This window comes from Bombus flavifrons, chromosome 3 (genome assembly GCF_040668555.2).
Source record: "Bombus flavifrons isolate JBK064 chromosome 3, iyBomFlav1_principal, whole genome shotgun sequence".
Classification (NCBI taxonomy): domain Eukaryota; kingdom Metazoa; phylum Arthropoda; class Insecta; order Hymenoptera; family Apidae; genus Bombus; species Bombus flavifrons.
The window spans coordinates 17,525,440-18,457,686 of NC_138444.1; the positions used below are offsets into that span (position 1 = coordinate 17,525,440).

The 932,247-nt window shown below is 37.6% G+C and overlaps 29 protein-coding genes, 4 long non-coding RNA genes and 4 other non-coding genes across 70 annotated transcripts; 15 read left to right on the top strand and 22 right to left on the bottom strand.

Annotated features, from left to right (window-relative positions):
- The first annotated feature begins 897 nt into the window (after window positions 1-897).
- mas (trypsin-like serine protease domain-containing protein masquerade) lies at window positions 898-16,738 on the top strand. Of its 2 annotated transcripts, none has more exons than XM_069109466.1 (12): window positions 898-1,205; window positions 5,768-6,078; window positions 6,382-6,415; window positions 6,968-7,428; window positions 7,508-7,696; window positions 7,810-7,969; window positions 9,366-9,545; window positions 9,760-10,015; window positions 10,170-10,447; window positions 10,905-11,059; window positions 11,518-11,670; window positions 16,609-16,738. In XM_069109466.1, the coding sequence occupies exons 1-12, from the start codon at window positions 1,088-1,090 to the stop codon at window positions 16,624-16,626; spliced, it is 2,313 nt and encodes a 770-aa protein (XP_068965567.1). In that variant the 5' UTR covers window positions 898-1,087; the 3' UTR covers window positions 16,627-16,738. The 2 variants fall into 2 exon arrangements, with proteins under 2 accessions (XP_068965567.1, XP_068965568.1); XM_069109467.1 differs by having other exon boundaries at window positions 7,846-7,969.
- LOC138178062 (iron-sulfur cluster assembly 2 homolog, mitochondrial) lies at window positions 14,972-16,028 on the bottom strand. Its single transcript, XM_069109483.1, has 3 exons — window positions 15,733-16,028; window positions 15,338-15,559; window positions 14,972-15,256 (listed from the first exon to the last, which is right to left on the bottom strand). Exons 1-3 carry the CDS (start codon window positions 15,834-15,836, stop codon window positions 15,082-15,084), a joined length of 501 nt encoding a protein of 166 aa, XP_068965584.1. The 5' UTR covers window positions 15,837-16,028; the 3' UTR covers window positions 14,972-15,081.
- LOC138178051 (kinesin-like protein Klp61F) lies at window positions 16,716-23,170 on the top strand. 5 transcript variants are annotated; one of them, XM_069109460.1, is made up of 18 exons: window positions 16,716-16,785; window positions 16,847-16,957; window positions 17,370-17,517; window positions 17,590-17,739; window positions 18,143-18,303; window positions 18,437-18,586; window positions 18,970-19,212; window positions 19,294-19,669; window positions 19,749-20,020; window positions 20,174-20,313; window positions 20,399-20,505; window positions 20,601-20,942; window positions 21,019-21,246; window positions 21,314-21,493; window positions 21,570-21,792; window positions 21,866-21,987; window positions 22,067-22,300; window positions 22,395-22,651. In XM_069109460.1, exons 2-18 carry the CDS (start codon window positions 16,893-16,895, stop codon window positions 22,419-22,421), a joined length of 3,168 nt encoding a protein of 1,055 aa, XP_068965561.1. In that variant the 5' UTR covers window positions 16,716-16,785; window positions 16,847-16,892; the 3' UTR covers window positions 22,422-22,651. The 5 variants fall into 5 exon arrangements, 2 of the variants coding, with proteins under 2 accessions (XP_068965561.1, XP_068965560.1); XR_011172590.1 differs by adding an exon at window positions 23,032-23,170 and having other exon boundaries at window positions 16,740-16,957; window positions 22,395-22,479; XR_011172589.1 differs by adding an exon at window positions 23,032-23,166 and having other exon boundaries at window positions 16,740-16,957; window positions 22,395-22,545.
- On the bottom strand, window positions 22,793-25,972 carry LOC138178057 (putative leucine-rich repeat-containing protein DDB_G0290503). 3 transcript variants are annotated; one of them, XM_069109476.1, is made up of 5 exons: window positions 25,576-25,972; window positions 24,556-25,401; window positions 24,338-24,487; window positions 24,031-24,264; window positions 22,793-23,096 (listed from the first exon to the last, which is right to left on the bottom strand). In XM_069109476.1, exons 1-5 carry the CDS (start codon window positions 25,693-25,695, stop codon window positions 23,091-23,093), a joined length of 1,356 nt encoding a protein of 451 aa, XP_068965577.1. In that variant the 5' UTR covers window positions 25,696-25,972; the 3' UTR covers window positions 22,793-23,090. The 3 variants fall into 3 exon arrangements, with proteins under 3 accessions (XP_068965577.1, XP_068965575.1, XP_068965576.1); XM_069109474.1 differs by lacking the exon at window positions 22,793-23,096 and adding an exon at window positions 23,669-23,962 and having other exon boundaries at window positions 25,576-25,971; XM_069109475.1 differs by lacking the exon at window positions 22,793-23,096 and adding an exon at window positions 23,669-23,962 and having other exon boundaries at window positions 24,338-24,484; window positions 25,576-25,968.
- Window positions 25,973-26,032: 60 nt separating this feature from the next.
- On the top strand, window positions 26,033-298,281 carry LOC138178063 (uncharacterized). Its single transcript, XR_011172592.1, has 3 exons — window positions 26,033-26,180; window positions 26,466-26,535; window positions 297,726-298,281. It is a non-coding gene; the product is annotated as an uncharacterized LOC138178063 (long non-coding RNA).
- LOC138178060 (zwei Ig domain protein zig-8) lies at window positions 27,443-145,461 on the bottom strand. The gene is made up of 7 exons (XM_069109479.1): window positions 145,323-145,461; window positions 99,983-100,242; window positions 48,332-48,516; window positions 47,498-47,711; window positions 31,427-31,613; window positions 30,367-30,488; window positions 27,443-28,671 (listed from the first exon to the last, which is right to left on the bottom strand). Exons 2-7 carry the CDS (start codon window positions 100,137-100,139, stop codon window positions 28,541-28,543), a joined length of 996 nt encoding a protein of 331 aa, XP_068965580.1. The 5' UTR covers window positions 100,140-100,242; window positions 145,323-145,461; the 3' UTR covers window positions 27,443-28,540.
- On the bottom strand, window positions 256,598-259,200 carry LOC138177983 (cilia-and flagella-associated protein 96). Its single transcript, XM_069109378.1, has 4 exons — window positions 259,131-259,200; window positions 258,871-259,061; window positions 258,004-258,277; window positions 256,598-256,983 (listed from the first exon to the last, which is right to left on the bottom strand). Exons 1-4 carry the CDS (start codon window positions 259,198-259,200, stop codon window positions 256,598-256,600), a joined length of 921 nt encoding a protein of 306 aa, XP_068965479.1.
- On the bottom strand, window positions 288,014-656,700 carry LOC138178061 (zwei Ig domain protein zig-8). 3 transcript variants are annotated; one of them, XM_069109480.1, is made up of 11 exons: window positions 656,568-656,700; window positions 656,032-656,108; window positions 654,521-655,356; window positions 649,019-649,435; window positions 554,799-554,944; window positions 543,785-543,858; window positions 542,272-542,421; window positions 521,356-521,569; window positions 419,454-419,631; window positions 316,708-316,847; window positions 288,014-291,351 (listed from the first exon to the last, which is right to left on the bottom strand). In XM_069109480.1, the coding sequence occupies exons 5-11, from the start codon at window positions 554,875-554,877 to the stop codon at window positions 291,248-291,250; spliced, it is 939 nt and encodes a 312-aa protein (XP_068965581.1). In that variant the 5' UTR covers window positions 554,878-554,944; window positions 649,019-649,435; window positions 654,521-655,356; window positions 656,032-656,108; window positions 656,568-656,700; the 3' UTR covers window positions 288,014-291,247. The 3 variants fall into 3 exon arrangements, with proteins under 3 accessions (XP_068965581.1, XP_068965582.1, XP_068965583.1); XM_069109481.1 differs by lacking the exon at window positions 654,521-655,356; XM_069109482.1 differs by lacking the exons at window positions 649,019-649,435; window positions 654,521-655,356.
- Window positions 656,701-673,426: 16,726 nt separating this feature from the next.
- Window positions 673,427-681,482, bottom strand: LOC138178059 (ubiquitin-conjugating enzyme E2 Q2). Its single transcript, XM_069109477.1, has 6 exons — window positions 681,186-681,482; window positions 679,052-679,399; window positions 678,803-678,962; window positions 678,536-678,687; window positions 677,982-678,276; window positions 673,427-677,523 (listed from the first exon to the last, which is right to left on the bottom strand). The coding sequence occupies exons 1-6, from the start codon at window positions 681,345-681,347 to the stop codon at window positions 677,492-677,494; spliced, it is 1,149 nt and encodes a 382-aa protein (XP_068965578.1). The 5' UTR covers window positions 681,348-681,482; the 3' UTR covers window positions 673,427-677,491.
- A 1,101-nt stretch (window positions 681,483-682,583) lies between these two features.
- On the bottom strand, window positions 682,584-698,321 carry LOC138178052 (uncharacterized). Of its 4 annotated transcripts, none has more exons than XM_069109462.1 (7): window positions 697,743-698,321; window positions 688,033-689,381; window positions 687,467-687,645; window positions 686,759-686,785; window positions 685,723-685,953; window positions 685,343-685,600; window positions 682,584-685,164 (listed from the first exon to the last, which is right to left on the bottom strand). In XM_069109462.1, the coding sequence occupies exons 1-7, from the start codon at window positions 697,837-697,839 to the stop codon at window positions 684,966-684,968; spliced, it is 2,340 nt and encodes a 779-aa protein (XP_068965563.1). In that variant the 5' UTR covers window positions 697,840-698,321; the 3' UTR covers window positions 682,584-684,965. The 4 variants fall into 4 exon arrangements, with proteins under 4 accessions (XP_068965563.1, XP_068965565.1, XP_068965562.1 ...); XM_069109464.1 differs by lacking the exon at window positions 697,743-698,321 and adding an exon at window positions 691,508-691,702; XM_069109461.1 differs by lacking the exon at window positions 697,743-698,321 and adding an exon at window positions 690,999-691,477.
- A 1,236-nt stretch (window positions 698,322-699,557) lies between these two features.
- Aduk (unc-51 like kinase 3 homolog Aduk) lies at window positions 699,558-708,923 on the bottom strand. Of its 2 annotated transcripts, XM_069109472.1 has the most exons (9): window positions 708,549-708,923; window positions 707,245-707,396; window positions 706,494-706,708; window positions 705,477-705,703; window positions 703,346-703,607; window positions 703,060-703,254; window positions 702,119-702,303; window positions 700,219-700,450; window positions 699,558-699,629 (listed from the first exon to the last, which is right to left on the bottom strand). In XM_069109472.1, the coding sequence occupies exons 1-8, from the start codon at window positions 708,633-708,635 to the stop codon at window positions 700,337-700,339; spliced, it is 1,437 nt and encodes a 478-aa protein (XP_068965573.1). In that variant the 5' UTR covers window positions 708,636-708,923; the 3' UTR covers window positions 699,558-699,629; window positions 700,219-700,336. The 2 variants fall into 2 exon arrangements, with proteins under 2 accessions (XP_068965573.1, XP_068965574.1); XM_069109473.1 differs by lacking the exon at window positions 708,549-708,923 and having other exon boundaries at window positions 706,494-706,718; window positions 707,245-707,384.
- An 889-nt stretch (window positions 708,924-709,812) lies between these two features.
- Window positions 709,813-714,209, top strand: ari-1 (E3 ubiquitin-protein ligase ariadne-1). 4 transcript variants are annotated; one of them, XM_069109468.1, is made up of 8 exons: window positions 709,813-710,179; window positions 711,456-711,729; window positions 711,807-711,980; window positions 712,081-712,146; window positions 712,237-712,452; window positions 712,526-713,083; window positions 713,153-713,379; window positions 713,524-714,209. In XM_069109468.1, exons 2-8 carry the CDS (start codon window positions 711,523-711,525, stop codon window positions 713,603-713,605), a joined length of 1,530 nt encoding a protein of 509 aa, XP_068965569.1. In that variant the 5' UTR covers window positions 709,813-710,179; window positions 711,456-711,522; the 3' UTR covers window positions 713,606-714,209. The 4 variants fall into 4 exon arrangements, with proteins under 4 accessions (XP_068965569.1, XP_068965570.1, XP_068965572.1 ...); XM_069109469.1 differs by lacking the exon at window positions 709,813-710,179 and adding an exon at window positions 710,863-711,030; XM_069109471.1 differs by lacking the exon at window positions 709,813-710,179 and adding an exon at window positions 710,868-711,020.
- Window positions 714,210-715,599: 1,390 nt separating this feature from the next.
- On the bottom strand, window positions 715,600-719,131 carry LOC138178064 (uncharacterized). Its single transcript, XM_069109484.1, has 3 exons — window positions 718,535-719,131; window positions 717,500-717,961; window positions 715,600-717,392 (listed from the first exon to the last, which is right to left on the bottom strand). The coding sequence occupies exons 1-3, from the start codon at window positions 718,844-718,846 to the stop codon at window positions 717,273-717,275; spliced, it is 894 nt and encodes a 297-aa protein (XP_068965585.1). The 5' UTR covers window positions 718,847-719,131; the 3' UTR covers window positions 715,600-717,272.
- Window positions 719,132-727,295: 8,164 nt separating this feature from the next.
- On the top strand, window positions 727,296-754,209 carry LOC138190217 (synaptic vesicle glycoprotein 2B). 3 transcript variants are annotated; one of them, XM_069132853.1, is made up of 10 exons: window positions 727,296-727,528; window positions 749,209-749,447; window positions 750,049-750,108; window positions 750,234-750,317; window positions 750,388-750,712; window positions 751,124-751,245; window positions 751,403-751,641; window positions 751,794-752,235; window positions 752,777-753,064; window positions 753,551-754,209. In XM_069132853.1, exons 2-10 carry the CDS (start codon window positions 749,411-749,413, stop codon window positions 753,604-753,606), a joined length of 1,653 nt encoding a protein of 550 aa, XP_068988954.1. In that variant the 5' UTR covers window positions 727,296-727,528; window positions 749,209-749,410; the 3' UTR covers window positions 753,607-754,209. The 3 variants fall into 3 exon arrangements, with proteins under 3 accessions (XP_068988954.1, XP_068988953.1, XP_068988955.1); XM_069132852.1 differs by lacking the exon at window positions 727,296-727,528 and adding an exon at window positions 736,403-736,667; XM_069132854.1 differs by lacking the exon at window positions 727,296-727,528 and adding an exon at window positions 748,248-748,393.
- Window positions 747,379-747,451, top strand: TRNAR-UCG (transfer RNA arginine (anticodon UCG)). Its single transcript has one exon. It is a non-coding gene; the product is annotated as a tRNA-Arg (tRNA).
- A 176-nt stretch (window positions 754,210-754,385) lies between the features above and the next one.
- Window positions 754,386-755,657, bottom strand: RpL17 (ribosomal protein L17). The gene is made up of 5 exons (XM_069132855.1): window positions 755,549-755,657; window positions 755,212-755,298; window positions 754,923-755,082; window positions 754,675-754,845; window positions 754,386-754,591 (listed from the first exon to the last, which is right to left on the bottom strand). The coding sequence occupies exons 2-5, from the start codon at window positions 755,290-755,292 to the stop codon at window positions 754,446-754,448; spliced, it is 558 nt and encodes a 185-aa protein (XP_068988956.1). The 5' UTR covers window positions 755,293-755,298; window positions 755,549-755,657; the 3' UTR covers window positions 754,386-754,445.
- A 321-nt stretch (window positions 755,658-755,978) lies between these two features.
- Window positions 755,979-764,683, top strand: Dsor1 (mitogen-activated protein kinase kinase 1). The gene is made up of 8 exons (XM_069132767.1): window positions 755,979-756,548; window positions 756,642-756,867; window positions 756,944-757,056; window positions 757,156-757,267; window positions 760,776-760,952; window positions 761,709-761,922; window positions 762,004-762,170; window positions 762,262-764,683. The coding sequence occupies exons 1-8, from the start codon at window positions 756,427-756,429 to the stop codon at window positions 762,376-762,378; spliced, it is 1,248 nt and encodes a 415-aa protein (XP_068988868.1). The 5' UTR covers window positions 755,979-756,426; the 3' UTR covers window positions 762,379-764,683.
- LOC138190173 (sodium/potassium-transporting ATPase subunit alpha) lies at window positions 757,419-760,631 on the bottom strand. The gene is made up of 2 exons (XM_069132768.1): window positions 760,168-760,631; window positions 757,419-760,025 (listed from the first exon to the last, which is right to left on the bottom strand). The coding sequence occupies exons 1-2, from the start codon at window positions 760,612-760,614 to the stop codon at window positions 757,419-757,421; spliced, it is 3,054 nt and encodes a 1,017-aa protein (XP_068988869.1). The 5' UTR covers window positions 760,615-760,631.
- LOC138190171 (F-box/LRR-repeat protein 2-like) lies at window positions 763,949-768,065 on the bottom strand. 3 transcript variants are annotated; one of them, XR_011176213.1, is made up of 9 exons: window positions 767,916-768,065; window positions 767,507-767,740; window positions 767,351-767,427; window positions 767,131-767,258; window positions 766,781-767,049; window positions 766,148-766,653; window positions 765,478-765,754; window positions 764,721-765,414; window positions 763,949-764,612 (listed from the first exon to the last, which is right to left on the bottom strand). XR_011176213.1 is itself a non-coding variant. In XM_069132765.1 (8 exons), the coding sequence occupies exons 2-8, from the start codon at window positions 767,571-767,573 to the stop codon at window positions 765,020-765,022; spliced, it is 1,719 nt and encodes a 572-aa protein (XP_068988866.1). In that variant the 5' UTR covers window positions 767,574-767,740; window positions 767,916-768,065; the 3' UTR covers window positions 763,949-765,019. The 3 variants fall into 3 exon arrangements, 2 of the variants coding, with proteins under 2 accessions (XP_068988866.1, XP_068988867.1); XM_069132765.1 differs by having other exon boundaries at window positions 763,949-765,414; XM_069132766.1 differs by lacking the exon at window positions 767,916-768,065 and adding an exon at window positions 767,825-767,890 and having other exon boundaries at window positions 763,949-765,414; window positions 767,507-767,731.
- Window positions 768,066-768,136: 71 nt separating this feature from the next.
- Window positions 768,137-771,455, bottom strand: LOC138190170 (SET and MYND domain-containing protein 4). 3 transcript variants are annotated; one of them, XM_069132763.1, is made up of 11 exons: window positions 771,098-771,455; window positions 770,724-770,955; window positions 770,417-770,600; window positions 770,020-770,344; window positions 769,695-769,944; window positions 769,294-769,622; window positions 769,147-769,220; window positions 768,963-769,075; window positions 768,575-768,866; window positions 768,357-768,519; window positions 768,137-768,284 (listed from the first exon to the last, which is right to left on the bottom strand). In XM_069132763.1, exons 1-11 carry the CDS (start codon window positions 771,211-771,213, stop codon window positions 768,152-768,154), a joined length of 2,211 nt encoding a protein of 736 aa, XP_068988864.1. In that variant the 5' UTR covers window positions 771,214-771,455; the 3' UTR covers window positions 768,137-768,151. The 3 variants fall into 3 exon arrangements, with proteins under 3 accessions (XP_068988864.1, XP_068988865.1, XP_068988862.1); XM_069132764.1 differs by having other exon boundaries at window positions 770,020-770,191; window positions 770,417-770,603; XM_069132761.1 differs by having other exon boundaries at window positions 770,417-770,603.
- Window positions 771,456-771,920: 465 nt separating this feature from the next.
- On the bottom strand, window positions 771,921-773,683 carry LOC138177945 (uncharacterized). The gene is made up of 2 exons (XM_069109307.1): window positions 773,168-773,683; window positions 771,921-772,751 (listed from the first exon to the last, which is right to left on the bottom strand). Exons 1-2 carry the CDS (start codon window positions 773,213-773,215, stop codon window positions 772,518-772,520), a joined length of 282 nt encoding a protein of 93 aa, XP_068965408.1. The 5' UTR covers window positions 773,216-773,683; the 3' UTR covers window positions 771,921-772,517.
- Window positions 773,684-775,363: 1,680 nt separating this feature from the next.
- On the top strand, window positions 775,364-782,777 carry LOC138177875 (organic cation transporter protein). Of its 2 annotated transcripts, XM_069109146.1 has the most exons (9): window positions 775,364-775,774; window positions 777,655-777,814; window positions 778,646-778,987; window positions 779,406-779,653; window positions 779,744-780,030; window positions 780,373-780,739; window positions 780,881-781,122; window positions 781,282-781,454; window positions 781,693-782,777. In XM_069109146.1, exons 2-9 carry the CDS (start codon window positions 777,680-777,682, stop codon window positions 781,999-782,001), a joined length of 2,103 nt encoding a protein of 700 aa, XP_068965247.1. In that variant the 5' UTR covers window positions 775,364-775,774; window positions 777,655-777,679; the 3' UTR covers window positions 782,002-782,777. The 2 variants fall into 2 exon arrangements, with proteins under 2 accessions (XP_068965247.1, XP_068965246.1); XM_069109145.1 differs by lacking the exon at window positions 775,364-775,774 and having other exon boundaries at window positions 777,032-777,814.
- Window positions 782,778-782,940: 163 nt separating this feature from the next.
- On the bottom strand, window positions 782,941-784,889 carry MED31 (mediator complex subunit 31). Its single transcript, XM_069109147.1, has 4 exons — window positions 784,528-784,889; window positions 784,022-784,111; window positions 783,653-783,940; window positions 782,941-783,116 (listed from the first exon to the last, which is right to left on the bottom strand). The coding sequence occupies exons 1-4, from the start codon at window positions 784,592-784,594 to the stop codon at window positions 783,079-783,081; spliced, it is 483 nt and encodes a 160-aa protein (XP_068965248.1). The 5' UTR covers window positions 784,595-784,889; the 3' UTR covers window positions 782,941-783,078.
- Window positions 784,890-785,226: 337 nt separating this feature from the next.
- Window positions 785,227-787,738, bottom strand: Tmem18 (transmembrane protein 18). Of its 2 annotated transcripts, XM_069109149.1 has the most exons (6): window positions 787,427-787,738; window positions 786,902-786,986; window positions 786,504-786,621; window positions 786,377-786,431; window positions 786,203-786,296; window positions 785,227-786,110 (listed from the first exon to the last, which is right to left on the bottom strand). In XM_069109149.1, the coding sequence occupies exons 2-6, from the start codon at window positions 786,935-786,937 to the stop codon at window positions 785,973-785,975; spliced, it is 441 nt and encodes a 146-aa protein (XP_068965250.1). In that variant the 5' UTR covers window positions 786,938-786,986; window positions 787,427-787,738; the 3' UTR covers window positions 785,227-785,972. The 2 variants fall into 2 exon arrangements, with proteins under 2 accessions (XP_068965250.1, XP_068965249.1); XM_069109148.1 differs by lacking the exon at window positions 786,902-786,986 and having other exon boundaries at window positions 787,427-787,735.
- Window positions 787,739-790,604: 2,866 nt separating this feature from the next.
- On the bottom strand, window positions 790,605-794,688 carry LOC138178282 (uncharacterized). Its single transcript, XR_011172668.1, has 3 exons — window positions 794,614-794,688; window positions 790,830-790,972; window positions 790,605-790,740 (listed from the first exon to the last, which is right to left on the bottom strand). It is a non-coding gene; the product is annotated as an uncharacterized LOC138178282 (long non-coding RNA).
- Window positions 794,689-794,786: 98 nt separating this feature from the next.
- Window positions 794,787-803,456, top strand: LOC138178279 (retinaldehyde-binding protein 1). The gene is made up of 5 exons (XM_069109963.1): window positions 794,787-795,119; window positions 801,591-801,931; window positions 802,139-802,267; window positions 802,672-802,906; window positions 803,216-803,456. Exons 1-5 carry the CDS (start codon window positions 794,996-794,998, stop codon window positions 803,248-803,250), a joined length of 864 nt encoding a protein of 287 aa, XP_068966064.1. The 5' UTR covers window positions 794,787-794,995; the 3' UTR covers window positions 803,251-803,456.
- Window positions 803,457-804,927: 1,471 nt separating this feature from the next.
- Window positions 804,928-814,616, top strand: LOC138178277 (alpha-tocopherol transfer protein). Of its 2 annotated transcripts, none has more exons than XM_069109958.1 (7): window positions 804,928-805,422; window positions 807,305-807,544; window positions 809,935-810,026; window positions 810,291-810,536; window positions 811,206-811,400; window positions 811,955-812,126; window positions 814,154-814,616. In XM_069109958.1, exons 2-7 carry the CDS (start codon window positions 807,343-807,345, stop codon window positions 814,186-814,188), a joined length of 942 nt encoding a protein of 313 aa, XP_068966059.1. In that variant the 5' UTR covers window positions 804,928-805,422; window positions 807,305-807,342; the 3' UTR covers window positions 814,189-814,616. The 2 variants fall into 2 exon arrangements, with proteins under 2 accessions (XP_068966059.1, XP_068966058.1); XM_069109957.1 differs by having other exon boundaries at window positions 804,929-805,406.
- A 144-nt stretch (window positions 814,617-814,760) lies between these two features.
- On the bottom strand, window positions 814,761-832,258 carry LOC138178278 (alpha-tocopherol transfer protein-like). Of its 4 annotated transcripts, none has more exons than XM_069109959.1 (5): window positions 832,099-832,258; window positions 817,112-817,285; window positions 816,411-816,964; window positions 815,837-815,987; window positions 814,761-815,453 (listed from the first exon to the last, which is right to left on the bottom strand). In XM_069109959.1, exons 1-5 carry the CDS (start codon window positions 832,118-832,120, stop codon window positions 815,425-815,427), a joined length of 930 nt encoding a protein of 309 aa, XP_068966060.1. In that variant the 5' UTR covers window positions 832,121-832,258; the 3' UTR covers window positions 814,761-815,424. The 4 variants fall into 4 exon arrangements, with proteins under 4 accessions (XP_068966060.1, XP_068966062.1, XP_068966061.1 ...); XM_069109961.1 differs by lacking the exon at window positions 832,099-832,258 and adding an exon at window positions 828,984-829,488; XM_069109960.1 differs by lacking the exon at window positions 832,099-832,258 and adding an exon at window positions 817,873-818,129.
- Window positions 832,259-833,719: 1,461 nt separating this feature from the next.
- LOC138178281 (uncharacterized) lies at window positions 833,720-835,735 on the top strand. Of its 3 annotated transcripts, none has more exons than XR_011172665.1 (3): window positions 833,720-834,109; window positions 834,510-834,702; window positions 834,777-835,735. It is a non-coding gene; the product is annotated as an uncharacterized LOC138178281 (long non-coding RNA). The 3 variants fall into 3 exon arrangements; XR_011172667.1 differs by having other exon boundaries at window positions 834,791-835,735; XR_011172666.1 differs by having other exon boundaries at window positions 834,796-835,735.
- Window positions 835,736-839,135: 3,400 nt separating this feature from the next.
- On the top strand, window positions 839,136-850,456 carry LOC138178275 (alpha-tocopherol transfer protein). Of its 3 annotated transcripts, none has more exons than XM_069109955.1 (5): window positions 839,136-839,554; window positions 845,100-845,409; window positions 845,993-846,087; window positions 848,060-848,374; window positions 849,727-850,456. In XM_069109955.1, exons 2-5 carry the CDS (start codon window positions 845,247-845,249, stop codon window positions 850,081-850,083), a joined length of 930 nt encoding a protein of 309 aa, XP_068966056.1. In that variant the 5' UTR covers window positions 839,136-839,554; window positions 845,100-845,246; the 3' UTR covers window positions 850,084-850,456. The 3 variants fall into 3 exon arrangements, with proteins under 3 accessions (XP_068966056.1, XP_068966057.1, XP_068966055.1); XM_069109956.1 differs by lacking the exon at window positions 839,136-839,554 and adding an exon at window positions 839,562-839,718; XM_069109954.1 differs by lacking the exon at window positions 839,136-839,554 and having other exon boundaries at window positions 843,591-845,409.
- A 1,341-nt stretch (window positions 850,457-851,797) lies between these two features.
- Window positions 851,798-870,423, top strand: Ac3 (adenylate cyclase 3). Of its 2 annotated transcripts, XR_011172663.1 has the most exons (10): window positions 851,798-852,979; window positions 858,460-858,839; window positions 860,793-861,077; window positions 862,460-862,740; window positions 863,082-863,410; window positions 863,908-864,240; window positions 865,090-865,395; window positions 865,732-866,067; window positions 866,187-866,933; window positions 869,008-870,423. XR_011172663.1 is itself a non-coding variant. In XM_069109953.1 (9 exons), exons 1-9 carry the CDS (start codon window positions 852,428-852,430, stop codon window positions 866,367-866,369), a joined length of 2,985 nt encoding a protein of 994 aa, XP_068966054.1. In that variant the 5' UTR covers window positions 851,798-852,427; the 3' UTR covers window positions 866,370-870,423. The 2 variants fall into 2 exon arrangements, 1 of the variants encoding a protein (XP_068966054.1); XM_069109953.1 differs by having other exon boundaries at window positions 866,187-870,423.
- Window positions 870,424-872,471: 2,048 nt separating this feature from the next.
- On the bottom strand, window positions 872,472-888,069 carry LOC138190207 (uncharacterized). Its single transcript, XM_069132839.1, has 4 exons — window positions 887,912-888,069; window positions 877,812-878,027; window positions 876,905-877,194; window positions 872,472-875,502 (listed from the first exon to the last, which is right to left on the bottom strand). Exons 1-4 carry the CDS (start codon window positions 887,915-887,917, stop codon window positions 875,208-875,210), a joined length of 807 nt encoding a protein of 268 aa, XP_068988940.1. The 5' UTR covers window positions 887,918-888,069; the 3' UTR covers window positions 872,472-875,207.
- Window positions 877,952-881,055, top strand: LOC138190208 (uncharacterized). Its single transcript, XR_011176233.1, has 2 exons — window positions 877,952-878,044; window positions 880,010-881,055. It is a non-coding gene; the product is annotated as an uncharacterized LOC138190208 (long non-coding RNA).
- A 15,309-nt stretch (window positions 888,070-903,378) lies between the features above and the next one.
- Window positions 903,379-911,921, top strand: serp (chitin deacetylase-like protein serp). Its single transcript, XM_069132838.1, has 5 exons — window positions 903,379-903,773; window positions 908,052-908,450; window positions 908,861-909,182; window positions 909,496-909,795; window positions 910,320-911,921. Exons 1-5 carry the CDS (start codon window positions 903,725-903,727, stop codon window positions 910,846-910,848), a joined length of 1,599 nt encoding a protein of 532 aa, XP_068988939.1. The 5' UTR covers window positions 903,379-903,724; the 3' UTR covers window positions 910,849-911,921.
- A 4,676-nt stretch (window positions 911,922-916,597) lies between these two features.
- Window positions 916,598-916,692, bottom strand: TRNAY-GUA (transfer RNA tyrosine (anticodon GUA)). Its single transcript has 2 exons — window positions 916,656-916,692; window positions 916,598-916,633 (listed from the first exon to the last, which is right to left on the bottom strand). It is a non-coding gene; the product is annotated as a tRNA-Tyr (tRNA).
- A 395-nt stretch (window positions 916,693-917,087) lies between these two features.
- On the bottom strand, window positions 917,088-917,188 carry TRNAY-GUA (transfer RNA tyrosine (anticodon GUA)). The gene is made up of 2 exons: window positions 917,152-917,188; window positions 917,088-917,123 (listed from the first exon to the last, which is right to left on the bottom strand). It is a non-coding gene; the product is annotated as a tRNA-Tyr (tRNA).
- Window positions 917,189-917,254: 66 nt separating this feature from the next.
- On the bottom strand, window positions 917,255-917,356 carry TRNAY-GUA (transfer RNA tyrosine (anticodon GUA)). The gene is made up of 2 exons: window positions 917,320-917,356; window positions 917,255-917,290 (listed from the first exon to the last, which is right to left on the bottom strand). It is a non-coding gene; the product is annotated as a tRNA-Tyr (tRNA).
- Window positions 917,357-932,247: the final 14,891 nt, after the last annotated feature.

The following is a 932,247-nucleotide window of genomic DNA, read 5'->3' on the forward strand; positions in this document are numbered from 1 at the left end:
CAATTAATAGTCTTGTAGAATATTGAAACAAATAATAGGGTTTCAAGTTATTTTGTTGTTTGAACTTTTTAAGGAGACGTATGTTAATGTAGTACTATGATTACGAAGGATTGACCGTTGCGCAAAGAACGATAAATTCCAAAGGGAAATATCGTACGGTATCCCGTACATTTACGGGTAAAGTACCGCTAGTCGTGCACATATACTTACATATACATGCGGTGAGAAAGAGAGAACGGAAGAAAAAAGTTATAGGGGAGTGAGAGAGAGGCAAAGAGGAAGAACAGTGCGAACATGAAAGATAGGGAAAAGAGAGATTCTGATATAGTTGAGATCAGATAATAAGGAAAATCGAATATAAGTAAAAATTAATAAATTAGAGAATATATAAAGCAATAAATAACATAAGACAGTAATTAAACTTAATGAAAGAAAACCGAGTATAACGATCATCATCGGGATGGTTTACGCCTATTTGTGTTATATGTTAATGCCATTACACTAATTTTATTAATAATATATGCTAGTAAATGGCTCATTCTTCATGGTTTGTAAACATACTTTGATTCAAAGCTGTTTGTTAATCTATTGTCAAAGAAGTGAGTAAGGTAAACAGGAAAGAAACATGTATATATTACGGATTACTAATAAACTGTAATAGCAGAATTGTTCATATTTAAAATATCGTGCATAAATATCTGATGTTGATGCCAACAACCCTTCCCCCTCTTTTTGAGTAATTCTTAGTGAGGTCGTCGACGATCGTTCTCTCTATTTCTCCGCCTTCGTTCTTTTCTCTCCTTTTTCTGACTGGCGTAAAAGAGGGGACCCGCACCCTGACCCACAAGTGGGCCCCGGTACCTCCTCAGTCAGTCAGTCAGTCAGTCAAACAAGTCTAACAGGCAATGCGGGCCCACATAATACCGTGGCTGCCGAACTCGCGGTAAAGTAGTTTGACACGCACGTGTTCGAACCGGGTAACGACACAGTGTGTCTTTCTTTAACTGTTTTTGCGGTTACCTTTTTAAATTGAAGAAAAAGAAGCGGAAAAGAAAGAAAAAGAGGAAGCAAGAGAGAGAGAAAGAGAATGAGGAAAGCGAAGATGATACTAAGAACAGTCCCTGGGGGCATCGTCCTTTTCCTCCTACTTAGCGGATCGATCGCTGCTCAGGACGACGATTCTTTGGCTGGCACTTTCTTGTCAGGTAAATCAATTATTTCTTCTCACTTGGATACTATTGCATTTGTAATTATATACTCCTGTAAATTTAACATTTTCATAATATTTTGTTCTCATTCTTGAATGGTTTTTTACTTTTATTTGCGCTTTATAATTTTTGCACACAACATACACACATATACATATAGCTTGATGTATCAGCTGCGAACAATAAATAATAAGGAATATCTAATTCAATCTTATATTATTCCATATATTTCTCGATTTATTAAATGTCTTTCTTAAATTTTATTTATCTATTTATTTTTCTATTCTTAGAATGAGTTGTTCACTATATAATTTTATATAATTTTTAATTTATTTATTCTGCTTTCTCGTTCCCTGTAGAGAGATTTGTTATGCTATTTAGCTTATGATTAAATAGAGATATATCTAAAGTATTGTCTCAAGAAATAGAAAGAATTTTCAATTACCAAATTTGAAATGTACATTTTCCCTCGTAGTACAACAAAATTTTTGATCGATTATATAAGTAACAACATTTAGTAAAAGTATATATAAAATAACTGCAAATAAAATTAGTTCGTTGCAGAGGAGGTTTCGAGAAATAGAAATTCGCATGCGTGAATGTATGCTGTGTACGCTTGTATAGATAGTATCTGGAAGGATGTGATTGTCCTACTTAGGAGTTGTACAACGCTATGCGGATGACGCTCAAGTTCACTGTTGGTGAGAAGGCCATTGGCAAACTTGAAAAGTACGCGATGATACATATGTATATACGACGTACGTAATTAGCAATTGTTCGAATTTCCTGTCTTAATGAAAAAAATGAGAACTAGAAAATTTTAGATGCTTCACTAGCTTGTTGTTACGTTGTATATATATATTTTTAAATGATCCATTTTTAAATGACCAATACAAAGATATAATTCAAACATTATGTAACAAACATTGATTTTCAAATATTTTGATATTCAAAATATACAGGGTGAATCATTTAATTTTATTACTTTAAATTTGCTTTAAAAGTGGTTATATAAAGGAACTTTTTTCAAACAAAAGTTCTATGATATCGAGGGGATTGTGTAATATAATAATTAGTCTTTTGTTATTTCCCTTTTTTATTTGCATGTAAAAGTTAACTTGAGTTCCACAAATGTAACGTATAATACTTGCATAAATTATGAAGGTATATGGGTCAAAGAACCAATAATTATTATGGTTATATAAATAATTCTTAAAGTCAATGCAAGTGTGTGATCGCAGTAATTCGATCGTTCATATTTTCGTGCATCGTTGGCAGCTCGCGATAAACTTCATTTTTCACATTTTCTCGGAAAAAGTAGTCTAATGAGGATCAGGTCCGGAGAACGAGTCGCTTATGAGTCCTCCAGGTTCAATCCATCGATCTCCGTAATACCTTACACATTCATCGTACACAGCAACTGTTGTGTTGGTAACACATTGTTAAAAGAGTTTCACATGATAAATTATCTAACAAAGTGACAGTGTTTTAGATACAAAGATAGAACATTTCTGTCCTATTAGTGAGCCAACGTTTGTAAATGTGAACGTGTGAATAATTTGGTAAAAATATATTATTTTCGTTTATGCAAAATATCTTCAAAAACCATTGACAAAGTTTGGCAGGTTTTCCAAAATCTTCTTCGCCGCAATGTTTCACGTGCTGATAATGCATTCGTTGTGATCAGTGAATTGAATCGATTGCCATGATTGCTCGTAGCAATTATAGTATTAAAATATCTTTCGTTTCTTACTATTTTTAGTCGTTTTACGTCTCGTATTGAGAAATTGCTTGATTTTCCATTCATTTCACTGAGTATTTAAAACAATATTTTAACGCATACAGCGACTCGCACTCATAAAATTTTCTTCACAAGCACCGTAAACGACGACTGTGTCTCAGTTTTTCACTATTGCTTAATTTCATTGATACAGAGATATTTTTCACGTTTACTTCTGTACTTTGATTTACTATCAATAACTTTGCTCTAGATGTCTAGTCGTGTTTGTAAACGCTCTAGTCCCCCTTTGCATCGAACGACGAAATATCTCGTCACGTTAGGTCTTGGATGACACGATTTGGACGAGATATCTCGCAATGCCGTGTCGTTCATGTGATATTTTGTACTTGCTATCTCGCGACGTAATATCGTTCGTGTGACGCTTTGGGCGAGACACGTCGCACATCTTTTCATTAGAATTCGAGGTATCTCGTCCATAAAAGTCAATTCGTAAGGCACTGCGTTTGTGAACATCGAAAAACGGGGACGCGAGTTATTTCGTTCAAATCGTCGCGAGATATTTCGTAGCGTAGAATAAAATGTTCTTTTCGAGAATATAAAGCTTGAATATCAGTCTAGTGCGCACATATTCGTCAAATATATCGTTAAACTATATCGTTAAAATTTGATGTTCTTTTTATTTTGGAAACATATTTCTAGTTGCAATGAAGACGTAAAGAAAAAGCGTAAGTTCAAGAGCAGATAATTTCGTTTGATCAGTTACCTTCATATAACAGAGAATTATCTTTCCATGCAATTTTCTAGAGTTGAAAAGATATAGATACGATGTTAACGCAATCGTACAACGCTAATTGAATATGTATACAGAATATAGATGTGACTTTATTATCGACCTAAGACAATTATGTTAGAAAAGGCACGTATGGTATCAAAAACGGTCATGCGATTAAGTCAAGCTGTTTAATTAACTACCGTTATGTTTGTTTGGGCCGTTATGCCTGCTAAAGTGAAAACACCTAGAAGTCTACATTATGAGACGAATTTCTTGAAATTTACTTACTTAATCATTGGAAGAATCTAACGATCGTTGTTCATTAGCTCAAAATAAAAAATTGTACATTTTTCCTTCACTATAAATCGTTGATTTAAATAATATACGTCTATTTTCAATCGTATGGCGCGTTCGTCTCATTTGTAAGAACGTCGCGACAGTTGCAAAGCGTATTTGTGAAACGGCACAGTAAAAATTCTTAGCCAAAACACACTTTCTGCTTCAGGTAGTTATCGTGGAAAAACTTAAACGTGTACTTTTATTTAATAGGCAAAAGAAAATAAGTTATCATCACCTTTTAAATAAGGAGATATGCTCCAAATTACATAATTTGGCCTTATTTTAATCAGAAAAATCTCGTAGTCACTTTGATAAACATTTCACTTGATAAAGATGAAAAATTAAACAAGTCTATCCTTGCATTAATATCGTCTCATCGATATGTTTCTTTTGATCAATTCGACTTTCCGAACTCTTCCTCCTTCACTCGCGATGTCCTTTTCTGCGTTCAGGGAAATCTCGAGCCTAGTAATAATTAGGATCGATACACTGGATTTTTTGGGCATTTGTCCGATTTTTACCGCATTTATTTGATTTCTATATCGACAACATTTTTAAAGAAATTGTTTTCCATGATGGCTTCTCACTCCGTAAATTGAATTACATCCTCGTATCATTATCACTTCTGTATTGATTCATCATCGTGCTTTATGGCTGGTTGTAAATGTTTCGAAATTAGTTCCCCTTTCCACTTTCTTGATACACACTCCAACTCTTTTATCGCCAGAATGAATGCTAAATTTACTCTCGTCAGCAAAGATAATGTTATTCTCCGATTGACTTTCTTTTGAAATAAGCTCTTTTACGAACTAAGATATTTTTCGTCTCTTGAATCAATGAATGACCTTCTTCTGACAATGTACATATTTGTCCATTGTAGTCCTCTCCTTGCAATCTTTCGTTTCTAATCGTTTAACGTTTTTTGAGAGTGCACTAATTCCGCGTTCTTTCTTCGGCATTGCTGTCAATTTTCAAGCATTTATCCGGAAGCGGTTCTTCCATAATTTTTCCCATAACATTGGTGAGCGAAGAGGACAGTTTCAAGGAATTATTAATTTCCTTTAGAAGTTCACCAACTGTCAAGATCAAATTCAATCACGCTTGACCATTTCATTTTATAAGTGGAGCGTAAGATTACGTATGCAGGAATTTCTCTTGACTCACCGTGCCTTCGCACCTGTACCCGATAGTTGATGTTGAATTTATAATACACGTGTTACTCATTATCGTGCATAAAAATATCTCACAAGTAATCTTAGCAATAAGATATTATTAAACAATTGTCGTTTCCATTGAGTCAAAAATTTATAAATATTAAATGCTTGAGTATAATATCAGTAGAATTTCTAGCACGATTGACGCTCTAACTTCACTAATTTTTTAATACTTGTGTTAAAATTTATGTGTACAGCTTTATAAACTTTCTTTAACGGATACATATTGTTACTAAATTATAATATGCGAAATACTCCATTTTAAATACCTTGAATATTCTTAGATACGTAAAAAATCCATTTCCTAAAATTGTTTGGTATCAAGCAAGTCATAACACGTCGGTAGTAATCCTTCTGTCATGAGTAGAGATTTTAATGATATTTGCATCTTCAACACGAACGTAATGATCCAGAAATGCGGCGGACAGGTACACGAAGTGACAGGAATTTTTCATTAAATAGATCTCACGTGGATGTTTTTATTTTTCCTCAGGTCTATTAGATTCCATAACAAGTACAGCCAACAGTGCAGACTGCCCAGGTGTGTGTGTACACGCATTTGCAACGTTAATATGTTACGAAGTTCTTGAAGATGTAGAGTGCCCTACTAGTATGCGATGTTGTATCGAGGCACCTATAAATGGTACCGGAACTTCTGAAAGTGCTGCCCCTCCTCATGGCGATGACTCTACTTCAACTATTATCACTACCGTTAAGACAACGACAACTACGAGCACAACAACACCTTCAACAACTACAGCACTTACAACCGTATCTTCAACAACTTCCGTAAAAGCTACTTCTGTATGTTCACAAAATCGTATTCTTCGAAACAATAAATATATTTATTATGTCGTATAAGTAAATGCATGTTTGATATTTCAAACTTGACGACTGACGTCTTCAGCGTAATTATTATTACAGAATAAAGAATGCACGGAATGTCGTTTCTTTAAAAGTGATCGAATTCACATCGCAATTGCCTCGTTAAATAGTGGAATTATTATTGTTGAAAAATTGATACGCATGCAAATAGATATACTCTTTAATATCTATTTTACTAAAAATAAGGACTAAAAGTATATAAACACTTTACTTATTTTTCAGGAAAATCAGAAAGAAGCAGTGAACAAAACATCATGTATGTATTTTTTATCTTTAACTATATATTAAAAAAGCGAGATATTATAATAAAATATAAAATCTTTATATACCTCCTAAGCTTCAAGTAACAATCCAATAAGTAACAATTTCCATTCTTTTTTTCTGAAATTAACAATTAAATTTTCATCCAACTGGTACATAATCACAGCTAACGATTAGAGTGGGTATTCAATCGTCAATTAGATCATTGATTGATCATTGCAATCTTCTTTCTTGTGAGATTGACGTTTTAATCTCTAATGAGTATCACCTCGGATCTCGTATGAATCGGTTTTAATTGTTAATAGCGTTCATTTAATATAACATACATTCTTAAATGTCAAATAGAACTTAATTTGGAATTTAATAACTTTTAACTTTTAACTTCTTAATTTCTTCTAATCGTAAGCATTAATCAGTTAAAACGAACGAAGTAACTTTTGCCAATGGCTTTTAATCGATCAGTGCCCAATCCTTCGTCAAGTAGAGTCATTTAATATTTTGCGATCAACGATCCAACAGTATTTATCACATAATTATTTTTTTTTAGCAAAAACGTGTTCAGGAATTTGTATGGCAGAGAGAATCGCCGATTACTGCGATGCGGTTCTGGTAATAGACACCCTTTGCAAGCCAGGATATAAATGTTGCGTATCCAGAGATGCGTTTGGGGATTCACCTCCGCCAGAACTACTAGTCATTGACCGAACGAATTCAAGTCGCATCGATGAAAAGACTGGTCTCAATACATCTTACAAAGGTTCTTCGCCTTTTACAACTGTAAGATCAAATATGATTACTTCTACGAGCATAGCTAGCACTACGATAGCAACGACTACTACGATAGCGAAACAACCAACAACTACGACAAGACCAAAGATTACGGTGAGAAAGCCGTGTAAAGGTGAATGCGTTAGTGGCTTCTTCGCTCTTTTATGCGATAAAGTGGATGGAGAAGCTGAATGCCCTGATGATGGATCTTGTTGCGTTATCGACGCTTTCTTAAAAACTGTAAGAAAGTAAAGTTGTAGAAAAATTGATGTTTCTTAAGAGACAACTTCGTATTTACGACCATAATCCGATCGAACAGGAAACGACAACAACAACGACAGTTGGACCAACCACGAAATCGCCGGAACCAAAATTACAACCATGTCCCGGATTTTGCTTGTTAACCATTATGGCAGCCTTCTGTGAACGGCCAAACGCGATAATAGCGAAGACTTCGACTTGTCAATCCGGATATATTTGTTGTGACAACACGAAAAGCTCGCCGCAGGTGATTCTATTTCTTTTTTACGGTAGAACCCTTTCAATGGAACGATTAAATTGAGGCAAGTAAGATATTGGGTAACCCATACGAAAAAGAAAATTGAAATTACTCGCACATAGACAGTAAACGTAGTGACACCATCTTCTCCGTATCAGACACCAAGGCCAAGGCCAAGGCCCACACCGAGACCATCGATTACTACAGTTTCTTTACCACGAGACACACGCGCAGAGTGTCCTGGATCGTGTATTGTTTCCTATTTATCATTCACTTGTTTCAGTAAGTATTTACCCTTCTCTTTTGTTACTCCTACATTATTCGTTTGAAAACTTATCGTTACCATAAAATATTAATCGCGTATGTTATACAGTTAATAACTTCCTCAACGTTAATACATTTTTCGTAAATATGTTTTCGTTATATCTGCATCGTATATTTCGAAATTGTCTTACTCTTATATTCATCAATAACATATAATGTAAAATAATAATAATAATAATAGTTATAGACTCCCTTAGAAATTCATTTACAGATCCTCTATTTATTTTCTTCTTAGCTTGTGGTAAATTTTATTTTTTATTTTATATGTACTGTTTTTTAAGCGACTTTCAATTTTAAAGAAGCGAACAATTTGCTTTGAAAGTCTTAGTAATTTTAATTAGGGTAACTACTGATTTAATTTAAGGTAACTACTGACAAACTCGTTAGCTGGATAATTAGAATTCAATTGACATTTCCAAAGAAAAGAACACTTCGTTTCGTCGATTCCGTTGATCAGAAATTACCCAGAATTCTAAATACCAATCCACTGAAGGTCAAGAGCACACATTTAATATTCTCTCAGCGCACTTTTTCTTGAAAATTCCTTTTCTTCGGTTTGACAACGACACAGTACTTCAGGATTGACTATTCGATTATTGAATCGTGACAACTGATTTTCTAATTTATCCTTTAGAAACTCTTATTTTACGACGTTATTTCTTTACGCTATTGAGGGCGACAGACACGAGTTTCTAAAAACTCTGACTAAACAATTCTATCTTTCCTTGATGTGTTTTGGCATGCCTAAGCAACGAATAAAGACTCCAAAATGAAAAATTATTTTAGGGACGATACCATGAATTATTTGATCTGCTTGTACACATTCTGACGATAGTGGTTCTGTATTTATACGTAACTAGATTAACAGTGTATCAAAGCGACATGATTTATTATTCACTGTAAGGATGCAAAAAGTTAAATCCATCTTTGTTTGAGCCTCTTTAATTAGAAAAATGCTAACCCTCGTACAAAGCCTCTTTCCAAGTCGTTTTGCTTTTTCAGACCTCCTTTATTCGAAAAATTCGATAAGGTAAAGATAAAAATTCCAGTAACTTGAAAATTTTAACACTTTCCTTGAATTTCCAGTTACCGAGACTCGACTTTATTATGAATTTTTCCATTTTTTGAGATAATGATGCAGCACAATTTTCGAAAGGACAGATAGCTTTAAATCTTTAAAAGTTATAAAAATTCAGTTCATGACTCGTACAACTGTTGTAAAAATACATAATATTTATCTCCATTCTCCCTATTTCGCTGATCTTTTAAAAGTTTGTATAGAAATTTAATGTCGGATTTTATGAATTTATTACGTATGAATAACATTTCTCATTGTTTTTTCTTTTCTTTATAGGGAACGCTGAACTGACGAATTTGTTTAAATGTAAGAAGCAAGGGCATCAATGTTGCGCTCCAAAATCATTGATACGAGAAATCAACGGTGGAAATTCTAGCGAAGCAATTTTGACTAATAGAAATGACACCATGTATGTTACTTCAAGGCCATACACAACACCATTTACAACAGCTATATGTAAGTTGTACATTAATAACATTCAAGTTAAAGATTTATTCAAGATATTCGCACGAGCGATTTTTAATTTATCTTGTAATTTTGAAAGATTTCGTACAACATACTACAGCATACAACGTTGTATTTATCCATAATCGAGTATTGTCTTTTAATACAGGAATGGAGAATTTAAGCAAAATTTATTTATATGTAAAAAATTACACTAACTTTGTAGATGAAACAACAACGATGATGACAACTATGAGAAGCCCCGTGTACAGTAAATACGTGTGTGGTGTAAAAGGAACCTCCCGCGGACCGATTCAAGCACGTAGTCTTGAAAGAGGAGCACGCGTTGTCGGAGGGGAAGATGCAGATGCCAATGAATGGTGTTGGCAGGTTGCCCTGATTAATTCCTTGAATCAGTACCTCTGCGGTGGCGCACTCATCGGCACGCAATGGGTCTTGACAGCTGCACACTGTGTGACAAAGTAAGTTTTATCGTGATCAGTATGTTTTGAATTTTAATACATTTACCACTATATAATATTAACTTACTTACTAATCTTTCAAAACGTTGTAAAGTTACAGACAATGAAAAAGTGGATATTTAAAATGATTGTATTACCTCATTTTTACTTGTAGTATTGTACGATCTGGGGATGCGATTTATGTAAGGGTAGGTGATCACGATTTGACGAGAAAATATGGAAGTCCTGGTGCTCAAACTCTGCGAGTGGCAACCACTTACATTCATCATAATCATAACAGTCAGACTCTTGATAACGATATAGCGCTATTAAAGCTTCATGGACAAGCAGAGCTTAAGGATGGTGTTTGCTTAGTATGTTTACCTGCACGAGGGGTTAGTCATACAGCTGGTAAACGATGTACCGTCACTGGTTATGGATATATGGGAGAAGGTAAGATTCCCATATTGTTTTTGTTCATTATACATATGTATGTACATGTAGCAAGGTTCCGAACAAATTGAAACTTTTTAATAAAATCTTTCATCAATGTTAGTAGTAAATAGATTTTGTTATTACGAACGTTGTCTGTTGCTTATTTCTGCATCAACCGATTTCGATGAAATTGTCAGCATGTACATATGTATATAAGTTGACATAAATTGACATAAATTGCCAGGTATTTTATTACAGCACGTACTACAACTGTGCGTAGTTAACTTTTACTTGACGAGTACAATAGTCATTTTCTGTGTGAAGTAAAGCATATTACGCTTAATCAAGATAATTTCTACATAATTCTATCCACTTTTACCAATTTCATATTCCTAAATATACGTATATATTTTCCTATATTTTCATGTAGAACATATATGTATACTTAATAAGGTGTGTCTACTTCTGTATGTAGCTGGTCCTATCCCGCTTCGAGTACGAGAAGCTGAGATACCAATTGTAAGCGACGCAGAATGTATACGTAAAGTGAATGCCGTAACTGAAAAAATTTTCATTTTGCCAGCAAGTAGTTTTTGCGCTGGTGGTGAACAAGGAAACGATGCATGTCAGGTAATATTAATTCTGCTTTATATATATACAAACCATACAGTGAAATCTCCGTATTCGCAAAGATAATTCATAAAATCGATCGTGAATATAGCTGATAGCTGATAGTAGTAGTGTACACCACATACGATATTTATCTATGGCTGATTTATTAATCAAACGCAATTAGATATTAACAAAAGTAACTAATAACTGTATAAAATAATACAAATTCTGTGATAATGATACAATTCCTACGTGATGAAGTGAAATGACTTTTACTTTTTTTTTAAATAGAATGGAATGATATTTTCTACATAGATCAGAAATGAAAAAAAATAATAGTTCGTACATTTCATGATATTTACTATTTATTTGTAAATATAGTATGTTTTATTGGTCAAGTTAATACAAGCAAAAGCACTGTTTATATTTTACTTAAACAATTATGTATAATAATTGCAAAAGCTAATATTTGATAGGGCGACGGTGGAGGTCCTTTAGTATGTCAAGATGACGGATTCTACGAATTAGCTGGACTGGTGTCATGGGGTTTTGGTTGCGGAAGATTGGATGTTCCTGGAGTTTATGTCAAAGTTTCGGCGTTCATTGGTTGGATCAACCAAATTATTTCCGTAAATAATCTTTAGCTTTTTTATGTTCTATTAATAAAAGTTAAAGTATTTATTTATTAAGGAAACATTGTAGTACCTTTACGCGCTTGATGACGTAACATCATTATGTTACGTATCCAGCAAAGATATCTAAGAAACATCTTTTTAAATATTATTTAATTATATCAATTAAAATATATGAGAAGAAAGAAAAATCTTTTTGACGCATGATAAGAATGCAACAATTCGTGCAAAGGAATTTAACATTGAAAATGTTACGATACTCATACTACATTTATAAATATCGTAATACTTGATAATTACCTTTAATAATTAAAGGTAACTAAAAATTTGTTTTAGCAATATGGTTTTATATAACTAATGCAGTAAACTTCCGTTTATCCAATTTTTTGAATATTTCAATCACCATACTTCAAACATTGAATTATTTTCGCCAAAGATAACAAATACGTATCTATAATTTTTTGTGAGCTCTAAAGTCATAAAACCTTGGTAAGTAAAAATAACTAAAAACGTACTTTTAAAATACCAAAAACAAACTTAATTCTTAAAATTTTAATATCATGACAACAAGGTATAAATAAACATTATATTTATTAGTTATATATAATATATTTTGTAAATTTTAATAAATCTTGTTCCTGTAATTATTCAAACATAATTTTATGATATAGGAAAAACGAAAGTTTATTGTATCTATCAATTAAATAGAATCTTTTAGAATTTAAATTTTAATGTCATTGGTAAAATATATATAATAAATAAGCTTAATCTATGATTTCCTTCTAGTAATTGTGCCATCAAGTGCGTCAATTTTAGATGAAAAAATGCTGTCTTAATAAAGATTCTTAGATAATAATGAAGATTATACAATAAATTATAAAATTATTGGTAGACATAAATTTGCTCGAAAAACATTAATTAAAAGATTATATAAAAGTACAAAATACTCTAATTTTGTAAAATACTAAATATAATGTAAAAATATTAAACGTTAGTGTATTATTACAATAATACATATATGCGATATATATGTTAAATATTAATAAGATACATAAAACAGATTTGATTATTGTAATAATTATAACAACCTTCAGACATTTCTTATGAATTTTGTCGAGCATAGTTTGAGTAATTAAATATAAATCTTTTTACTATCGCGCATAATATATGTCTGCATATAATATGCGTAGAACTACATATATCATTTTGTCAGTTGCTTGTCACTTATTTTAAACGTTAGACAAAATGTTAATAAAAAGATAAAACATAATTTTAATTTTTTTTGTGTCTTTACCAACAATTTTATAATTCATTGTATATATATGAGTATATACATGTCATTTATTTGTATTAAATGACATATTACAAGTGAAAGTCAATTTCATAGAAATTAAAACGGTTTTGTTAAGGCCAAAATATAGTGATATTTAATTACCATAGCAGAGAATATATATATATATATATATTTAATGTAATTTTTTAATAATAATTTATGTAAGACATTGCAACTGATATATGTATGTATGTATGTTTATTTTTATTATTATATATGTATATTCATCAGTTTTTTTTTTATGAAATTGGCTCTTTATTTTATATATATGTTACGGGCGAAGGCTGCAAGACATACAAAATCGGTTTTGCCCGGGCAATGTCAACATTATACACCGCTGCCTGGCAAAGTTTGAAGAAATAGTTGAATACGGAATATAGTTCAATATAATACGAACAAAATTTACATTGCTCACCATTGCGTGAACAATGTCGGGAATTATTATGTATTTTGCGAACTTTGCCAAACTTGAAATATTGGGAATAATGATAACTCAGTCTGGACAGCGCTACGCTAAGTTATACCTGTTTTATTAATCTCAGTCACATCATTCCTTTTGAAACTAAATATCGGTATTAGATTAGGCATATAAAAATCTCCGGCCCGCAATTCTTTCGCCAATAATATGGGAACGTCTACGCACGGAAAAACACGCGCGATAATAGTTTTTAATTGCCGTAATTGTGATCCCGTGCACAATCAGTGAAAGAGTTGCTAGCCAGAAATTTTTATATACCTAATCCTATACCGATACTTCGTTTCAAAAGAAACGCTATGACTGACGTGGGATGAATAAAACTGGAAGAACTTAGCGCGACGCTGTCTACATGGATTTATCACTATGCACAATACCGACTACATTTCAAATAAATAATAGTTTCCGAAGTTTCCAACATTGTCCACTCAATGGTGAGATAGGTAATCCTTGGACTTGGACCATGTTCGCCATTGAATTATTTCCCCTGACTTTGCCAGACAGCGATATGCAGTGTGTAATGCTGATATTGCCCGAGCAAGGTCGACTTCGCCTGTAACATACATATACATACATTGTTTAATATTTACATTATGTAGATTCAGTATATTTGGGAACAATATCACATTGCTTTGTACATTATTGCATCACTCATAATGTATTCTTCAAGTTATAATTATAAGAATGTTTTATCGATTTAAAAAAAGAGTGAAAATATTAAATGTGAATATCAAAGTTAGTTATTAAGTGCTTTAAATCTATAAAACATTACTGTAAAACATTATTGTAAAAAATCTTTTATAATTCAACGTAAATATTATGTACCTTTAAAAACTAGACATTATTACAAATATAAATTTTTTATTACAAGTTAATAACATAACTTGTTATCGAATCTAGATGCATAAGAAAAAATTGCAGAATTCGGATTATTTATATATTTTTTGGTCTACAGTCTAGAGTAGAATTTAGGCTGATAATCTAACTTATTTTTAATGTCAATTATTTTTCCACAAATGCAATATAGGAAGATAAAACATTAACTTATAAAAATTGTGACATCAGTCCAATCGAAACAATTAGCTTCCCAAGATGGATCACTGGATTAATATGTAAAAATTACAAGTTATTTTAAGGACAAATATAGAGAAATTCAAAATTTTATAAGTCATTCAACATTATTTGCGAAACCTCATAGTCGAGAATCATCTGTTTTCATCTTGTTTACGTCTTGTAAATATTATTTTTATTAGTAAGTATACGATTTAATAATTTTAAATAATTAAAATAATAATGATAATAACAATTTTAAAAGGTAATAGGGAAAATGAGTATCTCAATCAGAATTATTAGCAACTTTAATTATTAACAATTCACAGCTGACAGACAATAATTATTTTCAGTAACATATAATTTATATACTAAGATCATTTTTAGTATTTAAATGTAAGATATACACAAAATAATCAAATAAATTAGAAAATTTACAATTTTGACAAAAATGTAACAATATTCTTAACCATTTTATTAGCACAACAACAACAAATATATCTATGCATACATACATCTAAACTTCTTTACAATTGAATTTACATGAAAATTATATTTTAATAGAAAAACTAGCACCACAGCTACAACCTTGTTCAGCCAATGGATTATTAGTTATTCTAAATGCAGAACGTATCAATTCTGTGTGATACTCTATTGTCGATCCTTTAATATATTCTAAAGATGTTGTATCTATAACTACTTTTGCACCATCCTTTTGAAACACTCTGTAATACATCATTGCATTTAATTAGCTACCAGTGACACTATAGTCACATAAATATTTGAATTATTTTTATGACACTTACTTATCATTTTCATTTATGTTTGTATCCAAATCAAATTTATATTGAAAACCAGAACAACCTCCCCCTTCAACTGTAACTCTTAAATAAGCATTATCATCTGTAATTTCCTTTAAACGTTGAACACAACTGTCTGTAATGATGATGTCATTTTCGGTTTTTAGTGTACTTTCCGTTACTGTTTTATTTAATAATGAATCTGTAGACACATTGTACCACTGAGAACTATAAACAAAAATTAATTTCCAGTTCATTGGAAACATAAAATAACACTGTCAAATTTTGCCTCTTACAAATGAATCTTATATTCTATAATCAAATCGAAATTGTTTCATATGAAAAGAGATTCAAATAAATGTAATATAAATTAATAAACAAAATATTAGTTTAAAACTTACGTTAACAAACGCGAAAAATATCGATTTGCAGCAAAATTGGAAGAAACATTCCAAATCGCGCGTTTCAATTTCGCCATGTTTTCAATGTTTTGTGTGACAGTCATAAATATATAATATTATAGACGTGAATAAAATATTTATTTGACAAAAACAGATTTGTCACCTAATTCATACAGCAGACAATATTGTAGAAAAATTCTTGATTATATATATTAGTGAATTTATTGTAGAATGCAATTTATTCCTGCAAAATACGATAACTGATGGTATATAAGAACAAAAGTAGTATTTGTTAGGATAATTGACATGAAATATTTATAACATATTCTAATTTTTCATACTTTAAGTTGCATACACATAATATTATTGCATTACTGTGCATCTGCATTGCATAGATGCCTTAATTGTCCATAAGAATTAAGCGCGAATTCTAGACTGTTTTATAAAAATCACAACATAATCCTATATATTCGCTTGTATTATCAATGCACAAATATAAACTCTTCATTCATAAAACAATTTACCGTTGTTTATAATAGTAACCTTAAAAACACTTACTAAAATAAGAAGTTAACAATACATGTAGTTAGCTTATAACAAAATTGAGTTAAAAATCGGAAGATTTATTAGTTAATATCTAAATTTAGTCAAATTTTTCAATAATGTAATTCATTAAAATTTTGACATAAATGTAGCTATGTATATATTTGCACAGTGTAAGTAACTACAACGAGAAGGATAACTATTTATTTAAAACTATAACAGTAAAAATATAACATTAATATAAATTTATAATTCTCATTTCTCTTTGATGTAAACGTTACAACTATATACTCTGTCTCTGACTAAGACTATAAATTTATTTGTATTTTCTAGAGGGGTGTTGATCTTTGAAGACGGATTCACATGTCTGCTTTCTGTCGCCCGATGTGTGCAACTCTTGTTCAATTGCGATCATTGCCCGTTCTGCGGTAGGCAATAGAAGCTGTTACTAGCTCGCCACAAATCAGCGCAAGAGCATTTACAAAACAGCGCTCCAAGTGACTTTGTGAGGTACTACACATTTTAAATTGATGTTTAAATCGTAACGAATAATCTGCATCATTTTACATAGTAGTTTGTTTGCAACGAAAATCAGCATAATTTAAATAATAATAAAGATGAACGATACACGGAGTGGAAGAAAGGAAAAATGTCAGCAGATACAAGTATTTGTTCGTGTTAGGTGAGTGATTGAGTTTTTTTTTTAAACTGTTGTTTTAGAAGATTATGATATTAATATCATGATATGAACGTAAATTTTATCTAGCGTTTATTAAATATTAAATTTTTATGTAGAATTAGTTTATATTATTGTAGCGTTATGTTATATAGAGAAATATCAGTAAAATATGTAAATTACAAGGTTTCATATATACCAAAAAAATTAAGAAGGTAAAAATCTAAAGATTCGAAAGAGACCTGAAACGAAATAAATATTTAGTAATAATAGCTATTGATATGAAAAAATAATCTTTGATATTAAAATATTTATGTAAGTTATACATTCATGTAAGCATTAGTTGTTAGAATATAATTTATTTTTATATGAAAAGTTTGGTCTCTTATGACATATTTTCTAATTTTTATTTTCTTAGACCTATCAGCAATTTTGAGGAAAACAATAAATCTACATCCATATTAGAAGTTCCAAATAATAGGGAAATAATAGTACATGAACGTCCAAATGACAAAGTTTCTAAAAAATTTAAGTTTAATAATGTATTTGGACCTTTGTCAAAACAGGTATATGTTTATGACTAATGAACATCTATATTTAAGGAAAAGTTAGTTTATTATATATTTTTCAATTGATAGATCGATGTATATAATGTCGTTGTTAGTCCATTATTGGAACAAGTATTGGCTGGATATAATTGTACAGTATTTGCATATGGTCAAACTGGTACAGGGAAGACATACACAATGGAAGGAATTAACAATGATCGAACATTATATTGGCACAGTGTAAGATATTTTTTGTATTCACCTATTCATGAAATATAAAATTTAAAATATAAATAAAGTGGTAATAACTTCTATAAATATTTAATGAAGCAATGAAAAAGCAAATAAACACGAGAAATTTATATATAAGTATAATTTCCCAAAAGTACTCCATAGTAAATTACATAAATAATGATAATGAACATATTCATAATATATAAAATGTCAGTATTAGTAAATAATATTTTTATAAAATACAATAGTGATAGTAAACTAAAATAATATCAGTTATTAAGCATATAAGATAGATTTAATAATCATGTAAAGTATAAAGAAAAGAAATATTAAATAATATAATATAAAAGTGTAAAGTAAAATATGAAAGGATATTATTTATACTTATACGAGACTATATAATTTGTAGGACTCGTCTGCTGGCATGATACCACGTTCTTTAAGTCACTTATTTGACAAATTGCAACTACTGGAAACACAGGAATATACAATTAGAGTTAGTTTTCTTGAACTCTATAATGAAGACATATTTGATCTTTTATCATCTAGTAATGATGCAAGTAAATTGAGGTACGTAATTCAAGTTCTTTAAACTAAAAAGAAATGCTCAAATATTTAGTTAAATTTTTTTTATTTATTTAAATTTTGATAGATTAACGTATACATACACACGTACACATCTAATATAATGATAATTGAATAGGCTATATGAAGATGCATCAAAGAAAGGTGCAGTAATCATACATGGATTAGAAGAAGTAACAATACACAATGCAAGTGAAGTTTATAAAATTATTAAGAAAGGGTCTGACAGAAGGCAAACAGCTGCAACATTGATGAATACTCAATCTAGGTCATTATTTTTTTATTATTAAAGTTAATTTTTATGTATTAGAAATGTCTGTAAATATGCATGTTTGCTTAAATATTAGAATAATCACTAAGTGCTAGGAGATATGAGGAAGAGTTAAAAACTTTTTCTCTATTCTCGTGCAGAATATTTTTTTATATTATCTCATATAATGTTAAAGTGAAAATTCATTATTTGTAGTTAAAAGTTACTTCTATGCTATTATACTTTGCATAAAAATAAAATGTGCTATTTTACTCATATCTCCTATATTTTACTAATTATTTCAGATGGTATATCTTTGCAAACATTTTGTGTATTATATAAGTTTACATTTTAAGTATATTATTGATTCCAACACATGAAATGTCCAAACATGATTACAGCCGGTCCCATACTATATTCTCAATTACTATACATATGAAAGAAAGTACTGGTAATGCAGATGGTGAAGAGATTCTGAAAATGGGGAAATTAAATTTAGTGGATCTGGCTGGTAGTGAAAATATTGGAAGATCTGGCTCTGTTGATAGGAGAGCAAGAGAAGCTGGTAATATTAACCAGTCTTTATTAACTCTCGGCAGAGTTATAACAGCTCTTGTTGAAAAAGCACCTCATATACCTTACCGGTGACAAAAATAAATATCCTGATTTTTACAACAAGATCAGTTATATAACTACTTTACATTATTACTTTTTACATCGTGTAGGGAATCTAAACTTACAAGATTACTGCAGGAATCATTAGGTGGACGGACAAAAACGTCAATTATCGCAACAGTATCCCCTGCTAGCATTAACCTTGAGGAAACATTATCAACGCTAGATTATGCACATCGTGCAAAAAATATCACAAATCGTCCAGAAATAAATCAGAAACTTTCGAAACGAGAATTTTTGAAACAATATACAGAAGAAATTGAAAAGCTGCGAAGAGATTTATTAGCTTCACGTGATAGAAACGGTGTTTATCTTGCAGATGATAATTATAAAGAAATGGAAACACTAATTTCACGACAGACTAAGGAAATAGAAGAAAAAATTAATCATATAAAAGCGCTTGAGAAAATTATGCAAGACAAGGAGGTACATCTTTATTAATGAAGAAAGTTTTGATTTCTCTACCTTATTGCCTATAATTTTAGTATATTATTTTTGTTTTTAGAGAATATTTAATGAACTTGAATTGCAAAATATTGCCCAGACAAAAGAATTAGATGAAGTTAAGACTAAATTAAATAATTTCTCTGAAGCTCTACAGTCGTCAAATTATCGATTAAAATTAACAACGCAGGAACGAGATGAGCATAAATATTTAGTAGAGAGACATATGAATACAGAACAATCTTTATTGGATCAGGCTCAAACTTTGCTAAATGTTGCAGATACAGCAATAACAGATTCATATAAATTACACGATAAAATTGACAGGAAAAGGTTTGTCTATTTACATTTACAGTTTTTTTTGACTATGCAAATGCTAATTTTATGATTTTTGAATGCATAAAAAATCTCTTAGTAGGCATAATATTTTATATTTTACATGTTATTGTACGATGAAATAATTTTTTTGCTGTCTTTTCTCCCAAGTAAAACAGAACAAAAATTTGAAGACCTTGGTAGAACCGTGAAAAGTAATGTTTGTGAATGTTTGCAAAATATAGAAAAAAATATATCTACATATGGTGAAAAATTAAAGACACTTTTTCCAGCAATGAAAAATGATATTGGTACGAAATACTTTCTCACATTATAGAAATTCACGTATATATTTCATCTGCTAATTTTTATTTCTATTTATTCTGTTGAATATAGAAACCTCTATCAAATGTAACGGTATTGACACGATAGTACATCGAAACGCTACGAGCAATTTGAATCAATCAGATACTACTAATTTAACAAAAAATATAAATGAATTTGTATGTATTGTTAATTCTTATTAAGTTGCATATTTTATTTCTACATCTTTTGATTTCCAATTACAAAGACTTATTGTTTTTCTTTAATATCTCAGCATTTAGAGTATCAGAATTGGATACAAAATGAAGTAAGAAATGTGGTTGGCACAGTGGAATCTGAAGATGAATTAATGAGTGTCGTTTCTCTGCAATTGGCTGAAAGCATCAACAGTATGATAGAAAATGAAATAGCTAAAAACCTGGAAATCATAAGGAATAATGTATCTGAAAAATTAAAACAAACTTCGACTCTTCTAAAAGAAATGATAGATGCTTCTTGTAATTATGAATTAGAGATTAATGATTGTATGAGCCAAAGTGTCAAAAGTATTATGGAAGCTGTTGAAGTACTTCGTAAAAAACAGGAATTTAGTGAAAAACAACAGTTATTTACTAAAGTATAAAGAATATATCTTTATTCGATTCCGAAAATATTAATGTTGATTTCAAAATTATAGAATTATTGTGTTTTAGATGATGGGAAATCTATTTTCACAGTCAAACGAATTACATAAAAGTCAAGGAAAGCATTATTCTGCTACAATTGACAAATGTGATTATATTAGCAAAATTTGTAATGAAGCTAATGTTCAAGCAACAAATAGTTCTAATATAAATGTTAAAATGAGAAATGATTTAAAAGATTATATACAAAGGGATATAGAGAAAATTGAAAATAACGTTATTGTTACAACAAGACAGGTAATTTTCGAATTATAATCCTTTTTATTAATTCGAATTAAAAAATTGACTTTTATTTTGTCAATAGAATGAAGAAATTGCAAATGAGATTACAAAGCGAGGAAAGGATTTAATAAACGAATTGAAGTCAAATATAAATGAAAGTTGTAATATATCGAAGCAGTATACAAATGATATGGAATGTAATATTAAGGAAGAGCAACTGAAAATGGATTCAGATAAGAATATATCCCTTTCATTAATCAATGTAAATATACAGGAAATTTTTTATTTAACATATTATGAAGTATCAAATATTAACAAATGCAGTGTCATGATTATAGGATGCACATGAAGTAATTTCAGATATAAGTAAAAACCATGCAAGATTCGTGAAAGATATAAAGGAAAATACTGGATATGTGTCTCAAAATGTATCTGCCCAATTAGAAAACCAAATAAGGGAATCAAGTGTGCGGAATGATAATATTATTGAACAGTTACAAATAACAGTTGGTGAAATTAACAAATTTTTTGATGAAGATTTGCAACGTGATATCGCAACAGGTCTGTTACCGTGCGCAGATTAATAAAAAAAAGGGAATATTCGCATTTAATTTAATTTGTGAATTTTTTCTAGGATTAACTCCAGCAAGGAAAAACTTTTCCTATCCTCGTCAATTTAAGGTAACGTCTCCACATGAACAAATTCTTAAAAAGTTTAGAGAAAGCAGAAAATTCCTTGAAACAACAGATGATGATGTAAGTGATACATGTGATAAAATATATTTTATGTACTCTTAATATTATCTCATATACGTCTATCATGTTTTTATATAAGTCTATACAAGATGACACAATCACCAATAGTGAAATAATGAAGGGCATTGCAAATTCAACTGCATTATCTGACATAACACTCGTATCTTCTGCAATTGATAATATAACATTTGATACCTCTATTTCAAGTAGTAAATCTATGGATTCTCATACTGAAAATATTACACAAATGTTAGATGTATCTTCAAAGTTGATACAATCCCATACTCAATCTGAATCTGCAATATACAGAAAGGTAAATACTTAATTACTTATAATCTTGATTTCTTAATTACTTTTACATAATTATAAGTAATGTTTCATTTGATACTCATATTAATGTGTTGCAGAATGAAAACAAGGAAAATAATAACTAATATACAACAATCAGAACACAAAGTGAAACAAAAAGTGAAGCTGATAGAAATATTTACAGTATAGAATCTTCTCTACTTATTTTTATACAATCTATCCAATTAACATTATGTTAGATGTGTGCATGTTAGTTTAGAAAACATATATTACATGTCTCAATTTAATTATTAGGTGATAGAAGATAAAATAAATTTGTATTATAGAATTAAAAGAAATTAACTCTAATCATGTATTCTTGTGTTTCGAGTGAAAGTTTTGGTCGAAATGTTGTCAATCTTCGAAGTATTACAATCCCGTGGGAAAAAAATCATACAATAATCTATATGGGTCCATTTTGAAGGCTAAAAACTCTACTTTCTCATTCCTGAATTGAATTTCTTCGATTCCTTTCACTGAATTCGAAAAAGTTCCTTGTAATTTTTTAGCAGGAAAATCGTTTTTATCGATGATAATTAAATATATAGCTTTATTTGGTGAATTTTTAGATTAAATTCTATTTGTGAAAATTTAGAAAAGAAATGAGTTATATTCTTTTAAGTTTCTTTCACATTATGTTCGTTTTTTCTGTTTATGGTTCATTTAGATAATAACATTATACATCTGTATTCACAGTGTGCCTCATGACAGGATCGATGCTTGTAGGGGTGAGACTCCCATATCCGCCAATTGTTTTATGCCTGGGCATGCAAAAAAATGCCAATATGGATAATGCTGTGTAGACATTCGATTATTTCTAGCTAGATATAAAAAAGTACAACCTGAAGAAGTGAACTGTAATGGAATAAAGTAGAAGGTTCCATTGCAAAACTTTGATAGAAAATAACACATCTATAAGATGTAATCGTTTAAAGAAATTTTTTCTACATAGTATGAGTTTAGAAAGATATTAAAAGAAAATGTAATGTTTCAAGTATTTCACAAAATTGAGTATTTAAAATGATTAATAATCTTTCAGTTAAGCTACCTTTATTTATTAAAATATAAAATTCAATGTAAAGTAAAGGAAAAAATATATTTATTATTATTCCGGAAAAATGGGAATATTTTAAGATTCTCTTATAAAAGAAGCAAATTTTCCAGTATGTTTAATTATTTTATTTATTATATATTAAATACTTAAGAGAATATCAATTTAGATATTTTAATTTACTTCATATTGAATGAAATACAAGGAGAAGTTTGAACTTATGAAATAAAAATCAGTTGATGTAATGAGACTGTAAAATGTACATAAATGACAGTATTATGTATATTTCGATGCTACATAACCTATAATTTTTTTGTTAATATTCATAAATAAAACACCAATAATAATTCTTATTTCTTTCATAAATAAGATAACATTAAGAGAAATTTTAAAATTTTCATAGCATATTAGTTAAAATATGACGAAAAATAATTACTGTTTGTCAGGCATAAGTTGCATATGTACACAAAATTCAAATTACTAATAATTCTGATTAAAGCACATTGTTGTAGGAATGTCAATAATCGTTACTTTATAACCTGACTTGTATCACTTTTGTTTTCCCTTTTTACTGTTCTGAAAATTATTAAACCATACACTGAGTATTTAAAATAATAACATTTACTTTTATAAGGAATTGTTACCTTATTTACAAGTTGGAATTTTAATTGTTGTATTTCTTCCGTTTGTGAAATGAGTTTTTCATTCATATTAGCAAGATGTTCGCTCATAGTACTTAGTTGTGCTTTATAATTTCCTTCTTGTATCTCTTTATCTTTTTGTAAAGTATTACAATTTGAAAGTGCTTCTGTGAGAGCCGATTCACATTTTTCTCTCTTTGATTCGCTTGTGTCTAAATGAACTTGTAGAACTTCACTCTAAAAAATATTTTTCAATTAAAAATATATAAAGTTTTACATACAAATAAATTGCATAAATATATTTAATTACATTAGCAGCCATAGCTAAATTTTTCACATGATAAATATGTTTTTCTGTTATTAATTTGTCGATTTCTTGTAGAAAATAATCTCGGATTTTTGCTTCTCGAGCTTCAATTTCTTCTGGTATCGCTAAAGGTACTGTTAACTTTCCAATCTGCTATAAACATTTATTGATTAGATTATTTCAAATAAAAATTCTTATAAGTAATTTGAAATAAACATTACCATATTATTTATTTCTGCAGATTGCAAAGATTCATGTTCAGTCTGCACATTACTTATGCAAGCCTTTTGCTGTATCTCATCATATTTTATTTTAAGCATATGATATTGTGCCTTCCAATGGTTAATTTCTTTTTCTAGGTCACACGATTTTGAAAAATCAAAGTCGTTACTTTCTTCCTGTACCTTAGGATGACCTTCGCCAATAGACTTTAACGATCTACGTGATACAGATGGCGATGAAAATGGAGACGGTTCTACCTCTGGGAGATTGGAATGTCCTACCTTATTATCAGATTCGTATCCATCTCGTTTACCTTCGTTACTAGACCACGATACATTTTCTTCTTGCTTTTGTCTATCATTTAACTTTTTTTGTAAATCATTCCTTTCTCTTTCCAGCTTGTCTATAGTATTTTGATATTGACACTCTAATTCAATTTTGCATTTTTCACAATAATCTAATTTAGATTCTAGTTGTTGTATCCTTTCATTTAAGGTTTCAATTTCGCTATCTTTATCACTGATTTGCGATAATAACTGGGCATTTTCAACTATTTTCTTTTGAAATTCTTCATCCAAGATATGATTTGGAGATGTTAGTACCTGGCTATTATTTTCCGATAATTTATTCTTTCCCTTTTTAGATTTATTTTGTGCTTTGTCAAGTTCTTCTTGTAATACAGTTATACGTTTAGTTAGTTGTTGATTTCGGAATGACAAACTGTCTAATTCTTGTTCGGCTCTGCGAAGTTCTACTTCCTTCTCTTTCAGTTGCTCTCGTATATCAGCATTACGTGCTTGTTCATCAATCACAGCTCTCTTTAAAACATTTGCCTGAGCACGAATCTAAGGAAAAAATTCTTTGATAATGATCTTCTTATAAATATTTACAAATATCGGACTAGTAAGGGCGATAATTCTTTTTCACAAACAGATGATAGTATTAAAAATAAAAACATCTCTTAGTACATAAATTTTCAAAAACCAGATTATGTAAATGATATATTGAATATTTCTTACTTTTGAATATTCTGTGGCAATTTTTTGATATCTTATTTGCAATTGTCCATTTACACCCTCCATAACGTTTTCCATACTTTTTGTCTTCAATGTGTTGTTGAAATTTTCTACAGAAATCATTAAAAATTGCTTATGGTTCTGCAGCTAAGGCACGGTATTTTCTAACAGGAAATGTATACATATTAGCACTTTCAAAGAAATGTCAATAAATTAGAAATTTTTGACAGTTTGTAATGGATTGTATTTATAGGAAATAAAGTTAATTATCTGTACAGTAACTTTTTAGCAAAACATAGCAAATAACACATAAACTTAACGCCCCCAAATAATATACATTGTACATATACTTTTATATGAAATTCTATATTCACTATTCACTGTCCAATTGTCAAGATATCTTACTAGAGAGAAGTTAGTTGTTAATCGAGGTACGAGATTTGATCCATTAAGTTTTATTACGCCATCTATAATTTATAACATGGCGCGGATATAATTAGTTCGTTTGAATGTACTCCGTTTATTTAAATAAAACTTTAGTTAGTGCCCGATTAAATAAACTTCTGGTGATTGGATTCATTTATTCGAACGTGAACTACTATTATATCGTAAGTATGGAAGTTGTAAGTAGTAAGGAGAATCAGTATGACCTTAAGAGGGTTCAAACGATCAATATTATTGCCAATATCGTCAGTATTATTGTCAATATGCAGCGTTCTCAGCACTATATTGACAATATATATTGGTCGTCAATACTGAAAATAATATTAATCGTCTGAACGCTCCTTTATTATATGATCAGTTGTCCCGCGACAAGTTCAAATAACCTATTAAATATTTATATGTATATTAAAGCTCTGAATTAAATAAAATTCCATCTTTTTCTGTTACAGATTTTTTACAATCTCCTACTTCCATATTGTGTTATGACTTCCAGTTTCTGATGACTTCTTCCGGGCCGAGGTAAAATTTCTTTATGCTCTTCACATTTACATATTAATGAATTGCATGCATTTTTATTCCTTTGATCACCCAATTATGTCGTATGACAAAAGATCTGAAACTGAACGGGTGGCTGGCTGGTTGTATTACGTAGAATTTTGTAGCTAGCACAGTGAATATAGATATCTATTTTATCCGTAAGTAGTAACGTTTCATTTTTATGTCTTTTGTTTATCAGTTGAAGAATTAGTTGATTATGTGTTTTATTTATATTCAGTCAATGTAGTAGGATATCCTTTGATTTTAAAAAATATCAATTCGAAACTTCATACCGAATGAAGGACATATTGTTTTTTGGAACAATTTTGTTTATTTTTCTTGTATATACAAGTAACACATAAGTACATACGAGTATCTAAAATACAGAAAACATATTCACGTAATTATTTAAATTGAAAAATAATTCCTATTGTATTCAACAACTTGTTTCTATAATAATGTACTTGGAGCTGTGAGCATTTCGCTCCAAACAGTTGTTTCGTTAGAAGAATGAGTAACGATTCTGTATTTCATTCCTGATCATAGGATATTTTTCTGTGCTACTCTTTATTCGTAATTTTATATCAAAAAGGTTGTCAGTTGGAGCCACTATAAACATTGTAATCTTATCCTATGCTGAATCGGTAACGTTGGAAACTTCTGACTGCTTCTTACTAAAAGTAGTCGATAAGAATATTGCAACAGAGGAAATGGTTTCGGTCTTTTTGATAACTGTGGTTATAGAGATACTCGTTGATTTTAACTTGAGAATAAAAAAAATCTATTATTAGTAGTGATTTAGATAAATATCTATCAAAATAATTGTAACGATAACAGAAGCAAATGTTTGGGAAGGTAGAATGATTTGAGCAAATAAATTTAGATGAAATTAGTTAATGATAGTTTATTATCTGAGAACATATGCGCGTAGCTAAACTGGTCGATTTAAGTCGGGCAATTATACACATATTTAAGAGCAAGCAATTTGCACACCTGTAAAATTATGTCAAGTCGCAATAGATCGACCAATCGAGCATAATGTTTCCTTGACTATACAATATTTAAGGTATTTTATGTACAGGCCATCGAGAGGAGAAGAATAGAACGTTTATTACTATTCCTTATCTTTAAACTACTAGTATTCGCAGTTGTTCGTCGAGAACATTTATGTTTGCCCTAACAAATGCATGTTACGGTTGCTATTACAGTTTCAACTTAATTATTCATTCACTGGTACAATTACTATATGATTAAAGATGGATACGGTCAGGAATACCGAATAACATTCCAAGTATTTGACGATCTAAAATCGATTTTGATGGCGATTACACTAAAAAGAAAAATGAATATCGTATAGCCTAAATCGTGTAACAAACGCACAACGCAACCTTTCATTCGCTTTAACACTAACACACTTACATGTAACATTAACCATTTATCAAGAACAGTTCTTGTAGAAACGAACAAGCATTAGAAAATTTTCAACGATTTGTAATAATTTGCAAGTTAATTAAAATAGGATAACAAGAAGATATTAAATTAACTAATCGATATATTTCAATATAAGCCAAACCTCGTGAAAGACAAAGGCGCAATTTGTTTTAGGTGAATCACATCTTATCATGTTCTATTCTCTGTTACAATCTATCGAAACATTACAAAACTCACACGTCTGTTGCATTAAATCGATATGGTCGAATAGTAACATGCATTTTTTTAGGTTCGGTCGGTTTCGTAAAACAAAATTTCCACGAGATATACTTTGTTGCCGGATTGCAATGATATAAGTTAGTATTCACAACGTCGTTCGGAGGTGGTTTTGCGATATTGTATACAATGCACACTAAATTATTGCGTACAATTTATTCGGCAGTTTTCTTCCATCGTAATACTGATCCGTTACTAGAAACGCTTTCTGGCGGATATGCACAGGAGAGAGCGATGCGAGATAATGTGCAATCATAACCTCAAAATGTTTCGATGAACTTTATGGCGAGTTGATCATCCAAGTTCGAAGAAAAACAAGGCTGGCGATTGTGACGTACAGACTTTTTAATTTTTCGTGATTCGTTCGCGCTGCGTTCCATTGATCGTGGTGAACTGCTGCTTGCTTCTCACCTACGATGAAGAAAATATAAGAAAATACATAAAGATATGAAAATCAAACGGTAAATATTCGCGATTAGAAACTTGTTTATAAAACGTTCGTCAAATTGAAGTGCAAGTGAGTTTGTAGCAGTATCGGTCGGATTTAAAGCTTTCATTTGAAAGATTAAATTTTGAATTAGTGGAAAGTTCTTAAACATTTTTAAACTTAATTCGATCAATTCATTTGGTAACCATAAGCTTGCCGAAATTAATTACTTCGATTATGCATGAAGTCCTACTTTTGGAACAGTAATTAATCTTCTATGATCTGAAGTAAGTAAAGTTTTAAATTGGCATCGCACCAATTGGAATGTTTTTGATCTTTAATTATACGAATGAAACGAATAATAGATTACTGTTCTTTTTAATTAAAACGCATAGTTAGTTCAATCGGAATCGTTTAATTGTCATAAACTGTTTAATTTAGCTAAAACAGATTGAACATTCGATAAATGTTATATGATTCTTACGAGTAAATATCGATATTTATGAAATTTAACAAATTTCTCAAAGTCGAAGCAACATTTTCGGAAGACATTATTTAAAAATTTAACAAAATTTCCCGTCATAATCCGATGTTACGTTATCCTTGATTTCATGGTTGGCTTTAATTTTGATAAATTTTGTAACGACGATGTCTGACAATAAATACCACTCTGTCGTCTACTATACTGTAGACGTTTACTTAAAGCTGGTTCGCAAATAGACTAACGAGATTACGTATTCTATACGATTGTTAAAAATTTAACCAAAGGCAACGGTTTTTATGGTATAATAAACATGGCATTTAGCATGTGGATGTGACTGGTCGTGATACTCCCGGGGATATTTCGCGGATTTTTCCTTCGAACCAGCTACGTATTCGACGATCGTGTAACTTACAAGATGTACCTAACCTTCAACGTGCATTTCCACGTTCTATGTACGATTTATTTTAAAAATGAAAAAGTCAAGTGGATACTTAGTAATTTTTTAATTTCTTAAAAATCTCGTGGATCAAAGTAAGGAAAAGAATATTGATTTGTTGAGTGGCAATTAGAATTTTGACGATATGTTGTATACAGGGTGGTTGGTAACTGGTGGTACAAGCGGAAAGGGGGTGATTCTACGCGAAAAAAGAAGTCGAAAATATAGAATAAAATTTTTTTTTCTTTTTAAAATTTTTTTAAAAATCTACAGTGAGATCCGTTATAACAAGACGTTATAAAGTGCAGGCGTACCGAGCGAAAATTCAAAGTCGGTTTTCTCGAAAACAAAGCCTCGAACGAAAAATTTTTATTCTATATTTTCGACTTCTTTTTTCGCGTAGAATCACCCCCTTTTCGCTTGTACCACCGGTTATCAACCATCCTGTATAATACAAAAAAATACCTAGCGTGGCTACGTTTTAATTTTTCATTAATCTTCTATTTATGTATCTTCGCTATTTCAAACGAACCTCGCGCATTTTTTCCCGAATCTACGAATTTTGTTTTAAATTTCTTTTCGATCGTTTAAATATCAGGCTTTCTATTTTAAACGTTGTTCCCCGACATTTTAAGCCTCTTTATTCCACGTTTATCTAGTTACCAAGCGGTTGCCTCAATTTTCTGTACTCTTCGTAGAACAAAAATCCTTTTTCAATTAAACTTAAATTTCGAACGCATGACCTTTAATTCAATTTACCATTCAGGACGTGAATATGCACCGCGGCGGTACTAAATTGGCTCACTGAGCATGAGTATTCGCCGCTGTCAGTCTTTTTCGCCTGCTCGATATATAGCTTGGTCACCAGATCTTCGTTCGACCTGAAAAATCAGTTGTCACGTTACATATCGGACGTACTTGTATATTTCCGCTGTTTGATCGTAGGATCATGGAGTATCGACAAAATTACAGTGGACTATGTATACCGCAGAAACTATACATATTGTTACCAGATTCCTAAAATCGGCCACTAAATCATAGCAGTATCCCGAAATGCAGCGATACAGATTGTAGCCAACGCTCGATGGATATGAATTTGTTACATTTAACGAGACAGCCGAGGCTCCTAATCTAGTAATTTAGATTCTACCGAAACAGATGGAACCGTACTGAATCCCATCATAAAGACGGACAGTCGGTCGACAAATAAAGATTCGCTTAACATATGTATCGTATCTTGATCGGTTAATATAGAATTTGTTATTCGTACAGATTGTAATTTATAGCTACGGTAGATTCAACAGCTGTGATTTGAAAAATTTACAAAATTGGAAAAATGTACGAGACTGGAAAAATTGGGCAAAATACAAAAAATGATAAAATTAATAAAATTGCACATTTACTTAAATCGATGTACCGATATCGCGCGATCAAATTCTTCGTCTATACCTCGACAAAGTTGGTCGAAACTTTGCAACTTGTGCTCAGTGCCATCGAAAATATAAATTACCATAAAGGACAAGATAAGGAACGTATGTGAAGGCGGCGGCGGAAGCGACAAGTAGAAATGGAAGTAGCGATTGCAAGAGCACCGAGCGTCTCGCAAAGCGCCTCCAGGGAGATTAAACGGTTCGCTCGTTATCCAGAAAGGACATAGGTGAAGGGAATACAGCTTTCGGCAGGCAGACGAGCCGATAAAACGTTACGTGTTCAGTGATACGTGGACACAATTGCACATCGATGAACGAAGGTAAATCGGAACGTCGGTTATCTATCGTAGTTCTGTTCGATCGACCGTTTTGCTACTCTATATGCTCACCCATTAATGTGATAAACGTTGACATGATCCGGCAACGTTTCACCATTTTTCCTCCAGACAGGGTGCGGTATCCTGGAGTCGGGACAAGAAGGTCGAGCAACGCAAGCTAGCTCGATACCGCTTCCGGTTTTGTAGTAACGATCACGTAGTTCGTGTCTAGCTTCGTCCAGAATCCTGATGTCTGGAGCTACAAAACGAATGTGACGAATCGTATCTTACCAAAAACGATGAAATCTTTGTCGTGATTTGACTTTCTGTTCTCCCGATATATCGTGAATACGCAGAGACAGAAATCTTCTTCGAAGGAAAAATTCAACTATCGTTTTAGAAACGGCATAGGGCAGAGAATCGAAGATGTTTGGGACGAATCAGGAAGATTGGATACTCGACTATCAGATTCTGAATTTTTACGTATCTATGGAAAATTCCAAGATGCATAAATGAACAGAATGCTATATTATGCTATACAATGCAAAAATATCCAGAGTATTTGATATCCACCCAGTGGATATGTCAATTTTCTGCCTAATTTCCATTTTCTATAGTTATATTCATAAAAATATGAATTTTCATAAATACCCGTAGTTTAGCAATTACACATAAAATAAGATAATCCGAATATAGTAATGAGCAGTATAAAATACTTGATATAGTTGTTAGCTTGGGAGGATTTAAATCTTTTTCGGACGATGCGATTTCTGGCGAAATTTGGATTTAGAGAAGCCAAGGTTCCCGTTCGCAGGTATAATTTAGCGCGAGTTGCATTCTCCAAGGATCGTCTAATTCTGGTCACATGGCATTGGGACACTGGGTATTAGGAAACACGCGGCCTGCGTAAGCTACAAAGTGCTCTGTCTTATTGCTCGACCACGAGATGATACTATTTAGGATTTAACAACTCTAGACCGAGAGTAATTTGTATTCAGGAGCGCTAAGCAGTACGGAACGAATCTCAGACTCACGTCTGCGGATTTCTTCGAGTCGATGTTCTTAAATAGTAGCTTGGCGCGAAACCTACGAATCCGCGACGAATCCCTGGATTTATCCGCAGGATTTCCTAATTGCCAAGTTTCTGCAACGTAACCTGTTCGATGCTCTTCGTTTATTCGGTCATCTAAGATAAAGTCCTTTTTTCTTAAAACTTGTTCCAGATTCTAGAAACCTTTAAATTATGTTTCGAATATTTAACGTTCAGTTCAATTTTTCTTGACGCGTGATGCAGTTCTAACACGAAGGAAGAAATTCCAAATTAGTTTATACTACTTGCTGCATCTGTCGTTTCTAACAAATGAACAAGATCACAGTAGCTCGTCCTATTATCTCTCGTGACGGTCCAACTTCTCGTATAGTTAGTTATTTCGTTAACGCGTATAGTCGAAATTCGATTTCCTACAGTCATAATCGTGCGATTCGTAGCAAGCCACGCTATAACGCTGCGAGCAAAGTTCTCCCATTTCCGAGAAAGCAGATTTTCAGGCAGCCGCGCGTTGTCGCGATTGTTTTCCCCAGACGTGCGTTTATTCTTTCGCGAGGGCAAGCAGCTCCCATTCGATAATTAGGTAGGGCGAACGAGAAGAGAAGTTTGGTGGGAAAACGCGCAACAAGGTGTTGCGTTCCTTTGGTTAAAAATGAGAAGGAAAATAAAAGAACGGAGGGTACGTGACACGGTACGTGCTCTCGTTTCGGCTCCCTCTCTCCCTCTCTCTCTCTCTCTGCTAGGTTCTGCAAGATTCCCCCGACGTAATTGAATCTTTTCAGGCACGAAATTCAAACTCGTTTCAGCATAGCCGCGGAAAACACTACGTTCCGTGCGCATTTCCAATCACAGACCGGTGAATGCGGTTTCCACCACACGATCGTGTTTGTATACAACGTAAACTGGCTCGCAAAAGCGTTGGAACACTTGTAGATACGTAACACTCGAATATGTTATTTACGTGATACTTGTACATTTAGAAATTTCATCGGCATTGTCACGATAGCGACGGATTGGTAACGTTGGAAATGTGAGAAAATATATGGAAATTAGGGGCATTTAATAAAGGCAACCTGTGAAATGCTTGGTATTGTATTATGTATATGTAGTTGAAATGATTTTCGATTGGACATTTGAAAATGTTAAAAGCACAGCTGTTTGTTTGGCTAAGCTTCGTCGTCGATGACGTTGTCGATAAATTTCGTTATTATTCGATCGTGACGGTTAGTTTGATGAACCGGTTCAAAGGATATATCCGTCGAAAGCACGTGAAAATGTAGCTTGTGCAGTGTATTAATTGGTAAACTGGAAATCATTCACAGCGTCAATTATTTCGATATCGTACGTTGTCTCTTTTGTTTGAAATATTTCCTTTGCTAATCGAATCGCCGAAGCATCGAAAACTGACAACAGTTGTTTGGCTCTTGATTTTCTTAAATCGAAAGTGTCATAGTTAAAAAATGCGTAGTTGGAAGATACGCGGTGGAAGGTATAAGTTCATGAAAACTTGTAAAATGTCCGCGCGAGAAATTGACGGACGAGCTTCACCAGTAGATCATATTTCGTTCCTGCGGAAGATAAAACTTCATGGTAGAGTAACTTTTCACCCTGAGCGTATCTTATGCCTATCTGACTCTCTGTACGAGAAGGATCATCATTCGGTTGGCGATGACAAACGAATCTCAATCTCTGCTATTCTACCATAAACTTGATCTCTGAAACAATTCCAAGCTCGTTCGATGCAAATTACGAGAGTTATGTATTCGAACGAATCGTCTTTCTACGTATATAACTACGTATATGGTTCTATAAAACTCAAACTGAAACGTCTTTGATAGTGAAATTAAAAGTAGACTTTACCGTGTCACGTGCGTGAATTCAAACGCACGCAGAGCTTTGCGTGTAAAACGTTGACGCCCATGGTATTCGTAAAGTCAGTTTGATGACAAATAAAACTTTAGCGTTAATACAAAGATGTTCGAGGTGGATAGGTCGTGATAGCGTGCTTGCTACTGCGGTATAAGATTTTTATTTTCATCCGGATTGGGGGATTTTCCTATCAACTTGGGTTTGCAGCGTTCGTAACCAATTACGCTAACCACTGCGTCCGGGCAGAAATCGTTGAAAAGTTTAAATAAATATCAAGTATACGGCGAGACGTCTTCTGCGCGAAAAAACAATAAAATACAAGTTAGACTACGAAGTTTTCAGCGAAAAATAGAACATTTCAATTCTTATTCTAATTCTCGTAGTCTAATTCGAAAATAGTTCGAAGTCCACGGGATAATATTACGGGACGCTTCCATCGCTATTGACAGAAGAGGTCGAGGTTTTTGACGTTTCTCTCGATCACCAAAAAATCGACATACAAAATCCCGCGAAATAACAACGGATGTTTTCTAATCTCAGGGCAATTGCGTGGCTCGAACGGTTGACATATAACTTTTATCGCCGCGTATATTTCGTACTACGCCTATCGTTACTCACATCTCCACTGCTTTCTTATTCGCAATTGTACCTTTGATACGATTCCACTTCGCCTACCATCAGGAATGACATATCGTATTTGCCTCGTGCTTTCATCCGCTCCCAACAATTTTCAACATCGTCGGTTCACCGTCTATAAGATACACAGACGCAAGAAACTAGTAGACGCACGTACGAGCATTATTACCGTGCGTACGTTGGAGAGTTTGCACGCTGAAGCGGACGTAGTCTGTCAAAGCGATCTATCAGAAATAACAATGGAAAACAACGACAAAGGCGACAGTGGGATAATTATCTCCGCTCGTTTGCGAGTAGAATGCTGCAAGTGCTCAAGTTCTTAGGTAGAATGCCGCGAGTGGTGGAAAATATCGAACGATCCAGAGGACGAAGGAAGCATGAAGCCGCGATTGCTTGCCAGAGGAACGTGTCTTAAGTACATCGTTGAACGGGCGTTGACAACGATAAAGGCGGCTAGAAATCATCTTATTGTGCTTTCGCGGCGTACTATCGATCGACCAAGCTTTACAGTGAAAGCTTCCTTCGCCACGACCTAATTGAACGCGCGTCTTGTACGCGAACAGTGATTCATATCGCGTGCGAAGTTCGACTCGCGAGTCTTCGTGTCTTTTCACGTCGAACGAGCGCAAATTGTCGCGCCACTCCGACCATCTGTCTCGTCGATCGCTGAAAACTCGGGTAAATACGCGACACGCGCCGAAAGAGAAGATTTTCCTGTCCGATCAGGTTTTCCATCTTCCTTTTTACGAGCGTGGCAACTGTGGATATTGCGACAGTAGTCGCAGCCAAATGATCGTAATTGCACATTTTTAGTTTACCTTTTTATTTTTTATACCTTTCTTAATGTTTCGGAATACATCGTTTTGTATCGTGATCGTGTGCAGTTAACCCCTTAACCTACGATTTACGTTCGAGAATTTTGGGCCGAAAATGTAAACAAGCTATTATATATTATATTATATTATTATATTATAAAAAATTTTTTTTAATTTCTTTTTTTTTTAATTTTTCCATCGAGACAACGATCTACAGTGAGATCCGTTATAACGAGACGCGATAAAGTGGACGCGTACCGAGCGAAAATTCAAAGTCGATTTTCTCGAAAACAAAGCCTCGAACGAAAAATTTTTATTCTATATTTTCCACTTCTTTTTTCGCGTAGAATCACCTCCTTTCCGCTTGTACCACCGATTACCAACCACCCTGTATATTATATTTGGCCCGGTCATCGTACTATGGGCTACGCCCGTAATATTTACCTTTGGTCCGATCATCTACTACGGGCTATGCCCGTAATATTTACGTTTGGCCCGATCATCGTACTACGATGTGGGTTAAGGGGTTAATCTCGTGGAATTATCAATCGATATATCGCGATAGGTTGCATTGCTTTCGACATAATTGTTGGAAAAGCCGCGTTACTTACCAGACTGGGGGTAACCACCCACATGCTATATTATTACAACACCAAGATATAACATTTTACCAAATGTCCTACCGGACAAATTGTAAAATTTAAATAAATAAATAGAACTTACCAGACAAATAATCAGATTTTTGGCTCAGAGGATACAGAGTGTGAAATTTGTTGCTGGTAGTTTCTCGCGTATGTTGAAAGACACCGTAAGTAAATCGTACAATCTTTAACAGAAATTTCCTACCACTAAATTATTCGCACTTTGTACAGAAAGTACGAGGAAGAATCATCTTGAAATACGTCGTTCGTACCGTCCTAACGTCTTTTCATCGACAGATACTTTTCTTCGTAACACAGGTGTAATATCTATACTTGTGTAATTCGATTTCCATTACTCCGATAGTTCGTCGTCAATAAAGTAAAAGCTGGCGAAAATCGGTCAAAAATAACGAACGAAAGTAAAGTAACTATTATCGTTGAAATAGACTGGACTAAATGTATTTCTATTTGCTTGATATATGCAGCGGAAGGAAAGCTTATCGGATGGAAATAGTATTAGCCCCGTTGATACTCTAAATAGTAACGCGTTCGATCGATAGTATAGTTGGTTTTTCCCAAGTGTATCAGGGAGTTCCATCGATCAAGATGTTTCGAACGATATCGCGAGAAAAGAGGGTCGAACGGTGTTCGTGTTTAGTTTGTTCCTTTTCTTGTTCTTGTTGGAGATAAAAGAGTTCGTCGGGGTTTCGCGTGGCGCACCTTATCAGAGCTTCTGTTCGCGAAAGGGATAAAAATCGCCGGAACGACACGGGTGGTGTCGATACACCCTGGGTTTTTGCATATCGCGTTTATGCCGCAGATATTTTCGACTTTCGTCGTGTCGCGAATCTGATGGAAATAAATGATGGATCTGAAATCGAAGGTTCGACGCTACGCGATAAGAAGAATACCCCAGAGTGCATCCTTCCCCTTTTTGCTCGTCTTTTTGCTTTTGCTTGGCAAGAATCTTCTTGCCTTTTTTTCCATAATGCAATCGATTCACGCACGTTTACCATAATAACCTGTCGACGATTTCTGATTCGTTTTACGCGGCGAGCGAAATTCGTCTAACGACGAGGCAATGGTATATCGATGCGTCTAGAAGGATGGTGGGCGGAAATGAAAATGAACGAGGCCGTGATGCGATTTATTCGAACCCGTATATAATCATTTGCGACCGTTTGCAAAGTTAGATGTGTATCTAATAATTTCCAGAGGTAAATCGCTATCGCGTTCGTTATATTGGGCTGGCAACTAAGCGATTGGAGATTTTGTCAGTACCACCTAATGACAAAATCTGCGATCATTTAGTTGTCAAGCCAATACATAAATACTCGTCGACGGTGACATTTCGAGAAATTTCGGAATAACATTAAATCGACGTTGACGCGAGAAAAAGTTAACTTACTTAGTTATGGTAAATAAAATAAGACGACGTAAAATCGTAAACAGGTTTTTAGATTATTCCGTGTTTTAGTTTGGCGCAATTCTTTTATTCATGGTATGAATCAAACGTTCATGTAAAATGAAAAGTATTTCGTACAGTGTGATGTTTAGCCAGAGATGAATTATTCATCGGCAGAGAACTCCTTGTAACGTAATCTATGAAACATCCTGTTCACGTTGACCCTTACTTCGGATAGTATCCTCCTTGCCTCTTGCTTACCTTAGATATCGTGCTTACCTCGGTGTTGTTGCGAAATAGCTGCGAATCATCTTTAAATAAACCACTTTCGTTCGCTTAAGAAACACTCGCCTCTTTCGTACGAAATTAGCACGTTGTAAAACCATTTAAAAGAGATTCTCGTTACCTTTGCGCGAATCTAACCTTCCACAAAGCTAACCACAAAGACGGAAATAATCGAGTAATCTCTTGAATGTTAATTTCCAAATAGCTCTTCCTAGAACGTTCCGTTTGATAATTGACATTGGAAATATAATCTCACTCGGTAAAATTTACCGCGATTTTACCGCGATTTTCTGTAACAGATTATCGCAACGACATAATTCTCCGGTTGTATCTTAATCTTCTGTTCAAACAAAATTCATAATAATTCAAAGTCAGAGTTTTATAGAACCTTTCTTTTCGTTTCGTATGTGACAGACAAGATTCGAAGTAAATGTACACTGTAAGTTTGAAAAATAACACGTATACCAGAGAAGATCTCAAAATTGCGCGCGATATGTTGGCTGAAACTTTAAAAAGAGTTTCTTCCAACATCATAAACGATGTAGCGTACTTCTAACAAAATTAGAAGATTATCTCAATTTATCGTTTCTATTTCGGCTAGATTTAAATTTACTATGTTCTCTTCTCGGTACATTGAAATTTTATTTAATCCAATTATCCACTTTCTACTATTAACGATGGAAATAGTCGATCTCATACGCTGTATTCCGAATTTCTTTTCCACCGTTCTACCTTCGCCCTCTCAACCTCGATGAAAAAACGAAAATTGCCGTCGAAATACTACCGAGTCGTTTACCAGGCGATTTATTTAGTCTGCTTTATGTTGGAGCTTTTTGGTTCGATGGCTTATAGTTTTACGAATTTAATTCCGCCTAACGAGCGCGCGGAAACACATTAAATCTCGGCTAATTCGGTACATAAAGGCGGAGACCTCGAACGTATTGACTCCCGATCGAACGTATTGACCCACTGCTTCTGCAAAACTGGCCGACATACACGTTCGAAGCCGCTGAAAAGCGGTAGCGTTGTTCGTTTTTGTTGCGAGCTACAGCTTCTCAATTAACCTTTTATTATCCTGCTCATAAGAGCGATCGGGCAACTTGCGGTCGTAGTGGCGAAATTACTCGAAAGGGAATGTGCGACGGGTTGCTGGAAAAATCCGAGTTCGGCCATCTTCTAATTAAACGGATACTCTCCGGCTGCCGATAGCCTTGGAACGAAATAAGAAGAACGGAAAGGGAAAAGAAAGGAGCGGAGAAACATAGGCTGGGCCCAAGTAGCCGCCTGGATACGGACACAGAAGGCGAGTGGAGAGAAAAGGGTGGGTCGAAAGCAGTGTGGGGGATGAAAAATACCGTGTCGAGCTTAAGATTCCGTGAAGTCCGACAGAGCGAGGACTTTCCGGCCGGAAGCTTGCGGGAAACTCTTGCTACTTTTAACTAGATTAAACGGAAGTTCCGTGTTCCCTGGTCTTCCTCCGTTCGCCGCGACAACGGCTATAGAGAAAACCGTGGGGACGTCGTGGAGACATGGAAAAAGGGGCGTGTTGCGTGCAAGGGAACTGCGACGAGCGACGACGATTCGGACGAAGGAGCGACTCGCGACAACGTCAATTTCGTTTCCTTCTCGCTTTGTTCTCTCTCTGATATCTTGCCTCTGGATTCGTAGATGCGAATCTTTGCATTTTCGCGGTGCTCGTGCGGCGGGAACAGTCGAGCGAAAGGAACATTGATCAAAGTTGGCGGTGCAATGCATTTGCCACGTATTTGCGACGTATTGGCGATGCATCGGAGAATTTTTCCAGCGGGTGAAGAAGGTCGTGTGGGCTTCGTCGAGTGGAGAACGCGCATTTCGTCGTGACTTCTTGTCACGGGAATAAGGAGCACGCGATAATAATATTTTAATACGACGTAGTTGAAACTGGAAAGAATCTTGAAAGGAAGAAAGGCCGAAGGAAGACGATTTTCGAAGGTAGTCGATAGATGGACAAAGTTTGGAAAAGAGTTGTTAAGAAACGATATTTGAGTATCCCCGGTGCTTTGATATTACGACGAGTGAAATTCTTCAAATTACGCAGAGAATATAAAAATCAGGGAGAAGGAGAATTTTGTTAATATAGCATCGATCGACCGTTTACCGAATTGCGCTACTTTCGTCGCGCCCTTTTTCTCTGTTCTTCCTTTTATTTCCTCCCTTCCTTCTCCCAACGAAGAGCGTCAATTTTCTCCTTCGTTATACTACGGCTCGAACTTTTTATATTTCTACGGAGGAATCGTATAATTGTCCTACGCCATCTCTGGCAATAATCGAGGAGGAGAGCTGGAAGGAATTGACCCAAGTAAGCATTTTCTGGCGGGATGTAAAAACGGCCCTTAGGAACACCCTGTTTCAATTGTCGTGTGTATACAAACGAAGGGCAAGAAGAAACAGCGAATAAATTTCCATGGATAAACCGAGGCTCTTTAACTCGATCCGATACTCGGCCGAGGTCTTTTCAAATTTCAGTAAACTTGCAAATTCCCCTTGACTAATCTCGATGGGGCATCTAATAAAGTTAAAAAACGATGGATCGATAAACGGAAGAAAGAGTCGTGTTCCGTGAGCAAAAGGTCCACTCTGTTACTTTCTCGTGACAGGGTTGTCGCGAGTTTCCTATTAACCGGCGGAATAACAATTTTTCCAGCGTCGAAGCTATGCCTGGTGAATTAAAGATCAAGCTGGCTCGTGAAGCTCGGTAAACGTTAACGAGAATTTAAAATGGGCCATCCTCGAGCGTCCGTTAAAAGTTTCGACGTGGTCCGGGGGACGATCTGTAAACCGAGTCGCGAAGAGAAAATAGCAATTTGAAGTAGGCAGCCGCTTCGTGTTCCGATGTGGAGAGCCTCGGAGAGCTCGAGAGTATTCGAACGCATCCTCGATACGCCGCCAGCCCAATGGTTTTTCGATTTAAAAAGCGAGAACCAGTCGATAATTCAGGGGGACTCGGTCACGAAAGGAGGTCTTTATATCGAAAGGGAGGACGGAAAAGCGGCGTGCGTGCAATTAATCACTCGCCTTTCCTCTCGTCCATTTCGACCCGGCTCTCGATATGGTCCCATCGATATTCTTTAAAATTATACTCGCGCTCCTCCTGTTTGATCGGTCCCTGTTCTCGTTAGAATTGTTTTCGTATCATCAGGGTTGAACGTTTTTTCCTAATGGAAGGTTTAAAGCTCGTTGACCAGGTTCGTCGATCGATTTGCCAGTTTTATGCACCACGGCCAAATTTTCGCCATCAAGTGGAATTTATATAGCAGCGCAGCCTACAGTCGACGTCTTTTACATAGATAATTTTACAACGATGAAAGATGCTTGACGAATAACGTACGAATCGTTGTAATTTTTCCAATTTTCCTGCGTCTTGATATGAAACAGCACGCGCGGTAAAAAATAAATCGATGGAAACCACTGGCCATTTGAAATTACTCGGATAAAATTGGTTCAGGTTTGCTAGGAACCCGTAGGGCTAAAATCCTCTAGAAGCGTCGAATATTTTGCTCCAGATGTTGGGGCATTATTTTTATCCGAGATTTTTCTTTCCACGGGCTGTGATACGAAAACTGGAACACTTTGCGCCGTCGAACGACGGCGATAAAGAATATCATTAGAAAAATGTGATTTGTAGACGCTAGGCGAGGTGGGTTTGTGAATTACGACCCATCGAGGACCTTCAATCTGAGAAACAATCAGACAAAACGGGCTGAAAGCAGCGATTTCGTTGAGTTTCTTGGCCGATTATGTCACCGAAACAAAGGGAGAATAAGGGAAGTGCGCAATCTAATTCACAGCCAGGGAATTGCAAATTCTTGTATAAATACGTCCCGCCGCGCTATAAAATCAACGCGCGCGCCCCTTGGCGTGTTCCACTTTTGTACTTTTGGGAAACGCTCGAGGCGCAGCCTTGGCGAAAACCTGATCCTGCCATGGCGTTAAACTTTCGGTACAACTGTCGTTTGAAACTGCCTCCGCGTGCGCGCCAACTTGATTAGCCACGCGATACCGATCTCTCGATAGCAAATTTCCTCGCTGCAACCGGGATTTACACGCGGCCTGCATAATTAACCATTTTTCACCGCGTGGCTGCTGTCTCGTCTCGCTGTGAAACAATTGGTCGGCCGAAATTTATTTCCTCTTTCTCGCCGTTCAACGTTTGAAACTTGAACAGCCGTTTTCGTAGATTTCTAAAATTTCTAATAAACAGACCCCGGACGTTTACGCAATTCGTAGGAAATGTAAAATTGCAAGAACGCGCAGAATGCACGTGGAAACGAAGCAGAGTTTTCAAAATGAATAGTTGATAATAAATATGCGCGCGTTGATAAATAATATTTAAGTAGCTGGCTTGCGTGCGAGTGAATTAAAAATTCAATTTTATTTGCGAATTTCGTATAAATTTCGAAAGCGAATTTTCACGAGCAAATTTTTACGAGCGAACGAATCGAAAGAAAGAACGAACGCTCTGGTAAATTTTTTGATTCTGACATTTTGCTCGATTTTTATTAACAACGTGTGATTATTATTGATAACATATGAATTAATGGCAGATGAACGATCAGAAACAATGAGTATCTTGCGATGAGTATCTTCTTCTGAAATTAGCAGCCGTATATCGTGTGAAATTTAGATTGTTTCTCTGAAATGAAATATATTTAAAATTCGTCCAAGTGTCAAACGATTGTAGACGATATTATCGTTGAAATCAGATAGTCTCTCGATCACTTTGAAACGTGTCTTGTCTACAGCTTGACAACCATACGAACCGAGTATAACGATCTCCTTAAATAAAATACTGCTGCTGCCTGACGTTTATCAATGGCGATCTTTTCATTGTACGATAACGCGATATTCTACGATGATTCGAACGAAGGACAAAGTGTCTCTTCCGAGTCTCCTCTCTACTTGTTTATAATTTTCTAGCTGATTCGTATTCCGTCAAAAGTAAGTAAGCGCGCGTATCATTTTGGGCGGTAATGTTACGCGTTTGTCTGCCTCTTACGAAATAGATAGCAACTTCTCGAAAAGTCATTCTAATTAACTAACAAGCTAGCTGCACTTGGAACCTTGTTAGTTTCCTATTTACTCTCGAGACAGGTATACGAAAGTGCATGAAGTTCAATAACAACTCATTCATTAGACAGAGCTACTTTCTGCAAACTTCCTGACAAATAATTATACCACGGGGTTTGTGATCAATGATATAAACAGAGAAACATTTGGTTTCTCCTGCTGTCCCGGTCTTAGTAAATCAAAGAACTTTGATTAAACTTCTCGTCGTTAATATCCTTTTAATTCAGAGAGGTTGGCAAACGTTATTTGTTACGCTATTGGTAAGGAAAAGGAGCAATATTGCAAGGACCTGTGCTTATTAAACGCCAAAGACATAGATGGATGAGCGAATTTGTAAACACGATGCTTCAATTACTTTTAGATGAAACGCATCACAGACCATTATAATATTTTAATACTCCTCTTGCAAACGCTATACGTATAATTATTTGGAGTGGCTGCCATCAGTTTGAGCGATTATAAATTGTGATTGATAGCTTGACGCGATATTTTAAGGAATATACTTGGAACAGAGATATCTCGCATGTTTATTATCCGGTTAATCAATAACACGGTATTAATAATGTCGTCAATTTATTTTTTAGCAATCTCGAAAATATTTACACCTTGAGAAGTTTGGAATATACGTATATATATGTCGGAGATGAAAGGACACCGGAGCCTTCCCTTTGGAATTTTGGGAAAGTCCCTTAACACTTTAATCTAGATTCTACCATAGCCGTAATTAAGCGATTGTCGTCAATCAATCCGATTGTATTTGTTCGAGATTTATGACAGTGAGCTTGGGCTCGAGGCGACAACCAGTCGCGGAACGTAGCCGCGGTCAAGGGCTGAACGTTTTGTCTAACAAAGGTATGGAGTAATAGTATAGCTCTCCTTAACCGCTCCCCGTGCCATTTAGTTCGACGAAACTCGGGCCCAAGCGGTAGACACCGACGCGCGCTAAACAGATCAGACTGATGCTCGTAAACAGGAACTAATATTCAGTCACGATCGTAACGGGCAAAAAGACAGTCCGCGAGCTCGGCTTGTTATGTTTACGTTTGGCCCAAGTATCTGGTCGCGAGTCAGACTCGCGATATTCATGTTTAGGCCAAAATCTTCATCACGAGTCTGACTCGCGATATTCATGTTTGGGCCAAAATCTTCATCGCGAGTCTGAGTCGCTAAAGTACGGGAAGGGGTTAAAAGAAATAGTTGTAGCGGCACGCGGCAGTAAACATTCCAACGGTTTCTGTCCTGTGGCTCGCCACACGCAGACCCTATTCTTCGGGCAAGACGATCACCAGATGTCGACGCATCTCCACGGTACATGTTCAGCTAGCCTGAGGGCCCGTTATAAATCTTAAGATTTAGTTAACTAAAGTCCTTCAAACAGACAAACAGTCTTTGTCCCAATTATGGGAAGATAGGGGAAATCTATTTTTCTCACGAACGACGCTTCCCGCTAGCAACTTTCCCTCAAGGGCGGCTAGTATCCTTCTCTAACCACCAACATGGAAATTGACCAATTAGCAGCAACGTCAATTTCCCTCACTTTCCGAACGAAGGCATCTCTCCACGAATCCGATGATCTCGTGTCCTTAGACACACCCCATCATAGATTTCCTCTGCAGCATTATCGTGACGGAAAATCATTCTCTAGTGAGGTCGCATTAGCGAGTTACGTAGCGTCTCGGTGAATATTTTACGTTTTAACACGTTGACTGCCACGACACTCGTATTCGGGTGTCAGCAAAGTTTCTGGTCAGGCCGCGTAACCCATATTCGGGTATCGCTTATTTGACTACTTGCTAACGATCGTCGTAGGTATTTGAAAAGATATTCCATAATAATAAATTGTTAATTAATAGTTAATTATAATAATAGTTGAATCGTTATAAAATAAAAATACGAAAATGGTTTATTAAAAAAATTATTTAGAATGTAAAACTCTAAAGCATTCTATACATAGCTGAGGTTGGTCGGGACAATTTGGACAATAATTAGTTGTTTTCTTCAAATTCTTTTGTGCCTTTGTTCGGTCCATTCGACGTCCTTTACTCGCATAACATAGTTTGCACGCGCGTCTAATGCTTCTTCCGGAATCGTTTTTCCGAACGGCGATATTATGCCGACTCCGTCGAAGACAAGGATCTTTTGTATTTTCAGACAACCCTAATAATTTTCCAACTAATAATTGTCTAAATATTCTAATATTTATATTTTTTCTTGTTGCAATTTTGTAAACCGTCAAAGCGTTTACAACAGAAATTCCCAGAAAGGATCGAATGCCAAGTTTTCTCTACCATTTGATTCCTTTTCTAATTGTGGTGGCATAAGAAACCATTTGATCGGAATAATCTATACCACACTTTCTTTCGTTATATTCAACAACAGCCAGTGGTTTTAACGTTGCCAACAAACGAAACGAAAGATGATTCTTGAGACCACCGCTTGAGCGATTCGCATTACTAAAATATCGATGGGAGCACCTAGCAGAGAACGCTTGGTACTGCTGTACGCGTGGCCTGACGGAAATTTCTTTGAAAACACGCGTGGCTGTCAACGTGTTAACAAAGAGCTAGTTAGAAATACTTGTACCGTAGACAAGGAAGTTGGGTACAACTTGGACTTTGGAAGAAGGCGCATTCTGTTATCCCGTTGACCGCGGATTCGTTATTGAACCTAGGATCATTGTCATTAGCTTCTCCAGTGTCTAATTATCACGGTTACTTGTCAAATTCCGTAATAATCATATTTGCACTAGTAAATATCTCCTCTATTGCATAACAATAATGTCTAATCCAAATGAAGATTCGTTTCACGCCCCTAATCTTAATCATAATGTGAACCCGACATATATATGTCGGGTTAATGTTGGAATTTTGGGCGTTTGACGAACCTTCGCTCGAATTTGCCATCGTGGTTATAGTTGATATGTATTGGTACAAATGTGATTATTACAAGAGGCTACAAGTAATAGCGGCGATCGAATGGTCGAGATGTCGATGACAATGAATTCAGGTTCGGTAACGAATCCACGGCCAACGGGATGACGAATGCGATGTGATACACGATCCTGGTGTCACTCAACGTGCATGTAGTACTCCTCTGAATAGACTCTATAGACTCAATCGCAGTCCAAGTGGAACTGCCCTCATATAGTCCTCTCCCCACCTCTCGGTTCAATCTTTGTTTTTAAGGAGAGATATATAATTATTCCATACCTCTGTTAGGTACACGTCCCTCCCATGACCGTGGCTACGTTCAGTGACCCGTTATGTCACTTCGAGCCCAAGCCCATCGTCGTAAAATCGGATTGGAACATTACAACTATTTCTTAGTTTTATTACTTAAGTGTAGCTATAGTAAAAGTCTGGACTAGGGTATTGGGGTTTTCTCCAACATTCCAAAAGGGAAGCCCCGATGTCCTTTCATCTCCGACATGTATATAGATCGTCCATTATTTCTAATAACAATAATAATGTATGCAATTTGAAAAATGATGGCTACCGTGTTATGCAGAAACTTGGGTAATCGATACAATGAAACTTTGGTATTCGACATGTTGTCAAGTTATCTCATAAAAGAGCTCAAGGCATTACACTTAATGGTGAAACTTTAGATATTTGCTTCAGAACACATGGGATATGATAAAAGTGGATCTAAACTTGTATGACTAATACCTATAGACAAGCACAACACGATTTATTTGTTGGAAAGTTGAGCAATTTGACAGCAATTTGCGGAAAGCTTAACTGTATCGAATTAATCCCACTAAATGTTACGCGACGTTATACTCGTAACACGTAGGATACAGTCATTCGTTCAAATTGTATTTATAGAACATTCGAACAGATTTCTAAAATTTGGAAAGAAATCCAAGGGTCTGAGAATCCAGTCGGCTAATCCGAAGGCTTGAAAGCTTATTACCAACATCATTGATTCAAGAATTTCAAGAATTCAAGAACCTCGAAAGATTCACAGTATCTGCTAGTCGTCCAATCTTGCTAAATTTCCAGCAATCTTGGCATTCTCGAGATCTTGGCTTCTAGAAAATTTACGCGTGCTGCGCTGTTTATTTGCTTGTCGGTGGCCTGTGTTATTTATTTGTGAGCACGTCAAATTCGCAGAATAAAATCAAAAATCCATTAACTTTAGATCGTCGGAGATCGTCGATCGTAATTAATATGAAAATTCGTTCGCCAAAAGCACTGGATATTTCGCGACAGTTGCACTAAAACGTTTCTCTATATTTTCTTATCGTGTCAAGTTTAATTTGCTTGGATAAATATCGGTGATGGTATTATGGTTGACTATCTATATATTTTGTAACTAATAGAGAGAAAGCGTTACCGAGAACAGTGACGTTAGTGACGAGCATTCTCGGAGGATGCGTGTTCACTTGACAGACGTACAATCCACGATCCTCCCTGCGTACTCCGGCGATTGCCAGCCTCCAGTTGTTTGGATATTGGAAGCTAACGCTGTACCTGGGATCGGAAATGTGAGTGGTATTACCCAGAGTTAAAAGGGATGCCCAGTCGGCGTTGCGGCGTAACCACATGACCTATAATTGCGACACACATTCTACAGTTGCATGTGACTCTGCGTGAGAAGTTGTTTGGTTAAAGCACGAGGGTTTAAATCAAGTTACATCGTAAAACACCGATTGCGTGGCAGGCTCTGTGTTACGTATTTACAAGATTCTCTAACGATCGATAAACGTATTTACAAGATTCTGCAACGGTCGTTTTAACCGATTTCTATCAGCTTTGACTCGTCAACTCGTTAAGCAGTTTCTCTAATTTGCAGTACTTGTTACTTTCTAACTAGTTGTAACTAGCGTGTTTAACACTTTTCTGTTACAAATTATTTCGATGTGCGATTAATTTTTTTTAATCAAATTAGTTTTGATCGTAACGCAGCCATCTCGCGACTAATTTCTCTTAACACGCAACGATAAAATCTAATCTCGATGGAACACGAAATCGTGGAGTTAGGATCTTTTCGTTCGTTCGTTAATTTTCCTCATCTCTGTTTTATCACGATTCTATTTCATCATCGGTGTTTTAGAATACTTGTTTCGCAAGCGGTGATCAGTAATCTGTAAGCGTTTCGATGAAAATCGTACAGATTCGTGATTGTTCCTGCTCTGTTCCTTCGATATGGAAATTTATGAACGAATACCTTTTTGCCAGAGAGCATCGCCACGCGACAATCGAGAAGAGCAGTCGCACCAAGATGCAACGCTACGTTCTGCGATCCATTGATTCCCTGGCCTTCTGCATTTTCGAAGTACGGATCCCAATCTGTCACTCGATGATGCCTCAATCGAGGAATTCGAAGGGGTGGCAGATTAGCAATTATTTCCTCTGCAACAAATCCATGAATATTTAATGAGTTTCTGCCAATGTTGTTAAATCTTCATCTTCATCTTCCTTCGTTAATACACCCGTAAATCCGACAAATTGAAACAATTTCAATCAATTACTCTCCTCTTTCGCTTTGAATATTTTTTCTTATTCGCATACAACATCAACGTGTTGATTTATATGTTACGAAAGATCATTAATAATCGTCGTTAGAAGGAGCAATTTAATTTAATTCGAACGATATATTTGCATAGACAAAGTGCCTATCACGTATTCCGCAACCCGAAACGCGTTCATTTTTTTCAAACGAAGGAGGAGGTAGACCATGCGCGCACGCGTAATATATTTCCCATAATTTTATATTATTTATTATAGTTCACCATAAATGTAGAAAGTTGCCTGTATTATATTAGGTTGTCCGGAAAGTGTCTTTCTTTTACAGACACGTCTTTCACAACGACGCATCTTTACACAAACGTGAAACCTAATCTATCGAACGTTGTGATCTTTATCTTAATAGAACAAAATGGATCATAGGTAATTCGATAAAATGATAAAAAACGGAAAATGTTGTGCATCCATTGTTACCTTCTAGAAGGAAAGAAACTTTTCGGACGACCAAATATCTTCCTAACGAAGGGAAGATAGCTTCCCGTCGTGCTACAAAATGGAAGTAAAATAACACGGCGATTCTAATTCCCGTGAAGGTACAATTTCGCCAAGATTTTCCGGTAAGCTGCAGACATCTGTCTTGCATGGCGGCGCTGTAATAGGATTTTTACGGACGCGTCAGGTTCGTATAGGGAAAAGCGCGAAAAATGCGAGCACACCGTTCAAGTAAATTGCACTCTCATTCCATGAATCATTGCGCGATCGTTGATTTATCAGCTGCACCGTCGTTTGCTAACAACACTATTTGCTGCCGCGTAAATCACGAGAACGCTTTATTAAAACGTTATTAAAATATACCGCTTTTGATTTACGATGCTCGGAAGACTTTTTCATAAAACGATTGATCAATCCGAGCAAATTAACTCGTACGGTTTTCAGAAGCCTGTTGTATCGTCGAAGCTCTCCGTTAAGAAATATCTATCTATCTTTTCGTGTTCTCAACGTTAAAGCGTTTATATTTCTTTTTCTTATCAAACATGCGGTTATTAATATCGAGCACGATCGGTTTCTCGATTTCCGCACAAGATAGAAATTTAATGCATTTTCAATAAAGCGTTTGATATCAACAAGTGCATCGTATTCCTTACAAAATTCACTACGAATGATCATCAATTGCTCGGTAAGAATTGCTTCAGATTTAAACTCGATTCTTAATTAACGACGAAGAATGTTGCAGCGACGCGAATTGTAATTAATATTGTCTCTGCATTTTTATAAGAAACCTAATAATACGTGAAGCAATGTTACGTGTCAAAGAGATTGAAGCACTCTCGTAACGAACAACAACAACGATCGATTGGATCATTAAGCGCGATTGCTGTCGATCGAATATTTGGCAGAATATTCCGGGATACGGAAAAGTAAAATTCTTGGGACGCTCGAGATTGTTCGTTGGACGGGTTCGATGATATTTACTCACAGAGCTGAGTGAAATATCGCAGGTTGCGTGGTTTCTGGAACGCGAAGAATTTATCGGCACAGCCACCAATTTCGTGCATAAGCCGCGCGTTCATTTCCCGCCAGTTCTATCACAATTTGTTAATCGTGTCAGTTTTCGATACATCGTGTTATAGCGTTACCTCCGCGTGTTTCTTCGACTGACACAGTCAGACTGAGACTATTCGATACTATAAACCTGTTATTTCCACATGATTATAGTTCAAATATAATTTAGCGTTTAGTTTAAATATACAGAGATTTGGAACATGTCTGTGATTGACATATCAGGTCTGTAAGTATGAAACCGGAATTTGCATATAAATGGCCCTAGCTGATAATGTAGTTATCACTAAACTGCGTCATTGATGCCAAAAGTCTTTGTTAACATCTCACAAACATTTTCGACTCGGAACAATACAAGTTTCATACAACAGCATAGTTTGTAATAGCGTTGAACATGTCAAATTTTGTGCCTGGAAACAACGATTTGCGGACAGCATTGATTTTCTGTTACCATTTGAAGAAAACTGCTGCAGAATCGCATTGAATGCTTGTCGCAGCTTACGGTGAGCATGCTCTTGGTAAATCACAGTGCTTCGAGTGGTTTAAAAAGTTCAGAAGTGGCAATTTTGACGCGTGGAACGAAGAACGTGGAAGACCACCGAAAAAGACCACCGAGCTGTTAAAACCTGGCGAAACCGTTAATACCGAGCGCTACCGACGACAAATGATCGATTTGAATCGAGCTTTGCGTGAAAAACGACCAGAATATCAAAAAAGGCAACACAAAGTAATTTTGCTTCGTGATAATGCACCATCGCATACAGCAAAACCGGTCAAGGAAACGATCGAAGCGTTCAGTTGGGAAATACTTTCGCACGCGGCTTACTCGCCAGACTTGGCTCCGTCCGATTACTATTTATTTGCATCGATGGGACACGCACTTTCTGATCAGCACTTCGCTTCTTACGAAAATGTACGAAAATGGCTCGATGACTGGTTTGCCTCAACAGAGCGACAGTTTTTCTAGCGTGGCATCCATCAATTGCCAGACAGGTGGGAAAAATGTATAGCTAGCGATGGGTAAATATAGGAAACGTATCGTTTAAATTTTCATTACAGATTCGTCAGATAAGATGGTTGCGAAAAGAAATTTGTACTATTTCTTCGCAAAATTTCTTTTACGCTTTATCCATTAAATTAATTGTTCTAATCTCCCAAAAAGTCAAGCAATTTATTCGTTCGGTGGTAATTTTAAAGAAAGTTATTCCGTTTTAAAGAGCGTCCAAATATTAACGAGAACGACTGTAATCCTATCAGAAGGCAAATTGATCGACACAAGTGTTCATCGATTTCCTAATTTCGTTATACGAGCACGCGATTAATATTCAGTTTCGAGGAAACAGATGTCTTACTTCTACGAGTTGGCCCGGTGCAAGAAAATGACACAAATAATATAAATCCTGAGAAGAAATGAAAAAAAGCAGCGTTCGTAACATCATCGGTTCTCCGTACTTTTCAATTTACGGAATTAGTCGACGTAGTTCCTGAATAGCTTCTACCATCCTCTAATTATAAATTTCATCAAATTTCGATCGTCTTTTATTGATTTTCTTCGGTTCACGATTCAAGCAATTTTTCACAACAGCCCAACTATATCCTATTTTAAATGAAATTCCTTTGATAAATTTACCAACGTTTTAATATAGCGAAATCAAATTTCCAGCATACGGACCTCGCTAACGTAAGCGTTATCGTTGTAAAATACTAAATTTCATTCGTCGAATCGATATTCGAAATTAATCAAGCGCCTCTATCAAACACATTTTACGCGTAAGATTTTGTCACCGATGAAGTTCCGTTCCAACGTCTACTCGAGCCAAGCTCCTCGAGACATTTTTCACGCTTACTGTCGCTTCGAATTTCCTGTTCCTTCGATCACCAACGAGACACCTTTGTGGCGAAGATGAAATCTACGGATCGACCAATCGATTCTAGCGACAGGCGACATTCTACGAAGAGGATTCGCTTCTTCGAGTATTCAGATGCGATCGCTTTCGTGACTCGACGCAACGTTCGTTGAAAACGCGACAAAGCACCGAAATCACGAAATCCCAGAACAATCGAGAGCGGTCTTGATAAGACGAGAGGGTGTCGTGGCAAAGCTGATGAAATTTGTCTACGTGCAAAGAGACAGAGATAGGAAGAGTCAGAGGAAGGGAGAGAGAGAGAGAGAGAGAGAGAGAGAGATAGAGAGAAATAAAGAAGGTACTAAAGCGAAGAAAACCGTGAGCAGAAGAAATGAGGCGTGCAGAATGGAAGGAAGGTAGCGGAGAAATCGTTTCTCGTCTGTATTAGTCAGCTTTTTCTTTTTGTTAATTATTTAATAACGCCGTAATATTCTGAAACGACGAGTACCGTGGATCGAAGCAATAGGGAGAGTACAAAGGAGGATGGAAGATTGAAACTGACCAAGGACAGAATAGAGCGAGAAGGATGGAAGAAATCGCAGAGACCATGGGTCTGATCCACGTTTCGCTACTTAACCTTTCGACCTTTCGCGTGGATTTAACTTGGAACGATTCTTAGGATTCGCGTTCGAGGGGAAACAGGAAATATAATTACGTCTCCGTGAATAGAGCAGAAGTTGCGAAATTTAATACAAAAGGGACGAAATCCTACCGGTTTTCGAAGTTGTACGAAGTTGATAAAAATAATGGTAGATAGGAAACGTTTCGTTTTGTTTTCTTCATCCGTTCATTTTATGTCGTCGACATAAAGTTTACGTTTTCCGTAATCAATCGTGTTATTAGGTCTCGCTTCGTTTCAAGATTGCAAAACGTTCGACGATTACTTTCGATTATGTTTCAAAGTTTCGACTCTTTTCGATTGCTTTCGTCGAATTCTTCGAACAATCATTTTCCATTTCCAAAAAGAAAAAATATTTTTGGTACCGTGGTATGAAAGGAGATGGAAAGAACGTTATCTCAAAAGTTACTCGTCTATCAGGTAGAGATCGTATCATCGTCGTTGCATAGTTTACGAGAAAGGAAATTAGTTCGTGTACGATAGCGTTCAACGATCGAGTCAACATCCGAACGATAAAACACGTGACATTAATCGGGTGGGTCGCGTGTTGACACACCGAAAAGCGCGAAATTCTTAATTCGTGGTTTCTGGTTACACGGTTAGGCGATTAACAGAGGGTTTTCTCAAATGTGGTGGTTATACGTGGAGCGCGAAAAGGCTGCGCTTTCGTCCGCATGGCTACCGACGTCATGAAGAACCAGTAATTAAACTTTGTGAAAGTTGTAGAACATGTAAACCGGCGCTTTCTAATGCATTCGTCGCGTGCGCTGAAACGGTCATTGCTGTGTAACGGATACACGGTTATGAAATTTGCTGGCCGTAGAATATCTGCACAAAGTTTGCGCGCGATATACTCGTGGAAAGCCTCGTGTGCCGCAGAACGTGATTCGTTTACGAAAATTTGACGTTTAATGACATCTTCAAGCGAGAGAACTTTGCGTCTTACCACCGAACGTTACGTAGTATTAACGTTGATTTGAACAAAAATATACTTCATCGACCGGTTGATGCGAATACGAACATTTGACGGGGCGAAAAATCATAGCGGTCTAAGACAAAGTTTCGAGAGTTTGAACTTAGCCGCGTGTTTCAACCCTTGAAGGTGTCGTTATTTTTTAATTAAGTTGTAATTTTATTCTCTTTATGTTTTCGTAACCCTTTAACACGTTGACTGCCACGACACCCATATTCGGGTATCGCTTATTTGACTACTTGCTAAGGATCGTCGTAGGTATTTGAAAAGATATTCCATAATAATGAACTGTTAATTAATAATTAATTGTAATAATAGTTGAATTGTTAGAAAACAAAAATACGAAAATGGTTTATTAAAAAAATTATTTAGAATGTAAAACTCTAAAGCATTCTATACATAGCTGAGGTTGGTCGGGACAATTTGGACAATAAGTAGTTGTTTTCTTCAAATTCTTTTGTGCCTTTGTTCGGTCCATTCGACGTCCTTTACTCGCATAACATAGTTTGCACGCGCGTCTAATGCTTCTTCCGGAATCGTTTTTCCGAACGGCGATATTATGCCGACTCCGTCGAAGACAAGGATCTTTTGTATTTTCAGACAACCCTAATAATTTTCCAACTAATAATTGTCTAAGTATTCTAATATTTATATTTTTTCTTGTTGCAATTTTGTAAACCGTCAAAGCGTTTACAACAGAAATTCCCAGAAAGGATCGAATGCCAAGTTTTCTGTACCATTTGATTCCTTTTCTAATTGTGTTGGCATAAGAAACCATTTGGTCGGAATAATCTATACCACACTTTCTTTCGTTATATTCAACAACAGCCAATGGTTTTAACGTTGCCAACAAACGAAACGAAAGATGATTCTTGAGACCACCGCTTGAGCGATTCGCATTACTAAAATATCGATGGGAGCACCTAGCAGAGAACGCTTGGTACTGCTGTACGCGTGGCCTGACGGAGATTTCTTTGAAAACACGCGTGGCAGTCAACGTGTTAACAAAGAGCTAGTTAGAAATACTTGTAACGTAGACAAGGAAGTTGGGTACAACTTGGACTTTGGAAGAAGGCGCATTCTGTTATCCCGTTGACCGCGGATTCGTTATTGAACCTAGGATCATTGTCATTAGCTTCTCCAGTGTCTAATTACCACGGTTACTTGTCAAATTCCGTAATAATCATATTTGCACTAGTAAATATCTCCTCTATTACATAACAATAATATCTAATCCAAATGAAGATTCGTTTCACGCCCCTAATCCTAATCATAATGTGAACCCGATATATATATATATGTCGGGTTAATGTTGGAATTTTGGGCGTTTGACGAACCTTCGCTCGAATTTGCCATCGTGGTTATAGCTGTTATGTATTGATACAAATGTGATTATTACAAGAGGCTACAAGTAATAGCTGCGATCGGATGGTCGAGATATCGCGACGAGCGTTTGAACATGTAAGACAACGTTTTTCTTAAAACGTTACTCCGCGTTTAATTTTTTCAGTCACGCGAATACGAAGATTACAGCGAATTACAACGAATTACTCGCATTTTACCTTGCGAATTTCAGCCAGTCGTTCACAGAAGATTTCACGTCGTTGTATTTTTTGCTGGATATTTCCCAAGCCGCTGGTAGAATTATATTATTGAAAGGGAGGGCGAGTCAAGATACTTTTCGAACTTGTAACAGGCTCCGTGCGGAAAGTTCGCCGAGATCAATCCCTGATTTTCTTTCGGACCTCGAGAACGTGCTATCCAATACGTCGTTACGCCTACGGTCCATACGAAGAAGTCCATTTTCAACCGAGAGAAGATTGTCGAGAACAACCGAGTGGATTACATACAGAATTTTGAGGAAAATCTATTTGATCAAAAATCGGAATTATTTGTCTTGCGAAGAGAGGACTTTCTATCAACGTTTTCAATTTAATTGGAATCTTTCTATTTCTCGTGATTTGTACGAGCGTCGTTCTTGCCGTTTCAAATATTATTTATATTTGTTTAGGGAATTATACGTATCTTCGAAGATTTGAAAGAAACTGACAATCTCTGTAACTTCATCGTTAAATTTCGTCAAACTCTTTCGAAAAATTAAAGTACGTTCGTCTTTGCTTCGCAGAGTGTAACATTTTACTTTTCAGAATTTAATTAAAATTATTCAGAAAACGAGCTACCTAAAAGTTTCATCTTTTTTCTTACTTCTTGCATTCTCCTAACTTTATCAGGTTTCTTTGTAATACGGCGAAGTAGCTCGAACGTTTCAATAAGCATCAATTAATATCAATAAACAGCTGAATCGCGAACAAAGTAGAAATATCTTCACTTCGAAGGACAAGATGTACATAAATTTTAACTTAAAATGCAGTGAATTTCATAAAAAATATAATTTATATTTCAGATATTTTTTAACGAACAGAAGATGCAAATAACTTGCCGCGTTACATTAAATTATAGCATCACGCTGTTTATCTTTAATTAATGCTGTTTAATTAATGTTGTTTGGTGACAACGAAATCTCTCTCGTCATCTGATGCACACATTCGAATCTCCGTTACTCAAACACACCGTCTTCCGTTTATATCACTTTGGACAAGTTTTCAGTTATCTACTGTCGTTTAGTTAAGTCGTGCACATACATAGAAGTACGCTAAATGCGCGGAGAAAACAAATATACTGAAACGGTAGGTGTTACGTAGATAGCAACCAGATGTCCGCACATCCTTGCTGCGTACCCTCAATAGTCTTAAGGATCTATCATAAATCCGAGGAATTTTCTAGCTAAGGTCCTTCAGACCAAACAAACATCTCTTTACTGAATCGTTTCTAAAGCTTATTGTTAGTTTTTCTCACGTACGATACTTCCCACTAGCAACTTTCTATCGAGGGCGGCTAAGACCCTTCCTAGTCCACCAACCTCCTTTAATTCAATCAGAAGCAACATCTACTGCCCTCGCTTTCCTAACCAAAATTGTCATCAACAAATCCGATGGTCCCTTGCGTTAGACACACCCATCGCTAGCTTTCTTCCGACACAGCATCGTCACTTTACTTATTCAAATTAATACCAGATCACCAATTTGGATTCAGAAACAAACACTCCATTATAGAGCAGATGCACAGGCTCATTAACGAAATAATACTAGCATTAGAAAACAAACAATACTGTACAGCCCTCTTTATGGACATAGAGAAAGCATTTGACAAAATAAAGCCTACTACAAACAATCAGGAAACAATTCCCGGAGCAAATATACCGATTAATAAAATCTTACTTAAGCAGCAGAACCTTCGTAATAAAAATCAAGGACACATACTTCGAAGTCAGACATCAAGGCAGGGGTTCCGCAAGGAAGCGTCTTAGGACCAATACTATACACACTATACACGGCCAACGTACCAACAACTACCAATAGCAAAATACTGACATTCGCGGACGACACAGCTGTACTAGTCAGGCACACTAACCCAGAAACAGCAGTGAAATTACTACAAGAACATATCACAAAAATAGAAAGTGGCTGCAAGATAAATAAATAAAAGCAAATCCCGATAAATGCAATCATATTACATTCACACTGCGGAAACAGACACCACCAAACATCCTACTGAACGGCACGCACATACCGCGAACAAGGCAAGTCAAATACCTAGGACTTCACCTAGAAACACAACTCACATGGAAACAGCGTACTAAATCGATAATAGACAAAATACAGACAACAAGGAGACAAATGCATTGGCTAACAAGTGGAAAATCTAAATTAAGCATAGAAAATAAATTAAAAATATACAAAACGATCATAAAACCAACCTGCACGTACGGAATACCACTATGGGGGACAGCAGCGAAGAGCCATATAAACAAAATAGAGACGGTACAAGCTAAAATTCTTAGAACAATGGTAAACGCCTCATGGTACGTTAGAAACGAGGACATACGGAAGGACCTGGGAATACCAACGGTCAAAGAGGAAATTAGCAGATACGCAGGAAAATATAAAGAAAGAATAGGAACACACCGAAACCGGCTAGCTGTGAAAACGATCGACACCTCAGACATGGATAGAAGACTGAAAAGGAAACACCCAGCAGACCTCACAAAGGACACAACCTAACAAACACGAAGATAGTATCCCACTGGGGGTAGCCACCCACGTGATAATCAAACAGCTAAAAAATTCTACCAAATGTCCAAACTGGACAAATTGTGAATGTGAAGAATTAAAAAAAAAAACTTTGCTTATTCCTCATCGTTAGAATAGTCAACATGTCATTACCGGGTTTCTACTCTTAAATCAATCATTTACTTAATTTATACATACGCATCAACTCGATCGAACCACCCCTATTATCGTAACAGAAATAAGGGAATCGATCAGTTCGTGGTGTCGATTAATTTAATCGTAACGGGAATTTAGAGTCCCGTTGACGTGCTTTCTCGCGATCGCGTCTCTCCGCGAATGGTCGAATAAACAGCAGGAATACGTAAAAATGGTCAAAGCGACGTAATTTCATTTCGTTTAAGTATTACTTTTCTTTATGGAACATATTACTTTGTAACTTTTAGGAAAAATTGCAAATGATTTTGCATGGAAATAGTTAAAACGCAAATGGTTGAAAAATCGTTCGAAACTCTCCGAGAGCTACACAGAAGCCTACGCGTTGTTTTTAGCAAAAATTTTCTAAACATCTGCAGGAAACGTTCGTCTCGAGATACCTGTTTGACAAACCCGTGCACTTTTACTTGCAAATTGCGTTTTTCTTATCGAGACAAGCTTCACCATCTAGATTTATGAACGGTGTTCCCAGGGGAATTCTGCTTCGCCCTTTACAATCTTGCTACCTTTTCTTCAATAGACTGGTCAAGTTTTATGAAACGTATAACGGAAAAAGTGAATAAATATGCAAGCTCTTCTCCATATATGCAGATTTCGTGTAAACAGAAAATGTACACGTTAATGTTTTTACGTGTGCAAAGATTTCATTATTATTAAACGATCAAGCATAATTCGGGCGGTATAAATCAGCGAAATTAACGGAAAATCATGATTTTAATTTTTGCTTGGCTGTGAGGTAAAAAAAAAAAAAAAACTGTGCGTTTCATGAAAAAGAAAGTCGAGAGAAAAGAGAAAATTTGGAACATTTTATGAGATATTATTTTTGGCAATTATTTTTGAAACATCTATCGAAGAAGTACATTAATAAATCGGTGGAAAAGTTTTTCCACGTTTATCGTAATGATGCTTTTCGTTCGTTGCTTTGTTATTCGTTTTGCTCGTTATCTGCCGAGATACTGCATCGTGCCATAACATAAATAACGCTGGAAAAGGAAAAGCACGAAGAATGAAGGAACAGAGACGACGATTAACGTGGCTAAGTAAATGAAAAAAGCGATTCGCTTGATCGCCGATACCGAAGCATTTGCCCTCGTAACTCACCGATTGGAAGATTCGTCGAACACACATGCGTCAAACACGTCGTGAGACGAAGTATCGCGCAAAGAAGAATTTATCTCTCCACTTCGATTCACCTTTGTACGCGCGAAACCACTTCTTTCCAATTGCATCGTGGTTCTCGCTGCGTCCGCTGCACTGTATCCTATTTCACAATTCCATTAAAGCTTAAAGCCGGAAGAAAAAAAGCTCGCCTCCACCTATTCGATTAAAGAGGATAATCTTGAACGAGAAACGATAAACCGGGCCACTCTTAATTCGCGAATCAACGAGATTGTCATCGAGGAAGGCATCGGACGTAAACAATCGGACGTAAACAATCGGATAGCCGAGCTATCGATTCGACGAGCGTAGAAAAAATACGGCAAAAAGAGAGGAAAATACAGAGCGATGGATCCTTTCGGGTCGAACGACCGAGTTCCTGTAGCGACCGAAGGACTGAAGGGCCTACGAGAAGAGGAGGGTGAAAGGGCGAAGGGTGCACCCATTGCCGAAGACATTTAGTTCTCTACTCCGTTAACCCCGAGTACTCTGGCACAATCGAATCAACAACGGATGGGTAATTTCCTTGGAGGACGGAACAAAGCGGGCCACTCGCGAGATATCGAGCCTGGCGGAAAAATGCACGCGGACAAAGAGCCGATAATTGTAATTGCGATCTACTAGTCCCGGGAAAAGCGATTTATCGTCGCCGGGCCACCGGAAACTCGTCGCGGTCTGTTAAACACATCCCTCGAGAAAAGATGTACAACTTTGTCTTTGAATTTTTCGCGATTCGATGACACATATTTGGTAATTTCGAGCGAATCACTTGGAGAGACAAACAACAAGAATCGCAGTAGAAATAGCAGGAATATCGATTTTACACCTCTACGACTATAGGTCTTTAGAATTTTTCATTTTTCCTACTTCGAATTGATAAAAATTTAATAAAAAGGCAGCTAGTTGTTGTATTTTATTCGAATATCGGACGAACTTGATGCGTCGACTTGTATGTTAACGTATGTTAAAAGCGACGCGCGTTTCAAATCTCAGGAGAAGCGAAAAATAATTTGCGGGTTGAGCTATTTACCGAGACTCATATTGGCAAAATGAATAGATCCCAGACACAATGGTTGAATAAAATGCTCCTTTGACAGAGGACTGAGTTTATTTTGAATTGCGGCACATTTGAAACGCGCGTGAGAAGAGCGTGCATTATGAACATATTCTACTGTACATCTGGTCGCGCATACGACGCGATCTCAGCATATTCTACTGCGCGTTTGACGACGCATACGGTACGCCGCTGACGTGCGTGCGTAGAATCCTTCAACTCACCGAAGATACTAATAACGAATACTAAATTTCGGATATTTCATATGTTTTCGTATATTGCGTGTATAGTAATAATGGACAAAAATTTGTAGTCTAGTTAACAAGTTAGATCTACGTACATTACGAGATTGAACTGGAACGAAACAAAAAAAAGAAAAAGGAAAAAAAAAGAACTGCGCGGATGTCAAATTCTCCACGAGATTAAAGTCACGTAGAAAATACGATCGTCAAATAGAACGTGTCAATGTATCGTGAACAACGCAATTCGAGCGTTACTCTTTTCACAAGAATGACGAATAGAGAAACTGGCAGCTGGAGCGATACAACGTCGATATCGATACTATGAATGGTCCTGGAAACAAACAGGGCTGGACGTGCTTTAGCGGATTTTTTCGAAAGCTTTTCCAAGATTCGTTAATATCACAGTCTTACAGGTACAATAGCTCACGCGAGCTGCGATTCTCTTCTCAGTTTGACAACAGTTTTGACAATACGATTTATCGTACGAATTATACCGCATCCAACAGATAGAAGATTTGTTTCAACAAATTCTGTAAACGTTCCTCTTAATCGCAATGAATTTCTTTGTAGATGTCGAGAATTTTGGACCTTAGTTGCCGAAATAATGGTATAGGAACGCTAAATTTACACTTAGAATTTATATTAGAATAGTTGTATATTCATTTGATCAACGATTTCAAAGATATTCATCGATACACACTTGCACGAGTCTCACCTTCTTTCATACCAGACTCTTAACTGAACAGTTTACATTCATTTGTTTTCACACATACATACTTCCACACACTCATATTCACATACATGTATCACTAGTACACGGTCAATCCAGTCTACCACATAAAATTATACATATCTCAATAGTTCATTTGTTTTCACATACACATACTTCCACACACTCATATTCACATACATGTATCACTAGTACACGGTCAATTCAATCTACCACATAAAATTATACATATCTCAATAGTATAGTATTGGCATTATTGCGATTGGCAGGAACCGTTCGACCACGACGAGTCGACGAACCAGACGGATCAGCGAATCGATTCCTCGAAAACTCGAAGATCGTCGTTGCGTTTGGCGCGTGGTATACAGAGAAAGATACTGTTAGGTAGATGATACATTTACACTGTACGTGTGAATGCGAGTGTAAGCATCAGAGGGCGTTCAGGTCTGAGTTGAGACAAAAGGCGGTTGGGAGCCGTTAGAAGAATCTGGAGAAGTCGGTTGACAACAAGCGTGCGTGCAAGAAGGTTATCGACGTCTTCGGAGTGTAATATATGTCGGAGATGTAAGGAAACCGGAGCCTCTCCTTTGAAATTTTGGGAAAATCCTCTAATACTTTAGCCTAGATTCTGTCATAGCCGTAATTAAGCAATTGTTGTCATACAATCTGATTGTAATTGTTCGAGATTTGTGATAGTGAGATTGGGCTCGAGGCGACACAACTGGTCGCCGAACGCAGTGTCACAAACGAAATCCGACTAAACAAGGCGATAAGATAGCGAAATTTCAAGCGCCTTAACATGAGTGACCATCGGAATAACATGCGGTCACTCTATCCGTTCTCCGAGATATATGATCGAAGCCTTTTCCCACTCCCACGAATAAAAGAATTTAAATACTCCCCCTAAAATCATCCAAGTCAGTCTTGAACAGTCACGCCTAGAGCTCGGAAGTGTATTGTAAAGCAGAAAGAAATAAAGTTTCTTTTTTTCTTAAGTTTCTTTTTATTTTACGTGACAGCAGCTACGGTCACGGGATGGAGGTTTTGCCTGACGGAGGTGTGGGGTGGTTGTATGGTTCTCCCTAGAAATGTGGTTGTGGCGGCATACGGCCTAGAGAAAGGGTCTAGCTACGTGTGATTTTACCCTGGAGGTGCCAATATAACGGGACACACGTTGTATTAATAATCAAGCTCCAGGCAGAAAGTGCCTAGCAACGGCGATTGGAACTTTCTCGGTGCTTCTAACGAGTATAAAACAAACGAACGCAATTGTAAAGAGTGGAAAATTTTCATCAGTCTGTGATTCGTGCGATCGCCTTGGAAAGTTACACATCGAGCAGTTTTATACCTAGCGTCCCAGCAATCGTATTTTGTGCTTAAAAGTATTCTATGCTTAGTAAAGAGTTATCCGTTGACCGTGGATTCGTTATCGAACCCAAGAACATTGTTAATTGCATCTTGCGTGTCTAAACACCGCGGTTGTTCGTTAATTCATTTTTGTACCTGTAAATATAATCTCTGTTGTACAAAACGATGGCTATGTTAGAATTTAATCTTGAAATTAAGATTAATAAACCGTGGAAGACACAATGTTTGTATTGAAACAATACTATATGATTTTTATTAAACAAAGTTATAGTAAAATACAAGTAAACGTTATGAATGTTGACAGTTGGCTAGTTATTCTCAGACTGACTAAGTGATCCATGGCCCTTGAAAAGATTTTGAATCCCCACTCTCTATGCAGTAATGAGTGTGACCTATGTGGATGCTTTGTGGCAGCACGTGTCACGGAACCTTCCAGCAGCTTCGCGATGCAAAGCGCTATGCCGTCAAAGCGCGACACCGAATGTTCCGTCCATATCCTTATACTTCTTCCGCCGAATTCTCGGAAGAGCATGCACGCGCTAGCAGCGGCGGTACATCTAACGAACGCACGCTAGTGAGGATAGCGCTGGGCAACGAAGGGAAGAATCCGATCGATCGATCACCTCATCTGTACGCGATTAATATCGTTGTATTCCAACAGGCTAATTCAAACGAAGAACTGTCACGCGTAAATTCTAACGATAACCCGACAGATATAAATGCTATGATATGCAGATATAAAAGACCGCATTGCTTTTCAAATAAATATTAAATTAAAAAACCAATAGCTTTCGTCACGTGGTAGATAAAACTGACGTTTAAACGGTCTGGATTTTTAACGCGAAACAATTAAAAATAATTCAACTAAATGGAGCGCTAACTAATGCACAACGCAGCCGAAGGAAATTGCGCACGGACAAAATAAATATAAAATTATATATCGTGCTAGACGGAAGCGCTTAATTCATTTCCGCGGGGAACAAGTCACTCGTAATTTTTTTAAAAACTACGCGCCAAGCGGCCGATTAAATTAACTACACGCAATACTCTGGAGCGAATGCTCGCAAATTGCATCCATGAAAAGACAAAACTGTACGAAGTTCTTCTTTCTTAAAGTTGACTTAGTGGAAACGTGCGCGAAGTCTGCTTGATTTTCTAGCATACCAAATTGGACAAAATATCGTGCAGAACTAGAAATATTTCATCGGCAGAATTAATACGCTGCTGCGAAGGAAACGATACGAACGGAGATCGTAGGTACGATAATTGACGAAGAGAAATATAGCGTTCGTTATGCGGTCGATGCAAGAGCGAGTCAAAGTATCTAACTAAAGATTTAGTTGCTTTTGTTAAATAAAAATATCGATACGATGCAATTCGTTTGGTTCGATTTAAACTGTGAAGGAATCGATTTTACGGACATTCGGTAGCATGACAAAGTGTCTATCGGAAAGAAATGTCACGGTTTTCTGTATTTTGGGATACAGAATCAAATCGACGTTTCGTTAACAACTATCTGGATTTTCGACAGAGCTAACGGGAACGTTGGCAGTCGTTGGAATACTTTCGCGTTTCGACTCGATTTTCCAGTGAAAACAAAACCCTCTGTACAGCGCGAAAATTCCAAACTATCGAAATAGTTTAAAAAATGCAATCGTGTTATACGTGTTAGAAGTGAAAAAGTATTCGGTCAAGCGTCGCGGGAAGTATTTGTGGCCGAAAATCGAACAAAACCGATTGCACGACAAAACCTATGAAACTTTGCACGATGCAAAGGGACAATTCAGGATGGGGGAAATTTGGTTAAACTGCGCGCGTAAGCACGAGATCGATTCGCTCGGAGAACGAAGTTGTATCTTCGACCGTGGATAACGCCATTTCCGCTCGTCCGTTTTCATTTTTCAAACGGACCTGATTTGTCCCAATTAAGGCGTCGTATTACTCGTATGCTACCAGATCGGTGGCGTGTTTCAGCATCGATCTGGTCCAACGACGTTTGCCTATCGATGGTGACTGCGATATTCATTAATTAGAATACGCGGGAACAAAAGGTTCGTGCCATTTATGGAAAATTTTCTCACGAAACTAGGACACCGTTGTCCCGTGACCGAATATTTCGCTCATTGTCACGCGTCAATGACTCGCGAAATATTCATCGGCTGCTTCCTCGGCTGACGCGTGTCACAGAAGGTGGTCCGGCCTCGAAAGAACATTAATTAAGCTGCGCGTGTCCTTCAGGCATTCGAAAACTCGTGTATAGTCGGGGTGGGATGAAAAAAGAAGAACGAAGTCGCTGCACGGATCTTTCATTAGCGCTAATGGGAAGCGGCTGAATTCGTGCTGAAAAATCTCTCCCCTTTCTCCCAACCCTTTCCTCTCCTCCCATTGCCATCCCTTTTTTGCCAGTCGATTCTTGGGAAAGATCGGGATTAAAGCGCCTCGTCCAACAGCACACTGCCATCGATCGGAAGTTTCGCGCCGATCGAACCACCAACCTTCGCATTTGCTGATTAGCACCGCCGCATTACCAAAGACGACGAATCTCAAATACAGCATCCGCTAAACGCTGTTGTCTTTGTCCGGCCGTTCCTCGATTTACAGATTTAACCAGCACGGATTGCGAAATTTGTCTTGAATTTCCCTATGAATTTCTCGAACAGTCCGATACAAGCGTATTTTTACGAATGGAATTATTCGACAGTTGGAAAACGAGGCTTTGCTTTTTCTGAGAAAAAACGTCTCGCACGACGCGGGAAACCCGGGATAATTTACCATGACGGTATTGGAAGCGCATAAACGAGCGAATATATGGTAAATAAATTTATATTCGTGTGCTAAAAGATCCTTATTTGTTGGAATGTTGAGAGTGTTCGTAATGTGGTGAAATTTACGATCGTCTATTATGTATGATATCGGAAACGTTTTTTTAAACAGGTCGACGGCCGTTCATAATGCTATTTGGAATATTTATAAGCGATGATATAAAAAGCGGGTTCGAGGAGAGTGATTTTAAAGTTTAATCTACCGCTATTATACTACACACTGGGAAATATTAAAGCGGAAGGATTTGTTGTCGTCATAAAGGACCCGCAATTTACTATTCACCGTATAAACAAAGAACCCTTGGAAACCGGCTTTCATAAGCACGACGAATTATTAAACCGTGACTACTCACTTGTTCGCGGCTGATGCGCGGTGATTATTTTCTAAATGGAGCGTCACAGTCTATTAACGCGGAAAATTTGTGAAAAAGAAAAAAAAAAAAGGCAAACTCGCGGCAAGAAAGGCACGCTTATTCGAACCGATATCAAACTATAAAGTGCAAATACAAGAGATAATTTCGCAGCTTATTCGAACTGACAAAAATTCCATGCAAACGATCCTTTCGAAATTGTATTATTGGCTTAAACAATTTCGCGCGAAAGGCGCAAAAGCGTCGATTGCTCCTTGTTTCATAGATAATAAAAACTACGCATGAATCTTTCTCCGATAAATCCGTCAATTTAAGCGACTTTTTCCAAACACGTTTCATTGAAATTTGTTTGCGTTCTATCTTTTTCAATTCTATTTTTACGCTTACAAATCTGGCGTCGTATCAGCTTGATAGAAGTTTGCAACGTACAGAGTAACGAAAATAAACAGAATTACCAATGAATTTATCATCAAGCACTATACAACTACGAATGAAGTCGTGAATTAAAAATGGAACGCGCATTCTCGATATCTGTGTTGACTTATTCAAGTCGATTCTGTTTCAATCGCGAATGACGGAGACGACGGGGCAAATTGTTCGCTCGCTGTCTCCAGCTTTATTTATCGGGCAGCTTCGCTTAGCTTACGCGTCAATTTCTATAGATTTGAATTTCATTAAAAAAATTTCCTGTTGGAAACATCTCGCAGGAATGAACAAAATTTTATCGATTACAAAATCGCTCGAATTTATCTATTGAGATACGTATAATTTTATGTGCTTGACTAGATTAGCTGTATTGGTAGCGATACGTGCATGTGAATATCAGTGTATGAAAGTATGTGTGTGCGCGGCGTCTCAAAAACAAAGGAATGTAAACCGTTCAGTCGGTTAACCCTTTAATCTACAACTACGGGCATAGCTCGTAGTACGATGATCGGACCAAATGTAATATTTGTAGGAATGTTATATTATAAGTTTATAGAAAACAGTATGATAAATACAATATCGTTGCACTCGTACGAAATCGAATGTAATACCGCGTTTCGCGTATTCGTTTCTCACTAATTCTACGACACAACGACGCAACAAACTTCACACGACCACGATAAATTCAACTCTGACAGCATTTTCCACGCACATTTTTCCCTTAACATACCTTGGTAACGCTCACAACACTCCTTGACAACATTAACATATCTTGACGACGCTAATAAACAATTACCCCTGACGCCACGTCCTTCCCTGACGTTACACTATCTCACACCTTCGGCCATTGTGACAAACACATCTGCCCTCAGATGTGCCCAATATAACATTCCTACGTATATAATATAATATATGTAGTATCGTGGAAAAAAGGCCTGTGGCGGCACTCGATAGCAAATATCACCATTCGACACTAATTAGTGTCGGACGACGGCAGCGCAGTGGTTAGCGCCAACTACCTTCAAGACCTCCAATAATTTATCACATAAAAAGAAAAATAGGGACCAAAACTATACTCTACGAAGAAAATGTAAACGGACAAACCGCAGACACTAGGTGGAGATACAACATGGCTCTCCCCCTAAAAGACACTAAAGACAAACACAGAAAAAACACAAAAAAATATTGGTGGATACCGAATCCATAATAAAATAATAGAGAAAATCATTAAACCGACAGAACTCAATTCTGCCCCTGTATAACACAGGTGTAATCATTGTAAATATTGTAAATCTTGTAAATAAACTTATTTAACATCCCCCTCCCCCTCCCTATCATCCCGCCACTCCCCAAACTTATACATCATCCAAAAAGTAGACTACCGAAGCGTCCTGTTTTGCGACCAAGCTTTCAGGACAGAAAAGTCAACCAAAAACAAAATTACATAAAAGCTCCGCTCCCCAGCGGCTTAAATCCAAAGATTAGATTTTAACACAAAAAATGTAAAGCGCCGACACATAATATAGTATGGCGTACCGTCGCGTATCGATACTTTTGCCTAACACATCTTACCGAAATTCACAGTTTATTGTGAATAACCAAATGTATAAATATGTATCTTGGTTGTAAATAAACGTTATTAAAAAAAAAAAAAAGCAGTGGTTAGCGCCTTAGGTTACGAACATTCGGGACCCGGGTTCGAATGCCGCAGTCCGATTTTTCTTCCACGATTCAAAAGTGAGAAGAAAAGCGACGGCCCTACCCAGCAGCGACATCTACAGCCTAAGTATTCCGATACTACATACATAAATAGCTTGTTTACGTTTTGGGCCCAAAATTCTCGAACGTAAATCGTAGGTTAAGGGGTTAACAGTCTGATGTGGAAGAAGGTGAGCCGCGTGCAAAAGTGTGTATCGATGAATATCTTTGAAATCGTTGGTCAAATAAATATACAACTATTCTAATATAAATTCTAAGTGTAAATTTAGTGTTCCTATACCATTATTTATTTCGGCTATTAAGATGCAAAATTCTCAACACTATGAAACACGCAGCCGAGTATATATGCGATGTATTTATTGCCCTTTCTCGATAAGTCGATAGCAAACACGTTGGTCTCTCAGGGATATTAATAGTCTTCGTTCAATCGACGAAAGCATGTCTGCATAGAAAGCACTTCCTTCGATCTACGAGCGGAAGAAATCGAATTAATTCGTTGTCCGAATCGCCGCCGTTGCTTTGAACGTAATAATTCATTTAGCCAGACGTATCCAATCTCTTGAATGCATTGATACGTTTGTATTAAAAGTATATTATCGTATTCGCGTTTGTATTAAAAGTATATTATCGTATTCGCGTTTGTAAGGACAAAAGTGAATAAATTTGCATTCATCGATCTTCGACGTCGTGTGTTGAAAGAAAGTTCCTGAATAAGAACCAATCTTATTTAATATCTAGTCAACGAGTCTCTCTTTGAATTCTCAATTTACCTTGTTCGCTCCTCTTTTCCCGGTTAGCTCCGTAGAAAACAATATGTTTCGTTACACGTTGCTGCTCGAGAGAGACCTGGCTTCTCGTTCATAGGTATCAGAACATCCGATAGTTTCACGAGAAACGTGAAATTTGAGTGCTGGAAAACCGCCTACTTCTACAAAATATGGGAAGAGCGAAACGCTACAGAGGATATATCCGGAACCGTAACAAGTGAAGTCAGCGAAATAATCCCATCCAGGTCGTTGTTGTGCCGGAGTCCCCTTATTTTCCTCGGTCGCGACAGCGCAACGTTTCATTGGAAAGAAACGCTGCGACAAGGAAACCTTTGTCCTCCGAGTTCTTTTTTTTTCCCTGCCGTGTCTCGGCCTTCCGCGCGCGGAACCGACGCATCCAACGAGGTCAGCGCACGCCTCGTAATCGAGGTCGTCGCAGACGTTCCGGCTCGCCATCGACCATGTAATAAATGTACAACCAAGACGTCATTTGTTTCCGAACATTGCCTCACGGCGAGGAGAGCAGCGGGCAAACGGTGGAAGACCATTCGTCTTGTCGGTCGTTTTTCATCGGGGCGAGTGCCAGCAGCCGTGGCGCTGATGCCTTTCCTGTACCAACCGAAATGACGTTCAACTGCCTCCTTAAGCTTGTACCGCGAATATATGAAACGAAAGGAGAGAACGAAACAGACAGAGAGAGACAGAGAGAGGGTGAGAAAGAAAGACGCGAAAGCTGCAGACAGGATGCGGCAACTCAGTTTTAAGTGTTACTGTTTCTTGGCTTCTTGCTCGCGCTTTGACCGCCACTCTCGATCTTTTTCCACGCTTGAGAAATGACGGTAAAAAGCTTGACAGACTCGACCGCGGCGAGTGCAAAGTAGATGCAGTGGACGGGAACCGACGATAGTCCTACGAGCGAGCGAAAATCATCGGTATACGCGTCGAAATTGGCGTTTGTTGAAATCTATCGGCTGTGTCGGTGATTAAATATCCGACGTTCTGGCGTAGCTTAGGATTATACGGTGAAGAGAACTTTAATTTTTCCATCTATTTCGTTGCCTGTTTCCAAGTTACACAGCGCGGTATATCTAGAAAACCAACATGTACGGCGACTGTTGATGCCGTGGAAAGTCGTGGTTTTCTTTTTAGCGCGAATAGAAATTTAATATTCTTTGCGTTTCGTTCGAGTTTCTAGTCGAGCTTTATCGCAGTTGAAATATTTTTGGTGGATTATTGCGTTGCGCGTAGCCTTCTCTCGGTACAGGACTAACTCTTCCGTAAAAAGTTTAAAAGCTTCTTTACGTTTGTAAATTTATCTGGTGCTGTTTGAACGAAGCAACTTATATCTCGATAAATGCTGATAAAACGGTATGGTAGGTGCTTCCGAAGATATAAATGGTTTTCGAGAATAATTTATTAGTATCGTGAATCAGTTCGCTGGGAATCAGTCGACACTACTTTGACCCATTTTCCTGTGCGCGACTCTCACAAAGAAATTCAACAAATTTACATAGGATGCCCTATTTTCATCTATGAGCGGATTTATCTCGAAAAGTACATTCAATCGGAAAGATTGAACGAACAGCCCCTAAAGGAATTCTGTGAAATCATTAGAATTCCGCGAAGGAAAATCTGAAAACGGGAACATTCAAGATGTTTCACGATATTATTCTAAGTTTCTCCTCGAATCACGTTAACTATCTCGTTAAGAAAATAGAATTAATCGACTTGCATAATTTGTAAGATGGTCTTTAACGCATTTTCAAAATTCGTACGATCGTCTCGCAACCGTGTTATCGTATTTAATCCTTCCTCGGTTCAGTACGTTTTTCCCAAAACCGGTTTATTCGCTTTATCCCTGTAAAGCATCGACAAGTTTTCCTAGAATCGATTTTTCTCTCTACAAACTTTTATTTTCGAATATCTGTACTATCTTTGAAGCAAAAGTAGAGGTTCGAATATAACGTGAATTTTACTCTTTTTTTTTTCTTTTTTCTGTTTCCCTTTTTTTTTTTTCTTTTTTTTGATAAGACAAATCTTTTCTGTTTTAACATCATCGTTGAATTGGAGGAACGAGCAGAGGCGTAGGAGAGGAGGCATCCGAAGACTGGCTGGTAAACGCACGCGATATTAGTAGCTGGGCGACGTGGATTAGTAACTATAAGGGCATATAATTAGTTATCTTATCCAGAGCAACGCAAACTTCCGTAGTTGTACTTTGCCGATACGAACTTGTTTAATCAAGGAAGTACATCACGACTGCGCGTGATAGAGAGTTTCAAGAAGTACATTCGCTCGCTATTAGGCGCGAATCTTTGGATCAAGTTTGCCAACTCGAGAAGAAAGGTCTTGATCTTATTGACATGCCAAGGTCATCTGTCTCGAACTTACGATCTCATCGATGAGAAGCTATCTCGCGAGAAGATTAATTTTGACATCGACGTTATCTCGGCTATGCTATCGAAAATTTCTCGCGGATATATTTGAATAATTAAAAGACACGATGCGATCGTGCTGCGGATCTTTACTTTCACCTGGCTTTGCTGACTTTTCCTTGGTAAAAGAAGTTTCTTTTGGGAAACGGAAATTAATTTTCGCATTTTCGCTCGTGCTAAATGTAAAAATAGCGTAAAATATGAAAGAACGGTAAATCCGAAGGACCAAAGAATAGTCTAATTAGAGTCAGGAAAACCTGTGGTTGTTGCTTTAAACGACGAGACAAGTGTCCTGCAAAAAGTGCAGAAATTGCATGAAAACGTGCAGCCGCATTTTAACAATTCTTGCACGGTGGCGAGGTAGATTTTTAAATTTGGCGCACGTCGTCGAAGAATACGCGTAGAAAGTTAACTGGATGGTTAACCGAATCGAGTAACTTCGTAAACGAAGTACGCGATAAAAAGAAAAAAAGAAGAAGGAAGAAGCGTCAAGTTATCGTCGGAGGAAAGGATCGATTCAACCTTTACTCGATTATTTCGTTTTCGTGATACAGTACGTAATTTGAATAGACTGAAGATTTTCCAAACGTTCGTACACTTTACGAACCGATATAGATTTTCTCGAGTCAATAAAAAATACTCGATTATTAATTCCTAATTTTTGTTTCTTTCGTTGGACGAAGGTCGAACAGTCGTGTGATTTATTTCAGCGAATTATTAGGTTGTCCGGAAAGTGTCTTTCTTTTACAAACTCGTCTTTTACAACGACGCATCTTTATACAAACGTGAAACCTAATCTGTCGAACGTTGTGATCTTTAGTTCGATAGAACAAAATCGATCATAGGTAATTCGATAAAATAACACAAAATGGAAAATGTGCATCCATTATTTGTTTATAAAACGAAAGAAACTTTTCGGACGACCTAATAGTTGGAAGGATATAACCTAACAAACACGAAGATGGTAGCCACCCACATGATAATCAAACAGCCATTCAAAAAATTCTACCAAATGTCCAAATTGGACAAATTGTGAATGTAAACAACTAAATAAAAAAAAATCCTAATAGTTGGTAGATATCCAAACGTACCATCCAAATCTTGTGATATCGAAATATTTATGAACAAAACTGGACAGAGATTTTGAGATTACGTATTTGCGAAGAGTTTCAAGAAACGAATAGCGGGGTTTGATAATTAGATTGTTTAAGTTCGTGAGTTTCGTTCCAGTTACGAAGCTCACATTCTACCAAGCTCTGAACATATTCGCGGTTTATGTGTTAAACAACTCTCAGATCGTATTTACGTTCTTACCTGTCTTCTTTGCACCTGTAGTTATATTTCTCTCGAGTCGTAGTTACTTTAAAAACTAATTTCTCAAACTGGATACGAATTTTGCTAAATACATATCTACGGAATAGAAAACTGAAATTAAACGTTACGTCGTAGAACATTGTTGTCTGCTGTTCAATCCGACGTTTGAATATCGAAATATCGTAAATGATACACTCGTAACGTATCCTGGCCATCATTTTTGGATAATGAGATTTAGTATAGGGGAAAAGGGGGTTTGTATAGTCAGGCAACACTGGACTAATTCTCTGGCAAGGCGACATGTCTCTCAGTAACGATGAAACTTTCCACGTAATCCTCTCTGTAATCCTCTAGCCGGTGTACGATATTAAATCTCACGAGATTTCGTTCTCCCAGCAAGTCCCTACTTTACAAGACACCTTTTGATATTAATTATCGCAAATTAGTAGATCGTTCAGTACCGCGATTCTCTTCTTAATCGTCTTCGATATCGAGTTCTATTCCCGAAATTCTAATAACGAAAGTAATTTCCGCTTTGAAGCGTTCGAAAGGCAGCAGCGAGCATTCGATTACGATTAATTTCATAATTTTCCAGTTTTAATATTGAACGCGAGATAAATTGCTGTCGCTAACAAACGAGATCTGTAATAAATCCATCGGTGTTCACGATGCTATCAGGTACAATACTCGGTGCAAGACAATGCTTAATCACGGTTCAAGCAACATTTAATCGTTTGTCTGGCAATACGGAACATCGTCACGCTCGGTATGTAAATTTCCAACGAAAACAGAAGCAAACGTCGATCACGTTAAAACCTACAAACTGTACTTTAATACTTTAATCCATCGCCAGAGAGATATGGAAAACGGTGGTGGCTTGACGTGGATTGATACAGTGCTCCACTATCCGACGAATGTTTTGTCTACCTGTTAGTTATCCCTGTGCTCGTTGCGACCAGATAGTACGACCTCACGGTTTCACTGTCCACGCTCTCGCGCTGTTTGTTCTGTTTCTACCGTTGCGAATCAACAACTCGCTGCATATATAGTCGTTGGCGATCGTATTTTGCACAGTCGAACCTACGAATCGATGAAACTGCGGTGTCTGCATTCCGGTTTCTCTGTGTCCATGTGCATCGTTTCGGATACCATTGTTCACGAGCATCGTATGTCTTACCAGCGATACGCTTGTATTCTGCTTCTACCAGCGTCTGATCAAAAGTATCCTGTTGGTGAGAAACGCGGATCTAACGGATATCGTTGAGCTTGTACAGACTTTCGTACGAGGACTGGAAGACAGAAGAATGCAAACAGCAATTTGCTATTACGCGTAATATGTTTGGCGAAGTGAATACGAGGCAGATTATGTTTAGAGTTTTACTATCTAATTTTCTCTTCAACATAAAACCTCTCTGTCGATAATTCGCTGTTTATCGTAACGTTGTTGTATAGTCTGTTTGTTCGGAATTTTGAGCTGCCGTCCGTCTATGGCACGGACAGGCTCATTCCCTTCTTTAGGAAATTCCGAATTACGTGTCCTCTCCGAGCTGTAAACCTAATGTAGTATCGTGGATGAAAGGCCTAAGAGATATCGGGTGAACCATAAACAATGTGGCGAGAGAGCCGTCAGGCCCATCAATGTGTCGTCGGTCCTTCAATGGGCCAATGGCGAGCCTAAGAAAAGACAAAGGGATGCTAAGGGAGAAAGACGAATTAACAGTCAGTGTCAGTGGAGAAGTCAGAGAGTGCGAGTTGCGTTGTCGAGAGAGTGTGGTCCGCGTGAGAGAGAGAGAGAGAGCGTTGGATCCGTGGTGACGAGAGTTGCAAATTAACCATTGAGTTGTCTAAATTATAGCACGTTTTGTGATTAGTTCACGTTAAACAACCATTGTAAATAAATTATAATAATTTACGATACTGCACTAATGTCTCCGAGGTCAGGTAAAAAAACTCCGGGAAAGGACCAGTCGGAAAGACACGATGGACGGACGAAACTCAGTAGCTGGTAGGGAGAATCAGCAACGTAAGCGGATAGTTCGTGATCAGACATCGTACCGCGCGGGTGAAATACTTCACTCTCAACAAGATCTTACCACCGCCGTGTTCATAACATCACACGTTACTTTCATACAACAAGTGTAAATATAGTTCTAGATTGATCTAACACTCGATCTATTTAATCTCCTGCATCTTGAGCGTTATGTCACTCGAGGTACGCGATATCGACCGATCGGTTTGACCTGACCGGTTGCTCTTTAGTCGACAATTCGCAACAATGTTTGTAGTCTACTCGCGTATAACGGTATATTTATTAAGAAGATTCAAATGGCAATGATTATAACGCTTGACAGGATTTTACAGCCAGTGGAAAGGCAAATATTATTTCGCTGGAGACAATCGGCGAAAGGACATTTATCGAGAGAAGTAGTCCGAACCTCGTAGAACGTTCGCGACAAAGTGTATGCACAGCGATCGTTATCGCGCTTGATTTAGTAGGAAAGTGCAATAAGCTAATGTACGTCGGTGTCTGACCAACGACTGACATTATCCACTGTTCATTTGCGCGGCGCGGAGCGCTTCCGTCTACCGTCAATTTCCAGACGCGCGAAATTGTTTCGGAAGCGTGATGCATTAACGAGCGCCTGAGGAAATAATACTTTCATCAAGAGCTGTGAAATCGCGTTAGAATGGCCGCGCGAATGCAAAACGGCAATTACTCGAGGAACAGCAGTTTGTCGACGTCCTTTTTTCTCCCGGAGGATCATCGATCTTCGACTTGAACGAAGCTAAATTGCTTGCATTTGTCATTAATCGTGTAATATTTATCATATGCTACGTAGAATCGTTACATAACGTAGGAAGAAACAGATCTTACAAAGTTTACCGTACAATTTTTGACTCGAGAGAAAGTTCGCTCAACCGAGAGATCGCTAGCAACTTCTCGCTTCTAAAAATACTTAATAGCTTTGGATACTTTGCTTCTTGCGCCAGTTTCCGTTTTTAGACACTTTTAGACACTTCTAGACGTTATAATACTTTCGGAGGACCGCGAAATAGCGAAAATTGCACGATGAATTCGTTTTTTATTTTAATACGAAACTTACGGCAAGTTCGCGAAGCGAGAGAAAGAATATTCGTCTTTTTTAAACGATATTTCTTTTCTTACGTCTTAAATACTCGTGAAGATCGAGATACCACGTTTAAGCGGACCTCTTTAAATCATAACGACATTTTAAGCTAAGTATCGACCATGTTGACGTAAAAATTGGTTCGTCAATAGAATAGACGAGATAAGAATGGACGAAGAACTTCCAGCGAGCTGAAAATCGTAAGACGGCGATTCGCGAAGCTATGTGCGTATTATCCGACGTTATTCGCTATGGTGAAGCAACGTTGCACGGACACTTTACAATCTAAAGAGTCTACGATGCTATAGCCAGCGGCAAGTTGTGGCAGCGACAATGACCATTGTGTCCTGGGGTGCTCTCGACGCAAAAGTACGTCTCTTTCCACTGGCTACGCCAGAAAAAATATCTCCGTCTCGTATATCGTGCACATGGAAAAATCTCGAATTTTAATCGACTTTTATCATCGTCCTTGTACACCCGGTAAGCTCGCTCATTCAGCATTATGGTGTTCAATTTTCCTTGAATTTCGTTGAATTTCTTATTCCTTTCATTCTCTGTAGAAAATGTAGCGTGCACTTGAGTCCTTATCGCGTACGGTTTGGTTTGTAGGGTAATCGTGAAAGGGTTCGCAATCTTTTGAGAAAGAAGAATTATTAGCAAATGGATAAATATCTAAAAAAAAAAAAAAGGAAGATTATAACGAAGAATTAATGATTCTTTCGAGGTAAACGATATCTTATGGATGCAAGGGAGTCGTTGCGAAAAATTAATATCGTTATTCAAGCAAAAAGTAACGGAATACACAGATACTGTGTCGAAAATATGATATATTTAATTTATCTGTTTCATAAAGCAATATTCGCAAAAAAAGGACACACACAAATCATTTTGACGCGTACGTCGCTCGCAAATAATTACCCATAAATAAGAGCACGAATCTATCGTATCGTGATTTATAGGCTCCTTTTTGATGAATTCCCTTTTAAATTCCCTTTTATCGAAGCGTGAATTACGGTATGCACGCATATATCTGCAGATGACAATAGAAAAGACTGAATTACGAGTTTTCGCGAAACTGATTGACTAAACGCCACAAATTAAAATATCGCCAGTCGGTAAAAAGCTTCCATTAATTGTGCCAAAAGTTAGACATATTTTAAGCGTTAAACGACTGGCGCAAAGTCTATCGAAGTTATGCACTTTACGTACGCCGAATTGTTCGTAATACGATGAAAAATTTCGAATGTATCGGCTTTTTGGCCGGGTACCAGCTCTGAATTATCAATCACTATCAACACCGATGAAAGGTGACATTAATCCCTGAAAGCCACGAACCTAGAGCCACAGACGTTCGGAGAGCTTTTAGATTTCTTTCGGGGTTACGACATTTTCTCCCATCGTTCGCCAACTTTTCCCTAAACGTATAACTCCTTACAAGGCTGTGCAGATTCGAAAGCCGATTTCCTTCAAATCGATTTGCACTTCGTGGCCGTGATCTGCTCGGCCGACGTGTTCGCTATGATGGAACTACTTGAAAACTTCTATTCGAGCAAGTGTCTTTCATTGATTGAACTAACGAGCGGAGCATCTGCTCCGATGCTTCGCATAATGACGCTATTTAGAATAATCGCGAGTTCTTTGCTTTATTAACTTGTACAAATTGGGATAATTCCGCGCTCGTAATTACGTCGACGACCTATCGAGACTACGTTCGAATTCGATAATCGCGCTAGTAATAGGAAAAATATTTAAAAATGTAACGTCATTATCACGAAACAAGCGTATTGTATCTTTTTTTAGAATCTTCACTGTTTCATCTAGTTGCAACGGACTTTAAATCCATTAAATTAATCCCAAGCTACCCGGGTACTTCGATCGTAAAGAGTATATCCCTTCTTTTGCAGAATACTCTGCTTTTTAAGAGGAAGCTTGAAATAACAAGGGAAAAGCAATTGGTTAAGGGAAGAGGACAACGAACGAAGAATATCGAAGAACGTAATGCTAATTAAAGTTGGAAATATCATTGATAGAGACGTACTTTGCGGTAATGTTATTAATTATCGTCGTATTTCAGGTATCTATGTTCGTAGAACCTGAAAAATTTCTCTTAAAAGTTACAAGTGAATTTGATATCTTATAAAACTCGAAAGAGCGTTGAATTAATTTGCTATGCCGCGTAACATGAAATTTTCCAAACGTCTAAGCTCCTGTTCTCGTTCTTTCGAGTAAAACGATCAGCTTATTGGATAAATTTTTCGTTTCACGTCGACGTGTTATTACGGTTTGATGCAAGAGCTCTGGCCGAAATTACACGTCTTTCGTTTTACGTGTTTAGCGTAATGTAGTGTATCGGTACAGTTATTTTTCCGCAGCTCCGCCGCGAAATTACATCGCATTAGTGTGTAAGTGGCGCTTTGAAGAAATCCCTTCAACGCGGGTCGAAATTGGACTTTCATGAGGATTTAGAGGTAGATAGTTGCCTGGCTAGCAATAAACAGGCCACCGTAATGTCAGCCACACTGTGTACGTACAACGATTAAATTGCGCTCGTATCGTTTCTATTACGCGAAAATTTCTTTCCACGGATTCGCGCCAGTGAAAGAATTCTTCGATAGAACGTACGTATCTCTCGATAGTTGCAGATCTCGGACGTACGTTACGCGTAAATGGCCGTTGCATGCAATTTTCGTATTTTACGACGTATACGATTACTATGTATACGATGGTAAATTGTTGAATAAATGTAATTATCCTATCTCGTTTTAATAATAATTAAAGTATTTGTCGGGTCTTAAGTCAAATCGCGCGGAATATCAGGTCTGTAAGTATGAAACCGGAATTTGCCTATAGATGGCCCTAGCTGATAATGTAGTTATCACTAAACTGCGTCATTGATGCCAAAAGTCTTTGTTGACATCTCACAAACATTTTCGACTCGGAACAATACAAGTTTCATACAACAGCATAGTTTGTAATAGCGTTGAACATGTCAAATTTTGTGCCTGGAAACTACGATTTGCGGACAGCATTGATTTTCTGTTACCATTTGAAGAAAACTGCTGCAGAATCGCATCGAATGCTTGTCGAAGCTTACGGTGAGCATGCTCTTGGCAAATCACAGTGCTTTGAGTGGTTTAAAAAATTCAGAAGTGGCAATTTTGACGCGAGGAACGAAGAACGTGGAAGACCACCGAAAAAGACCACCGAGCTGTTAAAACCTGGCGAAACCGTTAATACCGATCGCTACCGACGACAAATGATCGATTTGAATCGAGCTTTGCGTGAAAAACGACCAGAATATCAAAAAAGGCAACACAAAGTAATTTTGCTTCGTGATAATGCACCATCGCATACAGCAAAACCGGTCAAGGAAACGATCGAAGCGTTCGGCTGGGAAATACTTTCGCACGCGGCTTACTCGCCAGACTTGGCTCCGTCCGATTACTATTTATTTGCATCGATGGGACACGCACTTTCTGACCAGCACTTCGTTTCTTACGAAAATGTACGAAAATGGCTCGATGACTGGTTTGCCTCGAAAGAGCGACAGTTTTTTTGGCGTGGCATCCACCAATTGCCAGACAGGTGGGAAAAATGTATAGCTAGCGATGGGTAAATATAGGAAGATCGCGCACGATACAGGTGGATATCAAGTTTGCAGATTATCCGTCGAACCGCTCAAACTCACCGTAGTCCGAGCTCTTTCACTTTGCTTGTTTACTCATAATACAACAACGTCGTTGGATCGCACTGTATTATCAAACGTCAAGCAATTAAACGCGCCAATTGTTACCACTAACGAGCGATCCGCTCTCGTTATCGTATCCATTAACGCGCATGAAAAATTTCACCGATCTACCGATCAAACCGGAAACCGCGTTATAATACTCGATATACTAGTAACGACGACGAGCAATGGTATCGATCGAAGAATTTCATTTGTCGAAGTCGCAGTCGGAAATTGTGGCTAATACTGCTGTTCGGGTCGAATCTAACCAACGATCGGTAATTTACAAGATTAAACCATACAACGACCGGTTGCATCGAAGTTGATTCGGAGCCGCGGTAGCCAGTCGTTTGGTTCGCAGCCGATCGATTACCGAATTTCCCACGTAGACTATGAAACCGGACGTCGGTGGGATGGATTGACCCGAAAAAGTCTCCAAGTTGTCCGGTCTGATGCATGTACGAGAGGCATTATGCCGCGCTTGAATTATTATCGAACGTTGTCAAAGGATTGAATCCCTCGGCCGCTGGGGAATGCGCTCGTAAATGGCTGCAAGCGCGAACGCCCGTAATTCTGGAACGCGTGCATAAATAGGTAGACGAGGATGGCTTTTAACGGCTTTCCATAAAAAAAGAATATCGACGAAGAGCCACTTTCTGCGGCCTTCGGATGGAATTTTTGCTTTGTCGCAGGCTTCAACGCCCGGTTTCGTTACTGTTTCTTTCCAACAACTTAGCGAGGTTACGCGCTTAACGAAATTTCGAGATTCACCAAAATTTTTACGGTTTTCTACGGTTGCTACAGATTCAGGGACACAGTCGGTAGATTGGAGAAACTATAAGTAGTTGTTTAACATTAGAGCTACCAATAGTTAACACGAAGTCAAGATGACTGGTCTTTAAAAAATACGCAATAATAGAATATTTGTATATTTACTGATTTATTACATTCTTACAGAAGCAATTCCACGTTACGTGGTACATTTTTGGTATTATTAATCCATCTGGGACCATCATCTCTATACAAAGGTTGACACATTTATAAAATTATAAAACCAGTCATTTTCACTGGTGTGATATTTCTAGCGTTAAATGGTGAAATTTAAATTTCCAGTTAAATAGTATTTCCTTGTTAAATACAATATCGACGATATAGTTGCGAATAGCACTTTTAATATTTACTCTGGTAAGCGAAATCGATCAATGTCAGTCGTTGTAAATATTCGACATAAAAACTCCATACGAATCGAACAAAAGAGTAAATAATACGTTTGATAGATTTATACAGGATTTTACAGGGCAATCTGGATTTGGTCGATATTTTTATTCCTCGCTGTATATACGTATGTTCATGAGCCGATAGAATAAATTTTGCTCAAGGAATATGTGGTAAATAAAAGAGAAACGATTAAACGAAGAAGGAAGAATTACAAAAATGTGAACCGTCAAAGGGAAAACGATTAAAATACTTCGACGATTTTGACGATAAACGTAGAGGTGTGGGCAATTCGGCAGATATCGTGGCGGAATTTCGCTTGGTTAACCGCTTCAACAACTTCCGCTCGATGAGGCGACAAATCACGCGTATCTGCACGCATCGTTCGGATAAATTCTGGCGTGGAAAGTGGCGTGCCAGCGCCGATATATTTCTGACGGTCGAGTGGCACTCTGTAGTCGAGCGAACGGTCTCATGCACGCGATTTGCATACATGCGTGGGCGCAGGTGACGGTGCGGCGCGGCTCGCAGCACGCGACTCGTCCACACCATCCAGTCCTGACCTAACGTTACAATTTCATTTGCCACACTGCTCGTTACTACCGTTGCAGTTGATCTATGTTTCGTCTCTGTGATCCACCTGTGGAAGGATAAGTAGCGAACGCCGAAAGCCCAGCTCTAACCGAGTTTTAGTTTCGTTCGAACGAATTTTGTTTCTATTACCGGGTGAACGTGTAACCAGCAGTGCGTCGCAAGTTTCACGAGGATCTAGTACGCGAATTTAACGGTCGGTTAAAGAATTAGAAATTCCGCTAAATCGATATTTTTAAGCATCTTCGAGATTCAAAGTCAAACTTTATTTGTTATATACTCCGTTGCTGAATTCTGTTAAGAACGATGGTAATACACGTCAGGAATTCGTTGCTGGAAATATTCATAGAACATATTTCTTAACACTTTGACTGCCACGCCGAAATCACACGTTTCGCCGAAGACACCACCGGTGTATTTTTATTATTCGGAGCATATAATGGCAAGATAATAATAAATTGACGATGTAAGACAACGTTCTTCGCCAATGGACCGTTTATCTTAAGGAAAATTTACTTATAATTCTCGTTAATTGTAATTGTAAATTGATTGTAATTCTCATTGATTGATTGAATTGATCGTAAAATTCTTCCAAATCAAAAAAGAAACTATTTAGACGACATGGTCGAAAAAGTATAAACTTGAACGTTATGCGATATGCTTCGACCTATCGCGTCGACGCGTTAACGTTTATCGTCTTTCGTAAAGAAATAGGCTCGTCCTCCTCACGTCATCGATGATAAACGAAACAAAGGATACAAAACGATAGATACCTCGCCGACGATTTGATAAATATTTGATCGTTGTAGATACGTGTTAACACTTTGACTGTCACGCCGAAATCACACGTTTCGCCGAGGACGCCACCGGAGTATTTTTATTATTCGAATCATATAATGGCAAAATAATAATAAATTGACGATGTAAGACAACGTTCGTCCTCAATGGACCGTTTATCTCATTGGTGGTCACGGCTGACCATCGTGGCGCCTTGGTAACAGTCGACAGCGACATATCGTAACGAGGCTTCGTTTATTTCAACGATCCATTCGCACTCGATATTTCGTCGTATGCAAAACGTGCGGAATATACAGTTGAAACGCGTAGAAGATATTAGTAAACAGTATTAGGATTATTTTTATGATTTCGACGAAACATTCGGCTGAAATGGTAGAGGTAAAAAAATTATGTCTGCGATAAACCGATGGTAGTGGTAGATCACAGCAGAGGAACATGTGCCGTAGATTTATCAGATCGAACGATAGCGTATTCTACACCACATAGAAGAACCCTCGAGTGGTACATAAAATTAGCTTTAGAGTTATCGTTAAATACATCATTTTCAAACGCGACGATACTCCATAAACGAGCGACAAAAACAAAAATCGAGGTATCGGATTTTAGAATGGCACTCGCTATGTACCTTACACGGTGCCATTCACCAGAGCCGTGAAATATACTTATTCGACAAAGATCGCGACGCGAAACGCGGAAGAAAGAAGGGCAAGCGTATCTGGCAGGAAAATTTCGCAGAGAGTGGTATAAAAAAAATGTTAAACAGTTGGGGTGAAAAATTGCTAAGAATCGGACCAAAAAGGTGACCACCTATCGTCCACATTGTATCGACGAGCCACATTTACGTTTCAAGTGTTTTAACACAGTGCACCTTTAGATGCAAAATTTGTTCTTATTTTTTTTTTATCGATGTTCTAATAAAAATGTTTAATCGTTCGATGAGGCACTTTTTCTTTCAAAGTATCTTCTATTTATCGGTTATATTCAAAATGCCCTAACTGTCAACTTTCATACGATTTTCACAATTGTAACAAGTTGAAGCGCTCTGGTCACCAGTGACAACCGTGGCTAGTCGTGGCAGTCAAAGTGTTAAACATCGTTTCGATATAAAGGGGAAGATACGATAGGTTGGTTTTTCAAAATATTCCCATTTTCGAAACATAATCTTCACGCGATGTTGTTTGACGACATACTGAATTTTAAAATTGTTTTTTATATAATACGAGACACGTGTCTTATCGTGTTCTTCACCTTTGGTCCTCGTACGCGTTAAATGTATTTCTACGAAAGAAATATACATTGTGTGTGTTGATTCTTTGTAAAAAATTCGTAATAATTTTAAAGAAATTATATATCGTAAAATGAAGATCTGTTCGTATTATAAGAGGCTTATTCGCGATCGATATTACGTCGATAACGTAAGGAACTTTTGAAATGCCATGTTCTTTTTCTTCGCTTTATTATACAGATCCGGGGAGTAGCAACAAAAAAACTTGAAGTACACGATGTCGTATAATTTTCCTTTCTGTCCGCGGCCTACTTTCCGCCATAGAGAAAAGAGGGAAATTTGGGTCAAGCCGGTAAATTATTTTACACTTAGTAGATTTGAGAAAAGCTTTCTTCCAGACCGATTTTCGACGAGCGAGGAATGAAAGTTATCTCGAAGTAAGAATCGTTTTGGGCAAAAATTCCTCGAAACAGAGAAATTACACCTTTTAACATCGCATCGTTGAATTTCATTTCCTTTCCGTGTCGAAACTCTCTTTCGTTCCTCTCTTAACCGCTAATTGTCGTTTTATAATTAATTATAATCATCGTTTCTCGATATTAATAAAACTGATGCAATAAATTTAATATCAGCTTCTCCAAATATCACGGGAACTTAATTTTTCGATTTCATTAAGCTCAGTTACGAACGAAAGACAAACCCAAACGAGAGTATTCAACGCTTTCTCAATTATTCTACCGTGTTAACCGCGAACTACCTTTGTTCTCCATAGCTGTGTATTTGAACAAACAGCGATTAATTTTACAAACTTGATCCGATATGTACCTTTCGATCTATTTAACGGAATTTAACGCGGCTTTTAACCGTATCAACGAAAATCTGTCGTTCCTTTCCTTCATCATCGTGAATTTAATTACGTCCGCTCGGTTAATTGCGAACGTCGGTCGCGTTCCTACCGACGATCTAATCGACGGAGAAACGGATCAAAGCGCAACGTGATTTTCTTTCTTCGTTTCACGGCCGGTCAATACCGAATTAATTGGAATCACTCGTCGAGGAGGTTGGTCGACATCGAGAGATCTGCAATTAAAATTTAGCCATCGTGGCATCCTTCTTTTCGAAATATCTCTTCCAGTGCCCCCTGAAACGGAGTGACAGGGGGTTCAACGTCATTCAATCGCGGTTATCGAACGATCTGCGAATAATTTCGCTTTCCCTTTAATCCGCCGTTATTTCGATGACGATCGTTAACCAGACGACGTTTTCTGTGTTCTTCGCAAAATCTATTTCTCGTTAGCGCAACGTGGTTGGCGCGTTTCATCGTTATACGCCGTGGATCTGCTTAACCGATGAATCGCTGCTCGCCGTTCGTTGTTATCGTCGAAAGAGCAGTCGACGAACGAAAGGGGCGATGAAACGTGTCTTGACCGTTACGATGGAAAATAGCCAGTCGAGAGTTCAGTTTTCAATATCAGAATTTATGCTGCGTACGTACGTTGTACAGACGATGTTAAACATCGACGCGAATATTTTCGATATTTTACATATTTTTAAAGTTTCATCGTTTATACGCTCAATTGGAATAATATAACGAATTCATTGTACAATATTCTCTCGATATTAACAAGTTGAGTGGCACGGTACTCGTCGGTGAACTACGTTATTAAATTTCGCAGAACGATCAAAACGAAATAAATTTCATGGGCTGAAATTTTCAACAATGCGAATGATTTACGCCACATTGACTGACAAAAGTGCGCAAATACGACATAATATTTTGCGATAAACAAACAGTGTCGTATATTTCGATCTATTAACTGACGCTCCTAGAACAACGCACGTGTACACGTAGAATTTGCGTGGTAATAAACGTGTTAAGGGGGTGTCCTGAATTAGAACTTTCTAAAACAGCGTCTTTTTGTCATTATTGAGATATGTATAATTTTCTGTGCTGGACTGGGTTGAATGCGTAGTAGAAATGCTTGTATGTGAGTATCGGTGTGTGGAGGTATGTGTGTGCACGGCGTCCCGAAAAACAGATGATTGTAAACTAGTCAGTCGGTTAAGAGTCGGTTAAGAGTCGGGTATGGAAGACAGTGCTGAGACGCGTGCAAGTACGTATCGATGAATATATAAGGAATCGTGCATGAAATAAATATATTACTATTTTAATATGAATCGTTAGTGTAGATTTAGTGTTCCTATAACATTATCTCGGCTCCAAAGATTCACAATTCTCAACAAGGATTTTTTTTTTTAGAAGAGAAAGAAAGAAATGAAGTTATTAAATTTTGAGCTATGGTTTTATATATATTTAACGAATACAAACAAATTCTTTTTAAAGTAAAAAACGAAATTATAACAGATTTCTAAGGCTATTTCATGGGCTGCAGTTTTCAATCGGCGTGAAAGATTCATCTCGTAATTCTTGACCGAAATAAAAAGCCAAAAAAGGATTAAATTATTGTATATTTTTCTTCTCGATGAACCAAAAAAGTTCGTCAAAAAGTTTATTTAAGTAATTGTTATAGCACCTTAAAGTTTATTTTTTCTTTTCATAAAACACATTTTTCTTTAAACCCGCCAAAATTTTTAATGTCACGCTATTTTCTGCCTTTTTTTCAGTCTTTCCCTTCTAAAAAAAAAAATCGCAAGAAAACGCTGTTTTAGAACATTTTAATTCAGGACACCCCCTTAACCATCGACTACAAAGTTTGAGCAACCGCGGCACAAATTATTGCGATAAAGCGCCGGATGATAAGAGTAACGTAGATTGGTGCATGTTCATCGAGAAACACGTGTAAAATCTTGAGATCGCGAATGTAAAGTAAAACGATGGCGTGGAGAAATCTCGACCGATTAGCGGAAAGCCCGTGGAACGAAACTCGTTAAACGATACAATTTACTTTCGCTAAGCGGACCAGGCTTAATCAGCTTTCATTCTCATTCGTTGAAATTCCATCCTGGTCGCGTTAACACGTAACGCTCGCGAAAGCAAAGTGATTAACTGTTGAATAAGGGCGATGATGCTCGTATTCAGATGGCCACGATTTCAGAATTATTCATCGTGGCAAACGTTTCCGCTCGTCGTATCTGACCACGATTGTCCTGCGTCGTTCCACGCGACGATTAATTTCAACGAGATTTCGACAGCAACTCGTTCCACCACCGAAAAACCAGACGAGGCACGTTTATCCTCTTTAACAATATCGTCACACTTCCAATTATTTAACGACGTATGTTTCAAGTCGATCTCCTTTCAACTCACGCGGAAGAGTTGATGAATTGTTGATAAAATCGATAAATCAGGCTGCTGTTAAGGGGGGGCTATGGTTAATTCGTACAAAATAAGGCATGTTTTTGTGAATTATTTGCGACGACACAGTTAAAATCTCTTTATTAAAACCAATAGTACATTAAAGTATGACATTCGAAGAATATCGTATAAAATTTTCACGGAGAAATATTAAAAAATACGGCAATGGCAGCAATTATTCGGACGTGTCTCGGAAAAAAGTAGAATTGCTCATAACTTGGTGCTGGATAATCTGAAATCAAAAAATCAAAGTTCATTCGTTAGGTAACAGTTTTCCCCAGGCAACGCTGGGAGGGTTTTTCGAAATTTCAATTTTTCACTTTTTTCGAACACTTTGAAGGGGAAATTAGCCGCAAATTTTCGCAAAGTCGGCTAATTTTCCCTTCAAAGTGTTCCAAAAAATGAAAAATTGAAATTTCGAAAAACCCTCCCAGCGTTACCTGGGGAAAACTGTTACCTAACGAATGAACTTTGATTTTTTGATTTCTGATGATCCAGCACCAAGTTATCAGGGGCACCGCAATTCTACCTTTTTTCCGAGACACGTCCGAATAATTGCTGCCATTGCCGTATTTTTTAATATTTCCCCGTGAAAATTTTATACGATATTCTTCGAATGTCATACTTTAATGTACTATTGGTTTTAATAAAGAGATTTTAACTGTGTCGTCGCAAATAATTCACAAAAATATGCCTTATTTTGTACGAATTAACCTTAGCCCCCCCTTAATATGGCTGAGCCAAGATTACAAATAGATAGATGAAAAGATTACAAGAATAGATGAAAATTGCAGTGGATTAAACGAAATTGTCTCGTACGATGCATCGTATCTCGTATCTCGGCATTGGATGCGTTTCGAAGAATCCAAGATTACTTGCATTTTTTAAATTACTGGACTAACCGACGCGTATTTTTCTTCCTATGATAATTGCGCGTGAAAGCTGAGAACAACACTGAAAAGTTATTCAGACTTCTGCACTTTGGGAAAAAGCGTGCGCGACTTGTGACGCACCACTCGAAACTATTCAATTTTGCTTGGCGAAACTTTTTCTCGACGTTCGAACGTCTATGGCATGGCTCGATCGCGGGAAACACTCGGTACATTTCGTTTCGCGTTTGATCGCTTGTTCTTACCGTGTCGTACATTTCTTTTTCCTCGTTTTTTCTACGAAACCAGCATCAAGGCAGCGTCTGCGATGGAATTCCACGTCGGGAGAAAAATGGTTGCTGAATTGTTCATTCAGAGAGAACTTTTCCGCTCGGAAGTTTCTCGTATTAAACCCTCGTTCTATACGGCAATTAACTTCTCCGCCGTTTATCCCGATACTATCTGCTACCGACAACTATTAAAGCACGCTCTAGCTTTCAAGTATACTTGTTTTCTCATACCATTAGTTTCTCCTATCATTAGTTCCACCCAGTATATGACTCATTATATTAGGTTGTCCGAAAAGTGTCTTTCTTTTACAGACACGTTTTTTACAACGACGCATCTTTGTGCAAAAATTCTTGGACTACAACGATATTACACACATAGACACAAATAGTCTCAGACACCTACACAGACATTTGAACAGGACACTTACACAGGTCATGCTCACTACTGTATAGAAAGTGGGATTCAAAATCTTTTAAGGGACCATGGTTCACTACGTACAGTCAGTCTGAGAGTAACTGGCCAACTGTCAACAATTCATAAATTCTTTACCTGTACACTTTGTTAATTATACCATATCACTCACTTATATTTTAAATACATTTGGTTCTGTAATTCTGTTTAATAAATATCACCTAATATTATTTCAACACAAACATTGTGTCTTCCACAGATTATTTATCTTAACTTTAAGATTAAATTCTAACAAAAACGAAAGCTGATCTATCGAACGTTGTGATTTTGATCTTGATAGAACAAAATGGATCGTACGTAATTAGATAAAATAATATGTCGGGTTTATCGGGTTGGCGCTAGTTTTAGGGGCGCGTTGCGTACCTTCATTATGACAAGCCATCGTAGTTGTTCAATGAGGTTTATATTTACAATTATGTGTACAAGTGTTGATTTAACAGGGTTTAACGATTTAACGTGTTTATTAGACACTCTTAAGAAAAGACAATGTTCTTAGGTTCAAACGAATCCACGGATAACTCTTTGTACAATTGAATATGTTTTGTAACTCAAAGTGACGTTAGCTGTGACACACGGTATCTTTCAGACTCTCTGACAAGACGTTGTGTGTAAACTCTCCAAGGTGATCATAAGAATAAAAGACTGATACGATCACACTTGTCAGTTGCGTATTGATCGGGGTTATCAAGAAAATTCCAGGCACCGTTACTAGGCAGACCCGCGTGAAGCCGTCACAGCTCCTGCCTCGGGGCTTGTTTGTTAATACAGCGTGTGTCCCTCGATATTGGTACTTCTACTGTTAAGTAAAACGTTCATCCTTTGACCGTGGCTACGTTCGGCGACCAGTCGTGTCACCTAGAGCCCAAGCTCACTGTCACGAATCTCGGGCAAACGTAATCAAATCGTATCGCAACTACTACTTCTTAGTTCTATTGTTTAAGTACAGCTATAATGAATAGTTTAGACCAAAGTTTTGGGAATCCTCCAAAAATTCCAAAAGAAAGGTCCGTTGTCCCTACATCTCCGACAAATATAAAACTAAAATGTTGTTCATCCATTTCCGTCTAAAACGAAAGGAACTTTTTGGACGACCTGATAGACGTTATACCACGATAATATCGTTACGAAGAAGATACAATCGCTAGTTTAACGTGACTTGATTTTTTAAGCGTAATTATTCTTCACGCTGTAAATATAATTCCCTTTTACGAGCGTAACTTTTTAATATTTTCAAGTGCACTTCAACCCGTAATAAACACGAGAAGTGGGATTGAAGCAGCATTGTAATATTCTGGGGAATTTATTTCGCTACGAAACGTTTCACGCACACAATATAAACTGATAAACGTGTATATTAATAAAATTTACATATACGCGCTTTCTACATTGTATTTCGTAACGTTAAATTCGCATTAACAGCGGTCTGTAATAAATAATGGAACGCTAATTGTTGTGATCGACGAATATAGAAAAGTGTAGGGTTAATTAATTATTTCAGCATTCCTTAAATACTCGCTAACGATACGGAACCTAGTCTGCCGTGAATTACGAAAATTTGAAGCTTCTGTAAGCCTTTTAACAGAGCCAATAGCAGAGGTGCTTTAAAAGTAGAATTAACGGTATCGACAGAATTAATGGAACGAAGAAGTCTTTGACGCGTAGCGATAAAAGTTTGAGTCGAGATACTTTTTCGCGTAACGAAAGTTTCCGATACGACCTATGCAACGACGTACAAATTTTCAGGAAAATCCTGCGCTCCAGATTGAAGGAAATACCAGTTGAGTCGTGACAGAGGGTATAGGACGTGTAGCCTTTGCCTTTCGGCGTGCCGGTCGCAAAGGCGGAACCACATAAAATGTCTTTACAATTCGTCTCGGTGCCATCCTAACGTCGTTCCTTTTTCTCTGTCTCCTCGTATCTGTCTATCCACTTATCTCTAACTTTTCACGACGTAGCTTACAGATCTTACGGCACATCTCACGCGAGCTTTCGCCGTTCTGCACAGTTTATTTGCCACCCAGTTGTAAAGAAGTCCAACAACAAGGGACCAATCCCTGCCGAAACGAGATTATTACTAAACATAATCTTCTCTTAGACCTTTCTTTAGAGCGAAATGACCTGGGCTATGATTTTTCTCCAGCAAATATTCTCATAAACGTCGTTTCAAATTGGGCAAAACAACCTGATTTATTCGCTAGGAGATCGGAACAAAAAGAAAAGACGAGATTTAATCTTTCAATTCCTTCGATCGCCGATGATAGAAGAATAAGATTCTTCGCAACGATATTTAAAAATCATCGATACGATATAGTAAGGAAGATATAATACTGGGGGGACGATTTTCTTCCGTTCAACTGGGGAAAATCGACCTTGGTACACAGGATACCCTTTCTAGGATTTGCTACGTAGTTTCTCTCCCCTTTCTAGGATTTGGTTCTATAGACTCGATCTACGAGCGTTTTCTGCTGCACCAATTTCAGAAGTGCTCGAGGAATATACTTATAACTAACTGGATGGCATCTTTTAAGACGTTTTGGGCATTTTCACCCTCCCTCGCATTCGTCCCTTTTGCCTGAAAACAGAGGTTGTTGATGGTAGTCAGGTACCAATGGTGGTGCTCAAACTGGAAAGGATAATCACAGAGCCCTGAAAATGAAACCTTCTTTGTAGGGATATTTTTTCTTTCGCAAGCATCCCTGAGTAGCTCTGGACCACCATCGATACGATAAATCGTACGATTTGCTTCAACGATACTTGAAGAGATCGTATCGCCTTTAAATATCTACACGCACGACACGATTATTTGTTGGAATACAACGATATTAATCGCGTACAGATGAGGTGATCGATCGATCGGATTCTTCCCTTCGTTGCCCAGCGCTATCCCCACTAGCGTGCGTTCGTTAGATGTACCGCGGCTGCTAGCGCGTGCATGCTCTTCCGAGAATTCGGCGGAAGAAGTATAAGGATATGGACGGAACATTCGGTGTCGCGCTTTGACGGCATAGCGCTTTGCATCGCGAAGCTGCTGGAAGGTTCCGTGACACGTGCCGCCACAAAGGCATCCACATAGGTCACACTCATTACTGCATAGAGAGTGGGGATTCAAAATCTTTTCAAGGGCCATGGATCACTTAGTCAGTCTGAGAATAACTAGCCAACTGTCAACATTCATAACGTTTACTTGTATTTTACTATAACTTTGTTTAATAAAAATCATATAGTATTGTTTCAATACAAACATTGTGTCTTCCACAGTTTATTAATCTTAATTTCAAGATTAAATTCTAACATTATTACTATAGGATACACTTGCTATACTTGTTATCGATTATGGCTTTAAGATCCTGCTGCGATTAAAACACAGTCCGAAACTTGGGTTATAAATCGAATTTCTCGAAAACGATCTTCGCAGCAGTTACTGCTCGTCAATTTCCGCGAGATTAATAACTTTTGCAAATTAAAGGCAGGCTTATGTAGTACAATTAAATCCCTTGCCATTTCAAGTACCGTGAAACTCTTATTCTCGCTTCGATTCCCTTTAATGATGAAACGCGAGTGAACAAGAAGGCAAATGATTCGAAGATGAACGCGAAATTACTAATTCACCGTTGGAAATTCCAGCAGACACTCGGACGCGTTCAACGCTTTTCAATTATTTATCCGCAAAGTTGCCCCGAATAAATTCCAGCCATTTTCTTCAACTTTTCTCATCATTTGTTTGAAAAGCTGCTGTAATATTGTTCTTTCCAACCTTATGAATCTCAGTGAAATACGCTAACGATAGGGCAATTAGCTTTCCACTTGATCGTATATAGGGTGAGTCGCGAGAAACGGAACATACATGTAGGAATGTTATATTATAAGTTAACAGAAAAAACAGTATGATAAACACAATATCGTTGTACTCTCACAAAATCCAATACAATATCGCGTTTCGCGTATTCGTTTCTCACTAATTCTACGTCACAACAACACGACGAACTTCTCTCGACCACGATAAATTCAACTCTGACAGCATTTTCCACGCTCATTCTTCCCTTAACAAACCTTGGTAACGCTCACAACACTCCTTGACAACATTAACGTATCTTGACAACGTTTATAAACAATCACTCCTCACGCCACGTCCTTCCCTGACGCCACACCATCCCACATACATACGGATACAGTCGGAGACGAAGATAAGCAACAAACAGAGGAAACAAGTGTCGACGAAGTTTCGTTAAATATGGCTCGTTTACACAAAACTGTACATACTTCTCTCAATTATTTGCTACATAATCTGAACCAAAAGAGTATCTATTATTTGTTTATTATTGTTTAGTCCGTGCCTTTCGGCTTTGGACGAACTTTCGGTTTTACATCTCTTACATCCAATTCCCTTCTTACACGTCTACCTCCCCTCTTTTCCACTCTATTCTATTGCACTACCTTGCTTATTCCACTTCTAAAAACTAAGCATTAGAAACTATAAATTATCAATTAACGACTAAAAACTACTGCCACTTTGGTGCTTAGCCTCCTTGTTGTGCCTCCTCCTTGTCGTTTGCCCTTAGATATGACAACACCAAACTATATACTGATAGAGGAATGCAAATTAATAGAAATGAAAGAAAAAGCACCAAAAAGAGCAGCGAGGTACGAAGAGAAAGCCCTAGAATCAAAAAAGGAATTACCAAAGGAGTGCATAAAGGAAAGAGAGAGAGAATAGGGGAATGGTCAGGAAGGGAAAAGAGCAAGAAAGAGAAAGAAGGGACTAGAAGAGGTGAGAAAAGGAGGGACGCAGATAGAAGCAAGAGAGGAGCAAGAAAGGATGACAGCAGATCAAATTATAGAAGAAAGAGAGAAACAGAAGGGAGGGGGAAAAGGATAAGGGGATCCAAGTGCAACATACACCACAGAAACCAGAAGAGTATATAATATTTAAATAAAACCTACATGTGTTATTTTTGTCCCCGACTGTAAGCGCATTTGCTTTATTTTTTTCTCTCGTATGAAAAAATTTGTCAAGACAGTTGCGCTATTTCAAGAGCATTACACGCAACGGTGAAAAATTTCCGTTTCCCGGATTATTTTTAGATATTTAGATGACCTGTTTGTTTCGCCTTACGTACTCTGTTCTACAGCTTAAAAAGGAAAGAAGAGAAAAAGGAAGAGCTAACTAGGGGAGAGATAGAAAATTAAGCAGCCAGCAGCAATGGTAAGGATAGTAACCGCGTTTATTTAGCATGGACCGTGGCGGAGTGGTCGGTCGATGGAGTTATGTCGTAAAAGGCGGCTGCGAAACGAAAGTTCCGGTGGCCGTAGGTTCGAATAGTTGGGCGGCAAGAAAGTTGGCTGTAACTTTCCCGCTAGACGAATCACCGCCATGTTCGACTCGGTTTCTGAGCTTAGCCGCGTACATTGATCAACTCCCGGGGAGCTGGTAATTAAACGTGCTCGCTTCCTTACTCTTCGACTTCCTATCCCCACGCGTCGTTTATTATATTAAAGCGGAATCGTAGATTCTCCGGCGTGGCGCACTTAATTGCGCGGCCCGGCCCGTTATTCTACCGTAAAATATCTACCGATGAACTTTCCTGATCCGTGAAGATACTCCATCGATCTGACGAACCTGAAGACTAAAAGCTTCCTCGAAAGCGTAGACAAACGAAGGTACATTAATCGGTGCAAGTATTATTATTATGGAAAGGCGTGAAAGTATAAAATTCGACGAACGTGCATCTTCGAACAGTTATTTAAACAAGAACGACGAATAACGGAATAGAAATTAAAACGAATTAAGATTTTTCAAAGAACCGAAGACTCGGTAATTGTCGCAAGAAACGATACATCAACTATTGCTCGATGTAACGTCGACAATGGCACAGCTAAATATCGTAGCATGTTATTGTATCTTGTTAAAGAAATTTCCCAAAGTATCTTTCTCCCGTTTGGTCCTCGAACGTTGCATTTTAGAAAAATTTGAAAATTGACTGCTCCAAGCAAAACCCCATTGTTTCTATAAACCTGCGATTGTGGATATCCGTTACTCATTATCAAAGTTATTTGCAAGCAAATAATTTAGCACTGTTGAATGAAATTGCAATAATCCAAAGCGAAATACGCGTAGTAACAAGTGTTTCTCCCATTTGGTCCTCGAACGTTGCATTTTAGAAAAATTTGAAAATTGACTGCTCCAAGCAAAACCCCATTGTTTCTATAAACCTGCGATTGTGGATATCCGTTACTCATTATCAAAGGTATTTGCAAGCAAATAATCTAGCACTGTTGAATGGAATTGCAATAATCCAAAGCGAAATACGCGTAGAAACAAGTGTTTCTCCCGTTTGGTCCTCAAACATTGCATTTTAGAAAAATTTGAAAATTGACTGCTCCAAGCAAAACCCCATTGTTTCTATAAACCTGCGATTGTGGATATCCGTTACTCATTATCAAAGGTATTTGCAAGCAAATATTTTAGCACTGTTGAATGGAATTGCAATAATCCAAAGCGAAATACGCGTAGAAACAAGTGTTTCTCCCATTTGGTCCTCAAACGTTGCATTTTAGAAAAATTTGAAAATTGACTGCTCCAAGCAAAACCCCATTGTTTCTATAAACCTGCGATTGTGGATATCCGTTACTCATTATCAAAGGTATTTGCAAGCAAATAATCTAGCACTGTTGAATGGAATTGCAATAATCCAAAGCGAAATACGCGTAGAAACAAGTGTTTCTCCCGTTTGGTCCTCAAACATTGCATTTTAGAAAAATTTGAAAATTGACTGCTCCAAGCAAAACCCCATTGTTTCTATAAACCTGCGATTGTGGATATCCGTTACTCATTATCAAAGGTATTTGCAAGCAAATATTTTAGCACTGTTGAATGGAATTGCAATAATCCAAAGCGAAATACGCGTAGAAACAAGTGTTTCTCCCATTTGGTCCTCAAACGTTGCATTTTAGAAAAATTTGAAAATTGACTGCTCCAAGCAAACACTACATTGTTTCTATAAACCTGCGATTGTGGATATCCCTTACTCATCGTCGAAGGTATTTGCAAGCAAATATTTTAGCACTGTTGAATGAAATTGGAATAATCTAAAGCGAAATACGCGTAGTAACAAGTGTTTCTCCCGTTTGGTCCTCAAACGTTACATTTTAGAAAAATTTGAAAATTGACTGCTCCAAGCAAAACCCCATTGTTTCTATAAACCTGCGATTGTGGATATCCGTTACTCATTATCAAAGATATTTGCAAGCAAATATTTTAGCACTGTTGAATGAAATTGCAATAATCCAAAGCGAAGTACGCGTAGTAACAAGTGTGTTAATTAATTATCTATACGAAGTACAATTCCAACGTCCTGATATCTGGAACTTTGCGATCAACCCTAAAGGGGCGCTGTAATTTCATAAGCACACGATCGTAAGTTGAGATCTTAATCGATCTGAATGTGTCTCTTGAATCTGAATGTGTCTCTTGAGGATATTACCGCCACTCTCGTACATCGATATAATTTCAATTATTACTAATATTACGCGATTATTACTAAGTCTGAATACTCTGTGTAACGAGACAGGATTGTCTTGCGTCTGTTTTGTTCCATCACGACAATGGGGACCAGCTGCAGTATGTAATTATTTGTAGATTGAATCTGGTTCAATGATTCGCTATGAGCAATTACTAGACGCAAGATGTTTCATTATACGGTGATTTAGACAATGACGAACTAAGAGAGACGCGTCGTTGCTTGAATAGTTCAACTTAATCGAATCCGAGCGTTGTAAACGACAGCGTGATGCGTAAGAATTTCAATCGCCCAAACAAGAATTCGGATAATTGGCCAGCCTATAAAAATTGTTGGAAAAATTACGATTACGGAGGATATCTATCGAAATATGTTGTTGAAGGCATAAGATTGAAAATATGAATTTCACTTACGACGACGTGGATAGATACATAGTTGGTTTCACCTGTCCAGTTAAGCAAAGCTGACGTGAATTTATGACTTTCGATGACGCACCTGTAGCATCTGCAAGCGGTACATTTTCCCCTGATTTTTCGCTTCAATTTGTCGTGGATTTATTAACTTCGCAACTAAACGAAAACAATACGCAAGGCACAATATCGCGAAAAACTTTTTTAATTTGCGATACTTCGTAACGAGATTCCGGGGCGTTAAATAACAGTTAATTATATGTACTTAGTTTTCGCCGACACAGCTAGCGCCGTTTTTTTTCACGCGATGAATGACAATGTTCGACTCGGCAGATAATTAAAACGAAACAAAATTGTCCTTCGTTCGTTTGTCTCTCGTTTTCTTCCTTCCAAGCCTGTACGGACATCGACCGTACGATTTCTAACGCTATAAAGGAATAAAATCGTAAATATGTTTGTCAGGATGCAAGTCTGGTTCGCGAGTTACGTCATGCTTTAACGACGAGGCGGGAAACGAGGCTACGAAATGGGATTAAACGAGTAAAATAATTCGCCCTGGAAAAGGAAAGAGGCGATCCGCTTCTCGACAAAAGCGTATTTAAACGCCTCCTCTTCGTCATTGGCTTTCCCCGTATTTGTTCTCCATTACTTGAAAATGTTCGCATAATAGGAGATCTGGTAACTTTGCAAACGCTCTTCGCAACGCATGGCTTGCAAAGCGATTTTAATTCGATGTAACGATGTTTGAAGAACGAATTCGCGACATGGATGTTTCTCGGTAGAGATCGAACTAAATAGCGCGTAAATCTCGATGATTCCTCAATTGGTATTTCTTCTCTCCTGAAATAAATTTTATTTCGAAATAGAATCAGATAGGGAGAAATTGTCGTGTTACGATCGAAGTTGTTCTCCTTAGTTGAAACATTCTATTTGTCTTTTGTTCGTTTTATAAGATACTTTGATGTTAAAACGTTTCCTACCGCGTATTTTCTGTCTTTTAAACATTACGAGATTATATTGTTACGATAACGCTGCTAAGGTTATTGTTACGAGATAGCGACTGAATATTTCATTTAATATTCGAACGAAGAAAAGAATGGAAACGAAGAAGAAAACGACGGAACTTCGGTTTCCTTCGATTTCGCAACGCTAGATAGGACATTTTAACCGAAGAAGATTTTTTGAACATCGAAGTTTAATATCCCACGCAAATATTCCATTGAAGCCGTCGTTTCGTTTAAAATCCTCGAGCTTCTTCTGCCCACTTCTCATCTTCATTTTGTCCGCGAAAAATTAACTCGCAAGTAGAAGTTTTCCGTATCGGCGGTTCACTTTGCGCGGAATTTCTCTGAAAAGCGACTGTTTGAGAAGAAAGTTGGAGAAAACCCTTTACGAGAAACTTTCGCAAATAATAAAAATTCCACGTGGATTTGTCCGAAGCGTTTCTGTCTGTAACAAAAATTTCGAAACGAAGCTAACGCCCAGAGAGCGTGCGAACACTCGGAGGTGCAAGCGGGTTAAGAAGTTTGTTGAAGCGTATTTTCATCGTTGTCGCTCAGTCTGGCGGCTGAAACGCGAAACAATCTGACGGCGAATTTTCCCGCAGGTAAGTCACTGATAAACTCGTGAATCAGGAACGTACGCGTCGGACGCAGAACGGCGTCGACGCCATGGAAAACGACGCGCCATGACGTTGCCACTCGTTTTTCATCGTAGCTCGATACTTTAGCCGCGTACCCAGAAATCAAAGTTGGCTATATGTCCGCTCCTGTTCGGTCTTCGACGTGTCGCTCGACATCCCGAAATTGCTTTTACGACTGTCTATTCCTTTTTTTATTACAACGACTCGTCTTCGTGCAGCTTTCCTTCGATCGAGCTTTTCTTTCGTTAAACGCGTTGAAACATGTTCAAATCGGACAAATTGTGAATGTAAACGACTAAATAAAAAAAAGAAAAAAAAACGTTGAAACGTTCGTGAAACGTTACGAGTCGCGGGTTACGAGTTGGCGGTATCGATAAATATTAAACAGCCTTGCACAACGGTAACTAGTTTGGTAATGAAGAAGATAGAATTTTGCAAAATTCACTGTACTTGCTAAAGCTATAAGATGATAGAAGAAAAGTATTTTATAATTGTTTATTCGACCGTTCGCGGAGAGACGCGATCGCGAGAAAGCACGTCAACGGGACTCGTGAATTCCCCTTACGATTAAATAATCGACGCCACGAACTGATCGATCCCCTTATTTCTGTTACGATAATAGGGGTGGTTCGGTGGAGTTTACACTGAATTAACAGGTATAAATTAATGTTTGTTCCAACAACTTTGTAAAGAAGATAATTACGCTGATGCGTATGTATAAGGGTAGAAACCCGGTAAACAGATGTTGACTATTCTAAAGATGAAGAATAAGCGAAGTTCAGTGACGATGCTGTGGCGGAGGAAAGTTAGCGATGGGTGTGTCTAGCGCACGGGATTATCGGATTTGTTGATGACAATTTTGGTTAGAAAAGCGAGGGCAGTAGACGTTGCTTCTGATCGAATAATAAGAGGGTTGCTGGACTGGGGAGGGTCTTAGCCGCCCTCGATAGAAAGTTGCTAGTGGGAAGCATCATACATGAGAAAAACTGATAGTTTAGAATAGAATAGTTTCGTCGAAAAGCCAACATGATCCTCGCCACGAGCGGTTGCGGAACACGTGCGCGGTGAAGCTAAGACGAAGGGACAAAGGGATGCTAAGGGAGAAAGACGAATTAACAGTCAGTGCCAGTGGAGAATCCATCCCCTTTCCGCTTGTACCACCAGTTACCAACCACCCTGTATAATAGCTTGTTTACTTTTTAAGGCCGAAAATTCTCGAACGTAAATCGTAGGTTAAGGGGTTAATCGACATCTGTACAATCCATTCATTTTAAATAAATCGTTATAGTTTGCGATACTACGATCTATATAGCTCGAATACGACGCTGTCGTATGTTCGAGGAAAAGAGCAATCTACGTACAGGAACAATATGATTTGTAAAAGGAAAATTATCCAAAATTTTACTTGGCGTGTTTTAATTGTGCCTTCGTTTTCTGTTTGCCTTTTCTTGTTACGGTCGGAAGTAAATTGAGAACGGTAAAAGAACAAAATGCTTGGAAAGACGTAAAACATACGTTGCCGTGCTTTTTTAGTCCCGTTGCGTGGCTCGCTTTTTGTTGCACGGTTAGAAAAAAGTCTCGAAAGTACGACTCAAAATAGTATAGCTGGCTTGCATACGTTCCACTTACGACCGCAGAAAAATTAGTAGTGCTTTAAATGAACGAACAACTTATCGTCTATATAGCGATCCTTTTATTTGCCTCTGCCGCTTCGATCACCACGGTTTACAACTGCGGTTGTTTGCCCCGAATTTTTTCCAAACTGAAATCGCTCAACAAGAAACTGTACCGAATTAGGCCGCGAAAGAAATTGCGAAAGAACCACGAGTCTGTAAACGATTGGCTTTATGCTTGCGCAATGTTTTTACTCGACGCGTCGTTTTCTTCGCGAAATATTTCCCAGGTAGCTTCGACACGCGTATTCGGCGCACGTTTTCTCGCTCGTAACGATATCAATTCTGCGTGTCCAAATATAGAGAATTGGCGGAAACCTCGTCTACATTGCCAACTCGCGTTTTATACGAGATTGCTCGCGACGAGAGTTGCCATCGTACGCGAATATTCTCGACAATTGGACTTGATATTTCTAAAAGACAAAGAGAAGTAAAAAACGAATTAGAAGCTGCTGCTATATCGAAGACACGTGGATTTCGAGTTTCAAGATTCTTACGTAGAGACACGGATTCGTGATACAACTGGTGCACATAAAATGGAGGTTTGGAAAATCGAAGCCGACGGAATTTCTAAAATTTAACGTACGTTCGATGAACGAATCGAAGGAATATGAATAGTCCGAAACTGAGTTATCGAATCGAGCAATTTTTCACGTTTGAGTAAAACTTACCTTGTAATCGAGTGACGTTCCTGGTGACTTTGTGGCCGTTAACGAGCTGCTCGCGCAAATGAGTCCTCTCGCGATGTCGCTGATAATTGCCGATAACGATCGTGGTCGTCACCAGCACGAGAAACAACTTGGGCCCCCAGGCCGGTCTCATCGACATCGTCCTCCGGTTTTCGCATCCCCCGAAGCTTCTGATATTTCGCGGCGTCTGTTGATTTTACCGGGCCACCGACGGAAACCCGATCCCAGCCGTTTTGCTGTCTCTGAAATCCAAACAGCGGCTTGAAAGTCCAACAGCGGTAGCCATCGCGGTGTTTCTTCAACGTCTAAAGGAAAATTCGCGGAAGCGAATATCCGATGAATGCGCGTTGCCGCCAAAAGCGGCGCGGTTTATGTACTTTGCGGAGAAAGCGGCTTGGAAATTGATATTTGCCATCTGCGTGTTTGCAAGATTTTTGCCAGCTGATCTTAATAGACGAAGGAAGTTGATACGGTACCGAGGCGAGTCTGTTGGTCGAGAACTACGGGAATATTCGGAACTCGGTTGGATCACCAACGACGGTAGTTTGTCCATTTTCCGGAATGAGTGGAGGATCAATATTTACACGATGAAGACTTTCTACGACTTCTGGAAAATCGAGATAAGAGACGGATGGAAATAATACGAGCTGGAATAATTAGTAGAGCGGGGATATTTGCGCAGCGTAAAATATGTAAAAGAACAGGCGAAATTTATGCGCATAACGAAATATTCAGTTTTTCGTTTGCAAAAATATTCTCTATCTACGAAATAAAAATTGCCGCAACTTTGTGATGCAAATTTTTTTTACCGCTGCTCCGGTTTATCGAAAAAAAGGAAAAAAAGAAAAAAAGAAAAATGGCAATCTACGGCCAAAAGATAATGGAAATATATATTTCAAACGCTTGTCACATGTTTAATTTAATCGATCGCGCAATCTGTGGTTTCTCGAATACGAGTTACGCTTGTTCGATATATCAAGCATCGATACGAAAACTGTAAATTTCCGCTTCGGTACAGATCAATAGGAATATTATTTTACAAATGTAGGTCAGACTAGGATATTTTCATTTTGTAAAATTTGATGCGAAACTCGATACATCGGCACGCAAAGTATAATTGCTCTATTCGTTTCAGACAGTACGTTACGTTCGAACGAAATCTGCTCATAAACTAAATACCGTAACATGTAAAACGATGCAAAGTAACAGATCGTGCGAACGTGCTGATAAAATCAAAACGACGCAAGTTTTCGTCGAAATAACAATTTTATTTGGCAATTTCGCCGACAGCGGAAATAGAATGAACGTTTTATCGAAAAACTGACGACGATGAATATGGCGATAGCGAAAGGCGCGATTACCGATGAAATCGTGTTACGTCATAGAACGCTTTATCATAGTCGGATAACTATTAACACAGGCAATCATACGTAGTTGGTAATAACGTTGTCGAGAATGCAATAATAACTTGGATTGCGAATGGAAGTGCGTTTGGCGTATGATTCGGTTCTCATTGATCATAGTTATGGCTCGATTCCCTCCAGATGAACGTGAATTATCGGCAGAAAGCCTGCAATGATGGATTAAACGCAATCGTCGAGCGAGATACACGATTTTCAGGAATATTTTCACGAAACGGTAATACGCGTGGTACGTCGGTTCGCACAACTTTCGCAAACGTTGTACGATTTAATCCGCGTAATAAACATTTGTAGCCGACAGTCAATTTGCATTTCGTTAGCGAAGAAAAATTACACAAGATGCAAATGGAAAACACCAGCTTCTCGCGTGTAATCCACTGCGCTCTTTACCGTGCAACGCGGTATAAAATTTCACCAATCCCTGACAATCTACTTGCGCGCACATGCTTCTGCACGATCTATCCCTTGCGAGATAAGCTGCTCCACGGTGCAGTACTTAGAGAACACGAATGCAATTTCGCTGCCGCATCTCGAATCGAATTTACGGTTACGTTTACAGCTACGAGACAGGCTCGTGTCGACGGTTGAGCGAATCTTGTTGCCGTAAAGATGCGACACGAGTGACTCTGTATGGATGTTGATCGTCGAGTCAATCTGAGACCAAAATGAAAATACAGCGGGGAAGAAACGCGCGAGTGGACAGACGATGGAAGCAGATATCGATAAAGTTCGATCGAAGCAGCGCTAGTTTTATTTATCGTTTTTAGTTTTATATCTTCACAGTACGTAGATTATTTGCCGAATAAGTGAAAGTAACGTTCACATTTTTCTAAACAGCTCGTATTTAATCGCGTCGATATCTATTTCCGCTGTCTGTGCCCGACTGTACGTGTCAGTGTGATGCATTAGATACGACACGATCAACGCGACAAATTAACTTTTGGGTCAAGTAATTTTTCAAGCGCGTCATCGTTTGACACGAGCGGCCGATTCTAAACGATTTTTCGCTAGCGCGTAAATACTGTCAAAGTCTCGTTTCGAAAAGCCGCGATCATTCAAAGCTTGTAAAGCGACGAACAGAGGACAGGGACGGGAGAGACGGCAGGAGGCGGCAGCTATTCTAACGGAGATGTGATCAAAGTACGAATGCACGCCATTGCATGCACCCTACACAGATGGAAGTATCCGTCGATGCACCGCACAGAACATTCGGCAGCCCGACCGAGAATGATCTATTCAAGCATCCAGGTCGTCGGCGTATCCCTTTCATCCCCGTGGCATCTGGAAAAATCGCTGAAACTCCGTGCAACTTGGTCGAAGATCGACGCGAATTTCGCCGACCAAGAAACACCTATTCTTCCTTTGACACGTTGGCGAGAAAGTTTGCGAGAAAGGATCAGGGTTTCAGGGGTAAATGCGTCTGCCGATATTTCGATGCAGGGCAGAGGATCCTTTGCAATCTTAAATTTAAGGGATCGTAGGTTAGAAATTAGCCGGAGTATCGATATATCCTACGATCGTTTGAAAAGTTGCTTATAGAATTGCATAACTTTTTGTTATTTACTTACTACGAGTTATATGATATGAGAGATATGTCGACTGCCAAATCCAAGCTCTTATCTAGTTTGCATTGCTTGACTCGAACAAGAGCGCACGGTGTACTGCGTTTGATGTTTAAGAAGGGACGCGATATATTTTCCATATTTTCCTCGCGTGGAATGCAGACAAATTAAAGGCAGAAATAAAGATCGTTGAAGATCGGAATATCGAAGAAGATATCTCCAGGTTTCTTAAATTTCGGCGAGACTTGTACGGAAATTTTGATTGAATTTCTCCAAAGCATAAAGATTCGCCAGAATTATCATTCGAATTATCATGTTGAGAATTGTGGATCTTAATCGCCGAAATAAAAATAAAGCAACGCTAAGAGTACACTTAGAATTCATATTAAAATAGTTTTAGATTTATTTGATAAACGATTTCCAGGATCTTCGTCGATATACGCGTCTCAGCACTCTCTTTGTCTCAGCATCTTCCATAACACACTGCCAACGAAACAGTTGCATTCGTCTGTTTTTCCAGACACTGTGCACACATACGCTCATATTCACATACGTGTGTCACTACTACGCGGCTAATCTAGTCTAGTACACAAAATTATACATATCTCAATAGAGACAGCGACCGTGATTAACATGGGATAATTGGCGCTACTTATAGCTGTTAACGACAATTAGTATAATTCCATTTATGTAATTTGCGCTTACACACCGGAAGTAGAATCGCGTTAAACGAACGTTCCTTTGAAATTTACCGTACAGTTATTCTTTTCAATCACATCTCGTTCGTGTGACCCGTGCAACGACAAGGCCGAAGCGAATTATCCCGGACAGCGTTGGCGAACAATAGTTGAAAGACGTTTTACGTTTCCTACGTGAAGTTTAACTGGCATTTATCCGAGAAATTTCGAAGCGACGAGACTTCGTTTATTCGTCGTGCCGATCTTTATCGCTTCGTCTCGACCAGCTGAAAGAGAGAGCGAAAGAAAAAGCATGCGAAGAACATAGCCGCTTGGCAACGTAATGAGTCGCGCGAAAAGCGTCTCGACTGTTGAAGAAAATTCAGAAATGTATAGGGATAAGCGCAGTTTCATCCATTTAATTACTGGCTCGAACATCTTTTTTGGAATCGTTGAATAGGTCAACAGAGTGAAAACCGCGTGCGAGAATAACGAGGCAAGCAACCGGTTGAAAACTTAACAACGCGTCTTATCTTGGAACGACGTTTCGCACTCGACCTGTCTAGTCGTGGGCATCGATTATGTATCTATTCTTCGTTGAAATATCACCGACTCGAAATATCTGCGGTTAAATGTCACGCTCCTATCTGCATTTGGTGGACAAGCGTATCTATCAGAATAGCAAGCAACCGGTTCGAGGATACTAAATGTCGCCGGTCGTTGAATAGCACCATTATTATTCGAAAGCAAGTTAGGAGAATCACGGCGGATTGATGGTTTCCTTAATTATTTATGCCAGCTGTCCGATTTTACGTAAAACCAGGTGTCCTAGTATTTAAGAAGGGTATTATGTTGTATCTGTTTCGAAGGTTGTATTCGAATTTGACGCGCTGTTACCGGTGATCGGATTTTTCTTATCTACAGTGGCTACGAAAATTCGTAGTATTCGTGTTGTAATTATTTTCCATCGGGGCGTTCTTCGAATGACTGGAAATTTATTACAGTCGGATTTAATTAATTATATCATATAAATGGAATGATAAAAGCAACGCTGTAAGCTATACACGGTAGGAAAATATTTTATTAGGTTGCCCCAAAAGTTTCCTTGTAAGTGAAATAATAGAGATGCACGATATTTTTTATTTTATATTATTTTATGGATTTATGTACGATCCATTTTATTCTATTGCTACAAAATGGATCGTAATTCAATAAAATAATATTGTAGTATCGTAACTACTATAATTAATCAGTTTATTAATAATAAATGGATTAAACAGAAAACAATGGTTATTTAACACGAAGTAATCGTAACAACGTATTATAATTAATTAACAACTCTCGTCGACACAGATTCAGCTCTCTCTCAACAACGCTAACAATACTATCTCGACAACGCGATCCGCGCTCTCTGGCTTCTCAACTCATACTCCCTTTAATTCGTTTACGTCTCTTAGCAACGCTTTCTCCTTTGTCTTATATCTTTTGTTTAAACCCCATCATGCACACGCTGAGCAACTGCTTGTTTATAATTCGCGCGACACCCCCCTAGGCCCCTCGTCCACGATACTACGATATAAAACAAAAAATATTGTACATACATTACTTCCTTATAAAGCGAAAGGAACTTTTCGGACAACCTAATACAAGCGACCGGGAGACGATTTTCTATTTATACAAAGAATAGATGCGAGATACGAAACAAAAGCGTTTTATTCGAAGTTTAGTTTTCATCCGAGTACGGTTAGAAACCGTGTACTACGATATGTGTGATGGAACTGTTACATGAGCGTCTCATAAGCTACAATTACGAGGCCAGTAATATGTGGCATGTTACAGACCCACAACGTGACACGCACAGTCGTGATCCTAACCAAACTGTAACACTTTGATCTAATTTCTGACAGCCATTCATGTAGCAGTATCCGCCGATCAGTTGCAGGATAATGAAGGGATGACGAGAGAGATAAAGCGTAATTTAAGATCGACGTACGTAAACTAAATACATTTCATCCTTCGCTGTATATACGATACGCGAAATACATGATATAAAATACAAAGTATTATTTCACGTATCATTCATCTTTTTTCAAAATATCTCGTCGTGTCTTTTTATACATTTTTGTTATATATATGTATATATATATATTTTATATATTTTTTGATTCCACCAATGGATAGGACGGTGACAGTATTGGCCGTATTTCGAGGAACAGTGTTGAGAATTGTGGATCTTAATCGCCGAAATAAAAGTAAAGAAACATTAAGGTTACACTTGGAATTCATATTAAAATAGTTTTAGATTTATTTAAGAAACGATTTCAAGGATCTTCGTCGATATACATTTGCACGCGTCTCAGCACTCTCTTCGTCTCGGCATCTTCCATACCACACCGCCAACGAAACAGTTGCATTCGTCTGTTTTTCCAGACGCTGAGCACACACATACTTCTATACATTCATATTCATATACGTGTGTCACTACTACGCGGTTAATCTAATCTAGCACTCAAAATTGTACATATCTCAATAAACAGAATTAGAAAATTTTCGTCCCATATACCGATTTTACGGTAATATCAAATATTGGGTTGGAAACTAAATTTTTTAGTTTTATTTATTGATATTTACAATCAATTCTCGCATTGAGAATTTTCAGTAATTTTTTCTGGCGTGGCGCAGTGACATGGCTAAATATTTATAATAAGTTAATACTTATTATAGATAAGTATAATTTTTAAGTAAATGTTGTAAATAAGTAAACATTACTTAATATAAATAACTAATTAAATCTAGTGTTTAGATCTAGCGGGTAGTGACTCTTCAGCCTGCGGATCTGATCCGACGTATCGAGTAGTCCAGTAATTAGGGGGTTTCTATGGTTCTTGACTCTTTTACTATATCTGTCGCTATATTTTGCTATTTCCTCTTTGACCGTTGGAATCTTGAGGTCGCGATGTATCAGTTCGTTGTTGACATACCAGAGTGCATTTATAACGGATCTTAGCGTTTTCGATTGGAAGCGTTGAAGTATTTCGATGTTGGAATTACTTGCTGTTCCCCATAATTGGATTCCGTAGGTCCAGACAGGTTTTATTACGCTCTTATAGAGGGTAATTTTATTCTGTGTGCTTAGGTTGGAGCGTCGGCCAGTGAGCCAAATAGAATTTTTTGAGTTTGTCCTTGAGTTGCTTCGTTTTGTCTGTGATGTGATTTTTCCAGGTTAATCTCCTGTCCAGGGTCATGCCCAGGTATCTGACTGTGTCCTTGCTAGGAATTGTTGTATCGTTGATGGTGACCTAGGGGCAGGTTTGTTTTCCGAGCGTGAACGTTACATGTGTGGATTTTTTTTCATTAATTTTGAAGCCCCGTTTATGAAACCACTTTTCCATTGACTCGAGACATCGCTGAAGAGTGGATGAAGCAATTATCGGGTCTGCGTGGGAAGCTAATAGCGCTGTGTCGTCAGCAAATGTTGCTATTGTTATCTCTGTTGATATTGGGAAATCGCCAGTGTAGATGGAGAACAGCAGGTGTCCGAGGACACTACCTTGGGGTATGCCAGATTCTATTGGAAATGTTGTGCAAGTGGCGTCTAAGTATTTAAGGAAACTAAACGAATGCGGATTTTGTCAGTACTATCCAATGACAAAATCCGCGATCACTTAGTTGCCAACCCAATATACGCATAACAGTTTTACGATTAAATCAAACACTTTTTCGTAATAGTTGAAAGGTTTCTCCAGAAATTATCACAAAATTCCGTCATTTATATTCTCAGTACAATAAGTTCGTGTGTCTCGAAGCGTTTTATTTCTGGGATTAGCGCGTATAGAGGCGCGAAAGCTTCAGAAACGGGGGAAAATATCGTTTGCGTAAGTACGAGAGGTTCGCTGTTCGATGTCAATTCGATTTGCAGTTTGCAGAACGATGGACCGTTAGATGGAATGTGGATTTCCGGACAATGAAAAAGCGATGGGAAAGAGAATAGCGATCGCGCCACCTTTTTCGCGCGAGTTTCGTGTATCGCTTGAATGGGATTCCCATTGAGAAAGTTGGCGTAAACACGCGAGTTGAATTCTCTTTCGTTTCGTTCGTTTCGTGACGAAACAAATTAATCGCGATCCGCTGTTTGAACGTTCTTTTCCGAATAAATTTCACGAATAAATATTGTTCATTCGGGAGTACGCGAAACCTTCCATCGTAATTTAAATATCAACTGAATTGTTTGCCATCGAAGAGCTTAAAAATTTTACTCGGATCATCGAATCGTGGCTGAAACTCGTAGAAAAACATTTAATTAAAAATTTGAATTTTCTTTACCATGTAGAACACCCATCAACGAGGTAAACAAAATTAACAACTCTGTAACATGAAACAGGTAAAAGAACGTTTTTCTATATAACGGTAATTAGTCATGCTGGCTATAAGGCTTTAATTAACGCTTTGTGGTAAGAAAAGATGTTTCTCCGTTTTTCTTTCTTACAGTTTATCGTTAATCGATTATCGCAGAAATATTTTTCGAAATTAAACGACGGATGAGCTATCTTTTTATAGGAGAAACAGACGGCGGAAATGTATGTTTATAGAGTAAATGTGGCAAAGTTTAATGCAAGGGTAGACAACGTATGCAATGAATGTCGATAACAGGCTTCTTTTCCAATATTGCTTTCTGCTCGTAACTTTTAATTTATTGTAACTGCTTGCTTAAAATAGGTCACACTTTGTCGTTTATACAGCAGCCACGGACACGGTTTCTTGCAATTAATGTCAATTTATAATCCTCTATTATATATTAATACACGCGACCACTTGCTCGTAACAAAGAAAATTTTTCTCTTCGGAAAAGTTTGCATTTTAAATTGCTATATCCAATTTAAGATGATGGATCACTTTGATGTAGAAGTTTCTCCTCAGCTTTGCCTTCATTAACTAACTTGTATTCTTTGAAATAATTTACTTTATTACGTAAAGTATCGTTTTGCTGTTACAGGGAACGACGTTATTAAATAAATAATAGATAGTGTAACAAACATTATGGAAAGCTTTAATTTATAGAACAATCGAACGATATAAAAGGTAAATTAACGGTAGACGTTTATCGTTAACTGACATAGTGCACGTAACTATAGGGTTCGTAGGAGGAAAATTTGATAATTAACCTTCTTTTTTATTAATTAAATTTCTTTATTTGCTACGTGAAACGGTTACTTTCTGTCCACGTAAATCGGTCGATCGATAGAAATCGACCAGGTTAATTCGCAATTTATAACACGCGTGAAGCTGTGGATGTGCAGTAAGGAACCGATCTTGTAGCTGTTCTCTGTGGGACGCCTGCGTGCACGTTTCCCTAGTGGAAACACGGGACAATTAGAGAGTTGGGTGGGAAAAAAGGGATTACAAGTGGAAAAGGAATGGGAACGTGACGTGGAGTTGAAATTAGACAAACGGTAAACGCTACCGTAAGCTGATAGAGAAGGAGAAAGAAAGGAGGTCAGCGTGTAACCGAGACAGAAATTTAAAGACAGGCGGCGAGAGCTTAGGAAATATGGAAAAGAGGCTTGCAGCGTTTGAACCCCTCGACTGAGAACGAGAAAAATAAGTTAGCGAGGCGATTAGAAGGAAAGGTTCGATGAAATAGCAGGGAAACGATCAAAAGTGGACAGAGAAAGGCGCGATACCGGTTAAAATCTCCCACTTGTTGAGAAAGTAGGTCGTTAAAGAACCATTCAAAATGCAAAGTTGTAAAAAGTGTTTGCATAAAATTTGAAACTCTGTGAAACTTTTTACAAAATGCCATGCTACTTCTAATTAGGATGATTCGAATTAAATGAACACAGATAACTTTTCAGGCAGTCAGCGTGGTTATTGTAAGTGTATTATTGTTTTGGATATAATTTTTGTGACTTTCGCGGATAAACAACACGGCGAATATTACGAAAGGGAATTAGCACGATAGTGAGCTTAATGTTTCATAAACATTCCATATAGTTGCTGAAAACTTTCAGCGGAAGCAACTTTCCCTTCTCAAGCTGAGCAATTATGGAAATACGCTAGAAGCTGTAAACTACCAACATTTCACACACACACACACACATATACAGAAACCATTTTCATTAAAATTAATGCATTAAAATAATACCAACGGCGGATCAGTGTCATACATTTGCACGAAGCACGAAAACGAAAAATTAACAGTGAAAAATATTATGAAAGATAGAAATCCAGTTAAATAAAATAGAGAATAATATATGCAAGGTAAGAGATTAAGAAAGGAAATAATAGAAGATTAGGACGAGGTCAGAGATAAATAAGTAAAAAGATGAGAAAAGGAAGTGGAAATAAGGGAAATAAGATTCAGGCTTAAAGGATGGAATTAGGATACGCGATGACGTTTTCCAGTTTGTACGAGATTTCGCCGTAACCGGTGGTGGTCGGAAACGGGAAACCGCGACTTTTCCAGCCGAACAACCGAGTCGTCTCACCGTTTTCGTCCTAAGATATGCGCGCGCCTGGTTAGCATCGTTAGGCAGCCGGACTATTGTGTCCGCGTAATAAAGTAAATGCATTTGCAATGCAGAGTTTATGGTTCTTACATAAGCAACTGGAACGGTGCATTGCGCGTTCTTCGAGCGTACGCATCGAATTGCAACGTCTTTTAACGAAGTTTCGCGTTTCTTCGATCGAACTTGCGTCTTCGTTCAGTTTCACGAGCAGCTTTAAATCTGGCACGTGCTGTCGAGTGATTTGCGAATTCTTGGGTTGCATTGTGAGGGAAGCAGCGTTGGAAATCCAATTTCAAGATTGAAATTTGAAGAAATTTTGTAGATTGAATTCTAGAATTATGCCTTGACGTACAGTCGCTATATAACATAACTTTTACGATATGTAACATCGTAACGAGACTCGACCATCTTAATTGCATCGAAGAAATTCGAAGTCAATTAAAAAATGCGTATAGAAATCACGACGCGTTCATCGTAGATATGCAATTAATAAAAAAGTTAATTATGATTCAATGATAGCGTAATAAGAAGGCAAGAAGATAGAAATTTTATGGAAACAGAAACGTCGCGAATTACGAGTCGTTTTATTCCTGTGATACGAGAATCTTTGCGGGATAAAGCATTGGTGTAGCTCGTTTGTTGCAATAAAGCAGACAGCATAAACACACATATGCGTAATAACTGATGTAACGAGAAAAATGAAGATATAGAGGTCTTGAATAATTTTCAGTGTTCGCGTCCACGGAAGAATCTTTGCCGGCGCATCGTTGAGAGACCCCAGAACAAGCCAGCAACAGCCGTTCTAATTGCATTGATTAACTTCATGCTTCAAAGGTTAATTCGAGGAAATTAGTATGGTAAACTGGTTGAGCTTATACCGAAGTCTCGCCACGTGTCGCAATTCGTTGATTCGAGTTTTGAAGATCGAAGACACGCGAGAACTTTTCGAATATATTTGAAGAAAGCAGGGAGAACATTCTAAAACTAGCGAAGATTGAAAAACTTGGCAGCGTTAGCGAATCCACCGATAACGGAAATTTGTTATTCCGAGAAATATCGAAGATCGATGGAGTTCAATCTTTTCTTGGAAAGTGAAGCTTATTCTTCTATAACGATCAGGATCATCTCGATTATAAAATTCATCGATAATGGTCACTGGTTATCCGAAAAATATTTTATCACATATCAATATTTTCTAATAATTTCATCCTTTGAAACATCCTTTCAAGATCCGGTAAAATCACTGTGTTCCATCGAAACAAAAATTATCTTCTCTCGCGAAAAGTAACAAAATAATCCTCATCTGTAGTCTCTGTTTTTCTCGATTTAAAGAAAGCTGTTAATACAGGCGGATAACTCATGAAACAGCGACTCTGAATTATTAAGAATCAGGACGCGCGATAAGTATCCTTCCATGAGTCGCGACAAAATCCGCCAACATTATCTTCTCGGAATGCGATAAAATCCCTCCTTGGCACGGTTCCTGCGATGAAAACGCAAATACGACGGAACAATAAACAAGCGCGTGTGTACATGTAATAGAAACGTAGTACGTGAGACTTTAAAAGATTTTAGTCCGAGTAACGGCTTGTGGTCTTTTCGGATTTGAGAACGGAGTACGCTCTGGGAAGCTCGTTTCGTAACGATATTTATGACGAGGTTCGCTCCCTGCGAGGGAAATCGTGAGAACGGAGCTTAAGCAACGGTGGAACCCTTCTGTAGTCTGGAAACAAAACGGTAAATAGGCTAGTTAATGTTATTTTACGAGACAGATGAAATCAAACGTCTAATTATGTCAGACGTAAAATAAAATTGCCAACGAGAATAATAAATTTCGGATTTTCTTAACGAAGAGACTCGAATATCGTAGGCACGTTAATAACGAAATAGCAGAATATTGTTGTTGAGAATTTTGGATTTTAATAGCCGAAATAATGGTATAGGAACACTAAATTTACACTTAGAATTCATATTAGAATAGTTATACAGGGTGGTTGGTAACTGGTGGTACAAGCGGAAAGGGGGTGATTCTACGCGAAAAAAGAAGTCGAAAATATAGAATAAAAATTTTTCGTTCGAGGCTTTGTTTTCGAGAAAATCGACTTTGAATTTTCGCTCGGTACGCCTGCACTTTATCGCGTCTCGTTATAACGGATCTCACTGTAGATCGTTGTCTCGATGGATATTATCGCAGTTTGTTTGTTTTTGACGTAACGGAAAATTAGGAATACATAATGAAATAATACAAAGTAATCATATAAAGTTTATTATTACAAAAATTGCTGAAAATGTTGCCCATTCTGCCGAACACGTACTTCTGCTCTTCTAATTAAATTTCTATGAACGCTTTCTAACGTATTCGATCGTTTTAAAGTATGAAAGGCTGCAATGATCTTTTCTTTCAATTGCTCGCAACTTGCGTTTTCTTTAGAATAGACAATTGATTTAATATGGCTCCATAAATAAAAGTCAAGCGGAGTTAGGTCAGGAGAGCGCGGTGGCCAAGCTATTGTTCCAGCACGACCAATCCAGCCTTGGTAATGTTGGTTTAAAAAATCTCTCGCACGACGACTAAAATGTGGCGGTGCACCGTCTTGTTGAAAAATTAAACTTCCTCTAGTTCTCGACGGTACATCTTCTAATAATTCCGGTAGTTTGTTTTGTAAGAAATCGAAATATGCTGCTGACGTTACATTCAATCGAGACAACGATCTACAGTGAGATCCGTTATAACGAGACGCGATAAAGTGAACGCGTACCGAGCGAAAATTCAAAGTCGATTTTCTCGAAAACAAAGCCTCGAACGAAAAATTGTTATTCTATATTTTCGACTTCTTTTTTCGCGTAGAATCACCCCCTTTCCGCTTGTACCACCAGTTACCAACCATCCTGTATATTATATTTGGCCCGATCATCGTACCACGGGCTATGCCTGTAATATTTACGTTTGGCTCGATCATCTACTACGGGCTATGCCCGCAGTTGTAGGTTAAGGGATTAACCGATTGAACAGTTTACATTCGTTTGTTTTCGAGACGCCGCGCACACACATACTTCCACGCACTGATATTCACGAACAAGTATCACTACTACGCATCTAACCTGGTCTAACACATAAAATTATACATATCTCAATAATTGTTATTAACGAAATGAGAAAAAATATTCGGTATGAGGTCCTAATTAACATGAATTCAGATTTGTTTAAACTTTTGCATACGAGGCGAATCCGCGTACGTTGCGACAAGAATAATTGTTAAAAAAAAGTTGGCTGCTTATCTGACAATTGGAATTGCTGGCATAAACCATCGGCGTATATACAGCGGTTAGATTACTGTTGCAAATACATTTTGTTTGATAAAGCACTCTGCAGACAAAACCGCATAACTATGCTTCCATGCAAAAGTAAATGTTACCGAAACTCGGACAAATTGAATGCGTTTTAGAGACAGATATAGCGTACCAATACATCGCACGGGCGAATAGCAAAAGAACATAGATACTCGTAAGTTTATAAGAATAAAAAACTGTCGATGGTGTATGAAAAATATTTTGCAATCGAGGAGAACGAAAGACGGTAAATTCCAAAGACAAGAGATTGATGAAATTAATGAATTATTACGATGAATCAAATTAATGAATTATACGATGAACCAATGAATCGAAGAAAGTTTGATGCGAAGAAACACGATAATTTTACAAAACAGATTAATTTACACTTAAAGTATCTAATAGTGGAAAGATTTTTAATCAATTACAAATTTACAGAAACAGTAACTTCGAAAAGATACTTCAACCTTGATCATTTCTTACAGCTGCGAATAACTCAAACCAAATTTCCAACTCGGACGATAGCTTTGATGATAGATAGCGTTTCCCACAGTGAATACGTATTACTTCGACATCCACAAATGTGACGATAGGGAATCGTAGCGAAATAGTACACAACAAGTGGTTGGAAAACCACATTTCCATAGACGAAGCGAGAGGCGTGATTCGCAACATCCTAGAAACAAGCAACAAGATCCGGAACGTTGGCAAAACGAGGATCTTGGGATAGGCCACGCCAAGATCAATAATTTTCCACGTATATAACTTGGAGATCAAAGGGCACTAGACGAACCATCTTGCCATCGAAAGAACAGTCTCTAGCCACCTTAGGTGCGATAAGCCCAATATTTATAATCTCGCGGAAACAGATTTCTATAAGATCGTACGATTTTGATGACAATGGTGTCACGATGTCTATGGACCTACTACCAGCTATTTCCAAGCTTCAAGACATATCGTAAGAGTCCCGTATTGTCACATATCAGCTTACGATTCTCATAGATTCGAGCGAAACAATCAGAAAGAGGAATATAACAGACTACGACGCGGGAATCCAATATTCATGATCGCAGACCCGTGATATATCGGAACGTTAACGCGGAACAATGATACAAACGTCTAATGACGCACAAGGAACCTCGTCTAAATCATCCAGGTCTTGTAGCGTCTATAGATCTGCCATTACAAGGTTGGAAAAGCTGATCTAGATCGCTCCAGTATCGAAGAACCTTGACATCTATAATTTCGAGGTCGAAAAACTCGGTGCACACTATTGTAGGTCAACATACCACTTGGGGTTTGTAAGGATCAGCCCCTGTCATAGATATCGAGGTTACTGGAACCACATTTCTCGAGCTAAGACGTTGTATGTATCGAGGTCTACGATTCTAACGGTTATTCTGATAAAATTCCATAGTCTCAAGAACAGAAAAATTGGTATTTCCGTGTTGCTGTGTTTCCAATCGTATCTTTTGCGAAGTTACAGTCTCGATCGATTCCTTTGATCTTCGTGTACATATATATACCGAATTCCAGGTCTCTATAGCTTTTTGGTAACTTAGGTTGGACCTATTGTTTCCGAGGTCGTGGATGTTAGAGTTGTAAGAGGTAGACCATGTCGTTTTGCTTGGTTCTTGGACTCTGGCTACCGTAGTTTCTCGATGTTCGGCTGATCTTTCCGGTCATCTGTCCTCGAGGTTACTCGTATCGCGTCGGATGACACTTGGTTGCATTCCTCGTCCCAGTGGCGATTTCAGTTGTTTGCTAAACTTTTGATTAATACGGGTTACAGTGCAATAGTTTAGTTGTCTTCATTTATTCATAGGATTATGCTCTGTAAATAATTTGTTTCTCCAGTTCTGTCTTGGATGATCGAAATATCGTGTGTACAGTACCTATGTTTGATATTATTAGACTGTCCGAAAAGTGTCTTTCTTTTACAGACACGTCTTTTACAACGACGCATCTTTATACAAACACGAAACCTAATCTGTCGTACGTTGTGATCTTTATTTTGATAGAACAAAATGGATCATAAGTAATTCGATAAAATAATATAAAACGGAAAATGTGCATCTGTAGAGGATGGTTGGTCGTGTGGTTTAAATAACGAGATAACTCGATGTCGAAACCGTCAAATATATTTAAAATAATTAATAAATACAGAGAATGTTCGCTAAGACGCTCGGTACTAACTGATTCGCTAAAGACTGTGTACTGATCGCTAATAAAATCGCTCGAGACTCAGACTGAAAAACTGACCACCTTACGATCGTGTTCGTTTATTTATAGTGGCCCGGAGTTTATTTATTATTACATTATGTATGTCCCAACGATGTTCATACTCCGAGACAAAACAACAAGACGATTCGAATTGTCCTCCTTGTAAATTTCCTTGTAAAACGAAAGAAACTTTCCCGACGACCTAATACCATGCGTCATTTGTATAATTTATATTATCTTCGAGGTAAATACCAAGAGCAAGATCAACATGTCGTGTGTTTTATTGTTTTGCAAATATCTTTATCGCTCATCCTGTAGACACTCGCCTAGTGAGCAATCCATTTAATCCGCGTTGCCGCTTGCCAATTGATTATGAAATTCGTTTTAATAGTTCATCTAAGGTCGAGTGAGCTCGATATAACGAATTCTCTTTCGTCGACAACAGCAGCTTCATTAGCAGTAAGTTGTATCAGAGATATAATCGAATGTCAGCATCCTTATTGCATAAACCCACTAAGGGTGCTATTATGGTGACGTTTACAAGGACCAAGTAACCCGGTCTTTATAGGGATATATCTCATGAAATTACTGAACCAGAACAATTAACAATGGGTGGGCCGAAACAAAGGGGCCAGAATTACCATAGCAGGCAACAACGATACAAGCTGTTGGATTTTCATAGTTAAAATTTCAAAGTTGCACGAAATTTTGATACGTGCAAAAAGCTGAAAATATGAACAGCAGGTGTACAAAAGTTCTAGAGAATCCGAATTAATGCGTAACAAATTACAGGACCTTTGAATTATTACGTTGCATAAACTATTATGTTCGCGTATTTACCTGTACCGTTTTCTCGTATGTGATAGGTTTCGTAAGAAACATAGACAAAAACACAGTCCCGCTATCGTTGAAAATTTACTAAATTTAATTATCAAAATCTCTCTATTACATATCATTGCGAGAAATACTGAGAACTTCAAAGTATTAAAAATTCTCTAAATTTCAAATTCAAATACCTCCTGTAATCCATGTGTGAAGTTCGAATGTTAAAAATATCAGAATCAGAAGTATAACAGTAAATGAAATTATCCAGAGAAAGAAGCGAGAAATGGTTAAGAGACAAATTGTCAACGACTCGATCTTGCTACGATCGCCAGCTGGGATTCCCTCGTAAAATCGGTCGTTATTTGCATACGTAACGCGAGCATTTTCTTAGTTCTTTCTAGGTTCCTTCCGAGCATTGTTAAACCACCGCAATGACGAGAATGCGAGTTGGTCGTTGCACAAAAGAGAATCGATCGGTGGAGGGTTGTTTTCAGAGATGAAACTCTCACGAGATCTGACGATAGTGTCTCCTGGTCCTTTCAATCGTCCAAAGACGTTCGTTCGATGAGCAGGATATCCAAACGAAGAGTAGAAATCCGATTCCTTGTATTTTACGTATAACTTGCGTTCACTTTTCAAAGAGAACTGGTCGTGTAATTCGTTTTATGTATAATTAAGCGTTCAAATAAATTCCGTTAAGTAGAACAGATTCATGACAGATTATATTAAACAAGTGGCGTTATCTTCCAAGCAAGAAAATAAAAGTAGATAAAAGTAAAGTAGGTGGAGTTTTTCGAACGGCGAGCCGTAACTCAGCACGTAAAAGAAGTATGAAATTTCTAAAGGAGTTTATAAAATTGAAACTCTGTCGAGCACGCGTGTCTAAGAAGGCTGCTTTTATTTGACGCTTTTTTTGTAGACAATTATTTTCTTCAAAGATAGAAGACGATATTAAATTACGATATTAGATGTGAGGGTTCGCGTTGTTTCTAATAAGAACTATCCTATTTACATTCGATGATATTTGTCGCTCGCAACACAAATAAATATTTCGATCTGATATCGGATCCTATTTGAAACATAAAATAAAAAAAAATGTATTCATAGCTTGTTCTAAATTTCCCATTAAACGCGAAATATGCAAATTCATAAATATTTCGGGATTCATACATCAATCGATGCAAATTCCCCAAGAGTAGATATTATACGATGCTCTAAACCTTTATGCGTGTATCGCTCAAGACCAGAAATAGGCACGTAACGCTTGTATTTCGCTATATATCATCGAGTGCGAGAAATTTCGATATCTCACGTATGTTTATATTATTCGCACTATTTTACCACCACGAGTATCTCTCTTCGATAAATGGATCGTTAAGAGAACATTTTCCAAAACTCGTAATCAGGCGAGATTCGAAATCTAAAATAACTCTGCGATTACCGAAAGCAGTTTACGTCATGAAATCCTCTTTGCTTACGATATAACAACGATATATTGCTATTGTTCCGACGAAATGAAAAAAAAAGAGTAATACGATAAGAGAAATAAAGTGAATTTCAAGTATAGAAATAGTAGTTGAACGGAGTGATGGAATACTTTACAGTGGAATAGACTAAAACCCAATATCGCGTCGATATTAATAGGGCAGTATCGCAACGACACACACAAGGAGACGAATATAACGAACGTCGAAAATGGTTAAGTGATTTCAAAGTAGACGTGAAAACGCGTTGAAGACACGTGGACGAGTAGTCTGCTGTTGGGCTATTGAAATATTTGATTCTATCGGTGAGACGCGACGCGAAACGAGGCCTTTACGAATACAAATTGTTTCAGCGGCTTAATTTTAATTTCGAACGAAATATATGCAATTTATTCCGCGCCCTTTCAATTATTCATCGCCATTACAGCGTCTGTGCCTTTCGTGTTTTCACGTTACGCGTTCGTTTCGCGGATCCAATGAAATCTGACAAATATTTGTGGGGAAATGTTTGGGTAGGCCGAACGAAACTCCACGTCTTGCATGTGTACGTGCGTAATTTATAATTATCGTTGCGAGGTTTTGTAAAGAGAATCACTCAACAACGTTCAAAAATCGTGTTCATTGAAAAGAAAAGGCTACCCCGCCTCAACGAAGAAATTACCACCTACGATGTGTCTCGTCATCCACCTCTCATTTCTCTTGGCGTTTCCCAAGACACGGTAAATTTTTAAAGAAGAACTCGCTGAAACCGTCCCGCACTTGCACAACGTTCAAGTATCGCAAAAACGGCTACGTGAAAGTTAAGGGGAACGACAAGCGGAAACTTTTTCACCGTCTCATCGTGCGAAACGAACGCGTTGCCGCGACCGGGGTGGAATCATTGACGTTTTAACTCGATGCAATGCGGAGAGCGACTTGAAATTTAGAGAAGAGGTTCACGGAAAAGAATAAAATTAACGGGCGAGACGGTCGATGCTCGAGGTAAAATATAGCGAAAGAGCGAAGCTATAGAAAAGCGTCGTAAACGCAAGAGGATACTATGGCGACTGCGTTATTTCAACGTTACGTCGCACACTCGACCTCGCGTAATGATGACTTTTCTTGCTTGGAAATTTGCCTTTCTTGCAAACGACTTTCTTTACGAGTAAATAAACAGCTTAGCTAGGTTGTCGTGCACCTTGTTAACCTGACATTCCATATGCTATTTACATCTGTAATCGGTTTCGGATCGTTTGGAACGATCGAATAGCATCCCTTTGAAGAGACGCAAGCTCGAGTTACGTTCACGTAAAATTGCTCCAACTTATCGTATCTTAATGGAAATGTATTTATTGGTTTTTTGTTTCCATTCGCCCTTTATTACGCAACAAATTGGCTAATTTGTGTTGAAGTGGTCACCACTTCTAAGAAAACTCTACGTCTGGTCTTTTTAGTTTTCTCAAACACCGAAGCCATCGACAGTATAGACAAAAGACTGGGACGAAGGCAGACCATAGACAGTACTGAGTTTTCAGTTATAGGGTAACACTGCTAGTGTGACATCAATCACATCTCAACCTACATCAGAGATAAGACATCAACTTCCGAGCTCCGAACTTCTTTGGACACATCACCACCTTATCATCATAGCCTACACCAAAGGTTGTGACGCACCTTAGTCCACATCAGAAATAGGATATCGACCCCCGATCTTTGGACACTTTTCCACATTGTAACCTACACCGAGCCTCCTCAACATCCTCAAACCAAAACGTATATAAACCGAGACTTCACCCAGCAGACTCGGGCAGTTCTTGTTCCAGTCGCTGTTCTCGTACAACTCCTTTCTCCGGTTCAGTGTTTGGTGTTAAGAAGAGTCCCTGTCAGGTGGAAAGAGAATTCGCGTTTCGTCTCAGGACTACCGGTGGACTCGTCAGTAAGACTTACCCGGTAGTCCCTGCCTTAGACGTAGAGGGAGTCTCGCTAGGTGCGGTATTTGTATCGTGACACCGTATATTCGACCGCTAGCGAGACTGACAGACTCGTTGTCGTCGTAGTAGCCCTCTGGTGTTGGCGGTTGGTACCCGCGGATCGCCCGGCAGGTGTTACGACCGCGTGGATCCTGTTGGTACCGATCCGCCACAAGTGTTATTCTATTATTGTAAGTGCTAAAATTTATAATAAAGTTCGATAAAAGAAAATTAATAGTTGGGATACGACTCAGTCTTCTTTTCTCTTACACTCGAAGTATCAATTTTACGTGACACTGGCGTGCGGATCTGGATCAGCTCAAATTATATTCCTACTTGTACGTACACTTCTGTATTAAAATATATTTTCTACCTTGCAATTTATCCACGCGTTTCTCTCTTTATACATTTATTAACCTCAACGATTTGAAAGAATCCACGTGCGTGTAATATGCAAAGATATGTCTTTTCATCGGTTCTTTAATCAGCAGATAAATTCGACACGGGAAGAAGTCTGAAAAGCAATCGAGCAACGAGAACTTGAAATAGAAGTTGGAGCGAAACGAAAATGTTTTCCAACAGGAATACTATTACCAGTATCACGTACGCTATTGCAATTCATAGAGAAGTTACCACTTTACAATGGCATCCGTATGTGCGTGACGAAACTGAAACTGTTTGAAAGATTCGTCATTCGTGATGTAACTTCTTAAAAGCACGTGATCACGCGTAATGCTTGGATATAATATGATTGTTCCGTGACAATCGGCAACTTGTTGAAACGTTAGTCTGAACTTTAAAGTGAAGCTAGCTGGTGAACTTTGAAGGAAAAGGTAAATAAAAGGCAATTAAAAATGCAACACTCTGGCATTGTTACCATGACGAGGTGAAAATGGAACAATACTTAGCTTTTCTCTTCCTAATGTACACGCGAATGTTTGCTTTCACGAAGGCAGCTCTGTAATGGAAATACCTTCGTTTTTTCTGCGGCCAGAAATGCAAAGGAAATATCAAAGTCACGTAATTCCTGTTCTTCCTTGCTTTTTAACGCGATACCAAGTCTTAAAATCCTTTGTGAAATAACGATCTGAAATAAGTAGATTCTGATTGAACTGTGAGCTCGTAGCAAGAAGCTTCAAGTTGATAATTTTGTTTAGTTCCTTTTTATTATTCGCTTCGTTAGACCATTATTCTCTCATATTCATTGACTTTGATACAACCAAGATATATTTTCTTCGCTCGAATCGCTTAATCTGTTTATCTGTTGTTATTTTTAATCGCAGTCCAATTGCAATTCGCACGATAAAAGATGTTTCATTAAATGTAACTGTGGCAAATTAATTTTCCACATTTATTAAATCATCGCCTGTCGATATTTCATAATATTATTTTCATGATATTTGCCTTCCATTGGTTTTCGCTAATTATTTTCATATCCTCGTTTTAATTAAATTAAATTTAATTTAATTTAATTTAATTTAATTAAGAGTAAGTACTAAATTTCATGCCTATTGTGCGTATGATTGTACATCGTATTGTTGTATCGGCAGATAAATCAAAAGTATCGCAAAAACACGTTATTCTTCGATCTTAGAAAATTACAGCCGAGTCGTTGATTCGTACGGATAGCAAAGAATATTTCACATTACGTTACATACATTACTACGCGAAAGTATCTTGCGATTTGTGCGTTTTTATAAAATTTCCGAATTTTTCTCGTAGCATCTTTTGCAATTTATAGCTGCTCATTCGATATGCATACGTATGAATATTGATTTTAATAGCCAGTACTTGCGAATTTTATCCTCATCATGCTCCACGCATAAAATAGATCGACCTGTTTCCTGTCAATCGATATTCTATGGCAGAGCAAACCGTGTTACAAATAACTTTCATCACGTTCTGAAATTTTAGGAATATTCTGCACTTACGTAGAACAATACGAGGAACTCGTTCCATTCTGATGCTTTCAAACCGCTCGGGCAATTTTGTTTTTATTAGAACCAATGACGTGACGTTTGAAACGTGATTTTTAGGAGCTATGCCGATCAACTTTTTTTCTAAAATTTTCTAAAATTTGCTCGCTTAATTCTCTGCCAATGAACGATAAAGAAATTCACGAAAATAAGTAATTTGTCTCTTAAGATTTGAAGTTCTAATCGCCTGTCTGATCCACGATATCGAGAGCTTTACAGAAAATGAATCGATCAGTTTGAGTTTCGAGAGGCTCGAACAAGGAACTGCATTTTATCTCTGTGAGCAAGGCAAAGCAAATTTGTTCGACGATCGACGCGTTAACGTTGAAACGACTAATTATTAGCTTGTCTAGTTTCTTCACCTTGAAAAAGCAACGCGCTCTTTGCCTCGCGCGTGTCTATAACAAACCTGTTTTATTTAGTTGGAAGAAGTTTGCTGCGTGAATTTCAATTTTAAACGCGCGCAACAAAGATCTTGTTAAAGAGAAATCTATAATGTACGTGTTCACGGTGCTAATGTCGATGCTCGGGCTGCAAGCTACACGATCCGCTTTTACCATTCCAATATGCATCTCGTGACTGCAAACTCGTCGATGAATGCAAATGAACAGGATTCTTTCTACCCTTGTTCCGTTAAACGTGATCACGCGCGACGATAGGACGCCCGCCCCGCCTTCGAAACAATCGTTTCGCGGTATGCATTCCGACATTCGTTTAATTGAATCTCGCGGACAGCTGGACGCGCATTACGGTCATTTAAACCGTGTGTTTGGCCAACTGATTTTCATGGCGCCAGATTGCACGGAACTACTGCTGCTCTGCTGCTGTTCACCGATGTCGGACATAAATTTGGCACGTTCGTTTCGGAAGAAAGAGCAAAACAGCTCGTTGCTCGCGAATTCTCGTTTCAAGCAGATCTCTCTAGCTTTTGCAATTTGTGACTTGCGAACGACGAACGAGAATCCTCACTTCTGACATTTTCTTTGCAGATGAAAAATAATTATTCCACATGACTGAAGATAGATGTTAAATTTCTATAGACATTAGACAGCATAATATAGATATGTAGAGATATGTAGATATGGTCGGTTGAGTTGCTGTTTAAATGACGAGATAACTCGATGTTGAAACCGTCAAATATACAGGGTGGTTGGTAACTGGTGGTACAAGCGGAAAGGGGGTGATTCGACTTTGAATTTTCGCTCGGTACGCGTACACTTTATCGCGTCTCGTTATAACGGATCTCACTGTAGATTTTTAAAAAATAAACAAAAATAAATAAATAAATAAAAATTTTTATTCTATATTTTCGACTTCTTTTTTCGCGTAGAATCACCCCCTTTCCGCTTGTACCACCAGTTACCAACCACCCTGTATATTTAAAAATAATTAATAAATACAGAGAATGTTCGCTAAGACGCTCGGTACTAACTGATTCGCTAATAAAATCGCTAATAAAAAATAAAAGACTGAGACTGAGAAACTGTTCACCCTACGATCGCGTTCGTTTATTTATACTGGTCGGGGGAGTGCAGGAAAATTAAAATTCGTCTTTGTTTGACGGTTGCACGTAGCGGCCACATTGTTTTACCCGGAGTTTATTTATCATTGCATTATGTATGTTCTAACGATGTTGATACTCCGAGGCAAAACAACAACATGATTCAAATTGTTCTCTAGTTCATGTGCCGCTGCAGGTAATATTCTCAAGTTGTCGATATTTCCAATAAAAGTATTAAAAGTAACATTTGCCTATCGATATAAGAGACTTCTGTCTGGCAAATAATTCAATTTATTCAGCATTCCCTGTAGCACTCTGTAGTCGATTTCTCATAGAACGCGTAAGTACACAGAAATGTATTACTTTTATGCACGATCCGAGATTGCTCGTAAAAATTCCCTTTCATGTTCCGCTAGCATCGGGAACGTATCTTCTCGGCGTGTAAGTACATCGCGATATCGAGCCACTTCGGTCAGATGGTCGAACAAAATAATAAAAATGGACATTTGCGATGCACCCATTCACCGACGGTCTATCGAGAATGCCCCAACTCGAACCACAGACCACTATGCTACAATTTCAGGATGCATTTCGTGCTACGTGCACGGATTACCGATTCTTTCCACAGTCACGCGATACAAATTGGCAGCTTGCGGAGGATTTTATTTTATATCAGCTCCTCCGTCACCATCGTCGTCTTCACCTTCATCTTTCATTCGATAATTTTAATAATTAATTATTACAAGACTGTTATATCTATTTGTTTGTCGATAATATTTGTCGTAGGTTTTATCGTTCATTTTTCATTACATTTCGTTTTATCCCTACGTTTTCATCCTAGGACTGTATGATTCCAAAGTTTTCCTGTCAGAGGTTCACGTTTACCTACATTTAACGTTTAGATTAGGAGAAACGTCGACATATATTCCAAGAAGAAACTTTATAAAATATTCTATGGCTCTTCCAGTACTAAGCAATCTTTTGTTTAAAACAACCTTCTATAAAAAATAGCTGCCAAAAAGGGGAAAAAGTTAGAGTTTATTCGCGTTGAGGTTGAGGTTGACTGATTGAAGAACGAGGGGATGAATTTGTAATAGAAAAATATATTGAAATAATTAAAGGTATAAGTATAAGTTTATGCTGATTCAGATCCTTACTCTCTTAGTGTTACTGGACGATGGAATGAAGGGAGCACGTTCATATATTTATACCAGAAGGACATTACCAAAAAAGTTAAGCTTATAGCTTGGGCTAGAGGCTACAGGGAACACAAATAAAACTCTGTTTATTATTTCCTCCGTTCCTAGACCTTGTAACCCAAAACATAATGTATACTCAAGGGTACAATAATATGCAGCGCTTCTTATTTAGAATACTTCTGCGTAATGGCAGTCTCTAGGTCACGGATATACATAAATAAAGATGTAGAGTTTTTCTTGAAGCATTTACTTCAACAATTCGTATTACTTGGAAAAGCGAGATCTCCTTGTTTCATTAACCTTCGATAGGAATTTATTAAACCCCAAATACACAGTGTTGTCACAGTTTAATCCGAAATCTGAGAATCTGTGTGACGAAATTCAGACACTCTAAGGCTACAGCCTAATTAGAGAGCATTGACGCGCGCAGGATAACACGATTTTCCAATAAATTCGTTAATCCAGACCGCGAGCTGACCGATGAGTGGTGCGCGTTTAATTAAAAACTCAATTCCAGGAGGATGGCCCAAGGGAAGCGCGAGGTACGGTCTCTGCATGTCTATTTAATGTAATTATTAACAGCAGACCGTAACTTTGAGTCGGGTTTCGGTGTGCGCCCATACAACGATCCTAAATGGCTACACGAAGAGCTACCAGCCTCCACCGTTCTTGATTATAACGATTGCATACGGTTAACCAGCTACCCTGCATCGGGTTTCGAATTTCATAATTCGGAAACGAGACCGCGACAACTGATATCGATAGGTTCGATACCGTTTCGTCTTTCTGCGTACGTGTACCAGCGTAAAATTGTCACTTCGTTTCCAAAGCTGCGAATTATACGTCTCACGATACTTCGCGATGAAGAAACGAGTCTTGCACGCCATTTACCTCGTGCCATTGTAATTCGATCGTTCGATCATAATTTCGTGCGTGGGAAAATCGAGCGTCTAACGATATAACGTCTTGGAAAATCGAACGGTAATAATTTTACGACGTACAAGCGTCGTAAGACCTCTTTGTACCGCGTCTCACGCAATCAGAAAATTTCGCGACAATGTGAAACACGGAACAAACGAGTAGGCTTTTGATCGAAATCGTTGAAAATCCTCAAATTAAATGGTAGATGTAATAAGTCCAAGTAAAACGTAGCGACAGAATGTTTCGATCTGCGTAACAAAACTATTAAAGTAACGTTTCTAATGTTCGATGAAATATAGAAATAAAAATAATTGCAAAGTAATATACCCAGCGAGGAAATTTCGATTCTTAGCAGATGAGGACAATGACAGAGAAAAGATTGATAGAGAAAAAAATGGCAAAGGAAAAGTTGACGGCGAGTACTCCATCGCGCTTCCAATAACACCTAATATTCATCAACTGTAGCGCGCGAGTTTTAAAACAAAGTCATTATCAAAGTTTGGCTGCAACTTCTGGTTTAGCTGGTCGAGTTATCGCGTTCTTTGCAGCTCTGTTAAACGGCGCAGCGGAACGTATAAAAGCGCTTGGGAAACGTTTCATGCGTAAATATTAAACTCGTGAAACCTTCTAAACAAAACGGCATGGAATGAAAGGGAACAACGAGCCGAGGGCACAAAGGCAAAAAGCAGCAACGATTTTTACCGTTGCCTTCTCATTGTGGCCGATCGTTCGGGGCCTTGCTATGCACCTTTGTTCGTTCGAGTTTCGTTTATCGGATACTGCTTTAAAAGGTTGGCTCCGGTCAATTCCGGTGTCATTTAACCGAAGACAAAGTGTGCCCGGCCCGTATTTCCTGAAACTAACCTGCGAGAGGTGGCGAGGCGAAACCTTGCGCCAACATTCACCAACGCCATCACCTAGCAGTTCGTAATCCGGCGAATTTATAGCAGGGATCACCGAGTACACGCCAGCCACAACGTGCGAGCCATTTTTACCTTGCAAAAGAGGAAAAACCACTACTGATCGCTTTTTCCCTTTTTATTGGAATTGTGTAAGGGACCTTGGACCGATTGATTAGCAGTATGATCGAATGGAAACCATCGTGTGCAAATCTTCGAAGGGCGGATTCTGTTTGATGGATAAATGTTTTCGCGCTGGATTACGAGAAGGAATTACGATGAGATATCGTAGTTTGCGATAACACGGCACACGCGAAACGAAGAAAATCGTTACGATTATGATTCGCAGGTTTCGATGAATTTCTGAAGTGAATTATATTTTTTCAATAAACCTCACCGATTTCATCGACCTCGATACATATGTTTGTCGAGGTTAATGTTCCGAGTAATTTCGCTTTGTACATATAACAGCTGCCTGAATTTAGTCACGATGACATATGTACGTCGATATCAATGAAATTTGTAAGATACGTTCTTCCGTATACAAAATAGAATGCGGTAGGTAATAATATTTGGTGTGTTATTAAACAAGTTTTGGAGTTCGATATTTATTTGATTCACAGTTTTTATATTATGTATTTCACCACCGTGTACAGCCATACGAACACACCAGATACACTCAGATAATTGACACGTGGCGGACGCCAAAACAAAAGAACGTCGTTAGAAGTCGTACCAACTTTGCATGTAGGAACTAGTGATCATACCAACCTAATATTTTCCTCAACATGATGCTTGATACATGGAACGATATTGGTTGAAGAAGTTGCCGTAATAGGGAGGCAGCTGCATTTTTTAGTAATTCGAGTAAATCAACAAAAATTAATTAAAATTCAAATATTTTTTCACACGTCCTACAAATTCGTAGTCAAGCAATATTCGTAATAACAAACTTTTGTGTTTCTGAACGTGGAACCGACATCGTTGTTTTTTTTTTAGTAATTATTAGTAATTTGTAGTAAATTTAATAAAATAAACTTTTGTGTTTCTGAACATGGAACCTACACCGTTGTCTTCCTTTCGCTAAACCCGATTCGAATATCGCAGCTACATACCTCTTTGTTGCTGCGAATCGTTAAATTAATATTGTTGTAAAGTACTTTGGATATCTACATTTTATTAGCGTTAAAAAGTATACTCAGCTTCTACGATGATATATTCATGAAGTTAGGAAGGAAAGCATAAATAGGAGCATACAGTGTACGGCCAAACTATAATTTTCCTCCCGCTTTTCGTTCATATATTTTTCACGGACACCTTTTCCGTTCCATTGAGAAAAAACGTCTCTATTACAGGTAATACCGGCGCACGGCATACCGCCATTTTTCTTGAATATAACTAGGGTCACGAATGATTTTTCTTAGATATCTTTCAGTTGTTACGCTATTTTCTTCTTCTTCTCTAATGAAACTTCTGACAGGGTCGACGTGGTTCCTCTTTTTAAATATTTAGCACCAGCCACGGTAACGACATTCTAGCAAAGTATACAAATATTATTAAACTTCTCTTCGTACGTAATTAAATCAAGAGTGTCATGCCGCTTCTCATGAAACTATGCATCGTCAGTTAGAGTCATCGCCGATAGACTTCTTATAACCACAAAGTCTCGGATAATTGTCTCACTCTCTGGTATTACGTATCTGTATGTATAGTTAGCATATGCGCAAGTGTGGCACGCGTGTTAAACAAGAAATATGACGTAAGTCTAGCGATAAGTCTAGCGATGCAATACGGATCATGTATCACGCTTAAAAGCATATGGAATTATCTACGAACACGTAATGAATGGATTTCCGGAACGCGAAAAGCGAATATAAATTAGAATATTTTTGTTAGCGACAAGGAGCGGTGAAGCTGTTTTAGCATTTGAAATCTCGATGCATGTTTCTCGAATCTTACACGAGTGTGTTTGATAACCGATGATTCGAGTAATAATTTATCGACGATCCGATAACGAGCATAATTCATTTGCGTCGCGTAAATCTAAGAATAAGCAGAGAACGAACGAACGAACGGACATTAATGTTGTAACGTACTATGCAACTTGTTCAATAAAAATCAAGAAATTTTTACGAATCTTAAACATCTGCGAAAGTATCGATCAGTCGAATCGCGAGTGTGTTTAGTGCGTCACTTTGATATCATAAAGTATCGTGGAAGTTTGCGAATTGTTCCTTACATAGACAAGATAACTTCATAGACATGATCATGTCAACGCGGTAACAAGATTTTGCAGCTAAGCGCATTAATGTAAATTACCTGGAAGATTGTAACGTCCTCCTATTTACCCGAGAATCGATACTTTGTTACAACACCTGTTATAAAAATAGGTAGACGAAGGTGGTGGCACAGTGTAAATGCATAATCACTGCTTTACACGTATCATTTTGTCGACGGGTGTATGCGGAATATGTCAGGGACATTGAAAAATTATATGAACGCGAGTCAAATGATTAAATCACGTCTGAGTTAGTAGGTTACTCGCTTATTTATACAAATACGTAATACAAAATTAATTTTTCAATTTTTTTTTAATCAAATATTCTAACTGGCATTATCTTGATGCATTGCTTTGCTGATCTAATATTTTTAATCGGCTTATCATCATCGAGAATTGCGATTCGTAATAATACGCGTCGCTTCTTTTTTTTTTAAAGAGAATTTTATCTCTACTCACACATACCACGATCTAAAAACCATTCGATTGGAAGAACGTTTATATTTCTCTTGTTATCAAGAAGCATCTGGAAAATTATTGCTAATATATTCCATTTTCCACGTCAGGTACGCTTGCATTCGGTAAAACGCTAAGAAGAATCTACTCATTGTTCTTTTCGCTGAGTAAATTTATGTTGCACGTTTCCTTGTTTGAAGTTTCGTTGAAATCCGTTTCCGCGTGTATATGGTACACGGCTGGGTATATTGCTTGCTTGGTGCGCGTAACGATAAAAGAAAAGGAGGAAAAAGGGTCATGCATTCTTGTATCAGAGGTCCGATAAATTTAAATTTTCATGAGAACTATTTCCAATTGTGTGTTGCATATCAGCTCGGCTGAAATTGAAGGTAAACAACGTTTGTAAAACGCCAGCGTTCTACTTCGCTACGTTCGATCATTTTTCTTTTGACCTTTCCACTCGCCTTGCTTCGATATCGCTGGCTTGCAAGTAATTTCGATCTCTTCTATTGGCTCCACCGAAAGCCTATTTATTTTTTTAATCCGACACACACGTACACACGGCCAGCCACGGCTTGATCCTGATGAGTGTGCAGTTTTCATTTCGAGGGACTGTAGTTCATCAGTCGCCTTCTGCGAAGTTTTTCTCTATTTTGTATCGCGGTAAGAGCAGCACTTTTATTCCGCTGGATTATGTTTGGTCAAACAACGTCACTCTGTGTAGATCACGCGTGAAAAGATATTCAACGTGCCATGGACTTTTCCATAGTAAGACACGTATGAAGTTTAAACATCGTTGATCTTTGTTTCAGGTTGTAAACGATATAAATTTAACAATTTTTTGCCAATAGAATCGACCAGGTATACTTTGTTTTAAAATACATTATTCGGCAAAGTTTTTGAATAAAATTCTACGGGACAGACAAACTTCGATTTCAGAATTGAATTCAATACTTCAAAACTATAACTTTTTTTCTACCGACAACTTTTGATACGTTAGTCGACTCAAAACACTCGAAAATTTTGACAACAGCGAGAAAGTGATTTTCGTTGAATCGCTTTTGTTGCGTTTGTTATATGTAAAGGCAAATATTATTGTTTCTCTAAAGATGAATATGAAGCTTACATATACACATACTCTTTGTCTATCTGTCTGTCTGCCTCTGCCGCTATTCTTTTTAATATATAGAAAATATACCTTCAGGCTTTTCGCTGATTAATATCGAAGAAGAGATTTATGTACTGTATAATAGATTAATTGTAAGTCATACGGTCCTCAAAGTTAATTGGTAGAAACTAATTACGAGATACTAGGTCGTTCGTAACAATATTTGCGATAAAGACGATACAACGTTACGGAAAACACAGTTTGCATGTTATTAGCAAATTGTTATATTCCGAATGTTTTCCGTAGAAATATCAATTTTCGATATCGCGTCTGTTGTCACAGATAACCGAATAATCTACAATTTAATAGAATCGAAACGGTTTCGATAATTATCAGCATATGATTTTATTTCTGGTTTCAACCAAAGATAAAACTTGAACATGAGAAAACTAACGCAAAATCGAAACGGTCTATGATTAAACGAAAAATCGGAACAAATGCACGAATCAACGGTATCTCGGTTAAACGAATGAAAAATCGGTATATGCGTATATTGAAGTGTTTGTTGAAAAAATAAAATGTGAAAAACGATTCGACGGGAAACCATGCAGGTATCGAAAAGCAACGCGTGAGGCAACAATTTAAAACAGACGAATGCTTTGAATAAATTGTCAGCTTTCAAGAGTTTCGAGTATCGTTCGGCCACTTTGAAATTGATGCTATTAAACAAATATCGTGTGATCGTTGCTTTATTCGAACGAATGTTAAGCAAACGTCATATCATCGTTGACTTATCCAAATGAATGCCAAGCAAATGTCATATCAACGTTGATCGATCCAACCAAGTCGTCAACGCAGAGTTTAATAAAAGTATAGCTTCCATAAGTCACAACGTTCAGCTTTTACGTCCCATATATTCTCGTTATGGGTTTTCACTGCAAAATATCCCAAGTCTCGGTGAGTGTCGTTTCACGGTAGACGTATTTCACCGGTTTTAACGTTACGCGATTTATTACCCATCTAATTTCCATTGATTAAACGTCGTCGAAGTAATCGTTAATTTCCCTTTTGATTATCGGCTAAACGGTATTCTAATTAACCAACAGTTTCTCTCTCATTGCCCGGCAAGCTGACAGGGTTGCAGTTGACAACTCTGGCCAACAACCGCACCGACGCCGTGTTATCTTTTCAAGCCCGAATGGCTGTTTAACGTTTGTTGTTTTCAATTAGATTGTCTGCGTGTCGCGTGCCTCCCTGGCCAATGCAACTCCACGCCTATAATTAATGAGTCTGAACGGGGTTAACTGGCCGCGTTAAATTTCACAGCCACGCGCTTACTACAATTTCGAACGTTGATCCTCACCCTGTAATCGCGCGACTCCGCTCTTTAAAGCTACGCTTTTCATCAACGAACGATTTCGTCCGATCAACTTTCTGTCTTGTGCTTTGTGACGAGAATTAATGGCCAGATTCGATGGATAGCGTTATACAGATTATATCGTTATCCGGTCTTTAACGAGTTAAACTACTCGTCATTTGCAAATCAAATACTTTTTGCGATCGCTCTACATATTAATATTCTACGAAGAACAAATTCTTTCTTAAAACGTCCCTTCTAGGACGATGGAAATAAAATTAGAAATAATCTTACGCGTAAATTTCGCGGTGTATATTCCGTAACATCCTTTTCGCACACATTTTTCAACGTCTCCAGTTTCCATTAGCGAACAAATAGAAACGAAGATAGAGGAAATGCATTTTTTTGCCGCGATATTCGCGCTGCTCTTTCTCTTCGCTTTCCGTCTACACGCAACAAGAGGCACGCGCTATTCTTTTCGCAATGGCCTTAGGCGTATCATTTTTCGCGTTTGTATCGTAGCATCGCGTTGGCCAGAAATTTCCCTCTACGTACGATGAAATCACGCGTCAGCAATAGCAACTTCAACAACCGAACGCTGGTACTTGGCGGTCGTACGTGTCAAAGATATGCCGGATGAATTCAGAATGCATAGATCTGCACCGTGGCAGATGCACGGGCTAGGAAAATAAATTGTTTACGTCTTTGATTTCCCCCACGTAATAAAAGATGCACCGAAACTCCCCGACGCGCGGTCTGCCGCAGCAAAGTTTTGCAAGCGGTATCGCTTCGTTGAACTTCGTGAAAATTTTAACGCGACCTCGAATTATTGAGCCTCGGTTCGTGTTCGCCCGTTCGTCTTCCTACAGGAAGCAAACTGCTACTTCACATTTACGAAACACCTACACGTATGATTTCATTGTTCGATGAAACGAATAAAGCGCGAAGTTGGATCCTTAAGTAGCCAACAATATTTTCACGAACGTTCTGTGTTCTACGATTCTCTTCTTCCGAGACTATCTACAGAAACGTCAGTAGGATTTTCTTTCTATTTGTTTCGTTGTAAATCGGCAAAATTAGTTTCTTTCGACGTCAGAATATCGACGTGTTACTTATTAAGGATTTTGTTACGCCCCGAGGCTTACCATAGGCCGGGTTCCTAACCGTCTTCCTTGGTACTACAGTGTCGCAGACAGATCGTCTTACATGACCGGCGAAATATATCCAAAGTAGCGATAAGCGTGTCACGTAAAATAAAAAAAAGAAATCGAAGATGAAAACAAAAATAAAAAGAGAATTTATTTTTTAACACTTGGTTTACACTAATTACAATTTGCTTCCGAACTCCAGCCGTGACTTTCCAAGACTGAAGCTCTTACAGTTTGACTTTCGATAGGATGTGTTTCTTTTTCTTTGTCACCCCTCGATATCCCCACTATTCACGCGTTTCTTAGGCGTCCGCGACCGTTGCACGCACGCCTTCTTCTCGAACATTCGGCAGAAGGACCCTTGGGATATCGATGGCTCATTAGGCACTTCGGCGATATACATCAGTCCACCGGATTTGAAGTGTGTCGGTCGTGACAAGCGCAAAGCTGTCGTCAAGCAGCGAGTTCTGGAAACATCGATTCGCCTTCAATCCGCTGTTTTACACAAAGAAGGTGGCATACGTGATCATAGGCGCAAACAGTTGCGAGACGCGAGCGTGGTGGAGGTCGTCTCCCAGAGAAAACAAAGGAAAAATTCGAAGGGCAGTCAGTATCATTTGAGGATTCTGTTGAGGTTATTCGATGTATAATCAGAGAAAACTAGTGGATAAATTGTAAGGCAGAAAATATATTTAAATAGAAGTGTAATTATAAGTAAGAATACAATTTCAGCTGGTCCAGATCCGCACGCTAGCTGTGTTACCCAATAACTGAAAACCCCGAAGCCAACGTCGCTTGTCTACTGTTTATGGTCTGACTTCGTCGCAGTCTTTTGTCTACGCGCTGTCGATGGCTTCAGTGCTTGAGAAACTAAAAAGACCAGATGTAGAGTTTTCTTATAAGTGGTGACCACTTCAACAGATTCAAACGATATGTATCGAGAGGTTCAGACGAATAAAATCCAGGTCGCTTAGTCTAACAAATACATCGAGAAATATAATAAAGTCGGGTCGAATTACTGTAACAAACTAATTGTATCATCGTTAAATCATTTGTGACGTGTTCATTATAATTTTAAATATTGCTAAATATACAAGTTTATATTAATCCTGTTAATTCAGTGTTAAAGTCATTTGAACTACCTCTGTTATCCGAATCGAAACAGGGGAACGACTAATTCGCGGCGTCGATTATCAGAATCGTAGCGAGAATTTACGCCTCTCGCTGACGCGTCTCTTCGCGAACGATCGTAACAGATTTCTTTGTCAAAATAATACTTTTAAAAAGCACTTAAAAGCACTTTTGACGAAGTCGATACCTTTTCACTGAAATCAAAACGTGGTTATCAGGCTCCGGATATCTACGCAGGTTCACGTTCTTATGAACGCAACTAGAAGAATAGGACACAGACAGGGTTTTAGCATTTGTTTAGTTTAGCAAATACTGTAACAGGTACTGTAGGTATTTTGTACATTTTATGTATATCTTTGCGTATCGAGTATACGTTTCTCCACCATTAAATTTCTCATAAATGTGCAAAAATTCGTTGTTCAGCGAACGTACTTGATTATTTTCTTCACGTCACGTAAATTTGAATTATCATGGAAAATCGTCGATAGTTCTACTGTTAAGTGTGTCGCGTTAATTTAAAATCTCTCGTTTTAGCAAACACGTAAGCGTATAATTCCCTACTTAACCTATATAGCAGGGAAATAACATAAATCTAAGGCATATTAGTCATCGGTGAATGTTATTTCGGGACTGATAAGAACAATAAATCTTCATCTTGCTCCTTCGTACGCTTTCATCATAAGGCATTGCTGCACTTACGTACAGTAATAACTCAGAATTAAACGTACGGCGATGAACACGAGACACTGTTCTACGTAAATTTCAAGTAACACGAGTTTCAGTAGTACGTGACACATATTTGTATCACGAGATGCGAAATGCAAAATACTCGAGTCACGTGTAAGAAGATGGCCATCACCTTCGTTAGATACGCAATAGCGAGCGAAATTAATAAATTTGAGAGATAAATGGCACGAAAGGGCACCATAATTTTACAAAATGAAATTATATGTGACAAAAGTAACGAACCAATGTAATGTCTATATATCCAAGCATATATATAAGGTTCAATTCTAGGATAATTCAGGGATCGATTCTGAAAATCGAGTTTATCGTGAAAATACTTAAATGAAATACAGGAGTAAACAACAATTAATAACAGTAATAATTAAATAAACAACAACCAATTAATAACAGTAAACAATAAATAGCAAGTTCTGTGCAATGTCTACCTGATAATCGAGAATCGATTTTCAACGTCCTGAGCTACCTATCTTTCTCCGTCAATCTTCAATATTTTAAATAATTACTCTTTCTTCCGTGATCTTGTCTACCTCCGATGTTGATCTCTGTCCGTCCGTTTGGGAAATGCGTGTCTCTCAAAATGGCTCTCCGTAAAACAAAGAAAGCCGCTCTGTCCGTGAAACAAAAGAAGTCGTGCTGTCCGTAAAACAGAGAAAGTCCTCTTGCTTATCCGCATTTGAACTCTTAGAGAGTTTACATATATTACTGTTGCCGATACGATATTTCAAAATGTTTAATAGAAAATTTAACACGCTTATAGAATAATTTGACAATCTTTTTGTTCGTTACTGTAAATGCAGAATAGAATTCGCAATTACGTATTAGACGAATCCTGCTCCAAAACATGATTTTCAAAAGCACTGTTCGCATATTGATCGTGATATTGGGTTGGCAACTAAGTGATTGCGGATTTTGTCAATACCACCTATTGACAAAATCCGCAATCATTTAGTTGCCAACCCAATACGTTGCGTTTATGAGAAACCAACCATTTTTCGGTACAATTTGGTTACGCCAGAAACTCGCGGGAAACGAAAAACGTTGAGGAAGAACGCGCTAGCCTTTTTTCAGTTCTATCGTTATTTCTAAATGCCATTGACGTATTCCAGTGTTAACGTAGTACGTGAGGTTAATCTTACGCCGGCACGCCGGACGGAAATAGTTTATTGGCAGACCGACTTCCTACGGATGATGAAACACTGGCTCGGGTTATCGCGCGAATATAAAGAAAAAGACTGAAAAAAGCGAAGTGCCTTCCGCGATATATTTCCTCGCTTCTCGAACGGAATACGTTAAAGTTTAACGCAATTTCATGGTGGGAAGAACGTTTCGTTCACCTTCCTATAACTCGAAGGTGTATTGCTCTACACACGTGGCCCGTGGCATTTTTTGGCACCTCCAGGAATCTGTAGAACGGAGGAAATAAGAAACGTGTGTTGCCAAGGATCGCACAAATTGTCTTCGCAAGAATATACAGCTTATTTCTTTGTCGACAGGAATACATAACGAAATTTTTGTCCGAATGCATTCTTAATGGAAAATGAGAAATTTTAGTTTTGCGTGGATGCAGCTTAAAGACGAAGAAGAGACGTCGTTGAAAAATTTGACAGACTCTTCGGTGCAATCGATCGTACATTATTGGCCACAGAGTATTTTTAATGCGATGTTAACGTAACATATTTCACGCGAGATTACAACGAAACAATTGAGGGCTTTCTACACACGTGTTCGCGTGCGTTTTATGTTTAAATTTGAGTAACATAATTGGATATTTATTACGCAGAATTGCAACACTCGTAACAAAATTATTTCAGCATTCGCAGTTTTCCCTCAATTATGTTTTAATGAATATTGGCAATATTTTTGTAAAATACATTGTATTCGTAATAGTAGTTGAATACATGAAAATAACGAAAATAAATCGAGTAAAGGTATCTCGGTGAAATTTCACCTCTTTTTTTTTTTTTTTTTTTGATTGAGCCATGCACATGCATAAATGCAGCATTTGAAAACAGATATATCGACTGTATTTTTTCGATTTCAATTTGGCACATTGGAGCAAACGGAAGAATTGTACTTCCGTTTCCATTATACGATTTTGCGTGTATAGAACGTCGTTGGAAAAAATATGATAAAGAGAAATAAGGTGAAACACGATGTATAGTAGCATTTATTTTACAGATTTGAAATACATCTACAACTTGGTATTAATTTAGTATATATATCTAGTCCTCAATAGCATATTCGGACAATTAATAGCGCCATTATCACAACATATATTTGCTATGGTATTTAATTGTTAGGATATCGACGTTGAAGTGGAACGCTGGCCGTCGATAAACAGTATCAAAAGCGTTCATTATACCAAACCACGTAACAGATCGATTGATGGCTGTGTACGAGCCAACGATAGATTAGAAGATGATCAAGGTAACGCCAATCAAAGCCTACTCGATATATCATTTGGAAGTAAGCAACCCATCACAACCAATTCCAATTGATTGCATCTAACTGCTTTGATCGCTTGCAAAGCGGTTTTCTCTATTTTATCCACGCGTATCATTGTTCTGTCAATGGCAAAATTAACAAGAACCATGAAATCTAAATAAACCGAATCAAAGACGTTAAGAAATACAGGAAAGTTGAAATTTTGCATAAAACGCAGAATGTTGTAACGTAAATATTATTTCGGTTGATCGATAACGGAACAACGTGTTAGTAATTATCGCGAAAGTGTATGAATAATATGAATTCGGCTGGAAAATGAATATTACCATTGTGTCTGATCATCGCTTGACTTGTACTACTTGTTGGTTCGCAACAGTATGCGTCAGCGACTGAGATACGTGTTTCTGAATATTACACATAATATTGTAATACCTAGGTGCTATATCACGTTTCGTCAATTTGAAAACGTTTACTAAGACAGGATTTCATTTTATTTTAATTTTATTCAACTGTCTGTTCCGATCGAAACTCGTCTAAAACTTTACGTGGGTTTTATTTCAAAATACGGAAATTATATTCTACTAATTTCAACGTTGAAGAGTAGACAACGCTGCAGCGTATAATATTAAAACAAGAGCAGCGCTCTGTTAACAAGAATGATATAAATTATGCTACGAAGAAAAAAGCTTGCTTCCTGCATCGTATTTTAAGTACGCCTTAAAATAAAGAAGTCGGATTAAAACGACTACTATTAAATGGAGAAAATAAATTTAAAGTGGGTTGTAAACTCGAAAACACCTAGTATTTGTATCATAAAACGGGATAATATTAAGTCGTCCGAAAAACTTTCGTTTTATCAGGAAATAATAGACGCACGACGCTTTTTATCTTATATTTTTATATTTTGTCGAGTTACGTACGATCCATTTTGTTCTGTTGAGATAAACACCGCGACATTTCACAGACTTGGTTTCACGTTTGTATAAAGGTGCACTGTTGTAAAAAACACGTTTGCGAAAGAAAGACACTTTTCGGACAACCTAATAGCAAGCCCGATATTCGACATTAAAACAGTTCTACAATCTAGTTTCTGTACTTTGCGTGTTTAAACAAACGTTACATAAACAGTCTTGCGATTAATGGAAATTGAAAATGAAATTGATAAAAGTTTGAAACTTTAGTGATCGATAGGGTAGAAAGCTTTGGTATCCGAATAAAAATGAGAAAAGATTTAAAATGTGCATTTTGTAATTTGCTGATGAAACAGGATTTAGCATGTTATGCGTGTTATATATGTTATATGAATACATTTGTACTGAAAGTGATTTCCAGAATGCGATATCGAGCGTCCAGGTAATTTTCACGTACTAATGTACAAAGTACGAGGGAATATTAAACATTTTTAAGTATTTAAAATTTCAGCGGAACCATCGTTAAAATATACTTTTATATTCGTACTATTTTACCGATATTTTGTACCAATTTCCCGTAAAATTCTTCTATAGAAGCTATTTTCCTATACCTTGGGCTCTTTACCTGTTCCAGTAATTTAACTTTTTTAAGTTCGTCAGCAGCATTTTCTGCCAATCCTTTACGTACTTTAAAACTTCGATACCTAAAAACTCATATAATTCCCCGGAAACTGGACGATTCGAACGAAAACACCAACGTAATTAGTCACAATATTATTTATTAACATAAATCTAAATTAATCGAGTCTCATGCACACCTTGTATAAAATCTCCGTATATTTTTAACGAAAATAATATTTAATATTTGAAGGAAAATCTTGATAGGTTAAAGTCGTTTAAAATAAGCAATTTGCAACATGTTTACTCCCTTTTCGTACTGCTTCGCCATTTCTCGCTCATTTTCAAACAAGCAAATGAGATTTCGAGGTCAACAAACAGTTCGTTTAAAATGAAAAACATTCTCGCGAGTTTGTTAAAGTAAATAAAAAAAAGCCGAGGCAAATGTTTATGTAACTGTATGCTGCGTTAGATGAGCTTCATTTTAACATCTCGTGGAAAGCCCCGAATATAAAAAAGTACAAAATACTGTAAAGCTTCTTTAACAATAACCTTCCGCAATTCTTGTTTCCAATCTTCCTTACACGGGACCATTTCCAAGTTTTTCATTAATCGACGTTCCGATGGACGATGGTTCTCTTAAAATCGGTATTTTGATAATCAAACGTCTACATTGTCCGATATTTTATCATTCGTGGTTTCAAATTAACGTTGATTCCTTCTTAAATTACCTAAATTCCAAATCATCCGAGAGCGAAATTTATTATGCAGAGACTTAATATTTCACTTGAAAAAGAGATGGTGAACACAATTATGAAATACCTGGCATAACTTTAAGAATGTAGGGGATGGCAAATGAGAAATTACAAGGACCTCTGACCGAGGATTAATAGCGCAAAATATCCCAGTAATCTTAAACGATTTAATGCTGATCCCTTGGCTCGTAATATCGATTGCTTCGATGCTTCTCATCGGTGACCTAAATCCGGCAGGGGGGCCCGACGTTTAATTATTCGATCAATAAAGTAACGTGTCCGATGATCGAAATTCGTATCGGTATCGGTATCTCGGTCGATACGATCATGAATTCCACGTGATTCTACGCGGAGGGAAATCGTCAGGTTGGATTGCGCCGTTCACGTTGACACGTTTGTCAAGCTCGACTCTATTCCTGCCGATGTACAGGTTCGATGGAAATTGAACGGACGGCTTACGAGCTCCGTTCGCTGTACCGAGTCGTTTACATGCTAGACTGGAGTAAGATGGATCACCGATCGTGTAAACCATTATTCGACATGGCGCGTGGAATCGATTATCGAAATAACGCGTCCGTTCACTGTCTACTGCCACGTGTGTGCTTCAGCTGATCGAACCTATCGAACCTCTACAGCGTATTGCAGACGTTTCCAGACGTAATTCTTCGCTTGGTCCGAGAAAACTCGGTTTCAGAAATTCCCCTGACACTTTGATCTTGCCACCTCGACCATAAAACTCATAAAGTCTTATTGAAATCAGCGTCGCGTTCCAGATGAAACGCGAGGCTCGCGTGTCAAAGGATCGACCAGTTCACCGCGCCATCATTTTTCAGAACGGTTCGTGACATTCAAATTTCTCGACTTCCTTCGAAAGGATACGGGGAAAAAAGAAGAAACATATAGTTGAAACTCGGATGATCGACGCAAAGGAACCTGACTTCCTTCGTTCGCATCGTTTCGATTTGCCAATCGTTTAAGCCGCGTACTTGAGAATTTCACGCGCAATGAGATTATCGATCGCATTTACGATCGATCGAAAAAATTGGCATAAAGTTTCGACATAAAGCGTGTGAAGTATAATTTTAGGGCTAATAAACTTGGAGATAATGGCTCGAATCGATTGATCACTTGCGGGAGCACTCGAGACCTGTGAAATTTAGATATCTCGATCCTTCGAATTTCTATGGCTGAATTATTACATTTACATAGTAGTTTTTTTTTTTTATAATCCACTTCCTAATTAGATGTTTATGATAATTTTACCTGGCTGATTTATATGGAAAATTACTCGGTGAGAAATTCCATTTTCTAGGAAATTTGTTTGAAAAATTCAGGATGCGATTTCAGTAACAATGTTAACTGCGCTGTGCTCTCTCTATTTGTATATGTATATGTACATGTATATGCATATGTAGTATTTTATCGTCTTCATATGCTAAACGCGGAAAGCTGCAAGTCAGCGCTGTTAGCAGAAATATAGCTCAATCTTACCACCTTTTTATTTTTCTAATTAATAGTCCTGTGAAACGTTCTTTAACATAATTTAACTTTATAATTCTCCAACGTTTAAAAAATTCTTCGTCCACCGTTATAACATATTTTGCAATTTTAACGATGCGAAAGTTTGCTGGAATATTTTCAAAAACTACATTCACTATTAGCGGCTTATTAAAAACACTCTATTAATATTACACGCGGATTTTGATCGCGGAATCGCTGTAAGTTTAACCACGTACGGGAAAATTACGCGGATTCCGTAAGTTTTCCATTGTACCGTTGCAAATAGAATATCAAAGAATTTTTGAACAGAAGATCCACGGGACAAAAGGGCATATTTCTATCCAATATTTCATTCAATTTTATTTTATTCTTATATTTTTTCATAGTAACGATTTATATACATGTGTCAAAAGGAATTAGATGCATCCGTCGTTTGTTGATCACAATTAGAGCGTGGAATTTATGCAATAGAATTTCCGCGAGTTCATATTTTTTTTTACGAATGTAATTAAAAAACATGAAATCCAGATAGAAGTTTGTCTTGCACACCGAATATCGTAACAAGTACACTACGCGTTGCATATTTCGCATATTTTGCCGTATTACGCGCATTCTGTGCGTTTTTCAACCTTTAAACGCACGTAAACGCATAAAAATCCGTAGTCTGACGATATTACTCGAAGATAGGCATGTAAAAAAATATTCTTCGATTCTTCGATGAATTAGACCATGGAATAACGCGTGGATCGTTCGCGGACGAAATATTTCACGTGCAAATTGCCACGAAAGGATACGAGAGGAGCTAAGGAGAAGCGACTCTCGACGCAGAAGCTATTCTCAGGTCGGTGGTAACCTGGAATGGACATGCATGGAAGCGGAACGGCACGAGCTTGCAGCCTTTGTTAAGGGAACAATTAGCATTCTGCATACTGGGAATCTGGCAAAGGCGCGACATTCTGTCAGAAACGTTAAGAAAATGCCGAATGGTTGGCGGTTCGTTGCAACGTGGTGGCGATTTACATTTGCCCGGGGACAGAAAGCGGGGTCATCGTCGACCCATCTCCGATCTTCTCTATTTCCGGTTCCGTGTTTATGCGACAAATTGCTTCTGAAGGGTGAATTGAATTCTGTTTGTGGATGTTCTCGAACATTGTGAAAAGCTTTATAAACGGAAGAGAGCGCTGGCATTTTATCCGGTGGAGGAGGAAATTGCTGGCCTTGTTTTTCTGAAACTTTGTCGAAGTCTATCGAACTCTAATTCTATGGTAATCCCGAGCGAACGTACGACGTTTTAGACGAAGATTCAATTTCGACACCGTGCACGTATCGAACACGTAATGAAAAATGCCTTTTGTTCGTCGGGGAAAAAAAAAGGAATTTTAATGAGGTGGTTTTCAAATTGCGGCCATTCTATCGAACCTAAGTGCCCCTCTCTCGCTCTCCGTCTCTCCCTCTCTATTTCTAGATTTTTCGAGCTTCGACGAACGGTAATTTTTAGGCCGCGAATTCGCGCGGATAATCAGGATATCCGAATTCGATATCAGCTATATGAAAATGTGTATGGATTATCGAACGACCCAGCCTAGTAGCTCGCAACAGACTTCTATGGTTTGTGTTCACGGACCATTCTTAACGACGCGTTTGTCTTTCGTACCGATCACGTTCTTTTGCATATTTCCGGTAGGATATATTGGGTCGGCAACTAAGCCATTGCGGATTGTGTCATTAGGTGGTATCGACAAAATCTGCGATCATTTAGTTGCCAACCCAATAAATGACTAAATGAAATGAATAAACGAGGTCTCGCGCTTCTTACGAGTTGGAATAATTTTTTAACGGAATTTTCTGTTCACGCCGTGTAAAACATAATGTTTTAGGCATGAAAGGTCGTGTTTAATACCGCGAACATCTTTGCAATAGCGTAATTCATATTTCCAGGTTAATATGGAATAAATTATTCTTTGTACGAGTCCTTTAGAAGCGAATCTACGAGGGAATAAAGGTCCAATAAAATGTCGAAGATCTACTACCGAAAAATACGAGTAACCAGATGAATTATAGCCCGTTGGTTTTTGCGACAAAAAGCATGTCTCCGAGAGATGTATCAAATATATTAGCGTAATGTTCGTTCCAAGCTGAATATTTGTGCATATTGCGCATCCTGAAAGTAAATGGCACGTACACTGTAAGTAACGAAAAACATTAAACTTCACTTTCATATCAAACTGCACAAACTTATCCATCAACATCGTACCACAAATTTTCTTAACCTCGAACGAAATAAGATGAAATTATTAGAATAAGGAACACAGGAGAATAAAAGGATACAAGGGATCGATTAAACGTCTCTGAAGCTACGTAACTATTTTTCCTTCCTTCGTTATTTACAAAGTCACGTACCGGTTTTGCTCGTCGTTGCTGCGTATGTTTTAAGATGTGGACTATCGGACTAAAATACAATTACAAAATACAAAAATACAAAACACAAAAGTACAAAATACAAAGATTAACTTATATACGATTGACATTAACGACAAGAGATCGTAAATGGAAATCGAGTGGCTACGAAAGGTGGAAGGTAACGCTTCAAAAATCATCGATTATCGTCCGAACGACGTTCGCAATTTCATCCGCTGTACCGTCGCAGTTCTTCGCGCTAACAAGATCCGCGCTAACGTAACGACGCAAGTCGCAGGCGTATTCAATCCCGCGGAACAAAAGCAAGGAGCAAGCAAAAACAAGCAAAAAGGAAAATCGAAATCAAACAGTCGTTGCAACTTTGCCGAGCAAACGCTTTGCGTTCAAGCTGCGCCGAGACGACCCGATCAGGACAATCGAAACTTTCTTTATCGCGCCAAGGAAATTATTGCAAAGATCTCGCGAGCAAAGTTGCTGCGCCTGCTGATACGCGCGCAATTTTCAGACCACATTTCCGCCGTCACTTTTATTCGAAATATCGCGACTGGCAACGAAGGATTAAATTCACGAGCGCCCAGTTGCGTTGTTATTGAATAGCGTCGTTGCTGGCCTCGTGTAGCCTTTGACGAGGCTTGCTGAAGTGTTTGATGAGACGACCGGTCGTTAGACGAGTTTTCGAGGTTTCTATTTAAGTTGGCGCGTGCTCATGAACCGCGTCAACGTTCGCCGCGCACCGCGTCTTTCCGCCGCTTTCTCGATCTCCAGCTCCCTGACACCACATACGTCATAATTATCACGAGTTAAGATGTCCCGAGCATTTCTTTTTTCTCCTCCCAGACACCGTTCAGGAAACTAATTAGCTACCGCATAACGAGCGTCGCGCGAACAAAAAGAAGTCACGTAATTAGTCAACGCTAGGGACTCGAGCCGCGTATCGATCTCCCCGCGAAAGATGCACGGTCACCGCACGAATATTATCGTATACATGTTGAATGTAAACTGCGATTGTAACGAGAGGTAGCGGAGTCTCCTTGTGGCAGCCAAACGAGACTCGAACATCCAGACGGCTGAACTATTGTCTCTGGCCATCGAAGTGGGCCACATGCAAGAATTTCGCATTTCTAACTACGACACCGTGTTCTTGGTTGGTTAAATTATCGCCAGATATTTAGAAGATCGTGCGCGCGGACAGCAATTAGTTTATCGCTGCAGATTCTTCGCAGAATTCTTTAGACGCTGTCGATACGATGAGATTATATGTTGTCGAAACAGACGATGGGGATAGTCAGATGCTCCCCGGGTACGATCGGCGCATATTAGGGCCATTTTACAAGACCACATTACGTGTCCGGTACTTTATGGTTAAAACCTTATGAACGTATCACAAAAATTTGCTTGCTTAACAGATGATGGTGAAATTAATAAATTCTTCGATATTATTACGCACCTGATAACATAGAATTTCTATTTATCGATATGGTTTAATGAAAAAAAAAAAAGAAACTTGCATTGCGTGGAAAGGGTAAGTCGCGAAAAGAAAGTTCGCTAAAGCTTCAGTCTTTCGATTCTTCCGCCAGAGTTAAAACTTTCTAAGCGAATACGACAGGGCATGGCTATCTTTAAAATCTCTCAACTTTCCCGCGCAAACAAGTTCTCCATACGAAAAGTTGGAAACTTTCCCGAAAGTTGGTTGAATGACATCCGTCGCGCTAATTTACAAAAGAAGAAGCCGATCATTTCTCTGTGTAATTTTAATTCCGGCGATTTCTACGTGTAAACGTTTAGCTTCAACACATCCAGCGAATTACGGATAAAAGCCGCTGAAAAGTACGAATTTTTCCGATCAACTAGACACGAAATGTAATATTTTTCCCGTCACGAAGTGATTCTCGTGCATTCGAAATTATTTGAATTTAATCGTCCGACGAAGTTCAGGCAATTCAACGAATAAAGTTTTACTTTTGTTGTTAAACTTACCGATAACGATGCACAGTTCGCGGTTTGAAAAGCTGTCACGGTATTACGAGGACGATATCTCCTGCGACAAAACACGACAACATAACTCACGACTCGTGCAGCTCGGTCGGCTGGCGACTGACTGCTCGCAGTTTGAAAGCTCGCAAGTCTTAGAAGCGACCTCTGCCACCACCACGTGCTTCCGATGGATCCGGCGACTACAACGCCGTAAGCGGTGATCCTACGAAGCCCTCATTGTCCTGGAAAATCTTCGTAAGCTGCAGCTTTCCAAGCCGCAACACCCGATCCAGCAACTTGATATCGCCCCGATGATCAACGCGCCAACGTTGGAAACTACAAATAAAAGAGGGCTTTGTCGTTGCGGCCGCGGTAATCCGTTTCCAGTTGCAACTTGCATTCATTGCGGCAACCTACAGGAATTTACGATAACGTCACGTGTAATTCTTTCTTCCCTCTTCTTGTTTCTATTCTTCGCTAGCTATGTTTCTGCTTCGTTAAAATCGATACTTTGTCCAAGCGTCGAACTTAGCTTTACAAAGAGACTATCTCAAAAATTTGTTGCTACCGGCAGCGTTTTGAAAATTTTGGAGATGAGGAAGGACTAAATATAGGGGTAATTTTGATAACGCGAGATTGGCAACGTATCGAGCTTTAAATCTGCTTCCACGCTGAAAATAAGAAACGCGATTTATCGTGTTTTTCCCTTGGAGTCATTAACGTACATTTAAAAGTAGAATTCTTACGCGAATAGGCTACCACAGCGAACCACTCGAATTTCTCCGTTTGGAAATGCTTTCGTAATAAAAAATAGAATGGCTATGTGTTTTGAATTTTCACGAAGCACGATTGCGTATACTAAGTATAGGGACAAGCTTCTTCCCGATTTTTTGGCGAAATAAAAATAAATTCGCCGGAAGCAAGTCATTTCTACGTCTATTAGATAGCTAACGCGAGAACGTCGTAAAATAGTCTGGAAAAATCAGTTCGCGTAAGCGAATGCCGTCGTTGCGATGAACATCGAACGGAAAAAGGGATGCCGATAGCGAAAGCGTTAATTGAAATTAGATCCCTTGCTGGAAGCAACTCGTATCGCAAACGGCCAAAGCGAAAGCGTTCAAAGCGCGAGTTACAAAAGTTAGAGGCTCGCAGCATAACGGGAAACGGGAAAATGATTGCAATCGTTGGTTTTATCTATCAGCCGAAATGAAATATCACCGTCGTTTAACTAACCGTAATATCACCGCGACGAAACTCTTGCAAATCTCGCTCGATCTCCTGCATATTTGCCAGAGATGATCCAACGAAAGGAAGGTTCGAAGCTGACGAAGATTGATGATCGATGCCGGTTGAATGTATCGCTCGCGTGGTATTATTCGTTGGAACTTCGCGGTGGTTCCTTCGACCCCGAAATAGTCTTTTTCGTCGTATACGGCTAACATTCTCTCTACAAAAACAAAAGCACGAATCACTTGTGTGGGACACACGTGCTCGTAAATCTCCGAGCTTGTGACATGCTTGCGACCTTCCAATTACATTCGACGGATTAATCTCACGATCGAATCGTCGCTCGACGTTTTCGGGTCGTCGTCTCGCAACAAGGTTTCTCCGATCCGCGTGTTTTCTTCTTCTCCCGCGTTCTCCGCGTTTTGCTCATTTTCTAATTATTCTTTATGGTGCGTCCGTGGTGTTGCGCGATCGTGACACACTCGCGCGTACTTGGTCCTCTGGCAGCTGTTGAGCTTGTCCATCCGTTTAAAAATTCGTTTAAAGTCCTTCGATCGATAGAAGAATTTTCAAACGAAGCCGGGGCGTAGAAGCAAGGGAAGCGGAAGATTCGTCGCGATTTTTATCTTCGCTCTGCTCCGCGCGCACGCCGCGTTTGTTTCGAGATTGGATTTTTATTTATAACGAGGAAACCATTCACGTTGTATCGCTTTATCGTATCGATGTTAGGAAAATCAGCGTCGTGCGTACGCGACCGTTCTTCCAAGGGGAATTAAAATTCCGTCGCAGTTTCTTCCTTATATCGATTTACCTACGCATGTGCTGTACACGTAGTTTATTAAGAAACGTTAAACGTTAGCTTCGATACGGTATGCGATTTAGAATCGCGATAGACATCGATCAGCTTTCACTGAACGATCAAACGAATTAAAAATTTTCATCCGCTCGTATATTCTGCCCGATAAAACATCGTATCGCGCGTGCAGTAAAACGTAAACGTTTGAAATTGACGATACATATTTTCTATCTTTTATTCATACATAGAACATTATACTTTATAAATATTCGCAGGAAATTATATTCGCTATAACCTTTGCTATCGATACGCCTATTCCACGTTGAAATACAAAGTCCTTTTTTTTCGACACGTATCAATTATTAAGGGCACGATACGTCAAAATCGAACTGCATATTAATGAAATGCCTAGAACAGCGGGCTGATCAGTTGGAACGTGGCAGTACCCGTAGAATACAGATTTGCCAGTTTGTAACAAAACATTGGTTTAGGTCTTATCGATATCGAGTTTGCTGTAATTAAGCATCGTTTAATCCCCTCTGCACATACGAATTGCATAGCTATAGTCTTGCTCTGTTTCACTTTTATTTCATTTGCATTATATTGTATTATCGTATTCTTTGAAAGATAGGCAATTTTATTGCTATCAAAATCACTCTGGATTATTTTTACTGGTTAGATTTCGCATTCGGCACACAAAATTATAACGAATCGTTTATTCGTTCAAATTTTCGATCGCAGATGATTTTTTAAACACGGAAAGCTAAGATATATTTCTATAAATATTACGTCATAAACTTCTTTCTATGTCTGGCTGCGTGACAAACGAAAACATTCGACGGTAGTTGTTCGTGTTTCGCGAATTCGAACGAAGCTTTGCTCGAAAAGCTTTTACCCCTCTTCACGACTTAGAAATCCACTTTAGTCCAAGTTGATAAAAGATTTATACACCCTTGTAAATCTCATAAATTCGCGATAGCGTAACCTGTTTTCATCGGCGATTATTGTGTACCGCGTTAAAAATGAAAACGCTTGATCACGATAACGAGACTGTTAATATTATTCATGAATATATCATGCGTATTTTCTTACCTGGCCGAGTTCGAATAGCAAAGACGAAGAAGGTTTGATCATAATTTTGATTTAAGGCTACTTTGATATTTTCAAGCTATCGGTAAATTCAGCACTGTGAAATAATCAAGATATTTTTTCTTGTTATTTTCGACGAACACCCAAGGGTTTAGATTTTGAAAAGATAACAGGAAAATGCCCGGAAAGCCTCGGAAGAAATACATTTATACATATTATTATTTTTATTGTTATTTATCGATGTAATTACGTAATACAAGTCAATATAATCGTTGAGAATTGTGGATTTTAATTATTGAAATAAAAGTAAAGAAACACTAAGGTTACACTTAGAATTTATATTAAAATAGTTTTAGATTTATTTAAGAAACGAAATATATTTATACATATTATTATTTTTATTGTTATTTATCGATGTAATTACGTAATACAAGTCAATATAATCGTTGAGAATTGTGGATTTTAATTATTGAAATAAAAGTAAAAAAACACTAAGGTTACAGTTAGAATTTATATTAAAATAGTTTTAGATTTATTTAAGAAACGATTTCCAGGATCTTCGTCGATATACATTTGCACGCGTCTCAGTATCTTCTATACCACACCGCTAACGAAACAGTTGCATTCGTCTGTTTTTCAAGACGCTGTGCACACACATACTTCCATACACTCATATTCACGTACGTGTGTCACTACTACTCGGCTAATCTAGTCCAATACACAAAATTATACGTACAATAATTATTATAATCAATAATAATTATAAAGGATAAAGATTACAATATATCGTTTCTTATTCGACGTCAACATCGTATATGGTAGACATGCAAAAATCGAAAGCTGCCTGGGTCGATTTCTACGTGACATCTCGACTGAAAAGTTTCCCACTGTGCAACGTGGGTTACGAAACTTATCGATAGGATCTCCTTAATCGGTTTATCTTGGCATCTGGATCGAGAATCGCTATATCGTTGGTCAATAGCTGGCCTTCCTTGTTGTTGCATCCGCGTATCGCCAACTTCTACCGGGAAAATTTCCTTCGTAACTCGCCTGGCACGTAGATTACGTGATTCTATCGTACGATACCAAGGATCGTCAGATTTAAGTCACAAATTCGCTATATTTCGTCATTAATGGTTTACCCCTCGGTAAATTCTTCGCGCAACAGTTTTAGTTTATTTTATTAACAGGATACACGAACTTTATCAATTTCACGAAGAACAGAATTTCTAGCAGGATATTAATAAAGAAATGGATGGCAAATAAACGGAACATAATATTAGCGTTGGTGAATGTTTTTTCTTTCGTGAATTAATTTCCGTTCTTCGTTTATTTAGAGAGATCCATCGGATTGTATAAATTAAGATATTTCCATGGAAATCCATGTGAAAATATTTTCCAACCGTTGATTTACCTAAGTATTCTTTATTCGATGAAAAGTATTTACGCGTGCCTCCGTTTCCCAATCGAGTGTTTTCATCGGTTTCATTTTATTCTTCATCGTCAAAAAATAGATAAAAAAAAAGGGAAATGATACAGAATGATACGAAATTTAATAAAGGCGGATCTAATTAATTAGTACGCAAACGTCACAATAAATACAACGACGTGTAAATATGTTTCGTAGCCACTGTATTTGTTTCGTATAGAAATTAAAATGTACGCAATGGAACAAATAAAAATTTGAGCAATTTAAATCTATCGAAGAAGACGAAACGACGAGTTTCCTAATTATTCTCTTATCGTAGAATTAAATTATTCCGTTACATTTTACATATACAATTACATTTGCCGTATGTACTATTCCCGCGTTTATATGCAACGCAAGAAATATTCCTGGTACCCCGTACAACAGCGTATTCGGTCACAGATTATGCGACATGCACCGAATAAGATTTATGTTGTCGTTTTTCTCCTCACCATCTTTCTTCATTCTCCGAGAAACCGTATAAAAAGTTGCGACTTCCATGGGAACCATGATTAATGGTTATCCTTGTCTTAAAGTGTACGCAAAATCCACGCATTCACGCGCTGAAAGTCGACCCACGAGGATTATCGATAACGATTCCTGTAGGTGGCCTTCTTAACGCTCGTTCATCCACGGTAAGACGATGAGTTTCCAGTACAAGGTAAAAAGCGTTTTAAATTGAAGCCATCGCGGTGAAGTTTATCGCTGGGATAAACGTAAATCAAGTTGCGTGTGACGCTGTCATCTCTTAGATTGTTTTATTTCACGCGTTACGAAGGGAAAAGGCGAATTGGTTCTTTAAATATAAATCGGAAAACACGTTTATTTCGTAGAATCTGTTTCGGTTTTTCGGCTTTTTCTCGCTTATTTCAATCTTCTGAACTTGGAATTTCTTCTCTCGGGCTAACGATCGATTCGGAACGTGAAAAATGTATTTGGCTTTGAGCCTTCACGTTTTCTGTCCCACGAACTGAATTCAACCGGAAGTTATCGTAAGCAACGTTGCTGCTGTTCTTCCACGCACAATTTCAGCCAATTTTCGCAGTGCCATTCGCGAATTATATTTTCTTATAATACTTTACGCAGGATGCAGGATTTCTGTATTTTATGTTACGCACACGCTTCGAAGACCTCCAGAGACACCGAAAATTCGAAGACTCGCGGAAAGTGGACGTCTAGTGTCATTGATTTTCACGTATCTACATAATTTTGTCGTGAAATTTTATAGCAAGTTTCTTCTCAATTTTAAAAACGTCCACGTACTTGAGAGATTTGTGAGTCAATAAACTGACCATTCAAGCCCTTTCCATATTTACATGCAACGCGTTACATAGAAACAGCTCTTGACTTTGTAGAATCTACAGCAACCGAAATTTCCATCTCGGTTAATTATCTATGCAAGGAGCTTTTACTTTGACGCTATACTCCAATGCAAATGTATCAATTCCACTTCATTTTCACGTCCATTGTATCTCTGTCAAGATTGATTCGTACATCTGGAATATTACAACATGTTTCATCGCGCAGTGAAAAATTATTATTTTTTAATAAATGTAGCTTAGACCAGTTCCATAATCGCTAGCGCGAGGCGTGAAACGATTTAGAAATCTTCGCCTAAACGATCTTTTTGTTAAAGGAATCTCGTGAGATTTAGAGGTGGCAATTTTTGTTCCGCTAATTACTGGTGTTTCGTGGCAAGTTGCGCATTAATTGCATAAAGTACGGCCTGCAAACCGTTTATCGAAGATACGAAATTAAAGCAGCAGCGTGACGTGGCTCGAAGCTAATAACTCATGCTTGACCCTACCTGGCTTTCATTTGTCAACTGTGCTTAACGTGTCACCGTTGCATTTCCATTGTCACGAGTGCACGAAAAACTTGTATGACGTAAAATAACAAGGAGGCAAAAACTCTGTCCCGTTCATACAACGGATGGCTCGTGTTTTTGTTAACGTAAATTTCCTAACTGCTCAACATAAAATCACCAGCGGACAAACTGTTCAACAGCGAATGTGAAAACGTTCGGCCGTTTTTCAAGAGGAAATCACGGCCATGGAACACAATTGTCAAGCAATCTTCCATTCTGTGAAAATCAGATTTCGACGTTACGTTGTTTGTTTTATCGCGGTTATGTTTGCTTTCTTTGTCGTTCCCTGTACTTGCCTCGGCGGGACGTTGTTCCCGCTGGCCAATGGAAAACACTGGAGAGTTTCCAACAATTATCCAAAATCGATTCTTTAAAATACCCGCACGATAATGTTTTTAAAAGGGATTCTTAACGCTACGTTTACCTTTACCGTAAAATTGCCAGAAGCTGTCCCTTCCTTTAGCTTTACGCGCAACGTTTCGCGGCAATCGGAGGAACAACGTAAGCGATTTAAATCCGAAAATCTTCAAACTAGATCGATTTATCGACGAACGACAAATGTTCGGAATTTTAGTTGGCCGTCCGTTTATGGCACGGACAGGCCCATTTCTCTCGTTAGGAAATTCCGAATTACATGTCCTCCCAGGGCGGTAAACGTAATGACTCGAGGCCAGGAAAAAACCCAGGAAAAGACCAGTCGGAAGGGCACGGTGGAGAGAAGAAATCCAACAGCGGGAGGAGAGAATCAGGAACGCGGGAGTTGAGTTCATCTCCAACCATCGGACAGTACAGACTCAGGACGACGGTAGTCCTCACTTAGTTTCGGTTAAGTGCTACAACTAGTACAAATAAAGTGCCGTCTAAATCTAACACTCGAGTTATTTCATCTCCTCCACCTTGAACGTTAAGTCATTCGAGGTACGCGATATCGACCGATCGGTTTGACCTGACCGGTTGCTCTTTAGTCGATACTACGCGACAACAAAAGACGAAGACAAATCATCTCCACGTATAGAACTGGAAGCGAATCTTTGCGGAATTAAGCAGATTAAATAAAAATGTTTACGTAAGAAGTTACTAGGCAAACTAGATGCCTTTTAGACGAATTAGACGGTTATCAGTATTGAGATATGTATAATTTTATGTGTTAGACTAGATTAGCTGCGTAGTAGTGATATATGTATGTGAATTCAGTGTGTGGAAGTATTTGTGTGCGCGGTGTCTCGAAAACAAAGAAATGTAAACTGTTCAGTTAAGGGTCTGGTATGGAAGAAGGTGAGACGCGTGCAAGCGATGAATATCTTTGAAATCGTTTATCAAATAAATATACAGGGTGGTTGGTAACTAGTGGTACAAGCGGAAAGGGGGTGATTCTACGCGAAAAAAGAAGTCGAAAATATAGAATAAAAATTTATAGAATAAAAAGAAAACGTCAATCGAGACAACGATCTACAGTGAGATCCGTTATAACGAGACGCGATAAAGTGCAGGCGTACCGAGCGAAAATTCAAAGTCGATTTTCTCGAAAGCAAAGCCTCGAACGAAAAATTTTTATTCTATATTTTCGACTTATTTTTTCGCGTAGAATCACCCCCCTTTCGCTTGTACCACCAGTTACCAACCACCCTGTATAACTATTCTAATATAAATGCTAAGTGTAAATTTAGTGTTCCTGTACCATTATTTCGGCAATTAAGATCCAAAATTCTCACCAATCAGTTATTTTGCATTTCCAGGGAACGTATTTTTCTAAGGTTGGCGAACAGATCTTTGGTATTGAAGCCGTGTTTCACCATATCGCGAGAGCTCTCTAAATGCACTCGGAAATTCGACGTGTCTCTGTGACGCGATTCTTGGCGGGAAATTGCACGAGTCGTAGGACCGAGTATCCACCTTGCGCATCCAGCTACTGAACGTGCCTGAACTTTTAAAAGAGCTGCGGCTGCGAAACGTAGCAAGCAGACTTCTTCGAAATTTCGCAGCCAAAATCACGCGACAATTTTCACGATGCAAGTCATCGGCACGGTAAGCTCTCGATCGACGCTTCTTCCTTCCGTCTGCTTGCAAGAAGGAAATTTGACGAATGGATAGACTCTGGTTAAAGTAACGGACTACGTAAAATATTTAGCTAGGAAGAATGTTATTTTTACACTCGTTACTCAGAGTTATTATTACTCGGTTAATCCATTGAGTATAGTATTACGTTGTCCGAAAAGTTCCTTTCGTTTTCTAAGGAAGTAGTAGATGCACGACATTTTTTGTTTTATATTATTTTATCGAGTTACGTTTGATCCATTTTATTCTATTACTACAAAATGGATCGTAGATAAATCCATAAAATAATATAAAATAAAAAATTTTGTGTATCTATCGTTTCACTTATGAAACGAAAGAAACTTTTCGGACAACCTAATAATTCTTTTACCTAGTTATTTGTTATTTTCTGTTAAAATAAATTAAATATATTATATCAAAGCTTTCTCACGCAATTTAGCTTTACTAATTTTAGCCGATAAATTATTAATTCTTTATTCTATGATTATAGAAACTTCTAGCTACGACCTGGCTAACAGCTTAAATAGAATAAGGAAGACGAGTCAGACATTGAACGCATCGGTTTCGATAATAATTGGTGTACCGATAATAGAAAACGTATGATCGCAATATTTATGCAAATTATATATGCGATTATAAATATAAATATTTTACACAGACGGTTGATCGTAATCCTTTCGAAATCTACAAATTGGGCCCATGTATATCTTAAGAAGATGCAGATGAAATCTCGAAACATCCGACAGACTACAGTGAAGCCCTTCGGGTGAGAAATAGTCCGATCTACAAAATATATTCTGTTTTTAGAGATAATGTACAGTTGGCGTGTGTGTTTGAAACTAGATTCTGTTAGCGATGTTCTTTTTACTACCTGTCATTAGAACAGAATCACGAATTGGTCAATGCGCAAAATAACTCGAATTACACGGAAAATAGAACGTCGATGTAACGTAATTCGTATCTGAAAGTGTTCTCTTTTAGTTCAATACTTTACACAAGCGCATAGCGAGTGAGACGGAAAGAGGATCCAGAGGTTTTTTTATTTCTATGGTCCACTTGTTCTGGTTGCACTAAGAGTATGCAAACATTGTGCTTCTCTTTGTTCGACGAAACTAAAATTGCACGGAGTGTTGCATCGAAAAGCGGAGGCAGATGTTCGATATACACTAAGGAAAACTCGAAATACTTTTCGGGTCGCGAATAAAGCGAATTATTTGACATACGCTCGATAACACTTTAGATTTTCGGTCCCAGTGACTCGTATCATGTAGATCGTGACATTTATATCCTGACATTTTCTTTCAAATTTAATCGTCCAGTTTTCATCCTAAACAGAATTTGCACATTATACGAGTCGTCGTAAAACTTTAACTATATTTTCGTTGCAGAACTTTAAGGGAGTATTCTAGTCTAGAGGCATGAATTTCGAGCGGTTTTTGAAGCTCTGTACAGGAAGCAAAAATCGAAGGAGAATGTTAATCGTCGAAAGAACGTAGGGAATAGGAAAATAAAAGAGATTTAAAGGGAAGGGGCAACGATTTTGATTGGACAGACGCACAACTCCGTAAGATGATCTAGTTTTGTCTATTGCACGATTCGTAGCATTAGGCATTGTTCGCGGTCGATAGTTTCCCGCTTGGCTGACGTATACACCGGGGCCTGGCAGTTGACAGTTTTTGCTTGATTAATTGTAACGCACGTCATCAGCCTACGGGAATAGTTTAGTCTGCTGCGAGCAAGCTTGTTGTTCTCTCAGCCCTCGATTCTGTTCTTCGCGTTACGAGTCAGCAAGAAAAACCGAGACTTTTTACAAATTGCTGTTTAACATTAACACCGTGCTTGGACATATCGTTTATGAAACTGTTTTTATTCGCGTATAACGGAAATTAAAAGTGAAACTAATTAGAAATAATTAATCGTAAAGCTAATTAGATAATTAGGCAGTTCAGTAGAAAATTATTGTCTACCTTTTGCTTTTATCGATTTATTTATTTGGTTGGCAATTAAGTGATTGCGGATTTTGTAATTAAGTGTTAACTACAAAATCCGCAATCACTTAGTTGCCAACCGAATAAATAAATCGATAATAAACATTTTGTAATTAAGTGGTAATGACAAAATCCGCGATCAGTTGCCAAGTCAATATAACAATAGAGTTTTGTTTCGTTCTATGCGATATCGTACTGTACGAGAAACAAGATTTAAGTGATATATGATGTCGAAAGCAAAAGCCGGTTACGCCGGTGAATATGTGCACGTATCGCTTTCAACGGGACAAGAATGTACGTTAAATAAAATCAGATCGCTCAACTTCACCGGAAATAATTTGTTTCTCGTCCGCGTGTTCGGCGATATTTTGAGTATTATAATTCCGCGATTGAAAAGTTAGTAGGATATAGAGTGTGAAATATCGTTACTGCAACCATCAGGTGATACTTTACTGTAGATTCATACGGCGAGTCGAGATTTTTAACGTAGTACGTTCGTTCGTACATATTCCTCGTCGACCATATTCGATTAGATTCATTTCGACAGAAATAGAAACTTCCATTAACGACAAACTTGTCGAATTTATCGTTGAACGTAGCAACGTTCGCTAGTTGCGATTATTTTCGTCCGACGAAATTTCCTCGAATAATATGATTATCGAAAAATGAGAAAATTTCCTACGGTATACAGTAGCTGGAAACTTTATACGATTCGTCGATAATTCGATCATTTTGATGAAAATATAACAACTTGCGCGCCATTTACCCGATTGCTGACGTCACTACAGTCGTATATTACTTGGTCGAAGATGAATTACCGCGTAACAGAACGTGTTCGGTGAGATAGAAGGGCGACGAAACAATAAATTACGCGTAATCTCCACTTGACTTAAAAATATAGCCACGTAATCACATTCTTCCGCGTTGTTGAAACTCCTTGTTACGTCAGTCTTACGTCGAATATCGTTAGAAGCGAAGAAGATAACAGAAAGAGGATTGTCATTGCTGGAACTAGACGAGCGATTTAAAATTCTTGCTACTTACCGTTCATGGCTGGTAATAAATTTCACAATATCTTTGAACGTTGTATTTTAAATCGATCGAGTATTTTGTTTACAGAAATAAATATGTTATTCGTCGATCTTTAAACAAAGAAAAATATATCTAACCTTAGAACTGACATAGAAAATTTCATTTAGTTTCGTAAGAGGAAGAATTCCATCGGAGAAGCTAAAATAGAAACTACTCATAAATTCCATTATCAACATCGATAATGTTCTAATTTGATCGCTTTCTATCGACAGACCTTCGTATTCTGTTTAAATATTAGAGTACCTGTGCAATTATCCAGGTGCATTTAAACCACTGTTTACCATTCTACAGGTTATACGTAGAGACGTTGTCTTTCATCGTTAATTGAATTTTATTAATTGAATAATCGGCTGATCGAACGACACGTTCCCAACGACGTTATTGTCACTTATGGTAAACTTAAGGGTTGGTTGATGAAATAAAATCGCTGAGTCGTAACGCAACTATTAATTTTGTTTTAGTTAAACTTTATTACGAATTCAGCAATCACGATGTAATACACACTGAATTAACATAAATCAGAATTCACTCCAACCACGTTACGTAAGACTTAGTTACAATGATACGTTAAGTACGCGACTGTTATAAGGGTAGAGACCGGTAAAAGATATGTTGACTATTCTTAGGTTTTGTATATTTCTCCCCAGGTGTTCTCGTCTCATTACGGAGGAAAGCTCGGTGTGGGTGTGCCCTTTTAATTAACAACGCGGATTCGCTGTTCGCACCTTTCGTTAGGAAAAGTGAGGGTAACGATTCACGATGCCAATTGGTTATAAGCCAAGTTAATAAATGAAGATAGGAGGATAAAGCCTCCTACCAACGTGGCTAGTAGGTAATATTGTTTATAGGAAGAACCAGCTTTTTCGTTAGTCAAGTATTGGATTTATTATACTTATCTATAATAAGTATTAACTTATTATAAATAATTAGCCATGTCACTGCGCCACGCCAGAAAAAATTACTGAAAATTCTCAATGCCAGAACTGATTGTAAATTTCAATAAATAAATAAAAAAAAAGTATTGGGTAACTACCTGCTTTCCTCGTAATTAGTAAGGACGTATAACAACCTAAGGGCTGTTTCAAGGACCATCCATAAACAGATAACACAAAAATAATAAACTAAAAGTTTAAGTTTATGGTGGGTCCTTGGGCTAATTGAGGGTACGCGGTGAAGCCTGCACACGTTCGGCCTCTGATATAAATCGACGTTACATTATCTTGATCTGGAGGAAATACATGTAGTATCATGGAAAAGGGCCTAAGAAACATCGAGTTAACCATGAACAATGTCGCGAGAGCCGAGGCGCCGTCGTGTCCGTCGATGTGTCGTTGGTCTTTCAATTGTATAATTTTGTAGAAAAGGTCTACGTGACCCTGGCAACTAGCGTCTGCGGAACACGCGCGTGGTGGGCCTAAGAAAAGGCAAAGGGATGCTAGAACGGCCAGAATGTGAGTTGAGAAGCGGCAGTGTGTCAGTCGAGAAGTCAGAGAGAGTGAGTTGAGAAGTCGCACAGTGTGAGTGGAGGAGCCGGAGAGTATTTTTTTACTTTTATTTTATTTATTAAAATTTACAATCAATTCTCGTATTGAGAAGAGCCGGAGAGTATGAATCGGGAAGTTGAGAGCCGAGTATGATAATAAGACGTACGACGATATTGTAATCGGTCTTTTGTATCGAGTATCGCTTGTTAAACTAAACTTAACTCCAAATGAAACATCGTTACTTGTCCTTACTCTAAGACCCATATAAGTTACCACATACAGTTTAAGAAAAGATGGAGAGAATACGTTACAAAGTATGTGTCTTTCTGTTACACTTGCGACTAATTTTAACTCTTCCTTCGAATCGCATAGATTAAAGGGAACGCGTTTCGTTATTCCGCGGCAATGGAGATTCTGTGTAGTCTAGCTCTTTTCCCTAAAGCCTCGTGCAGATTAGCCAAGTTATTTGAATCCGAGTCTCCGTTCACACAGGTTCAGCTTCGCGTTCGTATAAGTCGAGCCACTTAACATAAAGTTGTTTCAGTTTAAACGACCTTGCTTCAAGTGGATGCCTAATAGAAAGCAGATATCTTAAATGTTGGCGGAATTGAAGCACGCGAGTGGAAATAATCTGCCAACTGTTCGTCATCGGTGCATGTATCGCATACGGAAGTTAAAATTCGATCTCTTTCTTAATATAAAAGCTCGTTCCACGAGTTATAGTCTTTATAATCCGATAAAAGCAAAGTAGACAAATAAATGGCGCGTTTATCTAAATTTACAATTACGATCGTTTCTAGTTTCTCGTCTTATTCCTTATGTAATATCGTAAAGAAGTTTAATTTTAGATCGGTCGAAAATAGAAAAACAGTGTATGTCGTGCTTCTGTGTTTCGTTTACATTTAAGAGCGCTTATGTGACCAAGGTCGCCTAGTTCTTGCAGAGGTATGAGAAAAACGATAAATAGCGTTAGGACAAAAGGACGGTTTCGGTTTTCAAGCAGGGGTGACCGAGAGGTCAGAGTATGCGAGTCGAAAAGCGAGTGTGTTGCGAGGATCAGAGCTAATCGAGTCGTCGAAGAGTAGAGTCGTGGAGTTGATCGAGTTGTCAGTGTTGTAGAGTTGTTAGAGTTGCGGTGAGAGAGAGAGAGAGAGAGAGTATTAGATTCGTTGTGACGAGTATCGCATTTAGTTTCAATTAAACAAACGTCGTTTTCTGTCCCATTGATATTTGTATATCTAATTTGCTATTAATAAATTGTAAGTGATCGGGAAAAATTTATATCTTAATTTTCCGATACTACACTTACGTTATCCGTACTTATTTTCTATCGGAGAATCTAATATTCGAAGGATCTGGTCTTCTCGAGAAAAATTGAATAAACTGGCCGTGAAATTTGCAATTAACGAGGACGAGCGTGGAAACTCGAGTGGAAATGCTTTCGAGTTGCTGGAACCCGTTGAATTCGTTAACGTAAACCTGGCCCAATGAATTTATAAAAATCAAGGACATAAATGTCGCGACCAAGCACGAGGAAGAACTTATTGCACGCGGTATTAGACACGCGTGTGCAGAGACATGTCAGGCACACGGATCTCGTACCGAAATTGAGACAAATCGCGGTTTTTGACGTTCAACGATAACCATGGGTCGCCGGTGTATGTATAAGCTCGCGTTTTCGGAGCGCGTCATTCTGTAAATAACGTTCCGGCGCCTAAATTATGTCGCGCTGTGCCCAGACCGCAACCCAGAATGGAATAGAATTAAAATTTCAAGCTGGTCCCTCGTTACATAAATCGGACTCCCAAATAGCGTTGGTTGTCTCCAGGGCGCACCGCGAAATTTGCCTTTCCTTCTCTCTGCCTCTGGTCCTTTTTTCTTCGCCGTACTTCTCTCGTTCGAAGTTCAGACTTTTTTTTGTAAAATCGCGTGGCGAAGTTTTGTTATGGTAATGAGGCTGGCAATATGTTATAGAGATTGTTGTAGCGGAATTAAAGAATCCGAAGGTGAATAGCAACGCGTACATAATGTTCCTCGGCGAGTATCCGCGGCCTTTCGCTGTCAGCGATTATTTTCGTGGTAAATTCTAGCTTACAGAGTTTTCAGAAACAATTGACACGTTTACGGACAGGATTTTTGAAACGATAACGCGCATCACTTGATCTAACGTTTTTTTATTAAAGAACTTTACTACAGATTTGTAGCGGCACACGAGTTAGAGGACAATTCGAATCAAGTTGTTGTTTTGCCTCGGAGTATCAAGATCGTTAGGATACGCGTAATGTAAGGATAAATAAACTTCGGGAAAAGCAATATCGCTGCTACGTGTAATCGTGGAACAAAGACGAATTTCAATTTTCCGACTCTCCCCCGACCAGTATAAATAAGCAGACGCATGGAAAAGAGTAACAGTCAGTTGTCGATCAGTTATCAACGAATTATGGATCCAATTAACGAGTCATTAGCGATCCTATTTTACGACTGTACGAGCGTCTCAGCGAATATGGCCCGTGTACTAATTTATTATTTTAAATATATTCGGTGGTTTCAACAACGAGCAACCTCGTTCAATAAATCTCACGGTCAAACATCCTACACAAGTGCTCTAGAGATTCTTTTAATAAGATTTACTAATCTATGATTATTACTCTATTGGAAGCTCTATATTTGCCGTGGAATCGTTTAAAAGTTATACGTGAATTATTCGAATAAATACGAGGTAAAAGTTATATTTAAAAATATCGTTCATTAGCTGTTGTTTCAGATATAAGTGTAGCTTTGTAATTGCTGGGAACTTCGACTATCTCAGGAATAGAAACCACGATAAATTCTCGAACAGAAACGGACAGGAAGGTTTAAAAATTCAGTAAAATCTGGAGATTTCGAGTCGTGTGGCAACGACACGATACATCGATTTCAGTTACCTCTGTAGCGGTACATGAGCTACAGGACAGTTCGAATCATGTTGTTGTTTTGCCTCGGAGTATCAACATCGTTAGAATATGCATGTAGTATCTAAATAATCTAGAATAAGGACAAGAAAGAATGTTCTATTTAAAGTGAAGTTTAGTTTTATTTTAACAAGCAATACCCAATGCAAAGACTGATTACAATATATTCGTACGTCTTATTCTCACACTAGGCTCACAACTTCTGTCTTCCCAGGTCAAAAAATGCTGACCTTCAACCCTCGCACCCTTCTCTCACTCCTTTGCTCATCTACCTTTGACGTGACCAAGGCATACACTCTTACTTACGCTCTCTCTCTCTTTCTCTCTTCCTCAACACTCTTACGATTCTTAGTTTATACCTTAAATTTACAACTTGTACTATCCCGAGAAAACTCGAACTTAAATATATGATAGACCAAGCGTATACCCCCCTTTTTGATATTACATTCATAATGCAATAATAAATAAATTCCGGGCAAAACAATATCACCGCTACGTGCAACCGTCAAACAAAGACGAGTTTTAATTTCCCTGTATACCCCAACCAGTCTAAATAAACGAACGCGATCGTAAGCTGACCAATCTGAGTCTCAGCTGAGTCTTAGTCTCGAGCGATTTTTTCAGCGAATCAGTTAGTACCGAGCGTCTTAGCGAACATTCTTTGCATTTATTAATTATTTAAAGGTATATTTGACGGTTTCAATTTCTACTAATCTCGTCATTTAAACCACACGACCAACCATCCTCTACACCTACGATAGTTACGATCCGATGCTTTTTAGGCGGCACTTTTGCAGCAAGGAAATTAAGCAAAAGAAACAAAGAGAAATAAAAGAGTGAGCGGGTATAGAGAAATAGCGGAAATGGCAGAACGCGGATTCATGCACGACGCTATCTATAACTTAGAGCAAAAGGCAGTAGTTAGCAGCCGCAGTATTTCCCTGTCAGCCGCAGTGCCCCATATGGGCCGTACACCCAACTACGTATACGTGTACGTCCGCCGTAATCATTCGACGTCTGGACACGTGCGTCCGCACATGCGCCCTTACGGACGTTGCAAATATCGCAGATGCGCAATATTTGCAACAAACAAAGGGGACAACGTGCGATCGTAATATGCAAACCTGGTGCAAACAATCAAACTTTTAGAATTATGGCACTACGTTCCTTTCGTATTCATTTCTGTTATATTGTTTCACCGTTTACTATATTTTGTTTTTATCGTTTGCAAAACAAGTTTCTGTATTTCTTCCAATGTATTAGGTCGTCCGAAAAGTTTCTTTCGTTTTATAAGGAAATAACGGATGCACAACATTTTTCGTTTTATATTATTCTATCGAATCACGTATGGTACATTTTGTTCTATCAAGACGAAGATCAGAACGTTTGATAGATTAGGTTTCTTGTTTGCATAAAGATGCGTCGTTGTAAAAGACGTGTCTGTAAAAGAAAGATACTTTCCGGACAACGTAATAAAATAGTCGAAAGTCGGCGAGATTTTATCGTAAACAATGCTAACTATCTGGTTAACTATCGTACAAAGTTTGCGAAGGAATAGTCGATTTAACGGTTTACCATTTGATACCTATCGATCAAACGATTAAACTTTAATTATTCTTCGTTTGTTTGGATTGAAGTTTGAGTTTGAATTTTCGATGCTTTGTCGAAGGTCGACGTTATAAATGAAACAAGAAAGGCAGAAATCGTACGAATGTTGGTACATGCATCGTCAAAAATTCTTGGACAGAATCAGTTCTGGTAGAAGTTGAGCTGATTAAATTAGGATAAATAATTCGAGTCCGTGAAAGAGTCTGTTATATTCTGCGATTACAAATTCAAACAAGTTCCACGCCAGAGTACGAGCGAAATACATATATGAATATCTTGCAATTAGTAAAATAACAAGAGAGTTGGAAACATGGGCTTAATAAATTACGAAATTACATTTTTAACAGACACTGATGCATCGCGGAAAAAAAGTTACGTGGGACGTTTCATAAATCAGAACGCGATTAAAATTATCGCGTTAAGTTGCACTAAAGGCACGTCGAAACGCTTGTAAAACGAAAAAACAGTTCTCCCCAATGGCAGAAACTCTGGAAAATTGTGATTTAAACGATTTAAATATGAAAATTATAATTTAAAAAGCGATAGCTACACAAATGTTTCACGAAGGAGAGGAATACAAAACACGCGACAAACCAACGACAAACGTGCATTCTCCTTTTCGTATAATCAGAAACGTCCAGGTCACTGGTGAAATAGCCATCGGAAATAGAAAAAAAGAAAGGAAAACTGGATTCAGTGCTATTGTGGACGCAAAGATTCGTTATTGCACGTGGAATCCGTCGCGATTGCTGTGCCATTATCGAAATCAATTAAAACAGGACAATGATTTTATTTCGGCGTTTTCGATTCGGTTTGGCTGAAAATCGTCGACGCAGTGTCGTCAGTCATCGTTTTTGATGGAAACGACAATTGCCTCTCGTCAGGCTGCACGGTGGATCCACGACGCCCGCGAAAGACAAAATGGACGAGTGTACGCGGCTCGATAATTTATCTATTTGTCATATTTCCAATGGGGGAAAAAACAATTTTCGTAATAAACGACTTTTGCCCCAGCAGGCGAATACGAGCGAAACGAAAGAGTTGTGGATCCAGTGCGATTTTTTGAAATGTAAACTACCCTATACCGCGTAGAAATATATATGGCAAAGCTTCGGGCAAACGAAACTATTTCTTTTTTCACATTCTTTGAATTTAGAGTTACTCTTGTCAATAACTTTTTTGTTTCTTCTTTTCTTTTCCTTTTTTTTTTTTTTTTTTTTTTTTGGCTTCTTGCTTCGACTTGCTTTCGATGGTTTACGGGGCAATTCGTTGATTATTCAGTTCGTTAGACCGTATTATGAGAGAAAGTTGCGCTGCTGCTCCAGTTTTGTCGATAGTCCGATATTACACGAGACTCCTTACGATATTATGCAAAATTTGTGTAATTGGTTAGTACACTGCTTTACATAAAGAAACGGATGTTACACGTTGGTATTATACGCTTGGCGTGTAGGAGATCCGATTTGTTAGCCGCCGTTTTAAATAGAGCTTTTGCTGTCATATCGATACAGTAATACGAATAACGTAATTTAGCATCAACCTAATTTAATATCATATAATATTAATCATACGGAATTAAGCAATGCGCGAAGAATCTTGAGATGACAATTATCATCGATCATGTGTTGTACATATGTCGTAAATAATTACCATCATCCATTAACCCTTTCCACCTATTTCAAAGCTACGTTTCCTCGCCAATCTTCCCAGTATTCGTTTCTTCTTTGCAAACCTTTTTGAATCTTCGTACAATTTCCTTGATTAACTGGCTGCCTTAATCTGTGTTAGAATTTAATCTTGAAATTAAGATTAATAAACTGTGGAAGACACAATGTGTGTATTGAAACAATACTATATGATTTTTATTAAACAAAGTTATAAGTAAAATACAAGTAAGCGTTATGAATGTTGACAGTTGGCTAGTTGTTCACAGACTGACTTGCATAGTGACCCATGGCCTTTAAAAAGGTTTTGAACCCCACTCTGTATGCAGTAATGAGTGTGACCTGTGTGGGTGTCTGTGTGGCGTCACATGTGCTACAGAACCTTCTAGTAGCTTCTCGACGTGCCCATCGAGAATGTTCCATCCATATCCTTAAGCTTCTTCCGCCGAATTCTCGAAAGAGCATGCACGTGCTAGCCGCCATGGTACATCTCACGAACGCGCACTAGTGGGGATAGCGTTGGACAACGAAGGGAAGAATCCATACGATCAACCATCTTATCTGCATGCGATTGATATCGTTGTATTCCAACAATCTGTCTTATTAACAGGTTGACTGGCGCGCGTGTTTTCAATGAAATCTCCTTCAGCCCACGAGTGTGGTATAAATTGTTCCGACCAAATGGTTTCTTATGCCACAACAATTGGAAAAGGAATCAAATGGTACCGTAAACTTGTTATTCAACTTCTTCTGGGAATTTCTGTTGTAAACGCTTTGACGGTTTGCGAAATTGCAACAAGGAAGGATGTAAATATTAGAAAATTTAGAGAATTATTAGCTGCAAAATTGTTACGTCGGGCGACACTCTACCTAGACTAGGCCACACACCGCGGGCAAGATGATAACCAGATGTCCGCTCGCCCTCACTGCCTACCCTCAATAGTCTCCATCTCAGTAATTTACTAGCTAAAGTCCTTCAGACCAAACAAATATCCCTTTTCTAAATCGCCTTCCAAAGAGTATTGTCTACTACGGTTTGACACGGGAAAGTTAGTTTTTCTCACGTATGATGCTTCCTACCAGCAACTTTCTATCGAGGGCGGCTAAGGCCCTTCCTAGTCCACCAACCTTCTTTTACCCAATCAGAAGCAATGTCTACTGCCCTCACTTTCCTAACCAAAATTGTCATCAACAAATCCGATGATCCCTTTGCGTTAGACACACCCACGACTAGCTTTCCTCCGATGCAGTATCGTCACTTTACCTCACTTCTTCTAGGACATCAGGAGAGTCAAGTCAATGACTTCTCCTACGACATTAGGAGGGTCAAGTCAACTACTTACTTAACTTGCACATACGCATCAGTGTAATCATTTCTCTACAAAGTTGTTGGAATAAACATTAAGTTATACCTGTTGAATCAGTGTAACTACTCAATTAAACCACCTCTATTATCCTAACCGAAATAGGGCATCGATCATTTCGTGGCGTCGATTATCTAATCGTAACGGGAATTTACGACTCCCGTTGACGTGCTTCCTCGCGATCGCGTCTCTCCGCGAGTGATCGAACAAAAATTATTAGGCTTGTCTGAAAATACAAAAAATCCTTGTCTTCCACGGAGTCGGCATAATATCGCCGTTCGGAAAAATAATTCCGGAGGAAGCATTAGACGCGCGTGCGAACTATGTTATGCAGATAAAAGACGTCGAACGGACCGATCAAAGACACGAGAGAATTTAAAGGAAAGAACAACTTATTGTCCAAATTGTCCCGACCAACCTCAGCTTTGTACAGAATGCTTTAAACTTTTACATTATAAATAATTTTCTTAATAAACCATTTTCGTATTACTTTCGTAACAATTCGATAGTTTTATTACTTCCTGTGGAATATCTTTTCAAATACCTACGACGATCCTTCGCGAGTAGTCAAATAAACGTGAGGCGTATTTGTTGTCCGTGATACTTGTAGCTGCTGGGGTACTGGTATTTTTCTTCTAATTTAAATGCGTGGAAGAAACATAGGACTACGGGTGCTGGGATTCGAACCTGGGTCCCGAACTTGCTGGGTTGTGGCAGCGGGATCACGATCGATTCACGCACGTTCCTCCGCCAACGTAAACAGTCGCATCAAATTGAAAGTGAAAACACGAGAACGCGAGGGCGCCGCGATGAATCGCGGTCTAATTATCTCTTAAAAGTATTATTTGGCCGCTTTTCAAACCAACCGCGATTCAAGCCGCGACCAAACCGCAGAACGCGCGTCGCAATCGGACTTTGACTATTTACGCGTCGGTCACCGAATCGCCGTACGATTAGTTAAATTCAACGTGCCTGTCTGAAAACGTCATTTACCTTGATAATTTCGAGTGGTCGCGTTACAAACGCACTGTATTTATTCGTCTGGCCTGAACAAGCGGAAATGGATCTGCTAATGATGGATGATCTTCAATGGACGAATCACCCGTACCGCTGGCTAAAATAAAGCAAAATGAAACCTAACCTGAATGGATGGAAAGAGGAAATGGATCACCAGAGACTCGCTTCTGTGGATAAATATATCGATAGAGTACATGGATGTTTGCAAGAATATTAAAACCGTGTCTTGAAACTAACGACGCGACTCGAAACTAAGGCTTGAAACTAGAGCTTGAACGTAGGGCCTAATTAAAACTTAAAGCCGAGACTTAAAACTGAAGCTTAAAGCTTGAAACAAAAAATAAATCGCTCTTCCTCCAGTAACAAGGCTTAGAATTAACCTAATTTAGATCTTGAAAGTAGAACCTACTTAAACTTAAGAATTAAATAAGATCCGGGATCCAATTTACATTCTTTAAAGTTCAGGACGATTTTAGAAGAATTTAGAGGCAACTGAAGATACTAATCTAAGGTACGTCAGATCGCAGCCTTACTGACAGCCTTTCTTATCATAGATCTAACCTTGAGCGGAATTAAACAACGAAATACCTTGTTATTAAACAGATAAATTGTATCTATTGCTCGGATGAATGAATTCAATTACCAGAAGTTTATTTAATCGAGCATTGGATAATGTTTTGTTTAAATAAACAGAGTGCGTTCAAATGGACTAATTACACTCGACACCATGTTATAGATTGCAGAGAGCGTAATAAATTTCTCAATGATCGGTATTACAGAACGTGTGATGCGACGTACCGTAACACGACAAGTCCAGTTTTATCGCTTTCAACGATTGAATTGAATATAATTTATATATTCGTTGTAGCAAATCGCAGAGGGCGTACAAGTCAGTCTGATTTTTCTCAAGGTCGATATTTCAGAACCTGAGACACGAAATTCCATCTAATGTACAGGTCTGTGTTGCCCTAAGTCAATGACGATAAGAAGTCTCAAATTATCCTCGTGGTTGATATTTCAGTGTACCTAACACGTAGTACAATAATAGTATAGAGTGGTAGATCTACTCTCATCGGATGTGTAAATACAAGTTTTTACAAGAAAGTTTTCTTGTATCTGTTTATCTTGAAACTTAGATCGAATGTAATTTCCAATGTAATCAATTGTAGATAACGCAAGAAATTATTGATTTTTTTTAAGTCGGTATTTCAGTTCAAGCAACTTTACGTACCGGGGTAACTGTCCTTTCGTTGGTAAAACAAAATTGGTAGAGTAGAGTGTTCACACAGACGAAGCGCAAGTAGAAAATCTACTCTTGCCACAGACGCGGTGTTTGATCTGTGCTCGACCATTTCTACTTGCGATACTCGCATTAGAAATTTTCTATATTATCATAGTTCGTTACGACAGATCACCAAGCTATCGCATCAAAGTACGTATTCCTTTTTTACTAATACGTGTACCATAAACGTCATACATTTTTCCACATCAAAATCATTTATTACCTTAGTTATCGATTTGACAATGGAATTGTTTAAAGAAGTAGCCCAATGCTTTTTACCACACAAATCGCTTTAAGCAGAATTAAAAGCTCGTCTATCGATACGATTCTCTCGCACACGCTGAACACAGAAGCACATCCGTTGATTGATTCGCAAGGTTCGTTAATCTTCGCGATACGACGACGTCGCTACGAGTTCGTCGACGCGTCAGCAGTTTGCATTTTCAACATTTACCAACACAAACGTGCACTGCACATATATTATTCCGATATCGTTTAATACTTCCGACGTAGAATTTAAAGACAGAAGAGAAGCAATCACGAAATTCCCATTCGTTTGCCGTTCATTTTCACGGGAACGGCGCCATTCAGCGTCGAGACGCGTCAAATCCGGCGCTACCGCATCAGCGATGCGTCAAAGCGCTCGATTGACTCGTGAAAGTTGAATGATACCGAGTTTCAATGTATTTGAAGGTTCCTTTTTTTAGTACGAAGATACGTAAAATATATTGTATTACTTCGCGTAACAATGTTGCAAAAGAACCAATTTGGGAATTTACATATATTTTTTTTACGATATATTATACACCGATCCGGAAAATGAAATTTTCATCGGAAAATTGTCGATCTCTGAACATTTTAAGTGGTAAAGCGTCTACTTTCACATCCTGAAATTCAGTTTTCTCGTAGAAACTTTTACATCGAAAGACGGAATGGTATGGACGCAGTGGGTTGGCAACTAAGTGACTGCGGATTTTGTCATTAGGTGGTAATGAAAAAATCCGCAGTCACTTAGTTGCCAACCCAATATATCGCGGATGGTTTTTGTAGTAGAAAATTTTTCAAATTCACGCAACTCTATAGAATTTGTGGACGAGTGTAGTATATATATGCAAATATTACGTATAAATTTGAATTTGTAAGGAATTATTTTAAGCGAACAAAATCGAGAAAGATCGAGTATTATGAAGAATATTTGATCCTCAACTAATTTCCAAGGCGATCGACGAAATTTTTCGATGCAACTCGGACGCAGGACGTTTAATTGGGTTTTCCAAGTTATCCTGGCCGTCCGTTTTCTTGCATTCGTTTTTTTGCACCGTCGCGATAAGCTGTCGTTTCATGATTCTGCCATAATACTTTTAAAGGCAGTGCATTTTCCCTTACCGGAGGGAATTCTAGCGATTTTATTCAACTGGGCCAACTTGGATCGGTGTTATACTTGGCTATCATGTTCCATATTTTTTTATTTCTTCCATGAAATATATTTATTATAGAAATTACATTTAACGTTAGTTCATTACCGAGCAATTTTCATCTGCGATAATATGCTCACGGAGAATCGTTATTAATTAAAATTCGACGAATATCTAATAATTAAATACATACAAAATTCGATTGAGTTTTAATTGATATCCAGGTGTAATTTATATCAACCAACATTATTTTAACATACAGTAAACCTTTTAAATAAACATTATATCATCGAACGTTTGCAACGTTCCATTTACTTTGTGAAAATGTACAAACGACCAACAGATATTAAGTAAACTCTTGCAATTATTTTTCCTACAACCACGATGTTCCATAACGTAGATTCGCTGAAAGGTAATCGCACATAAAATATCAAGTTGACGAGTCTAAAGATCATTATTTAATACTGTAGTAACGTAAACTATTACGATTAATTTACAATGAATGGATTGTACAGACGTTGATTAAACAGGAAACGATGGTTGTTTAACGTGAACTAAATACAATAACGTACTATAATTTAGACAACTCAACAGTTAATTTGCAACTCTCGTCATCACGGATCCAACCGCTTTCTCTCTCACACGGACCACACTTTCTCGACAATGCTAACAACACTATCTCGACAATGCAACTCGCACTCCCTGGCTTCTCCACTGACACTGACTGTTATAATTCGTCTTTCTCCCTTAGCATCCCTTTGTCGTTTCTTAGGCTCACCATTGGCCCATTGAAGGACCGACGACACATTGATGGGCCTGATGGCGCCTTGGCTCTCTCGCGACATTGTTTATGGTTCACCCGATATCTCATAGGTCTTTTGTCCACGATACTACAGTACTTTGAACGAAAGTTCTAATTCACCTGTTTGGACCTGAAGTGTAATAGTAGTCGTGCTGCTGCTGCTGATGTTGATGTAGACCGTCGCTATAAGCTACTGCTGCTTTCTTCTCATTTATGTGCCATGGAAGAAAAATCGGACCATGGGCGCCGGGATTCGAACCCGGGTCCCGAACGTTCGTTACCTAAGGCGCTAACCACTGCGCCTGTGGCGGCACTCGACAACAAATACCGCCACTCGACGCTAACTTCTACCGGACGACGGCAGCGCAGTGGTTAGAGCCAAAAGCAGACTACCGAAGCGTCCTGTTTTGCGACCAAGTTTTCAGGACAGAAAAAATAAAAGAAAAAACAAAATCATATAAAAGCTCCGCTCCCCAGCGGCTTAAACCCAAAAATTGTATAAACACAAAAAATGTAAAGCGCCGACACATAATATAGTATACGTCGTACCGCCGCGTATCGGTACCTTTGCCTAACACATCATTACCAAAATTCACAGTTTATTATGAATACCAAAATGTAATTAATTGTATCTTGGGTTAAATAAACATCATTAAAAAAAAAAAAAAAAGAAAGCAGTGGTTAGCGCCTCAGGTTACGAACGTTCGGGACTCGGGTTCGAATCCCGGCGACCGGTGTCCGATTTTTCTTCCACGCATTTAAATTAGAAGAAAAATAGCAGTACCCCAGCAGCGACATCTACTACAGCCAGCGCTACAATTATCACGGGCAACAACTACACTTACGCCTCAGATTCAACTAGAATCAAACATACTATAAACTCTTTTAATTCAAGTTACAGTACCATGCCAAAATAATTTACTTACAATTCTCAATGAGGATTGATTGTAAAAAGTCTACGAAATATAAAAAAAAAATGTTCTAATTCTAAGAATCGTTCGAATACTGCTTCCCATTAGGTCCTGGTATTTCGGAGTTTATCTCTAATCTACATAATGCATAAAGATATCGCAACGTTATAACTAAACGCAAACGCATCCGACCCTCGAACGACGAACTTTCGTCTCGAATCGTCTTTATACTGTTTGCAGACACGTTACGTTCGCGTATCTCGCGCATACGTTCGCGTTCCTGCCTCTATCAATGCTATATTCTCGTTGATTTTCGGAAAGGCATCGCGATGCAGTATTCCGCTTGAATCGTTCTACCACTGCAACGTTATCGCGCTGATATTATATCGTTGCTGCGATAAAACGATGTTGCTACGCCGTTATTGCACTGTATACGGGATATGTTTATGTAAAATCCTCGTTACGCAGATATTACAGACTTTCGTTCGAGCGGATTATTTGCAATTATCTTTGACGAATGTTTTGTAAGGAGTGGTTAACGGAAAGATAAAATTCTTTATCACTTAAAAATCTTGTGAGGAATATTTTATAAGCTGCCCTTCTGGATTATGTCAACAGAACATACCTGGTATCTCTCGCGTTTACATACCTTTGCTGCGACTCGAAGAGCTGAGAGTAAACGAGGGAAATATCTCGACTTTTACCTCGATATCTAAACGATTCCTTTATTTTCATTAACCCGTAAGCAATGAAACGAAATAATTCGCAAACTCGTATAAACGTGGCATCGTTGCAAAATGTAACTTTTCGTTACGACGAAGATTAAACAGCGGCGACTTTAACATCGAAATGGTTTCTCGATAATAACGTGGCATTTGTCGCCAGTCGAAAATTATTTCTTGGTATTAACGTGCACTGTAATCGTAATTAAATATAATTTATATTAAATGTTTCTAACATTAAAAACATAACGTTCTAATCTTACAAAATTTCAATGTCTCAACCCTTTGCACTGCGAATTTTATTTCAATTTCGTTACCAGCAGCTGCCAACGCTTTTAAGCGTTTTATTTGAAATTTACTTCAACTAAAAAACAAGACAATTTAAATAAATAAAGGAAGAAAGAAATTCGCTTAAATATCAGTTTTATTCACACTATTGTTGTATTTTGTCATTTTTAAGCGTATGATATATCTTGAAACAATTTCCAGGATGCAATCCTGCTGTTATTTCGCACGTTCCAAAAAAAAAGAAAAAAAGGTGAGACTGAAAGAATGTCGAGTGGGACTCGACGAAGGAGCTCCTCGGATAAAAACTAAAGTGGAGTCATACTCGACATAGGAGTGCAAAGGGTTAATAATCGAACTATTTCTTCCTACCATAGCCTGGTCTTGTCTAACTTTGCAACCACATATGCGATAATATCACGTTCGAACGCTGTTATTTCAGGAGAAAAACCATTGAGACTTATTTCGGTCGAGCCAGTTGTATGTCCTCAGGCAGCGAAGAATTTGCGGTGTTTTTAACAAAATCAATGGGTCTGAGAATCTCGGGAGGCTGGACAACAGCCAGGTTCGGGTGTCGTCTCAGAGAGGACACTGAACTGTCGTTTCGATCTCTCACTCTGCAAATTTACCAGGCCTTTTACACGCCCGTGGATAAAAAGCGCTGGGACTCGAGCCAAACAGATCGGTAACGATTCGGGAATAGAGAAACAATGGTACAAAGGGAAGGCACACGACACGACCAACCCGTACTTTGAATTTTTATCGACGCATTGGTTGGCAAGCGGCTTGGTTTTTACACCTCGTCGAACGTGACTACACCTTGCGCCGTGATTACACCGTGATTACACCCTCCTACTCAAATGAATCTAGCTGTAGGAGGTTTGATTTCAAAGTACCTCTGCTCTGTCAAGTTTTTTTTTCCAATCTGTGATAGCTTTGGATATTTTCTATGCTCGAAGGTATTTACACATATTCTATGCTATAGTTTCTATAAGAAATACGGGCTGATTGTTATTGTTCGGGATTTGGAGTGGCCGTCCGTTTATGATTTGGACGATACACGTGCCTTTTTGGGGGCAAATCCGAATTGTCTACCTGCCCAAGCTGTAAACCTTACGATGCGGGTATCGTTAACACCTTGACGGACAAATAAAATGAAATTTGAAGCGTCCGAAGAATACTATTTAATTTGGCTCAACTGTTACGTGCAAGTTCAGAAACAGAACGTTTTATTTCGAAATTTACATTGCTATATAATATTTAATTAGGTTGATATACAGGGTGGTTGGTAACTGGTGGTACAAACGGAAAGGGGGTGATTCTACGCGAAAAAAGAAGTCGAAAATATAGAATAACAATTTTTCGTTCGAGGCTTTGTTTTCGAGAAAATCGACTTTGAATTTTCGCTCGGTACGCGTCCACTTTATCGCGTCTCGTTATAACGGATCACACTGTAGATCGTTGTCTCGATGGATATTATCGCAGTTTAATGGACGGTAATTAAGTCACATTATAAAATAATAAATTAATAATTGCATAACGTACGATACATTTGAAAACATTTTGAAATATATAGAGGAACGAGATTTTTTACACTGTCAAGTTGTTTGTTGAAAGGATATCGATTCACGTGACGATCGTTGTTACTATTTAGAGGATCTTTAGAGAATCTACGATCCTTTTAAGAATTCTTATAAAAATCATCTTGTCGCAAAGTTGTAACGCTATGAATGGAAATGAAGAAAGAAAGGAAGTGGCGAGGAAAATCAAACCTCGGAGCACGGAAGCGAGATATTCTCAGGCTTAAAATACCAACTGCTATTGGACGGCCGCTGTTTGAATCGACGATGAAATGTAACGCCCGTTATAAGACGCCTGGTTAAAGGGGGGCAAGAAATTGCAGAAGATGGAAGATCTGCTTGCACTTGAAAACGGCCTCGATATAATAAGAAACCCGGGGCTGAATAATAGCGGGTTATATTTCTGGAGGCTGCGGGACGCTCTAAATTCATTCGTAGGTCTGCATAGCGTCTCTCGCGTCGAATTTTCTCGATCTCTTACGAACGAGAATCGCGATTGTTAGAGTAAATCGCGACTGTTTCGTTTTAACGTACTGCAATCGAATGTTTTCGTTCGATCGGGCGGGTCTTCTGACCCTGGGACACTGTCTACGTTGTTGTTTCGATAGCCTGCGGGATGTTCGTTAAGTCTCCCTGGTTTTTCTATTCTATTTTCTATTGCTAATTTATAGCTTTGCGACAACCGCGTGGATCGTTGCTTGCTTCTGGAAAACTAATTAGCAAATGAAGTAAAAAAGTAAAAAACGTTCGTAAAATGTATTTGCATTGGGTATTTAATCGCAGAATTATAAATTTTCAACAGGTTTATTAAAATTCCGAAGAAGAAAGTTTGAAGTTCGAAGGAAGCTTCGTTATTTTTACAGCTAACTCCGTCGAAACTGACATACGATAGATACGGATGCGTACAGACGTATGAACAATAAAATGATAATATATATTTGATCGAAATGTACGATGATTGCATACCACCAGAACAAATAGAACTTTTACATTGCACTGAAAGCGAATAGTCAGTTATCGAGCGGAAATTTACCTCTGCCCCGATTGGATTTGGTGTCAAACGTTTGACCGATCGAAATTTCGTATTATTCATAGTTCAGCACAGTTGAGTCCCTAGTGTTAACGTCAATAGGAAACAACGGTCGAATACGGCTGTCTAATCATCGAAACGTTTAGATTCGACACAGGCGACGTGCAAATAAACAATTATTAACGCTGTTCATACTCTTCTTATCTGTACGTTGCGCTTTTCCATATTTGCTATCGAAACAATGGTCTGTAGATCTGAGCGAGTTACGACACGTTGCAAACCATTGCAGAAATATCGAATTGATCTCAGCTTACGTTAGGACTGGATTTCATTTTATACTTCAAAGTGCCTTGTTATTATAGTTTCCAATCTTTAATTCGTTGACGATAGAGTTTCTTAATACGCTTTGAGAGTATCACGAAGAATAACACAAAAAAATAAAAAAACAAATTTAAGATGAAAAATAAAAAGAAGAACTTTATTTTTTTTTCTAACACTCGGTTTACAATTTGCTTCTGTTGAAGTGGTCACCGCTTCTAAGAAAACTCTACATCTCGTCTTTTTAGTTTTCTCAAGCACTGAAGCCATCGACAGCGTATAGACAAACAACTGCGACGAAGACAGACCATAAACAGTAGACAGGCGACGTTGGTGTCACGTAAATTTTTAGGGGTTGGTTGGTGAAATAAAATAGCTGAGTCGTAACACAACTATTAATTTTGTTTTAATTAAACTTTATTATGAATTCAGCAAGCACAATGTAATACACACTGAATTAACATAAATCACAATTCACTCCAACCACGTTACGTAAGGCTTAGTTACAATGATACGTTAAGTACGCGACTGTTATAAGGGTAGAGACCGGTAAAGATACGTTGACTATTCTGAGGATACGGAATAAGTGAGTTTTACCGACGATACCGTGTCCGAGGAAGGCTAGGGGTGGGTGTGTCTAAGGACACGGGACTATCGGATTTGTCGATGACAATTTTGGTTAAGGAAGCGAGGGCAGTAGACACCGTCTCCGATTGGGTAATAAGACGGTTGGTGCACCAGGAAGGGTTTTAGCCGCCCTCGCGAGAAAGTTGCTAACGGAACATACCAGATGCGAAGAAAACCAACTTTCTATGCTAACACGTGGTAGACAATAAACGTAAAGGAAATCTAAGACAAGAAATACTCGCTTGGTTCGAAGGACCTTAACTATGAACATTCCAAGACCCCTGGTGGGTACTTAGGACTATCGAGGGTACGCGCCAAGGATGTGCAGACACCTGGGTGCCATCCTGTCCACGGTGTGTGGCCTGGTCTCTGATGTGAATTGACGTTCATTGGTTTCGGGGTTTTCAGGTACTGGGTGACACAGCTAGCGTGCGGATCTGGACCAGCTCAAATTGCATTCTTACTTATAATTACACTTCTATTTAAATATATTTCCTACCTTACAATTTATCCACGAGTTTCTCTGTTTACACATCGAATACCCTCAACAGCTTCCGAGCTCTAAGCGTGACTTTTCAAGACTGACTCTTACAACTCGACTTCCTACCGGATTCGGTTATTTTTCTTTTGTCACCCGTCGATATCTCCACTGTCCTCGAGTTTGTTAGGCGTCCGTGACCCTTGCCACGCACGCCTTCTTCTCGCACATTCGGCGGAAGAACCGTTGGGATATCGACGACTCATTAGGTAGCAATATGCATTGTTGTCGAGTGCCGCCACAGACAGATTCTGTGACCCAAATAAGACGAGAATAAAAAAGATAAGTGGAAAATAAGTGGAGAATAACGAACTTGCTTTGAAAGCTGTATCTTCGAGAAGATCAACAAAAAGAAAAAGGGGGCGACAAAAAAGAAAAAAAGAATCGAATCCGATCGACAGTTAACGCACTACACCCAGTACCACTTCATGTCTAACTAATTTCCTTTGTATCACGAATTTAGGCCCACGCTCTATATTTTCGTATATTGCACGTATTCCGTGCATTTCTGCATCTTTAAACATCGCTTAAACGTAGCAGAATCCGTAGTCCGCCGATGATAATGAAGTCGTTATCGCGTTACAAGACTTTCTATCAACCACACAATCACTTTAGCTGCAAAACAGAATACAGGGGAGGCGGTCGTTATCGGTCAGCGACATATCGAGAACCGGATGACCACAGAAATCTAATCATCTCGTTCGATCCCATTTTCCAATCCAGGACAAAGAGCATATATATATATAACGATATCGAGGAACGCTCGTTCTCTTTTCCCAGCGACAATCGTGTTGGTAGCTGGAATCGTGATCCGTGGGTCCCAGGACGATTCGGCGACGAAGAAACAAAGAAGAAAGCACGGGCGAAACGAGAGCACGGGAAAAAAAGAATTGATAGAACGATAGCAGATACGGAACGATACGTGGAGAAAGAAAGGAAGAGACAAACAAAGAGAGGCTGTATTACTACTAGAGCATGATATCGGCTGCGAGATATCTAGGGGTTGTTGCTCGTAGACCTTTTGAACCTCGGACCGATGTACAGCGATATCGACGCAACCACGGTGGTTCTCGGAGGAGGCCAGCGTGGCTAATGGGTATGTCATTTGGTGAATCTACGAGCACGTAAAACCGAGAACTCTTTCGGTTGTATTCCAATTCCCGCTATGTGCCATTTGATCCGGCAGCCTTGTAAAACGAGCTGCTTTAGACCTATCTTAGAAATCCGAGTTTTCGTAATCGGACGAAGTTTCTTCGGTATTGCGACTCCACGTAGTTTGCACAGCTTTGAGATTGTGTTTCGTAGTTTCCCTCCATGGCGTTATTTTCTGCTATACGCATAGCTCGAAGGAAACTCTGCGAGCTTGCTCGCGGGGAAAAATCGAAGCCGGCGTATTGGAAACAGTTTAAGACATAGAAATAGCAATCGAAGTTGATTAGAATTCTTAATGCTCGTACCCGGCTGAGACACGGTCGATCTTCCGTACCAATCGTAATCAAATTTTAAGATACGTCAATACAAATTTTACAAATTTTAAGTAATTACTTCGAGAGAAACTCTACATCTTTACTTTTGTATATCCGTGACCTGGAGACCGCTGTTACAAAGAGAATAGAATTTAGTGGAACAAAAAATTCGAAATAAACAGAGGTCCGTATTATAGCGCCCTTGAATGTAAATTATGTTTTGGGTTACAATGACTAGGAACAAAAGAGCTATAAGTAGATTTCTATTGCTGTTTCTTGTAGCTTTCAGTCAGAGTTACGAGGTTAACTTTTTGGTAATGTCCTTTGCTGTAAATATACGAACTCGTGTTCCCCATTGCTTCTTCTACTGTATTGTAACACTATAAGAGCGAGTATCTGGATCAGCATACACTATATCTATACTTATATTTATATTCATACCTTTATTTATTTCAATATATTTCTCTACTACAAATTTATCCACTCGTTATTCCATCAGTCAGCCTCAACACTTTCGAACAGTTTGGTCGGACAATTTTTTTTTTTGTATCGTAAATATAATAATTAGTTTATTAATAATAAATGGATTAAACAGAAAACAATGGTTATTTAACACGAACTAATAGTAACAACGTATTATAATTAATTAACAACTCTCGTCGACACAGATTCAACTCTCTCTCAACAACGCTAACAACACTATCTCGACAACGGGATCCGCACTCTCTGGCTTTTCAACTTATATTGCCGTTAATTCGTTCATGTCTCTTAGCGACCCTTTGTCTTTTGTCTCAGCCTCGTATCTTTTGTTCAAGCCCCACCATGCAAACGCTCAGCAACCGTTTGTTTATAATTCGCACTATACTACAATATCGTACGATATTGAGGAGTTAAGAACAGCGACGTACAAAATTGCACGCGAGGAAAATTATGTTTGGACGTGGTGAAGCGATGAAAGACGCTCGATCAGGTACGACCACCAAAGATCGTTATTCCAGGTGTAAAATGGAAGCATCCAGCGTTCACCTTTCTCCTGTGGTTAAACACAGTATCGTCGGACGTGGGTCATTAAGGTCCCACGGGACGCAGTTTCTCAAGCGAGAAGCAGCTTCGACGATTACAGCATCGAACGCGAAACCATCGAACATTCTTTTAAGTTTAAAGGACACGTCCCTTGACTCTTGTCGCGCTACGTCGCTCGAATCTCAGGCCCTTCTAACCCTTTCGTTTCCGTCATCTCTTCGGAATTGAAACACTCTTCGTGTTTCCGAGGTTTCCGGCGTAGACCGCGGAACGGAGGGTCGAGCTGTAATTCAACCAAAGTTCCCTAATTAATCAGGCTCCCAATTAGTTGAAGTAACGAAGGTCCGATGGTTATAACATGGAGGCAAGAGAAAGAGGAAGACCGATAGGGAGAAAAAGGATGAAAGGGAAGGAATAGTTGGAAAGGAGAAGAAAAGGAGCGAAGGGTGAAAGAGGAAGGTAGGAAATTGGAGAGTGGCACGTCGGTGAGTCACGTCGAAGTCGATCGACGAACGGGTTGCCCGATTTCCTTTAAAATTACGTTTTTCGTTCTAATTCGACGCGCAGTGGAGCGAAAGAGGCCAAACTCCGAGAAAAAGCCGCGGATACAAACGATCCGCGTTAATACCTTCCCTTTAAACCGCCAAAAACGTGGAAAATGTAGCGCGGTCCGTCACTCTTCTCGGATAGATTTCCCGTATTTATTTATATCTGCGTGTTTCCTGATCGAATAGACTTTTGACAATTTCAGCAAATACAGATAAATCTGTTGACAATTGTGGATCTTAGTCGCCGAAATAAACGTATAGAAACATTCACATTACATGTAGAAACGATATTAAAATAGTTTCATATTTATTTAATATGTGATTAACAAGATATTCGTAGATACACGTTGCACGCGTCTCGGCACTCTTTTCGTCTCACCATCTTCTTTATCACCATGCGTACGGAACAGTTGTATTCTTCTGTTTTACGAGACGCTGCGCACTCACATACTCCCACACACACTCATACTCGTATCATACGTGTATCGCTACTACACGGCTAATCCAATGTAGCACAGAAAATTACATATATGTCAATAAAATCATTGGAAAATCAAATCTCTTTTCCATGCATGTTATCGCGTAACGATGGTGTTCCACGTATTAATAACTTTCTCGGTAAAAGTTGGATATTTGTCGTTTTTGTGGAAAAATCAAGCGATACAGATATTTCCGCTATCATTTTTACCGTTTCTTTGATCGTGGTGCTTTCATTCTACTTGTCACGCGTTATATGGATCTCTCGCTGCTACCATGGAATATTCAATAATAATGCGGATGTGATTTACAGACGTTGGAAAAGACAAAAAGTGCTTATCGTTTCTATGGAGATTGTGAGATTTATGACGTCCCTTAACGAACAATGCGAAGATTTATTAAGTGGTATTTAGATCTCTGATCGTGAATGGCGACTTTGAACCGTTGCCGTTACAAAGAATCGTGACGCTGTAAAGGGAAAAAGATTCAACAATACCTTGAAAACATAAAAATGTGAATTCTGTATAGAGCACAATAAAATTTATGCTTGATTAACGTTCAATTTTTATTTTCCACGTAACGCCAGCGAATAATTGTTTCCTGTACGAAAAAGGAACCAATTCCCAATTGTACGTACGCGACAGAATTTTTGCAATATTTTTATTTGTTTTTCAGTTAATGTACGAGGGGGGAAAAATGTTCGTAAAATTCGCGAGTAATTTAGTTTTTCGCGTTTGTCGACCCACCTTCGAAATTGTTACATCAAATACGAAAGAAGGAAAACGTACGTTGAGGCGCGTGTCTTGTCTCGAGAAATAAAACGATAAAAAAAGAAGGTAAAATTAATTTAAAACACGTAACGCCTATAAGAAATATACGTTCTCTTACGTTGTTTCCAAAGTTAAAGAATCTGGTGGGAAAATCACGAAGTTTGTTCTTCGTCTCATTTTCGTTAAATTTTTCTTCGTTTCTTTACGGCTGCATTATATTTGCTTCGAATTCTATGTGGACAATTCCATGACAAATAGAAATAGCAATAGTAATAGACGTCGCCCCTGTTTGTCTGCGATGTTTAAACGACCGGTTTAACTCAGGCAACTTTAGAATACTAGCGTCCTGGAAAATGCTCGCGTGGATTGTCCTGTTTCCTCCGACGATTCGAATAAACATGCTGCGCATATGTACCAGTCCGATACGATTGCGTCTCATAATCGAATCTATTCTATTGCTTATAAAATGTCTCGTATATTCGCTTGAAATTTCAGTCGCCTCTAATAAGTTGTCGCTAAAAAGGAAACGACGTACGAAAATAAGCTCTAACAGATATCAACGCTGAATTAATATTTTTAGGTATTGTGTTGGCAACTAAGTGATTGCGGATTTTATCATTGGGTGGTATTGACAAAATCCGCAACCACTTAGTTGCCAATCCAATAGAACACTTTATCCAGTGCGTATCCGATAGACGAGAGTAAATAAACGAAATTAGTATTTTTATTGCACCTAAAATCTATTATATAAAATTTATTATATAAAATATATTATATCTAAATTAGTATTTTTATTTAAAACATCTATCGATTTTAACGAACAAATGCGTAAATCGATACTAATCTGCATTTACGACAGTTAAGCCCAATTGTCCTATACGTACTGTATAATAAATGTGTATCGTAGCTAGCCGTATTGAAAGTTCCACCCTCGGTTCAAGAACCGTATTAGCATTTTCCTCTTTTCTCTTCCTCTTCCGACAAATCCATATACGAAATAATTTTTTCGACCAAATTTCCTGGTACAGCAGGGTGAAATTATCTTCCGTTTTGCGGCTCGGTGAATGGGCGACGGCAAACGAGCTATCGTTCCAGCTTCATGTTTCTCAATACTTATCCACGTTCACCTTTATTACGTTGCGGATTATCTGTTCCTTCGCGAGCCACCGTGAGCCACATACGAAATTATTTCTCGTTTCGCGACGTCGGGAGAAAAATATTCGTCAGAGTCCCGAAAGACCGAACACTGCTTTTCCATCGTTTCAGCAAATTTTTTTCGGATACTGCAAGTCGAGGATCGATGATCCTACGAGGCTCGGCCGAGGATAAAACGCTTCAGACTTTCTTACGTGTAACTTCGTAAATCCGTAGACTTATCAAGTATGTGAATTTTTGGCGATGAGTGTGAAACGTTAAGGGGGTATTCTGGTCTAGAGGCAGGAATTTCGGGCGATTTTTGAAGCTCTGTACAAGCGAAACAACAAATATTTTTGCTATCCTTCTTTTTAGCATTTGTTTATTGATATTTCGAGATTACGTACAAAATTCACTGAAAAAAAACTCAATATTTAAAAAGTTACGAGCTGGCAAAGTGGGTGCTGGCAAAAAAATGGGGTGTCGTGACGTGCATGATATCAACCCTTCTGGTCATCCGAGACGAAAAATGCGAACGGATTCTTAATTAGAATGGATGCCGCTATCGTTTGAATCTTGGAAAAGTCAATACAACATTTTTTCACAAAACGACGGCCGTTTGAAAAAAAGTTTCTTATTTCGCACGTTTCTTTGACAATTCCGAACGTTTAAAAAATAGCAATATCAAAGATTTTGAGCCGAGCGTGGTCCGGACGATAGAGGAGTATATAAGGAATATTCGGACCAAATTTAAAATAAATCGGTTCGTTAGAACTTGAGATATCGTGCACGCCAACTCGAAAAAAGTAGTTTCGATAAAAACGCGTTTAAAGTTTTGAGACAAGTTTCATTTGTTCATTCATTTGTTCCGATCAGACCGGAGCAGATGCCGCGTCACAAAAGTAGCTGTAACACATAAAATAATTGAAATTTTGAAAAATCCTTTTAAGGGCATATTCTTGAATGTCTAAACTTTGGAAATATGAAAAAAAAATTTTTCGATTTTTTCAAATTTCTAGGCCAGAATACCCCCTTAAAGGGATGCAATTTGCACGGCGAGATTTTAGAAACTTTAGTCGTAGAACTTGCAAAGCTAATCGTAGATGTGCAATGGAATTAAAACTCGAGCCAATTTCCCTTAGAATTACAAAGTGCCCCCTTCGGTGTTTAATAACGAAACTGCAAGGTTTGTAAGGTCTGTTCAGTGTACAGTATCACATTACAAGTGTTTAGGTTTTGAAATGTTTCCCAGAATTCGAACTATATAATCGCAGCGACGTTATACCAAGCCAAATTCTTCATCGGAATTCATTGTGCGAAAGTTGTCTGGTTCAATTAACGTAGTTACAAAGTTTCGTCTATTTAATTTCTATAGAAGCGTATAACATTCGTATTCATATTCTATCGCGTACGCTAATTCGAGTATACTAAGTGTTTTAAAAGTAATACCTTGTAATTAATTAAATCGCTAATCCGGTTATTAATTTTGTTTTAACAAAGTCTCGTGCGTCTTGAACCAGTTTCTCGCTTAATCTCTTTATCGTCGCGTTTATTCGTAGGCGAATAATCTTTGCGACAAAGCGGCTTCTTTTAAAATGGAAATTCACAGCCTTCAATTATGTTAATAGCATTTACTGAGAGTGACATTTTTTAAACCAAACTATCCCCAAGTATAACCGTAACGATTCATTATCGTGGCGCTTTGAAGGTTCTATTTCTTGTAGATAGACGGAACAACTTTCTACGAAGCTAAAGCTTTTCTTTAAGAATCTATTACCGAGCTATCAAAAGTTTTTCACCCGTTTAAGCTGTTCGGAGCACAAAACGTCGATTCCCGCCGTTGGTATAGCAAGAACGTAACAAGTCGATAATTGGAGAAGCTTACCGAATGTCGAGATTTTTGTTAAGACGAATTCTTTCCCGATCCCGCCGGTTCTATCGACCAACTTTTCCGGCCACGCTGATTATTTCAGTTTCCCGTGTTATTCTAAAAGCAATTGCGCAAACGACCGCCAACAATTATTCCGGGGTTTCTGGCTGAAATTAAAGCGAGGCTTACGCTTTTGTTAAATGCTGGTGCATTAAACATTTTTAAATGTACAAAATTCCGAAAAATCTCTTCGTTATGAGTTTATTCGTTTGTGCTGTAAAAAATTGTTGGGCATTTTTCTCATTTCTGTAATCACCGTGTATGACCTTGTTACGTTTATTTCGTACTTTTCTAACGTTTCCGTTTCGTTTAATTTTTTAGGGAATTGATAAATACCGTGGTTCAGCGTCGATAAGTCTTTCAAAGGATTATATTAATCTCGTTTTATTTTGAATGCAATTTAATTAGATAATTTAAGAACTATATTACGTTTATCTTACTTTTTCCGATTACAATTGCCATGTCGAATTGTATTCGGTAATATTTTTACGAAGAATCAACGAACTTGCAATTGTATCACTTCAAATTTGCCATTCTATCTTTTATAAGCAAAAATACGTAATTATTAAATTGATACAGTAGTTTAGGAACACCGATGATACACAAATAAAAGTACTAAGAATATAATTTGAAAAAAACGTGAGAATTTGTGACGAGACTTATTTAAATTCAAATTAGATTCAGGCGATTAATTTCTCAAATTTTCCACTTTACCTTCAACGGCATTATAAGCCAGGTGACAGCTTATCGCTAGGCGCGCGTGGTTCTCTTAATTACCGTCAATTTTAATCGAATTTTAGGACCTCGAATCGAAAACTGATAATGAACTTTTTGCCTCGACGATAATAACTCCGGTCCTGTTCATCGTATTCGATGAAAGCGCGAGCTATAGAATTTTCTCGTTCCCATAACGAAATTTTCAATGTAATTATACCTTCATGAACGTATGAAAATGGCTAGAGAGAGCGTCCGTATATCGTTTATTTTTTAATTATTCGTCAAGCAATTGTTGCTTTCAATCGTTATTATAGTTAATATTCCCAGTGCAACAAATCCATTGTTCCGCTTCAATCCATTGACTTTTTATTAAACCGTCGTCTGGGATTCATTGAACAATAATCACATAGATGAAATTTTAAAAATATCGATGTGGCTACTTTTTGTAAAGGTAATGTTTCTTTTTAATTCCTTTTGCGATTCATGTAGCTTTTTCTATTCGGTTTACAGATACTTTTAAATTCCAGATGAAAGGCAGGTAGAATTTTAAGATTCTGGTACTAATAGATTTCGAATAAAAAGAGAGGTTCGTCTTTAATATCTTTCCTCACAGGGAAAGCAACTGCTTTCAATTTATTAAAGCAGAACTCGTTTGAATTTATTTAAATTTATTTAATTAATTTATTTAAAATCCCTATTCTCGAATATTTAACATTTAAAAGTTACATACAAGTAGAATTTACCAGAATTCTCGCAACCTTTACTTTTAAACGATTCCACGTTCTTCGAGTTTTACATATCCAAACGATTTAATAAACACCTACAATATACAGGGTGGTTGGTAACTGGTGGTACAAGCGGAAAGGGGGTGATTCTACGCGAAAAAAGAAGTCGAAAATATAGAATAAAAATTTTTTTTTAATTTTTTAATTTTTCCATCGAGACAACTATCTACAGTGAGATCCGTTATAACGAGACGCGATAAAATGCACGCGTACCGAGCGAAAATTCAAAGTCGATTTTCTCGAAAACAAAGCCTCGAACGAAAAATTTTTATTCTATATTTTCGACTTCTTTTTTCGCGTAGAATCACCCCCCTTCAGCTTGTACCACCAGTTACCAACCACCCTGTATACTAGGTTGTCGGAAAAGTGTCTTTCTTTTACAGACACGTCTTTTACAACGACGCATCTTTATACAAACATGAAACCTAATCAGTCGAACGTTGTGATCTTTATTTTGATAGAACAAATTGGATCATATGTAATTCGATAAAATAATATTATTGAGATATGTATAATTTTATGTGCTAGACTAGGTTAGGTGCGTAGTAGAAGTACTTGTACGTGAAAATCAGTGTGTGGAAGTGTGTGTATGCGGGGCGTCTCGAAAAGAAATGAATTTAAACTGTTAAAGTCGGGTATGAAAGAAAATGCTGAGACGCGTGCGAGTGTGTATCGATGAATATCTTAGAAGTCGCTCATCAAATAAATATATAATTATTCTAATATTAATTCCAAGTGTAAATTTAGTGTTCCTATACCATTATTTATTTCGGCTATAAAGATCCAAAATTCTCAACAAATACAAAATGCAAAATATTGTGCGTCCATTATTTCCTTATAAAACGAAAGAAACTTTTCGGACGACCTGATATAAAGCCTAAAATGTCCAAAGAATGACATTTAAACGCTTCCTGTTTGCAAAACTGTTAGAAATCCTATCTGTTTTAATGCTGCGTTACTTGAAGCACAGAATATTCGGAGATGCTTATTGTTAGAGGGAACCTTTGTTAAAAATTTCACGGTAATCCTGCGACGCCTGGTTCTTCCTATCTCCTTTTAAATCCCGCAATACTCGACGAAGAAGATCGTGTTAAAGCGACAACTGGTCGATTCGGTAGCGACGGTGTTTCAGTAATGCGCGATTTAAAAATCAGGCTCGGCTACGATGCAAATTCGTATAGGTGTAGCTTGTCGGTAAACCAGCGATCCTCTTTTGTAGCAACAATCCCAAGGCGTCTCCTCATCCCTTATTCACCTGCGGTCGAGCCATAGCTTTCCAGAGTCACGAGGGTTGGTCTTTCGAAAATCCCAGCCGCTGGTCCGCCAGCAGAAACGCGCGCTTATTACGTGCGCTGCAAATAAACAAACCAGCGTTATTTCAAACCTCCGCCTCACGATTTCAGCCGGAACAATACCGGGAAAATCTGATGCAGCCACGAATTCAAAGAGCTTCGATACACTGTCTCAGAATTGTTTTACTTTTCGATTCGAAACGCGGACGCGAGAAATTTGCTTTTGCAGATTTGCATTTCGGGCTGAAAGCTTCTTGAAAGAATTTACATATTTTCTGGTCTGTAGGATATTAAGGGATTACGTAGAAATTTTTATCTAATTTTTTATTCAGGCAGAAAGAAAAAGAAACGAGATGGAGGTTCAGAAGTTGAAACGTTCCAACGCCGATTGATTTTCAGTTCGATTTCCAAATGATTTGCAATATCCGCGCGACTTTTACGAATCGTTAGCTAGAAAATAGAACAGAGAATAGTTTCATTTGTAGATTTTGCTTTGCCAGTTAAATAAACTCGTATCATCTCGTCGCAATGTCAAATTACGAAATTTTCGAAAGTTTCGTATTATACGCAAAATATACACAAAAGATTCCGTGGTAAATGTTCGAATATTCTCGTGGATGAAAAAATCATATTCTGCGTCTCTAATTTATCTTTGTACACGGGATTACATTCTGCCCGCTTCGGTGGTACCCCGTGAATGATAGACGGCTTAGATAAAGTTTTCATTTTTATATTTCCCCTTCTATCCTGCTTGCAAGCTTCGGTCCGCGTAAGAATGCAAAGTATTTGGTTCGGTCGTAAAGAACGCGGATCTTCGTTTTTACGTTGGTAATTCGCGAACAGAATAAAACATAGATAACGCGAAACTGAGGGATTACAGGGGCAAAGAAATAAAATTATCGCATTATAAAATTATGGTCAGAAACAGCGATGACAGATTAAACAAAGCGACATGCACATACGTATTTATACGTCCAGGAATTTAATAACACGAAATTTGCGTCAACGTTCGATAATTTAAATTCGGTAGGACGCTTCAACGGATCCGTCCTATTATTATCTTCTTTTGAAATTTCAATTAATACGGTGAATCCCCTATAATTTGATTTGAAAATCAATTGTAAACTTGTGTGTGAACTTTGGATAAAATAAATGTAAATAATACGCGACAATTAACAGATAATAATAATAATAAGATACGAAAATTTCGATAGACAAACGTTGGTTACGAAAATTCCAACGATTTATTTTCCATCGCAGCTCGTAACCTTTTTTCCATATCGATATTTATCTTCCGAGGATGATTGAGAAATTATTTTCAGCATCATTGATCAGAATGTTTTGTGGATGATTTCGTATTTATTTGTAATGTAACTCTTCCTGTGCACAGGTCTACTCGGTGAAAGCATATGTTCGATATATTTTAATTCTTCAGCCACACGAACAATATATCATGAACCTCTCGTCACAATGTGTCATCGAATCGTGCATTTTCGTTTGAAATTACGAATTGCAACACAAACGATATAATAATGTAGAAATTTAGCAATATCGCGTTAAAAAATGTATCAACTCGTATATCTTGTACCCCTCCATCGTATAATAACATGCAATTGTGCTGCCTTTCTGTTGTTAATAAAATAACCTAATGGAATATGAATTATTTAGGAAACCGAGTAATTCGTTTCGTGCTTAATAAATAAAATATTCAAGGTAAGTCTAAAGAGAGGTAAAGCTCTATAAATATTCTACTGAGAGTCTTTTTCGACGTTTTATTGGGAACAAATTTCACCTTCGAATAATACATTAAAAATATTCTATAAATAATATTTACATTCAATCGATCGTACCGTTTCGTGTGTTTGACGAGGAGTACGAACATATTCTAATTATACGTCCTTAAAGATTCTAGAATTAGGAAACGGATTTGACAGAATGGAAAACACCGAATTCGAAATCGGATCACGTCCGTAACGAGGGCAGTCCACGCAAATCCGCCGTATCTCTACTTCAATTTCAACAAAAACTATTCTTATTACACTCTGTCATCCTGATTATTCTCTTCCCTCTTCTCATGTTAAACATCGCAGCTTATAGCAATTTGTGCTACGGCAAATGCCACTAATTTCACTTTTTATTTTTCTCGCTGGGAGAAGAACTTGCTTCGAGGATAGTGTCGCCTAACTAACGTGGAAAAAGCTTCTTTCGGGTAACATCGTTAATCGTATGTGCAAAAAGTCCAATCTAGTTTGCTCCATTTTAACGTGCAACCATTACGACCAACTGTTTAAAACACGAATTTTAACATCGTTTGCACCGTAAACGAGAGCTAAGGAGTCGAACACTTTGCGTTTAATTATGCAAAGGCATTAACGTTTTCGACTTTTGCTCTCCCTTTTGGTTAAGAATCGCCGAATTTGTACGTTGTATCGTGCGAGGTTTTAATTCTACTCGCGTCACCATGTTAAAGATTCTTTGCGTATGCTGGTTATGATATGTCAAATAAATTGCAGATACAATTTCTCCTCACACGCGAGACTTAATCGAACTTAATATCGCGCTAATTGCCACTCACATCAAGTCACGTTGAAAATATTGACGTTTTCCCCGATAGCGATCGCTGGACCACGGATTTTTCTGTAATTTCATATTTTGATCGAAACGGGACGTATTAAGTTGTCCGAAAAGTTTCTTTCGTTTCATAAGGCGATAATAGACGAACAACAATTTCTGTTTTATATTATTTTATTGAATTAGGTGTGTTCCATTTCGTTCTATTTCCATTATTATGTTCGTGCATAATTTAATAAACTAATATAAAACAAAATACATCGTGCGTCTATTATTTCTTTATAAAACGAAAGAATCTCTTCGGGCAACCTAATACATTAAATGTTATAACAAGTACGACGCTTCGAATATTTGTACATTTTCGAATCTCTTAATTTTTCTGTACGCGTACAAAAGTCCGCGATCTATCGTTTACTGAACGTTGAATGCACATGATCGAAGCACGATCCAAAGCGTATGTTTCGCGTTACCAACCAACAATATCAATTATCCGGTATAAAACGAGTACATGCCCATGAAACGAACGGATCCAGCCCCGACAAGATTTATAGCATCGATATCATCCATAATATGTTAACTGTCCTTAGTCTTATCGAAGGTATCGACACGACAGGTTCACCATTGGGTGGGCTACGTACGGAGTTTATACATTTGGCTGTTAGCGAGAAGAAGAAGAGGATATGATAGAAGGAGAAACAGCGAGTCAGAGGGGAACAGGTGAAACAAGGAAAAAGAAAGAGCGAAAGAGAATGAGAGAGTGGCACGTTATCCAGCTGCAGGCTGAGAAAAATGGCCCGTCTCGTAGTTTCTCCCTCTCGTACCGAAAAATCCGTACCGACCGATAAATCAGATCGCGTCGCGTCTAGAACCGATGGTGCAACTTTTGTCCAATAACGTGATACGTAAACGTCCGTATACACGCGCCGGTTAAACCCGCTACGGCTCGATATATTTGCTCGATATTTGGAAATCTGTATTCCGTTTCTCTTCCGTGTTTTGCGCATTACAGCGTTCGTTTCCGGCTTGTTACTTCGCAACCTGTTTTCAGCACGTAATAGTCGTCTTTTATGCAGTGGCCCTTCGAACAAAGTTCGAAACATGCAATCAATGCTTAACACTTTGTTTGTTCGCTGTTCCATGCAGAAAGTAAGGCGTGTCGTCGAGTGAAGAATTTATCGTTAAAGAATACGAGAATTTTGGTTGTAGGTTTGTAGATCATGGTGGAAATCATCGACTGTCTACATCTTTCACAAAATGTATTTACAGTCACGCATTCTCGTTTCCTCTGTTTTATCATTTTTCCCACTCACATCGGACAAACTGCTTTCGACAAACGACCTTCAAGATATATTCGATCACGTTTATTCGGTTGGACGTATCACTTTCTTCTTTCGCATGCCATTTCAAGTCGTTGATCCTCTATCACTCTTCTGCTATTGGAAACTCACTATAAACGTTACTTATATCATCTTCTTGCGATAAATAAATTTATGAAAGTATCGGATTGATCGATAAGTTCGTGCACCTTTCACGCTGTTGTAATAATCTGTTTGAAAAATGTAAAGATACACGTAGCCGAATCTTTCGCTAGATATAAAGAAAAACTGAGATATAAAATACAGAAATGGAAGGAATATGACGATACTTGATTAGGTAGATTTTATATGAAACAGCCGATGTACTCTTTTACAGTAAAAACGAATAATTATTTAATCTCGTAAATAAGTGAAATTGGAATATATTTAGAAAAAGCAAAATTGACGAGACTTAGACTTCCGAGAGACTTACGTATATGCAATTAGAGCACAAAGTTGATAATCCCAATGCGGTGGGCTCAGTACAGAATCAACTCTGAAACGTTGTCCGCCAAATTCCTAACGCTAGTGAGGTGGAAGTCGCCTAGAGCATCTCCAATGTCGTGGTAAATCGAACTTCACGACACAGAAATCGTTGGAATAGTCACAGATAACTCTATGGTCTTAGAACTTTGATCTTAGGCTAGCGAGTGTTGCTGAGAATCACTACCAAGGTCATTGAACTACATAACTTCGCGTTCGTAGGATTCGAGGAGATCACTTTCGCGTCATGGAGATCCAGGTCTCGCCAATTTCCACTGTATTCGGATTAGGCCACGATATTAGTTCAACCAGGAACGAAAACGCTCCTTGCGCAACAATTTAGGACGAGCGTTTTGCAAATTTAAACTTATTTTTGCATTAACTGTTGCTAAATCCATATATATGTCGGGTTAACATTAGAATTTAGGGCGCGTGCCAATTCTTCGTTTGGATTAGCCATCGTTTTACGAAGCAGAGGTTATATTTACACGTATATACAAGACTTTTACAAAGTATAATGAATATTGAGTTTAACGAATAATAAGTTTAACGAATAATATGTTTTACAAATAATAAGTTTAACGAATAATAAGTTTATTGAACGCTATTAACAATGTTCTTGGGTTCAAACGAATCCACGGTCAACGGGATAACTCTTTACTATGCGTAGAATAATTTTAGGCACAAAATACGATTGCTGAGACGCTCGGTATAAACTGCTCGATGTGTCACTTTTCAAGGCGATCGCACGAATAATAAACTGATGGAAATTTTCCTGGCTGTACGATTGCATTTTCTTTTTGTTATATACTCGTTGGAAGCATCGAGAAAGTTCCAATCGTCGTTACTAAGCAGTTTCTACCTGGAGTTTGATTATTAATACAACGTGTGTCCCATTATATCGACACCTCCGAGGTACAATTCCATGTGGCTATGGCTCGATGACTGGTTTGCCTCAAAAGAACGACAGTTTTTTTGGCATGGCATCCACCAATTGCCAGACAGGTGGGAAAAATGTATAGCTAGCGATGGACAATACTTCGAATAAAATATTTTTAATCATTTTCATACAATAAACGTGTATTTTCTATACAAAAATTCCGGTTTCATATTTACATACCTGGTATATATGTGGAATGGTGTGACGTTAGGGAAGGACGTGGCGTGAAGGGTGATTGTTTATAAACGTTGTCAAGATATGTTAATGTTGTCAAGGAGTGTTGTGAGCGTTACCAAGGTTTGTTAAGGGCAAAATGAGTGTGGAAAGTGCTGTCAGAGTTGAATTTATCGTGGTCGAGAGAAGTTCGTCGTGTTGTTGTGACGTAGAATTAGTGAGAAACGAATACGCGAAACGCGATATTATATTCGATTTTGTGAGAGTGCAACGATATTGTGTTTATCATACTGTTTTTTCTATTAACTTATAACATTCCTACATATATGTCGGGTTAGCGTTAGGTTTATGGGCGTGTAACGAATCTTCATTCGAACTAACCATCGTTGTTGTACAATAGAGATTATATTTACTGGTATAAGTATTGATTTTTACAAAGTTTGACAAATAACCGTGGTGATTAAACACTCGAGGTGTTAGTGATAATGTTCTTACGTTCAATAACGAATCCACAGTCAACAGGGTAACTCTTTGTTAAACGTAGAATATATTTTGAAGCACAAAGTGACGTTTGCTTTGACGCTCGGTATAATACTGCGCGTAAAGACGATGTGCAAACTCTCCAAGGTGATCGCAAGAATAAAAGACTGATGGAAATTTTCCTCTCCTTACGATCGCGTTCGTTCGTTGTATATTGGCCGGGAATACCAACAAAATTCCAGCCGCCGTTGCTGGGCAGACCCGCGTAGAGCTGACATTGCTCCTGCCCGGGGTTTGATTGTTAATACAACGTGTGTCCCACGATATTGGCACTTCTCTGTTAGGTAAAAACGTTCATCCCGTGACCGTGGCTACGTTCGGCGACCAGTCGTGTTACCTCGAGCCCAAGCCCACCGTCACGAATCTCGAGCAAACATAATAGGATTGAATCATAACAACTACCTCTAAGTTTTATTATTTAAGTACAGCTATAATAAATACTCTAGACTAAAGTATTGGGTATCTTCCCAAAAATTGCAAAAGAAAGGCCCCGATGTCCCCTCATCTCCGACATATATATATACATAATATATAATACAAGAGATTTGTACAGTAAAACTCAGTTTATATAAACCAGTTAGAAGATAATACAATCGGTTTATATAATACAAGTCCATTGGTTCATTCCACTACATACGATTTTTCCTTATACGACAGGAATTTTCGTTTAAATAAATGGATTCGATGGGTAAAAGTTGATTCGATCAATAAACAATAATTACATCTAAAAATCATAGCTCTCGCTAGATCAGAATCCTACTGCGGTCTTCGAGTTCCTTTCGAACTATTTCCCTATCGTTACAAAGTAAAAGAATTATCTTTTATATGCATAATTTCACATTTGTATTCTATGTATAAAGATCTTTTTTATAACATCAAAAATCTTCTAATTGGTCGAAACGAAAATAAAGTTGAGAAATAAAATTTCTAAGGATACAGGGAAGTTAAAGAATATTGCGTTCAAGTTACGGGACTTTTTGATACTAAAAAGTGCTTCAAATCTCCCAGATAACGAATTATAACGATCTCAAGATAGTCCACGTCGACCTACTGGATCGATATCATACGCGTCAGCAAGATAGGCTTGTTCCCAGCTACCAAAATCATATCCAATGACACCGATATAATATGCGGTTTTCCTCGATCTTGGAATAGCGTTGGATCAGTACTATGAAACCATGGACGTGGAATTCGTTATACGGCGACTGTGAGGTTACCAAGATCGCTCCCCTTATTCTCATGGTTGGAGTGCTCAGCCCTTACGCTTTTGTGGTTCTGTGACACTGATTTCACGTTCGTGGCAAGTATTCTATCCTTAGTGGATTATCCGTCGACGCTCGATGAATATACTAAAACGTATCTTATTTCTTTTTGTTGGCAATTGGAGTTGTCATTACGTTTCAACCATTCTCTTTGTTATATTTATTATTTCACGTTTTCTTCTAAAATTCAACAGGTCTGAGATCATAAGTTGGCATAATTTTTTAACATTTGTAAGAATAGTTGGACTAAACAAGTTCTGTCAAATACTCGAGAGTGCAACGATTGATCGTGTTACCAATCGTTAATTTTGTATATAAGAGATCTGATAAAATAAAATTCCAATAATTGACAGACTTATCGATCGATGAAGCGAATACATTCATGTTAGTCAATTATGTTTGGTGTTTTTTATACCGCGGATCTTACGTATGTTTTTTTATCTGTATACATGTACGTGTTTCTCATGTTTCGGTAGAAAATTTAGGTCTGTCGTTACATAGTTTTCACGGATCTCATTTCTAGTTTATTTCTTGTTTATGTAACTATCGCGAATGTTTTATCGTCTCTCATAAGATATTCCATGTCGTAATGTGAAGTTATCGCAGGTATGTAAGAGAAGAAAGGAAGAAGTTGATAATAAAGGTTAAGAGTAAAAAATTGTGCTGGTTGGATCCCAGTGAGACCGACTGCAATGAGGGAATACGTATAATGCGAGACGAGGTGGAATTTTTTCTTCCACGTGCTAGGTCATATGACGTTTTGGACGGGAAAATGATATAGGTTAAAAATACGTGAGCAAAATCCTTCAAGAGGCCAAGGGACAACCGGAAATACGGAGTCGACCCGCGTCCCCGAACGATTTCGTGTGATTTCACCTGCCAGATGAAAGGACCAATTCACCAGACGTATTCGGGAAAGTATTATTCTCTGAAGAAATACGATTACAAATATCGAACGGGTATCCGTCAAATATGAAAAGAGCGCTTTTCCTTCTTTGCTGAAACGAAATACCATTCCAAATTTTCATTTTCATACAAACGAATCTTCGTCGAATCGTTTAAACGATACTTGAATATCGAATGTCGCGTTAACTTTTCGTGACGTCAGAATTTTGCGTTGTGCAAGATTTTCGAGGTGAGTGCGTCTTTTGCAAACGGAATCGTGTTACATTAACTTCGATGTGAATAAAATAATCGAAGTTGACAGGCATTTATCGATATCGATTAATATCCTTTTCGCAAGAACAGGAATCAAATGCGCAATTTTTGATAGGAAAGAGGAATTTAGGAAATAATTTTGGATAGAACTATAATGACTTTGAAGTAGCTCAAATTTCTGTCCGATTTTGACGTTGACCTAACAGTAATTAACAAGACGCAAATAGTCCTGTTGTAGCAAAATGATTCCTTTAAGAAATTAAAAAATACATAATTTACGCGGATACTTATCGAATCAAAAATGTTCCACGCTCGCTTAAAAAATCCACGAACTTTCTTTGTTCCATTCTCTTGACGATTTCCATGCAAGCCATGTCTATTTTCATTCCCCCCTTCCAACTGCCCACGGATCTTCTGGCAATCTGCAAGCATACGATAAAAACAAAGCTGTTACCGTTTTACTGGTTGGAATTACACGCCACGCTGGTTATACTCCGGCAGCGCGTTATCTACTTCGCGAGACGTTTAATATTTCGTTGTGAAGCGAACGGAAGAGGCTGAAATTACATAAAAACCAACGAATCAACATATCAAAAGAAAAAAAAAAAATTCGGGACCGTGTACGTAGACTTTCGTTTCTCGCAATCAGATTTCTCTTTCGTGGATTCGCTTCGATGCAAGAACGAAGGGGAAAAGGCGAAATGGTAACAGAACCGGAAAGAAAACGGAAGAAAGTATAAAAACGTGTGCCGTACTTTTACGAGTCTTCTCTACTTTCGCGAGTAATGTCCCAGGCATATGGTGACGGCTGTTACTCCTTTACGACGCCAGGCCACCCTTTCCTGACTCTCCACCCTCCGGTATTCCCGCCACGCGTTCCAAAATCACCAGCTGCTAAAAACGTGCATACGAGACGAGAACGTCCCCCCCAACCCAAACCGATTTATCCACGATTTCAGCTCTATCCTGCGTCTTTTCAGCCGGTTGGATTAAACACGTGTTCGATCGCTATCGGCGATTTCCTCGTGCGATACCGCTCGCTTTGCGTGTCGAACGGTAAACACGAACGTTCGATGATATTGTAACGCGACGAGGACCAATTAGCATAGCTCGATACGAAAATCACGTGATATGAGTTTCGGCGAATATCACTGGTGCACGGTGATTCATTTTAATGCGTGGCAAGCTGCTCGTTTCTGGAAGTGCTATTAGCTTTAATGGAACGAGCCACGGATAAATAGGAGGAGCTGATCGAAAATTCTTGCGTGTTGCTCTGATACGTGCGTCGGACACTTGGAAACTTGAAAACCAAGTTTCTTCGCTGCTCCTTCTGTTTCCGCTGCTCGCGTTTCGATTACGAATGAGGAAGCTCCGTGAAAATCAAGAACTCGTTTCCTCGGTTGGTTGTGTCAGGTTCTCGTACGTTAAAAGCAGAGGCAAACTGAAACCTTCTTTAATTCCATTGCATAAATGTCATTTACATTAATTTTTCTTTCATGCGTACGAACGTCACAGCTGAAAACCGTAATAACTCTTTTATAGAAGAACAGTTTTTTAATTCGATATTTATAATTTCAATCGTTAAATACGAAGATCAGAAAAAATTAAATAATTCAATGGAAATTGCGTATTATTCTATAATCAATTCAGAAGCATCTGTTATTTTCTATTTGGCGAGCACAAACCAACATTTCCTCTTTTTTCAACTCGTTGCTGTTACTTTTTTCGCGCTGGGACAATCGTATTCGGTTAATTTCCAGCGGAAGTTGTTTATGCCGCAGTTCCGCGCAATTTTAGTCCGGTTACTGAACTTTTGTAAGGGTAATCTCGGCTCGACAGTCTTTCGACTAAATTTATTTAATCGCGAGGAAAATTCTGTTGGAAGCAGCGTCGATCAAGAAATTAATCGAAATTTTGTCGCACTCTGGCATTTTTAACATTCGCTGATTTCGTCGAAAGATCCGCCAACCGATATATTTAACGCGTTATCTATACAATTTATCACCCAAAGGAAACACGTGCCAGTAATATTCTGGAAATATGGTAGAATGAATTTTTCCTTCATGCAACGTTTGTACCATTCGAGTTCTTCCTTCTCCAGAGCTTTGTGTCCGAGTAATTCGTCGAATATCATCGATTTTCGTCGGGTCTCTGCCTCTTCTACCCTCCATTGCCTTTGCAGGCCGATCTTGTACGTTTCCACGTCGATCGTTTTTTTCATACCCAACGATAGAACGTGCAGGCTGTCCTCCAAATAATCGTACACTGTGTCGAACTTTTCTTGCACGAGTTTCTTCTCTTGATCCATCGAGGAACGTGATTGGAAAATGCCACGAACCAACTGGGTATACGATTTTGAAAAATTACAGTTAGAGAAAGGTAAACGATTTCTAGATTTAATATACTACATTGTATTATGTGTTTACGGAATATGCATACAGCATGTAGTATAGTAATTTTGATAAATTCAAACTTCAGACTATCGTCCTCTGGAATACGAACAATTGCATTTACTAAAATTCGATTATTCCAAATGTAAGTTTTCGAGCTTCCTTAAAATTATCATTCGTATGAAGAAAGAAGATTAGAAGTATATTTCCGTTGATTTCTCGATTTCAGAAACTTACTCGAGACAAATCATTTAGTCTATTTATCTCTATTTACATTAACAATTAATTTTGTGAAATTTGGATGAATTAAATTTACGCGAAAGCCAAGCATTTTGGCGGTGGAATGCGGCTGGCTGGTCGATCGAGTAAATTTAATTGGAACATCTGGCAATAGGTTGATAAAAAGGACATTAATTCACTAACGGACATCCAATAGCGCCCGAGTGCTCTTTGGAGATCGATCACTGCATTTCCACCTGGTTCCTTGAATCCACGCAGAATACGAATACTCAATAATTCGGGCAAAGCTTCGACGTCGCCCATTAATGGCAGGTCATGGGTATTTTTCCAAATACCATTAGCGTTCCTTCCAAATGGGAATAGCCAATCGTACGGAATCGAATAAGTACTGCGCAATATGTCCCTCCTATCGAAATTCGTTGGCTTCACCTGATAATCCTGGATGGCGGTGAAATAAAAATACGAACAAGCTATTTCCTTTAGAAAATAGATTTACACAATTTCACGATCAAAGCGGATATAAAAATTGTAGTTGCGTGTGTTCCTTTTTCGTGATTTCAATTCTGAAGCTTTCAATTGCTCGTTCAACAAAGTTGCAAGATTCTGTCGTTACTCTTTTGGAAACATTTTTAAGAAAATAAAAGTTTTCGCGTTTGAAAACAAACTTTTACTTGTCTCGGTAAAGCTTGTTAAAGGCACTTGAAAGTTCTTTACCGTTTTCTCTTATCTATTATACAGTTACTCATAACAGCATGGAAAATTAACGTTTCCTCTTACAAACATTTAAACTAAACGGTAGAGACTATTCCATACGATTCAATCGAATGCCGAAACTAATATAATTCAAAGCGCGGAATACAAAAGAAAATTCTGCTTTTAGTAGATGAAAACAAACAGTGAAAGCACCCAAACGATCCTTAATTATTTCCTCTGCGATAAATTAAAATCGCCTCAATGAGGCGAGAACTAGAGAACGTAACGATTCAAAGATCTTGTTGTATTCTATGAATTCCTCTCTCGTTTTGTCTCGTTGCTCAAATTAAGCGAAGTACAGACTCTACGATTCTACGCAATTATCTCGCTATTGTACAATTACTCTTATTTCTTCTACGAATAAAAGTATGAAAATTAATCAATCTAACCGGGAACGATAGTGCGTTTTTCAGTCGAGATTCAGTTGCCACAGGTTCACACGTGATGAGGCGATGAAGTGTCGGTCGATTGGGGCTCGGATATAAAATGATGCTCGTTTCTTTATCGAAGATCGCTGTCAGCTCCGTTTGATTCCTGGTAAATCTATGAACGTACTCGTAAGCCGTGAGATCTCGATTTATGGCAAATAATCTGCAATCAATTCTGTTGCTCTTGAAACAGAGCGTTTCATGACTGCAGGAAGGTTCAAGGTCTTCTTCCAACTTTTCGTCGTAATATTCTTTTTCCTTCGAGTCCACGGTGTTGGCGTCCGCTTTCTCACGTTTTAGCGTTTCGGCGTTCGGTTTGTAACGCGTTTTGCCATCGCTTGTTACTTCGAATACGTTGCCAAAGACGTCAGTGGTGGTGAATATGACGGCTGATGACTCGGAAGGGAAGAAATTGTACGTGGAAGTAGATTGGTTGCCGCAATTGGTGCACGTATTGCCTTTGAACGACAGATCGTCTTCGTTGATCTAGTAAAAATGTATTTTCTCGTAAAATAATACAAGTAGTAGCGTGTGAATTTTAACACATTCGTCTGAAGTTTGAAGGTGTCAAAATACACAAGAATAATAATTTATAGCGTATTAACATACAACGTAGGGGAAGATATTAAACGATGAAAATATAATCACTAAAATAATTTCCTGCCTAGATTCTATCTTTCCAATTATCTTCGTAAAAGTGCCTGCAGGCGAGTAAATTTTCTATCGCCAGTTAAAGAGATCGAAGTATAGACACTTTCGTTTTGTAGGAATTATCGGGAAAATGTTATCATCGGCAGCTTGCTAGTCAGCAAATTAAAAAATCAGGAAAATGAAACTATTTATTCAGTTGATATGGAATCTTAGAATCACCAGATTGTAAAATTGTAGAATTGTAAAATCGTGAAACTTTCCTTACCGAATACACTCATGAAAGGTTGGATCAGAAAAGGCTACACGAGACTCGCCATTCCAAGGAACCTTTTATCGACTCTAAAATACGATTTTAATCGCAATTTCTCGCAAAGGCCGGCGAGTACCGGAAGTGCTATTAGAGTCACACGGTTGGTAGATATCCGTTTTCCAACGAATCTCATCTAGCAGGTTTTGATTACCTTTAGATTAACTCCGTCCGCCATCGAAACTTCGTAATGACCTCTTCTCGATATGCTGACTCGAAGATCGTCCGGCATCGATAAAGTGCAGTTAACTGCTGACTGATCGTAGAACACGGTGGCATAGTTCTTGTGTTCCATGCGACACGTCAACAGGACGGAGACGAAACTGTCCCTGATCAATAGCTCGTTTATTTTCTCCTCGTAATCCGCGTTCACTTTCGGCAAAGAAGCTTCATCGACGTATTTCAGATTCGATAACGACGGATCGATGCAGTGCTGCTGCTCGTCTTCCTTTATTCCATCAGAAACGAAGTATAGCAGAATTTCTTCCTCGGTCCAGTCACACATCACTGGCTCCTTTTCTATAGTGTAGCCAATCGTGATACGCGTACCGTCTAGAACCGAGCTTTGAATTATACCGGACCTTTACGCCATAGCAATCTTTCTATAAAACTTTCAAAACCGTTCCACCATGCGATAATCGTTTCTGTTATTTCCTTTCCCGACGTAATATTATCGGTTTTGTACGCGATAAAATTGTCAATTGAAAATAGAAAAATACCTCGCCCTCGCGCTGATAACCAGGCGAAATGTTCCCAAAGCTTTCTTAACAAAATATAGCAAAAGTAAGACATGCATTAGTATCATGAGAGAGAGGGAGATTTTTTGTTTCGTTAATAAAATGGATCATTAGAAAAATTACTGCAGGCTAGTAGACAAAATTGGTAATTCATTAAATTGCATAAGTCATTTTCTCTGGGAAAAATCATGCGAATGGCAATAAAAGAACGTGGATCTACCAAGTCAGAGTTGGTGCTTCAAGAATTTCAATTTCGTAATTATTTGTTCCAGTAAGAGTACAGGTACGTGTGTGGAACTTTGAACGTGTCCTACATATTAGTTCAATTCGGATTCGATGTTACAATTTTAAAATACTCTGAATCTGTTCAGTGTATCAGCCGATCTAATGACACTTCCTGACCACTTCGGTTTCTGTTTTATTAGAAACAGCTGAGAATGTGATCTTATTAGTTGAAATTCGCATTTGCTAGACACATGTTACGTGTGTCAAGATCCAAGGACCAGAAAGAAAACGTTCGTTTTAATTCTACCTACGCAGAAATGAAGTAACATTCCTTTCGACATTGCGTGTTTCGTTTTTCTCTCTACTCAGAACAAATATATATACGTTACAAGTAACTAAATAACAAATTCGCGAGCAATCGCAGCCAATTTAAGAAATAATGAATTTAAAAGTACTTGAGGCTATCACGGTTATGTTAAGATCGATGTTGTTGCGGAGCAAACTTTCTGCAAACTCGTTCTACGAAAGAATTTGCTTTACCTAACTGACAACGCAGCCGAAAAACTGTCATAATCAGATTACAATCTCTATGATACGATATTAATTTGTTAATAATGTTATTGATCATTAATCGAGAAAAAAATTCAATCACTGACGAAATGAATATAAAAATGAGAAAAGAGTACAGTATAATGTGTGTGTGTGTGTAGAAGAGTAACGATCACGTTATAAAGATATAGTTGAAAAATTCGAGCGTTTCTATTCATAAAGCTATGAAAGTCAAGGAACGTTCGATACTGGAAAGCTGCGAGTCACGTTCGCTTGGAACCAGTTTCCCAGCGGTGAAATTTTTTATTTCATTCTATGGCTTCCCACGAGCCATTTATAAATAAAACAAAATGAGTCACCTGGCTCTCGAACGTACATACTAATACTTTCGATACAGAAAAGTGTGTGTATCGAGTTTAGACGGATTAAAAAAGAATGATCGATAACGAGGTTCGTTACGAGTTTCTTTGCCTCTGATGAAAAAAGAATTAAAGGGTAGTAAAATCATTACGTTAAAGTGCTATCGACGCGCTTTACTTCTCGTAGTAGTTGGCCAAACGTTTGTAGGAACTGCATTCAACCGAGCAAATAAAATACAGGCGGAGATGAGGAAAGTTCGGACGAAAGTTTATGAACTTGACTTTCGCATAGGTTACGAAAATGTTTTGTACAACGCAACCGTGAATCGTAGCATGATTTTCCAGCGTCGCACAAGATAAATATTTGTCGTTTGATAACGTTAAATCATAAGGCAGAGTGTTTAACAAAATTGTAAAGTACACAGCAACGCGGATCGGTATCGGACTGTTAAAATCATTCTGTTTGTCATCGAAGATAAAAGAGCAATCAAATGTTTAACAACGCTGAGTTTTTGGATTACAGAGAGCCAGTTTGCCATTTACTTTTTGCTCGAAATTCATCGATTCTGTGGTGTCATTCTCAGTTTATTTTTCAACTCGCTAAAAGTTTAGATAGGTATTTTACAAACATGGATTCTTTTGACTTTAGACTTTTGTTAACACGATAGAAATATACTATAGAACGAGATGTCGTATACAAGTGACACTTTATCGAGAGGATGTTTTTTACTGTGAATTTTGATGGAACCGTATCTTTTGCATTAATTAAGATATTAATGTGAACATTTCAGAATATAATTTAAAGAGATTTTGATTATTGTATCTACGTTATTCAAATTAGATATCGTCGCTCTAGTTCTTAACTGTTCTATCTCCGCTAGTTTGTAAACCGAGAAAACCGAGTTCAAAGTTTACGAAGTTCAGCGTGATTGTGTGTGTGCTTAGGACTGAATATTTAATTAATAAAATTAATTTATAAAAGAACCGAATATTTATTGCAAGTAGAATTTTCATAATATTAGCATGAATTTGTATTCTTCATACCAATCAGATATACGTGGATCGGTTGATTACATTCTTTTATTTTAAATAGAGTTCGAACAGTTAAGAACTAGGGCGACGATATGTAGGTCACAGGTAAAAATCACGATAAGTCATATTCTCTATCTTTTATCGATGTTCTATATTCCATAGAATTCTATAGAAGAGGAATTTTTAAACGCGATATATCGTCAACCATTTCCACATCAAAACTATCTTTTAATTAATCAGTTTCCCTTCATTAAGCCAAGCTTTCCTACAAAACATTTCGAACTGATCGTTTTTGTACAAAAAGTTTGTATCTTCTACTGTATCAGATTCTTCCTTTCTTCGATTATTTTACGTCGAAAGCAATGCAAAAGTAAAAAGGTAGGTAAAAATGGACTAGTCGTACTTTTCCCGTGTCATCTTTATATTACTTTATAATACTTGCGATGTAATTATTTCACGATAGACCAATTAGCGTGTCTCGTCGTTGAAGAGTTAATATTCAACGACAGAACAAATTGATGAATTCGTAGTAAGAAGAGGAAAGTTGCAGAATGAAAGATGACGACAGGTATAGACTTAACTGTTACGTTTATTACGAAGCGCTTACGTAACTTCTCGAAGGTTCTATCCGATTTAGATGTATTTAGATGTATTAGATCTCATTGAACGAAATATAATAGCGCGCAGAAATCGGAATCCGCCCCACAAAGTGGCAGGTACGCTGAAACGTACCTGGATATCTGACGATCAATTCTCCATTGGAATTCAGCAACATGTTGGTACCGTCGGCGCGACGCGTGAATTTCTCGTCGACCTCGTAGTCTGACGCTATTCTCACGAGTAATCGATGCTGTTCACTTACGATCAAGTCGTCTAGCACCTCGTACAGCCCACCGTCGTCATTCAACACTATGTACCGTGACACTTTGACCGTGTTGTCCATCGTTGACAGAACGTCGTCACGATCCTGAAGGCAAGTCATGTTCCGATCAACGAAGACCAAGACGTGTTTGAATGCTTGCAATCGCGTTACGATTTCATATGTAATACGGGAAATTGTTGTTGTTGTCTAGCAATTAATTCAAGCTTGGGAAACGAAGAACATTTGATCAATAGGAAAGAAACGATTGAAAGAGGAACATTTTATTTGTTATCGTTTAATTACGTTTCCTTGCATTTGTTTGCGATTTTTGCTTTCTAGGAGCACGTCATCGAATAGCTTTAATTATCAGGGATTTTATTTGAAAAGGAAGACGAAGAATATTAGTTTTCTTTATTTTTCATAATCTTTGAAAGAAATTTTTATTGATCGTACTATCAGCGAGATTCGTCCTTGCGAATGTCCAACTATTAAAATATCTTTGTCCATTGAGTAGGCATTGATGGATTTTAAAGTAATCGGCTAACTTTTTTTTTAAATTACGTTCATATATTTCGTATTAAATAATAAAAGAAATTGTATATTTTATTTTCTCACTGATTGTGCAATTAGTTTATGCATTCCAACATAAACGACCAAGTGTCGATGCGTTAAACGTTTCCCTCGAGTTGAATTCTTGTCGTATTACATCAGATCGGACTCGTTCGTGGGTTAAAACGAAATTTAACGGGTACTTGACTCACCATCGTTAAATTCTGCTGTGCAGACACAGAATCTACCTCGTCCGCTTCGAGCAACGCAGACTTGAAACCAGTCATTGGCTTTCTCTTGATTTTAGATAGAACCTTCGGCTCTTTCGGTCTGTCGCCTTTAAAAGTGGAATACGGATACATTTTCAAGGCTCGTCTCAATTCACAAAGCTTAAAACAATATTCAGAATACGCGTTAAAACAGATAACAGTCAACGGTAATCCTGAAATAGAATGCATAAATTTGTAAATTACAGTAGAACGCCGATTATCCGAACTAATTGGCAGACAAATCCGTCCGGGTAAGAGGTTTTTCGGATGATCGGTTCGAAAGAACCGTGGACGTGTCATAATTCAACTAGAAAATAAACTTTGGGAAATAAATTTTCCAAATATGAATGTTTATCACGCGAAAGAATACACACTCAGTAAGAGAAATGCGATACAAAGAGTAAGTTAAACGCTTTTAAATCCCAAGTTGCGGAGTCCCTCTGACACGAACATTTGTACAGTATCCGTTTCTTTTCGACGTTTTGCCCATTGCAATGCGATATTCAACGCGTTTTCAGCTCCGCTGTGTGTTAGAATACTGCACCGGTTAATACCACATTCCGTCATACCTTCTTTTATACAGGGTGGTTGGTAACTGGTGGCACAAGCGGAAAGGGGGTGATTCTACGTGAAAAAAGAAATCGAAAATATAGAATAACAATTTTTCGTTCGAGGCTTTGTTTTCGAGAAAATCGACTTTGAATTTTTGCTCGGTACGCGTGCACTTTATCGCGTCTCGTTATAACGGATTTCACTGTAGGTTGTTGTTTCGATGAAAAAATTAAAAAAAAAAAATTTTATTCTACATTTTCGATTTCTTTTTTCGCGTAGAATCACCCTCTCTCCGCTTGTACCACCTGTTACCAACCACCCTGTATAAACATTACTGGATAAAATAATATCGTCGTGAGTCGTTCTTTTATATCCTGGATTATTTTTATCTATATTTAACCACTTCCGTATATCGTCGCTATTACAATCTTTGAATCCATATCTATATATTGCGTGCCAAACTTTCCAATTCACCATTGGTTCCAATTTGTCTCACATTAGCATATGCAGCATTGCACAATCTGTTTCATGCTCGTTTAAGCGTAGCTACGTGTGTTATTATGTTACACGTTTACTTTTCCCATGCTTTGTTCTACACATAAATGCAATCTTTTAAATCAAGCTTCATACAAAATTGTAACACTCTCAACTGTTGTTGTCGTCAGCGATTAACAAACATCGCAATAAATTCTTTTGGTAATATCTCTCGAAAGATTCAATAATTAATTGGTCCATTGAACGAAGTCCTGATGTTACGATACATCGGGAGATAACGAAAGATGTCTACCATTTCGCTTTCAAATTGTAGAAGTTGCGCGGAAAATTGCCGATCTCGTCACAGTTATAAATACGATCTTAATCTTAACCCTTCTCTTTCGCAAGAATTATTAAAAACTTGAAGAAATTCTTTAGCAGTGGAACTGTCAGCGGATAATTTTCCTTCCGCAAGGTCGAGTTTACGTGTTCCATATCTTAATTCAAATCGTTTTAGTCAACCAGTAGGTGCTTTAAAACTTCTATTATTGCCTAACTTCGTATTCAATTCAAAAGCTTCCTCTTGAATTAATGGACCTGAAGATGCTGTACCAGTGCTTCGTTTTTGTAAGATCCGTTTGTACATAGCCCGATCTAATTTATCATCCTTTGATATTTTCAAACTTATACGGAGACGCAAGTTACTTTCATATAAGTTGAATTAATTTTTAATTCACTATCTTTGATGTCGCTAGTTACAGATTTTCCAGCATCGTATTCTATGATTAAATTACACGCACTTTCATCCTTTTTTAAACGTTAAATAATATTTGATTTGTACTGACAACACCATTCTTTTTTTTCTTTTTATACTCATGGTACATGTAAAATCTGTACCAGTTTTGTAAGTATGAAACCGGAATTTGCCTATAGATGGCCCTAGCTGATAATGTAATTATCACTAAACTGCGTCATTCATGCCAAAAGTCTTTGTTGACATCTCACAAACATTTTCGACTCGGAACAATACAAGTTTCGTACAACAGCATAGTTTGTAATAGCGTTGAACATGTCAAATTTTGTGCCTGGAAACTACGATTTGCGGACAGCATTGATTTTCCGTTACCATTTGAAGAAAACTGCTGCAGAATCGCATCGAATGCTTGTCGAAGCTTACGGTGAGCATGCTCTTGGCAAATCACAGTGCTTTGAGTGGTTTAAAAAATGCAGAAGTGGCAATTTTAACGCGAGGAACGAAGAACGTGGAAGACCACCGAAAAAGTTTCAAGACAGCGAATTGCAAGCATTGTTGGATGAGGATGACGCTCAAACGCAACAACAACTCGCTGATCAATTAAACGTGACACGAGAAGCCATCTCCATACGTTTGAAAGCCATGGGAAAGATCCAGAAGGTGGGAAAATGGGTTCCACATGAGCTGAATGAAAGACAGCAGGAAAACCGAAAAACCACTTGCGAAATGCTGCTCGCCAGATACAAAAGAAAGTCATTTCTCCACCGAATTGTGACTGGCGATGAAAAGTGGATATATTTTGAGAATCCTAAGCGTAAAAGATCATGGGTAGCTCCAGGCGAACCACCGACATCGACTACAAGACCAAATCGCTATGGACGGAAGACAATGCTCTGTGTTTGGTGGGATCAGAAGGATGTGATTATTATGAGCTGTAAAAACCTGGTGAAACCGTTAATATTGAGCGCTACCGACAACAAATGATCGATTCGGTACGTACGCGTTACATTCAGACTATGTATTAAGACATTACAACGAGAGATTTGAAGCAGCAAGAACGCGTGTACAAAACTGCAAGCATTGTTTAAACATCATCAGATATTTAGTTTAAACGTGTACTTTGTACATATGTAGGTGCGCAAATGATTCATCCTGTATTCGAATAATCGGCGTTCTACTATATTATAAACGATACATTTTATTTTTGCTTTGATATTTTTCAAAAAACATCGCAAATACCTGAACCATTTTTGGGGACGTTAACCTGCTCATCGTGATTTTCGTGTCGTTCGACTCGAAGCTCCTCGAAAGCTATACAATTGACGATTACTCCGTTGGGACGAAGAACCGTTACTCTGCCATCGTCCAGATATTTTAGAACAGTGCCATTTCTCAGAAATTTTCTGCAAATTTCACGATCACCTTCGGAGTTAGCGTATCCCTTTGGTATGTAGGACTGTTTAATGTAATATGGATTATTCGGACCGTCACCGATGATTGGTTCTATCAGTAATCCCGTCGGCCACGAGATTCTTTGCTCGACGTTCGTGTCTTGCCAGGTGTGAAAACGATTCTTTGACGTATCTAATGCAAATTTACCAAATAATTAATTACGGGAGATGACGACGAAAATGTCGCCAAAAATATCTCAAAAATATTGCGTTGGCAATTAAATCAGGTTACGAAGCGCAAAAAAAGGACGTTTTCGATATTATAATATTTCTATTATATATGAGAATTGCAATATTTATTTTTAAACGAAATAATAAAATACAGTAAAGAAATATTTAATTTTAGAAAATTTAATCGTTTAGTGAAACTACTTTTAAAGTTAGGAAATAGAAGTTGCAGGTGAATCATTCTTTTGTAAATTAACTCTACTAGAAATTGTTATAGAATATGAGATGGAACAATTCATGTAAGCGCACGATGAAATCTGGTACGCTTACATGGTTGCAAAGTTTGTTGCGTAGCAGCATACAAGCTGCATGTTAATCAAAACTTGATTCAAACGTCACTTCCATAGTGTCTTTTGCAGCTACTCCTACGATATTAATTTATCTCGTAAAAGGTACGTACGTCACGGTGCATAGGATGAAATTTAACAAGGAATATATTCACCAAGTTAGTGTGATCGACATTGTCTCTCGTCGGTAACTTTTTAAGATTTTCATTTTAATTAATTGAATTAATTCGTTTCGATTGATTCGTCTCATACAAGGGTTGAATATTTTGATCCTATTATGCGCTTGCAGCTCATTATCGGACTGTGGATATTTATGCGAATTCACATTTTTATGAAGATAATTAAAAAACCGGAGTATAGCAACAAGTTTGTTTCATTTTCTAAATATTGTAACTAGTACTATATATTTGATATATTTGATAATTTTGTGCTTTTAAATTTAAACAAATGCATAAAACTTCACATTCCGTATATGTTTAAAACAACCAAATAATATCGTCAATTCATCGGTTTAAGAAGAAAGAGGAAATTTCTAAAATATTCGACTCTTACGTGACGACGCCAGTTTCTTCTGGAAAGCAAGAATAATGCCGATTCTACTCGTTACGTGCAATATCTCGTTCGTTTCAGGACCATCGATTCTATGAAACAATCGTAAACTGTATCCATGCAGAGTAACCGTGATTCGTAAGTTCTTGGTTTTGTAAAGCCAATCGTCTACTTCCACTTGTACCAAAGTGTCATCGGCCGAGTAAAACGTTTTCTTGCGATTTGTCACTTGTACACGTAGTCTCTCAAGATCATAACCTACGAAATCATAAACTGGTTCCTTCTCGGTATCGGGTGGAGCCAGTGACACTTTTCCAGTAATCAATGGAGAGATTTCATCGGCGATTGACTTCTTCGAACTGATCCTTCGACTGGACGATTTGTCGTTCCTCTTTTTGCCTTCCTTAGGGCTCTTCTTTCTCTTTTTTCCGGCGTTCGTCATTTCTTCTATAGGAGCAAGGGGCGATACATCTACGAAAGAAGATTCTATTGGCGTCACAGATTTGATTACTATTGTATTTCTCATACTGGAACCGTAAGACCGTCGAAAATAAATATCTTTGGAAATTATTATATCCAATACCGAGATAGTTTGATCAAGCGAATATTGAACTTGAAACGAAAAAATACTAATACAGCTGCTAATATCAGAATTGTTAAAATTACGTAATTTCCTTGATCGAAAGAACAGGATCGCGTCATTGACACACGTATTACATATACCTATTTGTATATGATATAAAATATGCAAAGTGTATGTTCGATGGACAGTTTAAAGAAGACCTGGAGATCGAGTCGAAAGGATAGAACGTCTTCTTACCGACATCTAAACTACTTTTTTGCCTATCAAGATCCTTGCTGGCTTCCGAATCTTTTGCTTTTAGTGTCCCAGGGAGAATGAAGTCCTCGTCACGGAACAGCATCGTCTCCTCGTATATCTCGGCGCTCTTTCTCATCAATCTTTCCATGGACTTGGCCGTCTGCAATCTGTACAGCTCCTCCTCCCGGCGTAGCCAATCCTTCTCCTCGGGCACTACGTATTTGCAGAAATCACGAAGTCGGACCGGCGTCCGAATGCTAGACATTCTTTCTTCGGTGCTTACTCCATTGATTTTCCACTTGTTACAGAAACACAGCAACAGAGAGTCGGTAGGTTCGAAGTATCGGAGACCGACGTGATCGAACGCAAGGAGACACTCGTAAAGAAACTGTAGAAAAATTGCCTCCGATAATAGTTCAACGTCGCTGAAATCTTCGAGACGAGCTCTATCCGATACTCTTGTCTTGAACACGTTCTTTTCCAAATAACCCGGGACTAATAATTCACGAGGGTCTATCAGGTCGAACAGCGGCGAACACTCGACGATATCTGGAACGATTTTCCCGTAATCGATGTTACCATCGCTGAGAAAATGGAGTTCCGGCGTCAATTTCGAGGTTAGGCTCGGCAAAGACTTGCTACGTTTCGGTGAAAGCGCGAACGCTTCGTTTCGCATCGTCTCGTTCGAATCTTCTTTCGTTTTTATACCTCTTATACTTTCTAGCGTTTCGGAATCTTTGGTTTTACACTCCAACGATCGAAATATCATTCTGTCGAACATTAAAACGTGCAAATAATGTCGAACCTCTTCGTCGCTTATCTCCACGTCGAAATAACGTCGAATGTTATCGATGTGACGGGCGTATTCGTTCAATTTTTTCTCCGAGATTTCGTCTTTTCGACGAAAACTCGCGACCATTGGATGCCGGAAAATGGGCAAAATGTTGTCGATCAAATCTGTCAGGTTTCGGATCACTGGAATCGCGCAGTCATCGAGAAGACGAATGGCTTCCAGCAGACTATCTCCGTGAAGGATTAGTTCAATGTCAGCCGGCGTTTGTTCACCATCGATGTTGTATTCCACGTCATCGAGGTCGTATTTAATATTCAGAATCTTCACTTTTTCTTCGACGAACGAGACGAGGGACTGACTTGTCATTTCCGCTTTCGTTTTCGTCTCTACGTCATGCTACGCGTAATTATAAAACGTTACTTTTTCACTATCAATTTTGTAAAACTTTCTTCTTCACTCAGATCAAATCATTTATATCGTAATCTGCATATTCCGCGATATAAAATATTCCATAATACAACATTCGTACGATGGAATTTACAGAAAATTAAATTTTTTCTATCGTTTAATTTCGGAATTAATATATTTCAGTTAACTATGGTCGGCGAATGCAGTTTGCATATTTAATTTTTTACGCGAGCCGTACAAATAATTACAAAAAAAGGTATGAAACTCATCAGCTTACTTCTTGACCTATCTTTGCATCCCCTTTCTCGTCGATGCAATTTTCCACCGTAATTCTTTCCTCATTCGCTTCAATTTGCGTCAATATCGCAAACAATATCAGCGGAACTGAAACGCACTCTGGAGGAAACGCATCCAGCAAGGTCTCGTAAACTTCCGTATTCGCTTTCTTCGTACTTTCACCGGCGATACCCTTCTCCACTTCCATGCTTTTCAAATAGTTACCATGCTGTCTATAAAGATCGTAAAAATCGTATACGATATACGACACTCTGTCGTACATGTCCTTCTTCAGAGCTTCGTACTGCTGCTTATTTGAAGTTTCTGGCAGCAGCGGTGGACAAAATATGAGAAAACCGATATCGCAATATTCTTGATACGCTACAGGATCCATCAATCGTTTCTTCACTTTCGTCCAAAAGTTAAACAACCTAATCTTACTGACACTATACTCTTCTAGAAAATATAATTTTCTACTTTCTGTGGATTCCTCTTCGATATCTTCGTACTGTACGTGATCCAATTGTTCGTTCGGTCGTTTGATTTGCATCATGCAACTTAATGGCACGCCAACGTTTATCAAATGTTGTGGTAGATCCGGATCGTGGAAGCCCGTGAGAATTACGTAAAGATTTGGTCCATTCACGGGGGCATCGTCAACGTAAACAGCGTCTCGCCATTCTTCGCCGCGCTTTCGCAGTTTCGTGTTCGCCTTTCTGTTCAATATTTCCGGATCCGATTTCTTCGTGCCTGGCTGCGCTCCTGTCGAGACGATCATTTCAATTTCGACAATTTACAGAAGTCGATCCCATTCCCCTTGCCATCGAAGACCACGCAAGAACAACACGACAAGTTCATTTTTCTTAATCTCTTGACTTCGATGGCACTCGTTACGCTCACGAATATGACTTTCCTGAAAACAGGTGACGAATCCATGAAATTTTATGAACGATCAAGTGAAGAATTTGAAGAAACTGATTGCTGCATTTTGAAAATTGCTTATCATGTTTTTCGCCCTGTGATCTTCGATTGCTTTCGTTCCATCCACGTCGTTTTAGAAAAATTGTAAGAGAATTTAACTCATTTGCATCCAAACGCGAATTAATCCGCGCGCTGCGACTGTCTTCTATCACCAAGCGCGGTTTATTACGCGCACTGCGACTGCTTTTTATTTCAGTCGTTAAGTATTCTTCAGATGTGAGAGTTCACGTTTGACCCGTTTGTCAGCATCTCGCCTATATCAGTTTATTGTATCGACCATTTCAAAGAATTCCACGAGAAATAATATGATTTAATTTCTTATTTCTTATTTTTTAAAATAAATAATTTTTTCCTTTTTCCTCTGTTATAAAGAATGTAAGATGCGATGTTTGCGAAGTAACATTGTCTGCCAATCGTTTTGAACAGTAAATTTCGGATAAACTCCATGAAGAATTCGGATGTCATTCGACCGACCACATGCGGTGATAGGGACCAGTTCTCTTAAATAGAGCCATGATGCAAATGGGTTAAAATTGTAGCGGCACACGAGTTAGAGGACAATTCAACTCACGTTGTTATTTTGCCTCGGGACATTGACACTGTCTTCGCGCACGCAACGTAACGATAAATAAACTCCGGGCAAAACAATGTAGCCGCTACGTGCAACCGTCGATCAAAGACGAATTTGAATTTTCCGACTCTCCCTCGGCCAGTATAAATAAACGGACGCGATCGCGAGCGAATCAGTTATTAACGGAGTTACAGTCAGTTGTCGATCAGTTATCAACCAGTTATCAACGAATTATCGATCTAATTAACGAGTCATTAGCGATCCTATTTTACGACTTATACACTGTACGAGCGTCTCAGCGAATATAGCCTGTACACTAATTTATTATTTCAACAACGAGCAATTTCGTCCAATAAATCTCACGGTCAAACATCCTACACAAATCCTCTACAAAATCGAGCCAGCATCAAGATTTATTTCCTTCCTTAAATGTTACAACAGGTACTTCACTTTGAATATTTTTTATATTTCGGCATCTTACGCGCAATTTTTACATCGTGGCATCTTTAAATTTTCCATAAATAATCAATTTTACTCTATTAAGAAAACACGAATGATCCTATTACCGATTCTAACACCTTAATTCTACTCAAATTATTTTATACCAGAATTTTATCGCCATAATTAGAATGGCAACGCACCTATCGTCTCGTCAGTTGCTAATAACGTTCCCCATAGACGTTAGCATAGATGTTAGCAGACGTTTAGTAGCACGCGAGCTACTAAAGCCGAATCGCCTACCCCAGTCTGCAACTGTCTGTATAATCCAATACTCCTCGTCTATCTCTCGCTCCAGGTCAGCTAGCCTTTCCACTATACCGATGCTCTCCTCCCTGGCACGATATATTAAGTACTTGATGATCCGTGCCATCAGCCAGCTTGGTAGCGCGTCGTTCTCCTCGTTCAAAACCTTGTTCGCGTAATGACAAACGCCCTGAATCGTTGGACATTTATCTAGGCTCTGCTTCGACAACGTTCTCACGCTGGCCAGCGTTTTCTGACAGCACAGAGAGTAAATGGCTTTCCGCCTACCCTCTTCAGCGGCCACGTTGAAAAGCGACACGCACCTCGAGTGCTCGGTAATCGTCTCAACCATCATGGTCACGATGCACCACCACTTCTCGTCGTTGATCGAAATCGCCTCCAAAGGCTTCCGCCACGCGTCCTCGTCGATCTGCTTCCTTCCTTTGCTCGAAGCTTCGGAATTTGGCGATTTCTTGCTTCTTCGCATCCTTCCTCAATTTTTATACGTTAACCTAGATTTTATTTTCTGTCAACTTTTCACACGGTTACATATATTTGATCGGTTATCGAACAATCGATATTTTATTCATAGGAATAGTGAAACAAGGAGCATGAAGTTTGTCGATATAATATAATACGTGTATTTTTACGTAAAAAATATAGGTAAATTTAATAAATAAATTGTAGGTGAAATAATTTTCTTGCACATGGAGTCGCGGACGAGATTCAACGAAGAGATAGGGCGAATAAGCAGCGGTGAAGTTTCGTTATTTACGACCTATTTACGTGAAAATGTAAATGTTAGAACTTAATCTTGAAATTAAGATTAATAAACTGTGGAAGACACAATGTTTGTATTGAAACAATACTATATGATTTTTATTAAACAAAGTTATAGTAAAATACAAGTAAACGTTATGAATGTTGACAGTTTGCTAGTTATTCTCAGACTGACTAAGTGATCCATGGCCCTTGAAAAGATTTTGAATCCCCACTCTCTATGCAGTAATGAGTGTGACCTATGTGGATGCTTTGTGGCGGCACGTGTCACGGAACCTTCCAGCAGCTTCGCGATACAAAGCGCTATGCCGTCAAAGCGCGACACCGACGTGCCGAATGTTCCATCCATATCCTTATACTTCTTCCGCCGAATTCTCGGAAGAGCATGCACGCGCTAGCAGCCGCGGTACATCTAACGAACGCACGCTAGTGGGGATAGCGCTGGGCAACGAAGGGAAGAATCCGGTCGATCGATCACCTCATCTGTACGCGATTAATATCGTTGTATTCCAACAGTAAATATTAATTTCAACTAATTATTAAATAATCCATATGCTATAAGAATATTTCTCGAATGAGACTTAACCCTTTGCACTCCTATGTCAACTGTGTCTCGATATCAATTTTTATCTCAGTCCCTTTGTCGAGTCTCACTCGACATTCTTTCATGTCCACCTTTTTTTCCGAAACGTGCGAAAGAAAAGCAGGATCGCATCCTGGAAATTGTTTCAAGATATATCATACGCTTAAAAATGACAAAATACAACAATAGTATGAATAAAACTGGCATTTAAGTGAATTTCTTTCTTCCTTTATTCATTTAAATTGTCTTATTTTTTAGTTAAAGTAAATTTCAAATAAAACACTTGAAAGCGTTGGCAGCTGCTGGTAACGAAATTGAAATAAAATTCGCAGTGCAAAGGGTTGAGCGTATAAAATTGGTGCTAGTTCCACTTAACTTTATCGATATCTACTTGTATTTGTTTCTGTGTCCAAGCGATATGTGTCTATTAACGACAACGAGAAGATCGAAAGTATCACAAGAATAAAAAATTGTATGTTTCATGAGATAATCTATAAGAAAAATACGGGATTGTATACTTTTAGAATGATACATGCGTTAGTGGCAGGTGGTCCGATGCTGAGCAGTGTGAACATGACGGCTTCTGGTTTCGGACAGTTCGGGTTTCATTTTCGGTCTCTTCTCGTCCACGTCAGGTTGATTTAAAGCTGATTTACACAGCACGTCAACCTGTAAACGGCGCGATGCAAGAGTGACAAAACGTTGTCTAAACTGCGCTAAAATCGACTACAGTCGTACCCGTCGACAAATCTGCTCCGTTTGGAATCGATACGAGGAATTTACGTAGCGATATTTTTTTAAACTGTGAAACGATCCAATGATTTATTTCTGCCAGAAAATGAAAAATTCTTACGAATAATTTCTTATAAATTAGAACACATTCGTGGTATTTCACGTGTAACTCAAACATTTTGCTATTAAGAAACGACACATATTGCTATAAAATGTAGAAATTATATTACATTATATCGATTTATTTTGATATCCAGTGGCGTGCGCTATGAACGCGAATCACAATGATGATCACGAACAGTAACGTGATAAACAATTTAAAAATTCGATAATCGATTCCATGTTATCAAGGTTGTTGTTTTAATTCGTTGTGGAATTCAGTACGCATTTTCGCATCTTGTTCTGCGTTTCAAAAGCGATTCTTCGTTCGATCGTTTACAAAGTTTCATGGATTTATCGACTGTCGCCTATTTTCAGAAAATTTCTATTTACGAATCGTCGTGTCCTTTTTGCATACTCTTCGATTAACAATCGAATCGGATCTGTGGAAAATACGATAATACAAATGTTGGTTTATTTCAATTTGCAATAACAAGCATTTAGTCCTCGTACCTGTCCGTATGCTAATTGGATTGCGTTACACAAACTATGCGAGCACCGATAAAAAACTTTATGACAGAATAAGGAATAAAATGAAGGAGGAACGATATAGTGCGGCAAATAAAAATGTAAAATAATATTTTATGTTTCACCGTGTGAAAGCTACCGGTGTACGAGCATATTAATCCACACGTCCAGCTACAGATTAAACACGTGCAAGCTACTTATACTGCAACTCGTGAATGTATGGATACCTACTTTAGTAGATTTGTGGTAGTACGTAGTATGTAAATTTTGTCAAAATATGAATTTTACGAATTAGTGAGTACGATTCAATAAAAAAATGTCACAACTCGGTGTAATTGAGTCTTACGTTAAAAGAACATCGAAACGATCAAGCACAGATTTCAAAGACTAAAAGTGAAAAATTACAAAAATAATATTCGATCTTTTAAAAAATAACTCTTTCGAGAACTACAAAATAGCTTTCCGCTTTTCCTGTAAACTCGTTTCGATCTTCGGTTCTAGATTTGCACGATTGTCGATGAAAAATGTGCGCTGAATATTTATGAATCTGCTTTACGAAAACTAACGCGGGGATGCTTGTCAGTCGTTTGATACCAAATATCAGACACCATCTTGAATCGTAATTGATATCCTTCGCTCGACGGGGCAGCGTTCGTTAATTAACAAAGTTAATGTCACGGAATGACGTACACGTAACGAGGATTTAACGAGGTAAATCCGAAATTGGTAGAACAAAGCGAAAGGGTGCGCGAACCATCGTTCGGTTGTTAATATTCGGAGAGATGGCAGAGCGACAGGACACGTACTGCTCGTGATTCTAACGATTTTTCACTTGAAACGGTGATTTCGTGACGCGGACTTGCGCGTAACTCGTTACGTTTGATATCTATCTACACGAGTCGTGTAGCTGACAGGAAAATTACACTAGCTCACCAAAGTATTTCAACGTTTATTACGTTTTACGAAAGTGTTTCCTAGGGCCCACACAATCCATTTCTAACACCTTTCTACGTACAATTTGTATAACTAGTATAATATACATCATGTACACGTAAATATATCGTAATTGTTGAGAATTGTGGATCTTTGAAGCCGAAATAATGTTACAGGAACACTAAATTTACACCGAGGATTCATATTAAAATAGTAATATATTTATTTCATGGACGATTCCTTATATATTCACCGATACACACTTGCACGCGTCTCAGCACTTTCTTCCATACCCGACTGTTAACAGACTGACTAGTTTACACTCATCTGTTTTCCAAGCAAGTAACTCTAACATTGAAATACTTCAACGCTTCCAATCGAAAACGCTAAGATCCCTGATAGATGCACCTTGGTATGTTACCAACGAAACAATACATCGCGACCTCAAGATACCCACAGTCAAAGAGGAAATAGCAAAATATAGCGACAGATATAGCAAAAGAGTCAACAAACACCGAAACCCCCTAATCACGGAACTACTTGATACGACGGACCAGATCCGCAGGCTGAAGAGACACTACCCGCTAGACCTAAACACTAGATATAATTAGATACTTATACTAAATAATATTTATATAGTAACTTATATGGATCTTAGAGTAAGGACAAGTAATGATGATTTAATTAGGATTTAGTGTAGTTTAATAAGCAATACTCAGTAACAAAAACCGATTACAATATCGTCGTACGTATCATTATCACACACGCCTTGACTTCCCGATTCACACTCCGTGACCTCTCAACTCAGACTGCACTTCTCCACTCGCATTCTGGCCGTTCTAGCATCCCTTTGTCTTTTCCTAGGCCCACCACACGCGTGTTCCGCAGACGCTCGTGGCCAGGGTCACGTAGGCCTTTTCTACGAAACTATGCACTTGAAAAGACCGATGACACATTTGTAGACCCGACGGCGCCTCGGCTCTCGCGACATTGTTCATGGTTAACTCGATGTTTATTAGGCCCTTTTCCCGATACTACATTTATTTATCTATTAAGTAATATTTACCTACTTATAACAAGTACTTATAAATTATACTTATCTACCAGGTATGTAAATATGAAACCGGAATCTTTGTATAGAAAATGCACTTTTATTGTATGAAAATGATTAAAAATATTGTAATATCGTAGAATAGCTTTGATTGGAGATCGGCTGAAATTAGAAAACACCGTGTACGTCGTCTTTTTGTGGTTTGTTTACATCCAAGAGCGCCTAGTAACAGTGACGCGAGAAAAGATAAGCAGCGTCAAAACAGAAGTACGGTTTCATATTTCAAGGAGTGGCAATCGAGAGGCCAGAGTATGTGAGCCGAAAAGTGTGTGTGTGTGTGTGTGTGTGTGTGAGAGGACGAGAGCAAGAGCGAGCACGACCGAGCAGCAATGCATTGGCGAGGGTCAGAGTTGATCGAGACGTCGAAGCATAGAGTCGTTAGAATTGAGTTGCGAGTGTTGTCGAGTGTTAGAGTTGCTAGTGAGAGAGAGAGAGAGAGAGAGTTACCAAATAGTTGTCAAGTTATTTGATGTAAATACGAGCGTTGCATTTAGTTTTCCTGTTAATCAAACATCGTTTTTCTGTCTAACTAATATCTGTATTTTCAATCCATTATTAATAAATTATAATTAATCGGACAAAATTACACCTTTAATATATTCCGATATTACAATATTTTATTCGAAGTATTGCCCATCGCTAGCTATACGTTTTTCCCACCTGTCTGGCAATTGGTGGATGCCACGCCAAAAAAACTGTCGCTCTTTTGAGGCAAACCAGTCATCGAGCCATTTTCGTACATTTTCGTAAGAAGCGAAGTGCTGGTCAGAAAGTGCGTGTCCCATCGATGCAAATAAATTGCTTGACGGAGCCAAGTCTGGCGAGTAAGTCGCGTGCGAAAGTATTTCCCAACTGAACGCTCGTTTCCTTGACCGGTTTTGCTGTATGCGATGGTGCATTATCACGAAGCAAAATTACTTTGTGTTGCCTTTTTTGATATTCTGGTCGTTTTTCACGCAAAGCTCGATTCAAATCGATCATTTGTCGTCGGTAGCGCTCGGTATTAACGGTTTCGCCAGGTTTTAACAGCTCGGTGGTCTTTTTCGGTGGTCTTCCACGTTCTTCGTTCCTCGCGTCAAAATTGCCACTTCTGAATTTTTTAAACCACTCGAAGCACTGTGATTTGCCAAGAGCATGCTCACCGTAAGCTTCGACAAGCATTCGATGCGATTCTGCAGCAGTTTTCTTCAAATGGTAACGGAAAATCAATGCTGTCCGCAAATCGTAGTTTCCAGGCACAAAATTTGACATGTTCAACGCTATTACAAACTATGCTGTTGTACGAAACTTGTATTGTTCCGAGTCGAAAATGTTTGTGAGATGTCAACAAAGACTTTTGGCATCCATGACGCAGTTTAGTGATAACTGTATTATCAGCTAGGGCCATCTATAGGCAAATTCCGGTTTCATACTTACAGACCTGATATAATAAGTATTAACTATTATAAATAATTAGCCATGTCAGTGCGCCACGCCAGAAAAATTACTGAAAATTCTCAATGCGAGAATTAATGGTAAATTTTAATAAATAAAATTAAAATTAATAAAAAATCTGTCAGACGCCGCGCACACACATACCTCCGCACACTGATACTCACATACAAGTATCTCTACTACACATTTAACCCAGTCCAGCACAGAAAATTATACGTGTTTCAACAGTAATGAATATGCAAAATTGTCCTACGGAATATTTAGGCTCTGAATATTTTCTACCTTTCGCGTACATTTTCAGATTTCTTGCTAAATCTGTCAAAATGATCGCGATAGATGTCGTAATAACGTTAATGAAATTTGAAAATGTTTCCTAGAATGCACATCATATATTCACATGTATCGATCATACGCATCGTAAAATCTATGTACAAGCGTTCCAATACTTGGGTGAGCTGACGCGCCAGTTGCGACTGGGTCAAGACTCCGCGGGCCCGCCATAAAATACTGCGTTCATTAATTAATTCGTCGGTGAAATATCGCGGCGATACGTCACGCGACAAGTTGGCCCGAATCTCGCGACAGTTTTGTTAATGGACAACGTTCTCTGCCGTAGCTGTCGTGTTCGCAGATCCATTAAACAGGTCGCGAGAGCGCGCGGGAATTCAATGAAAAGAACGCCGGATCGTTGTCTTTTCCCTGTGGACCGAACGACACGCGGAAATAGTAAAAACGAAGAGAGACAGAGAGCCGATGCGCTCGTAACGATTATGAAAACGACCGGCAGTCGCGGAATCAACTGCGAATCTCGTCCCAGAGGAAGAAAAAAAGGAATGGATCCGCTGTGAAAACTGCCGCTGATGATGATGACTACGGTGGCGATGATGATGATCCCGGTGATTAGGAAATTGAAGATGAGCAACTTTGTACGACCGTGTGTTTCACTTGTCGGGTTTTTCAATTTTCGTGGAACGGTCGCGTGCAGAAATTTCGCGCTGGATCTACCCGCTGAATGGCGACCTGTTTCGCCAACATGTCGTGTTTTCTACGTTCATCTTTCGCCAGACACTAAATGCGGATCCGTGGAATGAGAAAAATAGCGCGTTAAAACCGAGACTGATAAAACGAAATAAAATTGGATGTTGAATTGGATTTAAAGAAAATCCAGGCGATGAACTCGATTGTTCTTGTTACTCGGTGTAATAATACATGTGCGTAATTCGTGTTCTTCAATGTAAATTAACATAGATCAATTTCCCGCCAGGTAAATTCACACGAATCAAGTTTGCCTAAGTAGAGACCGAATGGAACCATTTCGAGCAAATACCTTTCACACTTTTTGAATTCTTTGAACGAGAAACTAATTCACGACTTATGCGAATGACGATGCTTAAATATCGAGATACCTTTCACCGTAGTACAAGAACGATATTAACAACGGAAGATATTTCTGAAGATTCTGTTCGGGATTTGGAGTGGTCGCCTGGTAATTACCGCGACGCTTTATGTGAACCAGATGCGATTCTCGGGCAGGACGACTGTCAAGGGTCTACGCTACCCTAGTGCGGACCCATCATAAACAGTGGGCCTATTGTACAGTGAAGGTACTTTAGGACCCCACGGAAAAAAATCCGTAAGGCACGCATCTTTTTATGCTATTATTATTATTTATTTATTATTTTATGCTACATCTCAGGAAGACCGGACACGCGGGCTTCCCCAAGTGTAAGGTCACCCGCGCGCGAACCTTCACGAAGGCAGCCAGCCCATCCTCGAACATACGTCTTTACCCAATGATCAGTTAGGAACAGACTTGAGACACACCCACCATGAACCTTCCTCTACGACGGTAACATCACCAAGAGTCACTCTTGCACCAGTATTCTAAGAGTCAACATATAGCAGTATTCTGTCAGTGACCGTTATATTTAACAGGATAGCCAGTGAACTAAAGACAGTTGTATTCAGAGTATTAAGTGGAACCCTGTGAACTTAAAGACAGTTGTATTCGGAGTATCGAGTGGAATAAACAAGGTGAACTAAACCTCGCTCTGTACGTTTATTATAATCCTCCACCTTGGACGCTAATAACGTTCAAGGCTCGCGATACCAACCGATCAGTTGTGTCTGACTGATCGCTAGTTAATTGAGTGTCGCAACAGATTCTTTAGACGAAACGATGTATCAAATGATTTTTTGATATTCGGGTACGAAGAGGATCGCTGAAAGAATACCGTTGTTTAAGGAATTTCGAAAACTTTTATCTCTGTCTGGAATTTAAGAGCGCAAGCATAAAGTAATATTAATTCCGGAAACTTTATTCCACGTGAGTTTCGGTCGTGCCTAATCCGCAAAAACTCTCGTTTGCGCAAACTTGTTGAAACCAGCTTCGTAAAATGCGAGGCACGAGGACGATTTTAGGTGTGTGCAGAATCTGCCAGCTCTCCGGGCGCGTTAAGGAAAACTTACAAAAGATACGTAACACGGAGCACGTGAAACAGGCTGCATAAAGTGGGATAAAAAGTATAGAAAGACGAGCCAGCAGCGAAGAAAGGGTGTTCGGAATATTTTCGTTGCCTGTGAATCGCCTCAAGGATAAGATTATACACGTCGAATAGGATCAATTATTAAACAAAGGTTAGACAGAGGAATATTCATGCGAAGAATTTTCATGTAAATTGCTAAATGAAAATTATCGCGTTGAATCTAAAGATGATTCGAACTTTCGTGCATTTTCCAAGCATATTCTTGTTTCCTTTGCTAAGTTCACTTCTCTGTTCTTTCGGGAATCTTTTTGAGAGAAAATTAAATTCGATGTTTAATGATTTTTAATAGCCTAATCACCCTGAAGAACTTCCAATTTCTTATAGTTTTCTTTTTAAATATTTATGACGATAATCGCGATTGCTTTAACGGGTTGTTTTACTTTTTGTTTTCAAAAATAGATTTGTTAGTAAATGCCATTTGCACTCTATCTCTGGAGTTTCAAATTTCTTTGAATTTTCGAGTTACCAAACTTCCCTTTTGATTAAAATGATTCTCCTCTCACGGTACAAAAATGATAAAGAAGTTGCCGGGTGTACTTTCCAACGAACTGCAGATAAAATCTCATTTTATAGGAGCCGAGGTCAAAATCATAACGCAGTTTACTCGTTATCGCGTTAAGGAGAAATGTCACGTAAACGTGACTTGACAAATTAATTTCCAGATTCAGCTTTCCGTAGGAAGTTACGGCGTTTCAAAGTTTCGCGTTAGAGAAAATGTTGAAAGGCGCTTTCCCGAACACGAAGAAGAAGCTTTGTGTATCTCCTTTGTACAGCGTACTTATTCTCTTAATGGTTCGAATACCTCACACAGCTTGGTCGAGAACTCTGGCATTCTGGCTTTTCGCGAGTAGCTAACTTTCATGGAAAATAAACCGGCTGTTTAGAAGATAAACTCGGTACATCATCGATCAAGACGCACTGCTGGCGTGCGTACCGGTATTCGCGTTGAAATATTTAAGCGGATGCATCGATGGCGAGCCAAACGGTTTCGTAAATCTCAAAATATCCGGCCCGACTGTTCTAACATTTGCTCGTGTATCTTTAAACTGCGATCTAGTGCAGGGATTTCTTCGGAGCTCGCCAAACATTTGCGACTCCCTATTGAAATTCACCGTTTATCCCGACTCGATTTACCTTGGCGGGGATCGTCAAACGCGTCGCGTCAACACGCCAAAGAGAACGGAGGAAAGAAACTTTGCCATTTATTCCGCCCATCGAAATATCTCGCCGAAACGTCTGAGAAAGTTCCATCGAGCGCCCGACACGCTCCGAGTAGCGTGGCGCGCCTAACATCCGAGAGGCGAAGCGACGCTCCGTGGAATCGCGCGGTCGACTCTCATTTCGAGTCGAACGATACTACGAGTGAAGGGAAAAGAGAAACAGGGCAAAGTTTGGAGAACGATAGCCGGCCGTTTCAGGCAAAAAAGATACAACGAGGCTGGCATTTATCCTACGGAGAGTGCGAAACTCTCAGCCAGAGTAAACAGACCGGGTCACGGTCGAGCCCGTGGGTGGAGGTTAGTTTTGTCTGGCCTTTTCTGTTTGCCTCTGCCGGTACGCATCCCTACACACGGGATATTTCTGTATAACTCGCCACCTCGTCAAGCACTCTTGTTCCGACATTGCCTCCAAGTAATTTTCGTTGGTTCGTTTTCTTGCTCTATCGAAACGATTCGTAAAAAAGTTCGACGCGTCGTTCGAATTGAATGTGAGTGGCAGAGAGAAAAGAAAAGATTAAACGGCGTTTAAGATCGCCAGCTACGAGTACAACGTAAGATTAAACTTGAATATCACAGACGGATAAGTATGTTTCGGTCTCTCTTTGCTGTAATGATTTTGTGAAACAGACAGAAACAGATAGAAACAGTATTAAAAAGATGGATAGAGAGAATAAAAGAGGAGATGTCGGTTCGCTGTCAAGAGAAACAGTGAACGTCTTGACGTATACGATGAATCGGACGTAAGATGTATCGTAGTGGTAAAACTAAGGCGTTTGTTCCCCTCGTTTCCTCGTGTCACTAATACTTCTTTAACGTGTCAAGCTTTCTTGTACAGATCAAGCGGTAATCGAATTGGATTTAATCAGATCACACATACGAATTATTTGAAATAACACATAAATAATAATAAATAATATGTATCTTGTTTTCCTTTTAATTGCAAGTTTCTTTAAATTTTACGTTTTCCGGTATTCTATTAGGTTGTCCGGAAAGTTTCTTTCTTTCGCAAATGTGTTTTCTTACAACAATGCAGCTTCGTACAAACGTGAAACCAAGTCTGTAAAATGTCACGGTGTTTATCTCGACGGAACAAAATTGATCGTACGTAATTCGACGAAGTAATATAAAACAAAAGACGTTGTATTATTTCCTCATAAAACGAAAGAAACTTTTCGGACAACCTAATATTTGGTTCCATATTTCTCATTCCTTAGAAAAAAAAATAAAAAGGAATATTCAGCTAGAATATTCGCTGAAAAAATCGGCTTATTTTATTCATAAATAAGAAAATTTAGTTAAGGGTAGAAAGCAGCTGCGTATTAATTTTTTTTTTTTTTTGGAACAAAGTAGCTTCGAAAGTTTTTATTACAAAAGCAAAGAAAGTTTCATAAAGAACAAGGAACAAAAATGGAATAACAGCGAGTTTCGTTAATCGAAGCCTAAAGAACGTGTCGTTTTCAATTAATTAGCTTCTATCAAAATCTGAAATTTCAACAGAACAAGTAACACCATTCATCGGTGGCACTTAAATCACTCTGCCTGCGTAACGAACAAAAGAACGGAATCTCGCATTCGAAGAGAGCTTAAGTATGCATCTGAGAAAGAGCGGAGCGGTAAATTATTTAAAATGGATTAGGAAGTTTCTGGAGCGAAGAGAGCGAAGGCGAGAACGTATGCAAGACGATACAGTGTAACGAAGAAGAAGAAGCAAGCCGCGTAAGAGTGATAAATTATTAAATCGGACCGCTTTAATTCCCAGGCGATGTTGAACGATGAGAGGCTGTAGAGCAAATTAAATCAAACAGAAGTAGAGGAGAAGCAGAGTAAAGGGTGGAATAAAGGAAAGATCTCGGTGTTTAGAGGCGGACACCGTAAGAGATGCTAGAAGCATATTATTTCGGGCCAGACGTCACACCGTTTGATGCATTACGGCAATATAAATTACACAGTTGCACGGGTTTGAATTAAAGCGAGATACTTGCGCGCGTAGTTAGAATTTTATTCCTCAGAATGGAACGAAAACAGGGACAATTCTGTCGATCAATATCCATTTACTTCGAACTATTTCAAATATTTTTAATGTCTCGTCTGCTCGAAAGAGCCAGGTCTTCGTCGGATCGGTAACTGCATAATTTTACATGGTTATTTAACGCGATGGGAAAACGCGATATAGGTAAAACTTCGTACGAACCACGATACAACTCACTGAGAAATAATTTCTCTGTAAATATCCATATGCCCTCGTTTATTGCAACCATACAGCTTGTTTTTCTCTAATTACTCGTAACGCGTTACCTCTACATTCATTTTATGCACGATATTACTGCTTTCGCGTAAAACTTCACTTGCGTGTGTGTACCGGTACGAGGTATACGCTTGTGCTTGAAATTTGTTTGACAACTTGTTTCATATTAATTGATTACTTTATCACGACTGTAGGGTATATTTAAAGTAAACGCGTTGCGAAACAATCAGACGGCGAATTGATAGAAACATTAACCCGTTAACCGGACACAACGAATTAACTCGTTGATCAAATTCTCCTACTCTGCACGTTGCGTTATTATCATATTCTGGCGGAAGTAAATTACGTCGTATTTATTTCACTCGATCGACAGACAATATCGATGCACGAGGATAGCTTCTATTTTCGTAAAATCCAGGCAAATCGAATACGTGGCGTCGATGTGTCTTGCTAGATCTTTGATCCGGGGCTTTGGACGTACGCAATTCCTCTTCCGTGAAGATTACAGTCGTGGGACGTGAACGCGCACGTGGCAAAGGGGCTGAAAGTGTGCAAGTACGTGCGACTTCCGGCTGAAAGCGTCGTAGCTTCCGGAAGTTTTGCCACTTTGCAGATCTTCTGGAAATTAAGCACTCTGAACAAGCTTGTAACGGCAAATACACGCGTCACAGTCGGCTTCATCCTCCCGATTCGCTCTCCGTACTTGCTTCTGGTCTTCGATTTAACTAGGAATTTCCACGCGGCATGTCAATTCGCTTGTTTACAAATTTACTTCGGCATGCGATGGTTTTCAAAAGCGTAGACAACTGCGATGCGTGTCGCGTCACGCGGATCAAAAGGATTCCGGAAATTCCGTGAGTCGCTATTTCTCTGGCGATTGCGTTAAAGGATCACTCAACGCAACTTAAGAGATAGAATTTGTCTAATCTGGTTCTCGCAGTAGAATAGGCCGTCCAGCCACGTGAAACCAACCACGCAGTAGAATCGAACACGCGGTAATATACGACACGCAATAGAATCAGACATAGTAGTACAAGACACGAGAAGCTGATTTTCAGAAACAGTAGATGTAGAGGGAAAGAAGATATATTTCTCATCATGAAAGGTAATTTTTTACATCAAATAAATATAGATAAAAATAAATCAAAAATGTTGGATACGACTTCGTATACGTTTCAAGATTATTTTTGACTGCGCTCTAAATAATTAAATATTAAATTATTTTCTATTCGACCATAGTCTATTGGACACGTAACAAAAGTAAAGTAGAGTAAAGAAAGGTTCGATGTTGTATTTGGAAGTAATATTTTATTTACGTTATAGGGAAACTAAAAGCGTAGGTATTTTTGTCTCAAGCATTTCGTCTACTATGTTTTACTTAAGTAGAAATTTATTTAATCCGTTAAATATTATAACAAATACTTCACATATTTTTTCACATTATGTACATTCTATGCATTCTTAAAATTTTATATTTCCTCGAAATATTACGTTCGAACTAATATTTAAAGGTGTTTGATTAAATTATTAGGTTAAAGACGTTCGTGTCGCAGTTATGTCCTATCTACCTAATTATTTCAATTGCAAAGATAAATTATCAAAGAAAGTATACTTTATACAAATTAAATTGTCAAACCCGAGGCAATTCTGGGAAATGTACACGGTGTATCTTTACGTGTACTTTGGAAAAGCTGGTTTCCAGAAACTTACGATGTAGGACGAACGTTGAAACTAACCTGTTGAAAACGACAAGAGTTAGAATGAGCGAGAAGGGGCGAAATGTCCTACTGACGCGTGTTTCGACGTCCCATTTGTTTAACTTATCGGTACCTGGTATTTTACATAGAGTGTGAGGCATTTTCAGGACTGAACGAGTCTTTCCAACGTCTTCTCCCGAGGTTTCAACAACGCGACTGCTTTTTCCTCGCCTTCGACGAAAATTACTGTTTTCAGGTTTCCTGAGTTTCGTCGTTAAGTACAGCCTGCGCATCCGTGTTATAATGTCGACCGTCTGTGTCCCTGCTGACAGAACTTACAGCTCCAGTAATACGTTTTCCATTACTACTGGTCGAGGCTCGTGAAATACTCGATTTAACTTCAGCCCAGTGCAACTGGAACGGCAACAAACAAAAAACAATGAAAAGTCCAAGCCAACGAATGTTTGCCGCACCTTCCTCGAAAGAGAGGCCAGAGGATGTGATCTTTTAATTACTTGCGATACAATTGCACACGTTTAAGTGCCTCGGTAACCACCGTTTTATTTGTTCTTTGTGGCCTGTTTCGAGGTTGCTTTTATGTTCCAGAGAAAGACATTGAGAAAGTGGAGTATCGAAATTGAACGATTTATTGAACAAAGATGTTTTTAATGTTTGTAATATTTGGAAATTTTGGTAGAAATTGACGTTTTTCCTAGTCGACTCGTGGTTACTCAAACTCTCGCGCTTTCTCTTTGTTACGCCCGAAATGTATCGTTTGTTTTACCAAGTTCCGTTAGTTTTTCGTCGCTCAGTCGTTGGTGTAGTCGCGCCGCTATGCTCTGGCGACGAAACTGGCGCAACATCGAGTCAACAAATTTAATTAATTCTGATAATTGAGAAGTTTATCAAGTCGGGATCGGCCGGGTGGATCGCGGTCGATGGTTTGGCCTCGAGAGACAGAGATTCGCTAATTTGTCGACAGTTTTGCGAACGTTTCGGCCAGCTATAGAAACGAAAACGAGGCTGACGTTCCAACGTTCGTGCACACCGACTCCCGTCAAGGGGCTTTGCTTTTAATTAAATCATAATGTAGTTTGCAGCTCGTGTATCTGTGCACACACTTCGAAAACGCCGCTGCTTCCACGCCTAGCTGTCTTTCTTTTGCTTGTAGAGGTTTTCCTGTATGGCGTTCTCTCTGTTCGAATATCTCGTGTGTTGCTTTTGCCAATTTCGTCTGAAGGGGATCGCGAACAAGAGGAGAGAGCACGTCGTTATTCGACTTTAGTTCGAATCTACTGTTTCCGCGGAGACGTCGGTTGTCGTCACGACAATATCCCTCGGCATTTCGCTATTGGCATTCTTCCTGACTTTCCTCGTGTTAATAATTAAATCGTCACTCTACTGCGCCGTTTTAATAAATCAAACTGAGCTACGTATTTCCGAGCTGTGAAGCGGTTATATATTTTATAGTAGTTTTTTTCCTTCGACCGTAACGCTTCATCTCTCGAGTGGTTAAGCGATGAGTTCATTCTTAAAAGAGCACACAAATGTCGTTTCTATTTTCGTATAAAATCTTTCTGTGTATGATCAATCGGTAGTTTCAATTCTCCAGAAATATATGAGGTGTATAGGTGTGATAGGTGTGGAAGTCTAGTACTGGTGTGTGGACGCCGAGACAGAGGTTCTGCTGCGGGTGTTGTTACGTAAATTTTAAGGGTTGGTTGGTGAAATAAAATAGCTGAGTCGTAACACAACTACTAATTTTGTTTTAATTAAACTTTATTATGATTTCAGCAAGCACAATGTAATACACACTGAATTAACATAAATCACAATTCACTCCAACCACGTTATGTAACACTTAGTTACAATGATACGTTAAGTACGCGACTGTTATAAGGGTAGAGACCGGTAAAGATACGTTGACTATTCTGAGGATACGGAATAAGTGAGTTTTACCGACGATACCGTGTCCGAAGAAGGCTAGGGGTGGGTGTGTCTAAGGACACGGGACTATCGGATTTGTCGATGACAATTTTGGTTAAGGAAGCGAGGGCAGTAGACACCGTCTCCGATTGGGTAATAGGACGGTTGGTGGACCAGGAAGGGTTTTAGCCGCCCTCGCGAGAAAGTTGCTAACGGAACATACCAAATGCGAAGAAAACCAACTTTCTATGCTAACACGTGGTAGACAATAAACCTAAAGGAAATGTAAGACAAGAGATACTCGCTTGGTCCGAAGGACCTTAACTATGAAAATTCCAAGACCCCTGGTGGGTACTTAGGACTATTGAAGGTAGGCGCCAAGGATGTGCAGACATCTGGGTGCCATCCTGTCCGCGGTGTGTGGCCTGGTTTCTGATGTGAATTGGCGTTACAGTGTAGATGTGGCTGATGGGGTACTGTTGTTTTTCTTACATGATTGATGCGTGGAAGAATAATCGGACTCCGGTCGCCGGGATTCGAACCTGGGTCCCGGACGTTCGTAACCTAAAGCGCTAACCACTTTTTTTTTAATGACGTTTATTTACAACCAAGATACATATAAATACATTTGGGTATTCACAATAAACAATGAATTTGATAATATGTGTTAGGCAAGAGTACCGATACGCGACGGTACGACATAGCCATACTATATTATGTGTCGGCGCTTTACATTTTTTGTGTTAAAATCTAATTTGTGGATTTAAGCCGCTTGGAAGCGGAGCTTTTATGTAATTTTGTTTTTGGTTGATTTTTCTGTCCTGAAAACTTGGTCGCAGAACAGGACGCTTCGGTAGTCTACTCTAACCACTGCACTGCCGTCGTCCAACGCTAGTTAGTATGGAGTGGTGGTATTTGCTATTGAGTGGGGTTCACATTATAATTAGGGTTAGGGGCGTGAAACGAATCTTCATTTGGATTACACATTGTTGTTATGCAATAGAGAAGACACTGACTAGTGCAAATTCGATTATTACAGAATTTGACAAGTAACCGTGGTAATTGGATACTCGAGAAGCTAATGACAATAATCCTAGGTTCAATAACGAATCCGCGGTCAACGGGATAACAGGATGCGCTTTCTTCCAAAGCTCAAATCGTACTCGACTTGTTTGGCTACGGTGGAAGTATAACTAAACTAACTGTTTGTTAAAATGTGGAATATCCACCGAGCGTAAAGACGCTAAGTAGCTCGCTAATACGACCTTACGAGAGAATGACCCTCCGTCGCGATGATGCTGCAGAGGAAAACTATGATGGGGTGTGTCTAAGGACACGAGATCGTCGGATTCGTCGAGGATAGCCTTCGTTCAGAAAGCGAGGGAAATTGACGTTGCTGTTAATTGGTCAATTTCCATGTTGGTGGCTAGAAAAGGATGCCAGCCGTCCTTGAGTGTTACGGTGTTAAGGGATTTTCCCGAAGTCCCAAAGGCAAGGCTCCGATGTCCTTTCATCTCCGACATATATATCTTTCGTTAAAAAATTTAGAAACACGTACACCATGTGTACACATACGTATAGGTTCTATAGAACACATACATATATGCAACAATGAAAGGCGAACAAACTTTATTACAGAAACCCAATAATTGAGATTCGAAAACATTGAACTTTTGTGCTTGGAACAATCGTGGAACACGTATACCTGATATCAGCTATCGACGTTGTATGACCGTACAATGTAACCATAGAGTGGCAACGAACCAATTTAAACCAAGAGATCAGCAAACGAACCGACCTTTTCGAAATAATTCCGACGAGAAACAATGACGCTGAACGTTTAACCATCGTAACACGTTGAAAAGAGGCGGTCGGTTTGCCGAAAAGTCACTTACCGACGATGGGGCACTCGATTCGAGTTAAACGGTCGTTCATGGCCGACGAGACAGCGGATTAGCGGCTAGGTAATTGCGAAGCGACACGAATGGACGTACGGACGGAAGCGAGCCAGTTTTCGAGCGGTATCTGGGACCTGGATATCGCAGGTAGAAACGATGATAGGTAAGCCAGCGTAATGCGTCGGCCCATTTAGACCAGGAAGTATAATGACAACGTGATGCAGGAGGAGGAAGGAACTAGCTAAGAGGGAGATAGCTTCAACGATGTTCGAAAGCAGGAAAGACGAAGAGAACTGAGAAAAGAGTAAGACAGAAGTGGCAAGGTATCGAGGGAGAATGAGGCATTAGACGGAGAAAGTAAATGAAACGAAACGAAGCGAAACGAAATTGTGTGTGTAGTGTTGTTACACGAATGGGGTTGCATCGTAATTGCGTGAAACGAGGAAGAAAAGCAAAATCGTGGAGAAAGGTCAATGGGAAACTAAAAAACCGCCGAAAGAAGAGAGTCCATCGAGTTTATCGAGAAAGCGATTACCAGGTAGAAGATACGTAGAAAGCGAGAGAAGAATTGGAAGATAGAAACGGACAACGGAAAGGTGAATAAAATAGAACGAAAAGAGGATGAAAGAGGAAATTGACAGAAGTACGGTGTTGAGCGCGCGATCGATTTAGATGGACGATAGTTTGTTTGAGTAAGGCGATGATCCTGTCACGCGATCCTGTAATGTTTCAGCTTGTGAATCCGACAAGGATCATTTATTTTCCAGGACGAACCCTGGCCGAGTTCCGTTTCGTATTCAGAGAGTGGCGTTCCATAACTACGAGTTACAGTTACGAGTTCAAAGCGCAACCACCTACTTTGTATCAAATCTAAAAAGCGAACATTTTCACCAGTTATTATTCCTACGATATATAACGCTCAACAGATCTGGATACAAAACTGAATACCTTTTTTGAGAATTAAAATCGCGTAATTGTTTTGTACGTGTTGAGGTTTCATCTTGGAATAGAGAACGGAAATACGTGGATCAATGTATAATAGAAATATATTTAACACTAAAAGTACCACACTAGTTAAATAGACTGATTTTACAATTTTATTTTAAAATTCCTACTTCGTGTTATATTTTTTCCAGCAATGATGTAATGGCTTTCGCAACGATAACTAAAAGAATAATATAATGGATTTTATCTTGTTTTTTTATGTATTCAAACTGAAAATGATTTTGCATCAAAGCTACTTATACCAATAACAGTCATAATGACCGGTACTTGTCACAGTGTAAAAGGGTGCTGCGATCTGTTTATCGAACCCCGATTAACCAGTTTCCTCGTTTTCTACAACTTGTCACGCGTTTTTCAAATTTTTACCGCGTATCGTTCGATACGACGATATCAGTTATCGGGAAAATTCCGGATCCATCGCTAGATCGCTAGATGCTAACGCTAGAGATACCACATCAGTGAAAATAACTGGTCCTACAATTGTATAAATGTGTCAACTCTCGTATAGGTCGATCATGGTCCCAGATGGATTAATAATGCCAAAAATGTACTACGTAACATGGAATTCCTTTTGTAAGAAAGTAATAAATCGATAAATATAAAAATATTCTATTATTACGTATTTTTTAAAGTCCAGTCATTTTTACTGGTTTTGATAGAAATAGCTTCGTGTTAACTATCGGTAGTTCTAATGTTAAATAAGTTTAAGTATAAGTACAATGTTTATGCTAGTCCGGATCCTCACGCTGGCAACGTTACTTTACAAAACAGCTCCGAAGCCATGGGTCTATGGGTTTTGTATAATTACGAAAAACTGGCTGTACCCCACTGCATCATCCGTGCGAGATATGTTCCTGGAAAAGACTATGAGGCTGAGAGACCCTTCAAATTGATTTAGTGTTAAACGATACTCAATGGCTTCGGGAACTAAGTATACTAAACATTAGAGAAGATGTGGAGTTTTCCTTGAGGTGGGAGCCCTACTTCAACAGTACGTTTGAACCTTTGAGAATCGCGTTTTCAATGATCCAAGGATGAAGATTCGCGTTTCTGATGATGAATAGAAAGGAGTTGGTGTTGAGGTTATTTGATGTATCAATAGAGAAACTCGTGGATAAATTGTAAGGTAGCAAATATATTTTAATACAGAAGTGTAATTATAAGTAAGAATACAATTTGAGCTGATCCAGATCCGCACGCTAGCAGTGTTACCCTATAACTGAAAACCCCGAAGCCAACGTCGCCTGTCTGCTGTTTATGGTCTGCTTTCGTCCCAGTCTTTTGTCTATACTCTGTCGATGGCTTCGGCGCTTGAGAAAACTAAAAAGACCAGATGTAGAGTTTTCTTAGAAGTGGTGACCACTTCAACAGTTGGTATAAAATACTTATTACATACGTGGTATACTCAATTTAGTACCACGTGTGAGAAACTCTTGTATCTTGTTCTGTGTATTCAGAATATGTATTCAAAATTATTCAGCTGAATTATATAGTCACTTATTTTATTTAGTACTTTATTGATATTAGTGAATATTCCATTCATCTGACAACGTATTATATTATTATTATAATACGTATTATATTATTTTCATTAAAAGATCCGACTGTGACTTTCTGCAAATGATATATTATGCGACTAATATAGAGTATGCACTGCATAACTAACATATATTAATGCGGAGTTTGTAATTCACGTTGCTGACTTTCTATGAAAATCTTTGTTCGACTATGTTTTTGCTCGTCACTCAAATTAGTTATTCAGGTTAACAAGTGATCCAGTTTTTCCGCCAATTATTTAATTCCGGGTCAGAAATATATTAGACCATATTTCGAAACAATAGCCACGAATTTAACACGAGGATTCCGCTTCGTGGCTAATTGACATATAGGTCGTACTTGACTGGGAGAATCGATATTTCGACGCGTATAGTAAAATGATCGCGTAATATCATCGTTCCCCCCTGTGTACAGAAACCGCTAGTAACCGAATAGAAATGCCGAGAAATCAAAATTCAGATTCAAATTTCAGAAAAATATTTGCACACCTTTTTATTATAAGAACCAGTTGTATTCTCAGTAATTCTGGTTACGAAAAGTTTCCATTTATTATAAATCCCAAATAAGTCTGTCGAATCGTCATTTTTATCTTCTACAATCGGAAAATTTTAGTTTTCGTATCATACGTATAACCTGACATTAGAAGTAGATCGCGGATATTTTTGCGCTTCTGGGAAATTTAAAAATGTAAAAATATACGTAACATGGTAGGATATGTAAAGTGTCAAAGTGATAACGTGATAATGTTTAGTGGTCGGAACGAATATGCATATAAATTTCATTTCTTAGTTATATCCATAAAAGAGATATGAAATTGCATAAATCACGCGCGATCTAAACACGAATCACGATAGTACGAAATAATCGTTTATTTTTAGCCATCTTCCATTTTTATCAAAATGTTCTCTTTCGCAATTCCAATCGAATCATCACTAAGCAAATCCTTTTTTAACCGTTTCGATGTATTAAAAGAATTATTTTTAAAAAAACTATCTATAAACGATCCTTCTTTCTCTTTATAGTTGAACCGCCGATATATTAAAAGAATTATTTTTAAAAAAACTATCTATAAACGATCCTTCTTTCTCTTTATAGTTGAACCGCTCTTGAAAATGTTGAACAGGATTGCGGGAATCAATCAGAATCGCGTGAATGACATCGACTCGTGTAATATTTCTATCTTTATCCGTAATAGATGGAAATATCGGTCTGAATATCGTTACGCTCGAGCAGATCCGTTATAAAGGTAGGAACATGTATTCGCGCTCCCATTGAAACATTCTGCGTAGTCCGAGCATGGTAAACACCGAATGACTGCGTTTTAATTAAATCTCTATCGATCGTGTTTGCCGGGTCGATTCACGCATTGATGAGTTTTAATTTTAGCATTTGATCTTTGCCGTTGAAACGCAAATACCTTTCTTCAATTCACCACGATCCCTCGAAAGAATTTCGGATCTCTGAATATTCTCATCTTTTTTTACAATTTCCAATTCATTGCAGCTGAGCAATCGTTGCTTATATAGTCGAGTGAAAAAAAGATTAAACAGATGTTTCTTTGATGAAAGTCTACATTTAATTTTCCTTCTTGATATCCAACGACTACATAGATCGAGGAGTCGATAGTCGGACTAATTCTGTTAACAACGAGTTTGAAAGGTGATAAACATTTTTAGATAATCAATTTTTAATTTTGCGAATCAAGAGAACAGAAAGACGGAAGAGGAAAGATAAGATGGAAAATCGTAGAAGATTGGAATATTTTCCCTTTCGTTTGACTATTTACGATCAACCACTAAACCGTCTTAATAGTTGTGACTCGGTTGAAACGACAGATAGAATTTTGTCATCTTTACGCAAGTTTGCTCTGTTTTAAAAATGTTTGCCAATCGTAATATTAGATGAACGTTTTCTCAAGCATCTGTTAATATTAAATTTATTATTTCTCGATACTTCCAACGAAATAGTAAATGTTTGTACAGTGATCACAAAAACGATACCTCTTCTTCACAAACGAAACAGATACCGAGAGAAGGAGGAAATAGAAACGTAGAGATAGAGGAAGGATAGAAGCTATAGGAGCATCACGGGAGAATGATATAGCAGACAGGAAACATCCGTGCCAGATAGAGTGAATCGGTCCGTTTCAAGGGATTAGTATGTGTAGCAGAACGGTGGCATATTGCGTTATGTACCTCTGGAGTATCAGAATGCTCGATCGGCAGTAGGCTTACCCTACATCGCTTAATTCATGATCAGGTATGTCGGCCAATCCCCGGATGTTCTAACGGTTGTTCTACCAAAAATCACGCACACAGGACTGTCCCGGCAATTCGTTTTGAGCTATCGCTCGTATCTACGTGATCTAGTACTCTTACATACAGATAAACGTAGCCCGAAACATCCTCGTCGATACCATTTTGCGTGTACTATATCTGTTCGGCGAGTCACTAGATGAACGACGCTGTAAATATTTAGTTAAGCCTGTAACAGTATGAAAAGATACAGAAGAATTCGGAGTGAACTACTAGGCAAATAATTTGTCCTTATTATCAAAATTTCTCGTACTTCTCGGTAGGATACAGAAAGATCTATTTGCAATTATATTACGTTCGAGAATATTTAACCCTTTGCACTTTTATGTCGAGTGTGACTCGACGTCAGTTTTTATCTGAGGAGCTCCTTTGTCGAGTCCCACTCGACATTCTTTCAGTCCCACCTTTCTTTATGAAACGTGTTATCGTTAACGTGAATCGGTTATCGAACAATCGATACTTTATTCATAGGAAGAGCGAAACAAGGAGCATGAAGTTTATCGATATAATACAATACGTGTATTTTTACGTAAAAAAATATAGGTAAATTGAATAAATAAATTGTAGGTGAAATAATTTTCTTGCAGATAGAGTCGAGGACGAGATTCAACGAAGAGATAGGGCGAATAAGCAGCGGTGAAGTTTCGTTATTTACGACCTATTTAGGTGAAAATGTAAATATTAATTTCAACTAATTATTAAATAATCCATACGCTATAAGAATATTTCCCGAATGAGAGTAAACCCTTTGCACTCCTATGTCAACTGTGTCTCGATATCAATTTTTATCTCAGTACCTTTGTCGAGTCTCACTCGACATTCTTTCATGTCTACTTTTTTTTCTGAAACGTGCGAAAGAAAATCAGGATTGCATCCTGGAAATCGTTTCAAGATATATCATACGCTTAAAAATTACAAAATACAACAATAGTGTGAATAAAACTGGTATTTAAGTGAACTTCTTTCTTCCTTTATTCATTTAAATTGTCTTATCTTTTAGTTAAAGTAGATTTCAAATAAAACATCTAAAAACATTGGGAGCTGTTGGTAACAAAATTGAAATAAAATTCGCAGTGCAAAAGGTTAAGATGTGTCGTTTGAAATTTTTCAGTCGAGTAGACTGCGGTTATTCGTGCAATTTCATATTTTTATAAATACAACTAAAAGAGTAGAATCTAGTCAAGGAATTGTTTCACTTATCTAATGTTATAACAAGTACTACGATTGGAATATTAATCAGTGCGGCTTCTGAACGACTTATATATTTATGGGAAATTTAAACGCGCAGAGGTACAGAACTTTGTGACATCAGATTTAATACGAAAATGTAATATGAACGAAGTATAGGCGATCGGATATATTAATGAAAATTTCATCTGATCGAGCGACTGGGACTATTACATACATTATGAGAGGAAATGATAATATTGAACGAATTAAAGCGGGTAATAATCGATCGGAGTTACTTGTATGATATAACTTTCGATAGCGCAATTAATATAATTACTGTCTGAGTTATCCGATCTATATAATGCGAAGCAGGTTGCTACTCGTCGTACTTCTGACTTTGATAATGGCTTTATCTATGTAAAAGCTTCCGAGCTTATTTCACGAGAGTTATGCTTTGGCTCACGCGAGAAATAAATTTAATAGGAGAAGCGTATAATGAGAAGCGATTATGCGATTAAAAACGAAAGTCCATCCGAAAATAATAAGTGGCGTCGTTTCTAATTATTCTGAGAGCTTCGCTTTTTCATGATGCAGTCAAATGTGCAGAATTCTATCAATTCTGAGCGAATTCCATCAAGAGATAATTCTGTCTAAAAAAGTAAGAGCAAATTTGAGAAAAATTAGCCAAATGCAAGGATTCTATCAAAGTAGATAATTGTCCTAAATTTTAATGAAATAGTACTTTCATATACTTTCAAATGTGCAGAATTCTATCAATTCTGAGCGAATTCTATCAAGAGATAATTTTGTCTAAAAAAAGTAAGAGCAAATTTGGAAAGAATTAGCCAAATGCAAGGATTCTATCAAAATAGATAATTGTCCTAAATTTTAATGAAATAGTACTTTCATATACTTTCAAATGTGCAGAATTCTATCAATTTTGAGCGAATTCCATCAAGAGATAATTCTGTCTAAAAAAAGTAAGAGCAAATTTGGAAAGAATTAGCCAAATGCAAGGATTCTATCAAAATAGATAATTGTCCTAAATTTTAATGAAATAGTACTTTCATATACTTTCAAATGTGCAGAATTCTATCAATTCTGAGCGAATTCCATCATGAGATAATTTTGTCTAAAAAAGTAAGAGCAGATTTAGAAAGAATTAGCCAAATGCAAGGATTCTATCAAAGTAGATAATTGTCCTAAATTTTAATGAAATAGTACTTTCATATACTTTCAAATGTGCAGAATTCTATCAATTCTGAGCGAATTCCATCATGAGATAATTTTGTCTAAAAAAGTAAGAGCAGATTTAGAAAGAATTAGCGAACTGCAAGGATTCTATCAAAGTAGATAATTGTTCCAAATTTTAATGAAATAGCACTTTCATGTACTTTCTTTTCTAAATCTTCTGTCGCAATTGCAAAATTTTAAAGTATGAAAAGCACTGTGATTAAAGTTCTTTGGTGTGCAGCTCGATCAATCTAAGAGAATTTAATAACTCGTAGTCTACATATTCAATGAAGTTTTGATAAGATGTAGTCAAGCACGTTTCAAGAAAGTATTACAAAGTGTTAAGAGCAAATCTATTAAGGGTATGTTCTTTCGCTATAGCAGTTCTTAACTCTTGATAAATGGAACTACTAATCTTCCTCTGCTTAACTTTCATATTTACCTTTTAATTCAAAGTTCCAATTTTTTATTTTCTAAATGACCATGTATTTTTCCGTGTTTAGTGTAACAACTTCGACCCTTAAGTCTGCCAGCAATTCGTTTTTACATAGTAACATAAAAGCCGCATAATATGCAGATTCCACTAATTAGCGAATCGTTAGGATAAAAGCATCGTTAAGATGTTTCTTGCCTATAAAATTTAGTTGCCACTCGTACCAACCCTCACTCTTTAAATTCTCCTTTTCTCGCTACATTGCTCGTTCGACTGCTCTTCTTCTCGACCGATAACGCGTAAATCAGAGAGTCGATGAAACAGAAACCAGTAAAAAAGTTGTCTTATACAGACCGTCTTTCCTTCCGTCTATATACGTGGCTTGATCGTAAGATTATCGCAGGAATTCAATTCGCTAGCTGGTTCGGTGGCCATCAGCTTGAAATCTCTCTTCATAGAGTAACCGTTGCTGTCATTTTTCTTCCATCGATGCTCGCTACATTTATTGACATTTAATGGCTTTAGCTATTTATTCCTATCGTGAAAAATAATGCATCGTCATCGGGTTTTCGCGAAACGAATCTGCGTGCTTGAAATTTGAAAGATGCTCTCGTTTTAAAGGTTTCAGGACAACATTCGTATCTTCTTTTTCCGATGATCAATAATAAATGGGTTATAGAATAATTCTAAAATAAAAAATACCGGCGAAAAGAATTAAATCGCCGTGGATTTTACGCTCGATGTTTGGTATTTGAATCGTCTCGATTCCACCTTCGAAGTTTTCAAGATAAAATTCATCTTTTCTTTCTCCAACAGCCTGTTATTGATGAATTGCCGTGGAGCGATCATAAAATAAATAATACCAGCGAGAGTTGCAAAGTTAAGGTATCTGAGGCGAAGAATACGAAAAGAATTACAACAGTGTGAGCTTTATACGTGACACCTAAAATTTCCAACGTTCCGTGCATCAAACTTGCCAAGAATTTCCTTTGCTCTTTCATCTCCTTTCTTCGATAACAATAAATTCCTCGTAAATGATGTAAAACGTACCGTTATATAAAATTTATCTCCAAGCAAAGAAACCAGACATCCACAATGGTTTAACTTGCGACACAACTGCAGATCCTTGGACGCATGAACTGCGATTTAAAGTAGAATCAACGCGCGCAATAACGAGCAGTGAAAACGTACGATCAAGGTGGACATTTTATTGGACGAGTCCGTTGGGGTGGTTCACGTTCGACGCTCGATGCAGGAAACTCGAAATGGCTAGAAACGAAAATCGAAACGGATTTGGCGGTTGAAATGCGAGAGCCATGGTAGCGACGTCGTAAAATCGAGAGTTAGCGACCGTACACCCTGTGTAGGAGGTTCCGCAGGGTGAAGTTGTGCGGTGGAAAGGGGAGGGAAAAAATAGGAGCCGCAGCCACGCAAAGATGGCAGATTGCCCCGCAGGGATAGAAGTCGGAGTAACAGTGGCTGGTGATTCAATAAACCAGATAACATGTAGAGAACAAGGTTGTGGAAACCGGTTTGCCCAGCTGACTGTTGGAACTTTTCCAGGAAATCTCCAGGAAACAGGCTGCCTTAAGTCATTTTCTGGTACGCAGTGCGAGTAACTTGCCGTAGATAATGTTGCTAGACGGTCGCAACACTGAAATAAGATTAGAAACTGGGAAAACTTTTGGCAGGGAGTATTTTGTCAACGCGACGTATCAAATTGACGATGCAGATATTCACAGGCGAATAACTTGCCTATTTTAAGTTTAATCGAGTCCCTGAAATCTTGAGACGCGTCGTAGAGAATCTCGATCCATTACGATACGTCCAATAAAACAGATCTTTTGTCGTTAAAACGAGTACATTTTGAATTGAATCGAAGGATCGCCAAATTTTGAACGAAAGATTGTCCATGTTTAAACTGTTGCAGTTTTTTCTGAAACATCGCACAACAGTCCACCTGGGCTTATTTTAAAGAGTGAAATCTCTGTTTTCATACCTTCCAACTTCATTTTTTAAGAGATAAAAGAAAAGTTGCAAAACGGAACAGGAAGCTGAGGCTGTTTCTTTCTTTTCAAGTTTTACAAATTCAAACGACTCTACGGGGTTTATAAATTTGTTAACAATGTAATAAAAATTCCAGAAATATGAAAAGTAATCGTAAATAAGATGCATTTCTTTCAATCGCTGTTTTCGATAATTTTAACATCTTTTTTATTCTCTCTCTCTCTCTCTCTCTCTCTTTCTCTTTGGTTCTTCTTTATGCGTACTATACCGATAAAGAGGAATAAAATGAAATTGTTAACGTAAATACAGGCCCATTTTTATCGTCTCGAAGTGCTAAGGATGTTAAAATGTAAACGCAATGAATGTGAAATTGCTGAAATAGTTGCAATATTTGAGAGATAATAGAAAACTCTTAGAACGCAACTCGTCACTGCTAAATTCTCAGCATTGTGTCGTTGACTCTGGAGGAAGTGGTCTTCTCGGAAATAAACTCTCGACGTATTATCGTAAAATACTGCAGCGAAAGTTTACATCTATGATGCAACGAATAGCACTTGTTTGTTGTCACAAAACAAAAAGAAACGAGAACGAGGAATTAATTATTATTTCGTATAAACTCACGTATCTTGATATCATTTTTTCAGAGTTTGGAATAGATAAAATATTAACTCGATGCCAGAGATATTGATCCCTCTGCCAGCAATTTATAAAATATTTAATACTTCTAACGCGAAACACGACTGCCTGCCAGTTTGTACGCGACTAAACGAAAAATGAAATAAGAGAACGAAAAAGAGCGAAATGTAAGTGCAGAGCTATGGAGAACCAAAACTCGCTAAGTAATTACTGTTGGATGACTTCCCGCGAGAATTCTTGACCTAGACGAAGAATGGTGTACGAAACCTTTTATCTATATAACTTTCCGATTATTAATTTTCTCTAACAGTTCGATTTGGAAAAGATATGCAAATTTGAACGAATAACGATCACACCGTTTTTGAAATAGTTCAATTTATACAAAATTTTAATACGGTTCGATATTGTTATTTCTCTTCATCGATACACAGAGTATCAGATTTTATCTCGATTATTTTTATTTCTTAATTAAATTTATCTTCATCAATGTTGAGGATATTAGACCCCTCTTCAATTATTTGTATTTCTTAATTAAATGATCAAACTACTGAGTGTCAATATTATTCAACAAAGAACTTTTACTGAATTTCCAGTTTTCACATCTTTATTACATTTGTATATTTTTCACACGTTTAACTGAAACTTCTTTCTATACGCAGATCACCTTACGCCAACAAAGTTTTCTCTTAACGAATATAAATTTCTCAACTAATTCATAAATTTTTAACTCTTGATTATTTTTTAATTGCTGTTCAATGAACTATAAACGACATTTGCGACGAAAAACATTTGACAGAAAGTTAGTTCGCAATTGTAGAAGAAAAGCACAAAGAAGAAACTTGAGAGATAAACGTATAAATGTTCACGAAAATGTAATTGTACCGATCTGTATGGATTTCCTTTGATCCTCATTAAGTGGACGAACCGATATTACGATTATCGAAATTATTGTCGCAGCAGTCTACACCTCTGATAGAAAGTGAACATATTTGCGTACGTATTTGCAAGCTATTGGAACAGACCACAGCCTGGGTTTGCCATTGCATCCGCAAGGCAAACGGAACAAGCTGCCGAAGGAAACTTGAAAGAGTAAACCAAACAAACCGCGTAGAATCACGTTGCTTTTAAATTGCAAATAGAATTCGTATCGTAAGGAAAATTTACTCACATATATAAATAATAGTCTTTACTTCTACAATAACGTTTTATATCATCATATCATAATGAAAATACGTGGTTTGTTGCACGATAGATGAGAGGAATTTTCGCGTTAAAAATAACAATATTAATAATATTGGTTAAAGTATTATATTCGAGTGTATAAATTCTATTCTGTAAATTGAATTTCTCTAACGAATGTGAATTGAGAGTGAAATAAAAGCAAGGCTGTTGGACGATCTATAAGCCAACTTATGGAAAATCTGATATCGACAAACGGCTCTTTCTGTTTAAAATATCGACTTTTATGAATCCATTTAGATTTAATGTTTTTCATCCGGACGCAGCTGATAAAGAAAGTAATATTTTGCATTTCTTTTCGCAAATATTTTTTTTTTTTTTTTTTTTAGAAAATGGGAAAGAAGGCGAGATATATATTTGCTTATGATGGTATTACATGCAACACATTTTATAGGCATTCTATTTATAAATTTAATAGTAACGGTTAATTGAAAATTTCATTCAATGTCCGCTTTCAATATATCTGCCGTGTAAAACGTTAAATCATTTGCAGAAAAGAGGTATAAATTGATATCTTACGTAACGTCTTTGAGGCGTTGACGGCTAATGTGAAATCAAGTGATATTTTTCTTGAATTGAAAACATTCTTTAAGACGATTAAATATCAAGGAACTCTGGTGAAAAAAACGAATGCAAATGCAAATCCTGGAGCACGCATTGATTTCTTTCGAACGAAAAATTGAAAATTGCATCGAATAAACGAGAAATTACACTGAATAGAAGAAAGAACATAAAATACCATCTTGAACATCGATTTAACCCCCGGATAGTTTGTATTTTTACCACTATTCCAACTGTAAACCCTGTCAGATTAAATGAAAATAATATTTGTTAAGTTACTGCACCGTAAAAAGAAATCCAATGCAGCTTTTCGTTTAATGACATGTACCTTTTTAGATTTTTTTACGATCGGTGCCCTTACTCAAATGTTGGAGCTGCTGAAACTTTCTATTAAACTGTATTAATGAAGCAAAACTCGAAACTGCTCTCAAAGGTCAGTAGTATTTTGTAATAAGAGGTAAAACTGATTTAAATATTAATTTAAGACATTTTTTTCTTTTAAATAAAGTTATTGAACGAGGAAACGTAGATAGTGTCTCGGTATTTACCTAAGCAATATTGAGAGAAGCGAGACACCCGGTTTATCACTGTCAGCTTGAAGGTACAGCAGACGGAAGAAGAAGAGAGGAGAAGCGAGTGGGCGGACAAGTGGAGTAAATCTACGGCTCGTTTAAGACGGAAACATTCTCAAGACAATTGAATTCATTGTCTCCTGAAGAACGTTCCGGCAACAGAAGGGCGTAAGCATTTCTTCCAGATACTCGTAATTATCACCTTGTAATTGATTCGACAAATATCGACATTTATCTTTTGTACAGACAGACGCAACAAATAAAAAACCTTCAAAAATATTTTAAGAAATCCTCCAGTTTCGCTTAGCACAGTTTAAGCAAAATTCTTTTACGAACCAGACCGTTGGATAAACGCAATTCCCACAGCTATAAACACATTCTTTTCACGGGAGAAACCCGCATCACGAGAAAATAACGTGGCAAAAAACAAGTAAAATCGTCGGTATAAATGTTTCCTTTTATCCAATCGGTGTACACAATTGTTTGCTGCTGTGTAAAACGAACGCAGAACTGAAAATCGTATAACGCATTGATTGCGTTCTTTTGAGTCTCTGTACGCTGCGCTAGTCTGATCACACCGATTAAAACCCATCGATGCTCCTGATTCTTCCATTTACCATCCTGTTTTCATTGCCGACGAAATATTATCTAGGACAACCAGAGAATTATTTGTATTCATTATGCTGACCATTATACACAACGTTTCAGCGCCTCTATAAGCCTGAAAATGTATCGTATCAAATGGACAACGATTGAACGCAATACCTTGGACTACCTTGGGCCACATTAGGCAAACTTTGGTCACCGTTTCCATTATTTCCTTTATTCTTTCGTTATTTCCATTATTGATCATTCTTACAGGTACTCGTTCTACTATTCGCCTTTATATATATAATTTTCGATCTGGTCTTCAGTACCTAAATTGACAGGTCGCTATCCTAATGGAGGAGTCTACTAATTCGATAGAGCTGATCGACCGTAGAATACTTTAGTCCACTAGCAGACCCCAAACGAAACATTTTCTTCGATTCGTTCCATTTTTTTTTTTTTTTTTTTCATTTTTTGCAACGTATCGCCAATCAGCATGATCGAAGAGTTACGAGTGTCCCCATGCACCTTGACGCTTCGACTGGACTTTCATGATTTCAGGAATACACGTGTCAAAGAGCTAATACTCTGGGGTGCTTTAGTACTATGTCCTGCAGCTTCCGTGGCAGTGCAAGGCATCTCGCATGACCCTCTGGTTTCTGATGCATATTTCACGCTTCTGGATATGTCTGAAGCTTCTTCTGCGGGTTCTAGGTGGTTGAAGTCGTATCTTGCGGTTTTCGGTTGGTCTTGGCTGACCCGCAGTCCCTGCGGTAGGTTGAGCATTGTTTCGCGTTTCCGGTGCCCTACTGTTTGTCGTTGCATATGCATGTTCTGTATGTTTTACATATGCATTGTGAATGTCTGCTTGTCTCTTATTGTTCTTATACTATGAAAAATGTATGAGGAATCTTTTAGCTCTCCGTAATGCTAGTCATCGTGGTATTCGTCTGTTGGTGTACTTCATATCTATTTCAAAGTTGCTGATTCAACGATATTATATTATAATTTATATGTTATAATGATATTTTAATTTATGGATTTACCGATGCACTGAGTCTTCAGATTGACACATATTGTCTATAATTATTGGAAATTTCGGATTTGATCGACACGATGGTCGTAAAGGGCATAATTTAACAGGAAGCAGGAAAATTACACGGTTATGCGATATTAGAATTATTCAAATCGCAAGAGAATTAAAAGTTGCGCATTAATAAAATTCTATGTTAATATTGCCCGCTGCTTCTATTTCCATCGAATCTCCGATATTTTGAAGAATCTCCTCAGATACAGCAAGCTTTTTTCTCCGGCTCTTTAAAGTTCCGGATAATCGAACGTAATATTTCCCAGAAAACGACAGTTTGATATGACAGCAGTTGTCTCGGAAACATTGTCTCCTCTAAGCCGTAACGATAAATTGATTTGAAAGGAATAAGAGAAAAAATACACGGTACCATCAATTTGTTCCTTTGGTATCGCACAAAGTATACTTATCATTCTTTATTTGCCTTGCACAGTATCCTCTTCGCAGTGACGTATTTTACTAAATAAATGTACCGACGATTACAAAACTTTTATTGTAGATATTTCAATTTTTACATTCAGCTGAATTGGTTACGCTTTTTCAACACATTTTCACGCGTATTTTTATACGTTTATAACGAATCTAAATGTATAAATAAATAAATACAGAGTATTCTGCTTCTAATATTTAAGTAACGAAACAAATTAATTTCTATTTAGAGTCTGAGCTTCGTAGTTGTATTTATAGAAAAATTCGTTTACCCGTAGTTCACTGACCATAAATTATTCGAAATTCATAACGCATCGTTCGAGAATAATTTCTCTTCTCTTCTCCGCTTCGTTTAATCGCAACGAACAAGATTTTTAATAATTCTCAGTAGCCGTGATGGTAAAAATTGTTCGGTATCGCTTGACTCCTCGTTAGAATTAATAATTTCAGTTTATCCTCTCGACTATGGCAAACTCTTTTATCGTACCGCAGTTTCTTAGTACCAATTTTTCCTCGGAAATTCTCCATTAAATTTCTCCATACCATCCGCAAAAACTCCGTAGCGATCTCCTCGTTTATCTCCATTTCTCTCTCTCCACAATTTGCGTAAAAGAACGGCTGGAATGCAATTTATAGCGCATGGAGCAGCTTCGACGAATGGGGAAAAAATGTTTCGAACGATTTTTCAATGGACTCACGTTCAGTGGCCAGTCATTTGAAGCGGTTTTCTCGGACATTATTTTATATAAACCATTCTAGCATAGTCCGATAAAATGATCGGATAACTGTCGAGGGGACAATAACTACGCACGGTGTGCTGTACGATATGCATCCGGAAATTGTATCCCGCAACTCCTGGCTCTCTTTCGTGTAGTTATATCCGCGAATGTAAATTTGTTTTAAGCTGCTATTTCCGTTTCGCAGAGGGCGCAATTATGCTCTTAACACGCGAGTTATCAACGTCGATCAACGAACAATTTTTCTATAATGTACGTATTTTCAATGACACATAACGTTACTTTTCTTTGGACATCAAATGGTAAATTTTACATTCATTCCAGATATCATTGCAGTCGCATTTCGAGCTAAATTTGGAACTAAAAAAACGTTGAACTAAATCGAAGGATAATAATTTGCGTGAACTCGATTTATAGAAATTTCACCGGGAAGCTAATAAAATTAAAAATATCGAAGCATCAATGAAAAATTGACGAAGGCTTTGCCGAAAATTGGTTTTTCATATTAAAACGAGGCATCCTTTATTGCACTAAAGCGATTGAAATTGTTAAAAGCGGATATCACTTCCGGTTGATTGAATTTGCTGGTAAATAATTAACGAGAGGAAAAGAAGCATCGACAATATTCCTATATTACTACGAGGAACTTGATATTTTTTCTGTGAAAGAAATATACTCCGTGAGAACCCTTTTAAAAACGATAGTTGCTTAAAATAACACGTTCCAGCCGATATGTAGATCAACGGCCCTATTTTTCAGAACGATGTTGTTACACAATTATCCATATGAGAATGAATAAAATTGAAATATACCGCGTTGCCACACTTTTAACGAGATTAGTATCAGGCATTAATACCATAAATATATATATATAAAGAGAGACATTCGATTTTTCTACCTACAGTTACTTTCAAAATTAATCTCGTTATACGCTACGTAAGCTAAATTGTTTTAATTTAGTTTAAAAAATTATTTTATCGTACGCTTCTCTCGTGATTCATTCATTGGTGATTATTATGCGTTACAAAAAGAAGTTTGTAAATCTTGCCTTATGGCAGGTTTCCAGATACACTCATGCCCTTTTTCCAGCAATTTTTACCTTCCTACCATCGTTATTTTATGATTATTATAGTTCAGGCTGTCTTGATCGTCCTTTGGGTAAAATCGCCGAATGGAAAGAGACGTTTAACATTTATGAAGGAATTACTTCACGGTAAGTGCTTTTTGAGCTAATCGACAGGCGAGCCGCGCCACATGAATCGACGAACCGCGTCTCGTTTTCAGTTTACCTGATAATAAGCAGGATATTTCACGGATATTCGATACTCTTGCGAGCCCCAGATGATCCTCATTCAACCCATTCTTACGATATGTATGTTGGTTTTAGCCCGTGGAGATTGATATTCCTAACATTCGTTGAAACGGCTGGCTTTACGGCAGCTTTCCTGTTGAAACGTGCCCTCTTCTTTCGTTTCAAACTCTCCGAGCCTCCCATCTCTATTCTCTCTTTCGATCCCTTTCTACGTTTTCTTCGACCTCATTTTTTTTCTCTTCAACTCTCTTTTATCACTCGCGCGTAACTCCGTGTGCGATTATTTTCTTCAAAGATTATTTACAACGCTTTAAAAGAATTCATTACATCGCGATGTTAAATCGTGAAATGAAATCTTTTCGTTATATTTCGATAAAGATCTTTCTTGTTTTACGTCACATTTTGTTTGTACCGCGCTTTCTTTCTTCTTTAATGGCTTTCTTTCCATTAAATTACGAATATTCTCGATTGTTCCCCCCGCTCGTTATCTTCCACCTTTTATTTGCTGGACCTTCGCAGTTCTTTATCCATTGTCTTATCCTCGTACGGATACCACGCGTTGATTGTCTTCCTCATTTCTTAGTCTAATTATTTCCTCAACTCTGTCGCTCCTTTGCAACTCTTCTCCATCTCTATCATTTACCTTTCAATTACGTACAGTACGTATTGTTTTTCTTACCTTATTTACTGAAATATCATCCACCATTCGCTTTTTATACGAATACATTTGATACTTTTAATTATTCACCTCCGTAAGTTTATTTATTGCAAGAAAATAACAAGCGTAAACATGTCAACGCGTTTCTACGTTGTTCCACGTATACGATATACGTATCGCCAATTTATTTTTACAACAACAAAACTACGCATTGCCCAAAGATCTTAATTAATTTGTTGATTATACTAGAATCTCGTTTCTTTCGTTTGCAAACAATTAGCCAAAGCTATTACTTGGTCACGTAAGATAATTCGTTCGTATCGTGGCACGTGCCGTTACGACTGGCAAATTTCGTTGTTATTTATTACATTAGTCGAAGATATCGCGAAAGTAGCAAGGATGCCAGAAATGATCTGCCTTGCATTGCACTCTGGAAATGCCGTGTTTCCAATAAACCATGTCGGAACACGATCGATCACGTGAAATTCAAGCATGCCCGCCATTTTCTGAGAGCTTCCGAGCGTTTCCACGAACGAACAATGCGACCGCGGAGCTGAAAGTAAATCCCTGCTCAAAGAGGGGGTCACGAGCGTTCGATTTCCAAAAAGAAAAGAAAAAAAAAGAGAGACAAAAATAACTGGTCGATGAAGAGAAGCACGTTTTAAGACGGGCAGGGTTATTCCTGGCCTCGTTCCATATTCGCTTTCGTGCGTTTCCTTATTTTTCATCGTTCGGCCGGAACGTGGAAGCGAGACAATTTAGCAGAGAGGAGAATGTCACTTTAATCTCGTTGGCCTTAATTATAAGACCGGCGGTACGCGCTTCGAAGCGATGAATAATATCGTTAGTCGATAATAACCGGTAGACGGGCCCCGTGAGGGGAAAGCGAGCAGGAGGATGTTTAATAATTTGCAGTTCGGCCTCGCTGAGCTGGAAAAATGGCCGTGCGTGGAATTATTATATCCCTGGCGGTCTTCTACGTTTGCTCGCTGCGGCGAGCTGCCTTTACAATTTACGGGAAATGGAATTTTCTGCTGAACGATCCCGCGGGATTCCTGATCGGGAAGCCTTGCTAAAAAGGATATCGTTTATCACGATGATCCCCTTAGCGTTGTTTTGCGATCGTATGCCCCGCGAAAAATTTACTTCGCCTCGTTCTTCTGACGAATGAACCTGTCTCGATGGCGACTCTCTGCCTTCGCTCAAGTTTTATTCAGTTTTATTAACACGACGCTGATCCGCTACCTTCATAGCGGTATAGAACGTTTTCTTGATTTAAATAAATTCGATAACTTTCATTCGCGTGTAATTTAGTTATAGAAACTTAAATAAAGAAATTTCTTATACTTCTCACGCATATATGTAATATCAAAAGAAGGGGTATGCGCTTGGTCTATCATATATTTAAGTTCGAGTTTTCTCGGGATAGTAAACATAAGTTGTAAATTTAAGGTATAAACTAAGAATCGTAAGAGTGCTGGGGAAGAGAGAAAGAGAGAGAGAGAGAGTGTGTAAGAGCTCTTTTTTTATTTATTAAAATTTGCAATCAATTCTCGCATTGAGAATTTTCAGTAATTTTTTCCGGCGTGGCGCAGTGACATGGCTAATTATTTATAATAAGTTAATACTTATTATAGATAAGTATAATTTATAAGTAAGTATTATAAATAAGTGAATATTACTTAATATAAATATCTAATTAAATCTAGCGTTTAGGTCTAACGGGTAGTGTCTCTTCAGCCTGCGGATCCGGTCCGACGTATCAAGTAATCCAGTGATTAGGGGGTTTCGATGTTTCTTGACTCTTTTGCTATATCTGTCGCTATATTTTGCTATTTCCTCTTTGACTGTGGGTATCTTGAGGTCGCGATGTATCAGTTCGTTGGTGACATACCAGGGTGCATTTATAACGGATCTTAGCGTTTTCGATTGGAAGCGTTGAAGTATTTCGATGTTGGAATTACTTGCTGTTCCCCATAGTTGGATTCCGTAGGTCCAGACAGGTAAGTAAGAGTGTATGCCTTGGTCACGTCAAAGCTAAATGAGTAAAGGAGTGGGAGAAGGGTGCGAGGATCGAGGGTCAGCATTTTTGACCCGGGAAGACAGAAGTTGTGAGCCGAATGTGAGAATAAGACGTACGAAGATATTGTAGTCAGTCTTTGCATTGGGTATTGCTTGTTAAAATAAAACTAAACTTTACTTCAAATAGAACATCCTTTCTTGTCCTTACTCTAGACTATTTAAGATGCTACATATATGTATCAATAGGTAACTTATGTCAAGTATCGTAGTATTTTGTTTAACGTTATGTGTATCTGTATTTCAATGTCAGTCATTTCCTGCGTATTTATCTCATCGTCGATTAACCTACGCTTTGAAATCTTCGTTTCATTTTTTACAATTTGAGACCATAGGAAATAGAATAAAAGAATAAGCAAACAAAACATGTAGCAAACATTAACAGTCTCGGGGTAAAACCCGAAATCTCGTCGTAAAGATGTCGACGTTTAGAGAGCGGCATATGCTGCGCCGTTTCCGCTGTGCTTCCGCAAAGCATCTCCTCGGTTTACTAGGATAGAGCTTTGCCGGCTGAGCAAGACTACTCCGAGAGATTTCACTGGATTCGTCGAACTCGCATATTTTTCGATCCTCTTTGCTTTTGCCTCGCGATGCTCCTATTCTTGGCGCGTTCCTCTTACTAACCCGTGAAGAAACTCAGGCGCAGCCACAGTCGTTGCGTTTGTACTTCCATATATAGGGTGTATAAAAATAAGTGATCGATATTTATGTACCTCGTTCGTAAGTATCAGGCCACTTTTTATCATAAAACGCGATAATTCGTTTAGATGGTTAGACGTGCGAGGTAACTAGGAAAAACTTTGTATAAAATGTATTCGTACGAGTCAGGAGAGTCATTTTATCGTTTGATCCGATTGGCAAAGCGTCGTACGAATTGGACGCGAAGCCCGGAGATATTTTCTTAAAGACTCGATTGAAATTTGGAATTACAAGGGAAAATTGAATAACGCGCGTGGCAGGATTGATTAAAAAGTAACGATCGCGAGCCGTGGTAGATGTAAAAATTGGAGGAGAAATTCAACGTTATCACAATACGCGAGTACGAGACTTTTATCGTAACGTTGATACATATTCGTATGAATTCTTTATTCGTTTTATATTCTCTGACCTTTGTTTAAATTAAAATTTAAACCAAACAATAATCGTTATAGACTTTAACAATTTCCGCTTGTGACGTTAAGCTCGCTTTTCGTCAGTGTTCTAATCATTAGAGTTATGAGAAGCACGAGGTGTGAGTGAAATAGAAAGAAGCGTCTGTCGGCTGATTCATCGACTCGTACTACTTCCACTGTAATTCTATCGTAATATTAGGTCGTCCGAGAAGTTTCTTTCGTTTTATAAGGAAGCAATGAACGCACAACATCTTCCGTTTTATATTATTTTATCGAATTACCTATGATCCATTTTGTTCTATCAAAATAAAGATTACAACGTTCGACAGATTAGGTTTCGTGTTTGTATAAAGATGCGTCGCTGTAAAAGACGTGTCCGTAAAAGAAAGACACTTTTCCGACAACCTAATACGATTGACTCGTTCACAACTTGAAAAATCAGCTTCTCGATCATTTTTATACCTCGATTTTCCTCGTCGTCTCGGTGTCTAGAATCGCGTGTTATAAATACCACCCTCCATTTTTAACGCCCTATACGTACACGCGCGTATAAATACGTGTAAGTACATAGATAATCGCGTGGATGTGTGTGGTGTTGGTCGAATGTTGTATACGCATCATGTAGGGTGTGTATCGAGGTTGAGAAGACGGAGGATAGTAGTGGTGGAAGGTATCGCAATGCTTGGAATGTTTAATACCGGCGCAACGACACGGCACGGAGAAATGGCCGACTTCAGCCACGGAATAAATCTCGTGGAATCATACCTACCTGACGCCATTTTTTGCCTGCCAGCAAACGCCCACTTGAAAATTTTTCAGGCTGCCGCCCGAGCGAAAACGCTTATTGCAGCCCGATGCAAGAATATTCTCTACCCTCTGTTCTCTCGCTCTTCGTCCTCCTTTCGCGCGTTTTAAGAGTCTGTGATTGCTCGATTGCTTCGGCTCTGTCGGATTCCATTATATTCCACGTCAACCTAAAGTGTGTACTGAATTAATCGCGGAGAGAAATAATTCGTTTAACTATAGATCACTGACTAGGGTCGATTTATTTCGTTATACTCAACCGAAAGATATTCATTCGCGAAGGAAAGAAAAACATTTATATCGATTTATTCTGATTGAATATCGTAGCGTTTTATTATTATTTATTTAAAATGGATTAAACAGGAAACGATGGTTATTTAACGCAAACTAAATACAGTAATGTGCTATAACTAAGATAATTAAATAGTTAATTTACAACTCTCGTCACCACGATTCCAACGCTCTCCTTCCACACTATCACAACGCTGATCACATTCTCCGACTCCTCAACTCACGACTGACTGTTAATTCGTCTTACTCCCTTAACACGTTGACTACCACACGTATTTTCACTGAAATCTTCGTCAAACCACACGTGCCGCAGTACCAAGCGTTCTCTGCTAGGTACTCCCATCGATATTTTAGTAATACGAGTAAATCATTTTTTTAATAAACCATTTTCGCATTACTTTTATAACAATTCAATAGTTTTATTATTTCCTATGGAATATCTTTTCAAATACCTACGGCGATCCTTCGCAAGTAGTCAAATAAACGCCACTCGAATACGGGTGATTACCGGAAATTTTGCCGTCACCAGGATACGGGTGTCGTGGCAGTCAACGTGTTAACCATTCCTTTGTCTTTTCTCATAGTCCCACCACGTACGTGTTGCGCAACCGTCCGTGGCCATGGCCAGGTACACCTTTTTTCCGCGTAATTATTTGACCGACACGTTGATAAGCCTGTCAGCACTTAGGCCTTCTCGCGACATTGTTTATGTTTCACCCGATATTTCTTAGGCCATTTGTCCACGATACTACAATATGTATAGTTGTGTTAACTTTTATTACTTAAAATACGCCGCATTGCATGTTCTTCCATAACAACACGTCGAATGCTGTACACTTATTGACAATTATTTATTGGCAGCTGTTCCCGTCATTACAATTTCCTCACACGTAGTCCAAAATTTGCTAATGAAACAAAAGTTTCAGATTACGTTGCTCGTATCTTCTCGTGTCTGTAGCGGAATTAATCTCCCGATACAACGAAGGCGAAATGCTTTACGTATCTTTTTCTATCTTCTCGTCGAAATAAAGACAAAAATAGAGGAGAACCAAGAGGAACAAATGTTGGAAAACACGGGTCCATCGGTATTCATAATGCGATTTCGCGTACGTGGTTGGAAGGATCAACGGAAATTTGTTTCGCTCTTGTTTCGCTAGCGTCGTGGACTCGTCGTCTCGTCGTATCATCGATGCTTCGCGGGATTTCGTCGTTCGTCGCTTAATTTTCCGTCAATTATCCGTTATGCCTATTTCTCGTACTTTCCTGAGAGACAACATTATAATAAATTCAACTGTCATTTGAAAATAAAATTAACTAAACTTCGATACTGCAAAAGAATAAAGTTACAATATAAAATGTTTATGTAGTATCGTGGAAAAGGGTCTAAGAAACATCAAGTTAACCATGAACAAGGTCGCGAGAGCCGAGGCGCCGTCGGGTCCGTCGATGTGTCGTCGGTCTTTCAATTGTATAGTTTTGTAGAAAAGGCCTACGTGACCTAAGAAAAGACAAACGGATGCTAGAACGACCAGAATGTGAGTTGAGAAGCGGCAATGTGTCTGTTGAGAAGTCAGAAAGAGTCAGTGGAGAAGCCGCAGAATGTGAGTGGAGAAGCCGGAGAGTATGAATAGGGAAGTTGAGAGCCGAGTATGATAATAAGACGTACGACGATATTGTAATCAGTTTTTTGTATTGAGTATTGCTCGTTAAACTAAACTTAACTCCAAATAAAACATCATTACTTGTCCTTACTCTAAGATCCATTTAAGTTACCATATTTACCAGGTATGTAAATATGAAACCGGAATTTTTGTATAGAAAATACACGTTTATTGTATGAAAATGATTAAAAATATTTTATTCGAAGTATTGTCCATCGCTAGCTATACATTTTTCCCACCTGTCTGGCAATTGGTGGATGCCACGCCAAAAAAACTGTCGCTCTTTCGAGGCAAACCGTCATCGAGCCATTTTCGTACATTTTCGTAAGAAGCGAAGTGCTGGTCAGAAAGTGCGTGTCCCATCGATGCAAATAAATAGTAATCGGACGGAGCCAAGTCTGGCGAGTAAGCCGCGTGCGAAAGTATTTCCCAACTGAACGCTTCGATCGTTTCCTTGACCGGTTTTGCTGTATGCGATGGTGCATTATCACGAAGCAAAATTACTTTGTGTTGCCTTTTTTGATATTCTGGTCGTTTTTCACGCAAAGCTCGATTCAAATCGATCATTTGTCGTCGGTAGCGCTCGGTATTAACGGTTTCGCCAGGTTTTAACAGCTCGGTGGTCTTTTTCGGTGGTCTTCCACGTTCTTCGTTCCTCGCGTCAAAATTGCCACTTCTGAATTTTTTAAACCACTCGAAGCACTCTGATTTACCAAGATCATGCTCACCGTAAGCTGCGACAAGCATTCGATGCGATTCTGCAGCAGTTTTCTTCAAATGGTAACGGAAAATCAATGCTGTCCGCAAATCGTAGTTTCCAGGCACAAAATTTGACATGTTCAACGCTATTACAAACTATGCTGTCGTATGAAACATGTATTGTTCCGAGTCGAAAATGTTTGTGAGATGTCAATAAAGACTTTTGGCATCAATGACGCAGTTTAGTGATAACTACATTATCAGCTAGGGCCATCTATAGGCAAATTCCGGTTTCATATTTACAGACCTGATATTTCCCTGGAAAAGCCAGCATTCCCTTCGAAATTGTAATATGCTCGACACTTAGAAGCAAAAGGGTAATTCGTTACGAATATTTTAGCCATCGGATCGTTTCATTCGCGGGAATAATAACAGTTGATGGAAGCGTTAGTTTAGCCATAGACTTAATCGCAGACGGTGAAACACATGATCTTAGCAACGTGTTAGCGAGCGTTTAAGTGACGCAACGAGGCTGTCGTGCTGGTACGCGATGTTTGCCAAGAACGTTTAATTGAGACTGCCGCAAGTGGACTCCGCGGCATGGCAAGTTCGTTAGAATTTCATTAGTAAGTTCAGACGTGGTGGAGTGATTCGCTTTGGAAGGGCCGTCTCCTGTACGTAGACACGTAGCCCCGTCTTCGTATTTACCACGTGTCCACCGTTTTCAACTGTCCCGCCATTTGCATGCGTGTAAGCTGTTAAACGCGTATACTAACGAAGACAGGGAGCGAAAGAGAGAGAGAGAGAGAGAGAGAGAGAAAGAAAAGAAAGGAGGACAGAACCGGGAGTAACCGTGTTACACGTGTTCTTAGTGGTCTCGCAGTAATTGTTCCCTTTGCACTGCTGCTTCAGCTGAAAGGCACGCGAGTGTTGCGAGCAGTCGAGTGAAGTGGCGAACAATATAATTGCTCTCGTTGGTCTATTAAGGATGTAAATGTGTGTATTAGAGGAAGAACGTAGCGTAGGTAATAATCGTTCGTCTTAAGGACTTTTTCTTTAGCGTTTCAATGGTTTAAAAGGAGAGGGTGGAGGAAGTGAGCTGTGAATGAAAGTACAGTTGAATGAATCGAAGAGGACAAAATATGACAAGTCGTAGCAGAAAAGCGATTTTTAAAATTCGATACACCGCCTACTGGATAATTCATACCACTGTTTTATTAAAAAGTATACAAATTATAGAAAAGTATGCAATAGCGTTATAAAATATCGTTTCCCAATGAAATCCCTTGAAAATAATAAATGACGAAGTGAGAATTTTTATTTGTTCAAGGGATAAACTCGTGGCTTATAATCCATATAATTCGTCGCGTTACAAGACGTTCTGGTAACTTGATCAATTATGCTAGCAGTATACTTGGTTCGCCGCGATGGCCCGCCACTGACAAACATACTAACAGGTTTACGCGTTTCCTTGATAGCTTTGTCGTATGGCTCGCTAGAATACGATGGGAATTTGTGGAAGCAACCAGAGTGATTTCCACCGGGTTTCTTTGGGAATGGAACGTAAAGAATACCGGGGCCTATTATTTTAGGCGCGTGATCAACCGGTCGTACGTAAGTAGGTCCAAAATCTTTGTCCTGGTAAGGATTCGGCGGAAAATGATCCAGTGGTGCACTGGCATTCAGAAATCGTCCCGGTTGCACTGTTGCGTTTAAAAGTAATTAGTGTAGGAAGGAAAATTAATTAATACAAAGTAATGAATCATTTTTTTCTTTTTGAACGCGCGTCGAACACGATGTAGTATTTTTAGAAAGCATCTTTATTCAGCGTGACACGCCACAGAGCGGCCGGTACATAATTAACCTACCAGGCTAATAATAATTAAGCGAGCGAAAATCACCGGTTTAGTTAATTCTGCGTGTTTGAAGACCTCTTTCTTTTCCTTTTAAATTAGTCTCGACAGAAGTTTGAAAGCTCGCATAGAGCACGGTAAAAGAGCGAGGAGAAAGAAAGTAGCCGTCTAAGCGTAGCTAGGTTTCATTTTCTTTCCTCTCTTACGACAAAAATGTAATTAGTTGCACCGGCTTGGGAAACAAAATGTTACCAAAAAGAGAAAAAAAAGCGAAAACGAGGGTGAACGTGGGTCTCCAATCTTCTTCCGCGTTAGAAGCTTTCTGTATATTACCTCGATAATATTGTCTGTCTTGTCTACCGCTGCCAGGGACGAGTAACGAACAAAAAATAAGAAATAAGAAGCGAGACCGACGTGGCAAATACAAAAATTAGAAGATACCTGACGCTGTAGCATATGCTCGTTCACCAACGTATTTGAACGCTTGCTTGAAAGTATCTGTTGTACGAAATTTTGAAATTTCATTTGCACCGTAATAAGTAGAGTGTGGATATTTATGCAAATTCGTAATTTTATGAATCCAATTTAAATAATGAAACCTAGATGGAAGTTTGTTTTACCCACTAAACGTCATAACCCATGTTACACTTTGGGTATTTCATATGTTTCTGCGAATCGAGTTCGTTTTATGCATTTTGCAACTTCCAAGTGTCTTATAAAACATCCATAAAATTCGCAATGTGGTAATAAAATACAACCATATTTTTTTCACATTTGTGTCAAACTGTACCAGTACAATCATGACGCAGATGTTTCGTTACAGTGTGCATGAATTTTCGAAATAGTCTATTACAAAATAAAATCCATTACCTACGCGTTCTTGCGGCGGGTCGTAAGGATCGTAGGAATACGATGGAAAGGGATTCAAACAAATGTTGGCGTATCCTGGACCACCGAGAGGATTGGGTTTAATCTTCACGTTCGGCAGTTCGGGTCTCCGTCCTCCCTTTTTACGTTCTTCTGACACAGTTCTGAAGTAAGTTACTTTCTCGAAACATCCATGATAATCGCCAGGCGTGGAATGTTTCTTGGTAGGAGAGGGTGGCAATAGAATTCCCCCGATTTTTGCCTTATCACGTTCCAACTGCGAAACGGTGGATGTATCAAGTTGGCTTCTTTAGCATTGTCGCTAGAACTGCAAAAGTAAGACTCCTCAAACTTCCATATTTAACGCGTGTCTTAATATCTCTTAAGTTTTAGTACAACTTTAAATTCCAACCGATAGAAAATTAACTTTGTGATTTGAGATTCTTCAATTTCGAATTTAAACGATATCTCGTTGCACTTTGTAATATTTCTCAATGATTTTAATATATTGGGTCGTCCGAAAAGTTTCTTTCGTTTTATAAGAAAATAATGGATGCACAACATTTTCCGTTTTGTATTATTTTATCGAATTACCTATGATCCATTTTGTTCTATCAAAATAAAGATCACGATATTCGACAGATTAGATGTCCTGTTTGTATAAAGATGAGTCGTTGTAAAAGACGTGTCTGTAAAAGAAAGACACTTCCGACAACCTAATAGTTTCAAATCTCGATTTACGATTCGGAGAATTGCGTAAGAAATTTTCGATTTTTCAATTTCAAAATGTGACTACAGATGCCAAACACGCGGAGAAAGACAACGCTGCCAGCGATGAATGAATTCGACCCAATTACATCGTGCGATTACCTGTTCTTTCGCTTCGATGCGCCACGGCTCGTGCAATGCCTCTCCATCAAAAATTCGCACGAATTTCTCCTCAAATAGATCAGTCGGTGGCCCCGCCAGCATTTGAGGTCCTTTTTCAATACCTTCGCGAAATTTCACAGGAATTCCCTGGTGCTTGTCGAAGGGTGCCGGGGATGGATCGTGGAAATACCCTTCGGAAAATAAAACAGAAGTATCAGCGAGTAAAGGAAGTTCTCATCCATCGACGAAGTATACTTTACCTATTCTATCGAGATCCGTTTTTCCAAATCGTTTGCCCAAAGGTTCCAATATGTATCTCCTTTTCTCCATTGTTGTATCCGATTTGATACTTTAACTTATTTTATTTCGTATCTGAAATACGAATAACCTGAAATTTTATCTGATCTGCGTATGATCCTGAGCGTCAATTGTCCGAACAAACAACAAATTCGTTGATAATTCAATTTTCAACATCGGAAGATATTTCTATGGGAGAGTTTTTGAAGAAAATGTCTTTTTTACCAGCATCGTTTTTAAATCATATTTCGCTTAGCCACTTACGAGTTGTTCTTCAAATATTTTGAAAAAGAAATCTTTCAACGTAATCTTAAAATCTTTAGGGTCCTTCGGACGTTGTTTCGTCGATTTTTCGGAAAATTGAAGCAAAACACGTTTTTCGGTAACTGTGCTTGATACATTCGGCACTTTTTCTCGCAGTCAATATTTTATTCATCGCGAAATACTAGATTTATGGAGCTATTGGCCCTAGAAGGATTCAAAGTTCAGCTTGTTTAAAACTGTTATCCTCTTTACCGACATATCGATCAATACAAAAAAGAAATGAAACAAGAGATCGTTCTATAAAACAATGACTATACCTTTAAATCAAACCAATAGAACTACTGACGATATACATAGCAAGTACATAAAATTGAAAGGTAAGAGCTAAGACGAATAGCAATGTGTTGTAAGTGAAATAAGCATAATATTTCAATTCGTTTCCTACGTACAAAGAACGCAAACACGGTCAGAGACGCGATCAAAGATATTATCGACACTTGTTTGTCTACTTTGTAGCATCAATAATCAAAGTATAACAAATTTGTCACGATAACGAAAAAATATTGAATCCAATATACAGGGTGGTTGGTAACTGGTGGTACAAGCGGAAAGGGGGTGATTCTACGCGAAAAAAGAAGTCGAAAATATAGAATAAAAATTTTTCCTTCGAGGCTTTGTTTTCGAGAAAATCGACTTTGAATTCTTGTTCGGTACGCGTGCGGTACGTTATAACGGATCTCACTGTAGATCGTTGTCTCGATGGAAAATTTTTTTTATGTTGGAATACAACGACATTAATCGCATACAGATGAGATGATTGATCGAACGGATTCTTCCCTTCGTTGCCCAGCGATATCCCCACTAGCGTGCGTTCGTGAGATGTACCGCACCGGCTAGCGCGTGCATGCTGTTTCGAGAATTCGGCGGGAGATGCGTAAGGATATGGATGGAACATTGGGCACGTCGAGAAGTTACTAGAAGGTTCTGTGGCACATGTGACGCCGCACAGACATCCACACAGGTTACACTCATTACTGCATAGAGAGTGGGGTTCGAAACCTTTTCAAGGGCCATGGGTCACTAAGCCAGTCACTTTGAGAATAACTAGCCCACAATCTACATTCCACAACACACTTATAATTCCTGTAATAATTGTTTAATAAATATCACATAATATTGTTTCAAACACAAACATTGTGTCTTCCACAGATTATTAATCTTAATTCCGAGATTAAATTTTAACATTTAAAAAAGAAAATGTTTGTTCTATATTTTCGGCTTATTTTTTCGCGTAGAATCACCCCCTTTCCGCGTGTACCACCAGTTACCAACCACCCTGTAGATCGTGTACAATGGCTCGACAAATTATTCGAACGCGTGCTACTAACACCCTAAGCGATAAAAATCGCAAACAAATTTTTCCAAGCCATCTTCCATCGATAAAGTATGATTTATTAAGTCTGTGAAACGGAAAAACTTTCGAATCTGGGATAAAACTTGGCTCGTATCGACTCGATTCTCGCTTGCTGACGTTCGACACATTTCGCGTGAATGAAAATCCTTTCGACGAACACCGATGTAATTGCAAATCCTCGCAATCCTTGGAAAATCTTCGCTCTGGTTTACAAGCAGTCACGGAATCGATGCTACTTCGTGACAGACATTCGTCGTTCTTGAGATTCCTCGGCTTCGAATAACTGAATAGGCAAGAAAACGTTTTCGCCACTGATGAAACGTTCCTAACCGGTCTCTTCACGGTAATGAGTTGTTCTTAATGAGTTGATGTTACCAGACGAGATGTTACCATTCGCAATGGTAATGGTGGAAACATTTCATTACCGCGTTGTTTGTGAGCACCGTTTATCTGCTTGCGCATGATTTATATACATAGACCAGACAGAGTGTACTTTCCAACCTACGATTCGCATAATTATTCAGGACAAGAGTTTTCGTTCATGGAAATGGAATAATCCTTCCACCAAGAACAAGCTGAATCGGTGGAATAAGTTTTGTTACCGTAAATCTTCTACCATTATCGACAACGTTAACTTTCAACTTCAAAATCGAAGTTTACGTTCGCGGATATTCACTTTTAGAAAAATTCCCATTAAATTGAAGTTGGACATCGTGAAACGGAAAGATTACATTTTTTCGACCTACAAATAACAACGACAATTTCCATTCGGTTGTTTAATCTTAAAATTAGCTCTTCTATAAAACTTTCCATTAGGTTGTCCGCAAAGTGTCTTTCTTTCGCAAGCGTGTTTTTGTTGGAATACAACGATATTAATCGCATACAGGTGAGGTGATTGATCGTACGGATTCTTCCCTTCGTTGTCCAGCGATATCCCCACTAGCGTGCGTTCGTGAGATGTACCGCGCTGCCTAGCACTTGCATGCTCTTTCGAGAATTCGGCGGAAGAAGCGTAAGGATATGGATGGAACATTCTCTATGGGCACGTCGAGAAGCTACTAGAAGGTTCTATGGCACATGTGACGCTACACAGACATCCACACAGGTTACACTCATTAGAGAGTGGGGTTCGAAACCTTCTCAAGGACCATGGGTCACTAAGTCAGTCAGTCTGTGAATAACTAGCCAACTGTCTACATTCCACAACACTTACTTACATTTACTGTAATAATTGTTTAATAAATATCACATTATATTATTTCAACACAAACATCGTGTCTTCCACAGATTATTAATCTTAATTCCAAGATTAAATTCTAACAGTTTTTTACAACAGTGCGAACGTGAAACCAAGTTTGTGAAACGTCGCGGTGTTTATCTCGACAGAACGAAATGGATCGTACGTAATTCGACAAAATACTATAAAACCAAAAACGTTGTGCGTCTATTATTTCCTCATAAAACGAAAGAAACTTTTCGGACAACCTGATATATTCAAAGGATAAACATTGTCTGCAAAATTCGGATTGATTATATTTACCATATTTTTCTCCTGTGACCTAAATAGCAATTTAAATGTAGCTTTACTTCGTGTTTGACTATCGCGCTATCGCAAATTCGCTGGCGGTAGTCGGTAGCAGACTGTACACAGACATTCGGCAAAAAGACGCTGTCTCGTCCCATGTTCCCCGACGATTTACAGTCCACTCGGTCTGGCCGCGTTCTCGCGCACGTGTACACGCTCTCAGACGTAACTAAGGTTACTGCGCTAAGTTGCAGGCAAACAGATGTAATGGCGAAGCTATGCCGGATAAAGCGGACGTGTGTTTACACGCGAGCCTGAAACATACGGACGTGCATTCGGATGTAGCGAAAATTAGCGCATTAAGCGCGAAATGGAGCACACTGAGTAAAATTCCGCGCACGGAATTTACAACCGAGCCAAAACACGCGCACGGTTGTTACGTTAAGTTTCGCAGACGAATTATTCGTTAACGAATATTCTAAAGCAGTGCCAGCCGAGGTTGCGTTATGAATCCGTAGAAACGTAAACTTTCCGCGTATAACGTCTCGCTTAAGTTTTTCTCAATCCACTTTCAAATTGTTGAAGCGGAGTCGAAGCGTTCATTCGTAAATTGCTGTTACGTAGAGCGAATGGTCCAACTTTATTGCTACGTTTCGTTGATCGTACAGCGGTACGTGTGTCGCGTACACGCAGTTTTCCGATTTAGGATGTTTGCGTAGTGTTGTAGACGAAAAGAAAGTAGTTTTTCAAATTAGCATATTTTCAAAGAAATACCTTGCATATTTCCCTGACTTTCTCCGAAACGACAATTTCATCGATCGCGCAAACATTCGCAACGTTCGAGATTTCGTCGAATCGTTAATCAAATATTCAATAGAAAATCTCACTGCAATTAGCTGCGATCATGAAAATATAAATTTACGTAAACATTCGCAGTCTACTGATCTCTAGTGTTATAATACAAACTTCGTCGTATTTGTTAGAAGTGTTGGTTTATTAAAGAGACGGATGACAAAATTGTAACAGTCGGTGCATATTAAAATCACTTTAAATACAAGTACAGAGATAGCGTACGCCGGTCGTTATCACCGCTCGCTCGATGCTACTGTTCAACTTTACGCTCGCTATTCTACTGTATGACTCGCTACAATGATTATTCTAGAGTTCACGTTCGTCTATTCGTATCGACCGGTGGTATTAACTCCTGGTATTAATAGTCAAATTGTGATGAAATATTCTTCAAAATTGGAACATGGCGAAACCGCAGAACCCAGCCGAATCGAACCGAAACGAAACGAAATCCTTTGAAACGTCGTTAACTATAAAGCGCATCACGATGCCGTGGCCGTAGGTTCGCGATAAAGTTCGCGGAAGCGGGGAACTCCATTATCCCGAGAGGCGACAATACAACTTTCCTTTTCAACGTAGCTGCAGATCGTTCCCGGAGCGAATCTCTCGGAGGATCGGTCGCTCGACCGCGGAATCGGGTACGCGTCGTACCGGCAATTTCCTGCACCCTATCTGCCGCCATATTTTCATGGGATCCGGCTGCAGTCGGCTCGCGGAACCGGAGCGACAACGGCTGCGATAATAACTAAACTTTCGATTGCCGGGGCGAACCATTAAGATAAGACGAGGCAAAAGGGAACGACGCCCAGCTTTAAGGAGACCAACGGAAGACGAACAGAGTGTGGGAGAGAAAGCGAGATAGAGAGAGAAAGAAAGAGAGAGAAAGAGAGAGAGAGCGACTCTCGAGTTGGAAATCGGTGGATGGCGGAAGATGAGAGGAGAGTCGGGTGAGATCGGAAAAGAAGGTGTCGGAAAAAGGAAGCGGAATGGAGACGGTCTCTCCTGAAAGGAAGCCGAGTTACCGGAGAGGGAGGAAAAGGAGAAAAGGACACGGATATATATCTGCCTTTCGAGAGATCGATTAAGATTAAACGCCTAGTTGCCGGGCTTAAGTCCCGGATACAATAGGGAAGCTGAGATTGGGTTTCACGGATTGAAATCAAGGACGTGGTCGTTTAATTTGCAAATGGAAAGGATCGCGGCCACTCTGTCGTTTCTTTTAAGGTGGTTCTCAGAGGGATAAGGTCTGACAGGTGACGCTCCGGTCAAGGAATATTGCCGCGTTGCTGCGGTCCAACTTGCTCCACCTTGGAACACGGAACGAGTTCCAGGCAACTATAGTACTTCGTACGAACTCGGAAGAGTCGGTTTCCGATTGATGTCGGGATGTCCGAAGCGGACGAGTGTGTTTTGTACATTGATACGATGGTTCAAAGACGGTAATTAGAAGTTTGAGAAAATATATTCGGCAGAAAATGTAAAGTATGTGTCCATAAGTAGAGGAAAGAAACATTACAAACGTTATTTTTTAAATTGACTTTGCTATTTACTGTTATACGTGTCACTTCCTCAGGGTAAATGGATATACATCGTCTGCTTGCTATTATTAGCTAGTATCAGAAAGTAATAATAAAGAATTAATTGCCTTGGCATCAGAAAATAAAACGAATATTCGAATAATCCCGATCATACAGCATCCGAGCAACGATCGGCATCCCAGCTGCGAGGATTACAGCGAAAATCGCGAGATAAATGCGTCAAATGTAGGTTACACCTTGACTGCGGATTTTTCTGCATTTATAGGAAGTTGAAAGATGTAAAAATACGTAGAATGCCCCAAGTACAGTACTTGTTATAATATTTAGTAAAAAATATGATTTTCTACCCGGGTTCCATATTTTTAAATATACCTCGTATCTCGTCGACTTTTTCATAAAAGCGTCGTGAAATCATTTGGGCGACTTTGTGAAAAAAGAATTATTAGGTGCCTGGACTTGCACGAACGCGATTAGGAGGCAATTAGTTTGCTCGGGCGCAGTGGAATCGTCAAGCGGAGGCGAGGGCTGAAAATCATTTTCTGTGCCGTGAATCCGTGTGAGTCGTGCAAAAAATGACTAGAAACGCGAGGATCCAGAAAAGATTAATGCGTTAACGAGAGTTTCGGGTCATCCCCTTTATCTGGTGGCCGGCTACACCGGAAGATAAGTAATTTAAAAGTCCCGAACGCGTAGATACTGTTTGCCCTTCCCCATTCTCGATATTCAGCTCATTTTTTATTCGTTTCTTTCTCGCTGCCCCTCCTACTCTCTTCTTCCTTTTTTATTTTTTTTTTTTTTTGTACTTATTACAATGTCAAACGAGTAATCTCTCCCGTGACCCGATTCTTGCCACGAGCGTGATCGAAGAAATCAAGTTTCGAATTAAGAAATTTTTACGTTTCATTAACGATGACGATAATCTATAGAGTAACAAGCACCTAAGCCATTATTGTAATTATTTCACCATATTTGTAATTATTTTAGAATAAAGAGTAACGGGGAGACAAATATCGCGAAACTTGTAATAATTAACGCTTTCGCGCCTTAAGAGAAAACCAGAGACTGTTCGTTGTGGCTAGATAATATTCATCTTGACAAACGTCAAAATAACTATAAAAAGGCTAAGGATGATTAGAATGAAAAATGACTTGAATGTATGTAGGATGGTGTGACGTCAGGGAAGGACGTGGCGTGAGGGGTAACTGTTTATAAACGTTGTCAAGATATGTTAATGTTGACAAGGAGTGTTGTGAGCGTTACCAAGGTTCGTTAAGAGAAAAATGAGCGTGGAAAGTGCTGTCAGAGTTGAATTTATCGTGGTCGTGTGAAGTTCCTTGTGTTGTTGTGTCGTAGAATTAATGAGAAACGAATACGCGAAACGCGGTATTATATTCGATTTCGTGTGAGTGCAACGATATTGTATTTATCATACTGTTTTCTATTAACTTATAATATAACATTCCTACATGTATTAGTACGATAATAAGAATTATACCGGAGACTTGCGAAGAGGTAGAATTCTTTATTCGGATTTTTCCTCCAATGGCAAATTATTTCGAAAACGATCGATGACGCAACGTGTGCGTCATTAGACGCAGAAGTATCAATATCGATGTGATCTGTTAACGATGATCCGACAATGTGCTCGAAGTTAGAGGAAACGAGTCTTTGTCGGCATTTACAATTCTAATTACGACGTTTCTCTGATTTCATTTCGTGTCTATGATGGAACTCGAGCAAAACCGTGCAACCAATACGAAAAAAGATCGATGCGATTAGATTTGTGTCGCGTATCGAGCTTTCCAAATGGTCGTTAATTCCGCGTTAGTTCCCTGTTTTTCGCGACCGTGTGCCATTCGTTTCACCCCATGGCGAGTGCACCCGTGGATAATCAAGAAGTTTGTCACGAACGCGACCTCTTTGATATATGCGTTCATCGCAGGATAACGAAATTAAGGAAGCGTAGTTCGATCCTTGCTATCGGTCTCTGGGAACATACCTTGGCCTGATTCGATCTCATTAGTTCGAAAGGAAGAACGTCGCGGAGAAGGAGGGGGATTCCCTGGAGAATACCGAAACGCTGCTTCCAACACGACCTGACAAAAAATGAACGGAGGTTGTCTCTGTTTTTCCAGTCAGATTTTCAGGAGAGATTTCTCGATGCCGATCGTTTTCCCTCGTGTTCGTTTGACAACTCATTTCTTTTGTGTCCAATTTCGTTGTACTTCGATGTGACGCAGAAATTTAGTGACTGTTTATGGAACCGAGGATTTTTAACGAACACTGTTATTTATTATTTGGTTACGGATTTTTATACGTATACATATTTCTATAAATACAAGCAAAGAAATATACCAAAAATCGCTGAAATATTTCGAATTTGAAAAACACCGAAATTTGTTTCGCTCGTTAGAAATTACAGGGAATATTCTACGTTAAGTATCTTTGCGCATTGTAAGCATTTTGTGCATTTTTGTACTTTTAAGGTTCGCATAAAACTATCAGGTATACGTATTTATCGATGGAGAGAAAGAAATGGAAGGAAAGCAAAATGTTAAAGATAAGTAAAGTTAGATTATCGTTAAGTCATTTAAAATTATTTACAATGAAATAATCGTCATATAACGTCGAATTTTTAATCATGATTTCCAGAAACAGTGTGCAAGGTATTCCAAGATATTAGATTTTAGCTAATTGGTCTGAATCTTCGTATACGTATAATTCTATTTATTTTAAAAGAATCCTGCTGAAACTGGTATTTGGAATTAACTCGGTGGCAAATTCTGTCTGCATTAGAAGGCTGAGTACACCAGCAAAGAATTTTCTTTAGTTACTTAAGCAACTTTGCCGGGTTTCTCGTGTAACGGTTTTCCCTAAGAACAGTTTCCCAAGGAAGCTTAAAGTTTCGTTGAGCATCGTGAGTTTAACCGGAACAAAAACATTTCTGTTCGTCGGTAAAGCCACCCGGGCCACCCTTAAACGGTCGAAACGACTTCAATCATAATACGGTATCGCGACCCGCAATAAAAAATTTCATTAGCAAAGTAATTAATTAAACGAATGTCAAACGCGGCGATACTACCGATCATAACGTGCTCCTTTACCGGATTTTGCGTAACAACGCCGAATGTTATATCCGCGACCATGAAAATTTAATTCACAAATACGCCATCATCTGCAGTTTTCTTTCGCGTCGATCCTGTACGATCATTTACGATATAATCAATATATTATTGAAAAGATGCGAGCGTGTATGAATAGAACAAGATGGGATATAATATAGAATAATATACAGGGTGGTTGGTAACTGGAGGTACAAGTGGAAAGGGGGTAATTCTACGTGAAAAAAGAAGTCGAAAATATAGAATAAAAATTTTTCGTTCGAGGCTTTGTTTCCGAGAAAATCGACTTTGAATTTTCGCTCGGTACGCGTGCACTTTATCGCGTCTCGTTATAACGGATCACACTGTAGATCGTTGTCTCGATGGATATTATCGCAGTTTAAGTTTGTTTTTGCCGTAACGGAAAATTAGGAATACATAATGAAATAATACGAAGTAATCATAAAGTTTATTATTACACAAATTGCTGAAAATGTTGCCCATTCTGCCGAACACGTACTTCTGCTCTTCTAATTAAATTTCTATGAACGCTTTCTAACGTATTCGATCGTTTTAAAGTATGAAAAGCTACAATGATCTTTTCTTTCAATTGCTCGCAACTTGCGATTTCTTCAGAATAGACAATTGATTTAATATGGCTCCATAAATAAAAGTCAAGCGGAGTTAAGTCAGGAGAGCGTGGTGGCCAAGCTATTGTTCCAGCACGACCAACCCAGCCTTGGTAATGTTGGTTTAAAAAATCTCTCGCATGACGATTAAAATGTGGCGGTGCACCGTCTTGTTGAAAAATTAAACTTCCTCTAGTTCTCGACGGTACATCTTCTAATAATTCCGGTAGTTTGTTTTGTAAGAAATCGAAATATGCTGCTGACGTTACATTCAATCGAGACAACGATCTACAGTGAGGTCCGTTATAACGAGACGCGATAAAGTGGATGCGTACCGAGCGAAAATTTAAAGTCGATTTTCTCGAAAACAAAGCCTCAAATGAAAAATTTTTATTCTATATTTTCGACTTCTTTTTTCGCGCAGAATCACCCCCTTTCCGCTTGTACTACCAGTTACCAACCACCCTGTATAAAGAAATATAAACTAATAGATAAAGATGAACAATAAGAACTATAGTATATGTTCCCTGTGAAAAATATATTTTTTTTTTATTTGGTAGACTTTTTACGATCAATTCTCATTGAGAATTATAAGTAAATTATTTTGGCGTGATACTGTAACTTGGATCAGAAGAGTTTATAGTACGTTTGATTCCAGTTGAATCTAATGCTTAAATCTAAAGGGTCATTTTAGTCTGCGGATCTGATCCGTCGTGTCAAGTAATATGAAAAATAATAATTCCTGAAAAAATTGTGATCGTATTTTTGAATTTAAACATGGAATTTTAGCGCATCGAACGGTCAGTGTTGATTCGATTAAGCTTTTCATTGGCGAAAGTTCTCGCTGTAATTACTTCGAAAGGAATTTAATAACTGTAGTTCATTGTGATGTTAATGTTCAATGAGTATCGGTGTAGTTGCCGGGAAACAATTCCTGCAAGTTTGGTCGAATTTCAGATTATAATTATATTTGTTCGTTATAACGCTTGTTCGAGAGAATCCGATGGTATCGAACAGGGTCCGAAATCGATAAATAGATACGTAATTAATTTGTTTCTGAAAAATGCGGTCTTATTGGACGACGTAAGGAAACTATTTATGTTGTTTCGTTACTTGGAACTATTTTCCTGGTGCATCGGAGTTATACTTATGTAATCAAAGTTTGTTTATTTAACATTAATCCAAATTTTATCAGTTTCATTTACGTCGTTCAAACGAGCCTCTTAGAAGCCAAATTGATCAACTTCCTCCTTTTATCAATTTCTTAATTTCATTATTTGACTATACGATTAAAAAGTTTAAGAAACAGATGATTTATTTCCTCAAGTTCATCCATCGCAAGAACACAGCGTAAATAATGGTAAATTCTGATGTGAATTTAAAAAGACAATATTTGTAATATCATCGTTGTTCCTTATTTTTCGATTCATAAAGTTGATCAATGTGGCTGGCTGTAACTCACTTTGATATTCCTTTCGTGTTTTACCCGACAGAATATAATTTGAAATATCAGTGTTATTTACTTTGAAAAATTATCGAGAAGTTTTAATCTGAGACGAAATTAATGTTCTATTCCTATTTCATTTGTTCCGTTTGCACAGGATGTGCAGCAGCTAGTAATCGTTTGCGTTAAAATCATCGTCCACTCTACATTGAGAATTTCATTACAGAAGAGATATATACGTCATTGTGCTTCATGAGTGGTTGGAACAATTTACATTTCGGTACCTTCATAAATTATTCTAGCACAAATATCGCATGACTTGATGCGTTCTACATAATTTGTACATTTAGTAGTTAGAATAATATAAACATTTTGAATAAATCTACTTATAGCTTGTGTTAATACGCATAATCGATATTATATCTACGAATTACGCGTAGCGGTGCATTCGCTAAAAAAGAAATTCAATGGTAAAATAATCGAATTGAAAGTTTCAGGCTATTTTTTCAAATTCTACGACCAGACCGTCGCCTATGCATCGAATGTTTACGATCCACTTGGCGCATTGAACATCGCCTGCTCGTTTATTTTCCTTTCAAAGAAAAATGCTCGAGTGCGGTCCCTCTTTTGTTCCGACGATAAAGATCGTTTGTTCGTGCACTCATAAACCAAGAGAACAATAATTTTATCAAGGCGCACAGTTATGTTTCTTACCGTGAAGGGTTTGATCCGTAAAATTGTCGCGTTATTGCTCGTAAACGCTACGAACTGACCGTGAAATAAAATATTCTCGCGTGCTCTGTAATCAAAAGTTTCATGCGTCGGCTTCGTTATAAAAATTTGACGACCTGTCCACTCCGAAAGCCGCGTAACAATTGGATAAAAGGTAACGTCCATTAGATTTTCACTGTTTAATTCCAGGATAAAAATCATCGATTCAAGTTCCTTGAAACTTTTTAATCTTCGAAATGTTCCATTTCTGATTCACGGGGGAAGTGTAATTTTTTATTCTCCAAGTTCTGAAAGCTTTGGAGAAGTTTTAATTAGATAAATTATATATTTTTAACTCAAACAACACTTTTAGAGGGAACAACTCAATTAGTACACTATCCGGGAATAATTAATTCCCCCTAGGTTATTCTTTTGTACACTACGCGATGATAATGAATTTTGTTCCTTCGTTCTTTTCCTACGCTGTATTAGATTAATAAACCTCGCGGAGGAAAGTAATTGAAAAATTATTAATTGCGGTAAACTCTAGAGGGAAAAATCGAAGACAGTGTTTCCAACAAACTACCCTGTAACTTTTAAATTTCAAAATGTTTTACATAACGCGCATAATACGCTGTTACGTATCAAGGTTTTCTATGTCGAATGTTCAAATATTTCCACTGTACGCGTTCAAACAATGTGAATGGTTTTATGACAAAGAACATTGGCACGATGGCAATGAACGGGTTGAACGACCACGGCAAGACATTTCTGCTTCGTTAATTCGAAACTGGGAGAAGTCAGCTCGACGACGACGTAAAGCCGATCGATCTTTGCCAGCAGCTTCCTTGAAGAGGATGTTGTTCGATGGTCGAAGCAACCGCACAAACAGATCGCCAGAAAGGCGATGGTTAAGCATCGGACGAGATACGTAGCCCGGTTGCCCATGTCGTAGGAGCGGCACGCGTCCCAGGACCAATGGGAGAAGCCACAGAACTGCAGAATTATCGATGCCGCGGTGGCATTGCGGCGCTGTGTCCATTAATTCGACGTTAGCCTAAGGGGCTTTAAATAATTAATCCCGCGGCCCACCTGCCGCGATTAAACGATGCAATTAAACCGACCCGTGGGTTTACTTAACCGAAGATTGCCGACCTTCCGGCCGCTGACTTTCTACGCCCTAAAACATCTGGTCGGTGGTATGAAAATGGGAAAAGACCATTAAAAGAACTGCGGACACCGCGTTGAAGCGAAGACGATGGACGAAGGAAGATATATTGGCAAGAGAAAATTTACTTCGTAATTGTTTCGCGAACGAGTGAGTTTTAGCAAGACGATAAGAAGAAGGTTGGATTATTATAATGACGAGGCTGCATTTAGTCGTGGGATAGTTTTAGAACGTAGGCATGATCATAAAGTTTCATAGAATTAACGAAAGCTGAAAATACTCGTCCGTATTCATTTTTATATTTTTACAAACGTAACTAAAGAAATTTGTTTCGTTCGTTAAATATCTCCACTTTTGTTTCATATGCTCCTCTATATTGTACGAACTCTGTGGATTTTGACAGCTTTAAATTTCCTAAAAATGTATAAACGTTCGCGTTCTACACACGCGGAATTGTGATTCATCTGATAAATCAATTCTATCAGATTTAACATAGTATTAGGAAAGTGTCTTTCTTTCGTAAACGTGTGTTTTATAACAGTGCACCTTCGTACAAACGCGAAACCAAGTCTGTGAAATATCGCTGTGTTTATTTCAACAGAAGAAAATGGATCGTACGTAATGCGACAAAATAACATAAAACAAAACACGTTGTGCGTGTATTATTTCCTCATAAAATACTCCTAATACTAATACTAACGTTCGTCCTCTGTTGTCTAGACAAAGTTATCGTACACCTACAATTTTATCGAACCAATAATCTGTCAAACGTTCCGAGTACGCTTCATCAAAAGTCGAATTATCCAAGTATTTCCCAATAAATCAGACCACTTTGACAAGCAAATGACTAGAAAATCGCTCGAAATTGCTCCATAAATACAAATCTCTATCACAAGCTAATAAGAGTGGCGTAATCATCGGTAATGACGTAAGTTAAGGAGAGGAGAAGTCAGCCATAAGGAGAGCAGAATGTACAGCTGGCTGAGGCAATATAGTCGGTGGAAGGTGTCCCATTTGGGATGGTCCAAGTGTCAAGCCGTTTATATACACGGTCCAGTGTCGCTATTGTTGGCAAATTGGCGGTGGACGGATCCGTCGACGATGACCGGGGTTTGATGAAGTAATGGACGTTCTCTGTCGACGTGTTGACCCGTACCGATTATATACACTGTAATAGTACATACACAGGAGACTACAGGCAACATAGTGACTACCGATACGTGTACACACGGCTTTGTACGTGCATCCTTTACGTGCACGCTGTTACCTGTATATGCATGTAGACGAGCAAACGCGAGATCGTCTACTCTTGCTTCAGTCCCGGGCCTGTTTCGAATTCCGATGAAACCCTATCAAGTGCATTCCTTGGTCTCTTATCGAACCGAGACTGGCGTTCGATAAATGATCCGACCATCCTGCAATTTTAAGCCTGTTACATCTTCTACGTTTCATTCTGGTTTATACCGCTTGTTCCACTAGTTCGCTGATAGATTTTATTTTGAAACGCTCCTTTGAATAATATTCGTAGTTCTTATCAATCGATAGGTACAGTTAATAGAAGTTCGTGGATTATATCGTTGTCAGTATTTAACGGTCGAGTGTATAACGTCAAATCGAAAAGGGAAATCAAGGAAACGATCGGTGTTCGATCGATATCTGGGTTATCGATTAAATACAAGACGGTCGAGACACGTGTATTCTGAATCGCGTCTCGCTATTCTGTAGATTGTAAAAAGTAAACTGCGATTATTATAAGTAAACAGTAATTATCATTGGAAGAAAGTCACCAGCGATCGTGCGATAATATTAATATTTTTCAATTTTTTATGTTTACAATTAGCAATTGTTCCATAAGGCTTATCGTTACCTATTAAGTAATCGATCTGATTTTACACGTATTATGGATCAAAGCATTGCCAATATTTCTTTGCTGTATGGTTGTCTTCCAATTTTGACTAAATTTTGCCAGCTCAAAAGTCTCGGAGCAGATATTAGATGCGTTCGCTTTGAAATTGGGAAAAATTCTAGATAAATAATGTTTTCATATGAAATTTAACGTGATAGTTTATACGATAACGAAAGCATATGCTACTAGTAGATTAACGATTTTATTAAAAGATGCGCACAATTTAAAATTCGTAATCCACGTGGAAGGTAAAAATTTTTATCAAATATAGAAGATGTGGTAAAACTTTCGAGCAGGAGATGAATTTCTCTGATTTCTGATTCACGGGCTTTCTATTCGACGTTATTATTACGGTTACTATGGTAAACAAATATTACGTAATGCTCGTAACCGTATATTGATTACACTATACAGCTAATGTACGGAGAGATATTAATGAAGGATTCAGTTTGACAGAGGTATTAATTTATCCAGAGTATGTAGTAGCTTTGATTATTACATTCTCTATTTCCATTTTAATTAAATAGCTACGGAATATCGTTTCATCCCTGGAATAGTAGAAGTTATTTTTCATCGTCCCTTCCATTAATGTCGCCATCTGTCAAATCAATATTTAGAAAACGATATTCTCTGGAGTGTGTTCGTGTAACATATGAATATCAAATTGTTAATTGTCAGAGCAATGTGTTATGCAATGGCGTCGACACAATGTATTACATGGCATTCATTACCACCACACACTGTCACGCATTGTTGTGTTATACAATATCGATTACTGCCATGCGAGTTATACCATCTATTACGCGATATTATGCGCCATTAATAATTGTCATTCCACTTAAAATAAACCAAACAGCGAACAATAAACTTTATTTGTAAACTAAAGTTCCCTTCAGTTTGTCAACATCTTTTAAAAGTTTATCGATGTCCGTCGAAAAAATTGTCCATATTTTACCGATAATCCAAAACTGGAATATACCTGCAGACCCTAATAGAATAGTAGAATGGTAGAATAGTGGAATAAAAGTACAGTAAACAATAGAACAGTAGAATAAAAAATGATTCATAATTTAGAATGCTTCAAATCGTTCAATAATTGAATATTCGGTATTTTACAAATATCTTCCAAATTCTTAGTTCATCGGAGCTTTTCAGGCAGTTAAATGTGTTTGGTTGAACAAACGTAGAGTTCTTCCAATGTTCTATATGGAGATGGAGCGCGAAGGCACGTTTTTGATTTACACCGCGTCAGATTTTCGATTATTTCCTTCGTAAGATTCACCAGTATTCGCTCTTTGTTAATGGCAGTCGGTTTTGATGAAAGCCTTTCACTACCATTATTGCGTTATCAGCGAACCTGAATATGTTTGAACACGATTATAGAAATCCTAATCTTATTCATCGATCTTAACAATGGGGTCGAAATTGGCCGGATTTTTTGGAACAGGATGAATTTCTACGATAGTTAATCGCGATGAGAGTACTATATTTATTAATCTGAATATTTTCTCCATATATAAATAACCACCACCTGGAATTATATACGTCTTGATATATTTCTGATTTTCGAATGTTAAAATCACGTTCGTTTATTTTACGATCGCCTGGTAAAGTTCGAAAAGTTTCTCTTGTTAAGCTATTATTACTGAGAAAATGAAAAAAGGTACTCGCTATTTAGTTCACAACCTTTATGGTTCGCAACCATTAACGGCACAGAGGGGAGAAACTAGAGAAACCGAGAGAATAAATGGTCGACCTATACTACTTACAACTGTGAAATTTAACGTTACATCGAGAAAACTTCATTTGAAATTCCACCATCGATATTTTTGTAAAATCAGAGACAATTTTAGCTTCGTCGAATATAATTTGTAGAAGAATGAACTTAAATTATAATTAATTTATTCTTCGCTTGTTTATTTTACTCGTACTCAGGATACCGACAAGCCGGATTATAAAAGAGAAAATTTCATTTTAAAATAATTCGTGAGGCTGTAACTAGATTTCAATCCCGTAACCAAAAGTAAATACCATCATTTTGCAAATAAAGTAACGCATCTTGAATATCATCATAAATAAGAAGACACGAAAAATATGAAAATACCGAAAATACTGGGTGTTTCACTTTTCAATCATCAACCTGAAAAGTATAGAAATCTTCGTCTTGGAACATAGTAATTTTTCTTGGACGTAAATACGCGGATGATCAAACAGAAGTCACTCTTCATTGTAACGAATACTATGGTCGCGTAATCACGTGACAGTCTGGCCAAAACGCATTTATTTTCGTCTGGTCGGCTAGTTTCTGCGATTACGCTCTCGCGCAATAACTTCTCGTCGTCCTACGGTCAGTGCCACGGATTCACCGAATTTAATTAAATCTCCGTGAGATGTAATTTTCTAATTTAGTGAAAAACTAGCCGAATCTGTTCCGCGTTAAACGTTCCCTCGTAATAAATGACTCTGAAATTTATCCTAATAGGAATAACAGATTTACCAATTTGGATTTTTATGTACGTGCTTTACAGGGAGCAGAAATATGAAGTGATTCGTTTAATATGCAAAAATATCTGCGCCTCGCACGCGTATGAATATAAACTAACCAACGTGAATTAGCATCGGAATACGGGAAAATTAATCTTAGAAAAGGCGAAACGTTGTAACGCAATCCAGTGTAATTTTATTGTCAATTAAAAGGGAAAGGGTGGAATTTAATTCCTATGGAGGAGATTTTTGTCCATGTTTGGAAGAATTTATTCGAATAATGCATTTGTAGAGATGGTATTTTCGTATTTTTCTAATGAATTTTATCGTTATGGGTAAAATCGTAATTTCAATAGGACGTCGACAAGTCGTTACATTTTTTAAGGAAATAGGGCGGCTGAAGAATTAGATGTCTGTGGGAACGCACCCTAGTCATCCAACCCCTGTCTTTTTTTCCTTTTTTTTGTAAATTCAGGCAGCGAAGTTGTGTCACGATGATACATGGCCGACCACCGGCATGCGTCCAGAGATTCCAACCACGACATAGTAGCATCGTGCCATCATGATGCGAAATTATGACGGAAGGCTATTCCCTTTTTGCTTCTGTTCCACCGCAAAGAGCAGAGAAATGGCACGAATCTGACTGAAATAAAAATTATACGGCTAGAAATTGTACAAATGCAGATTTTCCATTTATCGCATCTGTGATATTTAAAATCGTGATTGAATATTTAGAGAAATTGTTTATTGAAACAGTATATATTTTGGAAAGATTATCGTATATGTAATATAATATTACTTTATCGTTGTTTGAGTCGAATGTAAAGTGAGTGGAATTAATTCGAAGAAGTTGAATTATGGAAGTATGAATTATTGATTGAGTTTATTATTGAATTATTATGAAAGATTGCGATGTCGTGATGTTACCGATACACAAAGAGCTACGCATTCATAGCGGTTAATTAGGCAACATAGAGACGTGTTTGTTCGTCAATATCGTATGCAATTTATGCAATATTCATGAAAGATAATTTCCACTTTGTTGGTATACGTTTAATTATATTTGCACAAACTGTAAACTCAATTGCTTAATTAATGCTGATTATATTAAATATGACTATACATTATACACTAATATTAATACACTAAAATTAAAAAATCCTATATCGTATTATTTATCAATCATTTGTGCTTCAGCCTTAAGCAAAAACGTATTAAACACACTCACGTTTTTCAAATAGAACATCTTAAACGATACTAAAGCGTTTCAAGAATTTGTTGATCAATTTCAAATTTTAACAGCTTAACGCTTTGACTGCCACGTCGAAATCACACGTTTCGCTCAGCACGCCACGGGAGTATTTTTGTTATTCGGAGCATATAATGACAAAATAATAATAAATCGACGATGTAAGACAACGTTCTTCGCCAATGGACCGTTTATCTTATTGGTGGTCACGAATGACCATCGTGGCGCCTTGGTAATAGATGATAGCGACATATCGTAACGAGGCTTCGTTTATTTCAACAAACTATTCGCTTTCGTTATTTCGTCGCAAGCAAAACGTGCAGAATATATCGTTGAAACGCGTAGAAGATATTAGTAAACAGTATTAGGATTATTTTTATAATTTCGACGAAACATTCGCCTAAAATGGTAGAGGTGAAAAAATTATGTTTGCGATAAACCGATGGTAGTGGTAGATCACAACAGAGGAACATGTGTCGTAGATTTATCAGATCGAACGATAGCGTATTCTACACCACATAGAAGAACCCTCGAGTGGTACATAAAGTTAGCTTTAGAGTTATCGTTAAATACATCAATTCCAAACGCGATGATACTCCATAAACGAGCGACAAAAACAAAAATCGAGGTATCGGATTTTAGAATGGCAATCGCAATGCACCTTACACGGTGCCATTCACCAGAGCCGTGAAATATACTTATTCGACAAAGATCGCGACGCGAAACGCGGAAGAAAGAAGGGCAAGCGTATCTGGCAGGAAAATTTTGCAGAGAGTGGTATAAAAAAAATGTTAAACAGTTGGGATGAAAAATTGCTAAGAATCGAACCAAAAAGGTGACCACCTATCGTCCAGGTTGTATCGACGAGCCACATTTATTATATGTTTAAAGTGTTTTAACACAGTGCACCGTTAGATGCAAGATTTGTTCCCATTTTTTTTTTATCGATGTTCTAATAAAAATATTTAATCGTTAAATGGGAGGCTTTTTATCTCAAAGTATCTTCTATTTATCGGTTATATTCAAAATGCCCTAACTGTCAATTCTCATTCAATTTTTACAATTGTAAGAAGTTGAAGCGCTCGAACGTGGCAATCAAAGCATTAAATAACATTGTAGAAAACAATTTTCGTTCACGTATTGGAAGTGACGAACAGCGGAAACTTCTGCTCCTATATTTTGTTCTATCCGAAGGTACGTTCACTTGTTACGCTTTTATTTCTGCATCGTGCGTTGTCTCGGTGGATGGCCAGAGATGCGATTTTCGGGACAGCGCGTTTAATTAAGACGCATTCCGTGCTTTTTGATCGTGTAATTTCCTTAGCCGGGACGATGATTCTGAAAAATTAACTGCGTTTCCACCGGTCGAATATGAATGCGACAGCGGCGAGGCCTGAAAGGCCTCCTTGAGGTCTCGGCTACATAACCGCGCCGCATGCTAAGTTATGGAAATGAGAAAACTCTCACGACCGCGCGTACGTATGCCGATTTATTGCGGTGCTGACCTGATTCCTTTCTTCTTCTTCTTGAGACCGTGGATGGTACTGTGACGAAGACCTGCTTCAGAATAAATTCACCGTTAAGCGTGTAGTATCGTAAAATTTCGTGTCAAGTGTACCAGGACATAGGCTTACGGGGAAGAGAATCTCGCGAACGTGCGAGCCTATCGAGTTTTCCGGCTCTTCGATCGAACAAATTACGCCGGCACGATGGCGGAGAAAGAAAATGGGTTTAAAGCGTACGTGAGGTGATAGAAATATTAGGAATGAAGCGTCGGGTCACGCGTTAAATTAATATCGCGCGATTGCTTCAATGGCACACCGTGATGAGCACGTTCGATCATAATTATTTGGAGAACGAACCTCTTCGGAATGAATAAAATTTCCTATGTTTGATAATTGCACTTTGGAACGCGAAATATAAATATCGCTTGAAACCTTGGTTGCGTGTGATATTTGGAAACGGGTACTTTAATTGCCAAAAGTTTGTAGGTAATTTGCCAGAATAATTCTCTATATGAGGAATTTGGAAACGAACTCTTAATATATATCGTTCCTTTTGGGGATTATCTCGTCCGTTTAAATTTTACAGCAATCAGAAGAGGTTTTTATTGCACGATGCCATAAATAACGCGACTGTTTTTTAAATAATTTTCCAAAGTAATTCTTTATGCAAAAGATTTGACAGAGCTCTTGATAAATATCGCTTCACTTGTGGATTATATCGTTGCGTAATTATTCAACGATTCAAATAGGTTTTTATCCGGCAATCTCATAAGCAGTGTGAATGTTTTCAATATGTATGTCAACCGAAGATAAAAATCTATTTATCAGCGATTAATTAACAACGTATTTTCTCTCATCTTCTATAATCGTTTTTCATCTACTTGCTACATTTCCTGTGTCCCATTTATCGTGTCTCTGTCATGACAAATTATTATTAATTATCAGTTATTAAATAATTATTAAATCCAAGTTTCGAAAAATCGCGTTACTTATGGATCGACCTAACAGGTTAGGCTGAATTCAAATAAAGTACAGGATCGATTAGGTACTATGAATTTTATTGTATTTACCTTGTCGAATCTTACAAATAGTGAACAGCGAATATCGACGTTAAATTAATTTTCTATCGTTTCCTTTTCCGCTTTCGTCCTTTCTCCCGTCCCACGAAAATGGAATTTCCCTACAACGTGTCTGCGCCACCCTAACCGCGTTAACGACCATTAATAGTACCAATAGCTTACAGATGCTTATAGACATGTCTTCTTATTTACTTTATCGTTACCGTATCGTGGATATATTACTATGAATGATGAGACGTGATTAGCGATGAGCAAGTATATCGAGCCGAAGACTTTACACGAATCTTCTTCGATTTTTACACACATGCACTCTGACAAACGGAATCCGAATCGAAGATCGAAATAGACACTTTGTGTAATTATATCGGGAAAAATCGTCGTTTTATTTTACATACAAAAAGAATAGATTCTGTAGCTTTTGCTTTATTCCTTATACCGCGTACGTCTGAAACGCAGGTACAAAAATTGCATCAATCGAGTATCGCTGGTTTGTTTTATACCTTATTTATCTTCGATGCAATTATTAAAATTATTAATGCGATATTTAAATTATTAATGCAATAAATGGCTCGAAGCTTTGATAGTTAACAAATAGCTTCAAATGGGATCAAAATAAAAATTTGTACGATACAAGTGCAAGCAGATTAATCTTTTACAATCGATTATAATTACATATAATCGATGGCACTAAGAGCTCTGCGTCGATTAAATATCGTCTTATTGGGTCGCATCGATCTCTTCGCAGATTTAAGTTCAATTTACAAGTACTCGCTAGTAGCTAAAGTACATAGAACTAATATTCGGTAAAAATTCTAAATTATAAAAATTCACAAGCATCTATCAACTTATCAAATGTCAAGCTTCGCTGTGCGTATCTAATGGTACAACGGCGACTTTTCCCCTTCTGCGCATGATTTTTCAATCTCCGATCGGGATAAGTCCCGTGTCACTTACTTTCTCTAACTTCGTAATACTTTGTTTTTTTCTCTTACGTTACTTTATCTTACTTACGACCTGTTTTTTTCTTTTTCTTCTTTTTCGTTTCTTATCAAATGCGTTCCGAATAGCTCGTGTACTCGTACTCGAAGATACATACGCGGGGACGCACACATACAAAGACCGTACACACGCATGCACACGAAAATGTTCTTACTCACTCGCGAATGGCGTTGCCGTTATTTGCATATCGCGCAGGACGCGGCCGTGAAAATTTCATCGTTAATACTCATTCGATCGAACGAAGATTAAAGATCCATTAGGAATATTTCCATGATTTTGAAAGCAGGATTTATTCATCCTGCCTTCGTACAAATTTGTAACGTACGATTCGGTGCAAGAATTGAATTTTTCATCCAGTTTCGAACGATGTTTTTACGTATCAACAATGGCAAACCGAATATTGCGGAGAACAAATTTTAACAATTAATAATGTAACATTTTCTATTGAAGGGAAGAAGCAACGTAATTGAAAATTTTACTAATTTCCTAATTAACGACATTATCATCGAAAGATTCCATTCTGTTATTTCTTGTGATTTTCAGGTGTTTTATTGTTAATTGCAACTCTGTGAGTTTGCTTGAGAGCCGGTGAAACATTCGATTCTTCCATCGATTGTATTTATCGTACGTTACGCGATGATCGTGTTACGTTGTACGTCGTCGAGTGGAATCGATTTAATGCTCGATCGATTGTTCGTTCGTATCTTGCGATATTTCGATCGCTACGAAACTCCTGGTCGTACGAGCGTGTTTGTCAAGTTCGTGAAATTTCTATGAAAATCGGTGCAGATTTAATCTGTCTCTAGCAAAAAACTAATTTTCGATATCACACGATGTAAAAAATGCTTGTTTCGCGTAAAAGAAACCCGCGATTCACTTATCAACAAATCTCACTTTGTTTCATATCGAAGTAATAATTCAGACAACTCGCAATTTTTCGACATTGAATTTTCAACGGTGCTGAATTGTTTGGTGGAACAGAAATATTTACTTTTAAATGTATACACCTTCGACGATCCATCGATCGTTTAATCGATGTTTTTCGCATATTCAACGCGGTACACAAAATCGAAGGAGGTCCCTGCTGTCGGAAATCTATTTTTCCATAACACGTGTCTATTTATCCAGGGATCATCCGCAAGGAAATAGGAAATCGTCTTCCGCGTTCAATGCGTTAAACAATCCTCGTTTTTCACCGATCTACCGAATAGAAGTATAAGAGAAAATACAGCTTACGCTGTGGAAGTTAATAAATGAACAAAATTCCAGTTAAAATCAAAATTCGATTAAGTAGGTTTCGCTGTTGAAATTTTACTTAATTAATATTTAAAGCTGCGAGAGAGCCGAATTTCACGCATAAACATATGAAATGCGAATTTTAACAAATTTTTAATTAAAACGAAAATCATCTTTTTAATTAATCGCGAATCATCTTTTTAAAAAAAAGAGGCGAGCGGTATTCATCTGCATTATATTTTCGTTCGATATTATTATTTAACATAATTATATTGTTCGTTTTTAAAGATTTCTGCTCGGTTATAACGTCAATCGTAACTTTTGCAGAAATATTTCTTCGATTCTATGTATTTGTCATGTTTCAATAAGAAGACAGGAAATTGTGCCCAAACCAATGAAAATTCCATCAAACAAATTCTATTACATTCATGACTGGCGTTCATTTCGATTACTGAAATTCCTTCTATACGTAGTTTCGTTCTAGAGTTTAACAGTTGTCGAGTGAAACGATGCGAAAAATTTCTACCCATCGTTCTAACGATCAACGAATATTATACCAAACAAATATTGTACTAAATGTTCCAACAAACATGAAATAGTAACGGCGATACATTTAGTGCTCGACAGTTTCTAATAGAACTAAAAAAGTAATATAGTTGTTTTGAACTTGTACGACATGTTTTAAAAATCGATCGGTATAAAAATGGCATAAAAAGTAACGCGTAATAAATTATACGGTGAGACGAAGTTTAATTCAGAATAATAAGAAGTTAAATCATTTACTGAAACAATAATGAGAAAATATACGCGGTTAAATGAAAACGTAATTCCCAATATGCTTCTCGTTTTCAATTTAAAATAGATCCGTTCGACTTTGATGAATTGTAGAGACCGTAGAAACGACAGTGCGCACAATGAAAGCTTTATGCCCCTTTAAAGCAAGCCTTGGCTTCCGTGGAACGCTTTCAGTTCCAATTTAGACCCAATTATAGTGGCATTATATTTAAAAAAATTGCGAAGAATCGTATGTGTTTAGTCTTCCAATACAAAAGCCACTAAATAATTTCACATTTTTCTTTTCTCCACGTTTTACCACTAAATCGAAAGGTTCAATTATTTCGAAATATATCTGAAATTTTACAATACCTAACAAACTATTACATTTTATCGTAACAGTGAGATAGAATTTCAGAAAAATGTAAAAGGAACGTCTTACACGTTTTAAATTTTGAACTTCATCTTATGAAGATTCCAATGAATAAAACTCTGCTCGAAAATGTAAAACATTTTACATTATAAATGAGATACAGATACTTCGCAGAAGTTCGAAACAACGTCTTACAAGCTCTACATTTTTCAACAATCAATTCCATCTCCTAAAAGTTCCATAAGTGAATGAAATTCTTTTAAATACATGAAACGTACAAAACATGGCAACGGTAACAATATGAATATACAAATGACGAGAGCAAGGAAAGAACAAAGAATAAGTAAAGAGGATTCAACAAGAGGAGGAATCCAGTTCTTCGGAATTCTTCTTTTTTCGAAATACTTTTTCCGAACGATCAAAATAATTCCATTAAAACGAACGTATTATTTATTATAGTAGCTCTCCAAATCTTCTCAGTTAACTGCGAGTAGCTGGAAAATTCGACGCTCTAATTGATCTAAGGTGGACAAATCGAGAGAAAACGCCGCGGACGATTGCCTTTCGAAGCTGTTTCCCTAGTCGAGTTTGCCGGGGAAACGTTTTCTCACGATGGGAACCGAACCACCGAGTGTTTACCATTAATTCGCAAATGCTTCTTTTTACGAATTCCAACGGGCGACAGAGGTACGCTCTTCAAGAAATAGAAATGGATGGCGATTCCGGTGGGAGACCGGGCCATCGCCGAGAAAAAGCCTGGAGGATAGTGGAGAGGTAAACAAGATATCATATGGATACGAAACGATAAATGAGGGGGAGCACGACGGCAGAGCAGTGGAAGAACCAGGGAGCGAAAAAGTTCAAGCAGACAAACGGATTACCATTATTTTCCCTTTATAAGGAATTGGAATCGCTGCTTCGTAAGCGCGTAAAAGAATATTTGTGTATGCGAATAAGAAATTTCATCGATAAAACGGTAATTTGTTTTTCGAGAATCCCGTCTTCGACCTTTTAGATCGCAATATGATTTTTCTTTCGGAGCTCGTCCAGCGATTGGTGGAGTAGTATTGGATTTTTTCACCAAGATGTTTATCTTTTGAGCGAGCAGTAACTATTTTGATTTGATTAACGATAAAAATGATACTTGACATTAACGATAGAATTGACTTGCGAGTGTAACGTGCAACATATGACGATGTTAGGTATTCCGTCGTTCAATTACAAATTCAACAAATTGTACGAAAATTATGTTTGATTTGATTAATGGTAAAAATGATACATGACATTAACGATAGAATTGACTTGCGAGTGTAACGTGCAACATATGACGATGTTAGGTATTCCGTCGTTCAATTACAAATTCAACAAATTGTACGAAAATTATGTTTGATTTGATTAATGGTAAAAATGATACATGACATTAACGATAGAATTGACTTGCGAGTGTAACGTGCAACATATGACGATGTTAGGTATTCCGTCGTTCAATTGCAAATTCAACAAATTGTACGAAAATTATGTTTGATTTGAGTAATGATAAAAATGATACATGACATTAACGATAGAATTGACTTGCGAGTATAACGTGCAACATATGACGATGTTAGGTATTCCGTCGTTCAATTGCAAATTCAACAAATTGTACGAAAATTATGTTTGATTTGATTAATGGTAAAAATGATACATGACATTAACGATAGAATTGACTTGCGAGTGTAACGTGCAACATATGACGATGTTAGGTATTCCGTCGTTCAATTACAAATTCAACAAATTGTACGAAAATTATGTTTGATTTGATTAATGGTAAAAATGATACATGACATTAACGATAGAATTGACTTGCGAGTGTAACGTGCAACATATGACGATGTTAGGTATTCCGTCGTTCAATTGCAAATTCAACAAATTGTACGAAAATTATGTTTGATTTGAGTAATGATAAAAATGATACATGACATTAACGATAGAATTGACTTGCGAGTATAACGTGCAACATATGACGATGTTAGGTATTCCGTCGTTCAATTGCAAATTCAACAAATTGTACGAAAATTATGTTTGATTTGATTAATGGTAAAAATGATACATGACATTAACGATAGAATTGACTTGCGAGTGTAACGTGCAACATATGACGATGTTAGGTATTCCGTCGTTCAATTGCAAATTCAACAAATTGTACGAAAATTATGTTTGATTTGATTAATGATAAAAATGATACATGACATTAACGATAGAATTGACTTGCGAGAGTAACGTGCAACATATGACGATGTTAGGTGTTCCGTCGTTCAATTACAAATTCAACAAATTGTACGAAAATTATGTTTGATTTGATTAATGATAAAAATGATACATGACATTAACGATAGAATTGACTTGCGAGTGTAACGTGCAACATATGACGATGTTAGGTATTCCGTCGTTCAATTGCAAATTCAACAAATTGTACGAAAATTATGTTTGATTTGATTAATGGTAAAAATGATACATGACATTAACGATAGAAGTGACTTGCGAGTGTAACGTGCAACATATGACGATGTTAGGTATTCCGTCGTTCAATTACAAATTCAACAAATTGTACGAAAATTATGTTTGATTTGATTAATGGTAAAAATGATACATGACATTAACGATAGAATTGACTTGCGAGTGTAACGTGCAACATATGACGATGTTAGGTATTCCGTCGTTCAATTGCAAATTCAACAAATTGTACGAAAATTATGTTTGATTTGATTAATGGTAAAAATGATACATGACATTAACGATAGAAGTGACTTGCGAGTGTAACGTGCAACATATGACGATGTTAGGTATTCCGTCGTTCAATTACAAATTCAACAAATTGTACGAAAATTATGTTTGATTTAATTAATGATAAAAATGATACATGACATTAACGATAGAATTGACTTGCGAGTGTAACGTGCAACATATGACGATGTTAGGTATTCCGTCGTTCAATTGCAAATTCAACAAATTGTACGAAAATTATGAACACAACGTGATACCTCAAATAATGTTCGTACGTTTAATCCTGTTCGCAATTTTGAGTCACCGTCCGTTTATGCCACGGACGGGCCCATTCCCTTCTTTAGGAAATTCCGAATTACATGTTCTCCCCGAGCTGTAAACCTAACGACTCCGAGGTCAGGTAAAAAATCCCGGGAAAGGACCAGCCGGAAGGGCACGATGGGCGGACGAAACCCAACGGCTGGTAGAGAGAATCAGCAACGTAGCAGGACAGTTGATCATCAGACATCGCATCGTGCGACTGAAATACTTCACTCCCAACGAGATCTTACCACCGCCGTGTTCATAACGTCAAACGTTACTTTTATACAACGAGTGGAAATACAGAGCTAGATTACTCTAACACTCGATCTATCAAACCTCCTCCACCTTGAGCGTTGATCCGTTCGAGGAACGCGATATCGACCGATCGGTTTGACCCGACCGGTTGCTCTTTAGTCGACAATTCGCAACAAATGCCGTTGTACTTAAAAAATGACATACATTGGCAAGGATTCCTTAAAAATTTCTTAACGATACAAAAAGACAAGATCGAGTGTAAAACGATTTTAAGAGCAAAGAAGAAGAAGTGGAAGGTAAAAGAGAGGAAGGACACGGTCCAGATGATAATTCAATTTATCGCAAGTATCGGTTACACGAATGTGACTTTTGTGCGGACTACCACGTACTTTTCATCTGGCCGTGTAACAATGCTCTCGATAAATTATTGTATTATTCAGGCAGAAGGTTGCAATATTCGGCAGCAGCAAGCGCTGATTTACACGGAAGTGACCCGACGTCATTGTCACGATCCGTTTAACCACTTCGGGTCGAATCTCTCGGTGATTTCGATTTCGTGATCGACCTCTGGTCACGTTACCATCGATCCCGTTGGTTATGCGTCTCAAATCGCGCGGATTCAAGCGGGGATCGAACCTCGATGGAGCAAAATGAAATTACGCGGTCAACTTTCGCTTACAGGAATTCAGCGAACAGAGGCAACACAGACGCGCGGAAATGTAGACAGGATTTCCGTGCGTTCGAAATTGTTTTCCAAAAGGAACACGGTATTACATATTGTACACGGTGTCTCGTGTCTTTTACGTACAAAATGATAAAAATAAGAAAAGGATGGTGCGCAAATGTGCCTTTGGTTAGAAAGTTTCGATCGATGTTACAACGTACTGGATTTTCGTTTAATTTATTTACTTATAGCATATGCGGTTTTCATCGTTCGAGGAAGAAGACAAAACGCGGTAGAAAAATCACGGAACACACTGCACGCGAAATGGTAAAAATAAGAAAAAGATGGCGCGTCAATGTTTTATTAGAAAATTACGATAGACATAGGTAAAAATAAGAACGTATCGGAGTCTTGTTTGATTCCAGCCTACGTTTGTTTCTTATTTTTATTTCTAAAATATAATAGTACCATTTTGCGGAAGAAACATAGCGTATCTTGTACACCAGCATTCGTAGGTATCATATGTTCGTTTTTGATATATGAAATCTAATAGTTTTATTCTTCGTGATTACTACAATCGTCCGTGCGCAGTAAAATATCGAAAAGTCGATGAAGGAAAAAATATTAGTACACGATAAATTTGAAAATAAATAATTTTGATGTACAATCTGCTAATAACATATCGTTTAATATAAATTGACCGAAATGTTCGAGCTGTTAGATAGCGAAGGGTAGAGTACATAGAAACAGAGGATACGAATCGAAAACCAAAAAGCCGATATTACTATTTTTTAATACGACGTGACGTGCTCTTTATTTGCTTTTCAGCGGTGTCGGCGTTTTGTTTAGTTGATTGAAAGCCCGCACACTGGTTCCGCACACAAAGGGATGCTGTATGTAATTGAAGGAATCGTAATTTTTCAACAGAGGAGGCTCATTGTTATTCCAACTTTATCGTTCTCGATTGGATCGTTTCCGAAAGAGGGACAGTCGATGTGTAGAACACAGCGCAGAATTAAAACTTCCTCTTTGCTTTTGTATGGGTATATCGGTTTAGCTTTGCGTGGAAAAATATTTGAGCCAGCGTGAAGCGTGTTGTATTGCTTAAAAAAAAAAAAAAGACAAAGAGATGGTAAAAAACATCCTCCGATTCGATGTACAGTTTCGTGCGAGCTGCGCAATTTGTGGAAAAATAATTTTAAAAAACAAAAGACCGTGTTAGAAAGAATAAAAGACACGATAAGATCGAGCTTGTCGCGTCGGAAACAAACCGAAGTAATGGGAATCGATCGTTCTTCGCGATTTCCCACTGATCGATGTAAAAGTCCCACGATCGGCTTTCGTAGTCGCCGACGGGTCGACGACTCGCGTCAACCATTTCCCCGCCAGATGCATCGAAGAAGCGTACATGAAACTAAAAAAGTAGGAAAGAAAAGGATAAAAAAATAAAAGGTATCGGCGATGTGCGAGAAAAGCGATTAATACGCGCGGTTGTACGTCATAGAGTGGGCGGACGTGAATTGGACAGATCGATCGCGTATATCCGGCGTTTATACAAGCGCATTTAACCAGTCGGTGGTGGGGCCCAGTGACCGATGCAAAAATGATTGTCCTGGCAACGGTCTGGTAATCAAAGTGTTAAATTTGTAGCGGCGGAGCGAAGTGAAAGCAAATTTGCATAGTCGCGCGCAATAAACACAGAGGAGGCTAAGCGAGTGATTCGAAATTTTATGAACGGTCATTGTCTGGCCGGTTGAACAACGCTTCTGGCGCCGCGTAGAAACGAGTATTTTATATCGTGTAATAATTTCAAGAGTCCACGGCCCAACCGTTATTTCACGCTTCAACTTGCGCGACACAACGCCGTAATGTTTGCGTCTGTCGTTCGCGTTTCTTTCTGCCAAATCCGCCGTTGTACATTTCACTCGCGCGAAACCCCCGCAAAATGGAACAGGCGAGCTGCGTAAATTGTTCAATCGACCGAGACTCTATTCCCTTTATTTTCACGCATGAACGTAGAACGCGTACGAGGAATATCGATGTGCTTTAGATATGAAAATCATCTCAGAAGCATCACGTTTGATTTTCACTGTTTCAATGGATGAAATCCGTATGAAATGTTCGGATGAGATTCAGAATTATCGACTGGAGATTTTTGCAAATAATCGAGAAACGATGTTTCTCGCGACTCGGTGAATATCTTGACAAGACGCGTTTCTAATTTAATTTCCAAGTTATTCGGCCAGCGTTTAACTTCTCTGCTTTACGAAAATTTCCCTGGATATACGTTCGAACTTTATCAAGCTGGAAAAAATGCGACCAAGTTTCCGACACAATCGAAGAAAATATTCTCTTTGCGAAACTCTTCAACGCGTGAATCACAAAGGATTCGAACATGGGTTCACTCGTCGAACTTAATCAAACTTTAATAGTTCAATGGTTTAATAGTTAAATTGATCGTTGGTAAAGTAAAAAAATTCATCAGCTTTTGAATAAAATCGAAGCGTATTTGAATCTAAAATTCTTTGTAAAACTCTTCGATTCCTGTAACCCCTTAATTGTTATCATCGGATCATAAGCGATCGCGATAACTTACGTTAGAATATATTTTATTTTCATTTGACATTGTATATTTTACGCGATAAAAGCTATCACCGTGTCGAAGAGGAAACATCAAACAAAACAAAACACTTGAAAAGTAAATATGCTAATGCAACGGTGCCGTGTTGAGGATTAAAAAGACCGGAACATGCAATTACATTCGATGAAACTAGAATGACAACGATAAAAAGTATTACGCGTACTCGCCTGTTTTTGGCACGGTTCGTGTACCACGCGTGCTCCATTCGGATAAACAATTCTAGGTCGCTATTTATTCCCAAAACTTTTTCAGTTTCAAAGAAATAAACTCTGTTCGATTCCCGGCGTTTCAGCTGCGACAAGTCAGATCACTTTCTTTTCTTTTTTTCTCTTTTTTTTAATAGAATTATTCGTCGGAAGGAACGGGAAGAGCCGCGATTTTCGTTCTGAGAAAAAGATTGATATGTTAATCTGCTTGAACGAATTTCAAATCACGATAATTCACGTTCGATTTATCTTTATTTCGTTTTGATAATGTTCGTGCGCAGTATGAGCCCACAAGGATACGTTCCCAATTTTTACATGCGAACCAAGAGATCGACCGAGTAAAAGGCAATGGAGAATCCTCTCTTGGTATCGTGCAGCGTTCAAAGCGAACCGCTGGAACCGCCATACGCAAAAATATTCGTGGAAATTCACGTACGATATGGTAGACGAGATGGGCGAACCTTGAGCTCGGTAAACAGGATCGACGAATGTTCACGATAAAGGGGAAAACTTCGTTGTCTGTCACGGGGAAATTTCGCGTTTCCATTTATGCAGTTCGATGTATTGAAAAAGAAACGAAACGAAAGGAGGAGGAAAGTCCTTTGTCGAACAATCGGATCCTTTGACGACATCTCGTGTAAAACAGTGGTTTCAGCGCAAACGTTTCTCTCTCTCTCTCTCTCTCTCTCTCTCTCTTTCCCTCTCTGTCTTATAATAATCTGCGTATACCGTGGAGAAAGTTTTTGCTGATTTCTTACTGTCTTCTTTCTTCGTATCACGAGTCGGAATTGATTCGGCTGGTTGCTGCTTATCGGCTTTCGGTGTAAAAATCGATTTCGAATGCGAAAGTGCGTCCGTTCCTTGCAAAGCTCGACATATGGGCCGGGAAAGACAATTACTTCGGATTCTTCGGAATTTTCTCGCGTTCCATTTGCCGCGAGAATGAAGGGAGTTAGCACCATTCGAACTGCAGGCCCAGAGTGTAATTAGGACATCACGGTCACCTGAAAAGCGACGGGAATAGCATCGTGATGACGATGAGAACGAACGACGTCGCCTGAAGATTCGCGCAACCACCGTGCTGCATGGCTGCTGGATTCTCGCCTGAAACATATGCGATATTTCGATTACTTCGATCGTCATAGAATCATCCGTGTATAGTACGTGTCAAATAAAACGAATTAAATTAATTCTAGGAATTTCCTGTCGAAAAATTTGACACGACTTCGATCATCGAACTATCGATTTAATTATCCACTATAAAAATACGCGAAACACGTTATACGTGCGCTAACCGTTGCGCTATATACGTGTTACTCGACAATGTAGGTAGATGTAGAAAGCTGCAAATAGATAAAAACGCCGCTACGTCCTGAAATGCAAAAGGAACGAACAGAGTGTGGAATACGGTATAAGCCGAGGGATAAAGAAGCGACTCCCTCGTGGTACGAAGCACCGAGAACACAACATTTGCCAAGCACGAAAGGCACTGGCAACACGCAGGATCACCGGAAATCGATTTAATCTCCGTGAAACAAGAATACGACACTCACGAAGCAGCAGAAAAGCAGAGCAGATCGCACAACGGCAATATCAGAAAGCAACGTGACACAGATAGACAGATGGAAGAAAAAGAGAGATACCAAAGTCGTACAAATATCATAAGAATAAGAATACATCAGACACATGTTACCTCTAGATCGGTAAATATTAAATATTAAATTCGATAACAATAATATACGCTGTATAAAACACGAGTCTCGTGTTATATAGATAGATCGTACGATTTGGACAAACAGGGTATCGAAGGTAGCCGCTAGCCTGGGGTGAAGAGAATCCAACTGGTATATTCTCGGAATCTACCCAGTATATTCACGGAATCCATCTGACATATTCCCGGAATACACGAATCCGAACTGAATTTGGAGTTCAACGATCTCAATCTCGATCACCGATTTGGATCAATTTAAACGGTGTATCGCAACATCAATGGCTCTCAGGATCACGGAAGGATCAGGATCATGGAGTTGGAACGTATCACGATTTAGAAATCTCGAAGTATATGGTTGTGAGTTTGTGGATCAGGTAACATATATTATATCGCAGTGAAGCAACGATGTTCAACAGATACGCCTTAAGAATTTTTAAAACACGCGATATTTGATTTATAGTTGGGAACAGTTGATCTCTTTTCCCTCGTGTTATACCACGAGGCCTTCCATAGGCCGTATTCTTAACCGTCGCTCGCTGTCCTACAGAGTCGCAGGCAGATCGTCTTATCTGCCCGGCGGATCATATACAATGTATCGACAAGCACATAGTTGTCGCCAAGCAGCGAGCTCTAGAAACGTCGAATTTTATCCGTTACGTTTCCACACAAGAAGGTGACACGCGTGATCATGGCGTGATCAGTGGCGTGACCCGAGCATAGCGGGGGTCATCTTCCAAACAAGACAAAGGAATGATCGAAAGGCGATCAGTCCCTTCTGACGAGTCGAACGATACATATCGAGAGATCTGACGAGCAAAATAAAAATCACGAAGTCTAACGAATTCATTGAAAGCTATTGTACTGTATTGTATTGTACTATTGTATTGTATTGTAGTCGAATCAACTTTCTATAGTATATTACCTTATTCAGTGTAAAACAATTTGTGGCTTGTTCATTATATTATTGTTAAATATATTATTTTATGTTAACCTGTTAATACAGTGTTACATTCATTGAACCACCTCTGTTATCCTAATCGAAACAGAGGAACGACCATTTCGCGGCGTCGATTAACAGAATCGTAGCGAGAATTTACGCCTCTCGCTGACGCGTTTTCCTAGCGACCGCGTCTCTCCGCGAACGGTCGTAACACCTCGTATTCAATCAAATATACTACAATTTTGCTATGTCAGAGAATTTTAATAATTAGTTTATTTATTATCAGTGTAGTATCGTGGACAGATTGACTAAGAAATATCGAGTGAACCATAAACAATGTTGCGAGAAAGTTGCCGACAGGCCAAAAGGGTCTGGCAACTTCGATGGACCGAGCGGCCCATCAATGTGTCGTCGATTCTTCAGCCAAATAGTTACGCGGAAGAAAGTCCTACGCGACTGTCACGTAAACTTGAGGGTTGGATGATAAAATAAAATAGCTGAGTCGTAACACAACTATCAATTCTGCTTTTATTAAACTTTATTATGAATTCAGCACTCACAATGGAATACACACTGAACGAACACACATAAATCACAATTCACTCCAACAACTTTATATGAAACCTAGTTACACTGATACGTTTCATAGGCGAAAGACTGACCCCCTCGGTGATTGTAGAAGCGACGTTGAGAGGGTCACAGGAATACGAGGCCGTCCGCCTCTTCTGCGAGCGAGTTATGCTCGCGAAGGAGCGAGCAGAAAGGGAGAGAAAGAAAAGAAAAACTCTCACCCTTGTAGAATAAGACGATGGAGGAGGATGGCAGTCAGGCGGCCTAGAGCCGCTTCATCGCCGTCCCAACGGACCACGACTAGAAGGGGCGATAGCGCTAGGAGCAATGGCACCCCCTAACGCCAAACTAAACAGACGGAGAATTTTAGGACTGGCTCGAACAAGAGGACGCGGGAAGGGGGTGCAACGGAAGATAATTCATAAGAGGTTCCTGGAGCAGTCCTGTCATACGCGTAGGATGGTCATCGTGAAGTTTTAGTCGCTAGGAGTCCGACACTACTCTGCTGTTAGCCGACTATTAGCAACAGTGGAGTGTCCATGAGGATTTCTCCACGTACAAAAAAAAAAAGTTACACTGATACGTCAAGTACGCGACTGGTCCAAGGGTAGAAACCGGTAAAGACTCTCGTGTGCTAGACTAGATTGGCCGCGTAGCAGTGACACGCGTATGTGAATGTGAGTGTGTGGAAGTATGCGTGTACGCGACGTCTCGAAAAACGAGACGAAGATCCTGCATATCGTTTATTAAATAAATCTAAAACTATTTTAATATGAATTCTAAGTGTAACCTTAGTGTTGCTTTACTTTTATTTCGGCAATTAAGATCCACAATTCTCAACAGTTACTGGTTTTCAAATCATAGAAAGAATTTGTCCGAGACCAGCGGCTTCGACATTGCGAAGATGCTTACGAAAACGTTTTCACTTAAAGAAAGTTTTTATATTCCTGTTAGGGAGATGATACATTTACACTGTACATGTGAATGTGTGTGTAAGCGTTAGAGGGCGTCCTGGTCTGAGTTGAGACAAAGGACCGTTAGAAGCTATTAGAAGTATCTGGAAGAGTCGATTGACAACAGGCGTGCGTGCGAGTAGATTACGAGGTCTTCAGAGTATAAGATATGTGTATAACTGTTGTGTGCTGAATAAACTAAATTATTTGTATTTCCGAATCCTCTCTTTACCTTAACAATTCCAATATAAATTCGCAAAGATTTGAAACGGTATATTTAATTTGCGATTCGACTGGCTTGTATCATTCGCTTGTATCATTGTAGATATATATACATTTAAATGAACGTTTTAAAAGTTTAGAAAATGTACGATTCTGTGTAGGGTGCGCTTAATCTTTGAAACAGCTTTTCGCCAGCTATGTCTTCGCTTTTGAATTGCTGTAACGTGCCTGAAATAGAAGATCGAACAGGTTTTGAAATGTTTCGCTTTACGAAGCCGTATCAATTGCAATCGCATTGTTAAAAATCCTCGCAGAAAATAAATCTATGTATCGATTAAAATTCAACTGCGCACTGCTGATAGTATAGAGAAATGACATTGAAAAAGCTGGCAGAATAAACGACGTTACAAATATAAAAAGGCTAGCATTTAATCAAATATCGACTTAAAAAAGATATACGTTGTTCAATAAATTGAACTATTCTTCATAGAACATGGGATTTATCGAGCAAAAATATCATCGACGTTCAATAATAGAATGATTTGTTCCGATTGTGATCGTAGTTTACGAGACAAATTTCTAACACACGTGTGAATAATACACCGTATTGTTGCGAATCTTGTTTCAAGTTTCAACGAAAATCGTATCTATTGGAATTAACAAAGAGTTCCCATAATCGATAAAATTATAAACGTATCACAGATGAATAACTTCTGGAAAAAGAATACCATTGACGTTAGACATAAACGAGAGATATACAGGGTGGTTGGTAACTGGTGGTACAAGCGGAAAGGGGGTGATTCTACGCGAAAAAAGAAGTCGAAAATATAGAATAAAAATTTTTCGTTTGAAGCTTTGTTTTCGAGAAAATCGACTTTGAATTTTCGCTCGGTACGCGTTCACTTTATCGCGTCTCGTTATAACGGATCTCACTGTAGATCGTTGTCTCGATTGAATGTAACGTCAGCAGCATATTTCGATTTATTACAAAACAAACTACCGGAATTATTAGAAGATGTACCGTCGAGAACTAGAGGAAGTTTAATTTTTCAACAAGACGGTGCACCGCCACATTTTAATCGTCGTGCAAGAGATTTTTGAAACCAACATTACCAAGGCTGGGTTGGTCGTGCTGGAACAATAGCTTGGCCACCACGCTCTCCTGACTTAACTCCGCTTGACTTTTATTTATGGAGCCATATTAAATCAATTGTCTATTCTGAAGAAATCGCAAGTTTGGAGCAATTGAAAGAAAAGATCATTGTAGCTTTTCATACTTTAAAACGATCGAATACGTTAGAAAGCGTTCATAGAAATTTAATTAGAAGAGCAGAAGTACGTGTTCGGCAGAATGGGCAACATTTTCAGCAATTTTTGTAATAATAAACTTTATGATTAAAAAAAATTAAAAAAAAAAATTTTTTATTCTATATTAGAATCACCCCCTTTCCGCTTGTACCACCAGTTACCAACCACCCTGTATAACCAGGCCGTGAACGTTTGTACAGATTCACATTTTCATCAACACTTTCATCGAAACGGTTGGAATCTCCATATAGAGATTATTTTGCGATACATGGCGCAAACTTTTTTAATGATTTCAGTTCCGTGAAAGCCGTGAAATCGATATTATATAGTCTCAAGAGGATTCGGTATCTGGGTTTATCACGGTTCAGGGAAAAAGAATGCGGAATTCCGGTCGAAAAAATCGTGCAGGGATCAGCAATTAAGAAAATGAGGAAAGAGAAATGGGACAGGGAATGTAGCGCGAAGGGATGGAAAAATATGAAGTGAGAAATGATGGACGACGATGAGGGACAGAGGGATGGAAAAATATCGTGAGGCCTCGACTTAGACCGGATTAATGTACGGTTCTTGATTTTTCGCTAATCTCTGATCTCCCCTCTGCCGGCTTAAGAACTCTTAATTCGATTTCCTCGTTTAATTACATGTAAGACGACGCGATTGAAATTAACGTGGAACATCGGGAGCAAATTCGCGGAGAAATCTCATTTGAAAGCCAGCAGGGAATCGCTCGATAAACGTGTCATCGCCGGATTTTACCGGAAATCAGGACATTGGAATTAGCGTGTGCTAGATTCTTGCAGAGGACGATGGAAACGGAAGAATTTCTCTTATTAGCGGAATTCAGTCCGAGAAAATATAACTTCCATCCCATATACATTAGAAAAATAAAATGAAACGTATCAGTGGTATTTTCTTTGTCAACGGGACAAGTTATTAATATAATCGAATTTCTGAAAATTTAATTTTTATTGAAAAATTAGCTCGTTCGTGTTTCCATGTGTATTAGTTTCATGAAATTTTACTTAATGTTAGACGCGATGTTACGCCTCGTAGCGTTATCCTCTATGGATATCGACGAAACAATCTTCAAGTGAAATTCACAGCCACGAAATTGCAATCAGATCGCCGTAAAGCAAAACAGTGTTCCTATATTGTACCGCTGCAACGTTTGCAGGACCGAGCTTGGAGGCTTAACGATCGGCTCAATGAAGCATAAACGGATCATAGACTAGAATTAATTTCGATAGTCTAAATTATACTTGGATACACAGTAAATACGAGCACACGCTTTCTTTTCGCTTTTATTCGCTACTCTACCGAGTACAGCCTGTCACGTCAACATTTAATTCGCCTTCTAAGATTTAAGTATCCAGTTTTTCATCGATATATTTTTCACGATTCGAGCGGATATTATTTGCGAACATCGTACAATTTCCTCCTCCATTCATCGTAAATTACCATAAATTAAGATTCACCATATCGATGAAGTACGCGTTAAATTTTTGATAATAATCGCGTAAATTTTCACGAACAATACTTATTGTTTCTACCGAGAACCCAAGTTTCAAACGTCTAGAAGCTGATTCAGCGCGACAGCCTCTTCATATCCAAACTGGTTTCAGAGCAGGAAACTCCCGCAATCGTTTTCGATATTCAATTAAACGGTGACGCAGTTGAAAAAATTTACAACCCTGTTTACGTTCGATTCTAGTAAGCCGAGTCTCGCGATTAGCTCCGGATCTTCGCTTCGTTAATTGGCTCTTCTGATTTTCAGGGTACAGCGTATCTTGGACGGAACCGTTCATTCACGACCAAGGAAACGAACCTATTTTCCTAACTGCTATAAAGGGATCGATCCTTCTCGCGTGGCAGACTTTCTTACGGAACTGAATCCACTGATTAAAATGGAAGAACCTGAGTGGTACGGTGAAAGAAGCCTAATATACAAGTTGATCGAAAGTGAAGATTCGCGATGATTCCCGAAGCGAAAATTATTGGTTTTCGTTATCTTTATCCGTGCAAATCACTGATGAGAGGGATTTCTGTGTTCGAGATGAAGGTAAATTTGTCTTCAATGATAAGGTACCTCTTTCACCTTGTTCGAGTCATCTTCGATTTATATAACAAAAGCTTGTAAGTTTATAAGAAGCATACGAACATTTGTCGTCTTTGAGAGTAGAAGACTTTGACATAGAAGAAGAATAATTTCTTATAGGCATATGCAGTCGCTTACACAATGGTTCGTACACTGTATAGAAGGCCAATTTTATTGAAATAAAATGCTACGACATTCTTCTGCAAAATTAACGTGTTGCAATGTACCAAATGAATCGAGGGTTTCGTTATCGACATAAGCGTCGAAACATAAAATACGTGTCGTTACAGAAATTTATTTTCTTTTTTTTCGCTTTGTTAAAATGTTTATTTAATTTATTTAATTGATGATATAATCGTCTCGAGCATCGTCGTCCGAATACAAGTCTATTTCACTGGTTCAACAACGATCGAGCACGTTTCCGAGAAAACCGATTTGAGTCTTTTCCCGAGGATGACACTCTTGTCGAATATTCTGGTAAAAGAATACGAGCACTTCTAGAGTACTGTTGAGAAGTTGAGCTGGAAAGGTAGAGCCTCGTTTGTCTACAGATCCCAGGATTCTATCGCAGTCGTGGATGGCACAGAGATTGGGTAATCGATGCATAAACGAACTCTAGAAATTCGATTCCTTTCTCTCTCTCTTGTTATACACTTCGTAAATTCTATTTTAACCGATTTTTCAACGAGAGCTGTCTTGCTAAAAGAGAAGCCAAATAATTTCAAACGGAATTGAAAAGAAAGATAAAAAGTTAGGCTGAGATATTTAATAACGAAATATCTATCGTACCTAATATATCCTTCGTAGAGTTAGATACAAATTACAGCGAAGCATAAATTAGATATACGAGGAATTAGCGTCGAGTTACGTGGTACAATTTTCGATTACGTTATTTTATGTCCATTATGAAGACGTCTACGCTTTTTATCACGCAATTTGTTTCATAAATGCAAACGTATAAATACAGTTTTCTTTCTACGAGTTGCCCGGTTTATCGCGATAAGTTTTCGGAATGGATTGTTCAATTTTGTTGGAAACGGAACGTAAGAATTTACGCCGTACCTTCTCCGTGTAACAGAATAACAAACATCTTTTTAATTAATTAAAAGAAGAAGAAATATTTACAAGCGCGTTTCCGTATTTCCCAGGAATGTAGACGAAAATTGGCGAGGGAAACATTTGAGGAAAAAAGAAAAAAAGAAAGGAAACACAGTGGAAATATTAACGTGTCTCGTTAAGCCTCCGCAGTGGGGCGGCGAAGTTTCGCGGCCATTTATAATAAACGCAGGTTTAAAACGCTCTGCCGACACTAAAACACGAAGGTCGTGGCGTTGTGAAAAATCTTGTATATTTCATGAAGTGCAGCCGGGGCACTCGTGGCGGGTTCCGGAAGTGGCACTTGAACTTGTTGAGCACGGCGGAGAACCTCGTCACGGCCGGGGAAATAATTTGCACAGTCAATATTACAAATTGCCGCGAATTAAATTCAACCTGGCGTGACGCGCCACGGCGACGAGCATCGTTAATAAAGACGATGAACGTCCTAAATCGCGGTTGCAAACCCTCGTGAAACTATCGTTCGTTCTTTCCCGTCACTGGCTAGTCACAGATTTTATTTGCAACGTCAATAAGAAAACACTCGGGCTGCAATTAGAATTCAAGCCTCGCTTTCGTTCCTCGGTTTCCCTTTTGTTTCGTTTCTTCTTGTTAGAAAAAAAAATCGGCTGCCGAGACTTGAATTTAACGTAGAAATAATGATCTCGAATGGGGGCTGTTTTCTCACGGCATTTCTTTTCTTCTTCTTTTCCCTCTACGTAGACGCAAGTACGAACGCGTTAAACTTTATGCGACTAATTATTATTTTATACTTTTTTATATATTATATGACAAGGAGTGTTTGTAACCTCGATAAGATTCTGGTCTTTCTGTAAAAATTGTGAACGATTGTGTTTCATTTGTCTCGATCACTTTTTCACGCGTCGATGTTTATGGTTTAACACGAAGATTACAAGAGACGAACGTGTAAAACTACTTTTTCTATATTTTATATATAAACTACATCGTTGGTAAATGTAATAAATTTTTATGCGACACAATAGTATTCATCATTTCGTTAAGTATCATTGCACGCTCGTTAAAAATAAACCGTGACGTTTGTAAATGGAATAAATTATACGATTCTATGTAACGTACTAATATATCATTAAATCGATGAATAAACATATACATGTTCCTTGTATACCGAAACAATTAGAGATTGGTCGAAATGCGACAAATTATGATACCGAAACATTCCATCATCGGCTAATTAGCAATTAATTGTGTCAGAATACAAATCGTCGTTCACATCTGTTTACCATACTTTATTGCAATATCGCGGGGCATTCGTAATTTTCAGTTAATTCTTCGCTCTAATTTAACATTGCTATAAGTAGGTAAACTGACATAACAAGGTAACTATCAATTGACGACATGAATTATTAACTTTTCCCTGTTTAACATGAAACCATCGCCAAACGGAAGATTAACTGGCAAATTTACCGTTAAACCGTGCTACATCTGCTTGCTGCGTTAATTCTTGTACAGTACGCTGAATCGACAAATAGTTTTTCTCGGATTTTCAATAAAAATATGAAAATGTACGAAATCAAACGAATGCGAAGCGGACTTATCCTTTGAAAGATATTTAATTCAAAGAAATGGAATTTTTATCTCTAATGTCTTTTTAGTTTGAAAATTACTTTCTTAAGTATTTTCCCATCAAAGTGTTTGGTATTATCATCGATTGTTTGATATTTGACAGCTTTGTAAAAGAAAAAGTAGTTACTGCTGCACGAGGAATAAACATTAAGGAAATAATAAAATGTTGAAACTGCCACGATTTTTCTGGATAAAGAATCAACGAGAGTAGCAAGGCACGTGAAGTGCGTGATACGTCTGCAATATTTTATTGAAACACATTACAACGTATCGACTCGACGTACGGTACTTTATCACGATACAGCTTGCAGCATTGCTATTTTCATAACTGCGTTTCAATATTTACTATTGTTCGATCTTCCAATAAATATGATAAAGTATATTCTAAATAATGTAATACGCAGATTCTGACAGATCGTCAAAGATAGTACAAGTTCCATAATACTCGAAAGAATGTTCCAATTCCATCGCTCGCTTTCTATTTTGATTTCAGTGAAAATTGCATACACGTTATACGTACGTGAACAATTTTCCATATAACGGGTCTCTCTTTGTCCAAACGAAATCTTCCGATCAAAATTCTCCAATCATCGTCCCATTAAAGAATTCCCATCTCATTTCAACTTATCAGCATGGCTAGCGTCGTGTTCTCCTAGCTCGTCAGGTTAATTCTCCGGGGGACGAACGAGAAAAGCGCAGTTTGTTGCTCGCGAGACACTCGACTCTCGACGTCGAAGGTTTCCCAGTCACAGCCAAAAGTATGAGAGAAAGAGAGAGAGAGAGAGAGAGAGAGAGAGAGAGAGAGAGAGAGAGAGAGAGAGGAGAGGAACGTAGAACGAGATCACTAAAAAAGGCGTATGCGAAATGAGCTGCCAAGCACTCTCTGGAGATACCTTCTGTCTATTATACATGACCGCGTACACCGCTTCCGTTAACTACGTCTCGCGAAGAGAGCTTTGCAAACTCCTCACGCTCGTTGTCCCCGTCGACGGCGTCGTCGTCGACGACGACGTGGTTCGCCCAGTAGAGAGAGCGACCATGAGAGGACCAAGAGGCTGGCTACGAAGGGTGAGTTCTACCGGCGAGAGAAACCATGACTCCGTAGGAGAAACCAGCAAGAAGAGATAGAGAGGGGACACATCCTAGTCCTCGAGAGCTTGTGGTTAGGGTTATTAATGGGCAGGGCGTGACATCCCGCGAAATAACCTCCCTAACCCCGTCTCCATGCCAGAACCAAGCACTCCATAGCCAGTCGGTTGTCTGCTCATAGGCGTTAACTGGGCCAAGAACTGCTCATTTTCGAGAACGAGACCTTTCCTATCTTCCTCACGCCCTAACGTCGTCTTCAACTTCTTTCTTTCTCTCTCTCTCTCTCTCTCTCTCTCTCTCTCTCTTTCTCTGCTTCTTTCTTCTCTTAGCCTTTTATTTGCCCCTTTTTGCTTTCGCTTCAACCGCTTACACCCGACTCTCGTTCTCCCCACTCGGCTTTCATTACGTTTTTGCTTCCATTTTTACGGCGACTTGCGAACCTTCCACCCACTTCCACTTGACTCTTCTCGAGCGTGTACCTTCATTCGGGCATCGTGGTGTGCAGCCGACAATTATCTTTACGAATCCGGCGTTCGGGAAACCGGTACCCGTGTTTCAGCAGTAGGACCAACGCCACGAAATGCAACGTGATAGACGTTTCTCGAGCTTTTCATGTTGTTCAGCTTCTTTTGTTGCGCTTCTTTTCAATGCTCCGCACGCTTCGCGGATCCGCTATTCGAACCTTTCTTTTTAAGCGAGGTTTCGTAGCGGGAATATCGTCATCGAGAATTAAAATCGCAGAAAGCGTCGTCGTAAATTATTGTAAAATAGGATTTTATTTGTTCTCGTTAAGAATTGTATTGTTATCGCTTGTGCGGTTAGAATAAAAGTTGGTAGAGATGCAACATTCTGCGCAATGTTATTCGAAATTTAATTGCGAAGTTGAGAATGCTGGATAAAAGTATGGTGCTTGAAATTTCCTTATACGCGTGTTAATTGATACGAACGTAACGCGTGAATTAAGAATAGTCGCGTGATTAACAACGAGCAACTGTACCAAGTACGACAATAAGTTGCTTTATATCGAATTCATTTCGAAATTTCGTTTGCAAAAGGTTAGAACGATTCGTATCGAATTTATATAATCTCTGAAACTATTTATTTATATTATTTATTTATGACTTATATTATATATTACAATTTATATTTTAATGTAAAACGAACGAAAAAAAGAACTTATTGGAACGAAGTTTTGGAACGTGTTAATTTGGATACTTTGATAAAAGGAGTTCGACATATCTGTAATTGCGGTAATAAAACTGGAAACTCATCAAAACTGGTATCGAAATCATTAACAAGTTGAATATAGATCCATAAACCGTTGGAAAACAGTATAGTTGAATAGAGTTAGCAAGCGTTTCCATTTAAATCCGTAAATCGTCAACGAATGGCATTTACCCTCCTGGAATCACACGGGGAGAAACCGCGGGACGATTAAAACGATAATAATAATAATCGCAAAACGATTCATTACGAGCTCGAATGACGGTCGAATTCATTCGTTAAACGTGGCCCGCGGGGCACCCCTATTCTCCCCTCTGCCCTCGAATTAGCCCGTTTCAACCCTTCAAATGTTCCACCGGCAAATTAGTTTTCGAAACGACTCGAGGGCATTGACAACTACCGTGGAAAGTCACGAAATATCTGAAGGATACTTACAAAGTATGATTCCGGATGCGTCGAGATAACGAGGGATATTCATGTACAAAAATCTCGTTTGAAGTCAATTGTTGGGGTCGTAGACGATTTAGGTTTGCGTTAGAAATTACGTTAGTAGACGAATGGACGAGCTGACTAATTTTTAGCTCTATCTTACACTTTGTGTTTCTCGAGATTCGCGAACCGAAACAAACGACATCTCTTTCACGAGAAGTATATTTACTTTGAACAGACGCTTCTTTCCAACGCGCTATCCAACCACTTTGTTCGTATTTCTACGAAATTTTGTCAGCATACACATAATCTAAAATGAAACAATTGCATGAAAAGTATTATTGAAGTAATCGAAGCATCGAAAATGTCGGTAGAATGCGTCCGAAGAACAGACACGAAACCTACGCTATTCCACGTCAAACAGATTACGTACAATGTTCTATGTATAAATAATATACGCACATAAAAATTTATATAACACTAACAACGAATTTTTCACTAGGTGAAATTTATATAACATAGGGTGATTCGAATCATATTCTCGTTTTCGATATTTTTTCTTGCCGGACTTAAAGCACACGATTTTTCTCATTTCTTCGCTGCCGTATCAAAGATCGCTGCTGTTTCATAATACGCAACGAGTTTGATTATTCCGTGGAAAGTTGGAGATTAAATTTCGAGACGTTGAAGGTTAAACGACTTAACTAAAAGCCACGCCCGTTTCGCGACACCCTGTATATACCGGTCACGATAGTTTCACAGAAGGTTTCCAGCAATCGAGACAATAGAATAAGATAAGAATTGAGGTTGAGAGAAGGGGTGGAATAGAAAGGGAGGTAAGGACAAGGGAGATTCGTCGAAACCCTCGGGCAGATAACGTCGACTAATGTGTTTCATCTGCAGCGTGGTTCACGTTTAATTAATAACCGCCACGTATCCCAAGGGTAATGTATATTAATTGTAAAGAAAAGAAAGAGGAGAAGAAAAGAGCGGCGGGATGGCGCTGCATCGAAATTAAAACCATCCCTGACCGTTCTTTCCACCTTAGGATGATGCTCGCGGGCGCACCTGTACGCGATACTCGACAAACAACGTATAATTATGCGCTGTAAATTATCACCGTCGTCTAGCGCGTAAAGATAATATTCGAGCGACGTGCATTATCGCGTAATTAATTTCGTTTCGCGGTTCATAGACGTGCTATTTGCGGCCGGAAGCTTTTGTCAAGAAAACGATATTTCAATCGTTCGATCGGTAAATTTGTTTTAGATTTTATCGCGGATAGGTTCGGAGGTGATGTAGTTTGCTGCATGAAGATTTGCAGGTACTTCAACGTCGAATAACTAAAAGATTTACTGAGATTTTTGTGTACGAAGATTTGGAGATACTCGCATGCTAAATAGTTGGAGGATTTAGCGAGATCGGAGCAATCTAAATGGAGATGCAGAGATGAATATTAAATATATTTGTGTATTCTAAATTAAAAGTGGGAGTTTAGATGGCTTTACGAATTCAGTTACGAAACGACAGTCCAAAGCTTCGATATCTAATTCTTGGTTAGTTCAAGAAGCCCAGATACGAGAATATGGCAAAAACGATTTGCCAGAAAGTAGCAAATTTTGAATTACAAGAGAGTATTACTAGCGATATATTTTATTTCCTATAATAACAAAAATAAAATTTATCGAATAATTTTGTTAACTATGAAGAAACGACTCTTCCAGCTTAATTCTTCCTTTTTTCTTCTTCTTTTTTTTTTTTTTTTTGCTAATCTACGACGTAAAACGACGGTCCTAATACAAATATACCTGCATAAGCGGTGTACCTTCGTTTTGTCGTGTTCTCGCTCGATCACCAAAAGCGTTGGACGCGTTAGATCGAGAAGACGCGCGAGAGCGATGTGTATGCAAGACGCGGATAGCGCAGAGTTATTGCCTGAGGTGTTGTATGCAGGTAACTACAAGGACGGCCAGAATAATGCTGGAAGTAATGCGAATTTGCTTGACAAGTAGTCGAGCAGTCGCGAGCCGCATTCGAAATCAGCGTAGACTCGAAGCCCTGAAACAGTCTTTCGAGAATTCTGCACGTGGACTGACTGGTCTACGAGCGTTCCATCAAACGCCCACGCGTTCTACGTGTGTCCATCTACGATGACCAAGTCGCGTTTCTCGCGAAAACGACAGTTGGAGAACATGCGAATTACGATCGACCCCTCTGGCCGTGGTAAACGTAATCGTCCGAGCATTTTCGCGCCGGAAATCGAGGCACGGAATTTCCACGTCGTACCACTCTCTCGCGTTTTCGGCAAGATTCGTCGTTTTGTCGAAAGCAAGGTGCACGCGAGTAGACTGCGAATTCGCCGCCGTCGGCTGCTAGCGAATACGTTAGTACGAAATTGGAACAATATAATTCTTTAAATTGCGATGGAATATCGTTAAAGATAAGTTATGCTTTAGTTCCTTCGTAAAACAGGACCAGGTTACGATCCCAAGAAACGAGATAAATCATAGAATTCCGCGATTATCGAAAAACAGAGCGACGAGAAAGCGATACGGGTAATAGAAAAATTACCGCGGACCATTCTATTCCGCTGTAAGAAATTTTCTGTCGCTAGATTATACCTCGATATTTATTCCTCCCCTGAAATAATAAAATAAGCGTCAGCAGCTTTCAAGCGATTTGAAACGTATTAGGTCGTCCGAAAAGTTTCTTTCGTTTTGTAAGGAAGTAGTGGATGCACAGTATTCTCCATTTTATATTTGTTGAGAATTTTGGATCTTAATAGCCGAAATAAATAATGGTATAGGAACACTAAATTTACACTTGGAATTAATATTAAAATAATTATACATTTATTTGATGAGCGATTTCTAAGATATTCATCGATACACACTTGCACGCGTCTCAGCATTTTCTTCCATACCCGACTTTAACCGACTGAACAGTTTAAATTCATTTCTTTTCGAGACGCCGCGCATACACATACTTCCACACACTGATTTTCACGTACAAGTACTTCTACTGCGCATCTAACCTAGTCTAGTACATAAAATTATACATATCTCGATAATATTATTTTAGCGAATTACGTATGATCTATTTTGTTCTATCAAAGTAAAGATCACAACGTTCGACAGATTAGGTTTCATGTTCGTATAAAGATGCGTCGTTGCGAAAGACGTGTCCGTAAAAGAAAGACACTTTTCCGACAACCTAATATTATTAACCAGCAACATATGAATAAGAATGGAAAATATCTGGGTGATTTTATAATTGAGATACAAAATTCGTCTGTCAATCATCCGTATCTCACATTTTTATACCTCCCTCTCTCCGCTTTATCCAATTTCGACTCGACGCTCTTAAATCCCCGTGTTCCCCGTGACGCGGAAAAACTGTGGCAGAACGAATAGTGTCGTTTTCCCGGTCTTCGTTATTCGTCTCGTCTCTTTGAAAAAACGGAAGCTTCGCCGTGAATATGATCAGGTCGGCTCGCTGACTCGACTCATGGTAATCCATGGTAAATAATGCACGATACTTCCGTGGCTGGTGTTCCGATACTTCCGGGCTGTCCGAGCCGCGAAAAGCCCCGCGAGAAGCAGTTTCCACCCTTCTTCGTTGGAAACTTCAAAAGCCACTTCTATCTTGCGATCTAAAGCCCGCGTTTAGCGGCGTATGTATCGTGTGAGACGGTGAGCCTCATCGATTCGACTTACACTCGATTTTCCTCCGGATACAAAAGTTACCGGGGGCTTACGTTGTTCCAAAAGCGGAGGAGGAAGAGAGGTTGAGAAATCTGGGGCAACGTCGTTCGATGCTGGCAGGAAGTCACTCGGATACACAGAGCCGCTCAGCTTTTTAGCTCCGAGAAATGCAACGCGCTCCGAAATGAAATGGAGTGGATGCGAGCATTCCGTGTTTTATTTTTATTTAACTACGAGATACAGATTATTCGAATCGGTAATTTTGATAATGGATTAGAAAATTTCTTAACCCGAAAATGTTTAATATTATAGGAAATACGGAACGAAATATCGCATCCTTTTCACGTCAAATATATTTCTCAGATACATTCAGTCTCGTACGTAAGACTCGTACGTTACATAAATTCAAATATTCGCTGACAGGTATGACGTAACGGTTTAATTATCTAATTAGCACTGTAGACGCGACTGTTACATTTTAAATCTCAAGAACCGACGTAAATTTGCGTATACCGTTTATAAGTGGGATATTGTATACCTACTTGACGAGGAACATGAAGCTCAGTGTCTGTTCGTCTATTACAATCTACTGACGCACGTGGTGCGTCGATCCAGTCGTGTAACATCGTAGTACTACTGTTGCAATTTTGATCTCAGAAATTGTATATATTATCTACACGTTTCGATTTACGTAACGCGTGTTCCGACGAAACGATCTGGAAAGACAAAGCGTCGCGAATAACTCACGAGCAAGGAAAAGAGACGCGAGGAAACAAAGTGGCCGAAAAGCAGCAACTTACATGCTGCGTCGCACAAATAACAAAGCGTATCGATCACTGGTTCGAGTACCCAGGCTGTAGAAACGCTTCGCTAGAGATACAAGATAAAGGCACTCTTTCTCCACTGCATCGATATCATCCGTCGTAAACGGAGAGACAAGCAACTTACGGAAAAATGGATCGAAGTCGAGAGACAAGGGATGCGCGTATACGCGATGATACAAAGCTTTGCGGATCGTGCGTAAAGCGAAGGATTCAAAGGTCGATCTGGTAAAAAGGGAAATCTAGAGAATCTCGAGTAAAATCGCGACGAAACTGGAAGAACAAGAGGGTGAAAAGGAAGGGAGCGAAGAAAAAGCGCGGCACAGTCGAAAGGAGAAGACTCGGCGAGGGAAATGAGTCGGCCTGAATATCTCCGAAGAACTTTTCCATGAATACGCCATGCATGAGCACCGGTGACAGAGGAGGAAGGGGCCAGCCGCATACGAAACACCGTGGCTTCCTCGAGGATCGGAAACCGGAAGAGGGACGAGAAAGGACGGTTGACAAGGGCGAAGCGAACGAACGGGAGAATAAATTTGAAACTTAGCGATACAAAGAGCTCGGGGCCTCGCACTTCACGAATCACAAGTTCTCGGATCTGTCGTCAGAATCGTCCTGTGCTATTTTTTCCCTCAAGCGGTGGTCAGAAAATATCTGCTTGTTATCGTCGTTCCGTTCTTTTGTGGTGAGATAATATCGTACGATGATACCGATATATGTTAACGACAGAAATTAACGGTAAATCGTAAGAAAAGTGAAAAGAATAATAGAGAGTTTCTCCTAACGTAAATCCTGAAGATGAAATACCATTACTACTTCCGAATGTGCAAGGATATATGCTTTAAAAAAGACTCGTTGATTTGTGCAGGCTTAAGTAGAGAGGATGTTTAGACGTGTTCAAATCACGTACTTCTATTTCGTGTGTCTGAGAACAACCATTTGAAGGTGGTTCAACTACATTTTCTTGAGTTATCGCTACTTCCTCTTGGGACTCTGATGGAAGCATATCTACATCTTGCTTTTCAGTTACATGTTGCTCAGGCCAAGGAACTGTCAAATTCGCCAACGGCATTGTATTCGACGTTGTATTATCTGTGAAATTGTAGATGTTTTTGTAAAATATTTTTGCGTGCGTGGTCGACATAAATTAACGTTTAGTTATGTTACAAGAACGCGACGTAGACCACTCTCAAAATGTAATACGTTACGGGTATTCGCGGTAAATTGATAGACACATCTATGACATATACTCTGTTACCGATTACAACCAGTTATCTATCAGTTATCAGTCAGTCGTGCGAATCAATATCAGAGTTATCTATGGTCAATATGTATATTGACCATATACTCAATATAAGTATACTGGCCATATATTCAATATAAGTATACTAACCATATACTCAATATACTTATTAACCATAGATAACTCTGATATTGATTCGCACAACTGATTGATAACTGATAGATAACTGGTTGTAATTGATAGCAGAGTATATGTCATAGATGTCAATATACTTATTGACCATAGATAACTCTGATATTGATTCGCACAACTGATTGATAACTGATAGATAACTGGTTGTAATTGATAGCAGAGTATATGTCATAGATGTCAATATACTTATTGACCATAGATAACTCTGATATTGATTCGCACAACTGATTGATAACTGATAGATAACTGGTTGTAATTGATAGCAGAGTATATGTCATAGATGTCAATATACTTATTGACCATAGATAACTCTGATATTGATTCGCACAACTGATTGATAACTGATAGATAACTGGTTGTAATTGATAGCAGAGTAAATGCCATAGATGTCAATATACTTATTGACCATAGATAACTCTGATATTAATTCGCACGACTGACTGATAGCTGATGGATAACTGGTTGTAATTGATAGCAGAGTATATGTCATAGATGCGTCTATCAATTTATCGCGAATACCCGTAACGTATTACATTTTGAGGGTGATAATTTTAAATGTATTGACTACATATACCATATGGTCAATATACTTATATTGAGTATATAGTCAATATACTTATCAGAGTTATCCATATGGTATATGGTCAATATACTTATTGACCATAGATAACTCTGATATTGATTCGCACGACTGACTGATAACTGATGGATAACTGGTTGTAATTGATAACAGAGTATATGTCATAGATGCGTCTATCAATTTACCGCGAATACCCGTAACGTATTACATTTTGAGGGTGATAATTTTAAATGTATTGACTACATATACCATATGGTCAATATACTTATATTGAGTATATAATCAATATACTTATCAGAGTTATCCATATGGTATATGGTCAATATACTTATTGACCATAGATAACTCTGATATTAATTCGCACAACTGATTGATAACTGATAGATAACTGGTTGTAATTGATAGCAGAGTATATGTCATAGATGTCAATATATTTATTGACCATAGATAACTCTGATATCGATTCGCACGACTGTCTGATAACAGATAGATAACTGGTTGTAATTGATTTCCTTACGATCGCATCCGTTTATACTGGTCGGGGGAGAGTCGGAAAATTCAAATTCTTCTATGTTCCACGGTTGCAGGTAGCGGCGACATTGTTTTGCCCGGAGTTTATTTATTCTTACATTACGTGTATCCTAACGATATTGATACTCCGAGGCAAAACAACAACATGATTTGAATTGTCCTCTAGCTCGTGTGCCGCTACAGATTTATTAAACAGGGAGCAAGAAACGATTACGCTATGAGTAGAATATACAAATCGTACTCGCGTTGATGTAATTGCAAAAGAAGAAGCAAAGAATCATGATGATTTTAACACACGACGATTATAGATATAGAAACAATATCGAAGTTGCTGGTCCATCGAATCAAGAAAATTCTCATAGTGCAACAAGTTGACGTATTGTTTGTAGTTTATGTAATATCTTTATACGCACGTATACTCTTGCAACTTTTATCAGCTAATTACAAAGTGAGTTCAATTTATATCGTTGAGGTTGACTGATAGAAGAACGGGTGGATGAATTTGTAATAGAAAAATATATTTAAATAAATAAAGGTATAAATATAATGTATAACTTTATGCTGTTACAAATCCTTACTTTCTTAGTGTCATAATACAATGGAAAAATAGGGTGCACGTTCATATATTTATAGCAAAAGAACATTACTAAAAATGTTAACCTTACAGCTTTAGCTAAAGGCCACAAGGAACATAAACAGAAATCTATTTATTAATTCCTTTGTTCCTAGACCTTGTAACCTAAAATGTAATTTATATTCAAGGGCACAATTATACGGACCTCTCCTTATTTAGAATATTTTTGTTTCACTAAATTCTATTCTCTTCGTAACAGCAGTCTCCAGATCGCGAATATACATGAATAAAGATGTAGAGTTTTTTTTTCAAGTAATTACTTCAACATATATGGTGGTAAAAAGGTTAATATCTTATTCACAGTTCATAAACGCGAATGTTTACGAAACCCAGAAAGAAATACCTAATCTTTCCCACTGTTTCTACCACTTTTTTTATTGTTACTTTCCTTGTAAATTAAAAATTTCCACGAAATCCTCGACGATCGTATCTCGAAGCAGCATAGAGATATCCTCGCGAGGATACACATGGCGATCTTCGTCCTATTCCTCGATCGTGAAACTCCGTTTCGCAAAACAATTACTCGCCGAAGCAGCTTCGCAAGAAGAAGCGGGGACTTCTTGAAAAGTCCAAGTCGGCGGTATAAACGATGAACGAGGAGTGGAACGGAAATTGCACGACAGAGCTCGATCGGAAGTTGTTCGGTTGCATCGGCGAGTGGCTTTCCGGTCCGGCGTGCTTAACAGCAGACGGTAGACTATTTTCTTGCAGCGGCAGTTCCCCGTTGGATGACATGGTCGGTTATGTAAATGTCTCGAGGGAAATGAAAATCGAGATGAAACGGGTATCCGCGAACAGCAATCGAGCGAGCCGTCATTGGCAGACTCTTCATGAGCCCCCGTGTCGTGTTTCTCAACTTCTTCGATTACTCATCCGTATTCCACGGGCTTGGATTTCATAAACGGCACGAAAACGACGTGGGGTAAGAGAGAATGGAACGAAAAGGAAAAGGAAAGAAGAATAATAGACAGCGACGTCGTTGAGAAGCCATAGAGAATGAATTATCGACCGTGCACAAGCTTGGAAAATTCTATCGGTAGCGCGCGAGAGGTGGCTATAATCTTTCGTTCCCCTTCGAGCCTCCCAAACACCGTTATCAGTGAGAAACAGAGGCCCCGGCGTTCGCTCTAACCGAGACACACACCCGATAGATCACCTGCTCGATAAACTGCTAAACAAACGTGCTGTATATTATAGTTGTGCTTCTAACCTTCCATTTACTATCTTCGATGGATGCGTCGCTTTCACAGGATGTCGCAGTAATCATAGTGCAATTGACAAGGACACGATTCCTAGGTGAAAAAATAAATCGAGAGTAGAGGATATAATTTCTTTCGTACGATACTTCCTTGTCGACGTATGTGCTTTCCCGTATAATTTTCTTCGATATTGCTGAAATGCTTGAAATATCGTTTCATAGCTTCTTCGCAATTATGCGTAATATTTACGATAAATGATTGGCTTCGGACGTGTGTGGTTGAATCGAAGATCGTTTCGGATAAAAGTGTCGTATGAAATCGATGAAAATATTGGAAGCAAGTATGAGGATTCATAAAGAAGAATTATAGAATTTGCTCACGATCGGAAAATAAAAACTTTAGGTCGAAACATCGTTTTAAAATTTTTATGATCCACGAGCCATTAACTCAAAACTCTTAAGTAAGAGCTTTGATTAGTAACGTCATAAATACGCCGTCAGTTACGAAATTACAAAGTTTCTTAAAACCAAAGTCCCCGTTGCAGGTGGAGACACGCCTACCCTCCACGTACAGTTTCCAGGATACTGAAGTTTAATATGAGTAAGAGGAAAAAGAAGATGAGAGAGGAAAAAGGACAGATGGTCCCTCTAGAAAATTGGACGCAGTCCAGAGGAAACGCTGAACAAGAGGAAAATGTAACGCAATATACAATGTAATGAATGGTACACCCAGTGTGTCGTTAAAATAATGTACACTCTTAACCCGTATCTCTTTTATAAATACGGTAACGCAACCTAGATATCTCGATTAGCAACTTTCTTACATTTTTATTATATATGCATGTCGGAGATGAAAGGACATCGGCGCTTTTCTTTTGCAATTTTTGGGAAGATTCCCAATACTTTAGTCCAGAGTATTTATTATAGCTGTACTTAAATGATAAAACTTAGAGGTAGTTGTTATGATTCAATCCGATTATGTTTGCCCGAGATTTGTGACAGTGGGCTTGGGCTCGAGGTGACACGACTGGTCGCCGAACGTAGCCACGGTCACGGGATGAACGTTTTTACCTAACAGAGAAGTGCCAATATCGTGGGACACACGTTGTATTAACAATCAAACCCCGGGCAGGAGCAATGTCAGCTCTACGCGGGTCTGCCCAGCAACGGCGGCTGGAATTTTGTTGATATTCCCGGCCAATATGCAACGAACGAACGCGATCGTAAGGAGAGAAAAATTTCCACCAGTCTTTTATTCTTGAGATCACCTTGGAGAGTTTGCACATCGTCTTTACGCGCAGTATTATACCGAGCGTCACAGTAAACGTTACTTTGTGCTTCAAAATATATTCTACGTTTAACAAGAGTTACCCCGTTCACTGTGGATTCGTTATTGAACCTAAGAACATTGTCTTTAATATCTCGAGTGTCTAATCACCACGGTTATTTGTCAAACTCTGTAAAAATCAATACTTATACCAGTAAATATAATCTCTATTGCACAACAATGATGGCTAGACCGAATGAGGATTCGTTACACGCCCCTAACCCGACATATATATGAAAATAATTTTTGACATTGCTGTAAATATGTTGATTATCAGCTTCGTCACATTTTTATAATTAATATGTGAACAATTCTCAGCGATTTCTTGTCTTTCTGCGATTAAAATTCAAAGGCAGCATTATTCGTTCGAAAAATGGAATTCAGAACTTTAAATAGAACGCTGTCAACGATTTCAAAATGTTTGTTCTGCGAACTATGAGAATTTAATTATATAAAAAGGCTGTTTCAATGTAAGGTCGAAAAGCACAAAGAATTCGTAAGCAACAATAGCGAAACGAAACATTGGTATCGAACAGTAGCTTGTCTCGCGTTAGATTAAGCTCTGCAGTCTGGCTGACTGTACAAGTATCTGACAAGTATCGAGCAAGTATCTGCCTGAAAACCTTCAATTACTACGTTCCAACCAATTAAACCGAAACATTTTCAGCGATTGTAAAAGTATAATACTACATACTTATTATATGCCTTGTATGCCTGGGAAAGTCGAATAATTTGTTAATTAATATCTAAAGTTTTATCATTCGAGTCTTTGTTGCGTTGATTTGATCTGTTCGTTTGTGCGAAAAGAACCAAATTTATGAATTCTAGAAATAATAAAATTTTTCTATTTCAGACAAATGGAACGCTTTTAATTATAACAGAATCCTCTGACAACTTGTGCAAGATAAAAATCATCTATCTGCTGGATATCTGCTATCTAAAATCGATATCAAGATTCTAATTCCAAATATTTAATTTCAATTTAATTTCAAAATCTATCATTTTCGTTTAAAATTTACACACCGCAATCCGTGCTCCTCAGCTTTTCTAAATTTTCCACAAAGAACGAACAAGTAAAAGAATTATGTGTAATTCTGTTTTGTATAAATTCACGCGGCTGTAAACGAATTTACAAATCCACGTGGAAATACCGCATAATTTCTGGTTCGCGTGTTTTTGTTCTGTTTATTTATGCGACATAATATTAAACGCGGAATATGCGTGGTCGTTGCGCATAATTTTCGGCTATGCCGCGTAACTCACTTTGACGTGTATTCAAAGTTGTCCGCAAAAGACACACAGAACCGTTCGACGCGTCTAATGCACAAGGCCAGTTTATTTCAAACAACCGCCAGTTCATTTCCAACATCCCGTCCTAATATTCGTTTTTGAAATCTCGCGAACGAAGACAAATAGTTTGACGTCGAAACGTCGACAATAACAGCTTTTCAGTTTTAACACTGCACTTTCAGTTTAACGCTAACAGTTTTTCTTTTTTTTTTTTTAGATACAAAATTTAATTCCTCCTATTGTAAAAATTATTGTAATTATTCGAATTTAAAAGTTCTCATTATTCTCTTGTATCGTATAACTGGAATTTTTGACATTTTCATCGCCGATGTTAAACTATGTGCAAGACAATTTGCTTTTGTAAATGTTCTTCAAAAGTAGAAATCTTAAAAAATGTAAAAACATGGATATACGAATAAAATAGTTATATTGAATTTGAAAAGATTATTTCAAAATAGGAATTAAATTATTTAATCTATCGTAATGATGAAATTAGAAGCTTAATTATAATATAGAACAGTATATTGACGTTTATTAGCGACCATAATGGTGCAATACTTGTTAAAACGAATGCATCCTTCCCATATTTATATTTTACGATTAAACTTTGGAATTTTAATCACTTTATAATGACTTCGTGTCATACACTGGTTGATTGTGTCGTTAATCACTTTGCTTCACTACTGTCATTCGGAATAGCGACATTTCACTAATACATCATGGTTAAATCTTCATTTCTGTCGACATTATGATTGATTGTGAAAAACTGCCTTAATGCTTCTGAATTCTGTACCTGTGTAATCGTACAAAATGAAGTATATGAATGTTATTTAACGGTAATAAGCTTGTACAATGTACAATTAGAAAAGAGATCGAAATATCGTTAGTCGTCCTTATCTTTTATCCAATTCAGGAATTAAATAATTCGAAGATCAACAATTCTTTGAACGGTCGAGTAATTTTATCAATTTTTGACACCTATAGCTATCGATTTAATTATTAGATATTCGTCTATAAAAATAATGAAATTTACGGTACATGACCAAAACAGCGAAGGAATTATAAAATAATGAAATTGCATTCCGCGAGAAATAAGTAAGTATCAAAGTATTCACGGGTATATTTTATAAATTTTAAATTATCTTTCCGCACAGGAAATATTCGAATTTCAATAATATTAACATATCCGGGTGTTCGAAGGATATCTGCAAATTTTCCCAACAGTTTACAAACTTTCGCTCTCAACGAACCAAATTATCATAATGGTTGCCATTCTTATACACATCTGCTACTGAAATATTGACTATACAAATACGTATTTACATTTTCGACAGCTCACGCATCACGCACACACGTTTGCGAAAATGCTTAAACACCTACAGAAACATTTCACGAATATATATTGTAATTTCATAAATACGTGTAAATTATTTTATCAAATTTTTTAATGAGAGAATGTATATATTTCATAATGTTCGGAAAACAGAAAGTAGAGAAAATTAATGAAATTATTATGCATAACGTCGGGGTGAATCAAGTGCTTCGACGCTAAAGTATCAAAAGCTGGAGTTAACCAATTTGAGAGAGGATCAAGAGAATTTGTATTAAGACTAAAAAAAAAGAAGGCGATAGAAAGTGGTATGCAATAGCGAATACAATGGTTTGAAAGTAATCGAATGTTGGCCAGAAACAAACGTACCGTTTAATACGTGGACGGAGACCGTGGTAGCTGCCGCGACATCCGCCAAAGCGCAACTGTAATTCCCGCTGTCTTTTTTATTCGCGTTGGCAATGTAGAGCCTGGATATCGCGCCGCTGGCGCCCATGTCAGTCTTCACGCTGAAACAGAAAGCAGAAACGATCTCACATAGCAACGAAAACCACAAAGTCGATGTGGTTTCATCGTTTAACGAAAAGCAGACGCGAATGGCTTCTTCCAGCTTGGTTGCTCTTTGCTGGCTTTTCAGGCAAACACGGAAAATGACCAGAGGTAAAGGAGTTTGCTTTGAGCGGAGAATAAGAAGGTAAGGACGAGCGAAGAGGAAACGGAAAGGTCGAGGAAGAAACGGAAAGACGGCGGGGCTCGAGGGCGGATAAAACCTGTGAAGAATGGTGGCTGGATGGATTGTTATTCTACTCCTGGGTCGTTGACCCGTTCCAGAGAATCGTCGTGGAATACATTCAATCTCCGCTCGTGGCTTTGAAGCCTGAGAACTTTGACTAGATTTCGTCGTTGATATCCTGTGCTTATGATGGAAAAAGAGACGATAATGGCAAGAAGGTTAGTTGTTCATCGGTCACGATATTCGTATTTTAATGGACAAATATTCCTGGCCGATCGTACATCATTTTATTTACAGTAATTGGAAAAAGTACATGCGCACTGTTGTATTTATTATGGTATTTGCAGAGTAATTAATCAGAACCAAGTGAAAAACCTCATTGAAACACGATCCATGCAGAAAACCAACCTCGCAACGATAATGCGTAGCTGTAATAATATTTACTAAGGGAATAAAATCATTTCCAGGTTTTTCGTTCGTAATTTTATAATCAAAGCCCTGGGAAAAAGTGTACTAGAAAATACGTGTTACAAAAAGAATGTATTGTTATGTATTATTCCAAAGCTGATGGGTATATACGATACGTCAATAAAGTTGGTCGATATAGCTATAACAGAAGGAAATTCAACAGCCCCAAATCCACTGGAAGAAACCCAACGGAACGATACCAATCAGAAATGTTTCCGCAATTTTGTTACACAATGAAGCCAATAAAATCATAGTCAGAGTTATCGAGAGTTTTCGAACAGCTGAATTTACCATGTTCTGTCTTTTCTTAAAATCTCCAAGTAGTCCTCTTGTTCGTTGGAAAAATCGTTGATTTTTCTTTGGCGTGCAGAGAAAAGAGAGAAGGGCAAGAAGAGAGTGTAAATCAAGTTGCACCCTTGGTGAAGCGTCTGCTCGTGACAGATCGACCGTTCTTCCAGAGTTCCGTTACCCTCGCCGAAGATGTGGAATGGAACAGTCGCGGACCATATTACGCGCCCTTAAAATACCGTAGCCTATCCAACAGGAAACACTTTCGTTCGATTTACGGGACGCACCGACTGGTAATGACGTAAACGAATTTACGAGTATATTTGAAATAGCGACGAGAAAACACTCGAGGAATTTTCTGTTATCGCGCGTTCTCTTAAGCGGCGACAATGTTCAATCACAGTATGGAAAAACGATCTATCCGCACGACGAATCAATTTTATTCTCAGCGATAAATAAAGAAGATTTTTATAAAAACTTTCTTCCAAATTCTTTTCCTCGATTAGCATTCAAACACTCTTATAGAGAGTGGCATAGAAAAATTGTCGACTATGTAGAATTTCCATATTATCATAAATTCGAGAAATGATTATTATCGTTGAGGTTATTAGATGTATGAACAGAGAAACGCGTGGATAAATTGTAAGGTAGAAAATATATTTCCATACAGAAGCGTAAGTACAAGTAGGAATATAATTTGTTAGCAGTGTTAGCCTATAACTGAAAACCCCGATGCCAACGTCGCCTGTCTACTGTTTATGGTCTGTCTTCGCCCCAGTCTTTTGTCTATACGCTGTCGATGGCTTCGGTGCTTGAGAAAACTAAAAAGACCAGATGTAGAGTTTTCTTAGAAGTGGTGACCACTTCAACAATTATTATTATTATTATTATTATGTAGCGGCACATGCATCATAGGACGTTCCGAATCGAGGATGCTCCATGTCGTTGTTTCGTCACAGGGGATTAACACAGTTACGACGCACAAAATGTAATAAACAAATTCTGGACAAAGCAATATCGTTGCTACGTGCAACCGTCAACCGGAGACAAGTTCAAACCTTCCGGGACCCCCCCCCCCCGCGACCAGTATAAATAGACGACCATGTTCTCCAGACATCAGTCGTCGAGATCATCAGTCGAGGGAATAAGTATAACAAGTCTAGCGAATCAGCATAACAATTAGTTTCAGTATCGAGTATCCTTGTAACGAATAGCATCGAGCGAGCAACGCTTATGATTAACTCTGTATTTTACATTTGAAAAATATCTGTAAATATATTTGACGAAATCAACTGGTCTCGTTATTAAGTTAACGTTAGAACTACCGATAGTTAACACGAAGCTATTCCTACCAAAACCAGTAAAAATGATTGGACTTTAAAAAATACGTAATAATAGAATATATTTATATTTATCGATTTATTACTTTCTTACAAAAGAAATTCCATGTTACGTAGTACATTTTTGGTATTATTAATCCATCTGGGTCCATGATCGATCTAAACGAGGGTTGACACATTTATAAAATTGTAGAACCAGTCATTTTCACTGGTGTGGTAGTTCTAATGTTAACCAACACGTCTCACCGCTCATCACAATTATTATTGTATCATAATACCTATAAATTATATCATCGTTACGTCATACGAGTATCTAATTACCGTTATGCCATATCATTATGTTATTATTCTTATGTTATAGTTAGCGAATGTAGATATTTCTATGAAGGCCTAGATACATAGATTCAGCGTTTGATACGTAGCGTTGACCTACGTAGACGTGGAAGATCTAGATATTGCCTCCCTCGGGCAATTAATTCTAGATCCAGAGATTCAATATCTAAATGGTCTAGATCTTGCATTAAGCAGGTACCAAGATAATCTAAACGAGATCTAGAGACGTTATATGTCCAGCATCGAAATTTTCAACTAAAAAAATTGCTTGCAAACTAAATTTTTCATACGGCAGAGAGCAACAATCGATGAGTCGAAAACAAATAATGTTATTTGGAGCTGCCAATTCTACGTTTGCAAACCTAGTGTCTTTATCGCGTACAATTTCACTTTATTTTATCAATTTATTTGAAAAACAAACATTCAATTACGACTGTCTATGAAATTGATGAAATTGAATTTTTGCCGAAAAACTTTTTCACAACTCGGCGAGGACAGTAACCATATTTTCGAAATAAAATCAATCGAATGCCGGCAAAATATTTTTTCTGTTACGCGGGCGAATTCATAAATGTCGAATGAAAAGTTACAGAGAGCTCAATTAGCGTATTGTTCGTTGCGTTTTGTCTCAATAGAGTCGTTTCATCGTAGTCGATTTGTAGAACAAGAAACGAAATTAACAATGTGACTTATACGCGTCCATACAGTAGAATGCAAAACTATTACGTCTATGCGTAGATTCATAAATTCTTTTATTTCTGAATTTCTGTGCGCGTAACACAGTTTTTAATTTACTTGCTTCCTGTAACTAAAATATTTTATACACGCTATTTTACATAGGTAATGTATCTACATGTATTACATGCCTCAAGAAACTTCGAAATATCGTTATCGAAATATTTAATAATACGAACTTTACGAAAATTTCATGAATTATCTATATAAAATATTTTACTGCGGACATACATATGTACACGTATGTCTTATATTTCGAAGTGAAAGTAAAATTATTTTCATAGTGAAAGTTCCGAACGAGATATTTTCTTTCCACCGTGAAAATTCTAAATGAAAGATATTCCCTTTCGCAGACTATTCTTTTCACAGGTTCAGGAAGCTTTAGTTAGCCGAGCAATCCAAATTTAATATTGCACGTCGTTTTTCTTCGTGCCAGTTCCTTGACGGAGGTTATAACCGTGATACGCAATATACCGACGTTTGTGAAACACTTGGGCACTTAGATTTAGGGTTATATACCTCTGAAGATGGCTAGGGCAAGTGTTGTTACTCTCTTTCGATTATTTGCTCGAGAACTTCTCCGAGAGCTACCTTAAGTACGCCGAAATATTGCTTCCTCCGGCTAACTCGTATTTTCGAAAATGTCCGCGACGATGAATCAGCGTTTATTTTACATTCGGTTATCTCGAATGACCAGTATCATTTATCATTGCTATATCATTCCATTGCATAAAAGAAATACTTGCTTCTTAGTTGCTTGGATTCGTCTAGTTATCTCTTAGCTGATGTGCAACAAAATTACAAGATTATACGTAAGACGATCAAAGTTGAGCTGAAAAACTTACTTAAAATTAACAAAGACATGACAAGACTCTTGCAGATGCCAATTTCACTGCGAGTCCACCAGTCCGTTTAATTTCATTTCCACTTACGATTACGTAATCGCAACTTACCAGAAATAAGGAAGTATCCGGATACTGCGGATTTTGTTATTACCACCTAATGACGCAAATCACTTAATTGCCAACCCAATATTTTAATCAAACACGCGACGCGACTGGAATCAGATCGGGATTTTCTCCCCCATTGCACGGTTGTAATGATCGAACAGGAAGATCGCAAAGGCTGGATTTCAGGAAGACGGAAGGGAAAGCAACGAGCAAGAGTAACGATAACGGGGTGGCAACAAGTGCTCTTAACGCCCTAACGGTTTCCCCCGCGGTGGTTCTTGAGGGACGTTGCCGATACGCCTCAAAGGTCTCGTGATACTCCTTAGGCGAGCCGGTTCCAACCGAGGAAACGGTTATGGGGCTAAAAGGAAGTTGCAGGATGGCGTCCGAATGAATTTTTAAACCGGCCCGATGCGGAGGAATGCGCGGCAACAGTCTCGTTTCCCGAGTTTCGCTCTCCACCCTTTCTTGCACCCGAACCACCATTCTTTTCCTTTTGCGGTAGCTGTTATCCTCCCTTTTCTCCGATCTCTTTAACCTGCCTTCTTTAAATTCCGTTCCTCTCTGTCCGGTGTCGCGGAAAAATTCGCTGCAATTCCTGCTTGGTCGCTCACCCTTCTCCCTTTTTTCATCCCTTCGGCTTTCTCACACTTTATTAAACGATCGGGTGATGTAATTAGTTGGAATACGATGTTATATGTATTAGTGTAGTATCGGATGAAAACCCTGAGTAATTAACACCTTATCGACTGGCAGCTCAGGCGCGGATTCTCCCTGGCAGATTCTCTGTTTCGGTTTAGACTCTCCAATACCATTCTTTTCGTTCATCGCGAACGGTAAGTTCTTCAAATTGGTATAAAACTGTGGGAGCTTACAAAGCAACGCAACTGACGCAACTGAGCAAGGTACCTTAGTACTAAATAACAAATTACTGTTCAAATAATGAGAAAGATGATGAGCAATGATAATAATGATAATAATGATAATAATGAGAAAGACAAGAAGCCGATTAGTAGACTATCGATCGGTAAGCATCGGCGACAAAACACCGATTAATCGGCTATCGGTCGGTAAAGTGTTAAGAAGGTCTACTTGACCATGGGATATGTGCGTGCCAAGTATACAGTGGACACAACCTAACAAATACGAAGAAGGTACCCCGCTGGGGGTAGCCACCCACATGATAATCAAACAGCCAAAAAATTCTACCAAATGTCCAAATCGGACAAATTGTGAATGTAAACAACTAAATAAATAAATAAAAAAAAAATTGAGGTCTACTTGACCATGGGATATGTGCGAGCCAGGTATACCGGAGCCAAAGTATAAAAGGTAGTTGTGAGTGAGTTCGAGAGCTCTTTAGTGTTGCCAGCGTGGTCAGAGAGTGTTGACCGCGTTGGGGGTGGTGTTGTCAGCGTTGTCAAGCAGTGTGGTCTCGTCACATTGTGACGAGAGGAGTTAGTGACGAATGACGACTGCGTGCACATAGACCGACGAAGCATCATACTTGATTTTGTGTTGGCATGAACGATATTGAAATAAATCACACCGTTACCAAACAAACTAGCACGCTATTCTTATTTCCTATATTAGTATCATATACAGGGTGGTACAAGCGAAAAGGGGGTGATTCTACGCGGAAAAAGAAGTCGAAAATATAAAATAAAAATTCTTTTTTAATTTTTCTATCGAGACAATGATCTACAGTGAGATCCGTTATAACGAGACGCGATAAAGTGCACGCGTACCGAGCGAAAATTCAAAGTCGATTTTCTCGAAAACAAAGCCTCGAACGAAAAATTTTTATTCTATATTTTCCACTTCCTTTTTCGCGTAGAATCACCCCCTTTCCGCTTGTACCACCAGTTACCAACCACCCTGTATATCGTAACATATCTTTCGTACAATAGACAAAATACACTGAGAGAATGTTTCTTATAAGAATGGTTCGTGTATACAGTGGCTGACATAACCCCATGGAAAATATTCCAACAATTACCATTTTTATGAATATGTTACGTGCATCGTGCGAAATCTTTCGAAATTTCTTTGCATTGCAACGACATCGACGACAAGATTGCGATAGCTTGGAGTGAAACTCGTTTACGACAGCCTCTACATTTGTAAACATACGTCTGTGTCGCTAATTTGTCGCAGTCATAAAAACGATCAGAAACACATTATCGAGCCACGATACGAAAGTCTGGAATATTTCAAGTTACTACAAAGAGAGGAACATCTATCAACTCGGAAACGTTTTGAAAGGGGAAAAAGAAGGGGTCGAAATGAAGTGGTCAAAACGGTTTCTAATTCAGGTCGGGCGTTGTCGTTGGCCTTTGCTCGCGCGTCACAAGAGAACACGTGTGACGATAATTGTCCATCGGACTTCGTGTAACAAAGCTCGTGACATCGATCCATGCGATCCGACTCGACCTGGAATTCTCTCGATTGGCACCCTGGGACAGATATTCACGCCATTTACCATTCCACGATTGTTCTCCCCACTACGAGCGTAACGCGTACACGCTCGTGTTTCGCGCATTTTCGACCGGCCCATTTTTTCCTCGCGATGCCTTTTAATCCTACAAACGGCGCAATGAAGCTGTCAACTTTCCACAAACTGCAAAACAAACATAAACGGAAGGGAAAAATTAAAACCACGAGAAACCTGTGTTCGACGTTTGCGTATTAGATGTTCGGAGCTCCGTGTAAATTCGCATCGATAGAAAGTTTAGGTATACGCGTTAACTTTTTGATGAAAAATGAATAACAAGATTACGTGGTCTGATTATATCGCCCGAATTTGGTGATCTGATAAATTGGGATCCTGATATAACCTTGTACACTGCTACTTATTTTAGACTTTCTATCGCTTTAATATATAGTAACAATAAGGCTTTAATAAGTTCAGTTTGACCGTACACTTATAAACTTCTAACACAGCGATTAATTCATAAACGAGAAGTAACAAGATTGAACGAATGCTTTGAGTAATCGTACTTTTAAAAACCAAATAAATCTTTTGCATTTAATATCTCTTCTGCTATAAAGAACATTTACAAACTTTAACACCGTGGTAACACAGGTAGAAACTTTTTAACAAATAAATCAACTTTTCTACGTCTATAAATGTCTCGGTAAATCTACCCTTAAACATTCGTCATTGTTAGACGAGCGTTACGGTATCATGGCGAATAAAAAGCGAAGAAAAACGTAACTAAATAGCTTTCCTTCTGTCCCTCTCATTACGCAAGCACGAAAAATAATCACCAGCTTTCACGTTACTTGTCATGAATCTTTTCTCCTTGCTTTTTCCCCTTTTTTCACCTTTCCATCACTTGGTAAAAATAATTGGCAAATTCAGTGAGCAAGAATAGCCCAGTCGCAAGGTGAAAACTCGAAGCAATAGGACAATGCATTTTTAATAACATTCCCGTGTCAATCTTTCTCGTCCAGTTTCCTGTCTTTAGCCCCGAATCCCAGTCCACCAGATCTACGAAATGGAGAACCGAAGGCACCACCCTTCTGTGTATTCACCCTCGCTTCCACTTCCGCGTCATCGCTTCATATTCGCAAGAATTTAATTTCGTGCGTTTTTCCTTCACCGGTGTGAATCATGTCAGGGAAAATCAACGAATCGCCCGATTCAATTTTCTACGATCCCTTGTCCGTTCCTGGACACCCGACTACGCTTTATGGGAAAGTCGGTCGATCGAATTGGAACTGTGGCAAGACGTTTAATAGAATAGAATAGACAAAATATTTGTCCGGCGAAAAATCGTAGGTATCGTTAGGGGTACGTTCTTAACTTAAGCTAAGGAATTTCCCTTGTATTTCAATATTTTCGAAATTCGATTACGAGCAATTTTTTTTTTTTTTTTGATAATCTTCGCGATTGATAGTATTTGTTTCATCGATAAGGTACAATGAACGTTTACGAATATTAATTTATTTCAAAATGACGGTAAAACATTTGGATAAATTTCTTCTTCGAATTTACGGTATAGAGACTGCAAGATAGCTTTGTTCGAATTGAGCTAACAAGTAAATTCTTGGATCGTAATTGTACACTGATTTGAGCGGACGAAGTAATCAGAGATGCCAAACGCATAACATACATTCCTTAGTCTGCAAGCTATGTGCTCGAATGGTAGTGATTAGAATTTTCTTTAGGAGAAGTCAGAAAATCAAAATTAATCTGTTTACGAGACTCGAGAAATTTTTCACACGATTCTTTTGTTACTTATTATAGCGAGAAAGCATAATCCATTGAATATGAATCGATACAATATAAATAAAAATACCTAATATTTGACTAACGTAGGTTATCATAAATATTATTAAGGAAATTTTCCGATAATATCTGCCTGGCAGTCGATAATAATTTCGTAAATAAATAACAACGAAGAAAAGAGAAAGAAAAGAAATCGAGAAAGAGTAGCTAACACGAAATTAAACGATGGATTTATTGGGTTGGCAACTAAGTGATTGCGGATTTTGTCAATACCACCTAATGATAAAATCCGCAATCACTTAGTTGCCAACCCAATAGAACGAAAGGGCGGAGAAACGTGAGGAAATCGATAAGTTAGCCTTTTTTTTATAGCAGGGCGTGATATTCTCTGTCATATTTTTCCTTTTCACGTGCTTATTTCCGGGTTAATCGCGAATTACGAGGAAGTTCCAAACGATCTTGGCGGAAGCGACTTTTCCACAATCATAAAGCTGCGCAGAAGTTCGGGTTCGGCTCAGTTATGAAAGTTTCAGCAAAGTATTCGGTGATTAAGTAAATTGTCGAGAACCGATCGTGCGGATTTCTATAGAGCTCCGATAGTATCGAATTCCTTTTAGCGAGTAAAACTATTCTTGTTTAGTTCGCCAAGAAGGGACCTGGATTGGCACGATTTTTTAATGAAATTAAATTGAATAACTCTATCAAATTGGAAATGTCACGTGTATTGTATGTATTTGGATTAAAATTAAAATTCTCCTCTATATAACTTGCAAGGTTTCTTTTTTTTTTTGTTAACATTTGGAATAAAATGTCACGTGCATTACGCATGTATTTGAAACGAAGTAAAATTTATGTGCATTATAAAATTCTACAGTCACGTGCAATGTATAATAATTAAATTTTGTCGCAAATACGGGAAAATGAGAGTTAATACGCTGTAACTTTGTTTTTAAGTAATTTTCATAGTAGAAACCAATTAACTTGTCAACATTGCTAAGAGATATGTTCAACGGCATAATTAAAATTCGTTACAGTTTAATTTTGGAAATGTTAAATCTTCATCTATCAGAGTCACTGCTCTTCATCCCCTTAGGAAATATCCGATGCGAATAAATTGACATTTTCATTTCAGTTTATTCGCTTCTAATATTTTAAATCGATTAGATCCTCTCATACTATAGACTATGCTTCGACGTCTCGACGAAAATCTCTCAAGTATAATTCAAAGAGTAGGCTACTATCGGGGTTTGAAAGGAGTTCCTCCTTTTCCTTAGTCACGTATCTAAAATATCATCCCTACAATTTCACCCCTGTGAGTACCTCGATTACCCACCCATAACATTCTTTCGATTCCAATTTCACTGGTTTCGTTTTGCTCGTTTGGGGCTCGTACACCATCTGAAATTCACTGTCATGCGAACACCGTTCACCGTTTCTCTGTTTCGATAGAGACATTCTTTTAATATTCCTCGATTAAATAAACTGTGCTGTTCAAAAAAATTTGTTATTTCCTTTTTACTTACTACGAACTTCCCGAATTACGAACTTACGAAGTTCCCGATCGCAACGTATAATTAAAAATCCAATATTCTTCGTGCATAATACGTCTCAAAGGAGAAACATCAAAGCGCGAAGATCGAACATATTTCGAAATCTTGATGAAATCCAAACTACGAAGTTTCAGTTTCATCATTTTCGAAACGCAGTGTGCAATTAAAACTCCAATCTTTCTAGTTCACGATATATCTCTTAACGTCGAAAGAACATCAAAGCTTGTGCAGTAAACGTTAGCTCTGGCTACAAACAAATCCACAAAAGGGAAAGAGAAAACACTAGAACTTCCAAAAAAGAAAAGAATACGAGGAAACGTATACACATAGACGGTCGGGAACAAAACGCAGCTTGCACCTTTAAATCTCCAGGCTGGGCCGCCGCTAGCGAAATTCATTGTGGCTGCGTAAACGACACGATGCGAAAAAAAATTCCTGGGTCGAACGCGAAGGAGGTGGAGCCGTGCAAGGGTTGAAGTCCACGGCTACGGGCTGCGCCAGGCTGCTGGAAGGGGCGAAAGAGCAACCGAGAGGGGGAGAAATTGCGGGTAAATTTCGTGGCAGCGCGTTGGAATTAAATTCCAAAAGAGCGAAAAGCGCGATGCTCGGTTTTGGGGATCGTTAGACAGCGGAATGTATCGTTCGGTATGCGATAAACTGACAATTCGGTTTGCAAGCGAGCTCTTCCCATTCTGGCATCGTGATCCCATTGATTAAAAGCATCGAATATCATGGTACATTTATCCACTCCACTGTTTCTCTTTGTAATATTTTTCAACGATATAATTTACGTTTTAAACAGTTTTCAAGTAAATGCAATGAAAGGGATTTTTGGAATTTTGGAAAAGGAGAGTAGGAATCGTGGAAATCCATCTGCATCGAACCTGTTAAGAAACTCGAATTCGATATCTAACTTTTAACTGACGATGCTAATTTAGTTATATTTTTTAACTGTCAGGTGTAAATGGAGTATATTAATTTTAGAAGCGAAGATAGATTTGTATTAGGTTGTCCGAATTTCGTTTTATAAGGAAATAATAGATGCACAATGTTTTTTGTTTTATATTAGTTTATCGAATTATCCACGAACGTAATAATAGAAATATAAGAAAATGGATCGTACGTAATTCGATAAAATAATATAAAACAAAAATTGTTGTTCATCTACTATTATGAAACGAAAGGAACTTTTCGGACAACCTAATAGGAAAAGTCAAATATCTGGAAATAATGTGGAGTGTTTAAGTATTCCATTTATCTATTATATATATAGACTATTGTGAAAATTTCGATATTTATACCTCTGCTTTATTCGTATGCAAGAATTTTGCTTTTGACATTGCCATTGAATTAATATTAGTTCGCATGAGTCGCGTTTACATGTTTCTGTGGTGCAAGTAAATTAATCCGACGATGCGGGTATAACAGTGAACCCGAAGGCCAGCACATTCGCTTCAATCATTTAACTAGGCGAAAAGGTTAAAAAGCGTGCGAGTAAAATGTTTTCAGGTATGCAAATGCATCGTGCGAATGCGTAAATATGTGAAAATAATTTGCAGTTTAAACAAGCGAAAATTTATGAAATAGTTGAATTATAATTCTATTACACTGTTTTTTATTAATTGCTACGTTTATTGTTTGGTTTTTGTTATGTGCTTGTTTACAAATATTTCAATTGAACAGAGCTCATAGTTTGCTCAAATTGACGCATAAACAAGTTCGACGCGAGTATACGAGATAATAAAATCGCTGGAAGAGTTCACTAGAGGAAAAACGAACGAGATTATTAACTCAGAAACGAAGTACCATAATAACGAAAAACATGTTTCAAACGAAAATTTTATTCGTATAACAGAAATTCTGCTCTCATTCGTGTTCCATTGGATTAGCTTCTTAAAAGCTACAGGACTTTCTATTTACTCTGTCTTCGTCATTTTTTTTTCTTTTATAATCCACGTATCTGTATTTTAGAAATGTTGTTGTGCAAAACTTACGAAGAATAGCTTTCAAATTTCCAAACGAAATTTATTATATTTCCAGTTTATCCATTAATCACGATTAGATGATAAATTTCCAGTGTCTAAAAATCAAAATTACATATCAACGAACGAGATCATCCCCTTGAGATTCTATCGGAGATCTCAGACAAACCAAGGAAACTCGATCAAGCGACAACTTTACGGAACTCGTAAAGACGAATCCGTAAGTACGATCGAGCTAAATATCGACGAATGAAAGCCTCGATAAAACCATCGAACCCTATGAAGTTACGTTATAAGATGGTTTGTTGTTCATAGAACATTCCTTCTTTCTTCTTACAAAAGCAAAAAGAAAAACAAATGGTAATTTCTCCTTTCCGGATCAAGGTGGTTACTCACTCGGCTACTACTTGTCTTGCTCGTTTCACGCGGATTAAAAATAGCTTCTCATGTTCTTTTAATTATAGAGCAACCCACCACCCTTCTTTGCAATCGCAATACCATCTGAAGTGTGTACGCATAGAGTGCGTGAAACGAAATTCGTTCTACCGTCTCTGTTTCCCTTTTTACTGCCGATTCGAGGTAATAGCGTAATTTTTCATTTCTTTCGCAGATCTTCTTTTCCTATGCGAGCAAATATTCCGCCGCAGTGCCTCTTATGGGTAATCTTCCGGTTCGAACAAAGATTTCTACGCTTGAGAACGAGATTCATTCGTCGAATTTAGAACTCTGTATTTATGTTAGCGGAACAACGAGATATCTTTTCTAGTTTTTCTCTTATAGGATAACGAAAGTAGCTGAAAGTAGAAATAGACTATTCATCATTGAAGACAGTCACTTGAGAGTCTTGTTAGCTGTGAATCAAACTCTGGATAATAATACTGAACAAGCTTTTACGTATGTGAGGCGTATGATGTGTCGTCCATGATACTTGTAGCGCTGACTATAAATAGATGTCGCTGCTGAGGTACGCTATTTTTCTTCTAATTTAGATGCGTGGAAGAAAAATCGGAACTCCGGTCGCCGGGATTCGAACTCGGGTCCCGAACGTTCGTAACCTAAGGCGCTAACCACTTCGCTGCTTTTTTTTTTTTTTTAATAATGTTTATTAAGCCAAGGATACAATTTTCGTTACATTTTGATATTCAAATAAACTGTGAATTTTGGTAATGGTGTGCTAGGCAAAAGTACCGATACGCGACGGTACGACGTAGCCATACTATATTATGTGTCGGTGTTTTACAATTTTTTTGTGATTTTTGTCTATTCTTTGGATTTAAGCCGCTGGGGGGCGGAGCTTTTATGTAATTTTGTTCTTGCTTGATTTTTTTTTGTCCTGAAACTTGGTCGCAAAACAGGACTTATCGGTAATTTACATTTAACCACTTCGCTGCCGTCGACCAACACTTGTTAGTGTCGGGTGGTGGTATTTGCTGTTGAATGCCGCCACAAATGTATGTAGTATCGTAAATATAATATTATAATGATGATTTATTTACGATGAATGGATTGTACAGATGTTAATTAATCACAATAACGTATTATGGTCTAGGCAACGCAATAGTTAGTTTGTAACTCTCGTCACAACGGATCCAACGCTCTCTCTCTTTCACGCGGACCACACTCTCACTTCTTGATTTGCACTCTCCGACTCCTCAAAATGGTACTGCTGGCCTTCGATCTTCTTTGTCTTCTCTCGGAGACGACCCCCCACTACGCTGGAACTATATGCTGGTCGCTACATTGTATGCATTTCGCCGGTCCTATACGACAATCTGTCTGCGGCACTGCATTATACTATTCCGAGAAACTCGAACTTAAATATATGATGGACCAAGCGTATACTCTCCCCCTTTTTTGATATTACATGTATATCATTCGAACTAACGTTTGAGTATTAATCGTATAAAGCAAATTCTCATCTGTATATTCTTTCGTTGTAATCGTTAGATCGTAAAGTGCAAAGTTACTTGTAACAATACGCGTTTTACCGATCTCAGAAGAAGATTCGTTTATAATAGGTGAAAGTAAAAAAATTTCGAGAAGAGTAAAAAGTTCCTAATTCTTAATCTTAAAACAGTAACATATGAAGCGACGTACAAAGATAAAAATATTTGTTATTATTGAGATATGTATAATTACAATTGCTAGACTAGATTAATAGTAGCGACACACGTACGTGAGTATGAGTGTATGGAAGTACGCGTGTGCACAGCGTCTGGAAAAACAGATGAATGCTAACTGTTCCGTTAGCGGTGTGGTATAGAAGATGCTGAGACGCGTGCAAATGCATATCGACGAAGATCCTGCAAATCGTTTATTAAATAAATCTAAAACTACCTTAATATAAATTCTAAGTGTAATCTTAGTGTCCCTTTGCTTTTATTTCGGCGATTAAGATCCACAATTCTCAACAGTTATGAAGCAATTGTAACGCATATGTTATAACTAACAATTGCTCAACGTTTGCGCGTTGACGGTAAACTCAAAAATATCCAACTCACAGACATTTGTATCCCACAATCACGTGGTAAAATTAACGAACAGCTACAACGTAATAGTTCGATTACTCTCACTATGCTTTAATCCTCGATCCGTAGGAATAAAACAACGGGATACAAATCTGTTCGCAGTTTCTCGAGTTGACTCCGGGTAAAGCAGATTGCGCGCGATGTAGACCGAGGGGCAGAGGCGAAAAAGATGCGCATTACTCGAAACGCTACATGGAATTCGCGAAGGTTCCTCATCCCCTTATTTCCCCATGGAATTCCACGGATTATCTTGGATTTTGTTGGCGCAATATCCCATCGCGTATTCCTTTTTCATCGATCGGGGCGCGAGATGGCTAAGAGCAGAGTTGTTGTTGGAAATTCATTCCTCCAACGAAGCCCATACATAGCTCAAGAATTAAATAGCATTCAAGTTTGCAAAATAATTTCACCCATTTTAATTAAAACTTTAATCAAATATCTTTATTGCCTAATGGTAATTTAGTCATTTTTTCTCTTTTACGCAAAATCGACCGTTAACTTTATGCACGAAATCACGAGTTCACCCGCGATTGATCAAAACTGTGTTAAAATATGTAACTATTCTGAGAAAGTATGTTGAACGATGGGAATACCATTATCTATAGAAAATGAGGAGCTCATAACAGAAACAAACTTCTTTTTTTTATTATTTAATTTGTATTTTACAATTTGTCCAGTTGGACATTTGGTAAATTTGTTTAACTCAATTGTCAAATAACACGTGGATGGCTACACCCAGAGGGATACCATCTTTGAGTGAAACAAGCTTTCACCATTTTTGTCTTTCTTCCACAAGTATTTCTAATTCCTATTCGATATATTTCAATGGAAAATGTTCATTGCATTAGACAATTCTTACGAGCTAATTCTTATTAGATAATTTAAGAAAAAATGTCCATTCTTCCAAAAGAGCGTATACCACGGTATAAATGTTAACGTAGAAATATCAAAATAAAATCGAGTACCTCGCAGTGCATTATTTGAGTTATCGCGTGAAAACATACGTCTGAAAGAAAGTTGGAACTGTGAAAACAAGGTGTTCCGTAGAAAGAGTCACGGAATCTCTGAACGCACAAAATTTTTGGATGATACCCCGTACGTGATTTATATGGGATCCATAAGATTTTATATCTCGAACGCAGCTGGAACGCGTTAAATCCTTCGAAACGGAGCTCAGTATGATTTTCATGGCTCTCCCTGTTTTTCTGTCGCGCAGCCTCGTTCCTTCTCGCTCGGCACGATCTCCCGTTATTTACAAACGAACGCGATACGCAATTTAGTTACAAATTGAAAGTTTGATGGAACCACGAGTTTGGGAAACGGTGGTACGGCGTGGAATCATCGGAAAAACTGAGAGCGATCGTTGATGCGTGGAACAATTTCGAAAGTCTATCAGCTTAGGCCGCGAAATAGGATCTGTTTCGCTGGAATTTGAAAAGTCGATGAATGGATCCTATGTAAAAAGAGAATATGGGAAATACGAGATATAAAAATCGGCCGGTTTTTGCATCGGGAACAAAGTAGAAAAATGTGAAACCGGATGAAAAGAATCGAACGATTTACTTGGAAAAAAAATATACGACATAGGAAAAAGGATGAGCGTTGCGTAATGAAAAACGACGATCAAAGAACCAAATAAAAATCTATTTTCATAGGAAATAGAAAGGAAAGTATGAAATTCGAGAAACACACAGCGAACGTTTAATGGTTGATAAAACGAAAATTCCAGATGGAAAAATCGAATTCGAAAGCTTAATAATCAAAGTAAAGGTAGGGTTACAAGGAAATAATAGCAAAGGGGAATATTAAAAAGGAATTTCTACGTTATTCTCTCTCTTGACATTCGCGAGAGCGATATCGATATATCATATCTATCGGTGTTTAGAATTTATTATTATTACTATTATCAGATATTATTATTATTAGTTCCACTTCGTACGTATCTTAATTTCTTTTAAAAGTTATTCGAACTCGTGATAATAAATTACAGAAGCAACACTTTATACAACTTTCCCAACTTTATAAATGAAAAAGTGGTAGAAAGTTTGATACTGCAAATATTGTTTCTGAAGATTCACCCTGGAACGTATCGTTTTCCACGGACAAATAAACGTGTAGCAGCGTGTTTTATTCTCTGAGAAGTTTAAAAGTCATTACGCATCCAGGTAAACGAATAGAAACGCAAAGTCGAACGATCAGATCTCTGACAGTAAAAGTTACACGAAAACGCAAAGAAAGATTACAATACAACAAGAAGTTTCTCTAAACCAATTTCACATTTACTTTTATCCTGATTTTATCCTGTACTCTTTGGAAAGATTAACCTCGCTAAAAGCATAGCCGAAGAAAAAGAAAACAAAAAGCTCACAGATGATAAGAAGAAATATAAGATAAAATTTTCCTCTCTCTTCCGTTTCTCTTCATTTATGGGAATCTGAGTAATGAGGTGGATACGAACAGTTACGTAATTACATTTATGCGCGGCAGGTAATTAACTCTGCGAAGAAAAGGCAACTGCGAATGTGCTGTAACGGGGCTCAGGGGATGGTGCATTAAATTTAAAGGTTAGAAAGAGTGGCAAAGCGCGATCCTATCGGCGGTGTTGAATTTCGAAATAATTGCCCAACGCTGGAAAGTTAAATTTTCGCGTGGATAAACGATGATAATGCAGCCGTGGTGGCCGAGTACATATATTCTCACGTTACACGATTAAGCGAACGTTCCTCGAATTTATTGGCGAGAACACGTTGCAAGTGTGATGTAATTGCCATCGAAGTCGCTGTAAATTACCGGGATAATTACAAAACCGAAATGTTAGTGGTTGATAAACACGTTTGTGGTAACTTACACGTAGCTTCATCCTTGTTGCCATCGTAAGTGTTGCTTGATGGTAACGTGATTATGCGTTTCTTGCAATTATACTAGGTAATTTCATATGTTTACCTAATTATTTGTTTTGGGAATTTGTAAAGGGCTAATTAAAAATTAATTTGTCAAGTTTTCCACTTATCTGTTTATAGTTTGATATCGAGCTTTAATCGCAGGTGCAATTAACTTGTAGCGTTGTAAATCTTGTCTAATTTTGAATTTGAATTAATATTATCTTTTACATAAAAGTGGCTATGCAGTATGTAAGTACGTATGTAGTTAAATTGTAATCCAATTATCTAATTATTTTGTTTAATCTAATTATTAATTTTAGAATATCGATTGGTCCTATATAGAGACAATTTTCAATGACGAGCAACGTATTTCGATTGTAGAACGTTCTATCAATCGTGCGATATTTCTGATATATATTTCACATCGATTCAATCTAATTGCCATTTGTAACAAACAAACAAGAACAACAAGTGAGTTTCCACGTGCAGATAAAAGAATCTTAACTTTACTCCACAATTTTTACTCCAGAAGGAAATATATACGAAATATTTAACTTCGCTGTAAGTAAACATTCGTAGATTACATCTAAACGTATCTGGAGATTCCTTAAATTTCAAATAAAACTAAAGTCTCCCTCGATCTCGGTTACCTTCGTAATCTTCCTTTTACCTTCCTCCACGTTTCATTTCATTTCTCCTCCTTTACTACCTCTCTTCCACCTCTCTCTATATCTGTTTCCTCGATTCTATCGCTCACGAATTTTCTTCCTCGTTTTATCGTCCCTTCGACAATTGGTCTCTCCCTCCATGGACTCTCTTTGCAAACATATGCAAAGGGTGCGCGTGATTGCCGCAACCATCCACTCGAAAACTTCCACGGTCGGTTTCCTCATCGCGTATTTGTACGCTTTGCCGTTTAGATAGCACGTCACTCGCATCCTCAGCTATATGTATACGATAGTGTTAAAAGAAACGAGACGATACAATGGCTGTTGTTGGAAGCGTGAAATTTAAAACCGTTTACTAGAAAACGATTTTCGACGCTGACGCAGCTGCTTCGAACAAGAAACGTGCTTTCCAGAGTTTGCCGACAACATTTTCGTCTTTTCGTTCGGTTATTGGCTGAAATTATTGCGAATGATCGAAACATAGCATGAGACACAGTTCTATGTAATCGAATTCTGCTTTGCAAGATTCTTAGAGACAAGGTATAGGAGATAGTTCGTATAATGAAGCGAAGCGTACAGACAGCTTTATGGATATTTCTCAGTTAAAAACATTTGAAAGAGACGTAGAATCTTTCGAGTTTTGTGCGATCGAATTTTGTTTGCTAAGAGCATTATCGATGGCAATTATCGGAAGCTTCTACCTTGAAGTTTAACTTCATCGAAACGAGTAGTTAGTTTCGTGAAAATCTCTCTGTGAAAAATGTTTGTTACAAACTCTTAGATTATTATCGCAACGAAGAAATAAAGAATATTAAATAGCACGAAAGAGTTTCAGATTCTGTTTCCTCGTTCCTTTAATTTTTCCTTCCATTTTATCTCTTACCTATCTCGACCGTGTAAATAAATATGAAAAGACAATATTATTTTACAAAATAATATTTACATTTTGATAAACCTCCAAAGTTATCGGAGAAGTAGCTTAAATATTTCATTTATCCAGATTACAGGAATTTTGTGAACTATTGGGTTGACAACTAAGTGATTGCGCATTTTGTCATTGCCATCTAATGATAAAATCCGCAATCACTTAGTTGCCAAGCCAATATTAAACCTTTCAAAATTAAATTAAGCCCATAGCATAGTACTTCGATCAGAAATAAGTAGATTGGTACTTGTAAGAAGGATTAATTAACCATGCTTTCAAGATATAGCTTAGGAAGCTCACTGCGCAACTTACGGGAACAACTTACAGAAAAATACAAAGAATGTCACGAAATAGGAATTATATAACTGCATCGTATAAATTATTAACAATTATCAAATCGGCTGAAAGCAACGTCTCAGCAACTGATTTTATTATCTACCTAACATATTAAACGATTGATTCACTGGAACGAATGCATGCAAGGGAAGAAATCCGATACACGAGTAAGAGGTTTACGATCCTTCCTCGCTTTTATGAAACGGAATTAAAGCGCTGATTTATCGCGCAATTTTATAGTACCCGGAAATACTGAAAAAAGAACAGATAGGTAGAAGTGTGTCGTCGATTACATGCAGTGTTTCACCGATACACTCAATTTGTTACCGTTCATTTTTCTTCAAAGTTTGTTGCTTTATGGAGAAAATTCCGAGAACAGGTTAATTTTCGTATTTTACATCGACGTTAGAACGTAAAGAAACGTAGTGATTTAGAACGTAAGAAAACTGATCTCGATTCTACGTTGTGATAAATATTATTACTTCCAAAAACGGGACATAGTAGAATTGTAGTACACTCATTAATCGTTATTAATAGCATCGCTTCTACCAAGGAAATTCTATTCAAACGTTTCAATAGAATGGGTCAGTCAGTGTCAGACATTCTTCATTAATTGTAGTGGATTTGCATTGAGGTCATCGTTTCAGTTAGGAAAATTCTATTTAAGCGTATCAGTAGATCCAGACAATCGATCATTAGTTATCTTATCTACCTCGAGCTAGTCGCTTTTTCCAGATTAAAATAGCGAATTATTTTTTACCAGACAAACACAGTTGTAGCCAAAAGCGAAATTATATATTTTTAAATATCGAACTTCTAATATAGAACTCGAATTCCAAATAAAGAGAAGACTACAGTGTCCTATTTGCCAATTTATCGTCTTCACATCTCCGAACTAGCTGTCACAAGTTCGCCGATTACGATGTTAGCGTCTTAAATTTTTAAGCACTTGGGCTTTTCCCAAAAACTTCTAAACCACAAACCTAAATTGTTCATCATGGTCTAAATTTTAAACAAGCGATCAAACGAAGCAGCATAAAGCGCAACAGAAACGAATCACGTAAAAAGACGACAGACTGAGAAACGATACCCAGTTCGACAAGAAGCGAAGTTAGGTTTGAACGCGAGCGAAGAGAGAAAAGTTGGATAAAAAGCAGTCTGGGGTTTTTTTGGGGAAAGGTGTGTCTGATCGAAGAAGTATGGTTTTTGATGGTGCGGGTCAGGTGCGAGCCAATATGCGGCATCTGGCGTTACATGCTTCAAGCTTGGCATAACAAGCTCGAAGCTTGCCGCACGTTGATGGGAAAAGTTGCAGGCTGCAAGCTCAGATGTGTCGTGGACTACACGTATCTTTCCCTCCTTCCTTCCTTCCTACCTTCTTTACATGCTTCCTCCGGCTACTTATATTCTGCTTTCCTCCGTTGCCGCATCCACGGCTGCAAAACGCGCTTATGTCGCGTTCTACGACAACGATGAAACGTGCCGACCGAACTCTTCACCTTTCCCTGCGCTACACCGCCTTCCTTTCTCTCTTCCATTCTTTTGGCGTGCGAAACAGGACTCACTTTGTACCTCAATTTTTCTCGAAGAAAAAATTTTCTGAAATTTATCGCGCCTGAGAGGAGAATCAAGCAGAATATAAAGTTTGTTGTGTTTGGGTTAAGTCTAAGAGAGAGATTGGTCGGAGTTGAAAATGTTAAGCGATTCCATGCGTGATGTGGTCCCTTATTTCGTACTTTGAACTTAAACCTGAAATTGTGCGTCTTGAAAATCAAGTAAAACTGATCAAATAATAACGAAAACTATTGTATACTTTTTCTTGGTGATAATTAGCGGCCAGAGTAAGCGGTAGTGGAATGTCTATCGTGGTTTGTAAGACTGTATTCTCCTTTTTATAATTCATTAAGCGAAACGCGTTACTTCAGCAATGACCAACATCAAAATTTACCGTGAATACCGAATAAGGTTACCTTATCGCGGACTATTTATTTTGTCTGATAAAGGATAATTTATGGAGCTAGCTCGTTGTATTTCAAATCTGGTTGAAGCTGCATGTAGTGTGTATCGTCGATGCGTTAACATCGGATAGAAACAAATGACGTATATTTATAAATTAAAATATTTCCTTAGTTTCATCCGATTAAGACAAATTGAAATAACGACTAATTAATTCAAATAGAATTATAATTGCGTAAGAGGCCGACGTTTCTTCGTAGATATTCTTGGCAGTAAAAAGATAAGACAATCAAAGGGATCGTGGCGCGATTCCTAGAAATAATTACGAAAAATGGGAGGGGACAATGAGGAAACTTTATAACGGATGACTAAACTTAGTCTTACAGGGAGTTATCTAGTAGCCAGGATGTGACATTAAGTAGACTTTAATTTTTGAAAAAGAACACGCGGGAAACATGATAATACAAGTTGGCTCGGTAACTACCTTAAGCATCTCCAGAACAATGGTAAACCGCGATAAACTTTTCGACCATGCTTAAAACGAGTTAACGAGTCAAATTTATTTATGCATATTAGAACAATTTTTCTTCGCTAGAAAACGTTTAGTACAACTTTAATTTATATAACTTTAAACTGACACTTCCAGGCGTATATTTTAGAAGGTTCATAGCGATCATTACTGTAGGATTTTTTTATTTATTTAGAATGGATTAAATGGTTATTTAACGTGAACTAAATACAGTAATGTGCTATAACTAAGACAACTAAATAGTTAATTTACAACTCTCGTCACCACGGCTCCAACGCTCTCTTTCACGCGGACCATCCTCATCGACAGCGCTGACAACACTCTCTGACTTATTAACTCACGACTGACTGTCAATTCGTCTTTCTTCCTTAATACGTTGACCGCCACGCTCCCATGGGTGCTCCCATCGATATTTTAGTAATGCGAATCGCTCAGGCGGTGGTCTCACGAATCATCTTTCGTTTCGTTTGTTCGCAACGTTAAAAGCACTAGCTGTTGTTGAATATAACGAAGGAAAGCGTGGTATAGATTATTCCGACCAAATGGTTTCTTATGCCACCACAATTAGAAAAGGAATCAAATGGTACAGAAAACTTGGCATTCGATTCTTTCTGGGAATTTCTGTTGTAAACGCTTTGACGGTTTACAAAATTGCAACAAGAAAAAATATAAATATTAGAATATTTAGACAATTACTAGTTGCAAAATTATTAGGGTTGTCTGAAAATACAAAAGATCCTTGTCTTCGACGGAGTCGGCATAATATCGCCGTTCGGAAAAACGATTCCGGAAGAGGCATTAGACGCGCGTGCAAACTATGTTATGCGAGTAAAAGACGTCGAATGGATCGAACAAAGGCACAAAAGAATTTGAAGAAAACAACAACTTATTGTCCAAATTGTCCCGATCAACCTCAGCTATGTATTGAATGCTTTAAAGTTTTACATTCTAAATAATTTTTTTAATAAACAATTTTCGTATTTTTATTTTATAACAATTCAACTATTATTACAATTAATTATTAATTAACAAGTTATTATTATGGAATATCTTTTCAAATACCTACGACGATCGTTCGCAAGTAGTCAAATAAGCGACACCCGAATATGGGTTACGCGGCCTGACCAGAAACTTTGCTGACACCCGAATACGGGTGTCGTGGCGGTCAACGCATTAACACGTTGACTGCCACACGTGTTTTCACTGAAATCTTCGTCAGGCCACGCGTGCCGCAGTACCAAGCGTTCTCTGCTAGGTAGTAATACGAGTAAATAATTTAATTTTAAATACCTACGACGATCCTTCGCAAGTAGTCAAATAAGCGCCACTCGAATACGGATGATTACCGGAAACTTTGCTGTCACCAGGATACGGGTGTCGTGGCAGTCAACGTGTTAAGCATCCCTTTGTCTTTTCTCATAGCCCCACCACGTACGTGTTCCGCAATCGTCAGCGGCCATGCTCAGATAGGCATTTTTTTCGCGTAACTATTCGACTGAAGGACCGACCACACATTGATGGGCCTGTCGGCACTTAGGCTTTCTCACGACATTGTTTATGGTTCACCCGACATTTCTTAGACAATCTGTCCACGATACTACATTACGATCAGTCGTTTGTGCGAAACAATGATTGATTTCAAACGATAAATCCTAGCTTTTCTTTGCGTAAATGAAAAAAAACAAACATTCGGTCAGAAATCGACATTCCATACAAACAAGGATAAATTAAAATAGATAAATCCAATAAAAAGATGGATGTGTCAACACAGAGCATTTTCTGAAAGTATATCTTTGTTCTTAATTAAGGAATGACCAATTAATCGGGCGCTCCCTTATCGAATCCAGATCCGTCAAACGCGACTATCCATCGCTAGCTACCTAAACGAAAGCTAAGCGTTTCTTACACTCGTTCGTGTAGTTTATCTGCTTTCCATCATCCGGTAGCATCTTGCTTGCTCAGGTTGGTGCGTTATTAAAGAGTTTGCCGCCTACCGATACGTCATGTCAGCTGTCACGTCGCGAACCGGACCACGTCTGCTGGACAACGAACAATCCCTTATCAGTTCCTCGACGTCCACGTCGCGTAGAAAACGTCCACAGACTTTATCGAGCTTGCGTATTCTTCTGCTTTCACGGCACCTGATACGCTCGCGAGAACCCACCTTACTTTTCAACGTAGGAACTCGTACGTTTGCTTCTTGGTTTTTCTTGTTTTCACGGAGGAAATATCGAAGGAATATCGAGAAAGAAAGCATAAGAACACGTAAGAAAGAACGTATTTGATAGAAAAGGAAGTTTAAGGTTTACGAGGACCGATATCGTAGAATCCATCGTCAGGCTTGACTCGAAGACGAAGAATAATTCGCTTTACGGTATCTTTCGCTTGTTAGAAAATTAAGAAATTCATTTTTGTGAATATAACAATTTTTAATCTCCTCGCGCCTATCTATCTCTCTTTGTTTTATCTGCAAATAATATCAATCCGTTGCATTCTGAAAATTATTTAGTACCATTTGTGAACAATTTTATTAAGAGCGAAGCTCATCGAGGCTAAGGATCATTTACCAAAAAGAGAAATGTTATAAATATTCGTAAATTTAAACTACGATAAAATTAACGATACGAATGTTTCGTAATCCTCTTTGTTAATATAAAGAAAGGTATTATATGATGCATGCAATTGTATAAGGAAAATTTTTACACAAGCTACCATAATAAATTTATATGCATGTTTCGATATCAAAGCTTTTATGGACTGCTTTTATTCTCTATTTATATAACACGTATTTTCAGCGAATTTAATTTCAGTACATTTCAAACAGCAAAATCTCTTCGGACAAATAAATTATTTTCGTTAAACATTGCAAGCTTTACGTTACAATCGAAGCAATAGTATGAAATCATCGTAAAAATGTTCGTGTCTCGATTTCATATTATCCTCCGACCTTCTAAATGGACAAAAGTCTCCGTTTGAAAATAAACTTTGTTTCAAGTCGATATCACAACTGGTTGCCGAGATATAACATCTAAAAGATAGCGTTGAGCGCGCACGAAAGTAGTGAATGGCGGCTGCCATTCCTAAAAACGTCGCGACCTACTTTTTTTCCTGGAAATGCGTACGTCGCGTCTAGCAGGAGTAAAAAGCTGCTGACTCGGCGTTCGTCACTGACCACCGCACACGTGTCAAGCTTGCGGCAGTCGTGACGAGGTGCGAGCGAGAGATCCGAGTGCGCCAGTCATAAAATCGACGCGACTGCGCAAGTGAAAGGTCCAACCGTCCGCGAGTGGAACAACAATAGCAGAGTCCTGGAAATACTTTTTACATTGGATACATTCGTAACTGAATGTTGTATCAGTATGAAGAAAAAGCATACGTTTAAAAAGGAGATTTTTAAGAACAAATTAGTAATAAAATATTATATAACCTAATAAAATACAATATTATTAACAATGAATTCGCACGATGTTCGTGACTATACTTGGTTTCGGACTATGATATTAGTCCGAAAAGTGTCTTTCTTTTACAGACACGTCTTTTACAACGACGCATCTTTAACATCTTGAACAAGACATGAAACCTAATATGTCGAACGTTGTGATCTTTATTTTGATAGAACAAAATGCATAAATAATATAATAATATAAAACGAAAAATGTTGTGCATCCATTATTTCCTTATAAAACGAAAGAAACTTTTCGGACGACCTAATATCTCTGCAACGAAAGGCAGTATCAATATTGAAGAAAAAATACAGTAAAGCAAAAGGTACTAGCGTTCATTGTAATTAATAATAATGGGTTGTCGTAATGCATCATGGTGTTATATCGAAGTAAAATTAGAGCTTTCAATAGGATATAAATCACTCCATTTTGAAATAGAATTACGAGTTACATCGATATCGATTGAGAGAAGAAGCGATGTTCATAATTATGTATATCGTATCAGATATTATAAATCAAGAATTTTTCACGAATAAAATTTACCTTCGATTACGTTCGAAATATGTGGACATTTAGAAACTGAAAGATACTGATTGCTCGCGTTTAACAGCGATCATTTACCTTGTTCAACGCGCTATTTTAAATGTATAAAGTTCGAACCAATGAAAATTCTATCACGGGCCATCAATCAAATCCGCATTGAAATTTCAATGAATACGTTGCTGATTGTCCATAGAAAAAGATTGCTGGCTTTTTGAGGATTTATGAGCGCGCGAACGTTATACGCTCGTTTATTCGCGTACGTGATTGACTCTGATCAGTATGAAGAAAACGTAAAGGCAGCATAGTTGAGCGATAGTCTATACACAGGCGCTCGAATTCTCGTAGGTCAGGTTAGATGGCTCGTACGTGTTTATCGGGTACAGTCGATCACGAACGATAAGAGAATCGACGTTTCCAGGCCATAGAGAGTGTGTAATTTGTATCCCAACTGCTCGTCGACTATTGACAACCAGTATTTAAAGCTCGGATGTAGCTTCCGAGCTTAAGCAACGCGCATCTCTTTTTTCCAGTAATTTTTACCTAACAATTTTTTTCATAAAGTAATCCTATATTTCAAGATAAATTCTATAAAATAATATTTGAAAGCTACAGACGAGAAACACGATAAATCACATTTTTCTGTTACTTTCTTTTATGCATAACGATACATATATATATATCAATATGTTCATTCGTAATACTGCTGGCAGGATCTCTGGCTTTATTCGTTCTTTTATTTCTTTCAGCTGTTCGTCGCAGAAAAAGCATAATTTGCGCAGTCTGATTAAGCTTACTATCGCGCTGTTAAGAAATAAATAGATATAAATTACGTCGTGAGTCTCGATTACGATATATAAAGTCTACATACTAGAATATCTGCATAATACGTATATATAGCGTATAGTAAAATTTTGTTATGAGAAATTCTTAAAATAATAGAATTCTGACAAGCAGGTACTTCACGCATTCTAGAATATAATATCCCTTTACAAATATGATAATATACGATCATAATTCAACGCAACTATTTCATTCCGCATAACTTGCACTTGCAAGAAGGTCTCGCCTTGAGCCAAACCCAACACCTACTACTCCCACTGTACCTATGCCCGACAGAAGCAATTACAAACAATTAACCATAGCTCGAAACGATCCCCAGGATTCTCACGCCGTAAGTCGTTAACAAAAACGCGAATACCATCCGAAATGGTAGCTCGTTGCACGCGACGGGGGTTTCAGACACGCCATTTCCACGCGAGCCTTTCCTTCCAGCCGTTTTATTTCCCCGCGGTGTAATATTTCCGATTTCGATGTCGCGCAAGTAAAACAAACGCATCGTTCCTGGAAAATTCGTACCCCTTCATTCTCTTCTCTTTACACTCCTCGTCGTTTTTCTCCCACCTTCTCTTTTGCCACGCTGGTTCAGTGGAAGTTTCGATAATCCCGCGACGTTTGCTTTTTTCGCGATGGTCCAACCTCGAATTCCTTCGTTTCTTTCTTTCTTTCTTTTTCGTACAAGAAAAAGGAAGAAACGACGTCTCCTGGGTGCGATTCGTAGCAACTACCGCGCCGTAATCGCGTATTCGGCACGTTCGTCCTCATTTCGAAGTTTCGTTCGCTAAATCGCAGAGCCGTGTTGAAAGTTCTGGCCGACACCCGCCGGTAATGGAGGCCGACGCATAATTCCTGCAATGTTTCACGCGATGCGGCTGGCTGCATACGCTCGCTGACGTTCCCTGTCCGACCCATAACCCGATTTAATCACTCATACTTGCCAAATATTATGTTTATACAATCTTTTATTTTCGTTTTTCGTATACCTACGATAGCTCCCGTAAGCGTTCCAGACAATAGACAATTTTGATGAACGTTCTACTACACTTCTGTTACACGAAACTGCTTGGAATTTCGATAAAATAAATTACTAAATTCGATAAAGAAATTGGACAAAAATTAAACTGACGAGCTATAGACTAGAGCTATAGGTTACACCAGAACGTCCAAGTGTGTTTATTTTATTCACATAAGAATCGCGGAGTGTTCGAAACATATAATACAAAACACCCTTTTAGAGGGAGGAGGGTAATAGACAGCATACTCTGTAGGATCGTAGTTTATTTGGCGCTCAATAGCCCGAGTTTACGATTGCTTCAGAAGGTATGATCTTTTTTTTATTTGGATGTATTTTACAATCAATTCTCATTGAGAATTATAAGTAAATTATTCTGGCGTGGTACTATAACGTAAATAATAAGCGATCATCGTATGTTTGATTCTAGCTTTTTAGCCTGCGGATCTGATCCGTCGTAATTGAGTAACTAATGGGTTTTGGTGGTCGTTAACTCTTATGTTATATCTATGTGGGATAGTGTGACATCAGGGAAGGACGTGATGCGAGGGATAATTGTTTATTAGCGTTGTCAAGATATGGTTGACGTTGTCAAAGAGTGTCGCGAGCGTTACCAAGGTACGTTTGGGAAAAAAGCGAGCATGGAAAACATCGTAACGAGAGTTGAGAGAGTCAGAGTTGAATTTATCGTTGTCGTGTGAAGATCGTTGCGTTGTTGTGTCGTAGAAGTAGCGAGTAACGAATACGCGAAACGGGGTATTATATTCGATTTCTTGCGAGTGCAAACGATATTGTATAAATCATACTGTCACCTACAAACTAATAATATAGCATTCCTACATCCATTACTGAATTTGCATATTTCTTCTTTAACTGTAGGTATCTTAAGGTCGCCATGTATTGTTTCGTTGGTGACATACCAAGGTGCATCTATTGAGAATCTTAGAGTTTTTCATTGGAATTGTTGAAGTGGTCACCACTTCTAAGAAAACTCTGGTCTTTTTAGTTTTCTCAAGCACCGAAGCCATCGACAGCGCGTAGACAAAAGACTGCGACGAAGTCAGACCATAAACAGTAGACAGACGACGTTGGCTTCGGGGTTTTCAGTTATTGGGTAACACAGCTAGCGTGCGGATCTGGACCAGCTGAAATTGTATTCTTACTTATAATTACACTTCTATTTAAATATATTTTCTGCCTTACAATTTATCCACGAGTTTTCTCTGTTTACACATCGAATAACCTCAACAGGAATCGTTGAAGAACTTCTATGTTGCAATTACTCGCTGTTCCCCATAGTTGGATCCCATAGATCTAAACAGCTTTTAATATGGCTTTATATAAGAAGAAGATACGATGCATCCTGATTAATTTATACGCGTAATCTTATAATTATATGGCAATTATTCGCTTTTATTAATTGTACGTAGAAGTCAATTATTAATTAAGGTTAACATGATTCATCATCCAGAAATGGAGCGGCGATCAATCTCTGTATGTATAATCGCAACTAATTATGGGGATATAAGAAACGGCGAAGAAGCGTGGGGATAAAAGTAATTTCCGACGAGGCGATGTCTCGCGCTGTCGCAACGTGAAGCCGTACAGTGTCAATAAGAAAGTAATATTCCTTTCCCGGAAGTTCGAAAAGCAAGAAACTTTGAAACGTTGATTAACGAAAGAACTCTTTAGTTTCCATCATGTTCTTCCCTATGTCCTTCTCTGTACCTTCCACCCTGGTCCGTTTCCTTTTCCTCTCGTTTCCTCTGTATACCGGCACACAAAAAAGTAATTACGTTTGCCGTCCAGCATTCGTTATAACTTCATATCTTAGTTTCTCCAGGCAAGATCTTTTTCATCATGGGCAGATCCGAAATTTCGTTTTTCATTCCCTTGCTTCGCGTTGGAAATTTCCCCGCTGCACAGAAATCATACTTTTCACGCCGTCGTAGCGTCCTAACATAGAAAGAGGATCGAAGACTTCGTGAACGTACAATCCTCCAGCAGAACGAAAAATATTTAATCAACATAGACACGATTTACCAACTTTCCAGCTGGATAAATTGTAAAGTACAAATTAAACAATTAAAAAAAAATAGACACTACGATTAATTGTTAGAATTTAATCTAGGAATTAAGATTAATAAACTGTGGAAGACACAATGTTTGTATTGAAACAATACTATATGATTTTTTTATTAAACAAAGTTATAGTAAAATACAAGTAAACGTTATGAATGTTGACAGTTGGCTAGTTATTCTCAGACTGACTAAGTGATCCATGGCCCTTGAAAAGATTTTGAATCCCCACTCTCTATGCAGTAATGAGTGTGACCTATGTGGATGTCTTTGTGGCGGCACGTGTCACGGAACCTTCCAGCAGCTTCGCGATGCAAAGCGCTATGCCGTCAAAGCGCGACACCGACGTGCCGAATGTTCCGTCCATATCCTTATACTTCTTCCGCCGAATTCTCGGAAGAGCATGCACGCGCTAGCAGCCGCGGTACATCTAACGAACGCACGCTAGTGGGGATAGCGCTGGGCAACGAAGGGAAGAATCCGATCGATCGATTACCTCATCTGTACGCGATTAATATCGTTGTATTCCAACATTAATTATTTCGATATTAGTAGGTTAACGTATGTAAAATTTCGCATCTTCAAATAAAATTTTAATCACACATAGTTTCTCAAAAACATATTAATTTATCGATGTAAGTCGCACGATTCGATGCACCACCTTCGTAGTTAATAATTAGTTTTATTAACTCAGACCTGTAAGAATTATCAATTTTGAAATCGAAAATGTTTCACAGTGGAGCCATCAGAGTTTCTTTTGCAACGATTCACACATTGAGAAAGTACCTAGAAAAGGAAAGGATTGATTTTAAGATTTCTATCGAGTGAGACTATATGCTCGTAAAATTTTGGATCCATCTTTCGCAGCAATCAAAGTTTCAAATGGATCTAGTTTTTTGAAAATGGGATTTTCTATAAGACAACCGAAAGAAAAATCGTTAATACAGTCGCGGTGAAAACAGATTACTTGGGTAACTAGAGATCGCTTCAGGTAAATTTAACAAATTCAGTCTCCGTCGGAAATTTCATCGGAAATTTAAAGCGGAACTGCTGCGCGATGAAAATTGGGATCAGATTAGACCGACGTGTAAGTAATTTTGCATGAACTATAGAATCTCTAATGCGAAATACAACACTAACTTCTGATGGAATCAAACTCGAGTAATTTAAATTACCAAACAATTTGGATAAAATTAAGGCAGTAACAACGAGGGAGTGTAATTAACGAGTTCTAGTTGAACAACAACCAAAAATCCCAGAATTCTGATAACTTAGAATTCGATTCGACGTTCAGTTCTAAGAAATGGAATAAATCGAAAAGTAAATTTATAAAAAACAAAATGCACGCGAGGTTTCAAAAACTGCGAATATAAAATAAAAACATAATTCTACACGATTTATTAAATTCTGACATTTATATCTGATATGTAACATCCTCGAGTCCCATAATTAAATCAATCGATTGCATATTCGTTATTCGTGTCAATATTAACAAATTTCTAAATTAAATATTTTTTTTTATTTTATCTCTACTTTATTTGGTACACGAAAATGGAGCGTTCACTCGACTTATCAGTAATTATCGGGAGCTCTGATCATTAACGAAATTCCGATACTAAAATTAGTCGGTTACTAATAAATTACGATTAATACATCGGGAAAAGCAAGTTCCTTATCTCGTCTGTACAACGTAAACCTTTCCACAGAATCGATCTTTTTTTTATCAGAGATTATACGGTATTCTTTCCGTAGCTTTCTAAAGGCGAATCGTTGGTTAACGTTCAGTGGAAGTCGTGCTTCGTGAGTGCATTCGAGTAACGACTCTTGTCATTATCGTCGACGTGATGATTATCGTAGATAAGAATTATCGAGGAGAAGACAGTCAGCTTACTCTCTAAGACGAAGCAACTATTCAGATACAAAATGCATCGAGACGTTACTCTATGCAAGAATATGCATATCTTTGTTTTAAAGGTTTTCTACTTTTCCTGTTGAATACGGGAGTAGTGTTCTTATTATCAGTTCTAATTAAAAAATATTCAGAGTTACGTTCTTATTATCACGTAACTCTGAATATTTTTTAATTAGAACTATAGGTAACTTGTATAACATTTAAGTAACATCAATTTAATTAAACATCGAGATGACCGAATTAATTTTGTTTTATGCTTTTTATATTTCATTGCTCGATTCTTGGAATATTTTGATTTTTCAATTTATTAACGTTAATTGCTCGCGGAAATCTGATCGACTAAAATACTATTTTTAACTAAAATGTGTTTACGTATCGTATTTGAGCTTATTAACGATACATGTAAAACGCTTCTTCTGGCAACAAGCAGCATCAAGAAACGTCAGTTGGTTGGAATAACGAAGTCGAGCAGTCGTTCGTTTTACTCTTGCGAAATATTTCAGATGACAGACAATTTCTCGAGACGTAGAAGTGTCAGACGATTTCATGCCCCAAAGGAAGAATACAGCAGTCGATTTTTCAACGTGATGTTCTCCGTAACACCGTCGTTTACTATCCGCCAACGTATCGTAATAAACGAACCAAGAAAGACGAGACACCGCGTTCTTGCGTTTCTTTTTTAAAGCTTCGCGTAAACAACACCACGAATGATCAAGTAATTCGCCCTCGATTCTTACCGTTCTGTCTCCACCGTTACGTAAAACTGCCGTTGCCAACGATAACGCGATATCGCGAACGGTAAAATAAAAATTCTGCGGATTTTGTTCATGACAATACCAATGGTTCTTCAATGCTGTTCCAAATGCTTGAAATTCGGTGGAAATGAAATATTAAATGTGCAAATAGTTCAATTTACAAGACACCGTTTTCCAAGAATTCTTCGCTTAAATATCTCAATATATAGTCAGAGTTTCGGAATTATCGAAAGCTGGATTTTCGGAATTATCGAAAACTCCAATTTGGAAACTTTAATTTACTTTTAATCAAAAAGCCAATGGGAAGGAAGATAAACAAAGATACGTGGTATCTCGCAGTTTCTTTAGTTTAAAATCCTCAGTGTCTTTAGTTTAAATGTAAACATCGACTTAGAAAGCGGTAATACAGTTTTGAAAAAATCGTAGCGGAATGAGTCGCGCTTGCAGCGAAGATACGAAGGAAGTTCAAAGTTCTCGTACGTTACCTTTCATAAACACAATGCCGGCTGATTTTTTTTTTTCTACGGTAGAACCGAACGATATCATGAAATATGACGAGCCATTGTTTCGAACGAAATAAAACACGTCGTTTATTGCTAGTACGACATAAATATAAATCCTGCATGGTTATTTCGGGAAAAGGAAGGTAGAAGAATCGAACGAGATCCCTGACTTTCCGACCGTGCAATTTCTATGGCATGTGAAATAACACAGGTGTTCAGCTTCCCATCGTTCCGCTTTAATGGCAGAGGTATTAAAGCTATTAATAACATGGCTAAGTGGTGCGTTTCTCTTCCAGCCATGGACGATCTATGTGCCACTAAAGGTTAACAGGCAAGCAACTATTTCACCCTGCCAGTTACCTTTTTTTCCTCCTGAGACCTGCACACGCGACGATTGGCTATCTAATACTACGATGTTAACCTCCCCAAGCTATCTTTTAACACAGAGTTTCCACGATAGTGGGCTGTTCTTTGAAACGTTACGTTCGAGACAGAGAGAGTTTCTACGATTGAAATTTATAATTTAAGAACCTGAAGAAAGCAGAATATTACGAATTATTCTAGAATAGAGAAAACTATTCTACATCTAGAATGATTACTCTGCAAGTATTTTTATTATTTGTATATAAGTATTAGGTTGTCCGGAAAGTGTCTTTCTTTCGCAAACGTGTTTTTCACAACAGTGCAGCTTCATATAAACGTGAAACCAACTCTATTGCGGTGTTTATCTCAACAGAGCAAAATGGATCGTACGTAATTCGACAAAATAATATAAAAGAAAAAACGTTACGCGTCTATTATTTCCTCGTAAAACGAAAGAAACTTTACGGACAACCTAATATATAGCCGCGCGTAAAAACTTTCTATGTATAGAGCATACAAAACATTTTGAAAATTCATTAGCACCGCAACGAGACACGACTGTCGCAATTATATAAACGTTACAGGACATTTATTGGAGTTATATTAGGTTGTCCGAATAGTTTCTTTCGTTTTACGAGGAAATAATACACAACGTATTTGTTTTATATTATTTCGTCGAATTCCGTACGATCCATTTTGTTCCGTTGAAATAAACACCGTGACATTTCACATACTCGGTTTCACGTTTGGACGAAGACACTTTTCGGACAATCTAATAAATACACTTCGCAAAGATCACCGAAGCATTCGAGGAGTCAATTATTCGCGATACTAATAAGCCGCAATATACGGTAACGTCATCTATATATTTTTCACTCGTAGGCGTATCATTGCAGTGAATGTCTTGTAACTTCTATATATATGTCGGATTATGGTTGGAATTTTGGGCGCGTAACAACTCTTCGCGTGAATTAACCATTGTTTTATACAGCCGAGATTATACACAAGTCTACTACAAAGATTAACAAATAATAAGTCTAGTGAATAATAAGCTTAACAAATAATAAAGTTAGTGGATAATAAGTAGAACGAATAATAAGTCTAACAAATAATAAGTCTAATGAATAATAAGTTTAACGAATAGTAAGTTTAATGAACGCTATTAACAATATTTTTCTGGGTTCAAACGAATCCACGGTCAACGGGATAACTCTTTACTAAGCGTAAACTGATTTTTACTATTATAACGACGATAGTCGTGTCTCGTTACAGTGCTAACGAAATTTCAAAGTGTTTCGTACACTGCGCGTAATATATTCATAAAAGAGTTCCATGGCAAGTGTTCGAATGCTTTCGTGCGCCGCGGTAAAATTTTCAAACATTGGTAGATCAGCATAGAACGAAGGGAAAATCGACGAAGAATACTTAGTCCTTAAACCCTTAGAGCGCTGAATACTCGCGGCCTATGCGGTCCGTACGGACGGTTCGCGGCCAGCGCTGACGATCGCTGTGGACGAAGTACTTTTTCGCTAGACTGGACTCTGTTAATAAGTTATAGTAATTCTTTTGCAGGAGATTAAATGATTCGAGAGCGTTATTTTTTAGTATTAATTATTTATTATAAACATTGAAATTTACCATAAACTAAAATTTGGGTAATAAACTAGAAAACAATAAAGTAGAAAACAATAAACTAGAAAACAATAAAGTAGAAAACTAAATTTAGTAAGTAAAACACAAATTAATAATTCAGTTGTGTGTGAAAAATTTCAAAACAATTACCGATACATAATCCGACATCGCATTTTCTGCATTCGTATCGCTCCTTCTCTTATTTTTCTCACAAACAACTCATTTTCTTCTTGATAATTGTGTTGTACCGGCACGATTAGGGCATTTTGATGGAGAATGCCTATCGATTAAACGAAATGGTAAATCCTCGGACTTTCTCTTTCCTCCTCCTACCATGCTTCTACGTTGGAAATATTTTCGTAAAATGTCTCTTATCAACGCTAAATGAAATTCACTAAACTTTTGTTTCCAAGCAGTAGATTTTTGATATAAAATATATGCATTATATACAAGGAATGCATTTATATTTATCTCACACAAACGTAATAGTATTACATCTGCGTAGGTGTTGGGAAAAATTGACAAACGCATATATGCGTCCTTAGTCCATGCCGGACACTTACAGAAAACGCATGTATGTGTCCTTAGTCCACACCGATAGCTTTCGCCAGATGCATATATACGCGTCCATAGCACTATAAGGGTTAAATTTCACGAATTCCTGTCACGACTAAAAGAATAGATTCCCTTGACGAAACATTTTCTTTTAAGTAAGGAAAGTAGATAACGAAAGCAAGTTTCGTTACGTTATTTGAAAATTCGAAATCGATTTTCATAAAACAGAAATATCCAACGCGGTTGTTTCTCTGGCTTCCCATTCAAATTTCTCCATCGTCGAACGTTAATTGGAGAGTGAGTCGAACAGACGCCTGCGGGAACGCGTTGTTCTCCGTGACCAGTGAGAATATATTAATGAGATTGCGTGATGCAATAAGCGGTAATAGCTAGCGGCTGAAAGGAGGAAAGTAGGAAGAGACTAAAAAGGACGGGCCATTATTCGTTTAGCCGGTAATCCCTCGGGGGACGTGACGACGTTTGCAAAGGGAGAAATGGTTCCGAAACATCCGTCACGCTGTCAGCGCGTGTCGCTGTGACAGACAACCGGCCAACTGCTTTGTTACTTTATTAAGAATAGTCGTTTCTTCGAGGATACGCGATGACTCCTTTATGAAATTTCGACACGTTTCGTTCGTCCAGAGATATTCTCTGTATTTGTTTGTCCGGTTCTTTACGAACGGCAGGCAGCAAGTATAGTGAAGGGAAATGTAATCGAATTAACTTGCGTGAGTTTGGCTAGTTGACTCGTTTCGTACAACAGTTGGGGAATTAGGAGAAGCACGGAATTATGGAGCGGGTTAACCGGATGATAAAATAGTTCTATCGTCGATTGACAAATTTAACTTGAGCATTCAGAGCAAGGTATGACGTACTTTTATAAAACATAAAAGAAAGAACAGCTATTTTGGCAAATAAAATTAGATTTTCCTATATTTCTGCGTCGTTTCTTTCCGTTATAATCCGATTTGTGACAGCTACGAAGAAACCTACTGTTGTTGCAAATACCTTGATATAACAGTTTCTTTTATCTGCAAACGTAGAAAATTCCACCAATTTGCTCAGCATCGAATCGACGACGCAAGCGTAAGATTTACATCTATGAAATCAAGTGGAACAACGTGTAGAGAAATATTACTCCTGGAAACGTTCTTTCTCATCGCACCGAAGGTGTCGTAAGAAAGTTACTCCAAATATATTTCATTTAACGTTCCTCAAAACACCGTGTCCCGAAGGACTCGGTCAGAAAACAAAGCCGAAGCTCGACTCGGCGATCGAGTCAAGGGACCGAGAACGCCGACGAAGATCCTCCGCGAGTCCATATGTGAGAATCGAAAGAAACTACGTGGCTCGTTCGTAATTCACGGAACATAGAGGAAAGAATTTTCACGAGAGACCGAACGTACCTCCGTTGCAACGATGTTTGTGCAACGGTGGAACGAATCGCCACGGATAGGTCCAATGAAATTATACGGCTCGCCTCGGGACCGCTTTGTACACGTATCCGATAAGGAACTACGTATTCCGTCTTTTCCTTGGATCGTAAGATAAATACACGAAGTAAAGGAATGGCAAACGAGCCTTAATGGTCTGGAGCGTGGATCTTTGTTACACGTTCTAGATATCTTGGTCGCGCTCCTCCTGGAGTTTCCTCCTGGAGTGCATCGTCTCGAAAGATACATTGTCGAGGTTGTAGCCCCGACGGGCCATTAGTGCGACGCGTACAACTGCCAGTCTCTGCATTATTAGCGACTAAATAGCGGGCGTAGTCCATGCGAATACGTAATTTCGAAACGGCATTGTTTTGCCCCTACCGAAAACGAAACTCGTTATCCGCGGACGAGCGAGCCATCCTCTGTCACTCGTGTCTCCTGTGGCTTTTTGTCCGGGTTCTTCTCCTGAAAAGCGCTCGACGTTTGCCATTTGTTAACGTTAATCGACGCTCCTCTATCGTTACACGTAAGTCGCATGTATCGTTGTATTAACACGTTCGCTACGGATCCCATTTTCATCTCCTACGATGCTGCGCTAACAGATAATTTTCATACGATACCTGTCTTTATATTACGAAATATACGTATGCGTTTAATATGAATCTGTCGAGTACGATTAAACGCGTTGGTGTATATAGTGACGAGACGAGTTGATACTTGGTGTAGTCAAATGTATTTAACTCCTTAACTTACAACTACGGGCATAGCCCGTAGTGCGGCGACCGGGCTGAACGTAAATATTACGGGGGTAGCCCGTAGTACGATGATCGGGCTAAATATAATATATAATATAATATAAAATTGAAAAAATTTTTTTTTCATTTTTCCATCGAGACAACGATCTACAGTGATATCCGTTATAACGTACCGCACGCGTACCGAGCGAAAATTCAAAGTCGATTTTCTCGAAAACAAAGCCTCGAACGAAAAATTGTTATTCTATATTTTCGACTTCTTTTTTCGCGTAGAATCACCCCCTTTCCGCTTGTACCACCAGTTACCAACCACCCTGTGTAATAGCTTGTTTACGTTTTCGGCCCAAAATTCTAGAACGTAAATCGTAGGTTAAGGGGTTAAAACTATTTGCAGTACACAGTTAGTCGTCGCTCGCTCGGTGTTGCTCGATATGCGTATACAAGGTAATGCGTACGTTCACTCGATATTAATCGCTAAAAGATCGCTCGATACCGACTGAATGTTTTAACGATCGTGTTCGTTTATTTGTACTGGTCGGGGAGTACCGGAAAGTTTAAATTCAACTTCGGTTGACGGTTGCACGTAGCGGCGACGTTGTTTTGTCCGGAGTTTGTTTATCGTTACGTTTTGTACGTCAAGACGGTGTCAATGTCCCGAGGCAAAACAACAACACGAGTCGCTCTCGATTTGCATCGCCCTGTGACTCGCGTGCCGCTACAAAACATTATGAATTACTTGCTCATAATTTCGCGATTGTTAGTTCACGTGCTACATTCGAGTCGATACGACGTGCACAATCTAAATAAAAGTATGTGCCGTCTGGATCGCGCGACGTACGCAGTGGATGTATTAGACAGTACAATGGAATTACTCGTTTGTTCCGTAATGGTTCTATAGTATGACCAGTGTTGGAGTATAATTTTCGAACTCTTTCATAGAGTACTAATTTTTATCTTGTAGCGGTATATGCGTCTTAGGACGTTTCGATACGAAGATGCCTCGCATAGTTGTTTTGCCACAGAGGATTAACACTGTACGATGCACATATAATAAACAAACTTTGGACAAAGCAATTTCGCTGCTACGTGCAACCTACAACCGGCGACAAGTTCAAACCTTTCGGTACTCCCCTCGACCGGTATAAATAGACGACCATGTCCTCCAGACACAGTCAGTCGCGCGAATCGACATCGGTATCAAGTCATCGAATCGGTCAGTCAATCTGTCTAGCGAATCAGCATAACAATTAGTATCAGTGCCGCAGTATCGCGCAAACTCACAACGAATATCATCAAGCGAACAACCCTTGCGATTAACTTTATATTCTACATTTTAAAATATCTGTTAATACAGTTAATTGAATTAATTCGTCTCCTTATTACTTTAACCAACAGCACGTCTCACAGTCCACTGCAATCTAAATAATCCAGTTTGCGTACCGCTGACGCGTTATTTAAATAATAATAATTGAAATAATTCTTCGGTGACGTCTGTTCAACATTGTTCACTTTACATAGCAACAAATCAGATTCGCATAAGTATGTTGAATATCATGACCGCTAATCATTTGTGATAGATAGCTTTTACCCAACAATGAGGCAGAACGCACGTGTTTGTTCGGCTATCGGTAAATACCTGTATATCTGTTTAGAGGAGGAGCATTAGAAATAGGAATAGAAAATCAGATGTAGATTTCAATGAGAAATTGAGGACGCAATAGGTGAGAAAAAAATCTGGGATTGTGGGAAAATCTAGAAAATCTGTATAAACTCATGTCTCGTAATTCATACTATTCGTATATAATCCGGTTTGCATCCCAATGAATGTTTTAAAAAATTCCACACATTGCTCAATTATAATTAATATAGATATTGTAATCAAAATTATATTACTTCTGAGATGAATAAAGATTGTTTTAAGTTGACTTTAATATTATTATTTACGCGTCGTTGTAGCATTTAAAATCTGACACTTAAAAACGCAAATCGAAGTACGACGAATATAAGTTGGAGTTGCCGGTTAATATCAATTCTTTTAAACAAGAAACGTAGCAAAAAATCAATTTTAAAAACAGAACGAGACACTTATTAAAATGTATTAATAGGAAGAAGCACGATTTATTTATATTTGAGTTCTGCAATAATAAATACTAAGAAATATATTTTATTTTCTATTTTGTCGCTATATATTTTCTATCTAAGAAGGTAAGATAGTTTTCACAAGGTTTCACTTCTTTCACATTTTGTACGCTAGACTCTTTTCACGATGCTGATTAAATCCGCCGTCTTCGTTAAGGCAGCCAATTTAGAACCATATAATCAATACACAAAGAAGGATAAAGAATTTGCATGATAGCGCCACTTAACTATGCTACGTGTAATCATAAAAGTCAGTCCACCCAGGAATAATGATACACCATCGACCTTCTTCATCTTCTACGGAATAAAATAACTATAGCGCACGTACCTAAGGAATTCTCTTTTCCTAAGCCTTGCTCTTTCTCTTCGTTTTCTTAAATAAACCAAGCTTCTTAATCTTAAATTTCAAGTGTGAAAATTAATTTTCATATATACTTTTTACTTATCAAATATACAAGCTATGTTACATTTTAGAAAAATTTGTGTTTAAAGTTCAAATCGAAATCGTCGATGCACGAACAGAACACAAATTTGTTAAAGCGATATTCTCGTGTATTAAAGTCGCGCGAGAAATTTCATTCGATCGATATGGAAGATAAAATGATGTTTCAGTAAATGATTTTCTTTGATAAAATAGAATATTTCAGTGATGAAATGTTTGTTTAAGCGTGCATATTTTAGCGGCTATATCGAATATTTATACCTCAATTTATAATAAAAAACGAAGACAATCAATACCATTGTTTCTAGGTGAAGCAACCGAACGATGAAAATTATTACTTTGATATTAATATCAATATGGACGTTCAGAAATATAATACATAAAAAAAACTTCGTTCGAAGCTAAAATAATAAAATTGTTAGATTTTAATAACCTTTACTCGTGAAACAGAACTTTCTACGAAATGTTGTGTTAAAATTTATCGAATTTTGAAAATGTATTTGAATAAATCATTTTACGATACAGCATAGAATATTAAAACCAATTTTCCTCTACGATGTTTTTACCATTTATAAATTCACATCGAGAGGTACCGTCATGGAACGACAACTGAATAATATAACTTGTTATTTTTTCATTCCAAAACGAAACAAAAGGATAGTTTTGATAGCAAGAGATTTCTTGATAACGTATCGAAGTTCGAAATTTCTATCTTACAAAAAAAAAAAACCAAAAACATATTTAATTCCATCCTTCGCGGCTATATTCCTAATAATATAAATTCGCTGTAATTGATACGATACATAAATGCACTAAAAATAACAGAAACAACAATCCTATTTCTCTCTCTATCTCTCTCTCTCTCTCTCTCTGTGTGTGAAAGTCTTTTAAGCAAATGGTCCCTAATGGTTCACAAAGCAGACTGAAGCGTTTACAATGGCCGGTTGAGTGACAAGCGGTGGTTTCCGATTGGCGACCGCTCTCCGGCTGTTTATGCCGGTATTTCAAACAAACGTTATTACAAGCGTGAAACAGGTTCACGGCCGGACATGGATTACGATGGTATCAGAATTTTCGCGACGCGTTTGACCAGCAGACGTACGCGAATTTAGGGAGTTGTCGTTGCACGCGAAATATGTCCCCGGTCCTTTGTGAGTCGAGATAGGGTGAAAATGGCATTTAATGGATGACCGCCTGTCGAACTATTTGCATAAAGTGTAACACGTAGAATGCTTCGTGGCAACACCCTCTTTCGAAGTCGGCTCTTTCCAACGCTAATTTAACGCCCCTTCCCACGAGAACATACCAGGTTTTTGTTCGATATTGCACTTGTGTCGCGCGGTATGCGGTTCCCCACCCCTTTAACACGCGCCATTCTGTTCTTCTTCCCTCCCTTTTGTCGTTGAAAGGTGGCAGAACTGTTGCTGACAATGTTCCATGCTGCACGTGTAAATCCTCATGACACACGAGCGAATCACCTGCTGTTTTCCGGATCGAACATTTCCGGCTCAGCGTCGCTGCTTTCGCACGAAACACGCATGTTGTGACTCTGTTTCTTTTTCTTCTTTTGTACTAAATTCGTGCGGATGAAACAATGGCTTTTGTAAATACGTGAAATTATTCGGAATTCAGTGTTCAGTCCAGTTTAAACAACTGGAAACAAAGCTCTGAATAAATTCGAAGATATCGTACCTTTATCAAATTTTTCAAATTTATCAAAACAGAGTTTCATTAATCTAGAATTTAGTTTAGTATGTACAGTTTTGCCTGGAAATAAGCTTGCGCTATCTCCTCTTCTTTCGTTCAATTTGCCGATAGAGCGAGAGATCCGAGAACGAGCAAGAATCCGTGAAAACGAAAAGCCAGACTTTCGTGGTTGAACAACGATATGGTTTAGTCGGAGAGAGAATAGAATACGTTAAACACGTATAATACTTTGTCATTCTAATGTTGCTCGACTGATCACTTTTTTATTTTTTCGCTGTTTCCAGCTTCTCGATCGTTTTCCGTGTTCTTCCTTGTCCTGTTCGATGACCAAATCAAGTCGAACAGCATATCTGACTCCTAACAAACGATATATAGCGTCCTCAGTGTGTTGCTTATTTCCAGACGAAACTGTATATTGTATACGTATAATTACATCTTATATTGTTGAAAATGACAACGTGAGTTCGTGCTCGCCATCCATATGCAGATGCGTTAGTTATAAGAAATAGTAACTAGAGGATGATCCTAGTTACAATCGATAGATTTAATCGATAGGCTTAAGATGCCTCTTTGTTTTTATCCCTAGTTTTTGTAAGCGCGTGCAATAAAGGTTTCTTTGGCTCAGAACGGTGCGATAGATTTATCCATTCAATAAAATAATAACTATTCTGATCTTACCTCTGAGTATAGAAATAACAACATATATGCAACAAATACTTTGAGTATAATTGGATATTGGATATATAAATAATTTGAGTAAATTGTATATTGGAGTAGCTGAGAAAATTAACATATCTCTATTTACCGAAGATTGCTGATATTCATGGCGAAAATATTTCAGAATTCTTTGAATTCCTGAGATACATCGAGAAACCTTCGAGATAGCTACGAGTGACGAATAAGTCTCGTACATTATTCCGAACTTTTAAGCGTTTGGAATATTCGGAATTCTTTGGAAACAAATATTTCGTGAACCTACCTTCTACATAGTCTCGGCAAGATTATTAGAGAAATAACGAAACTTAACTTCTTTCTCTGATTAATGAAAATAACATGATATATATTGCGCTATAATATAATACACTACGATTATAGCGATAATTAAACCTTAATGATTTCTTCTAAAAGTTGTAAATAATAAGTATTCTTGATAATAATTGGTAGAATACAGCAAGCATCAAACGAAAGGGAAATTACGATCTCGCACGAAGTTACGATGACGATAATTGAGTTGATGAATCGAACAATCGCTTGTCAGTTGTCAATTGCTAATCGTCAACGATATGACAAGCGCATCAGCTACAATCACGAAGCCAGCATTAATTCTAATCAGTTAGCCTTGGAAACAATCGGATATTCGATAATCAATCGATGATTGAGTCACTTATGCGTCAGTCCGTTGACACATTGAGAAATCAGATTGAACACTTAAAAAGTCAATCGATTGTTATACATATAATAATTCTATGAATAATATTTACCAACAATAATTCTGCCTAAACGTATTAGAATGAACGTATTACCTGTTAACGCACTACATGTAAATAATATACTTCATATAAAATATTCATAATGACAATCGACAAAATTGTAAATATAATCAAAGTTTAAAGCGATATCGCCGCTCGAATCGGTTGAACTCGTAACGAAATATTAGATTGTCGGAAAAATGTCTTTCTTTTGCAGACACGTCTTTTACAACGACGCATCTTTATACAAACACGAAACCTAATCTGTCGAACGTTGTGATCTTTATTTTGATAGAAGAAAATGGATCATAGGTAATTCGATAAAATAATATAAAACGGAAAATGTTGTGCATCTGTAGAGGATGGTTGGTCGTGTGGTTTAAATGACGAGATAACTCGATGTCGAAACCGTCAAATATATTTAAAATAATTAATAAATACAGAGAATGTTCGCTAAGACGCTCGGTACTAACTGATTCGCTAAAGACCGTGTATTGATCGCTAATAAAATCGCACGAGACTCAGACTGAAAAACTGATCATCTTACGTTCGCGTTCGTTTATTTATACTGGCCCGGAGTTTATTTATTATTACATTATGTATGTCCTAACGATGTTGATGCTCCGAGACAAAACAACAAGACGATTCGAATTGTCCTCTAGCTCATGCGCTGCTACACATCCATTATTTCCTTGAAAAACAAAAGAAACTTTTCGGACGACCTAATAGCTCGATGAAATCTACAAATCGATAAATCATTATAATTTTCCAAATTAAATATTATGTATTCATACGTTGCTCGAACTCGCTCAAATACTCAAGAAGGCAAGCTAAATCTTACATCGAATCTACCAAGCAGAATAATATAATATTTCGTAAAATTTGACGGAATTCACGACTCGTGAAACACTCCGTGAACCGCAGCACGTCGTGACAAGAAAACTACGTAGATAATTCAGAGTTCGACGTGCGGTGATATATCCGAGATTTTTGCCCTACTTTCCTATACTTGTATCCACTAGATCCAAGGTGACACGTGGAGAACCGATATGGCAAGTAAATGGCTGTTCGCGCGAGCGTTGCATCGAATTCCAAAAAGTTTACGCTACTCGAATATGTGCGCGTATACGTATGTACAGTGCACAAACGTGCAGACGTCGCAATGGCCGAAGATTACGTTAGGGTGCCTTTTGTATGCAGTCCCACACGTACACCGTACGAGCCTGTACCGCGATATTTGACTTTCCTTTTTCCATTTCTCAGCGACCAGTTTCGGGGCTGGCCGACACCATCGACTTTAAATCGTTCTCTGTGCCTGCATTCCTTTTTTCTGTATTTCCAGTTTCTATCCATTTATGCTAAGTAGACCAAACATTACGTTTAACGTATTTCCAATTTTTTTTTTAAAAACCTACCTTAGCTGATTTTGCGGTTTCTCTTATCCTGCTATCGCTTATTTTACAACGCAAATAATTTTAGTCGACGTAAGGACAATTCGAATCGATTTTCCTTTTCGGAATTTTCAAGTCATAGTAATGTTACACACGCTGCGTTAACGTATCTATGGTGCGATCTATGGTGTCTAAATGTTAAATAATATCATCGATAATAGAGGTTCATCGATTCTTTAAAAACAACCTGCGAACATTTTAAAACGTTTAACGTAATGGAACGTGGAAATTATCATCGCTATTAATAATTCTCCGGCATTAAAACCTATTTGGGATAAGAGAGAAGCGGCAAGCAACGGTACAATTTTTCTGATCACACCTGCGACGAATTATTTTTGTCGTTTCCTTTTCCCGGTTCCCTTGTCACTTCGGTGGAAGAGAATAACGTCAGCTTGGCCGACCAGACAAATTAGAATATTACGTACGGGCCGTCGGTATGAGCGAGAATAATAATTAGAGACCGACAGACTGTACGCGCGAGAATAATTTTATCGCGAAGGAGTATAACGCGAGGATAGAAAATTCGTTAAAATTACGTTCTGAATCGCTGTATCGAAAATTTGTAATTCGTTCTCTCTATGCTTACTGCTCGCTGACGATGCATATTCATTTAGATTACAAGTATTAGAATAAATTTGATTATCCTACTCGCAAGTAATTATACGATCCTTTTATCTTTTTATTCAGCTCGCGATGTAGACATTTCGTTCTGTTCACGTCTTGAAATTATTTTCCCATCTATTCTTTTAATTATTATATTTTTAATAAAATATCTAAATGTATTTTCAATAATCGTTCGGTAATCTCAAGGAGATTGAAAATACAGCAAAGTAACGTGCAATTTTCGGTAACAATTTGTTTCATTTATGTGAATTATAGTTTTGCACACAAAATAACCAATAGATATTGTACAATGGCCTGGTTCCGTAAAATTACATTCTTTGAAATAGCAATTGTACAAGACTTAATCGATCGAGCAAGAACGAGGAAAATATACTAAACGAAAATTTAACCTACAAATTCAAACTCTGATCAAACTTTGATTGAAAATGTACCAACTTAGCGTAACAAATTGCCACCCACCGAAACGAAATTAGCGAATAATTGCAGGACTAGCTTGGCGACGTGAATTACATCGGCCATTTGAGTTGTCTGGAATTGTTCAAGCCGAAAAAAAAGATAGCTACGAGCATTACGTAGAATCGTCGAATACCGGTGGTCCGCGTGCGATAATTAACCCCAAATTTCGCACGACGATATAAAAGTTTCGCGACAGCGTGTTTGTGTCGTCGGTCGTATAATTTCCTGGCAATGGTGCACTGGCTCGGAAAACACAGCCAAAGCTATTCGTTATACGAAGAAAAAGACAAAACAGGGAAAAAATAGCTGGATTCGATACGAAACGCAAAAGTTTCCGCCGTGTCGCTACATTTTTCCGCCTCGCTCCTTCTAATTTAAATCTAATCCACCTACGATTTTGCTTTTAAAAGATAACTTTCGCGTAACTTGGTGGTAGAAACGTAGATTTAACACATGTAAATGCTTCGTTTTAAGAGAAGTAGAATAAATCGAGTAAAGTTTTACCGCTATAAATCGTAAGATTTCGATGAAGAGACGTTAGGACAACGACGTTAGATAAATTTTCAATAAATAACAGAGGAAAGCTTCGGTGCTGATTTACACTGTAAGATAGTTAATCCGCGTAGCTATTCTTGTTCATTAAATTTATTTTACAACGTAAATCTACAAAGTCTCGGTTATATTCTACACAAAGGATGTGGTCTACTGTTCGAGCAACGAAAACACACCTCGATCTTGTGAAATATTTAGAAATTCCTCGATCTTGTGCTTCGTAATAACGAGACGAACTTGCAGCATAAATTATACTTCTAATTCTCTAAAGATGGATTGTACTTTTACGATATATTAAAATAATTCTTCTATTAGTAGTTTCACGAACTCGATCAATAATTCTACAAAAACCATAAATAACACGAAGCTATAAACATCGTTGAATACAAGTTATGATCAATTCAAAATTTTATATTTGACATATTGTTGCAACAACGAATAGTCGGTTTACTGCTATTAAGAGATCGTAAGACAGGAGGTTCAGGTAGATTGAAGATCCTTTTATCTTGGCGAAAGACGTCTTCAAACTTCAGCAAATATAAAATAAACAGAGAATCTACACAAAAGGTGTGGTCTACTGTTCTAGCAACGGAAACACACCTCGATCTTGTGAAATATTTAGAAATTCCTCGATCTTGTGCTTCGTAATAACGAGACGAACTTGCAGCATAAATTATACTTCTAATTCTCTAAAAATGGATTGTACTTTTACGACATATTACAATAATTCTTCCATTAGTAGTTTCACGAACTCGATCAATAATTCTACAAAAACCATAAATAACACGAAGCTATAAACATCGTTGAATACAAGTTATGATCAATTCAAAATTTTATATTTGACATATTGTTGCAACAACGAATAGTCGGTTTACTGCTATTAAGAGATCGTAAGACAGGAGGTTCAGGTAGATTGAAGATCCTTTTATCTTGGCGAAAGACGTCTTCAAACTTCAGTAAACATAAAATAAACCGAGAATTTCATAAAACACACAGAAGAATCGAAAAACACGGTTACCGTCTAATAGAAACGTTTTATTTTATTATTTCCTAGTCTCGCCCTTTGCATTCGTAAAACAGGAAGCACGGTGGAACGTTTGCAATAATGGAACGAAGGAAAGGCGATCCATGTGACAGAATTCGCGACTTCAGTTTCAAAGCGATAAACCGCTGGTTGTTTCGTGGCCTTTGACACCGTTAACATGCATGCAGATCCGCGCGCCAGGATGGATGTTCGATTGCTTGGAGGAGACGTTCTCGAAGCCACAGGCGGCTTCTCGAGTGCGAGTCTAGAAGAAGCCAACCCCTAGAGGAGGGATGCTTTGTCGCGTTGAAAGCGAAGAAGGAAACACTCGAGGGCCTTTCGAGCGAGGATCCGCCGCTATTGGAAAGCAACGCAGCTGGGGACCGGATCACCTCATTAAAACTGCATAAAAAGAGCCGAGGAGCGCGGCTTTGTCGAACGTCCACTCCGTGTAAAAGGTGAAACCAAGACGTGGATAAGATAGTAGCGTGGTAGAACGTACAGTTGCTCGCGAAAGTATTCCAACACTTGCGTTTTGAAATTTCATAAAAATCGTAATTTATTCTTTTAAACCATTCTACTAATAAGTCTCGATATTCAGTAAGATTATCACTAACGCTTATTATTAGAACGCGGATATTTCGATAGAAATCTCTTTATCTACTAAATATCGTAAGAAATACTACGCTCTGGATATTTCGTACATTTTTGCATATTTCGTGGATTTTTGCTCGACTCGTAAATTTCCTACCAGCGCATAAAAATACGTGGTTCGTTTATGTGTTATATGTCTAAGATGATTGTCCATCTAATTCTTTACTAAACACATGTGCTTAGGATATATATCTCGTAAGTTCTTCGTATATTTTCAGATTGAACTCAAAGACCAATATAATCGCGATAGTCGAGTCTCATTACAAAATTAGCGAAATGTCTCGTATAAAACACACGACAGATACGTACGATATTTCTACGGTGAGTGCCACAGTAGTTTCGCAACCCACTGTATATTCCTGACATTTTGTCTCGAAGCTACAGATATCGTTCGATTTGAGATCGAGTTTATAGAAAGACGAAGCTCTCACCACTGGGAGAAATCGCGTTATTGGTTGCCTGGTGACTAAAATACGCTAAACAACTTCTTGAATTTCAGACTCTCTTAGGCTGCTCTCGGATTACCTATATACATTGTCAATATTTCAAGGTCCTCAAATAAGAGGATCAATATGTATTGTCAATACAATATTGTCAATATTTATCGATAAACTACATTTTCGTTGAGAATCTTCAACTATCGACGGTATTATTGATCGCCCAAAGGCAACTTTAGAAGCTACTGATTTCCATGCTTTTGAGTTTCCTGCACTACGCTAACTTTGTTTCTTCTCGTTGTTAGAGGCATGTTTATTATTATTGTGTTAATATTTGGAAAGGCAGGCTAAGCGAATTTCTGATACGTTTGATTGCGTTTGCGAATCGTAGACGTGGGTTTGCACCGCTTGGAAAGGTAAAGTACGCAGGAGAGAGATGATAGGAAATTTCAACGAGAGTTAATTTCCCTCAGAATTACTTTTTGTGTTATTTTTGATTCGCGATTCTAGTCACACGAAGATTTTCTGGAATCAAAATCCTTAGACATACGTGAGAAACGAGTTACATTTATATCTCTCGTGATTAAAGAAATCACGTCGTGCGAACAGGATATCGCAGTGGTGTGAAAATTTTGTTACGATTTTGAGAATTTGAATTTACACAGTCGCGTACTTTTGAACGTATCATGTTTTTAGTTTCATAATTAATCACGTTGTAACTTTGCTCTATGCCACGACACGTTTTCATAATTTGAACAAATATAATCAACCTTTTGTAACAATAAACAAAGTAGACTATTTTAGAAAAATTACCAACGAGGAACTGTCTTACACCGCTATTGGTTCTCATCGTGTCTTTGTTGAGAAAGCATTAATCTTCCGAAAGAAGGAAACCATTAATTAATAAGTATGTTCAGCGGTGACATCGCGAGATTAATCTCCACGAAATCGTGTCCAGGTTAGTTTAAAACTTGGGTAATTGATCCCGAAGAATGAAATTCCTGCTCTCGTATAAATAATTCAACAGCCCTATTGAATTCCTTGAGACCAGGATTATTGACATCACATTCTACGGATTACGAATCGTCTGAATTGGTTTCCACGAGACCAAAGTCATCTTTATTGGATCGGCCCTTTCGATAAGATCTTGGATTACTAATTCCACATGCGTTCTACTGTATCACAAATCGAATAGTGCAATTGCGGTTCTAATTAGAACTTAGATTACCTACGGTTCTATATAATACACGTATTTATCTGTAAACTTTATTACGAAAGACTAAACGCTTTCGATGTTTACAACATCGGATTGTTATTTAACAGTATATGCGTACAAATCGTATTTTTAGGTGTTATTAACCGTAATAAGTTCATTAACAATTTTTAACTGCCACGTTGGTCATATATGACCAGTCACAGTTTCTCCTGTGACGCCACGGTGGTCACTGATGAACTTCTTACAATTGTAAAAATTGTATGAAAATTGACAGTTAGGGGAGTTTGAATATAACCGATAAATAGAAGATACTTTGAAATAAAAAGTGTCCCATTGAACGATTAAACATTTTTATTAGAACGTCGATAAAAAAAAATGGGAACAAATCTTTCATCTAACGATGCACTGTGTTAAAACACTTTAAACATATAATAAATGTGGCTCGTCGATACAACCTGGACGATAGGTGGTCACCTTTTTGGTCCGATTCTTAGCAATTTTTCATCCCAACTGTTTAACATTTTTTTTATACCACTCTCTGCAAAATTTTCCTGCCAGATACGCTTGCCCTTCTTTCTTCCGCGTTTCGCGTCGCGATCTTTGTCGAATAAGTATATTTCACGGCTCTGGTGAATGACACCGTGTAAGGTGCATTGCGATTGCCATTCTAAAATCCGATACCTTGATTTTTGTTTTTGTCGCTCGTTTATGGAGTATCGTCGCGTTTGGAATTGATGTATTTAACGATAACTCTTAAGCTAACTTTATGTACCACTCGAGGGTTCTTCTATGTGGTGTAGAATACGCTATCGTTCGATCTGATAAATCTACGACACATGTTCCTCTGTTGTGATCTACAACTACCATTGGTTTATCGCAAACATAATTTTTTCACCTCTACCATTTCAGCCGAATGTTTCGTCGAAATCATAAAAATAATCCTAATACTGTTTACTAATATCTTCTACGCGTTTCAACGATATATTCTGCACGTTTTGCTTGCGACGAAATAACGAAAGCGAATAGTTTGTTGACATAAACGAAGCCTCGTTATAATATGTCGCTATCATCTGTTACCAAGGCGCCACGGTGGTCACCCGTGACCACCAATGAGATAAACGGTCCATTGGGGAAGAACGTTGTCTTACATCGTCGATTTATTATTATCTTGCCATTATATGCTTCGAATAATAAAAATACTCCCGTGGCGTTCTGAGCGAAACGTGTGATTTCGGCGTGGCAGTCAAAGTGTTAAACCATCGAGCAACCCCTAAAATTCAAAAATCAGCAAACATCAACTTACTATGCTTCTGCCTATAGTTTCGTATTTGCTGATTGATCAAAATGGTCGAGCAATAAATTATGTCCATGAAAGGAATTTACACCTGTGCCATCCTGGACGCAAATTTATTCTTATCCACAATAGAATCGAACAGTTTATCGTGTCAGTAGAAATTCGAACGTAACGCGTTAAACGAGCCTGGACACAGCAAACAACGAAGGATTAAGGATATTCGTCGTTCTCCGTGATCAGTATTCCGAAAGTCAGTTTAACTCGGCCGCGTTTACGTCCATAGAATAGACTGATTCGTTCTTGAGCAGTAAGCCGGCTGAGCTTGAATTTTATTGCCGTCTTTAGGGTGTTTGCAGTGTGACGATACGAGAGCCATGGCGCCACCATGTCCTCAGGTTCTAAGCTATGATAATTTTTAACGTAAATAGCGTTATTTATCTGCTCCACGACCTATACGATCCATGATAGATACTTGTTCTGGTTCTAGATGTACTTTAACGTTAAGAAAGTTACACATATTTAGCAGAAAATTGCAATTTTTGGGATTTCTTTTTTCTTTCGTAATCTTCCTTAAAAACTTCACCGCACAGACTCATCGTATCGTTGACGTTTGTTCCTTTGACAAAGATTTATAATCCTTCTGAATTCTACCGTGTACTGCGCAAAATCCTTATCGTTAATTTTTCATTTACATCCCGAATTTGTTACAAATATTTCTCTCCTCTCTAGAAACTTTCCATCAAATAAGCAAGTTCGAAGGAACAAGTAGTAAAATCAATATATATTTATCAGAGTTATTCCGCACTCGTAACTCGTCGAAGAAGATATCGCGATTTATCACGGCACATAATTCAAAGCGTCACGGCTATTTATAATTGTAGCGGGTAATTTAATTTTCCTAAAATTTTCGTTGCTACGTTAGTCGGGCAATAAATTACGCAAGTGGAAGGAATTCCTCGTTCGGGAATGGCCAAACTTTCTGCGTGAACGTAAAAACAGTTTTAGATAGGTAACTCTTATTTCAGGGGAATTAATTTTACAACTTTCCAATGGATGAATTCTACTCATTGTCGTCTTTTTTTGCGTAGAGACTGTTTGAAAATAGTTTCAATTAGTTATAGAATTGCAGAATAAAACCTTCAACGGTGGAATGTTTAGTCGATAATTTAACTCGTGTATATTTAAAACGTCGCAGATTCCTTTTTTATCTAATTATTAAGAAACGAAGTACGAATATTTATTAAAAAATTCATCTACCCTTTATCCGTGTCGTATCTATTAAAATCTTCATTTTAAAGGGAAGATATTTGCGGGTAAACGTTTACGAGCAATAATTTCGTACTCGCAGCAAGAATGAAAAATGAAGCATCGTACATTTGAAGCACGTACATTGTAAAGTCGTACATTTTCATCGCGAAGAGGGGGCAATTATTCTCCACGCGAATGCTCGACGCAATCGAAGAAATAGCGGTAAATATATTCTCTTCGGTTTGTCTCTTCAAACCCTTCTCTTTATAGCGTCGCTGTACTTTCAACGTTCCTGTAATCTGACACTTAAGAAACTTTCTCCTTTATAACGCGTACAACAGCCTGATTCGCGTTTCGAAAATCGCGTACAGAGAAGAAGTTAACCACTTTTTAAGAACGATAGAAGGAAGAATAGACGAAGAACAAAGTTGAAATTACTCTTTTCTTTAGCCCGTCAGCCACGGGCGATTTTCATATTTTCCTGCGAGAAATGCTGACCGAAATTTTTATCTTGTACAACGATACAAGAAACGCGATGTGATAATAAATAGCATAGCCGGCCGAAATTAACGGAATAAATAGATACGAAATAAATAGACGCGATTTCAGCGGTTGAAGAGTCAAGCGATCGATATTAAATTGCGCCATACCACGCTAACCAAACTGAAAACTCAGTCTAACCATTATCGGACTACAGACTACGGATAACAATTTTTTAGTTGAACCGTCGATTATAACTGATGGTGCACGGAAGTAGAACACCGTTGCATAAGTTTGCTGCCTGTAGATGCAAATCCCAAGAGAGCCGAGATACCGCACGTACATAACGCGCGATATGCTCGAGTTAGCCATCTTCCCCTCTTCCCAGCTTCTGCTCCGTCGCGGAAAATTGGTCCGCGGCCACGTGTAATATCACCATAAATTTATCGCGACTAGCGTTAATGCACCGAAAGTGTTTGGCTAGTACGTTGTGTTTGCTTTGCGCGCCCGTATTGCAAATTCATTCGACTTGTCGTTTTGCAGAGGCCAGGTTTTCTCGCGATTGCCGCATTAACCCGCTTTACGAAATGGATTTAAGGGAATCGTAGCCGGTTCTCTCCCCTCGTTACTCGTCTGCCGGATTACGCCCGAATCGGAACGGATTTGTCACGATCGCGCTGATCGATTTCTTTTCTCCGAACTAGAAGTGGAAATGAATTCTTCGAGTATCGTCGTATAATCCGTGCTTCTTCCAAATATTCTCCTCCAGAACTCCATTGTACTCTTTCCATAGCATTTACAGTTCTGTCTGCGTTTACGAAATCACCAAGTTCGTAAAATTATCGCGTACGATTGAAACGGAAGAAGCGGAATTTGAAAATTTAACGCGATCTGTAATTGCAAATATTTTTTGCGTGTCCGCTGAAAAAAGCAAATCGAAGTTTCTATGAAAGAGTCCGAGGAAGTCAATCGCAAAATGCATAACGTTGCTTCCATAAGAAATCACCGGCTTGTCGACTATTTTCCAAAGACTTACAGGAATTTTAAACGACATCTCTGAACCGATAGACTGTTTTTTTTTTTATTTTATATCATATTACGATCCTTTTATTCGATCGCAAAGTAACGTCGAAATAAAAAAATCAATGGAAACGTAGTCATATTTTTCCCGCGATTTGCATACGTAAATACGAAATTGCTTCTAGAATGATTCGATAGAAAGAAATAATTTTAATAAAAATATTTGACGGTCGAACGACGACCAAATACATATATAGTCTGTAAAAGTTGTCCAACGCAGACGGCAGAAATATTCCAATTCAGAGATATCGTAGCTTATTCGTATTCCCGTGTAAAAACTGTATCGAGTTAGCTCGTTCTAGCGAGGGAGCGTAGGATTTTCCGAATCACCGATTCGTTTCTAAAATATTCAAGACACTTTCGTGCAACGTTATTTCCTCAGTGCTGCGTTCGCCCACTTTTCAACTAAAACTGCTATTGTTCTCGATTGCGATCCGTCGAATTGCAACGACGACGCGACCGAGAGTTTTACGCGGAATTCAAGCCGATTACGGGTCGTTGATTGCTTCGTCGCGATTCATTCGCATGGAAAACGCAGCACGGCACTCGTTTCCCTCTCCAATGACGAATTCATGGAACCCATGACAGCGGGACAATTATTCCGTGTACTCGATACGTATATCGTGGAAATCTTTGATTGTTTTTGATGCGATTCCTATGCGCGCGTATAATTGCCATTCTTCTGCATGCTCGTTGATTCTTTCGAAATCGGTAGCATTGTAAACTATTCGAAAAACTGTTGGGTGAAGAAAATTAGAACAACCATCGAATGGCATATAAAGTACGTTAGCAGGTTTTTTAGTTTGGCATACAAATTGGATAATTTGAGTACGGCGATGACTCGTTCGCGAATGTTCATGCAATTTCATGTTTTTATTAATTTTATCGAGGATGACGTTGCGTGAACGCAACGCTTCATTTGCGATCTTCTTTCAAATTAATTGTCGAATTTCTTTCTGCAACATTTTGTCCTTCGATGTCTTTCGCGTTACGATTTCTTCCGCCTAGATTTTACAATTTTATGAAATTTAAAGGAACTCGAGTATCTGTAACGTTATGATAAGTCATCGTTTCCAACAGATGATCTTTTGTGATAAACTTACAGATACTCCATTTCTTAGATCTAGTTACACTCGAAGATATTTCATTCGTAGCTTTGTTATTCTAGAAACGAAACATTAACGAATACACGGACTTCCTGGTGGCAGTAAGCCGTAAAAATTTGTAGCTACGAACCACACACTGGATACTCTTTGACCAGGTTATTTCACCTTCGTACCTTCTTCACGTTGGAATAAAGGAGAGGCTTCCGGGATACCGGAGCCGTTCTTATCCCTTAAAGAATACACTGCGAAAGTTTGAATTATGGTCCATAAAAACTTTGCAAGCCCGGACGATTAAGTCGCGGATAATATAGTGGACTAGCGTAGTCTTTGCTTATACGTGTAGGCTAGCGTGCATCTGCTTGAGTGTATGTAACGAGAGTTGCATAGATAGATACGGGTTACGGGTTCGCAAAGTGCTCTAGTACGTCAGACTGTGCAACCAGCGTACACGGCAACTCATCTATAATTCCACGGAGAGGTCTCATCGAGCTCGTCGTTTGTAGTCAAGTCAATGATCAGAAGAATCCCGAAAGGGATGAATTACCAGTCCTAACACTTGTATCGATGCTCGCCAAAATTTGTACAGTAGCTACAAAAATATGTCTCCATTTGTCTTCTAGCCAAGCGTTCTGGTATCAGATTCTACGATTCGTTTTCATAGTATCAACTTTTGGTTATCGTACTATCAAATGGTACAAAATTTAATATGAATAAAAAAAAAAGTTTGATATCAATTCGTAGACACAAAATAGAATATTCCCAGATAGATCTTTCAAAAGCACGCAATAAATCGTCAAAGTTTTGTAGGGAAAAGATCAAAGGCTCAACCAATGTCACGACTAGATTGCGAATATTTATGCATTTACAGGAAGTTTGAAAATGCAGCGTTACAAGAATGCACGTATGCGTAAATGAGATACTGAGAGTATAACGCTTTGTATAATACTTGGTAAGTAAAGCAGTACAATTACTATTGTTTCTTCAAAAAAATAGTAGCATTTGATATTTTGCCATCGTTTGTAGTCAAGTCAATGATTAGAAGAATCCCGAAAGGGATGAATTACCAGTCCTAACACTTGTATCGATGCTCGCCAAAATTTGTACAGTAGCTACAAAAATATATTTCCATTTGTCTTCTAGCGAAGCGTTCTCGTATCAGGATCTACGATTTGTTTTCATAGTATCAATTTTTTGTAATCGTACTATCAAATGGTACAAAATTTAATATGAATCAAAAAAAAGTTTGATATCAATTCGTAGACACAAAATAGAATATTCCCAGATAGATCTTTCAAAAGCACGCAATAAATCGTCAAAGTTTTGTCGGGAAAAGATCAAAGGCTCAACCAATGTCACGACTAGATTGCGAATATTTATGCATTTACAGGAAGTTTGAAAATGCAGCGTTACAAGAATGCACGTATGCGATGTAAATGAGATACTGAGAGTATAACGCTTTGTATAATACTTGGTAAGTAAAGCAGTACAATTACTATTGTTTCTTTAAAAAGATGGTAGCACTTGATATTTTGCTTGTTTACGTCTTTCACACGCAAGTGGGGTATTATCAGCGCGCGATAAAAGGTTCTCATTTTCCAGAGAATAAACTCTTTGGTAATCCGAAGGATAACGTGTACTGTGCATAGTGTGCCAAGCAGTGCCGGCTCGAGGGTTAAGGGATATTGTAATTAAACGTCGATCGGCCCGCGTAAATACCAGATAAATGCTGGGAATTTATCTGGAATTGTAATTACACGAGCCGGGGTATAGTTGGCCATTAGCGTGATTAGTTTCACCGATGCGATCATGCGAATTTCGTACAACGAGGGTTTCCAACGACACGAGAAACCAGATTATAGTTTCATCCTTCTTTCATCTTATTCGCCGTTCGTATTTCTCTGCAAATTGCGATCTTCGCTTCGTATGTTGCCATTTAATTCCAGTGTCTCGTGGTTTTTACCACGACGAAGCGTACAAACGTTACGCTTCGTCGTTTCGATACTCGTTGACAACGTAAATTACGCTTCCTATTTGACAGGAATGGACAATTTCCCGGAGAATTTAACCGAACGACGGTTTATTTATTTGGTGTAACAAAACACGCGTAAACAGCGAATAATACATAATTGACAGCGGTTGTAGAAAGAACGAACTACAATTAGGTAATTAAACCGAGTTCTCAAGTACAAATATTGTCGCAGCATATATTAATTATCATATTGGACCTCCTGTTCCAGCGTGACGATCTCTCTTCGAAATTTTGTTTGCCATTCGTAAATGAAAATGTTGATGGAACAAAACTATTCCTTTGCACGTTAAGAATTTTAAACGATAATCGTAGCAACACGATTATTATTTTTCGAGTCACAAACGCTTTGCACGTATCGAGTGTGCTCTTCGAAGCGATTACACTTAAATCACAAATTTTTACGATGTACAGAAATGAAGAATATCTTATCAAAAAACATCAAACGTATCTTCGTATTTTTAAACAATGTTCATTACATTCTTCGAGATGTATAAGCCAGTAAAAAGCGAAGAATATTTTATCAAAAAACATCAAACGTATCTTCGTATTTTTAAACAATGTTCATGACATTCTTCGAGATATATAAACCAGTAAAAAGTAAATAAACTTGTTATTCTTTCCAATACTAAATGCTTCACACAGAATTATGCTAATAAATCGCTGCATCCTTCGAATGCTCCACATTCTACAATGCATTTAGCACGTAAACTTTGACATCTGCAAGGAACAGCGACCAACAGCGTAAAGAAGAAAGTAGACGATTTAACAAAAACAAGTGGTGAAACTCGACTTTCATCTTGGCCTGAATAATTTGTTACGTCAGCGTGATATTCATTATCAGTTATCCATGTTTTTCATCTGGTTGTACGAGTAATCTCCACAAGGATGGCCTGTAACACGCGAAATCTGACTGGCGCTGAAGAAGAAATATCAAGAAGAAACTCAAGGTAGAAAAGGGTGAAGTTTCCAAGAAGCTACGAAACGTTCGCAATGCATAAAACGGCAGGTCTGACTGCGCCGGCATAACACTGCAAGCAATGCATTGTTTACGAACGGCATTAACGTCAGCCACAGCGACTACTTGCTACGAACAATTAAGATACAAGTGCACCGACTTCTCCCTTGTCACGAGAATAGCTTCTGCGAGCTGCCTTCATTTTCACTCCTGGCTCGCTATCGTTTCTACTCCGCGTAGTTCATATTACCAAGAGATATTCTCTGGTTTGTGATTTCGATATTCCGTGGTTTTCGTACGATTTAGATAATGTTTCCAATTTTTAACCGATATCATCGGATCGTTAGAACGCGTAATTTATGGTCAAATTGTATAATAACTCTCGACTCGACGATAGACTCCAAGTTACTTTGGAAATTTATGAATTATATTTTTAAACTGCGAATTACATTCTGCTAGGTAAAGTTAGAGCAGACAGAATATTTATACGCTATGTTTATACCTGTTGCTGTTTCGTGAAAATATAAAATAGGAGAGATTTCAAAAGAGAGGTTTCGCTTACGAGAGGCAATGAGCAGAAGGAAACAGGTTAGTCGAGGGACTGGAACGGAAAATTACGTTTTACATAGAAATCGAAGTTGCGGAGTATTGTCAAATACGATTATTTTCTTCAACTACAAGTTGCACGATAGGATCGGTTCAACGAATTCATCTTAAAATTGGTTCCAAATTTTGTATTTACTATAGTCATTGCGGTATAAATTACAAAGGATTGTGGTAAAATTATAACCATTTGCAAAGTTGGAAAGAACAATCGACGAAACAAACTTCCGTATCATATATTTTTGAATGACAGAAATTTCATTTTCAAAAATATTATCGTATCTCCGGTGACATCTCTTCGATAATATTTTACCAACGAAACATGAAAGTCAATATTCCCTGCATAAAGATGTACAATCTATCTTGCTCGTCCGGTATGGAAACTTTCCTAATAGCAAAAAGAAAAAACCAAAACGAAAAGAAGAAGCGAAGGACGGAAGGATGGGAGGGAAGCTTCGTGAAAACAACGATCACGAATTGATACAAGGATAGTCAATCAACCATTTCATTTTTCACAGAAACGTAAATACTCCGTTCATTCGTCGTAGTTTCTCTTCATTCTGAAAACCACGAACTTCGCAAAACGAGCATAAGAAAGTCTTCGTTGGTTTCATATCAGGTTTCACTCGGAAACTTCAGTCCCCTGTTAGTTAAGGAAGAACAAGATTAAGGATAACGGTTATTATAACGCTTTCTAACGATCCATCGTCTCGTCAAGTTTTATTAAAAGACGTATAAGAACATACTCTTCGAGTCCCTTGTCACGAATATAATGAAATGGGTTCCTTTCATAATCCTGGCGCGTGTACTCCAGATGGGTACACCGAATCCAGAATATCTTAACGTTGAAAATCCTATATAATAGTTGCGAGACGGATAAGGAAACGTGGCTTTTGTGATAAAATAAGCTGCATCCACGAAGCAAATCTTTCAAGAGAGATCTTTCCCAAACATACTGACAACTGCTCTTTGAAACTTGAGAATTTTCTAAGTATCGACCGAACCAGCTTTTAGAAATTTTATCAGTTTTTTTCAACTTTGTCTGTGTTGCGACACTCAACTAACCATCGACCAGTCAGGCACAACTGATCGGTTGGTATCGCGAGCCTTGAACGTTATTAGCGTCCAAGGTGGAGGATTATAATAAACGTACAGAGCGAGGTTTAGTTCACCTTGTTTATTTCACTCGATACTCTGAATACAACTGTCTTTAAGTTCACTGGGTTCCACTTAATACTCTGAATACAACTGTCTTTAGTTCACTGGCTATCCTGTTAAATATAACGGTCACTGACTGAATACTGTTATATGTTGACTCTTAGAATACTGGTGCAAGAGTGACTCTTGGTGATGTTGCCGTCGTAGAGGAAGGTTCATGGTGGGTGTGTCTCAAGTCTGTTCCTAACTGATCATTGGGTAAAGACGTATGTTCGAGGATGGGCTGGCTGCCTTCGTGAAGGTTTGCGCGCGAGTGACCTTACACTTGGGGAAGCCCGCGTGTCCGGTCTTCCTGAGATGTAGCATAAAATAAAGAAGTTGCGTGCCTTACGGGTTTTTTTCCGTGGGGTCCTAAAGTACCTTCACTGTACAATAGGCCCACTGTTGATGATGGGTCCGCGCCAGGGTAGCGTAGACCCTTGACAGTCGTCCTGCCCGAGGATCGCATCTGGTTCACATAAAGCGTCGCGGTAATTACCAGGCGGCCACTCCAAATGCCGAACAGTCTGCGAATTATTTCTTATTACTAGCGAATTTAGACTGCGGATCGTTATACATTTACGAGAGATATTTGATATTAAATATGAAAAATTCAATAACACGGTCAAAGTAAAGTGCCTTATGTGATATTTGTGAAAATCCAAAATTTCATAAATATCCTGTAATATTTCCTTAAAAACTGTATTTTATTCGTACAAAGATCTTGCCAAAGAGTATTCTAAAAAAAAATGAACTTGAATCAATCATCGGATCTCGTATAAAGCCACAAGGTGTCCTAATATTCATGAACGGGGTTGTTTATTTTTAATCGAAAGTTGAGAAGAATCATCGACGCAGTAATTATCGAGTAGAAATCAAAGTAAAAGACGATCACGTCGACGAGAAGAAAAATGATTCTTGAATCTTGAAACGACGGGTAATATCTAATTTATTAGCCGCACCATTTTGTGGCGCGATCGCTCGGTCAATGAGTGCGACTATTAACGGAAATTACATAAAATCCGATAGAAGAGAGCATAGTGTGACCGGCGTGGCGTGGCGTCAGCGTTTTGATTAATCGTGAAGCGCCGCGTGTATAAAGCGCGCACGCGGAATAATACGAACCAACGGTTGGTATTAATCACGTTCAAAGCGGATACGCGCGTGTAGCCGCGTGTGTAACGCACGGAAGACCGGTGGCGTTGCGGTCCTTTTCAAATTCATCGTTCATCATGGCGACTGACAATCTCGGCCCATGCTACACTTTTATATTTATTACAGTATAAAGGAATAATTTAATTGCAAACACAATGCTCGCAGATAATCAATAATAGACTACTACGATCGCATCATTTCAGCTGCGATATATTTTTAATAATTTTGTAATACTTTTAATTCTCCTCGCTGTATAGTACAATTTTCGCGATCTTTTTTCTTGACTCTGAGAGCTCGAGCTCCACGGTTCTAGATAAGCGACAATCTGAGAGTTCGGGTCTGCGATTCCAGATATTCCGATTGATCTGTCGCAACTGAATCCAAAGCTTCGCTTCTTTAAAAATTTCGTTCCAAGGATCAGGACTTTTTTGGTCCGATCACAGTGAAATGCTACTTTGAAACGCTACACCGAATTCAAGGAAAATTCTTGCGCTTAGGCTTGAAAGAATCCTTAGAAAAACAGTCACTGAACGTGACTCGATCGGAAAGTGTCGTTTTGAATTTCAGGATCGTATCTACATCCTAGTTGATCCAAAGTGTCTTAGAATATTAAATTCCTACGATAAATATAAAATTGTTATGTTAAAATTTCTTTCTAAACTCTTTAAAAAGTGACACGTCATAACATGATCATAGATCGCTCACTCCGTGATTCTTGACAGACTTGGACAAAGTCGAAATACGTAGGCCAAAAAGTGAACGAGTCAAGAATAATCTCCTGGCTTGATCCACTGTCTGAGGGATCAAAGACAACGGACACATCGATAAGATTAATTTCGATATTCGGAAGCGCCCTTTTTTCCTTCCGGTTTCTTGTTGCATCCTCCGACAGAAGGTGCGAACAAAAACGCGACAGAGCAAATGAAGTTGCTGGCTTTGAAGTCTCGTTAAAGCGATTCAGGTTGTGGCACGGCGCCAGGTTTATCGCTCGTGATGGATGGTTTTTATACTCTCCCTTCTGTTCATTTTTCTTTTTTTCATAACGGCCAGACAGAAAAGAAGAACAGGAGGGAGCAAAACGCGCGTTGCTAAATTACATATATTAAAACCTGGCGTGGAAATAATTTCCTAACCAGCCCGGCTCGTCGTTCGCCTTTGTCATAACGTGTCTGTGTGGCTCTTTTAGCAAGTTATTTCCACGACGTATGGATTTTACATGTCCAGCCAATGGCTCGAATTACACAGAATTAATTTGCTACTTTGGTCAGTGGATTTTTGAACTCTCTCGCAGAGAAGCTTTCTGCGATAAACATCGTCCTTTTACGAACGATGTTAGGTCGAACTTTTACCGAGACAGTTTCTCGCACGATGTTCAATCCCTAGCCACAAGTGGCCAGAAATGAATTCGTTTAACGGGCATAGTGTGATTTCATAATTTATCGCGGTTGCGATTGTTTCGTAAAAGTTTTCCATGGCACAACGAAGAAGAAAAGAGACTTTAAGCAGTACGAAAGACACCAAAATTTGGAAATAAAGAATTACGGTTAACAGGAACAAGAATTTAGTACAACAAAATCATCATTAACGTGGCATAGTTATCATACACAAGTATGAATTTTAAACTTTCTTTTGGCCGCCACTGTCAGTATCCGAATATTTTCATAAGCCGGTATACATAAATCTATTAGAACGAAAGATGGTAACAGGGAATTTGAAAGCTACTATTCGATGCTCGCTAACGATGGCAGAGAGTCTGAACTGAAATGGCGATCGCGGTAGAAAGGTTCGGAGGACAGAGGAAGGAAAAGAAAGGAAAACGGTATAAAATCGAGAAGAGAAGGGGATAAATTGAGATGGCGGGTAGCGACGCCAGGGGCCGAGTACCGCTTTAAGAGCTTTTAAGCTCGGCGTTAAGCCGGGATTTATTTCTGACCTGTTTACAACCGAGAAACAATTGACCCGGTGAACATCTTTGGTCACGGTGTACACAAGCGTCTATTTCAAACAGTCGAAAATGCTGGCTCACGTTCTATCTGACTAATGCCAAGCCTCCGCCGTACGACGCCACTGGCGAAAGAAACAGTTTATTCGAGTTAAATGGACCCTTAGGGTGTCGTCCTTATCTCGCAACCTGGTGTCTCGGCTAACGACAAAATTATGCCCACGTGTTTCGACACGCAGTATACCCTCACCGAAGCTGGACAAACCAAGTAAAGGGCTGCAGCGTTGAGTAAATTCCGTTTAAACTCTTTGTCGACCCCTCCGGGCTATGCTGATGACTTTTTTTCATTGAAACGCCACGTTTCGCCACTAAAACGAAGCGTTCATTAAGAAAGAAAGAGTACTTTTAGTTACCTTCTCACGAGAAGTTGGTGTGAACGTAGTTCCTTTGTTTCTTTTGAAAACGAGTTTACTAAGTTGAGCACTTTGAGTGAAATATTTATGAAATGTTACGTATTCCAAGTTTTCGCTATTAAAATTCTTTTATTAGGAGTCAAATGTGCTTACGTTATGATTTTAAATTACAATCGGTTCGTGTATAATTATTTAGTATACGTTGTCTCTTCTGTCGATATTCGTTAACTACAGTATAATTATTTTCCCACGCTTTACGTTTTATATTATTCACTGTCACTTTTGTTCTGCTTTATTTTATTTAAATAACAAACGATATTCGATTATACTCGATTATCAATTACTTACAGAAACACGAAACTGTTCTTTATCTTTAAATTATATTTCTCATGAGAAAACAATACATTTTTTCTTATGAGAAAAGACGATTTATCGTATTTATTCTGTTGGTCTGTTACCACATAACTCTATCAGGACAGAAACGTACGTCAAAACCAGTGAATTGGAGAAGCAAACTCCAAAAGCTACGAAACTCTGAAAATCTATCAAACGTTCGAAAGAGAAGAATAGTGGTCGCTATTCTGGAAGCTTTATGTAACGCCCCGTTACTTGTTTGAGAAACTGAAAGTAATTTTGCGCTGTCGCATTCAGGGATCAGCAGATACTCGAAGACGTAACAGAGTTTCCGGTTAGCGTGCTTACGAGAAACGTTGCCACGAGGATAAATCGAGAACTTAGTGTGTAAATGTAAACCTATTCACGACATAAATGCACCATAATCTCGTGGGTCGAGATGTGGCAATGGTTGAATGTTAACTGCGACACCTAATCTCGAAGCTCATACTTCCTTAATCTCGTGGCTCATCGTTGCTCCGTCGTGTAAATCCTAACTACTATAAAACTTGCATCCAAACCATCTCGGTAATCGCCGTTCTCCACTAACTTCGTCGATATGATAAAGCATCCATATTTTATTTCCCACTTGCTTTGTTAGTCGACGTTAACATAGAGTTGAAACGGATCTACGTAGGAAATTCTGAATAAACTAGAACGCTTTCCATCGTATTAAATTGAAATACGTACAACGAGACGAGATACGGTCGTTATGCTTAGATCGTACGTACTTTGGTAAATTTATATTTTTTTTAATACAATTAGAAAAATAGATATTGAGATACGTATAATTTTATGTGCTAGACTAGGTTAGCTGCGTGGTAGTGATACTTGTATGTGAATATCAACGTGTGGAAGTACCAGGTATGTAAATATGAAACCGGAATTTTTGTATAGAAAATACACGTTTATTGTATGAAAATGATTAAAAATATTTTATTCGAAGTATTGCCCATTGCTGGCTATACATTTTTCCCACCTGTCTGGCAATTGGTGGATGCCACGCCAAAAAAACTGTCGCTCTTTCGAGGCAAACCAGTCATCGAGCCATTTTCGTACATTTTCGTAAGAAGCGAAGTGCTAGTCAGAAAGTGCGTGTCCCATCGATGCGAATAAATAGTAATCGGACGGAGCCAAGTCTGGCGAGTAAGCCGCGTGCGAAAGTATTTCCCAACTGAACGCTTCGACGTTTCCTTGACCGGTTTTGCTGTATGCGATGGTGCATTATCACGAAGCAAAATTACTTTGTGTTGCCTTTTTTGATATTCTGGTCGTTTTTCACGCAAAGCTCGATTCAAATCGATCATTTGTCGTCGGTAGCGCTCGGTATTAACGGTTTCGCCAGGTTTTAACAGCTCGGTGGTCTTTTTCGGTGGTCTTCCACGTTCTTCGTTCCTCGCGTCAAAATTGCCACTTCTGAATTTTTTAAACCACTCGGAGCACTGTGATTTACCAAGAGCATGCTCACCGTAAGTTTCGACAAGCATTCGATGCGATTCTGCAGCAGTTTTCTTCAAATGGTAACGGAAAATCAATGCTGTCCGCAAATCGTAGTTTCCAGGCACAAAATTTGACATGTTCAACGCTATTACAAACTATGCTGTCGTATGAAACTTGTATTGTTCTGAGTCGAAAATGTTTGTGAGATGTCAACAAAGACTTTTGGCATCAATGACGCAATTTAGTGATAACTACATTATGAGCTAGGGCCATCTATAGGCAAATTCCGGTTTCATACTTACAGACCTGATATGTGTGTGCGCGGCGTCCCGAAAACAAATGAATGTAAACTGTTCAGTTAACAGTCTGGTATGGAAGAAGGTGAGACGCGTGCAAGTGTGTATCGATGAATATCTTTGAAATCGTTTATCAAATAAATATACAGGGTGGTTGATAACTGGTGGTACAAGCGGAAAGGGGGTGATTCTACGCGAAAAAAGAAGTCGAAAATGTAGAATAAAAATTTTTATTTTTTTAATTTTTCCATCGAAACAACGATCTACAGTGAGATCCGTTATAACGAGACGTGATAAAGTGCACGCGTACCGAGCGAAAATTCAAAGTTGATTTTCTCGAAAACAAAGCCTCGAAAGAAAAATTTTTATTCTATATTTCCGACCTCTTTTTTCGCGTAGAATCACCCCCTTTTCGCTTGTACCACCAGTTACCAACCACCCTGTATAATTATTCTAATATAAATGCTAAGTGTAAATTTAGTGTTCCTATACCATTATTTCGGCAATTAAGATTCAAAATTCTCAACAATAGAATCTTCGAATATCTCGTATCGTGCTTTGACATTTTCAAAATTTCCCATAAATGTATAGAAATCTGCAGTCCGAATAGAACCAACAAATTCCTCGAAATATAGTAACGCTTTGATTTGCAAGAAATTTCAAGTGAATTCGAGTCTAAATTCCGATGATGCATACGCAGTGACAACGAGGCGTAGGCAAAGAGGAAAAATGTTGGACTGCTTTATGACTTTGTGCTTATCCAACACATATTTTTAGGTTTGTCGAGCTCCACCATTTGTACCGGTGTAGCCAGCCTCTGACCAAAAACTGTAACGCCAACATTCGGGTTTCACAACAATAGTCAAATACAGAAATATTACGTGTTGTGAATTACGATATCCTAACGTCAAAAATTCCTTCCGCTGTAACAGTAAAGACTACTTATCGTTTGTTCGTGTTACCATTACCGTTCTCTGCCACTAAGTTCTCCAACAAATTGTACAAACAATGGACATTATGTCACGAAACACGGTCGATGGAATGATCTCTGACGATGATTCAGTAACGCGGTAATCCGTTGTGTGATCTGTAGAGGATCCATGACTCCAGCTATAGTGGGAATTTATGGTTCCGTTCGAACGAACGACTACTAGGTGGGAACAGGTGCGCTATAAATTGAAGCGTCGCCACTCGATCCACGTAGGTGGGTGAAAAAACTTTCGTAAATTGTAACTGATATTTCCAACTAAACTCGTTAAATCGCAAATATAGTTGGCAACGTTGGCCATTACTTAACCGAATGAATATAACTCGCTGCACCTTCCGCAGGATACCGAGACACACTCCGCAGATTTATTGTATCGTGATGCGTTTCGGAGACAAACAAGCGACCAGCGTGTATGACGAAGATGGTTGTAAAAAAAAATTGGCATCTCTGATGGATCGAGGAACGAGAGATTTACGTTCATCGTTCCCATCGACAGTTCGCATCGCTCGACGTTAAGGAAGAAACACGCACAGATGACATTTTTCCCCCTTTAGATTCATCGCCTGGTATTAGAGTTTGGTGTTATCTCAACGTTATTAACGTTAATTATTTGACTCGTCGAACGCCGAACCATTTTCACGTGACTTTCCTTTTAGGCTGCTTGGGCCGTCGATGACTCATGGCATTGCAACCTTATCGTACGTAATAATTATGCATTCATCGATTATATTGCGAAGCATTTCACGATCGAGCTTTGTTCTACAAATTTTCATACAATTTTTTCATACAACTTTTCATACAACTACAATTGCTTACAGGGAATCTAACGTGGGATATCGACAACCCACGCAGCATTCAATCTATTAAGCAAACCGCTATCGTCGTTTAAAAAGCAGACAATTATAGAATTAGATTTTTGTTTCTATTTGAGACAGTTTCTATACTTGGTACTGTACGTTGTTAAAGGATTCCACGTTGTTAAGTGAATCGTATACCGGCATAGAAATGTATATTACAATACACTTTGATGGTATATCGTAACAAAATATATCGTTTACCTTCGGAACCAACACTCACGCTTAATAGCCTCTTCAACATCTTAACGCAATCTGTACGCCCCATTAATGTAAAATTAAAGGGCTCCGATAGCTGGGCGAGATTAACCCGCTTATTGGCAACACGCTGGAGGTTCTCACAAAAGGGGTGTAACCCTCTCGAAACTCGTTCGGCGAACGAGGTTCGTGTCAAGCGCGTCACGATCCGAGGTTCGCGGTCACGTAAATAATTCCACACGGTCGACTAAACACACTTTGACCGGACGTAAAACGAATTCGTCGACGAGCTGGGTAACGACGGCGTGTCGTTCTCACGCGGTGAGAAACGACGGAAAAAGAGGCTGGGAGAAGGATTCGAAAACGAAGGTAACAAGGTCCGGATTGACCGAGATACGGGTGTCTTTTCCGTGGACTCTCAAGTCTGGAACGCTCGAAAGAAAAGCCAAAGAAACGCTGGGAATGCAGAACGAGGAGGCAGAACTGAAAACTAATTAGCGCTCACGCGCGACACTTCACAGCGGTAGGGCGACGCGGCGGCGGGAAAGAAGGCAGGCAGTCGCGTTCAGACGACAAGCTGGCTACCGTGGAAACCTGAATGCCGACGGAGGCAGATGTTTTTGCGTATAAAGAGTCTTTAAACGAAGCCATGGATTCACCTGCGTACTCCTTCCATCCTTTTCCCTTTCGTTTCGGTCGTGATTGCTCTTTGCCAGCGCGAATGCACGATTGCCAGGAGGAAAAAGGAGGAAACGTAGCCACCGGGTAGCAGAGGAAGTAAGAAGGAATTCGTCTCTTTTCGCACGGCGACCTGGAACGGAAAGAAAGTCAGACGGGCGCGAAGAGGATTCGCGAAGCAGCGGGACGAAATAAAGGCGGCACTTCGTAGAGGGTAAAGAAGGAGAAGGCCGCGACAAGGAGTAAAAGAGGGAAGAAGTCCAGAGGTACTCGAGGACCCGAGCAGCCGAGTTTGCGTAAGGGGGTTTAGGTAAATTGAAAATGGAATTAAATTCCCTGGGCGCTGCTCGAGAGGATACACACGGTACACCCCAAGAAGTTGAGAGGAAAAATATACTCGTTGTTTTTTTCTTTTCTCCTCTCTCTTCTTCGCCGACTACTCGCCGCTTTGCTTTACCTTCTTCTCCAATCTCTCTTCCCCTTTTTTTCTTCTCCGTTTTCTTTTTCTTTTCTCCGCGAGACTCGTCCTTACTTCGTCACCCCCTTTAGCTTTTGGAACTCGTCTGTTACTCGAGTGGCTACGCGACGACAACAACGACGAGCACGATGTCGACGACGACGTTTCTCATTCCCCGATCTCTTCCCCCAACCACCGAGTCTGTACGGTGTAAATGGCCGTGCGACGCCGATTCGTGTTCTTTTTCTCCAGCAAATATGCCTGGGCAAATATGTATGTGCACGCGTATGCTGCACGCTTTCATTCGGCTGCGATAGAAAATACGAAGAGAATCGACATAACGTTATCGCAGCTGTACACTCGAACGGCTTTAAAACGAGACGCGGATGCGACAGTGGTGAATGTGGAAATTGACGGCTACGTGTCCTCTTTTCTTTCTTTCATTTTTTTTTCTCTCTTTCGCGCGGAAGTATCCCTTTTTTCGACGATAGTAAGAAGCAGAGAGAAAAAAAGCGTCGTGAAAAGAACGCTTTGATCGCGACGGGACAGGAAAATACTATCAGAACTGATGACATCCTTTTAAATTTCATTTCCCTTCGATCGTCCGACGATACTTTATCACTCTCGTCTTTTGCTGCTTTCCTTTTTTTTCTTCCCTACAGTATCTTCTCTCCTGTTGCGTCCGCTGGAAATGAGACTTAGCGGGGTCATTATACGGGATATTTCTTCATCAGGTGAATTTATTTTCAAGGAAAACTCGGTCGAGAGGTGGTTGAAATTATTCGAAAAAATACTTATATAGCTCAAGCCACTTTGTTATTGCTTTTTTTCCGAGTCCCAACGTTTTTCCAATTCAATTTTCTTTCGTCTTCACGCTCTATTATATACTATTTTCTAAAGTTTATTTTATTTGTTTGCTGATATACGTTTTGTCACGTACCATTCTACTATTTAGGTTCGAACGATCTTTCTACGTCTATTATCTTTTTAATTTCACATTAAATTAAATAACTTCGTTCGAATTAATTATAATATTCTTCTCGAACAAGCGAGCAAATTTCGAGGTACAAAAGATTAATTTACGAAATTTCTCGCATCGTAAATTTTCTATATTTTGTAATTACATTGTCTCATAACCGATGCATTGTCACATTTTTATAGGATTTTTTATATTTAGATTTTTATAGAATCTAACGTGACATTAAAATAGCACGAACGTACCAGTGTATAATAATAATGGAATAAAATAAGCGTGATAGTACCGATACGTGTACCAATGCTAAAAAAAACATAATAAAGAAAACAATTCCCGTAAAACGATTTGAAATTCTACAATAAATTCTACGTGATAGGATGATACGATGATTACAAGCTAAATCAGAGTAACTTCGAATTACACGTACGGAAATCTACAATGGCAAAGTTGGAAGTTCTTTTGCAAGTTCATGCGTTCTGAATTCGAAAGTGCAAGTGCGGAAGTTAAATGAGTTGAAGAGTATGAAATTCTAGTCCAAAAGTTTTAGTATTAAATGCTGAAGCTGATCTTATCTTGAAAATACGAGATCCTTTAGTGTTAAAGTTATAAGACGAGATATCAAGAAAAGATATTACTTTTCATCGACTTACTTTAAGCTTCTTGATGATCGTACCAAAAAATAAAGCGAATCTTAATTGATTCGTTAAATATTAAATGTAAATCTCGCACCTTCGAGCTTGTTGATGCTTGTTTTAAGAAACGAAACGGCTAATTAATTCCACGCGTCTTAAATGCTGATCGAGCATCTTAAAGAAGGTCTTCGATTTTAAATACAAAATATTTAATTCTCAAACGTTTCCGATAATTTTCTGGAGGTCATTTCGAGAAGATCGATGATTATATTTATCGTTAACTTTCAGTTGTGAAACTGAACTAGGAGCATAGTGCAAACTTGTAACTACGTATGCACAATTTTTGCATATTTTAAGCCACTGCTGTACGTTTTCCTTATTTCACATCGAGCGACTCGCTCCCTAAAACTCAATTCTGTGAACTCTCTTTTGAAACTCATAGCGAGGAAACTTGCTTAAAAGAAGTTTAACTTAGAAAAATTCACTTTTAAACTGATACACACGCGTGTGTGTACTTCCAACTTCCGCTCTCCAAACATCATGCTCGTTTTACTCTTTCGTTCGTTTCGTACCATCGACAAAGAGGAAACATCTTAGAAAAGTACAGTAAATTTTAATACGCATATCGACCACCTTTTATCTCAAATTGATATTTTTATTCGTAGATTCGCCGAAATGAGAAATTAATAAAAAAAAAAGCAAGTCGCGCTTGTGTTTTGAAAGATTCCAAACGACCATGTTGAGTCTATAGAGTTTGAAAACAGTTCGTCTAAACATTGAAAAAGTACTCGCCATATTCACCGACATTCGCTAACCACATATTCGACAATTCGAATATCGAGTTGACTCGTTTTCCTTTATTAATAGATCGATGGTATAATTGTCTGAAATTGACAAAACTGAATCACTTCTGAACGAATGAACGTATTAGTATTCTATTAAATTATAACTGTTAGCGATATTAGTTTTTAAATAATTTGAATCACGTTGCCGTAGAAAGATTTTTTAATCACGTTGCCGTAGAAAAATTATTCGATCGATCCTTCGTTTTATCGGAGTTTCATAGAAATTTCAATAAAAATTCCAATAGAAAGAAAAAAGAAAATATTGCGAATTAACCTAATAATAACCACCCGCAAGATTATTTCCAAATATTTCAATCAATCTGAAACCTATACTCTCGCAAAATTTTCAATAAAATTCGTAGCACCTGGTCACACGTATGAACGACGATACTGTCTTTAACGGTTGAAATTGCCTCACGTTTTTCGTCTGAAAAGAGGAAGGAAAAATAATAAAGCAGAATCGTAGCAATAGATACGCGAACGTTAAAAATGAAGATCCTCTCTCCAGATAGATCGGCCGTAAAAATTTTTTACGCGGTCACGAATTACGGCGTTTCGTGGCTGAGAAGGGGATTCAAAGGTGGTCTTCGCGGTTTGCCGGAAGTTGCACGACCCTGGTGTTACTTGAAACTCCTGGGATGCATTCGTAAGATCGGCGTCTCGTCGAAAAGTTACGGGGGTTAGTCGTAAAATTCTGATCTCAGAGCCGAGGGAGTAAATCACGCGCATCCACGCAACGAGCCGTCGTAATGCTTCGAACTTTGACGTCGCGCATTGAATATTTATCGGCCACACGGCAACAGATAAATCACACTTGTTGTCCATATAAACGTAACTTTGTTTCCGATACAGCGTCCTATATTTTTAGTTTTCAATAGGATCGCGTGAAAACGTATGGTCGTAAGACGCAGCTTATGCGTGGCAAGATGATATCTTTTTTAAAACTTTCAATTGTAATTAAATGTTGAGTATGACAAATTTCTGTATATAATATGAAAGAGCATTTTAACACGTTGACTGCCACGCCTGTTTTCAAAGAAATCTCCGTCAGGCCACGCGTACAGCAGTACCAAGCGTTCTCTGCTAGGTGCTCCCATCGATATTTTAGTAATGCGAATCGCTCAAGCGGTGGTCTCATGAATGATCTTTCGTTTCGTTTGTTCGCAACGTTAAAAGCACTAGCTGTTGTTGAATATAACGAAGGAAAGCGTGGTGTAGATTATTCCGACCAAATGGTTTCTTATGCCACCACAATTAGAAAAGGAATCAAATGGTACAGAAAACTTGGCATTCGATTCTTTCTGGGAATTTCTGTTGTAAACGCTTTGACGGTTTACAAAATTGCAACAAGCAAAAATATAAATATTAGAATATTTAGACAATTATTAGTTGGAAAATTATTAGGGTTGTCTGAAAATACAAAAGATCCTTGTCTTCGACGGAGTCGGCATAATATCGCCGTTCGGAAAAACGATTCCGGAAGAAGCATTAGACGCGCGTGCAAACTATGTTATGCGAGTAAAGGACGTCGAATGGACCGAACAAAGGCACAAAAGAATTTGAAGGAAACAACAACTTATTGTCCAAATTGTCCCGATCAACCTCAGCTATGTATAGAATGCTTTAAAGTTTTACATTCTAAATAATTTTTTTAATAAACCATTTTCGTATTTTTATTTTATAACGATTCAACTATTATTACAATTAATTATTAATTAACAATTTATTATTATGGAATATCTTTTCAAATACCTACGACGATCGTTCGCAAGTAGTCAAATAAGCGACACCCGAATATGGGTTACGCGGCCTGACCAGAAACTTTGCTGGCACCCGAATACGGGCGTCGTGGCGGTCAACGTGTTAATTTAGTAACAAAAGTTTGTGAAATGAACAATGTACCTACATCGATGGTTTTCCTGAAGTAGGTTCAAGTAAATTGCGGGATGTTGTCAAATGCACAGGCGTATTAATGAATTTAAAGACAAATGCTTTAAACTTATCTCTTTGCAACCTTATTTTGTTTACCTATGGTCTAAGAGAACAAATAAACATCAGAGAAACCTGTTTTCCCAAATTAATGCAAACAGATCGATAAAAATAATCGATAAACGTAAGAAAGGAATCGACGCACGAAGGCTGCGAAGGTTGAAGTGACGGTAGAATGATTCAAACTTAGTCAGACGAGCTTCCATTCTGTTAACACTGGAATCGAATATTTCAGTGTACATATCGTTGGATAGACAATACATTTATTTTGTCTTTTGTCTAACGATATACAGCAGTATATCAATTATAGTTAACTATTATCGTTCATTATCAACTATGATCAAACGGTGAACAATTTTAAAGCGCGATTTCATTTCGTCTTACCAAAATCTTTAATATTCTGTCACACATTTTACTGGAATTACATGTGTAAATTTTTTCGATCGTTCGAAACATATAACCAACTATGTGTTTTACAGTCGTGAAACAAGTACAAGCTACAAGAGGTTCGTGTGGAAATCAGTGGAAAATTAGATTTTCTATGTACACGAATTCTCTTCAAAAAAACCTGGACAAATGTTTTTAATAAGAACGCGACCGATCGCGTAATTCCCGACGTGTTTATAGTGAATTCGATATAAGACGAGGGTAAATCATTTCTGGAAGTTGGCATCATGAATATGGAAATGACGAAACCATTCGTGGAAGTTGAGAGAGCGCCGTCAGTCTTCGACTTTGGCTTCGCTTGCAGCATCGTGTGCGTCGCAATACCTTTATAAGTTTATGTTCTTGTAAGCCCTCTCAGCGTGGCAAAAGAACGCGAAGACTTTTAGTTCAAAATGTAGGAAGTCGAGAAGAGAAGAAGAGGAATAAGAAGAGGAGGAAAGGGGAAAAAAGAGGGACAGGAATAAAGGGAGAAAATTGCACGGAAGAAAAGCAAGTGAAATAAAAGGACTTAAAAGAATGGGTAGGAATAGCGAGGTTTAGAAGGAGAAGAGAATAAAGATAAAAATAAACAGAAATCGAGCATAAATTTAAATCAAAGAGCTTTTTTAGCTGGGAATTAAACACGGTTGCCGGTGATATGGCAAGGTGATCGTGAGTAAATGTTGACGATCCAATCTAATCTAAAGGCGAGTCAATGTTTGTCAACGTAGACGGGAAAATTTTGCAGAGAAAAGCATCTGCGTCGGAATTCACGGACAAACGAGAAAACACAAATACGATTACGCGTTGACATACAGGCTGCGTTCAAAGCAGATCAAAGAGACACGTTTGTTTTTTCCTGTAAAAAGGAATGAATGAATGAACGAACTGGTAAACCTAGAAAATCACACGGTCAACCGATATTTAACTGCGAACCAAAATTTCCAAACAATGATTATTCCTTGTTTTCTTAATCCCGTCAGTCACATTCTCTCGAAGAAACACAGAATTCATTGAAATTTTCTCTTCTATAAATTTCTAACTTTTGCTCCCTCTTTCTCTCTCTCACTCTCTCACACACACTTTCTATAAATTTCCATTAGCCTCTGAATTCAGAGAATGGTGGATAAGTTACAAGGTCGATGGTATTCGGGAAAACAGCCGCCTTCCCATGATTCCTGACAGGCCGGAATCTTTCACTTTTCATCGCTGGTAAATGAAAAGTTGACGCGTGGAATTCTAAGCAGAATAGGAAGGTGGCAGATATTAATTCACGATTTTATTGATTTTATCCCGAAACGTAGGAGCAGTGGCAGCGTGATCGTCTACACGTACAGTCTCTAGGAAGGATGACAGATATTAAGCGATCGACTCGCTGCGGGCTCACAAAAGGCAGCCTCACAAGCCTCTGCCACGTAGATCGAGTGCAGCTAGTCGCTTAATCAAATACGTGGAATCCAATCGAGCCGATCTACGCCACGGCTGCTAAATTCTCCTACGCGAGCCACGTCTACGACTTTATCGCGTTAACGAGCTTCCGATCGCACGCCAATTGCACTTGCCCCTGTTTCCTTGCGAATTCTCCTTTTTTCGCTGCCGGCTGATTTCTTTGCGCCTGAAAGGAGAGTGGCCTCGATCTCCCATTCCTTTTCCTTCTTTTTCAAATCTTATTTCAATTCCAATCGCTATCGAGAGTTTCTCTTCTGAACGACGGAGGACATGGAAAGTCGCGGATTAATCGTCTAATGTCGGTTAACGTTTCCTTCCCCAATTTTTATTTTCACTTTAGTTATCATCGAGTTACTGTTTTTAAGCAGCAAAGGCGAACAGTAAAACGCGAATCGAACGAAATCAACGCGTCGCCGATTCTGCACCACGAATCTTTATTTGCATATATTTTTACCTACAACGCTAAAATGTTCCTACTTTGCTTTCGTAATATTGGCTTGGCAACTAAGTGACTGTGGATTTTGTCGATATATTTGTGGTATTGATACCACCTATTGACAAATATATTTTATTTTATTGACAAAATCTGCAATCACTTAGTTGCCAACCAAATATTACATTTTTTTTCCTTTTATTTCCATCGCAGTCCGTAGCATCTCTGTGTTACAGAATACTTTTGTATTATTGTAATATCAAAAAAAAGGGGAGGGGACATGCGCTTGGTCCGTCATATATTTAAGTTCGTGTTTCTCGGGATAGTATAATGCAGTACCGCAAACAGATTGTCGTATAGAACCGGCGAAATGCATACAATATAGCGACCAGCGTATAGTTCCAGAAACGTCGATTCGCCTTCGGTCCATTTTTTTTCACATACACAAGGAAGGTGCATACGCGATCATAGGCGCGAACGGTGGCGTGACCCGAGCGTGGTGGGGGGTCGTCTTCGAGAGAAAACAAAAAAGATGGAAGGGCGGGCAGTACCATTTTGAGGAGTCGGAGAGTGCAAATCAAGAAGTGAGAGTGTTGTCAGCGTGTCGTGAGTGTGTGGTCCGCGTAAGAGAGAGAGAGAGAGAGCGTTGGATCCGTGGTGACGAGAGTTACAAATTAACTATTGCGTTGTCTAGACCATAATACGTTATTGCGATTAATTAACATCTGTACAATCCATTCGTCGTAAATAAATCATCATTATAATATTATATTTACGATACTACGTTATGATTTATTTTTATATTATGTATTAAAAGATTGAAAACCACTAAGATACGTGTGTGGATAGTATCTTGCAAGTTTCTATTTCATTGAAACCGTAGAGACTTGAGTAGCATATAAACATTCGTGAGTCTGGAAAACGAAAAAGTTAGGAAAGGTAACGTTTAATAACGAATACTTAATTACGGTGCCACGAGTTCTAGAAAGCTTGTACGTACACGTACTTTCAGCACTCTATTGGATGTAATTTATTTCGTAAACGGATCTTTTAATGCAGCAACTCGAGCGAATCTCGCGTTTTAAATGCCCGCGTGTTTTCTCAACTTGCACAAAGTAGATGAGTATCTTTATGCGTATAAACGTCTGCGAAATCCGAAGTTATTTGTTTAAGCCCATAGGATTTAACTCGTCCACGAGAAGAATCTCGGTGACGACATTCGCTAGTAGCTGCCAAGGAATATCTCCTTTAACGCGGATTTATTCTTCTCGGTTATTCTGAAAATTTTTATAACGATACATCGATCTCAATTGCACCGTATTACCCCGGCTGTACCGAAGTGAAATAAATTCAAAATTAATTTAGAATTATTACGATTTAAACCATCTGTTCAAATTAAGAAATTCAAATATGACAAATAGTCTCGGAATCATTTCATCCAACAATTAATTAAAAATTATTAGCATTCAAACTGTCTATTGAGATCGATAAACTCAAATATCATAGTAAAAGACTATAATTGTAAACTTTTACGGTACGATTAACCAAGCTATGTACGTATTAACAAAATTACAGAAGATCGAAGACAATAATCCTATGAAGCACAAATTCGATCGTCGATCGTCTTTCATTTCCAATTGCTTCCTATTAAAAGAGAAACAAAGAATGCCGAAACAATGTCGAGAAGAGTTAAAGTACGCGAAGTTTCGAATGAGATTCAAAATTTTCAGTAGGAAATTCACAGTCAGTCGCCCAGGGAAGAGGACATCGAATCCCAAAGTGATGTTGAATTCGATTTTCCAAGTTTGTTATTCCATTCGCCAGCTACCTCTCAATTCTACAAATAAAGAAGCAGTGCAGGCTCTTTGTACTATTTCTAACGTCGTTTCCGGAAGTCCCGATGAAAAGACAAATCCATCACGAATAAATGCATTTCATCCGATCGCCTCTCGCGATAATACTTCATTGGAAAAGTAGCTACATTGATTTAATGACTGCCCTCCTCCCTCGATCGCGATAAAGTTCTCCAACGGGAGAATAATCCCGTGTCGCAGCCAGTGCTGACGTATACATCACCCAAAGCTTTCCAACAGGGTACGATAATAACCGAACGTTGCTTCGAATTTATCAAATGCACGGTCTTTGTAAATTCCTTCGAATATCGATAATACCGTAGAGATGAAAAAACAAGTCTTTGGAAGAAGTAAAAAAGTAAAAATTAAAATATCGATAATTCGATGTGTGTCTGTCTGTTTTTTTCTAACGAGAAACGTACGAACCTGAATATTGGAATTTTTTAAAGCATCTATTATTGTAATATTAAAGACTATCATACGTGAAATTTTGCCCTATTTTCTGTTCAATGATAATAAATATTTAATTCCACGTGCTTGATTTTATTAATATTTTAATTGCGACAATTTGAATAAAAAGTTGAACTCATAGATATATTAAGTAATTTTGTAGTTGAACATTTCTTTTCATACAAATATATTTAATACAATATAATATTAACGCAGTAATTGCTTATTGATTTATCGCATCGGTATTTTTTTTTTGCAAAATAATACTTTGCATGAAAAAGTGTATACAAAATGTGGAATAAAATTCGTCCGTTTATAGCAGCGTAATATAAATGCTATTACGAGTTTATTATTGTAGATAAACACTGTAAAAAATGTTCAGTTATTTATACGTATATTTATATGTAAAACACTATTTACGAAAGTAAGCGTTGCGCTTCAATAAAGTTTCTAGAAAAATGTAAATAATCATTAGAATCTGGAAACTGCAACCTTGCCAGGAAACTGTATGTATTAATCCTTCCAAAGTTTGCATGTCGCAATATCCATTTCACAATGCTGACTTCTGCCACGATACCAAAGTTTCCAAGTTCTAATTAGAATTTCGACTTTTTCTGTCTGTAAACGATTTAAATGAAACTCCGAGACTACTCGACCGTAGAAATTCTCAATATCAAAATAGCGAAGAAGACACACTCGTCATAACGCAAATAGCACGCTCCTTCCTATCTTTTACAATTGTATTACGAACTAAGTAACAGCATGAGGTACTTTTTATATTATATAAATATTTATTATTTAATCCTATCGTTACGCTTAATTTAAAAAATTCGATCTGAGAATTTTTGCCTCGTCTCGTAAAATTCTTCGGAGATTTCATTTTTAAGCGATCGACTTTTGCAGTTTAGTTTAACATGAACGTATAAGGATAAATTGAACGAATTTTCCAAAACGAACGAAATCTTCCAAAAATGTTGCAGCAACAAAATTGGATCGCTTCGTTGAAAATGATCTTTCGATCAAAGAATATGTTATGTAAATAGTAAAATCTTGTCGTTGATCCACGTCGATCTACCTCTTTGCTATTAGACCATTCGATTCCATTCGAACAATCGTCAGTCGACAAGACGTTACGAGAAGCCCTGTCACAGTTTACCGAGGAGTGGTAAATTACGAGCGAATTTTCAATACGGGCGATGCCACTCCGCCAGACACGTACAACGATTCAAAAATATTTTCTACGAGCGAACGCTTTGGCGATGATCCAACGTAATTAGCAGTATTTTCGCGCGAAGTGGCTTTCGACGGTATCGCAAATATTCGCCCAGTTTTCTCTGATTTTGGCACGGGGGTGGATCGAACTATTTTTTCATTTCATCCTTTCCTCTTTGTCGTAGGTTATCAAGAATCGAGCAACGTTTATCGTTATTCCTTAGAAATCTTCTTTCACTAATAGCGATTTTACTGCGAGCTACGAGTCACTTGGATTTTCCTCGATTACCGTTTCCCATGAAATTCGTAACGTTTGGAAGTAATCCAACTGAAACGGTTACTCGAATTTCGAGGATAACCTGCGTTTCTGTTAAATTGTGTAAAGACCGCATGAGATACAGCTCATATCCGATGGAACCCATTATTCGTCCATTTGGGGAACAACCCCCTGCTGTGTTGGAACGCGGGATGTTAGGAATTGTCACGTCTCTGCGTTACGAACGCACGTTTTCCTTTGGGCAACTTGTAACGGAAATTATACGATTACTTTTATGGAAATCATTCGGAGAATCGTAGTCTGTGGAATTTCAATCTATTTGCGTAGCCTGAAGACCACCGAGGAAGGCCATGGTGCCATGAATTTTTCACAACGCGAATTAAAAATAATACACGAAATTAGAAACGTTATAGGTCGATTTATCAAACTACCAGCCGTCTGATTATTCTGTGCGAAGATGATCTGTGCAAAATTGCAAAAGAGAAGCGTATAACGTACAACTTATAACTCGTCGATATACTGATATTATTCCGACTCATCGTGTATCGGTAGCAACGAAAATGGTAATCAGCTGGAAGAAAAAAAAAGAGTAATCACGCAGGGACATAATTCCTGTACTACGTTGACGCGTGAAACGCGGGCAAGGCATCGAAATCGAACAATCGGTGGGCGTCGACGGTTGTTCGATATCCAGTTTGCGCGAAACAATCTATGCCATCGATTTTGGCTGACCGTGTTTTCTCACGCCGAGACAGAGAAGCACGGTGGCTCACGAAAATATTTAAACATTTACTGTAGAAAATATTTATATACATATCTCGTACGTTGTATAAAACGCTTTGAAATTTCAGTAGCATTGTAACGACTGTCGTTATTATACCCAGCAAATTTGAAACAAATTTTAGAAATTTATACAGAAACAGGGGCCACAGCTTCTTCCTTTTTAATTTTTGTCATGAATGTTGAAGTAACTGCTTCAAGAGAAACTCTGCATCTTTATTTATGTACGTCCGTCACCTGGAGACTGCTATTACGCAGAAATACTCTAAATAATGAGCGGTACATTATGTTTTGGGTTGCAAGGTCTAGAAACAAAGGAACTAATAAACAGATTTCTATTTATGTTTCTTGTAGCCTCTAGCTCAAGCTATAAGCTTAACTTTTTTGGTAATGTCCTTTTGCTATAAATATATGAACGTGCGCCCTATTTTTCCATTGTATTATGACACTAAGAAAATAAGGATTTCGATCAGCATAAAGTTATACATTATACTTATACCTATACCTTTACTTATTTCAATATACTTTTCTATTACAAATTCATCCGCTCGTTCTTCAATCAGTCAATCTCAACCTCAACGATAAATATACTCTTCACAAAGATCACAAAATTATGTTATACATATTTACCACGCAATGTAGATATTTACACGCTATTTAGGTTACGTACCTGTCTACCATTAGCATGTTGGCTGCGGATGTTTACGCCAGTTCATATGTTTGCGAATACAATTCAAGAAATGAGACCTAAGCAGAGGTTCGTTTCAGCCAGAAAATATTGTAACAAGTACTTTACACTTTTTTCTTTTTTTAAACGAGTTATTTCGATATTTCATATATATTGTTGCAGATTACTTGCAGATATTGTATATGTACGTCGTGTGCACGCTTGCATCTTCGAGTTTTCCGTAAATGCATAAACATTCACGATCTAACTCTTAATTTGTCACATTTTGAAGAGAAACTCTTATCTCAGTCGTTTCTTCGAGGTACGCGTACCGGTAAACGTTCAGGACCGCGGGGATATCAACATACAAAATCGAATATTATGGATTTTAATGGTTTGCGGATATGTGCTCTCCGTGTGCGTGTGTGTATACCTTCGCCACAAATTAAAGCGGCGCCCAGACACTTCCGCGCGCTCTTTCTCGCACTGTTCGTGCACGTGACAATTTAAATCAAGCTGAAATTCGCCGGATTATAGGTCTGCGACTGGACCGATACAAGCGATAAATGCAGCTTTTGTGCTTCACAGAACTCGAATGTTTAGGGCGTGGCACGATATTAACGAATCAGTAGCAAGATAAATCGTATAAATTCGTTTGTTTATGTCTTGCGAGCTCGGTTATATTTTCTTTTATTTTCTGGGTCCATAACAAATTTAGAAACATTCTGCGGCATTTAATCATGTCTTTGAATTATATTATACAACTCTTCGTCGCGTTAAATCAAATGCTCGACGTTTCTTTGAATAACTGTGAAACTTGAGAATGGAAAATTAAATTTGCCTTATCTTTTTGTATCGATTTCTAATCCATATATTAGGTCGTCCGGAAAGTTTCTTTCGTTTTATGAGGAAATAATAGACGCACAACATTTTCCGTTTTATATCATTTTATCGAATTACCTATGATCCATTTTGTTCTATCAAAATAAAGATCACAACAGATTAGGTTTCGCGTTTGTATAAAGATGCGTTCTTGTAAAAACGTATCTGTAAAAGGAAGACACTTTTCGGACAACCTAATACTAATGCAATCTTCAAAAATGAGTTGCACAATGGAAATTACTTGTTGTTATCACAGGATCTCTTAAAATCTCATAAAAGTCATACTTGCACGGATTGCAAATTAAGAGATTCGTGTCATTCTAAAATCCAAAAGCAAAATATAGGGTAAATATCGATTAAAAGAAAATATGATTTTTGAGGATAAAATAAAAAGGTCTGTATTCGAAAGAAATCGAGACCAAAATTCTTGAACGAACTTTTCCGATAACAGGAAACTGATCTACTAATTGATGATAATCAGTTTATATCGTGAGCGCAAGGTACATACATCGTGGAGCAACACACGAGAGGATGTAATTTAGTAACAGTGGCTGATGAGATCTGACGAGGCCAGCTGCAATGCTGATGAAACGTTGGAATCAATTTCCACATAGTCCATGGTTATCCTGCGAACCTCTAATGACGAAGTTGATATTCGCGAAGCTTTTTAAACCGAATCGATCGATTCGAATACATCGTACCATCATCGAACTGTCGATATCCATTTCATTAATTATGTTTCTATAATAATAAACAAATACGAGAATGACGTTTAAAAGAAAAATTCTCGGATTGACATTTTTACTTTAGCGTCAACTGGAATTTAGAAATACGACGATATACTACTGTCGGATTGTACAAATATTTACGTTTGAATATTAATTTAAACGTTATTAATTTGGTTATCGAGATTTCTTTTATACAGGGTGTGGCAAATATACAATAACCTTTGGCACCGATCTGGCAAATGTTTCAACTTTCTTCCTGTCATTGCCACCGCGAAATGTGGTTTCGTTCGCGAAACTTGGTCGTTCGAGTGGAAGACGCGTTCTTATTATAGTTACGTATTATATTTTCGAGTGCAACGATTGCTTCGCGTCCTCATTAACGAGTTTGCTACGTTATCGTTGACCTGCAAAAAAGGAACAAACCTGCGCTAACAAGGAATGTAAAGCGGAACGCATAAAATTTCAATAAACACCAAGTTTAATGAGAAACCACCTCAACACCGCAGTGCGTCTCTCTTATGAACTGCTGCTAAAAAAGTTTTCGAGAACCTGGCAAGAAACTGGTGTCGAAACACGTCGAGCAGAAAGGAGCGCGTAAATACGACAATTAAAAATTGTTTGAAAATATAAAGAAAATGTTTCTTCTTGTGAAACGTTGCCGAATAAGTTTTCATTGTGCTCATAAGAAATTGTATAGCGTCAAATTAAACTTCAATGTTACTTCCATAAACGGTATTTTAATGTCTGTTACTTACAATCAGTGTACTCTTAGAACTGACAAAATCTAGATCCGTAGATCCACCAAAATAATGTAAAATAATGAAAATAATAAAAGGTCAAGCCAGTTTATTTCGGTTTTGCGCACAGTATATGTATTAAACTGTTGAAGTAACTTCAAGGAAAACTCTACATCTTTATTTATGTACATCCGTGACTTGGAGACTGCTATTACATAGAAATATTCTAAATAAGGAGAGGTCCATATTATTGTACCTTTGAATGTACATTATGTTTTGGATTGCAAGGTCTAGGAACAAAGAAACTAATAAATAGATTTCTATTTATGTTTCTTGTAGCCTTTAGCTAAAGCTATAAGCTTAACTTTTTCGGTAATGTCCTTTTGCTATAAATATATGAACGTTCACCCTATTTTTCCATTGTATTATGACACTAAGAGAGTAAGGATTTGGATCAGCATAAACTTATACATTATACTTATACTTATACCTTTATTTATTTCAATATATTTTTCTATTACAAATTCATCCACTCGTTCTTTAATCAGTCAATCTCAACATAAACTATGAATAAATTGTCCTAAATAAGAGATAGAAATAATGTTAGACTGCGTAAAAGAGACAATGACTGTTGAAAGTATTCTAGATTACTCTTGGAATATTCGTCGTCAATTTTTTTTTATAGTCATATTTTATTTCTTGACGCGAAAGCTATGCTCGGAACTTGCTCCCTTGCTGTCTTATTTAATTATATCAATTATAGTTTGAACGAATAAATAACAACTACGTACGAGTGACTTCCTCATTGCCTATAAATTGGTAATTAATTGAATGTTCGCGAGTGATTAATGCACGGTAGAAGGAGCGATTCATAGTTTCTCAAACTTTCTCACAGCTCGTAGAACCATCGACGCTATCGATCTTCGATCTTTCACTCTCCACTCGATTGTTCTTTGCCAGAAGCGACGAAACTGGTCCCCGTAAAAATTTATGGTTTCATTTTTTCCTGTAACTTCACGGTTTTATGCTTGACCAGCACGCACCAATATGAACTCGCAGTTCTACGACGCAGTGGCGGAACTTTTCATGCAAGCTCCACTTTTGCGTGACAAATTTCCGCGGCTATCTCTGTTTCGCAACGGAATCTCCGGGTATAGACGAGTAACCTACTGCAGGAAGTCGTAAAAAAGTCACCGTCTAAGTATCGTAAAAGTTTACCTCAAAGATGGAAACTTTGCAGCACAGGGTTGCAGCTTCTACGTTTCTGATTTACCGTCGTTTCTCGCTCAATTTCTCGTCTGTGTTTCTACCGAGATAGCAAATCGTGTTATTCATTGTTACAAATTCATTCGACATGGCATTACTTAACGTTAATAGCGAATTTCAAAGATCCACCGAATTTTTGTTAAATCTAAACGGAAAGTTTCACCGATAGTATCGTATCTTTTATTGTATTTCGATTAATTGAGAGCCAAATGGGCAATCGTCCTATAAAATCAATAATCTGGATGAAATTAATAACCTAGTTGAAAGGACGAAGTTTCGATGAAATGGCGAGATTAATATGAAGTTTAAAAAATAAAGGAGAAACGAAGATCGAACGTAATAAATCACATTTAATCGCGGAATTTCATTAGTACGAGCAGAAATAAAAATGAACTATTTTGTTGGACAGTATACAGAAAAATTCAATCCAGTATCCCAATAAACATCGTTTCCAACGTAGAAAAATTGAAATTGATGAGCTTAACTTTTTTGAAGCTATCGCGTGATACAGGATACAGTTGAGCATAAATTCGGCATAGAACGATCTTTGAATTACAAGGCCTAAACGATCTCGGAGATTCGCTAAATTTCAGATCTTAGAGATGTTTCAAGAGTATTGAAAGTTTCAGGAATTTGAAGAGTGATAGAAATTTCAGGAATTCTCACGGTTTCAAAAATTCCAGTCTCAAAGTATCTCAAAACTTTAAGATGTTCCACAGACCTCGAAAAACTTGGTGGAATTTGAAGTTTCAAGGAATTCCAATTATCCCAGAAGGTTAAAGAAATCCTGAAGCTATTAGATATTTCCAAGCATTTTGCAGATTGGAACGATAATCAGCGGTCTCAGGAATTTCAAACGTTTAAAAGAATCTTTAAAGTCTCACCGAGAACTGACGATACACAAATCCGGCTACTTATTCACGTCCAGTTCATTTTATTTTAATACCCAGATATTTTGTGTTTCCTCGGTGCACCTGGCACTCTTTTTACACGGTGGATCCGTACCGTGTAAAAATACCGTGTAAAAAATATTGTGAAACAATTGATTTGTGAAAAGGTATTAAACTTGCGTTAAACTATAGAAAATAATATTGGGCTGGCAACTAAGCGATTGCGGATTTTATCGTTAGATGGTATCGACAAAATCCGCGATCACTTAGTTGCCAGCCCAATAGAACTGTGTTCGATAACAACATCTTATTCGATAAGCACACGAAAGAAAAGATAGTCTGTTGAGGAAAATGAAAAAAATATTGCTTTCAAAAGTCGAGTAAATTTTATTCGTCGCTGTTATTACTAGAAAAAAATTATTTTCGTCGCTCGAAATATCCTTCGTTTTGTATCAGTTCTAATGACATATATTTTGTGTTTTTTTTTTTTAAATAATTTTTAATAACGAGCCATACGAGTTCTTTGAAATTATGTAGAACGTTCTAGTAGCTAGTTGCGTACCTTCGATTAGTTTTTCTTTTTATAATTAATTTCTACAAGATCAGAGATACGATCTAAGGCTATTTTAGCACGTGATTAAAAAACCAGGTAAAAGCGAATCGGGCATAAAAAGTACCGTGTAAAAAGAGTCCCAGCTGTGCTTCTAGTTGGATAAAATTGTTGGAATTTGTTGGAAAATCATGGCAGCATCGTTCACCTCTTCTTGTAATAATGTGATTAGTTCGCATGATCGCGTTGCCGCTGAAATTAGGATATAAAATGTTTGTTTAAAGTTGAGGAGACGCGCAGATGTCGCGAATGGTTGAAACTTTTAAATTATGCACGTCCCGTGGTTCCATATTAGCGAAATTTCGTTACAAAACAACGTTTTGATGAAAATTTCGTAGCTCTTTATGTAGATTTGATACGGATAGGAGGAAGGATATTGAATATCTCGTATTAACTTTCCATGTTTGGAATTTTCATTAAATTTTACCATTCGGAACCAATGAATGGAAAAACGCGATAAACAACTTATGGTTAAATTTAAATATTAAATACATATATCGAACCTTGTAACTTAGTTTTATAATGCTGATAATACAATCGGCTGTTTTCCAACTCGTACAATCTTTTAGTTTCGTTATACGAATATTTTAACTGATCAAACAACAGCTTCGATTTAAGCAAAATATATATCAGCTGAAAATTATTTGTTACCATTGTACCGAATTAAACGAGCGAAGAAAAATTTTGCCAAGCAGAAATATACAGAATTTTTTACATTGCCGTGGTTAAATTTTCATCTCCGTGTGGCGATTGAATCAATTAATTGATCTTGGTTTGCCGTTAATTTTCACGAAGATGTTCAAATTAGAACAAATCGATCACAAACTATTTGTGGTTTCGCGTTAAATTCTACCATGTGCTGAAGAGGCTATGGCTACCTAAATTGTACGTAACATTACCACCTCATAGTTGTACAAGCGATGCAATTTCTAGTTACAACCTAATTACATTAGTTTCCAGTTTCTAGGTTTTCGCTGATTTTTACCCGATCCTCGCAATAATTTCGCTGTTCGTCATTCTGGATTAATTGCAGAATTCCGAACGTATTTCACATCGAATCGACCGCCATGTAAACTTGATATTTGCCCTGGAAGTTGTAATAAATCGCCATATATACCTACGCCGTAACATCTATGCATATTTCTTGTATATTTGCAATTTCCCGACAATGTCGTCTAAATCGTTTAAAAATATGCTAATCCATAAAATTTATTTTATCCCTGTTTATCTAATCGTCCTAAAAAGTTCGATAAAACCATCTAGTGTGTTACCGTACCAGCGAACGTGTCGATGAAAGTGGTACTTTAAAGTGCCTCGATGAATTTAAACCTTTTAATTGTCCCCGAATCGTGTTAATTCATTCAGCGACAACGACGAAACCAACAGATTCTCTCGTTGCAAAATTTGCTACTCGATTAATTCAATCTTGGCAGCTTTTTCAATGGTTGAACGTGGCTTAAAAGACACCTCTGTCGGTGGGCGACCGCGACAAACGAAATTTCGTGGGGTGGTACGTGCGTCGGTGTACAGCGTTTGCCACTTGGTTCGGTTGCGCGTAAATGGCAGGAATTTTTGCGTGACAAACGGCGCGACCACAATTGGGGCGACGCCGCGTGCAGGGCTGACGTTTGTCAAGCTTTCGTCCATCGAGTTATTTAGGCTGGCCTATAGCAGCCTCGGCGTTTTGTTCCGCAAACCGTTCAACAATTGCGGCCTCCGACTATGAAATTTATATCCGTATTCCGCAAGCGTATCCGCGGCACAGCCGAACAACCGTGACGAGTAAGCCCAATCATTTCTTCGGTTATCGACACGTGAAATTGTTCGATCGGTCGCGTATTGCATCACGACGACACGCAACTCTCGGTCGTATTATTGGTCGATGATAGTTTTCGACCGGACAGCGCCAGGACAGAGCCCTGGTGACAGTGCGGCCACTGGCTCTGATCCATTACTCGGCAAATCAATTAGGGCGCAGGCACGATCTGCGTGAGCTACGCGGTGAAAAAAAAAGTGTCTAAAACAAAGCGTTTAATCGGATTTTGTTTTATCGGCCGCACACACCGAGACCACGCTGGCAAATATTTCACGGAAACAACAGGAAACCCTGCTCTGTCCTCTCCACCTCCTTTTTTATACCTACGTGTATATGTATGTACCGATATACAGGGTGTTCCAGGGATTAACCATCAAATTCTATGATTATGCAGCGGCACTCGACAACGAAACTTTCTAACGGTTTCGTCGATACAAAGGATATCACCGAAGCGTAAAGCCGACACGCCTAACGAGCCATCGATATCCCTACGGTCCTTCCGCCGAATATTTGCAAGAAGGAGTACGTGGCAACGTAATGGGGATATCGAGGGGCGACAAAAAGAAACGAATCGGATCGAGGTAACAGTGGAGCCGTAACCGAGAAGCGAGAATCGTCAGTCGGAATCGAGAATTGTACGAAAAGAGTCGTAAGCGAGGATCGTTAATAAATATACCGTTGAACATCGCCGAGTATTTCTTCGGCACCCTGCACCACAATTATCTCAGTTACAATTAGACTACGGATTTTTATACGATTACGAGAGTTTTGGAAACACAAACATGTATAGGACGCATACGATATGCAAGACGATAGAAGATATTCGTTCAAGTATTCAAGAAATCCAAGAAATATTAAATATCCAAGTATTAAATATCCAAGAAAAACAAAGCTTTGTTTCGGCAAAAATTTGAAATACTGCTCGTCTTGAGGAGCAACTTAGTTCAGAAAATTTCGTCAGCTTATCAGCTGTTTTCAAAAGGCTTACGTCTCGAACCTAACAGGTTGTCTTCACTTTTCCATTGCCTGTACCTGATTATCAAATCAGACAACAGAAAAATTAGAAAATTAACAAAAGCGTACTTAGGCAGCTGTAGCATAGAATACATCGACGAAGTTTGGCTGTTTAATCGTTGGACACCCTGTGTATATAAATGTACGATATATATGGACCAGAGACACGTATATATCGGTGCCGATGTAGGGTGGAATGGGGTCTGTATTTCAAAAATTCTATACTAAACCGGTATCGAGCGTGATTTTTTCCCCGAGCTTGTAGTTCTTTGAAAAATATCGCGGTGAAAATAGCCGCGTTATTAGCGGCATGTCGATTGCCACGTTCCCTGTTCAGTGATGTAATTTTTTAATTGAACCAACTATATCGCTGTGGTTGCTGCGGTTGTCAGTTTTTCCGTGTTACAGAGGATCGCCAGGGATGAAACGTTGCCACAGGGTTTCAAGAAAAATCCCTTGCTTCACCGATAATAGCTTTACCAATCGAATGGTTCTGATCGTCCGTGGATTTCGCTTGTTAAAAGTACGATATCTAGGACAATAAGTGCGCGGTAATAAATGAACAGGTATCGAGAAGGTTCATGGCAAGCGGACAATCGTGAAATGCTTCCGATAACGTACCGATAACCAACGACCGGCACACTTCATAACCGATGGGCTGATGACGGTCATCCACCAGACGGCAAGGGAGTGCACGCGGCAGCAGGAGGTCCAGGGCCCAGACCCAACACCCAGGGGTCCTCCCTACTTCATGAGATAACCACTCGTGTAGGGATGCGACCGACAGTCTTGGAAAGTCACGGCTGAAGTTCGCAAGTAAACTGTCATCAGTGTAATCAAGGTGTTAGCAAATAAATTCTCTCTTTTTTTATTTTCATCTTCGATTTCATTTTTCTATTTTACGCGACAGTTCCATGGGACGGAACGTTGGCGATTTTGCAACCGTGAGAAACGCTGCAAATGTCCATGGATTTGCATACAAATGCGAAGACGTGAAATAGATATGGATGACAATGAACTTGCGAGATTAAGCATTGTCGAAATTGCAACTCAACATATTTGGTGTTGACAATTTGGTGTTGGGCCATGTACAGAGGTAAGGTCAAAGTCTAAAGGTTCGTTGTCAGGTGTGGAATGACGCGGATTTGGGTATAGTCACAAAAGCACCAGGTGAGACATCAGCGCTTTATTCCCGCACAGTTCTAACCTAAATAACCCTCGTGCCGAATGTTTGATGGAATGTCGGAATCACGTTAGCAATAATCGAATATATCGCGGAACTAATATTGTGGTAGCGACGCGATCTTGATTACGTTACTCCGGCAAGGTGACACACGCTGCGGGCGTGCACTCACGGACTTGACCAACTTGCTAAGGGCCCAAGGTGAAGAGTAATAGACAGAAAGGTGGCGAACCGTGTACTACATGCACGCTGGGAGATACTCCGGACTAATGCAGCGCACGATCGAGTACGTAATATCGTTATGCTGTATCCTAACTTTATCGATGGAGTTTCAGCCAACTCCTCTCTCCAATCTTTGTCCATTTCGTTAACTGCATAATTAATTCAACTCTATGCATTCTCAACTTTTTCGTTCCATCAATGGAAATTCGAGAAACTTTCGGCGCGCACCGTTTTTCACGATGAAAGTTTTATTGCTTTTTGACGACGTGCATTTTGATCGGATTTTGCGAGGAATATAAAAAAATATAGATTGATATTGGTTCACGTCGCTTCTCCGCATCGCACATACTACGCGAAATGGTAATTTCGCGAATTTAGTAATCCGTCTGTAAGCAGCGAAAACGCAGGAAACGTTTCCTTGGAAAAGGTGCATTTACAGCGATGCACAGTTTATCGGTTTCAACAAAGTTATATTATAGCGTAAGGTCTCCGTTGATTTATGTCGCATATTCGACGACCATCTGTTTGAATTTAACTGGTAAAATTCAAATGTCGCATTTAAGATTCATTCACATCACGTCGTACATTTTAGCTTTTTAATAACGTCGATTTCGACGAGATTTTTAATGGAATGTACGAGATATTAAACGATACAATTTATAAATTACCGAGTTATTTAAAAAAAATGCTACGATATTATGAAAAGTATAAATTGGTACGCGCGTTGAAAGAATTATTATAAATTTTAACTTTTATCCGATAAACGATCGAACTTGCTTAAATACGTACGAAATTATTCACGCGGAGTCGCGTCAGAAACAAAGAAGATAAAAGCACGAAGAAACATATGTCCATGAAATTTCATTTCAAAATATATTACCAATAGAGTAACGACGAAACCGTGTAATGTTATTAATTATATAGAACAGCGAAAATTCAATTCCATCGATTACTACGTTTCTTTGTGCACGAATGAAGTTCTCGATCGCTGCGTTGAAAGCACGAGAATCGAAAATGTTATTACATCGTGCAGCTCTTATTGAAAAGAGAAACGATCGATTTTCGATAAATTCTCTAATAAAGTATTAAATATAAAAAACACGGAGAAAGAATAGTATAACGAAATAATGGAAACAACAACCACGAAGCAGAGATTTGCGCGATGGGTATAAATAATTTAAACGATAATAATACTGTTTATTGTCTTTTTAATCGGCAACGTACGAATTGTTTACGTTTCCAAAATAATTTTGTCACTGCGTAAACTTTTTCCTATTGATAAAACAATAAATTCTCATCTTTAAATCCGTACAGATAGATATAAAAATAATACGGCTTATTTAGCACAGGATTCAACGTTCCAGTATACACAAGAGAATTTTTATTGGAAAATTTAATTTTTCGAAAATTCACCGTCCAACGAAACATTTAAAATTTAATGCCATTTTATTTATCCATGAATAATATGCAAATCCTCGCTGTTTTAACTCTCCCTCAAATTAAATTAATAAGGTTAATACGTGGAACTACAGACGAGCAGCTCGTAAACCTATTAAAACGTTTTATAGCTTTTTCTTTATAGAAACAACAAAAATTTAAATAAAATTCCAAAGCATGTATATTTACAAGCATCGTCTATTATTTTATGCGATTAACACGAAGAAGAACTACGCTCTAGTTGCAGCAAATAGACGACAAAGAATCGAAGCAAGTAAAATAGGAAAATTCCATTTCGCCAATAGATTCCTCGTTTCGTATAATCGTTTACTGTGAGCCGTTGATCATGCAACAGGATTTTAATTAAGTCAGCCGTAACTTGGTGAGATGAACGCATCAAGCGAAGCAACAGCGCGGAGGCAATCTTGTTTAAAGTCGCGCTTAGTCTATCTGAATAATTAAGCGGAGAGTAACGTTTTGGATGATGATAGAAACCAACGAAGGAAACACCTGAAATCGATTCGATTAAGTTTCTAATGTCCGCAACCGGATTAAAATGTTGCACAGTTTCGTATCTTATTTATATTCATTACTTGCATCGACCAGTTGCAATCGACTCTCTTATACATAAATATCAGCTCATTTAGTTTCATATATTGTATAATAAAATGTGAAAATCAACGTTGATCAATCGATCACGATTCTATGTTCGTTTTATCTATCTTCGGACGATTCCGAAAAAAATTACAACAATTTCTTGCTATCAATAAGGGTGCTGGTAGGTGATGGAGAGACATCTAGAATCGAGTTGATAAGAGTGGTGAACGAACGATTGGGACGCAGGGTGGGTCGATCGAACGTCGTTTATTTACAGCGCTGTGTTTGACGCCCTCGGTTAAACGATCTCGGTAAAATGGCTCTCGGAGCCAATCAAAGCGTAATAGAATGTTCTGAATAAATTGTACTTGCGATGGAACCTCTATAACAGCGCATCGTTTGAAAAGCATCGCGGATTAGCGAAAAAACTATAGCCCTTTGCGGCTGCACGATGGCCTGTTCGTTTATCCTGCCTTTTTCATAGCTATCTCGCTTAAAACAGTTTGTTTTCCTACAATTCGTTATAGGATTGATGGAGAAAATTAGTGTTTCTAGATTCGACAGCGACTTTTTAAATCAGACGTTTACGGATTTGTTCATGCTTAAAACGTTTTGAGTTTTTAACTTGAAACGTTAAAACTTTGAATCGAACTTTCGTGGTAATTTGTCTTCGAATGTCAAAAACTAAGATCAGTGATTTTTAAGTATCGTAATCGTCAGATGTTTATTCTTCAAATAACGAACTGGCTATTTTGTTAGCAAGAAATTATCACACTGTAGACACTGCTTAATATTTAATTAACGTCGGTAACACCAAATTTCTCGCTTTGTACGTCGTTCTACTTTTTCCTCCAACGCAATTCCCTCGTATTTCGAATGAAATGCAGAACAAAATCCACGTGTCATATATCACGAGAGAATCGCAATGGCTCTAAATCGTCGGCAGCGAGTCCCAAAAATTGTTCTCATGGCAAAAGCATTCTGTCGAACGACATCGAAGATGTCGAACTGTCGCTGCCGATCTATAGAATCTGTTCATCGCCATAAGTATTACCATCTACCTACAGCTGCCGATATGTGTCGGATAGTCAAAATCTAGCGTTTAATCGCGTCCCTTTTCCACGAATTTATTGGAAACGCCGTATGTTTTATTCAAAACCTCTTGCTTCTCTCCCTTTAACTGAATTCCCTTCCTCCTCTCCTCCATTTCTCTCGCTTTCTCTCTCTCTCTCTCTCTCTCTTTCCCTTTTTCGACAACCGTGAATACAGAACAAGCTCGCGCGCGTCACGTGTCGCGGCACAATCATCGCGCGCTTTCGGGGATGATTAAATTTTCAACAGCTCGCTTGACAGAATTCCCCTCCTCGCAAGAGAAAAGCTGCGAGAGCAGAGAGAGAGACAGAGAGGGAAGGGAAAATATACAGAGAAAAGAGAAGCGTCGCATTCATTATCGCGGTTACCACTGATTTTTCCCTGTCCCGACCGAATTTCGCGTTTCGCGACACTGCGGGATGCGTCAAACCTGATTTCCATCGGTTTTCCTCGTTGTTCGCCGGAATAGGTTGCCCGTGAAACAGTTTTAACCTGATTGATACGGATAACAGTTGGGAAAATCTATATTCGAGTAGTCATTTATTTACTTTATCCTTTGATGCAATATGTATATATTTAAAATATGTTATATTAGACGTAGAGTTACTATAGTAGAATTAACATAGAAAAGTGTGACACGATTCAGATTGATTTTGAAAAAATGTTTCATTTAGAAACGATCGTTCGAATGAGCTAAATTAATTAAATAGACAAGTAGCTAAATAGACGAACATTATGAGTAACAATAGAAATTTCATCGAGTTGACTTTCACTACGATAAATTAATCATTTTCAACGATTTAATTTCTCAAATCGTCTAATTAGACAAACGAAATTCTATGATTGCTTAACAATACGACGTATCGAGCATTTGCGTAAATGCTCTGATGCGATGTGCAGGTAGATGTGCCAGCAGTATATTGCTATTGCACTGTAAGCTAAGTATGAGCTGAATTAATTAAATAGACAAATAGCTAAATAGACGAACATTATGAGTAACAATAGAAATTTCATCGAGTTGACTTTCACTACGATAAATTAATCATTTTCAACGATTTAATTTCTCGAATCGTCTAATTAGAGAAACGAAATTCTATGATTGCTTAACAATACGACGTATCGAGCATTTGCGTAAATGCTCTGATGCGATGTGCAGGTAGATGTGCCAGCAGTATAGCGCAATAGTCAGCGACCAATCAGTATTACAAATCTCTTAACACAAAGCAGATATTTGGTATGTACGACGTATATGTTACGTGAGACGTAAAGAGGTTCTGTTGTAGCAACCGAACAAAGCTAGATTTGTCACACTCTATTAGAGCTGCATTGCTATTGCTATGCGTACCTAAGTCACTATGAAAGTACGTCATTGGTGCCATTATACCATTGTGGGTAATTGATTTACATTTCACAATGCAGTTTCATCGCGGATCTTTTAATATAAACAATATTTTATAGACAATAGGAAATATTAATACAAATGTAATGATTAATTTCATATAAATCTTTGATTATAAAACAAAGAAATGAATGTTTATGCATTCACGTATAGAAAATTTAATGCCTCAAAAGTACACAGACTGCCTATACGTTGTAATTCAGCGATCGAATAGCCCGTGGCCTTTCACACGCATAATTTCCACCAAATGTTCGTTAAAACCTGCTTTTCCGCTAGGAGTAACAATCAGCATTTCTAGTTTCGTTACCGAAATAAGCTTCTAAAACTCTAGTCCGTAATATTTGTTTGACAACTAGAATTATGTTCACCCGGAATTACATGTTAATTTTGTTATTAACAACTCGTAGCCCGACCGAAAGCTGTTGAATCGAGTTTGCTCGTTGAATGATGGTTGAATAATATACTTGTACTCTATCTACGAACTGTTAACACATACAATTAACCATCGAGGGGAACAAAGTTAGAAATGAACGTTGTGAAACCATTTCGGAGAATATTTAATTGGCAGCGAAATTACAAGTATATTGCAATGATTTACATTTTTCATTGAATTTCCCGTGTTTTATCCGGAGATGCGGCACTTTATTTGAAATGAAGCAAAAATTCCGTCGAAAGAATAAATTTCAAGAGGAGAGAGTAATCAATTTTTCCACTGAATTCTAAATATCAGATGCATAGAATTTTTCAATGCAAAACTGTATTTCGAATAACAACGATTCGCTAATATTTCTAGAACTACGATCAACAGAATTATTCCGAGAGATATTGCAGCGATATTAAGCGGAATAAAAGTTCAATAACAACCATCGAGCAACCATATCGACGTGAATAAGTATTCGCCGAGTGTTTAAAGAAACAGAGAAACAATATTACATTCGTTACGATAATATCGATTTGATCGTAATACTTGCAATAAAGACCCGTTGAAAACAAAGCTCGGCGACTGTTAAAACCTTCGTTAGCACATCACAATGTACATTAATATCAAGATTTAATTAAACCTCGAATCCCTCCGTTAATTCGAATTTTCATTAGCGTCAAGTTCGAAAACTAAAGACGCGATTGACGTCAGGCCGCTAAGACACGGCTAACTTTATCTTCTAATCGTCCGCATAGTGAATTAAGGGAAGACTAGCTGAGTAAATTAGGGTTATATTAAGGAGGTAGAGTTCTCTTGTTGCCCGTAGCAAGCAGAAAGCTGTGACAAGGAGACCGAGACCCCGTATAGAATTATACAAGTCCAGAGCTTCTTCGGGATATGCGAAGCACCTAGACGCTGCAACTCTCTGGGAAGCCTTTAAAGGTCCTCCCAACTCGCTACACGGAGCCACAGGCTCAGGTGGCATATTAAGCGAATAACACGACCAACCAGTGTCAATCACGATGCAAAGGACCTACGAGGAAGCGGAGAATATTAGCGAGGTCAGTTTTTTAATTCTGAAATTTCGGTTGCCTTCCAACGAAAGCTTTAAATATTTAATGTATTAAATTTCGTTTTCATCATAGCTTCGTAACTAGTCGTTATAGAGTAGTTAGAATTTACTTTGAAGCTGCTATATATTTCTAAAACATTTTCTCAAGTGATAAAATTTACTAAATAAGCTTTAAGTTACTAAATTTCGTCCTTGTTATAATTTTCTAGCTAATCGTTGTTTTATTAGAATCTTAAACAGCGTAGTTTTATCAGCTCAAGAATTGTCGATAGATTTTTTCAAAACTCGAAAGAGCTAACAGCTTTCCCTTCTTTCCTCTTTCTCTTTCAATGGTCGTTCTTTCACCGCCAAGACAGAATTTGCAACACGTTGACGCAAACTGTTGTCCTGCAAACTAATTGCGATATAATGTTCCAAAGGTATGGACGAAATACGTATACATTCTTGGTGGGAGGGGGGAAAAAAACGAGCGTTTCGTACCGCGAAATCATTTTTGCTCCAGTCACAAGTTCACGTTAAAAAACAGCCCTTTTTGGGTGTCCTTTTTTCATGCCATACAGAGTGACAGAAATGTTCTAGCTAGGACAATTTTTTCTACAGCCCAGTCGCTTGGCTAAATCTACTTTCCCAGCCCTTTGACCGGGCCATGTACAAACATGATATCCGAAAAGAAAGTTTGCAGATCGTTCAGCTTTCCAATCTCTATTTACACGTAGCGAACATTTCTAATTAGTCAGTTGCGAACATAAAATTCATAACGTCATGAGCGTTTTCTTTCTCGAAGCGAAAGCTCTGTGTTTCCTGGGAGCTTGGTTCGTTAAAATGAGTCAACTTTATCGACTGTTTACACCTCTCTTATAACAAATTCTAATTCGTCGTGAATTCGTTGCTCTGTTTTTGACAATCTGAATTAAACGTTTAAAATTGCACTGCAAAAACACGTTGGAAGATTAAACTGTACAATCTAGTACAATTCTTCGAAACCATACGAATTTATCCTAAGATAACGTTAAACGCAAGAATTTCTATGTTTCGTTAGACGATAATTTCGCAGGGATATAAAAGCCAAGTTAAACTACGTATTCCTCGCTCAAAGGTAGCAGAGAGCAGCGATATTTCAGAAACGGTTTAAAATCGTTGCTTTTAATATTTGACGGAATTATTTTATTCCATCGCGCGATATTATTTATTTCCATAATATTTTATTTCCATCAGCTTAACTGCTCATTAAAAACGGAAAAAGGGAAGAACGAACAAAAGATGGTATTATCGAAAACGAAGAGAATGAAAACTCTGGTCTTTCTTGATTCGTATTATTTGCGATTATTGCCAATTGCAAGTGACAGAGGTCGCGCGCCGTTCAGGAAATTAAAAGATCGAAGAGTCCACGCCACACCATTAGGTCGTGCGTCCCTAATGAAGCTTGAAATGAATACGCATGGCATTGATCATAGGCGGATTAAAAGCGAATAGAGGTCGGCGAATAGATTGCAAATCTGGATCCGAACCACCTCCACTGACTACGTTAAATGGAGTTATGGTCGTACGACACGTTCAACCAAACAAAATAGTTGGTAAGTTGGTGTTTGCATCGATGATTAAATGAAACATGGAATTTATCTGTCTCTATGGAGCTAAATGCACAACGAAAAGTGTTTTCCAACGAATAGAAATTTTGGAAATCACAATGCGCTTAATAAAAGCACAGGCGATTAAGCAGAAAATATGCATATTTCGCACTAGCGAATGTGATTAAACATAATTGGAGATAAAGCTATTATTGGGCGTTTTTCGTTCGTTCTCTTTTCAATTAATTTTTTGATACCGCGCGTCCGATGATTTGGTTGACAATTCAACGTTAATACGATATCGATTAACTTAGGCGTTGATTTGGTCATTTTTATTTTTTTCAAATTTTATCATAGATTTCTGTTGCTGGGATGCTCGGTCACCTACATCGGCATTTCAATTTTATGTATTTTAACGTAGAAATTCGTATATCGTATTTACAATATATTTTCATATTTACTCCAAATGAGTTATTCTGAACACGATTCTCGATTATAATTACTAAACAAGATAGTAAATAAATAAATAATAGACAAATTTGTTGAGAAAAAATAATCTTATCGTTGTACGATGATACATTACAAGATTATTTGTACAGAAAAGATGATGTAAAAATATATTGATCATGAAGAAATCCATGCTCCGAACGAATTTCCAAGAAAATAGTTGATCGCCCTTTTTTTACAACATCTATGTATATAGCAGCGATTACGACTATGTTTCGGTATTCTACGACCCTCATAATAGTACGTATTAACGTCCCATTTTCGTAATCGTTTTGAATCTTTATGGCCAACAATCGGAATTTATAGTCTTTTGCAAGATTACCTTATTTTACTGTTCACACTTACAACTACGTTTCCATATCGTGTGCGTGTAACGTAATGGCACGAAATCAGGAATAATGTCATTTTAAAACGTTCGCCATTTTATGGCACAGTATTGTAATCAGTTACGTCGCAAGAGCAATAAACTTCATATTTTCAATTTCAAATTACTTTTTCATATTACAGATACTTGTATTATCACGAAATTTCACTTCATAAAATTGCTAATTTTTACTTTATATTTCTTGCAAAACATACCTTCGAAAGTACTACAATCGCAGATTACCTTTACTCTGATTATACGTAATTATCGATGTTTATACGTGCATAAAGTTTAAACGTGATATTACACAAACGCATAGATTTTAATGAACGAATGCTGTTTGGACAATATTCGATGTATAAGCTGGTCGAAAATTCGCGCGTTTACAACGTCGAACAGTTCACAACATGCATTTTCATTAATAGCAAATTTTATCTTTTACCGAACTCGCCGTTTTATTTATCGATCAACAATTTCGCAGGTTTTCATTCGATTCTAAGCTAACAGAATATTCCGGTTAAACAACGCGATTGAGCGTAAAATTAGCGAGCATATTTATCGAAACGTTTATCCGGTGTACCGATAGGAATCTCATAATAACAATAATGGTAATAAATCACGATCGAGTTTAGCGAACAGGGGAAGATCAAACAAAATCTGACATTTCCACGTGCACATAATTCCGCGAAGGCAGTATAAATTAAATTAAAAAAGGTCCTTTGATAGCGATCCTTTGAATATTCGCATAAACATTTTATATCTCATATATGATAATAATTTTGTTTGATATATGTACGATGGTTAACAGATCGAATCGAAATAAATTTAGGAAGGGTTTGTACAACTGATTAATATGCGGCTAAATGTAATCGAGCGTTTAACGTTATGCAGAATATTTATTTTATCGATACGGCGATGGGTATTGTATATAAGTCGAGGAACAGACCCATTTATTAAGTTCGTTAAGTGTTGTACTTTCACACGAAATCGATCTAATCAAAAAGTTATTTATTTATCTTGCGTCTCCATAAATACGTATTTTCTGTCGAAACATTCAAATATAGACGTACTTTTATGTTCTACAAATAATTGTTATAATATATTTTGAAATTTATATTACTCGTAACAAATGAGTGAATTTATCGTCTAATCTAATAGAAGGTTCCATTGGGTCATCGTCTCGTGACCTCTTAGAAACTACACAGAAGATGTATGACAAGATAATTTGCTACCGTGTCGTGGAAAAAACGAAATTCCATAAATTAATACGTATCTTCTATCGAAAGATTCGAATATACACGTACTTTTATATTCTACAAATAATTGTTATAATATATTTTGAAATTTATATTACTCGTAACAAATCGAGTGTCTAATCTAATAGAAGGTTCCATTGGGTCATCGTCTCGTGACCTCTTAGAATCTATACAGAAGATGTATGACAAGATAATTTGCTACCGTGTCGTGGAAAAAACGAAATTCCATAAATTAATACGTATCTTCCATCGAAAGATTCGAATATACACGTACTTTTATATTCTACAAATAATTGTTATAATATACTTTGAAATTTATATTACTCGTGACAGATGAATGAATTTATCGTCTAATCTAATAGAAGGTTCCATTGGGTCATCGTCTCGTGACCTCTTAGAAACTATACAGAAGATGTATAACAAGATAATTTGCTACCGTGTCGTGGAAAAAACGAAATTCCATAAATTAATACGTATCTTTGTAATTACGTATCTTTATAATTGTTATAATATATTTTGAAATTTATATTACTCGTAACAAATGAGTGAATTTATCGTCTAATCTAATAGAAGGTTCCATTGGGTCATCGTCTCGTGACCTCTTAGAATCTATACAGAAGATGTATGACAAGATAATTTGCTACCGTGTCATGGAAAAAATGAAATTGCATAAATTAAAAATTGCAAATGCATAGTTATTTTAAGCTACGTCTTTCTCAGAAACTTTGACATCTTTGGCCAATCAATGTTAGATAAGCGCATTTTTATTTCTCTTGCACGGTGATTCTTTCTTTTTAATTAAAAGCTGCAGGGAGGTCAGGGTGCAACATCTGACCGCACGAACCGTATTCAGATATGGTTTGCGGCCACTCGAGTAATTTCGTTGAGCGGCCAGCCGATAGTTTATGCAGGCTGCATGGGGATTCTAATTGCTCCGATAAAGAATGGAACGTTCGGTGAATTTTGAAAGACTTTCATTAAAGTTCGCTGAACTGCCAACGCCGGTTGCCACGGCGTGTGTGACCTAATTGGTTATAGATATGACAGAATCCATGAATTTTAAATAGCCCATGGTTCGGAAACTCGCACCCCAACCACCGGATCTTGCTCGCCTTTCGATCAAGTTCCGCCGGATCAAGTCGATAAATCGATTCGAGCAAGCGTGCCCTCGTTAATGCGTTCACTGTCATACAGAAGCGACTTCCTTCTCGTCAATTTCGTGTGTCAACGGAAACAGTTTGACACGGTCGCGATAAAACGATGACGTACTCGGTTTTCTCACCTATCCATGTTCGTTTTAAAAGCCGAAATTTTTATTCCGCTACATCATCGTGCTGCCACTTGATTTACAATGGCTCGCAAAAGTATTCAAACATTCCTACTTTTCTTTTACTTTTCACGCATATATTATACAGAATATTTGGAAATTTCACTACCACTGTAACGTGTATCGCGATTGTATTGGTAACGTTTGAAACGGATCTGAAGATATATACAAAAATTACAAGACGTTGATCTTGAAATATTTTTCTCAGCCACTGTATTCTTGTATCCAAGCTGAGAAATTTTATCCAATGCTTAACTGCTTTACAATATTTTTTTTCTAATGTATTACAAATTATAATATATTCCTTTCATCAATTTGTCAGCTTTTATTCTTTAACGCGATCTTTAACGCGAAGAACGAAGTGGATTAATTATTTTCCTATTGCGTATTTTGCTTTTTTCCGTACAGAATATTTTACGCTCCTAGTGTTTACTATCCGTGAATAGCACACGATGCAAGTTTTTAATATTTAATACCGTCGATATTTATTTTTGATCTAGATCGTTGTTGATCTAGAGAAGAATAATTTATAAGGGATGGAACGGAGAACAGAGGGAAGTGTTGAGCTGCTTGTGCAAACATTTTCTTCTACGTAGTTGAGCATTATTCCTTCCCATCTTAAATAATAATGAGCAGCGACGTTCCTAGTTCATTACAGAATTATAGGAACGGCATAAAGTTTCCTCCCGAGATTGGGCCACTTTTCACGGCGTTTTGATCTTTGTAAACGTGAATTTCCTGACGTAAACTTCCGACGACGTTGTTAGATCGCGAACGCGATTGTTAAGGTTTGTTAAGGGAGCGTGCAAGTAAGCTTTTGTCTCGTGCAACTTAAATTACAATCGCAATAACAAATGCATAGAAGTTTTCGAAAGATAATTTCGTCAACCTTCGTAAATGCAACGTCGATACATTGTTTGAAATTTCATTTAATTAATACGTTCACTGCCATTCGAATTTTATATGTTTCGCCTTGAGAGTCGCGATATAAATAACAATGCTATTTTAATCGTTGTAGAAAATTTCGCGACATGGGTCACCAATAACCACCGTGGCAGCAAATATGTAAATAGAATAAAAATTCGTAAATCTGCGTGTTTCTTTCCTATTTCACGAATAAATTAAGAAAAAAGGAAACCTTCTCTTACTTAAATGATTCCATCTATAACGCTGTTATAATTCTGTCACCTCACTGTTTTAAGTAACTATTACTTTTTTCTCTGTCGTTTAACATACTTCGCTATCCGTCAAAACAGAAAGCACATACTCTCGGGTCAGAATTAAAGAATTCAATCGTATCCTCGTTCCCATAAACTCTCAGCTACCATAAATTCAACCTTACGGATTTTCATGAATCCGGTGAAGCTAAATTACAACGCAAGGATAATTTCGATGCCGATGCCCGATAATATCCAGGAATTTCGAACGAAATTATATCTAGAGCCGGCGCTCGCGCAGTGAAATCAATTTCTGTGCCATTAAATCGTATGTTCGAGGCTCACCTGATTCCTCCACGGGTAGTGTCGTAATTCAGCGTGCGGGATCCGTGCCGCCACGTAACATATCCGGTAGGCTGCGGTATATTGCTGACCACACACTTCAATTCTATCGTGCTGCCCGCTTTGTAGAATTTGTCACCAGCCGTGGCACCGTGCTCGTCCACGATCTCAACCTTCGGCACTGAAACAGACATCGGTCCATTTTTGCCATTAGCATTTTTACCTCGCTCCACACGCCATTACGTATCGTCGAACAACATCAGTTATCATCGCGTTCTATCTATTTACCTTAGAAAAGTTACTGCGATTTTCAATTTCGATGAGAAAAGTGGATCACGTAGAATATTTTTAATTGACATTTATACAAATGGAACCGATTCGTCCGGAAAGTTTCTTTCGTTTTATAAGAAAATAATGAATGCACAACGTTTTTCGTTTTATGTTATTTTATCGAATTACGTATGATTCATTTTGTTCTATCAAAATACAGATCACAACGTTCGACAGATTAGGTTTGTTAGGTTATTAGGTTAGGTGTCCGTAAAAAAAAGGCATTACACGTGTGAGTCAAAATAAATGTAAATTTATTATCGGTAATGTCGACTATTTGCCCATGCAAAGTACACATCACAAGTACACTTGTGAGGATCCACGAACAGGATGATAGTATTTAATCGACGAACAGGATGATGGCGTTTAATCCACGCACAGTGGACAATTAAACGTCATTGACAGCCTTTCCATATGGTTTTCATTATAATTTTGATAGAAAATCTTGATACAACTGATAGATGAAACTTATTATGCGACGAACATCTGAAAACAATTTCTTCCCAAATACTCTAAATTTAAAGCGTTCGAGTATCCCGTAAGATCCTGAAAACTTTTTCGAAATTTCCTAACGAGATCCTCGCGAAACTAGAAGAAAAAGCTTGCTCACGTCGCGGGCGGCAAGTTGGCGGAAAAATAAGTTGTTTCTTCAGTCATCGGTTCGTTTCAGATCCAGCTCCGCGTAAGAAACGTGCCGGGAACTGCTAACTGCGAACAGGAGGAATTGCTGAAATTTCTCACGGCCTGCAAGCGTTACCCCTTGTTGGAAACAAGCCACGAAAAAATCCTCCTACCCCATCGACGTCGCGTGCAACAGTCGTGGAACAATAAGTTTCTAGCCGAGGTCCGCGAAGATGGATGCAAACGACGGAAAGGCCGATCTCGTTCCCGTGAACCCTTTTAACTCGTCGCGGCGTGGCGTTTCGGGCTGTAACCTTCCTCGCAGGACGCGAGACTTCGAAATCGCGATCGTTCGAGCATCTGTTGCGGTTCCCAGAACCTCTTCTACCTTAATTACCCTCGTATAGCGGCGTCAAAATATTACGGTTCGTTTAAAGCTTCTTTTCGTTAAGTTTCGTACGGTTCGTTAAAGAAAGATCCGAATGCTAGTTTTAAACTCGAACGGTTAGTAGCAAATTTTTAAGCGCATCTTTTTGTTTTTCTTTCTTTTTGTTTGTCAATCGTATAGAATATATATTATGTGTGTTAAAATTAAGGGGTTGTTAGTGAATGTTCAAAGGCTAGTTTAATATCAGAGTGGAGAAACTTATCGAACGTGGAACTTGGTTATAATAATATTGAAATAAACACGCAAAGGGAGAGTTTGCTCTGGTAAATATGTGAATTAGATTGAAATCGACATATGGAGAATCAAAGGCGACCAGGTTTCGATATCAGGCAAAATAATATCCCAATCGATGTTTCGAATTTCAGCGAATAGTTTTACATTTCGGCTGGTGTGTGAACAAAATTCATCGTCGGAGCAACTAAAGGCAAAATGTGTATCTTAAAATTAAACTGATGAAGCCATTAAGATAAATCACACGGACGTGTAATTGTTCGCTAACAATACATATGTATTACAAACTTATCACCGTAATTCTACGTAAAGATTCACGCTTGTTAGTCTGGTTGCGAATGAACGTAATTTAAAGCGAAGAGCTGTGTCTTCTTCTCGAACGATGAAGTCGTAAATTCTCGAAGTTGAAGAAGTAAATACGTACCTCCTGTTAGCAGTTAGTAGTTCATATCGACAGTGTTCGACGTTACAACGGTATATGGAAGCAAATTTAACCCACTTACGTCTAACAGGACAGGCTTCGAATAAAATTCTCACGATTCCGTTTATGCATCGAACCAGTGACATTTCGATGCAATTTCGAATTCGACAACCTTTCAGTTCCATTTGCAATGCACATATTCAAGCGCAACTCATACGCAAGAAAAAATATCCTATTAATACTTGTATCGTGAACAATTAACATTGTTATGCCTTTTCAGAATACAGAAAAGTTGGCGGAATTATCTTAGCCTATAAAGCGATCAGAACAAATTCGTCCGCGTTTTCTTCTTTCTCCAATTGCTGCAGATCCAACCGTAGTCATCAACTTCGGATGATAGATGATCTAATCTTCTCAACGATTCTTTCTCATTTCAATTCTATCCGTTTTATTCGCTCGATCTCGTGTACCGATTTACTACCGGCAATATCTTTTATTTGAAATATTCGAATATACATTGCACATGGTATAACTGCGGCGGAAGAGCATGGAAAACTTTGCTTTCGCAGCGAAAGAATCTCTACACTTTCAAGCTCTCGAGCTTTGCGTTTAGTGACAGATTAATGCTGTATATTATTTGATTCTTTTTCTATTTTTCGACGCGGGTACATTTGAATTTACGGCTCTATTTAGAGAATACATACCAGCGCCCCAATATGGTTTGTGTCTTATTTCAAACTACCTTCGTTGTATTCGCAAGCTGCTTCACTCGCACGATTTAAACTGCTTTCAAACGAATATTTCTTTTTCGATTAAAACAGGATATTATGCATTACAATTAGTTTGGTGGAACAGTATGTCCATAAGGTAATTTCGTGCAATATAATGTATAGGTAATATGTGTTTGGTCTTATAAAAGTGTAGATAAATTATTGGAGAAGGAAGGAAGAAAAATTAATTTATCAAACTTGTTTCTCTTGCACTGTGTATAGCTCGTAAATCAGTTTCACTATGACACTCGCAGCTTCGATATATAATTCTTTGACAAGGTCGTTTCTCTTCCTACTAAATTGCAGATAGTATCGCTAAAATCATACTTACACTTCCTAACCATGTTTCAACTTTTAAAAAGCAAAATTTATCTTCTGCTCTCTCAAATATGTGATGCAATAATTTATTGTATCATTTTTCTCTACGATTACGCTATCCGACGAATCAAAATCTTTCCTCAAATTTGCAAAAACACGAATTTTCTCTAAAAAAGCATATATTAACGTAAAAGTGACTTTGCGTGAAAATGAAAAGTGCTAGGAAATTCTCTTCTTCGAATACGTTGCTACGAAAAGTTATGTCGACGATTTATAGCTAATCAGCGAATCTTTGAGTTAGAGAGAAGTTCAAGTTCAACAAACGCAAGCTCTCTGGTTCAAGCTATGCGCAGAATTGAAACGAATTTACTCGATGACAAGACGATAAAATTGGATTGCAGACCGCCTCTTCCCAAATCCATTTCGATCTCAACGAACCTCGTTCGTGAGATTCACGATCACGAGAATAAGAATCCGTGGTCGTTTCGCACATTTTCTAGTGGGAAGAAAAAAAGTTCTTTCAGACGATTTTTCATGGCGACCAACGTATTTCCGGCAAACAGATAAATACAGGTACTTTACGGTATTGGGTTTCTTCAATAGGGACGGAATGTCCACAAGGATCTTCGATCGACACCGAAGACAGCTACCCTAGCTGATTGCTAATCGACTTCGATCAACTGGTTCGCGAACATATTATATCGAACGTTGTGACCACGACAGCCTGAATAAATACACGCCATTTACTTTCGTAGCTTTCGGTTTGCTAAGGACAAACTTTATTTCTGCCTTCTGAGGGATCGTTTCGATGTTTGTGTCGATAAAAGAGCAGCTTTAAGAAATAGTTTTTTAATCGAGAATTTATCGTGTAACTTCCGCTCGAAAATTTTGGAATATCTTCTATTTTTAATAAAACATTGTACTTAAACTATGAACTTTAAATTGCACGCATTTTTAAAATAGGATTGTTAGTGTATTAAAAAGTAGCATGTGTAATAACTTAAATGAATTATCGCGACATAGCTCATGTATTATTTTTGAAATTATGCGAATTTATATTTTTATCGACATTATGAAGACATGGTATCCTGCTGCGGGTAGCCATCCACGTGTTATTTAGCAATTAAGCTAGAAAAATTTACCGAATGTCCAGCTGGACAAATTGTAAAGTACAAATTTTAATCGATAATTTATCGTGTAACTTCCGCTCGAAAATTTTCGAATATCTTCTATTTTTAATAAAACATTGTACTTAAACTATGAACTTTAAATTACACGCATTTTTAAAATAGGATTGTTAGTGTATTAAAAAGTAGCATGTGTAACAAATTAAATGAGTTATCGCGACATAGCTCATGTATTATTTTTGAAATTATGCGAATTTATATTTTTATCGACATTATGAAGACATGGTATCCTGCTGCGGGTAGCCATCCACGTGTTATTTAGCAATTAAGGTAGAAAAATTTACAGAATGTCCAGTTGGACAAATTGTAAAGTACAAATTAAATAATAAAAAAAAACTACTGAAGACAGAACTTAAATAGAGATTCGTTTTACTTTTTGAAAATTATAACGAGTACACATACAGTCTCTTTCTTCTACTGTCATTTGTCGGATATTTTATATATATCTTGGTATATGCATGTTGGCCATTTCTACATCTTTAAATTTCATACAAATGCATACAGCTGCGCAGTCTAATAACAACTATCCTAAGACTTTCGAGCGCAGGTATGTCTAATCTTGTTTGCTTTTGAACAAGTATTATTCTCATAGTAAGTTGCAGTTTACATAACGTTGAATTTGATATTGAAGGGAGATTACGTAATACAGAATATCGTAATATTATTATACACGAAAGAAAAAGCAACTGATACAGTTCATGTTACTCATATCGAAATGTCATTTCAATTTACCTATATAAATTCCTTTCTTCCTCGTCTTCGATCTTCATCTTTCGTTATCACGATCAATAAAATTCAATCTTTTATCGTCGCAAAGAAACGGTTAGATTGCAACGAAGACGTCGATTCGGTTCGCATTTAAAAGTGATCAAGGAACGTGCCAATCTTAGGCTTAGCTATTGTTACGTTCCGTAATCTGCTACACAAAGCAAGATGACTGCCAAATATCTAAACATCTTTATTTCATATACTCCATAAGCTTAAGGACCCACCATGAATCTTAACATTTTTCTAGTTAAGATCTTTCAGACCAAACATATTTTCTTGGTTTGAAGTATTCCTTAAATTTATTGTCCACTCCGGGAAGGTACAGGAAATCTGTTTCTTCGAACGTATGATGCCTTCCACTAGCAACTTTCTCTCGGGGGCGGCTGACACCCTTCTTTACCCATAAACCTCGTAGCTTAGCCAATTAGCAGAGATGTCCGTTGCCCTTGCTTTCTTAACGAAAAATTGTCATCAACGAATCAGTTTATCCCATGCCCTTAGACACATCCATCACCAGTTTTTCTCCGCATTATCGTCACGGAATTTTGAGTTGCTTTACGTTCTTTGACCAGTCAACATCTTAACTTGCGATCGAACCTCTGTACACGCGATACATACGCAGACTTGTCGTATTCGAAGTTGTTAGAAATAAAGTGGATATTTTAATTTGTTAACTAAGTGTTAGTATCGATTCAACCACCTCTCTTATCCTAACGAAAATACGGGATCGATCATTTCATGACGTCGATTATCAAATCGTAACGGGGATTTACGACTCTCGTTGGTGAGCTTCTTCGCGATCGCGTCTCTCCGCGAACGGTCGGACAGTTATATCCAAACATGACTCGTTTAATCGTCGATGCACGCGTGTATAATGGAATGGCTCATTTGAGTACGAAGTTACGCCATGCCTCGGTGGAGACCACTGGAAGCAACAGTGTGGAATTAATTTCGGCGCAGCGGTGAACTAAGGACGAAGTAAGTCGAAGAACTGCCAGCCCAGTCAGAGTCTCTAGTCTATACGATCGAGATTAATCCTTTGCACTCGAGGACTTTTTCCGTCGGGCGTAGCAGTTATTTTGGATGATTTAGCGTATACGTGACGCGTGCCTTACAGCTAGCGTAAAATGATTTTATATACAAATTATCTATATTTATCTATATTCGCATCTTTGAAAATATGATTTTGTAATATTTGCTGAGAATTGTGGATCTTAATCGCCGAAATAAAAGTAAAGGAACGCTAAGGTTACACTTAGAATTCATACTAAAGTAGTTTTAGATTTATTTAATAAACGATTTGGGATAGTCAGATGCTTCCCGGGTGCGATCAGCGCATATTGGGGCCATTTTACAAGACCACATTATGTGTCCGGTACTTTATGGTTAAAACCTTATGAACGTAATAAACGATTTGCAGGATCTTCGTCGATATACATTTGCACGCGTCTCGGCACCTTCTTTGTCTCACCATTTTTCATATCAGACTGCCAACGGAGCAGTTGCATTCATCTGTTTTTCCAGACGCCGCGTACACACATACTTTCACGCACTCATATTCACATACGTGTATCACTACTACGCGACCAATTTAGTTTAGCGCACAAAATTAGACATATCTGAATAACATTAATTTCTGTATTTTTTTTGTATGATAATTTATGCAGCATTCGCCAAGATGCATTCTTGAATATAATTGATCTCATTTCCCAACAGTTCAAAATCAAGTTCATCTTCGTTTCAGCTAATTTCACTTCCAAAAACTATTTTTTTTCTTTTTTTTTTAGGGTTCCTAAACTATAATACTTTTGACATGATCGTCGAATCCGAACTAACGTTGCAGAGGTTGTCAAAACCGTAGTTTCGGAGGCATATGGGATTATCTCCATATTTTATCTCCATTTTAAAGTCTAACACTTTACACTTCCTAACAAAGAACACAAAGAGCTAAGGAACCAATTTACGAAATTTGGCATAAACAGGGACTGTCGCCTCTGGCTCGCCACTGGAGTTGCAGCACGGAACGCCGTGGTGACTGAGAGTCGCCTCTCGAGTGCAAAGGGTTAAAGATGTTCCTGACAAAAAGCATATATCCTCGACTCTTTTATTCCCGATAAGAGACGCGGGTTCGTTTCCAAGCTATTTTTTACGGAAATTGCACGATGGACTTTCGCGATTACGCAGAGACGGAAATTTTAACGGAAGTCGGTAAAAATGGTCGATCGAGGATAATGTCTTTAAATAAATTAGAATTGAGAAAATATTGCGTAAGTTTTATCATCAGTTAAGAATGAGAGACTTTTTTAGAAGTTTTATAGGATTTATTACTTCTTTAGTATTATTGGTAATCTTTTCCGTGTGTCCTTTCTTTGCCTCCTTTCAACCATATTTTCTAAATTTTCTAATTTCTCAATTCCCCAATTTTCTAAAACAAAAGTATGAGCTATGAGAAATTATTTGTCTTTAAATTTTATTTTAAGTAGAAATTTTCTTTCGTATCTTTGATTTGTGTAAGTCGATTCTATAAAGTGTCTCCGCTATTCTCACATTATATCTTTCATTCCAATTACTTTCTTTCGTGTTTAAAAAACGAAACTGCCACTTGTTTTCCAATTAATCGCACAGCAATCATCTCTAGTTTTCTTTATGTTGAGGTTGAGATTGACTGATCGAAGAACGAGTGGATGAATTTGTAATAGAAAAGTATATTGAAATAATTAAAGGTATAAGTATAAGTTTATGCTGATTCAGATCCTTACTCTCTTAGTGTTACTAGACAATAGACAATGGAATGATAGAGAGCACGTTCATATATTCATAGCAAAAGGACATTACCAAAAAAGTTAAGCTCATAGCTTGGGTTAGAGGCTACAGGGAACACAAATAGAACTCTGTTTATTACTTCCTTTGTTCTTAGACCTTGCAATCCAAAACATAATGTATATTCATGTGTACAATAATATGCACCTCTCCTTATTTAGAATATTTCTGGGTAATAGCAGTCTCCAGGTCACGGATATACATAAATAAAGATGTAGAATTTTTCTTGAAGTAGTTACTTCGACACTTTCTACCGACAAATTTTCGACTTCGAAATTTCTTCATTCTCTGTACATGTACTATTAAATTACGAGTTATAATTCATGGTGAAATTCGAAAATTGAAGGCAACAATACAGCGATCATTTAACTGTGAATTCACTCGCATCGCACGATGAATTCCAGAGACACTGGTTTAATACAATTACAACGATACGTAAGAACCACGACGACATACATATATATGTAAGTTATATCGGTGTTATAAATTCTAGTGACAGGTATTTATCTTAGCAAGTTTAATTCGACGCTGTTAAATGACAATTATCAGTAAATGGTCGCCTATACCGAACGCAGCTACGTTCAAAGAGTTAAATGAAAATTGCTTTCAATTATTCTACGCCTGCATGTGAAGCTGACTGAACGTACAAATTGAAACGCGTTTTCATTTGCGCCGAAAACACGGGTGAAAATAGGAGAACAAAAACGACGCGATATTAGCCTCTTTCCTGCGCTGTAGCAATTTCATACAGCGGCACCCTGTGTCAAAGAGACTCGATCATGGGATATTTTTGTCGAGCTTTAATTTTTTCGATGACACGTCCACGATTATTTAAAGAATACGTGGCAAGGAAACGCTTAAATTAGACCCGAGATGACTTTATTCGAGAAACTTTTTTATTTGGAAGCAATATAAAGGCAATATCTTCATTTTTGGTATTTACGATTAAATAGTTTTCATTTTTAGTTCAATAATTTTCACTTATTCAATAACAATATCCATTTGAATTATAAGTATCGTATTTTTCACCATTTGCTCTCAAAGTTAGTTTGATTTCGATTATCTTCGAGCATTTCTCATGCGGTTGAAAATGTTATCACAGAGAAATCATTTTGTTGGTGAAATCAGTTGATGATTAAATAACGAAATAATCCGGAGAAAAATCTTTTGCTCTTCTATTTTAGTTGTTTCATGTATAATCTTCGTATAACGTAATTCTACGTAATGTATAACCTTCTGATACATAGTTATTTCAAAATATCAACTATTTCTAAGTTGAAATATTTTATTAAGACCATTCCCGAGTCTTCGGATCTAGGTGAATGAAACGATGAGAATTAGGGACAGAAGGAGACGATAAAAGAGAAACATAACGACCGGATCGGTGGACGCATAGGAAACGAGTCTCCTTTATTTTCGTTTAGTTACATCGAATACAGAAGCAGCTCCGCGAAATTGAAAATATAAGTGGTAGAATAACACGGAGGAAACGGTTTCTCGTTCGACGTGAGTAAGGTAAAACGAAGAAAGGGATCAATGAGGAAGGAAATTACGCGAGAGAAAGAAGAAGCTACGTACGAAAACTATCCACATCTTCGATATTTTCGTCCTAAAACATATAATAAGGTTTCTCGATGTAAATTACAACATCTAGATTAATTTCAATGTAAATTTTAGTTAGAATTTTAGAATTCTGCAGCTCGGGAATTTCGGAACTGCAGAATTTTTATTTCTATATATATATCATCGTAATTTTTTTTATTCCTTGATATAGAAGAGTATAACAAAAATTCGGTATAGAAAGAAAAAAGTCTTTTTCCATATCTTTTTTTTCTTTTCTATAAAGATTTTTCTACATTCGTATCTACATTAATCGACGCAGAGAATTTAACAAAATACAGTATGGGATGAAATCGCAGTTTTTAATCCTTAATATAGAAGAGTATAACAAAAATTGGAATGGAAAGAAAAAAGTTTTATTCTTTTCTTCCTTTTCTATAAAGATTTTTCTACATTCGTATCTACATTAATCGACGCAGAGAATTTAACAAAATACAGTATGGGATGAAATCGCAGTTCTTAATCCTTAATATAGAAGAGTATAACAAAAATTTGGAATAGAAAGAAAAAAGTTTTTTTCCATATCTTTTCTTCCTTTTCTATAAAGATTTTTCTACATTCGTATCTACATTAATCGACGCAAAGAATTTAACAAAATACAGTATGGGATGAAATTGCAGTTTTTAATCCTTAATATAGAAGAGTATAAAAAAAATTGGAATAGAAAGAAAAAAGTTTTATTCTTTTCTTTCTTTTCTATAAAGATTTTTCTACATTCGTATCTACATTAATCGACGCAGAGAATTTAACAAAATACAGTATGGAATGAAATCGCAGTTTTTAATCCTTAATATAGAAGAGTATAAAAAAAATTGGAATGGAAAGAAAAAAGTTTTATTCTTTTCTTTCTTTTCTATAAAGATTTTTCTACATTCGTATCTACATTAATCGACGCAGAGAATTTAACAAAATACAGTATGGGATGAAATCGCAGACGATAAAAAGACACTAAACTCGCGAAATTACTCGCGTGCTGAGAACTAATCGGTATCTCTGGTGAGACGTTAAATAGATTTCAGTTGACGGGGCAAAGGCGAGCGGAGGATACAAATAGAGTGGATGCGTACGAAAAGTAGTTTGGCTTGGCTCCTAGAGTAAACTTAATTGAAGTATCTCGTCAGACGAGCGAATAGACAAAGGAGGAAATGGATGAGAAAGGGAAAAGAGAGAATAGACACGGCGCGGCATAGCAATGGAACAGAAGAAGCAGTTCGGTGGCTGTTGCACTGAAAAAAGAGAAGAAAGGTACGAAGAACAAAAACGACAACCACTGCGCGAAAAAGAACGTATACACGTAGAACAGACTCGGTAGAAAGAGAGAAAATGAAGGAGAAATAGAAGAGAAAAAGGTGGCAAACAATCGCGCAAGGGGCTTTGCCTAGTGGCGCCAGTTAATCAAAGCCTCGGCCAACCCCGCGCTCTCGTCTTCGTCCGTGTTGGTCAAACAATGCCTTCCAGGGATGAACTTTTAAAACGTCTATTCGAAAAAAGTCCCCATTTGCACTCAAATGAAGATTACTTGACCGAGGATTTCGTTTCTTTCGCTCGTTTCTGATTCGAGAACACTGTGACGAGCGTAGCCGCTTTGTTAACTGTTTGCCCAATGTATTATTCGATAGTGTCTACGCTGCTGTTTCGGAGATCACCTTTGTCGCGACGTCAATTGACACCGGAGCTGTAAAAGGTCGAGAACTGGTAGCAGGAATCGCTAACGTTTCAAGCGAAATGTAACGCTTGGCAGACAGAAAGAATATTCTGTTTTTTCTTTTTTTTTTTTTTTTTTTTATGATATGAATATTCTTGTACACCGTATCCATACAATACGCTGTATCGAGTCAATATATTTTATGCTTTGTACGCTATTCGGAACAAACACTTTCAAGGAACGCTGAATCGCAACAGGTGGAGGTTTCAATATATCCATTTCACTTCTCTTCAAAGTAAGAGTGTTTAATAAATCTTTATCAACGAGCATAGTCTTTTATATAATCTTTTATATTTTATATAATTCAGATGCGTCGAATTTATAGGAAATTTAGAGGAATACGCGTTTCACAGGCGATTTCTAGGTCTCTCTGCTACGTACAAAAGAGAATAGTTCTACTAACTTCTCGGCTCTCGACTTTCGTGGCTTGCTTTCACCGGACAGCAACTTCCGTCGACTTCTCGGCCCGAATTCATCGGACGAAAAGATTCGCGTAACTGCTTCTAAGTTCGATGCGGAAACGCTGTTTTCCAACAAAGTGTTTCTTTCGGCTATCGCGCGGTCCACGAGCAACCACCGAATTGGCCGAATAAAGAGCAACGAGTGGGCGGGCACAAAGGACGACTAGAAAAACTACCGTTGCAGCTTCTACTATTTACGGAATAGCCGCGGAATCGTCAAGAAAAAGGGAAATGAAACAACGAAATGGAAGAAACCCTGGGAAGTGGAAGAACAGCGAAGAGAAAAACGTGGATATAGTCGCGCGTGTACCTCGGATAATCGTTTATTGGAAACGAGAAAAGAAAATTGCATCTCCATCCTCGTGAATTTTATTAGCTTTTATACGTGTTTTATTGCCTGTTTATCTGTACGTTGAAGAACGTTAATAGATTAATTTGTACATCGTGCAAATGAACTACGCGTTATACAGATGAAAGCAATTATCAAATGTTTTAATATAAATAGGATTACCTGTTGATAGGATCGATTCGTTAATAGAGAATTGATCATAGGTGTATTCGTGTAAGGATTCATCGGTAGAAATATGCATAATTGTACGTATAAATCGACATGTATCAATTTGTAAGGATTTCACATTGGCAGTAGGTCTTAAGATCTGACAGTGTGTACAATTTCCTTTCGATATTCCAGTCTCGAATAACAAATAGCATAAAATACAAAGAATCGATATCGTGCGTGTTATTATATGATAATCGTGCATTTTGAACGAAAGCGATTATACGATGTAAAGTATTTAAAGAAAAATTACATACATTTCGAAAATGTGATCAATCTTTCACGTAAATGAATCTTTTACTTCCCATCTACGTTACCGTGGAAGATCTAAAAGAAAACGCTCGCACTCGAGTAATTTTTCAACGCCCATCGAGCGTAAAATGAGAAAAACTTGCCGGCGCATAATTCATCTTTTAATAATTGCAGGTAAATTTACATGAAAGTAAGGTTCGTGAAATTACGATATTCGAGAGCGTTATAACGAATTCATAAGGATCACACGTTCTTCTCCGCTTTCGTTACTTTCAATCTCCCATCTCTTTTCCATTTCCCTATTCTTTACATTTCCTCCGGATCTGCTTTACTTCCTCTTTATCCGCGTTTTTTCCTCCTTTCCAACTTTTTACTTCGTCTCTCTTTACTCTCCCCCCCCCCCCATTATCTCGCTTTTGCGTATTAACCTTCTCGCTTGTAATTTCGTCTCTGTTTCCGTTTCTCATTTACTTGACGTCTATGCAAGCGGTGTTCGCATTGTACGCAGTTCGAAAATTCACTGGAAAACTCGATTTTAGTTTGATTTTACTTACATTCTGTAATCTTTGTCGCAATGATGTCAATTATAGATAATCTCGGGAAAAAACGACGATAAAATTCTTCTTGTTGTTCGTCTTCATCTACCGAGGAATAAATGGGAAAGCGATATTTATCGTTCGGTTAGGGAATTAATTCAACGTAGAAAGTTCGATAGTGATAAGAAAGTAACGGAAGAAAGTATACAACGGAATGTAAAGGCGAAAGGCACGGGGGGAACAATGGAATTGCTTATACGAGGGAACGACAAGCAGGAGGAAAGAGCGGAACGCACGAACAAAAGACGGAACACACGAGAAGTCTAGAAGTTCGACGGGAGGCAAGAACATATCAGGAATTCCTATCGAGCATCCACAAACCGCAGCCAGCAACCAATTTCAAGTTTACGCGTTCAACTTTTCCGTATCTCTTCCACGTATCTGCCTCTGACGTTCTACCTGTTTCGACTCCGTTTCTACGTGTATTTCTGTCTGCATAGAAACGCTCTACACCTATATACGTGTGTTTGCGCCTGTGTATGTATGTGTACTCGTCAAATGTGCACTGCGCTTTAGACTTTAGCAGAAAATACCCTCCAGCGATATTTCCTACTTGGCAATAATCCTGCAAACAGTTAATTGAAACAACTACACGATTGATCTTCGTTCGATGAGGCAGATATCGAACTATTCCGTATCTGTGATTACAGGAGAGATCGCGATAGCTTTCTTCGCAGTCGGCTTGCATCTCCAACGAAAATAATAAATTCGATTATATAATTGAGATTATTGTATAATTTTATGTGCCAGACTGAATTAGCTGCGTAGTAATGATACATGTATGTGAATATCAGTGTGTGAGAAAAACAAAGGAATGTAAACTGTTCAGTAAATTAACAGTCCGGTATGGAAGAAGGTGAGACGGGTGCAAATGTGTATCGATGAATATCTTTGAAATCGTTTATCAAATAAATATATAACTATTCTAATATAAATTCTAAGTGTAAATTTACCGTTCCTGTATCATTATTTCGATGATTAAGAAAAAATTCTCAACAAAATTCTCAACAGAGATACAAGCGTTTTTACCGTGGCGAGATAGAGTTCCATGATTCTTCGTGATACGATGCCGAGTTTATCGGTATCGTAGAACCACCAGGACAATTTATAGCATTTTCTTATTATAAAAATCGTAGTATAAAATATTCGTACTTGTTTCATCTTGTCAACAGATTGTCATCTAGAATCTACTAACACACATCGGATATATTTTATATTACGCTCTCGTTGTTATACTTGCGTTACGTCTCTTGAATTACCCAGTTGTAAATAACGTTGAGGGAATATAGCGATATTCTTTCAAACGCGCTGCCTATTGTCTTTTATATTTTATATCGAATAGCATTGTACAAAGAGGAAAGAGACGATGGAAACGCGGCCAATTTAATATTCCAGTAGCAACGAATCAATACGAAGAAACGGATATAAAGTGGTCATGTGAAAATGTAAATTTAATAACGATTTATTATCTGGAGCGAGCAAACGACGGCGATTGGCGTCGAGTGGTTGGATACAGCCAGAAAAATGACGACGTTGTGCAGTATTTCGTCGTTCAACCGAGTTCAACCGAGAGTATTTGACGATGGAGAGGAGGTTTACCACCGGATCCACGTCTTCCACGTCGATATGCCACGTTCGCTCGCTTAGACGTCGCGTTTCATTACCATCTCCTCGCATTTACCTCGATCGTGTATTCATTTTCGTTCCACCAAGAGCGAATTCCCACTGTCCTTTAACGCTTGGCACGCTGGATAGATGTAATTAAGTAAAAAAATCTTTTCTGGAAGAATTAGCGACTTTCGTCCATACAGAGTGCTAAATGAAACTGAAAGTTTAGTTTCTCGATGCTAAATCGTTGGAAATTTTGCAACAGGATTATTCCTAAGCGTTTGCATCTGTGGATTACGTGGTAATTTCATTTGATTTTTTAACGCATCGAATTGACAGTGCGCGCATCAATTCCTTGGCATGTGTTTTCCTCGTAACCTTAACATTTAGTGAACCGAATAGGGAGATCTCCCATTTTGACTTTTGCAACGCGTTTTCTTTTTTTTATTTTTATTATCAGTTATTGTTCATCTGGAATTATTCCCAATTAATTGCGCCACTTTTTCTGTTTTTATAAAGTACAGTATATAGTAAAATACACTAATTTAGTGGTGTCAAAATTAATGAGTCAAAGTTACACTATCAGTTACGACTAAATAAAGTTATAATCGAACGATACATTGTAAAAAATATTAAAATACATTATGAATTTTTAATTTCACGTTCAAGACGTCTTACTTATCTTTAGTCATCTTTAATGTTTTTAATTTTACTTATATTCTTCATACTTTTAATTTTATGTTTTGTATAAACCGTTAAATAAAATCATTACCGCAAAATATAATTGACCATTTAAATAATTTCTACGTTTCTTTGCTTTTTAAGTAGTGAATATTAGTCTTCGATATTTGGAAAAATGGCGCGATGGACGTATAACTGCTGGTGGAAAATGTGTAACTCGCTGTAGCGCGCGCGGTTGGCTAAATGTTAAGATACTTGAAGCAACACGTATGGATATCGAATGTAACATCTTGGCCCGCCGCTGATGGAACTGCTTTATTATCAGCGTTCGTAATAGCGATAATAATTAAGGCAACACGCCGGCAAACGCCAGCGATTATTGTTGCCAACAGGAAACGTAACTCGTGGCATAACCAGATGAACGTACGCCATAGAAAGTGGCGATACAACGTGGTGCAACGAAACACGCGTAATTGCTAATTATGGTAACCTAGTTATTTTAACCCTTTGCGGTGCCGCGTAAAAGCGATTGGGGGTGTCCCGCGTCGCCGCGTACACGGTTTATTTTGAGGCGAACGCTAAATGTCGCGTTCAGGCTTGCAACAGTTACAGCAGGTTAGCGGCCAGCGAAATTAGCGTGACAGAATCCTGGAAACACACCCTTCTGCCATTCAACGTTTCCTCGCAAAGATACGAGGATGGATCTAGTTCGCACATGCTTTGGGCGGTTAGTTTTCTGGCTTGTAACTGCGGTCATGCAACTTCGACAACTGCTCTTGTTCGGTTTAGTTCCTAAGTAGTTTATAACCCTCGCTCTGAATAGTAGAATCACTAGTGTGGTATAGCTTGAAACTGTAAGCGGATTGTTGTTTTGCCAAGCTACAACATTATTCTAAAATTGGAAAATAGATTAATATATTTGCTATGTATGCAAATCTGAGCCGACAATTCAGGTTATGTACGTGGTACAGTATCGAATACAAGACGGGTTGAAAATCACGAAATTGTGGAAGAAATGTTCGTAAAACTTGAAGGATTTGAGAAAGTACAGGATCTGCCTACGTCTAAATTTACGTTTCATTATTTTAACTACGATGAAATAACATCTCGTGACAAAATATATTTCACTTTTTCACAGTCAACACAGCCGTAAAAGTGAAAAATATCGTACACACAACTTCACAGCGGTATCGTTTCGGAAGAATTTCTATAGGTTGGTTTGAGATATAGAAATATAATGGGCGAGACATTTTTTATAATACTCTAAAAAGCCGTTATTCGTCACGCTTAAAGTAGAATATCAGAAGAAATTGATAATAATCGTCTTATATACGTATAATAGTTTGGAAGCTTTTACGCGCTTCGGTATTTTCATTTCTTTAAGAAAAGATTTTCTGATATAGTTTCAAAGTAGTAATACGGATAATAAGACTTATAGAAGGATACGGCGCCTCTTATATCTGCCGTGTCTGACTACAAACGATCCGTTACCATTTATGTTCTCCATTTATTACGTTTCTACATCCTTTCGCTTTTTCCTTTTAAAAAATGTTTCGCTAGCTTACTAGCTGATTTTAATACTTCAACCATTGGATTCTAGTAACTAAATATCTGTTTACTTAATATTCCGGAAAAATAAATCGCTGTGCCAATATTTGAACTGTATTTCCTCGTCCTCTCTCTCTCTCTCTCTCTCTATCTCTCTCTTTCTATTGCCACTTGAATTACCAAAATTCCCATAAATTAATAAATCTCATCCTTGAGACAATTAATAAATCAATATCTTTGCAAGTTTTGAAGCACGTTCTTTAAAATACCACATAAACCCCTAAATTTTATTTATTCCTATATCACCACGCGTGAAACTTACATTTAAAAACCTCAATCATCGGATCAAACAGCCTCGATATAACCCTTTTCTTCCATATGAATCACGCAGCTCGGGATGCGAACCGTGAATTTCGTCTGCAACCCTTGGAAGTTGTATAAACGCGCACGTGTGGCTCACGTGTGTGCCTCGAAACGGACGAAGAAGGCACACGTGCACCCGTGACACTCGGTTGGCCCGAGATGGAGGATGTGTGTGCGAGTGACACGCACATACACGGCCGTATGCATGGGGATCACGTTGGCGCCGTACGAGGCATATGCCGGCGTGTTTCATCCCCTGGTTTCAGCCTGGCCACACCCTCGACAGCCGCTTCATCCAGCCGTGATGGTCTTACGAGCCACTATTTTCTCGCAGAGGGAACATTCCAGCCGCGTTTTACAACGGGAATAAAGCAGCGACGTCCTTAGTTCTGGATCGTAGCTTACGAAACTGTCAGCCCTTTTCTCGTTCGGCTTTACGCTCTACGGCTGATTTTTAGTTGCAATTCAATTCTGATTCACCGTGCAAGTGCGAACGAAGAAAAGGAAGAAGCAAAGTGTAGATGGAAACGTGCGATCGGATCAGACTGCTCGCTTTTAGACGATTTTTGTATTTTTACGAGCGTAACTGAAGAAGTGGAACGTGAATAGAGATTCGTGTTAGATGGAGCAGCAAGTACATTCGCGTTTTTTTAAAAATCCACGTCAAATTGTAGGAGATTCGCGCGATACGCAAATATACAGAAAATTTCTAGAATGTAGTATTCGTCGTAACGTTTAGTGCGTACGAACCATTAACTACCGTGGTTTCTTTTTCTTAATCCAGTTCAGAAAAATATCAATTTTATTTCTGCGTAGAATCTATCCAATCGATGAGTAACTTACTCGTCCCATTTCCTTGACAAACGTACGATATCCTTCGTCGAAAGATTCAAATACGTGTATTCTCACGTTCTTTAGACAATTTTTATTCTTCGAAACGTATACACTAGTGAGAGATGAACAAACCTGTTACTCAACTGTATATCGACGATTATAACAAATTTTACGTGCAATACGCTCCTTGTGCATTATCGTACGTTTGTTTCATTTACCAAACGATGTAACGACTAGTCTACTACGAATATCTCGTACATTTTTGCATTCTATGTGGAAACGGCAAATACAACGTTAAATTTTCATGCTGTATTATTCGTTCGTCTTTCGCTCCGGTTCTTCTGCTTTCTCTGGTTCTTGCTCGCGATGAAACGTTTTATATTCAATGCAATCGGCCCAAACGATCCATTAGCAGATTCTTTCTAGGTGCACCACGCGACTATATGAGCTCCGGAAAGTGGGATAACTGCGGATTGAACGTGTGTCGATAACCGCAAATCGTTCGAGTAAGCGTTCTTCCGGATATATATGGCCACGCTGCAAGTTGCGAGCCAACGGCAATTGGAAGATTAAGTTTTTTATTCCGCAAGAGGCGCAGAGTCGCCATCGTGCGATTTCGGGACAAGGTTTCTTTGCTCGTCTCACATAGGCTATCTTTCGTTATCAGAAATCTGCCCAGAGATCGCGAGAAATTGTCGTTTCACCAATCCTTCTCCGTTATAATATTGTACTATATCAGCTTGCTGGGTATAAAAAAATATCGTTCGTTAAAATAAAGTTCGAGCTGCATGTAGTTTCTTCGAAATATCGCACGTATCAAAGCGATTGTATAACGCGAATATTCGTAAGATTGTGTTAGAACGAGCGTTATCTACGTAAATTTCAATTCGCCGCGTCGTTAACTGCAAACTCGAAGCATCCAACTCTCACTTCCTGTCACATGTGATCCTGCTGATTCGAAATTTTCAACAAATCATTTTAGAAGGTCATTCTATATTCTCAAGATTCTTAATGATATTATTAATCGCGGTAATTCCTTCCACTTAATTACTTAACTACTTCACCTAATTATATAAAAATATGTGGCGGATCGGTACCAACAGGACCCCGACAGGTCGAGGCATCAACGCGGTCGTAACACCTCCCGGGCGATCCGGGTACCAACCGCCAACACCAGAGGGCTACTACGACGACAACGAGTCTGTCTGTCTCGCTAGCGGTCGAATATACGGTGCCACGATACAAATACCGCACCTAGCGAGACTCCTTTTACGTCTAAGGCAGGGACTACCGGGTATTCCTGTTTTGCGATCAAGTTTCAGGACAAAAAAGATCAAGCAAGAACAAAATTACATAAAAGCTCCGCCACCCCAGCGGCTTAAATCCAAAGAATAGATTTAAAATCACAAAAAATTGTAAAACACCGACACATAATATAGTATGGCTACGTCGTACCGTCGCGTATCGGTACTTATGCCTAGCACATCATTACCAAAATTCACAGTTTATTATGAATACCAAAATGTAACAAAAATTGTATCCTTGGTTAAATAAACATCATTAAAAAAAAGCAGGGACTACCGGGTATAGCCATGACTCTCCCTCTGAAAGACACTAAAGACAAACACAGAAAAAACACAAAGAAATATTGGTGGATTCCAAATCCATAATAAAACAAGAGAGCAAACCATTAAACCGACAGAACTCAACTCTGACACCGTATAACACAGATGTATAAACTGTAAATATTTGTAAATATTGTAAATAAACCTATTTGATATCCCCCTCCCCCGCCCCCCTTCTCATTCCACCCTCCCCAAAGTTACACAGCACCCAAAAGAGTAGACTACCGAAGCGTCCTGTTTTGCGACCAAGTTTTCAGGACAGAAAAAATAAAAACAAAATCACATAAAAGCTCCGCTCCCCAGTGGCTTAAACCCAAAAATTATATTAAACACAAAAAGTGTAAAGCGCCGACACATAATATAATATGGCTACGTTGTACCACCGCGTATCGGTACCTTTGCCTAGCACATCATTACCAAAATTCACAGTTTAATATGAATACCAAAATGTAACTAAAATTGTATTTTGGGTTAAATAAACATCATTAAAAAACTACGGGGTATAACCTTACTGACGAGTCCACCGGTAGTCCCGGGACGAAACACGCATCCTCTTTTCACCTGGCTGCGACAACAACACCCGAAAAATATATAACAAACACAGAGCGCTATTTTATGGAAAATAACATCGAACTGACTCGCACGACTATGATTTCTCGTACCGTGGTCTTTCGTTCCCATCGATACTGTCCGGTTTTTCCAAAACTTTTCTGTTGCGCGTGATTCTATTACGTTAATGACCCAACAAGTCGAAAGCTACTAGAAAACAGATCGTCGTCCCACGTCTATTTAAATAACGAACGAAGCCAAACTCCGCGCTGTTTCGATGTTGCTCGCGGGACAATGAAAACCCGAACGACACGTACAACAGGAAAAATCCATCGATACGGAACACAGTGCACGATCGTTTTATTAGATTCTCGTTTAACTATTCGTCGACACATTGCCTGTTGGTCGATTCGTTTTTAATCACGTGGCCACAGCCGAAGGATAAAAATTCCGCCGGTGTAAGCGAAGATTATTATTCCTCGCAAAGGGAAATGGCGAGTAATCTCTATCCAGGAAGGGGATATGGACTCTCGTCACTTTTCCGGAAGTACACGGAAAGGTTCGAGACGTGATTGTTCGCCGCTGCGGTGGTCGGATTTGAATTCATTGTTTGAAAGAGCCAGTTACACCGGCCTTCCACGGACGATATATTATCTGTTATTATTGCAGCTCGACTCGAAGCCACAATGGCTGGGTGGCTGGCTTTGCCAAGCCGATCTCCATATTTTAATTAAAAGCTTCTGCGTCTAGTCGTTTCGTAAGTCGCGGACGAGCCGCAATGTGTGCCTCGAAACGAAAACGCGAATGAATATCCCATATGGAATTGTGATTTGCATTCGGTTCTTCCGCTTCAACTTCGTTTCATACAAGGTCGGTTCAAACAGCGATCGGTTCAAGTGGAACAAGTAATTCGACGTAACATCGATGTCGATTTTATCCTTCTTGCATGAAAAGAAATCTTTTTAAGTCTCGTAAGATACGGTTTATCGGTTGTAGAATATTCCATACAAGTCAGTTTATTTAAAAGATTTTTATCGAGGTAATGTATTTTCGCGACAAGATTCTTTGCTTATATATTTTTTATGCAACTGTTACGCATATTATTCGAGCATTGAAAACAAAGTACACGGAGTTAAGATAAGATGCAGTGCATATTTCAAGCGTCGAGGAATATTCCTTGGAATATCTTTTCCTTAAGATATCCCTTGAAATAGTTCAAGAGGAAATCTAACAAATATTTTACAAATCTACGCGAAAATTCATGTAGCTGAAATTTCAGAGGATTGTACTATAGAGTGCTAATGCGTTTCATTGGATGGATGAAATCAAAGAAAAGAAAGACAAAGGTCTTGATGGAACACGCGACACGCTCTTTGCTTCTCTATATTTCGCTATATACGACTAACCGCACATACCATAGGGTGCATCCTCATTAGTCTACTCTGACTCGGTCTGGTTAACTGATTGGCCCGCTGGTCATTATCTCCATTTCACGCTTCGCGAAATCCAGTGTCTGGTATCCCCACGTTCAACGTTAATAGCAACGGTACATCACAGATCGATGTAGTTCGGCATAGGTGACAATGAATAGGCTTAGCAGTTTTACCACCAAACGCCAATGTGCATGCTGTGGCTGCGATTCAATTACGCGCACGGAGAACCTTCCCTTCTCGTTTCCTACCTTCGCTAAGGATTCTTGAAATTCACGCTAGAACGAAATTTTACGGGCCATCGTTCTTGTTATACATCCGTGTCAAATAATTTTTATTCGCTACGAATATCCATATTGTAGGATCTTCTTATTTATTTAGAATGGACTAAACAGGAAACGATGGTTATTTAACGCGAACTAAATACAACTAAAAACGTGTTGTAACTAAGGCAACTAAATAGTTAAGTGACAACTAGGCCACGTAGGCCTTTATTTTCGCGTAACTATTCGACTGAAGGATCGACGACACGTTGATGGACCTGTCGGCACTTAGGCTTTCTCGCGACATTGTTTATGGTTCACCCGATATTTCTTAGACAATCTGTCCACGATACTACAATATTTATACGCAACGTGTATGTATATCGGTAAAAACACGATAGCGAGGATTCTTGAAACTTCGTATATCGAATAAGAAAACGAAGGAGATAGAATATAGTAACATCGTTATAAAATTACCGAAGCGATTAAGACCTGGCAGTTATTGGATTCGTTTCAGCTCTCACGATCGGAAGAAACTAGGTACGGAGTCTTAAGACTTACATTAGTATCAATATTCTGTAGGACTCGGTGCAACGTGCAACACTAAAAAGTAACCAGATCATTGCCTTTCGTTTGCATTCCATATTTTATCGTCAAGACACTCTGGCGAGTCTTTGCCTTCCGACGTTTCGTTTCGTCTTAAGAATTTTATTACTAGCAGAAGACAAAGGCGGATCTTCGTCGTCCACTTTCTTAGAAAGAATCACTCTGCTCGGATAATTGGCTTATCCTCGCGACTGTGACGTTTTGTTAAAAAAAAAAAGAAAAAGAAAAAAAGAAGGAAAGAAAGAAAGAAATCACAAACCATTCGTCTTAATTACGCTCCTTTCGTTAAACGAATTTTCTCGTTTGCTTCGTCCGTTTCGCCAAGACGAAATACAAAAGCGATGGAAGAACGAGAATCGTGGAACGATATATAACATCGCAGGTGACGCTGTATCGACCGAGAATAAAATGAAACGTAAAAAATTCGCGATCGTTTGTCACTGTTCTCTTTGTCTTCGCAAAGTTTTAATTCCTGCATAGGGGTACTGCCGCGGTTTTTCGTTACTTATCGACCGATGAAAAATTATCCTCTAAATCTTAGCAACTATCTCGCTTTACTTTCAGCTTACTGTGCGTATCGCGTTTGCAAAACGATGTGAATTTTTGTACGATACTGTTTCCCAAAGTATCTTTCTTCATTAAGAGATCGAATAATCGATAGTTTCCTGCTTTAAAGCTTCCATTTCAAATCAATTTTCTGGAAAATTTGCTTCAGTCGCGTCGATTCTTTAACAATTCCCACGTTCAATTTCGAATATTTCAAGGTTTCCAAATTTTTTCAACAGGACACTGTTTACTTATTCCACATTTCCAATCTCATTTTTATCGTCGAATCAGAACTCGGCTACTCCGCGAAATCCATTCGCCGTTTCTAACAGTACGAGCCACTGCTATTACTAGAAGCTTCTAAAATTTCGAAGCTTAGAAGCAGAAAATCCGCTGCAACTTGAAACATCAGAAATTTTACATTCGCCAGCGAGGGTGGGAAGCTTTATTTGGAAAAGCGGGAATCTGCGCGAGTTTCCAGATTCCAAAATCCAGCTTGCTCGAGCAGGCCGACGAACAAAAGAGGGTCGCGGCGGAAATCGAATTTCCGTAAATGATATTCACGCTGAGATGAAGGGACGCGTGTTTATCGATGAACGAAAGATAGGCAGCCACGAATAAAACTGCAGCAAGGTGGGGTTATTTGCGTCAGCTAAGTCTCGGCATCTTAAAATCCAACCTAAATTCAATCAAAATACAGCTATCGAGTTTTGCGTACCTGCATTGCCCAAGAAACCAGAAATCTACTTTGTCGCACAATGATTTATACTTATGTGCATATATATATATATATATATGTCGGATTAACGTTTAATTTTGGGCGTTTGACGAACCTTCGCTCGAATTTGCCATCGTGATTATAGCTGATATTTATTGGTACAAATGTGATTATTACAAGAAGCGTTTTAAACTGCTTTGATGATACGACACCTCCCCTTCTTCCAATTTTTGTTCCGAGGAATATAATAAAATGAGAAACTGTAATAAATAATGTAGGTATATTTATCAATGAAAGGATATAAATGGAAATATTATCAAATTACTTAAATTTGTTAAAATGTCCAGATATTTATATGTCGGGTCAATGTTGGAATTTTGGGCGTTTGACGAACCTTCGCTCGAATTTGCCATCGTGGTTACAGCTGATATTTATTGGCACAAATGTGATTATTACAAGAGGCTACAAGTGATAGCGGCGATCGGATGGTCGAGATGTCGATGACAATGGATTCAGGTTCGATAACGAATCCACGGCCAACGGACGACGAATGCGATGTGATACACGATCCCGATGTCACTCAACGTGCAAGTAGTACTCCTCTGAATAGACTCTATAGACTCAATCGCAGTCCAAGTGGAACTGCCCTCATATAGTCCTCTCCCCACCTCTCGGTTCGATCTTTGTTTTTAAGGAGTGCTATATAATTATTCCATACCTTTGTTAGGTACACGTCCCTCCCGTGACCGTGGCTACGTTCAGTGACCCGTTATGTCACTTCGAGCCCAAGTCCATCGTCTTAAAATCGGATTAGAACATTAAAACTATTCCTTAGTTTTGTTACTTAAGTGTAGTTATAGTAAAAGTCTGGACTGGGGTATTGGGGTTTTCGCCAACATTCCAAAAGGGAAGCCCCGATGTCCTTTCATCTCCGACAGATATAAATTATTTTTTATTTAAAACATTTAACTCGCAAAAGTGTGGAGGTAAAATTACATCGAAAACTACAAAAGCTGTAATTTTTCTCAGCGCCAAGGAGGTAGCAGAATGTATGGCATTAATGCAGGTAATATTAAGTGTACTATTTTTATGATTTTCTATAGATATACCAGGTGTATGTAATTTTTGTAACTATATATTATATCTATATTTATCCATGTACATATAAGTATGTATATGTAACTATTTATTACATCTATATTTTTGTAATTATATTTTATATCTTTTTCATTTTTCTCTTTTTCTAACCAAGCCGAAAATTAATAAATTTTGTCAGGTATATTTCAACGATATAAGTCGAAACGTGTAAAACGTAGAGCTAATGTATTTACTATAACGTTTTACCTACATTTAGACAATGTAGGCAAACTTTTGTGATTGACTATATACGTAGTTTAGTCCGTTGTTCTTCAATTGAATATTCGAATGCTTTTGATAAAATGATACTTGACGTTTCGTTACTGATTTAAATATTTAAAAAATACGGTCAATCGCGCGAGTGATCGTAAATCTCGCTAGAGATTAGCTAACTGGTTATACACGCGAAAAGAGAAGAGACAAGAGAGAGAGAGAGGCTGAGAGAGGGGTGGAAATGGGAGAAAGAAAATATAAGAGGGAACGGCGCCAAGTAAATGAAGGTGAAGGAAGAAAGCGCTTTATGGCGGCCCGTATAAACTTCTTTTTCGAGAGGAGTAGACGGGCCAGAATTTATCGGGCGTTTTCTGCGAGAACAACGGTGAACCGGACTCTCTGTAGATATACTGCCTGTAAAAAAGTCGAGCCGCGTTTAAAGTTTAACGTTGTCGCGGCGAAGTAGCTCGTTATCGATTGCCATTACGACTTCCGCGGTCGGATGCTGGATAGAAGCTTTAAATTACCAGCTTCTGATTGAAACATTCGCTGCGAGTCAAGCGAACCGAACTAATCGATCAACACGACAGTACCGTGTGTGTATGTTATTTTCCCTGAATTTAATTCTAGTTTCAAATTTTCTGGAATATACCGTGTACTCTATAACAACCGTAATGATATCTTTTTATCGGTACAATTAAATAGACTGACCTTGAAATGCGGTGATATTACAAAATGATGAAAAATAGTTTCACGATGCGAAAACAGGTACACGTTGAATTTGTATAGGATGTACGTATTCATCTTAATTACTGAAATTCTATACGTAAGAAGATACGTCGCATCGCGTGATTAATTACACAAGATTGTCTACACTTAGTTTAAATTAAAAAGAACATTTAGATAACATTGAATTTGTACGAACCGAAATAAATCTTGCTGGATCAACGTACCCTTTTTTCAAGCCTTTTTTAGTTTTTAGTTCAAAGATTTACCGACGAGCTATAAACAGAGTACGTAAACTTTTGCAGGAAAAACTTTTGCAATCGATATAGAACAACGTTTGAAATAAGCACCGTGATTATTTTCAAATTGGATGAAATTTGGGAAGTTGGTTATCGATCACATTGAAATTAAATATCAGTGTTAATTCGCGATATTTCATGTAAACGTGAATTTTATTATTTCATTTTGATCGTAATATCTCCAATAATAACACCATCCGACGAAGAATTTCATCCAAACTTGAAGTGAATCTTTTCCAACCTGTTAGATGGAAATTCAATCGGCTCGAACGATGTCAACGTCAATCATTTCCGAACCATTGGCATTCGCTATAATTCACTAAAATTTCATATATCCGTGACTTAAAACAACGTTCTTAATGTTGTCTCGATTGACTTTTGGCTCGTGAGCGCGAAACATGCACGCGACGTAATCCAGCGTGTCTGTTTGTATAACGCGAACGCGATACAAGGTAGCATTATAGTTGGTCCGTCGAATGGCAGTTATGGCTGCATTGTTTTCAGCCACGCTCATTCAACGTTCAGAGCTCGCTATTACTATCGAATCGATCATACATTGACTACCACGGTACGCCGAATCGCGTCCATTATACATCCGTTAACATGGAAAATAATTGTGCCACTTCTCCAAATTTACTGTTTTACATCATTTGATTACCGAAGCGAAGATTTTAAGCAAATATTGAGAACGATAGCGCGAATAATTTTTGAGAAACGTTTCAAACGAACGATAAAACAAAAAAACGAAAAATACTAAAACGAAGTATTTGAAATTAATTACGATTACACGATGTTAAAAATTAATACGACGATCCAACAAAATTGCAATATACAAATTGTACGAACAATTTTGTGGAGTGAAAAACGTGGCAAATATTTTGTTTGAATAATTCGGTGATTCAGTTTAGTACTAGTATTCGTTTGATAAATTCCGATCTTTAATATTCCAGTGACAAAATGTAACTACTTGGACATACTTTGATACTTTAATGGTTTAAAAAATTGCTTTACGTAAAACGAACACGGGAGAACGACGCGATAAACCACGTTTTCACTTTTAATATGAGAGCAATTCACAAATCCAGTAGCTTTTAACAATTGATCGCGTATTACCGAAACTATCTTCTTATTAAATTTGTGTTACGAGGGTCATCGGAAAAATATTTACATCAAAGATATTGATTTTTCAAGAGTTTTAGTTGTTATACTTTAAATATCGACCTACCACTAGATTCTCCACAAAAAGGTAGATACGTCGTTCATTGCCAAGAGCCTTGCACATTACAACCGAGCTGGATGTTGCTCCTTTAATTAGGTTATGTTAAAATGCACTCTTTCGTTCGTTAAATAACAGGAAAATCGCAAGATCAACAGAACTGTACTTATCACATTTTCTTCTGTGATCTTCGCACATAAATTAAAGACCGATAGCAAAAAGCAGTTGAAGAGACGCTTCGTAACAGTCCGACGCTTACAAGCTTATTCTACTGAATGGCTCGTTGGCTGATCTCGTCCGATCGGAGAAATCCCATATCGCTTGAAAGAGATATCGAAGAACAATGAAGGAAAGAACGACGTAACCTGGTTGCGCATGAGGGATGATTATTGTCATTGGCGATGATCGTGTCCAGTGAACAAAAGGGTACACGCGCGTACAGAATCGTGACGTTACTGATATCAGTCGGTACGTTCGAATCGACAACAATACCTCGAGTGTCTCTCTTAGCTGAATCGTACGCGATAACCATCCATTGTTTATCGACCCATTGTGAAAGACTGACAATGTGGAACATCCAACACGAGCCAAACGTTACTGCGAGCCCCATGCTCCACCAACCAACCAGATCATCCGACCAAACGTTAAGTGGCTGCTGGTGCTCGACGAATTTCAAATACAGGCTAATTAGACGTGGCCAAAGGAGATATAAGATGAATGGAAGATATATTCGACATTCAAACCTGTGCATTCGCTATCGTAGTCCGTTACCTAACTCTAACTGATATATCTAGCGCAATATTACGGTAATTACGCTTCAGCCAGACTCGTTGATTTACGCCTTCATTTCGATCAATTACATGCCAAGTCTGCTATTGACATTTCGCAAAATTGCGTAGACGTGCATTCGAAGATTTTTCACTTGGAGAATTTTTATTTAGATAGAAAACTATATCAAATCTTAGTTCTTTTCTTTATTTATAAAATTCCTTTGTTTTTTATTTAAGAATTATTGCTCGAATGGGAAGATTCTATCAAATCTCGGTTCTCTTCTGTTCAAAGTGAGAGACTTCAGAGTATTAAAACTAAGTAAGAAACGCTGGCATTTCTGTTGTAAGAAAAACAAAGAAACAATTATTTACGCGTTTTCAAGCTACGATAGATGGTTCATATTTTCCTAGAATAGTTTTTACGATATTTAAATTATTTCCTGTTGTAAAGAGCCGCGAACACACAGACAGTGTTGCGTTGAAATATTAATACGAGCGACCGTGAGCACGCGCTTCGTTACCCCTGCACTCCGTCACGTAATAATTTATACCGATTAATAATATTTCTGCATTGACAGGTCGCAACACGTTCCCAGACGAAACAACAAGCGCGAAACCACGACGCTGATGGAAACGTTGTAAATCCGTGATTCGCGCATAGGGCGAGAGACGCGAGATTCGATGCGCGGAAAGTTCATAATAAACCCGTAGTCCGAGTTAAATACATCCGTTAATATCGGGCAAATAGGGATTAACCGGGAAGAACTCGTTGCATGACTAATAATTCACGGTTGGTTCGCGGACAATCCTCAATTATAGAGGGGCCGCATAATGCTGGCGGCAGTACCGAAATTCGCGTTAACTACCAGAGCCCGCGTAACTTCATTTCCGCATGAAGTAGTCGTTTGCCGCGATAGAACGGAACTTTGATCTGTCCCGAAACTGAATTCGGCTCGTTCTCCCGCGTATGCTTCTTCGATCATCGCGCACCGATAACTATGGACTCGGGTCGAATTCGAACGCGCATGCAAACTCGAATAATCGATAGCCGATCGGTTTGTGTCTCGTGAACTCCAACGCCAACACCGCGGAATACAAATATCGACACGAGTTTGCGTTGCGAACAACCGATCGGGATTGATACGTCGCTACAGGTTTGTCTTCTATCGATCATTCGAAATACGTATTAGCTCGATCGGAAAATTCGGTCGTCAGGTTTTACTTGGATATTTTCAACCGTGTTTCCACGTTTCGACAAGTTATAGGTTGTTGCAATACAACGATATTAATCGCATACAGATGAGGCGATTGATCGAACGGATTCTTCCCTTCGTTGTCCAGCGATATCCCCACTGTTTCGAGAATTCGGCGGAAGAACATAAGGATATATCAGGTCTGTAAGTATGAAACCGGAATTTGCCTATAGATGGCCCTAGCTGATAATATAGTTATCACTAAACTACGTCATGGATGCCAAAAGTCTTTGTTGACATCTCACAAACATTTTCGACTCGGAACAATACAAGTTTCATACAACAGCATAGTTTGTAATAGCGTTGAACATGTCAAATTTTGTGCCTGGAAACTACGATTTGCGGACAGCATTGATTTTCTGTTACCATTTGAAGAAAACTGCTGCAGAATCGCATCGAATGCTTGTCGCAGCTTACGGTGAGCATGATCTTGGCAAATCACGGTGCTTCGAGTGGTTTAAAAAGTTCAGAAGTGGCAATTTTGACGCGAGGAACGAAGAACGTGGAAGACCACCGAAAAAGACCACCGAGCTGTTAAAACCTGGCGAAACCGTTAATACCGAGCGCTACCGACGACAAATGATCGATTTGAATCGAGCTTTGCGTGAAAAACGACCAGAATATCAAAAAAGGCAACACAAAGTAATTTTGCTTCGTGATAATGCACCATCGCATACAGCAAAACCGGTCAAGGAAACGATCGAAGCGTTCAGTTGGGAAATACTTTCGCACGCTGCTTACTCGCCAGACTTGGCTCCGTCCGATTACTATTTATTTGCATCGATGGGACACGCACTTTTTGACCAGCACTTCGCTTCTTACGAAAATGTACGAAAATGGCTCGATGACTGGTTTGCCTCAACAGAGCGACAGTTTTTTTGGCGTGGCATCCACCAATTGCCAGACAAGTGGGAAAAATGTATAGCTAGCGATGGGCAATACTTCGAATAAAATATTTTTAATCATTTTCATACAATAAACGTGTTTCTATACAAAAATTCCGGTTTCATATTTACATACCTGGTAGATAGAACATTCGGCACGTCGAGAAGCTACTAGAAGGTTCCGTGGCACATATGACGCCACACAGGCATCTACACAGGTCACACTCATTACTGCATAGAGAGTGGGGTTCAAAACCTTTTCAAGGGCCGTGGGTTACTAAGCCAGTCAGTCTGAGAATAACTAGTCAACTGTGTACATTCCAGAACACACACTTATAATTCCCTGTAATAATTGTTTAATAAATATCACATTATATTATTTCAACACAAACATTGCGTCTTCCACAGATTATTAATCTTAATTCCGAGATTAAATTCTAACATAGGTAAATAGTTGAAACGTACACTTGCGCTCGTATTAGGACACTCGTTGATTTTCTATGAAAATTAATTTAAAATATCGAGAAGAATGTGGAAAGAATGGAACTGGAATTTTATACTCGTGCAAGCTTGCCATCCAATATGCACTGCCGGTAATAGGTTTTAGAATACCCGCTGACATCTGTTGCAAGTTGCATTCTTCTCACTGCTTTTACCTTTCAAGCATTTTATTATGAATCTGCCATCTCATTCGCATTGTACATGTTTTATAATGTAAAATACCGAATGAAGTAAAACTTGTTAAAGCATTTCGATAAATTGCGACAAGTAACTGTTTTATAATAGTATTTATGGCCGATGATGTATATTAAAAGCGAAACTTTGTCGAAATTAATATGAAAGTATTAGAAGAATATGGCAAATTGTAAATCGTTATGCGCTGGATTCCAAACAAATGTCATAAAAAATTGTAGATCTTCTAGGATTTAATTAATTAGGATCTTGAAACGCGAGCGAAGACTAAAGTATGTACTAACTAAAATCTTGTTATACCGTAGATATGCTTGGTATATTCGTGAATATAATGGTGCACTTTATCGTCATTACTCCGAGAAAGTTTGCTCTTAATTTTTGTTTATCCGCCGCTTCATATTCGTCGACTTGGACAAAGACTACAATAAAAATACTTTGTTCTAGGATAACGGGAAATACGCTTGGATCGTCATAATTTTAATACGACAGATATGAATTTCATTTCCCCGTAAGGGACGGCAAGAATCCCGCGAACGTTTAAACTCCATGTATACTTTCTCCATTTGTTTGCATACAACTTTCGCAACTTCAAAGCGTTAATGCACCTCGTTGCCCGAGAGACACGGTAATTTCTCGAGCGACAGCGAGAGATTTTCAAAAAGTTACGAAACATAGTTCCTTTAAAATCATCTCTGCTCGAATATATTAACAATCGCGGATCGCATAAAATATTGACAAAATTACAGAAATATAACGAATTAGCAGCAGCGATATATTTACTAAACGATTAACTACGAGGTTGTATAATACATCTGTATAGGAAATTTAGAAACAACTATTTTCTGCTTACGTTCGTAAAAATACAAGTTTGTAGAAACGATCACGGTCTATTAAATTTCATTTACTCGTTGAAACGTATTGTACTTCTCCGAAACACAATTCAGAAACTAATGACCTGTATAACGAAAGTGAATCAAGATGACTTATAATTACGCCTTTATCTGCAACACCGTCGACCTAGCAAAGTTCTAAACTTTCATTCGTTACGAACGGTCTAGATTCGCACGTGTTTAGAACGCTCTATCTCGCGTGCATCTTTTGTCAAAGTAGCGACCACTTACGCTCGAATAATTGCTCGCTAGTTACAGTGTTAAATTATTACTAAAGGTAATAAACTTCGTAAGATTCTTTGCCTTTTGTAAAGAAGATTTAGGCTAACTGTAACATAATCGTCACTGTGATAAGATATTTTTTTTCTCAGCGCGAAGACGCACGGCAATGAATATCTACCAACCAGAAAAATGTGCCAATTCACGCGAACAAGACGAGATCGATAAGATGCGCAACAACGATCTTACACATTCGTACGACTCTCTGCAATTCCTTTCGATTCTTGAAATCTTCCCAATTCCTTACGATCGATACTGTTAAACATTCTTAACCACTTGCGCTATCAATAAACTCACGGTTGCGCGTGCCGTGCGCTACGATATAACACGCCTCACCGCGTCTGCGATTGCAATCTTTTAAGCAGCGCCTCGGCGTGTTGGTAGGGTCTTACATAAAAAGTTTTACACGGATATGAATAAACATTCTCGGCAACAATAGCATTTTATTCATTAATAATCTATTCTGAAATATTTCCAAGATATCGATGACTCTACGTCTGACTCACTCTGAAACTGTAGCTCGACAAACGAACGATCTGACTGTTAGCCGACGTGCAGTGCACGTCTTTTTTATTTCTGCGACAAATGCCTATCAACGTGGTATATTCTTAACACTAGAACTATCGGTAGTTAACCCCTTAACCTACAACTACGGGCACAGCCCGTAGTAGATGATCGGATTAGACGTAAATATTACGGGCATAGCCTGTAGTAGCGGAAAGGGGGTGATTCTACGCGAAAAAAGAAGTCGAAAATATAGAATAAAAATTTTTTTTTTTAATTTTTCTATCGAAACAACGATCTACTGTGAGATCCGTTATAACGAGACGCGATAAAGTGCACGCGTACCGAACGAAAATTCAAAGTCGACTTTCTCGAAAACAAAGCCTCGAACGAAAAATTTTTATTCTATATTTTCGACTTCTTTTTTCGCGTAGAATCACCCCCTTTCGGCTTGTACCACCAGTTACCAACCACCCTGTATAATAGCTTGTTTACGTTTTCGGCCCAAAATTCTCGAACGTAAATCGTAGGTTAGGGGTTAACACGAAGCTACTTGTACCAAAGCCAATCAAAATGACTGGTCTTTAAAAAATACGTAATAGTAGAATATTTTTATAGTTGTTGTTTTATTACTTTCTTACAGAAGGAATTTTTGGTATTATTAATCCATCCGGGACCATGATCGACCTAAAGGAGAGTTGGCACATTTATAAAATTGTAAAACCAGTCATTTTCACTGGTGTGGTATTTCTAGCGTTAGCATCTAGCGATCTAGCGATCGATCTGGAATTTTCCAGATAACTGATATCGTCATACTGAAGGATACGTGGCAAAAATTTAAAAAACGTGTGGCAAGTTGTAGAAAACGAGGAAACTGATTTGGGGTTCGATAAACTGATCGCAGGACCCTTTTACACTTTGACAAGTGCCAATCATTTCGACTGTTATTGGTATAAGTAGTCTTGATACAAAATTATTTTCAGTTCGAATACATAAAAAACAAAATAAAATTTATTATATTATTCTTTTCGTTATCGTTGCGAAAGTCATTACATCATTCCGTTTATAAACGGCACCCGCGAGATGACCTCTGTGTACGAGCGCCACATATAGGCAAATGATGCATGTACAAGTGCGATCTGTAGTGAATAATATATATTTTCCTTATCGGCAGAACATTTTCTGTTGATTTTATTGACATATTGGAATAATCACTTCTTAAGTGTCGTTTGTAGTAAAAATGATAAAAGATCCGAATCACGACATGAGTGTAAAGATGCGATGTTGGCTTATGTATAGATCCTTGTTTCAAAATATATCACACAGAATTACATTACTAATCTTTGCATATTAATATATTAACTAATTTGCGTTTATAATTAATTATATTAAACATTTTATCGTAATGCCTTGTGAATATATAAATGCCTATATTTACCTGTAATTTTGCAAACCTTTTCATATCAAAGATGTAAACTATACTTATCGTATTGGAGCAAAGATTGTTTTATTCGGCACAGTTGTTATCTAAGACTTAGAAAAACGTATATACAGCAACCACGCACATGTCACGACCGGCACACTTCAAACCCGATGGACTGATGATGGAGATAAAGATGTGACGGCACTCGGCGACAATGTATATCGCCGAAGTGCCTAACGAGCCATCGATATCCCAACGGTCCTTCCGCCGAATGTTCTAGAAGGCGTGCGTGGCAACTGTCGCGGACGCCTAACAAACTCAAGGACAGTGGGGATATCGAGGGGTGGCAAAAGGAAAATAATCGAATCCGATCGGAAATCGAGTTGTAAGAGTCAGTCTTGAAAAGTCACGCTTAGAGCTCGGAGGCAAATTGTAAACCAGGTGTTAGAAAGAAAATAATGTTCCCTTTTTATTTTATTTTTCATCTTAAATTTGTTTTTTTTATTTTCTTGCGTTATTTTACGTAACACACGCTATGCGTATTTCTGGCACGCGTTTCGGTTCAGTGACAATACTTCGGCGGACTGGACTGCCGAAGCGAAAATTTGGTTGATAAAGCCAAATTTTAATTCTTCGTCCAAATTATCGATAAATCTAAAATCAATATCTTGGAAACATACACAGTGGAAAAAGCTGCAAGAACTTGTTCTTCTGCGTCGTAGGAACAGCTATGAAAAAAGAAAGAGCCAAAGCTCACGGCAACGTTTCAAAGCTTCCGAGATGACGATACAATTCTATCGGCAATCAGTGGAGTAAGCTGTAGCGCGCGACGAATCGAGGTGGAACTCGATTGTATCGCACCAACGACAGGATTAAATGAAAACGCAATTAGCGTGCTAGTTTAATTACGCATCGGCGATAGCTCATGGCCGGCTCGCAAATGGTTAACGAGCCTGTGATAAATATATCTGGCTAATCGCCGATTGATAGGACGCGTTAACCCTTTAAATTTGCTGATTAACTGCTGTGTATCGTTGTTACCGCGTTCGTGCGCAAGGAATTCTATTAAGTTCGTGTGGTTTGCGTGAATGTACAAGTCAAAGGACACTTTTGACGCTGACTTTTCACGCTTATAGACTTTAAACTTGTTAAACCTATTAGACCACCAGGTGAATTTTAATATTTTCCACTGCCAATCGAAATCGATTAAAATATACTACATCGTAGCGTTCAATTTTTCCAACATATTAAATTGTATTTACGTACGTTTTCTCTATCAATGTTATCTTAGTCATTCGCATCGTTGAACATTTTTTAGTCCACGAACTTTATCTCGCTTTAATCTTACTAAAAAATGTAGTAAAAATATGTGGCTCACCGATGACTACCATCGCAGTCAACTCGTTCAAATTGCAGCGTAATTTTTGGCAAAGTGCACATTTCATACACTAGAATTTTAGATTTTAGTTAATATTACAAAAAATTGTACAGTGTAATATATTTATCTTTGCTTAATAAGATACTAATCGAACAGTGTCTATTTGCATATATCAGTGTGGTGGTGAGATATACAGGGTGGTTGGTAACTGGTGGTACAAGCGGAAAGGGGGTGATTCTACGCGAAAAAAGAAGTCGAAAATATAGAATAACAATTTTTCGTTCGAGGCTTTGTTTTCGAGAAAATCGACTTTGAATTTTCGCCCGGTACGCGTCCACTTTATCGCGTCTCGTTATAACGGATCTCACTGTAGATCGTTGTCTCGATGGAAAAATTAAAAAAAAAATTTTTTTATTCTATATTTTCGACTTCTTTTTTCGCGTAGAATCACCCCCCCCCCTTCCGCTTGTACCATCAGTTACCAACCACCCTGTATAATAGAGGAAATAGTATAGAATATAATAGGCGCAGAGAATCGTACCATGCAGCGAGAGAAGGAGGTAGAGAGCGACAGCAACAAAATGACAGGAGGAAAAATTGTCGTCGAATGCTGGAAGGATCGAGCATCGAACGTGGACTGACGACGAAATTTATCCTGGCGTGGCAACTTCCTTGATGGTATTAAGAATATCAAGCAAAAGCCAGAAAAGTTTTCGCCGCCATTAATCATTTGCCGACGCTTTGCTAGCGAAACAACGGGGTCCACTTCGTCGAGGATACGTACAATTTCACGCGAGTCACAGTGTCAAAGTAAATCTCGAGCGAGGTGGATTCAAGAAAAATTATTGTTTCGTTCTCGACCTACTTCCACGAACAGAAACTAATATCCAACCACGTCCACGTCACTTCTGAAAAGTTCGAAATATAATGTGGACGAAGAGGAGCCAACGTGTCAACGACCTTCTTTGCTTCCGTTTTCGGTAGCTTCTCTTCGTACTTATCACGGACATGTTGGTTAGAACTGTTAGCAGAACAACCTCCGAAAGCAACAGTTGTTAAACTATTCATCCATGCGAAGCTTGATTAAACAGTAACTCGACTAAAATATGAATTAGTCCGCAGTCGATAAATGTTGGACACAGGGGAAATTAGAACGAACGACATGAAAATTGAAGGAAGATGCGAAAAACGAGATAAGAAAAGAACAGGAAAATATAAGTATAAATTTGTAAATTACATGTTATAAAGTTTGGCAAAGAGGACGTTGCATTTTAAATGCAGATTCCAGTATTTTTAATCCTGAACTTCGAGGATTAAGAAAATGTTCCCGACATATAGATTTAAAAAGATTAATATCGAAACAGATCTCTGTATCGATTTCATTTCTTTAATGATTAAGAAGCAGTGTATATATCAATAACTTTCTAAAACTAAAATTATCTACTTCAAATCTATTTTCTACAAAATTTACTTTTTCTATATTCGCGTTAATTTTCTAGCGAACCAACCTGTTCGTAAGTAAAATTTCAACGAATCACTAATAAAGAATATTCTATTTTTTTTTTTTTCTAGGAGAATGTGCAAATAAGTACGGTACTGCGACGCAAATCGATATAGCATTTCAGTAATCTGGTAGAACAGGCGGCAAGTATACTGCCTTATATCAGAGCTTTCAGTGAGCTGTAAACCGTAAGTCCCAGCGTTAGAGTGTAACAATAGAGAACGTCAGTTGTGAGCGACGATTGGACGACGGGTCATTAAACCTGAGTTGACCACGAATCTTCTATAGATCTTGGGGTAATGGAACGAAAGAGGTCGTTAAGCAACAAACGCGATTGATTCCAGTGAAATTAAAATCCAAGGAGAAGCAGAAAGTTGTTTCTTTTGCAACGCGTGTATAACTCACGTGCGAATTCAACGTATAATTAGGTAAATGTAAAATGTAAAAATTGTAGCGAATTTATTATTTTTAGATCTGACATTGTGCATACGTACGCATACATTTGGAAAGCTTTAATAATTCAACATCTTTTTGTCGCTCAAACCTGTCTGCAGTATAGAGCAATTAATTACCTTACGACGAATATTATTTCTGTCGGTGAGTTTGTATCATTTCTCCTGGAGAAGAAAATAATGCGTTTTCTATTTTTTCTCATTTCTTCCTATTCATTCTTTTTCTTTCTAATCTTTATATATTATCATCCACGCAATCTTCATTTTCTCAAATCATTAATAACCCCAGATACAGCTACCATCTCGCATCTTTCCCTTAAGAAGTCACAAACCAGAAACTGGAACCCCTAGCGCAGTAAACGTTCGTTACGCTATATCCAAGAGGATCTACTAACCCTTAACTGCAAAAGATTAATCCCATAATACCATCCCACCGTGAAACGCTTTGACCCACTCATTTTTTCGCTAGCTGAACTTTCAGTTAACACTCCGAAGGAAGCAACATTAAATCACCTGTGTATACTTTTTGGTCGAGTAAAAAATCGTATGAGAACAAAGAAAATAAAGAAGCTCGAGAAAAATCGACGTCTCTTCAAACTTTGAATAAACTACAGAACGAATAGTACGTGTAATAAATTCTACGGTAGCTGGAAAATCCACATTCGAGAAAGCTTCGAAAGACCTGTTATTAATTTTTTCTAGTCTATTTATCAGAAACTTTTTCTTGCTCCTCCAAGTCCATTTATTCCCCTCGAAATCTCCGAAATCAAATCAAAGTTTTTCGAAGCTTCTCGGTCGAAATTATTCAAACTTCCCCGAACACAAATTGTCGCAGATAATTGAATGAGATTTAACAATTAAATCATTGATATTTTAACAGTCGGCTCATTACAATCGGCTTCGGTATACTGGTGCGCCCTCTTAGAACGACCGTGATGTTTCATTGACACTCTCAATAATCTATACAAGAGATTTTTCGAGCAAAGATCAATCAGCCTTCGGCCCGTTACACGTCTGGATATTAAAGAATTCTGAAGAAATTTTTCTCCAACGAAAAGTCAAGATTTCTCTGGTAGAGTATCGGAAATCCTTGGAAAATGGTGGCTAATGTTATAGGATATTCGTTGTATAGCATGCACTTGGTAATTTCATTTAAGCGACCGAAGAAACTTCGCTCGCCCGACGTAGTGCAAATCGAATTACAAGTTAGCCCCGACTCGCGTGTCTACATTTTTAGCTCGGCGTAAAGCCTTTCCCTCGGCGAATTTTCCGGCGAAACAACGTCGAGAAGACGTCGGCAGAATTACGCGTTACATCGGTACACGTGCCGACAAGTTACGAGGCTCGTCAAGCCGGCGGTAATAGTTTTGCTCGCGCCGCTAGCCGACGTAAGCCGTTCCAATATAGAACCATTTTATCGCCGAAAGTCCATTATCGTCGGCCCCCGTGTGCCTTTTCCTTCCATCGGCCGTTCTTCCGCGACGCTTGCTACGTACGAGCCGGAAAGTCTGCATTACCGGCTTAATTTTAAATTTACAAGGCACGATGTTCGCTGCTAGAAGTGCGAGACGTTAGCGGACACCTAAGAAACACTTGCTTCTCCTCGAAACTAGATTCTAACCTGCGTACCAGTAACCTTCGAGGGTGGAATTATGGTCGTGGACAGAGTATCGTTGTTGCTGAGTTTTTCATGCGACCGCTTGTCTTATGATGTTCTCGGTCGATGTATTTACGATGCGACGTGTAAAAATCATGAAAGTGTTTGCACTGTGGAAGCAAGACGATCGCATGTCTGCGCGCTTGTGTGTGTGTGTGTATGTTGTGTGTGTGTGTGTGTGAGATAAGGAGCGAAATGAAAACGATACTTTGCTGGGCGATAAAAAACAAACGGGCAAACGCGATGGGCGAAAAAGGTTAATCAGCCCTCGAACTGCTTCTAGGTATAGAGGAGCAAAAAATATAGGTCATTTAAAGCTTTATCAAAAAGCTGTGATACAGAAGTTCATTGAAATTTCTAGGAAATAATGGAATACACGTTGGAAAGCTTTGTTGCAGGATATTCCATTGAGAATAGCGAGTGAACATAATGACGATGAGATGGAACGAAATGTACGCGCAATTAAGGTGTTAGTGGACGAGGAACCTGGGTTGCAGAGAGTTCGAGACGCGATAAAATACGTAGTGACGTGCAGAACTATTCGATGCGTGTCTTCTTCTAAAAAGCAAGAAATAGGGGAATATTAAAATAGTGTAACCATCAAATGACATTGGTTGTTTTGTGACGTCTGAATTTCAAATGTTTTCTAAAACGAAAAAACGCTGGCGCGTTGGCAGCTCAAATATTTGGAAACTAGCATCTGGAACGATCGCAAAGAGTAAATATAGTAGCCATACGCGAACATACGAAAGAGCGTGCTGGTCTGTGACCATTAAGAACTAATATGAGTGCAGGCGAGTGACTAACAATAAAGATAAAAATATGCAACAAGCCGGAATGGAATTTTAAAAAGAGCACAGACCTTCGGTGTTGTACTAGCGCCATTGCGACGACTAGAAGTGCACACTCGTACAAACTTGAAACGAAATATCCTACACGGAAGACAAACAGCTATGTGCTTTTGTCTAGAACGAAGCAAATGCGACTGGCGTGACGCAGCGTCACGGTAAAATGCACTTCGACACAGCGAATTTTTCGCCAGACGGGGACAAACTTTTTGTCGATCGAATATTTCAAAATAAAAAAATACGCGCTGCCTGCTAATCGCGTGACTAATCACCTCTGAATCCGACGCCTCTTTCGCTCGCTATTTTATTAACATATTCATTCTTTTGTAAAAAAAAAAAAAAGAATAGTTATTTACAGAGAATAAATGTTCGAAGAATGTTTGTACTTAAGTGGAATATCGTTTTAAGAATTGTTAAAAGCGAGAGACTATTGATTTCTTAATCGTAAATGTTTATTTAATATCTTTGATGTTTTACGGACAAACTGAAGATTTTTTTTTTCATTTATGCTATTTCAAATTAAATAGAGTAGACTTTAAGAATCAACCCTTAACAATGGAACTCTAGTTTTTAAACATTCTTGTCTGGTAGTCAATTATCGGAGCAAGAAAAAAGGATTTCTGTAGAGAACATGTAAAAGAGGTTTAGTTAACCTAACCTTACCGTATCATCGGAATTTTCATATATGTAGTTTCCTTATAAGACGTTTTTGAATTATGTTTGAAGAGAATATTGTGCGGCGGTAAGAAATAAAATGGCGTATAAAAATATCGCCCAAGAAATTTGATCTACGATAATGTTCCTTCTCTGGTGCAACAATATCATGAACAATATTTTCACTTAGATTTATGGCTGGTGGCTGTAGACTTAATTCATAACTATTTTATCTTTTCCGAGAGATTATCAGTGCTTTGGAAAATGAACGTTTAAAAGAGGAAACAGAAAATAAGCTTAAAAAGACTATAATATTAATTTTGATCGAAACTAGAAATGAAATTAGCGAGGAATTCAAAATGCGACAAATATTGTAATTTTCTTGTTCATTAACATAATACATTCTCGTTATTACTAAAATAGCTTCATCGTAATTAGGTCGCGAATATTTTATTAAATTATCCAAAATATTTTTTTTCCCATACAGCATTTACAATGGTAATTTATAGTAATAATGGAGAATGTTTTTTCATAACAAAATGACGGATAATTCTCCACCTAGCTTCCCGTTTTTAGATTATATTCGCAAAAATAGGAAAATGCGTAAAATAGCAACAATCTTAATTTCTTAATTTGTCAATAAGAGCAGATTTAACTTGTTAGTAAAAATATACCAAGAATTCAATCGTGATAAAATACACATTCAAAACAAGGTAATACCAAGTTTTCAAACAACTACAGGACAAAGAAAGCCGAGCACAGTGCAAAGAGTTTACCTTCGCTCTTAAGTCCACAAACACCGTTCCAATTTTATCTGACCTAGCTCCATCTATTTAATACCCTGATCGGGTCGCCCAATCCTTAAACCTTCGTCCTTAAACAACGGAGAAGGTAAATAAGGAAAAGCTGGAAAGCCAGTCAACCTTCAAGGATCGGAAGTCAGGGACCACGACTAATTTCAACCTCTCCTGCCGAGTGTTTGGCACGTAAACTCGAAAAAGGGGCGAGAACAAATTCATCTTTCAATCAGACGAGCTTCGTGAAACCATTGATTCCGAAACGAAAGTGTTTACGGTTAATGGTAATGGTTGTCATCGACAACGTAGATTTTATACTGATTTAATTTAACGTAAAGACCATCGATTTAGTTTATTGCTAATCACATGTTCTCTTCTTTCGCTAACTGTACAGTTTAATGATTTTCGCCGTGTTGGCTATTCGATCTCAGACTTTTTTCTATTTTCGAAATGAAGAAATATCGAAAGAATTTAACGCGTGTTCGGTTAAATTCGATAAAAAGTGATTAAAAATTGGGAACTAGGCAGAAATTTGTTTCAACTGTTAAACGCTGTACTTTGGGTACTTTTTATACTTTTCCTTACTACGTCCGTTTTCTACGCTCTTTAATTTCCCATAAATGTCTAAAAAATCGCAATCTAATAATAAGTGCAAATATTTGCATGTAATTTTCTTGCGACCTATGAACGTTTGCTTTCCATTCTGTGCTTTCTTAAACGGAAAGCGTGGATATTACTCGAAAAGCGAGCAAAGTCTCCACCTTTGTTTCGATCTGCGGAAAAAGGAACGCGAATATTAGCAATTAGGCTGGAAGCGGGTCGGAAGTGCAACGTTTCAATAGCAAATGCCACGATTTGACTAACAAATATGAGAACGATTACGCGACGGCTGCTTCTGTATCGTGAAAATAATTAAGGAGCCGTGTTTCGCGCGACCATTTGCATCAGCAATATCGTTGCTCTCCTAGGATGTCAGCCTGTCCCGATCCTTCGCTACTTATCATAATTTATGTGGATAGATACCGAAGGACATTTCGTTCTAATATTCAGATTAATGGTTTCATTGCATATTTCCGAATGTATTATTTTAGTCATTTTGTTTAATAAATATTTACGTCATTGGTGGATTTATTCTATGATAAATAAATTGCAGATTTTTATACACAACGGGAAGAATAAAAAAAACCTAGATGAAGATTTTTTTCATCCTGTGGGTACTACGATCCTTTCATTTGGATAGTTTGTACATTTTCGCGTTTTACATATTTTTGCACATTTAAATTTACCACAAAAACTCAAACATTCGCAACCTAGTAAAATAGTAAATAAACGACTAGGAACGTTTTCGCACAAATAACACGCGTGTACACGTACAATAGTTGTTTGTTCAATTGCACTTATTCGTCGTACTCTCTGATCACGTTGCTTTTGCTTTTCAACAAACTGCAGCTTCGTCTACCCTTCGTAATTAACTCCATTTATTAATTACAAATTAAGCGTACGAATAGGCTAATCACCATGAACATTTGTTACGACGAGTACCCTGTATTATTCTGCTCACTGTAACCAATCGAATAGCGTTTAATTTAGCATCGTTTCAGGCTTTCGGATTGAAACCGCGGCCACGTGCCAGTAAACTGAACGAAGATTACCGCGTTGAATAAATTACGTTATACATATGTACATTGATTTTAATTTTTCGATCGATTTTCACTGTCCCGTCTGGATTTTCGAATTCTTACAATGACGTTGAAATTTTCACCAGTAAAATTTTCCTGTACTATCATCGCTAATATCTAAAAGATCTTGATGATAGTTAAATCAACGCCCAGTATGCGAAGCATCGAGGATATTACGGTTTCCAGCGAAAGAAGGTTTTTGCACAGCAGCCAACGTCGGTGATAGATATTTATAATGCGGCAAGATTATGCGGTGAGAGCACGGCGTGGAAAGACGCTAGCAAGACCACGGAACAGAGGATGGAAAACAGAGTAAACAATAGCTCGGGAGACAGATGCATCTGTTGCAAGTATGTCGCTGTAAACACGGTAACTCGTTGGAGCATCGTGTTGTTCTTCAAGACCAATTAATCACTAATGAGACTACGAGCTGTGAGCGCTGATGAACGGTGTAAGCTTTACACGAGTGGTTTTCAAAGATCGACCAATCTTTACAATGATTACGCAGTTTTGTTGCGGAATTTTGGGACAGCGCCGAAAGCCAACTTCTTCTTCTTGTCATACTTTCGCTAATGAGATTCTACGAGTAGGTTTATCTTTCTGTCTCTAATGAGCACGTCTTCGTGGAAATTGAATATTTATGTTAAATGGCTTGTGTGTTTACGTCCTTAATACAAATTTCGTATAATTTTACGTTTGATAAATTTGGTCGCCTGATAACACTCAAATATTTGCAAATGAAGAAGGTTCTTGTTTCATGGAAGTTGTCTTGAAATTGCGAAATTATATTAGAAAAACAGAAAATTGTAGCAGCGTTGTAAAAGTACTCGAACGAGAACGGTTTGCGTTATACGATCGACAATGTTTCCTCGAACAGACTTACTTTTACTTTTAATCGAAAGTTAAAAGTGACAGCGAAAAGTTTCTATGCGAACGCAAAAAGTTACGCAAAACAATCTCATTACAAAAGTTATCGGAGTAGTATAATTAGTAAGCCGGGTATCATTAAGCGAAAAATATTCCTATTGGCGAAATTAACTTTAAAAATTTATCTAAAGTAACTAGAAAAGTATTTAACCGGACAGAGAATATTTTTCATTTTCCATTTCAGCTTCTGTATCGTCGAGGTAACAGGTAAAAGATAATATTTCTCATCATAAGGTACACTTTTATTGTTAATAATCTCGATATCCACATCGTTGAATATTGAAATGAGGCTTTAAAACGATTAATACCGAATTTTAGTAAGAATATTCGTTTATCCCGAATATTATTCAGGGTCACGTTAATCCATTAATATCGCAATGACACGTTTCAATACCATTAAACATCGAACGAAATTGACATTGCGTATTGAACATTAAATTAGTATTAACAGGTGCACACGCGAAATATTTTCTTAAGTTATTCGCGTATGCTGCTCAGAAAGTAGGAATATTTTATCTACAATCGCGATAGTTGCAGAATCATCTGCATATAAAACTAATTTCCAGGTGATCTCTCGGTTTCTCGGCCCATTTTTCACGGAATTACAACAAATCACATAAATTAAATAAATACGAAACAATATCCCAATATGTACATTTGCAGTTTGTTTCAAACTTTACCAATACACTCATGATAGCCGATTATTAGTTATGACGCCAATGGAATTTGAAAATATTCAAAATATTTGCGCGAGGCACATAGCACACGCTGACACAACACATGATATTCATAAAAGATTTCTCCAAAGCGCTCAAATACTCTCACGAGCTGCCATACCTGACCGATCCTTTTCTCTCCTTCTTTCGCGCAAAGTAGCACGACAAATTCGAAAAAATTCACTGCGAGACGTGGATACGGTCCCTGAGGACACGTTGGAAAATGAATGAAAAAAAGAAGAGATCTTTGCACGTTGAAAGGTTCCGAGTATGCTCGATAACGACGTTTGGAAACTGATTTAAGAAGCAACCCTTGTCGAGAGAAAAGTTATCAAGCTTTTCCGTGTTATGATACTTCTTCTAAACTTGCCGCACCGTTGTCTTCTCCGTGCGTAACGTAATAGGTGACCTCGTTCGCGGAACGTGCTCCTAAATAACAAAGTTTTTCCAAGAGAATTGTATTTTTGGTTTGAAACTACGTTCCTGTTAATCGACTTACGTTGTGGTTTCTTTGGACATTTATGTTTCATGGATGATTCGACATAAAGGAAAGTTGATTCTCTGTGGTTCTAAATAACAAGGAGTGAAAAAAATCTACGCGTTTAAATATTTGTTTCCTTCCGGACGAGACAGAAAAATTGATTTATCAAATAGAAAAATCACGAAGAAAAATACAACTATCGATAAAAACGAACTAAAGGAACTTCTTTTTCTGTAATTTCGTGCCGATTCTCCTGGGATTTAAATCGACTCGGAGACGTTGAATAGCAACGCGTTGTACGTTAGCCAATGTATCGCGACAGATCTAGTGCACGTTTCGTATGAACCGTCCCGTTTCTCTCCATTTTCCCTCCGCTCTCGTCATTTCCATTCCCCATTTTACGAGCACAGCACGCTCTTTCGAAGAGCGAAAATCAGCACGAAGCTACGCGCCACCACTACGCAACCTTGCAACGTCTCCTTCTCACCCTGTGTATGACAGTTCGCACGATGTTACCCTCCGAATCTGCCATCTTTCGAGGGACAACTCGAAGCGAAGAGAATCGGTTGGCGAGGAGAGCAAGGTAATGGAAAACATACCGGCATCGTGGCTGTCGATGCTGCCCCGTGGAATTGCAAATGACCAACCCTGCCCCGTTTTATGAATTCATTTGTTGCCTTTGTACGCGACACCGCGCAGTTTTCAACCGGTGGCTACGAAGAAAGAAACGAGGCAAAAGTAATAGAAGAAAGGAGAGCCAGAGAAATTGCAACTATCCTCCTCGATATTCAGAACTATAGGATTTTTATTTACTCAGAAATATTAGAAATTAGGATGATTTCTATCCTAAATGATAAGTTTATCGATAGATGGATCTATTTACAATGGATTAAACAGGGAACGATGGTTATTTAACGTGAACCTGTTGAGATATGTATAATTTTCTGTGCTGGACTGGGTTAAATGCGTAGTAGAGATACTTGTACGTGGGTATCAGTGTGTGGAGGTATGTGTGTGCGCGGCGTCTCGAAAACAGATGAATGTGAACTATTCAGCCGGTTAACAGTCGGGTTTAGAAGAAAGTGCTGAGACGCGTGCGAGTGTGTATCGATGAATATATAAGAAATCGTCCATGAAATAAATATATTACTATTGTAATATTAATCCCAAGTATAAATTTAGTGTTCCTATAACATTATTTCGGCTTCAAAGATCCACAATTCTCAACAAAGTTAACGTCAAGTCGTTGACGCTATGAGTTTCACTGTTCTGATGTTAGAGGTATACTCTACGACCACAGGATACTTGATACAAATTTCCATGGTCTTGCGGTTAACACTTTGACTGCCACGTCAAAATCACACGTTTCGCTCAGGACGCCACGGGAGTATTTTTATTATTCGAAGCGTATAATGGCAAAATAATAATAAATCGACGATGTAAGACAACGTTCTTCCCCAATGGACCGTGTATCTTATTGGTGGTCACGGGTGACCATCGTGGCGCCTTGGTAACAGTCGATAGCGACATATTATAACGAGGCTTCGTTTATTTCGACAAACCATTCGCATTCGTTATTTCGTCGTAAGCAAGACATGCAGAATATATCGTTGAAGCGTCCTATAACATTATTTCGGCTTCAAAGATCTACAATTCTCAACAGAACTAAATACAGTAATGTGCTATAACTGAGACGACTAAATGGATGATTCACAACTCACAACTAATAGCTTACAACTCACAACTAGGCAACGCAACTCTCGACTCCTCATAACTCGACTCTCAACCAACGACTTTCAGTTAACGACTGACGATTAATTCGTCTTTCTCCTTTAAACATCCCTTTTTGTCTTTTCTCATATCCCACCACGTACACGTTCATGATCACGTAGACCTTCTTCAGCGTAACTATTCGACTGAAAGACCATTGATGAGCCGACGGGCCCCATTGAAGTTTCCAGATCCTTTCGGCCTGTTGGCACTTAGAATTTCTCGCAACATTGTTTATATTGGGTTGGCAACTAAGTCATTAGGTGATATTGACAAAATCCGCAATCACTTAGTTGCCACTCCAATAGTTCACTCGATATTTCTTAGGCAATCTGGCCACGACACTACAAAACCGTGTGAAATTTTGTGACGCATACGCTATCGTTCAAGAATCTTGAGACACACCGCGAGTAACAAATTAATCTCTTAATACAAATATTTCATTTGTAAACTCTTTTCAATCTAATATTAATAAGTTTCTAATATTTTCAGTGCAGTGTACAATTTTTTGCTGATATATTTAACATATAGATTGTGTTTAGATACTAAGTAATATAGGTAATGTTTCAGGATCTAACGTAAACTATGAACTTCAGAAAGAAATATGCGCACTTTATAGCATAAATTTTGATACACTTGCTGCGTATACGGTACACGGTGTTTCCAGTGCCAAAAACGATAGTTGTTCTTATTTTCGGATGAAGCGGGATGAAATGGTGCAACGAATTCTGATGAAACTTTGACGACGACTCTTCTGGGAAGTTTCGTCCTTCCACGAGCATCAGGTAAGTCGAGTTGCCTTTTCGAAAAGGATATTTCGAATCGGCGTAAGTAACGCGTACGCATTCGATGGAAGTTAACGTCGCTAAGTTTCCCATCTCGTACGATGGATTCGAAAGTTTAACGGAGAAGTTGAATTTTCTAATGGATCGAATTGAAGAACTTGTCACTCGTCTTGTAGTCGTCTAATTTGCGTATTTGTGGAGTCTAATGTTCACGATGAAAGACGTTGGATATTGACTTTAAGACGATTAATAGCGTTTCCTTATTTACATAATTGTATAATGGCGCTTGACGGTAAATAATAAAATTATGTACAAAAGAATTTCGTTGAAACTCATCTCTAAAAGAGCTTAAACAAGAAATTAAACAAATTAAACAAGAAAATTAAACAAGAAAGATAACGAATATGCTAAAACGTCAGATTAAGCAGTGAAATTCTGTACAAAACGATTTCATGTAAATTTCCACTTGATCGATAAAATCGAGTAAAATGTAAATAAAAATGAAATAGTGAATTTGGATACTGAAGAAATCAATTTACGTTCGAAAGTTTTATTAACAAAAACAAACGAGGAAGAGATTAAAATTAAATATCGAATTTTAAAGCGATCGGAAAAAGCGAAAATCTCAAATCTATCCAAATAAGATTTTTCAAGTCCTACTTTTCCGAATCTTTATTGTGAAAATACAATTAATATCGTCGATTCTCAAACGGGGACAAACATTTGAAAGACATTCAGAGATATTTACACCCCTCGTTTCTTTCGATTTTATGGCAAACATTCTATAAATCATATTCGAGCGCACTAAACAAAATAATAAACAACGTGCACGGAATATCTCTGCGAGTTATCGCTACAATACGATCCCTTATTAAAATCTATAGACGAACAATTTCAAAGCTGTATTCGGCAGAAAGCGTAGAACCGGGCACAATAAAGGGCAAATTAATCATGCATAAAACATAATATGTCTAAATTGTTAGAAACGCTCGAAACGGTCTCCTTTTTTCCATGAATTTCACGATAAATATCCAGAACATTGCAACCGAGTGCATGCTTTGAAACGGAAGAAAAAAAGACCGATAAGAGAAAAAGCTGAATGCAGAGAAAAACGAGAGGGACAGGGGGAGGGAGGAAATATAAAACGGAAAGGTACAACGGCATCGCCGACAATTTTGAAGTCACGCACGTTCGTTAATCTAAATTCCAGTCGTCGTTCTCCACATTCGAGAGGAACATACCAACGTCGGTACGATGAAAATGCATTCGACTTTGCGGTAGAGCCGTATGCATCGACTCAACGAACTTCTGGAATGAACTCGATGCGGTTCACCGAGCCAGGGGCCTTTCCAGCCACCTTTTGCCGATAGCCTGTCCGTGTAAACTAACCGTGTGCACCGTAGTAATCCTTATTCGATTTATATTTTACTCGCTGTTCGTTCCACAATTATCGACTGCTCCATCTAGCACAAAAGCCGAGCATATCTTAATTACTATCAGCCTGATTATTCCATATGATTTTAGGATATTTATAGTAAATGTCGGTAAAGGAAATTTTCCTTCGTTTTGAACTGATGAAACAGTGGACAATTTTATTATCGCGATTTCACTCTCTTGGAACGTACAAAATTATGCGATGACTCTTTTATTACTGATTTAACATATTTTTTAATTAAACGATCAGAAATATGTTTTTAGATAAACGTTGTAAGGATAAAGTTTGTGGTTTAGTATAAAAAAAAATTATAGCTGAAACATGTTTAGAATTTTAAAATTCAGCGATGTTGCGTTCAGATAATTTATATTTTGAAAGACATACGGATAATGAAAAGCAACGATAACACGAAAAAAGTTCGTGTATGTGTTAAAAGTAATTGATCCACATTCTGCAATTTCCCTCAAGTTCAAAACTACGCGTATACAGTCATACTTCGAGTGTCTCGTATACCTACTTATACTGCTTATCGTTATAAACTGATATTAGCTAATGTTCTGAAGTGTCTGACCATATACCTACCTTATACGTACTTAACTTATCGTCATCGCAGCTAATGCTGCTTATAAATGTCTGGCTATGCGCAGGTCTACAATACCGAACATTAAAGTACAGTACCTCATAACGTGTCTGATACCACCTACTTGCACTACTTATCTTCGTAGGCTGATATTAGTGGCAGTCGTCTGACTATACGCAGGTTTCTACCACTGAATGTACGCTTACACCGATTAATAAAGTATCTGACCATACTCATACCGCTTTTGTCATGATGAACTGAAAGCACTCGTAAATTCCCAACTACGTGCAGGTCTATACTCCCGAATATATATACGTACACTGACAATTTAAGTTCCAGATTATACATCCTCCTGCACTACTTTACGTCGTGTACTGTATAATATTACTCGCAGATGTGTGCCTACTTGCAGGCTTATACTACTGATTGTATCCAAGTTTCTATAGGTTTATACGTAAGTAGCGACGTTTATCGATCTAGAAGATAAGACCTTTGGATAGTATATAAAGTATTTCAACTAAAGGCAGCGATTCGATTCGATATACAATTCAACGGACGACACATACGATAAGTAATTCTTTAAATAAAAAAATATTTAAAAGAGATTGAACGGAGACAAAATTCGTGAATCAGAGGACAAGCGAGTTTAACAATTTGAAAGCACACGTTCACATTTGACCATGGTGCCAAGCCAAAGATCGAATATTAGGAGTTTTGAACGTAAGGCGAAAAGGCTCCTCTTTGGTCCTGTAGACGTATTCCAGCAACTTATTAGCGATTCCGACTGTGTCAAGAGGAATTGCAGCAAATACACCTTTGGAGGCTACGTGACGGACAAGATGAAATTTCGCGATACACACTGGATTACCCTAGAAATCGGTAAGTACCGTAGATAAATAATTCGTCTGGCAACTTTGACGTGTGCAGCTAGCAATGCAGTAATTTAGCGAGGGCATTTCGCTGTCTGCTCGAAAGTAAACTCGTTTGCATTGCCAGCTCGGGTATGTTTCCAAGTTAACGCGTGTGAAATGCATGTATATCTAAATGTTATTACGATCTCACCTATAAAATAGAATTAAGCTATTGGTTCGATTGATAATTTATATACACGTTATTATGATTATTACTATTTGATTTATCTTGATATAATTGTATAATATGTAACTTTTCTAAGTACAAAAGTATTTGTAAGATGAGAAAATTTTATCGAAGGAAAGCAACTTGGTCTGGTGACATCGAAATATCAACGTTTAAAGATATTTTTGAATTGCAGTCGACAGCCAAGTTTCTTTAACGTTTTACAATTTGTTCGCAACTTAAGTTCAATTCTTTATTACTGTAAATTCAGAGTACAATCGTATATTGCAGAAACGTATAGCACGAGAGTACAATTCTATGCATTTTGTAGAAACATATATTGCAAAACTACTATACAAACTATTTTTACTCCCTGCGTTTCATACGAAAAATTGATATTCTATTATGCATTGTTTACTCTAGAAAATGCGTGAGAATTTGTTTTACCCAACGCAGAAGCACTTTAAATAACCATTTGTACTACCACTGTGTAAATTGGAAATAAATCTTGCAAATGTAAAGCAACGAACAATAAAAGTTCGAATGTACGAATCCAATGATATTTATCTTCACTATTTTTATTTTTTCACTATTTATCACTACTTATCGTCGTAGACTAATATATGTTACTTACAAATGTACGATTGTATGCTACTGAACGCCTGCGTACAATAATATTTAAGGTGTCTGATCGTATATTTACCCACACTACTTATCATTCTGTACTATATAACATTACCGACAAATGTCCGACTGTGTATAAGATTACGCTACCGATTACGTGAAATATTATGCAGGTTTATACAAATTTGTAGCGATTTAAAATATATTCCATCGATATATCGAACTGGAACATAGTTAAAAAACAATTCATCGTTCTATGATGTAATAAGAAACAAATTGATATTTCCTTGGTAGTTCGTAAATCAAATTATTCTGTAACAGCTAACAATGTGAAAATATAATGTATTGGTGAGAAATGCATTGTTATAGAAGAATTTATGCAACGACGGATGAAAAAAAAGAACAAATGTGGAAAGTTAATATCTGACAGAATAACGATTAAAACGTTATCGTTCCGTTATGGAACGGGAAACCTGTGAAAGCTTTCGATAAATTCTCTTCTATCGTATGTGAAAGCTAATTTATTTACCGAAATAAAACGGGTTCTTCTGTCGTTAGTAGCACTATAGTGTAACTGTAATTCATTACTACATTGAAAATAATTAAAATTCAATATTTCAGTTAATGGCTCGTAACTACAGGCTACACGTTTTCGTTACTTCTCAAAGTTCCATCAAATACCAAATTATTGAACGTTCGTTATTTCTTGCTTTACGCTTTCGCTAAAAAGGACGATTTATCGAAACAATAGCTTTACAACGGATTAATGGCATTTCGTGTAATAAATATAACGAAATCGCAGAATCAGTTAATGCATAAATTGTTATCGAGGAGGATTTTAAATAAAAGTCTATGGTTGGAGAAAAATCTACCTAAAATGAATTATTATTACAGACAGTATCGTCAAATATTGCAGATCAAATATATCAAAAATATTATCAATCGTCGGACAATTCTTCTTACCCTTAATATTTTACCTAAATAATTATAATCTTTTTATTTAATTTAAAAAAAGAAATTTTTTTATTCAATCTCGAATCAAATCTTGAGTGCACCATCTACTTCGTAAGAGAGGCACCGATTCGATAAACAACCGTGAAATTTTCATCAAGAAAAATAAACATCCCGAAGCATGGCGGATAACGTTTCATCGTTTCTAGTAAAACAATCGAATCGGGTCAGCATTGACCGAGTGGTGAGCTGCGAACGCGATTCACTCCAAAGGCTTGTTTGTAACTCGATCGAGTCGTGCGGTGGTCGCCTCGTCAAACTCGCAATGCTCATCCGTTTCGGAAAAATCGTATTTCCCATTGACCATGGTCTGGACCGCAATGCTCGCAATAATTCAATAAGCCGATACTACGCCGGGGCTGAAGGGTTTTAAATTTTCCGCAACACAAATCTTTTCACCGAGTCAAATGTAGCACGAAGTAATACCGTGTCGCGTGAACACGAGGCCGGATAATTGCGTCCATCCTCCTCGTATGGCGGACGTGTGTGCCGACAAAATGCGCTATGCGTCATGGAGATTGTGTCCAACGCATTGATCAGGCTACCAATGAAATTGCCTGCTAGAAATTGAATGACGCGCGTCCCGCGATTTATACCCACGCAGTATTATTCGCCAACGTTGGATCATCTGCAGAAACTGACGTACGACAAAGTTATTCACCTGACTTAAACTTTCACATCTTCAGATTCGAGTTTAAACTTTGCGTGGAATAATCAAACTTGCGGAGGAATGAGAAAGCATCGCGTGCTTCGAGCTCGGTATGTGAAAATATCGAAAACGAGAAAATGATTCGAATGGCGCTGTTGCGAATTCTCGACTAAAGATCAACCGGTCAGGTCGAACCGATCGGTCGATATCGCGTACCTCGAACGAATTAACGCTCAAGGTGGAGGAGGTTTGATAGATCGAGTGTTAGAGTAATCTGGCACTGTATCTGCACTTGTTGTATAAAAGTAACGTCGATGTTATGAACAACGGCGGTGGTAAGATCTTGTTGGGAGTGAAGTGTTTCACCCGCACGGTCTGACGATGAACCGTCCTCCTACGTTGCTGATTCTCCCTACCAGCCGTTGGGTTTCGTCCGTCCATCGTGCCTTCCCGGCTGGGCTTTTCCTGGAGTTTTTTATCTGACCTCGGATTCATTAGGTTTACAGCTGGGGGAGGACACGTAATTCGGAATTTCCTAAAAAAAGGGAATGACCCTGTCCGTTTCATAAACGGACTGCCACTCAAAATTCCGAACACGCGCTATACAAATGGCGTAACTGAATTACGATAATTACGACAGTAAATGTTGTCTTCCAACGAACTTCTTTCCTGTTAATGCGTAGAAGCTGTTTATCACGCCACTAACAACGGGTCAAATAGCCTATTTTCAGAGATAGACGCAATTGTACATTTCAAAGTCGTAAACGAAGAAGATGGAGAATCGCATGATCGTCTAATTGATGGACCTCGATATTAATCATTTTGCTGGAGGAAGCCAACAAGGAGGATTTCGAACTAAACCTTCGTCTATGCGGAAGCTTATACGGAGTATCTTGGACCCGTGTAACTCGATATTAGCATAGGTGTGCCCATGGGATGCGATACACATGCGATATGCGGGATTGTGTAATAGTCAGGATCCTCGAGATCCCTCGGTACCTCAACCTCACTAGACTTGTGGAATCTCTGGGGCCGTAGGGATTCGGCAAACCCCAAAGATGTTCAAACTTCTGAGATGACTGAAGCCCTCGAATTCTCTCGACCATCGAGTTTATCAAGATTTTGTATACCTTCGAACTTAAACTCTTACAAAGTAAAGATTAGAAACTCGCGTGAATTCTAACGAATTCTAAGAGCTAAGCGTCTTCCTAGTGGCAAATATGGCTGAACCACAAGTTACGGACAGCAGAGTGAGAGGTATTTTCATCTTAAATTGCAAGTCAATTTTATTAGAATGCGAATTATTGCGCGATCGTGTGATATCTATTTGAAAGTGCAACAAGACACCAAATTATTCTTTAGGTTCGATTTTTCGCTTGCGATGGCAAAAATTTGAATTTGCACAAATATCCGCGGACTATTAGTCGCGCCGGTGATCGTGAAAAAGCGATTCTTTCGTTTCATCGAAATCGAGAAATAAATCATGCGCGTTGTTCCTTTTGTCTTAATCGAACGAACGTAGGTTTGAATCGAGCGATAGTCCAAGAAATTCGAAACGAAACAAACATTGTCTTCTACTTTCCACTACGCCAACATCGTAAATCGTATTAGACATTGGACGTTGAATAATGGTTGGCGGTTCAGTTGCAGGAAAAGAAATTTGATTTCTGTTGTTAATTCGAAGATGTTCCTTGATAAACGACCGGCAAATTGGAGATTGGGTGGGCAAACGACCCGAAGAATGGAAATGCTCGTTTCATCCCCGCACGTTCGATTCGAAGCACTCTAATGGCTCGGTAAATAAACTCCAGCTTCCTCGTCAAACCACGTTTCCACTCCTAAAACCCGAGTATATCGTAGTAATTTAATTCGCCTTTTACATTCTTCTTCAAGTAATTCTCTCTTTATAACATTTGACAAGTCGTTTCGTAAAAAGCTAATTGTCTAATATAACGCTGCACGTACATCCTACGATAAAATAACATAATCGATTCTTAAATCCGGATATCCTTGTACGCCAACTTGCCTGTCTCTCAGTTCAGAATTTTCTTCCTTCCAAAGCTTCTGCGCTAAAGCCTTTGCCTCTTACTTCCCGAAATCCAGCACCATATTTTCCTCAACGTTCCAAGTATCGCGTTCGTCCCTTTCTCATTCGGCCCGAGGAAATATCGGTCATTCGATAAATCTGCGAGTACGTGGATATAAAAATTAGGTTACAACTTCGCATATATCCTCTGCTACACGCGTTTTTCCATTGAAAAGGAAAAGAACGTTCTTTGCAACCGTGTCGCGCGATAGATCACGTTGCTTGTCAGAATGCAGGTAGCTGCGAAGGGACTCGCGTACAGCTTTCAAACAGAGCACTGACGATGGAAACGATCATCCCCAATAGGAACATAAATTTCAGGGGCAATTTCACTCATACAGGTTACTGGAAGGGCGTTGCGGGCCTGCGGGCCACTACACGTTCACTAACACCACGTATCCGTCGTCTGAGCATTGTGCGCAGACGGATGGAATTATCAACCCCCAAAGGCTCGTAACTCCTGCGGATACCGTGTGTGGACTGTATCATCCTGCAAGGCGCTACTATATCAACCTGTGCTACTTCCATTCAGGATACTGTCGCGAATCACGTGTTTTCGACTTGAACGCGTTACCACTGTTTCGTAGGAAAATGTCCGCTCGTGATTTTCCCACTCCGTGAAATTACTATCGCTTAATTATTTATGATCTTAGGAAAACTACCGTTGCTCGCATTTCTATGATTCTTTGCTAGCTCGTAATATTCGAGACAACGTTATTTCGAGCGCGTTAACCGCTACGTGAAATTTATATGTCTTACTTGCGCACCAAAATAATTCATGTTTATGGCAATATGTTGAAAATACAGAAAACGTGATCGAAACGCATCTGTTTCATACGCGATTAAGCTGTGACGCGTTGATCTAAAAGGAAATTCCGGGAGATACGAAAAAGTCGGTAAGAAGCGTTAACGACGATTTATGTTCGATAGAAAACGGGCTTATTACCGGAAAATTGACATGTTAAAGTCGAATTAAAATCTGAATTGAATTTACACTGCTTTTATATCGATAGAATATGAATAGTGAAGGTTCTTGAATAGTGTTCTCTACGGTAATATCTATTTGTTCGTGCAAGGATAATTATATATAAACGTCCGTTATACAAAGCAAATATATCGTACGTACTGAATGAAATTATACGTATTAAATTTGGTTTGAAATCAGTGCGAATGTAGAATTATAGAATATATCAAGAATTAAGCTCGAATAGATTCCAACATATTGTTTAGAAAGGATAATTACACAGACAATGTTTTACCAAACTATCAAATTAGAATCGATAATATGATTCTATTTAAAAGTACAACAAAAGCAACGATATAATTATATTTTAGTAAAACATCTCCTGAAACTTCTAAACAGAAAACTGCGTTCTACCATCGATCGAGAGTGGAAAGTTAATGGAAATGGTTGCGAACGATTATCGAAATAAATTTTCCTCGGCCCACTTCAATCGAGTGCGATTATCGCGCTGAATGGGAATAAAATTGCCACGAGTAATACTTCGATCTTCCGTAACTTGAAATATTCGCGTTATCATTGAAAAATATTTCGAATAGAGAAAGATTGGACCAATCATGTTCTCAAGAATATCTAAACATTTTCACTCGAAGCGTTATATTTCCCCTTCCGAAGGAAATTCAAATGTTACATAAAACGTTACACAGCTACCGTAAACTCGGAAATTCAAAGGAAACTGCCACTATTAGCGTTTGATAAAGCTTATCTTTTGACATTTCCAGGAATTTTTGCGTGCACCTAACATCTCTAGAAAACCATAAACAACAATTTATATCCGACATAAAACAAACGCAAGCTCGTAATTACACCACAGTGGCTCATTCATAACGCGAAACGATTAAACAGAAAACAAAATTTCGGTGCTGTTTTCCGTTTTAAAGTCGCAGCGTGTCACGCCGGCTGAAGAAAAATGCTTTGGGATAAAATAAAGGCGGTGGGATAGGGTGGGTTGACAGGAGCCGCGAGGGACGCTCGATTTAACCCGGCTACGTTAAGGAAAAAGGAATCGATGGCTCGCGCGCATCCGCCAGATAAATCCTCGATAACCAAGGGGACAAGGTTGCTCCGGCCAATAAGCAGCTGTGGAAAATACGCCACCCACTTCACCGAGTTAACGTGCGCCACCCTTTTTTTCTTTTCTTTCCAACCTCCAACGTCCCCAAATCAAGATTTCATCTAATACGGATCGAGTCCCGATCGGATACGCCGAGGCTCTTTAACCGCTTTGCCGAAACAAAAGCGCCCATTCTCGAGAATTTTTCAGGCAAAAAGGAGGCACCCTCTTCTTCTCGATGTCTTTAACATGCGAGAGGATGTATTTCTTTCGCCCTATTTCTTGATGGACCGGCATTACCAGGAAATCCTCAGAAGGTGAATACAATAAAAATGTAAAGCGAGAAAGAAGAGGGAAAGTGTATTTTTGGATATTGAATAGGAATCCTGATGCTTTTTCATATGTCTTTCGGCAATGTCGCCTGCGAAATTTGTATCACCTTTTTATTCGGTCCTTTAATCAATGACCAGGAACAAGATCGCAGGAATAAATCACGCGATAAATAGATTTATCGTTGATTCTTTTATCCCAATATTCGAATATATTTGGAAAGGAATATTTTCGTATAAGATAACGGAAAATGGAAGGATTAGCTAAACGTGTAACAGTCGAGGCAAACGATATTACGATATCACGAGAAACGATATTTGTAAAATTATAAAGAGGATGGAGAAACGTACATACGTTTAGCTGGAAGATCGAATAATTTGGAAATATGGGAATAATTGACAACACGTACCTATGTAACTGTCTCTTTGTAAAGATAGGAATTACGTAAAATTACCGAGTGGGTTCTTCGATGGCCTACGATTGCAGAAATAAATTTGTAAATGAAACGCGATCGTTAAAGTTCTCGGAGGAGAAATTGTCAGAATATTTCTATCAGTTCCTGGAGGAAAGGATTTTTTAAAAAGCAAACGATACGATCGATCGATCGCCTTCTTCGTTCATCCTGACACCTTCTTCCGATCGCTCTCTCCACGAATAATTTCTCAAGTTCGAAGAAAACACGAATCTCGCAAAGTGTAAAATAAATAACTCGAGTAAATTCGACGTAATAACGAGGAATATAAGAAAATGTAGGAAGAAAATCCACCGGTTTAACTCGCAACGAGCTATTCTGTCGTTAAATCTCCGCAACGTACAGGCATTAAAGTCGATTAGTTAATTTGAAAATGAACGTTGCTTTCCACTATCAAGTGACATTCTTATCCGCTCTTTACAACGTAATAACCTAGTTTACTCTCGTTTTATTATCCTTTTAAACTTACTGTTCACGAACGTACAAATTTACCGGCTATACGAATTTCATCAAGTAGAGCCACACACAACGTTATTCTTCAACACGCCCACTCTTAATTGCTTTCCGACAGCTTAAACTGTGCCGCCTGACGACGAAAGGGAGAAGCGGCAGAAAGGGGGAAGGAAAAAGAGGGAATATATTTTTTCTGATTCGGCACGGATAATGGAGTTTCACGTAAGAACCTTTGTGAGCAGCAACGCTGATAAGGTGGCCGCTTTTAAACGTTTCGGACAATAGCCTCGCGTGAGGCAGCGGACATTTCAACATGGCAGGCCCCGTACTTTGGCTGAAACGCTCTCTACGTAATTAAACCGTGATCTTTTGTCTCGATAGAACGATTAATTTAACATGTCTGCCGCATTAAGCGAACACGGCGCTAGATAACGCGATAAGACACCGAGAATTACGGCTGCTTCGCTGTCTGTTTTTATTCGCACACCGATAAATACACGCCCTGTTCAAAGTCAACCACCATTTCCAATCGTTTGCCGATTTATCGCTACCTGGCAATTAATTTACTCAATTTTTCTCTAATTACAGTGATTCCTATTAACATTTCGACACTACGATCGTTGCTTTGTATATTTGGTTGTAACAACGCTATCGAATTAATTGCTTCTTATTGTAAGTTACTAAAAACACAAGTTTTAAACAATATTTCAAACATTTACGTATACAATGTACCATTTTTTAACGATAATAAGCGTTTCAAACGATATTGTATGAAATTCGTGTAATTCATTATCTGTTGGAATATTTTCGCGACTTTAAAGTTCGCTGTTATTCGGTTTGTCGCTTAAGACGAAAGAAGCTACGTGCGTTACGTCAAGAAATCATCATTTAAAATAAATCTATTTTCGATGAAACGCATAGACATATTATAATAATATTCGATGTATTAATCGACACAGATAGGCACACAAATAAAGCAGTAAACGATTATTAAATAAACTTGAAACGATAATAAGCGTTTCAAACGACATTGTATGAAATTCGTGCAACTCATTATCTGTTGGAATATTTTCGCGACTTTAAAGTTCGCTGTTATTCGGTTTGTCGCTTAAGACGAAAGAAGCTACGTGCGTTACGTCAAGAAATCATCATTTAAAATAAATCTATTTTCGATGAAACGCATAGACATATTATAATAATATTCAATGTATTAATCGACACAGATAGGCACACAAATAAAGCAGTAAACGAATATTAAAAAAACTTGAACCGTGTCGAAGAATTTATTAAACACGATCGTACATATGTTTATTATGGAAGACGCATAAACGAACGGCGAGGGTGTTGAAAATGTTCAAAGGCAATCCTTAATCCATTTAAAGAACAGAATAGAGCTCGTGCCGTGTCAATCAGTTTCAAAGACCTGGAAATTCATATCGGTGAATATCCGAACTGAACTGTCGTTCCACGAACTACCGGAAATCTCTGTTCAAAATAGAGCCGTGCAGGGGTACGCGAATAAACTTGGCGCAACCCACAAAGCTGTGTGTAATCCAAAAGTTCGGGCTCTTCAACGCCGCAGTAAATCCATCACGATTCGAGTTATCTCTCGATCGACTTCGAGTGGCCGAAATTCAGCTAGGTGCTCCATATAAATCCCAGCCAGGCCAAGTACATGTCGACCAGCCCCGAAATATCGATTAACGATTCTTTTATTGTCGCGATTCGCCCACAGCCTGTGCCTGTCACCTGTCTCAATCTCAACGTTAATTCTGCTTGCTGGAAAACTTTCAAACACCTTCCACGAATTCCAATAATTTTACATTCGATAATAAAGACTCGGTTTTATAATCGGGTGTTCGGTTAAAAATGCTACATACAATGACGTATTATCTCGCGAAAGCATATAAAACACTTTGGAAATTCGTTACCATTGTAAGGAAACACGAGCGTCGTGATTACGTCGGTGATATTTGAAACCAATCTGAAAATGTATTTCAAAGTTTTACCGCAAATAGTAAACAATTAGCGAGTGAGATGAACTCTCAAAATGCTGCGTATAATACATCGACGAGAGGTTTCGAATATTTTCGCGAATCACCGCAGATCTTATTTCTCTCGCAATCGGAAAATACATCTGCAAGAACAAGACAAAAATGAACGGTAGGTAATACAGCCAGTTTCGTGAAAGAAAAATGTGCTAATTGAAAAAAGGAAGATGGATGTTCTGATTGATTGATCCTTTTGTTACGAGGCTCTTCGAAGAAACAATGGCTTCCGTAGTGAATATGAGGAACGATATTCACGAATCATCTCCGTCAGGGTGCATTAAGAGCGTTAAATTTTCTATCGGATCTATGTACTTGGCAGGAAAGGCACGTTTTTGTGTAAATCTAGTCTCCTAAATTATTAAGTACAGGATTTATTAAATACATCCTGAATCGAAGCGTTAAATAAGGAACGATATTGACCTTTTAAAGGGCGATATGTCGTTCGCGGAGCTGATCCGAAAAACCTGATAGTCCAACAAAGTCTGGAATATTAAATTGTGGCCAGAAATAAGTAGATATAGTTAGGTTTCGATTATCTCGTGTAATTCCTCGCATCGCCATTTGTAAGAAGATTACAGGTCCGAATTGTGCAGCTCGTTTATCGCTTGAATTTCTTACGATTGGTGACCGCAGTGCTTGAACTTCTTACAATTATAAAAATTGTATGAAAGTTGACAATCAGGGCATTTTGAATATAACCGATAAATAGAGGATACTTTGAAATAAAAAGAACCCTATTGAGCGATTAAACATTTTTATTAGAACATCGATAAAGAAAAATGAGAACAAATCCTGCATCTAACGGTACACTGTGTTTGCATTCATATCTTTGAGGGGTAATCTACGAATATTATTATAAACACAGCTTAGAAAATAATCGTAAATGCTGCTTTGTGATCGTATAATTGAAGTTAGAAGTGTGCACATACCTTGCTATTATATATAGAACGAGCAAATACCGTTTACCAATATCTTCTACACGTTTCAACGATATATTCTGCACGTTTTGCTTACGACGAAATAACGAATGCGAATGGTTTGTCGAAATAAACGAAGCCTCGTTATAACATGTCGCTATCGACTGTTATCAAGGCTCCACGGTGGTCACCCGTGACCACCAGTAAGATAAACGGTCCATTGGGGAAGAACGTTGTCTTACATCGTCGATTTATTATTATTTTGCCATTATATGTTTCGAATAATAAAAATACTCTCGTGGCGTCCTGAGCGAAACGTGTGATTTCGGCGTGGCAGTCAAAGTGTTAATCTCTTTAATTTTAAGAACTTTAAATGTTCAATTAATAATTATATGTGTTATTTATCCAATACAAAATCATTTAGCTTCGAATTCATTTCCAACGGTTCTTCCGAAACATTCGAACATTGCGGTGTATCATGATCGAAATCGAACACAAACCATACTCGTGGCTTGAATAAGCGAAACAGTCGGTTGGAACTTTAAAAGCAGATGTCTAGGCGTATAATCCAGAGCTAACGATATTTCGGGCTAGCAACTTTACGGACCACTCAGTTTCACCTGCAAATAACCATAGCTCGAAAATCGTCTAATCGTTATAATTTTGCCTGCCTGTGTTGACTACGTACTGACTCCTTGTTCCTTGGTCGTCAATACCGATTAACAGATCGTAAACCTATGATATAATACCTACAGTCGGTAATCCTAATAAACGTCCCTGTCTCCCGCGAGCCCAATTTCCTTATACAAACCTGTTCCAAAGGTATATCGTATGATACATTATACAGCAAAGATAGTTCTTAATTTAGAAAATTATCTGAGTGTGCTTTCAGTGTACTGAATTATTCATTTTATCGTCTTTCCACTAAATACGAATTCTCAATTTGTAGTTTCTTAATCGACTAACGTCTATATATCCTATGGCTATATCTCAAATTTATATAATTTTATATACAACGAATACACATATTCCAAAGCAAATGCTTCGACGTGTAAAATTTTGCTTCTCACGCCGCTCTAGGAACGCTATTAGCTACAGAAATGGCCATTATATGAAAATACCGAGCCACGTTTAATTAATGGTAAAAGATAAAAGAACTTAGTTGCCCATTTAGAAATGGCAGAGCGAAATTTCTATAAATTTTCCACTATCGACCACAAACACCAAACGGAAATGAAAAATAGAGGATTTCAATATTCAAAACTATTCGTACGCGCTTAATATTACGCAGAATGACATTACGCTTCTATCGATAATCAAATCTGCATTGGAATAACGACAGGCTGCAGAATTTTATAATGTTTTAACCCTCTACGATTTCGCTTTACTATTATATCAAGTAGAAGATCCTGTCGCTTCCACGATACTAACTTTACAAAGCACAACGAAATCTCGGAAAAAGTTGGAGACAAGTGGTACAAATTTTACGCAATACCGTGTTCTGTACACTTAAATAAAGCTCTGCAAAAATTCTATCATCTCTATCGCAAAACACGATCAAATATCCTACGAACCCCGCAGCGAGCGAAACATCCGAAGCAACCGTGTATTATACGTATGATAATACAATCTACGGATTCTTTGGACCGTGAAAATCAGCCTGTCGAGCGTTGCCAATAAACTCGCCACGTATATTCGCGAAATCCGGAAGCGGAGATCGAAAAAGGGAAAAGAAAGGGAGAGGCGAGACGATGGCCCGATCTTCTATCGCGACGCATTTAAGGAAGAAGCTTTCTCGCGTTGTCCGCGGCACCACGTTTGCCAGGAGTTTTTTCAAAGCAGCGGCAGCTCCTATTCGTCGTATACAGAAGTGCATGTACATGTCAGGCCGCAGAACGGACAGCGAGCAAATACCTTAGGCGGATATACGTGCTCCACGTCAGCACGGAATCTTGATCCTCCTCGCCTCCGTTTTCGTCTGTCCGTATGCACACGCGCTCACGCATACATACGATATACGTACGCTATGCATTCTCGTGGGGTAAAACCTCGTCGACGGCTGCACCTCTAAAGCGATAACTCACTGCCACTTCGCCAACACTCTTTACACCAGCCTCGTGTCCTGCCCCCGTCAGTGAAACGGCCCTAAATTCTACGATTGAGTTGGAACGTACCTGCTGAAAATTGCTGGTTTCGCGCTCCATTGTTTTCAGAGGTTTTAATTGCGCCAAGTTTCTTCTATTTCGAACCCTTCTTCCCTTTATTCGCCGTTCTTTTATTTGTTTTTAACAGTTGCCTCTATTTACGATTATCGAATAGCGACAACATTTTTTGGAATGATCGTCGAACATAGTAGAGCTTTTCGGGAAAAACGTTTCGTTCGAAGATACTTCTGAAAAATAGAATTGTTTTCGAAGGCTTGAATTTGGAGAGTTTTTCGCATTTGCCACTCTCCCGCTTCTCTTTCAGCTAGTTTTTCGTATCGACCAGTTTTGTCCAAAATTATCGAATCGCATTAGCAAGATACAACGACGTGCAACGTATTTGTAGTTACTTTATGTCCTCGCGTCTGGGAGGAACGGTTTATAAAAGTGTGGCCGTGTTTAAGGGGTTAAGGACGGACATAAGCGCATAAAGCGACAGAAAGAAGTCGAAGAAAGTTAAAGAAACGCTTAGAAGGGGAGGATACGCGAAACTTCCTGCCGTAAGAATTGATCGAGCAGGGACGAACTGGCGGTAAGGAGGCAATTCTTAAGATTCATGCCCGCGGGCTCCACGATTTGGCAGTCTGGAAACGTTTTCGACTCGAGACTCGAGGCTCGAAGTAAAAGGATGACCCGGTGAAACGATTCGCAGGCAGGTTGCAACTTCGAAATCCGAGCAACGCCAAAGGATAGCGCGATATAGAGGCGAAAGGGACGAGATACAAGAAAGGCGAAGGAAAAGGAGAAAGACGGAGAACTGGACGGGTTGCACGAAGAACCGAGATCGTGAAAGGATGGCAGCTCGTATTACCGAACTTTTAAAGTATCTGCGAGCAATATTGTCTGCGCGATGTAAGATGGAACGTCGCCATTTCGCTTTCTTTCTAGGGATGCACGACTGCACGACCGTGTTCTCGACCGACGGCATTTTATCCGCCTACAGTGCTTGATCCTCTTTCTCCTGGGAATGTTTCACACCTCTTTTGTCTTTCCCAACGCCGCTTTTCCACGGCTATTCCACTTCCATTCCGAGCGTACCGAATTATTTGAGAGTCGTGGCGAGGTTCGAGCGTTTGAAATCCTACCAAAGGTAGGATAACAAGATAATAAGAGCGTATACGATACGTGAAAATTACATTGATGTAGTAGCAGCAAGGTACGAAGAGAAAGCCCTAGAATCAAAAAAGGAATTAGTAAAGGAGTGTATAAAGGAAAAAGAGAGAGAGAGAGAGAATGGGGGAATGGTCAGGAAGGGAAAAGAGCAAGAAAGAAAAAGAAGGGACTAGAAGAGGTGAGAAAAGGAGGGACGTAGATAGAAACAGGAGAGAATTATAGAAGAAAGAAGAAAGAGAGAAACAGAAGAGAGGGGGGAAAAGGATATGGGAATCCAAGTATAATACACACTACAGAAACATAGCCAAAGAAAAATTACCAAAGTACTTAGAAGGGAGGACAGAAGAATACTGGCAAGATTCAGATGCGGAAACGAGACCAAAGCAAGGGAATACTGGAAAGAAGAGGGGGAAAAAGATGCAGACTATGCAGAAGGAAAGAAGAAGACCCAAGACATGTAATAGAAGAATGCGAAATAACGGGAGGACCAAAGGACATAGGAAAAACGCTAAACGAGACTGGAGAAGGTTTAGCAGAACTGAAAGCAATAATAGAGAAGAGAAGGGCAAACGACAAGAAGGAGGCACAGCAAGGAGGCTAAAGACCAAAGTTGCAATAGTTTTTTAGTCGTTAGTTGCTAATTTATAGTTCCTAATTTTTAATTTTTTAGAGGTAGAATAAGCAAAGTAGTGCAATAGAATAGAATGGAAAAGAGGGGAGGTAGACATATAAGAAGAGAAATAGACATACCATAAGAGATGTAAAATTGAAACAATAATAATAATAATAATACATTAATGTAGTATAGTGGACAGATTGTCTAAGAAATATCGAGTGAACCATAAACGATGTTGCGAGAAAGCCTAAGTGCCGACAGGCCGAAAGGGTCTGGAAGCTTCAATGGACCAAGCTGCCCATCAATGTGTGGTCGGTCCTTCGGTCGAATTACGCGGAAAAAAAACCTACGTGACCATGGCCGCGGTCAGTTGCGGAACACGTACGTGATGGAGCTATGAGAAAAGAAAAAGGGATGCTTAAGGGGGAAAGACGAATTAACAGGCGGTCGTAAATTGAGAAGTCAGAATGTTGTCAGCGTTGTCGAGGAGATTGGTCCGCGTGAAAGAGAGCGTGGTGACGAGAGTTGTGAATTGACTATTTAGTTGTCTTAGTTATAGCATATTATTGTATTTAGTTCACGTTAAATAACCATCGTTTCCTGTTTAATCCATTGTTAATAGATCTATCGATAAATAAAAGAATCCTACATTAACGAAGAAAAAGGAAGGAATATAGCACAAAATTACGTTGCTTCCTCTCATGCCTTAAAGACAGCAAAATAAGCTTTTCTCTGACTTCTTTCGATATCTTTCTACCGTTTTACGTATCTATTTTTCCCCTTAGTACGTAATGCGTAATCTTCTTTTTGTCGTTCCGTCGTTGAAAATACGCTTAAGATCTTGTTACTTTGGCCATTTTCTCTCTCCTCTTTCCTACGTATCTCCTTTATTTACGTTTATTACCTTTATTATCTCGCATACAGCACACTCTTACGATATAGATTTCTCTTTGCTAACCCTCGTTTTCTCACTTCTTCCTTTCCACACTCTTCGCAACTTCTATCTTGCTACTCCCTCATTCTGCCATCTCTCCTTTCACTTTTCTTTTGTAGTCTCGCTATACTTCGTTTATACATCTTTATGCGCTGGTTCCTCGGCGTAGAGTAACATTCATTCGTTGCTCGACTCGAACGGGCAACCACGATTTTCAGCCGATGATCGACGAGCCTTTTCACGCACCATTTGCAACACGCGCGTTGTGACGCGATCTATAATCAAGCACGCACGTGAAAAAGAGAGTTTTCTACGAAGATTTAGTATCCTATCGGCGCGCTAATACGTTTGCGTTAAAATGTTGGAAATATTCATAATATTCATAATATTTATATCGAAATTTCAACCGAAACTAAGGATCGCGTTGTCGAATAACCTAGCGGACTACCGTACAGCGCAATAATAATACAGAGTTTCTCTAATATAGAACCACGAGCCTGCTGTTTTGCGCGATTCATATTAAAATCCACTTTATATTACGACGATGAGCAATATCGCTACTTTATTTTGGAAATTTTTTAATAAGAACCCGCTTCATATCCTGAAATATGCTGATTATATGCAACCAGACGTAGTTTTCATTTAAACTACAACTTTTCCGCGAAAAATTTCCCAGCCAGATGAATCTATCTACATATCTACCTATCTACCTACCTTCGCCTCTTCGTAACGACACAAAAGCATATTTACTACGTACAGCTAATAGTTTCAAATCTAAATGAATAACTTCATTTAGTGGATAGTTTCGTTGAATGCCGAGCGAGTAGAACATTGACGTTTTTTCACACGCGACGTATCCAGAAAATTACAGGCGTACGAACCAACGGATATTTATGAACGCCACGTATGAAAAGAAAAATTGATACCCGGAAAATTCGATATCTCGGCGATTGGCGAGCCATCGATCAAACCGGCCACGCTTTATCGGTAGTTACTAATCACCTTTCCAGGTCCAGACAGGCGGGCGAGTTTTATTTTAGCATAATTCCAATTTTATCCCCGGACGAGCAAGCCTCTGTTGCTCGAAGATGAATAGCCAGAGGCAGCCGATCAGATAAAACGATTCTGAAAGATGGAACGTACCAGAGAACAAAAAGAGAGATAAAAAGGATAAAAGAACGAAATAAGAAGGAGCGAGGGTGAAGAATTCCGAGAGTCGAGTAGTAGATAGAGCCGTAATTCGGTCCAGTCAGCTTAAAATGCAAGCTACCTTCGGTCCGACCGCCCGATTTGAATATCCAACTGAATTAAGACAGGCTCACGGGCCATTAAGTCAAACGAAAAGAGAGGTGGAAACTTTCTCGTGTTCCCCACGACGAAAAGAGAATCGCGATCGAATTTATATCGCAACGTTTGTATATATAGGATGCTTTTAAAAGGTCGCTCGAATCGTTCTCAATTATTTAGAAGCTTCTTCTGTTGTTTCAAAGTCTTAAATGTTAGTGGACAATCGATCTTGCAATATTCCGGACTTTAGACGTCTCTTGGTTTTGTCAGATGGATCAGGAATTTTGTGTACGTCTGTCTGACGACCACCAAGATGACACTCGTTTTCGAGAGTGATTCGAAATGATATTTTTTAAACAGCCATACAGGCTTCGAGGTTGATACATTTGCGACGTTTCGCTTCTTTTATTTCTGCAATTCATTGTGGACAGAATGGACAGCTGTCCCTGTCTGACCTGCGACCTATTAACGACGATGGTCAAAGTACTTGATTTTGTAACTTTTGTTTCATTCTTAACGCGTTAAGATCCGCTGATTTTATAACGCTGCAACTGATCATATTTGAAGCCACATTTATCAAAACTTTCTTATTTCCTTCGCTTATAAAGTATGCCAACTTTTCAACCACCTTGTATCCAGGTGAATCACGTATTTTGTTTATTCGATCGTTTATCTCTTATCTCTCGCTTTCTTCGTGCATATGCACGAGCGTATGAAATTTCTTCCGATTGAAAAGCAATTTACGAATACGCGACTCGATCGATCAATCGATATAGAGGTATTTACAAGCGAAAATGCACAGTAAGGAATTTAAATTGAGCGATAGATATAGATATGCATACGGTACCTTGCTCGTCATTTGATACGTATGTCAAGGTATATAGAATTAATCTTTTATATTTAGTTTCGCGAAAGAACTTGACGACAGGTGATCAATTTTTCGAAAAATTTCGCAAATTTCCATGAGAATAGTGTCGTACAAATACAGAAAATTATTACTGAAACTTTTTTTTTCGAAATTGACATGTAAAATGCATGGACCCGTATCGATCGTTGCCCGCACTTTTACGTTTGTAGTTTTCGATATTCTATAGCATCGCACATTCGTGACCCTGTAACTTTTAACCCAAAAATTTAAAAGAAAAAATTAAAAAATTTAAAGAACGTTCTTTACACAACTTACAGGTGAAACTGCAAGTTTCTAGTGCTGTTCAGAGAGAAAGTTTTACGTTTCGAAAAAGAACCGAAAGTATAAATCGACATATCGCTTATCGTTAATAAGCTATGAATTTGCTATTTATCAAAATTCACAATTGTTATTACACGTACGGTATGTACATCGTTAATTTTCAATGACTTTATTCATACTATTACTATTCTTCCGATTAAAACGATAGACGATAACCTTTAATTAAAATATAAAACAAGAGAACCATTTAAAAGAGATTAGATCAAGCTACGAAACAATTACCACCTGTCCTTCGATATTCTGAAATGTTCTAACAGGTGTTTTTCTTACAAAAAAAGAGAATATATTTTTTTTTAAGTATGGTAAGCAATTATAAATTTGCAACTGCCATAGGCAAACAAACTTCATGGATTAAACTGTACGATACGACAGTTTAGCCGTAGCAGAAAATCGTACAAATGGGAAAAAACGCAAATAAAACATTAAAATTCAGAATAAAACGTTTCCGGACGTTTAGCTGGAAAATTCAAGAGGGAAACCGGTGATTGAAAATTCGAGTGCGTTGCCCATATATTTGAAGCACGAAACAATGCAACGACTAAATAATCGGGCTTGGAATATCATCGTATTTTTCCTTCTCTCTCCCTCTCTCTCTCTCACACACACACACACACACACTTCTTTACAGACTATTTTACAGTTGTCAACTGAATTTTTAATTGACCATTTCGAAATAAACACGAAGCCCACGGTCAATTTACGCTGTTGAACCGATTTGTATTTTGGTAGTGACGCTAGGGTATTCGAGAATCGTCTCTAACAACGTGAAATTTGCTGTTTACCATTCCGCGCCAATCTGCGAACGCGCACGCATTAACACAGCTTTATTTCATTTTCCACAATTTCGAAACGTTTCTCGATTTTCCACCATGCAAAATAGTCCGAGAACGATTCCAGTAATAGCATCTAATATAAAACTTCTTTACGTTTTCGTAGAAAGATACGCATTTTATATCTGTCGGAAAGTTCTATCCATTTTCTGTCGCAGGATGTTTACAAACGTAAAACTATTACAAACTACGAGGGCCGATCGGAAACTTCTCGCAATCGCTGCTACGAGTTGCTTTATTTCTTATCGTCATTGCCATTTCGAAAACTTCGATATCTGTCTTCGTACGTTGCATAGTCATATGTTGATACCATGGAAAATGGCGATCTTACGAATCATACGACTCGTACGACTCGTCCACTAGCGGTGGAAATATGCGCTTTGCATGTTTTATGAGTTTGAAGAGAGGGATAATGCGATGTACAGAATTTACCGCAGAGTTAATCCACTCGCTAAATGCAACAGAATATGTACAACTTAGTATATGGAAATTATTTAGGTCGGTTCGAGAAGACTTTTCCCGTTAAGTTCTCCATTAAGTAGGAACAAAGACGTAAAGTAAAGGAAGATAAATCGATTTGGAATCGATTTGGAATCGATGGTACGAGTTAACTTTTCCTCAGAACGTAAACAGTTTTTCTAAAATTGCGTCACAAAATCGCCAATAGAGTGACCGCAAAATAAGAGTGAGAACACGGCATTGTTTTTGTTCAATTTTAGCTTTAGCCGGCGAGGAAAAATCGTTAGCGGTGGGAATCGAGAAACGAGAGCGGCGAACAGAAAAGAAATACTTTCCTTTCGGGAAGAGAACAAAGGTAGCCTATTCGAACGACGATCAGAAAACTCAACTATCGACATATTTGGAACCGTTCGTGACGAACACATTCTACAACGTATTTTCATATTTCCATATCCATAAGGCATAATACATCACGGTAAAAACACAGCCGTGAAAACCACGTCATGCCGACATATGTAGCCATATAGCCTTTCGCTTTTCATTCTTTTTGACAGCGTAAAGTGATCTAGCTGATGGAATAGCCATAGAGATAGTGTCTCGAAATTGAAACCACGAGTTCTTTTTAAAGCAAACACGCCAACATGCTTTCGACACCTATGAATTTTTTTTAAAAAGTATAAGAAAATCTCGAAGATTTAACTCATAACGATCGAATCTTTGTTTATCGCGCTTACGGATCTTCTTCCCTCTTATCATCTGAATTAAATTAGCTTAAAATTTCAGTAGCAAATAATAGAATCACGAACTTAAGAATCGACGTCTTAGGCGATCTATTTTACTGAAATATATGCAGAACGAGGATCGATCATTCTTAAACGCGATATCGGAAAACGAGAAAAAGTCTACAGTTTGTAGAAAAAAATATTTGAAAAACGAGGCAAGAGAACGATAGCTATTCGTTAAGCTGACTGCAGTGTTTATTAGAACAAACCACTAGAGAAGGAAACAAGATTGGAAACTAACGCGTCCGACGAACCGCGATTCGGAGAGATCACACGACGGCGCAAGCGAATTCGGCCATTTCGTAAATCAGTAGGGTGAGCTAAAAGCTTGAAATCGGTACACCGTGAAAAAGCGCACTTTCGCCGCGGTACAATGCACCTCGGGGCGCCAGGACCGGATAAACAACGCTTCCGTGAAGCGCGTCCATCGATTACCTTGCTCCGTGTTAGTTCCACCGAGAAAAAGGAACTATCCTGCAATTCAAAATCGTGTTTATTCGTCCAACTAAGAATTTTCTCGATATTGACTCATTAACGGCGAGAGCATATTCATTCGTAGTTTGTAGACTGCGGATTTTTATGCAAATTTAGAATCAAGGATTATCAGACAGCTAAAGAAATGGAACTAAAATGGAAATTCGTTTTATCTATTGAAAACTATAACAGGTAGCTACTCTGCTTTAGATGTTTCATACGTTTCTCTGTATTTGATACGTATTCCGTGTTCGTAACTTCTAAATATACCACAATCTCGCAGAAATGCGTAGAAATCAGTGGTCTGGTCATTTCTTTTTGGTCGATTTACATCGTCGAATAAAAATATATATTTTTCTCGTTCTATCCACGAGGTCGAACGAACTTTGCTGTGTTTTACGCAACAATATAGTAACTTTAAAAAATTCAAAACAGACGCAGGTACCATAGAAAATCCAATTTCCCTCTCGGAACTTTTACGCGTTCAACTTTTAAATATTTTCTTCGCTTTATTTGCATACAAGTTATAGAAATGAAAAATCGCAGTAAAAGAGCGAAATGTTAAAAAGTGTTAAAACAGAACGAAACGTCGGCCGACAACAATTGCAAAACCAAGAGGGCCCAGAAACGCAAAATAACAGAGGGAAAAAAGGGAAACACGAATGCATGGCGCGACAAATCCAAGAGAAAAGTTCGTAGGCGAGCGGGGGGAAAAAGAAAATGGCTAGCATCTTGCGGAACATGCATGGACCAAAAAACTACCGCAAGAAGTTCGTGGCATCGAGCGTCTGTATTTCCAAGCGGACGTAACATATACATGAAACTACGAGATCTATCTCCGAAATCACCAGCCGTCAAACTGTTTTTACGATTCCTACTTTAGAAACGGAATAAGCGTTTTACGTGGAACGAATCAAACGTAAACATTTATTCGACGTTACGTTAAATAAACCGTCGTTAAAATAATCAAGCCACGTTGTACACGTGTGTACTATGCGTATGATCGGTGCGTAATTTCTCGTAACAGTGATATCCCTGTTATCCGACGTAACGTACAAAACTAAAATTAAAAGTAAAATTGTAGATTACAAAAAATAAAGTAGCAGAGAAAATGAAATCTGCAGGAAATAATAAATACCGTGCAAAAAGCAATTGCAACGAGAATACCAAGTTTCATTCAGTCCTCCTTCTGGTCCTCAAAAATAAATAAAGCAACCCATCTAAGAAATTTCGCCGACGAACGATAGATCGAAAAGATCTACATTTGAAACACCAGCTTACCAGTTCAGCAACGATACTTTCCTGTAACATTCCGAGGTTTCGCCATGTCATTGTTAGATCCACGTTGCGCCGGTTTTCTTTCAGAAGCGATATTAACGAGTCGGACCTACGCGATCCATCTCGCGGCCATTGATCGCGGTTTCATCGCTTAGCCCATACGTATGTATATATCCACGTATAGGTGCATCTGCAATGCGCGTACCGATTGTTTGTACCGTGCACGTACGGATACAACTGACGGCGTGCACAACAATCACCATACGAACCGTTACGTACGCAACATACGTCGAATACGTTTGTAGGGCTGGTGTACGCGCTCATGCATTTATTTATGGAAGATACCGAGAGTCAGAGGGCCAGATGCAGCAATACGGCGGAATCGTGCCAGTTTACAACGACAACGTGTATCGCGCGACCGTGGGAGTCGTATTTACATTCGCAACTTTCGCAGTTTAACGACAAATACGCCGCGCTTACCTCGCGCTTACCTCGCGCTTTCTCTCTACGTTTCGCGTGTACGCGCTCTGTTTTGGGGTTCAAACGATTCTCGTAGCTCTCCGATGTCTGACTTAAAAAAAATAGAAGCGGTGCATTTATCGGGTGCAAGTTATTTGCGCAAGTAATTTCGTCTACCCTTTTGCATTTTGAGTTTCGAAGATAAAGTCAATCCACGGTTTCGATTTTCGAGACACGCGAATCTATTTGCTATTCTTGGCTTGAAAGGAATTGCTTTCGCGATTATCGAGACTAATACGAACTGAATGTCGTGTTTTACTGCAATTTGCATAAATCACGAGTTCGATGGACCGTTTGAATTATTTAACTCCGATAAATGTAATTTGTAAATGCATCGTGTAAAATTTCATAACGCACACAGACATATTGATATAAAGCGGAATGCACGACGAATAAGAAATACGTTATGGTTGTGTCTTATTCGTAGTTGGGGTACTGGAATTCTTCGTGTGCGAACTAGTATTTTCACGATCTTGCATTTCTAGTACCTTGCAGGGATTACAGCTTACTACATTTCGTATCACAGGTACAGGTGTTGCGAGCTCGATATGCTATAAATTAATAAAGCGCGATCGGATTTGCAACAGATTCTGTAGATGACCGACTTACGAAATCTGCATAGCGCGTAAAACATACAGCTTGTAATCGATATCGAAATACCCGTTTCCAACTCACAATTTTCTACCGAAGTTTCTCCATTTCAAAATTTAAGAGACCTATTGCCGTTTCAGAATTAACAAATTTATTTTCATTTCCGAGACGGAAAAGAATTGGGACATTTTTCGCAAACTAATTTCAGAAATGACTTCGTATCACATTTACCAAACTATATCAAACAGGAACGATGCTTATTTCAAGAAAGAAACATGCAATTTCATAATGTAGAAATGCGCCTGATTGAAATCTGTTTTACCACGACTACCTGTAACGTGAAAAACGAGTAAAAGCCAAATGTAGAAAACACGGACGCTAACTTAAAATTTCCTTTGAATCGTTCGCTTCGTTTCATTAGGTCGTCCGAAAACTTTCTTTCGTTTTATAAGGCACAACAATTTCCGTTTTATATTATTTTATCGAATTACGTACGATCCATTTTGTTCTATCAAACTAAAGATCACAACGTTCGACGGATTAGCTTTCATGTTGGTATAAAGATGCGTCGTTGTAAAAGACGTGTCTGTGAAAGAAAGACACGTTTCCGACAACCAATCTAAGCCAATCGTCCGCTTCTCAAAATGACCTCTTTTACACGGTTAGTGACATTAAAACGCGTCAAATGAAATACGACGAGCATCGAGACAAGATGAATTCGTTATCACGCGATGACCACAACTGTATCAAACAGGAACGATGCTTATTTCAGGAAAGAAACATGCAATTTCATAATGTAGAAATGCGCGTGATTGAAATCTGTTTTACCACGACTACCTGTAACGTGAAAAACGAGTAAAAGCCAAATGTAGAAAACACGGACGCTAACTTAAAATTTCCATCGAGTCTTTCGCTTCGTTTCATTAGGTCGTCCGAAAACTTTCTTTCGTTTTATAAGGCACGACATTTTCCGTTTTATATTATTTTATCGAATTACGTACGATCCATTTTGTTCTATCAAACTAAAGATCACAACGTTCGACGGATTAGCTTTCATGTTGGTATAAAGATGCGTCGTTGTAAAAGACGTGTCTATGAAAGAAAGACACGTTTCCGACAACCAACCTAAGCCAATCTTTTTTTTTTTTTTTTTTAACGTTTATTAGGCCAAGATACATTTTAATACATTTGGGTATTCACAATAAACTATGAATTTTGATAAGATATGTTAGGCAAAAGTACCGATACGCGACGGTACGACGTAGCTATACTATGTTGTGTCGACGTTTTACATTTTTTGTGTTTTAATATATTCTTTGGATTTAAGCCGCTGGGGAGCAGAGCTTTTATGTGATTTTGTTTTTAGTTGTTTTTCCTGTCCTGAAAACTTGGTCGCAAAACAGGACGACCTAAGCCAATCGTCCACTTCTCAAAATGACCTCTTTTACACGGTCCGTGAGATTAAAACGCGTCAAATGAAATACGACGAGTTATCGAGACAAGATGAATTCGTTATCACGCGATGACCACAACTGTATCAAACAGGAACGATGCTTATTTCAGGAAAGAAACATGCAATTTCACAATATAGAAATGCGCGTGATTAAAATCTGTTCTACCACGACTACCTGTAACGTGAAAACGAATAAAAACCAAACGTAGAAAACACGGACGCTAACTTAAAATTTCTATCGAATCGTTCGCTTCGTTTTACATCGTCGAGCCAATCGTCCGCTTCTTAAAATGATCTCTTTTATACGATTCGTGACATTAAAACGCGTCAAGTCAAATACGACGAGCATCGAGCCAAGATGATTTCGTTATCACGAGATGGCCAGAATGTGGCAAATGGACAAAGTATAATTCAGGAACGAGGAACATGTTGAACGTAATTGGCCCGTCTTGTTATTGTTAATTAACGCTGGTCGACAGTGTCGGTTGATTGATAATTCGATTGATCATCGTGGAATGGCAAAGGACTACGATGGTTTCGGGAGACCTTGCGTCGCCATTTTCAAATTGCGACAAACAGCTCGCGAATCGACATCGGTCTAATGGATCGTTAGCGTTTACCACGCATAGTCGAGTGTGCTTCCGTGCATCGTACCGCTAACGAGATTATACGAATATGTCGCGACCCTCGATGATACACAGTCGTAATTACGCGGTCGCGTATCAAGAAATTGGGCGACGAGGCATGGGTGCCTGAGCTTTTCCAACCCTCGAGTTTGACCAGCACCGAGCCAATGAATTTGTCAGTCAGAGGATGGTAAATTAGTCAGCGAGGAACAGAACCATAAAGCATCCTAGGTTTTCGTAATTTTTAATTCGACAACAGTTTTATAACGTTAGAACTACCGAACCAGCCAAAGCGATTGCTACGAGATTTTGTATTTTTTTAAGCAACTTTTTACCGCCAACTTTTGAGAACGATTCTCCTAACGAGAATCGTCCAACAAATGGCCTATCAGTTTCATAAATTTGATAACGCGATTAAAAATTATAATAAAGTTTTCCACGGACAACTTCAGTTTCCGTCGATCTATTTCGCGTCCTATTGATAACAGCAGATTGAATAATTGAGATAACGAGAGAAAAAGTTATATCGATAACGTGACAACGAACACGAACGATCTCGATAAATGGCAAATATTCTCGCCTGTACCATAAACTTCAGAAATTGCAAGGGAGGCTCAAAGAATTTCTGATACGCAATCAACGATCACCCTACATGTAAGCACCCTAAACACCTTCCAACGACGTTAAACATCCCCTATCATCCTCGCCAATACCATCAACCAGCTTAAACGAAAAGCTGTCTCATCTGAGAGCGAGCAGGAAACGCTCTCGAAACACCCTGCATATCTCTTTGTATCTTTTGATAATCGAAAGCCCGCAGAACACTCGAAAATGTTCAAAAGCCGGTGAAAGTTTCGTTCCAGAACGTAGACGAAGATAACGTAGATAAGAGTCGTTCCGATATTAGCTCGTAAGCGAATCGAGATCCTCGGTGCGTGAATTAGGAAACATCTGATCGATCGTAGATCAAATGCGCGTAGCTCGATAGGAAACGCGTAATAATTCCACGACTATGTCCACAGAATACGATTAACTCTTGGTATTTCCACTGCTCTATAATCCATTCCGGATTACACGGATACGAAGCTAACCTGAGATTCTGAACCGATCGCTTGGTTTGACGCGATTGAATCGCGAGATCGCGACAAATTGAAAAGACGCGAGGACGCGACTCTCTGTACTTATTTTCCTCTAAATTCCTGAAACCACGATGGAGCTCGCACGAGTACGATCGTTATTGCGTGCGAATATGCGAAAAAAGAGCAAATTACCGATATGCTTTTTTATTTATAAAATGTTTTATATAAATAAATATGTGCTTAATTTGCGGTCTTTTAGGAAAGAGAAGACGCGACGTTCGGCTTTGCGACTATTAATTATTTCTATGTCAAGAGGTAACTGTAACTTTATTCCCAGCAAAGTGATCAATTTGGATCTTCGAGAACTTACATCGCCTAATCGTATTTTGTCTCTTAAAATTGCAGATACACGTCGAGCAACGTAACTCTGATTCTCTGGTAATTTTTCGGTACGTATATCGCAGTGTTCGATTATTATCGTAGTAGTAATTTTGGTGAGCCGTAAACATGTTCTCATCGTCGATACGAACCAATTCGTAAAACGCGTAACGTTTGAAATTAAGGCGAAATAATTCGTTCGAAACGATATCGAACGCGAATAATATTATTTCTGCGACGAAAACCGAAACAAGCCGTGTAATATATCCGACAGAAACAGTCGTGCGCAGGACGTTACAAATATAACAAATATAAGTTCTACGATACTGTTATGTACTCGAGTACAATCGAATTGACACGTATCGTCCTAACATTTCGCGGCATTACATTAATATTCCCATAAGAGCGTAATTATCACGGGTCTGCAAATAACAGCACCAAAGTATCTCAGCCACGTGGGAAACGTTTATAATTCACATACAAAATTATTGCGCCATGTCCTTCCGTATTTTTTGTTAATAATAGAAATTAATAGTTCTCTAATTGTTACGTGTGCTTAATCGAAGACAATTAGTACGAATACGTGGCGCGTAGTGATTACGAAAGACGAGATCGATTTGGCGCCTATTACAATTATCAACGAAAATACAACGTCTCTCTGTGTCTCGGTGAAAATAATGGAGAAGATAAATATAATTGTTTAATTCATAATAGGGTTACGGGATCATGTTTGGTAATTGGTTCGCTCATTAAATATGTTGTATCCTCATTACCATGGAAATAATTATCGAACTTCTTTCTACAATATAAAATTGTAATGAGAAAATTCAATGAAAAATAAAGCTGTTATAAAAAGTTACGATGGAAACAGATTTTTACGACGAGTTTAACGAAGAGTACTAACTATACTAATTTCATTTCTCATGGTATTAAAGGAATAAATACCGTTCCTTAGGTGTACTATCGCTTAAAAGTATAAGAACACTTGCTTTCTTCTAACATCGTATAATTTAATTACAAGAGCACAGACAGAAAAACCTTAATGAATTAGTTTACATAAAAAATGCAACGTGTTTTTAAAGAAACGCTAAGTTCCCTTCGAGTTCCCCTTTTTAAGATACTTTTTATTTAACTAACGTTGCAACGTAACATATTCGGAGAACGCCGTTTCTTTCTGCGTAATATTGTCAGACACGAAAGTTAGAATATAAAAAGTATATTTGTCCGTCGATCGTTGACCTAGTTTTCAAATTTCTTTCGCAAATCCTTCGAAAATTGCACGTTCGACAGAACGAATTAAACGTATTTTCATGCGTTTGTTCAACAGTTAACGACTCGCGTAAATCCTCGTTTCGTCGCAAAGCTTAGTACGAAAGCGATGACTGGTGAATGAAAGGGAATACGATGATTGTTCGTCGTCGGCGTCGATGAAACTTGTAACAGGTACTGGCGAAAGAATTAAGAGTAACAATGCAACGAGACTCTATATCGATGTCGGAAGTCCACGTCGACCGAACCGGAATACGATTCGAAACGCGTAATTTACCTGTTCGTTCATTTGCATCGTATGATGTATGAGAACGTTTGCGGCTGTTCCATCGTTAGTAGCAGCATGTATGCGATTTGTTTGGATACACGTAACCATATTTTGCGCCTACCGTGATCGATGATCCCCACGGAGTGTGCTTGCAACGCTATAATTTTTTCGTCCTTTCAAACTATAGCTTCCAAGTACCAAATTTCCATGTTCGACGAAACAAATGCAGCTTTTCGAATCTATTCCTTGTTACAAAGGATTTCGGTAATCTGCTTTTTTTTACATCGTATTTGGACTTTGATATTGGTAGATAAAACGAAGTCTTTTTACAAATATTTATAAACAAACACATTGCGAATACAGAGGTCGCATACGATTACATCTATGGAATACAAACTTAATCGTTGATCGCGCTTCATCACAAATATTCCAATCCTAATTTCTAAGCATTGATTTTTTATTAGACATTGTCTATGACTCGTCGAAATCACGACAAGTTAGGAAAACAATTTAAAAATTCTATCGCTTCGCTATTATTTTTATTAATTCAGAAATTTTCTAATAGGCCTAATACATTCTCTCGGCCGCAAAGTAACGCAAACGTGTATCAACAAACATAAATAAGACGCGTTTTGTCGATATAGCGATGCATTTTGAATCGTTTCCAGCATAAAGTATCGACACAAATGATACGAATATGATAATTAATATAGATTCAAGCTTCAAATATGAAAAGGGAAATTCAGATTAGCTCGCTTTATTTCGTGTTTGACACGCGATATATCACGATGATAATGTTGCTTTATAAAAAGATCATTTGATCGAGTAATAATCAGAATTACAAGAGGAGCATAGTTAACAACGACAACGTAATTAGGTGGTCGCCATTATTACCCTGTATGCATTTCGTAATAGAGTTCTGATAAGCGTAGCACATTCATTAGATCATGCGACGCTACGAATTCTGATACTGAAAGATTAATCTGCCCTATCGTTTCGCCAGGCTTAGTGCGGCATCTAATTAGAACTGGTTACTGTCCATAAATAATCAGCCGTGTTAATATTTCTGATAACGATCGCGCGGAAATAATAGTCTCGCAGACGTGATCGATGCACCCGCTCGCTACCTCGTGAAACCAAAGAGAATAATCTGATAAAATAAACTACGTTTCCAACGTTGATACTCGTTGAGATATTTCAAATACCAACGAGTTAGATAGAAACGATATGTCGAAGCGAACGTTCCAAGCAAATATATCGAATTTGCCGCGTTTACAATTTACGTTGATTAATTTTCTTTACGGCTACAAAATGAAATTTTAACGCCCATTAATCGCGTTAATTTTCTCAAAACCACGTACATATTTACTTTCCCTAGACGAAAAGATCAAAACGAACGCTCAAACTTCACACTCTTATTACTTTTTCCGCTCGTTCCACAAAGTTCGTACCGTAATGCGTTGATCGGTGAATTCCAGGAAGCAGACAAAAGAGTAGCGAAGAAAAACGCGCGAATAAGCATTCTCGTAGTTGTGCACGTACACGAACCAACATCTCTGTAAAAAAAAAAGAACCTCGGCAAATTAGAAGACGCGTAAACTGTAACGAGAGGAGGCTCGCAATTAAAACGATCGCTCGTACCGCGTTTCACACGTCCCAGCCACATTCTGGCAGGCGAACGATCCCGGTGATCTACTTTTAGCGACGTTGTGAACTTGGAAAGCGCTTGTAGCAGCGTCATTATTAACGCGTGCTCCCATTAGGACCAGCTAACCCCTTGCTAACCAGCGTAGTTTGCTCGCGATTTTAGCCCGGAATTCCCCACGAATTTTCGTGCGCGAGTAAGTGTGACCACGCGCGTTTCTTCGAACCATGGAACAGTCAAGAACGCCGAAAACACCGACAACTTCCGGCTGTGCTTACGCTTCCGACGAACTTTGCCGCTACTTTCGCGCACCGCGCCTCAAATTAAGTACATCGCCAAGTTTATTGCCTTGGGTAGTTCCAACGACGTATTTCTGCACGGTTTGTCGGGGATAATTTGTGGACGATGATACAGGAGTTTGGAGGAAAGTTGTATCGTGATAAGATGATAATAGATGGAGGGAAATAGTTTTCCTGTTAATGGATTTGGTCGAAGTTAATCGTAGATTTTAGAAATTTAAGAATAATTATTAGTAAGTTTCCAGTATCGTAGTAAAGATTCATTTTCTTCTTGATATATTTATCGTTTGTCGTTATTTCCTGATTGTTAAATTTAGCATAATAATTTCGAAGACAGATTGACGGTTAATATCGTACAATATTCTTTTTTTTTTTCAAATATACATACATACATGTGGGATGGTGTGACGTCAGGGAAGGACGTGGCGTGAGGGGTGATTGTTTATAAACGTTGTGAAGATATGTTAATGTTGTCAAGGAATGTTGTGAGCGTTACCAAGGCTTGTTAAGGGAAAAATGAGCGTGGTAAATGCTGTCAGAGTTGAATTTATCGTGGTCGAAAGAAGTTCGTCGTGTTGTGACGTAGAATTAGTGAGTAACAAGTACGCGAAACGCGATATTGTATTCGATTTTGTGAGAGTGCAACGATATTGTTTTTATCATACTGTTCTTTCTGTTATTTATAATATATCGTTCCTACATACATACATACACTACGAAAGTAAAGTGATCGTTTAGGCGTTTGATTCGATTTTTAGATGAACCTTTTGGTCGTCTAAATTGCAAGAAACGATCGTAATAAATTCTAGCAGTAGTTCACAGCTTAAAAATATAATAAGGCGAAAACAACAGAAAAATTTCGGACACTTACTGGTAGTAACGGAGGAAGTTCCGGGAGAAAATTTGAAACTAAATCTTCTCGCTAGTTTAAAAGTAATTTTCAACGGAGATTCTTTGCAGTTATGAACTTTGCGTGAAATACGATTTAGCGAAATTTAGACGTAAAGTTCATAAAATACGAATGTAACTCGTATCCATTTGAGTTTTCATTTTACTTTTACATCTATTTTACAATTTTCTATTTTATCCGATTATTAGCGATATTTCCTGGATATCGGATGTTTCTGCCACGACATTTTATCTATTTTCATATAGATAAGAATTTATCTGTCGCTTTGGTCGTCTTTTCCTCGTGTTCTAAAATTGATACAAAAAACGGTTTTTGTAAAATATCGCGGTGTTCAGTTTTAATATCAGCCATCCTTTGAAATTGAAAGCAGGGACTTTGATGTTAAAGCTGCAACTTAAAAGTTCTTTCAGCTACGAAGAAATTGCTTGCCAAAGTAATTAAATCCTGTGTGAGTTTGTAATGTTGCAGCAAAATATGGCTGCTACAAATTATTCCACTGGATTGCGACAAGTTGAAAAATATTGAATCATCCTTTATGAATTTTTACAACCAGAAATTTTGAACGCTCGTGCACATACGTTGAACTTTGTTATTCATTGGCCGTCATCCTCTCCAAAAGTCTTTCATTAATACCTAAAAGTGCCGCTTCGTTTAATCGTTTTTTAATTCCGTGTACGTAACCACAAACACCGGCGAATCATAAAATCGCAAATATTCCAGAAAAGGAGAACAAAAACGAAGTATCCTTTTCACGGATCGAATGGATCAAAGAACTTAATTGAGGAAGATTTCCATTCCTGAATACGTTATCAACCGTGTTCATCGCTCGCAGCTACAAGCAGCGAGATTAGTTGAAACTGTTCCAGCGATACAAGGCGAAACGTAAGCCAATGAAGATGAAATTAATCCCGTCTCATCAGATTTAAATATCCAAATACCGACAGAATTGGTCAAACTACTTCTTCCATAGTAATACGCAATTCTCAAACTTCTCGCAAAATGATGACTTTGCAAGGATGAATTTTAAGATGACGAAAGTTGCCTGATTCGAACGACTATACGTGAAAACCTCTGTATCCAATTTTATGAGAGTTCGGAAAAACGAAAGGATTCTGCAAGTTTTAAGCGGACTCATTCGCTCCAAACAGCAAAAAGTACCATCCTGTGTACTCGATCCTCTGCTTCATCCCGCGAGTATTTTCACCGATGCGTTTTAACATAAACCAGACTCACGAGAAAGCTGGCCAAGTAGCACGCATCTCGATCGTACCGAGGAAAAGCATGCTGTATAAAAAACAGAACCGATGGATTTACGCGTCGCATGGTAAAAGGGTCGTTTTGAGCAGTCAACCGATTTTCGTCCACTTTCTTTGTGAACCGTTCGGCCTTTACGCCGATGGACCACGCTAGAAACGGCGCTGGCTACGCGTAGATCGTGCACGGGCTTCGGCACACGAGCAGAAAGGGAATTTTTTCGTAGAAAACGACCCGGTACACACGAACGAACGCAGCTTGCTCGATTACCAACTCGCGAAATAATTTCTACGCTGTGTCGGGGATATACCACTCGGAGGATCTCTATTTCTGGCACCGGTTCAAATAGTCGGAGGAACTTAAATTTCGCGGCAGACCGAGCTTTTTCGCCAGCGTCAACCGATACTCTTTGCTTCCCTTTTCTTCTCGTCGTTCATGCTTCCTTGCTTCTATACTTCCTTCTCATCCTTCGTTTCCTTCGTTTCGCCGCTTCTCGCGTCTTCCCTGTTTCTTTGATTTCCTGATCCTCTAGTTAGTCTTTCTTTCTTCTATTTTCAAGAAGCTTCTATTTTACACAGACACAGCAATGATAAAAAGAAGAGAGAAAGAAGAAGCGTACTTGCTACACGGTTATGGTATGGTATATCGTCGAACGTGTTTAATTCGTTTCTGTGTTACACTCGATCGCGTTGCGTTAATTGGTAGTGCGAGCAGTTATCGAAAATGTTTGATATTATTAATTTACAGTAGGTAGTTTGCGAATGCGTGGATTTATGAAAATTCGTCTCGTAAATTTACGTTCACAGCAGTGAGAAAATTTATATTGCGGAGAATGTGTGTATTGTTACGTAGACACTTAGAGGCGAAGAATTAACTACAATTAGGTAGTACGAGAACACTGCGCATTAATTCGAAAACTGGGTACGAAGCCAAGGGAAAACTCAACTAGTTTCCAAGTCAAACCACACTGCTGCTTTTCGACAAATTTGAATCCGTAATTGATTCTTCCTAATAATTCGATGTTCGAATTATCAATTGCAGAGCAATCGAAAGACGTTAACGAAAGTTCTAAAACAGGTTCTTCGTGATTATTAAAAAATGTAAACGTGAAAATTCCTTTGGAAAGGAGATTATTATAAAAACGAATAACTTGATAGACATAAAGGTAGGAAAATGAAAGTAGAAAACGAAATTTCGTATAAAAATTCGAGATTTCTACGAGAGTGGAATTAAACGTTGAAATAAAATTGAAGAGAAAATTCGCAATAGAGATTCGCGTTACAAGTTTTCAGCGATATAATAATTTTCTTCGTGGCGAATTAAATACGAGCTGCGTCGATATTTCATGCGTTTTTGTTTCAGAAACAAAAAGGTCCCCTCAAGTTAAGACTAAAAAATTGTTTCTCCGTATCGAAGAGACTTTATTAAACGTCTCCTTGATAAATACGAACGAATGCTTTGAAGATAACGCCGATTATTATACCAATCCCACTCTCATTGTACGAAGTCACGGAGCAAAGAGAAAGCGAGTAAAAAGGGAGAAAGGCACCAGATACCATCTAAACGCGACCTGCGTTCCGTTGTCAAAGTAGAAAATGAGAAAGAGCAAAAAGCTTTCGTCGCTAACGAACGTACGCGTGGCCCCTCAAAGTAAATCATTAACTGTGTCGAAAGAGGCTAAGACCATGCATTTTTATGGAAAACCCAGTTACATGCACCTCTGACAGATATTTATGGTCCTGTGTGCTCAGCTTTATGTCTAAAATACAAAAATATTGCAAGTAAATGATATTAAATTTAGCATAATAATTTCGAAGATAGATCGAAGGTTAATATTTTGCGATATTCATTTTTTTTCAAATACATACACTATGAAAGTGACTATGTGCATTTTATCATACGATAGATTTCTCATGTTGCAACTCGGTAATATAATTCGATGATAAAAATGTATAATATCGAAACGTTTCTCCGGCTTCCTTTAAGCCATTTGACCGTACGTCATGTATCACTTGTAGAGAAATTTCAGAGAGAATCGTGGGCTTTTTATCGGCGCAATCGAAGAAATTACCCAGATTGACCATTTATCCGTAAAGAAGTTCTCGAGTGTGCTGCTCTCGTATCTGATCCTGTTCGACGAACATGTAACTGTGGATAGCTTTACATCTTACGTAAGACGTACCAATCCGTTGGAAACGTTTCCATCTTTCACGTTGCTTTATGTAATCATCGTTTTATTTTATTTCGCGATATAAAGACAGCCGAGCGAAAGGAAAAAGAGCGAGAGATTATCCGACTATAAAATAAAGCATTTTTAGAAACACATTTTAGAAGCACATTTTATCAAAACAATTATCAACTCCGACAAAATTTCGGAACTTTTTCGTGGATGAGTAAAAAACGAATTAAAATTCGACGATATAAACGAAAATTTCTATAATACAAATAATATTTCTACGTTATAAATTTCTACGATATAGAACGCGGCCTAAAATATTTTATAATCAGGTAAAAAAGGATTTCTAACTTAGAAACATATCAAAAGCATAGAGTAACATCTTTTTATCCGGAGTTTCTGTGAAAATACATTTTGACAAATTTCATTCCACCCTATTAACGATCGTCCAATTGACCAGACAAATTATTATGGATGCCACTTTTTTACAAATATGAGCGTCCCATTCGAAACATTCCAAATAAGAAAGAAAAAAAAATGTCTTCCATATATTATAAACAGCGACCCGATGACAAAATAGCGCAGCCAATAAAAAATTAAACCAGTGATAGAAACGTACGATCATGGCATCGAGGACGGCAATCCTGCTATCCGCGTGATCCTGCTGGCTTTTGAAAGCTCCTCTTTTGATTTACACGTTTCTGTGACGTTTTCCTTGCAAAAATAACGACGAGAAAGAAGCGTACGTCAAGAGTCGAATTCGCAAAACCTCCCTTTCGATACCGACCTCTAGTTCATCTAAAGATTAGACCATTCAACAACCCCCATCTCACGACCATTTCCACGCGGTTTCTCAACTCGAAGAAATATGTATAGTAGCTCCGGAAAGTATCCAAACATTTATAGTAATCTATTATGAACATAGTATGTGTATTATACGAAATATTTCGAGATTTTACGAAAACACCATAACGTGACCCGACCGTGACGATTATATTGAGAAAATTTGAAACGAATCCCAGGATATGTATAAAACTTGTATAAAATAAATACCACATAATATTATTTCAACACAAACATTGTGTCTTCCACAGATTATTAATCTTAATTTCGAGATTAAATTCTAACAAAACTGACAAGATATTTAGCGCAAGTATACATTTGGCAGAGATCCGAAATGTATTTAAGCGAATTACCCGTTACATTCATAAGCCTCGATATTCGATGGGACCATCTTCGACGCTCATACGTTAAAGATGACTATTTGCGTCGTGTGTTACTTTTTTAAATATATTTTCTTAAAAATATATAAAATGTTAAAAATGACGTTTCATTCGCTAACTTTGTATTGCTTGCAGTAAACGTCTGATAACTTGTACGTATATTCTCAAATTGGTTTCACATTTGGCCAATATAATCGTGACAGTCGTGTCTCCTAGATATAATAATGAAATTTTTTAATGTTGTATGCAACACACGCAGTATATGCATAGAAGTTTTCTATATAAAACGTTAAATAGCTTCGCGAACCACTGTACGTTCGATGAAACTCAGATTATCGTAAAATCGATCGACTGGCTACACCGTTAATGTTGTAATACGCGCATCATCGATACCGTGTATCGACATTACGATTTTTACGACGCTCGGATCGTGAGAAGCTTCGTATTTCCGATGTGTAATTGGTTACCGCGTGGATCGAGACACGTGTAACGATAATTGTGGCGGTTATCGGAACGATTTATGACGAGTCGACGGAAAATTTCGAAAAATCGAAGAACTACCCTGTTTTGTTGTTGTTTCACTAATGAGATGATACTTTAAGAGACAAATTTTTTAGACAATTTGAAATGTTTACTTTGATAGTGCAGTATATTGTTTTTCACTCGTTAGTTTCATTTATTTTTTACTGTCTTTTAGTAAAACTTTCGCCTTAGATATTAACAAGAAAATCCGCGTTCGATGTGTCGATACTTTAAGAAGAAAAATTTGTAAATACATATAAATATACATACGCCCGTACTGAATTTGTTTTATTACCACATTTGTTATTAATTTGTTATGAATTTGTTATGAATTTGTTATTAACCACAGGGTGGTTGGTAACTGGTGGTACAAGCGGAAAGGGGGTGATTGTACGTGAAAAAAGAAGTCGAAAATATAGAATAAAAATTTTTCGTTCGAGGCTTTGTTTTCGAGAAAATCGACCTTGAATTTTCGCTCGGTACGCGTCCACTTTATCGCGACTCGTTATAACGGATCTCACTGTAGATCGTTGTTTCGATTGAATGTAACGTCAGCAGCATATTTCGATTTCTTACAAAACAAACTACCGGAATTATTAGAAGATGTACCGCTGAGAACTAGAGGATGTTTAATTTTTCAACAAGACGGTGCACCACCACATTTTAGTCGTCGTGCGAGAGATTTTTTAAACCAACATTACCAAGGCTGGATTGGTCGTGCTGGAACAATAGCTTGGCCACCACGCTCTCCTGACTTAACTCCGCTTGACTTTTATTTATGGAGCCATATTAAATCAATTGTCTATTTTGAAGAAAACGCAAGTTGCGAGCAATTGAAAGAAAAGATTATTGTAGCCTTCCATACTTTAAAACGATCGAATACGTTAGAAAGTGTTCACAGAAATTTAATTAGAAGAGCAGAAGTATGTGTTCGGCAGAATGGGCAACATTTTCAGCAATTTTTATAATAATAAACTTTATGATTACTTCGTATTATTTCATTATGTATTCCTAATTTTCCGTTACAGCAAAAACAAACTTAAACTGCGATAATATCCGTCGAGACAACGATTTACAGTGTGATCCGTTATAACGAGACGCGATGAAGTGCACGCGTACCGAGCGAAGATTCAAAGTCGATTTTCTCGAAAACAAAACCTCGAACGAAAAATGTTTATTCTATATTTTCGACTTCTTTTTTCGCGAAGAATCACCCCCTTTCCGCTTGTACCACCAGTTACCAACCACCCTGTATACGTAGATACTGAAATATCGTCTCACAATACTTAACTAATGATAGTTACTGTTAGTTTACATGAGAGATCCGATAAGTCAATTTAACTCGAATTCGATTCCACTAAGAACTACCGCAAGGAACAGTTCTTGAAATTTGATTTATCGTTACAATGCAATTTGCAGTCTATTTGTTTCGCATCTACGCTTTCTCGTGGTTCGTTATAATTCTCATTCGCGCATAATATTTTTCAAACGTACTAGAGAAAAACAGCGTGATTAAAAATGTTCATTTCATACGTTTCCGTAAAAAGATTCTTTTCAAGTTGAATTAGAATCTCTATTTTAAAACGTAATTTTCTTAATTAAATATCTTTATACAATGCTCTCCGTAGCAGCTTTCTGTGATTATTTATGCTAGTTATCTATTATTCTCGTATCTATTCGCGGAAATGCGTAGAAAATTTTAATGAAACGAAGCTTTCTCCTAGATGACGCAATAATATAATTAACGATATATAATAATTATCTTAATCGTATTAATGCATCAACTACGAACACATCTGGTTCCATTTAATGTTCTCTCGTTTCATTAACATAATCATCCACCAATAATAATTTTCGTATACAGTACGAAAACTTTGAAATCGCTCGTTGCAAGAATGTTCCATAGAATCGAATAATTTAAAGGGGAAAGCTAAATCACGATCAGAATTCCATTAACCTAAAAAGATATATAGACAAAGATCTATCGAGGTGGCATTCATTTTCAACGAATAACAAACTTAATCGACGAATTAGTAAAGATACGAGCAAGAAAATTATTCCAATCTTTCAGCCAGTAATGCACACGTAAGAAAGTCTCGCAACATTAACCCGACACAGTTAACCCAAAAAGTAACCACTGACCTTCCCAATAGCAGCTATCAAGTCCAACTTATCGAAACTCTTAAATCGAGCATAACCGGCAAATGACCGGTACGATAACGAGCAGCCTCGATCGATAGTGACCAATAATTCCCACGCGATTCTCTCCACCGGCTAACACAGCGAAAGTTTCGATCTGAACACAGCGGCAAAATGCATTATGGCAGAAAACGCTGTTGCAATATCTGGCTTGCGAATATTTGTTGTAAATCAACGAATTCATATCTTTACGAATTTGATGGGGAAAAAATGGAACTTGGGTAGAAAATTATTTTATCTGCTAAATACTACGAGGAAAACCGGATGTCTTATATATGTCGGGTTTGTCGGGTTTGTCGGGTTGGCGCTGGTTCTTGGGGCGCGTTGCGTATCTTCATTAGGACAAGCCATTGTAGTTGTTCAAAGAGGTTTATATTTACAGTGATATGTACAAGTGCTGATTTTACAGGATTTAACAATTAAACGTGATTATATGACACTCTTAAAGTAAAGACAATGTTCTTAGGTTTTAACGAATCCACGGTCAACGGAATGACTCTTTGTACAATTGGATATGTCTTGATACTCAAATGACGTCAGCTGTGACGTTCGGTATCTTTCAGACTGACAGACTGACGTTGTGAGTAAACTCTCCAAGGTGATCATGAGAATAAAAGACTGACACGATCACACTTGTCAATTGCGTATTGATCGGGGTTATCAACAAAATTCCAGGCGCCGTTTCTAGGCAGACCCGCGTAGAGCCGTCATTGCTCCTGCCCCGAGGCTTGTTTGTTAATACACCGTGTGTCCCTCGATTTTGGTACTTCTACTGTTAAGTAAAACGTTCATCCCGTGACCGTGGCTACGTTCGGTGACCAGTTGTGTCATCTCGACCCTAAGCCCACTGTTATAATGCTATAATGAACAGTTATAACAAACAGTTTAGACCAAAGTATTGGGAATTTTCCCAAAATTCCAGAAGAAAGGCCCGTAATCCCTACATCTCCGACATATATTTTTGCGCGTTATTGCGTATTACGCAGTCTTTTGTCTTTCAATTTTTCATAAACGTAAAAATTGGCAGCCTAGCGATAACTACATCCATGCGGAATTCGATGGTCTAAGAATGCAATATATGTAATATGCAAAACTATGTTGCTCATTTGCCGTGAAAACGATATGGCTAAGACTTTTTGTATGTGAATTTCAATCATACAAGTTTAAATAGCTGCGGTTTAACCCTTTGCGCTGCTACGTCGAGTGTGACTCGACATCAGTTTTTATCTGAGAAGCTCCTTTGTCGAGTCCCACTCGACATTCTTTCAGTCCCTGCTTTTTTGTGAAACGTGCGAAAGAAAACCAGGATTGTATCGTGGAAATTGTTTCAAGATACATCATACGTTTAAAAATTACAAAATACAACAATAACGTGAATAAAACTGGTATTCAAGTGAATTTGTTTCTACCTTTATTTATTTAAATTGTCTTATCTTTTAGTTAAAGTAAATTTCAAATAAGACGCTTAAAAGCGTTAAGAGCTGCTGGTAACGAAATTGAAATAAAATTCGCAGTGCAAAAGGTTAATGACAACAATAAATTCCACGAGAGCAAAGGATGAAGAACCCGAAGGAACAAGAACGATCGCTGAGAAACGCTGTGTGAAAGCAATAAGAAAAATATTTCCACGATAGACTCGTGCTATATTTATAAAATATTTGACCGAAATACCAGGTGCGTGATAGGCATAAATTCCGGTGTTCCTTAGTGATATAAGCGAACACGTCTGGCGTGTTCGAACGGCGAAACGACAGATCGTGTCCCGGTTTTCTTTATCCACGTATGCTCGATTCCATACTCATCGTTCGAACTCGTACATATCACGTATCATTTCCGTGTGATTTTTATCGTCGATGTTTCAATGACTCGCGAAGATTTCGTTTAAGAGGCGAGTCTCCTGTATTCGATCGCGTCTGCAGCGGTTCACGAAAGTGCTCGAATACTTATCACAGAAAATTATGTCATCCGTACCACGTAATAATTGTGCCAAGTTCCTAACTACATTTATTTGAAGTTTCAAGACGCATAGGCGCGTGAAATTTGTATAATATACAAAAATATATAAAATATTCAAAAATAATATATTGGGTTGGCAACCAAGTGATTGCGGATCCATGCATTACTATCTAATGACAAAATCCTAACCACAATACTCGTTTTAACTTTTAATAGAATTTACTTATAGTTCTCAATGGGAATTGATTGTAAATAATCTACCAAATAAAAATAAAAAAAAAACTTTTAATAGGCAAGGCAAGCCCGTATTTAAATTCTATTTCTTTAATCGAGTCCGTAAAGATGTAAATCTGCGTAAAAAGCCGCAATTTACTAACGACGTTAATAAAATTTCAACGTTTCGTACAACGAAGGATATATTTTTTCAAGAAGATTTCAATAAGCGTTCGAACGAATACTTTTCCGAGCGACTGTTTACGAGCGGCTCGAACGATCTGGTTAATCGATCTTAGACAACCCTTTTGGAAAACGGGATGTGTATGGAAACCGATAAATACGCACCGAGTACAATGGAACAGGCGGCGTCAACAGGCGAATTCCCGAGACGCGAGAACCGACCGCTTCGTCGTTCGATTTATCGTCTTTGTGCCTGCGGATTTGAAAAACGCCACTGCGCCAATAACGCCGCCACCGTAAAAATGCCATGAACAATACTGGGACGCGATCTAGTTGACACGTTTCCGCCGGAAACGCACGGATGTAACGGTTCCGTCGTTGCGTGACTACTTTCACCCCTACGTCCACTACGAAGCTCATTTTCTATCTTCGTTTCGATACGTAACAAGCTTTTCTACTTTACTACAGCGTATATAGATTAATCAAACACGAAAGAAAGAATAGCGTATAATCAAATACATTTGAATTTTGTACGAGCTCCATTTATTTCAACGAAATTTCAACTAGCGCTTGACGACATGGATCTCTGTTCGTTGAATTTATTTGTCCGATTTATTTATCTATTCGATCGAATATAAACTATATGTCCCCGGAAGCCCGTGTAAACGAAGTTCTATTTGAATTTATGACAGTAAAAGCTAACGTATTTGTCAGATGTTTCTGATTTAGAAACGAGTCCAAAAGCGATACATGTCATTTGAATTATTCTTACTTATTGATGTTTATTATAACTTATTTAGTTATTATTTATAAGGCAAGCAAATACGCTCTGACAAACGAACCAACAAAGTTATAAACGCGTCAGACGGTTGAAGAAAATTGGCACGTTAAAGATACTTGAATCTGTTAGTCAGCTAACGATGCAAGATGTTCGCGTTATTATTTCTCAGCGTTCTTTTCGTAAATGATCGTTCACTACGGATATCTTTATTTTTCAGGAGTACAAATTGAACAGACAAAATAAAGTAAAAATTCAAAAACTAATTTTTGAGCGACGCTGTATATCAGAATAATCGATACAGAATATGTATTTCCGTATAGATATCGTTCTACCTACAAACAATACAATTTCCATTCCTGTCCTCGTGAAGTTCCACTCCACTACGATACTCTCGTTCGATCAGCATCTTCCATAACTGCTCGAACTGTTCTTCATACATCGACGAAACAACTTCTCTCAGTTCGCATGACATCTGTGTCACAGTCTTAAGTCGGCAAGACTATCAGCGCATAGTAAGAACGTTAATAACGTCCCCCTTGCAACGCATAATTGCGCCTTAATAGAATAAACGGCCTACTAGAGACCCAATGAGTCGACTGGTGGAACCTGAGAGTGGCGATAAAACGACGTTGAACGAGGTACGGTTCGTCGCAATGATCGACTTTTCGATTTACGACGACAAACCCAACGAATCATGAGATACTTGCTCGTAATGTCGAGCGATCGTTATAAGGAACGTCATTTTGTCTAACGTCACGTACTAATGAAAACACGATGGAAATTCCAAGGGTCGCAAATACGTCAGCTAATCTTCGTGAACGTTTGAAACTTAACATTTTCAAGCATTTACGATAAACTGTTATTGCAAGCATCGATTTCAAATAAGAGAATATTTTACAGGGTGGTTGGTAACTGGTGGTACAAGCGGAAAGGGGGTGATTCTACGGGAAAAAAGAAGTCGAAAATATAGAATAAACATTTTTCCTTAGAGGCTTTGTTTTCGAGAAAATCGACTTTGAATCTTCGCTCGGTACGCGTGCACTTCATCGCGTCTCGTTATAACGGATCACACTGTAGATCGTTGTCTCGACGGATATTATCGCAGTTTAAGTTTGCTTTTGCTGTAACGGAAAATTAGGAATACATAATGAAATAATATGAAGTAATCATAAAGTTTATTATTAAAAAAATTGCTGAAAATGTTGCCCATTCTGCCGAACACATCTTCTGCTCTTCTAATTAAATTTCTATGAACACTTTCTAACGTATTCGATCGTTTTAAAGTATGGAAGGCTACAATGATCTTTTCTTTCAATTGCTCGCAACTTGCGTTTTTTTCAGAATAGACAATTGATTTAATATGGCTCCATAAATAAAAGTCAAGCGGAGTTAAGTCAGGAGAGCGTGGTGGCCAAGCTATTGTTCCAGCACGACCAATCCAGCCTTGGTAATGTTGGTTTAAAAAATCTCTCACACGACGACTAAAATGTGGTGGTGCACCGTCTTGTTGAAAAATTAAACATCCTCTAGTTCTCAGCGGTACATCTTCTAATAATTCCGGTAGTTTGTTTTGTAAGAAATCGAAATATGCTGCTGACGTTACATTCAATCGAAACAACGATCTACAGTGTGATCCGTTATAACGAGACGCGATGAAGTGCACGCGTACCGAGCGAAAATTCAAAGTCGATTTCCTCGAAAACAAAGCCTCTAACGAAAAATGTTTATTCTATATTTTCGACTTCTTTTTCGCGTAGAATCACCCTCTTTCCGCTTGTACCACCAGTTACCAACCACCCTGTATATCAGATATCTGACTTAAGAAAGAAAGATCACAGGTCACACGAAGGAAGATTTAAACGACAACAGTCTCGTCGGGAAAAATACGAACGTCGAAAATATCTACGAAATAGCACTCTTAACACTAGAACTACCGATAGTTAACTCCTTAACCTGCAACTACGGGCATAGCCCGTAGTACGATGATCGGGCCACACGTAAATATTACGGGCATAGCTCGTAGTACGATGATCGGATCAAACGTAAATACTACGGGCATAGCCCGTAGTATATGATCGAACCAAACGCAAATCGTAGATTAAGGGGTTAACACGAAAGATCTAGCAAGATCAGTCAGAATGACTGGTCTATAAAAAGTACCTAGTAATAGAATATTTTTATATTTATCGATTTATTACTTTCTTACAAAAGGAATTCCATGTTATGTAATACAATTTTAGTATTATTAATCCATCTGGGACCATAATCCCTAAACGAGGGTTGACACGTTTATAAAATTGTAGAACCAGTCATTTTCACTGATGTGGTATTTCTAGCGTTAGCATCTAGAGATCTAACGATCGATCCGGAATTTTCCTGACAACTGATATCGTCATATCGAACGATACGCGGTAAAAATTTGAAAAACGTGTGGCGAGTTGTAGAAAACGAGGAAACTGGTTAATCGGGGTTCCATAAATAGATCGCAGGACCTTTTATACTTTGACAAGTACCAGTCATTTCGACTCGTATTGGTATAAGTAGCCTTGATACAAAATTATTTTCAGTTTGAATACATAAAAAACAAAATAAAATTCATTATTTTATTCTTTTAGTTATCGTTGCGAAAGTCATTACATCATTGCGGAACAAAAATATAATACGAAGTAGGAATTTTAAAATAAAATTGTAAAACCAGCCAATTTGACTAGTGTGGTATTTCTAATGTTAAATATTCCGAAAAATCTTTCCGGTAGAATATAAATAAAATAAAATATACGAAAGAAGTTGATTGAATTGGACGTAAAGACGGAAGAAAAGACGAAATCTGGAAATAACGTAACGACGTCTAATATTCAAATTGCACGTACGTCAGATGTTTACGTTAGATCAGTGTGCAGTATGTCTGGAACATTGAAGCAAATTTCTCGAGTATGTTTCACCGGGCTGTCCGAATGAAACAAATATCGCATGAATGTACGTATATCTACGAACGCTTCCCTTTCGAAGTTATGGCTGTTCGAAGTTGCACATCACGGGAAATGTTCTTGCACGCTCTTTGACTTTCAATAGCAGATACCTCAAAGTCCTTGTTCATGGAAGACCGGACGCCAATCTGCTAGGTATTGGTGACCGCGTTGCGGATGCTTGCATCTGATTCCGAATCTCGTCGCTGGCTATTTTCAAACATGCTCGATCATTCATGAAACGACGTTACATTACGCGAGTAGATCGACGCTAACTTCCTTCGAAGTGATGCGAATTATTCTTTTACAAAAGACCTTTTCGATCCTTTTACATTCCCGCGTGCCTTTAAGCCCAGGCACTGGTTCGTTTCTTATTCAGTCGTACCTTCCTATCGTTAAAATAGTCCTTAGCTTTAAAAATAAAATAGAGAGACAGTTACTAATATGCGTACTTGCGCATGAGCATGTTTTTAAAAGTCGTTCGTTCGTTCGATTGACAGTGGAATCGAAGAATTCGAAAGAAGGCACAGTATCTTCGTCGTTAAGATCTCTCGCGATCCGAATTTCAAGATATTTTCAGAGAGATGTGAAAGATATCTATTTTCAATTCTGCACAGGAAATGAATTAATATTTAAGGATTTGACCGAGATACTCTGGCGTTACGCTGTGACACGATTAATATCGATTCGATTGACATTTCTAAGATATTATAGACATTATTTTCAACGGTCTCCCTTCGTTAACGGAATCATCTCTGGCAAAAGCACGAAGGATATTTCGCAAAACCAGCCGTCAATTTATCACGTTATCCGACTGCGTGAATCATTCTTTTCCCGAAACAAACATAAATCGAATAAAAACGAAATAGCTTGGAGGCTATCTAGATTCATGTATGGGAAAAGATATACCAACAACGACGTATCTGTACATGTTCGGTTGGAAACTAACGCAGAAATAGAGGAGGAAAAAAAACGCGTTGATCAAAGATAGGAAAATCTTTGAGGAAATAAAAGCAGCGAGATAGGAACACGGGCACGTTACCTTTATCTGACTTGTCACTTCTTAATCCGACTACGTATTACGTAGTCGCGAACGTCAATCAAATCGCCTTTTGAAGTGCAACGCTGCGGAAACTCGTCCGCAGGTAAATCTTATCGGTTCAAATTAGAAGGCAAAATCGTTGCGCAATTGCACGCGACGGTTAACTAATGCTAACTCAGCTATTAAGAAAATTGAGTAATCTAAGGGCCAAGAGAATAATCGAACGTTATTTCTACCTGCGGAATTGTTCTACGAAAGGGGGATTATGAGAACTGTGTTTTACGGTATTTTTGTAACTTCTAATTGCGACTTAGTGGCTGACACCAGTAATCAAGATAAAACAGTCTATTCTAAGAAGATATCTCTCACCCATAATCCGTTTAACTTCTTACGCTTCGTTCCTGAAGCTAGCCGCATAATTCTTGCAGATTAAAATTACAGGAAGACGTTTAAAATTGTAAAATTAATATGTTTCTATCGTTCGTAATTAGACTGTACATATTTATGCATTCGTGAAAAATTGAAAGGCGCAAAGCACAGACTAAACAAAATCAACCACCGAAAGAGTTAATCTGAAAAAAGAGATGAAACAATTTTGTTCTCAGATAATTTTACAACATTTCGTCTTTACAGAGATCATTTTTTTACACGTTATCTACTATAGCCATTGAGTAAATTAAATTTACAGAGTTTCCATTCGCATCGCGTATCGAAATATAGACGATCCTCTAAGGAACATCGCGTACGACGAAAGACACGTAGAAAGGAGACTCTTTTATGAATGGTTATCCAGGAAAAGGTAAAATAAAAGGAGGTAGATTTTCCTGTTGCCTGTGAACTACTTGAAACGAACCCTACGGCCCTCTTTGCGCATTTGTTTGAAAAGCCAGCCGACAAAGGGTGCGCTTTCACGCGCGGACCGTGTCGCTCGTTGAAAATTGCACGTACGTGCCCAAAAGGTGTCGTATTGCTTTTCCATGAACAACCACGTGTATTCCAATGCGGCAAAGTAAATAGCTGTTTTTATGAAAACACGCAGCTACGGTTAAACCCGTGCCAGCTCGAGTTACGTCGATTCGTCGTACTCTTTCACCTCCTTTTTTTCAAATACACCTGCCACTTTCGCAGCACGTGCCATGAAAAAGTTCAACGAGATTTCTCGATAGTAACATTTTATTTAAGAGACCTCGAATCGTTTCATGACAGAGATTCCACTCGATATCTACGATCAGTCGCGAGAACCTACGAGCGCCTATCGAATTTTGTACATCCGACTTATCAAAGAAAGTAGAATCGCGGTTTGTCACTGTGTTATTTATACTTACACGCCGATACAATTGTCATCGATGTATTTCGAAAATGAATCAGACCAATTCGGACACTCGGCTCACAAAAATTGTGGGATAAATCCACGTCAGAAACTTTACGAAACTTAAATTTTGTCAACGTGAAATTGATAAAAAGACATTATTTATGCTTACACGAGGAGATGTCGATACAATATCGATCCTACCATTTTTATTTCACGTAGATATAACACAGCTGTAATTCATACTTGTAACGTTGTATTTTATAATCTTTTCTTTTGTCTCAGTACGCGGGTCAGAACGAATAAATTGTATTACATTTTAACAGTATGTATCTTAACGCGCTAAAAAGATTCGCGAAGCTAACGTTTTTGTCGAGAATTGCGAGTCTTAATCGTCGAAATAAATGTATAGGAACACTTAGATTACACTTGGAATTGACATCGAAATAGTTGCAGATTTATTTAACATGTGATTCGCAAGATCTTCGTCGATACACATTTGCACGCGTCTCAGCACTCTCTTTGTCCCTCCATCTTCTATACCACGCTACTCGCGGAACAGTTGCATTCATCTGCTTTACGAGATGCTGTGCACGCACATATTTCCACACACTCATACCCATATATGTGTATCACTACTACGCGGCTAATCTAGTGTAGCACACAAAATTCATATATTCAAGAGATGGACTTAATTTTAAGAGTTTTGTGGCTGACCGTAGTTCTATGTACACGTACTCCCGTTCAAACTAAAACGATTTTTAGTTTCATAGAAGATGTGATCATTCGTATCTCGACCTAGTAACTACCTAGGTAATTTAAATCATCGAGCAAATGATCAACCGGTCACGAAGTTGCATTCGTACAACGACCAATATCGTCGATTAAAACGTCAATTAACATTTTTACTTTCTTCGAACGAATTTGAAGAAAAAATCGCGTGGAAAGTAACTTCGCACTTCGGTCATTTCTTTAGCTGCATAGGAAATCCAAGAAAACGGGAAGGGAACTGGTTCAAGGAATAATAAGCCCGGCAAGGAATAATAAGCACGAAAACGTGAAATTTAACGTACGACTCGTAGCGAAAGCTTCCGTAGCACCGTCGAACCGAACGCTTTTCAGTTGTTGACATCGTAAACCGACATTTTATGACACGCGCCGCTGGATTCACCACCAACTATCTACTTTCCCGACAGCTAAGCGCGTTTGTATTCGTTTGCCGTCCAACTTGCTTCCGTTTTGTCACAGCTTCATACATATTTAAATTCCGTACGACGGATCACACCCCAGGCGTCAATTTTTATCTAACGGCAGTCGTGCATCTCGTGGTTGCAACAGATTGAATTAAATCGTAGAAGTTTCTGGAAACGCAACGACAGAGATCATTTTTCTAATGAAATGCAACGAAACGAACGTCAACGAGAAACGCAGATTTATTTATGCGAAAGAATGATTAAAGCGATTGACTCAATGCCAACGGGACTGTTGAAGTGGTCACCACTTCTAAGAAAACTCTACATCTGGTCTTTTTAGTTTTCTCAAGCACCGAAGCCATCGACAGCGCGTAGACAAATGACTGCGACGAAGTCAGACCATAAACAGTAGACAGGCGACGTTGGCTGCGGGGTTTTCAGTTATTGGGTAACACAGCTAGCGTGCGGATCTGGACCAGCTGAAATTGTATTCTTACTTATAATTACACTTCTATTTAAATATATTTTCTGCCTTACAATTTATCCACGAGTTTTCTCTGTTTACACATCGAATAACCACAACAGGGACAAACGTTTATCTCGTGCTATTACGTAATTTAATTTAATTTAATTTGCGAAAATTTAATATAAAAGAATTACCAAAATATTGTAAAGAATAAAGGTCTTCTTTTTAAGGATATTCTCGGTGAATCGTATTTAAAAATTGACGAAGAAGATAAACGCGGAGGATGGGCAAAGGGGATACAGGCGCAAAGATGAGACAGAGGTCCAATTAAGGGGTGTATGCACGGTGAGTCGTGAGTGGCACGAGGACATCGTTACAGCTGCAAGATCGCCATTATGCCACGACAAGGACCACCCTAACGACGCGAGCCTTCGTGATTTATGGTGTAGCGAAAATGTTCCGCAGAACGCCGCGGATTATGTATCTACCAGGCTAACTTTCCCGAGATACTTTGCAAGGCTAGATTAAGAGAATAATGGGCTTGCTTTTTGTCCTGCTCTCTTCAACGAGATTAACTCTAGAGACACCGTAATATGCAACTGTTCGCGGTTCCAACGAGCTCCTCATTAACCGTCCAAAATACAGGATCGTCCGCTATCGATGAATATTCTCTTCCGGTGGTGAAACTTTCTATTTAATCGAATAAAGGGTTGCTTAAATTTTTCTGCAACGTTCTTTGAAAATTTTCTTTAAGTTGGAAGACGTTGCTTAAAGAGGATCGGTTCGACGTTAATTACGATATCGATTTCGTTATTCCGAACTTATGGCAGTTTTAGATAGTAATCGCTTAGAACGAATCTGACTGAATCTGACCGAAGAAAGAAAAGACGTAACGATCGACGACTATTGGTCGATTTTCCAAAACTACTCGACGTATATATCGCGCAAGTTGGAAGAAAATCGAAAAACTGTTTTCACGGTTCAATTGGCAACACGTTGCAGTCGAAAATTCGCAATTCTCCCGGCAACCGTAATACCTAGGAACGAGCTGTACGAGTTTAAAGTGACTCCGTTGGTATTTCAGGTTGCTGCGTTTAACTGCACTTGAGAGAATTATAATTTGCCCGATACGGTTTGAAATTACAGCGATTCCGCAGAACCGCCACGTGTAATAACCAAACCCGTGGTCACTTCAAACGTTGTAGTTTAATATTTAACCGTTTCCATCCCTTTATCGCTTACTCCGTTCATCAAGAAACACCCTTTCTAACTTCTGGCCACCGTCGTAGCTTCAAAGATACACGCATTTAACAGCAATTTCACATGTATTATAGTTACGAGTGTGAGCGTCCAATTTTTGACGGTTTTGAACGTTAGTTTATTTTTTAATTGGATTGGGAAATTGGATTTTTCGTCGTACACCATCGTCTAGTCTCATCTTATAAAGTCATTTTAATCGACTTCAAAATTCCCAAATCCGAAATTAAGATTCAACCCCCGTTGGAATTTAAATTTTAAATCCAACCTAAAATCAAAATTTAAATTTCAAATTTCGTTCTTAATTCGATAAACTACCGCCACCGATACTATCCTCGAACCAATATTCTGTTTAAAACCTTCGTCTTTTATTCCCTCGTTCCACAATTTACTTGTATCTTAATAAACAACAGAATAGAATCCAAATCTACACAGGAAATTTTATTTTTAATTTCGACACGCTAATACATCACAAAATTCTAGTTCTATAAGAACACGGTGTTCCTTGAAACTTTCCTTTTCCGTTCCAAGCTTTTCGTACAACTCGATAACACGTTCGACTTTTGCGACGACGAAGATCCAGCCTTCACCAAACGAGGATTAATCTCTCGTAATTCCAAACACAGGATTCGAACTACCAAACGAAAATCAGCTTAAATAGCAGCGAACTAACTCAAAGTCCGTCTACGTAATCCCAAATTCACGCTGATAAATGATTCGAAATAAAAGAATAGAAGGTAGACCTGAATTGCAACTTTTACTTTTAATTTGAATATCTACCACCCAGCAAAATAATATTCTATACAGAAACAAACGACCAATCTTTCCGAACAAACTTTCAAACTCTCTATTAATCTCGCGCGATTTCAAACACAAATCACAGCCAACTAATTCGAAGTAAAAGTCTGCATAAACTAAAATTCTCGTTAACAAACGACCAGAATAGAAGCTAGTTCTGCAGAGAACGCTATTTTAAGTCGTAGAAATTCAGGTTTTGGTGAAGGTGTTAGAGTCACGCAAACAGGGTGCCAAGCGTCCATTATCTCAAATCACCGACGAAAAACGTTGAACCGATAATCGTCGGCATTGCCGTCAAATTCTCGTTACGGTTGATTAGCGAGAGAACCATCGCATGGCTGTCTCTCTATAAGCAGTGGCGTGCCGTGGTTGATTTATTGGTGACACCGAAGTCGTCGGATCAAAGGGCACATATATTCGAGAGAGCAGAGGCCTCGCCGGATAGAAATTGCAGGCCGCGATTGCTGTTCGACTCTGACAACTAACGGGCCAGCGATAGAGATACGTACACGCGCGTACAAAGACACATTTACTCACCTGACACGGTGAGATGGACAGTTCTGATTAATGGCGGATGAGCACTGACTTGACACTCGTACACGCCGCCATCTCGTTCGGTAGCCGAACGCAAAAGCAACCGCCAATCATTCGGCTTCTCCAGGGCCAGCGAGAACCTAGAGTCGCTCGCGTACGTGTCCAAGCCGATCGTGAGCAAGTGCAGCTCGTCGCCTCGTCTGCGAACCCAAGACACCTGAAATCGAAAAAGATGGAATTTTCAAAGGACGATCGAGGAGAACGAGAGGAGAGTCTCGAGGCTTTTAACTCGGTTTGTCGGACTTGACGATATTACGGTGCGGAGATCGAAAAACGCATCGATGCTCTCGGTATTAGCATTGAACGTAGCGACGTTGCATGTGTCACAGCGACAATACCCAAATCCACGTCATTCCACACTACCTGACGATGAACCTTTAGACTTTGACCTTACCTTTGCACATGTCCTCTCCTTGTCCCTCGACTCCTACAAACTCAACGTATAAAAACTGCGAGCATTCGACCACGAGACTAGCCTTGGGTACCTAACTCCAGTCTTGGCCGCGATTTGAACAACTATTTTAATACTTTGTAACTTCGCTACTTCGTTGTAATATCGTACTTAAACACTTTGGTGAATAAAGGCATATAAAAATATTAAAGGACAGTTGAGTTAAGCTATTGCTCGGCTCTTCCGTTTTTATCACGAATTTTACCTGACACATGCAACACAGCGTTAAACGTGACAGCGTTAGGTGCCATTACTACGATCGGTACTACGAATGACGTTGATAATGTGAAGCAATAGACAGGCGATAAGATATCGCGCGAAGGAATAAATGGCGAATTGAGATTGCATATTGCAAGAGCCTAACACGAATCTTCCACTTTGCGCTTCTTACGTAAAACAATTATCTCTGTCCTGTCGCGAAGAAAGATTACGTCGCAGAATAAAATCTGCATAATTGGAAGTTGCATAATCGTGCAACCGAACGGAAGAATGAAAGAATTAATTAACGCTCAACGGCCAGAAAATCGTATAAAGATCTTGCTCGTTCGACGCGACACCATCGAAATCCAGTCTCTCGGAATCTGAATAAACAAAGAAAGAAAGAAAGAAAAGAAGCTTCGCGCCAGTTTTCTAATAAAAACGACGAGTTTGCCAACTTCGTTTTCGACGTGTATCGACGTTTTCTTCCAATCTACCTACGTCGGATGAATGTATATTCCTGTGAGATTCTACACCGAAGAGACGCAGAAAGATTTCGCCTGGCGTATCAATCTCAAACACGAAAGCAAGTTATAGCAATGTAAATTTAATGTAAATCGGACGTCCTTTCCACGTAGCAACACGCCGCGTGTATTCGAATTCAAATATCACGTTGCTCGGTAGGCGGCTGGCTACTCCGATCTTTCTTTCCCTTGATGCATGCCATCCGAAATAATCACCTTGCCGGGTTTCAACGCGGCTCAAAGAGAGCAAGGTGTCGCAAACAGGGCAGCAAGTACGCAGTAAAACCCCGGAGAAATGAAAACTTCGTTGACGAAACCCCGGGTGTCACGATATCAAAGCGTCCTAGATTTTATCTAAAAGCCAGGCGCAGATAAGGCCGATCTTCTTCTAGATACCGCGAACCGAGCAACGCGTAAAGAGTTCAAGGCTCTCCTTATGAAATGGATCCGAGCCTCGACCGATTGAAATTACCTCGGAAAGCGCTGTTTGGGGCCTAAGATTACTTTTAGGTACAAGGTTTACGGTATTAGGTTGACCGAACAGTTTCTTTCGTTTTATAAGGAAATAATATTAATTTTAGATTAGATTAGCGAATTATGCACGAACATAATAATAGAAATAGAACGAAATGGATAAAACAAAAATCGTTGCTCGTCTATTATCGCCTTATGAAACGAAAGAAACTTCTCGGACAACCTGATACATCAACCCAACCAATAGACGTTAGTTCCTTTAGAATTTTAAATTGTAAAATTTATCGGCGCATTTTCTTATATCGTTGCCGATGATCTAAGTCCTGTGGATCACGTTTCGATGGAACACCTAAAATATCGCAGGTAACAAACGTTAGTTTCTTCAGAACTTGTAACATTCGGTACACAGGCTACCATCGCGGTGACACGCTCGTAAAATATGAGTTTGTTAAAATATGAAGCTAAGCGTATGACATTTAGCGTAAAATCTTCGTATTTCTATGATCCATTATAAATCGTTCAAGAATTAATCCATTATAGCTGCGGGCCAGCTGTGAGGACTCGAGAGCCCCAAGCGAAACGTCTGGCGGAAATTCCGTCGGTACAATTTAATACAGTGCTCGCAGTCGGTGTTCCGCAGTTTGATACGAAGGAGTTAAAGAATCGTTAGGCGCGGCATGGTAGCCGGGAAAGGGATTTCGAGACGCTGCACCGGCCTCGCCTGCTCGAGACGCAAAGGACAGCCTGAACGGACGCCTATGGTCATTTGTCATTATTATAAAAGGCTGAGCAGTGAATAATTACATCTTAGGAAACTCGCTGTCCAACTACGCGCGTTTATTCCCATTTCTATTCACACGCTCTGTCCCTGCGGCGATTAATACTCGCGAGGAATTGTTAAATTGAAATCCGATGTTCTGTTTTGCGATTCTTTAGCCCGCTAAGTGAAAAGTTCGCTTGATAAAGCGGCAAGACTTTGATCGTAAACGGGGAAACATGGAGAGACAGGAGGATTCGCGGCAAGTTTCACGGGCGAATCGAAAGCTTCGATAACGGGACACAACCTGTTAACCTTTCTATCGTTGCAATTCAATTGAGAAACGCTGCAATCAATTCGGAAGCTTCGCGAAACTACATCTATGAGATTTTAATTCAACGATCGACAGAGAAATCGATACTAAAACAGCTTCGGAAATGAAACAAATTATTTAAAAGCAATACAGAAATTATAACCGAAAGGAAAATGTCGATTCCTTGTAACGATTATTCGATATAAAAGTCCTACTCGTGTCTTTTTATAAATTCGTAAAGCGATGGATTGCCGTGGCTTTCGATATTATTACAATTTTTTAATGAATCGATATTCCAACGATACAAGATCGAACGAGTAGAATGAGACCAGATCACGATCACACGACATAGACTACTTGGTATTCTTTCGTAGTAACGTTCGTGCCTTTGAAAGTGAAAGCTCGATATTTTGTTCGTTTCAATTTATATTGGATTGATTAAAAGAAAAAATAGAGCAAGCATCCGAGATCAATAATGCATCTACGAATATCAATATTTATCTTCCGTATTGCAACATTGAACACGAAGCAATGAAACTAGTCAAAAAAATTCATCGCGCCGGATGTCACGCGTCGCTCAATTATTTTCACTTTGTCTATTGATTGGAAATTATTATTTCAAAACTGGAAGAAACGTGGCCTGTTTTCTAAGTAACGAAATAAAAGTAACCGCTCAACCATTCGAAACACGAGGAACGTAATTTTTATTTGGAAAGATAATTTTAAAACAAGCGAATAAACGTAAATTTTATCGTCTTTGCGAGACATTTCTTAATTAAGACATACTTTCTTTAAAAGATTCGTTAATTCCTTCGTATTAATTAGATATGCACCTTTTTCAATCGATGATATTTTATAACTGTTCTACAAGGAGAAAATGGTCTCTTTTAATTAAGACAGTAACGAGTGAATACAGATACTTCTCATACTCATTAAATTTTTCTGTCTTTGAACGAGGCTAAGACCGAATGTACGAAGAAATTAACTTTTGTTAATTGCAAAGAAAAAAGATGGTTAAAACGGCTGGCATTGATTTGCCGCTTCATTTTAATAAATATTTCGTGTAAAGAGTATTGTACATATGAATAATTACGTTCGCGATTAATAACGAATTCGCATGTTACGATCTCGTTGCGAGCAGCAAGGAAAGAGAAAACTTGATCGATCAAAATTAATCAAGTTAAAAACTTTGAAACTACTTTGTGATTTCTTACTGTTGAAAAGCCTCGTAACACCTGTTCTCAGGGAAATTTGGACGCTCTGTAATTACAGTCCTTCTTACATTCAAACCAGAGGCAGAACTTGAAACCAGAGGCTTCAACTTTGTTCATCGATGAAGAATCTTTATTGTTATTGCGCTAATTAGACCGAATTTTTTGAAATAATAAACGGAAGAAGAAGTTTCAGTTTCACAAAGTAGTCTGTGTCGTCTGATCCTAATTCTCCACATTCTACTTATCCATTGACTATTTCACTGATTCAATAAAATATTAAAATATTGACCGTCTACTTGAAGTCATCGTTATGTGAATACGTGTGCATATTATCGGCTTGTCGTTTCATTGCTCGATAAATAAATAATCGGCGTATTTTACGCAAAACAAATTTACTTTAGGATAATATCCAGAGGGAAATTAAAAATTTTATTGTTTCTCGAACATCAGCTACGTTTGGAAGAACGTCTTTCTTGTATCGTCTCGAATTATTCTTCAAAGATAAAGAACTATTTACGTAAAAATGTATCTTTCATACTTGTTCCTCTCTTTTATTATTTCATATACAGGGTGGTTGGTAACAGGTGGTACAAGCGGAAAGGGGGTGATTCTACGCGAAAAAAGAAGTCGAAAATATAGAATAAAAATTTAAAAATTTTAAAAATTAAAAATAACGTCAATCGAGACAACGATCTACATTGAGATCCGTTATAACGAGACGCGATAAAGTGCAGGCGTACCGAGCGAAAATTCAAAGTCGATTTTCTCGAAAACAAAGCCTCGAACGAAAAATTTTTATTCTATATTTTCGACTTCCTTTTTCGCGTAGAATCGCCCCCTTTCCGCTTGTACCACCAGTTACCAACTACCCTGTATATAAATACCACGTGTTAAAGATGGATTATTTCGAATATTATGCTTAGCACATTTCTAACGATACAAAATATATAGCAATGAAACGCATCGTATCTCACACAAACTAAACTGTACAGCACAAGCTTTCTTCGAAAAAATAACTCGACGATTCCTTGAAAAACTGTTGAAGTGGATTCCACTTCAAGAGAAACTCCACATCTTTTCTAAAATTTAATTTTCTTAATTCTCGAAGCCATTGAGTATCGTTTAGCGCTAAATCGATTTGAAAGACCTCTCAGCCTCATAGTTTCCTAGGAACAAATAATGCAACGGGGTACAGACAGGCCAGTTTTCCGTAATTTTTAGGCCCATGACTTGAAAGTTCTTTCGTAAAGTAACGCTGCCAGCGTGCAGATCTGGACTAGCATACACATTCTACTTCTACTTAAACTTGCTTAAATATATTTTTCTATTCTATTAGGTCATCCCATAAGTTCGTGCCGACTTTTGTGTATACATTTCATGTGTCGATTTATAAACATACGGCGATAAGGGACCAATGCACTTGAGCTTAGCTGATCGAGAACAGGCTAGAGCAGATTTTCGTGGGTATAATTTTTCGACATTCATCCACGCATTTCCTCTCTCTCTCTCTCCCTCTATTACGAGATAAAACCTTAACAAAAACAAAGCACAAGATAAATCAACGACGGCAATGAGACAAAGACTGTCTCGTTTTCACTCTTGTTGAACAAAGACGCGCTAAGCAAAGAAGAGGATCGTTGATATTAGACGCGAAAGAAACAACAGAGAAGAAAAGAGTGTGGAACGATAGGACGGCGACACGTAGTGTGCTGCAGCTCCCGATAACAAGGCGTAATAATGTTTGCCTGTCGCTGCAGTGTCCGAGATAAATCGTCGTTCGTCGAATCAGCAGTTTAAAATACGAGATAGACGGGAAAGGTGAACGTACCTCGCGTACTCGACAGACCAGCCAACGATCGGCTAAGGAGGATACAGAGATCCGATAAAACTCGATACTCTCGCTGAAATTGGAGCGAATCGATCGTATCGATCATCGACGCGCTTATAAGCGGGACGAGACCTGTCTCTGGAAATGAGTAGTAGCCTCACGTGTGCCGATCGAACCAGAAAAAAAGAAAAAAGAATTGTATGGAATTTCCACGCGTTCCACTGCACCACTTTTCCGAATACGTTATGCGTGTCGTACGAGACGTTACGTAATTTTTCACAAAAAGAAACCGCTATTTCTATTGTGAAACTCGCAAGTAAAATAACGCAACCCTGAAGTAACGCAGCTTTCGGAATCTTTGAAAGACGAGATGGCTGAGGAGATCCAATTCCGCACTTTTCCGCAATAGGAAAATTTCCTGAGAACACGAGGAACGAGAGAAACCGGAATCACGGCCATTTCTCTTCGAGCTTGCGGGATTCGGTTCGAGTCACTCGAAGGTCCTGGGACGCAATCTGGACAATTCGGATGTCAAAGGACCATAGACGGAGCAAATCAGGGTTAAGAGACCAGACACGAACAACGGTTACAGGCACTCCACTCGGACTAGCCTGCGATCCGCGAAATTTCATAGTCATGACCTCGCAGCCAACCGATGTAAGCTTAGCCATTTTAAGGATCATAGGTCAGACGAACTGAGACCACTTTCGGGTACAATAAATTACGACTTCTCCATCGAACATATTTTACTTTAGCACCGTTGTTTAATCGTTTACGCTATTAACGTATCCCGCTGACACGATTTTTTAACATGTTGGCTTCCGCGCGAGTTTGATACATTTTACACCGAACAGATTTTTTTCGACGATGTTAACTGAATCGTTCGCATTGTTGAGAATTGTTTACTCCATGAAATTTATCTCGCGTTCTAAGCAATTTTTTAACCTATTTTTAATTTTTATCGTGTTAATACAAAGTGCGTCTTACAGTTTGGATTTTGAGAGGCTCGCCTGAAAATCGTTATTATTCGATCTACATATATTTCTTATCTATTCTTATCTTAGCTATTCGATCTGTGTGGAAATTTCAACGGGGCTCGAACTCTCAACCGACCTTCTCCTCTACTTTTTTTTTATTTTTAGCAGATTGTGAAAATAATTAATAGGTCAGCGATGCCGTGCATGTACGAGCAATTACGAAAGTGTAAGGTCAAGACGCGTGTGGTAGTCCGCTCGCATGTATGCATATCGGAGCGTGCAGCTGCAGCCTGCTGCCATAAGCTGGAACCCAGCATCCGACCGTGAATATAATAGCTGAGTAACGTTATCTCTCGCTTCATAATTTAACCTGCCCCTCCCTCGGAGAGGAGAAACCGTTCGAAACGAATTACGCGTTCCGATCGTTGCACGCTCGCGCAAAAATTCGAACGATCTTATCGATCAGACGTGCGACGACTACTCACCGTAAAGTTGCGTACGATTATCCAGACACGTGCAGAAAAATTAAGTTTCAAAAATTGGATATCGGACTGTTCGAGAAATTCGTATCGTTTTTAATATGAACTCTTATCTATAATAAGAATACCGGATAACATTTTATTCGTTAAGATATTAGCGCAAGTATTTTTAATAAAACAATATTAAACCTTATATGTTTAAGATATATAGTCTCATTATTATTATTTATTGCGGTTTTTACGAAACTGATAAACACGTGAAATGAAATACTTTAGATGCTTGTAAGGTCTATTTGAAGATATTCATTATCGAGAAAAGCGAACTATTTTTGAAACAAAAGACCCGTGACGTTATAGATGGAATAATATTATAATCGTTGTTAAATATTTCTGAACTTTCGCTAGGAAATTTTCCAACAGCCATAGACGGAGAAGGATCGTTAAACGCGTACGTGTTGAGATTTCTTGGTTTCTTGAAATTTCCGAAATCTAAGGAAGTGGTGAAATCTTAGAACGCAGCGGTGTAAAAATATTTTTATCTAACGATACTCGTAATCGCAAACGATTCGAGCCAATTTCGAATTTTCCGAAACTTTCCTATTAAATTTAACGCCAGTTTAACGCCATTTATGTACCAGCATCGTATATAATATCAAAATCGTTTTACAAAGTCCCATATACTTTGAATGGAATATGAATATTTCATAAAACCGAGTTTGAAAAATTTCAGGCCAGAAATAACAAATTTCACAAAATAATTCACCGTACTTTTCGAAACTGCGTCGTTACTAATTAACATTTTAACGGTAGAATAAAATTTCATACCTCTAATCAAATAAACATTTCCAAAACTACTTTGTTCTTTTATCAACAACGAAATAAAATTCAAGAATAGGAAAGAATAACGTAATTTGTGTAAATTATTCATCGTCAGTGATATATTTATCTTAGCGTTATTGACAATTTTCTATTTAGATGCTACCAGAAAATTTACCAGCATAGTTTCGAAATTCGTAACGAACGATTACTATCGTGCGGATCATTTCGAGGGTTGATGGTCCATTGTGTCAAGGCAAGGATTAATACATTAACATCGTAATAAAGCTCGTCTGATATTAAGTTTATAACAGCGAATATTACTCGTTGATCTTAACTATAAGAGCAAACACTGATCCCATTAGAGGGGAACTTTCGCCGTATACTTTTCTTTCTGTCGAAAAGAAAGATGTTCTTTCTATGTTACTGTTCAACTCTTTCCAGATAAATAGAAATTACGAGTAAAGTCAAAAGTCCAGCAATAACTACGATATTTCCTTCTTTTCCTTTTTTTTCTTTTTTTTTTTCTTTTTTCTTTTTTTGCAATCCAGCGCAGTTCACTGTTGACAAAGTTGACCATATTTCAAATACACCGCCTCCACTCTCTTTATTACTAAGTTGCAACGCAGGATTTACCGTCCCGATATGTCTGTGTCTTTCCTAAACGATCAAAATCGACTTTTATAAAGTCGATACTTCTTCTGGTGACTCGGACACCAAGCAATTTCAATCTCTGACGAAGTTGACAAAAAACAAATGATTAATTCACCTATCGATGAAAAATGAAAGAAACGCGTAGCATGAATCAGTATCGTTAAAGGATTAAATACAGTGACCCACGAAGGTGTTTCGACACCAATCACGGCAAATTTATATATTTTGACCAAGTGTCGATATATTCGATGATCGAACTACTTAGATACTTTCGTGATCTCCATCGCAAAATATACGTACACTTGCGCTAATTGTAATTTCTATACGCATTTTCAAATTCCTCTCAAACTTTACCAACGTAATCGCGATAATCGGCTCTCGTTGCAGCGCTAATGAAATTTCAGAACGTGAAAGTATAACACGGATAACGTAAGTGTTCGAACACAATCTGCTAGAGTGAAATCTTTTCTTCCCTCAAGACGGCTACCGTGCGCGAGAAAGACGAAAAATGTTAATACACTTCGAACTCCGTGTGATTTATACGAAGGAGGATTGGCGTGAGAAAAGTTGTATCCTGGTCTACGTTTATCGAGACTGTCGATCAGGACGACGGTATAATTTTACCATAAGCTAAGCGAGTCCGCGTCGAGCCGAGTTCCGTAAATTGTTTAACTTTACACGTTCTCCCAGGGCGAGTGCTTGCACTCCGCCATCTTATATTCCAGGCCAGGCGATATGGAGCTCGTACGATCAAATTTTTCCAACGCCAACACCAACACGACCCTACAACAACTTTAACAGGCAGAAGAAGAAAAAATTCACTCGCATGCCCCTGGTAATAACGACCACGATTTCATTAGACCAGAGTGCTCTAGACATCCGACAACGTTCAGATTTCCGACTCAGATCGAAAGGATGATAGCCACGTGTTTTTGCCATTGGGGCTGCTCGCGTTGATCGAAGTTACGTTGCGAGTGTGAACTTTCGAAATATGTAAATGAGGCTTTCAAAGAATTCTTTTCGTTTGAATTTAAAGTTGGTGGTTTTTAATTACTTTGCTTCGGAGAGTTTACGCGATCATTTTTACGATTAAAATTTTCGAGAGATTTTTTCGTAGATTGGAGATATTCCTCTGAAATAATTACTCGTGAAATATTCAGCGATATCTTTATACGTTTGATCAAAGATTCGATATTAATCGCTACTACTGCGCACGGATTTATGAAAATCCATACATTTATGAATGCAATTAAATGGAACTAAATGCAATTAAATAGAGATTCGTTTCGCATACTAAATGTTAGAACGAATACTTCAATTTGCATATTTCCCTGTTCTCTACGTTTTACCACTTTTAAATTCTCCATAAATATGGAAAATTGTACGATCTTCTAATCACCGTCGAATTATTTCAATTGTTTATCGAATATTACGTTTATAACGATATTTATTTATATAGATTAAGTGGATCGAGATGTATTTTATCGTTTTGAACATTTGATTGATAGTTTTTATGATAGAAAAATGGAGATAAGTTTCGCACAGCGAACCTACAAAGTTGTAACGAAGCCGCGGGATCGAGTAACAGTTCGGATACAGACCGCCTTGAGGCACTGTCACCTCACTGCAAACTCTGGAGAAGATTAGGTAAGGCAGTTAGGGCTTGCGATAATCACAACGTGGTAACCTGAAATATACTTTCGTTTGACTTTGAGATATTTCGAACCGTGAAGATTTATTTACAGCGAGATATAATCAGCCAGATTACATCGAATCATCGTGATCCTATGTTCATTTTCAAATACCTAATTAATAAAGAAACGACGTAAGATACTTTTTGTTGAAGTAACTACTTCAAGAAAAACTCTACATCTTTATTTATGTATATCCGTGACCTGGAGACTGCTATTACCCAGAAATATTCTTAATAAGCAAAGGTGCATATTATTGTACCCTTGAATATACATTATGTTTTGGGTCGCAAGGTCTAAGAACAAAGGAACTAATAAACAGATTTCTATCGATGTTCCCTGTAGCCTCTAGCCCAAGCTATGAGCTTAACTTCTTTGGTAATGTCCTTTTGCTATTGTTAAAGTGGTCACCACTTCTAAGAAAACTCTACATCTGGTCTTTTTTAGTTTTCTCAAGCACCGAAGTCATCGACAGCGTGTAGACAAAAGACTGCGACGAAGACAGACCATAAACAGTAGACAGGCGACATTGGCTTCGGGGTTTTCAGCTATTGGGTAACACAGCTAGCGTGCGGATCTGGACCAGCTGAAATTGTATTCTTACTTATAATTACACTTCTATTTAAATATATTTTCTGCCTTACAATTTATCCACGAGTTTTCTCTGTTTACACATCGAACAACCTCAACAGCTATACATATATGAACGTGTTTCCTATCATTCCATTGTCTGTTGTCTAGTAACACTAAGAGAGTAAGGATCTGAATCAGCATAAACTTATACTTGCACCTTTAATTATTTCAATATACTTTTCTATTACAAATGTGGGATGGTGTGACGTCAGGGAAGGACGTAGCGTGAGGGGTGATTGTTTATAAACGTTGTCAAGATACGTTAATGTTGTCAAGGAGTGTTGTGAGCGTTACCAAGGTTTGTTAAGGGAAAAATGAGCGTGGAAAGTACTGTCAGAGTTGAATTTATCGTGGTCGAGAGAAGTTCGTCGTGTTGTTGTGACGTAGAATTAGTGAGTAACGAATACGCGAAACGCGATATTATATTCGATTTTGTGAGAGCGCAACGATATTATGTTTATCATACTGTTCTTCCTGTTAATTTATAATATAACATTCCTACACAAATTCATCCACTTGTTCTTCGATCAGTCAACCTCAACCTTAACGCTTTTAAACAGATGCAAGTCTACTTCGGTGTTGTATTTAGATGCCGCAATTTATACAAACAATTACACGCAAAATTAATAAAAAGAAAGTTGAAGATCTTCCAAATGTTAGTCCTAGTAGAATTCAGTGATTTTTGGTTGGTAGATGATTTCGAATTAGATTCGATGAGAGTTTCAGGTGTATTGTGATGTTTCAAAGCACTCGGTGGTTGCAGAAGCCTTCGAAGGTATCGATGCTTGCAAGGGTATCCGATGATTCAGAGGAAATCGGAGTTTTCCAAGCTATCCGGAAATTCCGATGGTATCGAGAAGCTTAGAACGAGCCATAGGTTGATGTCGGATATTCTCGAAACTTGCTCAAGTTCGGATGATATTGCTGACCTCTGAGCTAGCTGGACATCGTGTAGGTCTTTGACCTCCATTATTCCACAGACACTGGAATTCTGTCACCTTTTGCGAGACCTCTAACCACTGATATCTGCCAAACGTTTGGATAGTCTTTAAACCTTCCACAAACACGAAACTTTTCGATGGCTGTGGAATTTCTAGCAACCTTGCAACTCTGAAATAATCTTTGGTCCTTTTAAAGTTTGACGGTAAGTCTTCCTCGAACCTCGGGACGATCGTCGAACTTCACGATGATCTTCGAATCCCGGAATGATCTTTGAACCTCAGAATGATCTTCGAATCTCAGAACGTTCTCTGAACTTTGATTCGCTACGTCGAACTTACAACGTTATAAACGATCAAGATCTTTTTGCTCACTGGTGAAAATTATTTTCAATTGGGAACAGCCTCTTTCGGTAACCGATAAGTCTGATATTGTGCCAAAAAATTGCCTTTAGCTATCGAAGATCGTTCAAGATTCAACGATCACTGTCTTCCACTCGAACAAAAATTACCTTTTTCCTCGATGACGATCGATTTCAATCTGTGTCGTTTTTCGTGTAATTGTTAGATCGTACGATACATAAATTAAGGGAAGATCGTAGAATATTAGAATAAACGAGCGTACTAGAATATTAATTATAAGCGAATAATAAGTGCATACTAAGTGAAATTACATTTGATCGTAATTCAAATAATAGATAATTGGCAACCACTCGACGCTAACTAAGTCGTATAAAGTAAGTTTTACGACGTTTCGTTTTGATTACTCTGTTGATGGCACGAACGTCACATGAGTAGTTCTGCGAGGGTATAAATATTGCGTTGCCTGTCGAACGGCCAGGGTGTGTTCTTTTCTCCGCCCTCTTCTTTTTCCTTTTCTTACGGTCGAACCGTGCGGGTGCAAGCGTCACGTCGGTTCAGAAAGCAAAAGCGGTTCGCTCGAGGGTTCTCGAAAGAAAAGATATGAGACTGAGACACCATAGAAGAGGAACGTCGATAGAGAAAAGGAGAGAGAGAGAGAGAGAGAGAGAGGGTTGGAAGTTGAAGAGAAGGCGCGTCGTCGCGTCCCGGTTAAAGAGGATTCGGTATCTTTGTTTGCTGGCGAATTAATCCGAGCTCAAGGCCACTTTTACGCGCAGCCGTCTCTGATCCTGTCTCATCCGCACAAGGACTATAGCCTCCTTCGGATTTTTTCATATCTGCCAAGCGTTAGCCACGGTGAGCCAAGTCCCCAAGGATTTTCCACGACTTTGTACGCTTATCCGGCTAAATTCCACCAACATCCTGCCACGATATACCATACGGGATTACTCGTTTTTAACGTAACTTCCTATTTTTCTTCCAAGATCATATCGTTTTAGTCGAATTCCAACGAAAGTCCATCCAAAGTTAATCTTTTCGAAAATTCCTCCACGTTTCTTCGTACGAATTATCGAAGGAAAAAATCTGACGTATTCGACGTAACGTTAAAAGTTCCAATTGAAAAAGAAAAACTACGAACCATTGTCGACCATAATGAATCACAAACCACGCGACCACAGCTCAAAATCGCAATTCACTTCGAACTAGCCTATTAATTTGCCCTTTGAAATTTCGTTTCACGATCGTTGACGAAGGATCCGTGTCCCAAGATTCTACGATTCGCGTTCGGAAAATATTTTTCCAAGGGTTGGTCGGTGGAATTAATGAGGGAAAAGTAAACGAGAGCGAAACGGAATTCCCTTTAACGTCCCGAACTGTTAGCGTGACACGTAACAATTTCACCCCTCTCTCCCTCTCTTTTTCTCTCTCTCTATCTCTCTCTCGGCTCATCCCTCGTATCGTCGCGATTCGCTCGCGAGCAATTAGCGGCAGCACCCGCTTACTCGTTAAGCTAATTACACGTGTACAAACTTGCAGTGGCTGTTAGACGAAAGGAGGACCGTCAAAAGTTCCCTTTCCCTGGTTGTTATAAGTGGAAAAGTAGGTGGCAGCGGTGCTCCGGTGACTCGAGGGTCACGCCGATGGTTCGCTGGAAACGCGAGCATCGCCACGTTACTGATTCTTCGCTTCTGCTCTCTCTGTGACCGACTTAAGAAACTTCTCGAATACGTAAACGTACTGGGATTGTCGAACCAAGTTGAACGAGGCGCGACGATTATCAGCGCGATGGCGAGTTGCAGAGTAACGCGATCACAGAATGCAGGTGGCTCGAGAATACAGAGTTGCGACTTTCCTTCGATCGAATATTTGGCTCTTTCGCGTTCTTTCGGCCATCAAAATTCTTTTTCTCCTTCGAAAAAGTGATTCTTCTCTCGTCTCCCACCGACATAGCAAGCTCTCTACGTACTTACGGGAAATTTCAAGATACCGAAATAAAAGGAATACTCGTAACGTACAAAATATACGAAATACTCAAAGTAGACAGTCCTGATCATAATTTTTTAATAAATAAGAGAGAGTCTCTGTCAGCTTCTATTTCCTTAGTCACGTTTATGAAGACATAATTTTACATAAAAAGTCGGCGATCTTTCGTAGTAGATCCTTTCGTATTTCATATTTTGCACCTTATTATACTTTATATTTCGTCCTTTTTAATTTGCGACTTTCAGGAACATTTTGAGAAATTTCAGATTCCGTGGTCAGACGACTCGTCTCGTTTCGGAGGTAACACAATAGGTTCTTCTCTAGCTTATGTATAAAATTTGTTTGTTTAATGCAGATCCTCTTCGACTAATTGTAGGTGAACCGACAGCGTTTGGTCTACCGACGGACGAACGCAGCGTGCTTATCTCAGACCGTTCAACGAGAATGTTTGACTCGAGTGTCTTAGATTATAACGCGAAAGAACGGTTCGCTATTACTTAAGGATGATCATGCTACTCGTACGTCTTCTGAAACTCAGAATGCATAGGAAAGGAGCGTAAAATTCACATTATATCGACTGGCAACGATGCAGACACAGGGAAAGAAGGTCAACCGAAACAAATTCCTCCTAACTTTTCGAAAAGAATCGCACAAATTGGATCCGATCCACCATTTGATACAGTTGCGATAAAAAAATCAAAGAAGAAACGCGTCGTTCTACGCTGATCCGAATATCGATCGACTGCTGCAATGGCGATTGATCGGAAGGAGAGAAAATTTCACGTAAGGAGAAACGAGATTGTCCGAAGTATAGCGTCGTTAAAGTTATCAATCGACGTTGTAGAGAAACGGCTCTTTTGTTGGTGTTAATGAAGTTTCAGATCGAGTCGGGCTACCAACCTCTTAAGACAACTGACAGCCTTGCAGAAGCAAGTTTCAGCGTTGGATGGTGTATCTCCGCGAAACACCGACTTTGGACGCGATCTTAGACGCACGAGAAGTTCTCATGCGGTGAATAATTAAAAGTTTTAGGAGCTTTCACAGTCGTTGAGATTTAGAGCGGGCGTACTAAACGTCAGATTCTTTGCCAACTAGTAAATTACATCAAATCGTTGTTTCCGGTGTTGGGAAATGGAAGAAACTTTGCATTTCTTTTCAAATATTATCGGCTCAGTTTATCGACCCCTAATGAGAAGAGCTCATAATCGGTTGTCTTTGATTACTCGAATTACCGATAAAGATTTTACGTTCGAGATTTATAAACGTCTCTCGATCTGAATAACAATTATAACGAAGTAAAATCTGAATAAATCGTTGCATATTAATATTAATATAACTGAATAAATCTTGTACATTAAAAGCAATTATTTATTTCGAACAACTTGAATCCTCTCCCTTGCCAGAAACGTGGAATTTATTTGTCAGTTGCATTTAAACGCTAGTTAACGCTACCCATGTGCACGCAATTTATCGATTAAATCATTAAGAGAATACAACGATTTGGAATCTTCGAATAGCGCAGCGCTTTAATTAAGTGCAACAAGCTTTGAGATTTCATTCAGCTGTCGCTAAGAGCACGAATAATTTGGAATAATTCAAGATAGTGCTACGCTTTGAGTAAGTGCAACAAGCTTTTATGATTCGTTAAATTCAGTCGTAAGCCTCAACTCGAATAGTAAACAAAATAAATCTATGGTAAACGAAATAGTCGTTAGACCGTTTCTGGTGGCAGCAACTAACGTATCGATCGGAATTTCGAATTTAGATTTCAAATCGTATCATCGCGTTCAAGCAAACGCGGTAAATTCATCGAGAACGTGACATAATAAAATTTTTGGTTCGGTAAAATTCATTATAATCGTTATTAAGATCGTCTGATCTATGTATGCGTGTAATACAGTTAAAGAAGTAGAAAGAAATGGGAAATGCGTATAAAATATAACTTCGGGTAGTTTTAACGGGATAAAAATTGTCAGAAGAATTATTATGTTTGTACAACAGCGAAATAAAAATTACATTTTTCTAACTATATATTAATGATATCAACTACGATCATTTCAACTGAATTATCCGCACGAGCTTCCGTAATAGGATGTAACGATATCAAGAATATTTTCAAATTTTCATCGCACCTACCGTTTATTAGTTAAACAAGCAAAATGTAATCTCGAGTATATTAATATTTTAAGTAAAAGTGTTCTCTATGTATACAGTATCTATGCATGACACGAGATAAAGTAAAGTAAAAGGAAGATTTAATCATTGCAAGCTTAAATTTTCCAAGCTTTTTAACTGAAAACACCTTCCACAGCGTGATAAAGGTGTTTACTTGGGTTCTTGGCTTCGGTACGCGAAGAAGGTACAGTTAATAAGCAAGGATCTTGGATTTATTAACTTTTTAACTGGTCTGCGCGCTTCTGCAACATTCGCGGTCGCCCTGTATAATCTGTACACCGTGGAGAATCACGTTAATTTGATTTTTCCGTAGTCATTTTGAAAACTTGCCACTTATTAACTGCCTCAAAGTAAAAACGACCAAACTTCTGGCAGTAATTTCAAGTTTACGCGAAAGTGAATCCGCGTTTCACGTTGCAGCAACGTTGCTACGAGATCAATGGTGCTATTAATTATATCGTCGATATTAATAAACAACCTATTGCGAAACGTACAATACTTTCGTATCAGATATTAGAAGAATTTTCAAATATCATTTTTCTAACTCGTTCCTTCTGCATTTAAAATAGAAAGGTATTTTTCTGACTTTTGTTTTTCTTTTTGTCAGCCTTTTAGACATTTTTTTAGTTGCTTTCAAACATCAGATACAAAGTTCCTCCCGCAATTTTCTCTCTTTTTAGATAAATCGATACATTTGTAGAATCGATATAATTTTGTACAACGTGTTACGGAATCCAATATTTTCAATTTTGTTTATGCATCTCGTCGCTCGAAACTTTACCGAACCATCACACGAATAACTGCGTGATTGCTAGCGGACAAACGTTCGCGTAAAAATGCTTTCAGCAGAAAATTTTTATTTTATTTTAGTATCCGTATTATTGTACCAATTTTATTACTTTAGAACAAATAAATCCTTTCCATGCTCGTCGATAATTTTACTCGTCAAGAATCACAATCGCAAATTATTAACTTCAAGTGATGCTTAAAACCTCATTTTGCTACATCGTATCAGAGATCAACGAATAAATTCCTACAATCCACTAACGATAAAACCGCAGAAGCGCGTGAAAATCTCTCAAAAGCGTATTACGATATGTACCTAGGTTATCGAGAATCCGATAATGTTTATTTAACAAGAGTCCTCGTGTTCATATGAAAACCGTTATTCTTGAAATATTTTCCAAAAAAAAAAAAAAAACATTAATTTGTTGAACCCAGGAATACTTCATATTGCCTTACGCTACCACTGGCTTCGTTGTAATTACGTAACGAATACTTCAACGCAGGTACGTCGGCACAACGAGGCGTCACAATCTCCTGAAAAAGATCGGCGAATGCATAGACTGTGGATCATATTAGGTCGTCCGAAAAGTTTCTTTCGTTTTATAAGGAAGTAATGGATGCACGACATTTTCTGTTTTATATTATTTTATCGAATTACCTATGATCGATTTTGTTCTATCAAAATAGAAATCACAACGTTCGATAAATTAGGTTTCATATTTGTATAAAGATGCGTCGTTGTAAAAGACGATTTTTCCGACGACCTAATACATACACATAGTGCAATTTTGACAAAATCGAGAAGAATAAAAATTTGTAGAATATACGTAATACGAAAGTATATGTAAAATATTCGAAGCGAGACATACGCTTACGATATTCGCTATTTAGATAAAACGAACGACAATCGATTTAATTTTTTAAATTATAACCACATTTCGTTCATCGCCAAACGATTCAAGACGCGTGCACGCAATTGCCTTATCAGGTCTCGAGACAACAACTTGCTTCGCTCGATCAGGCTTGCCTTCGCTTAAGGAGATTGAATCACAAGAAACGCAAGCAGAATATGCTCGTAGCTTGGTCGTTCGAAAACACGGGGTTTGCGCGCGATATTGCCAGGTTCGACAGCGATTTATCGGCGAGGTACCGCGAGGTACACAATAAGCGGAACGGAAACATTTGCCGCTATTTCCTAACGCGCGACGTTCTTTTTATCGCCGATGCTCGAGCGAAACTCGTCGTTGCGACGTCGAATAACGTCGCTGAAGGAAAGGAAACTCGTTGTCCCGCGGAGACAGCGAGGCGCGGCGCAAATTTATCGCCATCTCTTCAACGGATTTATATACCAGCGCGGGATGATTTTTACGCGAACGAGGCAACAGCTTCTTCTTCTTCTTCTTCTTCTTCTTCTTCTTCTCCTTCTTCTTCTTCGGGAAATGGAAGGTTGTATTATAGCGAAATGGTACTAGCTTCGTACCATTGCGAGAAGACGGCATGGTTCGCTTAAAGTGGCCACCGAGGAACAAAGTTGTAACGTTCGTTGCGAAGTTTCCAGCCGAGTTGGTTTGCATCGATGGTGAAAGAGATTAAATCGATGGAAACTGTTTTGGTATTGCAACGTTCAATGGAATTCGATAGGTTTAAGAGATTAAAGGATTAGGTCTGAACGCGTTGTAATTGAGTTCCGTGGGTTATGTGTTTTATAGATTACGTGTTTTATAAGTAATACGTATTTTAGACCATATTGTAGTCAGCAGGAAATTCCAATATTCTACCATTCTGCGTTCGGATGTCCTTACGCGCACTTGCTTTCTGAATTTCTTCTTCCTTCCTCTTTGCCCGAGGCAAGCTAATTTAACTCGGAAATTGAAGCAAGACACCGATATATTAACGAAATTAACGTAAAACAAAGCGAATATCGTATATGGAAATACACGTATCTCGTAAATCGGATACAGGTATTTTCTTTCGCAGTTCGATCTTGCAAAGCGCAATTAAAATACAATTATTGCCATGTTTTACCGCGATATTCGTGAAATTATCGAAAATTAAATGATATCGAGGAGAACAAAGACGCGATAAAACGCCAACTTTCTACGGCGAGGAAAATAATCTTACGGGAACGTTCCATTAGCTACCACGCGAATGGATCATTAGAGGTACAAAATACAATATTTTTCCAACCGCTACGATCGAACTCTGCGTCGGCCAATTGAATTAAACCAAGGAAAAACATTTTACTAATATCGTAAATACATAAAATTCTATTAAACGGACCACGTTCGGCAATTTTATCCATATTAAAATTTATTATTTCAAAAATTAAAAAAATATTCCTACGACGAATACTATATCAAATGCAGTACACATATATATAATTTATCGTGCATTTTCGAAAGTAAATTATTAAATCGTTGAATATTTATTTACTGAACAGCTATTTATTGATACTTGTTAATATTTATTATTATTTATTTACTAACACCTATTTAATAATTCTTATTTATTTGGATAAGAATTCTTCCCTCCTAATTATGAAATAATAAAAATTCCCAGTAAGAATCATATCATCGACCAAACAGATACCGAGCTATTTTTCTTATAGAAAAGCACGTCCTCGACGAAAACGATGTAAATTTTTCGAGGAAATCTGACGCGAAACCGATTGTCGTCGCAAACGATTTCACTCGATCGTCGAAACGACCACGAAACGAAGTTAACCGTAAAATGAAACTTTAGTGGCTTACATCAGACTGACAAAGGACACGGGCGCGTGTCACGCCGATAAAATCTCTTCTAGTCGAACGGCTACGAAATTAAGAGGAAAATATTTGACCGTCGTTCGACAGAATTTTCTTCCTATGAAAGTTAGAGTAAATGCGAAGAGGAGAAACGATAACGGATAAAACAAACGCAAGCAGATATTCCTCGTGAACGGAGAGTTAACAACGCAAAGCTTTTAGGAACGAGAAAGCACGAGAAGCAGAAAGAAAGAAAGACAATGTCGAACTGGCAATTGGCACGGAATCGATATCCGCTGGTTTATTTTTCTAAGAGATTTACCGATTTACCGAATCCATTTTTTCGCGTGTATAACTCCGTCTTGATTGCGATACAGTTTCGCGGAAACTTTTTATCACAGCTGTGCTAGAAATTAGAGACAGAGCACGTTAACGTTAACGAAGCATTTCTGCTTCCTTACGATATATTATCATACGATATAGTAGAGAAAAATTTGTTCTTCGATTTTTTGAGTTTGTTGCTTCGTTAAATTCTAATATAACCGAAAAATCGTACGTCGCGCTCTAAAAACTTTGTAAAATTTATGGCGCAACGGCCACGTAATAAAAGGAATTATTCCGTGAAGCAAGATTTTGCCAAAGGAAAATCCTGCCAAAGGATAGGAAAAACACAAGAGTTTCGTGAAAAGGGAAGCACGATCGCGTGAGAAAACTGTGGATAACGTCATTTCTGAAATTCTTTAAGAAACGTCCGGGTCGCTGAATTCACTGCGAGATTATACAACTGATGCTCCGCCGAGGATCGAAATATGTACGAGCACTGGCTGCAATGTCGAGGAAAGAAGAGAAATGAGGATTTACCTTAAGCGTATCCTGCAGGTTTTGTACTCTACAGTGCATATATACTTGAGCACCGAGTTGCACGGTAATGTTGCTCTCTGGATCTTCGAAAAAGGGCCTCGGCTCCGGAGTGCCGCCCGTCTCTGTTGCGAAACTTTCCACCTCGTATACCTGTAAATCACAAGGAAAACATTTCACAAATTCCCCTGACATTTTTGTCTCACGTTTTTTATGCAAATCTCCTATCCCAATCCTATTCAACATTTTTATTACGTCGGTGAATTGCGTCTTACTGTTATCCGTAGCGTATTATTATCCTCATTGCTGTAACGAAATCGTTTTAGCAAAATTATCATCCGCTTATCGGATTTTTCCATTTCTATCGCAACGTATTAGGTCGTCCGAAAAGTTTCTTTCGTTTTATAAGGCACGACATTTCCCGTTTTATGTTATTTCATCGAATTACCTACGATCCGTTTTGTTCTATCAAACTAAAGATCGCAACGTTCGACGGATTAGCTTTCATGTTGGTATAAAGATGCGTCGTTGTAAAAGACGTGTCTGTGAAAGAAAGACACGTTTGAGACAGCCAACCTAAGCCAATCGTTCGCTTCTCAAAATGACCTCTTTTACACGGTTCGTGACATTAAAACGCGTGAAATGAAATACGACGAGCATCGAGACAAGATGAATTCGTTATCACGCGATGGCCACAACTGTATCAAACAGGAACGATGCTTATTTCAAGAAAGAAACATGCAATTTCATAATGTAGAAATGCGCGTGATCGAAATCTGTTTTACCACGACTACCTGTAACGTGAAAACGAGTAAAAGCCAAACGTAGAAAACACGGACGCTAACTTAAAATTTCCTTTGAATCGTTCGCTTCGTTTCATTAGGTCGTCCGAAAACTTTCTTTCGTTGTATAAGGCACGACATTTCCCGTTTTATGTTATTTCATCGAATTACCTACGATCCGTTTTGTTCTATCAAAATAAAGGTCACAACGTTCGACAGATTAGGTTTGTTAGACACGTTTATATAAAGATGCGTCGTTGTAAAAGACGTGTCTGTAAAAGAAAGACACTTTTCCGACAACCTAATATAAACACCGTTTCGATAACATAAAAAGATGGATAAATTGCATAAAGAGAATCTCGGTGAAGAGAAAAAGAAGAATTTTGTTTCTCGATAATTTTCATCTCCTTCTGTCCAATTTGCCGTTTGACGTATTAACGTACAAATAATATAATAACACGATACTTGGGTTTCGTTGAAAGGCTATAAATTACAGAAGAAGAATCTCGATAAGAAGCAAGGGAAGAATTTAGGTCGAAGAGAAAACAGATTGGCCGCTTTGTTAAAAGTAACGTAAATATTTGAAAGGACTTTTGTCGCGTTCAGCTTCGCGTCGTCATAAAGAGATTACCGCTTTGTCCAACAAGCAGCTGGAGAAACGCGACAAAAAGTGGGCTTCGTAGCTTTTCGAAAAGACATTTTAACTGCTCATTCCAATTATACAGCCGACTTACCTCGGTAAAAGGCGAACTGAGCTCATGCCAGAACGACCTCGGCAGGTTTTCCAGTCCAGGAAACGGCTTAGCACCTGAAACAATTTAGAACCAGATTATACGTTTCGCAGTCTAAGCTTTATTACACGGATACAACGATATAATTAAACTTTCCCGCAGATTTACCGCCCTCTCTTATATCCACACTTCTCGTTACAATAAACCAACGACACCCTTGATTATTCGAACGAATACGAGCGTGGTTAGCCTGATTAATCGATTCGACGTACATTATTCCATGATAACGAAAATTTCATTAAACGCCATAGAAACGTTCGACCGATTAAACAGGTATTATACGTAACCGAATTGGCCTCGTTACGCGATCCTCCAACGTATGATATTCCTCGTAATCGTTCGAAGGATACAATTTTCACGCTTTGATTCGATTTCGGGACGAAGTTAATCGCAAATCTTTATCTTATTTTATCGATTTTTAAATCTTAAATCGTCTTTACTTCGACAGATAAAAACGTACTTGACGTTGTACGATAAAGTTTAGCTTTGTCATCGAATTAAACTCGAGGAGAACTTGAAAAAGATCGACGATAGAAAAGCGCATAAAACGATTCGAAGAATACGATAGAGCGAAATACAGTTAAAATTCTGTTGCGCTTAATAACATTTAGCGGCTCCATGGATATCTATTTACTACGAAACTACGTACGTACGTTCGCTCTAGTATTTTCGCATCTGACACGTTTCCGTTGGGAAAACATCTATACTTTTTTATTATTCCGAAATATAACTAAAACCAAACGAGTAAAACTTTTATCTAAAAAATGTTTTTGATGGATGCATGAAAAAATGGTATGCATGACGTGGTTATAAAACAAAATCAATCGATGCATTTTTTCATTGCGGCAATGCGTGGTATTTCTATTGTTCGTGTGTGTATTTCATACTGTACTGGGTTAAGCTTCGAAGCTAAGCTCGTAGGATTAACAATTATATATCGACGATCCCGTGATCTCGTTATTTAAATCTTATGGGGAATGTTCTAGACGTATTAGATAGGAAATTCATAGAAATATGCAAAAATTTCGATTTCTAGAACGACCAGAGAAAATACAAATAAGAAAAGAGTTCGATAAGATTTTTACCGCAACATGAAACGAACAGATTCATTATATTTCGAGTAAACGGATTAACCGGTGTTGCCTCTTAACGAACAAATCTTCGTTTCTCCGACGAGACGAAATAAACGAAAGAGACTTGGTTGGCAAGAAAGGAATGAAAGTTTTCTCGGCGATCGTTCGAAATCACCATAGTAAACCGAGATCAACGTCAGAACGTAGATCCCGTGCCTGGATTCTGTTTTGCAAAGAAAAACAAAACGTTGTCAGTTGTCGGGTCGGAGAAAAGCAATGACGCCGCGTGCAAACAGCAACGACCACGTCGTTAGTGTAATAGACGCAGAAAATCGAATTACTATGGAAACAATGGCCAAGTTGGAGAACGAGTGCAGCGCAGTGGAAAAGTTTTTCACTTTGCAAGGCGGAGTAGAAGGAAACTCGTTCGACTGTCGACGAATAGAATGGCCTTATCAGCAGCCAGCACACGCGGCCGTACGCGACTTTCCAAGACGATACACATAAATGTATTCCCCTCGCAAGGGTACACGCCGCGTCGGATACCAGAGAACAAGGGAAAACTTTGAAATAAGAGATCGGCCGTAAAAAGCACGAATAGAGAAGGTTGACAGTGTTCTCCTATTGAGTTATGCTCGTAACAATGATTATATCTTGCTGAAACTTAATAAAGGAAGGCTGTATCTCTAACGAAGTTTACTTCAAACTCCAATTTTAGTTTTGATTTTTCATATTACTCGATGCAAATTATTAAATAGAAATTGTTAGATGCGAGAGAAACTGTATGGAAACTTCGAATAAGGGTCTGTAGCAAATTTTCGTCAAAGTTCAACTTTTTAATTAATTACCCCGTTAGACGAGTTTGGCAACGTTCGTCGGTCGTTCGTTTAAGAACATCACTTTACAATTTTCCAGTTGTAAAATATTCTGAGAAACGGAAACAGACGAACAAACGTAAAGAACCGTGTACTATAGCAGCCATGTATTACAACGTGCTGGCAAGTTTAAGCACGTGAAGCTCGATGAGCACAAATATAGGAAACTTGAATCCGCGATCGATAAGAGGCCACAAAAGTCCCAATAACGAACATAGTTTAACACTTTGGTCATTGGTGGTTATTGGTGATCGGAGCGCCTGAACTTCTTACAATTGTAAAAATTATATGAAAATTGACAATTAGGGCATTTTGAATATAACCGATAAATAGAGGATACTTTGAAATAAAAAGAACCCTATTGAGCGATTAAACATTTTTATTAGAACATCGATAAAGAAAAATGAGAACAAATCTTGCATCTAACGGTGCACTGTGTTTGCATCCATATCTTTGAGGGGTAATCTACGAATATTATTATAAACACAGCTTAGAAAATAATCGCAAATGCTGCTTTGTAATCGTATAATTGAAGTTAGAAGTGTGCACATACCTTGGTGTTATATATAGAACGAGCAAATACCGTTTACCAATATCTTCTACACGTTTCAACGATATATTCTGCACGTTTTGCTTACGACGAAATAACGAATGAGAATGGTTTGTCGAAATAAACGAAGCCTCGTTATAATACGTCGCTATCGACTGTTACCAAGGCGCCACGATGGTCACCCGTGACCACCACTAAGATACACGGTCCATTGAGGAAGAACGTTGTCTTACATCGTCGATTTATTATTATTTTGCCATTATACGCTTCGAATAATAAAAATACTCCCGTGGTGTCCTGAGCGAAACGTGTGATTTTGACGTGGCAGTCAAAGTGTTAACCGCAAGACCATGGAAATTTGTATCAAGTATCCTGTGGTCGTAGGGTATACCTCTACCATCAGAACAGTGAAACTCATAGCGTCAACGACTTGACGTTAACTTTGTTGAGAATTGTGGATCTTTGAAGCCGAAATAATGTTATAGGAACACTAAATTTATACTTGGGATTAATATTACAATAGTAATATATTTATTTTATGGACGATTTCTTATATATTCATCGATACACACTCGCACGCGTCTCAGCACTTTCTTCTATACCCGACTGTTAACCGACTGAATAGTTTACATTCATCTGTTTTCGAGACGCCGCGCACACACATACCTCCACACACTGATACCCACGTACAAGTATCTCTACTACGCATTTAATCCAGTCCAGCACAGAAAATTATACATATCTCAACAAACTCGAATAACGTTAGCTTGAAATAATCTTGAAATCATCGGACGTAACACTAAACTACGCCCCAGAATCGTACAATTCGGGAAATTTGGATGCTCATCAAATTTTTAAATCACTGATTATAATTCTTTAGTAGGTGTCAAAGTCATAGAATTCGACAAGAACTCGTATTTCCAACTTTACCAAAGTCTACATTTAGTTCAGTAAAATTTCATATCGTCTAACTAACAGATATGTAGCAGTGTTATACAAAAATTGAACGAAGTGGTAGGCTAAATCAGAGCACATTACAGGAATATGAATCATTTATTCGTTTCGGTTGATTTAAGGTATTGATCACATTATTTAGAGAATATTAGAGTAGACATCATTATCGTAGGATGCAGAATTCAGGGCTCTGGCACCTTCGCTTGACTCGACTGTCTGGAAATCATCCACGCTGCAGCTCTCGTGACCGACCTCCTTAGTATCCAATTCCATGATCGTTTGTGTCGCATGTTACAACCACAGGTTACCGATATCGAAGTTCATTAAACAAGGGTCATCTGTGTCGCGTTTCACCAACTGGGAATCTCGATATCGAATTTCCTGACTATCAAAGTTACTATAACCGAAAACTGACACGAAACAATTGAATGTAACTTCTCTTTACGCCAACAATTAATTTTTTTTTTTTATCGTAAAATATTCGATTTCAAACGATAAGCTTCGAAATGGTCGAAAGAATACAGTTTTTGAAATGTACTATTTTTTTTTTTTTTAGTAGAGGATGTTATTTTTTAATACTGGAACTGCCAAGCTTTGTTTTCGCAAAAAACATAAACGCGTACATACCATTAGCGAAATTAATGTTTAATTTTACCGAGATAGAAATATAGTTACACGTACTCGTTCTAGCGTTCAATTACTAACAGGTCTTTCGTAAATCTCCAGCAATAATCTTCGACTGTCACACACCATCGAATTAGCACTAGAACTACCGATAGTTAACACGAAGCTATTTCTACCAAAACCAGTGAAAATGACTGCTCTTTAAAAAATACGTAATTTCTTTCTTACAAAAGGAATTCCATGTTGTGTAGTACATTTTTGGTATTATTAATCCATCTGGGACCATGATCCCTAAACGAGGGTTCACACATTTATAAAATTGTAAAATCAGTCATTTTCACTGCTGTGGTATTGCTAGTATCAGCATCTAGAGATCTAGCGATCGATCCGGAATTTTCCCGACAACTGATATCGTCACATCGAATGATACGCGGTAAAAATTTGAAAACGCGTGGCAAGTTGTAGAAAACGAGGAAACTGGTTAATCGGGGTTCGATAAACGGATCGCAGGACCTTTTACACTTTGACAAATACCAGTCATTTCGACTGTTATTGGCATAAGTAGCCTCGATACAACATTATTTTGAGATCGAATACATAAAAAACAAAATAAAATTCATTATATTATTCTTTTAGTTATCGTTGCGAAAGTCATTACATCATTGCGGAACAAAAATATAACACGAAGTAGGAATTTTAAAACAAAATTGTAAAAGCAGTCGATTCGACTGGTGTGGTGGTTCTAATGTTAACGACATATCTGCGAAAGCAGATTTCAATCGATCGATGCAATGCATCCGAGCAAAGACGCGATTAACTACTGGAATAATAACTCTGTTTAATCGCTCTTTCTTCGGTTTGTAATTTCGCCGAGGCTGGAATGAAGTGCTGCTCGTTAATTTAATCGCCTTCGGCTCGCAGCTGCGTGCTTCTCGCATCGTTTCACTCTGCGATCCCCAGATATGCACGCGTATGCCTGCGCATATATCGAAACAATTCTTGCATAATTCCCGCGGTGATCGCGCAGCTACTCGTGGCGAATAAAATTGAAACACGCGCGGGCTCTTCCATTTGTATTCGTATGGCACTCGTTCGGCTTGTTAATTTACTGTTCCTTTTTAACGCATTCACCCGAACACGATGCTTCCGACGTTCGAATCTTGATCAAATAAAAGAATAACAGAGGATGGTAAACGTAGAGTGTGTTCGTTGAATGTTTAAGGAGCGAAAATATTGAAATATCGCGCTACAGTATCTCGATCATAGCACGCAATTCCCACATTCGTGGTCGGCCGGGTATTTAAACAGATGTATACGTAAATTTCTATATTTCTGTCGAGACAAATAGAGAAAATTTTCCAAGTTTTTTCAGATAAATATATTATTTGTTTATCGGGTTTGCTTTCGGTTGGAAAGCAAAAATCGCGTCATCTCGTTTATCGATGTGTTTCGAGATTACGTTCGAAACACACATAGAGCGTTTAGAAAACTTGAAATAAATACAATCGTCGAGAGAACGACGTACTTGTAAATTAAAACGATCTTGACCAAATATATAAGCGTAATTAATACGTACCAACTAGTTCGATAAGAAATAGTACGATAAGATATTAAACCCGAACGTCTAAGCATAGGAACCGCTAACTTTCATAACGTAAAAGTAATTTGAAGTTGTAAAACCTTCTCCCAGGAGCATACTGAGATTGAGGCTACGGTAGCTTCTAAACTCCATACAAAACACTTTGTACCGTAAACTTTACGCGAAAATCGTTACCTGTTACGGAAAAAACGTTCCTCTAAAAATCGAAAAACTTGGAACAACGTTAAAAACTTCCAAGGCTCCAGCCACCTATGCTATACTTTACCAAGCGCTAAACCGTTAAAACTTCCGATCACTTCGACATTTTAGCATATTTATTCCATTCTGTGCTTTTTAATGTCTTAATATACTCCGTTCTACGATTTTCGACATCTTCAAACGTTACGTCTCTCTTGTGATATTTAATTAACGAGTGCAACAGTTCGTACACGTTGTATATATAGCACGTAGATCGTTAATAAACAAAAAAATATCACGAGCTCGATTAAAATAAAGGAAGAATTCTTAGCGTTGGTGACCTTTTCGCTCCAACTTTGCGTGAAACGTTTTATTCGAGCGCGAAAGCTGATCGCCTTCAAAAGAAAGTACGAGACGAAAGGTTGTTCGTTTGTTAAGACAAGAACAAGAATTAACGTAAAAAGAAACGGAACATAATGCAATATGGTGAGATTAGACGAAAGCAGCAGAATTAGAGTTACATAATCGAAAAGTAAGGTTAGAATAGATCGTTGAAAGAGTAGCTGCTGAATTTAGAATCCTATGAAAACCTCTGCTTTGCGGAGAACGGGGCATTAAAATTAAGGGAAACGTGAAATGTAACAAAGTAAGCGATTTTTTGCGGCATTATTGTCGCGTTACCCGCGATTGAAAAGCTGGAAAAAGTAATAAAGTTCCTTTGAGTCGAAACCGGAGAAACTGAGCAATCTCCGTCGGTTATAAAGGCCGTGGCGGCTGAAAGAGACACAGCCAGCCGAGGGAAATAAAGTAAGGAAAGTAGAATTCGAGAGACCGCAAGGGGAAGCAATATCTTTCCATCAAATTCGGCGGTTGAAACGGCGTTGGGCCGTTCTTCCGGAAAGACTTACAACATGGAAACCAGCCGTTTTTATTTCCACCGGTGAAAAAGATACTAGCCGAATCCGAGTTATTTGGCGAAAAACCGTTTTAACATATCTAACCGCGAAACTATCTCAGTTTCTCCTTGAATTTTCGACCGCTGCTACACAAGGGATCCATCCCTTCCAGCGATCGTAGTACGAGGAAGCGATTGCTCCGTTTTTTTTTTTCTTTTTTTTGAGAAAATCCAATTTGAAAATTTATTTTTTGCGCGTGAAATTGACTAATTGTCGACTGAATATAACGAACATTTAAGGTCTCGTTTACAAAGGAATAGAGTTTGAACATAGGTATTTAATTAAGAATCCGCCTTGTCCTCGTTCTCGATCGATTTTCAAATTTCCAAACTAGAAATTCTACATTTTCGATTTGTTTTCATAACCGTGAAAAATTCCTCCTCTTTATTATTCGCTGCTGTACACTCCGAAATTATCCGAGTTCAAGCGCACCCGATATACTTTCAAGCTCGATTTTCTTCGAAACAAACGATCGTACGAACAAACTGTATCCTACATTTTCGACTTATTTTTTCACGTAGAATCTTCCTTGTACCGATCGTATTATGATTACTGCGTTACACTTTTCTAAGCTCGTCGATGCGTTTAGTTTCCCCAAACCGATTTCTCTGCTCGGGTTTCAAACGATTTTAGATAGGACGACGGGATAATCCTGAGAAAATTTATCAGCTTGAAGCAAGACAGAGAAAGAGCCTGGAGAAGGGAGAAAGAGAGAGAGAGAAGTGGTCCTTTCTGGTAGGACCAATCTCGGAAGCTGAATTCAGCTGACTATACGGCTATACAGAGTGGCGAAAGAGAGAAGAAACGAAAGGACTTCTAATATCTGCTAGAAAGACGGATGCACATAATCTTGCAAGAAGGATAAACGCGGTTACCGGTCAGGATTTCGAAATACGTCTCGGGAATGTCGTCCGTAGTATTACTCGACCGGTTCGTATCAAGCTCCGTGACACAAAGGAAATTGTTTGCGCAGGCAACCGCGTTTTAAACTGCTTCGATGATACGACTCCTCCTTTCTTCCAATTTTTGTTCCGAGGAATATAATAAAATAAGAAACTGTAATAAATAATATAGGTATACTTATCAATGAAAGGATATAAATGGAAATATTATCAAATTACTTAAATTTGTTAAAATGTCCAGATATTTATATGTCGGGTCAATGTTGGAATTTTGGGCGTTTGACGAACCTTCGCTCGAATTTGCCATCGTGGTTACAGCTGATATTTATTGGCACAAATGTGATTATTACAAGAGGCTACAAGTGATAGCGGCGATCGGATGGTCGAGATGTCGATGACAATGAATTCAGGTTCGATAACGAATCCACGGCCAACGGACGACGAATGCGATGTGATACACGATCCCGATGTCACTCAACGTGCAAGTAGTACTCCTCTGAATAGACTCTATAGACTCAATCTCAGTCCAAGTGGAACTGCCCTTATATAGTCCTCTCCCCACCTCTCGGGTCGATCTTTGTTTTTAAGGAGAGCTATATAATTATTCCATACCTCTGTTAGGTACACGTCCCTCCCGTGACCGTGGCTACGTTCAGTGACTCGTTACGTCGCTTCGAGCCCAAGCCCATCGTCACAAAATCGGATTAGAACGTTAAAACTATTTCTTAGTTTTGTTACTTAAGTGTAGCTATAGTAAAAATCTGCACTGGGGTATTGAAGTTTCCCCCAACATTCCAAAAGAGAGGCCCCGATGTCCTTTCATCTCCGATATATATTTGTAATTAATATAAGATGAAACAAACTAAACCGATCATATTTTCTTGCAGCATTTTCCAATTTCAAATTGGACAACGTAAGTGGCGGTTTTCGAATCGAAAACCATATCGAACGGTACGTGACTTGTCGCTCGGTACAGCGTCGAATTTATGGATCCTATCCGTGGCCATGGGATTTATGGGAATCCAATGCCTTAATTGGAAAATTATAGGACAATGTCTGGAAGCGGACCGTTCGTCCCACAGCCCGTTACTCAACGCGTATAATCGACCCCTCACTGATAGCTGACTTTCACAATCGCGCCTCGATATTTTCTGTCTCCATGAGACAAGGAATCAGATATCCTGAATTCCAGCTAACACGAACGCAACTGGAGAAACCAACTGCGATCTGACCGAATTTCTGTCAGCAGTCGTTAAAACGCGACTGGTCTTTTAAATTCCAATTTAAAAATGACAAATATTGGGTTGACAACTAAGTGATTGCGGATCTTGTCATTTGGTGATAATGAGCAAATCCGCGATCGCTTATTTTCCGACCCAATATATATGTCGGGTTTGTCGGGTTGGCGCTGGTTCTTGGGGCGCGTTGCGTATCTTCATTACGACAAGCCATCGTAGTAATTCAAAGAGGTTTATATTTACAATGATACGTACAAGTATTGATTTAACAGGGTTTAACAACTAAACGTGATTGTTAGACACTCTTAAAGTAAAGACAATGTTCTTAGGTTCAAACGAATCCACGATCAACGGGTTAACTCTTACTACAATTGGATATGTTTTGGAACTCAAAGTGACGTTAGCTGTGACGTACGGTATCTTTCAGACTGACTCACCAGACGTTGTGTGTAAACTCTCCAAGGAGATCATGAGAATAAAAGACTGACACGATCACACTTGTCAAGTGCGTATTGATCGGGGTTATCAACAAAATTCCAGGCGCCGTTTCTAGGCAGACCCGCGTAGAGCCGTCACTGCTCCTGCCCCGAGGCTTGTTTGTTAATACAGCGTGTGTCCCTCGATTTTGGTACTTCTACTGTTAAGTAAAACGTTCATCCCGTGACCCTGGCTACGTTCGGTGACCAGTTGTGTCACCTCGACCCCAAGCCCACTGTTATAATACTGTAATGAACAGCAATAATGAACTGTTTAGACCAAAGTATTGGGAATCTTCCCAAAATTCCAAAAGAAAGGCCCGTTATCCCTACATCTCCGACATATATGTTTTCCCTCTTTACTATCCACTGCGAAAAAGTAAAGAAATGTTTACGAGTTATTCGGATTTCTCTATCGAATATTTGGAAAGAAAAATATTTTATCGATGTTTAACAATTTTCTTTCTTTTTTTTTAATTTATTCTGTTGAAATATGTATAATTTTCTTTGCTGGATTGGGTCAAATGCGTAGTAGAGATATTTGTATGCGAGTGTCGGTGTGTAGAGGCGTGTGTGTGCGCGGCGTCTCGAAAACAGATGAGTGTAAACTAGTCAGTCGGTTAAGAGTCGGGTATGGAAGAAAGTGCTGAGACGCGTGCAAGTGTGTATCGATGAATATGTAAGGAATCGTCCATGAAATAAATATATTACTATTTTAATATGAATCCTTAGTGTAAATTTAGTGTTCCTATAACATTATTTCGGCTTCAAAGATCCACAATTTTCAACATATTCATTTAATCCACCTCTGGGGATTATTAGCGACTACAGTTGTATACAATTGTATTTCACAGACATGTGCGATATTCCACTAAACTCATACGTTGTCCTCTGGTCATAAATACGTAAAATAATTTTTCACTTTTATTTTACCGTTTATAAACGTTTATTCGTTAACACCTGTTATTTGTTAACGTTTATTGTTGTTTTCAGTTTCATTACCGAAGAATCGTTGATTCGATCGGTCCAACAATAAATAATATATTGGCAATTTGTAAAACAGCCGGTGTAAGTATCGCAGAGTAGAGTGTGAAATATCTCTGGAACAGCGTAAAAAAAGAAGAACGTTTCGAAACTATATATTTGTTCCGATAGAACGAGGAATATTTGTTTATTCGCAAACCTTGATTCCAATTTGGTAAAAATCTGCATCGCGCTAATATTTGAACAATGCAAAATTGATATTGACAGCTGCCCTATATTCGTTCGAATCAAATTATCCCGCGTATCTACAAATTCAAGTAAATCGAATTAAACGCGAATGTTTCGAATAAAAGCGAAATAGGACAGAATATACGTAAGAGCAAAAAATACAAAGTTCCACGATATCGTTAACTGGCTCGCATAAAAGATATGTAAGTTACTTTTACGGTACGGACAATGGAAGAGTACGATTGTAGAGCGGAGAGAGTCGAATAAAAGACATTTAACCATGTGAAACAATTAACCGTTGGAAATTTGCATACGCTTACCTAATGAGGTGGCGGCACACAAAACGTGTAGCTGGTGAACCAAAATGGAGGCCACCACGGCCGAAAGACGACTCAACATCGTAGTCGATTCTCAACTCATCTCTGTTTCGAAAGTTGAGACGCGGTGCCTCTCGTCTCCTTCCGATCTGAAATTTTAATACGACCATATTTAGTATCGATTCTTAATATTTCAAGATCACATCAGCGAAACACGATAAATACATTTTTATTCATTTTCCTTTTTATTCTTATCTTCTCTTTACGTTTAACTTTATGCTTATTAATATTCGCGTTTCGTGTTTCGAATTTCGTAACATTTCACTCGTAAAAACCAATTTTCAAATAGACATCTTTATATAAATCTTATCTTTCGGATATAAAGCTCGAAGCGTGCGGTGATAGATTATGTCGACAAATTGACACGGACGATTGAACCTTATCGTTGGATAATTAAAGATAAAGCGTGGAACAAGACGAATGCGGTCGTTAATTATACTCAGCCACCCCAGTGCACGATGTCAAACGATCCCGGCAAGCCTACCGAAATCCCCCTGGACTTGGAAATAACACCTCCGGTTGCCTGGGGCTGACCCAATCGGGTTCACGAGACACAAAGCCAGCCCAGAGATCAATGCGTTACTCCACCGATCTATGTATATGTCCCAGAAAAAGGATCGACCCTTTCGCCAGCCGGATTAACAGTTTTACACGCTGAAAAGCCCGGTATACTCTCCAGTGTCTCGCTTCTTTGCAAATATCGTCTTAATGAATTTCTAACGGGTCCATTCCGCTTTTCGAAATTCATATTTTATTTGAATTATTTATAGGGGAAAAAAATTCCTGTCGAAGGATGGACGTTCGTGGTCAATGCAAATTTGAAATTCAGGCGAAACCGATGCAAATACGGCAGAACATTTAATAGAATATCTTTCTGCTTTGCAATTTTATTTCACTAATATTAAAATAATTCACTTTACGCGTGTATTGCTGTATTTAAAATTATCGTTCGCATCTAACGCGCCCTTATTTCTCGTACGTGTAATCGTTACGTGTTTAAAAATTCGTAGCTCGTGTAGAACAAGTTCATTTTCCATTGATTTTAGCGAGACGATTATGAAATAACGAGAAAGAAAGGAAGTAGAAAATAATGGAAATGTAAGCACGTAATCTCTCGGTCGTCGTAACGTTTTATTCGATAATCATCGAATGAAAATCAGTAAACTAGTCCTTTAAACGTAGCTGCGTTCTATCTCGAAATTTTGTCAATTTTCCATTACGCTATTGAAAGCTGTTTGCTACTTTCTAGCTAAGAAATAAATTACATAGGATTGCGCAGCACGAGTGTAGAATAATATTATTGAAACGCTATACGAGATTGCAAAGAAAAAAAAAAACAGCAAATAAACTAACACGGATACGAAGATTTTAATGAACGCACGAGTTCGAAAACAATTTAACGCAACAAAATCCACAGGGAACAAATGCGGACTAAACAATTGCAACTTTGGCGGAGCGTATCGAGAAACGTTTAAAAAACGAGCAACCGAACAATAAAGGAAGACCAATTTGCCCGGTCGTTTCAAAAGAATCCGTAGGAAGAACGAAACTCGTCAGGCAGACAAAGCGAGTTCTCGTTCGAGTCAATCGCTTTGAACGACGTATGTAGACTCAAAGGCCGCAGTAAATCAGACGGTCGGTCCAAGTCAAATAGAAGATTGTTACCACGAAATTCCGTGTGATTCAATTTGACCGGAAGTTCGACCGAAAACACGCTTCTCCCTCAAGTTTCCTGATGCCACCGTCCTAATGAATCTATCGGCAACTCTTGAACTCCGCACCGTCATGCCGCACCCTCGCAACCCTTTCACAGGGTCGTCGCAATTCGTTCCATCTAACGTACGATTTAGACCCGTAGGCGAAAGCCGTCGCGGTTGCTCGCGAACCTATTCGAACGATTATAACAGTCTTTTACGAGAGCGTGTTACGTGTGTTGTACGAAACACTTGGAAATTTCACTACCACCTATAGAAACATTTTACGAATATACAGAGTCGAGCGGTAGTCGTAGCGCAACCGGACAGGGAATGATCGATTCTAAGTGAAAAAATAAGTGGAAAATATAGGATAAACATTTTTCATACGACGCTTCGTTTCTGAGAAAATCGAGTTTCCAAGTTGGTCAACTGCGTGTACTATCGTTTGGCCGAATATCGGTTAGGTGTACGAATAAACAATTCACAGGAGATTATTACACGCGTGAAAATAAGTAAAAAACGTGGAATAAGATTTTTCCGTTCGAGGACTTGTACACGCGCGTGATACATTCCCAAATTTATTTTTCTCGAAGATGAAGCGTCTTACGAAAGAATATTATTCCACGCTCTAGACTTGCTTTCAAACGTAGCTGAACCCTCTGTCGAATAATTACGCTCGTTTAGTCCGCAATTAGCAAAAATTGAAATCTACTGGGCAAATCTTCAAACTTGATTTTCTCGACTACGAAGTTTCAAATGAAAAAATGTTATAGCGAATTTCTTGATTATCCTTTCAGGTGGAATCATCCCTTGCTCGGTTGTACCGCGATTATGGCCCCACCCTGTGTCATTGCGCGTTACACGAAACTCGTTGAAAACAATTTCAAGAACTTTGAACTTTGTGAAACATTAGAATTATTAGAGCCTTTGCACAATTATCATGGAGTACAGAAACTACAGTACTAGTGAAATTTCACACGATTCGCGTAACGAGTTTATCAAAATTTTCTATGGTAAATGTTGAAATATATTAGTGAGCCGCTGTATACCTGTTAGACTAGACATCCACCATAATACAAACAATTTCTTCTCGTCCTTGTCTCGGCAAACTGTTCTAACAGCTGTCGTTTCTACCCAGAAACTTCCAAATTATTTCGATGTCTCACGCAGGTGGTACTCGAGCGACAAGTGGCAGTTGTGCGAATGAAAAAGTTTTGCCTCGCTGTCTAACGAAATCCAGGTGATAGTGCAGGGAACAAGGGGGAGAAGAGCGAAGAAACGTAAACGTTTCGTTTTTCGTTTTTCATATTTTGTAGAAGCATTTGTATTTTTCTTCGTTGCTACTGTATATACTAAAAATGTTTCTTTAATAAAACGTTTCAGAGTATCGCCATGTTTTATTTACATTAAACTCGTAAGTGTTCTCGGTTTCTTGGATTAACGAGAAAATACCCAGAAGCGGTCGGTAATGTACGTGATATCGTGATGCTTACACAACATTAGCGCACTCGATTATTTCTAGTACAATGTAACAGAATGTTTACAAAAGTGGCCTGCTCCTGGATGTTAATTATTCGAAGCATCCTACTCCCAAACGCTTATCCGACGCAAGTCTTCTAAACGTTGTAAAACGCGATATTAACTGATCTACGAACGATAATAAAAGAATAATAATAATAAGAAGAAGAAGAAGAAGAAGAATAATAAAAGAAATCCTGTAAAAAGAACTACAGAAAACACTAAAAAATTGACACAATTGAAACGTATAGCGTAGAATGTATTCTAGTTCAGCGGAGAAATTATTTCCCATTTTCTGCATCATACAACGCAACCATCGAACAACGAATCTCAAGAACGAAATAAACATTCCATGAGATATCCTCTTTTCTTCGCGTCGTTCTTGTTTCGCATTAATTTGTCGAGAAAGCTGACCAAGGGTAGAAATTACGCAAGTGCGTTATCGCATGGTCGCGTGTAACTAACGACAAATACAGAATGAAAAAGGGTTACGAATAAACGGACAGAGCAGTATTTATTCTCGTACTGTCCTCTCGCGATTGGATTACAACCTACTGTTGCTTCGTACGGTGAACGAAAAACAAATTCGCGCGAAACTAACACGCGAGCGTATCGCGTAATCTGTTCATGAGCGAAGAACATGCATTCGCTTTCGTTACGAGCACACGAAACTTTTTTTAAAATCCTGCGCGGATCAATCGTTCGACAGGCTTAATGTTATCACGTCCAAGAACTACGTGTATCCTACGCGATTCGTTCATTTTCTTGTGAAATAGCGTTTGTACGCGAGCGATTAATTTTCATTCATTCTAAAAGGTAGAACACTAATAATTCGATTTTAGAAAGTGGACTGTGAGATTTTTTCTATCGAGCGTACGAAACATCGATGGAGGTTCGTTTCGACTTAAAATTATATTAACAAAAAAAGATTGAAGATCTTCTTCCAACATTAAAGGACGATGGTGTCCCGCTGGGGGTAGCCATCCACGTGTTATTTAGCAACAAAGCTTGAAAAATTTACCGATTGCCCAGCTGGACAAATTGTAAAGTACAAATTACACGATGATAAAAGAAAACATTAAAGGACGTACACACCCGAATATATATGCGTAACATAGGATTAATTTAAATACAGTTTAACGTTAAACTGATTTAGAAAGACAAAAACTTAATGTGAAATAAACGTTGAAAGTTTCTTATACGATTTATGGAAGTTTCTCATTTCAAAAGTATCGGTTTACAATTCTGAAAAATAAACGAAAAGATACGATATGCAAACTAAAAAGCTCAAATTTCAATAAATAGAAATAGCAGACCAACGAACGAAGTTTATTTTATTTATTGCGATTTTTAAGCCATTGTAAGAATAAGTTACCAACTTATGAACAGAGTTATTAATAGACAGTTAGGTTGCACGCGTTCCGGCTTGCATATTTCATCACTGTCAGAAACGTTATTTCCGCTGAAAATTTCTACTAGACGCGCTACAAAGCTTACACTACACGCTGCGCTACCGATAGTCCATCGTTCGCGGTACTGCAAGCTTACAACATACGCATGATTACCGCAATGCACAGCTTACACGTTACAACGTTGTGCAATCAACACGCCATACCTTCTATCGCAACTTGCGGACAACAATTTATTCGCAGCGCGATAATTCAACAATTAGCCGGGAAAAAATTTCATTATGTCATTATATTAATTGCGTCATTATTCAGCTCGTTGGAAAATCGTACGGGTGTTAAAATGCGGCACACTTCGTGCGCGCTAAATCTTTCCAATTTAATAGCAATTACATTAACATACCGGCTCACGAAAGTATTTTAATGCTTAGCATAGGACAATTTTACGGCCGTATTGTACTTGTTGCATAAAACATTTCGAAATTTATTTCGAACGTTTTCGCGAGTCCGTGTATGTGAATTTTTTAAATTCGAGTTTCGAGGCTCGTGACGGAAACTAATATAACACCGCGAAAGAAATTCGAGCATGGTTGTGAATTCGGGAAGGAAAAAATGACAAAGAAACGTATACACGAAACACTTGCGTATCAAATTTTCGTAAAATATGATATTCGATAAAAATATTCCGTGCGTGGACCATAAATCCAGCGGATATGTTGTTTTTTTAATGAAATTTCCTCTTAATATTTTACATTAAGCATGAACGGATATTATATTGTTTAATTAATATAATAATCTTGTTTCAACTTATTTACACACGTGAACGCTTAACAAAACTCTCGCAAATGAATTTCATAAAATCAACACACTCGCGTGCTTGTTTCATTTAAATTAAGCCGAACTATTTGACCATACGATTTTTGCATACCCATCCAAATAATATTTCTGTTACTATCGTAGTAACAACGTATATTTCAATATGGATCTTGATAAATCTTTTTTCCAAAGCCGTTGCTTCTTTTCATCTCAATATGTTCTATCCCAATTCCTTAAACAAGGAAACCAAATAAATCATAGAAATCAAATAAAGCAATAAGTTTATATCAGTAAAATGTTTCGAATTATTCAAAGTCGAGCGACTTTGTCGATGTAACTACCTCAAGAAAATCTCTACATCTTTATTTATGCATATCCGTGACCTGGAGACTGCTATTACCCAGAAATATTCTAAATAAGCAAAGGTACATATTATTGTACCCTTGAGTATACATTATGTTTTGGGTTGCAAGGTCTAGAAACAAAGGAACTAATAAACAGATTTCTATCGATGTTCCTGTAGCCTCTAGCCCAAGCTATGAGCTTAACTTTTTTGGTGATGTCCTTTTGCTATAAATACACGAACGCGCTCCCTATCGTTCCATTGTCTATTTTCTAGTAACACTAAGAGAGTAAGGATCTGAATAAACATAAACTTATACCTTTAATTATTTCAATATACTTTTCTATTACAAATTCATCCACTCGTTCTTCGATCAGTCAACCTGAACCTCAACAGACTTGATCAAACAGGATAGCAGACATTGATCGATTGAAGGAATATTTCAAACTAAGTAAATAAAAAAGAATTAAAAAGAGATTCGAACGAAGGCGAACTACATAATTTACAACGCTGTGATTTCTAACTAACGTTTCATCCCTTAGGCAAGTACTGATCCTTCGCCAAGCATTCTCCATTGTCGATGGAAACAGTAGCGACCGAAGGGACGATAATTAATAACAATTTCACAGACGCGTGATCTCTATCGATAGATCTACCATCGGTTAGACGGGTAGACGACGGGCGCCGTATGTGAAATTTAATAATCGGAAGCGAACGGACAGGCAATACGTCGTCAAAGTGCAGCTCGTGCAAGTGGCGCGATTCAGTTATTCAGCGTTTCACGAGGAACACCCTAATTTCTCGTGTGCCCAATGGTTTACACGGGGGTCCGTGCCACCAATGCAATTAATAACTTCCAGCTCGAGAGCCCGCGGCTAATAGCGGTTAGTTTGTCGGGTCCACAGAGGTTTATTGAGCAAACATTGCTCGAAACTACAATTGCCGAGGTCCTAGTGCCAAAATCGATCGATCTACCGCTTACCGTCAGGCTACTGCTAGAAAACGCAGTACTCTAGCGGAAACTGCCACGTTCCGTCAACTGTCTTCGACGAAACTTCGATCGTTCCTTTCGTACGAAGTTGTGATTTATTCGGATTCATAACGAGTAGCTGAATCACGTGAGACCGGTAAATATATTTCGGTAATGGCGTTATGGAACTGGTGCCTAAGGAAAGATATGTCTCTTCGCGTATTGAATATTTTAACGAGTATCATATACCTTCGGACACACGTTTATTTCATCGGACATACAATTTAGGTCATGTTAGACTTTGGATATTTGATGTATTCTCGTGTGCTACGCGCGTTCTCAGCATTTTTGTACTTTCAAATTTCTGCTATTGAAAAATGAACCGATATTCTCTTTTAAAGTCGATTTATTATTCGTCGCATGTTTGCGAAAATTTATTAGTAAAATAGTTTACCGAAGGATAATTTTATCAACATTGCTGGCCACGATTTAAAGTTGACGTAGATAGCCCACGGGAAAGTTAGGAAAATTACAATTCTCACGAAGCTCTAAATACCAGCTCGATCGATACAAGTATTTTTCCAGATTTTTATGCAATTCATCCGCGATCGAACACTCTCGTCGAGTGACCGCGGATAATTCGGAGAAAGGCTAAAGGACGGAGAATTCGGAAATTTAGCGTAACAGAAGCATCGAGCGAAATTCAGTCGAGTGGTTTTCCCTTATTTCGATGTCGGCTTGGCTATACGAAAACTGGGGCCTGTATTTTAGGTAACCGACACCGCAATCGATGCACCGGCTACGCGAATCACGTTTCTTCCTCCCATTTTCTTTCTGTCTTTATTTCTAACGAACAAATTCGGTGAATAGGAAAGGCAGTCTTTACAAAAGTAATCCGGACAGAACCTCGAACAGCTTTTCTATTCCGTTTTTGATCAAGAGGCAAAGAATTATCTGTAATGACCGATACACGAATACAGACCATCCTTTCACCGAATCTTCTATTCGTTCAAAGGTTAAAGCTTAAGTAGCACTATCCGACCACAATGCCGTCGATATGCTCGAGAACATCGTATTTGTTCACCCAGGCTCGATGTCGAGACTCTCTCAGCTTTAATCCCGTTAGCGATACACGTCTAATCGTTAGATTTAAAAGAAGCACAATCCGTTGTTATCATTTTATTGTATTATCATTTTTTAACGAATCGTTCGTTGTTCTGTTTATAAACATACAACAGCTTCTTCTTATTTTTTCTCGTAGAATATTCCAGCGTCGTTTCGTATACTAATACTGATGCTATTAACACGTTTTGCTACTAGCGCACCTTGTACGTTTCATTCAAAATCTGTCACGACTGAATACGTACAGAAATATCACCGCGCGATACGCTCTCGCTTCTCGATGCGATGCACAATTTATTCTCACAAACATTTTCATATCGGACAAATATCGATGTTCGAGCGAGCGCCGTGATATCTTCTTGAAACCGAGAGAACCGTGCAGTTCTCTTTTTCCTTCTACGCTGAGATCGAATCACCGTACGTCGACGCAAGAAAGGAAAAAAAAACGCTAATAACTCGAACAGCGACGTGACGTTGGCGAGAGAACAAAAGACTTTTCTTAATACGACAGCGAACCTGAATAAACACGCTGCATTTGTTATCAGTTTTCACGATCTTCCGACGTCCCTATTCATTCGTAGCTTTTTTCAAGCTACGTATATGTGTCGACTGGCTCTTTTTCTTTCAACTATGTCGCATTAGTCGGGCGTGATTGGAAAAAATAGACGTATATAGGTGCAACAACTGCGGAAATTGCAGCGAACACGCGTACGCTGCTCGTTGCATTTCATGTTTCTACGTTTGACGCGAGTCCGAAGAAGCGGTTCGTCTAACTTTTGTTCGCTACGTTGCGAAATAACCTGTCACGTTGTGGTTACTTCGAAAGCAAATTTAATAAATTAATCTACGATAATGTCACGACCGGCTCACTTTAAAATCGGAGATAAAGATGTGGCGGCACTCGGCGACAATGTATATCGCTGAAGTGCCTAATGAACCATCAATATCCCAACGGTCCTTCCACCGAAGGTTCTAGAAGAAAGAGCACGTGGCAACGGCCGCGGACGCCTAGCAAATGCATGGACGGTGGGGATGTTGAGGGATGACAAAAGAAAGTGATCGGATCCGATCGAAAGTCAAAAAATCGTAAGAGCTTCAGTCTTAAAAGGTCACGCTTAGAGCTCGGAAGTAGATTGTAAAACCAAGTGTTAGAAGAAAAATAAAGTTTCTTTTTTTTTATTCTTTTTTGTTGTTCTTTTGTGTAATTTTACGTGACAATAACATGGTTCTACGAGTGTTTCGAGCTTCTTCATTTTTTACCCTAACGTTTTATCCTGACGTTTCTTACGTCACTCGTTACCCTTCCGATATTCGTGTTAATTAGGTTCCATCGATACAACTTTATCGACTGGTTCGTTGTTTTTAAGATATATGTATGAGCCACATAAGCAAAATAGAGATAATCCAAGCTAAAATCCTCAGAACGATAGTAAACGCACCATGGTACGTTAGAAACGAAGATATACGGAAAGACCTTGGAATACCAACGGTCAAGGAGGAGATTAGCAGATACGCAAGAAGGTACAGAGAAAGAATAGCAACGCACTCGAGCCGGCTGGCAGCGGAAACGATCAACGCATCAAACATAGAAAGAAGACTAAAAAGGAAACACCCAACAGATCTCACAAAGGACACAACCTAACAAACACGAAGATGGTACCCCGCTGGGGGTAACCACCCACATGTTATATTATTACAACACCAAGATATAACATTTTACCAAATGTCCTACTGGACAAATTGTAAAATTTAAATAAATAAATAGAAAAAAAGAGATATATGTAGTATCGAGGAAAAGGGCCTAAGAAACATCCAGTTAACCATGAACAATGTCGCGAGAGCCGAGGCGCCGTCGGGTCCGTCGATGTGTCGTCCGTCTTTTCAATTGTATAGTTTTGTAGAAAAGTGTTGGAATACAACGATATTAATCGCGTACAGATGAGGTGATCGATCGATCGGATTCTTCCCTTCGTTGCCCAGCGCTATCCCCACTAGCGTGCGTTCGTTAGATGTACCGCGGCTGCTAGCGCGTGCATGCTCTTCCGAGAATTCGGCGGAAGAAGTATAAGGATATGGACGGAACATTCGGCACGTCGGTGTCGCGCTTTGACGGCATAGCGCTTTGTATCGCGAAGCTGCTGGAAGGTTCCGTGACACGTGCCGCCACAAAGGCATCCACATAGGTCACACTCATTACTGCATAGAGAGTGGGGATTCAAAATCTTTTCAAGGGCCATGGATCACTTAGTCAGTCTGAGAATAACTAGCAAACTGTCAACATTCATAACGTTTACTTGTATTTTACTATAACTTTGTTTAATAAAAATCATATAGTATTGTTTCAACACAAACATTGTGTCTTCCACAGTTTATTAATCTTAATTCCAAGATTAAATTCTAACAAAAAGGCCTACGTGACCCTGGCAACGAGCGTCTACAGAACACGCGCGTGGTGGACCTAGGAAAAGAAAAAGGGATGCTAGAACGGCCAGAATGTGAGTTGAGAAGTCGCGCAGTGTGAGTCGAGAAGTCAGAGAGTGTAAGTGGAGGAGCCGGAGAGTATGAATCGGGAAGTTGAGAGCCCAGTATGATAATAAGACGTACGACGATATTGTAATCAGCTTTTTTGTATTGAGTATCGTTTATTAAACTAAACTTAACTCTAAATATAACATCGTTACTTGTCCTTACTCTAAGACCCATATAAGTTACCACATATATTTATCAATGGACCAATTCGTACGATCGATTGCGACGACTGACGAACACGACCAGTTTCGTTATTTTAACGATGGATCATCGTTCCACCCTATTCATTGCCGACTACGAGATATCTCGTAGTTTGTGGCGTCGGGACAGGAATTTTATTCAGCGACGCCAGCTACGAGTAATCTCGTAATGTTCATTTTCATTTTCAAGTTACTGCAAGTGCCGCTTTCGTACTGTCTTTGCGACAAATAAAATTTGCCTGCCAGTGAACGAGCTGCTCTGTATTTGCGCGAACCAGTTTATTTGACTGCGCCGAAACTTCGAATACCGCGAACGATTTATAAGAATAGTCAAGTTACGATCCTTGTAACGAGTACTCTACTTCGAAGTCTCTGTACATGCTCGTAAATTATATGCGTTTTACAGCCTGTACGCCCTTGTATTTCCTATAAACGTCCAAACATCCGCCATCTATACATCGATATTTCAAATCCAAAAGTTGTTTCAACACGCAACTCGCGTCGCATCTAAATCTCCAAGTTATCGAAATATTTCAACGTCGACCCGTTTCCCGCGTCTAAACCCATCAAAATCGGCCAAGTCTCCAAGTAGATAACCAAACGCAACGAATTTCAGCTCGGATCCCATCGAAAACGCCGGAACAGCGATCGATCCTCCGAAAAAATGACACAGATACGACTCGATGGTGAATATAGGCGTACCGAGGTTACAGTTTCTCTTGAAATTCCTACTCGTATAAATGCATCGCGGAATAGCGGCACTTGTTGACCCTGTTTCTATGCCGGTAGCGTCCGCGCCTTTCTTTTTGCCCACGAATAACGCCAGAGAAAAAGCACACGCGCTCTGCGGTTTATTCGACAAACGATCTCGCGGCGTTGTTCGGCGATCGATCGCCGATAGACGAATCGAAAAACCGTTTCGAGAGAAAAAATAAATACCAACGGGCTCCTATGACGCTGGACATTCGTTTCTGTTCAGGAAAAAACGAACAACTTCTCGCCAACCGCGATACACCGTGCGCCTTTCCCTTCCGGGGGACATTCTACGCGTTGTAATTTACTCGACCCCTCTGCTAGCTTTTATTTCCCTGCCTGTTCTTCTCCGCGGCATCCTTTTTATTCGGCTACGCTCTTCCTTTTTCCCCCATCTACCTCGTATTGTACTATTTTCTTCATTCGTTATGTTGCTCGCGTTTAAGTCGTGCACACTTTGAAAATGTGCTCCGAGATTTTTCTCCCCCGTATTTTACTTCTTCCTCTCAGTTGTTTTTGTCTTGTTGCGCCGGGTTATTTATTCGAACGCTCGCGCGTGAAATATTCCTGTTGATTAAAATGGATTTATCGTTCCGTCTCGGGCATGTTTTACTCGTTTTCGTTAACGATTCGGTTAAACATCGAGGAACGTGTTTATCGTTACATTCTTGTGAAAGTTACTCGGTACGTCTTCGTAGATCTCGCAGTATCGAAGAAAGAAAATGGTACGTACGGTATTTCGTTTAATATTTTCTCGAGTAAAAATTCGCGCAAATGTACGTCGACGTAAATTGTTCAGGACGAGGATCAAGAAATTAAGAAAACAAGTAGACGCGATTTCGACGTCACTCGCGCCTCGAGAGTTGAAATCCATTAGTAAATTGATGTTCCACGTTTGGAACACTTTGTACGTTAGGCTGTAAGCATCGCTAAATATACAATTCTGAAATATGTTCTCTACTTGAAACACTTTGTATAACAAGCGACAAATTAGCGTGCGCTGTCGGTAAAACTAGTCAACAAGCGGGAACAACGACTTGGAAATCGTCATGGTCTTTCCGTTCCGCTATCCCCTATGTTCACAACGTCCAATTTGTCCGGTACTTTTTATCATTTCCCCGTTACCACTCTACTAATCCCCCACTTGTATCGTTTTTCAGTGGATCCCTTGATCGGTGGATCGCGGTATCGAATGGGCGGGAAATACATTAGTTAGCGGTAACAAGCGCGGCAAACAACTGCGTTACAACCTGGCCAGGCCATGTTCTACACAACCATAAAATACGTGTCACACCATGCCACCGTGTAAGCCTCTGTTTCTACGTGCACGCGCGGCCGCGAACAAATCGCACGAGAACTCGTTTATTATACCTGGACAACCAACTCCAAGGACGATCAAGTGCAACTACTTCCTTTTATTTTCGTTCCCATACAAAGCCATATTCCATTTGACCAACGTTTTATTATCGTTCGTTTTTTCTATTTTTAATTTCGATCTTTTCCTATCGTTAGCTTTCGATTTCTTTCTTTTTTTTTTTTTTTTGCAAACAAGGGAGAATATTATTTTTCGCTAATATTACGTTACGAGGTTTGGAAAATGAAATTAAAGCGTTTAAGGGAGAAAAGGACGTAATCCGCTACAATAATATTGTATTAATGTACTTCCATGTTGGAAAATTAATATTTTAATTGAAACAAGAAGCGGAGAAACAAAATGAAGACATTCGGTTGCGCAAGGGTACTAATGCAATTAAGTTCTAGTCTCGCGAGATTTTATCACAGTTAGAACGTAGAATTAGGACGGAATGAATTAGATTAAGTTAGAGGTAAATAGTTGCAGGGATATTGTACCGCGTACGTCAGACACAAAGAGTATTACCGCTGTTACTATCGTCGCTACGTTCAAGAAAAATATAATTCTTCGCAAACGAATTCCTATAAGCGTCGTTCTCTTAATTCTTTCGTCGCTTTCTAATTTTCATTGCACCGCAATTCGATACGTAAGAAATGGCAATGATGTTTTACGTTTTTCGAAAGAACATCGGACATCGATAGAACAACAGCAAAATAACAGAAATTTTATACGATTCAATTGAATACGATTTACAAGATTTTCTCTTTTAACTTATTTTTATTCTTATTTTATTTTAATCGCAGGGTACACCATTTAATTACAAGAGCAATTTGAGAAACTCTAACGGAACTCTATCCGCGTATCATAAAACAAATCTGCAGTTCGGTAGTTTCGAATATGTGTATCGTTAAAAACGTTTATTCACGAATCGTTGGTTCCTTTGCATTTCCTATGAGCTACGTTAATCACGATTACCATTATGAGGCAACAGAGCGTTAGTACTAACGTAATCGTGTGTACAGCTAATTCAGAAACTACGAATTTGTTCCAACAAAATGATAACGCAACTGAGAATTTGCTCAAGCATAAAAGCCACTATAGTTTCGTACAGATACAAGCGTCTTTCGTATTTCTTTTCCGTTTCCTCCATTACGTTTTGATCTATTAGGTTGTCCGAAAAGTTTCTTTCGTTTTATAAGGAAATAATAGACGCACGATGTTTTTTGTTTTATATTAGTTTGTTGTTTTGTGCACGAATATAATAATAAATATAGAACGAAATGGATCATACCTAATTCGATAAAATAATATAAAACAGAAATTGTTGTTCATCTATTATCAGCTTACGAAACGAAAGAAACTTTTCGGACAACCTAATACAACAAACGAAAGTACTAGAACGACGATACGAAAGATCAGATTTTATAACACACGCGATATCGTCCTTTTCTATTCAATCTTATTCCATCGAATTCCGCTGAAGAAATCGACAAAAATCTACGATACTTGTTCGATTTTCTCCACCAATTATCAAACGATATCGATGTAATTTTAGAACAAATGTACGCTGCCTCGCAAAAGTACTTAAACACTTACTACAGAAAATATCTTTGTATATATTAAATCTGACATGTAATATCAAAAAAAAAGGGGAGGCGGGTATACGCTTGGTCTATCATATATTTAAGTTCGAGTTTTCTCTGGATAGTATAAGTTGTAAATTTAAGGTATAAACTAAGAATCGTAAGAGTGCTGGGGAAGAGAGAAAGAGAGAGAGAGAGAGAGTAAGAGTTTTTTTTTTTATTTATTAAAATTTGCAATCAATTTTCGCATTGAGAATTTTCAGTAATTTTTTCCGGCGTGGCGCAGTGACATGGCTAATTATTTATAATAAGTTAATACTTATTATAGATAAGTATAATTTATAAGTAAGTATTATAAATAAGTAAATATTACTTAATATAAATATCTAATTAAATCTAGCGTTTAGGTCTAACGGGTAGTGTCTCTTCAGCCTGCGGATCCGGTCCGACGTATCAAGTAATCCAGTAATTAGGGGGTTTCGATGTTTCTTGACTCTTTTGCTATATCTGTCGCTATATTTTGCTATTTCCTCTTTGACTGTGGGTATCTTGAGGTCGCGATGTATCAGTTCGTTGGTGACATACCAGGGTGCATTTATAACGGATCTTAGCGTTTTCGATTGGAAGCGTTGAAGTATTTCGATGTTGGAATTACTTGCTGTTCCCCATAGTTGGATTCCGTAAGTCCAGACAGGTAAGTAAGAGTGTATGCCTTGATCACGTCAAAGCTAAATGAGTAAAGGAGTGGGAGAAGGGTGCGAGGGTCGAGGGTCAGCATTTTTGACCCGGGAAGACAGAAGTTGTGAGCCGAGTGTGAGAATAAGACGTACGAAGATATTGTAGTCAGTCTTTGCATTGGGTATTGCTTGTTAAAATAAAACTAAACTTCACTTCAAATAGAACATCCTTTCTTGTCCTTGCTCTGGACTATTTAGATACTACAGACATATCAATCAAATGAAATTTCCAAACGTTTCCTATAACACACGCGACATATTCATAAAATGTTTCTACGAATGTCCAAATTCTTTCGCGAGTTTGCGTACATTTAATGGAGAAATCTCTGATTGAATTCTGTCCGCTGGATTTACAGGCAACGCGATTCGACCACCAACTACAACGCGTTTGAAGTTTAAAGCTTCCTTAAAACCTTTACAACGCAGCTGCGAGAGAAACACGATATTCCGTGGAGCTTCTTGTTGGATGTAGTTAATCCGCACGCTTGTGCAATAAATTAAGTTACTTCATGAGTCGATATTTGAATGAAAATATGTAAAATTTATCGAAACCCACCAACCTTTGCCTCAACGTTCTCGTTTGAAATTTATGTAAGCCGTACATTTCGCGTAGGTGCCTTTAATTGAAAGATTAAAACGTAAAATACAAAGCCTCTTTTAAGCTTCCAAACTTATTTTTTTTCGGTCTTTCTCGCGAAAACGCAAGAATTTATTCCGACAGAATTGATTTAAGCGAAAATATTACACTACTTTTATTAAGCACTCCCGTTAGCATTATCGATTGTCTTTATAAACTCCGAGCTTCGTTACTTTTAATTTAGCTTCCAGACGGACTTTAATTAGTTCCCTCCTTCGTTCTGCTGTCTACGTTATTTTTAATTATATCGTTTTCCATAGACAAGTTAAAGATCGAACGTCGATCGAAGCGAACGATCACAGATCGTAGACTATTCCACTTTTAGAACGTAGTTTCAACATATATATTTAAATCCATATATTCTGTTCTATTTTTGTCTCTGTTCGGTCGTTTGAACGCGATGCAATTAATTTCACTGGTCACGTAACCTCGTTGATGATGTCCCCACGCGCTCGTCGAATTTTCAACTCCATAGCGAGACATTTTTTTCGCCGATCGAAGCTTGCGCGTGGTCGTATCGAAATTTCCCGAAACGCGTGTAAAAATGAAGTATTGTCTGGAAAAAGTTTACGTCGATTTGGCTGATAAATACGTTCGGTTGACAAACGTTCGTTAATGATAGCAGGGAACAGCGAAATTTCAGGAAATGTTTTAATCTACCGGCTAGCTGTTTATTCTCCAGCGAATTGAAAATCAAGTAAAAATAGAATTCGCCTTCGCGACGAGTAAAATCGTGTCTGTTTTCTCAAACACTTTGCTACGCTTATCATATCCTGGTTCGTTTTAAATCGAACGTACGTGCGTGTGTATCGTAAAACTCGACGGATTCTATTGAAAGTATGAAAGTGCGACTGAGATAGGCGCATTCGTTCAAACGAGCATTCTATTTATTCTTTCGTCGATATTCTACGATTCTGTCCAATCGTATAACCTTCACGCTGCGAAAACAAACCCACAGGTGACCATAAATAATATTCCAATCCCAAACAAAGAGTCAGTCAGGTATTTGGGCATGATTCTGGACAGAAGAAAGACATGGAAACAACATATCGTAGATAAGTCCAAACAACTTCGATCAAAATTTTTTTTTCTATTTATTTATTTAAATTTTACAATTTGTCCAGTAGGACATTTGGTAAAATGTTATATCTTGGTGTTGTAATAATATAACATGTGGGTGGTTACCCCCAGCGGGGTACCACCTTCGTGTTTGTTAGGTTGTGTCCTTTGTGAGATCTGTTGGGTGTTTCCTTTTTAGTCTTCTTTCTATGTTTGATGCGTTGATCGTTTCCTCTGCCAGCCAGTTCGGGTGCGTTGCTATTCTTTCTCTGTACCTTCTTGCGTATCTGCTAATCTCCTCCTTGACCGTTGGTATTCCAAGGTCTTTCCGTATATCTTCGTTTCTGACATACCATGGTGCGTTTACTATCGTTCTGAGGATTTTAGCTTGGATTATATCTATTTTGCTTATATGGCTCATTGCTGCTGTTCCCCATAGTGGTATTGCGTACGTCCAGACTGGTTTTATGATCGTTTTGTATATTTTTAATTTGTTTTCTACGCTTAGTTTGGATTTTCGGCTTGTTAACCATTGCATTTGTCTCCTTGCTGTCTGTATTTTGTATATTATTGATTTAATATGTTGTTTCCATGTAAATCGTGTATCTAGGTGGAGTCCTAGGTATTTGACTTGCCTTGTTTGTGTTACTTCAATCAAAATGAAAAAAAATTCCACTGGCTCATTTGCAGACGTTCCAACTTAAGCGCGCAGAGTAAAATAATAATGCTATATAAGGCCATATTAAAACCTGTTTGGACCTATAGAATCCAACTATGGGGAACGGCGAGTAATTCCAACACAGAAATTCCTCAACGATTTTAATCGAAAACTCTGCACCTTGGTATGTCACCAACGAAGCAATACATCGCGACCTCAAGATACCCACGGTCAAAGAGGAAGTATTCAAATTCAGTAATAGATATAACGTAAGAATTAATAACCACCAAAACCCACTAATTACTCAATTACTTGACACGTCGGATCAGATCCGCAAGCTAAAAAGACATTACGCTTTAGATTTAAGCACTAGATTCAACTAGAATCAAGCACACGATAAACGCTTATTAAACACGACATAGTACCACGGCAGAAAAATTTGCTTATAATTCTCGATGAGAATTGATTGTAAAATTCATCGAAATAAAAAAAAAATTATACGATTCCAACTTAAATCGAAATATGTTGATACATATACGATAATCTCGTTATCTCAAAGACTAAATTTCTATTATTCTCGATTAGAAGATACAAAAGGCGAAAAAAGGTAGCGGAGGAAAGAAAGCAACGGTATTTCCAAATGGAATAGATAAAAAAGACGCGAAAGGAACGCAACGCTACCTAAAAATAAGAAACACAAGGAAAGACACGAGAGAAACACATTCTTTGGAGAAGATTTTCACAAAAACAAATTAAAATCCGTGGTTCTGCCAAGAGCTTGCCAGTTGAGAAGAGTTTGCAGAATAGAATTTTCCAGACAAGAATCCCGCTACGGTCTGCTTTGTCTGGCGGTCTTAATGGTGGATAATAAGCGGAGAAAACGGATTAGCGGATGGCCATGTTCGCGAACGACGCGTGATAAATTCTGATTTTCGTCCCAGTCGGCCGACACACGAGAGGTTAGCGCTACGCCACGAGAGACGAAGTCTATTCCACCGGTGAACACATTTTCATCAAATGCAAAACATACGTTACGCCCTGTTACGCGTTAACGAATCCCAGTTAACAGACCGACGACTCTACTTTCCAACATTTTCATCTACGACCGATCTACTTCGAGTACGGTTCCATTGAAATAGACTGGAAGCCTACCAAGTGATTTAGAATTACGAATCGATCTCGTAGAGCCACTCAAAATTACGAATTCAACGTATCAATTTTGTACGCTGAATAATTCAGAATTAATCGTACAATCGATAGCGAGAGAACCGATCCAAATATCTCTTATGGTAATTTTGTACGCAATCGTAATTATCGGCGAAGGCTAATTTGACTGGAATCTTAAACAAATAATAAATATTAAATATGGCACGATATCTCGCGATCCTTTATAGATTTGTTTAAAGTTTCACCGATATAATTACGACGGGCGAGTCTCGTAACAGCGCCAATGAAATTTCAAAATATGCTGTAACACGCACGACGTATTAGGTTGTCCGAAAAGTTTCTTTCGTTTTATAAGGAAATAATAGACGCACAATGTTTTTGTTTTATATTTGTTACGATCGTTCGCGAAGAGACGCGATCGCGAGGAAACGAGTCGTTCCTTTGTTTCGATTAGGATAACAGAAGTAGTTCGAACGATTGTAACACTGAATATACAGGGTTAATATAAGCTTCTTTTGAACAATATTTAAAATTATAGTTAACACGTTACAAATGATTTAACGATGATACAACTAGTTTATTATTATAATTCGACTCGACTTTATAGCATTTCTCGACGTATTCGTTTGACTAAGCGACCTTGATTTTATTTCTCCGAACCTTTCGACGTATTCGGTTTGACTGCTCGTATGACACTGATTGCCCTTTGATTTTTTCCTTTGTCTTCTCTTGGAGACGACCCCACCACGCTGCAGTACCAAGAAAGGCGGTTAGGAACACGGCCTATAGTAAGCCTCGAGGCGTAACAATATTACTTTATTGAATTATGCACGAACATAATAATAGAAATAGAACGAAATAGATCACACCTAATTCGATAAAATAATATAAAACAGAAATTATTGTTCATCTATTATCGCCTTATGAAACGAAAGAAGCAATCTAACGTCTACAAGCGTTCGACGACTTTCGCGAGACTGCGTGTACTCGGAAACTTAGAAATAGATTTACAAGTTGAGCTTTCAAATTCAGAAGTCGCGACGCAACGCACACGAGATAAAACGTAGAACTAGAGCGAATGAACTGAAGCGCGTGAATTCTAGCTTTAAATGCGTATAGAAGGATCCGCGTATATCTTGGCTAGCTTTGGCTGAGCTTGGCGCGTCGTGCAGATGGAGGTGGGTACGAAGATAGCTTAAATTCATTAACCACCCCATTGAATCGGCAGCAGCCGAGGTAACTGGAAGGGTTGCGCGTCGCTCTTAACGCCAATGGAATTGTTAATCCTCCGGCAGACCATCGCGATTAACCGAACACATTCAGCCTCGCTATTTTCGTTCGCGCATGCGTTCGGCCCATTTTCAACGTCGATGTGTTAACGATCGCTATAACAATTACCGTTTCAGTTATGTCGCCCATATTGCTGCCGCGTGATGATTACCGAGTGCTTCTGCGGCGAAAATATCGAAATCCTACGATTATCTCGGCTTTCTTGTTCTACCACGGTTTCTCTCAGTGCGTATAGTATGCAGAGCCGATACAGGCGAACGCGTGAATCGCCGATCCATCGTGCAATCCGCGTGGATGACAACTCGATCAGGAACGTGATATTTTACACTTTGTACATAGTTATTGGTTTCGTGTTGATTATAAGGGTTAATTCGGGAAAATTGAATTACCGAACGATAGGAACGACGAATTGGATAATAATTTATCGACTAATAACGTTAATGCCTCGACTAGTCGCAAATTGTAGGTTATTAATGTCAAATGATTTGTAATTTGTAAAATTTCGCCTGCTTTGTTATCGCTGTGCTCGGAGACAAGTCGTCGGTACCGATAATTAAGCGCGATGAATCCGTATCGCAAACTAGAACGATCGAAGCTAACTGCGGATACATAGTGACTCGCGTTACGTTTCTGTCTCTATACAAATGCATCGGTATTGACAAAATAAGTTTGATCGATCCGTAAACAACGGATACGAAGCTCGCCATCTGCCGATGTTCGCCAGTCCTATCCTTTGTCCCACGGTTCGTGCAATGCAGCGGCGGTAAATTATATTACAACACGGCAAGTTACATGGAATTAATTCCAGTGGAACGGCTTCATCCTGTGCGCAAACTTGAGCTTCCGTTGCGTATTGAAAGTTACCGGTCTCTAGACTAATTAGTTAACGAGTATTGCTATTACGAATACCGACTGATTCTTATAAAACGAAGACCGAATGTCTCTCTCTCTCTCACACACACACACTGTCTAATTCCAATACGTACAGATATTATTCTCGAACAATAGTTAGGCATCGGGTGTACACCGCGATGCACCGTTCCGTCGTTGTAAATGTTTATCGGCGTGTTAGCTCAGCCTATGCTCGCAGTTTTGACTGGCAAACTTGCAAGCTTCGACGAGCAAATCGTGTTGCTCGACGATCCGGATTTCTCCCGATCCGACTATTATATCCTGGTTTTATGAGTCACTTGCCGTGCCAGCCGTAATGCCAACTGCGCCAGATTCCTCGGTGTAAATAATGATTTGAATAATAAGACGGCACGGTTTCCGCGATTTACGGGCTTACCGGAAAGCCGATTTGAATTTTCAGTGAACGCTGGCGATAAACTGCCTTCGTTGACGAGCGTTCCCAGTATCTGTTAGAACAGTTTCGCGATTCCAATTATCGTAAAGAAACGCACAGCTGAACGTTCCACCAATGATCGTGGTATATGTCTCTTTAACGAGGATTTTGTCGCAATCTTCCTGTTTTCACGTGCAGATGGCCATGGTTGACGCTTCTTCGCAATTTTATCGCAAGACGCGTTAAAACGACGCAAGGAATTGCGAAGCGACGAAAAGATTCACCGGTTATAATGTGATATACAGGGTGGTTGGTAACTGGTGGTACAAACGGAAAGGGGGTGATTCTACGCGAAAAAAGAAGTCGAAAATATAGAGTAGAAAATTTTTTTTTTAATTTTTCCATCGAGACAACGATCTACAGTGAGATCCGTTATAACGAGACCCGATAAAGTGCACGCGTACCGAGCGAAAATTCAAAGTCGATTTTCTCGAAAACAAAGCTTCGAACGAAAAATGTTTATTCTATATTTTCGACTTCTTTTTTCGCGTAGAATCACCCCCTTTCCGCTTGTACCACCAGTTACCAACCACCCTGTATATTTAATTCGAAAGACGGAGCGAAACGTAAATGCTGAAAGCGAATATGTAACTGCAGCTTATGAAGGGCGGAATGTAACTATCGTTGATGAGGTCGAGGAGTACCTATTGCTAAAGAGCACGGAACGTTCCATCTTACCAACGTTGAAACGTAACTGTATCTCATGAAGATTTCAACCTGGCTTCCCCGTCTTCTATCTTATACATGTTTGAAGCAGTAAGTCAATAGCAATTTGAGAAGTTAGTTCGTACTATTTTTATCTTATTTTCGTTTCGTAATAAACTACAAAGATCCATCGAGATATCTTTTTCATTGCACTTCTTTAACTTTGATATATTACCGAGACGCGAATTCATATTATATTCATAAAAATACGCTGTTCCATAAGATTCAAGCGTCTAACGTGCTTCTTGCGTTGAACTTTATATCGCCTTCCTTTGAAATATCTGCAACCTGTGTGTACTATAAAACGATCGACAACGACCGTACAATCGTACTTTATTTTAACCAAAATATGCTGCATCGTCTTATTCGACAATTCGTGAAATATTAACGCGGCCCGTGATAATAGACGCTTTAAAGTAGCATGGTCGAGGTTTCTATCGGATCAATGACGTAGATAGGTTACCTTGGGACCTACGTATTCGCGTAACGACAGCGTCGCGTTTCGCTTCATCCTCTAGCGAATAACAACTACGTACGATCTCGCTTCTGTCGACTTCATTGTACGTCGTTATTGCGCTGCCGCTCGGTTGATCGGAAAATACGCGCAACGAGATAAGTATCGACACACGCTACGATCCTTCGATCGTGAAACGAATATACCTTGAAACGATATTCCATCGAACGCGGAGAGAAAGTGTTACTTGGAAAGAAAATTGGGGCAAATGGTCGAGACACCACCTCGTCTCGTCGACCCGATGTCGTAAAGCCGAATATTTGCAAAAATCATTGTCCATACGAGGACGTAATTACCGAACCACGGCTCATCGTGGAGAGTAATGCGATCGAATAGAATTTTTGTTCGAACGTTCGAAATGCACGATTTTACGTCTTGTATTTTCAGCTGGCGGTAGATCAACGTCGAGCGTTGAATCAATGTTGGCTGTATAGCACCGAATGACCTATAACAATTGCAACGAGCACAACGTGATAAATATCTTGTTCAGAAATATGCAGATCTACGAAACGTAGTACCATCGAAGGAAAGAAACGATAAACCAAAGGAAGAGAGTTTATTCTGTCTTCGAACGTAAATTCTTTTTCGGTTACTTGTGTATTCGCGTGATGTAGCGTTCGAAGAATTTGAAATTGACACCCCGTGATGTAACGTACCTATCGGATAGTCGACGTAAAAGAACTCCGAACAGAACGGTATGGAAGATGAATATAACATTTAGACCGGGACGTGTGGTTGAGATGAAACGTTCCAGACGCGGCAAGGTGTTCCGAACGGAACTATTTGTGATTATATCGTAAAAACGAATTTTTCCTTCGAGAGAGTAGACAACTCGAAAAATAGCTTCGGTTTTCTTGGACTTTATCTTTTAAGTTCTTCCAGCATCGAGGAATAACAAGCAGAAAGACAAGGTACGCGATATTAAACCCAAAAGAAGAAGTTAAAAACGGGGCAATTAATGTAAAATAAATTTTAAATTACTTCTGTAAAGCGTGCTAGTAGTACAGGCAGTCCCGTAGTCAGACAACCTAGATGCATTGGATTGGTAACTAAGTGATCGCGGATTTTTCCATTACCACCTAATGACAAAATCCGCAATCATTTAGTTACCAACCCAATAGTACAAGAAACCACGTCGACGAACGATATCGCGTATATTTGATACAGAAAATAAGAAACGATAGTTGCTATAAACAGGGTGTAGTAACGGTACAATGATATATGCGAAGAAGGACGAAAAATTTGAAAGATTCAAAGATAGAGAGAGAATTGGCTCGATGACACGCATGATCGTAGAGTCCCTTTGGTGCTCGAGCAGGTTTACGCGCGGATGCACTAACGTCGGAGCAAGTAAATCGCGCTTGTATATCCACAATGAAGCCAGAGTGGCCAGGTATCCAGAGTTTGCTCATATACCTATCTGTCTCTTGATCCAGAGAGCATTCCAATGGCTGGTCGGTTGCAAATCGTGGAATTCGTGTCTGCGGCTTCCATTACTGGAGTTCGAGCTGCAGTTCTGTGTTCGTAGCTACATCTATCCTCTCTTTCACGGCATGTTGAGCGATCAGTTCTCGCCCTTTCCTTGCTATCCTTGTCGTTACCGGTTACCATTGATTCTTGCGATGTTGCTCATCCGTCACCGGTGTTTACCGATCGACGTGTTAGTCTTTCGTCGAAATTTCAATCAGCCGTAACTACATATTCAACAAGTTTTGTTTTATTTTGCCTTCGAATCATCCCGTTGTGTCGTTTCTGTCTATTCGTATTACAGTGGTCGATACATTTTTTCACTTGGTATACTGGCTTCCTACGGGCATAGCTGTACTACCAGCGATACAAGTGCCAAACACGATCTCTCTAGTAATTACGAACCGAACGTTGAAATATTTGCCAGGAATATAACCAGAACAATGCATTTTTTTCTTTCGATATTTATAACCAATAAACGAAACTTAATCGTTTCACGTTCGATGTTTTACGTTCGAATTTATACTTTTGCGAATGCAACTAGGAAATGGAAGAATTTGTTTGCTTCTATTAAATATTCAAATTTCAAGTCGTCTATAAATGTATAGGAATCCACAGTCTACTAATAGATTATTAATTTATCGAATAAATATATTTGTTCTCGGCGAAATTGGTTTAGGAATCTTCCGACGTTAACGAGAAACGATATCTTTCACAAGCTGGAGAAGGATTTCAATCGGAAAAGTTTCATTTTTCAATTTTTATCCATCAAACAGGTACAGATGTATCAATTACCAGCAACGATAATGCGAGCGTACGGGAACAAACAGTGTTTGGCCTTCGCCGAATTTCCAGCTTCCCTTTGTGTAGAAAGACAAACACGGTCGTCTAGGAGTCGTCCACGGATATGTAACCACGTACTTCCTGTCTAAACAAGCAGAGCCAATAAACGTGTGTACGCCCTGCACATGTGCACTTGTGCAGCCGTACACCGGCCACGTTGTTCAACGCGTTCGTGTCGTTGTTTCTCGTTCAACCTCGACGACGACGTATCGCCATTAAAACTATCGTTTCACAGTACGCGTCCTCCGACGAATACATCGGTACAATCGAACGCACAGATTCTTACGAGAGTAGCTACGTCGTTCTTCGAATACTTCGTTCGTCGTGTCGAGCTGCATCTACTTTAAGGTACGTTTAGATCAAACGAGCAGCAACATAGAGCGAGCATTCGCTCGTGCTCGTTCAGTGTAAACGGTCATCGAGCAATCTGTAAAGACATTCACACCAAAAGAGCTCCTTCGTGACAAGAGCGAGCGGACGTTCGTAGAGATTAGACCGAGCATCGAGAATACTCGATAGTTGTCCCAATTGAATCTTCGCTTGGACTCGTGACAAGGGTCTCTGACGAAGAAATTATAATAACGCTCATTTATGCTATTAGGTTGTCCAAAAAGTTCCTTTCGTTTCATAAGGTGATAGTAGATGAACAACAATTTCTGTTTTATATTATTTTATCGAATTAGGTATGATCCATTTCGTTCTATTTCTATTATTATGTTCGTGCATAATTCGATAAACTGATATAAAACAAAAAAACATCGTGCGTGTATTATCTCCTTACAAAACGAAAGAAACTTTTCGGACAACCTAATACAATTTTCCTGATGCGAGGAGAGAACGAGCATTCGTTCCCTTGCTTTACACGCGTCTTTACTTCGCGATTCTGAGCTGAAAAATAGTCGAAAGCGCGTACGAAAATTTCTAGACTCAAATATACATAGGTAGCAAGACGCAAATATGTAGAGTTAATTAATACACGCGTTAATTCAAGCCGAATACGATACCCGTCGTCAAGTTTCCGGTTTCTGGAAAGCTCTACCTATAGGCTCGATAGCAAGAATTTCGCGTAGCTGTCTCGGCCGCATTTCCTTCGAGGTAATACGATTTGACGCTCGCGGTTCGCGCCACTTCTTGCGCGCGGTTCGCCGCATCTGTAATGGAAGAACCGATTAAGCAGAGCCGCATTTTCAGCACCAGCTGCTGCGAATACTTTCGCAAGCACCCGTTTTACCAACGTCGACTGACAGCCACACGACTGCGACAATGCCTACGAAAATACATTCATGACGTCAACAGCATCGAGAAACGCACGATGCCAGATAGATGCCACGGTTTCATTCGACGTTGTTATATGTATAAATATCGAATGTTCAACCCTGCGGCAATTTTATTCTTGATCTAACACGTAATTTTGTTATCGAGTTTGTTTCGTCGAAATTCGCGGCGATATTGTTACACGCGTGAAATTTTCAGAATATTCGAGATATACAATTTGCAGTATATATTGGCATGGCAACTAAGTGATTGCGAATTTTGTCATTAGGTAGTATTGACAAAATCCGCAATCATTTAGTTGCCAACCCAATAGATTCTTTTATTAGATACTAAAGAAAGAACACTCTGAGAAGAAATTGAAATACTCTAGAGATATACGTACTATATCGATATCGAATCTTGCTCTAAAGATACGATAAATGGTAAGACTCGTATTTCCTAATCACGATCTTACGACAGAGAAACATTATAACAGAAAATAAGAAATTGAATCGAGTAACGTTGTAAAATATACACGATTAATATAAATTCGATCGATATAAAAATTCGCTACAGTAAATTAGTAATAACATAATAGTGGTTCTCAAGGTAGAAATAAATGTATGCACCGACAACAGAAAATAAATTTCGTCTGGCAAGCGCTTCGAATATCCTTTAAATCTCGCACGAATCCATTTCGCAGAATTCTTCTGCTTAGCTGCCAGATTGGCTACGATCTCAGTTACGGCAGAAGAAATTTTCGAACTATATTCCACTGTTGGCGAAAACGTGGCCATAACTATCCCATACCCATATCGTATCGAAAAACGCTAAAGTAGCTCATCCAAAAGTTACGATCTTTGTTTGATTTATGAATCGCACTGGCGATCGCCATCATAATTTCAGGATGGAATACGAGTACATTAACCCCTCGATATCGCTTCTGGAAAGATGTTCCCTTATACTTGCCTCTCCTTTATGCATAGTATACGTACGTACCTCGATTCTCCACTTTCACCCCTTACATCCGATTTTGCTATTTTATTAGTTATACATGTAGGATCTTATACTACAAGTAGTTTATTTACGATAAATGAATTAAACAGGAAACGATGGTTGTTTAACGTGAACTAATCACAATAACGTATTATAATTAAGACAGCTAGATAATTAATTTGCAACTCTCGTCACCACGGATTCAACTCTGTCTTGACAACGCTAGCAACACTCAACGCAATTCGCACTCTCTGACTTCTCAACTCACAATCACCGTTAATTCGTTTATCGTTTCTTAGCAACCTCTTGTCTTTCGTCTTAGCCTCGTGTCTTTCGTCTTAGCCCCACCACGCACATGTTCCGCGACCGCTTCTTTGTAATTCGTCCGACACCCCTCCGCCCCCCGACCACGATACTACATATACGTATGTTTATTTCGTAAAAGATAGCGCGTACGCGTTTCAATTTTGCATGAAATATTATATTGGCAACAAAGTGATTGCGGATTTTGTGTATACCACCTAATGATAAAATCCGCAATCACTTAGTTGCCAACCCAATATCTTGGAAATCTTCGTTAACTGCTAAAATTTGAGCAACATTGAAATGTAAAAATTCGATTTACGGTTTGTACGGCTAGAATATACGTGTACATCGTACGATACTACGATATTTTGGCGAAACAAAGTAGATCCGAACGAGGGGTCACGAGAACGACGAACCCTACGAGATTGACCTTAAGCCTCGCATAAAGCCACGGAGACGACGATACCACTGTTTGTTTTATCGTCGCGTCGTTTATACGTTTCGACCGCATCTATGGTCAAGATTTTTTCCTTATTTCCGCGAAATTAAGAGGATGGTAACAAGGAAGATTTCGTTCGCGCGATTCGTCGGAAAGAACAACACATCGTTTACAGAGTAGGCTATAAAGGCAATTTCTCCGGATCGTTTAACCCGGAAATTGGCCAACCTTGGATACGAATAATCAAATCAAACGATTTCTCCTGGCCCCTTTCGCCTCGTGCTGTGCCAAACCTCAGGAAATTGCCTTTTATCGCGGATAAACAGATGGAAACGTAGATTTGCTACGAGGTGTAGAACCCTTCCGAGCCTCATTCCTTGCCTGTTTTCAGCTTTCGAAGAAATCTGAAGAAACCCTGGATTGCTTCGATATTTTTATCACGTTACACGCTGCGTTGTATTTCCTCCGAATTCTTATTTTTTCGTCCCAGCGATGGTTGATGAAAATCGATCGTTTCTTTGAAAATTTCCTCCAGAATTTGATCACAACGTACGAAGCGCAATTTCTAACTTTAAGATAAAAAGATCTCGATGATCCTATCGTTGATGATCGCGCATTAAAGAATACTTCGACACGATGCGGGTAATTAATTTTTAATCGTTCCTTTGTTTAATCGGTAAATCGATCAAGATTTCTTGCTTTCTTATGTCAGAGAGAAAGAAGGACAGTGATAGCGTATACACGAAAGTGGACCTAAGAAATCTAATGGATGGTGTTTCTGCAAGCTCGCAGCAATCTCCTGGCGTAGCACCCTGTTGTTCCTCGATTACCCAAGACAAATCTAAAACCGACTGCTCCTGAATCGACTACACTGTATTCACAGGCGTAGATCAGGAACGAGTCCCGTGATAGAAAGGAACGATTAGTCATCGTGGCGTCTCGGCTGAACGACGATTTGTAATTTTCTACTTGCCGGAGACAGTAACTAACGAGCGTCTCGTGCAATCGGTCTTTTTCAACGAGAGCCAAGTCGATACGGTCCGGCACGAATTCAGCATCCGATATATCGTCCAACAAACGAACGAATCAACAAGAAACTGCAGGAACGCTTCGTCTTTAGCGCGTTTACTTTACCGTGTTGTCCCAGTAACATGGTTCACGACGTGGCGCAACCTTTCAGACATCTTTTAAGCTCGACGTCATCGAATCAAGATTATTTACCAGCCATGAAAAGACGCTTTTACAAAGGGTGTTCCGATAATCACGGTACAATCAGCAAGACGGTGATTCTACGTGAAAATATAGAAATCTAAAATACGAAATAGAATCTGTCCAGATATGTATAATTTTCTGTGCTGGACTGGCTTAAATGCGTAGTAGAGATACTTGTACGTGGGTATCAGTGTGTGGAAGTATGTGTGTGCGCGGCGTCTCGAAAACAGATGAATGTAAACTATTCAGTCGGTTAACAGTCGGGTATAGAAGAAAGTGCTGAGACGCGCGCGAGTGTGTATCGATGAATATATAAGAAATCGTCCATAAAATAAATATATTACTATTTTAATATGAATCCTTAGTGTAAATTTAGTGTTCCTATAACATTATTTCGGCTTCAAAGATCCACAATTTTCAACATATTCATTTAATCCACCTCTGAGGATTATTAGCGACTACAGTTGTATACAATTGTATTTCACAGACATATACGATATTCCACTAAACTCATACGTTGTCCTTTGCTCATAAATACGTAAAATAATTTTTCACTTTTATTACTATTCTAATATTAATGCCAAGTATAAATTTAGCGTTCCTATAACATTATTTCGGCTTCAAAGATCCACAATTCTCAACAGAATCTTTTCATGCGGCGTCTCGCCTTCGGTCTTCAAAATCGAACTTGAAAGCTTGTTTGTCGCAAGTGAACTTGGCTAATCACCGGTTAGGTATAAGTAAACGACGAGTAAAAACGTGCAAAACTCAGGAAGATAGAGTTTGCGCGTGTTTAATTAAAAACTGACCGAATTTTTCCAGAAACGAAGAAATCGTATTCTACGTTTCCGATTTCTCCCGCGAATACGACAAGCTTTCTTCCGGTTATTCGCCCCTGTCCAGTCCGGAATTATACTACCAGTTCGAGTATACTCGACGTATATGAAAATCTATTTCCTCGAAAACAAAACGTCGCGTAAACAAGTCTCCTTCTATTTCTTCCATCTATTCTTTCAGGTAGAATCACCGGTACAAAGATCGTGTCGTGATTGCTGGGACACCCTGTGTAATATCGTCCGCCACTATCCGCGCGTGCAAGCGCACACCGTTGTTTGTTTGTCGGTATTAAAACCTCGAAAGGAAAATATCGGAGACCGGCGCCGCGGAAACTTAACTGTTTACCGAGCGAAAATATAAATTGGCTATCGTCCGCCGACTGATGCGACCGCGTGTCCCACATAGTGTAAACTCGCGCTGTGATTGCTATTTGCGAAAAAAGCGAATCGATCCACTGTCCTATGGAGATCTCGCGCAGTTCTGCACGCTTGTACATTTGTTTCCAAGCTCTGGCATGCTGCGTGCAGTTAATTTAAGTACAGTTCGGTTAAACGAAATGGGAGTCTATCGTGCTAGAAACAGTTACAAGCAGCCGAGTGATTAAATTCAACGTTAATCGGAAAATGTCCACAGATAATAAGATAATTACCCAAAACATTTTGATCTTAAACTCTCAATCGTACAAAATACCCCGGAATTCCTATTGAAAGGCAAGAAGCTATCTCTTCGGCAAAATAAACAAAATCATGCTCGAACGTAAAAGGCAAAAGCACGGGATTTCCACGACTGATAAGTTAGTTACCGACCCTAAATATTTGACGTTACAAAACGCTGCAAAATTCCTATTGAAAAATAGAAAATTACCTTATAGAAATATAAATGACCGTGCTTAAAGAAAAGACGAACGCGATATCGGACGAAATAGACGACGCGAAGCTTAGTCAATCTCTTTGGCGATAGACATTTTTCACGCAAATCCAAGTAGCGGAATGATGCATAAGGTCCTTTAGAAACGTCGTTGAAACACAGGACTGTAGCACTCTCGTAAGACTTTGAATATCATTTGCTCTTCATGGCTGGAGAGGGAGAGGGAATGGAAAGAGGCGGGAAAAACGAACGAAACCATCGGCTTAAACGCATCCACCCGGAAAAGGAAACTCTCTCCCTTGATCCTGATATATGTATACCAACGCGTACGGTTCGCGTGCCGTAAAACTCCAATGTATATCATCCCGTCGCGACTCGATCAACCGGTCCGTTTTCTGCGTAAGTCCTCTGCGTAACTCTTGTGCGTATCGTCCACTGAATTAACCTACATATCCCAATATATACCGAGTTACCCTCCATTGTCGATAGTACGGTTATCTTTTCGTTCTCTTCGACGACTCGAGCCTTCCCCGATCATCGCAAACGTCGAACGTCAATCACCTGTTTGAAGTAGCGATACTTTACGAGGCTTTCGGCATTCAAATATTACGCCGATACGATAGACGCCAGGTGGAGAAGGTTCGTCTTCCGCGATAAATAAGCAAGAGCAAAGTCGAAGAAATTCGTTGAAAAAATCGTTAGGTCGTGTAATGAATTTCGTCGGAAAAAGTTCAAGTGTATTCGAGTTTGAATATCGAAGCGAACATTCAACACGCTATTCTATTTAAATGGAAATACGAAACAAAGATCATAATCATAAATCATAATTATTCTGGTGAATTTGTGTATGTGTTCGACACAGAATCGATATTTCGGAATAGACCTTGCTTTTCAAATTAATATCATGTAAATTAATCTATTATTATATCATTAACAAGTTCAACGTAACGATAATTATCCAGAATAACAGTATATTTATTAAGATAAATTTGGTGTATAGAAACAGCTGCTTCATTATAATAATGTAATTGGATATTGAGTAACTGTGAAACTGTGTATAAAGTTTTTTCATCTCTGCTATATTCCTCGTAATGTAATTTTTCTATATTCATTAAAATATCGATTAATATATAATTTACAGAACTTGAAAGCGTAATTGATACGATATTTATTTAAACATTAAATCACAACGAAATTTCTTGATGTCTGAACGTCAATACCCGTTCTACTTGACGTTCTACTGAGGCACGCTATGGCTCCATTACCTTTCGCATTGTCCGAAGATGAACAGCTATTCCACTGACGCACATGTTGCGTCCATTCGTTTATTTAAACAACGCTTGCGTGTTTCGATAAACATGCCAATTTCTAAATACCATCGTTCTTGTCTCGTTCGTATATTAAATCTGTACGTGCGTATTAAATTCTACGCTATTCGTTTACACGAGAGTCTGAATCTGTCCGCAATCTTCCGTCTCGTGTAAAGAAATCGTAGGAAACTTAATTCCACGAGAATTTCGGCACACACTTTGACAAAGCGTGGTATAATAATATCACCGTTCACCGCAAATGTAGCCTTCAGACGGATGGAGACAACGCGGTTTTCACAGGGCCTCGTAACTAGCCCGGAACATTCTCAGAGATTTCCGCGCGTGCACTCCAGTTATTCTTACGAGGAAATTAATCCTCGGTGCACTGAAGCAGTTTCTATCTAGCTAAACCGAACGAGAATCTACCCGTGAGCACAGCCTTGATACACGAACGGTAATTGTCGCGTAATTACGAAACTTGAATTTCGCAACGAGATCTCGTTTATTAACATTAAGACCCGAAACCCTGACCCGGCCTTCGTCCCTGCAATCCTCCTCCTCACTCATCGATTATTTCTTCGTCGGTAGCCATCTTGGACGTCTTTAGGACGTCGTTCGTCGTCACCACGTTAGATTCCGAGTAATTGAATCCAGCGAATCGCTTTTCAATTTTCGATGCTTTTTATTATTTACATTTATCGGGTCGGCGACTGAGTGATTGCGGATTTTGTCATTAGGTGGTAATGTAAAAATCCGCGATCACTTACTTGCCAACCCAATATTCAGATTCGCGCGTTGTCTTTTCGAGTAGAATAGGCGTAAACAAGCAGACGGAACAAATCGGGAGAATATGCTGAATTAAACCGAACGCTTACTTTTATCCCTACGATCGTGTGAACTCGTGCCATCAGGCAGTGAATAGCGGTGTGTGAATGTCGGTGTTTAAGAATAAATTATATCCTTGACCGAGTCAGGTAGAAATAAACCGAAACAAATGCCTTACGTTCGCCGATTGTCCAGAACGCAGCCGGTTTTCCACGAACTCGCGCCTAACCGAATCTCAGAGGCTAGGACCTTGCAGGCCGAAGATCGGAAAAGTAACGACACACGGTGGGCTTTGATTGCCCCCAACACCTATAAAGTCAAACAGATGCGCGAATGTGGCCTCTGAAATCTCTCGGGTGTCGATAGTTGACTTGGACTGTGCCAAATCTTATCACACGCGTGTCTTAATCGTGAAAAACGAGTCCCAGACAGTTCTGCAAATTTATTTGCTAATTATGAGTTTCATCGCGACTTCCGTAAACGCAACGTGACCAAGAAACTCGGAAAATCGGATCAAATCTATTTGGCGCGGGTGAGCTGACCGATTCTTGGGAAGAAACGGAACACTCTGTAACTTAAGTAGGACAGCATTGTCAAACCGTGAACGTGCATCGAGTCTCGGTGAATATACGCTGTCACGAGAAACCATCTATTCACCGACGTCATAATTTCTCCAAGGCGATGTCTCAATCTCGTCAATGCCCCTCTGCAGGACACATTTCTCCAACGATCGGAGAAACAAATTTCGGATTGTCTCAATTCACCGTTCACCGATTCGTAATTTAGTGTTTCTTTCTTTTTTTTCATCTAATCGGATGAGAAATGGAGAACGGAAGAAAAGCGGCGTGGACTCGAGTGGGACGAAGATAAACTTCCCGTTTTCCTGCAGACAGAGCGAGCTAACCGAAGAAAGAGAGTCGGAAGGATGCACCGGCTCTGCTACAGATTAGAGATATTTATGGTGCGGTAAATCAAATACTGTCTCCCCTTTTCCGTACCTTTCCGCGCGACGTTGATTCATCAATATAAGCTTTTCCCAGGGCCACTGTCCGCGATATATGGCCACTCATAAGCGAGAGCAGCAAGCAAAGAAGAAAAAAGGAAAGAAGAAGGAAGAAGGAACAACGAAAGAGTAGCAAAGGTCGATGGTAAAGAATTTAGACTTCGGTGAACGTGTAAATTCGCCTTAGAACGATAGTTGCCGAATGGGAACTGTGTTCGACGTACCGTTGGATTTCGACGTTACACAGACCCGATAAAACGACCATCTTGTCCGTGCTAAGTACTGCTCCGTGTCTCTCTTAAATTTCACGATGCTTAAACGCTTCTGTCGCATCCTAAACCAACTTGTATTGCGCGTAAAGAAAGAACGATGCACCTTCTTTTATCATCGAAAGTCCTCGAGACTTTTAATCAGCGCGAAGAAAGCTTAATCACTCGATTCGTAAAAAGCAAACGATTGAGACGGTTGATTTGATGTTTTCTTCTTTTTTACGAAAATTACATGTGTTTCTAGTGGTATTTTTTCTCCTCTTTACTTTCTACGGAGATTAATCGTGTTTGTAATGCTAGATTTTTCATTTTTCTTTCTGATTTCTGTCGAAAATTAATTGTCTTCTTGTGTCTTTCAATGTCTTTCTTTACGAAATTACAAGATAAGGAAAAATTGTACAGTTTTAATATCTTTTCGGTTTACTCTACTTGTTCAAAAGTGACGAAAAGCGAAGTAACTGCGACAACTTTGAGAAATTTCTATGAAAAGGATGAACATAAAGCGTTATCTCCTCGACTTCAAACGAAGACATTTAAAATTTTATTTCCCAATAATTCAACGAAGATTTTACACTGTATTTTCGTTCAAGTGAAAAGAAAAAGACGTAGCTTTAAAGCTCTTGTAAAATCTAATGAACGTAATGGACAACGTTGTAACGTTTCCATGAGAATCACGAGTGTAAGGAGGCAATTATTTCGTGCTATCATTTTTATTCCTTTATTGTAGCCGGCGATCGAAGAACCAGTGTTAGGTGCAAAAGGGAGACTGTGAAATTAAAATTGATGAAGCGAGACTGTTAACTTAGTTTTATACTCTGTCGCTTGGAAGTAAAGGTAAATGCAGTAAATCATGAAACTAGATTTAAAGTTGGATTCTGTATAACCTGGCGGAACTTTCAAGCAACGTTGCACATGCTTTGCTTTGTCCTATCTGCGGTTCTATCCTTTTTTAAGCGTTCATCGAGCTCAGAAATACTACACTCTATTATATCTTATTACGTATATTTATTACGTTTCACTGTCTAAATTAAATTCATAACGCATCGAAGAAAAAGAAAACGAAACATGTATCATATGACTGTCGATAAATTTTTTTTTTTTTATTTAATATTTCACATTCACAATTTGTCCAATTTGGACATTTGGTAGAATTTTTTAGCTGTTTGATTATCATATGGGTGGCTACCCCCAGTGTTTGCTAGGTTGTGTCCTTTGTGAGGTCTGCTGGGTGTTTCCTTTTCAGTCTTCTATCCATGTTTGAGGTGTTGATCGTTTCCACAACTACCTGATTTGGCTGTGTTCCTATTCTTTCTTTATATTTTCCTGCGTGTCTTCTAATTTCCTCTTTGACCGTTGGTATTCCCAGGTCCTTCCGTATATCCCCGTTTCTAACGTACCATGGGGCGTTTACTATCGTTCTAAGAATTTTAGCTTGCACTGTCTCTATTTTGCTTATATGGCTCATTGCTGCTGTTCCCCATAGTGATATTCCGTACGTCCAGATTGGTTTTATGATCGTTATGTATATTTTTAATTTATTTTCTATGCTTAATTTGGATTTTCCACTTGTTAGCCGATGCATTTGTCTGCTTGCTGTCTGTATTTTGTCTGTTATTGATTTGACATGCTGTTTCCATGTGAGTCGCGTATCTATGTGGAGTCCTAGGTATTTGATTTGCCTTGTTTGTATTATGTGCGTGTCGTTCAGCAAGATGTTTGGTGGTATCTGTTTTCGCAGTGTGAACGTAATATGGTTGCATTTATCGGGGTTTGCTTTAATTTGTTTAACTTGCAGCCACTTTTCTATTTTTGTGATATGTTCTTGTAGCAATGTGACTGCTGTTGTCGATAAATTGGCTTTCTTATATAGCCAATATTTATCGCGTACAGATACTTCGATAATAACGATATTATTCATAGTAATATTATATAAGCGTAAATAATGGTTAGCATTAATAATATAGTCTTGCGACTATACTTACATTTGAAAATCTATAAAAAGAAAGGAATCTACGACATTTGATTTCACTTGGATATTACAGGTTCGTGTTCGATTAAACCTACTCGTTCAACGGGCAATATTGAAATTAAATCGATAACTTATATCGATATTGCAATGGCGCGTTAATTTAAAACTCACAGATCCAATAACGATGATTTATTTAAATGACAATTATTCCTGTAAGCGGAACTGCGTTCATTAGCCGGGATATTGGCGTAAAATCGCGAAGAAGAAATAAGTATCGAAATTCCATTCGAAAGCATCGAAAACAATTCTGGATCGAAGCTGCGTTCGCGATGATGAATCACGGTAATGCTCGTTTACACGTGAAACATGAGAGGGAAATTCCAACCTCTAGCAACGGAACGTTAATTAGTGCTTTGATCGAAAACCAATCGACTACTTTATTGAATACGAGATAATGCAACGCTACGCATCATCCTAATAAATCAATATATCGAATTAATTAACTGAAATCAGGATGTCATTGAATTTTAGATCCAACCTGTTCTCCATCGTTCAAAATTCTCAATTACATCTTCCGATCTATGTTTCGTAATTTACATAAGATGAAATTTTTCTTAGACAACGTACTTGTATTATTATTACGGTGGTTCTGTCTACCGATGGTACTTTCTATATTCTCTCGATATATTTTCTCTTTTTCTCGCTGCAAAAACGCCACATTCCTCGCGTCATCGTTCGATTCAAATAGTAGAGGGAATATTCATAGTTAGAATAACATAGTTTAATGAACTGCGTTTCATGTAACATTTCATGATCGTGTTTCATGATTGTACGCACGATACGCGTACAATCTTCCCATTTGCATGACAATGACTTACACACCCATCCAGAGAAATCACTAGGAAACCTGACCTAATAGAAACGGAGCGAAGTTTTTCTCCCAGCAGAGAAGAAATTTCTTCCACAAAGGAACAAATAGAAAACGATAAAAAATGATTAAAAAAGAAGGAAATTAAAATGAGAAAGCAAATGCCGATAATCAAAGTGTAACGTTGTGTACCTTTTTTCTGTGAGTCGACATTTTTGTCGATCCCTTTCTATTCCTCCTCGCCTACTTTTCCCTCGTAAATTCCTATTTTACAGATAACTTCCATAACGTCACGCTGCTATCAGCTTTCCCCTCTTCCCTTCAACCGTGAGCAATACGACGAGGACAAGAGAAGGAGAAAGAGAGAAAAAGTTGGAAAAGAGGGTGGAAGAACGAATCTAGGATGACGGGGAACTCGAAAGCTTGGAATAAGGGAAACAAAACGATGCATTTATTATGTAAAAAGAACGAGTCTTTTCCGTGGTTTTCCCCCGTTTGCTTTGTTTTCCATCGAAAATCCCTCAGGATTAATATCGCACTACAAACAACCTGGAAACCACGAGATGGCCAAGAATGAAGAGGTTCTTCTTGAAACGAGGGTAAATAAAAAAAGGCAGCTCCTTGAGTAATTATCATCGTTATTTCTATGGAGATTAAAGTAGAATATCGTTTGTTGCCGCTTGAAATTTGTTTGAAAATCCGTTCTTTGACTTTTTAGAGGCTGATTATCAAACGACGAAGATAGTCGCTTTGCTGGGAAGTTTTCTTCGTGAAAATTTTTCCAAAGAAAAAAAGAAGTCTCGATAAGAGAGAAGAAATCACTGTCGCGTTTGTATAAAGGCAGTCTCGGTTTAATTTTAATCTTTGTTTCTTGGGATAAAGAGCGTGTAATAAACACGATATTGCGTGAAATATTTGTAGTATTATCTTGAGAAGAAATACGATAGAAAGTAGTAAACACTGAATTAAGGACTTTTAACTTTTTCACTGATACAATTTCGCACGATAGTATCGTTAATACAGATACAATTATAAGAATATAATACAAATATTTTACATCGCGATATTTCTTAAATCGCGATTTTCATTAAAAACATAATTACATAGCGGTATCTTTTGAAATTGAACGTTTACAGCCGCAACAACCACTATATAATAAGTTAGCGACGATTCAATTAAAATTATTTATTCAATTTTCATAATCTCTTAGAAAAAGACGGTTTTGTCTTAAAAATTTAGCGCTTGTAACGTTTGATCGACATCCTTTTTTAAATTGTCTTTTATAGGAAAAAAAAATGATTAGTATCGATATCTGCTTCGTATTATTATCGTTTCCTTTAATGTTATCACATAGTAATAGATTATTGATTACGCGACGTTAACGCGGACAAACGAGTTTCCCGAATTTATTTCTCTCAATTTCAAAAATAAATTAATTACGCGCATACCCGTTATAAATGCACTAATAAATGTCGTATAATCCTATTAATCATCGTCGGAATGGGCGAATAACGAGAGTTCGAATAATAATTAATGCCTAATTAAATCGAATTCTCGATATCGGCCGAAAATATCGATATTTATTATAATCTTAATTATTTGATTATCACACGACTTAATTTTGGAAAACGAAATCGTATTACAATTTCTAAACCATAGCCTGTACTCAGGAGCGAACTATACCTACTTAAACGTAATAAATAGAATTATACCGTTACGTACAATAGATATCCACGATATTGTAGAAAATTTACGACTCCTATTAAGATTATTGCAGGCAAGTCTCAGGGGAAACCTTCTCACGATTAATTAATATCTTCGGCCAGCTCGGATAAATGTCTTCGCGACGATATACAGGGTCATTGGTAACTGGTGATACAAGCGGAAAGGGGGTGATTCTACGCGAAAAAAGAAGTCGAAAATATAAAATAAAAATTTTTCGTTCGAGGCTTTATTTTCGAGAAAATCGACTTTGAATTTTCACTCGGTACGCGTGCACTTTATCGTTATACGTCTCGTTATAACGGATCTCACTGTAGATCGTTGTCTCGATGGAAAAATTAAGAAAAAAAAAATAAAAGAAAATATTTATTCTATATTTTCGACTTCTCTTTTCGCGTAGAATCACCCCCTTTCCGCTTGTACCACCAGTTACCAATGACCCTGTATTTGTATATTTTTATAGATTTAGTATTCTCGTCGAATTATGTGTTCGCTGTTCTATTAGATCGCTTTCCACCATTTATATTTATTTAATATTATGTGAATAATTTATTATATATCTGTTAAGGAAATCAGAGGATTTGGAAATACAAATAACTGACTTTATTTCACACACAACAGCTATACATCTATATTCCACTCTGAAGAACGTCTTGCACGCACGCTTGTCGCCAACCGACTCTTCCAGATGCTTCTTAACGACAGTGTTTTGTCTCAACTAAGACCTGGACGCCCTCTGACCCTTACACACACACTCTCATGTACAGTGTAAATGTATCACTTCCCTAACAATATCATTATTAATATTTCCAAAGTATAGAGATAATTTCTATATTCCTGTTTGGGAAACGAGGAATACAGAAAGAAGGAGTAATTTATATATTCAAAGTACGTCTTGCGGATTAATTATTCGAGCAGCAGAGATCATTCACCGTTAATAGAATCGATAACGCAAACTACATATTGCTAATAGCCCGTCTTTAGCACACGTCAATACGTCAATCTTTTCGCTCAACAGGAAGCTTGAAATAGTCAAAGCTAATGAATACGTGCGATTAAGTTATAACCTAATCTGGCGTCATATTCTATTACATTCGGATTTTAACCAAAATTTCATTTTAAGCGATCAAACACAATGACGAAAATTAAACGAATTGCGTAGATAATTAACGTCGTGCTCGTATTATACAATCGCTGAAATAACATCGAAAACGATTTTCCATTCTGTACGTTCTAAAGTATATTTTAAGGGTACGTTTTTGGATTTCTTTAATAACGATACAATCCACTACAGATAGAATTTAAATAACTGCAGGTTTTTTCATTTGTTTGGAAAGATTTTAATTTCGATAAAAATATTAATCAAACGTATCTCTGGGAATTTTTGTTCAAAATCCATCGCGATGCCGTTCTGATCGATGTAATAAAATTTAAATAACCGAATGCTATTCTTATGTACATATATATATATACTCTTTTGAAATCTTTAACTTTCACTGAATTTCAATTGCCGATCACGAACATGATATTAAATGCAATCTGGCATTGCGTACATTAACTGCGGTAATACAATGTCTGACTGACACGTCCGCTACTACTGACGCATACGTTGCGTCCATCGAATTACCACTGAATTACACATATTACGTACACATCTATCAGACCAAGCACGATTAGAGCGATTCTTCGAGGCTGTCGACGGGTCTACGTTCGTTTTCTTTTCGTTTCTCCTAGACAGATCGTGCTTGTTCCTTTAGCAAGTTCATTCAGCGTCGCTAATGGCCGGATGTATCTGTAAATATAAATTTTTGATCGGAGAACGACAAAGAGGATATCGTGTTAATGCGAGGCGGTGCGGCGCGACGCGACGATAAGAGAGACGAAAATTGGGTAATGCGGAAGAGCTCTCGGCGATAACGACATCGAACGCCAGGCTCGTTTGATCCTCGGCTTAGACATCGATCCCTTCCAGCGCGTCCCACGCAATCGCGTTAGTTTCACACCACGTGCTTTACAAGGTCTGTCGATCGTCGGCAAAATGAAGTAGGTTCGATGTTCGATGAGAGGCGACAGAACGTCTCTGTGACTATCGATTTTCGCAACGTACCTTCCGTCCTGATATTTGAGCCTCCCAGAAACCAAACTGATATCAGCTCCGCGTTTCCTCGTCAATTTCATTATCTGGACATACGATTGGTATCCAAGTTTCCAAAAACTAAATTCTTTAATCCCATAAGCTTGCTTATTACAAGAAGATGATACAAATTTCTAGATTTTACAATGATACAAATTTTTAGATTTCTAGGAAATTCGTACAAAATTCTATTCGACAAATTCCACTCTTATTCGCTTTCTAATCTATGGACGGTTGATCAGTGTGGCTTTTGAAACGCACTTTCCAATCTCAGTTTCGGTATTTCCCAATCTTTTCTCAGTCGACGCTCCTTTAAATGAACCGCAACTTTGTCCGCCTTCCCTTTGTTTAAATCGCTCGATAATCTCTAGCAAATCTAATCCAGATAAGATATAGTAGAAGATCGTATCTAAAAAGGATTATTTCAACATGAAATAGTTAAAAGAAGGAACGAGCTCCTGGCTTCGAAATTGCGTCCTCTAAAAATTTGATATTTTTAAAGTGCTCGAAGGAGTTTAATTTAAAAATGAAATAGAATCAAACTAAAAATTAAATAAATTCTCAAATTGCTCCGTTATGAGAGGCAGAAAATATACTCTTCGTAAGACAATGTAATCCATGCAGTGCGATCATCGCACAGCGTTGCGAACCCAGGATCCATTCGATCGTCGCATTCTCTTCGTTTCTAGTTACGCGCAACGTATTGTGGTCAATTGGTACGTTTCAAAGTGGCCGCTGAAGTGGGTATATTTATTCAAACCACAATGCAATATCGTTTTTATCGACGATCGTTCTCATCGCGGGGCTTTGGCGCTCTCAGTTTAAAGGATGCAGATTAAATTTCTATCGCGCATGTGAAACATTAAAATTCAGTGGATCCCGTGGCAGGATCGCAACTAGGTAACAAGCGTGCTTAGTTATCGCTTAGCGTGTCTACACTTACGTGTCTATAAATTTATTCGAATGGCTATCGAACGTAAAGCGAAATTATCCTCTGAATAACGCTACGGACGCACACGGTGCGTCTTCTCTTTCTCCGTGTTCCATACGGACAAGCAACTCGAAAAGCAACGTGTTAAAACGGAAACTATCGCTGAAATTCTTCGATTAATTCCTAATAAAGAGAATATGTAATTTGTGAAAAAAAAAATAGAAGAAGAAGATCAAAGCGAATACGTTGAATCTTAATGTGTTTAATTCGTTTCATTTTGTTATTATCCGTGTTCAGAATTTTATCTCTACTCTTCCTGCCCGTTTCAAACATTTTTCCGACCATTGCGTATTCCATCCATGCATTGCCATCCAACTATTCTCGATGATTATAAAAATCGCAGGGTATGCCGTTGTCGGTCAAAGAATTTAATAAAAAAATTCTCGACTTCCCAATCAGCAATATGGTGCTCGGTTATTTGTTAATTTGCCTATCCACTACACGTGGACTTCGATATATTTCAAACATTCTACGGTTGCCAGACGCAACTTGCGAAACGAAATATTTTCGTTGTTCGTTGCAAATATACAAACGATGGTTCCTTTCATTCGTCAAATATAAAGAGCGGACTGTTTTTAAAGCGTCGAACGTTAATCGTAAATGAACGTTAGGTAGTTACGAAACGAAGAAACTTTTCAGAAGCTCGGCTATGTTTCGCGATTCTCAAATAAAAATTGAAGACATTATACTGGGTATTAAACGGTTAATAGGAACTAACTGGTAGCGTATTTGCCGGGTAAATTTTCGTAAACACATGGATGTGGGAAGTCGATATCGCGTTGCCATACGTAAGGACACGTAGTGCAATTACACTTGCCCCTCAGAAAATCGTGTCACGTCACGAGAGGATGCTAGATGCAGCAACGTTATACCTACGTGATTCGCAACCTGCAATTTCACACGCGTTTACAGTCGGTAACGTATCCGAGCCTGCGATAATACAACAGAATTCCATATAAATTCATGAAGTCGAATATAGCTCTATATGGATCGCTGTTTCCCAGTCATGATCTATCAATTACGATGTGAATTCTCACAGCTAAATTTCTAGTAATATTACTATAACTTTGTAATATCGTAACATCGCTGTAGCTATAATCATTTTTAACGAACTTGAAAATTTCGTAAATTGTTATTTTCCAAGTATAACGCGCTCCTACGTTATACGAAGACGCGAATTTAGAGAAAAAAGTACTTTCGAATATTATCGTAATTTTGCGACGTAATAACGTTACTACGGCACGAATAACGTTTGGCAAGCATTAAAATTTCATAAGCTGCTGTCCCAAAATGAAACGGCGTAGTTTCGAGTTACGCGAGTATCGAGGTTCCCCGAAATATTACAACAATATGGAAAATTCTTCGGAAAAAAGAGACTTCCAAACACGTTGCAAACGAGCGTCAACTTATTTCGAAGGCACAGAAATTTATCTACAGGTATCGTATCTCGCAATGAAAGTATTCGCGTTTCTACAGAGAGTAGCACAGTTTCTGGTTTCGAATGGCGAAAAAGTTAACAGTCGTTTAACGTAGGTTCAGCTTCGGATTAAAGATAATCCAACATCAGTGGTAATACGACGGTACAAGAGCAGGGCGGTAGGATAAACTCGGTTTCCCATGATCTTTTTGTCCCTGGTCGTCGCCTAGATCTCGCGCGACGTCGAATTTTTATGTAAATTTAATGGGCTCGCCCCAACGTTATGGACTCACACTTTATAAGACTCAAAGAAGGCCGTAATACGATCGAGGCGCGTGAAAATCTGGGTGAAGTTTATTATGCAAAGGAGGGTTTATTATTCAACGAGATGTAACAACTAACAGGCTTACTCGTGCTTAAGCTTCCCTCGATCGAGCGTGAACTCGTGTTTTCCCTCGTTTCGAGAACGCAATTGTCCAATTTTCGAAGGATAATTTCCTTTTTTTACCGCAAACATAATATACATTAACGACGAACGAGTTGTAACGATATTCCCTTGTTGCATAATAAATTTCGTTTAGCGATAACATAATTTAAAAATAATTCCAGAATGTGTCGAGACAAAGCATGGATTGCGTTTCCACTACAAAAGTTTAATTACAAATCACCGTTTCTGTACTTAGCGAATTCTTTGTATTTCTATATTTCCCTTTTTAATTTATCGTATCTTGATCGATCGCATCGTCGACGATGTAATTTAAAATTTCAAAACCCAAGAATCCGTCGGAAATCGTACTGACCGTCTCTGCTTGATCTGCAAATGTAGAAGCGAATTCGTTTTCGCTGTTACAAGGTATTTGCATAATTTCAAGTTTTACTTTCCAATCTAGCGTCCGCTAAATGAGAAACGTTATAGCACGTGATTCGAGAAAGGTCGACATAGTCAACCGCCCGACAATCTTCGTTTACGTCGATAATGATCGTTTTTACGTTTCCACGATTGTCTTCTTTTCCGTTGACACGTTATTAGCTCGTACGCAACGCGATTTCGTTCGCGCAAAGAGGCTGCCAACCGAGATATAATAGCGGCTAGCTTGGCAATTGTTGCTGTTTCCTCGGAAACGTATGGCCGACGATTAAATTTGACGGCCGGACTTTATTGCTTCTCTCGGCCGAACAATTGGCACGGATCGTTGCTACAACACGAACGCCATATCGGTATAATGGTAACAGTTCTTTTATGTAATTATATTTACGAGCAAAGTCGATCTCAGCGACGTATTAAGTGATTCTTGCGCATTGTTAAAGCGATTCCTTGAATGATACCATGCTACAAGCATATTTTATACAGCAATGTTTCCTCTTTACGTAATATTAGGTCGTCCGAAAAGTTTCTTTCGTTTTATAAGGAAATAACGGATGCATAGCATTTTTCGTTTTACATTATTTTGTCGAATTACGTATGATCGTAATTTTGTTCTATCAAAATAGAGATTACAACGCTCGACGGAATAGGTTTCGTGTTTGTATAAAGAGACGTCGTTGTAAAAGACGTGTCTGTAAAAGAAAGACACTTTCCGGACAACCGAATACGTGAATATGTTTGTTGCAATTTAGAAGAAGAAGAAAATGTTTGAATTATGACTAATGAGACATAATTTGGGGCGTGTAGATTACTTGTTTTACACAACTAAATTTAGGTTATTAGAGAAATTTTATAACCATCTTGCGTGACTATCTTAACGAATTTTTACGAATTTTACAAGTTTCGCAAGTTGCAAATGAAATAATTATTCTGAAAATTCTAACATTCTAAAACTCCGATGTGCTTTGCGATATCATAAAATTCCCAGATTGTCAAATCGTAAAAATATAATTGACGATTTGTTAATCGACCGATACCATGAATCGACAAATTAATATAATGTAGGAAAATTTTCGAAATTATAAATAAACAGCCGTGTTTTGTTACGAACACAAATATTGATGTAATCTACGAATGAACCGATACGAAAACAAATTTCTTTGTGCAGGAATGAAAATCAATTTGAATTCAAAGTGTTATTCTAACAAATTTAAACTGCTCATCTCTCGTACAAACGAAATGAACAATACAATATGGAAGTCATGAAATTATAATGAACTACGCTTGCAGAGAACACTTGAAAAATTAATATTCGACAGCTGCATATTTCCGTTTCGGACTGATTTTAGCTTGAAATTTGAATGTATAACGCGAAGACAATCATTTTGCAAATAACCAATTAACAGCCACTGGAACAAGTGGTGACGTTTGAAAATCATTAGGAAATAAAAAATAACATGGGAACTTGAAACACAAGTAACCAAGATAGGAAACAACACGGGGAATAAATTTCAAACTGAAGTTGAAACTGAGAAACAACGAAATCCTTTCGAAATATACAGGGTGGTCGGTAACTGGTGGTACAAGCAGAAAGGGGGTGATTCTACGCGAAAAAAGAAGTCGAAAATATAGAGTAAAAATTTTTCGTTTGAAGCTTTGTTTTCGAGAAAATCGACTTTGAATTGTCGGTCGGTACGCGTGCGGTACGTTATAACGGATCTCACTGTAGATCGTTGTCTCGATGGAAAAATTAAAAAAAAAAAAATAAAAGAAAATATTTATTCTATATTTTCGACTTCTTTTTTCGCGTAGAATCACCCCCTTTCCGCTTGTACCACCAGTTACCAACCACCCTGTATATATATCGGAGATGAAAGGACATCTGGGCCTTTCTTTTGCAATTTTTGGGAAGATCCCTAATACTTTAGTCCTGACTATTTGTTATAACTGTACTTAAATAATAAAACTTAGAGATAGTTGTTATGATTCAATCCGATTATGTTTGCCCGAGATTCGTGACAGTGGGCTTGAGCTCGAGGTGACACGACTGGTCGCCGAACGTAGCCACGGTCACGGGATGGACGTTTTTATCCAACAGAGAAGTGCCAATATTATGGGACACGCGTTGTATTAACAATCAAACCCCGGGCAGGAGCAATGTCAGCTCTGCGCGGGTCTGCCTAGCAACGGCGGTTGGAATTTTGTTGGTATCCCCGGCCAATATGCAACGAAAGAACGCGATCGTAAGGAAAGGAAAATTTCCATCAGTCCTTTATTCTTGCGATCGCCTTGGAGAGTTTTCGCATCGTCTTTAGGCGCAGTATTATACCGAGCGTCACGGCAAACGTTACTTTGCGCTTCGAAATATATTCTACGTTTAACAAAGAGTTACCCCGTTGACCGTAGATTCGTTATTGAATCTAAGAACATTGTCATTAACATTTCGAGTGTCTAATCACCACGGTTATTTGTCAAACTCTGTGAAAATCATATTTATACCAGTAAATATAATCTCTATTGTACAATAACGATGGCTAGTCCGAATGAAGATTCGTTACACGTCCCTAAACCTAATGATAACTCGACATATATATTGTATTGGTATACTCATCGTAGGTATAAGATCCGATTGAAATCAATCGTTTGAACTTATTTAGTATCGAGTCTTACTAAATTGTATTTTGTCAATACCACCTAATGACAAAATCCGCAATCTCACTTAGTTGCCAACCCAATAATTGTACAAATTTCTAAGCAATTTCTAGGATCCTCGTCTAGAGCGAATAATTACAATTTGATTTATTACTAAATAGATCTCACAATTAGCGTTTCTAAACGCGTGTTTCGTAACTCGCTGTTAGTACACATGGTGCTCAATCAATTCGAGATATCAAATACCAAATTCCTCCTCATTATGCCGTATATTGGTTGTGATGGCTCAAGGGTCTTAAGGTATATTAGGTCCTACTAGCGTATAGTTTCAAGGTGTCAAATATCGATTTCCATTCTCCTTACCGTGTCAAATATCTGATTTCGTGACCTTAGGAACTCCGATACCAGCTACCATGATTTCAATGCTTTTGAATTCGAAACCTACGTTCGGGACTTAGAACGTACTCGATATTGGATCGTGCTACCTTTATATTTCCTATGTATACAGACGTAATTATTTATCAAGCTGGCTCAACGAGCAATTAACCTACTGCCTTTCTTTCGAGGCTTCATCCTCGCATACGGCACGTAACTTCTTGTGTGTTTGCGATGCGTTCTTGCCTTTTCGCAAATAATACTGTCACGACCGGCACACTTCAAAACCGATGCTCAATCTGTCATCGACATCTTCACGCTCCTTCCGCCGAATTTCTCGGAAGAGCATACTCGTGCCAGCCGCGGCGACACATCTAATAAACACACGCCAGTGGGGATGTCGATGGGCAACAAAGGGAAGAATCAGTTCGATCTGAGAAAAAAACGGACATTCTACCGCGAGCCGCGAAGTGCGAAGGGTGAAAGAAACCGAGTCGGCTATTTTCGAGAGCTCGGTCAATCGTCGCTGTTGTTGATCGTCGTTAAGTATCAACTGTTGTTAACTGTTAATTGTTGTTTAGTGTTATCAAGCTTAATAAATGTTATTGGTTGAACATACTTGAGTGCACTTCAGTACCTATTACACCATACACCTCACCCACCAGACGGCAAGGGAGTGCATACAGCAGCAGGAGGTCCAAAAGGAGAAAGAAAGGTTTTAAAGACATTCGCGAGCCTACGAGAAGCCATCGAGAAGAGCGGCTGAATCTTTGAATTTCAACTACCTCATTTTGCATTGCGTTGTATGTAATTATATTTCAATAGTAATTCTCACATATATTGTCTTTACCGATTCCAATGTCGTCGGTGTTACTCCATGCGTTTTTAGTTTTTTAGCAATTTTTAATAGTCTATAGCGATTTATTTTTCACTTACGAGTTACATCGACAGCGGTAAAAGGTCGAATTGAAAGCACCTTACATTTCGTTTTTCGATATTACCCTCCGTGTAAGGATCCCACTGATTAAGATTGAAATAACTGAATCACGATGCAACGAAGAAGAACGTACGATAATTCCATAGCTCTTTCGTTTCAGTTGCATCGATGAAATTACGCTAATGTTTCGTTACAATTAAATTTCATGCATTGCTGGCTTCAGGAACCATAGTTTCAGCTTTATTTTCGTCGCGTAGCATTTACAAAGCAATATCGTTGCATTTATACTCCACTGTGCCCAATCGATTTCAAAGTATCGTATTCTATTACCGAACATGATACGGTTTATCAAGCTCGCAGGATTCGGACGACTCTTTTAACTAAAATACAATTCGTTCTACATTCTCGCGGAGTGGATTTGTCGTCTATTTGAACGATAGCTACCAGACGAAAGGGAAATTAGAAATTTGGCGATACACGCGAAAATCGTTTGACTGCGGGCAACTGGTACCAGCTGATACGTTGCGAAGCTACGTTAGCGTCGAAAGTGGCTCTCAGAGGATCAGAAGCTTTCCCTCGCTACTACTCGCTTATTCGTTGATCTTTGATCGATTATTCGATTTGGTGAAAAGCGGGAAAGAGAAAAGCTGAAAAGGGAATTTAACCATAGATCGATAGATCTGTAGTAAACTTGTGATCGCTATAGTGTTACGATTCTTACTTTTTGTATTAAATACAGCGACGTTTGTCCGAAATAATAGATTTTGTAATAAGCGAATAGAATTTATTAATCTTTGGTTTTACAGAAAAATTGTAGGTATTATAAAGTTTAATTAAACTTACAATGCTCGGTAGCGTAAAATTTAATACTATTCGAATTTTTGCCAATGATATATCGTCGAAACAAAACTGATTGCAGGCACGTAACTGCAAATGTTTTATGTGGATTTGGTAAGTCTACTGTTATTAACTTGGCGCGTACGTACTCGCGTAAATTAAAGTAAATACGCGTACAGCTCAATTTTCGAAAACTCTCTCTATGAATTTCCAACTGAATGCATCGATTGTTTTATCAAAAAATAAAATAAAACAGAAAGATAGAGCCATACAAGTGTTATTAAATTTTCCGATTAGTTACTGAGATAATAGTATCGTCGATATCTTTGACAAACTCCCTTTATCCGTTTTCCTCGTTCTTTCAGTTTTGAGAGAATTTGGTGGACTTTGGTTCCAAGTAATGTTCGCTATAAACTTCATCTTTGGAATGTTCCATTCTCTCTCGGAAACTTTCAACGTTCATTAGCTTCGCTTCAAGAATTTTTTCATCCATTTACGGAGATAAGGACCGCCGGTAATCTTTCCTTCTTGCGATCCTCGGCCTTGGAACTTCGTTATCACTTCGTTTCTTTCCTCTTTTAAATAAAACCTAAAATACTTCGTTCCCTTCCTTATCCACAAGGCTAACATCGATTTGTTACGCTTCGTTATGCGAACACCATTTTCCTATCTTTGTCTTACATTTTCTATACGTATTTCCAACCACTTTACATGCACACTACCGCTCAAAAATATCTCTACGCTTAACGATTCCTCGCCGAATATAAATTAGTCACAAAATTACGACAACTTTTTTTATCCTTCGTTAAAGTTATCGCGAAATATCACGACACGACGAGACACTAATTGCAAGTATCGCTTTTAATCGTTGGTCTGTCATTGATACGTATATTATTGATAAGAGTCAGCTGCTGTTAATAATAGAAATCGGCCAAAACGTGCACGTAATTACGTGCGTTTCACGCATAGATCTTCAAAGTGGCGCACGTATTGCGAGTCTAAAGGGTCTTTAAAATATGCAGAGAAAAGAAATAGAAATAAATAGAAAAAAAGAAAGCGATAGATAGAATTTTTATAACGACTAGTAGCCGAAGGAGAGGAAGAAACGATACTGGGATAGAGAGAAGAAAGAGAAAGGCATTGGAGTATCGCGAAAGTGTCGATTACCTTCGCCGAAATGCCTTGCCAGGGCAATTTCCACGAACCACAATCCGCGATCTAAAAGCAAGGGAGTTTCAACGGTTGAAGCGGTGATGCGGCGCAAGTTTCTCATTGACCTAAATTCTTTTTCCGCCAGCATCCTCCACTTTGTTCCCTGTTGCTCGAGCCCTCTGACACGCCACGACCCTTCCACGCCACGCGGCTATACCTACGCATTCCAATACGTACACGCAGAAACGTTCTCCATCCTTGGCTTTTCTCTCGCGAGAATGTCGATGAAAATGTCGGAAATTTCTTAGATATTACCTTTGGCCGTGGCGTGAACCGACGCTAAGCGAATTCCAAATTCCGCGGTGAAAAATACATCGACGAGGAAAATCGATGGCACCTCGTCTAACTCGGCGTTTAATACGTTCTAGACGCTAGACGGGAATCTTGTAGTTCGAAGCTGTCGCTGTTCCATATTGAACTACGGAAAAATTGCTGCTGTTCGCCAAAGGGAACGAACGACGGCCGAGGAACCTCGGAACGTGACGATGTTTTCAGCTTGCTCTTTGGTAGATTGTAAATTTGTTGCAAAACCTTGCCGTGAAGAATCGCTTCGAAGGTCTGGCCATAGGTAAATGTTACTACTTACGTTTATTGGAAAACCTTGACAGATTTGTTACTATCAGGTTGTCCCAAAAGTTCCTTTCGTTTTACAAGGAAATACTAGATGTGCAACGTTTCTTCTCTTCTATTATTTTACTCAATTACGTATGATCCATTTTGTCCTATCAAGACAAAGACCACGACATTTGACAGATTAGGTTTCACGTTCGTATAAAGATGCATCGTTGTTATTGTTATATCTATATTTAGAGGTCGGATCGCGTTAGTTATTACTTTATTATTAGGATGAAAAACACCACACTTCTCGGAACCGAAAAACCTTTATTGCACACACGTGGAAGGGACACGAACGAATGAGCGAAAAAGGAAGTCTTAAAACTATCGATCTGGTCTATCGACCGTGTCTAGTAATATCTTCTAGTTACTCCTTTTTGTAATTAGCCGTCAGTATATAGATAGCGAGCGAGAACTCACGTTGTCATTTTCAACAGTTGTAAAAGACACGTTTGTAAAAGAAAGACACTTTTCGGACGACCTAACACTTACATTTATTGAAAAACCTCGACAGATTTTTTCCTTCTTCGGTATTTTGCATCGTAAGCCGCGTATTTAAGACATTCAATTCGTACCAGATATTAGCAAGCGTCTCGATATTTGTGACAGCGTAGGTACGAGTCGACGAGTTCTTGTAGCCCTTGCAAACAGTTTGCACGATTTTGCCTGGTTACGTTGCTCGAATGCGATCGAAAGCTCGATCGTTTAAAGGAATTATCGCGTCTTATAAAAAATGAAAAAAACGTTCTAATACAGCAAGTGTGAACGTTACTTCAGGAGATTACCACTACGTACATAGCCATACCAGAGCTGTGATTAAACTTTTTAATTAACGGACAATAATAACTAATCGGATAATACGCGAGAAAGAGTGCGCTGCTGAAAAAGCTCCAGCGACCAACGTAAAAGACGCTCGCTCTGAGACTTATTTAATTACCCGTAATTAGCAGGTACACGGGTTCGCGAAGGCATCGATTGAATTAAACTGCGGAGCAATTGCTAAAACGACCTGGAAGCCTCGTCAAGGAACAAGCGCGGTACTCGGAAAATGAATTCAGAATTTCCCTTTGCGCCAATCAGACGCGAGCTTTTGATATTAGCGACCTTTTCTTTCGTCGTTTCTTCCTTTCTTTTCAGGTTTCACCAGTTAAAACGACGTCGAGCTTTTCTGCCTGCACGTTTCGCACGAGAGATAAGAGAAAAGGAAGAAACGAACATTCGTACGCGAAAGTCGAAGCTCTTGACAATTTCGAATGAAATTTCTTTTTGTAGAACACGGGAAAATTGCAGCCGTTCAAAAATCGAAAAAGGAGGATATGTAGGTCGAGATAGACCAGACGTTTGTAACTTTGTGCTCTATAAATAAAACTTGATCGTTTATCGAAACCGATCGTGCAAAAGGTAAAAATCCGAGACTGCTGAATCGTATGATAAATTTTTCAACGTCGGCCGAAATGAAAAGCGAGCCTCGATTTACACTTGCCTCGGAAAACACGTAGAATTGTTTCTTCTTCGTCGTGGCTACGAATAAATCTGGGACTTGTTCCTTTTCTAGCCTTCGCATTTCCATATTATTTTTTGCACCAGATTCTACTTTGCCTCGTTCCTCTATCTCATCGATGATATACAGCGGCGTACATATAAATAGGAAGATATTCAGAAATTCAACAAATCGTACTATAAACGGTTTCATTTCTATCTCTTTCCCGTAAAATAGGGCTCCCTGTTATTAAATTTTTATTAAGACATAAAAACTGGAATCAGAAATATTACAATCTTTGGTTCATCACTGTTGATAATTGTTTGGTTTACTTCTGATGTTTCCAAGTTTTTCGCATCAGTCATACTTTAAACATGTTTTTATCAAACATAGATCACAAACTTTACAACCCCTGTCGCAGGAGAACGAAGTCGTACAGACTTTTATTATGGAGTAAATGAACGAATTGCTTCATTTACTCCATAATAGTGAAATAATGTCAAAGTTGCCATATTTGCCCCATTTGGAACACTCGCGGACCGAACGAACGAAAGAGCTACGCGAGATCTTCGCTGGTAAAGCTTGCAGCACGAGCGTAAAGAAATTTATTTTTGAGTTGGAATCTTAATCTTTTAACACGTTGACTGCCACGCGTGTATTCAAAGAAATCTCCGTCGGGCCACGCGTACAGCAGTACCAAGCGTTCTCTGCTAGGTGCTCCCATCGATATTTTAGTAATGCGAATCGCTCAGGCGGTGGTCTCAAGAATCATCTTTCGTTTCGTTTGTTCGCAACGTTAAAACCACTGACTGTTGTTGAATATAACGAAGGAAAGCGTGATATAGATTATTCCGAGCAAATGGTTTCTTATGCCACCACAATTAGAAAAGGAATCAAATGGTACAGAAAACTTGGCATTCGATTCTTTCTGGGAATTTCTGTTGTAAACGCTTTGACGGTTTACAAAATTGCAACAAGAGAAAATATAAATATTAGAATATTTAGACAATTATTAGTTGAAAAATTATTAAGGTTGTCTGAAAATACAAAAAATCCTTGTCTTCGACGGAGTCGGTATAATATCGCCGTTCGGAAAAACGATTCCGGAAGACGTATTAGACGCGCGTGCAAACTATGTTATGCGAGTAAAAGACGTCGAATGGACCGAACAAAGGCACAAAAGAATTTGAAGAAAACAACAACTTATTGTCCAAATTGTCCCGGCCAACCTCAGCTATGTATAGAATGCTTTAAAATTTTACATTCTAAATAATTTTTTTAATAAACCATTTTCGTATTTTTATTTTATAACGATTCAACTATTATTACAATTAATTATTAATTAACAGTTTATTATTATGGAATATCTTTTCAAATACCTACGACTATCCTTCGCGAGTAGTCAAATAAGCGACACCCGAATATGGGTTACGCGGCCTGACCAGAAACTTTGCTGACATCCGAATACGGGTGTCGTGGCGGTCAACGTGTTAAACGGACAGGAGGCAGCACACTCTTTGGAGTTCTAATTTATTTCGCACTCGATAGCCTGGAAGCGCCGTAAACTCGGAATTCCCGAAGGGAAATTGGAAAACGCAGGTAGCGGTAGAAGTTGTCGAATTCTACGACCTGGAGAAATACCGCAACCTTTCCATAAAGACATCACAGGCGCACGGATGGCTGGAAGCCACGAAAAAATCACATTCTTGTCAGTCGTCGATCAACAAGCATCGACACATTCAGTTGCAACCATCCAGAACTTTGTAAAATTGTCGTTACCTATGTCGTGTATATGTTAAATTATTTTTGCTATCAACTTACGAGTACATTCGGTGTCCGATGAAAACAATTAAATATTCACTGGACGTTAATTACGCGTGTGAAGCGAGTCATCCACGAAATTAAAGACGTTCCACAAAATGGATAGACTAGAAAACAAAAAGATATGGAATAACCGTAATATTTCATGGAAGAATTAAAGCTGGTTGAGACTTTAGGTAGAAAATGTAGAACAATCGAGTCGGTGCTCTGTATTGTTGACAGTGACTTTGCAACTGACAGTTTCTTGGAAGAAGAAAAGCACAGGTGCGTGATGGAAATTCATTGTAACAGCGACGTACGCGTATTATTACTATTTGGCTCGTTTCCCTTTGCGCGTGTTTCACATCCTCGACCGTTCCTTCCTTCTTCCTATGCAAATACGGCGTGATTGGCAATTAGCTGTAACAAGCTGACATCCTTCCTCGTACGTGTTTCGCGCTACGCCTACATGCATATCCGTGCTATCACAAATTTTAAATCGTAAATCATATCGCGAATGTAACTCCAGACCGAATAACCAAATTGTAGAAGTGCGAGGAAGAAACAGGAAATACAAAATACTCGAGTAGATCTGTATGGGAAATTTTAGTTCTAGTTGTTGAATATTAACTACGTTTCAGTTGCTCTCGAAGAACTTTGTTCCTTTTGAGATAGAAGTTTCACAATGAATCAGTTATTTGACTGGATTATATCTGACTAGAAAATAATATCGTAAGATCTTACTACAATTAGTTGATTTAATTTAAACAGGTGTTGGTTAAACAGGAAACGATGGTTGTTTAATGTGAACTAACGTACTATAATTAAGACAACTAAGTAGTTAATTTGCAACTCTCGTCACCACGGTTCTGTAACGTCAATTCACATCAGAGACCAGGCCACACACTGCGGGCAGGATGGCGCCCAGATGTCTGCACATCCTTGGCGCGTACCCTCGATAGTCTTAAGTACCCTCCAGGGGTCTTGGAATTTTCATAGTTAAGGTCCTTCGGATCAAGCGAGTATCTCTTGCCTTAGATTTCCTTTTACGTTTATCGTTTACTACGAGTTAACACGGAAAGTTAGTTTTCCTCGCGTCTGGTATGTTCCGTTAGCAACTTTTTCACGAGGGAGGCTGAAACCCTTCCTGGTCCACCAACCTTCTTATTATCCAATCGGAAACGGCGTCTACTGCCCTCGCTTCCCTAACCAAAATTATCATCGACAAATCCGATAGTCGCGTGTCCTTAGACACACTCACCCCTAGCTTTCCTCAGACACGGTATCGTCGGTAAGACTTCGCTTATTCTGTATCCTTAGAACAGCCAACATATCTTCACCGGTCTCTACCCTTATGACAATCGTGTACTTAACGTATCGGTGTAACTAGGTTTTGCATAACGTGGTTGGAGTGAATTGTGATTTATGTTAATTCAGTGTGTATTCCATTGTGATTGCTGAATTCGTAATAAAGTTTAATAAAAACAAAATTAATCAGCTATTTTATTTTATCATGCAACCCTCAAGTTTACGTGACAGTTCCATCGCTCTTGTCACACGCTCAAGAAGGCCACCCGCTCAGAAACAGTAACAGGATAGGCTAGACATCCTGCATACCACAAGCATCGAAACAATAACCAAATAGTAACGGAATAGGCGCCTCTGAGATACACCAGACGACAACCCCTCCAGAGGGACTAAAACCTCGGTATAAAAATCCTACAAAATAGGCGCTCGCCCCAGTCTCATGTGACACTTTGAATCATTCCGTTGTAACACTTTGAACCGTCACTCTGTTGAATTTGCATAATAAATTCTATTATCATATACAAAGTTCAATTTCTTCACTTTATTCGTGAAATGTTGGAACTACGAAGAAGAAGGCGTGCGTGGCAACGGTCGCGGACGCCTAACAAACGCGTGGATAGTGGGGATATTGAGGGGTGACAAAGAAAAAAGAAACAGATCCGATCGAAAGTCAAATTGCAAGAGCTTCAGTCTTGGAAAGTCACGGCTAGAGTTCAGAAGAAAATCGTAATTAGCGTAAAAACCAAGTTATTTTTTTATATTTTATTTTTCTTTTTATTTGAGATTTCCTCTTTTTTATTTTACGTGACAAGATCACCGGCGATCTATCGGTTTCGTGATTTCTTCAGTCTGCTACGTGACACTCCCTCTCACGCGGACCGCACTCTCTCGACAACGCTAGTGTCACGTAAAATTAATGATAAAAAAAGGAGTAACTGAGCAATAACTTAACTTGACTGTGCTTTTATAATTTTGTAGGCTTTTATTCACGAAAATGTTAAATGTTAATGAAGTTAAAATAGTTGTTCAAATCACGGCCAAACTGTACACAAGACTAGTCTCGTGGTCGAACGCTTGCAGTTCTTATATGTTGCGTGTTGGTAGGTTGTTGGTTTATATGTCGTTGTTGTAGGTGTTGAGGGGCATGGAGAGGATCCTGATCGCCCTACGTAATGGGGAAAGTGTAATGTTGGGCCATGTGCAAAGGTCAGGTCAAAGCCTAACGGTTCACTGTCAGGTAATACGAAATGACGTGGATTTGGGTATGGTCGTCGTCACACTAGCAACGCTATCTCCCTAATTTTTCGATTCACACTCTCTGACTTCTCGACTAACGCTGACTATTAACCCTTCCGCTACGGCAGTGTGCTCCGTCGGAGTGACACCGCTGTACGGGCCACCGTGCCGCCGGAATAGCGTTACTGAACGGAGCACTGCAACGGAAAGCGTTCATATGTTGCGCGGGGCTCATGGTTAAGTGGTATCCCGCGGACGTTGTCTATAGGCGACGCTCGTACACACAGGTCATCGCGCGGACGTCGTCTATAGACGGCGCCCGTCCACACAGGTCGTCGCGCGGATGCCGCCTATAGGCGACATACGTGGCGAAAGGGTTAATTCGTCTTTCTCCCTTAGCATCCTTTTGTCTTTTGTCTTAGCTCCACCACGCGCGTGTTCCGCGACAGATCGTGGCCAGGGTCACGCAGGCCTTTTCCGCGAAACTATTCGATCGAGGGAACGATGGTTGGGCCTGTCGGCACTTGGGCTTTCTCGCGACATCGTTTATGGTTCACCCGATATCTCTTAGGCCTCTGGTTCACGATACTACGATATTTCGGAGAGTATAAGCTATAAGAAGAGCGAAACGTTTATAACTTGCAAGACTCGACAAACGTGAAACGATTTTTGCTAAAATAACGAAATAAACAAGGAATTAGGTCGGATGATGATTCTTATTGACTCGCTCGCAAAAGATAATCTTATGGAAGTTCATAAACGTATCTCTGAAAATTATCCGCCTCGAGCTGAACGAAGCCCCGAGATAAAAAATATTGTAAGAGGATGCTTTATCACGGTACTCTACAGTACCTTGTTTTATCTTGCTTTCAAAACGGTTTACCCGTTATTCTACCGTATATTCAACGAAATTTTTCAACGAAAGGCTGTCGAGTGTCCTCCAAGTAACAGAAGAATTTACGAGAGAAAAAATGGTGAAATAACTAAACAAAAAGAAAAAAGAGGCTACGATTAGCAACATTATTTCATAATTAAGAGATACAAGGTCCGTTTCGCTTTATATTTCGTGTGGAAAAAAGTTTCTCCCTCGAATACGTAGCTGTTATTTGTGCGAAGCGTAGCTGAAATTGAAGAATAATTTGGTTACGACCGCGGCACGATAATTGAAAGCGGAACGATGAGAGAACAACGCTCCGACGTTGACTCTGCACGTGCTGTCTAAAAAACAAGAGAAAAGCGGACAAATAGATGACCAACGAGACAGTGCAGCGCTCCTTTGTTGCACGTACGAGAGAGTAAAATAGCCGAACAGTGGCTGTTAACCTACTCGACGACCCGTCTAACATTTGCGATTGAAAACTTCTAATTAGAATTCATTAACTCGTGAAAATTGCCACTATGCTACGATCCTTCGCGTTATTCGCTTCGAGTCCAACTAGGAAAAAAATCGTCATTTCGATCATTTCCTATCGCCTACTTGATTCTTGTTTCCTTCAAGTCGCTATACTCTCGACGATCTTCAGTGCTATAATAATATAACGATAATTAAATCAGACTTCTATTCCTTCGAGTTTCCATATCCTTAAAAATCTTCAACTACGGTTTATATTTTATCCTCGATTATATTTAACACTTTATCAGACTTCTATTCCTTCGAATTTCCATATCCTTAAAAATCTTCAACTACGGTTTATATTTTATCCTCGATTATATTTAACACGAAATCGTACTTACGGTAGATGAGAGTGTATACATTCAGATGCATTTGAAGCTCGACCGATACGATCGCGCCAGCGAGTCTCGTAATAGCGTTAATATAATTTCGAAATATCTCGTATAAGACACGCGGTATATTTTCAAAGGATGTCCACAGGTGTTCGGATACTTTTGTACGGCTATGTATGTTTCATTGATCTCTTTGCGCAGCGTTTTGTCCCGTCCTCTTTTGGTCGTTGCCGATCGGCCCATTCGTTAACGACGTAATTAGCCGGTTGCCCTAATTGCTGTTAGTCCAGGCGGAAGCAAGTTTTCCTGCTAAGCGACGCTCGATTCGGCTGCTTGTCGTAGTTAACGAACTCGAATGAATACGGTGCCAACGGGAGTAGAAGAAGAAACCGAATTGCGCCACTCTGGCCGCGTCCTTCTCTCCTTATTTCTCCCTCTTTCCTGCGCTTTTGCTCCTCCGATTCCCTTGCCTGATATTTCATTATCAGGGAAGCTCTCCCCGTTGACAATTTGCTCCTTCGCCCTCGATATTTCATTATTGGGAAACGTACTTCCCTGTGATTAAGGTCGCTCCTTGCTTGCCAGTTCCGCGATCGAAAACCTAAAAGCTTTGCGGATGCATCGTTTCGTGCACCCGGTTTAACTGCTTACAATCAGACTCTTCGATCGTCAGGAGAAAAACGCAATATCAAGCGCGAGCATGGTTTCTCGATGGAGCAGAAGCGTAAGAATTGGTCGTGTCGTAAGTAGATTGGTACACTGCCAACGTTTGTGTAAATTTCTATCTTTATGATTTGATTTCAAAGAATGAAACCTGAAGTGTATAACTTTGACATAACTTCAACAATGTTCATTTCGATGTCGAATGCGCGTCGTTTTAAATCGTAACGGATGCACGTCGAGCTCGAACGACGACGATACACAAGTGATACAAATCTGATACAAACTCGGTACGAACGAACTAGGACTATCTGTCTGACTGACTAACCGTGCGACTACCAGCTGCTACCGTGAACTGCTATCGAATATCAACTATGACGGACTATGGTCGACTGTGGAACAACTATGACGGACTATGTCGAGCTTTCCCTCGTTTCCCTTTTTATAGGGTGCCGAAGTCCTCGGACGAGAAAGTTTTCTTCCGAGGTGGGGATGGAAAAATCCGCAAGGTCGACGGTCCATGGTTTTTTAGTAAGTCCCAGGATTTATTCTTTTACGACGTCCTGTTCTCGGCCGTCGTTTCGACGTCCATTTGACTAACACATGTGCTTCAACCCTGGAACTTTCTCTACGGCCATGAACCGCTACAAACCTATGCAGAGATTTGTTTCACTCGTCGAAGGTTTCCATAAAAGGAAGGCATAGGATTCTTCGAGAAATTCACAACGCACGCTTTTACAACTGAGGTGTAGTTGTTGTCCGTGATACTCGTAGATGCTGGCTGTAGATGTCGCTGCTGGGGTACCGCTATTTTTCTTCTAATTTAGATGCGTGGAAGAAAAATAGGACTACGGGCGCCGGGATTCGAACCCGGGTCCCGAAAACGTTCGTAACCTAAGGCACTAACCACTGCTTTTTTTTTTAGTTTATTTACCAAGATACAATTTTTAATACATATTGGGTGATTTTTAATACATATTGGTTGCACTAACCACTGCGTTACCGTGGTCCGGTAGAAGTTAGCGTCGAGTGACGGTATTTGTTGTCGAGTGCCGCCACACAACTAATTACAGAACAATGGCTATTTGTAGTAGTCGTATTGCCCATTTTCTCCAAAGTTTATCAAAATAATAAAGATCAGGACACAGGCAAAGAAGAGGGAACAATCTATAGTCTGGTTTAAGCAGATAGTCGTTAGTTGAAAGTGAGAACAACGTATGACATCGGCGTGAACAGAACGCCCTGATGCAAGACTCTTAGACTCAGATAGACCTAAACTAAAATCTCTGGTTTAAGTAGGTACACATTGTCATTTTAGAGTCAAACGAACCTTGTTTCTGCTGTTTCCCGACGACGATTCTATTCCAAACAAGCTGTTTCGAACTTCGAACAAAGCGCGGCGGAAGCTTGGAAAACATAGTTTTCAAAAATTGCATTTTAAAAGTTCGCTGGATGCGGAAGATTTCTATCGAACAAAAAAGAGCAACGACGAAGCGGTCTTTAATACGAAAAAGTTGCAAAAGTTAATAAATTAGACGCGAATTGTCTGGATGACGACGTTAAATCAAAAAAGTTCCCAACTTTTTTCTCAGAATTGTGGAAGTTTGAAAATAATCATATAGAAAAGCGCGCAAGCTGTGACCCAATTATGGCGTACGAAAAGCTAATACCGATATTCTAATGACGCACCGTACACTCCGAATTTCCTTACGACTCTAATCCAATTACAGATAAAAATCCCATTAGTATTATTAAACGACAAGCTATATCTAGCTATTTTCATCGGTGCGCGTCCGTTGTACTTTTATCTGCGCGAAAAATCTCCCGTCAGGAAACTAACTACGTCATTTAACGTTATTTGTTCCAGATGATTTATCTTTGCACGCGAGTAACGTTGGAACTGTTCGTTTCTTGGAGAAATAAAATTACGCAAATTTTGTTCCCAGTAAATAAACTATCATGCACTGCAGCATGAATTTTCATATAAAGATATGTATCAAGGAATGAAATCGTAAAAATGTCTCAACGTTATTAATTTCTCGATATTATTACATTTCTCGATAATATAGAACATCGATGTACTTGAAAAGCAAAGAACTAACTAACGTCGTTGAACATGCGCAGACACTGAATTTCTTTCTCCCGTTATCGTCTTATATTTTACTTTTATAAAGCAGCGATCTGTAACTTCGTTCGTTCGTCTCCAAAAACCTAGTCTAACGATTAAAAGGAAAATGCAGAAAATCTTCGAGAGGACTGAAATTAGCTTGATAAAAGAAGTTTTTAGCTTCCTCGACGTAGAATGTATTAATAAATCCCTAACGTTTATTTCTTTTCTTGATAATTCACGAAGATCAGTCACACACACATACACAGGATCAGTCCTTTACCGATATTTCGATGTACCAAGATACTTCGATAAAACTAACGACTTCGCTGAACAAAGAAGGCTGCAGAAATTTCTCTTTTTGTATCCATCGCCAAATTACCTAACATCGGATAAAAAGACCTGACTCTTGTGTACTGCACCCCGTTAACCCACTTCAAACCTCGATTACGAAACTGCACTAACAAAAACGTTAATCCCATTAATGCTGCTAAACAACGAGCTTGCTATCTCTGGCCGATCGTCTGGCATTTGTCCGTTGGAACCAGAGATTTCAAGGAGAAGCTATTGTCCGGCTTTCGTTTCGAGAACGCAAGGAAACAAAGCCGGTTGGCCAGCGTCGCGTTTTCTTAAAGCCAGTTTCGTTTCGCGGACAAACGAAACGAAAGACGAGGAGAAAAAGAAGACGGAGACGAAGATGTAGGAAGAAGAAGAAGAGGAAGACAAATAAAATGGAACACCGCCGAATCTCGGGACCCAAAGACCCATTAACGCTGCACAGTGAAACTTTCCACGCGAATAATGCAAATTATCTTTGAAACGCCCCGAGCTACTCGCTCGATTCTCGCACTTTTGTCATTCGACCTCGTTCCTCCGCCTTCTTCTGCTTCTTCTCCGCATTTCCACGCGTTAAGAATTTCGGAATTATCAGCTACATTTCTACTCGTAAGAGTTACAAGACTCGTTGATTTTCATGCAACGCGATAGTCAAACACAGAGATTATCAAGCAAACGATGAATCGAATTAGAATGCTGTACTTGTATGATATAACGATCTGTGTATTAGGTTGTCGGAAAAGCGTCTTTTACAACGACGTGTCTTTATACAAACGTGAAACCTAATCCGTCGAACGTTGTGATCTTTATTTCCACAGAGCAAAATGGATCATACGTAATTCGATAAAACAATATACAACGAAAAACGTTGCGCATCCATTATTTTCTTATAAAACGAAAGAAAGTTTTCGGACGACCTAGATGGGATTCGTAGAAATCCCACAACGAATTTATGATTATTCGACGACTATCGCGATTCCCTGATCGAAGCTCTATCGAGAAAATTTCGGATAAATTCATCGTGCGATCGATCAACGATATACCAAATATAATTTATTGAGAAAGAGATAAAACGCATTTCAGATGTTGCATCAACGACTCGCGTAGCTATCGAAAGTTTCATTGTATAAAACGAGAGAGTTTAGGTACGACAGGCAGTGGATGGCTGCGCCGTGTCATAGAAGAGGATTATTGCTTGTAAAAGAATTTACCACAGAAATGGACAAGCTAATAGCGTCCTTTAATATGATAACGAGGAATAGCGGTTGAACGATGGGTGAAGCGATATTTTGTATCTTGTTACCAAAAATTCCTAACATGCGCCAAACTACCGTGTTCTTGATACGAATGATCTTTCAACTTGGTCGCTTTTACCCTAAGGGATCCTTTAATCGTCCTCTGAAAAGCGACGACGACCTCACGACAGAAACGAGTTAATCCATTTACATTAACGCAACCAAGGGACGCGTGAAATCCGGTTAACGTTGGGTCGCCAAAAGCTTCGAGCACGGAAAAGCTAAAATCGAGAAACTGGAGTGCGTGCTATTCAGCCTCCGGATCAATTTTTCAGCGGGTCAATAGCCCCTCTGGCTTCGAAAAAGGAAATAGTCGATGATAGTAAGGGGATAAAAACGGCAGCCGTTGACCATTGGAAACTAAAAAATATTGAAATGATTTTACAAAAGATTCGTTCGCATCTTTTTATACAAACGTCAAATTAATCTCGCGCGAAAGTTAAGATCCGTTTACTCAGTGACGTAGAAGAATAGTAATGGGAGAATGATTTTACAGAATTTTTAAGCTATTGCATTTCTCCATGAAATATGATAATTCGTGTTTTTAAAGCGGTTGAATCGAACAGCGACTTTCACGATGAAATATGCACGAGATATTACCATAAAATAATTTCTAAAAGCTTATTGCTTCTGTGCAAAATTTTCCAAACAGTTTATCACATTTCAAGAGATATTCGTTCAAGTAGATGATTGTTTTAGTGTCGGACAAAATGTAATAAACTGTTACCTCGGTCTCGGACAAATCTACAGCTTATCGTTCCTTAACGACGATTTTATTTTAAACAAACGTGATATCATATATTTAAACTTCCAATGATATCCGCTTACCGAATATTAGCTTTATCGTTGTGTCGCTCGATCGTATTCGGTTGGCAACTAAGCGATCGCGGATCTTGTCATTAGGTGGTATTGAGAAAATCCGCAATCACTTAATTGCCAAACCAATAGTATAACAACCTATGACGAACCTTAATCCCGACAGGGAAAAATATTACTTTCACTACCGTCGGAGTACAGGGATTTAACGAAAACAATGCAGTGTAATTAATGGCGTTTTCAAGTGTGTTGTGTGAGTTTGCCAACATCGACCAGGTTAATTCCGCCATATGCCTGTACCTCTCGTTAAATATACGCGACACGATCGCTAGAACATTCATAATATTCTATTATGAAATGCCGGTATCGCGGAAATTCCCGATTAGAGGGTTTTGCGTTAATATCCAGCGTGAACGTTCTAATTCCCCGAGCAGCAACCAGTTACCGGTTTATTAAAACTGTGCTCGTTCTCTGGTAAACATTATGCGCGAACAAGAACGCGAAATTCAAGCATATTTCTTCTTCGTCATATTTTATTCAACGTTGCAGGAACTTTCTTCTGTTCGTGTTTGCGCGCAAGGCTACTTTCCACGTACATACCCGGTGGTAATCTTACTTGGAAACTACATAAAGGGTGAGTCAATAAGAATTATCTAAAATAGTCTTTAAAATATCGAGTTGGCAACTAAATTGTCGAGGTTATTTGATGTATAAACAGAGAAACTCGTGGATAAATTCTAAGGTAGCAAATATACAGGGTGGTTGGTAACTGGTGGTACAAGCGCAAAGGGGGTGATTCTACGCGAAAAAAAAAAAATCGAAAATATAGAATAAAAATTTTTCGTTCGAGGCTTTGTTTTCGAGAAAATCAACTTTGAATTTTCGCTCGGTACGCGTGCACTTTATCGCGTCTCGTTATAACGGATCTCACTGTAGATCGTTGTCTCGATGGAAAAATTAAAAAAAAAATTTTTATTCTATATTTTCCACTCCTTTTTTCGCGTAGAATCACCCCCTTTCCGCTTGTACAACCAGTTACCAACCACCCTGTAGTTTAATACAGAAGTGTAATTATAAGTAAGGATACAATTTGAGCTGGCCCAGATCCGCACGCTAGCTGTGTTACCCTACAACTGAAAACCCCCAAAGGCAACGTCGCCTGTCTACTGTTCATGGTCTGTCTTCGTCGCAGTCTTTTGTCTACCAGGTATGTAAATATGAAACCGGAATTTGCCTATAGATGGCCCTAGCTGATAATGTAGTTATCACTAAACTGCGTCATTGATGCCAAAAATCTTTGTTGACATCTCACAAACATTTTCGACTCGGAACGATACAAGTTTCATACAACAGCATAGTTTGTAATAGCGTTGAACATGTCAAATTTTGTGCCTGGAAACTACGATTTGCGGACAACATTGATTTTCCGTTACCATTTGAAGAAAACTGCTGCAGAATCGCATCGAATGCTTGTCGAAACTTACGGTGAGCATGCTCTTGGTAAATCACAGTGCTCTGAGTGGTTTAAAAAATTCAGAAGTGGCAATTTTGACGCGAGGAACGAAGAACGTGGAAGACCACCGAAAAAGACCACCGAGCTGTTAAAACCTGGCGAAACCGTTAATACCGAGCGCTACCGACGACAAATGATCGATTTGAATCGAGCTTTGCGTGAAAAACGACCAGAATATCAAAAAAGGCAACACAAAGCAATTTTGCTTCGTGATAATGCACCAGCGCATACAGCAAAACCGGTCAAGGAAACGATCGAAGCGTTCAGTTGGGAAATACTTTCGCACGCGGCTTACTCGCCAGACTTGGCTCCGTCCGATTACTATTTATTCGCATCGATGGGACACGCACTTTCTGACCAGCACTTCGCTTCTTACGAAAATGTACGAAAATGGCTCGATGACTGGTTTGCCTCAAAAGAGCGACAGTTGTTTTGGCGTGGCATCCACCAATTGCCAGACAGGTGGGAAAAATGTATAGCTAGCGATGGGCAATACTTCGAATAAAATATTTTTAATCATTTTCATACAATAAACGTGTATTTTCTATACAAAAAATCCGGTTTCATATTTACATACATGGTATACGCTGTCGATGGCTTCGGTGCTTGAGAAAACTAAAAAGACCAGATGTAGAGTTTTCTTAGAAGTGGTTAATGACAAATTTCCCAATCACTTAGTTGCCAATACGATAACTCGTCGCTTATTGGTTCTATCGAAAAAATGTCTTAAATGAAACCGCGTTGCGTTTCAAAGAATTCATCGGATGGATTCAATTTTATTCTCTGATATCGTATATTATCAAGAAACTGACTTCTCGATAAAAACAATAGAAATTGAGTTTACATTCGATCTATCATTCGTAGATTATTTCTCGCGACTGACACCTGTTCACGAAATTGGAGAAACTTCCGCTAGGGGAACATTCGGAAGATTTAAACGCTGTAAAAAGGACTGTAAATCTAGTCGCGACATAGTAACGCCTTCGAAGTTTCATCGGAACAAGTAAAAAAAAACTTGCAGTTTCCTCGATGAAATATGCGCGTCGACCTAAATGTCCAATAAATAGCAAAAGAAAGGTTTTCTTCGATCTCCAAATGTATTCTACGCAATACGAGAACGTTCAATGTAAAGATAATATCTGCCATCTTTCCAATGTACCTACGTTTATCGATCTTTTGTCACAGAAGTAGTAAATATTTTTGTTGCAAACTGTTCTATACATGTATATAAGGTTCAATTCTAGGATAATTCAGGGATTCTGAAAATCGAGTTTACTGTGAAAATACTTAAATGAAATACAGGAGTAAACAACAATTAATAATTAACAACAATTGATAACAGTAATAATTAAATAAACAACAACCAATTAATAACAGTAAACAATAAATAGCAAGTTCTGTGCAATGTCTACCTGAAAATCGAGAATCGATTTTCAACGTCCTGAGCTACCGATCTTTTTCCGTCAATCTTCAATGTTTTAAATAATTACTCTTTCTTCCGTGATCTTGTCTATCTCCGATGTTGATCTCTGTCCGTTCGTTTGGGAAATGCGTGTCTCTCAAAATGGCTCTCTGTAAAACAAAGAAAGCTGCTCTCCGTCGTGCTGTCCGTAAAACAGAAAGTCCCCTTTTGTTTATCCGCATTTGAACTCTTAGAGAGTTTACATATATTATTTCGTAAAAAATTTGTTCAGCTTAAGGACTAATATTAGTTAAATCCCTACACTCCCGGAGAAAGCTTGTACCTTCTTCCATCTAAGATACGTAACATTTCGTACAAGGAAAAAGTTGGAACAAGAACAAAGACGCAAAACCGTATCCTTCAACGTGCAAAAAATTGCCTGAAATTCCAATCGATTCTTATTTAAAGCACTTTCCAAAGAACGACGCCTGTAAGCGGAAGTTTCGCAATATCCAACACCGATAACTCGACCCATTATAACCGGACTACCAAGCGATCTCTTGAAAAAGCACCGATCATTTCGATTCCACCCTCGCCGCCCGAAAAACAAAGATCTTATCGAGTGCCGCATTTGCCAGAGCAAATGATATTCATCTCCCTGCGTTCCCTGCTTTTTTTCCACCGGGGATTTCATAAATTATTTGCACGAACCCGGAAATTGAGCGGCCGATTCCGATCGTCCATAATCTCGCATTATACTAATTCCAAGGAACGTTCGATAGTTCGGCAAACAAATGGGATTAGATCGAGCTCGCAAGTTTCTCCATTCGATCGGAACAACAAAAACAAGAACGGACTGTGGAGTGCCGGTTCTTTGCCGGCCCTTTTGTCTCCGAACAGTCCATCATCCCTCCAACGTGTCACCCTTTCTCCCTTTTGTCTTTTTATCCCTGAAAGATTAATCCTTTCGTTCTTCGTTTCGTCCTTGGACAAGTAACAGCGACCAAGTCACTTTCTACCGCCGACCTCGTGGAAATTTGCCCGTTCGAACCGCTACCATTAACGTTTAAACAGAGATCATATCGTTTGATCGTTTTTAATTCGCATCCGAGACGATCTCATGAAAAATTCATCGCCGAGCGTTCCATTATTCGTGCGAATTCGATGTTTCATGTCGTATCGCCACGGTCGCTGACGAATTAGCTGGAAAAAAAAACAGGCTTTCTGTTGCTCGAAAGCGATGCTTAACGGACGAAAATGTCACAACCACGAACAAAACTCGTAAATATTCTGGGACATCGAGATATTGCCAAGCAGGGCAGCGATCATTTTTCGAAAGCCATCGAATAATCGCTTAATTATGAACCGTGTTACGCGTAGCAATAAACGTTATCTTCCGAAGATCTTTCTCCGTATTAGGGCAAAGTATCAAAATAAAAATATTATTAATCCGGATTAATCTGGAACATTGTTAGATCGTGTACAAGATGATTCAGAACTGTTTAGATAGCTATAATAAATCAATTAAATTGATGAAAGTAATTAATATTCTTTTAATTAATAAACCTACGAACCATCGCCCCCCCCCCACCTCCGTATGAGTTTAATTTGTAGATTTTAAAAGAAAGCTTCGGCAAGCAAAGCAAGTTTTAGGAATCCGTCGTCGAGCCAACCAAAGTTCTCGACAAACAATTGTATATTTCTCGATATGGAGATCGTACTACGATATTTCGTTGCCGCATTTAAATTCGTGCAGTTTCTTGCTAAAAACTTTATTGAAATCGGATGAAAACAATCTGTTCGTATACATAGTTGGTTTTTCGCTGGCAGTCGCCCAGAATGTGTATTTTTACGGCTATAAAACGGTAGTTCGCCTAGACACACAGATGTTTATTAAACTGGAAATAATCGCTTTCTAATTTTGAAACACGCTGCAGACTCGAATACAATTTCCATTGCGATTCCTTGCTTCGTCTGAAATATCGAAAAAGCACGTAACTTCCGATGTTGTAATACTTTAGCGGTAAGAAAAATAATAAAAACATTCGTTCTGAAACATCGCGTAATTTGAAATATATTAAACATTTCATTGGAAACGTCTCGTTACGTTTATAAACTTTTTAAAAATTTGCCGGTTATTGGCGAAAGATTTAGTTTGACGTAATATTATAATTAATTTACTTTATTTAATTTCATGTAAAACGCTTAATAAATTTCAGCTAGTACTAAATTTTCTCGTGATTCTATTACCTCGTGCGACCCATTTTAAACAGAATTTGTAATGATTCAAATGTAATTTATATAAATTTCATCCACTTGATATTTATAATAAAATTGCGAGTTATCGAATACGGGACATACACAAAGTTCGAAAATCTCCTTCCAATCTTCTGACTTTTAGGGGGGTTTTGTAATATAAAAAAAAAAATTACGCGTTTCAGACGAAACACGAAGAATCGGAAAAACTGTGGCAGAGCGACAGTTATGCTGGAGAAATTGAAATATAATTCAATGGTTTTTAGCTATTCAGTATCGGTCAGTTATCACGGAATAAAAAGATCCGATAACGTCCAGTCCATTTCTACTTTTTGTGCATTCTCTCTGTCCACTGTAACTCGTTTCTCCGTTTTAACATTCAAATTGAGCGTGTAATTTGAATAATCGATTTCCACCTGCGATTCACGTCTGCCCGATTAAAATCAAGTAGTAATAGTGGCAAAAAGTTCTGCAAGTGCTATTTCAAAGAAAACGTATCCTTCTAACTTGAGCAAGATTCAGAAGAGATTTTAATATTCATCGTGTGAAAGATAACACTCGAGAGAGGAGAGATTAATAAGTTTTATTTCGATGGAAACCGAGGCTACGAGGCTGAGATTTCAACGTACATAAACGAGATATCTCGGTGCTATAAAGATGCTGTATCAACCTTCGACTGAGTTCACGTATGAGAATACGTATGTTACGCAAACTTTCTACGTTTCTAAGGAACACGATCCTTTGATCGAAAACGAAGTTAACGACGAACGTATCGAAAAATCTTCAAAAATTGTCCAACGCAGATTCCTCTGAAGATTCAGGAAAGATTTTAATATTCGTCGTGTGAAAGATAACACTCGAGAGAGGAGAGATTAATAAGTTTTATTTCGATGGAAACCGAGGCTACGAGGCTGAGATTTCAACGTACATAAACGAGATATCTCAGTGCTATAAAGATGCTGTATCAACCTTCGAGGGAGTTCACGTATGAGAATACGTATGTTACGCAAACGTTCTACGTTTCTACGTTTCTAAAGAACATGATGCATTGATCTAAAACGAAGTTAACGACGAACGTATCGAAAAATCTTCGAAAATTGTCCAACGCAGATTCCTCTGAAAACAGAATGTACTCGTGACGACGCAAACGTGGCCAATTATTCCAGAGTCTTGAGACCCATATCAAGCTACATAGGCTGAGAAGCGCTAGAACCACCAACAGTTTGTATCTAGAGACTAGGAACCACCTAGGAATACTCTAAAATAGCAAACCATTCTCACGGCCTTAGCTCAGTGCGTGGCTTGTCCCACGACGCTGCGATATTTCCAGCAACGTATATTGTGTGTGAATGTATATATACACACACACACATATATATATATACACATTTTGTGACTCAAAAATTATCAAATTCGTTGATCGATGTTTTGTCAGTACGATTCTATGTTAATATCGTATTACTTTGAACTTTTAAGTTTGTATTTCGGATATTCCATACCGTTATCGATGATGGATAAGTTTTGATTTAATGGACGATGGATAATTGATAGTTATGGATTAATGGATAGTTTGTATTTTAAGCTGAATCTATTTATAGAGTTAAGTTTAGATTTATTTATATCGCGTGCAATTAATTGTCAGATAAATTATTGAGCCAACCGTTGCCGGATTTTAAATATCTACGATGGTAAAACGTTCGTTGTTGATCATTTGTTCCGCATATGAACGATAAAAATGCAATTTGTAGATTGCGAATGAACGTTATAAAAGTACATAAAAACGAATTACAGTAACAAATGAATACTCGTAGTGAGAAGAATTCCTATTCCACGAAATCGTCGTGGCAGAATCTTGCGATATAAGAAATTTACTTTGACGGTATCGTGCAAAACCTCAAATTGACCGAGCAAATCCAAAATATTTGTTTTCCTGACTACCCGAGTCAAATAAACGTCGCGTTCCAACCACAAGAAACAATAGCTACTTTCACGGAAGGATTATTTACTCAGTCGAATAGGAAGGCTGAAGATCCGGTTCGTAAGCCATTAATCTTCGATCCTCGAAAGCGCTACATTTGAATCACGGCGTTATAAACGAGAAACAGCTACGATAAGGAAAACGAACGCTTCCGGGAAGACCTATAAAATTGCGAAAAAGGGAAACATCGTAATAAGGAAAAGGGAAACGATGATGCATAACTGTTGGAATAAACGAAATTAAAAAATATGTTTTATAATACCATTCGCTGTTATTAATATCTAATATCGGCTATCGTCATTAATAATTCAGAATTATCATATTTTTGGAATTCGACAATGCTTTAAAATTGACAATATCTATCTGTGTACCAGTGTATAAATTGAATGAGAATGACGTAATTGAAGGAGGATTATTTATTAAAATTACGAAATTCTGCTAGACAATGAAACACCGAATTTAGCTAAATGTTATTCGTGATTAATAAATAAAGAAGAAAGGTCTAAAGATACTTCTTTTCGACGATATTCGATAAATCACGCTCTTAATTGGAATGTCGCACGATTTTTCGACTGTCGTTCGTGGCAAGAGACTATGAAAGAAGAAAAACGGTGTATATACCATTTGATACAATGAAAATATACTTCCTTTTTATTTTCTTTAAATCTCGTTACTAACATTTTTCGAACGATCCAACCTTTTTGCATTGTCAAAACAAAAACGATGATAGAAACGATAAAAAAAAGAAAAAAAACGGAAAAAATACGAACGAGACCTGCGTGTGCAGACGTTTGACCTTATCCAGTTGAAAAATATATGGGTCTGGTGAAAGATTTAAGAGACATTAAACGTTAACCCGTGTTGTGACGAGGTTCGATACGCGAATTCGTATGTTTCCACGTGTATTCGCCGCGATAGTCCACGAACAATCGTATATTTTAATCTTTGTCACGAAGTTTAATGGAATGTGGACCATGATTTTCTGTTATACGTGGTTCGTTTCACCGAGAAAAGCCGGTTGTACGTGCACGAGATGCGCCGAGTCGATCGTTGGAAAATTCACCAGGGCCACGCGGCAAAGAGGTTTGTGGCAACAGATAGAAAGAAAGAAAGAAAGAGAGAGAGAGAGAATAAAGCGTACTTGAAAAAAGGATTACGTTCCAATTTGTTTCATGTTCCCGCTCGTTACATTAAACGTTCCACGGGCAAGACCTGGTAAAGTAGGCAAGTGTTAAACGATCCATTAACTAGTCGAGGTAATTGTGTTTTAAGTACAGGCTGGCCTAGCCTTTTATTTGGAGCATCGTGTTTCCGTAAGTCCGGTCATTTTATGACTAGTCGAGAAACTGATCGAGGCTATATTTCAAACTTTATATAACTGGCTTCTTTTTCGAGGAAATTCCTAAGTATCGGGTCGTTCCAGTTCATGCACAGTGACTCGTGAAACTACTGCAACGTTTACAGAAATCGTGCCGGTATATTGTGCGTGTGTTATATATTTTGCGATTTCATTAACGCTATAGCGATTGTGAAATGAATACACGAAAATGTATAAATAAACGCGTATACCGCACCTACGAAATATTTATTGCAGATAGCAATTAGAAATTCCAGCTGCATAATCGACATTGTTAATGACTTAGTATATGAGATGTACAGTGTATAATGAGATACATAGTATATACTTAGTAACCTGAGTAAATTCAAGATCATTTTATGTATATCGTTCTGTGTTGATAAATATAAATATATGTCGGGTTAATGTTGGAATTTTGGGCGTTTGACGAACCTTCGCTCGAATTTGCCATCGTGGTTACAGCTGATATTTATTGGCACAAATGTGATTATTACAAGAGGCTACAAGTAATAGCGGCGATCGGATGGTCGAGATGTCGATGACAATGAATTCAGGTTCGATAACGAATCCACGGCCAACGGGACGACGAATGCGATGTGATACACGATCCCGATGTCACTCAACGTGCAAGTAGTACTCCTCTGAATAGACTCTATAGACTCAATCGCAGTCCAAGTGGAACTGCCCTCATATAGTCCTCTCTCCACCTCTCGGGTCGATCTTTGTTTTTAAGGAGAGCTATATAATTATTCCATACCTCTGTTAGGTACACGTCCCTCCCGTGACCGTGGCTACGTTCAGTGGACCCGTTATGTCACTTCGAGCCCAAGCCCATCGTCGTAAAATCGGATTAGAACATTACAACTATTTCTTAGTTTGTTACTTAAGCGTAGCTATAGTAAAAGTCTGGACTGGGGTATTGGAGTTTTCCCCAATATTCCTAAAGGGAAGCCCCGATGTCCTTCCATCACCGACATATAAATATAAATGGACGCAAGTCGGATACATAAAATTTATTTAGACAATTGTGACAGTCGGTCAGTCGAATGATTGAGCTCGTGTTAGTTCCGATACCATCTACGGTATTTTAATGAAAAAATGTTTTTAACCGTGACATCTCTGTCAGTATCCTGTTCTACGCTACTCAAAATTGCTATAAAGTGTGATTTACTGTACGCTTTGTAACTAAAAGCTGAGATCTTCTTCGATTCACCAAATACCTCTTAACAGAGTTTCGCCTTGGTAGCGCTTAGTTCGGCCCGCAGATTCGTCAAGTCGATTTACTCTGCAAACTTTGTCCTGTCCGATACCGCAACGCGCAACTATTATCGAAATACATTCATCATTTCGATAAATGGAGTTGGCCAGTTGGTTGCCGAAATTTCCCAGCTTTCGATCAAATTCTTAATCAACGTTTTCCTCTGTGGCTTATACATATACTATTGGATTGACAACTAAGCGATTGCGGATTTTTTCAATACAATCTAATGACAATATCCGCAATCACTTAGTCGCCAAGCCAATATATTGCACGACGTTAAATGCTTTCACGTCACATTTGTTACTTTATTTATGGTCGGCCGTAAATATTCCACGATCGCGTAACGTAGCCATACTTTTACAATTTCCTCGTTAGTATACCACAGCTGGTGCGTGCCGAATCAATTTATTCCGCGTCGCGATCTCGCTGAAGCAAACACGAACGAGGAATCAGTTCGACGTAGCTCGCGAATCCTCGACAATGCGCGAAAGTTACGTTAGCACCGAGAGAGCATGATCTTTGCAGCTTAAACTCGCGCTTTAAACTTTCGTCACGATGCTATCTCGTCTACCTCCTCGTCTTTATTTCTATCGTCTTTCTATCTCCGTTGCGCGTCGAGTCAGCGGTCCTAATTGTACTATGTCGGAATCGTATGGCTTTGACGACGAGCTCGCGTGTGCTCATCGAAAAGCTTTCCGAAACTGTTACCGAACAACGATCTACGTTGGAGGCGTGCTCCACGCAAGCATTATGTTAACCGAGTATTGCCGGATCTACCGGATTTCCAGATTGCTACGAGCTTACGAGTCTTTCGTAGAGGAGAAGAAATCGATACGTGTCGCTGGAAAGAATAAGAGTAGTAGAGATCGACGATTGAACGACGATTCTTTCTATTTAAATCGGCATAAGATAAAAACGTCGGAATATTAATAAAAAATAAACATAGAAAAGGTAAAAATAATAATAATATCTTGATACTCGATAAGCGCTCGATACTTTCTCTGTGTTCGGAATTTTGAGTGGTCGTCCGTTTATAACTCGGATGAGCTCTATCCCTTCTTTAGGAAATTCCGAATTACATGTCCTCCCCGAGCTGTAACCCTAATGAATTCGAGGTCAGATAAAAAACTCCAGAAAAAGCCCAGCCAGGAAGGCACGATGGACGGACGAAACCCAACGGCTGGTAGGGAGAATCAGCAACGTAGGAGGACGGTTCATCGTCAGACCGTGCGGGTGAAACACTTCACTCCCAACAAGATCTTACCACCGTCGTGTTCATAACATCGACGTTACTTTTATACAACAAGTGCAGATACAGTGCCAGATTACTCTAACACTCGATCTATCAAACCTCCTCCACCTTGAGCGTTAATTCGTTCGAGGTACGCGATATCGACCGATCGGTTCGACCTGACCGGTTGATCTTTAGTCGAGAATTCGCAACAGCGCCATTCGAATCATTTTCTCGTTTTCGATATTTTCACATACCGAGCCCGAAGCACGCGATGCTTTCTCAATCCTCCGCAAGTTTGATTATTCCACGAAAAGTTGAAACTCGAATCTGAAGATGTGAAAGTTTAAGTCAGGTGAATAACTTTGTCGTACGTCAGTTTCTGCAGATGATCCAACGCCGGCGAATAATACTGCGTGGGTATAAATCGCGGGACGCGCGTCATTCAATTTCTAGCAGGCAATTTCATTGGTAGCCTGATCAATGCGTTGGACACAATCTCTGATACTTGAAATGTTTGGGTTAGGGAGAAAACTGCAACGCAAGCTTCGTCAGCTCCGATTGCGATTCTTTCCTCCCTATGCGATCATAACAGAGACGCTTAATTTACAGCAACACGTATCCACGTATACGGACGCAATTTCCACCTACATTCGAGAGGTTTACAAATTGTATGAAAAAACAAAGTGAGGAGACATCGCGCGGAGAGGAAAATTCCGGGCGGACGATGTCGTGGACGAAAAAGCACGCTAGGAAAGGCGAAGATTATAAGACGAGTCCGAGAGAACCACTATACGGAACCGTACACGAGTCTCTCATTTATCCCAGTGGCTGGGTAATACCGAACTGTGAAGTTTTTCTCTTCAAAGGAGAGCCGAAAAGGGCTGCTCGTTGCCAAGCTGAAATTTTTATTCCGCAAAGTCACAAGAGCCCGGAACAAGACGCGTATAAAACGCGGATAAAACGCTACACGCCGATTCTATTCTTTCCGCGAGACTCCAACGACACGAAACATTTTCTCTTCGAGGGAGAAAAGAGTGCCGGCAGATCCTTTCTTCCTTTGACTTTCTCGTCAGAACCTCCTCTCCCGCTCGACGATTACCTGTTACTGTTATTTCAAGTTTGAACGTTTATTGCGTACAGCATAATTGAAATTGTTTACAATGCTAAAGAATGGTAATGGACCGTTTACGATTCCTTTGCGTCGCTGTTACGTAACTTTTCAACGATTCAAACGACTATGAAATATCGCCAATTTGCAACGTAACGAGTAAATATTGATTTTCGAAAACATTACAGTTTGACGAACCTTTGCTTCTAATAGCAGCGACGTGCTTCCACATCAACGCTACGATGACTGTTGGTGCTACACCAGCGTCGTACGAGCGCTAACAAAAGTCTGCTTGATCGAAAATAAAACTAAAATCACGTTCGCTCAGCTATCGTTGAATCTTGGCCACGGTCCAATCGTATAATACCAAGTATAATATTCGTTGCATTTTTTAACGCTTTTTTCATCCAATTTCCATCACTGGAAAGAAATGGCATACAATTATTGGCATGGCGGAGAAACGTCTAAGGAAAAAGGAATGAAAAGTAAATTGCGACGCGTTAAAGGATGCTTCCTGAAAGGGCAGCGAGGAAAAAGCGAACGTTTCAAGGAGAGGAACGTCAGAGTCTTAATGAAAGAAAATAATTGGAAAGACGGAATGGAAATGAGAAATGCTAGTGTATCGGTTCGATCTATCGATCGAGCTTGTTACGATCGAAAAACGAACAAACCCAAAACGGAGAAACTTAAAATACGATCTGGCGAAAGCTATCTTCGCCGAGGTTGAAAACGAATAGGATCTTACGATTAACTGGCCAGGCGATAACCGCTAGAATCCTCGTGATTTCTTCCTCCTGATAACCTGTTACATAGCGTGTGTGATAATTTATCATTCAACTCTGAACAAAGATGTTAAGGTATAGAGAGGATTCGGAAATACAAATAGTTTACTTTATTTCACACACAACAGCTATACATATATATTACACTGTGAAGACCTCGATAACCTTCTTACACGCACGCTCGTTGTCGACCGACTCCTCTAGATTCTTCTAACGGCTTCCAACCGCCTTTTGTCTCAACTCAAACCTTACACACACACATTCACATGTACAGTGTAAATGTATCATTTACCTAACGAAAGACTTTCAGAACGACGAATTAAATGTTTTAATAATACAGTCGATATCACGCTCCTATTTGGTTGTCCGAAAAATTTCTTTCGTTTCACAATAGACGAACAACAATTTCTGTTTTATATTATTTCATCGAATCAGGTGTGATCCATTCCGTTCTATTTCTATTATTACGTTCGTGCATAATTCGATAAACTAATATAAAACAAAAAAACATTGTGCGTGTATTATTTCCTTACAAAACGAAAGAAACTTTTCGGACAACCTAATACAAAACGATTAATTCGTTGCACGTTGTATCGAGAAACGCGTTTAGGCGATTTTCCCGAGATCAGTTTCTTGGCAGTTTCTATGAATTTTAGCTACGTATCAAGAAAGATACAACGCTACTTACAACGATACAACGATATTTAACGCGTAATTCCTGCATGAAGCTGTCGTTAAGATGACAAAATGGTACTTTCTAACGCTTTACGTTTAGATATCTAAATAGAAAAAATATAAGTCAACGGTATTTAAGAGAGGAACTAGAATTTTATAGCGGTTTAATTAAAATCGACATTTTAGCTACTCTCTTAATTTCGATAATTATGGATGTTACTTTGCACTATCGTTCGAGAATGTATTGCCATCCAATAAATTAGCGTCTATGGTAACGCGAGCACTAATTACCTGAAGCGCAATTCAGTCGTTTCAAACGCGATTCCAAGTAGATGCGTTCAGAATAAAGCTAATCTACACTTTCAACAGCGTCAAAGACTTCACTGAAACAGCGTAAACGCCTAGTTTAACATCGATATCATTAGGTGCGACTCAATTTCCATGACGTGACGAGCTTTGAGACGTAGCCCCCTAGTCGCGTAGTCGCATATTCGTCAAAGTAGATATTATCCGCTAACGAGGAAAACTTTTGCCAGAACAAGGAGATTTTCCCTTCGTCAAACTGTCCAGCCAATTCCAAAACCAAAATAGAAAAGCAAATCGATGTTATACGTAGTTAGTCCTTTCGGAATTGAACGTTTCTTCGATCGTGAGAAATAACTAACTTTTTGTTTGCCAATTGTTGGTAACAGAGATGTATTGTTGAAAATGCAGATCCATCCATATGCAGATGCGCTAGTTACAATAAATAGTAACTAGAAGATATTCTTTTGTTTGTATCCCTAGTTCATGTAAGAAAGTGCAATAAAGGTTTTTCGGCTCAGAACGGTGTGATAGGTTTATCCAAAGAATAAAACAATAGCTATTGTAATCCTACCTCTGAATACGGAAATAACAACATGTATTTTTGCTCATTTTTTTATTAGGGAAAATCAACTCGAACAGTGATCGATTCTGTGTTATTAAGATTGCTTTTCTATACGATCGCGAGATTAAGTAAAATCGATTCTTCCCAACATTTTATGAAATCGTCACCTACTCTTCCACTTTCCAACTGTACACACGTACAGACCAAGTGACATGGAAATCATAAAGTCTACAAGAGTGAAATTTTCGTGTATTTTTTTCGTGCTGTTCAGACTCATTTGTCGCTTAATTACTTAACAACGTTGCAAAATACGATGTTGCTTTTATGCGTAAAATCAAGTACGAGAGAGACAAGAAGTGGTGAAAAATGCGTTGAGAACGAAAATTAACAAGCCAAAATTAACAAAAAGGAAAACAGTTGGCCAACGAGGAGAGGAAAAAATGTAACGAAGAAACTTTATACGGAGAAGAGGAAAGCGAGAAAGGGAGTCGGAGGAAAATAAAAATCGGGCATTAGTGGAAAAAATTGGAAAGGAAAAAGTAAAGAAGATCGATCGAGAAGGGAGAAAAACGAACAAGCGAAAGAAATAAGAAAAAGCGCGGGTCAGGGAGAATCTGCGAGACAAGGGATAGGTTAAATACATATACGTACGCGTATACACATGTAACACACACCTACGGCGTATATCCTGGCTATTGTATCACTCCATTAAACATTCGCTGCAGTGCACTATAAACCATGATATAATCTCCCAATGCGGTAAACACTGGCGAGTTAAACGAACACGGACTATCTGCGTACCGTGACACGCGAAAAGGATACCAAAATCGTGGTGGAAAACTGGCAAAACCGACTGCGAAAAGTAATTCAACGAACCTACTCTCCGTTGTTTATTATCCCTCGGCCTGCACGCAATTAGCTCGCTACAATTCCGCACCCATTTTCTACCTCTTTCTAATAGCGTTTTTACCGGTTGCTTCGGATTAAAATTCAATCGAGAACAGCAGGAAATATCGCGTATACTCATTAGGACCTACATAGCTAAATAATTCGTAAGAATTACATTTGCGTTGTTCAAGAATATGTACCGAGTCGCTTTTCTGTTTGTTTCTATTGGTCTGTCGAGATTTAAGGAATTTATCGGAATAATAATAATAATAAAAGGATAATGATAAAAAGAGAGCAAAATATTAGGTTGTCAGGAAAGTATCCTTTCGCAAACGTGTTTTTTACAACAGTGCACCTTTATGTAAACGTGAAATCAACTCTGTGTTTATCTCAAGGGAACAAAATCGATCGTACGTAATTCGACAAAATAATATAAAACAGAAAACGTTGTGCGTCTATTATTTCCTCATAAAACGAAATAAACTTTCCGGACAACCTAATATTTCTTCGGATCTCGTAAAATTTTAGATTCAGAGAGAAAAAAGAATGTTAACGCATATTCGCTGTCGAAAGAAGAAAAGTACACATTTTTTCCGCCAGAAATATCTTTATATCCATCTCTGTCGCGATAGCGGCGTCAATAGCGTTTAGTTGAAATTAAAAACTATTAAATAATTGTTAGCGGCGCGGCATATACGCCAGTAGCGGTGAATATGTAAATAGATGGACCTGGATTATTTAAAATAAAATCGACAACGAGAATATAATATCTCTAACAAGGAGAATCGATCGAACGTTAAAAACGATAAAATACAGCATGTATCTCGAACAATAGGATGATTGATCAGAGATAAATGGTTGAAACACGTGTTCGTGTCAATTTTACCGAAAGCGGAAAAGGTTCCGACACGCTACTTTATCCAACTACATGGCGGGATCTTGAATAGTTTGAAATTTATGGTTCCGTCTCGTAACATGCATTTCCTCGCGAGCCAGAGAACTCTCCCCGTTCTACAAAATTTACAAGGCAAGTTGCTACTTTCGCTGTAAAATATTTAATTAGTTATCTTAATGACTTTCCTCTTATATCTCGGCTTGCCAAACTTTAATAGGGCCATACCGAGAAATTTCTATATGTATGCAAAATTTCGCAGCTTTAGGCGTTTCATCGGAGAACCGTGATTAATATTTTAGATATGCAAATACCGGAGAGAAAGAAGTTCCCTCATTGGAAAGAGCATACCGATAGGCGCATCTCATTGTATCTGATTTCTCGCGAACAACATAATTGCCCAAGGGACTAAACGATTTCACGAAAGTACGTACATACGACGCGCGACAATATTTCAATATATTAGGTTGTTCGAAAAGTGTGTTTCTTTTACAGACACGTCTTTTACAACGACGCATCCTTGTAGAAACATGAAACCTAATCTATCGAACGTTGTGATTTCTATTTTGATAGAACAAAATGGATCATAGGTAATTCGATAAAATAATATAAAACGGAAAATGTTGTGCGTTCATTATTTCCTTATAAAACGAAAGAAACTTTTCGGACGACCTAATAGATATACTGCTATACTATAGCCTTGCACGTATACTATAAACTACACCAGCACGTTCCAGCACGTTCGCCACGCGGTCTACGAAAATTACCTAATTAAAAAACATCGATTTTGATTAACTTTTTACAGAATGATGATACGATTAATAAATGCAAGACATTTTTTTTAAGCGATGATTCAGTTTAAAGGAGTGAGAAGAATCATGAAAATTCAGTGTAACTCCGTAAAGTCCTCATATCCGGGAAACTACTTTAGATAAAAAAGAAATCCAGGCGCATTCAGAGAAATGTACTTTTAAAGAGAAATTAAACTACATCAATAGTTTTTCGCAAAAGTCATACACGATTACAGATTTTCTACTTTCATTGAATTTTTTGCCCCTTGAAAGCGAATTCTGCATGCGAAAAAATATTACTTGGATTTGTTTAAAAAACTGCTTATAAAGGATATATAATATGTGACAGCATTTGTAAATAAATAATTCCTCGTTGTAAAATTTAAGTGTAGGATTTCAATGTGTATTCAGGACCCGCGAAATTTTTGAACCGGCCCTGCCCTACACACGTAAGAATCTATTAGAAATTTCATTCAATGGTTGATAATAAATTACGTATTACTGTATTAATATATCTTTTATAAACAACCGTTTATAAACGCGTTTTTTCTATCAAATCTTCCGTTATTTTCAATGAAAAATTCCTCCGGCTCGTAATTTTCACCGATCGAGCAACTCCGTATTGAAAGTTATTATTTAATTATGTGACAAACATCGATCTATCGAATATCTATAAATATCAATCATGCGAAAAGTAACTTTGTTTATAGTACACACAACGCATTCGTTAAACTCTTCTATGGCATTTTTCTATTCGGATACTGTGACCAATCAATGTACATAAAATTTGAGCGCGAGCCTATAGAAAAATATTTTTTTAATAACTAAATGTCACGAAAACAACAGATGTGCTGCAAGCACGAGCGCAACAACTTTTCGAATATTCATAGTCGATTAACTTTGATATTAACATACGCAGCGATTTGCAATGTGCAAACAAGTAGAAAAATGTTATTCGCTTCTTTAGGAAGCGAATTTAACCCCCTGCCACTGCCGGAAACCATATAATAATTTATCAATTATTCAACGCTTGCCCGTGACATTTGACATTTCAAAGCACACAATTTGCCTACTGACACGTCAACAGTTCAACGTGAAATTCGTATTGCAGACCTTGGTAATTATACTTTCGTGTCCTCGTATCAAAGCAATCGTTCAACCCGCTTGTATCGTGTGATTAAAACGAATCGTCACTGGATCGCGTTCACCAAATTCGACGAAACTTTTTGGACGATGGGGAAAAAAGCTACGCGAATGAGAAAATCAGAGGAGTGAGAATCACTCGTACCGATTAAACTGCATTCACCGTAATACGATTTCAGAGCGATTAAAACGATCGTAAACGCTTCGTTATGTGTATATGGATGCATCTACGATCGTTTAAACCATTTTCGTGAAACAATAAACCACTTTGGCTGCTTGAAAGAGACGCGTATAGGTACGGGATGATCCGACGATGATTTAAGGGCGTTTAATACAGTTTCCATACATCGCTACTTTCTATCGGATTATAGAACATCTTTTTGCGTCTCTGGCATTTGTCTGCCTTGAGAAAATAACAATTTACTTCGTTCACGTTTGGTTAACAAAGTTACAGTGGAGCAAGGTTTACGCGTTATCCCTTTGTTCGATCATTGACACCTTAACTAGCACGTTAATTTTATGTATTTTGCCTTGGAAATCGATTGAAATGTACTACGCCACATTTCATTTTTCCAAACTATTACATCGTATTCGCGTACTTGTTCTCTGACAACGTCACTTACGTTTAATCGTTCGCATCGTTGCAAATTTGTTAGTTGATGAAACTTATCTTATTTGAATCGTTGTAAAACGTTTAATTACGTGGATCACCGACGACCACTGTATCAGCGTGTTAACGGTCTAAAAACCTATTTCAACTTTCTTTCTGCTTTTCCATCGCTTCACAGACATAAAAACGTACGAGTAAATAAGCGTATAAATAGCAACATCGCAAGGCTATGTATCGTCGATTATATCGGAGGAAAAGTTGATTGAATTTTCTGACACTAATGAGCGTAAGTAGGTGCGATCTGCGGGACGCGATCGACCCACAAGGGAGACAGCCAAGATACCAACGACCCGATAAAAATAACGTGCCGGCTTTCCTAAAGTATGGTGGCTAATAAAAAATGGATTATGCGGAAGGACGTGAGAAGAACCGTGGATACAGTAAACTGAGAGGAGAGACGAAAAGGAGGACGAACGATGCGTCGTTTGAATTAATGAAGATCGCTTGAATTAAAGTGGCGCGTCTTGTTCAAGAAATTCACAGACGGAAACCTACTTTGAATCTATGACGAGAAGATAGAAATGGAAGCCTTTCCCCGGGTCTCCTCTTCGTTAATGTCACGTAAGAAAACAAAGCTCGGTAATCAAACAAGATTTGATACGCGTGATATAAATGTGTGTGTGTGCGCGCGTAAGATCCTTACACGTTCCAAGGCAAGAAATAACTATTATACGAAAGCAAAATGCTCTAGGATCGAACGACGTAAACGTTTGCTACATTCCAAAGACTACTACACGATCGTTTGCAGCGATATCTCGTCAAAGTTGTTGAAGTGGTCACCACTTATAAGAAAATTCTACATCTGGTCTTCTTAGTTTTAGTTGGCTTCGGGGTTTTTCAGTTATTAGGTAACACAGCTAGCGTGCGGATCTGGACCAGCTCAAATTGTATTCTCATTTATAATTACACTTCTATTTAAATATATTTTCTGCCTTACAATTTATCCACGAGTTTTCTCTGTTTACACGTCGAATAACCTCAACAAAAGTAAAAGAATCAACGTTAAGATACGGATAGAAGAAACATCAAAGTGCAACGTATTTAAATCTTCCACGTGTTTACTATTATTATCCGTCTAATTTCTACCGTTACAGTTAAAATTCATTTGACGAAAATACCATATTTTTGGAAAGTCTGAGCGTTAATTTCCTGTTTATCGGTTCCATCGTTTGCTCGATTCTTTTGGCGAGAGGTCGTGTAAGTGATAATGGCGCGCGATCGGCCGCGAATTTATGGCAACGAAAGTTTCACGTTCGAACTTTCCGACTTGTTATCTTAGTCGTGGAGGATCTTCTCCTGGGTTAACAATTTTCTCGAGAACGAATTCACGGTGACCGTGTTCCTTCCGCGAGCGAGAATCCTGCCGACAGGCCACGGAATTTCCCTTAGTCTGATTTACATTCGGCCAGCTTAATTGGAGAAACGGCAGCGTTACCAGGCCCTCTGCTAGTCTACACTAAATTCCAATCAGTGTAACGCCGGCGTTCTTGCGCACAATCGCGTGTCGTTCCGATCTTGCTCTCGCAAATCTTAATTAATCACTCGTCTTGCCCATTCCGAAATATATCGTGCGAGCATTTCGTCTTCCTATCTTCCCATAACAGCTCTGTTCCACCATTTCGTGGAATAACGATAACGTTGGCCGTGCGACAGCAATCAACTTCGTAAATCGAAAAGTAGAGAAAAATGACGTAAGAAACGTCATTTTCGTTTTACCTTGAAATTTACTGTTACCTATTTCTGGCGTTATATTTATATACAGGATGGTTGGTAACTGGTGGTACAAGCGGAAAGGGGGTGATTCTACGCGAAAAAAGAAGTCGAAAATATAGAATAAAAATTTCTTTTTTTTAATTTTTCCATCGAGACAACGACCTACAGTGAGATCCGTTATAACGTACCGCACGCGTACCGAGCGTAAATTCAAAGTCGATTTTCTCGAAAACAAAGCCTCGAACGAAAAATTTTTATTCTATATTTTCGACTTCTTTTTTCGCGTGGACTCACCCCCTTTCCGCTTGTACCACCAGTTACCAACCACCCTGTATAGTATATAATAGCCATGTATATAGTAAATAGAATACAGAAACATAGCCAAAGAGAAATTACCAAAGTACTTAGAAGGGAGGATGAAGTGGAAGGACAGAAGAATACTGGCAAGATTCAGATGCGGAAACGTGACCAAAGCAATGGAATACTGGAAAGAAGAGGGGGAAAAAGATGCAGACTATGCAGAAGGAAAGAAGAAAACCTAAGACATGTAATAGAAGAATGTGTAATAACGGGAGGACCAAAAGACATAGGAAAAACGCTGAACGAGACTGGAGAAGGTTTAACAGAACTGAAAGCAATAATAGAGAAGAGAAGGGCAAACGACAAGGAGGAGACACAACAAGGAGGCTAAGGACCAAAGTGGCAGTAGTGTTTAGTCATTAATTGATAATTTACAGTTCCTAATGCTTAGTTTTTAGAGGTAGAATAAGCAGGTAGTGCAATAGAATAGAGTGGAAAAGAGGGGAGGTAGACACGTAAAAAGGGAATTGGATGTAAAAGATGTAAAACCGAAAGTTCGTCCAAAGCCGAAAGGCACGGACTAAACAATAATAAATAATAAGTAGTAAATCGAATTACAACTTCAATTGTAACAAAAGAATAACGAGAAAAGGGCGCGTGTTTGCAGGAATCCGCTCGCCAAGATGAAACGTTCGAATTTTTCGTTTTCACAGGTAGGATCGAAGTTAGTCAGAATCGGATAAAAGTAAATTTCAAACGAATTTTCATATTATACGAGGTGAAATGTCGACGCCGAGGAAACGATTCTTCGGCTGTCTGGCCAAATATTAAAATGCTGTAGCAGAGGATAGAAGTCGTAGCTTAGGTCGACGCTTATGATACGTATACGTATAACGTGATACGGTAGCGTAGGACCGCGAAGCGCGATGATTTAGAGGAATACTCGATCGCGTTAAGCGCATGGAACGTCCAATAGTCATAAATTGATGGTCTCTTAACAAGACACGACGAACCGAAAACTCCTCTTATAAATGTTTTATCTCGTTAGTTGTCTCGAGCTCGGTGACAGTCGTATCTTCAAAGCGATGAATCGCGTCTCGCCACTTTACGTAAGTTCTTTTCTTCCATTCTTTCCATCGTAAACCTATAAACGTTCTAGAGGCGTTTAATTAGACAGCCTCTTACCGAAAGTCATGAGAAAATTACGTCTGAACGCGAGTAGCCGTGAAGTATCGAGCAACTTCAAGATCTCGCTGTGATATCAACCTTCGAATAATTCAGTTGATTTAATAAATCAAAATAATTCAATTAATTAATTTTCATTTTCTCGCACCAAGAATGATATAATAAGATTACCACGATATGTTAATTTTGACTTATGCAGATATTTCACGTTTATCGCGTTCTAAGCTTTTCATTTATCTTCTATCATCGTATACGATAAACGATTTTATTTTTTAAGTAAATTTAGTCGTCGTATGAACTTCGCGTAACCGATGATTCAGAATGAAAAGCACGGAAATTCCATAGATATTCATAGGACCTTTACTTGTTGCTGAATGGCATAAGAAAGTCAAGAAGTTAGATCGCATAACAGAGGCTGTGTTGGAAGATTGCGTCCAAGATAAGAATCTCGTGGATTTTTCTCTCGGATTGAAAGCATTTTCTCAGCCGTTGCCGTTCCTTGATTCTTCCTTTTCTTTTTTTTTTCTTCCCTTCGATTTCACTTTTTGGTCCAACTTTTAAGCAACACCGAATTTCTTACTTGTTTCGTAACGTACGTTTCAGTTTCTGACGAGTAGAATACAAAAATTTCAAGGCGAATTTTAAAGCGTGGGTGCCATTATACAAAATTTATACAAATTGTACAGCTTACTCGTATGATAAACGTTGAAAGTAATGCTTTCTGCATCGTAAAACTAACACTTTTAACACTAGAACTACCACACCAGTCGCATCGACTGGTTTTACAATTTTATTTTACAATTTCTACTTCGTGTTATATTTTTTCCGCAATGATGTAATGACTTTCGCAACGATAACTAAAAGAATAATATAATGAATTTTATTTTGTTTTTTATGTATTCGATCTCAAAATAATTTTGTATCAAGGCTACTTATGCCAATAACAGTCGAAATGACTGGTAATTGTCAAAGTGTAAAAGGTCCTGCGATCCGTTTATCGAACCCCGATTAACCAGTTTCCTCGTTTTCTACAACTTGCCACGCGTTTTCAAATTTTTACCGCATATCATTCGATGTGACGATATCAGTTGTCGGGAAAATTCCGGATCGATCGCTAGATCTCTAGATGCTGATACTAGCAATACCACAGCAGTGAAAATGACTGATTCTACAATTTTATAAATGAGTCGACCCTCGTTTAGGGATCATGGTCCCAGATGGGTTAATAATACCAAAAATGTACTACACAACATGGAATTCCTTTTGTAAGAAAGAAATTACGTATTTTTTAAAGACCAGTCATTTTCACTGGTTTTGGTAGAAATAGCTTCGTGTTAACTATCGGTAGTTCTAGTGCTAATTCGATGGTGTGTGACAGTCGAAGATTATTGCTGGAGATTTACGAAAGACCTGTTAGTAATTGAACGCTAGAACGAGTGCGTGTAACTATATTTCTATCTCGGTAAAATTAAACATTAATTTCGCTAATGGTATGTACGCGTTCATGTTTTTTGCGAAAACAAAGCTTGGCAGTTCCAGTATTAAAAAATAACATCCTCTACTAAAAAAAAAAAATAGTACATTTCAAAAACTGTATTCTTTCGACCATTTCGAAGCTTATCGTTTGAAATCGAATATTTTACGATAAAAAAAAAAAAAAAATTAATTGTTGGCGTAAAGAGAAGTTACATTCAATTGTTTCGTGTCAGTTTTCGGTTATAGTAACTTTGATAGTCAGGAAATTCCATATCGAGATTCCCTGTTGGTGAAACGCGACACAGATGACCCTTGTTTAATGAACTTCGATATCGGTAACCTGTGGTTGTAACATGCGACACAGACGATCATGGAATTGGACACTAAGGAGGTCGGTCACGAGGGTTGCAGCGTGGATGATTTCGAGACAGTCGAGTCAAGCGAAGGTGCCAGAGCCCTGAATTCTGCATCCTACGATAATGATGTCTACTCTAATATTCTCTAAATAATGTGATCAATACCTTAAATTAACCGAAACGAATAAATGGTTCGTATTCCTGTAATGTGCTCTGATTTAGCCTACCACTTCGTTCAATTTTTGTATAACACTGCTACATATCTGTTAGTTAGACGATATGAAATTTTACTGAACTAAATGTCTAGATGCTAACGCTAGAGATACCACAGCAGTGAAAATGACTGATTCTACAGTTTTATAAATGAGTCGACCCTCGTTTAGGGATCATGGTCCCAGATGGATTAATAATACCAAAAATGTACTACATAACATGGAATTCCTTTTGTAAGAAAGTAATAAATCAATGAATATAAAAATATTCTATTATTACGTATTTTTTAAAGACCAGTCGTTTTCACTGGTCTTGATAGAAATAGCTTCGTGTTAACTATAGGTAGTTGTAGTGTTAAATGCTATTCTTTAAAGCTTTCCGTACGTTATAGAATATATCAGAAATTTGGCACGTCCCAAAAGAAAGTTCGGTCCTTTTCTCTCCTTTCCCCCTATTCTTCCACGAGGGAAGTCAAACGAAGGAATAAAAACAGAGGAATCTGAGATTCGTCGAGTTACGAGTTAGGTGTCGAGTAGGTGTAGAAGGATCCTTGTGTAAGGCGAAGGAAGTTCTCGTGTCTTTTTGTCGATGTTGGTGTAATGGGATAGAAGGAACCTAGTCAAATGTTCAAAGAGTTTGCGGACGGTATTGCGTTTTCTTGTTTGTAGATTCATCGCTTTGTTATGGCACTCTTAAATCTTCTGGAATGTTGCTCGCGAACATCGTACAACAGTTACACAGTAACAGTTTGACGTGTCAGAAAGTCAGACAATAGGCGAATGTAAATAACACATTCCATATTAATAGAAATCGTTGCTTTTTTATCCGTCTGTTTCTTGTCACTTAAAATATGAATTCGCAGAATGTATAAATTGCTATTGTGTAGCGGCAAGCACCTATTGTAACAATTCATAAAAATATGAATTTATAAATATACATGCTTTGTGGTAATTTGTCAAATTTACTCGTAAATTTGCGCTTTATTTGTCAGCAAGCATGTCGCGTTATTTTGTGAGAGAATTTTTTAATACTAACAATTTTCAACTCGTAAAATTCCACTAACGACATTAGTTCGATCGTACAAACTATTTGGACTTACTTTTGCCAAGAAAAAGTATTAGTAGGGCTATCGGTATGAAATCATAATCGTGCAATGAATTTTTATGAAACGTCAAGTAAATCTATTATTCGTACGATAGTTGATACGTTAAACGTAAGATAATGTAGCTGTGAAATCCATTCATCGATTGAATATAATTTGAATATAAGTATCAATTTTACGTTCTATGGAATATCTTATTAAACAACACTCAAAATAATTAATAATTTCCGCATTCGCGTAACGATTCGATCGTTGAACGTTTCACGTTCCATGAATTTAGCGCTTATCGAGTACAAATGAGAAAACGTTGGAAGTTTTTTACTTCAAGTCGTTCTGGTCGTAAAAACATAGAATGTTCTTTATTTATCACGATTTGAAATTCGAAACAGCGATGCAATATTCAGGAATGCGTCGTCCATGAAAGCCTTTAGAAACCGTGCGCAGCAACAGGATAACGTCGGAAACAATAGCGATACTAGACCTAATGCCTCAAAACGCTTACCGTCGAAATGCTCTAACATTCTAGCCGTATTAGACAAAGTTTCTGGAGAAAATCAATGGCTATAGAGCTCTCAAAGTAACCTTATCGCGAATTGTTCGAAACGACAGCGGTGGCATTAAGTATTCGGTCCCTTTCCTGCGCACCTTGCAACTGCTTTCGCTTATACACAAACCTACTACTTCTACCAAAGTGCATCTATCGTGTTGTAGCGCTATACATATAATTTTAGTCTACTTGGTCTACTTAGAGAATACACAATTGCTATGCGTTATCTACGATGGCAGCGATATCCTCGAGACGTAAAACACAGCCGTCAGCCAAGTAAGCTGCTCCGAAAATTACGTAGCGTTGCAAACTTATCGCCAACTGTGCGATCACAGATGACAAATATAACGCTGCATTCACTTTGTTCCGTCACTATAAAAATTGTGTATGTGATAATTATATATGTCGGGTTAAGGTTGGAATTTTGGGCGTTTGACGAACCTTCGCTCGAATTTGCCATCGCGGTTATAGCTATTTATTGGCACAAATGTGGTTATTACAAGAGGATACAAGTAATAGCGGCGATCGTGTAACGTCAATTCACATCAGAGACCAGGTCACACATCGCGGGCAGGATGGCGCTCAGATGTCTTGGAATTTTCATAGTTAAGGTCCTTCGGACCAAGCGAGTATCTCTTGTCTTAGGTTTCCTTTTACGTTTATCGTTTACTATGGGTTAACACGGAAAGTTAGTCTTTCCTCGCGTCTGGTGTGTTCCGTTAGCAACTTTTTCACGAGGGCGGCTAAAACCCTTCCTGGCCCACTAACCTTCTTATTATCCAATCGGAAACGGCGTCTACTGCCCTCGCTTCCCTAACCAAAATTGTCATCGACAAATCCGATAGTCGCGTGTCCTTAGACACACTCACCCCTAGCCTTCCTCAGACACGGTATCGTCGGTAAAACTTCACTTATTCTGTATTCTTAGAATAGTCAACGTATCTTTACCGGTCTCTACCCTTATAACAGTCGCGTACTTAACGTATCATTGTAACTAAGTTTTACATAACATGGTTGGAGTGAATTGTGATTTATGTTAATTCAGTGTGTATTCCATTGTGATTGCTGAATTCGTAATAAAGTTTAACCGAAACAAAATTAATAGTTGTGTTACGACTCAGCTATTCTATTTCATTATCCAACTCTCAAGTTTACGTGACAATCGGATGGTCGAGATGTCGATGACGATGAATTCAGGTTCGATAACGAATCCACGGCCAACGGGATGACGAATGCGATGTGATACACGTATGACTCAACGTACAAGTAAAACTTATCTGAATGAACTAACTTGCAGTTCAAGTGGAACTGCCCTTATATATTCTTCTCCCCACCTCTCGGTCCAATCTTTGTTTTAAGGAGAGCTATATAATTATTCCATACCTCTGTTTGGTACACGTACCTCCCTTATTAGAACTGGCCCGAACAAAAGGACGGGGGTAGGGGATGCAACAGAAATTAATTCATAAAAGGTTCCTGGAGCACTCCTGTCATACGCGTAGGACGGTCATCGTGGAGTTTTAGTCGCTAGGAGTCCGACATTACTCTGCTGTTACGCGATTATTAGAACAGCGGAGTGTCCATGAGGATTTCTCCACGTACAAAAAAAAAAGAAAGGTACACGTCCCTTCCGTGACCGTGGCTACGTTCAGTGACCCGTTACGTCACTTCGAGCCCAAGCCCATCGTCGTAAAATCGGATTAGAACATTAAAACTATTTCTTAGTTTTGTTACTTAAGCGTAGCTATAGTAAAAGTCTGGACTATGGTATTGGAGTTCTTCCCAACATTCCAAAAGGGAAGCCCCGATGTCCTTTCATCTCCGACATATATAATTCTTACAATTCAAAATTAATAGAAGAATAGATTAATCCTATTCCTATTCCTAATTAACGTGTATACTATGGTGGGAAAAATATAGTGCTAGTAGGTTTGGTAACGGTACGATTTGTCTCAATATCGTTCACGTCAACACAAAATCAAGTATGATGCTCCGTCAGTCTATATACACGCAGTCATCATTCGTCACTCACTACTCTCGTTACAACCGCTCCAACGCTCTCTTTCACGCGGACCATCCTCCTCCACAACGCTGACAACACTCTGACTTCTCAACTAACGACTGCCTGTTAATTCGTCTTTCTCCCTTAAGGATTATTCGTCTTAATCCCTTTGTCTTTTCTCATAGACCCACCACGCACGTGTTCCGCAACCGTCCGCGATTATGATCGCGTAAGGCCATTTTTCCGCGTAACTATTCGACCGAAAGACCGACCATACATTGATGGGCTCGTTGAAGTTTCCAGACCCTTTTGGTCTGTCGGCACTTAGGCTTTCTCGCGACATTGTTTATGCTTCACCCGATATTTCTTAGGCAATCTGTCCACGATACTACACTATACAACGTCTAAATAATTATATCATAAATGTGGGATGGTGTGACATCAGGGAAGGACGTGGCGCGAGGGGTAATTGTTTATTAGCGTTGTCAAGATACGTTGACGTTGTCAAAGAGTGTCGCGAGCGTTACCAAGGTATGTTTAGGAAAAAAGCGAGCATGGAAAACATCGTAACGAGAGTTGAGAAAGTCAGAGTTGAATTTATCGTTGTCGTGTGAACAACGTTGAGTTGTTGCGTCGTAGAAGTAGCGAGCAACGAATACGTGAAACGGGATATTATATTCGATTTCGTGCGAGTGCAAACGATATTGTATAAATCATACTGTTACCTACAAACTAATAATATAATATTCCTATATAAATTAAAAATATTTAACGTTTACTTTGCTTTTCCTCCGTCAATTACCCGAGATTCGTGCCAATAATAGCAATTATCAGCTAGTAAATTTCCGACTGCGTAAACTAAATGCTGCCACATCGAGTACTAAGGAAACACGGTCCATCGCACTCCACGTTATAGTGATTTGTCTGGAGCTAAGAAACACTACGATCGTGTACCAGCACACCGTCAGAGTGTGTACAGCCCCGTTGACCGAAATGCTGGCAGCGATATTCGGTAAATCAATTGCGAGCCAGTGTACGTTTTCGCATTAGGATAACAATACGTGACTCACGAGCCATAAATCTCCATCGAACGAACCTCCATCGTGCGTGTTTTTGTTTGCGATCGGGCCCAAAATAAATGACCGTAGTCGTAAATGGGACCCATTTATGTTAATCGCGCTACTTCATCGACAACATGAATTACACGTCGCACCTGTGCACTGTAAACTGTGCGTAATCGGTAAACTAGTTTGGGAAAAAAAAAATTAGCCGATCGAAGAACGCCAAAGAATAAATTTACAGTGAAGGATAATTTATCATTGAAAAGTGGGATGTTTTTACGAGGCGTGCCCGGCGACAGCAGTGGAATTAGCTTTCTTATGCAGAAACTCCTTGACCCATTTCCACCTTACCAGCTATGGCATTTCTTAGAAGAGGCTAAGCCGCTTTCCTAACCGTTCGCGTGTACACATCGACACACGTACTCGTTTTCTCGCGCTAATGCATTCAGAAGGCTATACCAAGCTACGAGTTCACCCTTGAACGAGTCATTTTCCTCGATCTGATCAAATATTTTGAAATTATCCACCTACGTGTCACGAAATTATAAACAACTCGACAGGGTACAGTTAATTCTCGAACACATGATTTTCGTAAACTGTACTTTCGAATACAGCCGCGTTATTAAAATATAGCGAAACGCGGTATATTTATCTGAATATAGCGATAGAAAGAAAATGAAACGACGATATCCTCCACGACAGACTCCATTAATCTGGAAGAGAAATAAAGGCGCGTGTAATATGTTACGAGGAAAGCAATTATCCGAAATATCGTAGGAACCGTTCGAAATAAACAGTTTCAATTGTATTCATCCGAACGTTGTGTATTTCTGGTCACAAAGACCTCGAATTGTAGCGAGAAAAACAATTGGCTGTACACAGCCAATTGTACGGCCACAGAGTACACAATCTGTCCATTTGCTATATTGCTAATATCATTAGTATTTCCTAGGTATCGATACACAGCACGCTATTAGCTATTTCTAAATAAAATCGAATATTCATTAATTAATCTGTTCTGCAGCAATGTGCAAATGGATTTTTATTCCAAACTTCAAGCTTCGGACGAACAGATTTTACTTCCTATATCTGTCTACACCTACCGATGTGTATACGATTCTAATAAAATTATACGGTTACGCGAAATTTAATTCCCCGTTGAAAGTGACTCACGCTTTACAAACAAAATTGACGGAAATATCTGTAATACGGTATTTTCACGTTACGATTATTTTCATCGAGAAAATTAGAAAACGCGTTCGGAAAAAAATATAAAAAGAACCGAGTCTATTAAATTTGCATATAAACTTCTATTAATCCGACAAGGATAATTCATCGCCGCTTAATAATAGCGAATGGCGCCGATAATGTACACAATGTTCAAAACTGAAGGCACATTTTAGGCTTCGACAAAGCCGGCCTGTTATCCCGAGAAAAGCAAACTAACGGACGCGTTATCTGAAACATCGATACCGGTCTGTGTGGCGCGATGATGCTCGCTGCATTCAAGATTTAATTACAAGAGATTTAAGACGGATTTCCGGTAATACCTTACCGTTATAAGCGTCGCTGGCTGCACGTACGGACAAGAATTACACGCGTGATTACACCTCTAACGCGGTACGTCGAAATACGCGGCATTATCGGCAAATATGTAAATCAGTATTATCGAATCGCGGAGGAACCGCTAACAAATGTACCCAAAGCATAGATCTACGTTCCTTTATCCTAGCGGGTAATTATTCTGAACAGAGGTATAGTTTTTCACCGATTTATACCTTTCAACGTGTAAACCAATTTATCTCCAATACCGTTACATATAGCATGTAACATCGAACGTGAATCGCTCTGTATCTTGAAAACTAAAACCGAACGACGGTTATATTCATAGGAAAACGTTACTCAGAATCACGAGCTTCGTAATATATTCCTCGTCGTATTTTCATCGTATCCTGTTTTGAATAATTACCTTCTACTCTGTTATTGTCGTCGATGCACTTACCCTTCTCTGCTCGATTTCTTCTTCCCTCCTTTCTCCTTGCCTCTTTTTCGTTAGCTTGGTTCGCTATTCTCGCGGCTTCTAGCCACGAATGGACGCTCCGATCGTCTCCGCGAGCAATCACGCCAGATTCTTTCATTAACGGCGCATATCCGCGCGTAAGGTTCACTTTAAGGAAGCACGTTCGCGTACCCACGATCGTTTACGTGCCTCCCTTCTTCGAGATGCGAGGACGAATTATCGAGAGGAGGTGGACACGAACGACGAACCACTGTTCTCACTATACACCAAGGGTGCTAGGAATCGCGGCGATAATTTCGAGGATTTGGAAGCACCAGTCCACTCGCGTTCCACGCTCCCTAACGATGCCGACGCTAACTGCGCCTCGTTAAGGCCAGCACGATGACGCGATGACGACACCTGGAAACATCACGTTCTGTAGCACTTGGTTACGCTTAACTCGATCGCGAATTATCGCGCCGGCTGCGATTGGATTTGTTAACACACCCGTCGCCGGCGACTTGTAACTTGCAATTTCGCATATGTAATACACGGTTAAGAAATTTCATAACTATCGCGTACTATCGCTCATGTTATTATCAACGATGAGAAACATCAACGAATAGTAACCATCTTGTAAATTAGTAAAAAAAAAAGGAAGAAGGAAATGAGAAAGGTAGAAACTGTACAACAGGATTTATCGCGTTTTCAACGGGAAAAAATAGAAAATTTGAAAATAGTCGATATATTCGGGAGACGTGCGAATAAAATCGAAGACCACGGAGAAAAATACGATAACGTTACATTTTTCATGTTTCGGTAATTAAAGTATAAATTTTTTTTTTATTTAATATTTCACATTCACAATTTGTCCAATTTGGACATTTGGTAGAATTTTTTAGCTGTTTATCATGTGGGTGGCTACCCCCAGCGGGGTACCATCTTCGTGTATGTTAGGTTATATCCTTTATGAGAGTATAAATTAACATCAATTTTCGTACGTATGTCATGTGTGTGTATGTAATGTATTGAGTTGGCAACTAAGTGATTGCGGATTTTGTCATTAGGTGGTATTGACAAAATCCGCAACCACTTAGTTGCCAACCCAATATATTGATTCTCTGAGCAAGATTATAATTATAGGATAGGAAAATAAGTTTTGTGGTGAGAACGTACAAGATGAATGAAATAAAATAAAATTAATTCTTTGAAATTTTCATAGGTTGATATCGAGGGAAAAAGAAAAGCTATTTAGGAGGTAGGCGAGGTAGTGGAATATCGAAGGAAAATATGAATAAGAATAATGCAAAACAGAAAAATGATTACACGTCTGTTGTATGAATAAATCGAGTCCAATGTGACGAGAATGGAAAGAACAATCGTGGAACCAGAAATGCCTGAAACATAGATATGCATATCCTATGTACATATATGCGCGTATATGCAGGATAGGAAGCGACTGATCGCGCTTCATCGTATTTCCCTGAGTCCCATTAAATCTTTACACAATTCTTGGAATATATGAATAAGCCATATATTGTATATATAACAAGCAAGTCTGTCTTAGATACTAATTCGATAGAATTAGTACGGATTATACTAAATAAATGTTGCACATATATATACACAATTGCCTACAATTATTGAGATACAATTACCAGTAATCCGATCTGCTCGAAGAATATTTCTAAGAACGTGATTAAAGTCTTATCAAATTTCTTGGAATTTAGGAATATTAGTAAGACAGCAAAAGACTTATACAATTTAGATTATAACTGAGAAAATTTTGGAGAATTTAATGGAACTAAATGTCAAAGTTTTTAAAGGAAAATTAATAATTGAATAAATTATAAATCTTAATCATATAGAAAATGCTATTTAGAAGTAATATTAAATATACAATAGAATCGATAAATGGAGAAAAAAATAAATTTACGTATTTTTATATTTTCAATTATTAAATTATTTGATCGTGACCATAGAGAAACTGTAAACCATCGTGTCAACTATATCGGACAGAATACGACTGAAAAATTCAGCGAAACGATTCAAAGATGTTTCTTTGCGTTCCAATCAATTTCTCTACTTCTCAACCGTTAAAGTAAAGTTTAACCCAATATTTCACCTAATTTACAACCATCATCTTTATCTTTATTTTCGTCAAATTTATATAATAAATCGAACTGTGAAAACACGGCATTGCAGGCTATGTATTCCATGCAACAAATGGAGAAATGAAATAAATATCTTTCTATGCTTGCACTTTCAATTATTGAGCCATCGAAGCTGTTCAAGCAGGAAGCATCGATTCATTTGGCCCTCCATGCTACACCACATACTGTACATTATACACGCGACGAAAATAGCGTGTATATCGAAACAAGCCCGAAACACCGAGAGATTAGGAGAAATCTTCCGCGGATCATATAAATTTCGCGAAACGCCAGTTTCGTTGTCGGATTACAAGTACGGCTAAACGCGTGCGGCACACGTGTCGACACGATCTCCGTAACGCTGGAAACGATATCGCGTTGCGAATGGATCGAATACACTGGGATTAAACCGATTGCCACCGATATCGACCAGAAATCATTGATATTCCTTATCATTTCTACGTACAGTTAAAATTCACCAAAATTAATGCAAATGAATAGAAGAAAGGAGTAACAGATAGGAGGTATTCCAATACAATTTCGAAAAATAATTTCTTGTTAAAAAATTGTATCTTAACGTAAGGGTTCAACGTAAAATAGGATGTTGAAAGAACGAAAACACGAAATCAAATATCGTTGAAATATAGTTGAATTAAAATTGACGGTCGACAGTTGTATAGTAGAATAAATCACATTTCCACCGAAGTATTCCGATAAAAACGATACCTCGTGTTTGGAAGTAAGAACCAATGGAAAAAAAATTAGTATGCGTTGCAATCACAGGTGTTCGAAATGTTCCTATCAACAGAAATGGAAAATAGAAAAATACGAAGGAAAGTAAATATGAAATCCGATTTTTCTCGCTTTCGCTTAGCGAGAGCTTTCCATAATGGAAAGTGATCTCCGGTAAAGAAACTTCGATTTATTTATATTTCAAATTTTTATATTTCAATCGTGCTCTTATTTTAGCAAGTGAAAAGGATGTATACAATGTCTAACGTAACATTGCGAGAGAAATCGTGCACGCTAGTAAGAATTTTTTCACATTTTGTTGAAACATTTGATACTCTGTAATCGTTAAAAAAATACACAAACAACACAGCAGAATTAAATAAGAATATTCCGGAAGTAACAAAGTCTCGGCATTTTGTTTCGAAAGCGAAGACATTCTTCCGATGCAAACAGCTGCGATATTTCAAGCGAATCTCTCGTAACGGAGCCCGTTAAAATATAACTGTGTAATGCTGGACTGTTTCAGTACGAAGCGCAAAGTTCGTTCTCACAATTAGTAGAAAGTGATACTCCATCGAATCTCTAAATCCTCGGATTAACAGTTCGATGAAAATTTTAACGATATTCGTTGTCAAACAGAAAGCAATATTTTGTTACACTGTATTGAGCATCGTATGCGATATGTGTATGAAAGCGGGACATTGTAATCCTGTGAAGGAAATAATAATAAAGATTTAACAGAAAGCAATATTCGATAGATATTACCATATGGACAAGCGAGACGTTAATTTTAAGCAAAACTTTCTTCTTCTCGATTCTTCTCGACAAATCAAAGACACGTGGATCGTCTAGATACAAAAATGTCCTGTAGTCAAAGCACACCATTCGAATCAGGTATCTCAACTTCGTTTGATTCCGTACCAATCTAATTTGCTTCGGCCATCAAAACGGCGAAGCCAATATATAAAGTGTAAACCACGCGTTAATTAAACCTCCATACGAAAAATCCAATAATGCTTAGTCGGCTGGCGCAGTTTCTCTTTCATTGAACGGAAATCAAAAATCACAAACGAAGAAACAAGTAACGAAGAAACATACAAAGAAAAGAGAAAAAGTACAAGGAAACATAGCGGAAGAGGAAATACAATGATCGGTACCTACGCTAAACAGTGCGTTAATTGAATTTCTATAGGAGAATCTCGATAACTTTTAGTCGAATGACAATTTCCCCTTTGTTGCATAGATCGAAAGTGGAACAAATCGAACAACCACGAAAGAAAGAAAACGAAAACAACGGAGAACGCGATAAAAGAAAAGGAGTAAAAACAAAAAGGGAAACGAACGAGCTTTGAAAAAACGCGCTGATTAAATTTTCATAGGGAAACCTCAATAACTTTCGGTGGTGCGGCAATTTCCCCTTCGTTCGATTGATCAAAAATGACGAACGAAGAAAACAAGAACGGGGAAACAAAGAAAATGAAAAAGATAGAAAGTAAAATAGAAGAAAAGAAGATAGAGAAAGAAAATGGGGTGAATCACGGTTCGTAGTATTCGATGCCACGTCGTTCTGTGTTCCCTTTTAATCGCGGGCCGGCGTTACCAAGTAAAGCAACGTGTAATTTGTCGCAATTGGTATTGTTCGGTGTTTCCCGGTTTTCCGGGTTCGCTCTCTTTCTCCGTACAACCTCCTGCCACCCTTCGCTCCTTTATTTTCCCTCGGTTACCCCATTCTTCCCGACGCGCTTTTTTTCATCCACTATATTGCCTTTCTATTTTACTCGTGCACGATCCACGAATCAGAAGATAACGGAAATCTGGACTGGATGTGGCCCAGTTTTCCACGGACCAAGGTTTATAATCGACGTCCATTATCGAGCTCGTCATCTTCGAATCGTCTCGCTAAACCATCCACGATGATTCATATAACGGTGTGGGTGGAGATTTCGAGAATTTTGGTTTACACGTACAATGACTCACGAAAGTATTCGAACTCTTAACGTAGCAAATTTCGATGAACGTGTTACGCGTACGAATACGAAACTTTGTAAAATTTTATTCAAATAAATTATATAGCAATATTTTGATGTATCTTTTGTTACAAACTTTCTACCGAAAATTGTCATTTTTGAATGTATAACGAAAGCGAACACTTACTTAGTTTCTATGTAAATAGGAAATGTAATTCCTTGTCAAATGTAATTGTTGCAATTCTACGGCGTTAATGGAATTTCAAGACTGTCTCGCACAACACACACAATGTATTCATAAAAAGTTTTCTGTGATAATTCAAATACTTTAATCAGTCACTGTATTTCTACCCTTAAAAGTATCATTCTCATTCAAGTATCGCGAGTGTTTTAATCGTGGACAATTAAAATCCAACAGGAGATCACACGAATGACCGCGAAGAAAATCAAATCGACTGGGAATTTCTTAATTTTTTGATTTAACGAAAGTCCTGGGCAAATGAAACGAGTTTGAAATATCTCAGAAACAATTTGTGAGAACGTTTCACGTTCTTTCGAAAGAATCATTCGATGACATAATTAAATACAATTACGTTCTTTCTTTTTACTTCTTACAGAATTTTAATTACGTTTCGAACTTCGATTCAACTTACACGCATACGAGATCCTTTCGAGGAGTTTGATTCGATCACTAGTCTCGAGAATCACGAATCGTCAATTTTGTACACTCTTCCAAATCACAACACCTATCGTTCCTCACTGATACATTCCACCAAGGTACATCCGTCTTACGACTTGTCGGTCGAAAATCGGGTCATTTACTTTTTGTCGCACGATCGACAGAATCTCGTCACATATCATCAAAATTTTCCATATTCGTCGATACAAACACTGTTCGCACTTCGTGAATACCTTCCTCGACCCATAAATCGATCGTACGTATTTCGTAAAATAGAAAGTTAATCTCACTATCGATTAACTTGTTCGATCTCTTACTTCGAACTTATCCAAACTTATCAAGGATCAAACAGTTTGAACGAAACAGCCTACGGCGAGTTTACGAGGGAAGCATAAAACGAACGGCGAAAACGCGACGAGTAAAGAAGGCACGCGGGTCGAGGAGCCGAAAATTCGAAAGATGGACACGGAAATCTCAGCGCAATGTAATTGAGGGGAAGTTTTTTGGAGAAACGGCTCGCTCGCCGGCTACTCGTTAGGACTTCGCCTACGGACTGCCGGGCGCCGCGGCAAAAGCTACGGCGCAACACGCCGACGCATCAACCCCCTTAGAACCCTTGGCCCCTGTGTCGCACCGATACCAACCAATACCAACGTACGCCAGCGAGCGTCTCCTCGTCGCGATGATCCCTGAGAGCTATACGTATACCTGTAGACAGTGGTACCCGATGCAGTTTGATGTTCAACCCAACAACGATTCGTCGATCACGCGTCCCGTTGCTCATCGATCTTTCCATTGATGTTACGTGTCCTGTTCATCGACGCAGAATTATCGTAAGGGGGTTGTATGATTGACTGTAGTATTGTATTAGCATACATCGACTCACGAACGTACATGAAAATGCATCGTAAATGTATTGTTTTACAAATTTTAGCAATTTTACTTTAATTTATTTTTATGCTTCTATCTCTATATATATGTTAATATTAATCTTCCCTTTACTTTCGTTATTTTGTATATCAAAGGGTACTCTATTAAGGCTCGTTCAAATATAAAATAAATAAAAAAAATTGTTAATAATGAAAATTCTGTAAATTATCCTTTAGTAGAAGATGAAGATGAAATAATTAACATATATCGAATCACGAAAGTACGTGGAAATGCGCAATTCTTTTAACGAAGTAATGATACGTCAACCTACGATCTGATAACAGAAAATTTGCTACACAGTAATTTTTGTGCGTCTATTCGCGAAAGTATTTGAACAGGTACCATAAAAAACTTTTATATTCATATCGTATTGAAATGTTTCCCAATTTCGTTAACGCTGTAACGAGACACGCGATCGTTATGATTATATCGAGTAACATGAAAATCTAAATAGTGACATTTGCTGAAAATATATATTTTTTCAAGTTTAGCTCGACATAGGGTTAGAAAATTAACATCTATAAGCATACTGATTGCTATTAAAATGTAACTTACCAATAATTCTCTCAAATTATTCGTCACTTGCACTATTGTCCTTCGAGCTTCTCAATTTGTAACACGAAACAATATGCCTGTAACAATTATTAACCTCTAATTACAAATTTCAGATTAAATTACAGAAACTATGATCACAATTAAAATAAATTCTTTCTCGTAAACGAACATCTTAGTGATTGAGGTTAACTTAGTTTAAAAATCGTATATACGAATATATAAACGTATACACGGAGTGGTGGTAACACGTATTGAAAAATGAACATGCGTTTGTATTACTATAGAAAATATTTCAAAACTTTTATATACATTTGCCATTTGACAAATTAACAAACACGTTGATGTAGCTTATTACCTCATTATTATTAACAAACTGACAGACACTTATGAATCTTTGACGTAACTGCCAGTTGTAATTTATTATCGTTGCAATTACAGCACACCATTTTTCAAATTGTAAGAGCTACGAAACTTTATTGCGTCTGATATCCAAGCTGACATGGGACACTAAATTAAAAGATAAATAAATGATTTACCGATGATATCGTGATACATGTTGAAGATGGATCCTCTTATAAACCACCGAAGGCACAATGAACGTACGAAAAGAATACTTTACACTAAAAAACCGCAAAAATATGACAGCATCGCAACGCGCGCGAAATGTGACGCTTCTCTCCGGTGAGCAGACTGACTTCAGCGCCGCGCTTGGTATAGGATGGAACTAACGATTGGCGCCAATCATTTTCCTCGCAATTTTGAATACGAATTCCCGCAAGATTTAAATTCCACGATTGATAAGAAAGAAGTAAGAGTATGTAATTTCTGTTCAAAATTACTGTTCTAAATTACTAATTAATTGTCTATTTATAATGTAAGAGCAATCCGTAGAAATAAAGTAATCTCGTAAAGCAAAGCACAGAGATAAATAATATATATACACGTTATGAAAGTATAGAAATTTATACTTTTTTTACCATTATAGGATACTATTCTATATTTTATTTACTATCGCTATTAACGTTGTAATTAATACGAAAATCACTCGGTATAAAGATAAATAAGTAAAGATATAAAACTGTATCGTTTCGTTCATAACTTTATATCTGATTTTAGTTTTGATCGCAAACAATACCGATACTTTATAATCTCGTGTCTAATTCTAATTTTGATTCCGAATACTAGTAATGCTTTATAATTTTGTATTTTATTCTAGTTTTGATTCTGAACGCTACTAATGATGATATTCGAAACAAACGTGTTTATGAAATTTATTATTTTTATCGCAGAAAGACGATATTGTCTAAAAGACATAGATGCACGAGTCAATGAAATATTTATCCATTTTTATTTCAAATCCGCTAAAATGACAATAGAAATTTTATCCTCGTCAAACTTAGAAGTTTCTGGTTCTAGAGGAACTCGGTATTCATTGGAGTTTCAATGTTTGCTTGCTCTTTCCGCAAACCGAGATGAATTACGTCGATCCTATTATAATATGTAACAATAAATGTTATGTGAAGCGAAAATTATTAATCGTCAGTTGTTCACAGAGAATTATACGTCTTGCAGTGTCGCAAATTAAGCCGATATAATTAAAATACTGCGATGCATGTATAACAGAAAAACAACTGCTTCGACTAACAAATATATCGGCATACCAGCCTCAAAAAAGTATCTTGAACGAAATTTCTTAAAAATGTATAAATGACGTGGTAATTATGTAAAGTATACATATATTGCATTATAAAGACATTGAAGTGCAAAATACTTGCGCTCGAAAGAATTTATACAACGAAAATTACAATTTCCATAAACAACGAGACTGCAAAATAATCTATTGAAGCTCAAAGCACGATATGTTAATCGCTTTTCCACGTTCTTTGTCTATCTATACTATATTTCTCTATTTACCATTACTATAATCGATATTCGTTCAACCGGACATTGCATTTATTTTTTATAATTAATATCAGTCTAAAAATAAGTTCCACGGTACTTATAAAAGCGATAGGTCGTAATTACGGGTTTTCCTCGTATAATCAATTAAACACCATTGATAAAATTTCGACGATTCTTGACAATAATTCGTAACATACGTTTTCGTTTTCGGATAAAATTATTTCGCATCGTAAGACGAACCACTAGGATAGAAATCGAGTAACGATTAATAGAAGACTAATACTCTCAGTTTCTAAATTTAAAGGTAATAATGAGTAAACGGTGATTCTGCAAAGAGAAGAAACGACGTGGCGATATCGAGCGATCGTTCGAAGTAAGCGAAAAACTTTCAATATCTTAAATATCTGCCAAGTGTACAAATAAGAGATAATAATGGTAGAAAGGATGATATCGTTCTATCGATTCTACGTAGAAAACGATACGTTTGTTCAGCAAGAAGTTAATTCGAAATTACACGATTTAATAAAGGAAAGAAAATATCAATTTGTTTAATATTGTGTTTTATGAGGAAGAAATTAAATATTCTACTCCGTTCCAATAATAATTTTTTTCTTCCACGTCCACGTTTATTACGAACTGTTCCTTTGTACCTATAATTGTTTATAATCTCTTGCACGGTGAAACAAGTTCCGTCAACAATTCCGTCCACTTCGGAACAAATTTTTTCTTCAAGATACAATTTCATAATTAACTTTTGCATTGAAACGACTGTCTCCAAGCACAACTATGTTCTTTGACGAATCATTTCTCGCACGAAGATACTCTCTCCATTACAAAAGAAAAATTCCAACAGTTCTTGAGAAACGATCATTAACGATAAATATAATAATATAAAATATAGAGTAACAAAGGATCGGACAAGGAGCGCGAACGAAATTTTTCATGCAACTCCTTTCTAGGTAAGCTACCTGGAAGATTAAGGTAAACAGAAACCGACGAACTGAATATAAAATTCTTGAATTACTCCGTGAAGCATTTCGTGAAAGATGGTGGATTTTCCAAAATCGAGGTAAAAGGAGTGCTTGACGAATCGAACTTCGATAAAAAGTTGAAAATCCCCTAAAGGAAAAAAGAATATATATATTACTCGCTTTGCATAATAAAATAAATAAACTTTGATAATAATTGAGTTATTTGAAATTAGTAAGAGTTCAGAGAGCTATTTACACGTGACATGAAACCACGTAACTGGTTGATGAGATTTATGCAAATTATAGTCATTATTTGTAGCGTAACAAACGTTCGAAACTAGAATTTCAAATGTGTTTCGACTAAAATTAATAATAGAGTGATTGATCGTGTAGAATAAATAAATTACGTGTACAAACCGGCTAACAAGTTACAAATGAAGTAGATACGCGTTCTTTTTATCGGTATCCCTTTCATTCGATAGAAATCGTCGATAGAAATCAGCAACGTTTAAAGAACCTGAGTTTTCACCAGCGAAAAATCAATTCGCCGATATTTTCTCTAACCGATGAACATTTCCTACATGTCGCCACATCTCCGAGTTAGAACTCGAACCTGTGTTTCATCGATAAGCGATTGGGATGAACCCCGAGTTCACTTGAAACTCCAATCCGAACTTCAAACGTTCGTCCGCAAAGTTTTTGGAAGCTGCACGGAAGAGCTTTCCAAGTAATATGGGACGTGCAATCGCAGATTACTTCGATAGTACTTTGATCATACTTTCTTCCAAACTTGCCACCGTACACGCAACACACTGGATAACAGCTTTGCTTTAAATGAATCTATTCTTTGGCTCCGCCGTTATCTAGTAAAACTAATCATTTATAAACACTGTAATTCGAAAACAAAGAAGTAATTAATATTTTTATGTTCGTTGACTTTTCTCCGATTTTTCCATCTCGTTTTATATGCTCGTCGAGCATTGTACGAACGGTAAATGTACGATTAACGTGCGCGTTCGTACGTACGCGATGGGTTAAAATTGATGGAAAAGAATCAAAAGTGACCGGCTCAAAATATATTATTATATCGAATGGAGCGCTCCATTTTTCATAACGGCTCCGAGTAGCTATCCAACTTTTCTAAAGGATTCGACTTTTTTCGAATAACCCGACGTATCTTCACGACCAATCCATTCGATCTTACTGGGATTTTCGGATCGCTGATGTAATGTAGAATTTTATTAAAAGCTTTATATAAATGTACATTTAAAATCACGCGAAACTTTGTTTCACGAACGAGTTTCTACTTCCTTATTAATTCGACAAAACTTAGAACAATATACGCAGTGCGATAAAGAAACTAACGATTTTACCTGAAAGTTCCAAGTAACGAGAAACCATCGAGTTAGAAATATTTCAATAATTTGCTGAGAGAGAGCAAAGTACACGTTTAAAAAACGCCGTGGTAAAGCAACGACGTAATATTTAGGATGGAAATACGAAACGGATACTTATCAGAATAAGAGCGAACCAAGAGGACCAGGATAATAGATAGTGTACCTGCGGAGTGGCCATGAACTCCCATAGGAAATTAAACTTCAGCGTGAAAGCGAACCATCAAAGAGAAAGACAAGCTAAATGAAACGGTTTCCTCCGCGTCTATTTTTATTTGACCGTGTAATGCATGATTTACGACTTACTATGGAATTGGAAAATTATTCCCGATTCTATTTAGACGTAATTCTATCGATCAAATTCGTATCGTAATTAATCGATATCGTCGCGGAAACGTGTTACGCATAGAAAAAACATCCGGAGAACACAATTGTAGCATTCTATTTATTTATTTAAAATGGATTAAACAGGAAACGACGGTTATTTAACGTGAACTAAATACGATAATATGCTATAACTGAAACAACTAAATAGTCAATTGACAACTCTCGTCAATACGGTTCCAACGCTCTCTTTCACGCGGACCATCCTCATCGACAACGCTGATGTCGCGTAAACTTGTGACTTAGATTATAACAAAAAGGAGGTTGTGCCGTAGCACAACTCTTAACTTTCTTTTATCAAACTTTATTATAAATTTAACGATTACAATAATGTTACAGAGGTAGAATAACATACCGAATCAGAGAAAGCCTGAACAAGAACCGCCTGAGCTTGCTCGAGTCTCGGCCTATATGGTATATGTTTCGCTTTGGGGATGTCGAGGAGCTCGGTGTAGGTTATGACGATAAGGTGGTGACGCGTGCAAAAGAGTCCGAAGATCGGGCAGCAAGTCTTATCTCTGATGTAGATTAAGATGTGGTCGATGTCACACTGACGACACTCTGACTTCTCAACTAACTATCGCCTGTTAATTCGTCTTTCTCCCTCAAGCATCCCTTTGTCTTCTCTCATGGCTCCACCACGTACGTGTTCCGCAACCGTTCGTGGCCATGGTCAGGTAGGGCTTTTTTCCGCGTAATTAATCGACCGAAGGACCGACGACACGTTGATGAACCTGTCAGCACTGGGGCTTTCTCGCGACATTGTTTATGGTTCACCCGATATTTCTTAGACAATATGTCCACGATGCTACATTACCAATGCCTTCCGCTAATTATCTGCAGGGCGATTTCCCTCCTATAGCGAAGGAACTGTAGCTCACCATTCTAAGCATTGATCGAGATGAAATATTCGATCGTCCATTCGATCGGTGAAGAGAACGTAACCTTCGAGGAGAAAATGATAAAGTGCGAAGATTAAAATGATGGTCGATAAGCACGCAGCGTCGAATCTAGAAGCGACAGAGCGATGCATCCGCGTGTTGAACCGCGACCGCAACGAGTGGTCGTGTGTTCATCGTTCGTAAGCGCGTAACCCGTGCACGAGGATGGAAGGTTTGGTAGGTCGTTGGAAACGGCGAACGACGAAGGTTGAAGAGAAACGGAGAAAAGCAGAGAAACGAGACAGCCGCGTTTGCTGCCTTGCAAGGCGCGCGCGTATCCTGTTTAATTAGCGAACAAATTAAACGTCGGGGCAGCCGCATCCGACATGGCCACGTAATTAGAGGTATTATAAATTAATTATAACGCCGTGGTGCAGCCAGTTTTGCGGGATTCAATCTTGGAACGAGGTCGGCATTGCACGCCAAACGAATGCCAAACAACTTACGCCGATGCCAACCTCTTTCTACGCGCCATTCGCCCTTTTCTACTTTCCTTCCTTTCTATCCCTTTGCTTCGCTCCCTATTTATACCTTAATAACGTGACTCTGTCATAGCTGACCAACTGTCATTTCTATTTTCGATTCATCGGCATCCTTCGAAGCGGATCGTCCTTCGCTTCTTAAACTTTCGTCGTATACATATGTATTAGGTTGTCCGAAAAGTTTCTTTCGTTTTATAATAGACGAACAACAATTTCTGTTTTATATTATTTTATCGAATTAAGTGTGGTCCATTCCGTTCTATTTCTATTATTACGTTCGTGCATAGTTCAATAAACTAATGTAAAACCAAAAATATTGTGCGTCTATTATTTTCTTATAAACCGAAAGAAACCTTTCGGACAACCTAATACATTTCCAAACTCGATTTATATTTTCGGAAGCGAAGCGTTGTATTTTATATCTTCGACTTATTTCGCCACGTACAATAGTCTTGTAGCGGCCCATGGCCGTAGAAAAAGTTTCAAGTTGAAATGGACAAAATTCAAAACTGGGAGAGATCCATATTATTGTGCCCTTGAATACTTACGTTGTTTTGGGTTACAAGGACTGGATTGTTATTGCTGTTTCTTGTAATTTTCAGCTAGAGCTACGCAAGAAGCGTAACTTTTTCTGCTAACATCCCTATGATATCAACTCCCTATGATATTCTTTTGGTATTGTAGCATTGAGTGAGCGACGATCAAATTGGCATACGCTATCTCTGTACTTATACCTATTTCGATATATTCTGCTATTACCAATTCATCCATTCGTTTCTTTATCAAACAAGCGTACACGTTAATTACCTCAATCCCCTTGCTCTCGTGCCATGATTGTACAGTTTTTCGTACACACACTGACCGCATAACGCTTCTCTGTCTGTGCGTGCTGATAATGATTGACGGTCGACTGGATTACAGCGCCGAACGCAGGAAGGAAAGCAAAACGGAAGGATCAGATGGACAATACGATAGACCGACTTGTCCAACGCTTCCGAAATACGTCTGCGATACGATATGCGCGATGTCACGTGTCGATCTCGCGTCGTGCATTTGTAAGAATTATACGAAAATCGATATGCCGAGCGATGGGTTGAGACGCGAAATTGGGTGTTCGTAAATTTAAATATTCGTCGATGCAATTCTTTTGCGAATTGGGATGACCGGACGAGAAATAAAATGACGTATAAGTATTTGTAGTATCGTGGACAAATGGTCTAAGAAATATCGGGTGAACCATAAACAATGTCGCGAGAAAGCCCAAGTGCTGACAGGCTCATCAACGTGTCGTCGGTCCTTCGGTCGATTAATTACGCGGAAAAAAGCCCTACCTGACCATGGCCACGAACGGTTGCGGAACACGTACGTGGTGGAGCCATGAGAAAAGACAAAGGGATGCTTGAGGGAGAAAGACGAATTAACAGGCGATAGTTAGTTGAGAAGTCAGAGTGTCGTCAGTGTGACATCGACCACATCTTAATCTACATCAGAGATAAGACTTGCTGCCCGATCTTCGGACTCTTTTGCACGCGTCACCACCTTATCGTCATAACCTACACCGAGCTCCTCGACATCCCCAAAGCGAAACATATACCATATAGGCCGAGACTCGAGCAAGCTCAGGCGATTCTTGTTCAGGCTTTCTCTGATTCGGTATGTTATTCTACCTCTGTAACATTATTGTGATCGTTAAATTTATAATAAAGTTTGATAAAAGAAAGTTAAGAGTTGTGCTACGGCACAACCTCCTTTTTTTTATAATCTAAGCCACAAGATTACGCGACATCAGCGTTGTCGAGGAGGATGGTCCGCGTGAAAGAGAGCGTCGAAACCGTGTTGACGAGAGTCGTGAATTAAATACTTAGTCGTCCGAGTTATAGCACATTACTGTACTTAGTTCACGTTAAATAACCAGATAAATAGATCTATCGATCGATAAAAAATCCTACAGTAAGAATCCTGAGAATTGAAAAATACGTACATCCGTGTTACGAGGTTAAAAATTGCTAAAAACGATGTTTTTTAAGGAGAGAACGTACATCTCGAGAAAAGTGCAATTTAAGCAAACCGAAAACAAAGCGTAATTTAGGCAACTTATCGTAATCCCAAAATCGCGTATTTGGAGAAACGATTTGAATTTCCATGAAATACGTCTTTCCACCAGATATCATTTACAAGATTGCTTGCGAATCAACTTTCGTAGTTGTTTAAATGCTAGAAATAGGAAATTTTGCTGACTGTAGATTTCTCAAGAAGAGAATTATTTTCGTAAATTCGATCGGTAGTAATCGCGTAGCGGACGATTTGGAAAAACGATCGGATAATTCCATCCGCCTTAAGACAATGGAATCGTATCGACTCGATTCCCTGGAGACTCGCGTATTACCGAAAGGGTGGAGCTTAGAAGTCTCCGTCACAGAATAGAAACCGATTAAGCGAAACAACCAACTGACTGCACCTGTTGATATTTCCCTAGCCACTGCACACCCGTATCCACCTACGTGTACGGTATACAACCGTACACACGTGTACATCAACGTTTCTCAAGCCTCGTTCCGCGAAACGAGCAACACTTGAAAAAGTAGTGTACGATTAGCCGCGAATCGACTCTCGTTCCATTCGAATTCAGCAATTATTCGCCGTATCGACGCTGTCTTGCGCAATCGAACCAATTGTTATTACCGATATCGTTTTGGAAATCACTGGTTACAAGTTACCAGTATCGGCAGTCCAATGTCAACGAATCCCATGATGTTAACTCTAACATCGATCGATACGTCTTTGTTCTATGGATTTTTTAATGTTGCAATTTTATAATAAAACAAAACCGTACGCACAGACACGTACTATCAATTTTGTCCTATAACATCGACTCGTACGAACTAATCGATATTCTATTCGTTTCGAAACGTTTTTCGAAAAATACTGCGAAGCTGTCACGCGACAGATTTATATAAAAGCAAAAGTATAGAACGTAGAACCAACCGGTGTGCGCGTTTCGCTATAGTTTAACGCAACACGCCGTAAAGCCAAAATTGATCGAAACGAATTCTCTTAATTCTCATTGGCGATGCAGTGCCAACAAACTTTATTCGTAAACTATTGTTGTGTGGGAACGCTATGCATCGATGCCTCGGCAATATTCGTGTGCCTATAGTATCATATATATAGTAATACGAAATGCATGGACAAGGATACAGCGTATATAAGGTAAAATTACATCGGTATATTGGATTATTGAAAATCTTTCGTCGACCCAGTTAATCTGTAATACGGCGATACTAGTGGCGGCCAAATGAACGAAACCGAGTGAATAACGGTGAAAAGATCATTTACGCGACGAGCTAACAAACGTCGGATAGATAGGTCTTACCAATGATACGTTCGAGGAAATATTATCGAGGAAATCGAAAGAGACGAGTATTTTAAATTAATAATTGTAGGGTTTGTCGGGTTGGCGCTAGTTTTAGGGGCGCGTTGCGTATCTTCATTGGGACAAGCCATCGTAGTTGTTCAATGAGGTTTATATTTACAACGATACGTACAAGTATTGATTTAACAGGATTTAACAATTAAACGTGATTGTTAGACACTCTTAAAGTAAAGACAATGTTCTTAGGTTCAAACGAATCCACGGTCAACGGGATAACTCTTCGTGCAATTGGATATGTTTTGAAACTCAAAGTGACGTTAGCTGTGACGTACGGTATCTTTCTGATTGACTGACCAGACGTTGCGTGTAAACTCTCCAAAGTGATCATAAGAATAAAAGACTGACACGATCACACGTGTCAATTGCGTATTGACCGGGGTTATCAAGAAAATTCTAGGCACCGTTACTACGCAGACCCGCGTACAGCCGTCATTGCTCCTGCCCCGGGGCTTGTTTGTTAATACAGCGTGCGTCCCTCGATATTGGTACTTCTACTGTTAAGTAAAAACGTTCATCCCGTGACCGTGGCTACGTTCGGCGACCAGTCGTGTCACTCGAGCCCAAGCCCACTGTCACGAATCTCGGGCAAACATAATCAGATCGTGTCACAACTACTACTTCAAAGTTCTATTATTTAAGTACAGCTATAATAAATAGTTTAGACCAACGCATTGGGAATGTTCCCAAAATTCCAAAAGAAAGGCCCGTTGTCCCTACATCTCCGACGTAATAATAAATTTCTCTTAGTTCGTGAGAAAAGATATTTTTTGTTGAAGTAATTACTTCGAGAAAAATTCTACACCTTTTTTTTTTTGTATATCCGTGATCTGCAGAGAATAGAATTACGAAGAGATTAGAATTTAGTGAAAGAAAAAATTCGAAATAAGCAGAGGTCCGTGTTATTGTGCCCTTGGATATAAATTTTGTTTCGGATTACAAGGTCTAGAAACAAAAGAGCTATAAGTAGATTTCTGTTGCTGTTTCTTGTAGCCTTCAGCTACAGCTACAAGATTAACTTTTTGGTAATGCCTTTTTGCTATAAATATAATTATGAACGTGCCCTCCATCATAGCTCTTTTTCCATTGTATCGCAACATTGTAAGAGTGAGGATCTGGATCAACGTACACTATTGTAGTATCGTGGACGAGGGGTCTGGGGGGGAGGGGGGGTTGTCGTGCGAATTACAAACAAGCGGTTGCTAAGCATGTGCATGATGGAGCTTAAACGAAAAATACGAGACTAAGACAAAAGACAAAGGGTTGCTAAGGGACATAAACGACTTAACGGCAGTATGAGTTGAGAAGCCAGAGAGTGCGGATCGCGTTATCGAGATAGTGTTGTTAGCGTTGTTGAGAGAGAGTTGAATCTGTGTTGACGAGAGTTGTTAATTAATTATAATACGTTGTTACGATTAGTTCATGTTAAATAACCATTGTTTTCTGTTTAATCCATTTATTATTAATAAACTAATTATTATATTTACGATACTACACTATACTTATACCTATACTTATTTCAATATATTTTTCTATTACAAATTCACCACTCGTTCCTCTATCAGTCAACCTCAACATTTTTTATTCGTTAACGACAGAAACTACGTAGCACGAGTTGCAGAGAGACGATCCAATTTCAAAAGAAGATTGCCTTTCGTTTCGAGCTATCGTACCAAATTAATGAAATATCATCGATCCATCGTTTCTCGCCATACAATTTTTAAGATTTACTTTGTCCCCTTAAGACGTTAACGAACGATTCTTCTTCGACGTTGCACCATCTTCGTCGATCATTTGCTCCTTGCCATATTTACGATACTTCGCTTCGCAATCTTATTTAGTCGGCCAATTTAAGGAGAAAATTAGTGCAAGTATTTTATATAACTTTTTATCTTCTTCTCCGTATTAGACTTACGAAATCTTTTAACTGTAAAAAAAATAAGTTCCTTTGGAAAATTAACCCATAACACGGAAATCGTATAAAAGTAGGATTACGTGGAAAATAGACGTGACAGAGCTAATGGTAAAGACAAGGATCGCGCGTGTGTATCTTTGCGCGGAAAGCTGCACGTTCGAGACAACCGGACCGACTGATTGCGTCGAAACACGTCCCTAACAGTGGCCGATAGCCGTTGTTACAAATTCATTCGCCACGTAGCCGACAAGTCTGACAATTTACCGAGTTACTCGCCACCGGATTTGACCATCGCTGCGGAAGCAATAAGGGACAAGTTTGGCCTGACTTTCGTGCGACGAGACTGCAACGCTGAACCGTTAAACGTCGAATCGATTCACCGGAAAACTTGACGATGTCGATGTCGATGTCACATTCGCAAGAAGAAAGCTACGCGACGCGATTGTCTTGTCCACTCTTGTTACGACAAAATCAACGGTCACCGATTGTTTAGCAAGAAAATGTGAGTGGCCAAGTTAATTTCAAAGCTGCTCTTTTTGTTGAGACTCTCAACTAACTAGCGACCAGTGTGGCGTCCAAGGTGGAGGATTATAAGAAATGAAAAGAGCGAGGTTTAGTTCACCTTATTTATTCCACTCGATACTCTGAATACAACTGTCTTTTAGTTCACTGGCTATTCTGTTAAATATGTCGGAGCAAGGCTGAAATTTTGGGGCGTTCGATGAACCTTTACTTATCTACTTTACCATCGCGGATGTAGCTAATGTTTATTGGTACAAATGTGGACACTACAAGAGGCTATGAGTAATAGCGTCGATAGGATGATCGAGATGATGGTGACAACGAATTCAGGTTCGATAACGAATCCACGATCCACGGGATGACGAGTACCAACGTAATACACGATTCGGATAACTTTCTCGATAACTCAATCAGCAATTCGCCCAACGACTCGCTAACTTTTTTTTTTTATTAACGTGGAGGAAATCCGCACGGACACCAGGTCGCTTCTGGGGAAAAGCGGCGTGGTAGTGCCGGACTCCAACCGACTAAAACCTCCACGATGACCGTCCCGGCTGCGATCGAGAGGGGCCCGGGAACCGGTGTAAGCGATACACCGGGCCCCCCCCCGCGCTCAATACGTCCCCTAATGGAGCGATGTGCGGCCACGTCACACCGCGCCTCGTCGCCGGAGCCGCCGTGCCAGGTAGTCCGGTTTCCCTACCGGGCTGCTTTGGAGACACTGGCGAGTATATTTTAAGAAGACGAGATATTTTTAAACACCGAGTCGCTATGAAAATATTTTTATCAACGAGCGGACCCCTTATCGCGAGTTAATAATATAATCGATACTCGGATAAAAGATACGCGAGTGTAGCTATGTTTATGCATAAATATGAGACGGCTGAATCTCCTCGGACCCTTTGAAACCCTTTTTCTAGAACGTCATTGCGAAGCATAGCATAAAAAATATCTACGACTCGTACCACGGTAGACGTCATTTTTCTCCAAGTTACGAAGAAAAGCGGTTCGTTTCCCCAGACGACTTTTTATGCAGGATATATACGCTGAGTAATCAGAGAAAATAGATTTCCTTCTGCGTCCAGCTTCTCTTCCCAAATCCTTCTACGAATACAGAAAAGAAAACGCAGATTAATCGTAACGTAACGTTTTAATCAAATTTCCCACATTTTCTACGTTCAGAATAAAAGTATTGACTTGGCAACTAAGTGATTGCGGATTTTGTCAATACCACCTAATGACAAAATCCGCGATCACTTAGTTGCCAACCCAATACGTTTCTAACACCCAACCAATTTTCCTGTATACCGTTCTATTTAATCGCTACGAGGTAACGAATAATTAATGGATTTGATAAAACAATAATAGCGGCTGGAGGTCGTTGGATTTAAGGAGCCGTTCGAGGTAACACAAATGCGGCATCTCATTAGCAATACTGGAAAGAAGATCTTCGCGCGTGGACGCCACTCGCGGTAACAACCTCCTAACGCGATACGATCGTTATACGACTTCTCTACTGGCCGACTTTTTCCTCTCTTTACTACTTCGTGTCCGGCCAACGATTCGCTGGTTTTTTCACTCGTGCGCACCGCGCGTCCTTTCGCACAAAACCAATGTTTTTCTTGTGTCGGCGAAACAAAAAATCCTCAGCGAGATCCCCTGTAACGGTTAATTAAATCGCAACGATAATTGCTTCCACTTGATCCATTGAATTTCATTTTTCAATCTCTAATGATTCGAATCATTTGATCGATCAACGATAAGGCAACGCGTAAAAGTAAACGCGAAATTGTCGAAAAGAGTAAGTCAAGTACGTCATACGTTTCATAAAAGTGTCTAGAAATAAGACAATTATAAAAGGCTTCGTCGAGATAGCGAAACAAAGTGTATTAGAATAATAGATACTTTATAGAAGACCGCTATAACAATTGGGCACACAAAATAGATTTTTATGAATCGAAAGTTCATTTCTACGGTAGAATTATACAGGGTGGTTGGTAACTGGTGGTACAAGCGGAAAGGGCTTGATTCTACGCGAAAAAAGAAGTCGAAAATATAGAATAAAAATTTTTCGTTCGAGGCTTTGTTTTCTAGAAAATCGACTTTGAATTTTCGCTGGGTACGCGTGCACTTTATCGCATCTCGTTAAAACGGATCTCACTGTAGATCGTTGTCTCGATGGAAAAATTTAAAAAAAGAAAAAGAAAAAAAATTTTTTTAAATGTTTATTCTATATTTTCGACTTCTTTTTTCGCGTAGAATCACCCCCTTTCCGCTTGTACCACCAGTTACCAACCACCCTGTAGAATCGAAGTGAAAGAGATAGCAAGTAAAATGGTGAAATATTTTCATTTCAAAAAGATCTAATTTATATAGATACACGTATATGGATAATTCATAATTTAAGATTTAATTTTTAAAATTAAAAAAATGTTACTGAGTTATTGTAATAAGTCGCGTAAATTCTATAGACGGAATTTGTTTCACCGAAATATTAAAAAATTTAATTCAACGTACGATCCGTATGAAATAAGACACGAAACTTCTTTTATAAATCGTATTAAAATCGTAAGAAATAGCGATACGAAGAGAATAAACGAGCAGACCCGCCGGTGACGAGTTTTCAAAGTTTAAAAAGTACTTTTATCATTTGCAAGCATGTCATTAAGAAATACAAGCTGAGTAAATATGTAGCAGGCAAATACTCCAACGTCAGAACACCAATTTAATTTGTACCTTTTCTAATTAGCAGCTTGTTTGTAGAATTTATCCTCGTTTCTTGAGATTAAACGTTAAATTGTCATTTTGTCCCCATTGCGAACTGTGATTTAAACAAAGAACGAATTTGTTTCTTAACCGTGTCGTAAGGAACTCGAAAGATACGCCTCTCCCACGAACAAGTATCCCTTGATTTGCTAAAACAAGAGAAAATTATGCATTTCAATACGTTCGTCTTTTGTTCGTATCCTTTATCGTTCATTTATTTTTAAAATAATACAGAACGGAATTTTTATTATTGAAAAATAGCTTCGTTCGTGACATTATTTCGAAGGTTCTTCCAATCAATAAAAAGCGAAATATATTCCAAATATCCAAAGTTTCGCCTATCGCAGTTTCAATACGATTCCATAAAAGAAACTCGAGGAAAGTAGAAACAGCGGATGTTTTGACATGATTTCCCAAATTTGTATTCTATTCACCTACAGTTTAGAAGATTCCAAGTTCCAACGTTAAAGTTTCAAGTGACCTTATCGTTGGTCACAACGCGTACGATCTTTTGAGGCAACTTTCGCATAAACAAATAAAAATTTACAAAGCCTCTTCGTTTCATTTCCGTAATGCAAAAAGATGCTTAAATCGATACTTTTAAAAATAACGAAAGTATAATTCTCTTAGAATGATCGATGATCAATGATCATACGCAAATATTTTTATGCCTTTTAAAATTCTCATCCAGCGATGAATAAAATAACTCTGCAAAATTTCTTCGTCGTTTAGTACCTCCATTACGACAATGTACCTTTTTTTTATACCTGGGGAAATCCTCATCGACACCGCCCCCTCTTCTGGCAAGCGGCGGAATAGTGTCAGACTTTACCGACTTAAACCCCACGATGGACCGTCTGATGCTCGGCTGAGATGCCCCGGCACCTCTTTCGAATTACTGCCGGAGCACTCCTGCGTCTTCTCCTGTCCGAGGGAGCATTCCTTGGGTGGCGCAGGGTCGTCCTTGCGAGGAACCCTGCAAGGGTGACGCTCTCACCCTCTCCCGTTCTGTTCGTTCCTTCACGAGCATTACGTCTTCGCAATATGAACGGACTGCGAGCAACTCTTGTTGCGCCCTCAGCATCGCTTTCACGACTGACGAGGGGTCTAATTTCTCGCCAATCGCTGGGCGTAGAATACGACGTGGGGCCTCCCACGCCGGACAAAATTGCAACGTGTGCTGGGCCGTGTCCTTGCCCTCACCGCAGTGGTGACACGTGTTCGCCGCCTCTCTTCCGATTTTCTGCAGGTATTCCATGTCCTGCGAGCACCCGCGTCATCCGGAAGGTCAGCGGAAGCCCTCCGCGGTCCCTCCAAGCCTCCCAATTATTACGACATCGTACTTGCGCGTTGATCAATCGAGTGGTCGTTCCATTGTTCGTGGTAAATTTGCAACTGTTTTCGTTCGCTCGATTCGATACGACAAATCCGGGACATTTACGCGTTTAAATATGAATATCGTCTAAGCTGCTTTGCGATATAAGCGTTATCGATCGAAATACAATTGGAATTATCAAAAATCATGAATATATCTTTTCCGACAAAACGTTATCGAAGGAATTACAGCAAAAATCAATAAAGAAAATTTTCTCCGTGTATCTTTCACCAAAAAGTGCTATTAATAAAATAAAATTACAGAAGCAGAATTTACGATAGATCGTATAAAAGAATCGTATTTATTATTATTATTATTATTATACGTATTATTTCATCGTTGAAGAAATAAAGGGGGAATGAAGAAAATTAACTGGCATCAAAAGAGCCATCTTTTGTTGCCTTTATTATTGAAATTCTTTATTTTCTGTGTCTTGTAGCTCTATGTGTAGGTGTGCATGTGTATGGAGTAGGAGGAGGAGAGAGAAAGAGACAAAGTATAATCTTCGTTTATGCTAGAAATATCGAAATATTCACTTAACGAGATATACATTACGTGACGGCTAATCTTTACTTTTCTTTCTTCCTAAGACGCGTAAGACCACCTTAAGATCATAGATCGACGATGAAGCGACCAGCGAGCCGACTTCACTTTGTTTTATTCGTCGATTAACTCGTTAATTGAATAGGCAGATACAGTGGATAGGGAAAGTCGTGTGTAATAATTGTTTTTTGTCTTTTTTCTTCATTTATTCTACGTATCCTATCTTTGTCATTTTTTGTAAAAAGACACTGTTTGGCTAAAAAGAAATTTGGCTGAAAATGATAGTCTGCTCCCCGTCCCTAATGGGGAAAAAAGACGAGTAAAAGAATTAACCCATCGAGAACCGAGCAGTGAAACAATGTGCAAGATTGGAGAAAGTAACTTGCAACGTTGATTTGTCCTTTGTCAGGCTAAATATATATATAGGAACACTACGCATTTTAGCAACGCCGGTGTTCAATGCAAAATTCCTTATAGCGCCACGAATAATTAAATTTGAATTTTATAAAGTTGTAGGATCTAAATGGAAAAAGAAATAGCGACCAAAAAAATATTACATAAATGCTTACAAATCCTTTTTATAATCATAATGTTAAAAGACAGAATTCAAATACAAGTAAACCGACCGCAAATAAATTGCAAATGGAATGTTGGCCTTTAATGGATTAAGAAAGCTACTTTTTAGAAAAATTTGTAGAAAAGCACGGTGTAAGGAAAGCAAGGGAGAACTTGAGACCCTCTAATAACAAATTCACTATTTTTGCCACAAATACATTCGAAAACTAGGCACATTTATATTCGCAAATCTTTCTTCCGATCTGTTTAACCGGAAACACCAGTATCGTCCTATATTTTACACGAAATCAAATACATAAAAAATAGAGCTTTCATTACGATACAGGCCGATCGTTTAGCGTTCGGTTACTCGCCCATAGCAATTAGAGAATAGAACACGTCGTGATAACGCACAAATCTTAAGAGTGAAGAAAGGAACGCAAGAAGTGTTTTCATTTTTTTTTAACCAGTCTTCAAATCGACAGTTCATTGTGAAATCATCGTGAAAAATTCAAAGTTTCGTTCAAGCATATCGCAGGTATACAAACTACTCTCGTTATTTAAGAAGCGAATCCGTAAAAAATTATTTACTTTTACTTACTACGCTTTTGTTTAACGCGCTCTTCTCCGTTTTCTTTGTAATTACAACCAAAGGGAAATTCGATCTACTTTGATCAAAGAAACACAGTATATTTCCTTTTTGTAAATTATATTATAATTTCGATGCAAAAGTAAGGAGAAATTTTGCTTGATATCTTTCTATCGTTAGCAAACTCCATCGTTCGTAAGATATCTTTTTAATAAATTATAACAAATAACAAAAGAGCCAGGACTTCGATTTGCAAATTCGTGTATATTCGAATTCGTATTCGTGTATTTCATCGAATATTAATAACGATCAAATGAAAAATACACGCTTCGCGTGCTTTTTTTTTTACAAAAATTCTCATTACTTCTGCATCTGCGAAGGAGCTCGTCTCGTTTAACAGCTAAGAAAAATGAGCATGGATTTACGGATAATTGATATAAACCATTAAATATAATTCGCTTTTAATCGATCTTATTACGTCAATATTTCATCAGCTCTTTTAGTTTCTCTAAGAACTTCGAATGAGTTATATTGAAGAAAAAAGAGAGAGATAATAGTAATTACTTTTATAATAATAAGAAGAAACGTAAGAACGTTTAATTTTTAAAAACGGGTACTACCAACGATATTTGTAGCAAAAATATACAGGCCACGTGGCTGCTTACAATATACGCTCCGCAAATTCTTAAAAGGAAAGAAAAACTTAACAAACGCGAGAGAAATGAAAAGTTATTTTTCTTCTTTTTTGCTTTTTTTTTCTTCTTTTGACAAAGAACATAACGGTTAACGACGTCAAACAACCATCACTCAGTGTCAGTCAGGTGCGGCTGTACAAATCATTGATACCCACTGACAATGAGCTCATCGATTGTACACCTATACTTAAGAATCTAGATTTTATTACGAAACTGCTCGCACGAATTTCACAAACGATTTCTTATTTTCTTTTTGCTTTACTTTTTTCTTCTTTTTCCTTTAATTACACCACGAAAAAGAAACTATTGACCCATGCTACTTCGCTCGATTATTCCAATAATTATATTTACGGATGCATCGTACATGCGTTATTGCCAATAACATATGTACCGCTTCATCTTCGTACCGTTGTTTGTTGAACAACCTCACAGACATAAACAAGAGATACATATTATATTTTCCCGTGCAATTCGGTGTGTCGAACATTCAAAAAAATTAGTTACAATTATTTAAATTACACGATGAAAATATTATATTATTCGTTGAAATTCACGTACCTATCAAATCCATATTTTTTTTCCAATTTACAGACACAACAGCGCAGTGATCAAACGAATCGCCGTTCGAACGTGTTTCGTCGACTAATTGATACAAATTTGCATATGTACAACGTACGAAGATGAAACACAAGGAACGGAATATGTATATTTATATACACGAATCGGAGCATGTGTTATGAATGCATAATATGCACGCATGTAAATGTATGTCTCTGTATAATATGACGTGTGTAGTGTGTAGTGTGTTGTGTGTGTGTGTGTTTGCGCGCGCGCTCATGTGCGTGCGTGCGTGCGTGCGTGCGTGCGTGTGTGCGTGCATGTGTGTCTGTATGTGTATGTATCCTTGTAAAATGTACGTCGCGTTTCATGTACGTATGTATGTATGTACGAAACATTTCGCATAGACGTTCTGGGAGTGGAATCAAGATATATCGAGTATATGAAAAGCAATCGTTTTTAAAAATGTAGAAATTCGCTTGTTAATAAACGTATACGCAATAGTTTGGCCATCGGTCTTTGCCATATAAGGATAATAATTTTTATCGACTACTATCGTTAACTAGGGATGAAGTCATCGTGAAAAAAGAACCGGAAGTCCATAATTGTTTGTTTCTTTTATAGACAGGGGAACGATACCCGTTCAGTTAGAAGAAAATGTTTTCACGAAGAAAAACGCACGAGGATAGCATAGCCTCATAAATTTCAAATACATGTGCAATAATACATGTGTATATAATTTTTTTTTTTCTTAAGAAGCGGTAATTCGTTTTTCGCGATCCTAATGGTGCCTTTAATGTACGCGTGTTCGCTTGTTATGCCTTATCGTTTCCTTTAACTGGCCAGTGTAAACTCTACTGTGGCACAAAGAAATTTCGACAATTACTCGCGTAATTTCACGTTCGATACGTCGTGTAAATAGAGCTTCGATTGCAAATAAATTGTCACGATATATATTTATGTGTATATATATGTATATAGAATACCACTAAAAATTCGCTTGAGCGTACGCCCAACATACAGACCAAACCTTCATATCAATCTCAAGCACACATCAACCGCTTTGTAAACGATATAACAAAAGTAGCTTAACAAACGAAGCACACAACCAAATGGTGAATCCTACTACATTGTTTTGCATATTTTTAGTTTTAGATTTAAGAAAAAATAATATGGACTTCGAAGAACATTAAAGTTTCGAGAAATTAACGCACGAACGTGTATCTGTACATCTATACAACCCTTAACTGTGTAGTAGTCAATTATGTTAAGGAAATACATACTACCTAGTATTGCTATACGATTTCTTTATTTATAAGAATGTTTGACAATTAAAACGTAAATTATAAAATATTTTGCAGAATGTAACCTCAAATAAAGTTTAGTTAAAGATTAAATATGAATAATTAGAAAGCGGACAACGTAAAGTATTAGAAATATATACGTTTATTATTTTAATATCTAACAAAATAAAAATGTAAAAAGTTTCTACTTGATAAAAGAAAATATATAATTTCATTGGTCTGTCAAATTAAATCATTCGTGAATAAGATATTTTCATCTTTTGCATAGTATGTAGAATTACAAGTAATACTATAACCTCTAAAGCCTCATTGTATGTGATGTTAATTTTCTTAAAATCATGTACTATCTCGAAATACTCTAGAACTGTGATGATTTAGTTGTGTGCTCGTTCACATTATCGAATCATGTTGATCAATGAATGAAAGCATCGAGTAAATACAAAAGGTAATAGCAAAATTCGCTTTACCCCCAGAAACATCGCTATTCTCATATCAGATTCGTTTACTGTCTACTTTTAACAAATGTATATGTCCAAACAAACTTACTTATGAATTGCACGATGAAAAAATTAAGATACAATAAGATAGAATGGAACGAATGAAAGCTCACAATGATAAAAAAACACTTAGAAAAATTGTCAATATAACTATCTAAGTTGATAATCGTCGTGTTCCCTCTGTTGAAAGAAAGGAAGCACGGATTGCGCAAACGCATTTTCACAGAGAATGTTTACACTGTTTCGTACGTACGTACAACATGTGTACTCACCAAAAGAGAACTAAGATTAATGTTATTTGGAATAATTATGATCCTTAGTAATTCCAAACGTAAGAATCAATTCCAGATAAAAATGATTACATCTCACATTCACAAATGCGATTGGCGATTTAATCACTAATTACTGAAAAATCTATGCATACATAATCAAACACTTCACTGTTTGCGCGGCAGCCTTTTCAGCTATAAATGGAATTATGCATTAGATTAATTCAGTATCTTAAGTTACCACCTAGTTAATGTTGTGTTTTGTGTATCAAATCATTATCGTAACAATTATTTGTTGGGCACACACCGAATTAAAGTCTCAGCTGTAAGCACGCGTCAAACTTTTCTTTCTCCGTGATTCATGTTCATTAGCCATCCTCTTTTGGAGGGGTAAACCAACCTATAAGAATATATAACAACATAATACCATGTATATAGATATTTCAGAAACAAGTATTTCAGAAAGAGATGGAAAAACATACGTCAAAAGTAAAAGATTAAGAGCCACGTGATACAAAGACTTACTAACATAACAGAATCTTATAGGATTGCATCGTTGAACCTCAAGTTAGGAATGCAAATAGTAATATAACGTATAAATATCGACGTCATATTAAAAAAAAAAAGGAAAGGAAAAAAAGAAGCAGCATATGTTTCTAAAATTATCCTTCCCAAATTATTTAAGTCAATATTGTTAAAGAAACGCGCATTAAAAAACATATTATATAATAACGATAATGAAAAATTCATCGTCTAAATAACACTAGACATTAAACTCATCATCTTCTCATCAAATATTTTTCGTATTGCAAAAATTTAACATACACGATGAAATGAGAAATAAAATGACCGTCTTACCATTTTTTTCATGTATTTGTACAAGAGACTTGAATGACTGTTGTGCACGGGCTAGACTATATTGACCTTGACCACACACTTTGCTAGCACTACCTGGTCCTTGAAATTGTATGCGTGCTTTTCCCTTCACTAGCGTTGCTGAAATCTGCATGATGACTGCTTCCACTGTATAGGCTGAACTCCAACCTTGTTTCGTTAAGAGCTCCATGCAAATTGCACCTCCTATAAGGACGTAACCACCAGAGATCATGGGATGCACAACTCTGACAAATGGGGGTTCGAATGGGTAAGTTTCCTGCAATCACAAGAATAAAGAATTTTTTCTTAATTTTACAAAATCAATAACCTAAATATCGATATCATGCGAATTAACAAAATTTCCAAAGTATTTACCAAACTACATTGATATCATACGTAATTAAAACATCAAGATATAATAAACAGATTCTTAAAAGTGATGATGTATTACTTATTATCTAAAACACAACTAGAATCAATAATTTTGATTTACACAAAATTCATACAATAAAAACACTTGCAAGTTAATGACATACCTTAAAAAGCATGTTAAGGAGAATACTGTCTTTGCCTTCCTTTTCTTTTAGAAGTATGAGATCGCTGTGTAAAGGTGAATCAGGATCAACACACATCAGCCTGACATTCCATTCATACAAACTGTCATTTACTAATTCTATGCTGTACATTCCTACAACAAATTTAAGTAAATATTTGAATATGTCAATAAATCTGCACTTTCCTTTTATAATATGATTATTAAGCTGTCTTAATACAACTATAGAATGAAAAACATGTGAAACTACCTTTTTTGAAACTGTCACTCCGATAAATGTCGCGCAATTCTTTCATAAGTCTGTCTGTGGCTTGCACACTGCCACAGACAGATCCTTTTAAGTAATCTTGTCTTTGATTTTGTCTCAACCTTTCTAACGTTGCAAGATGTTCCAATTCTATTTCTTCACCCTTAAAAATTCAATTCATATCAGTATAAACCAGTGCAAGTATAATCTACATATTAAAACAATTATTTTATTTAATGTTACTTTATTTACCTTACTCTTTGCATTGGCATCCCCTTCGTCCATATCTAAATGTAGGTCTTCCTCCGCATCGCTTTCTTCATCATCATCAATATCTTCTACATCTTCAGCTTCCATCCTTTGTGCCGCAGCTTCGTTCGATCCTCCTAAACGTAATGGATCCAAAGCTGTCCTTAACCGTTCAACATCTGGTGGTTCGGGTAATGAGTGGAGTCTACATAATTCTTTCAAGAGAATCCCAACTTGATTAATGACATGGTTGTCACGGCCTGTAGTAGTACTTAAAATTTGTACCGCATTTGTAACACTTGTTTCCTCTGATTCCGCAAACCAAACTGGTGGTGTAGAAGGATAGGTTTCCTATGACATTCATTAGAGTTCATATAATCACTTTATAGAGCAAAACCGCGATAATCATAATTTAATTTTTATAATATGTAATATATGTAATGATATATTACTTTCATAATATTGAATAACAATAATGAATATTTATATAACATATTTCCATAAACTTGATAGTTTTCAATATTGCAATTAACTACTTTATTCAAAAAATGTTATAATTTTCCTCAACGTAGTTCATTTGTTATTTCAACTAAGACAGAAAATTGTCTAAATATAAAATGAACTACTACTACTTTAAAGTATGTGTACAATAATAAAATCCTTTAACAAATTAAAAAATATATTTACCAATTGTTATGCATATAAAAATTACTGATAAAAATTAGTTACTTAATTGGGTGTTTAAAGCTGATTCATAAAATAGAAAATATTTTAAGATTCTAAAAAAAAAACTGTAGTAAAAAAGATAATGGACATGAAAATTCTTAAATTGTAAAATAGTTGTGTCCGACGATAATTCGTGAAATAAAAGATTACATTAAAAATCAACTATAATACACGGCGAATGTTTATCGCGGTCGTATACAGGATATTTAAATATGGATTTATCGGCAATTGCAGTTAGCTCAGCGTCGGTGCACGTCCATGCATGTGCGTAACAGAAATCACATATTATTAATTAGCAATACCAGACCATATTTTCTCAATGAAACAAATGAACAAAAATTGTCAATTTTGTAACAAACGAATAGATAAAACAAGAACAATAATGCATTTCACTAATATCTATTTGAATCAAATTTTTAAGTCCAACATTTGTTTTGATACACGCAAGATGAGAAGATAGGTTTGAATACGCTCGAATTGTTAAAACGCTAAATAATTTTATTCACAATCGACCTTTAATGAAAGAAAAGACAACTATTATAAATTTCGAATTGCATTCGGAGCTCCATAACAAAAGAAACATAGAGTGCAAATTTTTTTTAAACACACGCGATTATACGCGATGACTTATTGTTTACACAGGCTGATAATAAACTTTCTGCATGGATCCGAATCTAAAATTAATCGCTACAAATTAATGAACTCGACTCTAAATAACATAAACAGCTATATAGTAAAGAATAAACAATTATTTACTTTTAGCATTGATATGTTAACTATCATAATTTCGGAGTAGTCAAATGAAAATTGAAAGTAATTTCATAATAAAAAAGTGAACGATGATGGCAACGATGGTAAGAGGAACGTACATACATGGATATGCTCATTGTTATCTAATTTATCTATAAATATTATCTGGCGTACACAAAATTAGTAAGTAGTTTGGTAATCGTGATATAACTGTCTAAATGGCACCGATTCTAAATGAATGACTTGTTTGTTGCAAATTGCAAACACAAAAATGGACAGAGAGAACAGATACCATTACGAGGGGCTTACCCTCTATTTGTGACATACATTGACCTCTAGCGCAATATTAATTCGTCTGAAAATCTCCACGGAAACTAGCTGATTGAGGTGAGAAAGGATCGATCGTAACTACAACAAAACGTACAGAACAATAAGAAACTATGGAGAGGACAATGCGTACATGATAGACACGGTATACGTGCTCCCGAGCATGGCTCTTGTCAAAAGCCTCAAATAACAACACGACTGTTATTGTTTCTTTGTCCGATCGGTCGCAGACAGCGACGAAACTTAACACGCTATCCATATAAAAATGAAAATACTGTCGATTGTTCCGAATCGATTTACTGTCTCAAATCGCATCCATGCTTGGTACACTTACTGTAATATTGGCGTGTATTTCGTATTTCTTCCCATTTTTACCGACGAACCTGCAGCTGAGTTCGTCCACACTCGCAGACATTATCTGAAATCTCTCATGGCTCTTAGGGAAGACGGACTCAAGAGTTTTAATCTCCTGCTTAAGGGTGTTCAAACAAGCCATTTGGGGGAGCGAACGAATGTGCCGGACCCCAAATTTTTCGGCGGTGCTTGTTCCAAAAAGTACAGCAACCCGAAAGAAACACGACGTACCCGATGACTGCCCGACAAAATGGCGACCGCAACTGACCAATTCGGCTAGTCTCGTACAATTTCGTCCTCTTTCGTCACAGATGGCAGCACTGAAACATTCAAACACTCATGACGTCTTTCCGGTACAGCTGAGTGCCGCTCAACGTGTTGTGGCATTTAAAACGAAATCCGGATAATATACAATTGCTCACGAAAGTATTCGTACGTTTATGAAAATGTATTATCAATATATTATTTATTGAAATTTCGTTAGGATGGTAATGAACACGACTATCAGAAATATATTAATAAAGTTCAAAATAAATCTAAAAATTTATAAAGATATAATCACATATTTTTTATATTTAAAAACCAATGATTAAGTATCTTATTAGTTGTAGAGCTCCGAAAATAATATTGTATTTGTACTTGAGATTACTTAAAATATATTATACGTACTTAAAATATTAAAAATTCGGTTGCTAATTAATCTCGATCTAAAACTTAAATATTATATTAATAAACTCTACCGATCAATCTAAACACTGAAATACTGTATTAATAAACTCTACCGATTATGCTATATTAATAAATACCAATAAATCAGAAGTTAAAATAATCAACTTCACTTTTTATCAATTCCACAATTTCATTACATGAATACATGATTAACATTCAATTTTCAAGAAACAAATAATTTATTTGCGTAAGTTCATTCATTGCAAAGAAAATGACATAAACGATACTAAATTCCAAAATAAGTTTAAAAAATAGTATTTGTAACATCGTTACCTTCTTCTGTTTTTCATTTTATGGAGTAGATCAATGCAACTTCTGATTGACTCAAATGTAAATCTTCCTTTTAGTCAATATAATGTATTTAATTTTAACATAAATAACCAACACTCGTTAATTATATCATGAATTTATTTGAAATGTCTAGTATGTCTAGTTCTTATGATCTATATGTACAGATGATAGTGTGATAAAGTATAATACACGCATGTTAACATGTTAACAAATAAATGCTCTAATCTAACATACTAAAAATAATTAAGTTCTAATTTTTCGACTGGGCCTACAAATTTCTTCCTTCTTTTTCTTTTAATTTCAGAATATAGTGCATACATTTTATGTACTTCATGGGACAACATGAAGCAATTATTAAAATAATTCAAGAAATTCTTCCAACTTAGATATTTATTTACTAGTTTGTATTCGTATTCTCTTCAGTGGCATACATCTTTTTGTGATAATATTTTTGTTCTCACATAGGTATATACATACATAAGAAATAATTAACATTTATTTATAACAGCGCTCAATATAACACAAACATATTAGTACAAGAAACATTGTTCATATTGTACTTAATTTATTAAATAAAGTATCCATGATGCACGCGCTTAAAATTAAAACGAGCTAAAATGATACTAATTGCAATTATATTTCCTTTTCTCTTTCTAACAATAAGTTTTTTTTTTACGAAGGTACAAAAATCAAAACCCGACATGTTATAAAACGTAAATAATAAATATATTATTTTACATATTGTACAGACGTTTTTCACTGAATGCTTTTCGTGTATGAATTTCTTGGGTTATTTTTTTTATCATCTTTCTCGTTAACATTAGAAAAGAGTAGACACCAGTCCGTGGTACATAGTCTTTTTAATGGCAATAGAATCTTTGAAGTCGTGATATGACTAAGTGTAATTTATAAATAACAAAATATACCATTTCCACCGTAACAGGATGCCTAAGCCTTTTTTATTATATGAAAATCCATAATGGTCAACATTAATTTATCACTAGAATTATTTTCATACATATACATATATATACACATGTTTCTTTCTTTGCATATACATAGCTTTTTCTGTTTCATGTAATAGTAAAAGCGAATGTGAAAGTTAATCAGTCAATAATATTAATTTAAGCCTCTTTTTTTCAAAGTCAGGATCAGCAGAAATAGCGTACTTACACTTAAATTTGTTTTTCCTAGTTACCTTCCATTTAATTAAACGAATTAAAAAACATGCACGTAAACGGAAATTATATTACATAATTATTTCAAATAATTTTACTTCCGTACCTACATTATTTTTAAAGCGGAAGACCATCTCAGGTGGCTTTATACTTTTAACAATTTGTAAGTTTTTTAAACTTTTTTTCTGCGATACTTGTTCTCATATAAATAAATGTTTTATATACATATACATATATAAAATATATTATATATATAATTATTAATATATATATGTATATATATAGTATTTAATTAATTTAATTAATATATATACATATATATATTAATAATTTATGTTCACTTTATGAAATATGTTTTAATAAATAATAATCATGAAATTTGCTAATACAAAAAATAAGACAATTTATGCTTTACGTAATATAAATTTGTATTTTTTTTACATAACTTTCTACATAATTAATAATTATTTTGTTCATTTTATAAAAAATAAAAGAAGCCAATTACATCCTTTAAATGATTGTATTCACATTTGAAATAGTTATGAAGCCTTCACAAACACTGGTAGTAGATATCTCACCAACTGTTAATATGTGTCATATTTTTAATGATATTCTACATTGCATTTCTTTTTATTGACTTAGATATTTACACAGACAATACTTGAACAAAATTATTTGCATCACTGTGTACGGTGTCTCTGATAAGTGAACTTTAGAAAATAGAGTTTTCCAAGATTCAAAACTTAGAATACTTTTTCTCTAGTAAGATTCACTAAACTTATGTCACAATTTATGTTAAACCATTGTTGTGAATTAGTAACAGTTTTAAATTATTTTTTAGCAATTATCATGATACATATTAGTAATAACTAGGAACTTGAAGAAGCATTACCTCCGTCTCTTTAAATATACAAATGCCAAATCTTTTTGATATCCGTTCAACGTGCAATATAAGCAAGTTCAAACAACCACCTTCTTGCATTTCGCATCTGTTAATGAATTATCGCATGGCGGCACTTTCTTTCTCCGAATCACATTAATATTAAAACTTTCATTTTATTTATAAAGAAATACTATACGTAAGATACTTTATAGTAGAGGTAGAAAAATAAAATGAGGACAAACAAAGAAGAAAGGAATGGTCTTGTGTGTGTGTGATAGTCACAGTATTTATATTGTTCGTTCGACAACTTCCAGTTGTAAACGAAAAATCTTAAAGAAAAGTATTAATAATCTTAATATATAAAAGCATATCTAAACTGCCAACTGTGCAACACTAGTTTTATACATCTCAGTTTTATTTACAAGTATTCTTTCGTCGATAGATACACTTTGGAGAAAGAAGTAGCTCACAGTATGTCACAGATTCCTTGTATTATAAAAGGTAATCTTCATTTGCGTGCACTCTTTCTGGCACATGACGTCAATACAGAATAATCTGGTTTACGTTTTTTCAGGGCATATAATAATGCTGATTTGTTACATTAGAGTAAAGGAAACGGCTTTTTTTAAAATGCCGAATGATAGTAATCATAAGTAGGCCAGTAAGGCTGTAGCCAGTCCTAGCTGGTGCGTTGACGTTTTTTGGCAGGGTGTTCCTCAGAAGAATGTGCAGGTGCAGGCATTACCATATCACCACCTCTATTAAACATATATTTCAATTGAGGCATGTATTTCATTATACTTTTTACTTGTATTAATGGTAGTTCTTCGTTTAAAGATGAACACTTCCCTGCTTCCATTAACATTTTCATTTGTAGCCTTTAAAAGAAAGTATCTTAAATTAAAAGTTATTTACATCAGTCATAATGTGAAGTAAATGTACATTCCTATAAAATATTTTAAGGTAAATAAAAAGGGATATACTTGCAAAATTCTTACTATTGACAAAGTTAAGAGCATTGTGTACAGACATATGCAAAAAATAGTACTTTTTTACCTATTTCCTTGATATAAGTCTATATGCAAGACATCTGTTAGGACTTGCCGACAGCTATTAATGTCACAGATAGGAAAATACTGAGCGACGAAGTCAGGAAGCGTCATCAGTAATTCAGAATATATATATGGCTTGAAATTAATACAAGGTACCATTTTGTCTTCTACAAGCGCTTTCTGAATTTGATAAGGTTGAACTTGACAGGTTGATATATGTGTTTCTGATATTGGGATCAATGGCTTTCTGCCTCTTGAATCCCTAGAAATAAATACTTCAATACAATAATAAAGTATTTATTTATTCCCATTAAAGTAGTTTAGTTCCTATTAAAAATTTAAATATAATAATATGATAATATAATAAAGTAAACAATGTCATACCTGGAACTATTATTACTACCATTAACTGGTATTAATGGTGGTGGATATTTCGCATGAGATGTGTTATGTACGGATGGTGTATGCCTTTGTGGGTGTAGTAGCGTAGATACCTGAGTAGGTGACGGCATCAGAGCTTGTACTTGTTCGCTTAAACCTAGCATTTGAGGGTATGTGCTTGCTGTAACAGCATTTGGTACACCTAAAGTAGGCGTAGTATATGTTGATGTAACCCTAAAATGGAAACATTCTATGATAAATCTTAAGGAACATACAAATTAGGAAATATATATGATCAACTATAATTATGTAATTTACACGAACTACAGTACTTAATAAAGTTACAAAATGTTTATGTAAGATACAATATTGTACAGAAAATCTACACATTGTTGAATAGTTTGGGAAACTTAAAAGTGTATACTAGTTTAAAAGAATATAAATAGAGAAATATGTACATGAGATATTAATCATTGTAATCAGATTCCCTACAAAATGTATATATTGATTTACTATATTTATGCTTAAATGTATAATAGCATCAAGAGTATTTTATGTATTATACAAATTTCAATATTTCATTAACTAATATTTTAAACAACAAATAAATAACTAAAATAAAAAATTAACATAGTTCATTATTTAAAATAATAAACAAAGAAAATGTAGAAATCAGTCATATATGTATATAAATAATAATAATAATAATAATAATAAATACAAATTATTCACATTTTTCACATATATCAATATCTCATTTAATAGCATTTCTATGAAAAAAGGTCGATAATAATATGATTTACAAAAAAACGAAAATAAAAGTATATCTAGGAAATATAAAGTAGATATATGTGTATAGTAAATAAAAGAAATAAAAACATTAGAAAGAATATAAGTACTGTTTGAAGAGGCAACACAGGCAATATATAGTTATTGCAGATTTATATAAATCAAAAATTTGTTAATTATAATGTTCTTGTGCATGCTATCTTACTTTTGTGTAGTAATCATGACTATAGTACATTTTACAGGGACTCACCAGTCATCCTTCCCATAGGTTGGATAACTATACAAAAAAATCATACGTTGTATGTACAAATGCAAAAAGCTATAGTGCAGGTTTTCCAGATAATAAATAATAACATTTTTGCAAATAGTATAATTATATACTTCAAATAAATAAGTAGTTCCCTAAAATTCGACACTGCATGCTCATTTTATTCTAGTATACATCATATTAAGATCACTTTTCAAATAAAGCTATTATGAACTTTTAATATGCATTGATAAACTATATACAGTGTGAGTAATAAATATAATAAACATTTTTACACTAATGTAACTACTACATGAATGAAGTCGTATTGAATTAATGATTAATTTCACCTTGGATTTGAGCAACACATCAAGAAAGACAAATTGTAATTAATTGTCAAAAGGGAAACAATATTTAACATGTGTATATGATTTGTTATTTAAATAGATTTGAGCAAAATATTCCATAACGTGCTTTTTAACAATAAAAACTCACATCTAATATATAATTTACTGTTTTCAATCACTAAATTGGAAGCAAGCATAAAATATTGATAATGCTGTGTAAGAAGAGAGAATGCTTAATATTAAAAATGAAAAGTTGCTCTGAATATTCTAAAGCTTCATTTTAAAAAAACATATACATAGATATTGTATATTAAGAAACAAAGAAGAATAAAGAAGACTTTTAAGAAAACTTTTTATTGCTTACCCAAGATTAGGTTGATTGGAGTGAACTGTTGCTCTGACAAGAGGGGGTGGTTGGGCCTGAACAACATTCTGCATAGTTGTAACTGGATAAACTCCAGGGTACTGAGCTGCTGCACTACCTCCACCCCCTCTACTCCTACTAGATTGTTGTGAATAATTTTTTGGTGCTGTAGATATTTGCTATAATAAAAAATCTTGAACCATTATCAATGAAAAACTCATTAGTATATTATTTCAATTTGTCTTTGTTTGTTAAAATATAATTTATTTATATATATATATATAATTATATTTTGATATTTATAATGTATAATATATAATATATATATATATATATTATACTAACACAACATTGACCCTTACTGGGTTTTCAACCTTTTCAAAAAGAAATAGGAAAAATAGCTAATTATAATGATGTATTTAAAAAATATTCTTACATATTCTAACTTTAATAAAATTTTAATAATATTACAACAAAAATATAAAATAATATAAATATATTTTTAAACAACTCGACACTTTTTATTGAATTATATAAAAGCGGAAATATTGTAGAGAGCGACTTACATTGTGCATGTTTAGGGACGAAGGCATTCGTACAATAGAACTAGGTTGAGAAACAAGCGCCGCCGTTTGAAAGGTGGGTTGACCACCGACGAGGCCTGTCCAGCCATTAACACTTTGCACCGTGTTCAACATCGGTTGTGTGACGATATTCGACCTGCCTGAGGATAGTGCTGTTGGCGAAGAATGTGCTGGATGAGTGGTCGCAACGGGTCTAGGTTGGCTGACTCGTTGCTGCACTTGCGATGTGTTTGCGACAGATCCACGTGGTAGCATGTTATGCATAGGGGTAGCACGTGCGTTAACAGTCGCTTTATTCGCACTATTTTGCACGGGAACTGGTTTGGTCGCTGGCGGTGTGGGTTGTTTGGTCCAGCCGCCACCGCTACCACCACCTTTGCTATTCACTAACAACTGAGAGTCCATCACTTTCGTCGGCCAATAATCTTCGAACCCCGTGCCGGGCGGGAAATAACTTTTAATGTCATTCAAACTAATCACTGAACATGTTTCACTGGCAAACAGTTCGTTACGAATACCCTGTACTTTGCAACAAAACTTTAAATACGATAAGTCCCAACCCTCGAGCTTTTCCGCTTTCAACTTGAGATTCTCGGTCTCGCCCTCGAAGTAAAAGAGAGGGACGTATTGAAGGCCGTCCTTTACCGTGTAAGGAACAACGGATTCCTTATTTATCCGAATGAATCCACATTTATCAGCCTTCTGCCCATTTGACACGTTTGGATTCGTCCCGGCCGTTAATTTCGTGTAACACACGTCCAAAAACGTATAAAACTCCTTTGCGTCCGAAAGTCGAACCACTAAGTCTTTACACGTGAATGGATCTCTTCCAAACTGATTCTCGCAGTGTTTAACGTTTATATCGGTGAACAACTTACTCTCCGCTTCCGTTATATAGTAACTCCTTATACACGTACAACTGTAGATATCCGAGTGCAGGTAACTCAGGTACTTGTTCAGCAACTTAGATTCTAAAATTCGTACAGCACAATACTTTTCGCCAGAGCGAAATATATAAGGTATGTGACAATCGTCGAAACTGGTCCATCCGAATCGGCCTCTTTGGCTTTCATCGTCAGGCGGTACTTTGCCTTCCGTCGTAGGAGGTTTCGTTGATACGACAGTTGAATCCGCTGGTCGTTTGTTCAAGTATCCCAGGATACCAGGAAGATTTGATTGCGGAAGGAGACATTGTGGGGGCCTTTGTTGTGGTGGCGCCCCTGGTACTCCTGTGACCATTTTCGCCTTGTTTGCTTCCACCATTTTGGCAGCCAGTTCTCGGATCTCCGCCTCATCGGGAAGTTCTTGCTTAACTACGACTTTATCAAAAGCTGGAAAATATATAATATACTCCTATTATTTTTGATAATTACAAAATAGAGAATATGATATATACATTTATGTGGTATAAAGTTTTTAAGGAATATTGAACTCTAGATAAAATTATTTTGCTTAAATTGTTTGTTATTTAACGCTTAAGTGGTACCCATAGGTAACCATAGTAGTCTAAGTTAGATTACTTAATCCCAATATTTAATTTGTATGTGTATTCTACATTTATTAATAATTTTCATCACGAAAAATGCTTATAGAATACAAACTAAAATGAAATACTTTAAAATTAAACAGCTTAATCCAAATTACTGAACAATACCAATCGAGAATTAATTAAAATTATATTTTAATCTTATATGTATAATTCTTTTCTTTAACACATTATTTACAATAACAAAGCCCACTTAATTATTACAATAACTTATATTCGTTATAAATACTAGACTATAACTGAAATACATAATGTCAGTATATTATCAAGTTTTAGTGAGTTAAATAACAACAAATAACCATTATGAATTCTATTTATTTCTCAACAAAATTAAAACATATTAACAAAATCTATAGAAATCAAAATAATGAGAAAATTAATTATTTTTTATTGTTTTAGATGATTGTGTATAAAAATTACAGACGACGATCGATGGAGAAGAGCGCGGGAAAATACATTTATCGTATGCCACAAATGAATTCAAGCAATTATCTTTGATTATTCTGCGAAACGAACTCCCACAAAAATAATAACCCACTAAATTGTCAATTTTATCCATCTTAAACAAGATTTATAAAGTTCGTTTCTACATAAAGAAATATTTCGTATTATACGAAATTTGGCGCTGTTAATTTGTACGAAAACATACACGTGTTCAAGACCTACGCGCAAGACACGCACTATCCAATCGAAGTTATTTTTGCACTGTAATCATCGATATTTAATTTAAGTTTATGAATATGAATGACAACTATCCATTTTTCTCATACAAATTTTAATTGTTTTTCCTTTCATACAAAACATAGACAAAGAAAATAAGCATAGAAACATTTTCGTAATAGTTCATTTTCAATTAAACATTACAATTTAACTAAATTGCAAAAGATGAATATAATAACACAACACAAGATTGGTACCGGCAATTTGCGTGATATATACACATATCTAAGATTTGTAATGTACACAGGACTGCAAAATTGTCTAATGTCGGATTAGGAACCATATTTTCCGAGAATTCACAAATTCGAAACTGTAGTTGCGCACTCGCAGTTTTGTAAAACGTCAGACACTTCAAAACACTGTACACTGTACACGTGACATGTGTTAATTGATTATTCATTGTTTAATCGATTTGAATCCCCTGTCATTTACATCGACATTTAAATAAAACAACCATAAATTACGTTCTGTAAAAAATTAAAACGTTCCTTTTCTTTGAAATCGATGGAAAAAATACTCTCGCGCTCTTTTCAACCGACATCGATTATCAAACGAAAACAAGGGGCTAATCAAGAGTACGCGCACGTGTACATTAAGATATGAGAAAAATTCACCACACTAGGATTTACAAAGACACAACGCATCTTTCATTAATGATGGAAAGATGCATTTGAAAACGTACTGAGTGACACTTGATCGGGTGCCGTCTGCAACGGACTCCTTTTCTCGAGCCATATGGCGTCCGTGCTGCTATCAGCGTTCACCGTATGCATGTCTGTAATATCGTTCCTCATCCTTGACGATCAACGATGCTTTCTAGCCGAGTCGAAATCACATATCGGTTGGATGAGTTGTAAACCAGCGAAGAGGTTATACGCGGTGCGTCTACTGATGTGCACTGTCGATGGGACGACACACGACCATGTTACACGACGAGACGAGAAACAGGCTCAGACAGAGGAAAAGTTCTATCCTCCTCCTCTGTTTCGACTCTCTCGGCTTCGAAGTTTTCACGCTTTCCCTCGACGACGTTTTCACTTTGCCTCTGTCGATTGCAATTATTATAGCAGGTGGCGCGAAAGAGTTTCCGACTCGACTCTCGAGGGATACATTTCGAGGGTAGATAAACGTACGTAGACGGTGGTATCGTTCACACTGACTATGTACATGCTGTTCGTAACACGGGCGTACCTCTGGACCCCGGCGAAGCTTTGCCGTTGATTAAGGAGCTCTCGATCGAGGGTAGCGCCATTTTACGCGGACTTCGCCTCTGTAAAACTGCGATTTCAGGCCGCCCAGTAGGCCATACCGTAGCATCGAGCTGTCTGCCTGCAGTTGCACGGGACACTAGGCATTCCGCGGTCTAGCCGACCGCCAATCCTTACGGACTAGAGAGGCACGCTTAGTTTTCCACGCTGACTGTACTCCGTTAGGTATGTGCCAGTATCGTCCTCCGCGACGTATCACCACCCGTTGGCTTTAACTTTCCATTTTTAGGAATCTGACGTTACTGTTGCACTCCCTAATGTCCATCGATAATTCTTTCAGATACCCCAATTTTATATCACTGCGGTATTTTTAAACGACAACTTCGTAAATCCGTATTGCATTTTACTGCGCGAAATGTGGAAGTACAAAATACAATGAATGTTATCGAGTATTCGATAAAACACTGAGTTGTATATGTACATTACTTGAAAAAATATATACAAAAATATATAACATACTTGAAAGTATATGTATTACTTAAAAAACAAATGACAATAATTTCTTTAAAAAGGTTCTTAAAACAAAAATACAATTCAGAATATTAACCTATTATAATATAATTTGTCTACATTTTGTATTTAATTAATTGACAATTTGAATTAAAATTGTGTACAGTATATAAAGATTTCTATTGCTCTGGGTAAAAGGGGATCGGTAGTCTTCCCAATAACTGTCGCCATCTATCCGTCGCACTCAATATTATTAATTATGTTGAATTTTATTTCCAGACATAAAATACATACATGTTGCGCATGCGCCGATAATTTAAATAAACATAACGGTAAATATAAATAACTTAAAAATTAATAATATTGCAACAAAATCCTTAAATTACAGTGTAATTCTAATAATAATTCATTCGTTACGAAGAAATGTCCATTAACTTACAAGAAATGAATGCTTTATAATATAGAAGGTAGGTTCTGTTTATACTAATTACTATACTTTGGTGTTCGATACGAGAGCTATATAAGACCGTTGCCTGGCAGCAGTCTTTAGTCGAAGCCGATCAGTGACAAGTGAAGGATGTACTCAACTTTCTCTCCCAAAGATAATAAAATTTCGAAGGTGGTAGAAATTATTCCAGTATTTACGGTTTTTTAAATCGTGATCATACAATTTACACATAAGGTATAATTTTGTGCTATATAAATAAAAAGCATAAATAAAATGCGCAAGATCATTTCAGTTTTCAAATTTCGTAGTAAATAAGTATTTAAATACCGGAAATTGGAAAATAAAATAAAAAAAATCTTTATACGCTGTGTTAATACGCATGCTTGTCACGTGTTACATTCATCACTCATACTTCCAACTAAGAAATATTTATTGTTCCCTCTATATTATCGCGTTTTATAAATTGAGATTTCAATTAAATTTCGGCAATAATACATATAACAAATATATATTACAGTACAATATAATATGTAAAACTGCACAACGGTTATAATGAAATATACATACAGCAAAATTGGAATTCTTAGATGTTTACAAACAAATAGGTCATATTTCTTATTTTCTTCTTTTCTTTCTTTTATTCTTATTTTCATTATAACCATAGCAATATCACGTAGTATATAATTAAACTTTATCTATAAATCCATATATATTTCATTAATTCAAAATTCTTTTCTGCATAACTTTCAGAAATCATCGAAATCGTGATCAACATTTTCAATTGCTTTTGATCTCCAGTGTAGTATCATTATCACTTGGTCGTACTTTTCACTTCACTTATTTCAAGGGATTCAGGAAATTATGAAATTTTATGCTAGATACGTCACTGAATCTTATAAATAGGTGAACCATATCCTCAATCGGATTTCGCATCGTGTGTCAGGGATCGGCTGCAGCAGCTAGGTACATACCGCTCAAAGAGTGGCCAGGGCCAGCGCGTAAGATCGCGCAGACGATGTGACAACGTTGCACGGTCGATATGCTCTTTCAGGCAAAGTGCCAAGATTGGTAAACGCACGCGGCGGTATATAGTCGTGGTTTCAGGTGCCCTTCCCTCCTCTAACGCCCGCGTTTCACCCCCACCGCCATTCCTGGAACTTACCCGTGGGATTCTGCGTGATGGTGGGGGTTAAATAACAAAGGTGGGGGAACTGAAGCTGCGCAGAACGTTGCCAGACATACGTCGCTGTTTGTGCCTCTGCGCAGCCTTACATACATATACTCGACAGCCTCCTATATACTACATATGTATTATACTTATTATTTTAATCATGATTTACGGCTGCAACGTTGCCGGTTCTCGCTGCAGGCACGCCCACTCGGTCTCCCTTTTTTCACTTTTCAGTCGTACATACTAATACATAGATGTATGCGGGGAAAAGCAACGTCGCTTGATCGATACTTAAAGAAACATATAAAAACAAAAAGATGTACAAAGTTGTATTTATCAGCATCGTATGAGCATGTTTACGAATAAAGATACGTCTTTATTAAGATACAAAATAAAAAATCGCTAGCTTTCGTGCATAGATTAAGCAACTAGAACTAAAACAAAGAATATTTAAAAAATCGTAACTATATACGTTGTAATTAAAATATTTATGTGTTTGTTACTCTTTTATTTCGATTGTGTTTTTCTATAAATAATTATATGTATAACAGGAATAACAAAGATGTTAATCTATATGACCGTGCAACGTTGCCATTACAAAATGGCCGTCGCGGCCTTGATTGGCCCGATTTCTTCTATGGCATACGCTGGGCCAGTCGTTTTGGCAACACTGGAAGGTCATAACAATCTATTTATAGCAGCCCTCTATTGCTGCTGTTGCTATGCCAAGTGAAGGCACAGTTCGCGGGGAGGGGAGGCAGTGGAAATGGAGGGGGAAGAGATTACTGAAGAACAATATGGCGTTGAACAGGATGTGCCCTGTACCGATCTGTCCATTCTCTTTGCCATAACTACATTGTCCTTTCTTTCTAACGTTCACAATCTTTCTCTTACAATTTCCTTCTTCTTCCTAATATCAACGTATATCATTCATTTCGTTCAATTATGAAATCAAAAGAGCAAACATTACATAACGCGATGAAATATAGTATAGAGAGACACAATTAAATACGATAGCCTTAATCGTGATAAGACGTATGGGACGAGGTTACCATCGCTTTAGTGTTCTGTGACGAGAAAAACAAGGATGATTCGAAGAGTGGGGAGAACGAATATTCGGCATATTCATAATAATGAAAGAGGACCATCTAAATATGCTCTATCATTTTTCTAAATGTAATTTTTTGCGCAACTCAGTAGAATTGCATATGGCGGCGTGCACTTGCAGCAGCTGACAAGCATCGTGGTGTGCGTTTTCATGGTACACAAGCACGCATGCGACTTGCACGAAGTCGCGCCGCTTCGGGAATGCTCGGCAAACTTCGTGAAACTGCCTCTTTGTTACATCATTCTTTAGCTCTTATGTAGTACATAGAGGCGGATACATTATATACTGCGTCTGCACATATTTCCCTCCCAGCTCTCGCTCTCGTATGTACAGTGTATATAGCTGCCTTTGCATATATGTGCCGGCGAAGCAAACGGGCGGACGGTCGGAGGAGTGAGATCAGCTCCATGTTACACGAGGCGCACAAATGTAAATCAACTAGAACGGACACTAGAGTATGTAATATGTATAAGCGTTTTATCATCTATAATTTTACCAATTATAATAAAGAAAATTCTTAATAATCTTATTCCATACTAAACTATTACAACTTCACTAGATCTAAATAAATCGTAACTTTAAATAAATTATTATTTGTTTTCACTGTAATATACAATAGTGCTTTTTGCATTTTAAAAATTTGATTATTCCATTACTCAGAATATATATATATAAAACTTTTCGTATACATATTAAATTTTTATTAAAAAAATATATTTTGCTAAAGTACTCAAAATTACGGAATAAAGATGAACGAAATTACTTTGAAAGAATAAAATCCTCTCGCATAATAATTTACGAACTAATGATAGTAGTGAATTCATATGTTGTTGGTTATAAACGTCTCCTTTACGATTTCACAATTTTTTATCAAATAGGATAATCATGTAACGCGATTTTTTCTTAATTTAATTGTGAAATTTGTTACTATTATGCAAGGACATTTATTAATATTGATAATTTGTAAAATTTCACTAATGACAGTAGTTCAATTGCAAGAGTGTAAATGGAAGTTTATATGTATCATTTACAAAAACTAATAAAAAAGCATTATTGAAAAAATGTTTTCAGTGATAGATAGATCTATCTTGCAACTATTAACTGACATCAATAATGTTTATTTTTCATCACGCTTTGTGGCGCCAAAAAACTTTTGGAATACTTCACATATAAAAAGGACATAATCTATAATAATCTCAAAGACAATTTCCACATCTTTTTTTATCTACGGTTGATTAATTTTCTTTGCTTTTCCATCTTTTTATTTCAGTTATTTCTTTACTTAATAATAACGGAATTATACATCGATACTGGTAATAATATACATTATGTCATATTTATATGTAATATTTATGGCACGGTAAACCTAACCATAAATCACTAAAAAGATTATAGTTACTTATAGGAAAATAGTTGTAAAACAGGAAGCAAAAATTCTTATGAGCGTTTTCAATAATGAATGACTAAACTTACTTTTTCATTGTACTGATACAAAACAGGCTATATATTATTTTTATATAATAAAATAACCATGTACATAATGTATGTCATACAATATAATAGTATGTTATTTTATCATCCTAACCTTAATTTATTCGCGATGCATACAAAGCTCAAAAAATAAGCAATCTATGAATAAATGTAGACTTGTTATTATCTGACCGTAATTAAATTTTCATAAAAGGATATATCTACACATAATTTTTCATTAATATAAAAAAGTTTTTAATAAAAGATGACACGCTTTAAGCTTCTCGTAATATTTTTTGTTTATGGAAGTTATACGGTTCTGTAATTTAAGTATTCATTACACACTTCTTCCCAAAAAAATATCTACGATATTGCCAGGATCATCTTACCGTTTACTTTAAATAAACCGTGACGTCATCTTCTGCAAGCACACGCGGATAAAATGAAATGTGAATTAACATCCTTTTATTGAACATACACCGAAACGTATTGCAAATAAGTCTTGTTATTAACGATTTATCGTTCGTGTAAATATTAAATAGTAATAATCAATACAATGTATGTATATTTAACAGGATATAGACATATTTTTGCAAACACTGAGCACCGTACATATGTCATCAATAATGTTTCCTACGTGTATTCTTTACTTTTATATGTACAATCACATAACGTAAATACAATAATCGTTAAACATAAACAATCTTAATGAGTTCTTTCCTAGCATTTGCAATCGATGTCTGTATGTATGTCATTCAAATACAATAATACACGCTGATATTCAAACTCAATTAGGATTACGCTGGTATGTGTTTTAAAAGTCAATTTACAACAAACATGTATCCACGTGCACATAAACGAACCTTAGTATTATATTGAAATTAATAGACATTAGATGTTTTATATAACTGTGAATTTACATGTGCCCAAACAGGGTAACTATGGTACATGTAATATTTATAAATGACCGAAGAAAAATCTTTAAAAGAGAAAGAAAAATGAAATAGTTTCAATCGTTGCGTTGTATGGAACAAGAAAAGGAATGCAATAGAAGGTAAAAAGTATACGTCAGATTTTAAGAGAACAAGACGTGTATTTAGATTCAATGTGTCGTTGTTGCAACGGTATATTGTCAACACGTGAGATGCAGATGTTGACAGGTAGTCGCATCGGGGAACCACGTTTCGCCGGGTCTGCACGAGGCGCAGCTCATAGAAAACAGAAAACACGACGTGTACCTTCTAGGCACTGGGCGCTGCTACAACCCGTATAACAGAGCGAGAGGGTACCGAGGTTGGATGTGGTAGAAAATCAAGCGAGGAGTACACAGGAGTACCAAGAAAAGTAAAAAAGGATAGAAGATGAGAATCTAAACGAGAAAGGAATACAGATGTATAGGAAGAGAAAAAGAGATGGGGAATATCAGGAGAAAGAGAGGGGGAAACGATACGCGCGAGTCTGTTGTCGCCGCCACCGCGACCACCGCCGCCACCCATAACCTCAAAGCTTACCTCTGTTGATTCGGGCTTCGACGATTTGTACGTCTTCGTCGACGCTCCTGTCGTTCATCTTCTTCTTCTTCTCGTTAACCTGAATGTCCATGCACATAATTCCACAGAACAAAACAACACTTCCGCCACACGAATACGCTACCCTTACGTTCCCGTGACATTTACATGAAACTGTGTGTGCGCGCGCGCGAAATATAATATACCACAGTTACAGCGGGGAAAGCGAATGGGTCGTCACACGAGGGCGCCGCGAAATGCGCCTCTGTGAGTTGCGAATCTATTTTGTGGTTGTTGTACTTGACAATGGAGGAGAGATAGACATAGAGACACGACCGATAAGCACGAGGAAGGAAAACGAGAAGAATCTTAAACAGTTTAGTCGGTTGCCTCGTTCGTTATACACGTACACGCAATTCTCTCGCGGCCCGCGTTTTCTGCTGTTTTGTGCGGAGGTGAACCGAGAGGCCGACCGGGTTCCGTCCAGATTTGAATGTGGTACACGTTGCCAGTTCTTTCTCATACCCCCCTTCGTCCCCCTCCCATTCGTCCTTATGTACTTAACGGTTGCGACGTTGCCGCACATCCGGTACCATTGGGTAAGTGGTGGGGGAAGAGAATTTTGCAAAAGAGTGGGGGATGTACATAAGTACCTGACAACGACATAGTGGGGACTGCAAAAGGGTGGGGGAGAGCAGGGGGTATGTACATAGGGAAGGGGAGAGGGTTGTTGCTCGGGAATAGGAATTTTCCATGACGCCTCGGGGCAACAGCGACCGTTAGCTAGATCACGTGGCTTCACCGGAAGTTGTAAGGGCGACGCGCCATGATGTGCGCGCCCTCCTTTTCCGCTTTCAAATTTTTTCTTTCGAAATTTTTTTCCTTTAAAATATTTAATTATATTTTACGATACTTTTTTCTTTTTTGTGCTTGTTATCATTTATTGTACGAGTCGTCCGAAAGTCACATTAGTCAATTTCATAAATTGAAAATGGAGGAAAATTTGTATGTTTGTGCGAATGTACAGTATTATTATTATTATTGTTGAATCGCAAAAAGGTAATACTCTCAAATGTGCTTTTCCAATTTTGCCAAGTAATACAATAGTTTTAGCATTTTTTTGGTATATATATATATATTTGTGACAAGTAATCTTATAGAAATAAATCATCTGTTTTTTGAAAATTGGATATTAAACAAAAGGTATCATTGTGAATATTTGACGAAAACTATAGTTGATCAATTTTATCATTATTTGTAAGTAAATTTCAAAATTATGTTTTCTTCAAAATGTCAAGGACGAGTTAAGGTGACATCAAGTCTAAGTATGCATACTTCACATTAAAAGTAATGTAAGCAAAGTATAACAAAGATAGTATAACAGTTTATGTAATTTTACTTCAGTTGAAACTACGTACAATATAGATAACTCATAAATAAAACAGAAATTGTGTGTGTCTTAAATATTGGTGTTCCGAAAATAAATGTAAATAGGTTTGCAACGCTCTAAGTGAATTTATGTAATTTGGTAGAATGAAATAAATAAACAAAATGTCACACACATATGTGCACATATATTGTTATAAAAAATAAGTATGTATACGAGAATTAATTTATTAAAATTGAAAATTAATTAAGTATATGTTTCCCTTTCACTGCTCTTTCTTATCTTAATGGAAAACTAGTTACTCTATGCACTATCTTTTCGTGCGCCGTTTTAGAGGAGGTTTTAATAAATAAAGAAGCAATGACATATTGCTGCTTTTACGTGCTGTATGACGTTACGGGTAACATATTACCGAGGAATACCATTTGCAATGAAAAATGAAATATAAAATTATTTATTTTTTTCCATAAATAAATGGAAACATTCTATATATATGTCGGAGTCTGGGTGGACTTTCGGGGCGTTCGATGATCCTTTACTTACTTTACCATCGCGGATGTAGCTAATGTTGATTGGTACGAATGTGGACACTACAAGAGGCTATGAGTCGGAGCAGCGATAGGATGGTCGAGATGATGGTGACAACGAGTTCAGGTTCGATAACAAATCCACGGTCCACGGGATGACGATTACCAACGTAATACATGATGCGGATAATTGTCTCAATAACTCAATCATCAATGCGCCCAACGACTAACTAACTAACTATCTGCGTAACTAATTCTGATCCAAATGAAACTGCCCTTATAGACTCCTGTCCCCACTTCTCGGGTCAATCTTTGTTCTTAATGAGGGCCATATAATCATTCCATACCTTTGTCAGGTATACGTCCCACCTGTGACCGTGGCTACGTCTAATGACCCGCTATGTCACTTCGAGCCCGAACCCATAGTCATAAAACCAGATTGAAACATTAGAACTATTTCTCATTTGTATTACTTAAGTGTAGCTATAATAAAAGTCTGGATTAGGGTATTGGGGGTTTTCCCAACATTCAGGCCAGGAAATCCTGATGTTCTTTCATCTCCGACATATATATAGATACATTATAATACAAGTGACAAAGTAAGTATTCATATTTGTCTCGGAAAAGATTTCAGAACGTGCTACCAGTACAAATAATACTTTATATTAAATGGAAATTTTGAATTACTGCATTATGCATTGTTCGTACGTATCAGAGGCATGTTGTGCGGACTCCTCGATATCTTTAGTAGCTAAAAGCCCTTTGGTACTTTCGGCTCCTTTCATCCAGTATTGTACCTGTCAATTAGCATAACATTATAAAATGAAAAAAAGAATTGTGCATTACACATATATGTATACATATTCATAAACGTAATTACTGAAAGCGCGCAATAAATGTTGCGGGTAATCATAAAATTTAATTACGACGTTATATCAAATTATTTGTCTCACAATATTGAAATCGTTCGATCGTTAAAATCGTTAGTTATTCCAGAAAATAACGTGAAAAATGGTATGGTAAATTTGCAATATAAAGAAAGAGTTTCAATACATATGTATGTATGCATATTTTTTAATAGTTGTAAATTGCAGGAATTATCTATGTAACAAGATATCTATTAGAAACCAGAGGTACTGAAACGGACACCATAATTAATTACAATAGCCCATCTTGATATGTTATAAGATATTAAATTAATGGTCATCTGTCATTTAATAGATGTTATATATGGTCGTAGGAAATTATTTATTTGAATTGGTATACGTGAAACCTCAGAGATGATGCATAATATATGAACGGCATAATAATTAAGATAACCACATGTAATTTGCTTGTAACACTGTTATTAACATGCAGTTCTATGATTATAATATAACGTTCACTAAATAATGACAAAAGTACGTTTATAAATTATATTAATTGCAGCGAAAATTATTCTGATATTTATAAAAGGATCAAATAAATTAAATACAAACAATTAACAACGAAGGATATCGGAGGAAGGTAAATGAAAATGATTTTTGTTCGAATAAATAAATACATGTTTAAATAGTCGCCATGCAAACTGGTAATTAGAAGAGTACACAAATATTCCACGACTTTATATTTAAAAAACTAAGTACAATAATTAAAAATTAAAAATTTACCACTGTTAACAATCTGTCCTATTTAAACATTGTAAACCAACGAAACAAATTTGTGTAAATATAAGTATAAAAAGATCGACCACACTATGTAAAAAAAAGATGCAATAAATATTATAAAAAGGGTTCAATGGAATTTAGAATTTAGGATATCTTCTATGTTTTATATAAAAAGAATTTTTAGGTTAATCAATTTTTCCCATTATTTTTATAATATACTCCAGACTCTGTAGAATTAAATTGAAAATGATTAAAAACATTTACTGAATTAATTAAAAAGTAGACGCAAATGGAAATTTCGCCCCAGTTGGCGTAATTAAATATTAAAATTAAATAATTTTAAAGAAGGAGAGATTATTAGATAAATAAAAATTTTGATTCTACATCCGGTTAATCCGACTTCGAGTTGCCGCATTTATGGCTGAAACGTTAAAAACGCACTATTGTAAGTAAGCCATTAGAGTAGTCAAATTTTCCTCTATTTAGCTGTCCCACTTTCGAGCTATGTAGGTATATTTTATATCATAATTTTATACTCCGCAAAACAGACCATCAAATAAAAGAAATGCTTTTACATGGTTCCACTTATCCTCAATTTTTTATTCCAACAGCTAACGCGAAAAACCGATTAATACCAGAAAGTGGTAATGAGGTTAAAGGGGGTCACAACGAAAACAACCCTTTTCCATGATAGAGTCTAGAACATTTAATGTATGTTCTATATATTTGTTGCCTAAGTTCTATTTCTTGAATTGCATTTAGAAAAATATGAAATTGCATAAACATCCATATTCACTATTAATTATGAGAATTAATCACCTGTTTATGTAACAAATCTCTTCTTCGACCTGGAGGTTCTTTTCGCAAAAGAGGTACCAATATTCCTAGACAAGATTGAAATTTTTCTAACGCAAGCGCATAATTTCCTTCCGCAAGATACAGTTCGGCGATTGCTCCTATTTCAAGCCCATCCGCCATACTGGTTGTACTTTTGCTAAGCGTTCCTATCGATAAATAACCACGATAATTATCCATAATATAATAAAATATACCACATACACACGTAATCTTGCAGTAAATAAGAAACAAATCTTTATTGATACACCTAAATTTTATAAATTCGCTAGTAAGGAATTATAAAAAATTAACGTTTAATTAAAAACTAATCATAAAATAATATCTCTTGGTGACGAGACAGATTGTTGAATCAGCAGTTGCTATCAATTACAGGTTATTCTAGATGGATAAAAAAGTTTTCTGTTGAAACAAAGCGCACACCCCGTTTCATCTCAACAGGTGTAATAGTTTTAAAGCCATATTGCTTTTTCTTATTTTATTGGAATTTCATAAGAATATTTTATTACATTTTTGTAACGATGAATAACGAATCAATTGTAAACTAATAATATTAGAAACTTCCTCGTACCTAATTAGAATTATACAATGGCGTGCAACTACTTCATATAGATATTTTTAATTTTAACGAACTTTATGTGTTATAGTATCTATATGAAACATTCTAATTATAAATTCAATTTAAAATAAATGAAAAATCTTATCTGTTTTTGTATTTTATATTTTATGATTCAATGTAATTATTAAATAATAATAAACTATCTCAATCAATGTAATGTAATTTCTGCAACGGAAGAAATATTATTCTATGAATTTTTCTATATAAATTAACAATTAATTTGAATAAATTATATTATTTTCACATTTTATTGAAAAGGTCGTATTGTAAAAATTTTGATACAAACGTAGTTCGTGATACACAAATGACGCCTCATTTAAAGATGATATCCTCTGAATAGAATATTCTTTATGCTCCACAGGAACACATTTATCTGTATCATTACTATTATCTATACAGGATGCTTTCAATACCTCTGCCCTTTTAATATAATCATTTATGCGTGATCTTAAACTTTCTTTCCTCTTTAAATCAGTCTCACCTAATAAATTTATAATTTAGTTAAAATATGAATGTAATTAATTAACAGTGAACAACGTCAAATTTGTGTCATTTGTATTACTCTTTCTTACTTGTTACAATAGGAATAAAATATCTAAGAGCTTCACAATATAAATGTAAAGCTTCTTTCGAATTCTTATCCGCATCCATTTTCACAGCCTTTTGAATTAACTCTACCGCCTTGTCGTAATTTTCCTTTGTTGGCGCATGAGCCAAATCCAGGAAATCATGGGCGAAAAATTCATCAAACGTTATCCTCTCGTCAGGGTTGTGCCTCAACAAGGACATCAATAAATCCTTGCACTCCGATGAGACATGCGAGCCTTTCGGTAACTGTGATTTCATCACATCGACAAATACAGGAATAAATAATTTTCAACAATAAAGAACAAAAGAACAAAGAACAAATAATTTTCAAACAATAAAGAAATAAAAGAGACTCTTTATATTTAGTAATATTCCGTATATTTTGTACAGATCTTGTACATTGTATGTTTCTTGAATTAAATTAAAAGATTTATAGAAACACACAGAAACGTCATATAAATTATTTGTAAATATTTGCATAAAAGATACTAAAGAAGAATATCTGAATACTTCTGATATTTTGAAAGGTAAACTAAAAGTTATGCAGATAATTTTTAAAAGCAGCAAGAATTTCATTAATGTTGTCATTACTGTAAAAATCACTTTTTCAAAGATATTTAGTTTTCTGGTCTTTTGCTTTTAGTAGAGCATAATATCCCTTGATAGTTTATTTAAAGCTCTTCATATATCGTTTTATTTATGTTTTCAAGCCATAATTCTTATCATGGAAAATTCTTTACGACTATTTATGTATTCTCAATTGAAAGAATGTTGTTTAAATAACTCAGATTATTCTTTCCAAATGTCAGCAAACGTCAACAGTGGACTGCAACAGTTGTCTACCTAAAATCTCGGGTACTTGCCTTTATTAACTAAAGATGTCTCTTGAAATAAAATTGATTGATTACTTGAGTTTATTTTCCAGATGTTATGCTTTCGAAATTAGAAACAGTACTGCTATTCATTTGCATTACCTCTATCCTTGTAATTACATAATAAGTGATTTAAATCAGATTATCATTGCTTTTCTTAGCTGCATGTATGCATTATAGTACATTGTAACAAAAAAGAAATATATTATACAATACTAAAAAAACTCATCATACTTTCAACGTATACAAACGTCCAAAGTCAACATTTTTCTTAACACAATTAAGAAATAACATATCACCGTTGCACTTAGAACAAGTTTATACTTATGTACATATTTACTTCAATTCGCATGTTCAATTCACAATCACACACTGTTCGGACAATTATAATTTTCGAATAATCAAATAACTTTCTTTTCACATAAGGAAAGACTATTTATTTTGAATCGTTTTATACAAATATAATAACATAATATTTTAATGAGAACAAAAACTTTTCAGTAGAAAATTTCACGATGTTTCCTATTTTTATCCTCACTTTACAATTTCTTATAAGAGACCGTTTCTTTGTTAATCAATGTTGCGTTACTGTAACACTTAATTTCCAATTTTCAAATGTTCAAATATTCGAATCTTCAGATTTTCAAATTCTCAAATTTATTGTTATTAGACCGCGGATATTTATGCATTTATAAGGAATTTAAAAATCTCCAAATGTATAGGATGCGCATAATATACGAGAATATATGAAATAAACAGAATAAAGTATTCACTATACTACTTAACGAGTAAAACAAATTTCTATAATATCTATGTTTCATTTTTTAAGTCACGTTCCTAAAAATATGAAATTGCATAAAAATCCTCAACCTAGTTATTGCGCAATAATGTTGCAATTACGTATCTTTTATGCATTATTTATGCGTTATTTCGCAGCTTATTAATTCTCAATAAACTGATCGTTGCTCGAATAATCAAAGTTTTACTATCCTTAATATCTTCTTCATAAAATTTGCCTAATCTTGGAACTTCTTTGAGTACAAAATATACCAAATAATTTAAGCATGCAAAGAGGTAGTTTGTGCCAAAACACATAATTTATTCAGAAATTAAAAGTAACGAAAAATATAAGACAAATAAGAATACAGAGACAAATACAGTAACGAAGCAGTGCATTTTAATTATTCGATAATACTAATTATTCATTATATGTACACATAAAACAGATTAACAACGTAATCACCTTAATAGGTCGGCAGTCCTTGATTTTCTCAGCTAACTCCTGGAAGCTGTTGCTAGAATACGGAGCTTCGCCAAAAAGGCATTCGTACATGATCACACCGACGCTCCACAAATCAACACGAGCATCATATTTGTTCTTCAATAAAATTTCCGGCGCCATGTAAAGTGGAGAACCACAAATCGCAAATTTTGTTTGCGAATTCGAAAGAAATCGAGCGAAACCGAAATCTAAAATGAACGTAGACTAAATGTCGTCGAATTCGAATTGAACAAGTTGATATATAAAGAGGCAGCTCCACTTTACAGGAATTTGAGTATATAACTAAAAATCAATTGAAAATCATCCGTCGGGTTAATCAAAAGGTTTCTAGCGTTTTTAATAGTCTATCTATTTTACTATACAGGGTGATTGGTAACTGGTGGTACAAGCGGAAAGGGGGTGATTCTCCTCGAAAAAAGAAGTCGAAAATAAAGAAAAAAAATTATTCGTTTGAGGCTTTGTTTTCGAGAAAATCGACTATGAATTTTCGCTCGGTACGCGTGCACTTTATCTAATCACGTTCAAACGGATCTCACTGTAGATCGTTGTCTCGATGGAAAAATTAAAAAAAAAAATTAAAAAAAATTTGTACCACCAGTTACCAACCACCCTGTATATTCGATGAAGCTAACAAAATTGTTTCACAATTTCCGAATTATATTTAAGAAATAATTTTCCTGATCTTTATTTAAGTAAATGAAATCTAATATCAGGAAAATTCTATTATTGGATAATCTTTAAATTTTTTTTAATTTCGCTACAAATTTTTTATCAAACAATATCTTTCCAAATGTGCTGAAAATTCATAATCAATTAATATTCGTAGTAATAAACTTTTGTACCTTTAAACATGAAACCTATACCTTTCTTTCTCTTCCAAAAGATACAATTTGAATATTGGAGCTGTCTCCTTATTACTGGAAACTTCAATTGTATGAAATTAGAAAAAGAAATAAGAATTCGGAATGTAGAACGGACCTCCAACTTTTAATGTTAATTGTGGCCTTCTGATTAGCAATAAATTTTGGGGTTTCAAATCCATATGACAAACATTATTATTACGTAGATATTTTAGAGCGAGTGCAAGTTGTTGCAAAAATCGACGACAAATTTGCTCGGGTAACTTGTGCCTCTTCCTTATAAAACTCGATAGATCGCCACCATCACAGTATTCCATTACGATGTATATGTGCCTGTATTATCCTGAACGATAGATATACTTTTCTGCGTTGTTCAGATTAATTAGAGGATTATACCGCTCTTGAAAACGCTTTACAAAAGTATTTCGTATATATAATTTGGATATTAATGATTTTACATTAATTAAAAATTAAATTAATGTCTTTATAAATGTAAATCCCCTAATTATTCTAAATAATGATTTCGAATAAATTTTAAATATAAAATGACCAGTAATAAAAAAGAACTGTGTCGCCACCACTTGGAAATCTAATCTCCATCAATTAAGATCCTAAACAATAATATATATTAGAGTATAGTAAATTATTAATACTTTAAACAATATTAATAGAATATTAATGACGTATTTCGTTGATTATCCTCCATTTCGGAAATAAAACTGCAAATAAATCTTAACTCCGTATATTTCATATCACGTATGTTCATATACATATAAATATACATGTACATATGTATATATGTACGTGACATTTTTTATGGCGTTCATAGTCTTTTTTTACTCTGAATGTTGGATGTTCAACGAACTAACCCTTCGTCCCAAAAAAAATCCCTCATTTCGACGATATTCTCGTGGCGCAGTATTTTTAGGAGATAGATCTCCGTGACGATATTATCGATAGCCGACTTGGAGAGTGATGATTTGTCTACACACTTGATTGCGACTACCTCTCGGCATCCATCCTATAAAACGACCAACAATAGCATAGGGTTAGCCTCGCCTTGAGATAACGCTACTTTCAAACATCTTTTTCTGGCCGCCTCTCAATTCTGCGCTAACAATCGACACAGTTCAATGTTCAGTCATAGAAATACATTAAAACAAGTTGAATTTGAATGGATGACCTGTTACATTTTCTTACTGTGTTTATCAATGACGGGGAAAAAAATAGTGTAAAGGTTAGTATAATCTCGTAAACGATCGACGACGGAAACATCAGAAATATGTGTAATACGTTTTTAAAATTATTTACACGATACTAATGCTGTGGATTATCATTCTTGTTTAAATCAGTTAATATTAATTTATTAATTTTTTTGATAATAAAAACGTACTTCCTTTAATAAAAATCTTACTTAAACTTTTCATTAATATATTATAAAAAGTGTCAATAATTGTAACCAATTTGTTTATTGTATGCAAAGATATATTTCGTATTTTAAAATTACGACTAAACAATGATATTTTTCATAAGAGGACCATTAATTAAAAAGTTAAAACATGTGTACTATGTTTCTCCGTACTGTATGCCACAGTTTTAAGTGTATTATATGCAGCACGCTTAAAATTCACAATAGTCGTAGTGCGTACAAAATGCATTAATCTTTCATTAAATTCAAATTAATTCAAAACTGTCAGAATCAGAATTCTGTTAAAGTCATTCATTTACCGAATTATATGACATACATATATGCATATCTCATGAACCTCCATTATTGGAAATACAATACACAAATATTGCAAATACGTATATACAAAAAAGTAATAATATTAATACATATATTAATCTAGTAAGTTTTGCTGTTATATAATAAAATCACTAGAAATATAACTAAACACATCATATAACGTTAAGCAACTTTTTATCTTAAAGCAATAATTTATTAACACAGTATTAATTTTCCGTCGTATAGTTCAGATATATCTAAACCTAAATAACATGAAAATTTACTATTATGAATTCATGCATATTAAAGGAAAGCTGTGAAATAGAAATTATACATATTTTATGTTACAATGAATTACATGTGCAATTGTGACGCCTGTTAACCTAGTTACAACAATGCCATCATATGATTTGTATATGTACGTATCAAATCTCAAAATATACGTACCTTCTTAAAGGCTTTGTAAACAGTCGCGTAACTCCCCGCACCGATTTTTTCTAATAAAGAATAATCACTTACGCTGGGTAAACTCATTTTACCCTGTAACTCTTATTCAATTCACTTCGACATTTGTCCCGAATATTACTACACTATGAGGTTAACGTAACTTGACAGAACGCCGCGCCGTGAGCTTCTGCTTCTTCACTTATCGTTCGTACACACATTGGCGTAATATTCCGAAATTTCAAACGATTGTTTAAACTAATTTCTCACTCCTCACGTATAATGTATATAACACATATACAGGGTATATATCACGCAATTGTGTCTGGTTATAATTTCGTCACTAGCACAGTTAGAGAAAAATGTGAAAGGAGAAAGATGAATGGTTCAAAGAATACTATACCCATAGGGTCATATTTGTTATAGAAGAGTAATGGTGCACGTGCAATCAACAATTCTATTACTTTTTTTAATGGAATTGGTTACTTCTTTTTTTACATAAAAACATTCTACGTAAAAGAGTATTGAAGTACAATGATAAAAGAATTATTAGTTATCGAGATATTTTTAAAAAATACCTTTTGTTCATTGCACACATGTACCATTGCACTTCTAAAAAGCACATGATCCTACGGATGTAGTATTCTTTGAACCATTCATCTTTCGCCTTTCACATTTTTCTATAACTGTACTGGTAACGGAGTTATAACCTGAAACAATTGTATGGACCACCCTATATGCATATATTATATATAATTAATTGTATATAATCGTCCTTTATATACTCAATTTGGAAAATAAGAATTAACATATTTTTATGCTTCTATATAAAACTGGAGTTTGTATTAAGAAATAGCTTAAACATTCATAATTTATATAGAATGTGGAACAATATTATTACTTCTACAGATTATAAGAATTGCAACTTTATGGTTGTAATCATTAATTTATTAAGAAAATTGACATCTTGACATCTATTTCCCTATGAAAAATAAGTAAGAGAATTGGACCTCAATAAAATAAGTTGGAGAATTAAAACCTCGATCGAAAGTTAAAAGGTTCGTAATTTATTTATAATTAGTAACTTATTTAGAAACTATTACTCTGAAAGGTTATAAAATTGCGACTTGTAACAATTATTAATTTTCTAAAAAAAGTCGACGTATTGTTATTGTCATATTATAATAATAATTTGAAAATTATTTTCAAAACATTTTTGTGTAAAGACGCCCATGTGTGTCAGTTGTACGTCGCGTAAGAAGCTAACTTCAGGTAGTTGACTAAAGTCAGTAAAAACGGTACTTGGTGACGAGACATTTCGTTGTCGCGTCCCTCTTAGATTCTCAATTCCTCGGATAGTATCACGTGAAATTTAGTGTCTATTGTCGTCCATCGATCAACTCAAATCTTACGTTTTCGAAAGCGAGCGCAAAAAAAAAATAACGTATTTGACTCGATAGAAGAAAAAAGTCATCGCACATACTGCTATGGACGTGACAGTAGTGTTCGAGCTATAAGCTCGTCTCTTTCTTCATGGCAAGCGGTGCATTCTAGATTAATTTATAGTTTTACTCGATTAGCCTACTGATTTGGTGATTTGTCCGGTGCAATGGCTAAAAAGATTATCGTGCATGGTAATATATCTGTGATGTGTTTCAACATCGATATATATTTAGCATAAAGTGTATCTGGTGTTCATTAAAATCCTTAATCGAACTTCAATTTCATCTTACTAGTCTTCTTGCACTCAGAACGATATCAAAGTGAATTTTCCTTAGTTATCTTTCTACTATTCGTGGAAAATTGTTGTGATTGTTATATTCGTCAAGTATATAATAATATCTATATATTCAGTTTATCGTTTTCATTAATTTCCGTAATATGTCAAAAGTGGAGTATACTGTACGTCATAAAATAACAAGATATTTTTATTTATTTATATATTTTCATAAACATTACCAATTAAGCCTCAATTTAGTCTCAACACTAAAGGTGTTAGTATGTTTTCTTTTCCTAATCTAATATATGCATAATGTTTCTTTCAATATAAGATATAGTTTAACAAATTATGTTAAACCAATTTTTTTTGCGTCGAGGTATAATTATCCGTAATTATGTAAATCAGTTGATCACAATATAAAATCTAAAATTGTGTAAAATGAATGGACTTTAAAGCAAAAAATTAATAGTAAGAAAAGAACAATATAAAATATCAATTCAATAAACAGAGGATGTCATTGGGTAGTATGTATGCAGAAGTGTTCTGATTGGCTAACAACACGATGGCTCATTCATCCTTACTCCGTGAAAATAGCGTTCAGTGTATCAGCTGCCGGAGTTCAACTCGGATGTTTTGGCAGCTGATTTTATTCTTGCTTACGTTGATGGCAAAAATATTTTGAAGTCTTAACTGTTCATATTATTTTGAGAATCGTTTAGTATCGTGACTGTAAATTTCGCTAGTTACTATCGACAGTAAGTTAAGGTAAACTCATGACGAAGTTTCTTGCTTTATTCGAGAAGTAGCGAACGATGACGTCATGTGTTGAACATAAGCTGTTTTCACCTTGTTCCGCTACAATAGTATTTCGCGGGTGCAGGTGTGATAGTTTTTCGAACCAAAATTGTGTCGAAATTCATCAAGTGTAATACCAAACCAGTTGCAAATACATTCGTGTTCACACTATTATTTTTTGCATAATTTCGTGGCCATTTAAGTTGGAGTACAAATTGAAATAAAAATGTGTCAGTGTACTGTTTTTATTTAACTATCATATACGTACACCAGATAGTTTAATTGTTTTCAATTACAATGTAGTGGAACAAATGAGTCAAGTGAACTTTCACAAGATTTGGTTTAAAAGTCAAAATACTGGATATAATATAAATTGTGTTTCTTTCTTTATACAGGTACAAAATATATAAAGTAAGTGGATATATTAGTATTTCAATTATTTAATAAATCAGAAGATTCACAATGGATTCTGAAGAAGAAACATACGATGATGTTGATTCTGGTAATGAGTCTAGCGGAGATGATGTTGATTTTGCAATGGAAATTGAGGCTGGAAATCTAAGAGAACGGGCTACAGATGTTGACGATTATCCATTTGAAGTCTTATCAACAGAGGAAATAGTGCAACACATGGTTGATTCTATTAAGGAAGTTAACACAGTTGTAGAAGTATGTTTTATTCACAAGATAAAAAAAACTTTTAATTTTTGTTATTACAGTTGAAATATTTTATTGTTTGATTATAGATACCAGCCACAACTACACGTATTTTATTAAATCATTTTAAATGGGATAAGGAAAAATTAATGGAGCGTTTTTATGATGGTGATCAGGAAAAGTTGTTTGCAGAAGCACGAGTCGTTAATCCATTTAGAAAGGGTCCATTAATAAATAGAACTCAATCTTCTCAAAGTTCACTAGTACATAAAATTCTATACTATTCACTATGTACAAAAACAAATGTGTGTGTGTATATGTATGTGTGTATAATTGCATTAACAATATATTTAAAATTTTTAGGCCAGAAGAACTTCAACAAATGGTACAGAAGAATGTGGAATTTGTTTTACTGTTCAACCATCTGCAGTATGTATATGAATACCTACAAAATACTAATTTGTGTTAAAATCTGAAATCGATGCTTGTATGCATTAAATATATCCAAAACAAATTTAGATGATGACTGGACTCGAATGTGGACATCGCTTTTGTACTGGCTGTTGGGGAGAGTATCTCACAACCAAAATTATGGAAGAAGGAGTTGGCCAAACGATTGCATGTGCAGCACATGCTTGTGACATTTTAGTTGACGATGCCAGTGTTATGCGTCTTATAAAAGACTCTAAAGTGAAATTGAAATATCAACATTTAATAACAAATAGTTTTGTTGAAGTACATATTTTTAAATCTTTCATTTTATTGAAAAATTATGTGACAACAATACTATTTAATATTTTTTTTATAGTGCAATAGGTTATTAAGGTGGTGTCCATCTCCAGACTGTAATAATGCAATAAAAGTGCAGTATGTAGAAGCAAGACCAGTAACCTGTAAATGTGGGCATACATTCTGTTTCCATTGTGGTGAAAATTGGCATGATCCAGTAAAATGCCATTTGTTGCGCAAATGGATAAAGAAGTGTGACGATGATTCTGAAACGTCAAATTGGATTGCAGCAAACACAAAAGAATGCCCAAAATGTAACGTCACTATCGAAAAAGATGGTGGATGTAATCATATGGTGTGCAAAAATCAAAATTGTAAAACTGACTTTTGTTGGGTGTGTCTTGGACCATGGGAACCACACGGTTCAAGCTGGTATAATTGTAACCGTTATGATGAGGAAGAAGCTAAAGCAGCACGAGATGCTCAAGAAAAATCGCGATCTGCATTACAAAGATATCTATTCTATTGTAATAGATATATAAATCACATGCAGTCATTGAAATTTGAAAGTAAACTATATGCAAGTGTAAAAGAAAAAATGGAAGAAATGCAGCAACATAACATGTCATGGATTGAGGTAAAATAACTTATAGCTAAATCGAATGTAGTTTAATGAAGCAGCATTTTATACAAGAGTCATTTTCAGGTACAATTTTTAAAGAAAGCAGTAGACATTTTGTGTTCCTGTAGACAGACTCTTATGTATACTTATGTTTTTGCTTATTACGTGCGAAAAAATAACCAATCTGTGATTTTTGAAGACAACCAAAAGGATCTAGAGGGCACTACAGAACGCCTCTCTGAATATCTCGAACGAGACATTACAAGTGAAAATCTTGCTGATATTAAACAAAAGGTTCAAGACAAATATAGGTAGGTCATTAATTGGTAAACATATTTTTTCCTTCCTTTATCATTATAATATAATTCTATTAAATTAAGAATTAAATTGTTTAAGATATAGAGCATATATACATGTGTTTATTTTAAGATATTTATTTTAATTTTTATTTTAAGATATTGCGATAGCCGGAGGAAAGTGCTTTTGGAACATGTACATGAAGGTTATGAAAAAGATTGGTGGGACTATGTCGAATAGAGACCTGAACCAACTTTGTTTTTTGGGCATACGAGACAAGATTTCACTGTTGACTCTTTTGCCCCAGCTGTGATAAATCAAGAAAGCTGACAGAAAACAAAAATAGAACATGTCATCAAGTGATTTACATGTTACATATACTTTAAACGTACTATGATCTGTGGCAACACATATATCGTTATGAATTTTTGAATTTATTAAAATTGAATCCTATTACCATCAGGCTAATTGTAAAATACTTTCGCATTAATTAACGATGCTAATTTGCGCTTGCTGTGTGCTGTTTATCGTTACATATTTCAATCCCTCATAAACATGCCTTGCAATAATATTTTCAAGTCTCAAATGAATTTTATATATTAAATATGTCGAATGATAAACGATGATATAAAAGAAATCGAAGTGTGTTGCTGTATTGAAAAAAAAAGGATTATCGAAAAATTTGCTTAATATATTTTAATGCCATAGTATAATACATTGTGTATCCCTTTTCATACTACTATAAGATTCTCCGGAAAAGTGTTATTTGATCTATGGTTAAAAACTTTTCGAGAATGCTTTGAATAGTACATGAAAAGGCTAATATAGAACTAGACTACCTTGATCTGTCTTTTATTGTCAATCCTGTGCACTCGATTTATAAAGGGATAATTGGATATAACAGGATACTGGTGCAGATAAGATTCATAAAATGTCTTACCATTTTTGCTCTGTTTTGGACAGTAATACGTCCAGGCTATAACTGCCAATCTTTATGAGAAACTGAACTAAAGTGATCATGTCGTCAGTATTGTGTGCAATCTCTAGATAAAATTATATTTCTTTACCTTTTACTCTGTTTTTGTTTACATAATTTCAACGAAATTATACTCTTAAAACGAATATTTTTTGTATTTGTAAAAATAAACGATTGAAAATTGTTTCATAAGTAAAAAATAAAGATACTTAAGTTATTAGTTAATTATAATATTTTCTTGCTATGATAAGTTACTAGAGTCAAGCAAGCAAATTATTAAAACAGGGTCCAACATTCGTAGGGATTAATAATTCACATTATTCAGCATTAATATACCGAATAGGAAATTGAATATTATTTATACCCGAACCACTCAATTTTAAAGGTATGGAAATATCAAATATTTTCGTTTATTTTTTTATTTAAAATCAAGAAGAAATTAAACATTTCCCTTTTACTTAATATGTGATCGTTGCTTCTTTAAAATTTATTTCATGTTTGGTGAGAGATATTCTTAATACTGACGATATGTTTCATATATCATTAATCAAGTAATTGATGGTTAATGATTGTGGTACGTTGGTCACTTACTGTTATATAAGTGGGGAACGAAATGAGTTCCGTTTGTATAGTTATATAGTTATATATTCACACGTAAATGCATAATACATACTTATACATAGTTGTAATATCGATATTAGCAACCTTAAAGTAGAAACATTTGAAGGTTTATTAAAAAGAATTGTTGATTCTTACTATTATCCTCGTTAGGATATAACAATTAAAAGAAAATAAAAAAAAGCAATTGTGTTCTGTACAGTCACAAGATCTGAGTAGAAATAAGAAAAACTGTTAGATATATTCACAGCAAATTATTCTCAAGTTTATGATTTTGTATTGTATGTTCATGTAATGCATAAAGTTATAAACTATAATCAAGGAATTATTTCTTTTTTTATATTCAAACGTTAAAAAGTATTCAAAGAAATTTAACAAATTTTGTGTAATTTATACATACATCGATCGTTCGATTATTATTATTAAGACCTCTGCGATAAATTTCAGTAGTTGGTTTTAGATTTGAATTGTTAAACATATCTCGAAAAACATAATACATTCAAACAATGCTGAGATTTTTGGATAGCAACAAGAATTTCATAAAAGTAATGGTATTATTCGAAGAAACAAATACTCGGTTTACAAATTTTTTAATAGTTTTCAATAACTGGTGATATGTGTACAGAAATCGCGTAAAGTATTTTATTAGTAAAGTATGTCATTAGTAAAAGTATGTGTTTAATTTTCCAATAATCTAAAAGATTATCTTAATCTAAAGATTAAACACATCGATACTTTACGCTGGTACCGTATTAAACGGAAGGTAAAAGGATACAGGACATATTATAGATACTCTCATTACTAATTATTCTGTATTTTAGAAATTTTTGTGGTTTGAAATCTTTCCATTCTGGTATCAAATAATAAATCAATATATTTTGAGTAGTACGTAGATTGTATTTACGTTTGAATAAGTATGCTATTTTAAATAAAACTATATCAATATCTACTAAATATATTTTTAATAATTCTATCGCGAAAACATTAATTCTTTTTTAAGATAATACCTTTTTTAAAATCGAATTTTTTTGGTAATAATACGACTTTCACACGAATCAGTTTCTGCAAAGTATTATAATACATATAAGCAAGTATGTTTAAGAGTATCGTTTTTGAAATTAACAGTGACCTTATTTAATACATAATTATTTTTCATTCTTTTTAAATGTATTAAGGTTTTATATTTTTCGTGATATATTTTATATATGACATCAATAACATTTAGAATGTATTATCAAGTAATACATTAGTCAATAGTCGTTAAGTGTACAATGTGACATTAAAATCTTCGATTAGATCCAATGAATGAACATTTGTTATAAAAATCAGCTACTTGGATTTGATTATCTAGCCTCCTTTGCATTTGCTAAAGTTTTATATTTAAAAAGTTGGAAATATATCACCTAAATATTTCATTCATGCAAAATATAGTACCAAGTATGTATATATACTTATATATATAATATATAATATTATATATATAATGTATAATATATATATAATATTAAGCCTATCACATTATTTTGTAAATGATTTTTCTTGTTACAGGTTTAAAAATAATTGATACAACTAACAGAACTGAGGTTTTGTGGAAATATTTATTCCGAATACTCGTATAAAAATTTTTGCAATATCATTAGAAACTATCACGTATAATATTCATTGCTGTTTAAGAAAATGTTGCTGTATATTCAGTGAGCATTGTTATTTTAACTGCTTTTTTTATAAGTTCTAAGCATTTATTATGATGGTCTTTGATTGACAAGGAAATTTATTAATATATTTTCTACCTAGAATAAATTATAAATAAATACATTTAGATTGATTCTACCTAAATTCGACAGAATTTTGAGATTCTTGTTTGGTATAAATACCTAAAACGTCAATTTTGAGTATTATATGAAATTACTTTGATAAAATATCTAGATTAATATTAAATAAAATTTGTTTTCTCGCTAATTTAACTAGTCCATCGAGCTGCAGTTGTTATAAAATATGAATATAATAGGAAACTTGTATCGTTATCGTTCACTTATGTTACATATTTGTTGGAGTTATATAAAATGTAGGATGATTCTAAGTTGAGTGACATTGATACGACAATTGTGCAGGCTGCAAGGTTGAAACTTAATTTATATCCTGTACTTATTCTTTAAGATATCTTTTGGATCACACGATTTCACTTTCTGTGCCAATATAGAAACTTATGTAAGCTTCCAAGAAATCATTTCTCAACATATTTTGGTAAAAAATAAGTACACTGGAAGATCTCACACGAAACGTACCCTGTATACATTAATTTCTAAGAGTATATCAGGAGGTCACTGTTAAGATCGTTGCAACCAAACCAAGTGTAGCACCTGTCATTATAAGACTTCTCCAAATTGCTCCACTTATTTCTTCTGCCACAGGGTATTCTATACACAGTTGCTCCTAAGGAAATACAATATGTGCATATGTCAATGTAACAAAAACTTGTGTGTCCAAACTACAACAATTTCTATGTATTTGTATCCTAATTTTGGAAACACAGCACTTACCCATCCTCCGTATCCTTTGATGAAATGTGCAACTTTCTCACCAATAAATCTGGAGACGTAAAGAGGTAATTTTTTCTTTAGAGTGTGCATTTGTCTATCCCGTGCCCACAGAGCGAGTCTACCCATGAATGCATATAGACAAACGATTCTCGCCCATGTAACTCCACCGTGTAAGAACAATTCGTCCGCAACTCCCATGAACGCTTCGTATGCCGTATCTGGCACAACGTTTAGACGATTTACCATACTTGCGAAGAGAATACTATGTTTATTCAACATTTGATACACGTTGTGTCTCATACTACGGGAAACTGGGTCTTGAGATATCAGATATATATCTTCTTTCAGTAGATACCGTATCACATCGTTGGCTAAACACTCTGCTGTTCGCTCTATGGAATCTTCGCAGAGAGTATACCGCGAAGACGAAATCAGCTGCGGAAAAAAGTTCTGCAATCGGATCTGAAAGAGATCATTTCTTTGTTATTTTAACAAATTAGTCACACTCAATTTTTTGAAGTAAATACACATATGTGTGAGAAAGCGGAATAGTAACTAGACGATTAACGGTGCTTCGCTCTCATTACTTAGAACATCGAATAGTTTAGTGTTTTCGTATATTAAATCTTAACATATCATCAGGCAGTCAACAATCTAGGATTAGATTATTTAATTTGGGAATTTTTAATCTCTATTACGGCGAATGTAAAATACGAAATAGAATTAAATATCCTAAATTTCAGCAATTTGACGAAAATCATTAAAGTCAGTTATTAAGAAGACGGTTATTAGTAAATACGTTACAAAAATAAACAAGAGAGCGAGAGGTTTAATTTTGAAATCCGACTTTATTGACCTTCCCCGAAAACGCGGCAAGAGCTACGCGCAAGTTAGAAGAAGAAAGAAACAGGCGCGAAAGAGAGGAAATTCGAGGATATAGCTTATTGACAACGGAGTCGAGTTAAATGAAAGTTTAGTTCGGTGACTTAATACCTAAGTTAACTAAAGCGAAAGTATCGATATGTGTGTGGTTACCTGACAAACTTCGATAAAAGACATAGCGGTATGTGCAGTGCCGATAGCATATCGGCACAGAGCGCCGTTATCACCGGCAATCGGTGTTCCACCGCCTCCGTTACGATCCTGTGGAATCACAGTATCAGCGCTTCCGCCGGCGTAGTCGTTGTCGTTAGAGACTCGCTGGCTCGACGAATTCTTGTTACCGGGGGGATCGCATTCCAGGATGCCGCCCACTCTGGAATGCGGTTCCCCCCGCACTGACGCACCCTGCCCCTCTCCATCCGTGAGGATCTCATTGTCCGGTGGTGCACCGTCGTCGCCGGCCATCCTCGTGCACGCACTCTCTGATCTCTTTGAGACACCGGTGTGTGTGTCAGAAGTTGGAACCACTCTCACCACAGAGAGGGACCAGATTAGTCGTAAGCACTAATCGCGATTCTTAAAAATCGAACCTCCTTTCTCGGGTTTTTAAAACATGGTTGTCTGTTGAAGAGTGAGCTGCTGAACTAACGCTCGAAGCGCCGGGTTAACGAGCGCTCTACACGAAAAACTTCGGCTGGCCTGCCAGACGACGTAACGCTCTCTACTTTCCCGCGGCCATTTCCGAAGCCGAACCTTTAACCGCTCCTCACTCCTCCGTCTGCTTATCCCCACTCCGAGTTTTACGTTTCCCACCAGACTCCACTACTAGTCCATTCCCTTCCATCTATACATCGCACGTTGTATAGGACGTTGCAAAATACAGTAGCTCGCGAAGGTGTTTAGATTCTTATCATAAAAAATTTTGACGAACGTGTTATGTGTATTATGTGAAATTTTTGAAATTTCATTACCATTGCAGTTCTAACAATAATCGTGCAAAGTCGCTAATAATTCTGATATTTTACATAGTTCAAAGTTCTCTAACGATAAGAAAGTTGGAGAGTTCGACTATATGTAATTCGTGAAATACTTGATTATTAATAGTCCAAAACAATGCCAATTTTAAAATTTCGCTGTTCTAAAAAGGTTAATTCAAAGTCGAAAGGTCCAAATATTTCTTGTTTGATTCTGTACATTCTATATATAAGAATTTTATTGCTTTTATTTTGCTTGTACATTGTTGACACAATAATGAAGTTTCATACTTTTGTTATAAATTTTCTTAACATTGGACATCCGTGATATAAATTTCTTTTTCTTTGACACGCTTGATAATTAACGATAGGGCATGATTGAACGGATGGTATTGACACGCCATATTCACATTTCAAAGAAACGATATTTCACATTTCTCACTCTGATATAGTGGTCAAAATTTTATCAGCATGGCTTCTGAGAGACTGAAATATGCGCTACATATTTTGTAACCCTCTGTATACTAACACAGGTTACTTGAATGGTGCACACAACGGTACAGACTTCTATGGATCATTCACGATTTCTCCCCACCATTGACCATTGGTGTATTCCGGCACGCGGTTCACACTGTTATCCACTGCTCCATACAAACTCACTGTACATATACGTTTGAATGTAGCGTACATATTGTAAATGTGTAAGTGACTCAACTATCTCTTCTATATTTCCTCTCTCGTCCCTACCCTCTGTTCACCTTTCTCTCTTTACTCTCCTTCTCAGCGAGGCGCCGTCGATAACCTCCTTCCCCTCGAAAGAGTGCTCTCGCGCACGTGCACGGTCACAAGCGCGAATACCTGTGTGCGCCCTGGGAATCGAACGAACGGAATTTTCGATGGAACGCGGAGTTCGCCTGGTATCGGCCACCGTTCTTAGCCGTATTCTCGCCGCTGTATTATTCACGGAGAATGTTTCTTCAGAGATTAAGCCACTATAATCGGATATACGATACAGTGAGGTTTTGTTTGGAATTAATTTCTTATTGTTCGTTTATCGAATTCGTTTTGTATACATACGTGATAACAAGTATATTATTATAGTTGATACTAAGTATTGAAGGTTAATTGTTATAGTTGCTACAGTGGTTGGTGCAATCATGACAACGAAGTGTGACAATGTAAATTGTCTTGAAAATTTGATATAGTATTTATTCTTTTCTTTTTGGCAGCATTTGAATCATTGTAGCAATTCAAATTCCATAGAGAAGTAACGCAAAGGAACGATATCTATTACCATTTAACAAACTATTTGCCATAGAAGTTACCAATGATCACCTTTAGATTTATCGATCCTGTTATGGGAGATATAGTGACCAACACTAACGAAATTAATTAGAATACTTGAATAAAAAGAACAGTCACAAATATATTCTTTCCTCGTGAAAAATTTGTAATAATTTTAATATTGAAATAACAGTATAAAATTACTTAATGCACCAGGAAGTGCTCACAAAATGAAGCGTGTACTCAATTTAAAATTACCCGACAGTCAACGTGTTATGCAATAAATGATTTGCTACTATTTTTGTGAAATATAAAATATGGTAATTTGAGAGTAACGATAATGACAGAAGATATAACTTTATCGAGCAATAAGATTATATTGTATTATAAGATTATATTAATCAAAATTGTATATGGATTTCAAGAAATTGCAACACTTATTCCAATGCCGCTGGCGCGCTTGGTGAAAGCGAGCCACGTCACAGTTGCTAACCTAAAGGTGACGTAGAGATCGTTGGGGATGACGATAGTATTCCAGTCATTGGTAGTTTCCCATTTCATTGATGCCGTGCTCCCTGTTATTATAACTTCCTGCTGTGCAGTCGCATGGGTCCACCATTCATGTTGTTTGTCTTCCACTGAATTGTCAGTAGATAGCTTTCTTTTTAAGAGAAACTTCTTTTAATGAGAAACATATTTCAAAAGAATTATTTCAAATGATCCATGAATGTTAAGGAAGTTAATAAGTTTTAAAATTATTTGCTAATTTTAAGTAAAGTTATCTATTAATTTTAAAGAACTAGAACTCTATTAATCTCTACCCAAATATATTTTTTTAAATATTATATTTGCTTGCTAAAATGAAATCTGTAATACACTTAAATCTAATTACTTAGTATGTAAAGTTCACAATAAATACAACGGTGTGCCAAATACTTTCTACAGTCATTGTAAAGTTTTCTAGATTCTACGTCGTCATATTAGAATCTTTATTAGTAAGTAATTATAAATACGTTCACCCTCCATCGTTATACAATTAAGGTTCATAACCTTAAAATTTCCTACTCGTACTAAATCGTATCATTGAGAAATTTCTCGATTATCTTTCCTTATATTACCAAAAATATTATGTCCAATCTAAAAAAAGAAACATAATTTTACTTTCGTATGAAATTTGTTTTTACCATAGTAGTAAGATTTCTACGGTTACATAACCACGTAATTGTTTGGACGATATTTCTCGATAGGACAAAAAGAGAGACAAAAACGTCTGGAAAGAAGACGATCGTCACAAAGTGTTGGCGCGTCGATTCACATATAACGAATACGATTGGTATTCGCGATGGTGCAGAATGTAGTGGTAGTCACGGTGTATTTCTAAGAAGGAATTATTATGTTGAAACTGGTCGGCGCGGCGCGGCGTGCACGCCGACTGACTCTGATCGGCGGCGCGCGACCGTGCCCGCTCTTTTCTGCCTGTGCAACCTTCAAAGGCCACAGAATGCGTCGATGAATGAAGTAGGAAAGTTGCAGAGTACCGAGCCGACCGGATGTGTATACTAGGTGGTCAAGAAAATGAGAGCTACTACGTCATTCAGCAACTAGCTAGTTTTGCGCCCCCTCTCAGTGGTTAGAGTCGCTGCTAGACGCTCTAACGACGATTATCACTTTATTTTTACATTGTCTCGATATTAAACCATCTTTAATCGCTCTTTGTCTTTTACTTGTCACTTAGCATATAGACTTCTTTTTTTAATTCTTCGCACGATATATGAAAGATGTAGAAAAGAAGTTTAAGGTAAAATAGTTAGTGCAAAATAGATTAAAAAGGATGGAATGTGTTAAAAGTTAAATAAAATAATGATATATGTTTATGTAATATGAATAGCGGAAGTTCAACTGCTTCTGATGAAGGTTGTTTAAGACTTATTTGCTCCATCTTCTCCAATGTACAGTGAACGCAAAAAGTAGGTTTATATTTTTCTCTTCCTGACGCGAATACGGTGAAGCTTGGTTTATACATATAGATTTCTCAACGGACGATCGATAATTTTATCTCAGTGTGGCGGTTTTGAAATAGGACTTGAAGTACGACAATTTTTTATAAGCTTCTTGATATTGCACATAACTTGATACTACAAATATCTACGGTTATTATCAACAACGATCTTTCCAACTTCCGTCTTCGTCCTTGCTTCTTGCCTCTTTGGTTTTCTGCAACTAGTTTATTCTCCTTCCTAAATTATTCAAAGGATAAGTAGTTTATAGATTCTTCCCACTATTTATGATTTCTCGTTTCTAGGATAGGATTTTATTTCAGAATAATCGCGTACGAAATAAAACTTCAAATAGCGTTCAAATAAATGGAATTTATGTAAACAGTTTCTATTGAGTATTTAATTTATTTTAAAAAGAAAATATTTGTTAAACTACCGACTTATTAAATACCACCGTTTTGTGTCCCTTATATACTTAAACACTATAAAAACATTTACTCAAACATTATACTGTAGTACTTAAACACAGATTCTTTTTAAAGATATGTATCTTTAAAGGATCAAGCTTGATCTATGAATTTCAGTCTTTCTCATCGCGAATGGTAATTATCTGCGAGATTACAAATATTTGCTGATGGAAGGTCTTGTAAGCCGTACGATAAACGATTGCTCTTAACCAAAGCTCGCAGGTGTCGCTCGACGTTGTCTATGCGTTATTCGAGGCGGTTTACCTTTCTATACCAAATGTGGATAATCACACACGTAAGGCATTAATGCTTGGCAGCCGGACATGGATAAATTGGCAATATGAGTCACGTATAAATGACATCTAATTGGGTCATTATCTCACAGTTGCTTCTTAAAGTGGCAAGAGACGCAATAAGAAGCTTTGTGGATTGGCAACGTTTCGCGAGACGAATTCCTTAGGAAAAATTTAAATGTATCTCGTTCTCGCACTTCGCATAAAATACTATTTAAATCGCACTTCTGATTTAATTGGCCAAAAATATAACGTACAGTGCAGTTATATTTTACATTCTTTAATGTATTTGAACATTTATAATAGAATATTTTTATTAATCTAATCGAACTTTTCGAGAAGTTGTATTCAGACAATCTTTTTCTGTTTGTCAACGTAAAGAATCGTTTTTAGAAGAGGAGCTTCTTAACTTCCGCTATGAATTTTCCAAACATAACCTAATATTATTACGAGTTTATTATTTCCCTTGTTGGGTACTATTTCTATATTGCTTTTTGAAAACCACTCTATTACTTCTCATGGTTTAGGGTGACTTTCGTTAGTTTTTTATTGCATTTGCTGATAACGTTATTTTAATAAAGAATTAAATAAACCAAAATGTTTTGTCCATATTATATTATAAAACTTTTTTGTGTTTATAATTCGGAATGGTTAAGCTTCTACATACTGAAATGCTTCTTATACTTGTTTCATTTCTTTGTTGTTTCGCGATAGGAGATTGCACGCGTATCGTTTGTCTCTCTCGATAACCCATCCGTTCTCGAATTACCTTAGATTGGTAACAATTGTGCTTTATCCTTCTCTGGCCCATTAAAATGTCAGCCAGTCGCTGACAAACATATCAACTACCGCGACATCCGTCAAGTCGGACCACGTGTCTTGATAGTGGTCTGCAGCTACGATTGAAAATATCGTTTCACTTTGTTTTCTCGCCGCGAAGTGGACCGTGGGAATACAAGTGAGTGAGCGGCACACAGTATTTCAGGGGAACTCGTGGCAACCGGCTCTCGGTAGCTTTTCTTACCATCATTCATGATACTATGGTACGGCAATAGGATGATTGCCTGACGGCCGATGCCTAAAGTGGATAAAGTCTTCTATAGTAATTTAACTCGAACAGGGCACAGGGGTGTGTTAGATAACCAGCCTTTTACATTTTACTATCACTGAGTTGGCCTAACGACCAGCCGTGTTTGACCTCTACGTCCAAAAGCATGTTGCTCATCATTTGGATAGTTGTCCCTTTGAGGTTTCGATATTAGTCGAAGCTCGAATTTGCGACGTTATTGGCTGAGAATGAAGGTTATGTTTATTCATCTGGAACTCGGTACTTTTGTAAGCGTCAAAAAATCTGGTCAACTTATTATTCAATATTATATTGTATGTTTAACATTATCCTGTATAATTTGTTAATAAACATTCATATTCATTGAATAATCTGACGTATCTATCAATCCACGTGAAATAATCTAAGTCAATAAATTTGTTATTTAGTCTTTTGGGTAGTTTCACAAAAATTGATATATTTGAATATAAATGATGAATGACAGTAAATTATATCACATATACTACTTTTCGAATATATGTATTAACCCTACTCCTGGCGGATGGCGACTCCTACGTCGCTCCTAAGTTACAATTATTTTAATGTATATTCTATATTTGCAGAAACGTTGAAGGCGACACGAACTCTTTGCACGTTGCTAAGATCATCCGCTGTTCGAGGATTAATTAAGATCCGTGAATTATCTCCCTAAACTAGATTTTGGGAGCGACAGATTTCTATTAGATTTCTGTAAATCTTCATAACTAGATGGGAATTATGTCTGAAGAGTATCACTCGTGTCAAGTGAATGAAAGTAATTTTAAGCCAACTAAATAATCTATGGATTTTACTACAATGGCAAAATTATTTCATAAATCAGCTATTCAGATAGTTGGTTTATTATTTATTTTTAATTCGTTCTCATAGATTAGTATGACTTAACAAATTTTGGCTAAATACAAAATTCAAACAGTGGTAATACCTTTTGAGAAGATTTGGTTTCCTGTTGGAATTATGATAAAAAATCTTTTTAAATCCAGACATACATCTACCATATCTCACTATTCACAGACAAGTGGTGCACTCGTGAGCTACCATTTAAGTAATAAAGGCTACCTTAAGCGCTATATTAAACCGAATCAAACAGGCTGGAGCCAGTATATACAATTTGAATATTTAGTTATGATAAGGAACCTTATTCGGCCATTTTTATTCGGTATCCTTCATACATCGCCAAAAATGTAGAAATGTACAAAACGTAGGCTAAAATAAACAGTTAGGTTTTAATTATTGATTGCATATTTTTAGTATTATAGTGTGCAATTTTAATTAATTGCTAATTTCATTAAATGCTAATGAGAATACTATGAATGCTAATAAATCCTATTAATAAATTTTCCATTTTTTATCTGTATATTCTACATTTTTCTATTACTATAGATAAGCTGTTCCAATGATAGGTCCTACTTGAAATCTATGTTAGTTAGAGATCGATGACTGTTTCATAAAATTTGTGACATCAATTAATCACTAAATATATTATTTACTAGATTATTAGATTTACTAGATATACTATTACTAGATTATTAGATAACAATCAAGTTTATTTTTTCTTATTTATACTGTTTACGAAATACTTCTATATCTTTATAGTATCATTTCGTAAAAATTTTGTTGCAATAAATATTCACTAAAAATTCATTAAAATGCATTGTATACGCGTCTATTGAAGTAATTGGTGCATGTTTGTAAACCTGATTGGAACAAGTGCATAGGTTGAGTCGTTCGGTGACCTCTTTCTTTCGCATGGTTACTTTTCTGTCGTGTATGCATACAACGTTGAATAATCACGACAATATAGCAGCCTCGAGTAATTAAGGAGTTATACGCTTAGGAAAATTGAATCAACGTTACGATCGTTTCGCGTAACGTTTCGCTAATTGGATCCTCGGATGTAATTTCATTCGTTTGTTTCATTGGACTCCATCAAGAAGACAATGTTCTATAAAAAGTTAAGGTAATTATTATTACCATGTGTGAAACGAATATTACACTCAACAAATCGATAAAATTATTAAGTTTATGTAAATTAAGGTGATGTTTACGCAAATTATTCCTACAGAATTCTAGGAAAATACTTTTAATAACTTACGAGAACGCTAAAGATATTTCAATATGGTAACTTACATTGAATTTTAATAAAAATTAATCACGACTTCTTATTTTCAATTGCCAATAGTTACTTTACGAGTTGTTAATCTTCTATGTTACAGATAATGATAATATGCAATGAAGAGTTTGGAAGAAAAGTTGTGTTAGTAATAAAATCTTTTATTTGAAAAATCTATGGACGAAATTAAATTCTAATGGAGGAGACATCGAGAAACATTACGTATGAGATATGTCGACACTTCGATGCGTGTTATACTCTTTATTTGCTGCCACATATAGAAATGTTACATATTAAAGAAATTCATAATTAGATTTTGTACATAAATAATACGAATCTACATAACACAAATCTCATATCATTTTCTATACTTTTTCTTTTTCAAAAAAGAATTTACTTGTGCCACTTTTTCCCTAAAATCCTAGTATACAATCGAAATTAAAAAGTGATCGATTTAGAGGGTGCAAAGGAAGTTCTTCCGGTCCAACGTAAATTTATTTATCCAGCGACAAGTTCGCGCTTAGCTAGTTATCCTTAACCGTGAGTTTTATTACTTCCGTGAAGCTGTCAATGGTCGTCTATTATCCCCCTTCGCGTGAGGTATACCTTTTTTCTAGTGCTGTGCACAAAGGAAAGGAGGGGGAAGGGGCCGCCTGATTTCGCGGTCCCGTGCGACGTCCCTGAGTTGGCAGTTGTACTAACAGATTGACAGACGTACTCGCCGCGAACTGACCCCTTCGTAGTGATTTAGTTATCTCTCTATCGACGCCTCGCCAACTCCTATAACTTGGATCGTAATAAAAAGAAAGAGGAAAAAAAGTGTTACCGGAAGTGTTGTATCAAAAGGTAACGCGAATTCTACGCTGAATGAGCTCCTGCCGGTTTGAAATCGTCTCGAGACGAGATATTATGATTAGGTGAGTAACTAAATTAGGTTTGATCTTCTTTTGAGTGGTCGTCCCGTCGTTCCGCAATTTAGTGGTTGTTAGAGATTTTTCAGTGACTTTGGTCCTAGTGACAAGATATTTCTTTTAGATACAACGATATATGTGCGTTCTTCAACCCAAAGTAGTCGCTAAAAATCTCGTAATTGATACGACTATAAATAAACGAATAATAAGAAGAAGTTCTATGGTATAAGATCGTTTGAATAAAGCTTGTTAGATAATTGTATTAGTATTAATGATACAAGTTAAATTAAGTAATATTAAGTAATGTTTCAAGTATAATATATAGTTCTCTAAGGAGGTTTTAATATTAACGTGGAACTATTTATTCAGTTGGATAAAACGAGGATCATATCGCAACATCTAGTTTTCTTAATCCATATTTAATCTCTGTAATGTTTAAGCTATTGATTACGAGGTAATGTATGATTAGTAAAAACCACAGAATTACTAGTTATAAGATAGTAATATCCTTTAAATATTCTTTTTTCAACATTTCTTAGATAATGTTTTGTATTCTTTTTCTCTATAAAATTAGATTAGAGTTAATTGATACAATATCGTGGTTGTATTAATTTGAAACTTTATTATCGTTTTTTAAACGTTTTTTAAACAAAATATAAATCGATTATTTTATATTTCCAGCAAAAAATTAGGTTGAAGTATAACTCGAATTAAAATAGAAAAAAAGCTCGATGGTTATATATCAGTGTGAAACTTTGTTATTGGCTTGATCTCTTTAAATCCATTACTTAATTCAAACTTCCTTATTGCTTTAAGTAAAGATTCGCTGCGTTTTCGTGAAGTGCATTCCATTCATGAGCGAGTAAATTAAATGAACTGATGTAAGTAGTAGTATTTCGTGTGCATCCTAGTATTTGCAAGTGTCTAATAGGGTGCTAGTAGATCAAATGAATTCGTGGTGAAATCAGCTTACAGTGCTCGATAATAAGTCTAGTGGATTTCGAGCGGAAATAGATCATACCGGTCATTTGTGACACGTATGAACACTCGGGATAGTTGCAATGGTGTTTAAAGTAGCAAGTTCTGATACGTTTCATACACAGAAAATTCGAATAATATTTTACTTAAGTCTGCTGTTCTCGCTTTTTCTTCACATTTGTATGTATTTCTTTAAATATTTTCTATTCTTGAGATATTTTATTGATAAAAAGCATGGAATACGCAAAAAGTAAAATTACATTGAATATTAAAATTAAATATTTAAAGACACATTGATCCAATGAAAGCAGCAGGGTTTATGTTGTTTACCACTGTTTTTAGTTTTTCGTAAACTTACCTAAATCAAATATCATTATGAAAATGTACAACGTCCATTTTGTTTAATAGTCACATCTCGTTTAGTAGTAACAAGGATCAGAAAATATTTCGTTTAATTTTTCCTATACAGATACGAGGCCTATGAGAAATTTAGACCAGCTATATGCGTTATGTAACAACATTAACAAGTCAGAGTTAACGATTGAGTAATGCATTAGATAATTAAGGTTTGAAGCTCGGTGCTAGACACTTTTCCATTCGAAACGACGTAATTTTCCGACCTCTAAATTTGATTTACGTGATGCAATAAATCAATGGAAAAGAAGTTTATCCAGTATTGAAATATTGCCTAACCTACAAAATGCCTATACCGTATTGGTAACATACGTAAGATTCAAGATCGTGACTATATCGTAAATTTCAAAATTCTTCATCATAAGTACAATTTGCAGTAGATTGCGAAGTACACGATTAATGCCACAATATGACGCAAATTGTTAATTTTATAGAAAGAATAAAGAAAGCAGAATATTATTAAATGATTGAATCCTTCGAAAATTTATTACGTAGTGCTTTATTCTGACTTTTCGTTGATGTAAGAGAATAATTTCTTTTTTAGAACAGCTTAACTTCCCTACAATTTTATAATTATATTATAATTTAATAACGATACAGGAAAATATAATTTTATGATTTTATAACCTTTTAATTTTATCATTTTCCTAAGACTTCTTTCGAGTAGCTTAATTCTGTATCTCACTTTTTGAAAGCACAAATTTAGTATTTTAGTAAACTGTAGTTGAGAAAACAAAATTACAATTGCGGATCTGGTTTCTTTAAAAGGAGTACGTTTTGCTTGCTAGTTTTCGAAACGGTTTGGTAAACACAGATAACAGCCCATTATTATCATATTTTGCACGGTGACATGAAAAGATGAGCACAATCAAATTGCAATTTTCTTTGAAAACTTAAGCAACGTTAAAAAAATTACGACACCCGGAAGAATAGATCTTTAAAAAAGATCGACAAAAAACAGATGTTGAACAATTCAACGTCTTATAATAATTAAATGATAATTGCGTAAAGTTACAGCTGTTCGCAATTACAGTAGATGCAAAAATTCTCAAAATTCTAGAACTTTATATTATTTACTCAAAGATATATCTTCGATTTGAAAAATTTTAATATTGAAAAATCAGATAGATAAATGAAAACAGAATCGAGGGTCATAATAATAAAAACTGACAGAAGCACGTGCTTATTATACATACTTGGTATGTGTAGCGCAGAGTTGATCCTTTCAAAAAAAAAAAAATCATACGTCCAACGTCAGAAATTCAAATTTATGGAAAATGAGATAAATCCGTGAGACGAACAAATTGAAATCTTGCAACAGTAATAAAACGAGGTAAACATAATAGCTCACCGTAGGTATGGCGGAAATCTAGCACAGCAACAACTGGATTTCCAATCTGATTTCCATCGATTGGTTGATTCTGGCCTCGTTGATCGACAGATTTATTATCAGAAGTATACAATCGATCTACTGCGATTCTATTAAACTCAGACAGGATGGTTGATGCGATATTTTTGTATCCTTCTGTTTATTCGTTTAAAATCAGCCAATGTTTGTATAACATCACAATCGTAAAATGTAAATAATACTTTGTAAAATAATACTTTTTTGTAAATAATACTTTGTTTAAAAAATACTCACATATATATATTTTCGAGACAAATACTTAGACGGCTGATCAAAATATTAAAATACGTTTTCTACGATGCAAGCACGGTAAAGCAAGGGTAACCAAAAGCGGGACAGATAAACATACGAAGAGTTCATGCATGACAAACACGCGTGGTTTAACACACGTAAACCTAATATAGCATCGTAATAGGCGAAAATATTGGTTTACCTTTAGCTTGAAATGCAAATGTCGCAATGAAACCGATTTTCTCACATGGATCGCTATTTGAACCAGGATGTCATTGCCAACGAGTTACAGCGTGTACCTCCCTCGAGTCCTAGATCCTAGAAATTCTAGAATGGTGTCTTTCGCAGTAGCTTTATCGAGAAAATTAGACTCCTTTGTGAATTCATTCGATCAGAATGAAAGATAATCTTCTTGAACTGAACATAAGTAAACAAGATTAACATACCTGGTTAATTAAATTCTGCAAATTAAAATCTATTTTGCCTCATTCTTTCAACGACGAATAGAAGTATAATAAGTGGATGGCGGATTTTTATGTATTTATGCGTAGTTTGAGGATCCAAGGATGCATAATATGGAAAAATATACGAAATGCTCAAAGTATAGTGGTCGTCGTTGATAAGTATCGAGATACTTTTGTCGCTCACCGTATATATGAGAAGAGGTTATTGAGAAGAGAGCGTTGTATGACGCGAACTGCATCGAATTTCTTGGGTTCCGCCGAAACGACGCGCATTCAGCTCCCATTCAACTCGCAACATCCACCCACGCAATCACGCTGCAACCGTGCAGTACGTGACGCGTGATCCGCAAGATTTTTACGCTGCTTGCCGGTTGATTGCCCCCAGAGCACGTTGATGACGTCAGTACGCTCGATGATTCACTACGAGCAACTCGTGTACACAACGCCGGACACATATGACCGTGCGTGTGCATAATTCGCATTACTTTCACGCGTCTGTGTACACTGTACACCTGAACGCATTTGCCGCGTTGATACATTCGGCCACGTTCGCGTTTCTTACCATGTTGGATTGTTTTTCACGTTACTACTTTATTCTATTTCTGTCGATTTAGAGCGATCCGTGCGCGATAAAATTCACAGTCATGCGAACACCGCAGATAAAAAGCACAATTCATATTTCTCGTCTTTTATAAAAAAGGAATTTTTAAAGTTAACACGTATGTTTTGGCGATCGATGCAACGTCAAATCTGTCTCTGCATTTGATTTTCATTCTGTAACGATTTGTTCAATTTGCTCCGCTCTTTGGCCCATTTCCTACTCGCATTTTCTGTTCATTGTCAGTCGTATTTCTCTATTACCAAGAGATTTCTTAACCCGCGCATAGTATCCTCATAGATTGCAGACTACAATGATTTATGTTGGATTTAAATTTACGACATTTAAATTTCGTATTTTTTATTCTCAGTGTTAGAAACTAGTAATAAAGTATTCTTCTATTTCTGTTTCTATCGCTAAGAGAAATTTCTTAAGTATGCGGATAACATGGAAGAATCATTTATTGATACGCGTTATTCTACATCCCAATTTTATTATATGTATATGATAAGATCTTCGGGAAATATCTGAAATGTTTGCCGAGACTGTATCATGTATGTGTTAACTGGAAAGTATGTAGTATAATGGCCATTTTATTATGTAGACAATATCGTAGGCTTCATAGGACTGGATACTACCGATACATCGTTATGTGGTCTCCCAAGTTCAACAAAGTTCGATAACATCATCGTTGATTAGAATGCCAAAGACCATAGTCTGGAAAATATTTATTACGTATCGTTTCGATCACGACGCCATTGTTTCGTTTTCTTAATCAGCCAGTAGCTAATGAAATCTATTTCTTACTAACCGATATTCCTAATTCTTTCTCTTCTTTTGTACTTTTATTTCAAGATCGATATTTCTTATCTTACATTTTCATTTATTGAAATAAATATTTATGCGACAAATATTTCGATAAAATAGTTTTAATGTATTATTAGAGCCATTTTTAAATCAGAAGCCTCGTCGGAATCACAAAGTTAATTCTTCCTTACAAAACCAATAAAGATCCAGTATTTGAACACTCACCATAGAAAAATTCTATATTCATGTTAAGCATTTATGTTATGCAGGGTGGTTGGTAACTGGTGGTACAAGCGGGAAGGGGGGTGATTCTCCTCGAATAAAAATTTTTTTTTTTTTAATTTTTCCATCGAGACAACGATCTACAGTGAGATCCGTTATAACGTACCGCACGCGTACCGAGCGAAAATTCAAAGTCGATTTTCTCGAAAACAAAGCCTCGAACGAAAAATTTTTATTCTATATTTTCGACTTCTTTTTTCACGTAGAATCACTCCCTTTCCGCTTGTACCGCCAGTTACCAACCACCCTGTATATGTAATGCGGCACAATTTATATTGGTATATCTGAAATTGTATTGATCAAATTTGAAACTAATCTGAAAATGTATATAGAAATTAGAAGGTATTTGTTGCAAACATGTATTCAATAAAAAATTGATATAAAGCGTGATAGCCATCTTGAGTATATAATAAGTGTGAAACGTGGTCTTACCGATTATCGAGCTTCATTAAAATATAATGAATAATCGACCGTTTAAGCAGATCTGTGATCTTTGCGAAATAATTATACATATGCTTGTACTAAATATTTTCTAACTCCAATGTACATCAAGAACCTAAATTCGCAGCACAGGGGAAGCCTTAGCCCGAAATGAGACGAAAATCAAGGATACCAAAATTGCGTTCGGGGCTTCGTTTTCGAGAACATCGAGCTTGAAAAGTTGCCATCGCGAAGGACACCGCAACGAGCGAAACAGAAACGAATAGAGACAATCATTGCGCGGCGAGACAATCGATTACATGATAGTCATATATCATTGCGTATATTAATGCCGAGTAAGATTGTAAGACAATGCAACCATGTTTCTGTCCGTGTATCGCGCCTGGTATCTCGATGACTGTGAGTGCAAGACACGTTTCATTTATCCGTAAAAGTTTGCGACAATATCGCGAAGGTGGTGGAAGATACAAGATACGTACTAACAATTACAGGTTGATGGAAATTCAGGCGACCTCGGCTCTGTAAATATGGGCTAAACAGGTTGACTAAAATTCAGTAGAGTAGGATTCAATGAAATAGAATATGGCCGACTATACTAACGAACTATAACTATATTTCTAGTAAATTCTTTCTTAATTCGAAATTACATGTAAAATCGAACTTTCTTTGTAATTCCTCTAATACACCATAGCCAGAATGAACATCAAGTAGTTTGAAATAAATATCGAATATATCATCTGATTCTATTTTATAGGATCGTAAAAGTTGGAAGCTGTAAAGGTTAGTTCGTACACGGTCAGTAGTTTAGTCAAGTAGCATGTAAAAGCGAATTTACACCGCTTTCATCCTCGTTTCATCCGCAATGATCATCGAAAGTTAAGAGTGTAGATTCGGCTTTACTTGCTATTTGATGGATACTGGCCGTGTCTGAATCAGCCTTTAAGTTAGTGGCGAGCTCGCAACGGTTTGTAGTTCGTGTGCATAAGTCTCGAAAAGCTGGTTCCACTTTGGCGCTTGTTAAGCCGCCGTAAGATTTACTACAAACAGTGTCTCCATTATCACGTTTCTTTCAACACGAGTTGACGTGTATCTTTTTAAAGTTGGTAAACCCACATGATTGACGACACGATTGCTGCGCAATTAGCGATACATTCTCGTTCAATTTCGACTCTGTTCTTACCGTTGATTGATTTTATGAGCCACCAATTTGTCTTCTGGAAAACGCACAATCGTCCATCCGTGATGTTTTGCTTTACCAAAAAAATTGAGATATATTCTTCGAAAATCAAGCAATGTAATTGTCAAACATTTCCTTTGCAAACTTGCGTTAAAATTATTTTTCAATCTCTCCGTATGATATTTATTTTCAGATTATTTTTCGATACAACCGAAGGCTGAGTTCACTTTCCGATAAAAATTAAAACAGAAAACCTTAAATGTTTCCTAATATATTTTCCTAATTATCGTAATTTCCTGATGTATAATAACTACATGGTAGCTGTCAACTTTAGCTAGTTTAGTCGAGGCAAATAGGTTATACGCTTTATGTCAGAAATGGATAGCAGACAGGTTAAGCAATAAGATGGATATGGAATATAAACGAATGGGGATCAGGGTTTTCGAGATCGATGGCAAGAACGTGAAGACTCGTCGGTGATTTCGGCGAGTCGTTTCCGGAAATTTGTATCACGCCATACCGTAAAGTACTTCCTTCATATTGTAAATAAATAATTACGGAAGACGACCAGCATCGATATATTGTCGTGATTCTTAGTTATTGAGAAAAAAAACATATTTTAATGTAACGTCTCTACAAGAGGAAAATCGCAAAAATACCGATATTTATTTCGATTTTCGATAATATATTGGTTTCGATATAGCTTCGATGGCATAATACCGGTATCAAAATCGTACAGGATTTAAAGTAACACTGAAAAGGAACTAAGAAATCGTGTAAAAAGATTTTATGAGGAGTTGTTTTATTTTTTCGTCGGTAATGCGATTAAGTAATATTGCGTAAGACGAAGAACAAAAAAATAAGACCGAGTATTACGGCGCTTTTCATTGTTCGCCAGATACATTTGTCGAATTAATTCAATTTATCATTTGTTTATTCGTTAAGCGACTCGTTAAATTTGCTCTTCTCGAACGGCGAGATTCTTTTTAAGGTGAAATTTTTTTCTTAGCTAATGACCAGCAAAATCGTTGGCAGGAGAGCAAGTTCAGAAAAGTATAATAAATCTGTCTAAATGCTCTTGTCTAAATTTATGATCGTACAACATGGAACAACGTGTAGATGGCGCGGAAGAATTCGAAACGTGTCCTTCGCTGTGCTTCGCGAATTAATTTATACGACAATACTAAATTAATCTGAAACCAATACCACAATTAGCTTTAATTTCGAACCAACACTGAATTCTACTAGCTGCTGGTCGAAATTCCCATTTCGATCAAACGTCGATAATCGATAATGCGAAACAACTAGAGAACTGATTTAAAGGAATTGAACGTCTCGATTGATCCTCGTTTCGAACCGACTGTTGGGCCACGTGTGCGATTAAGATTGCCGTTCTGACGAATCAACGCTCTGCTACTGCTCTATTCTTTGCATATTTTTTTGCATCTTGAAATTTTCCATATATTCCACAATTTATCGTAATGTACCGTATCTTGTGGAATATTTCGCTTCTAAATTTCCCACGAATGTATAAAAATTCGCAGTCTACTAATAATTGACCTTCCAATAATATCCACTGTCTTTCTATATTCTTGCATATGACGCGTATTTTGTGCAATATCGCAGTTTCAAAATTCCCCATAAACGCAGAAAAATCCACCATCTTACCGATAATCGATCTACTAAATACTTTACGAACGATATAATGTTTAGCAGGATAACCTATTAAACCGCAAGTAACGTGCAATGTCGAACGAAAGATCGCACTCGGCCGTGAGCCTCGTTACAATAAAATAATTAATATTGATATTAATCCACTGATAAATACATCATCGATTTTCCAACTATCGGTTAGTTATCGATAAACAATCGATTAAAGCGGAAAAAATGCTTTCTCGTGGGTGTCCAACGACCGACTCCTGCTATCGATGTCGCGGCGATATTCGCGGGAATCGTTTACACGAGGTTACGCAACTGATGGTCGCGTCGTCGCGAGTACCGCGAATTTCTTCAGCGCCATGCGCTTTTATGTTTCTCTCAAAGAGCATTCGCAAGCTGACACTCGCACAACACGAAGTGTGTCAGAACGAAACTTCGCTATAAACTCATATAAAGTAATTTATTCATCAAAAGATGGATGTCGGTTTTCGTGATCTCGTTTGCTCTTTTTCCAACGACTCGTCGTTGACTCTCTGGATGCAGATACGTTTGTGTGTGGCTTCTACGAACGAAGAGTGGGGAATATTGGTGCCTCGTGGCCTCCCCTATATAAGGTTTGCGCTCTCCCATTGCCTCTCGGTTCCCCAATTCGGGCAACTTCTCCGAGACTTGGCAAACCGCACACTGTAAGTTTTACAATTCTTTTTTCTTCTATTTAACTACCGTTAAATGTAAAACTTCATGTCGATTTTTGGCTCAGACATGCCCGTTAAGATTGCAAAGAGAAACTTTTCTTAATATTCTGCGATAATAATGCGAAATAGCGGAAAAAACCGTGGCCTATCGATGTCAATGTTAAATGTGAAATTTGTATGGAACGCAAAGAAACGATTGTAGCAGTCGATTCATATTTATATTTAACGTATTTTTATCGAAATTGGTCGATCAAGATGTATCAATATCACGATGTTTGAGTACAGTTGGAAGATATTTACGTTTGTTAATATCTCTTGAAATTGTTAATATCTTTGTGTTTTCTGTTTCGCACAAATGGCACAATTAGGTTCTTCGATTCTATTGCGTTATTTTGAGAGATGATGGCGAGAAGGAACGAACGTCTTCTTTCTTGTTTGCCAGATCGAGCTTAGAACGTTCAATAGAAGCAGAGGACGCAGTTGTTCATGATCGTCTATGCTCCTGTTACTTATCAATGTAATTGAATCTTCAAGAATTAAAGATCTTATAGTGATGTTTACGTTTCGTCTATTTTATTACCCGATTTCCATAATTCGAGCTATGGAAACGAACCAGTTTGTCACGACTCTGCATTCGTATAAATAACGTCGGCCATTGAACTGTTTGAAAAATGTCAGTAAAAAGCCTACTTTCGTTCAGTATGCTAAACACGTTATTCAAGATCAAAATTGACCAACAATTACGTCGACTGACATCACGTCGAATGAATCTTAATCTCAATCAATAAATTAAAACCGCACGCCGGGAGTTAGCCATCGAGATGGCGAACGTCTGCGAAGTAAACATACCGCGTTTTATGTAAACACATAATAATTCAAAATGCAGGATCGCGAAACGTGGACATTGAGACTAGAACATCTTATTCTATTTGGGACGTAACCGGTTTTGAAAGTTTTTGGCGTTGGTACAAATGTTAAACAGCGTTCTAACTTATTCTATGGATTGTTGATTCGCCGTAAGACGTGTCGCAACGTCGACAAAATAATAACTAAAATAATATTTCATTAATTTTGACGTTACTGCCGAGAATTATAGATTTTTTAACAAATTGCTCGTCCTATTATGAATAAATTACAGCAGTATTTTAGTAAAGTTGGTGAATAATCTTTGATTTTATTCACCAATACCGGAATTACGTTCGCCTCAAATTCGATTCAAAATCGTTTGGACGTGCGAGTTTCACAAATGACACGCTAAGATATAGTTATTTATTCTAGCGTTTCTAGGAAGTGATTCCGATAGATAATAGAATTTGGATATGACAGAAAATTATGGTACCTTTAAATTTAAAACTCGGATTAATTTACCTGTAGTTCTTTGAATTTCTGCACATTTCTTAAGAATTTCACAACTTTTTGTCCGTATAATTAATTAATATTAATGGGAAAAGATTAAACTACGTTTTGTTATAGAACATAAAAAAATATAGTGTAAGAAATTACGATGATTCTTGGAGCGTAGACGGAATAAACCTTGCCCTAGTGACGACGAGGTCGACATATTTGTTTCCATTTTTCATATTACCTTAGGCGAAAAATCGCTTTCACCCATTGTTATCGGTTACACTTGCCTTTTATCTCTCCCTTAATTAATAAGCTAACAAACGATTAATTCATCAGAGACGAATTTTCGTTAACGTTAGAACGCGTTATAATGATTTTGCAAAAATAAGCGCGCTCTTTCTTGCGTAAAAACTAAAAGCATGGCTGCTTCAATAATAAACTTCATCAACTTCGTTTAGCTCGTTAAACTTAGATCAATCTTCAACATATATACTTACGTACGTTCATTTCGATTCTATTAATCCAATAATATTAGTTTGTTACTTCGGAGATATATATTTAGCGCAAGCATACATAAATGAGCTGCAATGGACGATGAAACGCTTATCGTAATTAATTAGTTGCCGGTATTTATGCAAATTCCTAGATATATTTGTAAATATAATTTTACAGAAAAAATAGAATGTAAACACATGCTTGTTTCGCTTCGAAAATATCTTTAATAATTGGACTGTGAATGTTTATGCGATTCATATCTTCATGAACAACTGAAGAATTAGGATCTCAATATAAACGTGTTTTAGCTATTAAATATCTATTTAGCCGTAATATTAATGATAATTTGTTGTTTCGTTTTAATGGCATCATCGGTGGAAAGTATCGTTCGTGTTAACTTTAATGAAAATTTCAATTTCACGAGCAATCCTAACTTACTAAGATCTTCTAAAGTTCGGCTGGTAAAATTCAACTTAACTTATTAACACGTTGATCCGTCGATCAGAAACTTTTGTAATATAAGTAAAAGTTAACAAAGCTACGTAAATGTTAAGTAGATCAGTTTCAATTCTTCCACGTACAAATATGATGCAATTTATTTTCAATAGAAATAAAATATCGAGAAACGTGATATTATTTACTATCGTTGGTGATTCTTGTCTTTCGGCTTGAGATGGCTTCCGGTTTACGCTTCCTCTTACAGGAGATGTAATTTCCTATAGGATCAAGGATTGTAATTCGTTATAATTGAAATATAGGAAAATAACAAAATTATTACATCCAAGGAATTAACGATCTACGTATAGCGTAAGTAACAGTTAACTCAATTTTCTTTCTTAACAAATTAATATGATATAACGCGATAGCAAGAGCGTCAACGAGTCGATGAAACAACGTCGAAACGAAAGGATCGAAGGATCTGATATCCTTTGAAGCGAATCGAGCAAAGTAACGGGGGCATCTCCCTTCATGGCCACCATCAGCATGTCATTCGATAGACTAGGAAACGAACGGGAACGTTTGCAAACCGAGTGATAGGAGGTGGCAGTTTGCTTTTACTCTTCGATACTCTCTGACAGTCACTTCATTACCAAACGCCGCACCGTCTCTCGCGGATCGAATATTATTTTATTATACGTAGAAGTCGCGTGTAACACGATAAAACACGTTCTTATTCGTCGAATCGGTGCGTCGCAAATTTTTGTGCATTTTCATGTTCTTTGTTATTAGATCGTCGATTCGAAGCTTCTCTTCGAGACTTTTAAACAAGTGCATTTTACTTATCGTAAAGAGATTATTTTTGAAAATTCCTAACTTTTAACTCTGTTATTCCTCCTCATACTATTAGATACTATTTAATAAAAAAAAACAACTGTTTAAATACTTTGTTTCGTTCAAGTTTTGCTACTTTTTACAAACGCGAAGAATAAGTGGAACAGTAGCAGAGTTAATTATTTTGCAGAATTATTTGTCATTATTCGTAGACAGTAGAGCTAGACATTAAAGCTAGAAATTCATCGTAAATCGATGTTTGAATATTTTTCGAAAGAGGGACGATGTCCATGATCGTGGAGAACATAGTTTATCAATTTATTTGTTAATAGTAATAAGCATGTTTCGGAGAATTATTTTCGAAATTTTGAGTACACGAAGTTCTTATCGATTTGCGCACTTTAATCGCTTTGTCTAATAAACCGGTGGTTCGCTATGATAATTACAGCTAATTAAACGATAACCTTGACGAAATGTTATATAATTTCGATAAATTTGAGGATTTACATATGTGATAGTTGTCATTTCTCGACGCATCTGACTTTTATCATTCTATTCACGGTATTTCCGCGTTTCCTAAATGCGACCACCCTCTAACTGGTATGCAACATCAGTCGATCGATTAATTGATCCTTTCGTTTCGGACCACGGATCCCTGGATCGTAATTTCATGAAATTCCACGCTTCTTCCAGGAGTAAGTAATTTATTTTTTCGTTCTTAATTGCAAAGATCAATTCTGACAATTAATTATTACTAATTTTTCGATAAACACTGTTTCTCGCGTGTCTCGTCGAAGATCTTCGATCGACAAAATTTAATTATTAGAATATTAGCTAAAACACGAGATATTAAATGTCAAATTACGCTGTGAGTGATTTATTCATTCGCCGAAACGTCCTCCTTACTTTATCATTCGCAAATCAAGTGAAATACAGTAACTTGTTAAATCAGATTCTAAGTAGGTTACGAAAGATTTAAAAGTATTCAACGCGTTGATACGACGCGCAGTTTAAAAGTATTCCACGTGCAAAATAAATCTTTTCTCGAGTTCCACTTTTTTAATTGCGTTCATTTTCATACAAATCTGAAAAAAAAGAATATATTATTACTTCGATATCTCCAACGTTCTTCATAAAATATTCAACGATTCAGAAATTTCTGTTCTTACTCGATCAAGCTGGTTTACATCCCCCCGAGTCTATCCCCCCGAGATAAGGGATATTATAAAACATGCAACGAAACAGAAACGCAAAGGAGTCAAGAAATTCATTTATCGTGCGTTTATTTTTGATTGAGAGCGATCATGAATCAACGATACGCTTATCGAAAACGTGCCAATTAGTTAGCAGTGGTAGCGTGGTGTGAACCAGTCTTAACGAGTATGATGACACCGCTTTTCAGCGACGGCATCGCTTCTCTGCCGCCGGTAAATTTGTCGACAACGAGACTGATTATTATGTCCTTGCGAGACTGACGATAATTATAAACCGCTTTACTTTCAGTGCCACACGCTTGACACGCCGATTAGAGCTTTCGAGAACAGCTTGACCTCGTTTCCTTTTCGCACCGTTCGATCCGCAATCGCGGTCCACGTTTTTAATCAAACGCGATCCCCCGATTAACAGTCGCGTGACGGAGATGAACGCTCGAGGTTCGCATTGATCGCGAATTTCGCCAATTTTTTCTATCTACAATGACCTCTATCTATTTTACGAGTTTCTTTACCCATTTATCTTTATTTCAATCGGCACGACGTTCGAGTCAAACTAAGTAATTTGGTTACGAACCGTTTTTAAACTACCTATGTTTACAAGTAGATTACATATTTAACTTGGTATTTATTAGCGGCGTGATAAATAGCGAAATGTATCGTAGATATACATCGACAGTTGGGCGATCAAATTTTTTGTTTATTTATCATTCATAGTTCTTCGTTCTGCGGTTTCGACGAACTTTCCAATTTACACCACGTTATGTTGTTTGCTTTTTTCTTGAAATTTCCATTCACTTTCGTGCAAAAGACCTTAGAATATAAAACTTTTGTGCAAGGATATAACTTGTACTCGTTAAAAGAAAATTTGTTCGACTTGTAATTATCGTAAGTCACTGACGCGTGTAAATTATTCTTATTTAATAATTAATAGTTATTATAAGCAAATGGTACGATAATTCGATAGAGTAATATTAAGAAGCGACGAATCGAAAGAGTATGTAACTTGGAAGCCTCGAAACGGAATCCTATATAAGAGGATTAATTTATGTTAATTCGATATCAATATCGTTTCAGTTCCATCACTTTTATGGGAAAATCGGCAAGGTCGAAGTAGTTCTATGATGGAAGAAGAACGAAGGTGTAGCAACTGTTTTCGTGTGACCGGATTGAAAAACAATAGGTGTAACAGCGAGAAAGATCGTTCGATGTAGAATGTAGGGGATTGGTACAAGTGTCGTATATTACGAAGATGTCTTGTTTAAATAACAAAAATATACGTATACGGTATTCCTACTGTTTCACAGATTACTTCGTCTTATAGAAGGAAACGAGAATAGAAAATTACTAACAATCACGTGGAATCAAAGTTACAATTAATAAAAATAAGCTTTCTGGTTGAAATCACAGCAACTTTTCGTATTTTCTCGTTTCTCGTAGCGCAGAAATTCACTCTATCTACGTTAAATAACTAGGAATCTCAGTAAAAACGCGAGGAGTGTTAAAAAATCATTCGCAACTCAAGTAATCTATAAATACACGTTTCACACGTGTAATATTACACAATTCTTCGCATTTTTCCATTCCGTCCTGCCGTTATTACTATTTCATTATCGACGAAGATTTTTCGAGAAACCATATTTTTCGCAATGATAACAGGAAATTATAAAAATACAGATGTCAATTGCTTATTTGCGAATTTATTAAATAGTAAAAAATGCTTCGGAACATAGTTCGATGACGATAGTAAAGACTATGGCCTTTGCAGCCGTTTATAGTCATTGCAGGTACGAGAACACTGACCAATTCGAGACTGCGTTCTTGAAACTGTCGACCTTTTCGTTTCTATTTTCAGCATTTCCGTATCCATCTTAGGTTACGAGATATTTAAAAAACAGTTTCATTCAAATCGGCGTTTTCTGAACATGTCAACGAATGGCTACTCATTCTTATTATCACAGTTTATGATTCATCCTCGTGATAAACAACGTTGTTTTCTATTCTGTAACTCAGCTGATATTTGATAAAGCTGGAAAGAAAAGCTCTACGCGTGAAAATTTCTTCTTCGAGGTTTCTTCTTTTTTTTTTTTTTTTTTTCTGTACGGAGTTACAATTTGAGTTAAGATCTCTTTAATTGTCTTTTTATCAGCAACCTTAGCTTTTATTGTAAATGTCGAAAAGTTCGTCGAAGAGCTCGTGATATTAGAACTGTGGCGAGTTATATAATAAATGCAAATAAGAGTAAGATTATTTTTGCATATTCTAAGAACCAGCGTTTTCCTGTATGAAAGGAAGTTTTCACACTCTGAAAGATATTGGTATAAACTATTCCAACTAAGTAAACTTTCAGGGCATACTGTACATGTAAAATTTATCGCACAACAGACATAATTGACGTATATCTACAAAAATTCGAATCGTAAATTATATGCGCAAACGTTTATACAGATGACAATTTATAAATATTGTTATCAGCTGAAACTGCTATTATGTTTCGTTTTATGTTTTATGTTCTGTAACGGTCTCTATGTCGATAATGAGTCACGTACGAAAAGTTACAATCGTTATAATGACGAGTTCGACCGATGTAAAACGTGTAATTAACTGGAAAATATATTGTACAAGTTAGAGAGAAAGGAAGATAGTAAATTCTTTTCTAATATATATTCGTTGGAACTTGGGAAAAAAATAATCCTAGAACGATTTTTTTATTTTTTATCAACCTATGATACTTGATATTTTACTAAATTTAATAAAAATTCCGATAAATACAATTTGAACGTACAAAATATCTTGGAATTTTTCAACGAAAGGTCAATTTTCTTTATGTTTGCAAGTAACGATATTTGGCAAAATTAATCGACGATCAAGTCGATAGAAAATCTTTCAAAAATTGTAAGATTTCTTATACCAAAGGGGATAAAACAGAATTCGATTTTTAATTCTCTGGTCGCTGTTTGCGTTGATTAAATTTATTCCAGCGATGCCATAGAAGACATCTATCGCTGTAACTAATGCTGTAACTAATTCTATCTAAATTCACTCGGTTTAAATTCCCAAGAAAGGAAATAAATAATCGACGTACTAGATTCTCTATAGATTCTCTGCTTAAAAGGTTTTCTGTATTAGTGCCAAGAGTGCACGTGGTGCACAGATCGCACCTGCAGCACGCATCATCGTAGATGGCAATTACATTACGACGGATCATTGAACTTAATTTCACAACGGATAATTGACAGTTTAACCGATGTAGTTAATTACACCGATGTAGTGTGTCGTACAACGACCTGAATGCGATATCGCTAATTGTTTATTAAACCTTTTAAACACACGATATCGTTGATATAAGTTACGATTAGATGGCTAATTTAAAATCAAATTCATATTTTTATAAATGTTGATTTACGTATAAAATTAATGAAATAATACCGGAAACGAATGAAATAGAAAAATGTTTAAATATTAGATTTTACTGTTAGTTTTCACGCGTGAAGATCTGCAATCGTGGAATCACGAGTTAAAGGAATTCTTTCCTCGAGATAAAAGCATACTTATCTTGCATTATTGAAAAATAGCAGGCACGCGTCAGTCCACGTTTTAATTTAATCGATTCGAAGGAAACATTCGTCGAAAATTTGTTGGGACACATTTCGCGCAAGTAAAAGCTTTTTTCGAAAGATTCGATATACAGGGTGGTTGGTAACTGGTGGTACAAGCGGAAAAAGAAGTCGAAAATATAGAATAAAAAATATAGAATAAAATTTTATAGAATAAAAAAAAAAACGTCAATCGAGACAACGATCTACAGTGAGATCCGTTATAACGAGACGCGATAAAGTGCACGCGTACCGAGCGAAAATTCAAAGTCGATTTTCTCGAAGACAAAGCCTCGAACGAAAAATTTTTATTCTATATTTTCGACTTCTTTTTTCGCGTAGAATCGCCCCCTTTCCGCTTGTACCACCAGTTACCAACCACCCTGTATACCTCTTTACATACGCGAAATCGTCTTGTTATCAAGGAAGAGCAATTAAATTTCCTAATGTCAGCTTTCAGTATTGCATTTAAAGTACGTTTTACCACTACGATCGTAATTACCAGAACGCAACACGTACGTAGTTTGTACGTTCATTTCAATTCAATCGTTTGTTTTAACTTGAGCGAATTAGTATAGAGAAATTCTATGATAGAATCTTCGATGTAACTTTACAAGAAAATGCAATAATACAACGTACTCGGAAATTTAGCTATTATTAAATATATACCTTGCATTAACCCGATTAATATCAATCATCCGTATAATAATAACGTTACCATTAGGTATAGGATAGATACACTTGGAATACTTTAGACGAAGGTGTTTAGTTATCGTGCAATTTGCATTCACAATCGAACGAGTAACTAACGTGATTAATTTTCTACCCAACTTAACCGTGCGCATCGCTTTGTCACGAGAATGATTAAAAGCCTAAAGATTTTGATCCTATAGAAACTTTATATTTATATAGCTGGCAAAACAACTTATCACGATAAGCATCTGAAAAGATGTTTAAATCTTGCCTTTCTCTATTCGGGACACTCTTATCAGTTTTCTCGCGACAATTAAAAACGTTATAAGATATATCAAGAAACGTACGTATTTGTTAAAATGATGAAATATTTATTTCCAACTGATCGAAATTATAAAATTAACAGATTACGGTGGAATAAACGTTCACGAGCAGAAAATGCGCAAGTAGAACGAAACAAAAGAGGAAGTTAATATGTAAAATGGGTTCCGGATGATAGCGATTCACGAAGTCTGCGGAAGGTTTCGAAGAGACGCGCGTGATATCGTCTATTTAGCGAGTATTTGGTACAGGATGTCCGTCAATGTCTGCTAATATTCAGTCGTTTTCTAGAACGAGACGAAGACACGCCTCCCTCGCAATTATGTCGTTGAGCTTTTCAGGGTCTGTAATGAGATTCGCCAAGGTATTCGATTCAACATTTTCTCGAAATTCTTGTATTTTTCCTATATCTCGTTGCGTTGGTTATCGTCTGATATCAATTACATAAAATTCCAAGGTAACATAACCACGTGCAAACTTATAAATTCCAAACTTTTCAATTCAATCGCGAATCTAACCGCAAGATTATCAGGTCTGTAAGTATGAAACCGGAATTTGCCTATAGATGGCCCTAGCTGATAATGTAGTTATCACTAAACTGCGTCATTGATGCCAAAAGTCTTTCTTCACATCTCACAAACATTTTCGACTCGGAACGATACAAGTTTCATACAACAGCATAGTTTGTAATAGCGTTGAACATGTCAAATTTTGTGCCTGGAAACTACGATTTGCGGACAGCATTGATTTTCCGTTACCATTTGAAGAAAACTGCTGCAGAATCGCATCGAATGCTTGTCGAAGCTTACGGTGAGCATGCTCTTGGTAAATCACAGTGCTTCGAGTGGTTTAAAAAATTCAGAAGTGGCAATTTTGACGCTAGGAACGAAGAACGTGGAAGACCACCGAAAAAGACCACCGAGCTGTTAAAACCTGGCGAAACCGTTAATACCGAGCGCTACCGACGACAAATGATCGATTTGAATCGAGCTTTGCGTGAAAAACGACCAGAATATCAAAAAAGGCAACACAAAGCAATTTTGCTTCGTGATAATGCACCATCGCATACAGCAAAACCGGTCAAGGAAACGATCGAAGCGTTCAGTTGGGAAATACTTTCGCACGCGGCTTACTCTCCAGACTTGGCTCCGTCCGATTACTATTTATTTGCATCGATGGGACACGCACTTTCTGACCAGCACTTCGCTTCTTACGAAAATGTACGAAAATGGCTCGATGACTGGTTTGTCTCAACAGAGCGACAGTTTTTCTAGCGTGGCATCCATCAATTGCCAGACAGGTGGGAAAAATGTATAGCTAGCGATGGGCAATACTTCGAATAAAATATTTTTAATCATTTTCATACAATAAACGTGTGCTTTCTATACAAAAATTCCGGTTTCATATTTACATACCTGGTACAAGATCTAATTTATATCTACTACGATAAAAATTCCATCCTATAATTATGAAAAACAAACGATAAACTATAACGATAATATTCTATATAATTTAAATAAGTTTTCAAAATAGCCAAGTTACTCTACAATTATTATATAAATCATCGCTAAATTACCTATATTCCGATAAATGCAGATTTATAATCGTTTATGCGTTAGAGTATCAATGTAGAGCGTTTATTTTAATCAAATAATATCGTATATCAGAAGCTGGAGTGTTTGCGCGATAACATTAATTCGTATCGAACGATAATAGGGGTGACAGTTTCTTTAGCATTGAAATTTCAATTTCAGAAAACTACCCTTCAACGACCGTGTGGCCTAACGGATAAGGCGTCGGACTTCGGATCCGAAGATTGCAGGTTCGAGTCCTGTCACGGTCGATCCTTTCTTTTTTAATTTTTTTTTTCTTTTCATTTTGCTCGGCCAAATTAATTTCTTTCTCTCTTCTCGTAAACGTAATTATTTTTCTGAAATCGAATGTTTACAACCCTGATCTAGTCGTATCACTTACTATAAAAAATGTATCGGTTGAAATTATAGAGGGTGTCCCAAAATATAGATTCAATTCAAAGAAAAAAAAAAAGAGAGAAAATTTATGTAGAAAAATTTCGTTCGAGGCTTGTCTTTCGAGTTGTAAACAATAGACACCCCATAGATTGAGTTTGAAGCAAAAATATAATCGTCAGAGACTTCAAACCAGTCCTTTATTTTAAATAATAGCAATTGTATAAAATTTATCGATTATAAAATATAAATTTGTCAACGTTGAACACTCCGTAAAAGAATAAACGAAGATTAATGTATTTATGTGACACACGTTTTTATCGATCCGCGTTAGAAACGTCGCCAGAGCTTTTATACTCCAACATTGATCACACGAATAGTAAAAACACAAACGACATTAGCAAAAAGTTTCGCAAAAAATTAATAACTGATTTGAAATAGTTGCGTTAGAAATAAAGATATTCTTGTTAGGGTAAACAAGAAACCCGGTTTCCCGGTATCCAGTTTCAGGAAAAATTCATTTCAGTTCATTCCTTTTATTTGGATAAATATGTATTAGTCGAGTTTGTTTTCACGTTAGATTGTATCGAGGCTGTTATGATAATTCAAGAAATTATTCATAGCCTGATCTGTTCAGCCATGACGATATTCTCAGTGTGTAGTTTACGAGACTTTGTTCAGTCGAAAGATAGCGCGGAAAACCGACTGTTACGTATGCGATGGCTAGTTGCATCGAGCATAGAATTGTGGGAACACATAATAATTAAAGTGATCATAGTGTTTATATGTTAAACGAGTGCAGTCATCTGCGAATCAAGGTCAATCTTCGTAACCGTATAGATGATACAAATTTTTCGTTTTATTTTAATTGACGTTTCATCTCGCGTCTGAAAATTCAGTTCTTCGCCGATGAAAGAAGAAGTGTCTTAACTTAAAAAGAACGAAGATTTTGAAAGGGAAAAATCCTCGACAATTGTTGTAAATTACGCATTTATACGTAGCATTTTCCTTGGTATTAAAGAAGGACTGAAACTTAAGTACCCTCGTGACATGCGAATCACGTCCCTCTTGCAAGATGCTTCGTGCAGACCTGATTATCATTTCGTTGCCTCTGATTTCAAATCGTTGCCTTTCGGAATATTACGACCCACGCCCACTATTATCGCTGCAACTACGAATTGGCCCTACTCAAACCCTCGATATTGTTTCGAATGGAAAAAGTAAATTCCTTCTGACTCGTCTATTCTTAATTCACCATCGAACATTGCAGTCTTCGTAAAATATAGTAGGATATATATGGTATATATATCCTATATAGGATATATATAGTATAGTAGGATAAATATAGTAGGATAATCGATGATCGATATCGAGGATTTCAAATGTACATGTCAAATTATTAAAACCAATTTTATTATGAATGTATCGTTTATGATAGCTACGGATCTATACATTTATCTTGCCTGTATACGTTAATAAGACAATCGTTTGTTTAACGGAGCAAGGCTTTATTACTTTCACTAGCTTTCGTATCTCTGTTTAGTGCTGTTAGTGAAAAGTAACGCGAAATACATACCCTTTTTCTGTTTATATAATGTGTTGTTATGTTATATGTTTTTATATCGCGTTTCAGCTCACAAGTGAGCGTAGAACCTAGCCCCGCCGACGAGCAGCAGCAGATCAGCACAGATTCAGCAGAAAGACTTCGCCGAGATCCAGCAGCCCGCAAAAACAAGATCAATCTAATATCGAACGAAGCCCATCGTCGAGCACGAAGATTTCTCATCTAATTCTATTACAAAGCCAAATTCACCCAACTGCGCCGACATCGTAGAATGGTAGAGAGTGAACTTAATTCAAAGCACAATCATAGTACGTATCTTTCAAAATCTACTTCTCAAAGTATCTAATTTTTAAAGCGATACACATAGTATAACGTAACGAATTTTTTTACTGGTACTTAAGTTTAGATTTTAAACGTTCGCAGTGATTAGACGACGATATTTACGATTCATCTGGCTTGAATCGTGTTATCGATACATTGCGTACAAAACAGTTGAAATCCGAAGAATCGTAATCCAAAAGGATCATAAAATTGCTAAGATTCGTAAAGCAATACTTTTACAATGGGTTTTCGCGTAATTAAGTAGTAAACGTCTTATATCCATGTGTTTAACGCTGTGTTTATAAAACAGCACAGATGTTCAATGAATCCTTCTACAACTTCTGGAAAAAAACTGTTCGTTCTTTATTAGAAACAATAATACGATCGATCAAAGATCTATCTTGAACAGAACATCCCGAATGTATTGTAATGCGATGTATGAATTCAAATAAAATACTATAAATATTAAATATGATTATCATACTTCGCACTGATTTAAATAATATGCAATTCTTATTTCGAAATCATTAAGTGGTACAGTTATATAGGAATAAATTAAACACGAACCTGTTTTCTCATTTATTTCAGAGTGTGATGTAAAAGACGAGCGGCTAAACGGCTGTGGCTCTAAGGATCTCGAACTTGCCCGTAAGTGTTATACAGAAATTCTGTCTATCTATTAAGAAAAATTAAAACACCGTATTATCTTGTGCATCGCTTAAATGTACTAAATGTACTAAATGTATCGAATATATTACAATGTTCTGTAACAGGTATTGGAACGACGGGCAAGACCCTAGACCCAGAGAAAGGATCCATCGTTAAAGCAGACTTTGAGAAGGCCATTGAACTTACCGGTAACTTCGTTATTTCTTTTCTTTCCCTATATTACAATACGTATATACGAATTTACTTGATTCTTTTCAGACTATGGCAAATTTCACTACTTCCTCCTCACGGTGTGCGGCTTCGTCAGCACCAGCGAAGAGATGGACGTAATCTCTATGTCCTTCATTCTACCTAGTGCACAATGTGACCTAAAGCTCGATACCCAAGCCAAGGGATGGCTCAACTCGATCATCTTTATTGGTATGATGGCGGGTGCTTACGCCTGGGGCTCCGTAGCGGATGCCTTAGGTCGTCGAAAGGTTCTCATCGCCATCTCTTTCACGAATGCCCTTTGCATCGTTGCCTCCAGCTTCAGCCAGTCCTATGAACTTTTCATGTTCTTCCGTTTTTTAAATGGCGCTGCGTAAGTCGATCCATTTACACTTTACATCTAAATTATTAACATCGTTCATTTTTTTAATATATATACTCTGGCCAATTTCATTGATGTACATTAAAATTACAATTCCAACATTCGTAACAGCGATTTCACCGACGATTTCGTCGATCACTTCGATATGCTACATACGGAGAAGCGCATAGAACAGGGCGGAACGAAATATGGGGGAGAAATTATTTTGCGTTATTCGTAACTTCTAATGATGAAACTTTACTCTTAATATTCTTTAACGATACACGCTTGAGTTGAGTTAAAATACTATGTTAAAATGGGTCGTAGATTATTAAAAAATACTAAAGTTTTGTATTATATTATAGTTTAATAGTGATATTTTAAAGGATATATCAAATTTTATGAGAATTCATTGATTTTTAGACTTGGCGGCAGCGGACCTGTGATCTGGTCATATTTTGCTGAATTTCAACCGAAAGCAAAACGAGGCTCCATGCTGTCCTTCATGGCTGCATTCTGGACACTTGGAAACCTCTTTGTTGCTGGTAAATCTACGTAATCTTTTGATTAAATTTAATTATTATTAAATTAATATCGCACTATACTCGCGTCATTACCGTTTCTTGTTACAAAATAACATTGTTGTTTTAGTCTAAAAAGAAATTTGTGCTTTAATAAATGTATGCTCCTTTTTACCACCAGGTTTAGCATGGTCGATCATCCCTAACGACATCGGTATCGTAAGCTCATCGTTCACGTACAATTCTTGGCGAATCTTCCTGCTGATCTGCGCTGCTCCATCGTTTATCGTCGCGGGGCTACTCCTGCTGCTCCCTGAATCCCCCAAATACCTCTTGTCCTGCGGAAGATACGAAGAGGCACTCGATATTTTCCGTGGGATCTATGCCATTAACACTGGCAAACCGCGTGATAGTTACACGGTGAATACTATATATTCGTTATTTTAATTAGCACTAAAAATTTTATATTTATATTTAGATACGTAATGATATAGACCATCTTATGTTCTATGAATATAGAAATTCAGAAAATTCGAAAGAGTGTAATTTTAATTGTTATGATACGTGTTTAGGTAAAGGAATTAATTTTGGATGACTTCCAAGAACCGGAACCGAAGAAGAATACCGTTGAAAAAAACAAATATAAAACAATGCTCGCTGACATCGTAGACAATAGCAAGCAACTGTTCGTCTCACCGATACTTCGTTTCACCGTAATATCGATCATCATCAATTTCACTTTTCACATCGGTTATTACGGTCTCATGATGTGGTTTCCGGAATTATTCAATCGTTTCGACGAATTCCATCGTGATCATCCTGATGAAGTTGCTTCGATATGTCAAGTAACCGAATATGTAGTTCAAAAAGGTTCTCAGAGTATCGAGAATTTTTGCTTGGATAAAATTGGCGCTTCCGTTTTTATGGAATCGTTGATTACCGTTGCATCCGCTATACCCGCAAATATCGTCGCTGTTTTAGGAATGGATCGTCTTGGTCGTAAATTCTTTTTAGGTAAGCATTGTTTAATATTTGCATAAATATTTTATCACGCGCTATTAAATTTTTAACGTATTTTTAACGTTTTTTTTTTTTCGTAGATGACCGATTTTTGAGAAAGGTAGAAGAGGAAAGACATTTATTATTTTTTACACTCGATAGATTTTTTAATACTATATATTTAATATACAACACGTTCAGTGTCAATTTTGATATAAAACTTTAATTTTCTGTAGTTGTTAATAGATTTAATCTGATTTAGTAGTCTAAAGCAACAGAATTTTACTATTGTACTCGATAAATGTAGATAGTCTTCTAAAATGAAATCTTTGGATGTTAAAGTAAATCTTTGAACTCTATTGTAATGTATAACTAATAATTTAATATTTAAAAGTTTTTTTTGTTTATTCCGACAATTGTATTTTGTGTAAAAGATACTTTGTCCTCTTCTATTTTTTTTAACGAATCTACTATTTACAAGGATAACGCTGAGAATAACGTATAACTACTTAGCATTTATGCAAATGGCAATGTAAATAAAATACATTATTTGCAGTGTTCAGTACATTTTCATCAGGGCTCTGTTCAATCGGACTGTATTTCGTATACAACAAGCACCATAATCTGATCGTTTCGGCAATCTTTAGCGGTGTGATAAGCTGCGGAAACGCAGCCTTAGACTGTCTAATAACCGAAGTTTTTCCGACGCCACTTCGCGCTACAGGAATTGCTATTTCCATGGTTGCGGCCCGTCTCGGTGGAATTATTGGTAACATCGTAATAGCTCAACTCCTGGACATGTATTGTCCAGCACCAACTTTTATTGTTGCTGCTCTTCTAATAGGTAGATATTTTTAAGTTTTTTAAATGCTAATTAAAATGCTATTAACGTTAAAATTTATGTTACATCGATTTGTATACGTCATGTAAATAGTTACTTGGAAATCGATACATATTTTACAAGAAAAATGAGCAAAAATGTCATCATCTTTTATATATTGCTTAAACTCATTTTAGCAAATGAATTTGTTAAAATCTATTTATACATCCATATTATGCCATGGGCATAATTCTTCTATCTCTAATAGTTTCTAAGATAGTTCCCAAAAAATGCACTTCCAATTTTAAACTCAAAACAGAAGAAAATTACTTTTGACTACTTGTTAAGACAAGCTCGCTTACTACACATGTAGATATGTTTATTGAACAAAAAAATATCTTTTTGAGATTTCTACATTTTGAAACAATTTGCACTTTTTTTCATTTTTATCTTTTAATTAATAAATGAATTGAATTTTACTAAATAATATAAATTATATTTCTCTTACAGGTGGAGGATTATTGTGCTTATTCTTACCAAACACAACACGGGAACCACTTTCTTGACACCAGTGGAAAGTTACATCAGACCAACTAAATCAATGTACAATCATACACGTACCCTTCCAATTGCTAAACTTACCATATTTCAAAACGACACATTGTATGTTCATGCATTTGTTCGCATTTACTCATGAAACGATTCATTGTAAACAACGTATGTCGTGACGATTGAGCATCACATTCCTATTTTACATATCAATCTCGAATGACAATAAACAAAGTTGTATTAACAATTAGAATTCGTAGTAGATAGTAGAGGATACGTTTTCCAAGAATAAATGAAACACGAATGCACAATTTCCTACAGTATCTTTCTTTATAGAAAAACAAAGATATATTATTTCTATTATATGTTCAAATATTAGATATATCGTGACACTCCAATCGTGTGTGAATTTTGCGTATTGTTCGCTAAACGTGAAATGTAGATACAGCATTTACGCTGATAATTCATGTGGTGTTTGTAAAATTTTTGTTATGTACTTTTGTATCTCTTGTCCATACTCCTGACACAGCCATCATATTTATAAGATGTAACAATTACAAAATGTTTGAAATGTAAAACAACAATGTAACTATGAAAGAAAGTAAAGAAATTTAAGAAAATTGAGCTTTTTCCTCTATAGTGTACCCATAATCCTTTTAGATTCTTATCTTAAATTTTATTATTATAGAAATATTATTAAATTTCAATAGAATTTGGCCTAAATTATTTATTCCTCTGATAAGAAAAATGTACATACATGATAATGAAAAAGGATAAAAATGAAGTGAAAAAATTAGAGACCAATGTAATTTTCATTTTTTCCATTATACATTCAATATCGAGCTAATATTTAAAATTATTCTCTCATCATTTTCTCCTTTTGTCTGGCGAGTTTTTTCTTACTGAGCTTCTTTTTTGATGGCTCTTCTTCCGGACTCTTTACTACAAAATCTTCTTTCTCAGTCAAAATTACCTCAATGTGACACGGTGAACTCATGTAAGCTATGGAAACATACAAAATTTTACTGAGCTACTGATTAAATTGTGAAATGCATATATTTTAAATGAATGTTCTAAATACGTACGGTTAATACGACCATGAGCTCTATATGTTCTTCTACGTAAACAAGGGGCATGATTCACTTGAATGTGATTAATTACAAGACGGTCAAGATCTAGTCCACTGGCATCAGCATTACTCTCAGCATTTTTTAACAGCTGGAGTAAAAATTCTGCTGACTTTTTGGGCCAACGACCTGAATTTAAAGATAATAAAAGTAATTTTAAGTATTAGAGAGAATTAGTAAATTATTAATTATTTATTGTGATTTACCTTGTGTGGTACCGAATTGTTTTGCTTGAGCACACCTGCCAACACCACCATTAAATCTACGGAATGGTACACACTCCTTGTGTTCAATTACGTTTTTCAAGTATTTCTGCGCCCTTCGCAGGGGCATGTTCTTAATAGCACGTGCCGTTTCATGCGTATTCTAGAACATAGAATAGGAGTAAACAACTAGAAAATTTAAATAAAACAAACCATTCCAGTATAGCATTTTGTAAACACAACTTAGGCTGTGAGGTTAAGTTTTTTGAAATATAGTTGTTGTTTTATTTACTTTGAAATGCACTCGCAGATTCGATCCACGTGCTTTGCACGATTTGCTTGCATTTACTGGTTCGTGAGAGTAACGTCCCATCGTGTTCTGAAATTACAGAAGTCGACGATAATTTTTCACATCGGCCTTTTGCAATAGCTGTCGCGACTTAACCCTGCCATCACGTATATTTGGTCCCCGATAATTATCGTTTACCAAATATTTTTGTTACACTTTTTCCACAATATTATTATTTAGTATCACGTCTTTAGAGATTTCAGGGTTTTAATGAACTTGTAAAAATGAAATCGAAGATGTAAGCAGATTCCAAAATTGCTATTATACAGGTCATACATACCTTTTAACAGCACGATTTTAAAGGAAAAAGCATCACGCGTGTAACTAGAAACTAGAAAGACATTTCCTGTGACGCACGTACTACCAACCTAAAATATGTCGAGTAAAAAAACCATAAACAATACTATTTACTTTATTTTAATTAAATATGATACAAGTACGCCTAGATTAGACCATAATTTCAATATATAATTTTATTTTGAATTATACTTGAAAGTTTTACACATTTTATATAATTTCATGTTTGAATAATTTAATTCTTGATTGTAGAAATTAATCACATTTTAAATAATAATTTGTAATTAATGAATGGTTATTTATATGTTTACATTGATATTAATGGTATTAGAGAGTATTGTATTCTAATTGAAGTCTTATTGTATTAAGTCAAATTATTACAATTTTTAGGTAATTTATTTCTAGGAACTTTTTAAACGAGTAATATACGTGTTTGTCGTTGTCCCGGGAAGATTCGTATAACCTCTTCTTATTTGCACAATATTTGTAAAAAATATGTATACTTGTGCTATTTCGTGATTGTTGTTGTTAAATTAACAGTTTTTCTAAACAAAATATACATTTTTTTGTTGCTCACCAAAAAATCTAATTAAACAAAGAATTTGACAGATCGGAGACTGACAGTTCAGCTTTAACAACATTTCGAGCTGGGGCTACTCCTTACAAAATTTTCGAATGAAATTCACAATGAGAACGTATATGATCGTATATGTATTATAATTTAAAGATACGATTAGGAAAACTTTCGATCGAATAAATTTTCGATTGACTAGATAGCTGTATTTAATCTACAATAACATTATTGACAAGTGTAATATTTGTAAGAATTGTTAAAGATAGTTATTCAACCTTGCAAGCCAAATGTCAAAAAACAAGTTAAATTTGACACTGCCACCTGGTTCGATAGAACCAGTTCCAGTTGTGTCACCATCACCACCAGTACCACCGTTACCCATTTATTCTGAGCCGCCAGTAATTCCAGAGTAATTAATTCTTTCATTAAAATTTTTATTATTAAAGACAAATATTGTATTTATTTATATGCAAATATTAATTTTCATTTATTTCAATTACAGCGGAGTTATGGGAAAGATGAGCATAGATGCTATTCAAGAAAGATTAAAGGAATTAGAAATGGATGAGGAACAAAAGAAGAGGCTAGAAAGCTTTTTAGGTCAAAAAGAAAAGGTCGGAGAATTATGTGATGAAGATTTTGAAAAGCTTGGAGAACTTGGTGCTGGTAATGGCGGTGTTGTCATGAAAGTGAGGCACAAAAAGTATGGACTTATAATGGCAAGAAAGGTGTGACTTATCTACGTTCAATGTGTTTATTTGCTTCAATTTGAAATTTATTGTATTATAATGATCATAATTTCAGCTAATACATTTAGAAGTCAAACCTGCCATTAAGAAACAAATAATTAGAGAACTGAAAGTTCTGCATGAGTGCAATTTTGCACACATAGTTGGCTTTTATGGTGCTTTCTATAGGTATGACGTTTTTATCTAATATAGTAATTACCTACAAAGTTAACATATTCAACACATTAACATATTTACATTAAATATAAAATATTTTGCCTATTATAGTGATGGAGAAATTAGTATATGTATGGAATATATGGATGGTGGTTCATTAGATTTAATACTGAAAAAAGCTGGAAGAATTCCAGAACCTATATTAAGCACAATTACTTCAGCAGTAAGTACACTCACTCTTCGTTATTCTACCCTATTTTGCTTAAGGATACAATTTTCGCTTTTATACTTATTGATAGCATTCCATAAACAAAACCATGATGATATCATTAATTGAAATACTTCAACATTAGTTATGAACTTTAGGCAAATATTCAGTAGTAAGTTTCCTGTTCTATAATTCCACCAGGAATTTTCCGAATACATAGTCTTCTTAATTCGTCATATATCCAAAGAAATGCACCAAGAGGTAGACATGGCCAGTACCAATAAGAACTCAATGGCATGGTTTTAAATATCTTCTCAGTTCCTGGCACATATAGCAATATACCAGTTAAGATAATTTCGAAAATAAAGGCAAAATTTAAAAACCAATTATCCATTCCTTGCTGTAGAATTGAGTTAACTCTCGTTTTACACATTATCAAATCTATAAGTTGTGTTATAACGATAGTTAAGAAATATCCGGTACGAGCTTCATTTAATAAATCCATTCTAGTATCATAGGTCCAAGTTTGACCATAAGAATCTTGCAAGTCGTTAATTGACTTATTTTCCCAATCTAATCTTAATCCTAGCAAACGATCAGGTAAAAATCCGTTTAACATAAGAATTAGGAAAAAAGTGTAAAATGCAGCTAAAGATTGAGTCATTCCAATCTGACCATAGGCTACAGATATTAAACGTTTGTTTACAAGTTGATCATATTGAGGATTCCTCGGTGGCCGATACATGATATCGGATTCGGCTTTTTCATATGCTAATGCTATAGCAGGAAGTAAATCCGTTCCTATATCTATGCAGAGGATCATCTCAAGAATAAAGGGTAAAGGGATGACGAATAGAATACTGCTCAACATTGGCAACATTTCAGGCACACTAGACGTCAAAGTGTAAACAATGGATTTCTTAAGATTGTCAAATATCAATCTACCTTCTTCAATACCAGTCACGATCGATGCAAAGTTATCGTCCATCAGGATCATATCGGCTGCATTTTTCGCTACGTCAGAACCAGTAATACCCATAGCCACGCCAATATCTGCTTTTCTTAATGCTGGTGAATCATTTACACCATCGCCAGTCACTGCGACAATTTCACCCAATCGCTGGCAACTTTCCACAATATATAGTTTTTGTTGCGGAGATGTTCTTGCGAAAACGATCTCTTGGTACTTCTTTATAAGGTCATCTAATTCTATAGTGTCCATATTCCGTAATTCGCAACCGGTAATGATAGTCGCGTGTTCGTCAGAATTGGTTATTTGAGAATACGATTTGCTCTGTATTAACTTACGCTCGTACCTAGTTTCGTGTTCTTCACTTATTATACCGACCTTCTTCGCTATAGCCATTGCAGTTACCGGATGATCGCCCGTTACCATGATCACTTTGATACCAGCTGTGCGACATTTTCTCACAGCTTCAGGAACAGCTGGTCTTGGTGGATCTAAGAGACTTATTAATCCAACGAATCTGTAACCTTCATTAGGAAAATTGTATGAAGTTGGAGAATCAGTGTTAAACTCATAGTTTAGACCATAAGTATAACTGGGCAGATGAAGATCACAGTATGCTAACACACGTTCACCCAGGTAGCCTAATTCTTCACAAGCTTGTCGACATGTTGAGTGGTCTAATGGTGTCATTTCTTTTGTTTCTCCTTCCGTGGTCAGTATGTGAGTGCACTTCTCCAAGATCACCTCTGGAGCACCTTTCAGGATTATAATATATCCATTGCTGTCTCTGTGTATCGACATGTGATACTTATTTATAGAGCTAAAAGGAATTTCTGCAACTTTTGGATACATATCTCGGAATGGCTCCGTTGAGTGGATGTGCTCGCAGAATTTGAGGATACCTGTTTCAGAAGCATCACCAATCACATTTCGTTCCTCGATTGGTTTCAGTAAGACAGATTCAGTGGTGAATTCTGCCCGTAAACAAAGCGTGGCATTCTTGAGTATCACTTGGAAAGCTGGTTTCTCCATTAGTAAAGTTTTCTCAATACCTAACATCTGATCAGGGGGGCAATTATATCTGGTAAAGCCAACCCATAAATTGGACACGGTCATCCTGTTTTGTGTAAGAGTGCCTGTCTTATCTGAACATATAATCGATGTGGATCCCAATGTCTCCACTGCTTCTAAATTCTTAACCAAACAATTCTTGTTAGCCATTTTCTGGGCTGTTAATGTCAAACTTGTAGTAACAGTTACCAATAAAACTTCTGGCACGTTGGCTATGATGATGCCAAGTAAATAAGTGGATGCTTTCACTATGTTGGGAGTAAGTAACAATGATAAGCCAAAGAATAATACCCCAAATAATACAGCAATAGTGATGATTATTTGAACAAAATGTTTGATCTCTTTGGCTATTGGAGTTTCGGATTTTTCAAGGTATGTTGTAAGTCCAGCAAGACGACCTATCATTGTTTGGTCACCAGTAGTCATTACAATTCCAACACCAGTGCCATCCACAGCAAAAGAGGAAAAGAAGGCAACATTAGAGGATTCTAAGGGATTCTCGTCGGTAGGATAGTCTGTACGAGGTACTGGTTCGCTTTCACCAGTGATACTCGAATTTTCGACTCGAAGTCCTCGACATTCGATAATCCTGATATCCCCTGGTATTTTATCCCCAGTTTTAATTTCCACTAAATCGCCTGGGACTATGTCTTCAGCTGGAATCCGCATTTTAACACCTTCCCGTATTACCATAGCAAAAGTTGGTACCATTTTTTGAAAAGATTCCATCACCTGTAAGATATTATAGAAAAAGATTCATTAATATCATACTTTGGATGTTTTTTAAGTTATATGCACTCTGTGCATTTTAACATGATTAAACTTCCTGTAAATGCATAGACATCCGCAGTATAACAACGAGTGATTTGTTTACCTTTATATTTTTGCTCTCTTGTATATATGAGCAAAAACCAGAAAATAGGCAGATTAGCATAATAATAAGTCCTAACCATTCTGTGCCACCACCCTCACCTTCTGTCGCCATGCTAATTCCATACAAAATATAGCATAATAATGAACAGACCCACAACAAACCAGCGAATCCATGAAACATACACTTTATAAATTTGATATATTCCGGAATTACTTTTGGTGGTGTCAAAGCATTTGGACCCACTTCAAGAAAAACTTTGGTTGCCTCTTCTTTAGTTAGACCAGTAACTACATTAGTATTTAATTTCTTACATAACTGTTCCAAAGGAATCATATGATCTTGTGTCGTCAATTCCTGTTGAAGTTCCCTGATTTCTTCATCAGTAAGCTTTTTCTTACTGATTTGACTGGGTGATTTTTTTAGAACCTTATTTGCTGCATGGAACATTTCGAAATATATAAAATTCACCACATTAAGTATAATGCTATTGTACTTCTGCAAAATCTGTTTCTTTTCTTTTTTTTTTCAGAATTCAGCTTTTTTAATGGCAGACATTTTCATGGCCTCCTTGTTCTACTTGTTGATTACAATTTTGTTTTCTGTCATAGGTTTTAAAAGGTTTGAGCTATTTGCGAGATAAACATGCAATTATGCATCGGGACGTAAAACCAAGCAATATCTTGGTAAATAGTGCTGGAGAAATAAAAATTTGTGATTTTGGTGTTTCCGGGCAATTAATTGATTCCATGGCTAATTCATTTGTTGGAACGAGAAGTTATATGTCGGTAAGAATTTATGTAGTTATAATTGCATTATTATTTTTAATTTTAATAAATGTCATGCATATATAAGGAATATTAAAATATGTGAAACTGCAGATAAGCCATTTCATCTCTGATTTTAATGATTTTTGCATACGTTGTAAAACTCAACATTTTGAACAACTTTTTCCTATACGTATAACCGGCAATCTCGCTTACTTTTCGAGATATTTCGTAAAAATCTGTCAGTACCATTGCGTGAATTCTACCTATAGTTGCATGGCAATGTATGTGTCAGTAATGGTTGCCAGTCGCTGGCATCTTACCTTCTGTTTATAAATAAGAGTTGGGTGAGCTTAAAGCCTCATGCACAACTGCATATGCGACGCTGTAAGATATATCTATTATAATTTATAACTCAATTAAAAATGAATATCATCAATGTATTGGATGTCGTAAAGAGATCGGCAATGCTTAAGTAAAATAATATCAATTGTTTATTCGTCTTTTATTTTCATAACTAACTTGTTATTATTTCATGCTATTGTAAAACCTTAGAATTGTAGACTCACAACCTATAGGCAGAATTCAATGTAATGGTACCAAAAGTTTGTTGTGAATATCTTGGACAATAAGCAAGACCATCAGTTATATGTATAGGAAAAGGTTGTTCAAAATGTTGATTTATGTGACATATCTCAAAATTATTGAAATTGGAGATGAGGTAGCTTTTCTGTAGTTCCACCTTAAAATGTTTGATATGAATATTTGCATTTTTAGCCAGAGAGATTACAAGGCACACATTACTCTGTACAAAGTGATATTTGGTCCCTAGGATTATCACTTGTGGAAATGGCAATTGGAATGTATCCAATTCCACCTCCTGATGAAAAAACTTTAGCTGCGATATTCAGCTCTCCACCAGGTCAACCACCTGTGGAGAATGTTGCTACAAATAATGCTTCTACTCCAACAACGCAATCACCTGGACACAGTTAGTTTACTATTTTCTTTTTTTTTTTATATCTATTATATGGAATGTTTTATACATTGTATTTTTTTATATTTTTTATAGATACAGGTAGCCCAAGACCAATGGCTATATTTGAATTATTGGATTATATTGTAAATGAACCACCACCAAAATTGCCTGCTGGTATCTTCAGTGATGCTTTTACAGATTTTGTGGATCGTTGCTTGAAGAAAAATCCTGCCGAAAGAGCAGATTTAAAAACGTTAATGGTATGTGTTTTATTTCACATGACTGTCTATTTAAATGAAACAATTATTGTTCTTTTGTCTTTCCTAAATTGCTCTTCTTTTTTATTCTTAGAACCACGAATGGATAAAAAAAGCTGAATCTGAAAATGTAGATATCGCTGGTTGGGTATGTCGTACAATGGATCTACAACCAACTACTCCAACCCGTTTGGCGAACGTACAATCCTGAATAAATGTCACTCTTACATACTTGACTACCTATATACGCGTTCAGTACTCTTAAGTAAATTTTCGTTTCTTTTTGTTAGATTAATATAAACAGTGACGTTCATAAATTTCATTTCTTTCTCTTTTTTAGCATTCTAATAATTCATGAAACGAAAATCTTTCGCGATTTTGAAAACAGACTTATTTACTAGAATTTATGATAGTTTTTTCTTTTACTATATTTTATATAATATTGCTCAAATATTCATAAACCGTTTGAGCGACAGCATTTATCGAGTAGAACTTAAGAGTATTAATATAGGTTTCGATATACGTATCACTGATTTATTCCTTTTTAAATAATCGTGTTTAGTGATTTAAATGTATTAGCTTTTAGTTATTAATTGTATTAGAATGTATTTTACGTAAAGTGCCGAATTTTTGTTTGATATTAAATTATTTTTCATCGTACGTTACAGTCTGATTTTGAAGTCGCGATAACAATCGTGTTAGAACATGGTTGAATAATATGATCATTTTTAATGTATATACGATTATCGTGAAGTACAGAAATATTATATTGACATATTTGCATGCAACGCGTCACTGTGCTTGATCTTTATTTCGTTTTCCGGGTATTTCGTACCTTTATCTTATGATTCTGTTGAAAGTATGTAAGATAAACAATTATCCTTATAAGTTTAACGTTTATTGTACACTCATGGGCAAGTTATGTTTCCTATGATGATATTAGGATACATATGGGCATCGGATTTATGAAGACATAATTTGAAGAAGGAAGTGTTAACTAGAGAACAAGTTACTAGTATAACATTTGTACCTGACATTCGTAGAGCATTATTCACACCATTGAAAAAGAACTTTTATTTAGTCATTGCGAGAATGCTATGATATCTTTTATGAAACATCAGTCCGCGATTGAACAAAATTTCAAATTATAGTTAAATAAAATAGTATTTCAACAAATTGATACAAACTTTTGTATTTCTATTGTTTTGAAAAGTTCTAAATCTTTCACGATAATAATAATAATGATAATGTATTTAGAATATCGTTATATAAAAATTGTATCATCAACCATAATATTTATTATAATTGTTGTATAATATGGTTACAATAATTATGAAATACTATTTTATTAAACATCAACTAATGTGAGACTTTCAAATCATAAGGAAGACATATTAAAAAACGATAAACAAATACCTTTTTAAATATTTTATCTCTTCTCTCAACAGTGCATGTTAGACCCATATCTTTTTAATAATACGTACGTTTATCGTATTTTCTCACATATATCGCGGTCTGAGACGTTGCACTTCATAGGTGAAATTAACAACATAACTTTGATGCGCGTCCATGTGTTCACACGATAATGAATATACATGATTGTATGTACTGTATAGCTGTGAATCAAGTCTTTCCTGTGCAATTTTTGCGAACTGTGTTTGAAAGATTCGGAGCCACTGTCTGGCTACCTTCGTATTTACACATACTTCAACAATTATATGTAATTAAAAGATGTTAATAATTTTTATTGTATCTATGATTAAGGGAAACAATTTGAAAAAGGTTGAAATTTCTTGAACCTTTATTCAAACAAAACGTTAAATCAAAATACTACAAACGTAAAAATCAATAATTCTTTTTTGTTACAAATTATCAGTTGTTTCTCTTAGTCGAACAATATTTGGTCCGTAATAATAGACAGATGTTTAATATTTTACAATCCAGTAGACATAGTCGCTTATCATTGTAATGTGCCGATAAAAAATGTCTATATGTACATAGTATAACAATATTGTAAGCATTCTTATTCTATTGTATGTAAACGTTATACGTTACGATTTCTGTTTCCTATCGAAAGTGTCGTAATGAAATTATTAATTGAGAATAATGAGAAAGATCCGTTATATATATGTATGGAGGTTCTAGTTATAGTATATCAACCCCATAGATATTCGTGTTTGCTTAGCCATTACTTTTTTACATGTGCGATTGCCAGTTTAGGTGTTAGCCTTTTTCCGATTTGGCTTAAAAAAATATCGGAGTGTACTACGAGCGTATTGTGATGTTTGCAAGCACAGTGGGAATATCCACTTATGTGCCTAAGCGTAAGACGCTCAAGAACTGATCTTTCATATTATGTTTATATGTCCTATAACAATGTGCGTAATCCTATTTACTATATTTCGTGATATATCGTAAACAGAAAAAAACATTTTTCGATAAATCCTGTTAAGAAAATTATGTAAGATATTATTAACATACAACCATAAAATGATTCTGTTCACCGAACAGCGAATTTTAATTGTCAAAAGGATAATTACTTCTGGCACTTACTAAAAATATATGGATATTCCTTGTTGCAAATTTGTGCATAATAATTGCCGCTGTATCGATTCACTGTCTAAATGTTGTAATTATTCAAAGAATAAATTTATCCTACATTGAAGCATACTCTTTATGCATTGAAATCCGAATATTAGAAATAAAATATACACTACGCATATTTATGAAAATATTAATTTGTCTCACTAAATGCAAAGTAATAAATTTCGTTTTTATTAACATTAATTTGAGCATGTCGCTATAATACACAGTAATTTGATTTAGATTGACGTAGAGTTCTCTACCTCTACTTAGAGTTCTCTATTAGATAGATCTATATTTACTATTTGCAGAAACGGTGATACCTTATCAAATGTACTAAGATCTACTGAAGTTCCGCCGACAAATATTTTCAAAATGGTGTTGTTAGTTCGATTAACTGTAACCGTGGCAGCTTCTTTTAGCGTTTCATTCGTAATATTCCGACATCCTGATAGATCTAGTAATTCCAACTGTGGCGCGTATTCAAGAAAATTAATTATTGTTTTATCTGTAAATTTGCAAGCCCGACACTCTAGCTGTTTTAAGTTGCACGTATCTTGTAAATTTATATCGGTTACTGATTCTAAGTAGTTGATTATTAATACTTCTAATTTGGGTAAAGCTGTTAAAGCGGCTATACTAATATTTGTAACGAGCAAACATTCTGCAACAGATAAAAAATTATGTGTATTACACGTAAATTATTTTCAAATGATATTTGACTTACCAGCAATGTCTAGATATTTGAGTCGCAGGCATGTTGATGCCAAATTAGAACAAAAATCGTCTGTGACTAACGCATTCATACTGATTTTCAGCACTTCAAGATTAGTCAATCGTGCAATATGTAACATGTCGTCCGATTGTAATAAAAACGAAATATAGGAAACATCTAATGTTTTTAAATTTTTACAATTTGTACTGATAGCCTGGATAACGTTACCAGATATGTCAATACATCTATTCGTCGTAAGTGATTTCAAGTTTTGCAATTTCGCAAATGCCTGAAAAGTAGACATTGTTTGTTAAAATCAACATTTTTAATCGTTTGAGTCCCAAGCAGTGTGATCGCGCTGTTTAGATTTTGTGTCGAAAAGTCCCAGTACATTTGAACGCTACGGACGACTGACGGTATTTTGTATTTCATTGTTATCTTCTCAATAATTTTTATTGAACAAAACTTGAAATACTTATAAACTAACAGTACGCATATATAATAATATAGATGTATTTCATAAAGTAACAAATGTGACGAGTGCTATTATGCCGCTTGTTTTTCTTCGCAATAGATTATGACAAGCGCTATTGCGCTATTCGGGATTTTTCGACCCTGTTTTTTCAAAGACCCCTGGGACTCAAACGGTTAAGAGGTAAATAAAACAAACTGAGAAGTTTACTTGTGCTAACAGATGTTCTTGAAGATAGGTACAATGTTCTAAGACAATTTCTTCCATTGTTTTTAATGGCAAATACAGTAAACACCGCCCACTTATTTTACTGCTATACGCTTTAAAATATCGTAACTTTGGATTCACTTTAAATAATTTTTGTAGATCTATATCACAAACGTAGGTGGTAGAACCAAGACTAAATTTTGTAATGTTGTGACAATTATCGATTAATGAATTGATACCAGATGCAGAAACAACAACACCAGTAATATCTATTCTTTGTAAGTTAGGACACAGTTTCGCAACAATAGTTGCTGTACTCTGACGTAAAGGATATGGTACTATGGACAGATTTATTTCGTTTAAATATGAACCACATCGCAGTAATACTTTGCGAACGGTACATATACTAATTTCTCTTCGATTTAAGCCAGATAAGCCCCACATAGATAAATCCAGTCTTTTCACACTTCTCCAGGACTCTTGACTTAATGCTTTCCATCTTTTGCACACTACAATTATTGAAAAAGTTTTGTATTTACTTTGTGTATAATATATCTAACTACATATAAATAAAATTTAAATATTAAAATACAATTTAAAACAATAATAATACTATAAAAAAATTTATGTGCTTACCTCTTTCTATTCTAATTCTATCTATAATTGGCAATTGAAGAAAAATGTGTATTAAACAATCGTCATTTAATGTTTGAATATTAGTATCTGTAATGCCATCTTGTATGTAATCAAAGTTATGTACAATGCCATTTGATATTTTGTTAGATTTTGATTTATCTTTTATGTTATAACATTGATTTTCTATGCTATCTGGTTGATGCCACGAATCAGCTGCCAAGACTCTTAAATCTCTGTTGTGTAATCTTATTCCTTCATCATATCTAGCACTACGAATCACCATATAACATCAAAACTATAATCCTCTTACTTGTAATTTCATCTTCATGTTTATTGGAATTGAAGTTTACCTTGCGGCTGCTTCTACACTGTTAAACGTAATGAATGCATAGTTACTGTTTCCTTGATTTCTTCGTAAGAAGCAACTTTCAACATTTCCATACTTGGAAAATAATTTTATAAGATCTCTAAACGATGTCTAAAAAAAGAAACACTTTGTTGTTAGATTTGAAATACACTGATTTGTATATTTCAAGAAAACATTATAATGTTAAAAATATATATACAAACCCTCTCTGCTAAGTTGCTGATAAATAATTTTCTAATTGGCACACCATCTTCAGTAACAAGTGAAAAAAGTGAAATATCTGTAATAAATGAATCAAACGTGAAAAAATAGCTATGTCAAGACGTATGAATTAACCAAACAATTTCATATTTCATTACTGGTTTCTTCCATGATGTGACTGTGATATAAACTGTTAGCAAGATATTCCTCTATGTAATCGGTCATTTTTATGGTTGATAATTCCTTTCCTCCCCTACTCTCTTTTTATTGGTATGATCTTCGTTCATATTCTTGAAATCGATATAATTCAAAAATAAAGATACTCTCATTTGCTCACATATATCTATGTGTGGTTGACTCAAGTCAACGTCACGCCATATAACCTTTAAATCCTTAACATAAATATACAAAAAAAATAGAATATTTCAGGCATACTTCAGGCATATTTCAGGCATATTTCATTATTTTTTACTTACAACATAATAACTACTAAGAGACAAGAGAAAGAAAGAATATTAATTCAAAGTAAAATTGTTTACAGATATTACAATTCACTCAATTTATTACCTTATGTGTAAAGTTACATTTTATTTATATCCTTTTGTCACTGATGTTCGTAAATATATGTGATAAATTATCTCGTTACGCACGTCGTGAAATGGTTTATTAGAATGTATTCATTGTTTTGGATAAGATAAATTTCTCTCCATATATGTATATATATATACATACAAAGGAAGTACATATATGAAATAATAAATATACACATTTTTAGAAAATATGTTTATTTATTCATTTAAATTTTACATATTATAATAGTCGATTTTCTTTTGCTTTTGTTTTATGTCTTCATAAACTTTATTCCACGATCCGTAATTAAAATTGGTAATTTCTTCTAATTGATTTAAATAATTTTGAGTTTTCTTTAGTATCTTTCTGTAACAAAAAGCCACAAATATTATAACTTTGAAATACTTATAATTTATAAAGAACTGCAAAAGTATTTACTTATATGTGTTTGTATTAGTATTTAGTTTCTTTTCTAGATATATAAGACATATATCTGTAAGATCATTTAACTGGTTAAGAAGTTCTATACTAGAGGAACCGAATTTTTCTCTCACTGTTGCAAGTGTGTTTTCAAAACATGTTATACTATCTATCCATTGTCCTAAAAATTAATTTTATCATTATTGTACTACTATATTATCCTTGAGTATACAAACCCATTGTTTTATATATTTCTCCCATAAGAATTAATGTATCTGTAATATCTTCATTATATTCATATAACACTGTTCTTCTAATATGTAAACATTTTTTTAATTTATTTAGTGCTTCTTTCGTTTTTCCTAAATCAACAGAAACTTGGGCTGCTTCAAAAATTTCTTCAGCTTGTATTATTTTATTTGGGGAATAAATTTGAGATTTGTCACCACAATCCAAACAATATATAGAATCTTTTATATTACATACTGGACCATTACATTTCAGGCATTTCACAGCATTAAATCTTTCCTGTAATTATAATCCTATTATACAATTATAATGTGACACAATATATACATTATAACAAAACTGGATTCAAAAATCGAAAATAGTTTTCGTACTCACTATAAAATATTGTAATTTTGGTAGAGTGCATGCTTTGCACTTACAAGTAAAACAGTATTGACTTTTTAAAATCTTTTGTCTATCTTCTGTTGTCATATGTCTATAATGTGGCCCTAATGACAATTTTATTATATTAGTAAGTTCCTTGCACAATTAAAACAAGATACAGTCTTAAATAATGTACCATAGCAGTTGAAAATTTCTTCACTTTGACCAATGTCTCTCGAAGCTCTGACAATAAGGTATTGACCCACAAAGCTAAAATTTAATAAGACAAATGTTGAAGTATATAAATATCATATTAATCATATTAAATAAATTTCAGGATTACATGTTAATTATATTGGGATCACACGAATGGTTCATCATACTTGCAGAAGGATAAATTCCTGTAGCTATAATATCTTGTTGTTTCATGGAAGAGTCATTTTTACTTAATAGTGTATTTGATTTTGTAATTGCATGTCCATTAGCAATAAGTTGAAGAATATATCGTAAAAGTAAAGAACTTACATAAAGTTGCTTGTTATTGGTTGTTAAAATATTAAATGAAGTGTTCAATGAATTATTCGGGAATTTTTTCTTTAAACAGTCTTCGAGATTACTTGATTGAAAGAAGTTCGTATACTTCAATAAATATATGGTGAGCATAACAGCTGTCTGTAGAAGTTATTAGATAATTACACAAAACATTTTTTCTTTAATGTATTTTTCGTCTTGAAATATACATACAATTCCATATACTGTTAAGTCATCCATAGATAATTTATCGAAATTAGTAACTAAATTTTGTATTTCATTAAATTTGATTTCATCTGTCATAGTTGAACAAGTTAATAAAACTTTTAAGGCTAAATGCCCTATTCCAATTTCTTTCCAAAGTTCCATTTGATTTCCTGGACATTCCCAGCAATGATACAAAGACCATGCTTTAGTTGAACAGTATTCATTGCAATAAAAGGTATTTAAACATGTTGTACACCTGAAGTAATATAATACCATAAATCTTTTGTACTGTGGAGAAAATATTTAATATCAAAGTGAACGTACTACTTACGGAACAGGAATGTCTGTGTTTTGGCAATTACAATGGGGACAAAGATTATATGTGTCATGACTTAGTAACACAAAACTTACAGGTTTTTCCAGAAAAAGAATATCACCTTTCTTAATAGATTTATTTGCTATTACGTGTCTTCCTAATTCCTGGTTGTATATTCTATCTATAGCTACAGATGCATTAGGGAAATTAGTATTTTCTTCAAACATAATGTGGGATTTTAATTTTAACAAATCATCAATATCTTGTACAAAATTTTGTACAATATTTTGTTGAAATGACTCAGCAAATGTTATATTATTTATCTTTTTTTCAATACTACCTAGAAGTTAATAAAATATTTGATTATAAAGAAATTATCATAAATTAGTAATCATAGTCATTTACTATTTACCTTTCATAGAAGGTGCAATATAATCAGAATCATGAATCATTTTCTGTATCTTGGAAAGTGTTTCTTTAGCTAATTGCTGTTTGCCTAATTTTAAATAACACTGTGCTGCGCGTAAATACAATTTATACTGCAACTGTTTAGGATAATTTAACTTAGTTGCTAGTTCAATATCTTTTATGCAATCCTTCTTATCATCAAATTGTATTAATCATGTATAAAATGCACATAAAAACAAAATTGTAACATAATATTAAAATATATTATATATTGATACATATTTTTAAAGTATTATTTACTTTTTACTCACATGATATCTATTTAAATAAAATAATGAAGCAGATCTATTTGCGATTGCAACTGCCAATTCACAACTATTTACAGGAGCATACAATGCACATTTTGTGTATAATTCTATGCTTTTAATATAGTTTTTTTCCTGAAATTCTTTATTACCCATTTTCTTGAAAATTTGTGCTTTGGAAACAGATTTACATTCTTTCCTGTCATAATGATCTTCCAACCATAAATACACAAGTTTCCTAAACATCAAATAAAATAAAATTTTAGATAGTAAAATGTAATAATATAAATTAAACAATAATAATAAATAAAAAATAATAACAAGTAATATAGATTTATAAAAAATATTAATTATTCTTTATGATAAATTTTGTTACTTACTTCATATTTTGATCATTCCATAAAATTGACATAAGTTCATCTTCACGTTTTACCTTTTTCTTTAAAACAGGTTTTAATTGATGTGTAAGAATTTCTAATACTTTTTGCCACTCCATTTTAAATACATCGGACAAGATATTAAATCAGAATTTTAGGTTATTTTATTTTTCACAAATTTTTAAAATGCTAATATACTTCATACACTTTTATTATCTATGTTATATTAAACAATACATTATATCATTCATCTATAATTTATACATTGAAAAAACAACATATTTTTACGTTATATACATATAAATTTCTATTCTTTATATTAACTGCAATGTATATAAGGACAACATTGTAATCGCGAGTATTGTCATTTGTATCAATTTTGACAGAATGTATATGCATATACATATCATATATTTATCGAATATTATATGGTGATTTATTATGAATAAAAATTTCAAAATTATTATGATACATATACGTAATTACTTTGCCAACTTATGTATAAACTTATATTACGAAAAATACTTTAGTACAAAAATATATGTACATATATTTAAGGTAATAAAATGATTATACCTTTCAATAAATAAATAATTTATAAAATGTATATATATATTTTGTTTTTGATAATCTATTTTGTTTTTAAGTCTTGCAAGAAACACAAATGTTCATCTACATAATTATTTAAGAACATAATTTTCAAATTATTTTTAAATTAAACAATTATTAGGTACATAATTTTGTAATATTAGAAAACAAATAAAAGTAGCGATTTGTCTTTTTACTAAAACCTTAATATGTACAAAGAGCAGTTTAAATTACATATTTAATATAAGACGCCTTTTGACGCAAGGTTTCATTTTTTCATAATTATGCTGATAAATAAATAATAAATATAAATAATATAATATTATTTACAAATAATAATAAAATAATTGCTGTTTGTCATAAGAAGTGTAATACAATAGATTTAGTCATAGATTCAGTTAGTAAAAATATTAAGAGAAATGTTGAATTAATTTAAAATTTAGAATAAATTAACCAAAATTTCTAATTCACATTAACTAAATGTTTTAAAGATAGTCAAGTGTAATTATTTGAAGATAAGAATAAACAATATATATTTATTTCTGTACATAAAAATATTAAGTTGTTCGAATCAGAAGTATTTTCATTACCAATAATAAAACAGAAGGTGATAGTAGAGACCGCTAATGATGCATCTTCGGTTATTGCACATTTCAAGTGTTGTATACGGAAAATATGACGGATAACGGTATAAAAACGTAAGTATATACATACACTTTGGTTGAGACTTTGTGCATCAATTTTAGGACGAAACAGAATCAAATGCAAGATCATAATTCGATCCGATTGATGTTTGCAATTGTATGTTCGAATTGCTCTTTAACGTGCACTATTATTAAAACAAATCTGATATGAAATCATCATCGGCATAGTCACTGTAATCATCTGCTCCAGGAGGTACGAAAATCCCTCCGAGCACACCGGACAAATTTTCACCGAGACCCATCGCCGATGCAACTCCAAACACAAGTCTCATCACGAGTAATCTCATGAAGTTCACTACGTTCGTTTCTTTGCTTTGTAGAGACAATTGTGTTGTCTTCTTTACTTTGTTCTCAACGCATTGAATCTGTCAAGCATTACAGAGATAAATTATTACGAACTCATAAAGGAAAGAATCATTATATTAAATTATAATTTCTTGAAAAAATATCTATACTTTTTACGTAAAATTGTACACTAATGTAAGATATTTGAATTTTTATTAGATGCTACTAATAAACATTTAATTGGAATTACAAATGTATAGAACAAGAAATAAATTCTTATGATTATACAAAATTATAATTTTGATTACTTCTGGGATTTATATTTTTTGTTTACACATTTAATAATTTTAAAGTGATTAAATAAATCTTTAACCAAATAAAAATGTCCGATCATGTTTTCCCGTGATCGATGACTAACAAATAGCGGGAACGTACATTCTGATGTCACAATTAATTTATCGAATATGAAGATTAAGTATATTCACGCATTACTTACGCTGATACAAACAATGAGGATTACAGCTAAGGCGTGCGTAACTCTCATCTTGCACTTCCGATGTGTTAATCACTTCCTGCGAATATTAGTGAATGCCTTAACGATCGTTGATTTGTTTTCTTTGTATTTTATGTTTCGTTTCCCGCCGATTCGTTTGTAAGTATCGATGGGATCGTTTCAACTGACCACGCAGAGTGAGCAACGAGAACTGGACTGAACAACGTTTCCGCGGGAGAAACTCGTTCGGTTCCTATTCTCGTTAAACCTTGATACTAATAGAGCACAGGTCGTAACATACAATCGAACAGGTGAACGATGGGGACAAAGTAAAATAAGTGGCATGATCGCAGAAGTTATTCTACGCTAACGGTACATGACGAAAAAAGGCATCCAGGCCATCTCTTCAGGTTACGCGATACGTGCTCGGCCACTGGCCCACTGTGTGTATAGTCACGGCTACGGCTGTTAGAGGATCTATTCGAATTGAGCGCGTGAAAGAAAAGATATACATATGTAAGTATTTATGAATATGTACAGTGGGAACAAAAAGTATTTGCACTTTCATAAAAACTAATAACTAGGATAGTGAAATCACTAAATGGCAGGTAGCAAGGTGCGTGAATGACCTTTTTATCAGGTTCTAAAGTACATGATACGACATTTAATATATTTCGATCTAATTAATAGTATGTAAATACTGTAACAAATATGGTGGTGTGCAAATACTTCTTGGAGCTATTGTATGAGCATTCTCTTAGGCTGTCAAAGTATGCATTTTACATATTGTTCTAAAGGCTAGTGTATATGTAGCTGTCAGGAAACGATAGTCGTTTTATAAATTTCAAATTTCATTGATATTTGACATTAATATAGGGAAAAAAATATTTGTAATAATTTTCTTAGTAACTCTTGTTAAATTACCATCTAAAAAACGAATTGTTATATTGAATGTAATATAACTAATAAGAATAAGGAAATTAATTAACGAAATTAACGAAGAATACCAAAACGTCATACATTAATGAAAAACGGTTTTTGGTTGAAATGAACACAGACTCACTATTTACACATTGTAAGACCTATAAACTAAAATGTGTATTTTATGCTTCGTTTGATGCCAAGAATTGAACTGAACGTGAGGATATTACATATTAAAAACGATTCAAGAATTTGGCCTGAAGTATGGGTACTATTGCTGACACGAATTGTTGCTTTTCTATTACTGTTGTCTAACGTAAAAGATGTTTTAATTTTTAATAGTGAACTATTAAATATTCCATGCATATTTATGTACATACATATATATATATATACATATTAATATATATTTATGTATAGAAATCACAAGAGAAAAGCATGATAAGTACATGTTTATGATGAAACAGGAGACTTTCAAAGATCGAGTCGGTCCAAAGATCTTCTTTTCGAAGGCATCTAGGTCTTAACGAAATCTTCGATATTGTCACATTATGATGAGCAATATCTTGAAAATTTTGAAAAGGATGAAAAAATACACGCTTACCTCTGAAACCAAATATAAAGACAATTTTGTTAATATAGAATTAATTGATAACGTAATAAATTGTAAAATTGTTTTTTCTTGTAATTTTCATATGATCAGTATAGATTTATAATATATCATAAAAAATTATGTATGAAAAAATGATGTATGAACTAAAATGTAAATATACGTGACAGACCATAAAATTATTTATAACTTTTTATTTTCATTCGATCGATATCTGTAAGCGTGGTCAATTTTATGGTTCACTGTCGTCACTATACCATTATTGATTGTGCTTAGAATGGTGGTTTCATTACCATTCAATCGTTTGCGATCGTTAAATTGTTCTTCAATCATTTGTCGTCATAATGAGTCTTACCTGTCTACCAAGTAGGTTTGTCGGACAAAGAATAGAGTTAATGAATGTTAACAGATTATTTTTTGAAAATTTTTACTACGGGTTTATACGTCAAATATCGATAAATTTATCGATATTTAAAATTTGTAAAATAATGGAAATAATAATAATAATGGTTTATTAGCACTAGTAACTTGTAACTTATGACTTATAAAATATCTCTATACAATAATAATAATTCAATGGTGAAAGATGAATCAGCAGCGTGAATATAAAAAATATAAAACTTTCCTACTTTCACTTTTATCTATTCAGTACTTCTTCCATCTCAAGTTAATGCATCCTCTGGAATCATCAAGCATGTATCAATAGACAGAAATAGATGATCACCAACATAGTGGAGAATCGATTGGTTTAAAACGATTGAATGGAAATGAAAGTCGTTCAGAAGTAGCGGCTGTGACAATGGCCGAGGTACGATCACCTCGACGACGATGCTAATGACAAGGTTCGATTTGCGGTGAAAGACGAAGGACAGCCAGCAGGAGGATTCAGCTGGGGTTTCCTTTGGAATCGGCGATTGGGCGAACACGGGGAACTTGTAATGAAAGGCAGGATGCGCTCGGGACCGGACGTGATGTTCTTCGCATACAGAAACAGTTCCAGAAACGAAGGAAACACCGTCGCATGGACTATGATGATTGGTACCCCTCCATCAAGATAACCGTGTCCTAAGTATGGCATGGTAAGAAGACGACACCGGATAGGTTTTTATGCCTTCTCAACTGTTTGCGCATTTATTTATGACACGATACTAATTTCGTTCTGATCAAGTCGGAGATTGCTGGTCTTTTAAGATCTTCCTAGGGTTTTATATTTTATTGTCAGGGTACGTTGTTAAATGTATTTGCATGGAAACATAACCTAAGAACGTATCTTTTTGCTTGGAATTTTAATTTTCCTTTATTTGGAATTTTCTGAAATCGAATTTTGACGTTTCGTTTGATTTTGAATTTAAATAAGGGCTTGATCAAGGTCTTTTTGCACAATCAAACTGATATTAGTAGTTTTACGAGTATTACAAATTACAAGTCATCTGATTATCCTATTTAGTGAAAAATTATAAAATCATAAGGAAGAAGTTTAGAACTTATTGCCTCTAACTTGTTAATTTTGTTTTAAATTTTATTAACGTTAATGTTTTAAATCTTATTAATAGTAAATTAAGACATAATTAATCAAGGCAGGGACTACAAAGTGGATAATAAATTATGTAAGAAAAGCAAATAGTAAATCGGTGATTGAAATGCTGCGTGCATTCAACCGTAAGGAAGATTTTTGCTGGGAAAAACGATAGAATAAAATGAAACGATCAATACCTATCAATGAGACTTTCTGTTGCAACCTATACAGGTGAACATAGAATGAAGTAAACGCGCGTTAAGAGTTCATAGACCCAGTCAGCCTATTATTTCAGTTTATGCATTTGAATTTGCGCGTGTCAACTGGACGACATGTAAATACTATGTGTTTTACATTTCTTGATGCTGTTTTACACATTCTCTTGAAAATTTTGTATCTCTTTTGTATGAATAATACGATTCTTTTTTTTTTACGAATACTGCAATTTTAATCGACTTTTAATCGAATAATACGATCTTTATTATAAAGTTAAGATTGTGAATGATTATATGAATTAAATGATAGAAGATTACAGTACAAATTATATGAATGATATTTAATCGAGTAATACGATTATTATAGTAAACGGATATGTATGTAGAATTAAGATAATTCATGCAAATTACGAATGTACATCCACATATTTAGGTATTATGTTTTATACAAACATGATGAATTTCTTATGCTAATAAACGCACAAAAATATTTTATATAAAAAATCAATGACCTAACTTACACCATTCCGATTTTCAGCCAATCATATATACGTATACGAAAAGAAACATATTTCCTTATCTTCACAGACTCTTATGATTCTTCTTGCATCCCATTCAGACTCCGGAAGTAGCGGCCACGTCACCGTGTTTCCCAGAAATACAAAATTCATATTACGTCAATTTAAAAATCGATTATTATTGACAGAAGATCGTTTTCTCGTGACGTGCGTGCGTTAATGGGATACGTGTCGCCAAGCGTAAAACAATAGCACGGGTTTCTGTCCTTCTCTGATTCAGCGCTAGGAATCGGTTCCTCGCTATCCTTCGAGAGAGAGGACCCCGTCTCTGTTAGTGCGTGCTTTACCCTCACCGATGACACTTTGTTCGGGCTCCGCGACAAGTTTCACTTGTTGCCACGAATTTCCATTTTGTCACTTCTCACAGTGACATGCGTTTATCAAACTTCTTGTAACTCTGTAAAATCTCATTCTTACACATATCTTTCTCTTTTTTACTCTCTTTTTCATTTCGTATTTTCGCGTTACAAATGGAGAAGTGGATCGTTCTTCGTGTAATAGGAATTTCAGTATTGATTTCTTCACTTGGTTGGACCATCATTGTTCATTTGTGAATTGTATGATAAATTGTGAATTTATTAAGACACTATTATTATTCATTTTTGTTCTGTGATTATCATCTCTCGTGATTTATATCCTGTGAAATACAGAATTGGTACAGGATTGTTTGAAGAAATGAATGCGGAGGAAGTAAAGGTTGGATGCTTTCAAGTAGTCATCGTGCTGTTACTTGGCGTCAATTATGTCATCGTTGCAATGAGCCACGCGCTCCCGGTGTTTCACAATTATACGCCTAAATTTTATTGTCAGGTACGTTTCTTTTGTCTCAGTTATCTTGGTATTTCTTTTTCCATAAATTATATCTTATATACGTTTCATAGCTTATTAATTTGATCAATTATATGGCAAGTACATATGTATTAAAACAGTGATTGTTATAATTCTTTCTTTCTAACACTCTTTTGACCTAAATTCAAATGACTCATTTATTTACAATCACAGAAATATTTGACATTTACTATCATTTACGTATGTGTTCTGCTTTAGTTTACAAACTTTTGAGTAATTTTTCTGCATAACTACTCTCTATCATTCTCTCACGTATATAAATTATTTCAAATAAAACAGTAAGATATTAAGTGTTCAACTGGTGAATGAGGTACATACATCTTGAGAAATGTCATGAATTATTAATTCGAACAATTCGCTAACTCTTGCCTTCTGCGAAGTTTGAGGTTCCTTTTGAATTTCAAATTATTCATTAACTTACTCAAAAACGCAAAATTAATTCATAAATTTACATAAATTTCATATTATTAATAAAGAGTGATATAAAATTACACGTGTATCATTAATTACTCTTATTATTAGTTTTCATATTATTGTTTATGTAAGAAACTAATTTATGTAAATAGAAATTTGACTATTTTTTACTGTTCTGTGTATGAAATTAGATGTATTTATGTAATTAATCATTATTTTCGTAGTGTTATGTAAACGAAATTACTAAACAGAAGTTTCTCTAATTTTTATTTCTCAATGTTTTAATGTCTAACACAGTGTCGAACAAATATTGAATTATTTAGTTAGCATGAGCTACTTAGTTAAAATTTTACAAAACGATTCATTTGCATATTACAGCCAAAAAATGGAACGAAACGAATATATGGTTGCCAAGAGCTTGGCAACGTGACTGTTGCAGTTAACGAGACTTCCGGTCTTAAGGAATCTTCGAGTACAGACTTGTGCTTCAGCAAGTATCAATTTGCAACTGAATTCGGAGAAAATAGCGTAGTAACAGAATGGAGCTTAGTTTGTGAGAAACGGTATTTGACGTTTCTTGGACCGACAGTTTATTACGTCGGGGTTTTAATGGGCGCTTGTATCGCTGGACTTTTAGCAGATCGAATAGGAAGACTTCCGGTTCAAGCGATTTGTCTTTATACTCAGGGCACGATGGCTGTTGCACTATATGTTGTGCAGGTATAGAGATTTTTCAATTTAAACAAAATAATTCAAAATTATGAAGAAGACGAACAAGTAAATTTTAACTTAATTTTTAATTTATGTCAAAAATGAACTAAAGTGGAGATTTTATCAAAATTTCTTTTTTAGATATTCTATCAAATTTTATAATTTATTGAAAATGATAATAGAAGATAAAAATTAACTGTATTCAAATAAAAAAAGGAAACTGATACGTTATTTCGCTCTTAATTTACATTAAAAATATATTTGAATGCATATAAGTGGAATAATGAATCAAATAAATGTATTGTGTTAATTAAATCTTTTGTTCGATATGGAAAGTAAAACGAGAAAGAAATAAAGAAACAGTCGTTGAATACCAACTTGACGAGAACAATTTCCTTTTTCTTGCTAAATAAAGTGTCCATTTCAGAATTATCCCACGTTTCTGGCTCTTCGAGGACTACAAGGAGTTTTTGTTCAGGGTCTACAAAATTCGACGTACATCCTTTCTTTGGAACTGTTTCCTGTGAAAGCACGGACTTTCGTTGCATTAGTTATGCAAATTGCGTGGGCTATTGGTTTGATGCTCTTAGCTGCACTTAGTTACGTTATACCCGATTGGAGAATTTTACAATTAGCTGTCTCAGTTCCCACTGCTATAACCGTGCTCTACATTTGGTAGATTATTATTGTTTTTAATAGAATGAAAAATAAGATTATAGTATTGAAATAGATCCTTTGGGAAATTATAATAGGTATTGCTTTCAGGATAATACCAGAATCACCAAGGTGGCTACTAGCAAAGGGTAAAATCACGGAAGCAGATATGGCAGTGGAACGCATCACGAAATACAATGTCTGTTGCACTAGATCGCGAAGGGAAAATGTTAAAACGGAGACAAACATTTCCGAGAACGCGACGCCGGTTAAACCGGAACGAAAGTCACGTGTTTCATGTGCAGACCTAAAGAAATCGAAAACCGATAGCGAAATGAAAGAAGAAGCTGCGAATTTACTAAATAGCAACACGGATGCGGCTCAACAAAAAGTTCAAAGTAAAAGACAAAAATTATTGAAAAATGTTATCTATTGTTTTCTTAGCATGTTATGTTATACAAGGTATAATGTATGATAGTACAATGTAATATATTGGGTTGTAACATATTCAGTCCATTTTCTCCATTTATATAATAAATATAAAAACAGGGTGAATTTATGTTACCATTCAATAATATAATATGGTATTAATATAAGTCTCCTTTTATAATTTCAAGTATGATAAAAAATTTATATTGAAAATATTCGTTAGATTGGAACCAATATTGTTTTGATGAAGGAATTATGAATCGTTATTATTAAAAATGTACATTATATTAATACGTATATACACTTTTTAGAAACGAGTTTGAGAGAAATATCCGAATACTTGGAAAGTAAGCTCCCTAAAACGGAATCGGAACCGGACTCTGCACAATGTGAGAATGGAGAAACAAATAAGAGGAATGGCCCATCGAAGTCGAAGAGCCATCGGAAGTCGAAATCGATATCACAGTCTGCTGGTAATCAACGACTTTCCATGAAAAATACTTACGACATCGTAGAGCTACGTACCCCAGTGAAAAAAGAAATGTCAAATAAGGATGACGAGAAGAAATTTAGCAAAGTCAAAGAAAAATCTAGTAACGCGCAAACGAAAGAAGAATTGTTAGAACTATTTAAATCCACGCTGTTAAAAAAATATGGCATTGTGATCATTTATCAATGGTAAAAAATTTTCAAAATTTGACCACTTTAAAATTATATTCTTAATATAAATTCATATAATTAGACTGTGAATATTTATGCGAATTTGTTCTTATAAATACTACAGTTTTTTAAATTTGTAATTAATATTATCTGTCTTAGGTTCACGTCTTCTATAGCGTGTTATGTCTTCATGACGCTCGAGCCGAATCTTTGGGCGATCAATAGACACGTCACTTTTGCGCTAGGAGGAGCGTTAGAAATTGCATCTTACGTGTTTCTCTACTTCATATTGTCTAGATATGGCAGACGACTACCGATGTCAGCGTATCAATCAATTACTGGTGCAATTTGCATCTTTTTTGCAGCTATAATTATCTTTTCAAATTCCACCATTACATCCAGTACGTGATTGTAACGAGAAATACTTCGTATTAAAATACGTATATTAAAATTTCTGTAACATATAAAGCGTAGGCATTGTACATTGAAAAAATTGATTAATTTTCGATATAAGTACCTACTTTGTAGATTCTTACTAATTTCGTATATCGTCTTTGTAGATCTCATGAAGACCATTATGTCCTTGCTCGGAAGAGTAGCAGTGATGAGCACCGTTTCCATAACATATTTGTATACGATTGAGATATTTCCAACTGTTGTGCGAGGAACCTGCTTAGGCTTGTGCACTGTTTTCGCAAAAATTGGCAGTTTGTGCACGCCACACATACTATCAGTAAGATTTGCATACTGTGTTTTTAAAATTAAAATGCAACGTATAAAATCACTACTATTAAATTAAATTCAATGCAATACGAATTTCTACTTCCTCTCTAAAATATTCTAATTCAACACGAGTATGTGAAATAAATTATTTCAAAAATTAAATAAAATGTTAAGCTAAATAAAAAATTATATTTAAAAAAATATAAATTCACATGGTATAAAACAATGAATACAATTTTCCTTTTTAGGGAGAGCATTTTCCAATAACCATTCCATTAATAATAATTGGAATGCTCTGCTTAGGATCTGGAGTAGTTGCTTTAATTTTACCAGAAACTTTAAGTCAAGTTTTACCTGACGCGATAGAAGATTCTGAATTGTTGACTGTAAAAAGGAGAGAAAAGAAGAATAATGAGAATTTAAATAATGAAGATGCATCTACTACTGAAGATGCTTCAGAAAGGGAGATACTTAGAGCAAAATTATTCTCTGAAGATTGGGTGGATGCAGGAAATGGTATATTAGTGAATTTCTCGGAAAATAAAAATTCTGAATGAAATTTTTAAAGTTTTATATAGAAGAAATTAATGCCACATTTTTATATTGATGAATTATAACCGACAGTTTGACGATCATTATGATTATTGACGTTCCGTTGCAAAATGTGATTATTTTGTATTATTTATCGCAAAGATTTATTGTTAATGATATCTTTTATTGAGTTGGATTACGTGTAATTAAGGATTTAAAATAATGATTTAATTTATAATTAGAAAATATTTTATATATGAATTTAAATTGCAAGGATGAAAAATAATATAATATTTTTTTATAAATTTATAGGTGTTTTCATAAACATGTATCATTGTGTATTATATTCTTCACATATATTAGAATTTTCTAATAGTTTATATTGACAAATATTTATTATATGTTAAGTTCAGTATTTAGAATTTTAGAAAAATTACAATACAATCAGTTGTCACTGCCTATCATAAAGTAAATTTATATAATGCTTAAAAGTTAAGACAATGAATTGTGAGTGATATAAATTTCTGAATATTTGCAGTTTAGAGGCTGAAATAACGGAGCGTAATAGTTTATTAGCTCTTTTAGATATATTACAATTCGTATATTAAATAAATATATTTGTATATACAATTATGAAACTAATTTTGAAAAATTTTATGGAAGTAATATCAAACTTTCTCTCTCTCTCTCTCTCTTTATTAATTAGATATCAATATTATATTAATAATTGTATATATCTATATGTCTAATAGGTGCCAAAGTTTGCATTTACTTGTAATAACTTCAATATAAGAATTGAGTATTGTAAAGATAGATTAGTTTTACATAATAATTATTGAAACATACAGATATATACATACTTTTCATTATTTTGTCGTAAATATATTCTTTTATTGTCATCTTTTAGTAAAAAAAAAGTTTTATTTATACAAAGCTTTATGTAAAAGATGTACAATGTTTCAAGATGAATTAAATTCTATAAATGAATACAGAGAATGGACTTACTAAAACCATTAAAATTCGCATCTTCTATCCTTGTCTTCGATAATTTCCCTTTTTTTTCCAGTCTTGAAGCATAAAGAGTCATAAACATTTATGAACAGCTATTCATGTTTCAGCATCGTTCGTCCAAAATCAGATTCTACAAGTGGAGGGCCTTTATTTCAGTTTGTTTTCACAGAATGTTTACAATATTATACTTCTCTAAACTCGATACTTATTATTATTGCAATTATTATAATGTTCTTCGTTTATTTAAGAGAGTGTGTTTTTATTTATAAAAATGTCTTTTTATAATTATTAGGTGCATGAATAAATTCTTTCAGATTTTTATGCAAAATGGAAGTTTTATTGTTGGATAGAATTTATTTCCACACCTATTATTTCAAGTATAGTATTAAATATTTTTAAGTTTGCTAATAAATGATATATGAATAAATGATATAGCAACAGATAGAAGGAAAGAGGGAGAAGTGTAATCACAGATATATTGAGAACATAGAAAAGTACTTTATTTATGACTTATCACAGCCAAAAAACATAACTAAAACAATTCTGATAAGGAACTACAGTTGTGGACAACATCATATAACGTTATTTTAATATTGTAGTTCTCATGGACCCATTTAATAGTGAGTTTCTCATATATTACTCAAGGAACTTTAGGTTGTACAATACCATTATTCTGAGGATTTGCATGTTGTGTTTGCTCTGCTGCAGTCTGTAACAGTCTTGTTCTACGTCTGGTATAATGTTGCCATAATAAAATTTGCTGATCATCTATAAACTTTGTACATTGAGAGTTTACTACTTCTCTTCTAAAGTGTTCGTATTGTAATAAATCTAAGAAATACAAACACATAGGATATTTCAAATACTTTGCATATTCTGGTTCCTTCCAGTATAACAGATATTTAAGGTAATTTATAAATGTTGCATCCTTAAAATATCCACGTTGTGCTAAAACTGAAAAATAATAATTAATAGTATTATCATAACGATCACATTGGTTATTATAACAAATATACTGCTCATTGTTCGAAGTACAATTTAAGTAATTTGGATTTGCAAGACACTGAACAAACTCTAATTCAACTTGAAATCTTAAGCGTTGTTGATCGTCTGTTTCTGGGCCTCCTGAAAAACAAATTATGCATTTAGTAAAAAGTATTGTACTCTACACCTGATATATAATAAATTATCTACGTTTAGTTTCAGCATAAACTAACACTTAAATTAAAATTCAGACTAAATTACGATTTAATAACTAAACTTTATGTATAGTAAACTAACCTAAAAATTATTAAAGAACAAGTAAATTGCAACTATTACATCTCCCAAAATTTAATTTTAAAGTATATAAATATGAAAGAAATGTTCTCTTCCAATTTAATAACTTAATAAAATAAGACTTGGCTTAATAGAATGTCATTCATCCTACAATTATAATACATGCATTAATAGAAATAAGGAAAAATAATAATACGATAAGTGTTTTTGGGAAGGAAAAACTTTATTAATTTTAAGAATGGTAAGAAAGTAATGAGAAATACCGTTCATTCCAATGAAAGATGGTTTTCTGCCTTTCATGAGACCCGGAGGATCATCCAAACGGTTCATAGTACATTAATTCGTAACTGTCGATTATTTTCAACCACACTAGTTATAGAAACACTAATTTCTTTATGATAGAGAAAACGACGTATAGTTAAATTTCTTTGAAACGTTTGTACAGATTTCCGAAGCAGTTTTTCTACAATTCCTTACGGTTCTTAAGATTTTCGTATACATATCGGAGCTTATTTCAAAATAGGTGAGTCGTATTGTATTGTAAATTGTAACCACGACCGTGTTGTAAAAGAGACCAGTGGGAAGATGGCCGATACTTATGGGCGAAATTCAGCCAAATGTACGGTCCATGAACTACTGCCTCTAGCGATCAGATGGACGAACTATACACACGTTTCTTTCTTCGGCGCGTTTGGTGCAAGATTTTGCCCAAAAGCACCGGCAATCTGCCTAATCATCTCTGACTCTATCTGATATCATAATCTTGTAATGAGTCGGTAATACAGGAAATGACAAGAAATCCTTGGTTTGGTTTTTGATTTAAAAAATTACTACGTGTTAAATCTATGCTACATCTTATTATTGCTTCTACGATAATATTTGGGTATATCAGAATTAAGTTTGAAAGCAAATAATGACATTATTGATAGAAAATTGATACAAAAAAAGAGAAATACGCAATATTAAGAAGAAATACTTTATTACTTAAATTTAATCACGCGTTAAATATTGCGACGACAAGAAATTGTTCATTTACACAAATGTACAACACAAGAAATTCTTAACTGTAGATATAATATATTCGTTACATCTTTCAAGACTTCGGTTCTGAGAAAATTATACTCATTCACACGTACATACATACTTACACATATATCTAGAGCCATTATTACGTAATTATGCCTTTTTTTTATCAGTTTTCGCAATAAGCAATATGTGTTACAATAGTAAGTACACCGGTAATGTTTTAAGAACACTGATCCATAATGAATATTTCAATGTTAAAATAAAAGTAGAGAACCGTTGGAATGTACCTTAATATAAGATAACAGTATTCTCTCGAGAATTATATAATATCTTGTAATTTTCAAATTGCGTGCCATGCCGCAATTTAGCACATCGTTGATTTTGAATAAATAAATTATTTGCAAGCTTCTGAATTCACGTCCTAATCATTATATATACACGACATAATATTGGAAAGACAACCAACCGACAACAGAGCTAGTCAATTTCAATATGAATGACAGTAACGATTATGTCGGCAGTAACGTTTTAAAAAAAAATGCTATGTTGAATATTCGCCAAATTTTACAATGCTGTTATATACTACGCTATTTGAGGTAAAAACAAGCCAATGCTTGTTTCATAGTATGTAATTTACATTTTTATATTTCGTGTTTTCCATCCTTATTATTGGACTAGAATGTTATTCTTGCTTTTCTCTTACAACAGTCCCATTTGCGTTCACAGATTCATCTTCCATTTCCCGGTTCCTTGCTTGTTGCCTCAATTGTGCTCTCTTCAAACTGGTCATTAATTGACTAGATTGATAAAGCCAGCTTGCCTACAGATGAGAATCGAGGAAACAATACATACTATTAAAAAAATATATATATAGGTTTTTTTTAAACATACTGGACATTTCTATCTACTTACGATCATAATCATGCAATTCATCAAGATAGGCACAGAGAACACTACAGATATAAAGAGCCCATTGGAATCAAAATATTGCTGCCTTGAGAACAACCTATTAAAATCAAATAAATATATTATCTCAAATACTTATCAAAATAATATGATAATTCTTAGTAACTTAAAGATTCTTACATCCAGTTAGATGCAGCAACTTCATTGATGCTTTCAGAGAAATATACCAAAAGTACTGCAACATGAACACTTCATTGCAATAACTATGTACAGTAAATAAATTATTTTTAATACGAAATATACTTACACAGAGCAAGGAATAACATAATTTGAAAATTGGCATGGTTTCTTGTCATTAATGCAGTCATTGTGACAGCAATATGGAAAGTTAGCAATAATGCAAGCCATGGATCCCGCCATTCAATCTGTTTAATTCAATTCTTCAATGAATCATAATTTAATTCAAATACGTAAATTGCTTGTTTATATGCTCTTTACAATGGTATATGTTATATAATGAAACAAAAATATCTAATAACAATCAGGTATATAAAATACCAGCAAGTTGTTAAGAAAATAAGACAAAAATACTTTCTACACAGTTACGATTTAACATACATATCTATAATTACACATTTATATATTGTCGCATTGTACATATATATTAAATAACGTGAATCTGCTGTTCGTGTGTAATATACATACTGCCAAATCACGTTTAACGAATGAACGCGGGAACATGTCATTTTGATGATTGACATATAAAACTGGGCCTATAATTTATCCGCATCTAGAAATGAGACGGAAAAAACGGCTTGTAAGCCGTGCATCGAATAAGCAAACTGTGATGCATGCACCAAAAATAAATTCTCGGCTAAAATATCGGTCAATAGCTAATATTTATTCTGTATTTCATAGCTGCTATTGCGAGCAAACCCAAGTCAAGCCATACAAACGAGACCGAATAACGAAATAAATTCTTGAAAAATGCAGGTATAATAATCAAATCACCGACCGAAATGGTTGACATCTGTGTCAGTATTTTTACATTGATACTTTTTTGCCAGCGGTACTGAAAATGAAAGTGATCGAGAACGAAAGGGAAATAAGGAACGTCCTTTCAAAAACTTGAACACGTTCAGAGAACAAAATAAATTAAGCGGCATCAGTCGTAGACGAATAAAACGGAACTTACGTAGCAAAAATGAAAGTAAAATTTTCGTTACTTACGCTTTGTAAAAACGGAAGAATACCGTCGATCGGAGATTTGACTTGATCCTCCGACATGGTGTCGTTAGTTAGTAAAATTCGGGCCACAACGCCCTACTACAACCTCCTTTTGGTCGATTTGGACGCCAAAGGAAATAACGAACAATGTAAATGTAGATAAATGTCGCGAACACGGCGACACACGGAAAAAACAACGATCGTAGAGTCGTAGCAAGAATAATTTCCCGTCTTTCTCTTTCGTTGTTCTCGTCTTTCTCGTTTCGACGCATACACACGACTTTATGGAACTTAACAACGTTACACGTTTGAGACGTACATAGAGAATTCACCGTATGTGCATACAGCGCCATCTACGAGCATGGTGCAGATATAATATAGCATTCGCCGTCGTCGATATGATATCGACATTGCGGTGCATACCGGGTCCGATCGAATAACATGTAAAAGCGTGATTCCTCGTGGAAAAATAAAAAAAATGTATAGAATGAATTCTTTTTCATTTTCGGCTTAATTTTCGAGAAAATCGAGTTCGGAAATTTATCAAGTATACTTGAGCATGGCTAATTCCGATTCGGACAGGATCAAATAATCGGCAGGAGGTCACTCTATCTGTGAAGATAATGTAGAATAAAATTTGTCCACCTAAGACTTCACTTTAACAATAAATTCACAAATTTATTTTCCTCGGAAACAAAGCGTCTTGCGAGCGAATTTTACCTTCATACGAAACAATCGATTTCTTTGATATTTTATCGGTAAATGTAAATTAATTCAGTAGTTGATAGAAAGCTTGATCTTACGACTCCTTTAATAAAATTGATATTGTAATAATGTAATTATTTCTTTTTCTGTTTATAGGTAAAGACATGAATTTAAGTAGTCAAAAGACAAAATTAGTTCTGGATAATGGTATAAAAATGTGATACTCAGTTTACTTTGAAGCAAACAATCGATTTGATTGCATTACCAAACACTATGAAGAGAAAAGTTTTTTCGCACGTATTTGGTCACGTGCTGCGCAATGCAGATATGTATATATGTAAATGTGAATGCGGTAAGTTTAATATAATCTTTAACCCTTTGATCATCTATTTATTTTTGCAAGAACGAAGAACATAATTTATAATTTTTACTCGAAATGAAAATTTGAAAATCGCTCTACGTCAATCTGGCGTTTTAAAATACAAGAAAGGTATTTTCAAAAATCCTATATTATAAGAAAAATATAGAAATACAATTTTTTACAATATAATTCTATTTATGAGAAGCATTTCCCTACTTATGCGTTTTTTATTGGTAAGTTAATATATACGAAAAAAAACACGAAAAAAAAGGATGAAATATGTAAAATATATACGAGCCTGTTAATTCCAAGTAGAATTTAGAATGGATGATATGCTTGCGTAATCTGAATAATGCAATGCAATAATTCGTAGTGATTATGATTCGTATTGATATGATTATGCTATGTCTGAGCTAGAAGTAAAAGAATCGGAGCGTCGATTTCGAAAACAGAAAAAATGGAGAAACTTTTGCGATTAGGAAATTTTTTAATTAAATTAAGATTAATAACAAAGATAAATTGATTTCGGTTAGTCTTGGTAAATGTAAATGCAAACGTAAAAAGGTAGACGGTCTCTAAATAAAGAAATTATTTTTTGAACAACGAACCTCGTGTAAATTCATGTTATTGTTAACGCAATTAAAGAATTATGATCTATGATGTTTAGGATATATGTTTCTGTATATTACGTACATTCAATGCATTTATGTGGCTATCAGTTCTCCATAAATAAATAAATAATATAACTATAATGTACGCTTTTCTTCCATTCGATATCTTCTTCCATTATTTTTTTTTTTTTTTATTTAGTTGTTTACATTCACAATTTGTCCGATTTGGACATTTGGTAGAATTTTTTGGCTGTTTGATTATCACGTGGGTGGCGCTACCCCCAACGGGGTACCATCTTCTTGTTTGTTAGGTTGTGTCCTTTGTGAGGTCTGCTGGGTGTTTCCTTTTCAGTCTTCTATCCATGTTTGAGGTGTTGATCGTTTCCACAACTAGCTAATTTGGCTGTGTTCCTATTCTTTCTTTATATTTTCCTGCGTGTCTGCTAATTTCCTCTTTGACCGTTGGTATTCCCAGGTCCTTCCGTATATCCTCGTTTCTAACGTACCATGGGGCGTTTACTATCGTTCTAAGAATTTTAGCTCGCACTGTCTCTATTTTGCTTATATGGCTCATTGCTGCTGTTCCCCATAGTGGTATTCCGTACGTCCAGATTGGTTTTATGATCGTTATGTATATTTTTAATTTATTTTCTATGCTTAATTTGGATTTTCGACTTGTTAGCCATTGCATTTGTCTGCTTGCTGTCTGTATTTTGTCTGTTATTGATTTGATATGCTGTTTCCATGTGAGTCGTGTATCTATGTGGAGTCCTAGGTATTTCACTTGCCTTGTTTGTATTATGTGCGTGCCGTTAAGAAAGATGTTTGGTGGTATCTGTTTTCGCAGTGTGAATGTAATATGGTTGCATTTACTGGCGTTTGCTTTAATTTGTTTAACTTGTAGCCACTTTTCTATTTTTGTGATATGTTCTTGTAGTAATGTGACTGCTGTTGCAGGGTCAGCGTGCCTGACTAGTACCGCTGTGTCGTCCGCGAATGTCAGTATTTTGCTATTGGTAGTTGTTGGTACGTTGGCCTTGTATAGTGTGTATAGTGTTGGTCCTAAGACGCTTCCTTGCGGAACCCCTGCCTTGATGTCTTTGACTTCGGAGTATGTGTCCTTGATTTTTATTACGAAGGTTCTGCTGCTTAAGTAGGATTTTATTAATTGGTATATTTGCTCCGGGAATTGTTTCCTGATTGTTTGTAGTAGGCTTTCGTGGTTTATTTTGTCAAATGCTTTCTCTATGTCCATAAAGAGGGTTGTACAGTATTGTTTGTTTTCTACTGCTGTCTTTCCCAATGTCCTCGTTTCTAACGTACCATGGGGCGTTTACTATCGTTCTAAGAATTTTAGCTTGCACTGTCTCTATTTTGCTTATATGGCTCATTGCTGCTGTTCCCCATAGTGGTATTCCGTACGTCCAGACTGGTTTTATGATCGTTTTGTATATCTCTAATTTATCTTCTATACCTCGTTTGGATTTTCGACTTGTTAGCCAATGCATTTGTCTGCTTGCTGTCTGTATTTTGTCTGTTATTGATTTGATATGCTGTTTCCATGTGAGTCGTGTATCTATGTGGAGTCCTAGGTATTTGACTTGCCTTGTTTGTATTATGTGTCTTCCATTATTAAACGACTAGCTAATGCCACAATTAATGCAAAGGAAAATCAATCAATCGACGTAATCTGACTGTAATAATTACAAGGAATAAAGCGATACATTACCTTAACAACGACATAACAAAACTTCAAAAACTTCAAAATATATACAACGTGCCATCTTCAAGTCGTGGTTGCGACATCGAAGTCTTCGTTCTACTCGGATGGCTATTTTGTTTTCGCATTGCAGTCGCAGTTTGTTTCCTTTTCTGCTATTCGATATCTGATTTTAGTTGTTGTAACATGTTATGAAGATGTAAACACAGTTAGTTTGAATCAAAGGAATACATAAAGTATCGGACTTTAATCGTGACCTATTTCACTGCTCGGATATTCACAATTCATGGAAAACTATCATAAATGACTGTAACATATTGTTAAAGAATATTATGTTGAAATCGTTCTATAACAAAAATTTTCTGCGTATTTTTGAACGCGAAATTATCGTTCATATCATTACTATTCGCTTTCATTGCTATTGTATTTACTTGGTTAAGAAGTAAATTATGAAAATATTATAAGAACACTTTTATATTAGCGATTATAATTATACGTATAGTAAGCATTATATTATAACTTACCGTTTCTTGGGAGAAAAAGAAATTGACGTTTTACCAAGAATATGCATTCGTTCGTTGGATAAATCGAAGGACGCACGTATCGATATATAGCGTGTTAATTGTATTAAAACTTTCTGCTACACTTTTATTACAATTGTAGTATCTCTGTTAAAATGCGAATTCTAGAGAATATTTTTTCAATAGTTGCTTTTTAACGAAATCATGTATCGTTCGTGAATCAAGAACGATACGTGATAACGGTTAATGTTGATCCGATTTTATTAAAATCAGATTTGCTATGCACAAATCTTCATAAATGTGCATCATGAATTTCAAATGCATAGAATTTAAAAGAATAAATCTTACGACTGTAATATGCTTTGAGGTAAGTCGAGTCCTCTTACATCTGAAGAAATTGAGCTTTTGGCCATCTTTGATGATTCTTGCATCTTCGTGCGATTGTGAAATTCGCTGATTCAAGAAGTCAACTCTTTACGTAATGTGTCATCAGTTTTAATCAAAATACTTTCAATATTCAATATTCAATTACCTTCAAACTTTACCAAAATTCAAATAATTTCAATATCCAAGTACCTTTCTTCGCATCTCTTATCTCCTACCCCCAGATAAGATCAGAAACAAAAATGCCGCAACTATCACCGATAATAAAATGTACATTTATTCGAAAATGCAGTTAGTCTTAATCGAAGATGACTTTTAATTTGCCTTGTTCGTAATTACAATTCATTTATTTTAATGTAATCAATTACGCGTTCTATTTTAAGCGAAGAATACCCGAAAGATCAATTTTTCTATCCACTTTTTATTATTCGATTCTTCTTCACGATGCAACTAGTTTCGAGTGACGCAAATTCCAAAATTAGCTTTTTTAATAAATTCTCTTTTTCTCGATAAAGTATATAAAAGAGGCTCGAAATGTCTATATTTATATGGAACCTCCGTTCATTTTCTGATGCAACCAATTTCACGCAAAGAAAATTCCGAAATCTCATTCCCTCGGCTTCCAACTCCATTTCAATTCTAAATTTATCCTCGTGTATCCCACGTAACGATGAAGTCAGATTTAAGTAAAAAAGGCTGAAAAAACCTCATTTTTACAACCATTCTGATTAATACGAAATTTAGAAAATTTCCTTTTCTCTTCATTTTACAGATAAGATTATATAGTTCAACTCAATTGCAGACCCACCCTCGATATCGTCGTAACAATGGTCACTGTTTTTTCGGCCAGTCGCGGAGAGACGCGATCGCGAGGAAGCGCGTCAACGGGGTCGTAAATTCCCGTTACGATTCCAATAATCGACGCCACGAACAGGTCGACCACCTTATTTCTGCTAGGATAATAGGGGTGGTTGAGCGAGTATAACACTGCGGTTAACAGGTTAAAATAGATGTTTCCAACAACTATATACAGAAGATATTCACGCTGTTGCGTAAGGTATAAGAGAAGTAGATGGATGATTGACAGGTGGAAACCCGATAAAGAGATGTCGACTGATCTGTAGTTGTAGATCAAGTGAAGTCCGGTGACGATGTTATCGCAAAGGAAAACTGTTGTTCGGTGGTGATTGCCTAACCACTGGTCGCTTGAGGGTGGAATCTTGGGAAACATGAGATAAGCCGTATCTATATTATATATGTCGAGTTCTCATTATGATTAGGGTTAGGAACGTGAGACGAATCCTCATTTGGACTACACATTGTTGCTATGCAATGGAGAAGACATTGACTAGTGTAAATACGACTACTACAGAATTTGACAAGTAATTGCGGTAATCAGACACTCGAGAAGCTAATGACAATGATCCTGGGTCCAACAACGAATCCGCGGTCAACAGGGTAACAGAATGCGCTTTCTTCCAAAGCCCAAGTCGTAATCGACTTGCTTGGCTACGGTGAAAATATTACTAAACTAACTCTTTGTTAAAACGTGGAATATCCACCGAGCGTAAAGACGACAAGTCACTCGCTGATACGACCTCACTCGATGATGCTCCACAGGAAAACTATGATGGGGTGTGTCTAAGGACACGAGATCATCGGATTCGTCGGGGATAGCCTTCGTTCAGAAAGTGAGGGAAATTGACGCTGCTGTTAATTGGTCAATTTCCATGTTGGTGTTTAGAGAAGGATGTTAGCCGCCCTTGAGGGAAAGTTGTTAGCGGAAGCGTTGTTCGTGAGAAAAACAAATTTCTCCGATCTTCCCATAGTTGGAACAAAGACTGCTTGTTCGTTTGAAGAATCTTAATTAACAAAATCCTAAGGTTTATAGCGGGTCCTCAGGCTAGCTGAACTTGTGCTGTGTAGGTGCATCGACATCTGGTAATAATTTTGCCCGAAGGAATCATTGGGATGTTTACTTCTACAGATATTTCTTTTAATGAGGACCATATTATTACTCCATACCTTTGTTAGACGAAGCGTTCGTCCCGTTGATCGCGGCTACGTTCAGCGACTGATTGTCGCCTTGAGTCCAAGCTCATTGTCACAAATCTCAAATAAATACAATTGCGTAGAATGACGGCAAATTCCCGAAGTTCCAAAGGGGAGGCTCCGGTGTCCTTTCATCTCCGACATATATATATGATGAGATGAAAAGACATATATGGACTTCTCTATACTACTATAGCTACTATAGCTACTACACTTGAGCTATAATTATACACTTATTTACTATAGCTACACTTAAGTAATAAAAATAAGAAATAGTTTTAATGTTCCAATCCGGCTCTATGACGATGGGCTTGGGCCCTAAGTGACATATCGGGTCACTGAACGTAGCCACGGTCACGGGAGGGACGTGTATCTGACAGAAGTATGGAATGATTATATGGCTCTCCTTAAAAACAAAGATTGACCCGAGAGATGGGGATAGGAATATATAAGGGCAGTTCCACTTGGATTTTTGTTGGAGTTCATGCAGATAAGTTTTACTTGTACGTGGAGTTATACGTGTATCTAAGGCCATTGTCACTAGTGCAGCGTAAGCCAAATCGCCGTGATTGATTGTCAAATTCATCAAACGCCCACGACCCTATCCCCAACGTTAATCCGATATATAAACCCATTTCCTCTATTTTTATCTGATAGAACAATAACTATGAGGAACCTTTTGACTCGAAAATGTCTTATGCCAATTGACGGACTTAACGATAAATCAAAAGGATTATTGCCACCCGATTAATTATATGTGCACGGTTGGTGAACACCTCGACCGTAGAGAGTCACCGGACGTAACAGTCACTGTTCAATATAGCGACTCTAATTACTTTGTATTGCTCCGATATAAATATAATAGACGATCGGTTCCTCCGTTCGACCGCTGCTTATCAATCGATGACTCGCCAGTGTACACGATCAGTGCGTTTCCGGGTGACAGTTTTATCAAGTGACGCGCGTCCAATGTGCCTCGGTTTCAGTGTACAGTGTACATTAAGCGACACGAAATCAACTGGCGGAAGAGTCATAAAATCGGACCGTCGTCGCCGCGTACCGATTGGACTTTGAGCGGTCAAAGATTGGATTGAGATGGTGGACTTCTTCTCGTGCAAGATATATCAGGTCACAGATATATCGTGGTTGTCCTGCTGTGAGGATCGTTTTGTTGGTTGCTAGACATTCGATACACTGTTAGGAATATTAAGCAGAAGAATGTCGTTCGAGTTGGATATAACGCCACCGGGATCGGAAGCCCTGGCTGTCGCCGAGAAGGAGCTCCGGGAGACCGAAAATAACACGAAGGAGGGGCTCGCAGCTTTAAAGAAGTATATCGAGGGTGAGTTTCCAGAAAATTTCTTTCAACGTTCTATTTGCTGATCATCTTCACTTTTGGCTTTGTCGCATGTTTAATTCCGAAATGTTCTCTCGTGTAGTTCCGTCGCTATTGTTCTTTAACGCGAGACAGCGCGATTTTTATGATCGGGCTTACGAGAGGGATTTGCTTTCGAATTTGGAGCTTTCTGCTATTCGCAGCTTTGTCTTTAGGCGATCCTATCGCTATTTTCCCTTACGCGATGATGGATTCTGTAAGAGTTTACAGAATATTTTCGTCTTTAGTATTTGACAGTTGGCTAGGGTTTTAGCGAAGTCTATTAGTTTTCGATATTATTAAAAAATTGGCAGCGATCTAACGGGCAAATGTAGGATATCCGTGCTCTAAAATTTTATCTTCGCCTTGAAACTTTCGTCTCTTAAGGGAAGAACGTTAGACGCACGATGCGATAGATTTCTTTTATGCGAAAAGTCGAAGATTATTTACCTCGATGCGAAGCTTCTACTAGTCGATACGATAAATCGATGAAAGCGATCTTAATCTTCACGGCCACCAACGCTCGTAAACAGGTGAACCATTAGATTTTGACGTCGGGTTACGTAGCCGTTGCCGAACAAAGATATTTGACAGTTTACGCAAGCTTGATCGACTATCTCACTTCAGATTCTTTAATAAACGAAGACAGTCGAAAACATTACGTACTACATACTGGCTTTGTTTTTCTTTCCATTGTCATCCATACTATATTGAGAAATTATCTTATATTTAAGAAAACAACTAACTGACGATAATGCGCATAACAAACACACAATTCATAAGGAACTTCAGAAATATGTCATACACGATAGTCGCTTCGTTTCTAGATTCAACTTTAATTTCCAATTGTTTTAATAATATTCTCCGTCATGCGATGTAATTCGTATAAATGTAATAGATATAGCACGTTTTATATAACGATTAACGTTGTTTATTCGTACGTTCGTTACTATAATACGTAAAAACGCGACGTTTTCAACATTTTAAATTTAAATGAAAATCAATATTCAATAGACGGTGTAAATCAATTCGCAAAGACGCCTTTTCTTTAACAATCGGAAAAAGAAAACTATTGATTTTTAATAATTTATTTGCATAATTTTAATGAATTCCAGTTGATTTCAATAGATATCGACGAGAGGGAAAAAAATATTGAAAAATCTTTGGAAGTATATAGAATTAAGAAAAGTATAAAGGATATTTTAACATATTCAAAGGATTGACGTTATTCTAGTCAGCTCCGAGTGCATCAGAACGTTCACTGACGGTCATCATCGCCTCTTCGATAAGAGCTTATCGGTGTGGCTGTACAGTAGCGTTCGAGTTTTCGTTTAAACATCGTCTGTGTTTCACAATTCTTGAACGTTGATAAATAGAGCCAGTATAGCAGGTACACGGATGAAAATGATCAAAGATCGTTGGTAATACAATTGATTAAATCTGTATCGATAATGCTGTGTACCTTGACCCTTGACGTTAAGAGGTAAAGAAACCTGTATATCTAAGATAAGATTCTCGTTGTACCAATATAAAACCGTGTCATTAATGCCAGAAATAGTGCCGGCGAAAAAACCTTGGTACTCTCTGTTTTATACTTTTTCTTCGCAAATTAGATCGATCCAATTCGATATATTAATATTGGCTAAGTATGGAAAGAGAGTATACTTGCCAAAGGGTATAGAACAAGTTTCTTCTTATCTTTAAACAGTTGCGAATATTACTGAAATAGAATTACACTCTGATTAGAAACTTTTGGTAGTCACTGTAAATAAAAATATACCATTGTGAAACAAATTCGTAAATACAAAAAAAATAATATAATCGTATTTGGAGGTCGATATGATCGTAACTTTAAAAGTTGGTACATTTTACTTTATCATTTAGGGAATAAGGAAATACGCTCGATCGTCTTACAACACGCTGCGTTGAAAATACTGTTTTGACATAGTACGGTGGAAAAATTGCGACAGCCTTCCTTATAACACAATATTCGACACAGCACAGAACGAACTGACCGCTATTTTTATGACAAGGTTTCAAATTCTCGTCACTAAAAGACATACAGTAAAATCTGGTAGGACTGATCATGCAATTTAAATGTTAATAGATTCGCAATAGAATTCGCTTAGTTTATCTTCGCGTAATTTATTTGCGGATAATATCCACTGTAGACTAGGAATTTATCACTGTTATCTCGGTCAGTTCAAAAGTTTCTTTGATCATTGGAGATAAAGTATAATTATAGTTTTTGTTTGAGCTCGAGTGGAAGCAAGCGTTTCTGTGCAAATTGGAGTTTGATATATCGGATGATAGCATTGCAATGACTTTTTTCATTTATTGACAAGAAACAGTGCTAGAAATCTATCGATGAAAACACCGATATATCACGCTTAACATTCTCTATACAATGTTAGACAAGTTTTAGCATAATTTTTTAAAAGTTCTTCAAAAGTTTTAAAGTTCTTTTCTCATTTTGATCGCTTGTCCTGTTCCGTTCCTGACTTCAGGAATGAGTCGCAGATTGTTGCAATTTTCTTAACAAGGAATACCGGGGCAATTTTTTACGGAAGAGGTTTCGCTGTGAGCACGCGAGGACAGTTCGATCTTCCACTACTGTCGTGACTGATGAAATGAAAATTATTTCCCGAGTGAAATATAGTTTCTATATCGAATTGGACGAATTGAACGAATTGAAAGGGATATTATGGAATAACTTGTGTGCGTGTTCGAATAATTTCATGAAATTCAATAGACCGTTTTGAAGATTTGCATCTATGGATCTAATGGAAGATTAAAACTCTTTTGCCAGTTATGGAAATCTAGTCAATAATTGATAATTTTTCTCATTATTCGACTGCACGATTTTTATACATTCTTAGAAGATTTAATTGTTAAACAAAATTTAATATATATGTGTTTCTAATACAAGTTACTTTGTTTCACTGTTTATATAGATTTTTAAAAATATTCTCAATTAAAGAGGTTGCTGCAAGAAGGAGTCAGTTCCGGTAATTTAAGTAAATTAATACAAAATAATTGAAAGTCAATCAAACTTAAATCACTTTTTGAGACGTGCTACAAGTGCATTGTCAATATATGCCTATGACATAGCAAATTCCTCAATGGTAAATAAGCAGTGGAAACGAAGATCAAGTGCAGTTAACAAACACGTTTTCTAATTTACTTGCAAGATTTCTATTTACTTAAGACACTTCGTACGGTAGCGACCATATCGTTTCGATATCCTTCTATTTTGTGTATTTAGGTAACTGTCACAACGGCATACTTGAGCGTCCCGATTGAATATTTATGTGTCTTAGTGTTACGTATTCAAACCACTCCATGCTCGTATTCGGATAAAAATACGACAATTGTTACGTCCCGTGAGATAATCCGTACGCCATCCCTCGTTATCTGGCCACCAAAGGTCCACGTACCGTTATTCAGACCTTCGATATTCTTATTAATTTGAAGGAATCTCTCATCCTGTAAGTGTTTTCCGTTATGGACGATCCTTAAAACGGTCCTTATGTTTATTGTGCGCTCTTATAAATTACGGAGAAAGCGGGTATCTACCTAACGGGAAAAGCGGTTTTTTCCCAAGGACAATGTCACTCAGGAGCCACGTTGGTAGGAGGTTTCCTCCTCCTATCTTCATTCATTAACGTTGACAATAACCAATGGGCATCGCGGATCGTTAGCCTCAATTTCCTAACGAAAAGTGTGAACAACGAATCCCCTTTCTTCGTTCGAAAAGCACACCCGTACCGTGCTTCCCTCCGTAATAAGACGAGAGCGGACAGTCAGTCAAAAGTTCGGCTCCAAGAAATCAAAAGTCCGGTGCCAATTCGAAAAGAGTCAAATCTCTGCTCGCGAAGAGTCAAACACCAACTCGAAAAGAGTCAAAACTTAGTGGCCAACTCGACAAGTTGCTAATACTTATACGAGTCGAACACTTTGAACCTGATTGTAAAAGACATTACGACTCGACATTGTAGCCTGATCCACGAGTATCTCCGAACATTTATATAATCAGTAAAATCAGTTGTTGGAAATAAAATATATATTATAACCTGCTAACCGCAGTGTTATACTAACTCAACCACCCCTATTATCCCACCAGAAATAAGGGAATCGATCTGTTCGTGGCGTTGATTATTCTAATCGTAACAGGAATTTACGATTCCCGTTGACGCGCTCCCTCGCGATCGCGTCTCTCCGCGACTGGTGGAATTTACAACAATATACACAAGATTGTTATGTTTTTACTTTTTGCGGTTGTCTTTGCAGCGACGTTCGGTTTGCACTGTATAAACATATACATAAACAGTAATAGTAATACCCAATGGCAATAATAATTATGTTTAAAGTTTAAGAACCTATGACAAAAAGTAGTTAGCTATTTAGAGGTATGTAAATCTAGGCTTACAATCGAAACACTTTCGCGTTTTTAGGCGTTTCTTGCCTAGTCGTAGCATGAACTTAGTCACCTTTTGTGACGATCCTCGCTATCTTAGCTTAACTCTCTTCTGTTCCCTCCTTCCTCCTTTCTCCTACTTGTTTTATTTCAATCCCTTCCCCTCGTTTCTCAACAACTTCTTCATATTTCCTGCTTATCTTGTCGTCTCTTCACATTCCCGTGCCAGTATCTTCTAACGATGATAAGAGAATGTAATTGTAGATATTAAACAAAAGCGTTGAAAGTGGTGAATATTGATATAAGGAATAATTGAACGTCTAAATATTTTTGCGAGCTCTACGAATGAAATGTGTATGAGCTGGCTCTGTATTTTCTAACTTTTATGTAGATTTTTAGATTTTTAGTCAAAATGTTTCGTATATAATTGGTTATAAAATTCGGGTAATTATATAGAAAAGGACACGTCTCACCGCTTTTAACGATCTTGAAATACATTGTCAAGATCGATATTCTGTACAACTTTCTCCTGTACACGTTATCGCAAAGCCGCTTGATTTCCGCTTTTCCGAGATATTTGGAAAAAACTTTGGTATAGTTTACCTTACGATTACGCTTCGTTCTGGAGTAGCGAGACGCGCTTTTACGTAGTCCAACTTAAACTGAATTCATCGATGAGATAGGCAACCACTTTTAATATTGTATAAATAAAAAAGAAAATGAATGGATCATGGATTGGACTAGATCATTAGAGTATTAACCAGCCGCCATTAGGCGGTCGGCTATGCTAGTGCGAAATAATTTTCAATGAATCCATTTATATATGAACTGATATATGACATATGAACGCTATACCTTATCTGTCTATTCGTTTTTTTTTTATTCAGTTGTTTACATTCACAATTTGTCCGATTTGGACGTTTGGTAGAAATCTGTCTATTCAATACAATTAATAAGTAGAGTCGTGCGTATCTATAGTATATGTATGTTAGCCACATGTAGCCTAATGATAAGCACGCGCGATTTTAATCTTTGAGTTGTACACAAAAGTATATATGGTATAATACGCTATACAGTATACAGGGTGCTTCAATTTTTTTCCAGCCAAACGTTCTTGTCAGTATATTTTATAGATCAAGGTTTAAAAAAAGTCATATAAATATCATTGGAAGTATTGTCAAAGTTTTATAACAAAAAAAAAAAAAAAAAGGAAAATAAACGATATACGAATGAGCAGTAACAAATCTGCTTTACTACGGTATAAAGTGTGAATAGATCAGGAATATTTACATGTAGTAGTAGTTAGAAGGTATCATAATACTTGTGCGGCTCCAACTCTGATCTTACTAATCTTGTGATTAACAGCGATAAGATTGAATTTATTAATGTTCGAAATTTCCGTTTATTACTCGTTGAAGTTGATTATATGAAAATCCAGCCATTTATATGCGGTATATACATGGCATTGTATATATGGTAAAATGACGTGAAGTGGAAATTAAATTTCATTGAAGTTTTTTTTGAACATCTGGGAAATGAAGGCCGGGCGATAGTTACAGTACGAGAAGATTGTTCGAATGTCAACGTTGACAGTATAATTCAAGTTCGTTGAAATCGGTGAGGGGTACCCTTTTCTATGTAATTACCAAAGTTCGTAATTCCATGTATCTATAAAATGGACGATATATTATATCCAGAAAAAGTTTTTATAAACGTTCGGTAAAAATCGATGATTTCAATAAAAAAAAACCTTCGTCACAAAGTCTACAAATCATAACATAGTTAACACAACGATAGTTACACTTATAATAATTATATAATATGAACATTGAACATTGTGCTTAAAAAATTGATATACATTATGCATTATATTGAGTAGAAGAAGTTAAAATACATTTTCTATTTCCCTGAATTATATTTCGTTACATCTTCAATCCTGATAGCTGTAATATTATTCGTCATACATTTCATACGTTTTAACGTTATTTATCAAATGAAAATGAGAACATTTTCATTTTCAGACGACAAGACGCTCTATTTTCGTACGGACGAAGTTTTTCTTTTAATATTCCTGCGACCATGCAAATTCTACGCGAAGAGCGCCTACGAGCTGATGAAGAGGACCGCCGAGTTCAAAGATAAAAACGCAGCTCTGTTGTCTAATTTGATGCCAAGCGACGAGAAGGTCACTATGCTCGAGCACAACGTGGTGAATGTCATCAAAGGAAGAGATAATAAAAATCGAAGAATACTTGTTGTTAACTGCGGAAAGTCTTGGGACCCGACCGCTGTCAGCGCCGATCAAATATTTCGAGTGTTGTATTTGGTTCACCAGCTCGCTATCTGGGAGCCGCTAACTCAGGCAAGTACGATAGAAATTGTGGACGGACAGGCTGGTTTTATAACGCTGTTGGTTTTGTAACGTTCAATATACTCGTGATTATATGGTTATGTAAAATATCACAGACTGCAATCGTAGCTGAGAAGTTTATTTCTTTCTTTGGTAGTTCGTGACTTGCTTTTCAGACATGCTTTTATGTTCGTGTAAGAAAATGATCCTCTTTTACAGATATACGGAACTATCGTCATAATGGATTTCGAGGGCCTAAGTATGAAACAAGTGATGGGCATGACACCATCTTTTTGCATGAAACTCTTGACGTTTATTCAAGAAGCTATGCCTCTGCGTTTGAAAGAGGTTCGTAGACAACTTTGATTTAAGGATTTTGTAATATTTCTTACTATCTCGGAATGTTGCGCGTTGTTACGCATGAATTCTGCATTTTGATAATTCAAACGAAGACTATAGGTGGAAAACATGATAAACCGCACCAGTTTTCTTATGGGAAAGGGATTTTTAAATTCAACGCACTGTCACCTACTTCCACTCAAACGAATCTATTCTAAAAACCGTGGAATTTTTAAAATTATGAAAATCTTCAAAATCCGGATTAATGGAACTAACTTTTAGACCTTCCCATAAATGCGCGAACGTCTGTAATTTAGTTCTGTATGTGATAGGATCGACCCAGAAGTGAAATTACTTTACGTATAGTTTGAACGCTTTTGATTAATAACGTCGACGATTCTAATCGATCGCAGGTACACTTCGTAAAACAACCGTTCCTATTCAACATGGTGTGGCAAATGTTCAAGCCCTTCGTGAAGGAAAAGCTAAAGAAACGTATGTTCTTCCACGGCACCAAGATGTCTTCCCTTCATGCATACATTCCAGTTAGTCACATTCCGAAGAACTATGGGGGCAATCTACCGGAAATCGATTACTCCAGCGCCGATTGGTATCCTGTACTGCTTCAGCACGAAGATAAGATCAAAGGTAAGATTTAATTAACCTAATTGAAAGTATTCATTCTTTCCAGTCGTACGTTATATAGAGACAAAAATCGACGTTGCATTCGAGTCTTCTTAAAATATATGTTTTATATTCTTTAAAAATATAAATTTTTTATAGAATTTACAAATGACATAAATATATCCTTTTGTCTTGTAAATGGATTTAATAGAAATACGTCAATTAAAATATGATAGAAGATTATAGAAAAGGAACACTCGAATAAATCGGGATGAAATAAAAATTTTCGATATAACAAAGCAAGAAACTGATACAATTTCTTTTATTTTTCAGAATGGAATTCGTACGGATATCGTAAAAGTGAATAACGAATATCGAAAAACGAAGGGACTAAAACAATGAGGCATTCGAATTATACTGTGATCACATTCTTGTACAAAGTATTTTAAGAATATCAACAATTGCTGTCGTTGCACATTTATGATGGATTTATCAAATTACTATTAAGTGTATAGTTTTGTACGAAACATGGTTATTTCTGTATATTATAAATAATATTTGCTCACTCTTAAAATATCCTTTGGCAATGAAAAATATGTTTTCAAGAGAAGTATGAATGACGAGACTATAGTGCGACTATAGTAAATGTAAGCAAAAGATTATAATTGGTATACATGGTATACATGATTTTTGTTTGCATCTTCTTAAAATGCAGAGCAAAGAAGAAAATCCGAGTAAAGTATAAGCGTAAAATGAAAAAAGGCAGAATAGCGAAAAAAGGAAAGTAAAATAAGACTTTTGAAGCAGATTGTTCTGATGATAGGCAATTTTTTAGTCAGGTAATTGCATCTTTATAACAATTTTTGAATAGAGGAACCAGGTTTTCGATTTGTTTATCTTTTACATCTCAAAAGTTCATTTCGAAACCTTTCTCCGTTTCAAGCAAAACCTGTCCTAATAAGATTTACCTTTAAAAAAATATACAAATTCATGCAAACTTATGCAATCTTATTTTTAAATTTCGAAAAACGTTGCTATAATATTCGTAAGTCTCGAATATATTAACAATGATGAGAGGAAGTAAACACAATTAAAAATTCTAAATAAGAATTCAACGAAAACAGTTTAAATCGAGCTTGATGCTAGTTACAAACATTCTAAAATTACAATGCGTAAAGAAGAAGGCAAACTCTTTATGCATTTATATAACGCTTTCGAACTTGACTCGAGTCGTGCAGGTCAACTCGATTCGGAGCGCTATTCGAAACTGGACTAAAAAGAAAGTTTATCGTATAGTACGTAACGACGTATAGAAATTTCTATATCATGTGTGACCACATCTTCGTATTTCTAATTTCATTTTAACGAGGCGAGAATGCAAGGGGAAGAAAAGAAAATGAAAATAGGTAAAACAGAGAAACGAATTTTACAAATATGAATTTTATAAACATAATTTATTAACTACATCGAGTTGTGTTATCAACTAAACTTATTAATTATTTCTCTAACGTACATATTACATATAACGGTATGCGAATAATTCATATTTTTATGAATACAATTTAGAAGATGGAACATAGATAGCAAATCGTTTTGTATATTTTACATATATCGGATATACTGAAAATTTTCGATGAAAAATTATCGATATTTGAACTGTTATAATTTCGTGATTCGTAGAATTTCGCACAACGATCTACTTGGGTTCATTTACAAGCTCGAAGCTGCTGCCTCGTTCACAACATTTCTTAAGCTTCATTAACAATCGTTTAAATTTGTAGAATTTTCGGAAGGAAAAAGTACCCTCGTTTTCCTAACCGTTACACGATGTAAAAACATCTTTGAAAAATAAAATGTACACAGGATCGAACGAAGGACTCGGATATCTTCTTCAAACATATGTAGAGAACACTATGTAGAGAATAGTTTAATAATACATCTTACGTCCATTTCTCTTAGCGAAGAAAAGGCTGAATCACAATGAAGACGAAATCAAGCAGAAATAATGTGTCACGATGACGTATAACAAACGCGAAAGGTGATCGTAAATTAAATGGAATATGCGCATGTCAATTATAAAAATGTTTTTAACGTTGAGTCAGAAATCAGTTCTAAATTTAATTAGTCGCGGTGTCGCGGGTCGAGAAGGAGCATAACCTTCGTTGTGGGTCTCACTGTCACTACAAAGGTGGGAGAAACGCTTTCGCTTTTCAGCCGATTTCCGACTTGTGAGTCGTGCTCCGAGATAGTTTCCACCAGAGTCTCAATCACGTTGCATCCGTTCGTTCGATCGACCGACCAACCTGTTTCTCTTTTAACAGGCCAGCTTCTCAGTTTTTAGTCGTCCCTTCGTCACGATCCTCGTAATCGATACTGCGTTCGTGACATTCGTGGATCTTGTCGCGTAGAAACCGTGACATGACATCCTGCAGCCTCGTCATCGGGATATCGTGAGACGAACCATTATTCTCGTAAAAAAATTAATTTCCCAAGAGAGGAGCTCGATTCCGACTGGATCCCTCGAGTAAGTAAATTTTCAGGTATGACCATTTATTTGTCGATTGGCTCATTTTTATTCGTATTCGATTCGATGTTGTCTGCGTTTAATATCGATGATCGACATTGGTGTGTTATAGGAAGGATTGTTGTTTTGGTTTTGGGCATATTAGTCTTCATGTTCGAATCACGGTTCTGAATTAAAAAGCTGAGAGTACGTATTTTGCGTATCCCATGCTAGAAAAAGGGGGAATCTTGAGGATAAGGAAATAATTCTTTTCTAAGTTGTTCATTTTGTATCCTTTGTTAGTTTATCAAGCGATAAAAGGGTTGAAAAGGAAAATTTGGAATAAATCGGCACTGGAAAATTTTGTTTGTTGAGACAGATTAATACGTATTTGATGATTTAAGTATAAAACGCAAGGGTTATTTACTGTTCGTAAAATATACGACTCTCAGCAAATTCTTATTTTTATCAAACGATATTGCATATTTTATTTTTGGCTAATAATGTGACGCGTCTTTTAATTAATAATTGATAATTAAATATATCACAGTTTATCTTTATCTAGTATCTATGTTTTCTAAGTTTTGTATATATATAAATGACATTGCATAAATTGACTAAAAAAGTGTCGTTGAAGAGGAAAGGCCGAGTAATTAGGTTACAGTATGCTGCACAAAAGTCGCATATAAGAACCGCATTAGAACCACACATTTTGAACTATTTCGTTGTTCGAAATAATAGCAAGTCAATATTATCGGTATAAAGCAACTTAAAGACCTTTTGTTCGTATTTCTCCATTTGAAGTGAATGGAAAGAAAGTTATGCGACAAGATTTCTGCAATATCAATCGCTGTATACACCCGTCAGATATCATTTGGAGTTTTTAGATATCTTATCTGGCAGCGAACTACCGGATTGGGATAAGTACATGTAAAATATAAATAAACGTTGCAAAGAATGGATTTTGTACGTTGCATTTCAACGATTCAATACAGAAGAAAGTGGATATTTATTCGGACAATATTTGCGAACTTTTGTTGTACGAACGATAAAACGATAATAGAAAGTTTCCCATAATATTATTTCACCATTTCCGTGAAAGTTCTTTGGGATTAATTATTATTCATTTTACGATTTACCGCGAGATTTATTGTGGGATATTCGTTCTATCAAAGTCGATAATCGGATCATCGATAGTATTAAAATAGTGTTAATAATTCAGTTAAAAAGTTCAAAAGAAATTCCTTAAATTATGTTTACTTTATACTTCTGAAGTAGTAACTGTGCAAATAGTGAAACAGATCCTACGATTACTCGCGTTAAATTCCGTATTTAGCTTGTTTCAAGCAAATATTTATACACATTATGGTACATTCACACAAACACTCGCTTCCATCAATTTCGTTAACAACGAATAAAAACGAAATTTTGTATACATAATATTTATCCGATGTCGAGAATACTAAATGGTGAACGATATACATGCAGAGGAAATAAATAAAAATTCTTTTTAGTAGAGAGAATAACGTAAATTTTATGGAAAACACATGACTGAGCGCTGTCAGTGCTAGAATAACGTCTCAATCCAAAATCTTCCTCGAAATCAACGTGCAACGCACCAAACAATACCATATCGATTAAAAAGATTGGAGGATCGACGGAAACACGCATCGAGCTGAACAACGTCCAATTATCACTGACGTTAAAATCACATTTAATTTATGTAAATATGATATTCATAAACTTGTACACGTATTACGTAAGTAATACACGTACAATAGCAAACGTAATTCGAACAAACGGTAAAAGAAAAAGGTAGAATTATTTCTACATACATATGTGTATACACATGCATGTAGTTCCTATGTTTCTAACAAAAATTGTATGTAACTGGTTTTTCATGTATGTTCTATACATAGAGTTCGTTCAAGAGTAACAAAGCCTTGTCAGCGATCTCATGGAGCGGCTAGGAGACCAGGATGCCTGCATCGTTCCAACCAAATCGAGAGAATTGCCGCATTTGAAGATAGGCAGCTCCGTGTTGAAGGCCGATTTCGACGAAGGCGATGACTTCTACAGGGAAAAGACGAAGAACGAGTTACGCGAGACGCCAGAGGTCGTGGAACAGGCGTTGAAGGACTTCAAGGCGATGTACAAAGGTACCAGGTAACGGGACTGCTGGGAAATGGTGCCCGGTAGCGCTATAGCGTTCATTTCATGGCCATCTTAACATACATTCACTCGGATAATCGTGAAATACAGGGAAGTTTGGTAGAAAATACTCGATTTTACAGTTTGTGCAAGAGTTAGGAGAATTTTCAGCGAATAGAAACGGTAGCTATGAAAGCGATTAGAAAAGTATGGTTAAGTTTAAAAATGTCACATGAATGGCTTTACGAATAGTTTAGTAGGAAAGACTCGCTGTACGTATTTGGAGAGGATTTAAGAGAAGTTTGCGTTAATTCGAAGAATAAAAGGAAGCATTTCGAAGATGTTACGTGAATCGAAATACGATAAATTAGTGACATTTCAGCCGATATGTCAGTAGAGAAGATACGGTTTTTAACACTTTACTGACTGTTAGCGGTTCAACAGGATACGCACGTTCGACCGACAGCTCAGGCGCAGATTCTCCCTGGCGCCGGCTCTGTTTCGGTTTAGATTCTCCAATACCATTCTTTTCGTTCATCGCGAACGGTAAGTTTTTCAAATTGGTATAAAACTATGGGAGCTTACAAAGCAACGCAGCTGACGCAACTGAGCAAGGTACTTTAGTACTAAATAAGAAATTATTGCTCAAATAATGAGAAAGATTGTCGGTGACAAAAAGCCGATTAATAGGCTATCGGTTGGTAAAGTGTTAAGAAATCTTGTTGTTTTTCTTATCGGTCTATTGTAGATGGAGACGTTTAGGGAAAGAGAGAAGAGAGAATATTTTTGTACTGTAATTCATTTGGATAGAAAAGCGAAGAGCGTTCTTCGTGCAAATTTCTGTCGTGCAAGCATATTGCAATCCTTCCTTTATCTGCTGTACACTTCAGCCGGTGATATTTTCTTATAAATTGAATCGAAGAGGATCAAGAATGCCGTGTGAAACGATTTCTCATATGGAAGAGCGCTCGATAGATTTTCATCGACGTTTTAGAATCATTCGATTCTCTGCAAGTACTTTGAACAGGGAAATTGTAGACAGACAAAGAATAACAATCGCAATCATTTATCAACCGCGATAAATATTTTTCATATTTTCTTATCAGCCAGGTTTAGTGATCTGTGCGATTTCTTCTCGATAAATCAAAATATCCTATCAGCAATAACGAAGGTAAAGCAAGATTAATTAAGCAATCGACAAGACTAAAGTACAAAAAGCCTTTTATGGAAATAAATAAATAAATATTTTTGATATTTTGTTACCAGCCAGGTTTAGTGATCTGTGCGATTTCTTCTCGATAAATCAAAATATCCTATCAGCAATAACGAAGGTAAAACAAGATTAATTAAGCAATCGACAAGACTAAAGTACAAAAAGCCTTTTATGGAAATAAAGAAATAAATATTTTTGATATTTTGTTACCAGCCAGGTTTAGTGATCTGTGCGATTTCTTCTCGATAAATCAAAATATCCTATCAGCAATAACGAAGGTAAAACAAGATTAATTAAGCAATCGACAAGACTAAAGTACAAAAAGCCTTTTATGGAAATAAATAAATAAATATTTTTGATATTTTGTTACCAGCCAGGTTTAGTGATCTGTGCGATTTCTTCTCGATAAATCAAAATATCCTATCAGCAATAACGAAGGTAAAGCAAGATTAATTAAGCAATCGACAAGACTAAAGTACAAAAAGCCTTTTATGGAAATAAATAAATAAATATTTTTGATATTTTGTTACCAGCCAGGTTTAGTGATCTGTGCGATTTCTTCTCGATAAATCCAAATATTCTATCAATGATAGCGAAGGAAAGACAAGATTAATTAAGCAATCGACAAGACTAAAGTATAAAAAATCTTTTACGGAAATACGATTCTTATCTTACGAATTATACTTTGAATTAGCCTCGTGTTGTTGCAGTTACTCTTATAGCGAAGAAAGAAGTGCTACGAACGACATGCAGCGTTGTCGCGATGTTACCACGGTGTACGTTCGTTTTATACGTTCGGAACCGGTTAGGTGAAAATGAAAATTTCACTTTATCGCGAGCTCGGCTAATGTTCCTCGAAGGAACTTGATAGAAACTGAAGGTAATAGTCGCGGCGAATAATCGTCAAATAATCACTCGCTTTCTTATTTTAATAAGTATTTTTTGCTTACTTAATTTTCTTTTCTTAAACAAGGAAAATTTTCTTCGTCACAATGAACGAGTTAGCGAACATCTTCTTTTTAAAATTGTACCGATCGTAATAAATACTCCAGCAGTGGAATAATGTATCGTTATGATCGAATAACCGCTAGGTTTGTCTCCTGAAGCAATATCAATTTTCCTTTGTAATGAAACGCCAAATGTAATTACACGTTTCGAACGTGAAGGTTTGTGTTTCGTTTTTAGATGAACCCGATCTGTTCGTGCCGGATGACGATGAATTTTGTCGGAAGTTCCTACGACCTTGCAAATGGTACCCGAAAAGTGCCTTTGAACTGGTGAGTTAAATTCTACCTTAACATACATATTCATATACCTACTGCCATTGCAATTCAACAACCGCGTCAATAATTATTGTTGAAACTCGAACAGTTAAGTTTGAAATAATTAAGAGAACGCAACGTATGTGTCAATAGCAGCGAGTATGCTGATTGTCGCAAAAATTTGTCAGCTGTCAATGATTTAACAAAATTATTAGAATCGCATTTCATTTCAAAATTAGGTAAGAATTATATTGATAGAAAATCGTTGTAACTTCACAGATGAAACGGTTTTACAAGTTCAAGATGAACAATCCACGCTACTGCTTAAATCTCTTACCCAGCAACGAGAAGAAGGTGCTGTCTTCAGATATGGTGATTCCGTTACCAGATCGTATGGCGGATGGTTGTAGAGTGCTTCAGATCAACTGTGGGAAAGCGTGGAACACAAAACTCATCAGTATCGATGAAATATTCCGATCGATCATACTGTCACTGGAAGCGGCTATGGCTGAACCCAAGACACAGGTATACTCAATGGAATTGTCATGTTCTTGTTCAAAACAAATCTCGTTTTAAATCTCATCTCCATTTTTTGAATAAAGAAGAAAGTCAGGGAACGACGAAGAAGTTAGACACGTGAGAAATGCACGATGAAAATAAGGTGTGAAATGAAAGTATGGTATACAAACGTTAAAAGCCTTTCTTCGAGTATTGGTTGAGCTTACAGAGGAAACGATTGTGTAATAACTGGTATGGAGTCCAGCTGCCTTCCCGCAGTATATTTAGTATCGTTAGGAAAGCACGCTCTATCGGAGTCGATACATAGCACCTTGAAAAATGTGCAAGCCTCATCGTAACATTCTATTCGAGTTCTCACAATACCCTACCGTGTATTTTCCCATACGGTGCCGATCTTCCAGACGCATACTTTATACGCATATGCGTACAACCGCGATATCGTGAATATTTCTCCATTCCGTCTGAAAAATACTGCTGTACCTTTGTGAATATCTTTTCCCTGTATTCTATTCTTCCTATTCTATCGTATTTCTGTTTACCGTATTCTGTCTCACCTTATACCGTAGTTTAGACAAACTTTTGTCCTATTTATTTTCTCCATTCTACTTGTCGCGTTACGTTAACGTTCTATTACCGTTATAATTTGTCATTATATCTTTTACGTGTTTTCTGTAGATTGCTGGAATCCATGTAATTTTAAATATGGACGGCCTAACATTGAACCATGTGACGCACATCACTCCGAGTTTCGCCGCCTCGGTAACGGATTGGGTACAGAGATGTTTACCCTGTCGACTGAAGGGTATCCACGTAGTGAATCAACCCTTCATATTCAACATGGTTTACGCTATCTTCAAACCTTTCCTTCTGGTACGTGCTTCGACGATCATTTATCAACGAGTTCTCATTAACCCTTCTGCGTTTTCCGCGTCGTTTACGACCAAAGCGTATTTTTCTATCGTCAGAGAATTTCTTAGGTCGTATGAAAATAAGAAACAATTGTTATTGGTCGCGCCTGATTTACCTACACGCGTTGAAAGCTCCTTTTCCGGTCGAAAGGTCAGTGAGATCGAGACATAAAAATTTCGATGATCGTAGTTTGGTTAATTTTGTGTCTAATGTACTTAATCCCATATTCTCCTATTTGAATGAAAAATAGTTCGATTACGACGGTATATCGAAGGAAAGACTAATCTAGATGTATATGCAAAAGTGAATTTTAATAATTTTGCATATCACCTCGTGCTAGATTTTGTACACGTAAATGTTAGTTTGGATACGAATCAAACTGAAAATAACAACTTAACGATGTTGATACTGTTTCTTTATGTATTTACTAAATAGACGAGGATGAGTCGTAATAATATTTGTCGCTTTGTAGAATATTTTAATTTGATCATCGATAATTGAAATTTCATTTACAGGAGAAAACACGTAAGAGGCTTCACTTTCACGGAACAAACAGAGACACTTTATTGTCTTTCATTAATGCGAAAGCTTTGCCGATGGAGTTTGGTGGCGAACTCGAGATGCCGAACGAATCGATTGGTCAAGGCGTTTGCGATTATTTCTGCTGGTTCGAGAAGGACTTCGAAGGTACTTTACAACTTGTCATTTCCCAATTTCTATTCCATATCCTCGAATATCCTTCATCTGTGGAAATTAATCGCATGCTGATATATTATAGCGCAATATGTATACACATACATATAGGGTGTTCTTGCAATTTAGCGTACAAATTTTAAAAAATTTGTCAAAATAAGATTAATACGTCATGTAGTAAAAAGCTTCGTTAGAAAGTTATACGTGTTATGCAATGATACGAGCGACATATGTTTATCGTTTCTACTATGAGTCTACTATACTTGTATGTAAAGAAACTAGACAAAATTATCACGAGATTCGGTCTATGATAAAATTAATAGCATGCCGATGTCAACATTGTATTTACAAAAGCAAACGACACTTCGAAATGCGCACACAAGTACATATACAGGGTGGTTGGTAACTGGTGGTACAAGCGGAAAGGGGGTGATTCTACGCGAAAAAAGAAGTCGAAAATATAGAATAAAAATTTTTCGTTCGAGGCTGTGTTTTCGAGAAAATCGACTTTGAATTTTCGCTGGGTACGCGTGCACTTTATCGCGTCTCGTTATAACGGATCTCACTGTAGATCGTTGTCTCGATGGAAAAATTAAAAAAAAAAATTTTTATTCCATATTTTCGACTTCTTTTTTCGCGTAGAATCACCCCCTTTCCGCTTGTACCACCAGTTACCAACCACCCTGTATATACAGCTTTACGTTGTATGTGAAGTAATTTATAGCTTTTAATACAATATTTATGGAACTTTCGCTACATGATGTTTTAGTTTGATTTTTATCTATAGAATACACTGACGCAGTTCGGACATTAAATTCTTCAGGACCAAATGTTTATTAATTCGTAAAAGAAGTTAATTTTCTTCAACATCGTGTTAACGCGACACTTCATTCGCTTCTGAATTCTACTTTTCGATATTATAGTTGTGGAGGAATGTTATCAAATGTAATTTTATACGTTGATTTTTAACGAGCAGAGTTTTAAGTAAAATTAATCCATTAGTCCATTAATCAAGAAAAGATAAACGAGGAAAGTTAACACTCTGTTTAGTGGGAATGCCACAGATTGTGCAAATCGACCTCGACGTAAACGCATATTTTCTGGCCATGTAATTTGATTTACCGGTGCATTGGTTATTATTACGGGGTCTTATCGCGTTTGATTCTTTAAATAAATGTACAGTTCCCACGTTACGAATTTCACACTAATTCGGATTACACTTGATATTAGTGACTTGCGTAATTACGCATGTGTTTCGTTACTGCATGCTATTATCGGGTATAGTTTGGGTTACGCAACTGCACCTCGTATAATTTCCCTCGTATACAGAAAAGGATAATTGCCGGACCATACAACTTCGTTCATTACGTAAAAGGATTAATTACCGTCTTGAAAAATATCTTGTTTATCTTTGATTCTCGCTTGCGAACTAAACCTCGGCTGACTTTCTTCTTACCCTTCGACTATCTCCCTTTTACGCTTTACATACAGCTATATCTTTAACAGATAATAAATGTGTGAAAATATTGGGAAACTTCAGATTTTAAAGAACAAAGGATTTCTACAGGAACGGCGAAAACGAAAAGAAATTTTAAAGAACAAGCAAAAGTATGTTTAGTTAATGAAGCAAATAATTGTTCTTTTAATCCTTCTATGGAAATATTTTATTTTTTCCAGACAAAAAGCGTTAGGTAGTACATAATTCTTAGTGCTAATAAAGGTCATCTCCTAGGTTTTCAGGTAGATAGGGTTAAATAGTTTGATACATGATCTGGTAAAGCAGCTTCTATTCTAGTTTGATAGCAGGAAATAAACGAAAGGAATAGTTTGTCCAAGTTTGCGATTCGTGCGAATGGTGGACTTATATAAATATTAGTAATACAAGTACAATTAGGGTAATAATATAGTCCCCGGATATCCAAGACTGCTTAACCTGCGTTTTCACTTGTCCATATTAAATTTTCTAGAAAGTAGTCGACTTATAGTAAACTCATGCAAATTAAAAATCTTTTTCGTTACAGTTGCCAGTAAATATGGATATGTTAAGAGTACATAATGACGAGGGACAAGGTGTGATAAGCGTTCAATTTGAAACGAGATAACAGAGATTTTAAGGTAAAGTGATTGTTTTCATTGAATAAGTATAACGAAATAGGGGAAACGGGTGATAAACATTGGAAGAAATCACGATTTAAATATCAAAGAAGGAGGAGGTTGGGAGTTCCAATAATTATCATTATAGATGGATCGATGATCTTTATGTTCGCGTTGGATAAAATTTATTTGAGAAATAAGAAAGATAGATAAACGAATTACAACGATGAGCGTATCGAAGTGATAACGAAGTTATCTTGTAATTATTCTTGTTACGAATAAATAAATATTTCGTGATTTCAAATGCGACAAGTGTAACGGGCAATGTACGTTGTTATTAATATTGTTACTTGGTTTAATAAAATATATAAGCAATAAATACATATAAATCATAGTCGTGGTAAATAATTGTGACATTGATGGTTCTTCGTTGTATAATTGATCGATTACGAATATATTTTTAATAAAAAAATATTGATCGAAACAAAAATAATGGTAAAGCCTATGTGCGGTTATTATGTGTAATTACTTTAGTTCTTTTTTTAATACGCATTAAGTACATATTTTACAAGTGTATAACCTTGTGATAAACCCACTTTGTTTAACAATAAATTAATCAACATGTTGGTAACTTAATTTATACGAAACATATCAGCTGGTAGATTCTTCTGAAGTTTTGGGGAACTTTAAGTTAAGTAATTAAGTTAACAACACTATATATAAATCGTATTTCACTTTCAACAAGTTTACAGTATATCATTTTAAAAAAATACATCGAAGTACATATTAAAATAATACGAAAATAGGATAAAATATAGTACCATAAATATCGATTTAATATCATACAAAATTACTCTAATCTATAACTCGTATAAAATCCTGATAACTCGATTATTTATCTTCTGCAGTAAAAAAAAAGAATGATAAATCCACAACTGTGTAACTAATTAGCTAAAACAATGTGTCTACTACCTTTCCATTCTTTTTACAAAAGTCTAGTTAATAACGCTTAGTTAAGAGACTTAACTAAAAATTACCTATTATAATCATTTATAAATAAGCAACTAACTAGAACGTATGTGGAATCTGGATTACTACTTTGTCGGAAGAACCCACAGCCAGCGTCTTCGCTCAAATATCGATTTTCGATCGAACGATCGTTTTTCCGTCATTTTGAAGGCATACCGAAGCGCATGGATTATTTTTTATAACCATACGAGTTGATTGCTGAAAAAAGACCAAAGAGGAATCGATAAATAAATAATATCACGCGTAATATACATCCTGGGCCCTCTCGTACAACAATTTATTAATTAACAATATCATTAGGTTGTCCGAAAAGTTTCTTTCGTTTTATGAGGAAATAATTGACGCACAACGTTTCTTCTTTTATATTATTTTATCGAATTACGTACGATCAATTTTGTTCCGTTGAAACAAACACCGCGACATTTCACAGACTTGGTTTCACGTCTGTACGAAGGTGCACTGTTGTAAAAAAAATACGTTTGCGAAAGAAAGGCACTTTTCGGACAACTTAATAATAAATTGACTAGTTAGAAACTGCGGCTATAGACTCCTCTTTCCCAATTTTGTAATTTGTCACCTACCGTCAAATTCCTTATCGCACATTAGTAACAATTCCAACCACTGTGATCCCGTTACACGTGGAAGTTGTAGCGTTCCACCGTAACAGGCGGGCAAACATTTTGGCGAGATGTATTGGTGGAATGATTTGCGATCCGTGCCGTGGAAAATCAGCTGAAATCACCAAATTATGCATTAAAATCGTATTTTTTGTAATATCTAATACAATGCACTTTATGGATCTCATCGGTCGACATTGCCTTTGAATTTTGCAAAAATTCTTTTCAAATATGCTAGGACATCGATCGACCAGATCCTGATTATCTACAGTCTCGGTTATCTACAATTTTTAATTATCTATTTACTAATTACAAATGCTTGTACGTATCATGCAATTCTTTCCTCTTCCTACGAGATCTTTCTTTTGATTATTCGTCACTTTCTCAGGTCAACGAACGTTATTGCTACTACATGCTAATTGAAATTCCTAGTTAAATAACAACCCGGTTAGGAGGTCAACAAATGATCCTATCAGCCATTGAACTGCAACTTTCTCTGGAGAAAGTTGTAGAAATTTTCAAAGAGAGGTCAACTCACCCTACTCTTCAGCTTCTCCCTTAAGAACGGCTTGAACAACGCGAACACCATGTTGAACACGTACGGTTGGTTAATAATATGTATATTCTTAATTCGGAGAGGTACTGCGTCCTGCAGCCAATCGACTATCCTTTTCGCGATCGCTGGAGTGAATTGCCAAGCCTGCTGAAGAGTAAGTCCATCCATATCGAAAACAACTACGGCACCAGCGATTTGCGTATTTGGCTCCAACATAGCAGCCTCCACATACAGAACGCAACCTTTGAACACCTCGTCCAAAGAGCACTTGTTGTGCTTCCATTTCTTCCCAAGCTCGATGATTAGTATCCTCCGTCCACATTGATCTCGGTTCGGCAGCACGGTCAAAATATTGTGCTCGAATATGTTCTTCTCTCGGCTGGGTTTCAGATCATCGTACATGTCTGCGTGCTTTATTTTAAAACTGTAGTAATTCTTCACGAGTTTCAATGCTGATTCTGGATAGTATTTGCACGGCCTGAGAAACCGGATCAGCCAGGCATCGTTCTCCAGCGGACACTTCAAGTCGGTTTCGGCTGTGATAGATTAAGGGTGATAAAGACAAATCTATGGTGTTTTTGTCTGTGATCTTTAGATATTAATTATTCGATCGAGCATCGTATCGTAGTGAAATTTTGGAGCTTTCGAACAGAAAGAGATAATATCGTTGATTGAAATTTTACCTTTCAGTAATTCCCTAAGTTGAGCGATCGATTCATTTTGAATTTCTGGCGTCTCACGAAGTTCTTTTTTCGCTACTTCCTGCAACTCCGGGCCAGGTGGCGATATTTCGAACTCGAGCGTGTAGTCGCCGAGTTTCAGGGACGGCATATTATCCCAATTGGTCAACATGTTATCTGCAATGCATTACATAAGTAAATAAATACGTTTCTATTCATATCGATTTAAATCATCGAAATCCGTGTGATATGACGATAATTAAACGTTTACAGTGGCTCGATAGTTTCTATATAGTTTCTATATATTTTTCGAAATATCTGCGATCGAAGGGGTTGCTGCGAGAAGAAGGCAGTTGCAGAAATTTGAGTAAACCAACAAGAACGAAAATCAGTCGAAATCGAACCACTTATTGTCTATAAATATTAGAACGTCTATCCGTTATATCTACTAGAACATTTTATTTAGTACTTTCATTACAGACGCGTTCGATGCGAGCGATATAACAGATTTACGATAATATAATTCGAAAATAAAGGCAGCGAAGTAGCGGAGATTTCTACTAAAAATCAATGACCTAATATTTACGGCCGACAGTGTACACACATTTTCGGTTTTGTTTCGAACTTATGATTTATTTATCGAAATGTTTTATATAACGCACATAATACATTTATCAAATGCTTTTTCACGAGCCACTGTACGTAACTTTTCAGATCATTAAAATCACAAACAAGCAACAGATTAAGAGAATTTCACCACTGACTTTCCGCCTCCATCTTTCCGATTTATTAGTTTCCTTTTTCCTTTCGTTTGTTTATCGTGTCTTCGCAGAAGTTATAATTTATTCCGTTTTATGGTGTTCTCACAGAAATAATAATTCATCTTTGAACAATTCAATTTCTTTTCGACAAAACTCTCGACGATTCATCCGCATCGTCGCAATTGACTACACATCCGATTCGCCAATTTGTAATTATTCAGATAAGCCGAGTGTGCAGAAAGCGACGATTTTGTCACGATAGTGACTCACTCGCTAGTCAAAGGCGGTTTGATACTGAAGAACACTGCTAACTCCGCGGAATTTAATTAACGAAGCGTACGTACGTTCTCCTTTAAACGTTCATTATCATTTCACCTCCTCCTGCTGGGCGTCTACTGAAAAACCAACCAGAGAAATTATATCGCGAATTCTATCTAGATTTTGTTCACTCGCCATAGATTATTTCATTTCCAATCATTTTTAAGCATTTCTATCATTCTTGTTGAACCATCTGTTCGCTTTTCTTGTCTTTTAACGTACTTCGGACTTTGTGGAATCGTTTCAAAGACTCGACCGTGATTTTGTCACGAATTGTAATTATCGTAATGATGGGGACGTACGACAGACGGAGGTTAAATTTGCTTATAACGCATGCAAAAGATTGTAGCAAATATCAAAGAGATCGATAGATACATATAAAAAAAACACTTGACTTTGTAGAGAATAATTTAATTGCATGATAAACATATTGCGAATGTTCGTGTTAATTCGTAGTTTTACGAATAGAACTAAACGTTTCAATAAAATTCGATTGAAAATTTATTCTAAATGATACGAGTACATTACTTTCGATATGTGTAGCTATCAATCAGGACAGGCGCGAAGAAGCGAGTTGAAATGCATACGAAACGTTAGGACAAAGCGTTACGATTAATCTAATCATTCTGAACGTTAAATATGTAAAATTATTAACACGTTAGACCGAGAAATATCGCAGAATGTTCGATCGTTTCCCAATCATTTCGTGAAATAAAACTAAAAAATGTAATCAATGTTTAATTGACATAGTCGTTGCGTAAGAACGAGACCACGTCAAACGCTGAATTTGCATTGGGAAACGTTATTCGACATTTTTTTTCCAAGCGTTTCATATTCTCGAAGCAGACAAGATTCCTCGTACAGGCACGTGCAACGATTGCTGAAGGATGTATCCTTCTCCTTATATATTCTCCTTCTTTTTCTTCCTTCCATTTTGAACAATTACGCCTTCCCGGTCGCAGCTAGAGCGTGGAATCGCGTTGTACGCTCAACGATGCGGAAATCTCTGCGTATAAAGGTGTACCTTGGTGCAGATGTTTTCTTATGATTCTACGAGTGGAGATCTAGTGCGTTAGGTGTATTCTCCTCTTTCTTTTTCGAGAAAGAAGCCAGATACTGTAACATTTTGCTTACGAATCAATCCTGGTTCGACTTTTAAATAAATATACAAATATTTAACAATTTCATCGACGTTCATATGTACATAGTTACCAGGTATGTAAATATGAAACCGGAATTTTTGTATAGAAAATACACGTTTATTGTATGAAAATGATTAAAAATATTTTATTCGAAGTATTGCCCATCGCTAGCTATACATTTTTCCCACCTGCCTGGCAATTGGTGGATGCCATGCTAAAAGAACTGTCGCTCTTTTGAGGCAAACCAGTCATCGAGCCATTTTCGTACATTTTCGTAAGAAGCGAAGTGCTGGTCAGAAAGTGCGTGTCCCATCGATGCAAATAAATAGTAATCGGACGGAGCCAAGTCTGGCGAGTAAGCCGCGTGCAAAAATATTTTCTAACTGAACGCTTCGATCGTTTCCTTCACCAGTTTTGCTGTATGCGATGGTGCATTATCACGAAGCAAAATTGCTTTGTGTTGCCTTTTTTGATATTCTGGTCGTTTTTCACGCAAAGCTCGATTCAAATCGATCATTTGTCGTCGGTAGCGCTCGGTATTAACGGTTTCGCCAGGTTTTAACAGCTCGGTGGTCTTTTTCGGCGGTCTTCCACGTTCTTCGTTCCTCGCGTCAAAATTGCCACTTCTGAATTTTTTAAACCACTCGAAGCACTGTGATTTACCAAGAGCATGCTCACCGTAAGCTTCGACAAGCATTCGATGCGATTCTGCAGCAGTTTTCTTCAAATGGTAACAGAAAATCAATGCTGTCCGCAAATCGTAGTTTCCAGGCACAAAATTTGACATGTTCAACGCTATTACAAACTATGCTGTTGTATGAAACTTGTATCGTTCCGAGTCGAAAATGTTTGTGAGATGTCAACAAAAACTTTTGGCATCAATGACGCAGTTTAGTGATAACTACATTATCAGCTAGGGTCATCTATAGGCAAATTCCGGTTTCATACTTACAGACCTGATATATTGGATTCTGATCGTTTTTCCAACAATTTTATGGAGAATTATAAAGTAAGTACAAAGATTATCTCGTAATCGTTCTTTTTGTTAGAATTTGTTAGTATACTTTTTGTTAGAATTTGAAGAAAAGATATTTGAAGGTAGAAACAAGATTTTATCGTTACTGCCAACTATCATTACTATTACTGTCAAGTGATTCAAAATAGAATCCTCAGAGCTTATTTATTCACGTACAAATTTTAACATCGTTCGATTTCTTCTTTATATTCATCGGATGAAGGAAGAACATTCGCATTATCGTATTCATTCCCTGCGAACTTTAATCTGAAATAAACATAAATCGTATACGGAAATCGAAATTATGCGGATTGATCGAGGCCAAATGAAAGGACAAATGTTTTCTTTTGTTATCTATATAGATACTGTTGTAACGAAGAAACGAACAAAAGTGCATCGATGCAGTAATTTATAAATATTGCGCAATACTGACACGTAATGCAACACAACGCAATCTTCTCTTATTGCTCGTGGTGCAGTTCATAGATCAGGTCACGAATTGTGTGCACACTTTCACCAAGAGTGGCAACAGTTACGTATTTCCACCGGAAAACCATTTTTAGATACGCCTTATAAAATTCACTGCGTAATTACTTCCATGCGAAAGCTTTTGCTATTTAAAGAATCGAAAGCTTCTTTCGTACAGTTAGTATAACGATAATATAGCATAGTTATATATTTCTTTGCATAACCGGTATATTGTATAATATAGCAGTAATAGTAGTTTAGCATAATGATAATTATACGTAAGTAGTATCGTAATAACTTTTGCTGGAACGAGAAAGGTAAACGCATGAATATTCAAGTAATCTGTATAATTAATGTTGTTGTAACGTTTCACGTTATAAAGATGTTATAAATTTTCCTTTAATACGTGATTATTTGAAGCGTATGTAAATGGTGTTCGCGTAATTAGTAGATCGACCAGAATCAACTGGAATTAACCAGAGCTTTCCTCGTAAATGGTAGATAAGGAAATGGATGGTAACTATCGAATACGTTCTTCGTACCAGGAGTTAAAAATTCGCTACTTCAGCTCCATCCAATTCGATCGATTAACCTACGTTACCACAGATGTATACAAAATTCTCTTTGTTCTTCCACTGCAATAATAAAATTAGAATCGTACTCTGTTTAAAAGACAGGAACGTCACCAAGAAGCTGTGCTAATCGTTAGACGAAAATTCACGAGAAACAAGTCACAATTTGAAACTCGTATCTCTGTTTTCCACGACGACAAACTCCTCTTCTTTTTCCACGAGCCGTACATTAACGACGAATGTTCCCAATTCGACTAAAACGAACACTTTGCTGCGCACACCCTTCACGCCAGTTACTCTCCTTTGTCTCTCCATTTAGGAGAAACGGAGGGCAAAGAACATCATACCCTGCGAACGACTGCGAATACACGAGACAAACATTTCCTTTGTTTCGCGTCTTTTGTACACCGTCGAACGCGTAAAATGGACGAGCAAAAAACGTCCAGGGATTTTACGTAACGCAACGGAGAAGGTAGCTGCTGTATGTGTCGATCGCAGACGGAAAACCAGATAAAGGAATCAGAAAGGTATTTTGGGTCGATCGGTTGTTTGACATCGACGAAAGGGACCACGTAACGAGAAATTTTTTTTTTTTTATTTAGTTGTTTACATTCACAATTTGTCCGATTTGTACATTTGGTAGAATTTTTTTGGCTGTAACGAGAAATGGAAGGGAAATACCGATAAAAATAACGAGTAGTAATTTGGTAATCATAGTTAAGGTATTTATAGGAATTTTGGAACGAATAAAGAACAGTGAATATTATTCGCGAATTAAATCACTAGAGAGTTAGCAAAATTCTTGATGCAGTCACCTCGTTTGAAACCTTAGACTATAAAAAAACCTGCATATTATTATCATTATCGTCGATTCAATTATTATTTAAAGGATTATATATTTTTGTTGACTCGTAACTTCCTTATATTCTTTAAAATAAAAGAAACGGTAACGTTACGAAAGGATACACAACGCTAGATTAATATGAAAAACGTGACAGCTGTTCGATGTTTTTGTCTGTATCGAGGCAAACAATGTCGGATGAGAATTATAAGAAAATAGTAAGTGGTTGTAAGAAGAGAAGAATTGTAAATAAAAAGGAAACCGTAGCTGCTTTTACACAAGTGTGTGACGTAGGTACTAAATTCGGAGGTACTTTGAGGTGAAATTCGCAGCCATTCGTAGCACACGAAGACAGAGATCGATCCTGTTCCCCTGGAACAACACAACCCGTGAACATGGTACCCTTCATCGTACCGAGCAGTTTAATTGAATCGAAATAGCTAGTGATTGAATTTATGTACATAAATATATCAATCGTTATTCAGGTTAGCGAAATGGAACAATTTTCGACGAGCTCGAAATCTATTTTGATTACGTTAAGTATATATCAAATTTACAATTCTACGTCTTGGAACGATAAAGCGGGCGATATTAGACTTTGAGATTCGCGAAGGCCAATTTGTTCGATTATTCGACAGAGTGCATGAAATATGAATTAATTGGATCGGGTATTTCTCGTGTCACCCAGAGACGGCCTGAAAGGGCGATCGATGGCGAAAGTACGGAGAAAAAGGATCAAGGACGCGATCGCAGAGGTAATTAGCGGTTGGCAGGCGAACAGAGAAACAAGAAAGAAAAGTGGCGCGCGAATTCCGCCGATTGCGTAAACTTTCTGCTTACGATACCGTGCAAAAGTTTCTGGCTATTTCTGATACTACGCATGACGACTAGTCGCGTATAAAGTGCTCTTAGTCGACGTACACGTTTCTTCTTCAAAGAGACCTGCTATTTAAATATTTATCTTTCTCTTGCTTTCCGAAGAGATCCTAAGAAGAAGGCATTTTTCCTATTGAATCGAACATTCGTGTCATGTGAACACCTTTTTTCCTTATTTTTTAAGCTGTCGGAATAGTTTGTGTAATAAGAAGCTATTATGGATTTAAAAATCACCAAGATCTTAAGAGAGATAAAATAAACGTTTAAAATTCTGGAACGTCATACTTGTCGTTGTTAAGTTTCCAAAGTCGACTCGGACGAGTTAATGGATTATGAAATCAAAGGTTGACAGAGGTCCGTTTCTTTCACCGTGTCCGACCTCGAGGTACAGTCAGCCACGAAAAAGGAGACGCTTGTTATTCGAGGTGAACCTGTTTCACGATCAGGGTCATCGGTGCTATATTTCGTTTGTTCGTTTGGAAAAGACACAAGGCGCCTACAATCTGGCTGGGTACCGCGATTGCCTCGGGAATACGAGTCATTTTGGTACCGAGGACTCCGAATTCGTGGCTTCTGGAATTGGAAATATTAAACGTATCTAGATTTCACTTTGACTTATAATTAATACAGAGGATATGTCACGATGAGAAGTTACAAATCGTGGAACGTTTATTTCTCTCTAAAAGAAGTTTGTGAATTGGCACATTCGATTTCACGTTCCCTTCTCCTGCCAACCACCCTCTGTCAATATTTATCAGCGTGATTTATGAGAGAGCCGAGAGCAAGGGTTACTGGCGCACTTGCATTCGGGGTTGTAAAATTTTATCGAGCAATTCCACTTAGGCGCATCGACCCGCCATCGCAATTGGCAGTCGACCAAGAACTGCTGAAACACAAGAGTGCAACGAGGTAAGCCACCTTCGCGACCAACACAAAGATTCCTGTACTATTTAAACATCGAAATAGGAGCTGAACCGATGCCAGCATTCGGTTTCACATTTTACGCACGTTCGATCGTTGATGGACTTTGCATAAACCGACGTTGCAACAGGCTGCGTCTTCGATGAATCGTTTCTCACTGACAACGAGCGTCTGTACCGTCTGTACGTTTCCACGAAACTGTTTTCTTCGCGAGAAAAGGGAAAACGCACGTACTTTTTTCGTTCATGGTGGAAGTAAAAATCTAGAGATAGTCGTCGAATTTTCATTCAACTCGAAACTCTAGTTAGAGGTTAGTGAGATGACTCTGTTATGCAATGGTCCAGAAGCGATTCTCCATAGCAGAGAACTCTTGCTTCTTTCTAGTAATAGTTAGCCTAGAGCAATCCGAGAAAACTTTCCCATCGTTGAGGATGCGTAATACCATTCTCGGTGTTTGAAGGAGATCGTTAACGATCGTCGGAACGTCAGTCTTACGCCTTGCTTCTGCAAACAATTGGCAATCGACCAGACGACGACGATCACCTCCTGCGATGCTATTTTTCTTCCTGTTCTTTCAGGAAAATTCCATATGTTTAGTTGACTCGGATATTCGAATATTATTTCATTTAGTCTCGTGTTAACGTAGAAATAAAATAATTGATCGTAACTATTTTAAGAACTGAAATTTATGTCATAATTGTTCTTAACTCTCAAAGGTTGCGTTTTATACGAAAATTCAGTAAAGAATCGAGGATCATTCGGTAAAGTATCTGTTGTTAATTTGCGCAAGGTTATATAAAGAAACTTATTCCGTGCCAATAATTTTGTTTATCGCCGTAAATAAAATCTGTAGTTTCTATTATTCCCACGAGGCAAGAAAGTAGTTCTTGATGGCCTGTCTTTTGTCTAGACGTTGATTACAGCACGAATGATAACCGTGAAAGGTGAGCTTAATTTCAGAAAGGAGCCAGGAGGATGAAAATAGAAGGAAAATGAAGACAGATCTCACAATGGGCGTTAAGAAAACGAAAACAGAGGAAAGATGAAGATGAAAACTTGAGGAGAAACAGGAACAAAAGAAGAGGAAGAAAAGCTTCCTTCTGCAAGCTTTAACGCGTGGAACGAAGACATGCTCGTTACGTTAACTTTGATTGGGTCCTTAGATAAGAAAAGAACCTGATTTTCAAGACGACGAAGAAGGAAGCAACTTGAAATGTCAGAGGAATTACAGAGTCTTATTAGTGTGAAAAGAGATGGGAATCTGGTTCGTTGCCATCGAAGAGAGAGGTTTTTAGATAATTAGAGAACGGATGTTACAAAATAAGTTTGCGAGAAAAATATTGGTAGAAGCTCAATCGAAGTAAGGTAAGATTATACAAAAATAACAGGATATTAAAAATTGACGCAAGAAATTCTGCTTTACGATCGACTATAATTAAAATTCTTCGTGATTATGTCGACAAAAATATATCGATGACTGTTCAATGAATCATTATCGGGCCACCTTTAACGAGTAATATTTATGTTCCACAGAAAACAATCTTGCGATTTTATATGTACGTCATTCGTAATTGACTTTCCTTTCGGGGAGGCAATTGTATTATTTACAATCCATTTGAAATTACTTGAACGAATATAAAACGCAGACAAACAATAAAGAAATTGTTGAATTTGAAAAATATCCTATACACTTGTAGATTTATGGTAAAATACTTAAAAATATTTTTATTGAAGAAACTTTCCCATTCTCGTTCGAATATTTTCTTACTATTTTGTTATTGATTTATCTCACAAGCAACGACAAATATTTTAGACCTTTCAGAATATTTTCAAACGCTATACACTTACATTACACAATATCCTATACACTTTTAGATTTATGGTAAAATACTTAAAAATATTTTTATTGAAGAAATTTTCCCATTCTCGTTCGAATATTTTCTTACTATTTTGTTATTGATTTATCTCACAAGCAACGACAAATATTTTAGACCTTTCAGAATATTTTCAAACGCTATACACTTACATTACACAATATCCTATACACTTTTAGATTTATGGTAAAATACTTAAAAATATTTTTATTGAAGAAATTTTCCCATTCTCGTTCGAATATTTTCTTACTATTTTGTTATTGATTTATCTCACAAGCAACGACAAATATTTTAGACCTTTCAGAATATTTTCAAACGCTATACACTTACATTACACAATATCCTATACACTTTTAGATTTATGGTAAAATACTTAAAAATATTTTTATTGAAGAAATTTTCCCATTCTCGTTCGAATATTTTCTTACTATTTTGTTATTGATTTATCTCACAAGCAATAACAAATATTTTAGACATTTCAGAATATTTTCAAACGCTGAATACAGGTACGAATCATTAGACAAAAGATATTATTGGAATTCCAATTTAAGATATGTCACAGTATTCAATTGAGGACGTACTCTTCAAAGAGTTTCGTAATTGTTCATTAAAATCTTAACTGACATGACTTAAATAAGTAAAATCTTTCATTATCAAACTATTAAAACTGCGTTACTCTCTAATGACGAAGCAGTCTAAAGAGTCGTCAAACAATAGCGTTATCTGTATATGAAGTTAGGACGAATATACGTACACTACCATTCCTAAGCATAATGAGTTACACAGAAGTCTTTGATGAATTTATTATATGTGTCGTTGAAAATATTATGAGTTTTCGCTAACATCGTAATGAGACACGATTATCATAATCACATTCACAAGATTTCAAACAAAACCGAAAATGTACATACAAATTGCAAGACATTTTTTACGAAATTGCTATACAATGTTTACATCTTGCTTACATCTTCGCTATAGCACACTAACTTCTTATCGTATATTAACATTTAAAACTGAATTTGATCGTGTAATAATATACCACGAAACTCACTTGTAATAATAATAAACGATAATATCGCACAGAGTCTTTTCGTAATTTCTTTTCGTAATTTGGTGATTAAATTATATTCTGTTAAAAACGAACAAATCTCCGCATACTTTCAAGCGTTGGAGCGCGTTTAATAAATTGCACGAGTACCGTGTACTCTACATCGCATTTATACTAAAATCAATTTCTCTGCTAATTCGTAAAGCAACAGGATAAGTGGCGATCTTTGGTTCGAAACTTGACAACAATGTAATAGTACGATCACGGGAAACTGCTTAGGAAAATGTTGTATGATTCTGATGTAACTGCACGTAACAAACGTGCCATGGTCGCAGAGAAACCGCTGGTTTCATTTGTAAGACGAACACGTGCGATGAACACAAAGAGAATTGTCTAGCATCGGGACGGTCTATCGAGGAATACCTTAGTCAGCATTTAGTTTTTCGAAAAAGATCCAACTGTAAGGAGTTTTCGTGCGGGTTAAGTGTTTTAAATTTTGTTGTTTAAATTTATCACAGAATCTCAACAAGATTATCATCTACGTAGGAAAGTGAATGCTGGTTAAGTGTTGTGAAACTTGTGCGATACTCTTTCATCACTAGCAGAAGTAATATGGACGCTAGTGTGTATGTAAATCGTTGCATGTTTTCTATCGGCACGAATACATTATCGTTTTACTTGTCCGCCTTCCTTTTTTTATTATATCTTCGATTGACGTAGTGCGAATAAAGGTCGACGACGAGAACAATTTTGTTACACGTCATAATGATCAATCTTAATTCCAAATGAATTCATTTTAATTTTCAATTAACGCTTCAAAGAAAATCTTGTGAAATCAATTTGACTATTTCATGGTTGACTTGCTTCCCTGTTTCTGTCACTTTACGATCTTAGTATACTATACGATGTATCTTGTGTGTATCGTCTCTTACGATCGTCGTGTTGATTTAATGTTATTTTGCGCCTGTCATTTCGATCGATATGTGATAAAAATCATGTTCGATTTATTCATTAATTCATATTAATTCACAATGTCATATTAATTCTGTGTAATCTTCGCTGGTCAAGAGGCAGAAGGAAGCAAATAGAACAAGTTTCTTGTTTGCTAATACAATTTGCGTTCCTGAGATCAACTATATTCTTGTTCCTTTTAATGAAAAAATAAATATTGAAACAGCGAAACAAAGAGACAGTGGAGGATTTGAAAAAACCGATTTTCCTCGTTGTTCGTCTTCCATTTATTTAATATTTACACATGACGATAAAAATTTATCGTCGTACGAATAATTACGGGCTTGCGAAATATTACGCGAATAATTACAAGGAATAAATACAAAGTAACGATTTTAACAAGGGAAACAAGTGTTTGAGCGGCCCACGACAACGCAACCTTTTGCTAAATGGCTTGTCTTGATCAATGTCATGTTTACTTTTAAATTACGAACCCGAGAGAGTCACGATAAGAGGGACGCAAATGTCAACTTAATGTTAATGTTAGCGTAAAAATTTGGTACCCTGGTAATCGGATTGTCGAGTTGATGTTTATACAAATTCGTTCCTTTCTTTTCCAAAGACACTCGGAAGAAACTACTGAAAATCTCAACACCAAAAAGGACGAAGTAAAAGGTATAATTAATTCGTTCGTTAGAAATCTTTCCAACAATATTTCATTGTCGGATCAGTTCCCGAGATAAATTCGATCACATCGTGAAGCTAACGAGAGAATTTCTAACAACACACGAAATTACAAGGTATCAATTTTTTGTACAAATTATAGAATTCAACCTATAATTTCAATATATTATCGCTAATAATAAGACCGCGCAACTTTATGCATATATCGATATATATATTTCGATGTCGGGTGTTTCACATAAATGCGCGAAAATCCACGATAATGACATAATATTTTAACGTCTGATGCGATTATAAACGATCGATTAAAAAGACGTTCGCGCGCCTTAAACCTACCAAACTTCCATACAATTCTACAAAAACAATAGCAACAGCGCTTCTACATGAAACCAAAGAGTACTTACGTTCGATCATAACAAGTGTTACTTGACTCGGATCCTCGGTATCCTCTTCGGTTTTCTTTGTCAACGAGACTTTAGAGAGTTTGGCCGATACTTTGAACAAATTCCTTGGAAATCGACCACTCGATAAAATAACTAACACGGAACTGAAGCAAATACTAATGAATCAGCCAGTGTATCGACCAAGACACATCGACGGGACGGAAAATTCTGTCGACGGAACGAGTGAATATCCTCGAGGTGGGGGCGCAACGGTCGAGCGAACGAAGGCGAGAACGTTCGCCGAAGAACCGCGACGTGCGTTCGATCGACAAAACGGACGAAAATGCGGTGGGACCGGGCCCAGAGACCCGTTCTTATAGGCTCAACAGCTTCGCCTTCAGGGTCGAAAAAGTAAGATTAAACGATTTTTCACTAGCGTCTACGGTGACGTACCGATTCGTTCATAGAATCGATGATCCTCGTTGAGTAGGTCGGATCGGAAGCGCGTTTCTTTTTGTATCGGCACGACTCGATCGTCGTTGTCGACGAAACGAGTGGAACGAGATAGGAAACGCGGCATTGAAACCTGTACTGCGAGGAAAATAGTTACGTTTCACGCCGTCTGGAATTAAGCTGACCGATTCGTTGAAGGGGAAATGGATTTTATTAACCGATCGAGTGGAAATCTTGGTCGAGCTGTTTCCAGAGATTCGCACGGTGAATAGAGAGAGCCGCGTGACAGATGGCTGGAGGGAAATTGAACTCCGCTATGGGAAGAATTCGACCTGGAAATCGACGAGCAAATTGGAACGTAATGTCGTCTCCTTGCTACGTACGTGATATACGTTTCTTCGATTATCGTTATGAGATACGGATCATTAACGAATACAGGACGCTAACATTCGAAGAAAATCTTAATAATCCACGTAAATCACACGTGTAATTGATTGATATGGCAGAAAAATTGCCTTTGTATGAAAACTGATGGATATAATTATATCTTAATTTATTTACTGTAGTCGTCGTAATATTTATGAAAGGAGGTGTACGTCTGTGGATCTAATATTATAGAAAGGATATACAGGCAGCGTCACGTTAATATTTCAATATCTATTAAATCTGAGTAACTTTTTTAAAATTAAACCGAACAATTTTTTGAGAAGCTATTTAGAAAGATGAATTTATGACGTGTAAAGAAAACGTCGAAAAAATTGCAGTTGTTTGGAACGGAAGAATCGCGAAGAGAATTGCAAAGAGTAAATGTCGCATTTTACAACCTTTTTATCCGAGCTTAATTAACATTTTTATGAGCTATAAACGGTTAGAAATAATGAAAATCGCAGTTATTTACGACTTTCGGATAACTGTAATAAATTTGAAGATTCTTGCGAGGAATCTTCCGATGACTGTCGCTCGTTTCTGCATCAGCAGATTTCAATAGAACGTTCAGCATGCCTATAACTGGTATAAATCTACAAAACGTATCGTTTCGATTTTCGTTACAGACCCAGCTACAAAGGTTGTAAAACGCGGCCTTCTTTATTATTTTCCTCGCGATTCCCATCGATTGAAACTTTTTCCGAAATCTTCTTTACGCGTCATCCATTGAACTAATCCTTCTAACTTGTCAAAAAAGCTCAAGTCGTTTAGTCCAATTTTAAAAGAGTTGTTCCACTTTAAGGTGTTTCGAATACAAATGCGAGCGACTGCATACTATTCTCTCTCATCTATCGCGTGACAAAGACCAGAAGAACGATAAAAACAGACTTATCATATTTTTCCCATGTGATTTTCATATACACGTTCCTTCGATGTAATTTTTATACTTTACACGCAATGGATTAGCTTTTTCATTTTATCGATGATTTTGAAATCATTTTTTTGTTGTGAATGTTCGAACGACGTAAGTATTCGCGCGCCAACAGGTAATTATAAACTTTTCAGACGCTTAAACGCGAACGTCGTAGGAATGCCAAACTGGTTGGGACTGTTTGTCACGCCAAATCGAAAGGTTCTTGAACCTTGAATTAATATGCGCCGCGGTTTCCATTCGGTGGAGCGCAGAACTGTGATCGTTCGCAACACGCGATCGGTATATAGTTTTGAATGTTTCGCGGGTCGGTTTATTATCGTCGTTTGACGCCTTGGCGCTGAAATGCAGCCAGTCCGATTGCGGCAACTCTACGATTAGATAAAGCATTTCGAAATGGTGTTCGGTTGTGGAAAGTTGAAACGTGTCTCTTCCTTTCCCCTTTTTGTTTTCTTAATTAATATCATGGTTGTTGTTAGTGATGCGACTAGGAACCAGTTTTTGAGCGTGTATAAGTCTCTAGATGTGGAGATGACACTCTGAATTTCAAGGCTGGTACGGCTTTTCTTGTCGTGAAAATGTCATGGCCGATTATTAGATAACAAAGATAAAAAGTAAGAAAAAAATAGACAATTCTATAAATTCGAATGAAACACGACAATAAAAATATTCAAACTGTATGCAACAGCGGATAAAGGATAAGAGCAAATAGAAAGAATTCGATGAATATATGTTACAAAAAAAAAAAAAAAAAAAAAAAAATATTCGCTTTAAAATAAAATATCCAGAAAAAGATACTTTTGCATCGAAAATACATTAGCGGGATCCGAAGTAAGAGAAAATAAATTTCCATGAATTTAAATTAATACAATGATAAATGTGATGATAGAGACGCTATTGGATACATCAATTTTGTAAATTATAAATATTTAAGAAGTTACTACCCAGATATACCAATATATAAATAATATTGTTGCTACAATAGATACTAATTATTCGATCGAATTAATTACTTCGACTAATTATTCGATCGATTCGTTTCGTTCGTGATTAACATTCATCGATATAACTGTAAATCTTCACTCATCGAAGATTCACCGTTGAAATTGCAAGATTTGATATTCTATTTTTTCCATATCACTTCAAAGCCACAAGTAAAATTCCAAGTTACACAAATCTCGCAAATCTACAAGTTGCCCAAACTAGACGAAAACGTTCCCAGCATCCGCACACGTTCCACTAATCGTGATTCGCCCTTCGTTATCACCACGACCCCATATACTCGACCCCCGGTGACCGGAAACAGAACGGATAACTCTCACTCACCGTTTAGCCGTGATTCCATCATTGACTTGACTGAAGGATCGACCGGCGGTCGTACGATTCGACGAGCAGAGACGATGCCGTTGTCGTGTCAGGCAAATACGATATATCACGCATTAGTAGGTGATGTATAAACGAGGTTCTCTCCTCTATATAAACGCGTTGGGGAACTCGGTGACTCGAGCTCTGACCTTCCTTCCTCGTTACGATCGACCTCCCTCTCTCCGTATCTATCGTCGATGCTCGTCGACGACAGCGTGGCCGAGACACGCGCGTGCCGTTCGATGCTCGAAGTGGAACGATCGATCGATCGAACGAATGAAACGGGACGGATGATTTCTGTCGGTCACGGGATTAATGGGGCGAAACAGCCTGTTTATCAGCCGCTTCCTCTCCCCGGCGAAAGTTCTGGTAGGAGGAAAGGGATGTTTGTTTATCGGATGGCACGGCTGGGATCGGGTTATGGGTGTTTATAAATAAATTGACGCTGAACTTGGAGACGGATCGTGATGAGCCGAGTCGCTGTGGCGTTGGGGTGGGTCAGGATGCATGATCGATCGTCCGACACGACGGTGGTTTCATGGTGGAAGGATTTGTTATATGATACGAGGGGTGAATATGAATGCGAGCATCGGTGATGTTCAGAGTGAACGAGAGATAGAGGGAGTGCGAAATAGAGATACATTACGGTGTATCGGTGTTGGGACACTTAGTATAGGGATTAAAATATGGTAATGGAAATGGTAGATTGCCAGCGTAGCTAGTCGGTCGCTATCGTATTCCATCGGTATCACCAATAGCGATAATTATTTCGTCGCGTTGCGAAAGAGGTAATTGATTAAAGAAACGATTAAATCGTAGGAAGGTCGAATAGTGGAGAATACCAAACTTGAAGATTCCACGAGGTTTACGAAGTATTGATAAATCGATAAGACGAACCGTTGATACGTAATCCTTCGTGATAAATATTTATGCATATTAAGAAACTATGTATCGAGTCCATAAGTTGCATTTTAAGATTAAAAGTCGTGATGTAAACCGTCGAAAAAGAACAAGGATATATTTAAAGGGGGATAATCCGAGGACGCCCTGTGCGTCAGTTACAAATTACACGCGAGCGTTTCCTTGAACTAGGCGCGAAGTCCGATTTCTGCCGCTAGTGTGTGACAAATATAAATCAGCGGAACTAACGCGAAAGATTGTTTAACTTAAGTAATACTTCTTCTAAGAAAAATCATAATCGTCGAAGAAATACTGAGAACCATAGTGACAATGCTAATAACTACACATTTTCGTGCATAATTCATGATTTCTAGAATATAATGGAAATAGAAAAAAACATAATGACAGTTTGTATATTTTGCTACATTTATATTACATATCTTCTGTATATTCTTGTTTTCTCGAATTCCCATAAATGCATAAACAGCTGTAGTTTATAATACCGGTTTACGAACTACTTCTGCTTTTTTCTTAATAATAATAAATAATAATAATTCCTGATTTTTACCGCGTTTAACCAAGATCTGCTAGTATGGACTCTTCAGTAAGGCTCACCTAACAGACCTATACCTTAGACACAATGAGAGAAGAGGTTCAAGATCTATCGCGTTTAACCATACGTTTTAATATAAAACTAAGGGAATTAGATATTAGAAACGAGAATTTGAGGTCGGTGTGACATTATATTAAGTCGAGAAGGACAGAAGGTTGACCATCTATCCCTATTGTTAATGTTGAGTCGGCTATAGAGAAGCAGCTTCAAAGAAGCACGTAGCACGTTGCAACATTTGTATGCAACGACCGTGTCGTCGTGAAAAAGAACGAGCGTCGTGTTTTCCTCGACAGTTTGGTAGTTCTGCACTTTGAGTACGGCTAATGGAAACGTGTACATCGAAGGAATATACACCTGCTTTGCGAAGACTCAATAATTAAATCTACTAATACAAACTAGCTTCGAACAGGAAGCCTATTGGTTTTTTGTTACATGTTTACTCGTTTATGGATTGACAAAGTACGTATATTGTTTTTATTCTATGCATGCATGCATTCAAATAAATCCACTCTATCTTATATCTTCATATTTACATATTTACATTTTCCTTTCTTAGCAGAATTCTTCAAGCTTTTATCATTTGGACGTGTTTTCAATACGAAACAATGCTATCTCGTACTTACGATTCGTTCCTTTTTGTTTATTACTGATCTCAGCAAGTACGATAGTAGTATATTAATTATTTGTGTATTTGTTCGTGGAGCTTTGTATAATCGCGTAATTTCCCATGTATAGCAAAGACTCTTCCAGTTAAATATTTTTCCTGACCGCTTCGATTGTCGTCCCAGGACCATCTTGTCTAATACTTTTGTAAATAATAACGTTAGTGACAAATTAATGACACGTCTTCAAATTGCAGATTATAGGTAGGCATTCTTCTACAAATCTAGTTGTTTCGACCATTCGCGGAGAGGCGCGATCGCGAGAAAGCACGTCAACGGGAGTCGTAAATTTCCGTTGCGATTAGATAATCGACGCCACGAAATGATCGATCCCCTGATTTCTGTTACGATAATAGAGACGGTTCAATCGAGGCTACACCGAATTAACAGGTATAAATTAACGTTTATTCCAACAACTTTGTAAAGAAGATAATTACATTGACGCGTATGTACAAGTTAAGTAGGTGATTGATTTAAGGATAGAAGCCCGATAATGACATCTTGACTATTCTAACGATAAAGAATAAGCGAGTCAAAGTGACGATGCTGTGTCGGAGGAGAGCTAGCGATGAGTATGTCTAACGCAAGGGATTTGTTGATGACAAATTTGGTTAGGAAAGCGAGGGCAGTAGACGTTGCTTCTGATTGGATAAAAGAAGGTTGGTGGACTAGGAAAAAAGGGTCTTAGCCGCCCTCGATAGAAAGTTGCTAGTGGGAAGTGTCATACGTGAGAAAAACTAACTTTCCCGTAAACAATAAGCTTTAAAAACGATTCAGTAAAGAGATGTTTGTTCGGTCCTAAGGACCTTAGCTAGCAAATCCCTGAGATTTATAATGGGTCCTTAAGACTATTGAGGGTACGCAGTAAGGATGAGAGGACATCTGGTTCCCACCTTGCCCGCGGTGTGTGGCCTGGTCTAGGTATAGTGTCGCCCGACGTAACATAGTATTTTACGTTAAATAGAATTATCAGGTGTTTAATTTTGCAAAACTTGCAGTAAGTTAGAGCTCTACCTGCGCGAAATTCGCCATGAGTTTTATCGGAAAATTCTAACCGAGCCCCGAGTGGTTTGCGGCTGACAACTTAGCAGGAATTTTATCTGGAGTCGGTAGAGGTCTCCTCCTTTCAGCGAGAGACTTAGAACACGACATCTTAGTTTTATCTTCGTGAATAACGATTGGGCGCTTCTTCCAAAATTTTTCATCCTCCTTATGACGTCTTGCTCCACGAAGAACGCCAATTACGGAAATGTAGAAGATGGTAAGACAGTAAGAGTCATAAGAAAGACACGAACATTTTTACAGTTATGTTTCCTCAAATAAATCCCCGGTAAATCTTCGGTTTACTCTATCTAAATCCTAGGTTTCTTTAAATAAACGTTGTATTTGCCTCTTAGAATAAAAGCTTACATAGAAAGTATAATATGTAATGTTCAAACGATAAGTTATTTTCCTTCCAATAACCAGTCAAACGATTTCTCCTATGCATTCCTTCCACTCTTCTTTTTTCATGAAAGTTCGATAATCACGTGCGTAATTATCATTCTTTTACGTGCTTGATTTCATAGAATGTTCCATTTGTACATGTGTTCATATATTCAGTAAAGAAAAGCCTTAGTCCACAGATATCGAACAGAAATATCTTGCTTTCCTTAATAAGTCTTTTACGAATAAATTTCAGTAGACATTTTGTTAAAATTTATCGTGATCGATGAATTCAAATGTTTTTTTGTGAAATTTTAACATATAGGAATTGTATAATAAATATAATACGACATTAAAGTAGTAATAAAAAGCAATAGACAATGTACAATAATAATAAAAGACGAAGTAAATGAAAACAAACAAATGGAGTTTGTTAATAAGAGTCATAAAAACTAACAGGACACGCTCTGTTGAAGATTAATCGAAAGCTGTTTAAAACTCGAGAAGAGAAACAGTATCTCCATAATTCTAATAACGTTGATAATCGTTGTCGAACAGAGAAATGATCGCCCGTTATTCGTCAAGAGGGGGAAACTCTTACTTCCTACACGTTCACGTACGATTCCCCTGTCATTAACCTGTTGTATTATTAGTGTGGCCAGTGCCAAGCCGATGTGCTTCGGGCGTGTTTCCGGCTGCCAATGAATTTCACGATTTCCCTTTCTAAGCTGCGAGTCGAATGATTGGTAATCCAGGAATAACGGCTATCTGTAGTGAAATCCATAGCAGCGTCGATCAATTCTGTTATTCGCTGATCGTGCGAGCGATCGCGTGAGCGCACGATCGTTTAGCTGTAATTAAAGCGGCGCGGTGCTTTACGACGGATGTCTCGCGAATAAACGTGCTCGTACGTTCCACAGATTTTAGTCTTTTACTTTTTAGGAACTGGAAATGTGAGGAGAAATTTTCTGGAATTGGACAACACTCTGCTATTAATTTCACTTTCGAATACTTTTGGAATATTTTATAGCATCGGGTTTGTAAAATTCCTTATGTAACTTTCGATACGAATTTCCTATGATTACGAATTCTTAAAATACAAATTTTTAATTTTTCAATCTCCAAGCGTACAATTTTGTCAAGTTCTGTAAGAATTTACCATAATAACGTTTTATCTTATTTTTACGTGTTTCTGCAATATAATTGTATTGCCATTTTAAAGCATCTTTTGCAAACATTTTCAGAAATCTCATGCTGTTCTTATCCCAAATTACAATTGATACGGTCGTACAACCGCGATTTGCAACTTTCTCCATCGTTAGATGATATAAACGTATACGAGATATTATGTTATTACCGAGGAATTTGATATTAAAGATTTTTGCCCTACTGATTCTATAACCCAGAGACGTTACGTTGGCAAGTGAAATTAATATGCTTGACGAGAGTAGTATGCTAATAGAAATCGCGAATAGTATGAGTTAGCTGTTCGAAATGAAAGTTGTTTTACAAGTTTGCTTGCGATTTTTTCAAGTAATTAAAAGAATTCTTCAACACGTGCTTCGCGTTGTTATGTATTCGTCGATAAATCTTTCTTGCGCATCTATCAAATGTTGTTACTTATCGCCCCAGAAAGCCTGTAATTTTATTCCATTAATACCTAATCCTACCATTTTTCTTACGGTTAGTCTTCTTCGGTTACGAATTTCTTGGAAACCTTCTTCGAGGGAGATTTCGTTAGATGAACGATTCTGGAATCTTTGCTTCAGCGAGCAGCTTATCCAGCCATTAAGCGTCGAGCAACCCTTGAAACTAAATCAACAGCTCGACCACGAGATTACTTGGTTCTGGGAAATCGTTAAACAAAAAGCGAATGGAAATGGATGGTCGATAGATGGGCAGGATGGTCATGTTGGACATGTTTATTGAAACTTCGATTAGCTTAATAGGAAAGCTTCGTTCGTTTCAGTATAATAAGCTGCAATAATAACGTCAGTAGAAAATTAAAATCATTACAGTTTATTAAGTTTTTGCTATTTCTTCAGTTTTATCGATAGCGTTGCATGATTAAAGCATTTACGTATTTTTCTTAATGATATACGTATTATAGACAAGATTGAAAATTATACAATCTTATAATGACTTCTTAGAAGTGAAATTAATATTCAATTCTGTTATGATTTTGCTATCTTTACGTGAGAAGAATAGACTGCAGATATTTATGCGAGTTTATATTTAATGGATAAGAAATATGTTGTGAAAACTCGAACGATATTTTATCTAAACTGAAGAAATGGTTCCTACGTAAAAATTTGTTTTGCTCTCTAGATATTATAAGATGTATCTTATTTCGGGGATTTTAAACATCTTTGTTTACTTTGTATACATTCTGTAGATTTTTCTACGTTTAAATCTCTCATAGATGGATAAACATTCGTAGTTCAATTATTACAAGCGGAGGAACAAAGAAACTGACATCGTTCGAAATTTTTCGCGACAATGCAGGTGGAATTACTAGATTAGAATATAGCCGTGATCTTATTATTCCAGAAGATTGTTCAATCTCTGTTATTGCAGTATCGCGTATCTCCTTTTACTCAGAAACGGGATTCTTACGACCCAATTAAAGTATAACTCTACAGAAACATCTTGTTTAAATTGTTAAAATTATTATATTGTTTAAATATTGTTTAAATTGATAAAAACACGTGGAATATTGAAAATATTTGATTATATCTTTTTTTGCTGCCGTTCATTATTATAGTATCATGTGCAGCTTCTTTTTCTGGGGAACAGGTTTATAAGCGGACGTGTTTTGCAGCCCATCTTGGATACTTTATCGAAGATACGTGTAATATCGAAACACGCAGAAACGTTATAAATATCCTATTATATAACATATTTATAGTTTTCCTAGCTTCGATCGTATCTTTGATAGCGCGTTGCACTTTACGACGATATTTCGTGAATATTACAGTTCGTTTATTTAGTTGCTGGAATAGTTTCAGACGAAGAAGCGAACTAAGCTGGTACAACGTTCGCGAAACGTTGGCATCAAGTGTAACGTATTAGGTTGTCCGGAAAGTTTCTTTCGTTTCATAAGGTGATAGTAGATGAACAACAATTTCTGTTTTATATTATTTCATTGTATCAGGTATGATCCATTTCGTTATATCTCTATTATTATGTTTGTGCGTTATTCGATAAACTAATATAAAACAAAAAACATCGTGCGTCTATTATTTCCTTACAAAAAAGGAAAGAAACTTTTCGGACAACCTAATACTATCAAAAGGAAAAATTTGTAAACGAATGCAAAGCATATTTTTCTTTTGCTAGCAAAACCATGTTCCTAGGAATTTGCCTTTCTTAATTTTGCTTTTGGTAATACGAATTTATAAAAAGGTATGGAAAACATTACGTCGTGGATACGTTTGTTTGCATACGCGTCCGATTTATTTACATTTCTTGGTGATGTCGCGTACTATCCACGGTTCACGAGACAAGAAACGTATTGAACTGTAATGGCAAAAGCATCAAACATGTAGCAAGATAGTGGCACCGAATGACACAGCGGTACATCCTGCAGGAAGCATTGTCAGCCCGAGGAACGTTCGTGCATTGCTGGATCGGTGATTGTGCCACAATCGACGTACAACTTTCTCGCTCGCAGATTTACAAACACGGAAGAAGCTTGAAACCGGCCTAGTAGGTTCTACAGTAGTCGCAGTGTACGCAGGTTCGCGCTAGCGCACGGATCAAGTCACGTCCTTGACAAAGCAGCCCTGCTGAATCAGCGAAGTTACAGTTTGACAGAGTAAGTACTTTGAAAGCCTTCGAATCCTCGCAGTTGCTTCTAAACCTTACTGTTTACTCTTGTCCTTTGTACGTATCCTTTCTACGTCCCATCGATCCTCGTTGGTCGCTAGGACAGTTTTTCAGTTTCTGGAACTTGCAGGTCTTCCGAAGGTTTTTCATCGAGTGAGTATTAATCGTATTTTTTGATATCTCGGAATTGTTTGTTGGGTTTTTGTTTGTCTTTTTTCTTGAAGCTATCGATCATTGTCGTTTACAAAGTTAGATGGTAATCTCACTGCAGTCGTCGAATTTTTATATGCGAATCTCACCGTCGTTTCGACGAATAGACTTCGAATAGACTTTAAACGTTGTGACACAATCTACAGGAAAAAATTGAAACGAAAAATTACTTAAAATAAGTTAACGATAGAATAATACGATAGTGGAAGATAGTTTTGTAAATTGTTTGGTAAATTTTTCAAGTTTTCTCAAAGATTTAAATAAGCCACTGTGTATGAATTGCACTTTCATCGATCGTGAGTCGACTAATCGGTTAACATTCACCTGGATTTTACACACGAGCAAACAAAGAAAAACAGTGTTCGAGGAATGTAATCCCCTGAAAAACTGCCTGAAGAATAAAAGAAGCGGCACGTGAACAGTAACTGGAGCACGGTGAGGCTTTAATGACTCGTTGAACGATTGATAGTTACGTCGTAGTTAACTGGCATGTTTGTAAAAAGAGACGTTGTTGCGGTAACGTCTGCAAGAACAGAGAAAGTAGAAATGAGACGTTCTTAGGCAGACACGTTCAGTGAAATTGCATCAACCAACGTAACGATGAATTATCGCATATTATGTTCCTATATCTAACTCGAGTTGCATATATATCGCTTTTCTATCTTTATTTTAGTTATTATATTTGATCATCTGTTTTGTTTATCGCGTTGAAAAAGATATATTTTCCACTGAACTCCAGAATAAATTTCTAACAAATTTTTTTCAAATATAATTTGAACTTTTGAACTCTGCGATGTATATTGGGTCACGGTACATCCTAGTCGCGAAAACACCTGAAAATAGAGTTGAAATGATTGAAAGATATAACTTTATTGACGCAACAATTACTTCCACGAACTCTGATCAGCAGCAGCTAGAAACGTTAATAGAAAACATAAACGACAAGATTCGTTGAGAAATGCCTGATATTTCTCAGATATAGCTAAATTAAAGACAAGGGAAAGATATCGCATATACGTAAATACAGTTTAGCTAATAAGCGTGAATATCGTTTCGTGATTATATAGTTAATCTGTCATTATGCTAACTTTTGTAATAGCCCTATAGCTGAAAAACGAGGGTTTATCGTATTATGTCATTCAGTAAATAGAATGGAAAGTGGAATTCTTTAGCAAAGATCGTAGATTTCCTGAACAATTATATTTTCATCGCGAAATTACGCGTTACGTTAAATGTTATTTATAGAACGTTGATATAACGAGGAGATAGAACGTTCAATCGCTAAGATTCTTACTTCTACTTTCTCCTTTCCTTAATATGCGAATCGTAATACACCCACGACAAAAGTCGGGTACGAGGTTGTCGTTAGTGAAAGCACCGAACCGTGGATGCAGCAGGATGACCATGACATGTTTCGTAATCTCGATGACGTATTACCTTTGGATAACACGGTATCGGTGTGGCTCGCAACGACCGCTGCAACCGTCGCATGTTGCTAGCAAGTTCACGCATCTAATTTGTTCGTCGGTAAACGTTCGTGGCGCAATTCTAACTCTTCCCTGGTTCGTAAACTAAATTTTGTTAGTTGAAAAATTTTCTATTCTCGGGTTCTTTAATCTCTAAATGGCGAGTGAAATAAAATAGGTTCTTCGAAACTGATGGAAAGCATTTGAGCATTAACTTAATTTAAAGATCAAGTAGTTTAGACGATACATCGACGAATTGTGTATATACAACAACGATTTTAAAGACACAAGCGCATAGGACTTTTAGTTTTCTACTAATTTATACATCTATTCGAGGATTTACGACCGCTAACGTTTGTCAAGTGATCGAAGATGTTCTTTGAACCATAGTGTTCATTGATCCGTAGAAACCCAACTATAGAACACTACTCACCACCCACTACCACCGTCTTCGTCGAGTTTCGCCGTGTCCCGTACTCTTATTTTTGTGCAACCTACGCTTCCTTTCTACCTACGGATAAACGAGGACACATAGAAAACGGAAGTTCAGCTTTATTCTCAGTTAGATTTCATTCTATGTTCGCAGCAAGATTCGCTTCTATTACGCTTTTACCTATAAATCTAACTATTTTTAGTTTCCCAGGTAATATCTCACGATGCGCAGTGCAAAGTCTGTCAACCGTGTCTAAGAAATCCTATCCAACCGAATTATCAGCGATCTGTTGAAAGATTGCACCGACCTTGGTGTTGTTTAGTCGTCGGTTACTTCATGCGCTAATGCAGTCGCCAGTGTTTAAAGTCAGCTCGTAACTTTAAACTTTCTCCACGAGAACAAACTGACTGTCTACGATGCCTCTTCGAACAGCAGAGCTGCACGATCGTTAAATATACAACGATCTGATAAAAAATCGCTAACGAGACAACTATACGCGAGAATGGCCTCTTTACAAGTTTTAGAAAGTTAATATAATTTATGAATTGACGTGTATAAGCATAATATTCGCCTTTTAATATACTTTTTACCTTTTGACGATAACGATACTGTACAGTGATTAGTATCTAATTCATACAGTCGGTAAGCTTTTTGCGTGAATCGTTTCTTCCGAAGTCTATACTCTTTTTTCTTAAGGAGACTCGAGTACCTTGAACTTTAGACGCTTGTTCGATTTGCGTGTTAAAAAATGATAGCGACTCACGATTGTAAAAGTAATCTCGCGACCTTCAGAGTATGATTGTAAATAGATTATACGTGTCTTAAATAGATCTTTCGTGCGCTGTATATGTACAATACGTGCGTTGGTCGCCTTCCCTGAAATTTTGCTCGTCACTAGAATGCGAATATTTATGCGTCTACCTTTTTTTTTTGTTTTATTTATTGTATTTAAGGATTTGAGGTATAACAATGCACAGTAAGGGAAATAACACGCCTCAGTATTCGAAAGTATTCGAACAGTTACGAATGTATAGTATGCATATTATGAACAGTATATGAACAAAATGCATTATGCGTGTTGTAGGGAAGTTTCTCAAATTTAACGTAAGTTCCGTTTCTTGGATTTTATTTATAAAAGTATCAACTATTCCGTTTAAATATTTTCATTTACGAATGTAATTTTACAGTATCCGCGACGTATTACCAATCCATTTGAAACCGGCGACGCGCGTGTGGAAGAATACACGTTGTCGTTATCGTTATCAGTCAATATTGGAAAATCAATTGAAGGAATAAGACGTAGTAGGAAGAATATCGTAAACTTTACACTGCAAAAGTATAGAGGCGCAGCACTGTGCGAAATGATAAAGTAGTATTGATTTGAAGTAAAGAAAAAGATAGGAAGTCTACGACTATTATCGAAATATTAAATCGTCGATTCCTCGGCATAATCGTTTAGTTAGACATCGGTTTCGAATATACCGATCTTTATCTCGCGATTACACCGCGGATGTTTATGTGTTTACGAGAAACTCAGAGGTGCAAAAATAGACAGATTATATGTAATATGCAAAAATATGGAAAATATATAGAGTCGCGGTACTTGCAGAGTCAGGGAAACATTTATTCAGATTCTATTTGTTTAGTATGTTCGTAAAAATGAATTTGCTTATGTGTACGTCCGTGATTTAATTATGACGTTATATATATGATACAACCTGTATTTATCGATTAACGATTCTAAGATGTTAATGCGGTAATATTTTATTCACTCCCATAGACGCTATTCAAATAGTTTATATAATAATAATTCCTCGATTATACTCTTCGCTGTCTATGACTATGCTCGTTCATAAATAGAGCGTAATATTTATTTAAAGAACTATTTTTCCGGAGTAAACGCTTTCACAGCAAAATTATCTCGAAATATCGTTAGTTCAAAAATATGAAAAAATAATGTACGAATTCGAATCGTTCTATGGAGTGGCGTGATCGTTTCTTTTAACATTAACGTTCTCAGTAAAGCCGCAGGTAAGAGGGAAATTGCAGTGTATTTTGAGTCGATGCAACGAGGTCGGATACCTTAGTTGCAGTCAGTTGCATCACCGATCGGCATCGCTGCTGGATCGACTCTCGTATTCGATTTGCGACTTCCATAACACCGTTTTTAAATCTCCTTCTTTCTGAGAAAACCTAGCGATAACAAAAATCCAATTAAAACTGGCCAAAATTTCATTCAGCGTCTCGTCACTGTATCGCAGATGTTTTCGAGCAATGTTTTTCCGTTGAACAACTGGCAAAAGCGTTTTTACGAAAAATTCCTGTCGAGTATTCGTTCATCTTGAAAAAGGAGTTCCACAAAGTCATCCTGTAAAACTGAGAAACCATGGATCGGTCGTAAATCGGTAATCGTTCTCGCAGAGCGCATTTTTCAGAGAGAAAGTTACGTCGATTGTGTTCGAGCCAGGTGAACAGCAACCGATCGAAAGTCTTTGCAGTCGGAACGCGTTGTTTCGTGCAGGAACCGGAAGGATTCTTCGTACACGCAACACGCGATGGGTGATTCACGCTGGTGGCAGTTTTGTGTTTGATACATGTTCGTGTCGATGATAGACGAGGAACGAGTCTTCTCTGTGTGTCGTTATCGCTACAACGATTTATCGTTAGTCGAATGCGAAACGAAACGTACGAAGAAAAAAGGAAATTTTATAAGCACGTAGTACCCTCTGATGACGATATCAGAAACTCGTATCGTGTTACTCATTGTTCTCCGAACGATTGATGTATTCTTCTTCGTAATTTCATGCGAACGAACTCGGTTGTAATCTGTCGAGGTAATGCAACGTTGGAAGTTGGATTTCTTAAACCAATCAGTGGTCGGAAACATCTTAAAACAATTAATACGCGCGATCAATTCGATCTTAGAAGATAGCTTCCTAGAGCGAAACCAAAGTGAATAGCAGTGCTTCAAAATATGTCTGCAATTCCAGAGCGTTTCAAGTATTTGGGAAACTTTACAAATTTGTTGATAAAGCGATTCGCCGTCGAAGGACGAGCTAGCCGTTCAAAATAACTCGTAAACGAAACCGAAGCGAATCGAAGTACGTCGAAACGTGTTTCTAACAATCGACATCAAGTTCGTTTCAAATTCTAAACTCGGCTTACTAATTGTCTGAAAGAAAAGCTGACGGAAAGAGGCCGAATAAGGCAGTGACGAGTGGAAAGAAACGAAACCAGTCGTAAGCTGGCCGCGAATTGCGTACGGTGACTGTTGCGCGCGGCTGTTACAGCCTGCGACCGCGCTGTCGAGGTTATCTCTCGATTCGACGTCGCCAAGTTAAATTACGTTGATCCTCGAGTCCTGGGCTTAACAGTTTCTCAAGCGTAGTCAAACGTGGATTACGCGAGACTGTATCATGCCACAGGATACGAAGGACGTGTCGAATGGCAGGATCGGTGTAACCTTGAAGAACGAGCCAAAACCAGGAGCCGAGAGGGAGCTTCTTCTGGAAGAGGATTCGCCGAAAAACGGCGACATCGATGTTGGAAACTGTTGCAACGATTCAAACGGTATGCCGGAATTCAAGGACGATCAGATCCAGTCGAACGACGAGGAGGTTTGTTTGGATCTTGGAGAACCCTCGCCGGAAGTGATGGAGTACGCCAGGAGAGAACTTGGAGAGACGGACGACGTTAAGTGTAGGACCCTTCAGGAATTAAGGGATATGATTTATGGTAATTATTATCGATAAAGGGAGATTTACGTTGCCCAAAAGATACAGCGACTGGCGATAATATTTTAACCCTGGTAGAAACTTTTCATAATTTACGTTACGTGTCTCGTATATCGGTAAAATCGTATTGGTTAAAGTTAAAATTTCATTAGTTGAAGAATTGATTAATTAAAATTAAAAGCCGACTGATATTTGTACTTTATAGCTTTACGAGTACTAAACTTCGAGAACAGTATATTATACTTCATGCGAATATTTATGCAATTTCATATGTTTACGACTATACGTTACAATACATTATACGTAAGAAGATAGATTAACTAGATACTTGTCTTGAATATGTTCTGCATAATGTGTGCATTTTGTATATCTTTGCGTTTTTTAGCTTGCCATGAAAGAACAAATTTAGTCCATTAATTATGTCAAGAATTTCATTTACAGTAGAGCTGCGTAAGAAACAGAGTAAAGAAGATCAAAATAGTTTAGCTTGTAAGAAACTTATACGTCAGTCGGAGGAATAATTATTCGAGATAGCTGAGTGAAAACGTGTTCTTTATCTATCTTGGGAATTCTTTGTTCGACAGAGAGAGGAGAATGTCTGCCGCACAGGATGGACGATGACTTCTTGATTAGGTTTCTAAGGACGAGGAATTTTAACGTTAACAGGGCGCATAGACTGGTAAGTTTCAATAATATAACGAAACTGATACGATATTTCCTGAGAATTACGTAGTATCGTTGACTGGCTGAATCTTTTTCTCCACTTTTTCGTATTTTCCGAACGCTTTCTTATTAATTTCGCAAAAATGTGCAAATCCATGCAATCAGATAAGTAGTTTCCTTCAAATTATAGCGAACATGTGGTATACTTAACACCAATTTATCGACACTGGAATAAGATAATTTGTGGGCTGAAAGAGGTAGGATTCGTAAAACGAGTCCAGCTGCAACTGGTTGCATAATCCTGTCAAGGTAACTCAGTCGACTTGCTGCGATCGAAAATGTCTTTCCTCGAACCTATTTCTTTCGAGACTTTTCATTTTTCATGACTCACGTGCAATTCCTTTCTGATCCATTGATACGATACGATTAAATAATACAATTAATTAATACTATCATTTATTTCGATCTTTTCCGAATGGCTATTTTCGAATGGCGGAATCTTTTTCGATCATTAGCGTGTGAATCATCGTATAAACGTGGTCGGCGACACCTTCTTCTCAAGCGATGACAAAAGCAATTGTCAAACAAAGAGACGGAACGAGCTGAACGTCAGCCGATTAGTTAGCTGACTAGGTTGAATCAAAGTTCACTTCGATCGTGAGAAGCAAGAAACTCGCATCCGTCGATTCAAGCGACTTTATTTCCAATGGCCATTCTATTTGCTCAATTATTCGATTTTCAAGTGCTGTAATCCAGATTCGAACGATTCTCGAGAGAGGAGGAAACCATCGAATCTACGAGATTCGATAAGATGGGTAGTTGCGATGTATCCCAAGTTACGACATATCGTTGATTCGTTCTTTATCTTAAAAATCACCGATAAAGCACATATTCGATAAATGAAAAAAATTCGATTAAGTTAAAGTTACGAATTACGAGGTGTTTACTTTTCTTTAAAAGAAGTTGGCGCGATATCACAAGATTTTTTTTTTCTTTTTTTATTTATTTATTTAAATTTTACAATTTGTCCAGTAGCACATTTGGTAAAATATTATAGCTTAGTGGTATAATAATATAACATGTGGGTGGCTACCCACAGCGGGGTAATATCACAAAATGAAACGAATTTGTATTGCAGTTTCGCGCGTCTTCTCTTCGTGGCCATCGTTAACAGAGTTGATTGCGTTTTCGAGGTCGACCTTTTTCTGTCGACAAACTACGAAACGCTTGAATAATTGCACGGTTTGTACCTCGTCTTCTTTACGGATTAAATCGAACGCTATCGCGTTCGTTTTCTCTCGACGTTCCTTTGAAACGCCATTAATTATTGGTTGGTGTTCGTTGTTTGCTCCGTTTCTATATTTGAGCAACGACGGTTGAGTTTGAACAGCGAGATTAAATTGCAAAGAATCTGTTTAATGCTGCAAGGCGTGGTCGGAGATCTTCCGAAAGGATTTTTGAAGAATTTAGAAATTAAAATTTGAATTTCCTTCGTCATTGGTAGACTACGGATGTTGATGGATTTGCGGAATATTTAAAGCAAAAATGTACAAAATGCTTGACGCGTTTTAAAAATCACAAATTTTTTATTATTACCGCTTATTCGATAGCAGGACAGTCTTTGCGTTTAATCGAACCTCGCGTTTGGAACTCAACCTTAGAGCAAAGATCAGATCTCCTTAGGAACGATATCATTGAAACTTGGTTGCAAAATTTAAACATTTTCCAGCATTTACGTTGCTGCAATATCGATTAGAGACTCGAGGAAAAAACGAATTCTAAGTAACCTGAATCGCGAAAAAGCCTCATCATACATATACAACGAGCAGCATAACTGAATCAATAATCACAGCGTTGATGGCACGTGAAAAACTTGACGACAGTAAATAATGATTTGCACGAAGCTCGCGATTATCGGTTCAATTACGCTCTTCACCGTACTAACCTAACCAAAAAGCGCTCCTGTTTCTCAAGAGATCTTTCGATAGATCGTAAACTACTGCACCTTCAAAGAGGAACATCCGGAGATCCATCAAGATGTGTGTCCACTGGAGATGAAGCACATCGGCGAAGACGACGTGATGTCAGTGCCAGCTTACAGGACGCAGGATGGCAGGAGAATAATGATCTATCGACTGGGAAATTGGGATCCAAGGAAATATGGCGTGGAGGAGATCTTTAAAGCCACGGTCATCATTCTCGAACTCGGAGTTTTGGAGCCGAGAGCGCAAATCCTTGGCGGCGATGTAATTTTTGATCTGGAGGGCATCACTATGGCGCATGCGTGGACTATCACTCCTCAGGTATTTCTTTTTATTCTTTTTATTCTTTCAGGATAACGCTGATAATCGGCCAGATGATAATCGACGCTGTACGAGAACGAAAGAGAAGGAAATAAATAAAAAAAAAAAAAAAAAAAGAGAATCGAGCATTCGATTCGAAACGAAACTCCGTCGCGGAAGAAGCATGTAAATTCGAGAGCAAGATATCTTAGCTACCGGTATCGATCTGCTTTCAGCGTTCTTGAAACTTAAACCATCTATAACGTCCTTGAAACTAATCGTCTCTCATTTTATCCGGCGACCTCCTGTTACGTTTATTCATCCCGGCCGAATATCCGGTGAAGTGGTAGCTGTGTAAAGGCGGCACTAATGGTGTCCTTGAAACTTCAACAATTCGTAAAGTTCTCGACACAGATCTTCTTCCGTGCAGCCACTAACTTCTTCGTCGGACCCCGATCCTTCGTCTAGTCGTTGGTTCGACGACGGAGAAAGATAACGTTGTACGACAACGCGGAAGAATCGGGAACTTGCAGGCGGCCGAACTTTGACGTCACTTTTCAATAATTTTTCCTACTGTTGCAAAATCATTACAAAATATTCCTTCGCATCTTTGTCTCTTGCATCGGAGGATTTATCGTCACTGAGAAGTTCCAGATCGTCGCTATTCGAAGTAAATGTCAACATTTGGCCGATACTACTTCAAAAATTCAATATTCTTAAAAGTAAGAGGATCGTGTGTTAAATGTTGGTTTAGTCTAGTTACTATGCAGTGACTGCAGCGTCTCGATTTTACAATGTCAATTGCCGGTTTATTCCTTTGCATCAACTCTTCTCACAAACATCTCAATATCGATAAAGAGTATAGAATTAAGAAAATCTGCGAATCTAAAAGCTGTATTATCCTCGCGGTACTTTTACACGATTGCGCTGGAAAACGTAGCTGAAAGCCGGCGTTAAAAGGAAATCCAGTTTATCCTCCTCGAAATCTCGAAATATCTTACTGTTTCGATCAATGCGATTCCAATGTAAGTTCGATCAAGTTAACAGTTCATTGGGCAACGATCGGGCATGTTTCTACCTTTGTTAAATTGCAGTAAATCATCGTGTTTCGAATGTTAGGAGATACGCGAATGTATCGAGTGTTCGAGATCGAGCGTGAACAAATTTCACCTGAAACGAGAATGAAAAAAGAAAGATAACGATTTGAAATAATAAATCATTTTATTTATTTCTAACAACCATTTTATTTCTCTTTCGAAAACTATAGCATAGGAATAAGAAATGTATTTAGCTAAATGACCGTGATGTAATCATAAAAAATGAATTTTTAACAAATTCAATAATCATTGATCTTCTCTTTCTGTCTTCGCTAGGTGGCCAGTATGGTGGTAGCTTTGATAGTGTCAGCGTTCCCAATGACGACCCACGCTATACACATCCTCCATCAATCCTGGGTATTCGACGTGATGTTCTCGGTATTTAAGCCACTTCTGGACGTGAAGATGCAGAACAAGATCTTCTTTCACGGTAGCAACATGGAAAGCCTTCACGAGCACATCTCACCGTTCCATTTGCCGAAGAAGTATGGCGGAACCAGGGAGGAATTGGCTTACTACAAGTGGATAGACAATCTCAGCAAAGTCCCTCAAATCGTCAAAGAGATGAAGCAAGTCGGCTACATAGTCCCTGAGGAGATACAGAAGCAGTTAGACCAATTGGTCGAGGATTGAATTAGGACGTGCCTCGGGGATTCCTGCGTTGCCAGTTCAATATTATCTTCCATTCTTGATTAACAGTAACTATATACGTTTTATGGTCATTTATAGACACGTCGATCCAGTTAGGATTTAGCTTGACTCTGTTTTTTTCTTATTTCGTTTACTTTTTGTTTTATATCATCGTTGTTTTAACGCGTTTCTTCCCTGTCGGAGGATACATTTTATTTAGAGTAACTATCACATTATAGACGCATCTGAAGTATTGTATATTTTATAATCGATATTCCATTATTACGTTCGTTCCACGACTTCCTATATTTTTTACTATTTAGTGGCCACCAAGTACTTTCCACTATAGTATCGATTAAACGTTTTAGAAAAATCACTCTTCCTTCTTCTCTTTCACCGAATCTCCATTGGACGCTAGAATAAGATCGCGAATTGATAATAAATGGATCCGAGACGAATTAATGGCTCGAAAAAAATCGACATCGTTCAATTTCCTGGGAAATGGAGGGACTGGCGTTGACTGTATCCATAGATCGAATCGAAACCTTCGTTTTCCCGGCAGAATCAAATGAAACAAGGGCTATCAATCTCCTTTATCAAGATACGAACATCGTTCAGACTATGTATGTTAAAAGATTGACGATTTATTAGCAAACGATCTCAAAGAAAAACGAATCTTAAGTTTAAGTTACGATTCAAGCTGATCAAATTTATTCGCTTCTTAATTCTTTCCATTTTAATTACGACAAAGAGTTAAATTACACGTATTCTGATGTAAAATTCTGAATATATAATGGACGGTTAGTCGAGACCGATTTGCGTAACAGGTTTGAATAAAAACAAGTTTAAATATAATACAAGCGCGCAGTGAATCATTGGATTAGTCACGAGCGCGAAGTGCAATTATAAGTAAACCGCAGGTATATATTTCTAGAACTTTCGAAACAAACAACACGTAAGCGACAAATGAAAATTATGACTCGTGTCTATCAGAAATCGACTAACAATACTGACTTTTGTGCTCGACTTCAAATACCACGATCGAAGAATACGTTCGCTCTTCCGGTGTTCAGCGAAACTGCAGCGAAATTTCAAGAACTCTCGTCGAAGTTCGATCACTCGAAAACAAGTTGTAAGCGTTGAAATTGCGAACGTAACTGCATGCAAGCTAAGAATCGCAGCGACGTAAGCAAATCTGCTATTAGTTTTCGCAAAATATGTTTCACGTTTATTGTTAAAAAAATGTAACGTGTCTCTTGAAATCGTGAGAATGAATATCGTAGCAAGCCAAAACATAATCGGTAACACGCAAAAGTAATTTAATTATGAAACCAGAAAAGGGAAGATACTTTCTAAAAGTCAAGGATACAAAAGTAAATTCTCAAAATGTCGACTTACGTCAGAATGGTTTTCAGTCCGTCAGATAGGTTCATCGACCGACGAAGGACGACAGGTGTGCAGGGTAACCCCCTGATCGAAGTCCCTCGATCCGTGTGGCGAAAACAAACGAACGGTGCGCGAGAGCATCGGGTGACCGACATCGAAGCAATTCACGGAAAACGAGCGAACATTGTCAGCGCGGTGGTTTTAGCGAAGGGTGCAGCTAGGTCGGTAGGTACGCGTAGGTAGGGCAGAGAGCGGCGCAGGTAGGGCCTGGCGTGGACGGCGCTGGGCTTTTGTGGTGGTTGATATCGACCCGGCGTTGTGGAGGGTCGGAGCTGTCGGGGGTCGTATGGCGCAAGCCTGGACGGTAACGAGGGCGAGGAGGTGAACGGAGGCGGTAGAAGCGGCAAGGAGCGGAGACGGATGGAGAGAGTGGCGGTCCGCTTCCCTCCGAGGAGAGAAGAAAGAGCACCGGCAGTAGCAACCCGGCCAGTACCCCGCGCGCGGGTGCAGCTGCATCCGAAAACGCCCGTGTGTGTGAGAGTGCGTGAGAGTGCAAAACGAGGCGTGTGTGTCCCGGTGGCGAGCAACGATCGCCACGAGGGTTGCGGTACAACGGATACCCTGCAGTCCGGTATCCTCGCTGTCAGCATCCAACTTGATCGAGGAAAAGCGTGTACTTAGGCGACGCAAACGCGGTTCACCGAGAAATCCACTTCCAAGGTTGGGTCTGTCCGCGAACGAAAAAACGAAACGCGAGACTGAAATTCGTCTAATCGAAGTTGGTTTAACGCATCGGACAACGATGTCCCTTCGACGGTATCGCGTTCCAAGTCACCCGACCAAGTTTCCATGCGTGTAACGCGTGCCTCAACCGAAAGTATGTGAAACGAAGAGAAGCAGATAGAGAGTGAGTGAGAGAGAGAGAGAGAGAGTGTGAGAGGGCGAGAGAGATAGCAGCGCCATGTTACGAAGTCAAGAGACCTCGAACGAGGATTCCTACCTGAGCTCGGGCAGGCCGTCGAACCTGCTGCGGACGAGCTTCAGCAGCGCCAAGTTAGAGACGCTATATCGCGCCTCCTCCCTTCAACAGAGGCGGGGTGGCCTCGAGTACTTCCTGTTTTCGGCGCTCCTCTACGCAGCTCACTCGTTGATAACGCCTGGTCAGGAGCTATCGACACGAAGTTTAACCGCCGTCTTCTTGGGATTGAATCTGGGCCTGCTGGCCTGGGCTAAACACAATCCTAGAGCGAAAGATGCGCTTTGGTCGGTGATTCCACACGTGGCCTGGAACCTGTCAACCGCACAGCTACTTACTCAGCTGTTCCTCAAGTCCACCGAGGTCACGCCTAGGGACGGACTAGGCTGGCTGTTGCTCATGCTCTACCTGCTGTTCGCCACTTTACCCCTCAGACTGCCCCTCTGCGTCCTCCTTGCCATTAGCACCGCATTGGTGTACATCATCTCCGTCGTTGGACTCTCCAAAGCGCCTGCACAGATACCCATCGATGTTTTGGTAGGTGTTGCTTCACGTTCGTACCTTGATGTTTCTCCGATAGAAGAGAAACTGTTGGGTATTTGGGGCGAGGCTTTGGCGACGGGTCGGATCGGGGGTGTAAATTTAAGGCTCTATGTATAATACGACTATCCTATACCTACTCGATACCTTATTTAGATTAATCAAACGTGCATGATTGAAAACAAAAAGTCCGATAATTTATAATACTTTATCGACTCGTGCAAAGCAATAAATTTACGAGCTTAAGCGGAACTTCGTGCTATCCGAGCTAAACAAAGAAGCAATAGCAGCCGCTGGGATTAGGACGTTTTATATTCTCAGCGATTGAACCTCACTCGAGTGATCGATTATCCGTTGAACGAGTGTCTCTATTATCCCCGTTGTCAGCCTTTTTAATTGACTTACGCTCTCGAGTTTCCCATCGTGGCAATTAGACCACAAACACGGCTCTAACCAGCGTCTTCCTTCGAAATCGCGATATTTCACGGTATCGTTCGTTCGTTTCGATTTCACTCGACTCTGTCGAGTGTCTCGAAGACGAACAACCTTGCGAAAAGTTGCTCGCTTATTTTCACCCGGGTTTCGTGTAATTTAATGATCGAACCGTGCCTCGTGACCTCACGAAAACAACTGTTGCCGCGGTTCAATCCGCTCGAACTAATTTGCCGTGTGGTCGCCGCCGCTGGCTTCTTACGTGTTTCGATCGATCGATACGCAACGATACACAGCGAGGCTGGTCGTGCGCCTCCAACGATCCATTGTAAAATAGCCGTGGCCGGCGCGCGTGACAACTTTTCCACGTTCGAGCGGCTAAGCCCTCGATTATTTTCTATTCGAACGCCCCTGCATGGAACGTTGAATGGAACCGGAGTTCGCGATACACCCGGGACTGGCTTGCTATTTTTGAAAATACCAAGCTACACGGTTGCAAGGGATTGGTAAGTTTGCGGACTGCGGCAGTTCGGATTTTAAATAGAGCATTTTTCTCTCGCTCGTTGCTATTGTCGATAGCCGTGGGTGGACGTTCGCAGAAGTGTTTTTCTCTTTTATTTTTTTTTAATCACTTTTAGCTTACGCGATACGCATTTCGTAGAAATAATTATTTTATAGGAGCTTTGTGATTTTACAGGGTTTTTATTCTAATTTTAGACGAAGCCCGTAGAATTTATAGAACTCGCCGCGTTACGACGTCGATTAAAATAACGGGTCTTTGGATTAGATAGCTTGTTTTATTTTTTAATCAGGATCCCCGGTCGTATTAGCCGATATAAAATGTAATTTCATGTTTCAACGTAATATCGAGCGATCATCGTCGGGATAGAATCGGTTTGGCTCGGATGATTTTTCGTTTGGTTTAAAATAAAGTCTTTCGAAGAAACGGCAGATCGAAATGGGAAAAAATTAATGGAACAAATTGAGAAAGAAAATTTGCGAAGCGTGCAACAAGTTAACACTCCAGTTGATTACGTTCCCAGCTCGACCAATTTATAGGAAGCCATTTTCGCTCGCTGTCAATTTTTATGGGACAATTTGTTCCTGGTAATAAATAACTGTAATCTCTTACCATTAACTGAACTCTCTTACCATTCTCCATCAACCTGGACAGTCTATCAACGAGAAGTTAATTGAAAGATTCTAGCTTCTCACGCTTTAATCTAAACACGACATTTTATTTTACCTCTAACGGAAATACGATGCTTAACATTTAAATGTAATAATCTTAGATCATGCGTGTTACCGGTTTCAGCAAGGGCAACGTTACATTTTCATTCATATTTTATCGAATCGTTGGAAGGGCCTCGTTCACCTACATATGCAAATATTAAAAATATGAAAACGAAGAACAGAAGGATACCACAGCTAAGATATACGGAAACTGTTAAGAACACGACACTCTGCTTAATTGTCTCAGGGAAGAAGCACAGTTACCGTTTCAACGAACAAGGCCACCGTTCCCGAGTTTTTAATCAGTCTGCTCTACGAATATAGGCGGCGTCCAGTTTAGCCAGGTCGCTAATTAAAGCTGCTACGTTCCTCCGTGAAAGGGGCGAACGGACAAGGGAAGTTCGTAATTAAACTTCGCGTTTCTGATCCGTCATCGTCGGAGTGAACGCTCGAATTCAGGGACTCGACGATCGAAACGTCGTTTAATCGAGCTTCGATAAGAGGCTTGCTAATCAACGCGCGAGAATTGGCAACGCAGATTTTTCGGTCCGCCTCGTCGAAGAGCGAATTATTAAAGAAAAATTTCAGAAACTGGAGCTAACGAGACTGACTCCCGAATAATTCATAGACATATGTATACAGGATGGTTGGTAACTGGTGGTACAAGCGGAAAGGGGGTGATTCTACGCGAAAAAAGAAGTCGAAAATATAGAATAAACATTTCTCGTTCGAGGCTTTGTTTTCGAGAAAATCGACTTTGAATTTTCGCTCGGTACGCGTGCACTTTATCGCGTCTCGTTATAACGGATCTCACTGTAGATCGTTGTCTCGATGGAAAAATGAAAAAAAAAAAAAAAAATTCCTTTCCCTTTCCGCTTGTACCACTAGTTACCAACCACCCTGTATATATATACGTATGTATATAAAAATGAAGTTTAAGATGTTTCATTGAAACTTTTGAAAGTAACGCAAATTCTTTCGTACACCCGATGCAAACGTAAATCATTACACAAACGTTTCGACGACGAGATTATACTCGCGACTAGTTTGAAAATAATCACTTTCTTTGTCGCGTGACACGATGATCGATGCGTGGAAGGAGTGAGTTTGTACACAGAGTGAATTAGGGTTGCACGGATAGAATTTATGAATTTTTGTGTTTGTCGGGCATCTATATTCCAACCCCGTTGAATTAGCTTCATTTTTCTTCGTGGCTCGTATATGTTGCTTTAATTCGCAGTTCCGAGGTCGGAAATTATGCCCCGGGGTAAATTTACCGAACGTTCTACCGTCACGAGCTGGAAAATCGTTCGCTAAAATGAGACGCAACGTCGACGTCACCTTGCGTTCAGGCCTCCGTGAAAGTCTGCAGTGTTTCGCGCAAAAAGTAATCAACTTTCTATGCGTAGCGTTTTGAAATTTACGAGAATTTTGCGGTGTAACGAGACTCAGTTATCGTCTTTTGCAAATCAGTGGAATCTTTATGCAACACGGTGGCAACAATCTTTCCTTATTATACATGTTTATCAACCAACCAATTTATCAGATGACCAACCAATAGCACGTACAGTCGAAGCAAACGTTAAAATTCTTCAGAATCTCTGAATATTGGAAAAGTAATTCTCATAGAAGGAAAATATCCATCCTGACGATTTCTATCCGTTTTCCACTTATTATCGTTCGGAATGACGGGGTTGGCGATCTACAAATTTGTAGTGAACCGTGACGAAACAGTGGATAGGAACTCTGTTACAAATTTTCCTAAACAAGAACGACCACGAAAGCGAAAGTTCCAGTCGTGCACGTGGTTCTATCGTTAGTAACAGTCGAGTAGAGTTCAGTCAATGGTTGTTTAAAATAGAGAGAGAAAGAGAAGAGAAGAAAGTGAGAGAGAGAGAGAGAGAGAGAAAACTGGAGACAGAGAGATGTGCAATGACGCGACATGCTGCCTTTCCATGCACGACATACGATCGGTTTTCAATGGCAGGAACGTTTCTTTGAAAGCCATCGGCTCGATCACGGAAATCACCGGCTCCATCTATTCCACCAACGATTGCAATGATCGTTGATTGTTGTTCAATGAACCCTTTATCAGGGTTAATTAAGGATCTGTCAACCCTTTCATCGAGTAACAAGCAGGTACAAAATGGGTTGCGTTAAATATCGTTGTTAAAGGATTTGTTAAAGGATTCGAGTTAAAGGATGATGGATTTATCCATGGGACGTAAATTGTTACGTGAGAAAGTAACGATCGACGATATTCTAAAACTTATTTTTTAACTAATTGGTAATAGGTATAAGTCGAGGAGCTTTACGCAGAAATTACCATAGAACAATCGCAAAGATTTGATAGATCATAGAAACTATCGAAGAAATCACAGAAGATAGTTGCAGGGGTTTAGAGAAAACGAGAAGAGGAAATCTACTAAGAAACGTTTACAACGCAAATATTACTAAATGATATTCAACAAAGTTATCGGTCTATAAAAGCGATAACGACGAAAGTGTTGCCTGTGCTAATTTCTCCGCTGTGGAACGTTCAATTACGATTTTCCAATTGTCATCAGGGACACACGAACGAACAAAGGCGGTACCGGGTGAATAAGAATTCGTCCGTTCTGTAGTTTTCCATGTAGAATGCGGAAAATTAGAAACGGCACCGAGGTATGAGAAACGATACAGGTGTTGCAGCGATTTCGGCCAGTCAACTGGAACACGTGAACGTATTTGAAAGCATTCTCCGAGTCGATGCGAAGTGAACAAAAATGGATTATCGATCCGTTGGTTTGCTGTATTCAGCGACGTTTTTCGTTCGGTATTTAGGAACGCGGAACGAAGTGGGGTGGGTAGAAATATCTCTCGTATTAATTGTTGCGATGCGTTGCAATTGGGAATCGTGGTTAACCTGGAATCGATGAAAGGCATTCCTAACAAGAGGGAATAATTTATCGGTGAATACAAAAAGGTCGAGAGGAATGGAATTGAGAGCTTTGAGAACGTTCTATATGTTTTTTTTCTCTGGGTGGATTAAGGTGGATTAATTTGTTCGATGGAATGAATCGAGGAGTTCAGTGAAAAAGTGGTACACATGTATTCTTCTTCTAAAAATCAGATACAGCTGTGGGTAAAAAAACGTTTAAAATTAGTTATCTTGTATTATTATGTACATATATATTCGTTTTATACGCGTATTAATAATTTTTGTAATAAATATTTTTCTACCACGTTGCTGTCGATTAGCTATTCTACGTAGAATATAAAAGTGACAGAAAAATGGTACCAATGCAGATTTAAACACATTAGATAATTTACCACGTGTTCAATGAAATTAACTTATCGATATGATACGCTCAAGTATGCAGATTTCAGTGATTTTCGGGACTGAAACGCGTCAAATCGCACGTCAAATGCAAATTCGTAAAATTGCTTCGTACAATTTCTGTCTCGAACTATGATGTTTCGAATCAAATCGCAGATCAAGGGACAGCAAACGCGGTTAAATAGCGTACAATTTAACTTAATCGATTGATTTCTCAGAAATTATTATCAATCGACTGCCAATACGCAAATTTAGTAGGAAAAGAGAAAACGTCGTTATTAAACTTATAAAACTGCTATTAACGTTGAAAATAGCGTTCGTTGTATGTTTATTATAATTCGATCTGGACATTTCCTTTCGACACGAAGTGTTTTAAATACAATTTTATGAACAAATCGAACTGCGATGATCGTATTCCGTATAACCATCGACGTGTTTAAAGCGATTTTAAAAAATTAAATGTTCTAGAATTCTTGCAAAGTGTTTCTTCCAGGTGCTGACAGTGACGCTATCCATAGGCGCCATGCTTCTGGGCGCTTCCAGTTACTCTCTCACCGAGTTTCAACAACGTAGAGCCTTTTTAGAAACCAGACAGAGCCTGGAAGTACAACTGGTGATCGAGGAACAAAGCGCCGAGCAGGAAAGGCTGCTGCTTAGCGTGCTTCCGGAACACGTGGCTGTAATGATGCGACAGGACCTAGGCGCCTCGCTGGATACGCAGTTCAAGAAGATTTACATGTCCAGGCATGAGAATGTCTCGATTCTCTATGCGGACATTGTCGGATTTACTGCGATTTCCTCCACCTACAGCGCTAGCGAACTAGTGAAGATTCTTAACGAGCTATTTGCTAGATTCGATCAACTCAGTGAAAGGTAAGCGATTCATTTTTGGAAAAATCGTTTGACAGAGCCTAAGGAGCTATGCACGAATTTTTGTTAGAATTAGAATCGATAGGACTGACTATTATTAGTTCGATTTGAAGAAATTTTTTGACTAGATCTAAGAAGTTGGTACACGAATTGTTGCTGCAATTGTCAGTAACGAACTTCTTTCCTACAAGTTTTAATACGATACATGTAGAGAGAACAAATTTTTAGCGAGATTATCAAGCAACTGGCATCCAACAACGCATTCAAAGAAATCACGAAATAAATCTGTACCTGATTACCGGGATTTTCGCGAATGTAAAGTTCAAAGGAAACGCACGTTGCTTTTGTACATGCCTCGAATCGACCAGTTGTCGATAAACGGTGCGACGAACGATCAAATTAATCGACAGCGAAGCTATCGACACCGCGAAAGAATTCGTTCGTTTACAGTGCACTCGGCTGTGACCCGGTTAGAACGAACGCGAAACGCTTTCACGAGCTCTATTCCACTTTTCTCTCCTCTTTCTTTCATATACGGAGAATAATGAAAATCCTGAAATTGCCAGCCGCGAAATTGACTTTATCGGAAAATTCTGGCCAGTCTCTTCTTCGTTTTCTCGATCGTTCTCGAAGAAAGATAGACTCGCGAGTCCTTCACCTGGGCGTCTCCGACAATCGATACATCTGAGGACAAAGTGGTGTATCATTAACGAATTTCTATCGCGTGATATTTCACTCTATCGAACCGTCCACGTTCGAACGTCGCAAGAGAATTATCGGAAATACAACGATTCGTGAAATTATTTGAGCACTTACTATAAATGAAAATTTTCTACGGATGCATCTCTATAGCGCTGATCATAAATATTCGTTGTCATTAAATATTAAGACATATTAATATAGAATAATAGATCGATCGTTCGAGCGTTGTTGTAATTTCTGCAAAATTCGTTTGCATTGTGTGCAGTTGTGTTTCATTGCGATGCTAACGAAATTCCAAAGCGTCTTGTAAAGCGTACACAATACATTCACCGACGGTTTCTATGAATATTCAAATACTTTCCCGAGCCACTCTACACCGTGTTTTTATATTCCGTTTAATTAATTTACAGAAATCCTCTGTAAGAAAGAGGATGAGGATTAAAGTCGTTGAAAAGGGACGAAAACGTAACGTTAGCGAGAACCATCGAAATCGTAGGTTTGATAATATCGAGATCCAATCTCTGGAAATGGAAATATAGAAAATATAAAAGTCGATTATCTCTGGTTAAAATCGGTTAAATCTGGGTTTACAGAAGGTAGATGATTTTGCCCTTGCAGCATCGGTAGTGATACAGGTCAATGTATAATTCTAGCCGAACATCCTTCGCTTAAGACGCTCCTTGACACGTACTTTCCTCTCATTTGCCAAATAGCGGCTTCGGATCCAGTGAAAAATTAAATCCTCCTTCGTTACCTTCCTAAATCGAAATTCCCGCCACTCAACTGCGTTTCTATGCGAACGCTTCAATCACAAATTCCTGGTAGCTTAATCAATATACAGAGCGGATTACGTGTAATCCATCGTGCATCAAACTTTCGACGATTCTCGAGCATTTTATTGCTCGGAGAATTTCAATTTTTATCTGCTCGTGTTTTATTTTAATTAGAAATTCTTCAATTAACTTCACCTTTAAAAGATGAAAGCTTGGCAATTAAAAGCCTATTTTCGTATCGATAGCCAGTTCAACTTTCACTGTTATTTACTTAGAAAATTCTACTTTTGCACTTTGTATTCTCTTCTTATATCTTATAAACTTTGCCTTTACGCTATAAATTCAACTACTATACTTTAAATTATACCGTGCATTTTACATTCGACTATCGTACCGTGAATTCTATTATATCGAAATGTATACTTTAAGTTGCATTATTTTGATGATATTTCAAAAACAATGATATTTCGAAAACCTTTAGATACGAGCAGCTGCGAATAAAGATCCTCGGCGACTGTTACTACTGCATAAGTGGAGCACCCGTGGAAAGACCAGACCACGCTGTTCTCTGTGTCTATATGGGCTTATCTATGGTGGACGCCATCAAGTACGTGCAACAAAAGACCAATAGCCCTGTCGACATGAGGGTGGGTATACACACTGGTGCTGTGTTGGCCGGTGTCCTCGGACAGAGACAATGGCAATTCGATGTCTACAGCAAGGATGTCGAACTCGCGAACAAGATGGAGAGCAGTGGAATGGCGGGGTGAGAATCTCTTTTCTTCTTTCTCTAAACATTTCAGTATTATTTTGTCGGAGTTGAACAGAGTTAAATTTCACAAGGAAAATTCGAACGAATCGTGTGTAGGCTTCTTTCTTCTTTGGAAAAGAAGCAAGTACTCGAACACGTCTTTTTACAAATGAAAGAACTATCGTAAATAATATTTATCAAAGGTGTTTAAATTTTACGAAGAAAGGAAAAAAGTAATGTAGGTGATTTATTTATATTGCGCCTGTTTTTTGTTTGCAAAATAGAGGGGTATTTAAATATACTTTTCAATATAGAATTATGTCAATAATAGACTTTTATATACTCGTTTGTGGAAAATTCCTTCTAAAAAAAAAAAAAAAAAAAGAAGAAAAGAAGAAAGAAACGATTATTCTATCACTATTGACGTTCTGATTTCTTGACCTTGTCAATCCCTGAAATTCAAAAGGGATAAAGTAGAAGAGAGGCGCGAGAAAGCTGCCTGATTCGGGAGCTAAACGATATCGACGCGACGACGTATAAAACGCGTCCTTGACGTCGGTGGACACGTAATGAGCGGACTCCGTATATCTTTGATATTAATTACCTGGTGAAACGCCTGGCAAGCAGTTTTTGATGCCCTGTCGTACTTTAATTTTAGCTGTGTTAAAGGGTGAGATGCCCGAGTCGCGTGGTAAAAAACTGCCCCTCGATAGTCGTGCTTTAAAAGCATCGTCTACCCAGCCATTGTAATTGTTTCTTTTGTCCCATCAGGCTAATATATATTAGAAATCTCACTGGTCTCGGTCCTCCCTGTCACGCGATTCTTCCGTTCCTTTTCCGTAACACGTAACACGACAGCGATCTCTTCATTTCGATTTCACTTCGTCCATTCGAAGATCATAGGGAAAAAGCACGAATATATTTTTCTTAATTTTCTGATCTTTAATGCCACTTTGTGATAAAAAATATAAGCCAGAATTCACGTTAAATACGAGTTTAGAGTATCAAGTAGATGATACTGCACATAATCGTCTACGCCACGTCACCGACTATTTTAATCGGCGGTACCGTAACCTTATTATTATTCACACGAACTACAATTCACTCGAGAACAATAACGTAACGGCAAGTTGCAGCCAGAGAATCGTTTATGAAAGACGTTCGAACGCCCTTCCACATTACCACGAATACAGAATAGGTAGGTAAATTCTACTTTCAGTCCTATTTTACGGCCACGCCCACGTCGTTGGATAATCAGGACCGTTTTGCCAATCGCAAATGTCTCGAAATTTGTCTTCCTTTCTTCTCTTTGCCGAATAATCCTGTAGTCAGATTCGCGAGATAAAATTTCGTAAGCGAGGAACGATCGACACGAACGATATTGTAATGGCTTGAAGGAGGGTGCACATCTCGAACGCGACGCTGAGCTTCCTGAATGGCGAGTTCGAGGTCGAGCCAGCGCACGGCGAGGACAGAGAAGAGGCACTACAGAAAGCGGGCATCGTCACATACTTCATAGTCCGGGCGTTGAAACCCTTCAAGCCAGCTGCCACCAAGAGCATCGCCTCGCTCACGGAGGACGCCAGGAAGACGATTGACGCAGGAAACGAAAGAAATAACAATAAGGAGGACTCGGAGGAATTTAGACAGAGGCTGAGGAAGGAACTGGATAGCAAAAGTGAGGATGTTGAAGTATTTGACCGTTGATTATTATTAATGATTAAATTGTTATTCGAAGGTAAAATGTCTTGGTAAGTGTAGTTTGTTTAAAAATGGAAATTAAAGAGCATCCTGAAGAAAGGTCTATAAATTTGCCACAGCCTAGAAAATTCATTCCTCAGAAATCTATTTATGTAAAAGAAGTTGTTATCGATACATGTAGCATTAATTTTTCATTGATAATAAAATTAACAGAAGATTTGCTTTGTAATCAATATCGTATGCACGCGTTTTGTATGATTTACTATGAAATTCTTTTCATAAATCTTTCTATTTACAAGCAAATAATATTAATTATAGCTGGCGGAGCACATTTGAAAGGTCACGCGTACTGGTTGACCTTGCGGTTCAAGGACTCGAAGGTGGAGTCTGCGTTTCACCACGCCGAAGAAGCATTTTCCCCTTTGTCATTGCTCGGTGGGCCATTGGTGATGATCTGTGCCGCCCCAGTTTGGAGGTTTCAGCCCTGGGGACCTTTTACATGGGGCGGTATCGGGATAGTGGTGCTATTCGCGGTAGTTTTGGCTGGTGCCACGTGTCTCGGCAGTGCCATCAAGGCTATGTGGCTGAGAAGAGCTTTGGCTCTTATGATGACATTTTCCCTTGGTATTTTTCTGATTCTCGATATGGTATGTACATTTACTATTATTAATTCGAACAAACAAATTAACATCTTTTTTCTTTCATTCCGTTTTCCTTCCGGTTTTACGGTGACTCGCACTTACAGATCTTACGCAAAACATAAACTTAAGCATAAACAAAACACATAGAAAATAAACCGGAACGATAATCACAACTACACTCTATTGGTCGTCCATACACCTACCTACATCTATTCGATAAATTATTTAAGAAGATCGTATTATTTTAATTCAAAAGTAAAAGAACTTTTAATTTCCTATAGTGATTTATAGTTGTTTTACTTGCTTGTACCATAGCAATGGGAAAGCGTAATTATAGTTAACCAATTAACGAATAATTCAAGACAATTTTGATACTTAACAAACGTCTTAATGAATAAATACGTAGCCATTGAACTACTATTAAAAGGAAAGCAAGAGGAAAAGAAATAAATTCATTTTACGCTATTTTTCTCAGTCGTTAACTTCTCTGTCCCATTTTACAGTTCAACTGCGTGGTCATCGAGGAAACCATTCCGCCCCTAAACGCCACCATAACCCTGTCTTCGAGGTGTCCATATCCTTCCTACTATTCGTACATCGGTGTGCTTACACTCGTGGCGACCTCGATGCCGACCTACATATGCTATCTAGGCAAGGCGTACTTGATGTACGGTATCTCGGGCGTCCAGTGTTTCATCAACATCTGTCTACTCAATGCGAGGCTGGACTGGGAGGATTACGCTTCTTCCCTCGAACCGACCCCCCTTCCATCGAAATATTGCCTATCTGCCACTCTTCTCATCGTAGCTACTTCTCTGGTCATCGTGTCCAGATACGTAAGTAATATATTCGATAAAGTTATTTAAATCAGATATCAGATAATTTGGAAACATCGTAACATCCTTGTTTATAGAATTGGGAAAGAATTATTTATCATAAATTTCCGTCGAATGAAATACCAAGGTTGGACAAGCTGTCTCTTAAAAGAAAAAGAAAACGTTTCTTTGCAAGACTTGCTTGAGAGAATTCATTTCTGCAAACGGCGAAATATTACCGAAAAGAAAAAAAAAAGTGATGGATAGGTATATTACCATATTATTCAATTATTATCAAGTATTATTTTTAGATTTTGAACAAATTTCGATCTGCCCAAATAACCCAATATACTTGAAATATCGAAATACACGATACTTTCTCTGTTCTTTGCAAACGTCTTCTCATCCTGCCAGTTCTATCAGCGAATCTTTACTCTATCGAAATTGTTTTGGTAAATTAAAATGTTCCACGTGGAGATAGCGACAATTCAATTTCTCCTCGAGCGACGATAAATAATCGAGCCTTCGTACGAAGCTCTCGAACGGATTCATCAAAGTCGAGGGCTGCACTTGTCCCGACAGTCGAGGGCGCATCCTTCGTTCCCGTCTGTCTTTCACGAGGGGAAAATCGCGGTTTGCATTTAACGTAAATGAAACCGAGCCAGAAATCTCCCCTTGCTTCTCGCAGAGTAAACGAAAAAAGAAAAAAGAATAGAAAAGCGTTTCACGAAATTATTCGTCGATGAATATTTTTCATAAAACTATTAATCTTTTAATCAAACCCTGTTGAAACATAAATGAAAGGTTACGTTAAGGGTAAAGTAGCTCGGTTTCGACGACTCGCACGATGAGGATTCGATCGATTTGCAGGCGGAAAAGTCGAGGAGGATGTTGTATCTACGAGGAAGGGAGGTGGTGGCGCAGAGAGAAAGGGCGGCGGACATGACGCGCAGAAACGGCGCCCTCATCTACAACATCCTTCCGCCGCACGTGGCTGCTTATTTTCTATCGAGTGCGAGACACCACGATGATCTCTACAGTCAAAGCTACGCCGAAGTGGGTGTTCTGTTCGCTAGTATGCCGAACTTCGCCGATTTCTACAGCGAAGAGAGCATCAATAACCAGGGCCTCGAGTGTCTCAGGTTCTTGAACGAAGTCATATCCGATTTCGATGCGGTAAGTATCGTTGGCGAGTTTCTACAACCCCTCGATTAAAAATTCTATTTCTGAAACGTCATGCGATTGAATTTTATCGACTAATACATTATCGTAAATACGAAAACAGAAACTTTCGATAAAAAGGACAAAATTGTGCGATATAATTTTGTACAAAAAGGTTACATTTGTAAAAATAACAAAGCAATTGAGCAGCGAAAAGGACCTTCCCTTAGATATTTTCTTACATTTGGCAGGGATCTTAGATCAGAACTTTTAAGGGATTAAATATGGCAATATGACAATCAATATATCAATTTTCTATTGACTTTCTATTTCCGTTTCTTCTTTCGTTAGATCCTCGATCAAACTAAATTCAAGGACATCATCAAGATCAAGACGATAGGCTCGACATACATGGCGGCATCCGGGATTACAGACTCGGAGGAGTCCGAGGATGCTCCTCGGTGGGGTCACTTGTCCACCCTCGTCGAATTCGCCCTGGAGTTGAAGAAAGCATTGTCGAGCATCAACGAGCAAAGCTTCAATCACTTTGTTCTCAAAATGGGTATCAATCACGGCCCTGTGACTGCTGGGGTTATTGGCGCCAGGAAACCTCATTACGATATCTGGGGAAATACCGTGAACGTGGCGTCTAGAATGGAAAGCACTGGAAAAGTAGGCTGCATCCAGGTAAAATATTTGGAAAATCGTATAACTCGAAAATACTTATTCCGTTAGGTATGGAAGTGGTAGTTTTAGTAGAAACTCTCGATAAATAATTTATATTCAAAGAAATATTAAAATCGTAGGTCACGGACGAGACCCGGAGGATTCTGGAGCCATTTGGCTTCGGCTTCGAACAACGCGGCCTGGTGTTCGTCAAGGGCAAAGGTCAGCTGCTCACCCACTACCTGGTATCCAAGGACGGCGTGTCCTTGAATTTGGACAGTGACCTGCCAGTCGAACCCACCCATCCGATCATCTATCAGTAGGCTAATACTCGAAGGCTCTAAAAACTTCAACGCAAAACCCTTCTTCGTTCACGAAGAGACCTTTCGTCGAGCAAGGCTCCTCTCTCTCTCTCTCGATAATCTTCGAAGAGACGAACGAAATCGAGACGATGAAAGAGGATGAGAGACGTCGATTACTCGAAATCTTCAAGTTCGGATATGAAATAGGAAGAATTGCAAAGATACGACAGAGAGGTCTCGGACGAAAGACGAACGATCTACGAGATCGGAAGAGTTTGAAAGAAAATCGAGGACTGGGCTGATTAGATTGCTTTTTCGACCACGATTTTCGACCTTGATTCCTTGGCGAGAAGTTCCACGCGAAAGATACACTTATACAACAAACTGTTTGGTTATTTTGTAAGTAATTAAGATGGTTGTTTGAGAGATTTTATTTATCGAAGAGGCGCCCAGGCCTGGTCAGCCTTTAAAGAAAGTCAGCCACTAGAGAAAAATTCTTACCGCTGTCACAACCTTAGTCTACTGCTGATAACGATTATATCGTTCATTGAAGATGAAGAACAGGGTACAAATCGAAGAAACAAAGTACGTTTAGAGGGAAACTAATGGATATTAAAGAAAGTGTTGTTTCAACATCGTACTATACGTTTTCTCATTGTGGACGTCGTGGATTGTCTTAGTTAGCGGTAGGCCTTCAAAGGACTCCTATTTCACGTAGAACCGAGAAGAAAGATAGGAAACTTCGTCGATAGTTGGCTGGTTTCGACTAATCGGTTCGATGGAAACGAAAAAATAAAAGTCTAAACTTTCTCGCGTCGAAACAACATACGAAATATATAGAAGTTTCCAAATGATAATGAAACGAGAAAGTTAGGAAAGAATCCAGTCGATTCGCGCATATGTAGGATAAGTGTTAGTCGAAGGTGAAAGAAAGAAAATGCCATTCGATCGAACATCGATCGATCCTCGTCACTATAGAGAATCGATACGTAACTTAAGAAAGTGTCTAGCTCGTAATCCTTGTGATAGATACGCTGATACGGTTCTCGCAATCAAGTCAACTCTATTTTTCTAGATTCCGCGACGAGCACGTTCCAAGACGCGATTAATTAAACAAGAATAATTGAAAGCATTACGAGCGTGGGCGTGGTCAACTACATAGTGGTAGGTCTTTTTCCTAACGTGGCTTCCGGAGAATCGCCGTTTCTTCTAAATATACGTTCTTTCGGTCATCGACACTGTCGACTGTGTGCTTTCTTACGATTTCGATCCGAATCGTCGCGATACCATGAGAATACAAAATTTTCTGTCAGCTCTGTTTCGTGTTCAATAATACTCGCGAAGAAGATCGTAGACTTCGAAGGTGACTTCACGGTGATCGAGCGCCTAGCGCTTCGTCTTCGCACCGAAAGGAAGATCCTACATCGATTTCCTCGGTAATACAGGAAAATTTTGTCGGTACTTTTTCTCGAGAAATTTAGAATTTAATCGTCGTAATGATTCGACCAGGGATAAAAATTAATCGATTAAAATGAAATTTCATATGTCTACGGTGTAATTGTTACAGTAATTAAATATTGCCGGACATTATCGGCCAGATTACGCGTTGTAATTAAACACAGTTAATAAGTGGAATCGCAGGTACAGTTGTTGTATAGGAAAATTGCAAGTCGATGTGTAGATACTATCGATAGTCGAAGAAAGGGGGTTGTACATTCTATATAACTGAAAATTGAAAGTAAAGGAATTGTTATATATTGCAACAAATCTTGTAGAGAAGTTCTAAAAAAAAAAAATACTTTGTCTGTTATTGGAGCTTTGTTCTCGTAGAATTGTTTTAAAAAAAGGGCTGTAAAGAGGAACTTTAAAAAAGTGGAAAAGGTAAAAGAAACATCGAAAATGTGACACGAGCAGGGAAGATCGCACGCGTGTGAGAATTTCAACGAATAAATACGTAAAAAGATAATGTCAAGTACCTACGTGCTCCGAGAACGTGGAATACGAAGAGGAAATGAAATGCTGTGTAATTTGAACGTTTTAAAAGCTGTCGTTAAATTAAGCATCATCGAGTTTGAATGTATTTAAAATAGCTCGTTACGATTTAAACGCGTCGTAACGAAAGAAAAGAGCGGGTTGACCGTTTATTACGATCACGAGCAGTATGTTCTCGTCATGTTTGAACTACGAATATCTATAATATCTAGCAAGGTCCGTTAGAACGGAAACAGTTTCTCGATAGTTTCGATTCTACTGTATTTTTCTGCGAGCAGGTTGGTCGATTTGTACGAGGAAAAGCCAATTCGAAGACGGTGAAATTTCTTATAGGAGCTTAGACCCGATTCGCTTCTGAACGTGCAAGGCATTTCATCAAGTCCCCGGCATTACTCTCTATTAAACGACTTCTGAGATCAAAATAAGGCAATCTGAAACAATTTTTGCCTTTCTTAATTAAAAGAGGATCGTTTCACGATATTTCCTTTCTCTTTCCCACATGATAGTTTTTCGAGTTCGTCTTATTTTGTACTCAAGATTCGTTTAGTCGTAATCGTTACGGACTTCGTGAAACATTTGGTATCGTGTGGTCCGTAGGATAATTCCACGGGAACGTAGACTATATACTCGAACACGATCACCGATATAATAATTTATTTTTCTACAGTTTCAGTCGCCGATTTAATAGACCAAGATGACTCGAGTACGTACAACGCACACGATTAACGATGGCAGGAAGCAGAAGATTAGGATTTAATCCTTTCGTCGGCAATTATTTGGATACCCGATGATCGTTCAAGCTTGAAATAGTTGCAAAAGAGAAACGTTGCGGTATCGTAAGCGTAGAGAACGAGAGACAATTCGTAAATACTTACACCGTGATTTTTAATAAACGTTTAACCGAATCGAAATTTTCAATCCGGGATATTTTCATTGCTTTTTTATAACCGTCTTTTTCTAACGATACTTTTAGCAAGATTAAAAATAGTACGAAAGGATTAAACAGAAACGAACAGAAAGGGGAACGAAGAGTGAGAGAGTGAGAGAGAGAAAGAGAGAGTGAGAGAGAGGGAGAGAGAGAGAGAGAGAGAGAGAGAAATTTTGGTGTAATTAGAAAAACGAGAACGCACGGCCTAAGCGCGATAACAGTGGTCAGACTGGACAGATGTAGCGATAGAAGAGAAGAAAGTAGTAAATCGAAGCAAACTCTCCCGAAGGAAATTCCGATCTTTTTTAAAACTTCGTCGCTCATATTTTCGAATCACCTTTTAAACTTGTTCGTTCCCTCGGGTTACTTTCCACGAAAAAAAAAAAAAAAAAAAAAAGAAAAAAGAAGAAAAGAGAATGTTTCATTCGAACGTAGTCTCGAGATCGAATATAAATTTAGAATCTTCCTACGTAATGAAAAGAAAAAAAGAATCTTTGTTTCCTTTCGGTGGAGTTACAGTGATCGCAGAAAAAGGAAGAAAGCGGAAGAAAAGAAGACAAATTGATCACGCGACACTGAATTTCAAACTTTTTCCACTGTTCGCGTACTTCCAATTGATATATTGCGCTTGACACAGTCCACACTGCTGATACATCTCGGCATACACACATAATACTACTACATACATAAAATGGTGGCGTAGAAGGTGTAGGAAACGGAAGAGAGTGACACACGTGCGAAAATATTCGCGTGTCCGACCAGACAGAGATCTTGTAAAGTAGCAATAAAGGTTATTTCGTGTACATATATAAAGAGAGAAGAAAAAGAAAAAAAGACGGGTCGATAATGTTAAACGGTAATAACGAAACGATTGTTTCATCGATAATCGTCGTCGATAACGAATGAATAAAATAAAGAAACGTAGGAAAGAAATTGACGAACGACCCGGCCGAATGCGTGTATAGTCGTGTAAGAAGAATTATATCACTGTAGATATCTTAGCACCTTAGATGTGAGATTTCGAAGAGGGAACACTTGTTGTAAACTTTCAAAGTATACTTCTTCAGACTGGGATACGCCGGGGACTCGCGAGAGTCGAATGGAATCACGCGACTGTAAAATAATAAACGGCTTCTTCGCCGATGTAAATCGATTGCCTGCATGATTTTTCCATCACCTTTCTCCTTTCGTTGCTAATTGAAAGTCGTTTGTTTCAATATTTTTACAACGTAGATACGTTTCATACTTTTTACATTGTTCTCAGATTTTTTAAACAGGTCATTCGATAAATCGAACGTTACGTCAACGTAACGTTCACCCTTAACACTTTGACTGCCACGCCGAAATCACGTGTCTCGTTCAGGACGCCACGGGAGTATTTTTATTATTCAAAGCATACAATGGCAAAATAATAATAAATCGACGATGTAAGACAACGTTCTTCCCCAGTGGACCGTTTATCTTATTGTTGGTCACGGGTGACCACCGTGGCGCCTTGGTAACAGTCGATAGCGACATATTATAACCAGGCTTCGTTTATTTCGACAAACCATTCGCATTCGTTATTTCGTCGTGAGCAAAACGTGCAGAATATATCGTTGAAACGTGTGGAAGATATTGGTAAACGGTATTTGCTCGTTCTATATATATATATATATATATAATAGTATATACTATATACTAGTATATATATAGTATATAGTATAGTATAGTATATAGTATATAGTATACTATATATATATATATATATATATATATATATATATATATATATATATATATATATATATATATGTCGGAGATGAAAGGACATCGGAGTCCTCCCTTTGGAACCCCGGGAAAATCCCTTAACACCGTAGTCTAGATTCTATCATAGGCGTAATTAAACAATTGTCGTCTTTCGATCCGATTGTATTTGTTCAAGATTTGTGATAATGAGCTTGGGCTCGAGGCGATAGCCAGTCGCCGAACGTAGCCGCGGTCAAGGGATGAACGTTTTGCCTAACAAAGGTATGAAGTAATTCTATAGCTTTCCTTAAAAGAAATATCTCTGGCGACACATGACAGTAAACATTCCAACGGTCTCTGTCCCGTGGCCACACGCAGTTCCTATTCTTCGAGAAAGATGATTGCCAGATGTCGATGTCTCTCCACAGTACGTGATCAGCTAGCCCGAGGGCCGTTATAAACACTAATATCTAGTTACCTAAAGTCCTTCGAACAGATAAACAGTCTTTGTCCCAACTACGGGAAGATAGGGGAGATCTATTTCTTTCAACGAACGGCGTCTCCCACTAGCAACTTTCCCTCGAGGGCGGCTAGCATCTTTTTCTAACCACCGATATGGAGATTGACCAATTAGCAGCAACGCCAATTTCCCTCACCTTCTAAACGAAGGCTATCCTCGACGAATCCAAGAATCTCGTGTCCTTAGACACACCCCATCATAGTTTTCCTCTGCAGCATAATCGCGAAGGAAAGTCATTCTCTCTGGTGAAGTCGTATTAGCGAGTTACGTAACGTCTGCACGCTCGGTGGATATTCCACGTTTTAACAAAGAGTCCGACTTAGATTTTGTGAGCATGTTCATCCACCATCCCGTCGACCGCGGATTCGTTATTGAGCCTAGGATCATTGTCATTAGTTTCTCGAGTATCTAATTACCACGGTTCCTTGTCCAATCCTATAATAATCGTATCTGCACTAGTCAATGTCTTCTCTATTGCTTATCGACAATGCGTAAACCAAACGACGATTCGTTTCACGCCCCTAATCCTAATTGCAATGTAAACCCGACATATATATATATAATAGTAAGGTATGTTCACACTTCTAACTTCAATTATACGATCATAAAGCAGCATTTACGATTATTTTCTAAGGTGTGTTTAAAATAATATTCGTTGATTACCCCTCAAAGATGTGGATGCAAACACAGTGTACCGTTTGATGCAAGATTTGTTTTCATTTTCCTTTTTATCGATGTTCCGATAAAAATGTTTAATCGCTCAATGGGACACTTTTTATTTCAAAGTATCTTGTATTTATCGGTTATATTCAAAATGCCCTAACTGTCAATTTTCATTCAATTTTTACAATTGTAAAAAGTTCAAACGCTCCGGTCACCAACGACCAACGTGGCAGTCAAAGTGTCAACGAATAAGACGATTGTCGATGTTGAGGAATAAAAATGATCGGATGAATTATTGGAAAAGACTTTATTTAGAATGTCACTTTGAATAAATTCGAAAGTTTTGTACAATACGAAGCGATTGATCGACGAAAACAGCCTCCTCTCGGAAAAGGAATCTTTTCCAGAATCAGAACTGAAACGATTACAGCGGTTATATCGATTTTACGTTTACATTCTACGACGACAAGAACCGTGATCATCCTGCCATAAGTGAGATTTTTTCTTTTTTATTTTATTCTATCCGAAACGATTTCACTTTTTTTCCATTTGTTTCATGAAAAAATATTTCCTCTGAAAATTGACCAGATTCTCTTTTCTTTGACAGATTCTAATTTTATTAAGACTTTATATTAAGTCTTAGAACTTTCAATTAAGGTAGAAATTTTCTCGTCTCTCCTCCTTTTTACTTCGTAGCACGGTACGCATAGATGTATACATTTTTAATGTTTTACATTTAAAAAAAAAAAAAAAGACGACAACATCGTTTTTTCCTGCAACGCGACGATTACCTTAGAAACTTCGTTGCTTAATATACAACACAACGTCAAGGAATCAAACGCGCTCCTTGGTTAATACTTGTATATGTGTATATTTACAATATGTATTTTATATAGAATATACGTGTACACATGTTTCACGATTATCTTGTAAAGTGTCGACGATCTGTAAGCCTGGAAGGAAGGTTTCTCTCTGCATTTTATCTTGAGGCGTGAACGAAATACGTTTCCACGGAATTATACGGGTTGTGTCAGAATTATAGCAACCTTTAAATGAAAAAATAGTATTGGATACTACTTTCAGTACTTTCCTACAGAGTGTTGTTAACGATGGACAACAATTTAAAACCTTATAAAACAAATATGCCACGTAAAACGGCGAGAACGTAAACAGGAAAAATCCTTCTAACCTTTACGTAATAACTCGAAACAAAAATTTCGAAACATTTATATTCTACCTTTCTTTTTATTCCTCTGCGTTTAAATTCTAAAAATAAGTAGAAATTTTAATTCCAAAAAATGTCATCCTAAAAGAGTAAAATTCAAGCGTTGAATACGAAGGTCGAATAAATCTTTCGATTTAAACGTCGCCAATATTGACGTAGCCTATTCGATCGAAAAGAAAATTTAAATTGCGTACGAAATAGGAGAATTTTTAATTCTATGATAAATCAAACGGAATTTTAAATCACAAGCATAAAATCAATACAGCACCGAACGACGTATACAAATTTGTGTAATGAACATTTTAATTACGAAAGTGCACGCCTCGACGGGACGCAAGAGGACAACTTTCTGACGTTTTATAATTTCACATCAAGTCGCTGTTCAATAGCGATGAAACGCTCGAACGGGCTGTATTTAATGTGACATTTAGCGTACGAGACGGAAGAAGCATCTCGATAATTTCGCGGTCGCGTTCGCGACATGCTGGCGCGTCGATTATATCGAGCGCTTCCGCGAGTTTGAAATCCTTCGCGAGGAATTCGGCCGCGATTTCTCTTAAAACTACGGTCTAAATGTCGGAGCGATTGTCATCGGGATAGAATCGTGTAAAGCACTTGAAGAGTCACGGATTTGTATCCAATTAACGCGCGCTTGCTTCGTACATTGTGACATATTTTCGCACGCGAACAAGGTTTCAAAGTTCACAGCAAAACTTTATTCATTTGAACAAATATTTCACGAATAGTAGAATCTCCTATAATTTTACTTATTCAAATAGAGATTAGGGAAACTGTAGGTTAATTTTTAATATTTAAAGATATATTTCGTTCGATCGCTACGCTACATAGATGACTGTAATAGAGCTTCTTTAATTCTACAACGTCTCGTTCAATTTCTTCCGCAATTTCTCCTTCAAATAATCAAAGTTGATATTCGAATAAACGACAGCGTTAGTCTATTTGATCCAGCGCTAACTAAAATTCCGTTGGAATAAATAAAGTTCTGCCATAAACTCAAAGCGTTCGATAAATTTCGATAACTTGGTAGAAAGTTCGCTGTTATAAAATTTGCCAAGCTAATTACTTACTTATATACGAACGTAGCCGTTCGTTATTCAAAAAGGGAGATTTTTATTTAGAAAATGGAAATGTTACATCGACCGATTTGCACAGTCGTAATTCGCACACGCACTTTGCCCGCATGAAAATGCCGCAGCGAACGATCGCGTCGTACACCGGTAAAAATGCTTGTTAGCGGTGTCGTAAAATTCTCAGCGCCGTATCGTGATTCTGTTCGCCTTTCTTTATTCCCTGGGAAATTCCCTAGCCATCTGACTCGCGCGTTCGACATCCAAGCAATCTATATTTCCGGTATATTGTTTTCTGCCGAGCTTCCTCGTTTCGTTCTATTTTCAACTATCGCGTCACTTTCGTGTTTGTATTCCACGATATTGCGAACCAACGTTGACAACAATGATCTCGACTATTCGACTAGAGATAGTTCTTCAAGGTAGGCCCCGTAACAAACAACGCGCGAAGATTTATCTTCCTTGAACTTTAGTTCAAACTTCGTTCGTAAGTTCAAATTTTACTCGCATATTCAGTGGCTATCGTTGAATACTCGATCGTTATTTTACGATACACTCGGTCCCCGATGTATTCGGAAATCGATAAGCTTTTAGCTGATTGGACAACGATTTGATAAATCGGCCGAACGAGTCACTGGTCGAAGGCGTCACTGGTGCCCGGTCGATCGAACTCCTGCGTGGAGCCAGCCGGTCGATCGGGCACCAGCAGCCATCCTCACGTTCTCACGAACTTGTACACCACACCGAACACCAACACGCTCACGAGAACCAAGACCAGAGCGGTGACCACCTTCGCGAACGCGTTCAACCCGCTTTCCGTGTGCTGCTGCGGTCTCCTGGTTGGCACGCTCTGTTTCGAAGCTAGACCCCGGGCCAGCGCAGGAAATGCTAAGCTCTGGGTAAAGGTTAGCTTGTGCAGGGATTCCGACAGAGAATAAGGACCCACGGAACCACGGGCTGCTGCTCTCAAGAGGGCGTACTCCAAGTCCAGAGCGTCGAACATGCTGTACCTGTTGATTGGAATAGAAATTTTTGATTACGCGATGGAAGATAGTTGATAGGAGGTTGTGTCAAATGAATTGGTATTATGGTTGTTTTGTAACCGAAGAGACGAAATAAATTAGCAGTGACATTAACGGGAATATACAGAGTGGGGAAAATACTGAAGAAATATAGAATCAGATTGCGTTAAAAATTTAATATTGTCTATTTCCAACAGATCGTAGATATATGTTTCTTTTTATATAAAATTATCGCACGTAATTTGCTCGTTCAAATATATTTACAATCTGAAATTTTTGCCATTAGTTAGTTCATCGCTTGTTACAGAATCTATGTTTCCATTAACTACGATAGGCATTGTGATGTATTTAAATAACGACTGGTTGGATATCGCTGTTACAAACAAATATACAAAGCGGCCTGCGAATGTCAATAGAAATAACTGTGTTTGGTACTTTCGAGGGCTAAGACGTTCGGCTTATTTTAGAATCTAGCCCCAACACGTCATATCTGAAAAATACTCGAACGAAAAAGGCAACGTCAGTCCGTCGAATCGATTCACAGCGTGACTCGGCGAAGGTTTCACCTTTGAAAGTTCCGAGTTCGAGGTAGAAGGGCGCGACGAAATCCCGACGATTTCCGCCTCCGTGTGAAAGCAAGCTGTCGGCCAAATCACCCGGATACCACGGCCACGATTAATATCTCTGGATGCATAAATGAAAAGGAGAGCGGTAACCGCACACGTGTTCGTATTTGCATGGTACCAGGGTCGCGCCTTGACACGAGTCAAGATCGACGTCAGACCGTTATCAGCCCGGGGGATTATTTCTAGCCCCGTCCTCCCGGCAATTTCACGGATCGGGAACAGACACGTCCAAGGGTTTTTCTCCTTTTTATAAGCGAGACCGTGACGCGTCTGGAACGCGAACGATCGTTGATATCAACTTATCTTGGGATGCAGATCGCTCGAGCAAGAGCGAGAATGAGATGGTATTTCAACCAAGTTCGCGAGCTCCGTTATGCGACGATGAGAATTTCTTCTTTATGTAAAAGGTTCGTCATAGTTCATTTTTATGGCATGTGTCGGACGAATGAAAATTTCTTCGTATTACAGAGAAACTTCGTATTATAGTAGTTCACGTAAAATTAGGCGAGATTTAAGTCATCGTTTTTCTGTCTTTGAATTTGTTCAATCGATACGAAAGTTCGAATTTTGCATCCTTTGCTCGTTGTTACGAGAACCGGTTGTATTTCAAAAGTTTTATCTTCTCGAAGATCAGAGTTGCTGTTTTTTGTTTTAACTATTTTTTTTTTTTAGAATGTTCGACGTATTCTAATAAACGTAATTTTCGTTGAAAAATCAACGAGACAGGCCCTTAGCTTATCGAAAGAAAAGAATACTACTGTTACCTGCTACTACGTCTCCTATCTTGCGAATGCATTTGTACATTCGCAGAACTGGGCATCGAACGCAGACTGCTGGTAGTCGAGCTCGATGGACTGGGCGGAAGCGGAGGTTCTTCGTCGATGGACGTTCTGTCTGGCGTCGGTGGACTCTTAATCCCGGAATTATGGTGATTGTGATGCAAATGGTGCAATTGCAGTCGAGCGTGGTCCGGATGGAGTAGACTGGCGCGCCGGGATTGTTGAGGCGTGGTGGCTGGGCTAGTGCTGGCTACACCGCACGGAGACGGCGACGCCTTTTCCGACAATCGTACGAACAAAGTCGTTACAGTTTGGCTATTTCTATGAAATTTTTTTAGAATGTCGCGAAACTCGGGCGCTGAAGCCTATCGATGGTAATTATTGTTATACCGATTTTTCGGACTCGGTGATCGCTGATGTAGAATTGGTCGGATAACTTGATTTCTATTTTTATGAAATCGTATACTTTAGTGAGCGTTGCTACTGAATTTTACGTAATTTGATACATCGTGTAACTTGTTGGTATCTTCGAATTCTATGATTCCACGAATTCTGTGATTCGTAGAATTTTACGATTTAGCTTTTGGTCCATTGAATTCTACAATTTCGTTGTTTATTATTATCACACGTCGCAATTCTGTAGTTAACGAATCTGTTGCCGAATCCATATTTTCTAAATTTTTACTCGCAGTAGCGTAATTTTCTGATCGTTATAGTTAAAACTCTTTACAATATTTTATATATTTTTGGAATATCGTATGGAAAATCTATCTCTGCCAAAAACTTTTACACGCAACTGTATGCATTTTATCTGCCAACAATACTAAAATAGAAATTGAAGGATCTGAAAATCATTGGGTAACGCTTGCCTCAGCTGTTTCGATCACGTTACCTGTATGGACTCGATGCCACTGTCGTTGACGTTTTCCTGGACATCCGGAAACACGAATGCCTGTGCCTGTCCGTCGGCCTCGCCCCTCGGTGAGTCGCTCGGCCATACCTGCAGCAATGGAAGTCCGCCACGAGGCTCTGTGCAAACTTCCGCGACGACGTCGTTGCTCTGCTCACCCGTACTCAGGCACAATCGGCCCAGCTCTCTCAGTGGCTTCTGTTTAACGAGACACGGTTACTGTTTGTCCAATATTCACTTTCCCTTTATGACCAGCAACAATTATTAATAGGTTCCAGACTTTGATCAATAAGATTATGTAATTTTTAACATAGATCGCGAGGAAGAGCATCAACGGAGTAGTATTTATTATAATCCAATTTATTTCGTGATATACAGAGTGGTTGGTAACTGGCGGTACAAGCGGAAAGGGGGTGATTCTACGCGAAAAAAGAAGTCGAAAATATAGAATAAAAATTTTTCGTTCGAGGCTTTGTTTTCGAGAAAATCGACTTTGAATTTTCGTTCGGTACGCGTGCACCTTATCGCGTCTTGTTATAACGGATCTCACTGTAGATCGTTGTCTCGATGGAAAAATTAAAAAAAAAATTTTTGTTCTATATTTTCGACTTCTTTTTTCGCGTAGAATCACCCCCTTTCCGCTTGTACCATCAGTTACCAACCACCCTGTATTAGACGATCCTGCAAGTAATACGATTTTTCTGAAAGTTAAGTTCAAAACGACAGAAACTGTCGCTATCGGAGGTTTCAAAAATTCGAATAGAAAACTTCATAGAAGAAGATAGTGGATTATAAAAAGTACGAGGAAATCCATCATCGATTGCCAAATGGTAATTGTTTGTTTGTATCCAGCGATACGAAAACCAACGACCGCGTTACTTTTAAATCTATTTCTTGTTTATCGAATACGAATTACGTATCTGCAATTATGGAAAATTTGAAGTGGCGCGATCTTAGACAAAATTTAGCGAAATTTAGAAAAATTCGACCGAGTAATAAAGTCAATAATTTCTGTAGAATATAATACCAAGATTATTTAAGTATTTCTTTGCTTGTTTAATGTTAGCAGTTAGAACATCAGAATCTCAAGCGTTTCACGACGTGTACGAATCTGCTCAGTATCTGACGTAATCATGCTCAAGCTCTGATAACGCTATTCCCAGATACTATTCCAGTCGTGCACACAACCGCGTTATGCACGTTGCATTTACATCACGCGAGTGCTGTCACTGGTTCGAATTGATTTTGCACGATATAGTCTATGCAAGGACGTTTCCGGAAATTTCACCGAAGACACCATATGCTCTCATTGTGTCGATCGTTAGATTACATTTACTCGTCGCGTTGCAAACGAATCGATGATTATCGAATAACCATAAAGATTAGTTCTCCACTCTAGCTTTCACTGTTGCCACTTTCGTATAGCAATAACGATGTTCATTAGTTGCTAAGGTGTTATAAATGCACATGTTTAATAATCTTTGCATCGCATTTACCTTTTCCTCTTTTAGAGTTTCAGTAAAACTCGTACTCTTTACGTATTATATTCTCTGTCCTGATTATCTCGCTAAACGTCTTGGATTTTTGACAAAATTTCAAATTGAAATAGGGCAATGTGGCAATCAAGTATGAATGCGCGAGTAATTTGACCATGTTCCAGACAGTTCCAAGGAATAATCTTTCAAATAACTATGTCATCCCATTTTTAAACATACGTAGCTTTTTCAAAACATTATACACGTATTTAGTCAAAGTAAATTAAAATGAAAGAAAAAGCAGTTTCATTACAAAATTTACAATAATATCGCAATCGAAACAGTACAAAAATTGCACCAAAATTCTAGTTGAGAAGATTAAGACCAATAAAAGATTGCATTTGCTTCGAAAAATGCTGGATATTGGATTTATTACTTTGTTTGCACACACGAACGAACGATCGACGAAGTTTTCATCTCTACGGAAGTTGCTGCTCACAGAACTAAAGCTCGATTCGGCTTATCGGTTTACAAAAGGAGAGGCTTTGTGTTATTTCCATTGTCCGCTCATCGAAAGCGTTCCAATTCGATCGTCTGCCTACGTTGCCTCGCCTTTGATGGCCGTTTTGGAAACATGAAAATTCGATCGATGCACCTGCTAATTATTCACCGACGCATCATCTATCGACGAGCTTGTTACTACAGGCCAGAAAGAGCCAGGTGATATAATATCAGAAAATATCAAGCGACAAGATGTTAGAGATACGGAAATACAGGAGATTTGGCGATCGAACGCTGAGAACGGAGTTCCATGCGAGGCTCGCGTAGATTCCAGCGATATTTGACCTGTTTCATCGGTCATCGCCGACGATCATCGCGTTTGATACGTTTACCGACTATTCGCAAGGCAGAGGCACGTGCATAAGTAAAGGTGTTATCGTAATATATCACATGTTTCCAAATCGAGAAGTAAAATTGGTGAAAAAGAAGAGAAACTTTGGTAAAAGGAATTAGACGTTTTTCCGTAAATTCCAGTAAGTGAGAAGCGATACAACTCCCTGCAAATAGTTCATAGTAAACCGAAAGAGACACGTGTACAAATAATTAGATTAGATAGATAACAGAGATGTTTGGCTACCGAAAAGTGTAGTACAAACCGTACGAGGGGCTTTACGAATCGGTAAACTCGATCAAGAATCGAAGAAGCGTTCGTTCCGTGTTTCCGATCGTCTCGAGAGAACTCGAAGGAAGATCGCAGCAACGTTAAACAATCTTCGACGCTCCTCGCACCCGAGAATAGCGTCGAACCGAATGGAGAAGGATATTTCTCGTTTATTTTCCCTGCAAAGTAGGTTCTCGCGATCTTGATTTCACCTATAAATTACAACTACCCGGATGGCTAATTAAATTAACCAGACACCTTTATTAAAACTATCTCCAGGAAGAAGAGAAATTGCAATTACTTAATTCAAACACAATAGAGAAATCGAAGATTTCACGCGTGTATGAGTGGAGGAAACTGGTTCTTTAATCTAACTCGATACCCGATACGGTATATCAGTCTGTGTGGTTCGTGCGTGGCTAAGAATATCAAAGTTTAATTGACGATATCGTTATTAATAATCCATAATTGCATCTGACGCGAACAGAGAAATCTTTTCGAGAATTTTCCTGAACCACGGAACTCGAGCATAAGTTGGAAAGTCTTCGACCGGGTATAGCTTGTCTTGCCGCGATATACTCGATCGGATTTTTATTAAGGCCTGTTTACAACTGGCACGATGAAGGCCTCGCTAACACGCACGTATCTTTGTAACACGATGACGTAGGAAGCTTTCGGCCGAGAATTCTTCGCTAGATAATATTTATCGCGGTGTAACAATAAAAGTGCAAAGTTCAAAGCAGCGGCCTCGTGTTCTTAGGGCACAATCCGATTCTCGCCCTTTGGACGTCATTTTCATTATTCACTTTTGCGTCATTTTCACGACCTTGGCAGTAGTGGATATCGTCATGGCGAGAAACCGCCAAGCAATTCGATTTCGAAAAACCCTCGACGTTTCAGGGAAAATTATCAGTTCTACTTCGATGGTTATTTTCTTATTGTTTTAGTATTGGTTTAATTTTCTGTCCTCTGATGTTCCTCGTTTCTTGCTCCTCGATATCGCCAACGTAAAAGCGGATCCTCTACTGTTTCGGGAAAATTATTTACCTATCGATCACATTTCGATAATCGAATGCGCACTTATTCGAACATTTTTAAACTAAGCTTACTGAAAGTTTCTTATGCGATAAAAGATCGATAAAAGGAGAGAAAAAGTTTCCTATTGAAGTTAGAATCGTTATCAACGATCCAAGTATGAAACCTGTATGAAAGTAATTAAAACGAAAAGTGTATGGGACAATATATTTTCGTAGCACTAATCCTTAACTAGCGGATAACTCGTTTGTAAGGGAAATCTGAATTTTTATTTACTCTTGTCATCGTAAAAAAATCAAATGAATAAATTTAGAAAATAATAAATTTGAATAAACATTCACTGTTTAATAACACTGTTTCTCCATATTTTGGAATACGTACATTGTGCAGTCATTCTACGAGTTCGCTGGACGATGAGAGCGATTCACGACGCCGCGACGCGACGAGCGATTCTGAGCAGCGACATTTAATGGGATTATAACGTAAATTTATCGGTTCATTTTTATCCTGTTCAGCGTTTTTTTCCACAGGCGTATAATTAGTCCGACCTCGTGTAAAAAAAGCCGCTCGGTCCGACAAGCGATGCGAATGCAGATCGATAGAACGCAATCAGGAAGCTAATGAAGCTGGACGCTTCTTTTACAGCTTTTCCCATTCCACGGAAGGCAACGTGGACGTGTAAGAAAGAAACAAAAGAGGAGATAAAGAAACATGAAAGGCGCTGGAAAGAAACGAACTACCTGTTCCGGAAGAGAATGTTACGATAAAAGTTTCGGATTCGTCCTGCGAGTTCGTAAAGGATTGTCTGCTAAATTTTCAGCTCGGAATGCAAGAACCATAAAAAATGGTACAGCGATTATCGAATGTATTTGGATATAAAAGACGAGAACGAGATATAAACAAAAGATTCATCGACTGACTTCCTCGGAATTGTATCGCATCTCAAATTTACAAAACCACTACAAACTTTTTAATTCCTGTATTGGTCCTTAGAAGAAATTCCTTTGACGGTCTACATCAACTATTACGTTCTATACGATAGTAGCGGCTATTCTGATTTTCTATTTATCAAGAGGATCGTATGTACTTCCTTCAAATGTCCTATAATTTCACTTTACAAAATTAACCACGTACTAAGAAGATTTATAAAACTTTTCCATGGCAAATGTTCAAATATTTTCGCGAATCACTATGCGCGTCTAAGAACGATAGCTATGAAATTGACTACGTCTATTGGATCCTTTCGAAGCCTATGAGGTCTCTTAAGGAATTTATTTACTGCTCGCTAAACATTTTGACATCATATTTTATGTATCGTCAGTGACACGAAAGTTTTGGAGTTTGGCTTATATCGGACGAAGAATGTTTAGCAGCTGTCGATTGTTATCCTATAGAAGAGTTTCTAGTGCAAACATTTGCTGAATAACGAGAACGTATTTAGAGGTAGAATCGGGGAACGAGTTTCTTTGTATTGTTCTGTGCGCAGTGGTTGAAACCGGTTTTATGAAAAATTTCGTGGCATTTTTAGCGTACAAGCCGGATTTGCGGCCAGCACAGCGACAGAATTTGAATGAAACAGCAATCTGGCTGCGATCCAAATCCTTTTTGCGTAAAATATAACACGATGCGGAATGTCCAAACACCCGACGCGACGCTAGTATGAAAAGAGATGAAATATGCATTCTTTTCTGCTCGTATATTTTTTTACGTATTTCTAACGAATAGAGAATTTTCTTCACGTACAGTATGTTATAGCCACTTACGTACCGTCACCTACAGTGATTCATGAATGTGTTTGAACCCACACAAAAACTTTTTACGAATGTGATGCGTGTGTTAAGTATAAATAAATATACAGGGTGGTTGGTAACTGGTGGTACAAGTGGAAAGGAGAGGGGGTGATTCTACACGAAAAAAGAAGTCGAAAATGTAGAATAAAAAATTTTTTTTTAATTTTTCCATCGAGACAACGATCTACAGTGAGATCCGTTATAACGTACCGCACGCGTACCCAGCGAAAATTCAAAGTCGATTTCCTCGAAAACAAAACCTCGAATGAAAAATTTTTATTCTATATTTTCGACTTCTTTTTTCGCGTAGAATCACCTCCTTTCCGCTTGTACTACCAGTTATCAATCACCCCCTTTCCGCTTGTACTACCAGTTATCAATCACCCTGTATATTCTCTAATTACGACTACCTCTTTCTATTGTCATTATTTCTTAATATGTTAACAGAAAAAGATCGAGAAGATAAAGAAAGAAATATTATTATTATTAAGACTATATAGGAAGAGAAGAATTCGTTGGCGGATAAATATCATTTAGTCGGACATCTCGGTCGAGCTGAAAAATTCCAACGAATCCTCATTAGTAACGACCGATTTCTATGTTTCATATCATACAGTGCTACTGTATTTTACCAAAAATCATTCGAATCTCTAAAAATGCATCGTTTTAAAGCTATACATTTTGATATGAAACATTACGAATTAACCGCTGGAGCACTCTGGTTTTAGCGTTAAAAATGTAGATGTCAAGTCGTTTGGCAAAGTGCTTCGTCGAATTTTAAATAGACAGTATCTTAGGTAAAACTCGCCTGGATTTTTAAATATGTTACTCGGTTGCAAACTCGTTCGACGAGTCTCACGATCGACTAAACAATACAAAACGAATAAAACATCCCATCATGCTCGAACAATTCTTCGTTCGCTTACAAAGCGAAGGCCCAATTTTATAATGGCAATTCATATTGCAATTACGCGGCTACATTTGCAGTGCATTCATTCGTACTCCCCTTTCGTTTATCGATTTCGTATTTCGTACGCTGCCGGTATCAATTTAAACAGAATATTTGTTACGATATTAAAGGTACTCGTATAAAGGTAAATAAAAAATTTTTGTATCCCGAAAAATACGATATTATACTATTCGTATTTTAGTTATAATTGGACCGCGCGTGTTTATGCATTTATAAAAAATCTAAAGGTGCAAAAATGCAGAGAATGCACACAATATTGGAAAATTTTTGAAAAACACAACGCTGATTTATGATGGAAACATTTCTTTGAAAAATTCAATTAATCGACTACATTCTCTATTTATTGAAGTCATCGACTTCTAGCTACAACTGCCCCCTCCCTTTCTCTTAAACTAATTACCGTTTTCAACACTCTACCGGCTCTTAAAGAAATGTTCTCTTAATTAGTAAATTATCTCGAGCAGCTAGCAGCGAAGGAGCGATTCAAATGCTCAGCTGTTAGCGACAACTCGCGCAGTCCATTAAGAATTTCTCGCAGGCAGGTAACCAGGGGTTGAAAGGCGATGCCATAATCGCGGCCAATGATTTGCAGAGCGAGTCCTACAGACGCACGACAACGTTCGTGACCGTGACTGAAAGATCTTGCCTTGTTCGGCCTTGACATGGCACGGTCGATGAGGGAAAGGTAAAAAGCGGGTTGCTTTTTCTCGCACAGTACCTCTCCATGCGTGTACACAGTAACACCCTTTCGTTTAATCTTTAACCGTTGGCCAAAGGACATGCACGTTCTCTTTCGTCGAATATCACCGACTGGAATCATTTTTTTCTTCTTATTATCAAAGAGTTCGCGTAACAGTAAATAGGACAAAATGAAATTTCCATAGCTTAACGATTAAAATCGTTGCTGCTCGATTACTAATTTTGACACGAAACTGTCGGCAAACTTTATCATCAAACGGATTGATGTGACGTTAGTGGAAAAGTTAAGGGTTACCTGATGTAAATTAATCGAAACCTTTGCCCTTTGAATCGAGGACGAGAAGGTTGTCGAGAGGTTTCGATTTCAAAACTGGTTTCTCGGTACGAGGGCAAGATATCATCGCAATTAGAATTTGCTGGTAACCGAATTACCTAATTTTTATTTCAAAGGCAATAGTTTCTCGTTCATTCTTCCCGTTAATAAAAATGAATAAATAGTTGAATGAGCAATTGAAAAGATAGAAAAGCGAGTAATATATATAAAGAGTGGTTGGTAACTGGTGGTACAAGCGGAAAGGGGGTGATTCTACGCGAAAAAAGAAGTCGAAAATATAGAATAAAAATTTTTCGTTCGAGGCTTTGTTTTCGAGAAAATCGACTTTGAATTTTCGCTCGGTACGCGTGCACTTTATCGCGTCTCGTTATAACGGATCTCACTGCAAATCGTTTTCTCGATGGAAAAATTAAAAAAAAAATTTTTTATTCTATATTTCCGACTTCTTTTTTCGCGTAGAATCAGCCCCTTTCCGCTTGTACCACCAGTTACCAACCACCCTGTATAACAATACATATACAGATATATTTTTCTTTTCGCGATAATTCTAAAAGTATTTGATAGTATACGACAGTGTCGTTGACGAAAATACCACGGAAAAAATTAATTAAAGTTATCATTACGTACAACCCTGCATCAACGGCTGGAAGGTTTTGAAAAGAAACGCGAAACATCGACGCTATTTCGCTCGTTTGTCGTCGAAAATGGCGAAGGGTCTCATTATGCCACGACGAACTAGTGTTTCTTTCATTCGAAATCTGTGCAACGTTGACCGGGAATTGAAAGGAAGTCAAGGGAACCGATCGAAGGACGTCGTTATCGAAGACACTTCCCCGCTTCACCGTAATTTTTACACAGCCAGCTTTATCCAGGATATCGAGACTCTGGAAATTCATTCCTTTCGTCGCTGTTACTTGTTAGCACACTTGTTTCGGAAATTAGACGAGTTTCTCGATATGAATCGAGGCAATGAGAGCGGAAATTCCGGGAGCTTTCTTTTCAAGCTTCCTCGCTATTGAAAAGGTACGATTATATTTTTTGTTCTTCGAGGATACGAAATTTCTAAAAATAAATATTACGTAAGATGCGAGATCCGCGAGAAGCAGAAGATTTTGTTATTTAAACAGACGACTAGCGAATTTGAATAAATATGAAAATTTGTATAACCCATCTATTCCTTTGAAAATTGAAATTCGAATGGCTAGTGCGTTTGAACAAATTTGAAAATTGAAATGATGGTTTATTCGAAAGGATGCAAAAATGGAAGTTATCAACTTCTTTTTTGAAAAGCGTAGTTGAATCGGTTAAAAAATTGGAATTATCTACTTCTTTTGTAACAATTTTGAATTTGAAGGGTTCAAAGGAAAGTAACCGAGTGCTTTTAATAAATATCCTCGAAAAGAATATTTAGAAAATAACTTTCCAGACCTGGTCGAGAGGCGTCTCATGGTTCAACGGAAGATAATTCACCCTAACCCTGCAGGATAATGAGATTACAATCGAGGGTGGAAAACGAGCAACGATACTAAACGACAAACTCGAACAAACTTCTGAACTTTCTCCGCGAACTCGACGAAGGGGAACTTGTCTCAAACACGAGACAGCTCGTATCAAGCTAACCCTAAATAATTAACAATTTAATTCAAGCCGCTCTAATGTCCTGAGCACTTCGTAATTTATATATTATCTACCACGAAATCGCGTTGAAAGTAACAAAAAATGTGCAAACTGAATCATAGCGTTGTACCGATGAAATTTAAATAAAAATTCATCGCTATATTCATCTCACCTAAACCACCACGATCATATTATTATAATATTGAAATTCCTGAAGTTTTAATAAAATATCGCAACACAAGACTTTCCCTCGAAAAATTCCCAATCCTGATTACCAGTATTCACAGACATACATTTCAACTATAAAAGAAATAAAATTTTAGGATACTCAAACATCCACCCTAGCGACGATAAAATATTTATTACAAAACTGTACTTGAAACTCTCGAAAAATTCCTATATGCTTTTATCCATACACGCGGATCGCAATCACGGAAACAAAATATTATAAAATAACAGAACTTTCAAGCCAGTGGTAATCAAATATTCGGTTATAAATCTCGAGGCGCTCGTGGCAACTTTTAATCCTATGTATTTCTACACACGTAGCTCAACTATAAAAGAAAGAATATTATAAAATACCAAAGCTTCCACCTTAGCAACGATAACATATTACAAAACCGCACTTGAAGCTTCCGAAAATTTACGTGTAATTGCTTGTAATAATCTTACTCGTAATTACAAGAAAAAAAATTACAAAACGACGAAACTTGCAACCCCCGGTAATAATAAAATACTTCGATATAAATCTCGAAGCACTCGCGAAATCCTCCATCCTGTTTATCCCTATTCACCCGCGCACCTCAATTAGCAACGAAACAAAATTAGAAAATACCAAAACCTCCACCCGAGATATTACGAAACAAATTTCGAACGCCTGGAAACATTCCCTCCACCCCTATGCACCTGAACTTCATCCAAAAGAAGCCCGTAGAAACAGCGATCGGAGAAGCTCGCGTCACGAGGAGTCTCGGACGAACGTGGAACATAGGCCACCCACCTGCATGCTTCCGAGGGCGGGCTCATGGCCAAGAGTTTCGGCACGATCATCAGCGTCGTGCCTGCTGTCGACGTCCAGGATATAAGCTCCTCGGTCGGTCTCCTCGGGGTTCGAACTGCGACTGGTTCCGCTCGTCAGGACAGCCGAGACAGCAGCGTGCTCAGGGGGAGGGGGTTGCCTCGGTCCGGTAGCTCGGCGCCGGTGGGGATGGACGGCCGTGTTTCGCCGTGCTTCGGGGCGAGAAAGAGCTAGAGAGAGGCGAAAAGGGTCCAGCATCGCCAGTTCTTCACCAAGAGTTTGATTTATCCCTGGTGTTACGTGACGAGACTGATCGTTAAGGTCGATCCGACGCTTGTTGCTGCTTGAATTATCGTTAGTGGATAGACGTGAGTGGCTAATAGGACGTGGCTAGGGATAGGGCTTGATAGAACGATGGAACGTTTGAGCAGCACTGGCCAAACGAAGAGTAAGCAGTGGATTTTTTAGCAGTCATTATTTTCGGTTAGCTCGATCTGTGCGGGAAATTGAGCTATGGGGGTTGTTGCACAATAGGAGGAGGGTTGGGCAGGGGGCGATTGAAACTTCCGATTCAGGTGGAGATGCTTGTTTACGCCATGAAATGATTAATCGACTGCGGATGTTTATGCATTTGGGAAATTTAACGCGGGCAATGCGTGCTATGTATTGCAATAAAATGTTACAAATATTCAGAGTAAAGTGGTCGTAGTAATATTCAATAATAATGGATGAATCATGCTCCATGAAAATGTGGAACTGTATAAATATTTCAAGCCTTGTTAAAGGCCGTTATTACATTTCCTATAGCTTTCGATCAAATTTATTTCCCTATGTAAGAAAAGGATTAGATTCTTCGAACGTTAGGAAGTTACAAATGACAATAATCTATTGACTGTATCTAAAGTTTCTGCATTATTATCAAAGAAGAATGTGAAACGATCATCCGAGCGATTGAACAGATCGATCGCCTCTAACCTGTTCCTATCGCTAATTCCAGCAAAGTTACTTAAATGCTAAGACGAAGATAATAGAGCAGGCGAAGGAAGCAATTCGTCGGTCGAAGACGGAAGCACGCGAAGCTCGGAAGTCGATTCACGGAGGAAACACAGCAGATTCGAGAAAGGACGCACTCAAGGTTGGCGGATTGGGAATATGGGAAAAGGCTGGTGGAATTTCTCGAGTGCTTGGATTCGCCTTTCCCGATAACGATGGCTGCAAAGGAGATCCAAAGGGAATTTGCCAGACGAACGAAGCTGGTTTCTCCTTATTAATAAAGGAATTCTTGCGATCCAGTTCAGAAATCGAAATTGTTTGAAGCTCGAAATTATGCAATTAGATAGAGAAGAATAAGAGGATCGCGGACGGATAAAGAGAAAGTTTAACGAAAGGTTGAAATTACAAATTAAACTCGTGCAGCAACAAAGGGAGGACGCACTCGATGGAAAAAAAGCTCGAATCGACAAACCGGTCGAGCGTGGCTATGACACGAAACCTCCGATCGAACGTCCTTTAAAGTCCCACGAAAAATGAAGCCATCGAAAGGACGAGAACCAAAAAAAAAAAACACAGAGCTACAGCGCAGAAGGAAAAAGAAGATCGCACGAGCGGGAAAAATCTGTCAAACGCACGAACCACCCCATCGACTCCTAGCATTCGATAGAGCGCTAAAAAATCAGTCTCCGATAAGGCTACTCTCCGTCTGAAACCACGGACGACAAAACCGAAAATTCAAACAGACGTCCGGGTTTTGTTAAACAACGATAGAAATAAGAACCAGCACTGCCGGCAAGAAACGACAAAACGAACCGATGTGAACCAACTATGCGGTATATCGGAGGAAGCACGACGATGGATCGTGGTAACAAGCGACGCAAAAGAGGTTGATGAACGAGAGAAAGGCGTTTGAAGAGAAAGTGACAAGGATAAAGAATGGAAATGCGACGTTTTGAAGATCTTCAGGGGCGAGATGGGACGAGAGATTCAGGATATTCGTCGAAGAAACCGAACAGAGAGAAAAGCGGTTGCGATGGAAGAGGGCGAGGACGTGACGCCGGCGCGAGAGGAACCCCGTAGGTCAAGGTCGTCGCAGGTGGCGTCGAGCCCCGTGGTACGCCCCTGACACCCCACTCGACCGCCAGAAAGCTTCATGCAGGACGATCTTTGCCTCTCTCGAGATCGATATGCCCAACCCGTTCAGGCTAGGCCGTGTGTGCAGGCAAAACTGGCTGTTTTCTTCTTGACGAACTTGCGCCGGATCGTGGTGAAAATGGCTAAAGCCGAAAAATATAAAACCTGACACGCGGCACGTTTCGAAGAATCGAAAGAAACGGGAATATAAACTCGACGAATCAGTTTGATAGATTGATCTTCGCTCGAATAGACATCCCTCCGGCCCTTTATTTTCTGGATGTTGATCTTCATTTTCTGGGATTGTCCAAGTTTGATACGTGATTAGGGGTCGGAGAATCGGTGTGTTTGACTTGGGGTGAATTAGGTAGATCCTGTGGGATTCTTCGAAATTTGTTGTCACGTCATGAACTTGTGGCTGGGATCGATGTGGAACGTTTAGTTGTCGATGCTTTAGGCTGGCTATAACCATTTCCTAGATATGCGAAAAGAATATGAATTACGGAGAATGAAATTCCGGATAATGAGGAATTGTTTGGGTTGGATTTGGTGGATTTGGAAAGATCGGACGAAGAAGATAGGGCGGAAGAGTGTTTGGATAGCTTAGTTGACTTTATTGGTTTTATCAAGAGGGTTCCTTAAGACGAGCAAGGTGAAGATCCTGGACGGTATAAAGTTCAACGTATAATTAACATTGGAATAATAATTAGAATTAATACTGCGTATGTATAAATCAATATAGACTTAATATTGTACGTTCAGAAGGGCATCGTTTCCTTCTTTGATCATTTATTTGCCAATCGTATCGAAATCGTGTGGAGATTTAGTACGTTAGTTCCGAAGGGCAAAGATGATTTGTGTTTTGTACTTTCTCAAGATAATTTGCAATTCTGAAATAGCAAAAGTTATAGGAACTTTAAATGGAATGGCTGCTCTTCGAAGTAATTTCAAGGATAAAGTACACGTACGTAACAGGGAACCAGCGGAACTTGTGCAAAATTTTATTTCCACTTAAACACGACTGGAATTCCTCCAAAAACGTAATATACAAGTAGAATTTATTAATTGTGCGAGTTTATTAATATCTTCCGCAAATATCCTTACTACAAATCAATCGTTTATTCATACTTGTCGTTGTCGTCACACCAAGAGAAATGCAACTTATGTACAAATGATAAACGTCACGATGCACAGGTACTAAATGTTATCATACAAACGCAAAACGCTGAAGCGCCGCTTTGTATCGTTTCGCCTTTTTGGTGATGAGTTGCAGAGCAACAAATATTTTGCTTCGTATTTCGCCGTTCGAAGATTTCACGAAAATTCGATCAAATAATAAATTAACGACGCCTCTTGATACTATAGGCACGCTTCTAACAATTAACAATTAATGATCATTCGTCGTATCAGTCTACTTGGTTCGATTTCATTAAGTTTCATAATCGACCAAATGCCAAAATTTTCGATTTCGTTAAAAAAATTCGTTCGATATAAATTGCGCAAGTATTTATAAACGGTAATATACAGAGTGCAATCAAAATTATGTAAAAGCAGACACGAGGCGATCGCTTACGAGGAAATGAGAAGAAAATATGGGATAAAATTCACGACGTTTCCTTTTCGAAAAAAGCGAGTTTGACAAATTATCAAGTGTAGTTGGACGTGGCAAATTCTGGACCAGACAGGAGAAACAATCGACGGGATGTTACTCTACGCGTGACAGTAAGTTGCAAAATGTAGAACAAAATACTAGGCCAAGTCTCAACAAACACGTGGAAATTCTATCTTTTTCTTTTTTTTTTTCTTTGAGAATGAAGCGAAATCTTAAACGGCAAATTGTTGGAATACAACGATATCAATCGCATGCAGATAAGGTGGTTGATCGTATGGATTCTTCCCTTCATTGTCCAACGCTATCCCCACTAGTGCGCGTTCGTGAGATGTACCATGGCGGCTAGCACGTGCATGCTCTTTCGAGAATTTTGCGGAAGAAGCTTAAGGATGTGGATGGAACATTCTCGATGGACACGTCGAGAAGCTACTAGAAGGTTCTGTAGCACATGTGACGCCACACAGACACCCACACAGGTCACACTCATTACTGCATACAGAGTGGGGTTCTAAACCTTTTTAAGGGCCATGGGTCACTAAGCAAGCCAGTCTGTGAACAACTAGCCAACTGTCAACGTTCATAACGCTTACTTGTATTTTACTTATAACTTTGTTTAATAAAAATCATAAAGTATTGTTTCAATACACACATTGTGTCTTCCACAGTTTATTAATCTTAATTTCAAGATTAAGTTCTAACACAAATTTTATTTCACATTTTCGATTTATTCGGTTCAGGTATGCTCGGCAAATTGTCGAAATCGATTTTCTCGGGAACGAAGCGTCTAAGGAACAAATTTCTATATCTCCACATCTTTTTACGAAGAATCACCTCATGCTCGCTTATACGTAACTTTCTTACCCTATATAGCGTAGAAATCACTATAATCAGCCCCTGTTCATTTACTTTTCCAGCGAAGTAACTCACGAACGATTTGTCACGCGATCGGGTATAAAATAAAAATCAGAATTTTCTTTCGTGCTGTTAAACGTCTAAAAATGAACGTCCTTATTATCCATGGCAAGAAAGACAGCCTCGAAGACAGAATCCTTCGCACATCCGTTTAGTTTATGCCTCTCGTGCAGCCGTATACAAACTATAAATATATATCTTTATTCTACGAGAAATCTTTCTAGACAGATAGGCGGTCACGGCGACTTTCCACGAGATTTTTCTCTCGAATATAACGCCGGAGGAATATCAAACAAGAGTTGTCTGTCGATTCTACGTATTTCGGAACAGACGTCGTCGAGAATTCTCACGTGACGGTTTACGGGCACTCGTTCTGCTCGCGTGACTTCTCGCCCTGGCGTTCTCCACGTGGAAACACCGATACCAGCAACGATTACGTTGGCAAACGCGAGAGGCTGTTGCTTTGCAGGCACGTGCGACGAAAATCGAAACTTTATTCACTCGCGTTGTTTAAAAGGGGAATTTAAATTATATTTAACGAGTTATAAATTAGCAGTTTATTTAAATTAACCCGAAGATAAATTTCTGTAAGACAAACGTGACTTTTTATTCTTCTGGCTCTGAACATGTAAATCTCGCGTGATATGAAATTAACGTTTGATCTTTCTGCCATTGTTAAATTGCGAAACATAATACAGAAGGCGTGTTCAGGGTTATCTTGTAAAACCGACGTTGATAAGAATAGAATTTAGATCGCGTTTAATATGTTACAACTCTGAATTTGTTTTAATCAATGCGGTGATAAATTATCGTAAGATAAAAATAGTGCATTGTCCTCACTTGGAATTGTATAATTCTCGCGTGATACGCAATTAACGTTTGGTCTGCCTTTGGTAATTAAATTCTGGCTATCGTAGAAGAATTTTTGTTTCGACTGTAATAGGCAACTGTAATAGGTAATAGGTAAATTGCAAAAATTATCCTCTAAGGCTTTGTAAAACTATCGATGTGTTAGAAATTAAAAAAAGGAATTTCTTAATGCTATAAAAATATTTAGCCTCGCTTGATTCATTTTTTTCATTCTGAGATCTCTGGTTAAAAGCTGGTTCCACATAAATTCTGATTAATACTTCTCTGAAAAAACGATACCGCAATTTTCAAAACTCGTCCCTTGAAGGATTACCTTAGCAATCTTGAAACTCTTCCGGAAAATTTTTAGGTTCGTGGCAATAACCTGCGATAAAATTCAATTTACCGCGACAAGATCGGCTCCTGGAGCTTTACGACACTTCAATCACATAATTCGAAGCTTCTTTTCTCGATCGCGGTTCGTCGTTGTCTCTTCCTTCATTCGATTCTCCCAGCAAGTTCGAGTGGTCACGGTTATGGATTTTCAGTTTAAATCGCTCGACTTTTATCGAAAAATTCCTCGAGAAAAGGTGGGCATGTTGGGATTTCGTGTGGTTCGATGATCGATTTTAAACTATCTATGGAAACATATATTATAGTTGATATATTGGCTATTACTTTCGATATGATTAATTAGCGACGTACTAATTATAACGTATATTCCCATATATAGGTTAGTACTCCGATACGTATATTGGTGGTTGGTCCAACATAGTTGGCAATAACTTCACAGCTTCTACCTTTACGAATTACCATTATCCATTATACCATTAATTTAATTAAATTATCCTTAACATTAAAATTGAACCTAATTACTAACTTACTACTATTACTACCAACTAGAAAGCCTAATTAGTAAAAATGTGCAAGTGATACAATTTTGATAAAATCTTACTTATCATAGCCGCATAATTTCATCGTATAATTTTAATTCTCCCCATTTTACATTAATATTATTTGATATTATTAAATACATTATATTAATCGTATATTAATATTATTTGATCGTTGGTAACACGAATGGAAAACATGTAAAATCCTGTACATATAATATCTAGCGTCGAGAAGGTATTTCCAGCGATATATTATATTTCCGCGGCGTGTGTATCGAATTGAATCGGTTGATGATTGTACGTGTAGAAGATACGAAACGCGATAAGATTGCGTAGGAAACGAGTTATGAATCGTACGAGGAAAAGGGGACAAGAACTCGTGGTTGTGTGCAAGGAAGAAAATAGGAATAACACCCTTGTGAAAGTAACTGTATTCAGTTGTTGTATTGAATCGTACTGCCAGGTTGTAACATTAAATTCTATATTTAGTCGGTTTTCTTACACGTTCGAGGTAATACCATTGTTGAGATGTCGATTTTCTTCCTTCTCTGCATCGATTGTACTTACTTTAAGCGACAAAGCTCGTTATCCTTGACGAGATAAAAGTTCGTCGAGTTGAGACGAGTGTCTCGTAGCTGGATCTATGCTGGAAATATTTTTGCGATATTTCTGTAGGAAAAAATTCTCGTTTCGCGTTTCTACTCGTTAATTGTTCATCTTTTTCCTGAGCTTCCTGTCGCTACGGTAAGCGTATTACTCGAAAGGAAGAAGCTACGTGTAGCTTCCACCGCATTGTTCCGCAGCGTTATCGACTAATGCGTCCCGTTTGTCGAATTTCAGGTAACTTGTCCCATTTATTTGGCCAGTTATTGGCTCACCTAGAAAGTTCTAGTCATTTCGAGCACCTATCGTTTTAAACGAATCTGCCTTTGTAATACGTTGTTTAACTTTAATATATCGTACTTTAATATTGCGTATATTGCGCTCTAACAAATTATTTATTAATCAGTTAAGGTTAATTGAAGTTAATAATTCAAGCTAGACAAATATACTCGTATAACGGTAATCTCTTTTAAATTTATCAAATGTCAGGAATCTTTTCGATTTACACGCAAATACACCGGTACGACTTAACGATTGATCAACGTTTCGAACGTTCCAAAAATCCATAAATATTCCGAACTATAAAAATTCAGTATAGCGTTGGTATACTTAAAGTAGCGTGAATATGCTCTAAATAAAGCATAAAGTGTCAATTAAAATTCCATCTCGTCTCCGAGGACCATTCTGTCTTTCTTCAGCGCCCAAACGAAATTCAATGGCAATAGCTCAGGTTGCTTGGTCGAGAAATATTCACCGTGGCAAGTAAGCGCGCACGAGAATTAAAGATTCATAGAACGATGCTAAAATTAGCTTTCCAATCTCGACCAGAGGATTCTCATCTTTCTCCGTGTTGCCGCTACTCTATGAATTTCTCTAGGGAAGCAGTCCCGATTTTTAATTGATATCTTGTAATTTGACAGGGGATTAATTCGAGAAGATGTTACGTCAAAATATCGTTTCGCATTCCGAAGAATTTCTCAAGTCCACTCGAATCGGTGCTCTTATTACCGACCGTAATTATTTGCGCGTAATTGTTTAAGAAATACGAACACTTCCTGCTTATCGTCATAAGTGTCCACACGATTTACCAATCATTTGATACAAAAATCTCCAATTTCCATCGGTCTTTTAAATTACCATCAACGCAGCTGAAATCTTAAACGAACGACTCCCACGTCAGTTAACAACTTTTTCATTAAACGGACTGCGATTCTTCGCGAAGCTCGTAAACATCGTTCGCGTATTTTACTTTAAACTTTGATTAATTCGGATTAATTTCCATTTTAAAAACTAATCTAAAAGGCTTAATTGTGCCGAAGCAGCGCGTACACCATAGCAACTAAAATGGTTGCTGCTTGCTAGGGGCGCCATTAGAGACACGCGTGCAGCAAAAGGGTGGTTCGAGGGTGATTCCAGGACCATTGGGCCAAGGACGAGTGGGGTCAAGTCCTGGAGATGCAACAGATAGCTTCGACTGTCTATACGTAGCTCTTTCACCGAGAGGTGGGAACGAAGGAAAAGAGGCTGGTTCGATTTTTCTCTTCGAATCGTTGCCGCAGAATCCCTGGATTTCAGTGTCGCGCCAATAAACGCTAGCCACGTCGGACTGAATTACAAAAGGAGAATTAACGAGCCAAAGGGCTTGTTTCCCCCTTGCTTTCTCGTCGATAAGCTCTCTGCGAACGTCGCTATTATTCGATCGGCTTTAATCGGTGATTCTGATCCCTTGGGTGTTGCGATTTGTAAAACGTAGGGTATAATTTACATCGGTAAGAAACTTTTAGAAATTATTAAACGAACTATTTCTAACTATTTAACGATTAAACGATTTATAACTATTAAAGAAATGATTTTTACTTGGAAGCAATTTAAAACTGAATTGGCAACGGGGCGTTTACGGAGGTTTATCGCGTGAAAAGAAATAGAAACTTTTGATAAATGCTGTATCGCGTTAGAAATAAAAATCGTAGATATTGGACGAGCGAATTAATTTGCTGCTCTTTTAAACGGAATCAGAGTTTTATATTTAACGTTTAATTTCTTCCCAAACGTATTTACTTGTACTTGTAAAATCCAGGTCATGGCTTACGAATCGATCACGCGAGCAATACGTTCGAGAAGGAAACAAATATTTTTAACTACGAAATTCGAATCCGATAACTTTGTAAAACTATAAATCGAACGAGCTTATCAACTTCTTTTTACAATTATAAAAGACATTATACCGGTATAATTAACGTTTCTGCTGGAACGAGTACTTAACGGCGAATTTATTGTTAGTCGATGTTTTAACGAAAGGATTTTAACTCGATCGTTAAATCCGAATCATGGATCATGGATCACGACATAGAAGATCCAGCGGATCGCGCTAGATGGAGCCTGGTGTCTAACATTCCAGACGCGACCAGGCTTCCGCTCGCTTTGGCCGCGGGCAGAGAAAGCTCGAGCCAGCCTCGAAGGCTTCAGCTGATATGGTCGCGGTTGCCTCTTCTTCTTTTCCTTTCACCGTCGCGGCATATGTCACGCCAGGGCCGCACGATTTCCATTGGAATCGTGCCTCGTACCCTGATAACGATCGAGATGGTTTCACGTACCGACCTCAAAGATCATCCGAGAGAATCGCTGATCGTGATCGAGCGCGTCTTTGATCTTGTCTCCGACTAATCGTCATTGTTACTCGTTTCTCCCTTTTGTTCTTCATTACGGAAATGGGAAAGTATTTTGAATAATTCGCCAGGATAATTATGTGAATCTCATTCAAGGAAGTAGCCTCTGTTTTGTGGAAGTAGATAATTTAATGGAGGAAATTAAGTCTTGAAAATATCCATATTAATACGCGTCCTGCCCTCTTTAATTAAGAAACGTTCTCCCTGCCATTTCGAAACCGAGGAAATCTGAAGTTCCTCTTCTTATTTTATCTTTGCGTCGTCTCCGTTCTGCTTTTAATTTAATTTAAAACGCGAAGATTCGTAGCGCGAAAATGAAAAAAATGCTAAACAGGACATTTTAACCGAGGGAAACGGTGTTATTAAATATGTTATAACTTTGCAGGCGAAAATTCTGCGAAACAAATAAAATGGATTCCTAAGCAAAGAGAATCAAGTAATAAGTTAAAGCTTCGGAAATGGAATTGTAAATTAAGAAAAGAATTAAGAACAATATATCTCTGGAAACTATCGCGTAGATCCTTAGGCTGTGCTTTAAATCAATATTTCAATGTCAAACTTTTCTCAGACAATATTCCAATTAATCGCAGTCTCTCGAGTACAGACTTCTAATTGAAACTCTGTGGATTCGGTAATTTGAATATGAAAGACGGCAGTTGTTTATCCATGTAATAAACAAGATCGTAAATTATGCGCAAGAATGTAAGAGCCGATAGAAACGAACCGCTGATCTCGTTCCAATTAAACGACACGGCAGACGTCATGATAAAACCTTCGTTAAATTGCATTAGACGTCGTCAAGTACGTTCATAAGAAAGTCTCGACGTTTCGCATTTGCAACTTACCGTCTTTGAGGAAAATTTATCTTAAAATCTAATTGAACAACCTACAATTATCACCTTCGTTAAAGCGCAGCATTGAAACTTGGCGTTAAAATTCATTTGCCTTCGAATGTTTCGTTTTAACGTTACTTGGTGAAATAGATTTTTCGCGGGGAAAGTTAGCATACAATGCCAGCCCTTGAGGATATAAGAACGTGATCGATCAGCGATCGCGTTACAAAGCATCGTGGGATCGCGCGACGATTCAAAAACGAAATTTTCTGGCTCGATGGTTTTCGAGATAGAATTAAGAACTTGAAGATACAATATTTAAACTACGAATGTTTGCACGTTTGTGAGAAATGTACGAAAAGTAGGAGAATGCACAGGAATCCCGTGATATGCAAAATATCCAAGGCGAAGTAGTCGTTGAAACGTTTAGAAGATAACAAAGGAATTTGATAAATTAATTTTGGCAAAAGTTCCTGCACGTTTTTAGTAATTGCCAATGTAAAAACCTGAGATCCTGAAGTTTTAACTAATTTGGTAATTCTAGCGTTAAAATTCATCCGTACAAAACTCTCGATCGTTTCAACTACTCAAAGTCCTGAGCCATTAAATTTATATTCCGATGCAGCCCCATGATGCATTTACCGCGCGATCGACGCGTCAACGGCTGTGGTTTAGCAAATTAGCCGATCATCAAACAGAATTTCGTTGCTCAGGCACGGCTTTCAAAGCACAGTAACGTTTTCGCAGGTGTGCGCATTTTTTGAGCAGCGAGGAAACGATCATTGGCATTCCACGCGATCATTCCTTTAAATAGATACCACTCGAAGGATAACGGACCTTGTTTCCTTCTTCGATTTTCTTCCCTGCCGAAGCAATCCTTGTCACGCGATAAAAATAAAAGTCTTTCGCCTCGAAGGACAAAGCGCTATTATCTTCTGCTCTTTTTTTTCTACTTCTTTTTTCTTCCTTTTTTTTACGAATAGGTTAATTCGTCGTGATCTCGCGATCGACGCGAAAGAAACTACGATTATGTAATTTGTTACGTTAATCGGGGAGCTTCGGTTTCGTAGCGCCTGGCTACCTTTCGCTTTCAGAGGAATTGGACATTTATCCGTGAACTTTGAAGTTTTGATGGGCATTTTGATATTGACACGCTCGTTCATCCATCGTTGATGTGCGAGGAATTAAAACAAAGTTTGGTGGTTTCGTTTCGCAGAATGTCAGATGGAAAAATACTGCGGTTAGAAAAGCATAACACGATGTTTGCTTTGAAAATAGAAAAATTTAAGCGATCGTAAAAGCACGCGATGGACCGTCAACTTGACACGTTAAATGGAAACGAGAGTAGTTGATCGTAATTTACATCAAATATCGAAGTTTTATCGAAAATATAAGATATCTGGAGACTCGTGAATGTCAGTGTGTACGTAACAAAACAGTTATTTTCATCCGCCTTAAGATACGCGAGGGAAGCGAATTAGGTTTGCAAAGTTAAATCGATCGCTCTTCAAAATGTGAGACAAAATCTTCGATTCGCAAGAACGTGCGATACGTTTCGTGACTCATAATGCAGATCGTTGTTTTTCATCGCTTTCTAAATGCATCTCGCGACACTGAGAATACCAAGCTGGCTTTCAATCACGCGAATCATTGAGACGAACCCAAGTAGAAGACGCGCACTTCCTTCTTGCTATCTACCAATTTGAATAACCATCGCTTTGCAGAATCTATACATCTTACGAGGAAGATGCATCCAATGCATAGATAACGATCGTCATCTAGAAATCGATTTGGTTAGTTGTTCACCTCGCTTCGAAGATCACACGATTTTCTAATTCTCGTAACTCTCGTATATCAAAATCAAGTTTGCAAAGGCTAACAGAAATTTTCAATGAATTTTTCAAATAAGTATTCCCCAAATTCCAAAGATCGTTACGTATTCAGCGTTTCCCTTTAGCTCGAAGATTCCTCGACTACCACTTCTTCTTCTTCTTCTTCTTCGCGCTTTTTTCAAGGAGAAATGCTTCGATGATACCAGGTCATACCAGGTCATACCAGGACGAACAGCATCCGAATAATCGAATAATAGAATCGTTAAGCACGCACACTTGGTTTCTCGACGACGTCGTTTATGCTTCTTCTCCGCCTCGGAAAAGGGCAAATTCCTGTAGCTGAATTTAACGATAAACGCCGGCCAGAGCCGGTTCACCGTCGTTTCACAATGAGATTTCGATGCCAATACACAAGCCCGTGACGTGGTTGTTCGCAGAACCGATGTGCCAACGCGAGCCAAGCAAAAACGTGACATAGACGATTTCACTTTTTTCGGACTTGTGTCCGACCTACGAAATGTATTCGCTAATCTTTAAGAAAAGTCACGTTCGCTATGACGCGTAGATAAAACGTTCACGATTTTGATCTTCCTTTGAGCGCAAGAATCTACGTATTACTACCGACCATGGTCTTTTTATTCGAACGAAAGAATTAACAGCTGATGATTAATATACCGCCCAGCAATCTTATTACTTTCCTTATCGTTATTAGTATACCGTACTTAATCGTATTAGATATTACATCATAGTTAGCAAATTATCGCTACATTTGAAATCAGGAATTTATCGATATACGGAATCGTCAGCTGCACAAATTTCGTTAATCGTCCAAGTATTAATAATTAATACTTAAGAACGTAATCGTGCAAACACTGTCACAGATTCGATCGCTATCAAACAACACTCATAGGATTCTCGTTCTTTCTCAGCAACCTGGCAATCACGCTAACAATTCTATCAACGATGTCACAAATCAATCCTCGATCTCACAGTTACCATAATTTACGTTCGCCTAATTGCAGACTCAACGAAACAACGTAACGATCAACTCCATTCATCGTTCGTCACACGAAACATCAAATTATACCATGTTCGATTTGGATAACAATTGCGAGAGAGAAGAAGAGGACGCACGCTTATTAAATCGTTCTCGCGCGAACGAAATCGTTCACCAAGCAAAGGGTACATTCCATGTGGCTGGGTTCGCGACCATCTCTGGTCGCGAGCCATCCATTTGCCTGGCAACCTGCTGGCGCGGCGCAACGGTCGAAAGATTCGAGATCGTTGGCATTTACGTGCCGGCCCGCGTCGCGATTCCAAGAGACGGACGACGATGGTGCAATAGACGCGTGTGCAGACTTCCTAACCAGGCGGCTCGTCATCTACCCCAAAATGCCATCCGAGCCCTTGCTTCGATCTGACATTTCGACGTCAGGATGAAAAGCCGGGGTTGAACAATTTTTGCCATCTTTCGATCTTTAGAATACAACGTTTGAAACATCTTGCTGATAGTCTTTCCGTTTACCAGATAAAAGGATTGCAGGATTTTTGCCTTTCCTTCTTTTACTTTCAGCATTTTCTTTCTTTGCAGGATTTTCTGAATCCTCGTTCAAAGTAGTCGATAGCGTTGAAGCAATCGATTTCAAGTTCTGTAACGTACTCGTAGGTATTTTGTAATCTTTCCAACGTCGTAGTATATTTATAATTTTGCGATATATATATAGTTGTTGGATTGAAATTAAATGTTAAAACCGTACTTGAGAATAAAAGGAAGAAACAACTGAAGAACTTTTGAAACAAAGTTGCGAAATACTTAAGATAAGGGTACTCGTGAGTCTCAGGGAACGAGTTTGAACGGTCGTTGGAAGCTCGAGCGAGCGAATCAGGGCACTTCGTTTCGGAGATGTGTAACCACGACAAGATCGAATTAGGAAGACAAATGAGTGCAACGGCTGCTGGAATCGCAGTCACGTTGCATCTACGGCTGAATGAGTGCAGTTGCATCCGAACTCGTTTCACTTTCGACGCGGTGCCACGCGTACTCGCGTTTCCAAAGCAACGGAAAACTTGTATTTTCTCTGTTACGTAAGAATCTCCGTTGCGAAAAAGTCCAGAAATTGCACCGCCCCGATTTTTCTACCATTGTGTTCTATTCGTAACATCTCCGCTTTTTTGACAATACGTTCGTTCGAAAATAACAACCTCTGAATCTTACAAACTATGCGTTTTACTGAAATTTTATTTCTACTCGAAACGGTGTACTCGTGAATCATGCTATTTTACAACAACGTTCCAAACAATAAACACCGTATTGATCCTGCGATTTTATCGCTCAAGATCGTTAAACTCGCGAATATGCCGAGAGTCGAAGTTGCTGCAATTCGCTGCAGGGAATCGCGACCGTGAATTTAAAGCGATCAAACCGAAGGCAGTTTCGAGACTTTCGACTCGTGCAATACGAACGATGGTCTTGTAGTTTGAGTAATTCGATGAATTTTATGTAAACGGTTGATAACGAATCGTATGCAAGATCGGAAAGATAAAACTTTCAAGCGTTTACTTTACGATCATTTATGTCATTTTGACTAGCTTGAAATATAAAACGTTATACGTATAAAAATATACGAAACACGAGTGAATTTCTTTATCAAGAATAAAATCATCCTACCCTCTTATTCGTCGCTTTGTAAATAAGAAGGTTCTTAAACTCTTGAGAAGTAATGTATACGGTAAATGTACCACCAGCTACAAGCATCAGGACATTTTACTTTATTTAAAAATTTTACTTTATTTATTATCGTATATCTCAAGAGATAGGAGTAAAGTAAGAAATTTACGGTAAAATATCTAGAAAATACCTAGAAAATATAAAATATCAGTAGGCGTGTAGCACTTACGTCCGGCAGTGTACCTACCCTCGTTCCCCCGATTCGACGCATCGTCCACACGACCCACGGGTTAAGTTAAGGCTTGTTGTCTTCTAGCTGAGACACTCCTACGCCACTGCATCCTGGGGAGCAGGAGCGAGGCAACGATTGTCGGATCGACGCAGAACAGCAACGATCGAAGAGCAGGAAAGAGGGGGCCCAACAGGGTACAACGTGGTGGTGGAAATATAAGGCGCGACGAGTGGCGGGCCTCGGTCAGTCCGTTAGTGGTACCTACGCCTTCAAGGTCCGCGTCCTTGAAGCGAACACACTCGTTCTCGATCTACCTGAGAGAGTAGCCAAAGATCTCAGGGCGCCCGCGAGCGCTGTTCCTCGATCTCGACTTCTTTTCCGGAAGTGGTGCCGGGAAACTCGCGAGCTCTTCGTTCGAATACCCAAAACGGCCGTCCTCTGATCATCCCATCGTCGAATTCGACACGAGTGAAACACAGGCCAGTAGGACGCGTGGATAAGTCAGAGTCTCGTGAGTCACGGAACCTCCATCGGGAACCGGAAGCGCCGTTCCTTCCGTTGGACGAGGATGAGGTCCTCGCTGGTGCTGCTGTTCCTGGCAGCCATCGTTCTCGCCGGTGAGTAAGGAATTCGGTGACTTTCACAGCCTGAACAGAACAGATCAGTGTGCCGATCATCAGAGATCGAACGAATTACGGATGAAAGGAACGGTTAGTGTTACCATAAAGATGATTCTAACGTTGGATCGTTAACGAGGTTCGAGAGAATCGTGTAGGAGGGTAGTCTGTCATGGAATATGGCAGCGAGTGGGAACATGGTGGCAGGCGTGATTCGAATTCGTGCAGGAATTTTCAATATGGAATTGAATTTTACCCTCTGTCCTTCCCTCTACGAGTCAATGTTTTCTTCCTTGGACATTGTACCAAGACACGTCGCCTTTTTAGTAACAATTTTCACTTGGAAACTAGCTACGGTCTTCGTAATCGTACTATATAAAACAAACGTTGAGACAGACCACGTTGCACCACGTTAGAAGTCCTTTAGCTGCTTGATTCTTTCGACCGTTGCGCCATAAGCTTCTCAAGCTACTTACACGCGAACAATAGAATCGGCGTTCTTTCAAATTAGTCTCCAATTTCTTTAAGCGACGGACTAAAGTTAGAGTAGACGGTAGTAGCAAAAGTCGACTGAAAATCATCGCGTGAAATTTAAAATTAAGGCGAACCGTTTAAACGGGAGCGCACGTGAGTCTCGAAATGGCGACAGGCGGCAATGTTCGTGAGCCGTGTCCACTGCCCCTCCTCCGCCCCCTGTGGCGCTGTTTTCCTCGTTCGGAAATAGCGGACGGTGGACGCTTTCGAAGAATCGGCGGTTTGGACGGAGGAAATCGGACGGAATACGATTCTGGCGGTCGACAGAGACGACAGGTTGCATAAGAGATTAGAGCGTGAAAGCCTCTGGTTCTACTCGGTCCCGGATGGGTGACGTCACTGCCGTGCCCTGAAAAATACACGGGGTGGGGGGGCGCAACTTTCCCCGTTTGTCGCGGCGCTATGCGATGCCGACATGACACCAGCCCGCGGGACCAACGGGGCTCAAACGATTCAACGTGTTGGTTCTTTAGCCAAACTTTGATTTTCGACGTATCTGTACGGTGGTTGTTAACTTTGCGTTCTTTGACAATTCTTCGGAATATTTTCAGATATTAGTTTACGCGATTTTGGATGTTAAGACTTTTGATCGATTTAACCGAATTAATCGATGCTTTACGCAGCCTCAGTTTTTGACTTTCGAAAATGTCTGTATCTCTTGTAATTTCAAATATCGACACGTTTCACCGTGTTTGGCTCTTTCGTACCAATTTTTCATCTCGAAAGCTTCTGCATATAATTTGCCTTGTGAAAGGTTTTGCAGGCGTTTAAGTTTAAATAGTTTTTAACGCTGATCTTTAGCTCTGAAAATAACTGTAGATTGCTCGACGCTTGGCAAAGCCTGTAGCTACTTCAACGTTGGTATATTCGGTTCTAAATGATTTTTCAGAGTCAGCCTTTTGTTTCGAAAATGTCTGTAATGTATTCTGCTGTTATTCTTAAATCTTGTAGGTATTTTAACGTAAATTCGATAGAAATTTATTAGTTTAAATATATGAGTTTGTTTGACTTTAAACGAGTTTAAATCTAGTGTGGATCTTCTCAAACCTTTGAACGTCGATATTTCCTTCGAGCCGGTTTTTCAATCGATTTTCAGGCGTGAAAGTTCATAGATGACAAGGTTTTTGAAAAGCTCGGTATACGGCTTAATGTACATTCTCTTTGAAAGAATATCCACGTTACGAACGTAGGTAGACCCGCGACTTTGAAATCGGCTACGGAATAATATTAGCTTGCGAAGGAAGTGAAAGAACGATAGATCGACGTTTGAAAGTTTATGACACCCAGAAAGAGGTCGTTATCGAGCCGTAGAACAGGATGGATCGTTGAATTTGAAGCTACTTGTAGAATTCTCGGTTTTCAAGGAGATCCAGTGATTAGGCTTCGTTGGATCTGTAACCTGCTGACTTCGTACTTTCTTCGGCTCGTTGCTTCGCGACTTGACATACAACTCTTTAAAATTCCTCAAGAATTTCACTTTCCATCACCTCTTTTTACAGAGAATCTCGATCCTCGGTAATCTAATTTTAGATTCAAACGTTCCTCGTTTCTTTTACATTAAATCCAAGGACTGTAAAATTCGTTATTCTTAAACTCTAGTTGAAATCGCTTCTTTTCAAGCGCTTCAAATCCAAATCACTTTCCATGCAGCCGTTCTTGCTTCAATAATACTATTTTACACTAATGAACTTCCTACTTGGTAAAACCAATCGCCTTTCTTCATCGCGCAACTTCTAGAGAAAGATTCCACTTTCTCTCGAAAAGGTAGCCCGTTGAATTAGCATCCTTCCGATTACACGCCATTATACTTTACCGACTGACCTTTCCAAAATTAATGGGGCAATGGACTCGGAAACAACTTTTACGAGAGCTAGACCGAACAAAGACTTGATCGCTATAATTGGACGTTTGTGCCTATTTGTACGAATTTTTCAACTACGATATATATATATATATATATATATATATATATATATATATATATAGGGTGGTTGGTAACTGGTGGCACAAGTGGAGAGGGGGTGATTCTACGCGAAAAAAGAAGTCGAAAATATAGAATAACAATTTTTTTTATTTTTTTTTATTTAATTTTTCCATCGAGACAACGATCTACAGTGAGATCCGTTATAACGTACCGCACGCGTACCGAACGAAAATTCAAAGTCGATTTTCTCGAAAACAGAGCCTCAAAGGAAAAATGATTATTCTATATTTTCGACTTCTTTTTTCGCGTAGAATCACCCCCTTTCCGTTTGTACCACCAGTTACCAGCCACCCTGTATATATATAAGTTTGAGTGTAAATAGGTCATATTATCGTAACATTGCATCATTGTTAAGAAAAAGATTTCGCTTAGGAAGGGTTGATCAACCTAATGAATTCTATGCATTCGGGACATGAAAAGAACGCGAAATCGTTAAATAAAACACGCTAATAAAACACGCTAATAAAACACGCTAATAAAAGACGCTAATAAAACAATGTCGTTGGAAAGGCGCGAGACAGCTTTCTCCGTTCGTTGCTTTGATATAAAATTAACGCGGCGCCGAAACTACAAATAGAGGAAAGCAACGCGTGTTTCCCCGTATATTAAAAATCAGCCGTTTCTGCTTCCACTTTCTCGAGCGGAGCGCGTTTCCGCTCGTTCGACCAAGAACCATCTCGAAACGAAAACAATGCCACACGTCGTGAATTTCCAAAGCACTCGCAGTTTCCCTTTTTAAACGAACATATAAAAGCACTCGACGTGAAAGGAGTTATATATTTCTGTTAGAAAAGAGATTCTACAAATATAAATAGGTACAAAAGATGTATTTTATAAAACAGCATTCGCAAATGGGTTACATAAGCGAGATAAATATTGGCAAAATCGTATATTCGTAACTCTTACGTAATTTATAGTATTGATTTTCTACTTCCGCCTCTACTAAACGTAAGAAATCGAACGTTGGCGAGAATTGGTAGTAGTGTACTCTGATGGTTGCTCAATAAAATAGGTAAAAAAAAAGAAAGAAGGAAAAAAAAAAGGAAATTATGGTTTATGCTAATCGCTTGCCTTTGATCCATCTGACGAAAGACGATGATTCTGTCAATTGGTAAATAAATAATCATAAGCCAAAGTTGTATTGTGACGTCAATTTCACACTTTCCATAATCTCGCCGCTGATAGGTATCTTCGCGGTTACGCAATCGTACATATATGTATGCGTCTCGAAATTTCACCGAAGAAATCCGAGTGTCGTTTAGAAGTTTTATGTAAACGTTTTTATTCCTGACAACTTTATATTTAACTTGAAATAATTCACTAATATCGGCAAAGAAGTCATTATATTAGCAATAAATCACGTATATGAAAGATAATGTTATATCGTTATTGCATCTCTTATGAAATCTTCGCTAGTATCGATCTTCTTGACACTAGTCGTCAACTATCGATCGCTACAGTATACATGTAATCTACATCGATGAAGTGAAAATGTAAGATACCCGAAGAGGTGTGTGACGATATATAAAATTACATATGCAGATATGTATATATTTTACAAAAAATAATTCTTAGAAATACACTCTTGCAAACGTATAAACTGTAATGTACTAACTTGCTGTAATAGGGATCGATCGTTGTAATTATTCCAGTACTTTTAATATTAAATCCTCGTAACTATCATTCCACCAATACGGTAATTTGTAAATACAAATAGAATACACATTGTCCTAAAGACGACACGAACCACTTAATTTTAGAAGGCTCGAATCGTGTGAAGCGACAGGAGGAGAAGAAGGAAGAGAGCTTCGAAAGCGAGATCTGCAAGGACAAGGATGCGGGCGAATGGTTCAGATTGGTGGCAGGAGAGGGTGACAACTGTCGTGACGTGATTCAGTGTACCAGTTCGGGTCTTCAGGCCATCAGGTGTCCCGCGGGACTGTATTTCGATATCGATAAACAGACCTGCGACTGGAAAGACTCGGTGAACAACTGCAAACTGAAGAACAAAGAAAGAAAAGCGAAACCTCTGCTTTACACCGAGGAACCGCTCTGTCAAGATGGCTTCCTCGCTTGCGGCGACGGCTCTTGCATCGAGAGAGGTCTTTTCTGTAACGGGGAAAAGGATTGCGCCGACGGATCCGACGAGAATATTTGCGGTGAGTATGAAATAGAGAAACTTTGTTCGATCGTTTTGGCAAATTTCGTAACTGGAAATTCTATTCGTTATTCGTTCTTTCAACGATCACCTCCCGAAGGTGAAAATTGGAAACTTAATGCATAGTGAAAACTACGTAAATTAGCGAGATTCGATTTTATCGACGCATCAGGGTAGCCTACTTTCGTTCGCAAAAACACTGTTCGTCTTTCTTTTTCGAAATGATTTTAAACGAAGATCAACGAGATTCAATTTTATCGACACGTGTGAATAATTTACGTTCTTTTTGACACGAACAACGAAGAACATGACAGGGACGGATGACGAGTTTCGTTGATGTTAATTTCGTCGTTCTTCGTCGAGGCGACTTGAAATAAAGATTTTCGATTTTCGGGTTCGCGAAAATTACAGATATGGACAACGACCCGAACAGAGCGCCACCCTGTGACCCTACAGTCTGCGTTCTACCCGATTGCTTCTGTTCCGAGGACGGTACCACGATCCCCGGAGATCTACCTCCCAAGGACGTACCGCAGATGATCACTATCACGTTCGACGACGCCATCAATAACAATAATATCGGACTGTACAAAGAGATCTTCAACGGAAAACGCAAGAACCCAAACGGTTGCGAAATCAAGGCCAGCTTCTTCGTCTCGCACAAGTACACCAACTACTCGGCTGTCCAGGAAATGCACAGGAAAGGACACGAGATCGCCGTTCACTCTATCTCGTAAGCAAACACTTGTGAAAAACAAAATAATCTCTCCTTATTCTTTTTGAGTTTTTTTTTCAACCTGGCTCGAGCGTTCAGCTTTAACGACGACTTTTGCCACGAGCTTATACTTTGGTCGTAATACATGGAACGTTCGATTTTTAACGATCTACGTATCTTTCAATCTTAAGCAGATGCACTTTTGAAATAAAAAGATAAGGACGATAATATAGCACGAGACTCGGAAATTCAATTTTTAGTGGTTTAAGTTGTTTCAGCAGCCGATCCTTAAAGTCGGCGTTAATCGCGCGATAAACGTTTGTGTTTCAAGTCACAACGACGACGAACGTTTCTGGTCAGACGCGACGGTGGACGATTGGGCCAAAGAAATGGCTGGTATGAGGATCATCGCGGAGAAATTCGCTAATTTAACGGACAACAGCGTGGTCGGTGTGAGGGCTCCGTATCTCAGAGTCGGTGGAAACAATCAGTTCACGATGATGGAAGAACAAGCATTCCTTTACGATTCCACCATCACCGCGGCCTTGAACAACCCACCGCTATGGCCTTACACGATGTACTTCAGAATGCCGCACCGTTGCCATGGAAACCTTCAACACTGTCCGACGAGGTAACCTAATTTTAAAGTAGAAAAGCGAATTACTTTAATCTGATTAAAAACTTCGCGCTTCAATGATTACGCTAATACAATTCTGTCGCAAGCTGGTATTAGTAGTGGCTCGAGATAATTGATCCAATTATCTGGTATATGCATCTTGTACCAAGAACGTTTGTAGCTTAAACATATCGATATATATTGACGTGTTTAATATCGAATAATGTTTAATTTAATATATATATATATTGCTATCAGTGAATGCTACATCCCACAACGAATTCCATTAAAAGTAGCAACCTATCTATTTCCGTCTATCTACATGTCCGATTAACCTAATCTTTGGTACGTTCTATACTAATATCGAGAGCGGATTCGTAGCATAAAAATATCAAAATATTTTGTGCGAGAAGTGTCAGCTTTTATGTGAAATGTATCACGTCGAATCAAGCAGCTACATCTTCGCCTGAAATGCCAGGGATAGTAGCGGCTCGATTCAATCCCTGCATCGTCTATCGAGCATCAACTTTTTTGCGTAGGTCGCACGCAGTCTGGGAGATGGTGATGAACGAGTTGGACCGCCGCGAAGACCCACAGAACGACGAATACCTTCCCGGTTGCGCCATGGTAGACTCGTGCAGCAACATCCTAACCGGCGACCAATTCTACAATTTCCTAAACCACAACTTTGACCGACATTACGAACAAAACCGCGCTCCCTTGGGTCTCTACTTCCACGCAGCCTGGCTGAAGAACAACCCCGAATTCTTGGACGCGTTCCTTTATTGGATCGACGAGATCTTGTCGAACCACAACGACGTTTACTTCGTGACGATGACCCAAGTGATCCAGTGGATCCAGAATCCTCGCACGATAACGGAATCGAAGAGTTTCGAGCCGTGGAAGGAGAAGTGTATCGTGGACGGGCCTCCCGCTTGTTGGGTTCCTCACACCTGCAAACTCACCTCGAAAGAGGTTCCTGGAGAGACCATCAACCTTCAGACCTGCGTACGTTGCCCGAATAACTATCCATGGGTGAACGATCCGACCGGTGACGGGTTCTTCTAAGCCCACAGTGTCGCGTTCCTCCTTCTCGTCTAAGTCAAACCCTCTGATTCTCCTCTTGCCTGTCGTTTTGGGCGTTCACCTTTGATCTTCCTTCGATCCCTCTCATTCTCGTCCTGCCATTGGTCGATTATCCTTCACGAGTTTCACGGTGGACGTGGGGTCGTCGGCGACGTTTTCGATCGGGGAACACGGTCGGGTGGGCTTTCACGAAGATTACTTCCGTTTCGAGATACAGGGTAGTTGTATAAAATTTTAAACGGAGCCTTTTGCCAAACTGTTTTTAGAGGAACAGTTATTAACAGAGGATGTAACAGAAAGAGGCTCGAAGACGTGATCGTCGATAAAGATGAGAATCGAGCTCTCCCGATCGGTTCGTCGACGAAAACCGTCCATCAATCACGTCACCAACGATCTGTGATAATTTTCATGCGGCTCGAGATTCAGCGACCAGGACGACGAACGCAACGACGAACGCGACAACGAACGCGACGACGAACGCGACGACGAACGCGACGACGAACGACGATACAGCGAACTATTCTTTTTCTCTATTTTCTCTCCCATTTCTATCCCATTTCTCTCCCAAACCCACGACGATTTCACCCTGGCCTCCACGAAACTTGACCTGGAGAGAAACGACGCGATCGTAACGCGAACACGAAGTAAAAAAGGAAAAGTAAAACAAAACAAGGATTATTATCATCGTGTGTAATATATGAACGCGTGTCTCAGCCTGTCCCTGAAAAAAAGACGGATCCCTGACACATGGACGGAGGACACGACGGATTTAGCTGGGAGGTCGGGCTGCGGTTGTCCTGTTGACCCCAGGAAAAATGAAAATAAAAATCGATGATCCCTCAGCGACCGCCAGAACTCCCTGTCACAAAATGGCGAACACCCTTATTTTTAAAGGGTTAGCCAAACTTTTATATATATATATAAATAATATAATAAATATATATATATATATATAAATATAAAATATCGTGTATGTATATTTTTTAAAGCTAAGTAATAATTATCAATTTTACGTTCTCGATGGAATCTTTAATAAAAGAGAAACCGGCGGAATACGAGAGTCTCTCATTCACATTTCCCATCCCCTTTCAATAGGAATTTCTCGAGGAAAGTGGAACGGGTTCGAAGTATCGCGACTCGAGTTTACAAAGTTCGAAGACCTTTCGTCGATCTTCTCTGGGTCGATGACCCGATTTTCCAACTACAGTTTCTATACATTAACATCGGAGTTATCGGCGAGTAAATTATAAAATCTGTCGTAAAAATTGAAATGAAATATATAGAAAGAAACGCATAGTTTGGGAAAAATTTAGCTATAAATTTTTTAAAACGTTATAAACATCTGCGGAAATGCATCGCCGTAAACCTATAAAATGTCTACCTATACATTGGTACAAATTGATAATTTCAGCGTTAATGATCGATAACCAAACTCGTTATTTGGCTAATGGAAGGCTTGTCAATCGTACAAGTTACGAACGTTTATGTTCTAGCTTTCAGCATTAAATTGCCTTTAGACTATAAAATGATACTAAAGAAGTTATAAGGAAATATTTATTACGCCAATCCCTCTTTTCATCTCTCTTTCGTTTAATCTCTCTCTCTCTCTCTCTCTCTCTCTCTCTCTCTCTCTCTCTCTCTCTCTTGAATCGAATCCGAAGGTACCTTCTTCTAATAAAAACCACTCGATAAAGCTTCCACTCTGATTGATCGTAAATTTTTATATCGATCTTTTAAAATCTGTACGAGTCTTACGTTCGACGTGTCGAGCCATTCGAACTGGAATAATAAAACACGCCTACCTCGAATCGAGGAGAAAATCCCCGGTTTCGAATCGGGCGAAATCGAGGCGAAATACGAGGGTGGTTAAGATCAAGGCCGGTCTGGCAAATTCGCCGGGTTAATTACGAAATCGAGCAAGCTCGTTCTTCGTTATTGAAAATTGGAACGGCGTGTACGTGGTCCGCATCGAAGAGGAGAGGTGACAGGCTTAAACGTTCTGGCCGAGAAAACGACGACTGCATTCTTCTCGCTTGTAGGTCGAACGCGAGAAAGGACCTTTCCAGCTTGCTAGCGCCGCGAAATTCTCTTTGCTCGTAGTCTAACGCCCATAATGGCCGCTCAAGGTCTGCCGCTTGGAACCATTTATTGTTACCGACGTTTGTTAAGTTTATTACTACCTGGAAAACTGAGACGAATCTCTGATTCATTTGTTAAAATACTCCAACAAATTTTACTTTCTTTAATTACTCGATTAGGTGCGTGCATGTCAAATATCCTTTTACATGATAAAATTCTAATTGCATTTACTTGAATTTAATCGATATGTTCCACATAACTCGACGTACTTTTTCAGAGATTATCTCGTTTAGCTATTCGACACTTGTAAGAGCTATCACTTTTAGAATTCAAAGTCTTGGAACGAAACTGTTTTAATTTCTTCATTCGCGAGCCCCTTTAAAACAATGTACGCGTTAAAAAATTACTCGGGCGATGTAGGAAACGTTTTTACGCTTCTCTAAATTCTAATTTTACGTTTTCATCTCTATGGTACTTTTCCGAAATTTAAGCTCACGTAAGAAAGTCACACGAATACTCTAATTATACATTGATATATTTTAGTTTATTTAGTTAGTTATAAATCTCCTTCGCCGAATATACCGTTTTATAGTAAATTTCTTCTCCTTCGATATACTCGATAGTTAACGATGGGATGAAATTGAATGAGTGATATCGGCGCAGCAAATTCAAACTTCAAAGGAACCTCATTTCACACGCATCGACTTAATTGTTACAAGGCGCGTGATCGTAATTTCGAATCAGTGTTCCAGGTGAAGATGTACTTTTACGGTTGCAAAGCATGAAACTCGAACGCAATCGTCGTGGATCGTAAAAGCAAAACGGCTGTTAATCACACAGTAGCAAGGAAGCCAGTTGTGCAACGACGATGAACGGAAATTACAGTGATTAACGAATAGCTCGTTCGCTTGATCGATTGCGATAAGTCATCGTGAAACGATGGCAAAGATAAAGATGTATATTTGCACGATTATTGGACATAAAATGAAAGAATTCCGTTATTTTCCAGTTTGGAAAAGGAGGAGACGCTACACGATGCGTGAGAGAGAAAATCGCACTGTAGCCTCGTGAAATACCAACAGGCCGACGATCGGTGAGTCGAGGCGACGCGTTTGCATTCCGATTTAGCCTTTCTTTCGTCGTTGATTCTACATCGTTTCCATTCCGAAACCAATCCAGTTGATCGTTTCGTTACGTTTGGTCGTATTTTGGTTCAGGAAAACGAATCCTTTGACCATCGAGGATGTTCCATTCTTTTCCGGTCGAACGTTTGCGTAGAATTTTAAAGGTTTACAAATTCTAAAGATTTAAAAAGCTAGAAATTTCAGAGCCGTGAAATGGAAGATAGCTATAATAGGATCGATAACGCGCTAGAGATTATCGACGATTGCGAGGACGTAATGCAGAATCGTTTAATTAGTTTCCAGCGTATCGAGGGAGTCGTTTGCACCCACATTCTGCGGGGGCAATCAGCGGATGTCGCAATTAAATTCCGGTATCTCGGTCGTATAAATCTATGGAAGATGTGCTTGTTTCAGCGTTTGGTTAATCTTCGATTTTAAAACCTATCCATCATAGATGTTATATACAATTTAATATGCACAACTTTATAATTTGGAAGCAAAGTTATAGCTAACGTGGAGCCATAGTACAAGTGCAGTTTACTTTCGTTATATCTGATGCATAGTTCATAGTCGCGTATCTTTGCTTCTTGGAATAAATAAATTCCTCATTCACGTCGCTTCTTCTTCCAACTTCTCGTATAGGTATAATGACATCTCTCTCGAGAAACTTTATATTCTATGCAATCAGACGCATTTATTATTTTTATTCGCAGCGCTTTGCATCGTAACTCAACGGTATTTTCAAAGTGCGCGATCCACGAGCGAACGTTGCATCGTCGGTGGAGCGTTTCCTCCTTCATTGACTCCGGGAACAAGCCTCCTTCGATGGAATGCACACGAGCCAAAGTGATAAACACCGTTTAAGAATCGCCACGAGTTTGCCGGTAGTCGGTCTGAAAATCTCGCGTGTAAGCGAAAGTAGAGAAAGCTGTGTATCTCGATGCCGTGGCAAGGCCGTCCCTCTGGCTTGGACTCCTTCGATATGGAGGATGCCGGCCGTATCATGCAGGAATCTCGTTAGCATTCTTCCGTGCTGTTCTCGAAGACACGTACGATTGAAAACATAAATAGAAACGTGCAAACAGAGCTGTATGAAATTGTGCAAGATCACGCACAGGTAAAAGCTTTTTTCACGGTGTATTCGACAAAACGACACATCAGGATAAGAACGTTAGACGTTTGTTTTAGGGAAATGGAAACAGAGACATTGAAGGGCATGAACTTGAGAAGTGGAACGAACCAGGAATAGGTATGCGTAAAGCGTCCGCTTTAAGAAAGCAGCAGCATGAATATTTAAAGAGTCCTACGAAAGTGAAAAGTTCGAAGCTAGTTTCTTAAGAGAGACAGGATCCCAAAGATTCTCGAGTTTAACTTTGTCATCAAAGTAGACGATCTCCTTGACATTTCAATTTTGACCCGATTTCTCCATCGATTCACCACGATATCTTATCTGATCGATACGCGACGCTCGTATTCACGGGCACAATGACGGTTGTTCGCTTGACCTTGAAATATCGCGTTTTACGCTATTAATCTCGGTAACGTGGATAAAGATCGAGAGTCGTTCATCGACAACGATCCCTAAGCAAACTTTTCCAATGGTTAATATAGTAATTAATTTTCTTCGAAAGGCGAATCGTCCAACTGGAGGCGCCACAGGTTTCGACTCGCCATTTGAAAGTCAACGACAGCGATATCAGAAATTCCACGTCACAGACTTTTGACTGTCGTTGGTACGGCGCGCCTTCGAAGAAATGGTACTCGGTGAAATTGACTTCTATTAGGTCAGTGGGCGATGGAAGTCGAATACCGTCGCTCGATTATTTGTCTCGATTTTTTCTCTTCGCGTAAGCTCCGCAACGTTAATTGAAATTCTCCTTCTGCAGGTGAGAGAGGTGGTGTACGATGCCGATCCAACGCGATTGAATTTTCTCAGCGGCACAACGTTTCACTCGTTGTTATTTGTTATGATCGCTACACGATCTTAATCCTGTACGAAGTTACACGTTTCGAGGAGATTTAGGAAAAGTGTGCTACGCCTGATTTGTGAGATTTGAAATTTGATCTTCGATTTCACTATCCGCTTGTATACCGCTTGAGAGAATTAGATGAATGTAATTAACGAGATAAAAAATACATTATCTACGTATATTTTTTTATCTGTTGGCCGAAGAAACATCTATAATTATGAAATTGAAGATTGCCAATAATGATAAACCAATCTCTGAGCTAGGTCAGTTTTACTTCTTGCAAATGTAATCGTAACATTATAATCTATATGTTTGAAAGATGCAATTATCCGTCTAAATATAGGAGATATTTACAAACGAAGAATCGACTCGTCTTCTTTAATCTACGAGTTAAGAAAAATGGTCTGTGAAGATCTCTTTGTCGGTGAGCTTTTTTCGAGCGAAACAAATGAAATAAACATTTCTTAAAAGTATGAAAAACAATTTTATAACGCTATTCAGGAAGCTGTAACGGTAGATTAATAAGAAATTGCGTGTTTAAAAATATAAAAATATATTTCCTTCGAGCCGGATTCGAACCAGCGACCTATGGATATCTCTGAATATACATTAACCGCTACAGTCCACCGCTCTACCAACTGAGCTATCGAAGGGATGTGCTAAGACGTGCTTAAATAATGCTACTAATAGTTACGTATTATATATCAATAATTTTAATTATTTTGTCTGTAAAATATAACGTTAAAAATGATGTAGTAACATCAGTTATTACATAATAATACATATATTTTAAAAAACATCGAAATCGTAACGTTCTCCAACAGAATAACATTCGGTTAAATTGAATCGACAAAATAATCGTTCCATTGAGCCAGACTTGAAATAACAATCTATGGATACCCTTTTTAACTATTCCACTTACACTCAGATCAACTACAGTCCACCGTTCTATACTAAACGAGTTATTGCAATGGGTTATAACCATTTCTATTCTTCTGAGATTCAGAAACTTATCTTACATTTTTTAAATAATATTTTGCAAAAATATTCCTTCGAGCCGGATTTGAACCAGCGACCTATGGATGTCTCTCTTTCTTTTCACTGCGAACCAACTACAGTCCACCGCTCTACCAACTGAGCTATCGAAGGGGTTGTATGTACATTTACATTTGCTCGAATTGTTTGATCGAAGAAGCTTCGTTTTACAAAAAATATTCCTTCGAGCCGGATTCGAACCAGCGACCTATGGATATCTCTTCTCTTCTGGAACGCTTCAACAACTACAGTCCACCGCTCTACCAACTGAGCTATCGAAGGCCTGCAATCATCAGCCCCTCCGTGATACATGACCATTATTCAAACCATTTGCTACCGAAGCGTCAAAGAGAAAGGAACTTCTGAGAGTGTTGGACAAGGTAAAAACCTCTTCGAACCGGATTTGACCTATGGATGTCTTTTCCAAGATACGAGATCGAATCGTTGCATACTGTTCTATGCTAATACGGTTTATTTTCATTCGAAGATCACACAGAAAGAGCGTGATGGATTCATCTTTGTCGATTTTCTCAATATCTTCTGTTTGTAATGATATGCTTTTAACATGTGTTTAAGAGATAGTATGTTCGCACGAGACAGTCGACAAACGAAGTTACTGGTTAGTTGTTCAATAACTTGTCCAATGATATAATTCATCTAAATGTGCAAAACAGTTTGTAAAAGGTCCAAGGGATAACAAGAGATAATCGAACCTCTCGTAAGTCAAATCGATCGACTTTATTTCTTTTTAATTTTACAGTATCATTACACATGTCCGATTCTTAAGAATCAAATGACTTGCTTCTAATAAGATCATCCGAAATCCTTCCATTCATCCAATTCGCGAAACCAAAGAATTACCAAAATTTCTCATATCGATTTTCACGATCAACAAGCGACGAAAAATCGCGATCAAATCACTCGACGGATCGCATTATTCACCGTGGTCGTTGAGTATCACGGCGCACGATCGTCACAGCGGGCGGAAATCGGCCGCAGGCGCGTTAACGTCGTTTCTTCGACACGTTCCGGTGCAGGACGCGTTTAATGAAACTGCGACGACGTAACGCATAATAATAAATCGTGTATTTCGTTACCGGCGTTACGGTATCGTTACGGTTGGCCGAACAAAAATTCCCTCCGTTCGATGCGATTCCCTTCGTCCCGCGGTTTGACGACAAATAAATCGCTCGAAACGGCGGCGATCAACAGCTAGAGGAAAATTCACTCAATGGAAAGTGATTACGCAGATCGACGTTTTCCCCATCTAGAAAACCTGCCTCTCGATTCAGCCGATACTCAATCACGTATATACGTGGATCGTACGTGTGTTTCCATCGTTGACAGCTACGACGATAGCAAACGTTACCATCGTGGTTTCCACTCTACCCGATCGTTTGCGATCATTGTCCCGTCACGGTTGAGTTATTGAATAGGTTTGGAATTGGGAATTCGTAGTGTTTCTATGACAAGTTAATAAATTTCGTGGTACATGAAAATGCGCGACTGGAATTTATGTATTTTGAAATTTAACGCGCGAATGGACTGCTCGGATTTGTCAAACCTCCATAATTCGTAGTTTTCTGAAAATTTGGAAAATACCTGTTGCGAGATATCGCGCATATCGGTACCTGTTAACCAGTGTACATAATTTAACCAGTTTTTAGCGGCTCTGTTTCTACGCGTCCTGTTTTTAAACAAACGACAGTTGTGTTTCAGTACAGCGCTAGTGAAATTACAAATTGTTTTGTACTACACGCACAGAATGGACAGTTTACCGTGGCACATGTTCGAATACTTTCGTGCGCCAGTGTAGCCGCGTACAGATCAATTGAACTCTACTTAACGCTATGTCGTTTTCTTTAAGCATAGATGCATTCACGACGAACGACCTACGTGTTTTTTCCCGCGAACTCGATAAAAGTAGTTGGCATCAAGTTTGCCTTCTGACATGAGGTGAACGAGTTTCACGAGAAGGGAACAGAAGAACCTTCGGTCCAAAATCGTCCGCGGGAACGTCGAAAGTCGTCGACCCGGAGGGAGAGAGCTCATCGTGCGTAAAATCGGAACTGATCCGTGAAACGAAAAATCCTCTGACCCATTTTCAAGTATCGTTCGCTTGAATCGACCGCTCGAATTCACGTTGCATTGTCCTCGAGGTATGCACCACGCCTCTTTGAAACGCGCACGCGCATTCCTCTGCCTCTCTTTGCAACTGCAAGTTCGTCAAACTGAAATAAATGCGATTTAAATAAATAATGGACTTAAGTTACATATCCACTTGTACATCTTAATGAAATCAATTCGTCGTACATTGTACTTATCAAGTATTCCATCTTCACAAGGTGATTTCGAATCTCAGAACGAGTAGTTGCAAGTTTCGGAGGTCTGACCGTACCTTTCTCGATGTTCGAACGAGTCGAATCCCTCGCAAGCAAGCGATTAATCGAATCACGAAAGTCACTGCCACTTCATCGGATCGTTATAAGGGAAATTCTACAGAATTCTACGCAATAATCATATGAATTGTATTTCAATGTTCGTCCTTATAATTATTCACGAACGATAGTCGTGGAAAGATGAATTTAAGCGAATGAGAAATTTCTAGTAAGTTAATACTTTTGCGAACCACTGTACTTATTCGAATCATGTTGGTTAACTTAAATCCTTCGTCGATCGTTTGATTGATTCTCGATGATGTTTCCGGTACGAAAGTTTCTGGTCGTCCTTAAACGTGGGCAGCCTCGAAGATCGCGTGATCGATCGAATAAGGTCTCGTCCTCGAGATACCTTCACTGTCAGGATCATGGGGACGCGAAAAGAGGGACAAGGCGGCCAGTTGTCTGATTCTAAGCGTCTTTTTGTTTGTCGGTGCATTTCGCTCCCGATGTCGGCGTAATCACGGTGAAAGGAATGGAAGCTGTCGCAGGAAGTGGTGTAATTGCGTTTCTACAGGCGCGATAGAGTATCTCAACTATGCGATACCATAAACGAAACGTTGACCAAGAAGACGTAAATGAAACGCGAGATATGGAATGACGTTACGACGGTAAAAGCGGCAAATTTACTAAATTTATATACTCACTGATCGACGTAGGTATACATTTACGTAAGATTCTAGCAAAAGGAGCGATCAGATAATTTAAATAAACTTTGTAGAGTCGTTGACGCGTGCGAATTCTCTCCTTGCGTCTATATCTTTATAAACGACTACCTCGAAATTAATCTTTATTATAATATCGTACCAGGGACAGACTGCCCGTTTGAAGGGTCTTTAGGAATTTAATTAACGAACTAAAAATAGAAGACCGGTGATTTCGGCAATCTCCCGGAAATATTTAAGCCTTAATCCGCCTCTTCATCGTATCAATAACGTGTCAATAATTTGTAATATTAAACCTATAACATTTAATACGAGCGTCGCTTCTGCTTGTCCAATTGGTGCGATGGAACCGTCGATAATTATCGATCCTCTAATTAATTGTTTGTTTGCTTGCGATGGACGTACTTGGAAACTACGTTAGGAAAATTGGAATTCTTGGCATTGAGATGTATTTTTGTACGGTCATATTTGTTAATTCGATACGTAGGTATTCTTCGATCCTAGAGAGAAAAGAAAGGGAAATGATTTCTTGATTCTACGTTCGAAGAAGTGGCAGAAAGATCGAGAGTGTCACTTTCAACTTTCAACTCTTCTCCGTAATAGCCCGTCCTTTCCGTGGCGAGTATCTTTTTATATTCTTTCCTCCTGCACGCTGTCGAAGATGTAACGGGATACCCACGTGCGTTGCGACACTATCGCGTCATTATCCGTAGAGCAATCTCAGTCCCTACACGAAACGCATAATTTTCTAATTCCAAAAAATTGGATAACCGATCGGAAGGTGGGTTGTGTAATTTCGAGAATCGTTTATTGGCGTGAAAGTTTTTAAATGAAAGTGCTGGTGAATTAACCCGCCGCATCTTACCTTTTCTATTACATTATCATTTATATGGTATTTATGTAATTAATATATAATGCCAATAAAGATTGAGATATAAAATAAGAAAAAGGATTGAGAGATTTTTGAAGGAATAATCTCGTTATCGGGAGACCGCGTGACTCGGATTTATTATCACTTTCACTGGGTGCACGAAGTATAACCTCGTTGATAGCGAAGAAGACAAGACTGAGGAGGCACGCGCACACCAAAAATTATCGCACGTATGTACGTAATTATAGCAGATTAATTATGCGACCTCGGACGACGCTTTCACTGAAAACCGACCGGTTTCGTGTGTGTTTTTTTCCTTGTCTTTCAATACATCGATTCTTTCTACTTAAAACGTGCTTGGTGTTCTTTCTGTATTTTGAAGATTGAATTTGAAAAGCCTTGAACTTTAGAATCAAATCATCTGAATTGCAGACGCAGACGTGGAATCTTCGATCGAGTGTTGAGCCGAGTCGAGACGAGACCGTCTAAAAATTTCTTCTCCGAATATATCGACTTGTCGAAACTGTCAGAATATTTCTTGCATCGCTGCGAGAACAACGTGCGCTCGTCGATATTATTTACAAATCGTATAGCCCGAAGCAAATAGGGGAAAGACAAATAAAAGGATACTTTAACTCGTTGCAAGACGTAAGTACTTACGTATCTCCTGTACGGCCGTTTATCACGGTATTCGGTTTGCAAAAAGTTGTATAAATGCGGATAAACAAGATACGCGTCGGCGTAACAAACTTTTGCACAGAATCTTTTAACACAAAAATATAGGGCAGTTCTTTATCCTATGAACTTGACGTTACAGTTCTCATAATTTACGATTTTACGTCGAACGATAGAATGTGTCCTAATACTTACGAATAGAAGCGTACATTACAGGTGAATGTTTCTAACTTTAAAATCAATCTATTTAAAAAATAGATTAAATCGACTGGTTTTTATTCATCCTCAATTTCACCGTCGCACACATTTCCGATTAAAAAATGACCTTATGAACGAGTCGATCACCCTCTCCTTTCTCGAAGAAGCTCTACCCTACATTGAAAAAGTAATGTTCTGCACGGAAAGCGATTTATCATCGGTTTGCCTGCAAAATCCGAAAGAGCAGCGCAGCTCGCGAGATCGCCGTGTTTACGAGAATCCTTGTGACTGGCCAGTGGGGGCAGTGTGTAACGGAACACGTTGCAAAACCGTGGTCGTTCCATAATGCGGGGTCATTCTCATGTTTAATGCACGCGAGTGGATCCGTAGACGGATAATGCTGCGACGACGCGCGTATCCAGCCGCCTCGGTTTTGGATTACGTGACGTTTGACAGCGAAAGTTAACCGTGGTTGGCCCCAGGCTGCCGTGCAACACGAAAACGTTCGTTTCTCGACCTCTCCGCGGGATGAACCAGCCGGATGAATCGGGAATATTAAACGACCACCGTTCCTGCCTTCGGCAGATGCTCTTGCAATCTTGAATTGCTTTGTTTCCTACGTTTATCGTAGAGTTTATGTATCGTTGATATTAATTTAATGATCAATCAACGTTAGAACCGTCGATTCGTGCATTTAAACATATACATATGTCGAATGTTTCGGGATCGAACGATTGCTCAAGTTGAATGGAAAACCGACTTTACATTTTTGGCTACCTTTTCTTTACCTTGAAGACGAACAGCGTAATCGAATGTTCCCATTTGGGTGCCCCACCCTGTACAACCAGCATTGCGTAACGTCGATGACGCTGCAGGTTAACAGTATGCTAATTTTGAAAGATTACGTTTCTACAAATAAGAATCGATTATCGACTGTGATTTCATTATACCTTGATAACTTTCTTCAACGCGACTCAACGATCGTGTGCGTTTCAACCATAACGAAACGAATACAACTTGATTTAAACAGGCGAATAGATAAATACACGTAAAGATCAGTCGGCTTATAAACTTCATCGTTACGAGCATGCTCTGAATAACGTTGTATCGTTGTAATCGTTTCTGCTCCGTAGAATAGAACGAGGTAGTTGTATCGAAACAGAGAGAGAGAGAGAGAGAGAGAGAGAGAAAGACAGGGGAGCGTAATTGGCTTGGATACAAAGTAATATCCGAGAGAGAGTTTCGCTACTACTGTTTGAAATGCAAATAAACTTTGTCGATAGTAAGAGAGAGAAAGAGATTTTTTGACTGCTAATCGATAATTGCGAATATGTATAAAGGTAAAAGTTTGCGTCGAGTTTCGTTCTCTGTTTGAACACACAAAGCGAGGCTCGTTTTCGAGAGGAACCAGCGGCTATTCGTTGCGTTGAAATTTGCAATCATTATCCTTTCGGGTTTATTTAAAGGAAAGTCGAGTCGAGGCTTGCATCGATCCACGCGTTATGTCTCCGTTGCCGTCGACCTTCCTCCCTCGGATACATACGATTTCAATTTTTGGAATAAATAATCAAGGTGATGGCGACCTTGGACAATCGCATCGCACGCTAAAGCGCGTACCTCGAGCTCGATAACATTCGAATCAATGCCATCGATAATTTTATAGAAAAGAACGATAAAAACGATGAAATAGGAAAACGTTCTATTGTTCCTTCTATCGAGTACATTTACAAAAATTGGCTGTCTAATATGAGGAATAGATAGAACCTTCTTGCATATAATAATTTATCAACTAGTAATAGGTATGCGCGTGGAATGCGAGAACTTTGCAAGTAGACGTAGCACAGAGGAGAGCATTAACGAAGAGGCCAAGATCAATGACACGAGACATTGACAAAAACACAAGACACAAATAAAAAAGTTCCATCTGCAATTTATTGGTACATGTAGTTTAAACGAGAGAAATAATCGCAAAATACTCTTCCAAAGCAGATTGAGAAAGCGTGATGCGTAAATTGGCATAAACGAAATCGCCTCGTAAAATTGTCAGTAGGTGATCATCTTGAAAAGAATCTGTAAGGTCCGGTGGAAGCTGTTTTTGGCGTTTAAAGTCGTTTGTCAAGGGCAAGGTCGACTTTCCTGGGTTCAGTCTACGCGAGCACGATCGTTGCGAGACAAATGGGCGTGTGCACGTGGTTCTGCAACGATCTCTCGATGCTCGGTCTGGACGATCGCGATCGTGGTCCGCGGACGAGCCGAGTGAAAGTGACAAGAACAAGGTCGTTCGCGTTACAAAATCGAGAATTTCTCGAAAACGGCTCGGCGCCGACGAGGAAAAACACGTTACGCAAGCATCGCGGAATGAAAACCGCTAATACGGTAAAGTGCTCGTTATTGAAACGATCCGGTTGTTAGAGACTACGCGCCCGATTAGGTACAATTAACAGAGAAAGTAACGACAAACAAACGCATATCACGTCTGTTGTTTGTACCTTCGATGTGTCGTTGCAAGTTGACATCGACACAGGGGCGATTTTATGAACATCAGAAAAGTGTGACCTTTTTAAATCTATTAGGTTGTCCGAAAAGTTTCTCTCATTTTACGAGGAAATAATAGACGCACAACGTTTTCTGTTTTATAGTATTTCGTCGAATTGCGTACGATCCATTTTGTTCCGTCGAGATAAACACCGCGACATTTCACACACTTGGTTTCACGTTTGTACGAAGGTGCACTATTGTAAAACACACGTTTGCGAAAGAAAGATACTTTGTTTAAGATAGTATATTTAATTAATGTTAACTTGTATTTAACTAATATTACGATTACCGACAGCCAAGCTATAAAACTCGTAGCAGGGAAATTATGATATACTTGATTTCGCTCGTACAATTGATGTTCGCTCAGAACGCGCTGAATATTAAAATCGTGTCGAAGTAAACGAGCAGAGTCCTTTTAGCTACGAAAGGTTCGAAATTCCTTTAATTACGAGACGATTCGGATGATGCTACTAGGTTCTAGAGCGTGTCATTGAGTTTCTCCCGGATTTCCACGTGACGTCGCACAACATTTCTTGGCGAAAGCGTGGAAAACAAATATACATAGAGTATGTACTTTCGTGCAATGTGCTGCTTCTATTACACCATGACCGTGATTCAACCAACTTTGCATAATTATACGTTTATCCATCGTGCAGAATTATCTCAACAGCTAATCGACACAGAATCGGAATATCGGTTGGAGAATTCGAAATCGACGCGAGATTATATCGAGGTAAGGGAAATGTTTGGGGTAGGGGTGCGAATAGAGTCACGAGGCGAACATCCTCGAGTTAAACGACTTTGACGAAGGGTCGTTAGTCGAACATGAGCTCTCGCCCTGACTGCACGTTGCAGACCCAAATTGGCACGCCATTGCCTCGATCGATACGCAAAATTTCGTGCTTCGTTAATATCCACTGAAATCTAATTAGTTTCAGTTTACCTTGATAAATAGATAGCGTTTAATCGTAACGAATTACCCTGGCAAATTATATTTTAATTTTATTCAAATGTAAAAGCTGAGAGTAATAATTTAAAAATTTCATTCGACGGTTTTTCAGGGATGAAAGCTTCTATTTGCTTTAAAACGTTCGATCCGTTTGAACGTAAGAGAATGCACGCGTATGACGTGTCTGAGTAAAATAGTATGCGTTTGGTGTCGTGTAACGTGTGAATAATATGCTTACCGCGGAGAAAGGTGCAAGAGCAATGTGAAACCTCCGGTGAGGGTTTCCGGGATGTCTTCGATTATGGCCGTGATTCGATATTCGACAAGCTGTGGACGATATTCGAAAGATATTCGACTACAGCATCGTTTCGTCGAAAATAATACGATAAGTATACATACCGTCGTTTCTTTCTAGTCGTCTTATTATTCCTAAGGAGTTTGAAGAAACTTGTGCTTTTATTCTACACGTAATCGTAATGACTGTTTCTGGTATTTAACGGGTTGCGTTTCAGTTGAAAATTGAAACTTAATAAAGACGAATTAACATCACAAAAATAGATAAAGGAAAAAGAATCCTTAAATAGAAAAATTATTCCGTCTAAGAGATCGATAATCTAAGCGCCAAGATCAATTCGATCGACAAACTCGATTAAACGGTATTAAACGTTTTAAAAATATCCAGGATTAACCATGACGATTTCATCTTCGTTTCTTAACCTTTAAATCGCAGAATATTTTAAAATCTTGTTCAAATATCGTATAAAAAACAATGTCGACGAAAAGCAGTTTCTCTTCGTAAATCGTTCCAGCTAGTCGTCAGACATTTTTTAATACACAAACTAACATTTCGAGGAACGAGAAAACGTCATCGCAAATGTTCCATTAGGGAATACCAAACTAGTGATCGCATACAGCGATGAACGAGAATAAATATTTTTTTGTAAAATCTCATATAAAGTTGGGAAATATATAATCTTTTTGTTCAATTATTTATGAAGTAAGATTATCGAGATTAAAATTTAAATATATCGTAAATCATTATCATCGATCGGTTATTTTCTTGCATATAGTGATCATTCCTCGAAATTTTCGAATCATCCGATACTTTTGTTCGTCGCTGTATAAAGCCAACCGGAAATACAACAGAATTTTAAGTAGATTACGTGAGCGATAGGCCAGACACCAACAGTTAGTTCCTCGAAATGATTTGTTTTGTACCACTAGCGTCGAAACAACTGTCGTTGAAACGACTGTGATCGTTGGAATCGTGATAAATTAATCGAAATGAACGTCATGTCGACAAATAACACCGGCAAAAGAGGAACACATCGTGCTAGGACTCGTGAAATTGTTCGTTTTCGAGTGACCGTGACTTTAAAAGTACTTTTCCTTTGTCTTGGCTCGCCACGCGTTTTATGGAGATCCAGCGTGCTACACGTGCCTCGAATTAAACATTCTCGTCGCCCGAAGCGAAAACAAAATGGTCGTAGAACTCTGCTTCTATCGAGCAATATGTATCGAGCCTATTTTACAAAGAAACGGTATTCTAGTTGCAAACGTGACGTCGACGAGTCACGTCGATCTCGATCGTGCTATCGAAGCATGGACTTCTTGGAACTCGACAAAGACTCGAGATATCGCGATATGCGCTGGTAAAAATGTTACACGATTTATTAACGCATACCGGTTTAGATTCTGCATTATTGTAGGATATGTTATATTGGAAAACACGAATTAAAGAACCTTATATTTAAGTGACTTGCGTAAGTTTGTAAGGATTTATAAAATACGTATATGTACGAATTAGTGACAAAGGAACCACCATATTATGATATAAATATTGAGATATGTATAATTTTGTGTGCTAGACTAGATTAGTCGCGTAGTAGTATGGAATTACGCGTGTGCATAGCGTCTTGAAAAACAGATGAATGCAACTGTTCCGTTAGCGGTGTGGTATGGAAGATGGTGAGACAAAGAGAGTGCTGAGCAGCAAATCATTTATTAAATAAATCTAAAACTATTTGAATATAAATTCTAAGTGTAATCTTAGTGTTCCTTTACTTTTATTTCAACGATTAAGATCCACGATTCTCGACAATAAACTTACATAATTATTTATACAAATTCTTGGTATAATATAGCAGGCATAAAAGTCAAAGAGTACGGTTCGTCGATTTGCCTCTCAGTTTCGAATATCACCGTCGCAATTAATTGCTATGACTCTTCTATCGGCTTAGAGAAACTTACTTGATTTGATTTGTAGCTCAGAAATTGATTATTCCGAAAATAAAAGAGGCTTTTAAATTCTTAATCGATGTACGAATTAGATATCAGACGTTAAATTTTAATTCCATTTAAACAATAAATCCATTTCGTTGTAATAGATATATTTTATTATACTATATGTAGCTACGATAATATGCAACAGAGAATAGCCGACAGAAATTTCTTTGGCGCGATTCTTACGTTAGAACGGACTAGGAGAGATCGTTTCTTCATGTTCACGGTGATTCTATGAAAGGCAATCGAAAGAGAAATTCTGCTCAGGCGAGCACACGCGTCGACTGACCTGTTCGTAGATCAGAAGAAAGGTGGTTTACCTTGCAGGAACAGCCTTCCGTTATTACTCGTAATAGACGCCACGGCCAGCTTGATATCGATTCGCCATCGATTCACGCTTTCCTCTAATAGATCGCCTGTATCGCTAATCGACGTGAGTCGTTCGGTCATCGGACAATGCGGACAAAGACTCGTACCTTTTCCATCTTTTCCGATTGTTCGTTACGAATTTAGCTAAGAAAATTTGCAAATCGATACAAAACGAAAACGAGACGCAGCATGAATGAGAAAGAAGGAAATACGAAACGGAACGTAGAGGACTTATAAACGTAGCAAATAGAGTGGCGAGAAGACGTATAATTATTAGCTGACCTTTAAATCGTAGTCTTCTAAGAAATGTCATCAGAAATTTTGTCGAGTTAACATTCTCACGATGCTAATTCAACGCGAGAACGACAATTAAACGTGATAATGTCTCGCAATCGTGGAGAAGCAACGGGTTACTCTCTACGAGAATAACTTTCCATTCTTCTCAGCTTCTTTTTTCTCTTTTGCAGAAGCTCAGCTTCTTACATAGCTTGACGTAGGTAGCTGCTGCAAGGTAAACCACCTTTCTTCTTTCCAACGGGGATGACCGCTCTATAATCTACGCTTAGCTGAAACCGGGGTAACTGAGAATTTGTTGTCAGTAGACTGCGGATCTTCATTCCACGTCTCGATAAACAACATTCGCGACGATCGATCGATTAGCTCGATAATTCAGTCCCAAAATTAGCCTACTTTCTCGAATGGAATGTTTCATACACATGCAAAAAGGGACGATGTTATCGGTGTTAACGACATCGAGGCGAGTGCCCCACATCAAATACGAGGCCCGACAACAGGAGTATCAGCAAAGGTGGAACGATGGACGATGACCCGTCCACGGTCAAGGTGAAAATCACGTCTTCGGTGGTGTGTGTCGATCATACGAAACAGTCTTCTTCCGGCGCGTGATCGGCATCGAGTCTCTTCCTTTCTTTGATCTACGATTCATCATCTAACCCATATAAATAACATTGTATCTTCTGCGAAAAGTTTCTTCTTCCGATTTGTTTCCTTTAAGGGAGTGGAAAAGAGTCACGTGTTACGTAGGAATACTTTTTTTAACTCTTCGTGTCATTATTTAGCTCTCTTAATACGATTTTTAGCCACGGTATTCTCTAATATAGTATCACGGATGTTTTATTTAAGAAAAGGAGAAAAATGTTGAAACTTGTTAAAACCGAAGGCAAGCAGGTACGTTGCTGAAATTAATTAGGCAATCGTTTTTCATAATCATATTGATTTCAATGCCCACTTCTTGTATGTGTGTTGCGATGAATATCTCGAAGCAAAAATTTATTATAGTATAGCAAATCGTGCATTGGCTGGCGAAAGTATGTGTTTGAACAGTTACCGTAGAACACTTTTATGTCCATATTACGCGTGTTATATAAAACATCTTGCAGTTACATTAGCGCTGTTATTTTTCTTAAGAGGAAACACGTTACTAGAATACGGTGAATCTTTTCCTTCGTTGAATCAAGAATGAAATCGGAATATAAAAATTGGAAGAGCGTAGCAGGTTTAAAATTCTGCTTGAACCTGCAATCGAATTCGAAACTTCGGCAACCTGCAGCTAACTTTTGAAATTTCCTTTCGAAAAGACATTTTATCCGTGATTTACCATTCGTCACGAGTTCGATCGAGGCAATTACGGTGACTTGACGCGAATTTTGCGTCACATCGTTGGATGAAACAACGGTTGGGAGGGCGTTGAATTACGAGAGGACGAGGCGGATTATAAGGTTCATAAGCCATAAATGGGAGTCGCAGCAGGGACGGACAAAGGCCGATCGAAAGGTAGACACGGGGCGTGCCAGAAAAACGGAGGACTACGTTGCATTCCCGATGCAGCTAAGTAGGCGCGTATAATTATGCGCATCTCGTATTTCGAAACTTTGCCTTCTCCTCGCGCTTCTCTTCTTTTGCGCACCCTGTGCCACCGGCTCAGTTGACTCGACTTTCCCATTCGCGACCAAGCCACGACAAAAAGAAAGCCTTTGCAACTGTCCATACCATTCTCCTCTCTCTAAAAAAAAAAAAAAAAGATAATCAAACTTTAGTTTCCTAAAATGCTTTGAACTTGCAAATAACAATTTTAATTAAGCATCACAGTGTCACACGCTCAAGGAGGTCACACGCTCAGAAACAGTAATAGGATAGACTAAACATCCTGCGTGCCACAGTTATCGAACAATAACCAGATAGTAACGGAATAGCCGCCTCTGATGTACACCCGATGATAACCCCTCCAGAGGGACTAAAAGCTCAGTATAAAAACCCTCGCAAATTAGCGCTCGACGTCTTTTCCTGCTGTAACACTTTGAACCGTCATTCAATTGGATTCGCATAATAAATTCTATTACCATATATAAAGTTCAATTTCTTCACCTTAATTGTGAAACGTTGGAACTGCGACGCGAGGAGATCACCGGTGATCTGTCATTTTCGCGATTTCTTGTGTCTCCTACGCGACGACAGCGTACCGCTTTTCATCTTTACGCAGTTAGAAAATTTTCAAATGGAAATACTGGAGTACATATTGTACTTCCGTCGATTATTTCATTCTATTTTTCTTCGATAAGGATACGAAGTGACTGTCGATGTTAAGAAGGGATACTACTCGCAATGAATCGACAATGGTATTTTTACTTTGTTATATTTTCCTGTCACACAACACTGCCAAGTAATTGCAATTGGAATTAAAAGGAAGTATCATTGAAACGAATGATACGCGTAAATGAAAATATTGAAATACTTTCGCTGAAATAATTCAATTGTTTTATTTTATTTTCTTTTCGTCCCCTTTTTCGTTGCAGCGTGAAGTTATTATTACGTATAATTTTTAGGTGAATGTGAAAATTTGAGAGAAATTGATGGAATAGCAGAGAGTAATAAAGTTTGAGGAAGTTTTCGACGGTTTCAGAATTGTTTCAAGCAGAGGTTGCGTTCGAATGATCCTATAAATATTCAGGGGGTCATCTATAAATCAAAATTCGACGCGCTTTCTATTTGAACGAAAGAGAAGAATCGCTGCTTTAAAACGAACGTGGTGTTTACAGCGACGAATATTTCTTTGGGAGAAAGTTCAACGATTCACGCAATTCGATTTCTGCTTTTATTTTTTCCTTCTCTCTCGAGCTTCGAATATTCAAAGCTTCGAAACAAGTCAAAGACGAGTCTCATAATGCACGATAAAGTATTTCATCAAGCTAAAATCAAAATTTTCCAAATAGCATAAAATCAAAATTTTCAAAATAGCAATTTCCACGATTAAATAAAATTAATTTTCAACTTTCCTGAAGTTCAGAGGAAAGAAGCTTTGAAATCAGCGATATTTAGAAAAAAAGTATCTATTTTAATATTCCCTCAGAGCTCGTACAAAAGAAACTTCCAAGTCATCAAAACACGACCTATCATCGATGAAAAATCTACTCATCGTGATTTATAACTTGTCTCCATTGTTAAAGGTTCTATGGATCATCGAAGAAAAAAGGTAAGCAGCTTTTTCTTGCGTAGAAAAAATGTTCGATAAGAATCTCGATTCTGAACGATTGCTTGTTCAAAACCATTCAAGATAGCGTTAAACGACACAGTTTGATGCGGATGGATCGATGATCCAGGGATGTGCACGCTAATTGAAGTCAGCTGCGCGTTCCTCGAGCCGGCGACGATCTCCAGAAGGCACGAGGATGGTTCAAGGAGAGGTTGCGATTGTAGAAAGCATGAAGGAAGAAGAAAAGAGCAAGAGAAAAAGGTCTGTGGGTCACTGTGCTATTCGATTACGTAACCGAATAACCTTCAGCGTTCGATTCTCGCGTATAAAACTTATTTCATACGTTTTCCCCTCGATCGATCGTGATTAGTCTCTGCGAAACGAGCCTTCTAAAATTAGCTTGTTTGTCGGTTTATTAGAATCACTGGTATATTGAATTTATCGATATGTCATTACATTTACAAAGATAACCTTTTTAATATAGTTGACAGTTGGTCGATGTTCCAAATAACCCATTTGGATATCTATGCCAAGAAATTCTGGCAGCAATGCTGTCGTTTGGAGCAATAACTCAAAACCATAAACAACTGGTGTCTAAAATTTATCTGAAGATTTATTTCATTACCATAACGTACTAGAACATTGTAAAACATACTGGGCGTTGGGATATCTTCGATCGTAAAGAAACGTTTTTCTA

Coding starts and splice junctions, on each gene's coding strand:
- mas (XM_069109466.1), top strand. CDS start 1,088: ATGAGGAAAGCGAAGATGATACTAAGAACAGTCCCTGGGGGCATCGTC. Junction 7,697..7,809: donor ACACGAAAAGCTCGCCGCAG/GTGATTCTATTT, acceptor ACTCGCACATAG/ACAGTAAACGTAGTGACACC. Junction 7,970..9,365: donor TTTATCATTCACTTGTTTCA/GTAAGTATTTAC, acceptor TTTTCTTTATAG/GGAACGCTGAACTGACGAAT.
- LOC138178062 (XM_069109483.1), bottom strand. CDS start 15,836: ATGACTGTCACACAAAACATTGAAAACATGGCGAAATTGAAACGCGCG. Junction 15,560..15,732: donor TATTTTTCGCGTTTGTTAAC/GTAAGTTTTAAA, acceptor TTTTGTTTATAG/TTCTCAGTGGTACAATGTGT. Junction 15,257..15,337: donor AACATAAATGAAAATGATAA/GTAAGTGTCATA, acceptor GATGTATTACAG/AGTGTTTCAAAAGGATGGTG.
- LOC138178051 (XM_069109460.1), top strand. CDS start 16,893: ATGAACGATACACGGAGTGGAAGAAAGGAAAAATGTCAGCAGATACAA. Junction 17,518..17,589: donor TTGGACCTTTGTCAAAACAG/GTATATGTTTAT, acceptor TTCAATTGATAG/ATCGATGTATATAATGTCGT. Junction 22,301..22,394: donor AATCTGCAATATACAGAAAG/GTAAATACTTAA, acceptor AATGTGTTGCAG/AATGAAAACAAGGAAAATAA.
- LOC138178057 (XM_069109474.1), bottom strand. CDS start 25,695: ATGATTTCTGTAGAAAATTTCAACAACACATTGAAGACAAAAAGTATG. Junction 24,265..24,337: donor ATTTAGCTATGGCTGCTAAT/GTAATTAAATAT, acceptor AATATTTTTTAG/AGTGAAGTTCTACAAGTTCA. Junction 23,963..24,030: donor AATTCCAACTTGTAAATAAG/GTAACAATTCCT, acceptor AATAATTTTCAG/AACAGTAAAAAGGGAAAACA.
- LOC138178060 (XM_069109479.1), bottom strand. CDS start 100,139: ATGTCGATGAGACCGGCCTGGGGGCCCAAGTTGTTTCTCGTGCTGGTG. Junction 31,614..47,497: donor CACTAACGTCACTGTTCTCG/GTAACGCTTTCT, acceptor TTCGTTTTGTAG/CTCCAGACATCAGGATTCTG. Junction 28,672..30,366: donor GCATATTCACGTCCTGAATG/GTAAATTGAATT, acceptor TCTTCATCGTAG/GTGAGAAGCAAGCAGCAGTT.
- LOC138177983 (XM_069109378.1), bottom strand. CDS start 259,200: ATGGAGAAAAGGAGATACATATTGGAACCTTTGGGCAAACGATTTGGA. Junction 259,062..259,130: donor AACGGATCTCGATAGAATAG/GTAAAGTATACT, acceptor TATTTTCCGAAG/GGTATTTCCACGATCCATCC. Junction 256,984..258,003: donor CCCGCCGCAAGAACGCGTAG/GTAATGGATTTT, acceptor TAAACGCAACAG/TGCAACCGGGACGATTTCTG.
- LOC138178061 (XM_069109482.1), bottom strand. CDS start 554,877: ATGTTGAGTCGTCTTTCGGCCGTGGTGGCCTCCATTTTGGTTCACCAG. Junction 543,859..554,798: donor GTGTGCCGCCACCTCATTAG/GTAAGCGTATGC, acceptor AAATTGTTTCAG/GTGCTAAGCCGTTTCCTGGA. Junction 316,848..419,453: donor ACTACCCGTGGAGGAATCAG/GTGAGCCTCGAA, acceptor TTTCTGTTTCAG/CGTGAAGACTGACATGGGCG.
- LOC138178059 (XM_069109477.1), bottom strand. CDS start 681,347: ATGGCTTGTTTGAACACCCTTAAGCAGGAGATTAAAACTCTTGAGTCC. Junction 678,277..678,535: donor TCCTTAACATGCTTTTTAAG/GTATGTCATTAA, acceptor TTGTGATTGCAG/GAAACTTACCCATTCGAACC. Junction 677,524..677,981: donor ACAAATACATGAAAAAAATG/GTAAGACGGTCA, acceptor ATATTCTTATAG/GTTGGTTTACCCCTCCAAAA.
- LOC138178052 (XM_069109461.1), bottom strand. CDS start 691,110: ATGAGGAACGATATTACAGACATGCATACGGTGAACGCTGATAGCAGC. Junction 687,646..688,032: donor CGTCCCTAAACATGCACAAT/GTAAGTCGCTCT, acceptor TTTTTATTATAG/CAAATATCTACAGCACCAAA. Junction 685,165..685,342: donor GACTTATATCAAGGAAATAG/GTAAAAAAGTAC, acceptor TTTCTTTTAAAG/GCTACAAATGAAAATGTTAA.
- Aduk (XM_069109472.1), bottom strand. CDS start 708,635: ATGAGTTTACCCAGCGTAAGTGATTATTCTTTATTAGAAAAAATCGGT. Junction 705,704..706,493: donor ATTAACATTAAAAGTTGGAG/GTCCGTTCTACA, acceptor CGTTCATTTTAG/ATTTCGGTTTCGCTCGATTT. Junction 703,608..705,476: donor AGGACTGCCGACCTATTAAG/GTGATTACGTTG, acceptor ATGAAATCACAG/TTACCGAAAGGCTCGCATGT.
- ari-1 (XM_069109468.1), top strand. CDS start 711,523: ATGGATTCTGAAGAAGAAACATACGATGATGTTGATTCTGGTAATGAG. Junction 711,730..711,806: donor AAGTTAACACAGTTGTAGAA/GTATGTTTTATT, acceptor GTTTGATTATAG/ATACCAGCCACAACTACACG. Junction 712,147..712,236: donor TTACTGTTCAACCATCTGCA/GTATGTATATGA, acceptor AAACAAATTTAG/ATGATGACTGGACTCGAATG.
- LOC138178064 (XM_069109484.1), bottom strand. CDS start 718,846: ATGGCCGGCGACGACGGTGCACCACCGGACAATGAGATCCTCACGGAT. Junction 717,962..718,534: donor CTTTTATCGAAGTTTGTCAG/GTAACCACACAC, acceptor GATCTCTTTCAG/ATCCGATTGCAGAACTTTTT. Junction 717,393..717,499: donor TCAAAGGATACGGAGGATGG/GTAAGTGCTGTG, acceptor GTATTTCCTTAG/GAGCAACTGTGTATAGAATA.
- LOC138190217 (XM_069132853.1), top strand. CDS start 749,411: ATGGTAGAGAGTGAACTTAATTCAAAGCACAATCATA. Junction 750,713..751,123: donor CGTTTTTTAAATGGCGCTGC/GTAAGTCGATCC, acceptor ATTGATTTTTAG/ACTTGGCGGCAGCGGACCTG. Junction 752,236..752,776: donor TGGTCGTAAATTCTTTTTAG/GTAAGCATTGTT, acceptor CATTATTTGCAG/TGTTCAGTACATTTTCATCA.
- RpL17 (XM_069132855.1), bottom strand. CDS start 755,292: ATGGGACGTTACTCTCACGAACCAGTAAATGCAAGCAAATCGTGCAAA. Junction 755,083..755,211: donor ATCTGCGAGTGCATTTCAAA/GTAAATAAAACA, acceptor TCTATGTTCTAG/AATACGCATGAAACGGCACG. Junction 754,592..754,674: donor AGCTCATGGTCGTATTAACC/GTACGTATTTAG, acceptor ATGTTTCCATAG/CTTACATGAGTTCACCGTGT.
- Dsor1 (XM_069132767.1), top strand. CDS start 756,427: ATGTCAAAAAACAAGTTAAATTTGACACTGCCACCTGGTTCGATAGAA. Junction 760,953..761,708: donor GAACGAGAAGTTATATGTCG/GTAAGAATTTAT, acceptor TTGCATTTTTAG/CCAGAGAGATTACAAGGCAC. Junction 761,923..762,003: donor AACGCAATCACCTGGACACA/GTTAGTTTACTA, acceptor TATTTTTTATAG/ATACAGGTAGCCCAAGACCA.
- LOC138190173 (XM_069132768.1), bottom strand. CDS start 760,614: ATGTTCCATGCAGCAAATAAGGTTCTAAAAAAATCACCCAGTCAAATC. Junction 760,026..760,167: donor AAGAGAGCAAAAATATAAAG/GTAAACAAATCA, acceptor AATATCTTACAG/GTGATGGAATCTTTTCAAAA.
- LOC138190171 (XM_069132765.1), bottom strand. CDS start 767,573: ATGACCGATTACATAGAGGAATATCTTGCTAACAGTTTATATCACAGT. Junction 767,259..767,350: donor TCAGCAACTTAGCAGAGAGG/GTTTGTATATAT, acceptor TTCTTTTTTTAG/ACATCGTTTAGAGATCTTAT. Junction 765,415..765,477: donor CAAATATCTAGACATTGCTG/GTAAGTCAAATA, acceptor TATCTGTTGCAG/AATGTTTGCTCGTTACAAAT.
- LOC138190170 (XM_069132761.1), bottom strand. CDS start 771,213: ATGGAGTGGCAAAAAGTATTAGAAATTCTTACACATCAATTAAAACCT. Junction 770,345..770,416: donor TATTGCACCTTCTATGAAAG/GTAAATAGTAAA, acceptor ATTAACTTCTAG/GTAGTATTGAAAAAAAGATA. Junction 769,623..769,694: donor ACTTAACAGTATATGGAATT/GTATGTATATTT, acceptor TAACTTCTACAG/ACAGCTGTTATGCTCACCAT.
- LOC138177945 (XM_069109307.1), bottom strand. CDS start 773,215: ATGAGAGTTACGCACGCCTTAGCTGTAATCCTCATTGTTTGTATCAGC. Junction 772,752..773,167: donor TCCTCATTGTTTGTATCAGC/GTAAGTAATGCG, acceptor AATGCTTGACAG/ATTCAATGCGTTGAGAACAA.
- LOC138177875 (XM_069109146.1), top strand. CDS start 777,680: ATGAATGCGGAGGAAGTAAAGGTTGGATGCTTTCAAGTAGTCATCGTG. Junction 780,740..780,880: donor ATTGTGATCATTTATCAATG/GTAAAAAATTTT, acceptor TATCTGTCTTAG/GTTCACGTCTTCTATAGCGT. Junction 781,123..781,281: donor AAATTCCACCATTACATCCA/GTACGTGATTGT, acceptor TCGTCTTTGTAG/ATCTCATGAAGACCATTATG.
- MED31 (XM_069109147.1), bottom strand. CDS start 784,594: ATGAACCGTTTGGATGATCCTCCGGGTCTCATGAAAGGCAGAAAACCA. Junction 784,112..784,527: donor ATCTTTCATTGGAATGAACG/GTATTTCTCATT, acceptor TTTGTTTTTCAG/GAGGCCCAGAAACAGACGAT. Junction 783,941..784,021: donor AAATCCAAATTACTTAAATT/GTACTTCGAACA, acceptor ATTATTTTTCAG/TTTTAGCACAACGTGGATAT.
- Tmem18 (XM_069109148.1), bottom strand. CDS start 787,483: ATGTCGGAGGATCAAGTCAAATCTCCGATCGACGGTATTCTTCCGTTT. Junction 786,622..787,426: donor TTCTTCCGTTTTTACAAAGC/GTAAGTAACGAA, acceptor TGAATTAAACAG/ATTGAATGGCGGGATCCATG. Junction 786,297..786,376: donor GTTGCTGCATCTAACTGGAT/GTAAGAATCTTT, acceptor TGATTTTAATAG/GTTGTTCTCAAGGCAGCAAT.
- LOC138178279 (XM_069109963.1), top strand. CDS start 794,996: ATGTCGTTCGAGTTGGATATAACGCCACCGGGATCGGAAGCCCTGGCT. Junction 801,932..802,138: donor TCTGGGAGCCGCTAACTCAG/GCAAGTACGATA, acceptor CCTCTTTTACAG/ATATACGGAACTATCGTCAT. Junction 802,907..803,215: donor GCACGAAGATAAGATCAAAG/GTAAGATTTAAT, acceptor TTTATTTTTCAG/AATGGAATTCGTACGGATAT.
- LOC138178277 (XM_069109958.1), top strand. CDS start 807,343: ATGGAGCGGCTAGGAGACCAGGATGCCTGCATCGTTCCAACCAAATCG. Junction 807,545..809,934: donor CTTCAAGGCGATGTACAAAG/GTACCAGGTAAC, acceptor TTTCGTTTTTAG/ATGAACCCGATCTGTTCGTG. Junction 811,401..811,954: donor TCTTCAAACCTTTCCTTCTG/GTACGTGCTTCG, acceptor TTTCATTTACAG/GAGAAAACACGTAAGAGGCT.
- LOC138178278 (XM_069109959.1), bottom strand. CDS start 832,120: ATGATGGAATCACGGCTAAACG. Junction 817,286..832,098: donor GATGGAATCACGGCTAAACG/GTGAGTGAGAGT, acceptor AATGCATTGCAG/ATAACATGTTGACCAATTGG. Junction 816,965..817,111: donor ACTTAGGGAATTACTGAAAG/GTAAAATTTCAA, acceptor AATCTATCACAG/CCGAAACCGACTTGAAGTGT.
- LOC138178275 (XM_069109954.1), top strand. CDS start 845,091: ATGCCACAGGATACGAAGGACGTGTCGAATGGCAGGATCGGTGTAACC. Junction 845,410..845,992: donor ATTAAGGGATATGATTTATG/GTAATTATTATC, acceptor TTTGTTCGACAG/AGAGAGGAGAATGTCTGCCG. Junction 846,088..848,059: donor TTAACAGGGCGCATAGACTG/GTAAGTTTCAAT, acceptor ATCTTTCGATAG/ATCGTAAACTACTGCACCTT.
- Ac3 (XM_069109953.1), top strand. CDS start 852,428: ATGTTACGAAGTCAAGAGACCTCGAACGAGGATTCCTACCTGAGCTCG. Junction 862,741..863,081: donor GAAGGAACTGGATAGCAAAA/GTGAGGATGTTG, acceptor TATTAATTATAG/CTGGCGGAGCACATTTGAAA. Junction 863,411..863,907: donor TTTTTCTGATTCTCGATATG/GTATGTACATTT, acceptor CCCATTTTACAG/TTCAACTGCGTGGTCATCGA.
- LOC138190207 (XM_069132839.1), bottom strand. Junction 877,195..877,811: donor GTGGCATCGAGTCCATACAG/GTAACGTGATCG, acceptor TTGTCGGAAAAG/GCGTCGCCGTCTCCGTGCGG. Junction 875,503..876,904: donor GATAGGAGACGTAGTAGCAG/GTAACAGTAGTA, acceptor TCCAATCAACAG/GTACAGCATGTTCGACGCTC.
- serp (XM_069132838.1), top strand. CDS start 903,725: ATGAGGTCCTCGCTGGTGCTGCTGTTCCTGGCAGCCATCGTTCTCGCC. Junction 908,451..908,860: donor ATCCGACGAGAATATTTGCG/GTGAGTATGAAA, acceptor CGAAAATTACAG/ATATGGACAACGACCCGAAC. Junction 909,796..910,319: donor CTTCAACACTGTCCGACGAG/GTAACCTAATTT, acceptor TTTTTTGCGTAG/GTCGCACGCAGTCTGGGAGA.